Raw genomic sequence first — 1,153,433 nt, forward strand, 5'->3', positions numbered from 1 at the left:
GCTGGCAAAACTTTTTTTTTCCCTCTCTCTCTTTTTTTTTTTTTTAGTTCTTACGTAACCGCATCACCGTTATCACACCGCGCAAGGTCAACGGTGGTTCGTGTCGCCGGGGTCAGAGCCGGGGCGGCCCGGGCCGCAGCGGGAGCATCTCACGGCCGGGGTGACGTCACCCGCGGTCCCCGCCGTCGGGCCGCCGCCCGCCCGGCTCCCGAGCTCCCTGCTCCGGGGCAGGCCTGGCGCAGCTGCACCGCCCGCCGTCCCCAGGCTCCGGCGGGTCCCTGGGGGGGAAGCGATTGACACAGCTGCCTGCGCCGCGCCCCCGGGGCCTCTCCCGCAGCACCTGCGTCTGCCCGCGGGGGGCCGGGCGCTACGAGCGGGCTGCGAGCCGCCTCCCGGGCCGCCGCCGCCGCCGCCGTCGCCGCCCGCGCCTCCCGCGCCTCCCGCCGCCCGCTCCCGCGCCCAGCGCACGCGCGCGCGCGGCGGCCTCGCGAACGCGGACTACAACTCCCGTCGGGCCCCGCGATCGGACCAATGGCGGGCGCCGGCGCATGCGGGGAGCGGCGCCTGCGCGGCGGGTTGAGTAAGCGGCCGCGTGATTGGCTGCACGGCGCGCCGGCCGCGCGGGGCCTGTGGGAAGCGGAGTGACGGAGCGAGCGGCTGTTGGAGGAAGGAGGTGGGGGCCGGGAGCGCAAATGGCGTTGAGATGGTCCAGGGCCGCGTTCAAACTCCAGCGCTGACCACCCCCCGGCGGAAGCGGCGGCGCGGGAGGCGGCGGCGGCCTCGCGGGGGCCCGTAGCCGGCGCGGCGGCGGCCAGGGAGGCCTAGGCCCGGCGCGGCCGGCGGCGCTCGAGGCGGGGAGGGAAGTTGCGGGGCCGCCGCTCCCCCCCCCCCGCCGGGCTTCCTATTTACCCCGAGCCGCGGCGCGGGCTCCGACGGCGGCCGAGCGGCGCGCGGGCCGGGCTGCTCTGCCGCGCGGGGCCGCGGGGAGCGGGAGAGGCGGCGGCGGCCCGAGGCCCGAGCACCCGCCCGGCGCCGGGGTAAGTGGGGGGGCGCGGCGGGGCGGGCGGGGGCGGCCGTCGCTCGGGTGCCCGCGTTCCGAGTTGCTTCCGGGCCGGCGCTGCCCGCGGGGCCCGGCGGCGGGGGCTTCCGGGGCGCCGGGGGCCGCATCCAGGTCCCGGGGGGGCGCGGAGGGCGGGGAGGAAAGTTGCGGCCCGGGGCGCCGGCCCCTCCGCGGCAGCCCGGAGCCCGCGGGGGCCGCTGCGGACGCTGCCCTGCGCTGCGGGCGGGCCTCGGCACCCCCCCCCCCCCCCCGCCCTGCGGCCGCCGCACTTACCTGCACCTCGGACCCGGCCTGGGTCGGAAGCAAGGGCCCAGCGACCTGGGAAGACTTGGCCGCGAGTCCTGCGCCCCTCCTCGGGGCGGCGGAGCCTTGGGCGCCGTGCTCGGGTGCGGGCTCGCCCCCCCCCCCCCCGGGCTTGCACGCGCGCGGCCCGCCGGGCTCCCGCACATGCCATCAGCGCCGTCCCCGGAAAGACGGGGAGCCCTGGAGGGGGACCCGGGAGGACGGGGTGTTATGTAACGGGCGCCCGTGGCTCACGCTCAGCTCGGCGGCCGCCGGGTGCTAACCGAGCGTCGCCCCTGCACGCCCTGCCCGTGCCCCCCCCCCCCCCCCCGCCTTTCCAACCCGGAGCACCGCAGGCGCTGCTCTGTCCGCCTTCGAGCATCCAGGGCGCGCACAGGACGTGGAGTCTTAGGGGGACGGACGCGTGGCTGCTGCCACCTTCCACCGCCGCCCCGCGCAGCGACCTCCCGTATGCCCAGGGCTGGTTTGCAGGCTCTGAACTCGCAGCAGGGCCGGTCCCGTGGCTCCTGGACCTCCCCCCGCCCCCCTCCCGGGGCCCGAAGGAGCTTCAGTCTAGGTTTTTGGTCTGGCCTCTCTAGTCGACGTTTTTAGGCGATGACTGCTGTGTGAGCGTCTGCGAAAGGTTCCGGCTCCGGTGGGGTCTGCGCGCGCGGTGTGCGCGCCGGGGCCCCGAGTTCCCGCAGGACTGAGACGGCCCGACTGCGTGGCCCCCACATGACCCCGGGTCCCCGGGCGGGTGGGGGCCGCACCCCACAGGCCATGCAGGCATCCCCCAGCCTGAGTCCGCCTCTCTCAGGAAAAGGGTTTGCCACCTGCCTGAAAGGCCTGCACCGCTGTTCTCGCTCCGCGCAGGTCTGTAGGACGACTCAACCGTCACTTTGTCAAGTTAGTTGGTCTCTCACCAAAGGAGAGGGAAAATCCTCCGCTGCACGCGTAGGAAACTCAGTTCACCAGCGACGGATGTTGTAAGACTTTAAGTCAGCAAAGGAAAAATGGGTTTACAGACCGAAATGTATTCCGTGTCATTCCTAGTGCTGTGTTTTAGATTTCAGAGTATGAAGAAGGTTGGCTTTTCAAGACCTACACGATGGCTTATTTTTCTCCCTAGATGATATTTAATATATGGATATTTGAACTTCAGAAGGTTGCAGTGTAGGAGATAGACAAGAATGGAGTGTTTAAAATGTACTGCAACTTGCTTTGAAAATGTTTTGCTCTTAATTTACTGTCCTGAAGTTTGTCATAGATGGGTTACTGTTCTGTAGACGCATCAGATGAGTACAATTTATCTTTTATAAAGCCGAGAGGGAAATAAACTTCTGCATTTCTGTTGCTTCCTTTAATAGTCGGCAGGCCAGTGCAATTATGCTGCAGTTCACCAGCTTCAGTAACTCAGCAAGTGAGCACAGCACTAGAGGGACAAGGGAGACAGAACAAGTAGGGGTTCTTACGCACAGGGAGAGGACCAGCTGGGGAATATTTTTCTTTTTTCTTTTTCTTTTTTTTTTTAAATTTTTATTTACTTATGATAGGCACACAGTGAGAGAGAGAGGCAGAGACACAGGCAGAGGGAGAAGCAGGCTCCATGCACCGGGAGCCTGACGTGGGACTCGATCCCGAATCTCCAGGATCGCGCCCTGGGCCAAAGGCAGGTGCTAAACCGCTGCGCCACCCAGGGATCCCTGGGGAATATTTTTCAAGTCACAGTTCAGACCACATGAGACCAAGAATCAGAATCTTTACGATTGTGTTAAAAAACTTCAGGTTCTAATAAATGAAAAATAATACATTTTTCTGGCTTTTCCCTCTTTTTTTTCCCTTTATATGAATAAATGCTCTAAAGTTTCAAAGACCTGATTTAGTCAGTTATTTGATGTTTCTGAGATCCTGGAAAAAAATTTACATTTCGTGCTTAAGATTTTATATTAGGAGTAATAACTCTAGTCATATTATTATTTTTTTTTGTGATATTTATGAGAATTGTGCATACATTTTAAACTTAAAAAAATTGATGTTCTGTTACTAAGTTGGTATTGGGGATAAGTTGGTTAGTCATTATACTTGCTTACTTTGTCAATAGCATATGAATGTGTACGCTTTGAGATGAGATTAAGATCTGGAAATCTATAGGATAAAAAAAATGAGTCCCTTTCTTTATATGCCCTTTCCATATTTATTCAAGCATTTTTAAATGTTTGTATCTTGCATGTTGAAAAGCCCCATGGGGAGAATCCCTGGGTTCTTATTTTTACATTCAGTGTTAACATTTGTTAAGTATTTGGTGATTATATATATTCTTACTTTTTTTCCCCCCCACAGAGAATATGAAACAGGTGTCAAAATGACATCCAGATTTGGGAAAACGTACAGTAGGAAAGGAGGAAATGGCAGTTCAAAATTCGATGAAGTCTTTTCCAATAAACGGACCACCCTTAGCACAAAATGGGGAGAGACCACATTTATGGCTAAATTAGGGCAGAAGAGGCCCAATTTCAAACCAGATATCCAAGAAATTCCGAAGAAACCTAAGGTGGAAGAAGAAAATACTGGAGATCCTTTTGGATTTGATAGTGATGATGAGTCTCTACCAGTTTCTTCAAAGAATTTAGCCCAGGGTAAGGGTTCCTCTTACTCAGAATCTAGTGAAGCTGCTCAGCTGGAAGAGGTCACTTCTGTACTTGAAGCTAATAGCAAAATTAGTCATGCAGTGGGCGAAGACAGTGTTGTATCTGATAAATGCTTACTTTTGGAAGAAACTTTGGTTGGGAAAGAAAGGAGCACAAACCGAATCTTAGAAGATGATGCAAGCAGAAGTAGCTGTGCTAAATTAGCGACTTCAGGTAAGTTTTGAATTTCTTTATCCTGAGCCAGAAGAGCTTTGTGTAAGCTGTTTTGGTAAATGCTTTAAATTCTAAAATACCGTGCTTCTTGGGTTCTCTTTTTGCATTTATGATTAATGGGGACTATAGACACTCTTGTAGAAGAGACCTAAGAACTTTAAAGAAACCAATTGGGGGTTGAAATTTTACTTAAGCAACTTGGATATGAATGTTTCCAGACTGTTTACTCACGGCACATTTTGGGAACAGTTTTTCCTACGTCTCTAACTCCATTTCCATTAAGAAGCATCTCTTTTGTTGTGTTAGCGTGACACAGTATCTCGTTTCTGCTACTGTGGAGGGTTTGTATCGTTACTGATAATGGAAATAAGATGAGCATTTACAATGAGGATTAAGTTTAGGAGTGTTAGGCTTTCCTTCAAACCTAGTTTGGAAAGATTAAGGGGGTATTGTGGAAACATTGAAGAATTGAACTTCATTGCAATTTGAGATTTATTTGGAGTCTGGTGCTGGTAGCAACTTGTATTAATAGATTTTAATCCACAAGATCAGTTGTAGTTTTAAAGTGTTAATTTGTAAATCCGGCATCTAGTGTTCATTCAAAAAAAAAAAAAAAACAAACCAGTATGTTTTGTCTGTTGTACCTCTACTCCTTTTGTAAAAGATTTGAGACTTAGAGTAAATGGTAAAAGTGCAATTAATTAAAAGACCGAAGAGCTAAGATCAGAGATAGCAGCAGAGATCGCCTGCTTGGTTTATTAGCAACAGGACAAGGATGGCACTGTAGTTGCAAACAGACCTTAGTTTTTGACTTCCTGGCAAAGTTTGGTGATACAAAAAGTTATGTAGATCTCCTATTTTGAAAGGAAGGAAGAACAAAACTTTTCCTAGTACTGAATTCTCAAGAGGAGTTTGCTCCCCTGAGGCTTAATGTAAGTGCTTCAAACAGTATAATAAAAGACGTTGCCTTGCATAGTTTTACGAAAAATGCTGAACGTTTTTCACTCTTTTTCTCACCCTTGGATGAGAGGATGAGCCAGCTGTTATTGTCATTCCGTTGATCCTCCCGGTTAATTTCGATTTGGCTGTCCTTATGCTTTGTCACAGTTCTTCTGAAACATTGTTCAAAACTTAAGGTTAGAATAAACTTTATTGAAAAAACAGATTAAAAACTGTTTCCCAGATCAGCTCCTAAAAACGTATCATAATCGTAGGACTGTTGAACCTAAATAAACTAACGCAGCTCTCCTTACTTTATAGATGAGGCTCAAAGAGGTCGAGTGACTCTCCAAGGTTGGCTAGTGGCAGAATTGGAATGAGGTTCATTTATCGATTTTTAATGTGTTAAGTGCATACTGCGTACCCTCCACTGTGATAGGCCGTGGGAGTGCCGTTGCACTTCAGTTATCCAGCGTTCCTACTGCTTGCTGTACCTTGTCCTCTGATAGTTAATCCACAGTGCGGGGCACGTAACCTGGAGGAAGGAAGGTGAGGGTGAGAAAGTGGCGAAACTGGTCAAGGAAGGCAGACTCAGCTTCCTCAAGTGCTTTTTGAGAACAGGGTATCCCTGGCAGGCAGGGGGTCACAACAGCAGGATGAACATTTGGGTAGAGGGACAATACGAACTTAGAAATTAAAAATACCTAGACAGCAGTTGCTTATACAGTTTTGCCGATGTTACATCTGTACTGTGTCCCCACCACCGTTTGAAGTTGTTTGGTGGGAACTGGAAACAGTTTTCTGTAGAAATGAGATATTAGATTCCCAGTCTGATATAGCTACCTTGTAGTTTTGCTGCTGATACCAAGGACTGAAGGGGAGCCCAGACTCCCGGTTACAATAGTTTTGTGAGGAGAAAATGTGTGCCAAAGTACAGATAAATAGATATTTAAGAACATCTTGTCCCTCTTCCTCCTTCATGAGGTATACGTAGTGGAAAGGGCGTGGAGCAGCACTATGAATATTTTTTTGCCCTCTCTTTTCCCTTGACCACCTAGAGCTGCAGCAACCCACTTGTAGCATAAGAGGGAACTTTGAAGGAATGCTTTTAGTTCTCATGGTAGTCTTATTCTAAGTTCTGAAAAACCATTTATATGGGCAGCTCTGGGTGGCTCAGTGGTTTAGCGCCGCCTTCGGCCTAGGGCGTGATCTGGGGACCTGAGATTGAGTCCCACGTCGGGTTCCCTGCATGGAGCCTGCTTCTCCCTCTGCCTGCCTGTCTGTCTGTCCGTCTCTGTCTCTAAAAACAAACAAACAAAACAAAACAAAAAACACATATTTATAGATTTGTGTGTTTATAAGTTGGTTATAGTTTTGGAAATATTTCTGTATGTTAGAGCTTTCCTTTTTTTTTTTTTTTTTTTTTTTTTTTTGCCCCTACTCTCTAACATCTGGGCATTTCCCTGTATCTAGACTCTTCTTGAATACGACTGTTAGCTTGTCATTGCCTTTACTCTCATTCAGAAAGCCTTCTGGTTTTAGTTGAAGTTTAGAAATCCAAATTTAAATTTCTGATAAAGGCGGTTTTCATAAATCTAAAGTGGTTCCTAACCTTTTTTGAGTTAAAGATCCTTTGAGAGTGATAAAATTTTGGACTTAGAAAAACAAAACGCTTGTATGTGTAATGTTTCAAATCTTTGCAGGTCATTTTTGCACACTTTATTCAAGAGCCTTTGAGAAATTTTATGTTAACATTTGTTCAAAGTGCACAAGCTAAATTCCATAATATCCTTTCAGTGGAATGTTCCTGCTCACTCAGATCATTTTCACTGTAGAATTATATCACATCAGTGAGAAGGGCTTATCCAAATTCAAATTTGCTGTATTATTTCTCCTGGCATTAAGTTTAAAGTGCATCTCAAAAAAAAAAAAAAAAGTGCATCTCTTTCTCTGTAGGGGAATATGTGGTTAATTTTTAACTACTATTAAGATTTTTTCATATTTATGTATTATACCTGGTAGTACTTTTATTTTTTTTTTTTATAATGATTTTTTTTTTTATTTATTTATGATAGTCACAGAGAGAGAGAGAGAGAGAGAGAGAGAGAGAGGCAGAGACACAGGCAGAGGGAGAAGCAGGCTCCATGCACCGGGAGCCTGACGTGGGATTCGATCCCGGGTCTCCAGGATCGCGCCCCGGGCCAAAGGCAGGCGCCAAACCGCTGCGCCACCCAGGGATCCCTATTTTTTTTTTTTTAAGATCGAGCCCAATCCCGGGACTCAATTCCACGACCCCAGAATCAAGAGTCAGATGCTCAACCAACTGAGCCACCCAGGTGCCCATCAACTCACTTGATTCTTAAAACAACCTCACAAGATAGGTGCTATTATCATCTACATTTTTATTTTATTTATTTCTTAACGATTTTATTTATTTATTCATGAGAGACACAGAGAGAGGGAAAGAGGCAGAGGCACAGGCAGAGGGAGAAGCAGACTCCACGCAGGGAGCCCAACGTGGGACTCTGGGACTCCATCCCGGGTCTCCAGGATCACGCCCCGGGCTGAAGGCGGCGCTAAATCACTGAGCCACTGGGGCTGCCCTAACTCTTTGATTTTTAAAGAACAGAAAACTTAGGGGCACCTAGGTGGCTCAGTCAATTAAGCATCTGCCTTTGGCTCAGGTCATAATCTCAGAGTCCTGGATTGGAGCCCTGTGTGAGACTCCCTGCTCAGTGGGGAGTCTGCTTCTCCCTCTCCCTTGGCGCCCCCTCCCCTTGTGTGTGCACATACGCACGTTCTCTCTCTCTGATAAATAAAGTATTAAAAAAAAACCTATACCAGCTTCAACAGTTGTCAGTATATGAGAAATCTTGTTTCATTTGCTCTATACTCTTTCTACTTCCCATTCTCTACTCCCTGGATTAAAGATTTATTTATTTATTTATTTGAGAAAGAGATTTGGAAAGGGAGGGAGAGAAAATGTGTGTATAGGTAGAGGGAGAGAAGCAGGCTTCCCTCTGAGAATGGAGCCCAATACAGGGCTTGGGGCTGATCTCCTGACCTTGAGGTCAAAATTCAAGCCAAAATCAAGAGTCAGATACTCAGCCTACTAAACTACCTGGGCACTCCTCCCTGGATGATGATGATGGTGATTATTATTATTAGAGATTTTATTTCTTTATCTGAGAGAGCACAACACGCAACAGAGGGAAGGAGCAAGAGAGAGAAGGAGACTCACTGCTGAGCCTGATGTAGGGCTTGATCTCAGGACCCTGAGATCATGACCCGAGCCAAAGGTAGATGGTTAACTAACTGAACTATCCAGGCACCCCTCCCTGAATTATCTTTTTTTTTTTTTAAAGATTTTATTTATTTATTCATGAGACACAGAGAGAGGCAAGGACACAGGCAGAGGGAGAAGCTGGCTCCATGCAGGGAGCCCGATGTGGGACTTGATCCCAGGACCCCAGGAGCACGCCCTGGGCCGGAGGCATGCGCCAAGCTGCTGAGCCACCCAGGCGTCCCTGCTCCCTGAATTATCTTAATGCAGATTCAGGACTTATATTTTTATTTGCAAGTACTTTAGTTGTAATTGCTGTTGAAGTGAGTTCTCAAAACAGGTGTGCCACTTAAAACTGTTAGCAGGACCTAAAGGATTGCCTTTTTAAGAGGTCTTGGAATATTCTTTAAAGTGTGGAATCCAGGGCTGTGTGCATTAGGGGCAAAAGAAGGCTTCTCTTGCCTTTTGTATGAGGCTACTTCCATTTTCCATGTTTGTGCTTTCTGCTATACGTTTTTAATCTGGACTCTAGAATAAAGTATGCAAAGACTTATATTTCTACTTGGCACACTTTCCTTGCCAGCCAGCTGGGATTCAGTCTACACATCCTGCCAAATATTGAGATAACTACTGCATAGGCTCTTAATTTGCATGACTGGTTTTGTAGCCAATACATTTTTTCCATTTGCTTAAAGCTGTATGGAGTGTTTGTATGTTAGAGGGCTGTTATTGTCAGGAATTTAAGAACTTTGATTTGGAACTGAAGATGATTTTTAGCAAGGAATGCATTGTTCTATTCCTGAAAGCTTAAAGTAGGCCAGGAACTTGTGATGTGAGATGAGATTGTCATCTGCTTATTGGATAAAGTATAGGTGATTAATGAGGATTATTAATTCTGAAAGTATAGTATCACCAGCAATTCCTAGCCTTCATTTAGGTATTGAATGCATTTGTTTAGAATATAATCGAGTCATAACTGAAATCCTTTTAAGAGAAATAAATAAGAGACCTATTACTTATTTAGCTCCTACTTTATGTCGAACCCTGTATATATCAATTGATTCTTAATCACAACTATGTAAGTCAGGCTTTATTTCCATTTTATAGAGGTAGAGCACATTTCAGTGAATAATTTGAATTACTAATAGAAGATCTGAGAAACATCCAAAGTGTTCTTTTCTTGAATGAACATAATTTTGTCATATTAAAAGACTTCTATTTAAAATAACAATGTTACTGGGGCACCTGGGTGGCAGAGTTGCTTAAGCGACTCTTGTTTTATAGCTTAGGCTCGGGTCATGATCTCAGAGTCTCAGAGCAAGACTGAGTCAGACTCTATGCTCAGTGGGGAGTCTGCTGGAGATTCCCCGCCCCCCACACCTTGTGTGTGTGCTCTTTCAAATCCTCTTAAAGTTTTTTTGTTTCTTTTTTTTTTTTTTTTTAGATTTTATTTATTTGACAGAGTGAGTGAGCAAGAGAGCGCAAGCAGAGGCAGAGAAACAGACTCCCTTCGGAGCAGGGCCTGGTGCGGGGCTTAATCCCAGGACCTGATCATGACCTGAGCTGAAGGCAGATGCTTAAGCGACTGAGCCATCCAGGCGCCTCGATAAAGAAATCTTTTTTTTTTTTTTAATTTTTATTTATTTATGATAGTCCCACAGAGAGAGAGAGAGAGGCAGAGACACAGGCAGAGGGAGAAGCAGGCTCCATGCACCGGGAGCCCGATGTGGGATTCGATCCCGGGTCTCCAGGATCGCGCCCTGGGCCAAAGGCAGGCGCCAAACCGCTGCGCCACCCAGGGATCCGATAAAGAAATCTTTAAAAAAATATCAGTGTCACTGTATAATCAGTTTTATCTTGATGTTGGAAATGACTGATGGGAATGGATTCCCTCTTGCCGTTATTTAAATAGTTTTCTTTTTAATAGGAATTGTGTCCTAAGTAATTATAACAGTAAATAAAACTGACCTTATTTTTATAAGTAATAAGTTTTTTTTTTATTTTTTGTGCTGTGTACAAATGGAAATTCAATATGTAAATTCTGAAAGACTGTAATTTTAAGTTTTGTTTGTTTTAAAGTAGAATTTTTTTTTAAAAACTATTTATTTAGGGATGCCTGGGTGTGGTTCAGCGGCTGAGCGTCTGCCTTCTGCTTGGGGCCTGCCTTCTGCTCGGGGCGTGATCCTGGAGTCCCGGGATCGAGTCCCACATCAGGCTCCCCACAGGGAGCCTGGTTCTCCCTCTGCCTGTGTCTCTGCCTCTCTCTCTGTGTTTCTCATGACTAAATAAATAAAATATTTAAAAAAAAAAAACAGATTTATTTATTTTTTTCTAGTAATTTCTGTACCCAACATGGGGCTTGAACTCATAACCCCGAGATCAAGAGTTGCATGCTCTTCCACCTTAGCCAGTTAGGTGCCCCAGAACTTTAATTTCTTGTAAAATGTTTTTTAGTAAAAAAGAGAGTTAGTTTCAAGGTCTAAGTAATAACAAAAGTGCAGTTGGCCACTAACAAATTTCTTTTGGATCCAGGTTGAGTATCAGCCAGGAGAGGGTAGGTAGTACATAGAAACTATAAGCATAGTCTCTGCCCTTTAGGAATGAAGCTGTTGATTTCTCCTGGTAATAATAAATAACTGTTTTTAAAACAGTGACAGTACATTTGTATAATACTTGATACTTTTTAGGGATTTTCCATATACCATATTTTTAAAATTTAAAGCCAGCCGATACATCCATTGTTTTGGTCCAATATCTGACTCCAGGAAGCGGTCTACAACTTTTCCAGATCCCTGATGGAGAGGAGAATGAATTTGTTCATAAGAGGACCTAGGGGATGCCTTCTTTCCAACCATTCAGCAGTTATTTTAATGCCTCTGTATGCTGAGTGCTCATGTATGTCAGTGAAGAAGATCTTGTCTGATTCACATTTTTTTTAAAAAGATTATATTTATTTACTCATGAGAGAGACACACACACACAAAGGCAGAGACACAGGCAGAGGGAGAAGCAGGCTCCATGCAGGGAGCCTGACGTGGGACTCGATCCCGGGTCCCCAAGACCATGCCCCATACTGAAGGTGGCGCTAAACCGCTGAGCTACTCGGGCTGCCCATGATTCACATTTTAGTAGGCAAGACAGTGATTGAATAGAGAATAAGAAGTATATGGAAAATCATGGGAAAATACAGGTTCTGAGGTCCCTGGCTGGCACGGTTGGAAGAGCCATGTGACTCTTGATTTCGGGGTTGTGAGTTGAAGCCCCATGTTGGGTGTAGAAATTACTTAAGTAAATAAACTTTTTAAAAAAGAAAATAGGGTCCTATGATAGTGTATAGTGGGCTGTTTGCCTGGTCTGAGTGAGGGGTAAGGGCAAGGCTAACATTTAACTTGGGACCTTCTGCTGTACTGAGCAGGGATGAAAGTGGCAGAGCTTAGTGGCATAGGTAGTGAGGAAAAAGGATACATTAAGAATGATTCTCAGGTATTTAATGTGAGCACCTGAGCAAGTGGGTAGTATTACTCATTGAGATAAAGGGATATTTTGTGGGCAGCTTCATCAGTTCAGGTTTGGGCACATTGGATTTGAGGTGTTTGTGAGGGGTAGGATATACTAGTATGGAACTTAGATAAGAAACCTTGGTTGGAGATAATACTTTTGAGATTCAGCATGTAAGTGTTATTTGAGGGGTGCCTGCCTGGCTTAGTCAGTTGAGTGTCCAACTCTTGATCTTAGCTCAGGTCTTGATTTCAGGGTCATGAGTTCAAGCCCCGTGTTGGGTTCCGTGCTGGGTGTGGAGCCTACCTAAAATAAATGAGTGAATGAGCAAGTGAATTAATGAATGAATAGGTAAATGCTATTTGAAATTACAGGATTAGATGAAGTCATTAAGGAGAATGTTAGAGGAAAAAGCACTGAGCTATGAAGAACTTGCATTACTTAATTGACAGAAGAGGAAGAAAAACTAGATGAGGAAATTGAATAAGAGCAGCTAGAGCACTAAGTAGGAACATTGAGCCAGTGCCGTGTTATAGAAGCCAGCAGAAAGGAGCTCATGAAGGATCAACTGAACTGTAATGCTATTGCAAAGTTCATCAGAATGAGGATTGCAAAGCTGGTATTGGACTGTGCAGCTTGGGTTGGAACAGTCTAAATCGTACATAGTGAGCATGTGAGGGTGGCAAGTATACACAACTCTTTAAAGATGTTTGAAGAAGAGGAGAGGTTCTGAAAAGTTACGAGGTGATGAGGAGTTTTGGAAGGTTTAATTGCATGGGAGAGCTTTGGAGCATAGGCTTCAAATCACAGAGGGAAAGTGGTCTTGGGAGAAGGGATGCCACATTTTCTGGACAGAGGAAAGGTGGATGAGAATGTGAGCTTACTGAGAGGTGGGAGATAAGGTGGTTTATGGAGGAAAGCATTATTTCCCCCATGAAGTGATAGAAGAGGTTATCTCGGAAAGGGAGAAAGAAGGGTAAGGAAATGCAAGGGCTGTAATGAAGGAACAAGGGATTCAAACTGATGCAGAAAATGTTAGGAAGGAGCCATGTAGAGAGATTTTTTGAGCATTAATGAGACCTTAGTGAAGTTTTATCGTAAAAACTCATGGTTATTTACTTCATTGTGTGAGTGGCCTCCCCTCCCCTTGGTAGGCCCTGTTAGCCAGAACCTGCACAGAATATAGAATAATAGGACAGTAAAATTGGATTATCTTGGATTGTCATTTTTGTCTGACAAGATGTAGAGTGAACAGATAGAAAAGAAAGAATTTAGGGTATTGCCTAGAGAATGATTGAAATGATGGACTATGGAATTTAAAATGTTTAGGAACTGGACAAGGCTGGTGGATAGGAAAAAGAGAAGGGTCAGTATACTGAGTCTTATTAAATAGGTTAAGAGTGGGGGCACAGATTGGATATTTGGTAGGTTGTGATTGAGAAATGGGTTATCTCATTTTAATATTTAAGAGGTCAAGCCTTCTAGGACATGACAGGTTTCTGCATGAAACAGATTTGGTGTCTGAGCTGGAATGTAGAAGACTATGGATGAGAGAAGGTTAAAGAACTGTGAGGTCAGGGGATTGGGATTTGGTGGAATTCAGCATGATAGGAAGACTGGCATGAAGGGTAGATTGTAAGTCCTGTGTAAAAACCCTTAAATGAAGAATAAGGTTGTTAAGAGACAGGTATGGGGAAGATTAGAAGGTAACTAGCTAAGTGGCACAAACCTCAAAAGAATGGGCTTTTATAAGAGGATGGAATAATAATAGTTTTATAAACAGGCTCTGGAGAGCCAGCATACCAGTGACCCCAAAGCATCCTTCTCTCAGATACTAAAAGGGGCTGCAGGAGAATAGGCACGTGTAGTCAGGGTCCAGCTAGGGCATGGAAGTGGTAGAGGGAATGAACCCCCAGGTATATGTGAGTGTCTTGATCACTGAAGCCTGTGTACTTTGGATTTAAGGGTTTGGGTGGTGGTGGCGGCACTCAGTTGTTGGATTATGAGGTTGGAAAGAAGTACAGATACATTTTGAGTATTAGAGTTCAGGAGAAGGTAGATGGCAAGATGTGTTTACATTTTGGATCATGACCCAGAGGAACGAATGAGAAGCATGGTGGCTTTATTTATTTTTAATTTTTTTTAAAGATTTTATTTATTCATGAGAGACAGAGAGAGAGGGGCAGGAAGATACATAGGCAGAGGGAGAAGCAGGCTCTCCATGGGGAACGCAATGTGGAACTTGATCCCAGGACCCCAGGATCACAGCCCGATCCTAGGGCAGTCATCCAACTACTGAACCACCCAGGTGCCCTCCATGGTGGCTTTATTTTTATTTTTTAAAAAGATATTACTTATTCATGAGAGACAGAGAGGCTGAGACATAGGCAGAGGGAGAAGCAGGCTCTGTACAAGGAGCTGGATGCAGAACTTGATCCCAGGACCCCCAGGGTCACGACCTGAGCCAAAGACAGATGCTCAACCACTGAGCCACGCAGGTGCCCTATAGCATAATGCTTTTAAAGAGTATTCCATGTAATAGTAGTTAATTCCTTTTTGATTGCTGAGTAGTATTCTATTATACATGTACCATAATTCATTCATTAGTTGAAGGACATTTGGATTGTTTGCAGTTTGGAGCAATTATGAATGAAGCTGCTATCAACATTCACATTTAGGTTTTTGTTAGACGTATGTCCTTATTTCTTTTAAGTACTTAGGTGTGGGATTGCTGGTCATGATAACATTGATCTTAAATTTATATGCTTGCAAAGGATATAATTTCCCATAAAATAATATAATTTTAAAATAAAACTAACATTTTTAACTGTTTTATTGTAAAATAAAACACAGATATAGAAAACCACAGAATATAATGTATAAAAATATGTTTAATGAATTATTTATATAACCAACACCCACATTAAGAAATAGCATTTTGGCAACCACTCTAGAATCTTTCCATCTGTCCCTTCCTTCACCCCAAGAATAACTGGTTTCCTATCTTTTATCATAATCCCCTTCTTACGTGCAAGTGCTGTAATTATTTAGTGTTCACCTTCATATATTAAAAAAATTAATAAAAGAACAAATTGTTCTTTAATAGAAGATTTACAATACTTTTTTTTTTAAGATTTATTTATTAATGAGAGGCAGAGACATAGGCGGAGTAGGCTTCCTGTGGGGAGCCCGATGTGGGACTTGATTCCAAGATCACGACCTGAGCCAAAGGCAGATGCTCAACCACTGAGCCACCCAGTTGCCTCTCCCTTTTTCTTTTTGAGTTTGTGTTTCTTTTTTCTTTTTCTTTTTAAAGATTTTTATTTATTCATGAGAGACTCAGAGGCACAGACACAGGCAGAGGGAGAAGCAGGCTCCATTCCATGCAGGGAGCTGGACGTGGGACTGGATTCCAGGTCTCCAGGACCACACCCTGGGCTGAAGGTGGCACTAAACCACAGAGCCACCCGGGCTGTCCTGAATTTGTATTTCTATTCCACTTCCCTTTCAGAATTTTATCCTAATGAACATATTTATGCTTAGTTTTTTAATGATCATCCTTTTCATAATTCTTTGTGCAAAAATGTGTGTATATATATTTGTTTAAGCTTAAGCTTCTATGAACTTTCTGTGATTGTAATACCCTGAGTATTTAAAAATTCTTCTAGATTATTATGAACACAGTTATTGGTGTGTATTTGATCAAATATGAATGCTATACATTTTAAAGGCAAATTTATTGGAAATGTAGGTCTGAATGATGATGGGTGGGGCTTTTTCCAGTTCATGTGTATGACTGTCATTGCTAGGCTAAGAAAAAGCTTTGGCATCAGTCTGTTCTAGGGTTTTTTTTTCTCTCTTTTTAAAAATATTTTATTTATTTATTCATGAGAGACACAGAGAGGCAGAGACACAGGCAGAGGGAGAATTAGGCTCCATGCAGGGAACCTGATTTAGAAATGAATTTCCTTAAACCTCAGTTGTGCCTATGTATGTTTTGGAAGTTTTTAGTGTAACTCTAGGGGTCTGTATATTTAATTTGAAGAGTTAATTGTCATCTGGAAGGGAGGACCACGGCTTGAGGAGTGACTCGAGTATATAATACATTTCCAGTTTCCTGGTGGTCAATATGGCCAGCTCGAGCAGGAGGCATGGTAGGAAATAAGCTCCTTGACTTGCTGGTGGGTTGTCACAGTTAACACAGGCTGTTGATTTGGGGATGTGGGAGGTTGAGTTGATGTGGACTGCTCTGTGATTTAGACTGTGTAGTGGGCCCAGCAGAATAGGACTTTTTTTTTTTTTAAGATTTTTGTTTGTTTATTCATAGAGACAGAGAGGCAGAGACACAGGCAGAGGGAGAAACAGGCTCCATGCAGGGTGCCCGACGCGGGACTTGGTCCCTGGTCTCCAGGATCACACCCTGGGCTGCAGGCGGCGCTAAACCGCTGTGCCACTGGGGCTGCCCAGAATAGCACTTTTGAAGTTATTTTATGTTTACTGATTTGTTTTTTACTGTTTAAATTATATATAAATTTGGTATTTGATAGGTATGCTTTATAAAATATAAAAATGCTTTAAATTATTAAGAAAAGTTTTTTTTTTTTTTTTTAAAGTACCTTTTACCGTTCAAATCTTTGAGTAAAATTGAACCACTGAAGATGTGGCATCTTTTTCCTTTGGCTTTTTGGGTGCCTCTGATAAATAGCCACATATTCTTGTTACAGTGAAAAAAATCCACTCCCTTTCACAGAAGCAAATGCTGTTGACAGTTCATTTCTTTCTCTCTCTCTCTCTCTTTCTCTCTCTCGCTTGATTTTATTTATTTATTCATGAGAGACAGAGAGAAGCAGAGACATAGGCAGAGGGAGAAGCAGGCTCCATGCTGGGAGCCCGATGTGGGACTTGATCCCAGGAGCCTGGGATCACGACCTGAGCTGAAGGCAGATGCTCAACCACTGAGCCACCCAGGCGCCCCTGTTGACAATTTCTTATATAACTTTTCACAGTCTTCAGTATGCATAGCATATAAATCTATCTATCTATATATATTTAATTTATTCATGAGAGACACACACACAGAGGCAGAGACACAGAGGGGGAAGCAGGCTCCTTGCGGGGAGCCTGATATGGGACTCGATCCCTGGACCAGGATCATGCCCTGAGCTGAAGGCAGATGCTCAAACACTGAGCCCCCCAGGCGTCCCAAAAATCTATATATTCTTAAACACACAGGCACATACAAATGATAATGCGATATAGATATAGATATATGTATGAATGTATGTATGGCATATTGTGCCTTAAAAAACTTAAATCTTTTAAGATGCACACTTACTAGTATTTATAGATCTACTTGTTTTTTTTTTTGTAGCAGTTCATGGTTTTCCATTGTATGAACATACCATACTTTAAAACTAGTCTGTTAGGATTATTTTGACTGTTTTTAGTCCTTTGTTGTTACAAATAATGGCTATATTGAACATCTCTCCACTTGTGTTTTTGATCATGTCTCAGTATAGTGGTCAGAGATGTTTCTAGAAGTAGAATGAAAGGGCGTATACATTTAAATTTTCAGTTGATGTTGCCAAATTTCCCATTACCAGTGTGGCGGCTTTTTTTTTTTCCCTCCTCTTCCTATCAAACTTTGGACTTGGCCTAACTGAAAGAATACTGTTTATTTTGCAGGGGGGCGGGGGGTGTTAAATTTTTTTCATTTTAGAATAGAAATGGTTGAAAGCTTCCTAGCTCTTTTTCCCAGTCACCCCAGTTCTCCTTGGAGTGGCCATTTTTTGTTTGTTTCAGCCTTTCTGACATACACTGTACACATACAGTCAACACAAGTAGTGACGTGTATTTAAATCCGCAGATGTTAACATGCTGTTTTGTACCTTGCTCTTTCTCTTAATGTATCTTGGATGGTTGTGATGTGGGGATAATTCTTTTTTTTTTTTTAAATTTTTATTTATTTATGATAGTCACACAGAGAGAGAGAGAGAGAGAGGCAGAGGGAGAAGCAGGCCTCATGCACCAGGAGCCCGATGTGGGACTCGATCCCAGGACTCCAGGATCACGCCCTAGGCCAAAGGCAGGTGCCAAACCGCTGTCCCAGGGATCCCTGGGATAATTCTATTGTAATACATTAAAGGGTTCTTTCTGGCCTCTCTACCTTTTTTATTTAAAATACTGCTGCATGGAGGGGTGCCTGGTTGGCTCAGTTGTTTGAGCGTCCGGCTGTCCGGCTCTTGATCTCAGCTCAGCTCTTGATCTCAGGGTCATGAGTTTGGGCCCTGCTTTGGGCTTGGCACTGGGCATGGAGCCTACTTAAGAAAAAAAAGTACTACCGCGTGGTTATGTCAGTATCTGTGTGCTCTAAATTCCTTAAATGGTTCCTCGTTGATGTGAGACTTTGGTTTGCTTTTTGTCATCTAAGTTGCCTTATTTTTCAAATACCACTCTGTGACTGTCAACCAGTAACATATCTATTATGTTTTATCTGCAAAATGAAGTACAGTTCCATATTTCCTTTTCTGAAACCTTAGGGGCCAGATTTGTCGTGGAATTTAGGATTATTTTGGAATAGAGAAAGTATATATTTTACATTAATAACCTATCAAAGTCTGAGGTGGCACTCTACTCAAAGACCGTGTTTAGAAAAAGAAAGTACATTCCTAAGTAGGATAAATATTCTAAATAGCTTCATTTAGGTGAGGTCAGGTTTTGCTTCAGAATGTATTATGAAAAAAATTTAGTTTTCAGAGCTTTTTGGGTGTTGGAATTGTAGATAAAGGCTTATGAACTTCTAATAGTACCTAATTCACATGGTTGCTATGAGATCAAATGAATTAATATGTGGAAAGTATTTAGAAGCCATTGGGGCACATACTGAGGGCTTAGTAAGTATAAATATTGTTCAGCTTTGTTTTACTGTTTTTTTCTCAACTTTATTGAGATGTAGTAAACCATAACATTGTGTGCTTTTTTTTTTTTTAAGAGGCTGCAGGGCAGGGGTGTGGGAGGGGAGGGCAAAAGAAGAGGGAGAGAGAATTGCAAGCCAACTCCACACCCAGCATGGAGCCACACATTGGACTGGTCTGATCTCAGGACCATGAAATCATGACCTGGGCCAAAATCAGGAGCCCGGCTCTTAACTGACTGAGCTACCCAGGTGTCCCATGTACTTTATTAGTTTTTGATATTTTTTTAAAGATTTCATTTTTAAGTAATCTCTACATCCAACGTGGGAATTGAACTCACAACCCCAAGATCAAGAGTTGCATGCTCGTTGCTTGACTGACTGAGCCAGCCAGATGCCCTGTACTTGGACTTTTTTTTTTTCTTTTCTTTTTTTTTTTTTTTTTACTTTTGATATTTAATTGTGAATGAAATAAAGTTTCTTTTCATAAGTTATTTATATTTCTTTTTCTATAAATTGCCTCTTTATGTCTCTAGTTTTTTTTTTTTTTTTTTTTTTACTGAGATGATGGACTTCTGATGTGTAGGATTTTTTTTTTAATTAAAAATTTTATTTATTTTTCATGAGAAAGAGAAAATGAGAGAGAGAGAGAGGCAGAGACCCATGCAGGGAGTCTGATGCAGGACTTGATCCCGGAACTCTGGGACCATACCCTGAGCTGAAGGCAGACACTCAACCACTGAGCCACCCAGGCATCCCATAAATTAACTAATTTTAATGAAGTACCATTTTATCAAATATTTCTTTTATAACAAAGGAATACACACTCTTCCTTAGGCATTCTTTTTGTTGGACAGTTCTAATTTAACTTTAATATTCTTGCTCTTAGCCCTTATAGTTTGTATAAATTGAATGATTTCTACATATCGAGTAAGTTTGTTCCCTCTCCTCATGACAACCACTCCAATATTTAAAGGCAGCTTGCATGTAATGGAAGTTCCTCCTTACCCTATAAATTAATTTTTTTAGTTACCTCCCTGTTATTTAATGAGTAATGATCTCCAAAAGCTGCTTCTGTATCTGTACAGTCAGTCTCCTTAGTCAGAAGTTAAAGGTTTTGTTTGTTTATTCATTTATTTAAAAGATTTATTTGTTCATGAGAAACACAGAGAGAGACGGAGAGAGGCAGAGGGAGAAGCAGGCTTCATGCAGGGAGCCTGATGTGGGACTCGATCCCAGGTCTCCAGGATCAGGCCCTGGACTGAAGGCGGCGCTAAACCACTGAGCCACCTGGGCTGCGCAAAGGTTTTGTTTAAATTAAGGCCTCAGCACATCAAGTGATAAATTTGTTCAAAATATTCAATATTTAACCTCTTCATCTGGATCTTTTCTATTAATGTGGATTAAGATGATTTACCTGCTTTTAATATTTCAGTTTTTAGCAGCTATTACTATAGGTAGTATAACGTAATAGAGCTCAGTATGGGCCTTTTTATGAGGTCTTTTGGACATTGATTTAATTGGTAACTGTTGCTCTCATTGGCCTCTCTGGGCCTGTTTTTCCACATCTGTTGTAGCAATAGGCTTGGTGAAAGTAAAAATATCTTCACTTTTTTTTTCACAAGAAGGATGAAGGAAGTATATATTTTAGGAGATTTTTTTTTTAATTTTATTTATTTATGATAGTCACAGAGAGAGAGAGAGAGGCAGAGACACAGGCAGAGGGAAAAGCAGGCTCCATGCACCGGGAGCCCGATATGGGATTCGATCTCGGGTCTCCAGGATCGCGCCCCGGGCCAAAGGCAGGCGCCAAACCGCTGCACCACCCAGGGATCCCGGAAGTATATATTTTAGTATATACAGACTAGCATGCAATTGCACAGATGGGTATATCTGTATGTCTCTAGCTTGAGTAAACAATAATTCATAATAAATCTTGTTTCATGTCTATCCCTACCTTTTTTTATAATGTATTATTTTAAAGCAGATTCCACACATTGTATTTCATATGACCTAAGCAGAAATCAAGACTCTGGCACTTAACCAGTTGAGCCACCCAGGCACCCTGTACCATTGTTGTTACTCTTTAAGGTACTTAATATGTATCCTTGTCAGATTTTATAAGCTTTTGAACAGACTATTTTTTAAACAGTATATAATTCAAGAGATAGGAAAGTCTTTTTCATCAACTCCATCCCTCTGTACATAATATAGACCTGCCTCATTCTTGAATAGCTACATAGTATTTACATATGTAGCTGTATGATAATTTAAGTAGTTTTTTGTTTTTTTAAGATTTTACTTTTTATTTGACAGAGCTACAGAGCAACAAGCAGGGGGTGTCAGGGAGGGAGAGGGAGAAGTAGAAGTAGGCTCCCTGCTCAGCAGGGAGCCCAGTGCGGGGCTCAATCCCACTCTGGGATGATGACCTGAGCCAAAGGCAGATACTTAACCGACTAAGCCACCCAGGCATCGCTAAGTAGTTTTTTTTTTTTTAAGATTTTATTTATTTATGAGATAGAGAGGCAGAGACACAAGCAGAGGGAGAAGCAGGCTCCATGAAGGGACCCTGACGTGGGACTCGATCCCAGGTCTCCAGGATCAGGCCCTGGGCTGAAGGCAGCACTAAATCGCTGAGCCACCGGCCTGCCCTAAGTAGTTCTTTACTGATAGGTGTTTTATTGTTTATAAAGGCAAAACCCAGGAAATTATAGTGAGTTTTCTTGTTTCTTACGTTATTTCACATTTATTGTTTGTAGAGTAAGTACATATAAAGCTGCTTGCTTCAAAAGGGTAAGTTCATTTCTTTGACATGGACATTTTTAATTGTGGAAGATACTACCCAAATGCTCTTTGTTAGTGGAAGATACTACCCAAATGCTCTTTGTTAGTTATAAGATATGCTCCTATAGAAAGGTAGTTTTTAAAATTTATTTTATTTATTTATTTTTAAAGATTTTATTTATTAGAGAGAGAGAGAGAGAGGCAGAGACACAGGTAGAGGAAGAAGCAGGCTCCATGCAGGGAGCCTGACGTGGGACTCGATCCCAGGTCCCCAGGATCACGCCTTGGGCTGAAGGCGGCGCTAAACCGCTAATCCCTCCGGGCTCCCCTGTAGTTTTATTTTTATTGCTCTGAAGTATTTCTTTGACCAGACCACTTTATTGACTGTCCCATTAATGAATATTTAGATTTCATTGGTTTGGATTGATGTTGCTATGAGCATACTTCTCATGCTGAACCATTTGGAATTGCTAATACTCAGTTATTTTTATTTTTATTTACTTGAAATATTTACTTATTTTAGAGAGAGAGAACACACACAAGTGGGAGGGGGAGAGGGAGAGAGAATCCCAAGTAGATTCTGTGCTGAGTGTGGAGCCTGACTTAGGGCTCGAATCCATGACCATGAAATGATGACCTGAGCCGAAACCAAAAGTTGGACACTGAACTGACTGAGCCACCCAGGCACCTCTGTCTGTCTGTCTATCTATCGAATGCATGATTGAGGGTAAGGGAGAGGGAGAGAGAGAATCTTAAGCAGACCTCACACCCAGTGCAGAGCCCAGTGTGCTGTGCTTGAACTCATGACCCTGACCTCAAGATCTGAACTGATACTAAGAGCCTGACAGGTACCCTTATTGAATATCCTTTCTTATTGAGTGAATCGTCAAGTCTCTTGATCATTTTTTTATTGGGCATCTTTTTACTAGTGAGTTATATGCATTATTTATGTAGTGTCAGTACTTAGTGTTGTTTTATGGACAGACTTAATTTTTGATGAAATTTCTTTTCGTTTATGGTTAATAGTTTTTGTATCTCTTTGAAATAAACTTTCCCTCCCTGAGGTCATAAAGATATACTCAGATATTCTAAAAACGTTATATTTTTTCCATACTTAGGTTCTCTTAACTCATCTGGATGTGTAGGAGTTCTTTTAATGAAGGGAATTGACCTCTTTTTTGGTAATATTAATTGCAATTCTGTTTTTTACATTTTATTGTTCCTTTAACTTGCTGAAATTTTAGATTTTATGTAAATTACATGGATTGGGGATCCCTGGGTGGCGCAGCGGTTTGGCGCCTGCCTTTGGCCCAGGGCGCGATCCTGGAGACCCGGGATCGAATCCCACATCGGGCTCTTGGTGCATGGAGCCTACTTCTCCCTCTGCCTATGTCTCTGCCTCTCTCTCTCTCTCTCTCTCTCTCTCTCTCTCTCTCTGTGACTATCATAAAAATAAATAAATAAATAAATAAACAAACAAACTAACATGGATTATGGGGTTTGTATTAGAGAACTTCCCCATTCCAGAGTAATGTATTTTTTTTTAAAGATTTTATTTATTTATTCATGAGAGACACAGGGGAAGAGAGAGAGAGAGAGAGAGGCAGACACACAGGCAGAGGGAGAAGCAGGCTCCGTGCAGGGAACCTAATATGGGACTTGATCCTGGAACTCCAGGATCATGCCCTGGGCTGAAGGCAGGCACCAAACCACTGAGCCTCCCAGGGATCCCCCTAATGTATTTCTTAAAATTCTCTTTTATTTTATAATATGTATATAGTTTCATTTTTCATATGCAAGTCTTTGTTTAATCTAGAATATATTTTATTTTATTTTAAATTTATTTATTCATGAGAGACAGAGAGAGGCAGAGACCCAGGCAGAGGGAGAAGCAGGCTCCATGCAGGGAGCCCGATGTGGGATTTGATTCCTGGTCCTCAGGATCACTCCCTGAGCTGAAGGCAGCGCTAAACCGCTGAGCCACCCGGGCCGTCCTAGAATATATTTTAATATTCGGTTTATTTCCCCCAGATGTTTCACTACCCTTGATTGAATAATCCATTTTTCCCATAGACATTCGAAATTCTAGTCAATATACACTGATATCCTGCATATATTTTCCTCCTTCTCTTTTTCCTTTAAACCAATAAAAGTATATTTTAGTTTGAAAACTTGCTGAAACTATACATACTATCCCTGAAAAATGTGTGCACATTTTCATACAATTTCACAAAATATGAAGAACCTGTGAAACCCATTAATAAATCTCTGCTCACAAACTTACTTTCCTTTAAAATAAAAAAGATTTTATTTGTTTATTTATTCGAGAGAGAGAGAGAGAGAGAGAGGGAGAGAGAGAGGGGCAGAGACACAGGCAGAGGGAGAAACAGGCTCCATGCAGGGAGCCCGACGTGGGACTCGATCCCAGGACTCCAGGATCACGCCCTGGGCCGAAGGCAGGCGCTAAACCGCTGAGCCACTGGGGCTGTCCTCAAAACATTTTTTAAAATAAAGTTATATCTATAAGTTTCTTTAGCGGATATAATTTACTCATCTATTCAATTATATTGCAAAAACAGTCTTACAGATGAATTATTAAAGTACATTATGTATTTTTAAGTTTCTGAAATACATTACATAGATAAAAGCCAACATAACCAACAGTTCTGCCTATGATGTCCAAGTTCTTTATAACCATATTCTAAATTTTTTTTTTTTTATTTATTTACGATAGTCATACAGAGAGAGAGAGAGAGGCAGAGACACAGGCAGAGGGAGAAGCAGGCTCCATGCACCGGGAGCCTGACGTGGGATTCGATCCCGGGTCTCCAGGATCGCGCCCTGGGCCAAAGGCAGGCGCCAAACCGCTGCGCCACCCAGGGATCCCTATAACCATATTCTAATACACAAAATAAACACTTTCCATAGTCCTTCATCATTTAGCTCTGAAACAAATATTTATAACTATACCTTCAGAAGAGAAAACAATACCTTACCCTGAAATGCAGAACTACTTTCAGCTGTCCTCCTCACTCAAATACCCCAGCCTCTCTGTCACATAAATCCATTTAGCTTCTTAAAACATCAAGTAGCAAAGAACAAGGTTATTTTTTTGTAATTTTAAAAGATGTTATTTATTTATTCATGAGAGACACAGAGAGAGCCAGAGACCTAGGAGAGGGAAACAGACTCCTCGCAGGGAGCCCGATGTGGGACTCGATCCCGGGACCCCGGGATCACACCCTGAGCTGAAGACAGATACTCAGTCACTGCTGAGCCTCCCAGGTATCCCATAAACTTTTTTTTTTTTTTTCCCCATAAACTTTTTAAGTTAGAAGGAGGGACGCCGGGGGGGCTCAACAGTTAAGCACCTGCCTTCAGCTCAGGGCGTGTGATCCTGGAGTCCCGGGACCGAGTCCCACTTCGGGCTCCCTGCATGGAGCCTGCTTCTCCCTCTGCCTGTGTCTCTGTCTCTCTCTCTTTGGGTCTCTCATGAATAAATAAATAAAATCTTTTTAAAAAAAGAAGGATCTTTATTACATAAAACAATTAGAAACAGCCTAAATTAGTTTTGTAACATTAAGACAATAGAATGCTCTACAATTATAAAAGTGATGTGTAGGGGTGACAGGGTGACTCAGTCGGTGAAGCATCCACATCCCACTCTTGATTTCCACTCAGGTTGTGATCTCAGGACTGTGAGACTGAGCCAGCGCTCTGGCTGGTAATGGAGTCTGCTTAGTATTCTCTCTCTCCCTCTCCCTCTGTTCCACCTCTGTCTCTTAAAAAAAGGGAGGGGGGTAATACAATGTTTAATGACCTCCCAGAGACCTTCGTGTAGCTAAGCATACTAAGTACTCCCATAAGCTATTTATTAGGAAATAATTCCTTCAGTAATGCTGTAAAGTAGTCTAGGTCAGTGGCTTCCCTTTTGAACAGATGAGGAAGTTGAAGCCCTCAGGAAAACTCCCAAAGTTAGGGGTCTTGCCTGAGCTCTGAAGAGCTAGTTTAGCCAGGGCAACATAAGTCTCCAGACTCAGCTACCATGCTCTCTCTCCACTTGTTAGTAAAAGCAGTGGTGATATTTTTTCTGGTTTGGTTTTAGCCTTGGTTTTGTTTCTATCCCTTTTAAGATATCAGATGTCAGAGTTAGCTTTTAATTTTTAGCTTTTCAGTATTTTAGGCTTAGCAAATGGTACTTCTGAGATTATGAATACTATAGTTCTTTGCCTTCTCCTGGGGACTGTTTAAGAATAAAACAGGTCAGGTATTAGATGCCTTCTCTAAAGGTAAGTAAATATAAATCTAACAAGTTAAATTATGTTTAAACCCATTGGGTAGCATTAACAGCTGTGCATTGAATTTATGTTATCATTCCTTTGCCTATACTTGATGGCTTGTTAATTGAGATCTGTAATTGGCTTTTCTTAAATATAAGTGCACTTTTTAAGTACTTTTACTGCTTGGCATAAACGTTTTGCTAGTGTTTTTCTACCACTCAATGCTGGGAGAATTAATCATAATATCAATTCAAATTCTGTTTTCATCTCTCATTTAGAAAGGTTAACAAAAATGTTTCTGATGATAAAAATTAAAGATAGCAAAAATGAATTCCTCAAGTTAAAAATGAATAGGAAGTTTAAGGTTCACTAAATTGCTGGGGTAGCCAGTTATCCACCAGAGCCACTGTTAAAAAAAGAAAAAAAAAATCTTTGAAGTTACATGGCATATAGGATTAGGAGAAAGACTGGAAAGCGGAAATAGTGAAAGAAACCTGACCCAGAGATGGATTTCTTGACAGAGTGGCATGCCTTATGGGAGTTCTTACTCCAGAGAGATACATTGCCAGAATATTATAATTTATTGTGTTATACTGTTTATTATTATTATTATTTTTTAAATTTTATGTATTTTATTTGAGAGAGAGCACAAGCAGAGGGAAGGGCAAAGGGAGAGGGAGAAGCAGACCTCTCTGCTGAGCAGGGAGCCCAATGCAGGGCTCCTGGGATCGCGACCAGAGCTGAAGGCAGATGCTTAACTGACTGAGCTACCCAGGCACCCCTGTGTTATACTCTTTAGATTCTACTAAGTAAATTTCAATTTAAGCATTATTATTTGCAAAACCTCAGAAGATTTGGGTTAGTCGTTTAATTCTGAATTGATCTAGTTGCTTAACAATGTTGAAATCTCTTGAATTAAGGGTAACAATTTTAAGGGACTTGAATGTCTAGGGAGAGTTCACTAAAAGACATGAGAGCTCTGTGCTAAAAAAAAAAAAAAAAAAAAAAAAAGCCTGGGTGGCCCAGTCAGTTAAGCGTCCCAGCTCTTGATTTCAGCTCAGGTCTTGATCTCAAGGTCCTGGAGATGGAGCCCTGTGTAGGCCTCCCATGCTAGGCGTGGAGCCTGCTTAGGATTCTTTCCCTCTTCCTCGCCGCCCCCCCCCCCCCCTAAAAATAAAAAAGGTAGAAGGGGAAATGTCAGATATGTAAACATCCATTAATTTCTTCATAATTTAATGTAACTGCAGTTATTTCAAGATTGATTCTGTACTGTGAAGTAGCCAGATATTCCTGTTTGTTAACTTTGACATTGGTGTCATTTATGTTTTTACCCTTGACTTATTTTTAATTTTTATAGATAAAGTGGAGAATTTTAGTGAAGAATATGAAAAGAATAGTCACCATATTTACAAAAATGCTGAAGACAGTACTAAGAAACCCAGTGCAGAAACTACAGTAGCTTCTGTATGCAAAGCTGATGAAATCAAGGAAACAAATGACACTTGGAACTCTCAACTTGGAAAAAGGTCAGAATCTCCATCAGAAACATCTCCCATTAAGGGATCTGTAAGAACTGGTTTGTATGAATGGGATAATGATTTTGAAGATATCAGATCAGAAGATTGTATTTTAAGTTTGGATAGTGATCCTCTTTTGGAGATGAAGGATGAGGATTTTAAAAACCGGTTGGAAAATCTAAATGAAGCCATTGAGGAAGACATCATGCAAAGTGTTCTTAGGCCAAGCAACTGTAGGACGTACTGTAGGGCCAATAAAGCAAAATCCTCACAAGGAGCTTCAAATTTTGATAAGCTAATGGACGGAACCAGTCAGGCCTTAGCCAAAGCAAACAGTGAATCAAGTAAGGATGGCCTGAATCAGGCAAAGAAAGGCAGTGTAAGTTCTGGGACCAGTTTTAGAGGGACAGTTGGACGGACTAGAGATTACACTGTTTTACATCCATCTTGCTTGTCAGTTTGTAATGTTACCATACAGGATACTATGGAACGGAGCATGGATGAATTCACTGCATCAACCCCTGCAGATTTGGGTGAAGCTGGCCGCCTAAGAAAAAAGGCAGATATTGCGACTTCGAAGACCACTACTAGATTTCGACCTAGTAATACTAAATCTAAAAAGGATGTTAAACTTGAATTTTTTGGTTTTGAAGATCATGATGAGACAGGAGGTGATGAAGGAGGTTCTGGAAGTTCTAATTACAAAATTAAGTATTTTGGTTTTGATGATCTCAGTGAAAGTGAAGATGATGATGAAGATGACTGTCAAGTGGAAAGAAAGACAAGCAAAAAAAGAACTAAAACAGCTCCATCCCCCTCCTTGCAGCCTCCTCCTGAAAGCATTGATAATTCCCAGGACAGTCAGTCTAGTGCTAACAATGCAGGTAAGACTTTAAAAAAAAAAAAAAATTAAGTAAATGCCTTTTAGGTTTAAATCAGCAGCTACTTAGTTTCTACTTAGACACTTAATTTTAACTTATGTTCAATTTTAGTAGAAGTACTCTTTAGGACTACAGATTGCCTTATCCAGATTTACAGCATTTTAAATGTTAATTCCACATTGTAAGGATCATTTTATAGATTTATAACTGATCCTTATATAATTGTGTTTTAATTTCATATTTGTGTTTTAATTCCCATTAGAGAATTTTAAGAGTGTGTGTGTATAGGAGTATTAGAGAACTTGATGTTTCCACTTTGAAAATCCAAATGCAGTGGAGACTTAAGGGTAGATTTTGGCAGTTTAGAACTACACTGATAGTGGAATGTAATAATGGAAAAATTGGAAAATTAAAATTGATAAAAAGCTTTGTATTTGGCTCAAAACTAATGAACTAATAAATGTTTAAAACATTCTCAAGAAATCTTAAGTCTTAATCTTAAAAATCATCCTCTTGAGTTGATTTAATAAAATTGAAAAGTGCTAGTTAAGTATTTATTCACTCTTAACAGTGAAGTTTGTCTCTTAAAATAGGACGGCCAGTAATGACTAGAGGCTCTCAAAGAGTTGATAGTCTACTGTGAGAAACAAACAAAAGAAGTAGGTTAGCTTTGCTGCAATTAAGTCATTACCTGATAAGGGCTTTGTGAGGAAGAGTAAGTGAAAGCCTCTGGGATATAGGGGCTATACTTATATATATTTAACCAAGTACATAGTTTCTTTGTATTGGTTTACTTGCTACGTAAAGTTTTTGTACTGTGAAGTCATACGAGAGGTGTCATTATGGTGAATTAGAATTCTGATAGTATTCTTACGTATAGATTCTCTTGTACATCATCATACTTGAGACTACTCTACCATTTTGTTATATTTGGCCTAAAAATAGTTTTGTTAGAGTCGCTCTTCAAAACTAGAATTATATAGGAATAGTGCCTAAGGGCTCACTCCTTATTCCCAAAATAAATAAAAGTAATAAATAAAGGGTATTGTCAGAATTCATCCAGTGTTGTCTTGAATCTCTTCTGGAGCACTGAAGTTTGCAGCAGCCTTGCTAGTCACATGAGATCTGACTGGGCAGACAGTTTTACAGTTGGTTTCTTGGGAGGATGATAAAATAATGATGTATGAAACCTGAGCTCCTGTCTTCCCGCAGTTTACTTAGCTCTTATCGTTTATTAACTTGGATAGCAAGTTATCTTAATCAGCAATTGAAAATCTCTGGCTGAAATTTACACTTTGGGGTAATATAACTTTTAAGCTTTGAAATGTGAAATCATCAGGTTCAGAAACTTCATGGTGATACCAAATAAAATTTAAAAATTAGATACCATTTGATAGATATAGCCAAAGTTGGAATTTGGGTCTTCATCTGATACATAAAATAGCAAACATTTTTAGGGATTGGGCTAGCAAAAGTCTTCCTGTTTTTATTTTTTGTGTTTAGGCTAGAAAAAAAATATAGTCATTTAGGAATTAATCTAATTCTTTGCTTATTTTTTGTATGAAGACCAACAAATCATTGAGCTACATTGTACTAGGTCATTTTCTATCTTTTGCTAAGGATAGCTTTTCTTTTCTTTTCTTTTCTTTTCTTTTCTTTTCTTTTCTTTTCTTTTCTTTTCTTTTCTTTTCTTTTTTTCCTGTTTTTGTAGATGTAAGCAGACATACTTTGAAGGCCAGCATGATTCAGTTTTACTTAAGTTCTAGGAAAATGTTAAAGGTAGATACCACCTGATATAGTGTGTATGTGTTTAAATTAGACCATCCTAATGTCATTGTCCATAGATATTCAACAGTTATTTTACAGAAGAATTAATTTTTCCATTTACATAACATAAAACTGAAGCACGTACACTGTAACTAGATTTCTGATTTTCTCCTAGAGTAGGGATCTGATTTTTCTCCTAGAGTAGGGAGCAAACAGGAGGGTGAGAATGGCAAAATGGGACTTAATATTGTTAGGAATATTTTGTCAACTGAGTGGTGCTTTTATTCCTTTTATTCTTTTCCCTCCCAATAAATCACTCCCCCAAATGTTCATAGTTTGTTTGGTAGTTAATTTGAAGTATTAGAAAGCTAGCTAGTTTTGATTACCATTTCAGAAAACTTGGATTTTACAGAGGACTTGCCTGGTGTGCCTGAAAGTGTGAAGAAGCCCCCAAATAAACAAGGAGATAAATCAAAAGAAAACACCAGAAAGATTTTTAGTGGTCCCAAACGGGTAAGTAAAGCATTATCAGTGATGTGTGTTATTTATTATTACACTAGGGTGCAGTTTTTACTTTTTTCTATTTGAAAATTACTAACAAATTTCATCTTTTGAGGATGTAAGTCAATTTTTCAAACATTTTAAACCATTTTTTTAAGTGTGAAAGGTATACCTATTAAAATTTTTAGTATATATATAGTTCAGTAACATTAAATACATTCACAGTGTTTTGTAACCATCCCATTATCTATATCCAAAACATTTCATCATCACCAGCAAAAACTCTGTACCCATTAAACAATAACTCACCCTTTGTCCTTCCAGCCCAAACTCCTGGTAAACACTGTTTTACTTTTTGTCTCTATGAATTTGCCTCTTCTGGTTAACTCCTATAAGTGGAATCATACAATACTTAGCTATCTGTGTCTTTATTTCACTAAGCATAGCGTGGTCAGGGTCCATCTATATCATAGCACATATCAAAATTTCATTCCTTTTTTTATGGCTGAAAAACATTATATTGTTGGTAAATACTATATTTATGGTTGTTCAAGGGTATTCTGTTGATGAGAAGACCCTACTCTGCCATCCACTGGTACAACTCCTCTATTAGCTGATACTTCAAAAATACTGTTTGTATTAGTTTAAGCCCTAAACTGGCTGATTTAAAAACGTATTTATTCTCTTACAGTTCAACATGCCAGAGGTCCAAAATCAAGATGCTGGGAGGGCTATGCTTTTTCAAAGACTATAGGGGGAAATCCTTCCTTACCTCTTCCAGCTTCTAGTGACTCTGGGTATTTGGTTTGTGCTGCATAACTGCAGTGTATCCCTCTGTCACATGGCCTTCTCGTCCCTTTCCCTGTGTCGTCTTTTAGAAGAACATTTTGTATATACCACATTTTGTTTATTCATCATTAGAGTTGTTTTCACCTTTTGGCTATTTGAGTCCCTGCCTTCAATACTTTTGGATATATACCTAAGAGTAGAATTTCTGTTTTAAGCGTCAAACTCTTTTCCACCGTGACTGAACCATTTTACATTTCCACCAGCAGTGCTCAAGGGTTCCATTTTCTCTGTCTTCACCAACACTTATTTTCTGTTTTTGTTTTTGTTTCGTTTTTAAAGATTTATCTATTTGAGAGAACATGGGGGAAGGGGCAAAAAGAGGGGAATAAGCAGACTCCCTGCCAACATAGGGGTTGAACTCATGACCCTGAGAGCAAGACTTGAGTTGGCATCAAGTTGGAGCCTAACCAGTTGAGCCACTGAGGAGCCCCTGTGGGGTTTTTTGTTTATTTTTTTAATAATAGCTATTCTAATGGGTATGAAATGGTATTTTATTTCCCTAGCTAGAGATATTTAGCATCTTTTTTTGTACTTCTTGGTTATTCATATATCTTTTTTTGGATAAACAGCTATTCGAGTCCTTTGTGCATATTTGAATCAAGTCATTTATCTTTTTGTTGTTGAGTTATAGGGATTCTTTACATATTAATCCCGTATTAGAGAAATAATTTGCACATTGATACCTCATTCTGTGACTTGTCTCTTCATTCTCTCTTTTTTTTTTTTTTAAAAAAAAACTATTTATTTATTCATGAGAGACACAGAGAGAGGCAGAGACACAGGCAGAGGGAGAAGCAGGCTCCATGCAAGGAGCCTGATGCGGGACTTGATTCTGGAAATCCGGGATCACACCCTGAGCCAAAGGCAGATGCTCAACCGCTGAGCCACCCAGGTATCCCAGATTGAATGTTTATAAACAGCAAAAGGATAAGTAAGGCTAAGTCGTACAGCCTCATTTTATTTTTATTCTTTTATCTCTGTAAAGAGCTAATTGGGAATCATTTCAGAATAATTGTGCTATACTTTTGTACCCCCATATGCCCACCTCCTCACCAAAAAAAAAAGTGCTTAATGCTAATTTTAATAAGCTCAAGTTGTTCTGGGGCCAGGGCAGTGTGGAATATAGTGTGTATGGCCTGTATAGACTTTAGTCATTAATGCTGAGATGATGTTTTTGACTTATATGAGATTGTGTATGGCATATTATTGGTTTGCAGAGCAATAGTTACCAATTTCTTTGGTCTCGGGACCACTTTACAATCTTTAAAAATTTACTGAGAATCACAAAGAACTTATTTATTTTTAAGATTTTATTTATTTGACAGCACAAGCAGAGAGAGCAGGAGAGGGAAAAGCAGGCTCCCCACTGAACAGGGAGCCCAGTATGGGGCTCCATCCCAGGATCCTGGGATCATGACCTGGGCCAAAGGCAGATGCTTAACTAAGCCACCCAGATGCCCCCCAAATAACTTTTTTTTTTTTTTAAGATTTTATTTGTTTATTCATAAGAGACACAGAGAGAGGCAGAGACATGGGCAGAGGGAAAAGCAGGCTCGACTCAGGACTTGATCCCAGGACCCTGAGGTCTCGGCCTGAGCAGAAGGCAGAAGCTTAACCATCAAGCCACCCAGACATCTCTAAAGAACTTGTTGGGCAGCCCTGGTGGCTTAGCAGTTTAGTGCCGCCTTCAGCCCGGGGCGTAGGCCTGGCCTATTTAACTATTTTAATTTTTTTAAATTTTTATTTATTTTTATTTATTTTAAGTACAGGCTTTTTTTTTTTTTTTGAGAATTTATTTATTGATGAGACAGAGAGGCAGAGACACAGGCAGAGGGAGAAGCAGGCCCCATGCAGGGAGCCCGATGTGGGACTCGATCCTGGGACTTCAGGATCACGCCCTGGGTCCAAGGCAAGTGCTCAACCGCTGAACCACCCAGGTGTCCCCATTTAACTATTTTTAAATAAATAAAATCTTTAAAAAAAAAAAGGAATTGTCTAAAGAACTTTTGATTATATGTGCAGAGACAATATTTATCAAGTTAGAGGTAAAAACTGAGAAAAAAACTGAGAAAAAGTGAGAAAAATAGGGACTGTTGGGTGGCTCAGCGGTTGAGCATCTGCCTTCGGCTCAGGGCATGATCCGGGGTCCGGGGATCGAGTCTCGCATCGGGCTCCCTGTGAGGAGCATGCTTCTCCCTCTGTGTCTGTGTGTTTGTCTCATGAATAAATAAATAAAATCTTAAAAAAAGAAAGTAGTAAGAAAAATAACATTGTTTTACATTTTTTGCAAATATTTTTTTTTATTTTTTTTAATTTTTATTTATTTATGATAGTCACAGAGACAGAGAGAGAGAGAGAGAGAGGCAGAGACATAGGCAGAGGGAGAAGCAGGCTCCATGCACTGGGAGCCCGATGTGGGATTCGATCCCGGGTCTCCAGGATCGCGCCCTGGGCCAAAGGCAGGCGCCAAACCGCTGCGCCACCCAGGGATCCCCCGCTGCGCCACCCAGGGATCCCCATTTTTTGCAAATCTTTTAAAAGTTTGGCTTAATGAAAGACAGCTGGATTCCCAGCCTCCTGCATTCAGTATATTTCGTTATGTTTTAATTAAAATATATGAAGAAAATTCAGCTTCACACAGATATGTGGACATATTTTAAATAGCCTTTTCAGGTAATTGTGAATGTTCTTTGGTACTACACCAAAACTCAACAAATGGGCATTTTTTTAAAGATTAGTTGCAATTGGAATCTAAAACCATGCCAATGAACCTTTCATTCTGTTATATTAAAATCTGTTGGTCTTTTACTTTTATTATTATTTATTCCTGAGAGACACAGAGTGAGGCAGAGAGAGAAGCAGGCTCCCTGTGGGGAACCGGATGCGAGGTTTGATCCCAGGATCCTGGGATCATGACCTGAGCCACCCAGGCATCCCTGTTGTTGTTTTCTTCTTTTTTGGTCTTTGATGTTGAGTGGATTTTTTTACACAAACATGCTTTGTGACATCATACATTGGGTCATTTGGAAAATATTGGTTACACTGATTTATGTGCATATCTTTCAAATGGTGACACATCTCATTATATGGTATCAAAAAATCACATTATCACTGCCAAACTCCTTAGAAAAGTCTTTTATTTTTTTATTTTTAAGCAATCTCTACACCCAGTGTGGGGTTCAACTCATGACCCCAAGATCAAGAGTCTCATGCTCCACCAGCCAGGTGCCCCAAGATAGCATATGTCTTTTAAGCATACATAACCAATTGCAGTTATTTGACTACAGTACTTAAAAACACTAGCCATCCTTTTATATGGTGTGATGTCTAGTCCATATTCTGTTTCCCCCAACTATCTCTGAATTGTCTTTTAGTGTTTTTGTTTTTCTTCCAAACCATAATCATTTAGTTACATCTTTTAAGTCTTGAACAGTCCCCTTTTAAAAATTCTTGTGGCACTGATTTATTTTGAAGAACTCATGATATTTGTCTTGTAGAATATTCCACATTCAGAATATATCTGATTTTTTTTTTCCTGATGGTGTCCTTTACTATATTAAAGTAGTATAGTGGCATAAAACACTGGAAATTAAGTCTATAAGGCTGATTAGGTTCAGGTTAAACATATTTTGGCAAGAATAAGTCTAAGTGATAATTGTGTATGTTGCTTTGCATTAGAAGCTACGTAGTACCTGGTTATTCTGCTCAATATTGTTTGACTACCAAATGAAGGTTGTGATCAACTCTCCAATAAGGGCATATTTTTCCTTTTGTAATTTAGTTAGCTAAATTGTAAGTAAACTTCTAGGTACTACTATGGCACCATGTGAATATCCGGTTCCCCATTATTGTTTCACTTCATCATTTTAGCATCCATTGTTGATCTTTGCATCATTTATTACATTGACAGTTGCAGAATGGTGAGTTTTCTAATTGCTGTTGCTTCCGCATTTAATAACTGGAATTCTGTAAAAAGTTGTCTTCCTCCTTTCTCCACTCGTTGCTTTTTCTCTCTCCTACACTACAGACTCAGTAATTTTTATTTTTTAAATATATTTAGAGGGGCACCTGGTTGACTCAGTTGTTTGGGGGTCCAACTCTTAATTATGGCTCAAGTCATGATCTCAGGGTCAAGAGCTCAAACCCCATTTCAACTTCCATGCTAGGCATAGAGCCTGCTTAGGATTCTCTCTCTCCCTCTGCCACTCCCCTCAACCTAGAATGGCACGCACGCTCGCGCTCTCTCTCTCTCTCTCTCTCACACACACACACACACACACACACACACACACACACACACGTGTTCTCTCTTTCTCTCCCTGTCTCTCTCAAAAAAAAAAGTATTTACAATAGATTGGGCCATTGTGAACCATTTCAACATATCACTTGTGTCCTATTGCTGTTACTGCATCATCTTTTTTTTCCCTTAGGATTTTATCATGTTTTTGTAAGTAATTTCTGCACCTGGTATAAGGCTCAAACTCATAATCCTGAGATCAAGAGTTGCTTGCTCCACCAGCTGAGCCAGCCAGGTGCCCCAACCCCATCATCTTTGAGTGTTTCCCTTGCATTCTGCACAAAAGGTGACTGGGACTCACCTTGTATTTTACCTCTTTCAGTCATGGAACCATTCATTTATGCAAGGCTCCTTGGTTCTTTTGGTGGGGATAGTACTTAGAAACCCAGATCTGGGTGCTGGGTGTCTTTGTTGCTTCTAGGTTCTGTCATTGGACAGAGCTATGAAACATGTTGAAAAATAAACTGAGTTCATATTGTGATAGTTTCATTTCAAATTTAAGATTACAGAATTTTGTACTAGTTTACTTGCTTTATCCTACAGTACATATTACTTTTAAAATTATAATACCAATATTACTATGAACAGTAAATATACCGAGTGAAGTTTAAGATTTTTCCAGTTCTTTTTGTCTTTAGATTATTTCACTGAGGGGGTGCCTGGTAGGCTCAGTTGGTTGAGTGGGTGCCTTTGGGCTCAGGTCCTAGGATCTAGTCCCGCATTGGGCACCCTGCTCAGTGGAGAATCTGTTTCTCCCTCTGCTTGTGCTTACACATGTGTGCTCTCTCTCAAATAAATAAAATCTTAAAAAAAAATTATTTCACTGATGATGAAGTCATGAAGTAACGTGTTCATAAATTCTGAACACATTTTATCCTATGTGCTTATGTTACTTGATACTCATTTACATTCATTTATATTCCTTAGTGTTCAGTTTTTAAACTTAGTTTTAAACTTAACATTGGAGTCATTTCTTTGCTACTAATGTGGCTTAGAAGACAGCAGTGTACATGTACTTGACCCGATTATGAAGCAGTCTCTCTGGCCTAAAGTAAATAGGTCATACCAACGTAGTATGCAAAAGACCTACTTACTGTTGATGGATAGTGTCTGAGAAAAATTGAGAAAGTGATTGCTAATTTATAAAACCAAGAGAGCTATGAAATTGAACTTACTTGAAAAATGTAATATGGGTAGAGCCCTGCCTTAAAACAATAGTCCTAGATAACATTTATTCCCTGAAGAGGCTCAACTTCAGTAAGTGTTGTTTTAACTTCCTTTTTAACCTCCTACTGAAATATTTGCCAAAGCCCTTTTATAAAGTGGGATTGTGTCAGAATCTTTTTACATATATTAGTACTATTTAGTTGGATCAGTAATTTTCAAAAATGAAACTTATCCATGTGTTATTGTACTTTGGTACTTTTAAAAATAATAATAAATGCTTTAGATCCAATGGAAGATATGTATCCTTTCAAAAGTATCTAGGTAAAGAATTTAGAAGTCTACTTCAGGACGAGAGCAACAAGAAGTTAAGCAGTATAAAATAGCTCATAGGAAATAGGTCATCCATTTGCCTTCAAGACACTAAAAGACTACTTCAGAGTTGTTAAAAAGGAGAAAGCCATTGAGAAATAGAAATAAGGGATATTTTACCTGTCAAGTTTTGATGAGTGTAAAGGAAGAGAGGAAATAAATGGATCAAAATTTTAAGCATTTTAAATTATATGTGTAAAGTAATACAATGACAATGATAGATTTTTATATATAAGAAATTAGGATTCATGTTGTCTTTGCAAAAAAAAAAAAATAGAGAAACTCAAGTCTCAAAGGAATTTTTATGTAGGTTACCCCCAAATCTCCAGAGAGAAAAGAAGGCGGGGGGTAAGTAGGTAGGTGTAAGAAATGTTCTCAGCAGTTGTTCCAGTTCTCCTGGAACTGATAGGTCAAGTGGGAGTATCTGGGTCTTCTCTAATCTGATTAAAGACTCTAATGACCTCTAATGGCTTGTGGTGGCAAGAGTATCCCTCCCTACCTTTTGGGAGAGAATACTGTAGATATTTTGGACTGAATAAATCTTTATTTTGGGGTTGGCCCTAGTAAGTTGGAGGCTATTTAGCAACACATCTGGCCTCTACCCATTAGATGCTGGTAGAACCTGTCCCCCCACCCCCACCCCCAGTTATTTCAACCAAAAATGTCTGCAGATGTTGTCAAATGGCTTGTGAGGGTCAAAGTGGACGTCCCTCCCATGGGGGGGGGGTGTGTGTCTTGAGAATAAGTTGCAGACCTGATGCTCATTACTCCTAAATCCTTTAGTTTGTACTTTCTTTTTTTTTTTTTCTTTTTTTCTTTCTTTCTTTCTTTCTTTTTTTTTAAGATTTTATTTATTCATGAGAGGGGCAGAGACAGAGGCAGAGGGAGGAGCTGGCTCCTTGCTGGGAGCCTGATGTGTGAGACTCAATCCTGGGACTCCGGGATCATGCCCTACACTTAGTCTGTACTTTCTAAACCCAAGAGCACTCTATAGCTGCAGCATTCCCATCAAAACCAGGGATTTGTTTTGAAATTAATAAAGTAATAGAGATCCCATTCAGATTTTACTAATTGTCTCAGTAATAGCTTTATGGCAAAACAAATACACTCCTCCCTCCCAAAGAAAGAGCTCATGATCCAGTCCAGAATCACATGTTGTGTTTAGTTGTGACAAGTCGCTACTCCTTCAGTGTGGAACATCTGTGTCTTTCCTGGTCTTTCCATCGCTTTGACATTTTTGAAGAGTTAAGATCAGTTATTTGTTGTGTTGTGATTTAGTTATTTGTATTTGGTGGAAATACCACAGAAGAGATACTATGTTCTCATTGCTTCATATCAGGTGGCACACAGTTGTCGCTTTGTACCATTACTATTGATGTTAACTGATCCCTTGATATCTATCAGGTTCTTCAGCTTTCCTCATCAAACTTGCACCCACTAATTTTAGCATTCATTCTTACCCATGTCAGTTGTTTACTATGGTGGTTGTTGAATGTTTTTTTCTAATTTGCATCATTCCTTCTACGGTTATTAGCAGTTGGCCCTTCTATTTTAAGGGAAATTTTTCTCACCTTCCTGTAAGACTATGTGTATTTATATATTCATTTATGTCGGTATGAACATGGATTCCTGTTTTATTTAATCATTTATTGTTATTTAAATAATACTATTGATACTTCAGTGACCAGATTAGATTTGGCATGTGGATGTTCCTTCAAACTTCTTTTTAATGGGTCTAAGTCTTGTTTATTTCTTTATTTAATGACATACTGAGATGTTCAAGACTCATAGTGAGGCACCTGGGTGGCTAGGTGGTTCAGTGTCTGCCTTTGGCTCAGGTTGTGTTCCCAGGGTCCTGGGATCAAGTCCCACATCTGGCTCCTTGCATGGAGCCTGCTTCTCCCTCTGTCTGTGTCTCTGCCCCCCTCTCTGTGTCTCTCATGAATAAATAAATAAAATCTTAAAAAAAGACTCATCATATTACTTTCTCAGCCCTGGAATCAACCATTTACCCAAGGACCCCTGTTTTCTTCTTCTTTTTTAATATTTTATTTATTTATTCATGAGAGACAGAGCGAGAGAGGCAGAGACACAGGCAGAGGGAGAAGCAGGCCCCATGCAGGGAGCCCGACCACGTGGGACTCAATCCGGGGTCTCCAGGATCATGCCCTGGGCTGAAGGCGGCGCTAAACTGCTGAGCCACCCGGGCTGCCCCCTTGTTTTCTTTTAGTGGAAAATGGTATTTAGAAATAAAGACTTGGTAGGGGTGCCTGGGTGGTTTAGTTGGTTAGGTGTCTAACTCCTGTTCTCGGCTTAGGTCTTGATCGTAGGGTCCTGAATTTGAGCCCCACGTTGGGCATAGAGATGACTTGAATAAATAAAACAAAAAAAGTTAAAAACAAAGAAAGTCTGGTGATATGGTCATTTCTTTTGCATTGTCATTGCTTTGAGGAGGACTTTGAATTAAAAGGTAGGAAACATAAATATATGCATCTCCCACCCACCCCCCATCCTCCACTTACTTTGTATCTATATTTAGAACCATGAGTTCACACAGATACCTAATTCAGGTTCAGTGCCATGTTTTATTCTAGGCTTTCCACATTTTGCTTCACTTTGCTGAGAAATCTGGTTTCCATTATCTTCAACATATTTATGTATTTTTTCAGTCTCATGTATATAACCAGTTTCCTGACCACACTGGCCATCTCCTCGGCTTTAGTGCAACTAGCCAAGAGGTCCCTCTTGCCTCTCCCTGCCTCCCCATGTTAGAGAACATTACCTTTTTTAAGGATGCTACTCTGGTAATCTTCCCCAGCACTTAACCAGGGATGCCAAAAAGGGTTGTTCATAACAGGCTAGGGGAACACATGTGGCAGAAAGATGAGAAGGGTGAGGAAAACTTCTGGTAAGAATGTAGTTGAAGACACCTGGCTGGCTCAGTTGGTTAAGCATCCCAACTCTTGATTTCAGCTCAGGTCATGATCTCTCAGGGTCGTGAGTTTGAGCCCTGCATCAGGCTCTGTGCTCAGCACAGAGTCTACTCGTCCCTCTCCCTCTGCGTCTCCCCCTGCGCTCACTCTCTCTCATTCTCATGAATGAATGAATGAATGAATGAATGAATGAAAAATTTTTAAGATTTTATTTATTTATTCATGAGAGACACAGAGAGAAGGCAGAGACCTAGGCAGAGGGAGAAGCAGGCTCCATGCAGGGAGCCCAATGTGGGACTCCGCCCTGAGCCAAAGGCAGATGCTCAACTGCTTAGCCACCCAGGCATCCTTAAATTTTTTTTTTTTTAATGAATGTAAAAGATGATTTTAAAGAACGTTGAGATGATTACTCAGAAAAATTTTAACTCTCTAGGGAGAAAATTAGAATTTGAGGGATTAGGTTGGAACATATCGGTTTTTAAGTGCCTATTTCTTATGGTTTTATTGGTCATTTGATGCCTTTTTTAAAAAGTGCCATCCTATTTTTGATAGCTGGGTATAGTTTCCCTCAATTCTGTTATTTGCAGTTGTCATATATGTGCTGAAATACTTAAATCATTTCTTTTGCCTTCCCTGCTTTTTGCTTTATTTCTAGCTTCCATTCAGCTGCTGCCTTTCTCCTCTCGTTCTTAAGGGATTATCTGTGTGACTCTCAGTGCTTGGAAGGTTATATTTTACCAGAGACTTGGGTCAGCTTACTTTGCTAATTAAGACTGCTGCTGGGTCACTGATGAAACTAATAACCGTATTTGTCAATCTCTGTTTCAATTCCCAAATACTTGTATCTTCATTTTTATCATTTTCCTGTAGTTCAGTGTTGGGCCCATCTGACGTTATCTTTTGTCTGACTCACATAGGAACATTCTGGACTTTAGTTTTTTTTCTACCTATCATTAAATATGACACTGGATTGCAGGCTTCTGGATAATCGAATTAAAATTTGCTTATCATTATAAATTACTTGTTACATATTTATTATATTAAGATTACATGAAGCTGCAGTTTCACAGTTCAGTGTAATTTTATAGTTTTATAAACTCATTATTTTGTTCCATAAAATGAATTTAAATGGGTTGTCAAAAACAGAATCTTACAATTGAAGAGATTTTAAAGGACAAGTAGTCCCACCTCCTACCCAAGAGCAGATGTTCCTTAACAGTATCCATCATTAGCAGTTAACTCATGAAGCAGCTTATTTTTTTGTCAGATTATTTTACCCACGATTACCTTTGTTGTTTGGAAATTCACTGAGCATCCTGGGACCCAGTCATCAAGATGGCAGTGTGAAATTTACTGTATTCTCATGGACTAGAAACCTGAGATAACAGATGGATGTACAGCCTTAAAAAAAAAAAAAAAGAGACTGGCCATTGATTTGCAAATCGGGGATACTGGCCAAAGTATAGGAGTAAAAAGCCATAGCTGCCCATTTATAGTTCCTAAGGTGCCGATCCAAAGAGTTGTTGAAGCTGAGCATATTCTGGCTGAGCCAGGCTGTGGTAGAGGGTCAGTTGTAGCTGGCTTTCTTTTGGATTGGTTTTATTCAGTATATACTACTTGGCTTTTCCCAGGGCTAGGTGCTGAGTATTTAAGAGACTAAGCATCTTTAAGAGGCTGTCCAGTGAGGAAGAATATTTTTCTCCCTATGGAAGCTTTTTGGTAGTCTTAATATTTCCTCAGATGCGTTATTTCAAAGCAGAAGCATCTGTCATATTTTTTGTTTTGTTTTTTAAACATTATTTATTTGAGAGCGTGGGCCCGGACCAGCGAGCGGAGGGGCAGAGGGAGAGGGACAAGCAGACTCCCTGCTGAGCATGGGAGCCAGGATCACAAGATTGTGACATGAGCCGAAGTCTATCGCTCAGCTGAGCCACCCCGGTGCCCCTGTTATCTTTTTATATAGATAGAATTTAACTTAAATAGTAAATCAGGTACTTAAATTGTTGATCTGATTTACATAAAGGTTTAGGGAAGTGTGAATTCTTTTCTTGATTAATTCTTGAGAGGCTTTTTCTTGTAATATTTTTTAAAGATTTTTAAAAATGATTTTATTTATTTGAGAGGGAGAGCATGCAAGCAAGAGAGAATGAGAGAGTACAAGCCGGGGGAGTAGCAGAGGGGGAGGGAGAAGCAGACTCCCCACTGAGCAGGGAGCCCAACATGGGGCTTGATCCGAGGACTCCGAGATCTGAGATCATGACCTGAGTCGGAAGGCAAATGCTTAACCAACTGAGCTTCTCGGGTACCCTATAGGATTTTTAAAAAGATTTATTAGGGTACTTGGAGTACCTTTAAAGTTTGAAAGTTCAAAATATTTTTCCATAACTTACTTCCCAGAAAATGAAGTTTGAAATGAGGAAATGAAACCATAGGTCAGTCAAACCTGACTCTCAATCAAACCTGAGAACTTGGGCAGCCCGGGTGGTTCAGCGGTTTAGTGCCGCCTGCAGCCCAGGGTGTGATCCTGGAGATTCGGGATCAAGTCCCGTGTCGGGCTCACTGCATGGAGCCTGCTTCTCCCTCTGCCTGTGTCTCTGCCTCTCTCTCTCTCTCTTTCTCTCTCTCTCTCTCTCTCTCTCTCTCTCTCTCTCTCTCTCTGTCTCATGAATAAATAAATAAAATCTTTAAAAAAGAAAAAACTGAGAACTTTGGCATATATTTGAAACTTTGCTAAAGCATGTGTACCTGAGTATATTAGGGTGCTTAGATTTTGGATTTTGTTTTTCCATTTCATGATATATTTTAGTTAGAGTTTATTCAGAAATACAGAAAACTCACGAGGCTTTCTTTCCTTTTTCTTTCTTTCTTTTTTAAGATTTATTTATTTGTTTTGTTTTAAAGATTTATTTATTCATGAGAGACAGAGGCAGAGACACAGGCAGAGGGAGAAGCAGGCTCCATGCAGGGAGCCCGACGTGGGACTTGATCCCTGGTCTCTGGGATCAGGCCCTGGGCTGAAGGTGGCGCTAAACCACTGAGCCACCTGGGCTGCCCTTATGTATTTGCAAGAGTGAGAGCATGCACATGTTGGGTGGGGAGGAACAGAGAGAGAGAGAGAGAGAGAGAGAGAGAGAATGAATATCTCAAGCAGATTCCCTGCTGAGCCCAACACAGAGCTGTATCCCCAAACCCAAAGATCATGATATGATCATTATTAAGAGTCAGATGTGTAACTGAGCCACCCAAGTGCCCTTAGACTTTCTTTTCTTGATACTCTGATGACTTCATGCTAATGATCACCACAAATAAACATAAGATGTGTATTTTTTTGAGGATGGTGACCCTATATATATTATTTTTACCTTCATATTCTCTGAGATAAAGGAGGAGTTCATAAATGTTTATTTCTGGGATTCTTAGAAGTATCTTTCAGCAAAGAATATGTATTTAGTACTAAATATATATATATAATATTTAATGGTTGCCAACCCTATCAAATTTGGAAAAATTTCAACCAGTATTCTTCAGATACTTTGTCTCTCTGTTCATCTTTTGGTACTGCAGTGACTCTTGTCCTACCTCAGTCAGCCAAAAATCAACTGGTAAAACCTGTCGTCTGACAGAAACAGGCTTATTGACTTAACTGCAGTAAAGCATACTGCGTAACAGAGGAATGATGAGACCTCTTACCAAGTAAAAGTTTTTGTAGGACAGGGGAGCTTGAGTGAAATTTAAATGAAACACTGAGAGGCTCAGAGCAAAGCGGTGTTACCTACAGAGGGATCGGTATCAGGTCTGGCCTGCAAAATGAACCAGGGTCCGGTTTACTTGAAACTACGAAGTTGGGCAGCCCGGGTGGCTCAGCGGTTTAGTGCTGCCTTCAGTCCAGGGCCTGATCCTGGAGACCTGGGATCGAGTCCCACGTCAGGCTCCCTGCATGGGGCCTGCTTCTCCTGCTTCTCCCTCTGCCTGTGTCTCTGCCTCCCTCTCTCTCTCTCTCTCTCTCTCTCTCTCTCTCTCTCTCTCTCTCTCGAATAAATAAATAAACTATTTAAAAAAAGAAACTATGAAGTTAAAGTAATTTGGGATGTTGTGTCCAGAAACTCTGTTTGAAACTGTGTCTCTCTTCAAAGTAGCTCAATTCTCCAAGTGAAAATGGGATATTTTAAAAAAATTAAAAAAATTTTTAAATATTTATTTACTCATGAGAGAGAGAGAGAGGCAGAGGCAGAGACACAGGCAGAGGGAGAAACAGGCTCCACGCAGGAGCCCAATGTGGGACTCAATCCCAGGACTCCAGGATCACGCCCTGTGCCCAAGGGAGATGCCCAACCACTGAGCCACCCAAGCGTCCCTTTTTAAAAATTTTTTTAAAGATTTTATTTATTTGAGAAAGAGCATGAACAGGGGGAGGGGCAGAGGGAGAAGCTGACTTCCCCCTGGGCTAGGGGCCTCAAGTGGGGCTCAATTCCAGGACCCTGGGATCATGACATGAGCCTATGTCATATGCTTAACTGATTGAGCCACCCGGATGCCCCCATCTTTTTTTTTTTTCTTAGTGAATCAACAGTCTATTGCCTTTTTAGTTTTAATTTCCTTATAGCTAACATACAGTGTTGTATCAGTTTTGGGTGTATAGGATAGTGATTCAACAATCCTGTACGTTACTCAGTGCTCATCGTGAGAAGTATTGTCCTTATCCCCCTTGCCTATTTTACCCACTCCCCACCACTTCTCTTCTGGTAGCCATAATTTCTCTGTAGTCTTTTGTCCATTGTTTTTTGGTTTGTTTTGGTTTTGGGGTTTTGTTTTTTGTTTTGTTTTTTTTTTTCTGTTTTATTTTGGATGGTTTCTCTTATTACATTTTGAAGTTGTTCTGCAGTATATAGTCAGCTATTAATCTCCACCATTAAAATTTTCATCTTGGGGATCCCTGGGTGGCTCAGTGGTTTAGCACCTGCCTTCAGCCCAGGGCTTGATACTGGAGTCCTGGGATCGAGTCCCACATCAGGCTCCCTGCATGGAGCCTGCTTCTCCTTCTGCCTATGTCTCTCTTTCTCTCTCTCATAAAATTAAAATAAGATAAAATAATAAAATAAAATAATAAAATAAATAAATAAAATAAAGTAAGATTAAATAAAATAGAAAAGAAAAACAAAACAAAATAAAATAAAAATAAAATAAATACAGACCACAAAAATTTATAAAAAAGAAGTTTTCATCTCTGTAAGTTTAGGTCTGTTTTATGTCTTCATTGTTTCAGTGTTTCCTCTACCTTAAAAATGTGGAATATAGTTACAGTTATTTTTAATGTTCTTGTCTGCTCATTCTGTCATCTGTATTGTTTCTGGGTCTGTTTCTGTGGATTGGTTTTTCTTATGGGTTATATTTTCCTACTTTGCATGCCGGTTTATTTTTAATTGAATCCTAGTTATTTAGGCTTTTACTTTGTTGGGTGTTGGATGTTTCCGTATAAGATTTGACTTATTCTGAGATGCATCTAAGTTATATTTGATCCTTAAGAAGGTTTTAAATTTTAGTTGAGTGAGAGCCTTTAGGGATCACCCCTCTTCCCCCCAAAATAGATCACCGGATTCCCCTGAATTACAAGGTTTTCCACTATGGCTAGTGGGACCATGAACTTTTTCTAGCTCTGGGAAAGAACAGTCTGGGGATTATTTCCTTGCTCTTCTGGAGGAAGTTCATTCCCTGCTTCAGGTCCTTTTTTCACGCGTTCGCTCATCATTACTCAGCTACGTATTTGATGGGGACCCTCTGTATGTCCAAAGTACTTTGAGCAGCTCTCTCCTCTGGTACTGTGCTCTACAAACTAGCCACCTTCGTCTTTCTGGTTCTGTCTCAATAAGAGAGAATGCTACTGGTTGAACTGTACTCCCTTCTTGGGGCATTGCCTGGAAACTCAGGCAATTATAGGATTTAGTTCATATTTTTGCCTTCTCAGGGATCATTGTGCTGTGCTGTCTGATGTCCATTTTCCAAAAATGGTTTCATAAATTTTGCTCAGTTATTTTCAGATGAAAAAGTGAATTTGGTCCCTGTTTCAGCATCAAATCCAGAAATGGAAACCCTAGATTCATGTATGTGTTAATGATAATCATTACATTTTTGTACCCTTGTAGTCTAATCCTTTTTCTTCATGAGGACTTAAGAATATAAGGATTACCTCCAAAACTAATGGTCCATTCTTGTTTCTTTCTCTTATGTTTTTTTTCTCTTATCCTTTTAACTGGACTTGATCTGGAATTTTGTATTAAGTTGAAATACAGTTGTATCTATTTATGCTTAGCTATGATTTCTGTGTTGCCCATATAAAAAACATTTGAGAAAGTATACAGATAGAAATTTGGTAGAACCAGGTTGAAAATAAATGAGTAAACTGTTAAGAAATAGTAAGGAATAGAATGAGGTGAAGTCTGAATTCAAGCCTTTTTGTCTTGATGGATTTCGTAAGGCCTACCATGAATAGAACCTTGAGAGTCTAAGAAGCTGGGGCAGAGATGGTTGTCAGTGGCCCCTTTACTTTTTAGGAAGAACCATTAAAAATAGAAAGCCTTTACCATCCTTGGGTCAAGTATGTGGGTTATATTTTAACCATCTTTTTATTACTCTTTGGTTTTTTAGTTGTCTTATCTAAACAACTTTGTCCTTTTTAGTTGTCTTATCTTGTCTGCATTTGATACAGTTGCTTCATGGAAATTAAAATATTAACTGATAGAATGATAAAAGACTTCTATCTTTTCAATTTTTTAAGTTTTCTAAGAGAACTTAAATTTTTAAAAACTGGTTTTATCTGGAAATACTTTGAAAATTACAGGAGAATTGCAAAAATAAACATACAAAGCACAGTCCTTATCCTGATTATCTTAGTATTGGGTTTTTCATTTATTTTTTCTGTCTCGTGTGTATGTATACTCATATACGTGCATACTTGATTTTTTTCCCTGAATATTTAAAGGTAAATTACATATATCATAGTTTTTTACCCTTAAATATAGTGTGTATTTCCTAGTCAGGTATAGGTCTCCATCTGTAGTAATCAAACTGAAGTAGTAAATTTAACATCGTTCCTATATTTTTACCTAATCTGCTGTTTCATTTTGGTCATTTGACACAGTAACGTCCTTTATAACATTTTCTTCCCTCCTGGTACAGGGTCCAGTCTAGGGTGAGGTATTCTATTTAACTGCTAAATCTCTTTAGTCTCCTCTAACCTGGAATATTTCTATAATCTCTGTCTTTTATAACATTGGCATCCCCTGATCCCATTAAAAAAAGCATCTCATTTTGGTTTAGTCTCAAGTTTCTCTTGATTAGATTCAAGTTACTCATTCTAGGCCCAGTTACTGTATAAGTGATGATGTGTTCTTTTTTTTTCAGTGTATCACATCTGAAGGATATTCATTATGATCATCCAGTCAAGGGGTTGTCTCATATATATATATATATATATATATATATATATATAAACTATTTTTTTCCCTTGCAACTCAAAAGCAGTCTTTGAAGAGATACTTTAAAACTATTCAAATACCCTATTTTTCATTAGACTATACTTTTAGATTTAGTATATGTGAGGATTCTTTCATGATCCAGTGTTTACTGTGCTGGTTGCAAAATAATCATTTTTCATCTCTCATACTCCCTCCACATTCACCAGTCAGTTCTTAGTACTGCTATAAGCCTGAGCCAACCCTTCTCCCTACTTTTTTTTTATCAGTATGGACTCATGAATCTCTGTCCCTCTTTTTAAAGGTTGTATTTATTTGAGAGAGAGAAAGTGCATGCACAAGTTGGGGGAGGGTGGGCAGCCCAGGTGGCTCAGCAATTTAGTGCTGCCTTCAGCCCAGGGCCTGATCCTGGAGACCCTGGATTGAGTCCCACGTCGGGGTCCCTGCATGGAGCCTGCTTCTCCCTCTGCCTGTGTCTCTGCACCCCCCCACCCCGTGTATTCTCATGAATAAATAAATAAAATCTTTAAAAAAAAAAACAAGTTGGGGGAGGGGTAAAGGAGAGGGAGAGAATCTCAAGCTGACTGCAGTGAGTGTGGAGCCCAGTGTGGGACTTGATCTCACAACTCCCAAGATCTTGACCTAGGCCACAATCAGGAGTCAGATCCTTAACTGACTGAGCTACCCAGGTATCCCTCTCTCTCTTTTTTAATGGCTCATAATTCATTACTTATTTTGGAGCTAATTTATCTTGATTTGGCCGGTTAAAAGCTGGAACTCTTGTATCTGTGACATGCCATCTTCTGTGAGCACTTCCTTATTTTCTGGCAGAACACAATGTTCCAGGTTCATCTTGTACCTCTGCTCCATCCCTGGAATCAGGCCCATTCTCTGATGAGTCTCTCCATTCCCTCTGGGGAATAGTATTAGAGGCCAAGATCTGGGCACTAAATGTGCTCTCATTGCTTCTTGACCCTTTTAGCAGATGGCAGTAGGAAGCATGCATGTATATGCATATATGTTCACATACATGTATAGGTTTCTGCATGTGCACATACCTGTTATAGAAATCATGAGTTCACAGTATCTTGAAACTGAACTATCTCCACAGGGTTCTTTCTTGCTTTCTCTCTAACCTTGACTCCCAGCAACATCAACACATTCACTCAAACCTATAATAACCTAAAATAGTTAGAGAATTGCTTTGTCCATTCTGTTACAATAAATCTCATGTATTCAGGATTTTGTTTTACTTTTTTGTTTTTGTAATCCTGTACTTGCCCCACCCTATGTTGCTACCTACCGACTAAGGGTATGAAGTGTAATACTGTGTTCATTAGTTGCTTAGATTAGTTCTGTCTGCCTGCCTGTTTGTCTTTCTGTCTTTTCTTCAGTGTTTGCTATTCATTTGAATTATGAATAAGTTTATTTGTTCTGGCTTGCTTTCAGTTTTAGGGTTTTTCCCCCTTTCATTCTTTCTAATTTGTTTTTTGAATATTTACAGCATTAATATGCTTCTAAAAATCACAAATACACAAAAAGTTCAGTGAAGAGTCACTTCATTGAGGTATGTTCCAGCCCATCACCCACCCCTCGTAGGGAACCAATTGCATTGTTATCTCCTTTATCCTTTTTGTGTTTCCTTTCTTATTTTAGGTATATGTGTGTGTGTGTGTATGTATGTATGTATTTCTTAAAAGTAGGCTCCACACCCAGTGTGGAGCTTGAACTCACAACTCTGAGATCAAGAGTCGCATGCTTTATCAACTGAGCAAGCCAAGTGCTTGTGTTTCCTTTTTAAAAATAAACATGAATTTTCTTACTTTTGTTCCTTTTTATATAAAAAGTAGTATCTATATGTGCTCTTCTGTACTTTGCTTTTTTAAATTTAGTAATAACTCTTGGAAATCACTCTATAGGTTTATCATATATAATTTTTTTGAAAATTGTATTTGGATTATATTTTTTCCTTAGTTTCTTTCTTCCTCCATTCTCTTACATGTTGTATATGTCCTTTAAATTGTAGTTATATATGTATGGGTTATGTAACCCATATGTAAATAAACAAATACAATGTTGGGAAAATTTTGTATATTCACATTCTTAAAATTATATATATATATATATATATATATATATATTTAATGATATGGTTCTAATTTCAGTTGCAGATTTTATTTACATGTTGCTTTCTTAGCATTGGGCTTAGCTACTATAAAAGAAATCCCAAATAAGTTTTTAAACAGGTAGCTTCTTTTTCTCAGGCTTACTAATCCTTGGCTATTTATCTCCAGACTGATTTCAAGTTGCTCGGTTGTTAAGAGTCCAGCTTCCTCTGTGGTGGTGGTCTATCATCTCTACACTATTAAAGAGTATAGAAGGAGTGGGGAGATGAGGCAGCGATCCATCTCTAGGAGGCCAGGACCCATAAGGTGTACTGTACTTCTGTTCACACATCATTGACTAGGACTTAGTCATGTGCCCACATAAGTAGCAAGAGATGTTGGAAAATCGGGACAAGCTTGTGTCCAGCTTAATATTTTTAAGAAAAAGAAGAGGAGAATGAATATTCTCTAACCATGGGTATCTCAAGATATTTACAGCTTCTCTTTGCAACTGGTCCATTACATACTTAATGGCATTTTTAGTTGTAAAACCTGATACCTGTTTTAGCTGATATTTTCACTGTGGCTCATTCTAGCATTTTTAATAGTTGCTGAATTGCAGGCTAAGATATATTAGTTTTCATAAAGTGCCAAATATTGAATTTATCTTTTATCTGGATGTTTTATAGTTTATGCTTAAATTTTGATTTTGAATTCTGATGTGATAATGGCTTGCTTCTATAAAATCATTGCTACCAATCATACTTTTGAAGTTACACTCACAACAACCGATTAGTAGTATGCATTATTCTTCATGTAGATAGGAATTAACACAATTTTTTATAAAAATAGCCTATTTCTTTAAAAGGTTTATTTGTGGAGTTTAATTGAATGAGGCAGAAAAGATCTTGAGCTCTTTCTCCCTTGTATCTGTGGATTACATTCTCTGCATAGTGCTCTGTATTAACCTGTTCTAAATGTCTTGTTCTTAGCAGTTCATTCTTGATTTTAGTTTAGGGGCATGCTTGCATTTTCTCCTTTAAGTAATTTAATAATTTGAATATTTAACAAATTATGAAGATTTACTTAAGGATTTTTTTTGGTCATAGGGTGGGGCAATTTGAGATTATATAATTATGTTTAAAAGAAATTTCTTAAAGAACTAAAAGTTCTTCTAATCTTGGCAAAACTTTCTCCCTTGAACTCCTTCTCCTTCTCCCATCCGTCTTTTAAAAAATTCTTTGTAACTTTTTTTTAAGTCAATAAAGTTATTTTAAAGATTTATTTATTTATTTATTCATGAGAGACACAGAGAGGCAGAGACATAGGTAGAGGAGAAGTAGGCTCCCCATAGGGAGCCTGATACGGAATTTGATCCCAGGATCCCTGGGATCATGCCATGAGCTGAAGGATACACTCAACTACTAAGGCACTCAGGCGTCCCAAGTCAATAAATTTTTATTTAAGGAATTTTACATATGATTCCTTTCACTACTGATCACCATAGTTCCTCCAAATTAGAATCATAATCTTCAAAATAGCCCTTTTAAAAAGAACTTTAATTCAGTCCAGTTGTCACTGTCAGTCCAGAGTTCTTCTGGTTAGGCTTCTTTGATCTCCAATTGAATATGGACAGACTTGAAACATTCTCCACCTGTGATCTTCGGGATCCAATTGCTTTACTTTAGCACCCTAGAAATCAAACTGTAGAAGTACATGGATTGCTATTTTAGAAGTGATCTAAAATTATTAGTCCTTAATTGTTTCTAATATTGAAAAGTCTTGTCATTTCTGCTCTACTCCATGAGCCTAACAGTAAATGCTACAGGTCTCATTGTCATTACTATAGTAACTTGTGTCTCAGTGTGGCCACATTAACAATTTCTGGACACTGGGACGCCTGGGTGGCTCAGTGGTTGAGCATCTGCCTTGAGCTCAGGTTGTGATCCCGGGGTCCTGGGATCGAGTTCTGCATCAGGCTCCCAACAGTGAGCCTGCTTCTTCTGCCTCAGACTCTGCCTCTCTCTCTGTGTCTCTCATGAATAAATAAATAAAATATAATAAAAAACAACAAAGAGCAATTTCTGGACACTTTAATTTTTTTTAAAGCCAAATTTAAATTAATTTTCTGCCTTTTTGAATTGCCACTAAAGCCCTGCATATGCACTTTGATTTTTTGGAACTCATTTAGTTGTAGAGCATGCTGATTGAATTACTTGTGAGAGTGCAATTCTGTTATGATATCCTTGTGTGGGTAAGGCTAGATGAATTCTAATCAACTTACTATATTTGTCTTCATTTAGTACATAGTCTTCTTTAAAACTCAGAAATAGATTTGGTACTGTTAAAAAAAATTCATATGGCTTAAAAGCAGTTATTTCAATTTTTTTTTTCCTTTTAGGAGCCAGCTCAATGAAAGATAGCATAATATTATCATTTCTTCTTAGCTTTTGATGAAGGAGTTCTTTCCTCTGCTTTATAATTGTGATTCAATAAGCCAATCTGTTAAGCATGGTCTTGGCATTAAAATTGTAAAACCCAATTTTATTCATTCTCTTAGAAACTGGGTTCTCTATCATGGATAAATGCTCCATAGGTTTGTTACTGGCATGTTTTTCCTTTCACTGTAATAGAGTGTTGTACTTTGGTTTTTTTCTTTTTTGTTAGGCCCTTGGAGAATTAAATAGAAGAGAATAGTATGTTTAAGATTACTAGGACTGAAATATGCTAAAATGATTCAAAATCATTTTTTAGACTGTTATTCAGGAGCTTTCTTATTTTGTTCTAAATATTCTTCTCATTAGGTTAGATTAGAACAAACAGAATCCACAAATATTTTAACACTGAGAAAAGTTCAGGAATTTGGTTAATGTGATATGTCTGCTTTTTAAACCAGAACAGAATTAACCAGATTAAAAAGGTAAGCCTAGTGCAATCTGGATGACCTGGTTAAAACTTAGCTAGGTTGCTGAATGATAAGGATGATTTTCATCTCCCTTGAAAAGTTGATTGCTGTATGGTGTATTTACAGATACCGTACAGTGATTTTTACTAAGTGACCATAGCATGTGACATAGTATTTTTGTGGAGTCTCCATATACAAATTACTTAGGTGTATGTGGAATTTGGAGTGATGTAAAGAGCTCAAGAATTAATATCATCCTTCTTATCCACCCCCATCTCTTGTGTATGCAAGTGCATACTACATCCAAATGTTATTTTTTATTTTAATTTTTAATTAGTAGTATGTATCTTCATCTCCTCCCCCTCCTTATAATAAACCCTATATTAACCATGTAGAACTTTGAAGTAATAGTCAAGGAACAGTTCTAATTGGATCCACTTTCTTTTAGATGAGCATTAATATGATAAAACATCAAAACCTTTTAAAATAACAGTATTACTAAATTGCTTTATTCAACAGAGTAAACAAAGTTCATTGAATATGTCCTTTTAACATAAGTTATTTGGTTATTCTATGTACTGTTAGGCTAAATCCATTTTGAGTTGATTTTTGTGTATAGTGTAAGATAATGGTCCAATTTCATTCTTTTGTGTATGAGACCTAGTTTTCCCAGCATCATCTGTTGAAGAGACTATCCCCATTGTGTGTGTAGGTTTGGCACCCTTGGTGAAGATCATTAGACTATGTATATTTATTTCTGAGCTCTCTGTTTTGTTCCATTGGTCTTTATATCTGTTTATGCCAGTACCTCACTATTTTGCTGGCAGAGACACAGGCAGAGGGAGAAGCAGGCTCCATGCAGGGAACCCGACATGGGTCTTGGTCCTGGGACTCCAGGATCATGCACTGGGCCAAAGGCAGGCGCTAAACTGCTGAGCCACCAAGGGATCCCCTCCATCAATCCTTTTTAAAAAGAAGTAAAGCACTTGCATTTTGAGGCATCTGTTCTTTCCAAATGTCCTTTATCTTTCTGGGCTCATGACTGCTTTGGGTATTAAAGTTGCTTAAATGAGGGATCTAACAACTAGTAGGCATATATAGCTGATGTTTGAGAGAAAAACAGTAAGGAATAAAGAGCTGGGTTTTAAAATTTATGTTGAGTCTGTTCTATGTGGTTGTGTCTTAAGAGGCCTGATCAAGTCATTGCCTGGATATATAAATTGCGTTAGATTACTATTGTATCCTCACTTTATGTAAACGTGGTATGTAAGAAATACAGGTGAGAGACTTTATGCTCCTACTTTCATAGTAGGATTCCTTTTAGTATTAAGCATCTCCTAACATTTAATATGCAAATCAATTTAAACTTTTAGCTTTTAATAAACCAGTTCTTATGGAGCTTATGCTGTTATCTTCATGTCACAATGTGGTTAAAGATAATATTTGAAAAAAGATAACTTTGATGCTTAATTCTAGTTTGTTAACTGCAGCTGGTAAGGGAAGATGGTTACATTTTTGATGTAGACTTTTTTTAAAGATTCATTCATTCATTCATTTCATTCATTCATTTATTTATGATCGACATAGAGGGAGAGAGAGGGAGAGAGGCAGAGACACAGGAGGAGAGAGAAGCAGGCTCCATGCCGGGAGCCTGATGTGGGACTTGATCCCAGGACTCCAGGATAGCGCCCTGGGCCAAAGGCAGGCGCAAAACCGCTGAGCCACCCAGGGATCCCCTTGTCGTAGACTTTTGGCCTATCTTAAAGTATGTTTCCCCACTTGTACTCTTATATTTTGTAGTACTGAAAATGTGAAGATTATTATACTCTTATAATCAGAAAATCTCTAGGGGCACCATTTCTTTGAAGCTTAAAGGATAAAATTTTTGTTTAAAGATTTTATTTATTTGGGGGCGGGGGAGAGAGAGCACAAGCATTGTGAGAGGGAGAAGCAGGCTCCTTGGCTGAGCCTGAGAGCCTGACTTGGGGCTTGATTCCAGGACCCTGGGATCATGACCTGAGCCTAAGGCAGGTGCTTCACTGTCTGAGCCACCCAGGCGCCTCTTAAAAGACAAAATTTAACATTACTTTTGTAAAGGATAGAAAAAAAAATGTTCTCCATTGTTGTTTAATCAGTCTCCTTTGGAAAGTGAGGATTTTTTGTGGTTTTTATACAGATTTAATTCTTTGGATTTGATTATAAAGGTTCATGGTTCTTTGTTCTCAATTCTGAAATTCAGAGTGTTAAAACTGAAAATTATTTTCATTAAGTTTGCATTAAATTGATTTGCTAGTACACTGACCTGAACTGAGGTGGAGCAGTTTACATCTTTATCCCACTTCATGGGAATATACATACATTTTGCTGCAGGAATCATATATGTTATTACATAGTACTGCTTTAGATTCCCCTGTGTTATGTAATATATGCTGTATATATACCATAACTACTTTTTAAAACTTTGAAAACTTCTTAGTAATGTTATTCATCTGGCCCCAACAGTTTCACTGAAAAATGAATAATATGGATCTTTGTTACTTTTCATAAGCTGCCTTAACATTATTGGAAGAATAAACAGCATGAATCAGTAGTATGTGGAATAAAGTATATGTTGAATTAACTATCTTTTTTTTTTTTTTTTTTAAGAATTTATTCATGAGAGAGAGAGAGGCAGAGACACAGGTAGAGGGAGAAGCAGTCTCCTGTGGGGAGCCTGATATAGGACTCAATCCCAAGACCCTGGGATCACGCCCTGAGCCAAAGGCAGATGCTCAACCACTGAGCCACCCAGGGATCCCTAATTAACTATCTTGATTAGTAAGTTAGTACAGGCTGGTAATAGTTGCCCACAGCACCAATTGTTGATGTGATAGAACAGTGATTCCATAGGCGTGGGGGCACATGCGAATACAAGCCAGGTATTGTCTATCCTGCTCTGTCTAGGATACGTGTTTAAGTATTTAAGTTATTCTTTGTGATTTTATTTTGTTTAGATGAGACATTTATATATGGATGCAAAATGAGAAGGAAACAGTTAATCTTTTTCTCATTTCTCTAGTCTCCTACAAAAGCTGTATATAATGCCAGACATTGGAACCATCCAGACTCTGAAGAGCTGCCTGGGCCACCAATAGTAAAACCTCAGAGTGCCACAGTAAGTGAACTAAAATTTTTAATTTCATTTTTTTAAAGCTGTTGCTATTTCATTTACAGTTTGAAAATCTTTGACTTTAACAGTTTATTTTGGACTCCTCATTAAAATTGAGCAGCTTCAGTTTAATTCATGGGAAAAGTGAGGGTTGTGGACACGATTACTGAAGTTCTGATGCTACTAGTTTATAGATAAAAGCCTTAAAAACATTGGACCACGTTTTTCTCCTGACCCAGATCTTATGGAATTACTGTACTTAGTGTTTTAAGGGTAAATTATTCCATATTTGAAGTTTATGTTAGCTATTAAGACTATTATAAATTATATCCTATGTAGCTTTGAGTGGTTAATTTACTTTTTGGAGGAGAACTTTTTCCTGCATTCCAGTAATAGCTTTCAATTCAAAGCACATATGAAAAATTCTTATCAAGTTATTTAGAATAACTGGAAGGACCATAGATTAATACTTGTATGTCAAGGAATGAATCTTTATAACGACAAAAGAATTAGGGATAGAGCTCTTTCTAAAATACAATAATATATAGTTCCCTGTCTTCTTAAATTTGAATATATTAAACTCTGTATACTAGTATAAAATCATCCTTGTGTATATTAGTAATTATATACCAGGCTTTTATTATGATTATTTATACCCTACATTACAGATTCTTTATTTTAAAAGTTCTCTTGTCTATCTGTTGTGATTTTCTTGTCCCATTCCTAGCCTTTTATCAATGCTATTTATATGTGTAAGTGTGGTTCTTTATTCCTTCTAATGGTCTTGGAGCCAAGTAACAAATCATGTCATGAGGTTCAAAAAGACCAGAAGGAATTCCTGAGTGGTTCTTTTATGAGTCTTACCTAGCAGTGCATAGAATTTTAAAGTAGCCCTTATGACCTTTCAGAGGCCTCCTTTTTTAAAATTTTTAAGCCAAATTTGCTAGGTAGATGAGATGTTACTATTTTTATATATTTAGAACAATAATTTAATACCTTTATTAATAGGTGAGGCTGTCTTCAAAGGAACCAAATCAAAAAGATGATGGAGTTTTTAAGGCTCCTGCACCACCACCCAAAGTGATAAAAACTGTGACAATACCTACTCAGCCCTACCAAGATATAGTTACTGCACTGAAATGCAGAAAAGAAGACAAAGAAGTAAGCAGCTATATACAGTTTTACTGCACGTGGATAGATTTTTGTATGTAACATTTAGCCTTTAAAAATGTCTTGAACAGATATCCACGAACTTACCTTTCCTAGTACTACCAGTGTTTTTAAAACATTTCTTTTAGTTGCCATATAATGAACTCTTCTATACACTTCTAAATGAAATACAGCTCATAGATTTTAATGTGCTGGTTCATGGTTACCAAAGAAGTGGACTTATTTTTTCTTCGCAGTTGTATACTGTTGTTCAGCATGTGAAGCACTTCAATGATGTGGTGGAATTTGGTGAGAATCAAGAATTCACTGATGACATTGAGTACCTGTTAAGTGGCTTAAAGAGCACTCAGCCTCTAAACACACGTTGCCTTAGGTGAGGTCTTATTTTTATATTTGATAAATGTATGCATGCTCTCACTAAAATTTTCCAACCAAAGAGCCAAACATTTGTGATTTTTGTTATCATGAATATAGTTTATAGCCCATGGTAGTAAGTTAAAAGTGGCTGATTTTTTATAAGGGACTTGATTCTGCAATGACAGAGGAAAGTTGGATGATTGTACCCTATTAGCATAGTATAAACTTTAATTTAGAGATGCTTAAAAGAAGTGTTAGGCTAAAAAAATCTTTTTCAGTCCCAAATTTTAGACAAATGATAAATGTGTTTGATTTAAGCATGTTTTGATTTGGATCATCCTTCACATACTATAATGGATTGAATATCTTAATTTGATTGAATTATCCAGTCAGTTGGAATATATCCTTTCAAGTATTATCTATAGTCTTCATGTATCAGAAGCATTATGAAAGGTAGTTGAGACTTTTTGCTTTTAATGGTAGTAGTAGTGTAAGGAATACAATGATGATTATGTGTTATTTATACTAATCACTTAACTATGTATTTTTAATAATTATAATTATTTTTAATAATAATTAGGTTTGCCTGTGTGTTTTATATTGCTATCTATATGGGCAAGTGGCTTGACACCCCTTCCCTTCCCCATTTGCTTCTCTTGGTATTGTGCTAACAAAAAACTAATGACTAGCTATTTTCAATACCCCCTAACCTGGTCTGTTTTCTCCTAGTGTTATTAGCTTGGCTACTAAATGTGCCATGCCCAGTTTTCGAATGCACCTGAGAGCACATGGAATGGTAGCAATGGTCTTTAAAACCTTGGATGATTCCCAGCACCATCAGGTATTTTTAAGTTTCTGGTTTTACGAAGCATTATTTAAAAATTTTTAGTCTATTTGGCGGCACCTGGTGGCTCAGTCAGTTAAGCGCTTGACTCTTGATTTTGCTTGGGTCATGATCTCTTCTTGGTTGTGGGATTGAGCCATCCTAGCTTTATATTTTTGACACAAATTTAGCTGTGTTTATTTTATAGAAAAAATAGCTAAGTGTCTGATGCAGACTTTAAGACACCTATACATTATTGATTTAAGATTAAAATTCAACTTATTAACTATATCATAAAGTGAGGTAGAGTATAAAAAATTTTGGGTGTATATGCAAAGCTGGAACAATGGTCTATAAATTCAGCATAGAATGGCTAAAGAAAAATGTATTGCCACTCACATTCTTCTAGTTTGGGAGTTTTGATATGGGGAAGATGTCTAGAAAGGAAAATTTTAAGTAACAGCTTTATTAAATTCATATTTTCCTAGAGTATTCTAAAGGGGGGGGCATTTTCATTGAATAAAACATTTTCAAGGCTTCCAACATGTGAACAAATGTCAAAACAGTGTCATTAACTGAAATGTCACCAATTACTCACGTTAACTTTTAATTTTATCTTTTGAAGAATCTGTCCCTTTGTACAGCTGCCCTCATGTACATACTGAGTAGAGATCGTCTGAACATGGATCTTGATAGAGCTAGCCTAGATCTAATGATTCGACTTCTAGAACTGGAACAAGATGCTTCTTCAGCTAAGCTACTGAATGAAAAAGACATGAACAAAATCAAAGAAAAAATTCGAAGGCTCTGTGAAACCGTACACAACAAGCATCTTGATCTAGAAAATATAACGGTGGGTTCCTTCCTTCCTTCCACTGTAAAATCTAAAATTACTTTCAGAAATTTTATATTAGTCACAGTAGGTGTGTGACTTTGAGAAATCATTTAACCTCTCGGTCAAAATTGGGAAGCTCTTCTAAAGTTTAGCTCTGAGCATAATTCTGTTCCTAAATTCCTAAACTATCCCGTGTATATTTAGATTGGTTTGCCAGTAAATTTTCTTACATTTTGTCTATCCTTTCTCTTGTGTGTGTGTATATATTAACTATATTTAGGCTATTAGGGATTTTAATTCTCAGTCTCTGGGTTTCAGGAATAAAGATTCAGAGGATTTGCAAGGGCCATTTAAATGAGTAATCACTCCAGAGTATCTCAAGGTGTCTGGTTAACTCCTCCAGGGTCCAAGACCCAGAAGGAAGTTTTGTAGGCACCTGCCTTCCCTGGAACAGTGTTTGTCATAATACTGGGGTCTCTTAGGCTCAGCCCACCTCCTGAAATTTAATCTGGCTGTCTTGCTTCTGGTTGATTACAATTCTCCTTTCCTCTGGCTTTTTTTACTTATAGAATCAGTAATATCCCCACAGGTTACTAGCCAGTAGAAGATGATTTGCCTTGTCATTTTGAAAAGATAAGATTATTTATTTATATATAACCTGACTTTCAGATATTTCCAACATCAAAACTGTATAAACATTGTTTTTTCTACTGCCTCATAAACTGAAGATTGCAGCATTTGCTTCAAAATTTATAGAATGCTTTGTGCTAGCCAACTATGACTTAGGGATATTGGTCTGTTTAATTAAGGTAGAGTAAGATATTTGTATAAAACAGGCTTGAGGGAGAGAAGAGCAGGTTAACATTAAAAGGCAAGATACCGAATTGAATGTACTCAGTACTTATTAAAGTTGAAAAAATACCTGCTAAGCTCAGGTGGTGTATAAAGATGCCTCTATCTCACTAGACTATTTGTATACTGTGTTTAAAATATATTTCTAGAGCAGCCCAGGTGGCTCAGTGGTTTAGCGCCGCCTTCAGCCCAGGGTGTGATCCTGGAGACCTGGGATGAGTCCCACATCGGGCTCCCTGCAGGGAGCCTGCTTCTCCCTCTGCCTGTGTCTCTGCCTCTCTCTCTGTGTGCTTCTCATGAATAAATAAATAAAATCTTTAAAAATAGATATTTCTAATTTTTAACACTTTTGCTGCCTATACAGATTTTTATTTAATGATATGAAAGAATAAGTTTGAGATAATTTTTATTTGCTGCATCATTGAATAAATGTTCATTGAATAAATTCAATAAATTCAATAAATTCAATAAATAAATGTTCATTGAATAAATAAATAAACCTTTTTTTGCAGAGGTTTCCCATGTTGTTCAACATTTTAGATTCTTCCCAGGCAGTTGCTGTTAAAATAACATGATGATAAACTTGTTCACTGAATTTTCTCCATGGTTTGCTGAATTTATTAGGATGATAAATAGTGATATAATAACTTTCTTATATCATGTTAAGTAATTTACTTACTTGATTAAAATGAGAACACAGTTGCTAATTGCCTCTTTTTCCTCCCAATTTCGGTTTTCTTGAATATTGTATTTGTTTTAAATCTTACAACAGATGTTATTTTCTATAGTGATTATCCTTCTACTCATTAGGGGTTTTTTAAATTAATTTTTCCTTGATATATGCTATTTTTGATGTGCCATGGAAGATAATTTAAAATAGTTTTCTCATATAGAATTCATGTAACTGAGAGCTAACAATTGCTGATTAGTATTCTGATTAATGATTTGACTATGCTTTAACTGAGTACTAGTCCAGTTTTCATATAAATTGAATTGTAGGTTATTTTTAATTGCTACCTTACGAGTAGGCTATATCAAAATAGCCTAAAACATCAGACAATTCTTTTTATGTCTATAGGAGACAAACTGAAATCCCTTTTTAACATACAAACTTAATGATTTTTTGCTATTTTAACATCAAATTACTGTCCCCTTTCTATAACAAAGAAAGCCTCATTGGGCTTCGGCTTTATTATTACTGTGAGTTAGTATACCTGAATTGATCTCATTAAATTACTTTTTCCGACTTAGAATAAGAATTGGGCAAAATAGAATCTTTTTATAGTGACGTTTTCTAATTCTTTGTCACCTTGGACAGCATCAACTTTTTTTTTTTTTTTAAGGAATAGACTAAAATAGTCTAGATCTCTTCTAAGTCTATAATACTAAGATTTTTGCTGGTAAGCTCTGGTTTTTACATTTCTCTCTAATCTATCTTCTAAATAGGCCAGGAGGACTTAATGTAAACTTGTATCTTTGAAAGGAAAGAAGGTTTGGAAAGAAAACCAGGTCTTATCAGCTTTGCTAATTTTGTTATGCTGTTGTTCCTTTATTGCAACAGGAACCAGATTGTTCTTTGTTGGAGGGTGGCCATATACTTTTAAAAGGAAACACAGTGAGAAAGAAAAATAATAATTAAAGGCAAATCAAGAGGAAGAAAACCTCTAGTCCAGTTGTAACTTACTGTTCTGTGTTTCCTCTAGTGGTAGTTCTCAATCATTATTTACATATACTTTTGTCATGATAACTACAAGCTGCTAACCCTGCATATAAAGTTAAAGATTGGTGAATCTGAAACCCTAAAAGTAACAGGGTTTTTATTTAGAATAGATAAGAAAATGTACAGAAAAGTAAGAACAAAACAAGTTAGCTTTACAAGGAAAATAATGATTGATAGGGGACTCACTTGTAGTAGGAGAAATAGTTTATAAATATGTGAAAAAATATGCAAGTTTACTGTAGTTAGAAAAATTAAAACCGAAGCAAGAAGAGATCATTGTTTAGCCTTTGGCAAAAATGTAGTGATAATGAGTGCTTTTGAGGATTTGGAGCCACTGACATACCTACAGTTTGTGCCTGGATTTAAGTGTTACAGCTTTTGTGGTGAATTAATCCAATATAGTGATTTATAGTTAATATACATTTGCACTTTGATTCAACAGTCCTATTTTTGTGCCTCTGTACCAAAAAAATAACAGCACCAATTATTTTATTAGATTGACAAATGATAAACTACTTTAAATAAGGGGTTTTCTCTGTGAAAACAAGCCAGTGGTTAAAAATGTTTCTTCAATTTAGACTATTCTGATAAAAATTAGTTCCATTTTGCTTATAAAAGTACTTACTGTATTATAAAGAATACTATGGGCTGCTCGCGTGCAGTGAACTTGTCTAAAAACAATCTCCAGAAGTGTTGCCTCAGAATTATTGCTAAAAGTCAATATTCATTAATGGTGCCTCTCATTTTAGACTGGGCATTTAGCTATGGAGACCTTGCTGTCCCTTACTTCTAAACGAGCAGGAGACTGGTTTAAAGAAGAACTCCGGCTTTTGGGTGGTCTGGATCATATTGTAGATAAAGGTATGACATAAACACAACATTTTTATATGTTATTTAAAGCCTGAAGAAAATATTCTATGTACATACTTCAAAAAAATTACTGCATTAGTTTTAAAAGATGTTCTTTTTAGTAGCATCTTGTAAAATTTGAACTTTTAAAGGAAAAGCCATTAGATTAGCTCTGTGATATTGGGGAATTATGGAAATAATTACAATAAAAGGCTCATATTTCATCATGTCAGAGTTTTATGAAAGTTAGAATAAATAATGTTCAGAGAGGTTCTTGCATACTCACATGTATACAGATATCTTTTAATGTTAGTTAAGGGGGCAAATATTGTGATGAGACATACTAATTTTATATCCATTTCATTTCTCCTAGTGAAAGAATGTGTGGATCATTTAAGTAGAGATGAAGATGAAGAGAAACTGGTAGCCTCATTATGGGGAGCAGAGAGATGTTTACGAGTTTTAGAAAGTGTAAGTATGGACAACTGTGTTGGGAAAATTATTTAATTATAACTGTGTGTGGGACACTGTCAAATATTTTATATTAAATGTACCCAAAGTTAGTTTTACTTCTGTAATCCAAATTGAAATTATTATGCATTCTTTGAGCAGCCAATGTTAATGAACAAGTTAAACAACCAGTTTAGTTTAAGAACATGTATATTGTCAATCTTTGGGAAGCCTTGCATGTTCAGGTTTCGTTTTTTTACTTCAGAATGTTACTGTTCTTCCTTAATGTGGAATTCTGCTTACATATATTAACTTGTTTGTGGAAAATGGTAGTTAAGAGGTGTCAGGTTTTTGTTTTTTAATTAATAAGGATTTCCTTAACTTAGCTATTTGGGTCACATTGTAATCACAGCTTATATTTGGCTTTGAAGAATGATACTTTTAAACCGTGTGTGCCGTAAGTATATTTGTCCTTTGGCTTTTATGAGTGATTTAACCTAGTTCAGTGTAGGTTACAGTTTATGCTCCTAGTACATTTCAGAATGAATAGATTGGATTAGCTAGGTACTTTTTAAACCTCTGGGAAAATAACCTAGTGTACATTAAAAGTTCCTGGTGTGGGCAAACTGAAAATTGTTCTTCTCACTTTTAGAGTGCTTCAGGTGAATTAAGCCGGTAGTATTTTTTTTATTCTAAATGAATCCACTTAGGAGTTTATTAGTTATAAATTAGAGACTGCTCTTTTCTGACGTTCGGAGTGATTGGTAATTCGTTACAATGAATGTGTAGTGCAAAATTTGTTACTTAACAAGGAAGCAATTATAACAGTGTTTTAATTTTGTAATAAAGGAATAGCTCTCTACTTGAAATTTGGAACATGCTGGTTATTTCCTTAGATGACAAGGGCTGATTCTTTCCTGTCTTTGTCTTTTACAGTATAGGGGATAATATATTGTATGTGAATGAATGATAGCTATGGATTGCCACAGTTATTTCACATTTTCCCCTTTTAGGTAACAGTGCATAATCCAGAGAATCAAAGCTACTTGATAGCATATAAAGATTCACAACTCATTGTTTCTTCAGCTAAGTAAGTTTTTCTTAAATATCATGCTATTTACTCTGGTGCCTGGGTGGTGCAGCTTGTTAAGTGTCCAGTTCGGCTCAGGTCATGATCTCAGGGTCCTGGGACCAGCCCCTGTCCGGCTCTGTGTTCAGCAGGGAGTCTGCTTGAGATTATCGCTCTCTACCTCTGTCCCTTCTGTTGTGTGCTCATTCTCTCGCTCTCGAAATAAATTTTAAAAAATAATAAATCTTGCTGTTTATTTAAGGCATTTGAGTTGACCATAAAGGTTTCTACTTCGTAAAATACTTCTGTCAAGTTCTGTGAACCAGAAGTAGTATAGTGTAGTACAAAAGTTAGGAATACACATTCTGGAGCCAGAATGACTAAACGTAGTTCCCAGCTTCATGACTTCAGCCCTGTCACTTTGGGCAAGTCATTTACTGGGCTACACGTTCTCCAGAAGGGGGGGTAATAATTGCATCTACCTACCTGGTTGTTTTTTTTTTTTTTAAGATTTTATGTATTTATTGATGAAAGACACAGAGAGGCAGAGACACAGGCAGAGGGTGAAGCAGGCTCCCTCAGGGAACCTGATGTGGTACTCGATCCCAGGACCCCAGGGTCACACCCTGAGCCAAAGGCAGACACTCAACCACTAAGCCACCTACGCATCCCTCCCTACCTACCTGGTTGTAACAATAAAAGAAATTTTATATATATGCTTAATATGTGTTAAACTATATACATTTTCAAAAATACGTGTATTAAATATGTGTATATGTAAAATATTTTAAGTGATTTTTAAATGTCTCATATACTGTGTACAATATGTATTAAGGTGTTAAAGTATATGTAAAGGCCTAAACAATTCTTAGCATATGGTAAAAACTGCATATTAATCCTTATTTTTACTGTATATGGTCTTTTTCTAACCCTCTTCATCCTTCGTACCTGTTCTTGCAGATCTCTGTTGCAGCTCCCCCTCTTTCACACACTCTGTCCAGTTTATATGACATCAGGCTAATGCTATCACCTCACTTCACGTAAAATTGCCAGTTTTTCTCCAGCCTTGGTTCAGGCTTACTACAACAATCTCTTCCTAATATCTCCGTCCTAGTTCTTGGTATCTCTGCCCTAGTTCTCTGGCCTCCAGCATGTCCGACATGATGCCACAGGGGCTCCACTTTTTAAAAATAATCCCAAATTCCAAAACTCTGATTCCTTACTGTCTTTCAGTGTGTGTCCAAAGTCCTTGGAATAATATCAGAGGCCCAGTGTTGCCTGACTCAAGTTCGTCTGTTTTTTTAATCTCTTATTTTGGTGCATTTCAAACATAGACAAAAATAGACAAAATAGTATGATAAATCCTGATGCACATGCTATTCAGCTTGAATAACCATCACCCATGGGCAGTCTTGTTTCCATCTGTAAACCCTATTTCTATATTATTTTGAAGCAAATTACAGATTTCATATAATTTAATCCATTAAAAACTTGAGTATAAGTTCTTAAGAGGACTCTTTAAAAGATGTAACCACAGCACTATTTTCATACCCTATAATTGACTGATTGCTTAATATTATCATATGTCTAGTCAGTATCCAGATTTCCAATAGTCTCAAATTTCTGGTAGTCTTTAGTTTTCATTAGATCTATAGGTTTCCCCTCTCTTTTTTTGACCTTATATTTATAAATTTTGTATCACACGTAGTACCCTAACACTCCTCTCTCTGGCTTTTTAACTTTTCAGTAGGAACCTGATAAATGCAGGGATAGCATATTGAAATATTAATATACACCCCAACTGTTTTCCTCTCATTTACCAACCCAAACTGTGACAATAACAACATGGTAGTTCTGGTTAACATCTTCAAACATCTGAACAACAAATTATTTTAGATTAGATATGAGGAACACCTTCTTAACCGTATTGTCTCTTTTAAGGAGAAGCCTCTTAGAGAGGGATTAGATAACACCACAATTTTCTTTAAGGGTTTTGTATAGTATATATAGCACATGAAGAATCAACTGACAGCTTACTTCATCTCTCACAGACTTTTTAAAATTAATGGACTTGATGATTTAAAGAGAGGCTTCAGAAATACTACACTCATTTAAGGATTACATTTCCTTGTTATTTTGGATAGCATCTTGAGAATCTTTGGGATGCAGCTGATACCCTTATATGGCTGGCAGGAGACATGTCAGTTAAATGACTTCATGTTAAAAAATATGATTTGCTCTAATGTTTATGAACTATTTAATACCATCTATGCAGGATTATTTATTATGTATTATTTACCTGCTAAGAGCTTGCATCCTAAATAAAGAACATCTGAATGAAATTCAGAAATGTCCAGTGTTAGCTTTTAGAGGTTTTACCTTGTTTGGGGAGGCATTGTTTATTGTGTTGGAGAGATTGGTAAAATGGGGACTTCAGTACAAATGTAAACTTCTGCATTGACTTTATAATTTTAGCTTTACTTAGAAGAATTTAAATTGAGTTTTCTTAAAATTTAATGCTTAGTATGGTATTAATATATGACTAAATAGTTAATACATTATAACTTCTGGAGTAGAAAGAAATTAATTTGGCAGCATTTATGACATTTAAAATATTTAAGGTACAAGTAGTAGTTCTTAGCGTATAACTAAATTTGTTTTCTCTTAAGAGCATTACAGCATTGTGAAGGATTGATTCAGCAGTATAACCGTGCTGAGAACAGTATATGCTTACCTGACAGTAAGCCTCTGCCTCACCAGAATGTAACCAACCATGTGGGCAAAGCCGTAGAAGACTGCATGAGGGCCATCATTGGGGTATTGCTCAATTTAACTAATGATAATGGTAAGTAATATTTTCTACACATATTCTCACTGAAATATTGTATATTACATGTGAAAACAAGTTATTACCCTTGTTTCTTTTTTTAATGTAGTGATTTTTTTTTTTTAATCTCCATCATGTAATTCACTTATGTATATTGGTAGAGCTACTTATAGGGGTGATACTGTCAGGACTGGCCCAGTAGCTTGGTTTGGAAATAGTACAGCCAAAAATATATTTCAATAAAGAAATAGCTATACATTTCTAACTTTTAATATCGATGTTAATGAATATTGTTTAGTAGTGTCATATAGAAGAATCACATTGTATAATTTTCATGTTGTAACCATCTTTATTGCAGAGTGGGGCAGCACCAAAACGGGAGAACAGGATGGCTTGATTGGCACAGCAATGAACTGTGTGCTTCAGGTTCCAAAGTACCTACCTCAGGAGCAGAGATTTGATATTCGAGTGCTGGTGAGTTAGAGGGACTGTTCCAGAAAGGAACATTTGATCTATTAAAATGATAAAAACATCATCTTAGTTTTGGGTTTAAGAGCCAGCTGTTTGATATATTGTGGATTTCACTGGTTCCTTGTGAACATAACTCATATCGTACAAAAGGGAGCCATGAGGAGCTCTGTAAAAAGTAAAACTGTAAGAACTAAAAGTGGCAATTTTTAAAAAGCGGTAAAATAATCGGGAGCACCATTCTCTTACATACTGGTTTTTAACCTTTAGTGGATGGTAGAGTACTGATTAGTTTTTTAGCTGAACAAAAATTATGTGTGTTGTGTTGCTATGCTTTTAATTCTCACCTGTAGTAATGTGCATGTTTTGATTTTTGTAGGGCTTAGGTCTACTGATAAATCTAGTGGAGTATAGTGCTCGGAATCGGCACTGTCTTGTCAACATGGAAACATCATGTTCTTTTGATTCTTCCCTCTGTAGTGGAGAAGGAGATGATAGTTTAAGGATAGCTGGACAAATTCATGCCGTTCAGGCCTTAGTGCAGGTAAGCAGCAACTTCAAAAAAAAGCTAACATCTTCAGGTTGTTGTATTGTCCAACTTGTTCATCAGCTGCTCCCCCTTCGTCCTCTCCCCCTCCTTGTTTTGTGTGTGTGTGTGTGTGTGTCTCTCACCATTACCAGTTCACTGAGAGGTACACTGGGTTAAAGTGTATACCCTTCCTTACTTTATTCCACTGACAGTTCAACTGTAATAATCACTCCTTAGGCATTGTTAGTGAAAAGTAGAAACAAGGTGTATTTGTTGATGAATCAAAAGTTTATTTTTTTCAGATTTTATTTACTCATGAGAGACACAGAGAGGCAGAGACATACATAGGCAGAGAGAGAAGCAGGCTCCCTGTGGGAGCTCAATCCTAGGACCCTGGGATTAATGATTCACTCACTGAGCCACGCAGGTCCCCTAAAAAAAGATCATTAATGACAAATTGTGAATCAAGTCTCAGCCCTGATCCCATCCAGTTTCAAGTCCTTCAGCATTTATTTCCTGGTCTGATCTAGGTCTAGTGCTTTGTGTTCCTGAATATCGGGCCATACCTTTCTGCTTCTTTGGGCAGTGAGAGGGGAGTTACTTTTCAAAATATGTCTGTGGAGTAATATCCTGGCTTAAGAATTGTGTCAGAGGGCACCTGGGTGGCCCAGTCAGTTAAGTGTCTGCCTTTAATTCAGGTCATGATTCCAGAGTCCTGGGATCAAGCCCAGGAATGGGCTCTCTGCTCAGTGGAGAGCCTCCTTCTTCTTCTCCCTGTCCTCCTCCTGCTCACCACCCCCTTGTGCATACATGCACTCTCCCCCACCCCAAATACATAAATAAAATCTTTTTATTTATTTTTATTTTTAAAAGATTTTATTTATTTATTCATGAGAGATAGAGGCAGAGACACAAGCAGAGGGAGAAGCAGGCTCCATGCAGGGAGCCCGACGCAAGACTCGATCCCAGGTCTCCAGGATCAGGTCCTGGGCGGAAGGCAGGCGTCAAACCGCTAAGCTACCCAGGCATCCTGAATAAAATCTCTTTAAAAAAGAATTGTGTCAGAATATGTATATTTAAAAATTGATGTCTCTGTGGGGTGTCTGGATGCCTCAGTTGGAAGAGCGTGTGGCACTTGATTGCAGAGTCATGAGCTCAGGCCCCACGTTGAGTACAGAGATTAATAAATAAACGTAAAAAAAAATAAAATTAATGTCCCCAATTCACCTGATCCCAGCCACTAAACATACTCCCTCTCTTCAATTTACGTGTTAGTCTTTGTTTCTTAACAATGGTGGTCATTGCAGTTTTTACTTCTTTTCCAACCTAATAGGTTCCTAACTACCTTTGTTATTTCTTTCCTTAAATAACAATTGGCTCATGTTCAGAACTGATAATAAACTATTTCATTGTTTCTGAAACCTTTGCCATCCTGTTAATCCTTTTGGCCTTTTTTCAAACTAGTAATACTTGAAAGAAGGTAATCCACAACAGTTTGATCTTTCCCTGAGTCATAACTAGGACTCCTCATTCTCTTCTCAAATATTTTAATCTCAGGAGTTCTTTTACACTCTTGAAAATTATTGAGGACTCCAGAGAATTTTAGTTTATGTGTGTTCGATCAATTGATATTTACTGAATTTGAAATCAAAACAAAATTACAAAACAAAGGCACTTGTTCCATTAGCCATCAGAGCAATATCAATCACACAGTATGTAGATCCTGGAAAACACTGTACATTCATGAGAGAATGAAAGAGGTCAGTTGACCTCTCAGTATTATTATGAATATGATTTTGACCTCATAGTTTTTCCAGAGGGGTTTTGGGGACCACTAAATTTTTAAAGAAATTTAAAAACTACTTTCATATAAGCTCAGATTTTATTTTCTTAGGGGGTTAATAGCTTAAAATCCACTCTTCCATATACTCAGCAAATTTTTGAGATCTACTTGGCATTTGATTTTTGGTAGTTGTTTTTAGTAACTTGGAGTTTTTCTCAAATCGTAATAGTAAATGCTTTATATTCACTCAGAGCACTGTACCAGCACAAGGAAGATAAAGCACATGAAAGCAAGGAATTCAGTGTGTTACCTTTTGACTTAAAAGCTTTCACTGTGTACTTCAAATGTTAATAATATTAGTTGGGGTCCAGTTCTGAGTCTGAGTCCTTTTGCTTTTTAATTTACTGGTGCTTATTTATCTCTGTTTTTATTTAATTTTTAAGTTTTTATCTGTTTCCGTTAGAGAAAGAGCAAGCAGGCGGGGCAGGGATAGTGATGGTGGGGAGGGGTACAGCGAGAGAGAGAATCTTAAGCAGGCCCCACACCTAGTGCAGAGCCTGACACGGAGCTTGATATCATAACCCTGAGATCATGATCTGAGCCAAAATCAAGAGTCCAACACTTAACCAACTGAGCCACCCAGGCATCCCTTGTTTATCTCTTCTTTCTTTTTAAAGAAGTTGTGTTGCTTTTCCCCAATATTATGTAGTTTTATTTAGTGTCCTTTCTTAATTTATTCAGTCTGCTTAGGCTTTAAAAACATTGTTTTACATCATTCGTATTTTTTGCTTGATATATCTGGTCATTATTATCCAATTTAAAGGCAAGTGTCGAGATTTGCATTCTTTAATTTACTTGATTGACTCCCAGTAGCATTTTTTTTTTTAAAGATTTTATTTATTTATTCATGAGAGACACACAGAGAGGCAGAGACACAGGCAGAGGGAGAAGCAGGCTCCATGCAGGGAGCCTGACGTGGGACTAGATCCCGGGTCTCCAGGATCAGGCCCTGGGCGAAAGGTGGCGCTAAACTGCTGAGCCACCCGGGCTGCCCCCCAGTATCATTTATACCTTTTTGCCTTCAGTTGGATGTAGAGTAAAACTTTTTATTGTAATTTACCCCTTTTAACGAGATAGCATGCTTCTTAGGGTTAGTGATTGTAAAAGCAAACAGACTTTGTATTTGAGTACATACATGTTAGTTGGTATTGTTTTAATCTTCAAAAATAATTTTTATCAGCTATTCCTTGAGCGAGAACGAGCAGCCCAGTTGGCAGAAAGTAAAACAGATGAATTGATCAAAGATGCTCCCACCACTCAACATGATAAGAGTGGAGAGTGGCAAGAGACAAGTGGAGAAATACAGTGGGTATCAACTGAAAAGACTGATGGTACAGAAGAGAAACATAAGAAGGAAGAGGACGATGAAGAACTTGACCTCAATAAAGGTACATTTATTTTAAGTAGTGTATTCGAATTGAAAATGTTTTCTCCCTCTGCAATATATTTTTAATTCGTGTGTTGTCCTAATCTTGAAATTATTTTCTGGTCTCTCTAGCTCAGTGCACACAAGCTTTAGTATCTCAGTGCATGTAGGAATTCTTCGCCAGCTCCCTTGCAGTGAGGAAGGCACACTGTAGTGCAGGAAAGGTCTGCCTTTCCTTCCTGCTCTGGCCTTTCTTTACTCACCTGAAAAGAGAGTGGTGGAACAATAGGATTCCTAAAGGTTTTCACGGTTTTGACATTTTGAGATTCTTTTATGAGCCTCACTTTATAAATTGAGATCTATTATCATAAATTACAGTAATAGTTCTCAAATGATATGTAGAAGCTTGCAAGCACAGTAAGGAAAACACTGATGGAGACATTACATTTATTATCTGTTGTCAGCAACTGGTATTGGATTTCTGTTTATGCAAGTACTGCAGGATAGCCATTTGTAACCTTGTCACTCAAGTTATGAAATTAAATAATATGTTTAGCCTCACCAAATTAGGAAGCAAGTCCCAGCAAATGTCTTTTTCTGAGCCTAGTCTCTTTCTCTTATGCCCACTGTTCCACTAATGCCATTAGTTCTAATATTGTAAGAAATTGCCGTTCTATTTTCTTATCAAGTGTTCATGTTTTCTTTGGCATAATATTTTTGGTTGCTTAGCAGTCTTTTATACTAAGTTTTATTGGGGTGTTAGCTTGTGAGGACTGCTATAACAAAGTACTGTAGACTGAGTGGCTTAAACAGCACAAATGGGTTTCCTCACAGTGTCAGGGTTGGTCTCAGGCTTGTCTCTCCTTGGAGTGTAGATGGATATCTTTGGCCTTTTTAGATGGCCTTCCCTCTGTGTATATCTTTGTTCTAATCTCCAGTTATGAGGATAGCAGACAGATTAGGACCCACCCCAGTGACCTCATTTAAACTACCTCTTGAATTAAACACCCTAGCCAAATGTGGTCAGACCCTGAGGTACTAGGGGTTAGGAGTTCAACATATGCAGGGCGTGGGGCCATTGTTCAGCCCATAACAAGGTCAGATTCACCCTTTTAAAGTGAACAATTGAGTAGTTTTCAGTACATTCACAAGATTGTGCAACCATCACCACTGTCTAGTTTCAGAACATTTTATCCCCCCCCACCCCGCCAGAGAAAACCCCTACCTGTTCAGCGGCCATCACCCCCTGTTCTCCCCTCCCCAGCCAGTGGCAACCACTAATTCTGTCTCTGAATTTGCCTATACTGGACATTTCATGTAAGTGGAATAATCTGTAGCCCTTTGTCACTGGCTTCTTTTACTTAGCCTAATGTTTTTCAAGGTTCATTCATGTTATAACATGTTATTAGTACTTAATTCCTTTTTATAGCCAAATAATGCTCCATTGTTGGTACGTACCACACTTTGTTTAGACATCAATTGATGGATGTTTGGGTTGTGTCCACCTGTGGCACTTAGGATGCTGCTGTGACATGGCATGCATGTACAAATTTTTGTGTAAACATATTTTCACTTCTCTTGGGTATATACTTAGGAGTGGAAGTGTTGGATTATTTCTTAACTCGGGATTTAGTGTTTTAAGGAACTACCAAACACTTTTCCAAAATGACTGCTTCATTTAACATTCCTGCTGGCCACGTATAAGGGTTCTGGTTTCTCCAAATCCTTACAAATAGTTATTTGTCTTTTTTATTTTAGCCATCCTAGTGGGTGTGAAGGTATATGTCACTTGATTTGCAGTTCCCTGTTGAATAAATGGTATCAATATCAAGCATGTTTTCACGTGCTTATTGGTCATTTACATGTCTATCTACGTTGTCTCTTCATTTTCTTGATGGTGTCTTTTGAAACACAAAAATTTTAAGTTCGATGAAGTTCAGTTTATCTTATTTTGTCACTTTTGGTTTTGGTATGGTATCTAAACAGCCATTTCCTAACCCAAGGTCATAAAAAGTGAGTCCTGTATTTTTGTCTAAGAGTTTTATGGTTTTTGTGCTTATATTAAGATCTTTCTTCCCATTTCAGTAATTTTTTGTTAATTTGTTTGGAAATCCAATTTTCTTAGTACCATCTATCAGTGTTTAAGCAGTTCTGAAGAAAAGATAGCTAACAGAATTTTTGGTGTTATGGGGTGGAATTGGTTTTTTATTTGTTTAGGTGGTATACTGTTATAGTTTTTTGTTTAAATATTCTCAGCCCTTCAGCATGCTGGCAAACACATGGAGGATTGCATTGTGGCCTCATATACAGCACTACTTCTCGGGTGTCTTTGCCAGGAGAGTCCAGTAAGTAATAGTTCCATGTTGTTTTATGTGTCTTAATAAGATTCCATTGTGACTTCATACCATTACCTAATTAACTTACATTTTATGTATTTTCCACCCTCATGTTAAAACTTTCACATATTTGGTGAATTTTAAAAAATTTATTTAATTATTTGGTAAATTTTAGAAGTACATTCCAAAATAATAATTTGGCTTATTTATATATATTTTTTAAAAATTTTATTTGTTCATTCATGAGAGACACAGAGAGGCAGAGACACAGGCAGAGGGAGAAGCAGGTTCCCTGGGGGGAGCCTGATGTGGGACTCGATCCCAGGACCCTGGGATCACGACCTGAGCCAAAGATAGATGCTCAACTTCTAGGCCACCCAGGTACCCAAAAGTAATTGGGTTTAATGAGAAATTTTATTATTTATTTATTTATTTATTTATTTATTTATTTATTTATTATATTTATTATATTTATTATTTATTATATTTATTATATTTATTATATTTATGATACAGGAGAGAGAGGCAGACACACAGGCAGAGGGAGACGCAGGCTCCATGCACCGGGAGCCCGATGTGGGACTTGATCCCGGGTCTCCAGGATCGCGCCCTGGGCCAAAGGCAGGCGCCAAACCGTTGCACCACCCAGGGATCCCGGTTTAATGAGAAAATTTTTGATTGATGGATGAATCCATTTACATGGCTTCAGTTGAAGTAAAAACAATATAAAACCTGTGCTCATCTGGCTTAAGATGGAAAAGTCTAGCAGTCTCAGTGATACTGTCAAGAAGTCAGAAAATTTGTCTTTAAACCCTACTCTTGGGGCGCCTGGTGGCTTAGTTGTTAAGTGTCTGCCTTCGGCTCAGGTCATGATCTCAGGGTCCTAGGATCTAGCCCCACATCAGACTCCCTGCTCAGGGAGTCTGCTTCTCCCTTTCCCTCTGCCCCTTCCTTGTGCCCACATTCTCTGTCCTAAATAAATAAATAAACTCTGTAAAAAACAAAACAAAAACATTCTCTGATTGTTGTCTTGTGCTAGGTCTCCTTCTGGCCCCATGCTGGCTCTGGCTACTTGTCTCATCTAGTTAAATAATGTCCAACAGATGAAAGTGGCCTCCTCTTGTCTTTTTAAGAGCAGTGCTTTTTTTTCCCCCTAGAATCCCTCCACACCCACTGTGCCAAGTAGACTTTCCCCTTATCTTGGCCAGCATTGGCTCACCTGGCTTTTGTTTAAACCACTTACTGGCAAGGAAAATGGGATTACTATGTGAGATTTAGATTATGATGATTTGACTAGATGTATTAGTGTCCATATGGTGAGGCTGAGTCAGCATGGAAGTGGATAGTTCTGGCTACTGGGACAGTCATTGGGAAGACTTTTTTTTTTTTTTTTAAGATTTTATTTATTTATTCATGAGAGACAGAGAGGGGAAGAAACACAGGCAGAGAGAAAAGCAGGCTCCGTGCAGGGAGCCCGATGTGGGACTTGATCCTGGTTCTCCAGGATCACACCCTGGGCCTAAGGCAGGCGCTAAACCACTGAGCCACCCAGGGATCCCCTAGGAGGACTTTTTACGGGAAAGGTCTAATGGAAGAGCCAAAATTTAAAATATAAAGGAGGTTCTTTTCCTTAGGAGCCACTGGTATTCAGGAGGCAAGAGTGGAACTCTATTCTATAGTGAAAGGGTTAGCTTCTCTTCTGTGTTTTTCTTTTTGTCTCTTCCATATTTATATTATAGTCAAGCTCTGATCGAATGCATAGTAGCCTGCTCCATTGTGGCCCTTGCTGACACCATCTCTTTCAAGAACAAGACCAAAGTTCTCATCATGATTGTGGAGGGCCCTGCAGGATCTTTATCCCCTTTCCTGGAATCTTTTCAGTTCAGTCCTTTTCCTTAAATTCAGAGACCTTTTTTTTTTCTTTTTTTTTTTTTTTAAGGTTTTATTTATTTAGTCATGAGAGAGACAGAGGTGGAGAAGCAGGCTCCCTGTGGGGAGCCCGATGCGGGACTCATCCCAGGACCTGGAATCATGCCCTGAGCCGAAGGAAGATGCTCAACTGCTGAGCCACCCAGGTGGCCTAAATTCAGAGATTTTAAGGGCAAATGAGAAGCACACATCAAGCAAAGGGGAAAGAGGAAGAGGCAGGTGTCCAAAAAAAAAAAAAAAAAAAAACAATAGGCATACTATTTAAATTTAATGATTTTTAGATACTCTGTTTTGCACACACCCTAGTTTCAGTTCTGTTCTTTCTTAAATATTGGGTCTAGACATTAACTTGTGATTCTAGCACATGTGATTTATTTTTGGTCATTTTTCTCATGTTAATAAATTCCTATTCGTCTGTATCTCTTTAAAGAGATCATAAATTGTCTTTAAGTTCTGGGCAATGTGAATTCATACAACTCTAATGTCTTTATTGCCTTGGGGGGGGGATCATTATGATTAACCCCAGAAAAACTAGCTGATACACAAAATGGAAAGGAAATTGATTTGCCGAATGTACAAGTGGAAGAGAGATGAGACAAGAAAGCAGGTGGTTGGGGATCCCTGGGTGGCTCAGCAGTTTAGCGCCTGCCTTTGTCCCGGCGCGTGGTCCCGGAGTCCCGGGATCAAGTCCCACGTCGGGCTCCCAGAATGGAGCCTGCTTCTCCCTCTGCCTGTGTCTCTGCCTCTCTCTCTCTCTCTCTCTCTCTCTCTCTCTCTCTCTCTCTCTCTCTCTCTCTCTCTCTCTATCATAAATAAATAAATAAATCTTAAAAAAAAAAAAAAGCAGGTGGTTGTACTATAGTAAATGATGCTTTATGGTAAAGGGCTGCATGCTTACGCCCAGGATTCCCTGTGTCATCTTCCATTGCACATCATGGATCTGGTGCATTGCATTGGTCAGTCTCCTCACTGGTCTTTGTCTTTTTTGCTTTCTTGACTCTGTTCCTAAAATCTTGGACACTGCCACCATAGATAACTTCCTTAAGAGCACATCTGACCACTACTCTTCCCAGTCTTTCTTAGCTGACCATCGTTTAGGGAATCATGAACCTTGTTAAAACAAGGTACTACAAGTAAAACTTAATAAAACTGCTTCTGTGTTTTCTAAATCTGTCATACCCGTTGGGTACTTTCTAAATTTCCCAAATAGGCCATGCCATTTCTCATTTTTCTTTTTCCTAAGTTTATTTATTTAAGTAATCTCTGTAGCCAACATGGGGCTCAAACTCACAATTCTGAGATTGAGTTGCATGCTTTTCTGAAAGAGCCTCTCTCATTTTTTTTTTTAACCTGCTGCTGTTTAAAAACACGTGCTATGACTGCCTTTCCCATGCCAGCCACTGTATGCTGCATTCTGTAGAGTATTGATAGGAAAAGGGTTTGCTTATTGAGGATTTCACTCGAAACCTAGGGTCTAATTTATTCTGTATCATAGCAATATACTTTCTACTGAGCAGCCTCCATGGTCACCATAGCTACTGCTCTTCCCACCACCATGCTGTCATGCTGCCTTCCTGGAAATTGGTTAAAGACATTCTTAAGCCCAACTTTCCTTTAGCTCTGTAGTTTTCATTGGGACTGCCCTTATTACATTCACCTCTTTGGCATAATTTTTAAAGCATTTTGTAAAATCTGTGTGCTTGGGGCACCTAGGTGGCTCAGTCAGTTGAGTATATCTCCCTTTGGCTCAGGTCATGATCTCTGGGATCGAGCCCCCTATCTGGCTCCCTGCTCAGTGGGAAGCCTGGCGCTCTCCCGCTCTCTCTGCCTGCTGCTCCCTCTGCTCGTTTTCTGTCAAATAAATAAATCTTATATATATACACTCTGTTTTAGCTGCAAGATTAACTCTGTAGGAATAAATTTGTACTCCAGCTCACAGCTAGGGACTGGTAGTGGCTTTAGATGGGAAGGTGGCTCACTTAGAATATGGGTGATTCATATTGCATAATGTAGTGTATGGTTACTTTAGTAACGTTGATTAGGTCTTTTCTGAAACTGTATTCTTACTATTGTTTCTTTATAATTTCAAAAGTTACCTGACAATTTTTTTTTTAAAAAAAGGTATAGAATGGGCGCTTGGGTAGCTCAGTCGGTTAAGCATCTGCCTTCAGCTCTCAGATTATGATCCCAAGGTCCTAAAATAATATCCAAAAAAAAAAAAAAAAGTGAGGCAGGGAGAGGTGCCTGGGTGGCTTAGTCATTTGAGCATCCGACTCTTGATTTTGTCTCAAGGTCATGATCTCAGGTGCAGATCAAGCCCCCTTTTGGGGCTTGATCTGCTCTGTGTATGGAGCCTGATTAAGATTTTCTCTCTTACCCTCCTCCCACCCCACCCCCCGTCAAAAATAAAAGGGAGAGAGGGGACTGGTGGCAAATTTCTTAAACGCGTAATATGTTATCTTCTTCTGCCCCTATCAACAACAATCCAAAACTCCCACCTTGTGGCCTGAAACTCGGGATAAATTTTCTTTTGTGCTTTTTGTTGTAGGTGAACATGCTTAAAAGATCCTTTCGTTTTATTGTTTATGAACCTTTAAAACATTGAAAAAATATACGGAAATAGAAGAGGTTTTTCAAAGCAAGTTACATATTTTTCTTTAGCAGATTGGTTATAGATGTAGTTTGGCTGCTCCTCCTTAACCATGAAGGGCAACACCTAATGTCCTTTATTGGCATTGCTGACTTTCTCTCATGAAACTAGTGTTATCTTTGAAAATACCTAGTTAATTCCTAGCCTACATAGGAACATGAGAAGTCCATAAGCACCTGAGTACATCTCAGTTTCCAAAACACACTCAACAGTGCATTTTCTGATCTCAGGCATTTTTCTGTATATTTACAAAAATAAATATGGACACAAATGTACCTTTTGCCAGTTTTACCTTTCTGAGGATGGGATGGGATAGAGAATGGACACACACACTTGTAGAGTTTTGCTTGGAGGGTGGAAAGGGAAATGACATGTTAACCAAGGAGTTCAAGGACCTCATAGAAGTTTGAAATAGGGTATGTGCCCAAACCAGCCACACTGTGCAGGGTGCAAACTCCTGTTTTCTGCCTCCTGACCAATATTTCTTTCATCTATTTCCTCAGATCAATGTGACCACTGTGCGAGAATATCTGCCAGAAGGCGACTTTTCAATAATGACAGAGATGCTCAAAAAATTCCTGAGCTTCATGAATCTTACTGTAAGTAACTTCTATTGCAGTTTCTGTGGTCATAAATAGGATACATTAGTGACCGTAGAAATTAAAATACTGTGTGGCCTTTGCGACTAGAAGCAAAAACAGTATTCTCTTTTGATGTGTTTTTAATTTTTATTTATTTTAAGATTTTATTTATTCATGAGAGACACAGGCAGAGGGAGAAGTAGGCTCCATGCAGGGAGCCCGACACAGGACTCCATGCTGGGTCTCTAAGAGTATGCCCTGGGCTGAAGGCAGTGCTAAACCGCTGAGCCACCCGGGTTGCCCTCTTTTTAAGATATTTTTTAATACAATATCACTATATATGACCATAGTAATTATCATCAAAGCCACAATTTAATCTTAGTGTGTTTTGATTCATAGTGTTCAGTTTAGTGAAGCTAAAGAATTTAAGCTTTGATTTGATGCTAAAGAATTTAAGCTTTGATATTTGTTAAATATTAACTGTTACTTCCTCTCTACCCTTCCCCCCCCCTTCAGTGTGCTGTTGGAACCACAGGCCAGAAATCTATCTCTAGAGTGATTGAATACTTGGAACATTGCTAGCTGCTTGCTTTACCTTTGCTTCAGGTGCTCGGTAATGCTGGAGCTATTCTTAGACAAAGAAAAGTCATGAAAGAAGTCCTTGAAGATATACCAAGAACATTCATCAGTATCATTCATGTTTGGATTTTTAAGGCCACCTGATTTCTTCGTCATGCATTCTGCATTTGCTAAATGACAGTTACTACATCAATCTGCAACTATCAAAAATGAGGGAAAAGGTTCAGGCTGTTAACAATTCCATGCAGTATTTAAATACACTTACTTTGGCAGAGTTTATACTCTCCCCTTGTTCTCTTGCTTTATTCTGGGCAAGTTGTAAGGGGAAAATTTGTGCTGCTGTTAGTGCAACTGCTGTGTATGTTGAGCCACTGTTGTCATGCCAGCCAGGTGCAGAGGCAGCTTAGCTACTGAGGTATCGAATGTTTTGAGGACATTCTAGACAACAGCTTAGTTCCTTTTTCAGGCTCATTTGCTTTTGCTTTTTGTTGAATGATTCCAATCGTAAATAAAGCTTTTAATAATTTTGTGAATTTTTTTTCGTTGTTGTTCCCTGAACTACTGTCTATATTTAAAATTAGATGGAATCCAAAGACACAAGGGATTAATAGTATATTTTTTTTATTTTTGATTTGGTTTGGGTTGTTGAACTATTTTTCACTTTTGAGACCATGACCATATTATCATGCCATGATGAGTCATAGCTGTAGACACAAGAAAAACAACAACAGTTTGAGGGAATATTACATAAGATGATGTGCCCTGTTAAAGGATGAAGCAAAATAGACAAACCCAGGGTAGTTTCAGCTTAATGCTAGAGGAGGCTCTTGAAACATTGTGTTGAGGGAGGACCCTCTAGATATATTTTCTAATGTTCAGTACAATAAATATAAGGAAGCTAAAACACCAATGTGGAATTCATGTTTCCAGAAAATGTGTATATTCTTCTATAGAGTGACAGGATCAAATGCAAAAACGCAAAGCCTTAAATTGCTGGTTCAGAGAAAATCCTTTTTTTTTCCCCCATTCAGATTCTTAGTTCATAGAACAGTGTGTTTGGAAAACAGTCATGGAACACACAAAACACATTTTATATATTTAATTTCACAACATTGCAAATGTTTCTTGTGTTAATTATTGTTCAGACCACTGGTAAAACTTTTCTTTTTTTGTTGATTGGGCCTGAATACAGGCTTTCCAGAGATCTCTTTCATTAATACTTTTAAATACCTTTCGGGTAGTTATGTCATGTTTCTTCATTGGATTTGTAAAACTTGAAGCCATAAAAATATTAGTTTGGTGTGTATTGAGGAAAATAGCTAAAAGTCTAATTGTTACTCATTTAGACTTTGTTATTTCCTTGTATAAAGTGACAAATCGGGGCTCTTGTATCAGTGCCAGCTGTAATGTTTTTTAAATGCAGTGGCTGCCTTCTATTGTCTTCCTATTTTTGATAATGCAGATTGTTGGGAAATCTATAAGGAAGTAACTGATTCCAGGCAAATTGTTTTCTTCCTCCTACCCACCCAACCCCCACCCATCACCTTCTAACAGCATAGTTATGCCAGTGTAACTTGGGAAAGATTGAGGTCTTATTTGCCCTGAGTATAAAAGCTAGCTTAGCAAACTATTTTAAAAGTATATCAGTAAATGATATTCATAAAGTTGAATTAGTTAGATATATTTTGTTTAAAAAATTTAAAGTGCATTGATATTTATTAATCATTGGATTTAGGAAAAGGAACAGATTTCTGGTAATTGACATGCGGCAGATGGTAAAGAATATTATAAAATGTTTGGATGAGAACAATCAGGGCGAACTACATTTTTCTGTTACACTGGTAATCATTTGAGAATTGATTTACCTCAGTGTTTAACAGTTTTTTGTTTTGTTTTGTTTTTTAAATAATAACTAATTGTCAAGCACTGATAGAGATGCAGACTTTGGTGGGGGGTGGTGGGGGGAGAAATCACCTCACCAGCTGCAGTGCATTTGTGTGTTTTTAACCCTCAGAGAACTCTGCATTTTAGGGTACTTGAGGCTGACTTGCAAATTAAAGTTTTAAAGTAACCTTTTTTTCCATTGTAAATATTTCTGTAAATACTACCAATTGGAAATTAGAACAGTAGAGTACTTTTCTGAATCCAATCCTATTTTTATTTTATACAGTATTTCTCAGCTGTGATCTTTGGAGCAAAAGCCAACGGCAGGAAAAAAAAATAGTTTGTACCAGTTTCATGAAGTATGTCTTTGGGTTTTTGTAAATAATTTTAACTCAAATAAAATTGCTACTTTCAATACACATGTTGTCTTTAACATAATCTATTGAACTGTTTTTGATGAAGAAATCTCACGAACTTGATATGAGGGGAAACGTGATGTGTACGTGAATTTCCCTTCAACATATACATAAAGACCAATTTTTGTTAAATGTTATGTACTTCTCCATGTTTTTAATACTTCTCTGAATATGTTGACTCTCAAACTCAGGTTTATTAAGGATGGTGATTTTCTGCTTGTATAGTTATGCCCTTGATGTTTAAGTTAGTTGCCTTAGTCTTTTTGCCCCTCTGAATATGACCCAAGACTTCTTTGTTTTTTATTTTTTTTTTACAGCTGCTTTTTAGTTTTTCACTTTTCTTGTCAGACTCTTAAGTTTCCCACACGGAATACAAGTACATTCCTCGACCTCTCCTCACTGCTTTTAATCATAAAACTAGATGAAGGCGTCTCCTGTGAGTTCCCCTCCACTCTCCCTTCTTCCAGACGTAAACACAGTGTATCACCATGTTTAAGAGTGCAGCCTGTGGATTTACAAAGACCTAAACCACACATACATTTGGAAAGCAAGTGCTGATGTGTTAGAGCAATTTCCCAAACTAACTTTTAACCTGCCTACTCAGCTAGAAGATGGGGCTCCTGCTTGCTTCAGGGTTGTGAAGACTCAGTGAAACTATGCGTGAGAAGCAGTAGCACCCTGTTCCAAATGCAGGTCTTGGTAAATGTTGGCTTTCACCTAACAATTGTTTGGACTCTAAGTAGTTTATACTTGGTAGACTAGTAATTTAGAGATAAACATAATAATCCCTAGAGCCAGTTTAAAAAAATGCAAAGACATATAGGTAGAGCTACTTACAATAAAAATGGGACAGTGACAAATATTTCATTAACAAAAGGAAGATGGGGCAAGAGTAACAATGAGAAAAATAGAAAACAAAAGAAGCAAGAGCAAATAGATTTTAAAAGAAAAACTTTCCTGCAAGACACAATATCCACTAAATCGAACAATACCAATAATTATATTAAATGTAGGTATATCAAATACTCCAATTACAAGGCAGAGATCATCAAACTGAAAAAGAGACCTGCTGCATACAAGTAGTTTGAAAGAAAAAGGATGGGGAGAAAAAGACCATACAAACACTAATCACAAGTTGGAGTGACTATTTAAGACAAAAGATGAATATTAGGCCTAAAAAGCATTTTGTAATAATTATGTCTATGCACCTAGTGGAATTTTAAAAATACAGCAAAAACTAAAAGAACTAGACAAGGTCACAATCAGATATTTTAACTCTCCACCCCACCCCCCACAGCCCCTGGGAATTGCTAGGATATATATATTTTTTTAAGTCTGTAGGAAACAGTGATCTGAATGATCACCTACCTTGATATAACTGAAATTTATGGGACACTATTCCACAGTTCTTGGGATGTACCTGAAGCTTTCAGCAACACGAACTACATGGTGAGTCCTAAAGCAAATCTTGACGTATGTATGTATTTCAGATGACTGGAGCCTTGACCACAAGGACTTCTAGGAGACATGTCAACATGTACAATATGTAGAAAATAACATTTGAAAATCAAGTATACGTCTAAATAACCTACGACTCGATCACAAAGGAAATTAGTAGTTTGAGTCGAATGACAAAATACAAATTATGGGATGCAAGTGAAACTGCTTAGAAGAAAATTAGCTTTAATGCTTAGGAAGAAGGCGTAAAATCTAAATACCTGAGGAAACTAGGGGGAGGAATAAAGCAATTACACCCAAGTAAGCTGAAGGGAAAAAATATAAGTGGAAAGCAATAAAAAAAGTTAAAAGAAAACCCAGAAATTTTGGGCGGCTTGGGTGGCTCAGTCAAACATCTGCCTTTGGCTGAGATCATGATCCCAGGGTCCTGGGGGCCCTGTGTTGGCTCACTGCGCGACAAGGAGTCTGCTCCTCCCTCTCGCCCTCCACCCTGCTTATGCTCTATCACTGTGTCTCTCAAATAAATAAAAGTCTTAAAAAAAAAAAAAACAAATTTTACCAAAGCCAATATTCGGTTCTTTGAAAAACTAAATGGATAAACACTTAGCAGGACCAGTCAAGAAAGAGAAGTCCCAAATTGCCAGCGTCAGGAATGGAAGATGCAATATCAGTATAAACTCTATAGAGACATTTTTTAAAAAATATTTTTTAGAGCAGAGCAATGGGGGGAGGGGCAAAGGACAAGGGATGGGATCTCAAGCCAACTCCTGCTGCCGAGGGCTGAACCCATCAGGCTGCTGGGCTGGATCTCACCAGCCTGAGCCGAAATCATGAGTCCGAAGCTCCACTGAGCCTTCCAGGTGCCCTGATCTACAGACATTTAAAAGGATAATATTCTGAGTTAAGCAATCAAGTTTTACAACTTAGACAAAATGAGCAAACTCCTTGAAAAACAAAATTTACTAAGACTGACTTAAAGAACCTGGGGCGCCAGGGTATCTCAGTTGGTTGAACTGACTGGGTTTCAACTCATGGGTCCTGGGATCAAGCCCACCTGGGGCTCTGTACTCAGTGGGGTGTCTGTTTGATGTTCTCTCCCTCCACTCCACCCCCACTCGCAATGTACTCCTTGAGTGAATAAACCTTAAAAAAAAAAAAAAAGGGTGAGCAGCCCTGGGGGGCTTGGGGTTTAGTGCTGCCTTCAGCCCAGGGCATGGTCCTGGAGACCCCGGGATCAAGTCCCACATCTGGCTGCCTGGAGCCTGCTTCTCCCTCTGCCTGTGTTTCTGCCTCTCCCTCTCTCTCTCTCTCTCTCTCATAAATAAGAAAAATATTTTTTTAAAAAAAGGGAAACCTGACTTGCCCAATATCTAAAAAAAAAAGCAATTTAAATTTTAAAACAAAAAAGCAAAAACAAAAAAAATTTTAAAACATACAAATAGAAGTTGTCAGATCAGTGACACATTGTAAAACATTTAAGAAAAATTATGAAAAAAAACAAAAAAAAGAAAAATTATTATGAATCTTACATAGACTTATTGAGAAAGCGTAGAAAGGATACCAAATCATGGTATAAGGCTTACCCATAAAACCCCTAATATTAAAGGAAAAGGGGAAAAAAGAACATACAGACCAACATTCCATGACTACAGATGCAAAATCTTTTAACAAAATATTTAAAAATAAAATCCTTTAGTGTATAAACAAAACAATACATCACAACCAAGTGAGATTTATCAAAGGAGTACAAAGTTGGTTTTACAGTCGGAATCAATGTAATAAATTATATCAACAAATTACTAAAATCTACGTGATCATGTTTACATAGAGAAAAGGTATGACAATGCAGTACCCACTTATGATCCTAAAACCTCAGCAAACTAGTATATTGAAATTAAGATAAAAATCTAAAAACCATTTAAAAAAATCTAAAGACCAAACTGGGATTATATGAAAACTACTAATCAGATAAAGAACATATATAAAAAGTGCTATTATATAATGTATAACATTTTACTCCTAAGATCAAGGCAGAGATATTCAATCTCAACACTTCTATTCTTTGGTTTTCTTAGACTAGAATTGAGAAACTGACCTAAAATTCACATGGAAATGCAAAGGGCCTAAAGTAATCAAAATAATCTTTAAGAATAACAAAGCTGTGGGGCACCTGGGTGAACCCAGGATCAGATGAGTTCCCCATGAGCCCCCCCCCCCCCCCCCCCCCCCGCCACAGGGAGCCTGCTTCTCCCTCCGCCTGTGTCTCTGCCTCTCTCTCTCTCTCTCTCTCTCTCTCTCTCTCTCTCATTCATACACACATACTGATTTTTGGCAGAGGTACCAAAGCAATTTAATGTAGAAACTATTCTAATACATGGTTCTGAAGGAACTGGATGTCAATTAAAACGAAAACGAAACAAAACCCTGACCCCCTACACCTCGTGCCAAACACAAACGTTAATAGCAGATGGATCATACAGACCTAAATGTAAAAGCTAAAACCATGAAGTTTCTGGAAGAAAGGATGAAGGACATATTTATTCATGATTCGGGGATCGGCAAAGATTTTTTTTCAGATAACCAATAAAGGAAACAATGGGTTAAACTTCATCCAAATCAAAAACTTCTGCTCTTCAAAATACACCATTAAGAAATGAAAGGGCAAACCTCAGACTGGGAGAAAATACTCACAGATTGTATGTTTGACAAAGGACCTGCGCCCAGGAGAAAGAACCACAACTCAATAATAAAAACCAAACAATCCAATTTTAAAATGGGCAAAAATCCTGAGGAGGTGCCTCACCAAGGATGATGATATATGAATGACCAATAAATACGTGTAAAAGGGCAAAACATCTTTAGTCATCATTGGAATGCAAATTTAAATTAGAAGATACTACTTATAAGAACAGATTTCAAAAAATATTAATACTGAATGTTGGCACAAACCAGCAATTGAAACTTTGGTGGGAACATAAAATAACACCATTTTGGAAAAAATTTGGCAATTCCTTGTAAAATTAAAGATGCAACTGTCCCTCAATCCAGCATTTCCATTTTGTCCTGAAGAAATGAAAACATTCAGTGGAAAAACTTGTGAAAAAATATTGATATCTACCATATTAACAATACCTACCACTAGAGGGACACCTGGCTGGCCCTCAGTAGAGCGGGTGACTCTTCATCTCAGGGTCATGAGTTCGAGCACCATATCAGGTGTAGAGATCGCTTAAAAGCATATGGCTAACACTGGAAAAAAAAACAAATATCCGTCGACAGGCAATGTATAAACAAATTGTGATATATTCAAGCAATTGAATACTACTTAGCAATAAAAAGGAATAAACTCTTCTTTCAATCAGCAGCATGGATAAATATTTATAATGCTGAAGGGAAGATGAGTAAGAAAGTGAATATGCTTACAGTCTGAATCAATTGAGGCAAAGTTGTAGCGTAGCCAAAACTAGTCTAAGGGGAAAACATTCACAAGTTTATTTAGTAGATAAAAAGTTTGGTGGAAAATACTACATGTTTAGAAATTTTAAAACCCATCTTAATAATTCATAGGTTAAAATGAAATTTTTTAAAAATGTAGAACTCAATAATCACACAAATAAAAAGGATAAAAAATTACAGGATACAGCAAAACAGGACCTAACAATAGATGTTAACATCTATATTTGAAAAACAGAGGAGCTGAAAAAGTCTAAAATACAAACACTTCATTTTAAAGAGAGAATAAACCATTGATGAGTAGAAAGAAGGTAATAGAAATATTTTAAAATTTAGCCTCAAATTGATTATTTGAAAAGGATAACCTAACTTTGAGGACACTGACCAAGAAAGAAGAAATCAATTTAAAAATTAAATATAAAAATGCATAAGTGCAGGGACAAATTAAAAAGACATTAACTAAATGGTACCTGGCTGGCTCAGTTGGTGGAGTATGCGACTCTTGATCTCAGTGTCCTCATTTCAAGCTCCACATTGGGTGTGGGGCCTACTTAAAATTAAAATTAAAAAAAAAAAAAAAGAAGAGGGACATCCGGGTGGTATAGTTAAGTGACTGATTCATGGTTTCAGCTCAGGTTGTGATCTCAGGGTCATGACCCACATCAAGCTCCAGGCTCAGTGTGGCATCTGCTTCAGATTCTCTCTCCCTTCCCCTCTGCCCCTCCCACCTATTCTCTTTCTAATAAATAAATCAATTTTTATAAAAGATATTAACTGAAATAACAAAGATTAGAGGAGAAATAAATGAAACAGAGACTTTGCTTAGGGTTTTCTCTTTCATTGTAAGTAGGCTCCATGCCCAACATGGGGCTTGAACTCAGGACTCTGAGATTAAGAGTTGCATGCTCTACTAGCTGAGCCAACCAGGTGCCCCTGAAACAGAGACTTTTAATTCATTAACTAAGAAGATTTATTTATTTTAGAGAGAAAGAGAATGAGTGAAGGGAAGCGGCAGAGGGAGAGGGAGAGAATCTATGGTAGACTCCCTGCTGAGTACAGAGCCTGACACCGTGTTTGCCATGGTGCTCAATCCCACAGCCCCAAGCTCACTGCCCAAGCCAAAATCCAGAGTCAGATGCTAAACGGACTGAGCTACTCAGGCGCCCCTGAAGTAGACTCTTAAAAAAAAATAGAAAAGATCAATGAATCTAGGAGTTTGTTCTCTGAAAGGATAAACAAACAAACAAATAAAAAAAAAAGGACTTGAATAAATAAAATCAACTATGGAGGAGGAATAAGCACCAACACCACAGAAATGTAAATGATTATAAGAGAATACTCTGAAAAATTATATGCCAACAAATTGAACATAGAAGAAATGCATAAATTCCTAGAAACCTATAAACTACCAAGAGTAATCAGGAAGAAATAAAAAATTGGAACAGACTGATTATCAGCATTGAAATTGAATCAGTAATCAAGACTAGGACCAGATAGATGGCTTCACAGGTGACTCCTACCAAACATTTAAAGAAGAGTTAATACCTACTTTTTTTTTTTTAAGATTTATTTATTTGAGAGACAGCATGCATGCACACAAGGAGGGAGGGGCTGTGCAGACTCTTTGCTGAGCATGGAGCCCAATGCAGGTCTCAATCTCATGACCCATGAGATCATGACCTGAGCTGAAATCAAGAGTTGGATGCTTAACTGACTGAGCCACCCAGGTGCCCTGAGTTAATATCTATTCTTAAACTATTCCAAAAAAAATGGAAGAGGAAGGAGACCTTCCAAATTCATTCTTCAAGACTAGCATTACCCTGATACACAACCAGTCAAGGAAACTACAAAAAAAAGAAAACTATACATTAATATCTTTGAACAGAAATGCAAAAATCCTCAACAACATATTGGCAAACCGAATCCAATAATACATTAAAAAAATTGTTCACCATGATCAAGTATGATTTATTCCAGAGATGCGAGGGTACTTCAATATTTACAATCAACATGATACACTGCGTTAGCAATAGAAAGGATAAAAAACATATGATCATCCCAATAGATGCAAAGGAAGCATGTGACAAAATACAACATCCATCTGTGATTAAAAACTCTCAGCAAAATAGGCTTAGAGGGAAAGTATTTCAACATAATAAAGGCCATTTATAAAAAACCCACAGATAACATACTTCATAGTGATCAGGAACAAGACAGGGATGTACACTGTCACCACTTTTATTTAACAAAATACTGGGGATCCCTGGGTGGCGCAGCGGTTTGGCGCCTGCCTTTGGCCCAGGGCGCGATCCTGGAGACCCGGGATCGAATCCCACATCGGGCTTCCAGGGCATGGAGCCTGCTTCTCCCTCTGCCTGTGTCTCTGCCTCTCTCTCTCTCTCTGTGACTATCATAAATAAAATTAAAAAAAAAATACTGGAAGTCTAAGCTGCAGCAATAAGACAAGGAAAAGAAATAAAAGGCACTCTTTTTTTTTTTTTTTTTCAGAAATAGGTGAAACTATCACTATTTGCAGATGACATGACATTTTATATAGGAAACCCTAAGGGCAACCCCGGGTGGCTCAGCGGTTTAGCACCACCTTCGGCCCAGGGCCTAATCTTGGAGACCTGGGATCAAGTCCCACGTCAGGCTCCCTGAATGGAGCCTGCTTCTCCCTCTGCCTGTGTCTCTGCCTCTCTGCCTCTCTGTCTCTCTGTGTCTCTCATGAATAAATAAATAAAATATTAAAAAAAAGAAAACCCTAAAGACTCCACCAAAAAAAAACTATCAGAACTGATGAATGAATTCAGTAAACTTGTGGAATGCAGAATTAATACATAGAAATCTGTTGCATTTGTACACACTAATAACAAAGTAGCAGAAAGGGAAATTAAGAAAGCAATCCCATTTACAATTGTGCCAAGAATAATAAAATACCTAGGAATAAAGTTAACCAAGGTGGTGAAAGACCTGTACTCTGAAAGCTAAAAGGTCCCAATGATGGAAATTGAAGATGGCACTAACAAATCCAAATCCATGATTATGGATTGGAAGAATTAATATTGTTAAAAAGTCTGTACTACTCAAACCAATCTACAGATTCAATGTAATTGCCATCAAAATACCAATAGCATTTTCACTTAACTAGAACAAAAATACTAAAATTTGTATGGAACCACAAAAGACCCTAGATAGCCAATTTTAAAGTTATTTATTGATTTGTTTGACAGAGAGCGAGAGCAAGCGCACACAAGCAGAGGGAGTGGGAGAAGGAGAAGTAGGCTCCCCACTGAGCAGGGAGCCCGATGTGGGGCTTGATCCCAGAATCCTGGGACCATGACCTCATCCAAAGGCAGATGCTTAACTGACGGAGCCACCCAGGTGCCCCACAGCCAAAGCAATCTTGAGAAAAAAGTAACAAAGGTGGAGGTATCACAATCCCAGATTTTGATCACTGCTCGGCCTTTTGGCTATGATCGAGTGTACAAGTTTATTTGAGATCTACTGCACAGATGTAGTCATCAAAGCACACAAACAGACACATAGATCAATGGAACAGAACAGAGAGCTCAGAAATAAAGGCACGCTTATATGGTCACTTAATGTACGACAGAGAAGGCAAAAACATACAACAGGGCAAAGACGGTCTCTTCCTAAATGGTGCTGGGAAAACTACGTGTAAAAGAAGGAAACTGGAACACTTTCTTACACTATATAGAAAACGTATACACTATATCCAAAAATAATCTCAAAATGGATTATACACATAAACTTGAGACCTGAAACCATAAAATTCCTAGAAGAAAACACAGGCAGTAATTTCTCTGACGTTGGCCATAGCAACACTTTTCTAGATACGTCTCCTTGGGCAAGGGAGACAAAAGCAAAAATAAACTATTGAGACTACAGTTAAACAAAAAAAGCTTTTGCACTGCGAAGGAAACCATTGGCATAATGAAAAGGCAACCTTTTCCATCCTGAATGGTAAAGATATTTCCATGTGATATATCCAATAAGGGGTTACTATCCAAAATATTTAAAGAGCTTACACAAATCGACACCAAAGAAACAAAGAATCTGACTTAAAAATGGGCAAAAGGGGATCCCTGAGGGGCTCAGCGGTTTACGCCTGCCTTTGGCCAGGCACGTCCTGGAGTCCCAGGATCGAGTCCCGCATCAGGCTACTGGCACGGAGCCTGCTTCTCCCTCTGCCTGTGTCTCTGCCTCTCTCTCTCTATCATCAATCAATCTATCTATCTATCTTTAAAAATAAAAATAAATAAAAATGGGCAAAGGCCCAGAATAGTCGTTTTTCCAGAGAAGACATACAGATGGCCAACAGACACGTGACAATATTCTCAAAATCACTGATCGTCAGAAAAATGTAAATCAAAATTACAATGAGATAGCACCCGTCAGAATGGCCACAATCAAAAGGACAAGGAATAACAAGTGTTGGTGAAGATATGGAGGAAAAAAAAAAAGCCCACCTTTGCACTGCTGGTGGGAGTGCAAACTGGTGCAGCCCCTGCAGAAAACAGTGTGGAGGTTCCTCAGAAATATTAAAAATAGAAATACCACAGGATCCAGTAATTCTACTACTGGGTATTTACCCAAAGAGAACAAAAACACGAATTCAAAAAGATCCGTGTACCCCTATGCTGATTGCGCAGTATTTACAATAGCCAAGACGTGGAAGCCGCCGAGGTCCGCTGAGAGAGGACTGTCTAACGGGGGTAAGTCACACAGTGGGCCGTTCTGTGGCCATGAAAAAGATTGGGATCTTGCCATTTGCGGCAACACGGATGGACCCGGAGGGCATTATGCTAAATTAAAGAGACGTCAATTGCACAGGTCTCAGTGCAGATCTAAAAACACAAAACGAGGGCAATGCACGTTCACGTGCAGAATCTAAAAAACAAAACAAATAAAACCAGACCCTTAAATACAAGGAGCAAACTGATGGTTACCAGAGGGAAGGTGGGTGGGTGGGGGGGATGAATAAAATAACGGGGATTAGGAGGTGTAAACTTCAGATTACAAAATAAGCCGTGGAGATAAAAAATACAGCACAGGGAATAGAGTCGATAATTTGTAATAATGTTTCTCGGTGACACATGGAGACTGCACTTACGGTGAGTAATGAATAATATATAGAATTGTTGAATCATTATATTGCACATCTGAATATAGATGTTGTTGGTTATGGCTGAGCAGTGATCAACCTATGACATTGTAGGTTAATTATACTTCAGTAAAATATATCAATAATATAAAAGCACTGAGTTATATAAAATCACTGAGTCATATTTCCACCATAGGTGGACTCTGGAAATAAAGGGATAATAAATTATAGGGGGTCCAGCTTATACTAAGTCTTTTCCAACTTTCACTGGCAATACTGGTTTCCTGGTAAGACTGTTTAAACTGCAGTCGTTCCTTTTCTTTTTCTTTTTCTTTTTTTTTAAGATTTTATTTATTTATTCATGAGAGACACAGAGAGAGAGGGAGAGACCCAGGCAGAGGGAGAAGCAGGCTCCCTGTGGGGAACTCAATGCGGGGCTCGATCCCAGGACCCCGGGGTCACGACCTGAGCCTGAGCTGAAGACAGTCGCTCAATCCCTGAGCCACCCAGGCATCCCTGCAGTCATCTCTCTTTTTTTTTTTTATTTTTTTTATTTATGATAGTCACAGAGAGAGAGAGAGAGAGAGGGGCAGAGACACAGGCAGAGGGAGAAGCAGGCTCCATGCACCGGGAGCCCGATATGGGATTCGATCCCGGGTCTCCAGGATCGCACCCTGGGCCAAAGGCAGGCGCCAAACCGCTGCGCCACCCAGGGATCCCCATCTCTTTCAATTGTTAAAATGAAACCAATACTTACTTCGCAACAGAATTATGCAAATGTATTTGAAGTACTTTCTGGAGCTATTTATTGTTCAGATATTGCCAGAAACTGTAGTAAAGGAATTTGGTAGCTCTCCACTGAAAGCTCTTACTGGGTGGGAGGAGAAAAAAAAAAAATTAACCGATTACTCCAAGTAAATATATGCTAATGAATTCAATAACTTACATGAGGTGAATAAATTTCTAGAACAATAAAGTGAACAAAAATTGACACAAAAAGAAATAGAAGAGTTTTTTGACTTCTAAAGAAATTTAATTAGCATTAAAAAAATTCCATGATGCATATAATGGAAAGTTCATGGTTTTGAAAGTTGTTACCAATTTTCAAGATGTGGGTAATCTCAAATTTATGCAAATTATTCTGGAGCACCGAAAGAGAGAGAAATCCTCTACATACTCAATGAAGCCTACATAAGGTGGATAACAAAACAAGACAAGGACAATAGGGAAAAAAATGGTAAGGTTATCCCACTCACAACCACAGGCACTAAATTCTTTTAAAATATGCTAGCAAATTGAGTACAGCAATTTTATAAAATGTATAAAAAAATACAACATGTCCACATAGGAGTTGTCACAGGAATGCAATGATAAATGAGCATCAGAAAAACCAGTAACTCTAACTCACCACATTAACAGAGTAAAGGAAGGACACCCATGGGTTCTTCTCAGTGGATGTACAAAAGGCATTCAATTGAATTCAAGTAATAGTCAAACATCAATATTCAGAATAAACCAAAAGAGCAGCTAAAAGAAATCTTTTAAGATTTGATATCAATAAATCAAATGCAAGGATATATATATATATTTCTATTATATATAGATATATATTTAAGGTTTTATTTTAATTCCAGTTAACATACAGTGTTCTCTCAGTTGCAGGTGTACAACATAGTAACTTTTTTTTTTAAGATTTTATTTATTAATTCATGAGAGACACACAGAGAGAGGCAGAGACACAGGCCGAGGGAGAAGCAGGCTCCCTGCAGGGAGCCCTACGTGGGATCAGGATCCGGACTCCAGGATCATGCTCTGGGCCGAAGGTGGGGCTAAAACCCTTAGCCACCTAGGGATCCCATAACTTAACACTTCATATATCACCTGGTCCTCGTCACATACGCGCACTCCTTAATCTCCATCACCTATTTTATTTAACCTATCCCCTCTACCCCCCCAAAAGCAAAGATTTTTAAAGAAAAAAAAATCTTTTAACAAAACAGGAATGGGATTTCTTTGAAACAATTGAAGGTATTTAGTAAAAACCTACAGAAATTGACGTTAATAGTAAGATCTTAGAGGCATTTGCTTTAAATGTAGGGACAAAACAAGGATTTTTTAATGTTAATACTTGTTTTCAATATTACATTAGAGGTCCTAACTAGTGTGAAAGGACAAGAGAAATTGTTATAGATGCAAAAGTTTGAAAGGAATAAATAAAGCCTAAAAACTATTTGTAGATGATATGGTTGCCTACAAAGAACATCCAAATATCTATATATGATTGTTTTAGAAATAAAAAGAGTGGCGCCTGGGTGACTCAGTCAGTTGAGTGTCAGAAACTCTTCATTTTGGCTCAGGTCACGATCTCAGGGTCGTGATCTCAGGGTCTTGAGATCAAGCCCCCCATTAGTCTCCTTGCTGGCCATGAAACCTGCTTAAGACCCTCTCTGCCCCTCTCCCTCTACCCTGCCCCGCACCGGTCATGCACATGCTCTTTCTCTCTCAAAAAAATCTTATGCAAAAGCACTGAAGAGGCGACAGGATGAGAGGTCATCTGGCCTGAGAGGCGGGGAGGAGGCAGCCAACACTCAGGATCACTTTTGCCCTGAGGGATTTGCTAGTCCAGAAGGAACAACAGTGAAACGTCAAAGCAAAAAACAAAACAAAACAAAACAAACAAACAAAAAAACACCACAAATCATAAGCATTAGATTGTCACTTCTTAATGTTAAAAATGGTAAATTTACAAGATACAAAAATTTAAAAATTGGTTTTTTTACCTAATATGACCTCAAAATATGAGTACTGATTTCCATAATTCTAATGATAAATTGATAAGCTAGACTTTATCAAAATTAAGGACTTCTATTCTTAAAGCATATTTATTCTTTTTACATTATCTCTACGCCCAACGTGGGGTTCAAACTCACAACCCCGAGATTGAGAGCCTCACAGTCCTTTGACCAAGTCAGCCGGTTGCCCCAAGAACTTCCGTTCTCACAGGGACCCTGCTCGGAGAACTGGCATACAAAACCCACTGACTGAGAAAATATTAGCAAATCTCCCATCAGATAAAAGATTTGAATCCATAATATATAAAGAACTCTTAAAACTCAATAAGGAAACAAAGAACTCAATTACAAATGGACAAGGTATTTCACTGGAACTTTGAATTAAAGTTTAGTATTTAGTATTTAGAATGTCGGAAAGCATGAGGAGCAGGGATATGACCCAAAGCCACTCGCCGCGGGTGGGAGGACAGGCCCACACCTGCGGGAGGAAAGCAGGGGCAGGAGCAGGAGAGCCCAGCCCGAGGAGCCAGAGGGGCCTCACACCTTCAAAACTGCTCCTTCAGTTTCGAGCGATTCTAAGTGACATTTGGTTGAAAGTGTCTCCTTCCCAGGGCACCGGGCTGGCTTGGTCAGTAGAGCGTGCAACCCTTGACCTCAAGGTTGTGGGCTCCAGCCCCACACTGAGTGTAGAGGTGACTTAAAAATCTAAAACAAGTCTTTATTTTTAAAGATTTTATTTATTTATTTATCCATGAGAGACACACAGAGAGAGGCAGAGAGCCAGGCAGAGGGAGAAGCAGGATCCCTGCAGGGAGCCCCATGCGGGACTCGATCCCGGGACCCAGGGTCACGGCCTGAGCTGAAGGCAGATGCTCAACCATCAAGCGCCCCCCAAAAAATCTTTAAAAAGAAGTGTGTTCTTCCCTTAGAACATGAAACACCAGGATTTTTTTTTTTTTTTTTTTTTTAACTGGGGCCGGTTTCCTCAGCCACTGTGAGGAGTTCCTGACGTACAAAATTTGGGTCGAGCTCTGACATGGGCACAAACTGAAATGAAATCATCACCTTCCAGCAAAATTCAGCTCATCTCTCCCCCAGCCACAAAGCTGTAAAAGTGCGCAACAACGTCGCGGTGACCTTGGGGAGGAGGCCGGCCAATGTGGGGAAACCCTAAGCAGTAAGGGACTGAGTCCCACGGGGCAGCCTTGCGGTGCTTCAGGGGAACAGGCTCAGGGTGTATGGAGGAGGATGAAGGGAGCTGGTGTTTCTCATCGTAAGCTTTCTCACTTTAAAAAAATTTTTAAGGGGATTCCTGGGTGGCTCAGCAGTTGAACACCTGCCTTCAGCCCAGGACGTGACCCCAGGGTCCTGGGATCGAGTCCCGCATTGAGCTCCCTGAATGGAGCCTGCTTCTCCCTCTGCCTCTCTCTCTCTCTCTCTCATGAATAAATAAAATCTTAAAAAATATATAAATTTTTTTAAAGATTTTGTTTTTAAGCAACCTCTTCACCCACCGTGGGGCTTGAACTCACAACCCCGCTATGGAGAGTTGTTTGCTCCCCCAACCAAGCCCGCCGGGCACCCGTCACTGTGAAACCTTTGACTTTTTAAGGTACCTGCACATATTGCTCTGGGAGGGAGGAAATCTAAATTGTGAAAGCGAGTGGCAGCCGAGCCTGGCTTCCGCGTGGAAACCACATCCTGAGTCGACCCTTTAGACCATGGAACAGTTTCTAAAGTACTTGAGCATGAATTCTTGCATGATGGGCCACGGGGAAAAAATAAAAGGGTCAGGGTCTCTGTACTGTAGCGCCCGCACTCCAGCTGTACAGCGCATCACGGAGAATAAAGTCACGTAGAGCACACAGCCCTTAGGCATATATCACGGCTCCGACTGTTTTCTGCCGCTGCCATCCGAGGGGGAAACACAGGCGTGTCTTCGTAAAAACAGCCCACCTGCACGGAGCGCTCACTATGTACGTGCCAGACCCGCCCTGACCACATCCTGCCCGAAACCTTGGGATCCCCCAACAGTTTCTGAAGTCATGAGCGTGAGTTGCTGCGCGGTCTACCGTGGCCAGCCAGAAATAGTTTTGGTGGACTAATATCAAACACAACATTTATTTTTAGGGTTTTAGGAGTGAGTGACATAGCAAAATCACATACAAGAGAAACTAAAATAGCATAAAGTAAACCATCTATTTAAAGCACCTGTTATTTTTTTTTCAAGCACTACCTCCTCTTCCCTTCCAACCGGGGATGCTATTTTGGAGGATATTTTTTAAAGGATTTATTTATTTATTTTGGGGGAGGGGCAGAGGGAGGGAAGGTCTCAAGCAGACTCTGCATTGAGCTCACAGCCCCGTGCGGGACTCGATCTCAGGACCCTGACACCGTGACCTGAGGCGAAACTAAGAGCTGGAGGGTCTGCCAGCTGAGCGCCCCCGGGTGCCCCTGGAGGAGCATTTTTAATAGGGACTGCTAATGTCCGCCCAGCATCTAGGAGGGGTCTGGCGCGGCTTTTCAATTTTTTGAAGCTTTCAGAAGAGCTGACGAGCCAGCACTGGCGCTCTGGGTCTGTGCCTGAGGAGTTCATAAAGCGTGGACAAGCTATCTTTTAACGAATTTTCAAGGCAATGTAAAGAGAAAAAAGGAAGGAGGAGGCACCTGGCTGGCTCGGTCAGTAGAGCATGTAACTCTCCACCTTGGGGTTGTGAGGTCAAGCCACACGTTGGGCATAGAGCTTACATTAAAAAAAAAAAAAATAAGAAGAAAGAAAAATTAAAAAAAAAAAAGAAAAAAGAAAAAAAGCTCTATTTTGAGCCTGGCCTGGAAGCTGACGAGGTATTTATGATGCAGGGTGCACATCTCGTCCACACATCACATTCATGCAATAGTTTAACCAAATCTTGGAGCCGGTCAGACGGCTGGACGGAGCCGTGCACGCTGGCCAGGGTGTGGAGGGGGTGGGAGCCCCAGGTACAGGGTGGGGGCGGCGGGGCCGGGCCGCTCCACGTGGCCCCTGGAAGCCAGTGTTTTCTGGGTACCTGTGAGGTGCTCGGGAGGGTGCTCGGGGCTTGGTGGGCGCCGCGGCGTAGGGGCCCAGTCTGGCCGTGACCCGATTCCCAGGCCTGTCCTGCAACAGCGGCTGCTCCCGGGGCTGCGAGCTTCAGCTCGGCTCTGCGGGTGTTTCCTAAAATAAGCGGCTGCATCAGAAGGCCCGGGCCCCCTGCTCTGCACGGCTGCCACACGCGCCGCTGTCTTGCTCCACCCACGTTTGCACCGAAGCTTTATTTTATGAGGATCCAACGGGCAGAGCAGCCGAGGAAACGGCTGGGTCCAGGGCAAGAGCCTCGAGGGGGGCCTGACCGGGGTTTGCCCAAGACAGTCTCGACTCTTTCTTAAAAGAGAGAAAAGGAAATCTTTTTAGGCCCGTCTGAGTGTCCTCATCGTGGGACGGGCAGGGTCTCGGGCATCCCAGGTGGGTGGCTCAGCACACACATCGGCGCGGGGCCAGCCCGGGGCCCTGGGGTGCGTGTGCCGTGGGCCCCTGCAGCCGCCGGCCAGTGTACTGAAGCCGGTGCCCCCAAGCCCAGCTGCTGCCCTAGGTGCTGCCCAGGGCGGCCAGGGCCCTCCGCTCCAGCTGGGTGGTGGCTCGGGTGCCTGGCGGGGTGCGCGTGAGGCTGAAAGGGCAGGTGCAGGTGCGCGCGGCCCGGGCCCAGGTTCAGGGAGCCTGGCGCCTGGACCAGTGACTCCATGGACAACGGGCTGTCCCCACGCCTCTCCACGGGCCGCGCCGTCGGGCCTCCAACGACACCCGCTCGCGTTGCTGTGCTGGCGGTGGGCATGGGGCACGGGGCATGCGGGCCGGGGAATCCGGCTGGAAGGAGACCCCGGACGATTTTTGAAAAAAAGGTTTTACCTGGACACAGACTGAATTTAAGCGTCTGCCGATGACTATACCGGGCGACCACCACTCAGACCCAATCTGGAACATTTCCACGGCCAGCAGCGCCCCGCGTGCAGTGCCTTGCCCTGGGCACCACGTGACCCGCCCTCACCTCCATCCTCACTCCATCCTCACCTCCATCCTCACCAGCTGACCGCGGCCTTGGACTGCATATACACGGGCTCCCACAGTACGCATCTGACTTCTGCTCAAGTGAGGCCAGAGGCCCATCGCGCGGCTGCACCAGCCCTTCCCCAGGACACGCGTGCTGGGATCGAGCCTGACGGCAACACGTGGGTTGTCAGCAGAGGCGCGGCCCGGCCCTCGGCTGCACGTCCAGGGGCTGTGCTGCGGGCCTGCGAGCTCCGCCGCTGTCCTCGTCTCCGGAGGTAGCGCCCACCGGTCTTCAGAAGCGGGGGGGACCCCTCGCTGATGCCCCCCGGGGCCCCTGCCCAAGCGCCTCTGGTCCTTCGCCCATTTCCAGTGGAGTTGTCGGCCCTCCTGGAGGCCTGTAGCTGTCCTAGTCCCATAAGCGCCTCGTGAACCCCCCGGTGCGGTTGTGGGCCGGCTGGGAGGGGGTCTTTAGTTTCACGGAAGCCCTTAACTTTAACAATCCAGGACCTCAAAAAACAGACCACGTATATGTACGTTATAATGATAATAAAACAAACACCTACACACTGTCCCCAAGTAGAACATGGGCGGGCTCCCTCAGAGATCTCCTGCTCCCGCCTTCATGCTTTAAAAACCGTGTTAGGTATGAATCCGTCTCTAAACGACCTGTTGCTCAGTCTTGCTTCTTTTTGGGATTTATAAAAATAGTGCCTTAGTGGTTTTTTTTTTTTTTTTTTTTTTTTTTTGCCTTCTGAGGCCTTCTTTTTTTCCACTCACTTTTTGCTTTCTAGGATCCATCTTTATTGCTGCAGACAGGAGTAGGTCCATTCCCACAGCTGGAAAATATTCTGTTACACGGATTTTTTGCATTTGTACATTAGTGAATCCTTGGAAACAGCAGTCGTTCTCAGTATTTTTTTTTTTATTTCAAAGAATGTTGTTGTGATCCATCTTGCAAATATCTCCTCATTCACCTGTGCAAGACTTCCTCTAACGTACATCCCTGAATGGAAAATCCTGCTCATGGGATACATACATATTGGGTCTTACAAAATAGTGAATTTTCCAGAGCGGTTTTCCAAATGTCTCTGAATGTTTTCCAAAATCCTTTATACTTCCACCTGCACTTAACAGTTGCTCCCACGGCCTCATGTTTCCCCCAACACTGTGAACTATCAGATTTTAAATTATTTTTCTGATTTTGTGGGTATAGAATGCCATCTCATCATCTTTTAAAGAAATATTATCTGCTTTTATTTATTTTATTTGGGATAATTTATCTTTTTTTTTTTTAAAGATTTATTTATTCATTCAGAGAGAGAGAGAGAGGCAGAGACACAGGCAGAGGGAGAAGCAGGCTCCATGCAGGAAGCCCGATGTGGGACTCCATCCAGGGTCTCCAGGATCAGGCCCTGGGCTGCAGGTGGCGCTAAACCGCTGCGCCACCAGGGCTTCCCCGATAATTTATCTTTTATGGGGCTAAGCATGGAGCCCAATGCAGGGCACGAACCCACAACTCCGAGATCAAGGCTTGAGCTGAGATCAAGAGTCAGCTGCTTAATCAACGGAGCCACCAAGACACCCGTTTTTATTTTAAAAAAAACTGTCTTACGTAAGCTCTACACCCAACATGAGACTTGAACTCATGGCCCCGGCATCAAGAGTCCTACGCTCTACCAACTGAGCCCACCAAGTGCCCTGCTCTCTCGTCATCTGAACCTCCATTTTCCTCATGACTAACGAGGTGGAGCATGTTTATGGACCACTGGTCTCATGTCTGTATTTCTGTTGGGTTATCTTTTCCTTGCTGGCATTATAGTTATTTGTCCTCAGTACTGTTCCTTTGTTGGTTATGTATGTGGTGAATATCTCCTCCCAGTTTGGGGCTGGACCTTCCACTTTCTTTACAGTATCTTCCAACAAACAGAAGTTCTTAATTTTAATGTAGTTGCATTTGCTAATCTTTTCTTTCATGATTATGACCTTTTAATATTATTTAATGCAGGCATGCTTAGGATATATTGGGGGTTCAGTTCCAGACCACCACAATAAAGTGAGTCAAATGAATGTTTGGGGTTCCCAGGGCACATAAAAGATATGCTTATGCTAAACTGTAGTCTATTTCGTGTGTGACAGCGTTGGGTCTAAAAAATATGCCTACCTGAATTAAATACTCCACACTTGCTTTCAGCAAATCATAATCTTTTTGCTTGTAGAGGGTCCCACCCCCATGTTGATGGCTGCTGAGTCCCCAGGTGGTGGCTGCTGAGGGCGGGGGCGGCTGGGCCGTCTCTTACAATAGGACAACAGTGAAAGGTGATGCACCGGTTGGCTCTTTCACAATTTCTGTGCAGCAAGCTGTGCTGTTTGACAGCATTTTACCCACCGTAGGGCTCCTTTCAGAACTGGAGTCAGTTCCCTCAAAACTTGCCACTGCTTTGTCAAATAAGTTTCTGTAATATTCTAAGTATTTTGTCATCATTTCAACGATTTTCACAGCATCTTCCCGAGGAGTGGATTCCCCCTCAAGAGACCATGTGTTCCATGAGGCTGGAGCCGTTCAGTTGCACCTTCAGCCTCCGCTTCTCATTCTAGGTCTCGGGCCGTTTCCAGCTCATCTGCAGGTACTTCCTCCACTGAAGTCTCAGCTCCCTCAAAGTCATCCAGGAGGGTATCTACTTCTAAGTTTTGTGAATGTTGATACTTTGGCCTCTTCCCAAGGATCGTGAATATTTTTAATGGCTTCTAGAATGGCGAATCCTCTGCAGAAGATTTTCGATGTACTTCTCCCCAAGCCCTTAGAGGAATCACTACCCATGGCAGCTGCAGCCGTACGAAATGTATTTCTTAAATGATAAGACCTGAAAGTTGAAGTTGCTCCATTGTCCCCAGGGTGCAGAATGGGTGCTGTTAGCAGGCATGAAAACATTAGCCTCGCTGTACATTCGCCAGAGCTCTTGGGTGACCGGGTGCCTTGTCAGTGAGCAGTAGTATTTTGAAAGGAATCTTTTTTTTCTGAGCCCCAGGTCTCAACAGTGGGCTTAAAGCACTCAGTAAACCATGTTGCAAACAGATGTGCCATCACCAGGCTTGTGCTTCTGTTCACACGGCACAGAGTGGGTGTAACGGGATTCTTCTAGAGCCCCAGGGCCCGCAGGTGGCCAATGAGCGCTGCCTTCAGCTCAAAGGCAACAGCTGCACCAGTACCTACAGAGGGACCTGGCCTGTCCTTTGAAGCCAAGCGTGGACTCTCTCTAGCTCTGAAAGTCCTAGAAGGGATCTTCTTCCAATTTAAGGCTCTTTTCTCCATATCGAAAATCTGTTGCTGAGGGTAGCTACCTTTGTCTATTATCTTGGCTAGATCTTCCGGATTACGGGCGCTTCACCTGCACTTGCACGTTCTGTAGGGGGCCTCTTTCCTTACACCTCGGAACCAGCCTCTGCAGCTTCCTCACCTCTCCCAGCCTTCGTGCAAGGGGAGAAAGCTAGGGCCTCTCCTTGGCCTAATCCATGAAGGAATGTTGTGGCTGGTTTGATCTCTCCAGCCCAATGTTGTGGCTGGTTTGACCGCTCTAACTTTCTCCGTTTCACTCTCTTATCATGTACGTGTCGCTGGAGTGCACTTTTAATTTCCTTCACAGACTTTGCCTTTGCAGTGACAACCTGCCTGTTTGGTGCAAGAGGCCGAACCTTGGCCTGTCTTAGCTTTCGACATGCCTTCCTCACTAAGCTACGTCATTTCCAGCTTTTGATTTAAAGTAAGAGACACGCGACTCTTTCTTTCCCTTGACACTTAGAGGCCATTGTAGGGTTATTAACGGGCCTAATTTCAATATTGCTGGGTCTCTAGGAATAGGGAAGCAGAGGGAGAGGGAGACAGATCAGGGAATGGTCAGTAAGGGGAGCGGTCAGAAGACATACAACATCTGTCAATTGAGTTTACGGCCTTAGATGGACGCGGTTGTGGCATCCCAGAACAATTACAGTAACATCAAAGATCACCAATCACAGATCATCACAATAATGAAAAAATCTGAACTATTGTAAGAGTTACCAAAACGTGACACAGACACAAAAGTGAGCAAATGCTCTTGGGAAAATTGCACCAGTAGACTTGCTGGATGCAGGGTTGCCACAAAATTTCAATTTCTAAAAAACACAATTTCTGCAAAGCACAATAAAGCAAGGCACAGGGTATGATGGGATATGCCTGTATATCCTTCTTGACCTAAGTTGATAGACATTCTTCTATATTATCTTCTAAAAATATTAATCTTTCCTTTCCACATTAAAAAAAAAAGATTTTAGAGTACGCCAGCCCATGTAGGGGGAAGGACAGACTCCCTACTAAGTGCACAGCCTCATGTGGGGCTTGATCCCATGACCCATGAAATCATGACCTGAGCCAAAACTAGGAGTCCATCTCGCACGACCAACTGAGCCAGCCAGGTGCCCCCTTTTTCACATTTAAGCATGTGATCTCTTTGGGATTGATTTTGTGTCACGAAGATCAGTTTCATTTTTCCGTACGAATAACCGACGATCTCGGCTCCATTTCTGCCCTCACTCTGTCCGTCTCTGTGATCGGCTGAGTAATGGGTCCCCAGAGATGTCCGCTTCCTAATCCTTGAGACCTGCGAGCATGTTACCTGATACTGCAGAAGGGAATCGGCAGGTATGATTACGGGTAGTTGGGACCCCCGGGTGGCTCAGTGGTTGAGTGCCAGCCTTCAGCCCAGGGCGTGGTCCTGGGGTCCCAGGATCGAGTCCCACGTCAGGCTCCCTGCAGGGAGCCTGCTTCTCCCTCTGCCTGTATCTCTGCCTCTCTCTGTGTGTCTCTCATGAATAAATAAATAAAATATTTAAAAAAAGGGGTGGCGAGGATGGGAGATGATCTTGGATTATGTGGGTGAGGCCCATGCAGCCAGGAGGGCCAGCCAAGGAGGGAGGAATTAGCGCAATGCTGTGCTCTGGAGAACAAGGAAGAGGTCACGGGCCAACGGCGGGGGCAGCCTCTGGAGGCTAGAAAAGCCGTAAGACCACATTCTGCCCGAGAACCTCCAAAAGGAACACAGCCCTGTGGACACACAGAGAGCCCTGCCTTCCAGAACCATCTGACGATAACTCAGTGTTGCTTTAACCCCTCAGTGGGTGGCGATTTGTTGCAGCGGTAACGGGAACTATGCAGTGTTCAGTGTCCCCTTCTGTCCTGTGCTAAGGGTTCACACTCCTCAGAGGCCGTTGTGGGCTCTTAATCTGCCCCATTAGCCGTTAACTGTTCCTCCTGCTCACACCCCACTGTTCTAGTCAGCAGCAGCTTTATAATAGATACTGATGCCTGGTAAAGCAGATCCTTCCTTTGCCGCCTCTGTATGTCTTGGCCACTTGACTCTCTTAGGCCTCCGCATTTCCAGATAAATTTCAGAATCTGCTTGTCAAGGTCCTTCAAAAGACCCTACTGGGGTTCTGTTCAGAATAACATTAGCTCTACAGTCAATCTGGGGAAATGGATCTCTTTAAATATTGAGTTTTCCTAAGAATATGATATATTCTTTTAAAAAAATATTTATTTGACAGAGAGCGAGCGAGTGAGGACAAGCAGGGGGAGTGGCAGACAGAGGGAGAGGGACAAGTGGGCTCCCCACTGAGCAGGGGCTCGATCCCAGGACCCCAGGATCATGACCTGAGCCGAAGGCAGATGCTTAACCAACTGAGCCACCCAGGCGCCCCTGTATTTCTAGCTTTAAAAGAATTTCACCATTTTCTCATGACAATTACATCTGATGTGGATTCTTTTTAAACTACAGCCTGGTGTTGAACATCATCAAATCGTCCTCCACATGCTTTCCTTTTCAGTGAAATATAGCAACGTTTTCTAGTAAGAACGGACTGTCCCTGCTGTTGTCTTTGATGGCTCTCCCTGTCATCTCTATGAGACACACCGTTCAACTTCTGACCTCATCTGCTTTGCCAAAGCTCAGGAGGGGGCAGCCCTGGGTGACCTCAGCCAAAAGTAGACCTATGACCCTACGCACCCGTGGCTCAGTGCCGGCCAGGTATTCCGATGTCAAGCCCCCAGCCCGTGTTCAAAAGTAGGGAGCGTGGGAGCTTCCAAAGCACAGAGATGAGGAGTCAGAATTGGTCACGGCAACCCTGGATCTTTGCAGGATGAAGTCACAGGGAGCAGAAACCTGGAACCGTGGGACATGGGGTGGAGCCACAGAGAGGAGATACGTGGACCCCACACGCATGCAAGAGCTGCCTCCTCTGGGGGCGCCCGGGGGCTCAGTCTGTTAAGCATCTACCTTGGGATCAGGTCGTGATCTCGGGTCTTGGGATTGAGTGCCAGGTCCACTCCTGCTCAGCAGCAAGGCTGCTTTTCCCTTTCCCTCTGCCCCTCCTGCCCCACCCCCCCGCCCTGCCCCCGGTGATCCTGCCTGTGCTCTGATAAATAAATAAAATCTAAAAAAAAAAAGTTGCCTGCTCTGTCTGATCTTAATGATTCCCGTCCCCCCGCCTTCTTCCTCCCACCCGGTCCTCCAGCCCGGTCCCCCCGCCGTCCTCCCATCTGGTCTTCCCACCGACATCCCTCCGCCCGGTCCTCCAGCCTCCATCCCCCCACTCAATCCTCCCACCCAGTCCTCCAGCCTCCATCCCCCCACTCGGTCCTACCACTCAGTCCTACAGCCTCCATCCCCCCACTCCATCTTCCCACCCGGTCCTCCCACCGCCGTCCTCCCACCCGGGTCCTCCCACCGCCATCCTCCTGCCCGGTCCTCCCGCCCGGTCCTCTAGCCGCCATCCCCCTACCGGGTTCCCCCTCCCAGTCCCCCCACCCGGTCCTCCCATCACCATCCTCCCACCGCCATCCTCCCGCCTGGTCCTTCCGCCCATGGTGTCCGCAGCGCCCCTTGCATGAGGCAAGGCCCAACACAGTCCCAGCCGCGGGGAGGCAGCCGCAGGGCCTCCCCCTTCCTCGCCCCGCATCCCACCCGCAGCTCCCGGCTCTCACTGTGGATCCGACCTCCAACCCCCAATACACAGGGAACAACACCAAGACCAAGGTGAAGCCTAGAAGTTGTGATAAAATGAACGACCTCGCCGTCCCCATCCGGGCCAGGAGATAGGACTTCTTCAGCCTCTCCAGAGCCGCCACCCTAGGCCCCCTCCCGGCCTCAACCACCTCCCTTCCTCCGAAGGTACCCACTGGCCTGACCTATAGTAGTCACTCTCCTTAAGTTTCTTTAGAGGGTCTCCATTTATTATTATTATTCATGAGAGACACACAGAGAGAGGGAGAGACACAGGCAGAGGGAGAAGCAGGCTCCCTGCGGGGAGCCCCATGTGGGACTCGATCCCGGGACTCTGGGGTATCACGGCTTGAACTGAAGGTAGATGCTCAGAGGCTGAGCCCCCCAGGTGCCCCCCACCTTCCTAAAATTCATTCCTGTGTGCCTCTCTAGGTGCTACAGGTTAGTCTTGCTCAGATGTCTTTCAGGCCTTTGAACCTGCGGGTTCCTTATGCATCTCTCTTTTCCTTACAACATATCCCCGGGGAGACAGTGAGCCATTCCCCCTGCAGAGTTTTCCAGGCCAAATTTTGCAGACTGCATTCCCTGTGCGGTTTAGCATAGCCCTGTGTTCCCTACAGCTCCTGTCGACTGACCCCTGGAACCAGAGGCTTCATGGGACTCAGGATCAAGATTTTTTGATGATGTTCTAGGTGTTGATGTGCTTTCATCAGGGGCACAAAGTGCCTGCTTGTCTCTCTTTTTCTAAGATGCTAGCAGAGAGGATATTCAACTGTTCGATGCTTATATTCATTAACTCGTTGTGAAAAACGGTCAAATTCTAATTACATCATTTCCTTTTCATCTAGAAGCTGGATTGATTTTATAAGGACGACACCTCCTTTCATCCGCTACTTGGTTACCCAGTGAAGCAGTTCATAGAGGAGAGGCAGGACAGAGGTTTCTTTTCATTTATTTACCCATTTTCAAGATAATCAATTGCCACAGTCTCATCCTCCAAAGATGGTAAATTAGTTTTTAACAATACCATGAGGGGGTGCCTGCGTGGCTCCATCCGTTAAGCCTCCAACTCTTGGTTTGGCTCAGGTCATGACCTTGTGGGTGGGGAGATCGAGCCCCCCATGGGCGGGGAGTCCGCTTGAAGATTCTCTCCCTCAACCCTCCCCTTGCTCAGGCTCTCTCAAATATATAAACACCATGAGAACCTTAAGGATTTAAATATACTTGATGAATTTCAGTATATTCCAGTCATTATCGTTACTGATGTTCAAAATATCCCATCTCTGGCCAATTGGAGCCTCTTCAGGTTAACTTCTAAGTCCTTCTGACACGACCTTTACGGGCTGAGTATTTCCTTGCTATTTGGTTTGGCAAGATTTTTTCCCAGCTCATCTTGTGTATTTTCTGCCCAAGGCTAGGAACAGTCATTTCTCCAAGAAGCCTTGATTTCTTTTAGTGGAGAAATAATAGTGAAGACCATGACTGGGATGTTAGAAATCTTCCTCACTTCCGGGTGGATCATTTCTAGGTCTTTTCAGGGGGAAAAGCTAGAAATGACATATATGACAAAATACTCTGGGAGTTTAGGCTGCTCCATCCAATTCCAGCTGAGAACTGCAGGGTTTTTACTTAACCTCTTTTGTGAAATGTGATTTCCTCTCTTCCACAGTGGGATACCTGGTTCTCAAGGACACAGTGAATAACTGCATTAGAATATGCAATTAGTCGTTTGTTTTTAATCTCATCTTATGCACACATGGGTTTACAATAACAGTATCAATATCACAGAAGACATTGATGATGAAAGAAATTAAAGAACACACAAATAAGAGAAAAGATATTTCATGGAAGAATATTATTAAAATGTTCATTTTAGGGACGCCTGGGTCACTCAGCAGTTGAGCATCTGCCTTGGACCCAGGGCATGACCCTGGGGGTCCCTGGGATCGAGTCTCACGTCGGGCTCCCTGCATGGAACCTGCTTCTCTCTCTGCCTGTGTCTCTGCCTCTCTCTCTGGGTCTCTCATGAATAAATAAATCTTTTTAAAATGTTCATTATACCCAGAGAAATCTACGGATTCAATACAATCCTTATCAAAACTCCAATGGCATTTTTCCATAGAACAAATAATCTCAACATTTTATGGGAATACGAAACACCCTGAATAGCCAAAGCAATCTTAAGAAAGAGACACAAATTCTCTGTAATTTCAAACTGTTTCACAAAGCTGCAGTAGTCAAAACAGTATGGTATCAGCATTAAAACAGACCCTTTCATCAGTGGAACAGAATAGAAAGCCCAGAAATAAACTCCTGCATATACAGTCATTTAATTTACAACACAGGTGCCAAGAACATACAATGGGAAAGACCGTCTCTTTAATAAAATGATGCTGGGAAAACTGAAGAGCCACACATAAAAAATGAAACTGGATCACCAGCTTGCACCATTCACAAAAATTAACTCAAAATAGATGAAAAAATTGGATTTAATACCTGAAACCATAAAGCTCTGAGAGGAAAACATAGGCCATAAACTCCATGACATTGGCCTTGGTGAAGATTTTTTTGGGTCTGACTCCAAAAGCAAAGTAAATAAAAGCAAAAAAAAAAAAAATCAGGCTACATCAAACTAAAAAGCTTCTGCAATGGCAAATGAAACCATCAACAAAATGAAGAGGTAACCTGACGAATAGGAGAAAATACTTGCAAATGATTGATAAGTGGTTAATATCGGTGATACATGAAGAATTCATACGAACAACTCAATAGCAAAAAGAAAAAATTCAATTAGTGGGAAGAAGATCTGAATAGATATTTTCCCCCCAAAAAAAAGCACACAGATGGCCAGCGGACACACAAAAAGATGCTCAGCATCACTCATCATCAGGGAGATGCAAATGAGACACAATGAGATGTCACCTCGCACCTGTTTGGAAGGGCTGTTACCAAACAGACAAGAAATAACAAGCGTTGGGATGTGGAGAAAAGAGGACCCTTGTGTGCAGTCGGTGGGAATGTAAATTGGTGCAGCCACAGTGGAAAACGGTACAGAGGTTCCTCAAAAAATTAAAAATAGAGGCATCAGATGATCCAACAATTCTAATTCTGGGTATTCATTGTGAAGAAAACAAAAACGCTAAGTCAAAATGATCCCCGCACCCCCACGTCCGCTGCAGCATTATTTACAACAGCCACGATATGGAGGCCACTGAGTGTCCACAAATGGATGAAAGCTTTACAAAAATGGTGTACACACACCCACACCCACACCCACACACACACAAACATACCAACACGCAATGGCGTATTATTCAGTTGTAAAAAAAAAAGAATGAAATCTTCCCATTCGCTATAACGGAGGTGGGAGTTCAGGGCATTCTGCTGAGTGGAACAAGGGAGACGGAGAACGACAAACACCTCACCAGCTCGCTTGTGTGCGGCAAGTAAATAAAACACAACAGAACACCGAGCTCACAGATACAGGCCATAGGCTGGTGGTGCCAGAAGCGGGGAGGGTGGGGTGTCGATAAAATGAGTGAAGGTGGGCAAAGTACAAACTCCCGGGCAGCTGGGGGGCTCAGCGGTTCAGCGCCACCTTCGGCCCAGGCCGTGACCCTGGGGTCCCAGGATCGAGTCCCGCACTGGGCTCCCTGCATGGGCCTGCTTCTCCCTCTGCCTGTGGCTCTGCCTCTCTGTGTCTCTCATGAAGAAATAAATAAGATTTTTTTTTAAGATTTTTTTTTTAGAAAGTACCAACTCCCATTCATAAACCGGTAAGCCAGGGCTCATGGTACACGGCACGGTGACTACGGTTACGGATATTGTCAGGCGTTTCTGAAACATGAGGAGAGTAGATATTCAAAGTTCCCGTTTCTGAATCTAGCAGAACAGTATATGTCAATAAAAAAAGTTCCCGTCCCAGGATAACAAGAATTCTGGCAACTGTGAGGTAGCGGGTGTTCACTGGACGCACTGTCGCGATCATTTTGCATCACGCTGCACCCCGGAGACTAGCGTGGGTTAGGGACCACTTATACCTCGACTAAGAAAAGACAGACTGCAACATCTTAGAAAAAAAAAATACCAAACTACTTAGACTCCTGGAAACAGTTAAGACGTTTTTCACACACGATTTAAATTCCACCCATTTTTTGCGTGTGTCTGTGGCACGTCTCCATGCCCGGGTCGCACGGCCGTTCATCCATCACCTCCCCTCCCCTCGTTCGACCTGGACCCCACAAGTAACAGCACAGACTTTCTGCTCGCCACCAGCCCTGACCGCGGGGTCTCTTCCGTTATTTTGGTTCTCAAGCTGGCTCTTTGGTGCCTTCCTCGGGCAGGGCGGGGGGGGGGGGGCATGTTTTTCTAGAACACTACAGTAAAGGCAGTGTCAGTACTACGGACTTTCCCCTTGCTCTCAGGCTTCCACCAGGCCCAGCACACGATGTGAATGATTCTCTTCTCATGTAAAAGTTTGATATTTTGCTCACCAAGAATTTTTGGCATTAAATTTGCTTCTTAAAACATTATTGCAGGGGCACCTGGGGGGCTCCGTGATTGAGCGTCTGCCTTTGGCTCAGGCCGTGACCCCGGGGTCCCTGCAGGGAGCCTGCTTCTTCTTCTGCCTGTGTTATTAAAAATAAAATACTTTTTAAAAAACTATTGCAGTAAAATCTCACTTACCTTGATTACTGAGTTGTTTGATGCTCCGTAAATGCTGTGCCCGAGGCTTGTGCCTTCCCCCTCACTCCAGTTCCAGCCTCAGGCGGGACACTGTCCTCGTCTCCGTCGTCCCCGTCCTAGTTTACATCTCCCCCCGGCCACTTGCTGTCTCATGTAAGGCCTGCTGCCAGGGCGGCTCAGGCCGGGCAGGGCGACAATCCCCAGGCCTTCGGATCCTGCCCCTTGCCTCCCCTTGCTGGCTGGCTGGCGAGCCCCCCGGGGCGGCGGCAGGTCCCCACTCGGCTTCCATGCTGTGCCCAGGGGGCTCTGCCGCGGGGGGGGGGGCTCCATGTGCTCCCCGCAGAGCATGCACAGGGCCCTCCCAGCGACACATCCTGCTGCTTCCTGCTGCTTTCCCCAGTCCTCACAGGGAGGACAGGTGTCCTGGCTGTCGCCCACCCACCTCTATTTTGTGGTGACAGGGTCACCTTACCACCTAGTTCCATAAAGACTGTCCACGTGTTTCGGTTTTAATGTCTCACTACTCAGGTGCGTGGGTGGCTCGGTCAGTTGAGCACGTGCCATTGGCTCAGGTCGTGGTCTCAGGTGTCCCTGCTGGCGGGGGTCTGCATCTCCCTCTGCCCTTCCCCACCTGCTCATGATCTATTTTTTAAAAATTTTATTTATTCATGAGACACAGAGAGAGAGACACAGGCAGAGGGAGAAGCAGGCTCCCTGCAGGGAGCCCGATGCAGGACTCGATCCCAGGGCCCTGGGGTCACGCCCTGAGCCAAAGGCAGATGCTCAACCGGTGAGCCCCCCAGGAGTCCCTGTCTCTTTCTCTCAAATTAAAAAAAAAAAAAAATCTTACTGCTCTGTGTTTATGTGCAAATTCTGGAAGGCACAAAACTATATTTCCACTACCACCACCATCTTCCTACAATTCTTATATATTTTTAAAAAAATTTATCCATTTTTTTTATTTGGGAGAGACAGAGAGCCAGCAAGCACAGGCTGGAGGAGGAGCACAGGGAGAGGGATAAGCAGACTCTGCCCTGAGCCTGGTTCGGGGCTCCATCTCGCGACCCCCAAATCATGATTTGAACTGAAATCACAAGTTGGACGCTCAACTCACTGAGCCACCCAGGTGCCCTGAGAATGCTATTTTTAAGGGGATACTTTACAAGAGAACAATGGAGAGCCAACATTATCTTTTTATGTACAGAAAGCAAAAAAAAAAAAAAAAAAAAAAAAAAAAAAACGTAAAAAACCAGACTGCCGTCTGCTCAAGGCCTAGGTCTGGTCTCACGGCTAGGAAGGGCACAGCAGCTCCGAGGGACATCCGGGGTCCTGGGCCGGGCAGCCCAGTCCCGGCACCCTTGCGCTACAGACACGCAGACATGGAACGGCCTGGCTGAGCTCAGATGAGAGAAGAGCAAAGGCCCCTTGAGTGAAGAGCAAGGGGAAAAGCCAGGGTGCAGGTGTGCGATCCAGTATCTTGGCTGTCGGGGAGGCTCCTGCACCGGTCTACGGAGCCAGGTGACCAGTCTTCACTGCCTTGTTATGGGAGAGCGGACAGGGCCTGGGGACAGAGGGACACACACTGCCAGGTGCCTGGGTGCCCCGCGCTCCTGACATGGGGTTGGCCAGACAGCATTCTGCTCCCCGAGGAAGTGTATTGTCTGGGATCCGGGTAAGGAAAAGGCCCCCCACCCCCCCGCGGGGTAAAATTCTTGGGCCCGTGTCACAGGCTGAATATCCCCCAATTCACATGCTGGAGCCCTAACCCCTCTGGTGGTGACGGAAGAATGAGGGGCCTTTGGGGCGTGATTAGGCGGTGAGGGCGAGTCCTCACGAGTGGGGTGAGCGCCCCTGCCCCCCCACCCCGCGAGCCCAGCAGGACGATGGCTCTCAGCGCACAGAAGGCGGGCCTTCCGGACTCCGAGTCTGCAGGCTCCTTGATTTCGCATTTCTGAGCCTCCAGAACTGTGAGAAATACATTTATTTTGGTTTATATGCCACCCAGTCTGGTGGTTTGTTAGAGCAGCCCCAAGGGAGAGAGCCTGTGATTTGGACGGCTAGTGTCTGGGAAGTGTCATGGATATAAATAAAACAGAGGAAGGAGGTGGGGGACATTTTATTTCAACTAGGGTGAGAAGTGAAGCCTCTGTGTCAGGAAGAACATAAAGGAAATATTTAAGAAGAATACTACTTGTTCACCTCCCTGGGGCCTAGACACGCATTTGAGAAGGTTCAATATCCTTTTTCTGATTGAAACTCCTTTAAGGAAATGTCAAGAGGGAGGATTAGATCCGCGCCCACCCCCACCCCCAATTTTCAGAAATAGAATAATCTGATAAAACCATAAACTACATTGCTCTAAATCTGACCTCAAGGATTGCGGGAAACCACAAGTGAATAAGATAATACGAGAAGCCAACAGGAAAATGGAAAAATATAAACAATAGAAAAAGAATTTCTAAAACTCTCCTCTGCGCCCCAGAAAAGCCCGGGAAGGAGGACACCACGGCGGGATGCGGGAGAACCAGGTTGGCCACGACTGAGGAGAGAGTCAGGAAACCGGAACGCCGTGGGCTGTGGAGGGACAAAGTGGTGAAAAATAGAAAGAGATCACTCAGGAGAAGGACAGAATAAGAACATTTTTAGACAAGGAAAGACCGAGTTTGCCACGGCCAGGTTCCCACTGCGAGGCCGAAGGCACCTGCTGGGAAGGAGCCGGAGAGGCCCCAGGGGAGGAGCGGAGGCCAGGACGTGGAGGCAAGGGGTGGATGAACGAACGCCCGGCCCGTCGGCCCGTCGAGGCCAGAGTCACTGTCGAAAACACCAACCACAGTAGTAATAAATAGCGGTTCACTTAGAAGGCGTAAAAATAACTCCTTACTCACATGTTTTCTTTGTTCAGCATTTTTAGTTCTACTTCATTTCTATACCTTCTCAATTAGTCCCTGTTCTTGTATTACTCCTCCTTTTATTGTTGTTTTGCACAGTCAGAGCCGAGTGGGAAGGGGAATGCCAGCCAGACAGCACGTGGGAGGGGTGAGTGGTGCTGAGGCTGAAGCTCTCCTCAAGCCGTGGAATCGTGTGGGCAGCTAGAAATGCTGCGGACTTTCAGGCTTTGCTACCTGCACGTGTTTAAAGTTTAAGGACAATCACTACAGGATAGGAATATAATGTACAACCCTCTGAAACATAAAAACTCATCACATACAACCTGACCAGACAAATCTCAACAAATCCCAAAGGACTGAGATCATGAAGATTATGTAATGCCAATAAAAATTAAAAACACAAGGGAATCCTGGGTGGCTCAGTGGTTGGGCGTCTGCCTTCAGCCCAGGGCGTGACCCCGGGGTCCCGGGATCAAGTCCCACATCCGGCTCCCTGCGTGGAGCCAGCTTCTCCCTCTGCCTGTGTCTCTGCCTCTCTCTGTGTCTATCTCATGAATAAATACTTTTTTAAAAATTAAAAATATGAAGTTGTAGGGATCCCTGGGTGGCACAGCGGTTTGGCGCCTGCCTTTGGCCCACGGCGCGATCCTGGAGACCCCGGATCGAATCCCACGTCGGGCTCCCGGTGCATGGAGCCTGCTTCTCCCTCTGCCTGTGTCTCTGCCTCTCTCTCTCTCTGTGTGACTATCATAAATAAATAAAAATTTAAAAAAAAAATAAAAAAATATGAAGTTGTAAAAAATTCCCATACATTTGGAAATTCAAAACCTATTTCTAGAGAGGGGAAGACAGCAGAAGAGGAAGATGCTGAGCTTACCTCCTCCCATGGACACACCAAGGCTGCAACTACATACAGTGCAATTCATTCTAGAATCATCTGAAGACTAGCACAACAGTTCTTCCATGGCCAAAGGTAGAGGGGGAAAAAACCCCACATCGAGGCCAGGAGGGGCAGAGATGAGGTGAGGAACGAAATCCCTGGTGTGTTAGCCCCTAAGATTCCACGGCAGAGATCCTCTGTGAGGTGTCAGGGCTCTAAGGTCCATATTGAGCGCTCCTGCTACCGGGCATCTGCACTGGGAAGACAAGCCCCACAGTGTCTGGCATGAAAACCGGTGGGACTTGGCTCCAGGAGCGCCAGGCTGCGGAGGGACAATATGGCTCACTCCAGACTCAGCACGGAGCCACAGCTCGAAAAGCACTTGGACTCTACGTGAAGGAGATTTACCGACTGATTGTAAGGCATGTGCCGAAGGGGCAAGGACCTGTGGGTACTGTCTCTGGGAATGGAAGTGCTGGAAGGTGCCACCCCTTCAACCTAGCTGGCGTGACGCTGGTGGCTGCTGGTTCTGATGCCACCTGGCTAGGACCGCTTGCTCTGCCCTGCTGTGCTGCTTCAAATCTACGCCCCCCACCTGCCCACCCCATCAGGTGTCCATCCAAAGTGGCTCCCACATGGCCACACCTGGTAGACAGCCTAAATCAGGACTCCTGTCCCCACAAAGCAACTAGAACCTTGCCACACCTGGTTGGGAGCCCTCGCTGGGACGGGCACCCCGCCAATGTGACTTCTGCCTTAGGGACAAAGGGGCCAGCCCCACCTACTAGTGTACACATACCATGGCTACAGATAGAGAGGGCTTATCACCTGGAACTTTAAAAATCTGCAGGCTTAGGGGGCCTGGATGGCTCATTCAGTTAAATGTCCAACTCTTGGTTTCAGCTCAGGTCGTGGTCTCATGGGTCGTGGGACTGGCCCCATGTCAGGCTCCCTGCTCAGCAGAGAGTCCGCTTGAAGATTCTCTCCCTCTCTCCCCACTCATGCAGGTGTGGGCACGTGCACATGCTCGCTCGCTCTCAAATAAAATGAATCTTAAAAATCAGCAGGCTCTGCTCTGGGAGAACTGGAGGGTGATAGGAAATGGGATTCTCTGCCCTTAAAGGGACAGCATAACAAACAGCTCTGCTGAGATACAGCATCGAAGCATCGGGTTGAGAAATGCCTGGAGTGTACAGAAGGGAGATTTGTGTACTAATCTCAGAGCATGTGCTGGAAGGGCAGAGAACCTGGGAGACTTCTCCAGGCATAAAGGCTGGTGGGTGCCGTTTCCCCTCGTCTGCCCTCTAGCTTAGATTCATGGACACCTGTAAGAACCAACTCAGCTTGAACATTCTCCACCTAACTTGCTAACAGAGTGTTCCTCTCCCATGCTCTCAGATGGATTTGCCCCCTCCAACCCGGCCTCTATAGTTTTCCAAAGTGGTGCCAGTGTGCGAGCAGTCCCTACTGGGGTCAGCACCATTCCAAGTCGCTCCTAGCCCAGGAAGAGAGGAAGATAATCACACAGAGCAGTCAGACTGTGGCTTCAGCCATGGGCTAGGACCAGACATCTAGTCTGACTGCAGGCCCCATCCACCAATGAAAGCTTCTCAGGGGACAACACAGGGAGAGCATCCTGCAGCTCAGTGCTGTTGCAGCTTGGGCAAATGCCAGGTTTGACCCAACTCAAGCCCAGAGTGGCCCCTGACCAGCCCACTAACAACATAGGGACCAAATCCTGCCTATAATAGGCAAAGAGAGTCATTGCAGATGGCTGGATGAGGGCAAACACAGCTCAATCACAACAGCAGGATGCACACAACACATAGGAGAGATGCCCCTGAAGTGCCAGATTCTGGTGAACAGGCAACATTGCAGTGCGGGGCACTATAAGGCCACTACTGGGACACCTGAGTAGCTCAGTGGTTGAGTGTCTGCCTTTGGCTCAGGGCGTGATCTCGAGTCCTGGGATCGAGTCCCACATCGGGCTCCCCACAGGGAGCCCACTTCTCCCTCTGCCTATGTCTCTGCCTCTCTCTGTGTGTCTCTCATGAATAAATGAATTAAAAAAAGGCCACTACTTTAAAAAAAAAAAGGGCCACTACTTTCAAGAGCAAGACATGCAGCTGACTTTCACAACATATGGAAACAGACATGACAGGTAAACAAAATGAGGAGACAGAGGAATATGTCCCAAATGAAAGAACAGGACAAAACTACACTGAGAAAGCTAAATGAAACAGAGACAAGTAATATGCCTGATAGAGAATTTAAAGTATTGATTGTAAAGATAATCACTGAACCTGAGAAAGAATTGAGAACCCCCAGTGAGACTCTCAAAAAAGAAATTGAAAACATAAAAAAGAATCAATCAGAGGTGAAGAACTCAATAACTGAAATTAAAAATATGCTAGTGGAAGTAAATAGACTAGAGGAAGCAGAACAAATCAGTGATGTGGAGGTCAGAGTAATTGAGTTATGAGCTTTTATTTAAAGAGGGCAGAATAACTGAAAGCAATCAAGCTGAACAGGAGAAAGAAAAAAAATAATAAAAAAATGAGAATAGGGATTCCTGGGTGGTGCAGCGGTTTAGCGCCTGCCTTTGGCCCAGGGCGTGATCCTGGAGACCCAGGATCGATTCCCACGTCGGGCTCCCGGTGCATGGAGCCTGCTTCTCCCTCTGCCTGTGTCTCTGCCTCTCTCTCTCTCTGTGTGACTATCATAAATTAAAAAAAAAAAAAGAATATATTAAGGGAATTCAGTGACACCATCAAACATAGTAACATTTGCATTATAGGGATCCCAGAAAGAGAAAAACAAAAAGGGGACAGAAGTAATAGCCAAAAACTTCCTGGATCTGAGGAAGGAAACAGATATCCAGATTCAGAAGGCAGTGAGAGTCCCCACAAAGTCAACCCAAGGAAGTCCACACCAAGACACATGGTAAGTAAAATGGCAAAAAGCAGTGATAAAGAGAGAAAAATAATTTTTTGACAAGTTTTATTTATTCATGAGAGACACACAGAGAGGCAGAGACACAGGCAAAGGGAGAGGCAGGCTCCCTGCAAGTAACCTGTGATGTGGGATTTGATCCTGGGACCCCAGGATCACACCCTGAGCCAGAGGCAGATGCTCAACCACTGAGCCACCCAGGCTTCCTGATAAAGAGAAAAATTTTAAAGTAGCAAGCGAAAAGAAATCAGTTACATACAAGGGGAAATCCCATAAGGCTATCAGCTGATTTTTCAGTAGAAATTTTGTAGGCCAGAAAAAAGTAGCAGGATATATTCAAAATGCTGAAAGGAAAAAAGGTGCAACCAAGAATACTCTATCCATCAAGGCTACCATTCACAATAGAAGGAGAGATAAAGAGTTTCTCACTCAAATAAAAGAATAATTTATGATCTCTTAAACTGGCTCTATAAGAAATGTTAAAGGGGACTCTGAGTGGAAAGGAAAAAGCATAAGCAGGAGAAAGAAAAGTACTAAACAAAAAGCAGTAAAATTATGTAGATCTATAAAAATCAGCCAAAGGTTTCACAAAGTAAAAGGATGCAGAGAGTATGAAACCATATGCCTAAACTGTGGAGAGGGAGAGGAGTAAAAATCTAGTGCTTTTAGAATGGCTTCAAACTTGAGAGAATATCAACTTAATGTAGACAGCTACATGCGGAAGATGTTGTATGGAAATCTAACTGTAACCAAAACGGTACCAAAAACTGATAATAGATATGCAAAAAATAAAGAAACACAAGCCTGTCACTAAAGAAAGCCAGCTGACTGTGAGAGAAGAGAGTAAGAGAAGAAAGAACAGAGAGGAACCACAAAAACCACCATAAAACAAATAACAGAATGGCAATAAGTACATACCTATCAATAATTACTTTGAATGTAAATGGACTAAATGCTCTAAACAAAAGACACAGAGTGATGGCACAGATAAGCAGCAAAGACCCATCTACCTGTTGTTCATGAGAGTTTCACTTGAAACCTAAAGACACATACCGACTGAAAGTAAAGGAATAGAAAAAGATACCCCATGTAAATGGAAACAAAACAAGACCTGGGGTAGCAGCACTTACATGGGACAAAGCAGACTTCAAAACAAAGACTGTAACAGGAGACAAAGAGGGGATTTACATAACGATGAAAGGGGAGCCCTCCGACAAGAGGACAGAACAACTGTCATTATCTATTCACCCAACATGGGAGCACAAAAATACATAAAGCAAATGTTAACACACATAAAGGAAGACATAAAGGAAGAAATTGAGGCTAACACAGTAATACTTAACATCCCAAAATTAATACTTTAACACCCCAATCCCATCCATGGATAGAATCATCTAGACAGAAAGCAATAAGCAAATTGACTTTGAACCACACCATAGACCATATGTACTTAACTGACAAACATAGAACATTCCATCCAAAACAAGCAGACACCGTTTTTTTTTTGTTGTTGTTGTTGTTGTTCGTTTGCTTGTATTTTTTTCCCCACATGCACGTGAAATAATCTCCAGGACAGATCATATGTTGGGCCACAGAACAATTCTATAAAAATCTGAGAAGACTGAAATTGTGTCAAGCATCTTTCCCAACCACCGCGGGATGAAACTAGAAATCAATTACAAAAACAAAACAAAACATGGGGCACCTGGGTGGCTCAGTAGGTTAGCGTCTGCCTTTGGCTCAGGTCATAATCCCACGGTCCTGGGATTGAGCCCTGTTTCAGGCCCTAGGCATGGTGGGGACCTGGCTTTTCCCTCTCCCTCTGCCTGCTGCTCCCCCTGCTTGTGTGTGTGCACATGTGCTCTGTCAAATAAATAAAATCTTAAACAAGAAACCTGGAGACAAATGAAAATAGAAACCCAATGCTTCAAAATCCTTGGGATGCACCAAAAGCAGTCCTAAGAAGGAAATTAATAGCAATACAGGTTACCTCAAGAAACAAGAAAAATCTCAAATAAACAATCTGACCTTACACTTCAAAGAACTAGAAAAAAGAACAATCAGAGCCCAAAGTTAGTAGAAGAAAGAAAATAGTAAAAGGTCAGAGTGGAAATACATCAAATAGAGACCAAAAACCAAACCAACCAAAACCAAAATCATTAGGAACAATGAATGATACCAAGAGCTGATTCTTTGAAGACATAAACAAAATTGATAAACCTCTGGTCAGACTCTAAGAAAAAAAAAAAGGAGAGAAAGAAGACTTAAATAAATAGAATCAGATATAAAAAAGAAGAAGAAATGACTGACAAAGCATTAAAGAAGAGTGCTATGTAAAATTACATGCCGATGAATTAGACAACAAAGAAGCAATGGGTAAGTTCCTAGAAACACACAATATTCCAAAACAGAATCAGGAAGAAATATGAAATGAACATACCAATTTCTTTTTTTTTTTTTTAAATATTTTTTTTAATTTTTATTTATTTATGACAGTCACAGAGAGAGAGAGAGAGAGGCAGAGACACAGGCAGAGGGAGAAGCAGGCTCCATGCACCGGAAGCCCGACGTGGGATTCGATCCCGGGTCTCCAGGATCGCGCCCTGGGCCAAAGGCAGGCGCCAAACCGCTGCGCCACCCAGGGATCCCGAACATACCAATTTCTAGACATGAAATGGAACTGGTAATAAAAAAAAAATTCACAGCAAACAAAATCCAGGACCAGATGGCTTCATAGATGAAATCTACCAAACATTGAGAGGTATAGCATTACCTGTTCTTGAAAACTACTCCAAAAAATAGAAGAGGAAGGAGAATTTCTACACTCATTCTTCAAGACCAGCATTACCTTGATACCAAAAACTAGGCAAAAACCCTGCAAGAGGGACACCTGGGTGGTTCAGTGGTTGAGCATCTGCCTTTGGCTCAGGTTGTGACCCCAGGGTCCTGGGATCGAATCCCACATTGGGCTCCCCACAGGGAGCCTGCTTCTCCCTCTATGTCTCTGCCTTTGTCTCTGTGTCTCTAATGAATAAAGTCTTTAAAAAAAAAACACCCTGCAAGAAAACTACAGGCCAATATCCCTCATAAACATATATGCAAAAATTAGCAACAAAGGGGATCCCTGGGTGGCTCAGTGGTTTAGCACCTGCCTTTGGCCCAGAGCACGATCCCGGAGTCCCGTGATCGAGTCCCGCATCGGGCTTCCGGCATGGAGCCTGCTTCTCCCTCTGCCTGTGTCTCTGCCTCTCTATCATGAATGAATAAATAAAATTAATAAAAAACAAAAAACAAAAAATAAACACCAGAGCTATCTTTAAAAAAAATTAACACAATATTAGCAAACTGACTACAACATATTACAATGTGTTGTAATGAATCAACAATACAATAAGAAGGTCATTCACCAAGGTCAAGTGGGATTTATTCCAGGAATGCAAGGATGGCTCAATATTTGCAAATTTATCAACATGATACATCACATCAACAAAACAAAGAATAAAAACCATATAATCTCAATAGATGCAGAAATAGAATTCAATAAAATTCAACATTGATTTATGGAAACACTTCTCATAGCAGTGGGTTTAGGTGGGACATGCCTCAACATAAAACAGTAATATTATACTTATTGGGAAAAGATGGAGAGCTTTCCCTTAAGATCAGGGATAAGACAAAGATATCTACTCTCACTGTTTTGGTTCGACATAATACAGGAAGACCTTGCCATGGTAATCAAATAAGAAATAAAAGGCATCCAAATTGGTTAGGAAGAGGTTAAACTGTTTCTATTTGCAGATGACATAATATTACATATAGAAAGTCCCAAATACTCCACAAAACCAAATAAAATGTACTGAAAGTGATAAATGAATTCGGTAAAGTTGTAGGATACAAAATTAATATACAGAAAGATGAAGTATTTCTATAAACTTTTAACAAAGGAGCAGAAAGAGAAATTAACAGTGCCATTTACAATTGTATGAAGAATAATAAAATATGTAAGAATAAAGTTAACCAAAGAAGTCAAAGACCTGCGTTCTGAAAACTAGATGATATTGATGAAAGAAACAGAAGACTACACCAACAGAAAGGTATACCATGCTCATGGACTGGAAAAATAATGTTGAAGGGTCCGTACTATCCAAATAGATCTACAGATTCATTGCAATCCTCCAAAATATCAATTCAATGCATTTTTCACAGACTAAATAACCCTAAAATTTGCATTGAACCACCAAAGACTCCAGATAGCCAAAGCAATCTTGAGAAAGAACAAAGCTGGAGGTAACTTAATGTCAGATTTCAAGATACTTTACAAAGCTATAGTAATCCAAACATTATGGTACTGACACAAAAATAGACACCTAGATCAATGGAACAGAATAGAAAGCCCCCAAATAAACACTTGCTTATATGGTCACTTAATGTACGACAAAAGAGGTGAGAACATACAATGGAGAAAAGGCTTCTCTCCAATAAATGGTGCAGGGAAAATTGGACAGCTAAATGCAAAACAACTGGACCACTTTCATAAACCATATGAAAATAACTCAATGTGGATACAGACTTCAGTGTGAGACTTGAAACCATAAAACCCCAGAAGGACAGGAAACAATCTTTTGACATTGGTTGTAGCAACATTTTCCAGGATAGGTCTCCTTGGGCAAAGGAAGCAAAAGCAAAAATAAACTACTGGGAATACACCACAATAAAAGCTTTTGTAAAGCAATAGGAATCATTGACAAATGAAAACACTACCTACTGAATGGGATATTTGCAAATGACATAGCCAATAAGAGGTTAATATCCAAGATATATAAAGAATTTACACAACTCAACACCACCACCCCCGCACAGATAAACAATCCAATTAAAAGTGGGCAGAGGACCTAAATAGACATTTTTCCAAAGAAGACATACGATAGACAGCAGGTATGTGAAAAGTTGCTCAACATCACTCACCATTAGGAAAATGCAAATAAAAACCACGATGAGATATTACCTCACACCAGTCAGACTGGCTGGTATCAAAAAGACATCCAAAAACAAGAGCTGGCAAGGACGCAGAGAAAAATAGCCTTTGTGCACTGTTGGTGGCAATGTAAATTGGTGCAACCACTGTGGAGAATAGTATGGTGGTTCCTCAGAGTTAGAAATATCATAGAATCCAGTAATTCCACAACCGAATATCCAAAGAAAATGAAAACTTTGAGTAGATAAATGCACTCATGTTTATTGCAGCATTATTTACTATAGCCAAGATATGGACGTAACCTGATTGTCCATTGATGGATGGATGGATAAAGAAGATGCGGATGGAAGATAAAGAAGATGTGGTATGGGGGGCGCTTGGGTAACTAGCTTCATTAAGTGCCTGCCTTCAGCTCAGGTCATGATCCCAGGAGGCTGGGATCAAGCCTGGCATTGGGCTCCCTACTTGGCAGGAAGCCTGATTCTCCCTCTGCCATTCCCCTTGCTTGTGTTATCTGGCTCTATCTCTCTGCCAAATAAATAAAAATCTTAAAATCATTGACTCACTAGTTGCATATCTGAAAGTAATATGACATTGTATGTCAAATATACTCATTTTAAAAACTTAGTCCTAGGTATCCTGGGGGTCAAAAAGTAATAACTTATATTAGAAAAACATTTAAAACTAAACAATGCTGGGGTGCCGGGGTGGCTCAGTGGGTTGAGTCCTACTCTGGATCTCAACTGAGTTTTGATCTCAGAGTCCTGAGTTGAGGCCATGTTGGCCCCACGCTGTGGAGCCTACTTAAACAAAGAAACCTAAACTACATGGAAAGCACTGCATATCAAAACTTGTGGCACTGAAAGAGTATTTACAGTGACATTTCCAGGTGGATTCAAAACTTAACCATGAAAAGGAGAATTGTAAGATGTTTTATAAGAAATCTAAGAACGAAGGGCACCTGGGTGGCTCAGTCAGTTAAGTGTCTGACTCTTGATTTCAGCTCAGGGCATGATCTCAGGGCTGGGAGATGGAGCCTGCTTAAGATTCTCTCCCTGCCTCTCCCTCTGACTCTCCCCACATTCCCCTCCCTCCAAAAAATATGAATGTTTCTTATGCTATTAGGGGTAAGAAGATATAATAAACTGCATAAAATAATGATACATTCGATAGTAAATTTATAAACCAATAATAAACAAAGAGAAAAGTCAAAATACAGGCCCAGGGAAGGTATTTCCAATGCATATAATAGACCATTAGCCTGCGTGTGACAAACTTCCACAAAATAGTAAGAAAAAGATAATCCAATCAAAAATATGTGAAGGATAAGAACGGGCATTTCCCTAAGCAGAAAATATGATTGGCTATGAAGCACCACTTTACTAATAACAAGGAAATGCTAATTAAAAAAAGGGATAGATACTTTTACACACCCACACATCTTGCAAAAAAAAAAAAAAAAAATCAAGGAGCCTGATAACAGGCGGAGCTGGTAAGAAGTGATGGAGTCAGGGAGCCCGGTACTTTGGTGGCTGAATAAGTGATGGGTCACTTGGAGAGTGCCTGGCCAGGCCCTGTCTGTCTCTGCACTGCCCGGATGGAGCCGCCCCCTGGTGTTGCTCCAGAGAAGTCCTTTCCCACCCTCGCTGGGGCACTCGCACCAAGGTGTTTACTGGGTCACTGGTCAGTATGCGGATGGGAAGGACTCCACTCTTGCCCGTGGGGGAGGGGGGACGGGAAGGGAGGAAGGGGGAGAAGGATGGGGGAGGGGAAGGGAGGAGGATGGGGGAGGGGGAAGGGGAGGAGGATGGGGGAGGGGAAGGGAGGAGGATGGGGGGGGGAAGGGGAGGAGGATGGGGAGGAGGAGGGGCTGAAGTGCTGCCAGGCCCTGGGGAGCCAGGGGCAGAGCTCTGCCTGCTGCGAGCAGGAGCGGCGGCAGCACGGAGCACTTCCCACCCGCTAGTTGCCCAAGAACAACTGAAACCCGATGTGGGTGCCGCGGATGGATGCACCCACCCCCATGGGCACACGCCCTTGGCTCGCAGCGCCTGCCGGTCCGGCGCCCCTACCACCCGCCCGAGCCGCGATGCGCACCCCTTCTTTCCAGGGGCGCCCACAGGCTCGGCCCTCTGTTCCCGCAGCGACCTGCCTCCCCGCCCCCGGGGCCCGCGCTGCTGGAAAAACGCGCCCAACTTCCCGTGCGCACATCCCCCTGCAACTGCCGCGACTGCCCCCCTTCTCTGCACCTAACGCTTCCTTTTTTAAAAAATTCATTCATTCATTCATTCATTCATTCGTCACACAGAGGCAGAGACGCAGGCAGAGGGAGAAGCAGGCTCCCTGCGGGGACCCTATGCGGGACTCGATCCTGGGACCCCGGGGTCACGCCCGGCGCTGGGCCCCCCAGGCGCCCCTACACCTACAAGCTTCTAAGGGAAACCGTCTACACAGGCCCGCTCCCCGCCCCCATCTCCCTCTGCGCTTCTACTGCCGGGTTATGGCCTCTATCTGCAACCGGCGTCCCCCGTGACCTCTGGGGACCCCGTCCAAGCCCTGCCGTCCCCCCCCCCCCGCCGCTCTCCCTGCCCGACCCCCCTACACCGGAGCTCCCCAGTCCCCGCCGTACGCTCCAATCGCCCGAGAAGCTCGGTCTACGCGGCGGCCCAGGAGGATCGCGTCGGGTCGTTCCCGAAGCCCCAGGGGGCGCGCCGCCCGCCCCGCCGCCCGCCGGACCCGGGAGAGCGCCCGCGCCGGTGCGACAGCTCCACCTGGCGGCTCCCGCGGGACGAGAGCGGGGAAGCCGTTACACCTGTCACACCTGGGGGAGGGCGCTGAGCTCTGTTAAGGGCACCTGCGGGCAGTTAGGGCGGCCCCGCAGGACACGCCCCCCGCCCCCGCCCCCGCCCTGGTTCTTCCCACCCCAACAGCAAGCCCTTACGAGAGGCGGGCGCTCTCTGAAGGGTTGTGTCGACACAACCCCGTGCACAACATCGTGCCCATTTCACAGACAAGGAAACGGAGGCACAAACCCTTGGCCAGGGCTGTGCAGGCCGCCGGAGCCGGTGACCAACGCAGCGGGCACGGCGGTCCTCAGGGTGGGGGCAGCGGGCTGCGTCCTTCCCCGGCTCGGAGGGCGGGGTCACCCCTAGGGCGGGCCCGTAGTGGGGCACAGGGACAGGCAGGCTGCCGGCCTCGGCCTTTGGGGCACGCGCCCCCGGGCAGGCACCCAGGCGTGGAGTGAGCTTGCCAGGGCGCCCGGGTGGGTAAAGCGCAGTCGCACCCTGCTGCTCCGCTAGCGGACTCCTCGCGGCGCTTGGGGACACGGCCCGGGCCGCCAGCTGGAGCCTGGGCCGCTCCTCCCAGAGCCCTCGAGCCTCCCTGCCTCCCCCCTTGTCCCCCCGCCCCGGCCTCGAGCCCCCGGGCTGCAGACGGAACGCCGGCCCTCTACCTGGACGGTTCCTCATCCCGCGCATCCTCCCGGTGCCTGCTGTCGGGGTCCCCGTCGCCGCGGGTCCAGCAGCCCGGGCCCTGGCGCTCACACCCAGAAGGCGCGGCACGCTCGGTCGGGCGCCCAGGTGCGCCCCCCGGGGCTCCTCGGCGGCTGGAGCGGCCCTGCGCGGGCCCCCACCTGGATGGAGGCGCTCGCAGGTGCTCCTTGCGCCTGCCCCGCCTTCGGACGCGTCCATCAAGCCAAGGGGGCGGGGCTTCTGGGCTCGGGCCCCGCCCCCTCTGCTCCCTGGGAGGCTAAACAGGTGCTGGGGAGGCGAGCCTCACCCCTGCCTGGCGGCTCTGTGCGGTGGTGGCACCTGCCTTCCCTTGCTGCCCGAGGGCCGGCCCCTCCTGGGTGGTGCCAGGCGCCGTTCCAGGTTCCCGGAGCCCCACAGCGAGTGAAACCCGGAAGGCCTGTCTGCTCAGGGCCCACGGTCTAGTGTGGGGAGGCGATAATTAACAAATAGGTTTTAAAAAACATAGTCTGTTGGGGCACCTGGGTGGCCCGGTCAGGTGGAGGCTTGGGCTCTTGATTTCCGCTCCAGTCCTGAACTCAGGAGTATGAGGTGCCCCGTGTTGGGCTCCATCCTCTGTAGGGAGTCTGCTTGAGATTCTCTCTTCCTCGCTCTCCTTTTGCCCCTCCCCCCAGAAAGAGAGAAAGAAAAAGAAGAAAGAGAAAAAAGAGAAAGAAAATAGTACGCTAACAATAAGTCCTGGGGAGAAAATGAAGCCGTAAAGGAGAACAGGGGCTGTGGGAAAGAGGTTGTGAGTTTAGGCAGGGTGATTTGGGAGAAGCTTCCCTGACAGGGAGCAGGGATTAGAATTTGGAGAGAGGTGTGTGGGGGAAGAGCATTCTGGGTAGGGCAAACAGCAAGTGCACAGGTGTGGTCAAGGAATTCAAACAGGCTGGGGTGCCTGAGGGGAGGGGGGCATCAAGGATGAGGCTAGGCCAGGGAGGTGAGCTTGTGAGGAGGTGACCTTTTTGTCTGAAAGAAGGAGAAGTGGAAGGGTGGGGAGAGGAGGAGGGGGAAGGAGGGAGAGGGAGGAGGGATGGGGAGGGCTCCTGCCCAGGAGGAACTCGATCGACATAAAATTATTGAATCCCTGTGGCTGCTGCTGCTGGGAACAGACTGCTGGGCACAAGAGAGGAGTAGGGGTTGTGGTTAGGAAACCAGTGAGGCAGTGGGGGACGCCTGAGAAGCCGGTGGATTCCAGATCTAAGCTGAGGCTAGAGATTTGTATTGGATCGGGCATGGGTTTGAGGGAAGGTCATGAGTTTCTGAACATCAGAAAGGATGGAATTACCTGGGGTGGGGAGGGCTGTGGGAGAAGCATGTTGGGGGCAGAGAGATGAGGAGCTCATCTCTGGACATGTCCAGTTAGAGCTGAATTTTGACCTCTCAGTGGTCATGCTGGTTTGATGCTGATTCCAGAGGATGAGCCTGGAAACCAAGATTGGGAGTCATGGTGTAGAGATGGTGTTTAAAGCCTTGGAACTGGGTGAGCTCATCCAGAGGGTCAGTGAGGAAGGAGCAAAGGCATGTGTGTAGGGATGGAGGGGGAATGGAGGAGACTGAGCAGGAACAGTCGGGGTGGTAGGGGAAAACCCTGAAGGGAGGCTCCAAGGCCAAGTGAAGACAGCATTTCATAGAGAAAGGGGTGGTCAGCCGCCCCACATGCCGATGGGCAATAGAGGACTGAGAGGGGACCCTGTGCTTGGCAGCATGGAGGCCGTTGATGACCTTAACAGAGCAGTTTGGGTGAATGATGGGGGTAAAGCCTGGCTGGAGTGGGCTCTAGAGTCAGGGGAGAGCAGTTGGAGGTGAGTCTAGACAGACCTCGGACAGTGTTTGCTTTAAAGGGAAGGAGAGAGATGGGGTCGTAGCTGGAGGGAGACGAGAGGAACAACAGAGATAACATATTGATGCAAGAGAGAAAAGTTGCTGGAGAAACGTCCCCTGGTAGAGAGCTTGACCTTCCAGGGGCGAGTGCACTTTATTCACAGCAAGGAGAGAGAGCGTGCGCAGATGCAGCTGGGGGGGGGGGGGGAGCTTGTGGACGTTCCCTTCCCCACCCTATTTAACTTGTGAAACATTTTTACAGAAAACCACACAAAACACGTGTACCATTTTGTGAATAAGACAAGTACCTATATAACCATCACCTATGGCAAAAAAAAAAAAGGACATTATTAACACCCTAAAAAGTCTTTTTCCAGTATTTCTCTCCAATCGGAATCCTTTCTTAGACGTAACCACCATCCCAGCTTCACTGATAATAGTTTAAAAAATAACTTTACCACCTAATTGCCTTCCTAAGTCAGTTTTGGTGGATATTTAACGTCATTTTGTTGTTAAAGACCTAATTTAATTCCCTCTCCAGCTTCACTGAAGTGTAATTGGCAGGTAAAATTGTAGGATAGTCCTTTATTTATGTACTTGTTGACACGCAGCGTTACATTAGTTTCAGGTGTTCAACACGAGGGTTTGACCATTTTATACATTACTCAGTGCTCACCACGTGAGATATTTAAAGTGCACAACGTGATGATTTGATACATTGCGAAAGGCTTCCCTCTGAGTTAATTAACATATCCATCACCGCACATATTTATTTTTTCGTGTGAGAACCTTTAATTCCAGTCTCCCATCAAATCTTAATTAGGCAACGGAGTGTTATCAACTATAGTCACCACGTTATACGTTACGTCCTCAGATCTTAGTCGTCTTAAAACTGACAATTTGTACCCTTTTATCACCTGCCCCATTGCCCCCACGCCCAGACCCTGCCTGGCAACCACTTTTCTACTCACTATTTCTAGGATTTCGATCTCTCTCTTTTTAAAAATTTCACGTAGAAGCGATTCCATGTGGTATTTATTGGTCTTTGTCCGTCTGGCTCACTTAACTTCATTTCAGTGGAACCGTACTACATAGAGTCTTCTTTGTTTCGTTTAGTTTCTGTCTTTTCAACATTACGCGTGTGGCCATCATTCATGTTTTCTGTAGTTTTAGCTTGTCTCTGTCTGTCACTCGTGCGCCTGTGCAGGTGTCCCTAGCAGACGGTGGAATGCGGGGCACGTGTGTCTTCAGCTGGAACAGATGCTCAAACTGTTTCCAGAGTGGATATAAGAATGTACACCCCGATAGTTTGATGGGTATCTACCGGTTTCTCATTCTAGTCTGAATTTGCTTTTCTCCCATCGTTCATGGGTTTTCTCTTTTGAAAAGTGCTCGTTCAAATCTTTTGCCCATTTTTCTCTTGGGTCGCTATCCAGGTTCTTTACTGCTGCATAAAGAAACCACCCCAAAGCTTTATGGTTTAAACAGCACCAGTGATTCACTTTGCTCGTGAATTGCCAACGTGAGCAGGGCTGGGCCTCGGCTGGCACGATTCAGCGGCTGCCTTCTGAACCAGCTGGAGAAGGGCTTCCTCGGAGCACGGCCGTCTCAGGGGAGTCAGACTTCTCAGGAGGCAGCCGGTTGGTCTCTCCCCAAGCAGGCCTTGCAAGAGGCGTGATGGAAATGGCCAGGCTTCTGACCTAATCTTGCACACCCCAGCTGTGTTCTATTTGTCAAGTGCGGACTTAGTTGGCAGAGCATGCAGCTCTTGATCTTGGGTCCATGAGTTCAAGCCCCACATTGGGTGTAGAGTTTAATATTCATCAAACGGGTCATAAGGCCAGATTCAAGGGAAGAGGAATTGGATTCCATCTTTCAAGGAGAGGAATAGGAAAAATTTGTAATCATTTTTTGTCTCTTGTGGCCGAATAGCTTTTCCTTATAGATTTGTAGGATTTCTTTATATGTTCTGTACTAGTCCAATGTCAGTTACATGTTTGGGGATGACCTCTTCTATCACGGCTTTCTTTTCACTCATTTTAGGTCTTTTCCTCTGCTTGGTGGCTAATGCTTTTGAATCTTGTTTAGGAAGTTTTTCTCTCCCTCAAAGTCATTAAGATATTCTCTTAAAAACTTTCTAAGTTTCAGGGCACCTGGGTGGGTCAGGCATTTATTTAAGCGTCTGCCTTTGGCTCAGGTCACGATCTCATGGGCTGTGGGATCAAGCCCCGAATGGGGCTCCCTGCTCAGTGGGTAGTCTTCCTCTCCCTCTGCGCTCCCACCCTGTTCTCTTTCTCTCTCCTCTCTATATATCTCACTCTCTCACATGCTCTCCCCCCATCAAATAAATAAATAAGATCTTAAGAAAGACCTTTCTATCTTTCTAAACTTTTTTTTAAAAGATTTTATTTATTCATGAGAGACACACAGAGAGAGAGGCAGAGACACAGGCAGAGGGAGAAGCAGGAGCCATACAGGGAGCCAGACGTGGGACTTGATCCCAGGTCTCCAGGATCGCGCCCTGGGCCAAAGGCAGGCGCTAAACCACTGAGCCACCCAGGGATCCCCTCTTTCTAAACTTCTAAGAGCTTTTTAATTTTGTCTTTCCTATTTAAGTAATTAATTTACCTGGAATTTCCTTCAGTGCTTGTTGGTCCAGTAGTTTTCCCCATATGGATGTTTTTTTTAATTTTTTAATTTTTTATTTATTTATGATAGTCACAGAGAGAGAAAGAGAGAGAGGCAGAGACACAGGCAGAGGGAGAAGCAGGCTCCATGCACCGGGAGCCCAACGTGGGATTCGATCCCGGGTCTCCAGGATCGCGCCCTGGGCCAAAGGCAGGCGCCAAACTGCTGCGCCACCCAGGGATCCCCCCATATGGATGTTTAAGCACCATCTACTAAGAAGAGAGAAGTCTCCCCCCGTTCTGTGCTGCCACTTCTTCTGGATGTCAGCTGTTGGAGGATGTGAGCATCCTCTCGGGGCCTGCATTCTGTTCCACTCTACTTGTCTGTCCTTCAGTCAATACTACACCAGTGAATACCATTGAATTTCTGTTGCATTGTAATGGGTCTTGCCCTGTGGTAGAGTGAGTTTTCCCACCTTGTTCTTTAAGAATGACTTAGTGATCTTGGTCCTTTACACCCCCCACAAATTTTAGAACCACTTGACACATTCCACAAAAATGTCTGCTGAGGTTTTGATTAGGATTGTCATCTATCCCATACTTCGTTTTCTCATATTTAATTCATGATGTGTTTATTTCCCCAATATTTAGGTGTTTTTTTTTTTAAAGATGTTACTTGTTTATTCACGAGAGACACAGAGAGAGAGAGGCAGAGACACAGGCAGAGGGAGAAGCAGGTTCCATGCAGGGAGCCGGATGCGGGACTTGATCCCGGGACTCCAGGATCACGCCCTGGGTGGAAGACAGGCGCTAAACCACTGAGCCACCCAGGGATCCCCTGGGTGTTCTTTTATCCTTATTTATAGTTTTCTTCTTGCCCACTTTTGGTCCCATTTAATGCACAAGTTTTTCATGATTTTTGACTTGACTATAAATTTGATCTTTTTTTTTCTCTTTTAATCCAGTACAATGTGGTGAATATCATTGATTGATTTTATTCTTTTTTCTTTCTTTAAAATGACTTTGAGAGAGAGACAGCATGACTTAGGGGAGGGGCAGAGGGAGAAGCAGATGCCCCACTCAGCAGGGAGCCCTATGCAGGGCTTGATTCCAGGACCTGGAGATCATGAACTCAGCCCAAGGCAGATGCTTAACCAACTGAGCCACTCAGGGGCCACCACCTCCACCCCCACTAATATTTCTAGGATAGATCAGATTTTGTCATAATGAACTGTCCTCTTTGTATATTATTGGATTTGGTTAGTTAATGTTTTGTTTAGGATTTTCGTGTCTATTGTCATGAAAGTGATTGGCTTGTAATTTTTATTTCTGTCTTTGTGAAGTTTTAGTATTAAGGTTAGACTGTTTTCATAAACAAACTGGGCTGAGTTTTCTCTTTTGAATTCTCTGGAAGAGTTTGTGTAGTGTTGATGTTATTTCTTTCTTAAATGTTTGGTAGAATTCACCAATGAAGCCATTTGGGGCTGGAAGATTTACATTTCTTTAATAATTATAGGACTATTTAGATTTTCCATTTCTTTTGGTGTGAGTTTTGAGAATTTGTATTTTTGAATGAAATTTATCCATTTCATCTGAATTTTCAAATAAATATTCGCAACATTTTCTCATTATTTGTATTGTCTATAGGATCGTTAGTTTCTCTTTTTTCTTTTTTAATTAACACATGGTATATTAGTTTCTCTTTTTCTTAGACTTGTTATTTTTGGGGTTCTTTCTCTCTCTCCCTTTTTGATCAGTCTTGCTAGGGGCTTTCAACTTTATCAGTAATTTCAGAGAACCAACTTCTGGCATTTTGTTTTGATCTATCATATATATTCTATGCTTGCTTTATATATTTTTAATTTATACTCTATATATTCTTTTCTTTTTTGAGCTATTTTCTTTTTCTTTTTTTACTACCTGAAATGGATACTTCCTCATTAATTTTCCACTTTTCTCTCTTCAAGACCATATAAATATCTAAGTACTCTAAGGATTGTTTTTGACAAAAGCATGTATTTTGATACATAATGTCTTTGTTATTATTCTGTTCTAGGTATTTTCTAATTTCCATTTGTCATTCTCTTGTTCACTGAGTTGTTTAGGAAAATATTTCTTAACTTTCAAATAACATGGAGATTTTCTAATTACCTTTTTTCTATCAGTTAGCAAGTTAATTACATTACTGTCGGAAATAATTTTTTGTTTGTTTTTTAGAAATCATGTTTAAGGGATGATTGGGTGTCTCAGTTGGTTAAATGTCTGCCTTCGGCTCAGGTCATGATCCTAGGATTGAGCCTCATGTTGGGCTCCCTGCTCAGTGGGGAGCCTGATTCTCCCTCTCCTCCCTGCTTGTGTTTTCTCTCACCATCTCTGTCTCTCTCTCAAATAAATAAATAAATAAATAAATAAATGAATAATAAAATCTTTAAAAAAATCATGTTTAATACTTTTGTTATTTAAAAAAGATTTATTTATTTATTTATTTTAGAGAGAAAGACAGAGGGAGATGGAAAGAGACTCTCCAGCAGACTTCTGGATGAGCAGGGATCCTGATGTGGGGCCAGTTTCACAACCCTGAGATCACATCCTGAGCTGAAACTAAGATTTGGGCACTTAACAGACTGAGCCCTCACAGGCACCCACACATAGAGGTTTTAAAAAAAAATGTTGCTATTATGTTTATTAGTGGTAGGAAATAGAACTTGTCTGAGCATGATTTACTTTTGGAACTTTCACATTACTTACATATACTGGGTTGGAATACTCTAGATTATTCAGTTATGTGTTTCATATCTACATGTAGTGAACAGTGTTCTACGGGCACCTGGGGGGCTCAGCTGCTTAGGCCTCTGCCTCTTGATTCCAGCTCAGGTCATGATCTCTAGGTTGTAGGATCGAGTCCTGAGTTGGGCTCGGTGCTCAGCCAGGAGTCTGCTCCGGATCCCTCTCCCTCTGTCCTTCCCCCTGCTCACAAACTCACACATGTGCTCTCTCTCTCAAATAAATAAATCTTTAAAAAACCCAGCATGTTATATGATAAAGTATAAAAAATTTATTTTTTGACTTTTTTTTTAAAGGATTTTATTTATTTATTCATGAGAGACAGAGAGAAAGAGGCAGAGATACAGGGAGAGGGAGAAGCAGGCTCCATGCAGGGACCCCGATGTGGGACTCGATCCCGGGACCCCGGTATCACTCCCTGAACCGAAGGCAGATGCTCAACCACGGAGCCCCCCAGGTGCCCTAAATATAAAAAATTCAAACAAATATTTCAAGTCAACTTTGAGTGAGACAGCTATCACAGAACTGCAGAATTGTACATTTTTCTGGAACTTTTTGATCTTCTCAAATGGAAATTCTGTGTCCATTAGGCAGCTCCCTATCTCCCTCTCCCAAACCCTGCCAACCACCATCCTACTTTCTGTTTCTATGAATGTGACTCCCCTAAGAAGCTCATTTAAGTGGTGTCGTATGGTGTTTGCCTTTTTGTGACTGGCTTGTTCACTTAGCGTAATGTCCTTGGGGCTCACCCATGTTGTGCCACGTGTAAGAGTTCCCTTCCATTTTAAGGCCAAGTAATATCCCATTTTATGGATGTATATACCACATTTTGTTTATCCGTGTACCTACTGATGGACATTTGGGTTGCTTCCTCTGTTGGGCTATTGTGAATACCATGAACATTGATTACAAACATCTTTTTTAGATCCTGCTTTCAATTCTTTTGGGTATATACCCAGAAGTGGAATCGCTGGATTACGTGGTAATCTTTTAAAGATTTTATTTATTTATTCATTAGAGACACACAGAGAGAGACACAGGAGGGAGAAGCAGGCTCCATGCAGGGAGCCTGATGTGGGACACTATCCTGGGACTCCAGGATCACGCCCTGGGCTGAAGGTGGTGCTAAACTGCTGAGCTACCCTCTCTCTCTCTCTCTCTCTCTCTCTCTCTTTAGCTTGTATATTGCTAAGATTTTTAAAATTGAGATACAATTGACATATAACATTAGTTTTGAGTGTACAATATGATCATTCAAAATGATCACAAGTCTAGTTAATAACATCACCACGCATAATTACAAAGTTTTTCTCTTGTGTAGTAATACTATTTTTTAAAAATTTATTTAATTGAGAGAGAGGGAGAGACTATGTGAGCTTGGGGAGGCGCAGAGGAAGAGGGAGAAGCTTATGCAGCTCCCCTCACCCCACCCGGATCCCTCGGACTTAGGGCTTGATGGGCTTGATCTCACAGCCCTGAGGTCACGAGCTGAATGGAAATCAAGTCAGATGCTCAACCCAATAAGCCACCCAGGTGCCCCTGTGGTAATTCTATTTTTATTTTTTGAAGATTTGCCGTGCTATTTTCTAAAGTGCTGCACCTTTTTACATTCCCATCAACACCGCAGTTTCCAATTACTTCACATCCTTGCCAACAAGTGTTATTTTTTATTTTTTTTTTGATCCTATGGGTGTGAGGTGCTATCACATTGTGGTTTTGATTTGCATTTCCTTAATGACTAAAGATGTGGAGCATCTTTTCACATGCTTAATGGCCATTTGTGTATCTTCTTTGGAGAAATATCTGTTTAAGTCCTTTTCCTATTTTTTAAATTAGGTTTCTGTTTTTCTGTTTTTGAGTCGGAGTAAAGGTTCTTTTTTTTTTTTTTAAGATTTTATATATTTATTCATGAGAGACACAGAGAGAAGGCAGAGACACAGGCAGAAGGAGAAGCAGGCAGTACTCGATGCCAGGACACTGGGGTCATGACCTGAGACGAAGGCAGACATTCAAACGCTGAGCCACCCAGGCGCCCCGGGTGTAAAGGGTTTTAAGCAGGGTGTCATAATTCGATCTATGGTTTAGAAGCTTAAAACTTCTGCAGTGACCTGGGTGAGAGAAGAGAACCAGAGCGCCAGCTGTGGGAGGACAGAGGCTGTGCAGGGTGCTCTTCACAAAGGCCCACCTGGACCCCCTTCCTGCCCTGGATCTTGGGTGGCCCAGGACGAGGGTGACCCAGGTCATTTCCTTGATTCTGGGGCCTGCGGAGATCCTAGGTTTTGAAAGCTTCCAGGGAAGGGTGGCAGGGATCCGGGCTCTCAGCCCTCCACACGGCCAGGGAAGAGAAGGATTCATAGCTGGGGCAAGAGGACACCTATCTGCTGTTCTGCGGCAATGGCCAGGCCAGGCCAGGCCATGGGGTTTGGCCTCTAGAAGCCGCAGAACGTGACCGTCTGTTGGGTATATGAAGGCAAACTCTCCCAGTCCCCTTTCTGAGCAAATGGAGCAAAGGGCATGGAGCCAGACAGCGTGGGTTCGAGTCCTACTCTGGCACTCACTAGCTGGGCGGGTGTCCGGGCCTTGGAGCATCTCAGGGTCCTCTTCTGCAAGATGGGGATAGTTGGCACAGCGCCCTTCCTGAGGGGTGGGCCGGGTCAGGTGGATCAGAGCGGCACAGGGTCAGAACAGTGCCCGGGTCGCAGGTGTTGGCGGAGGTCGATACTCTCAGGGAGACTAGGACGCGACCGGCTTGGACCACAGCTGATGCCGCCGCTCCCCGCGCCCCGGGGTCACGGTGGAGCCCCGGGGTGGGGGTCAAGGAGGAGGCCCGGGGTCGAGGTGGAGCCCCAGGGTCACGGCGGAGCCCGGTCGAGGCGCCCGCCCCGCCGCCAGGCCCGCTCCCGGCGGCCGGCAGGGGGCAGCATCGCACCGCGGCTGCGACCGGGCGGCGCGGCGGGTCCCGGGGCGGTCCCTGGTCCGTCGGTCCCCGTGGCGGGGCGCGGACAAGTCGGCGTCCGCGGGGGCCCGGCGCCTGCCCTGCCTCCTACCCCTGCCTCCCACCCCGCGCCCCCGGCCCCGCGAGGCTCTGCCCCGGCCGCCCCCCGTCCCTCCCCCCCGGGCGGTGCAGGTGCCGGGCAGGAGCGGCTTGGGGCCTCCGCGCGGCCGGTCTCGGGGCGGGGCACCGGGCGGCTGCCCCCAGGTGGGGCGGGGCCTGACACCTGCCTCCGCTTCCTGGGCGGGGCCTCACCTGCTCGGCCGTGCCTTGTGCTCCCGGAGGGCCCGCTTGTCCTCTGCTCCTGGGACCGCCCCCCCCGCTTGTCCTCTGCTCCTTGGGACGCCCCCCACTCGTCCTCTGCTCCCTGGGACTTGTCCTCTGCTCCTGGAACCCGCCCCCCCACTTGTCCTCTGTTCCTTGGGACACCTCCCAACTTGTCCTCTGCTCCTGGGACCCCCCTCTTGTCCTCTGCTCCCTGGGACCCCCCCCACTTGTTCTCTGCTCCTGGGACTCCCCCCCAGCTTTTCCTCTGCTCCTTGGGACACCCCCCAACTTGTCCTCTGCTCCTGGGACCCCATTCTCTGCTCCCTGGGATCCCCCCCACTTGTCCTCTGCTCCCTGGGATTCCTCCACTTGTCCTCTGCTCCTGGGATGCCCCCCCGCTTGTCCCCTGCTCCCTGGGATCCCCCCCACACTTGTCCCCTGCTCCCTGGGATGCCCCCCTGTTTGTCCTTTGCTCCTTGGGGTGCCCCTGCTTGTCCTCTGCTCCCTGGGACCCCCCCCCACTTGTCCCCTGCTCCCTGGGACACCCCCCCGCTTGTCCCCTGCTCCCTGGGATGCCCCCCCCCCGCTTGTCCTCTGCTTCCTGGGATGCCCCCGCTTGTCCTCTGCCCCTGGGACACCCCCCCGTTTGTCCTTTGGTCCTTGGGGTGCCCCTGCTTGTCCTGTCTCCCTGGGATGCCCCCTATTTGTCCTTCTAACGGAGCTTCTGCCTCTCAGAACTTCTTAGCAGCCTCTTAGGTCTCTCAGGCCTGGCGTCAGCTTCCCTTGGTCCCCCCAGGCAGCCCCAGAAGCAGTCCTATCCCTGTCTGTGCTAGCTCGGGCTTCACACAGGGCTCCTGTTGGTGCCACCTTGGCCCTTCGCTGTGAAGCACGGGAGGGGCCTGGCACGAGTCAAGGACCGCCTCAGGTCAATCCTTAAGATTCTAGGAGTCTAGCCCTTGGCTACCCCCCTGCCCCCATAACTCCTGGAGGGGCTTGAACGCTGGCCAGGGGGACCCCCACCCGCCCTTCACATCTGTGCTCGCACATCTCTAGCAGATGATGGCAGATGCAGCCACCCTCTTCAGGAACCTGGGACAGGAAGACGTGTCAAAGAGCCTGAAACTGCCAGAGAACACCCAGTGGCCCCAGTGAGCAGGAAATGCACCTTAAAACAACTTTGAAATGCAACTTTTCACTTACCAAAGTGAGCAAAATGTTAGAAATTAATAATACCTAGTGTTGTGAAGGCACAGAGACACATTTTCATGAATTGTTCATGGAGATGTAAATTGGTTTTAAAAAACAGCTTTTGAGGGCAATTTTGGAAATACGTATTAAGAGATTTTAAATTATGCATAACCTTTCTAGGCATTTATCCTAAAAAAATAATTGCATAAAAGCTGAACATGTCTGTATAAGTATTTTTACAGTTGCATTGTTTATAATGGTAAAAGTGGGGAGAAGAATGTCCCACAGCAAGTGACTGGTTAAACGGCGCATGGTAGGGCCGGGAACCGGAACGGCAATCAGCCCTTAAAAATCATGTTTTCCGAAAACGGTTGCGTGGTGTGGGGAAGTGCTCACATGAGGATGTTCATTCACTCATTAATCCATCGATTTAACTCACATTTATTGAACACCCAGCCATGCCCGACGTTGTTCTAGATACAGAGAATCCAATTATAGGCGAGGTAGGAACCCTCCTGCTTCTTGTGAGGCTCGGCGTCTCTCACAGGAGACACACCACAAACAAGCAAAAATTAAACAATTTCAGGTGGTGGTGCTTTTGTCTGCTTCTATGTAAAAATTATATATATCCCGGAATAGAAAAAAGCCCGGGGCATCACACCATGGTGTCCACTACAGCTGCATGTGGTGGGGGGACTCGGCTAGGACTGTGTGATGGTGACGGGTGACGGGACAGTCCCCGCAGCCACTCAGAGTCGGGGGCCTGAGGGTCTCCCGGGCCGGAAGCTGGAAAAGCTTGCCGCTTTCATCCGGTGGCCCTGCCAGTCCCAGGCTTGGCTTCCAGGGGTCACAGGCTGGCAGCCTGGGTTCTGAGCTCCCGTGCACGTCCCAGGTTGGCGACAGGGCAGGGGACAGCAGATCCCTCCCCTCCCGAAGCGTTGCCTCTTGTTCCCGGGAGCAGAGCTTCAGCCAGGGTCTCATGGGTCAGAAGGAGTCACACGGGCACCCTTTGGGGAAGGAAGGTGCGGGAGGACATGGAGGTGGTGTTAGGGGTGATTGTCATTTCCTTCTCCACATTTTCTGGCATTTTCTAAATCACACCAGACACTAAAACGAGCTTTTGCATACAGAAAGAAAAAAAGGGGGGGCTCTTTTTTTTTTTTTTGGCTTTAAGACCTAGGGTGGGGGTGGGTTGCTGTGTGAGACGCAAGAGCAGAGCAAAGGCAGCGGCACCTGGGTCCCTGAGGCCTCTCCACCCAACCCCGCGGCTCCTGGCTTGCGGCCCAGGTGAGGCGAGGGCAGGTGCGCGGCCGCCCCCTCCGCCCCCACTGACTGGCCCTCAGGGAGCCAGGTGCAGCCGGGCTGATGCTGGGCCGGGCCCAGGGCCCTCTGGGCCAGCACGCTGGAGCCGTCCCCTGCAGCCCGGTGGCCCAGGCCGGCTGCCTCGGGCTGGCACCCTGGCTTTCCTCGCTCTGTTCCCATCCTGGGGCTGCCCACAGGGCCAGAGCCGGCTGCCCTCGAATTCTGGAGGCCAGAGTGTGAAATCTGCTGGGGCCCGTTCCCTGCGGAGGCCCTGGGCAGCACCGGTCCTGGTGGCTTCCCTCACCTGGCAGGGGCCGCCTCTCTCCGATCCCTTCCTGCATAGTTGTGTCACCTTCCGTCTGTGTGTCCACCTGTCTCTCTCTCGTAATGACACCTGTGACGGCATTTACTGTTCACCCGGGCAACCCAGGGCGGTCTCCTCACCTTGAGTCCCTAACTGACTCGTATCTGCAAAGACGCTTTTTCCCAATAAGGTCACAATTACAGGTTCTGAGGACTGGGACGTGGATCTTTCAGCCTATCACACCCATTCCCTCACTGACCAGTGGCCTGACTGCTCTGAGCCTCCATGATGGAATCTGTAGATTGGGGTGAGAAGCCCGTTCTCACGGGGTCCTGTGATGATCACCAACCACATGAATAGGAAGACGGGGCTTCTCTGTGGTTGAGGCCCCCCCCCCCCCGCCCCCGACCTCTGAGGGCTGTTCTTAGGGCCTGGGGCAGCTTCTCCCTCCCTCCCTTTTATCTTTGGCCTGTCCTGATCCTGGAGACATTTGCAGAGCACCTGGAAGGTACACACCCTGCGGGGCCTCCGGTCTGCAGATTCTTGTCTCCGTCTCCACTCCCTCCTCTTCCTTGCATTTGGGCCCCCCTCAGGGTGTGCGGGTCGTGGCGCCCAGGCCTGGAACTGTGAGACATGTGCAGGCTCCCTTCCTGCCCTGGGGCCCCCCTGTGGGGCTTCTGCACCCTCCTACCCTGTCTCCCATTTCTCCACTAAAACCCTGGTGTTCTCTATTTTTCAGATGAGTCTCTGGGAAGTTAGGGGCCTTGCCCAAGGTTGCACAGCACATGAGCGGTGGATCCAGGGCCCTGTGCCATCTCCCCACCTCATCCAGAGTCACCCTGGGCCACCCCTGTTCCCAGCCAAGTCCCCAGGAATATCCCCGGGGAGGTAGCACCTTCATCCTTTGGGTTTACAGGGTGCTAAATGCGTCATGACAACCAGACTAGGAAAAAATCAATCACAACTTCATTTCATCTCTGGATAAAAGAAGAGGTTTACAGGCCAGAAAACCTCCTCGTGGAAATAAGCGTGTCCATAAGCAGGTGCTCTGGTCTGTTGGGGGTTGTTTCTAGTGAGGATGCCTAGGTTTGGGAAAGGGGTTATCGGCCACCTGAACCAGGGCTGCAGGCAGATGCTCCCCTGGGAAAACGGAGGGGGCTCACCTCTGGCTGCAGGCCCGGGTTGGTGGGAGCGGCCAGGCTGCCCCTGGCTTAGGGTGGGATGAGGGGGGATGTGGCGGGCCTCTCACATTCATTTTACAAAGGGCCTGGGGTCTCCACGGTGTAGCTCCCTGTCGGCCACCCAGGGTGTGGGCTGACATCCCATCGCAGATCTGGAGCCGGCCAGGACTGGGGTCCAGGGAGCCTCGCCTCACCTGTGGGCACCTGCTGCCCTTTCCCTGGGGAGGGAACAGAGTGTCCTCTGTAGAGCCAGCGCTGAGAGTCTCCTATGAGCTCCCTGGCAGCCAGGGGGACAAGGGTCTCCCTCACCCCTCTGTCATGACCCTCCATTGCGGATCAGTGGCTTTCTGGCTTCCCTTGGACGCTCACCGAAGACACGATGGTTGGCACATATCTGGCCAGGGCACCACCCCAGGGTGCTGCTCTGTAGAAGCGTGTCTGGGAACTAGGGATCTGGCCTCAGCCTCTCCTACCAGGACCATTCTGGCAACCTCTGCCCTGGCCACTCCACCCATTCCTCCCTCATGTCCCTTTCCCTCTGCATTCCTTATGTGCTTCTCGCTCTTTCCCTCTTGCTGTTCTCTCTCCTTTTCCCTTCATTCAGCTCCAGTCTCGCTCAACCTGCATGGAGCTCACTGCAGCAGACGGCAGGGGCGGGAGGAGGCATGGGCTGTGGCGGGAGGGCCGAGGGGCATCTGTGGTGCTCCATGGCCTGGCTCTGGGGCCCTGGACAGTGGCTGGTGGAGGTATGGAGACTTGAGTTTGGCTCTGGGGCAGATGGACAGGCCAGGATGCAGTTCCCTGCTGCTTAGTCCTGCCTGGGGAATTGGGAGCTCCCCCAAATGTAAAGAAGCTGGGCGCAGGGGCTGGGGAAAGGGGGAAAAAAACCTTCCCAGGCCTTGTCGTCAGGGAGCAGGGATTCCAACAAGCAGCCTGGCAGGGGCTTTGTGCTCAGGGAGAGACTCCTTGGGGAGGTGGTTTTCACATCTTGGACTCTCAGCTGCAGAATGCTTTCCTTATACGCAACTGACCCAGAGCACCCATCTGCAAGACCCAGGAAGGGAGGTGGAGGCCCTGAGCTTCCCCTGAAGAACCTCTAGGTCTAGGACAGGGAGCACACACCTGGAGAATCACAGCTGTGGGGGAGGTTGGGCTACCCCAAGGCCTGGGATGATGATGACAGGTCACAGGGATCCTTCCTGGGAGCCTTCCATCCTTCCCTTTTTCTCCCTCAGCATGTGCTCATGCTTTGTGCAAACTTTGGCCTGATCTTCAGAGGGCCTGAGGAAAGGATGGACCTTGTGGGCCTCCCAGGGGGGCGGCAGCAGGGGACCCTGGATGTCAGTGTGAGAGTCCCAGATGGGCCTGAGCCGGCGTGTGGTCCTCCACCCACCTTGCCTAGACAGTGTGGGTCGTCCAGGGACCAGACCTCTGCTGTCCAGCTCATTTTTTTTTTTTTTTTGACGGAAGCAGCTTTTCACGCAGGTAACTGTTGGGACTGAGCACCCAGGCCCGGGCCCCAGTTTCCTGACAGTAAATGGGGATAAAGATGGGTCCTTACCCTGCAAAAATAAGGTGCTCTATCCATCTAGGGAGGACACACTGTGTATGATTTTCTTCCTCGTCACCAGGCAGGGCTCCAGCAAGCAGAAGCCCTCCCCTACCTGGGCTGCCAGCCACGGGCGCCTACACTGTGCCATCGGCAGTGGGGTGGCGAGGGTCCCTGGAAGAGGTGCAGCAGCCGAGTGTGGGTGGGGTGGGGGGCAGGGGCATACCAGCAGGTCCGGCCCTGGCGGCTCCACTCCCCCACCCTCAACCTCGGGGGAAAAGCAAAGACCAAATGAATAGAAGGCCCGAATAGTGGAATGAGCGATGCAAAAGATTGCCAGCTTGGGAAATTGAAAGTAAAAACCCATGAGGCTACCCAAGAGTAAAAATAAAATAAAAAAGATGGCAGTATAAAAGGAGATCAAATAAAATAAATACAAGCTGAGAAACAGTGAGAATGAGATGAGAGAGGTTGGCAAGAAGGGGCAAGGAAGACCAAGTAGAAATGGACAACGGACATACAGAGGGAGGGCCAAAGGCACGGTGGAGGGAAAGGGGGAAATAGGTAATAAATAAAGGTGTTTTTTTTTTTTAAAGATTATTTATTTATGATAGAGAGAGAGAGATTGTGGAGCGACAAAGCTTTCAGTTTTACAATGATCGGGCTTCCCGGTGAAGCACCCCAGCCTCTCCCTCCGTGCTTCTGGTTCCTCCGTAGCTTCAGCAGTAAACTCCTGGCTCCGAGGAGCACTCTGACGGAGATCCCGATGGGCCAACGGATCTTGTCGCGTCCTTCTTTATTTCCTTGCAGGCAAAATGGGAATGCCATCTCATGGGTAAGACGCAGGGTGCCAGGCACAGTGCCCACATGCGGGCCATGCTCAACAGATGTAGTTAGAATCAGTATAACGGAAGATCTTTGTAAAAGTGGGCACCTGTGCTGGCTGAACTCTGCCAGAGGATTTTTGGACTCAGTTTTAGTTTCTGTGAACTCATCGTTGTGTAGTTAGGAGCACACCAAGAAGGTCGAGTCCCGAGTCTGCCAGCAACTGACCTGGTACCTTGGGGGGCATGTCACTCACTCCTTTCACCGAGCCTCATTTTCCCTCTCTGTGAAAGGGGTATGCATTGTAGGACCCAAGTTTGCCAATCTATCTTTTTTCAGCCCAGTTATATCAATGTAAGGGTGAACTTGCTCATGAGGCAGGGTGGCTTCCCCAGCAGGCAGCCTTTGCAGTCCCAGAGGTTATCAGGGCTTACAGGGACCAGGCTGGCTGGGATCGATAAGTAATTAAGGGTTCAATGGACCTGATAAAACCCCCAGTCATAGCCCACGTCCCTGGAGCCTGGCAATCCCAACCTCAGGTGACAGGGAAAACTAAACGTCTGGCCTAGAGGTGGGTGTGCACAGGGACAAGTGTCTCGGGGCCCACCTCCCAGCTCTAGGAGAAATGTGACCTGTGCAGAGTTCCCCGTGTGGCTGGGCAAGTGCAACCCAGGCCATTCCAGTCTGGCAGGGAAGGCTGGCTTGGGAGTGTAGGCATTTGAGCACCAGGAGATGAGCATTTGGGGATGGTGAAGGACCTCCCCCCCCCCCACTGTGGGAAGTAGAGGGGGAGGGGGCACCTAGGATATTGCCCCCAGCCAACAACTTCCAGGGGATTCCAACTGGAGTCATAGCCCCCAGGTCCCAAACCAGACGGGCCTCATCATCCAAACTACAAACTGGTAGACGTCTCCTCAAAACTCTTGGGGTTGGCAGGTTGAAGGGGGTCTTGAGGGCTGTGGCGCTGCCATCACGCCGGCTCTACCTCCCGCACGACACACAAGACAACTTCCAACTGGGTCAGAAACATCACGGGCTTTACTAACACACCGCGGAGGCCCCGACAGGTGAGTCTGGGCATCCCTGACCCTATGGCTCTTGACTTCAGATTTGAGCCCCTCTTGGTGATCACACCCACTCTCTCTCCAAGGTGGAGACAGTCCCATAGGGAGGGACCAGATCGACACACAATAAGATCCATCCTTTATTTCTCTTCTTTCTACAACTTTTTGGCCAGTGAAGGGTGGACTTTTGAGAGAATGAGGATGGGGGAGTGGCGGGGAGGCCGGGTGGGGCGTATTTTAGAACTGGAGGCCCCAGGATACCTAAGCTTCCCCGAGGAAGGGCGTTTGCGCGGCGGAGCACCCAGCTCCAGGCCCAGCCTCCTCCCCACGCCCGCATTCCCCTCCTCTCGCCCGCGGGCCCTCCTGGAAGCCACCGCGTGCGCTCAGGTGGTTGGGGCCACCGGCTCTGCCCCCCGCCGCTGAGTCAGCCCCATCAGCCACTGCAAGGGCTGCCCGGCTCGGCCCTGTCTGCACCGCCGCTCCCCCACCTTCTCCAAAGTAACATTTGTCAATGACTCCTGCGTGGTTGGCAGCTTGCGAGGCACACGCGCGCGCACACACTGAATCCTTTACCTCCCTGCCTTGGCTGCCTGGCCGGCGTCAATGCCCGGAGGCCTGTCTTCCTTCTCCCTCGGTGCGCCTCCTTCCCCCTCCCCACGGCGCCGCTCCCGCTAAGCTTTTAGAGCGGTCACCTCCTCCAGGAAGCCCTCCGGGCTCCTCCTCGCCGGCCGGGCCGCGTGCGCACAGGGCGGCTCCGGGGGCCTCTGCTGCGCCGCGGACCTGTGCCCCTGCGCGGGGAGCTCCCGCCGAGGTCTGCGGCTCGGCCCCGGGCTTTCCCGGGGGGGGGGGGCCCGCGCGAGGTGCGCCCCCCGACCCCCGGAGTCTGCGGCGCGGAGCGGGGCCGGCGGGGCCGGGGGCGGCGGGGGCGCGGGCAGGCTCGGCCCCGGCAGCGGGCGCCGCGCCCGGGCTCGCGCGGGAGGCTCCGGGCGCTTGGGAGGCTCCTCACGTCCAGGCGCCGCGGCCACGGCTGCGCCGGTTTCCGGCCATGAATTAGGCTTCAGAGCCGGAGCCTCCGGCCCGACTCCGGGAGCCGCGGCCCGCGGGCGGGGGATGGGCGGCCGAGGTCCGCGCCGCGCCGCGCCGCGCGGGGGTGCGAGCCGCCCGGGGTCCCCGCGCCCGCCGCCGTGGGGGCTCCCGGCCCGCGCCCCGAGGGCAGCGCCCCCCGCGCCCCGGGGTCCCCGCCCGCCCCCGGCCCGGAGCGCCGAGCCCCGGGCGCCCCCTGCGAGCCGCCGGCCGCCGAGCGCGCGCGGCGGGGCCGAGGCTCCGCAGTCACGTGGCCGGGAGGAGGGCGGGGAGCAGCGGGCGGAGGGGAGGGGGAGCGGCGCCGAGGGGCGGGGGAGGGGAGGGGGCGTCCTCCGCAGCTCGCTCCTCGCCGGGGCTCAGACGCGCCGCGAGCCCGGAGCCGCCCGCCGCCGCCGCCGCCGCCGCCGCCGCCTCCGGAGCCTCCGGAGCCTCCGGAGCCCCGAGCCGCCCCCGCCTCCCGGCCTGGGCCCGGGCCGCCCGCCCGCCGCAGCCGCCGCGCAGGGGAGCGCAGGGGAGCGGGCGCCGAGCGCAGGGGAGCGCAGGGGAGCGCAGGGGAGCGCAGGGGAGCGGGGCCGGCGGCGGCGGGCGGGCGCGGGGCTGGGCGCGGAGGACCCCGCGGGCTCGCGCTGCACCCGGGCCGGCGCCTCCCGCCGCGCCGCCCTCGGCCTCGCCCCGGCCCGGGCGCAGGAGCCGCGCGCCCGGGGGACATGGAAGCGCTGACGCTGTGGCTTCTCCCCTGGATCTGCCAGTGCGTGTCGGTGCGGGCCGACTCCATCATCCACATCGGTGAGCGCGGGCGGGGGGCGGGGGCCGCGGCGTCCCAACTTGGCGGTCGGCGGGCCCCGCGCCCCCCGCGCCCCCCGCGCCCCCCGCGCGCCCCGCGCCCCCGGGGCTCCGGCCCCTGCGGCCTCCTCCGGCGCCGGGGGCCGCGCGTCCACACCCGCGCCCGGGCTCGGGCTGGGGCGGCGGGGGGCGGCGGCGGGCGGCGGCGGGCACGGCCCCGGGCGCGCCAAGTTGGCGGGGCGGCATCCCCGAGGCCCGGCCGGACCGGGCGCGGGCGGGTGCGCGGGCGGGCGGGTGTCGCCGCGGGTGTCCGGCCGCTGCCCTCGGAGCCGTGCCGGGCGCGCACGACCGTCAGCCTGTTAGAGTGGACACGGCGCCCGCCTGCCTCCCCGCGCGCGTGTGTGCGCGCGTGTGTGCGCGTGTGTGCGCGCACCTCGGGGGCTGTGTGGGCGTCTGTGCACCTGCCGTGGCCGCCGCAGCCCGAGCCCGGACGGTCCCGGAGTTTCCCGCGGCCCCGGCCCCGGTCCCGGTCCCGGTCCAGGTGGCGGCGGCGGTGGGGGGGGAGCGTGGGCGGCGGGGGGTGGGGAGGACTGTGCGCGCCGAGCGGGAAGGGATGGAGGGAGGGAGGGAGGGAACAGGGAGGAGGTGGGGCGAGGCGGAGGGGGCGCGGGGGAGCGCGTGGGAGTCGGTGGCAACAGGGGGGAATCCCAGGAAGTTGGGCCGGGGTGGGGGGGCCGAGGGCGGCTGCTCTGGGGGAGCCCCTCTGCAGTCGCCTTTCCGGAAGTTAGGAAAGACCAGCGAGCACAGAGGAACTGGGGGCTGGGAGGTGTGAGGAGGCAGGGATGATGGGACGGACGGGAGGGGAAGGGGGTACTTGGGGGGAGGGGTGGTGAGGCACTAGGACCGGGCTTGAGCTTCGTGAGCTGCATCGCACCGCTCCCCCCCACCCCAGGGCCCAGCACCGAACCCGCTTCCCACTCCCGGGAGGGGGGTCGGATCTGGCGGTCAGCATTGCGGCTCTGGGTGTAACGTGGAACCCGGGCCTCCCTCCTCCCAACCAGCCCCCAGCTCAGGGGGATCAGCGGGCCCACCCTGGGACCCTGGGGACCCTGGCGGCCCTGGCGAGGGTGGGGGAAGACTCCTGAGTTGCCCAGGCTGCAGGGCTGGGCTCTGGCGGATGGGACCGATCTCCCCTGGAAGCGCAGAGTCGCCACCGAGGCGGTGCTAAGCGCGTAAAGGGCCAGCGGGAGGCTGCCCTGGAGATGTTCCTGGTTCTAGAAGGCCCTTTCAAGAGCGGTACCATAGGAGCTCCTTAGCCCCACCGGGTCCAAAGGCGAGGGGTCTAGGGTACAGTCCCCTGTCCTCCCACATACACGCAGGAAGGAGAGGCCGGGAGAGATGGAGAGCAGGAGGTGGAGCCCCCGGATCCAGGCTGGGAGCGACCTGCTGGTCATCCAAGGGCCCTGCGCAAACAAGCCCCCAGGCGCAGCGAACTCACTGTGCACCTGCTTGCTCAGCTTCTCTCGAAGGGGGATTTCAGGGCAGAAGGAAGTCATTCCATCGTGGGATTGGGGCCGGGGACAGTGTCCTGCAGGGGAACTTTCTGGCTCCTGCTGTGGGATTCACGGGGCCGTATCAGGGCATTTGGGTGCTGCCCGAGGCCACTCTGGCTTGGCTCAGTCCGTCGTGTGGGTCACAGCCGGGACATGAGGTGGCTTGGTTGCAAGACACATGTGTGACCTGGTGGCAGCGTGTGCGGTGTGCATGTGTAACTCATGTCAACCGCGTGCACATGTGCGCTGTGTGGGGGCTGCACTCCCGATGTGGTCGGCCAAGGCGAGCTGCAACCCCAGTCTGAAATTCCCACCCGACAACCAGCTAACCTGCCGGCAGCGCGACCTGAGGGCCAAGGCGGGCTGGGGGGGTGGGGAGGGAGAGCTCCTCCTTGGGCCGAGTCGTGACCCCTCCTCTCCCGCAGGTGCCATCTTCGAGGAGAACGCGGCCAAGGACGACAGGGTGTTCCAGCTGGCCGTGTCCGACCTGAGCCTCAACGATGACATCCTGCAGAGCGAGAAGATCACCTACTCCATCAAGGTCATCGAGGCCAACAACCCGTTCCAGGCGGTGCAGGAAGGTGAGTGGCCGCGGCACCCCAGGCCCCAGGCGGCGGGGACACGCAGGGGGTGGCGACCCGCTCGGCCACGGGGAGCCCCCGGTGCGCCCGGGCAGGGTGTGCGTCATCCGACCCACCCCACCAAGCGGTGGTGAGCGGGGCCCCCTGCGGGGCGCGTGGTCCTGAGCGTGTGGGTGCGAGGGCGCCCCGTGCTGCCCGCGCAGGCGTGTGTGTGTGTGTGTGTGTGGCGCAGGCCCGTCTTTGTTGCCTGTTTGCTGGTGGGCGTGCCTGCGAGCCGGGTACCTGCGTCGTGCACCCTGACCTCCAGGGGCCGCGGGCTCTGTGGGTGTGTGAGTGGAGAGCGCCCGGCGCCTGAGCCCGCCGTCCCCGAGCCCGGAGCACCACCCGGGGGCGCGGCGTGTCGTGCCCCGCGGCCCCTCCGGGCTCCCGGTCCTGCTCCTCCTCCTGCTTTGGAGGAGCCGCTCTCCTCTCCATCTCGCCGTCCCCGCCGCAGGCGGAGGCGCTGTCGCCTGGGCCGGAGGTGGGCGCTGTTTGACCAGGAAAGGAGCGCAGTTGGGCCGGGCGGCTTCGGGAATCCTGGTCCTGCCGCTGCCGGGCCCGCAGCCTCTCCCTTGAGTCCAAACCCTGGCGGGGCGACAGGTGTGCGGGCCGCGGTTGCCGCAGCGGAACCCTCTGTGGCACCCTCTGTCGTCCCCTTCTCCTTCTCTCGCTGTGATCTGGCTCGAGGCCGGGCTCTGGGACCCGAGTGTTTCGAGTGTTTCCTGCCCTGCCCGGCACCAGCCACCCTCCCTGTCAGGGCCTGTGGCGCTTTCCACTCCTGGCACCTGCTGCCTTTCCCTCTTGGCCTTGCTCCCCAAATCCCTAGGTTGACTCAGGCCCTGACCTGGGAGGGTGGAGATGGGGGACGCAGCTGGTGGCACGGGTCTTGGGATTCCTCCCAGGAGGACCGGCAGGACAGTGGGTTTAGGGAGGAGGGGGGCTAGCTCAGGGTTCCAGGCCAGCTCCCCATCCCCAGCCCTATTCTCCTTGTTGCATCCTTCTGCTGCCTGGGGTCATATGCTGGCTGCTGGGCTCCTGGGCACCTGCAAGGGTAGGGCATTCCGTGTCCAGAAGGTCACAGCTGGTGCTGGGGAGAACTTTGTGCTTAGAAGGAGGTCTGCGGGAGTCTCTGTTGTTGGGTGCAGAGGAGGGGAAGGCTCACCTAGCTGTGAGCCCTGCAGGCCTAAGGAGGTCTTGAGATGGGGGTACAGACCTGTGGGTCTGAGTGTTTTTGGAGCAGCCGTGAGTGGGATGAGGCCAGCGGTGCCTATTGTGGGGTCTGCTGCTTCCAGCCTCGGGAGATCTCTATCGGCTGATGTCCAATGAGGTATGGGAGGGAGGATCTGTGTCCTTTGGTGTCTGAGTAGCCTACCAGCAGTCCCTGTCCCCCTCTCAACCCCGGGACTTCTCTTCTGTGGGCCCCCCTTGCATCTCCTTGCAAGTGTTTGCTGGGGGCTCCAGCCAGGGCGAGTGGGCCCTCCTTAGGCAGAATGACCCTAATTGGGGTGGGGATCTGGGGTGATGGACTTCTCCAGTTACATACCACACTGCCTCCTGTTCCCCTGACACTGTTTTGATATGTTTTTCTCTGTGGACAGTCAGTTTTTGTGCTTCATAGTTGAGGACACAGGTGGACATATGCATTTCTGTGCTCCCAGGGGCTCCCAGCTGGTTGGAGATCTTGCCTGTGTTTCCCACATGCTGTTTTGGCTCCTCCTCATTCCCTATTGACATTCCTTGCTTCCTTTGACTTCCCTCTGCCGTGTGGAGTACGCCAAGCTCGTTCATTTTGCTTCTGGATGATGCCCAACCCCCGCCGCCCTCCCCCCACCCCATCAGCAGGTCCCCAGGGAGTGAAGATAATGCTCTTGCCCAGGGTTACAGTCTCAGGCAGGTAACACACATAGGCGAACCGGGCAGCTGGACTCTGCAGGGCCTGGAGTGCGGGGTCTGGAGAGGTCATCACTGTTAAAAGGAGCAGCTGTTACACGGCTTTAGATGATTTTACCATTTGGGATTGAAAATCCTAGGGTTGTAGATGTGCTGTTTTTTTTTTTTCTGAGAGGAGCCCCAAATCTGAACCTTAATGTAAAATCTGATTTCTAACGGTTGTCAACTAATCAAGCAATTTAAGCAACACAGTGCAAACCAAGCAAAACACACTTACGGGCCATTCAGCCTTCAAACCCCAGTGTACCTTTGTCCTGGAGACACAGGGCTCCTCTGAGGGCCCGTTTGCGGTTGACACCTTGCTTTTCCAGATCTCTATTTTTATGATTGGAAAGATGTTTCAGGCTCCAGGGATGGCAGGTTGACAGCCTCAGGGGGGGTGAGAGGGAGGGTACGTATCTATCCAGAGGTATGGAGCTGGATTCTGATGACCGAGGGACATCTGAAGCCATCCAGGTAGAAGGATACTGGCCAGGTGTTGCTGGGCTGCCTGCTGCCCATAGAGTGTGTGCTGGTTAAGGCTGGTGTACGCTTTCCTCTGACGAGCCGTGTGGGCAGAAACCCATGACCTTGCACAGCCCTTGGGTATCTACAAGGGACGGGAGCATGCAGCCCCTCGAGGGCTCAGGGAGTGCAGAGCGGTGCTCAGAGGCTCCTTCTCCCCAGCCTGGCGCTCAGCTGGGGAGGCCCTCAGCTCTCCGCAGGTCCCTCCTTCTGTGCTCCGGGATGCTGTCCATCTTGTGGCCTGGTCCTGCTTGGTGGGCACCTTCTCTGTCTCCTGGGCCTGGACAGTCATTGCCGCAGGCTGTGGGTGGTAGACACGGTTTGGGTGGCAGAGGAAAGGACTTCTGGGTGGAGGGTGGACGCTGACGGAGGGCAAAGGCACACCGGGGCTGTGTGTCCATCATGGACTGGACAGGCTCCCAGTGGATCCCCCCAGTGGGCTTCGGATTGAGGTAATGCTGCCTCCATTTGGCCAGAGTGGCAGCACTGTGCAGGGACAAAAGCTTGGTTGCCAGAGCCGAGAAACTGGGTTAAAATTCCTCTTGCCTCATTGGTAGTATGATCCTGAGGGTGGCCCGGCCCTGCCTTGAGCTTCTCTTCACGTATCTGTTAAAAGGAACCAACCATAGTATCTGGCTCCTGGGATCATCGTGAGGATTAAATGAGATGAGACATGTATAAATCGTCTGCAGATCGCCTGTGAAAGGTGTTCAGTAAACACGAATTCCCTCTCTGTCCCTTGACCCAACTGTGAATCCATCTCGGCTTCTCTTGAGGCTGTTGATATTTCCAGCTGCACCACTTCTTAAGCTGCTGAATTCCTTGAGAGCAGACTCTCGCTGACCTTTTCATTTTCAGCATTTTGCTAAACGTCCCCCCCCCCCGATTATAAAAGAAATGCATCGCTACAGTGAGCATGAACCAATTAAAGAATGGAGAAAAGGAAAAGGCTATGCACGCTCTTTATATAAAATATGGAAAGTACAGAAGAGCATCACGAAGCAGAACAGAATGCTTCAGAATTTTACCAGTTAGTTCCTTCTAGTCTTTTTTCGCTCCCTGTATTTTGTAAGTGCTGAGAGCTCCTGTTCTGTGTCACCGGATAGCCTGTTTTTTGTTTTTTTTTTTTTTCATTTAACATCTTACTGGGTTTTTCTGAAATCGCTGTCAAGTACGTGTAAACACTACTCTTAGCGGTTGCGTATATTTTACGATATTCGAGACGATGTATTTTTTTTAAAAAAAATAGAATCATTTCCATGCTGAGATATGCTTAAGTATTACCGAAGAGAACAAGAGAATCTGCTTTGTTGGTCCTGAGATTTACACCTGCAGTTTCTTTGGTCTGATTTTTTTTTAAGGTTTTATTTATTTATTCATGAGAGACACACAGAGAGAGGCAGAGACACAGGCAGAGGGAGAAGCAGGCTCCATGCGGGGAGCCTGACGTGGGACTCGATCCCAGGACCCAGGATCACTCCCTGGGCTGAAGGCGGCGCTCAACCGCCGAGCCCCCCGGGCTGCCCATTCGGTCTGATTTCTGTACAAGCTCCCAACAAACTGCCTTTTGAGACACTTGGTCAGTTGATGTGAGAGAATGGGTCCCGTTTAATAAAAATATGAGTTTGATGAGGATTTGAAGTTAGTAAGCGGTAACACCGCCAACAATGTTTAAAACGTTGTGTCTTGGATGGAGCTGGCAAAGTCCGTCTTAACAGTCAGTGAAAATTTGCCTTCTGGGTGCGAGAAGAAACACTCGTGTGTCAAAAAAATTTCATATTGTTTTAAACTGTTTGCCAAGAACAAGATTATATGAGCGCGTAGATGCATCAAAGAAGTGGCTGAGCAGGAGCGTTCTCCATCCGCGGTGTTACCTTCTGGAAGTAAAGGGCCTGCGTTATTGGTCACATCGTAGACGTGTATCCGTCATAGGAAGGAGAACAATTTAGGGAAGAGGAAGGAAGGAGAAATGTACACGAGGCACTTTTCCTTTTTTTTTTTTTTTAAGATTTTATTTATTTATTCATGAGAGACATAGGGGGAGAGGCAGAGACACAGGCAGAGGGAGAAGCAGGCTCCCTGTGGGGAGCCCAACATGGGACTCGATCCTGGGACCCCGGGGTCACGCCCTGGCCTGCAGGCGGTGCTAAACCGCTGAGCCACCCGGGCTGCCCTGCACTCTTCCTTTTAACGACAATAAGCACAGAAGTGTTTTAGGGAGACAGGGTCAAAGATTACCCAAGTATAGCTTTGGTGTTTGTAGAATAAAACAATGACACCAAGAAATAAGATGAGCTTAAAATGGGAGTGAAGCCTGGTGAGGTTGCCGATGCCCGCCTGATGGTCTTGGCCACTTTGTGTTGGTCCCTCCTGTGGTCAGCCTGCCCCTCCCGGGCCTGCTGCTGCCTGGACACTCTGCTAGGTGTCCCTCCCTGAGCTTTGATGCCCCTGGCATCTTCCTTGGCTTCTGTTCAGGGGGGCACAGCCAGTGAGGCCAAGTCCTCGCAGACCTGCTGGTGGACCCGCTTCTCTTGGGGGGAGCCTACTCGGTCACTGCCCCGGGGACCCCGGCCTCCCTGGCGTGACGTTAATGACGTTGTAATGGTGCCCCGAGGCCCATGCCATCCTCCCGTCCACTCGGCTGTATTGCTCTTCCCCGGGTGCTGAGATAAGCTTTGCCACTCGGTTAGCTGGTTAAAAATGAGATTCCTTGTCACGGTTCTGAGGTCTGAGGCCTGATGGACGGAGGTCTTGCTGGGCTAAATCTGGGTGCCGGCCGCGTGAGTTCCTTCCGAAGGCTCTAGGAGGGTGTCCGTTTTCTTGCCTTTCCAGCTTCCAGCGGCCGCCTACCCCCTCAGCCCTGCGCCCCTTCGTCGGCTCCCACCTGCAATGGTGGGCAGGGCCCTTCTCGCAGGTGTCCCTCGGCCCCCACCCTTCTTCCTCCTCCTTGCCAGCACCCTGTGACTTCCCTGGGCCCGCCTGGACCATCCAGGATGCCCTCCCTGCCCTAAAGGTGGCCGATGAGCAGCCTTGATTCTCCGACACGAAGCCCAAAGTATCCCCGTGGCGGGGATCAGGATGTGGGTGTCTTTGCGGCCACCGTCCCGCGACCACGCTGGCACAGCCGGCGGTGACCGTCGCCGCCAGGGTGCGTCGTCCCCCTTCCCTTCCTTCTGCATGGCAGCCTACTCTCCAGCCCTGCTGGAGTCGCGTGGGCCTGTGGCCACGTTTCCACGTGGGCCACCTTGCCCTGGAGATGGCCTGCTGCGGGCCTGTGGCCTTACTCGAGCTCTCTGGTGACGTAGTGACGTCCTTCCTGGGCCTGGAAGCTGCTTGTGCCTGAGGAAGTCCCAGGGAAACCTGCTTTCCCCAGAGCCGGATGGTGAGGCCCCAGTGTGTGCCACCACGTAGGCCTGTACCCCCTTCCTGTCCGGGCACGTTCTCAGGCCCTCCCGCCTCCCTCACGTCGCTCCTGGGCCCACCTGGGGTCCAAGGCAGTGCCTGTGCAGAGGCCATGGGTTCTTCTTGGCCCCAGGCGTGTTCTTGTGCGGGACGATGGCTGTGGCTGCAGGTGGTGGCAGGTGGTCACTAGAGGGGGCTGGGGCAGGGAACCATCTAGTCCCCCCGACCACTCACCAGCCTGTGGCTTCAGCATTCTCCTTCACTCTGGGGTTCACACATGCTCACTTCAGAGCCCCTGCTCCTGCCTACCCACATCCTTGTGGTTTGGGTTCTGGGGGCTTCCCCTTAGCATCCCCGTTGCTGTGGCCTCACCCTCCCTGCCCCCAGATTGGGTGGTTGGACGTAACTGGCAGCGAATAGATGGGCACCTGATGCCAGGCGAGCGGGTCAGAGCCATGTGGGCCCGGGTGACACGTGTGTCCTCCTGCTGCCTCCAAGCCGTGGCAGTCACCTCCCCTGGAGACACGGGAGCTGTTCTGGCCTTCCCGCCTGGAGCCGCGGGCTGGGTCTCTAGGTGTCTTGCAGAGGACGGCGGGCACCCAGAGCTGTAGCCTGTAATGGCGGAGAGACTTTCCCTGCATTCTTGTAGTTGTGAGGTCCCTGGCTTTGTCCCTTCTTCCTTCTCGACTTGGCTGTGCTGCTGCCGCCTAAACACCTGGATCGCGTAGCCTGTATTGCTTCCCCCCGAAGCCCTTATGACCCAGGTGGGTCCCTGGATGTGACTCTTCTGAGGCTCGGCTGCCCAGGCCCCTGCCCGCTGGGTGTTCTGCGGTTCCCTCGTATCAGCTAGGAAGACCAAGCGACATTGTCGTGACAGACAATCCCGACGTTTCAGTGGCTTTAACGTAACAAAAACGTGTCTCCTGCTCGTGCTGTGTGTCCAGCCCTGGTCGCTGTGGAGTTGGGCTCGTTGTGGCCTCTCGGCTTGAATATTGCCAATTGCTGTGCCACATGGAAAGGGGCCCTGGGGGGGGGGTCTCAGGCTGGAGGGGACGCCGGTCACTTCTGCTTTACAGCCTGGTGGACAAAGCGAGTCATGTGGTTCCACCTGGGGGTCTAGGAAGCCCAGACCTACCGTGTGCCCGGAAGGAGGGACAACTAGAGAGGTTTGCTGAGCGACGGAAAAGTCCTCGTGTTTCCTTGGTGGCTCCATAAAACAACAACAAAGACTCAAAACACCCCAGACAGCTTTGGGTATTGGGTCCTGGTGGGGCCAAAGCCGTGGCTCCTGTGGCTTCCCCTTTGCCCACTCACTCAGCCATCACCTGCTCTGGAAAGCTTGGGCTTCGGCGTGTGGGGTGAGTGGGGGCGGCCAGGAAGCCTGGGTTCCCGTCCCCCCCCAGACTCTCAAAAGAGAGCCAGTCTCGTGTGTGCCCCCCTTGTCCTCCATGAGCCGCGGATGGGATGGGCACAGCCTCAGAGGACTCGGGTCGCTGCCTCCTGAGTGGCCGGGGCAAGATGGGTGAGCAGGCCTGCTCGCTGCCAGGCCCACCCCAGGGGCCCCGTGCAGCCGACTGCCCCTTTGCCCTCTGCCCAGGCCCCCCCGCCCGCGTCCTCCCCCGGGGGCAGCTCTGGCCGGCTCCAGCCCTGGGCTTGGGCCAAGGGCACAGCTGCCATGGGCCGGGCATCCCAACAGGCCTGGGGCCCAGGGAGGCGTCTGGGGCCATGTCCAGGGTCCCATCGGCTGGGTTCTGAGACCTTCCTTCCCACCTATGAACAACCGCATTTCTGGCTGGTGGACACGGATCGGGGGGGCAGCCACGATGCTCCATTCCGGGCCGAGGTGCGGGCTGGGTAGTGGGCGGTGGCGAGATGGCCCTCTCCGGCTTGTCTCTGGGTCCAAGCTGTGGGCGAGGCGGGCTCCTGGGGGTGGCGCCAGGACTGCCCGCCGGGCCCCAGGGTGGTCTTCAGTGCGGGCTGCAGCCCTTCCGGGCAGCCCTGGGGCACGTGGCCCTGGCCGCTGCTGTCCACGTGTCCGCATCCTCACATCAGTCCTTCCCTGGCCCCAGACAGGGGCGGCAGACCCCCAGGTGCGCTGCTGCCTGCCCGGCCTGCTCCCCGCTGCTGCCCAGCCTGGCCCTCCTGCTCCCCATGCCGGAGTGGAAGAGATGCCCTGGGGCCACGGTGGGCATGGGGGCCTCGTGCTTCCACTGCGGACCTGGGTTCTTGGCCCAGCTGTGCCGCCCGACCCTGGGCAGGTGCCTCCTCAGCGGGCGGCGGGGCTGACGGCGGGGAGGCCAGCTGGACGGTCAGGCGGGAGAGGCCCTGAACTGCCCCGCCGAGGGCCAAGCAGAGGCGCGGTCCCTGCGTGGTCCCACGGGGAACCGGCCCCCTCCTGCTTCCAGCCTGGGCGGGGCGGGCTCCCCGGGCCCCGGCAGCGCTTGGGCAGCGTGGAGCTGGGGTGGCCCACCCGGGCGGCCCCGGAGGACGCATGCAGACCCCTCGGCTCCCGTGGAGCTCGCTGGGGCCATCTCCGTGGGCCAGGGCTCAGGGCTCTGCAGACCGCGGTCCCACGCTGTCACCGTTGCACGGCAGCCCTGCTCCTTGGCCTGCAGCCTGCCTGGCCCGGCTGCCTGCTCCGTGTGGGCGGACAGGGGTCAGGCCGGTCCCGGTTCAGATCCCGGCTCTGTGACTCCCTAGCTGGGTCTTGAAAGGTCACTTGCCCCCATCGGAGGCTCAGTTGCACACCTGCGGAGTGGGGCTGCCTGGTGTTGTGCGGATGGGTGTGGAGGTCTCGCCAGCAGGGAGGGGCTATGGCAGGCCCAGCCCCACGGTGGCCCAGCAGGAGCGCTCAGCTTTGCGCGGGGTACTTAAGTGCGGACGGGCACGTAGGGTGCACGGGAGGCCTTTGCTTTTCCTGTGTCCTGGCGCCCTGCCGAGGGTACATGACACCCCCTGGTCTCTGGGCCCCCTGGGTGCTGCCCCCCGTTGGGGCAGGGACGCGGGCCCTGCAGCCGGCCCCTGCCTCTGCTCCTGGCCTGGGGCCGGGGGCTTTCTTGTGTTCTGTGGTCTGGGTGCGGGCGAGACAGGGAGGGCCGTCTCCTAGGCCCCGGCCTGGGCTCCCCGGGTCTGCCTTGACTGTGTCCTTTCGGGGGGCTGGTGCCCCAGCGGGGTGACCCGACCGAGCTTTGAGCTAGGTTTGCGGCCTTCCGACCTTGCCAGGCCTGTAGACGCCCGATGCTGCTGCCCCTCAGCCCCCGTTGGCTCCCAGGGCGCCTGCCCTCACCCGCCGCTCCCTGGAGCTCTTGGGGTCCCAATGAGCCCGTGGGCTGCCCCTGAGGCCTGCAGGCTGCCAGTCTGTGGGTACATTTGTCCCTGTCCCTGAGCCCCCAGCTGGAGCCTCGGCTCGGGTGGCTCAGGGCCTCTCCTGTGCTCCTGTGTTTGGTGACGTCCCCTGGAGGCAGTGGGCCGTGGGAAGGGACGACTTGGTCTCGTGCCTTAGTATATCCTCAGCTCCAGGGCAGGGACGTGCGTGGGAAGTGGTCAATAAGCACCATTTCTCCTCCGTCCTTGGGGGGAGCCCTGGGTGGGTACGTGGTCCTGTTCCTGGGACCCTGGACATCACCCCAGTGGGCGCTTGTTGTGGTTGGTCAGGAGGAGGCTGTGGGTGGCTGCCACGTGGCCCCTTGGTGTCATGGCAGTGGGGTGAGGGGCAGCCCCCCAGGGGTCCCAGCCACGAGGGTCGGCAGGTGTCACCGGGTTCTGGTGTCCAGAGCTGGAGGAGGGCAGGCATGGCTGAGGCCAGGGGAGGCGCAGAGGGGCAGGGCTGCGCGGGCGCCCGGAGATTTGTGCAGCGGAGACTTCACCCCAGGTGTGGCGGGTTCTGGAATAGGGTTTTGGGAGATGGTCAGGTTAAGATGAGGTCTTGAGGGTGGGGCCCTCATGGTGGCATCGGATGCAAGGCCGGAGAACTGGCTGTCTCCTGCTCCCTGCCCCACGCCCGGCCCCTGCGTGCTCCCCGCCTCCGCCCCCGCCTCAGCCTGTACCCCGCCCTCCGCGCCCGCGCGCCGCTGCCCAGGTGGCACCCGAGCCACTGGAAAACAACCAATGCTGTCATCTCCCCCTCTGGCTGGAACCCTCGGGGGCTCCAGACCCTCGCCAGAGGTGTGGCTCCCAGGACCCCGGCAAGAGCGGGCCCTGGCTGCCTCCCTCCTGCGCTCACCTCGGCCTCTCCGCTTCAGCGGTGGTGGCTTTCCTCCCGTCTCTCCAACGGGGACACCTGCCCCTGCCCCTGCCCCAGGGCCTTTGTACATGTTTGTGTCTGGCATCCAGAAGGTGTTTGAATGACGGGCTCTGTCTGCGCCTTTCGGTGGCCTCAGGTCTCAGGGTCCTGGGAGGCCCCTTGGGCACCATCATCCCTGATCCAGGCCTTCTTCGCGGGCTCCCCATCTGCACCTGGAGGTGTCTGTCTTCCCGAGCATCGTCAGCTCTGTGGGGACAGGGGAGCGTTGCCCAGGGCCAAGCCCAGTGCCTGGCCCTGCTCGTGGGTGCTCAGCAAGGCTCCCTGGGTGGCCAACGGGATGGCGGCCCAGGGGCCCTGCCCTCTGACACCCCTGCGAGCTCACAGCCCTGCCTTCAGCCTTGATGCTTGTCGCGTCTACAGCAGCCCCCAGCCCACTTGTGCCAACGCATCTTCTCTGCTCGGCTTCCTCCTGCCAGGAGAAGGGGGGGGGCCCACAGCACAGCCTCTCCGTGGCTGCGGGCGCTTCTGTGGGGTGTCCAAGGGTGCGGTGCAGGGGGCCCAGTCACCAGGAGGGGTTCTTGCACTCACTGGCCAGAGCCAGAGGCCATGTCGAGGGAAGGCCTTTCCTGACCAGAGCTGCTAGGGCAGGGGTGGGGGTGCGCACAGGGGCGAGGAGGTGGAGGGGGCTGCGCAGGGGACTGGAGGCGGGAGGTGGAGACTGGGCTGCAGGTGCCGGCCGTGGGGCCTGTGGCTGGCAGGGTGTGGGGGCTGAGCCAGAACCCGCGTGTTGTTATTATTTTTTAAAAAGATTTATTTATTCTAGAATGAGACAGCAGAGGCAGGGGGGATCTGCTGGGCCAGGCTGCGGAGCTCCTGCCCGGAACCTGAACTTCATTAGGGGCAGGACAGCAGGTGCGCGGGGTTGGTCAGGACTGGTGAGCGCCTGGGGAGCTTCTGGATGGTGACATGTGGCTGCACGGGGACCACAGGCCTGCCCTGCCCTGGAGCCTCCCCGTGTCCCCTGGTGCCTCCCTGTCCCCCTGGAGCCTCCCCACCCCTGGTACCTCCCTGTGCCCCCTGGAGCCTCCCTGTGCCCCTTGGAGCCTCCCCATGCCCTGGAGCCCCGCCGTGCCAGCAGAGAAGGCCGGCTCTCCCCGCTGCCTCGGGCCTTGGTCTCCGTGTCAGTTCGCAGTCCCAGCTGGGCAGGTTCTTCAGGAGGCCTCCCTGGCTGCTCTGCTCCCCTGGCCTGGGCCTCCTGTCCTGTGACCCCTGTCGTATCGTGCCGCCGCCTGGCAGCGCTGCCTGCGGGGTTCCCGGCACATGTGGGGCTGGAGTCCTGTCCTGCCCTGTCCGTCCCTCTGGTATCACACGTGTGGGCCGCAGACACCTGCGGGAGTGCATACACGTGCGCCCTGCTGAGCTCATGGACATGCGCCTGCAGGCTGGCTGAGACCCCAGGGGTGGGTGGGCCCAGGGGTTGCCTCCCCAGGGAGCCCCGTCCTGGGGGAGCCTGTCTGGGGGAGTGCTAGGGGTCTGCTCGGGGTCCCAGTGGGACTGTGGCAGGGTGGCTGAGCCCGGGTGCCCCCCGGAGGGCTGTGGAGAGTTCCTGCCTCTCTTGGCCTAGAAGTTGTTGCCCTTGCACATTTGTGGGAATTCTAAGCCGAGTTCCCTAACCTCCTGTCAGGAAAGCCTGCTGGGGTCTGAAGCCATGCTCCGTATTAGTCACGTTCATCGTGTGGGCGTCAGGAGCCCCGGTGCTGGCCTCAGCAAAACAGGGATATTTACCCACCCAGAGGTCGTGTAGCTTCAGGTGTGGCTGGATCCAGGAGCTCCGCGGTATCCTGGGACTCTGCTTCCATGTCTGTATCCTTGTTGCTCCCCCAGCGCTGGGTGGGCTTCCTTCCCGGGCTGCCCACCCGATGCCTCACCAGCCCAGTGCCCCCGTCCTGCCCGTGGGGAGAGGCTAACAAGAGGCTCACAAGAGTCCCTGGAAGGCTGCTCATTGGTCTGGCCTGGCGGTCGGCCCCTCCTGGGGTCCGTCCTGTGCCCATGGAGTGGGTGCCCTGCCTGACCCGGCCCGTGGCTGCCCCAGCCCCTGTGCCAGGAGTGAAAGGGGTAGAGCGGGTGTGGTGGTGCAGGCCAAGAGGACGACAGATGCCGGCCCTCAGCAGCCTGCTGCCCCGGGGGCTCCCCACACGGAGCCTCCGGGAGACCCCAGGCCATGCTGCTTGGAATCCTCTCTGCGGCAGGCAGGACTTAGAGGGGCAGGAGCCGGGGTCGGAGCCCTGGGCTGTGCCCACGGTGGGCGGGGGGGAGAGGAGGCCAGGGGTCCTGGGGGTCCTCCCGTGCTGGCCCGAGGGAGGAGGAGGGAGGCCGTGGGTCAGGTGTGTCGACACACAGGACTCAGCCATCTGAGCTGGGGGCGGGATTTGGGCCGTGGCGCGAGTGGGGGCCAGCCTGGGGGTCAGTGCGGCGGGGTGGGAGGACAGCAGGTGTGGCTGGGCCTCGAGCCCCCTCCTCCCCAGGGTCACGAGGCCCCCATGGGCCTGGTGAGACCTGGGTCCCCCGTCCTGCCGGGAGGCAGTGCCTCATTCCCAGGAGGTGGCGCTTGCTGCTCCCTGGGCTTGTGCAGCTCCTGGGGTGACCGCGGTCCTGTCCCTCCCGCTGGGTGTGATGTGAACACCCTTCCCTGCAGATGGGAGCAGGGGACCCCATCTTGGCCGGACACCCTCGACCCCCGCTGTTCATGTAGCCGCAAGCCGGGCCTTGGCCCTAGATGCAGAATAGTCTCCCTGGCTAGTCTGTTCTATCCCCAAGCCACCTGTGGCCCGGGCTCCCGCTCCCTTCTCCAGATGGCCCATTGGAGGCCACCCCTGGGAGCTGCCTCCTGGAGGGAGGGCGCCCGGGCTGGCGGCCAGGGACCCGGCCTCGCCCCATCCCCGCCCTGGCTCTGCTCGTGCTTCTGCCCAGTGGGGCTGTTGTCCCCGATGCGGGGCCACCGCCACAATACTAGGAGCTGGGGGGGTCCTCCCGGCCAGGGCTCCTGTGGCTCCTGTGGCCTCGCTCTGGATGACTGAGGGAACAAGACCCTCTGCACCGTGAGGCATGGCCCTGGCCCTGCCCGATCCCCAGGGGCCCCTGACGGTCTCGTTAGGCAGCTGGCTGTGTGGGGAGGGTGACCCCTGCCATGGTGGTCAGGGCCCTGGAGGCTGGACCCGGAAGCAGGCCTGCGCCCACTGCTCTCCAGATACAGGTGGGGGCGGAGGTGAGGCCGGGTGGTACCTAGTGGATTACGGTTTGCTGCACTCAGTGACTTTAAAGTGATTAACTTCAGCTGGAGGAAGCAGGTGCTGGGGTCGAGGAAGACCCACGAGGCCCCTTAGGAGGTGCGGGGGCCTGCCCCGCCGAGGGAGAGGCTGTGCCACCCTGCCTGCTGCAGCCGCGGACCTGGGTTTGCGACGTGATCCGGGCTGCCGGAGAGTGAAGCCAGCCCAGGAGACCGCTGTGCTGTCCAACCTGGCCTGGCCTTGGGGGCAATCACGGGAGGCTTTCTGGAAGCAGTGACTCCCGGGCCAGGTCTGAGTAGGGAGCAGGGGCCTGGTCAGGTGAAGAAGGGGAGGCCGGCATTCCGAGGGGTGGCTTGGAGGTGAGGAAGAGTGGGATCAGTGAGCTGAGCAGGGTGACGCACAGCGTAGAGGAGGAGGAGGGTCCTGATGGTGTGGCGGGGTCTGTGGGGGTCTCAGAGCTTCCTCTGTGGTCCTGGAAGTGGCCCAGGCTCGGGGACTGAGCCCGCAGGTCAGGTCGGGAGTGTAGGCTGTAGACCTTGGGGCCCAGAGCCACGCTCCTACATCCAGCTGAGCCGAGGGGAGAGATGGAGGGGGTCGGGGAGCACGAGGGGACAGTCTGCTCCCTGTGCCCCCTGCCTGTATGTGCTCTGGTCCCAGGGACTGAGGACGGGAGCCTGTCCTTGAGGATCCCGCATACGGACCTGGCCATTATTGGAGATTTCAGGGTCGCGGCACGGTGTGGCCCTGCCCCATAGCCCGGTTCCTGTTTCCATGCCCACCGCTGCCTGGACACCTGTAGGGAGGACAGGAGGGTGCTAGGCTCTTCTGGGAATACACCGCCTGGCCCCTTCTGGGCTGGGGGAGCGGGCCCAGAGCCCCAGATTCTTGCTGGTAGGTGAGGTAGCTGCAATCCAAGCTGGGCCTTGCTTGATGACACTACTGTCGGTGACGAGAGTCCCTGCATTTCACGGAGTCAGCCTGAGGCCCCCCTGCCCAGGACCCAAGCAGAGCCCGAGATGGGCAGACGCATGGCAGCGTCCTGGGCAGTGGACCTGAGGGGACGGGCGGTGTGGACCAGGGAAGGAGGGAGAGCTGATCACCGCCATGGGCAGCTGTGGTCCTCCCCATCGGGACCGTCCAGGGAGCCACGGAGACTAGCTCTTGGGTCGCCTCCCTGCCCGGGGGAAGGTGGAGGGGAGTGTTTAGCCAGTGGCCAGCCCCCCAGTGGTCAGCGTGGTCCAAGGGCGTCCGTCCCCAGGTCTGTGCAGCAGCCTGGCTGGCTGGGCTCCTGTGGGCGCCTCATGCGGTGCCGGGGGGGCGGGGCTGCAGGGGACGCGACCTGGGCCACCAGCATCGTCTGGATACTCAGATTTGGTCAGACTTTTTAGGATGACCTCGTGGTGAAATGTCAGGCGTCAGGTCAGAGACTTTCCTGCAATCATTTCCCGCCAGTGTCCCCGTTCCTCCCCCAGCCTCCGGCCTAGTGGGGGGCACACGACGGCCCTTGGCCAGTTCTGATGGACGCGGTCAGGGCGGAGGGGGAAGGATGATGGCAGGTTCCATAACGGCCTTTGACACTGGACTGTAACCCGGTTGGGCTTGAGTTCCTGCGGCGCTTCCCATCGGCCTGCGAGCCTCGGCACCTTCGCTCCGGTTTCCTGGCTTCTGTTTCCTTGCATGTGAGACGGTGACGCTCCTGTCTACCGTGAAGACTTGTCCACTGTGTCCCGCAGAGCCGCATCTGAAGAGCACAGGCACGCAGCAGGCGCCCGTCATGCCTCGCTTCCCCACCCGCTGAGCCTTGAGCCCGTGTGGGGGCCTGGAAGGCTGACGGCTGGACTCCTTCCTGGCCAGCAGGTGAGCTGACGGGTGCTTGGTGCCACTGGGGTCCTTTATCGCAGCTCTGGGCTGTGCTCCTCCGGGTCCTGCGTTTCCCTCCCCAGACGCCGGGCTCCGGTGGCAGGTGCCCTGCTCACGCTGCTGGCGAGGAGGCCTTCGCAACATCTCATCCAGAATGTGCAGCAGTGGAGCGTGGGTGCGTGCGCGTTCTAATTCGTCATTTTACGGTAATTCGAAAAAAAAAAAAAGACCTCAAGATACTGGTTTTCTTTCCATTAGTGAGCTGGTGGCAGACAGGAAAGCCCACTGTCTTTTTATAATCGGATTTAAATTGTTTTTAATTACACAGCCCATATTCTCCCAGTAACATACCATCTCTGTGAGTTAATGGCCTTTGAAATCTCTCTTTGTTCCGTACCCTGTAGATACAGATTTTTTTTTGTTGTTAAATGATTTATTCGATATATAGAAATTCAGAGGATTAGCTGTGGGGTCGATTTGGAGGAGTACTGGGCGGTTCGGTCACTGTAGAAGAAGGTCATCACGTCTGCGAAAGGCACCGTCCTGGGTGGGGTTCTGGGCACCCCCGGGGCGGGGCAGGGCTTCGAGAGCACAGGTGACCGCGGAGCTGCTGCGGGGGGACGTTCCTGTGAGTTGCTCAGTGCGCTGCAGTGGAGACGGGACAAGGACACGTCCGCCCCTTTATTCATTTCCTGGGCGCCCGCGGGGGGCTCGGCCCTGAATCTGGGGACGTACAAAAGGGGCCAAAAGGGGCTCAGGAATGGTGGGATCTCTGGGGTGGACCGTGTCGCTCCGTTTGACTTCCTTATTTTTCCCCCCTGCCAGGCTTTCTGAGCATAGGGATGTGGCTCCCCCGCCTTAGCAGAGGCGCCAGGTGGCGGACACCTGTTCCCTCCACCTGCTGGGGGGGGCGGGGCAGCTTGGAGGGCTGTGATTGGCCAGCCGGGGGTCATGTGCCCATCCACGACCCAATCAGGTCTAGCAGGGCTGGGGGCGGCTCAGCCAGAGTCACGTGCCCGCCTGTGAGCCAATCAGCGCTTTGGGAGGCGGGCATGTTTCCGAGGGGCCAGGTGCTCGCGCCTTTTCGACGCCGCCCGGAATCGGAGGGAAGCAGGTGCAAGAGGAGAGGGGAGGCTGTTAGGACGAAGGGACAGGGTCACCAAGGCTGTAAGCGGCACAGTTGCCACCAGCATGGGACTGTGTTGTCCTCACCACGCTGTCTTGAGGGCTGACCTGGGCTCCCCTTGGCTCAGGACAGCACCTGCTAACTTTACCGCTCGGGGGAGGGTCCCAGAGGTGGGTTGGTGTCCCCCTCCCACCCCACAGGGGTTCTGTGCTGGTCCAGCTGGGGCCCAGCTGTGGGGACCTGGCTGTCCCTTACAGGACAGCGGCCCTGGGGGCACGCCCTCACCACTGGCTCCTTGGCACACAGGTCAAGAACCGGGGCCCCCCCCCAGGTCCTGCCCGACTGCGGGGCCGCCTCGGTGCTGGCCAGCCCACACCCAGCTGGGAGGGGTGGGCTGGCTCCCTGGGGGCCTCTCTGGGGGGTGTGGGGACACGTTCTCGGTGGCTGGGCTTGTGGTTACCCTGTTTGCCGATTGGTCAGGCGGTGTGCACTGGAGTGGGCCAGGCCGCCAGCCGTGGTGTACGACAGGGTCTTTCTAGAATGTGTACAGATCAATGGGCCACACTCGCGTGAAATAAAACAACTGTCAGAAATAATTTGTAGACACGTTCCCATGGAGCCAGGCCTGGTTATGACTTTGCATGTTGCCTCCCGGCAAATGAGGTTTGTCATTTAATCATCACACTTTAGTACCTATTACTAAGGCCGGCCCTGAAGCCGGGCGGGGAAGGAGCACTGCTGGGCTCTAGGCACCTAGGGGATGCGGGGTGGGGGGTAGCTGGCCCGTGTCTGGGAAGGCAGGGAGCTGATGTGGGTGGCAAGTAGCCCTAGTTGTCACGGTGGGGATGTCATCGTGGGGGACCAGGCTGTGGACAGACTCGGATTTCTTCTTCAGCTGCCTGTTTGTGCTCTAGAAGAGCACCTGACCCACCGGGCTCCATGTGCTGTGACTCTGCCTAGGAACAGCGATGCTCCCGGAGGCACTCAGGCCCTGCCCTCCTGTCTCAGGCGCCACAGTTCTCTGTTCCATCACCAAACCCTTTCTGAAGCCTAAATGCATGCTTGGCCTGGAATCAGGGGCCAGGGATTACAGGGAGATGAACCTTTAGCATTTGCACCTGCTATCCTGATCACCACTACTGTTTACTAATGTGGGCACGTATACGTTTTATTGTGAGCACGGTGACACACACCTTCCGGACACGGCCTCGGACTGAGAAGTCCAGTGGCCACAGTCCTAGGAGGGCAACTTGAAGTTGTCTGTGGCCAGCATAGGCTTCAGAGAGATGGCGCAGCCCCTGCCACCTTCCCGGCTCTGTTGAGGCTGACATTTGTGATCAACAGTTGTGACAGTCACGTGACCACTAGATTCCTGTCCTTTCACTGGCTGGTGAAGACTCATGGAAACCACGCTCAGCCCAACCCGGGGCGGCCTCCCTCACAGTTTTCTCTGGACCAGGAACCGGCCAGGTGTCTGTACCTCTGTCCCATTTTATCTTCCTGGCCCCCATCCCCCTGGGGGGACAGGGAGGGGAGGGCCCTCCTGTCGTCTTTGGAGAGGCGGCTGTGGGAGGGGCAAGGAGTTGGGAATCAGAGGCTTCTAGAGAGCTGTCCCTGTTCTCTCCCCTGTGTGCCATCCACTAGGCATCTTTCCCCACCTCCCATCTTGGGTGGGGGCACGCCGTGTGGGCGGGGCCCCCGCGCTGGGTGCTGGGGATCCTGCAGTCGATGGACTGACTCATGAGCCCATGTCATTTTTCTCCGTGTAGACAGCCATAGCTGCTTTCCAGGGCTGATGAGGAATCAAATGAAGGAGCTCTGCACAGCTCGTTCCATAAACTGTCGTGGGAGAAACAGGCTCGGTGGTTGCACACACTGTGGCCCAGGTAGATGCTTCCCCTGGAGACATCACTGTATGCGCGGGTTTCGTTAAGGCTCTGAGAAGTCCTGCAGTAAAGGGGCCTGTTGGCCTGTGTGAACTCTGCGTTTGTGGGCTCGGTTGGATGGGACTTTCTTTGGCAGCGCCCTTAGTGACAGCCTGAGTATCTGCTGCTTCACGGAAACCCGTCTGGACATGCAGGGGGCGTATGCAGAATACCACCCGGAGTGCTCTGTGCCTGGAGGTGCTCGGTCACCAGTGCGCCGCCCCCGCCTCGGTGTCCCGAAGGCGGCAGAGGGACACAGCCGGCCCCGTCTGCCCCCGAGTCAGCGTGGTGGGGCCCACAGTGGCTGTCACTCCGATCTGAGTGGCTACAGCCGTGGAAGGCGAAGGCAGTTGGATGCTGGGAAGGCCGGGGGTGATTTGCCCTTGCTCTGAGCAGGACTTGGGCAGCATCGGGGCGGGTGGGCCGGGGCCGTCGGTTCCTGGCTGTGAGGTCTGCGCACTGCACCGGAGCAGGGCCCGCGGAGCTCCCAGGCCACATGCCTGTTCCGGTTGGCAGCACGTGCCACTTGGCAGTTGCCCTGTCAGTGCCACTAGCTGGGGTGGGATGGCAGAGGGGTTAAAGGCCCGTGCACTGGAGGGGACGTCCCCGCGGCCACTGAAGTGGGAAGGGACTGAGGGCCCGGGAGTTTCAGCACACGCAGCCACCTCCACATGTGCCCTCTAGCCACGGGGCACGGGCAGAGAGCCTCAGTTTACGTCTCTGGAACACGGGACCACCGTGCATAGAAACTGCATCGACCCAGGGTGTTCCCGAAATCCTGCACGGGTGAGAATCAAAATTGGGCTTTGGAGGATGAGTAGGAGTTTCTGGTGCACATACAGCAGGAGGAGGGCGTCCAGGCGGGTGGCGCTCCACGTGCAAAGGCATGAATCAGGCCCGAAGGACCCGCCCCGTGATGTGAGCCGCTCCGGATGAGGTGCAGGGGCCGCAGGAGGGCCGGGTGAGGAACCCAAAACCCTTGTCCCTCGGGTCGGTGAGGGCAGCCCGGGGGGGATGTGTTCCCGTAGGAGAAGACACACCAGGGAGGGAAGCACGGTGTGTCGGGAGGCGGCGGCGCCTCTGCCCCCATCCCGCTCTGAACAACTGGTTGACTTCATCCTGACAGGCAGTCGCGGCAATAAATGAAGGAGATGGAACGTGTTATTTTAATTATATACTCTCACCACCTAATTATAATTTTAATTGATATGTGAGCAGGTGCTGTGCTCTTCAAAGCAGTTTAAGGCGGGCACGTTCCCTGGAAAAGGAGCACAGGTTGTTCTGTTCATTAGTCAAGCAGATGGATGGGCTCTAGGGGCTGGGAGGGGGCCGTGGAGGCTGGGGGCCAGGGGGGAGCAGCTTTTGTCCTAAGGGGTGGGGGGGTGAGGGTCCTGCCCTGCACAGGCTGAGAGGAGTGAGAACAGAGGGGAGGGCAGGAGGAAGGGAGGGAGGAGCGGGAGAGGAGATGGCGGGGGAGGGGTAGGGCAGGGGGAGGGGAATGGAGGGGACCTTGGTGGTACCTGGCATGACATGAGAAAGGGGGGAAGGAGAGGGGAGAAGGGAGGGAGAGGGGAGGGGGGAGGGCAGGGGGGAGGAGAGGAGAGGTGGGGGAGGGGAAGGGAACCTGGGAGTGCCTGGCATGACATGAGAAGAGAGGGGAGGGGGAGAGGGAAGTGGGGGGGGGGAGGAGAGGGAGCAGAGGGGAGGGGTGGGGGGAAGGGAGGGGAGGAGGGAGGAGGGGGAGGGGGAGGGGACCTGGAGGTGCCTGGCAGGACATGAGAACAGAGGGGAGAGCAGCAGGAGGGGGTAGAGGGAGAGGGAAGGGTAGAGGGAGGGCAGGGGAGGGGACCCTGCGGTGCCTGGCACTGGCAGGACTTGAGAAGAGAGGGGAGGGGGGAGGGGAAGGTAGGGGGAGGAGAGGGGAGGGGACCCATTCATTCCCTCAGCCGATGTTTCTGGAGAGCTCCCTGGCGAGGCTCAGTGCTGGGCGCAGGGGATGCCAGGCCTGCGGGACTCCTCCCCTCTCCCGGCTGGTGGGGGTGTGGGACTGAGTCACTGCAATCGGGGACCACGTGCGAGGTTGCTGCCGGAGGGCACCAAGGGGGGGAGAGGCGGTGTTGTCTGGGGTGCAGGGGAGGCGTCCTGGAGGACCCTGACTTGGGTCCTGACGTGTGGTTGCAGTTGGCTGCCGCCTGGCCGTGGTGGCAGTGGTGGCCTGGCCGGGTGGGGCGCTGCGGGCTGCGCCTCGGCTGCGGGGATCGCTGGCACCACTGAAGGACTGGGACAGGGGTGGGGTGGTACAGAGTTGGGTGGTGGGGGTGCCCCGCGGGTAGGAGCGGCGCCTCCACGTGGCCATGGACACCTGCGGGGCGATGTCATGGGACTGGTGTTTCCGGGAGGTCATCCTGGTGGAAGGCAGGAGGGCAGAGAGGGACTGCTGCATCACGTGGCAGTTCTTCATCAGGTTGTTCAGGCTCAGTCCCGTGGTCGCCCCGTCTAGGCTTGCAGGGTCCGCCCCTCACCTTGTGGCCTTTGTTTTGGTAATGACCATCCCAGGGGATGTGAGGTCTCATGTGAGGTCTCATCGGTGGTTTTCGCTTGCATATTCCTGCTGATGGACGACGTCGGGCACCTTTTCATGTACTTGTCGGCCCCTTGTCTTCCTTGGAGCGATGTCTAGTCAGGTCCTGTGCCCATTTTTCTGGGTTGTCAGTATTTTGGTCATTGTCCATGTTGTTTGTTGGCTCCTGAGACACACAGACTAATGGGACAGCGCAGAGAGCCTAGGGATGAGTGTGTCCCCCTACGGTCACCTGGTTGACGAGGGTGCCAGTGATCTGCAGCGGGGAAAGGATAGCCTGCCCGGCCAGCAGCGTTGGTAAAACTGAGTGTCCACACGCAAGACAGTGACACTGGGTCCTTATCTTACCCACACACGGAAGTCACCAAATCAACTCACAATGGGCGCAAGACTTAACCGTAAGACCCGACACTGCAGAACTCATGGAAGAGAGCAGGGGGAAAGCTTCGTGACCTGCGTCTCGACAGTGATTCATACACGTGACCCCAGAAGTATGGGCAACACAACGAAAGATAGACAAACGGGACAACATCAAAACTTACAGACTTGGACGGGAAAGGAAGCCGCCACCAGGGGGGAAGAGGCGGCCCATGGATGGGGAGAAAATATGTGCGCATCACATTACCTAATACGGGGTTCGCTTCGGAAATATATGCAGGGCATGGCTTCTGGGAGGCTCAACAGCAGGCAGTCTGGGGGTCCACACCCGGTGTGGGGAGGCCCGGCCTCCATCCCCGAGTCAGAACGCCTCGTTGGGTCTGCAGGGCACCAGGGGTCTGCTGGGCCTCGCCTGGAAAGGCCTCCCTGCTGGCCCTGCCCCCGGCCCAGGCGGGCCCTGCCCCTTTCCTTCCCCTCCCCAGCCTCGTGAGGCTGGTTCACTGGGCGACTGAGCCTCTCCCTGGGTGGGGGTGGGGGGACTCAGGAAGCCACGGAGGTCGTGTCCTGAGGGGGCTCACGGGCACACCCCTGATGGAGGCTCTGATGCCCGACTGCCCCTGGGAGGGAGGGCGAGGCCTGCCCGCTAGCTTGGGGGCCGGGGGCCAGGGCATCCTACAGGGGCTGCACGGGGCCGGGGTGGAGCCAGGGGGAGCCATGGAACGGAGCCCACGGGCGGCAAGCAGTCCCCCATGGTGTGCTGGTTTGCACTGGAGGAGGTTCCCTCCCAGGGCTCTGGGCCCTTGGGGCTAGATCCTGCCGTCCCAGGACCTGGAAGGCGGGGTCCAACAGTGAGACTCAGCCTCGGGACAGGTCGGGGCACAGAAGGTGGCACGCACAGGTGGGGCGATGTGCCCTCTGACCTCTGACCCGAAGGCAGGGCCCAGAGCTCGGCCCTGGGGGGGGGCATGGCAGCCCGTGGGCCCAGGTTCTCAGGGTGCCGTGTCGGGCACTCCCTCTCTGTCTCCCCGCCGGCGCCCTGCACCGGACGTGGCCCGGGGCGGCCTCAGGGACGTGGCCCGGGGCGCGGGCAGGTGAGCTGGGCAGCCGCGTTGCTGTTTCACTTCAGAGGCGGGGGGACGTTGCCGCGTGTGTCCCCGCACAGGGAGGAGGATGGGCGGCCACAGTCGCTGAGGCCTCGGTGCTGGGGCTCGCTGCCTTGAGCCGGGGCTCTGGGACCCGCCTGGCGGTCCTGGCGGCAGGACTTCGGGCCAGGGGGGTGCTTGGTCCTCGGGGGCTTGGGGGCCTGTGTGGTTCATCCTTGATCCCAGGCCCTGCTCTGCCAGCGCTTGGCAGCAGAGGAGTTCGGGGCCCCCCGACCGGTGGCGGGCTGGGGGCTGGGGTGAGAGCAGGGCCGGGGGCCTGCAAGGGGCCACACCCACAGCTGCGGGCCTCTGTGGGGTCTCTGGGCCCCACAGAAATGGTGTGTCCTGGGCCCGAGTAGGTGCCGAGAGCCCTGGTGCCCTCGGTCCTGAGTTCATTCTTAGATTGTGAGAGAACCTGTGGGAACTCTCCCAGTGGGACGACGGGGCCCTGGCCATTTGCACACAAAATGTTTCCAGAAATTTTCTGGTTGTAAAAGCGATACATCGGCTTCAAAGAAAAATTAGGACCTAATGAAAAGCACAAGAAAGTAGAAAAATGTTGCCCGGACCCCGACCATGCAGAGAACTGCTGTTCACACCTTCTGGCCTCCAGTCTTCGCGAACTTCCCTGCTGTAGGGTCGAGCTCGTCCTCTTAGTTTTGTCTTGGACCTCAGCACCTGTTTCTCTGCTGGTCACAAATAGCACACGGATACGTTTCAGTATAAAGGAGTGAAGAATGATGAAAAGAAGTAAAAGTCCCATTTCTCTCCTCGGAGGGGAAACTGAAGTCCATTTGCTCTTTATGCTTCCAGAACTTTCTCTTGGTATTGACATGGATGCACACAACAGAATGGAATACAGGGCGGGCATTTCTAGGAAACCTTTCAAAGTCCTATAAAGCAAACAGTATCGCCCGTTTTTCGAAAGTCCGAAGGACACTGTTTTGCTGTTTATGAGAGATTGACGTTAGTATCTATTTTGCTGAGCTAAAGGAGGATTTTCCCCTTTACGAGAACAAGCCCTAACCGTACTTACGTAGGCCTTGGGTGACATCGAAGTGACATTCTGGGAACTTTTGGAAACTAGGGATAACTGCATGGAGTTTTGTGTGTTTCGAATATATGAAGAATGCTGACGGCCCATGTTCTTGCTCATTTTCATTCCCTGGTGTGTATGTCTTGGTGAGCTCACCGTGCTATTTCCTATAAATCTATCGCTTTTTTAAACAGAGGCTCATAACATGTTCCCCCGTTAATAAATATTTATTGTGGATTTTTCACAGTTACAAACCATATTGTGATTAAAATTCTTACACATGCTTCTGAGTATTAATCTAGGTAGATTCCAAGACGTGCAGTTGGTTGGCTGAATGGCACGCGCAATTAAATTTTTCAATGCTTCTGCCAAATTGCGCTCTAGAAAGCTGAATGAATCAATTTGCACTCCCACTCGGCAGTGTGAGAAGAGCACCAGCTTCCTCACATTCTTGCCAACACTTGATGTTATCAGCCTTTTGAGTCTTGCTAATCTGATGGCTAAGGGGTGGTGCTTCATTGTGATTTTAATTTGCATTTCCCTAATTACTGTGAGTCTTTTTGTAGGGCGGGTATGACGCATGACGTCCTAGTAGATCTTGTTAATAAAAATTTATCAGTTGAGTTTATATATCCAAATAGTTCATTGCAAATACAATCAACAGAGGCGCTGTCCTCTGATAGGGCGCTTGATAAGCTTGGGGGGGCACGGGGGGAGTCCTGTGCCACTCCAGGACTGGTAGTGCTGCTGACTGGGATGGGGCCCCCTGTTGTTGCTGCTCTGGACGGGCTGAGCATTTTTGCTGCTTGTGTAAGTTCTTTGAGACGTGATCGTGGAAGCCTGGGTTCTCCAGCTGCAGGCCGGCAGGCCAAGTACCCGGGACAGATAACTAACGTGCACCCAGGGTTACATGCAACCCCTGGAATCTCTAGGCCACGGGATTTTAGGCCCCCCTACCTTCAGAGCGAATTCAAAATAAAAACAGCACCAACCTGTAATATAAATATAAGGACGTGCAGCAAAGGTATTATTTTCTCAGGATGGCTTTGAAACCCCTCAAAGGGTTTCATTTCATTTCATTTTCATTTGAAAATAAATTATTTTCATTTATTTATTTTTACATTTTTTAAAAAAAGTTTAAATTCAATTTGCTGACGTATAGCATCACACCCAGTGCTCATCCCATCGTGTGCCCTCCTCAGTGCCTGTCACCCAGGCACCCCATCCCCCCACCCACCTCCCCTTCTGCAGCCCTTTGTGTTTCCCAGAGTTAGGGGTCTCTCGTAGTTTGTCTCCCTCTCTGATTTTCCCCACTCAGTCCGCCTCCTTACCCATCATTTGCTTCGACGTGTATGGAATTGGAGGGCATTATGCTAGTGAAGTAAGTCCATCGGAGAAGGACGATCATCATATGATTTCACTCGCATGTGGAATATAAGAAATAGTGAGAGGGATTATAAGGAAAAGGAGGGGAAACCAATTGTTTTTAAAACGTGTTCTTATTTTGGGGCTCCCCGCTTTGCTGGTTGCCTGCTGGGAGTCTAGCACGTACTTGACTTTTGCCTCCAGTTTTTTTTTTTTTTTACATTTTAAAAAATTTAAATTCAATTTGCCAACATATAGAATAACACCCGGTGTGCATCCCATCACGTGCCTCCAGTTTAACCCATGACGTGCCCGCAGTCCCTTGTTATGCGTGTCCCAGGGACTGTCAGCCCACTGGTAATTGGAGCCTGGCACTCCCAATGGCCCGGTCCACTGTGCTCCATGACGGCTCTTCAGGGACCAATCCTTCTCTTTCTTTTATGCCCTTTGGTGTCATTGTGGCCCTAGATTCTAATTTTCATCCTCTGGTCTATTTGAATTGCCTTTTATTATTTCATTAATGCTCTCCTGTGACTTCGCAGTGTTTGTTCATATGGTTCAGACCATTTTGCCCTTCTTAGAACTTTCAGACATTTGATTAGGTAAGTAAATGCTCGGGAAATGAATGCAGTTCTTCTAAACGATCATCTACTTGTCACCCACTGGTGTCAGCAGTTACAAATGAAACGGTGTGTCTGTCACCGAATGCTTTAAATATATAGGTTAATAAAGCAGGAGCTGTCATTTTCACATGCTGATAGTTACCATCCAGAGGCACAGTGCGTCTCTCCATTTAGTTGGAGTCTTTTAAATGCTTTTAGTAAAGTTTTGTGCTTTTCTTCCGATAGGTCTTGCACATTTCCTATTAGGTTTATCCCCAGGGGTTTTATAGATTTTTTTTTCTAATATGAATGAGCTTTCTTTTGGATTACATTTTCTAATTGGGAATGCTGGCATACACGGAAGCTATTGATTTCTGCGTATGGATTTTTTTTTATCTGGGAGTTTTGTTGAACTTTCATGGGAGTTTTAACAGTTTATTAGTTGCTTCTCTTGGAGCTTATAGTTAGATGCTCATATTTTCTATAACATGCCGATTTTGTATCCCTTTTCAACGTTTGTCCCTATTTCTTTGTCTAGGACTGATAGTGGTGGAATATTGTGAAATTTCACATTGAAGTATGATGCTTGCTGTAGGTTTCTATCTAGGAGATGGCCTTTATTTGGTTAGGGTAGTTTTTTTTTTTTAATCTCTTCTTTACTAAGAGTTATCAAGGATTTTACTAAGAGTACTATTTTGGTCAAATACCATAGGTGCCCCAATTCAAATTCATTTCTAAATACTTTGATTTTTTTTTTTTGGCTGTAATATCATAAGCCAGCAGTTATGAGAACAAAGAATGCTTTAAATTTTGTAAGTAGGTAGATTGAAGGGTAGGTTTTTTTTTTTATTCTTTTATTGCCTTGGACTCAATGTACAGTGGGCTCCTGAATAATTTCTCCTCTAGGGTTTTGCCGAGATATCCACTGTTGGAGAGTTGGGTATGCATGGGAGAGGTTGCGTGCTCCCTGTTGGGTCCCATGAAAAAGTGTGGAAGTGTGACATGAGAGCAGATTAGGGCAGGCCTGGGTCCCAGCCTTCCTTCTGCTGGTTGCGCGGTGGTGGAAGGTGGCCGGGCATCAGTTTCATCGTGTGTAAAATGGGCCTGATGTAGTGCCAACGCTGTAGCATCATGGAAGGACTAAACTTAATAAAGCAGAAGCTGGGACGCAATTCAAGTGTTTAGTAAATAAATATTAATAGGTAAACTTAGAGGTGCGACACGCACATCTTCCATATTACTGCCTTCCATATTTTTGTCTGCTGAATCAAACGAAAGTGGTGAAGTCACCTTTAGGATCATGGATTTGGCCGTACCCTCTTTAATGATTGTCAGTTTGGCCTTACTTATTTTGAAGTTGTGAGGTTGATAAAATGCCACAACTGTTCTGTTTTTTTTTTTTTTTTTTTGGTGTGGCTTTTATCTTTTATCAATATGGAGTTTCCGTGGCTCTTCCTTTGAGTGCTTTCCACCTGGAATTCCATTTTGTCCGAGAAACAGCTTTTTCTGGCTTATCTTTGGCTTGATATTGCCTTTCTCAACCCATTATTTTAAATCCTTTGGAGAGTTTATCTTCGTATCTTTTGTAAAAATAATTTAAAAAATCTGATCCGTTTATTGAGGTAGTAGGCAGAGTGACCCTATTTACATTTAATGAGATGACTGACACACTTGGACTTTTTCCTTGCCATCTTATGTTGTGTTTCTCATCTACCATGGTTTCTTAGGCAGTTTTCCCCCTTTCTTTCCTCTTCTTGGTTTGATTGGGTTTCTCTTGTCCCAGTTTTTTGTTCCTTAAAGCAATGTTCTCAATAGGAGCACTGCTATCATTTTGGGCAGGACTGTCTTTTGGGATGTGGCACTCTTCCCTTTTTGGAGGACATTTAGTGTTCTTGGCTCTGGATGCTGAATTTTAGTAGACCCCTGCCTGTCATCGTGGCAACCCAAAATGCCCCCTTCCCTCTGTTCCCAGTGGAGAGCCATCTGCTAAGCACTCAAATAATACATTATATTTTTGCTTTCTAGCGGTTACTTGTGTTTTAAAGATATATTGTGGCTTGTATTCATCCCTCACCACATAATCAGGGTTTCCATGGTTTTCCCAAACAAATCAAGAACTTTAATATGCCTTAACGCTTCCATACCTGAGTCTTATCACCCCTTAAAAATGAGGCCAACTGGGATTTTTGTTTCGAATTTTAATAACAGCCAATAAATGGTTTTAACAGTAAATTTAAAATTTTTCATGCTGCTGCTTTTGTGTTCCACATTTTGTTCTTGGATTCATTTTTTTTTTGCTGCTATTGAGGCAGAGTTCACATAACATAAGTCATGATTTTGACCATTTTAAGGTGTACAATTCAGTAATTCCCAGCGTATTTGCGATGTTGCACAGCCCATCACCACTAATTCCAGAACATTTTCATCACCACCCCCCAGAGAAACCCCTTTCCCCTTAGCAGTCACTCCCTGTTCCTTGCTTCCCCAGCCCCTGGCGACCAGTCATCTGTTCTCTATCTGGACTCATTTTTGCGGTTGCTGGAGCATACCATTTGGTAATCCTTTCCAAGAGGGTTTGTGGGGGATGAACTTCCTATGTCCTCACATGTCTGAAACGTCCTGTTTTCTTTCCAAAGGCTGTGTATTCAAGGTTTATACCATTTCTCCCCTAAGCCTTTCTCTTCTCTCCTTCTCGGGTCCCTGTTCTGAGATACTGTCTCCCTGGCTTGTGTGTGTCTCATGTCCACATACAGCAAGAGCGGAGACTTACCTAGTGGGCACTCCGTGCAAGGGCTTATGCCCAGCAACCCACGTAACTCTGGCATCAATGGTGGGAGACTGTTGTGGGCACTGTCCCCCCCACAATGGACAGGAAGAGTGAGGCAGAGTGAGGAGGAGCCCCGCAGCTGCGGAAGAGGGGTACCCTGCTGATGCCTGGCTCCCAAGAAGTCGACACCAATCACATTGACTTGTGTTCTGCTGTAGGCAGTTTGTGTTGTGTCTTCCTTGGAAGCCTTTGGCATTTTTCCTTTTTCCTTTCAGAAATTTCACCACTTTGTGCCTAAATATTGTCTTTTTTTATAGACTCTCACCTCGCGTGCGATGAATCCTTTCAAAGTGAGGATTGTGTCTTTCTGCAGTTATTTATCTTCCTGGTTTCCTGTGTTTCTCCAGGCCTCTCCCAAGAATTCCTTTTAGGAATTTTAGGGGGTGGTTGAAGCTTATACCCCTCACCCTACATTGCCTCTCCTTTCCTTTCATCCTTTCCATTGCTGAGCTTTTGTACCACCATCCAGGAGAATTCCTATCTCAGTCCTCAGGTCAGTAACTGGATCTTCTGATGCTCCAAGCTGCTGTTCAGCCTGTGTTTATACTTTAACAGTGGAATGTTTGGTTCCCACATCTAGTCCATTCTTATTTATTTATTTATTTTTTAATGGATGGTATCCCATCGGCCTCTCCTGTTATTCTTGTTCTAAAGTGTCATCCTGTCTGTCCTGATGTTTCTCTGTCCTCTGGTGTGTGTTCCGGTAGGCGCCGCGTTTGGTGTGCCTCTTTCAAATATAGGTGTCTGATTCTGGGTTGTGTTCTCCTTGGGTTTGAAATTTCTGGTTGGAGTCTCTGTGAGGCTGAACCCAGCCTCAGCAATGGGGGGCTGGGTTGGGTCCCTGGGTTACAGTGTTGGTGCTACCAGATTCCAGTGTCTGGGGTGTAGGGATTCCACTTTCCTCCTGGATGTTGGTGCCACTCTAGGGCTCCTGCCCCCAGGGAATCAAGGGCTCCTACTTCTTGCTCCTGTGGGCAGTCACTTTTATAGTTTGCTGCTTTACTCCATGGGGAGGGGCACCTGGATGCATCTTCCAAGGCCCCACCATCACCACCCTCAAATGTTTTTTTTTTTTTTCCTGCTCTCAAATTCCATCATGGATTTCTTCCATATCTTCATGTCCTCAGCCTCCTTGCCCAGAGCTACCACCTTCATGGCAGCTATTTCTTGGGTGTCTTTGGGCTTTGGTGCCATTTCCAATATAAACCCATCAGCCTTTGGCCTTTCACAGATTGCTGATGATTTTCTAGCCTTGTTACAGTTTTTTTTTAAAAATTATTTATGTTTTATGTCATTTTAAGAGTTTTGTATTGGGAAGGAGAAGAACATGTCCTTAGGCTACCATTTTGATCCAATCTGTGTTCATTTTTTTATGGATGACCTCGTATCAGAGGGCCTCATGATGTTGCATGCAGTTCCTTCCATATAATTGCTGTGAGGTGGTAACCATTCCCCAGGTCACTGAGAGCAATCACTAATTCAGTGATTGCATAACATTTCTTTTAGTAGCTATACCTTAATTGACTCAAATGTTTCCTTCTACTTCCCAACATTTTACTGTAATAAAAAATGTAGCAACCAGCATCTTGTACCCGAAACTTTGTCCACATCTGGGACTACACACAGTCCCTGACTAGCAATGGTTTGACTTAACGACTGTTTGATTTTATGTTGGTGCAAAGGCAATAAGCGTTTGGTAGAATGCGCACTTTGAATTTTGAATCGTGGTCCTTAGGCCGGTGGCATGCAGGACAATACTCTTGTGATGCTGGGTGGTGGCACTGAGCCTCAGCTCCCGTCAGCCTCACGGACCATTCTGTGTTTCACTTTCAGTCCAGTATTCGATAAATCACAGGAGATACTCAACACTTTATCATAGAATAGGCTTTGTATTAGATGATTTTGTCCAGTCGTAGGCTCATGTAGGTGTTTCGGGCATGTTTAAGGTAGGCTAGGCTAAGCTGTGATGTTCGGTAGGTGAGGAGTATTCAGTATGTTTATGACTTATAATATTCTCATCTTAAAATGGATTTATTGGGATGTGACCCCATCATATAAGTCAAGGAAGATTGGTGTTTTCCTGGGAGAGAGTCCTCAGAGGATCATCATCGTTTCACACCCGGTAAACAGCTTCTCGTCCACCCTTGCCGCAGCCTGTGACCTCGACCCGTGTACTTGCAGCGTCTGGTTTTCACTTCCCAAAGTGCCTCGTGTAGAGGAGTCGGACGCTATTTGTCCTTGGGGGACCAGCTTACTCACTCAGCGTGTTTCTAGGGTTCGTCCGCGTTGTTAGCGTGTTTCACCATGTCCCTGCGGTCTCCCCGTGCCCCCAAGCCCGTGCCCCAGCCCGTGTCCAGGAGTCCACGGTGCTCTCCCACGAGGTGGCCTGGGGGTCCATCTCCCTTCACCCATGTGCGGGGAGAAGGCTCAGCCGCCCTCCTTCGCGTGGGGCTGCATCTTAGAGCCAGAGCGGGGTCCCGGCTGGTCCCGAGTCCGTGTGGTGGGCAGGCCCTGCGCTTCCACGTCGGTGGCGCCCCGCTGGCCGCCCTGCTCCCCCTGCCCCCACGAGGGGTCGCGACCCGCACTCCGAGGCCCGGGCCCAGTGGTGGCTGCGGTGGTGACAGTGAGGGTGGTGGCGGGCGCGGACATTTCTGTGCTCACTGTGCTCCCGCATACCGTCTGCCTGGGGAGGGGACTGGACAGGCACCAGGGCGCTGGGGTGCCAGGCCCAGCAGGTGCTCCCCACCCCCTGCGCTTGCACTCAGGGAAACCGAGGCGCCTCAGCGGGAGCGGGGCTCAGGTCGCCTCTCGGCGGGGTGTGTGCCTTCTTGGCTCTGGGACTGATGGGCCAGCAGCAGCCGGGGTCCCGGGGGCCCTGGTGGGGCGTGAGCGGTAGGCAGCGGGGGTCCTGGGCTCCGGGGCCCAGCTTGCAGGCCTGGCCCCGATTCGGGCTGGGTGCCCTGACTCGGTGCCCCCCCTCCCCCTGACACTGGGCCTGGCGGCAGCTGCTGCTCTAACTGTGACATGTCCGGTCTCCGGGCTCTTCGCTGCCTCCTTGGCCGGTGGAGCCTTGGAGAGCGCGGCCCGGGTGCAAGCTCTGCGGAGGGAAGGGGAAGGGCGCCCAGAATGGACAGTGGGAGCTGGGGCACAGCCTGCAGTCGTGGGATGAACAGCGCCGGCCGGAAGCCCTGTGTGAGGGGCTAGGTGACCACACTCGGGCCGGCGTCCCTAACCTGCACGACTGTTGGGTCTCTGTTGTGCACCCGAGGACGGCGTAGCGTATGCCCGCTATGCTTCAGTAAAAGAAAACGTCCCCCTCAAAACAGACTGAGAATGAGTGACGGCAAGGTCCTGGTCAGTCATCCAGGATGCCCTTGCATCCCGGGGGAACGTTACTTTGAGCCTCAGGCCCCTTCCAGCCCTTACGTACAAGTACTCGGGTGTGTCACTTACATAGACACTTTAAGGACCAAAACACGCACACACACCAGAGGCGGCTCACACTGTCCTGCCCCCAGCCTGCCAAGGCTCCCTGGATTTCCCTTGGAGTTCAACCACGGGGGGGCCCCGTGATCTGGTCCCCTGTTACCTCTTTTCCCTGTGTTCTCTGCACTCCAGCCACACCAGCCTCCTCCCTGCGCCTCACGCACCCGGTCATGGTCCCGCCCCAGGGCCTTTGCACTCCCCGTTCCTTGTGTGCGGGGTGCCCTCTACAAGACCCTCCTATGGTTTGTCTCCCCATCTTCTCTGAGTATTTGCTTACATGCCACCTTCTCTGGGACACCTACCCTAACCCTCTGTTCTCAGTTAAAGCCCTCTCCCCAGTCCCTATTTCCTCTGCCCTAATTTTTCCATAGAACACTTACCACCACCCCATCCTGTGTGTAAGCGTTTGCTTGTTTATTTTTGACACCCTCTTTCCTGCTGGACTGCAAGCTCCGTGAAGCTAGGGTTCTAACTCTGTGTGGTTCTCGGTTAAATCCCAAGCGCTGGGTACACAGTAGAGGCTCAGCCGAATGGATGAGTGAGTGAGTGGATGAGAGCGTCCAGCAGGTGGTCCTGCCCACGATAGGGCCTCAGGGAGAGCGGGGCCTTTTCTCTCCCACACTCTCTTCTTCTGGCCTCACACCAGCCTCTTGACTCAGATGTGTCCCCAGCAGGGCGTGGGCAGGGAGGACGCGAAGCCTTGCCTGGTTGGGTCCTCAGGAGACGGACCCCAGAACATCCGTGGGATGTGGGAAGTGGGGTTTTCACAGGAAGAGCAGCGGTGAGAGCTTGACCCGCAGCTCGCCGACCTGGTGGCCCTGGCTGTGGCTGGCCCTGGCAGCCCGGGGGCGGGGGCCTTGGAGCCGCCTTGGGAGCAGAGCACAGAGCTTGACGGGGCGCAGAGGAGGCGTGTTCCAGCCCTGGCGGGGCTTCTGTGGGGCAGCTGTGGCTGTGACCATGTCCAAATTAAGTGAAATGTGTAGAATGAAAGCCAGAATGAGAGACGGTTTCTGGGGTCAGCCTTGTTCCATGTCGGAGAAGGACTTTGGTGGACGGCTTGGGGACTGGCTGCTTAGGTCCTGTGTGTCCCTCGGGCCCAAAGCCACTGCTCCCTGCCCCTCTCGCCCTCAGGGTCCTATTGATGCCCGACTGTGCTGGCTCCTGACAGGGGGCACGGCCCTATGGGGAGCCCCTGCCCCGACGTTTGCTCAGGAATAATGGGACAGCTAGAGAGAGGGGTCAGGATCCATTAGAATAGTGAAAGGCCGGGTCCTTCATGGCCTGAGAGCGGCCGCGGCTCCCTGCTGGACGATAAGCAGAAGGAGGCTCAAACCGCCAGCAGGGTTGGCGTGGAGGAGCTGTTGAAGACATCTCTGCCCTTGGGTTCCTCACCTGGCAGGTGAGCAGACCCACCTGGCACCAGCACTCAGGTACTGAGTCAGTGCTAGCACCTGCCCGCATTGAGGTGGGCTGCAGCCCTTCCATGCCTCTGAAGAGGAGGCGGGCAGTGGGTGAGGTACTCTTAGCATCAGGGGCCTTCTCTTTCCACCTTGGCAGCCCAGTTGGGCCTTTCAGCCTCCATGAGCTAAACAGACACAGCCCAGGACTGACCACCTGGCCTCATGTCCCTGAGGCACAGCCCAGGAAGGGGCCCACTTGCCTTTGCGGCCCAGCCGGGTGCACTGGCTCAGATCACCAGGTGCACGGCTCCCAGTGCATGGGGCCTCCTCACCTCTCCTCGCCGTCCCAGCAGAGGTGGGGCGCAGCAATGCCAGATGGGTGCCCCCACGGAAAATGGGAGTGTGGAGATTGCATTTTCAGGAGGTGAGATGTAATGGTGGGTAATTGAAAACACTGTCGAGCTATTTGTCATAATTTTTACAAGGGCTTTCTCACCGGGTCATCCATAACACTGGCGGAAGCTTCCAGGCCACAGAGCACACAGCTGCTGCATCCCTCTCTCCCATAGGGTCTGTCTCGTTCTGAGTGGGTGCTTGTGGGTGGGCCAGTCCCCGGGTGGGGACTCAGGTACTTCTCCTCTGGGGTGATTCAGATGTGTAGTTCTTTAGTGGGTGGCCCTGGGGCCGTCGGTATTGGACCAAAGTCCACCAGCTGGACTTTACAGGGCTGCCTGCGCCCACCCAGCCTACCGAGTCTCTTGGGGAAGGACCTGGAATTCCTGCCAAGGTGGGCCTTGTGACTGTGCACACCTCAGTGTGAGGAGCACTGGCTTGGAGTAGGGTGTTCTGAACTGTGGCCTGTCCCTGCCTCGGGGGGAGCCACACAAGACCAAGGGCCCCTTACCTGGGGGTGAACAGGTTGGTAGTAGGGGGATTATGCATTACGACGAGCAATGCCGCAAAGATGATCCTGGAGTAGCCGAAGCCTGGCGTCCAGGAGCCCTCAGGCTTCGCGTGCTCATTGCTGGGCCATTCTCTGCTGGGCTCCGCGTGCCTGTCTCTTGCCCCTGCCAAACCTGAAGGTCTTGCCTGTGCTCTTCTGACGTGGCTGGAGCAGTTTTGAAGGGGCCTCTGGGTTAAGTATTGGCGAAAGTTTCTATCATCTGGTTTCAGGAGTATGCAGAGCCTCTGGGACCAGGCTGGCCTTGCCGCATGTGGCCACCCAGCTCTGGAGACTCTGGAGGGGGCAGTGAGTGACACATGATCTGACTCACTTGCAAGTCAGGGCTCCGAAGTCCCTGACACAAAGCAGCTGGCAGTCCTGGCTTATGGGAATGTGCGGATAGGATGCAGGGTGAGCCCGGGGTGATCCTCACAGGACATGCTGGGGGCACAGAATTTGCCTGGGGGATTAGGGGAGCCCTCCAAGAGCGCAGGGCCTAGTGGTTGTGAGGAGTGTTGACTGAGTAGAGGGTCCCAGGATCCCCCAGAGCGGACCGGGTTGCCATGGGCTGGGTCTGTGGCCATTGCTAACCCCCCGTGTTGCATTCTGTGACACGTTTGCTCAGGCTTAGGGGAAGAGCAGGGGGACGGAGGTTGGTTGGATGAGTAGGTGGGTGGATGATGGCAGATGGGTGGCTGTGTGGATGGGTGGATGGGTAGATGGGGGTTAGGTTAGATGGATGAGTGGATAGAGTTGATAGATGAGAAAGATTGAGAAAGATGTGAGCTGTAGGTGTGTATGGATGGATGAATGGGTGATTGAGTTCATGGCCGGCTGGGTGGCCAGTGGGAAGATGTCTAGAGGGAAAGTTGATGGGGATTGGAGTTGGACGGGTGGATGGATGGGGATGGCAGGGTGGATGGAGAAGAGATGGGAATGACGGATGGCTGGATGATTGGAGGGACAGATGTGAGATGAGTGAAGAAGACGGGTAGGTGAGGGTGTAAGTGTGAGTGGCTGGGAAGATGGGTGGGTGAAGAGTAGGGTGAATGGATGGATGGATCTATGGGTGGCTGGTGAGTGGGCATGGAAGGATGGATTGCTGGGTAGGATAGTAGGCAGCTCGGGTGGGTGACGAGGCTAAATAATACAAGTACATAAGAAATAATATAAAATTAAGCTGCAGCCAAATATGTAAAAATCAAGGTTCAGAGAGGCTGTGGGGGTTCTGGGAGGAGTTGCCCAGCCTCAGACCCATTAGGGGAGGTAGCCCTGTACCCCTCCCTGGGCCGCCCAGGCCATGTTCCCGCCCTGAAAGTCTCTCTCTTCCCTGTGGCCTCAGCCATCCTTCCTTGGTGGGTGGAGCTCCTACCCAGGATGTGGCTGTGCCTGGCCCGGGTGACAAGGTGAGAGCTATGACACGGGGCCTGGGGGACAAAGGCTGAGGGCAAGGCATGACCTTTGCTCAATGGAATTGGAATCAGGTACGCACACTTGGCCTACATTGCACATTTCGTCCTCATGACAGCTGAGGAGGTGTTGGCCCCGTGTAGGAGTCAGAGCTCAGGAGGTTGAGTGACCAGCTCAAGGCCATGCTGACGGAGACAGAGCCTGGAGGCCTGGTGGAGGCGGGCGGCTCTGGACTGGAGACCTTGCAGTGGGATCAGGGCAGCAGGGGGTCAGTCCTGAGGGACAGGTTGGGTGGGGAGCCCTGGCTGCAGGCTGGGGCAGCAGGTGCCCAGGAGTGCTCCCTGGGGAGCGGACAGACCCAGGGGCCTGTGGGCTCAGCCACGGGGCCCTGGTCCTCCATCTGGGCTCCATGCCCACATGGCCTTTCTGGGGCGCCTGGGCAGGGCTATGGAACGGCCGTACCACGTCCCTGCAAGGACATGGAGGGCTGGCGGCTGGCGTACCTGCGAGAAGTGCTGGGGGGAGGGACTGCGGGCCCAAGGGTCCAGGTGTCTTCCTAGGAGGTGCTACGTCCTCAGGCCTCTGGTGAGCAGCAGGTGCCTCCTGAAGCCCACCCCTGGGTCAGCTCCTGCTTTCCCCTGATGTCTTCCCAGGCTGGGCCCTCTGGGCACAGCTGGTGGCATCTTGGGGTGGGGGGGCAGGGGGACAGATGGCCCTGGGCAGACACACAGGGATGGGGCGAGCCCTGCTCCCGGAGCTGCTCTGGGCCGCCCAGGTTTCAGGGCTCCTCATCACTTAGACCCGGGGCCCAGCTGAAGCAGCCAGGCCCCCTGTCTTGGTGGAAGAGGCCAGGGGCCAAGGAGCAGAGCCCCAGGAGCCAGGATCCGAGGCCCGGGTGTTAGGGAGCAAGGAGGGAGGAAGCTGGACCCAAGCTGGCTTTAGCAAAGAAAGATAAAGTAGGAAAAACAGAAGTAATTTGAGTGCATTAGGCTAGAGATGTGAGAATGTTTACGGATCATTTAGTTTACGGATGGTGATAGGTTAGTGGTTAGATTAGCAGGAAGCCAGTCAGCTTGAAAGGAGGGAATTAATTTATGAGATTGCAAAGGGGAAAATTGTTTGCAAGAAATACAGGAGTTTTGTTGTAATAGCATCAAGTTTAGCAGAAACAACAAGCGCTGGCAGGCCCGGCTGTCCGTCAGGGAGCCAGCCACCGGGAGGGCAAGTCCTGGGCTGAGGAAGGGGAAGCAGCTGGCCCAGCCCCCCCCCCCCCCCACCGCCCCTGCCCCAGGAGAAGGAGGCTCCTCTCCCGTGGATTTCCTGGGCTTTGGCATTGAGGTTGTAGGACCCGGACCGGGGTCAGGGGCGGCGGGGAGCCTGGGTAATGTGTGCAGGGCAGGGGACGGCAAGGCCCAGGATGCGACTCAGTCCTGGGCCATCGATACATCGGGGCCAGGTCAGGCTGCGCTGCACGTCCAGATGCGAGCCCTCCCTGCCTGGAGACCTGGGGGGAGGCTCCTGCACACATGGGGAGACGGCGGTGGGGGGCCGTGGGCTGCACAGGGAGCCCCAGAGACCTGGAGGGGAGGCTCCTGCACACATGGGGAGACGGGGGTGCCGAGGGCTGTACAGGAAGCCCCGGAGACCTGGGGAGGAGGCTCCTGCACACGCGGGGAGACCGGGGGGGGCTGCACAGGGAGCTCTGGAGACCTGGAGGGGAGGCTCCTGCACATGTGGGGAGACGGGGGGGCTGCACAGGGAGCTCTGGAGACGTGGAGGGGAGGCTCCTGCACACGTGGGGAGACCGGAGGGCTGCACAGGGAGCTCTGGAGACCTGGAGGGGAGGCTCCTGCACACGTGGGGAGACTGGGGGGCCGAGGACTGCACAGGGAGCCCCGGAGACCTGGGGAGGAGGCTCCTGCACATGTGGGGAGACCGGGGGGGCTGCACAGGGAGCCCCAGAGACCTGGGGGGAGGCTCCTGCACATGCGGGGAGACCGGGGAGAGACCTGGGGAGGCCTCCACTCCTTACAGAGATGCTCCTACCCTCAGCCGAGACCCAGGAGATGGGCACGGAGGGAGAGCCTGGGGCCAGGCCTGGGGCAGTGGCGGGGCCTCTCAGAACCTCTGTGTCCCCCTCTGTAGGCATCTCCTGTTGGTCTCCTGGCCTGAGACAGTGTCAGGAGCCGGGTGCAGTCGGGGCACACGGTTAGCGCAGGGTTGTGGCAGACGTCGCGGTGACACCGTGGTCTCCATGGCAGGGGTGCTAGAGGGACCTGCTGCAGCCCAGGCCCTGCCGCCCTCCCGCGCTGCAACCCCTGCCCTGCTTTCCTGCGCAGGACGTGCCTCCTGCCTGGCCCCTCGTCCCCGGGCCTGCCCAGCCTGTTGGCCCCTCCGTACACGCTGTCGCTGAGCCCGTGGCTTGTGGTGTCGCACCGCTGCTACAGCGCCCTGTGGTCCGGGGGCAGGAGCCCTTGCATTCTGCATCCTCCGTCGTGGATTCCTGTCCCGGGGCGCTGCTCTGAGGTCCCTGTCCTAGGACGGGGCCCAGCCCTGGACACTGTCACTGATGTCACCGTTCTCAGTGCCCAGGGTGGTGGCGGGCGGTGGCCCGGACAGCAGGTCACCACTTGCAAGGAGCTCCATCTCCCTAGTCCCTGTGTGGGCTGTAACCCGCAGTGACGTCGGGGCAGGAAAGGGGGGGGGGAGCTGGCGAATAACAGTGCGGGGCTCCTGTGCGGGCAGCGCAGCACCTGAACCCACTGCCTGAGGCCGCCCCGGAGCCCCAGGCTCCAGCAAAGCGGCCGCTCTCCCTTGGCCGACGGCTGGAGGGGACGTGGCGCCGCCGTCGGGGCAGGGCTGGGCCGCCCAGCGCGCCTCCTCTGCTCCCCATCAGCAGCGCGGGAAAGGGTTTCCCCAGGCTGGGCATTGCTGTGTTGAGTGTAAAAGGACTCTGATGTCACCGGGCTTGACGGAGCCACCCCAGCTGGAATATCTGGAGACAGCTTTACTTTGTTTTCGCGCCCATTTAACTTAGCGGAGGCCAAGGTCGCGTGGACCTCGCCAAAGTGCCCCCGTCAGCAGGAGGCGCCCCACAAATCACAAGGGCAGGGATGCGGAAGCCGCCTCCGGGAGGCCCTGGGGCCCCCTTCCTCCGTGTGGGGAGGGTGCCCCGCGCTGGGTCCTCCGGGGCCTCAGGACTGTATACCTGTGGGTTTTAAAACCCGCTGATTAAAATAGTGGGGCTGCTCGGGGGATCTGACTCCACTTCTGAACCACAGCTCGGCTGGAGGGCCGAGGGCCAGGGAGAGGGAGGCGGAGGCGGAGGTGGGCCAGGCGCCTTCCTTCTCCAGTGCCCGGTGTTCTTGGGGCCTGGGCAGCCCCTGACACCATGTTAGGGGCCTGCGCTGCCTTGGGAGGGGAGGTGCGTGTGGGAACCGGTAAATCTGTGAGGCTTGGATGGAGAGGCGGCCTGTGGACCCGGGGGGGCACAGCCCATGCCTGGTTCATGGAGCATTACAGGGACCGGCACGGGGCGGCCCGACTGCCGGCACCAGCCCTCCCGGCTGCCCCGGGGCTTTCTCCCCTGCCCCTTGGCCACGGCCTGGTGCAGTGGCAGGAGCACGGCCCTCACGCCGGACAGTCTGCAGCTGCACGGGACTGGCTGTATGATTTCAAGGACGTCTCTTGGCCTCCCTGAGGCTTGGCTTCCTCGCTGGTAAACAGGGAATAGTTCGTACAGGCTCTTGGGGGATTGAACGACATAGCAATGCGTGACGACTTGGCTCCCTGCTGGTGCCGAGGAGGACTCTGGGAACACTGGTGTGTCCCTCCAACCCTCCCTGCCTGCTGCTGCTCCTCTTCCCACCTCCTTCTCTTGCTCCTCCTCCTCCAACTTGACCCATGAGGCTCTTGCAGGATGGATCAGCTGGGATTGGGTCTCACTCCCCTTCCTGGGTCGATCAGCTGGGGTTGGGTCACGCTCCCTTCCTGCAGCCTCTGCTGTCTAGGCCAACAGACCTGGGCTCAGAGGGTCAGCCTATGGACTGCGTGGTGCCATGCGGTGCTAGCAAACCTGGCTGACTTGTGTCTCTGACTCTGGCCTTTTGGAAGCTCCCCGAATAAACGTAGGAACATTTCAGGCTCTGGCTAATGGGAGTGCATGTGGAGTCTGGGGGACAAGGTGGCAGAAGGGTGGCGGGTATGTCTGGCTGAGGCTGAGTGGGGTCAACGGCCTCCTCTGGAATTTCCAGCCTCTTTGCAGAAACCACGAGCTATGTGGTGGGAAACATAGATTCTGGACCCACACGTGCACAAGGGTGCACATCCTGTGGGTGCCTGGGGTCCCTGCACGTGCAGGGCCGGCTGCCGCAGCAGACTGTGGTTGAGGTCCTGGGGCCTCCCAGCTCCTTGGTGGGGTCAGGCACGGGTGGTGAGTGGATGCAGCCCTGTTTCTACCGTGGCGCCCTGCCCAGGCCTGGGACACAGCTGCTGCAGATGCTGGCCCTGGCCCTGGTGAGAGTGCTCAGCAAGAGGGGCCCAGTGCACATGTACGTGGAGCCCTGTGACTCTGTCCAAGGAGCCCCTTGGGGTTCAGTCCGTTGAGAAGGGCGTTGAAAGCTTTGGGGCATTGGGCTGTGTCTGTTCACAGTGAGAGTTCATTAGTGGCTGTGGGCGTGGTAGGAGGGGTGTTGGTTTGAGGATGGGGAGGGGGGTGCGAGGGCTGCCACTGGATTGCTTTGGATGCAGTGGAGGCCTCAGGAGAGGAGGACGATGGGGCACTGCCCTGGGCCCTGGGCTCTGGCGTGGGGAACGGTGGGAGCAACCTGCAGCGGTCCTGGCGGGAGAGCTGAGGCGGGCACCTGAGGGCTGGGGTAGGCTTGAGCCGCTCCGGCTGCCAGTCCTCAGAATTCTCTGGGGGTGGGGGTGTAGGGTGGAGTTGGCCCGGTGCTGGATTTGTGCACAGCGCAGGGGTGGGGCAGAGGGCAGGGGTTTAGAGGCTGAGCTCGTGGAGGATGGGCTTCAAGGGTGCCCGGAGAGGACGGTCTCTCCTAGCAAGGGGGCTTTGCAGGAGGGACGTCAGTGCAACCTTCACGTGCAAATGGTGCAGTGGTGTCTCAGAAGGAATGCTGTCATGGGTATTGATCCTCTCCCACTTACTGGGCTCCCCTTGGGGGAAATCTTTGATGGCGCTAACTATGGAGGCCGGAGTCTCCAATGCTGGTAATTCAAGCCCCTCCCAAGAGTTGCCGGGGGAACAAATGCTGCCCTCCCGGCCCAGGCTTCCTCCCAGTGAGGGGTGCCGCGGACAGAACAGACGGCGCAGTGTGTACGTCTCTGATTCTTCACCCTGGTTCAGACAGGGCCCACAGGGCCGTGACAGGTGTCAGGCCCAGAACTCTCCAGAACACAGGCTCAGCCCATTCCTTTATGGATCGCCACGGTCGTCTTTGTGGCTCAACGTGTCCCAGCTCCACGCTAGCAGGTCCCCCAGGGTGGTCTGCAGAGGACCGAATGCTGTTGGTTACTTCAATGCTGTGGCTTTGTGAATTGTCACTCGTTGGCATGAGTAAGGGCCCCGCTTTGGTCTCAGGGTCAGCTGCTCCTCTTTGTTCACTTTGTCAAATGCAGCTGTTCAGGGCTCACTGTCATCTCGAGAGCACCAATGCTCTGCAGCTTCCCACCCCTTCTCTCTCCTGTGACTTGATAAATCTTAAGTTCTAAGACAAGTTCTCCTAAATCCTCTAATTTTTTGTATCATCGTCCTATTAACATAAAATATGGACTATTTCCAAACGTAAGTAATGGAACGACTGTGTGTTTAGCATCCCTCTAACCGAGAAAATTTCGTACACTGCTCTCGCACCGAATACCTTTTCCTTTTCCTTTTCCGACGGGTTTCTTCTTTGGCCCACAGCAGCCCGTGGGAGGATGTGTGACGTGGGCCTGGGTGTTTTGGTTCTTAGCCCACTGATACACTTGGGCAGGCGTTCGACTCCCCCGCTTGTCGGGAGTGATAGCCCACTTAAACCCACTGTTCAGATTCTGGAAGCAGGTTCTCGGGCTGCTGCCAAGGGCCAGGGCCTTGCGGCAGAGTCTGTTGGGCCTTGGTGCAGGTCTGGGGGTGGAGGAAGCCAGGGGGCCTCGGTTCACAGGGCCGTGAAGCCAGAGATTGGCTGCCTCTGGGGCAGGGTCCCGCTGGAGAGTTAGCTGTCCAGGGAGGGGACCCCAGAAGGGCAGGGGGGTGGGAAGTGAGGGCAGACCTGGCTCCCAAATTCTGGACAGCACACTTCACCCCTCGTGGCAGCCAGGTGTAGGTCAGGGGTGTCCCTCCCCATCCTCACGCTCATCAAGGCACTTCTGAGGTGGACCTTCCGAGTCCACGTTGGGTGCACTGCCCTCTCTGTGGGACTTCCATTGTTGGAGGACCTTAGGTCCCTTTATGTCACGTGCCTTCGGGCTTGGGATCTCTGGTCGGGGGAGGTCCCGTCTCCTGGCCTGGGAAGTGGGCCTCCTTCCTCCCTGTCCCCTCTCCGTTTCTCCAGCAACACCTAGACTAGGGTTGGAGCAAACAGCCAGCTGCCACGGCCTGGCCAAAGTGACACCTAGAATCAGCCACCGCTGTTGGGGACAGGGTCACCCAGGGGCTTAAAAATGCTCCTTTAGCTCATGTTTACCTTCAAGGGGCTCAAGTGTGAGGATACCCACACCCCGACTGTGGGAACGGCCTGGCTTTTTCTTTTTCTTTTTTTTGTTCATTGCTTTGACTATTGGCTTCTGGGATCCAGACTCATGGCAAGAGCGGGAGAGGGAGCATGGGGGGAATGAGGTCCAGATCTAGGGAGTCCGACTCTCTGGGAGAGCCTTTGTCTTCTGAGCCCAGATTGCCGCAGGTTTATGTTTGGGCATTTCTGGATAGTGCCTCTGTCTTTCCCTGGGATTTGGAAGTCTCCTAGAAGGAGATAAGGCAGTGCCAGATGTGATTAGGAGTGATTTTAAATCAATCAGAGGACAGTGTCGGGGAAGGTTACCCAAACGAAGAGCCTTTTCCATTGGCCTTGGCTCAAGGGAACCCTCGACAAGCCATCAGGGCCCATTAACACTCGCAGGTCTTGCGGAACTCGGGGCCAGGGCAGGGTGTCAATGGGGATCTGAGGCTGTAGCAGGAGAGGCCCCACACTGGGCCTGGCAGGGGGAGGACTCTTCCTTTCAAGTTGTGGACTAGAGGCTGGGATCGCAGCTGGTTGAAAGGTTTGTTGAAGGGGCCTGGGGGGGGGGGTGATCCCCGAAGGCACTTCTTCTCTACAGTCCTGTGTTACTTGGAGTTGGCATTTCTCTTGACCAGGAGACACATGAGGAGGGATCGTTTTATTTATTATTTTTAAATTTTTATTTTATTTTTTTTAAAAAGATTTTATTTATTTATTCACGAGAGACACACACACACACACACACAGACAGAGACAGAGGGAGAAGCAGGCTTCATGCAGGGAGCCCGATGTGAGACTCGATCCCGGGTCTCCAGGATTATGCTCTGGACTGAAGGCAGCGCTAAACCGCTGAGCCACTGGGGCTGCCTGAGGGATCGTTTTAAAATGTGGTCTGGGTAAATGTTGGCACTGTGCACGCCCAGGTGCTGTGGGAGGACCTGGACCTGGGCTGGAACGCAGAAGCGTGCATTTTGTAAAATCCGTACCGTCTTGTTACAAGATCTTCGGAAGGAGGGCTTGTGACAGGTCTTGTTGAGGCTTGTTCCTCAAGCGTAAATGGGGACAGTGTCGCTTACCGAACCGTCATTGTGAAGGTTGGAGATGAAGCAGACAGTGGGAGTCTCAGCCCTCCCTTCTCAGAGCGTCCAAGAAATGTCGCACGATCCTGCTTTCTCAAGTCCTCGGGGCGGCCGTGGTGGTCTGGCCTTGGGGGGAGACCTCACTGGAATTTCCAATTCCCATAGTTTCTGGGAGCTGATGCCCAGACTGCTGAAGACCCCCACCGCTGTCTGTCTGCGTGGAGACGCCTCACAGAGGAGCTTCTCTGCGCAGGGGGCTCTCAGCCGGGGGCCCCCCCCTTCTGTTCTGCTCCCGCAGCCTTAGGGGCCCCTGATGTACATGCTGGATCTCCTATTGCCTCTGAGGGCAGGAGGCACTGGGCGGGGGGGGGGGGGTTGGAGGTCTGAGAGCCACATGGTCGTAAACTAACTCAACACGGTTGAATTTTACACCACCGTAAAGACAAGATCAATCCTTAGCCATTTTACTTTCCGGTCACTTTAAGGGAAATAAAGAAAGCTTTCCGGGGCGGCTTCTCTGCTGGCCCCTCCACACCCCCATACTCCCGACTGACCGGTGGCAGGATCCTGGGCGAGGGCTCTTTCCTGGGACGTGGAGTGTGAGTTAGGGGTCGCCAGAGAAACAGGACCGTTAGGCATGCACGTTTCCTTCTCTCTCTTCTCATCATTTATTGGGAGAGACCGCGAGACACGGATATAGAAACAGAGACAAACAGCAAGTGAGAGCGGGAGAAAGATTTATTTTAAGGGACTGGCTCATGTGATTCTGGGTGCCGGCTAATCCACAGCATGCAGAGCAGGCCAGCAGGCTAGAGACCCAGGGCTGAGTTGAGGTTGCAGGCCTGGATGTTACAGCCGACTCAAGGCTGAAGCTCTGGAGAGACCTCACTCGATCTTAGCTCTTTTTAAAAAATTTTATTAAATATTTTATTTTATATCAATTTTATTTTATTTTTTTTAAATAATAAATTTATTTTTATTGGAGTTCAATTTGCCAAGATCTTAGCTCTTAAGGCCTTCGACTGATTAGGTGAGGCCCACCCACACTATGGAGGATGATTTGCTTTGCTCAGAGTCCACTGCTTTAAATGTTAATCACATGTAAAAAAATACCTTTGCAGCAACACGTGGACTGGTGCATTTGACACAATCACTGGCCACCCAGGCCTAGCCGTGTTGACACACAAAAGTAGCCATCACAGAGAGGGACCATGCCATCCAGTGGCTTAAAAATGCTCCCGTGGCCGTGTTTAAATCAAGAGGTTTGGAGGGGATCCCTGGGTGGCTCAGTGGTTTAGCGCCTGCCTTTGGCTCAGGGCATGATCCTGGAGCCCCGGGATCGAGTCCCACATCGTGCTCCCTGCATGGAGCCTGCTTCTCCCTCTGCCTCTGTTTCTGTTTCTCTCTCTATCTCTCATGAATAAATAAAATCTTAAAAAAAAAATAAATCAAGAGGTTCAGGTCTTGGAAGTACCCTGCACCCACCGCAGAGAGAATGTGGATTTCCGCACATCCGTCTGGATGCTGATCTCTGCCTCCCCACTTTCTTGGCAATGACAAGATATCTCGTCCTTTTATTTTATTTTTCTTGTCGGCCCAGGCCCAGGGAAGACAACGGGCTGTGTTTTACGGGAGTGCGGAGACTGAGGTCACAGATGCGGCAGGGCCAGGCATCGCGTTGGCTTCCTCCACACTTTCCTGCCTGCCGCTCTGGCACCTGTCGTGCTGCCTGGGCTGCAGGAGGGCGACCGAGCTCTGTGGGGCTCAGCACATGCCCGCTGGGTCCGGATCAGGGGTCCAGGAGCAGGTCTGTGGGACTCCAGCAGCAGACACGAGGCGCCAAATGCGGCGGCTGAGGATGGGCCACGCGAAGCATGAGTTCAAGTGTGGGGAATGGGGAGGAGGTCCTCCTGCTGGTGTCGTCCTCACTTACTCCGGTCCCTGCTGGTGCCCCCTCTCTGTCTCGGTGCATTGTCAACACGCCGCGTCCGGACTCCCCAGCAAAGGTCACAGGTGGGCCAAGTGGCAGAGCACGTTTTGAAGCAGGTTCTCGAGGGGTCAGGATACGTGGTATGGAACAGTGCCGTGGAGTGAGCTGGGAATCGGACCCAGGGGCCCCCTCAATGCTTCCTCTGGTGGAGCTGAGAGCAGAGAGGGTCACCTCCAGGGTCAGGGACCTACCAGCTGCTGGGGAAGAGTGGCTGAGGACATTCGGCGTCGCACCTTCCCCCGGCACGGCCCGTGGCTACCCTGTGTGAGCATCCGGCCAGGGGAGAGGTTGGAGACCAAGAAGGCAGTGAGCAGTGGTGATGTGAGCCTGGAAAGAGGCGACTCGTCGGGGCTTCACAGGGTAGTGGCCATGAGCTCGATTACCCAGAGACGCAGTGCCGCGGTGGGGCTGGGAGCATCGTCCCCAGGGCACTGGTGTGGGTCAGAAGCGGCTGAGGACAAGCCTTGGCATCCCTCCTCCAGCACTGCAGCAGCCGGCAGGGAGTCCAGGGGAGGCTTCTGAAGGCCTGTGGAGCCAGGTGGGGAGGACTGGGGCTGCTGCCCAAGTCCTGACCTGTGGGATGACGTGGTGTCCAGTAGGCAGCTGTTTCCTTACCTGTAAGATGGGGCTGATAAGACCAAGGTCACGGGGGTGATGTGAAGATAAGTGAGGAGAATAGGTACCAACTACTCTCATGCCTGAGTACGTAGTCAGTGCTCAAGTCGGTGTGTTTGCCTGTTGCCTGTCCCTTCCCCACGCGCCGCCTACCCGCCAAGCCTAATCCCTGCCCAGAAGGGAAGTCACCTGAGCAGGCTCCTACCTGAGCATACCCTACTTATTGTTTAGAAAAATCCCTCTAATGAAGTAAAAGATTATTTCTAATTTTTATTTTACAAATTTTTTATACACATGGAGACGTAGTAGAATAGTATCACGGGTGCCCACATGTGCATCACCTACAATCTAATAGTTGCTGCCATTTTGCTGTGTATCTGCTTTATTTGTTTTTTTTTTCTTTCCTATCTTTTTTTAATAATAAATTTATTTTTGCTTTATCTGTTATTTTTTTGTGGAAATATCTTAGAGTAAATTACAGGCATCGTGACATTTGGCTCCTAAATACTTTCATATGTAACCCTAAAAATTTAAGGATGTTTTCCCATGTAATCATACCCCATTCTAATACCTAGTAGAATAATCATAATTTCTTGTTATTGTAATCTAATAGTCCCCAAGTTCAAGTTCCCCTAGTTGCCTCCAAAGTTTCTCTTACAGCTGATTGGTTGAAGTCAATATTCGATCAAGGACTATCCATTGCCATTGGTTGTTATTTCTTCCAAGTCTCTTCTTATTTAGACTAGTGCTTGTCAGACTTTCATGTGTACATACAGTTACCTGGAGTTCTTGCCAAAGTGCAGATTCTGGGGTTGGCGAGGAGCCCAAGCTCCTGCATTTCTAGCAAACTCTTCTCCTTTTTCCTCCTCTTCCTCTTCCTCCTCTTCTTTTTCTCTTCTCCTTCTCCCTCTCCCTCTCCTTCTCCTTTTTCTTCTGTTTGTGGATTGATTTATTTAAGCAGTCTCTATCCTTGACATGAGGCTTGAACTAGCAACCCTGAGATCAAGAGTTGCACAGCCTGCTGACCGACCCAGCCAGGCACCCCTTTAATGAACTCTTAGGTGATGCTGCGGGCAGCCCGTGGAATACAACTTGAGTAACAAAGATCTAGAACAGGCTCCTCTATTTCTTTCCTATGACATCGACTTGTCGAGGGTGGGCCAGTCATCCTGTAGAATGGTTCCTCTACTGCGTCTGGCTGGTTGCTTCCTCATGGTGTCATTTCACTTGTTCCTCTATCCGCTTTATTGCCCGGAAACTGGAAGTTCGGTCTGGAGGTGAGTGTCCTCAGTGTAAGTACATCACTGGGCACACTGCATGCTTCCTGTTTTATCACAGCAAGAGGTCCATAAAAACATCTTTCAGTGTGAGTCATGGTCGGGCATCCAGGGGCCCTTGACCACTTGGAACTGCAGGTAGGTGCTGTTGGGTGTGAGTATTACACATCTGGGGAGGAGGGGGAAGGGCTTATCAGTTGTGGAAGGTTCTCAAAGAGGTGTTAGAAGTTCTCACTGATGAAGGATGACCTGGAGTACTTCTCAAAGCCTTGAGGAATGTCACCGCTGTCCCTGGCTCCTCTTTCTGTCCCCACCTCCTCGTCCATAGAGTGCCTGTGCAGGGTGACGACACAGGGTGACACCTCTAGCAAAGGTGTGTTTGCCTCTGTGGAGTGAGTCCCAGGGAGGACCTTGGTCACAGGTGCTGCTGTTTGTGTCCACGATCTGCCTTCTGGGGCCCTGGCTGGCCGTGGTCCATCCTAGGTGCTAGGAAAGAGGCAGACGGTCCAAGAAAGATACGCAGGCAGAAGTGATGCTTTCAACAGAGAAACAGGTGTCAGGCCAGGAACCAGGGAGGGTGGGAAATGGAGTTGGCGACCAGTCCGGGTGCGTGACTCAGAGGTGGTGAACCATGCTCTGAGTCAGAAACCGGCTATTTTTTAGGCGGGTGTGAAGGCTTAAGGGGCTCCTTCAGATACTGGACAACCAGAGGCTTCAGAATGTGTTCACTCTGTTCAATCAGAACAGCTGCTCCTCAAAGTGGTACTGAGGCCTCAAGAAGGGGACCCTGGTCTCTGTTATAGGTGACACCTGTCAACCTGGGGGCCAGTGATGCCAGCAGTCCAGGCAAATGCTGCCCAGAGGCCAGGTGAGACGAGGGCTGATGTGCTGGCTTGCTCCTTCCCCAGCCCTTGGGGCCCCTCCTGCTCCTTTCCTTGGGAAGGCTGGGATACAGCGTAGGATGCTCTGTGCCTGGGGGCCCATCTGCTGGACCAGTGGCCCCTTGAGAGATGGGTCTAAATCTGGTTGAGATTTGGCGTCCACTCCCTTCTCTAAAGCGTCAGCAGAGCTGGAGCAAAAAGCACATGGGCTCGGGCTCAGGGGAAAGATAATGCTGTATAATTTTATATCTCCTTTTATGCTGTGGCTTAGCCACACACCATTAGCACAACAGGAAGGAAAATGAATGGAAATGAAGGGTGTCAGTGGCAGATACAGACAGACGGGGCTGATTGATTTTGGGTTTTTCTTCAGTGCAACCCGATGCAGAAAGTCAACGAGCTGCCCTGAGCCCAAGTCAGCTGGGGCCCCGGGCGCACAGCCGAGCTAGGGCATCACGGCCCCAGGTCGTGGGCCTGTGGGCCTCCCAGCTGGTCTGTGACCCCGTGGGGAACCCGCTCAGCTGCCTCTTTTCTGCGCCTTTCGGGGGAGCAGGGTTTGTTTTACTTTTCAAATAAGGATTTATTCCCTTCACCTGCCGTGGATGGTGGGCGGACGCTCCGGGTCCCGCTTGCGTATTTTCGCCCTACAGGATGGACCGGCCATACAGGGCAGCGGGGGCGCCGTGCTCTCATACGATCCCCCCCGTTTCAGTGACGTCTCCAGGACCACCCAGCTGGTAGATGATACAACTTGAACTCAGGTTGCCTGCTTCCCAAGCTCCTGCTGTCCTGGCGCCCCTGGAGGCCGTGGGCCTGTCTTCTCCTAGCTTTTCCTCCTGACACAGACCTCGAGGGCCCCACGCTGTGCTCTGAGCCCATTTCCCAGGTCGAGGTGGGGAGGTTAGGGGTTGGGGTCAGTGGTTGGCTCCAGTGGCGTGGGGCCCAGGCCTCAGAGGCTCTACTGCAGATTGCTACGGCTTCATGCACCTGTTTGATGGCTCTGCTGCGACCTCCGAGAGGCCGGCCCATGTGGCCTCAGGGCACAGGGCAGGGTCTGGCCAGCGGCTGGAGCCCCTAGAGGACTCCATATGAAGAAAGGCTGCTTCTTGGTGAACCAGGGCACTGTCCTGTTCCATCCTGCCAGGGCTGCCGTATCGAATTATCACAAACTGGGTGGCTTAAAATAACAGAAGTGCACTCTTCCCCCAGTGCTGGAGGCTAGAAGTCTGAAATCAGGGTGTCAGCAGGGCCATGCTCCCTCTGAGGGCTTAAGGGACGAATCCTTCCTTGCCTCTTTCCCTAGCTTCTGATGGCTTCCAGCAGTCCTTGACGTTCCGTGGCCGGTGGGTGCACCTCCCGGTCTCCACCTCCATCGTCACGAGACCGTCCCTTTCTGTGTTTCGGGGTGTGCTCTCCCCTTCTCATCTAGACCCTGGGCCACGTGAAGACCCAGGATGATCTCCTCTTAACTAATGACATCTGCAAACATCCGATTTCCAAAAATAGGTCATGTTCTGAGGTTGCAGTAAATGTGACGTTTTGGGGGGAGACTGCTGAACCCGCCACATGTCCAGTGTGGCTGGGGCAAGGCAGATGCTTGGCAGACCCAGTGACTTGGCAGTGGCCGCATGTCTTGGCAGCCGTCGGGCCGCGGGCGCATCCCTGGTCCCCACACCGCCTCGGGGGTGGGCACAGCTCTCCTAACGACACCGCCAGTGTTTCTCACCGCAGCTGCGGTTGTCCCGGTCGCCACCTGGGGCCACATGGTGGGCGGTGGCGGCTGTGGCCTGGCTGTGAGATCGGCTGCACCTGGGGTGTCGTCTATCACGCCGCGCTGAACGTGTTGAGGGCACCCATCTCTTCCACCTGTTTTCTAAGGGGACGCGAGCTTGGGCGGTGGCACGCCCGTGGGGCGGCCCGGGGGGGGGAACCCTTCCCGCCGCACCCGTTGGGGGCCCTGTTGCTGTCTTCATAGACGTGGGCCGACTCCCTGCTCGTTCCTGGGAGCTGGCGCCTTTCTGCTCGCCGGTGGCCTGGCCCTGCCCCGCGCGGGTGGCCGTCACCCGTGCACCTGCCGCCATCTCCAGGTGCTCACGCCGTGTGTGAGCCCTTCTTGCCACGGCGCGGCCAACACAGCCTGACGTGTAGCCGCTAATATTTCTCGTAGACTCTCTTAATTTTAGTCGTCTTGTTCCTTTTCTACAAGGCTTTGTACTTCTGTGATGTTGAATCTGTTACTTTTTTTTTTTTTTGGTACTTCGTTTTATTGGGCATGAAACTTGAAGTTATCACTCCCTCCAGAGAACACATAAATATTTCCCGAGAAGTTTCTATCTTTCTTTCTTTCTTTCTTTCTTTCTTTCTTTCTTTCTTTCTTTCTTTCTTTCTTCCTTCCTTCCTTCCTTCCTTCCTTCCTTCCTTCCTTCCTTCCTTCCTCCTCCTCCTCCCTCCCTCCCTCCGTCTCTTTCTTTCTTTCTTTCTTTCTTTCTTTCTTTCTTTCTTTCTTTCTTTCTTTCTTTCTTTCTTTCTTTCTTTTTCTTTTTTTGCCATTCAACTTCTCCATCTGCCTCTCTCATCCTGCCAGGGTTTATTTTTTTGGTGTGAGAGGTAAAGTGCGTTTCTGATTTAATTACTTTTCTTTAAAACGTTCCAGTTATCGCAGCACAGTTTATTAATCACGAATTTCTATCTTTGTTATTTGGTGATGCCGACTTTGTGATACATTATCACGTGCAGTTGGGTCTATTCCTGGATTTTTAAAATCAGATCTATAGTCTGTATTTGTGCTACTTACATAGGACTTTAATTATTACTGCCATGTAGTATATTTTTATATCTAGTTTCCTTTCGCCTTTTTCCTTTACAGAATTTTGTTTAATATTCTCATCTGTTTTCAAAAAAAAACGATTCTATAATGATTTTGATTCCTTTAGGAAATCCTTTCAAGATTTTGATTGGGACTGAATTAAATTTATAAATTAACTTTTGGGAAAATTGACATTTCTATAACAAAGTCTTCCAAGCTGGGAATGGTTATTTTCTGTATTCATTCAAATCTAGTTCAAATTTGTCTTTTATAAATCCCGGCAAAGTTTGCTAGTTTTCTTTAGTAGGTTGTGCACATTTCCTGCTAAGTTTATTTCTGGATAGTTAACATTTGTTCTATTTGTATTGTACTTGTTCTATTTTGTATTTGTTATGTTGCTTCTGTGAATGGGCTCTCCTTTCCCTTTATTTTATAAACACGCCTGTCTAGAATAACAGTAGTAGAAGAATTCATTTTAAAAAGTTAGGCTTCTTTTATTTATTGTATGACCAAGATGGCAATAACAATTGCAGAATTAAAAAAAAAAAGTTAGGCTTTTTTTATTTATTGTATGACCAAGATGGCAATAACAATTGCAGAATTAAAAAAAAAAACCCTAAAAAACCCCAAAGCAGCAAGTCATAACCTGCAACCTCAGCATTTTACCAGGTAAATGATTTTGATTTTTTTTTTGTGTGTGTGGCTCCTCCTGGAACTCCTGCAAACGGACGTGCACAGCTGTGACTGCAGTGGTGATCGCTCTACAGCCCGTGGCGTCTCTTATGTTGTATCAGAAGCATTTCCCCCTCTTGCTGAGGAATCTTGCTCGTGATCCCATTGAATGGCGAATGGTGGGGACGGGGTGTGGGCTCTCTGCTGTCTGGGGGCGTGCGGGGCGTGTGGGAGACCGGCTGCGTCTGCGGCTGCCGGAGTGGATGCGGGGCGGGTGGCCTGGGCCCCAGGGAGGCTTGCCAGGGCCGGCCCAGCCTCACGAGCCTCCCCGGACACCGGAGGACCCAGGAATAGGAAGCACAGTATGTGGAAGTGGGGGCGGTGACTTTGGAGTCGACCGATCAAAATTGCCCCCCACAGTCCAGATGGACAGGATATGCCCCAGATCTCCTTGGCTTTGGCGCCGGGTGGGCTCAGCGTCTGTCTCCTTGGGGCATCTGCCTCCCCAGCCTTCCTTGTCGCCAACGTCTGCCGAGTACGTGCAGTGTTGTTAGGTGCAGAGGACACAGATGAACACGACGGGTGTGACGTTGTCACTGGGAGAAACCCCAACCTTTGCTCCTGGTGGAGAAGAGTGGACGTCCGCGCGGGCGGGCCAGTCTCACCGGAGCCACCATCGGGGGACACTGGGACTGCTGGCCGCTCCCAGTGGGCTTCTCTGGCCCATTCACTCGGCCACGGCCCTTGGCTTTCCTTCTCTTCCCTTTGAGACCCTCAGGCGCCTCCCCCTGTGTGCCCCCTGCCCCCACCCCAGCAGAAGACTCGCTTCCTATGAACTTCATGGACCAAAGAGCAGCCCGAGGGATGGAGCTGTCCACGCTCTCCAGCACCATAGCAGCCCCACCCGTCCCCCAGTCCGTGCCCGGGGTCCCTCCTGATGACCGTGCCCCTGTCTGGGAGCCTGTCCCCTGGGGCAGCAGGTGGCCCTGGCTCACTCGGGTCCACTCCCACCTGCAGGGGCATGTGGCACTCCTGTTGGCTCCGCAGTGGGCCGGGCTGTCTCCTGCCCCCACCAGCGCCCTGCGTGGCCCCCTCCCTCCACTGCTGCCCCATGTCCTACCCATCTATGGCCAGTCTGTGTGCCCTCGGCTCTGCCCTGGATCCCGCGGTCAGGGCGTGGCCTTGTGACGCTGGGAGAAGGGCCCCTGTCTGCTGCACAGTCACCTCAGTCCTCACCTGACCCAGCAGCGTCTGGGGGCCTCATGACACCACCCCCCTCTCTCTGGGGCTCAGGGCAGCAGCTCCCTCCTGGTGGCTCTGGGACTACCCTCCTGGCTCTACTGCTTCCCGTCCTCCTGTCGCTGCACACGGTGCTCCCCACAGCTCAGCCCTTGAAGCCGCCCTCCCAGGGACCGATCTTCTTGTACCTTCACACACCTGTGCGCACCAGGGACCCCTCACTGTCCTGCTCCGGTGGCCTCTGTCTTCAGCTCCTGACTGTCTTGCCACTTGGGTGGCCAGGCTGTCCACCTGGGTGGCTCATGGGCTTCTCAGAGGCGCAGGTGCCCAGGCAGGAGCCCAGATCCTCTTTGTGTGCTCCTTGTTCCTGGTGCTCGTGTTCAACCCCTCGGGGTCCCCGCCACCCTCCTCTTGTCTCACCCTATCTGCCCACCCTGCCTGTGGGGGCCCTCACCTCCGCACGGCCGAGCCTGCAGCATGGCTCACCCGGGCTATCAGGACGGCCTCCAGCTTCTGTCCTCTGGCTTCTGTCCCAGTTCGGTCCGTGTCGGCCTGGTAGCCTGCTCCCACCCCTCCCTGCGCCTCTGACTGATGCCCCTTACCTCACGGGGAAAAGCTAAGGTTGGGGAGGCCAGGCCGCATCACCCTGCCCCTGCGCTCACCCCACAGGTCCCTCCCCCAGCTCCCGAGGCTCCCCCTTGGGCCCCTCCGTCTCCGACCCTTGGCCTACAGGATGCCCTTCTCGGGTTTAGCTCACCCCCCATGGGGACCACCACCAACCCCATCACCTGCGTGGTCGTTTTCTACTGTGTCAGTGGGAGCACAGGCCTGAGACCTCAGAGACGCGTGACCACTGTGACTCGATGGCCCTGGCATGGCGCTGGACGGGCTGAGTGCTGCGGTGCTCGTGGCGTGGATGAGGGACGAGTGAGTCCTCACCTACACCTGCTGCCCAGGCGGCTCCGCCTTCTGAACCCTGATGATGAAGCTCCTCCTGAGGGCTGCGGCTTTGTCCTGCGAGCATTGTACATGTGCCTTTGCCAGAGGCGAAGGGGAGACAGTACAGTGTCCGCCGAGGTGAGGAGGTGCTTTGAGACCAGGGACCAAAGCAGGCTGCTCCGTGCCATCTGCACCGAGTTTTATGCAGGGTAACTTACCGAGCAGGGAGATTGGGCGGAGGACGACGCACGGCAGCTGCGTCTGCACAAAATCCAGACCTCAGTGCACAGACTTGATAGGGTGAGGGACGTGCAGAAGGGCCTTTGGGACTCATGTGCACCTCGGAGGACTTGCTGCACCTGATGGACTGCGGACCTTTAATGAGGTCTCGGGACACCGCCTGTGTGCCAGGAAGGGGAGGACTGTGTCATCTGGAACAGGACCCTGGGAAGCTAAGGCAGGCCTCCCCCACCGGCCTGGGCTTGGCAGGCATTAGCCTTGCAGAGGCCCAGAGCATGTCGCCCCACGGGAGGGCACCGAGCACACAGGGCCAGGGTGCAGGCCCCAGGTGGAGTCCGTGTGGCCAGCCCCTCTGCAGGGTTGACCCGTGGCGCCCCCGCTCCCGCTGGTGCCACGCGATGCACCTGGGTCCTGCCGCTGCGACAGCAGCCTGCCTCGCGGCAAACGCAGAGGGGTTTTGCTCTGAGCACTGGTTTGGGGCTTTTTTGAGATGTAACATAAAGAATAATAACAATAGGAGGAGGAAAAGTCTTTAACATGTAAGTGGCTCTGTTTGGAGGAGCCAAGTCATCAAATCAAGTGGTGCTTCTGCTTCCTTTCTGCCCACTGCGGTTCCCAAGGCATTTGCTGGCTCTGGAAAGCTCCTGTGGGGGCGGCTGTGGGGGCGGGGCAGCGGGGCCTTAGGGGTGGCCGGTGCCTGTTGGGGTCGGGGCAGGACACGGGCCTGGGGGCTGCCCCTCCCCCCGCCTGCTGCTGCGCGTGTTGAGCTCCGAGGGACCATGTGGCCGCCCCGGGGGGGCTATGACTGCATGGCTGGTATCGGGGCTTCACTGGACCTTCCCAGGACGACGACGAGTACCAGGCACCGTTGTGGGCTGAGCGCCCTGCACGTCCACTCACAGAGCACCTTGTCTCCCCACCCCCCGAGGAGAGGCAGGAGGGGCTGGGCCAAGGCCTGGCACAGTTGGGCTCCCTCTCAGCCCTGAGGCCCAGGGGAGGAGCCCATGCGGACACTTGTCCTCGAGCCATCAGCACAGCTCACCGACCCATGCACTGGGCTGTGCACGCTATGGGCTCCGCCGTCCTCAGCAGGGAGCCTTTCCTCCTGTGGACCTGATGCTTCCTGGGGGCACGTGGCTGCAGGGCGACGTGGCACTCCATGATTCTTGCCGCTGTCACCCTGTGCATCTTGGCTGCCGTGGGTCCTGACAGGTCTTGCAGTGGGGCCTGCGGATGAGCAAAGAGCTCCCTGTGGCGTGGGGCCCGTCACGGCAGCGAGGCTGCTGTGCAGAGCGGGAGGCGCGGTGCCGCTGGGGGTGCTGGGGCTCAGCCTCCTTCCCTGGATGGGCCTGCAGCTCTGCTCCCCCTGTGACTGCCGGGATGGGGGCGTCTGTGCGGGGGAAGCAGAGGCCACCTCGCTGCTCTGACATCTAGGGCTGCAGCCCACACGCCGGGTGATGGAGACAGTGAAGGGAACGAGGAGGCTCTGGCCAGCTTGGAGTCCTTCCAGTGGTGGGGTCATTGTCCTGGGTTTTCTTTGTCAATCTGGCACGCTGACACCCCCCCGCCCCCGCACGCTGGGGCTGGAGGGTGTGGGGCCCTGGGATCCCCTCCGTTCTGATGTGCTTACATGGGTTGTGGCCCGGCTCCCATGCCGCACCTGCTGCCACGGCCGCACCTGCCACCCTCCCGCACCTGTGCTCGTCGCTGCTCTGGCTGCTCCTGCACGTGGCTTGGGGGGCCGCAGTCCTGGGGGGCCCTGAGCCTCTGGGCACAGGGTGTGGGGGCTCCCAGGACCTTCATGGGCTCCCCTGGTCCTGGAGACTCATAGGGACAGGCGCTTGGTTGCTCTTCGCCGTGTGTTGCTGGACTGGGCACGGGTTGGTTGGGCCCCACACCCTCCCTGGGGGCTTCTGTCCCAGAGCGGCTCTCCTGGCCGGGGCCTTGGGGATGCGGGGCGGTGGGAGGGCAGGTTTCCTGTCTGTGGTCCAGGAAGGGAGGTATCGGGGCTTCCCAACCGCCCCTCACCCCGTTGCCCTGGCACATCACGGTGGCTTTTCATGCTTTGTCTTTGCTGTTCCCTCTCCTGGAACATCTTTGGAGAGATTACTTGGAGGGGTGCCGGGGGCTCTGTTAGTCCGGCATCCAGCTCCTGGCTTCAGCTGAGGTTGTGATGCCGGGGTCCTGAGCTGTTGCCCCCACATCAGGCTTTGCACTCAGTGTGGCCTCAGCTCGTGCCTCTCCCTCTGCTCCGCCCCTGTGCGCCCTCTCTCTCTGTTTCATAAATAAATAAAATCTTAAAAAAAAAAAAAAAAGAGAGACAGCTTGGAAGTTTCGGAGCCCTCCGCAGCTCTCAGGGCATTTGCTCCGTCTTCAGTGCTCCCAAGTGCACTTTGCAGTCTCCTAGCCGTGTCAGGCGTCCAGGTCAGGATAATTACCTATTTGTCTCTCACTGAGTCCACTGCCTTTTGGAGTCGTAGGAATTGGCAGGACTGTTTGAGCTATAAGCGACAGAAATCCATGGTAAACTGGTTTAAGAAGGGAAGTCTTCGAAGCTTATAGACTGGGTGGTGTATGGGTATGTCTGGCTTCAGGCCCGGCTGGATCCAGGGGTTAAATATCATCCTGAAGACCCAGGCTTTCTCTTTCTTGCCCTTTCTGCGTGTCTTGCCTCTCCTCTCAATTGTCTTAGCTCTCAGGAATGCCCTCTGCACCTGGTGACAGACGACCACTGGGTGCCCCAGCTTATCTGGTCTTCGGTGTCCGTAACCCCCCACGGTTGAGTGTTTCCGTCCTGAAAGTTGCAGCACGGGCTCTGGGGGTGTTGTGGTGCCTCAGCTTGGTCGCTGGCCCATGTCTGAACCATTCCAGGACGACACACTCTCTGGGGGGGGTGGGTGGGGGTCACCGCTGAGTAGGGCAGTGGGAGCAGCCCACCAGAAGCCTTGGACTAGGGGTGGAGGTGTGTGGCCCTGCAGAGGATGTGGGGGAGAGGAGACTGGGCGGGGGCGGCCCCGTAAGAGCCATGGGAGCTCAGCAGGGGATCAGAGATGCGTCTAGAAGGACTGAGCTGGCAGCGACTACAAGAGCTGGCTGGTCCGGGTGGGCCTGGGTCCACAGAGGCCGGTGGAAGAGGTGGGGGTAAGAGGACTGGAGTGTGGGGTAAGAGGACTGGAGTGTGGGCTGTGCCGATTCACGAGGGCAAGGAAGGGGGGCAGGCAGACTGCGAACGACGGTGGTTCTGCTCGCCTGTGCATTTATCAGGGCTCCAGACAGAAGCGACATGATGCTCGCGGTGGCCTCGGAGGCCGTCCTGCCTCGCTCACGCAGCTGCGTGCCTCTGGGCCTGTACCTGGCCTCCATCAGGCCGTGGGGCAGCAGAGGACGCGGGGCCTCGTGGGCTGCACGTCCCTGTACGCAGGGGGCTCCGTAGGTCTCTCCGTCTGCTGACCTCGAGCGACACAGACTTAGGCGTCGGCCTCTGGAGCTTCTGGTTCTGCTGAGACCGGGCTCTGGGACCCAACGGGAGCAAGGGCGTGGGGGGCAGAGCGTGTTTCCATTCACGGGCGAGCTGGGGCAGACGGGAGGGGTGCCAGGCGTGTGTCGGGCCAGCTCCTGCGCCGGGCGACTTGGTCCACGCAGCCTGTGGTTTGCGTGTTTGTGTGCTGCGGTCTGGGGCCCCAGGTGGCGATGGTCACAGCGGGGCTGGGGGGAGCCTGGAAACCCGGCGCCACCTTGAAGAGGCTGCGTTACAGCTGGTCCCTCTGGGTTCTGTGAGGCCCTGCCTGCTTTCCAGGGTCTGCGGCAACCGGGAGCAAGGCTCCGAAGTGAACGGGGACCACGTGCTGGAATCACCCGCCCCCTGATGCTGCTCAGGGGCCTCTTCCCCCACTGAGCCGAGTGTTGCTGGAGAGCAGCTCCTGCTTCACAGGTGAGTGACGCTCGCTCTCCACGCCAGCGGCACCACTGTTGTCCTTGTACCGTCCTAGCCGGGGACACGAGCTCACGGCCTCCCGGGTGCGGTCCCGGCCGGCAGCGCCGGTTAGTGCCTCAGCAGCCATCGGGTGCACGGCACAGCTCTGGCGGCAGGAAGTGGCCTGGCGGGGCTTCTGAGCTGGGCATCCCGGGCACTGAGAGTACCGCCCTCCACCTGCAAGCGGGCATGCCGGTCTTGCTATCCTCGTGGCCTGGCGCCTGCGAGCGTCTTCAGGCTGCTGTGGGCACGGCCGGGGCCTTCCCCAGGAGGTGACGGTGGGGCTCAGCAGCCGGCACCGCCAGTGGGGGCAGGACCCGCAGGGACGGAGCGTCGTGGCAGGTGGCCCGGCTGCAGGATGTGAGCCCACGTTTGCAGCCCCGGCTCCGTGCGATGCTGAGCAGGAGCTTCCTGGGGTCTGTGCGCTTCCACTGTGGCTCAGACTGCAGCCACCCTCACCTCTGGCTTGGGGTCTCAGTGACCTCGAAGGACCCCGGGGCAACAGGATTCTCAGCCAGATGCCAGGGCTCAGAAGTGAGGCCCATCTGGTTACATGGCACCCAACAGGGTGCTTCTAGAGTAAAGGAGGTGACGTGCATAGCGACGCCCCGCGGGCGAGCACACAGTCTCGGCCCTGTGGCCTCTGCGGGCCCACCTGTCGGGCTCGGCGGCTGCCCGGTTGGCCTGAGGAGGGAGGGTCGGGTCCTCAGGACCAGCCTACGCTTGGCGACCCCCGTTGGATACGGGCGCGGCCCTACAGCCCCTCTGAACCGCCAAGCAGTCATTTGTTTGCATCTTTTTCCTCTGTTGCAAAAAGCACTCGGGGGCAACCATCGCAGCTGCTGCCCTGAGCGGGGAGATCCGTGAAGCGGGGCTCCCTGCCTGGTGTGCGGGCACTGGGTGCTGCGTTTGTGAGCACCCAGCCCGCTCTTGGGGGATAGCGGGGTGTTGGGTGACCCTTCCTCCGCCCAGCGTCCTGTGCGGCGTGCCTGCCTTCCATCCTCGCCCGCCCGCAAGCCGCCTGTGCCTGTCTGCGGGACAGGCCCCTGTGCATCCTGCTCCCCGCGCCCTCAGGGCACCAGCAGGAGCCCCGTGTCACAGGGCCGCCTCCCCCCCCCCCCCCCCCCCCCCCCCGGCCCAAGGATGTTCTGAGAGCCGAGAGCCTCCCGGAGGCCGGCTTCACTCCGCGAACACACGCGGCCAAGTGTGCGGCCCAGGGCCTGGGACCTTGTGGGTGCCTGGGCAGCGGTGGCCCCTCCCAGGGGCTTCCTGCTGGGGACGGGCCCTGGGGCCCCGATGTGTCCCCCGCTGGCTCTCTGCACGCACCCTGAGTGCCTCCCAGGGATGAGGGGAGCCAGCAGCACGACCCGGCGTTTGCTTAGCTGAGAGCCGTGTGTCCCTTTGGAGGTGTCACGGCTGTTATCCCCACTGCCCGACTGGGAGCAAGGTTAGACGTCAGGTAACTCGGTCCTGTAGCTGGTGCTGGCGGGGCTGTGACTTCACCCCGTGTCCTCAGCTGGATCCCGGGGTCCCAGCTGCCCGGGGAGCTACTGAGGTGCGTCCGCTGCCTGCCCTTCCCGGGGGCCTTCCCGCCGTGAATTCCCCGTCGTGCTGCGGCCTCCCCGCGGCTGAGCTGGTGCCTGTGGAGCCCGTGGTGTTTTCTGCAAACCTGGTTAAAAGGCGGGGATCCCAGGCTGTGTGGCCAGGGCTCTTCCCCGATGACAGCCATGGTGACTGGCCTGCCCGTCCCTGGGCCGTTCACAGATGGGGGCACACGGGTTGCCCCTTGGGGGTCTTTCCCAGGTCCTCCCTCGACGGGGGCCAGGCCCCCAGAGTCACTGCTGGTGGTGGCCCAGGCTCGCTGCCAGCCTGCTTCCTCGTCTGTGGGGTACCTGTCCTGTGCCGGGGCTGTGCTGAGGGTCAGGTGGAGCCGTGCACCTCGCCCTCGCCACGCCTGATATATGCCTGCATCCGCACGTGCACACACTCCTGACCCACCCCCGCACCTGCGCTTGCCTGTACCTGCCTGCGCCTCTGGCTGCCGGCCCCAGAGTAGGCTGGCCTCGGGCACGCTGTGCATGTGGGAGCAGACCCACGATCGTTGTTCCCCGAAGGCCAAGTGCGGGCCACAGCGCTTGGTCCCTGTGAGCGACTGGAAGCATGCTCACCCTATGCCGCCCACCCCACGCTACCCTCCGCGTCCACCCCAGCCTGTGCTGCCTCAGGCCTGACCTGCGGGTCACGTGGCACCTATGTCCCGTCTCCCTGGCTGCATCCCCTCTGGGGGCCATTAGGAATGTCACATTTGGTTTAAGCAAGCAAGTCACTGTAGGGTTTCTCTGCGAGCGTCTCAGAGCAATCCTGCGGGCACCGTCCAGGAACCGCCGCACCGCAGCCCGAGACGGTGCACAAAGCCCATGTGTCATCCTGGGGGCAGCACTGCCCTGGCTTGGGGGATGCAGGGCCTCACCGGGTGCTGGCAGCTGGTCTGCAGGACCTCCTTGGCCTCTTCCCAGGTCCTCTTGTGTCCCCTCCAGCACATGGGGCTGGGTAGGTGGTGACACCCCCTCTGTAGCTCTGATGGAATCAGAACTGAAGGACCACAGGTAGGCTTGGCTCCCCCTGAGCCACCCCGCCTCGCTGGCGGCCTCTGACCTCATCCCTGTGCTGTGATGCTGTCCTTTCCTCAGACTGACCTGAGGTGCTGGTGCCTGACAGCAGACGGTGTCATTCTGGCCTTCTCCATAGCCTCCGCTTTTTCCTGGGGGACTTGCTTGGCCTTTCTGCCTGCCCCGCTGACACACCTTGTCACCCCCTGGACCACACTGCAGCGTGGCCTGGGGGCCCGCGTCATCATCAGGCCTGCTCCGTCCTGGTGGTCCCGGTGGGCGATGGTGCCCGACGGCCTTCTGGCTCCTCTCCCCATCTCAGGGGCTTGCGGAGGGGCTGGTCCATTCCAGCAGCGGGCAGTGGGCCTCAGCTCAGCAGGGGTGGAAGTGGATGCAGTTACACCAGCTGGTTTGTTCAAAGAAGAGCATTTGGAGTTTCTTTGGCTTGGAGAGCGAGCCTCCCGATGTCTGTGCTCCTATGAAGCAGAACCAGGCTACGGGGTGGCTGAGCTGCTGGAGGGGCCTCCATCTGTAACTCCAACATAGTGGTCATTAGAGGCACAGGCCGTGTGCGTGTGTGCATGTGAGGGAGGGAGGGCAGGTGTGTGAGGGGTGTGTGCAGGTGTGTGTGTGAAGTGTGTGTGCAGGTGTGTGTGAGAGGGCAGGTGTGTATGTGCAGGTGTGTGTGAGGGCAGGTGTGTGTGTGCAGGTGTGTGTGTGTGCAGGTATGTGTGTGTGCAGGTGTGCGTGAGAGGGCAGGTGTGTATGTGCAGGTGTGTGTGAGGGCAGGTATGTGTGTGCAGGTGTGTGTGTGCAGATATATGAGAGAGCAGGTGTGTGTGTGCAGGTGTGTGTGTGTGCAGGTGCATGCGCAGGTGTGTGCAAGGGCGGGTGTGTGCGCGCATGGGTTATGGGCAGGCCGGAGAGCTGTAGCCTGTTGGGAGAACCTGGCCCGCCCAGGCCTCCATAACGAGGCAGGTTCCATGGAAACGGCTCTGGGCCCCTGAAGTCTGCCTGCCGGCCGGGCACTAGGCAATAGGCCGCTGCCGCCTGTGGTGAGTGGAGTAGAGCGCGGCCCTGGGCCGTGAGAGGCTCCGTGGCCTCCGCGGCCTCCCAGGTCCTTCCCGCCTTTGTAAACGCCCGACTGAGGGGACAGCATAGGGCCTGGGCTGGCCCAGGGGTCCCCTAATCCAGCCTGGGGAGCGGTTTGCAGACCAGGCTCCCGGGTGGAAGGGGTGGCCGAGTGGGGCCTAGGAGGAAGCCGCTAGGCACACAGGCAGGGAGGGTGTTCGGGCCCAGGGACAGTGCGGATGGGCACGGGGTGCCCAGGACGGGGGCCCCTGGGCCTCAGAGGAAGCGGAAGCAGCTTAGCATGGTGTGGGAGACGGGAAGACGTGGCGGGGGGGTAGGCAGGGCTCCAGCCGAGCACCAAGGGTCCTGCCACCGCAGCCGGCCACGTGCTCTGAGCAGTGTAGGCCGGGGAGTCACGTGTGAGGTGTGGATTCCAGGAGGACCCCCTTGTTGGCGGTGGAGCGGGGGCTGGAGGCAGGGTTGGTTTGAGCATCTGGGTGGGAGGCGATGGCTGATATGGGCCGCGGCAGTGGGGAGAAGGGGCTCAGAGGTCCTCCAGGGGATCCTCCAGGGAGGGCTTGGGCCTGGAAAGGTGAAGCAGACGAGGGAGAGGCCGAGACGCCTGCGGTGGGGTGTGTGCGGGGACAGGAAGTCGGTGCCCCCGCGGCTGTCCTGGAGGTCCCCCCATCCTAAACAGGATCGTTGCTCACGGTGACTCCTTAATTTGGCACAGACATTCTCCAAGAACCGTCTCTTTTCTGCCTCCACTGGCAGAGACTTAAGAGCTTGCTGACAGATCCTGCTCTTTGAACTCCTGCCCGATGGGCCACAGATCCCCTGCGAGGGTGGGCCCAGGCGGCACCTGGACCCACGGGAGGGCTGTGCCCAAAGGCTCCGTGTCTGATTTCCCCGATGCAGTGAAGAAGGGCTCAGATAATGATGATGATGATGATGATGATGATGATGATGATGATGATAAAAAGTCTTGGCTACTGCTTTTAGTTACCTGCATTTTACAGATGATGCAGCTGAAGCCCAGGGAGGTCTGATGACCGATACAGGAAGCGAAGGGGACGCCTGGACATCTGCCTCTGTGTTTAGAGGCTAGGCTGACAGTGTGAGCACTGCTTGAACACGTGCGTGTTCTGGGGTCTCTGTGGGGCTCCTGAAGTGTACCTTCCCATTTAATGTTCCTGGCAGCCATGCAAGTGAGGATTGTCTTCTCAATTTGCCGGTGAGCCCACCAAGACTTTACGTGGTAGAGTCGGCGTGCAAGGTCCCACCCCGTAGGATCGGGATGCAAGCCCCGATGACGGATGCTAGGGCCATCTACACCACTAGGCTACCTGGCTTTCCACGGAGGGGCCCCGGGTGGAGTGGTGTTTAAGCAGGCCTGGCAGAGAGTGGCGGGTGCCTTCCCTCGGCACCTGTGGGCTGGCTCAGCGGCTCGGCCTGCCTGCCCAGCAGAAGCACTGTGGGAGCTCGTAAGGCGTCAATACCTGGGCCCAAGTTCTGATCAGTTAAGATTCCATTGCTGGAGGTGGGACATGGGCAATTATATTTTAAAAACTGCCCCGGTGAATTCTCGTGCCCAGGTAAGGCTTCAGACCTATGTGGGCAGCAGGAGGCCCAGAGTCCATGCTGCTTCTGCCCTCTAGCTGCTGGACGTGGCTCTCTTGAATCTGGAAGATCTCCTGAAGGACAAAGTCACTTTTCATGATAGTTTTTTTGTGCTGGATTTTCAGATGAAATCTGAAAAGCCGCATGAAGCCAAACCACCTGGCTGGGGGGCAAGAGAGGAGAGTAGATGAAGAAACCCGAAAGGCCGCACTTTTCCTCAGTGTCGCGCAGCCCCGGCGAGAGACTCCCCAAGCAGCCCGCCTCCCTTGCTGCACCTTGTAACCCCGTAGCCGCTCCTGGCTGTGGTGAGGGCAGCTCCTCTGTGTCCTTCAACCTCTGCAATCCCGGCAGTGCGGGGCCAAGAATGAGACGAATGTCAGATCCCCTCTCACCACCATTTGCTGCCTCCCTTTATCCACGTGTTTCATTTTCTTCCTCCAGAAGGAGCTGCCTTCCGCCTTTCCTTCCAGCACTGACTGATGGTTTCTTCTGTCTGCGCCGGGCCCTGCTGGAGGTGCTTCGGGGTTGTAGATATGAGCCAGATACAGTGTCCGCATCTGCATTTTCAGTACAAGGATCAGAGAAGAAACATGTCCCAAAGGGAAAGTTCTCCTGGCCTCCGCTGAGGGACAGAGGGCCTTGGGAGCTCCGAGGAAGTGTGATTCCCTTGACTGGTAGTCAGGAAAGCCTTCTTAGAGGAAGAGGCATTTTCAGCTGGTCTCTGAGTGCAGGGGAGAACAGCGATGTGAGCAAAAGGAGGAGTATTTGAGGTTGGGGCGGGGACCATCCAAGGGCGGAGGGGAGAGCAAATACTTGGAAGTTTTATGCACTGCTAAGGGACACTCTAGGGAACGTATGGGGAATAGTGAAGGGTGGAAGGGTCAGTGAAGAGGGGAATAATGTTGGAAAGGTGGGTAGGGGCTGGATCACGGCCTTGAAAGCTGTGGTGGTTGGACTTGGTCACATGGTGGGGGGATATGATGAGAACGTTTGTAAAATTAATTAAGAGAGGAGAGGTGGGACATAGGGAGAGCCACTAGCTCATTACCATCCAGGTTACTAGTGACTGAGAGAGGAGGGCTTTGCTCCCTTGGCTTTCCTGAAGGTTCTTATCGTGAAGACTGATACCATGTAAACTGTAGAGTCCCGTTGCATTCAGTAACATTGATGTTCTGAGTCTGCTGACCACACTGAGGACTTGTTGGGTTTGGCCTTGACCCCGCTCCTGACATGAAGGAGCAGCAAATAGAAGAGGGAGAAGCAGGGAGGAGTGAGGGATGAGACTGTCATGGTGGAGCTTTCGTCAGATTTGTCTCTAAATCATGATGCTATGGTGAATCATATTGTATTTTTTTTTTTTAAATTTGACTTCTGATTGCTCATTGCTGGTATGTTGATAGAGTGGACTTTGTGTATTTATCTTGTATCTAGCGATGTTGCCAAACTCACTTAGTTCCTGTGTGTGTGTGTTCCATCCAGTTTTCTATATAAATTATCACATTGTGAATAAAGACCGTTTTATTTTTTCTCCAATCTGGATGTTTTTTCTTTCATTTTCTTGCCTTACTGCAATGACTAGAACTTCCAATCGAATATTAAATAAAAGTGATGAGAATGAACATCCCTTTTTCCTAATGCTAGCAGAAATCATTTAGTTTTTTAGGATTAAATATGATTATTAGTTATAGTTTTTTTCTAGATGTCCTTTATAAGTTTCTTTTTTCTGTCTAGTTTTTTGAGAGTTTTTATTATGATCACTGTTTGAATATATATAATGTATATACATTTGAATCTATGTTGAATATAATGTATATATATTAGTTTGTTAATACGGTGAATTACATCAGCTGATTTTCAAATATTAAATTACTCTTGCGTTCCTGGGATTAAATCCTCCTTAATCTTGATTTATTATCATTTTTATATGTTGTTGGACTTGATTTGCTAAATTAAAAATATCTGTATTCATGAGGGATATTGATATAGTTCATTCTTTTTTTCTTGTAATGTCTTCAGGGTTGTCAGGGTAATTTGTTATCAGGGTAATTTTGGCTTAGCAGAGTGAATTGGGGGAATATTTATTTCTTTAAAATTTTCTGGAAGAGTCTATGTAGAATTGGTATCTTTCTTAAATGTTTGATAGAATTTACCAGTGAAGCCACTGGGGTCTAGAGTTTTCTTTATTGGAAGTTTTAAGCTAAAAATTCCATTTCTTCAATGTACATTACAGCTGTCTAGGTTATCTATTTAATTTTGAGTGAGCTTTAGTAGTTTATATATTTCGAATCAGTCCATTTCATCTATGTTGCTGAATTTATTGCTGTTCATAATATGCCCTTATCCATTTATTATCTGTGGAATCTATAGTTATGTCACTTCTCTCATTCTCAATACTGGTAATTTTTATCTTCTGGCTTTATCCTGATCAGTGTGGCTAGAGGTTTGTCTGTATTATTGATTAAAAAGTTAGGTTTTGGTTTCATTGATTCCCCTTTTGTTTTTCGGTTTCATTCACTTTTGATCTGAACTTTATTATTTCCTTTTTTCTACATACTTTGGATTTAGTTTGCCCTTTTTTTTAAAGTCATTTTTTTTTTTTTTTAAACAGCAGACTTAGATTTACAACAGAATCGAGAGGGCGGTACAGAGAATTCCCATATATCTCTGCTTTCACACATGCATAGCCTCCTCCATTAGCAACATTACTCACCAGAATGTCAGCATGATAGTTGTTTTTTTTTAAACTGGGGATGAACCTACACTGACATGTTATAACTACTCGGAGTCTGTAGTTTAGCTTAGGATTCACTCTTGGTGTTGTACATTCTGTGGGTTTGGACAAATGTCTAATTAAATTACATAAACAGTCATTATGATGTTTTATCAGTCATTATAGTATACAGACTATTTTTCACTGCCCTAAAACTTCTCTGTATTCTCGTACTCATCTCTTCCTCCCTACCTCTGGCAAACACTAATCTTTTTATTGTCTCTGTCGTTTTGCCTTTTTCAACATGTCATGTACTTGGAATCGTACAGTATGCAGCCTTTCCAGATTGGCTTCTTTCACTTAGTATGGGCAGACTTTTATTGTGCTTTGCTTTATTGGGTTTCACAGATAATGCCTTTTTTTCCCCTTACATTGGAGGTTTATGGTAACCCTGTGTTGAGCAAGTCTATCGGTGTTATTTTCCCAACAGCATTCGCTCATTTTGTGTCTCTGTGTCACATTGTGGTAACTCTTGCAATAACTTTCTCATCATTATTATATCTGAATTGCTGCAGTCTCATGATAAAACTAACAGATGAGGATTTGCTTCTTACGGTTGAGCAAGGAAAGTGGCTTACAGAGATGGAATCTGCTCCTGGTGAAGATGCTGTGAAGATTGTTGAGATGACAACAAAGAATTCAGAATATTACATAAACCTAGTTGATAAAGCAGTGGCAGGGTTTGAGAAGATTGACTCCAATTTTGAAAGAAGATCTACTGTGGGCAAAATGCTAGCAAACAGCATCACGTGTACAGGAAATTTGTTTGTGAAAGGAACAGTCAGTTGATATGGCAAACTTCATCTTGATCTTATTTTAAGCACTTGCCGAAGCCCCCTCAGCCTCCAGCGACCACAACCTGATCAGTCCGCAGCCGTCTGCTTGGAGACAAGACTCTCCACCAGCAAAAAGATTATGACTTGCTGAAAGCTCAGATGATACTTAGCATTTTTTAGCAGTAAAGTATCTTTAAATTAAGGTATTTTTTTGGGTTTTTTTTTTTTTTTTCACTTAATAGACTGCAGTATCGTGGAAACCTAACTTATGTGGACTGGGAAATCAAAAAGTTTATTTGATTTGCTTTATAGTGATGCTTGCTTTTTGTGGTGGCCTGGCACCAAACCTGTAATAACCTCAGGGATGCCTGTAAAATTTATTTAAAGTTCCTTCGTATCTTTTCATGGCTTGACAGCTCATTTATTTGTAGCACTGGATACTATTTCTTTGTCTGAATGTACCACAGTGCACTTCTCCGTTCACCTACTGAAGGATGTCTTGGTTGCTTCCAAGTTTTGGAAATCATGAATTAAGCTACTATAAACATCCTTGTCCAGGTTTTTGTATGGATATAAGTTTTTAATTCCGTCAGGTAAATGCCAAGGAGTGTGATTGCTGGATTGCATGGTAAGAGTATGTTTAGTTTCGTATGATGCCTCCAAACTGCCTTCTAGCGTGGCTGTACCATTTTGCGCTCAATCCCACAGTCATTAGGTGAGAGTTCCTTTTGTTCTGCATCCTTGTCAGCATTTGATGTTGTTAGTGTTTCAGATTTTGGCCATTTTCATAGGCATGTAGTGGTATTTCATGGTTGTTTTAACTTGCTGATGTGTGACGTGGAACATCTTTTCATATGCCTATTTGCCATCTGTATCTCTTCTTAAGTGAGGTTTCTAGTAAGGTCTTTTGCCCATTTTTAAAAATTGGGTTGTTTTCTTATTACTATGTTTTAAGAGTTCTTTGTACTTAACTAAAGCGTACTTTAGATAATAGTCCTTCGTCAAATGTGTCTCTTCCAAGTATTTTCTCCTGGTCTGTAGTTTTTAAATTTTTAAGATTTAAATTCAATTTGCCAACATATAGTATCACACCCAGTGCTCATCCCGTCAAGTGCCCCCCCCACTGCCCGTCACCCAGTCACCCCCACCCCCGCCCTCCTCCCCTTCCACTACCCCTTGTTCGTTTCCCAGAGTCGGGAGTCTCTCATGGTTTGTCTCCCTCTCTCTTTTTTCCCATTCAGTTCCCCTCCTTTCCTTATAGTCCCTTTCACTATTTCTTATATTACCCGTATGAGTGAGACCCTATGATGTTTGTCCTTCTCCGATTGACTTACTTCACTCAGCATAATACCCTCTAGTTCCATCCATGTCAAAGCAAATGGTGGGTATTCATCTCTTGAACCGAAGATTTTAATTTTGGTGAAGTCCAGCTTATCAGTTATTTCTTTCATGGATCATAATTTGTATCTAAAAAGGCATCACTAAACCCTAGGTCATCTAGATTTTCTCCTATTTTACCTTCTTGGAGTTTTATAGTTTTGTGCTTTACATTTAAGTCTATGATACATTTTGAGTTAATTTTTGTGAAGTATGTAAAGTCTGTGTCTAGATTCGTTTTTCCTTTGCACGTGGACTGCCAATTATTGAAGAGACTATCTAAAGATAGTGCTTCTTTGTCAAAGATCAGTTGACTGTATTTATGTGGGACAATTTCTGAGCTCTCTGTTCTGTTGATCTATTTGTCTGTTCTCTTGCCAGTACCTCCCTGTCTTGATTACTATAGTTTTATAGTAAGTCTTGAAGTCCCGTAGTGTCAGTTCTCCAACTTTGTTCTTTTTCTTCAATATTGTGTTAGCTATTCTGCAACTTTTGCCTCTCCATGTAAACTTTAGAAACAGTTTATCAATGTCCATAAAATAGCTTGCTGGAATTTTTATTAGGATTGCATTGAATCTTATAGAGCAATATGGGAAGAACTGATATCTTGATAATATTGAGCTTCCCTATCCATGAACATGGAGAGTCCCTCCATTTAGTTCTTTGATTTTGTTCATCAGAAATTTGTAGCTTTATTCATATAGATTTTATATATATCTTGTTAGGTTCATACCTAAGCATTTCTTTGGGTGCTAATATGAATGATATTTTCAATTTCAAAGTCTAATGCTTATCATTGGTATATAGGAAAGCAGTTAACTTTTGAATATTAACCTTATATCTGGCAAACTTATTGTAATCCTTTAGTTTTGTCCATTCTTTTAGATTTTCTGCATAGATGATTATGTCATTTGTGAATAAAGATAGTTTTATATCTTCTTTCCCAATCCATATACTTTTTTTAATATCCTTTTTTTTTGTATTTTGGTATTTTTAGTAAGATGTCCCACTATGATGTTGAAAAGGAGTGATGAGAGAAGTCATCTTGCTTTGTACCTGATCTTAGTGGGAAAACTTTGAGTTTCATGTTAGCTGTAGGTTTTTTGTAAACAATATCAAGTTGAGGAAGTTCCTTTCTAAGTTTGCTGATAATTTTTAAAACTTACATATGGGTGTTGAATATCGTCAAATGCTTTTTCTGCAATTGATATGATCATGTGATTTTCTTCTTTAGTATGTAATATGGATTTTGCTAATTGAGTTTTTGAATATTAAATTAGCCTCATGTACCTTGGTTAAGTCCCAGTTCATCATGGGGTATGGTTCTTTTTATACATTGTTGGATTTGATGTGCTAATTTGTTGGGGATTTTTGCATCTCTGTTCAGGAGATGTATTGGTCTATAGTTTTCTTTTCTTATAAAGTCTTTGTCTGATTTTGATGTTAGAGTAATACTGGCCTTATAGAATCAGTAAGGAACTGTTCCCTCTGCTTCCATCTTCTGAAAGAGATTATTGAGAAATGGGGTAATATTTTCTTTATGTTTGGTAGAATTCACCAATGAACCCATCTGGGCCTTGTACTTTCTGTTTTGGAAGGTTATTAAATATTGACTCAATTTCTTTCTTTTTAAAAAGATTTTATTTATTTATTTGAGAGAGAGAGAAAGGGAGAAAGAATTAGCAGGGGGGAGGAGCAGAAGGGAGGAGAGAGAGAGAGAGATAAAGAGAGAGAGAGAGAGAGAGAGCAAGAGCAGACTCCTTGCTGTGCAGGGAGCTCAACTCAGACTCGATCCCAGGACCCAGAGATCATGACCTGAGCCAAAGGCAGAGGTTTAACCAACTGAGCCACCCAGGTACCTCTCAAATTTCTTTAATAGATATAGATGTAGTCAGATGATCTGTTTCTTCCTTTTTTTTTTTTTATGATAGTCACACACACAGAGAGAGAGAGAGAGGCAGAGACACAGGCAGAGGGAGAAGCAGGCTCCATGCACCGGGAGCCCGACGTGGGACAGGATCCCAGGTCTCCAGGATCGCACCCTGGGCCAAAGGCAGGCGCCAAACCGCTGCACCACCCAGGGATCCCTGATCTGTTTCTTCCTGTGTGCAGTTTGTCTTTCAAGGAATTGGTCCATTTCATCAGGGTTATCAAATTTGTGGGCATAGACTTATTCTTAATGTTCCTTTATTATCCTTTTAATTTCCATGGGATCTATAGTGATGTCCACTCTTTCATTTATGATATTAGTAATTTTTGTGTCTTACCCCTTTTTTTTCCCTAAATTTTCCTAGGTAGAGACTTATGGATTTTATTTTATTTCTTTTTTTCAAAGAGCCAGGTTTGGTTTTGTTGATTTTCTCTATTGATTTCCTGTTTTCAATTTCATTGATTTCTGCTCTGATTCTTATTAATTACATTCTTCTGCTTGGCTTAGATTTAATGTGCTCTTCTTTTAGTTTCTTAAAGTGAAGCTTAGATTATTGATTTTAAGTCCTTCCTCTTTTTAAATTTATGCATTGAGTGCTATAAATTTCCCTCTAAGCACTGTTTTCCCTGCATCACAGAAATTTTGATAAATTGTGCTTTCATTTTTATTTAGTTCAAAATATTGTAAATATTCTTTGACTTATGTTGTTATTTAGAAGGGTGTTGTTTAGTCTATAAGTACTTGGGATTGTCCAGTTCTCTTTTATTGGTTTCTAGTTTAATTCCATTATGACCTCAGAGCAGACATTGTGTGATTTCTATCCTTTTAAATTTGTTACAGTGTGTTCTGTGGCTGAAAATGTCTGTCTCGAATGTTCCCTGTGAGTCTGAGAAAAATGTGTATTCTGCTGTTGCTGCATGAAGTCTTCTATAGATGTCAATTAAATCCAGTTGACTGATGGTGTTGTTGAGTCCAACTATATCCTTATTGATTTTCTGCCTGCTGATTCTGTCCATTTCTGAGTGAGGGGTGTTGAAGTGTCCAACTATGATAGTGGATTCATCTATTTTTTCCATACAATTCTATCAGCTTTTATTTCATGTAATTTGATGCTCTCTCATTAGGTGCATACACATTAAAAACTGTTATGTCTTTTTGGAGAATTGACCCCTTTAGTCATTATGCAATAACTTTTTAAATCCCTGATTTTTTTTTTACCTTAGTTTCATGTCTGCTCTGTCTGAAATTAATATAGTTACTCCTGCTTTCTCTTGATTAATGTTAGCACAGTGTATTTTTCTCTACCATTTTCTTTTGATCTATGTGCATCTTTATATTTAAAGTCGATTTCTTATAGACAGCATATAGTTGGCTCATGTTTTTTGATCCACTGACAATCTCTAAACTGGTGCATTTAGACCAGACATTCAAAGTGATTATTGACATAGTTGAAATAATATATTATTATATAATATATATATATATATAATATATATTTGTTACTGTTTACTATTTGTTACCCTTGTTCTTTTTTCCTGTTTTTATCTTCCACTCTTTTTCTGCCTTTTGTGTTTTTTTTTTTTTTTGAAAGAGAGAGTCCAAGCAGGGGGTGGGGAAGGACAGATGGAGCGGGAGAGAGAATCCCAAGAAGACTCAATGCTCAGCACTGAGCCCACACAGGGCTCAATCTCGTGACCCTGAGATCATTATCTGACCCAAAATCAAGAGTTGGATGCTGGGATCCCTGGGTGGCTCAGTGGTTTGGCACCTGCCTTTGGCCCAGGGCGCGGTCCTGGAGTCCCGGGGTCGAGTCCCGCATCAGTTCCTGGCGTGGCGCCTGCTTCTCCCTCTGCCTGTGTCTCTGCCTCTCTCTCTCTCTCTCTCTCTCTCTCATAAATAAATAAATAAATAAATCTTTAAAAAAAAAAAGAGTTGGATGCTTAACCAACTGAGCCACCCAGGCATCCTTGCCTTTTGTGGTTTTAATTGAACATGTATTTACATGTTTTTCTATTATGTCAATCACATTTAAGTTTTGAGAATTCGTATTTACAAATAGAGCTCAGTACATTCCCAGGAGAATATCTATATCTATATTTATTATTTTATTTTTTCAAAAATGAAATGAAAGCAAAATACAATTATTATGATAATTAGGTAGCTTAATGAACATCTTGCTTGGTGTCTATGATTACTCAGTGTTTAAATGAAAATTTGGATCTTCCTTTTGGTTTTTAGCTAGAGCTGAGAGAGTCTTCCCTTTTCCCAAACTTTGATTTTTTTTTTTTTGCATTTTTGAAGGCTAAATAATCCATTATTTAGTGATTTTTCAAACTGCTTTTGAAAAGACTATATACTGTGTTTTATGTGGTTACTGAAGTCTTTCCTTTAGTTTTTGCTCAGGTAATGTTTTGAGAGAGATTTCCTTGAATGCCTGGAGTTCAGAACAAAACAAAACAAGATAAGTAACAACAGCAATACAACAAATACAGATACAAACAAAACAAACTTTTCCCCCAATCTTTATAGGTTGACTTTCTGTTGGAGAACTCCTTCAGCACTTAGCCAGGCTTGCACTGAATCTACAGATCAGCCTGAGCTGAAATCTTAGGGTCTTCTCAGGTCTCTTCTGGGCGTGCAGCTTTCCTTGGGTGTAGTGTGGCTTTCTAAATTGACCCCTATCAGTGGGTGCTTTTGAATGTCTTAATTTCCCAAAAAATCCCTCCCAGATTCTTCTCCTGGGTCTCAGGTAGTTTATTTTATGTCTTGAGTATATCTTTTTCCCCAGGTATCTGGGGGTTCATCTTGCAGTGTTTCAACCAACACCTATGAGTTTCAGTTTCAGTTCTGAGTTGCAGAATGCAGATGAGTGCCTTGCATATGTCCTTCAGGTAGCCTCCAGACAGCCTATGACACACATACAAAATGATTTGTGAACAAAGTTTATTCTACTTTCTCTAGAGTCAGGGATTAAGGTCTCTGTCTGGGAACATGAACTGTCACCACTTCAAGACTGCTGTCATGCTGGAGATTGAGTGGAGCAAGTTCAAGTGAAAATGTCACAGTGCTTTCCTACTGTTTTTAAGGTCCATTTTTTTTCAAAACAGATTATTTATTTATTCAACAGAGAAGGAGAGAGAACACAAGCAGGGGAGCAGCAGAGGGAGAGGGAGAAACGGGCTCCCTGCTGAGCATGGAGCCTGATGCAGGGCTCCATCCCAGGACCCCAGGATCATGACTCAAGCAGAAAGCAGATGCTTAAACGACTGAGCCACCCAGGTGTCCCTGTTTGTTTTTAATGAACTGTTCTCTTGGTTGTTGTAAACTTTTGACTCTTTCCCAGAATTCTGACAAAGTTGGTTCTGGCCACTTCTCTCTCTCTCTCTCTCTCTCTCTCTCTGTATTTTTCTTTATAGGTATAAGAGCTTAGAGCTGCTTACTCTGCTCGTATTTACTCCACCTTCAGTTTTTTGGAAGATATTTTTGTTGGGTATAAAAATCTAGGTTCAGAGTTTTTCTCTTTCAGAACTTAATGTTGTTGCTCCACTTCTCTTTTGTGTTGTGTCTGATACTAAATTTGTTGTCATCTTTATCCTTGTTCCTCTGTAATAACATGTCTTATTTCTCTGCTGCCTTTATGATTTTGTCTGTATCCCAGTTTTGAGCATTTCAATTATGATGATGTACCTTGATGTAGTTTCCTTCTTTGTGTTTCTTGTGCTTGGGGTTTCTTAAGATTCTTAGATCTGTGGGTTTACAGTTTTCATAAAACTTGGAGATTTTTCATGAGTTATTTCTATAAATATATTTTCTTTTCCCTCTCCCTTTCCTCTCCTTTGGGACTCAAATTACACATATGTTAGATTGTGTGAAGTTGTCCCACAGGTCACTAATATGCTTTTCATTTCCTTCCTTCCCTTCTTCTCTTTCTCTCATTCACTTCCTTCCTCCTTCCCTTTTTCCTCTTTTCTGCATTTCATTTTGAATGCTTTCTTTTACCATCATTTTAAGTTCTTTTTTCCTGCCATATCTCATCTGACACAAAACCAATTCAGTTTATTTTTTAATCAGTTTTAATGCAGTTTTTATTTCTAGAAGTCTCATTTGCATCTTCTTTTCAATCTTTCATGCATTTGTTTAACTTTTGAACATATGGCATATAATAGTAATGACTGTTTTAATATTGTGGTCTGTTAATTCTGACATCTTTGCCAGTTTTGGCTTAGTTTGGATTGATTGATTTTCTTTTCATAGGGGCCGTATTGTTGACCCTTAAGCAACATGAATTTGAACTGTGTAGGTCCACTTATTCATGGATTTTTCCCCCAAATAAATATAGTGCAGTACTGTCAGTATATTTTTTCTTCTTTATGATTTATTAATGATATTTTCTCTAGCTTACTTTATTGTAAGAATACAGTATATAATGCACATAACATACACAATATGGTCAATCAACTATTTAAGTTATTGGTGAGGCTTCCAGTCAACGGTAGGTTGTTACTAGTTAAGTTTTGGGGGAATAAAAAGTTGTATATGAATTTTTGACTGCACAGGAGATTGGCACCTCTATCCCTTATGTTGCTCAAAAGTCAGTGATATTTTCCTGCTGCTTTACATACCTCATGAGTTTTGATTGGGTTACAGATATTGTGATGGATATTTTTGTATTCCTAGAAAATAGTTTTGAGTTTTATTCTGGGATGAAGTTAAGTTACTTGGAAGCAGTTTGATTCTTTTTTTTTCTTTTAGGTTTTATTTATTTGTTAATGAGAGACACAGAGAGAGAAGCAGACACACAGGCAGAGGGAGAAGCAAGCTCCCTGTGGAGAGCCCAATGCAGGACTTGATCCCAGGACCTCAGGATCACGCCTGGACCAAAGGCAGACTCTCAACCACGGAGCCACCCAGGCTTCCCTGGTTTGATCCTTTGAGTCTTGCTTTTCCCACTTGTTAGGTAGGAGCACAGCTATTCCTGCTGAGGCAGTACCTTTCTATGTACTCTACCCAATGTGAATCATGAGATTCCCATCGAAAATACCACTGTTCTTGGCCCTATGAAGTACTAGTCCCTCAAATTTCTGGGGGTGTTTCTTTACCTGACCTTGGAAAAGCTCAACTCTACTAAATACTTCAGTGGAATCTTTAGAAAAATCCCTAGATTTCACCTCCTTGGTACTTTATCTCGGTTCTCTGGCTGCCTTGATCTCCCTGATGCTTAGATTCAATTCCTCGACTCAGGGCATCCCCTCCCCCAACAACCGTGTTGTTTTGGAAGCTTAAAGCAGTAAGCTGAGGCAATCGTAGGGTTCACCTTGTTTTATTTTAGTCTCCCAGGCATTGCTGTCCTTTTTTGCCTCATCTCTAGTATCTGGAAAAACATTATTTCATATACTTTACCATTTTTTTGAGTTGTTTTGGAAGGAGGGTAAATCTGTCCTGTTATTCCATCTTGGTCAGAAGCGGAAGTCTGAGGTGTTTTTTAAAATATGGATAATTAAAAAAATGAAATATGGATAATTTGAGTTTATTTAATGATTGAGGGAATGGAGAGGATGACGATGTGAAGGATGATGGAGAGGAGGCAAATGTTGGAATGAGATGAGAAGGGACAATTTAATGTTTTAATCTGCTATTGATCTTTGCCAGGCTCCTGTGGGTGTTGGGTAGGATAATTCATAGCCCCTGGCTTCAAGGAGCCCATGATCTGAAGGGGCAGGAGAAATGGTTTATAGTTGTTTTAATCAAGAGGTACAGTTGCTGAGACAAAGCAGATGTTTCATGTTTCCAAACTATGAAGAATTAGATTCATTTAAAACATTTTTCACCGAATGCAATTATAAATGCTGTTTCAGGAAAGCCTACAAATCAGGATAGATTTGTTCAGCCATTAAGGGAAGAGGGTAGTTAATTTCGTGAGGTTTCTGTAGGAAGGAGCTTGAGACCCACGTGTGAGCCTCCTTGGTCCTTCATCTGCAGGAGCCATGGTGCCCCCACACAGGCAGCTTGCAGAGTTCTTATGGGGTGTGCAGGTAAGGCACCCATTAGGGTGCTGGCACCTAGGAAGCGATCAGCAAATGTGGTTCCCATGTCTGTGCCAATGAGTCCTTGGTTTGTGCCTTTGCACAGTGTGATGTTGTGATGGGCATTTCCTCATGAGTCCCAAGTCCCTGTGCCCATCGGGTTGGAGCCTCCCCGGACAGGAGCTGTGGTGGCTTTCTGCATTCTGGAAGATGCCCTTTCTGGCTCCTATGGGACCCTTTGTTTGTTAGGAGTCACTTACCCTTATGCTCCTTAACCAGACAAGTCAGAAGGCTTAGAAGGACAACAGGAAGCAACAGAATATGCCCCTATCCCCAGAAAGCTGCTGCTAACCTGCCTCAAAATTGTCTTCTGAGTTGAACCCGAGGAAAGGGCCAGCTGTGGTCAGGGAGGAAGAGAGGAAGGGCCGAGGACCAGAACAGGCATGAGGATGAGGACAGGAGGACCCCTGATGAACAAAGGGTCCGTGCAGGCCAGAGCTGAGGTGCCCCAGAGGAGGCAGAAATGGGATCTCTCAGGATGCTGCCCTTGTGTGCCCGTGGGGTGGGGGTGGGGGTGGGGATGTAACCGGAACACTGGCTTGGCGGCCTCCCCGAGTGCAGCTCGCTGGGAGTCCGGGGCCTCTCTGTGCCCCATGTAGGTGACAGCATCTCCGATGCGGCCTGTCCTGAGGTGGCTGGCTGGTTACCCTGCTCCTCACCCCCCAGGCATCTTGGAGCTAATGTGAGGGACTGGCAGGCATGAGCGATGGAAGGCTCCCAGTGTGCCCGGCACTTTACAGGCAGTTTGTACTCCTGACATCTCAAGAACGCCCTGCGGGGGGTAGGTATTGATTTTATGAGAAGAAAGCTGAGGTTCCCAGAGGCGAAGGGACTTGTTCAAGGTCATGGGTACGTGTTAGCTCGGCTATGCACTCAGGTGTCTGCCTCCAAGGCTCAGTCTTCCTAACATGCCCCACAGGCTTTCTTCCTGTTTTAAACATTTGTTGTGGGGTCGTCATGATGTGACAAGCCTACTTAGAAAGCCAGCTGGGGGCGCATTTATGGCGTCCTGCAGGGTCCTGACCCCTGTGTTGTCCTGGGCAGGTGCACGAGGCATTTGTTGCTCATTCCTTGCGTTGCTGAAGTAGGCCAGCCTGTGTGGCAGTCGCAGCAGCCCCTGAGCCCACGCAGGCTGCATGTCCGTCCTGGGCTGGCCCGGGGCTGCTGTGAGCCTGTGGTCATCTCCCCCACTTCAGGAACCAGGCTGAGAAGCGAGTGCTCTCCAAAAATGCTTTCGGTGCTACGGGTGGAGAAGCGAGAACCGGCTCAGGCTTCTGCTTGGAATAAACATGTCTCAGCGGCTGCCGTGGCATCGGCCGGAGCAGGCCACTCACCGGGCTTGACCAAGTAACAGACTGTAACAGTCCACGGGGACGCTCTGTGCCGTCCCCCCAGTGATGACTTCCTGGGAGCTCCTGTGGGTGCTCCCCCACCCCCTGCTGGGGCTGGAACCGCTTGGTGGAGAAGGGCCCTGCTCCCTGCCTCCAGGGGCTCACCATCCAGTGGAGGGATGGCGCAGCCCCAAGAAAGGGAGGCCTCTGGGAGAGATGGTGTTGTGGGGTACACGGCAGCCGTGACACATTTTGCTTAAAGGGGGAATTACTGAGGGCGGGGCCACATCGGAGCCTCTGGTTCAAGGATGAGAGGTCTCCAGCAAGGGATGAGAAAGGAAGGGGCTTTGCGGGCTGAGGGACTGGGGTGCAGAGGTACAGAGCAGAGGGCGTGGTGTTGGGTGAGGGCCTGTGGCCGGGTGTTTGGAGCCACCGGGTCCTATGGGAGTGTGGTGGAGAGCAAGAGGCCGAGCAGTGGGAGGGCCAGCAGTGGGGCTCGTCCTGTGGATCCCTGGTGTGGGATTCTGGCCAGCGGTGTGGACAGCACTGGGAATGCTGCTTTGGAGCCCAGCTGGGGCGTGGGGGCTCCCCCGGGGCATCAGCTGGGCCTGGGCCGCTCCTGGCTGCATAGGGTCTAGACCCTGCTCTGCTGCTGCTGGCAGCCCCTGCTGTTCACCCTTTGGGGGGAATGAATCAGCTCCATTCTTCAAGAACAAAAGCTCCTGGGTTGCTAGGGAGATGCAGGGGCTGCTGCCTGCACTTCCTGGAGTTGTGGTTTGGAGTCAGGAGGAAATGGGTCCTCCTGTGCCTGGAGCCTGGAGCCTCACAGGGCAGGGCTGGGCCGAGCTGCCCTAACGCGTCGTCCCTGTTGCATGGGGCTCTCTGGGGGTCAGCGCTGAGCAGAGGCCCTGGACCAGGAGCGCCCTGTGTATGTGCCTCTGCCGGTTGAGGGCTGTGGGAATTAGGCCTCGTCTGCTCTGTTTCCTCTAATCAGTACCTAGCTTGCGGGGTGGTGGGGGGATTTCACAGGAGCACAGGTCCAAAGGCCTCTGTTCATTTATTCAATAGATGCTTCTTGCTCTCCCCGCATGCCAGGCACTGCTCTGGGGCTGGAGTCCATGCAGTGACGTGAGGCTGGCCTGGCCCCGAGATGGACAGACAGCCTGGCGGGCACCGTGCTGTGCACACGGGAGCACTCACTACATGGTAGTGTTGTTCTTGGGGTCAGGGGCTCCGGGGAGGGTGGGACTAGGAGAGAAGCATTTGGGGAGGTGGAGGGCTGGACCAGGGTGCAGCCCTGGGTGCCATAGCCCTTCAGGAAAGGGGGTGAGGGTCACTGGAAGACCCTCCCATGAACTTAAGCTTCCTTGTGGCTGTGAGTCCTAGGGTGCAGGGGAGTCCTTGGGGGGTTTCCTGAGCCAGGCTGCTGCATTTGGCTTTGGGGCCCCCAAGCGAGCCCCAGTCCAGGGCCGGGCTGGCCTTGCTGTCCTTTCTCTTAGCAGGTGCAGAGTTGGCTGTGGCAAACTGCACTTGGTGACTCTGAGCTGAGCCGACGGCCCAGTAGAGATCAGGGGTCGGGAGAGTGGGCAGAGGGCCTTCCTCTGGGGAAGGCTCCATCTCATCTGCCTCTGCCCCCCCGAGTACAGATGGGGGAAGCCTTGGGTGGGACTCGGGCTCCCCAGCTGTGTGGGAGTGCTGGGAATCTGTGAGGTGCATTTGGGGGTCGGACATGGTTGATGATGACATTGGAGGTGGTCAGGGGTGCCAGGTATGGGAGTGCTCTGCATTTGGGCCTGGGGACGGAGAAGGGGGTGCTTGGGGGACTTCCCGAGAGCGTCGTTGGTGCTGTGCCTTGAGGGTTGGTGGCAGGTGCTGGGGCCAGAGGCATGTTGGGGGGTGTGTGATGATGGAGGTGGGGGTGCGGATCAGTGAGGATGAGGGAGCCATCAGCGCCTGTGCCAGTGGCTTCATGTCTGAGCTCTGCAGTGTCCCAGGGAGGGTGGCTCGGGCTTGACGCCCTGCGACACGTTCCTGGGCAGAGGGGTGTCTCTGTGGGCTCGGCCTGGGGAGTGGGGGTCAGGGGGCTGTTGATCAGCAGGCACAGAAGGGTGGGGGGCGCTGAACCAGGGCAGCCAGGAGCCAGGGGTGTGGGCGGCTGGGCTGCTGCTCCGCGACTTTGCAGATGCCCAGGGTCGTTACCTGCCGTTGTCACCAGGGAAAGTTGCAAAATGAAAATTAACTGTCAGAGAAGATGGATTCGTTTGATGTCTAACCAGGAGCAGCCTTTTATTGCTGTAAAATGCTGATTTCCATTCGCGCTGCCAATGACAGGTGAGTCTTAGCGGCCCTGAAGGAAGCCAGACCCCCAGTCAGAACGCCCAGGACACATGGCCTGCAGGGCCCAACTCTCCTCCATCCTGCGTGGCTGTGGGAGTGAGACTCCGTGTCTGATTTCATTCATGGGAAAGAACAGCTGTGTGGGTGGGCTAGCCCCCACGGCCTGCTGGGAAGGCTTGGGGCTCTGGATTCACACACATCTGGGTTTAAATTCAGGCTGGGCCACTTAGAAGCATTATGCCTGGGGGCCGGCCTGTGTCCTCCCCTGTTAGATGGGAGACGTGTTCTCCAGCTGAGCCTGAGACTGCAGAGCACTTGGCACAGTGCCTGGCACGGGGTATCAGGGGCCGGGGCCAGCTGAAGTGGTCAGAAGCCCCTGCAACTCAGGATTCAGATCACTTTCCTGGGAGCAGCACTGATCGGGGTGCCCGTGAGCTGCAGGGTGGACAGGAGTCAAAAGAGAGGGAGCAGCCAGGGAGGTAAAGCAGGGGGCTAGTGAGGAGGGTTATTTAAGATGAGACTGCACTCAGGGCAGGGGTGTCAGGAGCTCGAGCCTGCCAGGACTGCTGAGCGGGCCCCAGTCTGCCCCAGTCTGCCCCCAGCGGGTGGCCCGGGGACTTTCTTCTTGCCTCCAGCACTTTGATGTTCTCCGAGTTGGCTAGGAAGGAAAGGGCTGGGCTGGTTCGGGTCTCGGCAGGCCTCAGGAGCAGATGGCAACGGGCAGAGGGTTTCCTGGAGGTTCGGAGGCAGCCGTTCTCCTGTGGGAGCTTCTGGTTGGCAAAGGGTACAGTTGGCGACAGGTCGGAGGGGCCTCCCCCTCTGTGGGGCCAGGAGGAGGGGCAGATAATGACACAGCAATCGAGTGGGAGGTCTCTGTGGTGGGCGTCTGTCTGCCCGCATGCCTGCCTCTTTGTTGCTCGGAAGGAGGCAGGGGCTGGGCCTGCAGCTGCCTGGGCAGAGCGGCTCCTGGCTCCTGCGTGGGACAGAGCTCCTCCCTGGTTACAGACTCACCGCTTCGCTCTCCACTCGCCTCAGCAGTCTGCATGGGGCCTTGGGCTGCCTCTCCTGGGCAAGAAGACTGTGGAAGCATCCTTCTCCAGGTGGAACTCCCGGCCCTGTGGGAGGTGTTCCGGGCTGGGCCTGGCTGGGGAGAGCCCCAGAGGGGTGCGGTGAGCTCAGGCTGGGTGTGCGCGGGCCAGTGCCACATCCAAGGCTCTGATGGACGTGGTGGCCGGGCGGGCGCAGCAGGCCTCAGGTGTCACCTAGTGCTGGGTTCCAGCCTGTAGGGCAGGGCACAGACAGCCCTGGGGATGAAGGTACAGGGTGTCAAGGGGCAGACAAGATCTAGAGAGGACACGTAGGAAATTCCAGCAATTTCTGGGCCAAGGAGATGCTGCAGAGAAGCAGAAGATGAAATGAGAAATGAAGGATACATGCGCAGGGGTGGCCAGCCCCCCAGGGTGTGGGGTATTAAAGTCTGAGGGTCTCGGGGTTTCACCTGCTGTAGGTTAGGTTCTCAGCTCCTGGGGGGGGGTGCTGCAGCTGCTGGGAGGGGAGAGAAGGATGCCCAGCTGGGCATAGTGATGGGTGGTCCTGACCTGGTGCTAGGTAGAGAGGCTGCTGAGCTCCTCACTGAAAATGGGGTGAGTGGGCAGGAGGTCTCCTGCTGCAGGGAAACAAAACCAAATCAAAAAGCCCAGAACCAAGAGCTGGACCTGGGGGATAGAAGCCCTGGATTCTCCTTCCAGTTCTGCTGTGAACTTGCTGAATGCTGGACGGGTCCCTTCCCCTCTCTGGCTTTCAGTTTGCTCCTCTGTAAAACGCAAGCTGTGGGGCGGAAAAAGGGATTTCAGACACGGTCAAGCAGTGGGACCCTTTGCTGGAATGAGCTATTCCATGACCCTCCTACCATGACCACCCTCAACTGAGTGAAGTGGGTGGAGCGGGGTGGGGGGGCAGCAGACCAGTGCCCTACGCCCCTTTGTCACATTTAGGACCCAGAGCTGTGGCTCCTCTCCAAAGCCCTGCTTACAAACACTTATTGTGGATTTTAAACATTATCTATATTTTAAACTAATTTTTATGCAACAACCATGTGCCAGGCACTGTTCTAAGCACCTTAAATACATATTAACTCTTTCATTTCTCACAATAGCCCTAAGTAGGAGGTGGTGAAACTGAGGCACAGAAGGTGGTGATATTTCAAGGTCACCCAGCTCCTGAGTGGCACAGCTGGGATTCCAGCCCAGACAGTGGGGGTCCGGGTTTGAGGTGTCCTCCCTCTTCCCTACCACCTGTAGATGGTGGTGGAAGGAGGTGGCTTGTCTCCGGGTCCGCCAGCCAGGAGACGGTCTGGTTCCGGGTGGGGCGGGGAGAGGGGTTCGGGTCTGGGTGGGGTGGAGGCGGGAGAGGGGTTCGGTCCGGGTCCGGGTCCGGGTGGGGCTAGGAGAAGGGTTCGGGTCTGGGCGAGTCGGGGAGAGGGGTCCGGGTCTGGGTCCGGGAGAGGGGTTCGGGTCCGGGTTGGGGTCCCACTGAGCGGGCCGGGCTGGGTCCGGGCGGGTCGGGGTCCGGGTCCGGGTTGGAGTCTGGGTCGGGGTCCGGGTCGGGTCCCGTCGAGCGGGACGGGCGGGGTGAGGGTCGGGGTCCGGGTCGGGGTCCTGCGGAGCGGGCCTGGCGGGGTCCGGGCGGGTCCGGGTCGGGGTCCAGGTCGGGTCCCGCCGAGCTGGCTGGGCGGGGTCCGGGTCCGGGTCGGGTCCCGCTGAGCTGGCTGGGCAGGGTCCGGGTCGGGTCCCGCGGAGCGGGCCTGGCGGGGTCCGGGCGGGTCCGGGTCGGGGTCCGGGTCGGGGTCCCGCCGAGCGGGCCGGGCGGGGTCCGGGTCGGGGTCCTGGTCGGGTGCGGCCGCGGGCCCCGCAGAGCCCCAGGAGGGTAAGGCGAGCTGGCGAGGCTCGGGCGCACGCGTTGGCGCGTCGGAAATGGGACGCGCGGGTTTCTCCGCCAGGCGCACACTCCACCCACCAAATTTATTTAAGCAGATCAGATGCAGGGGGTGTAATGTCAGATTAATGGATAAATAACCGTCCTGGCTTTTGGCAGGACGGCGGGGAGCGGCAGTGAGAAGCCTCATTATGTGCGGCTCCGCCTCGAGGACCGAGCCTCGCGCTGCCACCCCACCCCCGGGCCCGCGAACAGAGCATTAAATTGTTGCAAAGGGCTCCCCTTCACTCGCAGAACAAAGATGTTTTCTCCAGAATAAATCGACTCCCTCTCGGCGCGCGGAGCCCGGCTTCCCACAAACGCGGCCTATGCTCGGGCTCGGCTCGCCGGGGGAGGGGGCGGCGGGGCCTGGGAACGCGGGGCGCTTCCTGCCGGGCGGGGGCGGGGGCGGCGGCGGGCCCCGGGGCGCGAGGGCGCCCCAGCCGAGCACCTGGGCGGGGTCTCTAACTCCTCCCGGGGGCGCGGATTAGAGAGCGCGGACGGGAGAGCAGGGTCTCTAACCTTGGGGGCGGAGCGGTGGGCGGGGCTCCGCCTAGGGCACGCCCACCACAGACCATGCCCCGCCCAGGCCACGCCTACTCCGACCCCAGGCCCCGCCCAGGCCACGCCCACTCCAGCCCAGGCCCCGCCCATGCCCCTGGAGCCTGATGCCCAAGCAGAGGAGAGGTGTGGGGGACTCTGGAGTCCGGGTGCTGCTGAACCCTGACCCCGGACCTGGACCAGGGGCCTGGGCTGAAGGACCCAAGATCCTCAGGGCGGCTGGGCCCCCTCCCGGCTCCCCAGGGGTGGCCCAGTGCCTGGCTGGCTCCTGGTAGGGTGGGACCAGGATCTCAGGGGAGACTTGGCTCTGACCTGAGCTAAATTTTGGCAGATTTGGAGCTGCTGCCCCGGCTGCCCTGGGCTCGGTAGGCACAGGGCTCAGAGAAGCTGCTCGGGGAGAGTAAATACTCTCTCTGTTCCAAAAGAGCCCATTTCTCGTCTATCCTCGCCCTAGGAGGCACGTGTGGCAGTGGAAGGAGCATAGGCCAAGGCCAACTCGCTGCCATCACCCCCTGGAGGTGTTAACTCTAGGCAAATGGCTTCTTCCCCTCTGAGCCTCCCTTTTGCCACCTGGCAACCCTGGAATAATGCTTCCACTTTGCCCAAGGAGCCTGGTTATGTAGAGTGAAGCTCCTGGAGCAGTGCCCCGCACCCAGTAGGCTCCTTGGGCAGTGATTTCTGTAACAAATATTGATGAAATGCCTACTCTGGACTAGGTTCCTGGGCTGGTCTCTGGAGACGTGATGGTGAGTGGGGTGGCCGTGTTGTGCTTCCTGCGGGTCGGACTGGGGAGCAGGGCTGGCTGGTGTGCTGGTGCTGCCCGGACACATACGTCCTCTGGATGCTGCTTCTGTGCGCCTGCCCAGGGCCCTTGAGTTTGGGTTGCCCGTGGCGGGGTCTGGCCTTTGGGGCGGTGTGCTGTGTCTTGCTCTGCCTCCTGCCTCCTTCGTCATGCCTCTTCCCCGCTCACTCCTCACCTGCGACACCAGAATGTCCGACTGATCAAGCCAAGAGCTTGGAAAAGGAAAGTTCTGAAAATGTTCTGGGCTTGGGTCTGGAGTGTGGAGCCTGTTGCAGAACCACAGAGCATCTGTGGGGCCCAGATCCCTAGTTGCTGAGCATCTCCTGGCAGGGCCACCAGGCACCCTTGAGGCCCTGGCATCCCAGGGGGGCAGAGCAGATGAGGTCGCTGCCCTCATGGGGCCTTCAGCCTTCGGGTAGTGGCAGTTACTGAGCACTTCCCTGGTGCCAGGCTTGGTGCTAGTGTTTTCACACCTAATCCTTGCCACGGCGTGGGACCATCTGTGGCCAGTTTCGAACCCTACCCCCTTCCCATGCTGGCAGGCCCTGTCTGACCTGCCTGTTTCCTGGGCTCCTGCAGGCCCTACCACCTGGAGCTCTGGGCTCTCACAGGGTGACTTGCAACTTGACTCTGTCTGTGATGCTGCAGCGTCACACGATCCAGGTGAGCCTGTCTCCTCATCCACAAAATTGGGATAATACTCGTACCACCTCCCACGGTGTGAGGAGGAAGCCTCCACGAACAGAGCCTGGACCCTTGTGGGGCTTGCCCGAGGTGGCCGCGTGTTCCGATCCCCAGGGAGTGGGCCGGGAGGTCCCGGGATGGGCCCTTCCAAGGATGACAGTGATGTCCCCTGCAGCCCCAGCTGTTCCGCTGGTTTTGGAACCCTGTTTGGGAGGCATGGATGGGCTCCCCGGGCAGCACTCCATCTCCCACCTGCCAGGTCTTTGTTTAGCTCAGAATTAAAGCCGAAGCAGAAAACACAAAACATTTCCTGCATCGCAGGCGAGGGAACTGTCTGTCTTGTCAGCTCCAGAGCTGCCGGCGAGCGGCTGGTAATTGTGGAGTCTGGCCGCGGGGCCTCCCCTGGGAGCTCGCCTTCCATCACTGTCCGTGTCTGTTATCATGGTTATCACACTCCCGAGCGGGCTCTGGGGAAGCGGGGCTGACTGGTGATTTTCCATTTTCTGGAGGTGCCGTGCCCACCTCCCCTCACTCGCTTATTCCTCGGGCCCAGCTCCTTGAACACGGCCTCTCCGGCCTCGCCTTGGGCCCGCCGTGATGTCACCTGCTATGGCATGCTTCATTTCACTGTGTCTGTGTCCCCGCTGGGATCGTGAACTCCCGGGGACCTTGCTGGGGTCCAGGCTGAAGTGCGCTGCAGGGACCGTTTAAGCAGCGCCCACGAGGAAGGCAGCGGGGCACCTGCGGGTCACTCAGGCCCCACCTGGCTTCTAAATCTAGCCCTGTCACTTGCTCTGTGACCTTGGGAGAGTCACCTAACTTCCCTGAGCCTTGCTTCCTTCATTTCTAAGATGAGGATGATACTGGTACCCGCTGGCAGTAAGAGATGCTGGGAGGATTGTCATGAAGTTGTCTCCACAGCGTGGAGCTTCGTGCCTGGCACGTTGTCAGTGCTTTGAGGTCACACAGGCCGTGCTTGAATTTCCCTGTGGAAGGTAGAACGGAGAACGGGGCACTGGGGAGGAGGGTGGTTGTTGCCTGGGCCGCCCCACAGGCTGTGGGGTTGAGGGGTGCAGACTCATGGGTGTCTAAGGATTAGGTGGGGGTGACTCACAGAAGCTCAGGAGAGACTGATTTTGGTTGAATACATGCCAGCAGGTTAATTCACTGGGAGAAACCACTGCCTGGGTTCTCACCTGCTCCCCCAGGAAGGACTCGTACGGGGAAGTCCTGTGTTGGCCAGCTTCTCCAGGAGCCTGGCGGTCGGGGGCCTCCCACGGCCATGTCCCCTGGGAGAGCCCTACTGCTTGGCTCCAGGGAACAACTAATTCTACTACTACTACTACTACTACTACTACTACTACTATTCTTCTTTTTCTTCCTCTTCTTTCCCCTGGGAGAGCCCTACTGCTTGGCTCCAGGGAACAACAACTACCACCACTTTTTTTATTACTACTACTACTACTACTACTACTACTACTACTACTACTACTATGTCGTCGTCGTCGTCTTCTTCTTCTTCTTCTTCTTCTTCTTCTTCTTCTCCTCCTCCTCCTCCTCCTCCTCCTCCTTCTTTTTAAGATTTTATCTATTTATTGATTTATTTTTTGATTTTATCTATTTATTAATGAGAGACACAGAGAGGCAGACACAGGCAGAGGGAGAAGAGGCTCCCTGCAGGGACTTGATTACCACATCTCCAGGACCACACCCTGGGCCGAAGGCAGATGCTCACCGCTGAGCCCCCCAGGTGCTCTAGGGACCTTCTTGCTCACCATCTGCTCTGGATGGAGGTCAGGGCACGGCCTCTAACCGGCCTGCTTCGCTTGCTCCCTTTCCTTTACTGGATTCTTTCCATCCTTCTCCTTCCTCTTCCCTCTGCCTCCATCTCTGTCTCTGGTCCGCCCCCTGCTCCCGTCTGTGCCCCCACGCAGACGTGAGCTCTTAGGGATGCGATTCCCCGGGGGGCAGGGGGGGGAAGGAGGGCTCTCAGCTGGATTACATTTGAAGTAATTAACTTTTTCTCTGATTTGAAGATGATTTCACCCGCATGGTGGTGGTCCCCATGCTTCTCCTGTTTTTCTTTATAATTATATATTCATGTTTTTATTTCTATGCATTTATGTGAGTTCATCATTTTCAATATTTCAGAGACATTTTGTTTTCTGCATGCAAATAGTTTACAGATGCACCTGAGGAAGGATGGGCCCTAGAGTGTTCTCGGTGAACGTGGGCGGATCCAGATTTATGGGTGAGAGGAGAGAACAATGCTTCTGGGGTCTGAGAGCAGCCATTCTGGTCTTTATGCCTCCGGGGTGGCCTGGGCCATTGGCCCATCAGCAGGGGCTGAGCTCATTAAAGGAGGCACATCCCATGTTCTTACGGGTTCTCTCCAGGCTTTGAAGCCATGGCTGTGAAGGATGTGGGACGCACTTCCCCTGTCAGCACGCGCCTCTCTGAAGCCTACAAGTGCACCATGTCCCTCATCAGGATACCTCTTTCTCTTTTTCTTTGAGATTTAGACATTTATTCAGTCATGAAACTTAGCATTCCTTTCAGTGCATCAGCGTTTCCTTAGGCGGGTTGTGTCCTTCTGATTTCTAATATGGGTTCTTTGTTCAGCTCTGGGAACTCTTCGGGTAGACTGGGGCCTATAGCTTCAGTCTGTTTCTTGTGTGTTCTTGGGGAATCAGAGCCCCTACCTTTGGGTTCTTCCAGCATTTTCTCTTATATTTATCACCTTTCCCATGAAACAAAGCTTCTACTCTCTGATTCTGTGTCCTGGCTGGACGTGCTGGGCTGCCTTATTGTTCAAAATATTCAGTGCGGCTCTCAGGGGGAAGCTGCACGGACTGCTCTGATGGTGTCATCCCTGCCCATCTGACTTGCTCGGCCGGTGACGCGGGGGCGAGTGTGCCTTAGGCCTCTCCTGGATGGAGCCCTGAGAGCCGTTGCACGGTTCTGGCGTGTTTGGTTTCCCTTCGGCCAGGAGCGCTGGGGGCTGCTTCCTCAGACCAAGAGCCGTGGCCCACCTGCAGCTAACGTGTCGGCCCCTGAGACCTTGGGGTTGCTTATCGTCCCAGTGCATCTTAGCTTAAACTGACTAATACGCTACTAATACTAATTGTCGCAAATTTCTTTGTGTGTGTGTGTGTGTTCCTGGCACGGGTCTGGCAATGTCATTTCTGCTTTTTACTGTTTCCAACAGAAGTCTTATTCGGGGCATGGAGATTATACTGATGTAAAGGTTTATTGGGGTGCAGTTAACATGCAGTGTCCCATTAGTTTCAGGTGTACAGCATTTGAGTCATTCTGCACGTTGCTCAGTGCTCACCACCGTGAGTGAGTGTAGTCCCCATCCATCACCAGTCATTATTACGATATTATTGACTGTATTCCCTGTGCCATACTTTTCATCTCCGTGGCATTTTTATTTTATTTTATTATTTATTCATTCATTCATTCATTCATTCATTCATTTATTCATATTTATTTTACACCTGAAGGTTTGTACCCTTAATCTCCTCTATTTCTCCCACTCCCCCTCCGGACCTCCCACCTGGCACCCACCGATTTGTATAGAGATATTAATTTTGTTTTAACCCTTTAATCCTTGGGGTGGGACGCTAGCTTGAAGGCCTGGAGTAAGACCCCCCGCCCCGAACCCTGGCTGGCGGTAGGAAGCTTGTGGTTTGAGGCTGGGCCCGTGTTCTGCGTGTGACTGTTGGTGCTGCTGGTGCTCTTTTTTTTAGTGGCTGCAGACGACTTTAATTGGATCAGAGGGAGAGAGTCCTTGGCACTGCTCCCCTGTTCTTTATCTTCTTGGAGATAATCCCTTTAGGTGTCTGGAGCTGGCTCTCATGTCACCTTCTCACTTGGCTGGCCGCTTGCCAGGCTTTTCTCTGGGCTCCTCAGCCACACTCCATGATGCGTGCCTGTGTCCTGCACCCTGGCCTGGCTGTCCCCTCCAAGCCTTTCCCAGGGTACTGCTGCCTCTATTGAATTTGAGCACAGAGTGGAGCTCAGCTCTATGCTGATGTCTGGTGATCTTTCTGGATTCTAACACTGCCATTCGGGGTCAGTAGCTGTCACTATCCTCTATCAAATCCCTCTTAAAAGTTGAATGGACAGACCTGAGGACAGGGCCAGCAGGCATCCCTAGGGACACTTTGCTGGTTGTTGTGAATCATCCTGCTTTGGACCTGGTTAATCCCCGAGTCCCCCAGCCCACCTCGGAGAAGGTTCTGGAATATTTTGCTGAAACCCAGCTCTTTAGGCTTTAGCCTGAAGGTGCTGAGTCTCCACGTGAATCAGCCAGCGTTGGGCGAGAAGCAGATCACACATCCCTAAGGGCCACAACAGTTGATGAAGAGGAACCGACCTGGGATAGGGGACCAGCCTTCCCTGTGGGCCGGAGGGGCGGGGGGAAGGGCCGTGTTGCTGAGCCTCTGAGGAGGATGCAGCGGGTGGGGGGAAGCTGCGTCCTTAAGTGGACCCACAGCCGTTGCCAGTCTGGGCCCAGCTCAGCTCTCTGCCTGCTGGTGCCTCCGGGTGGCTGAAGCCAAGCAGGAGCCCAGGGGTAGGGCAGCCCGGGGTGGGGGAGTCCCCGGGGGCTCGCTTCATGAGGAACATGCCAGGGTGAACCGGGAGGTGCCGCTAGAGAAGCCGACTGCCCAGTCGGCCGTGACTGCGCCTGCTTCTACAGAACTGCGACCTAATCTCCGTGCGGTTCCCCATCGACGCCCCCCCCCCCCCCGATTCTGTGAATGAGATGCTTGTTAGGGAGCTGCGTCCCTGGAGTGGAGACAGGGCTTCTTTGTCTGTCATCACCTGTGGATTCTCTTGCCAATAGGGTGAGTTTAATTATAGTCGTGGGCATGTGATGACACATTTAACTTTTGCAGATTAAATGCCGTGGGAGTAGAGCCCCTGCCTTGGCCAGACGAGAGAGGGAAGCACAGCCGGTCGAGCCCCCAGGAGGGAGAGAGGTTTGGTGGGTGCCTGTGGAATTGCCCCTCTGCCGAGGGCTGTCCTAAGCAAGACAGCAGACACACCCAGGGGCGGTAACTTCTGAGGACTTGGGCATTTCTGTTCCAGGCTTGCTTCAAGGGGAGGCAGGGCTGCGGTCTGAATGATCCTGTGATCCTGTTTGTCCAGGAGCTCTGGTGACTGACTGTCGTGTGCATCCTGGGGCCGGCTGTGTGGTGCTCCAGGGGCGGGTGCGTGGGGTGCAGAGAGTGGAGAAGGAGTCTGTGCTGGGCTGAGGGCCCTGGAAGTCCCCTCGAGTTACCTGTGTACCTGCCGACCCCTCCCAGCACAGGTGAGTAGACGGGCCTGGTGTCCCTAGCTGCCACAGCCAGGGCCTCTGCCCGAGAGGGCCAGGTTATCTTCTTACGGAGACAGTGCTGAGGTATCCCAGGGCTCCTGGGGGCCGTGTGGGATTCCTCTGAGGCCTGAGGCTGGCCGTGGGGTAAGGGAGCTGGTGATGGCTGGAGGAGGAGGGCCCCCAAGCTGTGGGTGCTCCGAGCTCAGCCAGGTGTGCACACAGATGTTGGGAGCTCAGCCAAGGCATCCCAAGGGTGCAGAGGCCAGGGAAGGTGTGCGCCATTGACCTAGGCCCTGAGGTATAGGGAAGATTTGTTTTAATTATTAATTTTAAAGTATAAGTGTAACATAAGAATTATAGGACAGGATCTTTGAAAATGAAAGAAAAGAAGAAAAGCCCACGTCCACTTTGACCAGTTGGGGTTGCATTTCGGCTTGTTTTCTTCCGGGCCTTTCTCAATCAAGTTCGTGTTCGTGGGTGACAAGGGAAGAGGGCAAGGGTCACCGTGGGGTGACGTTCAGGTGGGGCTGGAGATACGGCGGGGAGCATCAGGGAGAGATGCTGGCTACCGAGGACGGGCCGGGTCTTGGGTTTCAGGGTTCCCAGCCTAGGCAGGACTTGTCACATGGGCTCCCTCAGGCGGCCTGCCCTGGGGGCCAGCCCTTAAGCTGGGTCCTAGATGCTTTCCCGTTACTGCAGCCGGCCGTCAGTGGGGTGATGAGCAGCACCTCTGCAGGCACAGCCGCGGGGTCCCCGGCAGCTCAAGGACACCTGTTGGGGGGGTGGCACATGTGGGTCTGGGCAGGTCTGCTGCCAGGTTCTCTGGTCCCCTGGGCATTATTGTGGCCTCGAGGCAGCTGTTGGACATCAGACAGGTGATGGCCAGTGTCAGGCATGGGGTGGGAGCTTGCTGGGCCCTAGCTGCCATGCTAGACCCGCGTCTGGGCCAGAGCTTGTGCTTCCTGGGGCCGGCTGTGTGGCTCTCCGCCCCAGCTGCACAGAGAGCCACGTAGGAACTTGCACAGTCGGGGACACCAGGGCCCCTGCAGTCTGGGGGGGTGCAACCTGAGTCTCAGGGTTTTTGAAAGCTCCCCAGGTGATTTTTTTTAAAAAAGATTTTATTTATTTATTAGAGAGAGCGCGAGAGAGCATGCAAGGGGGAGGGGCAGAGGGAGAAGCAGACGCCCCGCCGGGCAGGGAGCCTTATGCGGGGCTGGATCCCAGGACCCCAGATCATGGCCTGAGCTGAAGGGAGACGCTCACCCCATTGAGCCACCCAGGTGCCCCCTCCCCAGGTGAACTTAAAGAGCAGTCACTGGTTGCATGAGAATCACCTGGAAATCTTGCTAAAAAGCACAAATTTCAGGGCCCCACCTCCAAAGTTTCTGACTCATTAGGTTTGGGTGGGGCCTGAGAACTTGGAAGATGTTGAGTTCTGACAAGTTCCCAGGAGACGCTAATGCTGTCGGCCCGAGGACCACGTTTTGAGACCCGCTGGCCCAGAGGAAGATGACTGGGGAAAACCCTGGTCCTTTGCAGGTGATGAGGACAGGCCCGGCGTCTCCTCTCCCGGGGGTGACAGAGGGGCTTGGCTTGCTGTCACACCCCCAGGTGCCGGCTGACATGTGTGTGGAAGAGGGTGTGGGTGGTATCCGGGAATGAGGATGGCTCTGGGCTGGAGGGGTAGGAGGCCCAGGGGGCTTGTGCTGTGACAGGTGGCAGCAGAGCGTGTTTGTGTTCGTGGGTGACAGGGAAAGCTGGGCGCTTTGTGTGGGGCCGGAGAGGGACCGTACCAGGCCACCAGGTGCTGGGGAAGCCGTCGCTGGTCACGCACACGAGATGAGGGAAGGTGGTGCTTGTCATAGACGTGAGGGAAGGCGGGGGCAGTCCAGGTGACGCAGGGACATGCTGGCCCATCTTGCTGGCTAACAGGCTCCTTCCACCAGTTTCACTACCCCTGAGGCTTCCGGAAGTGCCCCCCAGTCCCCGGGCCTGCTGAGCATCCTCCCGGTTCCCAGAGCCTTCAGGTGCTGCCTGCACCTAGTGGGTGTGAGCAGCCGGGAGCTCCGAGGCTGCTCTGCGGGGAGGGGCTTGTTCCCTGGTCTTGGAGGGAGGGCTGCGAGGGAGGGCCGGGAGCCAGCTGGGAGCTGGCAGTGTGGGCCCCTGCGTGGGGAAGTGCTTCGCACCACAGAACGCTGCCCGGAAATAATGCATTTGCCTCGGCCGGGGAGGAGGGCCCACTGAGCATGACTTCCCGGCACCATTCTGGAGGCACATTCCCGTGCAGAAGCCACAGGACGATCGTCCTTCCTCGGCTCTGTCTTGGGTCGTTCGTTTCCAGTGGAGGATCGCAGCAGCCCGGTCCTGGCGCCCGTGGGGAAAACAGTTCCCCCAAGAGCAGGCTGCTGGGATGCATGACTTGGAGCCTGGTCTTTGGAGACGACAACGTGCAGATGAGCCGTTCTGGGGGGGAGGGGGGGAACGAGCTGCCAGCCGGCTCAGCCTCCCGTCCCGTGTTTCTATAGCTACAGGAGATGTAATTACCAGAGAGTAACCCTTTGCGGATTGCGTTGTAACCTCGGATCGCTAATGACATTTACTGGGTTTCTAGCAATCTGGGACAAAATGCTCATTTTTGAATTTAACATGAGTAATGCCATTTTCCATCTTAGTTAAGTACTTTGTGTCATAAAAGAGTTATCTGCACAGAGCCCCTGGTCCTGTCAGTAAACACATTACAAATATTATCACCGCTTCTTCTCTGGATGAAAGATGTGGTGAAGGCCCGGAGAAACGCGCCTCCTTTACGTTTATGACTCTGCTCGGAGACTCAGCAAATTCAGCGTGAAATCGTCGTGGAGGTAACTCAGACTGTGCGCCAGCGTCTGGCACGTGGCTGGAGGCGCCCGGAGACGCACCGTTATTTCCAGGGAGCGCTGACTGTGCAGACACCCCCTCCACCTGCGTGCACGGTGGGCGTCAGATGGTGTCCCTCGGCTGCCCCACGGCTCATACAGGCGAGCGTCTCGGGCCTGGGAAAATGGAAGCCTTTGTCTGCAGCCTGTTAGGGGAAGCCTCGTCTCGTCTCTGTTCCTGGACTCACGAAGAATGCACGCACCAGAGTGAGTTGGTGCCAAACCACATATATCCGTTCGTTCATCCCTTTTATCTCGCACCCTCCCGATCCATTCGCATGGCCCCGTTGGTGATCAAGGCACAGTGTGCTCGGTGTTGTGAGGAGGGAGGGGACCGGGAGTGCTGGGGTGGGGGGAAGCTGAGGCATGGGAGGTGCCCGGAGGAGTCCAGGGCGCCCAGGGTCTGAGTGGACGTGACAGCTGTGGGCAGCCTGGGGCTGGAGGCAGATCCTCCGGGTTGGGCATAATGGCAAACGTCTTGGTGGACCAAGTCCAGTGTCTGCCTCCCCGTAGGCCCATCATTGCTTCAGAGGTCTGTGGGACCAGGGGACAGCCCCAGCGGGCTTGGGGCTCAGTAGGGCCCGGATTCTGCACCGGGCTCTGCTGCTTAGTCACGGGGCTCCTGGCGGTCAGCACACAGCCTTTGTTTCCCCGCGTATAAAACAGGGACACTGACCCTCATCCCCCGAGTGGCGGTGGAGATGACATGAAGCAGTGCTCAACAGGCACATGCTGCCCAAGGTCTTGCTGGAGGCACCTGCTTTAGGACATGAAAGGCCCTTCAGGACGTTCCTACAGGAGGTTTGGCTCATGGGGCTTTCCCGCACAGCCTTTGGCCCAGCTGGGCCTCGAGAAACCTCCGCAGGTGCCTGGCCCTGAGCTGTCACCTGCATGCGCAGGTGGGTGGGAGGTGTCCATGCTCCCTGGTGCCTGGTGATACTGATGAGTGACCGCAGAGGCAGCTGGGTAATCGAGGGCCTGTTCCCTGTGGCCTCCACCTTCCCTGGCTCTGATCCTGATGGCAGGCAAATTCCAAAGCGTGAGGCCTCTGGAGGAGGCCCTCCTATGGCGCCCTTCCGGGTCGTGGATTGAGTAGGCTTGGGGGGCAGTGCCCGCCCCCGACTCCAGACCCGCAGGTCTCCCATCTGGGGCCTGCTGTTACAGGGCACTGCACAGAAAGTCACACATCTAGGATTTTGCAGGAAGAGCTGGGTGGTGGCCCATCAAGGGCCTTCAAGGCCTGACGGCACCAGCTCCTGGTGGAGATGAGGGGCCTTTGAACTGCTGGTGCAGGAGTTGGCGGCAGCCCCAAGACCGTGCGTGGTTGGTTGTGATTTTGTCACATTGCGTATAGACACAAAGAATTTTAAAAGGGTCCCTGGACGCGCCTGCTGAGCATCCCTTTGGGAAACTGAGGTGCAGCATACCTGTGTGAGCTGGGTCGGCACCCTGCCACTTACTGGAAGCATCTCCCTTGGCCCACGAAGACCCCCTGATGCTGTGGCCTCCACACGCCACCCTCCTAGAGGGCCTGTGTGCTGAGAAAGTAACTGGAAGTGAAGGGGCTGCTGGCAGGTCGTGGGACGGGGGAACTCACTGTTGTGCTGCCGGAGAGGTTGCCTCGTCCAGCCCTGAGCCTCTACACAGAGCTGCCTGAACACCGTGGACAGAGCAAATGTGCCGGTTCTCCCTGCGCTGGGGCCGCTCTGCATGGACGCAGTCTTGGCCCCTGGAGACAACATCTGTGTTGACTCCTGCCTTTGTGGCTTCTTCATGTGGCATCCTTAGTGGAACAGTTCGTCCATCTTGTGCGATCATTCCCTTCTGTCTGTCTGCCCATCCATCTATCCGTCCATCCATGCATCTGTCTGTCCATCCATCTGTCCATCATCCATCCATCCATCCGTCTGTTCATCTGTCCATCATCTGCCCATCCGTCTGTCCATCCGTCTACCCATCATCCATCTATCCATCCGTCTGTCCATCAGTCCATCTGTCTATCCATTATCCATCTGTCCGTCCATCCCGTCTCTCCATCCATCCGTCTGTCCATTCATCATCCATCCATTCTGTCATCCATCCGTCCATCCGTCCGTCTGTCCATCCAGTTATCCGTAGGTGCATCCACTCCTCAGACGATGATGGGCCTCTGTAACTGAGGACTGGAAGAGTCTGTTGTGCAGGGACAGACGTACAAGCAAACTTGTGTGAGGGGACCTGGAGCCCCCATGACTGGGTGGGATTGGAGGTTTCCTCAGGGAGGGGGCAGTGCCCTGCGTCTGAAATGAAAAGAGGCGTTGGCCAGATGGGGCAGCGGTCAAGGGCAAGGAGCCCCAGGCGCCCCCGCCTAGAACGCCTCTCTGCTCGTGGCAGGGGAGGGGGGGGATGGGTGGAGGTGAGTCAGGGTCAGTGGAGGACAGATGGGGGTGCAGGGTGGGAGAGGAGCCTAGGAGGGGGACACGGCCCTCAGGGAGGGGTAACTGTTGGACCTGTGGTCTGGGGTTGAGGGGGAGTGCAGTCAGGTGTGTGGGGGGGCTGCAGGGGGAGGTGGGGGCTGCAGGGGAAGGGCTGACGCAGCTCGTGGGGAGTCGTGAAGGTGGGACTGGGGGCAGCCCGCCGGCCTGTGGTGGCCAGGGTGGGTCCTGTCCTGCCTCCCAGTCGTCGCCCCAGTGCCCAGGTCCTGTGTCAGGAGGGGGTACCGCAGGAACCCTCCGTCTCTGAGGAGTAGGGACGACACGGTGTGGGGCCCTCTGCTCATCGGAAGGGGAAAGCGTTTGGGGCTGGGAGGGTTTTTGGGGGCCCGTGTGCTGCTCTGCACCAAGGTCAGTGTGGCGTCAGCCCCCTGGGGTCCTGTTTCCTTCCGCGGAGAGGGGCAGGTACGGGGGGGGGGGGGCGGCAGCGGTGTGTGTCCCGTCCTCCCCTCCTCCATGCCCTCTCCCGCTGGTGGGGGGCGCTGACCGCGGGTGAAGGTGATTGCTTGCTGGTAGAGGCCGCCCTTTCCGTGCTGCCTCTGAGCTTTGCACCTGGTTTTTTGGGGAAGGAGTTTCACAGGCCAGGATGGAAAGTCTGCATTTCCTGGACTCCAGAAAATGGGTGGAGACAGAGGCGCAAAGGCCGGGGCCTCTTGGCATGCTTGTTGGGGAGCTCCGGCTCTGCCCAGGCCGCCACCCTCACCCCAGCCCGCTGTGCTGGGCCGCCCGAGCGCTCGGAGCCGGGAGAGGGGTGCGCGTGGCACCCGTGCGTCCTAGGGCCTGGGGGCCGCCCAGCCTCTGCCCCATCCCGTCCGTCTAGCTCATGGCTTTGTGCCCTTGGTACCTCCTGGACCCGGCCGGCGGCTCTCCGCGCTGCCTGGTGCGCCTGGCTCCCATGCGCCTCTGTCCCTTCCGCTTCTCAACCCTGCACCCTAGCGCCCCCCCCCCCCACTTTGGAGAAACCCTTAGGCGGCAGACCTGCCAGTCTTGGCCCTCTACTGGAGCCCCGGGGCCGGTCTTCCGAACCTTTTGGGGAGATCACTGATTAGTTTGAGAGTTTATCTGTCCATCCGTTTCTCCGTCCGTCCCTCTGTTCTTACATCCTTCCCCCCACCCGTCAGTCCATCCGTCTGTCCATCTGTGCATTCATCCACGAATCTGTCATCCATTCATCTGTCCATCTGCCTGTCCGTGTGTCTGTGCCATCCTCCTGCTGGCGAGTGTCTAATGAAGCTGACAGACATTGTGCCAGGCACAGTGCCCTGTATGGGACTCTAAGGTAGACGGTCTTGTCTGTACGTGGGGAGGGGAGCCCTTTCCTCATCTGTGCAGAGGAGCCTTCAGTCACCCTTGGGCCCTTGTGGGGTGACCGAGGCTGCCACGGCCCGGTGAACTGCCCAAGGGCTCGGCATAGGTGGACTCATCACAGTGGTTACCAGTGAAGGCTCTGAGCTGGGCAGGCTGGAGGGGTGGGCAGGGGCCTGCACTGGGGGGTGGGGAGGCCCTGGGTGGGGTGTAGCTGTGGAGAGGGACTGTGGTGACACCCATGCTTTCAGAGGGTGTCAGAAAGACGCAGGGGTCCCTTGTGCAGGTTGCCCAGGTGGGAAGGGCTCTGGAGGACCCTGGGCAGTAGCACCCCTTGTGGGGGGGCGAGTCTGGGGGAGGCAGGGCCAGGGGGCTACAGTGGAGGTGTCAGTGAGGGGAGCCTCAGCTCCGTGGCCCTGTGTGGCCAGACCAACCCTCCGTTCCTTCTGGGTCACACTGCTCTGCTTGGGAGCTGGCCACGGGGGTGGCTGGGTTTGGGGCAGTGAGAGGCGGCCGAACCGTCTATGGGAACTCCCTTGCCTGTTTCTTCTGGTGGTTGGAGCTCAGCCCCTGCCTGGGCGTCTCTCGGCTCTCAGACACTGTCCCTGGCACCGGGGCGGCCATGGCATGAGGAGGGATGCCTACAGCAGCCCTTGGGGAGCCCAGTTGGGCCATGGGGCTGGTTCCCAGGGGCCCGTGGCTTTGCCTGAGTCGCTGTGGTCAGAGGAGGGCAGGAGGTGGCCGGGCCAGGGAAGAGGTGAGGGCAGAGCATCCTCTGCTTCCCCAGCTGGCCCTGAGCCCAAGGCAGAGAGGCCTGGGCGGGGGGTGGTTCTGGGCGGCCTGGTCCCCAGACTCTAGTGCCTTAAATGTCTGATACATGCTGGCTCTAAGTCGCGGAGTGAGGCTAATGACGATAGGAGCTCTGATAATAATGATAATGAGCCTTGGGAACAGTCAGTGTCTGGGGGAGGAGTGCGTGCTGGGATGTGCGCCTCCGGGTGGGCCGCGTCCTCGCCTCTCAGGACACTAGGCCGGTCACAGCCTCCCTGCCCTGAGGATTTCCGTGCCAGCCCACCCAGGATGGGGAGGGGGGTCGTGTCTCTGGCTCCCTCCCCCCGGGTGGAGTCAGCTGCCCAGAACCCGGGAGAGGAGCTTCTGGGGGAGGAGAGCGGACACGGGCCCCTGGGGCTGTACCAGGCCGCGTTCCTAGCGCCCGAGGGACCCGCCATTGCTTTTGGAAGAGAAAGGAAGAGATGAAAATGCTGAATCAATGAGACAGGGGTCTAATTACCCTGGGTAGCATCAAACCTCCAATTTTGGGCCCGGGTGCTCTCTTTAATTTGGGGTGTTTAAATATTTACCTGAAATGGAGGGGAAAAAATCTTTTGGGCTGCAAGGCTATTCTGGCAGCAATGCACTGAGAAATTCATTAAACCACAGTTAATTAGGGGATGAAAGATACATATATAGCTCATTAGCTCAACCCACATAATTTACATCTCTGAGGATATTCGAGTAAGAGCGCAGCTCTGGCTCTCAGAAATGGTGTCTTGAATCACAGCCGCTCACTGGGGCGGCGCCTCCGGGCCGTGGGACACAGAGGGAGCCCGGGCTGCCCTCCAGCTGTTTGTCTGTCCGGGAGAGGGCAAGGTGCTCCTCCCGCCCCCCTCCCCTGGAACGAGGTGGCCAGGCCGCTGTGCTCCTGCTGCCAGGATGATGGACGAGGCCGCGTGCAGCCCCCCTCACTGCTGAGCTGCTTAGCATAATGGTTCGGAGGCGCAGGTCTTAAGCTGCAGTGAATCCGTCTCCTGGATGGGGGACATGATCCCCGTTTAATCTGTAGCAGCCAGAGAAGTCAGGGCTCCTGCATCAAATCCCGTGTCTCTGCCAGACGCTAGTTCTTGCTCTGCAGCGTGTGCCTGGGCCTCCCCGGGGGGCTGGGGGCAGCCTGGGCCCTGCTGCTCCCCGGGCCCGCCTTGGACAGAAACCAGATGGGCCCTGGAAGAAGAGCCTGCCCCTCCCAGGGACCCCGTGCTGCAGTTGGGGGCGATGACGGGATTGCTGACATTGCTGGGCGTTCCCATGTGTCGCTGTGTCCTGGGGGCTGGGGCTGGGGAAGGGGTGCTGTGGGGAGTGGGGTTGCTTTAGAGAGAGTGTCTGCCCTGGCGTCACTGCCCAGTGCTCCCTAGTTATGCCTCCTTTTGGGAACAGAGACATGGAGAGGAACGGAGGAGCTGTGTGTGTATGCACGTGTGTGCATGTGTGCGTGCGTGTGTGTATACAAGTGCGTGCATGTGTGTGCACACCTATGCATATATGCATGTGGGTGCGTGTGCATTGTGTGCATGTGCACACGTGTGTGCATGCATGTGCACGTCTGCATAGGTGCATGTGGGTGCATGTGTGTGCACGTATGCATATGTGCATGTGGATGCATGTGTGCACGTGTGTGCATGTGAGCATGTGTGTGCATGTATGTGTATGCATATGTGCATGTGCAGACGCGTGTGCATGTGAGCATGTTTGTGCACATGTGCATGCATGTGTGTGTGTGCACGTGTGTGTGTTGTGCATGTGGGTGTGCGTGCGTGGAAGGGGCAGCAGTGCGGCCTGGAAGCCTGCATCAGACACCCCAGGGGATCAGGCCCTGCTCCGCCTGGTGCCTGGGCCCTGCTGGGACAGTGGGGACAGGCCTGGGAACCCTACACCCGCTAGTGAGTATCTCCCCACTTTGCAGGTGATTCTCGCCTCCGTGCCTTGGTTTCCCCATCTGCAAATGGGCAGCGACAGTGTAGCTCAGAGGCTGTTTCTGCGACGTGCCGGGAGGCCTTCAGCTCGCAGCGCGGCCACAGCTCCCCCAGCCTTAGTGCCTCCTGTGGCCGCCTCGTTCCCTCTGTCAGGTTCCCCGTCTGGCCGGGGGCCGGTGTGGCCAGGGGCCGGTGTGGCCGGGCTCGCAGGCTGCGGGGAGGAGCCGAGCCCCATGGCACCTGGTCACAGGGGCCGTGTGCAGAGAGCTGAGGGTGGGTTGGGGGCGGCTGAGCCTCAGGCTTCCTGTGCGGATTCCCGGCCCCTGGCCCGTCCTCCCCCAGCCGACACCTGCCCCAGCAAGCTCCGGTCCGCCGTGTTCTTCCTGTGCCGGGAGAAACACGGCATGCACCCTAGCAGCGGGGGCCCCTGGGTGTGTGTGGGCTGTGAGCGTGGGCGAGGTGCTATGGGAGGCCATGACCCCCGCTCATCCACTGTCAGGGTCTGATCCCCGCGTTGTCATGCCTGGGGGCAGGTTGCCCTTGTGTGCTCGAGCTCCCTGGGCTGTGACCAGGCTGTCATCCCTCAGAGAGATGTTTTAGGCACGGGTAGCAGCTAGCCCCATGCCAGGCACCAGGAGGCTCTGCTTGCTGGGGGGTGAGGGGCGCGGAGCGCGTGCTCCTGGTGGGCCTCTGAGACAAGGGGGCCCGGGGCTGGCACCGAGGTCCTGGGGCTGGCGCGGACTGCGTCCCCTCCTGGGGGCTCCCCGGCTCGGGCCCCCCGCCATCGGCCGTCTCACCCATGCGGACTGGCAGAAGCCGTCCAAGAGGGGCTGAGCCAGGTCCTTCAGAGGGAGGTTCCCCCGGGGTCCCTCCTCCGACAGCAGCTCTGGGGGCTTCCCCCCCCTTCCCCCCGGAAGTAGAAGTGTGTCAGGTACCCTGCCTGGCTGACCTTGGGCTGGCCCCCCAGGCTCGCAGTGGCCGGGGCTGGCCGGGGGAACATGTCTGGGCCCTCCGTAGCCCTCTTTGCTTTGTGTGGGCCCCGGATGCTTCCTCTGGGATCTGGAAACCGGCCGCTGACCCCCAGACCATAGGGGCGTCCTGTCTCCAGGCCTTGTGCACCTGTTCCTCCTGCCCGGGATGCTGGCCCTGTTCCTCACGAGGTCTTCAAAGCTGAGTGATGCTCTTAGAGTCCCCCGAGCTCTGCCAAGCGGGGTCATTGCTGCACAGACTGCACCATGTCACCAGAACCCAGCACCGGGCTTGGCACGTCCTAGATCCATGTGACTCGGCTAGCACACGTTACTTTCATCGGTCTGGGTCCTGTCTCTGTGATCGTCCCCATCAAGCCCCTGGGGCAGGACCCCCCGAGTGCGGAGCTGCTGCATCCCTGTGTCCAGGGGCCCCTTGGGCGTTGGCATGCGAGGTGCTTCCCGAAGATCTCTTCAGCCCCCAGGCTCTGGCCACATGGGGCTGGGCATCTCCTGTGTCAGGCCAGGAGGGGCCGCGTGTCCTTCAGCTCCCAGCAGGACAACTGTTTGCTGTCACGGGCTGCCTGGGGGGCAGCTGCCCGGTGTCTGTCCCAGTGGGACTTTGAGTAGGACCTTGTGCTTGCACACTCATAACTAATTAATTATATTGTGGAATTGAGACTTATTCCCATTATGCACTGATGAGAAAATTAAAGATCTATTGATATTGCAATAATTAATTGAACAAAAAAGTGGTAAAAGCTATGCAAAGTCTGGGATTAGGTCAGTGCTGTTAACTCCTTGATGTTCAGATAGCGGGGAAGGAGTCTTGCCTCAGGGGAACGTGGACCGGCCAGGACGTGGGGGCTCTGGTGGGCATCGGGGAGGGGCTGTGCCTGGGCTGTCGGGGCGGTGGGCCCCAAACCTCCCGGGACAGAGGGGTCCTGGCGACCAGGCCCAGCCAGGGGTTGGAGCCTTTCTGGGGGAGGGTTGGCGCGGGGGCTGGAGTCACCAAGCAGACTCCGCGTAACTGCGGGGAGCGCATGGCCCGGCGTGCAGGAGCTGGCGAGGGGAGCAGGGGCATCCAGCCCAGTGCAGTGGCTGGGGGCTTGGCAGCGCGACAGCGGCCAGCAGGTGGATGACCCTGACATGGGGCCATGGAGATGGCTTGAGGTTCAGGCTTGGACCCCTTCCGGGAGCCTGGTCACTCTTCCCAAAGCCGCATCGCCTGGCCTTGCACATCCGGCTGTCTCCTCGCGTGACCCTATAGAGGGAGTGTGTCCCCTCGGGCTGTAGCTCCCGGGGGCCAGGGGCCTCCTCAGAGGCTCAGACTCCACCGGGCTCTGGGGTTGGGTGCTCAGGGCACCATTCCGTGGCTGGGTGCTGCTTCACACCTGGCCCGCGGCTGTCCTGAGTGTTCGGCGCCCTGAGGTGGGTCCAGGGTCCGGGGCCCCCGTCCTGTCACCCGCGGAGAATGAAGGCCTGGAGCTGCGCAGGGGAGCCGCGGCTTGGTGTGGTCCTGGCGTGGTGGCTGGGGTGCTGGCATGTTCCGGCCGCGGCTGTGCGGGGGGCTAGGGGTTAGGCTGGTACGGGCTTGGGTGGGATGCTGTGAGAGCCCCGCGGCTCCTCCGTGTGCGTGGCCGTCCTGGCCCTCCCATCCACCAGGGAGTGTGTCCCACGGTGGGCAATTGGTCTGGAATCCCCTCTGGGGCTGGAATCCACTTTGTGTGGATCCTGGGGTGCCCCTCCGAGGAGACAGGGCCCTGGGGCACGTCTGTCTTCCCTGCAGAACTTAGTCCCTGAGGTCTTGCTTGGGGTCTGCCTCCCAGGTTCTCACTGACCAACATCCTCTCAGGCCCCCTGAGCTCCCTGTGTCCCCTGCACTGTGTCAGGCCAGGTCCCGTGTCCTAGTGGGGCATGTGCTGGGGTGGAGGGGCAGGGTGGAGACCTAGGTCCTGGAGCCAGGTGCCCTGGGCCTGCGTGTCCCCAGCTGTGGGCCTCAGGTGCCGTGCCACCCTCTGAGCCTCAGTGTCCGTGTCTGGAAATGGGCTGTTAGCGTGCTGCGGCTGCCATGGCAAGGTTACCATGCCAGGCGGCCGGGGGGCGGGAGTTAAATAGCAGACACTTATCTTCTCATGGTCCTGGGGCTGGAGATGGGTTCCAGGTGTCCACAGGGCTGGGCTCTGCTGAGCCGTTCCCCCGCCTACATAGCCGCCTTCCCCTCGTGGTGTGGTCTTCCCTTTGTGTAATTGTGTCCTAATCCCCTCTTCTGCTCTTCTGATGAGGACTGCAGTCATAGTGGATTAGGACCCACACCGATGGCCTCATTTTGCTCAGTTTTACCTCTTTAAAGGCCCTCTTTACACATTGAGGTGCTGTGGGTTAGGTCTTCAGCATCGCAGTTTGGGGACCCGGTCTGCTCCTAATATGGGGCAGTGTCACCTGGTCTCAGGACCATAGTGAGGGGATGATGTGGTGTCCAGGTGCAGCTCCCGACCCCAGGGCTCACCTCCCGGTTCTCCTGGGCTGTGGGCTCCTTCTCGGGAAGGAGCGTGGAAGCAGAAGCACAGGCTGTGCGTGGGATTGAGGATTCCCTGCAAATGTGTCTTTGGCACGTCGCCGTCTCAGCAGAGATGCTCCAGGATGGCCTGGCTCTGCAGGGCGTCCCTCGCCCCCGGGTGACCCTGGGCACTTGCCGTCCTCCCCTGCTGGCATCCTGTCACCTCCGAGGCTGTGCTCCCTTCTTGGTGTTCCCACGAGGTGCTGTCTGCTGCCCTTGCTCTGTGAGGCCCAGGGCTGGGCTGCTGAGAGTACCCGGGGGGTCCTGGACACAATATGCGGGGGGGGGCAGCACGTGGGGCGCCCTTCTCTGCACTAGGCCCCACATGAGCCGCTTCAAGTCCAAGGTAAAGACTGCACCCTGACGTCCAGGGGTGACAGTGACGGCAGCGGCTCAGGTACTGAGGGCCTGCTGCGTGGCCGGCCCCGTGCCAGGCTTGCCACATACAGGGAACCCGTGCTGTGTGGACGTGGGGCGACTGGGGCCCTCGGGCGTGGTTGTTAGAGGTACGACGCCGGTGGCTTCTTAACCGTCGCACATGCTTGGGGCGCCTGGATGGCTTGGTCACTTTGGCATCTGATTCTTGATTTCGGCTCCGGTCACGGTCTGGTGCGTCGGGCTCTGCGCTTGGCAGGGAGTCTGCTTGTCCCTGTCCCTCTTCCCCTTCCCTCTGGTCTCTCTCTCTCTCTGTAAAATAAATAAAATCTTTAAAAGAAGGTAAGCATACATTTAATCGCGTTCTTCAGCAACTCCACTGCGAGGACGTCACACGAGAGCTGTGGAGCCGCCGCTCCCACGGAGACCTGCACGAGGGCGCTCCCCCACATGGGACCGCTGATTGCTCCAGCCCGACAACCGCTCCCGTGTCTGCCAGCCGGCGAGCAGTGGGCCGGTCCGTGGGTCTCCGTCCCAGGACTCTGTCCGGCAGTAACGTGGAGTGAAACGCTGAGGCCTGCGGCCACGTGCGCAAACCCTGGAAGCGCTACTTGAGGTGGAAAAAAAAAAAAAAAGCCAGGCCCAGAGGACGGTGGCTGCCTCCTGTCCCGTTTGTGGGATCTTTCTTGCAGAGGCTGATGGTGGAGCAGAGGGCCGAGCGCTGGTTGCCTGGGGCAGGGGCTGGAAGCGAGGACTGCTGCAAACCGGGGGTGGGGGGGTGTTCTGGGGTGATGGTGGGGGGTGGCGACCCGGGTCGGCACAACTACACACACTGGCTAAGACCCAAGGAAGTGCACACTCAGTACGGGTGACTTTGGTGGCACCTTGAGAGAGACCGAAACTTGCTGACGACGAGACGGCTTGCAAAGGGCCGAGGCAGCTTGCAGCCGGGGCTCACCTGGCGCAGAGCCCTGGCCTCGGGCTGTCAGTGCCCAGTGGGGACGGAGAGACGAGCCTGTGCAGGAGCCGAGACAGATCTGGTCTCGGCGCCGGCGGTGGCAGGTGAGGCCACTGTTGCGTTAGGCAGCTGGGAAGGGCGTGGGGTCGGGACGTGCCTTCCCGGAGGTCCAGACTCTCAGGAGGCGTGTGCCTGTGTTGGGGGAACCTGCGCAGGGCCGGTCGTCTCCATGAGGGCGTCCCGTGTGTGTCACGCCCCGTCCTGTCTGTGCCGCACCTCCCTCCTCTTGAGGTATCTCTGGTTCTCTTGTGCTGCCGAGGGGGCGGGGGGTGGTGGTGGGGAGGCTCTGCGGCCCCTGCACCTGCAGGTCCATTAAGGTAGCCTGTGGCTCCTGGGGCCTCCGGGAGGGCCCAGGACCGCAGAGGCTGTTTTCCTGCCCTCCCAGTGGTTCTGGTCATTAGCATTCCAAGGTGGAAAACAAGGCTGGTGCTTGCCGCCTAAATATTTATGGACTTCGGCTGGGGTCAGAGGACAACGCAGCAAATGAAATTAAAGATTTACGCCGAAATACCAGCTAGGGGAGGGCTCAGGCCGCGGCTCACTTTCCGCGTTGCTTGGAGAAAAGGGTTTTCTTTTTCTCTTCCAAGAAACTTAGTTTTTATAGATTTTTGAAGCAAAATGCATGAAATTTTAATTCATTGCTTCACATCGCATCTTCATAAGTTGTTAGTTACCGAGGAGCGGGCAGGCTGCAGGTTCAGGCACCTCCGTGCGTCTGGATGCACTTGGGGATTTTGGAAAAATCAATTCCTCTGCTTGGCTTTGCTCCTATGGCCCTGCTGGGGAGGAGGCCCGTTCTCCAGTGCAGGGAGCTGTGCCCAGTGTCGGGTAACTTAGCTGGGAGCGCAAGCGGGGCGGGGGGAGGCGGCTCGACAGCCCGAGTGCCCCGGACTTGTCTTTCTGGGGCTGCCTGTGATGAAGGCACCGTTTACCCTGACGAGCGGGGCTGTGGGAAGGGAGACTGTGCTCAGGGGTGCTCGGAGCCGGGCTGATGAACGGAGGGCTCCCCAAGTGGAAGGCCGCCAGCAGCTCTGCAGAAGCACCTGAGCATGTGCAACCGGGGGGCGGTTCCCTTCCCTGACCCCGCGGGAGCGGAGGGAGGGGACAGTGGTTAGTGCACAGAGGCAGCCCCGCCACCCAGGGAGGGGGGAGGGCGCAGGACCCGCAGTGATTAGCCCTGCAGAGCGCCGGGGTGGCTCCCAAGGAGCAGAGCCTGGGACAGGGCTTGGGGGGTGCAGTTTACTGGATGAAGCAGGTCAGAGAAGGTCAAAGAGCTGAGCCGGGGTCTGGTGTCATGTAAACGTGACCCTGTGTGGGGGCCACAGGGTTGTCCCCGCTCGGGGGGGGGGCGGGAAGGAGGGGCCCTGTGTCTACTACCACGGCCGTCGGTCCCCGGGTGAGAGCTGCCCCGGGTGTGGAGTGGGGCGGTCAGCTGGGCAAGGTGGCTCCCACAGGGGAGGACAGGGCGCTGGAGAAGGGGTCGCTACACTTGAGGCAGGCGGGAGCGGGAGCACCGCCCGGGGAGGACCGCCGCCCCGCCCCGCACTGTGATTTTGGGGACGACAGGCACAGTCAGCAGACACCTCCAGATTGTAGGGACCCGCACCTTGCTTCCTGGCTGTTCTTTGTGGGTGTCACCGCCGCCAGGCCTGGCCAGGGTTGTGGCAGCAGAGCCAAGCCCCCTCCGAGGGGCCACGTTTCCCGTCTGAGTGCCCCCCCGGCCCCCCCGCAGGCTCCGAGGCCCTGCGAGCTGTGGCCAGAGCGCTCCCCCTGGGTGTCCCGAGAAACCGAAGGGTTCCTGCAAGTGAGGAATTTTAGATGAGGGTATTTATCAGAGCCGAGCATTAATAATAAATGCCGCATGATTTTTTTATTAGAGGAGCCACAGAAATGTGGCTGCTTCAACTTTTTAAGTCTCTGGGAAGCTTGAAGTCGGAGACCACTCTGCGGTGGGGAAAAAGTGTGGGCTAATCAGTTTCCATTCATATGCAAAGCACTCCCTTCGCGAGTTCATCAAAATTCCGTTGTTTCTTAAAAAAAAATATTTATAGACTTCCCCTCCCTGCAAAGGAGACCATGAGGAAGATGGATGGTGAGAAGATAGAAATGGTTAGCACCCTGCGAGGAAGCCTCACTCCGAGCCCCGCCGAGCACTCTTTATTCTTTGAGAAGAAGCCAAGTGGGCGCTTCTCCTTCCCTTCACCAAGGCCTCTCCGGCCTGTTGTGGCCACTGGTGGCGGTGGCCGTGGGCTGGGCGGGACGCAGAGCAAGCCCCACCTTGACCTTGCCGGGCACTGTGCGCCCTCCGGGCTCGCAAAGCGTCGCTGAGCTCTCTCCCCATCACGGGGACGCAAGACCGAGGCTCCTAGAGATGCCGGCCGCCGCCAGCTGGACGATCCTCGCTGTGCCCGTTCCTAAAGGAGCAGCTTTATGGGGTCTGCAGGACAGCTTCCGCCTTTGTGTGGCCCCAGTGGGATGGCTCCTCTGTTACCCCGTGGCCCGCCGGGGTGGGGGCAGAGGGAGCAGGAGAGACCCTCCAGCACACCCCTGCTGCGCACCATCCCCCGTCCTGAGGTCCTGACCTGAGCTGAACCCAGAGTCAGACGCTCGCTTGACCCACTGAGCCACCCCGGAGCCACTCACAGCCTGTTTATGAGAAGCGCTGAGGGTCTCCTGCAAGTGACTGAAGGGTGGCAGGAAGGGGACCCGAGTGGTCTTGGTGTGTGGGCACGGACCCTGCGAGCATGGGGCTGACCCGGAGCCCAGGCCTGCGCCGGGAGGGCTGTCCAGCCACATGCTGCTGGCCTGGTCAGAGCCCACGGTTCAGGGTAGGGTTGCTATCGAACACCTGTCCTTTCTCACCAGCGTGGAATTAGGGAAAGGTTCAGTCTGTCGTTGCAGGTCGGGGACTGTACTCAGCCCGTTCGCTGCCGGGGATGCTGGGCACAGAGGTTGCGTGTCTTGCCCAGGATCGCACGGCTCGTGAACGTGGCAGCCTGACTCCCGTCCCGACTCAGAACCCTGCACACTCCCTGGTGTTTTGGGGGCCGCCCTTCTGCCTGGGGAGGGGGGCCTGGCCTTCTGCTGCTGAGCGACGGGGTCAGCACGGGAGGCAGGGAGGGCATACGGCTGGAGAGCCCGGGTGGCCGGGGCCTGGGACAGGTGTGGATGGCCCACGGGAGATCCAGGGGCCTCCTCCGGGGTTGTATGCTCCGCCCGTGGGAGGTGCCGAGGCCCCCCCCCCCCACGGCAGCCCCTCCCCACGGTGGTGCGGGTCACATCCCCACCGCCCGCCCTCCCGCGGCACCCGTGGGCAGGCAGCCCTCTGCCTCACTCCCTTGCATCCTTACCGAGATGCCGTTGTTACTTTCTGGGTTTGAAGAGGCTCCGTATTCCAACACCTGATGCCCATGGAAGCCCTCCTGGGGGTCCCGGCTCTTTAGAGCCATGGACGGTGTCGGGGATTGAGAGGAGAGGGGCCGGGGCATGGGGCCAGGTACTTGTTTCCCAAGGTGCCCAGGCCCCTGGGGGATGGGTAGGGTCTCCTGAGGTCTCTAAGCTCTGCAGCTCCTGCTTCGGGGACCCAGGGGGGTGACTGCTCCGGCCTTGGCTGGCGCTCCAGCCCCTGCGCCCTCGATGGGGCCGACACCTGGCTGCCTCGAGGTTCCTGGTGGGGTGTCAGGCGGCATTAGCAGGCCATGGGGACAGGTGGGCGTAGATTGAGGCTGATTGCTGGGAGGCAGCATTTGCAGGCTGCGGAGCTATTTGCAACTGCTGCAATTGTATCAAGGAGGCTTAATCCTTCTAAGTGCCTTTGTGCTCTGGGGTGGGGTGGGGGCCAAGGCCGGAGCAAGGTCACACGTCCCCTGCTCCCCCTGCTCGTCTGCAGTGCCCTTCCCTATTACCCGCCCGACTACCCATCCACCTGTCCACCCTCCGGTCCAGCCACCCCCCGCCCTCCCTCTGTGTTCACTGGTTTGCCATGTGCTGGGAACCGTGCTGGGGCCCAATTCCTGGGCTGCCTGGGGGCTCACAGTCTAGTGGTGGTGGCAGTGCCCCGAGGCCCCGTGAGGGAGGAGCTGCCCTGAGCCCCGTCCTGGGACCAAGCAAGGTCTCTGTGGGCAGGATGCAGGTCAGGGCGTGGAGGAGGGAGTCCCCCATGTGATGCGGCATGGGGGGGCAGGTGTTGTGGACAGCGGCGGAGGGCTGGGTGGGAGCCCTTGAGGCCCGAAGCAGGGGTTTTAGGGAGCCCGCTCGGGGAGGAGGGAGCCAGAGGGGCAGGAAGACAACGGAAGGGCCGTGAGCCTTGCTTAGAGTCCCGCTCCCCGCCTGGTGCCAGGCCCTGTCCCTCCCCCAGTCAGGTTGCACCTGGCTGCCGTCTAGCTGCACTGTGGGTGTCAGTGCCAGGCCCGCCCTCTGCCCCCAGAAGGGCCCCAGTGTGGATGGGGCCACTGGCCTGTGACGTCCCTTCCGTGACCATGCCTCCCCCTGGGTTCAGGGTGCCTCCTGTCATTCCTGTACCCCCCCCCCCCGGGAGGAGGACCCGCTGAAGTCACACTCAGGCCCGTGGCCACCGGGGAGGCCTGTCGGGGAGGTGCCCACGTTCCCCTGGCAGTTCCGTGAGTGTTGGGGCCGTTGCCCCAGGAGAACCAGGAGAGGCCGAGCTGAGGGCCCTGCAGCCACGGGCCAGGTGGGGAGGGGGGAGTTGGGGAGGGGGAAGGGAGGGGGCGGGTCAACCAGGGAGAGGACAAGGTTCTCTGGTTCTCCGAGCTGGTCTCTCTCGGTGACATCAGGTGCTGTTTCCTAAGCAGGGCGCTGGCTGCCTGCACCAGGGTGACTGTGGGCAGGTGAGGTCGGCTCGGTCTCTGCTCACGCTGCTCCCCAGCTGCTTCTGGTGGGGGGGCCTGGATGTTGGGGCTAGAGGGGGGAGGGCGTGCTGGGGGCACTCCGGGAGCTCTGGCTCGAGTTTGGCAGGTGAGTGTGTGGGTGTATGTGGCATGAGGTGTACTGGGTGGGTGTGTGCCTTGGCCAGGAGGAGCAGAGTGACCCCTCCAGGTATCCAGCCCTGGGAGTGTCTGGGATGCCTTGGGGTGACATCTGTGATCCCCTGTCCCTGTTCCCCAGGCTTCTCCATGTGCCCCCCCCAGCCCGGCGGCCCCCCCCGTCCGTGTGCCCCCCCAGCCCGGCGGCCCCCCCTGTCCATGTGCCCCCAGCCCAGTGGCCCCCCGGTCTGCAGCAGGGCCATGACCCCACGAGCATGCCCAGCCTGACCCTGGCTCACACGTGGCCCTGAGGTTGCCATAGTCCGTGCTCGGGGCACCCCACGCAGGTTCGCTTGCTGAAGGCTTACCTGTGTGTCAGGAATGTTCGCAGTCCGTGGATACTTCATGTCTAACCACCTCGGGTCGGGGCCGGTTTTGAATTTTACAAGCGGGCCTGTTGCTCAGAGCTGTGGGACGGCCATGCCACGAAAACGGATTCCTAGCACGTTATTCTGTGTCTCCCTGACGACTGAGGGCGCCTCGACCTCGGTGTCCTTGCTTCAGGGCAGGCACGGCCTTGCGTGCCAGGACAGGGCCTCCTCGGGCCCCTGCAGGGCCTGCGGGCTCCGGGCCATCGCCCGTGCTCAGCCCTGCTCCCCTGCACATGCGTGTGCTTTGAAGGAGGGTGCAAACTGCTGAGGGGTAACGCTGTCCTCTTCTGATATGAATCTGCTCAGCCTCGCGTGGCCCCTCCTTGGGGTTACCTCCTTCTAGAACCATGCAACAGGTCCACCATTTCGGGCTAACAGGTGTTGTGCTTGCTCTGGGCGGCCTCCCTGGCTGCTGCCTCAGCCACAGAGATGCAGGCGCGAGTGGAGCTTGGAGCTTGGATGTGTGGCTTACCTGGGGCCTTGGCCAGGCCACTGGGCACGTTCGGCTCACCCGCTGGTGCTGCAGGAGGGACGGGGAAGTGGCACTGCCCGCCTCCCCACCGCCTCACACCGCTGCTCTGCAGAATTGATCGCGGGTGTGTAACTAGCCCTCAGCACCTCTGCTTGATCTGACTCAGCAGTTTCGTTCACCCCTCCCGTAATGTTCCCCGGGTGCCTGCACCCCGGGGATCCTGCAGTGGCCTGGACAGTTTGGTGGCAGAGACAGAGGGCGATCATTCAGAGTGACAGGTGCTGGGCTGAGCTGAACTATGTGTGTGTGTGGGGGAGGTGTGAGGGTCCTAGGAGACTTCACGGAGGGTGTGCTTGAGCAGAGCTTTGGGGGACGACAACGGGGAGCTGGGGTGTTGGTGTGACAATGGCTAGTGCTCTGGACGGCTGTGTCGAGTGGGTGCATAGTGGAAATCTGCTGGTTGTCTCCCCAGGTGAGGTCAGGGCCCCTGGGGCATGGTGGATATATAGGGGGGTCAGGTGCAGCGTGGAGGTGGGATCTTTGGGAGGAATGGACTGTGTCTGACCTATTTGTGTGTCACGGCCAGCCTCTGTGTGGCCGTGTCAGCAGAAGCCACCATGCTGGGAGGGCAGGGTGGCCATGGATCCAACCATGGCCTCGATAGCTGCAGTACCCAGTGCCCACACCTCCTTGGTGTCTGCGCATTTCTAGGCTCTGAGGTTTAGGGATCATCTTCCTGATAATGGTGTGAGAGTGTGGGCTGCTGGGGTGGGGAGTGGTGTTCCTCTTTGGTAAGGCTCTGCCCAGATAGGTGCTGATGCGTAGTCTCCCTCAGCTGGTTTAAATAGATGCAGGAAGTAGATTTGTTTGTCTATGTTGGGAGTGTTGGGGGTGCTTAGGAGGGTGGGAATTCTGGGATTCAGTAGGAGGTGGGAAGTGGGGAAGATGGAGCCCAGTTAGTGGAGACCTGTGCCTGGGATGAGAGCAGGAAGGTTTTTCTTCTTTCATTTTTGTAGGTGACTTTGAATATCAGTCTTGCCAGCCCTTGGTCTTCACGTGTTGGCTCTTGGTCTTCACTTGCTGGCTGTTGGTCTTCACCTGTGGCCCTTGGTCTTCACGTGTTGGCTCTTGGTCTTCACGTGTTGGCCCTTGGGCTTCACCTGCTGATCCTTGGTCTTTACCTTCTGGTCCTTGGTCTTCACGTGTTGGCCCTTGGTCTTTACCTGCTGGCCCTTGGTCTTTACCTGCTGGTCCTTGGTCTTCACCTGCTGGTCCTTGGTCCTCATCTGCTGGTCCTTTGTCTTCACGTGTTGGCTCTTGGTCTTCATCTGCTGGTCCTTGGTCTTCACGTGTTGGCCCTTGGTTTTCATGTGTTGGCCCTTGGTTTTCACGTGTTGGCCCTTGGTCTTCACGTGTTGGCCCTTGGTCTTCACGTGTTGGCCCTTGGTTTTCACGTGTTGGCCCTTGGTCTTCACGTGTTGGCCCTTGGTTTTCACGTGTTGGCCCTTGGTTTTCACGTGTTGGCCCTTGGTTTTCACGTGTTGGCCCTTGGTTTTCACGTGTTGGCCCTTGGTCTTCACCTGCTGGTCCTTGGTCTTCACCTGTTGGCTCTTGGTCTTCATCTGCTGGCCCTTGGTCTTCACATGTTGGCTCTTGGTCTTCATCTGCTGGCCCTTGGTCTTCACGTGTTGGCTCTTGGTCTTCATCTGCTGGTCCTTGGTCTTCACGTGTTGGCCCTTGGTTTTCACATGTTGGCTCTTGGTCTTCACCTGCTGGTCCTTGGTCTTCACGTGTTGGCCCTTGGTTTTCACGTGTTGGCTCTTGGTATTCACCTGCTGGTCCTTGGTCTTCATGTGTTGGCTCTTGGTCTTTATCTGCTGGCCCTTGGTCTTCACCTGCTGGTCCTTGGTCTTTACCTGCTGGTCCTTGCTCTTTAGGTGTTGGCTCTTGGTCTTCACCTGCTGGCTCTTGGTCTTCATGTGTTGGCCCTTGGTCTTTACTTGCTGGGCCTTGGTCTTTACTTGCTGATCCTTGGTCTTCACCTGCTGATCCTTCTTCTTCACATGTTGGCCCTTGGTCTTTACTTGCTGGCCCTTAGTCTTCACCTGCTGGTCCTTGCTCTTTAGGTGTTGGCTTTTGGTCTTCACCTGCTGGCTCTTGGTCTTCATGTGTTGGCTCTTGGTCTTCACCTGTACCACTTGGGAGAATGGGAATAGCAGGATCAGCTGTGTCAGACCTAACTTGAGTTTGAACTTAGGCTCCATTGTCTTTTGCGTGTGACCTTGGGCAGGCGACTTGGGTGTCTGAGCCTCAGTGTCCTCATTGAAAAAATGATGACAATCATCCTTACCTCAGAGTTATCAGGCAAAACAAATGAGATCAGTGAGGGACGCTGCCATGAGCAGAGTAGTTTGCTCAGTAAGTTAGGTCTTTCCCTTGGCCCGTTTTGCACACAGTATCACCATACCTCTGTGATGAGACACAGCATGTGGTTGTCCCTTGCTCCCATGCCACCTCACATCTTGGAGAGCAGACTCAGGCCTGGCTGGGGGTCTGCCCACTTGTGTGGGCACTTGCCCAAAGGGCCTAGCTGGACTGCCCTTCCAGGGCAGGTCATGACGTTCAGGTATCTCCACATCCACCTGGAATCATCCTTGCCAAACCCTGGGGAGGCTCAGCTGTCTGGGGTGTGGGGCTGCCTGCATCACATGGGAGCTCCTTGGCACAGAGCAGCCTCTGGTGCACGTGGGGCCATGTGGGTGCAGGTGTGTTTGCTGGGTAGGGATTTGGGGGGACCAAGCTGGACCCCGCAGAGCCCCATTCCTTTTCTGGTGTGGGAGTGTCTGCATCCTCCCACCCTCTGTGTCTCCCTGTCTCTCTCCAGCAAAGGTGTCTGGGCAGAGGACAGGGATGCTGTCTTCCCTGGCCAGGCCAGGGCTGGAGCTGGGCTTCCCATCAGCCTGTGGAGCCTTCTAGGCCTAGCCATCTGGGTGGAGTCTGGTTTGTAGCAAGAAAAGGCCCCGAGGGAGTGCATGGCACCATGAGCATCATGTTGTGTCGGGCTGCCTGGGGATGGAGGGCACTGCTCGGCTGTGTCAGAGCCTCCCGCCTGGGCCTGACGTGCCGCAGTGCCCCCCAGAAGCAGACCTGCAACGTGTGGACACGTGTCCCAGGCTCGTTTCCGGCCCACGGGAGCACACCCGGGGACCCCTGAGCTTGCCCCATACACAGCCTCACATGTGCCCCCCCCCAGCGAGGTGCTATCCTGCACGTGTGCCCCTGGCACTGCCACCTCCTGCTCCCCTCGGGCTGGGCCCCAGGGGAAGGCTTGTGGCCCGCTGCGCCCACTCTGACTTGGAGGGCCTGTGACGCAGCTCTGCCCGTGTGTCCCCATCAGATGTGGTCACTGGGAGCGATGAGCCTGCACGTGGCTCTCCCTGACCTCCTGCACACCGTGTGGCAAGGCCAGCTCTCTTGCGCTGCGGTGCTCTCCCGCTGGCTGCCAGGCCAGCTGGTGTCTGTCCCTCGGGTTTGCATGGGCCCCCATGGGTTTCCATTAGGGGCAGAGGTGGCGGACGGGCCCACCTTGCCTTTTCCAACTCCTCCTCTGTCCCTTCCCAGGGGCAGGAGCCTCAGGGGGCATTGCAGGTGCTGACTGCAGCTGAAGGGCTGGCCTCACTCCCTGCAGGGCTGGAAGGCACCAGCTCCCATCCTGCCCTGACCCTTGGGTCCTCAGCCCAGGCTTGGGGTGGGCAGCCTGTGGCTCATGGGAGGCCTGGGTTCTTGATCTCATACTAGCTGGGGGGCAGGTCATACCTGGCAAGAGACCTCACGTCGCCAAGCCCCAGCTGTCCCCTCTGTGTGCGGGGGGGGACAGTGATACCCTTCTAGGGCCGTGGGACATGCCAGGTGATGGCCTGTAAGGGGAGATGTGCCACCAGGTGACAGGTGTTTCACCGCTATCCTGCTGGCTCTGCGGTGGGGGGCTCGGGCCTCTGGGTTGCCCGCCTCCTTGCTCCCATCTGCGGTGGCCCTGACTGTCCTCACTGCCTCCTGCCCCTGCCCTCCTTGGCCCCGGTCCTGCCAGGGCATAGGCAGAGCCTCACCTGTGCTCAGGGGCCCCCCAAGGCTTCCTCATGGGATGGAAACAGAGCCCCTCAGCTGAGCGGGCAAGACTTCTGCCCTGCACTCCTCTCCCTCGTGTTTCTGCCCCAGCAGGAGCGGCCCCCTCCTGGCGGATCCACAGGTGCCATCGTGTGCACGTCTTGGCTCCCGCCATGCCGCTAGCCTCGTTCTTCTCTCTCTTGGTCCCCCTGGTATCTGCGCTCTGTCCCAGCCTCGGGTGCTCTGCGCCCTGTGAAGCCCCCTTGCCACCCGGGGCTGCGTGACGACACACCCGCGCTCCTCCTGCCTGATATCCCTCCCTGGACTCCCAGCCCGTGATCCGGTTCCCTCTCCAGGTGGTGCTCCTAGGACCTGGGGCCCGATCTGCATCCTCTCTGCGTTCCCGGCCTGGGCCCTGGCTGGGTGCAGAGTGGGTGCTTGGAGGGGTTTGTGTGGGTTCTGGGAGGCAGTTTGACTGCCTAGTAGGGAGACCTGGTTCCCAGTTGGTTTTCTCACGGCTGGAGAGGTGCCAAGGGGAAAGCAGCCCCGCTGATCAGGGTTCTCTGAAGTTTTTCTCTGATTTGTGAATTTTGTGGTATTGTTTTTCAATTTTCTCCAAGCATCTGCTACTGTGAAATTTTTCATTATCACTGGCAAGGATCCCCTCTCATCCCTGCTGGCTGCAGGAGATTTCTGATGTCTCTCCCCGTCTGCTCCGAAGCACCTGGGAACCAATGGCTAATGTCCCTGGGCCAGCTGGGCTCTGGCTCGCACATCTCCCGGCTGGGCTCAGCAGGCCCGGCCTCAGTGGCCAGGGTGGCGTGGGCCGTGGCCTGTGTCCTGAGGCTTTGCCTCTGTTCCCTTGGCATGCAGGGTGGTCCAGCTGGGAAGGCTGCCTGCGGGGGCCGAGCCAGCGCCTCCACCAGCCCTTCCTGAGGGGCCGTCAGGTGGTGGCTGCTGGGAGCAGAGGGCACTGCCTCCTCCGGACGCATCCTGTAAGAGTGGCTCCGACTCTTGAGTTTTGGAGGCTGGTATTGTGGTGGCTGCTGGGGTGGTAATGAGGAACAACGCAGAGCCGCGCAGGGCCTTGGGGGTGGTGAGAGAGGCAGCTGCAGGCCTCGGCAGGTAGATGCTCGGGGGAGCTGCCCACGCCTCCAGCCAGCAGACCTGCCCCTGGACCCCTGCAGGGGGGACACGCAGGTGGGCCCACGGTGGCCTCGGGCACTCGCCCTCAGCCCATTTTGCACCTGGCTGGGCTGCTTTCTTCTCTGGTCCTAGCTCCCTCCTGTGCAGATGCCCAGCCGGTCATGTTTACCGGTGGGGGCTGGGGTGCTTTCTGGGTTCTGACTCACCTGAGTGTGGTTCGTATCCTGTGAGTTATAGGTGCAGTGGGTTTCGTGTGCTCCTTTGCTTCTGCTGGTTGGATGCACTGATTTGATTTGAGAGGACCGTGAGGCCGTTTCTGCGGTGGGACAAGGAAAGGGGGCGACTTGCCCAGAGCTGCTCACAGCCGAAGGCAGAGAGCAGGGATTGGGTCTGGGCAGTGGAGCTCTGGAATGTGCCATCTTCCCAGGGGGCAGCAGGTGCAGCTCTCTGAGCCGGCAAGGGCGCTGCGTTTCCTTGGGTTTCGGCCCCCGGGGGGCTGGGCGGCAGCCTTCCCCTCTGTCATTGCATGTCCTCTGCACCAGCGTGTGCTGGGCGGGAGGGTGCTGAGCACCTGATAAGTGAATGGATGATGAATGAGTGAGCAGACACTTCCCAAGGGGCAGGAATTAGCATCGTAGAATTGATTCAAGATGTATTTTGTGCCAGAGGCTTTATTTTCATGTCTTGAGTGTAACGCGGGTGCTGTGACCCATTCCTCCTTTGTCCTCCTACTTTAAAAAAAATATGTGGATGTTCTGAAAGGAGACGGGCCTGGGCTCCTAGATGCCAAGGGACAGGATAGGGCTTGGGCTTTGCGATTGCCGCCTCTGGGCTGAGAAATGGGAAATGGGCTGAATGGAATGAAGTTCATCTGTAAGATGCAGGTCAGGAATTTGTGGGGCCGCTTCCCCCGCCGCTGCTCCGTTCGCAGTCAGCTGTGGGTCGGGGCCGGCACGTGTGAGACAGCAGCCTGCTTGGACTGCTCCACGCAGGGAGCGTGACAACGAGGGGAGGGACACGCGGGCCCCGGGGCCCTGGGTGGAGAAGTCCTCCCGAGAGGGAGAGGCGCATGAACTGGGCCTCAAGGCTGAGTGTCTAGCAGGAGAATGCGCGTGACGAAGACATGGGCCTGACACGGCGGAGCCTCCGGGACCCCTGCTTTGGGCCTCAGAGCCTGGAGGTGGCCTCCTGGAAGCCTGCTGGGAGGCCAGGCTGCAGGGTGAGTGTAAGGTCTCGGAGCTGGAGCTCCGCACTGGAGCTTGGCAGGATGGGGACATTTCTGTGGCTCCCCCGCAGGCGTCCTGGAAGGGGCGCTGGCTGAGAGGTGATGCTTCCTCCTGCTATGCTGATCCCGGTGGTCGGAGGGCACGGGGAGCTGAGGGCCTAGCCAGCGGGCGTCCGTGGGTCAGCTTCCAAAGCCAGGGAGGAGATTGGGAGTCAAGGCCTAGACGTGGGGCTCCGTCCCTCTGGCCAGTCAGTCCTATTGGGGGTGGAGGGCATAGGCTGGCGGGGGAGAGATGCATGCACAGGCGTGCATCCTGAGAGAGGACCAACACTCAGAAAGTGAGAAGCAACAATGGAGAGAGAGACAGAGGCAGAGAGAGCTCAAAAAGTCAGCCATAGGTGGAGATGGGAAGGGAGGTCCCGCAGCCTCAGCGAGCCTCGGTTCTCCGTCCGAGAGGCCTGAGCTGGGCCTGCCAGGAGCCCTCGGGCCAGGCAGCCCTGGCGACGGGATGGCCTCTGCTTTGGGAAGACAAATGCAGGTGTGGGGAGGGGAGAGGCACCATGGAACCGGCCTTGGCAGCCGGGGGGTGTGGGGAGGGCCGAGGTCAGGCCCTGGGGTCCGGCCTGTTGACCTATGTCCAGCCTTGGCATCTGGCTCATTCCATCCTCCTGAGGGCCCTGCAGGTGGGGACTGCGGCTCAGCCAGCTGAAGGGACTTGCTGAGGGCCCTGCCTGTCACCTGGGCCCCCGCATTTAACTTGGGGGTCAGAGGCAGCCCAGGGTGTGTGAACCCCAGCTCCTCTGTGACTTTGGGCAACACCCTAACCCTGGGTCCCTGCTCCAGTCAGGTGTGGGGAGCAGTGCTCCCTTCCCAGAGGAACCGTGGGTTCAGTCTTAGGTGGATGGGCCGGGCCCCCTAGGGCACCTGCTGAGATGCAGACGGGCTCCGTGTTCCTTTCTGTGGTCCGGAGCAGCAGAGGGGCTGTGTCCTCAGCCCCAGCCCAACCCTGCCATGGCCCTTCCCTCCTTTTCACCCTGGCTCTAGAGCTGGAAGCACCTTGGATACCTTGGGGTATTCACGCCTGGCCCAACTGTGGCCACGCAGGGACGCTCCATGTCCCCGGGACACCGAGCTCCCCAGATGGCCTCTGCTTCTGTCTTCTCTGAGCCAGGCTGCCAGCTGGGCTCGGGCCTGAGCTGTCTTGGGGAACCCGTGCTCCTCGGGGCTGGCTGTCTCCCTTGCCTCGCCGGCTGTGGGGTGGCACCGTTCCTTTCTTCACAGTTCTCACTCTCCTTTTCCCACGTCTAAGCAGTCCCTCCCTCTTGGGTGGAATTAGAGAAAATGAGTGTCCCCTGGCTCATCCACGCTGGGACTGGATTCTGAGCCAAGTCTGGAGGCCCCAGAGCCCAAAATCCTAATTCTCCCTATGCTGCTTGTAGGGCGAGGCACGCTTTGTCGTTGCCTGGTTCCTGACGTGCATCCCGCCCACGGATTCTCTGGGTGCCTCGTTCCCCTGGTAGCACGGACATTTCCAGCTGCTTCAGCCAGTCCCCATGCATCTGTGCTTTCCCTCGCTCCTTCCTGCCGTGAACGTCCTCCGGGCATCTCCGTATGGGGCCCTGAGCCCAGGCCTCCAGAGAGTCTGGAAGCTTTCCTTGGGACCTGAGGAATGAAGCAGGAAGTCAAATAATACATACTTGATAGAAAGGATAAAGTACTTCCGACCTCCGGGGAAAGGGATGATTAATCTTCCTAAGCGAGGGGAAGTCAAGGAAGGTTCCACGGGGAAAGAAGCATCTGGGATGAGTCTTGGAGGAAGGGGAGGAGTTTGAAGGGCACAGTGTGGAGGAAAGGCCTCAAGAAAGAGGAATCGACACGTGCAAAGTTAGAGATTGGGGGGGCACGGTGGCATGAGCACGCTGCACAGTACTGGGGGCCACGCTGGGGTGGAGTTGGGGATTTCTGGGGGCTCCCACAGGCTGGACCTGGACTCCCAGGCGGTGGGGAGCACGGCCTGTATTTTGTGGCCACGCTCAGCTGTGGAACTTTGGTCCGCAGTGTGGGTTGGGGAGAGAAATGCTGGAGGCCGGGAGGCCAGGAGGCTGACGGGTGTGGCAGGTGCAGGAGCCCTTCAGAGGCAGGTGGGCGAGTGGCCAAGAGCCGTCTGGGCTGGGGCCGTGGTGAGAGCGGCAGGAGGACCCTGGTTGCTCGGCTGCTTTTAAGGTTCGAGTCTCCCGGGACTTGTCACTGTCCTGGTTTAGCTTCTACAGTGTGGGCCTCGTGTGCATCGGCCGGAGCCCGGCCCCCACTGGCGGAGCCGTGAGAGCCATGAACGAGGAGCTGGAGGCCTATAAGTACGCCGGCAGGTCCCACCCAGTGTTCCCCGTGTTTCCAGTCTGTGGGAGTGGGGAGTCGGGTTTGATTCATTAACTGGCACGAGGATGAGGCCCCGGAGATCGGCCTGGCACCGCCGGCTCTCCTCCACCCTCCCGCCGCGCTCCATGCCTCCTGCTCGCACCCACTGCCCGCTTGTGTTGGGCTGAGGTCCCATGACCAGTGGGGCCCTTGTCCCTGCTCCTGGGGGGGCTCCGGGGGGCTGATGTGAGGCTGGAGGGCGTGGGAGCTCCTAGCGCGGGGGTGCTGGGGGCCTGAGGCCCTGCTGATGACCTCAGGGCCCCCCGGCGCCCTAGCCCACGCCCCCTCCCTCCCTCCCCACCCACCCTATCCCATGCCCCCCCCTTCTGGCACCCTATCCCGCAGGATCCCCCATCCCACGTATCCTCCCCCAGCCTGCATCCTCCCCTGCACCCTATCCCCTGCCCCCCCCACACACACCCTAGCCCGCACCCACCCCCGTGTCCTATCCCATGCCCCCCCCACATCCTAGCCAGCACCCTCCCCCTGTACCCTAGTCCATGCCCCCCCACCCCCCGCCCTAGAGCCTCTTGGTGCCACTGTCCTTAGCAGGGCAGGGTGGGGCGGTTCTCGGAAACTGTCTTCCGCGCTGTAGCCGAGGCTGCCCCCAGGGAGGACATGGGCCCAGGGGGGCTCCGCAAGCTCGGGAGTTCGGTCACGGAGGGGTGCGGACGGCAGGGGGCCTACGGTGCCGAGGGATCAGTGCCCCCTGGGCTGCGCTGGGTGCCAGGCAGGCCTCAATGGTGAGAGGCACCCCGCGCTGCTGCACCTGCGCTCACAGCTCGGAGACCCTCGGGGCCGTAGCAGCTGCACCCACAGGCCAGGGACGCAGACGTCGGTGGGTGATGGGTGGGCACAGTAACGGGGAGATGGAGGTCGTGCAAGGTTGTCGGTGGGAGTGACGGTGACCCACAACACCGCGGGTGAGGGGAGCCAGGCAGCGGGTGCAGGCAGGGTGGGGTGGTGGGGAGCCAGAGCAGGGGGAGCTCGGGGGAGCTGAGCTGGGGCTCCGAGGGGTGGGTGTGGGCCACCTGGGGCTTTGCAGGTGTCGCTGGGGTGATGGTGACTTTAAAGGCAGTGGGGCACAGTCCTCATGGGGAAGCATGCTGCTCGAGGCTTCAGGAAGGCCACTCGGCCGTGGCGTCTGGAATGGAAGGCGGCAGGTGGAGGAGTTGGATGTACGGGGTCCCGCGGGGACATCCTAGTGGCTGAAGCCACGGCGGGGAAGGAAAGCTGGAAAGAAAACCTCGAGGACTTGGCAGTGGCATGCATGCAGAGGGTCTGGAGGACGGGGTCGCTGGTCTGGGACCAGGGCTCCAGCACCCGCCACCCTTTCCCCCTCATTTTGTGGGTTTGTTTACTTTTTACGTGTCTTAATAAAACATGAAAAAATATTTATTCTCCGTGGATCAATAATTTACTATGAGTTATGACAACACTAAATTTGGTCAATTATTCATGGACTATAAAGTATTTATAAATGCTACCTTAATTTAAAGTATTAGCCATTAGAATTCAAATATTAATAAAGCCGGTGCCAGCTTAAAGGAGGAGAAGGAAGGGCATGGATAATGAGGGCGGCTCAGGGAGGGGGAGGGCTCCTGGCTGTTACGATGATCCCGATAATGGGTTGTCCCTGGGAGCCCCACTTCCGGGGCAGGCAGAGGTGCGGGGGCCCCTGGGGTGGCCTGGGGACCCCCTCGGAGCGGGAGCCCGTGCCCTCTGGAGGGCAGGGTGGAGCCCCCGGCAGACCAGAGCCTGGCTCCCCCTTCTGTTGCCTGCTGAGATAAGTGGAGTCTTGCCAGGCCTCGCCGGGCACCTCCTTCTACCAGGTGCAGTGCCCCCGTTAGCCTTGTCCACCCGCAATACAGGTGGTTCTCGAAGGGGCCACCTGGAGGCCACGGGGTGGAGGGATCCAGTCCTCAGAACAGCAGGATCCCCACGGGTGGACCCTGCCTGTGCCGGGAGCACCGGGTCTTCTGGGAGGAGCAGGCATGGAGGTGCCAGGGGCCCAGGTGGAGGGGCTGGGGTAGCTGTGCCAGCAGCGCTGGTGGGTGGTGGCCCCGGGAGTTGTGTGTCTCTTCCAGCTCAAGCCTTCTGGGGCGGCTGCTTCCCCCTCCCGCCCACCTTGGTCTGAGAATTTTCCAGGAACCTCCATGGGGATGGAGAAGCCTGGGCATGAAACAGGGGTGGTGCCTGGAGTGACCTCAGTGCCCGAGGCCGCATCTCTTACCAACAGTGTCATCTGCAGGCACCAGCCAGGGGTTTGCTATCGGGAGGGAGAGGCCTTGTCCCCCCAGCTCCCTCCCGGGGGCCCACCCTATGAGTTTCTCCCCAGGAACGTTCTGGGCAGCACGGGCTGCAGGATCCTGCGGGCTCTGTCTGCTGGGCCCGGCTCTAGAGGCTCCTGCTGGTCTGCCTCTGGTGGGCCCTTTGTTGTCGCTCTGTGGCTGTGTGGCCCCAGCCCGGCCAGCCCTCTCCGTGCTTCAGTTTCCTCACCAGGAGATCAGAAGGCTCAGGTGGGACGAGGCTTGCGGAGATCCCACGGTCCTACACCTGCACGTCCTGCCCTGGGAGGCTTGTGTCTGGGAAGGCCTGGGTCAGCGGGATGCTGGTGTCCCTGGGGCACAGCGGCGGGAATTTGTGGGGCTGCCCGGGGCCTCCGGCAGAGCTCATAGGCCCTCTGGTTTGGGTCCCGGCTTGAGCTCTGAGCGCCCTCTTCCTCCAAGTCCTGGGAAGCCAGTGGGCCACGCGGTGACCTTTGCAGACACCCTGCGCTCTTGAAGGCCGGGGCTCGAAGCTGATGGTTGCATCCACCTGGGCTGCTCGTTTCCCGCTGATGAGCCGCGCAGGGTCGAGCCATCAAGCCCGCGTGGTTGCAGTCAGGACCCAGATCTGCTTTATGGCCACGTGGTATTGGAGGCAAAGAATGATAGCAGAGGCCGCTCTCTTGTCATGAGCTGCAGAGCAGTCTCCACAAAGCAGGAGAGGCAGTAACCCCGGTGGCCCCTGCACCCCCCTGCGTGGGGTGGCTCCACATGCCTGACACCTTTCACGGTCCTGGGCTCTGTGGAGGAGGTGCCATCGACCTGTGCGTCGGAGGCCCAGCGAAGGCCAGCACTCGGCATGGGTGTGTGTGGCAGGGCCCCACCGAGGCTCTGGCCAGGGCACCCTGGCGCTGGGGTTCAGCATGACCGTGTGCGGCGCAGGTGTGAGTCGTAGAACGTCCTGTCCCGGGGATGAGTGCACAACCTTCATTAAGCTAATAGCTGATTGGCTTTGATCTGATGTATTTTGATCACATTATTTTTGTGTTAGGAGCCTCTAAATACCCATCATTTCAACTGTGCCCCAATTAGCAGGCCATTCACCGCAGAGTGCAAATTGACTCGCATCGGGCCTCTCCATTAGTGCCTGCCAGAAGCTTCTAGCCTCGACAGCCCGCCCCGTCCCCCAGCCCTGCAGCCGAGTGGCTCGCGTGGTGCTGCAGGTGGCTGTCCCGGGCAGGCCGTGCTGCCCACCTCCCCGGGGAGGGCTGCCATGCCAGGGGCGAGGCTGTTCTGCTGTCTTGGGCTCCTGGGCATGGCTCGTGTGGGATGGCAGGGGTGGGGGGGTGGTGCCCGAGGAGCGGGGCAGGAGACTGGCTCCTATGGAACTGCTTTTGGGCACTCAGCAGGGTTCACAGGGCCGTGTCTTAGGTCGGTGCTCCCTGAGCTCTCCCGGGGAAGGATTCAGAGCCTCACTTCGTGGGACACGGGGCTCAGGAAGGAGACAGGCCTGTGGTTGCAGACCGCTGGCCAGATGAGCCTGAACCAGAGCTGTGGTTGGTGAGGCTCTAGGGCCTGTGCTCCTGCCCCCATGGGCCTGGGCCCCGCCGACAAGGTGGTGTCCCCAGCTGCCAGCAGGACCGGGTGGGTGACTGCCGGGCAGTGCCTCCCAGAGGGTTCCTGCTGCCCGGCCCTGGGTCTTTGTCGCGCTGACCCCCTCACGCTGCTCTCCTTCGTTTGCTGGTGTGAATCCTCGTTCCTCGAGGCTCCGCTGTCCCTGCTGTCCAGGCCCAAGGAGCTTGGTCTCTCCCTCCTCATGGGCTGACACGTGGGTCTGTCTTGGTGGAGTCAAACTCCTCAGAGTTGGGGCTTGGTGTCCTCTTGGTCTTTGCTTTCCCCAACCCACAGGGCAGGGGTTTGCACATCGCGAGGGGGGTGGGTCCTGAGTCTACGTAGGAAGCTTGCAGGAGGGAAGAGGCCAGGCTGCAGTGGGCAGTGGGATGCATGCCCTGATGGGTAAACTGAGGCTCAGAGAGGTTCAGCGACTTCAGAACCTGTGTATGTGGGGCATCTGGGTGGCTCAGCGGTTGAGCGTCTGCTTTCGGTCCAGGGCGTGACCCCAGGGTCCCAGGATCGAGTCCCGCATCGGGCTCCCTGCAGGGAGCCTGCTCCTTCCTCCGCCTGTGTCTCTGCCTCTCTTTCTCTCTGTGTCTCTCATGAATAAATACATAAAATCTTTAAAAAAAGAATGCTTGTATACGGGGCGGGCAGAGGGTTTGCCGTCGGAGGTCAGGTGATGACGCAGGAGGGAGTTTGAGGGTGGGCGACGGAGAGCTGGAGGGCAGTGTGTGTGGGCAGCTTGACATCCTAGCAATGTGCAGGTTATTTTGTACAGTTACTTCTCAGAGTTAGAAATTCGGAGTATTGGCATCGAAGAAAGCATGTACCAGAGAATAAAGAGAAATCCACTCAGCATCACAGCACTTTGCGTTTTTTTTCTTGCCTTTCGGTGATTTCTCCTGCCTTTTCCATAAGCGTGCTTTTTAGTTGCAATCCTAGCGAGCATATAATTTCGTGCCCCGCTGTTGTCACTTAGCTGCCTCTCAGTGTTTTTTTAGAGTAGCTGGCATCTCCCTTCAGCCCCGTCCTTATCGGTTGTTTGGTCTCACGACTGGGTTATCTGGAAAATGGACGCAGTGACACCCGCTCCAACAGGTGTCGTGAGAGTAAGATACACGAAGTACTCAACAGGGTTTGGCACAGGGAAAATTCTCACAGGATCGTCCCTCCTCCCACGTAGCTTCACAACTTACCCATTATTGGAAGATTATTTTCCCCTTCTGAAAGAATTATCTGTTCACGACTTGAAATTTTGGCAAGATACAGAAAGGAAGGAAAATTCAGTTCAGGCCTCTTGTAAAATGCGTTTGCTTTTTAGCATTTTGCAGTATTTCCTTCCGGCTTTTCTTGCGTGTGTGTTGTATTTAATTGACATAATAAAATGCATACAGTTTTGTATTATTTTCACGTGACTTTTTTAGGATAATCACTTTCCCATGTGATCGTAGTGTCTTTGTAAGTAATTTTAAAGGCCTCACGTGCTGTCAACAAACAGCGGTTTTCGGTTCTCGCCTATTTGCATCGTTTAGACTGTGAATGCTATTTCGGGAGTCTGGATAAGTATCCTCTGAATGTTTGGGGATCTCAAGCCATTCCCATAATTGGGATAGGTGCCCGAGATGGAATTATGGAGCAGAGGCTCCATGATGAAGATGTTAAGGCTCACTGTAGCCTTGCCCCGGTCTTTGCTGAGTGCCGTGTGTCTGGGGAAGGCACAACCTGTGGCCCCCTGAGTTCGTGGCCTCTGCATTGTGCTGGGATGGGGAAGTGCGGGGTGACGGGGGCCCTTAGCCAGCCTGAGGATGTGGAGTCTGCATCTTGAGGACTGAGTGCGAAGGTTCAAGAGGCAACAGAAAACGTGGTGGGTCTGAAAGGTGGGCCGTTGGCCTGAGCACAATGGGGGGGGGCATGTGAAGAGCACGGAGCCCGCAAGACGGCCCTCGGGGGTTTGGCTGCGTCCCGAGGCCCCCGGGAGCCACAGGAGGGCTAGGCAACGCCTGTGCCTGTCCGAGGACAGCAGGAGCACGACACAGCTGCATCTCTTTAGGAGGAATGCCGCGTGAAGCTTGGATGGGAGGTCAGAGCATTTGGGTGGCTGCGTGACTCCTGGGGTGGCCCGGGGACTCTCACTGCAGCACGCCCGCCCCCGTGCATGGTGCGTGGGGGTCGAGGGCCCAGCAGGGAGAACCACGGGCACCTGGGTCATCATCCTGCCCACTCGTGAGCGTGCCCAGGGAGCAGCTGAGCGTCGGTGTCGGGAAGCCTGCTCTCCTTTCCAGGCCCCCACCGCCCTCTCCTTGGGCCGGTGTCCCCGGCTCCCGCTCTCCTTCCCTCAGCCCTGTCTGAGACGTTACATAAACCCAAAGGCTCTCAACCGAAAGAACTGCATTGTCAAAGTTGTTCAAAAGTCTGCCGTGTGTGGCAGATGGCCTGCTGACACGCGCGGGTTGTGTTTTGAAATTGCATCTGCTTTCCCACATTCCTCCATCGCATACGCATTATTAATAAATGTTTGCTTCGAAACTGGTGCAGTGGGTTGCGGCGTCGGGAGGTGCATCTTTCTATGAATTGATGTCTGATGTCCCCAGAGGACGTAAGTGGGCGGCCCAAAGGGGCGCCCCTCGCGGATCCCAGCTGACTGCTGACCACGGGCGGGGCCATGAGCCCCGCAGCCCCGGGCGGCTGTTCCCCTGAGCTCCTCCTCCAACTCCTGCATTTGCCTTTGTGATTACCAGCTGGGTTTTGAGTAATGCTGGGCTTCTGGAAGCACCTGCTTCTTCTGGGGTTTGGCCCAGTATTTTATGATATGAATCAAGTGGACTTGGCCAGAAGACCTGGGGTTTCTCTCTCTCTTTTTTTTTTTTTTTTTTTTTGCCTGCACCGAGTCCCCTGGGGTAAGTGTCGCCCTGACTCTCTGATGTCATTCGTTCCCTTCAGCCCCATCAGCTCCACAGAACACACACAGCATATTCACGGCCTAGGGGGTACAGAGATCCACAAAATGAGTTCTTGGCTCTTTTTAAAGGGCTCACATCCAGATGGAAGGCAGGGTGGCTACTGTAGCAGCTCCGACGGGTGTCTCAAGCAGATGGGGCTGGATCCTTGTCCTGCCACCCCTCCTTGAGCAGTCTGCAGCAAGTGATGCTGCCTCCCCGGCCTCGTGGACCCACATGCTGAACGGGTGCCAGCACCCCCAGCCGGCTGGAGCCCTGAAAGTGCCAGTGGGCCTCTGCATGCAAGAGCTGCTGGCCTGGCGGGATAGGTCCGCCTCTGGAGCGAGGCAGCATTCCTCGGGGCCCGGGTGCTGGCTGCCAGGTGTGGGCCATGTGGGTCGACATGAGCGCACCTGTGCCCCCATGCTGACTCCCCCTCTTCTCTCCCCTCCTTCCAGCCTGTGACCTCATGACCCAGGGGATTTTGGCCTTGGTCACATCCACCGGCTGTGCGTCAGCCAACGCCCTGCAGTCTCTCACGGATGCGATGCATATCCCACACCTGTTTGTCCAGCGCAACCCGGGAGGGTCCCCGCGCACCGCCTGCCACCTGAACCCCAGCCCTGACGGTGAGGCCTACACGCTGGCCTCCAGACCGCCCGTGCGCCTCAACGACGTCATGCTCAGGCTGGTGACGGAGCTCCGCTGGCAGAAGTTCGTCATGTTCTACGACAGCGAGTACGGTGAGTTGGGGCAGTATGTCGGGCGCCGGGGGGCCTGTGAGCCGGGCGTCACTGTGGTGGCCGAGTCCCTCTGGGTAGGCAGCGCACACACGGCAGCGGTGGTCCGCGTGGACTGCGTCCCAGGCTGGTGGGGCCTGACCTTGAGCTTCGAGGTGGGGAGGAGCTGCACGGACGCTCTGCAGACAGGCACGGGCGTTACCTAGCAACAGCACCTTATCATGACAGCTGAAGTTTGAATCATCTTCGAGTTTTCAATAAAATATTAATAAACTGCTGGCAGGGACCCGACGGGCTCACGTAGGTAGCGACAGAAGTAGGTAGCGACAGAAGCAGGTCGGCACGGTCCTCCCGGAAGATTCCTTCTTAAAGACTGGCCCTCACGCAGGGCAGTCAGCTGGCCCTCTCTCCGCCCTGGTCTCCCCTCAGTGTCAGGTTTTCAGGCTGGGGCGCAGGTCAGGGCATGGGCACCCCAAGGGTCATAGGGCCGGGCTGGGATCATCGGGGGATGGCTGGACATGGCTTCTTTGAAGACCTCCCGTATGAAAAAAAAATTAAAAATCTGTTTGTTAAAAATGCACAAAAATGGGCTTTGGAGAAATAGTTTTAGGTTTTCTTATGGCTGCTCTGGCCAGACAGGCCAGTGCTAGGCCTGAAATGAGATGGTTTCCACATTATGTGTTTTTTTAAAAAAAGACTTTAAACTTTGAGATAACTGAGATTCCTCTGCAATTATGAGAACTAATGCAGAGAGACTCCACGTGCCCTGCACCCAGGTTCCCCATGGGCAATGCATTGTGACTCCTACAATGCCACGAGCAGGATTTGGCGTTGGTGCACTCTATCGAGCTTTTTCATACTTCTCTAGTTTAAAGATCTTTGGGTGTGTGTTTTCACGTCTGCAAGTTTTATCTTGGGGAAACTCATGTGGCCACAAGAGCAGGGATCCCCGTGCCACCTTTTCGTAGCCACCACCCTTCATATCACAGGTCTTTAAAAGACGTGGGGCTGGGTAAGGGTCGGCAGCCCCGCGGCTGGGGCTGGGGTAGGGTGGGTGGACCCTCAAAAGTCCTGCCTTGTCTTTTGGCGAAATAATTCCTTTGCCAAGAATGTAACTGAGAAGAGAAACCAGCACATGTTTGCATTTGCCTAAATACTCTGCTTCTCTTAAGACTGGAATGTTGTCCTCAGCTCTTGAGCAAATAGGCTGTTTGGAGTCTTCCAGAAGGAATTGGAAGAGCAAACAGTCACTGTGCTGAAAGGAAGATGAGGTGGTGATGGGGACAAGGGTGACCCGAGGCTCTGGGTGCTGGAGCTAGACGCTGTCCAGTGCCTGGTCTCTCCCTCCTGCCCGTATTTAGTCCCTGGCCCTGGGGGCTGTTGGAGGTCATGGTACAGCCCTGACGAGCCTGCAGGCCATCTCTCAAGGGCTGGCCTTCCCCGAGAACCCCTTGTGCTGATGTCGGCATCCAGTGTGCAATGTGGCTGGCCGGTGGGGAGATGCGGACACCGCCGGGCTGGATGCTGCGGGGGCAGGGTCCAAGGCCCCCTGGCCCCCTTCTTCTGGCATCTTTGCTCCCTTTGCACTGTGGTCTATAGAAACTCTTCAGGCCTTGGTTCTCCCCAAGGCCTGGGAGGGAGGAACCTCAACCACCCTGCCTGGGGTCCTGAAGTCCTTACACCTGATGAAGGACACCCGATGGCACTTGCTCAAACTACGTGGTTTTGTATTATTGTAGCCCTTCCCCTCAGTCAGCTCAAGGATCAAGACCCCAGGCAGAGGAGCCCCGATTCCTACATGTCTGAAGGTTCCTCTCTTTCCCTGGAGCTGGCTCCTTGGCTTGTTACATGCACTCACAGACCCGTCTCCTTCTCTCGGCCTGCTCTCAGCTTGTCCTGACGCGCTCCTGAGGGCTAATCGCCGACGAACATGGACTCTCGCACCAGGCTGTCAGCTCCAGGAGAGCGAGCCAGTAGCTGTTTGTTCCTGTGTCCCTGCTGCTTAGCACCGTGTCTGGCACAGAGTAGGCCCCAAGAAATTGTCACTGTGTGAATGAGTCAACTCATTTATGAAGATAGGAGGTTTTCAGACCATTTTCACACAAGACAAAGGAAGGATGGGAAGAAAGACAAAGCGCCGGATAGTCTGGTGCCTGAGGCTGGGGAGGTGGGCTAGGATGTTCTGAAGATACAGTGCCCTGTTCCTCTCCTTGCCTCTCCTACCCAGAACCTCCAATCAAACCAAGAGGTGTGCCCTCTTTTCTATTATTTTCTTTTTTTAATATTTTATTTATTTATTCATGAGAAACACAGAAAGAGACAGAGAAAGGCAGAGACACAGGCAGAGGGAGAAGCAGGCTCCATGCAGAGCCCGTTGTGGGACTCGATCCCAGGACCCCAGGGTCACATCCTAGGCCGAAGGCAGACGCTAAACCACTGAGCCATCCAGGGATCTCCTGTGCCCTCTTTTCTGACATGGGACTGTTTGGTGCCTTTAGTGGGGTTGACGTTAGTTTTTCTTTTCTTTTTTTTTTTAAAGATTTTATTTACTTATTTGGGAGAGAGAGCACAAGAGAGTGAGCATGAGCAGGGGGGAGGGGGCAGAGGGAGAAGCAGATTCCCCGCTGAGCAGGGAGCCCTAGAAACCCCCCTGGGCTCAGTCCTAGGATCCTGGATCGTGACCTGAGCCAAAGGCAGACACTTAACCGACTGAGCCACCCAGGCGCCCCTTGAAGTTAGTTTTCAGCCAGACTGGCCTTTATCAGTGGTTCCATAAAGATACAGGGTGACCAGTAGCTTTCCTCTAGTGGACAGGCAACTGGTTGAGCCTCAAATGTGGTGTTGGGAAGGATGCTGAGGCTGTATGTGGGCTCAGCAACAGAAAATGCTGTGACTGCTCCATGGGACTTCCATGATGCAGGGGAGGGACTGGCGGCAACCAGCTGTTTGCTGATTCTGACTGGGGTGGTGGGGGTGCCTGGACACCTCAGCACTACCATACTGGCCGGGGTGCTGCCGCTGTCCTAGGTGCTGATCCACTTGGCTTTAGGCTTTCAAAGCCCTTCCACTGAATTCTGTGCAAGACCTACTACCTTTGTGGGCTCCACACGTCAGTCCCTTGATTTGACAGCCTCTGCAGCCAGGTTTCTGCCCCAGGATTTAACCACTGTGACCACTCCGGCTCTCACTGCTTGTCCTGACTGTGCCCCTCATGCACAGCCTAGTCTCTGGCCTGTTTTCCCACCTGCCTTGTGTTAGGTGAGCCAAGGTGGTAGAAGCCCATGTGCTGTTTGATGCAGCTCATCCAGTGCCAAGGGTGCGGGATGTGGGTGCTTTCTCAGCACGGCTGGCATTGGCCTGTCTGAGAGCAGTGGGTGGACCTACACTGACTGCTGAGATGCCCAAGACCAGTGGTGCCTCCAGAAGTCCTCGGAGCCCCTCCTCCACCCCACCACTGCAGCACTAGCTGCAGATGAGCCCAATTAAAAAGCAAATTGAGTGTAAAGACTGTTTTATTCTTTCCAAAGTCAAACAGAAGTGGTTTGGGGATATGGTGACTGTTTTTGGATGCTGATCTGCAAGTATCTTTACATATATTAAATGTACATTACACATATTCATGTAAGCCCTTCAATGACTCTCTGAGGTGAGATTATTGGTGCGTTTTACAGGTAAAGAGCATGAGACCCAAAGAGGTTCTTTTTGACTTTAATGCCCATGCACTTAGCCAAGGTACCGTCCTATTTCTGAAATCTGGAGCTTGCTAAGCTCCAGCTTCCTTTTCCTGTCTCCAGCCAGGCAGAGTTGAAGCCAAGAAGTGGGGAAGAGTGATTTGGAATGGACTAGACTGGTATGCTCAGGACTTCAGTGGATGTTAACGGAAAATCCCACCCCTGCTCGAGGAGCCCTGATTCTTCCTCATTTGCCCCCCAGCCTCCCTCTAAACCCAAGAATGACCTGTCCTGGGTGGAACCTGAGGCCCGGGAATTGGAGTTAGGAGTCGAGGGTCAAAGAAACCAAATCCCTGGTTCCCAAGATGGAGCTTGGCAAAGGGGTGGGAGAGGAGTTTGCATGTATATAGTTTACAAAATGAAAGATGTGCCATTTGGTAAGATTCCATCGAAAATACTTGTGTGCTTGTTGTGACAGTGAAAGGGAAAATAGAAGGGAAGCTGACATTTGGGAAAGAAAATCTGTAACATTAAAATACCAAAAGTTTGGATCGAACAGAACAGAGAACTTTCTGACGTGCCACTTCAAATTCTGGGATATTCATTTGTGTGTCGGGGGAGGTGGTGCTAGAAGCTGTAGCCACAATTTCTCCCTAGTGAATACATCGGGATGAGGGCGGTAGTTAAGAAGGAATCTTAGAAATCATTGACTCATTCATTCAACAAATATTCACTGAGTCCCTATCACGTACGACGATGTTGCTAGGAACTCAATATAGATGAAGAAATGGATGGGTAGAGGAAGTTTGCTAAGGCTGCGCAGGGCTGGGGTGTGAGGTCGGGACCCTGGGGCTCTTTCCTCCCTTGTATGTCCAGGGTGCAGAGGTTTGCTCTTGCCCCTGGGCCAGCCTGCAGGCTGGAGATGGGTTAGGATCTGCATGAGTGGCCATCGTCTATGGCTGAGTTATATGCTTCCCTCTCTCTCTCTCTCCATAGACACACACACACACCCCACATCCTCTTTATCCATTCATCAATTGATGGACACTTGGACTGCTTCCATAATTTTGCTATTGTAAATAATGCTTCTATAAACCATGTATCCCTTTGAATTAGTGTTTTTATATTTTTTGGGTAAATAGTAGTATGATTACTGGATCGAGGGCCGTTCTATATATATATTTTTAAAGCAGGCTCCATGCCCAACATGGAGCCCAATGGGGGGCTTGAACTCATGACCCTGGGGATCAAGACCTGAGCTGAGATCAAGAGTCAGATGCCGAACCAACTGAGCCCCCCAGGTGCCCCATGGGAGTTCTGTTTTTAGCTTTTTGAGGGACCTCCGTACTGCTTTCCACAGTGACTGCACCAGCTTATGTGTGCAAGAGTATTTTGAGGGTCTATCCTGAGGAGCAGAGTTGCTGGAGCATTTGTTCTAGGCATGTTTCACTTTATTAGGTTATTCCAAATTGTTTCCCAGAGCAAGTGTACTTGTTTGCACTGCCACCTGCTATGTACCAGAGTTCTCAAAGCTCCCCAGCCTCACTAACACCTGGTAGTCTTTTCACGTTTAAGATTTTTTTATGTTTAAGATTTTTATGTGAAATGGTATCTTGCCATGATTTAAATTTACATTTGCCAGATAGCAGATGAAGTTGAGCACCTCTTCAGATCTTTATGGGCTGTTTTTGTTTTCTGTGAAAGGCCTGTTTACCATTTTAAGTTTTTGTTCCTTTCAAAAAAATTGAGACTTTTCTTTTTCTAAGTGTGGCAGACAGTCTCTTTGAGTCCATCTCAGTGGACGGGAGTTCTATATTGTATCGTAGTCAGATTTACTTATCTTTTGTAGGGCTAGTTCTCTTTCATCTGAGAAGTCCTCCCCGAACCAAACCTTGTATTCTCTGGCCAAAACTTCACTCTGCATGGAGGGCAGATGTTGCCCTCCTGGCCAGGTGACCTCAGCTAGGTCTCAGCACGGGACACACATGGCTCCTGACGCTAGACCACCTGTCTCCCTGAAGCCGTGGGTTCCTCCCATGACTCCGCCATGGCCTCAGAGCCAATCTTGCTCTTGGTGGCGATTGTCTAGCCTGTGGTTAGGGAAAACTTCCTGGAGGAGGTGATAAGGACCTAAGGACTATTAGGGGTTAGGTAAAGCAAAGGGCAAGGTGGGGAAGAGGGTAGGAAGAGTGTCCCGGTCAGAGAGAAGAGCATGCTGGAAGGCCTGGGGGGCAGTGGGGAAGGGAGAGGGCATGTGCTGGATTGTGGGCAGTGGCCAGGGGTGAGGCTGGACTCTAGGTCTTGCAGGCCTGAGAGGCTCACCGAGGAGTTAGAACTGCCCCCCCCCACATCCCTGGGGGCTGTACCTTGCTACCTCAGGTGGTGCCCTCGACTCCTATTTCTCATGCCTGCCCAGAGACCCGAGGGCAGCAGAGGACATGGGGGTCTTCATCTCCAGATGGCCCCGGTCCTCCAGCTGCCCATGTGTAGACTCACTGACTGCTTACGAAAGAGAAGGAAGTAATGCATGGAGAGGAGCTGTGATGTGACTGCGTGCAAACCCCAGGCCCGGAGTCCACGCTGAGGGGGGGCCTCAAGCCCCAGGCGGCTCAGGTGCCATGAGGAACAGGTCACACCTTTCCAGCCCGCGCTTGGTGCTGAGCGCGACTGCAGCCTCAGGGCCCCAGCTCGTGTCATCTCCTGGCCATTCTTCCAGGCGGATTTGTACTGTTCCTGTTTCACAGGTGAGGATCGAGGCTCAGACGAGTAAAGAGGCTTCCTCTGGGTCGTATGACCGAGGAGTGGGGGGCCAGCCCGGTCTGAGCCCCGGAGTGGGTGTTCCAGCTGTCCCACGGCCTCTGGCTCCTCGCAGCAAACAGTAGGGAGACTCTTCTTCACACGCAAAGGTTTATCGTAGCGTTGTTGGGACCAGCAGAGGTCACCGACAACCCGCCTGTCCACCTTCAGCAATGTGGTCCATACGTCGCGATGTGTGTATGCTGGGGCCTTCACGTGCGGGGCGGCGGCAGTTCCAACACGTGGCACTGCTAGGCGACGACAGCTAAGCGAGAACAGGGCTGCGGCGTGTGGCTCTGTGTAAAAGCAAGCTCGCGTGTGTGCGGACTTGACACACATGGTCAGCGTTTGGAAATGCTGTTTTACGGACAAAAGCATGGGGACTCGGGACAGGTGTGGGACATGTAATTTTCACCGCATCACCACGAGAGACCCCTGACTCTGGGAAATAAGCAAAGGGTTGCAGAAGGGGAGGCGGGTGGGGGTGACTGGGTGACAGGCACTGAGGGGGCACTTGACGGGATGAGCACTGGGGGTCATACTTTGTGTTGGCAAATCGAACTTAAAACAAATGAAAAAAAAACACGCTTTGAGTTTTTGTTCTAAGTGCAAAAAATAAGCAAATAAACAGAAAGTGGGGGTTGTCCTCCCTCCCTCCTTCTTCCCGCCTGTGGCAGCTTCTTGGAGCTTCCGCTCGCTCACCTCTGGAAGCAGGATGGGGGTTCATAAGCTGTACGAGTGAGCGCTCAGCGGAGTTCCTGGCGCGCAGTGGGTGGTCTATACGATGGTCACAGGCCCTGTGTGGGAACCGGGAGTGGCCCTCGTTGCCCGCCCCCCCCCCCGGACTGGGTGTGGGTACAGGGCCTCAGCAGCGTCTCGGCACGAGGGGCCAGCTGTTTGCATGCTCACCATGGTCAGGGTGAGCAGGAGTGTGGTGCGTCCGTGTCGTGCAGCAGCCTCTTCTTTTGTGGGGTGGGGGTCAAGTGGTGACCCCGCCTGATGGGGTCCCTGCGTGATGACACTGGTTGATGCATGCTCAGTGCTCAGCGAGGCGGACTTCTCAGGAGCCGTGGCCAGCACTGGTCCCATTGAGCTGGCGAGTCTCTGCTGTGGTGTGTTCTGAGCCCTGGGCCACGTGTTGGTTGTGTTCTTGGTATGTGGCAGGGACAGAGTTCGGGGGTCACCTGTCTGGCCCGCGTGGGACACTCAGAGCAGGGTCGCAGGTGAAGCCATCATGCGCTCTTGGTGGCGCAGCCTCACTGGTCCTCACAGCGAACATTTGTCGCCATTGGGCCTCAGCCCCGAGTGTCCCCGCCGTGAAGCTCCCCGGGAGGGTCACGTGGCCCAGAGGCTCCCCTAGTGCTCACGCCCACAGTGTGTCTTCCGGCGACCCGGCTGCGCGCCCATGATCTCACTAACCCACGTCATATCATCACGGCATTAGCTGAAATTGAAGTAACATATGCTTTTTCCAGATGAAATGAGTAAGTACCGTCTAATGGCCAGGAAACCTACCAAGAAGTTCGACGGTCACTTTCCCAGGACAGGTGTCTGGGGTTTCGTTCTTCCGTCTAATTACAAAGTAACTGCACTTCGGGGCGTGGGAATGGTAGCGTTCCCTGGAAGGTTGAAGTTCATTAGCTCTGAAGTTGCTCAGCCCTCGGCCAGATTCCGAGTGCGGCCGGGGATGGGAGGAGGTGCCTGACGCAGGCCCGGATACGGGACGGGAAGGCTGGCTGCGCTGCCCCCACGTGTGCCCTGTGCGGCCGCAGCGAGGACTGGCCAGGCCTTCTGTGCTTTCCTCTGCGGCGTCCCCTTGGAAGATGATGTGGCCCCACGGGCCGCCCCTCTGATCCTGGGGGCCCAGCCAGGGTGACAGCTCTGACCGTCTGCTCGCTGCCCAGAGGGGGCTGCTCGTCCCTCACTCAGCAGGGACCAGCTCCTTGGCAGGAGGGATTGGGGCGGTTGTGAACAGGCCGCAGGGTCACAAGGAGCTTGATACAGGTCCCTGTGGTATGGCTTGCTGCGTCCCAGATGAACCGCCTGCCCCTGGAGGCCCGCTGTCCCTGCTCTGTGAGAGGCGCAGCTGGTACCTCCGTCCAGGCCGGTGGAGCGGGGCCCCTTCAGGAGCTCAGCACACAGTCGGGGCGTTAGGACCATAGGCCTTGGAAGGGTTTCCTTTGCCTTTTGCAAGCGGGTCCCCTGGCGGCTGATGCCCCCCAGCTCCAAAGAATCCCAAGAAACCTTTTGGAGCCCGGGAGGGGGTCCCTGCCTGGTGCTCGGCCCTGGCTTGGCCGGTGGAGCTCCGCGCTCAGTGGGGGGGGGGGGGGGCTGTGGTCCGTGCGGCTGGTGCAGGCTCTTAGAGTCAGCTTTTGGAAGGTCCTTCCCCCCTAGGAGGCAGGACAGTGCAGGGGACCCTGAGGGCCTTCCCTGGGGGAGCCTCACTGTGGCCCCCGGAGCTTTCCTTTCTTACTAGAACGACGGCCAGAGCCCTTGTGGCGGCCTTCATGCCCAGCCTGCTGTCACGGCCACCCAGTCCCCAATCCCATCCGTCTTCCTCTCCTTCCATTGCTGCTGCGGGACGATGCGGGGTGCAGTCTGGCCTCAGAACGGTGGTGCGGGCTGCTCCCTTCCTGGGAACCCCCCAGACAAGTCAGTGTCTGCCGGCGGCTCCCTCACCCTCGGGGCCTGGCTGAGCCCCAGCTGCCTTCCCTCGCACCCCCCGCCCCCCGTTTGAAGACGGCACCCTGTTTCCTCCCGGCACCCTCTCCTCCCTTCCTGCCTTATTTGTTTCCATTAAGTTCACTGCCACTTGTGTGCTTTTTGGATGTCTGTCTGCCCGCCTAGGAGTTCTGTGCAGGCGGGGACTTTGGTCGCGCGGTGCTGCGTCCCCAGCGCTTAGAAGGGCTCCTGGGACATAGTAGGTGTTCAGTAAATGTTCGGTGAGCGCATGCATGAAGGAAGCTGTGCTTTGGGGCATCTCATCGCCCATTTATTCTTCCAGGAGGCGTTTGTTTCTTTGCGGGAGGTTTTGGTTGCCGTTGCCATTGTCGACGTGCAGGTGAGTCACGTTACGTTGGTTTCAGGGACGCGATAGAGCGACCAGACGACTCTAGGCGTCGGGCTGTGGTGGCCACAGGGTAGCTCGCACCTGTCCCCGCACAGCCCTGTCACCGTATCCCGGCCTCTGTTCCCTGTGCTGGGCCTTTTGTCCCAGGACGTGTTCATTCCATAACTGGAGGCCTGCGTGGGGTCTTCAGGTAGAGCAGTGACCGTCGTCTCCGTGGATGTTCCCGTCATGTCCGACCAGTACAGTCAGGCCCATGGCTGCCTCAGCTCCCAGCGTGGAACCCCTGTATCCGCCACCTGCCTCCTCGGCAGGTGTGCAGGGGTGCCTGCGTGTCCAGGCCCGGGCCTGCGGGCGGTTCAGACGGACTCAGCTCACCGCAAAGCTCTCCGCAGGCTTCGGCAGGCGGCGTGGCTGCTCCTGCCAGGCGAGGGTGGTGGGCGAGCCTGCGGGGGGCTGGCATCCCCCCTCTGCCCCCGCCGCTCTGCCCGGGGCACGCTGACACGTCCTTCCCACCTTCAGCTTCCTGCCTTGGGCAGTGGGGGTAGTAGCGATGCCTCCCTCGGAGACTTTGGGGCTCGAAAGGAAATGCTGGGTCTGAGGGCTCGAGTCCCCCGCGGCCCCACCACCTCTCGCCTTGCCTGCGCCTCCAGGGACCAGGACCCAGGTGGGGCGTGCTGGCCTCTCCCTGACCCTCGTGGGGAATGGGGTTCCCCGGGGGAGGTGGGCAGGGGCTGGGGGTCCCCGGGAAAGGTGGGCAGGGGCCGGGGGTGTCCCGGGGGAGGTGTGTAGGGGCCCGGGGGGTGTTCCGGGGGAGGTGTCCCATGGGGCCTTCCCTGCTGTCCCCCCCCACTCCACCCCCGCCACACCAGCCTGCACACTGTTTTGATTTTTGGTATAATTGTTTCAGGCTCCCTTGTCTGCATGTCGGCCTATCTGTGCATTGCCCGTGCACATCTGCAGAGGGTTTACCGAGGCTTCTGATGGGGCTCCCGGATGCGGAGCTTAAGAAGGGGGCCGTTAGAGAGTGAGGACAAGGCCTCCGAGGCTGTGCTGCTGGGAGGGCGGCAGGGCCCAGCCTGTCACCTTGTCTTGGCAGTGGGGACGGGAGGAAGCCATAGCTTGCAGGGCCTCCTCGTCCTTGGGGAGAAAGAAGCCAGGCAGGGGCAGGTGGCTCCTCGGGGCCCGGCCTCTGCGGCTCTTCTGAGAACCCCCCAGAGGAACGCGATCGTGCCATTGAGCCTGGAACCCATGGGCGGCCACACAGAGAGAGAGGTGGGTTTGTTGGGCTGTTCCTCCGTTGAGCGCCGTTCCCCGTCTGTGCAGTAGGCCCTTCTCACGCCTGGTGGGTCCCTGCTGGGCCCAGTTTCAGAGGAGTGGGGGGGCCCAGAGGGCAGGGCCAGGCCGCCCCATGGGAGCTTCCAGCAGGCCGGCCTTGGAAAAGGCCGCGGAACCTGCAGGTGCCTGTCCCGGCATCTTGAGGCCCAGGGAGGGGTCTGGTGTCCAGCCAGTCTGGCCCACCGGGCAGGTGCCGCTGAATTCCAGGCGAAGCCCCAGGGAGCCAGAGGTGAGCGAGGCAGTTGTGGCCTTTGCCTCCTCGGCCGTGAGTGGGGATGAGGCTCGTGATGGAGCCCTGGCTATGGGGCCACCTCAGCGGCAGGCAGCGAGGTCTGGGGAGGCCTTGTGGGGTCCTGAGTCCTGGAGGAGTGAGGAGGGCAGAGCAGGGGTGGGGGTGGCTGGGGGGCTGGGGCTGATAGAGAGCAGAGATGTTCTGGGCTGGCCTAGGTTTGCCTGGCTGGGGCCTTGTCCGCGGGGTCAGCGGCTGCAACATGGAGAGCCCGGCCAGGTGGCACAGGGGCCTCCAGTCCTGAGGGCAGTGAGGACACACGGGAGCGCAGGCCACTCTGCTCTCTCTCCTTTGTGATGTTTCTCTTTGAAATTATTATTTTTTTTTTACGTAAGGAGCACAGGAGAGAAGTATGTTCTTGCTGAAGAAGCGCAAGTGATGTAGGCCCCGAGGGCGAGCCGCCCAGGGCCTGCTGCAGTGCTCCCCGCCCGTCCACCTGCCCTGCCCCGTCCTGGGTCCGGAGAGGGCTGCCCGGGCACGCTACACCTCCGTGCACACCTTCACGTTCACGTACACGGTTCTTTTCAAAAGCAGGAGCAGGGTCAGGCCTCAAGTATTGATTGGGGTTGAGCTGGGCTCTGGGGCTTCCGCTGCTCTGGGCTGCTCTGGGGCTTTGCTCGGCGCTGGCCCACGTGGCTCTCCCTGGTGTCCTCACCTGAGGGCAGCGTTCTGCGGGTGGACCGTGGGCTTGCTTTATTTCTTTATTTTTTTTTAAAGATGTTTTAGAAAATTTATTTATTCTTAAGAGACACACAGAGAGAGGGAGAGACCCAGGCAGAGGGAGACGCAGGCTCCCTGCAGGAGTGTAATCAATGCGGGACTCGATCCCGGGGCCCCGGGGGTCACGCCGGAGGCAGCGGCTCCACCGCGGAGCCCCAGGAGCCCCCTCGGGCTTCCGAGATGGCCCCCCGCTGCCGTGGCGCGCCCCCACCGAGTGCTCCCACGCGGGGCGCTGAAGACACAGCCCGGTGCACGGGCCGGGCGTTCCTGTGGGGCCGACCTGCTAGGCAGCAGCGTGGCTGGGCCCGGGGGCCTCCGTGTTCCAGGTGGGAGGCTGGAAGGATAGTGGTGGAGCACCCACAGGAGGCAGGCGGTACCAAGCATTTGGGGGAGAACAGACCTGGTTCTGGCCCCTGGGTTTTCGACGGCGGGAGGAAGGCAGGCTCTGGCTGCCACGCTGCTGGGGAGGCAGGAATTCAGGGGCGCAGCCCTGGGCGGCCCTGCAGGGTCAGCCCCTCCCCGGGACAAAGGGTTTGGGACCGGACTCGGTGTAGCCGGTGCCCGCAGGGTGTCCCGCTCTGGAGGGATCACCTGTGTCTTGAGCCGAGGCGTCCAGGCCGACGGGAGCCCGGAGAGGGGGACCCCAGGCTCTGGGCCGGAGCAGCCGAGGGGGCCTCAGGCGGGGCTGATGTGAGCTGAGGGCCCTGGGACCAGGGCCTCTGCCGGGGAGGGGCTCCGGGGTCCGGAGCAGCTGTCCGTGCTGATCTGGGCTGCACGGGGCTGCCTGACGTGGGGCTCGATCCCAGAGCCCGGGATCACGACCTGAGTCAGAGGCAGCCGGTGGTCCAGACACAGAGGACTCTTAAGGGCAAGGTTTATGCTAGGGGGGAGTAGCACGGGCTGCATCACGACACGGCTTCTGTGGGATCCTTGCTGGACCCTGACAGTCAGGGAGGCTCGGGGTGGGCGGAGACAAGGGCTCCCGGGGGCAGGGGTCTGCGCATAGACAAGCGTCTGCCATCCGAGTCTGGGAGCTGTGGGAGATAGTGTCGTACCCATTTTGTGGGTACAAATGAAGGATCTGGAAAGCTAGATGTTTGGTCTTCACCCTACAGGGCCATCAGCTTAGGCCTGGAGTTGGTTCTGGTCGTTATAGCAGGTGTGGGGAGGAGCCAAGGATGCTGCTACACCTCCAGTGCTGCTCTCCCCAGGACAACCCCCACCCCCCACAACAACGCTCATGTGGCCCCTGCTGTTGGGGGTATTGTAGGTTCACAGTCAGGGGTGTATGGAGTCGTGATTCCAGGGCAGGGTGTGTGCGACAGAGAGGGAGAAGGAAGTTTGGTTATGGCCGGGGGTGTGGGGGGCCATCATGTCCTCCTTGAGGGTCTGAGTGCCAGCCTGGAAGGTCAGTGGTTCATTAATGCCAGAGTGGGGAGGGGGAGAGGGAAGGAGAGAGGGAGGGGGAGGGGGAATGGGGAGGGGGAGGAGGGGGGACGGGGAGGGGGAGAAGGGAAGGGGAGGGGGAGGGGAGAGGGAGAGGGAGGGGAGTGGGGAGAAGCCAGGGCCCAGCCTGCTGAAGTCAAAGCAGGTGCCTGGCACAGCGGGTGCTCTCGTCCCTGTGAGTTCCCTCCTCGGGCCCTCCCTGCAGTCCACGCCCGGGCTGGGCCTGGCTCTGCTCTCCGGGGCCTGGAAGGTGACATCGGCTGCACGCTGTCCCCTCACCCAGAGCGCCAAAGGAAGAGCTCTCAGTGGCTCCTAAAAGTAAACAGCTTTTTCCGGTAACGAGATTATGTATTTTCTGATTTCTCTAACGGTGTAAACAACACTGATTTATACAAAGTAAACCCCGAATTTCCCTTTTGAAACCCCCCCCCGCCCCCCCTGCCCCGTGTTCCATCCCCTTCCTGCCCTGGGCACCCAGACGGTGTCTTCTCGAGGTGTGTCTGGGTGGGACAGCCGCAGCTGCCTCTGTCCTGTGTGCGTGTCGAGGGTGCAGGGCCACACATGTTCACTCTCACATTCATTTTGTCACATATGTCCCTTTGCGTGTCGCCCGTCGATGCTCTTTGAGGTTCTGTCCTTCTGTGGGCTGCAGAGGATGGGCAGGCCAAAGCCTGGAGCCCCTGGCTTGGTCCTGGCTGCCATTGCCAGCCGGGCAGGCCGTGGGTAGATCTCTCCTGCTGAGACTCTTCCCCTGCTACTCGTGGGGCTGGGGGGCTTCCCTTGGCTCTGACATTTCTACTTGCGTGTCTTACGTGGCAGCTGCCAAGTGGAAGCTCTTAGGAGTGGGTGGTGGGCACTTGAGTTCATTCTCCCATGAAGCTGCCCTATATGCAAGTGAGCCGGGACGGCCCGTTCCTGGTGCAAATCAGCTCCAGGCTCAGCTCAGCCTGAGCAGACACGACGCCTTCTGCAGGATAAATACCTCTTCTTGCAGGAGGGCAGCCCCGAGAGTGTCCCCAAGGCCTCTCAGCTGCGCAGCCACCAGAAACATCACCTGTTCTGCCTGGGGCTCCCCGGACCTCTGGCTCTTCCCAGGGATCTCGCATTTCCTGGCCTAGTTCAGTGCTGGGCTCCTGGGGTATATTCATTAAATCTCACAAAACCCTGGGAGGATCCTATAATTAGCAGCAATGGATGGTGGTTTCGCACTTGGGGCCCTGGGGCCGACTGTCGAGCCCACACTCTGTAGCTGATGTGAACCTGGGTAAGGTGTTCAATCTGTGTCTCAGATTTTGCCAATGATAAAACTGAGCCGCAGGAAGGTGAAGTTACTTGTCTGGGGTCATAGATCCAGACCATATTTTTCCTACTACGACCCACATGGATCCGTGTTCTCGGAGGATTTGTTGGTTGGAGGGTCAAATGCTAAGGGAAGTTGAAAGGGGCTCGGAGATGCCACCTCTTGGTTATCCTCTGGGGAGGCCCACCAAGCCCATTGGTGTCATGGGAAAGCGATCTCTGGGTTTCTGCTGGTACCTCTGAAGTTAACCTGCAGGAATAGATGGTTCTGGACGGAGAAGTCAGATTTGCTGGACTTTTGTGGCTGCACCGATTTCTGTATCTGTGGCTGTGAGCTACTTCCATGCCCTTAGGTGTCGCTCAAGGAGGTGATGGGGATGATTGCTTGTGACAGGAAGGGAAGCAGCACAGATCCAACAACTGCTGGGCTAATACTGGCTTTAAAATTTGGTGTTGGGTTTAAAATCTGACGTCGGGGCAGCCCAAGTGGCTCAGCAGTTTAGTGCTGCCTTCAGCCCAGAGCCTGATCCTGGAGCCCCGGGATCGAGTCCCACTTCGGGCTCCCTGCATGGAGCCTGCTTCTCCCTCTGCCTGTGTCTCTGCCTCTCTCTCTGTCTCTCATGAATAAATAAATAAAATCTTTAAAAAAAAATAAAATCTGACATCAATGAATTGTTATAACAGTTCTTTGCCTCCTTTTTGAGATGAGAAAACTGAGGTTCAGACAGTTATTTTATGACTTAAACTAGGGTTTGTGCAACCAGAAAGTCACAAAAACCAGCTACGGGGCTTCCAGGTCCTTTGCCTCTTAGAATAAGGCAGAAAGGTCTCGAATCAATGACCTTATTAACTTTTCCACCTAAGAAGCTGGAAATTAAAAGAGCAAATGAAATTGAAAATAAGTAGAAGAAAAGAAATAAAGATCAGAGCAGAAAGCAAAGATATAGAAAACAGAAAACCAAAAAAAAAAAAAAAAAAAAAGAAAACAGAAAACCAATAGAGGTTTAAATAAATGAAGCCAAGTGCTGGTTCTTTGTGAAGATAAAATGGATAAACCCCTACACAGGCCAAACAGGAAGGAAAAGAAAGAAAGAAAACACAAAATTGCCGACATCAGGAATGAGAAAAGTGACATTACTACAGATTCTATAGGCATTAGAAGAATAATAAGGAAATATTATGAAAAACTTTGTGCTAACAGATTTGACAAACAAGCTGAAATGAATTTCTCCAAAGACACAAACTACTAAAGCACCTGCAAGAATAGGAAATTTGAATAGCCCTATACTGACAAAGAAATCGAATATGTAGTTAAAAAAACCTCTGAGAAGGAAAACTCTAGACCAAGATGGTTTCACTGTTGAATTCTGCAGTATATTTGAGGAATAAACTATCAATTCTATATGGTCGCCCAGAAAATTGAAGAGAAGGGAATGCTTCCCCACTCATGCTGTGAGACTAGTGTTCTCCTGAGACTAAAACTGACAACCTTGCAAAAAAACTAAACCAATATCCTTCATAAACACAGAACTGTAAAAAAACTTCAACAGAATATTATCAACAGCACATAAAAGAGAGATGATACATTATGACCAAGTAGGGCTTACTTAGCCGGCGATGCAAGCTTGCTTTAGCGCTCAGAATTCGATTGATGTGATTCCTTCCCCATGACTCTAGACTTTTAAAAGAAAAACCATGTGATTATGTTTTAGGAAAAAAAAATCATTTGACAAAATCCAACATCTTATTCTATTGAGACTCTCAGCAAACTAGGGATATAAGGGAATGTCTCTACCTTACAAAGGGCATTTATGGACGACCCCCAAATAACATTATACTTAATGGCAAAAGACTGAGTATTTTCTCTTTAAGATCAGAAACAAGACAGAGATGTTCATTCTCACCACATCTATTCAACACTGTACCTGAGGTTTTAGCCAGTGCAATTAGACGGGGGAAAAAAAAGAAAAAAAAAAGAAAAGGCATCTAGATTAGGAAGGAAAAACTGAAACTTTTTATTTACTGATGACATGATCATCTCTGTGCAAAATTCAGCGTGATCTATAAAACTACTGGAATGAACAAGTGAGTTTAGCAGCAATATTGTGATGTTAAAAAATCAATAAGCAAAAATCAATTGTATCTATATCCTGGCAATGGATAGTTGCAGCCAAAATAAAAAAAATACTGTTTATTATAATAGCATAAAAAATGTGAAATCCTGAGGGATCAATCTGACAAAAATCAGCAAGACCTATACACTGAGAACCGTGTAACATTGAAAGACCTTAAAGAGGACCGAAGTAAATGGAGGGATACATTGTGCTCATGGATCGGAAGACTCATTAGTATCAAAACATCAGTTCTTCTAAAATTACTCTATGGATTCAGTGCATCCCAATAAAAATCCCAGCATGCTTTTTTTTTTTTTTTGTGGAGTAAAAATCGACAAACTGATTTTAATATTCACAGGGAGATGCAAAGCACTGAGAATAGCCAAAACCACTTTGAAAAGGATGAACTCCGTGACTTTGGAACATTAAAAAAGCTGCAGTAATGAAGACAATGTGTTTTTGCACATTTTGTTTAGGCAGGCCACTGGAACGGAGTAGAGAACCCCAAAAAATAGGCTCCCACATATCTAGATGATTGATTTTTTAACAGAGGTACAAAGGTAATTCAATGGAGAAAGTATATTTTGTTCGACAAATGGTGCTGGAACAAGCACATATCTATGTGCAAAGAAAGAAACTTCGATCCATACCTTGTACTATATATAAAAAATAAATTAAAGAAAAATGGATCACAGATGTGAGAAGCCTGAAACCATAATGTTTCTGTGAGAAAGCACAACAGAAAATCGTCACGGCCTTAGGATAGGCAAAGGTTTCTTAGATACAACACGGAAAGCACAATCTGTAAAGGGGAAAAAAATTGGCTGGATTTCACGACAAATTAGGACCTCTTTAAGAATTAAGGGCTCCTTAAGATCTCTCTTTAGGAATTAGACTCTTTGAAGGGCACTGTGAACTGAATGAAAAGACAAGCCATGGCCTTGGGAGGAAATATTTACAAATCACGTATCTGATGAAGGAATCCCACATAGAATGTAACGAACTCTTAAAACTCAGTGATAACAAACACCACAAGGAAGTTTGGGGCTGATATTTGAAGACACTTTACAAAAGAGGATCGTGTGAATGGTAGACGGGCACCGGCCAAGATGCTTCTTGGTGATTAGGGGAGCGCTAGTTAGAAGCCCCCCAAAACCTACCCCATCCCTGTTAGAGTGACTTAAATTTAAAAAAGGGAGACTAAGGGCAGCCCCAGGAGCTCAGCGGTTGAGCATCTTCCTTCAGCCCAGGGAGTGACCCCGGGGTCCTGGGATCGAGTCCCATGTCGGGCTCCCAGCATGGAGCCTGCTTCTCCCCCTGCCTGGGTCTCTGCCTCTCTCTCTGTGTCTCTCATGAATAAATAAATAAAATCTTTAAAAAGAGATAAAAAATAAAAAAAGGGAGGGTAAGAGCAAGCGTTCGGGGGTTTGGAGCAGCTGGAATTCTGGCGCTGCCAGGGGGACCTAAGACGGCACAGCCCCTCTGGAGATGGGGTTCAACAGCTTCTTGAACGCGTTGTCACACCTGCCGTCATAGCCAAGCCACTCGGGGGGTTCACCCAGGAGGAGCGTGGGGACCTGTCCACACAAACACTTCCAGGGCCGCTTAAATAAAATCTTTAAAAAACAAAACAAAAAACAAAGAAGTTCGTTACTGGGCCCTTGATGGGTTGAGCACCGGGCATTACGCTGTATGTTGGCAAATTGAATTTAAATAAAAAAAAAAGTAAAAAAAAAAAACCAACAAGAAAAAAGAGTTCCTTAGTGGAGACCAGTGGTGAGCAGTGTGCCCCTCCCCCCCATTGCAATCCCAAGGCCTGGCCACAGGCTGGCTCTGGGGCCAGGCAGGGGCAGCCACCTCAGGGCAAGGCTTCCGGGGAGCACCTGCCGACCTGCCGGCTCACTCCAGAATCCGAAGGCAGGGGCCAGCGCTCTGTGGCCCCAGGGCTCTGTGCTCCCATGGGGGATGCTGTGCAGCTGATGCCAGGGTCCGGTTCTGGTACCAGCGGGTCTGAAGTGGCCGCGTCCTTTCTGTCACTGGTCCCGTGCCATTTTGCTGATTAATGGGAACAAGGCTGCGGCTGCTTCCAAGTGCTGGAGCACAAAAGTTCTCGACGCGTTTATTCATCCAGCAAGTGTTGATGATGTGCCTTCTGGATGCCTGGCTCCGTGTGAGATGCTGGGGACCCCGAGGATGATAGAGTCAGGGTTCCTGCCGTCGTGGAGCGTACGGTCTAGCATAGGAGACAGAGAATAAATAGGGAAGGAAGGAAAAGAGGATTAGTAAGACTAGCTCTTTTTAGTGCTCAGAATGCATATGACTTCCTCTCATCCTGAGGTTCTCTTCCTGGGTTCACGGACTCCATAAGCTCCTTGGAATTGTATGGAAGAGAATGCCCGTGTGCGTGTGCATGCGTGTGTGCAGGTGTGTGCATGCACGTTCACTTTCTACTTCTTCTCGGGGAAGAGCCTGCAGTTCGTGCCAGAGGCTGAAGCGTCCAAATCCCGAGGGAGAGCAAGCAGGCTGGTGACTCTGGCTCCCCAGGCCTCACACCCGGGCACCAGTGTCCCTTCCGCAGCCTGCCCGGGGCCCACCACGGCCGCTTCCTCCTTGGCTCTCTGGGTGGGCTCACTGCCGAGAGACCCGCACTCCTTCCCCCTGGTGGGGCCTGGAGCCCTCGCCATGCTCTGTGGCTCTGCATCTGTGTGGCCTGGAGGCTGCTGCTTATCTGGTGCTCTGAGCAGCAGCGGCCAGGGCCCCACAGGCAGCTGGAGGGGGGACCAATCAGCTCCGCCATCCCCCCAAGCCCGGCCGCCCAGGCCTGTACGCTGGCAGCTGCCGTGGGGAGGCCTTGAGTGCCCATCTGCAGGTAGCAGAGCACAGGGCAGGTGCAGGTAGCTAGGTGCACCTGTGGGGGTCTGCGTGAGGGCTCCAAAGGTAAGCCCCCCTCGGACGGAGTCTTGGGGCCTCTCCGGGAATGTGTGCTGCTCCTGCCTCTGCTGGGAGATGACATGGACACTCCAGGAGTCATTCTAGGTGCCTGGTGGGTCGCTGGAGCTGCATCCTGGGTGTCGTGCGCAGCCCCGGGGCCCCCCGCGGGTGCACCGCCAATGCCAGCCTCTCTCCCGTCTCCCTGCCCACCCGGGCAGCCTGAGCATTGCGCCGTGTGCAGAGAGCCAGGTTCCCGGCGCTGAACCCTTTGCCAGTGCCTGGCGCACATTTCCCAAAGCTGTAGGGCAGGTGTCCGTGGTGTTGGGGCGGACAACCTTGATGTGCTGGGCTCTGTCTCCTCCCCTGGAAGCCTCCCCGAAGCTGCAGGCCCCCAAGTCCAAGTAACCCGTGTGGGTTACAGCCAGGATTTCTTTCGGCTTGAGGGTCCCAGGGAGCCATGGAAGGTCTCTTGCCATCTGGTGCTTAGCATCTCAGGACATTTTCTGTAGAACAAAATGCTCAGAAGACCTGAGACATGGTAACTAGCCCTTTTAATTTTTTATTTTTTTTGGTCGGTGCAGAGTGCTCTTGCTGGTTGCAGCCAGGGCATGGGGGCTTGCAGGTGCCCATGGGTACTTTCACTGCCCACTTTCAGGGACGGCCCCTGGGTGGTGGAGAAGCTCTCATAGCTGCTTTCTGAGCCAGTTTCCTCCCTAAAAAGCTGGGGATGGAAGTGATCTCCTGCTGGGGCTGTGGTGAGAGTCAGAGGAGTTAGCCTCGCTCAGGATGCCTGGCACATGGTCAGGGACGGCCTGGGTGCCCTTGATGGCTCCGTGTTCCCCTGGGTCCCAGGAGGGCTGGAAGGAGGGGGGGGGCGGTCAGAGCTGCTGGACACTGGTAGGCTCGAGCTGACGAGCCCTGTGCTTCCCGTTACTTCCTCTGCTGTGGCTGGGCTGGGACCCTGGAGGGGCCTGTGGTGGCGAGTGGGGCCGGAATAGGGCTGGAGGACGAACCCGAGCCTGCAGCCTTGGCGGTGCTTGCCTGCCCACAGCCAAGGCCCTCTGCTCAAAGCTGAAGAGAAAATCCTTCCTGTTGGACAACTTTTTGAGGCCCGCCTTCTTTGTTGTGGCGCTGGTTTTAGGGATCTCTGGATGGACGATCCCACTGAGATGAAAGCCGGGATGCTGGGGAACAGGTGTCTGCTGGCAGGCAGGTGGGCCGGGGAGGGTAGAGAAAGGAGGGCCTGGAAAGGCCTGACGGTGGCTCCCAGGCCCCAAAGGTGGACTGAGGTGTGCTTCATTCAAGAGTTCCTGGTTCACCTTGTGCAGAACGTGGTTGTTTTGAGGAGGAAGCCTCGTGTCGGTCCCCTGGAGGCAGGCACGCCGGGGCGAGGCCTCTAATGGGTCCGTCCTCCGTGGCAGGTGCTGGAAACCCTTCGTGGGCCCACCGGCTGCAGCCTCGCAGCCCGCGGACAATTCGCAGGCGTGGATGGGCACCGCCTGCACGTGCTCACCAGTGGCCCTACGCCCCTTTGCCGACGTCAGGCTGCTTTGTCCTTAGAGCGAGTCACCGAATGACCGTTTGCTGGAGGCTTGAAGAGGTCTTGGCGAGTTTTGCTTTCGCCGTAGCCCTGGTCTCCGCCTTGGGTGTCTTCCTCCTTCTGGCCATCCCCCCTCCCGTCCCTCCCGTCCAGGCTTATATGCTAGTGATGGGCGGAAGGAGGGGCCAGCTGAGGCGGCTTTCCCCCATGGGGTGGCTCAGAAAGCCACTGCGATTGGAGGGAGTGGGGAAAGGACACTAAATAACCCTCCTCACGGAGTGTTAAGTTCTCCAGGAGCAACTCAGCTTTTGCCTTGCTTGGGTTCTCTTACGCCCGCCTGGAAGCGCTTGACCTCAGGGTGTACTCAGGTGTACTCACCTCTCCCTGCAGGGTGGGTGGGGCCCAAGGAGGGTGCTGCTGAGGCTGTGCAGTGCGTGCCTGGGGCTGACCTCCCCGTGTCTCCCCCGGACCTGGTCCCCTCCCGGCCTGGCTGATGGCATCACCGTCACCTCCCTTACCTTCTCTCCTGGCGCTCTACTGATCGATCCCCAGCACTTTCCGGGCTTCCCTGACTCTCCTTTCTCTCCATCCCCATGGAGCCAGACCCTCATCATCTCTTGCCTGGTTCATGATGGCGACCTATCAATGTTTCCTCTCTGTCCGATCTGCTCCCATGGCCAAGAGAGGGGACTTGGGAGGTGGGATCTGATCGGTTAGACCCCAGCCTGAAAGTCTTGGGTGGCTGTGTCTCGGCTCAGGATCGAGTTGAGGTTTGCCGCACGATGTGTAAGACCCTTTCCAACCTGGCCTTCCTGCTCTTGCTGGCGCCGTCGGTCCACGCTCCTCGTCTTTGCTGCTATGCTCTGCGGTGTGCGGTGCTTCAGTTCTCAGAACGCCTGTGCACTGCTCCCTACTCGTGCCTCCATCTTTCCGTGCCTCAGTGCCTTTGCATATGCCCATCTCCCTGCCCAGGAGCGCCTTCCTTGCACTTTACAATCCAGTGACTTTGATAGGCTTTCACGACCCAGCTCGGGGAACATCTCTGTTCTTCCTGGTACAGTTAGATGCCCTCCACCTGTGGTTTTTCTGCTTTTCTTCTTCCAACTCCTTTGCGATGACCACGATATTGCTTCTAGCACCGCTCTCTACCTAACTGGTTTCCGTGCTCTGCCGTCTTGTCACCCCCGCCGCCCAGAGCATGACATCTCTAGACAGATGCCATGCTTTGTCTACACCTGGCCAGCGTCTGGCCCGGGACTTGGCACATGCTGGCCCTCCAGAATAGAGGCCTCTTCTCCCTGGACAGGCTCGTTTCACAAGTGTCTATCTAACACCTGCCATATGCCAGGCACAGCTCCAGGCACTGGAGGCACAGTAATGGACCTGACCCCCCGGAGCCTTCAGTCTAGTGTGGAAAGGTGGGTAGTAGACAAACAAGTAAACGTGTCAGATGAAGCCACCAAAACCCAGCCAAGGACACTGAGAAGAAGCAGCCAAGAAAATAGGCGTAGGATAACTAGAGGGGAGGCCAGGAGGGCATTGCAGGGGAGAGGGGGGGTAAGACAGCCTCTCCGTCCTGCATCCCGGGCACGCGAGTTGTGCGCAGGCCTCACCTGGCTGCCTTGCTGTCTTTGCAGCTGGGTCAGCGCTCACGGGGCATTTAGGGTCTGTGGGGGCTTGTGCTTCTGATGACCGGAGCTCCTTGCTCTCGCTGAGGCTGCCCCTGTCTGGCCTGACGCTTATCAATCATCTACTCCAAGGAAAATACTGAAACCGGGCGTTCTTTATCTGGTTCATCCTCACGGCAAGGTCATTACTTGCTTTTACAGGTGAGGAAACTGAGGCACAGGAGGGCTGAGCGTTGTCCAAGATCACACAGCTCATGACAGGCAGCGCGACTGCAGGGGCTGGTCTGCTGGACACTCCCGAATGTCCAGAACCTTCCCGGCTGGCCGTTAAGCCACGAGCTCTTCTGAGGGTGTCCTGCTTTGGTGTATGTGAAGTCACTCATGGGCGCGCTTATGGACAAAGCGAGGACCGTCCTTGACAGTTGCAGGCAGTGTCGTGGGATGACAGCTGGTTGAAGGGGGCAGGAAGGGTCCTGAAGGGCCCTGGAGTCGGAGGTGGAGAGGACAGGAGGCAGGGTGAGGGGTACTCGTGGCCGAGTGAACAGTATGAGTCCGGCCCACAGTCGTGAGGTGGCTCAGGCGTCCTCCGCCCGCTGCCTGGAGCCCGGTGTGCTCTGAGTCTGCCCCCAGTTCCCTCCAGAGCCAGCCCCTAGTTTGCACATGTGCATACGTGTACGTGTGCAAGCGCGTGTGTGGGCAGCAGCAGGGAAAGTGTGCATCCTCCCCCCCGCCGTCTGTATGTCTGGCGTTGTGATTTGTCCATCTGTAGCCATCACTGGCTTGTCTCTGTGTCTCCAGTGTTCGGCACAGAAGGTGCTTCCTCAGCGTTCCAGGGCTGATGTCTGTCTCAGTGTCCGCGTGGCTTCACGCCCGTGTGTTACACATGCCGCCCCCGCCCCTGCTAAGAGCTCCCTCTACCTTGGGCGGGTGCCCCACACCCACTCAGGGCATCCCAGGCCCTGCCCTCTGCTGGGGGTCTCTTGGGCGTGCAGGATGGTGCACAGGTGGGTGGCCTGTGGGAGGTGAGCCAGTGGCGGGTTGGGGGGCTGCCTTCGGGGGCCCCTCCCACTCTCTTCCTCTCTCCCGATCCCTCTTAACACAAGCTTTGCCTGGTCCCCTATTTCCTCTCTTTCCAGTTTGCTTTTTTAGTTTCATTTGGCCTTTGCTTTTACTCTCCTCCAAGCTGGATCCATCTAGAATCTCAGAAGTGAGAAATGGAAAAACTAGCCCTGAATCTTCTCAAATGTAGGGCGGACCTTTCTTTGAGGTATTTTATTTTATTTTAGATTTTATTTTATTTTATTTTTTATTTTATTATATTTATATATTTTTATTTATTTATTTATTTACTTACTTACTTACTTACTTACTTATTTTCTCCCTGCTTTGCAGAGGGCAGGGAAGTGGAAGAAATATGTCCTGGGAGTCGGGGTACGAGGAGGGAGAGAAACACCAGGGGATGACCAGATCGATATGCTGGGGCACCGTGTCTATCTGTATTGCCCTCTGTATGTAGATAGGTGTGCCCCACCCACATGCACACATTCACATGTACATCTTTTTTTTTTAATTTTTTTTTCACGTACATCTTTATATAACTTCTCACGATCCTTGGAGACCCTGGGCAATACTCGTGTGCTGCTTTAGAGAACGAAAGGAGACAGAGGGGGCAAAGTAGAGACCGAAGCGACCGGAGATACATACAGCACTTGGCCACAGGTCATGGACTTTATCAGGATCCTGATTTGAGAAAAAAAAAATTCAAATATCACTTACAGGAAATTAGAAAACCAACGGGATGTTGGAACATATTAAAGGGATTGTTCGCTTTTTTAGGCAGACTCATGATATTGTGTTTGTGTATTTAAAAGATGTCCCTCGTCTTTTTTTTTTTTTTTTACATCCCTCATCTTTAAGAGGTACAATTAAAATGCATGAGAAGGATACAGTATTGGGGATCTTTTTCAGAATAATTTGGAAGAGGGGGCGAAGGGGTGCCTGATGGGTACCTGGGGGTTTCGTTACATTTTCTCAGCCTGTGAAATTTTCCATAACGTGCAGTAAAGTAAAAATCACACGATGGCAATTTTTCTCCAGTTACGCAGACTATTGTTTGTTTGTCGTCTTGGTTTTCATACCTTAACTTTTCTGGAATCTTAGGTGCTGTTATCACTTGCTGGCGAGAGAGGAGCAGATGGCAGGATGAATGGATAAGCAACGAGCAAATATTAATGAGAGCAGGAAACGATCAATCGAGTTTCCTAGACAGCTTGCTTTTAGCCCTGGATACTTCTGCAAAATTACATGCATAGAATATAGCCATTATTTTTTTTTTTTGCAGGAAAATGAGTCATACCATGGGCTTAAACAGGCCAGCACTTGATGGTGGGAGGCCCAAGCGGCTTCTGCGTGGGCCCTGGAGGCAGACTGCCTGGCTCTGCACGGGGCCATCCCCTGACCTTGGGTAGGAACCCCCCGTTTGCAAAGTGAGGACTGATGGCAACCACTGTGCACCCAGACGATGGAATATCATTCAGCCCCCGAAAGGAATAAAGTGCCAAAAAACGCTGCAGTGGCGGTGAACCTCACGCACGCTGTGTGAAGTGAAAGGACAGTCGTGAAAGGCCCCTTATTGTGGGATCGCATGTGTATGAAATGCCTAAAATGGCAAAATGCGTAGAGACAAAAAGTGGTTGTCAGGGGCTAGGGTGGGGGTGCGGGGTATCCGGGGTATCCTGGTCATTTCAGGCCGCCGTAAAGAATATCCTGGACTGGGTGGCTGATGAGCAACAAGCATTTACTTCTGAAAGCTGGGGAGTCCAGGATCGTGGTCGCCAGCGGATTCAGGGTCTGGTGAAGGCCTTCCTCTGGGCTGAGGACTACCAGCGTGTGCTCACGGGGTGGAGACGGGTAGGGAGCTCTGCGGGGTCTGAGCTCACAGGGGGGCTCAAGCCTTGTGACTTAAGGACCTTGCAGTCCTGATGTCACAGGAGGGCACCGCTCTCGTGATCTACGCACGTACCAACACCGCGATGTTAGGATTTAACAAATGAATCATGGGGGTGGGGGTTGGGGGGGGTATCGACATCTAGACCTTAGCAGGGAGCAGCTGCTAATGACCACGAGGCTTCCTTTTAAATATGATGACATGTTCTAAAATTAGATTGTGGTGATGGCTGCACGACTCTGAATATAATTTAAAAAACATTGACTTGTACACGCATCATGGGTGAGTTTCGGGGCATGTAAATTATATATCAATAAAGCTGTTTGGAGTGGGGGAAAAAAGCACCCGCATTCCCAGAGTTGAGTTAAGGATAAAAAAAAATACTATGTGTAAAGTGTTTAGAAGAGGGCCTGGCGCATCATGTAGGGTTTATAATTCTAAGTGCTTTACTGAAATTATTGTGTGTGGGGGGCGCATTTTCCTCTAGCATTTGCTTTCTCAAGTGTTTAATATGTATCATGCTATGAAAACTCTGGAAGTCAGTGGTTTAGGTAGAATTACCATCTCAAGGTTTTAATGACCGTACTCTGGTCTGGAATTAAGAGCCTTCTAAACGTCCCTAAAATAGACTCTTCATCTCCCTCCATATTTTCGGTCGTTAAAAAACGTCTCTTAGAGAAACCTGAAAATCCTTCGGGCAGTATCTGGGCAGTGGAGTATTTTTGGGGGGTGCTATCCCCGTTCCTTCCTCGTCCTTGAGCTGCCCTATATCCCCCGCCGGTGTTTTTCAGGTCGTAGAACTTGGAACATCCAAATCTTGGTGCCTCTTGAGGTTCTCGCCTGCGTTAACAGATCCCACGCTAACGAGTAGTTCATCGGACTGATTCGCCGTCTCCTAATTCCTCTCTCTTCCTCCAACGGTTCCTTAATTGACTAAACCGTGGCGAGAGATGGAGAGACACCCGGCTTGACGAATTGGCCTTGAGGTTGGGGTGTCCAGGTCCCAGGCTTGCGGACGGAGCCTGGGCTCGGCGTGGAAGGTCTCCGCGCCCTCGCCGGCTCCCTTCCCAGGTGTTCCCGGGTCAGAGGCGGGGGGCAGGCAGGGGGCACCATCCCGTTGGTTTGAACTCCCGCTGCGCTGGCAGGGCCAACGCCCGCTGGCTGTAGAGTCTGCCTGTTGGAATCGCTTGGAGAGGTTAAAAAAAAAAAAACAAAAAAGACTACCGCTGCCCGAGTCCTGCCTGGGCACGGGGGGGGGGGGTGCTCTGCTGTAACAGGTGCAGAGCCCAGAGGTTTGTAGACGCTTCTGGGTGGCTCGGATTCGCTGCCAAGCTTGAGAACTGCTGCCTCTGGGGGGGATGCGCCGCGTGGGCGGTGGGAAGGCAGGGAAGGCCACGTCCTGGTCCTAGGGGCGGAGGCGGGGACAGACGTCGCCTGGCATGTGTAGGGCGACACCTGCGAGTAAATGTGCTGCTTCCAGCTGGCTTTCTGCTGGGGTTGGATGGGAGCCCGGCCCGTGATCCCCTCAGCCTTTGAACGTGGGCCACCCTAGCTTCCCTTCTGTGCGGACACATGTGCCTTTATCAACCAGACGGGTCAGTGGGGTTGTCCTGGGGGCCCGGAATGTGACAGCCGGAGGTGGCTCGTCCTGGGCCCTTTGCCGACGGCCCCTGGGGGCGCAGAGGAGGTAGCGCCCTGAGAGGAGCTGCCCCCAGGAGGGGAGAATGGCTCCAGGAGGAGGGCTGCTGCAGCTCCACTTCACAGGGGGGTAAACTGAGGCTGGGAGGGTGTGTGGGGGCTTAGAGAAGCGGGTGCAGCCTGCGGGAGGACCCCCCTGTCCCTCAGCTGGGCGGGCGCTCGCTCGGGCCACCGCGCAGCTGCCCTTGTCAGTGCAGGCCCGGCCCCGGGGTGCTGGGGTGGGTGCTGCCTTGGATTCCTGATTCCTCAGAGTCCTGGGCGTGCTGGGGGCTTCCTGGAAGAGGCCTGGGCAGTTTGCTTTCCGTCAAGGGTGGTGGGCAAGGCGCACCTTCCTGGAGGCCAGGTGCCTGTCCCCTTTCCCCCTGCCCGCTCCGCTGACCACCCCCCAAGCCACAGGGCGAGGGACGTGAGTGTACCCTGGAGAAGGTGGGAAGGTGGGTGCTCAGCCCCCAGGCTGGGCTGCGTGGTGGCCGCGGGGGGTTGAACCTTTTGGGGACACAGCATCTGCAGGCAGCTCCCCCTGCAGGACGTGGGGGGGGACTGATTGTAGGATGGGAGCCCTTGCTCCATGTGGGAGGGGCTGAGTCCCAGAAATCCCCCCTGGATCTCGGCTGGGAAACTTCTGGAGAAGTTTTGCATCTCTCTGACTTGCTCGAATCAGTAGGCCGTCACCCCTGGCTCTCTGGCATCCCCCGGGGGCTCTGTTCTGTTTCCGCCCGTTTTCTTCTTGCCGGCTTCCTCTCGCACCCCACGTAGGCCAGGCACCAGCAGGTGCCACCCCGGGGCTGGGGTGTGCAGGACGTGGCCGCAGCACCGCTTCCCGAGTCTGCGCTCTCGGACGTCACTCGGGTAGTTTGGGTGGATCGCGGCACGGGGGCTGCAGATCCGGGACTCAGCCACCAGCCACCTGTTTGTTGATCCATCAGCGATCTTCAGCTCTCCGCATCCACTCGCGCAGCGGCGTCCGGCTCAGGCCCCCTGCCCTTGCAGGCCTGGCACCTGGCTCCCCGGAGCAGCGTTCGCATGTGGCCCATGTGCCCTGCGTGGCCCGTCCGGGCATCAGCTTAGCTCTCGGCCTGGACCGCTGCCCGGAGCCACCCCGTGCCATAGCCCATGGCCTGGAGCAGCCCCAAGAGGCTGGGGCTGCAGCGGGCCGTCCCCCCCTTCCTGCTGCCGGGTGGGCATGCTGAGCTGTGCCCCTCCCTCTGCAATGCCCCCCCCCGCCCTCCCCCACCTCCCCTTCTCCTCCCCCCCATGCTAGGGTGGGTGTGCTGAGCCCGCACCCCTCCCTCTTGCAGCGGCCTCCTTCCCCTCTCCCCCCTCCATCCCTCCTCCCCCTGCTCCCCCCCAGCCTATGGGCTAGGGTGGGAGTGCTGAGCCTGCACCCCTCCCTCCTGGGTCACCCCCTGCCCCAGCGGAGAGGTGAGCTCACAAAACCTTCCTCCCCGTTCAGGCCTGGGAGCTTGGAGCTGTACTGCCCTGCCATCACCCACTGGGGTGCACGCCTCCCCTGTCCCCCTGCCCTGTCCCCCGGGGTGGGGGGAGCGGATGGGGTGGTCAAGAATTCATGTGTGTGTCTTAGCTCACCAAGTCCCCATGTGTGGGTGTCGCTGCCTCAGGGCTGCAGAGGCTGCCTGGGTCCTCCCACGTCTGTCCGGGCAGGGGGGATGTGCCCCAGCAGTTGCGAGAGCGGCAGGCAGTCACCCTGGGCCCGGAGGTCTTGGGCTGCACTCACGCCGTGAGGGATTCCAAACCACGGATGCCTGTGTCTGCCTCTTCCAGGCAGCCTGCCCTGACTGCTCCCTTCTCTTGCCCTCGCTGTACTCACGTGGCTCTCGGCCCTGAGCTGTGTGCCCAGACTGTGGGGCCCACGTGACTGCTTGTGCTCCTCGCTGTCCTGAGAAGCCTGGATGGGCCTGCGGGGGTGCGTCCCTTGGGGCCCAGTGCCTCCACCCTGGCCCCTCATCCCCTGGAAGGCGGTGCGTGTGGTGTCACACATGTCCCTTGAGATGCTCGGGCAGGATGCCTGCCCGTGTCTGGCCCAGGTCATCCCCGTTTCTTAGTCAACCCGCTTCTGCGTCCCAGAGCCATAGGCTGAGGACCAGACGGGGAGAGAGACCCTGCAAGGAGGAGGAGGTGGGGCCGCGGCGTCCTCACCTGTAAAGTGGGGACTGTGGGGCCCACAGGCCTGGGGGAGGACTGCACGTGCTGGTCCAGCCCCAGCTTGTTGGCAGAACTGGGGGGTGCTCCGGGGAGCCCTCTCCGCCGCCACCCCTGCGGCAGCCCTTGGGCCCATCTGCATGCTCCTGGCGTCCGTGGGGAGAGCCGGGGCAGGGCTGCAAGTGGCCCCTGGGAGCTCCCCTGTGCACCCGGGGGGCCCGCGTGGCTCTCTTCCGGGGCGGGGCGAGTGGTCTCTGTGGGGCCGGCTGCGTGGTTCCGGCGGTACAGACATTTAGTGACTGTGGCCTCTCCCCTGCCCACCCCCAGGGAGGAAGCAGCAGGGAGGGCCTGGCCAGGGCCCAGCTGGTGCCGTCGGCTGCTGCCCACAGCTGGAGACCTCCGGGGCCGGGCCTCCGTCCGCCCTGCCTGGAAGCCCCCGTTGGCTCTCTAACCCACCAGGCCTCGGATGGCAGAATGCTCTGGGCGCCCTGACGGGACAGCTGCGCGGCGGCTGGGGACGATGGCAGTGCTGTAGGGAGGGCAGGGCGCCACTCTTCCTGCCACACTTGCCTGGGCCTTTCCTGGGCTGCAGGGGTGACCTCCACTCAGCCTCCCTGCCAGCAGAGCCCCGGCCTCCCTCCTGCAGCAGGCAGCCCGCACACCCATCGGGTCCCAGCCACGAAGGCAGGAAGGTTCTGAGCTTGAGAACTCAGGGCTCCAGGTCTGGGGCAAGGCTCAGGCGTCACTGGTATGTGAGCAGGCACAGGTGTAGGGTACAGACGCTCTGCCCCAAACAGTGTGGAAATAGAGACTGCCCAGCATGCTTTGCCATGGCTGCGGGGACAGGTGGAAACTGTGTCCCGGTCACACTTAACCTTCGGGTGGGAAGGCAAGGGGGACATGTTTGTTCTTACCTAAACTTCTAAATATCAGCTGGGCCAACGTCTGAGGGCAGCCATTGGCCATCTAGTCGGCAGGGCCTGCTGTCACGCTACCCAGCTCTGGGACTGCGCTGGGCTGCACAAGCTCTCTGAGCCTCAGTATGCTCATCAGCAGAATGGGACAGTCCTGTAGACCCTACAGGATCCTCGTGAGAACTCAGGGAGGAACAGCAGAAGGGGACAGTCCTGTAGACCCTACAGGATCCTCGTGAGAACTCAGGGAGGAACAGCAGAAGGGGACAGTCCTGTAGACCCTACAGGGTCCTTGTGGGATCTCAGGGAGGAACAGCAGCAGCAGTTTTGTGGACCCTACAGAGTCCTTGTGAGAACTCACTGAGCAACAGCAAATGGGACAGTTGTGTTGACCCTACAGGGTCCTCGTGGGAACTCACTGAGCAATAGCAGAAGGGGACAGTCCTGTAGACCCTACAGGGTCTTTGTGAGAATCAAGGAGGAATAGCAGAAGGCGACAGTCGTGTAGACCCTACAGGGTCCTCGTGGGAACTCACTGAACAATAGCAGAAGGGGACAGTCGTGGAGACCCTACAGGGTCCTAGTGAGAACTACTGAGCAACAGCAATGGGACAGTCGTGTAGACCCTACAGGGTCTTCGTGAGAATCAGGGAGGAATAGCAGAAGTGGACAGTGTTGTGGACCCTACAGGATCCTCATGGGCACTCAGCGAGTGACCGTATGTGACGTGCTGGGAAGTGGCCCCAATCCTAGTACTGGTGCTTCCTGAGGGAGGGACAAGGAGCACAGCTGAGGTGGGCAGATCCCAGCCTGGAGGCCCGCCTGGGGCTGAGGTTGCTCTGTAGTCGGCCCAGGCGTCCTGAGCCTTAAACCTTTCCTGTGTCTTCCGCAGTCTGGCCTTTCCGTGGGCTCAGATGTCCCACCAACGTGACCCAGTCTCCTCTTGGGTGTGAGTCAGCAGCGCACTGCAGGAGTTCGGGGTGTGAGTGTCACCTCCTGAATCCCAGGGGCCCCCTGCGGATATGGTCCCGAGGCCACTCACCGCCCCACGCTTCCTCCCCGGCACCCCAGGACACGGAGGTCTAGGGGGCAGACTCTCCCCGAGCATTTGGGAATAAAGGAAGGGATTGGGCTCACCTTGCTCAGCCCCAGCTCCAAGTCTCCTCTTGCCCCCACCCCAGGCCAACCCTAGTCTTGACCCTTAGTCCTACCCTTAATCCAAACCCAGATCTCGAAATGGTGCCCGTCTGTTTGTAAAGTGCTCCGGCCCGGCGCCCCAAGCCCCAGGCTCCCGCAGGCACTGACCCACGCTGCCCTGTTGGGGTCTGTCCGATGCTCTGTGTTCCCTCCCAGCCCCCGGTCTCCAGGATGCCAGCGCCCAGGGCACAGTCCTGCCTCTCGGGGCCTGCTGACCGCCCTCCTTGGCGTCGCCTGGGCCTGGCCCTTCGTGCGGAAACAGGGCTCCCCGGGCCCTTCCTCAACAAAGCTGGGGCGCGAGTGACACGGTCATCCATCTACCCGGTCCTGGGGCTCCCTGCCCCTCAGCGCAGGATGCAAGGAAGGAGAGTAGGCCCGGTGCCCTGGGAGCAGACCCCCGGGGCCACCGCACGGGTCTCCTGTGGTGGGCGCCCCGGGGCCAGTGGGTTGCCCTGGCCTCTGCTCTGCAGCCGTCTGTCCTGCCCAGAGCTCCGTCCGCCTCTGGAGCGCCTGGGGCTAGCGGAGGGCAGCCCCACTGCCATCGTCGTCCTTGGGCTCCTGGATTTCCACTTGCGCTCACTATGTGCCTCTGAGCCCCGTTCCTCGCTCCCCCGCCCCGGCTTTGCCCCCACGCATGCCCTGGTGTGAGAGCATCCACCACGGCCCCCACTGTTGCTGGCAGAGGGAGGTCGCCCGCCCATCCTCGTCCTCTGCGACCTTGGGCCGGGCCGGGTGATTCGACGCCAGGGTTGGGGGAAGGGGCTGCTTTCGGTCCGCGAGGGAACTGAGCTCCCAGCCTTCGCCTTGCTCTTCCATCACCTGAATGCTGTTCGTCCCCGCCCCGGCCTCCCCCTCCCCGGGGCCTCAGCCTAACGTCACTGCTCTGGCCCTGAGCCTCCTGAGCGGCAGTGGCGCCTGCACCTGACCCTCCGGTTGCCGGGGATGCGCCAGCCCTTCAGGTCCTCCCCTGTGTCTGCGTCCAGGGGCTGCCTGGACAGGTGTCACGCTTGGCCCGGGGCGTGGGGTGGGGCTGGAGTGGGCGCCCGGCTCTGCCACCATGGAGCCCCCCGCCCTGACTCCGCCGCCCCTCCCGGGGCTGCTTCCTCGCGGTCCTGGGCTGCTGTTCCAGGTCACTGGGCTGGAGCCTCCCCCAGATTTTGTCCTTTAAAACTCATTGATTTTTGCACTGACTTTTACAGTACAAATGTCATCGTTAGATAAAGTAATTGAAGCGGGTAATCTATGCGCCGAGCGCCCACAGCCCCCCTCGCTGCCCAGCCCGGGACGGCCTCAGGAGCGCTGGGGCTCGTGTCCCTGGAGGCCCCCCACCCAGGGCCTCAGGCGGAGCCCTTCGCGGGTGCGCAGTGTGGTCGGAGGGCGCCGTCGCTGGCAGCTGGGCCCAGGGCCCCTCCTTGTCCTCAGCCCTGCGGCTGGGCTGGTGGGACGTCCCCAGGGAACAGACGCAGGAGGGTGTGGTGGCGGCCCCAGGGCCCCTGCCTCCCAGCTGGGATTCGGCAGGCGCCCTTGTCCCCTGGCCTGAGCAAGCCCTCGGGGGTTGCAGCCTGCATCCCATGCCCCGCACATACCATGTCCCCTGTGAATGCAGCCACTGGAGGCCCCGGGGAAGCGCATGCACCTGCCCACCTCCTTTGTTCCCGGGAGCCTACATCCTAGGTGAGGCTGTGTAGTGGTGCCCACGAGCCTCCATCCCCGAGTCTGCAGAACGGCCTGCGGAGCCGTGGGGTTTCCCGTGCATGACAAGGGTCTTGGAAGCCTTGGGGCATGAGGCACCTCTCGGCCTTGCCGAACCTCGCCTCCCTTGTCTCTGGAAGGTTGCCCACATGTGGATGGTGCAGGTGGGAAGGCCCCGGGTAAGGCAGGTGCCGGCTTGGGCCCCACCCCCCGCCCTGCTGAGTGTGCCCACTGCCTCCTTGGTGCCGGGCTTGCAGCCGAGTGGGGCCCCAGGGGAGGAGCAGATGACACGAGGCTGACCTCCAGCCCCCAAGGCAGAGCGAGCGGGTATGCGGGGAGATGCGTGCAGACCCCGGAGCCAGAGCAGGCCTGGGCCTGGGAGCACAGGAGACGGGGGCCCTGGAGGAAGCCGTCAGGCCTGGGCTGATCTACGGGAGTGCCTTAGCGGAGGAACTCTGTCCTTCTAGATGCAGACCCGCATCTGATCCCAGGCTCCGTCCCACGTTCACCCCGGGCAGCCTGGGGAAGCGGGACAGGGGGGGCCTGAGGCTCGGACCGTGGACGGTGACTCCTCTGGGCCCTTCCTGGGGCTCAGTGAGGTTCTGTGGGCCCTGGCTGGCCTGGGGCTTTCTGGCTGCCCCTGCCCCTTGCAGGCCCCAGGAGCCCCTTCTGGGGGCACGAGCTCCTGGGGGAGGGCGGGCAGGGCTGGTCAGGGAGGGCTGGGGGAGACGCTAGCTTGTCCTGGGTGCAGCGTTGCTAACTGAGCATTGATGGTGTGCCTGGGGCAGCTGTACCTGGTGACTTGTTCTCTCTTTCTTTTTTTATTTTAAAGATCTTATATTTATTTATTCACGAGAGACACAGAGAGAGGGGCAGACACATAGGCAGAGGGAGAAGCAGGCGCCATGCAGGGAGCCCGACGTGGGACTCGATCCCAGGACCCTGGGGTCACGCCCTGAGCAGAAGGCAGACGCTCCACCGTGAGCCCCCAGGTGCCCTGTTCTCGGTGTGGTGTGGGCCTCGAGCCTGGCAGGTGGCCCGGAGAAGGCATTGCTTGTCCTGGCTTTATTTTTCTGTGGGAGCAGCCCCTCCCCCGACACCCGCGCCAGCCCCCAGGGAATGCCGTGGGCCACGGCCGCACACTCCTGAGGCCGGGAAGACAAGCGGGGCTGTGGGGGTTGCGGCTTGCTCTCTCGGCTGGCAGCCTCGCAGGACTTGGGGTGCGCATGTGAGCCTTAGGGCCTTCAGGAATCCAGGCTCAGTTCGGGTTGCTGTGTTGGAGAGCCCTGTACAGAGTAGGCTGCGGGAGGGGTGGCGGGCGGCCCCGGGGTGGCAGTGGGCAGGGTCTCTGGGCCTCCACCTCTTCCGGGCCTGTACGGGGCCGCTGAGCCCCTGAGAGGTGGTGGTGGGGGACCGGGCGGGAGCTGCAGCCTGGTCAGGCCCTGACCCGTGGGCTGCCCTGGTGGGGCTGACGCGGTGGGGCGCCAGGTGGCCCGCCTTGCCCTGGAGGGGGGCAGCGGCTGCATGGCGGGCCACTGGGACCCCCGTGAGCACTGAGAGCCCAGTGTTGGCGCCAGTGGGGCCGCTGGCCAGCCGACCGCAGCTCCGAGGGTCGAGCCTGAGCGGCCGCGCAGTTGATGCCCAGGTGCCTCGCTCCGGCAGGGCCGTCCTGGGGGCTGCGCGGCCCCAGGCGTGGGTGGAGGGCAGCTGGGGGGATCCTTCCTGCCAAGCAGGGTTCGCTGGCCTGTGTCCTGGCCTTGGGGACCCTTGGGGCAGCGGAGAAGGAGCAGGGCGGGGGTTGGGGGTGCCGACGCTGCCATCCCGTCCCACCTTCCAGACGCCCCAGGCCCATGGCCTCCTGGAGGGGCCACGGCTGGAGGCGGCCGGGCTCTTGGGGCTCTTGGTCCCCGGTGTCCCCTCCTGGCCTCAGCGCAGACATGGCGAAGGTGGCCCGCGCTTTGCCCTTTGCCCGTTGCTCTGGGTGCGTCCCTCCCTGTGATGCCTGTGCCTCCTCCCCCGACCCCGTGAGCCTTCGGGCCTGGGCCGCGGGCCCCGTGGGCAGGACCGGCTCCAGCCCCACAACACACCCGTTTACCTGACATGGTTTCAGTTAGAAACGTTCCTAATGCCCCCGGGACACGTCCAGGCCCGGCCTCGCCGTCCCCAGAACACGGTGAGGCTCCCCGCGCGCCCGCCCGCATTTTCCTCCCGTGAACAGAGTGTGACAATTGGAAGTTGGTAGAAAATAAAGCAGTCTTGTTTTTCTGCCTTCTCTATTGATCCGGCTTTAGTGCGGGCTGTAATTTGTTTCATTTTCCCTTTGGTTTCCGAGGGGATGGAGATGTCATCATGAGCCCCTCTGCCCGCCCTCTCCGCGAGCCGCTGCCTTCGGGACCACTGCCACCTGCTCGCAGGCCTCGTGGGCAGGTCGACCAGCGGGTCATTCATCCCCGCCTCCTTCGCCGAGCGCCCTGCTGGGAGCGGCGGATGCACTGAGAAGCCTGGGGTGCGTTTGGGCAGGCGCCTCCCGGCCCACGCGAACACGGGCCCTGCGGGAGAGCACCCCCAGTAGCCGTGCCCTGGGACGGCCTCCGCCGGAGAGCTTCTTTCCTGGCTCAGTGCACGGTCTGAGCCTTGGTGCTTTCACGTGTGTCATGGGCTTGCGACATTTCTCCCGGGAACCGGGGATGCTCGGTGGGGGGGACATGCATCACCATTTGCCCCCACATCTGCATCCCGGGCGCAGTGAGATTTTCACAGATGCTGTCCCTTCCCATGGCTCTGCCTGTCCTGACCCAGCTTCTCAGGCTGTCCCCTCTGCTCATGTCCCTCCTCTCCTCTTAGGCCACCCACCCCATAAGGCTTCAGAAGCCCCAGCATAGGAATCCCCACACCCCCCAAGCCACCTGATGGTGCTAGGATGTCAGATGGTGGCCCAACGTTTGTTTCTCTTTTCTGACCTTCCTTGGTATATCAGCTTATTTTCTCTTGCCGTCTCTGACTGCAGAGTGTGGCTCACAGCGGGTTCTCTGGGGACTGGCCAGGGGAAGGGGGCTCTCACGTGGCTGCAGCCTTTCTCAGGTTTCACACACTCAGACTGTCGGTGCTGGTAGTGACAGCAGAGAAGTGGGAAGCCCGTGATGGATGCACAGCTTTCCTGAGAGCCAGCTGGGCAAACGCTTCTTAACAAGAACTCCCTGGTTCTCGAGCATTGGGAGGAACTTCCAAACAGATGTCGAAAGACGGATGAAGGCTTTCGGCCCCAGTGTGTGAGTGTGTACTTGACAGTAGGCTACATGATTCTAAGACGACAGCTTAGGATCTGGGCTCCCCTAAATCCCACGCTTTGCTTCCCCGCTTACGCCCCGTGTGACCCTGGGCAGGTCACCTTACCTCTGTGAGCCTCAGGTTACTGATCTAAAAAACAAGGGTGCTTATTCCCAGCTGGAAGGATCGTTTTGAGGGCTAAATGGGTAGAGAGTTCCTGGTTCCTGGCACAAGGCAGGCCCTCAATGCATGTGGATGGCTTTCTTCTCCCTGTAGTGCTGGAGGTTGCTGCTGCTGAGCCTCTCTCAGAGCTGTGGGCAGGTCCTCGGGCTGGAGAATGGTGACACCTAGCAGGTGCTTGGCTCCTGGCCACTCAGCCTTCAGACCCTTTGTGGACCATGTCTCCTTCTTCCCTTCTTCCTTCTCGGTGGCATGGTTGTGTAAACTGTTCATCTTTCCCAAAGAGTAACTTGAGAGTGGTCCTGCTGCAGTTGGCCTGCAGAAGGCATGGCAGCTGGGAGAGGAAGGGCGGGATAGGTGATCTGGGCCAAGCTGGGAATTCTGCATGGCCGAGATAGAATGTGTGCTTTGGAGAAGTTTCCTCAACAGAGATGAGGCTAGGCACACAGTGGGCGTTCACAGGGTGTCTTTGCCCTCAGCCAGGGACTTCGGCAAGAGCTAGCACAACATATACCTACCTTGGGCCCTCAGGATGGAAATCAGACCCAGCCTGTTCTAGTTTAGATGTTGAAATCAGACCCACTATCCTAGTTTAGAGATTGAAGTTCATGTAGGAGTGGACAAGTGTACCTTGGCATACATGGTGGTGGTGGTGCTGCTGGTGGTGGTGGTGGTGCTGCTGCTGGTGGTGGTGCTGTTGGTGGTGGTGGTGCTGTTGGTGCTGGTGATGATGATGATGATGGTGCTGGTGCTGGTGGTGGTGCTGGTGGTGATGGTGATGCTGGTGGTGATGGTGGTGGTGATGATGATGATGGTGCTGGTGATGGTGATGCTGGTGGTGCTGATGGTGGTGGTGGTGGTGCTGGTGATGTTGGTGGTGCTACTCGTGGTGGTGGTGCTGGTGGTGGTAGTGATGGTGCTGGTGGTGATGGTGATGGTGGTGGTGGTGGTGGTGGTGGTGATGATGGTGCTGGTGCTGGTGATGCTGGTGGTAGTGATGGTGGTGGTAGTGGTGGTGCTGGTGGTGCTGGTGATTTTGGTGGTGCTACTCGTGGTGGTGGTGCTGGTGGTGGTAGTGATGGTGCTGGTGGTGATGGTGGTGGTGGTGGTGGTGGTGGTGGTGATGGTGCTGGTGATGCTGGTGGTGCTGGTGGTAGTGATGGTGGTGGTAGTGGTGGTGCTGGTGGTGATGGTAGTAGTGGTGATGGTGGTGGTGGTGCTGGTGGTGGTGACATGGGATTCAGCACTTAGTATATGCAAGATACTTATCTTCCTGCTTTGTGTGGGTGTCAATTCCTTCAACGCTCCTAAGAATCCTACGAGCTTACCGCTGCTTGTTATCTTTACGTTACGGATGGAGAACAGGGGCAGAGAGAGATTCAGCCAAGTGTCCAGCGTCAGGGGCTGGAGCGCAGCGTTGAACCCTGGCTGACTTAATTGTGCTGCCACCCTGCCTCTCTCCCAAGCATGCCAACCCGCTACGCTGAGTAAGGCAGCGTCCTGTGGGGCAGACAAGGTTGTGGCCTAATGACGTCTAACAGAAATATAACATGAACCACGTGTATAATTTAAGATTTAGAAAGTAAGAAAGATCCAGGTGAGATTTATTTAACATATTTTACTTAGCTCACTGCATTTATTTAGTTCATTATTGTTCTAACATGTAATTAATAGGAAAAATTATTAACGAAATAGTTTATATCCCTTGTTTTGTCCTAAGCCTTTGAAATCTGGTGTCTACTTTATAACTTACAACCTTTCTCAATCGGGTCAGCCGTGTACGTGCTCAGTGGCCACCTGTGGCTCTCAGAGGATCACCCATCCCTTGTCTTCCTGTGGCTCACAGCCTGACCGGAAGACATATCCCCCTGCTGTTTGCTTCGCCTTTGCTCGGACAGTTTCCCATCTTTCTTGTATCTCTGAGTCTTCACGCAGTTGCTCCTTTCTGTGATTTCAGGAGGGCTGGCGCGGAGTCCTATCGGTCGGAGGAACTTTGGAAAGGTCAGGCCTGGGGGTGCCCGTGAAAGTCAAAGCCGGAAGGGGCAAGTCACATCTGCTGCTTTCTGGGGGGTCAGGAGGTGGGAATCTGGGCCGGGGAATTTCTGATGATGCCATTTGCTGGATACCGACACCATATGCTTGATGTTTTTTACTTTTACCCAATAGCCCCATGATGTAATCCCCTCTTTTATTTTAACCAGTGGATCAACTCTAGGGAAACTGAGGCTCAGAGAGGGTGAGGCACCTCATTCGCTGGGTGGTGGAGCCAAGGTGGAGGTCTGGAGCTGTGTGACTCCCAAGGCCAGGCCTTTCTCTGGTCAACACGCTCTAGCTCAGCTCAGGACAAGGAACGGGAATTATTCTCCATAGGAACCAGGAGGCCCTTGATGCTTGTGGACAGGGGACAAACCTGGCGGTGGGGGGACTGGTGGGGCTGTATTTTCTTTAGCTCGCTGGATACATTGGGCGTGGTATGACATGACGTAGTAGAAAGTCCCAAGGGTGCTCCCTGGTTTGGATGGGCCCCTTGGGACTCTTCTGGTCCATGCGCCAAGGCCTACAGCGCCCCTGCGGGGGAGACACTCCACCGGCTGTGGGTGCGGCTGGGAGTTGGAGACAAGGCTGCTCTGATGGTCGGGATGCAGTGCCCCCACGAGCCCATCGGTGGCAGGCGGCCCCGGATGTCCCTGCTCACCACGATGAGGATGGAGAGGACGCCGGTGGGCACCTGTAGTGACCGCCCACTGTCACTAGCATTTATAAACGGAGCAGAGTCCAGCTTATCCTGGGGTAGTCTCACTGTCCCTCTCTGGCCTTTTCGCCTGCTTTATTCCTGGGGAAACAGGTGGCCTGAGGACCTAGGTCACTGGGAAGTGTCCTCACCCGGAGGCATCTGTGCGAGGAATTTATGCAGGTGGAAGGCCACCAGTTGTGCTCTCAAGGGAAAGGAGAGCATTGAGCGTGGTAGGCCTTGGTCATCCCCCTGCGTGAGGCCTCTAAACAGGGACGCTGGGTTCCTTGAAGGACCCACCATGTGTCTGGGCTGTCCCGCAGTGGGAGCTTGCAGGACATGAAGTGCTGCTGAGATGTGTGCTGAGCGCTTCTGCTTTGGCCGAGATCTCAGAGGCTCCCTGGCCGGCCCTGGGCGTTGGGGTGGGCTTCCCTTTATTCCGGCTCAGCAGGAGAGAAGGCAGAGGGTCAGCCTTTGGCTGCAGCGTGGGGGTCTAGGCACCCGGACGAGACGTAGGAGGCAACACCTAGCACCGTCCCATCCGCTCCTCCTCGCTGTAGCAAGGTCCACAGCCCTGGCTGCTAGTGGTGGGACCTGATGGCGTTGCTCCTTCCGTGCCCTTATCCACAGTCCTGGGCTGGCTCATCTCCTTATGGGGTGCTGAGCAGATTTGGGGCCCAGCATCTGCTTCCATGCCGGGCTGCTCATGAAGGTTTCGGCTGTCACGCGTCATCTGGTGGCCCATAGAGAACCTGCTGGCTCTCGTCCCCTCGGCTCCCTCCGGGGGCCTTGCCCTCACATCGCTTTCTCTGTTTCCTGAAACGTGTGTCTTTCCTTGCCCGGGTTCCTTCCCCATCCACATGGGGCAAGGAGAAACCTCGCGCCTTCCCCACTACCCTGCCTCCCGGCTCGGCGCCCGTGTCCCCCTGGAGCCCGTGCCTGGAAAGCGTCCTCGGTCTTTGGCAGCCTCGCCGCCTCCGCGGAGACGCTCTCCTGAGCGCCTGCCACGGTTGGTTTTGCGTGTCCGGGAGCGAGGCCGCGGCACTCAGTTACTCAGACACGAGTCTAGAGGTCTCCGCGGAGGTGCTTGCAGCCAGAGCTAACGGCCATCGTAGGTTGGCCTCCAATAAAGGTGAGGAGGGTGGGCCTCGTCCAATCATCGCGAAGCCTTAAGCCCAGAATGTTCCCTGGGGAAGAGGAAATTCTGCTTCCGGGCTGCCGGGTGCTCTACACGGCTCAGACCTGCCGGCCCTGACGGCTCCCTAAGCCAGCTGTTAAATACACACCCGGCCAGGGCTCTGTCCCCTCCTTTTCCCTCCATGTCTCCTGCACGCTGGCCGGTGCCCTCAGCCTTGCTTCCTCCCTCTGGCAAGGGCCCGGCAGCCGTCCCCTCGGGCTCACTCGGGGAGCCCTGGCGCTGCAGTGCTGGCCGCTCTGCCCTTGGTTCCAGCTTGTGAACGGTTGGGACGGGCTGTTTAGGGCTGGCCTGGGTGGGGAGCAGGGGTCGGTGGCAGCTGCTGCTAGGCCTGCAGGAGAGGGGACACGTTTCTTGGACCCGGGGCAGGGAGGCGTTCCCAGAAGATAGGGGCGTGTGTGGTGCACAAGCTGTGCACCTGTGCCCTCCTGTCCCCTGCGGCCTCCATGCGCTGCTCACACGGCTTGAGCCAGGCCCTGGTGTCACTGCTGCTGGGACCGCAGGCCAGCATCCCAGTGTCGGGCTTGTCCCCCCTGCCAGCCGTGGAGGGCAGTGCTCGTGCTGCTGCCCTGGCCTCTCCTGCAGTGGTGAGCGCCGTGCCGGCCGCCTGGCTTGCTTCTCCCCCGCTCATGCATCACTTTTCCAATTCCTGCTCTCATGTGGGTGTGTTGGCATCTGCTGCTGTCGCAACAACGGGGACTGTGGCCCAGTGTGTCCCGGCACCTTCCCTTGCCTCCCCTGTTGCTCTGGGCACCCCGCCGAGGCTCCGCGAGCCTCCTTCTCTGGCCGGGGGAGCTGCGGCTTGGAGAGCTCAGCAGCCACAAGCCCAAACCCGGGCTGTCCGCCCCCCAGCCCGCCGTCCCTCACTGGCCTGCGCTCCTCCTGACCCTTCTGTCCGTGTCACCTGGTGTGCTGGCAGCCACAGCGGGACACAATGCACAAGGACTGGCCAGCGGGGGTGATGGTGTCACAAAGAGGGCACAGGGATGCCCCAGAGCCACAGCTGGGGGGCCCGGCAGCTCGAGGAAGGTCCCCTGAGGAGGCCACGCTGGGGTCCCCGCCGCCATGCTTTGCAGGCCTATCAGGCCTGCGGATCCTGGCTCTTAATGAGTGGAGATGTGGGTTTAATTTTGGGATTAGCAGGCCTGTTTGGGCAGCAGGTGGTGTGGGGCTGCAGAGACCCTAGGCCGCTTGCGTGCGTCCCCAGGGTGGTGTGGCCACACCATCCCTCCTCGCAAGGCTCCCAGCTTCCACTGACCGTCAGCCCCGTCATCCCAGCGTGTTGCTTGCTGTGACCAAAGGGCGGCACCGAGGGAGGGGCCGAGCCTCTGCCTGCGGGGCCGTGTTGAGGGGGGCACACAGTGTGGACCCCTTCTGGGCCTGGGGAGGCTGGGGGGCCATGCCCGGCAGGGCGTGCTGCTCTTCACCCTCCGTTCCCGGGGTGTGGGGGGTGGTTCCTGACCCTCTCCACGACACACTCGGAGCTGAAGTGCGGGCACGCGTGTAAGGGGGGAGTGCACCGTGCGTGTGCTTGTGTGCCCATGTGTGCTTGGTGCTCCCGTAGGAGTGGGTGTGCGTGGGCGCGGGCACGTGAGCAGCGCCGTGCTGGTAAGCGTGCGATGACCAGCCCGCTGAGAACACGGGTGCCCCGGTTTAGGCTGGGCTGCCTTCTGGGGTGGGAACACTCACAGGGTGGCCGGCGTTGGGGTGGAGCGCGGGTGCGGGTATGGGCGTCTCGGGTGGGACGGCGTGGAGCATGGGGATCCTAGTGAGATGCGGCGGAGGGCTGGGGCCGGGAGCTTTGTGTGTCCGGCAGCGGGTTTGTGACGCGATTTGTTCAATTATACGATTGCACGGTTCCCTTGGTAGCGGCTGCGTGTGACATGTGGCTCACGGAGTCGAAACTTTGACAGCAGGCTGGTCCCGGCACATGGGCCGTGAGGGCATGAGTGTGCAAGTGAGTGTGTGTGAGCAAGTGCACACGTCCCTGCAGGTACCGGGAATGCAGGTGCGCACATGTGATGTGTGTGCAGGGGCGGGGGTTGCACACCCCCGGAGGCCGGGCCCGTGTGTCCCGTGTCGCCGGGCCGGGCCTCCCGCTGTCCCCTCCCACCTCCCTCTGGTGGTTCTGTCCTTCTGTCCCGACCCCACAGGCTTGACCTGGGAGTGCCTCCTGGTGCCTTCCTGGCCTGGCGTCTCCTGGCCGCCTTCTCTGCAGCCAGGGGCCTCCTGTGTGCTCTGTGCCTCTCACCCAGACCCTGGCTGCGCTGGGTCCCGCTGGGGCCTCCGCTGGCCCTCTGCCCCCCGGCTCGTGCCCCCGCTTGTGCCCCCTCCCAGAGAACTGCCAGAGGAACGGATCAGAAGCAAAGCCTGCCTTCTGGCCCGTGGCTCCTGGGCACTGCCCTGTGTGGTCGGCCCTGCCGGGGGTCCAGTGTCATGCGCGTCACGACCAGGCCTGGTCTCTGCAGCTGGGATGGCCCCAGCGGTGCCATCGGTGCGCTCAGGGCTGCCAACTGCAGCTCAGCCCCGCGCCTGGCTCGGTGCCCTCGGCGGCCCTCCCCGTGCGAGGAGCTCCTGCCCCCCTGGACCGCCCGCGCCTCCCTCCGGGGCTGGCACGAGAGCTGTTGCCGGGCGGGACTTCCTGCGCATTCCTGTGGCTCAGGCCCCCACGCGGCGGGCAGGGTGCGGGGCGCAGAGGCGGCCCTCGGGGCTCCCGCCCACAGACGGTGGCATCCACGGCCCTGCCGCTCCCCTCGCCTGGCTCTGCTGGCACTGCGTCTTCAGAGGCAAGTTCCAAAGGAAACAAATTAAATCTGAGTAAATATCAGAGAGTAATTATGTAAATCAGACATGCAAGTAAAAGAACGTCTGTCGTGAGGTCAGCAGAGAGCCGCGAACACAGAGGCTTCCTGTCCGGGGAGCCGGGGGAGGGGCTGGTGGCGGAGACGGTGGTGATGCTGCAGATGCGGGCGCATCGTGCCCGACCCTCGCCACCTTGGGCTGTGTCCCCGGGGCCTGCTGGTAGTCGTGGCTTTGCTCCTCACGGGAGCACCATGGCCCGCGCGCCCCTGCCCGTCTCCTGGGGGTGGCACCCAAGACGCCAAGAGCCGAGGACACGTGCCTGGGTCCGACCCCAGGGCCCGCTCCTTCGGCATAGTGACCACAGCCTCGACAGGCCCCCTGGGGGCAGCAGCTGCTGGGGCCATGTGGCTTGGGCTGTGCAGGGCTCTCCTGGGACTTGGGGGACTCGGGGGCCTGGGGCAGGGTCCGGGGTGCTGCCCTCCGAGGCATGTTGTGCGCAGGCAGGAGGGGTGGCCTTGGCTCTGGGCGTGGGCCCCGGGCCCAGCTGACCGGCCGGCCAGCCTGCGCTTCCTGCTCCCACAGCTCCCTGGGCTGCCCCATGGGTGCCCCGGGGTCCCGCAGGGGGGCCGCCCCCGCAGGTGGGCTGCCGGGCTCCCAGGCCTCTGACCCTGTCGCGTCCCGGCCCCGAGCGCTCGTCCCTCCCGTCCACACAGCCGCGGAGCTCCGGCTGCAGCCCAGCCTCTGTGTTCTGCTCCCAGGGGTTTCCTGGCGGCTCTGGCCCCCCGGACACCACGTGGGAAAGAGGCCGCCCCTTCCCGGGGCCCTCCTGTGGGTCTGTGTTCATCCCATGCGCCTGTCCCGTCTCAGCCTCCACGGCGGGCTCTGGGCTCGAGGTGCAGCGGTGAGGCCGTGGGGTCAGCAGCCCCCGGGCCGGTCTGCAGATGGGGACCCCAGCCCGGGGCCGCTTCCACGTGAGGCCGGAAGAGCTGCGGCTCCCGAGAGGGTGGGCTTTTCCTCGGCGCGATAATTCACGGAATCGATGAAGACGCTGCGGCTCACTGTGCCACGCCGTTACTGGTGCTGACGGCGGCTGAACAGCAGGGCGGCGATCCCCTCTTGGCCTGGGCCTCTTGGGAGCTGGGCCCTGGCCCTTGAGCGGTGTGCGGTGCGGCCTCCCTGGGGCTCCGGGGGCCCGGGTAGCTGTCCCGAAGGCCTGGGCGGGGGTGGCATGGAGGACGCGGCCTCTCCCGGGTGACCTGGAGCGGTGTCTCGGTGCTGTTGTGAGCCTGGGACTTGCCCGGGACGTGGCATCATCTGGTGCCTCCCGGGAGCTCCAGGCACAGCTCAGGTGTGCGTCCGGCACCTGGGTCGGCCTCTGCAGCGGCTGGGGGCCCTGGCCTGCTTCCTCCTCATCCCTTTCCAGGCGTCTCTGGCTGCTTGGCCAAGGTGGGGGAAGAGGCCTGGATTGGAACCCTAGTCCCCCCCAACTGGGCTGCATGACCTTGGGCCCGACAGCAGGGTGTCATGGAGACTGGAAGAGGCAGCGTGGTGTCACGCCCGGCGTGAGGTCAGGCCCTTGTCACATGTGCCCTCATGTTCTCCTCGCGGGTGGCCCCCATCCTGCCCTGCTGTGGGGGAGGTCATTTCTCTGTGGCATTAGCGAAAAGCAAAGTCACTGGATTTGGGGTCCCTTAGAAATTCAAACGGGGGGCACCTGGGGGTCTCAGCAGTGGAGCATCTGCCTTTGGCCCAGGGCGTGACCCCGGGGTCCCGGGATCGAGTCCCGCATCGGGCTCCCTGCATGGAGCCTGCTTCTCCCTCTCCCTGGGTCTCTGGCTCTCTCTCCAGGCCTCGTGAATAAATAAACACAATCTTTAAAAAAAGAAAAAAAGGGATCCCTGGGTGGCGCAGCGGTTTGGCGCCTGCCTTTGGCCCAGGGTGTGATCCTGGAGACCCGGGATCGAATCCCACATCGGGCTTCCGGTGCATGGAGCCTGCTTCTCCCTCTGCCTGTGTCTCTGCCTCTCTCTCTCTCTGTGACTATCATAAAAAAAAAAAAAAAAATAAAAATAAAAAAAAAATAAAAAAAGAAAAAAAATTCAGATGGATCTCTTCCGGGTAGACACTTGGAAGTTGTTTCTCTAGATTTGCTTCGGGAGCTGATGCAAGTTAGAGAGAAGTCCGGGAAAACATCCAGAACTTTCTCAAAGCGTGAGCCGAGCTGTTGCTCTCGTGGGCCGTGTGGTGTTGCTGGAGGGACCCCCTCCCCCCCCCCCCCCCCCCGGCTTCAGTTTGCTCATGTGTGAAATGGGATGGTTATGCCCCCCTCACAGGCTGTGGGGGGAGAGAACACGAGGCATCTAATCGTCCAGCAGCTCCGAGGGAGCGAGTTCCCACTCCGGGCCCGTCTCCCAGGTCCTCAGCACCCGAAGATGAGGAGCGGCCGCTGGGGCTGCCGGCCAGTGTCCCGAGGGCCGTGTGCTCGGCCCCCCGTGCGTGCAGTGGGGTTTGTTCCCTTTCCGGTGCACCTGTTGGCCCAGGGAAGAAGCCATTATCCCTTATCCTGATCCCTTATCCTGAAGAACCGCAGGGCTTTGCAGACCAGCCCTACAAATCCTGGAGGAGAACTGCTAAAACCAATACCAAATATCCTGTAAGTATGAAATGGCAGGAGCATCTAACTTTATTTGTGAAACTTCTGAGAACGATTAGCTTATCACGGATGCTTTAAAAATATGGCCTCGGGGATCCCTGGGTGACTCAGCAGTTTGGCGCCTGCTTTCGGCCCAGGGCGTGACCCCGGGGTCCCGGGATCGAGTCCTGCGTCGGGCTTCCTGCATGGAGCCTGCTTCTCCCTCTGCCTGTGTCTCTGCCTCTCTCTCTCTCTGTCTCATGAATAAATAAATCTTTAAAAAAATAAAAAAAAATAATATGGCCTCACTCGGTGGAAGGTGATTGCAAATCAGAGGGACTGTTTATCACGGTAAGAGTGAGAGACCCACCAGATGAGCAAAAAAATATTGAAGGAGCCAGAGCTCTGGAACATGAAGGACAGGAGCGGATCAGCGCCACGGACTTCTACCCGAAGGCCAGAACTTAAGTTGGAGCAGAAGTTGGTGAAGAATTATTTTATAAGCCCATTTTCATCATAACATGTGTAAAATGCAAATTTTGATCATTATGTAAATTAGTTACTTGGTGTAATTTACTTAATTCAAAGCACTTAATGCAGCGTGGTATGTTTTTTTCCAAAGTGCCAGAGTAGATGTTTATTTTAAATTGTTTTTAATCTCGATCTTCCAGCCTGATTATTTAAAATGTTTTTCTCTTCTATTTGTTTTTCAAATGGAAGGGAATGGAGCTTGGCGAGAGATGGGCCTGTTCTCATCAGGGGTGCCCTGGGTCGTGAGGCCCCAGTGGGGGTGGGGTGGGGGGCAGGGGCTGGCTCGGGGACCCCTGGGTCTGAAGGGCCACTGTACATGTGTGCGTGCCTTGGGGATGTGCACCCGGGACTTCGCCAGAGCCCCCGTTGCCCTGTGTGGGGTCCACGCTCCTGGGCTTCCCAGCTGGTTCTGAACCCTGGTAGAGGCTCCTCCGCGTTGTGCGCCCAACCAAGGGGAGGATATCTGATGGTCAGAGTCCTCAGGGACAGACCGGTTCCTTCAGCCTCTTGGGTATTTTGCGATTTCCGCAGAGGGAGAGCCCAGCCTCCCCGTGTCTGAGTGGGCCTACGGGCCCTGGAGCCCCTGGAGCGGGAGCGCCTATTTCCCCACCTCCCGTGTGCTCCGGGTGCTGAGGTCTGGGCCCATGGGGACGTGGGGTCAGCTCCGAGTTGCACCCGACGGCAGGGGCTGTGAGGCGGCCCAAGCTGCCCTGCTGCTCCCTGGCTCCGGGGAGCGTCCTGGCAGCTGCCTCCCGCTCTGCCTTCTTGCCCTGGAGGCCGCCTGGGTGAGGGAGGGGTGTGGGGCTGGAGCCCTTCCCCTGACTCCAATGAAGGGAGGGAAACAGAGTGCATGGGTTCAGGAGGAGCAGGTTTGAATGCCCTGAGTGGGCTCCAGGGCCCCGCACTGTCCCGGGTCCTCCGGGCGCTGGTTCTGGGGTGATTAGAGCACCCATGGCCTGAGAGCCTGACTGGGGGGTGGCTCGGGGTGGGGGTGGAGGGGCTGGTTGGCCCTTGAAAGGAGTGGGTTCCTGCCTGTAGGGACCAGCTAACCCTGCAAGGGGGGGTGTCCCTCAGGGTCAGCAGGGCCCTGGAGGTCACAGCGTCAGACCATAGAACATGAAAGTCATGTCAGCACAGAGAGCTGTGCTTCCTGGGGGTGGCGGGGTGAGAGGTCACCCTGCAGGACTCCTTGTGCGACTCCTGTCTGGGCAGCTGAGACTGTGACCAGGATGAGGGTGGGGACGCGGGTGGGGTAGGGTCCGCCTTCCACGCCAGGCCCTCAGCAAGAGGACATGGAGTAGTGGCCGTGTGCCGCTGGGGCCCGTCCTCTTGCCCTCCTGAAGCAGGCCCCTGCCTGGATGCTGGGGGTCCGCTCCTCCTCTTGCTGAACCCTTGAGGGCCTGCTTTGTGCCCACCTGACTCCCGGGGAGAGATATACATATATATTTTTTAAATCACACCTACATTGACTGCAATGAATTAATTCATCCATGAAATGTAGTCTGCATACAGAAGGCATTGTGGCACGTCGGAGATGTGCAGCACGTGGAGGAAGGGGAGCTGCGTTCTGCTTCAGGCTCAGTCTTAGCTCAGGATTCAATGCTCCTTGCGGGTGGGGCTGTGAAGTCTTCAAATGCGGCTGCTCCAGGAGCCAGCCTCTGGCCTGGCCCAGAACGGCTCAGGAAATACTTGAGGAGGGAAGGAAGGAAGAAAGGAAGAAAGGAAGCTTGCAGGGTGGCAGGGAGGGGAGGGAGGGAAGGAGGGGAGCAAGGATGCAGGGTGAGGGGGTGGAGGGACGGAGGGGAGGAAGGATGCAGGGTGGGGGGAGGGAGGAGGGAGGGGAAGAAGGGTGCAGGGTGGGGAGAGGGGGAGGGAGGGAGGGGAGGGAGGGAGGAAGGATGCAGGGGGGGGGAGGGAGGGAGAGGAGGAAGGACGCAGGGTGGCAAAGGGGGAGAGGGGAGAAAGGATACAGGGTGGGGGGAGGGGAGCAAGGATGCAGGGTGGCAAGGGGGCAGGAGGAGGGAGGGGGGGAGGAAGGATATAGGGTGGTGAAGGGGGAGAGAGAGGGGAGCAAGGACTCAGGGTGGGGGGGAGGGGGGAGGGCGGTGAAGCAGAGAGCACATGGCCTGCAGACCCCATTGGACTGGGGGCAAAGGAGGGGGAGCTGGTTTTGATGGGAGCCTTTGGGTCTGTCCTCTGGGTCGTGTTGGCCCCTCCTCACCTGAAGACCCTTCCTGAGCCCTCCTGGCTTCCGGGTCCCTGGAGGGGGAGGGACAGGCAACAGAGAGAGGAGAGGAGCCGGGCAGGGGTCTTGGGAGTGAACGTGAATGGGGATGAACCTGAATGGAACCTTCAGAGAAACTGAGACCTGTATCTGGGCCCAGGTAAGAAAGACGTTTTCAAAGAAGTCAAGGCTGTGTCTCAGCTGGTGGATGGTGTGTTCCCGGCCCTAACACCTGAGCTGTGAGCTTCTGCGTGTGAGGTGGCGGCCCTGTGTACGCCCACGTGCACTGGGGATGGCGACATGCCCTTCGGACGTCCTCTGCGGCGCCTGCGCCTTTCTCGGAAATTGAAAATAGTTGGAGAAGCAACGTGAAATGCATCCTTTCATTTCAATTACTTTTCGGAAATACAGGATTTAAAATACCCACAGACTATCTGTTTTTTCCCAGGAGTGGTGGGTAGTCACAGCCACGAGCTCAGACTTGGAAGTGACTTTGGCCCGTTTGAGCTCCCGGGCTGGAAGGGCTGTGCTTCCGCCTACCGCACGGCTTTGCGTGGTTGCTGGACGTCTGGCTGGCTCCGGCTTCAGTTCAGTTTGACTCCTCAAACCTCTGCTGTCCTGATCGTGTGCCGGGCCCCGAGCCTGGGGTTAGAGCGAGGAGAGGCCTCGCTCCTGCTTCCCGTGTCTGTGAGTCCTGAACCTGTGACAGCTCGGGGAGGCCTGACTCCAGCTCGGTCGTGGTGCAGGCCGGCGGGCGTACGCTTCAGGTTGGGAGCATCCGGGTGGAGAAGGTGTACCCAGGGGCGTGTGCATGGGGTGTGAGTGTGTGGGACGGCGTGTGCATGTGTGTGGGGTGTGTGTGGGGGGCGAGTACGTAGGGAAGGTCAGAGAGCTTCTGCTTCTGGTATTTAGGTGTATGGTTTCTGCTACTGGTAGTGCTGGGGGTGGTGCTGTTGGTGGTGGTGCTGTTTGTGGTGGTGGTGCTGGTGCTGGTGATGCTGGTGGTGGTGCTGCTGGTGGTGGTGCTGGTGCTGCTGGTGCTGCTGCTGGTGATGCTGGTGATGCTGCTGGTGCTGGTGGTGCTGGTGCTGGTGATGCTGGTGGTGGTGCTGCTGGTGCTGGTGGTGGTGCTGGTGCTGCTGGTGATGCTGCTGGTGCTGGTGGTGCTGGTGCTGGTGATGCTGGTGGTGGTGCTGGTGCTGGTGATGCTGGTGGTGGTGCTGGTGCTGGTGATGCTGGTGCTGGTGATGCTGGTGGTGGTGCTGGTGCTGGTGATGCTGGTGGTGGTGCTGGTGCTGGTGATGCTGGTGGTGCTGGTGCTGCTGGTGGTGGTGGTGCTGCTGGTACTGGTGCTGGTGGTGCTAGTGGTGGTGCTGCTGGTGGTGATACAAAAGCAGAACAGACAAGCCCCCAGGGCCACGCGGTCCCTTATGCAACACACAGCAGACACCTCGGCCCCACGATGTGGGCATTTTGTTTGTGATCCATCGATGCTCTTGAGGATGTTAATTTCTCTGCAACTTTATTTTTTTAAAAGATTTTATTTACTTATTCATGAGACACACAAAGAGAGAGGCAGAGACCCAGGCAGAGGGAGAAGCAGGCTCCCTGCAGGGAGCCCGATGCGGGACTTGATCCCAGGACCCTGGGGTCACAACCGCTGAGCCACCCAGGTGTCTTTCTCTGCAACTTGAAAATAAATGTGTGCTTTTTATGGAAAGTCTTAGAGGAGGGCTCTGCGGTGAGCAGACAGGAGCTTGGAAGCTATCCCAGCCGGAGGCATCGGAGGGGAGGACCCCAGGGTCTGGGGACGTTGCAGGAATCTCTGACTGGAGGCCTGGGGGAGCCCGGGAAGGGGTCATGGAGATGAGAGGAGGCGCGGGAGGCGGAACAGGGGTGCCGTCCCGGGAAATGGGAGCAGAAGGAGCTTCCAGGACCTTGGGGCCGCCCAGGGTGAGGGCCCTTCAAGGACGGTGGTCCCGGCTGGAACTGGCAAACGCCCGTGAGCAGTGATGGAGAGGCCGACGCGTGCGTGGACGGCTGGTGTGAGCTCCAGTGCAGGGGTATGGGCGGCCGTGGCAGGAAGCGGAGGGCTGAGGGGTGCCGGGGGTGCAGGGGCCCGGAGTCAGGGTCCGGGCGGTGGGGGTAGGAGGCCTGGGCGCTCAGGACTGTGTCCTTCGCTCCTCTGCTGTGGCAGGTGCTCCCCGGGGACCCCTCTTCCTTCCCTTGCGGCCCCGCAGTCCAGGCTGCGTGGTCCCCATCGTGGGAGTGAGCAAGGCCTCCTTCCCTCCGTGACCCAGATGCCTCATTCTGGAACTTTCCATGTACCGTTCCTGCTGTCAGCGGTGTCCTGGTGTCCTCCCCTGAGGTTTCCAGAGCTGGCTCCTTCTCAGGGACGCCGGTTCCTGCAGCCCAACATCTCCGTTCTTCGGGCTCTTTCCGCTGTTGGAAATTATCTGTTAACGTGGTGATTGTTTGTTCTGGTCTGTTCCCTGGCCCCGAGACATGAGCCCTGTGCCCCGGCGGCCCTGGCCTGGAGGAAGCTCTCCGTGAACAGAGGAGAAAAGAGGGAGGCTGGGTCTGGGTCGGGTGCTAGCAAGGCTCCGGGCAAGCAAGTCCCTCGAGAGCCCAAGGGCGGGCGAGAGGCTGGGCACCTTGGCGTTGAGGCCTCACGGGGACCCACCCACGCTCCCCCAGCGGTCCCTCCCTCTGGGGCGAAGGACGCCTGTCCCGGGAGATGCCCTTTGCTGCCTCCCCTTGCAGCCCTGGGGAGCCTGGGCCGCTGGCTGCCCCCTGCCTGTCCTGGGTGGGCTGGCATGTGGTCCCCCTGGTGGGCGCAGGTCTGGCTGGGGGGCTGGTCAGTGTGCATGGCACGCTTGCGGGCGATGGCCTGGGGAGGCCCAGGCTCCGTGGGGGCGCCTGGCCTGCCCCCTCCACGGCCCGTGGGAGCAGCCTCAGCCGTGGCCCTAGGCCGCCTTCTTGGTGAAACCCCTTCCTAGGGACCAGCCAAGGGTGTCTCTGGGGCGAGGGGGGTGGAGGCTGCTGCACACCAGGCCTGGGAGGGGGAAAGGGACTACGTTGGAGGCGGGGGCTTCTTTGGCCCCGTGCCCGGGGGAGAGCAGGATGGCCGCAGAGGTGGCCTGCACTCCAGGTGGTTCTCTGCACCCCCCGCCCCCCAACAGCGGTAGAGCTCTGAAGACCGTAGATGTCGGGCTGAGGGGACCTGTGTCGCAGCTGGGGGACCGGCCACGCTGGCCCTGTGTGTGTGGTCCCTGGAGCCCCACCAGCCACCTGGGCCCACGGGTGTGCCCGCACGGTCACGTGGGGGTCCTCGCTGTGCACACGCTCCCCCGGGGCACAGCCAGCGTGCCCACCGACGTGGCTGGGCCCGGCCGCTGCAGAGACTCGCCGTGGCCTCACTGGAGCTGGAGAGTGGCCGCTGGCAGATGAGGTCTTGGGAGGCTGGGCCCGGTCGGCGGCCACTGGGCTGCCAGCTGTGCTCAGATCGGGTGAGCTCCAGGCTGAGGGGCAGGGAGGACCGTGGGGAAGTGGGGGGGCTGGGGAAGGAGGGGGCTGCAGGGGCCACCAGGGCCTTGGCCCGACCGGCTGACGCTCAGCCCCTTGTGGGCAGCATCACGGGACAGCTGTGTGCAGCGGTGGCTTCTCTTTCCCCCTCCTCCTCCTCCTCCACCCTCTCCTCCCCTCCCTCCCTCCCCTCCCTTCCCCTCTCCTCCCCTCCCCTCCCCTTCCCCTCTCCTTCCCCTCTCCTCCCTCCCTTCCCCTCTCCTTCCCTCCCCTCCCCTTCCCCTCTCCTTCCCTCTCCTCCCCTTCCCTCCCCTCCCCTTCCCTTCCTCCCTTCATTGGGACAGCAAGAGAGAGTGTGAGCAAGCAGGGAGAGAGGGAGAGGGAGAGAGAGAATCCCCATCGGGCTCCACTCCCAGTGCAGAGCCTCACATGGGGAAGGATCTCAGGACCCTGAGGTCACGACCGGAGCTGGAATCAAGAGTCAGATGCTCAAGTCTCTGGGCCACCCGGTGCCCCCGTGTGGGGCCACGTTGAGGGTAGCAGCCCTGTTCTTTCACTGTAGTTGTCATAGGGTAGGGGACACATAGGTAGGTGTGTGACAAGCTCAGTGCGTCAGTCTGTTATGCCGAAAAGCAACGCCCCCAAGCTTAGCGACCGAGAGCAGCGGCCACGGACTGTCGTGTGTGTGGAGACGGCCGCGGATCCGCTCTAGGCTGGCTGGTGCAGCTCGTCCCTTCAGCAGGACAGCCCGGGGCCTCTGCTTACGCCAAGTCACAGCCGTGTTGTAGGTCCAGGGAGGTTGTGTGTCCCAGGGGAGGAGCTCGAGGGCCTTCGGAGGGACAGGCCAGAGGCGGGAGAGCGGGGAGGCGGTCACCACATCCCAGAATTGGGGGCGTCCCTACAGCACTCTGGGCAGCGCTGTGCACCAGAGCCCATGGTACGTGCCGTGTATGCGCCGCCCAGGGTGGAGCCGCTCGCCAGACGCGGCGGTCGAGGACGTAAAATGTGGCCCGTGCGGCCGGGGACGGGAACGGATGTACAGTCTGATTGAATTTCCGTGAATGGAGGTTCAGACTTGAATACGCACGCGTGGCTAGCGGCTGCTGCCCTGGCATCCAGGGGAGGGCGAGCCCATCCCGGGCCCGGAGGGGAGGCTCCGCGTGCCCAGCAGAGAAGCGCTGCTGGCCCGGGTCTGCCTGGCGCTGAGATGTCCGAGGTGTGCCGTGCTCAGGACAGGGAGCGGCGGGCTCGACACCAGCTCTGAGGCCTTCGGGGTCACCCCCCCCAGGCACTTCTGTCCCCTGAGCCCCCTGTGCACACCGCAGCGCCACCCTCTCTGTTGGGCGAGGGCACTCTGAAGAACCTCCTAGCCTTTCAAGAGGCTTGGGGGCCCTGGCAGGCTGTGGGGGTCATACGGCCCCCTGGAATCCAAGGGGCATGGACAGCCCTGGTGTGTCGGGAGCCCCTGGCGCAGGGCAGGATCTACTTTGCAGCTGTTTTGGGGGCTTGGTGAAGAGAGCCCGTCCTGCCATCCCGCCGGCTGGCTCGGTTCCCCCATCCCGCCCAGTGGGCAGAGCAGTAGAGACCCCGACGTGTTGCCAGGCAAGCTGCTCTGGGGCCAGGCCACTGATGGGTGCAGCTGGCCAAGGTCAGGGCTGCACTTGAGTCCAGCTGCCCCAGGCCTGGGTGTCAGGGATGCCGTTGCTGTCCCTAGGGAGGTGCGTGAGCCCCCAGGCACTTGGCTGTGCCTCCTGCGTCCTGGCCCCAGACGCAAGCAGGTGGGCCCTTCAGGAATCCTGGTTCTCCTTAGTCTCGTGAAAGCGGGAGTCACAGAGTTCTGGCCCCGGTTTACAGGTGAGCAAACCGAGGCACGGCGGTGCTCAGGGCCTGTCCGGGTGGGAGGGAGGGAGCCCAGCACCCGGTCACGACTGCCATGTGCTCAGTTTCCTTCCCGGCGCCGTGTTGGGTGTTCCGGGCCACCCTGGTTACACCCGTGCCACCGGGACGAGGCTTACCGCTGGGGGTTTGTCCTGGCAAGACGGGCACCGAGGATGTGCTGCAGCGGTGGTGCGGGGGCCCGGAGTGAGAGTCGGGGAGCAGGCCGGGCTGGGGAAGGCAGTCGGGGTGGGCAGGCGCCGTTCCCTACCGTGCATTTGATTTTGGGCGACTGGATGGGCCCGGGTGAGCCTGGGGCGGCCCACAGGCACCGCAGGTGCTGGGAGAGAGCTGTGTGGGTGACCCGGGTGGGCCCAGGGTGTCCCTCGGGGGTGCTGCTCAGGTGTGGGCTTGCCCTCGGGGCTGCAGCACACACGGGCCACGACGGAACAGCCCAGGCTTTGGAAAAGTGGCCTCGGGGTTGGGACTCGGGGCAGCAGGGGACAGAAGCGCAGCTCACGTGGGCTGGGGCAGGAACAGGGCTCTTTGGCTCATCGGAGCCCTGGAGGCCGGATCTGCAGCCGCGCAGAGGCTCTGTGATGTCATCAGGACCAGGCGTCCTGCTGGCCCCAGAGTTGGCTCCAGTCGGGGGGTCTTTCTGTGGAGGACAGAGGTGGCCCATGCAGGGGGCAGAGGAGATTTGGGCCCTGGGCGCTCGTGTACGTGACGGGGCCAGGCCCTAGTAACTGGCTCCCTTCTGGCCCTGGCCTCCTCCCCTGCCTCTCGGCGGCCACAGAGGAGAGGGCAGCCTGGCTCCCAGGTGCCCCGTGGACCCGTCAGGATGTGAAGTTCGGGTTGGATTTGGGCAGAGCCATGCGGGGACATCAGGTCCTGGAACAGGTGGGGTCCCAAGCCTGAGGGCCGGAGGGCGAGGGTGGGATGTTCAGCCACTGGCTTGGAGCAGGGCCGAGGCTGGGGCGGCCACAGCCGGGTGGGCGGCGGGTCTTAGCTGGCGGCTGAGGGTCAAGGCGCTGGAGCCGAGCGCACAGAGCGGGTGGACACAGCTGTCGGGCCTCCACTCCCATTGGGTGGAGCCGCGGGATGGACGGGGAGGTCGTCATAAAGGGCTCTTGGGCACAGCATGTCCCTCGTGGTGGGAGCCCCTTACCCGGGGCTGGACACGGGGCCTGAGAGAGCTGCCCCTGTCGTCCAGCCTCCGCGGGGTGGCCCCCGAGGCATGCGTGCACCCTGGCCTCTGGCCATGGTCTGTATCCAGGGGGCCGGGGGGGGGGCGCATCGGGGTTAGAGCCTTCCCGCTCAAAGGTCATTCTTTCCTTCCCTTCCTGCTCAGATATCCGTGGGCTCCAAGGCTTTCTGGATCAGGCCTCGCGGCTGGGCCTGGACGTGTCCTTACAAAAGGTGGACAAGAACATTAGCCACGTGTTCACCAGCCTCTTCACCACCATGAAGACGGAGGAACTGAACCGCTATCGGGACACGCTGCGCCGCGCCATCCTGCTGCTCAGCCCGCAGGGGGCCCACTCCTTCATCAACGAGGTAGGTGGCGGGGCACGGGGCTGCAGGCACGTCTGCCGGGCACCGTGGTGGCCGGCGGCCCGTGGCCAATGCGGACGTGGGGACTCCCAGGTGCTGGGGCAGCGGTGCAGGCCGCACAGAGTTAGATCCCCAGCACAGCCTGGCCCCTGCCTGCTCCCTAGCAGGTGACCCCAGGCCGACCTGGACTCCGAGAGGCTCAGTCCCTGCCAGAGATTCTGGAGGCAAAACTCAGGCGGCTGTTTGCATCGTTGTTGTTTTAATTTCCCCTTTTCGTTAGCGGGTGTGAGCCTCTAGGGCTACAGTAAACCCCCGGCTTCCCGCAGAGGTGGGCAGCCCTGCTGGGTATTTGTCAGCCCCTGGAGGAGGTGTCAGTCGCACGTCACTGGATGATACTTGGTGCGCGGGCTTGTGTTTTTGGTACCTGAGCTGATGAGGGATTTATTTATTTATTTTTTAAATCCCTTTGTTAGAAGTCAGGGCCTTCCAAGGAAGACAGGGCCCCTCAGTGTAACGGGCGCTCCCGTAACTTGGAGAAGAGACGGCCAGCAGTGCTCTGGGAGCTGGCTCACGGGGCCAGCCCGCGGGTCTGACGGCAGGAGGGTGACAAGCTGGCGCTGGCAGGTCCCTCTCTGGCCCGGGTCACCTGTGGGGCAGATGGGCTGGGGTGCATGGCATGCCTGGGATATACTGATTCTACTTGATGTCCTTTGGTTGCTTATTCCGCTTCCCCCTCTAATTAATTGTCACTCAAAACGCTGCCTCATGCATTGGGAGCCAGCACGAGGCCCGCTGCCGGAGAGCTTGAGATTCGGACACTTAACGTGGCGCCATTGGCCGGTGGCCCTGGTCTGGCAAGTAGGGGTGGAGGAGACCACGGCCCCGGGCAAGCACTTGGGGCTTCTCAGGAAATGCGGGTCCTCTCTCATCACATCCGTTGTCCCTCCCGCACGACCCCAGCCCTTGCTCGGTCTCTAGGCCCTGCAGGGACTTGACGCGGAGGCCGGACTGGCCTGAGGATGCTATTTACAGGTGGTTCACTATGCAAACTCCTGCAGCGTTGGAAACGCCTGGCCAGGCTGTGGCCTGTTGCGGGTTTGGTCTCCCCGCCGCCCCCAATGACTGCGTTTGCAAAGAGGTGCAGGGCTCGCGGTGCCTCACGAGCAGCTCCTCTTAATGTCGGGGTGACAGGGACGCCCTGGGAGTGGGGGCCGGAGACGGTGGGCGGAGGGTGGGTGGCACGGGCTTTGTTGCCTTCAGCTGCAGCTGGTCAGGGTCCTGGGTGGTGGGGGAGGGGAGGCTCTGTTTCCTGGGTGCCCACCGAGGTTCTGGCGCCTGGTGCGCTCGCCCTGATTCTCACGCTCTGCAAATGAGGCAGCTGAGGCGGAGGAGGGGAAGTGTTGCCTCAGGTCAGGCAAGTAGCCACCAGGGGGTCGAGCGGCATCCAAACCGGATATGACCCACTGTGGGGTCCCTGCCTCCTGGGGTCCCTGCCACCCTGTCGCTGTGAGGATGGTGCCGGGAACAATGTGGCTGTGCCGCCCCATGTGGGAGCACGTGGAGCTGCCTCCATCCCAGGTCTGGCAGGGACCCTGGGTGCTTGTGCCTGAAGAGTCTCGGTCCTTCCCAGGGGCCCCGGGTGCTTGTGCCCGAAGAGTCTCGGTCCTTGGCAGGGCCCCCGGGTGCTTGTGCCTGAAAGGTCTTGGTCCTTGGCAGGGCCCTTAAGTGCTTGTGCCCGAAGAGTCTCAGTCCTTGGTAGGGGCCCCTGGGTGCTTGTGCCCGAAGAGTCTCAGTCCTTGGTAGTGGCCCCTGGTGCTTGTGCCTGAAGAGTCTCAGTCCTTCGCAGGGCCCCCGGGTGCTTGTGCCTGAAGGGTCTTGGTCCTTGGCAGGGCCCCCGGGTGCTTGTGCCTGAAGAGTCTCAGTCCTTGCCAGGGCCCCCAGGTGCTTGTGCCTGAAGAGTCTCGGTCCTTGGCAGGGCCTCCGGGTACAAGTTCCAGTGTGTATACTGAGCGCATAGGGGAAGGACACTGGACTCTGAGGGGAGTGGGGCCCGTGTGGCTGGTTGGCCCCTTAAGGTCCCTGGGAGGGACCCAGCCAGGCCGTCCCAGCACAAAGCCTTCATTCACTGCCTGGCGGCACTACTTGGGCTTTTCCAGCTGACGCACCGACCTTTCCTTGGCTGTAAGGACACGGAACTGATCTGCTGCCATGACATGTCCTCAATTTTATGAAACTCAAAACACTGTTATGGGCCAGTAAATGGCCTCAGGGCCCCACGATGTTGGGGACAGGTGGCTTTGTCCCCACTCAGGGCGGGTGTGCGTGAGCTATGGTGGGGCGGGGGGTGCGGTCCTCCTGCTGTACCTTCCCCTGGCCCCTGGCCCCCTGGCCCCCGGCCCCCTTGGCCCCCAGCCCCCTGGCCCGGCCGTGGGAGGAGGGACCAAGACAGTGCTGCTTGGATCTTCCTACATTTTGTCACGGGTGAGTCTGTTGGGAAGGCTGGTGCTTCACCGTCGTCAGTGCACCTTGCGTCTGACACGGACTTGGCTGCCCGGGAGGTGCCAGCCTGTGCTGGGAGCTGCTCCTCTGTTCAGGCTGGGGTGCAGGCCCCTGCTGCAGCCTCTCTGTGGTCCCCTTACATTGCGAGGGGCTGTCCCGGCTGGGGGCCCTGGGGAGCCTGGCCTCGGTAGTGGCTGAGGCTTGGGGTGGGTGACGCGCGGGCTCAGACAACAGCCCCACCTCAAGACCCCCTTACCTTCCACTGAGTCCACAGGCCCTGACCCGAGGGCTTTTCTTCATCGTCTAAACGAGCGCCTCGTGAGTGCATTATCTTAAAAGGCTCCCCTTGGGGAGACTGGCTCAGCATGGACAGCACCCTGTCCTGGTGCTGGACCTGGAGCCCCCCGTGCAATGCCCTTGGGTGCTGCTGAGGGTAGGTGGCACCTTTTAATCACCCCACTGGGAAGGGAGTTGGGCCCCTTCTATCCTCAGCTGGGCCTTGGTTTGCCTCTAGACCATGGACGGCTAAGTGGGGCCTCTGGGCCAAGGATGGGGCGATGCCCTCTGGCCAGGGGTCAGCGATGCTTCCTGGAGTGGGCGACACGGGGGCTGGGTCTACAGGAATGACCCTTCATCAACCCTATAGCCAAGGTGGGGGCTGAGGACAGGGGTCTGGAGAGCCCCATGTATTCAGGGACCCCTGAGTCAGGCAGTTGCAGTGCTGGGTGTACTGGGTGGGGAGTGGCTGGGGCTGAGGCTGGGGCATCAGCAGGAGGGGGTCCCTAATCCAGCGGGGAGAGCCCGAGACTCAGGACCAGTGTGTTCTTGGGGCCCCTTTGGGGTCTTGAGGCTAACAGCCTGCAGTACACTCTCCAACCGCAGCCCCAGTGCTGGGGGGTTAGGGTATCGTACTGGTCTGTCTTCTTCAGGCCAGATGTGATGGAGAGACCTCCAGTGCATGCGCAGTTTTGGCTCTGGGCTTTGTCTCTTCTTCCTGGAGGGTATTTCATCCATCTGTTCATGTGTCCATCCATGCATCCGCCCATCGATCCCTTGATCCAGCCACCCATCCACCCACCTAAATGCTCACCCGTTTAGTACAGACTGGGTGCCTACTGCAGACCAGGAAACATATCAAGTACGGGGTGGGGACACAGAGGTGGCATCTCCCCCTGGGGACCTGACTTGACGTCATATATCGTGGCGACACACCACCCCCGTCGTCCCACGGGGTATTCCTAGTGGGTGACCACGAGGGTGCGCCCCAGGTCTCTTGTCCGCTGAGTCCTCCTCTGGGCGTGGTGGGGGTGCCCCAGGACTCACTTGTCATTTCTGTGCCCCTGTCACTAGTTGGACGTAGGCCTTCCTCTTTCCTTTGTGTTTCCTCTCCTTTCCCTCCCTGTCTCTTTTGTTTTGCTGGAAAGAGTAGAAAACTTGGACTATTTGAAACATTTATGTGCTGTCTGGAGACCACTGGCCTCCCCTTGCTCCTAGTTCTTGCGGCAGACAGAGCAGCCTGCCGGGGCCTGCAGCCCAGGCACCATCCAGCCCTGGGCGGCCTGCAGATCCTGGGCAGCCTCTCCACCCTACAAGAAAGCGAGCCCCTCGTGGACAGGGACTGGGTGGGGTCCGCCTTTGTATCTTCCAAGAGCAGCATGAGGCTGCTGAGGGAATAAATGCAAGGATATTTTATGTTTCTCACCTCCCATAGGAAGGGCTCGAAGCTAGGTCTTCTGGTGTGTGTGCCTCGGTTGCCTTTTCAGCTTGTCTTCAAGTCCTTGGCCAGCCTGTCAGGGGCTTTGGTCGTAAACCTTGTGCTCTTGGGAAGGCTTACATTTGCTTAAGAACCCTGTCTGCGGCGTGGGCGGGTCAGCAAACGGGAGTGGCTGCTTCCGTGGGGGGACATTCCCAGGCCCAGCTTTGGCACAGGGTAGGGGAGAGCAGTGTGCAGAAGAGTAGGTGTCTTGGGGGACGACTGACCATCAGCAGCAGTGCAAGCCAGGATGGGAGGCTGGACACGCATGTGCACGCACACGCACACGCACATACATGCACATGGACACAGGTTGGCACAGTCATACTGCTAACTAGCCACATGGCTGGTACAAGCAGACCCCCAGATGAGCACAGCCTAACAGAGACCCACCTGGCCTGTGCAGACGTGCACACATATATGCATGCACACACACACACGTGCACACATGCACACACACACTGGATGAAGGCGTTATTGGAGGCTGCACATGGACACAGGTTGGCGCAGTCATACCGCTAACTAGCCACATGGCTGGTACAAGCAGACCCCCAGATGAGCACAGCCTAACAGAGACTCCACCCCACCCTGGCCTGTGCAGGCCTGCACACACATATGCATGCACTCACGCACCAGATGAAGGCGTTACTGGAGGCAGAGCAGTCTGGGGAAGGCCTTGCAACGTTGGAAAAGGCTCGGCAGTTGCTGAGTGATGGTGCAGCAGGTGGCTGTTACTGTGCAGCTAGACAGCGATCAGTGATCTCCTATTGTGGCAAAAGGATGGGCGAAGACACCGGGAGGGGAGCAGCCTGTCATCCAGATTGCGAGGAACGGGTGGAAAAAAGGGACAGAGGTGGAAGGCTGCTCCCCATCTCCCTCCTTGCCCCCACCCACACTGGCTTCCCGGGAAAGGAGTGTGGCCAGAGGCCACTTTAATCCTTACTAGAGGCACAACCTGGGTTAGCTCCTGGCTTCGAATCAATTGCTTCTCAGACCTCGCTGCCATGAATGACTTTGCTCCTGCAATTTGAGTCTAAAGACTGTGTTTTTTTAAATACATTTATAGCAAAGGAAAATTAAGTAATCTCCGTGTTCTGTTGTCCCACACGATATATGCAAATATTTCTTACTCCAACATGGCGCATCTTCAGCAGGCGACTTTATCACTCAGAGCTAGGATGATTCTCTGCCATTTAAGTATCATTTACCAGAATATTTTAAATTACTAATTAATTACAGAAGATTGATTTTTAAATGTGGCCCTGCATTTGCATTTAATTATGTCCTACTGTTTACAGATTTTAAAACCTTAGTACTTCAGCAAAAGGGCTATGAGTCTGAGAAATTCATTTTTTCCCCTTCGAAATTCTTAGAAGTGAGCTCACAAGGAGGAGATATTATGGTGATGAGTTCGTTCTGGTGGGTTTGGAGCTCAGGGATGCTCAAGGCAACCGCAGCTTGGGGCTTGGCTGAGATGGGGAAGGGAACGGAGACTCTCCTTGGCCACTGTCCCCTCCCTTCTCTGCCCTCCCTCCCCATAGTCCTTGCAAACCCCCCCCTTCCCTTTCATGCTGGGGAAGCCATTGTGGGCCCCTCCCTGTGGGACCTGCTGCATTCCGGGCATGCCCTCCATGTCCCCGTCATCCCAGGGCCCTCGAGGTGCCCGCTACTTGTGCTGGAACTCTTTCTACTTCCCTCCCCATGGGACCTAGGAACGTGTGAGGGCAGGAGCTGGGACATGTTCATCTTTATTATCACCTTTTTGTAGCCCATGGATGATGGACAAAGGCTGGAATCCCAGGCGCTCCGACCTCTGCTGCACGCAAACCTTCTCTAGAAGCCCGATTGCCCAGCGGGCAGACCAAACACATTCTTGATGCTCTGGCCAAGCAGGGGCACCTGAGCAAGCCAGTGTTTTGAAAGAATTTAATGCTTGGTTTTTAATATTTCAAAGGCGCTCACAAGCCCTCATCAAGGGAAAAATGCTTGACTGTGGCCGGGTCTTCTGGTGTTTGTTTTCTGGTTGAGTGCTGTTTCTGTGTTGAGCTGCACCTTGAATCATGCCACCCCATTCCTGGTGCTCAGGACGGCCTTCCTTGGCTGCCTGGGAGGACGGTCTGCTCCTTCCTGGGGTCAAAGGGTGAGATCGCGAACCTCACCCGCAGGCCTGGGGACACCCGGTGTTCTTTCCACCCTTCGTGGGCCATTAAATAGCCAGCAAAGGGTCTCTGTGGCTTGTTAGCGGGTAGCTGCTTTGGCTGGGGAGCGGGCAGGCGTGAGAAATCGGCGTTTACCAAGGGAAACAGCCTGTAGCCGTGGAATGACACCGTTACCCTTTCTGCTCCTGGATCCCTGAGGATTGTCAGCTTGGGGGACTGCCCTGAGGGGGTGAGTCAGCCCACTTGTTGACTGAAGGGCCTGGTGGGGAGCCCAGCAGGGAGCAGCAGCAGAGTCTCCCCAGCGCTGCAGGAGGCCAGAGGGAGGCTGAGCTGCTGCCTCTGAGAGGCAGAGGGGAGGCGAGGTTGTCCTGGTTGCTTGGATTCATCTCACAGACGCTCTCTGTGCCACACAGCCTGCTTCTGTTGTCGTCCTCTGCACGCTCCCGAGTGGGGCCTTGGCTCGGTGCCGCCAAGAACTCGGCCTTGGTCACCTGACACCTGTGCCCACGTGGCCAGTCAGCTTGGAGGAGCGAAGGCCTCTGCATTGGTTAGCTGGTGCGGGCTAACAAACCGCCCCGGAACTAGGGGTCGGGAAGCAATAAGCCTTTGTTGTTACTCATTAGGCTCGCCGTCTGCAGACCTGAGTCACACACAACTGATCTTGTCTGGGCTTGCTCACGCATCTGCGCTCAGCTGGCCCTTCAGCAGGAGCTGCCTGGTTAGGAGGGCAGTGGGCTGGCTGTAAGTCAGGGTGACAGGGTGACCAGGCCACGGGTCCCTCATCATCATACATGCTAGCCCACACCTACTCATGTGACAGCAGCAGAGTTCCAAGAGAGCAAATGCAAGTGCTCTCGGCCACTGGAGGCCTGGGGGCTCAGACCTGGTGCCTTGTTGCTTTTGAACATCTCTTGGCCAAAGCAAGCCAAGAGGTCAGCCCAGATTTAAGGGGTGGGGAGGGAGCCTCCTGGGAAACTTCTGGTGGGGGAAGTGCAAGGTCACATTGCAGAGGTGGTGGGTACACTGGAGGATGGTGTGTTGGGGCCATTCCGTGCCGACGGTGTCCCAGTGTGCAGGTGAGCCTCCCAGGAGCAAGCAGGTGTCCCGCGGCTCTGGGTGATGGGGGCCCTGCACCTCCTGTCTCCTGTGCTTCAGCCTGGCTCAACCTTGGGGTGAAAGGGATGAGGGGGGGCATGCAGGCCTGAGGGGGAGCTGGAACGGTCCTTTATTTGTTAAGATTGCCTGTGTGGCCTCAGCGGCTCCCCTAATCTCAACGGGGCTAGGAAGGAAGGGCTGTTACAGAGTGTTGGAACCCGGGGGTTTGGGGACCTACTCACGCCCCCAGATCTAGTGACAGAGCTGGGACGTCAGTTCAGAGCTGCTTGACTCACAGCCCAGCTCTCTTCCACCACATGCCGTGGGGAGGAGGGGAGGCTTGTTGTCCTTGGCAGATCAAGGGAAGCTCATTTTCCTCCTAGAACATGACAAAGGGTGGAGTCCGTGAACATTACCATTAAGGAGCAGGTGGGATGGGGGAAGGTGGACCGGGCACCTTTGCGGGAGCATCTCGGGAATGCGGGACATCCCCTGGACCCTCTGGTCCTGTCTGCCAACACACCTGCAGAGGGCGGGATGGGGTAGGCAGGCTGCCCGTACCTGCCCCTTGGTCACCAGAAGAGCAGCTTCCGTGAGACTCCAAGGTCACCAGGGAGTCTGAGCGCATTTACTTAACCCTTCTGCAGTGTGGTCCATGGGACAGGGTTCCAGGTAGAGTGGTTCAGGACCCGTGTCCTCCTCATGCAGCTTTCTGAGTTTGGGTTCCCCATCCGTACGGTGCACTTAAAATGGCACTTGACCCCCACAGGCTCCTCTAAGAATTAAGCACGGGGAATCTTCTGGGGCGCAGGTCTCTCCTTGTTCCTCCTCCATAGGGCCGGCAGCCGTGGAGACAGGGAGGCAGATACGTCTTAGGAAATTTAAGGATAACGGGGCGTGGAGAGCATTGAGGAAAACGGAAATCTTGACTGCAGGCAAGGCTGACGTTCTGAATTTTGAAATGCACTCATGGTTGACATTAGGGATTCTCGCGGTGACCTGCTGCTGGGTCGATTGACCGAGGGGAGAAGCGGGCGCGGTTGATGGCCTGGTAACAGGCGTGTCTGATGCTCATTTCTTGGCTGTTTGCTGTGGCGTCTCCCTCCCCAGGGTGTTACGTGTCCCCAGGGTCTGCATCCATGAGCCGTGTTACGGGGGAAGTGGGGACGGGGCTGTGGTCCGTGCCTGGGGCCGTGGAACTGGGGGGAAGACGTGGCTGTGGCAGTCCCCTGTGAAGGAATGGGGGGCGGGAACCGGGTGGGCGTGGGAGGTGGGGGAAGGTGCATGCACCCCAGGTGCAGCCACGGAGCCCGGGGGCCGAAGGGCGGAGGGCATAGCTTGGTTCCTACCGTATGGGACGCTTTGACCTCAGCCGCAGGGGATGGGCCAGATGGCCCGGCCCGAGGGGTCCCCTCTCCCTCCCTCTTCCTCCCTACGCGCTCATCCCCTTCCTTGCAGAGGAAATCAGAACATTAGCTGCTTGGCTGGGGACCCCGTGCTGCTTCCTGGGGGTGAGGGCTGCTGGCGGCAGAGCGGGGCCGCCCCCGGAGGCTGGGGCACCGTCAGGCCCTGCTCTCCGGCGGAGCCTCCATTGGAGCCTGGTTCCTGGTCCTAACTGGTCTAGAAGGGGAGGTAATCCATTCCCCGAGGCTTGCCATGGGGCGTAAATGAGCTAAAGCCTGAGGAGGCCCGCTGCAGGGCTGCACCCTGCATGGGAGAGCGTCACCCCATGGGAGGACGGCTGCTGGGACCCGCGCCCCAAGGGTGCACCTGTTACAGGCTGGGGGGCCTCACTAGGGCCAGTCTGGCACAAGGGCGCCTCGTGCGTTCTCCATGGGAAACCATAGCTTCTGGAGCCAGGTGAGGAGAACCCGGTGTGGGGCACCTGCTGGCAGGTGGGGCCAGCAAAGGTGACAGGTGCTCAGGGCCCTCAGTGCTGGTGCTGGGATCAGGCCTGGCCTCTCTGCCCAGTGCTCAGCCGGAGAGGCGCTGGAGTCACGCGGGGCGGAGCGGGGAGGGACAGGGAGGAGAGGCCCCCAGTGCCACAGGCCGGGCACGTCCTGCTCCGGGCACCTCCTGTCTGGGCTCTCGGCTGCCCGTCCAGGCGGGCACAGCGGCCAGTGGCTCCTCGGGGCTGCGGGCTGCTGGGCTCCTGGGGGGGAGCTGCTGCTGTTCTCTGGCCGCAGACTTACTTTGGGGTGAGAAGCGCTCCTCTAACAGCCTGTTGGGGGGCCAGCCCCCACCAAGACACATGGACAGGCCCCTTCCCAGGACCCCTTGCAAGGACCCAGCTTCTGCTCCCAAAGAGCTGCTACCCTTAACTGGAGGGAAACCTCGTGCTGGGGCAGAGCCATGAGCGACCACCAGATGCCCAGTGGGGAGCACCCAGCCCGGCCAGCGTGGCGGAGGGGGCAGAGAGCCAGGGCCTGCGGCTCTGCAGGAGTCACGTGGCCCATCGAGTGCAGGTAACCGCGTGGGCCTCCCATGGGTTCTCTGCAACTTGGGGCTTTTGAAGCCAATTGTGGGATGGGTAAAATTGGCTAAGAGCCTCCCTTTGGCTTGCCAGCCGGGTGCAACCGAGTCGCAGATCTGAATGCCCACGCCATCCAGGCAGGAAAATATATTTTTAAAAAGATCTTATTTATTCATGAGAGACACACAGAGAGAGGCAGAAACACAGGCAGAGAGAGAAGCGGGCTCCATGCAGGGAGCCCGACATGGGACTCGATCCCGGGACCCCAGGGTCATGCCCTAGGTCGGAGACAGGTGCTAAACTGCTGAGCCACCCAGGGATCCCCTGTTGGCAACTAATTAGAACAAATCCTACGTGCCCCGTTGGCAGCTCTGCCTGTAGCAGGGCTGAGAGGCTTGCAGTGAGCCCCGCTCTCCTTGGCCAGGCCTTAGCAGGCCCTGCAGTCATGCTCCGTGCTCCAGAGAGTTCCCGCTCCCTCCTGGATCCCCGAGCATACCCTCGATCCCTTGAACCCGCCTTGGCTTCACCCGAGTAGATGCGGGAAGGTCAGGGTCTGAGCCCGTGGAGGGCAGCTCTGTAGCCAGAGGGTCGTTGTGGGTTTTGGTTGGAGCTGCGCTCGTCCCCGACCTCCAGGGGGCCGTGGGGAGCCCCTGGGTGCGGGAAGGGCCACGGGGCAGTTCCTGGGGTCCCTGCTCCTGCCCGCGGTGTGTCGGTGAGCCCTCCCTGCGCGGCCCTACCTGAGCACCGGGAAGCATGCGGCTGGGTCCTTCCTGCGAGGAGGGAGACGTGGTTTAGAGGAGCGGGAGGTGAGCCCACCGCCCGGGCAGTGGACGCCTGCGGGCTTGCCTGCCGTGCGGCCCCTGCAGACCGGCCCCTCTGGGTCTCCATGTGCATCTTCACGTGGATCAAACACTGATCGAGGAGCTGACGCGGCTCGGGCTCTATTGTCGGCACCGGGCATAGTGGGGCTGAGCCGGGCCAGGTCCCTGATGTCCAGGAGCTGACATTCCGGCCAAGGCAGGGGCAGTCACTAAATAAAGAAATGAATAAAGTTGGAGTAACAGGTAGTGATGAGCTCCACGAAGAAAGACCAAGCAAGGTAAGAAGAGAGGATGGTGGGGATGGCGCTTGGGATGTGGGGTCAGGGATGCTGCTGCCCGTTGCTCGTGGAGGGACCGGGAGGCCTGATGGGACCCGTCAGGCTGGAGCGGCTGCAGAGCAGCAGCAGCAGGTGGAGCAGCGTGTGCAAGGGCCCTGCAGGTGGGTGAGCGTGGCAGGCTGGGGCGAGCCCGGGGACAGTGGTGGGAAAGCCCATGCAGAGGGGCCCCAGGTCAGAGCCCACAAGACCCCACGGGCCGCAGCGGGACTTGGGACTTGGTGTCTCTAACGGGCAGGCCTGTGAGTGGGCAGCGGCGAGGCCTGTGAGGGGACCGGGCCAGAGTGTCCTCTGGCCGTCCTCTGGCTCTCCAGGGAGTGACTCAGGGACGTGGGAAGCCTAAGGGGCTGACAGGTCGTAGGTGCCAGGCCCCAGGTGCCCAAGGAACGGGGCCTGGGAAGGGCTGCTCTGGGGCAGGCCCTTGCCCCTCTCCCTGTGGGCCCGGGGGGGCGGCCTCCATACGTGGGCCCTGCACCAGGCGTCCCTTGGCGTGTTCTTGGGGTGAGCCCGGCCCTGGCCGCTTCCCGCGAGGAGCTGGCGCTCAGCCTACAGAGCTCCACGCTCCACAAAGGTATGTGGCGGGGGCGCTGCCTGACTGCTGCTCGGCCCTCCCGGGAGGGCTGAGCCGCCACACGGCCCTCTTCCCTCTGCCTCCCCGGGGTTCAGGCCTCAGCCCGCAGCCTGCCGTCCTCAGTGGCTGAGCCCCTGCCGGCCTCGCCACCCATGGACCGCTGGGGGTTTACATGTGTGCCGACAGGTAGACAGGTTTGGGCTGGCGCGTGTGTTCGTGTGCGATGGGGGTGGTTGGCTCCCGTGTCCACCTTGTCTGGCTGCTTCCATGCAGACTCATGAGCCTCCCCCCGCCTCCACGGTGGGCCCTGCAACATGGTGGGACAGGTGATATGGGACTCTTCCTCCTCCTCCACCCACCCTCTACTGCCCCCAGCCCTCAGCACCACCCGTGGGCTCTAGGCTGAGGCTGGGTGGTCAGAGCTGTGACCACTGCTCTCTGGGTTGGGGTCGTGGCTCTTCCCTTAGGACAGGCCAGCGTGGGTAGTGTCCCTTCTCTGCTGTGGCCCAGTGGACTCCAATCCTGCTCCATGCCCCTCCTTCCAGACCCCAGGGGGCCCGGTGGGCAGGCCTGGGTCCCTTGGCTCTGCTGCCTCGAGGCCTCGTTCTGAAGTCTGGACTCCACCACGGCCCGGCCCCCCAGCGGGGGGATGCTGTAGAGCTGCAGTGACTGGGACCAGGCGCTCGGGGCTGCCTTGCTTCCCACCTGTGCCCCTCCACAGCCAGCTCCAGCTGTCCGGGTGCTCGGACCCTCAGGGGGAACCCGCAGGGCCAGTCCCGTGGTCCCAGCAGGGGCGGTGACCACAGCCTGGGCATAGTGGGAAGCCTCAGAGACAAGTAGAAGGTGAAAAAGAAAACCAAAACCCTCTTTCCTGCATAATGGGGAATGCCGTTTGCACACTTACCTCAGTGGCCGCGTACAAAAAAAAAATCATGACCTTTTCTTTTGCGGGAGGTGTCTTTCAAATCTGGCAAGTTTTAGCTTCCAGAAGAAGGGAAGTTGCATAAGGAGCTAGCTGGGCGCCCAGACCGGGCCCTGGAGCCAGGGAGAGGCTGATCGGGGGCGTCAGCCCGGGGGCCGTGCACATCACTGGCTCATTACCTGCTCTGAGCAAAAGCATGGAGAACAGCTCTGCTTCTCCGACGGGGTCAGGTCGGGCACTTGGCATGTGGCACGTGGGACCTGTCCTCAAGGTGGAAGGACATTTGGGGCCACAGAAGGAGCACGGGCTTGCAAGTTACACAGCTGGGTTTATACTCTGAGTCCCAGCTCGCTGACAAAAAAGGGAGGCTCATCCCTGCCTCCCCCGAGCCTTGCGGTGAAGTTAATGGGACCGTGTGTGGGGCAAGTGCTCAGTATGATCTGACCTAGAGGAGGTGCTCAGTGATGGGCTGTGCCCTGTCCCCTCCCGTGGCACAATGCTGCTCCCTCTGCTCAACGCTAGGCTGTTGTCACCACCCCTATTTTCCCGATGCAGAGACTGAGGCACTGCAGGGTCGTGCTTGGGGGCCTGGGGTCTTCAGTGAAATACTTTTTTCTTTTTTTTTCTTGAGGGGGGAGGAGGAGCAGGGGGAGAGGAAAGAGAGAGAATCCCAAGCGGACTCCACACACTGTCGAGCTTGACCTGGGGCTCGATGTCACGATCCTGGCATCAGGACCTGAGCCGCAATCAAGAGTCAGATGCCCAACCGACTGAGCCACCCTGGCGCCCCATCCAGTGGAATATTTGTAAAGACACTCAGGATGAGGAGCCATGGGGTGGGCTTGAGGCCGGAGGATCCAGGCAAGTAAGACTGTGCACAGCCTTTGGAGTTAGTGCATTTGAGGTGAGAATCCTAGCCTTGCCTTATGGCTGGTGGCTGTGGGCCAGTTATGAAACTGCTCCAGTCCTTTGTTCTCTCATCTCTAAGGGGATGAGGGGGAGAGTAGCACATGCGTAGGACCACATGGTGAGGATATGATGAACGTTTGACAAGACGGGGCACCTGACGTGCCCAGGACAGTTTCTGGTGCTCATTACACATCCCTGGTATCACCTGGTGATGGTGGTGGTGGGGAAGGTGATTATGACAGTGGTGTTGATGATGATGATGCGGGTGATTGGTTATGGTGCTCACGATGGCTGTGATGATGGTAGTTGTGATGATGATGATGATGGCGGGGATGATAATAGATATGATGATGATGGTGATCATGAGACTATGATGATCATAGTGGTTATGATGACAGTGCTGGCAGTGGTTATAGTGATGATGATGGTGGTGATGACGATGATGATGGTGATGATGATGGTGGTGATGATGATGGTGATGACGATGATGGTGATGACGATGATGGTGATGACGGTGATGGTGATGACGACGATGGTGATGATGATGGTGATGGTGATGACGATGATGGTGATGACGGTGATGGTGATGATGATGATGGTGATGATGATGATGATGATGATGGTGATGATGATGATGTAGTCTATACTTCCCAGTAGAACCACTGCCTTTGGCATTATCTTTGTCTTACTTGGAGACGCGAGTAAACCAGAGGTCTCAGCTCAATCATAGAGTGCTCAAAGGTGATTTTTGTTTTGTTTCTGGATTGATGGCTGAGAGTGACGTAGGGACAAGGAGTCCTTGCTATGTGGGGCTAAGAGGACTGGGGGAGTCCCAAGCCTTGTGGTTGTGGGGTCTGAATGACTGTTTCAGGGAGATGTTTGCACCAGGAGCATCAGTGCATCCTTCTGTGTCCCATGGCAGGACCAGGGCTCTGTGGGAGCCTGAAGTCCAGTTTGGCTCCTGGAAGAAGGATCTGAGAGCTGTTGGTTCACTACTGTGCCTCTGAGGTTGGACCTTGGTTCTGATTCTCTATTGCTCTGGGAGGAACCACCCCAAAACTTAGTGGCTTAAAACAGAAATCATTTTATTATCTCTTATGTTTTCTTTGGATCAAAATTTTGGTAAGGGCTCAGCTTGGTGGTTTTGGCTCAGAGTCTGTCATGCGGTTCCAGTCAGTCATCTAGGGGCTGGATCTGGAAGGGCGAGGGGCAGGAGAAGCTGGAGACTGGCTGGCTGGGCACCTCTCCCTCTTAGTGTGGTTTGTCTGAATAGGCTAGCTGGAGCTTCCTCACGGCGGGGTGGCCTCAGGGTGGCAGGATTCCTTACGTGGCTGCCCAGCTCTGGTGTAAGTGCTGCAGGAAGCTAGAGGAGGCTCGGGCTGATCTGTTCCAGAGTTCTGGCTGGGTCCAGAGTGAGAGACGGGCTAGGCCGGGGCATTGCGTCCTGTATTTGGGTTTTGTGGATATATTCATGGTCTTATCACTTGAGAGCGGCCTAAAGACAACTGACAGGCGGCGGTGTCTCAGTCAAGGCACAGAATGAAATCACACTCACTGTGAGGTTGGAGCCCCAGCCAGGTGTGTGAGGGCCTGGGGGAGAGAGCGTGCTGGAAGAATGAAGTCCCAAGATGCAGTCTTCCTGTTCCACAGCAAGCTTAGCACCCCCTGACGTGGGTGGTGTTGTCTCTGCCTCGTCATAGCCTCAGACAGCCCCTTGCTCCTCATGCTTGCTCTTCCTTCTTGTTTTGGAGGGAAAATGAGGTCATGAAAGGGTACATGACTCAGGGACCTCCCAATGGGTCTGGACAGATCCCTTGAGAAATTCCTCTGCCTCAGGACCTCAGCCAGAACCAGGCGAGATCCGTGGTCTGCACTGGGGTGTGTGAGTGATGGAGCCCACCTCAGGGTCACGGCTGCTGGGAGCCCAACCTCAAGCTGCCTCAAGGCCAGTGGCAGCCTGCAAACCAGGTGTTCTACTTGGCATCGCTTCCCTTATGACAAAGGCACTTCTCATCAAAAACTGGTGTTTCTAAACCCAGTAATCACACAGTTAGAGAATAGTTACACTGAAGGTAATATTTAATATTTATGTCCAAACGGGCAATACCTTGACATTAATTATCCTGTTATAATTAAATCTAGTAATCCGTTACATTGCCATATAATGGAATGTGGTTATATAGGACTCTAGTGAGCATAATAGAGTTCTGAAGAGTAGAATTTGTAATTTAATACCTAGGAACAAAAGGTCTAGATCGCTGGTTATGATTTCTCACCTCATCTTTTTTCTCTAGTGACTTACTCATCATTAAATAAGCATTCGGTGGAGATTGCACCAGAGATACACGGGGAGAGCCTGTCCTTATGGAAAGTAGGCGGCCATTGACAGTGGGCGGTAGGGGTAAGTGGAGGGATGATTGGGGTGCCCACCAAAGCCAACATACCCATCCTGGGGTGAAGGAAGGCTTTCTGTAGAAAGCTGTATCTGAGCTCTGTCTTGAAGGACAAACACAAGTCAGCCAGGGAAAACAGTGAGGAGAGGCCATCCCAGGTGAGGGACCAGCAAATTCAGGAGCATGGAAGGGGGGAAGCCCAAGAGAGCTGGAGGATTAGAGTGGTGTTTTTTTTTTTCTTCTGGAAAAGCCACTGATATTTTGATATGGCACCATTGAGAGAGGCATGTAAAAGCGAAGGAAACCATCAACAAAACAAAAAAGTCAAGCTATTGAATGAGAGAAGGTATTTGCAAATGATATCTCTCATGGCAGGTTTATGTCCAAAACAAATAAAGAACTTATCCTACTCAATACCAAAAAAAAAAATAATAATAATGCAATGGAAAAATGGGAAGAGGTCCTGAATAGACATTTTTCCAAAGAAGACATCCAAATGGCCAACAGACACATCAAAAGATGCTCAGCATCCCTCAGCATCCCTCATCATCAGGGAAACACAAATCAAAACCACAATGAGATATCACTTCACACCTGTCAGACTGGCCAGACTCAAAAAGCCCAGAAATAACAAATGTTGGTGAAGACGTGGAGAACAGAGGAGCCTTTGTGCATTGTTGGTGGGAACGTGACCTGGTGTCACCACTATGGAAAATAGTATGGAGTTTCCTCAAAGAAATTAGAGATAGAACGAATTCTTCTGCTGGGTATTTGCCCAAGGAAAACAAAAGTAATTCAAACAGATGTATACGCATGCCGTGCCTGTTGCAGCATTCTTTACAACAGCCAAGATGTGGAAACAACCAAAGTGTCCATCGGTAGAAATATTACTCAGCCATGAAAGAAAATGAAATCTTGCCATTTGCAACAACACGGATGGATCTAGAGGATATTATGCTACGTGGAGTAAGTCAGATAAAGACAAATACTGTATGGTTTCACTTATAGGTGGAACCTAAAAAAACAAAGCGCAACAACAAAAAGCAGAAAGAGACCCATAAATACAGGTGATGGTTGTCAGAGGGGAGGGGGGCCAGGGGGATGGGCAAAATGGGTGATGGGGAGTTGGAGAGACAGGCCTCCAGGTATGGAACGAACAAGTGACGGGGATAAGAGACACGCATAGGGACTGAAGTCAGCGGTTTCGTAACAGTGCTGTATGGTGACAGATGGGAGCTACACTCCCGAGCACAGCATGACCCATAGAGTTGTCAGGTCACTGGGTTGTACACCTGAAACTCATGTAACGTCATGTGTCAGCTCTACTTCAGTTAAATAAAATGCTAAAATAGAGAGAGAGAGAGAGAGAGAGAGAGAGAGAGAGAGAGAGAGAGAGAGAAGTGCGTCAAAGAAGAGTAGGGACGAGGCTGTGTGAGGACACGCGTTCCTGCTAGGGATCAGAAGCCACCCTGAAGGCGGAGGGAGCCGTTGCCACGTGGCTGTGTCTCATCACATCTGAGCTGCCAAAGCTCTGAGTGCCTCAGGGAGTGTGACGGATTGGACGGCGGGCCAGGGGCCAGGGAGGAAGGGTGGTGCCAGTACCTGGGTGAGTGTTGACATCATGCTGAGGAAGCAAGTCTGGGATAACTGGGGAGAAGGGACCACTTTTGAGGCCTGTTTTAGAAGCATATTCTACAGAATTCAGGATGGGAGTCCAATTCTTAAAAATAAACTCTTAATTTTAGAGTAGTTTCTGATTTACAGACAAACTGCCAAGATGGCACAGAGAGTTGTGATGCACGCCGCACCCAGTTTCCCCTAATATGAGCATTTACATGCTTATCTTACATCTTATGGTACAGTTGTCACCATTAATGACAATGTTGATACATTTTTGTTAGCTAAAGTTCAGGCTTTATTCAAATTTCCTTAGTTTTTACCCCACTATGCTTTTTTTCTTTTTTTCTTTTTCCTGCCCCAGGATCCCATCCAGGACACCGCAATACATTAGTCATCCTGTCACCTTAGGCCCTCTTGGCTGTGACAATTTCCCAGACTTTCCTTGCTTTTGATGACCTTAGCAGTTTTGAGAAGTCCTGGTCAGGTATTTTGTAACATGCCCCACAACTGGGATTTATCTGATATTTTCTCATGATTAGACTGGGATTATGGGTTTCGGGAAGAAAGAGCACCACCGTAAATTGCCATTCTGGTCACTCCGTATCAAGTGTGCGTGCTCTCAACATGACTGTCACCATTGATGTTGACTTTGACCACCTGGCTGAGGTCGTGTTTGTCAAGTGTGTCTGCTTTGAAGTTCTTCTTTTTTCCCCTTCTCCGTGCTATTCTCTTTGGAAAGACGTCACTATGTGCAGCCCTCGCTTAGAAGGAGTAGGGGGCTATGTTGTACCCCCTTAAAGGCGGTGTATCTATTTGGAATTCTTTGGCACAGACGATTCCGATTCCCTTTCTGAAGCGGGGGTGGTTAGCTAGTTGAGGCCTGTGGGGTTGATGGTGGACGAGGTGGTAGGAGAAGACTCAGAGTTTCCTTGGAGAATCATCCTTTGGGCCGCCTGTGCCCCTCTAGGCCTGGCTCCGAAGGATGGTCTGACTGCTGTGGATGGATGACTTGAGCCACAGCCTGGGCCTCCCAGGTGAGTGAGGCTCAGCCTCCTCTGGGTGAGCTGTCGCCCCTGGCACACGGTCTGTCTGTGCTCTTCTCCCGGAGTAGAGAAGGCCGTTCAGTCCAACTTGATTCACTGCAGGTAAAACCCACAAGCACTCTTACATACCGACCTTGGGGCTCTTCCCTAAGAAGGAAAGAAGGCAGCGCTGTTGCTTTGGGGCATTTACAGGACAGATTCTGGGGATAGAGGCATTCCGGCCATTTCTCGGCCTCAATGTGAGAGGCCCAGTCCTTTCCAAACACCTCTATTTTTCCTCTTGTTTTGTTGTGTTTCTATGAAATACAGTTTTGTGAGTACTTAGTGATGATAGCCAAGGAGGTGGCAGCTGCATTTGGTTGGGTTTTCTGTTCATCCCGAAGCTGTTAGAGCTACACACGTTTTGGCCTCCCTGGGTAACAGCCCTGGGCTCCCTCCTCCAGGAGCGGCTGGGTTGGGGCTGACCCCGTAGCTGGCACTGTAAGGCATTTTCGACCAGGAAGCCGGGTCTCCACACAGGTTGGTGGAGTAGCCAAGCAAGCAAGCCTAGAGCCGTCTTCCTGAGGCGGACTTCTGGTCTACCGCTCACTCGTGGTGGGACCTAAAGGGACTGTCTCACCTGCAATACACGGGTCATGTCATTCCCTACCTGGAGGATGGCCGTCAAGATTAAAGGAGTTAGGACACGTAAACCGGGGCCTCCCCCAGAGCAAACCTTTACCCAGGAAGTGTTAGCTGTTATCATTGCAAACATAGGCAAGAAAGACTTAAGACCCTGGGAGCTGAACGGTGGGTTTGGGGTTCTCATTCACGCATTTGCTCATTCATCTGCTTCAAGATTTTTTTTTTTTTCTTAATGTGACCCAAACGTTCTATTAAACGAATTTACATATATTTGCAGATCCTTTGGTAGGTGAGTACTAAAATAGACATTTACAGTTTCAGAATTTTCATTCAAAAGCTTCTTTTTTTTTTTTTTTTGTGCAAGGGGTGGTGTGGGGGCAATGGGCTTAACTGTGAGATGGAAAAAGAGCTAAGCTGCTTTGTATGACTAATTCTAAATACATCCAACACAGTAAGTCACAGGTGCTTATCCCAGGAGGTAGTGTTTCGTTCCTTTGTGATCCGAATGAAACCGGGGGCGTCTCACATCCCCGCCTCAGTAGAGTCACATTAGGAAGAAAACCAGGAAAAGTAATGTTGTACCCAGCAAGTCTTTGCTGGTGTCCTTTGAAGACCGTTGGAGGATCCCGTTCATAACTCCGAGCGATGCTGCTTAGACTCTGCCTTCTCTCTCTCCCCTCCCATCCCCCGTCTCTTACTGGACATGGTCTCCCTAAACCCCCAGGTATGTCACATAGTCCGCCTGTGCTCTTGCTTCTCTTCCCCTCCCCTCCTTCTTTCTGTCCTTATTTTATCTTTCCCACAAAAGCTCAGGAGCCAGCCTAGGAAGCCCAAGGAAGTAGAGAAGATAAGGGGCTTTATCCAATCCCGTCAGAGGCTTGGGGGGAGGATAGTCAGCTGTGACTTTGTCCTGCCATGGATATTCGGCCCATTGGAGCTGAGCGCCTCCGTGAGCACCTGTGCCAGGTGATGAAGGAGACTGTGGCATGCCCAGGGAACTCTGTGCCTGCACCTGGCTGGGAGGAGGGGTTGTGGGAACACGTGCTTTCTACTAGCTTCCTTCCGCATGGGCCTGGGGCTGGATGATGGAACGGGGAGCTGAATGCAGTTCAGATGGGCTCCACCTGGGGGATTCAAGGGGCCTTGGTTTCTCAGAAGACGGGGACGCCTTGAGAATGGATCCAGCTGGCAGGGAAGCAGCTGATCTGTTGGGGGTCAAGGGGCAGGAACGCAGGCTGCGGCAGCTGTTTGATCTGAGCTCAACCCTGAGCAGCCCAGATGCGCTCTAGGACGCAGACAAGCAGCTTGGCCCTTCTAGGCCTTGGTTTCATCGTCTGTGGGAGGTGCCACGTCCCCTGCGCTGCCCGGCCCATCCCATGGGCTGTGGGGAGGACCCACTGAGGCAAGCAGTCAGAGTGCAGGTTGTGGCATTCCCTGACTGCCACCTCTCCCGCCTCCTCCCCTGGGCAGTGTCCGGGCTGGTGTCCCCGGAGAGCAGTGAAGGCTCCAAGCTCCCCTCCTTCGGGGTGGGGGTGGGGCTGCCTCCACTTGGGGCCCCATGGAGTTGGCCCTGCCTCGAGCCCCCTGCTTCACTGCATGTCTGGTGGATGTGTGCGCCCCATCCCTGCCCATGGTCCTGCCTGTGCCGGGTGCTGTGGGGCCATGCCCGGGAGTATGTCCCTGCCCTTGCTCAGGGGACTGTGATCTGGGCAGCGAGAAGACCGAGACAGAAGAAACCACAGTGAATATTGATAACGGCTCGTGGACTTAGGCACTGAGGAGGATGCTCGTCTTCGCAGTACATAGGCTCCAGCAGTGGCCTCTGCTTACATACTTCCAGAGACGGGCAACTCATCATCTTATAAGAAACCTCTTCTCTTATGCTGAGTGAAGTAAGTCAATCGGAGAAGGACAAACAGTGTATGTTCTCACTCATTTGGGGAATATGAATAATAGTGAAGGGGAATATAAGGGAAGGGAGAAGAAATGTGTGGGAGATATCAGAAAGGGACACAGAACATAAAGACTTCTAACTCTGGGAAATGAACTAGGGGTGGTGGAAGGGGAGGAGGGCGGGGGGTGGGGGTGAATGGGTGACGGGCACGGAGGGGGACACCTGACGGGATGAGCACTGGGTGTTATTCTGTATGTTGGTAAATTGAACACCAATAAAAATTAATTTATAAAAAAAAATAAAGAGATTAATCTCTTACAATAAAAAAAAAAAAAAAAGAAACCTCTTCTCTTGTTGGGTAGCTCAACAGTGAGAAGACTTACATTTAATATTAGCAGAATCTGTCCTGTGGCTTCTCCCTGTTAGTCCTGGATCAGTGTTCTGGGGCTTCCCTGTGTCAGCCCCTCCGTCCCCTGAAGATAGCATGCAGGTACCTCGTGGTTCTCTTGGTAAGCAGACCCCACCAGCTCCCCCGATCTGGGCGCCCTCATTATTGAGCACCTACCATGAGTCAGGTGCATTCCAATCCTGCAAGGTGCTGGGATAGGACGAGGAATAAGACAGGTGGTGTCTCTATATCTACGGAACCTACATCGTGAGCACAAGAGGAGGAAACAAAAGCAAGGTGACATCAAAGATGAGGAGTTCCATGGGAACAGGCCCAGGTGACAGGGAGTGACTGCAGCTGCTGTCGACTGTGCGGCCACCCTCCCTGCCCCTTGAGCTGAGACCTGACTGGTGGAGTCAGGCCTGGGAAGGCCTTTGCTTTCCTAAGGGAGACCTTTGCCATTGCCAAGATCCCAAGACGGGAATATCGGCTGGCTGGTTGGAAGAGCAGAAAGAGAAAGGCTGTGCAGCTGGAGCTTAGCCTGGGGTGGGGAGAGGGGATCCACAGGTGAGAGAGGTGGGCGAGGGTATGCCACCTGTACTCTGCAGCCCGAGTGAGGAGCTGGGTTTTATTTGAAGCACACCGGAGTGTCATTGGAGGATTTTTATAAGGCAGTAACATGGCCTGTGCCCCATATTGTGATTCCTCTGGCTGTTCTGTGGGGATGGGCCTGTAAGAAGGCAGCAGTGGAGGGAGAATGTGTATCATTGCAGACATGGCAGGAACGGGATCCTTGAAGACTTACTTTGACAGGCACTGGACAAACCAGAGGCTAAAGGTCTAGTCTCTTGCAAGACTTGGTGTCAACGAGAGCTTCCGAGCCGTGGTACCTCAGATACCCAAATTCTGTGGATATATCCTACTTGTACAGAATTATGGGTATATTTTCCACCCTCCAATTCTCAGTAACCTGAGCCGATGCGAAGCCCACACCTCAGCCAAGGCCCCCTGGATCCGAGCACAGCTGGGACCGGGGAGAAGAAGTCTCACGATACCTTCACATCAACAGTCCCCAGAGGTACATCCTTCTGATGATGTGTCGTTAGAAAACGTATCTGTGGAAATTGGTCTTTCATCTCCATCAGCATCACTTTTATGTTGTGGAAAAGGCCCATCCTCATTAGGAGGCGAGGAGGAGGTGAGATTCGAAGCGGGAGCTCTGTGGCAGATCCCGCCATCACGTCCCCCACTCCCGCCCCGACTCAGCCACGGCTGTCGTCAATCTGTATTTCACTCCTGCTTTCATCCTTCACTTGCTGTTTGTCATTTTTGGAGAAGGATCCTCTCTGTTAGCACATTTGGAAACCTATTTTATTGCAGAGGAGAAGGGAACAATACAGGTTTTCATCTCAGACTAATTATGCCTCCAATACACTGATGCTAAATAAAACCAAGGGGAAGGTAATTGGAGATTCTTGACGTGACATTCACAGCTTTGAGAAAAACAGATGTTCTCTTGAGGAGCTGGGAAGAGAATGCATATTCCTACAACTGGCCAATGAGATCAGTTCCAGGAAGTTGTGAGTGGGAGCGGGGCCACCCCTCGTCCTGTGGACGTGCATGAGGATTCTCTGCAAGCCCATCTGTTCTTTGTTGGCCTCGCCTGTACTCTGTCTTCACCTGGGTCGACACGGACGACGCCTGTGTTGAGTCATCCAAGGCATTTAGTGGCAACTCAGGTCTTGCAACAGAGAGAGTTTGCCTACATCCTTACCCCTGCCATTCACCATATGAGACTTTGGGCAAGGACTCTGGTGTCTATCATTGGTCATTTCCTCACCCATCTCATGGAGCTAGCACCTCACAGCACCTCACGGGGCTCTTGGGAGAAGCTGATAAGGTCTGTAACATGCCCAGAACATGGAGGGCTCTCCAGAATTTCTATTTTCTTCCCAAAGGATGGTACCTTCCTGCAGATTAAGGCTGTGCCTCACCACGAGTGCTTCTTCCCACCAACTTGAATTTTTTGGCCTCCTTTGGGGCATGACTGATTGGACCAGTCCGGCTCTGGTTTCTGCTAGCCTGGGAAGCTACGTGCACCAGGTCCACTTCCTTTACCAAATATACATGTTCGCCAAATGCAAATAATAGCAGAGAACCGAGTGATCGAGTGAGTCTCGGGTGAGCCCCTTTATCTCTCCAAGTTGCCTGTTCTCCACCTGTCATGTGATAGGAGGACTGCCTGGTCTAATTTGTAGGATGTCTATATAGGGGGAGTGTGATATGAGATACATGTCCTTCAGGCTGGAAAGGCCGCAGGTCCTACATGAGCCCCGTGATTGAACCTACTGTGCTTTGGTTATTCTGGACACATGGCCCTCTGTGTGCAGGCCAGTGGGAACTCTTGACGGGCAGAGGCTGGGTGTGGCCTGTTGAATGGTTACCTTCAGTTCTAGATCACACCCTTGCTGTGGCCTCATGGCAGGTAAGGTATACCTTCCTGTGCCTTAGCTTTGGGTTTGGCCATGCAACGGGGTTTGTGGCAGCAGCATGTAGGCACAGGTGACAGTGCGTCTGCATGAGGGTTCTGAGCCTGAGTGCCGAGCGTGGGCCCTTAGACACATTGCATATTTCCATCTCTCCTCCTGAGTTTCTACCAGAAAGAGCAAGACTAAGCTGGGGCCACCCATTGGTCCCAGGAGGATGAGAAATGTAAGAGTCAGAGCAGAGCCACTAAACTGACTGAGCCACAGGCCCTCAGTGAGAAACATCTCCCCCCCCCCACCCCACACACCTGTGAAGGTAATTGATAGTTGTTGTAGCCACTGAGTTTCTGGGTGCTCTGTTACACAGCAGTATTATAGCAATAGCTAACTGATACACCGAGTCACGTTTGTTTCTGTGTTCCTCATTCCAGCACTATGCCTGGTACAGACGAGGCTGCTGTGACTGTGTACTGGCTGAGCAGATGAATGAATGAGGGAAGAATTTTATTTGGTTATGAAACCTGATTATTTCGTTGGTCCTCTCATTGAGTTGTCACATATAGGGACACTCTGAGCCCGAGGGCCTGCTGGCTGCTCCTGAGGAGCCCACCCCACCTGGCTACTCTTTCAGAGTTTTGTTCAGATGGAAGGTAACGAGGCCAGTTCTTTCTTTGAAGTCAGCTGGGGAGAGTGAGCAGGAGGTATGGGCCATGGGAACCCACAGGGAGCTCTGAGCCTGGTTCTGTTAGGGCCATCCCTTTGGTGCCCCGAGGAGCACAGCAGTGAACCCTGGGCTTCTGGGTGGTAGAGACTGTACGTCTGGTAGAAGTCACTGCTGGTGTTACAGCTGGTGCTCAGTCTACCGCTTATCCCCCTTTAGGCGATGGTACCCTCCTCCCCAGGACGCGGTTGCCCTGTGGCAGGTACTGGGAGCCAGGTCATCTTTCTCACTGCCTGGAGCAGTCAGCTCAACCTCAGAGATGGACTTTACACTTTGCACTTCCCTGTGAAAAGCCCTTTGCAGAGCCTGCGCCGAATGGGGAGAGAATTGGATCTGGATGAGATGACCCACGGGTGAATTAGGAATGGTTATGTTAAATATTTATTGAATGCTTACTTTTTTTTAAATTCAAATTCAATTAATATATAATGTCTTACTGGTTTCATACGTAGAGGTGGGTGATTCATCAGTCTTACATAACACCCAGTGCTCATCCCGTCACATGCCCTCCTTCATGCCCATCACCCAGTGATCCCGTCCCCCACCCACCTCCCCTCCAGCGACCCTCAGTTTGTTTCCCATGGTTAAGAATCTCTGATGGTTTGTCTCCCTCTCTAATTTTGTCTTGTTTTATTTTTTCCTCTCTTCCCCTATGATCCTCTGTTTTGTTTCTTAAATTCCACATGAGTGAGATCATATGATAATTATCTTTCTCTGATTGACTTACTTCGCTTAGCATAATATCCCCCAGTTCCATCCACGTCATTGTAAATGGCAAGATTTCATTTTATTTTTGATGGCTGAGTGGTTGAATGCTTACTTTGTGCGAAGCTCTTTACATGCATTTCCTTCTTTACCTAGTGGAAGTGCTATTTTAATTCTCATTTTGATAGCTGAGGACACCAAGGCCTAGTGAGGCCAGTAACTTGCTGGAGGCGGTTTGTGGAAGTAGGATTTGGATCCCAGTTGTGCGGATCCAGAGTTCCTGCTGCTGGAAGCCCAGTGATGTCAGCCCAGTCTGCACATCAGAGGTCCCTGGGAGCTTCCAGGCGGCACTGAGGCTCAGGCCTCAACATAGCCGAGTAAGAGGGAGCCCTAGGGCTGAGGCCGGGCATGCTCTGTGCAGGCCTTGCTGCCTCCAGCTGCGCTGTAGCAGTAGAGCCTGTCGGGCATTGGAACACAGACCCGTGGGTGTGGTTGTCCCTCTGCAGAACTGTGTGTGAGAGGGAGCTGGAGTGCACATGGGGCGGGCCTTGAGCTGTCCTGGCCACCAGTCATTGTTCCTGGGCTTGGTGATAGAAGCTTCTGGAGCAGGTTAATGAGGCCCCGTGTATTGGGAGCCCTGGCTCTTTGCTAAGAACATCCTAAGTGGTGCTCAAGCCTGGCAGGGAGGGGTGAGGGCATCATCTTCCCTCTCTTTCTGCACGCATCAGATTTGCAGCTCCCTCCGTTTGGTCAGTGGGTTTTGGTAGCTGCTGCCGCCAGGCGAGGCCCTGGCTGGAGTTGAGGGAGTGGCTGTTTGAACTTGCAGAGGAAGGAAGCCACCTTGATGCAGGATAAATTGGAAGGCAGATCCACGTTGTGAAAGATGCTCACTCTGTAACCACAGCCGGGAGGAAGTTTGCATAGAGAAGGGTCAGGAGGGAAGCAGAAGAAAAAGATGAGAGGAGAACATGCAACGCCCGCTGCTCTTGAACGTGGGAGGCCGGCAGGGCTGGACGGAGGGGGGACTGGGCGGTAGCATGGGGGGAAGGGAGGGGCTGCCCCGAAACGACTCGGGGAGACCGAGTCACAGCCCGGAACTCCAGCCAGACTTCCAGGTGCCACGGGGCCTCTGACGCATGCATCTTTTCCAAAGAGAGCTGATGGGGTTTTGAGGGTGATCAGAGGCCTTCCCTGTTAGACCCGGGATGAGGACTCAAACAGGGGAGTCGGGTGGACTGGCGGCCAGGCAGGTCAGGATGGGTAGGCAGCCCCGGGGAGCGGGGGTGACGGGAGAGGGGGCGCATGAGCCCTGCTGCTCCACCCCGGCACCTCTGCCCTTGGTGGGGGCAGAGCTAGGTCCCTGCACGTGTGCATGTGTATGTGTGCATGTGTGCATGTTACGTGTGCACGTGTGTGTGCTTGCACATGTGTGAGCGTGTCTGCAGGTTATGTATGCACACGTGTGTGCATGGAAGATTCCTGCCCCAGAGAGGACGGCAGGGCCACGTGGTGGACAAAGCCCCATTGCAAGCGGCAGGAGTGACAGCTGCGTTTTGCCGAGGCTACCGCAGGCCAGGCGCTTTCCGAACATTTATGGGGTCTTGTCTCATTGAGTCCCCTCCATTCTAGGACATAGATCTTTACATTTTCCCCATGTTATTTGGGAAACTGAGATGCAGAGAGGTTAGGTAACCTGGTCAGGGTTTGGGGTTCCATAGGCAGGTTAGACCCCAGCCCAGCAGGGGTGTCCGGGTTCTCTTGACCTGCTAGCCTTCTCACCTAACCTCACCTCCCGCCCCCCACCTTGTTGCCGCCACCAGTTCATTTTCTTCTTCGGCTCCAGGTGCCTGTACAGCTTCAGTAGCATCCGCCTTTGCCGCCAACTCCCAATGACCTCATCCTGGAGCTTACCCAGCCCCAGCTCCGCTCCACCTCTTGCTTCTGGCTTCCAGCCCTCCCATCCTGCTGCAGTGCGTCCCTAGACATGCCCTCTGGTCTCACTGAGGCACGCCCAGCCTCGTCTCCTCACTGAGCAGGAATCAGAAGTAAAGGACTTGGCTCACAGGTGCAGCCCAGGCATAGAGCTTTAATTTGAACTCATGTCTCTCTCCTCCCAACCCCACACCTGCAGGCAGGTCCCCCCTCCCATCCTCACACCTGCAGGCAGGTCCCCCCTCCCATCCTCACACCTGCAGGAAGGCCCCTCCTCCCACCCTCACACCTGCAGGAAGGTCCCTCCTCCCATCCTCATACCTGCAGGCAGGTCTCCCATCCCTATTCCTGCATGCAGGTTCCCCCTCCCATCCTCATACCTGCAGGCAGGGCCCCCATCCCTATTCCTGAAGGCAGATCTTCCCTCCCATCCTCACATCTACAGGCAGGTCTCCCCTCCCATCCTCACACCTGCAGGCAGGTCCCCCCTCCCATCCTCACACCTGCAGGCAAGTCCTCCCTCCCATCCTCACATCTATAGGCAGGTCCCCCCTCCCATCCTCACACCTGCAGGCAAGTCCCCCATCCCTGTTCCTACAGGCAGGTCCCCCCTCCCATCCTCATACCTGCAGGCAGGGCCCCCGTCCCTATTCCTGCAGGCAGACCCCTCTTCATACCCTAACGTCTATTTTGCTTATTTTAAAACCACTCTGACACCAGCAGGACGAACTTCATAACCTCACTGCCTCGCCCAGTTGCTGTTTTCATTTTCTGTGTTCTCTGACCATATGTGCACCTATTTTAGATAGAGATACTCATAATCTAGATGCAATTTTGTGTTCTGCTTTTTTGACCTAACATCCTGGCATAAACATTTCCTGTGTTGCTGCAAAGCCTTCCTAATGATCATTTTGTAATGATTGCATTGAGATGAAGAATTGATGTTCCATAACCCACCTAATGTTTCCTGTTATTGGACATTGTGTCTGTTTCCAATTCTTTAGTCATTTTTTTTCTTTTTTAGACGGTGTTTCAGTGACCATCTTTGTGTGTCGTGTTGTCTTTTTCTCCTTAGATTCTTGCTGGTGGGAAATTTCCAGGGGTGGGTCAGGAGGCTCAGAAGGTAGGGCCCTGAGCCTCTGTCTTGGCTACCACACCCGGCGGTGGGTATCATCACCCTCCTGTCACAAATGAGAAAACTGGCCTTCCCAGAATGTTCTTACTCTGGATCCCTTTCTGGAGCAGTCCTCATTGCTCTGTGGGTGCTCTGCGCACCTTGATAATCCCGGTCGTCCTTCCTCTCCCAGCCTGGGGAGGAGCAGCCTATCCCAGGCGCCCCACAGAGCCCAGGCCTCTTAGACACGCTCAAGGGTGAGAGTGCATGACTCCCTCTGTGCTCACGCATCACTCTTACAATTATTTGGTTAACGTCCATCTTGCCCCTGGATCCTAATCTGCGCCGGGGGCGGGGGTTGTGGTGGCCTTTCATCCCCCGGGGCCAGCCTGGTGCCTGGCGTGTGGAGGGGTCCAACGGGGCAATGTCGACAAGGAACGAAGGCTCCGTGCACCCGGGACACCCAGGCGAGGGGCAGGCAGCCCCTTGCGCTCTGCTGTCCTGGAAGGAGACGTCCCCCCCACATGGTCTGGATGCGAGAGCCCAGGGACGCAGGAGGCCAGAGCGGCGGCCAAACCCATAATGCCCTTGGGAAACAGCGCGGTGTGGGAGGCCCACGAAGCCTCCGTAGCGGAGAGGACCTACCTGTGACCAAGTCTGACTTAGGGACTTCGGGCGGGGCATTCAGGGCGCCCGGGCTGTGGGCATACGCCTGACGGGCTTGCCTTCCTCCACAGGCTCCTGGAGCATCTTTTTTTTTTTTTTTAAAGATTTATTTTTATTTATTTATATAGACATAGAAAGAGAGAGAGAGAGTGAGAGAGAGACACACAGGCAGAGGGAGAAGCAGACTCCATGCAGGGAGCCCGATGCGGGACTCAATCCCAGAACCCCAAGATCGCACCCCAAAGGCAGGCGCTAACCGCTGAGCCACCCAGGGATCCCTCCTTGAGCATCTTGACGCCGCCCCAGTGCCTGTACCGTTCGGCTTTCTTCCCAGGCATTTGGGGGAGTGCTTTTTGGGAGAACACAGCCCCTTGAATCAAAAGTACCCCTTCACCCCCCTGGAAGGGAAGGTGCTGTTACTCTCATCCCGAAGTTCAGAGCCGCCGTATAGCACAATTTTTTTTTTCAAAAATTCGGGTGTAATTATGTGAATAAATCATGGAGCCAGAAGTGGGCAGGGTCGGTTTGTCAGGTAAATTAATCAGAGCAGCAGGTGGAGCGCGCGGGGGCGTGGGACCTGTCACAGCCCTGTCACCCGCTGTGGGTCCTGTTCACCCCCAGCTCCCAGTCGCTGCCTTCTGTCCTCCTGTCCTCCCGCTCATGGCCCTCCAGCCTGCTGCCCCACGGTCCGCCATGTGGAAGGACCTGACGCATCATCTCAGGCCCTGGGGGTCATGACAGCAAGGTGCTGGCGCTGAGTTTTAGCTGAACTAGGGTGTAGTGTGAGCCTGGGGGCAGGCATGTGTCTGAAAGGGAAGGACGGGGCAGGGCTGGTGGCCCTGGGAGTATGGGGTGGGGGGTCCCCCCCAAGAAGCCATAGCTGGCTTCCCGCTTTCAGACTGATGAGGGCTGCCATTGAAGTGCGGTGTGAGCTGTTCTCTGGATACAGACAGGGCGGCCTCGCCATCTGCCTGCCTGCTTCCAGCTGGGGCTGGGCCTTGGGTCCTCGGGATGCACTGAGTTTGGAGGTGTGCCCCGTCGGGGCTGCCCTTGTAGCAGAGACCTGCACCCTGGGGGGGACCCCAGCCTGCCACCGGCCAAGTGGGTGTGAGCTGTGCCCCCCAGAGGTTAAAAGACAGGTGTGGGAGACTGGCTGTTCCTGGGCCTTCTCAGGAGCCTCCAGGCCGTCCTGCACTGGCTGAGGCCTGGCCTGCAGAGCGCGGGGGTCTCCAGGGGTGGGGTGGACACTGATGCGGGTGCGCCCTAGGTCCCGAGCTTTGCCAGACCAAGCCCTTCCACCTGCGGGGCACGCTTACACGTGAGCACGTTTATTTTCTACAGCCCCAGGAGAGACATCCTAACAGGTGAGGAAGCTGAGGCTTGCACAGAGTTACCTGTAACCTGCACGAATCACACAGCTGGCCAGTGGCGGGTTCGGGATTTGAATCCGGGGTCACGTGTCTCCAAGTGCGCCTTTCTCCATTCTGTGATCCCGAAGGGTCCATCGGGCAGTGGCCGGGCCGTCCCCAGGGGAGGAGGTCGGTCCCCCTCTCTACAGCTGGAGCTGCGGTGCGGCCGGGATGGACCTGCAACCACATAGCAGGTGATGCCCACGCGGGGAGTCCGGCGGATGGGCCCATCCTCCCCAGGTCCGGGGTGGACACTGTGCCACAGATGTCTGCAGGTGGAGTGGGAATGCTGAGGGATGTGACCGGCGTCCATCACTGATGGCGAAGTCATTTCCGAGTGCGCAGGGCTCAACCCGACAGTGCTCAGTAATGATTTTCTGCTTCCCGGTGACGTGGTTGCGGTGTGGGGCCCAGCCCTGCCCTCACAGGCTCATGGGCACTGCTGAGGGGTCCGGGATGCACCCCTGGGGAGCTCAGGGTGAGCCCAGGCCCTGGTCTGGAGGAGCCAGGCCGCTGTGGATGGCCTTGGGGACAGTGTGTGGCTCCTTCCCGGCTGCCCTCCCCGGGATGCACCCCTGCCCCACGGGCCGATGAGCCTGGAGTGAGGCCAGGCCCCAGCCCCTAGCCCGCCGCCCGCCTGTCCTCGCGGGACGCTTGCTCCCCTGCCCGTGGGTGGTGCCGTGCTCATTATCAGAAGGCCTCTCAGTTGGCTCCCCCACGAGCGGCCGTCGCATGCCTGGGTCCTTCCTCGAGGACCCTCTCGCCGCGTGAGTTCTCCCCAGCAGGGAAACGCTTGCTCTTGTCCTGGACACTAGGCCAGGGGTATGGTGCACGTACGGTGTCCTCTCCGCTCTAAGCCTAGGTGGCCGCCTCCATAGGAGGGACCGACCGCCCTTGTTTTCAGTTGCTCAGGTCAGAGAGCTTGGTGTCGTGTGCATGCTGCTGCTTCTCGCACGTCCTAAATGGCCCAGCAGCACGTGTGGCAGCTCTGGCCTCCGGGGGTCTGGGCTCTGCTTACTCTGAGCCACCAGCCCGGTCCGGCCCAGTCTGAGCCTCCGGTCTTCCAGCCACAGGTGTGATTGGCCTCCCTGCCTCTGCGCTGGCCGCCTGGAGCCAGAGCGATCCTGCTCACGTGTCCACCAACCACACCGCTTCTCTGCTTGTCCTCTTCCCACAGCCAGAGGCCCTCCTGTGGCCCACGTGGGGTGAGCGCCCTTCCCGGGCTGCGTAGGATGCTCCCCCTCCACATCTCTTACCCCAGAGGGATTACTCGCCCTCGGCCTTGTCCTGGTTTGCTGTAGGCAGATGCTTACGGCGGCTTAATTCACGACAATCCCAGGCTGGAAATAACCCGCGTGTCTTTTAGCTGCCGAGTGGATTCCAAACTGCAGTGCATCCGCGCAGTGGACCATCATTCGCGCCGGATGGGAGCAAACTGCGGATACCCACAGCAACGGGATGATCCTCACAAGCGTGTGACACATGGAAGGAGCCGAACTCAAAACGTCTTTGTTCTCCACGAATCCATCGAACGATGTTTGGAGGCAGACGGGGCTAGAGGCACAGGCACCTGCTCAGCGTTGGCCGGGGCCGGGGCGGCGGGGGAGGGGAGGGCCTGACTACGTACAACAGGCGGGGGGAGTTTCCACAGGGCGTGGATGTTCCGTATCTTCCTTAGGATATTGGTTCCTGCCTGTCCGAGTTCATCAAACAAAGAGAATCGTACAGAACAGGATGTATTTGACTAGATGCAGATCGTGTTTCAGTTTTCAAAGTGTGTTTTGGTTTGACTGATAAATGACCTGCTTGCCCAGCCTCTCAAGTCTCATGGGGTCCAGCCATCTCTCTTGTCTCTGACCTCTGTTCCTGCAACAGGCCTCTCTGTTATCTCTCCTGAATATGCCAGGTGGGCCCCTTACTCTCGGCTTCCTCAGTACCTGGAGCAGTCTTCCTCCGGATGGTCACGGCACTCCTTAAGCTCTTTCCTTGAATTTCCTCTCTCGGTCACCGGTGACTGCACTATGCTGCGTAACAAACAACCCCAGATCCCGCCGAGACCCAGCATCTCGTGTGTCCCTGCAGGCTGGCGGGGCTGGCTGACCCAGGCTGGCCTTGGTAGGTTCCCTTGCCGCCTGTGGGTCTGCTTGCCGGCATCCCATTGGGATCCGAGGGTAGAGGAACAGGAGCCACCCAGCGAATGCCTCGTTTGGCCTTGGCAGAGCACCAGGCAGTGAGCACCAGGCGGCGAGCGCATGCGCAAACGTGCTGGAAGCTCCTGCATGTGTCGTGTCTGTTAACATCCCGTTTGTCAAAGAAGCGGAGTTACGCCGTGTATCCCACCCGCGTGGCGGGGAAGTGAATTTATTACCAATGATCCAAACCATCACTGCCAGCTTCCCAGTGAGGCCTTCCCTGGCCAGCCGATTAAAATTTCATCCCCAACCTGACATGGGCTATTCCTCCTCTCCTCAGCACTCATGACGATAGAGCTTATTGCGCATTTTGCTTATTTATCTTATTTATTTTCCGCCTTACAGGAACGTGTGTTCCATCAGAGCGGGGACATCTGTGCCTTTTACATGCCACTGTATCTCCAGCACCTCGAAAATGCTCTGTAAATATTTGGCTAAATGATCGAATGGGGTTATGCTAAGAAATTACGAAGATGATGTACAGGATATGCTTGGGCTACCGCCTTGCGCACAGGAAGTGCTCGGCAGTTGGCGGCTGCTCCTTACTCTACAGCTCACATGCCGTTGGGACAATTGGAGCCTCCGTCACGTATGTGATTGCAGTGATCTGTGTGATAGACCCTTGAAGCTGGGTCTGTTTTTAGTCCTGGCTTCAGAGACAAGGCAGTGAGACACGGAGAGGCCATCATTCGGCCCAGGTCACCTGAGCAGCCAGGCCCGTTTTGATGGGGGGGCTCATGTGTTTCTCTAACCCTGTGCTGCCTCCCGACCTTCCTCCAGGCCGGTTACGGGGCTCCAGCCTCTCGTCCAGCATCTGAGCGCCCGTGGAAGGAGAATACGGGACCAGGTTAGAGGCGCCTGGGCCGTCGGTGGGCTTTGAGGGTCAGCCGCCAGCATCCCTCCTGGCTCCCTGGGGGCGGTCGCAGGGGCAGTCGGGCCCTGAGGATGGGGACTGGGTCTCTGGGCAGAGAGAACCATAGACGCGTCTTATTGGGCAAAGCGTAGGCTCCTCCGGCTGAGGGCAGAGGCACAGAGCGTGGGCTTGATGGATGGGACGTGTAAGAATTTATGAGAGTCGTTCCGTTTGGTCTGATGACCCCTCATCGATGGCGATGGGCGGGAGGAGCCAGGCTGCTGCGATGGGAGACTTCAGAAAGATGAACTTGACCCTGTGTGCTGGATTCTGCTCTGCTGTGGGGGACAGGGGTTTGGGTTGTGCCCACTCAGTGCCTTGTTCGTGTGTTAGTGAGGGCCCTGCCTCAGGGATTGGCATTGGCAGGGTGTCCGTCTGCTTTCCCTGCCTGCCAGCCTCCGAACTCCTGCTCATCGTGGTGCTCGCTCGGCCAAGCAGAGCGGCCCCAGTGACACCGGCAGCCGTGTGTGACGTGAATGATGTACGGGGCGGTCCCCGGGAGCCCGGAGCCGTGCTTCGCTTGGCACACCCGTGATCTCACGCCACCCTTTCCCTCGCCTTTGGAGGAAATTGCTGCTGTGGTCCCTGGGGCCCGGAGAGGACTGCACTTGTCTGCGGGGTGCAGGTGCCCAGAGCAGAGCTGCTTTGTAGACTTGGACTCTTGACCCCGTGCCACCTTTTCTCATGAAATGGGAGGATGTTTCTGGCCCCAGCCCTGCTGGTCGGGGTCCGTGTGGTCCTGGGGGAGCCAAGCCAGTCACTTGGGGCCCCTGCTTCCTGCTCGGTCAAATGGGGGTTCCAAATCCCACGAGTCCTACAAATGGGGCTGCTGTGCGAACCGGACTGGAATGCTTGTGTCGAGGGTCTCGTAGATCTGGGATTTTGTAGCTGTCACTATTTCAAGTGGGCACCAGCAGCAGGTGGTGAATGGGGCAGTCACTGCAGAAGCGGGACCCTGAGAAACTGAAATATGGCACTGATCACCCTCGGGTGAGTGTGCAGGGAACATGATCCATCAAATCCCAAGAGAAAATGCAGCTTGTTAACAAACATAGGGAAAACCACTGAAACTTCAGCTGTAATCAAAACAAAGCCACCTGAGGCGGGTGCCACCTTTCACCACTCAGTCATGGGATACCCCGTCGCGGATGCTCGCCTCCCCCGCCGTGCGCCGGTCACCCCTTGCTGGCAGATACCCAGTAATGAGTAACATAAAACATTTATATTTTTCGACCTGGAAATCCCAGTGCTAGGAGTCTCTCCTAAGGGATTATCCTAAGGACACAGAAGGCTTCCTGGATGACGTCGTTCACAACAGCAGGATAAGAAATTGGCGATAACCGAAGAAGCCAACGTTAGGAGCGTGGTTCCGGAAAGCGTGGCACAGCCGCGTGATGGAGTGTGGTGCCCGTGGCCATCCCATGGGTGCTTGCCAGGTGCGGATGAGCACCTAGACTCTGAGGGAGAAAGCAGCCGCCGGGCACCTTACTGCAAACGTACGAGGTGCCCTCGGGAGCTTTGCGTGGAACCACATCTGGACGTCAGTAAAGCAAAAACGGGCTGTGGTAGTGGTTGCATCAGAGTGGAATGAATATGGGGATTTAAAAGTATTATTATTTTTTTGAATAGTAAGCCGGCTCCCCTTTCATAGGGGAGCAGCAGCGTGGGAGCTACGTTGATCGGGCCGTGTACATGGAGGCCTGGGAAGTGCCACGGTCGGCAAAGCCGGGTCAGGAAACCACCACTTTCTTATGCAGTCGTTTCATCTAGAATTCATGTTGTTGAAAATCAAGGGATGGTTTCTGATGATGAGCCATGCCGGAGAGTCACCACTTGATTTCATCCTCTTCATGTCTGGAATTTTTTGTTTTTTTATATTATTTATATAAAGATACATATTTTATATTATTTGCTTTATTTTTATATTTTATATTATTATTTTTTTGGTATTTTATATTAAAAAAATTTTTTAAAGATTTTATTTATTTATATGAGACACAGTGAGAGGCAGAGACACAGGCAGAGGGAGAAGCAGGCTCGAGGCGGGGAGCCTGATGTGGGACTTGATCCCGGGACCCTGGGGTCACGCCCGGAGCTGAAGGTAGATGCTCAACCACTGAGCCACACAGGCGTCCCATTTTTTCTTTTTTTAAAAGAAACTGCCACACTATTTTCCAGAGTGGTTTTTACGTTTTTTAAATTCCCACCAGCAATGTATTGAATTGATCTGGTTTATCCTCATCCTCAGGAGGATGCTGTCACTATTTTTTTCATCTACTGGGTACATGATGATAGATCATTGTGGCTGTAATTTCCATCTCCCTAGTGGCTGATGATGTTGAACATCTTTTCATGTGCTTATTTGCCATCAGTAGAGCCTCTTCAGTGAAATGTCTTCATGTCTTTGGCTCATTTTCTAATTGGAATGTTTTTTTTTTTTTTTTGTAACTGTTGAGTTTTGGGATTTCTTTATACTCCTTGTCAGATACGTGATCTGCAAATATTTTCTTCCAGTTTAGTTTGTTTTTTTCATTCCTTTGTAGCTTGACAGGTCCCAGGATCTTTCACAGAAAATATGTTTTTCATTTTGATGGAGTCCGATTTATTAATTTTTAATTTTGGGATCATGTTTTTGATGTCAAGTCTAAGAATTCTCTGCTGCCTTGGTCTCCACTCTGAAGATTGTCTCCTATTTTTTTTCCCTAAAAGTTTTATAGCTTTAGGTCTTACATTTAAGTCTGTGATGTATATATAGTTAATTTTTATATATCAGATGAGACTTAGTTCGAGGTTAGATTTTTAATTCAAAAAAATTTTTTTTTTGCCCATGGATGTCCATTGACTCCAGTAGGGTTTGTTAAAAAGGCTGTTCTTCCCCCGTTGAGTTACTTTGCAGTTCTGCTAAGGATCTGTTTGGCATATTTGTGTGGGTCTATTTTTGGGTTCTGAATTCTGTTCCATTGGTCTGTGGGTTTCTTCTCCTTCTACCAATACCACACAATCTTGATCACTGTAGCTCTATAAAAAGTCTCAAAATCGAGTAGGCTCATCCTTCCCGATCTACTCTTTTAATTTTTTTCCCTCAAAATTATCTTAGCTATTCTAGTTCCTTTGCCTTTCAGATTAGTCTTGTCTATATCTGGGAAAATCTTGCTGAGATTTTGCTAGGAATTACTTAAGCCTGTATATCAATTTGGGTAGAATTGATATCTTCACTCTGTTGAGTCTTGCAATCTATAAACATGCTATGTCTCTCCATTTATTTAAATCTCTTTCCTTTTATTTCTTTCATCAGCATCTTTTAGTTCTCAGCACACAAGTCCTATACATGTGTTGTTTAGATTTACATTTAGATATTTTCTTCATTTCTTGCCATTGTAAATGGTATTGTATTTCTAATTTCAGTGTCCATATGTTCACTGCTAGTATATAAAAATATAGTTGATTTTTGTACGTGTACCTTGTATCGTGTGGCCTTGCTAAGCTCATTTATTGTTCCTAAAAGTTCTTTTCTAGGTACCTTGTGATTTTCTTTACAATCATGTCATGTGCAAAAAGGAGCAGTTTTGTTTCTTCCCTTTCCATCTGTAGGCTTTCTATTTCCATTTTTTGTTTTATTGAAGGGGCTGAAACTACCTATACTAAGTTGTGTAAGAGTAGCAAGAACATACATTCTTGCTTTGTTCCCTTTCAAATAAGGAGCAAATGAAAGAGGAGAGCATTCGGGTTTTTTTTTTTTTTCTTCTGCTCTTAAATATAATGTTAGCAGTAGGTTTTTTGGTGGATGCGCTTTGTCAAGTGGAGGAGTCCGCTCTATTCCTTTTTCCGTGTGTTTTTATCATGAATGGGTATTGAAATTCGTGAAATACCCTTTCTGCTTTGATGGATATGATCACGTGACCTTTCTTCTTCTTGCCTTTTAATATGGTGGATTATTACATTGATTGATTTTCAAATATTGAAACATCCTTGCATTCCTGGAATAAGCCCTACTTTGTCATGTTGTGTAGTCCTTTTTATATATTACTGGATTCCATTTGCTAATAGTTTGCTAAGGATTTATGCATCTGGGGACGCCTGGGTGGCTCAGCGGTTTAGCGCCTGCCTTCGGCCCAGGGCATGATCCTGGGGACCCAGGATCGAGTCCCACATCGGGCTCCCTGCAAGGAGTCTGCTTCTCCCTCTGCCTGTGTCTCTGCCTCTCTCTTTGTGTGTCTCTCATGAATAAATAAATAAAATTAAAAAAAAGGATTTATGCATCCATATGCTTTGGTGATATTGGTGTAATGTTTCCTTTTTCTATCATGTCTGGTTTGGTATTAGGGTGATACTAGCTTCATAGATAGAATTGGGAAGTATTTCCTCCTCTTTTATTTTTTGGAAGAGATTGTATAGAATTAGTATTCATTTTTGAACACGTGATAGAATTCTTTGGTGAAACTATCGGGATCTGGAGATTTCTTTTTTGGGGGTTTTAAGATTATGAATTCAATTTCTTAATGGTTATAAGATTATCTGTTCCATATTGGGTAAATCATGTGTTTTTTTGTTGTTCTTTTCTTGTCTTTTTTTTTTTTTTTTTTGAATTAGGCTATTTCACCTAAATTGTCAAATTTCGACATGTAGAGTTGTTCACAGCATTCTCTTCCTACCCTTTGGTGTCTGCAGGCCTACAACGATATTCCGTTTCCTTGCTGATATTGGTCATTTGTGTCTCTTTTTTTTCTTTGTCAGTCTTGCTAGAGGTTTGTCAATTTTATTGATCTCTTCAAAGAACTAACTTTTTAAAAATTTACCCTTTCTATTCTTTTTCTGTTTTCAGTTTCATTGATTTGGGGTTTTCTTTATTAATTACTTTCTTCTGTTTGTTTCTGGTTTATTTTGCTCTTTTTTTTGAGACTCTTGAGGTAAGAGCTTAGGTTACTGATTTGAGGCTTTTCCTTTTCCTAATGTGTGCTTTTAGCATTATACATTTTCCTTTTTTTAAAAAAAGATTCTTTTTTTTAAAAGATTTTATTTATTTATTTGAGAGAGAGAGAGAGAGAGAGCGAGAGAGAGCGCACAAGCAGGGGAAGCAGCAAAGGCAGAGGGAGAAGCTGGCTCCCTGCAGGGAACCTGATGTGAGACTCCATCCCAGGACCCGGGATCATGACCTGAGCCAAAGGCAGATGCTCAACCACTGAGCCACCCAGGCATCCCTCCATCTTCCTTTCATTGTGACTTTAACTGTGTCCCACAAATTTGGATTGGTTTTATTTTCATTTTCATGCAGTTAATTATATTTTTGGTTTTCCTTGAGACCTCCTCTTTGACCCATGGACTACTTTGTAGTGTGTTGTTTGATTTCCAAGTGTTTGGAGATTTTACTGTTATTAATTTCCAGTTTGATTCAGTGGTGGTTAGAGAATGAAATTTCAATTCTTTCAAATTTATTGACATTTGCTTTATGGCTCAAAATATTGTTTATCTTGGTAGATGTTCTCTGAGTACTTGAAAAAAATGGGTATTTTGCTATTATTGAGTGGAGTGTTTTATAAATATGTATATGGGGGCACTTGGGTGGCTCAGTGGTTGAGCGTCTGCTTTCAGCCCAGGCTGTGATCCCAGGGTCCCGGGATCGAGTCCCATGTCGGGCTCCCTGCATGGAGCCTGCTTCTCCTTCTGCCTGTGTCTCTCCCTCTTTGTGTCTCATGGATAAATAAAGTCTTTTAAAAATATATGCATATATATGTATATGGCTGATGACAGTGTTAGGTTCTTGTCTATTCTTGCTAATTTTCTGTCTAGTTCTGCCAACTGTTGAGAGAGTTGGGAGGAAGCCTCCAACTCTAGTTGTGGACACAAATTCCCTTCAGTTCTATCAATTTTTCTTTCCATAATTGTAGAGCTCTTTTGTTTGGTGCATATGCCTTAGCGATTGCTGTGTTTTCTTGGTGGATTGACCCTTTTATTATCATATAATGTCCCTTCTGTCTCTGGCAGTTTTCTTTGATCTAATGTCTACTGTATCGAGTATTATTATGATCACTTCTGCCTTCTTTTATTTATCTATTCATGTTTGAAAAAAGATTTACTTATTTATTTTAGAGAGAGAGTGAGCATGCTTGTGAGCAGGGAGAGGGGCAGAGGGAGAGAGAGAGAGAGAAGCTGACTCCCCACTGAGCGTGGAGCTTTGGCTCTAATTCGATGAGCCTGAAATCCTGACCTGAGCTCAAATGCAGAGTAAGATGCTTACCTACTTGAGCCACCCAGGTGCCCTGCTTCTGCCTTCTTTTTTTATTTTTTTTAAGATTTTATTTATTTATTCATGAGAGAGCGAGAGAGAGAGAGACACAGGCAGAGGGAGAAGCAAGCTCCATGCAGGGAGCCTGATGCAGGACTCGATCTGGCATCTCCAGGATCACTCCCTGGGCTGAAGGCGGCACTGAGCTGCTGAGCCATCCTGGGATCCCCTCCTGCTTCTTCTGATCAATGTTTGCAGATTCGTCTTTTTTCGTTCTTTTACTTTCAACCTCCATATTGTTACACTGGGATGATGTTCCTACAGCAAACCTGAATTTTCTGTGGACAGCAGAGAGGTGCTTATAATTTTCAATCCACTCTGCCAATCTCTATTTTTTAGTGGTTGTATTTAGAACATTTGCATATAATGTCATTTCTGATCTATTTGAGCATTAGGCTGCCATCTTATTTATTGTTTTGTTTGTTTTGTGTTTCCTGTGTCTGGCCTCCCTCTGGATTACTTGAACATTTTTTTTTAGAATTCCATTTTGATTTATCTATAGAGGTTTTATTGTGTATCTCTTTGCTTCATTGTGAAAGTGGTTTCTCTAAGGATGACTCTCGACAGACAGACAGACAGACACACACACACACACACACACACACACACACAGAGTCTTGTCACAATAGGATGATATCGGCATTTTGCCAGTTCAGGTGAAGTGCAGAAATCTTTATTTTTTTTACCTGTCCCATTTACTATATATGATATATGTTATCTCACATCTTTATGCTACATACATTTAGAAACACATTAGACCGTGCTGCAATTTTTATCCAACCTTCAAACATAGGTTAGAAAGCTAAAGAGAAGAAGGGAAGTATACTGTATGTACCCATACTTTGGCTTACTCTGTTCTTTTCTCCTTTGTCATGTTCCAAGGTATTGTGTTTTATCATTGTCTTTCTCTTCAGAGAACTTCCTTTGGCCATTGGGATAGGTCTGCTGGCAACACGTTCTCTTAAAATTTTTCACATGAGAATATCCTTATTTTCCCATCATTCCTGAAGACTATTTTTACTGGTTATAGGATTCTGGGTGACAGGTCTTTTCTTTCAGCACTTGAAAAATGTAGTGTCACTTTCTTATGGGCTGCATGGTTCTGATGAGGAATCTACTGTCATTTGAATTGCTTTTCCTCTGTAGATAAGGTGCTCTTTATCTCTTGCTGCTTTAAAGAATTTTTTCTTTGTCTTTAATTTTCAGAAGTTTGACACTGCTGTGTCTTGATATGGATTTCTTTGTGGTTTTCCTGTTTGGGGGTTACTCATATTTTTGAATCTGTAGATTTATGTCTTTTGCCCAGTTTGAGAAGTTTTCAGCCATAATTTCTTCAAGCAGTTTTACATCCCCACCCTCTTTCTTCTCTCCTTCTAGGACTCTGATGACTCAAACGTTAGATTTTTTTTTTTAGTAGTCCCTCAAGTCCCTGAAGCTATGTTCCCGTTTTTTTTTTTTTAAGTTCATTTTATCTGTGATGTTTAGACTGAGTGATTTCTATTGTACTTCTCTATTCCCTCCGTTTGGCTGTTGATCCCCTCCACTGAGCTTTATTTTCAGTTATTGTATGTTTTGGTTCAAAAATTTCCATTTGCTTCTTCTTAATATCTTCTGCTTCTTTGCTGAGGCTTTTTATTTTTTTTCATTTGTTTCAAGCATATTTGCAATTGCTCATTGAAGCATTTGTATGATGGCAGCTTTAAAATCTCTGCCAGACTGTTATGAACATTTTCGATCATCTTACTGTTGGAAACTGTTGCTCGTGTTTTTTTCCCATTCACTTTGAGCTCTTCCTGGTTCTTGGTATGAATAGTGATGTTCACTGGAATCCTGGACATTTTTGGGTATTATGTTACAGGGCTCTGGGTCTTCCTGAAGCCTTCTGTTTTCATTGGTTTCTTCTGACACCACTCTGGGGAGGGGGTTGTTCTCTTATTACTGCCGGGAAGGATGAAGTCCAGGATCCCCTCCTGGCCTCTGTTGACATTTGAGGTCTCTTCTGGGCAGGAAACCCGAGAATCTCAGCACCATGTTCCTGTAGTCCCAGGTGGCCTCTACAGGTGGAGAGGAATGTGGCCTTTTTTATCTCTGGCTGGTGGTAAGAGTCCTGATTCACTGCTAAGCCTCCTCTGGGATCTTCTTGGTCAGGGAAGGAAACATGTTGCATGCAGCATGCAAAGGGCGAAGTCTAGGGTGTCCTCTGTGCCTTTGCTGGTGTGAGTGAGTTTGGGGCCACACTGAGTTTTGTGGTGTTTGGTTAGAGTGGAGTGGTTATTGTCTAAGAGTTTTCTGTCTTGCTGAGCTCATCCATTTCCTGGGTCTCTGGCTGGAAAGAGTAGCTTTTTTTTTTTTTTTTTCCTGCTTGTACTTTGGTGTTTCTGGGTGGCCACCTCTTCAGCTCCAAGTCTAGAATATATGAAGTGAATAGAAAATGTGGGGATCTAGTGACTGTGTTCTTAAGGTCCTGCGGTCCTAGCTGGCCTACCCTTTCTCCAGGGCTCAGACTCATCTGAAATTGCTTCTGTTTAACATTGGGGGCTCTTACTTATACTTGGAAGAATAGGGAAGGATGCATCTACTCCATTTCCTGGAAGCAGAGGTTCATACTCTGACCTGCCCTCAACTACTAATGCATCCTTTTTTTTTGAGTCCAGGTTCCCCCTCGTCTCCCAGATTTGTCCTGGAGAAGCAGAGTCACTGCTTCAGAGCTGGAATTCTAATGCTCCTTGGGACATGCCTGCCGTTCTTTAAATGAGGAGATACAAAGTTAGTCAAAGTACAGTTGCTCATGTTTCAGACACGTTTGATTCTAGATGTCATTTGCATGCTAAACAAGTGTATCTGGACTCTAAGAAAGTATTTAAGGAATCTCAAATGGAGGATATTTATTTAGTTCTAAATTAACAGTTGTGATCTCTCTTTTTTCCTTTTTATTTGCTTTTTATCCCATTGTTGTCTTTTAATTAAACAATTCCTTCGCAGGATGTTCTTTCATTGAGAATTATTAAAGATGTCAGCCTTCCTTTATCAAACTGTGAGCTGTGTAATTGTATACACTTTACATTTGGCTCTGGGGAAATTTAAGAGTTGTGGGAGAGAAGGTGCTTCGTTAATTGGTTGAGCAAGATTGCGCCTTTAATGGAGACAAAGCCACGGAAGCGTTTGTGGGGCTGGAACAGTCCGCGGTTGTTGGTGAGGACAGAGGCAGTCAGTGTTGGGAACTCTGCAGACAGTTCCTCCTTCTGCACTGGCCACAGGACGTGCCCTGCATGAGTGGATGGAGGGTGTTGGGGGCGGGGAGGATGGGCCTCTGCATCCATCCCCTGAATGGGAGCTGGTGATGGCACCACCATCCAGAGCAGACCCTGGAGAACTTTCCAGGGGGGATTGTCAGTGGTCCGGGGGGGCTGGGCCAGAGAGTGTCAGGGGGGCTGCAGCATGGGCTGTCTCATAACTCTGGGAAGCCGTGTGGATGGGCATCCAGGGGAAAGGCGAGCCCTGCGCTCATCTGCTATTAATTAACAAATTCATCAGTTATGCTTATCGGACACCCAGGAAGTGGCCAGTGATGGAAAACGGGAAAGCCCACCTGGTCTCTCTGTTGTCAGGACTTCACAGTGTGGAGGGGGAGGCACCATGCACACACAGATGTGCATGGAGAGTCGTAGCCATGGTCTGTCCCCGCGATGTGCCACACTCAGGGCTGCATACACACTCGCATGGACACCCACAGATGGACACCCAGGCCTGCACACCCAGGGCACGTGCTCACGCAGACATGTACTGTGTCTTCCAGTACAGAGGAGACGCGGGAGGCCGGACAGAGAGGCCCAGACGGGGCGAGGGCAGAGCCATTCCAGAGACAGGATCATGCTGAGTCCATGCCTTCTGCTCTCTGTGCATTCAGAGAGCATACATTCAGCTTCAACCCCTGGACGATGCATTCAGCTTCAACCCCTGGACGATGGCTAATGTGGCCTCTAGAGACGCAGGTGCACTCATTCTCCGACGTCCACGCAGAAAAGCAAAGGAATGTCAAACACCGAGAGCTCCCGGGTACACTGCTCTTGAGTGTGTAATCGTTCGGTAAGCTTTTGCTGAAGTTCAGTTGAAGGTCCTATGGAATGTTCTGGATGCAGAAATATGAATAAGATAAGGTATCTTTCTTCCAAGAGCACCTGGGCCTGGGGGTGTGGAGCCCTGTCCCGTCCCAGGGGCACAGACGCACACGTGCACACCTATGCTTGTGTGCTTCTTGGGTCCTTCTGGGCCCTACAGGACCTTCGGACCCATGTGGCTGTGACTCCAGGCCCTGCCTCTGCCTCGGCGGGTGACTAGCACTCAGCCTCCTGGGGCTCAGTTTCCTCATTGATGATGTGGGGACGGTAATTCCCATCCCAAAGCAGTGACCTGATAGCAAATGAGATGACAGTCGCAAAAGCACTTGGTAGATAATACTCATTGGTTCATTTATTCTACAAATATTTTTGACTTCTACGTGCCCGGGACTCAAACTGCTTGTGAGGCCAGAAATGACAGGCAAGGCCCCAGCCCTCATGGAACCATATGCTCATAGGAGACAAACCGTGAACAAGTGAGTGAATAAAGGGAGACCGTGGGGGTGGGACGGATAATTAGGGAGAATGATGAGCTCAGTAGGGGAAGGAGCAGGGATGTCAGAGCTGGGCGGTCAGGGAGGGCCTCTCGGAGGTGGTGACGTATGTATAGTTGCCACACTGTTACCTTAGTCGCAGGTGTATAAGGTGATTCAGCAGCTCCTATGTTACGCCCTGCTTACGGCAGGTGCCGTCCGTCACCACACGTTCTCTTATAGCATCATGACTCTGTTCCCTCTGCTGTACCTTTCATTCCTGTGACCTACTCATTTTATAGCTGGGGGCCTCTGTCTCCCACTCCCCGTCTCTCATTTTGCATGCCCCCCACCCCCTTTCCTCTGGCAACCATCAGTTTATTTTGTATATTAACAGGTCTGATTCTCCTTTTTGTTTGTTAACTTATTCCTTTTTTAAAAATTCTACTTATGAGTGAAATCATATGGTGTTTGTCTTCCCCTGACTTATTGCACTTAGCGTAATACACCCTAGCTCCATCCATGTGGTTGCAAATAGCAAGATCTCATTCTTTTTGATGGTTGAGTCATATTCCATTATATATATCTACACACACACACACACACATACACACACACACATCGTCTTTATCCAGTCATCACTCATCGGACATTTGGATTACTTCTATACCTTGACTATCGTAAATAATGCTGCAATAAATATAAGGGTGCATGTATCTTTTTGAATTAGCATTTTTATTTTCTTTAGGCAAATACCCAGTAGTGGAATTACTGGGTCCTATGGTATTTCTATTATTAATTTTCGGGGGAAACTCCATACTATTTTCCACAGTGGCTGCACCAGTTTACCTTCTCACCAACAGTGCAACGGGGGTTCCTAAGATTCCAAATAGCCAAAGCAATCTTGACAGAGAAGAACAAAGCTGGAGGTATAATAATTCCAGTTTTCAAGCTATACTGTAAAGTTGTAGTGATCAAAACAGTATGGTACAGGCACAAAAATAGACACGTTGATCAACGGAACAGATTAGAGAATCTGAAATAATCCCACGCTTATATGGCCAATTAATCGACAACAAAGGGGGCAAAATATCCGATGGGGAAAAGACCGTCTCGTCAATAAATGATGCTGGGAAAACTGGACAGTTGCATGAAGAATGAAACTGGACCACTTACTTACACCAGATACAGAAATAAACACAAAATACGTTAAAGACCTAAATGTCAGACCTGCCGCCATAAAAATCCTAGAAGAGAGCACAAGCAGTGATTTCTCTGAGATTGGCTGTAGCAACATTTTTCTAGATCTGTCTCCTCAGGCAAAAGCAAAAATAAACTGTTGGCTCTACATCAAGAATGAAAAGTGTTTGCACGGCAAGGAAACCATCCACAAAACAAAAAGGCAGCCCACTGAACAGGAGAAGATATTTGCAAATGGCAGATCTGATGAGGGGTTGATATCCAAAATATATTAAAAACTTACACAACTCAACGCCAAAAAAAAAAAAAAACCCAAAGAATCCAATTTTTTAAAAAAATGGTCAGAGGACCCGAATAGACGTTTCTCCAGAGGAGGCGTGCAGATGGCCAACAGACACGTGGAAAGATGCTCAGTGCCCTTCATCATCTGGGAAGCGCAGATCAAAACCGCAACAAGATGCCCGCACCCCGGTCAGGATGGCTGGGGTCTGGGGTCCGACCAGAGATAGCAGGTGTGGGTGGGGCTGTGAGAACAGGGATCCCTTGGAGGGGGGACAGGGCCTGAGCACCAGTGGCCCCAGGATCCGGAAGCAGCGGTCTGGTGGGGGGGGGGGCGGGAGCAGAGCAATCCGGGAGGGCTGCAGTCAGGGCCCGAGGTGGGTTGGGCACCGGGTGGCAGTGGGCGAGGCCTGGGCCTGTCCCCGGGCACCAGGCTCGGGAGGTCAGGGTCTTCTGTTCCTCCCTATACCTTGCCGTGGAGCACTTGGTCCTCAGGGCCAGGGGCGGGTTTCCTGCCTCTGCCTGGAGCCCTGTGCAGAGCTGGTGCCCCGAGGGACGTGGGGGGCATGGGGGTGGCCCGAGCGGGTGGCCCTCCTGGGCGGGGGCCCTGTAACTCCCGAGGGTACGCGTGGGCGGGTCGTGTGTCCCCTGCCGGCCCAGCACCCACCTCTGCTGACCTTGCACCGGCCACGTGCGGTGTTTCCTCACATGGGCTGGCGCCTTCAGCCCCCCGGAACCTCCTGGGGCCCTGGGGTCGGCCTGCACCCATGGCCCAGTGGCCCGAGCTCTGTAGGCAGGAGGCGTGGGCGCCCAGACCCCGCACAGCGCCCCGCCGGTGAGCCCCAGGAGCTAGGGCACAGGCCCTTGCTCGCTCGGAGGGCCCCTGCTCCTCTTCTGCGGTTCTTAGATGCAGTGCGCGAGTCCCCTGGGGCCTCTCTCCAGAAACGCTGGCCCTGGAGCCTCCTCTTTGCACGGATTTTAGTTTTTGAGTGGTGGTGGGGGTGCATGACGTGAACTTTGCCACCTTAACCATTTTTAAGCGTACGCTGTGGCAGCACTGCACTCCCAGGGCCATGCACCCTCACGGCCGTCCATCCCCACACCTTTCCCGCCCTCCCCGCTGTAACTCCCCCCCCCACGAAACATTAGCTGCCTGTTTGCTCCCAGCTCTGCAGCCTCGGCAGCGGCCTCCTTTCTAATCCCTCTCTCTCTCTCTCTCTCTCTCTCTCTCTGTGAGTCTGACTACGCGTGGTCCCTCATCAGTGGGATCAATTTGTCTTTGGGCTGACTTGTTCTCTACGGTGCCAGTGGACCGAGCCTCACACCCTCAAGGCCCGTCCATGTAGCATGTGTCACAATGGTCCTCATGTCTCAGGTTGAAGAGTATCCCAGGGTATGGATGTAGCCCACTGTGTTTATCCGTTCATCCATGGGCGGAAGTTTGGGTTCCTCCGCCTCTGGATGTTGTGAGTGATCTGCTATAAGCACGGATGTGTGAACACCTGTTGGAAACCCGGCCGTCAGTCCCTTTAGACGCTACCCAGGTGTGGAACTGCAGGATCACGTGGTGGTTCCATTATCTAATTTTTTGAGGGACCACCATACTGTTTTCCACGCGGCAGTTCCGCTTTACCTTCCTACCAACAGTGCACGAGGGTTGCGATTTCTCTACATCCTCGCCCACACGAGTTCTTCGGTTTTGTTTTGATGGTAGCCAACCTGGTGGGCGTGAGGCCTCTTCCCTTCTCTTCTTCTTCTTCTTCCTTTTTTTTTTTTTTTTGGCCTCTTCTTAAGACACAGGTCACCATCGCCTCTTCCAGGAAGTCTTCCCTGGTGCTCCCAGCCTCGTCAGGCTCCTGTCCTCCATACTTCCGCAGGCCCTTGTGCTTCCTCTTGTTATGTTTGGTTGTGTGCATGTTTCCTCCCTTGCTGTTCCACAGCTTCTAGAAGGAACATGCGGTGGCTGTCCAGCTCTATTCTCTCTGTCATGTAAGGGCCTGCCCCGGGAGGTGCTCAGGATACTTGTGGGATGAATGCGTGGCCCCCAGGGTCTGGCAGCAGGGACTCCGGGCTCAGGGAGGAGAGCCCCCCACCCCTGGGGCTGCAGGGCCTAGGACACCAGCAGAGCTTGTTGGGGGCACTGACCCCTGTGGGGGTCAGAGCTGGACCTAGGGGCACAGCTTCGTGTGAGCTGAACCTGAGTTTGGTGTGCGCGCAGAGGAGGGAGTCCACGCAGACGGCTGCATGCAAGGTGTGTGCTGAGCACAGGTCACTGGCCAAGGTGGCCCGCTTCCCAGCACCAACGGTGCAGATTTATCATCTTCCTTCCCTGCGATGAAGACGACGCCATAACCTACGTTCCTCGTGATGTACAGCAGCCCCTTCACTTCTCAGAATGGCCAAGACACTTGGGTCTGAAGGGAGGATGGCATCACTGCATCACTGGAAAAAGCAGCGTAAGTTGGAGCAAACTGTGGCCCCCGTGCCCTCCTCAGACTGTGCAGCTCCCAGCGAACAACACTCTAGGGACGAGAATCTAATATTCAAGAGAAGAAGCAAGTACTGCTTTTTTTTTTAAGATTTAAAAAAATAATTATTTATTCATGACAGAGAGAGAGGCAGAGACACAGGCAGAGGCAGAAGTAGGCTCCATGCAGGGAACCCGACGTGGGTCTCGATCCCGGGACCCAGGATCACGCCCTGGGCCGAAGGCGGCGCTCAACTGCTCAGCCCCCCGGGCTGCCCAAGTGCTGCTTTTATTTTCGAGTTTGGGTGGGCGGTGGGCGGGGTGTCTCCGGCCCTCTCCATTCACTCGGTCATTCCAGAGTCTCCTGAGCGCCCACCGGGCGTCTGGCTTCACGCGGGGTGTGAAGATAGGATCAACAACGTGTTGTCCTCCACCTGCAGCAGCTCGCAGGCCCATGGGCAGCGGGGCACCGGCCCTTCCACGGCGGCCGGAGCGGGAGTGGGAACAGCAGGACCGGGCACACACTGCTGCTTGGGCGCCCTCCCTGTGCACCCCCGACGCCCTGCACACCCCTCGAAGCCCTGCAGGGAGGACCCCTGAAGCCCCGTGGGGAGGATGCCTGAAGCCTCATGGGGAGGATGCCTGATACCCGCCCGATGCCCTGCAAGGAGGACCCTCGAAGCCCCCTGGGGAGAACACCTGGGGAGGACGCCTGATGCCCGCCTGATGCCCTGCAAGGAGGACCCTCGAAGCCCCCTGGGGAGGACCCCTGAAGCCCCACGGGAGGATGCCCAATGCCCTGCAAGGAGGACCCTTGAAGCCCCCTGGGGAGGACCCCTGAAGCCCCGCAAGGAGGACCACTGACACCTTGCGGGGAGGATCCCTGATGCCCTGCAAGGAAGACCCTTGAAGCCCCCTGGGGAGGACCCTGAACCCTGCGGGGAGGACCACAGAAGCTGGAGCTGAGGATGAGGGCAAAGAGAGAGGGCAGGAGAGGGGCGGAGAGGTGACAGTGCGTGCGGAAGCAGAGCCATGGTCTGGGAGGCCCTGCGTGGCAGGGGCAGAGGCCGTGGGGGGCTGCGGGAGGGGGCGGGAGGGTTCCTGCTGGGTTGTGCACGAGGGAGCCGCCACTTATCGTGAGGCAGCTCGGGAAGAGGGGCGGTGACCCCTGGGATGAGCTTTCCACGGAGCCCGGGCCGCGATGTTGAGGCTGGACTGGAGCCTCGGGCGGCCGCGGGGAGAAGCACCGGTCCCAGTGCAGGGCAGGCGGGGACGGGAGCCGACGCCAGGAGGCTCAGAGCCCGGGGTCTGGGTCCCCACGCGTGCCCGCTGCGCACCTGCCAGCCCCACGGGAGATGGGCGCTGAGGCGCCGGGCCCTGTGCCCCACCAGTGCCCACAGGCCGTCGCCGCTGTCCTGGGCCCCTGTGTCACTTGCTGCCTCTCGACTCTCCCAGGCTCCTTCTGTACTGGTTTTTTCGCTGATTTTTTTTTTAGGGGGGTGGGGTGCTTTTTTTCCTTTGTAAAAAAATTAACATGCATTGCTTTTTGGAACAGTTTTAGGTCTTACAGAAAGATTCCGTAGAAAGCACAGAGGTTCCTTAGCTGCCCTCGGTCCCCTCCGTGTCCCCCGCTCATACCCGCGTCAGTGTCGTACGCTTGTCACGACTGATGAGCCGGGATTGAACCATCATCCACCCGAGCCCTCGCTGACCTCAGGGTCCGCTCTCGGGGGTGGGTGTTCCGTGGGTCCGCCGCTGGAGCGTCACACGGAGGGTGTCCCTGCCCTGGGGTCCTCTGGATGCCACCTCGCCGCCGCCGCCTCCCCAGCCCCTGGTACCACCGACCGTCTAGTCTCGGCGGCCCCGTGTTTCCTGGGGCATCCCGGGGTCGGGGCCCCAAGGGACGTGGCCTTCTCAGCTTGGCTTCTGGGCAGTAGTGGGCTTCCTAACACGCATTCCCATTTCCTGCGTGTCTTTTCACGGCCTGAGAGCTCATCTCTTTTTTAGGAGTGAATAATTTTCCCGCGTCTGGACGCGATGACCTCCCGGAGGGCAGCTGGGTTGCTTGCAGGCTGGTGCACGAAGCCGCGATAGACCACAATGGCCTTGCTTTTTGAATCATGGGAAAGAGAATGGGAAGGCAGCTGCCCCGCTCTCCGGCCGCCCTTGGCGGTGACCCCCCTCCCCCGTGGGCCCTCGTGTGGGTGCCGGGATCCATCCCTGCCGCCTGCTCGAGGGTGGACGTCCTGCCCCGCTGGCGTCTCCTTGCCAGGCGCATGGTGTCCCCCGGCACTACCCCGAGCCTTTGCATGGCCCTCCCTGGACCCCACGTGTCCTGCCCCATTTCTCGCCTCCCCTTTTGGTGACACGCGTCACAAGCAGCTGTCCACGCTTGCTGTCCGCAGCTCGCCGCCTCAGGTTGCCCCCCGGAGCCCCGTGGAGCGGGCGCGGGCGGGAACTGACCCTCCCGTTCCCTGGGGCCCCATCTGTCCGCCCCCCCCCCCCGTGCCCGGAGGGTTTTTCCTGGACTGTCCAAGCCCGCGCTCTGCTTGCCCTCACGGCCTGGAGGACGTGCTGGGGCGTGAGCATGGATGGCAGTGGGGTTCCTCCTGTGTCTCCGGGCCCCTGGGCGGCACAGTCCCAGGGCCCGCCCTGCTTCTCTGGACTTCCCTGCAGGAGGAAGCGCTGGTCTCTTTGCGCAAGTCTCCTAGTGAGGCCTGTGATTGGCACCTTCCCTTCCCTGCCCGCCCCCTGTCCAGTGAGGTTCTCTGAGCCTCCTGGGTTAACCCCTGTACTTGAACCCCTGGCTCAGAGTTCGCTTCGGGGGACCCAAGCCCAGACACCTTCTCATCAGGCGATGCCCGCCATCCCAGGCGCTGCTCTGGGGCACTCACCAGGGACCCCGCAGGCCCAGGCTCTCCCCGGGGCCTCACCTGACTCCACCTCTCTGCCCCTGGCACAGGGCACGCTTCCTCACTGGGACGTCGGGACCCCTTGCCTTGGGTTTGCTTGAATGGCTGCTTCCCTTCATCCTGCCCCCACTGCCAAAATGTACAGAAACGAGGTAATGCCCACGTCCAGCAGAGCCGGCGTTCATTTTCTCAATGACTTTTAGGTCGAAGGGAGGGGGGCAGTGAACACTTTGACCGAGGGCTGATGGGTGCCAGGCACTTGGCATCACTGACTCATTTGATCCCGACAAGCAGGCCGCAGCGGAGATGCTATTGGTTGCCACATACGGAGCAGGAGGCAGAGGGTGAGAGAGGGCGAAGGGTGTGGTCGAGGGTGTTCAGGGTGGTGCTGGGACCCCAGGCTGCCGCACCCCTTCCCCTCAGCGGAGGATGCTGCGTCCTGAGCCAGCGCCGCTGTCTGGACCCTGACTTCTTTTCCTCCTTCTTTCTTCCTCGTCTCCTGGTGTGATGGATGCCTTGTTCCCTCCGGCCCAGTGCCCCAGCCCGTGATTTGGCTGAGCTACTGAATAAGCCCCAGAGAAAAACGGATGATTAAATCATCAATAGTGCGGAGCCCCAGCCACTTGCAGGCAGCCCTCGCCCTCACCCGTCTGAAGCATTCAGCCTCCACCAGGGAGGAGGAGGCCGCCTTCTGAAACCCCTTTTCAGAACTGTGTTCACGGGGAAATCAGCCCTTACCCAGGCCGTTGCCCAAAACGGGGGCAGCTCACCCTGGACGGTCCCTGGGACTTGGCCTGAGCTGCTGAGGCTGATGATGGGGTTTCCTGGAAACGACGGGCTCACATCCACGCCCTCGCTTCTCTGAAGCACATGCGGTGGCCCCATGAGGGAGCATGGGCCCTGAGCAGGGAAGCCCCTCCATGCCAGTGACGGCAAGTGCAGCTGCTGGCCAGTCTCGGCCTCCTGGGCTGTGGCACCACGAGGCACCTCTGCTCGTGGGCTACCTCTGCTTGTGGCTCTTGAGCCCCTCTGGAGGTGGACCCCAGTCCGTGCAGGTCCCCACACAGGGTCTGGTCGGGGCAGACAGCACCAGGAAGGCCTTGCTGGCTCCCCTCCCTTCCCCTGAGGTTCCCGGGGAAGGTGAACACAGTCCCCGAGGTTTTGCTGCGATGCCCCGGGAGGGGCTGGGCTCCTGGGGAAGGCTGGGGTTGGCCACCTGCCTCCCCTCCCTAGCTCCCTGCGCGGCTCCTGCTGCCCCGCAGCCCTGGCCATGGGTCGGGCCTGCCGCCCCGTGACTAGTGCTCCCGTACGGATCCCGCGTCTGATGCCCTGATCGGGGGAGACGGGACATGAGGCAAGACTTTTGAGAGCATCAAGGCTTTGGAGAAAGAAGGTGTGAGCCCTGATTTACATGACAGGGTGGCGAGGAGGGAGTGAGAGGGAAGCAGAGCAAGCAGCCGGTGGTGTGTGGAGAAGCTGCTGCAGGTGTGGGGAACACCCGCTCCGCCTCCTGACTGTGCCCAGGGTGGCCAGCTGCTGACCATCCACAGGGGGACATGTCTGATTTGCAGGTTTTACACTGAGGGGTTTTGCAGCGAGCAAGCAGGAAGCTGAAAGGAGGCACAGAGCCCAGGCAGGAGAGGATTGACTGTGTTGCCCATTCATTTCATTCCAGGGCTTTGCTAAGCATATCCTTGGACGCGTCACCATCTCTTGGCCTTTGGGAAAGGCAAGCCGTGTGATCGCTGCCCTTTGCTACGGGGTTGAAAATCAAGCTTTCTGCATTTCTTTGGCGACGGCCAGTGGGTGCTCATGGTCAGGCTTGCCAAGGGAGAGATGAGTGCCAGCCCTGTGTTGGAGAGCCCTCGAGCATTAAAGCCGCCAGACTGGCTGCGGGTCGGGATGTTGGCTCCTGCAGGCTCCTGGGGCAGCCTCTGAGGAACCTTCTGGATGAGCTTTGGTACTGAAGCTCCCTGGGCTTGTTGTGTAGGCCAGGCCAAGTGAGCCACTGTACTTGTCACTGAATGTCCATGCTGTGTCCATGCAGAGGTGGCGGTGGGGGGGGGGGCTCCGAAGCCAAGGCTTCTTCCCATCCATCATTTGTCTGTCTTTCAGCCATGCATTCACCAGCCTCCCATCCTGACATCTGTTTCCCAATATATGTCCCCAGAAGGCCCCCAAGGAGCTCCCAATCTGCGAGGGATGGCTCAGCTAACGGTCACACGAGGGGGTGGACAGACTCCTCCCTCTTTCAACGCACACAAATCACCGACTGAAGTCACACAACGTGTGACTTGATGCAGGTCCATGCAGACGTGCAAAATAAAGGCACGATTCTGATGCTGGGGAGCAGGGAATGCTTCATGCAGCAGGAGTCCTGGATAACAAGGGTCAGATGGGACAGAGCCAGAAGAAGGAGGGGCCTTCCAGGACAGGCAAGGACACGGTAGCTGGGGACTGCGGGGGCCACTCAAGCAGAGCAGCATGTGTTGGAATTATTAGATCAAGAGGCTTCATGTGAAAAAGTTGGTGGCCACCAGGTCCGGAGGGGTTTTGGAGGCTGTGGTGAGGAGTTGGGCTTATGCTGCAGGTGATCCGGAGGCTGCGGCAAGGTGTGGAAGGAGGGGACAGTGAGTTGCAAATATTAAAGTCTGACCTGTGGGTCTGTTTTGGAGGGGGCTGGATGGGGGGAGGTGAGGAGGGCAGTGAGGGGGTTGGCACAGGGCCCAGCGGTGAAGCCGATGGGGCTCTTCTCCAGATGTGGGGGCCGCTCTTGTCATTAGACTGAAGTCCAGGGAACCATTCCGTGGTGGCCTTCAGTCCTCTCTAGCAGCGCCTCAAACGTTCCTTCTCTAGACCTGACGCTTAGTTCTATGGCGACTGGGCTGGCTCATGGTGCTCAGATATGCAAGCAAACATCATTCCGGAAGTTTCTGTGTGGGTGATTGTGGATGAGACTTGACTAGAATGAAGGACTGACCTCTCTTGAGCAGGAGGGGAATCTGCAGGAGGTCCCTGGTTTAGGACTCGAACTGCCCCCCCCACTCCCCGGGTCCTTCCCGGGTCCTCAGCCTGACGGCCTTCAGACTTGAACTGTAGTGGTACCACCTGTTGTCGGGATCTCCAGCCTCACAGCCCGCCATAACGGGTCTTGACTTGCTAGCCTCCATAGTCACGTGCGCCAATTCCTCCCAATACATCTCTTTCTCGCTCGCTCTCTCTTTCTCTCAACACACTGGTGGTCGGTTTTATTTCTCCGAGAACCCTGACAAGTATGCCAGGTTTGGCCAGGCTGTGGCCGATGGTGGCAGCAGCAGAGCCTCAGGTACTCCAGACCAGTGGGCCCGAACTCCAGTGACTCATGACTGACTTTCATAATTTGCCCTGTCTTGTTCATTATGTGCCATTTTTCTTTAAACCCACTCACTTCTTAAATGTTTCCTCATCTTCAGAGATAATTTCTGTGAAATCATGGACCCAATATCAATATACTGGCAGTGAATGGTTTCCCAATTAAAACTAACGAGATTAAATATATACCTATTAAAAATGTCTGCCTCTGTACCCCAACGTCATGTCTCACACACCCTTAGCTGAGAGCACGTTGACGAACGTAGCCGGGCCTTTTCTGGGAGCTGGGCGCCATCTTGGTTGAGTTCCCACGAGCCTTTCTTTCTTGCTTCTGTCTGTCCTTCAAAACGTTGTGGAGCATCTAGTGAGTGCCAGGCCTGGGGCAAGGGTTGGGGTACTGATGACAGTTCCGGCTTTGACTTGCTTGGCTCCATGGGGAGAGTGAAGATGTCAACAGTCACAACAGTATGGGAACGGCCCAGGGCACAGGGGGCAGCAGGCCTTCCTCTGGCAGTCTGACGATATCCCTACGTTTCAGTGCTTCTGAATGTATTCCTGGGTAATACCTGAGTGTAATACCTGGCCACTCTCACTGGGTGCAGTGCTTTCCTTCTTTGTGAATGAGCAGAGGGAGCCGCTGTGTTTTCCCTAAGGAGCTGCCATCTGCTCCACAACAAGCTGGTGTCATGGTGGCCGTTGGCGCTTCCTGGTGGCATGGTGTCACGGTGGCCGTTGGTGCTTCCCAGTGGCATGGTGTCACGGTGGCCATTTGCGCTTCCCGGTGTCATGGTGTCATGGTGGCCGGTGTCATGGTGTCACGGTGGCCATTGGCGCTTCCTAGTGTCATGGTGTCATGGTGGCCGTTGGTGTTTCCTGGTGGCATGGTGTCATGGTGGTCGTTGGCACTTCCTGGTGGCATGGTGTCATGGTGGCCATTGGTGCTTCCCAGTGTCATGGTATCACGGTGGCCGTTGGCATTTCCTGGTGTCATGGTGGCCATTGGCGTTTCCTGGTGTCATGGTTGTCACAGTGGCCATTGGTGCTTCTTGGTGTCATGGTGTCATGGTAGCTGTTGGCGCTTCCTGGTGTCATGGTGTCATGGTGGCCATTGGCACTTCCCAGTGTCATGGTGTCACGGTGGCAGTTGGTGCTTCCTGGTGTCATGGTGTCACAGTGGCCGTTGGCACTTCCTGGTGTCATGGTGTCATGGTGGCCATTGGCACTTCCTGGTGTCATTGTGTCACAGTGGCCATTGGCGCTTCTTGGTGTATGGTAGCCGTTGGTGCTTCCTGGTGTCATGGTGTCATGGTGGCCATTGGCGCTTCCCGGTCCTGAGGAGAATCTCAGCCCGGCCTGTGAGAGGCCAGGCTGGGGCTGTGAGAGGCCGGGCTGGGCCTGTGAGAGGCCTGGCTGGGGCTGCTGTAACACAGGGCCACCACGAGCATGGCTTACACAGCAGGAGTTTATCGTCTTGCTGCTCTGATGGCTGGACGTCCAGGATTGAGGTGTCGGAAGGGCTGCTTCCTTCTGAGGACGGAGAGGGAGAGCCTGCCCCTGGCCTCTCTGGCTCTTGGTGGTTTGCTGGCAGTGTCTGGCCTCCCTTGGCTCATGGAAGCGCTCTGGTCTCTGCCCTTTTCCCTGCATTCCGCCCGTGTGTGCGTCTGTCTCTAACTTTCACCTTTTTATAAGGACACTGGTCCTGTTCTCACCCTGTCTCCCTAATGACTTCATTTTAACTCAATTATCTCTGTAAAGACTATTTCCAAATAAGGTCATACTCAGAGGCTCTGGGGTTAGGACTCCAACATGTACATTTTGGGGGGGGGGTCACAATTCACCCTGTCACAGGCTACAAGTGCCATCGAAGTGGCGGGGTGGGGTGGTGGTGTGTGAGTGAGCTGAGCCAGGGCCCCTGCTTCCCGTCCTCTTGCTGTCATGTGATGCCCAAGTTGAAGCTCATTCCTTCACTGCATGTAACTCAGTCATTCATTCAACATGCACATACTGCTTAGTGATCCACCTATTCAGTTCATCAGTCCTGCCTGGCTCGCTCAGTCACACGAGTGTGGACTTCATTCATTCATCAACCACAACACTATTCAGTCGTCACTGCTTCCCTCCAGCATCCATATATCAACACTTCTTCCCTCCTTCATTCATTTGTTCAACCCCACATTAAAGGTGGTGGGGCCCTCTCTTGCCCTGTCCCTGTGCTAGGAGCTGAGGTCAGAGTGCTTTTTTTTTTAAGATTTATTTATTTATTTATTTATTTTAGAGATAGATAGATAGATAGATAGATAGATAGATAGAATGATGAGTGGGGGTGGGGCTGAGAGAGAGAGAGAGAGAGAGAGAGAGAGAATATCCACAAGCAGACTACTTGCTGAGCACAGAGCCCAACACAGGGCTCTATCCGAGGACCCTGAGATCATGATCTAAGTCAAGACCAAGAGTCTGCCGTTCAACTAGCTGGGCCACCCAGATTTTAGTAGGACCCACGCCCTTCCCTTACGGTACTCCCCGGGATTCAGAAGGGAGGGAGGGATTTTTTTTTTTCCTCTACTGTGCTTTGACAATGGGACTGTTTAGCTCTCTTCATGTCTTCAAAGTGGGATGCTTTTCTACAACGGAGGGGAAGTAATGGTTGGTGAGGATTGGATCTGCAGGCTGTGTCTACACTTGATTTCTTGGCCACCTCTGCTCAGAAGTGTGGGGATGTCCCCGAGGCGGGCGTGGCCAGCTGTGTTCTGCGTTGCCGTCACAGATCCCCGGGAGGCACTCCCCTGAAGCCTGGTCACTGTCTGCTGCCGTCCTGACCGTCCACACCTCTCTGAGCGAGAGGAGGGCCTGGGAGCTGACACGGGCCAGCTGCGCAGCCCATGTGGATTCTTTCCTCCTATCCTTGCTTTTGTCCAGGTCCTGAGTCTGGCTCTGAGGGTTTGGGCCCAGCCTCATGCAGCCATTTGAGTGGCGTCTACATTGTGACCTGGCTTTCACTGGAGGCCTGGGAGTGTCCTCGGTTGAACAGCTGGCCCCTGTCTCCCCCCAAGTCACCCCAACAGGAGGCAAGAAAACAGCCTCATTGGCAACCTCTGTTTCTAGGCTGTATAACTGCATCCCCATGAAATCCACCGGACAAAGTTCTGCGGTTGGGTGGACACTGGGAACCAACGACCCCACTTGCAGGAGGCAGGGGCTCCTATCTGAGTGACACCCACCCTCCCAGGACACAGAAAATATCTCCTCGCCCCTCCAGTATGGAAGGGCAGTAAACGCTGGTTCCCTGCTGCATGGATCTGAAGGGATGGGTCCCACCCTGCGGGTCGCTCCGGGGGAGAGCAGGACGGCATTATACGCACGTGTGTCAGTCTGTCTAGATGCTTGGGAGTCTCCATTCTGCTAATCATTTTATTCAGAATTTGTTTCTCTTGCTGAGTAATATTCGGGGTCGTTATGTATTATGTCTCCTCCTGAATCCCTTCAACAAGCAAAGAATTTTCCTTTAATAAGTTACCAATAGGAAATGTGAATGGAGCTGCCACTCTCTGTTCGTTTATTCCTTATTCTCAAGATTCACAAAGCCCACGTCTGGATATGAAGGGAAAATTCGAGGGGCGCCTGGGTGGCTCAGTTGGTTAAGCACCCGACTCTTTATTTTGGTTCAGGTCATTATCTCAGGGTCATGAGATTAGCCTCGCATTGGGCTCCACCCTCAGCACGGAGTCTGCTTGAGATGCTTTCTCCCTCTCCTTCTGTCCCTCCCCCTGCACACACGAGTGCCCTCTCTCAAATAAATTAATAAATCATAAAAAAGAAGGGAAACTTCTATCAGCTAGCTCCGTGTTTCCAAATATTGTGGCTTCGGCATAGAATAAAAAAAAATTTCATCTCATCTGCGTGCTGTGTAGACACAGCGTGTGCTCTATGGGAACCTGCACCGTTCACAAGCTGCGGTAGTGTGGGTGAGGTGGGAGCAAGTAGGGCGGTTGTTTCCCTACACTAGTGAAGTGTAGACTGAGGTCTGAGACCAGGAAAGGGTGTGGGGTGGAGACAAAGACTCTTCACTGGATGAAGAGTCTCAGTGGGATGGATTGACGAAAACACATGAACAAAAGTGCATTAAAAAGGTAAACTCATCATGCTGATCACGTCGGAGCTACTGTTTTAGGTACGGCTCCTAATGCCGGTGTGTGTTTGGATCTTAGCTCTTCTTGTTTTTAAGATTTTATTTATTTATTCCTGAGACACACAGGGAGAGAAGCAGAGACACAGGCAGGAGCAGAAGCAGGCTCCATGCAGGGAGCCCCATGCAGGACTCCATCCCGGGACCCCGGGGTCATGCCCTGGGCTGAAGGCGACGCTCAACTGCAGAGCCGCCCCCCCACCCTGGGGCGTCCCTGGATTTTACTTCTTGACTCAACTTGAGAACTTACATTTGTCATCCTAAAAGATATATTTGGTTTTATTTCTGATATTTTACTATATATATATATATATATATATATATATATATATATATATATATTTCTTTTGCTGTTTTTTTTTTCTGATATGTTATTTGAGCTTCCATAGGGGATTATTTTCCTTAGTAATTTGGGAGGATTACATCTTATTTCATCTCTGCAGTATTGTCTTTAACTTCCGATGCTATTTAAAAAACATAACCTGTGTTTCCCGAAGCGTGCCCGTGTTCCTTTACTGAATAGAGCGCACACACACACGCACACACACGCACACAGAGAAGGTATTGATTCCTCTGGCTAAGATGAAGGAATACCTGGTTCTGTCTGCGGCAAAAAACACATCTACTGGCCTGAAAAATGGCCGGGCAGTGTCCTGCCCATGAGTCTTCTTTTGGCAACTTAGAGGTTACAAATTGCAGAAGTTTCTCCTGGCATCTGGCCCTTGGTTAGTGATAAATCTTGGTTTACCGTTTTTATCTTGGTCTGAGTCGTCATAGATTTTTTTTTTTCTTTTCTTGGAGGAAGGTTGGCTGAGCTATGGATCGTTGCCAGTCTTTTTTTTTTCTTTCTTTCTTTCTTTCTTTCTTTCTTCTTTCTTTCTTTCTTTCTTTCTTTCTTAAAGATTTATTTATTTATTTATTTATTTATTTATTTATTTATTTATTTATTTATTTATTTATTTATGATAGACATAGAGAGAGAGAGAGATGTAGAGACACAGGCGGAGGGAGAAGCAGGCTCCATGCCAGGAGCCCAACGCGGGACTCGATCCCGGGACCCCAGAATCGCGCCCTAGGCCAAAGGCAGGCGCCAAACCACTGAGCCACCCAGGGATCCCCTGCCAGACAGGCTTAAACGTGAAAGTCTAAAATATAAGACTTATCTTTTCACTCCTCCGCAGGACACCTTCTGTGGTCCTCCTCTGCCCCAGAATGAGGTCTTGTTCCTTTGGCTCCCATGGGGTCCTCAAAGAGCTGCCAACTCTTCCCCTGCACCCCCACCCTGCCCGTTCTCCCATTGCTCTCCCCTTCCCCTTCTCTGCCAGCGACACCCAGTGACCCACGGTCCTGTCTTCTCCACCCTGTCCTCTCCTGGCCTCTGCTCTGAGGTCCGCCTGTCTGTCTCCACTGGGACATCACATCCTTCAACACTCTGGTGTCCTCCCCCTCGGAGGCTGTCCCGAGCACCAGGCCCCCTGACTCCTCTTACGGCCATTTGGGCTGTCCTGTCTTTCCAAGCCACTGTCTTGTATTCACATTATGGATCATTTTGGGGTATCTCTCTCTCTCCAAGCCCCGTAAGGCCCCTGCCTCACCCCCTCACGCATGGAGCACAGAACTCAGCACATAATCGTGCTCAGAAGACGTTTGTCATAACCTGCAAAGAGAAAGGTGTCAGTCTTGGTTTAGCCCGAAGGGAGTTGTGGGAGTTTAACGGAAGGAGACTAAAACTGGAATGAGGACATGGCTTGGGTTTGAAGAAAAGTGCAGCTTTCAGAGGCCGCTGTCTGACTTTCCACTTGCTGAGCATGCACAGCACAGCTTCCAGAGTCTTCTGCACCCCGATCTTCACATGAGGGCCCAAGGCTCTGGGGGACGGGCACGTGGCTGAGCTGCTGCAGCGCGGCCGGCAGAGCCAGGACCCAGTGCGTGGGCCCCCAGCTGCGCATGGGAACTCAGGGCACTTATGCGGGGTGGGCGTTGTGGGGAGCACGGGGCTCTGCTCCCTGTTTCTGGGACGGTGGGTCAGCTGCCCTCCCCTCCCAGCGAGGAGCCTGCTCGGACCAGGCCGGGTGTGGCTGGCTGTGCCTGTGGTTCCCGCCGGGCAGGTGCTCTGTTAGAATTTGTTCCTGCTCGGCGCTGCGTGTAGGAATGTGAGGGAGACGTCCATACGAGGGAGTGGAGTGCGTGCAGCGGGTTGGCTGGGCGCCACTCACCCAGAGGCCGTCCTGTGTTCTCAAATGTACCTGTAACCTGCCACCTTCGAATTGAGAGACGAGGTGCACAGATCCTGGGGCTGCAGGGACCCGGGCTGCTCCCTCTTCGGAGGCTTTAGGGGGACAGATGGGGGCAGGTGGTGGCTCTCAGCCCTGCCCTGACACTTCTCTCTCTGCTTTTTTTTTTTTTTTTTTTTAAGATTTATTTATTAGAGAGTGCAAGCCAGCAGGGCAGCATATGGAGCGGGGCAAAGGTGGAGGCAGACAGGTGAACTCCACGGAAGCCCGACGTGGGGCTCCATCTCCCCTCCCTCAGATCATGACCTGAGCCTCGGGGCCCCGACACTTCCCTCTTCATGGGGTCCCCTGCATTAGCCCAGGGCTCCTCCAGGTGGGAAGAGAAACCCAGTCAGTGCCTGGTTCAGCGCCCCGAGGAGGATGAGAGGCTCACGGTTGGCGCGAGTGGAGCGTCCGGGTGGACACGCGGGCCGTGCTTGGCGGCTGCGCTGGGAGCCTCGGGGGCGCCGACAAAACCTTGGCCGTGTCCGCTGTGGAGGAAGTGGGGCTTGGGCGACTGCGGGATTTGTCTCCCTCTGTTCTGAGCCGGTCGGGAGCCGGGGTGAGGATTCCAGGGGGCGTCTGGCAGGCGGGATGGATGCGGAAGACCAGGCCCGGCACCCGAGCCCACCCCCTCCCGGCCGGTTCGGAGGTGCAAACAAACGACCTTGACTTGGGCCCAGGACCCGAGGGCCATGTCCGGGGGAGACCGCGTCCCCGTGGGGCCCCCTTCTCTGTCGGGAGAGGTGGGCCAGGTAGCAGCGGTGGCCCGTGTGGCCCAGCCCAGCCCTCACCAGGCACCGGGGCCACACGCCACTCTCCTGCCAGCCTGCAGACCTGGTGGCCGCCTGGACCAGCCAGAGAGCAAGGGCCAAGATCCCAACAGTTTCTCTGAACCTCGAGGGCACATAATGAGGTGGCGCGGGGTGCGTGGAGCTGGCTGTCCTGGGACTGATGCTCTGCTTTCCAACACCTTCCGACGGAGACTCTGTGTGGCTGCGATGGCCCCTTGCTTTGCTTCCGCGAGCTTGGCCCCCAGGCAGGCCCCCTGTTGGGACTCATGGCAATTCAGGGGTCTCCTCCTGGGCGTCCCCGACTCTCCACGGGCGACCTCAGCCTCCTCACACGCCCCCAGCTGCTTGCGCTTTCAGGCTCTCTGCACCAGCAGAGACCTTCCCCCTCCATCAGACCCCGACTAAGGCGGAGAGGAAGGTTCAGGCCAACAAGTGAAGGCGGCGCTGGACTAGCTCCTTGTGACTTCCTGAGCGTTGTCTCCACTGGAAATGGGGCTCGGCAGGGTCTTGCTGAGGAGGCTTCTTGGCCGTTCGGGGTGTCCGTGCTCTCGGGGCCTGGCCCCGTGTCCTGGGGGCACCCCCACCCCTGAAGCCTGGGGCCTGTGGAGCATTCTGCTCACCCCTGGGGCCGGGTGCACCCCCAAGCCATCGGCGTGTCTGCAGCACCAGGCGGGGGTGCAGGCTTGGCCCGGGTGAGTGGGGCCCCTTCCTCCGGGCAGCGCCCATCAGGGAGACGGGAACACACCTGCACCCAGCCCAGGGTCCGTCCAGCCCCGGCTGTCTGCACACAGCTCCCTGCCTGCCCCCTTCCCCGAGGCATTCTCGGGGCAAATCAAGCCAGAGGCACAGGGACCGCAGACTTGACTGGAGTTTCTGGCTGTGGCCATAGGACCAGGACTTGCCTGACCCCATGTGGTCGCAGAGTGGCGTGTCGTTGAGGAAGGGGCTTCCCACCTCGCTCCTGGCTCCTGCCCCCAGGGTTGTGCCCGCCAGCCGGGCGGCCCCGGGACACACGGGGGGCACATTACCCCCCCCCCCCACGGTGTGCTTGGATCGAGGTTAGGCTGCGTCCCCCTCCCAGGCGCCGCGGCATCCCTGGGGGGCACCATCCGAGCAGCTTGGTTGCCTCTCCTGAGATGCTCACTTCGGAGCACGTTGCAATGAAGCTACAGTGTCAGGCCGTGCCCGAGGGCTCCGTTGCTGGCAGACGTCTTCTTTACGTTTACAGAGATGGTGAGGGCCTTGGGGCGGGAGCCCAGCATGGGAACGTTCGCCTCCGTGCAGGACTGTGAGCTATGCAGCCAAGTGCAAATGCAGGGTTGCCTTCCAGTCGGGAGCCGGAGATGGGCCAATGATTCGGGTCTTGGCAGGCGGGGTGTGGGGGTCCCCTGGGGGTGTCGGGGGGCATACAGCACGGGGACTCGAGGACCTGAGCGCCTCAGCTTGGGTGGGCGGGTGTCCTTCCTTCCTGCCCGTCTGCCTGCCCTCAGCCTCATGTGTCCTTGCAGATGAGTATCTTTGTCACGAGCTCTGTCCTCTCCTGTTGTTGCGCAGCTAGTCAATGTACGGAGCGGCCGGAGTCATGGAAACCGACTGGCTTTGACCTCAGCATCGATGACCTGTGCCGTTTAGGCGCCGTGTGGCCTTGGCGGAGTCGCCGTGTGGCCCAGAGTCCCCGCCGCCTTCCCTGTGAGCGGTGACACCGTGCCGGACCTCCTGAGGTGGCCGAGGAAGGCTCATGGAGCAGTGCAGGGCAGGCTCGAACACGGTGCCGGTGCGTCCTGGGGCTCACCCATGAGCAGCCCTCGCCTCTCTGCCCCCGGCTGAGTCTGGCTCCCTAGAAGCAGTGCCTGGCACTCCACATGCCCCAGGCTCCGGGGCAGCTCTCAGGGGGGACCCAGGGGTGCGAAGGAAGCGGGAGGGAGCCATGGAGGCGACTCGGCGGAACCGGGCTTCCTGGGGTAGGAATCGCACCACACAGTTATCCCGACTCGAGGCGGAAGGCCCAGCCCTGCGTGCCCGCTGCAGTCACCCCCACTGTCGGCTGCCCCTGCTGCGGGGCACAGCTGAGCCTGCAGGACAGCGGCTGGGGATGGCACGCAGCTGGCATGGTGATCTGGGCATGGCACCAGCAGCTTCTTGCCTGTTCTGAACCTTTCCATCCCGCAGGGTTCCCCTCAGCTCTAAGTGTAGGAATGTTCCGGAAAGTTTTAACCGCACCCCCGACAGCCGACCCCTGCTGGTTCATTCCCTGGGCTGTGAGGGATGCGGGTCCACCTCTCCGGGCTCTTGGGGTGACGTCCATCCCTCGGCACTAGGCTCAGACTCTGGCCCATCGGGGCAGCTCTGGGCCATGGGAGAGGCTCTGGGCCACCGGCCGGGGAGCGCTCGCACGTTGGGAGCTCCCCAGCCCCAAACGCTGCCCTCCCGTCCCTGTGCTGCTGGGCCGCCGCTGCCCAGCACTCACTAAGGTTATTAGCACCTTATTGGGCCTTGGGACGGCTCAGCGTAGCTGTGTCCTCGATGGCACCGTCTCACTCCGGGAAATATGAAAACACGAGCCGTTTGGAGCACACTGGGTGTGAGGCCCCGGGCGGGGGGGGGAGGCAGCCCGCCAGCGCCACATGATGCTAAAGGAGGGGTGACAGGTGGGGGGTCCTGTCCGGAGGCTCCGCAAGCACCGCCGGCGGCCGGGCGCTGTGACAACAGCCCATGAGAACCTCAGCGAGATGACTGTTTCCCCATTAGGGAGAAATGTGATGCCCCCGCCCGGCAGCCTGTCGGAAACTTCCGGACACGTATTAGCTGCTCAACTATTAGTCACCTTTTTATTATTGCTCTCTGGTTTTATTTATTTATTTTTTAAAGATCTTATTTATTTATTCCCGAGAGACCCGGAGAGCGAGGCAAAGACTCAGGCAGAGGGAGAAGCAGGCTCCCTGCGGGGAGCCCGACGCGGGACTTGATCCCGGGACCCTGGGGTCACACCCTGAGCCAAGGGCAGATGCTCAACCGCTGAGCCTCCCAGGGATCCTGGATTGCTCTCGGATTTTAATTCTCGGCTTGGGTTTGAGCTTGTTGGGAGCACACGGTCCCGGTGGGCACGTCTTCGGCCTTGGGAGGGAGCCGCCCGAGGACCGACATCTGGGAATCCCTCGGGCCGGGAAGGGGTGGACGGCTATGACGAATGCCTTTTTTCCCAAATCTTGCGTTCCAGTCCACGCAGCCTCCCGCGGTGGGTGGGAAATGGCACCACCTTCGCACCTCTCTCCCCCCTCCTTCAATCTGTCTTTTCAGAGTGCTCTGTCAATTAGAAAATGCTCGTCAGCTAAGAGACTATTTGGAAAACAACCTACACGGCTTCTCTAGCACTTGAAGAATTTGAAATAATGGAAGGGGATTAACTTGCCGGGGATGGCGTCGTGGGGAAGGAGGGCTGCTATTCACAGCCGCCTCCCGGGCTGCACGGTCTCATTAATAACACCTTTCAGGCTCTAGCCCCTCGAATCTGGAGGGATCTCGAGTGATTAGCAGATGCCGGGAATAGGAATTACTTCATCTGCTGCTGCAGTGTGCCTTCTCCTGGAGCTGCAGGCCCGGAGTCTTGATACCCTTGTCCTGTCAGAGGAGGGCTGAGGCTGCCTCGCGGTCACTCTTGCTTCGATGATGGAGGCGGATAGAAATATCACCAGTCGAGTCCCTTCTGTTCCGGAGAAGTCCCTTAGCTGACCTCGAAGGCCTGGTTCTGTGCTGGGTGCTGGGGCGGGGGGCCCGGAGCATGACAGCCCAGCTGAAAGGATTTCGCGGGATGGGAAGGTAGACAGGTGAATGGCCTGCAGCCACGGGGCAGGGGGCGTATGTGCCAGAGGGGCACTGCCTATGGTCTTGCACGTACACAGGGTTGAGCTTTGCGGTGACTGAGGGCAGGAGGGTAGAGGTCCGGGATGGGGAAGGCTGGCAGGAGACGCGCACCGGCTGCTTGGGTGAGATCCCGTGATAGTACAGGACAGACTCACAAATTTGAGTGCGAGCTGTGTGACTTTGGGAGGGCTCCTGGACCCCGGCCTTGCAGTTTCTGCCTCCGTGGATCCAGGGTGGGGCTGGAGATTGTGCAAGTGTCCGGGGGATGCTGATGCCCATGGACATGCCCTGAGGACCACCGGGCCGGGGTGCTACATGCAGGGATGGGGCACGGGTGGGGTCCGCGGCGGCCTGAGGGGCCGGCCCCCTGTCGAGGGAACAGCTGCTACTCAGCCACAGCCGCAGTTGCCGTGCGGAGGTGGGATGAGTGTTACTGGATCTTTCATCTGGTCTGGGAAGACTGGGAATCTCCAAGTGTTTACATGAAATGTCCTTAGTTTTTATACTTTCTCATGGGTCTGAGAAAACATATATGCAGGCTCCGTGTGTTGTTTGTCTGTGACCCGTCCTTTGGAGGGTGGAATTTGCCAGGTGGTCGGGGAGGGAAGTGCGGCTCATGTAAAGGGAACCTCGTGTGCAGATACCTTGAGTGCAGAAGGGCACGGCCTTCTGAAGGGCCTGAGCAGGCGCCCCGTGAGCAGGTGGCTAGGGATGGGTGGCGAGGAAGCTGGAGGAGGAGGGGGAGGTGGGCAGGGAGGAGCCCCTGCAGCCCTGGGGAGGCTTAGAGCTGCTCCCTGACCTCAGCACGGCGGCTCCTCCCGCTGAGCTTGGTGCTTCTGGGTCCCGGGATACGGGAGCACTTCGGTGCCCACTACGGTGGGCCTGCTGGGTGGAGGTTGGCGCCGCGGGCTCTGAGCCGCATGCAGTGCTCTGAAGCTTTGTGTCTTCCTGAGACGCTTCCTATGGAGGCCAGCTTCCAGGAGGACGGGCTGTGGGTTGACTTGGTGACGCTTCCACAGACGGCCACTTTGTTCCTTTCTTCCGGGGAAGGAGCCTGGGCCCTTTCTTCCATCGCGGTCCTGAGAAGGTCCTGGGGTCAGCCAGACCCAGGCTGAGGTGTCACGTGCCCTGCTTGCTGTGTGACTTTGGGCAGATAGCTAGAAGTTTCTCGAATCTGGCTCCTCAGCTGTAACATGGAAGAGAATCATTGTGAGCATTCGTGAAATTAGTAAACACGCCGATAGATCCAATAGATGGTTTTCCTAAGTGACGTGCTTTTTAGGAGATATTCCATGGCTGTGGTAGAAAAATATCAATCTATAACTAAACGTAAAGGAAGAAGGCCACGAAAGGTAAAATCACCCAGCTTTCCACTACGTCGAGATAAACAGCATCAACATGTTGGTATGGGTGCTCACTCTCTACCTGCTAAGCCAGGGCTAGCGGGCTCTTGCGTAGAGACCTGAGTCGCACGTATCACTGGTCAGAAGCCCCTGGGGTCCCTGTTGTATCTCCTCAGCTCTACCTTGTAGCCTGAAAATAGCCACAGGAAATTCCTAAAGGAAGGGGTGTGCGTGTGTCCTTATTGCAACCACAGGCCCATGGGTTGAAGTTGACCCGTCCCGGGCCATCCTGGTGCCTCACACCCCCTCCCCCCTCACTCCTCCATCCCCTGGAGGTGCAGCCCAAGGGCTATGTGGCCACCTGGAGGGAAGACACAGGCCGAAGCAGGAGATGTGGGGTCCTGCCCAGCAGAGGGCTGCTCTGGCCCTTTCCTTGGCGGATTCGGGAAGGGCAAGGGAAGGGTCCATTGACGACCTGGTTGGTGGCTGAGAGGCCAGAGCTCAGCTCATCCTCCGACTCCGTTGGGATGGACTCTACATAGGCCTTTGGCCTATACGAAGGAGAAGGGTGCTGGAGCGGGGAGGACACATTCAAAGGTTAGTTCAAGAGGATCCAAGACCCATGGTGCTTGCTTGGGGCCTGGAGGCTGCGAGTGTTGAGCCCGGACTGGGTTTCACGTTCTCGGGAGGGACAGAGACCACCGCTAGGGGTCTAGTTCACCCTGAGCTCCTGAGTGCTCCTCAGGTGCCCTTGTCAGGCGGGCGACAAGATTCAGAGTGGAGCAGACAGGGCTCCGGTCCTGCTTCGTCCTCTGGGCCCGTGCCCTTGAGCAGCTCAGCTCCAGGGCCTCTCGGGACCCGACCCCTTGGTAACCGAGGATGTGCTCCCTGCAAAGCTTGGGTGCACGGGTCGGGTGCTCCAGCTGGCAGGCCGCTCTGCCTGGTGGGAAGAAGTGGGTGAGCTCCCAGCCCCGTTCCCTGCACCCCTGCAGCTGGTTCCTGTAGACGCCCGAGTAGAGAACAGCTCCATTCCTACTAGAAAGTGCTTTTTTTTTCGTTTTTTTTTTTTTTTTTGAATTTTCGAAGTGGGAAGACCCTGTCCTTAGGAGAGAGGGTCCACTTGACGTTGAACATGGAGACTCAGAGAGGCAGATCAAAGAGCCAGACATCTATTTGTAGCGTGGGATTTATTAATTTAGCTGCACATACATATTTAAACTCACATGTTATGTAAAACAGCATGTTAATTTAGAAGGGCTGCTTTTTCCCTCCTCTCGCATTGCATGGGATGATTGTATTCGAAGCTTTCCTGGGCCTCTTGGGCAGTCGGGCCACTGTATGCAGTGATCAACCCGGTTTCCCGGGCCATGAAAGTCTCTGCTTCTGCTGTGGATGTTTGAGATCTGCCGCTTTGCGGATTTTGTGTGAAATGCCGTCACTGAAGATTTTATCCTAAGCCCCCCCGCGCTTATCTGCTGACCAGCACAAGCGTCTCATCCTACCTGCCCCCACCTTGTTGCATAGGACGTGCATATCCTACCTGCTCCCACCTCGTTGCATAGGACGTGCATGTCCTACCTGCCCCCACCTCGTTACATAGGACGTGCATGTCCTACCTGCCCCCTCCTTGTTGTGTAGGACGTGCACGTCCTACCTGCTCCCACCTTGTTGTGTAGGACGTGCATGACCCTGATCTCCACAATAAAACTGCTTGTGGTCTTGCTTTTGCAAGTAATTTGTAAGAGACTTGTTTACAACGATGCCCCCAGCTCACAATTCAAAGGTCATACTCAGGAACCGGTTATTAAGCAGGGTTAACTATCTTTGCCTCTTTTTTTTTTTTTTTTTTTTTTAATGATTCCATCCGGCAACCTCCTATGGCCAGCCCAAACTAGCATTGATTGAGGTCATTTCAGGCTAATGTCTTTTCCCCAAACAGTGCTTTGTTGTTGAAAAGAAAGTAAATGAGCGAACTGCCCTTTAATAGGAGAGACTTGGTCAGGAATTTGAATATAAGTTCACTCACTCTTTTTTTTTTTTGAAGGATGATTTTGGGAAAAAAAATTACCCTTGCCTTCCTCTACTTGCCAGTGGAGAAAAGCAGCGGCTTGATAGCTATTTGTTGAGTTTGAACAATTGGACGAATATAAGGGTTTTGTAGATACTTGGTGCCACACGGTGCCTGACACGGAGGAACGTTCAAGAAAGGCCGGTGCTTTTCCCACTTGCCTGGGTCCTGCTCCATCTGTTTTGCCTCACGTCTGCCTACCCACTGTGATGTTGTGGGGCTCCCTAGGAGTGGGGTCCTTTGATGTCATCCTGTGTGGTGGGACCCAGGACTTGGTCTGGCTACACCTGCTTCCCCGCCTGCCTTGTGTCACAGCACACCTGCTCTCATTGTCCGCTTTGTCGTGATCCTGCCATCAGAGGGCTTTGCACATGCTGTTCCCTCTGCTGTGCTGGCTTTTCCCCGCACCTCCTTCTTTCCGTTACCTCCAGCGTCTCTCTGGTGGTGATCCTTCCTCATGGAGGCAACCCTGGCCTCTGGATGGGGTCAGTCCCCCCTGTGACCTGCCCCACCGTATGCTCTCCTAGGGCCAAATACCTGCCTTCCCGGGTGGTAATTGAACATGCATTTTGGTGGTTGATGGATGCATGTCCCCCGCCCTGGATCAGACCCCCCTCAAGGTCAGGGACCTGCTCCACCTTCACAGCGCTGCTGCCGGCACTCTCTGCGGTGCCAGACACAGAGTAGGTGCCCAAGACATGTGCTGGACATGTGGCTGAGTGCATGGTGCTTGCAGAGGAACAGGTTTGAGGGAGGAGCAGTGCTCTTTGTAAAATCTTGCCCTACCTCCTGAACACCTCTGGCAGTTGTTGGCTTCTGTCATTTTGCCTCAATATGATAGGAAATAAGGGAAATACAGGCGCACGGAGGCCTGGAGCCACACCTGTGCGTCATGGTCTCCCTATAAGGTGCCCCTTTTTCCTCTGGAAGGAATGAGTTGGACCTTTCAGTGTAGTCAGCCAATGTCGGTATTTTGTGGAGCCAGGAAGTGAGGGCTCTCTGAAAAAGATTCTTGTACTGGCACACCTGAAATTGTGCTCATGGGAACCAGCAGGAGAAGCAGAGAGGCTGGAGCTGAGAGCTTTCATGTCAGCAAGCCTGGAACTTGGGGCTGGAATTGCTTGAAATCAAGTAGAAAACCCAGTAGACGGGGGCAGATCTCTTCCTTTCTCTGACCTGACCTGTCATGCACACAGGTGCTCCACCCGCCTCTCTCTTCCCCCCTTTCCCCCAGCCCTCTGGTCCAGGGGTCTACTGTATGCACCCTGGCTTCCTTCCCTGTTTCTTTTCCCCATTTCCTTAGCAATTCTTCCCGATTTTACTGCAAATAAATACATTGACTTCTACTCAAGTGTTTGTCCTAGCACCCACTTTTGGGGACACCCAGCCTAAGACACTGTGGATCCTCCATTCTCCAGAGCAGAATTCCCAGTTAGAATTCTTTTTTTTTTAAGATTTTATTTATTCATGAGTGACCCAGAGAGAGGCAGAGACTCAGGCAGAGGGAGAAGCAGGCTCCATGCAGGGAGCCCGATGTGGGACTCAATCCCGGGAGCCCAGGGTCATGCTCTGAGCCAAAGGCAGATGCTCAACCACTGAGCCACCCAGGCATCCCAGGAATTCTTGTGGTGCTCAGCAGGCTATCCGTCCATCCATCCATCCATCCATCCATCCATCCATCCATCCATCCATAGAGCAAGTATCTGTTAAGCGTATACCACGTGCCCGGCACTGTGTCAGCTATGGAGCATACAGATGTAAGCAAAGGCAGACATGATTCCTACTCTCATGAGGCTTACTGATTAGTGGGAAAGACAGACATTAAGGGAAAAATTCTAACAGGGATAGAACTTCAAGATGCATTACACACGGTGAAAGAAAGGGGCGTGGTTCCATGGGTGGGGGGTAGACCTGAGGAGGCTGATCCAAGGTGGAAAGTCAAGGGAGACTGCCCTGTTGAAGTGACCCTTGTGCCGAGATGACTGAAGGGCAGCGGAGACACACGTGCCTGGGTCTGAGGGTGAGGGTGCCTCGAGGAACTGAGGGAAAGCCATGCTACTGGGAAGATGACGAGGGAGGGGGAGACTGGATGCACTGGAATGGGCAGAGACACAGCTGTAGGCTCCTGTGACCATATGGAAGACTGTAATCTTCATTTAACAAAAACAAAGAAAACCATGGTGTGGTCTCAGGCAGCACAGTGACAGTAACTAGAGTGGGGACCCCACCATTTTGTTGGTCGTTGAAGGAGAAGGTGAGCCCAAATGCTGGAGAGCTCGGCGCATCTAGGGAGTCAGTGTTTGGGGAATGCAGGAGACAGAGTTCTCATCTGCATCATTCCTGACCTGAATCCTACGCAGCACCAGGGCAACTTCAGAAGTGATGGCAAGAAAGATCTTCTTGAAGGCCCAGCCCAAAGGTCCTGTCCTCCAAAAAAAGCCTCATCCTTCCTTCCTTCCTTCCTTCCTTCCTTCCTTCCTTCCTTCCTTCCTTCCTTCCTTCCTTCCTTCCTAAATTAAGTAGCTCCATACCCAATGTGGAGTGTAAACTCATGACCCTGAGATCAAGTGTCACATGCTCTACCAACTGAACTAGCCAAGAGCCTTCTTAAAGGCCCTTCCTGCCCCCTCTCCCTCCAGACCAGAATTAGGTGTTGTTTATGCGTGCCCACAACTGTATCGGCCTCTGTAGGATGATCACTACTTGACTAGGGGCCCTTGAGGGCCAGAGCCGTATCTTTGTTCGAGAGTGTCCCCAGAGACGCAGCTCTTTGCCTGTGTGCAGAGCGAACTTCGTCTTCTCTAAGAGTTCCACCATAGCCTAAAGGCTGAGGCAGTGCTCCAGCTCAGAGGGAAGCACACAGTGTCCTCTGATGCTTCGTGGCATCTGAAATGAAGCTCTATCTTTGCACAGCAGATGGGCCCCAGGCCCTTGGGGCTCCTGATTGCTGTGTGGTTTGCAAGCTCTTGGAAGTAGCTGCCAGGCCGCCATATGCATGGGAACAGCCAAACTGGCTACATAAGCTGCAGTCTCTGCTAAAAGATCTTCCATGTGGCCTTGGAGAAGCTGTGAGGGTCACCCAAGAGCCCTGTCTCTTACATGGGCACAGAGTACTGCTGCCTTTACGAGGCTGGTGGGCCAAAGCAGCTGCATTTCCTTGGATGTCCCATAGGGACCCAGGCCCTGCCATCTGCTGTGCTACATCAACTGCATGGCTCAGCGGGCTGATTTGTGGAGAAGAGTTTGGGGAAGGGGCTTGATTGCGTAGGAATTTCTCAGTAGCTCCCAGGAATCGTGGCTCCTGGACCTCAAGACTGGGTCACTTGGGGCACTGGGGTTGGGAGCAAGAGGAGCGTTCCTGAAGGACAGCCCTTCCTCATGTACATGACTCCTGGAGAGGTAGATCAGCCAGTGTGGACCAGTGAGCACTTCCCTGGGAGCTCAGAGACCTTTGCTTTAGCCTTTTCTTTGCCTTTACGTATAGCCTGAACCGTTTATTTGGATCACCTGGTCTTCAGCATCATCACCTATGCAGCCAGGCGGCTGGAGTTAATGTCCTTCAGGTCTGTTTCCAGCATTGCAGGTCCAGGTAGCTAGGACATTCAGGTTCCAGGATAGCTCGAGGCAGAGAGCAGCCCCGTGCATGTGGCAGAGAGATTCCCTGCAAGTGGGGTTGCTCTGCTCTGATTGCAGCCCCAAGGCTGGGCAGAAAGTCTTGGACTCTTTCTTGAGAGTGCAGGCTTTGGATCCTCACTCTTGTCGCCTACTGGCTGTGGGATCTGCTTGGGCTCCTGTAACAAAATCCTGCAAGCTGGGGGGCATAGACATAGAAATGTATTTTCTCCCAGTTCCGGAGGCTGAAGTCCAAGATCAGGGTGCCAGCATGGTTGGGTTCTGGCAAAGCCCCTCTCCGTGGCTTGTAGAGGCCTGACTTCTTGCTGGGTGCTCTCATAGTAGATGGGCGGAGTTGGGGGTGGGGAGAGTGTGAGGGAGACGCTGGTGCTCGCTCTGGCTGTTTGTTCTCAGACCAGGGCCCTCTGTCAATGCTAACTCCCGAAGGCCCCATCGGCAAACACCAACATCTTGGGGGGTAGGGCTTAACGTGAATTTTGAGGGGACACTGGTTTCACTCACTTCTGTGGTCAGCTGGGGGGTTGGCTGGGTTAGGGTGGCCTCCGCTGGGCCATCTCTCTTCTACATGGCCTCTCATGCTCCAGCAGGCTAGCCCAGGCTTGTCCCCATGGAGAGTCAGGATTCCAGGAGAACGAGTGCAAGCGAATGGATGTGAAGGCCTTGGCTTAGAATTGGCACTTCGTCACTTCTTTGGCCATGAAAGTCATGACATCTGCCCAGAGTCAAGGGATGAACAATAGACACGACCTCGTAACGGGAGGAGCTGCAGTGTCCCACGGCGAAGAGTGTGGGTGCCGGAAGGAGTGGGGAGCGGGGGCCGCTTTCACAGTGAGTCTGCTACGGTGCCTCTCACCCTTGCTGTTGGGCTTGAATACTGTTGTTTCCGGAGCAGAGGGCCTGACAAATAGAGGAAACCCATTAATTGCGAGCTGCTGTTGTATTAGGCAGATGACTTTGGGGGTTAGTCCAGGGTCAGCCGCTTTATACAGCCCGGGGCCCAAGTGTGAAAAGTGCATCTGACCTTGGCTCTTGCAGGGCACGTGCTTCCTACGAGTGACCCCCTTTTAGAGTGGGGCAGGTGAGCCCGAGTCTGACTGTCCAGCTCCGAGCCTCCCTCCTGGACGCGGGGTGTGGCTCAGCGTGGTGCGCCACACCTGCTGGGGCGGGGGCGGGGGCGGGGGGGACTGTGCCCTGGCCTCGGGATTCCTGTGCTCCTCAGGTGCTTGCTGTGGTGTCCCCTGCCTGTCAGGGACCCCACCCCTCTCCCGTGGAGGCCAACCGGCCCACCCACTCCTCCCAGTGAGTCCTGTCCAATCGCACCTCTGGGCCTTCACTCACGCTTTCATCTGCCCACGATAAAAGCCCTTGGGGCTCATTACCTCGGTTCCGAGAAGCCTTTTACAGGGGTAATGAGAGTTAAGTGGTTTCTTGGTGCTCAGATGAGGCCTAAGGACAGAGCTTCATGGGGGCAGCACATCTGTGGTTTTTCATCTGCAGGCTCTTTTATTAAAGTTAAATCTTAGGCAGAAAGCCTCTTTACAGAACTTGGGGTGTGTGTGTGTGTAGGGAGGGAGCAACTGGGTGCGGAGCAGAGTCTCCTGCATCCCTCCCTCTCGCCCTTTGCAGCCCCCGAGGAGAGCTTTTGGATTTCACTGTGGCACCATTTAAAAAATAGTGGAGCAGAGAATCCAGACAAGCGGTGGCCATTAGAGCAGTTCTCTTGGCTATCGATCAGCAAAGCAGGGCTTTCCTTTATTCCCCCCCTCTTTTTAAATAACTTTTATTGTTTTTTTTATTGCACAAGTAATACATATTCATTGTAGAAAAATTAGAAAATATTAATATGCAGGAAGAATAAAAGTCATCCATAATACTCCTCTCGGAGATAACCGCCACGAATGTTTTAGTGTATAGCCTTGCCAGCAGAGAGTAAACATCTTTCAGTATCACTAAATATTCTCTGGCATAAATTTGGTGCCTGCTTGGCATCCTGTTGTATAGGAGGGCGTGATTTATTTAACGAATCATCTATTGTTGAGCATTTGAGTGTGAGATGCCGCGCTGCACCTAAGTCTCTGAGCACATTCTTAATGATTTCCTTGAAGAAGGTGTCTAGATATACCGTTGCTGGGGGCAAAGGGCATTCACTGCTCACTAAAGTACTTTGAATTATGAAAAATGCAGATGCATATGTGAGTTTTGTACAAAGTACCTGAATAGTTGGGAAACACTGGGGGAGCATCCTCCTTATGTTCTGTTCCTTCCCAGGAATTTTTTTTTTTTTTGTCTTGCAGAGTTGGCTTTTCTCCCACCCCCCCACCCCCCGAACCTCCCCAACCCCCGCCCTTGCATGTTCTTTATCTCTGCGGTTCTGGGGTTTCACTTTAGTTTTGTGGACTCTCTCATTTTTCCCATTAACATTTATTTTTCTTTTGAAAAACTAACATGTCTATTTACTTTTTGAATAGATACTGCATTCCCATGGTTCAGAAATTAACAGATTTTTGTAAAAGGTGCAGAGTGAAAATTCTCCTAAGCTTCATTTTGCTCCGTCCCTTCCCAGTCCCTCCAATAAACACATCGTTAATTTGGAAAGGGGTCCTTCCAGATTTTCACTATGAATTATAAGCACATATGAACATAAATTCCCATTCCCCACCCCCACCTTCCTATGCAAATGGGGTCGTGATGTGTGCGTACACATTTTGCTTTTCCAAACTTGGGGTATCCCATCTTAGAGATATTTCCATATCAGTATATATAAAGGGCTTTCCTATTGTCTTCGCCGGCTGCACAGTATTTTATCATATGGATGTGCCCTAACCCACTTAGCCAGCTTCCTGATGGCAACACCTAGGTTTTATCCCGTCTTTTGCTGTGAAAAACAGTGCTGCAAAGACTAATCTTGTAATTAGGTCAGTTTGTATTTTTCCAAGTATCAGATAACATCCTAAAAATGGAATTGCAGAGTAAAAGGATTTTTGCATTTGTAATTTTGATAGATATTGCAAAATTCCCTTCCAGAAGGGTTAGGCCAACTTACATTCTCATGAGCAATGAATAAGTGGGCTTGTTTTCCCCTAGTTTGGTCAACAGAATGCGTTATCTAGCTTTTGGATTTTTGCCAATCTGATGGATTAAAAATAGTATGAGAGCAGAGTTTGGATTTGCATTTCTATTTTGAGTGAGATTAAGCATCTTCTCACGTGCTCAGGAGTTGTCTGTATTTCATTTTCTGTGAATCATACGCTTTGCTTATCTTTCTGTTGGTTTGGGGAAGCTCTTTATATGAGGGATTTTAACCACCCTGCCCCATGATCTTTGGTGTGAGTTGAAAGTATTCCACCCAATTGACTATTGTTTTTACTTTGCTTTTTTTTTTTTTTTTCATCTCAAAATCTTAAATTTCTACGGTCAGATTTTAAATCTTTTCTTTTATGGCCTCTGAATTTTAATTCATAGGAAAATACACCCCAGGATAAAGTGAGAAAGACTTTTCTCTACTTCTCCAATGAGTACTTCTATGCTCCCATTTTAAACACTTAAAAACCTAAGATCCATTTAGAAAATGGCTTTGTGTGTACTCTCAATACCATTTACTGAAAATTTTATCTTTTCTCATTGATTTGCAATAGCACCTTTATGATATACCAAAATCCTGTGTATAATTGTATCTGTTTCTGGAAATTCTATTCTGTTTCATTGATCTTCCCTGCAGTCTTTAGCATGTCTGTACCACACTGTTTTAGTGATGCTTTCTAAAATGTGTATTTTCATATCTGGTAGGATTAGGTCTCCCCAAGCCCCCTGATGATGATGATGATTTTAATTTTTTTAAAAGATCTTTTCTTATTCTTCTACTCTTTTGAACTTTAAAATTAGCTTGTTTAGTGTCAGAGAAACAGCCTATGGACACTGAGTTGGGATTGCTTTTAACACATAAATGAACTTAAGGAGGATCCAAATCTTTTTTTTTTTTTAAGATTTTATTTATTTATTCAGGAGAGACACACACAGAGAGAGGCAGAGACACAGGCAGAGGGAGAAGCAGGCTCCATGCAGGGAGCCCAATGTGGGACTCTATACCGGGTCTCCAGGGTCAGGCCCTGGGCCAAAGGCGGCGCTAAACTGCTGAGCCATCTGGGCTGCCCGGAGGATCCAAATCTTTGTGATGTTGAGTCCTACTCAAGAAAATGGGATGCTTTTCCAGGTTCTTCAAGCCTTCTTTTGCATACTTTGGTACCATATAACCATTTTCTTCATACAGATTTATGTGTTTCTATTTCAGGGTATTCCTGGGGATGTTATTGTCTTCCTTGGTTTATGAATCTTTTTTCCCTTCCTGAATCTTTATAATTAGTCATTTTTTTTGTATAATTGAGAATCACTGACCTTTTTCAGTTGATTGTGTTTCCTGATATATCACCAAATTTTCTCCTTTTTTTTGCTTACCAGAAGTAGATCAGCATTTTTCCACTTGTTTCCCAGAGCTCTTGTGCCGGGTCAGCCACGTTTACACATTTAAAAGATTTTCCCACCCATTATCAAATAAATAAATGTTCAGAATGTATAAAATCACTTAATTACTAAAACTTTTGAGCACTGCATGGTCCAAATCAATTTTACCAGTTGAGATATTCTGGGCTGCAGTTTTAAAAGCTTAAGGAAATCATCAGAAGCAGACATTCCTTATAAAGTGTCACCACCAACCTGTCACATGGTCACACCCCTCATACGTTTATTGACTTGAGTTTCCAGTCACCCATGGATGTGCGGGATCTGTGAAATCACACCTGGCTGAGTCTTGTGGGGATGCTTGTGTGCATAGGTCCTGTCATTTTCACACTGCCTTCCAGATTTTGACTGGTTTGGACAAGCAACCCATTTAAGGTTGAGCTCTGGCTAGTGCTGAATACACATGTATGGGCTCTGTGGCAATGGTGAGAGAACTTCTCACCTTTTAAAACCAGCCACGTCAGGCCCAACATGGACATTCTCTGTGATGCAAGGGGGCGATGTGGTCATTCTGTTAAGGAAAACCTGACAGCAGCCTGACGGGCTGGAGAAGGGGAAGGGTGGAGCTGCAGGCAGGCCCCAAATGTGTTTCCGGAAGACTTTTGTGCTTATTGAGGACTCGGACAGGTAAGACTCTTAGAGTGGAATCTGGTCCCAGTAGTAGTTGAAGCCAAGCAATGCAGCCATTCTCACCAACAGGCCTGTGTTTTGGAGGAGGCATGCCATCCGGGGTCACCCCGATGCTGGTGGGGTCCCCACTGCTACCCAATGGCTGAATTTTCTCCATGCTGGTGAGAAGCAGCCTCTCACTTACCCAGGTACTGGGTCTGTCTGTTCTTGGTTTATGATCCTAGACTTGTTTTCTGCTTTCTGGGTCAGTTCCCCAACCTCACTAGCAGGCCAGGCTTTTCTGGGCCATACAGTAGCTCCATTTCTACTACCGGGCCTCCTTCTTCAGGAATAATGTTTTTAAGAAGGAAATTCTATGGGTCAAAAAAATGTATTTTGTTGGAATGTTGGGTCAGATGTAACAGGATAAAGTTCGATAGGGATCAGCGCAACGTGTAAGAGTTAACCTCCCCACCACCATCCCGAGTATCTGATGCATCTGTTGGTGGGGGTGGGGGCAGCAACGTCGTGGGGCAGCAAGGTCATGACACTGCATAGGAACCTGCTGCAGACCTGCCATTCGCTCATTCGCTGAGCATCACGTGGTCGTGACGCATCCTGGACCTGTCATCGACACACTACATTCCCATCTCAGCCCTGCCTGTTACTAAGTGATGGCTTTTGGACGAAGCTACCTAACTTCTCTCTCTCTCTCTCTCTGCTTTGCTTCTCTAAATGTCAACTCCACGTCTGTAAAATAGGGGCAATAGTAATGTCGAGCTCACGGAACAACCCGAGTGAGGCAACATCTACGAGGGGACCGGCTCGAGGCTTGACATATATAGAAGGAATCTTTATGTCTATTTTCAGTTCTTATACTAATTCTGTGAGAGGTGAGTCACTATGTCTGTTTTATAGAGGAGACTCTGAGTCTCTGAACAGAGAAGGAATAAAGGATGTGTACCCAGGCCTGCAGGGCTCTATAGCTGGTACGCTTTCCCACACCCTGCGGCGCCCTGTGGTCATCGTAGTGGTGTCTCCTGACATTATGAACAAAGCGAGCCTCCGGTGCGATGTGTCACGAATAAACAGCTTACGTGGCTTTAGGCCGTGGATCTGCCACTCTCAGCTCTCCTTCCTCCTCTCCCGAATGGTGTCTCTACGCGCAAGATCTCACTCCGATTCCTGGCTTAGGAGGGGAGGAGTTAGCATTGGGGGGGAAGGCCTGCTGTGCCGTGGGCCCTGGGTGCGGGATCCTGAGCCCAGCCCACTGACCTAGCCCCACTTTTCCTTGAAATGGTTTCATTTCTAAGTCTTGTGGTGCCCCTGCCTCTGGGTGTGGAGGAGCCATTCTGACTGCGTGACCTGCAGTTCCTCCAAGTGGCCTTAGACTATTCTGTTGCACTGGTTGCGGTTTTGGTGCTTTTTCTCCCCGGAGGCCCCTGTAAGGCTTTGCAAAGCTCCAAGTAAAATGATGGTGTTGATAGACTCATAATCTCAGGGGTGGCTGTCTCTGTGCCCTACTTTTGCCTAAGACTGGCACTCAAGTGGTCCTTCAGAGGTCAGAGAAGTCAGGGTCTCTATTAAAAAAAATAAGGCACTTTGCTTCATATATCAGTGGACTGGAAATGAAATGAATGCCACTTAGAGCCCTTAACTGGTGACCTCTGATCCTGGAGCCTCAAAATAGTTTGTCTCCTTCACTGGGCATTCGGAGTTTGCTTCCCGAAGTGAGGAGAACCTGCACATGTGTTTATTTATCTAGGGATGATAATAGGCTTGAGGTCGGAGGGCCAGGAGAGCAAAAAGCAGGAGAGGCCAAGGGAATGCAGCCACCGCGTCGCCCCATGGGGTGTTTCCAATGAGGACAAAGCAACCACTATTTTCCTCCTGGGAAGTTCCGGTCAGCCTGGGAAGGAAAGTCCAAATGCTTTCATCAGCACAGTTGATGCCCAGGCTCTGGCTGGCCGTGGCCGACGGAAGCTCAATATTACAGCGAGCTGCCTTGCTTGTGGTTTTGTGGCTGTTTCTATCTAATTACACATGTAATTCCATTTCCCAGGCTTGATTAAAAGTCATTTTTCTCCCTGGAAACCACATCTGCGGGGCTGCTTGTGCTGGGGTGGGGGGGGTGGCGCCGCGCGGCTCGGTGGCCCCGGGGCTGGCTCGCCGGCCGTGGGCACGGGGCTCCAGTTGGCCCAGAGCCGCTTTGAGTTTTCCCGCCCTTTTAAGTTGACTTCATCCCAGTGTCAAGGCAAAGGTTGGGGTGAGGAACTCTGCTTAGGCTGCGTGATGTGGCAGGGCCCCCCAAGTCCTAATGAACCGCCAGGCGGCACGTGCGTGGGGCCGGAACGGGCCGTGCACCTGTCCATCGCCGGCGCGATCGCCCCACCCGGCCGAGGGGGCCCCAGTAGTCACCTGGTGCAGAGCGACTGGAACAGTGGGCGCCGGGCTTGGGGCCATGTCCTGGGCATGGCTCGGCCCCGCGCGGATTTTGGTTTCAGCCCATGGCCGCACTCCCACCGCTCCCCCGCCCGGGGTCCCCGGAGCCCCAGTTGCTCTGACAATTGGGTTTCCCACTGGGACTTGTCTCTGATGACAAATTCAGGTTTGGTATTTTCAGCCACTGAGGGTGAGGCTTCAGTGAGGTTAACTAAGATTAATTGGTTTTGAATATGAGCAGCTAATTAGCTGTGAGGCCATCCACTGTTCTGAGGCTTGGGTGGCGGCGACGCGGGCCACCGTGGTTCCCGTGGGGACATGGCCTTCGCTGTGGGACAGAGGCCCTGGGCGGTATCTGCACGTGACTGCTTGCTCTCCACGGGCCGCGGCAATGATTCGGCCTCGCCGGGCCTCCATGTCTTCCATGCGAGGTGGGCCTAACCCTTCGCAGCTTTGTTGCGGGGATTCTTTTTTTTTTTTTTTTGTAAGTTTTTTTTTTTTATTTTTTATTTATGATAGTCACAGAGAGAGAGAGAGGCAGAGACATAGGCAGAGGGAGAAGCAAGCTCCATGCACCAGGAGCCTGATGTGGGATTCGATCCTGGGTCTCCAGGATCGCGCCCTGGGCCAAAGGCAGGCGCCAAACCGCTGCGCCACCCAGGGATCCCCTGTTGCGGGGATTCTTGACATCTGTATACGTGCATCTAAGTGATTGGCGATGGGGAGTTTTATGGGGGTGATTGTCCAGGGATGAGCAAATGGCATTTCCTCCTTTGTCAGTGTCGCTTGTCGGGACGATGATCTCTCTTTCCTCCATCATTGGCGTGGGCAGACTAATCCAGATGGATCGAGGTGAATTTTGGGTTTAACTATTACATACAGTATTTATCAAACCAACTCCTTTGGGGGAAATAAACTCTAAGAAGACAATGAAGGGAGAAGTTCTTGACTGTCCCATCTGGTGTGGCCATGCTGGCCATAACCAAGAACACAGACAAGGGCTACTTCGTGTTTCAAGACCAAGGCGTCCAAGTCTGTGGCCAGTGGAAGCCCAAAGCTCATCGCATCACCGAGGGGTTAGAATCTGTTGACCTCTTTTGTCTCTGAGCCACAATTTCAGTACGTGTGGCCTCTCCGGTGGGAACCTTAGCCCTTCTCTGGTTCCAGCAACAAACAGAACCACCCTTACACCCGTGAACGATCATCACACTGATCAGTCATGAGATTGGTAGGTTTTCCTCAAGATTTGCAGGAGGGGCATCCTGAGGACTCAGCCCAGCCTTCCTTTTGTCATCCTGCACTCTCCTTTCTTCCTCCCTCCATGTCTGCTCCTTATCATTTGTCCCCCCCCCCAGGTCGTGTCCCAGGAGCCCCATACTTGTCTCTGTTATATGGGCTTCTCTGAAGCTTGAGGCTGGTCCACACTCAGGCTTTATTTGGCTTGTCCATTGCCCTAAACAAATGTCACCTGCTGTCTCCAGTAGACAATTCTGTCCCTGCAGAAAATCTCAGTCTAACCTGTCCGGATAACGCCCCCGCCCATGACCGTTGACCACCTGTTGATCTCCACATCATATGTTCGTGTGGCTCTGCAGTAACTGTTGGAGAACGTGTAGACGTGGTTAACCCAGTACGTCCAGACCTCTGCTCCATCAAGCTGCCATAGCGATCGCAAGCGAGGACTTCAGAAGAGGCGCAAAGTCATGAACTGTTGTGTGGCCTTGGGCAAGTGGCATAGCCTCTCTGTGCCTCAGTTTCCCCACATGAAAAACAGAGATAATGATGGAGTCTACCCACATTGGATTGCTTGTGGATTAAATGAGTTAATGCAGATAAAGTTCCAAGAACAGTACCTGGCACCTCATGAGCACTCAGTAAACGTTAGTGATGTTGAAATGATTTCCATCCGACTACGAACAACGAACAAGGATCCACGAACAACGATTTGTACGTCCTTGTGTGTCCCATTGTTGAGAGAAGGGGCTGGCACGTGACAGGTGCCCAGTAATCATCTGAGGAGGGAACGTGTGATGACTTTGCATGATTTTGCCTGGTGCTGACACAGGCCCAAGGATGTTGTGCACTGGACCAGGGCTCTTTGGTGCAGCACCCAGTTCGGCAGTGTACATGGAATGGACTTCTGACCTGCGTAGACAGCTTGTCAAAATGAACTGCCATGTTCTACCCAAGAACAAAGGGCTTTGACTCCTCCTTTTGCAGAGGAATGTGTGACTTCCAGGAGGCTCCCTGAAAGTCTGGAAATCACTCATATCCTCAGGCCCTCTCCTCCCCGCCCCATATCTCAGGCAGTTGGGACGTTCCAGGGGGACCCTGTAATAGCACCTTTGTGATGCGATTAGTAGTTTTCTTTTCCCCTTTAGCAGGGTCTTCAATGGAAGGTGGGGTGTCGGACTGTGGAAGGACTCGGTGGTCTGTAACGGCTCCCAGTGGCTATGCCATAGACAGAAGCAAGATACATGGACACCGTTGCCTTGACGAACGCCTCGTTCTTCTTTTCTAATCAAATCCTATATCCTCTGTAGATCAGCAGTGTTCCAGGCCTTCCTGGCTCTGCAGAAGGACTGGCAATTAAAATATAATCAAAGTTAAAATCACTTGCTGGTGTGTCAGAAGTGGTTAGGCCGATGCAGGTTTACAAGTTGTATGCCTGAGGATTGCTGAGTAGCGAAAGGAGGCAGGCTGTGTGGGTGTTTGCCTGGGATTTGAAAATTAAACACTCAATGCATTAGAATGCCATGAGTTTCTTTACTCCTTTTACTCCTTCCTTCAGCAAACATCGATATGGCACTTATTATGTGCCTGGCACTTATTAGGCACTGGGTAGAGAGACTGAACAAAAGCATAGTTCAATTCTTGACCTCGATCTCGTTGAGTGGTGTTTCCATGTTGGAGCCTGGCTGATGTTTCTTTTGTGGACTATTGAAAACAGATGTGAAACTGGTACAGCGTGAGACTATGTTACTTGCTTTCTTGATGTTGAATATGTATGATGGATGGTGTTCAGCAAGTCTTTAATTGTCATATTAAAGTGTTTTGTTTTCAGTTTCTGTTGTTATGCATTAATTCCCACTGAAATTGAAAATCCCCTAGGTGCACGTCACGTGGGATAATTCACCTTGCAGGTAAAGCTCCAGTTATTTCAAGTTCCAGGAAGTAAAAGAAGTTTTCGTAGATTGGTGAGTCTCAGGAGAAAGCCTGACGTTGGAGGAACAGAAATGGAAGACGTAAGAAGAAATTATTTTTGTAAGAGTGGTCAAAAATCTGGTAGTTGGGCTATTTATGATGCAGCATGCATTTCCGGAGGGTTTTTTCTTAAATTCAATTAGCTGCAAATTTGCTAGAGTTCAAACTGAAGCTCCAGCTGGATGCAGAATGGAGGTGGGTCACCTATAGCCTGCAGCCCACCCACCTGCGCCCTTCCCTGTGCCTCCAGGCTCCAGCCAGCCGGTAATGAGGGCAGGGCCAGGGGGCCGTGGGCAAGGAGCCTGCAGCCGAGCCTTCGAGTCACATTCCCAGGCACGGCCTTGGGCTCCTCGATGCCTTCAGGAAGATCATGGGGATGGAGAGGGAGTGCTTTTCTTGCTTTCAGTGCTCAGATTCTCTGTAGTCTTCTGAGGGAGCTGAAGGGGTGGCGGATTCAGGGTGTGGAGAGAAGAGGGGGTCTGGGTGAGGCCCTGCTGGGTGCCTGGGACAAAGGGCTGGAGCCAAGAGAGGGCATCTCCTGGTCGGGAGTTCCAGGTATGTCAGCGTGGATGCTGCTGTGTTGGAGGAGAACTCTGTTGCCCTCTCAGGAAGCCTTTCCTCTGTGCAGGGATCGTGAGGTCCCTGAGCTGCTCAGACATGAACAGGAAGATGTTCCAGGTGCAGCTTGCATGGTGCAGGAAAGGCGGGACCACCATTTGCTTCTCAATGGCCCCTTGGTTCCCATGGAATTCTCTGGAGGCAACCCTGTAGAGGTGGAGTTTGCTCTTAGTCTGCTGCTTTGGTGTAGGCAGTATCTCCTGCAACTTTCAAAGCCTCAGGCCTCAGACCACTGAGCAATCCTTCTAGCTCCCCAGGGCCTCTGCTTACCCTTGGTTCTGGGGCCCTGGACAGGTGGGGCTTTACTGTTCCTGGTTGAGTCCCTCCTTCTCCCCTTCCTCCAGGCATGTTGGCCCCACTTTGTACCCAGAGGTGACTGTGCCTGTCATGGAGGCTCCCACCCTTCTGCCAGAGGCTGTGTGGGCCACAAGTATGGTGTCTGGGAGCCTAGAGGCCTGACTGCTGTACCAGGCTGACCTCCTCTGGCTGAGGAAAGACTCGAAGCATAGAGACAACCATCCTGACTCATTGGGGCTGGAGACAGTCTTCTGGAAGGAAGCTTTAGGACTAGATGAACCTCTGTGCTTATAGAGAGCTTTGTGATAGATTGGCTGAGGCCCCTCCAGGCCCCCTCTGGCACCTATACAGTTCCCCCATCGCATAGATCCAGACTGTCTGAGGGGCTGGTGGACCTGTTCCTATTTCAGGGTGGAGACTGCTTGGAGGGGTCACCACCAGACAAGGTGGCTGGCTTTGCTTGGTGTCCTTGGAGTGGTCCCCAGGATGGGGCTGGAACCAGGGGGACGGGCTCACCTACTCAGGTGGGAAGGCCTGAGAGGCTGTCCCCCGTGAGAGGCTGTCCCCCAGTGACAGGCTGTGTGAGGCATTAACATCTCAGATGTCGAAACAGGTCACAGTCATCAGAGCTCCAGCAGAGTGCAGACGGCTCTGCACTCACGTTCCCTTAAGGTACCCAAGTTGGTAACTGTGGGATTTAAGGAGGGACTTTGGGGCCATGAAATGTACATTTGTGCTCCCTGTTGTGCTTCTCAAAGACCTTGACTGACAGAGCAAGGTTTCTAGATTAGGAGGGTGAAGTTTGGTGGAGTCAAGGGACCGGCCCAGGTTACCTGACGAGGATGAAGGCGAGCTGGTATTTGAACCCAGGACGTGTGAATGCAGAGCGCCTGCTCTGTGGGAAAGCCAGGCTGTCTCATGTGGATTCCCCAGCTGGCTCCACCGGGGAAAGCAAACCATCAGGCACCCCTTCCTGCTCTCTTTTGTGTTGCTACCTTGTAAACAACACTGGCCAGGGAAGTTTCTAAACAAGGTCAGCCTCCTCCCTGTGGGTCACGGGCCAGGTGGTGGCTCATAGACTTGTGCCTCAAAGACCCTTGGTTCTCTCTGAGCCCCTGGTGGTGGTGGTGGTGTAAGCAGATGGACCTTCTGCTCTGCTGCTGTGGTGTTCGCAAGACCTCAGGCCTTGCAAGAGGCCCCACAGGGGCCCAAGCCTTGCCCCGCTACTGACCCTCTGGGTTGATTTGCAGGAACAGATTTCAGCAGATCGGCCCCCAAAACTGCTGGTCTGAGGTATTGCGGGTGGTCTCTGTGTGGATGAGTGGGTGCAACATGAGCCCTCTGCCTCTGACACCCCAGCACCCGTGGGCGGCCACATCACAGACGTGCAGCGAGTGAGAGAGGGGCGGGAGGAGAAGGGACCAAGCAACAGAGCAGGACACAGAGGGGCAAACCTAGAGAGAAAGTGGGCTGGGAGCCGCGTCTAGATCCCTCCATGGTGAGCGCGTCCCTGCCTTGCACGGCGGGCGGCTTGGGCCCTGCAGCCCAGAGACCATCTCGGCTCAGCTCTTCCAAAGCATTCGGGTCCTACCTCGCTTGATGCCCTGCCTGACCTGGGATGGGCGCTTTCTGCTTTTCGAGTGCATTCTGTTCAGTGAAGAAAAGACTCAGCCCGTGCCCTCCTTCTGGGGCTCACTGTCGGTAGAAGGAGACCAACACGTTAGCAGATAATTACGACCCTGAGTACAGATCTCCTCCTGCCACACAAGTTCTGGGTTTGGAGGGCTAATTATTCATACTCGAGTCTTCTGTAGGTCCTGGATGATTGAGAAACATATAGAAGAGTCAGATAAGGATGAAAAGGAGATGTTTTATTGTTGAATAAAACAGCTGCTTTGGAGCTGAGGTCAAAACAGACTTTCTGTTATTTGGCTCCACCCCAACCTCAAATGCATTAGTTGGCCTCACACGTAGGGACAGTGGAGATCCAGCCTCCACTGAGGTAGCTGCTGGGGAACCGGGCTGAGCCTTGGTCCTCACCCTTCTACTCAGTCTTGTAGGGCACTAGAGATAAGTGAGCCAATGGGCATCGAGCTCAAACCTCCCCCTGTCTAAGGTGGGGGGACTCGGAGAGGTGAAAGGAAGAGCAGCAGCTTCTCTCTTAATACATTTATGGGTGAAATTTCTTCTTTAGATTCTTGGACAAAACACAGGAAGGGGATTGAGCTGTTTCTCATAATGATTTGTCAGCATCGGCTGGGAGGACTCAAAGGGGGTTGAAGGGTGAGGAGGAATCCAGGTGGTCCAGTGGGGGTGAGGATGGGAACTTCAAGTGAAAGGAACTGCATGGGCCAAGACGCAGAGCTGCACACCGTCCTGGGGTCCAGCCTAGGGCCTGGAAGTGCTGAAGTCGAGGATGGGATTGGGGGAGCCCAGGGGAATGACCAGGTCAGATTTCCATCTTGAGTTCTCTCTCTAGTTGAGTCGAGGCAGGAAGGACAGAAGAAGTGAGATTAGAGAAACGTGATGAGCTGGAGGACACCTGAGTAGCCTTGGTGGAGATGATGAGGCTCTGAGGGAAGGAAGTAGGGGTAGAGGCAGAACGTAGGGACAGGTTTCAGTGCTCCTTAGAAAGCAGCAGACCGGGACTTGCCGATTGCTTGGTTGGTCACCACCAAACGTTGGCTCTGAGTAGGGTTTGAAGTCACAAATCCAGCTGTCATGAGGTGGGTCCCCTACTGCAAAAACCAGGAAATAAGAGCAATAAGACCATCTTCTGAAGAGTTACCACTTTGGCCAACACAAAATAGATCTGCGTGGATGTGTGCGAGAGAAGGGAATGGCTTTGGCTGCCAGGACAAAATGGGACGTTCAGAAGGACTGGGAAACAGAGGTTGGTCCTCCCAGGGGCAAAGGCAAAGGAGAGCTGCCGGGCCCAGGGTTGGCCATGTCCATCTAAGCACAGTGCCAGTCAGGGAGGGGTACCCTGGGGCTTGCAGGGCATGGTTTTGCTGGTGGCGCCATCGCCACTGCGGGCACAGCACCTGAAGCCAGTGGACTTCCAGGCCCATCTGCAAGCCCGTCAGCTCTGCAGAGAATTGTGCCCTCAGCTACCTCCACTCATCCCGTGAGTCACCCGCTGCCTCGGAGCAGCCCAGGGATCTGCTTTCAGAAGAGGATGCGGCTTGTCTCTTGGAGGCAGGATTGCAATCCCAGGCTCAGTTTTAGCTGGTGCTGTGCTGGACCAACCTATACCGGCTTGTGGGAGTTGACTGTGTGTATCTGTTCCCAGCTTTGTTGTGCTCGGTGCCATCACCTAGATAGCTTGAGATTGGTTATGGTGGGAGGATGTATAAGGCTGGCAAATCCTACAACTCAGGGCTTCCCTCTCACCTCCACCCCCACCACCTGAGAGTTGGCTGTTCAACATCTACCAGCACATCACGGGTTGTAGCTCTCACTGCCATTTGTTTATTGGCCTTTTGGCAAGAATATCCATTTCAGTGGGCTTGGTGTTTCCTCCAAGAGGAGCAGTTTTTGAGTTTCTGAATGAATAAGGCTAAGAACAGGTGCCAGAGCATCCCAGGTGGAAAGGATGAGGCATCTAGGCCACCAGCCCACAAGGCGAAGACAACACCCTCAGAGTCTTCTAGTGGAAGTGTGTCCTCATCGTATGGACCAGGCCCTGGTCTAAGCCCTTGGCACGAAGTAGCACATCAGTCCTCACCGTAACCCTACAAGGCAGGTATTATTGTTACCGTATCAGTTTCTGGATGAGAAACCTGCCTAACACTGCACAGCCAACAGGCGGCTGAGTCAGGGTTCCAGCCCCACTGTCCGACGCCCTCCATCATCAGGCTCCTGAGGCTCAGCATTCCTCACTTTGCGTTGCCTCAAGTAACTAATTGTTATTAACGTTTTTCCAGAGGCCAGGTCTCGGTCCTTGACAGCTTTTGTTCCCTTTCCAGGGAAAAAAAGATAAATCTTTGCAAACACCGTTGTGGTTCGGAGCTTGGATGGCGGGTTTGATGATATTTCTAGCTGCCTTGAACCCCTTGTTCTGTCCCAGAAAGTGGTACCAAAAGGGCACCTTTAGAATTCACTCTGATTGCATAAGTTCTTTTAATAATACATCTGTAATTTGAGACATATATTCTCTAAGCAAAATATAGTAAGCCATGCTTCAGGGAACACACTGTGCTGCTGTACTAATTAATTTGTCAAGTTGTGGCTAATTATAAAATGCAATGTTGCTTATTTTGATTTGTAATGTATCCCACATTGTTTGAACCACTAAATGGGAAGTGGCAGGGTGTGGGAGAGTGGAACATTCCCTCCAGGCTACAGAACCCTGGGTCTGGCATCCGGGGATGCCAAGGTAACCCCCCCATCCAGCCCTGCCTTTTGAGGTCACACCCAGGGCCACTTGGGCTAGACTGCAGGTGGCTCTCCAAACTTGGGCTGAGGCTCCAAGTGTCTGATGATGCCAATTTTCTGATAGTCCCCCACATTTTGCCACCTCCAGGTTATTCTATCAAAGCACCTGCTGTTTTCATTGGGAGTGTGGAGCTCAGCTTATATTTACCTATTTATTAATATTTATGTATTTATGCCATGTATAATGTCGTATTATAAACATTTGTTTACGCTGTGCTCATTGTTTGTCCACCCCCTGGACAGTGTCTGTTTCATTCACCTGGGCATACGTGGTGCCAGCCTGAGACCTGGCATCTAGTGGGCGCTCACTAACATGAGTTTTGGATGCACAAAAAGTTCAGCACCGAGAGAAAGGACCCCAGGAACACCTCATAAACCCACTCTACAGCCAGCTCTTGACTCTGGGCACTGTTCACTGTGCTTGCCAGGCTGGTGCCTCCTCTTCTGGGACCTGCAGGCACCTGGTTGGTGCTGGATCCTGCATAACGCATTCCCATCCTTGGTGCTTTCATAGTCAAGAGGACACTTGATGAAATTAAAAGCCTGCAAATTTAAAATAGACACGCGGGAACCCCTTTTTTGGCAACATACAATTAATCAACCTTTGGAACTCAATCCTGCAGGATATCATTGAGGCAAATAATTCAGCATGACTAAGGAGGGGATTAGAAACCTCTATGAATAAGAATAGCGTCTATTAGCAGAGAGCTTTCCTGTCCAGAGAAATCCATCCACTCTGTTAGGTAAAATCTCATCATCAGCTCTGATGGAGGGATAATAGGCCTATTAGAACAGAGTAGATAAAATAAAGGGGGCTGTAAAGGTTGGCTGTGATCGCTGCCCTTTGACCAGGGAGAGAGGCCCTTGTCGCAGGTGGTGCAGCCCCCAAAGGCTCCTGAACAAATAACCATGATCCCCAAGGCTAGAACCTAGGCTCACTTAACCCTATGAATCCATGCATCTGTCTTCCCGTCCACTTCTTCAACTATCCAACCACCCATCTGCTTATCTGCCTGTCCGTCCATCCATCCATCCATCCATCCATCCATCCATCCATCCATCCTTCCATCCTTCCATCCATCCATCCATTTATGTCTCCATCCATCCATCCATCCATCCATCCATCCATCCATCCATGTCTCCATCCATCCATCCATCCATCCATCCATCCATCCATCCATCCATGTCTCCATCCATCCATCCATCCATCCATCTATCCATTTATGTCTCCATCCATCCATCCATCCATCCATCCATCCATCCATCCATCCATCCACCTATCCATCCATCGTCCCATCCTTCCACTTGCCTGTCTTCTGTCCTTCCATGCAGGCACAGTTGGGGGTGTGTGAAAAGATAGACAAGACCCTTGTTCTCAGAAACTGACAGTCCAGGAAAGGAAATCAAAAACAGACAGTTGCAGCTGTACATGGTGAGTGTGATTACAGGAGGCCTCAGAGCTGCTGTGGGAGCCCAGGTGAGCGCTCCTTAGCAGGAAGTGAACTTTGGTTCCTGGGAGGTGGTGCAGTTCTGTGGAAAGAACATTTCCTTTGGGCCTAGTTGGCAATGGATTTGAGTGACTTTGCCACTTACGATTTGAGGGACTGTGGGCAAGTTCCAGAAGCCCTCAGGACCTTCATTTTCCTCGCCTCTGAAATGGAGACAATGCTCCCCAGCAGGGCTCTGTGGGTTTTCAGTGAAGGGGTGTCTGTGAACCGGGCTCAGCGGAAGCCTACCATTAGCTTGGGAGGAAGGGAGCGTCCTTCCCTCTCTCTGTCCTGGTCTAAGCCTCTCTTTGGTTAATTTGTTAGTGAAATGTGGATCTTGTTTAAAGACATCTCTCTCCTGTTTTACACGCTCACACTCGCACGCATCCCTAGAATTTCGAACTCTCAGTTCAGCGTCAAAGCCCTCCATTTTCCTGGGCAACTTGGAAGGACATCTGCTACCTCGATGCCATTAGCTGTGTTAGCACACATATAAGTACCTCGTTAAAAAAAACAAATATTAACACACAGAGCAGGAGCCCCGGGCTTTCTGTTTGATTACTCTGAAGGGTAAGTTTGCTTAATATAAGCTAACTTATAATTCCGAAGTTGTAAATTTGAATAAGCATGTCTCCTGAAAACTTTTCCCGATGAATCCAAGTCTAGAACGGATTCTGCATTTTCTGTAGGGGAGACCCCGGGGAAAATGGGCCTGGGGCAGTGCTGGGGGACGCCTCTCTCCGAGGACACGTACTTCGCATGTCTTAATGCCAGAGGGGCGACGGTGGGGCTTTGGCCCATGCGGCCGTGCTAAGGGGTGATTGCTATTTCCACCTGGCGGGCCCCCCAGTGGGCCCTTGGTTCTCAGGGTGCAGTGGAAGGAGAGCTGGGGTGCTCACTTGCCAGGTGGCCGGTCCTGTCCAGAGCCCCAGCCCTCGCTGACAGGGGTCAGGGGATACATCAGCGTGGGGCTGTGGGGGGAGGGAAGGGTGATGCTTCTTTCAGCCCGTGTGCTCCATGGGGCCATCTTCCAGTTCACACGTGTGTAGGACAAGCCTGCTATCCTCTTTTAATGGCTTCGGGAGCTTTCCACGCAGGCTTAAATTGTATTTTTTTTTTTTTGTAAGTAGTGCAATTCCCATCTTGTCTACACCAATTCCTAGCCGCCTTTGACTCTGCTTTGTTCTCCAGCCCATGGGCAGTACAGAGGCTGAAGCATCATTCATATTAATGGGCCTCCCATTGTCTGCTGTTCTAGTTTTCTCTTATTTCTCTGAGGAGCCTGCCAAGCAGGGCACCATGTGCTCATGGGCCCTTAATAAATGTTTGATGATGATAATTAGATCATGGGCAATTTGTTACCATAACATTTATTTTTCACATTTTTCTTGGAAATGTTATCTGTCTCCAGCTCTGCTTGACTCAGGACAGTGATTTCAATTTCTACAAAGAATGTGGCCCAGAGATGCAATTCATTGTTGAAGAGCAAAGGTTACAAAGCATCACGATCCGGGCTCACAGTGCAGATTTTCTACTTTCTAGCTGGATGGATTTGGGTGAGCTTGAATTTCTGGACTTAAATTTCCGTGACTGGTTAAAGATACTAGCATCTGAAGATAATTCTCCTCATCTCCAAAGCATTCCAGGGCAGACAAGAGGTATTCATTTTGTTGGCAGGAAGATTGGGGCCCATTCAGTAGGCGGGCTCACTTGAGGTCACACAGTAGAGTCAGGGCACATGGAGGACTTGGGCTTCTTCTAGTCCTTGGCGAGGACCCCGATGCCATAACCAACCCCCTTTCTGTCTCCCTTATTCTCCCCTCTTACAAATATTTAATGAGCATCTATGATATGCCGGCCATGAGATATGGTGATGAGCCAAACTAACCTCCCCTTTATGATGGCACTTATATTCTGGTGAACTGAGACAGGGAACAGCCAGATAGGCATATAAATATATGAGAGATGTACAATGAAGGAAAATAAAGACGAGGGAGGAGAAAAGAGAGGAGGACTGGGGAGGCCCCTCTGATGTGGGGCCATTTGAGCAGAGGTCCAAAGGAAATAGCAGGTGCAGAGACTCTGAGCAGGGGTGTCTTCGGCACGTTCAAGAAACTGGAAGCAGCTGGGTGTGGAGCTGTGGTCAGAGAAGCAGGTGGGCAGCACGTCTGGTAGGGCCTCGTGGGCTTGGTAAGGAAATTGGATTTGACTCTAGGATGGAAGCTGCTAGAGGGTTTTGGGCAGGTGCACGGGGAAGAACAGACTATAATGGGAGAGAGAGGGAGACGGCCTCTTAGGACGCTCCCAAAACAATCCAGGCAGAGGTGCTGGGGGCAGGGGAGCAGAGGTGGGGAAGCCTGGAGAGTAGTCCGGCTCTGGATGTGTTTTGAAGGCAGATTGACAGGTTTGGCAGCAGCGTGGATGTGAGTCTTGAGGGAAAGAGGAGCCAAGGATGGGGCATTTGGGCTCTAGCACTGAGAACAGTGTGGCCATTCCTGGAGTGAGGAGGACGGCACAGGAGTGGGCTGTGGGGGGCACGACCGCCAGGAGACCCACCCTAGACATCCATCAGGAGGCGGTTGGATTTTCCATGTTGGGGGTGAAGGGGTGGTCGGTTTGGCAGGTATCCCGCAGATGTGAAAAGCCAGGATACTAGGTGAGGCTGACCTTGCGGGGGGAGTGAAGGTGGAGAAGAGACGAGGTCAGGGCACTGGTAGCAGAAGGGCTATTTTAAGAACTGAAGGTGGGAAGGGCGCCTGGGTGGCTCCGTCGGTTAAGCATCTGCTGTTGGCTCAGGTCATGATCCCGGGGTCCTGGGATCGAGTCCCTTGTTGGGCTCCCTGTTCACTGGGGGATCCTGATTCACCCTCTCCCCTGCTTGAACTCTCTCTCTCTCTCTAATAAATAAAAAAAAAAAAACCTTAAAAAAAAAAAAAGAACGGAAGCCTTCCTGCCTCTCAGCCCTGAGAATTCATGGGAACGTTTTGATCTTTGAACATCTCACTTTGGAAGTCTCCTACTGGAAGGCCTGGGACATTTTCTAAAAAGCATGAGTATTTCACTTGTGATGATGCGGATATCACAAGGCTGTCATTTGAGACGGACAACACTGCCTTTCCCGGGGGCCCTGACGTCCTACCCTTGGCCCCTCAGAGCCAGTGGGTGCTCCCGGGGCCCCAGGGCTGGCTGACGGGTGCCCTGGCTGTTCCCATCACCTTGTGTCTGGTAAGTGAACATCACACACTCTCCTCCTCTGGATGCAAGCCCAGGCGTCCCATGTGAGTGTGCACACAAGTAGCTGAAGATGCCAACACGTAAAGACGGTTCTCACCATTCCCAGGACGTGGCACGGCAGCAACAGACGCCCGCTCTGCTGGCAGGAAGCTGAGGACCGGTTTGGTGAACTGGCTCACCTGATGTCGGACAGAAACTCAGGAGACCTGGGCGCCTCGTGTCTTTTGGGCCAGGGTCCCAATCCCATAACTTTGCTGAGCACCTGAAATTCCGTTACTTCCCCAGAATGAAGATGGTGAGTTCGCTCTCCTTAGCTGTACCATTTGAGACACGTCACTTCGTTTCTTTGAGTTTGGATTTTCTCATTCATGGGACAGAGGGCGGTTGTGAGGATCAAGGATCAAGCACAGCAGCCGGCACAGCCCGGAGCTCGCCCAGTGTCCCTTCTCTCTCTCCGGTCTGTATGCAGCCAACAAGAAGCTCACGATGCCGAGTTACAGGGTAATGATGCGCAGTTTCTGTAATTACTGTTACAGTGATGTGAGGGTGGATTTTGTGTCAATAAATCAATTAGGAAACACAACGTGGTGGCTGCTGTGGAAGCAAAACAAAGAGTGTGTACGAACAGAAAAGCCCTCAGCTGCTGGCTTCCCCTGAACGTCCTGGCCTTCGGGGACGTTGGGAGGAGCAGCCCCAGACCCCACAAGGATGCTAAGCTGTGATGGCGAGAGGTAGTGAACACGGAACCCCGACATCAAGGCAGTGGGGATCCCGTCATGGAAACCAGATGAGGTTTCCCGGCAGCTCCAGAGTGGGAACGACCCAAAAGTACACTGGCTGTTGAATGGATGCACGGAGAGCGCCGTGTCCACACAGCACAGTATGAGCCAGCCGTGAGAGGCACGAGCGCGGATCGTGGCACAACGTGGATGAAATTTGAACACATTATGCTTCGTGGAGGAAGCCAGACATAAAGGGGCAAATATGATTTGTCATGTGATTCCACTTACGGGAAGCTCCATGGAGAGGAAGCAGGTTGGAGGCTGTCGGGGCTGGGGAGGGGGAAGTAGAGCGTGACAGCAAATGGGCCTGGGGTTTCCTTCGGGAGGATGCGAATGTTCTGGAAGTAGATACAAGGGATGGTTGACGATACCGTGAATGTACTAAATGCCATGAAATCGTGCACCTTAGAAGGGCTACGGTGGTGGATTTTTTTTATCACGTGTGTTTTCCTGCAGCTGGAAGCTCACGCTGGGTGTTCTCTGCGTGGGGCTCCGTTCACTGCCACTCCAGGGGCCGCATGCAGGGCAGCGCACGTTAGACGTGTCATTTCTTGGTCCCTGCGGCAGGTCTACAAGGGCGGAGGCGTTGGTCCTACCTTACAGGCCCGGAGGCTGAGGCTGGGGGTGGGGGGAGCACTTGGTTCCTCCGGTCACAGAGCCCGTGTGCCCGGAGCTGGCGTGCGAGCCCCGCCTGTGTCTGCCTCTGCTTCGGGGCCCGGCTCGCCGCACAGACACATCCTAGTCTTTGCATTTATGGAGCTCCTGCTGTATGCCAGGCTCTGCTCTGGGTGCGCGTGGCCGCTCCCCGGTGGCTCCCTCCTGGGCTCCCCGTGGGGGGTGCCGCACCTGACCTCTGGCGCGCGTGTGTCATCAATACACTGCAGGTGTCTCGTCATCGAGGTTATTGACTCGGCGGTCGGTCACGGATTGCATGGGGGCACGGCTTCCTCTTCGACAGCCATTAGCATGAGTGATTTTCACAGAAGGGAGCCTGACTCTGACCTTCTCCGAGGTGAAGCTTCTCGAAGCCGTCATCCTCCTTTTCCCTGATGCTTGGCAGCCACATCTCATCAAGCTCAGATCATTTATGTGCTCAGAGACGGACATTTTAGTGTTGTAGATTTTAAAATTAACGAACTGTCGAAGGATCAGTGCTGCCCCTCCAAGCGGTGGCAGAAAGGGAGCAGGTCTCAGCTCTCATGAGAGCAACGTGTGTGTGTTCCGGAGACTTCCACCTAGGGGACATATGCCCGTGCCCGTAGCCTGCCATCTGCGTGCAGATGGGGTGCAGGTATCCCCACAAACCATGTGCAATGTCTATAAATCATGCAATAATATAGACGCTGCACATATGTTATTTTGAGCTAATTGTCAGCAAAACTCTGGGCTTAGATGGGCTCGTGATAGGTGTGTTGGCACCACCGTTGCCGGCCGGGGCGAGCGGCGCTGTGGATGGTTTCGCTGTACCGGAGCGTGTAGCCCGGGGGGCAACCCGTGGCTGCTGCAGGGTGCACAGGGGCTACATGCCGAGGCCAGAGGCTCGCGGACACGTTCCCCAGGTCCGGCAGGGGCGGGGGGACGGGGCGCTTGGCTTCCAATCTTTCAGGCTTGAAATCCAGTTTTGCCGGCGCCCCAGGAAGGGGACGGGCCGGAGGTCCGGCTGCAGGTCAGCTGAAGTCCTGGGATGGTTACTCACAGCGAGGAGGCCGGAACGAGTGGGGCTCTTCTTGGCGACACAGTGTGGGGCACAGACCTCAGGATCTGCTCCGTGTTCACGGTCTGGCCCTGCCCTTGCTGGGTCCGTGTGACCCTGGATGGAAACGCTCCCCCTTTCTAAAGGTCGATTTTCTCGGTGAAATGCAGAGGGACCGGGTCCTCCCTTAGGGTCGTGGTGGGGACCAAAGGGATGCTATCTGGCAAGAACTTGGTGTGTATGGTGTATGGTGATGCTCAGCTGGTGGCCCCTGGCTGTGACCATCGGAAGGCCACCGGGGGGAGGGGGCATTCTAGTGGGAAGACTGCTGGGTCTCCTGGAGCTGGGTGACGTCAAGGGCTCCACTGCTGAGGGGTGCTGCAGGGTACAGCCGTCAGCTGGACATGGGAACGGCCTGAATCCTTGCATGCAAGGACCTACTATGTGCCAGGCCCTAAGGGCACTATATGCCTTTTATTTTCTATTTCTCCCAAATAGGAGAGGTGGCACCATTGCCATTCCAGCTCAGCGAGGGGCAGCTGTGTCCCCAGGTCCCAGGGCCGCTCGGGGCCGCCAGGATCTGCTCTGTGGCTGCCTCTCCCCGAATGACACTGGCCACTTGGGGACACATTTCTGCCTTCGGAGCCTCTCTCCTCACATGATCTGTGTTTAAGGCAATTTCAATACATCAGTGCTGTTCCAGGTTTCTGCTCATGGGTACTGACATTGCCAGCCCTCTCCTGCCCCCCCTCCCCACCGCCCCAGGCCTGGTTTCTGGATTTAGCCTGGTGGAAAGAGCCCCTGAGCCTCAGGGGGACATGTTTGACATGTTTGGGTGTTTTTCTCGTTTACAGCTTGGCCGAGGGGGCCGAGGACCTGTCCACCCCCACCCACCGTCTCCCTGGGCTGGGGAACCAGAAGCCCCCTGCACCCCTGGGCTGGCAGCAGGCGATGAGGTTGGGCTGGGTGTTCACGGAAGAGGGACGTCCGGGTCTAGACCTGGGGCCTAGCTAGGTCACTGCGAGGCCATTGGGCCAGAGAGCAGTGCAGCGGCCAGAAGGAAATGGGACCGTGGGCAGGCAGGGAAGCGAGTCTCAGGGGATGGTGGTGCCATTTGTTGAGAGGAGCTGGCTCGGAAGTGCTCACCTTGCGGACGCCCAGCTCCCACCACGTTGTGCTGGGGTTTCTCACGCCCTCTTATAGAACACTGTGTACCATTTAGAGCATCGCACGAGCAAATTTAGCCAAGCATATTTTGGGCCAATTGAAGTTGTAGGCATGCTGCCTGGGGAAAAAAATAGATCTTTTCTTACTTGATGTGTGACAGATGAGAGTGACGGAGAGGCCCGCGCACTCTGTCTTGCACACACAGGGGCGCCGCCCAGGAGCCCCGGGCTGGTCCCTCCTTATCCTGCTCCTCGCCGTCACTTTGGAGATGTTTAAATGAGTTGTTTTCTTTCCCCAGACAGCTGGGGGAGAGCGGAAGAGAGGGGGCACAGACAGCGCGGGGAAATTATTCTGCAGGGTGCCGATGAGGTAGAGCTGCTCACCTGCTGGAACGGGGTGGGGGCAGGGGATCGCCCCGCACTGACCGTTGCAGCTGTTGCCTCACCGGTCCGTGGCCCGCGGGTCGTCTGAGCATGACGCCCACCTCCTCCCCATCCTCTGGTGGAGGCTGGGGGCCCCTGACAGGGAAATGTGGCAGCTCTTTTGCAGTCTGCGACCCCTGGAGCCGTACCTGGCTGGCCTCGGCTCACAGTGGCCCTAGAGGATGGAAAGGAGAGGAGGGCATGGGGTCCTCACAATGAGGGAGCACTAGATCGCTGTGTGCTAGGCATTCAGACGTGCTTGTGAGTAGTCTGTGTGTAGCTGTTTGTTTTCCCTGCAATCCAAGTGAGAACTGGTGAGGCCCCTCCCATGTGCAGGGGTGGGTGGGGATAGGAGTCAATGTGCAGCGCGTGCAGTTGACTTTGGTAGGAGCCACATGGGGCAGAGGACAGGCTGCGACGGGGCGGGGGTGCTTGCTGCGTGGCGGTGTAGACCATACGTGATTCATGGACTGTAAGAAGGGAGGAGGGGGCCCCTGGGTGGCTCAGTGGTTCAGCATCTGCCTTTGGCTCAGGGCATGACCCCGGGGTCCTCGGATCAAGTCCCACATTGGGCTCTGCATGGAGCCTGCTTCTCCCTCTGCCTGGATCTCTGCCTCTCTCTCTCTATATATATATATAAATATGTGTCTCTCATGAATAAATAAATAAAATATTTTAAAAAAAGAAGTGAGGAGGAAGCACGTTTCCGGCTGGGGCACCTGGGGAGCCCAGCGTCTGCGTGGGAGGCCCGTGTAGGGAATTGCAGTACATGGTGTTCTAGAGAGGGTCTGGACTGCAGGCCTGGCCGGGAGCAGCAGTGGGTGAGCAATGGGGTTGCTTGGCGAGAGAGATGGTCTAGAAGGAAGGTGACCCGGGGACGGAGCAGGACCCGGGGCCCGGGCAGAGGCTGTAGAGGTCAGGGTTGCTCTGCCAAGTGGGAGCAGAACAGGCTGAGCTGTGGCTCCGTGGGCAGGCATGAGGCGGGGCCCTGGGCACGCCCATAGCAGGGCACACAGCACGGTAAGTCCGCAGGCCGCGTGGCCACTGTCGTGCATGGTGGTGGCGGCCGCTGGTCTGACTTGATCAGCTCCTGCAGCCTTTCTGGGAGCACACATTTCACCTCTGGAGTGAGTCAGACTTGAGTGGGGGGCGGGAGCTGGGAGTCTGGTCCATATTCCTCAGCGGGGCAGGGGGCAGGGGGCAGTGCAAGGTGGGGGGACCTCTGAGCGCCTGGGGGTGGGCACGAGGCCTCTGGGCGGGAGTGGGCCATCCGGGGGGCAGAGGTTAACGTCTCCTGTGGGCGTTCCCAACGTGTGGCCACGGTTTGGGCCAGGTCTCTTTGCTGGGCATTGGCAACACCACTCGTTGCCCAGGAGACCCACAGCCTTGACTAGGCCTTCAAGGAGACCGTGAGAAGGAAGGAACTTAGGTCTGCTTTCATTTTTACACCTTTAATCAGCTTTGGGGCCGTGGAACAATGACTATTGTGGGCAGAAGCCGGCACCAGCCGACACGTGGGCCGCCCCGGCCTTGCCCCCCGCTTCTGCTCTGACCCAGGACCCCCAGCCCCGTGTGGACGCTGAGTGCTTGAGGTGGGGCTAGTGCATCGGAGGACCCGCGTTTATGATAATATTTCATTCTAATCGATCTAGATGAAAAATAATCATATTCAATTTAAGCATTAGAAAATTCTGTTAAGTATGTTTGGAACAACCTGATTATGCGATTCTACTTTTCCAGGGAAAATTCGATGAAACCTAAAATTAGGTCGAGTTTTTCCTGATGAAAACGTAGCATTTAGATGGAGATGTGCTAGAAGTATAAAATACACATCACTTTGGAAGACGCAGTACAGGCACGCCTGGGCGGTGCCGTCGGTTGAGCATCTGACTTTGGGTTTTGGCTCAGGTCGTGATCTCGGGATCGAGGGACCGAGCACCGTGTGAGGCTGCACGCTCAGCAAGGAGCCTGCTGAGATTCCCTCCACCTGCCCGAGCGCGTCTGTGCTCTTGCGCTCTCTCTCTCTAAAAAAAAAAATAATAAAATAAAAAAGGATCTTTAAAAAAATATTCAGTACATTCAGTAACAATTTACTGATTTTTGTATTGATTGCATGTGGAGATGTTAATATTTTGGATACATTGGGCTAAAGAAAATGTTTTTTTTTAAAGATTTTATTTATTTATTCATGAGACACACAAAGGGAGGCAGAGACAGAGGCAGAGGGAGAAGCAGGCTCCATGCATGAAGCCTGATGCAGGATTCGATCCCAGGACCCTGGGATCACGCCCTGAGCCAAAGGCAGATGCTCAACCGCTGAGCCCCCCGAGGCGTCCCAAGAAAATGTTTTTGAAATTAATTTCACCCATTGTTTTTTATCTTCTTAAGCCCCCGGCTTCACTGAGAGCCTGTGCTGTGGGGTGAACGAGACGGACGTGCAGGCTTGGGGCGGACATCAACTGTGACGTGAATGATGGAGCTGGGTGATGGCGATGTGTCCATGTAGGCTTATCAGCCGTAACAAATGGAACACTCAGGGAGGGGACGGTGATGGTGGCAGAGGATTTGGGTGGGAGGGGCAGGGGCTGTACCGGAGATCTCTGTACCTTCCCTTCAATTGTACTGTGAACCTGAAACTTTTCTAAAAAAATAAAGTCTATTAAAAAAAAAAAAGCAACAAAACCTCAAGCAGAAGAGTAAGAAAAGCAAACAACAAACCTAGAAGCAAAAGCCTAAACCCCAGACATCTGAGTGCCATCAGTTTCTTTTGGGGGGAGAAGCAGTGTGCCCAGCGCCCTACTAATCAGGGAAGGTGCCTGCTCGTCCGGGCCCCTTGGCATCCGTGTCCCGAGTGCCCAGGACCTGGCATGGCCGAGCTGCGTCATTGGCAGGAGCATGTCCCCAGTCTCGTCGCTCACCAAGACCCCGGGAGGGCCCGGAAAGGAAGAGAACGCCTTTCCTTGGTTTGCCTGGCCTCCATTTAGGAGATCAAGGCCTTAAATCAAGCCCGCGGTTACAGGTGGGCTCGCCCCCGGCTTAGATCACGGCCACCGCCTTGGCGTCGGGGGGCGGGGATCCCCGGGGTCCCCGGCACCTGTCTTGCTGCCACGCAGCAGCTGCTGGCAGCCAGTGTCCTCGCCACTGTGTCTTCTCCTCCGAACACTCCTTGGGCTTCGGACTCCGCGCTCTTGAGCGGGCGTGATCCGCGGACACGGTCTTCGACAGAAGGCTCCGGGGTCGCTGACACTGCCACTGCCACTGCAGCTGGAGGGGCCGGGCCAGCGCTGCTCCCGGGGTGGGGGGTCCCTTGCTGCCGTTGCACGAGGTCGGGGACAGTGGGGCTTTAGGGTTTCACAGGTGGCAGGGCTGGAGGTGACGCCGGGGGTTACAAAGCCGTCCTGTCTCCCCTTTCCTGTCGCGCCCCCTGACGCACAGTCACGTTGGCGTGCCCGACTCCGTGTCACTAGGCTGGGGAGGGGGGCCCGAGGGGAGCCCAGAGATGGCAGCAGGGTCGCCGGGCAGAGCTCTGAGCTCTGGAGTCCCCAGAGTCCCCTGGGCCCTGCGGGCTGTGCCTGGGGCCATGGGCACAGAGGGGCCCGCGGGCTGGAGCTGGGGGGTGCTCGTCCTGCTGGGCCCAGTGCACCCGTCCGGCCGTGGCCTGGAGCCATCCTGCCAGTCGCTGGAGGGGGGGTAGCCAGCTCCACCCAGGGCCCTGTCCTGTGCCAGGCTACATCCTGGCGCCTGCCGGGCACTCGCCCCGCGTGAGGCGGTCACCGGATTTTCTCTCCCCTGTCCGTGGTCTGCTCCGTCTTGCCCCGGCCCGGTGTCGCCCGCCCTCTGAGGGCAGCGAGCCGAATGCCCCTGGAGCCCCCCGGGTGTGGCACCGGGGACATGTTTGTGTCATGCACAGGGACGAATGGAGTCTGGCTTCAGGTGTGTATGGGGTCCATCCTGCCTGGCCCCGCGGTAGGACAGCTGGAGGAAAGCTGGTTTGTCCTGGGTCACGTCGCGCACGTCTAAGCCTTCGGCTGGTCTGCGGCTGCCGGTTCCCCTGTAAGCAGTGGGGAGGGGCCCGCAGCAGCCGGGCCTACCAGGCTCGACGCCCTGACCCGAGGCATGCCCACCTGGGGTGCCCACCCGGGGACCCACCGACCCTGAGCAGATGTGCCTCTGCCTCCTGTGGCCCCTGAAGACCCGGCTGGGGGCCAGACAGGCCTCTGTTTGGATCCTGTGCTCCTCATCAGCTGCCACCTGGGGCATGGCTCACAGTAGGTCACGACCTGTTCTGGGGCTGGATGCTAACTTCCACTGAGAAGTTTCTGGGAGGATCAGGTGGGCAGTCTGACAGGAGCCTGGAACTGCTTTCTCTCACTGAAAATTCAGAGCATGGAGGCCACCTGCTTGCCCGGCCGAGCTGGAGTGGGGTTGGGGTCACGGGCAGGAAAAGGAGAAGCATTCTGGATCCTGAAGCCTCCCCGCTGTGCTCCGCTGGCCCCCACGTCCCACAGAAGCCCAAGCTGGCTGCCTCCTTCCTGACAGGGATGCCGTGACCACCCGTGAGGGCCCCGTGCTGAGGCCTCGGGGGGCTTGCTTTGTGGGGCCCAGGGGAGCGCCGTCACAGCAAGGGGGGTCTGTGCCGAGGGCAGCTGGGGAGGCGCGCAGCTGGGAGGCAGGCTTTGGGGTCGTCAGAACCCAGGGCAGGGGCAGGCTGAGGTTCCAGGTATGTCTGCAATGCAGAAGCCAAGCCTGGTGCAGAGGTGTCCCTACCTGGGCTTCCAGGCGGCTGCCAGGCTCTGGCTCAAGCCGCTCATGTCCATCCCCTGCCTGCACTCTCCGTGCAGAGAGGGAGCTCCACCTTCCTGAGGCACTTTTGTGTCGGGTCAGGGCCTCCGTGTTCTGGAACGCCCTTGCAGCCTGGCGCCCAGGGTTAGGTCCTGACCGTGCATCCTAATCGGGGTTTGCAAACTCTGCATTCCACGTCCGAGGGTCTTTCGGAGGACTCCATGTGTGTGCCTCCCTGAGTCTCCCACATGCAGAGAAATACCTGGTTGCATCATGAGGAGGGAGGGGGTGTGTTTTGTGGATGGCATCAGAGCCCTCCGTCGGCGGCCGGTGGAAGCCACTGAGCACACCCGTGCAGCAAGTCTGGGGGCGTCTGTAACCCCAACTTTCCAGGGCGGGTGGGCCCATGGATGCTCCCGGAGGTTGGAGGCTGCAGCTGGAAGGCCGAGGCTGGGCCCCGCGGGAGACCCGGGGCCCAGGGGACCCGTAGTTACGCGGCCCACAGCGAAGCCAGCTCTTGGCCCTTGGCCTTGGGGCCGGAACGAGGAACCCGGGCCTGGCGGTCACGCGGGGCTGAGAGGGATGTGGCGCCGGCAGGTAGGCCCTCTGGGCTGTGGCAGGGTTGCCATCGTCCGCAGCCTCTCCTGACTGCTTCACATGCGCCTGCCTGTCCCTCCCCGCAGAGTTGGGGGCGGCAGAGAGCAGGCCACCATTTCACGGGGGTCCCCGACAGGTGGTTGGGTACCGTGACCAGACTAGGGCATTTATGCTGTGTTTCCAGGAGGGTTTCTGGTGGGTTTGGCTGTGGCTCGTGGTGGAGGGGAGCTCCTGAGAAGTCTGTGTTCCCGGGGCCCAGGGGGACAGCCCAGCTCCAGGGCACCCCTGCACTTCACCTGCCTGCAGGTCATCCTGCCTGGTGTGACATTGCCGCAGACGGCTCCCCGTTTGGCAGAGACTGGAGGCCAGCGTCTGGCAGCGTCTGAGGAGCACGGTGCAGAGGTCTATGGTGCGGTGGCGTGGGTCAGAGCTGAGCGCTGGGGGTGCGCCAATGTCCTCCCTGTCCTTCTCCCTCCTCCTCTCTTGGTAGCTCTCCAAAGTCCACAGAGGACTGGCATCCTCCCACCTCTCATCATCTTCCCTGCTTGGACTCGCCGCGGCGGCCTCTCTTGCCACACCGTGCGTAGCTCCCAAATCGTCCTCGGTTGTCAAGACTGGCTACGTTGACTCAGATGACTCAAGCTTGGAAGGATGTCTGAGCTGTCAGCTGGATCGTGTGGTTCTCCGTGCTGGATGTTGGCCATCCATGCCCGACCCTTGTGCCGGGGACGCCAGGACCAACGCGGCCAAACGGGCTGTGACATTGGGCAGTGACTCTGGGTGCCTGCTCAAGGGCCCCAGAGAAAGTGGCTGGTGAACCTCGACTAGTGCAAACACAGCTGGGGCAGGGTGCGGCTGGGTGCCCAGTCCTGTCTCTGAGGACTGATGACTGCGAGCGTTGTAGGAGAAGGTGAGGCAGCAGTGGGGGCTGGGTTGGCTCAGCCTTCCCCAACGATTCATATTTTGAGCGCTTGCTGTATGCCTAGCCATGGATTAGTCTTAAGGAGAGATGCAGGGGAAGGAGCAGGAGAGCAAAGGAAGGTGATAGATGTCTCTCGATATTTATCCATATGCCAAGACTTTTAGGTTTAGGTATCCTCCTAGATAAACGGGGGAACCGGGCCTCAAAGAGCTCTGTACATTTGCTTAATGTCTCACTCTGGTACATGCAGGGGGAGAATGTGTGTACCCAGAAATACTTGCCAGCAAGTCCAGTTTTTTCCTCTACCCTTTGATCTCCACAGTTGTGTGTGCCTGACCTCTTCTTAGGGTTTCAGACTCTTTCTAGCTCAAGGCCCAGCCAGGTGTTCGCACTCAGTAAAGTGAAAGTTTATTGAGTGAATGAATGAGCCAGCGCCGGACTCAAGGCCTGTTTTGTCCGTCATCAGAGCACCCTTGTCCTGTGGATGCTGAGAGTGAGAAATGGTGTCTCAGCTCTCAAGTCTGCGGTCTCTCTGCCACGTGTTTCCGGCCATCAAGGTGCTCACTGTTTTGTGGGGAGACAGGATGGTATACACAGAAGAGGGAGATGAGTTTAGAGATCGTAGCCAAGGCTCTGAGAGAGACAGAGAAATGGACCGAAGTATATGGCCAGCTAGTCTTCAGAGCGTCAAAAATAAAGTATTACAGCAGCAGGAAATCATGAAATGAAGGAAAGCGAAATTTCAGTTCATTCATTTATTTTATATTCCGTAAGTATTTACTTCGGACCTGTTCTGTGTCAGGCACTGTTCTAGGCCCCTAGGTGATAAGACTGAATGAGCCAGTCCTAGAAGTGAGCTCGGGCAGTAATGTCTCCAACATCGGCTGTAACAACATTTTTCTAGATATGTCTCCTGAGGCCAGGGAAGTAAAAGCAAACATAATTATTGAGACTACATCAAAATAAAAAGCTTCTGCACGGTGAAGGGCATGATCAACAGAACTCAAAGGTGACCTACGAAATAGGAGAAAATATTTGCAAATGACATATTCGATAAAGAGTTAGTATCCAGAATATATAAAGAACCCATACAGCTCAACACCCCAAAATTGAATAATCCATTAAAAAATGAGGACACCAACAGACATTTCTCCAAAGAAAACATCCAGATGGCCAACAGACACATGAAGAGAGCTCAACATCACTCGTCGTCAGGGAAATGCAAATCAAAAGGACAATGAGCTATCACCTCACACCTGCCGGACTGGCTATAGAACCAACAATATAAGAAACAGGAGGTGTTGGGGAGGATGTGGAGAAAGGGGGGCCCTCCTGCACCGCTGGTGGGAATGCAAGCTGGTGCAACCCCTCTGGGAAACAGTATGGGGGTTTCTCAAGAAGGTAAAAATAGAGCTACCCCATGATCCAGCAATTGCACTGCTGGGTATTTACCCAAAAATGCAAAAACATTAATTTGAAGGGATGTGTGCATGCCTATGTTTATTCCTATTATTTACAATAGCCAATCTAGGGAAGCAGCTAAAGTGTCCATCCATAGATGAATGGATAAAGGAGAGGTGATCGGTCTATCTATCTATCTATCTATCTATCTATCTATCATCTATCTATCTATCTAGAGCTACCCTATGATCCAGCAATTGCACTGCTGGGTATTTACCCAAAGAATCAATCTATCTATCTATCTATCTATCTATCTATCTATCTATCTATCTATATATCATCTATCTATCTATCTATCTATCTATCTATCATCTATCTATTATTTCTCTATCTATAATGGGATATTATTCAGCCATAAAAAAAAGATTAAAATTTTTCTATTTGCAGCAACATGGATGGAGGTAGAGCATATTATTCTAAGTGAGATAAGTCAGTCAGAGAGGAGTCAGAAGGCGAAGTCTTATTAGAACTCTTACTTATGTGGTGAAACATGAAGAAGGCTGGCTTCATGTGACTCCCCAGCACGTGTGTGCTATTCTAGGCCCCAGGAATTCGGGAATGGAGCACTTCAGTGCTCTTGCACGATATCCTGCCTTTGGGGCTCATCGACAACTTAGCCCACTCACTGTTTATTCCCGCTCATTCATGTAGGATGTTAGCCCTGGGTAGCCATCTTCCTCGGCCAGTCCCAGTGCAGGCGTAATGCTGGCTGACTTCACCTCCATAATCTCCTGTTGCTTTGACCTTGTTTCCAGGGACCCTCTCCTCCACTGCCCATGGGCTTCCTCCCTCCACGGCCACCTGATCCTTAGCATCCTCTGAAACAGTTCCATTCCAGCTCCTGTGTTCTGGCCACAACCTTGACGCATGCCTCTCCCCCACTTCCAGTACCTTTGGAGTTATGATCACAAATGATGTAAGTCAGCTCCCACTAGCCTAAAGAGTGAAAATGAATTGTTAGGATGTTGGGCAGCTCCTAGAATTGATGCGAAGTCTGGGAAATCTGATTAAGGAAATGGGCACCAACCAAGGGAATGTGAACCACGAAGAAGAGTGAGGTCGCACATTCAGTGACACCTTGGTGAGGTGATAGGGTTATCGCTGAGCTCTAGATGCCACTTCCACTCCTCACCACTGCCATCATGGTGGCCTTCTTGACTGCACTGTCATGGTGCCCAAACTCTCTTAGACCTCTTGGTGCACTTTGCTCAGAGTTGAAGAATTGGGCAAGATTATCCAGTTTCCCCTTTTTACTATAGCTGCCAGGGTGTTGGGAAAGAAAATATCTAGCGCCGTTCAATGTTCTTAGTAAGAGGAATAACCTTTTCCTTTAGAAAGACTAACCCTTTGGTTGAATTTCCCCGAAAGGATGCTGGGCAGCCAAAAATAAAGCCAAGTGGTCACCCCATTATATCCGTTTGGCCACCTGATACCCACAAACATTTATTATGCAACTGTTTTTGAACCCCTGCTATACATAGACTGGCTCAGTTTTAGAGGCTTGGGACAGTGAACAAAATATAAGAATTCCTTCTGGGGAGATGGGCAATGAATGGAATAAATAAGGATACAATATCTTATGTGATGATAAGTTCTATGGGGAAAATACAAGAAAAGGTATAAACCATTAAGAGAGATTCAGTTTTAAATATGGTGGGAAGGGAAGGGCTTCCTAGGAAGTTGAAATTTGAGCAAAGATGTAAAGGATGAAGGCGTGAGCTCTCGGAATGACTGGGAAAGGGCCTTTTGAACCGAGAGGACAAGAGATGAGAAGACTTTAATGTGGGGACGAGGTTGGATGTGGAGCATGCTTTACTTGTGTGGGCTCCACGCAGCATCCTGAGTTACCGGAACCACTTTGAATCCTGAGCTAGGAGAGCTGAGTGTCAGCGCTATTAGTGCTGCAGCGGGGACAAGGAGGAGAGCCTGCTGTCTTTGGGGGGCCCTACTCAAAGTTGTCAGAGTTTCAGCTCCCCTGGTGAGTAGATGAGAGCGGCACACCTAAATCTGGTGTCTATTACCTCCCAAATCCGAGGGGCCCAGCTACTGTCGTGCCTCTTTATCAATAACATGGGATATGGGGAGCGACATTTATCCTGTATGTCACAGAGCATATTCTGGAAGACTCCAGAGCACTGGAACTCCAAAAACCTTGACCAAGTTTTTGAGTTCCTCTATTTTTTTAGAAATTATTTCCTCCCAGATTTAACTATACATGCATTTGTGTGTATACTTATTTATGCACATGTTTGGTACCTGCTAACATATGCTGTCTGCATCTTATCAGCATGATGTCACCTGTGTCCTGCACTAGCATGATGGTGTGGTAGATGATCGGAGTCAAAGTCATGTGGACTGTGTGGTTTGGAGCCAGAAAGGTGACTTGGCCCTCAGGTAGGATAGTGCAGTTTCATCGTTATGTCCGTCCAGAGAAATCTAACTGCTCCTAGCAGTTTTTGTTTCGTAGGAGAAAGGAAAAATATGCTGACAGATCAATAACTGTGTGCCAGTTGCTAGGGTCTGTATTGATTTGATCCAATGAGGAGGCCGCATCAGGAACAGCAGATACAAATAGAAGTAACCACTTGATTGAGTTCATGATAATCCACTGTTACTCCATTGGACTCATTATCTTTTGAATCTGCCAACCTAGAAAATTATGTAGGGGTGTGATTGGGATCTTCTGCTTTGCACCTTTCAAATATTTAATAATGATGCTGAGGTCTCTGATTTCCCCAGGGATGTGGCCGTGCTTTTGTTTTCTAATTTTGGCAGGGAGAGGGAAACGGCTTCCACGTTGCCCTTTCTACCTTATTAGCCCTTGGTCAATTTCTAGGGAGTCAATTAGGAAGTTCATCAGATTGCTGAAGATCTTTTTCAAGTGTTCACTCTGGAAATGGGAAAACAACCATTGAGGGGGTCTGGGGTCCCTTGGATGTTCTCTGAGGCTGACTTGGGTCAAAACTCGATTTCTCATTTGACCTCCATTAGCCCCTACTCTGACGGATGCCCCAGTGCTGTGCCAGGTTTCTAGGAATTAGAATGAGCCAAGATTCAGCATTCAGCAATAATACCCAGGGGGTCACGGTACCTCCTGGCCGCCAGTGCAAAGTGATCTTGATAAGTAGTTTCACATCCCTTTGAGAAAGGCTAAGAGGCGTAGTCACAGTATTTAACTGTGATGTTTGAGGGAGAGTTCAGGGCTTCTTTCATTTAAAGGGTTCAGGGTTGTTCAAGGGGCTCAGGGTTTGGAGATTGGATGAAAACAGTCTGTGCTTTCATTTTTATGGCTTAAACAGGACCTCTCCCCCCCCCCCCCCGTCAGTTTTACACATTAAGTAAGATCTTAGTGAGTCGCCCGTTGACTTTTGTTTTGGGGACCTCAGGGTCAGCTAATCACTGTCAGCCATTCTAGTGGGTGAGAATATTGTGAGGACCCCTCTGGCCCTGCTGCTTCTCCCAGTCCCCCGGCTCACATTACTCTACGTGGCCTCTGCCCTTCTGTTTGAATCACAACTTCCACTGTGGTTGAACCCGTACCTTATAGCCTACAGAGTCCCGGCCCTGAAACATTTTCCCACAATGCCGGTGCTGCCCCCACCTTAGTACATATCAGCACTCAGGGGAGGGAGTGGCTTTCGGGGAGTGTGGTTAAGGGAAAGTAGAGGGGATGGCTCCTGTTCAGTGGATTTCAGTATTCTGTGGTCTTTGGACTACTTCGTCTACATTATGTCAAAGTTCTGGCATCTCAAGTTCATTTAGAGTAGCTCACTGCTGAGTTTAGATTTCCATTAGAGGGCTGAGCAAACGACGAGAGAGAGCCGCTCCCAGCTGCTTGAGCTAGGGACACCAGATTTAGGAGTCTTGCAAGCCACCGTAGCAGTGATTTCAGTCTGGTCTGAGACTATATTCACCTCTTTGCAGTCTAGTCCTCTCAGGGCCCATTCTTATACATTTATTCCTGGTGTAAATTAGCCAAGTCCTGCTATATTTTTTTGTATGAGTAAGCCTTCTGCTCCCAGGCTTAACTTTGTAATTGGCCCTCCAGGAGATGCCGAGATGATACTCTCATTACAGATATAGAAACAATGAAGTGTGTGTGTGTGTGTGTGTGTGCATGTGATAGTTTGGAGTGGTGTGAGGGCATGTGGAAAATGAGTTTCTTGTTTCAAAATAGAAGCCACAATCAAGGGAGTTTTGAGTCTTCAAACAAAGAAGGATTGTGCCAACAGGGAAGGGAGGAGAGGTGGCTTCAGCCCGTCGTGGGGACTGGCAGGGTTGGGGGTAGAGAGGCCACTCTGAGTTGTCTTACATTCTCCCGTTGATAACCATTTCAACTCTCAGCTCCTGCCGGGTTCCCAGTCAATGCCGCATCTTCACCGTAAGACACTTGGTGAGGTTGTGAATGCAGCTATATTATAATTCAGCACCTACGGGGCCTAAATTCAGAGATCTGAGTTTTTCTTTCTCATTCTTCCATTTATACGGTACAGTTAGGACCACCACTGTGACTCACTCCATTGGCATTATTGCTTTTGGGGAGTAGAGCTTTAGTTCCCCAAAACCCTATTACCTTCAGTCCATCCGTCCATCTATCCATCCATCCAACCATCCAACCATCCATCCATCCATCCATCCATCCGACAAATATTTAATGAGTATCTATTGTTTATTAGATATTATTCTCGGTGTTAGAATGCTGCAAAGGATACAAAGTAACTGTGAAAAATCCCTGACCTCATGGAGTTTCCCAGTCTGTAGACATTTTATTTCAAATGATCACAGGCAATAATTAATGAGTTATTTCATGACTGCAAAGTATCTGTTTTCTGCCTCTCATTCCTGAATCCTAGTAAGATTTTCATTACTGTAGCTCCCAATGGGGCCAGGATATCAGTCCCGGATACCATCCATTATTTCTTATTGCAGTAGACTATTAACTTATTCTCAGATATTCACTGTGACCACCTTTAATTTTTATTCAGAGTGATTTTTATTTTTCAAAAGGCAAAATGAAGAAGTCATTTCCTGCACCTACGGTCTCCTACCTCAGGTTCCTTTTAATATTTCCATTGGATTTTGGTAAAGACCAGTCTTCTTTTTTTTTTATTCAAGTATAGATAATATACACAATTATATTAGTTTCAGGTGTACAGTACAGTGATTCAGTGAGTCCTATACATTTCCCCGTGCTCATCACAATAAATGTGCTCTCAATCTCCTTCATTCCCCCCACCATGCCCCTCCCCACCAGAAAACATCAGTTTGTTTTCTGTATTTGAGAATTTGGGTCGGTTTTTGTTGTTGTTGTTTGTCTCTTTTTTTGTTCATTTGTTTGTGTTTTCTTTCTTAAATTCCACATATGGGTGAAATATATGGTATTTGTGTTTGACTGACTTGTTTCACTTAGCATTATACCCTCTAGATCCATCCACGTTGTTGCAAATGGCAAGATTTCATTCTTTGTTATGGCTGAGTAATATCCCATTGTGTGTGTACGTGTGTGTGTACACAGCGCACTTTCTCTATGCATTCCTCTCTCGACAGACACTTGGGAATCTTGAATGTGGCCTTTTTGGTCCATCTAGCAACCCAAGTGTGCACTTACTTCTTCTGCTTTATTTGCCCTTCTACTCAAATACACACACACACACATGCATGTGCACACACACTCCTTCAACAGATTACTTCTTTTTTATCTTTCAAAAAACAATTTAGACATCACTTCCTGACCTCACTCCCACAGCTGCCAACACAATCTGGTCCCTCAGTGCCCTGCCTGCCCTTCATTGCTCTTAGTTTCATTTGTAATCATGACACTATTAGGACTATCTGATGAAGGGCTTTTCCCTTGCCACCAAGTGGCCCCCCGACAGCAGGTGTCCTCTTTGTGTTCATTTTCTGCTATAGTCCCAGTTCTCAGCACACTGTCTGGCACATGGCGATATTTAATGGTATTTGTCTAATGAATTAATAACACCATGATACCCATTCTAATGATTGCTCATTGTTTGAGTCCAGGATAGGCACAGTACTGACACCACTGTCAGTTGGGTAAGAGACCATTCAAAGGTTTTAGGGGCAATCGGGGTTGGCTTCCTGGAGGATAAAGACTTTGAGCCAAGAAGTGAGCTGCATCTGTCTCTAAATGGATGCTTGACAGTAGTGAGGATCTTTTTGTTCTGGACCCAATTCTGTGTCTGGTCACAACTGGATGAGGTAATTGTTGGTTGAAAATAACCGTCTGGAGAGAAGGAAGTGAAAAGAGGTAGCATTTTTGTGACAGCCACTGGGGACCCTTGAGACGCCTTGGGTTTTCAGCCTAGGGCTTTCAGCCTTATAATCTCCCTGTTCATTTATCTGCTGATTGTGACCCAGCCTTTTGGGTTTATCCCCTTTTTTGTCCTTTGTGGTGCCTGATGACAGATAATTTAGGCAGCTTACAGACCTAGGCTTAGGTCGGATTAGGTAATGTGTTCATGTCCCTGGTTCTCAGAAGTCTTTTAGGAAACTGAGAAAGGCTTTGCAGAGGAGGAGCACAAACAGTGCTTGTAAGGCTGGAGCCTAACAACAGCTCTTCCCCATTCTTCTAGTTCTATTTACCTTCCCTCTTCGCAACAAGGTTACCTCTTTTATCACTGCTGTTTCATTTGTCCAATAAAGTCCCGGTTATCCATCTTCAAGAGCGTGGCCTGGCTTTATCTCAGGCAATCGGTTCCATCAGACAGACTGATTAGAAGCCATTTCCTTCCCAAATTCTGTAGCTTCATGTTCCTGCTCACTTCTACCCTCGTGTTGAAGCATCCTCTCTTCACTCTGCCTGAATGCATGCATAGGTAAAGATGGCTGCAGTAAGCCCCCGTCCTCTGCCATTTAAATCCCAATTTATCTCACTCTGGGATGCTGGCATAGAATTTTCACTTACAGTTTAGGTTTGAGGAGTGTCAGAAGGGACTCGCTATTAGAAAATTCTCCCGGAATAAACATTTGTGTCTCTTGCAAGGATGAGGTCACTGTATTTGTCTGACCAGGCAAAGATAAGTGTCCTTTCAAAGATTTTTTTTTCTGCTGCTTTTCATTTATGTTTTGGACCTTAGATTGTATTAATCATAATCTCTGGTCTATGACACGCTTTCATTATTACCGTGTGTAGCCAGAGTTTGTCACATAACCCTCGAGTACTGTACGTTACAATGGGATGCTGTTGTGAATGGTGTTGCCTTCCTAATCCATTCTCCTGTTGATGGGCATTAGGCACGATGCCAGGATTTTGCTATTATGAACTGTGCTGCTATGAACATTCTTGTGCATGTTTCCTGCTATACATGTCCAAGTTTCTCTTGGAGTGGCATTATTGGATTGTCAGGGACTGAATGTTTAATTTTACAAGAAAATCACAAATTATTTTCTGAACTCACTGTATCAATCTGTCCTCCTGCCAACGACATCTAGGAGATACCCTTGCCCCACGCACTCTGCAACACATGGGGGCTTCTTAATCTGTGTGGACAGAATGTATGTAAAGTGGTATTTTATTAGGGTCTTTATTATCATTTCTCTGACCACCAAGGAGAGTCAAGATCTTACAGCTTTATTTTTCACAGGTGTTTACTTTTCTGTGAACCACCTATTTATGTCTTTTGATCTTTTGATCCTTTTTCTATTGGTTTAAAGATCCTTACTGATTTGTAGTTCTTTATATTTCATGGATATCAATCCATTGTCAGTGATCGTGTTAGAAATATTATTTTCCTATTTGCCCTTTTACCATCTTGATTTTTATTGATAAATAGGAGCTCTTAATTGGATATAGTCAAGATTTATCAACCATTTATTTCATGTGCTTTTTTTCTTTTGTTTTAAGAAGTCTTTTTTTTTCCATCCCCAGACCAGAATATTTAGCTATATGAAAGGGTTAAAGTTGAATTTTATCATTTAAGTTATTAATCTAACTACAGCTAATTTTTATGTTTGTCTCACCACTGCTATTCAACACAGTACTAGAAGTCCTAGCCTCAGCAATCAGATGACAAAAAGAAATAAAAGGCATTCAAATTGGCAAAGAAGTCAAACTCTCCCTCTTCACAGATGACATGACACTGTACATAGAAAACCCAAAGACTCCACCCCAAGATTGCTAGAACTCACACAGCAATTCGGCAGTGTGGCAGGATACAAAATCAATGCCCAGAAATCAGTGGCATTTCTATACACTAACAATGAAACAGAAGAAAGAGAAATTAAGGCATCAACCCCATTTACAATTGCACCCAAAAGCATAAGATACTTAGGAGTAAGAGTAAACCTAACCAAAGAGGTAAAGGATCTATACCTTATAAACTACAGAACATTTCTGAAAGAAACTGAGGAAGACACAAAGAGATGGAAAAATATTCCATGCTCATGGATTGGAAGAATTAATATTGTGAAAATGTCTCTGTCACCCAGAGCAATTTACACATTTAATGCAATCCCTATCAAAACACCGTGGACTTTCTTCAGAGAGTTGGAACAAATCATCTTAAGATTTGTATGGAATCAGAAAAAGACACCGAATAGCCAGGGGAATATTGAAAAAGAAAACCAGAGCCAGGGGCATCACAATGCCAGATTTCAGGTTGTACTACAAAGTTGTGGTCATCAAGACAGTGTGATACTGGTACAAAAACAGACACATAGATCAATGGAACAGAATAGAGAACCCAGAAATGGGCCCTCAACTCTATGGTCAACTACTATTTGATGAAGCAGGAAAGACTATCCACTGGAAAAGGACAGTGTCTTCAATAAATGGTGCTGGGAAAATTGGACAGCCATGTGCAGACGAATGAAACTAATGCATTATCTTACACCAGACACAAAGATAAACTCAAAATGGATTAATGATCTACATGTGAGACAAGAATCCATCAAAATCCTAGGGGAGAACACAGGCAACACCCTTTTTGAACTTGGCCACAGCAACTTCTTGCAAGTTACATCCATGAAGGCAAGAGAAACAAAAGCAAAAGTGAATTATTGGGACTTAATCAAGATAAAAAGCTTCTGCACAGCAAAAGAAACAGTCACCAAAACTAAAAGACAACCTACAGAATGGGAGAAGATATTTGCAAATGACCTGTCAGATAAAGGGCTAGTATCCAAGATCTATAAAGAACTTATTAAACTCAACAGCAAAGAAACAAACAATCCAATCATGAAATGGGCAAAAGACATGAACAGAAATCTCACCGAGGAAGACATAGACGTGGCCAACATGCACATGAGAACATGCTCCGCATCACTTGCCATCAGGGAAATACAAATCAAAACCACAATGAGATCCCACCTCACACCAGTGAGAATGGGGAAAATTAACAAGACAGGAAACCGCAAATATTGGAGAGGATGTGGAGAAAGGGGAACCCTCTACACTGTCGGTGGGAATGTGAACTGGTGCAGCCCACTCTTGAAAACTGTGTGGAGGTTCCTCAAAGAGTTAAAAATAGATCTGCCCTATGACCCAGCAATTGCACTGCTGGGGATTTACCCCAAAGATACAGATGCAGTGAAACGTCGGGACATCTGCACCCCAATGTTCACAGCAGCAATGTCCACAATAGCCAAACTGTGGAAGGAGCCTTGGTGTCCATCGAAAGATGAATGGATAGAGAAGCTGTGGTTTATGTATACAGTGAAATGTTACTCAGCCATTAGAAATGACAAATACCCACCATTTGCTTCAACGTGGAGGGAACTGGAGGGTATTGTGCTGAGTGAAGTAAGTCGGAGAAGGACAATCATTATATGGTTTCACTCATATGGGGAATGTAAGAAATAATGAAAGGGATCATAGGGGAAAGGAGAGAAAATGAGTGGGAAAAATCAGAGAGGGTGATGGAAGATGAGAGACTCCTAACTCAGGGAAACGAACAAGGGGTAGTGGAAGGGGATGTGGGCAGGGGGTGGGGGTGACTGGGTGATGGGCACTGAGGCGGGCACTTGATGGGATGAGAACGGGGGTGTTATACTTTATGTTGGCAAATTGAACTCCAATAAAAAAATACAAAAAATTTGTTATGTTTGGATGAGTTAGGAATTGATGTTCACTATTTTCCCTAAGTGGACAACCATATTTTTTGGCTCCATTCATTGACTGGTTCTTCATGTTTTACATGACCTGACCTGCCACTCCTGTCATCTAGACAATTTTCATATAATTTTAGCATCTGTTTCAGGGCTTGGTATTCTATTCTGTTGGCTAATTTATCTATTACTACATTAGTGTCACAACATCTTAATCCTTATGACTTCATAATAATTCTTGAGATCTAGTAAAACAAGCCTCTCTTCATCAGTCTTCTTTCTCAGAGGTGTATTGGCTCTTCATTGTTATTTATTCTTCTGTGTAAATTTTAGAATCAGGTTGGTGGGGTCCCTGAAAATATTGTTGGAATCATGAATAGAATTGGTTTAAATATACAGATAAATTTGGGAAGAATTTACATCTACATAACAGTATATATTTCTGTCCATGAGTATGGTATGTATTTTCATTCGTTTAAGGTTTTCAGAGCTCAGCCAGGACTTGTACTGCAATATTTCTGTTGCCTGCTGCTGTGAGAAGTCCCCATCTGTTCCTCCATAGTCCTCATAGGAGTTGGGCCCTGTAGTTACACATTCCTATATATTTTCTTAATTCAGTGTCTGCTCAATTACTCAAGATTACTAGGTGGTAGTGGTGACCTGACACTGAGGATTCTGGGCGTGTGTATTGGAGCCATTATGGTGTCCCTCATCAGGATTTTGACCACACTGGTGGGATCCCTTATCTGAACTTGGCAGTTAATGTAATAGTGATTTCTATAGATATTTTCTTTCATTGCTCTTTGTGCTATTTTCTTACAGTCTGGGTACCTTGTGCTTTGTCATTAGGTATTTCAATCAAATCACACTCTCTTCCACCTACTACCTAATCTACATGATTAACCAGTACACTCCCCAGTAACATTTACCCTTGTCCTTGGTTTCTGTCCTTACAAGGAAAGCCCCATCTGGAGGAGGAGGGTATCTGTAAGTTTTGACTTATTTAACATGTACTTATCCATTTAGCAGGTACTCACTGAGTGGAGCTGACCACTGGAAGACTAAGAAAACTCTATGATCTGGTTGAGGAAGGTGTGCAGGGAACACAGGGCAGAGCCATTGTGGTTGGTTGGCTAGAGCTGTGGGCCAAGCATAAGGTCTTCTGCAGTGAGAAGCATATTCCGTCAGTGACCTTAGTACCCACATTGGTCAACTCTTAGGATTCCTGGCATTTTCCTTATTTGGGTTTGATTATTGGCAGAATCAAGGTGTACCCACAGATGGTGCTTCCTGTATGCTTTCGGGGAATGTGCTTTGTCTTTACCCGATGAGAGAATTGGCAAGCTATTTAGCTCCTCTGAGCCTCAGTTTTTCTCCTTATAAGATGGAATTAGCAATAACTACCTTGGAGTGTGATGTTCTGATAATTAATGGCTCCTTTAGGGTTATTTCTCTTAAGACTCCAGACAGGAAGGAGTAGGAGCAACCCAACCAGGCCTCTTTCCATCTGTCCTTTGACAACTGTACTACATTCTGCTATGCAAGGGCTGGAAGGAGGGTGTATTAGTTAGGGTTCACCACAGAAACAGCACCAATAGGATATGAACAACACATGTGTGTGTGCATTGCAATATTTTTTTAAATTTTTTTTATTTATTTATGATAGTCACAGAGAGAGAAAGAGAGAGGCAGAGACACAGGCAGAGGGAGAATCAGGCTCCATGCACCGGGAGCCTGACATGGGATTCGATCCCGGGTCTCCAGGATCGCGCCCTGGGCCAAAGGCAGGCGCCAAACCGCTGCGCCACCCAGGGATCCCGACATTGCAATATTTATATATGCAGTGCGTATCTATCTGTCAATCTGGAGAAAGTGAAAGAGATGTAAAGAATCTTGTACTGCAAGTTCTCACGCAGTTCTGAAGGGTGGCAAGCCCCAAATCTGCAGGGTGGACCTGGATGCTGGAGCCCCAGGTAGGGCTGATGTAGATCACACCTGAAGGCTGTCTGCTGGGAATTCCCTCTTTTTTGGGGGAAGTCAGCCTTTTGTTCTGTTTGGGCCTTTAACTGATGAGGCCCATTCAAATTATGGAAGGCAATCTACTTTACCCAAAGTCCACTGATTTAAATGTAAATATCATCTGAAAACATCCTCACAGAAATATCTAGAATCACATTTGATTAAATATCTGATCACTCTGGAGCAGCCAAATTGACACAAAATTAACCATCACAGAGGGGTTTTGGGAGGTTCTTTCTTGTAGCACTTCTAGCTCTTCTTTGATAATTAGGAAAATTTTCAAACACGTAAGCCTCAGGGAGAATTGCAATATACCTCTGTGTCCATTCTGCAGAATCAGGATTCCAGAGTGGTTAAGAGCACAGATTTTGGGCCCGCTGGCCTGAATTTAAACCCCAGATGTATGAGTTTGGGCAAATTTTTTGGCATTTCAGTGCCTCAGTTGTCCTATTATGAAATGGGAGTAAATAATATACTTCCCTTACAGAGGTGTAGTCAGGGTCACATGATGAAACATATGTAGAGCATAGACCAGTGCCCGACACACGGCTACTTCCATCATTCACCTCCGAGGGTTGATAAATCTCAACCATTTTGATGTGATGTGTTTGCTTCCAGTTTTTTAAATAAAAAGGAACCTCTAGTTGAAGCCTCCTTTGTTTCCCTCCTTGCTCAAATGCAGCATTGTCTTAAACTTGGCATCTAATTTGGCACTGATTTTTTCTATGTTTTAACTACATATTCATTAACAAGATATAGCAGCGTTTTCTCTTTCCGGTGATAGAATGTGGTATCATTTTGTACATAATATTCTCTAACTTGCTTTGTTTTGTCACTCAGCAATATGTTTTGGGGATCTTACAAACCTGAATATACAGAGATTTGCTTTGTTTTACCCGCTGATGGGATTCCCTTGGATGGCTGGTTTACCTTCCCGATCCTCCGCTGCCAGACGCTGGGGAGTTTCTGATGTTGTGTGGTAACAAGCAGTGCTATGACAAACGCACCCTGTGGCTTCCTCGTGGCCTGTGTGATGGGCTGCCCTGTGGGCACTCATGCTGGAAGGTTCCCTGGGTACTGCCCAGGAGCTCTCCAACTTAGTTGTATTTTGTTTTCCACATCCGGGCAAATACTTGGTTGATGTTGTTAGACTTTAAAGTCCTTGCCCACTGGGTGGGCATAAGCAGTGCCTTGTTATAACATACATCCCCCTGTTTGCAGATGTTTGAGCATCTTTTCAGATACTCATTGGCCCCTGGGTTCCAAAGTCTTAGAGGAAGAGAGCCACTCTCATGTTTGGGGTCTGCTACAGCAGCCTCTTCCACGCTCTTGGGCCTGGTGGGGTTGGGACGCGATCGGGCCCACCTAGGGCTGCGTGAGGACACCCTGTGTCCGGCCGGCTGCTCGTAGCCTTTGTACCTTTGGCACGCTGCCTGAGCTCTTGGGAGTCTGGAGCAGTTGGGCTCCCCTGATTAGTGACTGAAGCAATAATTCTAAGTGGGGCACAAGTGCCAGGAATTAAAAATAATTCTTGTTTTTGAATAAGAAGCTGACACGTTCTCAGGACAGCAGAGCTATATCTGGATGAGCAGCTGTCGGCTGCCTCGCGGGCTCTCCCAGCCAGCTCATGTGCCACGGGCTCCCCATTTTCCCAGCTCCCTGGTGTCCTAGGAGCCAGTCTTCTGTAGTCAGGGGCTCAGGGAGGGCCGTGCCCTGTGGTCTTCCTCCTCTAGCTCCACGACCTGACACCAGGCTTGGCATCTGACAGTTATACACTTCAGTTTTTTTTTTTTTTAAGTAATACCTGCACACAACGTGAGGCTCAAACCATGACCCTGAGGTCGAGTCACATGCTCTACTTACTGAGCTGGCCAGGTGCACCTGTACCCTGCCGTTTGTTAAATGAATGCGTTGGGCACCTCTGGTTGCTCTAGAGGTTCTGAGCTAGTCCGATTCTGGGCTGCTTCAGGTGGGGGAGTTTTTTGTCCTTGGGGGTTTGCCATTGACTTGGTGAAATGAGTCAAACTGGTTGAATGATAGTCACCCTTCACCCTTGGGAGGAGTTAAGAACCCCAAGATCCCGAGGTACCTTTTCGTAACCCCATGAAAATGCTTAAAACCCTGCATTTTCATCAGTGTTATGGCTTGTCCTATTTGTCTTTGTACTTCTAGTATGACACAGGGTGCAGAGCTAGTGTGTGCTCAGTGACTATTTATGAGGTGAATGTATGAACCAGTGGAGGAAGCTCCAAGCATCCTCACCAGCCGTCGTTTTGACATGTTGCTTTTGTTTCTAAATTTTAAATTCCGCGTTTTCATGTATGTGTAGTTGGACATAGTACCTTTAAACAAAGGAACGCAGTGATAAATATGGCTCCTTCTGCCTAGAACACGTGGCTGAGTCTGGGGGGCAGTAAGGGGAGAGAGATTGGTTTATATCCCTCCCAGGCCCTCTAAGTACCATGATAATTTTGTGAAAAGGCCAACCGGTTAAATAAGGATTTTGCTGAGACTTGGGAAATCGAAACACAGCAGAAACAAGTGCAAAAAAAAAATCATTAAATTTTACATCAGTGAGGGCTGGTTTGAAAAGTTTAAAAAGAGGTGCAGGCTGCATTATATATATATTAAAAAATACAACTCAGGGGAGTCTTTGTTTTTCTGAGCAATTCGGAAATGTGATTCAGGGTAAAGAGAGCGGAGACTTCATGCCAATCAACCTCTTTAGAATCCATTGCTATGAGTACTTTAAGCAAATGAATGCCGGTGTTATTGTTTTATCTTTCATTTCTGATTTTCTGTGAAATTTTGATGGTATGGGTTGAATTGTATTCTCCCAAAGGTATGTGGAAATTCTAATTCCTCGTACCGGCGAGTATGACCTCATGTGGAAGTAGAGCCCTTGATGTGATCACGTTGAAATGAGGTCTAATTAGGGTGGGCCTTAATCCAGTATGACTGGTGTCCTTATAAGAGGAGGGACCTTCAGACACACAGGGAGGAGAGCGCCACTTGATGACACAGGCACAGAGGGAAGACAGCCGTGTAAAGGGATTGGGAGTCATGTGGCCACAAGCCACGGTATGCTCGAGGAAGAGGCAGGTTCCTCCTGTAGGAGCTTTGGAGAAAGCATGGCCCTGCCAACTCCTTGATTTGGGACTTCTGGTTTCCAGGACCTTGAGAGGATAGAGTTCTTGGTTTGAAACCACCCAATTTGTGGTACCTGGTAACAGGAGCCCTAGAAAACTAACATAGTTGCTACACCTGTCGGTTCAACAGTCCTGCTGATTGTCAGACATATATCCCACAGATGATAAGGGAACTTTCCAGATCATTGGATGCTGAAATCACATGGCCATATCACAGGCACCACTGAAGCTGCACCTCTGCGTTTGTACGGATGCCCTTCTGCTGCAAGGCCAGGTTCCTCTAGGAAGCCTTTGCAGACGCTATATACAAGCAGATTCGAGGGCCGATGCTCTCGGGACTCACGGCGTCCAGGAAAGGGGGCTGAATGGTGCTCCAGGCTGGGGAGGAGGGAGCTTGGACGTGAAGTCGGGAGGTCCTCAAGAGTCTGCGTCTGGCTCCTCTATGCTTTGTCGATCTTTTTCTGGGCCTTCTGGTTTCCAGTGCATTTCTTGTCTTACTTGTAGGTTTTTAGGCTGAGAAGCTCAGGCATGGAGCCTTGGGGACCCACTGAGGGCTGCTGTGGTGCCCCATCCCACTTGGGTCATGTTTCTTGTCGTGATTTCATTTTATTTTGTTTTTTAATTTTTTAATTTTTACATGTAAAAATGTTCTCTGAATCTCAACACACGTGGAGATTCATGGAGTCGCCACCCCAATCAGGAATACATAACAGTTCCATCAGAAAGCTCCTTCATGCTGTTCCTTTATGATCCCAGCATTTCTGAACCCCCGATCTGTTCCGTGTCACAATAGTTTCATAATTTCATGACTGTCATATGAGTGGAATCAGCCTGTAGACTTTTGAAACTGGCCTCTTTTACTGAGTATAATGCCTTTGAGGTTCCTCTATGTGTGTGTCAATAGTTCGCTCATCTTGTTGCAGAAGAGCATTTTATTGGCTCAACCTTAGTGTGTTTATCCATTCTCCTGCAGAAGGATGTTTGGGTTTGTTTCCAATTTTTGGCGACTATGAATAGTGATTCTAAAAACTCTCATGTTTACATTTTTGTCTGAAGATTTCATTCCTCTTGGATAAACACCCAGGAGCAGGTTTGCTGGATCATGTGGTTAAGCGTATATTTGACTTCATTAAAATAGCCAAACTTTTCCAGAATGGCTGATCCATTTTGAGTTAACTTTTGTATAAGTTGTGAGGCTTAATTAGTTCAAGTCTTTTTGTTTGTTTTTGGATGTGTAGTTGTTCTTACACCATTTGTTGAAAAGACTGTCTTTTCTGCATAGAATTTTCTTTTGCAATTTTAAAATCAATTGGCCATTTTTATGTGGTTCTGTTTCTAGACTCTACCCCGTTCCACTGATCTAACTGTCTACCCTGTCACTAACATGATATCTTAATTTCTGTAGCTCTATTGCTCTATTTCTATTGTAGCTCTTAAAACTGGGTAAAGTGATTCTTTCAACTTATTTTTCAAAATTGTTTTAGCTACTCTAATTCTTTTCGTTTCCACATACATTTTAGAAACAACTTGTCTATATTTAAAAAATCCTTCTGGGACTTTGATCAGAATTAGCTTAATGCCATAGACCAATTTGGGGAGAATTAGCCTCACTGTGATGTTGAGTCTTCCCATCTGTGAACATAGTTTATCCTTCCATTTATTTAGTTCTTTGATTTCCTGTGGCAGTGTTCTGTACAGATCCTTCATAAGTGATATTAGCTTTATAGTTTATTTCTTTTGGGGGAACTATTGTAAATAGCATTCTTTTTAAATTTGGTTTTTCAATTCTACATTGCCGGTGTATAGAGAAATACTATTTTTTTTTTTTTGAGTGTGTTGACCTTGTATTCTCCAACTTTGATACACTTAATTTTCGATTCTAGGAATTGTTTTGTAGATTAATTGGGTTTTTCTATGTTGAAAATCTTGTTGGTTGTGAATAGGTCAGTTTTATTTCTTCCTTTCAAATCCATGTGTTTTAGATTTTTTATTTTGTTAATGAGGTAAAATTGGTACATGGAATTATATTAGTTTTAGGCCTACAATATAGTAATTTGTTATTTGTATACAGTACAAAGTAATGATCACAATAAATCTAGTTGCCATCCATCACCATACAGCTGACCCCCTTTAACCTTATTGCCCACCCCTCAATCACCAATCTGTTCCTTGTATCTATGAGGTTTGTTTTGTTCTTTAGATTCCACATGTACCCGGAATCATACTGTATTTACATTTCTCTGTCTGACTTAACTTCGCTTAGTGTAATAACTTCAAAGTCAATCCATATTGTAGCAAATAGTAATGGTTCCTTTTTACGGCTGAGTAGTATTCCGTTGTACATACGTACCGCATCTTCTTTATCTATTCATCCATCAATGGACACTTAGGTTGTTTCCATATATTGGCTATTGTAAATAATGCTGCAATGAACAGAAGGATGCAGATTTTTTTTTTGTGAATTAGTATATTTTTTTCAGATAAATACCTGGAAGGGGACTAGCTGGATCATATAGTAAATCTATTTTTAATTTTTTCAGGACCCTGCATTCTGTTTTCCATAGTAGATATATTAATTAGCATTCCTACCAACAGTGTAAGAAGGTTCCCTCTCTCCATATCCTCTTCAATGTTTGTTATCTTTTATCTTTTTGATAATAGCTATTCTAACAAGTATGGGGTAATGTCTCGGTGTGGTTTTAATTTGTATTTCCCTGATAGTGATGTTGAACACCTTTTCATGTCTGCTGGCCATCTGGATGTCTTCTTTGGAAAAGTGTTTTTTTAGATCTTTTGCTCATTTTAAAATCAGATTGTTTTGTTTTGTTTTGTTTTTGCTATTGAGTTCTTTGAGTCTGTCCTTCCTTCCTTTTTCCTCCTTCCTACCTTCTTTCCTTTTTTCACAATTTTATTTTCAGTACAGTTAACATACAGTGTTATAGTAGTTTCAGGTGTTTGAATTCTTTATATATTTTGGGTATTGACATTTACAAATATATTCTCCCATTTAGTAGGTTGACTTTTCAATTTGTTGATGATTTACTTTGCTGTGAAAAAGCTCTTTAGTTTGATGTAGTTCCACTTGTTTATTTTTGCTTTTGGAGTCCGATCCAAAAAAAAAAAAAAACCAACAACACAAAAACCAGTGTCAAGGTTACTGCCTGTGTTTTCTTTTAGGAGTTTTATGGTTTCAAGGCTTACATTCAAGTCCTTAATCCATGTGAGTTTATTTTTGTGTATGATTTAAGACAGTGATCTCTTTCCATTCTTTTGCATGTGGTTGCCCAGTTTTTCCAACATTTATTGAAAAGATTGTCCTTTCTTCATTGTCTATTCTTGACTGCTTTGTCATAAATCAATTGACCATATAAGCATGGATTTATTTCCAGGCTTTCTATTCTGTTCCATTTATTTGTGTGTCTGTTGTTATGACAATATCATACTGTTTTGATTACTGAAGTATTGTAGTGTAGTGTGAAATCAGGAAGTGTGGCTTCACCAGCTCTTTCCTTTCCTTTTTTTTTTTTTTCCAGGATTGCTTTGGCTATTCTGGGTCTTTTGTGATTCCATACAAATTTTAGAATTATTTGTTCTAATTCTGTGAAAAATGTCATTGGAATTTTGACAGGGATTTTACTGAGTTTGTAGGTTGCTTTGGGTACTATGGACATTTTGGAAATAGTAATTCCTCCCATCCATGTACACAGAATATATTTCCATTTATTTGTGCTGCTTCTATGTCTTACAGTTTTCAGTGTATAAGTCTTTTCACCTCCTTGATTAAATTTATTCCTAGGTATTTATTTCCCTTTGATGCAATTGTAAATGGCATTAGTTTTGTAATTTCTCCCTCTGATTGTTATTAGTGTATAGGAACAAAATAAATTTCTGTGTATTGATTTTGTATCCTGCAACTTTACTGCATTCATCTAGTCTAAATTTTTTTTTTAGGGTCTTTAGGATTTTCTATATATAGTATTGTATCATCTGCAAATAGTGGTGTCTTACTTTTTCCTTTCCAATTTGGATACCTTTTGTTCTTTTTTTTTTTTGCCATGACAAATGATCTCTAATATTATGTTGAATAAAAGTGGTAAGAATGGGCATCCTTTCTTGTTCCTGATCTTTGAGGAAAAACTTTTATCTTTTGACCATTAGGTTTGATGTTAGTTGTGGGTTTGTCATATATGGTTTCTATTAGTTGAGGTATATTCCCTCTATACTCACTTCATTAAGTATTTTTATCCTAAATGGGTGTTGAATTTTATCAAATACGTTTTCTACACCTATTGAAATCATCATATGATTGGATCTTCATTTTGTTAATGTGGATGATGTTGAACCATCCTTGCATTCTGGAATAAAACCCACTTGATCATGAATATTATCCTTGTAATTTGTTGTTGAATTTGGTCTGCTAATATTTTGTTGAGGATTTTTGTATTTATGAGTATTAGGTATATTGGCTTATAACAGTTTTTTTTTGGTGTGTTTTTATCTGGTTTTGGTATCAGGGTAATGTTGGCCTTGTAAAGTGAATTTGGTTGCATTCCCTTCTATCCATTGTTTTGGAAAGAGTTTGAGAAGGATCTTGAATGTTTGGAAGAATTCACCGGGGAATCTGTCTGGTCCTGGACTTCTGTTTTTTGGGAGGTTGTTTGATTTTTTTTTTCAATCTCTTTTTTGGTAGTCTATTTGGTTTTTCTATTTCTTCATGATTTGGTGTTAGAAGATTGTATGTTTCTAGGAATTTATTTCTCCTATATTGTCTATTTTGTTGGCAGATAATTGTTCATAGTAGTCATGATATTTCATATTTCTGTGGTATCAGTTATAATTTCTCTTTCATTCTGATTTTGTTTGAATCCTTTTTTTTTCTTGGTGAGTCTGATTAATGGTATGTCAATTTTATTTATCCTTTCAAAGAACCAGCTTTTAATTTCATTGATCTTTTCTACTTGTTTTAGTCTCTATTTCATTTATTTCCTCTTTAATATTTATTATATCCTTTCTTTTACCAACTTTTGGCTTCATTTGTTCTTTTTTAGTTTCTTTAGGTGTAAAGTAAGACTATTTGAGATTTTTCTTGTTTCTTCAGGTAGGCTCTGTTGCTATGAATTTACTTTTTAGACTCACTTTTTCTACATCCTGTAGATTTTGGATTGTTGTATTTCCATTTTCTTGTATCAAGGTATTTTCCTATTTCCCTTTTAATTTTTTCATTTCTTCATTGAGTCATTGATTGTTCAGTAGTTCTATTTTATCTCACATATTTGTGATTTTTCCACTATTTTTCTTGTAATTGGTTTCTTGTTTCATACTATCATGGTTGTAAAAGATGCTTGATATAACTTCAGTTTTCTTAAATTTATTGAAACCTGTTTCGTGGCCTGACATGTGGTCTACTATGGACAATGTTCCATGTACACTTGAGAAGACTGTATATTCTACTTCTATTGGATGGCATATTCTGTATATATCTTTTTAATTCATCTGGTCTAATGTGTTATTTAAGGTTGCTGTTTGCTTATTGATTTTCCTTCTGGATGACCTATCCATTGATGTAAGTGGAGTACTAGAGTCCCCTAGTATTGCATTGCTGTTAATTTCTCCCTTTATGTCTGTTAATATTTGCTTTAAATATTTAGGTACTCTTATGTTGTATATGTAAATACTTGCAGGTGTTATTAGCCTCTTGTTAAATTGACACCTTTATCATTATGTAATGCCATTCTTTGTTTCTTTGTCTTTTAATACAATTTTTGTTTTGAAGTCTATTTTGTCTGATATAAGTATAGCTGTACCAACTTTCTTTTTGTTTCCATTTATATAGAATATTTTTTCTATTACTTCACTTTTAGTTTCTGTGTCTCCTTAGACCTGAAGTGAGTCTCTTATAGGTGACATATATATATGAGTTTTCTTATCCATTTAGCAACTCATATCTTTCAATTTCAAAATTTAATCCATTTATATTTAATGTAATTATTGATAGAGATGTACTCACTGCCATTTTGTTAATTTTTTCCTGGCTGTTTCTGTAGTTCTTTTTCGTTCCTTTCTTTTCTTGTTCTCTTCCCTCGTTGTCTGATGACTGTTTTTAGTATTATGTTTAGATTTATTTCTCATGATCTTTTTGCATTTACCATATAGGTTTTTGTTTTGTGGTTACCATAGGGATTACATATGACAGCTCATATATATAATAGTTGATAATACCTTAAGTTGAAAGAAACTTAAAAAAAAACTCTTCATTTTTTTTATTGGAGTTCAATTTGCCAACATATAGCATATCACCCAGTGCTCATCCTGTCAAGTGCCCCCCTCAGTGAAACCTCTTCATTTTCATTCCCCATCACAGTTTATATTTTTGATGTCATATTTTACATTTTTTGTGTGTGTATCCTTTAATTGTAGTTATAATTTCATTGCTTTTGTTTGCTAACCTTTATACTAGCTTTACAAGTGATTAATCTACAACATTTACTATGTTTTTGAATTTAGCAATGAGATTTTTATTTTCAAATGTTTTCTTGTTATGAGTTAGTGCTTTTTCTGCTTAAAGAAGTCTTTTTTTTAACATTTATTGTAAGGCTGGTTTAGTGGTTAACTCTTCTAGCTTTTGCTTGTCTGGAAAACCTCTTATGTCTTCTTCAATTATGAACAATAGCCTTGTGGGATAGAGTATTCTTGGTTGAAAGTCTTTTCCTTTTTAGGACTTTGAATATGCCATGCAAAGTTTCTTTGTTAAAATCAGCTAGTAAAAAAAATAAAATAAGATCAGTTAGTGGTTGCACAGGTGTTCCCTTGTATGTAATAAGTTGTTTTTCTCTTGCTCCTTTTATCCCTATCTTTATCTTGGTATGGATCTTTTTGGATTCATCTTGTTTGGAACTCTCTGTGCATCCTGGATTTAGATGTCTCTTTCCTTTCCCAGGTTAGGAAAGGTTTCAGTCATTATTTCTTCAAATACATTTTTTCTCCTTTCTCTCTCTTTTCTCCTTTTGGGACACCTACAATTCAAATATCATTCCATAGGTCTTTTAAACTATCTTCACTTTTTAAAAAGGTTTTATTTATTTATTCATGAGAGACACACAGAGAGAGGCAGAGACATAGGCAGAGGGAGAAGCAGACTCCCTGCAGGGAGCTCGATGTGGGACTTGATCCCAGGACCCTGGGATCACGACCTGAGCCAAAGGCAGATGCTCAACCACTGAGCCACTCAGGAATCCCAAACTATCTTCACTATTTAAAATTCTTTTTTTTCTCATTGCTACTTTATTTGTGTGAGTTCCACTGATCTGTCTTCTGGGTGATTGATCCATTCTCCTTCATTTAGTTTGCTGTTGAACCCCTCTAGTGTATTTTTCAGTTCAATGATTATACTCTTCAGCTCTGTATCTTCTGTTTCATACTTTCTTATATTTTATATTTCTTTGTTGAAGTTTTCACATGTTCATTCATTCTTCTCCCAGACTTGGTGAGCATCTTTAGGACTATTACTTTGAACTCTTTTTCAGATAGATTACTTATCTATGTTTCATTAAGGTGTTTTTCTGAGGTTTTGTCTTTTTCTTTTGCTTGTTACATATCCCTCTGTTTTCTCATTTTTCTAACTTTCTGTGTTTATTTCTATGTATTATGCAAGACAGCTACCTCTCTCAGTCTTGAAGAAATGGCTTTGTGTAGGAGATGAAACTTATTGTTCAAATCTGCCGTTTTTTTTTTTTGTCTCTCAAACGTTTATGATTGTCTAAGTAACCTGACTTTATTCTTGATATGTCCCAGTTGTTGAGGGTGTTCCAAGACCTGTCAGTGTTCTAGAGGGAGGGATTTCCATCAGCACCTAATTTCAGGCTGATGGGAAGCCAGATCCTCAGGCAGCAGCTTTTAATGTAAGCAAACATATATAATTCCTTGGGGCTACAATTATAAACCTTTCTTATCTCCAGAGCAGGATATCTGGAGATGTCCCCTTGCCAGAATTAAAGCTTCAGACAAGTGTATAATATCCTTTCTGGGAGGTCCCAGTGAGCTGTGGCAAGGTCAACAGAAGGTGCAAAGAGAGTGCTTCCCTATCTACATTACCTGAGAGCATCTGTAGTCTCTAGATATGTGGCAAACTTAAAGCCTATCCCTCAGGTTGAAGCTCCAGGAAAAGTAAATGGCCCTTTTTCACAAGCAGACTGGGGGGTGTATTTCAGTCTGTTGTCTGTGCAATGGTCTGGTGTGATAGTCTGCCTTGAATTGTCTTTCCAGTGGTTACAGTCCTGAAGGGCCCAGGAACACAAGCCATCTGGCCACCAAAGCCAGTCAATCTAGAGTCATCTCCCGTTTGGACCACATTCATGACCAACTTTAGTGAGGTTGCAGGAGAATGTTAAGCTTATGACCTGTCCACAGTGTTAACAATGCTGGAGGAGAGTGCTGTTGGCAGGACACATCTGTAGGTTTAGTGAAATTGGGGAAGAACACTGGCGACAAGCATGCCTGTCCTGTGGTTTTAGTGTGGCCAGGAGAAAGCACTAGGGGCAAAGTACACTGGTATCTTTAGTGTCCTAGAAGAGTATCAGAGGCAAAGCACCCTGCAGTGTTAGCAAGGCTGTATGTGAGCATGCCTGTGTGTGCTAGCAAGGTAGAAGGAGCGTGCAAAAATGGGTGCTAGCCACCAACTCAGTCCCCGAAGAATGTTCCAATTGATTCCTGCCCCTGTGGCAGATGCCTTAAAATTTGCAAAGGAAACTCCTTCGCATATAATTCAGTCATTTCTCAGACTACTGTCTTTGTACTGGGTCTTGGGATGAGTGAATCTGCATATGAGTCCCTCAAAAGCAATATTTCAGATCCCCACAGCCTCCCAGGTCTCCTTGATGTAAACTCCAGTGATTCCCAGAGCTCAACATTTTTTGGGTCTTTTCTCTCTGGTGCAAGTCCCTACGATTGGGGTGCCTGATATGGGGCAGAAAGTCCTTGCTTCTTAGGGAGAAGCCTAGGACCCATGAGATCCCTCCCTATTGTATCCTTGCACTGAGAAAGACTGCATCTCTGCCTTTCCTGTTTCAATATTGTGCTTTTATTTTTTATTTTTAAGAGAGCTATTCAGCTAGTTTTCAGTGGTGTTTTTTTTTTCCATATGTAGCTGTAGATTGTGTGTGTCTGTAGGATGAGGTGAGTTTAGACTATTTCTATGTTGTTATTTTGGACTACCCTATTTTTCTTGCCTTATTGCTCTGACTATAACTTCTAATAAGATATGAAATAGTAATGATGAGAGTAGAAATCTGCCTTTTTCTTATTTTAGAAGAAAAGCTTTTTCAATGGTAAGTACAATGCTAGCCATAGTTTTGTGTGTGTGTGTGTGTGTGTGTGTGTGTGTGTATCTAATTGAGGAAGTTCTCTTTTATTATTAGTTTGCTGAGAGTTTTTTTTTTTTCACAAATCATGCCAAAATTTATGAAATTATTTTTCTGCATCTTTTGTGTAGGTTTTTTTCTTTGGACTTAAAATGGTGTAGTACATTGCTTTATTTTTAAGTATTGAAATTAGTCTTGTATTTCTAAGTTAGATCTTATGTGGTTTTAGTTTTTTCTTTTATATGTTGCTAGAGTCAGTTTGCCAATATTTAACATTTTCTTGAAGATCTTTTTGTCTGTGTTCTTTTAAAAAATATATTTAAATTTTAATTCCAGTTAACATACAGTGTTATATCAATTTCAGGTGTACAAGATAGTGATTCAACAGCTCCATACATCACTCAGTGCTCATCACAACAAATACACTCCTTAATTCCCATTCCCTATTTAACTCATCCTTCCACCCCCTTCCCCTCTGATAACCATCAGTTTGTTTTCTATAATTAAGAGTCTGGGATCCCTGGGTGGCGCAGCGGTTTGGCGCCTGCCTTTGACCCAGGGCGCGATCCTGGAGACCCGGGATCGAATCCCATGTCGGGCTTCCGGTGCATGGAGCCTGCTTCTCCCTCTGCCTGTGTCTCTGCCTCTCTCTCTCTCTGTGACTATCATAAAAAATAAAAATTAAAAAAAATCTATAATTAAGAGTCTGTTTCTTATTTCTCTTTTTTTGTTATTCCTTTGCGTATTTGTTTTGTTTTTTTAAATTCCACACATGAGTGTACAGTTGTTCATTTTATTCCTTTCTTTTCCTTTTAGTATCTGTGGGGAGTCTGTAGTAATGTCTCTTTTTACATGTCTGACATTGATAGTTTGTGTCCTTGCTGTCTTTTTTCTTTGTTAGTTTTTCCAGAGTTTTATCAATTTTGTAGCTCTTCTGAAAGAACCTGTTTTGGTTCTGTTTATCTGTTGTTTCCATGTTTTCAATTTCTTTGATTTCTGATGTTATCTTTTTATTTCCTGCCTTGTGCTTGCTTTGGGTTTAATATGTTCTTCCTTTTCTAGTCTCTTAAGATGGAAGCTTAGATTATTGTTTTGAGTTCTTTTTTCATTTTAAGATAAGTATTTCAATGCTACAGTTTTTCTCTAAGCACTGCTTTTTTACTTACATTTCACAAATTGAAAATTTTGAAGTTTTCATTTTACAATGCAAATTGTGAAATGTTGAAGTTTTATTTTTGTTTAGTTCAAAATATTTTTGACTTTTATTTAGACTTTAGCTTTGATCTATAGATTATTTATAAGTGTATCCAAGTGTTTGGAGATTTTCTTTCTTATTTTTCTATTGCTCAATTCTAGTTTAATTCCATTATGGTCAGAAAGCCTTTTTATGATTCAATTATTTTAAATTTTTAAAGATTTCTTTATGATATGAGATATAGTCTTGGGGACCATATCTTGGGGAATGTTCCATGTGCAGTTGATAATAAAGTGTATTCTGTTGTTGTGTGAAGTGTTCTATAAATGTGAATACACATTTAAGATAGTAGGGGGGATTGAACCTTTTATTAGTAAGTAGGGTTTCTCTTTATGGTAATTTTCTTTGCTCTGACGTCTTCTTTGATATTAATATAGAAACTCCAGCTTTTTAAAAAATATATTTTTTTTATTTATTCATAAGAGACACAGAGAAAGGCAGAAACATAGGCAGGGGGAGAGGCAGCTCCCTGCAGGGAACCTGATATGGGACTCCATCCCAGGACCCCAGGATCATGACCTGAGATGAAGGCAAATGCTCAACCACTGAGCCATCCCATGCCCCTCCAGCTTTCATTTGCTGATGTGGTTACAGGAAGTATCTTCCCACCCTTTTATCTTTAATCTTGCATTATTATATATGAAGTGAGTTTTTTTTGTAGGAAGTTTGTGTCTGTGTTTGAAACTAATCATTCAAACCATCTGTCTTTTAATTTATATGTTTAGGGCATTTACATTTAATGCATTTGTTGGCATGTTTCCAGTTAGATCTTCCATTTTTGTGTGTTTGTTTTCTGATTCTTCTGTTTTCTCTTTCCTGCCTTTTTTGGGTTATATGAACTTTCTTTAGTATTTCTTTTGGATATATATGTTGTGATTTGACTCTATTTCTTTGATTGTTTTATATAATGGTTGTCTTAGAGGTAAAAATATACATACTTATATTTTCTTTTTTTTAATTTTTTTTAAAATTTATTTATGATAGTCACAGAGAGAGAGAGAGAGAGAGAGAGAGAGAGAGAGAGAGATTGAGAGAGAGAGAGAGGCAGAGACATAGGCAGAGGGAGAAGCATGCTCCATGCACCAGGAGCCCGATGTGGGATTTGATCCCGGGTCTCCAGGATCGCACCCTGGGCCAAAGGCAGGCGCCAAACCGCTGTGCCACCCAGGGATCCCACATACTTATATTTTCATAGTGTGTTGAGAATCAATACTTTACACTTTAAATGAATGTATGAATCTTATCAGCATTTTGTTCTTTTTACCCTACCCCAATTTATAATTGTTTTATATGTTATATATATACACATCAAAACCCCTACCAGACTTTATTATAGCTTTTTCTTTTAGCCTTCAAACATGAGTTAAAGAACTCAAGAGGAGAACAGTCTATTTATAAACTTGTTTTTTATTTTCTCTTTGTGCCTAGTTTTTTTTTTTTTATTTTATTTATTTATGATAGGCACACAGTGAGAGAGAGAGAGAGAGGCAGAGACATAGGCAGAGGGAGAAGCAGGCTCCATGCACCGGGAGCCTGACGTGGGATTCGATCCCGGGTCTCCAGGATCGCGCCCTGGGCCAAAGGCAGGCGCTAAACCGCTGCGCCACCCAGGGATCCCTCTTTGTGCCTAGTTTTAAACAATTTGACTATGCTATGTTTGAACATGAGTTTCTTTAGGTTTATCCTATTTGATGTATACTGAACTTGGTTTTCATCTTCCACTGAATTTGAGAAGTTTTCAGTCACTGTTCTTCAAGTAGTTTTTCATTTTCATTTTTCAGAGTCCCAGGATGACCTTTTGTTTTTGTGGTACAGATGTTTGAGGCTCTGTTATTTTTTTTTTTAAACCTTGTTTCTTTCTCTTGTTCTGTTTGGATAATATCTATTAATGTATCTTCAACTATGTTGACTCCTCTTTCTTCTTCATTTCTGCTCTTGAGCTAATCCAGTGAGGGGTTTCGTTTGTTTTTTTTTTTTTTTAAGTTTCTGTATATTTCAGCTTAACTTTTCGATTTGGTTTTTCTTTATCACGTTGATTTCTTTGCTGAGACTTTTTATTTTCTCATTTGTTTTTAGAATATTCATGATTTCTTGTTGGAACTTATTTTAAATAGTCACCTTAAAGCCTTTGCTAGAACATTTCAACATCTCATCTTGGAGTTGATGCGTATTTTGTGTTTGTTTTTGATACGAGTTGAGATTTTTCTGGTTCTTCTTACTCTGAGAATTTTTGGATTTTATCTTAGATATTTTGAATATTATGTGACTCTTGGTCTCATAGGATATTGATATTTTTGTTTTAGCAGGTTAGGTTAAGGCTACAAATTCTAGTGTGTTGCTTGTGGACAGTTTCTAACATCACTTCAGTTTTCAAAGCATTTGCAGTGCTCTTTTGACCAATGACTGGTCTGAAACCCGGGTGCTAATTTGTCTTTAAATTTAGTTCTCATAGTTTTTTTTTTTTTTTTTTAATATCCTGATTAGGACCTTATCCATGTCTGAGCAGTGCAGGGGTATGCTTGAACTGATGGAGCTGCTTTCCTGAGCTCCTCCCTCTGATATCCCCAGTACTCTCCTGTTCCAGGGATCTCCTTTGATGGTCCTTCAGCCAGAGAGCTGTGTTTTTTGTGATCTTGCCCTGCGGTACACTTTTGCAGCCGCACCTGTCTCCAAGGCTAAGTGGCAAGAGGAACAGAAGATAAAAACTTGGTAAACTTCAGGCTGATTTACTGGAACTTCAAATGCATGTCGTCTTCCCTTCCCTGCCTGCCACTGCTTATTTTTCAGATTCCTCTAATAGCTTCCTCTTGCATTCTGTCCAGGTTTCATGGCTACATTCTGGGGGAGAATCACGGTGGAACCTGTCATGTCCTATCAGTGCTTCTTAACCAGATGTGTACTTCGCAATTAGCTGTGGAATGGGTTTTCCCTTGCGTAGTTTTAATGGAGCCCTCTAAGGCAGAGACCCTTGAACAGCATAGCCATGGTGGGGAAGTCCCTGGAAACTAAGCCAGAGCCAACAGATGAAGAGCAGAGAATCCAACTGCTCACTAGTTGGGCACTGCTTCCCTAGCCAGATGCTCTTCGAACACTTGGTCTACCCAGAACCAAAATACAAGATAGCTGATAGAGGGCAAATCAAAGAATTGGCTCATCATACCAGAGAACGACTTTGTTTCTAGATGACTCCTGCATTAGGTTGGTATAGCGGAAGCCTCAATTTCCAGTGGGTGCAACATTATTTCCTATGGGTACAGGATTGTACTTTTGGAAAACCACTTTATAAGATAAAACCCCAAGTCTAACATGACCATAAAAATATAAAACACAAATACACGCTTTTCAAACATTTATAGTAAGTTTTTGAAACTGAGCAGGAACTATAAAGGTTACTTTTATATTTGCATCTGTTTCAGCCAGGTCGTGGCCAGCAGAAATGATAAAAAAAAATATATAAACCCAATGGCATTGGGACCAAAAATACTGTCTTCTTAATAACAGTCCAAGATTAGGCACTTCTTTTTTACTGCTCCAGGACCCTTTAAACTGCATTTAGAAGTTGGGGATTCTTGTCTAGGAGGTTCTCTCGTTAAAATCAGATGCCACCACTGCTAATCCTGCGTAGGCACCTGGAGATAAGGTTCCAGCGTTGTTCCCAGACCATTGTGATGACCCCAGCATTCCGTCCACTTGCGACACATACTCATGTGCTGAGCACCAATAGCTCGCCAGTAGGTGAAGTGCACGAATGATGCTCTGGCCAAGAAGGGCCTCTATTTCCCCATCCCAAGTCCTCTCAGTATCTCGGGTTCGGTCAGTTTTATAGCTACACGGAAGTGGACAGCTGGGGCTCTTGTGGTCCTCAACCTCTCATTCCAGGTATGTGACTTCAGGGCAGGAATGCTGGATGTAGACATCACTGTTGTGGGCAGTTTTTGGCTGGATTTCAGGCAACTTCAGTCCTGCAACTTTCTTCCCAGGAAACCACCCTGCCTCACCACTACCCGCTCACAGGCACGGTCACCGTGCGATGCTTGGGGCTTCCCCGTGGGGCCAGGCTGCCTGATGGTGGGTCACTGAACAACATCTGTCAGCCCAGATGGAAGGTCTGTTTCTTGGCTGGAAGAGCTATTTGGGGGCATTGGGTCGAGCCTCTTTCTGGGTCTGGTTGATCATTTTTCTTTCCCATTGTTTACTGTGTTTGAAAAATCAAGCACCTTGCAGCCCCTGGTCCAGGACATGTCTGGTCAGCTGACTCACCATGGAGGATGGCTCGGCGGGGCCAGGGTCCAATGAGGTTAAAAGATACGGCCTTCAGGTCCATGGCAAGGGGGAGCTGCTCTGTATTTAAACTGGTTTCTTGATGGGGCAACTACCTGACGAGACTTAGAGCAGTCTCTATGGGTAGGAGACATCATGTCCAACAACAGGCGGGGGTGTCTGCCTTTGACTTTGGACACGTCTCATTGCTAAGTCACCAGGACATCATCTATAAAATGGGTAGATCATGCAATTTACTTTATTAGTTTTTTCATGAGAATTAAAGACAATACGCGTAAAAGCAATTAGCCATAGGTCGGCCATAAATAAGTTCTAAATAAATCTAAATAATGCTACATCTCATCATTTCCTTCTCCTTCCTCCTCGACTATTACTTGCTAGCTGGGGGCCCCCTGGGGTGGGGTACCTAATTTCTCTGAACCTTGTTCTCACCTATAAAGTGGAACAATCATGCTTTCTCCATGGACTTGCCAGAGGATTCAGGGGGCATAAGTATCCATGTCCTGGGACCAGTAGGTTTCCAATATTCCCTCTGTAATCTTCCTTGATGAACCCACGTGTTTGTCCTTTGAAAATGTGGGCGAAAATAAAAAGAAACGCGGAGGATGGGCTGAGTGAGGGGGTGTCCTGGGATTAGCCCCCCGTCAGCCAGTGCCCTCGAGATGTCAGCTGCAGAACTGTCCCATGCCCCCTGGGCTCCTTGTACTTCCCATCCTGCAGTTCCTGGGTCACAGCTGTCCCCGAGCCTGCACAAGCTCCACCTGCTGTCCCCTTTCCCACCCTTCGTCTCGCCCTGGGGCTTTGCCTTGTCTTCCCTACTTACCTTCCCTGACAGCTGCTTGTCCTCTGGGGGTTTGCCTGTCAGGTTGAAGGTCTTCCTCCCCTCGGGCTTACCCTGCCCGTCCCAGACCTGCCTCATTCCTGAGGATGGCTGCATCTTGGCCACTCGTTTCCGTTACCTTCTTGGCCTCTAGTTAGATCCCCCCGGCCTGAGCCTTCCAGCCTCGTGGACCTCATACTCCGGCGACAGCCACCCCGAACCCCACGTCGCAGGCACGGTTGACCCTTCTCGCTGGAAGAGAGACACCTCTGACCCCCTCTTCTTCCACAAAGCCCTCGTCCCCGTGTCTTCTGCGCTAGCTTCACCAGGCCATGCGTGATGATCAGCCTTGCCTGCCTGGGCCCGAGCCTGTCCCCCTGTGGCATTCAGCGGGACCGCACCTGCGGGCGCCATGCTGGGCCGGGGACAGTGGGTGGGGCTGTCGCGTTCCTTGCCACCCTTGCCCTGCCCCAGCCTCTCTTGCAGCCCTCGGGGCTCCGGCCTGCTACCCGCCTGCCACCACCCCCCTGCACCCCCGCTCATGGCCGCGGCCTGCTGCTCCCGGGGAGGCAGGTTCACGGATCCCGCCCTGGGCTCTGAGGCCGAGCCTTGCCTGTCGTCCCCAGGAGCTGGCTTGGCCCGTGTCCCGCCTGCGTCCCGCCTTATCCCCCCTTCACTGCTGCTCTGCCTCAAAACCTGTTGCAGAGGTTTGTTTTTCTATCAAAAAAAACCAAACCGTGGGGCTCCCGGTGGTTGAGCATCTGCCTTCGGTTCAGGGCATGACCCCCGGGTCCTGGGATCGAGTCCGGCATCCAGCTCCCTGCATGGAGCCTGCTTCTCCCTCGGCCTGTGTCTCTGCCTCTGCCTCTCTCTGTGTATCTCTCATGAATAAATAAGTAAAATTAAAAAAAAATAGAAAAAAGGAAAAGCCAACCCCCAGAACCGCTCCCTGGCCTCCCCCCTCAGCTTCTCGTCGCCAGGCCCTCTCCTCCCATCCATGCACCTCCCCGTGGCCTGGCCACCTGCCCCTTGTGGAGCCCCCTTTGTGCAGGCCAGCCGTCTTTGTCCCCCGCCTGGAGCCCGTTGCCCTGGTTGACAAGGGTGAGCACCACCTCCGGGATGCAGCCTCCTCCCGGGTCTTCGCTGGCTCTAGCTGCCATCCCCCTGCTGCGTGGCTCCCCGGGGGCCGCCAGTCTCCTGCCTGGACCCCAACTCTCAGCAGTCCCGGGGCAGGGCAGTGCCACCGTCCTTCTCCCTGCACCTCTCTGGGTGACCTCATCTATCTGGGGGGCTTTGCATGTTGCCACAGCAAAGCACTCCACATGCTGGGCTCCAGCCCAGACCTTGTCTCTGGGCCTTGACACCCTCCAGCTTGGCTCCTACGCATCATGGCCTTTGCAAACCCCAGGGGGCCTCTGTGGCCTCCTCCTCCCCACGGACCTCACCTCACACAACCTAATCTCCACAACCATCCAGATGCTCGAGCCCCAAACAGACATCACCCCTGGTCATCCTGTTTGTCACTGTCCACACCCCATGCAGTGGGGACCCCCTGCATGATGAGGAACCAGGTCCAGCCAGAGGGCAACCGGGGCGCCTCGGCTCATCCTACCCATCAGACACTTGGGACAACGCTGGGCACTCTCTACACTTGCCCCTGCCCCCGCGGGCCAAGGAGGGGGCCTGAGGAAAAGGCGGGGGTACGAAAAGCATCTCCTGGAAATCCTGCTTCCTCCCCCAGGACAAAGGTTAGCCGTGGCTCGCGGGGCAGTGAATGGAAGCCCTGAAGGGGCTGAGTGCAGCCTGGACCTCTTGATAATCAACAGCAATGGGAGTTTGGGGTGTCATTTGGAACTAAGGACGAGGACTAAAGGAAAAGAAACTTAATATTTTTGTTCTCCTGGGTTCAGGCTGTTCAATAAGTCAACGACTATACAAGTGACCTCGTCACCTCCTGTGTTAAGACTTTTCAATGGTTTTCTATTAAAATAAAACTCAAACTCCTCGCAGGGGCCTCTCTGCCCAGCCTGTGTTAGGAGCAGGGATTCCGCGGTGAGCAAACCCAGCTCTTTACCTGCCTCCGTGTAGTTTTGGGGGGGGGGGGGGATAGACATCAGGTAAAAAATCGCTCAGTTTCATCAAATAGAGGAAATTCTGATGCCTGTGAAGGAAAAGTCAAGTGTGTTAAGATGGGGCAGTGGTGTTAGGGGTCTGGTCCAGATGCAAGGGCTGCAGAGACCCCTGAGGAAGTGTCACCCACAGCTGGACCTGAAGGGTGAGAGTGCTCCACCCTGGCAGTGATGGCAGGAGCATCCTAGACCCAGGTGGAAGAAATGGAGGCCTAGAGGGAGAGGGAGCTGAGTGAGGTGAGGTTGGGAGCGGGGAAGTGAGGATGAGAGGAGGCAGGGAGATGAGGAACAGAGAGGTGAGGATTGGGGCTAAGTAGGTGAAGCTGGGAGGAAGCAGGGAGGTTAGGAGGGTGCAGGTGAGGGTGGGAGGAGGGGGCTGAAGCTGGCAGGAAGCAGGGAGGTTAGGCAGGGAGTTTAGGAGGGTGCAGGTGAGGCTGAGAGGAGGCTGGGCGGAGGGGGTGAAGCTGGGAGGAGGCAGGGAGGTTAGGAGGATGCAGGGAGGTTGGGAGGATGGTGGGAGATTGGGAGGAGGCTGGGAGGAAGGAGGTGAAGCTGGGAGGAGGCAGGGAGTTTAGGAGGGTGCAGGTGAGGCTGAGAGGAGGCTGGGAGGAGGGGGTGAAGCTGGGAGGAGGCAGGTGAGGCTGGGAAGAGGCAGGCCCTCTCCGGGTGGGGGGTGCTGCTCTGGCTCAGGGGCGACCCTCCGGGTCAGGGGTCCATCCCGGGTCAGGTGCTGCAGGGGCGCGGGAGGGATTCGGGTCCCGCGGTGAAGCCAGCGCGAGGCGTCCTCCTCCTTCGGGCTCACGTGGGGCTGGGGGGGACCCCGAGTGCCGGGCTGCCCTGGGCCGGGTCCTTGGGGGGTCGGCTCCGTGCTCCGCAGACGCGCGTGGCCTGAAGGGCGGTGGCGCCCGCGTGAGGCTCAGGTGCAAGTGCGGGCCGCGCGGCTGTGGAGCCGGGGCGCTTTCGGGAGGCGCGGGGTCCCTGCCCACGTCCCCCTGCGGGGGGTCCCCTCGCGCTCGGGCCGAGCCCAGAGCCCTCCTTCCCGAAGGCGTCTGGGATGCTGAGCCCCAGCTGCTGTGCCCTCGCCCAGCCCTGTGTCCCCGAAGAGCAGTTATCCGCAGGCCACCTCCCGTCCTAGGGGTGTCTTCCTCGGTCTTGGGGCCCCCCCAGCTCCGAGGGCTGTGCCGCCCCCGCTCCCAGCTCCCTGCGCGCGCCCCCGCCCCAGCCACGTGCGTGCCCCCGCCCCAGTTCCCTGCGCGCACCCGCGCCTCCCAGCCCCGTGTGCGCTCCCTCCCCAGCTCCCTGCGCTCGTCCCCTGCCCCAGCTCCCTGTGCGCGCCCAGGCCCCAGCCCCGTGCGCGCCCCCGCCCCAGGTCCCTGCGCGAGTCCCCGCCCCCAGCCCCGTGCGCGCCCCTCCCCAGCGCCCTGCACGCGCCCCCGCCCCCCAGCTCCCTGCGCGCGCCCCGCCCCCCAGCTCCCAGGGCTGGGCACCCGCAGCACCTGGGCTTGGTTGGCGGCCCGGGGCCTGGGTGCCGCGGGGTGTCCAGGCGGTGGGTGGGCGGGTGGGCAGGGGCCGAGGCTCCTGCGTTCTTTCCTGCGGCGCAGTGACGCCCGCCCGGGCTGCCTGAGGCCCCGGGGGTGGAAGCTGGGGCGCTGGGTCGGTGAGGCCCCTGGGAGGGCGCCGCCTGCAACAGGCTCAAGGAAGCTTCGGGGCGCAGGGAGGCGGCGGGGGTGGCGCGGGGCCTCCCTGTGGGTCAGGAGCGTGGTGAGGCGAGGACGGGGTGCAGGGCTGGACCCGGCTCCTTCGAGGCCGCGGCCACTGTGGACCGGGGGTCCCAGGCCTGGGCCCTGCCCGGTCACACGGCTCTGTCTCTGGCTGAACACAGCCACCCGTGAACACCCCCAGACCCCCCTGATCTCACCTCTTAAATACAAACAACCCAGACCAGTCTTGCTTCAAACGCTCCCAGGGATGCCCGTGCCCACTCTATGCCATTCTGAGCCCGTCATCGCCCCCAGGCCCCTGGCCTCTGGGCTTGCTTCCCTGTGACTTCCATCTCTCAGGCCTGCCTGCTGCGCCTCTGTGGCCCACGACTGTGCCCAGCAAACTGCCACCTCGGGACCTTGGCACGGGCTCCCCGAGCTGCACGGCGCTGGCCCAGATGGCCGCAGGCTCGCTCTGTTTTCTGGCCGGCCCTACCATCACCAGCTCCCGGTTGTCCGGCCGGCACCTGCTGTGTGCTGTGGCGTTTGTCACGACCCCATGGCATGGCCCGTGTTAGCTTGAGGGTCACTTGACAGCCTCTGCCCTCCCAGGCGGCGGTGAGAGGCTGTGCCTTTGCTGCCCCTCCTTCCTCCGTGCTGGCAATCGTGCATGGTCACCGCTGGTGGACGGAGGCCTTGCTGTGCCATCACCAGGGTCTGGAGTGACGGGGGTGACGGGGCTGGGACACAGCACTGGTCAAGGAAAGGGGAGGCCAGGTCTTCTGGCGGGAACGTCCCAGTGTGGGCGTCCATGTGGGGGCCCGGGCTGCCAGGGCCGGGTGGGAGGCCTGCCTGAGGGGGACCCGCCAGAGCCTTCGACAAGCTTCCAGTGGCTGCTGGGCCCGTCTGAAGCCTGCCAGGCCGTGAGGCCCCCGTGAAGTTGGTGCCCCGGTGGCCGGATGCCTCCAGGTTCCCTCCACGACGGCTGATGACCGTGAGGCCCTTGCCCCGGGGCCACCGTGGCTCGTGTCCCCGCCTGCACATCTCAAGGCCCAGAACAGAGCAAAACCCGACGGAAAATAGAGCTGCTCGTGGGACCAAAGGTGCTGCTCGCAGAGGCGCGTCTCCCCTCCGGGTAGACAGGCCTGGTCCCTGATGGGCTGCGGGAGCCCTTCCTTCCAGGCATCGATCTGGGATGTGCGGCCCGTTGGGCAGTTCTCGATCCTCTGCTCACAGGCTGCTGCTGCGTGTGGTGGTTGTCGGAGCTGCACCCCACGCAGCGCCTCGTGAGGATCCGCACGGGATGCCCGAGCTGGGCTTACCCAGGACGAAGGGAGAGACTGCGTCAGTCACCGCCTGCGTGTCCGCGGGGCCCGGCATCAGGTATCTATGGTGTCCTGAGTTCTCGCAGAAACTCTCTCTCCCGTATTAGAGGAGCGCAGTGGGATCGAGGGAGCCGTGCCACTTCCCCACGTTCCTGCCCTGTAAGTGGCGGAAGTGACAGCTGAGGCCTCACCCGGGACGCTGGCTCCAGGGCTGCACTCGTGGTGATGCCTTTAAGGAGGCAGGCCCCCCCACCAGCCCGTGTGGGCACAGACAGCATGCTTGGCCATTGGCTTCATTACCCTCTTATCTGCTTTCTGCCTCGTGCCCTCTGGATGGCACCCAAGGGGGTTTCTCCAGGGAGAAGGCGGCGCAGAAGTTTGCTGGCCAAGGAATGGCAGAGATGAGCCGCGGGCCGGGGCATCCGAGCCGACCTGAGAAGCCCAGCTTGCAGCGCCAGGAGAGCGCGGGGTCGAGAAGTGGGGCTCGGGTCACTCCGCATGACCTCGGACCCTCGCCTGGTCTCGGCAATTCCGGATCCTCATCTGTTATACGGAGATGAAGGTGGCGTCTGTGTCCTGGCCTCCTTGTGGGCTGCCTCGTGCCCAGTAAGGACTCAGGAAACATTCCCAGGCAGAGGGAAAGCACCCCAGGGGGGTAGACGCAGCTGTGTCGCCGGCGCACTTCGTGTTCCCGTGACAGATCCCGAGCACTGGCATCCTGGGCGCTGCTGTAGGTGCTGGGCATCCAGTGGTGAGCAAGGCCGCCTGGAGCCGTCGGGCTGGGGGCTGGCGAGTGCCATCACACCCTTGGGGAGAAGACCCTGAGCTGGCATCCGGCAGGCGAGGCACTTCACTGGGACCCAGGTGAGTGCCAGGTGGGGGGAGGAGAAAAGGGAGAGCATTCCAGGACCCCGCACCACATTTGGAGTGTCATGAGGATGGAGCGGCTTTTTTCTGTCCCCCGAGCCTGAAGGGCAGCCACTGAAGCCTTCTGAGCAGCAACGGCTGTTATGAGGTTTATGTTCGATCGAAAAGCTCCTTCTGGTTCTTGGGTGGGCCCTGGATGCGGGTGACAGCTGTGGACTATGGGAGACCGGGTAGGAGGCCATTGAGGCTGTTTTGGCAACAAAGGAGACTTGGCATAGGCCGGTGGGTGGACCTGGACCCGGGCAGAGGCCTGGCCCCCTGGCCCCTTCCTGATGGCCGTGGACCGGGGTCTGTCACCGAGGACGTCCACGCGGTAGCCCTTGGTTATGAGTTGAGTTGTGTACCCTCAGAAAAGATGTTGGAGTCCTAACCCTGCTACCTGAGCATGTGACCTTATTTGGACCTATGGTCTTTGTAGATACTCGAAATGGGGCCATTAGGGTGGCCATATATGGGATAATTATAAGGTGCCCAGTGTCTTTATCAGAAGGAGAACTTTAGACACAGACAGACATGCCCAGAAGGAAGACGGGGTGAAGCCGTCTGGAGGCCGAGGAGAGAGGCCTGGAATAGAGGACCGGCACTGCCGACACCTTGATCTCGGGCTCTGGCCTCTAGAATTGGGAGACAGTACGTTTCTGTTGTTTAAGCCACTCAGTCTGTGGTCACTTTTGTCACAGTGACCCCAGCAGAGGAATACCTTGCATGTCTTTTTACAGAGAACCTTGGGGACCTACAGACCATCGCACCTGGTTGCCACACTCGGAGATGCAGCTGTGGTGGTGGGTGGGCCTCTCTGGGGGGTGCTGATGAGTATCCAGGGCGTGGGGAGGGTGGGCTGCAGGGCACGGGTCTCACACCAGCCTCCTTCTGTGCCTTCGCACCCGAAGTGCTCGGATCTGTCCGTGGAGGAGCCCATCTACCAGAAAGTTGTGCATGTGGCTTTCAGCGTGTCCCTGGGCCCCTCCAGAGTCCCCTACGGTGCCCCTTCTGAGCGGTCACGTGCTCACGGGCTCCTGCAGGCTGGGGCGGCCCTCTGTGCCCAGGTCTCCTAGCTTCCCATCATGCAGCTGGCAGTTTGCTTTTCCCCTTGGAGAAATTTGTCCATCACACAACCTGGAGGGGCATCTTGCAGAAGTTAGCAAACATTGGGGCGCACGTAACCAGGTGTATCTCTCTTTCTCGTTCTCACCGTCATCATTCCTTCTCAGGTCTGTTCAGTTGTCGTTCCCTTTCCTCCCGTTCCAACTTCTTACGTGTTATTTATGTTGTATCGGGGGATCAAATAAGTTCTTTGTGGTAAGCGACCCCATTTCCCTTGAGGAGATGTTTCGAAGTACATGTGGTGTGTTTTCCGACTTTGGCCAGCACATCGTGGGGCCATCCTGGTCCTTCAGCGTGATGGCCGGTCTGACATGGGTGGAGCAGCCTGGCAGCTGCGTGGCCTTGAGCCTGAACCCCAAGGATGAGGCCTCAGGGATCGCAGGGTGAGTGGGGAGGCTGCTGTGTGGCCTGGAAACCACCAATATGCCCATCTCTGCAGCACCTGTTGATGGCTTTCTTTTCTCTCATGAGCAAGAATTAAAAGGAGGATAACCCCAGGTAATTGGGGGAGCTCCAGGAGGGTAGCAAAGTGCTTTCAGAGAGCTGGATGAGCTCTGGGCCCTTTTGGCCCTCTGGTCCAACTTGACCTGGGTACCTCCCGAGGGCTGTGCAGCGGCCAGCGGTCACCGTCGCTACCATCAGGCTCATCCTCCAGGGCACTGGCCGGCCAGCGTCTGCGAGGCTCCTGGGCTGGTCCACAAGGCAGCCTGATGGTCAGCCTTGCCCGTTTGCTTAAACAGCACCAAGGATTTCGCTTTCGGTGGAGGGTCTTTGGCCTCCACCAGATAGTGGGTTTTGGGCCATGTGTAGACTGGCCCGGGGTTTCTACGTGCCGTTTGAGGGTTTGTGATCTGATCCAGGGGAGCAAGGAGGGCACCTCCCAGTGTTGCATCTTGAGGGGGAGCCTTGCGTGCCCATGTGCACGAGTGAGAGCTCCGGGCTTAGCAAGTTGGTGTGGCGGTCTTACTCCGACCCACTCACTTTGCATTGCTAAAAATGCCCCACAGCTATATTATTCTCCGGCTTTCCAGGTTTTCCTCTTGGGCAGAACTGAAACCTCACCGCCCCTGTGCTGGGCTCAGCTTGGGACGCATGCGAGTGGCCAGCATGGTCTCCTATGGCGCACGGTGGAGTAGGTGGCTTTAGGCGGGTTGGATGCCCCCGGGTCAGGCCCCGGCTGGCCCCTCCCCGTGGGCTCTCCGCCACCCGGTCCCCCTCTCCTTGCCCCGGCGATTTGCCTGGGGCATGTGTGTGTTGCACGGTCACCACAACAGGCTGTGGCGCGGAAGCCAGACCTTTCCTGATCATCCACTGCGTGTCCCTCGCTGTTCCAAGCACGTTTACAGCTCTACCCATCGATGTTAACTCTACAGTGTAGACACAAGCTACATACACAGCGGAGGGCTGAACCCCAGCCAACTGTGTGGGCAGAGTGTGCTCCGGGATTTGAGCATCCTTGGCATCTACACAGGTTTTCTGGGCTTCAACTCTCCCCCCGGGGAGCTGGGCTTTGTCAGGAAAGAGACTGCACTGGAATTCATGGGCCAGTGGCTGCTGCTTAGAAGTAAGTCCCCCCAAGGGCCGTCCTGGTTTGGGGGGCAGAAGGAGAATGGCTTCTGGGCTCCTGGGCTGATTTCAGGTCCCTTAGGGCTGCGGCTCGCTCATCCCTCCCATCCTGGGCGGAGCAAACTACACCGAGTGGCATATTTTCCGGGGGCCTGGGCAACTCTGGATTTTTGTTTTTGCGTGTCATCTGGGGCCTTTGAGGACGGTCGGGACTGAAGGCGGAGGGTTGCAGAGCACACGTGGAGAGGAGATGGGTGGTGGCTGAAGGGCAGCGGGAGACGGGAGGACTGTCTCCCGGGAATCAGCCCGGAGGCCCGGCGCCCTTCTGCCGGTGCACACGCAGGGCAGGCCGAGGGGCGCCAAGGGGCCGGGGCGAGGACTGGGGAGGGTTCCTAAGATGAGGAGGCAGGGGCCCACCCTGCGGTGTCCGAAGAGCGCCAGGCATGGGTGTGATGAGCAGTGTCTCCCTGCATTCCCTCGGTCTGGAGGCATCCCCGCTCCTCCGGGCAGCGATTCCAAATCATGTCACTGCTGGCCACTCTAGTAATTGCGCTGTATTGATGGATAGCGGTCCCCAGTCATGATTAACGGGGATCAAAGTGCTCAGCAGAACACGGCCTTACAGACAGATTAATTGCTGCAGGAAATGATCACAGTTTGATCGCTGGCCATTTTGTTTTTACTTGAAAACAGAACAAAAACCCGATAATCAAATTAGACAAATAAATGCTTTTATATTAATGAGGAAAAAGGGAGTGAATAGCACAATCACATTCAGATTCGAAGAGGGACGGGACACACCACGCAGAGGCATTAGTGTCTATGAGACAGCACTCACCAACCCAGCGGTCAGCTGGCAAAGTGGACAGGGCTCCCCACACGCTCATGTATGACGCACCACTCAAGTGATAGGTTTTGGAACAGTGATAAAGAAAAGGCATATAAATATGTTGATATTTTTCTTAGAGGTAAAATATATGTTACATGAAAAAAATCACTATCATCTTTTTCGGGGAGCGTAAATCAACCTGGTTTTTGGGCAAACGGCCTACGTGAGAGCTTGGCCTCAAGCACTGACTTTCTTGATCACCTTTTGGGTGGTCTCCTGCCTTTTGGGAGCTTGGTTGAAGCCAGGCTGCTTGGAGACCCACATAGCACAAGTCTGGACCAGGGAAAGTCAGTCCTTGGAGTTTCTGGCTCAGCCAGACTGGCCCCAGCTCATTATCTACACGGAGGCCAGTTGGCTTCCTCCCTTTGAAAATTCCAGGCTGACCCCCTAAGCTGATCCCAATCACAGACAAGCCATCTGCTAGATCTCATGGAGCATCTTACAGCTTCTTGATGCTTTTATTTCCCATATGACAGAAGGTTTTGATGAGGACAGTTTTTACCTTGGCCCTCAATGTGGCCAATGTGGAGGAACCATTTGGTAAAGTGGAAGTGAGGGGAGCCTTGTGGAAGACTTCCCAGATGACCTTTCAGTTTCCAAAGCCAGGAAAGGTTTACTTTATACCTTAATACAAGGGATTTCAAGAGTCCCAAAGAAATCCCAGTATTTTTTGTCAAAATAAGGAAAGATGGCTCTTTGGGCTGTGGAAACTGAGCTGAACATGGGCACATAATCGTGGATGCCTCTAGCGGAGACAGGGAAGGTCAGAATGAAACAACAGAGCCCTATGCAGAGACTTCGGAGAAATTCATACTCAGGACGTGGATACATGATAGGAGTGGGGGTGCCTATTCACATACGTATGAGGCCCTGGGTAGAGCCCTTCTAGAGAAAACAGGGAAACACAGAATTTTAAGCAGGACAGTTAGGTCGATGTGTAACTTTAGACATGTATCCAGAGGCTATTGATCCACTGATCGATGTCAATCAGGAGAAGACATTCAGCATTGGCCCTGTCTCCTTCAACACGTCCACCATCTGTGAAGCTTGAACACACAAATGACATGAAGATTGAACACACAAATGACAGCAAGTCAAGAAGGATGGCTGTTGCATCAGTCCCGTACAAGCCTGCCAAATAATAATGTATGGGAACCTATGTAGTGTGGTGCTCTCAGAATTTGTTTATATGCTTGATAGATGGTGATTCCAAATATCTTCAATGACTGGAACAATGTGTCAGAGATAACAAGATAAAACCCTGAAACATGGGGGAAAAAAAAAGAAAGTCTTCCACCTGGGTTTGAAAGGTTAATTGTAGTGTTTGGTCTAGAATTAAGAACAATAACACTTGACATTTATTGAGCTCTGTTCCTCATCATTCATGATGCTGATTAGGTTTTTAGACATTATCCCATTTAGTCCTCATGGAAGCCCCACGAGTTGGTCGGGTGATAATTTCTGTTTCACAAAAAAATGGAAACTGAGCCTTGGGTTTTAAGTAAACTTCCCTATGTCATATGGTACTGTAGGTGAAATTCTTGTACAGTAGATATTCATTCCCACCCCTAAATAGCCATCAAGGAGTTTACTTCCAGGTACCATTGGCCCATGTCACATGAGCAGAAGTAAATGTGTAAGCTCAGAACCTTTTCAGGGGCAAGGCATGTTTCCACCTGTGCCTCCACTTCTGCCCACAGCAAGAACATGCCCCAGGTGCTCACTCACTGTCCTCACACCTAAGCACAGAATGAGGCATGTAGAACAGCTGACCCAGAGACCTGCCAGTGGGAGAAATATGTCCGCAGTCTTGTATGCCACAGAGATTTTTCTGGTTGTCACTTAGTAATGCTGACGGATATATACCTCCAGTTGGTAGATGACCTGGCATTCAAACCCAGATAATCTACTCCAGAGCCCCTGTTCTTTGGCATTTCCCCATATTTCATTGAAAGTAATAGGGAAGAATAATGGGGGATATGATATTCCCAGATACTGTGTTTTGGCTAAATATGAAAAAAATCTACCCTCAATTTATAATTTAGTTCAACCTCTATCAAAATCCCAATCAGTTCTTTATTGGACTTTTACAAGATAATTAGAAAATAGCACTGGAAAGGGAAAACTAGTTAATATAAAAATACCCAGAAAACAGGAAATAATGAAGGGGAATAGTATTAACAGATTTTAGAACATACACACTAATAATTAAATCAAGAGATACATCGATGCTGTGCAAAACAGACATTCAGAGCAACAGCAAAGACTAAAGGAGATCCTACACAAAATAATTTAATAGACGATAAAGGAGGAATCACACACTATGGAGTAAGGAAGCATTATTGAATAAATGATTTTAGCAGAATTTGTTAGTTATTGGAGGCAGGGAAGCTATATACCTCATCATGATCCAAAACTTAAAAACAGTTCTGTTAAGGAATTAAGTAGGAAAAATAATCATGGAAAATGAGCACATGAGCATAAGATCTTTCAAATAATTTCCTAAAATTTAAAGTGATAAAAAATATTATAGAGGTAAACAGTTGACTCTTGAACAGTGTGAGGGTTAGGGCACCAATCCCACCCCCCCCACCACCACCATGTGCTGTCAAAAATCTGCATTTAACTTTTTGACTCACCCCAACCTTGTCTACCAATAGCCTACTGTCGACTGGAAGCCTTACCCGTAACCTAAACACTTAATTAACACATAGCTTGTATATTACAGGTATTACATATTGTATTCTTAGCATAAAGTAAGCTAGAGAAAAGAAAATGCTAAGAAAACCATAAGAAGAGAAAGTACATTTACAGTATGAGACTGTATTTGTTGAAAAAAAATCCACATATAAAATATGAGTGGGCTTACGCACTTCAAACCTGTGTTGTTCTAGGGTCTAGTAGAGACACAACTTTATGAAAATTTAAAACCTCTTTTTATTTCTGTTTATCAATCATCTATTTATCTATATTTTTAGAGAGAGAAAGAGTGAGCAGGGGGAGAGGGGCAGAGGAAGAGAGAAAGAGGGAATCCTAAGCAGACTCTGTGCTCGGTGTAGAGCCTGACGTGGGCTCGATCTCACAACCCTAAGATCATGGCCTGAGCCAAAATCAAGAGTTGTGTGTTTAACCCATGGCCACCCAGGTGCCCCAAAATTTAAAGCTTCTCTTAAGGAAAACAAAAATGATAACGGAGGGTAGAGTAGCAGATGTTATGGATACGACACAATGGAGATGCTTACGTTGCCTCTTTCAGATCCGTGAAGCATACGTTAGAACTTAGATTTAAAAATGGGCAAAGGTTTACCCCAAAGATACAGATGCAATGAAACGCCGGGACACCTGCACCCCGATGTTTTTAGTAGCAATGTCCACAATAGCCAAACTGTGGAAGGAGCCTCGGTGTCCATCGACAGATGATGGATAAAGAAGCTGTGGTCTCTGTATACAGTGGGATATTGCTCAGCCATTAGAAACGACAAATACCCACCATTTGCTTCGACGTGGATAGAACTGGAGGGTATTATGCTTAGTGAAATAAGTCAATCGGAGAAGGACAAACATTATATGGTCTCATTCATTTGGGGAATATAAGTAATAGTGAAAGGGAATAAAGGGGAAAGAAGAAAAAATAAATGAGAAATATCAGAAAGGGAGACAGAACATGGAAGACTCCTAACTCTGGGAAATGAACTAGGGGTGGTGGAAGGGGAGGTGGGTGGAGGTGGGGGTGGCTGGGTGGCAGGCACTGAGGTGGGCACTTGACAGGATGAGCACATATTCTGTATGTTGGCAAGTTGAACACCAATAAGAAATAAATTTATTAAAAATAATAAAAATGGGCAAAGGCATGAATATAACTGACAACATAAGAAATAAAGCTGAGTTCACTACAAAAGATGTTTATCACACTCTTCCTCCATACCTGGCCCTGTAGCAGATACCAGCATTTCAAACATACATGACAGGAAGGACAACAGAATTATAAAATGAAATTTATGAAATAATCTTATGTCTATTGCTTGTGATTAAAAGTCATAATACTATCATATTATACATATACTGATACTAATACATATACTAATACTGTCACTAAAAGTGATAATACTGTCAAGGTCATGATAAAGCTATATTTCTACATTGTTGGTGGTCATGTTAATTAGGATATCATTTTGCAAAACATACCTAGAATCATACCTTTGACCCAATAATCTTGCTTCTAGGAAGTGGGCCTAATGGTATAATTTAAATGAGAAATACATGAATATATAAGCATTTCATTGCAGTGCTATCTATCATACTGAGAAATTGGAAATAACCTCAACGTTCAATACAGGGAGTAGCTAAGAAAATTATGGGTATAGCTGCACCACAGACTATTCTGCAACCAATAAAAATGATAATTGTAAAGACTATGGGAATTATTTATGATGTAACAGTATGTATATTTAAAACAGAATAGCAGACTTGTATCTATGAGGTGATTATAAGTACATAAAAATTAAATATGTAAGTGGACAGGGAATGGAGGGCCCTGGAACTTGACAATTTGTGGGATGGCTGGCCTGTGGGAAATTTTCCTTTTCCCAATTGCATTTGATTTCCATTAGGATTGTTACCTCTTGCAGTAAGAAGTAATAATAATAACATTAAAAATGTTTTAAAGATGCAAAAGGACAGAATGAGGACAATGGGCCCTAGTTGTGCATGGGGAAAAAGAGACTTGGAAATTTTAGTGGAAGAGAGTTCACTATGAGCCGTCAACATTTTGAGTCAGTAAAAAATGCTTAGGAGATCCTTGACTGCCTTTACGGAGGCACAGCTGGAGGCCCATGGGACGTGGGGAGTAGATATGATGTGTGTCGGGTGCAGGGGCAGACTCAGGCCAGAGTCCTAGATACAGTCTTTTAAATAATGTATGCTGTTTGGTATTACTTAATATATTTTAATTTTATCTTTGATGATGTCATCAAAAACATTTTTTTTTAAGATTTTATTTATTTAGTCGAGAGAAGTAGAGACACAGGCAGAGGGAGAAGCAGGCTCCATGCAGGGAGCCCGATGCGGGACACGATCCTGGGACTCCGGGGTCACACCCTGAGCTGAAGGCAGACGCTCAACCGCGGAGTCCCCCAAGCATCCTCAAAAAATCTTTTTAATCACAGTTGGGTAAAATACATAAAAACATTGATTTTAAGTGCACAGCTTGATTTATTTTTACCTATGAAACTAGCACCTGGATCAGGGTAATATTGATATTCCGGAAGTTTCCATCATGTTCTAGTCCAGTTCTCATCTATTTCTCACCTCATGGTAACCACTGACTCTCTTCATCATCAATGCAGTTTTGCGCAAACTTCATATAAATGGAATCATAAGGGCCATGCTTTTTAATGTCTGACTTTTGTCACGCAACATGACCTCTTGAGACTATTCTGTGTTGTCACGTCTGTCTGGTGTTCATTGCTGTGCAGAATTCCACTGAATGAACACACTGCAATTTACCCATTTCCTAGTTGATGGACATTTGAGTTCATTCTGATTTTGTGATATAATGAATAGGTCTTCCCTGAATGTTCTTGTCTGTGTCTTTGGTGGAGTCTCTTTCCGTCCAATGCGCGGATAGGAATGGGACCATAGTGTCACAAAATAAGCAGATGTCTAGCTGTAGAGGATACAGCCCCTCTTTGGACCAAAGTGGTTGCAAGAGTTCTTACTCCCGGAAGCAATGTAGGCAAGCGTCAGCTACTCTACATTCTCTCCAGCACTTCGTGTTGTTGCTCTTTTTAATTTTAGGCCTTTGGAAAGCTGTAGAGTCGTGTCTCACTATGGCTTTAATTCCTATTTCAAAAAAAAATCATTATTAGATATATATTTTATAAATATATATTTTATAGTTTTTAGCTCTCTTAGTTTGTGTGTACCTTAGACTTGTCCGCTTACAAGTTCCTATCATCTACCAATAGAGATAGTCTTGCTTTTTCCTTCTTACTTGTAGATGCCATTTAATTTCTTCACTTGCCTAATTGGCATGACCAGAGCCTCCAGTACAGCGTTGAGTAGAAGTGCGATTCCTCGGTGCATCTCCGTCCTTGCCACATTCGTAGTCTTAGAGGGAAAGCATCCAATCTTTCATCGTTAAGTATGTTAGCTGTGGGTTTTCTCACTGATGCCCTTATTCAAGTGGAGAAAGTTTGCTTTTATTCCTAATTTGTTGAGTGTTTTACATGAAAGGGTTGTTGGAGTTTTTCAAGAGCTTTTTCTGTGTCAATGAGGTAAATCATGTGGTTTTTGTTCTTTATCTGTTAATACAGCGTATTACATTGACTGATTTTCAGATGTTAAACAAATCTTGCATTCCTGGAATAAATGTCCTTGATCATCGTGCATAATCCTTTTTATATGCTGCTAGATTTAGTTTGCTATTTTTTGTGTCTATAGTCATAAAGTCATAAGGGATGTTGATTTGTGGTTTTCTTTTCTTGTGATTTTTTTTTTTCGCCTGATTTTAGAATCAGGGTAAGAATACTAGCCTCATAGGATGAGTTGGAAAATATTCCTTCTTTTCGGGGGAGTGAGTGGGTAGAGGAGAGTTTGTGAAAGGCTGGTATTAATTCTTCTTTAAATGAAAATTTGCCAGTGAAGACATCTGGGCCTTGGCTTTTCTTTGTGGGAAGTTTTCAAATTACTAATTCAATTTCCTTACTGGTTAAAAGTCTATTCTGACATTCCATTTCTTCTTGAGACAGTTTCAGTAGTTTGTGTCTTTCCAGGAATTTGTCCATTCACCAAAATTCTGTAATTTGTTGCCTGTACAGTGATTCATAGTATTCTCTTGTAATTCTTTTTATTTTGTAAGGTTAGTAATGATATCTTCTCATTCCTGATCTTACTGATTTGAATCCTCTGTCCTTTTTCCCTGGTAAGTCTAGGTAAAGGTTTATTAATTTTGTGGAACTTGTCAAATAACTAATGTTTTGTGTACTGGTTTTCTCTATTGTTTTTCTATTGTCTATTTCGTATATTTTCACTCTAAGCTTTATTATTTCCGTCTTTTTTGCTTGCTTTGGGTTTTGTTTAGTCTTCATTTTTTTACAGTTACTTAAGGGGGAAGGTTAGATTGCTGACTTGAGATCTTTCTTTTAAAAAAAAAAGAGGTGTTTACCACTGCAAATCTCCCTCTAAGCACTGTTTTTCACTGCATGGCACATTTTGGTATGTTGTGGGTTTTTCCCCATTTATCTCAAAGCATTTTAAAATTTCCTTTGTGAATTCATATTTGAAACATTGGTTTTTGAGGAGCGTGTTGTCTTATTTTCACACACTCATGGATTTCCAACATTTCCTTCTGTTCTGGATTTCTTTTCTTTAAAGATTTTATTTTTAAGTAATCCCCATACCCAACCTGGGGTTTGAACTCACAACCCTGAGATCAAGAGTTGCATGCTTTCCTGCCTGAGCCTGCCAGGCACCCGCTGTTCTAGATTTTTAATTTAATTTCACTGAAGCCAGATAACACACTTTATGTGATTTTTAACCCTTTTCATTTGTTGAGGCTTGTTTAATGGCAGAGCATATGATCTATCGGGGAGGAATGTTCCATGTGTGCATGAGAAGAATGTATATTTTTCTCTTTTCAGAGTGTTCTATAGACATGTTAGGTCTACTTAATTCTTCATGTTACTCAGGTCTGTTTCATTGTTGACCTTCCGCTTTATTCTTCCATCAATTATTGAAAGTGAGGTGTTACAGTTTCCAATTATTATCGTTCAATGATCTATTTCTGCTTTCAGTTCTGCCAATTTTTGTTTCATGTGTTTTGGGGCTCTGCTGTTACATATATATATATATATATATATATATATATATATATATATCTTATATAACATATATCTAGTTATATAATATATATGTAATACAATTAGAATTGGATAGCATTATTTATTTAATGCAATTAGATATTGTATCTTCTTTTTTTTTAGATATTATATCTTCTTGATGGATTGACAGTTTTATCATTATGAAGTATCTCTCTATCTATACGAACCCTCTTAAAGTCTATTTTGTCTAATATTGGTCTATTTTGGTTAATGTTCCTATGGTACTTCATTTCCCATCTTTCACTTTTTACCTATTGTATCTTTGAATCCAGTGTGTTTCTTGTAGACTGCATCTTTAGATTTTTTTAAAAAGTTGATAAATCTCAATCTTTGCCTTTTGATTGGAATATTTGAATCACTTACACTTAATGGAATTAAGTGTAATTTGCATCTTACATTTGGATGAAGTATAATTTGCCCCTTCCATTTTGCCATTTGTTCTCTGTATGCCTTATATCTCTGTTCCTCTATTCCTCCATTACTGCCTAATTTTGCATTAAATAGATGTTTTTTAGTGTAGCCTTTTAATTCTGTTGTTTCTTTTATTACATACTTTTTGAGTTATTTTCTTAGTAATTATCCTGTGGATTAAATTAACATTTAACTTAAAACAATGTAATTCAGATTAATAGTAGTTTAATTTTAATATCATACAAAAACTTTACTCCAGCATAGCTCTTTGTAGCATGATTGCCATACAAATTAAGCAGAGAGTTGATGACCAGCACCTGGGACTAAAACCGTGGCAGTGGACTAGGGCAGGAGAGGTCAAAGTGGAGAGAGATCATCAGTAGTGGAATCCATAGGGCCTGGGACCTGGTTGCATATGGAGGAAAAGGTCAGAAGAATCATTTTGTGTCTGAAAGATGTAGTTTGTTCCATATGAAGAATATCATGGGCTCTGTGCTTGAAGTACCTTTAGAAACATGTCTCAGAATCCACAATATGTTTGCAGAGAAGTGAATAGAGGAGAAACACCTTCATCTTAGACATCGGCAACACAGATCAGATTCCCCTGGCTGGGTTGGGCATCTCTTTGTAGGCTCACACAATCTGTATTTTATCTCCTGTGGAGTACTTAGTATAATATTTTAAACTATCTACTTATGTGCCTATCTTTCCTTGTATATTGTGACTGCCTTAAATATAGGAACCATCACTGTGTTGCTAGCTTGTTCCAGAGCAGGGGCTTCACAGTCGTGGGTTGAGCTGAGGGTGGGTATAGTAGGTTGGGAGGAAAAGAGAATCTGGCAGACTGGTACTGAGTGAGTCCATCAGTTCCTAAATCCTTTCCCAGTTCAGGACTCCCAAACCTGAGCATTTTGCTTAGTGTCTTCACCCCAAAGAGCTGACAGTCCACAGATTGTGTCCCTGGTATCCTATCCAGTGATCAACGTGCCAAGGCTAGGCAGCGTTATGATTATACATTGAGCAAGAAACTTCAGCCTTTTGACTCAGGATGGCTGGTTCCAACTTGTCCACTCCCTGCTTGCATCTGCCATCCTTGTTCTGTTCATCAGCTGAAGTCATGTGAAACGTTGGTCCCTCTCCCAGCCCTGTTGACTCTTTCCCTCTAGGAACTTAGGAGATCTGCACAGACTTAGGGGAAGGGCTTACTGAACTAGGGCTCCCGTATTTGTTTCCACATGCTTAGCAGGACTGTGGCCACCTTCCAGTACTGGGCCCTTGCATACTAGTTAGGCGTGAAGTTGTCAAGGTTCTCTTCAGTGCTTGATACCCCTACTCTCCCTGGAACAAGGGTGACCTCTGATGCACAGTGGTTTCTCCAGAGCCCTCATCTTGCTCTTCAGAATCCCTGCTGAGAGCTCCCAGTAGGCCTGGAGGCCCAACCAATAACATGGTGATGGTGTACTCTTCCCTCCCTCCCGATTCGGGGGGCTAATATGGCTCTAAGCAGTTTAACTTAGCTGGACATCAGTAGGGAGTGTGGCTTTTGAACAGTCATGGAGTTTGCTGAATGGAGACTGTGCAGGAGCTTTTTCTGATTTGAGAGACAGGCAGCTTCAGGTTGACTCCTTACTTAAGTGAAACAAAGTGGAAACTAGGAGAGAAGGCTGTAGGGAGGACCACCCAGGTCCAGCCCACGGATACAAGGTGTCTTCATAGCCAAAAATGTTAATCTGTGGATGTTGGGGAAGGAAGGAAGATTGGTGTTAACCATGAATCCTGGGGTCTGAGGCCTTGGAGTACATGCTTCCTTTGGTCTCAGAGCCCCAGTGATGGGAAACCAACTCTATTGGTCTGGGTCTGACAACATTCCTCGTACAGGGTCACTGGTGGATGCTGACAGTGGGTCTGTCTATAGCTTTTTAGGCCAACAGAACATGAGGATTTGTTCACAGCTAATGAGCCTGGTGGCGCTGGTGGGCAGCATGAGGAGAACCAAGTGCTGCATGATAATAGGGCCTAACATTTGGGGAGCAATTTAGTGTTTTCAGAGCACTATCATGTACACGATCTCATTCCAGCCTCAGAGCGATGCTGTGAATGTGTTATCACCACGCTGTTCTTTCCAGAGGAGAAAACCTGGGTGTAGAATGGTATTGCCACTTAGCCAAGGTGGCGACCTCTCCTGAGATTCATGAGACCCAGCTCTGGAGCCCTGCACCTCCAGGCCCGGGACAGCCACACAGGAGAGCTGTTTTCTAGTGTGGAAGCAAAGACTGTGTGTGTGGAAAGCAAAGCTCCACCCGGGGAGCCTCCCTGTGTCGGTCCTCAGAGGGACGGCAAGAGTTAGCAGGGAATGCCCCAGAGGCCCCTGCTCTCTCCCCGAGTGGTCAACAACAGGCTTAGCTTTCTTCTCGGAAGACTGAGAGAAGTGTTTTCTCCAAGAGAGGCCAGTGCTCAAATCATGAGCCCAAGAGGAGAAAGCAGTGGTCCAAGTGAGTGAGATAGGCATAGAGACAGACGTTATTAAGCCAGACTCCATTTATTCATTCGGTTATTCATCACACATGTACCAGCAAGTGGTAATGCCAGGCACGGTGCAAGATTCCCGGGGGCTGGGGGTCAGAGGGAGAGACCCCAGGTCAGTAAACTGCAGGCCTATCCTTGAGCCCTTGGCGGCTAGACACATGCAGTGCTCTCCCTCCCTCGCATGGGCAGTGCCGTGTGGGTGCACGTGGGTCACTGTGCACACCGAGCTACCGAGGAGCGTGCAAAAGTGAAGGCCTGCCATGCTGTGATACCGACACAACGTCTTCCGGCCCCCATACCCTGTAGGCCCTGAATGAGCACCTGTCCACCTGTCTGTGGGGGCAGAGTGATGTGAAAATTTTGCTCCTGGTAGTGGAAGATGGTGCAGTCACTTTGGGAAACAATCTGTCCATTGCTTATCAAGTGAAGCATGAACTTATCTTACGAGCTACTCTTCTGCACCTAAATATTTGCTCAGAAGAAATGAAAACACAGGCTCACATGATGACTTGGAGGTGAATGTTTTGAACAGCTTTAATCATAATAGGAAAAAAATGGAAATAATCCAAATGGCCATCAGCCGGTGACTAGACGAAGAAATGGTGACGTATTCGGGTAACAGAAAACTAAATGGTAATAAAACAGCCCATTGACACACACAATAAGGATGAACCTCGAGAACATTATGATGCAGGAAAGATGTTACGGTTTGAAGCCAACAGCCACATGAAATGTCCTTGGTGCCAAAAGGTGGTTTTATTAGTTTTATTAAAGCACGGGGACAGGACCCGTGGGCAGAAAGAGCTGTACTGGGGTCCTGAGGAGTGGCCCTTTATATACACTCAAGCTGGAGGGGGTGGTTAGGGAGAGCATGAGTCTCTAAGGAACTTTGGAAGCAAGGTTTCCAGGACCTCGAGGGGGGCCACCTATTGTTCGGACAAGGTCATTTATTACTGTGTAATAAAACCTGGGTCATGAGGCCCTTCAGATGTGTCAGTGTATCATATGTTGGGGGATGATTGCCAACATAGATCTTAGGGGAGCAGGAAGTAGAGATAAAGGAAGTTTTCAATTTTATATGTTAAAGTAGACTTACAGGAGGCCGTGGGCCGGGCTAAGACTGCCTTTTCCCTCAACAAAGTATTAACAGCAATGCAGCTGAGTTTCTGGAGGAAGGTCACTCTGCCTATTTCAAGGGCTTATCAGTGGGCTACGGGTAGTGAGGAAATTTAATTTTTCTTCTGCTTTTGTTTCCCACATCATATTATGTTGAGCCAAGGAAGCCAGAGGTGTGTATAATTCCACATGTGTGAAACCCTAGAAAAGACGGGTCTGATGGATGGTGATGTGTCCGGGTTTTGTGGGCTGAGGTGGGGTGGGAGCTTGGTGGGCTGGGCTCAGGAGCTCTCCAGGGTGATGCTTCTAGTGATGTGTGCACAGGTGTATACCCTTGTCACTCTGTGACCTCTGCACCTCCAGGCGGGTGTCGGCAGATTGGCCTGTGTCCCTGAGACCCCTGCTGCCCCCAGCTCCACCTTGACCTGCTAGATTAGGGCGAGGCTTCCCAGGGAGGATCCAGTGTCACCAAGGGGGTTAGTGAGGGGTGCTGTATTCAGGTTCTCCTGAAACACAGAGTTAATAGGATGTATGTGCATAAAGAGATTTATTATGAGGAGTTGACTCACATGATTAGGGCAACTGAGATGTCCCAGGCTCTGCAGTCAGCAAGCTGGAGACCCAGGAGAGCCAGTAATGTAATTCCAGCCTGCGGCCAAAGGCCTGGGATTCAAGGAGAGCCAGGGTGCAAATGCCAGCGTGAAACCCAACGGGCTGGAGACCCACGAAGAGCTGATGTGTCGGGCCGAAGGCTGGAGAAGGCGGGTGCCCCAGCTCCAACATCCAGGCAGGAGGAGTTCCCTCTCACCTTCTAGTTCCATTCAGTCTTCAACTGATTGGGTCAGGCCCGCCCACATTAGGGAGGTCAATTGACTTTCCTCAGTCTATTTATTCAAATGCTAATCTCCTCCAGAACCGCCCTCAAGGACAGCCCCAGAATGATGTCTGACCAAATGTCTGGTACCCCATGGCCGGGTCAAGCTGACACATAAAATTACCTGACACGGGTCACCGGGGGTCCGGAGCGGCGGGCGGCTGCCGTGCTGCGTGTCGTAGGCGCTCAGGTTCGGGCCCCAGGCTGCTGGCGGGGGAGGGAAGGTAGCTGTGAGAACCCCTCGCCCTAAGGCATCTGATCCGCCCGCACAAGGGCCCCTTCCACCCCACCCCTTCAGTTCAGGTTTAGATTGCCGCGGTACTACTACCGAGGAAAACTGGCATTTTCTGTGGAGCGTTGGCCACGTGGAGGTAAGAGTGGTGGATGGGGACTGGGCCGTGGAAAACAAGCGAGTCAGGCTCAGTTTGTTCATTTATTCACTCATTGCCTAATTCTGTTTCTGGAGTTCCTGCTTCTGTGGATCAGATGCTGAACACCGGGGACATTGGTGGGAACAAAGACCAGACGAGGTCCCTGCTTTTGAGGTTACTCTGCCCCAGGGAGACGCTATCACCGAAACGTCGCCCCCGAGGAAGCATTCAGACCGCAGGCCTGGCCCCGAGGACGCCGCGCAGGCTCGAGAGGTGGATGGGGCTCGCCCGACCGCAGGCCGTGCGTGCTGGCACCGGGGCCGCAGCCTTGCTGCCCTGTCCGCCTGCCGGGTCCTGCCGTCATGCACCGAACGAGCTGGCGCCTTGCTGACCCCTCAGGTTCCATTTTCATTTTAAGCCAAGGTTGTGATCCTCCATTTGGGGGGAAGGTCCCTGTTTCCAGCCCGTCTCAGCCTTGGCCCATGACTGCTGAGCTTGCAGAGCTGCCTCGGTGGCAGCTCCACCTGGTGGGACGCGCAGGACGTCCCCAGCCTCGCTGCCTTCCCAGGAACCCCTCGTGCGTCTCTCCAGCTCTGGGGAAGCATGTCCTGACCTTCAGGGTGGGTGCAGGGAGAGGGCGGTCTGCACGGCAGGCTGGGGGGCTTTCCAGGCCAACCCTGGCTGGAGGTGGGGTGCCGGTGACCCCGCCAGGTGAGCCCAGGGGGCCAGGACCGCACTCTTGGCTTCATTTTCACCTGGGGGGGGGTGGGTATTTATCCTTTCTTCTTTCCTGCAGCTCTCTGATTTCCTTTTGGAGAGCTGCCACAGGCCCCTGCGGAGAGGCTGAGGGAATGTTCCCGTTGACAGGTGCTGGAGGGCCGGATGTTTCTTGTCACCGCCTGGGACAACCGGGGGAGCACCCGGACGTGGCCTTGCTGACCACATGCTTCTTGTGGGGCTTGGGAGATGGGGGACCAAAGACTGGGGGCGGTGTGAGGCTGGGGACGGACTGGCCACTCTCTCCCCGCTCCAAGAGCCCTTGCTCTCGTTTGCTCTTCAGTCCCCTGGCGCTGCCCTCTGCCCCAGCTCCATCCGCCAGCCTTGGCAGCAACTCCATGAGCTCCCAGAGTCCTTCCGGTAACTCCCCGACTTTAATTAGGATTAATTTTTGTTGCTCGCACTAAAACACCCAGGGGTGGTGGTAGCAGCTTCCTGGAGCCTTTGCAAAAGGACGCGGCCCGTTCCCACCCTGCTCTGCACTGACCTCCCCACTGCGAGAAGCCCAGGATTTGCCCGGCAGGCACTGGCCATTTGAGGCCGCAGCGTATGGTCGGATTCAGGCAGTGATCATGATTAAAATTCAAACAAGAAGAAAAATATGTGTATGATGGGACATGTGACCAATGGGTGTGCCCAGGAGAGAGCCTGAGCCTTGCAGCAGGTAGCCAGACTGCCCGTGTGCCAGGGGCCGCGCGTCCCCAGTGACCGCGTCTGGACCAGGCCCCGATGAGGAGGATCCGAGGGCAGACTGTCCCCGGCACGGGGGTCTGGAGGCGACTCCGCTCGTCAGCCCAGTTTCCTTGCACGCTGAGGATTAGGAAGGGGCCGGGGTTCCCGGGGTGGAGGCTGACCGGCAGGCCACCTGGTGAAGCTGAGCGGGAGGAGCTCCGGGGGGCCCGGCAGCACACGGGTGCTGGGGGGTGCGGAGGGCCCACAGGGGAGGCAGGAAGCCCAATCACGGGGCGCCCACGGCCGGGGCTGAGCGGGGGAGGCGGGGAGGCCCAGAGCCTCCGCCTGCCGGCCTGTAGACACCTTGCTGCCCCGCTGGACCCCTGCCTGAGAGCCTAGAGCTCTTCTTTCTCATCCCAGGCGAACCTGGAGACCTGGCAACACTTTTCTCTCCTTTGCTCTGCCCATGTACCCCGCAGAGGAGTTCCTGTGGCTGGGCCCTGCTGTTCCTGCGTGGACGGCCGAGACCCCCGTGGACGGCGGGTGGGGGCCCGCCAGGCCTCCTCCACCGGCTTCATCCCTCCACGGCCCTTGTGTGCAGCCCTCGAGCCCGCGTGGCCGGGCCTGGCTGCCTGGATGCGGGCTGCAAGCATCTTCCCGCTTTCTCCAGGTGTTGCTTGCTCGGGGCTCGAGGTGGCCTCACCGCAGTCCTTCGCCCCTCTGTCGGAGGACGCGCTTGGGAGGGAGGGAGACCTAACGTCCCACGAGCATCTGCAACGGGTTTGATACTTTGTACCTGGGGCCTCATTTAAGTTTTGCAGGGACACCTTGAGGACCTGTGGCTCCGAGGGACTAAGCGGCCTCTCGTGGGTCACACGATTAGTGGGTGTCGAGTTCACGTGGCGTCCACACTCAGTCGCGCAATCTCCTCCCTTGTTCTGCAGTTTTGGGGTCTCACACAGTTCAGCAAGCCCGTGAGGACCCGGGAGACTGGTGGCGGGATGAATGTCGCCAGATTTCGTTATTTTTGCTGACGTTAGAGCACAGAGTCTATCAGAAGGGCCACATGGCATAGTGATGCTGTCGGTCTGGGGATGGCTTTCTCTAATGTAACCAGGGCCAACTCTTTGTCCTTGGTGAGCTGTTTTGTTTTATAATAAAAAGGTATAAAGTCGTCTTTTTTTTTTTTTTTTTTTTGCTTGCCAGGAGTGTTGATTAAAAGGGTCATTTGTTTCTCCTGTGTTTATGACTCACACGTTCGTGTAAACTTCATTTCTGAAGATTTCCCTTTACAATTGGTTACTCTCGGTCTGTTAAATGGGGTGCGGGGCAAGGAGCGGGGACGTTCCTAATCACCCGGCAGGCTTGCTTGGTGCGATGACTGGCATCCCCTGGTTTGCAGTGCAAGTGGAGTCCCTTCTGGTACGGTGTGTATTTAATTGAACATCCTGAGAGTACCGCTCTGTCATTATCTTCATTAGTGGCATTTCGTGGCCTGGTTTTCCGGGGCCGGGGCTTCCCGCTGGCTCCCCTTCTTGCCCCCATTTTGTGCACTTGTTAATTCTGGGGCAGTTGTAGCCGCTTTCTGTAATTTGCGGAGCAGCCTTAGGCCCCCCTCCCCCCCCACCCCTCTTTTCTATCTGACTTGGGCGTGAAGTGCCAAAATCCCAAGTTCGGGAGAATTTGTTACTTGGAAATTATTTTTCCCCCCTCTTTTGTAAATTAATTTCCTTTCCCGCAAAGACAGCCAAAACACCACAATGATTTTCTACCACCGAGAGGTAATGAGGCTTAGGGGAGAATGTTTAATAGGAAAACATTGTCCCACACTGAGAATTAGGAATTCTGGGTGGAGGAGGAGCTGATGAATATTAAAACCAGAGAGTGTGAGGAGCGTCCCTGGGAGAGTGTGCTTGCACATATTGTCTGGAAGGAGTTGGCTGTGCCTTCCTGCCTGGCATCGATGGACCTAACTAGGGACACTGTGACACGGCTAAAGACTTTATTTTTATTAATTTATTTTTAAAGATATTTCTTCATGGGAGAGAGAGAGAGCGAGCACAGGGAGGGCAGAGGGAGAGGGAGAAGCAGGCTGCCCGCTGAGCAGGGAGCTGATGGATGCAGGGCTGGACCCCAGGGCCCCGGGATCACGACCTGAGCCAGAGGCAGGTGCTTAACCAGCTGAGCCACCCAGATGCCCCTGGTTAAAGACGTTAAAGTGCACAGGGGCTGAACACTAGAGAAGGTACATGCTGAAAGTTGTTTGTTTATTTAAAATATTTTATTTATTTATTCATGAGACACACAGAGAGAGAGGCAGAGACACAGGCAGAGGGAGAAGCAGGCTCCATGCAGGGAGCCCAATGCAGGACTCAATCCCAGGACCCCGGGGGTCACAGCCTGGGCCCAAGGCAGGTGCTCCGCCGCGGAGCCCCTCAGGCATCCCCGTGTTGAAAGTTTAATGTCGGGAAGCCAGCTGTGCTCCGGAGCCCAGGGATTCTGCTCTGAGGGAAGCCTTTTCCAATTTTATGAGGCCTGCAAGTCTCTTCTTACAAAATATCCCATGAACCGTACAGTCCTCTCAAGATGATCGCTTCCGTCGGTTGTGTTGGGGAAATGCAGACCCGTGAGCCCACAGCACCAGATGGGGTTCACTGTGTCGGACCTCGTGTCTGTTATGTATTCACTTATTTAGGGGGCAGAGGCTTTATTTGGGAGAGGGAGGAACGTTTTGGAGGAAATCAAAACTCCTCCCAAACCAGATTTGGCGCGGATGATGTTGCACTTGAGGCCCACGCGGCCGTGTCATCACAGGTTAGTTGGACACTTTGGGTGCACTGGGAGTTCACTTGAATCCAGGGATTTAGGAGACCCTGGAGAGGATCAGTGCAAGAAAAGAGGAATTCTGAAAACAGTACTTTTGTGTAGCTTTCCCTGTGGACAGACCTTTGAAAAGGGCCGTTTTTGTTGTTTCTCTGACCTGACTTGAAACGTGCACCTACCCAGGTGACTCTTCCTCATGTGCTCCAGGTCTTGAAGTCCACGTGGGGTCCCCCGCCCCTTGTTCACACAGCCCCGGGTTTGCACCTCGCAGCTCCAGGGAAGCCTGCCCTACGAGGGATGGAAGGGGCTCCAGGTGCAGCTGGTTTACAAGGCGCAGAGGGTACCTGGCCTGGGAGCCTCTGGGAAGGTTGCAGGAGAGAACTGGCATATGAAAAAGCCCGGGGAGGTTTGAGTTTTTGAACATGTGTTGGGGAGGCTCTTTGGGGTTATTTGAGATGGAGCCAGGGTACAAAGAAATGCAGAAATGGAATGTATGAGTGGACTTAGTTGGGAGGCCTAGAGGGCACAACAGGAATCTGTTGGTCCCATTATATGCCCGCTGGCCTAATTTGATCCGGTTTCATTAATTCATTCAACAAATAAGCATGTGCTCTGTGCCCACCAGAACCCCCTGCCCTTGTGGAGCTCGGGGATCAGTTTCCCCGAGGTGGGTAGGATGGTGGCTGGGCGCCCCAGCCCACATTTTAATAGCTTCTTCCCCCCAAGGGCCATAGAGGCTGAGTCTGCCCCTGCACTCATCGGCCGCTCTGAGAAAGGCTGGACTTGCTCTGGCTTCAATTATGTGCCTATCCTATGAGCTGGTCGCTGAGAGCAGGAGGTGCGGATCCCCCAGTGGCCAACGGTAGGGTGGTATCTTGAGGGTGCTGTTTGCTCAGAACCAGCTGAGCTCATACAGGGACCATTTCCAGATGGAATGGGGGTGCTAACAGGCCCCAAACTCGAGGTGTCCCCCCGTATACTCCAGGCCCAGCGTGCAGGTCAGGCTGTCCTCCCCGCAGAAGGGGGCTGTGCCACCAGAGTAATCAGAGTGGAGGTAGACGGAGGAGAGCAGTGCAAGTCAGGCTGGGACCACACTTAGGAGGCTTCCGTGTGCCAGGCCAGGGCTTCAGACTTTATTCTGTAAATCACAGAGGAATAGAGGCCCTGGGCATGATCAACAGTGGGTTTAGGAAGATCACTTTGGCGGGAGGTTTGTACCAGGCATAAGGTTTATGGGATTTGAGAACTGATTAAATTAGAGGATGAATCAAAGGTGGTTGCAAGGCTGTGCTCCTGCTTTTAAATATTTTGTTATCTCATAGGTCTTTTGAGATAGTCCCCTCTTCTGCTCCTTCCCAGGACTATTTATTATAGTCTGGTCAGGTTTGGATTCCGGGAGCCTCCCACATCTGAAGCTTTCTCATTTTTAATAGTCTTAGTCTTGCTTTTCTCTAGGTATTTTACAATCTCTCTGGCCAAAGTCTGGGATGCATTTGTGGTTATATAGAGCTTTACCCTCCCTGGCTAACACACGCTATTAAAATGACAGGGCCACTTTTTCTCAATGTTCTTGCTGTCCCTATTTCTGGAACTACTTCTTCTTAGACCCAGAAGAGTGCCATCTCCTCCGTCCCTTCCTCCACCTTCTGAGGTGGGTGACTGTCACTTCCAGGTGTCTTATCACTGTCCTTGGTTTAATGAATCTTCAAGCAGATACCTTAGAGGATTTAATCCCCTCTTGCTTCAGTGCTTTGTCTGCTCCCTATTTCTGTGAATGGAAAAGGAAGGAGCTTAAGTTTGTTGATCATTGAGATTCCCCACGCCATGTTCTGTGAGTGAAGAATAACTCTTGGGAGTCTTCCTCACATAACAGGTATCTATCCATCTATCTGTTTATTCATCTCTCCATCCATCCATCTCTCCATCCACCCATCCATCCATCCATCCATCCATCCATCCATCCATTCATCCATCCATGTATCCATCCATGTACCCCTGCATCCATCCATCTGTTTGTCCATTGGTTCATCCATTTTTATCTCTATATTCCTCTGTCTGTCTCTCCCCCTCTCTCCATCTATAGACACACACACACACACACACACACACACATACACACACACACAATCAGGGAAACTACCTGACATTTTCTTTCATTCGGTTTCGCTTGTTAACACAAACTCATTTAATCCACACAACCTCCCCATAAGGTAGATATTATCTCCAATTAAAATGAGGGCACTGAGTTTCAGGGAGGTTAAATAATCCGTCTAAAACTGCAGAGTTAGTCTTTGGAAGTACGTGGAAGCTCAGAGGGCTTGATGTAAAGATTGTGCTCATTAGAGCACAAACAATGTGGCAGCATCATCTATAATAGCAAGAAACTGGAAGCACTGTAAATGAAAATCAATAGGAGACTGGATAAATAATTTAAGGTTTATCCATAAAATGGAATACAATGCAGCTTCTCAAAAGAATGACTTAGACCTACAAACACAAAGGGTAGGAAAATGACCACGATCTGTTGTTTCATGAAAAAAGCAAATTATATAGTAGTGTATGTATATGACTCCATATCTGTAAAGATTATCTTTATATCTTTATAGACGCATAGAGAGAGTCTGGAAGGATGCCCGAAAGTGTGCAGTTGCCAGCAGTTACTTTGGGGAAATGAGGTTAGGGGATAGAAAGGAGTCTTTAATTAAAACTTGTTTGGAATTTTTATGAATATTATTATTTTAATAATAATAATAGTTATTATCATTTTTTTAGAGAGAGAGAGAGAGAGAATGAGTGCGCACAACCAGGGGGCTAGAGGGGCAGAGGGTGAGGGGGAGAGAGACCCTAAGCAGGCTCTACACCCAGCATGGCTCAGGCATGGGACTAGATCTCATAACCCCGAGACCATGACCCGAGCTGAAATCACGAGGCGGATGCTGGACTGACTGGGCCACCCGGGTGCCCCGATGATAGTTATTTTTGTCATAGAAGTATCAGTGCCTTTCTGGCTTTCACACTCTGATCCCGGGGAACGGCTGACATCTCCCCCTCCTTCCCAGGCATCTTTTCCATCCCTGCAGGGAGAGCCCTTCCTTTGCCCTCTGCTGGAGTTAGCCATTGGGTACACGTGGCTCCACCTGTCTCCGGTTCTCCTGGCCTGGAAGCCTCTTGCTCTGTATACTGTTTCCCCATCACAAAAGTCATACTTAATAATGACGAAATGCAAACTAAGACAACAGGCGCCATCATCTACCTCCCAGAATGGCTGAGGGATCTGGGCAGGGGTTTGTTACATATAAACATTCTTCCATAAAGCACGTGTTTTTATTTAAAGTGCTTAGAATGTCAACAAGATAGTTGCGACTTTCTTTTATTAATAAGCTGGTGTTCCGTTCACAGAGCAATGATTTAACAGAAGTTGCATCAAAAGCAAAACTACCCTCCCTGTGAGTAATTTGTGTTCTACACGACCCGCTTTAAATTTCCAGGCCAGCTGACGGCCTTCATACTGCACTCTACGAGGTTAATGGCGATTGCAAATCTCCCTGAAAGACAGGGTTATCTCAATGCTAGATTTAGTACTGGACAAACACATGAGCTTTCATACCCGTGTGATTTCAGTTGTATTTTGTGAAAAACACGTGAGATGTGTCCATGAGTGAATTCCTTGGGACAGAAGGAAACCCTGCAGTAGGGCCAACTAGTTTTGACCACTTCATTGTCTTCTTCTTCTTCTTCTTTTTTAAGTTTTTATTTAAATTCCACTTAGCGTATCGCCTAATGTTGGTTTCAATAGTAGAATCTAGTGATTCATCACTTCCGTGCAATACCCCGAGCTCCTCACAAGCGCCCTCCTTCATCCCCATTGCCCATCTGGCCCATCGGCCTGTCTCTTATCTTTGACAACGTCTCGTCTCAAAAATAAACTCTCTTTGGAATAAGCTTTGATTGTTGAGCACAGTACAGAGAGCTGCCCCACCTCCCTTTACCCTGTCCCCGCCACCCCCGCCCCAATGTTAATGATCTAATCTCATCAGTCTTACGTTACCACAGTGCATTTGCCAAAACTAAGAAACCAACCTGGCATGTTACCATTAGTTAAACCCCAGGCTTTATTTGGATTTCACTAGTTTTTCCACTGTTGTCCTTTTTCTGACCCAGCGTCCCAGCAGGGATACCAGCCTGCATTTAGGTCAGTGTCCTCTCTTCCTAGGTCAGAGTCTCTTTCAATCCAGCAAAGCAATACCATTTTCAAAATTTTCCTTGGGATCGCGGACTTGCCATAGGGTTGCTTGTCGTCCGCAGAGTTGTTCCACATTCCCCCAGTTATTCTGCAACCTCCCTGAGGCGCTCTCCCGTGATGTCTGGATGACATGCGGAGCGAACCAAGAACAAGATCGCGGGAGGCTGTTCTTGTATATACTTTGTCACGTGCCCAAGTTTTCCTTTTAGCCGACATGGTGGTTTTCTCCTTATAAAGCATTCCGGGGAAAATTCTGTGAGGTTGACTGAAGCATCTGCGTGCTGCCTCCTGCGCGTCTTCCTGTAGAACAACATCTTGTAAGAACATCACCCGGCTTCCCGCTGCAGCGCTGCTCAGTCCAGGCCTGGCGGCAAAGCACAGCTCCCTCAGGACACCTGCTGGGTCTTCTCGGGGAGAAACCTGTGAACACAGCTTCACGGGCAAAACCAGCCGGCCTTTGGGGACACGCCCTACATATATATTTTTTAAATTCTATTTTATCTGAATCATGAAGCTATCAATGGGCATCAGGAACAATGTAGGGACACCTGGGTGGCTCAGTGGTTAGGTGTCTGCCTTCGGCTCAGGGCATGACCCCGAAGTCCCAGGATCGAGTCCCACGTCGGGCTCCCTGCATGGAGCCTGCTTCTCCCTCTGCCTGGGTCTCTGCCTCTCTCTCTGTGCCTCTCATGAATAAATAAAATCTTAAAAAGAAAAAAGAACTGTGTAAAATAGCATAAATCAGTGCTTACACCCCCACCGCATGCCACCCTCCAACCCCAGCCTGCTGGACTAGCCCGTTCATAGCCTGGAGTGAGTCCTTGCACATCTCTGTGTGTGGGCACAGATGTAGGATGTGCATCGTGCAGATTAATCTCAAACCACAAATTCAGACGTGAACGCAATGTCACTTCCTGCGTCTGTAGATGAACTTAATATTTACCTTGAGCTCCTCAGGGCAGAGGCAGGGTCACAGGCATGTTGAGCTTCCCGTGTCTCTGACTGGGGTGGAAGTGCTGGTGGAGGAGGGACACTGATGGCGCGGACCCCTCTGCTCTGGGCTCAGCATCTCCCCCTTCCTCTGAGCCGCACACTGGTCTTTCCAGAACGTCCTGGCTCTTGTCCTGCTGTGGTCCCACCTCCGCGTCTCTAGTTGTTGACGCTTCTCCTGTGCCCTTCTCATCTGCATCTGTGCTTATTTCTGTCTACAACTCTCGGATCACCAGGCAGTGGTTCTGTCTCACGTCTGCCGTCCCAGATGCCAGGGAACACTTGGCTCCTGATTTCGGAGGCCAGCTCAGCTCCCGTGTATCCAGAGCCACTCAACACGGAGCAGCTCTCTCAACACCCCTCTCAGGGATGGCTTGGGGTTGGGTGCCGGGCCCGGGGAGCCAACACAGCACAGCCTTCAGACACCTCCTTGGGCTCATTTCTCAGGGGCCTCATGCTCCCTTGCCTTGGCAAGGTGTTTTTATCTCCTTGTGGCATAGGAAGTCTTTTTCCAAGTGGGTTACTTAAAGCAGTGCTCTCCAAAGCAGGTTGTACGGAGGCCCCTGGGGGGCATGGTTGGTTGGGTGTCTGACTCTTCGTAGGGTAGTGGGATCTAGCCCTGCATCTGGCTCAGCACTCAGTGCAGGGTCTGCCTAAAGATTCTCTCCCTTCCTCTCCCTCAGTACCTCCACTCCCCTGAAATAAATAAATAAATAAATAAATAAATAAATAAATAAATAAATAAATCTTTAAAAAAAGTGGGTTGTCACAGTTGATTTTCTGTGGCATGAGAGGAAAATATTAAAATTTCTATTTTTAAAAAAAATTTATTTCTTTGGGAGAGGGCATGAGTAGGGGAGGGAAAGATGGAGAGAGAGAGAAGTAGGCTTCCTGCTGAGTGAGGAGCCCGACATGGGGCTTAATCCCAGGACCCTGAGATCAATCCCAGGACCTCAACTCATGACCTTCATGAATTGAAGTTCGTTGCCTAACCGACTGAGCCTCCCAGGTGCCCCAAAACTTCTGTTTATTTTATTCAAGAAAGGAAGGAAGTAACCTTTGCAAATATTTGCTGTGAGTTGGCACCTGGGCCAATGGAGTGGACAGGGTGGGCCGTGAAGAGTTTGGAGTGACAACCACACCCGTCTGTATCCTCAGGGGCTCACGTTGTGTATCTGTACATCTGTATCAACATCTGTATCACGCTATGGCTACACCTTCATTGATTGTTTTGCTAAAAACAAGACCTATAAAAGATAGAATTCTTCATAGTCCTTTGGTAATGAAATGGAGAGAAATTTTGAAATCTTTTGTAGTACCCAAGGCTTCGGGGATGATCTTGTGGCAAAGTGTTGAAAAGACTCATTGAAGTTGATATTAAGATATTTTTGTTCCACAAAATGACAGACGTTCAAGTTTACTGACCTCTGTTGGTGATGACAGTATTAGTTCAATGCTACCTGGCAGCTATTCTTGAAAAATTAAACATATTTAATCTGTTCCTTCAATGGGAGATCCTGTGTTTTAACAATGCATGAGAAAGTAATTGCTTTTTGAAAGAAATTCTTGCTCTTGAGCATTTTGAAAATGAATGTTTGGAAATATTTCTATTATTTTGTTGCTGAAAGCAACATATGTCATTCACAAAGAATAATTTAAAAAAAAAAAAAACCTTCTCAGATCTGCCAATTGAAACAAACAAACAAAAAATCCTGGCAAACAGTATTTTCTAACCTGTATGTAACAATCTTTTGGAGTAAAAACCTTCAATGTGTTTTGAAATGATTTCCTAAGAATTTCGGTGTGTTCCGAAGCCTTTGCAAGAAGAAATGATTAACACCTGGGAAGGTGAAAATGTTTTAGCTGACTTTGGAAGTATTTTTTTTTTGGTGGCTGAGACTGAGCAAGCAGTACCACCAACGATGAACTTCCTCCGTTTGGACAAAGGAAACTCTGAAAGTTATAGTAACCATTAAAATCAAGTACGAAATTACATTGAAGGTGGAATTAGGACTTTGAATTGCTGTATCACAAAGGGTTAAACCAATATATTTTTAAAAAGTATTTTGGGGGCGCCCGGGTGGCTCAGTCAGTGAAGTGTCTGACACCTGGTTTCAGCTCAGGTCATGGTCTGATGGGTCACGAGGGGTCGTGATATCAAGCTCTGCGTTGGGCTCTGCACCCAGTGGGGAGTCCGCGTGAAGATTCTCACCCTCTGGCCTCCCTCCCGCTTGTGTGCACAAGCACTCCCTCTCTTTCAAATAATAAATCTTAAAAAAAAAAAGTAAAGCCTTTTCAATTCCATTGATATAACTAAATTGTTTATGACGTTTTAATTATAGCAAAACAGTTTTGTACTATTAACAAAAAAATATATATAAAATATATATTTAATATATAATACTGTGATGTATTTAAGATAGTCTATTTCCCTTTTTGTCTTTTTTTGAATATTTATATTTTGCCTATGGTTTTACTCTATAGTACGTCATGTACCTAACTTTTAAGTACCTGATACACATCTAAGGGGCACCTGCTTCAAAGGTTTTCCTGACCGGTGTGTACAGTTAGGATGTTTGGTGGTCATAGTTTAGGTGAGGACCTCAGAATTTGAAACTCGCAAGCCATGAACTGACCTCTGCTGTGGCATACATGATTTCCGGGTACTTAGGGAGCCACTGTCGAACAGGAATTGGCAAAATGAAAGAGTGTCAATACTATTCTGCTAAAACTTGTACACATGTATCATCCTTTTTATTTTAGAAAAAAGGAATTATATCCACTACATTGTAAGCTGCTTTAAAAAAATTTAACAGTAAATCAAATTCATGCCTTCAAATTAGGAGATATACCTTGAATTCATTTCTTTAATATTTATATGCTAATCCATAATATGCATGCACTGCATTTTATTATAGTTTCCTTTTGAGAGATAAACATGTTTTCCCTGTGTTTCTTTCCTTGTTCCTATCCTTTGCTGTCTTCTTTCCTTCTCCCTCCCCTCCTTTCTTCTTTCTTTCTTTCTGTGATGGTCCCCCCCCCAAAAATGCAAACAATGCTCCAATAAATATTCTTAAACATTTTTTTCCTTGTAAGATAAATCCCCCAAAGTGGCTAAAGGGTACATGTATTTTCAGTTTTAATCTGTATTGTCACATTGCTTCTCAAATAAGTTTGCAGCAATTTACACTCTTGTCAGCAATGAATAAAAATATTTATTTCTTCACATCCTTGCCTGAACTGAAGTTTCCATTCTTCTTCATTTTTGTCAATTTGATGGCTAAAAAAAAAAAAAAAAAAAAAAAAAAAAATGATGTTCTGTTTTAAATTTGCTGCTTGTGAATTTGAACATTTTATTTATTAGCTTTTTTTTTGTTAGCTTTTGCTGCCTCATAAACCACCCCCAAAACTTGGTGGCCCGAAGCAGCAGCTATCCATTCAGCTTATGGGACCGTGGGTCCGCAGTCTGGGTTGGGTTGGGCCTCGACTCCTGGGCCCGGCACAGGCCACTTGGGGGTGGTTAGTGGCTGGCAGCTAAGCAGCTGTGGCTCCGGCAGCTGCTAGCTGTTGACTGGGGTCGGGGACGGCCGCGGCCGTCCTCATGCACCAGGGTGGCCGGGCCGCGGGGGGGCGAGGCGGGTCTGCAGAGCAGCTCCGCCAGGCGAGCCCACCACCAACTACTTGTCTCTGCTCCTGTTAGCACTGTCGCTTTCCCTGGGCCAAAGCAGGTGGAATGGCCAGTGGGCTGGAGGTGGGGCCAGAGGCACAGAAATAGACCCCATCTCCTGATGGGGGAGTCGTGTGGGTGTTGTTGGCAATCGCCCCCAGGAGCCTTTTCTTTTTCTTTAAGATTTTATTTATTTATTTGAGAGACAGAGACAGAGAGAGAGAGACACAGAGAGAGCGCACATGGGCAGGGGGAGGGACAAGCAGACTCCCTGTTGAGCAGAAGCCTGAAAGGGGGGCTGGATCCCAAGACCCTGACCTGAGCCGCAGGCAGTCGCTTCACTGACTCAGCCACCCCGGTGGCCCCCACATTAGCCTTTTCTAATTTCTTCTTCTCTGCATTGCATTTTGCAATCTTTGTTCTTCTGTTTTCTTATGAATTCTAAGGGAGCTCTGTATTTAGTGGTGTTAGCCGGGTGCCTGTCATATCCACTAGAAATAGATTCCCTCATCCTTCATGTATCTCTAGGCTTTGTTTATGATATCTTTTACTGTATTAAAATAATCTGGTTTAAGAAATTCTTCCTCATTTCAAGGTGAGATAATACTCGTGTTCCTAGTATTTTTCTCTCCTTAGGGTTTAGTCATTTTATTTTTTCCATTGCATATGATTTTTTAATATACTATATACCTTAGGTAGCTTTGATTTATTCTGATTTATTCAAGCATTCTTTATTACATTTATTTATTATCATTTTTTACACAGAATTCGATTTCTTAGACTTACAATATTCCCATATATATTTTGTTGACGGGGACTGCGGAACAATATCCTTTGACATAACAACCCCACCTCTAGGAGTTTATCCTGCAGAAATAATTGATCAAGTGGACAAGAGATAACAAACAAGACTGTTCACTGCAGCATTATAATAGTGAAGAATTGGGGACTATTCTATTTTTGGGAGAGGATTAGATAACCAACCAGGACAATAAAATATTACTCAGCTGAATGTATGTATGGTATGATTCCACTGTGATATTACTCTTCAACTGTCTATATATTCGTATTTCCCATACCCAAAGGTACAAATACAGCAAGCGAATATTCTAAAATATTCACAGATGTGTTTTTCTGCTCTTTCTGTGCCAGGCCCCCAAACCCCTCAAACAAGGTCATTTCTGGGTCCTGCTGTAAGGAAGAGATGATAATGCTACTGAAGAACATGAAACCACTAGAAGCAAAGGCTTATTATGGGGTCTCCAGGCTGAGTCAAAGGGCTCTTGACCTCAGGCTTATGTCATACACCTCGGGTATCCCAGTTGGCCATCTGACCCACAGAGAGGAAGTGAAGATCACAGATCATACCCACCTTAGGAACAGAGGATCTGAGTCAAAAGAGTGCTCTTGGAGTGTAGTGGGCGTCAGGGAGGACTCGGTGTCTGTGAGGCTCTCCCAGAGTGAAGAATGGAAGCTGGGTCACAGGTCTCAGATCACTGGTCATGGGTGTCAGAGACCCCACCAGAACTCCGTGGGCTTGTAACCCTTGAAAACGTCCCCTGAGCAGAGCCAGCTGACTGCAGCATCAGAAGAATAGAAATTTCTCTTAGAGCCCTGAGAGAGCCCAAGAAGGTACCCTTGAGGGATGAGTGGGAGAGCATGCAAAAGTTTTCCATGTGAAATAGAGATCCAAAGCTGCTGGACCAGAAGGGAGCTCCCAGTCGAGAAAGGTGTTCCAGAATGTTTGACATGATCGATAAGTAGATTTGGGAAACTTGATGTTTCCCAGAGCCTGTCAGTTGGGTTAGATCCTGCAGACCAAAGCCAGCCAAAAGGTATCTCTCTGCTTAAGCAAAGTCAGATGGTAAGTGTGGGCCAGACACCCCACAGACCTGGCTACCATGTCAGCCCTCTAAGTTGAAGATGCAAATCCAAGTAAAAGAAGTGGGGAGGGCACCTGGGAGGCTCAGGGATTGAACATCTGCCTTTGGCTTAGGTCGTGACCCCAGGGTCCCGGGATCGAGTTCTGCATCGGGCTCCTTGCATGGAGCCTGCATCTCCCTCTGCCTTTGTTTCTGCTTCTCTCTCTGTGTCTCATGAATAAATACATAAAATCTTAAAGAAAAAAAGAAGTAGGGGGGTGGGTTAGTTAAAAAACATTTATTTGCCTGAGTGTAATCTACTGCTTGAAAAGAGTCTGCCAAGGTGGAATGGGGGGCTCGAGATTGAAAGAAAATTCAGGTACAGAAAACTAAAGCTGCCCTCTTTTGCACACCTGAATTTTTGGCCTGTGAAACTCATGCCCTCTACATATATATTTAGACATGCACAGAAAAACATCTGCAAGAATTCATAACAAGCTTTTCCCAGTGGTAACAAAGTTTAATTTCCTACACTGAACATGGATCACTTTTGCAATAAAAATGCAAATCTAGAAAAATATTTCAAAGTATGTCATGTTCATTGTAGGCAATTTGGAAAATATGAAAAGTACATTTAAAAATTAAATCATCTGAATTCCCACCATGAAAATAACTATCGTTAATATTTTTATTTTCTTTCATATGTATATGTGCATACATAGATGGGCGCATATTCAAAGTGTATATATTCTTTTTACAAAATCAGAATTATATTAGTATTTGCCATCTACTTTTTATTCTTTTTAATGTTGTTAAAGAGGATTTTCCCATGCTATTAAATGTTTTTTGAAAACACCCCTTGAAAGGTACATGCTCGGGATGCCTGGGTGGCTCAGTGGTTTAGCGCCTGCCTTCGGCCCAGGGTGTGACCCTGGGGTCCTGGGATCGAGTCCCATGTCGGGCTCCCTGCATGGGGCCTGCTTCTCCCTCTGCCTGTGTCTCTGCTTCTCTCTCTGTGTCTCTCATGAATAAATGAATAAAATCTTAAAAAAAAGGTACATGCTCTGTGAGGTATATACTGTATTACATATAATATATAACTAATTTTATATGTATGTATAAACTTATATATAAAATCTGTGTTTAGAAATTATTATACTATTTATACTATAGAAATTGTTATGCTACTATTTATACTATAATACATTTAAAATAGAGCAATATACTATATACTAATAATATAGTAATAATAATATAGTAATAGACTATATATAGTAATTTTAAAATACATTATTATGTTAAAATAATTTTTACTTTATTTTTTATTTTTTTAAAGCTTTTATTTATTTATTCATGAGAGACCCAGAGAGAGAGAGAGAGGCAGAGACACAGGCAGAGGGAGAAGCAGGCTCCATGCAGGGAGCCCGATGCAGTACTCAATCCCAGGACCCCGGGGTCACCACCTGAGCCAAAGGCAGGCACTTAACCGCTGAACTACCCAGGCATCCCTTGAAATAATTTTTAAATAAATAGCTACATATTATACACAAAATTTACTATGTATTATATATATATATATATATATATATATATATATATATACATACACACACACACACACACAGATGAGAAGATGACGGTTATAAAGGGTAATTAACTTACCCAAGGACACCGAGCTAGCATAAGGTACAGCTGGGATTTTAACCTCTACCTTCCTGACTATTAAGACCAATCCTCCCAAGGCTGGAAGAATAAATGAGTAAATGTCACAGGTTGGTGGGAAGTACCTAGCATGTGTCGGTGCTTAATAAATAAAATTCTTCTCCCTCATCCTGCCTTGCAGTCCCCAGGCAGGCAGCTCGTAGGCCCCACCTGGTTCCTGCTTCTGTGTCCTGGTTTGTATCCACCCTCTCACAGGAGTCCTCGTTGCTTAAGCTGCTACTTCAGGAGCTCTTCCCTCTGGACCAGAGCCTTCGCTGTGGTCTGCTCTCTGAGGTTCTGGCCGGCGCCCTTCTCCAGCCCAGCTCTGGCTCTGTCGCCTTTGCATTTCCCACACCCGCTGGCGCCATGTTGTTACCATGGACCTACAGTGCTTTGTGTTCAGGTCATCCACAAGTATAACAGAACCTTCCACAAAGCACAAGATTTAAACAGTTCGGGCAGCCAAAGTTCTCCCAGTGCCCCTTTAAATTTAAAGCGATCAATCCAATGAGTTATTGTGGAAGCAGTAACTGGGTTTCAGCTGGGAAAAGTCTAGGGTCTATAAAATTCAGATAAATCATTCTGGAGATATATATCTAGAGCTGTAAGTCACCCAGACATCAATAGAAACAAATGCTTCTTGGATTTCTTTTTTGGAAGTCACATCATTGCCTGTGTATCCCAGAATCTGCATTCATTATTCACTCTAGTAGTTTTTGGAGAGGCCTGGGGATGGCATGGTGCCAGGAACTCTTGGGGTCCATTCACAAGATCACTCCTCTGAGCTCAGCTTCCTGAGAAAAGAGCTACACCCGGGTTGGAAAACCCAAATGCCTCCTTGGTCTAGGCAGATAAGGTAAATGAGGGCAGAGGGCTGGGAAAGACAGTAAAGAGTGACAGGAACTGGGCAAACTGGACAGGGCATGCCCCATAGCAAGGCCTTCAAATTCTTGTGGGGGCCAACATTCTCTACCACTTTGCTACCCCATCTAACAGGTGTGTGGTAGCAGAATAACGCCTCCCTGTCCTCCTTTCCCCAAAGTCATGTCTTAACCCCTGGAAACTGTGAATATGGTAGGTTGTATGGCAAAGGAGAGGTTGCAGATGGAATTAAGATTGCTAATCTGCTGACCTTAAAATAAAGAGAGTAGCCTGGATTATTCACGTGGGCCTGGTGTAATCTTGAGGGTCCTGAAAAGTGGAAGAGGGAGCCAGAAGAGTCAGAGGACTGTGTGACTATTGAAGATAGGTCCAGGGAGATGCACTGCTGCTGAATTTGAAGAAAAAGCAGCACCATGTGCCATGGAACAAGAATAGCTTCTGAAAGTTGGAAAGAACAAGGAAATAGGTTCTATCCTCCAGAAGAGCCTCCGGAAAAGAGTAAGCTCTGCTGACATGATTTTTAGCCCAGGGAGACCCATATTGGATCCATATTGGAATTCCAACTTGCAGGACTCCAAAGTAATAAATCTGTGTTGTTTGAGCTTCTAAATTTGGGGTAATTTTTTGCAACATTAAGAGAGAACTAACCAAAAAGACAACCTACAGGATGGGAGAAGATATTTGCAAATGTCTTATTGATAAAGGGCTAGTATTCAAAATCTATAAAGAACTTACCAAATTCAACACCCAAATAAACAACCCTGTCAAGAAATGGGCAGAAGACATGAACAGACATTTCTCCAAAGAAGACATACACATGGCTAAGAGACATGAAAAAATGTTCAACATCACCCGGCATCTGGGAAATACAGATCAAAACCACCTCACACTGGTCAGAATGGCTATAATTAACAAGTCAGGAAATAAACAAATGTTGATGAGGATGTGGAGAAAGGGAAACCCTCTACCCTGCTGGTGGGAATGCAAGCTGGTGCAGCCACTCTGGGAAATAGTATGGAGGTTCCTAAAAACCTCCAATTGCGCTACTGGGTTTTTACCTTAAAGATACAAAGGCCTTCTTGGATAGAGTGAGGTGGGAAGGAATTGACTTGACTTGGTTGTTGACTCAGGTGAGAGGGGTTAACCCCTCCTCCCCTCCCCCTGCCCAGCTGCACTCATCCCCACCCCCACGCCCCACCCCAGGCAGTTTGGGCCAGCAGGCAGAGAGGCCAACCTACTAACAAGGCACCAGGTGGAACAGGACCTGAGCAATGACCCATCTGTAGAATTCTGGCCTCAGGGCACAGCCGTTTGGCAAGGCCCAGTTTTCTAGGAGGCTGCAACTGTCACTGTCCGTTCTTAAACTAACCAGCCTTTGGCAGGTCTGAACAGCTATGCTCAAGTTTATTTGAGCAATTTTTGTTACTTTTAAGTTTTTTTTTTTTAATTCTTATTTATTTATGATAGTCACACAGAGAGAGAGAGAGAGAGAGAGAGGCAGAGACATAGGCAGAAGGAGAAGCAGGCTCCATGCACCGGGAGCCTGACATGGGATTCGATTCCGGGTCTCCAGGATCGCGTCCTGGGCCAAAGGCAGGTGCTAAACCGCTGCACCACCCAGGGATCCCATTAGGGAAATAATTTTAAAAAGGAATTTTATGTAATGCATTTCTGTGTGACTACTTTGGGTTCAATATGAGAGGGTTTTTTTTTTTTTGGTGTTAGCAGATTTTAATTTTTTAAAGCTTTTTGAGTCAAAGATTAAGTGACTATATCTCTGATGCCCATTAGGGGCCAACAAAATTGGTTTCTGGCCTATTTTCCCACAGTTGCTGTGTTGTTACAAGTGATGTCCCGTGGGCAACTGGGTTGTTGACAACCATGTGGACCTTCCTATGGGTCATAATTGGAGAGGCTTTTGTACATTTTCGGTGTTTATTCACTCTCCCTGCAGTGAAATCCTGGCTGTGTTGTGTCATGGTGTGTCATCATGTGTCTGAGCCTCATATTTCTCATTTGTGTAATGGGCATAATAACAGAAACTACCCCATAGGGTTGCTCTTTGCCTTCAAGGAGCTAAACCACATAAAGCATCGCCTAGCACAGAGTAAGTACTCAGATAAAAATAACAATTTCTCTTCCTTGATCTTCTAAATTTAGAATCTATAATATGAAAAATTGGAGAATACTTGCTGTATTGAGGTTCAGGGGAGGAGAAGAGGGTAGAGTTTCATCCCAGCTGAGCCTTTAGATGTTGGCGATCCAGGAAGGGGTCTTGAGTGTGACAAAAATCACTCTCTCAGCACTGGGCCCTACATATAGATAAGTTCAGGTGGTTTTTCCTGGAGAATTAGCCCTAGGGAGACAGTCTTTCCCATTCGCATTCCCCTGGCAAGAGCTTTGGGTAGCATCCCTGGAATGGAGGCGTTCAGACTTCCTGAAGGAACTCCATTGGTTAATATACTAAGTTCAAAATCTTGTCTTGAATTGAGACCAGGTAGCTAACAAATCTGGTATGAGGAGTCTCGATGTTGATAGATCACATTGGTCTTATCTGGGTGATGAATACCTGTGGGAAGAAGAAAGTTCTTGATGAGAATAGTTTTCTGATATTTAGTGTCAATTCTGTCAACTGTTAGACTAAACTAGGGTTTCTCAACCTAGGTACTATTGACATTTTGGGCCAGATCGTTCTTTGTGGTGGGGGACTCCGCTGTGCATTGTAGGATGTGTAGCCTCATGCCCACCCTCTACCCACTAGAGGCCAGTTAGTTAGCATCCCCCTCCCCAAGTCTGACAACCCAAAAAATCTCCTGATACTCCCAAATGTTCTCTGGGGGTGGGGGATCATAATTGCTCCTGGTGGAGGCCCATGGGACTCGGTGATGGGGTCATAGAAATTTATCAGACTCAGCCTTTGCCATAAAAAACCTCACAGTTTCTAGGGGAGACCCTCCTCCCCCACCGTGAGCAGTGGGCCATGATGGCAGAGTCAGACTCACCACTGGGTTGATGGCATACCGAGGAAAGACTGAGATGGGCCAGGGAGTGGCCGTACCTCCACCAAGGCTGCTTTGCTGGACACAAAGGCCAAAGACCCATTTATTGTAGTTACAGGTCAGTGTTTTGAATATCAGTTTTGGTTTCCTGATACCTACAGGGGCCAATCAGGGGGCACTCCTTTTTGTACCTATTAGCAAATGACCCCAGGCAGTTCTATATTTTGACTTCCTGAATCTGGTTTTTATGTGTGAGAGCAGACACTTTTCACTTCCTATTCCTCAATAGTCTCTGTCTCTAGCGTTTTTGCTCTTCTCTCAAAATGCTTGTCCTTGCTCAGACCCGCTTGGGTTAATTAAATCAGAAGAAGTGGAGCCTGAACACAGGTATTTTTCTAAAGCTTGCTAGGTGAACCCAGTGTACTTAAGACTGCCAGTATGAGACTGAGGAACCGTTTGGGTGAAGCAGATGGGGATGTGGGCTTGCTGAATCTCTCAAAATCTGCTCTTGGGCCTGGGCCAGCTCACGTCTGTAAAGTGGGGGAATGGCCACTTCGAGGCAACCAACACATTGTTTTAATTTATGAAATTAAATTCTGGTGACGGGCACTGAGGGGGGCACTTGATGGGATGAGCACTGGGTGTTATGCTATGTGTTGGCAAATTGAACTCCAATAAAAAAATAAATTCTGTTGATCCAAAAAACAAATATGAATTAAAATTATTAAACTACTGTTAAAGCTTAGTATCAGAAGATATTTTATTAATGTCATTTTAAAGCACACTATCTTTTAACTAGATATTTTTTAATTGAATCTCAAAATAGCTCACCAGAGATATTGAATGTCAGCTTTTTCTCTCAAACCAGAGTCAGGCTCTTCTCTTGAATAGAGTCTATGAGCTAGTTTTCAAAAGGTCCAGTTCTCATGAACATGGACTCAGAAATGAAGAGTGAATCATACCCACTTCAAATCAGTTCAGTTGCATTTAGTTCCAGACAGCTCACTTCAGTTTAATAGAACTCTGTGGTGCCCACTGTGGGCCCAGCACAGTCCCAGAAGTTGGGAGGCAGATGGGTAAAGAATCATCTCGTGAGGAATGCATGCATATGGTGCACAGAACATACACTGTGCCCTACGCCTCTTCATCTTCACGTTCCCTGTGCCAGCCAGGAGGTATGTTGAATCGACAAGGGATCTGAACATTTCCATGTGTCTTCTGGGGAGGGCAGAAGACAGCTGCATTCAGAATTGCCATGGAGAGGGAGAAAATGTCCTTTGGACGGGTAATCTGTGGTCAAAGGCAGGACATGGCTGAAATTTGAGAGACGTCTCAATGTCAGGGGAGCCAAGTCAGCCAGGTAAGACCACCAGGCCTTCACCTAGCCAGGAAACGGACCACCAACCTCGCCAACAAGACCAGCACATGGGGTGAAGGGACAGACAGACTAGCCTACATGAGCTGGGTCAGAGGAGCATGCTCCATTCCAAGACCCTCCATACCATTAGGTCATGAAAACCTGTCATGGGAAGAAGGAGCAGGGTCAAGGGGAGGATATCTAGAAGACATCCTAGAGCCAACAAAACCTGGAGTCCTGGAGAGACACACCTATGGATATGTCTGTTTCCCTGGTCCTCAAGGGTGGGGATGGAGAATTGTGAAGAACATTCTGGAAGATAAGAGGCTAGGTTATCTTTGCACATTGAGTAAAAGGAGTAAATTTGCAACTCAGCTATAGATCATGTCATCTGTTCAGATCTGTTGTTTGTTGTCATTGATTTATTCCAACAGTATTTATCAAGTGAGTACTGTGTTCTCAGCATGGAGTGTCTGGCTGCTTTTAAGGGCCAGGATTTGCATTAGGCACTGAAGGCTCAAGCAGTGACAGCCCTCATCCTTCTGGAGACTGCAGTCAGCATGGAGAGAGCAAATAAAGAGATCATCTTTATGCCAGCCGATGCCAGGTGCTTCATATGTATCATCTTTGTAATGCTTCGTAGCAACCTCATTTTGTAAATGGGGATAAAAGGAGCATTGGTCATGCTGAGATGGAGCAGAAAGGTTAGGGTGGATTTGGGTAGACACAGACACAGACGCACGTGCCCACACACGCACTTTGTGAAAGACGGCCACACACTCCTTTACACCGTAGTTATCTCAAGTGCCTCTCAGCAGCTGGCCCTGATGCTTGGAGTTCTGGAAAGACATGTCTTCGGGGTTTTCTTGAAGTCCTGGAGAGGGTCACAGCTGCAGAAGTGTGACGTACAACTCTTCTGTTCTGAGAGGAGATGCCGCATCGCAGATCCCACAGGCGGCAGACAGGGGCCGTTTTGGCTCACAGACCTTTCCTATTTGACTGTAGACCTAGACTCATTCCTTCTGGGGTATGGAGGGACACTCACAATTTGAAGAAAATAACTAATGGGGAATTGTAGGTATCCGTGCGTAGGGGAGCAGGGTGGCCTTGAGTGTGAAGCAAGCCTGCTAAACCTGTTTTCCATATGCTGAACTGTTTAACACTAGTATTGACAACTAGAGGTCTAGTTACAAAATGATATAAAACCTTGGGGATCCCTGGGTGGTTCAGCGGTTTAGCACCTCCCTTCAGCTCAGGGCGTGATCCTGGAGACCCAGGATTGAGTCCCACATCGGGCTCCCTGCATGGAGCCTGCTTCTCCCTCTGCCTGTGTCTCTGCCTCTCTCTCTCTGTCTCTCATGAATAAATAAATAAAATCTTTTTTTAACAAAATGACATAAAACCTCAAATCCATTAAAACAAAGGCATGGTGTTGAGCACCAAATAATCAAGGACCAGAAAACATAGGCTACAAGGAGACTCGGAATATGGTTCTGAGCTTCCTGGTAGGCAAGACAATGACGGACGCGGATAGGCTGTGTAGCCCACACTGCCTACCATAAAGAATACCAGTCCACTGGGAGAGAGGTTTCTATTCTGTATTTTATTTTTTAGTTTAGTGCTCTGGGAGACATTTATCACATCAGTCTGTAGATAAGGGACGGAGAACAACATAATGGATAGTGTCTTTGCTAGCAGTTTTACAAACAATGCAAATGTGATTCATATGACTGCTTCTTATATCAGCCCTGGCTGAAAGCCAAAGGCATAAACAATGTGATATTCTAGTTCAGTGCAAATTCTTCTGTGGAAAGCTGAAATGATATCATTCAGACTTGGAGCTTCCTAGGGATTTGATTTGGCACAAGGTAGAGCTTAAAAGCTTTAGAAGAATTAAAGTGTGTTTCATAGGTTGTCTTGCTGGCCAGCTTCTACTTCATTTTTAAGATGTAGCTCCAGCGTCGTCTACTCCAAGAAACCTTCTCTGACCCCTCCAGGTCGAGTCAGGTGCCCTGCTGTGTGCTCCCCGATGCCCTGTGTGCTCCTCCCCTCCAGAGCGCTCTTACCTCCTCATACCTGATTTTGTGTCTGTGCTAAAGGCAGTGAGGTCCTGAAAGGCATGCCCGCACTTACGTTTGTATTCCCAGCTCGTACGGTGGTTTTGGATATTGTAAGCCTTTGTGATGTCGACTAGCTATGCCCAAACTCAGAGCGGTTCTTGGTATAGGGACACGTGGTACAGAGAGTGGTTCGAATCTGGGCTTTGGTACCAAAGTGCTGGGTTCCAATTAGGACCTCTGCCACTATCTAGCTTTGGGGCCTTGAATGAGTTAATGAATTACTTTGTGCCTCAGTGTGTTCACCTGAAATACGGGGCTAATAATAGTACCTACCTCATAGGATCGCTGGCGGAGTTAAGGGAATGGATGCATGGAATGCACCCAGTGCAGTGCCTGATGCACAGACGCTGCCAAGTGTGTAATTGGATGCAATGACTGGTGTCTCTGACATCCCAGCAGCTCTTCCGCTAGGGTTAGAGGACAGACGGGCTGAGCTGTGGTCCACGCTGGGCCTGGCACATGGGATACCCATTGGTCACTCCAGAGCAGCTCCTGTGCCGGGGGAACCAGGCTGACAGTCTGTGCTCATCGGCTTTCCAGGCTGCCTGTGTTTAGCAGTTGGACATCCCCATGTGTCCTTCTCAGAGCTCCCTGTCCAGCTACACGGGGGCAGGGTTTTGTGATTCCCAGTTTGGAACTCCGTCTCTGAAGCTTTCCAGCCTCCTCCAGATGGTGTCTTGCCCTGCCTCGGTTTCCCTCAGGAGGCAGTTCAGAAATCTTTGGCTCCCAGCACGCTTGGGATCTTCTCTTGCTCAGTCTCTTATTCCCTGTGTGAACTAGGGTGAATAACATACATCTGCAATCTCTACTGTCTCATCTTTAATGGTAGGGTTGATGGTACCGCCTGACGGGGTGGCTATTGCAAGGATTCAGTGAGGTCATCCACGTAGAGCACTTGGCTGGGACCTGGTGTGTGGTTAGTCCATATTCAGTGTAAGAACCTGCTGTTTTATGAAACTTTTCTGAGGTCTACACCCAGCATTTCTCTTCATGACATTAACTCACTTTGGAGTTCATCTTTGTCAAAATAGACAGGAAAACTGGCAGAGCCGAGAATGGGAGCAGAGGGGAGCTTCTGAGCAGTGCCCTGGCCTCCTCTCCTCGCCGCACCTTGCTCTTGTGGCCTGCCCGCCCTGCTGCCTGTGACCCACCCAGAACAACTTCCAACCATGGCCACCTCTGCGAGTTCCCACTTGAACAAAGGCATCAAGCAGGTGTACATGTCCCTGCCTCAGGGTGAGAAAGTGCAAGCTATGTATATTTGGATTGATGGGACTGGAGAAGGATTACATTGCAAGACCCGGACCTTGGACAGTGAGCCCAAGGGTGTTGAAGAGTTGCCTGAATGGAATTTTGATGACTCTAGCACCTTTCAATCTGAAGGCTCCAACAGTGACATGTATCTTGTCCCTGCTGCCCTGTTTCACGACCCTTTCCGCAAGGACCCCAACAAGCTGGTATTCTGTGAAGTCTTCAAATACAACAGAAAGCCTGCAGAAACCAATTTAAGGCATACCTGTAAACGGATAATGGACATGGTGAGCAACCAGCACCCCTGGTTTGGAATGGAGCAGGAATATACTCTCATGGGCACAGATGGGCACCCTTTTGGTTGGCCTTCCAATGGCTTCCCTGGGCCCCAAGGTCCGTACTACTGTGGTGTAGGAGCAGACAAAGCCTATGGCAGGGATATCGTGGAGGCTCACTACCGGGCCTGCTTGTATGCTGGCATCAAGATTGCTGGGACAAACGCTGAGGTCATGCCTGCCCAGTGGGAATTCCAGATAGGACCCTGTGAAGGAATCGACATGGGAGATCATCTCTGGGTGGCCCGTTTCATCTTGCATTGTGTATGTGAAGACTTCGGAGTGATAGCAACCTTTGATCCTAAGCCCATTCCCGGAAACTGGAATGGTGCAAGCTGCCACACCAACTTCAGCACCAAGGCCATGCGAGAGGAGAATGGTCTAAAGTACATTGAGGAGTCCATTGAGAAACTGAGCAAGTGGAACCAGTACCACATCCGAGCCTATGATCCCAAGGGAGGCCTGGATAATGCCCTGCGCCTAACTGGATTCCATGAGACATCCAACATCAACGACTTTTCCACCGGCGTGGCCAACTGTGGTGCTAGCATCCGCATTCCCCGGACTGTCGGCCAGGAGAAGAAGGGATACTTTGAAGACCGTCGCCCCTCTGCCAACTGCGACCCCTTTTCGGTGACAGAAGCCCTCATCTGCACATGTCTTCTCAACGAAACTGGCGATGAACCCTTCCAGTACAAAAACTAAGCGGACTAGATTTGCAGCCATTGAACCCCTCCTAATTAATTCTCCATCCTGCCTCCGTGTTTGCCCCTCTCTTGACTGTCCTAATAGCTGTAACTCAAAGGGCAGAATATCAAGGTCTTTTTTTATTCCTCATGCCCAGTTAATATCTCTTGCTTTCTTTTGCCAGGATAGAGGGGTCAAGTTCTTAATCTTTTTACACCCCCCCTTTTTTTTCCCTGTCACTGAAAGCTGTCTAGTATGTTAGTAGGGAGGGGGGTTAGGGAGACATAACCACTGTTCCCATTTAATCAGGTGTGTTTTTCCAATAGGCGTAGCTATCCGGACAGAGAATAGTGTTTGTGAAAGGAGGGGGTGGGCTCTTTCTTCCGAGGTAGCTGAGTGTTGGGGGGGGGGGGAGGGTTACGTACTCTGGGGTTAGGTTAGGATTTCCCCTCCTGGTGGGAAGTTCCACTTCGAATAAGGTTATAACCAACTTTCTATTAAAAGTGAGACTTAAGAGAGAATCAGGCGGGAATGTGCCTCCCGTCGTCCTGGTGCAGGGCTTCCCCTACCTGGGGTGAGATAGCCCTCACCTGAAGACAAGCTCAGCGTAAGGATGGATTGACCTACCTTAGCAGAAAAAGTTCTTATTGCTTGGTCCTCCATTTATAACACAAAGCAGAGTAGTATTTTTATATTTAAATGTAAAAACAAAAAAATATATATATATGGGTGTGCAGATATGTGTGGTTTTTTTCCTAAAGGAGGAAAAACATTCTGGTCACGGAAAGCCAGACTTGAGGTGAATAGTCTGGAAATAAGGATCTCCTACTGAGTGAATACTTGGTATTCCCTCACTGCCACTATAGGACTCCCATGTGCCCTGCCCACCCTTCTGCAATTGGGGGTAGACACTGGTCGGTTGACAGGTGGAAAGCACAGTGTAGAAGGAGGAGTCACCTGAGCCCCGTGGCTTTGGTTTAAAAGACACACATGTACACACAGAGGTTTAGAAATAAAGAGTTGGCTGGTCAACTTGCATGTTACTGATAAGGGGTTATTGGGATTATTTTCTGATGGGACTAGCATGTCACTAAAGCAGGCCTTTTGATATATTAAAATTTTTTAAAAAGCAAAAAAAAAAAAAAAAAAAAAAAAAGGAAAACTCGGGAGGACTTAAAGTTCCCAAGTGGATTTATCCCAACGAAAGTCCTTAGGGCTCAGTTGTGCCTGCCAACCTGAGCCTGGAGGTATAGGACTCCCTGCAAGCCCCCTCCCACAAGGCCTTCCTGCAGTAGGTAGACTGCCTGGCACTTGGGCCCCAGCCTGGCCAGCGACTCCAGCTGATCCTCCTGGCTTCCCATCTGCCAATGTGCATCCAGGCCAGGAGAAGCTTTTCACTGCCCTGTTCATACTAACTGCATTTTCTGTTCTAAAAGGCACAAGGTATTTTATTTGCTAAGAAGGATTAGGAAAAAATCTAAATACTTTTTATCATAGTTGTACAGAAAGGGATATGTGAAGTGGTTTTGTTGAGAAAAAACATGATGTTAATGTAAATATGGTAGTTGTGCACTAGAGTCAAAGAAGAAGCCATGAGTTTTGGGTTTGCAGAGAAAACTGAGCCCTGCAGGGACACACACACGCTCCCGAATACGCACGGTGCTGGGGGCCACACATGAGCATCTAGACTCGCGGAGGAATGGCCCAGACGCTGGCTCTGAGCCGCCATTTTGGTTGAGCGTGCTCTAGGTGAGCAGCTATCCCTACTGTGGGTTTTTTGGTGTTTTCCATCCCTGCCACTAGGGGCATTTCCAGCTACTATTTTGGGGCATACTGTAGGCACTTAGGATTCGGAGCAATTTGTCTCTATACTTGTTATATTTGAGAGCAGGGGGATGTTTTACTTTCCTGCCTTCATGGTTTTGCTCATCCTTGTTCTTCCTACGCAGGATTTTAATGACGTCGTTTTCCCTTCAGTTCTCTCTAAACGTCCTCACCCTCCCAGCCCAGCCCATCCATGAAGCCTTTCCTACTCCTCTAGCCTGCTCTCCCTTCTCTGTCGGAGGCTATCCGGACAGCTCGCCTGTCCACAAACAGCTCGCCTCATCTGTCCCTCATCTCCCTCTCCTGATAGAACCTGGACTGACTGGGGAATGAGACATCGTGTTTGGCTTCCCTTGTTGCCCGCAGGCTCACCCTCACCAAGGACAGGATGCCTAGGAAACCCTCACCCTAGATTTATGTTAAAGGAGCCCAGATCCCTGTATTCTGTAGATTTTTAAATCATTCATCCTTCTAGAGGGATGTGTTGATCAAAGTGAGCCAGTGTGTTTGAACTATTTCTTTGAACAGGCTATTATAAATCCCCAGACCTCATGCACATCCATTGATATAATGTCAGTCCTGAGGTTACTGACAGATCTTTCCCTCACCTTACTTTGGGTTGGCTGTTTATTTAAATGGGCGGTGGAATGAAGTTGTCAGATAAGAATCTGACATCCTTCCCCTCGAGCAGTGATAAACAGAACCTAAGCCTAAAATGGACTGTGGGCTTGATCAAGAATTCTCTGTGAAATCGTACCTGTTTGGTTGCATGTTCTCCCAAAGAACACACCATCCCAAACAGCCTCCAGGGGCTGTAGATTAGAGTAGAGAAGGCAGCTGTCCCTCTCTCACCCCAAAGTCTGGGCAGGCAGCCTCAGCGTCCCAAAGCTTATGAAAATGCATTCTTATGAGAAGTTTTAGATTTTGGGTTCTCTGCTAGCTTTTCAGGGTTGGTGCAGGAAAACAATGTTCTCTTTGTTTCTAGTTTTGCTGGGAGTTGCCCTTCATCCTCAGCCCTGGCAATGGACATACTCATCCCTACTGGGTCCTCCTGCAGCCTTCTGTACCAGTCAGTGTTCTCAGTTGCCTACAAGGACTTACTCTAGCTAGCTTGAGCAAAAAGGGAATTTACTGACCTCTGATCAACTTCTGACTTATGGGTTTCTGATTGATGAGCCAATTCTGATTGGTTGCCCATACTATTGCCTACTTTCCTCTACATGATTCTAAAATGACAGTAAAGTTAAATGTTAGAAACCAGCAAGATCAAAGAGCACACAAGAAGAGACAGCAGTGGGGGAGAGCTTGGAGCTAGTTTTTTCTAGCTTGGAGCTAGAAAAGTAGAAAGTACGTGGAAGAAGGGGACCTGGTTCAACAGATTAAGGACATAATACCTTCAGTGCCTGATGATAGAGATGCAGGGAAATGAGCTGGTTCTCTCTGCTCTGAGAGCCTCGCACCCGGAGACCCCAGAAAGTGGGGATGGGGTGGGTAGCAGAAACGGGGAAATTTGACAGAGATTTGCATTTACATGGTGGGTAGTGGGACTTGTACTTCTTTCGCCTGCCGTGCTCCCAGAATGCCAGCAGCGGGAGCATACCATTCACAGAATAGTAAAAGAATCTTTTCTGGAGAATCTGAACAACTCTGGAGAAAAGACCTCCAAGAGCTGAGATTGTAGAGGAGAGGGGTGGGCCTTCCGATGCAAAGGCAAGGAAGCCCACCAATCCTGCCATGCACCCACAGGCCACACCCATGCCTGTCAGGGACATTTTGAATGCCTGGGTGGCTCAGTTGGTTGAGCTTCTGACTCTTAATTTTAGCTCAGGTCATGATCTCAGGGTTGTGAGATCACAATGGGCATGGAGCCTGCTTGGATTCAATCTATCTCCCTCTGCCCCGCCCCCTTCTCTCACTTAACAACAGCAGAAAAAAAAAAAAAACAGAAAAATATAAAAGGACAACTCAAGATCATTATGCATTTGAGGAACTGATAGGAACAAAAAAATACAAAACAAACATAAAAAAGGAATCCAGGGCAAACTTAGTTTAGGGAACAGCACATCAAAATCCTGTCACTGATTATCTTAAAAAGATTTTTAAAAAGTTACATCCTTAAGACATGAACAGGATGCTATAAAAAAGAACAGAGAACACAAAATAGCAGCTGAAGATTAAAAAAAAAAATGTGACAACTACAATTGTAAAAATCCAGCGGAAGTTTTAGACAAAATTGAGGAAAGTAAAACCCAGAGTAACGTAGTATAAAATGAGAGAGAAGAATTGACAGGAGTGAGTGGCTTCATCCAGGAAGTTCAATATTCTTCTGAGAGAAATTCTGGAGAGAGAACTGAAAACAATGGAGAAAGCAAATATAAAACAAACAAAGAAACAAGAATAAGTCTTAGAGCTAAAGGACCTGTGTCTCCAGGCTACACAGCCCTACCAACCGTTTAGCTCTTCACCAAAATAAATGAAAGGAACACCCATATCAAAGCACTGCAATGGTAAGACTCAGAGCATCAGGGAGAGACGGGAAGACAGAGAGAAGAGCAGGAGAAGGACGAAGGGCGGTGACATTCAAGGAACAGGAGCAAGAGGAATCGGAATGGCATTAGGATGCTGCAGAGGGACACTGGATGCTAGGAGATACTGGAGAGACACTTTCTGTGGAAGAACTCAGATTACCATAGCCTAAGGTACTAAGTGAAACAATCCATATGGCAGCAAAATTTTTTTTAAAAAGATTTTATTTATTTATTTGAGGGAGAAAGAGCACAAAGCAGAGAGAGGGAGAAGCAGACTGCCTGCTCCGTGGACTCGATCCCAGGACCCCGAGGTCATGACCTGAGCTGCAGGCAGGCACTTAACTCACGGGCCACCCAGGTGCCCCTATGGTAGCAAAGTTTATTTTATTTTATTTTTTTAAATTTATTTATTTATGATAGTCACAGAGAGAGAGAGAGAGAGAGAGGCAGAGACACAGGCAGAGGGAGAAATAGGCTCCATGCACCGGGAGCCCGACGTGGGATTCGATCCCGGGTCTCCAGGATCGCGCCCTGGGCCAAAGGCAGGCGCCAAACCGCTGCGCCACCCAAGGATCCCGGTAGCAAAGTTTAAAAAAAAAAATCCATATAGGCAAAGACTAACAAATTTACACCTCATGGACCTTTTCTTAGGAAAATACTCTAAGATGGGCTTCAGAAAAATAAAATAAAAGCCAAAAAAAATAGTAAGCAATAAGAGGTACAAAGATTGCAAGCAGTAGAGCAGAAAGGGAGGTGTCAGGATGGTTGCTGGTCATCCAACCCGAGACCAAGGGTCCGCGTGGGAGCAGGGGAGACAGGGCTCCAACAGGCCATCACTGAGGTGTCAGGGGATGAAAGATTATTTTACACGGTTGAGCATTTAGACACGTATACTATAGCACTTGTGTAAATAACTACAAATTGAGGCAATTGGCCCCAAAGAAGCAGAAGTTGTGTGAGCAAGGAAGTAACCACCATAGTCCACTACTTGGCTCAGTAGGGAATGGTATCTCATGGTCCAAATGGAGTCAACGCTTTTGATTTTATTTAAAAACAGTGATAAAAGTCGATGGGGAATATTGGGACAGGAAATGAAAGACTGAAGGGTTGTGTAAGAAGCTAAGTCCTCATTCCCGTAGCCGGAGGATAATGGACGATGCTAACGTCCAAAACTGAGCGACCAAGTGCAGCAGTGTGAACGTAAGATTGAGAAACACCGGACTGAATCCCAAAGAAATAGCTAAAGCGGTTAGGAGGGTTTGCCTCTGGAGGGCGGGACTAGAGCAGGAGTAGGGCCAGGGACTGCCACCTGTCAACAGGGGGGCTTTTAGTACCACTTGGTTTTAAGATATAATTTTGTATATAGAATAACAGGTTTATGAACTCTGGTTCGTTGTTGTCAAAGTGTGCTTTGAAATTGCTCCATTTATGCTCCCTTAAAAAACTATGTTCTTGTTTAGCACATTGGTCTTACTAGTGTTTTATATTCAGATTTTAAAAATAAATATTATTTTTCCTTATTGCTTGTAAAAAGTTTTAAAACAGAGTTAATAGGGCATGGAAGGAACGTATTCGAATGATTTTGGGCAGCTCGCAAAGATGGGCAGAAGGACGGGGAGTCAGGGCTGAAAACCTCTGGGAAGCCAGATGGTGGGGACGTGATCAAGGTCACTTCTAAGCACAGTCTGGACAGGCCACCGTCATTGGACTCACAACGCTACCCTCATTGCTGGGATTAACTTTTCAATTAGATCTTTGGGTCACTTTCTCATGGTTTGAGGGAGTCCATGGCGCTAAGCTTAGGTCTGTGGTGACCTGTGTCACCTGGGGAGAGGGACCTTCTCCCTCTGCAGCCCCTCACCTCTGGCCGAGACACGTACAATGGGCGTCTCCACAAATCAAGGGTGTTCTGATATTGGATGGCGAAGGCCCCACATGTGGCCAAGACCCCCATTCCTTGCATATGGGATGGCCCGAACCACTGGGGACCTGCCCATGGAACCGTAGCGTATGCTGAGAACCACACATCGCTCTTGCCTTTCTCTCAGACCTTTCAGATGAAGAAGATGAGGCCCAGAGGAGTTACGTGAGGTAGAGGAGAAGCACGGACTAGCACCCAGGTCTCCTCCACATACAGGTCTCCCTTGCCTGATCACCGGGAGGCCGGCCTGATAAACGCCCCCCTTAATAAATCCAAGAGGAAGAGCATGACGTCACAAGGCAGGAAGAAACCCCAGGTTGGTGCGAACCGTTGGGATAGAGAAGCAGACAGATTCCAGCAGCACGGAATTCTCAAGGATGCTGTGGAGCCTTCCTCGAGGTTTAGAGCCCTGTGGGTCAGTCCCGGGTACGGCGGAAGGCAGGGGAGTGTGTGAGTGTGAGTGTGAGTGTGTAACTCCTAATTTACCAACCACGTTCCGGGCAGCGGGGCAGCCGACGTGCACTGCGGCCCCGGGAGGTGGCGGGTTGGCTGCAGCGCCCAAGCGGCCGCCATCAGAAGGGCCACGTCTCATGGTGGCGGGAGGCTGGGGGGGCCTCTAGGCCAAGCTGGCGCCGCTGCTGCGCTGCTGCCCGGGAGAGGCTCTTGCCCGCCCGGGGCTCATGGCCGTGGCTCGTCTCCCACGCCCTCGGGGCCGCCGCCCTGGCTCCCGCTGTCCCCAGGCTGGGCCCGTCCACTTCTGCTCTGCTGTGGCTATACCCCACGTCACGTCGGATCTCCTCCTGTCCTTCCCTCTTCGCCCAGTGCCCAGGGACGGCCACATCCCGCCCGCGCTGCCTTCGCAACACTTGCATCCCCTCCTCTCCATCCCGGGGCCCCACTCCGGGCCCGCTGCCAGCTGGCCCCCGCGCTCCTCGTGCTGGGGCACTTCTCCTCCAGCGGCGCCCCCCCCTGCAATCCATCCTCTCCCGAGGACACCTGGACCACCATGTACCCCCCCCCCCCCGCCGTTCTGTTGCAATCTTGAGGTCTTGTGACATGTCTGCATGTCCCTTGAACAAAGAAACTTCACACTCTGGGCGAGGTGGTCTTGATAAACACGGGGTTCAGCCAAGGTCGATGCTTTTCTGTGAGATGAGGACTTGTCTGATAGCGTGCCCCGCGGTTCCCCGAGGTGGGGATATCAGTGTGTTGTATCTCAAACCTCCTGACCACAGTTAGGAGCTTGTGTTTTGCAGGACTTTTAGCATCTCCTGCATTAGGTTGCTGGGACTGCCGGAACAAAGCAGCACGGCCTGGGCGGCCTAGACCACAGAAATGAATCGTCTCGTGGTTCTGGGGGCCCGAGGTCCAAGATCAAGGTGTCAGCAGGGGTGGTTTCTTTTGAGGCCTCTCTTCCTGCTTTGTAGATGGCTGTCATCTCATTGTGACCTCATGTGGCCTCTTCTCTATGAGCACGTATCCCTGGTGTCTTATACTCTTCTTCTTTTTTTTTTTTTTTAACATTTTATTTATTTAATCATGAGAGAGAGAGAGAGAGAGGCAGAGGCACAGGCAGAGGGAGAAGCAGGCTCCCTGCAGGGACCCCAATGTGGGACTCTATCCCAGGACCCAGGATCACGCCCCAAGCCGAAGGCAGACGCTCAACCACTGAGCCCCCCAGGAGTCCCTCGTACTCTTCTTATAAGGACACCAGTCATACTGGATTAGGCCCATCCTGATGGCCTCATTTCAACTCAATCATCACTTTAAATACCTTATCAGCAAATACAGTTACATTCGGAGGTACTGGGGATTAGGACTTCAACATAGGAATCTGGAGGGGCTGCAGTGTAGCCCGTCACGTTCCAGCGACATTTCTGTTAGTGTCCTTTATGGTTCTGCAGGGTGCAGTTCATCTCAAAGTTTCTGAGCATAGATTTTTGTTTTTTCTTAAATAGGAGAACTCTTAGCAACCCCTCAGCCTCTTCTATTCCCTTGTACTCAACCTGGGGGCTCCGGATTTACAAGATAAAAGCCTGGCTTGGCTGCATAAGTCCTGCCTATTTGGGACCTAGCAATATTTCGGGTCACAGCTCATTCCTCATGCTACTGATCCTCCTGCCTTTGATTTTGAGCCACAGAATGACCAATAGTAGGGATGCTTCCTGTGCAGATTTAACTCCAGTCAATAGGCACGTAGGCAGACAATGCCACAGTGGCCTCCTCAATAGGCAATGGGCACTGTAAAGCTTGACACCGTAGAGAACCTGCTAGAAGGAATGTGTGCATGGTCTCAAGAGCTTCTCCGCACGGCCAGCCTGACCTCCCTAGAATGCGGGGCTGACCATACACCTCCCATCGTTACTTGCAAGGCAGGAAGAGATTCCAAAACGGTGTGGTCTGACTAACTGGATGGAGCAGCCATCTGGCAGGACAGGATAGGGATTGTGGGTCTCTGGGGCCAGGCAAGTGGGTGATGGTTTAGTCAATACATGCGGGGATGAAAATGAAGCTCTAATTGAGGGCCATAGAGACACATTGATTAATGAAGGTCAGAGGAGTGGATCCAGGATTCTCTACACAAATTATATTTTCTGCACTACACTTTATCCATGAGCTAAGGAGTCTTCATGGCTAATTTTGATTATAATTGATTTTCGCCTCATCTAATGACTTTAGGATCAAATCTTTCTTCACAAGGTGTGAAGATGTGACTCGACCATCACGCCCTAACCTAATGCCCTTTCTCACCTCCAGGCTTCCACATGCCATCCCCTTGGCCTGGAATTCCCGACCACCCCCACTACTGCCCACTCCCAACATGGGGACGTCCCCTCTGCAGGACAGACTTGGTACCTGGCTCCTCGTTCACTGAACATTCTCCTATCACTGCACCTTCTCCTTTTATCCAGGAGCATTTTCTCTCTGTATTGAACTGTCTCTCTAAGTACGCTGGATTCACTCAAGGACAGGGCCCAAGACTTCCTTACGTCCTTGTCCAGATTGCTCATAGCACCCGGCACCTAGGAGGAACCCACGTACATGGTTGTTTAGTGGGTGGGTGAATCCTGCTGTTGTCTCTCTCACACTTGCTCATGGATTTTCTCGAGGTTGATACCTGCTTCTTTGACTTTTTAATTCCATGATTCCCCAAAGTGGATGAATCCAAGAAGTCTTTTTTTTTTTTTTTTTCCTCCTTTGGTCCTCCCGCATGCCTTGCTGTTTCTCTAGGTCAGGCAAGTTCCTCAGGAAGCCTATGTGGCTAGTCCCTTTCTAGCCTGAGGCCTCTTGCCTTGTGCCAGTAGTCCTTCCCCTGAGCCCAGACCAGCATCAGTTGGCACTTGGCCTTCCCCCTGGGCTATACCCAACCTGGTCTTAGGGAGCACAGAGTCGAGAAGCATCAAGTCTATAGCGAATGACCACAAAGAAGGGGCCCGAAACCATCACGAGTCTCCCCATTCTTGGGGTTTGGTGGGCCCGATAGCTACTTCAGGTAGGCTGACAGGTTGTCTCCTGCTCTCGTTATGGGGCTGTACTTCTGGGTCCTCCAGTCTAGGCAGAGACGATGCTATTCCTGTCTGTGAACCCAAAGAGCTGGCTGTTTCATCATTTCCTAGTTTGCTTTCCTCTTCTTTTAAAAGGGATCAGAGATGGTTGCCTTTCAGGATTTGTTGCAAGAAATAATGCCAATATAGATAGAGAATCGACATTTTGGAATAAGCACCTCGGAGGCCATGTGGAAAGTCTGGTCATGAAAGCAAGAAAGACCAGTGTGAATCTGAGGTGGGACTTGAGAGAAATGCGACGTTGCCCATCCTGGGCATTTTGTGTTTGTTGATTCATTGCTATTTCTTTTTATCTGTGCCCCACTTTGCCTACAAAGGTGTATGAAGTGGACTTTGTGTGTGTGTTTATGTGTCTATACATGTGCACGTGCACGTGGATGGGAGGATTTGGGGAGTTTAAGGTTTAACATTGCCCTGGGGTTCAGGTAGGGTTGCCTCCTATCTTCATGTGGGTCACCAAGATCATCCAATTAGAGGAAACCAGTGTGATGCTTCAGACCTACAGCTCGAAGGCAAGTAAGCGTAGGGCACAGCTATGGTGGGTTTTCCCCTGCTCTTTCTACTCCAGATACTCAGCCGAGGAGCCCTGCGCTCAGAGCGCCCTCCTCAAGCAGGGTTGTTGCATGGGTAGGGCCTTTCTGAGCACCACGTGCTGGTCACCAGAGGGGAGGATGCGGCGGGATGGCCACAGCCCACAGACGGAGCGTATGTGTATTTGGCTTCGGTGTCTACCCCCTGTAGCAGCTGAATGTAGAGTTACACGGCTTGATTATTAGGCCTAGAGGACTTTGGGCAAAAACCAAGGTCTTGGCCATGCCCGGGCCTGGGATCCAATTGCACAGAAGTTTTGTACTTGGAGAGAAGCTGTTTGAAAGGTTGTAGGGCAGCTTATATTGTGGATTCTAAAGAACATAGTTCCCCCCTCTCTCTTTTTCACTGAATCTGCAATATCCTCCCCTCCTTACTCCCCAGGACCTCCTGGTCCCACCCCCGGCCTCTCTGAATCACTGTCAGTGGGGCGAGAGAGTGTCGAGGGGAGCTTGAGGCCCCTCTGCTGGTGCAGGGCACTTCCCTGGCTTTCCCACGTCACAAATCAGGGACTTGTTTCCTGACAATTCCAGAGCCAGAGAACCCCTCCCCAGCACCCTGAGGAAGAAGCAGTTCTTGTCTCCAGAACTGAAAAGGAGATATTTTTCTTTCTATTCCATTCTCCGAAAAGTCAGGCTCATAAAAAAGAATACAAATTACACCCAGCAGCTCTTATCAGCTTGGTAAAGAATTGCTACTTTCAACTTTATTGCCTTAAAAAGAATTCAAACGCTTCCATCTTTTAAAAACAATTTAGGTTGAGCAAAGGAATTAGATCCGTGTGCAGAAGCGGCTCGCCTGGCAGGATTGGAAGGGGTCACGGTATTAACCTTGAACGCTGATGCTTTAATTGAGCCGCCCGGGCAGTGTAGATGCTCTCCCAGTGGGTATGTGCGGGGGTCCAGTCTCCGGGGCTGATGGCCACGCAGGGGGGCAGGCCTGGGGACTGGATGTGACCCAGCGGCCCCGGGAGGGGATTTTCTGCCCCAGATGGTCCCCAGCCCCTCCTTTCCCTCCATAGCTCTGATGCTCCGGGTCCCCGGGGCCAGTCCTGCGGATGCAGGCAGCGCCTTCTCAGGCTCCGGCACGAATGTGTAATACTCGTGGGAGGGAGGAGAAAACCTTTTTAATCAGTTTTGGACTTTGCTTTGCTTATATCTGAAAACGGCTGGAAGCCGGAGCTGAGGAGCAGGCTGTGGAGAAGCGGTTCAGCCGCCACCTGCTGCCGAGAGCCGCGTCCCTGGGCCCGTGGGGCCGCGTCCAGGACCGTCCTGGGCCCGCTGCACAGGCCGCCGGCTGTTCTCGCCGACCAGAAGTGCCTGGTTCTGCTGAATGTCGGGGTCCTCGGGATTACCATGCAGGAGCGCCCCCGACTCCCGGGGAGGCCCCCTGGCATCCGGGGCTCCAGGTGGCAGGGCAGTTGAGGGCATCAGGGCCCTCTGATGGAACCCAAGCGTCCACCAGCTGCTACTGGCCGCCAGCGCCCGGCTGCGCTTCCCCGGGGCTCCTGTCCTGCGGCGCTTGGGGAGCGGACCCCATTTCATTTTTCTGCTGATATTAACGCCTCCTCATAAATCGTCTGCATGTAGCGTGTTCTCACTTTTTATTACACGAAGTTGCACTTGCAGCACAGCCCCCCAGGGGCTGCCTCTCGTTCTTCTGAAGGACCCACAGCTGGTCTGTGATGAGTCTCCGTCCCTGGAGGCCGTGAGCTGGGGTGCCCGCCCTGTGCGTGGACCGCGAGGCCAGGGAGCCGTCTGTCTCCTGCTTGGTAAACAGTGGGGACCAGGGCCGGGGGGTCTGCTGATTGACTAGGACCACTCAGCCCTATCAAGCTTTTACATGTGTTTAGCCAACGATGCTTTCTTTATTTCTTTTTTTTTTTCAATAGCAACGTAATAGGTTTTCTGAGATCAAAGCTGGTGCTAAAAAAACAAAAACAAAAACAAAAACAAAAACAAAAAAAACAAAAAACAAACCACCCGAGGATGAATACCCTCTCTCCAATGTTACAGTAATATCTTTTAACATGCCACTGATTGACCAGACTTGTCCAGAACTCACTGTGTTGCTAAGCAGGTTATATATGGAGCTCCAGCACTCAGCACAAATGAAGATGCAATTATATCCCCACAGCAAAGCTCTAAAACTTGATCATGTTTCCATCAGCTCCCAAAGGTCATGATGTCTTGCATTTATCCACCTTTCAAGTTCACTTTGTTTCATTTCACCTTCTCTCAGATGTGTAGGAAAACGGTGCTATTTTCAATCACAGGCAGCACTTTGCACGGAACAGTGTTAACCAGAAATCAAGTGCACATCCAAACCGCGCAGAACAAGGACACGGGGCCCAGATGCGCGGGTTTCCATTAAGGCAGGACCACGCAAAGGGAAGAGTACCCGTATGTCAGGACCCCTTTTGACTCTTTGGGGGCTTCCGGCCTGTGTCCTTGACTGTCGTCATTCTCGGCATCAGGGAAGTGGGCAGTAGTGTGAGTCTGTCGTTCGTTGATTCCAGATGCGTCTTTCAAAGTTCATCGTCTGCCGGGGGCTATGTTGGGAAGGAGCTGCCTGGTATCGACACAAGGCCGTAGCCCTTAAGGACCCCCGATCCGAGAGTTTGGAGTGTTGGTGGTGGGGGGTTGGCGCTGGCAGGAAACTGCAGAATCCAGGACCCCAACCCGAAGTCCCCGGGGCTTCCCAGGCAGGCTGGCCAGGCCTCATCACCATCTGCATTGCCTTCCAGCCTGACTCTTGCTTTCCTATGAAACATCCCCACGAAGTGACCAGATTGAGTTTGTCTTCAGGTTGGCGCGACGCCCTGGAAGGGGCCTCAGTGACACTTTGGGCAAGCTTCCCCATCCGCCCGCTCAGCTCGGAAGCTGCTTTCAGTGGCGTGGCGTGGCATGAGGACTCGCTGGGGCCTCCTGTGTAGATGCTTTGCTCAGGGCCTGGGTAAGGGAGCTATTCAGAAGGGGCGAGCGGCTGCACCCAGTCTGCAAGCAGCCCTTACCTGCAGCCTTTCCATCCAGCGTCTTCCCTGAATCCCCAACAGCAGGCTCCCATTTCCCTCAGCAGCGGCCCTCTGAGCATCCCCCAGAGGAGTGTTTGGACGCCACATGGGCCTAGTTCTCCCACACTTTCCCCCACGGCCCTGTGTGGCTGGACATGACTGCCTTGTCTCCAGTGTCCGCCAGCAACCAAGCCTCCCGCCATCACTTGCATGCCAAGCTGCCCCTGCCTGTGCCCAGGTCACTGAGGCTCCTGCTCCCGCCAAGGGCCCTTGGCTTCAAGGATGCTCTAGCACAATGGCAGGTGAGGTGGGAACACGTGACTCATGCTTGGTCAAGAGGGGCTGTTTCCTAGGAGAAGAAACTGGAAAGGGAACCCACATCTGGTTCAGGATTTCCCGGTGGGACCTAGGACCTAGGGCAGGGCTGGCAGGAGGAGCCGTGGACTTGGGGAGAGCACGGAGGCAGTTTGCCGTCGAGAGCAAGGCTCCAGGAAGTTCTAGAGACGAGGCTGAGGTGAACAGGAGACATATCTGGGCCGGAATCTCAGGCCCCTTGCTCGAGGAGCTGGGCCTCTGGGAAGCCCAGCGTGGCCAGGAAGGGTTCCGTGGAGGCTCGTGGTTCTGGACTGTAGCTTGTGAACTTGGGCCTCGCGGTGGTTGCTTTGCCGATTTCCTTGTAAACGGGCTGCTGGGTCGTCCGTAGTCTTGTAGCCAGCTGCTCCCCTTCTTTGCAGATGGGGGAGCTCCAGGGGGTGACGTCACACAGAGAGCATGGCTCCTAAGCAGCACGCTGTTGCAAAAGGCAGCAGCGGGTCTTTGAAGTTAGCGCGCTCTCCATCCTTGGGAAAATGCCAGGGTCTGCGCTCCATGGAAGGAATGTTCTGAAATGTTACGAGTTAGGGTTTTAAAAAGATGCTAATTGTCGACAAGTGTTCATTATCTCGGGCTCCCAGTGTTGGGGGGGGTGCTAGAGAAGTGGCCAACAATTAACACATACATAAATAATCGGTGGCGCTTGCACTTTGTGAAATAAATCCTCAGCGATGCTGCTGGAAGGCTTCCATGTGGAGGTTTTTTTTTTCTTTTTTTTTTTCTTCTTCTTTTTTTTTCCCCCCACTCCATTTATTATTCCTTTAGGCCCAGATAGAGTAAAACAGGCTCATACTTAAGCAACGCCAGTGGAATAATGGTCTCGGGCTGGTGAGAACAAGTTAACCTGGAGACAGAAGGCGCTGCTGCTCGTAACATTTTTCTCAGTTGTGAGAAAAAAAGAGATCATTGTGTCCCCATTGTCCAGGGCCGGGGCTGGGTGCAGGCCCGAAGGCTCGCACGCTTGCTCTGACAGCTGTGTAGGCCTTTTGAGCAGCAGCGTGACCGAGGGAAGGAACTCAGGCTTTGGAGACAGACAGACCTGAGTTCAAATCCAGCCCCTGCCAAGTCCTGGCTGAGGGACCTGTGTGAGCTACAGGGTCGGATCTAGGACTTGGCTCCCCATCCGTGTGATGGGGATGAGAACACTGCCTGGCTCGGTGGGCTGTGTGAACCAAGGGAGGGTGTGTGGTGAAGTGGGGGAGGTTCAAGTATGCAGTGGGGTGCTCGATCCAAGGGGATGGCTCAGCGTTGGTGCTGTGTGAGTGATGGGGAACACAGAGGCAGGGGACCTGGCGGGAGGCACGTCCTGGAGCCCCGTGGAGCCACTGTCTTCCCAGCCTCCTTTTAGGTGTTTGGGTATCAGAGCCGATCTCTGCCTGCATGCGGCCGGGGCCTCTCCAGCCCTGCCCGGCCGGCCACCCTGCATATACTCCCTGTCAGCAGTAGGCGCTGCTTTCTGTCTAGCGCTGTGGGAGCCAGGAGCTGGGCTCGGGGCTGCACCCACTTCTCTAGGGGAGCTGTGGACTCAGGGTGGCTGAGTAGCCAGGACAGGAGTCCAATGCGCCCTCCCCGGGGAGGGCCTGCAGGATGGCATGTTAGTGTCCTGGGTCACTCCTGTTCCAGCTCTGTTGGTGCAGCTGGCCGTGGGAAAACTGTTACGGGCCTGACGTTCAGACAGGGGCTGCTCCTCATGGACAAGGGGGCATATTCCCTTCCTCAGATGGCGGAAGACACGCACCTCCCACCTCCTTAGCAGGTGTCTAGCTCTGACACCGTATTTGCCTTCTCGAGGAGGTGGTGTGCGGGCATCGGGTCAAGTGTAGACACCTAGCTCTGCCTCACAAGCGATGCCCTCACCGCTGGCCAGCTGTGTCCACCGTCCCAGCCTCTCCACGGGCTGCGTGCCACGGTCAGCTCTTTGGGTCCCCTATAGAAAAAGGGGCTCAAGCAGGAGTCAACAAGAGCCGTTGGCAGTTTCCACCTTCTCAGATCTCCTTCTCACGTTCTACGTCGGACAACCTACTGACAGACCACGAGAGCTGGGAAGTCGGTCACTGATGGCCTGGCAAGGCCTCGCGGGCTTGCGGCAGCGGCTCAACCTGGTGCAGCGTGGAGGCACTGGGCCACTGCAGGGGCCTCTGGGGTTCACCGGGATGTGGTCCCCGCCTCCCATGGGGTCTAGGCGGGGTCCTACAGTTGTCAGGACGCTCCCACCTGCCACTGCATTGCTTTGACGGCTGTCCCGCTGCACGGCCCGCGACCCCAGCAGAGAAGCCCGACTGCAGGTTCCGGGCCCCCCACTTGTCGAAGGCCGGACTGGAGCTGAAGGCCGGCTCCACTCCCTTCCCTGCCCGCGGAAGGAAGGGCTGCCCTTTATTTACCTGGTTAGCTTGACGCTGCTCTGCCTCCTCCTCAGTGGCTCCTCGGCTCCTGGAATCCGCGAGGAGGGCTTCGTGCGCAGCCCTGTTAACCTGCTTGTGTTAGTGTCCATACGGTTCAGGCTTCGGGTTTTCCAGCCCTGAGCACGCGTCCCGGCGCCGCATCCTGTGCGCATCTCTCGGGGTTGTCGGCAGGCTTCCCGGAGACCCTGTGGCCGCGCCGGCCTCCCGCGCCCCCGCCCAGGCCTGCGGGCTTCTGGGGACCTGTGTGGACAGGAGGGAGGCCCTGGGCCGGGCGGTCGGGGCAAGGGCTGCAGGACAGAGCACAGTGTAGACGGGGGGGGGGGGGGAGCGTGTCTGGGCCAGGGGCCCCCAGGGGCACCCTTGTCTTGGGTGCAGCTTGGGGCACAGCTGGGACCTCCTCCCGGGCCTCGCAGACGTACTTGCCCCAGGAGCCAAGAGTTCGGGGGGCTCCCGAGGAGGAGGCCAGGCGGAGAGGAGCCCCGGAATCCGAGGCTGGGTGAGGCAAGGCCCGTGGGTGGAGCCTGCAGACTGAGGGGTGCGCAAGGCGGGCCAAGCTTGGGATCGAGCCGCCCGGGGCAGAGGAGAGGCTGCGCTGTCTGCATCTCCACAGCCCGAGAGCAGGTGCCCGACTGACTGTCCCGCTGTCGTCACGGCCTCCCCGCTCACTCCCAGGTGGGTGCGTGGAGCTCAGAGGACAGGGCGGGCAGGGCCCGTGTGGCTCTGAAGGCCGCCTCCGAGAGCCACGTCGGTGGGGCCTTACCTCGGCGGCTCCTGCGTCTGCTGGCTGCTGCTGCTTCTGTTCACGTTTGTTTTCCTTTCCTCTCTGCAGGCTGTGGAGACCAACCTGGCTTCCAAGGACAGCCACTGGGTCTTTGTGAATGAGGTAAGAGCCCGGGACGCGGAGGGGTGCAGCCTGCCCCGAGCCCCCTGCCCTGGGGAGTGCCCAGAGGGACGCCCTAACGCTCCACCGTGCGACACAGGGGTCCAGGGGCTTGGACCTGACCTGCCAGCATGCTCATCTGCAGCAGATGGGAACCAGTGGAAGGGCTGAGACTGGAGCGCAGGAAGGAGTCAGGAGTGAGAGGTGGTGTCAGGTGTGGATGTGCGGAGTGAGGGGAGGCCACCAGTCAGGGGCCAGGGGCTGCAGAGGTTAGGGCAGGTTAGAGAAGGGTGCAGAGGGGGTGGGGTGGAGTAATGAGAGGTGCAGGGGGTGGGGCGGAGGAATGAGGGGTGCAGAGGGATGGGGTGGAGGAATGAGGGGTGCAGAGGGGGTGGGGCACAGGGTGAGGTGGTGGAGAAGGCTGATTTCCGGGAGAAGGTGGTGGTGACTGTGTGTATATGTACGTATGAGAGTGCGCACCCACATGTAGGTGTGTGTGAGTGTGCTCACCCCTGTGCAGCGGGTGCAGCAGCGATCAGTGTAGCCACTCAAGGGGTGGATCCAAAGTGTCTCCCGAGACGGCCCGTCTGCTGCTTTGGCCCTGGGAGGAGGGGGCACCCAGGTCTTCCCTGTGCCTGATGGCTCTAGGCCCTCCCACTGCGAATGGCCTGCAACCCCGCGCCCTGGCCTTCCCGAGGGAGCCCCTCTGCCCACACACCCCTTGAGGAACCGCCACGGAGGAGGCTGCATGACCCCAGCGCGCCATTGGCAGAGCTGATTCTAGAAGGTGCTTCTTGGGACGCCTTCCATCAGGGCTTCAGCCTTCAGTTGCTCCCAGAGTAATGGATCAGTTGCTTATGGCCTCTTTCTAGAAGATGCAAGGCCTGTTGCGTGGGCCCTTTACTCTTTGACGGTGTGTGTTTCCTCATTAGCCCGTGTTCTGTGGCTGAGAGGTCTGGGCTGCTTATTTTCATGATTTTGCAGGGAGCGTCAGAGAGTAGCTCCTGCAGGCACTTCTCATGGCTTTCCTCCGTAAATTCACACCTTCAGAGCTCTTCTGGGCCCGCTGGAGACGCGTGGTAACTGCCCATTTCCCTCGGTTGCGGGTGGTTGTGCTAATCAGGGGAGACGCGACGGCCACCACCCCACTCTCTGGGGCCTGTCAGAGTGCTCCTTGGTCCGGGGAAGTTCTGATCCTCTGGGCTTCCTCAGCTTCTCCACAAGCTTTAAAGTCGGGTTTCCTTGGTTCCGGAGAGGGGGTGCATTCCCCATGCCCCATGAGGCCAATGCCTGGTGCTGGCTTTCATTTAGTGGGGACCCTTCTGAACTGGATCGCCGGTGTTTCTCTGTGGCCAGCCTTCAAAAAGTGTTCTGTCTTTATGTTTCTAACCTATATCTTTTTTTCCTCCCCTGCATCTGACCCACCTCCAGAGCCCTCTGTCCCTCCTGCCCCGTCTTCAGGGCTGGGGGTAATTTCAGCATGGCTAGTGGCGAAGCACCCCCGAGGGCATCGCTGGGGCAGCTGGAACAGCCTCCCTCGGGGGGATGGCTGTGGGACTGCCCTGGTCAGCAGTCCACTGGGGGCCACACACACATCATGTGAGTGTCCCGGGCTGTGTGTGTTCTTCTCCAGAAGTGACCTCCCCACCTCTTGGCTTCCTCTTCTACAGGGAAGCTCTTCCTCTCGAGAGTGAAGTACAACATCTGCTGTATCTCGATCGCCCATTATATGGCAGGCACTTGCCAGGGCATTTGATATTTGGCACCACCCTTTGTCCTCATCGACAACCCTCTGTGACTGTTATTATCATCCCCATTTTACAGATGGGAAAAGGCAGGCTCTAGAGGTTAAATCATCGGCCCAAGGTCATATAATTATGAAATGGTGCGTTTAGGATTCTGTATGAAGACTCTCTGACTCCAAAGTCCTTCCTAGCAAAGGACATCATCATGCATGTGGCCCTGACAAAGATCCTTGACCTATGGTTGGGGTCTGATTCAGTAAAGCCAGTGGTAGGGCTCAGATATGCACACTGGTGGAGACACCCTTGGCTTTGGTGTCAGCTCATGGACATTCTTGAATTCTACGATGTGAAGGTAGGTCCTCCTATAAAGCTTTGGTTCTTAGACCCCAGGGTGGCCTCTGGTTAGTGACCAAGATGTTTTCAAAGTTGCATGTAGACTTGCCTGTCAGATCCAGCCGTGTTCAGAACTGCTGTCTCCTGTTGGCCCCACTGGAGACAAAAGTCAGGTTATTCTTCCAATAGTTCTATCGTCTAGACCCTTTCTAAATACAGAGCCACAGGCGGAGCTTCCTAGTTGCTTCTCTGTCGTACGTGATAGATCAACTAAGGTGGGAAGAAGGGAAGCAGGGGAAGGGACTTGGTGGTTCCAACATGGTCTCTCAAATTCAGCAACTGTACTGGGGCCCCATCTTCCCATTTTCTGAGCTGCTCCCCGCGTCTCTGGGGGAAGTTCAGTTTGTCTGCCAGGCTCAGGTTTGTGTGTCTGCGTCCCACATCCTTCCCCAGGGGGCCTGCACTGTGCTCCCCAGCTCTGCCCCTGCTTCTCTCATTCCTCACTGGCTCTGTCCTCCAGCTTCTCCCTCTGTATCTGACTTTGCTTAGTGTATTTTCCTGGATTCAAGGTAAACACTCAAAGGCACATGTTTTTGTTATTTTCTTTTTTTAAAATAAATTTATTTTTTTATTGGTGTTCAATTTGTCAACATATAGAATAACACCCAGTGTTCATCCCATCAAGTGCCCTTTCAGTGCCCGTCACCCAGTCACCCCCACCCCCCGCCCTCCTCCCCTTCCACCACCCTAGTTCGTTTCCCAGAGTTAGGAGTTGTTATTTTCTTAATGGGTAATTTTCTTAATCTGTCTACCCTTTCACTGGTGTATGTTTGAGGTCTGTCTCATTTGGAGAAGGGGTGATTGGATGCAGAGAAAGGTTTGTGAGTGTATGAGCCTCATCAATAGTTTCTAGTCTCTGCAGGTCTCCAGGTTTGACTGTGGGGACACGGGCAAGCAGATGCGCTCTTGGGTATAAACTGTATTTTCACTGATTGATTAAATCACATGTTAGCTTGAAGGAGGGTGGGGGATTTGAAATAACTCATGGAACACAGAGTGAGCCACTAATCAAGGTGGCTACTAGGTCATGAGTCCCTTGAAGCCACGGCCAGAATCCAGCTCATCGTTGAATCGCATGCCCCATGCAAAGAGTAGGTCCTTAGAAAGGTTTGGTGGAAGGCAGGTCAACACACTTAGGGTAGAGCAAGTTCCTTTGAAAAGCATTTCCCAGGAGGCCTTCAAGGAAAAACAAAGGCAATGATTCAACTCGAGACTCCAGGATGGAGGGGACCACTCTGGGTCATTCATCAGAAGCTGCTAGTTGAGGACCAGTCAAGACTTGACTCTGGATGAGCTAGCTGGCTTCTGGAAACTCTTCTCCAGTGGCTCTGGAGTGTTTCCTCTCCATGTGGCTTTCAGCAGATCCCAGGCCTGAGCCAGGGCCAAGGACACATGTCCTTAGTGCCAGGTGGAGTTTGGGTGCAGAAGAGAATGCCCTGTCCATGAAGATCTGTGTCTTGGGAACCTTGTGGAGGAAATTCTTTTATGGAATTTATATGCAGGTCTCCAGCCTCTTCCAGAACTGAGCTTGATTGGACTTGAAGGGCTGTTTGTTGCTGATCAGCTCAGATGGTTAGACTGGTTCTTGCAGACGTGGGACCAAAGCATGTTTTGATGGAAATGGTTTAAAGTGTTTAGAAAGCAGCGCAGAAGCTCATACGTGACCTTTGTGCTTCTGTTTCTTGGTGGGCGAGGCTCTGAGCTGTGGTCTGTGGAAGAGACAGAGTCAGGGGTCCTTGGCACCCCTGCCCATTTCCAGCAGATGTCAATGACCCCCACATCCCATGTTCGTTCCAGACCTTGCCTCTGGGCTCCAGACCTGGAGATCCAGTTGCTTTCTGGACTCAACTGCTTGGAAGCCTCTTGACCACCTCCAGCTCAGTGTGTCTCTCTCTGCACTCATCATCCCCCCACCCCCACCGCCAAGATCTGATTCTCACTCGGTGTTCCAGTCCTGAGGGCCAGTGCCCCCACCCTTCTGGGTGGCTCCCTCCTCAGTGGAGAAAAAGCCAGCATCATGGGCCCTGCCTCAGAGCCTGTCCAGGATGACCCTGACCACACCTGTGCCCCCTCATTTGCTTCTTACCTGTCTGCCCATTCTTCCGTGGCTCATCCCGGCAAGCAGATGAGAGACTTAGTTCCTATATTTATCTTCCACTCCTGGCCCTGGCCTTTGCCAGGATTTCCCTTTATACCTGGCATGCTCTTCCTGAATCTCTGACTGCCAAGGACTTCCCTTTCCTGCAGGGATCTGCTAAACCTCTCCTTTGCCAGAAGGTCTTTCTGGATTTGCCCATTATTCTTTCTACCATTGTGCTCTCCTTGCCGCAGCAATGTGCATTGGGGGCGTGGTGCACATGACGGACTCCTTGAATAGCCTCTAAGTGGGACCTCCTTTCTGTCAGGCTTCCTGGAGTTCCTAGCACGAGGGTCTCACACACAGGCTGTGCTGTGATAAGGCTCCTGCTTCCTCACCTTGAGTGTGCTTTATCTACTTGCCTACATGTGGAAGAAGAGCATTTGTAACCAATCCCAGCCCTTCACAGACTCAGAAAGCCTTCATCCTGCTCTGTGAGCTCCAGCTGTCTGCACCCCCTATTCCCTGCACCCCCTTGCCCTGGGCTTACGAGTCCCCTGGGGCACAAGCTGTTCCTCTGGGATGAATGCATGTCCCCCTGAGCCCTGGGCCAGGCCATTAGCCAATGGCAGAGTAGCCAGGGAAGAAGGACAGGGGAAGTGCTGGCTGGGCTTCCTACAGCAGGCTCCAAATTGCATTTGGGAACATATGTTCTGCTAATTTGTAGGTGCTTTGTGGAAAAAGGATTCTGTGCTCAAAGAGGGTGGCTAAGTTAGAGTTAAAGAGTGAGAAACAGGTGTCTCCTGTAGGCATCTTCCGTCTCTGATGCTGGCCACGCTTTCCAAGGATGAGGCTGTGCATGCTGGCGGCCGCGTGCATTTGTCCCAAACGCACTGGTGGTTTTCTTTTGATGGGCTCTCCTCTGCTCTTGAATAGGTTGCTGGAAGGTGATGGAGTGTCAAGGCCCATGGGATCGAGTTCACATTCCTCCACATGACTCATGAGGTTGTTCATGAGCCGACCTCTGAGCCCTCTCTGGTCTTAACTCCTGCTGCCTCTGGTCAAGAGAGCTGCTCTGGCTGCATCCTAAGAGACAGCCACCGCCCCAAGCTCAGGGTCGTCCCAGTGTCTGGGCCCTTCAGCCAGCCTTTGCCCAGAATTCTCTTGTATTGTTGGCCCCCAGGCCTCAGCCCCCACCTTATCACTTTCCCTGGTTTGCCACCAACACCTACTCCATGAGGTCCTCCGGGTGCAGACCTCGGCCTGTCCCAGAGAGGACTTCTGTCAACATCCCAGAGAATGGCAGTCCAGACTTCCAGATCTTCCCTACCCCCAAACACACAGTGAGGCAAAGCACATGAAAATGAGATTAGGCTACACATGAATCATGTGGGGGAAAGAAATACTAATGCACTAATTGGCGAACACAAGGAAAAAAGAGGCCATGATACAAATGGTGAATCAAATCGCTTTAAGAAATCTCTATTTGGGACACAGAGAGAGAGAGACTGGGAAAAGATTTAATTCTTCTTTCTTCCTTTCATTTTGAAAACTCGAATTCTGTTTGGATATTAAGTCCCTGTACCATTTCCTGTCTACAAATGTAATTTAGTAACACTCAAAACCAATTATGTGTGTTGTAATTGAGCTGCTTGTGTGTCTCCTCCATCCCACCGACGAGCCCTTGAGGACCAGGGACCACATCCTACCCCCTCTGTAGCCTCAGCTGGAAACCTGGAGCAAGAGTAGGAGTCGTTGTTTATCAGACATTGCAGATCCAGGCACTGTTTTTTTGAGCATTACGCTTTTCATCTTTTTTTTTTTTTTTTTTTTTGCTTAAAAGTTCACAGCTTTATTGAGGTCTAATTCACGTACAATACATGCACATATTTAATGTACAGCTGAGATTTGACACTTGAGTGCACCCATGAACAATGAGGATAGTGAACATGGTCATCCTTGACCCAAAAAGTATCCTTGTGCCCCTTGGCAATCCCACCACCAGCCCCATCTTCTCCTGCTTTCCAGTCCATCACTGATCCGTTCCTGGAGCTATAGATTATTTGTAATTTCTAGAGTCTTACATAAATGGAATCATATAGTATGTACTCTTTTTTTTTTCTATTTTGCTTTGGCTTTTTCTATCTAGATAATTGTTTTGAGATTCACCCATATTGCAATGTATACTGTATTGATGACTATATATGGCTACATCATAATTTGAATATCTCTTTACTCATCGATGGACATTTGGGTTGTTCTAGATTTTTAGTGATTACAAATAAGGCTATTATGAACGTTCATCCTTTGTATGGACATATGCTTTCATTTTTCTTGGATTTGCAAGTGGGATTGCTGGGCCATATGGTTAGATGTATGTTTAACTTTTTAAGAAACTTTCAGGTTGTATGAGAGTTCCAATTACCCCACATTGTGTTAACGAGTTGGTTTGATCAGGTTTTTGAGATCAGCTATTGGGCTGATGTGTGTAATGGCAGCTCGTTATGATTGTAATTTTAATTTCCCTCAGGACTAATGATACTGAGCATCTTTTCATGCATCTATTTGGCATCTGCACCTATATCTTTCTTAGAGAGAGAAGCTGAGAGCATGGACTTGAGAACTTTAGCTTTAGTGCTGTTGACTTCCCCTCAAGTGATTTAATGGCATCCACAAATTTTGCAATCTTGTGTTTTCATTGTTATACAGTTTAAAATACTTTCTGTATTACCTTTTGATTTCTTCTTTGACCCATGGGCTGTTTTAGAAACATGTTATTTAGTTTCCAAATATTTGGGGATTTTTAAAGGATCTCTCTCTTATTGATTTTTAATTTAGTTCCACTGTGGTCAAAGAACATTGTTTCTATTACTTGCATCTTTTAAAATTTATTGAGACTTATTTGATAGCCTAGTATATTGTCTTTCTTGATAAATGTTTTATGTGCACTTGAAAAATATGTGTTATCTCTTGTTGCTGTGTGGAATGTTCTATAAATGTCAATTAGGTCAATTTAGTTGGTAGGGTTGTTTATGTCTTCTGTATCCCAGATGATTTTTTTTGTCTATTTGTTCTATCAATTATTGAGAGAGGAGTATCAAAATATTCAACTTAATTGTGAGTTTGCCTGTTTCTTCTTGCGGTTTTATCTGTTGTTCTTTAATGTATTTTGAAGCTTTGTTACAAGAGGCATAAGTGTTTAGGATTTTATGTCCTGGTGATTAATCGATCTGTTATTATTACAAAATGACCTTCTTTATCCTTCTGCTCTGAAATTTTCTCTACTCTGAAGTATAATTTGATATTACTGCAGCTATTACAGATTTATTTTGACTAGTGTTAGCCTAATATATCTTTTTTCCATTCTTTTACTTTTAACCTACATGTTTATTTGTGTTTAAAATACAGCATGTTTCTTGAAGGCCATTCATACTTGGATCTTGCTTTTTTATCTATTATAACACCTGGCCTTTTAATTGCAGTTCTTACATAATTTATACTTAATGTGAGTATTGATATGATTAGTAGATGTGATTTCTTCACCTGGAAGCCAAATGAGGAATTCATTCTTTCTTTCTTTCTTTCTTTCTTTCTTTCTTTCTTTCTTTCTTTCTTTTCTTTCTTTCTTTCTTTCTTTCTTTCTTTCTTCTTTCTCTCTCTCTCTCTCTCTCTCTCTCTTTCTTTCTTTCCTCAAAAGGTTTTACTTATTAATTTGAGAGAGAGAGAGAGCACAAGTAGGAGGGGCAGAGGGAGAGAGAATCTCAGGCAGATCCTGTGTTGAGGGGGGAGCCCAGCGTGGGGCTTGATCTCAAGACCCTGGGATCATGACCTGAGCTGAAGCCAAGAGTCAGATGCTTGACTGACTGTGCCACACAGGCGCCCTTGAAGAAACCATTTGTACGGGGAGGGAGAGACCACTGACGCCAAGTGCTACTGTCAAGAGGATGTGAGTCATCACATAGGGGGTCAAAAGTGGAACGGAGTTGAGGGGCCAATTCCCCAGGTACTTCAACTTCTATCATTCCATTTCACAGATAAGGAAACAGGCTTAGAGAGATGGGTTGACTTTTCAACATTGCTTGGAAGTGGCAGAGTCAGGACCTGAACTTAGGTGTGGGTGACTCCAAATTTAAGAAAAATATATGCCCTTTGCCATGCTGCTCACTCATACCTTTCCCCCTCATACTCAGCACTAACTAAAAACTGAACACGTGACTGGAATCCCAGTAAAACTTACATGTTTTTGTCATTTGGAAGTGGCAATACAGGTGTTATGGAAAGTATTATTATAAAACTTCTGTTATTTATTATTAGAGTTCTTCCCTTTATGTGGTTTTCCATGTTACCACCTTGTTTTTTTAGATCTTCTGTGGAAATGATGAAAGACCCCCATGAAAATGCACACAATTAAGCTAATGTGTGTCATATGAGTAGCATTGCAAGGGAACAGACCATATTTACTAGAAATGTACTTCCACTCTTCACTTAGAATGTGTCTATGTTGCTTTCTCAGTGCAAAAGGAATCTGTGAACTTTAATCCTTAAGGTGACTGATCCAAGAGGAAATTTTATTGTCTGGTACCGTTCTTTCACCCTTTTCAAAGCTCCATGGGGAGGGTACTTGGAGCTGCACAGATGGGTTTGGGATAGAACTAAGAGAGCAGTGATGGACAACTGTGTTTTAGTCTTTGGGAATGCACCACGGATACTTCTTTGACTCTTGGTAAACTGTTTTATTTCCTTCCTTGAATCTTATTTTCTTCATCTGCTCAATAGGGCTCGTCAAAGCTCCTAGGACCTCTTAGGACAGGTGTGAAGGTTAAGGACGGTAACTCACCTGAAGTGACCCATCACAGGGTCTGGCATATAGCAAGCACTACTGGAGGATAGTTCCTCTTATTAACAAATCACTAATGTCCTGCAAGAAAGTTCATCTTTGGAATTTAATCAAGGAACTAGGTAACAGGTCAGTGCATGTCTTTATGAGGACTGCCAGGGGATGGAGGCATGGCTTGACCCTTCACTGGGGTGACCCTGAGTTGTAATATTTCTGTGTGTTGGGCTTGCTGGGACCCTAGTTCTTCCTTTCAAACCCTTACACCTCCTTTGAGACTCAGCCCAAATTACCCTCCCCTCACTTTGCAACACCTATGATTTTTTTCCATAACCTTTCTTTTTTCCAACACCCCAGAGAACTCAGGCTGCGATTCTTCCCTTGTCCTTAGCTTCTTCTCCCATGTCCTGTCTCCCTCCCGCAATTTGCAGCTCTTAACAACCTATAATTCGCTTATCATACTCTTCTGAACACCTGGGAGGCACTGGGCTGAAGCATGTGCTCATGGATCACTAGCCTACAGTGAGGCGGTGCTTACAGGGGCCACTCCAGATCCCCTGCCACTTGCAACCAACTTCAAGCTCCCTGAAGACAGAACAGCTCAGCCAAATCCCTGCCACTGACGTGGAATCAGACTCCATGCTTTAGATGTGAATCAACTGGCCCCAATAAGCACATGGTTGTTTGCAGCATTTTGACAGAAGGATGCTTGGGAAAGAGAGTGTTGACACTTAGGAGTCTTACAAATGGCTTTAATTACTACATGCAGCAAACGTACCTGAAAACTGATGGATAGTGTTTACCTTGTGGATTCCTATCCATCGCTCTTCCCACAAATGGGTTCTAATGGATTCCGATGAGCTCACTGCTTGTGCCAGGAAGACCCTTTTATCTGTGCCTTCCACTCCGTTATCACACCTCCTCTGCCGTGCTGGCTGGTCACCATGTGCCACACGGAGAGGTGAGAGTGAGCACGCGCGCGTGCCGGGCCACTGCTGGGACTCCGGGCCCTGGGGGGGCTCCCAGGCCATGCGCTTTCAGCCCCGGTAGGGAAGCGAGGTGGGCCTGGCGGCGCTCGGCACCGAAACTTCGCGTGCAGGGTCTGTACGCACGTTTTGGGGCTTTGGCTCTTTGTCCCACTGCCTAAGCCAGGGATGTCCGGGCACCAGGCCCACTGTCTCTGAGCTAGGAACCCCCAGTGAGGGCTGTCTGAGCCAGGTGAAGAACCCCAGGTGAGGGCTGTCCGAGCCAGGTGAAGAACCCCAGATGAGGGCTGTCCGAGCCAGGTGAAGAACCCCAAGTGAGGGCTGTCCGAGCCAGGTAAAGAACCCCTGGTGAGGGCTGCCCTGTTTTGGAAAGGGGAGCGGAGAGGGCCTTTGCCTGGCAGTGGCACCCGAGGATGGGGTTCTGCACCTTGCAGGCCGATGCGGGTTCTGCACCTTGCAGGCCAATGCGGTTCTGCACCTTGCAGGCTGGCTCGTTGGCTGTGGAGCGATGAGGGCTGAGGAGCTGGGGCCGCCTCGAGGGTGCCTGGCCCTCGGTCCCGCTCGGGTGCGGATGGGGCTCCTGGGCCAGCACCACTGAGGAGCCCCCCCTTGGGAGGCCAGTGGTGTCCTCATGGCCTCTGTTGCTCTGTGGCAGCGCAGAGTGGGGGGCTCAGGGGTCCTTCAGAGGTGGGGAGGCTTGCACCCGAGTACCTGCTGCAGGCCAGGCCCCACCTGGGATGCTTTGTGGACATTATTTCCAAACAATTGAATTTATCCATGAAATCCCGCTTACAGGGATGGCGGGAGATTTGAGCCCATCGTAGCGGGATACCTTCCTCCTCGCCTTCACCAAGGTTTTGCAAAGGCCCCTGGATTTTGCAGTGTTAGAATCGATCATAGAACATCTCTGTAGACAGATGCTCCAGCGGTTCTAATGTACTTTGGGCCTCAAGCCTGGGCATGGGCATGGGATTGTGTTCTTTCCTGAGCCTGCAGGACCCCATGTGCTGGGCTCAGCCTTCCTGAGTGAGTACCAGTTGCTCCTCTCTGACACCCTACCTCGGATTAGCGTGTGTCAGGGGATGGTTAGACCCACAAACCCCTCTTCCGTCTCCTTTCCATCTCAACTGGAAGCTTCCCAGCTCAAGCCTCTGACCACTCCCATCCTCTGAGCCAGAAGCTTTGTATCCGACATGATTGCAAGTCCACGTACCTGTAGAAAGAAAATATCTTGGGAGAAAGAAGAGCATAAAGTGTTGCTTATTTTTGTAGGTGTACATGGACACAGGCATGGTAGGAAGAGAGGGTCAGGGATAGAAGGAAAGCAGTGGAAAATTCCTCTGGTTTTCTTTTTTTCCCTGATTCTTCTACAATAGTAAAGCAAAATACAAACTAATATACTAATGAATTATCCTTTCCAAAGCCTTATATATGTAGTTTGTTTTGCCACATTGAGGGTTCTCTGTTACGTTCAGCTCTGTAGCCTACTGTTTTCAATGAATAATGTACAATTCACATTTTATCATGTCAGTAACTGGCACTTGGGATAATATTTGATGGTCTTGTAGTAGTCTGTCATTTGGAGGACTCATAGCTTATGCAAATCTTCATCTTTGGAAACTTAGGTTAGTTAGTGCTGCTTGTAAATGATGCTGCAACCAGCATATTTCCACCTAGATCTGATGTGTCTCTGGTTCCTAGTGATGGTAAAAAATATTGTTTCAAGGTACGGGAACTCTCAAAGAGCCTGAGCCCCTTTTATCAGAGTGCCTGTCTCCTCCCACTCTTGCGTCTTGTGAATATGAATGTAATTGTTTTTCATCTTTGCCAATATTATAGATAAAAAGGCTCACCGCATTGTGTTAATTTGTATCTCTTTGCTTATTAGCTAAGTCCAACACTTTGAACATTTATTTTTTTGATCATACCTGTTTCTAATTTTGTGACTTGTGCTTTGTGCAGATGTATTAGTCTTTTGTTATAGGACTGGATCCGTACAACAACCTTCTGAGAGGGATGGTTCACTAACGCCGGAGTAGAGATTACAAACCTGATGGTCAGGAAGGGTCTAAGGTATCACGACCATATTAAGACAGGCCGGAATTTTGAGCTCAAGCTGATTTCGCTCAATGAGGTGCTTCCTCTGTGCCATCCCAGTTCTACCTTAAAGGGAGATACGTGTTCATTTATGCCTTCTAAAGGTCAAAATTTCTGCACCAAAGAAATCTTCCAATTCTTATATTGGATTAGATCATTTTAATTCCTGAATCAAAACTTAGTTTTACGACTTAAAGTGACAGAATTTTCTATTAACCTTGGTTAAGACCCAGAAAAGTCATGAAACTTTTTCTAACTTGTGTTCAATCGAAGGGAGTGAGCGGTGTCAATGGGCCCATGGAAGACACATAAAGGAGCTTTTATGACTCAATCCAAAGAGTCCTGTGTATGGCCCTGGCTCTGTGTTGTGGGATTCATCAATGGCCCCAGTGAAGCCCCTCCAGGAAGACTTGCAGTGAGGGAGCAAGCACGCTGCGTTCTCTTAGGGGAAGTGGAATCACATCCATGTAGATTGCCCCTCAAAGAAATGTTCCCCGCTAAATCCCCTTTCCTTCAGTTTTGACTCTTCTGGTTGTTTTGTTTTGATTTTTCTGTTTTTGGTTTTTTTTGGTAGACTCCTTGTGGGTGAGACTTTTTCTCAAGAAACTTATTCTCAGCCATCCTCCTTGGCCAATCTCCATGTGTACCAACTGCTTGACTATGGAATTTCATATCATTGAAGCTTGGTGCCCCCAAGGGAAATTCCAATTTAGCATGGTGGCTTAGTTTAATATAAAATGCTATTTCCTCTTCCAAATATTGGCTTCAGGAAGAGGGGTTTTATGATCCATTAGGTTTCTGTACCTCTGTTCCCATGCCACAGCCCAGGGATGCAAGTGCACCCAAGTGAAAAGTAGTCACAGCGATGAGCTGCTAAGCCTGGGAAGTGTGGTGACAATTAGGGGATGGTGTGGGCAGGCATCTAATTGGGCAATATGTTGGAGTGTAAGGTGCTAATATGTGAGGAAGGGCACAAAGAGCTTCTGCTACATCTGCTCCTACAAGGATTTTGACTTTTATTCTGAGCGAGCTGAGACACCACTGGAGCATTTTGAGCTGAGAACTGATGTAATCTCAGTTATGTTTTGGAAGAACCCTTAACTTCTGTGTTGAAAATACACTGTGGGCATTGGGGTGGGAAAAGACTGGAAAAAAAGGGAAAAAATTAAAAATTAGGGTCTTTAATTAGAGATGATGGTAACTTGGACCAGGGTGGTATGAGCAGAGGCAGTGAAATATGGTCAGATTCTGGAATTTTAATGCAAGGCTGACAGGCATTACTGGACAAACTGATGTATACAGAGGGCAAATGACTAACCCAAGGGCAATCACCTAGCAAGTGTTTAAAGTAGAGGAAGGGAAAAGGAGGTTTTAGGATGTGTGTGTGTGTGGGGGGGTGAGCAGTATTTTTATGGAGGGTGTGCTGGATTTGAACCAGGCAGTCTGGCTCTCGTGCATGCACTAATTATTTTACAAACTGAAATATCATTGACATTAAAAATGCTGCACAATTTGATGGGCTATGGTTTGGAATTTTGACACATACACTTTGAGATTATTGCCACAGCCAGGATAATGCACCTTTCTATTATCCACAAAAGATTTTTTTATGCCCTTAAATAACCAGTTTCTCTCTCTCTGGCCAATCCCAAGTAAGCTCTGATCTGTTTTCTGTCACTGTAAATTACTTTGCATTTTCTAGGACTTTATATTAGCAGAATCAAACAAGACATACTCTTTTTTGTCTAGCTTTTTTCACTCCACATGATTCTGAGATGCATTCATGTTGTTACGTGTACTGATGGTTAATTTTTCTATATTGTGTGAGGTAAAAGTTGAGATTGATTTTTATTTTATTTTGATTTATTTTTGTGCATGAATATTTAATTGTTCCAGCACCATTTGTTGAAAATAAATCTTCTTTCCCCTTTGGATCATTTGTCAAATATCAACTGGCCTTCAATGTTTGGATCTGTTCCTAGATTCTCCCTTCTGTTTCATTGACCTATGTGTCTATTTTCACACCAGTGCCACACTGTCTTTATAACTGTAGCTTAGTCTTGAAATCAAGTGGAGTAAATTTTCCACCTTTGTCTTCTTTAAAAATTTGCTTTTCCCCTCTACATCCTTCACATTTTCACAGGGCTGGGACTAGGATGAGGCAAGGAAGGCACCTAAGGCACAAAATTTAAGGGGGAATTCGCCCTCCAGTGCTTCACCTTAGTTCAGCCCTACATTTCCATACAAACTTTAGAAAAAGACCTGCTAGGATTTTAGTCCATTTGTATTGAATCTGGAGATAATTTGAGGGGGGATTGAGAGCTTCAGTGCTTTGAGTCTTCTGATCCACGAACAAGGCGTATCTTTTCACTTATGTATATCTTCCTTAATTATTTTTAGCAGTGTTCTGCAGTGTTAAATATACAGGTCTTGTTAAATTCATCCCTACGTTTCTGATATTTTTGATCAATTGGGAATGGTGCTGCTTTTTCAATTTAAGTTTATAATTGTTAGTTACTAGTGTGTAGAAAATACAAATGATTTTTGAACATTGACCTTGTATCTCACAACCTTGCTCACCTTACATATTAGTTCCAGTGGCTTTATTTTGTAGATTTACTGAGATTTGCTCTATAGGCAATCATGTCATCTGTGAATAAAGATGATTCTGCTTCTCCCTTTCTAATCCAGATCTCTCTGATGTCTTTTTCTTGCCCTGTTGCACTGGCTAGAACCTCCAGCATAATGTGGAATAGAGGTAATAAGAGTGTACATCTCTTGCTTTTCCCCTGATTTTAGGGGGATACATTCAACTTTCCACCTTCAATTAAGATTTTACATATAGGTTGATCATAGACACTCTTAATCAGGTTGAAGAAGTTTTCCTTTATTCTTGGTTTACTGAGCCTTCTTGACTCGCTTTAACTTCTTTAGCTTCACTGCTATGTTTGTTGCCTTCTCACATCTGAGAGAAAATGCCAGCAAGGTGTGTACCTTTTTCTGTAATACGTCAGAAAATACCAGCTGTAGGTGGTTTTGGCAGACAATGGTCTCACCCAAGGAAGTCCCTGTTGTACAAAGTCTACCAGCATTTACCACTTTCTGTCAGAATCTTAAGAATTAGACCATCAAATCATTACATCATACATCTGAAACTTATATAATATGTTAATTATATCTCAGTAATAAAAAAAAAAGAAAAAAAGATTTTTCTTTTTCTGATTGTGTGGTTGGGTGTGGTTGTCATCAAATTTAGAAATTGTTTGACTATTATTTCTTCCAATATTTTTTCTGTCCTTCCCTTTCTCTCTTCTCTTTCATGGACTTAAACGACATGTCTATTAGGTTGCTTGAAATTGTTCTCCTGTGCACTAATGACTAATGCTCTGTTGATTTTTTCCCAGTCTTTTATTTTTTTCCCCCTCTGTGATTCATTTTGGGACTTTTTGTTTTGATACTTTCAGGTTCATTTATTTTTCCTCAAATCTGCTGTTGATTTTATCTAGAGTAATTTTCATCACAGACATTGCATATTTTATTTGTAGAAATTCAATTTGCGTCTTTTCTTTTTCTCCCTATCATGTACATACTTTGCTCTACATTCTTGAACATATGGTGTGTGTTTATACTATTTATAATATCTGTTTTAATGTCCTGTTCTACTAGTTCTGCCGGCTGTATTATTTCTGGGCCTGTTTCAATTGATTGATTCTTCTTCTCATAATAGAAGAGCATTTTCCTGTGTCTTTGCATGCCTGGTAATTTTAGATTAGATGCCAGACACTGAATTTTACATGGCCGAGTGCTTGATGCTTTCCTTCCTTTAATACTTATCCTCCTACCTTTCTCCCCTTGAACAGAGTTCTGTTACTTCGGAACATTTTGATTTTTTGAGCTTGCTCAGAAGCTTTGTTAGGTCAAAAACAGTTTTAGTCTGTTGCTAACCTGACCCATTATTGAGGATGATTAAGCCTTGATCCTTCTAGGTGGTCCTTTCCTTAGACTCTGGTAGTTATCTCACTCACTTGCACTAATCAATATGCAGCTAAAGACTCAAAGGGAACTTTCAATAGATTTCTGGAGGGCATTTTTTTGTGTGTGTGTAGCTCTTTTTTCTCCATCATTCTGCCTTATGAATTGCAACTGTTGGCCTCCTCAAAACCCAAACTCTCTCTTCAACTCTTGGAGGCCATTAGGCCTAGGTTTCCCCTTCCTCTGCTGCAACCTGGAAAGTCTGTGAGCATTAAGTTCACGCTCACTTCATTTGTTTTTTGGGGTGGTGCCACTTTCAGCTATGCCTGTTGTATGATACCTGAAAACTGCCCTTTCATATGTTTTATTTTTTTATTTAAGGTAAATGGTTAGTTCAGTCCATCATGGTCAGATTTATACATTGACTAACATGCTCTCTATCTTCTGTTCTTCTGAATTTCTATTCTCAGATCTTTATACTTGGTTCTACACAACTGGATCCAGTTCAGATGCAAGGGCTTGATGTGGTAAACATGGGGCTATAAACTTCAGAGCCATCCACTTCAGGGTCCTGGGTCACACAATTTTATTTTAATATCCTATTTGAAAAAAATTTTAAGTAATATTTCAGGATTTTAAATTATAATGCAATTAAAAATTATAATTTTCTGCCAGTTCCTTGGGGATTAAAAAACCATGAAGTATTAATGTGAAACATAAGGTCTCATTTTCCTAGTGGTAGGGATAGTTGTGCACAAATAAAAGCAGATTTAAATATTCTCCTGAGACAAACAAATGGGTATTGCAAACAAAATAATTAAAGTGGTTTGTAGCAAGCAAGCAAATGAGTGCCAGGAAGGATCAGTGCTATTATATTTATTTTTCTGTTTGAATATCTGCCTGGGAGTGAGCTGAAAATTGAAGCCCTGATCAGCTTTTGAAAATTTAACAGCAGAATGAAGAGCATTGGCTTTATGTTGTAGAATTACTTTAGGTCAGAGTCTCAGATACTAAAATTTTTGAGGTTTACCTTTTTAGTGTGTGAAATTCCAAAGAACTCCTTCTCCCCTTTGCTCCATTTCTCTCTCCGTCCCTCTTTTCTTGTCTCTTTTCCTCCTTCACTCTTTTCTCCTCCCTTTCTTTCTTCATAAGTATTTCCTAGGCCTGGTGCTCAATACTAGAGACCAGAGAATATGAGAGACACACCCCTCACCCTCAGGGAGCTGTGCTTGGTTCCAAGTCCAGCATATTTGGAGCAATGATCAGCCCCTTCAGTTCCCTTCTGGTTCTGCAGGGAACACAGAATTTGCAGTGCCCCCAGGTCTGAATCAGGGTTGTGGGTATACAAGAAAGGGCCAGAGGATCCTTACAGATATTGGGTCTGAGTAAATCAAGTTACCTTACTCAGTTCTTAAGACCCCCTTTCCAGGTGAATTCTGTAGTGTTCTACTGGGACCATGAGGTTGCATGAAGGGCCACTTTTTTTACTATGACCGTAGAGCCTTATTACCTGGACAAGTCTTACTCAGACTCTGCCCTGAGCTGTTAAACTGTGTAGACACTACACTATGGCCCTTCCCTCTGAATGGCAGACAAAGCTGTGTTTGTTTGTTTATTTATTTATTTATTTTAAAATTATTTTTATTTATGTTAGTCACACACACAGAGAGAGAGAGAGAGAGGCAGAGACATAGGCAGAGGGAGAAGCAGGCTCCATGCACCGGGAGCCTGACGTGGGATTCGATCCCGGGTCTCCAGGATCACACCCTGGGCCAAAGGCAGGCGCTAAACCGCTGTGCCACCGAGGGATCCCCAAAGCTGTGTTTAACTTGTGCTTACAGTTATTAGTGCTTTTAATACTCAGTCCCACACCTGCAGAAGAATACATTTCAGGTCCAACTTAGAGCATATTTCAGTATCAGCATATTTCAATATCACATCTGAAGAAGGGAGGGTCAGGTTAGCAATCACTGAACAACTTCTGGGAATTGCTGTTCCCTGCCTTAGAGGTTCTGAGTGCCTTGGAATTAAGGGAAACTACCTGAGCAGAGGGGAGTGACATGAGGTTGTGGGAATGCAGAACTTACCAGGCCACAGGGAACAGGAAGGCCTAAAAAGATGGGGGCAGGGAAAAGAGGGAGAAAGGAAGAGTGAGATCCACGGGGGCGGGGAGAGGGGTGAAAATGGGAAAGGAGAAAGTGAAAGGAAGAGACATGAAAGAGAGGAGCGGAGAGAACGGGGTGTAAATCTCACAGACAGCCCACTCCAGCTCAGCCGTCATCCATAAATAACTCACAGCCAGAGGAGCTTTACCGACTGTCTCTCGTAAATGCTGGGGACATGTGTGGGTCCCCTGGCTCGTTGGAGGGCAGATGTCCACCTTGTGCTCATGGTCAAATATAATAGAACACAATGTGGTGAAATAAAAACTCAATTAAATAAAATGGAATAAACAGGACACTAAACATGCAAAACCCAGAGGACATTTTTGGGCATCTCTGGACAAGATAGCAGATTCTCCTATGAGGCGTTTCCCAGGATTGCACAGGAAGCCTGAGGGGACATGTGTTTCACCCTATGGCCCTGGCCAGGTGTAGGTCTTTAGGAGACACTGCTAGCTGGTCTGATGGGGCCACTCAGGGGAATGGGCTGTGAGGGAGGGGGAAGAATTGGGGACAGCTCTGCCTCCTGTCCCCTGGGCAGCCCTGGGTAAAAAGGGCAGGCGACACATGCTGGCTTTACTGTGAGTAGAACCCATTTGTGTCACTTACACAAATAAAAGAAGCCATACAAATCTCGATTAATGGGCCATTTGATTTAATGACAGGATGGTGGAGGCCTGATTTGATGTCTTGGCGGGGAGTCAAGTGAAAGCAGGGCCTCTTGGAGATGAGGAATGGGGAACAGCCAAGTGCAGACTGAGATGCTCGGGAGCCCCCTTAGGGGTTTGCATGGGGCTGCAGGGGCCTTGGGGTGGCAAAGGGCAGGAGGAGGGCTGCTCTGGCTTCCCCGGGGCTGTGCTGTGGCAGCTGTTTTGCTGGACTTCAAAGGTTGTACAGAGAGCTTCAGCTTCTGAGTTAGAAGGATCAAGCTTGCTCACTGCGAGGCTCTCCACTAGACATGCTGAATCCCGTTGTATTAGAGTCACCTAATTAAGTCAAAGCCCCGGGGAGCGCTGTTACCCTTCCACAGCTGACACTCAAAGGAATCAAGTGCCTTGTCCAAGCCATACAGCCAGGAAGAGGAGAAGCCAGGACTGGAACGCAAACCCGTTGGACTCCAGATCCTCTCCTCCCTTCACCTCACTGCCTAGTATCTCAGACCAGCACTTCCTAAAGTTGAGCCTGCCTAGGAGTCGAAATGCAGACTTCGGTTAGCTAGGTCCAGGAGAAAGCCTGAGTTCTGCATTTTTTAAGAAACTCAGAGATGATGCTGATTCTCTTGGTGCATGAACCACATGCTGGGGAGCAAGGGCTTCTTCTATGGCAATTTTCTACATCTTGTGTAAAATAGGGAAGCTCATGCAGGCTCCATGAGTTTTCAGGGGATGATGAATGAGAATGGGCATCTCTGTCCGTCTGAACCACCACTCAGAAAGTGCCCTCCTGCCACCTTCTGTGTCCTGGAGCTGTGACCAGCACCAAGCTTTGGCAGCTTCCTCCCACCCTCTCTTCCTCACCAGGATGTCCTGGTCTCCGCAGAGCCCTAGCTCACCTTGCGGTAAGCACTCCGTAGGGATCTGAGTGCAGCAGATATTCTAAAAAGCCTGTTGGCTTCAATGGGAGGAAATCTTCCATCACGACTTTATTGAATCTTCCTTATTTTTTCTCAGCTTCTCTCAAGCCAGCTTTGTCTGTGGAGTTTCCTTACTATCATCAACTTTAGATTACTGGCACCATGGTTGTTAGGAGGCAAATGAACTTTATTATTCCTCCAGAGATGGAATAATGCTGGTATCACACAGATGTTTGATAGATCTAGGTCTTTCTAAAGAATAAAAGGAAATGACTAATACTGTGATTACACAGCCCTATGTAAGTTTAGAGCTCTATATAAATGTTTAATAATATTTCCCCCTGATATCAGAAGGTTCAGACATTTTACTGAAGTGTTAAAGATCAGACAGGAACTTATTTGTGCATGCGTTTTGCATCAGATTTGCCCAAGTATATATTTAGAAAAAGGAGATCCTTTCCATTTTAATTGCTGTTTTGAAGATTTCTCCTCATTATGAAAATTTATCCTCTATGCTGCTCAAACAGACATGGAGTAAGACTTCTGCAGTGAGTGTCTCTGTTTTAAACAAAACTTTCCAAGAGATGTAAAAGATACAGGGAATGGTATTACGAACACTCACGTGTCCACTGTTCAAATTTTGCCGTAATTGAGATCTCAATTTTTAAGGAGCTGACCATTTCAGATATAATTGAAGTCTGCTCTGTACCCACTTACATTAAGTCCCATTAAATTCTGTGTCAGTCAGGTTGTTTTTTACTACAAGTAACAGTAAAATATGAATCCGATTTCCGTCAGTGATCTGAGGGCGTATCATCTCACCTTAGCGAAGGCCCGCAGGTAGGTCGGGAGATCACAGGGCAGGGTGATTCAGTGGCTAACTAGTCTCCCTGGGGATCCCTGGGCTGTCTGCTGTGTTCAGTATGCTCAGCCTGCCATCAAGGGGAATTTCCCATGACTCAAGCCTCCAGAGGCATGAAAGATGCTATGTTTTCGTGGTGGTCATCTTAGGATTGAGCAGACCTTCTCAGAATCCCTCAAGGAGAACCCCTTCATACCTCAACAAACAGAGATGGAGTCATGAACCTTCTCCTAGAAGTCCCTAGAGTGGTCGGACCACTTGGCTCAGACCAAGCAAGATGCTCCGGGGTTCTGAGTCCAGGGGTCTTTTCCTGCCACTTCAAATCCCAACGTGGAGGGAAGGGCATCTGTTCACACTGGGTTATGCCAGCATAGAAGAGGAGGGATAAGGCTGGCAGGTAGGCAGCAAATCTATTTTCTGGCCCCCTCTGTTTCCACAGAAGCCACCATTCTCCTGAAGCTGGCATATGTCCTTCACATCTGTTTTTACTGTTGTGCGTATCTCTACTATAAAAGTCCTGCATTTGAGGTGTCATTCTGCAACTTGCTCTGCCTTTCCTTCCTTTCTTGTCTGTTTTCCTTGCCTGCAGCTTACCCACACGCTGCAGGTGGTGATGTCGTAGTACTGTAGGTGTATTCAATGATTTTTGTAGCTGCACAGTAGTTCCTCGCATAAATCTCATTGTCACCTAGGAGGCCCAAGTGGAAGTGAGGAAGAAGCAGCTGAGTCGGATAGACATGAAGACTCTTGTGTCTCTCAATTATCCTGTTGTTGTCCTCGTTGTTTTCATTCTTCTTGTAGTTAGCAATAAGGAGAACTTTCAAAATCGTTACTAGCTTCAATATCAGTTGTTTGCTAGCTTTTTGGGGTCAAAGGCTTCTTTGAAAATCAAATAGAGCTCATAGGCTTTCTCCACAGGAAAAGGCACACATACTTGTATACTTAACATTTTTCTTTTTTTAATGGTGAGCCCCCCTGAAGCCAGCCAGAGACCCTGGCTGAAGACACACATTGCCTCTGAATGGAGGTAATCAGGTCTTATTCTGTTCCATGTTGTGCTCTTTAAGAAGGACAGTTTTGCTTTCAACCAGTGGATTAAATAACACCTGAAAGGATGTGAGGATTCGCTTTTCTTTAGAATTTTTCTGATTTTTCTTTAGTCTTAGTTGTGTGTACAGGGAGATTTGTAGAGGTTTCCTGATAATTTATTTGACTCAAAATGAAGATGGTCTAAGTTTCAGTGTGCATGTGTTCAGTACAAAATTAGAGGGAGTGGGTATTTTTATTATTCCATCTCATGTTTGGTTCTTTTCATAGAAATCTTCCTTTTAGTATGCTGCAAGGCATAAGAGTCTCCCCCCACCCTCGCCCCATCCCGATGTCTAGAAGAATGGATACTTCCTGGGAATTCTATCCCTGTTTTCTTCTCTACTTGTTTTAGTTGTTACAATATTTTTGTTATCAGACTACAAGCATTTCTTACATCGAAAAAGGATTCAGTGGTACTTTGCCATCACTCTGTTCCAATCTCATCAGTCAACCTGTGCTGTAGGTTCTGCATTTCAGCTATCTAAAGATGATCCATTTGCAACAACCCTAGTCCAAGACACCATCATCTTTCACAGAGATGGTCTTTTGAGTGAGCAGTATTGATGAGAAAGGATTTATGGGGGGTGGGTAGCTATTAGATTGTAGGATTGCAAGGTAACAGAATATTTTAGGGGAAATAGTCCTGGAGCAACAGACAAAATAATTTGGAACCTGTAGAATATTTACCTTTTTGGAAACACAGCTGGGAGATAATTAATTGAAGACTACAATTGGGATTTGACCAAATGGAGAAGATTGTCTTCTCTTGGGCCCCTCAGAGATAGCTCTCCTTCTAACATTAATGACACTGAACTTAGGGAAAGGCAGTAAAATAAAGCAAATAGAAATTGTAGCACAATCACTAAAGTTTAGTCAAACAGCCAACACATAAGAGGAGTTTGGGAGGTGGGTGTGTGTCCCAGGAAAAGAGTGGGGCATATGCTAAAGAAAGAAAATTCCATATAAAAGGATTAGTAGTATGTCTTTATGGAAGAATAATTAGCCTGAATGACACTCCCAGATGGAGAACTAGAAAATCTGGGTAGAATATTCTTTAAAAATATTTTAAAATGGATCACTTAGCTGTCAAAAGTAATGTCCACAGAGGCCAAATATAAAGTGAATACTGAAACTTTGGGAAATATAGGAGCTTCAGATTTAGTTTTTGCCTTGAATCTATTGCCCAAACTGTGGGAACTTTGAACTTTTGTTCTTCTGTCTGTGTGGGCATGGAACACATGAAATCAATGTAAGAACCAATCAGATGTGGGGCTTAGTGAGAGATTTTATTATAAAGCTAGAAACCCAGATCCTCGATATAAAGGTTAACTAGAAATGAACTCACTGTGCAGAAGAGAATAGCATGGAAAATGTTCTATCTTAGTCTTGGAGTTGCATGGAAGGGGTAAATTTTCTCGAGAATTGATGAGCCCAATGCAGGTTTGTGACCCAAGTCATACCAACTGTGGTGCCTAATGAAGCTCAGAGGAAAGTTTAATATTAATGTCTGGGGTTATAGATTGGTAGTGCTCCTAGGTAGGCTGTAGGAGCGAGCATAAATATTTCCTGAAGTAATGCAAATTTGAGTCAGACTTCAAGGAATTCATAAGGAAGTTCTGAGGGAAATAAGATTATACACACAAGAAAGGGAAGGAAGGAAAGAAAAAGAAAGAAAGAAAGAATAGAGGGAGGGAGGGAGGGAGGAAGGAAGGAAGGAAGGAAGGAAGGAAGGAAGGAAGGAAGAAAACCAACCACCATGAGTGAGAACCAGGGGCCGGTGGGGACCGTTTAATCAGATCTGAAATGAACTGTAGATATTAAAGTGATCTGACATAGACTATTAAATAAATATGCTTATATATGTTAAAAGAATAAAGAGATGCTGGAAAATATAAGCAAGAAATAAAAGCCATTTAAAATTGAAGTGGAATTGAGAAATAAATGCCTTCAGGCAATTAAAAACCTAATCACTGAAGTTAAAAAATTTAAAGGATTAATTAACTATCAAAGTGGATACATATATAAAGAATTGGTGAATAGGAAAATGTGGAGAGGTTATATAGAAGGCAGCCCAGAGATACAAAGAGATGGAGACTATGAAAGGGAGATGAAAGCACATGGAAGAGAGATGATAATATTGGATTTCTAGGAGGAAATAGGAGATGATGGGGAAGAAATAATATGAAAGGATATTATGGTCTAGAATTCTCTGAAATTACTGAAGGAAACCAAACCCCAGATCTAGGAGGCCACAGGATAAAAATAAAAGCTGCATACCTAGAGACCTCATTGGCCTGATACCACAGAATACCAAAGACAAAGAAAAATCTAGAGAGCATCCAGGGAGAAAACACAGGTCTCCTTCAAAGAAATGGCAGTTAAACGGATTCCTAATATCTGGAGTTAGTAGGCTGGATAATGGTGCACAAAGATATCTAGGGCCTAAACCCTGGAAACTGTGTTACCTTATATAGCAGAAGAGATTTTGCAGAAGTGATTAAGTTAATGAGATGGAGAGATTATCTTGGGTTATCTGGGTGGGCGCTTGAAATGCAATTTCAAGTGTCCTTGTGAAAGGAAGCAAAGGGAGATTTAAGAGAAGAGGAGGAAGAGATTAGAGTGATGTGATGATAAGCCAAGATGTGCTGGCATTCACCAGAAGCTGTGAGATGCAGGAGCGTCTCCCCTAGAGCCTCTGGAAGCCACGCATCCCTGCCAACGTCGGGTTCCAGCCTAGTGAGGGACATCGGGCTTCCGGCCTTCAGAACTGTGGCGGAGTGCAGTTCTGTCCTAAGCCGCCCAGCCTGTGATGATTTGTTATTGCCGCCAGAGGAAGTTGACGTAGTGAACAGAAATGGAAGCCGGGAGCCAATGTCATAGTAAATTCAGTGTGCTAAGAGCAAGTAGGAGTCAATTTAGACTTTTATCTTTCAAGAGTAAGACTTAAAAAAAAGACACTTTCCAGCATAGAAAACTGAGTGTATGACTCACAAAATGACATTAAAGGAAATGCTAAATGATGTACGTCAGGAGTACTTCTGTCAGATTTGAGTTTAGAAAAGAATGCCTAACAAATGCATTGATAAATATCGGTTAAATGGAAAGATACTGACTGTATAAAGAAATGGGAGTTATATGTAATAGGAAGGCCCACAGAAAGATAGAATTAAAATACTGGATATTACCATCACATTAGTTGGGATGATGGTGATTAGAAATAAATGTTGGAGGAGAGAGTAAGAATACTGATTGACTTCATGCCTTATTTAGTATGCATTTTAAAATATCTAAGATAGCCAAGAAAAGAATAATGTGGAGAGCCTAACTTCTGAAAGAGGGTAAAATAATGAAAATAAGAAGAATAGTCATTCCATGGGGGAGTGAAGAAGGAGAAAAAAGAAATAGGAAGATGTGTAATATGAATAATAGGATAGAAGTCAAAGTAAATGTAAGTAATCATAGTCCAATATAAATAGATTAAGATTTCTACTAAAAAGTCAAAGATGAATGTAAAAACACGTAGTATATTTTGCTTCTAATAGACTCCAACTAAAGTGTGAGACAGAGAAAGATGGAATCGCAAAGAGGCAGAAGAAGTTAGAGCAAGCAGCTAGTAACCAAAATAAAACTGGTGTCGCTGTGTTAATATTGGATACAATACACCAGGAGGAGTTACTAGAAGTAAGGAGGTTATCTAAATAATGGTAAAAGACTCAATCCAGGAAGGCGTTATAGTTTTCCATGTATATGTACCTAATAAAACACTGAAAATATGCTTTTTTAATTTTTGAAAATATAGGCTGAATTCAGACAGAAATAGACTAATTCCTAAGCTAACGGACCTAAAAGTAGGTCACTGAAACCTACAGCAATGGGACAGTTAACACACATGAAACATTCAGGCACACTGACCACATGATAAGCCACAAAGCAAAGCTCAACACATTTTAAAGGATTAGCTTTATACAATCCATATTCTCAGGTCACAGTGCATTCAAGTTAGAAATCAATAGGAAGATACTAAGAAGAATATGCTCGTGTTAGGAAATTTTTGAAAAATCCCTAGTAAAGTACTTATGGGTCAAAAATAAATCAAAATAGGATTTTAAAAAGAGTGATACAATTTATATGTATAACCTGTGGGACACCGCTAAAGCAAGGTTTGGGTATAGATTGATTGTCTTCATTATTTTTCTTGAAAAGACAAAGGGTGTAAGATTCCACAGCTGAGCTTCATACCTAAAAACTTGGAAAAATAGCTACTTAATAAAGCCAAAGACAATAGAAAAACAATGAAGAGTAGAAATTAATGAAATAGAAAACCATGGAAACTCATAAAACAGTACCAGTTAAGCCAAAACTTACTTATTAAAAAGAATTTAGGGGTGCTTGGGTGGCTCGGTTGGGTGTCTGACTCTTGATGTTGGCTTGGGTAGTGGTCCTGGGGTCATGGGATCAAGCCCTGTGTTGGGCTCTGCAATCTGGGCAAAGTCTGCTTGGGATTCTCTCTCTCGCTCTCCCACTGCCCCCCACTTCTGCTTTCCTCTCTCTCAAGTGAATCTTAAAAAAAAATTATTATATAAACTTTTAGCATCAAAGTAAGAGAGAGGGCACAAATAATGTTGCTCTCAGTGGATGAGCTCACACAGCTTTAGATGCATCAGAGAGAGAGAGAAGTAGAGAGACATACATTGTGAAAAACATATTCCAATCAACTAGAAAGTTTGGACAACATGGCTGAATTTTTAGAAGAAAAAAGTGACTTAGGGCAAAGAAGGAGAAACAAGCAAAATCCCTATATTAAAAAAAAGGAAATTTAATCAGTAATAAGAGAGAACACCAGGTTAGATGAGTTTATAGGCCAATTCTACCAAACATTCTAGAAAGTGGAGAAGATATTTATGACATGTGACAAAGAATCACCCAGAATTTTTTTTTTTAAATGTTCCCACAAAATCTACATGCAAGACACCCAGCCCAATGGAAACTGGACAAAAAGACAAATACAAGAGAGGAAACACAAATGATTCAGTTATATGAAAGCTATTTAACCATATTAAGAATTAGAGAAGTGGAATTAAAATCCAGTAATGAGGGGATCCCTGGATGGCTCAGCGGTTTAGTGCCTGCCTTCGGCCCAGGGCGTGGTCCCGGAGTCCCAGAATCGAGTCCCCCATCAGGCTCCCTGCATGGAGCCTGCTTCTCCCTCTGCCTGTGTCTCTGCCTCTCTCTTTGTGTGTCTCCCATGAATAAATAAATAAATTTAAAAAAAAATCCAGTGATGCACCAATTCCTACTCAACAGGTTGACAGACAAAATGTTAGGTACCGGCAAGGCTGCAGGGGCTCTCTTTACAACACAAGATCATAAACTGGTGCAATTACTTTGGAAATTTGGACATGTCCACATTCTACTATTGAGGAATTCTAATTCTAGGTGTATACCCTAGAGAAATTCTTACACAGTGCACCAACACATGTGCCCAAGAAGAATGTGTGCAGAAGCTTCATAATAGCAAATACGTTCCGATGGTAAGGAGCGCTAGGGTAAATAAATAGCAGCCTGGTCATACAGGGTGCAGTTGTGAAAACAAGTAAACTAAGCTGCACCCATCACCGTGAACAGATTACAAAAAATGGTAAACCAGTGGGTTTTAGATGTTCACGAGCATTGGGATTATCTAGGGGGCTGACGGAGAACACAGCAGCTTCACTTGTCGAAGTGGGACAGGGCTGACCTCTGTACGGTATCGAGTTCCCAAAGAGATGCAGATACACAATAAAGTTTGTGAACTACTGTGTTAACACACAATTGTGGGGGCGGGGGGCATGCAGAGAGTTCAGCTTGCACAAAGCTGAACAATATATGTAAGACAAAATTATACATTATTGGGGCTACACATGTAAGCCGGAGCATGATATTTAGCCGCTGGCAAGGAGGAAGGGGCGAGCATCTGGGGAGGAGGCCTCCAACCAAGAGGCAGGATACACTTTATTTCTTAGCTGGGCAGAAGGCACACTGATCATTTTATGATTCATACTTCATATAATGTTTGTGCCTAAGACCTACTCCACAGTAGAAGCTTACAAAGTCATAAAAGCAAGATTTATTTCCAGCCCGTGCATCCCAGTGGGCATCTGGGTGGGACACGTAATTGCTGCCATGGCCGACTTGCAGACTTGAGTGAGGGGAGTGCAGGTCACGCGGTGTACGCACATTGTCTTTCCTCTGCTGCTCATCAGCAGCACTATCTGGAAGGCGTGTTCTACTGGGGCAAAGGGCGAGCTGGTTTCCCAGGTGGGTTGTAGACATTGGCTGCTCCATGGGGAGGCCCATAGGTTGGATGTCTTCACATCAGTCTGGGGCTGACTCGGGGTGAAGCCCGGAGGCAGTGCCTGACAGCAGCAAGTAGGGAGTGGGTGGATCCCTGGGGGTCGCCCTGTGCCACTGAAGGGACCCCGGGGGGACCAACGGCATAGGAGAGGGCCCGGCACAGAGGTACTGGAATTGACTGATGATGCTGGGTGGCAATTTTCGGAGGGGAAGGACACATCCCTCGGAGGAGAGGTGACCCTTTTCGTTGCCCCCCTCCCCCCAAGGGATCTAGGGAATTGTTTCCATGGATTCTTAGATTCTGGGCAACTGTCTCTGTAACGGACATTAAGGATGGACCCAGAAGTGCAGGGAGGCCGGGAGGAGTGTGCTGGGAGGCGGCGTGTGTGCTGTGACCCCGAGTGATGGAGGAGAACCGGGCCAGTGGGGACAGGATCTGCAGACGCCATCACTAATGTAGCTCATGGGTTGGGTTGAGCTGTGCCAGGTTTGCAAGGGGTTCTGGGCAGGCAGGATGAAGGGTAGTATAAGGCCCACAGCAGCTGGGGGCAGCCCCTCACCCCCTTGTGTGGTGGCTGCCTTTGGCTCCCTTAGCCTCTCCCCCCAGGTTCTGCTGCAGCTTGCTGGGGAAGGTGATGGGCGTGCTTTCCAGAGAGGTACCGTGCGCCCATAAGTCAGGCTCTCGGCAAGCCCGGGGGTCCTGTGCAGGGTGCAGTGGGCAGTGCGCAGTCCGCTGACCAACCGGGACGTTGAGAATGTGGGAGGGGTTTAACAAGAGAGCTTCTCTAGTGGTCCTGCCGTTAAGGAGTCAGGGAGGAAAACCAAAGGTAGGTGACCCCCCCCCACTTCCTCTCCACAGTGCGTGGGCTCTGATTAACCCTCTTGCGTGGAATTCAACTGACCTCATGGTTTTTCGAGAAAAAATCCGCTACATTCCTTGTCCAAGGAGGGCCACCACCTCCGTCATCGCTGTTCCCTACCACCCTACCGACCGTCAGGTCACAGGTGATTTCGCTCAACCCGCTGTCGTGTGCTCAGGGCCGCTGAGAGCAGAGCCCAAGCATCCTGCTCACCGGGGAGCCCCGAGGTGGGAACACTTCGCGGTTGTCCCACCTCTGGCCTGTTGATCCCCATCCAACAAACTATCTTCCTTGAAACAGTCTTTTGTTTGAAATACAAAGTTTAGTGGTTCAAACCCAGATTCATGTTAATTCTTTTGAGATCACTGTGAGTCCGCCCCCTTGGGGACTAGCCGTCATCCCAAAGGGCTGCAAGGCTCCGAGTCCTACTCCCCTGGGCTGGCCCGGGGCATCAGGCTCCTGGGACAGTCCCGGCCTTGGTCGCGGCCACAGCGCACTCTGCTGTGGCCTCCACGGCTTGAACCGCGGCTGTGGTCGCCGTCCCAGCTCCCTTCAGGACCACTCCACTGCCCCTAAGCTGGGACGTGTGGTCTGCAAGCAGGAGGATTTACGACCTATTCTAAGGCCTAGTTGACCCTGACTTGCCGCCAACCACCGGTGTAGATGCGCTCGGCAAACGAGAGCCTCTTCTGGCCAGCCCGGGCCTGGCTCCGCCTCTAAAGCCCTTGATTTCTGTTAGTCCGGATTTTCTGTCACTCCTGTATCACCCCTGGCCTGGAAGCCGTTTTGTTACTTCCCTGTCGCCTGGCATCTCCCCACGGCAAGCTTGCAGCCCCAGGTTGGGGAGGCCCGGCGGTGGCTGCCCTGCCTCCCAGCCGGCAGGTGTAGGAGCCCGGCCCGCGCTCCGGGCGGCTCCCCCTCTCTGCTGGGGCCTCAGGTCAGAGGGGCCCGACTTCCTGGGCCTGCCCCCCCTCGAAAGCGGGTGCCCCAGGCTGGGCCCGTCCCCAGGCTCAGCTTCAGGGCTGCTCCTCGTGGAAGCCGCCTCGGCCTGCAGGGAGCTCACGGTGGCCTGCCGCCTCCTCCGTTTCCAAGCCTTCAAGTGCTCAGGGAAAATGGGGCAATGATAGGATTTGCCTCATGGAATTCCTGGAGCATGGGAACCAAAGGAGGTAACTTGTGCAGAGAGCTTAACGCACGTCCACGCGGAAGCACAATGGGTCGGTTTCCTTGGCTCCTAGATCTCCCATGGCAGCGCTCAGCACCTTTCATCTAGGAAGGCCTCGAACTTTCCTGGGTGGGATTAGGCCTGACTCCTTCAAGGCCACGTCCCCAGAGCTTGAGACAAAACAAACCACACAGAGGCAGCCCGGGTGGCTCAGCAGTTTAGCGCCGCCTTCGGCCCAAGGCGTGGTCCTGGAGACTCGGGATCAAGTCCTGCGTTGGGCTCCCTCCCTCTGCCCCTGTCTCTCTCTCTGTTTCTCATTAATAAATAAATAAAATCTTTTTTAAAAAAACAAAACAAACCACACAGGAGATGTTGGGTATGTTTCTGTGCAATGAATGAATGAGTGGATTTAGTTTCAGAATTTGTATGTAGATCTGAAAAAAAAAAGCAGCAAATCTAGTTATTAAAGGCTTAAGGGAAACACTGCATTTTGGTCAACATCAGAGAAAACCAGCGTTGTTGCTCTCAGCTAGAGAGAAAATTGGGAAAATTTCCTTTTCCCAATAGGAAACTTAGCTTTTACTCCCCACCCCAATGTCTACCCTGACATTCGATGGCATGGGTTCTTCAGAGCTTGACCCCGTGGAAGCCAATACATCAATGGTTTGGCTGCAGACATTTTTTTTTTCTGGATTTCAGGAAAGCTGCTGAATAGTCCTGTTTGGATTTTAGGGTTAGCAAGTGTCATTTATGACCAACTGACGCACCGTGTGACCTGGGCCCCATCCCTTGACCCCTTTGGCACCAGCTCTTCGGGCCGGTGGCCCTCGGTAGCTCCCGGGGGGGCCTTCTGCAGACGTAGTTTATGAGCCAATGGTAAGCATGGGTGTGGTTTGTCTTCCCAGGAAATCAGCGACCCAGAGATCCTGGATCTGGTGCACAGCGCCCTGGGCAGGATGACCGTGGTCCGGCAGATTTTCCCGTCTGCAAAGGACAACCAGAAATGCATGAGGAACAACCACCGCATCTCCTCCCTGCTCTGTGACCCCCAGGAAGGCTACCTCCAGATGCTGCAGGTCAGTGTTCCCCTCCTGAGCTCCCTCCAGAAGGAGGTCTCGCCGGTGCCCTTGGCCCGCTGCGGGCGACGGGCAAAGCGTCGGCCGAGTGCTGTTGCCACTGACTTTAATTACTGGAACCCTGTCATTTGCTGAAATTGAAACCGGTCGGCTGGGCAGTGCCTCCGAGCAGCATTAGCAGGCAGTTATGCCTGTTGCCAGCAGACAGGGCATATTAGCTCACTGGGCGCCTCTTGTATTTAAAAGTTACGTGTTCAGGGGGAAGGAGATGAGATCACGGTCTCTGCGGGTCTGTGCTGGCTGCTCTGTGGGTGGCGGGTTCCCCGGCAGGATGGAGAATGGAGCTTTCCTATGGGGACTCATCACTTTGAACCTGTGTCAGGGTCATCCCCGTAGGAAGGCGGTCATGTGGACGTAGCTCTCGTGCAACAACTAGGGCCGGTCCTGGCTCATCTCTGAGCGCTGCGGCTTCGCTCGACCCCGCGCTGCTGGAGTCCCGGCTGGGCAGGGAGAGGCCAGCAGGTGGAGAGGACATGGCCCGCTGTTGCACTCTTTGCAAGGCAACAGGTAGTGAGTGTTCCCAGACAATGCTTCTCCCGCATCTTGCGCCGCCCTGTGTGCGACCCGTGTCACCTTCTCTTGGGGCCGGGACTAAGAGGTGCAGTCGTGAGCCCATTGAGAGAGGTGGTTTTCTCTCTGGATGAAGCACACTGGAGATTGGCCATTGGCAGATCGGAACCCACTTCTCCGTTAAAAATATTGTGCATAAGAAAACCATCATTGGGAGGCCCCCGGGGGGCTCAGTTGGTTACGCGTCTGACTCTTGGCTTTGGCTCAGGTCACGACCTCACGGCTGTGGGGTGGAGCCCCAGTGGGGCTCTGTGCTCAGTGCAAAGTCCGCCTCAGATTCTCTCTGCCTCCCTCTCCCTCGCACAAGCTCTCAGTCTCTCTCTTTCTCAAATAAATAAAATCCTTAAGGGAAACCCAAAAAATGTTCTTTGATGCTTGGTGGGTGACACACAGCAGAAGGAAGTTTCTCCCAATGGAGTTTGCAAAAATTGCCCAGAAGTTTGTGCATGTGGTAAGCCTGCCACCCGGCACTTGAAAATCACCAGCCCTTCTTTAGCGAGCCGGACATGAGGCTGGAAACCAGGGTTTGGGACAGAGATGGGCTGTATCTGCCTCCTGAGTGTCCGTTCCATCCCAGGACACTTTGTTATTACCTCCTCGGGGCCACACATCCTGGGGAGGGGACTGTTGGAGTCTCCGGAGTGGCCTGGGTACCTGTGTAACTCCCCACAGCATCACATCCGGTCTAGGATCTTATGTCTAGGGAAGGAGGAAGGAAACATCCTGGGACGGGAGGGGGACCCTGTCACTCCCGGTGTGGCCAGACCCCGAGAGGATCGCACTCCCAGGCAGGTCTCCCCAGGCCGTCTCCCCTTGAGGGCTCATCCCTCTCCCGCCCCACCCCCACCCCACCCCACCGTCCCATCAGCTTCTCCAGTCCTTGCTGGCTTGTCTGTACTTTCTCCCCGAGGAGCGCTGGGCCCTTCCACGGCACACTAGTTAGGGTAGCCGCAGCAGGGCAGGGCCAGGACTAGTTAGGGTAGCCATAGTAGGGCAGGGTCAGTACTAGTTAGAGTAGCTGCAGCAGGGCAGGGTTAGTACTAGTTAGAGTAGCTGCAGCAGGGCAGGGTTAGTACTAGTTAGAGTAGCCGCAGGGTCAGGACTAGTTAGGGTAGCTGCAGGGTCAGGACTAGTTAGGGCAGCCATCGCAGGGCAGGGTTAGTACTAGTTAGAGTAGCCGCAGAGTCAGGACTAGTTAGGGTAGCTGTCGCAGGGCAGTAACAAGCAATAGAAGCCGCAGCAGAAGAGCCACATCGCCGGGTTCAAGTCCCTGGAACTGCAGCTACTAATGAAGCATATAATCACGATTATTTATTTGTCACCTAGTTCCCAGCTTCCTGTCCTGTAACCTGGCAGGGTCGTGCCCGCCCCTTAGAGACGTGCGACCTTTGCACGCAGGGGCACACGGAAGGCGTCTAGAGAGGACGGAACTATTCACCGTGTCACTACGGGAGGCGTTGCGGTTCAGCTTCTGCGGAGAGGCTGCCGCGGTCACCTGGTCTTGCTGAGCACGCTGTCTGGGGACGTCCCAGCCCCTCTCAGGGCTTCGCACCACTTACTGTCCCCGGCCCCCTGTGGGCTGATCTGTCCGGGGAGGCTATGTCCCGAGACCGCTTAACCCCCATTGCAGACCCCGCTCCTGGCACACCCTCCCTGAGGACTGTGGGGGAGGATCTGTTAATAGTGCGGGTCTTCACACCACTTTAAGTGTTTCTAGAAGTCTCTTTATGTATCGATACATAAAGCACTTTATTAAAGGAATCTCTGTCTGCATTTGCTGCCTCTGCCTGGAGCGGGTGTGGCGAGAGGGGACTGGGGATCACTTCCTCATCCCGCCCCTCCACCCCCTCCACGCTGGGGCAGCTCCTCATTCATCTCATTTACAAGCCATTCTCTTCCAGCTTCCTCAGTAGCTATCACCGCTTCTTTATTTCTTAATGACACTAGAGAAGACAAACTAATTTCTACTAGCCTCTAGCTGTGAGATTTATCGAGAAGGCGCTAACATGTTTAGAACAACTAACTCAAGAAAAAATAAAACATTTGTGTCATGGATTATTAACTTCGTCTTGATGGAATTAATGAAAATCCTTTTGGAAATGGAGCTCTCAAGTCCATCTTTCAGTTCTTCCCGCAGACGGCTGCTCTTGGGACAATAACTCTGGGTTAGAAGCCTTCATGAGGGTCATCATGAATCGTCTCTCCCTTGGCTTCTCCACTGAGCTGGTCTCAGAAACTCCATCATCTTCTATTAGGCCTGTGGTCAGGGCTTTCTGTGCCCCAAAGCCAAGCCAGCAGTCTCACAGCAAATCAGTCTGGTTCCCACTTAGTACAAAGAAAGCCCCTTGGAGGAGAAAATACCTCGGTCAGTGAGTTCTCGTGGCTCCGAGCGCCGTGCTTGCCAGTGTGCTGTTGTTTATTTTCCCCTACAAAGCGCCGTCTCATTTGGGTGTTTGTCATTCTTGTTTTCCTGACAAGTGGGCCCAGGGCTTGTCTGACTCAGCCAGTAATGGAAGTGATACCCAGTGTCTGAGAACCTCGAGACTTGGCTGCAATTGTGCGGGCGGCCTTGCTCGGAGGAGTATCTGTAAGGCCCTTGGTCTTCAGAACTGCACAGTCCAGTGACTCCGGGGCTGCCGGCCAAGTAACAGACACGTGGTCACGCTGCCACCCCAGTTAGTCACACGGGCTCCCTAAGGGGGGCAGGCACATGATGTAAGTGGTGTCTTCTGGTCCCCACGGAGCCTGGTCCTTGAATTAAGCTGTGGGGCCCAAGGCCACATACTAGTATGAAATGCTCTCTCAGGTTGGGATTTCTCCTCTGTGCATTTAAAAGTGGTTGCATGGCTTGATAGATGTGACCCCTCTTCCCTTGCTCCATCTATTAAAACATTTCAAACCTCCCCCTTCCCAGCTGTCCCTATTTCTTCAAGGCTTTCTGTATTATTCTCTGGCTACAAGTTGTTTGTCACCCTGCCAGGACAGTCCTTTTCTCTGGGCGACAGCCACCCCACGCCACAGTTACCTTGGGCTTCATGTCACTTGCCCTGGTTTCCTTCTTTTTTAAAAAATTTTACCCTAAATGTTCCAATGGAATGTGCAGCCACTGTCAGTCCTGAGGCGTGATGGGAGTGGGGTCGTCGCTGCCTTCGTCGGAGCTGGTTGTGCCCCGGTCTCTGGCCGAGCCTGGCTGCCATGGTGGCCGCACACAGTTGGCGGCCGGGGAGCCCCAGGCATGCAGCGTGCACCTGTGCCCTGCCCACCGTGCACACCGGGCCCTCGGACTCTGTGGGAGCGGGGCCCCTCACGGGACAGGCATGCAGGCAGCAGTCTGCCCAAAAGGCCTTGCCAGAGTGACCTCTCTGGCTGCGACAGCCGGGCGTCAGCGTGTCCTCCCAGGCGGACCCTCCACCGGCTGCTTGTCTGACATTGCTGGATGACCAGAGCTATTGAGGACATGGTCGGAGGTCAGTCCCTTGGCTTGATGAGCGACGGAGGGAGGAGAAAGTGGGGCCCAAGACTTGCTGGGTGAAGACATTTCTCGGGTTTCTGCCTTTGGCGCGGGGCAGGTGGCAGCTGGGGGCCGAGGTGCAGTGGCCCATGCGGCGGGACCGGCCTGCTCTGCGTAGCTGCCCCGAGGAGCCCCGAAGAGCCTGGCATGGCTCAGGGGCCGGGGGGCTTCTAGTCTGCGTGGCTGGGCGCTGACCCTGCTTCCAGGGCCTCGCGTAAGTATACGGCCCTGCGGCTGCCGGGCCTGTGCCTCCCTCAGTGCTGACCCAGGGGGAAAGCAGCACCTTCCTGGCTTCACTGGCAAATCCAAGGCTCGACGGTTCTCTTACATGGGGTCGGGGTCCTGGGGGTGGGGGTGGGGGGGTCCCGGCCTGTGGTGGCACAAGCAGCCTGTGAGGTCCTCAGTCCCTTCTTGCTGCGGAATGTTCCCTGCCTGTCCCTCCCCTTGGGGCTCCAACCTTTCTTCCCTGGTGGCCTCCTTATCCAGCCTCGATTTTCTCTCTCTGGGCCTTGACTCCAATGTAGATTCTCCTTATTTTTTTCATGAACATCAACCTAACAGTTTTCCCGGTCGTCTTTGCTCCTGCTGACACAAGGTCTTTTCCTAAACAAAATATAGTTACTGATGTTGCAGAGATTCTGGTGCTAACTCTGAAAAAAAAAATCTGTTTTTGTTTTTGTTTTTTTTTTCATCCTGGGTCCTCAGTTGGCTTTGTGCAACTGGTCTTTGGTGATCCAGCAGCCAGGAGGGCCTACCCGGGTTTCTCAAGAGCTTGTGAGCCCCAGTCAGGAGCTCCTGGCCAAGTTCTGTCCTCTACCTCCCAGAAATGTGTCCTCACCTTTCCCATTTCCCTTCTCGGGACCCACTTCCTGCATAGATTTTTGGCTTTGGAAAGGCAAGCCTTGCCAGGACCCCCGCCCACCATCTCCCAGATACACATACCCCAGGTTCTGATTGGAGATGGACACTTCCCCATGGGACATGTCGGGCCAGAGCTCCTGCACCCTTTACCAGGGTGGCTTCTACCTACTGACAACCATATTCTAAGAAGAATCCTTTGTACAAATACCTTGCTGTATCTTTACCTTGCTGTTCTTCTTCTAAGAATGTATTTAAATCTATTCATCTGGCATTCATTAATTCCACAAATACTCATCATGCACTTATTATGTGCCAGTTCCTATGTTAGACATTTCACAGATGCTCTGTCTCTTAATTCTCACCAACTCTAAATAAATGGGGCAAGTTTCATCTCTATTCTGTGGCATGGGCTCCGTAGGAAAACTGGCCTGTGCCCCAAACCCGGAGGCCCAGGAGAGCAGGGGCAGAGAGTTCAGTGCGTCTGAGGCTCGGGGTATGAGGCAAGAAGTGTTGGAGCTCAGTCAGAGAAGAGGGCAGCCGCCAGGGTTCTAAGGATGGGGTGTAGGTAGCCCCTGGAGATGTGACGGGGAGGGATGTGCCTCCAAGGAGACAACTGTGTGCAGGGGGCAGGCAGGGGGAGGGCCTGAGGCTGGGAGACAAGGCAACCAGGGGTCACTGTCTCCCTAGGGAGAAATGAGGGCACCTGGACCCTGCTGTGGCCATGGGAGGTGACCACAGAGAGAGGATAAAGGAAGCTTCCTTGCGAGGGAAACCCCTCAGTTGGGATGGGGGACAGGTGGCAGGTGGTGCAGTAGAGAACACGGTGCTCCCGCGGGGCTGGCCTGCAGCTGCCCCTGCCTGCCTCCCCTTGTCTCCTGCACTCCCGGGTGGTCTCACTGTCGCGTGGGCCATGCGGAAGGCTCCTGTGGGCGAGCCAGCCCCGCGGTACAAACGTCAGACCTTTGACTGCAGTGGGCCAAGCCACCTCCCTTGCGGGAACCTGCGTCAGGGCATGGCGAGGCCCCCACTCTGGGCCCTCCTGTATTGGGACCTTTTATGGAACATCCTGGGGGTGGAGAAGTAGAAGTGGCCTTTCCCATAATGGGGAGCTCTGTAGCCTCTCAGCCCACGCAGCCCCGAAAGGCCTGGCTCAGGCTCTGGGGGCCGTGGAAGCTGTAACTTTGCTGTGGGGCCAGGGGGAAACCAGTGACATGTGTCCAGGCGAGCAGTTTTCAGGCCGAGCGGACATGCAAGGCTCAGGAGGATCCTTGCTCAGACTTCCTAGACACAAGCTGCAAAATCCTGATAGGACTCATGCTCAGACCCAGGGGCACCGGGGGGAGGGTGCACGGTGTTGGCAGGTATGAGTTCATTTCCCAGGGGGCCGAAGGCTTCTGTGTACCAGCCCCATCCCGGGCTCAGAGAGAGGACACCCTGGAGGAGCTCCCAGACCATCCACATTGGAGTCTGGAGCCGGTGTAGATCCTTTATCCCCACTTCCCATTTCTTCCTGTCTCTGCTCCCTCCAAAAATAAAGCAGCACACAGAGGGCTTAGGACAGCACTTGGCCACAGGACTACTGTCATTGCATTTCTTGGGGGGCTAGGTCAGGGCCATCCCTACTGCACTTCTCTGGGGGCATTGGTCATATTGGGTTTGATTGTCGCCAAGATGAATCCAGAGCACTAAATGGCTTGTTCAGTATGACTCTGCAAGCGGGTGTAAGTGGAGATTCGGGTCACCGTTCAGGCAGCATTGACCAAGCACTCGCTAGGGGCATGCGCTGGGGGAAAGGGGGGCAGTGACAGGGCCGGCCCGGGTTGGGCTGAAGTCCAAGCTCTTGCCCATCCTACCAGGCCACCCGGCTAAGCTGCACACATGGTAGAGCAAGCATCGCTGTGTATGGCAGTGAGAGAGCCATCAGGTGCTCGTCTCCAGGGTGGCGAACCTAGCTGGCTGGGCCCCGTTCCAGCTCTGACCCCACCGAGGACGGAGGCCCCGGACTCCAGCCTCGGGCCCCTGCCTGGCTCTGGCTCTTGTCTGCCTCTGGCATCCCTGACCTGGCTCCAGGTCTTATGTGCCATACTCTTGGCCTCAAACTTCAGTCTGTCTTCAGCTTCTTAGGTCTACTTTCACCTGAAATGCCTGTCCTCCCTCCCTCCCTCCCTCCCTCCCTCCCTCCCTCCCTCCCTCCTTCCCTCCCTCCCTCCCTTCCTTCCTTCCCCTTTCTTCTTTTATTCTTTTGGCTTCTGTGTGCAATGTCCCCAGGCCAGCCAGAGGGGATGAGGGTTTAAACAGTGACAGCACCTGCTCTGCTTGTCGTCTTCTGTGAATGAGCTCTGTGCTGCACCTTCCCTGAGAAGCGAGGGAAAGAGGCAAGTGTTCCTTCAAACCAGGCCCCTTCTCCCTGCCCCTGTGGCCTGGAGCTCCACCTTGGGGCATGAGCCCTGAGAGCCTGGCAGCGAGTGGGTGTTCATGCAGGTAGGAGTCTTTCTCCTTCTAGATTGCAGCTCTTGGCTCAGCGGCTCATCATGACCCTGCCCTCAGGCTGGGTCTCCACCCACCTCCCCTGAGAAGAGGCCTGCCTTCCACTTGTCAGGACTCAGATGGACCCCAAGCAGAGGCTGCCTTTCTACTATTTGCTCATGATCCTTCCCCACAAGGTCCTGTTTCTAATCTCCAGACAATCAGACTGACATGGCCTCGTACTGGGAGAAGGGACAGGAATGGGAGAAGGTGGAGCTCCAAGTGGGCATCAAGAGGACATTTTGAGTGGGCTATAAATGAGCAGCAAGTTGTTATTTGAACAAAGGGTGTTCCTTCCTGAGTCAAAGTGGAGATGGCCAACCCCTTTTTCCTACTACTTTCTCTTTTTGGGGAACCAAGATCAGTGTGTACCCTTCTAGCAGAAGATGCATCCATCATCCATCATCCATCCATCCATCCATCCATCCATCCATCCATCTCCCCATCCATCCATCCATCCCCTCATCCATCCATCCATCCATCCATCCATCCATCTCCCCATCTCCCCTCCATCCATCCATCCATCTCCCCATCTCCCCCTCCATCCATCCATCCATCCCTCCCATCCATCCATCCATCCATCCATCCATCCATCCATCCATCTCCCCCTCCATCCTTCTATCCATCTGCCCCTCGCCTCTCCCATCTACGTATCCCTTCATCCAACTATCCATTTGTCCTTCCATCCATCCACCATGCATCCATCCATCAAACATACGTTAAGCACCACTGTCTGCCTTGGTTGGTGCTGGATGCTGTGTTTAGAGATAGTAAGAAAAAAGTCATATACATACATACGTATACATACCCACTTATATGTAAAAGTCATTTACAAGTTGTAGAGGAGTATGCATACAGTCACACATATAAGATGCATATGTCTAAGTTCTATCTCTAACATACATACATATTTCTAGATATATCTATCTGAAAAAGAGCATTTCTAAAGCCTTTGAACTGAAAGCTTATTTCTTTGACCTGAAATGTTTTCACCTTTCCCAGCAGACATACTTGTGGGAGGGCTGAGGGCTTCCTTTAGTCTTTCTGAGTCACATCCTGTTTTTGCCTCTTCATTGCCAGCCTCTCTGCATTCACACACTCGTTAAGTACCTTAATTCACTATGAACACAAGCGCTGGAGGCAAACAGGGATATTCTGTTGGGTGTTGGTCGGGGCCTCAGCTGGGGTGGTGCCGTCCCAAGGGGTGTGCTTGTGTGCGCGTGGGAGGTAATGTGGGTCAGAGGGTCCCGGCTGGTTGAATAGCATCGGCTATGAGTGGGTGGCTGGGAGCCCGATGAATATCTCAAGAAGAGAAGTCTTCACATCATCAAGGACTCTCAGCTTTGAGTTATTCTTTTGGAAAAAATAAAATAGACCAAGCCAACTCTAAGTGGCCGACACTGTCCTGTAACAACATCTCCATTATGAGTTGGCATTCCAGAGGGGCGCTGGACGTGTCAGAAATAATTTCACGAGTGGTAGGAGAGCTCCTGGGCCGGCGGAAAGGGGGGCGACCCGCAGAGGGAGTGGGTTCATCCTTCTCAGCGAGGGAATGTGCCCTCAGGGCTCGAGGGGCAAGAGGCCCAGTTCTATCAGGGTATTCCTGCAGGAGGGAGCCGGCTTCTCTCCACTGTCAGGTAAGCCTCTGTGTACCGCAGGCCCTGGAACGTGTCCCCAGGCACTGAAATGCCTGCCTCTTCTTGGCCCGAGGCCATGGTTGAGTCAGCGGTACTGAGGAGTCCCGGGCACACTCCTGCCACATCTGAAACGTTGCCTGTCCATCCTGTACCCACTGCTTACACAGGCCGTAGTGGCACATATCCCTGTGCCCGCTGTAAGGATGCGGGTTGAAGGTGGAGAAGACAGGGAATCTGCAGGTATTGCCAGGGCACAGGGACACCCACAGAACAAGTGGCCAGCTCTGCCCAATCTGCCGTGGCACACGAGGGTCTGTGTGAGCTGGGGGACAGTCATGATGTAGCAGGTGCTCTTGATGTCACACCCTGGCTCCCTCAGCGCACCGCTGAGGCCACTTGCAGAGGGCGGTCCGTGCTGCCCAAGCTCTTGTCTGGGGCTCTGCTTTGGGGGCACCCAGTCCAAGACACATGAGGAGAGAAATTACAGGTGCAGCACAGGGCACGCAGGTCCCGGGGGTGTGAGGGCCATACCGGAGACTGGTGAGACGTGAGGCTGGGAGGCAGTAGGGGTTCTTCCTGCAGACCAAGGATCTTACTTGATTCTCCCGGGAGTCCTGTGAGGTTGACACATTCTCCTATTTATATCCAGTGATTTTGTTTTTCTGAAATATTTTTAGCAGACCCCTTGCTGCTTAGGTGTGCGGAGACTATCCCCTTGACCCACTTTGGCTGATGGTTGTTTGTGCAACAGTTACCCAGGACAGACCACACACCTGAACAGGGGTGGACGTTACCTCTTCTCCACCCGCTCCCCTCACTCCCCCCACCCCGTGTGCTCTGTGACATCTCCTTGGGTGAGAGGGGTAATGGGAAGGTAACACCCGAGAACAGGGCTGCCTTCCTTCCTACAGAGGGCTCTGGGTGGGCCCTGAGAGGATGGGTGCTGGTGTTCAGGCTCATACGGATCAGGGTTTTTTTTTTTTTAAATTGTTTATTTATTCATGAGAGACAGGCACAGAGAGAGAGGCAGAGACATAGGCAGAGGGAGAAGCAGGCTCCTCGCAGGGAGCCCGATGTGGGACTTGATCCCAGATCCTAGGATCACGCCCTGAGTTGAAAGCAGATGCTCAACCGCTGAGCCACCCAGGTGTCCCCGGATCAGGGTCTTGAATCCCCATAACGAGGGAGAGCCAGACCTGTCCCATCCCTGGATACCAGCGCTAGGGCGGTATCCTCTCCTCACTGTTGTTCCAGTCTCTTCCTCACACTCGTGCTCTCAGGGGCTCTGTGAGCCATCTCTACTCACCCAGCAGCTAAGCAGGGGGGTAGTTCTCATATGTGCACAGTTGCAATTCCCAAATGTATCCCCTGGCTGGCAGCGATGCCACTGCAGAGCAGGCTCTGTGGGCTCAGGATCTCCATCAGCACAAGTGACCAGCATCACTCAGGCCACCGAGGCCCATCTGGGGACCAGAGCAATCTTTCCAAGACACAGATCTGACTCCCGGGCACAGATACATCCGTGGCGTCCTCCTCCCTAAAGTCACCTATGTGGTTACTCCTTAGTGTGGCCCATGAGGCTCCCCTTGGCTGGATCCCTGATGCCTGGCTCCCCTCGATCCCACTCTCCTGTACCCATAAATGCAGACATTTGGCACTGTTTTCAGTCCCTCTCACCCAGGGCTTGGCCACTTTTGGTCCTCGGGCTGAATCCAGATCATTGCCCATTTTTTTTTTTTAAATCTAATTCTAACTAAATATTTTTTTCATAAAGATGTATTGGCACATCCTTTGTTTATGTATTGTCCATGGCTGTTTTCCTGCCCTAACAGCAGAGTTGAGCATTGAGAAAGAGACTTTAGGGTCCATAGAGCCTAAGGTCTTTCATATCTGGTCCTTTATAGGCAGTGCTGCTGGACCCTGCCCTACCTGACTCTGCTCCTTTGTACCTTCATGTCTTTGCATAATGTGACCTCCCCGTAATGCTCCCCATCCTTTATCCTACTAATCCTTCCAGACCAAGCTTTCTGTCCTTCCATCCTCCCCAACCACCCCCGTCCTGTGTCCCCTGAACAGGATTTCACCTTCTAACCTTGCACCTATCTCAACCATGATGCTGACCATGCTGGTTCTCCTACCGAGGTACAGACCTGCCTCTCACTCTAGTTCCTGAAGCAGGCCTAGTTCTTCCTACTTAGGACTCTATCACCTGGTCAGGTTTTTAAGCAAAGTTGGAGGATTGTGGTGTAGGTACTGGACACCACTTGTTGGTGCTGGCACCCTGGATCACCGAAGCCCTCTGCTAGTTTCTCCTCATATCTGAAAATATATCAATGGAAAGGGTTTCACTGCCTTTGTGTTTGCAGATCTCCAACCTCTACCTGTATGACAGTGTCCTGATGTTGGCCAACGCCTTCCACCGGAAGCTGGAGGACCGCAAGTGGCACAGCATGGCCAGCCTGAATTGTATACGCAAGTCCACCAAGCCATGGAATGGAGGACGGTCCATGCTTGACACAATCAAAAAGGTGTGTGCGAGGGAACACCTGCTGGGCTAAGGCTGAAGACAGGCCTTCCGTTGCATATGCACACACACGTTGAGCAGGTGGTCTGAAGCTGAGTTCTCTGTGTGATTATCCCGCAGGCCTGTCCTAGGCCTCTCTCCATGCCACTCTTCCTATTCCAGCATTGAGGGCTGGTGGGCTGGGCTTCATGGATATGCTGCATCATCATCATCATCATCATCATCATCATTATTATTATTATCATCTCTGTTTTTCTACAAGGAGATTGGACTTTAGAGAGGCTAAGTAACCCACCCAAGGTCACAAGTAAGCAAACAATGGAGACAGCTGCCCAGCTCACAGGTGCCACTGTTCCTAAGAGAGGCTGTCTCAGTCAGCAGTGCATGTGCTCATCGCCCAGACCTTAGCTTGTGTGAGCATTTGTGTGTGTGTGAGCATTTGTGTGTGTGCACATGCATTCATTTATGGCGTGTGGCCCACACTGAGGCGTGACACCAAGTTGGAAGGCTGGGTTTGGAGAGCATTGGGCAATCCATAGAAGACTTGTTAGAGTGGATTGGCTTTCAGAGGCTTCAGAAGAGCATTTAGGGGAGTCTATGGTGCTGAGGGCTGTGGTCACGGTCACGATAAATGGTGCGTGGTGTCGTTAGCAGCGAACATATTCTGGTGTTGGTTGAATCTACTGCAGCTGAGGCCGGAGCTGGGCCCCTCCTTGGCCAGTTCGGGCTCCGGGACTCTCCCAGCTTGCAGTCTGTGGGAGACCGAGGCTGGATGACACCCCCACCCTAGGCCTGAGGAGAGAAGGGGCTCCCCACAGGCTCCCTCTGCCACCTGCTCGCAGGGGGCCCACTGAGTGGCCAGAGAGGAGCAGGACTTCCACACCTACCACATCCCATCTGGGCCAGACACCGTGCTTTGTACACATTTCACCCCTTAACCCTTGCAGGCTCTGTGGCGTGGACCTGCTCTAATTAACCCCAGGCTGGAGGTGACAGGCGACGTCTTGCCCCAAGTGGCGCAGCTGGCGGGGCCAGGACTGGAGCTGGTGTGGGCCTCCAGTGCGCACGTTTGCTGCCCTGTAGCTTAGCACCCTGTGACCTCCCTCTTGGCTCTGGCCAAGGGCGCCCCTGGAGCAGATTGCAAGGGAAGACCGTACGCTCCGGGGAGGTGGACACGAAGCCATCATTCTTTGATCTCGTGGCTAGCGTGGTATGTGGCACAGCACAGACGCACTAATCATACTGCCCACGGGAGTGCCAAGGGCAAGCCTTAGGAATCTCCCCTGTGAGCAGAGGTCTGGGCGGCGGGGAGCCTACCCGGGGCTTCAGGACTGCGAGGAGCCCCGGCCTCATCACAGCCTGTCCACTGCTTCCTCAGGACCTCGGCTGTCCTCTTCTTGGCCATCCCTCCTTCCTCTTCTTTGTCGACGGGATTCCATCCCTCACCTCATCCATATTTTCCTAAATGGGTTTTTCTTCTCTCCTGCAGGGCCACATCACTGGTCTCACGGGCGTGATGGAGTTTCGGGAGGATAGCTCAAATCCCTACGTCCAGTTTGAAATCCTGGGCACAACCTACAGTGAGACCTTTGGCAAAGACATGCGGAAGGTGAGCCTCCGCGCACCCACCTGCCTCTCCCCTGGCGGCGGTGACCCCGAGTGGGCTCCGAGCGGGCACTAACCAGCACACGGCGTCCCCTCCCCGTGATGCTGCCGTGCACACTGGTGTTACGGGGCATGGTGTGGAGAGGGCACAGGCGGTTCTGCTAACGCTGTCTCAGTACAGTGGGGCCCTGGCACCACCTGGTCCTGCTGCTAGGCTCTGGGCAGCCAGCCAGTGGCCGAGGCCGAGGCCGGAAGGTGCAACACGTTTTCCCAGAGCGGCTGAAATGCACCCTACCATAGGGCCAGGTGTCACGGTGGCTGAGGCAGGAGTCCGGGCTTGCAGCCAGCGTCCCCCAGATCTAAGACTGAGACAAAGCCACCAGTGAGACAATGGCCATGAGGAGAATGAGAAGCAGGGGGCAGTGGAGCCCAGTGGAGGGAGAAGGGAGAGGCAGACATGCTGCTGCGTAGCTTAGGGTGGGATCGGGCTGTCTTATTTGGTGCTAATGCAAGTGGCAGGCCTGGGATCTCGTTGCCTCTTCCCCTCTCTCCCTGCTGAAGGAGCAAAGACGAGGGTGTGGGGGGAGGCAGCCCTTGCCTGGAGGTGGAACCCCCAAGGTTAAGGGGAGGCTTGTGAAGTCAGGGATCTAATGGGTACAGGGACAGAGAGGTCGCTGCAGCAAGCAGGGGTTGGAACAGCTGTCCTAGAACCCCAGATGTGGCTCCTGTGAGCCAGCATGGAGCCCATGTGGGCTGGCAGGCCTGGCTGCCCGCTGGCTCATGCACACTCCTAGAGTGGACCACATGGAAGGCCCGCGTGTTTGTCGGGGCCTTACCTGCTGGCATACGCTCAGGCGCGGGCTCATGCCACCACACGCACGGAGAGCCTGGCTGGCTGGGGTCCACGTGCAAGGTGGGAACTGGGGAGCTCCGGCCCATCTTCAAACGGAAGGTGAGGTCACAGGATGGTTGTGTAAATCATGGCAGTTCGAATAATTGGTTGTGATGCAGCAGTGACGCTTTGGCACTCGGAGGTTTATTTGTGGCATCGTAAAGCGTGTTGGCCACGACGGTGTGATACCCCGGGGGTGCCAAGGTGAGATGTGTGATGTCGGGGGCATCAGGGATGACGCGTGATATCCGTCAGGGACACCCGGGGGTGTGGGGCTTGGTGCGGGTCATTTGGAACGGCAACAGAAATGGGCTTGTGTTGGGACTCCCAGCCTGGTAGTCAGGGGGCCTCTGAGTCCCCCCATACAAGGGGCTTGCAGAGCATAGCTACCTGCTGAGGTGGCTGTTGCCTCTGCACTTGCGTCCATCCCGCAGGGGTCCCCCCAACCCCAGGCCCTGCCAGCCGGCTCCCTTGCCACCTCCACAGCAGCGTCCCACCGTCATGGGGGGGTTGGCCTTGGGGGTGCCTGCCTGCCAGGGCCTGGGAGCCCGAGAGGCTCTGCACTCCCTGTTCCAGGTGTCCGGGCCTTCCTTCCCCGTTGCCGTGGCAACGCTCCTCCAGGACCCTAAGCCACTGGGAGCTGGAGTCGCTTCATGGGAGGAGCTCCAGAGAGCAATAGGCCCGCCTGTAATTGAGTTGCAAGGGAAGCTGATTTTCAAGTGGGCTTTATTTTAAAACGTATCCTTTTGTCATTTTAAAATCTGACCTTAATAACTGCATATCCCAGTTGTTATCTGTCTGCCTGGCGGCTTATCTTGGTTAAGGGGAAGTTATCTGGAAAGCAGGGAATGGGATTTGCCACAGCAAATGTTGGTTATTCAGGCCCATGGTGCATCCAAGCGAAGTCTGGGAGGTTTCAGGGTGAAGCCAGGCAAGGGGATTGGGACAGAGGATGTCGCCGGTCCAGAGCAGCATTTGAATGCAGGGCTGAGCTCCAGTTGCCGGTAGAAGACGGGGCCGTGCAGGCGAGGGCTGGGAATTGGGGGTGACCTAAATGCGATGTTTAGGGCAGGCCGCAGGATGGAGGGCAGGACTAGGGTCCCGAAGCACCCAAAGGCGATGCAAGGGTCATTCGTCCTAAGGAGGCAGGGGCAACCCCGAGGAAGGCCCTCAGGGGCACGTCCCTGGCTGCGCCCCGTTCCAGATGGCTGGAGGAGCCAATGGGGCTGATGCGTCGATGCTGTCGCGTTGGAGCGGAGTCGGGCTCTCTGTGAAGACGACTTACGTCCCAATATGTGTCTATACCCTGATCGCTTCCTTTCCGTCGACATGTATCTAATTTCTCCGTGTTACGTATCACGGGGTCTATTGTGAGCTATGTAACTTGTCGGTATTGGGTGCGTGCACGTGTGTGTATGCGTGTGCGTGCGTGTCGATGTGGCTGTAAGCATACGTGGGTGCGGAGAAGTCTGCAAACAGCTACAGGGAGACGAGCAAACGGGCCCAACAACAAAAACCAAGTAGCTTCCTTAAGATTAAAACCAAGAGGAACTGTTTAAATTAGGGAGCAAATGGATGTTTTCTTGAAGCAAATGCTCTGGAGGGAAACCTTGGAGGGTGAGTCACCCAGACGTTTTAGATTAAGTGGCACCGAGAGGCTGCGGATTACTCAGCCCCTCCAGAGCGGGGAGGGGTCAGCGATGGCCCTTCGCTGCAGGGTGCTGGACAAACACTAATTAAATTATCTCATCCAGGAAGTGCGTTCTGGTTGAGGGACGCTGGGTGGCAAAATCAAAGGTCTGTATCACCAGCCTGCTGTGCAACTCCAGGCAAAACATCCATCGTCCCCGGGTTCTGCGTGGAGCCGTCTGGCCCCCGTGATCGCCACGCAACCCCGCGGGGGGCAGGCTTTGCTGGCAAGTCGCGTCGGGCTCCCACGGGACTCGGCCCGGCATTTGTCCTGGGGGGACATGCTTGCTGCTGTCACAGCTCCACAGGCCTCTCCTTGGTTTTCTCTGTGTCCAGACAGAGGTCGGCAGTGGGGAGCCCCCGGGCCTACCCAGGCAAACGTCCTTGGCTGATAATGTGAGCTGGGGCAGGGTGCTTGGAAGCCTCCCCAACCCCTGCCCTCGCCCCTGTAGGGAGGTTTCCAAGGGTGGGGGGCGGGCATGGACAGCTGGGCAGCAAGGAAGGGAGCAGGGCACGAACTCAGGAGCATCTGTGAACAAAGGGGCTTTGCAAGCCCGGTGTGTCACTGACCCGGGGCCCTTGTGTCCCTCCTGCCCCCGCCTCTCCTGAGCTCCCGCAGCCGCTTCCCTCCTCCGCTCCTCCGTGTTCTCAGATGGGGCCTGCAGATGCCCGAGCCTCCTGATTGAACCGAGGGGCCATCAGTCGTCATGATGACCCTGATGTGGCCCTTGGCCCTGAGCCCCGTCCTGTGTGCCGCGGGCCCTCGCTTCTGGCAGCGGGGCCCTACCCCTTCCCTGTGTAGCCTACTCCCGACCTCATGAAAGCAGAGGCTTGCAGGCAGGCTTCGAGGATGGCCCTCCACCTTGACGCGCCCCGGACCCCCGCGCCTCACCATCACAAGTGCCCAAGCCTGGGGCCCGAGGCAGGAGGAGGCCTCTGTGTGCCCGGCATATCCACTCTCTATAAAGACCAAGGAGGAGAGTGTGCCGGGCACTTGGGCTCTGGTAGAAAGTTATTCATAATATTTCCTTATTGTAATTTTCATGTCTATAGAATTTGTTGTAATGTTCCCTCTTTCATTGAAATTGTGTTTTTAGGACATTTTTGGTGTGATTAAAGGAGGAAGGAAAACAAGGTTGCCCCCCCTCCCGCCCCCTGCTCTGTAAGCATGACTTGCCTGCAGTATAGCACCAGCCGCGGCCTTGCAGGAACATTGTTCCACGACCTGGTTGCTGAGGATGTCCACCCTGTTCCGTCCTGATGATACTCATGCGGGAGACTCGTTCCCTTGTACTTACGCGGAGTCCCTGCTGTACTGATGTCCCAGAGAAACGGCCAGCCGCCTGGATGAAGGCCCTTTGAACCTCATTTCCCACGGGCGCCTCCACCTGATTCACGGGCTTAGTGGAGGGCAGCCTGTCTCTTTGGCCAGGAGGTGGGGAAGTGGGCGAGAGGCATCAGGGGAGCCTGTGAGTTTGCTCTGGGTGTTGGCATTCCAGGGCGAAGAGCGCTATGCCGAGAGGACAGGCCCGCCTCTGCTCCCTGAGAGAGTGGGATCCAGTTAGAACCAAGAGGCTGAGAAGGAATTTAGTCCAGCGTCTCCAAGCTTTTCTTTACTCCTAGAAAGTCTGTTCCAGCAGAATCGAACTGGAACCCGACACGTCCAACAGCTGTAGAAGCAGACACGTGCTGGTTGCAGTGGGGCGGGGGGCGGACCTGGGATCCAGGGCCCTGGGATCCCGTACCCTCGCCCCCGTCCCGAGTATCTCTGCGGTTTTCTGGGCAGCTCCACGTGGGAGACTGAGGCCCAGAGACTGGGAAGACTCAGTCACACAGCACCAACAAGCACGTGGCTGTGCGGGGGCTGGAAGGCGGGTTTCCCGAGGGCCTCAGAGCCCAGGACCCCCTTGCTCCGCTCAGCCCGCCTCCCACCCCATCCTCCTATCGCCCTACCCTACCTGCCCCCACAAAGCCAGCAGTCAGGCCTCAGAGCCCACCTTCCCGTCGGTGTGGAGCCCGCGGATGTCCCACCAATGCCCTCGGCTCAGCCTCCCAGCAGTGACCCAGAGGGGAGGGCGGCCTTCGTTCTCCTCTGACAGCTCAGGACACTTCTTCTGTCTTCTCTGTCAATGTCCATCTTCATGAAAGCTGTCTTTGGACAGGAATCAAATGCCCTCCTCGACGTCCTATCCCTGGGCAGGCCTTGCGGCTGCTAATTCACAAAGTGCTAATTGCTCATCATGTAGTGCTCATCGCCGTAGGACCCACAGGATGCACAGGTGCGTGGTTAGCATCCTCACCCAGGTCTCCTGCGCCGCCTTACAAACCTTCCCACCTTCTCAGACTCCGGAGCCTGTGGGCGGCGAGGCCAGGGGGGAAGAGGCAGCAGCCAGGAGACGGGATAGCTCTGGTGGTGATGTGGGGGCTGCACTTGGAGCGCAGGTGGGATCCTGTACCCGGTGGCCCCGCAGCCGCTACCAGGAGCCACACGGTGCCCTTGGCGATGAAGAAGGGGAGGTGGGCTGTGGCGGGACTGGGAGTCTCCGGCCTGAGGGGATTGTGCAGTGTCTCTATTAAGCTGCTCTGAGAGAGGCTCCCAGCTGTGCGCAGTGAGTCACAGAAGAGACATAAACTTCAGTCTCTTCGTGGATTAGCATTCTTGCAGCGTATTTCCCGAGTAAAATGTCAACCGTTCCGAACCCTTGTGCAGAACCACTTTCCACGGAGCTGAGAACCAAAACAAACCCTGCTGCTGCATCTGAGCAGAGGGATAAGGAGGAGATACGATTAAGTAGTTCATTTTAAGTGCGTTTATCACTTCATTTTGAAGAGAGCATCAATACATGCTCATTTAGGGCAGAATGATCAGAAAACACAGATAAATGAAAAGAAGAATGTAAAAGTCAGCTGTCATCTCTGAACCAACAAATAAATACCGTTAGCATTTCTGGTGCATTTACCTTCTTTATTATTTTCTTTCTTTTTTTCCCTTGCTCTGTACAGAGAGATACAGAGAGTGATTTGTATATTTATCAAATTGCTATTTATTGTGCGTCCATTTTATATCCTGACTTTCTACTTAAGGCTGTATTGGGAGCATTTTTTTTTTTCATTCTCTCATTCTTTACTGGGATTTTTAATGGAAATACATTCCTCAGCTTACAGGGAGCCGTCACTTATTTTATCTTCCTATATGATGACTGTTTAAGGCATTTATGCCATATTATCATGGAATAAGGTAGTAATGAATATCCAAAATATAGGCAGCTTCCTTGCACTTATATCTCTTTCCTTCTACTTTTTAAGAAGTGGAATTACCAAACCAAGAATAATAATTTTTTTAAAGTTCTTTATATTGTTGACACCTATTTTCAAATTGATTACAGAAAAGTATAATCATTTGCACATAGTCTCTGTTGCATTCTGTGCTCAAAACATTGAGTGACATAGTAAACGTTTTTACTCATTTGGTAGCAGTGTGGAAACATAATATTGATAAATTTGCATCTCTGTGGAATTTCGCATTTAAAAATGTAATCATTGGTCAGTTGCATTTCACATCTTTGTAAACTGCATCTCAGGTCCTTTGCTCTTTTATATCAGGGATGAAGTTTTTTCTTGTCCATTCCTATAACCTGTCTTTCAGAAGGGGGTTGATAGTTATTTGTGTAGAATATTTTGTTCCCATGAATTGTTTGCCTTTGAAGAAAATAATGTCACACAGGGACATTTAACAATTTATGTATTTGCATTTTTTAGAAAGTCATTTCTAATTCTCAAAGTAGATGCTCTTCATCCATACTTTCTTCTAGTATATTTACGGTTTGGTTTTACTTCCGTGTAATCTACCATCTACTTGGGACTGATCTGGGGTAAACTGTGATGTGGTGACCTAGCTTTTACATTTTTCGGTACTGATTTCCTTCCCTTTCTGTCCAGGAACCCTCCCTTTCCCTGTTGACTTGAACGTTGCATCTATCCCGTGCGCTGCCGTATTTCCCAGATCTTGCCATTGATTTTTAAAACATTCTTAGGCCTGTTTCTTTCCTTCTTTGCTCTCCGCTTAAATTTAATCAGTCTATGCACACTTTTAGAACGTACTTGTCTGCAAGGAACAGAATGCTCATCTCGAGTGGATTCAACAAGAAGGAGGACTTATTACCTCACATAAAAAGAGGCCTGGAGCTAGGGTAGCTCCAGAGTTGGCCAAGGCAGACGTTCTGTGCCCAGATCAAAGGCCCAGGTCTTTTTCATCTCCCTACTTGGCAATCCTCAGGGCGTAGTCTGAGCTGTCTTCATGATTTCAGGATGGCTGTGGTAGTTACAGCTGTCCTACCGGAAAGACAGTAGCAAGTAGAAGGAGAGGACTGTTTTCTTTCTGTGTCATTTCCTTTTTTTTTTTTTAAGATTTTATGTATTTATTCATGAGAGACACATAGAGAGAGAGAGGCAGAGACATAGGCAGAGGGAGAAGCAGGCCCCTCACCGGGAGCCCGACGTGGGACTCATCCCAGGTCTCCAGGATCATGCCCTGAGCCGAAGGCTGCACTAAACTGTTGAGCCACCCGGGCTGCCCGTTGTTTCCTTTTATAAATGAGGAGACCTCTCCCAGGAGTTGAGCCTGGCCACCTGTTTTTATAGAATGATGGTCTTACTTTTTTTGTTATTACAGGTGAGGTTTTCCAGCTACATGTGTATGTGACACTGACCTATGGTTTCCCTCTCGGATGCTTTTGTTCAACCCGCGTTAGGCTTGTACGCCCTGCTTAATGTGGGTAGAGAATCGCTTGTAGGGACACAGCTCTTGAGAGCTGGAAATGATTTAACTTGCAAAATTACTTGGGCCAGTTGTTGGGTCTTGGAGCTATTACTTTGCTATCTTGGAAATTCTTTCCTAGTTTCTACATTTCTTTGAGTAATTTTTAGTAATCTGCTTTACAGAAAATCTTGTATAACCCTGGCATTTTCCAATTCATGACTGAAACTCTGTACAGTATTGGCAAATAATTTTAAAAGGATCTATCAGTTGAAATAGGCCTCTTTCCGTTGCTCCTGTTCTGTATTTGTGTTGTCTCTCTTTGTGGCTTGATTAGCTAGACACAAGGTTTTTTATTGATCTTTTTCAAAGAACTAGGTCTGATTTGTTTAATCAATTCTGTTGTATCTTATGTTTCTCTAATTAATTGATTTGTTTTTCTTCCTGTCTCCCTGCTGCCTTGTGTTTGCTTTATTGTTAATTTTTAGACTTATTATAGGAGGTATCTGATGATTTATTCTTTCCAGTTTTGGAATGCTCCCTATTTTATTCTGAATATCGCTGTAGCTGAATCTTAGTGGTTTTTCTAATGTGAACTGACATATAACACTCATACAGAAAAGGGCCTAAAACCTTGAGTAAATCACAGTGTATGTTCCAAAAGTGGATGTACCCACGCAGTCTGCACCCACATCAAGAAACAGGACGTTCTCAGTGACTACAGGGGTCGCCCTTGTGCCCCCTTCCCATCACTACACCCACAGGCAGAAACACTATTGAAGTCCAAAGCACACGCTCCTCACACTTTTGCCTTCTTTTGACCAACATCATGTTTGTGAGATTCACTATTACTGTTGTATATACTTTAGTTCATTCATTCTTACTGTGTTTAAAAATGTAGGTTTTATTATTATTCCGGTATGGTGAGGACAACAGATCCAGAGATGCCTACCGTTGAAAGACAGTTTGTTACAGTTCCTGAGAGGTGGGCACATGCCCCAGCACCACACGGGGCTGCAAGGGGAAGCACCAGGGTCGGTCAGGCCACAGAGGGAGCCGGAGAAAGAGCTTTTATCGTGGTTTTTGTGGGAATGAATAGGTGAGGCCGTGCAAACAGGCTCAGGTCCAGGTAGTTTGAATTGATGTAATGTCAGCGGGCTCTGGAGTTTAGGGGTTGCCCCTAGCTGCCTGCTGGCTCACCCTACGGTGAGGGTGGAGGAGTAGTGGCTCAGAGTGGAGGAGCTCCATGAAGCAGGTATTGGGGTGGGGGTCGGGGGGGGGCAGCAGGCTCTGGATTGGTTAGTCTGCACTAGGAAGGCACACCTGCCAGAGAGTCATTTACTGAATTGGCTAGCCCTGGGAGGAGCAGCCTCTCCTAGGATTAGTGAGACCCTAGGTAGCAAAGCTTCAGAAATACAGTAATGAAGAAGATGTGATTAATATACTCTGCCTTTTATGACTATTTCCCACTCGGTTTATGTGTTACGTTGTTGAAGACACTTGAGTTGTTTGCAGATTTTATCTATTACCAATAGTACTGCTATAAATATTCTTAGATACATCTTTTTGGAGACATATATATGTCTTTCTGTTGGGTATATACCTGAGAGCGGAATTGCTAAGTCAAAAGATAATGTGTATGATTAACAGATACTGCCAAACACTGATCTAAAATACTTGTTATCGGGAGCCAGGGTTGCTCAGTGGTTGGGCATCTGCCTTTAGCTCAGGGCATGACCCTGGGGTCCTGGGATCGAGTCCTGCATTGGGCTCCCTGCAGGGAGCCTGGTTCTCCCTCTGCCTGTGTCTCTGCCTCTCTCTCTCTCTGTGTCTCTTCATGAATGAATGAATGAATAAATAAATACATAAATAAAATCTTTTAAAAATATATAAAATAAAATATATATACTTGTTAACAGTTTACATTCCTAGGTTGGTTCCTAAGAGTTTCCCTGATGCTTCACTGACCCTCAGGGAACTAACATGGGTTGTTAGTCTTTACACATTAGCCATTCTGGTGGGTGGGCAATGGTTTCTCACTGTGGTGATTTCATTTCCATGATGATTGATGATGTTGAGCTCCTTTCCATGTGTTTTTTAGTCATTTGGAGATCTCCTTTGTGAGGTGCCTGTTCAAACAGTCTTCATGCCCTTTTCTTTTTTCAATTTGGCTTTTGGCCTTTTCCTTAGTGATTTGTAGGTGAACTAGATATATGTCCTTTACAAATATGTATTGGAATTGTTTTCACATGCTGTTCCTTGCCTCTCTAATGCTCTTCAATGCCATCTTTTAATGCATAGAAATTCTTAATTTTAATGCAGTTCAATTTATCCAATATACTATTTTTTTTTCCTATTTGTGTACTGCATTTGGTGGGCTGTTTAAAAAATGCGAACCTATTTAAGAACATAGAGCTGTCATCCTATATTTTCTTTTAAATATGTTCTTGTCTTAAACTGCTCATTTTTATCTGCATTACATCTGGAATTGATCTCTGTGCAATGTGTGTTTCAAAGCTAGATGCATTAAAAAAAATACAGATACTTGATTGGCCCAGTACCATTTATTGAAAGAATAAACTCTTTCCTACTGCTTTGCCATATTACTTTTCTCAGAGGTCAGGTAACTGTATATTGTGAGTCTGGTTATGGACATTCTCTTCCATTTCATTTGGTCATTTGCATGTGTATCAGTATCATACTGTTCTAATAATTAAAGTTTTTTTTTTTTTAAAGAGCATGTAAGCTGGGGGCGGGGGGCAGAGGCAGAAAGAGAGAGAATTTTAAGCAGGATCCATACCGAGCAGTGAGCCCAATGCAGGGCTCAATTCCATAACCCTGAGATCATGACCTGAGATGAAATCAAGAGTTGGACACATAACTGACTGAACCACCCAGGCGCCCCAATAATCATAGTTTTATAATAGCTCTTGAGGGGTGATAGTGTAAGTCCTCTAGCTTTCTTCTTTTTTTCAAGATAGACTTGATTATATGTGGCCCTTTGCATTTCCTCAGACATTTTAAAATTAGATTTTTATTTTCTGAGAAAAATTTAGGATATTGATTGAGATTGCCTGGACTCTAGATCAACTTAGGGAGAATTGACACCTGACCAACATTGAGTAACATACTCTGCCCCTCGATTCATTTAGCTCTTCTTGAATTTCTCTCAGGAAAGCTTTGTAGTTTTAACTGCAGAGATCTTCAATAAATTTTGCTTGATTTTTCCCCATATATTAATATTTGTGGTTATCTTATAGATAGTATACATTCAAATTTGTTTTCCTGCTGGTTTGTTGCGTGTATGTAGAAATGTTATGGGTTTTGTGTATTAAACTTACTTTTGGTAAACCAGTCACTGATTTATTCTAATAGTTTGCCTGTAGATTCTTAAGAATTTCTATTTATATAGTCACATCATGTATTCAAAATGCGAGTGATTTTTTCTTTACCATTTTTATGACTTTTATTCCTTTCTCTTTCCTTATTGCATTACTTAGGGTATTTAGTTCAAGTTGAATTAATGGAGTGATAGTGGGCATTCTTATTCTGTTCTTCATCTCAGAGGACAGCTTTTTATAATCCACAATTTTACATTATGTTTGCTACATATTTTTAGTAGCTGCCTATTTTAAGATTGAGAAAATTCAGGACACCTGGGTGGTTCAGCGGTTGAGCGTCTGCCTTTGGTTCAGGTTGTGATCCTGGGTCCAGGGATTGAGTCCCGCATTGGGCTCCCCACAGGGAGCCTGCTTCTCCCTCTGTTTGTGTCTCTGCTTCTCTCTCTGTGTCTCTCATGATGAATAAATGGAATCTTAAAAATATTGTGAACATTCCCCTGAGTTCTTGGCTTGCTAACAGTTTTGTCAAGAAGGCATATTAATCCCGTCAAAGTCTCTTTTACATCTATCAAGATAATTATATAATTTATATTTTCACTTTTTCCTGTAAATATGGTTAAGTTACATTGACTGATTTTTTTTTTACCTTTTTCATGCTGCTTATTATTTCTCTTTTCTATACCAGTTCTATACCTTGCTGTTTTGATGCTTATTATTTTATAATATGTTCCATTATTTGGAAAGGTTGGTACCATCTGATTTCTCTTTCTTTTCAGAATATTCTCCTTTACATTAAGCTTTTATGTTGAGATTAACATAATTCCCATTCAGTTATAAGAAATAATAGAGATCCAGCGATCTAGTATGCCCTTATTGAGTTTCCCCCAGTGGTGATGCCCTGTAATACTTATGTACAATAACATAAACAGGATATTGATATTGATACAGGTTATGAATCTGATTCAGTTTTAGATTTCCTCAGTTCCATTTGTACTTGTGCACGTGTGTGTGTGTGTGTGTGTGTGTGTGTTTGCTCTGGGCATTACTATATACATGTGTGACTTATGATATGTCTACTCATATCACCATTTTGTCATATCAAGTGATGTCTGGGAATCTTACTTTCATTTAGGTCCTTTTTCCTTCTTCACTTTTAACTATTATTGTCTTGCATATCAGATGGTATTATAATTTATCTTTTAATCATCAAATATGATTTATAAAACTCACGAGGAGGACAGCCTATTGCATATACTCATATCTATGCTCTTTTTGCTCTTCTTACATATTTCTGATGCTCCAAAAACTAATTTATCCTTTCCTTTCTGTTTAATAAACTTCCTTTGGCAATCTTTAAGGATCTGCTAGCCACACGTTCTTTTAGTTTTCCTTCATCTGATCATGTCTTTATTTCCTTTTCATCCCTGAAAGATAGTTTTGCCAGATATAGAATTTGTGGAGGAGAGTCCTCTTTTCCCTCTGGAGAAGTGAGAAGTGGAGAAATGTTGTGCCATTTCCTACTGGCCTCCATGGTTTCAGATGAGGAATTCACATGTCATGTCACTTGACTTTCTTCTGCATAGCTTCTCTCTGGATGCTTTAAAGATTTTATTTTTCATCTTTAGTTTTCAGAAGTTTTATCATGATGCCTCTTGATATGGATTTCTTTGAATTTATCCTGTTTGCAGTTCCTATGTTTTTGACTCAGGTTTATATGTCTTTTGTGAAATTCAGGAAATTGCTAACAATACTCTCTCAGCCCCCACTCTTTCTTTTCTCCTTCCAGGATTCCACTGGAATGAAATTTAGGTTTTTTTTGTCCTCCAAGTCCCTAGCTGAGGTCCTATTCATCCCTTTTTCAGTCTATTTTCTCTCTGCTGCTCATGTTGGGTTCATTTCATTGCTCTGTTCTCCAGTTGCGGATTGTATTTCCTGTCATTTAAATTCTATGATTGATTCCATCCAGTGGCTTTTAAATTTTTGTTATCATATTTTTTCCAGTGGCATGGCTTCCTTTTCATTCTATTTTATACTCTTTTTGCTGAGATTTTCTACCTTTTTTTTTTGCATTTGTTTCAAGAGAATTTGTAATTGCTTGTTGCAGCATTTTTTATGATGACATTTAAAATCCTTATCAGATAATTCTAACATCTGATCATCTTAGTCTTAGCACTAGTTGCTTTTTCTCAACCAAATTGTGATTTTTGCTGGTCCTTGGCATGATGGGTGATTTATTTATTATATTCTGAACATTGTGGTAATTATCTTAGGAGGCTATGTTCTATTTAAATCTTTTTTATTTTATTAGGGAGTTACCCTCTTTAGTTTTGGCACACAAGTCTGTCCTACTTTTCTCTGCTGGGCTTCCAATGATTACTTAATTTTAAGGGCTGATATTGTTTTGTTCTGCTTTTGGTGTTTATCTGGTGCTTTGGGGGCTTCTTTTGTTTCCTCTTCATGCTGCCTGGGGAGAGCGAATGAGTTTCTCTAGGATGGGTCACCTGGTACCTCTTGTCCAAGGAAGGGAGTCTCTGGCCTATGAAGGTGAGGACCACTTCCCAGGCTAGACATTTGTGGTGGGATCATCCTGTCTTTGAGGAATGGAAGACACTTCTCTGGCTGAGCCTTGATTATTGTGGCAGGATTCACCCTGTTAATGCTGTCAGGGGAGGTGGGGATTCTCAGGCCAATGGGGACAAAGAGGCCTCATGGATTGGGCACTGGTGGAATCACCCCTGTTGGTTTTGCCCAACTGCCCAAGTAGTTCGTGGTGGGTTAGGGGAGGTGCAGGCTGACACGGAAGGGAAGGATTTCCTAGGCTGTGCCATTTGTTGCCGGAAGAACTTCTAAAGGATTTCCCTGTCAGGTGCTTCTGGGCTGGGCTGGCTGGGGAAGAATGAACCTCCTCAGGCTACCTCTTGTGGCTATGTTGGGAGTTCCCAATTCTAGGCCTGAGAGGCTTTCTTCTGGTGTTTGGGGACCAAAAGGCACTCTGCCACTGTGTGCTTCCAGTCCTGAGTTCCCTAGCCCATTTTTGTCCTCCTCTCCCTATCTTAACAAGGTCTCCTTTGGTTGCCTCTTGCATCATGTCCAGGGATTCCAATTGTACTTATTTTACTATGATTTGTTATTCTTTTCAATGGCTTCTTGATATGTTTGGTTATGTAATTTATTTTTGTTTTTCTTCTTTTCATTTATAGCTACTGATATCCTTTTCAATATAGTATAATTCTAGACTTTTGATTGGTGCCGTTTTGTCTATTTACATTCTAAGAAATGGCTAATCTATTTGGGCTTATGGCCATCATTTCCAATTTATTTTCTATTTGATCTACATGCTTCATATTCTTTTTTCTTTTTTTGCCTTGACATTGTTTATTTTTATTTTTTTAATGTGGTTTATTTTTTAAAAATTACTTTATTTTCTCTCTCATAACTGTTGAATCTACATGTATTTTAAAACCCTACAGGTTATTACTATTCAGTTTGAACAATCAATATTTTTATATTAGACACAGATAAGTGCTTCCTTCTATTTTCTGGAAGAGATTGTATAAAGTAGTGATTATTTCTTCCTGAAGTCTTTGGTGGATTTCATCTAGGAAATCATCTATGCCTGAAATTTTCTTTTTTGAAAGTTTTTTTTTTTTTAAGATTTTATTTATTATTCATGAGCGACACACACACACACAGAGGAAGAGACACAGGCAGAGGGAGAAGCAGGCTCCATGCAGGAGCCCGAAGTGGGACTCAATCCTGGGACTCCGGGGTCACACCCTGAGCTAAAGGCAGATGCTCAACCACTGAGACACCCAGGCGTCTCTTGAAAGGCTTTTAATGACAATTTTTATGCATTGAATATATATTAGGGATATTCTGGTTATCTATCTCTTTATGAGTAAATTATGATACTTTATGTCTTTCAAGAAACTGGTGCTTATCATTTAAGTTGTTTAATTTATGAGCATATAATTATTTATAATATTTACTTATTGTTTTAGAATCTGTAGTGATGTCTCATTTTCATGGAGGATATTGGTCATTTGTGTCATTATTTCTTGATCAGTCTGACTAGTTTTATCAATTTTTTTAAAAGATTCTATTTATTTATTCATGAGAGACACAGAGAGAAAGAGAGGCAGAGATATAGGCAGAGGGAGAAGCAGGCACCATGCAGGGAGCCTGAGGGGGGACTCGATCCCAGGTCTCCAGGATCACACCCTGGGCCGACAGCAGTGCTAAACTGCTAAGCCACTGGAGCTGCCCTAGTTTTAGCAATCTTATTGATATTTTTCGAAAGCTAGGTTTTAGTTTCATTTATTTCTCTCTATTGTTTTTCCTGTTTCTAAATTTAATGACTTTCTCTTATCTATATTATTTCCCTTCTTTTGTTTGTTTTGGGTTTAATTTCCTTTTTTTCTCTAAGGTGGAAACTTAGGTTACTTATTTTATCTCTTAAGTCTTTCTCTATATAAACTTTTAATGCTATACATTTCTCTGTAAGCACTGCTTTGGCTACATTCCATAAAATTTGAGAGGTTTTACCATTATCCACCTATTTATTTTCAGTCTGTTTAGTATTTATGTTTAAATTCTGAGTTCTATAGGGAGTTCATACTCCCTACTTTTTGTCTAACCTGTTGATATCTGCTATTAAATCGAAGTTTCAGACCACTACCATTTTAGGTAATTATTGACAGAGTTAGATTTATGTCTACAAGTTTGTTAATTGTTTTATTCTCTTTTTATCTTGGTATTTTGTGCTCCCTTTCTTGCCTTCCTTTAGATTACACATTTGAATACTTGTAATGTTCCATTTTAGTTTATTTATTTGATTTTAGGGGTTATCTCTTTATATCAATATTTTAGGACCTTATTTAGGGCTATATTTATCTATATGTCTGTCTCTATATCTGTCCGCATTTCGTAGTATACCTTGAGCTAATATTGTATTATGCTACATAAAAGGTAACATGGAGGTTCTTATAACTCTCTCAGCTTATCTTTACTTTGTGTTATAGGTGTCATATATATCTACATACATCTCTCATATAATAAAATGGTTTTTAAAATTTCAGCAGTCATACATATTTGAAAGTACTTCCGGTGGGGAAAAAAGTCTTTAGATATTTACCATTTATCCTAGTCTCCTTCCCCCCAAAGATCCATGTTGCCCTTTGAAACCGTCTTCCTTTTAGCCTGAAACAATTCCTTTAGCATTATTTGTAGTGCAGGTCTGCTGGCAAAAAATTCTCCTGGTTTCCCTTGTTCTGAGAAGATCTTAATTCTTCTATATTCCTGAAGGATATTTTAACTTTGTATAGAATTCTAAGTTGATGGTTTTTTATCCTGGCCTCTCTATTCTCTGAGAGCAATCTATGGTCATCCCAATCCTAGTTCCCCTGTGTGTAATGTGCTATTTTCTTCTGGCTGCTTTCAAATTTTTTTCTTTGGTTTTCAGCAACTTAGTTAAGATGCATCGAAGCATAGTTTTCTTTGTGTACATGCCTTTTTAAAAAGACTTTATTTATTCATGAAAGACACGGAGAGAAGGCAGAGGCAGAGACACAGGCAGAGGGAAAAGCAGGCTCCCCACAGGGAGCCCAATGTGGGACTGGATCCCAGGACTCTGGGATCAAGCCCTGAGCCAAAGGCAGACACTCAACCACTGAGCCACCCAGGCATTCCTATGTAAATGCTTTTAAGAGTTCATGGAGTGTCTTGCATTTGTAAATGTATATCTTTTAACAATACTGAGAAATTGTCTGTATTTATTACTTTAAATAGTTTGTGTGTGTTGTGAGAAAACCTTTTTCTTTTCTTCTGGTGTTCCAATGGCACATATATCCATAATAGTATTTATATTGTCTAGTAGGTTCCTGGCCTCTTTCATTTTCAAAATTTACTGTACCTATTTGTTTTTCAGACTGCATAATTTTTGTTTGTTCAGGTTCACTGAATCTAGAGCAGTGATGGATTTCCATGCTGCCCTTAGATACCACTGCTATCACCCAAACACTGATGATAACAAGGCCCCCCTTAGGGGTAGAATGGAGGGAGAACAGTGGGGAGAGAAATATAAATAAAAATAAATAAATAAATAAATAAATAAATAAATAAATAAATAAATAAATTTATCCACATGCATATATATGCGATTAATACAACATACACCTCTATCTGTGTCTAGTCCACATCTTTGTCTATGTCTGTACAGAGAGAGAGAGAGAGGGAGAGAGGAAACTCATCTGTGTACAGTTTGCTTTTCTACATTTTGACATTTTGCCTACACTTTTTTGTCACCCATTAGAATCCTCAGGTGATTGTTTTCTGCATTTTACCCAGAAATTAGAGTTCCATCAAGCAGGAGCTATGAGGTATAGCCACCATTACAGAACTGGAACTCCAGTTATAGGTCTTTTAATAAATTAAGAGAAGAAAGTAAAAAAAATAAAAGTGCTTCTAACTACTTCAACTGTACAAGAGGGCTTCTACAACTACTTTATTTCATGACCATTATCACAGGGTATCTCACCATCATTTTTTGAAATATTTTCACTGGGTATCAAATTCAGGTTTTCAGTTATTTTAAAAAATACTTTATAAATGTAATTTCATTATCTCCTGTCTACCTTGATTTTATTTTGATAAGACAGTCATCAATCTTATTGTTGTACCTTTCCAGGGAGTGTATATGTATATATATATATGTATATACATATACACTCCCTGTGTATATATATATATATTTTTTTCAAGGTGCCTTTAAGATTTTCTCTGTCTTTGATTTTCAGAAGTTTGAGTATAATATGTCTAGATAGGTATACACTACCTAGGGTAGGTATACCCCCTTTATCCTTTTTCCCCCCTCCTTTCCCCTCCCTCCTTTATCCTGCTGTATTTGTTGAGTCAATGGTTTAATGTATTTCATTAGATTTGGTAAATTCTCAGCCATTATTTCTTTTAATATTGCTTGTGACACTTTCTCTCCCTTTTTCAGACAATTAAACATTTATGAGGCATGTTTAACAAGAACCCATGTCTTTTGTACTATATTTTCCCCATTTTTCCACTCTCTGAGCTTCATTTGAATATTGGGTATAAACATATCTTTGAGTTAACTAGTCCCATCTTCTCTTGGGCCCTGTTTTTACACTGATTCAGTGAATATCTAATTTTACATTTTTATTTTACAGTTCATGACTGTCTTTATAATTCTTTTTTATGGGTTTAAATTATGCGTGTAAAAATTTCAACTTTATATCCAGATTTTTCTCATTTCTTTTGTTTTTCTTAACATACAGATGTGACCTAGATGTATTATTCATTTTCAAATCTTGGTCTGTTTTCTGCAACATTCATGTACTAAAGATTTAATTTTATTGGCTGTTTTATCTCTTGATTATCATTATTTTTAAAAAAATTAAACAAGTATAACAGTAACATGTTTGATCCTCAACTGTGGGAGGAGATAGGCTGTAGGATCTGGCTTATATTATGTTTTTCTGATGACTGTGAAATGCTGTGCTCAAACACATCTGAGTTATTAACAAACCATCTTGATACTCTTGAGGATTGGTTTTAGAACTGGTTACAGTAATTCTATTGTAGGTCTTTCCCTCACTCTTAGGACTGGATTCTTACACTTAGGACCTTGCCTCCTGGGGTCTCAATTGAAAGTGAATGGTATTCATCAAGCTATTGAAACTCAAGCTTTTAGTCTACAGTTTGACATGTCTCTAGCATTCTCCATCCTCCAAAATATCTACTCATTTCTCCATTCTCCTAGTGGGTCAGTCACATCCTCTTAGATTCTTTGCAAGCTAGACACACATCTGAGGAGTCATCTAAAAACTTCTGTATAATTTTTACAGAGATTTTTTTTTACCTTTCCTCTTCATCTCCTTTCCCTCTTGTAACACACTTCAGAGTTTTGTTTCACCTCGATACCACACACTGTCCCCTCCACCTAGTGGGACTGCCCTTCCTTGCTCTTGTTTGATTTCCATCCAAAATGAACCAAAACTGTCTTCAGGTGAGAAGATCTGGCGTGACTATCAGGCTTTTTCTTCTCAGGGTTTTTTCATGATCTCAAATGCAGTCTTGTATTGGTTGATATATAAAGGCCTCAAAACAGTTATTTTATACATTTGAATAAGTTTTATAATTGCTTACTGTGGTCAGTTCTGTCATTTTTAAAAATATTTGATTTATTTATTCATGAGAGACTGAGAGAGAGGCAGAGACACACAGAGGGAGGAGCAGGCTCCCTGTGGGGACCCGATGTGGGACTCGATCCCAGGATCGAGTGGGACTGTGATCCCAGGGGTCACAACCTGAGCCTAAGGCAGACACTCAACAGCTGAGTCACCTGGGTGCTCCAAGTTCCATTATTTTTATGATCCTTTCACATATGATTCTGCCCCCTATCACATCTTGGCACATTATTCAATTTAAATAGTTTTGAGATTTCAAACGAGGGTATTATGTTGTAAATATTCTCCTAGAACTTAACTTTTAAGTTCAACATAATGTTAATAATCTTTGTTAATTGTAGCCAAGTTGTTTACTTTTTAGGGATATATAATATTTTATTTTCTGAGGACATGATTTATTTATTTTCCTGAACATGGACACTTGATTTATTTCTGGTTGTTTTTTTCCATTTTATAAATGTTACTGTTATGAACATTATTTGGCATATGTGTGCTTATGTACAAGAGTTTTCCTTGACCGTGTACAGCCATGGAATTGCTGGGTTGTGAACAATCAACCTAAAAATCAATTTATAATAATGGTTTGTTTTCCAAAGTGGTTGTATTAGTTTATACTGCCAGCAATGTATATGATATTCCATTGATCCACATCTTTTTCACCCTTTACTATTTTTTTTATTTATTTTTGCCAGTCAAGACAGTATAAAATGGGGCCATATTTTGATCTCGGTTTGTATATTCCTGATCACTGTGAAGATTGATCGTCTCATCCCATGTTTATTGAGCATATGTTTTTCCTGTTAATGTTTACTCCTCATTTTTTCTGTTTATTATTGATTATTGGATTATTTCTGATTGTCTCATGATTAAGTATCTCATTCTTCAGAGTTCTTCAGTTGTTCCTGGAGCTTATACTTTTTGGCTTTAAGTCATGCAGTTACCATCTATGATTTATATCAGGGTTTTTTCCCCTCCATCTCTTCCTCTGTTTTAAAAGAATTATATATTTATTTTAGAGAGAGTGAGCATGACTAGAAGGTCAGAGGAAGAGGAAGAGAGAATCTCATACAGACTCCATGCTGAGCATGGATCCCAATGTGGAGCTGATTCCCCAACTATGAAATCATGACCTGAGCTGAAGCCAAGAGTCAGGCATGCTTAACTGATTGAGCCGCCCAGTTGCCCCATTTTTCCTCTATCTCTTCAAGATATCTTTAAAATAATAAATTCTTTTTTTAAAGATTTTATTTATTTATTCATGAGAGACACACACATACACACACACAGAGAGAGAGAGAGGCAGAGACACAGGCAGAGGGAGAAGCAGGCTCCACGCAGGAAGCCCGATATGGGACTTGATCCCAGGTCTCCAGGATCATGCCCTGGGCCAAAGGCGGTGCTAAACTGCTGAGCCACCCGGGCTGCCCCCTAAAATAATAAATTCTTAAGAAGATTGATTTCACTTTGCTATCAAAATTAACATCTTTTTAGATTTATTTGTTTATTTTAGAGAGAAAGAAAGAGTATGCAAGTGTAAGAGAGGGGAGGGGCAGAGGGAGAAGGAAAGTGAGTCTCAAGCAGACTCCGTGCTGAGTGTGGGGCAGACATAGGGCTTGATCTCACAACCCTGAGATTATTACCTGAGTTGAAACCAAGAGGCTGATGCTTAACCAGCTGTGTCACCCAAGTGCCCCTAAAATTAGTACTTTTTGTCTAAATCTAAGGTAAGATATTTTCTTATATTTTCTAGCAAAAGCTTTTAAAATAAATTTTGTTGAGATATAATCTGCAAACAATAATGTGCACCCATTTTAACTGCACAATTAGATGAATGATGATAAATGTGTTCACTACTCTGTTTAAAGGGTAGGACAGTTCCATGGCCCTTTGACTTCAGTGCCCCCTCTGTTGTATGCAAATGATGATCTCATATCTGTCACTATAGATTTGTTATATCTCTTCTGGAACATGTAAGTAAAGTGCATAGTCATCTTTTTTTTTTTTTAGAGGTTAATGATTTAATAGTCATCTTTTGTATCAACTTTCTTTACTTGGCTTAATGTTTTTAAGTTTCTCTATGTTTTTTTTTTTTAACATTTTATTTATTTATCTGAGAGAGAGGTGGGGGAGAGAGCGCATGAGAGGGGGAGGGGAAGAGGGAGAAGCAGACTCTCTGCTAAGTAGGGAGCTGGGTACCGGACTTGATCCCAGGACCCTGAGATCATGACCCAAGCCAAGGGCAGATGCTTAACTGACCCAGCCTCCCAGGGACCCCTCCTATGTTGTTCTGTTCATGAGTAGTTTGTTCCTTGTTATTGATGAATTGCATTCTATCATATGAATATTAGCACAATTTAATGGACAGTTGGAGTCTTTCCAACTCTGGATCATGAATACAGGTACTGAGAACATTCACATACAATTCGTTATGTGGATGTGAACTTACGCTTTTATTTCTCTTGGGTAAATAACTAGGGTTATGACAATTGTGTGTCTAGCTTTATAAGAAATTTCCAGAGTATTTTCCAAATTGACTATACCAGCAATACCACCAGCAATGTGTGAAAGTTCTCGTTGCTCCACTTTTGCCAAAACTTGGTATAGCTATTAAATTTTTATCATTCTAGAGGCTGTGCAGTGGTATCTCTGTGTTTTCAAATTCCTCTTCTGTATTGGCTAATGATTTTGAGCACCATTTTATTTACTTTCCTAAAGTGTCCTTTTCTGAAGTGCGTATTCAATCTTTTGCCCATTTAGAACATTGGATTGCTTATCTTCTTTTGTTGGGTTGTATGATTTCTTTAATATTCTGGATACCAGTCATTTATTGAAGATATATATTAATAGTTTTTCCAGTCCATAGTTTGCTTTTTTATTTCCTTAATGGTGTTCTTTAAAAGGCTGTTTTTAATAGTTATGCAATCCAGTTTATCTTTTTTTAAAATGGCCATCGCCTTTTGTTTCCTTTATATATAAAAATTCTTTACCTACACAAAGCTACAAATACTGCCCCCTACATTTCCTTCTAGAAGATTTGTAGTTTTAGATTTTGCTTTTTTGTCTGTGATCCTTTTGTGAATTATTGTTTTGCATATGATGTGAGCTACGCATCAAAGTTTTTATTTACAAATGGTACCTAACAGTTGAAAAACTACCTTAATGAGTTACTTTGGCATCTCTGTTGGAAATCAATTGAGCACGTATATGGGACATTTTTTCTGGACTCTCTTCTGTTTCATTTTTTCTATGCATCTGTCCTTATGCTAATAACCACATTTTATTACTGAAACTTTATGGTAAATCTTGAAATTAGGTAATAAAAATTCTCTACTTTTGTTCTCCTCAGTAAAAATTATTTTTTCTGTTTTACGTCCTTTAAATTTTTAGAATCACAGGGGAGTCTGGATGGCTCAGTTGGTTGAGCATCTGACTCTTGCTTTTGGCTTAGGTTGTGATCTCAGGGTTATGGGTTAGAGCTCAGTGTGGGATCCTCTCTCTCCCTCTCCCGTTGCCCCTCCCCCCTGCTCATGCATTCTTTCTCTCTCTCTTAAAAAAATAAAAATAAAAAATAAAATAAAAAAGTTTTTAGAATCACATAATTTCTTCAGAATTATATCGTTAATTTCTCAAAATACCTACTGGGATATTTTGGAAGATTGTCAAATCTTTTGACCCCTATGGGGTTTATTAAACATCTTAACAATATTGAGTATATTTCCTCTATGAACATAGCAGATCTTTCCATTAATTTAGGTTTTATTTCATTTCTTTCAGCAATATTGTGTAGTTTTTAATGTATAGGTCTTACACATATTTTATTTAACTTGTCATTATGTATTCTATGTGTTGTACAGTTTCAAATGTTATGTTTAAATTTCACTTTTTTAGTTGATAATTGCCGGTATGTAGAAATACACTAGATGTTTACATATTGACATTGTACCCAATGATCTTAGTAAAACTACATCTTAGATCTAGTAGTTTTTTCCTAGATTTCTATATACATGACCAAAAAAGACAATCAACTTCTTTCTACCTCCCTTCTTCCTCCCACTTCTCTTTTTCCTCTCTTTTTTTCTTTGTTTCTTTCCTTTTACACCTCTAATAAGATGTTGAAAAGACATGGCGAGAGTAGATATCCTTTCTTTGTCTTGGTCTCAGTGGGGAAATGTTCAGACTCTTCTCAGTAAGTATGATGTGAAATGAAAGGTTTTTTTGAGCATAAGCTCTTATCCAGTTCCTACTTTTTAAAATTTCTTTAGTAATTATTGGTGTATTCAGAATTCTTATTTCTTCTAGTGTCACTTTTGGTTGTTTCAATCTCAAAATTGTTTGTTTTGGTTTTACATTTCATTTAGGCTTTCAAACTTATTGGTGTATTTTATTTTTAACATTTCTTCACTATTTTTATCTCTGTAGAATCTGTACTGGTGTTCCCTCCTTTACTCCTTATATCAGTAATTTATTGTTTATTTCATTTTCTTTCTCCCTTTGATCAGTCCAAAAGGGTTTTATCAATTTTCATTGACATTTTCAAGAACTAATTTATGACCTCGCTATTTTTTCCCATTTTTTCTATTTCCTTTATTTCCCTTTTTAATGTTTTCTTATTTCTACCTACTTTGTTTCAATTTGTTCTTCTTTTTATCTCCTACTAAACATAAGCTTGGGCTAGTGATCTTAAGTCTTTTTATTTTTAGAAATGTTTAAGTATTTAGGACTTAATTATTTGTTAAGTATGGATTTAAATGTTTCCCACAAACTTTGATATATTGGATGTGTATTTTGTTTTAGTTCAAAATATTTTCTAATTTTCACTGTGATTTTTTTGACCCAGTGTTTATTTACATGCATATTTGAACACTTTCATTATTTAGAAAATATTTAGAATATTTTGTTACTAATTTTTAAACTGATTTTGCTCTGGTTACAGAATATTATCTGTATGATTTTAGTTCTTTGAAATTTATTGAAACCTGTTTGATGAAAGAACAGTAGTTTATTGGGGTGAGTAGTAGTTCATTTGCACTGTGGTTATTAGATGTAGTGTGCCATAAATGCCAGCTAGGGTGAAGTTTGTACATAGTGATGTTTCAGTCTTCTGTATACTTACTGATATTGTTTAAATACCAATTGCTGAGAAAAGAATATTGGAATTTTCGGTCATCTTTGGGTCATATATTTCAGTATTCTTTTATCAGATACATACATAGATGAATTATTACTTCTAATTTTGAAGGGGGGACAGAGAGAGAGAGAAAGAGAATCTTAAGCAGGATCCACACCCAGTGTCCCATGTGGGGCTTGATCCCATGATCCTGAGATCATGACCTGAGCTGAAATCAAGAGTTGGATCCTTAACCAACTGAGCCACCCAGGTGCCCTTCTTTTATTATCATAAAAAGCCCTTCTACTCAGAGCCACAAATGGTGCTCATTCCCTCATTTCTTGATCCACTTTAATTCTTTTTACCCTTAAATGTCACCTCTGCTGGGCTTCATGCTTTATCCAGTGCTATGACCCAAACCCTGACCCTGACAAGTCTGGGCTTCTAGGAATAATACTTCTCAGGCTGGTTGTAATTCACAGCCACAATCGGCCAAGGCAGCACCTAGAGGCACCCAAAGGATCACAGGATTTCCTTCCTGCCCCCATCATGGTAACAGGGTTATAACACCTCCCAGTAAGCTTGCTGTCTTCTTTTTTCACTTGCCGGTCCTTGGACACCAAGAGTTAAAGAGAAAGAAGGAAAGTAAGTAAGCAAGGGAGAAAGGAAGGAAAGGAAAGGGAAAGATTTTGCATGCATGTCATATGTCATTTTTCATCCTTTTATTTTTAACCTGTTTCTTTACATGTGAACACATCTTATAGACAACATATTTGCTTTAAAAAAAATCTATTCCAACAATCTTTACCTTTATGTGTGTGTTTATTTTGTTTGCATTTGCTATCAGTATTTATATGGTTAGAGCTAGGTCTATAAGTTTGTTATTTGTCTATTTGTATCATCTGGGTTTTCGTTGTTTCTCTTTTACTTTCTACTTTGATTTTCTCTTTTATCTCCTGTATTGGCTTGTTAGATATATGTCTTTAATTTTTAAATGTATTTTTAGCGCTTGTTATAGGGTTTATCATAATCATTTTTATTTTATTACCTTCTACCTTCAAATAATATTATACCAATTCATGTATAATGTAAGAATCTTGTTAACGGTATACTTTCAGTTTCCAATATCCTATACATTATTGTCATTAATTTTGTTTTTACTTATGTTTTAAAGCCACAGTTTAATCTTATTAAATTTGTTTTACACACTCAAATGTCTTTAGAAATGAAAAAAAAGAAATCAATTATATATATAATTAATATAATTATATATAATTAATTTATATATATCATTTCCTTCACTTTTTATTGTTTGAATATAGATTCACATTTCCGTGTGATATTACTTCAGCAGTCTGACAAAACTTCCTTTAAAAGTTTTTGTTGGGAATTTCACTGTCTGTAAATATGTTTTCTTTTCTCTAAAGGGATTTTATGTTTGCTGCATATAGATTTCTACTTTGATCATTAATTTTTTTTTTCACTAACAATTTTGTTTCATTATCCTGTGCTTTGTATTGTAATTGCTAAAAAGTCTGCAGTACCGTTTGCATCTTATTTTCTACTCTAAAAAGTATTTCTTTCTTCTCTGCCTGATTTTTAAGACTTTCTCTTTATTTTAGCAGTTGGATTATAATGTGCCTTGGTGGGATGTGTGTGTGTGCGTGTGTGTGTTTACTCTGCTTGGGGTTCTAGTGAGGCTGTAAGGCTCTCCTCATTTCTTTTCTCTCAAGGACCACGCCTTGCACTGCTGCCTCTTCTCTAATACCTGACATAGTTGTTTCCAATTATAGAGTGCAACTTTTTAGTGATTTTTGTTGGAAGGGCTACTGTGATAGTGATTACTCTATTATGACTGGGATTAAGAGTACTCCTTATTAAAGTTTAAATGTTTTTCTTTTATTTTTTTAATAAATTTATTTTTTATTGGTGTTCAATTTGCCAACATACAGAATAACACCCAGTGCTCATCCCGTCAAGTGCCCCCCTCAGTGCCTGTCACCCATTCACCCCCACCCTCCTCCTCTTCCACCACCCCTAGTTCGTTTCCCAGAGTTAGGAGTCTCTCATGTTCTGTCTTCCTTTCTGATATTTCCCACTCATTTTTTCTCTTTTCCCCTTATTCCCTTTCACTCTTTTTTATATTCCCTCATTGATTTGGGGAATGTTTTCTTTTAAACTTCAGGTATAAATGTATCAAGAAGTGATTTTTATGCATTATGTAAGTTAGATATAATTTTGTTGTTTTTTTTAAAGTTATGGACTACCATTTAGTCCAGGTCCATTTATGGAATAGTTCTTTCCCTATTGAGTTATTGTGCCTCCTCCTCCCCCATGAAAAATTTCCATATACGTGCGGGTCTGTTTCTGGCTTTCTATGCTATTATGTTGACCAATTGATCTAACCTTGTACTAATACTGAGGTATCATAATTTCTATGGCCTAATTATACATTATATGGATTTTACTATCTTTTAAGTTGGGTCCTCTGTCCCAGTTCTTTGGAAATTTCTTAGGTATTCTTAGCTCTTTATTGTTCCAAGTTCATTGGAAAATACTGCTTTTTTGTTTGGAATTTCTTTGCCTGTATAGATCAACATGAGAAGAATTGATATCTTCAGCATATTATGTCTGTCTTCCTTCAGCGTGGGTTAACTGTTCTTCTTTTTTTAGTTCTCTAATGATCTTCAGTAATTTTTAATGATTTTCCCCATATGGATCATGTAAACATTTTCTTAGAATTATCTGCTATTATAAATGCTGTCCTTTAAAGACTTTTTTTCTAATTGTTTGGTGCATAGACAAGCAATTGACTTTAGATGGAACAGATTTTATAATCATTCTTCTTGCTAAATTCATCTGTTATAGCTAGTAATTTTTCTTGAGATTATTTTGTTTCATATATACATGAACATGTAGTCTAAAAATAATAACTTTGATTTCCCTCTCTATAATCCTTAAGTCTTTTTTTAATTTCTCTTATTATATATATATTCTGTAACCTCTAGTATAATATTGAATAGATTTGATAATAGTGAGCATCCTCTTGTCTTTCTGATTTTAAAGTAATAGCTTTACTATTTCCCCATTTAGGATTGTGTTTATTAAGTGTACTTTGCAGATACCTTTTATCAGGTTAAAGAACTTTTCTTAATGTATCATGATTTTCATCATGAATAGATATTGAGTATTATGGAGAGCTTTTTCTGACTCTGTGAGGTAAGGACATGGGTTTTTTTCCATTAATTGTTTAGAATTCTATTTCAGATATTTTTGTTTAGATATTTTGCATCTATGTTTATGAATGAAATGTCTTGGTGATATTTTCTTGTACTACTTTTGTGTCTTTGGGGATCAAATATATAGTGGATCTGGAGATGGTTTAGGTCTGATCCTTATTATTATTTTTTTTAAAAAAATACTCTATAAATTTACTCTAAGTTGCTTATAAAACTGCCAAGAAATTATTTGTGGGTAAAATATAAACTACGGCTTTAAAATTTCTTGAGAAGCTGTAGAAATTGTCATGTATTATTTCTTCTTGGCTCATTTACGTATTAGCTTAACAAATATATTTAAAATTTTTTCACAAGCTATTAGTATAAAAGCATTAATATTGTCATACTTTTTATTCTCTGCTATATTGGTAATTAGGTACTTTTCCATTCACTTTTTTGTTTGTTTGTTTTTTAGAGTGAGAGAGTGTAGGCAGAGAGAGAATCTTAGCAGGCTCCACGCCCAGAGTGGTGCCCAACCTGGGGCTTGATCTTACAACCCTTACTTAGATCATGACCTGAGAGGAAACCAAAAGTGCATCATGTAACTAACTGAGCCACCCAGGCTCCCCTCATTCACAGTATTTTTTATTTGTACCTTTTCTCCCTCTCTTTAAAAATCATTAATCCAAGAAGCCTATGTCATTATTCTTTTTTTTTTAATTAACTTTCATCCTTGATTCAATACTTTCTACTTTAACAGAGGAAATAGCCTCAACTTTGTAGTAAGATTCTGGCAGTGGCGATTATTAGTTGTGTGGTCTTGTGTAAATTACTTAAGCTCTCTGTGCTTCAATTTCCATCTTTTCCTAAATAATATGGTTGTTATGAAGATTAGATGAGTTACTAAAATATAAGGCACTTAAAACAGCATGTGGCAAATAGTTCTATAAAAATAATTTTTAATAAACAGATTTTTTGGTCTTTTCTGTTCTTATCTTTATCTCCTTTTTAATGTATCTTTGTAATTGTTGTTATCTTCTTTGTAAATATTTAGGTCTTACTTCTCTTTTAAGAATTGGAAGCTATACATTTTCCTCAAGTTACCATTTTTGCTACATTCTATAAATTTTGTTATGTGTGTGGCAGTGCTGATTGTTATTTTATTATTATTTAGTGCTATGTGATTTTGAACTTTGAACTATGCACTATGAATTTCTTATGATTTCTGAGTTACTTAGAAGTATTTAAAAATTTTTTATATAATACAGGAATATCTTATTTTTGTTTTTATTATTAACTTGTAACTTTTGGTCAAAAACATAAGTTGTTCATGTTTAGTATATAATTGGTTTTAAGAAATGTACCATAATGTATCTGAGAAGAATGTGTATTTTTAAATTATCCAGTACATAATTATATGTTTATTATTTTGTGCTATTCACATTTTCTATATCTTTGGTAATTATTTGGTCTGCTTGACCAGTGATTGAAGTAGCTTCTTAGAAATTAATCACTATGTTGCTAGATTTTCACATTTCTCTTTGCAGTTCTGTCTATGTTTGCTTTATACATTTTGAGGCTAATTATTAGGTACATATTTGTTTAGACATATCTTTTTGATTAAAGTCTTCAACATTTTGTAGTGACTCTGTATTCTTTATACTTTCTGCCTTAATGTTTATCATGGCTGATATTGTTTTCATTTTTTTTTCTTAATTAGTATTCCATGATATTTTTTTCTCATCCTTTTTCTTTTAACCTCTCTGTGTTCTTAAACATAATTTGTAAACAAGTCACAGCAGATTCCCTCCCCACCATTTATAGTCTTTAAACTGGAAATAATATTTATTGTGATTACCAAGAACTTTGAATTTTTCTATCATTTGAGGACTTGATATAAAATTTCCAAATTTTTCTGTCTTTTAAAATATCTTTTGCCTTTTCCCAAGTAATTAAAATGTAACTGCTTTGTACCATTAGTTTCTCCCATTGCCCTCATCATCTTGCTGTTTTCTAGAATTTTCATCTTGGTTTCTTATAGATTTACTTTGTCTTTTTCTTTTGGGGGTGCTTTAGACTTTTGAAATACAAAAGGCAACTTTACAAGTATTATTCTCTCCAACTTTATGAATCTCTTACAACATGCTAGATTTGTTCCTTTTCTTATTTGAGTACTTTCTCACAGAGTCTTTTTAAAATGTGCCTTTGTGTGACAAACCTAATGAACCCTTGTATGTCTGACAGTTATTTTATGACATTTGAAAGGCAATTTGGCTGGTTATAAAATTCAAGATTTAATGTTCCTTTGCTTCAAAGCCTGAAGAAATACGACTCCATTGTCTTGTGAACCCAGTGTTGCTGCTTGAGAAGTCTGATGTCGAATGGTTCCGATAGGTTATTTGCCCTACCTTTCAGGAAACAGTGAATATTTTCCTTCATTTAGAGTATTCTTAAATTTCATTATAATATTGATTCTTACATTTTCTTGTTTCCCTATATGCCGTCCTGTGGTGCTTTCAATACCCGGTCATTCAGGGTCTTTAAGTCTTAGAAAATGTATCTCCAGAGTTTCCTCATTATTTTCTCCTCCACATGCTTCACCACATGCTCTCACCTATAGACTGCTTTTCAGTTCCTTTCTTTGCTCTTCCTCTTTCCTTTTCTGTGGTGCCCAGCATGGCTCAGGGATACTTTTACTACCATCCTACACCTTGCATTCCTATGTTCCAAATGAGGGCTCTTAATATTGTGTTGTGATTTTGTTTTGTTTTGTTTTTTGCCTTTTGTTGTTGTTTGTTTTTTGATATTCTGTCTACTGTGGAGAGGAAAGAGGAGGACTGGCATATAATTATCAGAAATGCAAAGATTCAAGTTAAAACATATTAAGTAAGCGCTTAAGTTATTTCAGCGTTCAGTGTCATCGTTTTTCTACTGTGATTTGCCAATCTTGCTTTCTGGGCTCTGTTATCTCTTTCAGGTGGCTGGATTATATATTCATGCAATTTTTCCAACTATGTCCCTTTTTATTAATTTCTGAGCCTTTTATATCTGGCAGTGCCCTTCTTAACCTACAATGCATATCTTGTGTTATTACACAAGCTGGAGACATTTACTTTTTTTTTTTCTGTTTGTAATGTAAGAAAGGGAAAATCTGAATCTCACTGATTTTAGTAAACAGGATTTTTTTCCTCTAAAATGTTGTTGTAGCATATATCCTTTCTCTAATTAAAGTACTTTTTACTAGAATAGGTATAGATTTATTTGAAATGATTTTGTTTTGAGCATCATAAGTCCCTTTGATTTCCTGTTGATTCATTTAAAACCCAAAAAACATTTCTTTGTTTGTGTTCTCTTTGGTTTGGTGAAAGTGTGTATGTTTGCCGGTTTGTACATCTATTTCTCAAGAGTCTTCTGTATTTCTGGTGTTGCTCCCCATTCTTTGTCCTCCCCACACTTTTCACTTTAGCCCTTGTCACTACTGTCTCTCACATTGCCAGAGAGAGAAGGTGTCACCTCACCAATTCTGTCTTCGCTTCGTCGATTCTGATGTACACTTGAACTTGGGGATTAGAGGTTTGGTATAATTTACAACCCTTCCTTCTTTAACTCACCAACTTCCCTCAAGCTCATTTAGACATATTTGTGTCCCCTTCTGTGATTTTTTTTTTGTCTTAGCTCGTATTCTTCTTTTAGTTCTTTGTAACAGTTTCATAAAAAAAGAAATGTCCTCTGAATTATTTTGCAAATGTTGTTTGCTACATTGTACATTGTTCTATCTATGGTCATTCTCTGGCCCTCAAAATAGATTATCAATAAGCTACTACAATGCCTGCTGTAAGAAGTTAATGATTCTTTCTAAAGTGTCTTGGCCAAATGAGCCTTGCTGGCGGGGACTACATTTCCTGGGACTCAGTATATCCTCACCTGCTCCCTTTCCTCTCCACTTCTAGCCCAGGAATTCTCAAAAAATTATTTTCCCTGAATGAATAGAGCATTTTCTGAAAATACGTTTGAGGGAACAGTAGTTCTTCTCAATGTGCATAGATGTTAAGTGAAAAGTAAAAATACTATGTATTCAAATGCATTTTAAAAATACTGAATGATGGGAACCCTGGGTGGCGCAGTGGTTTAGCGCCTGCCTTTGGCACAGGGCGCGATCCTGGAGACCTGGGATCGAATCCCACGTCAGGCTCCCGGTGCATGGAGCCTGCTTCTCCCTCTCCCTCTGCCTATGTCTCTGCCTCTCTCTCTCTCTCTCTCTCTCTCTTTCTCTGTGACTATCATAAATAAATAAAAATTTAAAAAAATTTTTAAAAATAAAAATAAAAATACTGAATGAAACAAAACTCTAAAAGATGTTTAAATTGGATGGCTTCTGAGAGTCTTTAGTGGCTCTGTAGGTCTTTGAGATGGGGGCTAGCTGAAGGTCTTTGAGAGATACCTTGTAAGACTGATGTTCTGCAGGATACCTCTTAGGAACGTTTGCTATCAAAAATTTGGGAAGATTCAGAAAATCATCTGGATGCCCAGAAGCAGGAAGCACACACTAAGGGAATTGATGTACACTATAGGAGTTAGTGTAGACCCCAGGCTCCAGTCTTAAGAGCAAGCAAAGAAGGGGAGGGTGATGTTAGAATATCCACTGATAATGTTTCAGAAACGTGGGGCTGCCCTGTCTTTTGCAGAAGAGTATAGGCGGTGCACTGATTATATTTCTCAATCCATATCCATCAACCGTATATTCAATGGAAATTTCCCCAATATTTACAAGATGATTGCCAGTATTGTCTTCATCTTTTTTCTTGATTTTTTTTTTAAATCGTTTCTGTATCTTTGTAAATATTTTAGTTAGAAGTTGGGGGAGAATGTGCCATCTGCCATTTTAAATGAGAGACCTATCTAAATAGTGCAAGGGGTTGGTAAATAATCCACATTGAATTTGCTGTCTCTTTGGGGGCAGGGAAAGCCATCACTTGGAAGTATGCCAGCTTTATGCTTCTCCATGAGTGTTTGACCTCAAGGGCACGGCTGTGTTGCCTCATGATTACAGCAGGCAAATGCACCGTCTTATCTCTGGCTCAGCTGCTTCCACAGCATGGGGCTCTATTGGCACCCAGTGGTAAGTACTGGCTGCACCCCAGCACTTGTTTAGAAGTAAAACGTTGACCTTGCCCCTACTGGCACCCCATCAGAGGTAGGTGGGGAGAACCAATGCGTTTAGTAGATTACCTGAAAGGTCTTCAAGGTATCCACCCTTTAGGCACTCTAAGGTTTATAATCTGGGAAGGGCTGGGCGGGGAGCATGCCTCCTCTGTTGAGACTCCCTCTCCTTCATGGGCGCCCTGAAATATTTTTGGTCTGATGTTATTGGCTGTCGTTGAGGGGCAGGGTTAGAAACATGCTCAAGAATTAAGAAACTGGGGCAGCTCGGTGGCTCAGCGGTTTAGTGATGCCTTCAGCCCGGGGTGTGGTCCTGGGGACCCGGGATTGAGTCCCACGTCAGGCTCCCTGCATGGAGCCTGCTTCTCCCTCTGCCTGTGTCTCTGCCTCTCTGAGTCTCTCATGAATAAATAAATAAAATCTTTAAAAAAAAAGAATTAAGAAACTCATGATCAGCTTTATTGTGGGCATGAGCTTGAAAACACTCTCTGCCTGACATGTTTTCTCCATAAGCCCTGGCACACTGAGATCTGGTCTCTTAGAAATAGCTCTGCTTTTCCTTGTCCTGTGATATTATAAATCATGTAAATGATTAAGTTACTGATCATGTTAAGTAGCTAAAATGATGGGTGATAGAGTTGATATTGAAATCATTATCTCAGACTCGGGGAGGCTAACGAAATAACCTCAGCAGGGGAGACTCTGCAGCCTTCATTTGGGTGAAAAACAATCCATTGAAACACCTGTCCTGACAGAGAGATTAATATGGCATTTCCAAGAGTGTGTTCTGAGCAACAGTGCTTCAAGGAGATGCTTCCAGAAGGAGGGGGGCTCGGGGAAAACGCAGTATGGGGAACTCTACATGTTAAATCTATCTTGTGATGATTCACAGTACACGTTAGCGTATTAAAAGTTTGTAGTAAAGAAATCTGTTTAATTTTTGTCAGAGCCATTTTTTTTTTTCTTCCAAAGTTCATTTACCATGGACTTTCCTGGTTGCTGTTCCTGCTCTTCCCCACAGGGATCTGGTGCTGTTCGAGCACCGCTCCATAGGGCTCACTTAGAAAATGTGGGGTTAGATCAGGCCACCTAAGAGCCGTGGATTTTTCCTTATGCCATGGGCTGTCTCCCAGTATAATCGTGCTCGTGTTTTCCATCTGCTCATCCTAATCTTCCTGGAACTTTGTTTTCTTGGCAATAGTCGCGGTAGTTGCCGTCTGTGGGGTGTCTAGGACCCGTTCCCCCTTGGGGCAGAGTTATTATCGATACGCAAAACAGGAACACTGGAAGATGGGGCCCTGCAGAGACCACCGGGCGCCTGGGTGGGACAACACATGACTGCTAGCGGCCTAGAAGCAGGACTGGACTTCTTCGTTCCCATCCTCGCTGGCCTTCCGGGCCTGTGCCAGGTTCTGGGAGTGGTTACACATGCACGAAGATGTAGACGTTGACTCCCACGGCTGGGCACCTGGAGCGGGGGCAGGTAAGTGAAGGTATGGGGCCCGGCGTGCGACAAGGCCCGGGGAGGAGGCTGCTCCGGAAGACGAAGTGAGGAGTCCGGGGTCCGGGGACACTTGGTGAGGAGAGCACAGCTGGGCTGCTGCGGGAGTCCCGGGCAGAGGACGTGGCAGCCCGGGCTGCAGGGTCAGCAGGTGCCAGTGGCTGCCTCCACTGGGGACAGCGGGCAGAGGGTGGCCACGCGCAGGACCCCAGAGGAAGGGAAGGTCGAAGGAATGAGTTGGGCCTAGAGGGGCTGCCAAGGCCCATCTCTGGGGGCTGACCTGCAGCAGGCGGGGGTACACCCACCGTGTGCCAGAAACACGTGAGCTGGGATCTGACCTCTGGCCCTTGACAGCTGCTTAGTCTCAAGAAAGCTACTTAGAGATTTGCTAAAGGTCCTGCTCTTGTGAAGTGCAGACTTTGTACGGGGCTTATTACCTAGGGTGGTGCGGGCGTAGCCCAGGGCCTGGCGTGTCCGCCGAGCTCCAGGCAGGTTGCCTGCTCCCCGATGCCTGGGTTTCATTTTAGAAGATCAGTCCGTGTGGTGAGGGCTTGGGGGGAAGAGGGCCTGGAGGTGTGCAGCCAGGTGACGAACGTCTGAGAGAGGAACGTGCCAAGTGTCCAGCGAGGCTCTGGCAGGGGGGCTGGAAAGCATGGAAAGGTTTGAAGGAATCCAAGAAGGGCAATGGGGCTTGAGGGCTGCTTGGGACGACGAGTGACCTTAGATTCTTGAGACCCTGTCTCCTGAAAGCACGCATGTCCCTAGGAGTAGAATGGCCGCGTGTCTTATAGAGGAGTGGGGCTGTGTTCTGTGTTGTTCCAGAAGGAAGAGATTATAGGAAGACAGCTTTCGACGAAAGGAAGTTTCCAACAGAGCTGTCAGGAGAGAGTAGGGAGCGCCCCATCACTGGGGGTATTCTCGTAGCATCCATACGCCATGGAGGGGCTTTCTGTTGCCTCTGGGGTTTTTGACTATCTCTCCTCCAAAAGGAGAAGTGTCTGTAATTCGGAGCCTCGTGCAGATTCTGAGGTAGTCGCTGGTTCCTACAACCAGTCGTAAGGATGGGGGCAGATTGCAGGCTACACCGTACAGGTAACTGCACAGCAGCTTCTCTTCTGTCGTGATGGAGGGACCTGCACACCTGGGTTCGGGCTGGGCAAGCTCCTCTCCTCCATCCTGGAGGCCTCTGGAAGCCTAGCAGCTCCCGTACGGGGCCATGTGGGTCCTGGTGGCCGCTCTCCGGCTGAGGTGCTCAGCGTCGGGCACCGTAAGGGCCAGGGCTACGTAGGCACCCCGGGCTTTCTGTCTGCGTCTCCCTGAGGAGGCCTACGTGGATTTCCTCCTTGGGGGCTTCTGAGTGTCAGGCGCACGACCCACCAGCAAGTACGTGGTTTGAAGGTGGTAGGAAGAAAAGGGTTCCGGCGACAGTCCTGGGGGTGCAGGACCTGGCCTGCCAGGGCTCCCAGAGACCGAACACCTCGGCTAAGGGCCACACCAAGTGCTCCTTCCTGCAGGGCGCCTACCTTGAGTGGGAAGGGGGTGGCTGGGACGCATGTGGGCCAGGGCCGGATAGTCTGAGCAGAGTTGCATTGCTGGGACTGTGGTCGTTTTGTTGGGCGAGGAAGGGCCTGAACTGCCCTCCGCTTTGCTGGCTGCCTTCTCCTGAGCGCAGCACTCTGGACTGGTTTTGTGGAAGGGCCATGGCTGTGGGTCCCCCCCGGGGGTGGCATTCTCCGGCTGTGGGGACGGGCTCCCACTGCAGGTGGAAGAGGATGGCCTGCACAGAGGAGGCCCTGGGGGGCCCTGCCCGGGAAGCTGCCCGGGGGACCTGGGGGTGCCCGACAGGCAGCCGCTGCACTAGCCTGCACCGGGGGGGGGGTGCCGAGGCCTCAGGGAGCCCTCAGCGTGGACCCTGAGCTCTGTTCCAGGGTAGTCGGCCCCGAAAACAATCACTGCGGCAAGAAAGGGCTCTGGCTCTCACGTCTGATGACTTACTATGAGGAAGAGCCAAGAGGGAAAATCATCTGAAAAATATTGAAGGGCACCTGGCCGGGGCTCCACCGGCGATGAAAACATAGGAAACCCCGGTACAGGATTATTCAGGGCCACGAGCCCCGCGGCATCATCCGGAGCCCCGACAACACTGTCCGCGTTTCGGGGGTGACGGCGGCCTGTGGGTCCCGCTGTCCCTTTCAGAGCCTTGCAGGCACCAGCGGCACTCAGGTGGCCTGGCAGTGGGGTCACGACCCCAAATGGTCCACCCCTGCCCCCAGGTGGTGCTTCCAGGGAGGCGGGGACCCCAGGCCTGGGAAGGAGGGTTCGGGGATGTGTGGCCGGGAGGATGCCAAGAACTTGAGCGACACCCTCGCCCCAAAGGCGCTCCTCCCCTCTGCTGGCCCCCTGGCTTAGGGGGTGCCTCAGCACCCCTGCACCTCCCCTCGCGCCTCCCCTCCAGCCCCCATGTAGCCCCTGCACTGGGCCCGGGGTCCCCCACTTCTCCTTCCCGAGCCCCACTATTTTTCTTTGTCCCTGTTGTTTTACAATCTCTCTTCTTTGAAATGGGGTTTCTGCTGTCACTTCTCTGAGCCCGGAGGGAGCAGCTGTCTGGGCTCTCAGTCCTTTGTTTCCCTCAGAGGTCCTGCCTTGCGGGTTGGACCCTGTTAGCCTCTGCCCTTTAGACGCCCCTTTCTTCCCCGCCTGCCCGGGTGCCCCCCACCCACTGGGGGGGCAGTTCTCTTGGTCATTGCTCCTTTTTGGTGGTTGCCCATGTTTGGGGGGCACCCGCCCCCTGCCCCAGGAGGCTGGGGGGAGGCTGGGAGCCAGGGTGGGGTGGGGGGAGGCCATGGGGAGGTAGAGGGCCCGGCCTGGGGTGGGGTGGGATGGGGGGAGGCTGGGTTAGGGTGCTTCCTCCACATGGTGCCTCCTCCACATGGTGTCAGGTGCCGCAGCAGGGCCGTGAACCCGTCTCACCCCCAGAGGCGGTGTCCATCCCCCAGCCCCGCTTTCCGGGCCAGCGAGCGACTCCTGGTGACTCCCCAGCCTCTGCTGTGCGGCCCCCCCCCCCACGTGCATTCTGAGCCTCCAGGCAACCCGGGCCCCTCCCAGGCCCTTGGGCCGGGCCACCGGGCGCCCACCTTGGCAGGTGGCTCCGTCCCACGGCAGCTCCAGGGCTCCTGCTCACGCAGCCTGAATCCTGGAATTCGAAAATAGATCAGAGACACGTGGATGACCTAAATCCAAGTGGAGTGGGGCACCCTGGGGGAAGACGGAGCTTATTTATTTATTTATGTTTATTTATTTATATCCTGCCTCGTGCCAAGAAAGGATTAGCGGCAGCTTACAGAAATATTAATGTCCGCGTGGAGGTTGGCTTCCCCCCCCTCCAATCAAAAAAATGGGGGAAATCAGGGCAAAGGGAAATGAGGGCAGGGATGCAAGATGAAGCCAGTGGGAAGAGGAGACCAGAAACCGCGTGCGCCCGCGCTGCCCGCCCCCTCCCGCCCGGCTCTCCCTCTGGTCATGTCCCGGCCTGGGCCGAAGCTGTCATGGGCGCCTGCCCGCCCGCCCGCCCCGCTGGTGCGGTTCTGCTCCCTTGGACCTGGAGCCGGCTACCAGCCACACTGAAGAAGGAAACAAGTCCCGGTCAGAGGGCCAGGCTGGTCTATGGAGAAAAGAAATCGGGCACCGCGGGAGGAGATGAGCCTTCCTGGATACTCAGGACTTAAGAAATCTTCAGTTGATGGCTTATATTTATTTATTTTTTAAAGATTTATTTACTTATTAGAGAGAAAGAGCATGAGCAGGAGGGGGGCCGAGGAGGGGAGAGACTCTCAAGCAGGCTCCTCGCCGAGTGTGGAGCCCGACGCAGGGCTCAATCCCAGGACCCCGGGATCAGGGCCTGAGCGGAAACCAAGAGCTGATCGCCTAACCCGCTGTACCCCCTGGGTGCCCCGGAGGTTTCTATTCAGAAACATCTAGGGCTTGTGTTCCGCCGGAGAGTAAAGTCATGTGCCCAGGCCACAAACCCGCCCTGACCCTCCGCGGGGCTGGCCACTGCGCCCGATGTTGCAGGGAGGACAGCGGGGAGACAGACCATCGCAAGAACACCCCTAAGCATAAGCATTAAAGATTGAGGTAAGCATTAAGGAGGAGAAGGGAGGGCTTCTGATGGAGCCAGGGTGGTGCTGGGGGCAGGCTCCTCCAAGCCCGATACAAACAGAAGCCCAAACCCTGAGCCGGTGAAAGCTGTGTGAAGAGCCGGCGGAAGTGTGCTGCCAGCCGAGGAAGGGATGAGGCAAAGGCACCGGGGCGACAAATGTTGGAGAGTCCTAGGGATTGATGGAGGTTGTATGGCTTCGACGACGTCTTTGGTTCCACAACTGTTTCTACGCTAGGGCTCCTAGGGCTTCTTCCTGAGAGCCTGCCTCTGAGACTAGCCCAGGTGATGGTCCGGGTCCTCTGACTGTAGCCCAGGTGACGGTCCGGGTCCTCTGACTCTAGCCCAGGTGACAGTCCGGGTCCTCTGACTGTAGCCCAGGTGACAGTCTGAGTCCTCTGACTGTAGCCCAGGTGACGGCCCGGGTCCTCGGACTGTAGCCCAGGTGACGGCCCGGGTCCTCTGACTCTAGCCCAGGTGACAGTCCAGGTCCTCTTGCAGGCACAAGAGGCTCAGGAGGATTCAATGGTTGTGCCCCGTCAAGGAGAGGGAGCCCATTGGGCTGGCTGGATGCCGGCTTAGGATGCTGTGCTCCAGCAGGGGGACTTCATGTTCTCTGCTCCGGATTGGCCCCACCTGATGAGAAGGGGAGGTGTTGGAAGAGGAGGCTGTGTACCTGAGGCAGCTCTTGATTTGTGGCAAAGGACTGGAGCACAGAACCAAGGCCAGGAAATCAGGCATCCTCCAAACGGTGCCCTTATACCAAGTCATCAGGTGATTCCTCCTAGAAGGACCCACGGTGAGCATGGTCTCCCTGAGGACTGCATGATACGGAGCCGCGTGCAGAACCCTCTGGTCATTGCATCAGTTTACCCATTACTGGTCAACACGTCGTCCCCAAGATGGAGAAGAGGGGGTCAAACTCAGCGGTCTATTTGGGGCACGAAAGAAAGTGGCCTTGCCTGGTTCCCCAACCAGTGAGATCTGATCGCAGGCATTACGTGGTGCAGAAGGGCCCATATTGGACCTGCCTTATCAGCTACTGCCTTTGGGAGAGGCCATCAGGGGCATCGGGAGAACGTGAAGGGCAGACAGAGAGGCCCCCCCGGGGGGATCTGTTTCCTGGGAGGCTGGGTCCCAAAAGCCCTTCTGAGGCTCCGTATCGCTGCAGATGCTCCCAGGGCGAGGCTGCTGAGTGTGTGGGAAGCGAGCCTTCAGGTGTGTGGCGGTGGGACATACAGGTGGGGGCGGGTTGTCCAGGTGATGGAGCAGCGCTGCCTGTGCTCTCAGTTCACCGATACATCTGCACTTTGCTTTTGTATCTGGAGGGCAGGGGCCAACGGACAAACCATTGAGCCCGAATGTAAAAAACTGGCCCGGTAGCAACTCGCAGATCTTCAGAAAAGCATTTAAGCTGAATTCAGTTGTTCTTGGCGAACGTAAGGAGCGAAGACGGTCCTGGAGTAGCGTGAGCCAAGCGTGTGCAAGCTGCATGTTGAGCCTGGGGTTCCCACCCTACCAGGTAGGAGGAGGCCACAGGGAGGCCCCATCTGCTGGGCTGCTTACCTTCACTAAGGCTTTATCTCCAGGGCTTAGGATTAGCCTGTCAGAGCCAAGGTCTCCCAGGGCTTTCCAGCTCCGTTCACATGCGTTATTTCCCCAGAGAGAATGGAGGCCCTCTTTGTCATTTGCTGTACCTTCCTCCCTCCCGGACTCATGGGTCCAGGGCCCTGCGTGGCATCGCCCCAAGCCCTCCTGACTACGTTCCCTAAGGAAAGTCCCCCCCACCCCCACTCCACGGAGGAGGAAATGAAGAAAGTTAGAGGCTGGCAAGCTCTAGGCATTAATACTTTCTTTTTTTTTTTTCATTCATTCATCAACTCTTAATTGGAGTCTTCGTGTGTCAGACACTCTGCTGAGGGGTAATTAAAGGCAAAATAACTTTTTTTTTAAATGAAGTTTATAGCCTCCAGAGGGTGACCGATGAGTAAGCAGATACTTGTGATAAGTATTTTGCAGGGGTAGGAGATGAGAGCAGAGAGCACAGCCGGGAGCAAACCCTGGGGGAGGAATTTTGGAATGAATTCCATGAGCCATGGGATCCCTCCTTGGGGACGGGGCAGGATCCTCATGCATGGGAAGAAATGCTGGCAGGGCGTGCTGGCGGCATTGGCCCTCAGCTGATGGGCGTAAGCAGGACAGAGCGTCAGAGGGGGTTGGGCTTTGGCAGTAGATGCATCTCCTTCTAGCCTGGCCAAGAGGCGGTCTGGCCGGGGGATGGCGGAGGCCCAGCTGGTAGGGCAGGGCTCTTGGCTGGATGGACACCTGTTTCAGACAGATAAGTGGCCCTGAGTGTCCCAGTAGCGGTAGGTGTCACTGAAGCTAAGCAGACTCTGGGAAGGGAGATAGGGCTGGGTGGGCAGGAGAGCGCCATGACGTCAGCTCCCAGTTACCCCACGCCAGGACTCAAAATAGGGCTGTAATGCCTGTAGGAGAGACGAGTGAAGGGAGGCTCGGGAGGCTGGCACCAAGGTGGGTCCCCAACCCACGAACAAGCCAGGAGCTGCTCAGGTGGCCCTTCTGTGAATGGGGTCCAGGTAGACAGCAGGGCAGATTGGCCTCTGCATGGCCGAGGCAGCTCAGGCTCTGCTCCTTCTAGGGCATTGTTCAGATCAGGGGGCTGAGCTGACCCTGAGGAATCCAGTGGGATGGGAGTGGCCAGGACAATGGAAGGAGTAGTCACACTTGCCAGACCCTTCTCCCTGCCGGGCCCAGGCTGTCCTGGACGCTCCAGGTCTGTGGTCTCACTACCATGTAATGGGTACGGGAACAGGAGCAAGGCTCAGAGGGTGTCCGTGTCGCTTGGTGGGTCTTGTGCTCCCGGCAGACACCGTGGCCCCGTTGCAGGTAGCAGAGCTGGGAGGCCGAAGGGAAAGTCCGTCCAGAGCAGAAGGACTCCGTCCCTGGTTACACTGGATCATCGTGGGAAGCCCGGCCACGACCGTGCCCCTCACCCGGGCTGCGGGGTCAGCTGGCTGTGACCCCGGGGCAGGCTGGCAAGAGACCTCATTCTCTAATGGCTCATTTATTTGCAGGTTGAAAACTCCTGCCTCCCACTGCCCCTCCTCAGCCTCCCTGCCCTTTGCAGCCTGGGCCCGGGGAGGCTGGAGTGACATCCAACGCTCACAGCAGGTTCATCGCCCTCTGCACAAATCTGCTTCATATCAGCCGGGTCCTGGTGGGGGGGGTGGGCGTGCTAATCTAATCGGCCCTTTCCCCTCTGTAATTACTGTAATCTATAACAATAATTACAGTCCATTTTATTTTAGTGCCACTTATCTAAATGTGGATGTGCACCACTGAGATTGCCAATAGCAGTAAGCCCCTGGGGGAGGGAGGGAGGGAGGGGGAAGAGGCTGCCTCACAGCTCTTGGCGACCACTTTTGCCTTCCCGAGCTCCTTGCTACCCTCCCGGGATGCCCCCCACCCCACTTTCTGCTGGAGTTCAGCTACCTGCAGACAGGTGAGCCATCGAGCCGTTGGGAAGGAGGCAGCACTGTCCCATCAACCCAAAGGCTGACTCCCCAGGGACGGGGTCCTCTTGGGTCTGAGAGCCAGAGTGACTACCAGCTCCAGCAGCTGGGGGGTGGCCACTGCCGTCTGGGGGTAAAGTCCCCTGAGGACGGGGAGGCCTTCCTCTACGCCCGGTTTCTCAGACGCTGTCTGGCACGTGATAGGTGCCTTGCAAGGGTTTGGCTTCTGATTGTCTCTCTGCAAGTCTGTGCTTTACCCATCAGCCTCCACGGCCACATCCGAGGTGGGCGCTGGGGTCTACACGTGTATGACTGTGGGCTTGAAAAGTGGTTTATGCAAACCAGCAGTCCGAGTTTGTGTTTGGCGTTCATGTGTGTACTGGTGGAGAAGACACCAGAACCTGCTACTGAGAGGAGTCAAACGTGCTCTGACTTGGAGCTGGCGTGATTTTATCTTTTTTAATTTTAAAAACGTATTTATTTACTTTAGAGTGAGAGTGAGCAGGGGCAGAGGCAGAGGGAGAGGGAGAGAGAATCTCAAGCAGACATGCGGAGCCCAACACGGGGCTTGATCCCGGGACCCTGAGATCAGGACCTGAGCCAAAATCAGGGGTCGGGTGCATGAGTGACTGAGCCGCCCAGGCGCCCCTGGAGCCCACATGCTTTTCACACCTTGAACGGGGAGAGTCCTGATCAGACAATAAACCCTCTGGGAGAGTTATTCCAGAACAAGACCCATGTTTCTTCTACTTTCCTAAAATTCATGCTATTTTCCAGCTCTCCTTCATCAGTAGCAGATTTTGGTGAAGGTCTGACACGGTGGAGACATCACGGCCTCGTGCGGGAAGCCGCCCAGAGATTCAACGAGACGCGCTCTCGCCCTTACGGGGCTCCCCCCGCCACTCCCCGCCCTGTCACATCCGCGGCACCCCCGACCTGAACTACCCAACACCTTGCACACACCTGGCCTCCTGCACTGTCCTGGTCCGACCGTTCTCAGAGGCTGTACTTTTGTGATGCTCTGGAGACCGGGCTGAGGAGGGGGCGGTTCTTTTGGCTCAAGCAAGTGTCCTCTGGCACTGACTTTACATTTTTTTCAGAGTAAAATGATTGACTGTGGCCATGCTAGATGAAAGGGAGGGTTGGTCGGCTCCCGATCGCCCATTTGTCCGGCGCTGAAGCACTTTCCTGCCGTGATTCCTGGTCCCACCCACGCTAATCCTTGGCACAAGTGAGACAGGGTCCCATTAGCATCCGTGGTTTCTACAAAAGGACGTCGTCTCTGCCTGGCTCCACCTCCTGCTAAGGCTTCGAGGTCCCTACTTGACTGGCAAGCAGAGAGCCGAGCTCCTGGAGCTCGCTGGGCAGCTCCAGGACCGTCCTGAGGTCCCCATCGCTCTTTCTGTCCAGCAATCAGCTGCAGGAGGGCCCACTCAGGATCGTAGGAAGGCAAGAGGTCTCTCACCTCTTCTCGGTGTCACAAAGTGCATGCTGAAGTCTGCGTGTGCATCTCAGGGCGGCATCCTAGAAGGCCTGGCCCTCCCCACCCTGGTGGGGGCAGGACTAGTGTGGGTCCTCGTAAGCTGCCACCCAAGAAATGGGATCTGGAAAGCTTTTCCCTGCATTCCTTGCAAGCAGGCTGCTGCTGCTGTTGGCCACTTTTTCCCACGGAGTCTGGGCATTGTCATGCCAAAAATAGTCATGATCCCTAGGGTGATTTGTCTGCACGCCTCTTCTGGAAATGAGGCATCGGGGGCCAACAGCGCTTCCCCGTTGGTGCTGCTTCCGGGGAGCCTGGGAACAGAAGTGGGCTCACCCGTTGGAGATGCGGAGACCGTCTTTGATTTCTAGTCAGGTGCTGGCTCTGGTTCATTTCCACCCATGCTTATTTCTTTCTTCTCTTGAGCCCAGGTCAGTGTAAGCTGTTGCAGTCAGCTTCGTGTGCTGCCCTAAATCCCTCCTGGAGACAGGTGTATCCATACAGACACACACAGGCTGGTTCATGATTCTTGTCTAGCGGAGCCCCCGAGGCCAATGTGACTTGCCACCCCTGACCTCCCTGACTCCACTAGAGCTGCCCTGGCCTCCTCCTCCCAGGCACACACTTCCTCAGGGTTTTTGCACCTGCTGTTCCTTTAGCCTGGAATGCTTTCCTTCCATACTTGCTCAAATCCTTCAGGGTTTTACTGAAATATCTCCTCTTCCCCTCCCCTCCCCTCCCCTCTCCTCTTCCTAAAAAAAATTTTTTTTTTTAATTTATTTGAGAGAGACACAGTGCTCATGAGTAGGGGGGATGCAGCGTGGGGGAATGAGCAGGGAGAAGCAGACGTCCCTCTGAACAGGAAGCCTGATGAGGGCTCCATCCCAGGACCTGGAGATGATGACCTGAGCTGAAGGCAGGCGCTTAACCAACGAAGCCACCCAGGTGCCCCAAATACCTCCTCTTCAATGAATCCTTTTTTTTTCTTTTGTCCACTTAAAATTCAACACCTGAACATTCTCCATCCCTCCTCTCCTATAACCATTCACATTAGTAGGCTAGGGCTCTCCAGAGAAACAGAACCAATGGGAGAAATATATATATGTATAATTAAATATACCGAATATGAATATGTTATTAAATATGCATATGTATGAACTGGCTCACGTGGTTATGGAGGCTGACAAGTCCCCAGATCTGCCGGTGAGTTGGCAAGTGGGAGACTCAGGAGGCCTGAGGGTGTAATTGCAGTCTGAGGCCATAGGCTCAGGACCTAAGGGAAGCCCGTGTTGTAGTTTGAGCTCGAAGGCAAGCAGGAGAAAGCCGATGACCCAGTGTGAAGGCAGTCAGGCTTCGGGGGGACTTGTCTCTCCCTTGCAGAGGGTCTGCCCTTTTGTTGGATCCAGGCCTTCCACGGATTGGATGAGGCCCACCCTCACAGGGGGGGAACCATGTACTTCAGTCTACAGATTCCAGTGTGACCCTCATCCAAAAATAGCCCCACAGAAACACCCAGAATAATGTTTGACCAAATATTTGGCCACCCTGTGGCCTGGTCACCTTGCCAGGTGACCATCATGAGCTTAACCATCATGCTCTCTTACCATACTCTCTGTTTTTACTTTCTTTGCTTTGTTTTCGGTCTTACTCCCTCTACTAGATCATAGCGTACAGGAGAGCTGTGAGTTTTTTGCTTGTTTAGGTTTAGAATGAGGCCTGGTAGTCTCAACCAACATTTTCAAATGAAGAGATTCTGTTTTCAAGCTGACAGCAAACGATGATACCGTCCATCCCACAGAGATCTCGGGAAAGGCATCGGTTGCCAGCAATTGAAGCATTTTCCTGGCGTGATGTTACGATACACAGACTACTGTGTGCACACACCTTTCTGATCCGAAGGTTAATTGTTAAGCGTTATAATTAGTATCGTTGCCATCATTATCATCTTGTGTTCACTCGAATGACTCCCAGACCTGGCTGGCTTCTGAACGTAGGGGTGTCATGACATTCTTAAAAGAATATTAATTTGGATTTATTATAATTAAACTTCTCATTCACGCCCCAAGGAAGATTAATCTTGAGACAAAAGACTCACAAAAATAGGTCAAATCCAGTGCTAACCTAGTGAGAATTCCTGGCCTCCTGAATGACTCGCAAGGTGTGTAAGACCTTGTCGGGGCTTCCGAGACCAGACGTGTCAGGGTTCAAATCTAAGTCCGACCCATCACTGACTGTGAAAACTAATCTGCACTATATCATCTATCTATCTATCTATCTATCTATCTATCTATCTATCTATATTTATTTATTTATATTTATTTTTTATTTTTTATTTTATATATATATATTTTTAATGCACAATAAATCTCCATTTCTTCGCTGGAAATTGGAGAAAGGGATATTTACTTCACAAGCTCACGGAATATGATTCTTGGTGTAACGTGGCTGCTGCTCTGTCGTGTAGTAGGTGTTCATTAAGTACCGGTTCTACTCAGGAGGCTGAAAGGAATGAGTCAGCACTTAGTGAGCCAAGGCCTCGGCTTGGAAGGTGTTGACTAGCCGAGAGGCATTTTCTCAGCTCAGCTACGTGCTCATGCTGGTCAAGCCCCTGTAGGAATGCTTCTGTCATCAATGATGCCACGTTTTTATTTTATTTTTTTAAAGATTTATTTATTTTAGAGAGAGAGAAAGAGAGCATGTGAGTGGTGAGAGGGGCAGAGAGCGAGAGGGAGACAGAGAGAGGAAAAGCAGATGCCCCACTGAATGGGGATAACCATATTGGTTATTCCAATTATGATTACTCTCTTTACTCAAATGTATGGTGATTTTTTTTTAAAGATTTTATTTACTTATTCATGAGAGACACACAGAGAGAGAGAGACCCAGGCAGAGGGAGAAGCAGACTCCCCGTGGGGAGCCCAATGCAGGACTCGATCCCCGGACCCTGGGGTCGCACCCTGGGCCCAAGGCAGACGCTCCACGGCTGAGCCCCTCAGGTGCCCCTCGTCATGTTTTAATTAAAACAGAAAAGCTGGGGCTGGGCAGGGAGAGGAGTGGCTGAGCCCATCCTTTTGCATTTGCCCAGCAGCTCAGCGTCCTACTGGTCTCTGTCCTTCTGGGACACCCGGGGCGGTGCGTGCTGGGCGCTCTCCCGAGGCAAGCTTTGCACTTTCCTGAGCCGGGCAAGCTAGAGCAGGAGCAGGAGCGGGAGCAGGAACCGAGCCTCGTGGGTTGGCAGGGCGACTGGAGGCAGGGTGCTCTGCAAGCTACTCACCTCCTCCCCGACGGTCAGGCTCCCTGGCACCCAGTGGCATCTCCAGCAGGAAGTGGGGTGCGGGGACAGCAGGACGGAGCAAGGTAGCCTCCTTGGCCTAAGACACGTGGAGGAGTGACAGGAGGAAAGGGTCCTGGTCCCAAGTCGGCTCCCTGTGGGCCCTGCACGCTCTCCTCTGCTCCCATCCGTCCACGCGTCGCGCCACCCCAGCTACCTGGCTCGTCTCGCCCTGGCGAGGGGCCTCCCGCACGCCCCGCTCAGGGGGCCTTGCCTCTGCTTGGGGCTCTCGGTTTCCTGTGTGCCCTAAGTTGAGATGCAAACCGTGGGCGCAGCCCGCATGGCCTGTGTGCCCCCATGCTCCGCGGGCGTTTCTTCTGGGTGAGCTCCCTGAGGCCGGGAACCGCAGCTTTTGCCTGTCCCGGGGCCTCAAGGGCCTCCAGCCACTGGCCGTGAGCAGCACCCATGTGCACGTGTGTGGACGTGTACGTATGTAGAGGAACAACTACATGATTCTGGACAACCGGGCAGGTGTCCCCTGCCGCCATCCCACCTCGGCTTCCCCATGTCTCCCTGAGACTCGCTGGCTGGAACCGGGCATCGGATGTGCTTATCCCACGTCTGTTCTCGTGCCTCCGGGACCCCTTGTGCTGGAGCTGGGGCTCTGTGCTACCCGGGACCCCCCTGTCCTCTGTGGTCACCCTTGTCCCATTGCCTCCTGCTTCCATCCCGTCTACCCATCGCTGACATCCCCCAGGGCGCACAGCCTCTTGCTAGAGATTCTGGGGACAGCACGATCCCGCACTTAGATGTCTGCCCAGGAATTGGTGAGATGAGTGAGCCCCCTGTGTCCGTGACCATGGACAGAAGTGCATCTGGGGTGTGGATTCGTTCTCTCCTCAGTACGTTCCCTAGGATTTTGGTAGAAACTTCTGCATGTACGAGTATCTGATGACGTTCAACGTCTGTCCAGGACTGTGACCGACGTGGCACCCTGAGCTATGGTGACCAACCCCCCAGGTTCGCCTGCGAGATAGGGTTTGAAAGGTGCTCACCCTGCCAGAGTCCTGGGCCAGCCTGGTCTGTCTCCTGAGCCTTGGCCAATGAAGACGTCTCCTTAGTAGGTGAAAGGCTGCGTATTTGCTGCTGTAACGATCTTTGGCGCCTCCGTCAGTTTATAATATCCATGAAGACAGGTAATGACACCTTCAAAGAAATAAGACAGCGATAGCATACAGGCTTCTGGAAGCTCTAAAAAATTCCAGTGCCCACGTCCCACCCCATACCAGTTAAATCATATGTCTTGGGGGTGGGAGTGGCCTTCCATCTATTTTAAAGACCTCCAGGGGGGGATCTGGGTGGCTCAGGTGGTTGAGCCTTCAGCTCAGGTCATGATCCCAGGGTCCTGGGATGGAGCCCCACGGTGGGCTTGCTTCTTCCTCTGCCCTGCTCATGCTATCTATCTCCCTCTCTCAAATAAATAAATCTTTTTTTTAAAAAAAAATAAAGATTCCCGGGAGATTCTCACGTTGAGCAGGGTTGGGACCCCGATCATGTGGAGCTGTGAGGACCCAACTCTGAATGGGTTTGATGATGAGTGGACTGGAGGTGGAAGGTAGGCAGAGCACTGGTAGCAAGATTGTTGGCTGACTGGGAGGAAGGGGGGCGCTGGACATGGTGGACCCCTGGTATCGGGCACTCCCATCACTCAGTGATGGGAGTGCTTGCTTCTTTGCAGAGGAGGATCCAAGTGAGACATCCTGAGTTGGGGCTTTGGCCATCGTGCTTGGTGGAAGCCACCCATCTGGGGGTCTGCAACTTCCCTTTGGCCCCTGGGCACTGTAAGTCTTGGCACAGGCCACACCAGCTCATGCCCATGCTTTGCTTAGGCGACCTTCAGCTCTGCCCCAGCCAGGATCCTCACCCTGCCTTGTAAAAGTGTGTTTCTGTATTCCTTACGAGAGGGGTGAGTGAGGAATCATTTCTTATATTTAATCTTTGGTATTTTGTCTTCTGTCCATTGTCTCCCATGTCCTTTATTGAGGAAACCATGCTATTGAACTAAGCTTCAGATTTCTTATTTATAAAACAAGATTGCTTTGAATATAAATTTTTACTACACACGTACATGCTAAGCGCTCATTCTTGGGCCCGTCCCGCCAAGAACTCCTTGCTGGATCTTCATAGCCTTCTGTTGTGAGAGCAGCAAGGACTGTGGCCACTATCTCCTCCAACAGGTGAGGCCCAGGAGTGTTGGGCGAGTTGGGGTTAAGGAACGAGGAGGGGTTAAGGTCAGGAGGTACGCCTCTGTGCCTCGGTCCACAGCTTCTAGCTAGCCACCGTGCCGACACCACCATCAACAGAAAGTATTTGACTGTTTTCCTGATGGTATAGAACTCAGGCAAATATTATTTTAAAAGTTCATCAAGTTCGATTTTTTTTTTAAGATTTTATTTATTTCCTTGACAGAGAGAGAGGAGAGCCAGAGAGCACAAGGCAAGGGGAATGGAAGAGGGAGAAGGAGAAGCAGGCTCCCCACTGAGCAGGGAGGGAGTCCGATGCGGGGCTTCTTCCCAGGACCCTGGGGTCATGACCTGACCCAAAGGCAGACCCCTAACTGACTGAGCCGCCCAGGACCCCAGAATTTTTTTGATTTTTGAATTGTTTGATCATGTAATATATTTACATGGTTCGAATTTTTTTTTTAAGGATTAGAAAGATATGCAGTGAAATTTTCCTCATATTAGTTCAGAAAGAACTGCTCGATTCTGTTTTTACAGGTGCATTACTACAGGTTTTTGTTCATTTGCCACTGCAGTAGTTTCTTGTGCGTGACTGGAGCAGGATTTATTTTAGCAGTAGTCAATAGAGGGATGTGGAGGCTGTTTCCAGTCTTTGGTACTGGAAACATCGTAGAATGAGCAACACGGAACATATATTCATTCACAAGTACGTGAGAACAATTTTAACAGAAATACCTAGGAAGAGAATTTCTGGTTAAAGGATTTTTGTGCGTGTAATTTTGCCGAATATGGCCAACTTGCCTTCCCTAGGGTCAAGGCTATGAGGCTATGTCTCGGGCCATTGACAATATTCGGAGGCAGCGAGTTCCCTCCAGCCTTGTTCGCACAGTGCCTTACGTGAGATCTGTGCCAACGTGGTAGGCGGAACACTGTAACCTAGAATAATTGGAATTTATGTTTTTCATTGTCCTCCACAAGGCTGTGTACCTTTCCAAATACGTTAAAACCATTTTCTGTTAACTGCTATTCGTATACTTGCCCATGTTAAAAATTGGGTTTTTGGTGTGTCTCATTCTTGCTCTTTTGTAGGTGTTTTGATACATCAGGGAGATTCCCCTTTAACAATATTGCGGAGAAAATACTGGCAATATTTTTCTCCGCAATATTGTTAATTTATTGTCATTATTATTGTTGTATTGTTACTTTCGTACCACATGGAGGGGTTCTGTGTAGTCCAGTTACCATTCCTTTCCCTTTATGGACCCTAGATCTAAATCGTTTTCTGTGTTTTCTTCTAGTATTTTTAGTTTTAATTTGCTACGTTGAAAGCTTTGATCCTCTTGGAATTCATCCTGGTGTGTCGTGTGCCCCGTATGAAGAATGGATCCCACTTAATATTTTTCCAGATGGTCACCCAGTTGTCCCAGTACCATTTATTGATTTATTGAATAATTCATACTGTCTTTACTTTCTTAGGGTTTGGTTAAGGGCAACACATTCTCAACTTGCATTCTGCCTTAATGGATTTTTAGCCTGGGATTTCCTGGGAAGGTGATAAATCTCTTTGTTCGGGTCTCTGGTGTTTGCCTTTCCCGTTCTGTCTGGGATTATTGTGCGCTTCGTAACTCTGGCACCTGACGGATTTCCAAGGCTCTGTGGCCGCCTCCCTCCGCAACAAGATTCGTTTCCTACAAAAAAAGCAACTTGAAGGCTTTCTGTGTCTGATGTGCCTTTGTGGTGGCCTTAGCACCAGTACCGGCCAGAGCCAATGACCAGCAGAGAGCTTTCTCTCAATACCCCCGGATCGCAAGGCTTGCAAATTCTACCAAATGATTCTGCCTCAGGACAGAAAGGGTGCTTCTAGCCAAGAGAGATACCCGCAGGTGGCATAGGGGCTACATTTGGGAAACGAGAGCGTAAAGGTGGAGGAAGGTGTCAGCCGTCAAGCACATGGAATGCGCAGCCCCTTCCCTGAATTCCACCTCCCTGATTTTCCGATTTTCCGTCTCCCACCCCAAACTCTTGCAGATGGAATGACTAACAAAGAGCTGAAAACTCCAGCAAAATGCCAATGACTCAGGACTTCTGGGCCCTGTTCCTCTACTGAGGCGGTCCCCTATAACGTTTATTTCCCCTTAGAAAAATAAGCATGCTTATCATGTATGAATACACTTTTTAACTTTTTTGCACTGTTAAATGAATCTCATGCAATAAAGAATAGGACGCAGCTAAAGAAATGTTTAAAAAGGTAAGAAAGAGTAGCTGGTGGATTTAGTGCCTCCATAGTGAAGGAGAAGAGATTAATAAAGCCCGGGGCTGGGGGATGGTGGTCTGGGAAGAGGGTGGAGTCACAGAAATATGAATTATAGGGCAACCTCACACACAAATTTGACGAGTCACAACCTTTACTGTAAGATAAAGAGCCGGCAGGTGAGAAGCCCAGCTTGGCTTGACGCCACCTCCCAGGGCCTAGCTCTCCCTCAGGTCCAGATGCTCATGGGACTGACGGTCACGTGTGTGGATGTGCTTACAGGGGACGGGAGGAGCGAAAATGTACCCTGACCCCGTGCAGCAAAGATCCTTTACTTCTAGTTGGCTTTGCAAGCTGGGTGGATCCCTGTTTTGTGAGACGTGAAGGGTATGCAGTTCCAAAGGACTTTTTTTTTTTTAAGGAAAATAACATGAAATTGTGAATATAAAATCAGGTGTGACATTGAATATTTATACACCAAGAATATAAATCATAACACAAATCATACGCATGAAAAAGTTGACAAATGCAACAGAATCACACACACACAGACATAACACGCTGCCTTGTGCACTGTTCTATGATACTTTTCTCCCCTTTCCTTTTTTATTTTTTATTTTTTTAAAGAATTTTTATTTATTTATTCATGAGAGACACAGAGAGAGAGTCAGAGACACAGGCAGAGGGAGAAGCAGGCTCCCTGGATGGAGCCTGATGCAGGACTCGATCCCAGAACCCCAGGATCACGACCTGAGCGGAAGGCAGAGTCTCAACCCAGGTGCCCCTCCCCTTTCCTTTTTTTAAAGAAAGTTTTAGTTAGTGCGTCATCATTGCTGTGGTTCTGTAAATTCAAGATTCTTGTCGAATGTGGGATTTTTGTGTGTGACCTGTGAGATCTGGGACATTTCCCCATGGCTGGCTTCTGACCTGGTTTCTTTCAAACCCGGTCTCTCCAGCCCTGCCGCCTGCGTCTGGTGGCAGGGGCTGCAGGATGTCCACAGCACCTTGGTGGTTCGAGGCCAGGTGAGCCGGCGTGCAGGGTGGTTAAGGGGAATCCTAGGCTGCAGCCCTGAGACAGGTGACAGCCCGCTCACTGCACAGAAGTGAGACCACGGAAACGCGTCCTGCCCAACTCACACCAGAGGTACCCCTTGGCTCCCTCAAGTTTCTACCAGCTGCCCCATGTGCAGTAGGTAGAAGAGCAAGTGGTTGGAGACAGTTGGAGTGGGACAATGGCCCTACTGGTTTTGGTTAACGATCTCACTTTTGCGCATTTTATAAAACCAGAGAGCGTGGGGAGCACCCAGCCAGGCCCTTCCCTCGTGGTTGGCCAAGGCCAGAGCAACAGGAGGGCTGCGGGCCCAAGGAATTCCCTGGGGCTCGGGGGCCTGCAGCTCGTGGACTTCACAGGGTGGCCGTGGTCACCGCCAGGCCTCTGTGGGCTTTAACATAGGGGGTTTGGGGGCGGGCCCCAGATCCCAATGGATCGCGCGTGACCCGGCTGAGTCTTGGGTCTCAGATCCCCTGATCCTCCTCGGTTCATTGGCTTGGGCATGGAGATCACTGTCCTACCAGGAACGAGTGGGGTCTAGATTACATGAGATACATGTTGGCGGTGGTCTTGTGTAGCACCCGGCACTTCATTCGCTTTAAATAAATACCACGTAGGAAGCCAAACCGGGCACTTGGAGAGAGACCATTGAACCATGACCTGTCCTCTGGGGGGCCAAGAAAAGTCCCTGCTGCTTCTGTGCTGTATTGTCGAACTACCCTTGATATTTGAGAACCATAAAGGTCTGGCCTTTCGACAGGTAGAGCCTGATTTCAACTTTCCCCTTCCCTTTTCCTCGAGTTGTGCTTATGTCCGTGACTCTGGCCAACCCTGGACATTAGCCAGAAGCGTGTAAGTGGAAACCGGAGCAAAGTCTAGCTGCTGTGAAGGGGCTTGCCTAGTGCAGGTGGCAGGGGACCGACTTGCAGACACAGGTTCACTGACTTAGAGTGATGTGGGAGTAAGATCCTGGGAGAGTTTTCAAGGGTTTGGGGCGAGGCCTCAGCGCAGGCATCTCTCCCCACCATAGAGCGGGCCCTGGTTGGCCCTGGGCCCCGTGTACCTGGGGACCTGCAGCGCCCGGGCAGGGGCTGAATTTCTCCCTGAAGCTGGTCCTTTGGGGGACCACGGAAGCCCACCTGGGTTCGCTCCATCTGTCCCTATAGGGTCTCACCGAGGGCTCGTGAATGCTGCTGAGAGGCACTGCATGGGGCCAGGCAAAGTCCCTGCAACTATGTGCAGCCCTGCGATGGGGCAATGTGCCCCATGTGCCCCCTACTAAAAATGGTGCTTCTCAAGGGGACTCTGTGCTGCCCTGTGGGACAACCCCTTTGCCCCGGCCATGTAGAGAGACGTGATCGCTCTGGTTATTAGGCGCGGGCTGCCCCTTGGCCCGGGAAGAAGGATTTATTGAGCATTTCGGATCACCTCGTGTCACCCTTCATGGAAAGGGTCCCCATTTGAGAGGCCCATCCTCCCTTTCCGGAACACACTGGATTTCTGCAGGCGGAAAACATATTTATTTAACTTTTACTAAGAGCTAATGCGAGAGCATCCAGCAGTCTCCAGAGGTCTTCTCTGTGGCCTCCTCTATAATTTATGTATGATTTAATCTTCAGATGCAGCCTCCCAGAGACTGCTGGATTTTCCTCATCTACCTTCTCACACAGAGAAGCAATTATTCCCCAAGCGTCTTAGATCATGAAATGGTACCTTTTGGAAATGAAAAGATAATACTGTTTATGTACGAGTACGAGAGAATTACTTTACTTGTCTGTAGTAACACTGATTAAATTGAAATGTCAGAGCTAATGTTACAGCTAATAAATGTTATACATATTCAAATCTGTCTAAATACTGAAGATTGTGACTAATGCAAGAGGATGCTATTTAAAATTGCGGGAATACCCGAATCTCCTTGTGAATGCCACTTGTGCTATCCGTTTTCGGTGACTAAGGTACGAACGTGTATTATAATATGAGGCCCGTGTTGGTGATACCTGCCAGCGATGTTTTGTCACTTGGAGTTCCCTTAACCGGATAAATTGGTGCCATCACGAAAAATCTACCTCGCGTTTGGGGAATGTTTTGTGAGATAAGCTGCATTATGGAAATCAGAAGGGAAAGGGCGAGTGGCGTGATGTCCGTCCTGCACGATGGGAACGTGGAGAGGCAGGCATCGCGGTGCCGAGGTCCACCAGTGGGCCTCCCCTCGTGCTCCCCTCTCGGAGTCTCGTGAAGAAGATCTATGGTGCCTTCTCTGCACAGCCAACCGCTGCCTCGGTGGGTGTCCTTGGGAAGACGGCCACAGCGTCCTTTCTTTCAAGGAGCAGAACGCAGCAGAAGATGTGAGAGGGAGGAACCCAGAGGGGTGGGGATTAGGGCAGCTGGCTCAGGGTCACTGGCCAACAGGGGCCAAGAACCCATTGCGCTTGGCCTGTCCTCTGATGGCCAAGTCCCAAGTTTTGAAGAAGGGTTGGCCGCCTCTTGCTCTGGCCGCGGGACGGCTTTGTCCGCTTGCTGCCCACCCGCCGCCTCTCCCCAGGTGCTCTGCATTCTGCTGCAGTTTCCCAGCTTCCAGAACGAGCACGAGATTGCCCAGCCCCGTAGATGTAGTTGCACGGTCCAGCCTGTCCCATGCTACGTGTGTGACTTCAGGCTTCAACAGTGAGGCCGCTCAGGAGCCCCGTGGGGTGACTGGGGTACACCTGAGCCAATGCTGTGATCCTGCTCCTTGCCGTGTGCCACTGCGTGTCAGGCACCTGCTAGATCACCCGCTCGAGCTATGCTCGCTCCCACGCGCTCCCACACCGCTGTTTTACACATTTTTACACACTGAGGGTTCTCCTCTTCTCCCCTCTGCACCCCTCTGTCCTGGCAAAGCCCACTCAACTTTTCTGATGAGCAAGAAGGGAGCAAGCAGTCCGTCTTCCTTCTTGCTGGCATGAGGACCGGCCTGGGGCTGAGCTAGAAGGGACGAGGCCAGAGGCGGCACAGTCCTTCCGTCAGGGCAGATCCGGGCGTGGTGGAATGTCCGGGACAGAGGAGCTCATCACCCTCGGAGGATTCTAATTCAGCAGGATTTGGCCAGCAAGTGACTGTAACAAAGAGAGGATATATTAAAGTGTGCATTAGGGATTGTGGTTATTATAAATTCTTTGAAATCTCATTTAGATCCAGGAAACAGACTGCGTCTGGAAGGCTCTGAGGATTAATCCTTTTGGAACAATGGAGTGTCAGTGATCATTTGGAAAAGTGATTATGCCAAATTTAATTATCATGCACGTGCGTTTCATCGGCATCATGGTGCACGCCCAGAGGGCGGTGGGGGGAGCCTGCCCCAGCGCCTGCCCAGACCCAGGAATGCGGTGGAAAACGGTAACGGTAACGCGTCGTAAGTGAGCGCCACGTAATGTGAGGCTTGATGGGTAGGAGGGAGATGTGGGTGGAGCAAATGGGAGGGGGCCTTTGGCGCGCTCAGCAGATGTTCCAGATATCTGTAAGGCTTTTCAGTGTTTTCAACACGCTGGAGAGAGGAGCAACCCACATTTCAAGCAGGCTGATAAAAACGTTTCCCTGTCCTAAGCATTTCTTTTGTGCTGTGTTCTTGCGGTAGCCTCACCTCTTCTGAATCGCAAAATTTGGTTGGGGACAGTCAAGGGCGCTGCTCAACGGAAGGACCGATGGACCATGGCAGTGCAAATCCCAAGATTTTCAGAGCTTGTGATTTCGGAGGGTGACCAGTTGGGGACTCCCGTCAGGTTTATCCATCTCTGGGACCCCATCGCGCTCTCCTCCCTTTGGCTGGCTAGCAGTTATGCTTTAAAACCTACTCTCACGGTCTCTTCTTTAGAGGGCCTCCCCTGATGGCCTTGGGTTGTGTTGGGTGCCAGGCACTGACTTGCACAGCACAGCAATACCATTGCTGGTTGATATGCCTATTACTTCTGTTCACCGTGGGCGCCTGCCCTGAGGGAAGTGGCCACATCCCACGCTCAGCACTGGCACCCCAGCATCACCAGCATCACCACACCGTCTAGAGAGGGCTCAGCAAGTATTTGTTGGAACGGATGATTCCCAAACTGGAAAGAACAGGCATCAGTTCTTCCTCTGTACACATCCCTATCCGTGCTAAGCCGAAACAAGCTGCTGGAGGGTGTGATCTATAGCACTCGAGGCAAAACCACTGGTGTTTGGAACATGGCTCTTCCATTTGATGTGTGACAGGAGCTCCTGGGTGAGCGTCTCTGGGGCTCAGTGAGCATCGTAAAGTCTACAGCATTGGCTGTAGACTTCCTGAAGAGGACAAACCAAATAGTGTATAGCAGGTGCTAGGGCCTTCTGGGATGCTCATGAAGTGTTGCTTTTTATTTGCTCAGCTGAGCTCAGAATCTCTTTATCTTTTGAAGAGCTGGCCACAAACTTATTAGGGATCTAAAAGTGAGAACCTTTAAGTTCGGGTTAGAAGTGTTGCTGTATTACCAATGCCACGGGGCTGAGGTCAGAGCTCAGGGATGGGAGTGGTCAGTGGGAAAACGTGTCCACATTGGAGAAAGACCTCCTGCCTCTGCTCTCGGCAAGAACCTCACTGCCGCAAGTGGGTTCGGTGGCCCTGCTGGGGTTTGGTATCCATGAGATCCAGCCTTCCCTGGCAGGGGTGTTTGACCCAGGCCCATAACTCTCAAATCACTCCAGCCAAGCTGACTGGCTACCACGCTGGAAATCCAGGCGTAACCACTCCCTTGCAGAGCTCTTTGGAGAGATAAAGTGGGAAAATTATGGAGGAGGTGCTTGAGAAATCACACAGAGCATCGCAAGTGTACACGACTGTCAACCTCCATCTCACTAGCTAACACAATGAATGTGACCAACTGCGATTGCTCTTTCAAGATATGGGCGGGCTTAACGACAGAGGGGCGCAAGACCCCTATGACCTCTGTGGAGTTCATCCAGTCTTCCTGACGGCAAGTGAATGAAGCCAACCCCAAAATAGGCAAAGCGGGGGAACTCAATTACTCAGAATTTGGCTGGCATGTCAAGGCAGAGCACTAAGTACAGTATCTCGTGTATTTTCATCCGATTCTCCCGACAACCTGAGAAGTAGGTGCTACTGACTCAATTTATAGGTGAGTAGCCCAGATCATGCTGTTCATAAAAAGAATAATGGGGAAAAAGAACATCTGAAATATGCTGGGTGCTTGCCTTATGTAGGCATTGAGTAAAACCGGACCCTACGAAATGGCCCTACGTGTAGGTCAAAAACGGTTGATGGTCAACCTTGTGTGTTTCTCATCTGTGGCTGGATTAGCATGGCAGAGAGGGCTGGCGGTCTCCAGATTTTCTTCTATGACACCACCAGAATCGGATGTCAGCATGCTATTTTATAGATTCATAATAACCACCATTGTTATTATTTTATTTTATTTTATTTTATTTTATTTTATTTATTTTATTTATTTATTTATTTATTTATTTATTTATTTATTTATTTATTTATTTAACCACTGTTATTTTTTAACAGTCCTGCCAGCCGCCATGGAGAAGGCAGGGGCCTGGCGGTGGAAGGAGATGGTGAGGATATGGGAGGGGGTGAGAGCACGTCCCCAGGCACCGTGCTTTAGGGATCATTTCTTAAGCTAATTCTTCACCTGGCATGGCAGGGTGCCCTCAGAGGTGGAAGATGGTTTTGCTGTATTAAGTTTAAAATGTCATCACTAATTAGCTAGGATTGCAGGCTGGAGCGTTATAACGCCAGGCCTGGGGACTTAACTTTATAGACACAGAATCGAAGAGGGGGGGAAAATACATTTTACAAACTCATTTTAAAAATAGTTTCCCTTGGAAATTAAAACCATTAAATGTACATCATTATGCAGATCAGTATTCATGCTTTAAAGAAACATAATTTTGCCTTCATTTAATTTGTTTCTCCTAGACCTAATTATGGATTGGATAAAAAGTTATTTTTCTATCTCCGAGCAAATCGCCTTTTACCCCCCAGGAGGACAGTTCTCTCTGGTTTTCCAGAGTTGTTTCCACGCTGTGACTAGCGAAGGAAGAGTCCGGGCGATGTATTCCAGGAGGGAGCTGCTTGTTGGGGGAGAAGAGGAAGCAGGGCAAGTACACTAAGAAGACAGAGTGGTGGGGACTGGCTGGGCTGGGTCTCCAGGTCTGTCCCCCAAGAACAGGTGCAGTCGGTCACCTGGGCAGGCCCTGCAGGTGTGAGGATGCTGTAGGCCACGGGGTGATCCAGGGGCCCGGGGCGGGTCCCCTCAAACTGGGCTGCCTGCAGGGGGCCCCAGGAGGCCAGACAGGAGGGTGGGGCGGGGATAGTACTCAGCAACCCCTCCCGACCTTTAGGCAGAAGCCTGGAGGGAGGTGGATCCTGAGATTCGAGTGGGCTCTGATCAGGGTTAGAATAACAGCAGGTGCGTCTAGCGTGTGCCCTGCGTGCAGGCCCTTGCGTGTTGTCAGACACCAGTGCTCGTGCATTTTACTGTTGATGTGCATTTGAAACACTTTGCAAACACCCACTAGTCCTCACAGCGACTCTAGAGGCAGGTGCTGTTACGGTCTGCGAGCTGCAGGTAAGGACTTCGGGGTGCCCGGGGATAAGGAGATGTCTTGGGTCACGTCGCTGGTGGGCGGTGGGAGTCCAGCGCTGCGCTGGGTTCTTTAGCTTTGCCCCCTCCGCCGTCCCACCTCTCGCTACGGCAGCTCACCCATGGCCTGCCGAGGCCTGTACCTTCAGGCGTGCGCTAAGGCTTTCACTGAGGCAGACGGGAGGCCGGTGGGCTGTTACCCTGCGGCCTCGGCGAATCACACCTCCTGGTGCTCGCGCCCTTTTCTTGTGCCTCCCCTTGCATTTGGACCGACCTCTGCCATGCCTTAATCCATGGAAGCTGGCGGAACTGGCCCTGTGACAGTTCTGGGCCTCGACCTCGTGATGCTCGTCAGCCTCTCTTGTGTTTTCTGGCAGAAGCCAGTCGCCTCGTCAGAAGGCTGACGCTCCCTGCAACCACCACGCTCGGCAACGCGGAGAAGCAACCTGGAGGTAAACGGAGGCCCCAGCCAGCAGCTTCTGCCGAGCTCCCATCGCCTTGCAGCCGGTGAGCGAGGCCACCCCCGTGATCTTTCCCGGCTGATGCCACGCGAGGCAGCGATGAGCTCTTGCCAGACTCTGTCCAAATCACAATAGCATGAGCAAATAAATGAGCCAACACGAGCTTAGTCTTAAGCCGCCAAGGTTTGCGACTGTTAGACAATGCAGCAGCAGATCACTGAAACGCCTGTGAACCTCATGTTACAGGTGAGGACTCGGAGGCACAGAGAGGCTGTGGCACTTGCCCCAAGTGATGTCGCTGGGAAGTGGCAGGTGCAGAAATTGAATCAGGGAGTGTGAGTGCAGAGACCCCTCCGAGCACTTCCCGGCTTCCTCTGTTGGTGCCTCCGCCAGGGTTTCCTCAGTGCCGAGGACCGAGGACCCTCTGGTGCCCTCCGGCCCACGGGGCGGGGAGCCTGTGATTCGTGGCCCCCTCCCCTTGCCTGCTGGGCCCTCTTGGTCTGGCTGGAGCCTACGTTGCCCCCTGGAATTCTTCCCAGCATTGGGGGGCGCTGCGGGCTTTACTGGACTCCGGGATGCGCTCGATGCCTTTAGGCGTCCTGATCACAGGATCTGAGAGCAGGTGAGATGAGCGCTCCCACCTGGCGGCAAGAAAGCTGCGCCTGCCTCGGAGGGCTGGTTGGCGCTGGCGCAGGGCGCGGAGAGTGCAGCCGGCGATGGAACCTGCTTCGCCGACCTCACTCAGGGCCCGGGGCCCAGCCTGGCCTCCCGCATCTGCTCTTGGGCTCCCCAGACACGCTGTCCCACCATCTCCCCTGTTCCTGGGTCCAAATTCAGCTTCTTCCCCATGTCACCCAACGCCGGGGGCGGCCGCGGCCCGGAGAGGCTTTGCGGGCTGGTAAGACGGCGCACCTGCCAGCCTCTCCTCCAGCCTCGTCGGGGACTGCTGTGTCCATCTGTCCGTCTGTCCGTGAATGGCAGCTCCCGCGGAGGACAGCTGGAGGATTCCCTGCCCTCACCCTCCCCGCGCCGCTCAGCTCTGCTGTGCATCAACAGAGCTTGGCAGGGCGGTCAGGATGGGCTCTGGCAGGGCCGTGGAGTCCTCCTCCCGTGGGTGATGAGCGGGGAGGTGCTCCTGGTGAAGGGCTGTTCCTCCTGGGAGGCGGCGCTGGGGCCTCAAGGGGAATGAGAGGCCTCAGGCTGTGTGGAGGCCCCTGAAGGGGCGGCTGCCAAGAGCCTGAGTCCCCCCGGCCTCTCCTCTGGTGGCTTCATGTATCTATCGAAACTTAATCCTGCTCCCAGCTCAGGGCGTGACCCAACAGCCCAACCCCTGCAGGTCTGTGTGCAAGAAGCTGGCAGACCAGGAGCACATTGGGATGAAACAGGTGCAGTCACCTCCCCTCAAGCGAAAATGACTTCCTGCCGCCACCTCCCCACTGTACCTGGAGTTGGTGATGGTGTGGTGAGGGGGGGCGGGCTTCATGTTTGTGCAGAGCTCAGCAGCGCCTGGCATAACCTGTGTATTTGTTGGTTAAATCCATAAAGAAGGGATGAGTAGCCCCGTGTACGGGACAAGGGGACAAGTGGCTGGATGCCTATGCCTACGTGTCGCTGGGGGATGAGAGACAGGGATGGAGTGGGTGGGAGGGAGAGCAACACAGTGAGGGAACTTCTTTCTTTCTTCCTTTCCTTCTTTTTAAAGATTTTATGTATTTATTCATGAGACACCCAGAGAGAGGCAGAGACACAGGCAGAGAGAGAAGCAGGCTCCATGCACGGAGCCCGACGCGGGACTCGATCCCCTTATTTTAGGATGGGGGGGCTGGCTCCGTCGCGCAATGGATAGCGCATTGGACTTCTAGGATGGGGGGGGCTGAGGCCCTGGGCCCTGGGAGAGGCCTATGTCATTTGGAGGTCATGTCAGACCTTTCCCATCAGGTCACGAAGATAAGGGTCCTTGGAGGGATGTGGGGGTCAGACCTGGGGATCCTTGGGGGGGGGTCTGATGTGGGGTTTGCTGTGCCTTGGGCTTCCTGCACAGGTGCCCAGGTGTCCCTGAGCAGAAGTGCCATGTCAGAGCTCGAGGGTGACAATGTCACCGTCCTGGCTGGGTCAGGCTCTCTCAGGGTGACAGCTTCCTCAGCTCTGTATGCACCCTTGGCATTTGCCCTTTGCTGCCCCTTCCTTCCAGATAGGGAGTCTCTTGCTTTGCCCTAGGAGACTAGGCTGGCCAGTGCCACGCTTTGACCCATAGAAAGTGGCACAGGTGACATTGCGGAAGTTTCAGAGCCTCAGGAGGCCACTCAGCTCCTGCTTGGTGCACGTGGATGCTGCCCTGAGCCGGGCACACGCAGAGGAGCCCAGGTTAGAACCACAGGAGAGCAGGGCCCGGTGCCCCCCATGCCCTGCTGGCCCACCCGCTGCATGCAGGTGCCCCAGTGGGCCCTGTTAGCCCCCTGACTTGTTAAAAATAATAGATTGTGGGTGCTTTCGGCCACCAGGCTTTGGGTGGTTGGTTTTGCTGCAGTAGGTAACTCAAACGCCTGCCCAGGTCGTACCAGGCTTGGAGTCTGGCTCCTTTTCTAGGTGCTCCTCTACCAACTGATGAAGTAAAATTGATTAACGTGAAGTAAAAGTAAAAATGGATTGAATTTGGGCAAGGGCCCCTGGGACACTAGCCTCAGGAGGAAGGGTGGGAGGAGCTGGTGAGAAAGCCTGAAGCCTCGAGGCCACAGGGTCAGGCGCTTTGTTTCCTGCCCGGCTGACCCTGACCCTGCAAACAACTCGTTGAGTTGAAGAAGCAGGGAGGCTAAGTGACTGAGCCAGGATCTCCCAGTGTGTTGGGGTGGCGGGGGAGGGTCGCGAGGCTCTGAACCTGGCTTTGACTCCCCAGGACACCCTCCGTCCCTGAAGGCTCCATCTCCGTCCACAGGATGGGTGGAGCTCAAGGAAAGTTCTGGAAGGAAGGAGGTGCTCTCTCTACCCCCATGATGTTGTGCGTGCCCTTCTTAAACAGCAGGGACTTTCTCCTGTTCTCTGCTTGGGGAAGTCCCACTCAGCCTTTGGTACCACACGGCGCTCTTTGTCCTGCCTCTCCCCAGGGTTCGGGGTGCAGAGGGTCCTCCTCCCCGCAGACTTCCCGCGGTGCCACCTACAAACCCTCCTCTCCGGGGTCCCCATGATTTTCGATAAGTATTTATTTATTTATTATTTATTATTTATTAATTTATTAATTTATTTATGTGTTTGTCCGTTTAATAAACATCTTGACAATTCAATAGAAGACAGAAGCCTGTGGGCCCTTTTGCCCAGATTTGGGAAACGACCCTTCGTGTTGGGGGTGAGCTCCCTTCAGCTCCACCTCCACCTGCTGGGGGTCTAAGTAGTCACGGAGGCTCCTGTGGGGTGGCTTCTGAGGCCACGGGAGGATCTCACCAGATCAGGATCTCATGAGCGAAATGGGCCGTGGGAGGTAGAGGATAAAATTAGAACATTTCTTCAGAGTTTTTATTATTATTATTATTATTATTATTAATTTCCTGGAACTTGAGAAGGAAATGACGCTTTACGGTATTTACCGTGCAGAGTGACATGGGGCAGCTGGAGACTGGCTATCGCTGCGGCTAACGCGGGTCCTCCTGGAAGGAGACAAAGGGAGGCCTGGGAGCAGGTGCTGCGATCGTCTCCCACCCCGTCCCTCTTTCTCTGGGGTGCTGTCCTGGGACGGTTGCTCATCGCCTTTCAGTCTGTGATGTGTACGGGCGTAGCCCAGGCCTGTGAAACTGCCACATTGAGGTCGGAACGGCCGTCCGGCAGCAGGGCACCTGGCACCCCGCAGTTCCCAGGACAGTCCTGCGGGCCCTTTTGCTTCAGGCCTGCATCATTTTCGACGTATGGCAGCAAGACCCAGGAGCTGGTGCATCCTTTCTCTGTCTATATAAGTAACGGACTGTCTGAATTTTTTTAAAGATCATTTACTTATTAATTCATGAGAGACACAGAGAGAGAGGCAGAGACACACGGGCAGAGGGAGAAGCAGGCTCCATGCAGGGAGCCTGATGCAGGACTTGATCCCAGGACCCCGGGGTCCCGCCCTGGGCCACAGGCAGACGCTCCACCGCCGAGCCACCAGGTGCCCCACGGGGGGTCTGGACCTAGAGGTGGCTGGTTGTATCTTTAGCAGGCCACCCGGTCTAGGCCTTGGCTGCGGCCTCCCTCTGTCCACACGGCTGTCCACCCGCGTGTCTGCACGGCGACACTGCTCAGCTGTCTGTAATAAAGGACGCCTCCTTTTTATATTTGCTCTGCCCCCGACCAGCATTTTCATGAAGTGTAGTAAAATCAACTTCCGAAAAGATAAAATGGAAAACAAGGCCTGCAAAATGCAAGCCCGTCCCTCTCAGTTAAATCAGATTCCACAGTGGAATCCGTCAAACTGCTAGATGTCTACGCACACTTTCTTTTGATTTCTCTGCTTATTTCATCGAGGACTAGAAAAACTAGAGTTTGAGGGCTGGCACGGCTCCATGGATGACCCTCCGGGCAGCACCGCTGTGGGGAACGTGGGGTACCCCCGGGGGAGGTGGTGATTTCAGAATGCAGATGGTTTGCCCCCGAGCCCAAGTTTTTATTTGATTTCAGTAAATTATAATATATTCTAATTCATATCTGCCCGTTAAAGGATTTATGGATAACACTGAATTTATAACTGAAATAGTCCTTAGAGAATGAGAAAAAAAAATGGTTTAAAAGCTATCTGTTAATAATTTACAGGTTAAAGATAATACTAACCAGGCAAATACAGCTAACTGTGTGAAAATGGTTGGAGGGGACATTTCTCCAGATCTAAGACAGAGCTCGCTGTCAACCATATTAGGAGGTAAAAGCAGGGACATTATATTCTGATGTTACAGGAAGTGCTTTAAAAAATTCCAAGTTATCAGTAGAAGTATTTATGAAGACAAATTAATTTATAGTGGTTGATGATGGACCTTGCCTTAAGTGTATATTGGCTCTTGAAATATTCCCTAATGGTGATACGATCTATCAAGTCCAGTGGGACACTTAACCCGTAGGTTTTTGCATCTGTAGCTCCAGTTGTGAAATTCTACTTTATATACATTTTATAATACATACAATATAATTCCACTTTACACAGTATGTTTGTATACATGTATGTTATATATGGTATATTTATGCGTCATAAGCGAGCATCCGCCTATTGTTTCGAGATTAACCTTCTTCCACTGAAGGAGTGGTGTCCTCCTCAGGAAGTAGGGAGCCAAGGTGGCAGGAGGTTACTTACCTTCTCGGCCCTCCCAACCTCGGAGAAGGTGACCGCCCACATCTCCACCTTTAACCCTACAAGTGCAGGTGGAAATTTCTGGACTTTCTTTAGCTAGAGTGCCTCTCCAAGAGCAGGGCCTCAGTGCTGGGTTGTGTTTCCCAACGATCCTAGCTCATAAAGGGCCTGAGTGCTGGGACTGTGTGTGCTTTGGTCTTGTACCAATTACGAGGATCATAAAGATACACTCGAGGGGCACATCGACTCTTTCCACAGTTTGTCTATTCCAAGCTTCATTAAAGAATGTGGATTAAAGAAAGGCCGTTTGGGGAAGGCTGATGTGGCTTGGTCGTGGCCAGAGTGGGCTGGCCAGCATCAATGCAGGGATGATGGCTTTCAGCTGCTCACTGGCACTGCGCGTCCGTGGCCTTCTCTGCCAGTGAACGCTGGAGCTTTCTTGCATAATAGCATGGCCCAATTTAAAGTTACAGTTATTTTTCTTATTAGAAAAGCAAGTCAGGCTCGTTATATAGGATGCTTTAAAACTGCATTGAATTCTAAAGAAAAACATTCAGCAATAATTTCGTTATTTAAAGGAATCATTAAAAAAAAGGAATCATTAACTTTTGTATCTGCATCTGCCTATCAATCTATGTAAGATATATCCCCCCGTACTATGTACCATCTATATGTGTATATATATATATATATATATATATATATATATATATATTACTAAATATATATGGTGGCAATAAGAATATATACTTATTTACTTTTTCTGTTTCTTTTGAAATCATGTAATTTTGATTCCCCACCTGTACCCGCAGTGACCCCCAAAACCACTGAGGACAGTGAGCTGTCCCGGTCTTAGCAGGTGAGGTTTCTTCTCCATGTGACCAAAGGCGCCAGACTGAACAGGTGTGTGTGGACTCAGGCTGCGATGGGACCGTCTCGGTGCAGTGACAGCAGATCTGGTGTTCTCCAGCTTTGGACTAGCTGCTCATTCACATGTGGAGCGTGCCAGGGTCTCTCCCCAGTCACCCTTTGCGTCCTGCACAAGCCCTTCCCAAACTTCCCCAGACCTGCCCTGAGGCACAGCTTCCTGGAGCCAACCTCTCCCTCCCCCAGTAGCTGCCTCCTGCATTTGCATGTGATTTGGCCCACTTATAATGTCATTATCCAGGAGAGGGAGGACCGTAACCCGGGCAACCAGAAGAGGTAGTTTTGCAATTCAGACTTTCTGCTCCATTTAGTTGGATTCTGATCCCCTCTTGGCTCCCTCCTCTCTTGAGATTGTAAGAATGTAAACACCCAGAATCTTCCTTCATCTCCTGTCCTTTGCTCCCAGGGCCTCCCCTCAGCCCACTGACACAGCACATTCTAGGTCTACTGACTAAACGTTTCTTCAACAGTGACGAGGTTTCCTTTCTCATTACTATTACCCAACATTTAGGATCATATTTTCTAGTGTTATTACGATCTCTAATAATCATTTTTAATGCTGCATAATATTATACCTGGGGGCGGACCGTAACTACTTCACAATTCTCACATAATGGGCTTTTAAAGTTTCTGTTGTTATTTATTTTAACCATTATATTTATTTCTCTGAGGACCATTTCTGCGGATTTTTTTTTTTTTTTTTTTTTGGTGACTTGTATATAGAATTCCTTCCCTATGAAAGTCCCCTAGAATTGAAATGACTGGTCAAGAGCTATGTTTGTTGGGCTCTTGATGGATACTGCTAAGTACTCTCCACAGAGTGTCAATTTAGCCTCTATTATGATCGTGTTCATTTTACTCTATCGGCACCAGGTGGTTTACTATTTAAAAATATTTTTATAAGCAAGAAAGAGCATATCACTACAACTTGTTTTTTATTATATTAAATTGAATATATTCCCATGCTTGGTAAGTAATTGCATATTCTCTTTTGTGGAAATTATTTGTATATTGTTTTTTTTTTTTTTCCTACATTAAATTACCGGCTTCCTTTCTTTTTGGTTTTTAAAAGTGTTTTATGTTGCAAGGTATTCCTTCTGTGAGGCCAGGGCATAAGCCCTGTTTTGGACATAAGAGTATGACACCTTCCAAACAATCATGGTGGATGATCAGATGCCCAAACTTGAGATCGGGTCAGAAGAGTCATGTGTTTCTGAGCAGAGCTGAAGCTTCTCTGAACTTTATTTTTTTTTTAAAGATTTTATTTATTTATTCATGAGAGAGACAGAGAGAAAGGCAGAGACACAGGCTGAGGGAAAAGCAGGCTCATGCATGGAGCCCGACATGGGACTAGATCCCGGGTCTCTAGGATCAGACCCTGGGCTGAAGCTGGCGCTAAACCACTGAGCCACCTGGGCTGCCTGTCTCTGAACTTTAGGTGAGGGAAGGCTGCCTGTGATCTCACAGTAGGATTCCTCTACATCTGCACTCCAGCCACCCATCTGTACCCGGATTGATGTTCTGTTGGAACTCAGCTAACTATAGGCAGAGGTTTCTGCATTGTTTGTTATTTTTTTTGCATTGTTTGTTATAATAATAGTAATAATCGTTAGCTTTTACTGAATGTCTGATCCGTGTCCAGCATTTAACAAGTGCTGAGCAGACTGCTGAACATGGGTCAAAAGTATTCTATTCTCACGTAGCTTATATTCCAGCTTGGGGAGATACACTCTACATGTATATAAATTTTATCAATTAAATAATAAGATAAGTTGGATAATTTCACGTAGCCACCCTTACTCTTTGGAAATGAATGAGGAAAATAGGATAGAGAGGGACTCAGTAGGAGAGTCTGTTTGGATAGAATTGGCAAGGATTCCCTTCCAAGAAAATGAGGACTAAATAATGCATAAAAGCCAACTCAGGATAGTTTAAGGTACAAATGCTTCTAGACGAAGAACATGTACAAAAGCTCTAAACCAGAAAGAGTCTTAGAATGGTTGACAAACAGAAAGAAGGCCAACGTGGCAGTTTTAGATAACTAGGAGGAAGTGATAGGATGCTATGGGATAACTAAGCCAGGACAAGAGCTCGGAGAGTAGGTCATGCTTAGGCACTTGGCTCTTATTTTAATTGGGAGCTCAGGGAGCCTTTAACATGAAGGAGTGATATGAAACCATTTATGTTTCTGAAATGTCACTCTGCCTGCTGTGCGAAGGATGGGCTTTGCTCGGAGTAAGCCGGAGTGTGTTATTGTCAGAGGCTTGATAGCGTATGTTTATTTCCTGGTCACACAAAGTTGGTTGCTTAAGCAGGCTTCACTCATCCTTGATTTCACCTCTTGCAGAAAGCCAGACACGAGTCGTGAGGCCCCCCCTGTCCCTGAGTCCTAACAAATGAGAATGTTTGCAAAAAGGATTCTTACTTTTGGTCCAGTATGTGTAAGTGCTTGTGTGTTTATCATTCTATCTCCTCGTTGGTGCCACGGAGGTCACATGCCGAGAGTGTATAATCGTGGGATAGATGTAGTGTGGGTCCCTGAGTCACTGCGTGGAGGAGATATTCCCTAGAGGTGGCCCTGACCTCACTGAAATGAGGCTGAGAAATTTAGGGGAACATACTGATATTCGATAAATAATACCTACATGTGACCACATGAGCCTGGTCATGAACCTAAGTAACGTCAGTTATGTCACAAAACGGTTTTAGTGATGTAAATGATAACCGTGGTTGAGATTTGCAAGGTAAAAATAGAGATGGTTCAGTTTCAGGATGTATTTTAGAAGCAGAGTCAAGGGACACCTGGGGGGGGCTCAGCAGTTGAGCTTCTGCCTTTAGCTCAGGGTGTGATCCTGGGGTCCCGGGATCGAGTCCCACATTGGGCTCCCTGCAGGGAGCCTGCTTCTCCCCCTGCCTGGGTCTCTGCCTCTCTCTCTCTGTCTCATGAATAAATACATAATATCTTAAAAAAAAAAAAAGCAGAGTCAAAAGCAGATGGTTTTTATATGGGAAGTAGAATCAAGGATGACGCTGCCACGTTTGGCTTATGCAACTGGGTGGATGATGGTGTTTGTCACTGGCACAGGGAAGAAAGCAAAAGACGAGCACATGATGTGTATTTGGGGAGTTTGAGGATCAAAAGTTATGTTTTAGAGGTTTTCAATTCTGAGTTGTCTCTTACGTACTCAAATGGAGTTGTCAAGTTGGAATCTGAATATTGGAGTCGAGAGTCCAGGAAAGAAAGTTGATCCAGGAATAGAAATTTGGAAGTGATCAGAACATTGGTGGATTTTAAAACTCCTAAAAACTTGCCATCAGCACTATTATATCCTCTGCTTTAAAGAAGCAAAACTTGAGACTAAAAAGTGTTCAGTAACTTGCTGAGTATCTTAATTAGCATATGATTGAGGTAGGATTCAAATTCAAGTCTGTCCAAACTCATTCTGCCAAAGATAATGATTACATTAGTATCATTAATACAACATCCACTTTTTGTTCCATTTTATAGCTCTCACCCTCTTTTTCATACATGGTTTCACTAGTGGAAGGGGTAGATATAAAAAAATTCCAACCCCCGCCCCGCAATTTTCAAGTGATGACAATGAGACATAGAATATTCAAGTTTATTGACTAAGGTCATATAATAAATATTTCCTGGGCAATCATACGCTTGATTTGCAAGTTTTTCAACCATACCACATTATAATCTATTATACTGCCTTTCAACCAATAGTCACGTGAACATTCTACGCCATTCTATTCATTTCAGTTCAGTTATAAATGTCCTTTTATGAAATGGCCTTACTGAGTTATTTGCTGTGAGTCCAGAGTCTCTGGAGGCTGCAAAGAGGCACCCTTAGTTGCCAGCCTTCAGCTGCACACAGCCAAGATGACCAGATGTCTTTCACTCTAATGACTCATTTCCCTGCACATAGCCTTGAAGCTCATCAAATGCAGAGCCCCCTCCAAATTTTACAAAATCAAGTACTGATCATTCTGTTTTTTACTATTGTAGAAGTAAAGGTGCTTTATTTGGCTACCATCAGATCTGAGTTAAATATAAAATTAAGAATCACTGGTATAGAAGCAAATACCATTTTACCTTCTTATTATGAACTATGAAAGGGAAAATTAGAAACGAAAAAAGCTGTCTTTCTCCTCCTGCTCTGTCTCTGTAGCAGCTCCAGGCTTCCACTATCCCACATAACATGAAATCTCCATCCCTTGGTACCTATTTCCTAATATCACTCCCCAGATTATAATTACAGTCACTTTTAAGTTTTAGCTCTCTCCTTGCCACCCTTATATACATTTTCTGGGTGAGAATGATTGACTCTGGTGCTAAGGGAATGAGAGTCCATTTGCCTTCTGTGCAGCTGGAGAGATTTCTAAAGTATAGGACTTAGAGCCAGGGGCAGGAAGAAGGAGGTCTGAGCCCCGTGAGGTTTCCACATTACACCAGTGTAATGATCTGGCTCCCAGAACATCAAATAAAATTTTGGAAGAATGGGAGCTCACAAATGCTGACCTCAAGGGTGTCAACCTTTGTAAATCTGGGCTCGATGCCTCATCAGTAACCCCAGAGTCCAGATGAGATTCCATTACTATCAAAATTAACAGCCTTGGGCACATTCGTTCTTTCTTTCTGTCTTTATGAAATGAGTAAATGCTCTTATAGACCCCGCTGTGTGCAGAAAAAGCGTTTCACAAGAGAAGTCCAGTGGACTTATATTCAGAAGTCTAGAGTTCACAGCCTCCCCAAACTATTTAATAGACACACAGCAGGTCATGTAACTTCCCTGAGCCTCAATTTCTCCATTGGCAGGACTTCTCTCACAAAGCATTGGTGGCACTCCAATGAGATGTTGGGTATTGGGATCCCTGGGTGGCTCAGTGGTTTAGCACCTACCTTCAGCCCAGGGCATGGTCCTGGGGTCCCTGGCTCGAGTCCCACGTCGGGCTCCCTCCATGGAGCCTGCTTCTCCCTCTGCCTATGTCTCTCTCTCTCTCTCTCTGTCTCTCATGAATAAATAAATAAAATCTAAAAAATAAAAGATGTTAGGTACAACAATGCTTTGTGGAGTATAAAAAAATAGGTCCACCCATTGTGTGCTGTCAGCCCACCTGTTGGATGCTGTGAGAATGCAGAGATCCAGACATTCTTAGAAGATGAGCATGAGGACAAATGCTTGGGAAAGTTTTAGTATTGATGCAAAACAAACTGCCCCAAACTTTAGTGGCTTCAAACAACAATCATTTTATTGTATCTTGCAGATTCTATAGGTCAAGACTTTGAGTAGAGTTCGGCCGGGTGATTTTTTTGCTCCATGTGGCATCAATGAGATCATTTAGTTGTACACAGTCTGTTGATAGACCAGTTTGGAAAGTTTAAGAGGGCTTCACTCACATGTCTGGCACCATGGCAGGGGTGATGGAAGGCTGAGCTCATCTAGATATGCCAGGGCACCTACGTATGGCCTCTTCAGCATATGGTCTCAGGGCTGTTAGGTTTCTTATGTAGTAACTGGCTTCCCCCAGAGCAAATGTCACAACAGAACCAAGTAGATATTGCATGATCATTTAAAATGTAGCCTTAGAAATCACAGTGTTACTTCCACCTCAATTTATAAATCACACATGAAACCAGTCAAGATCCAAGGGAGAGGAAAGGGGTTGGGCTCCACGTGTTGATGAGGAAATGGTGAAGTCATGTTCTAGAAAAGCATATGGTATAGATGATTTTGTTGTTCCCCCTCGAACACACCATCTGCAAGTTTCACTCTTTCCTCTGGCCACAACGATCCACACCCCTTAGCATGAAAAATATTCCTCATTCCTTCCCCTAAGAACTCCGGAGCCTTGCTCCATTGTGTCATTGGCTCATATCTCATCATCTAGATCAGGTCAAAATAAGGATGAAGTTCTTCAGTACGGATTCTTGGATGTAGCTCTCTGAGTGCCGTTCGTCTCAATCTGAAGACCTCAGTCTAAGGAGACAGATTGTCTGACCTCCCCACAGTCAATATATGTAAAGGTAAGACGGTGATAGTATAACTGCAATAAACACTCCCCTTCAGAAGAGAGGGAGGAGATAAGAGGCACACGGTGATCACCGGTCCGTAGCGGTTCCCATAGCCAGCCACCTGGGCTCATGTCATTAGCTCCTTAATTAGGGCCTGTTACTGTTTCCCAGGAGTGATTTTCTATCTGATCTTCTTTGAGCTCTTGATTCTCCCTCCGAAGTCATCTTTACTTTCCATAAAATTTATACTGTGTTGGCAGCTGTACAGTTTTCACAACTGCTTCCTACCCAGAGGAATCTCTGGTCTCTCTTCCTTTTACATCCTCTCTGTACTATTTAGTTTGAGCTGGCTGTGCTTCTGTCATTACAATTCCGTTAAAAATCATGTGGATTTTTATTAAGTTTATTGTTTGTTCACCACACCAGATGACAGCCATGCCCACAACTTTGAGTCAGGCCCGTCTCTATCTGGAGCTCCCTGGCAGGCTGCTATGGAACTCTAGAAGCTCTGTTGTCTAATAGAGAAGGTCTGAGACACACACCTTCAGATTATAGAGGTTGATCTCTCTGAAGGTATACAGGACGCTTTCCTGAGTGTTTCTAAGACCTTAAGGAAGGGTATTATCATCATACCTTTGATTTCATGGTGCCACATTTTCTGGGACTTGTTCCTTGCATCAAGAACCTCTATTATTTTAGAATTCTCTGCTAGAAGAGGCTGGGCCTGAGAAGGTTTCATTTTTGAATCCAACATATCATGGCTTCTGTGTATTTTCTCTAAATTTTGCTTGAAAACAAAATTCCTTCTGTAGTTTATTCAGGAATCATCTATGCATATATGCCTACAGTATGACACACAGTTAAGAGAAAATAGAATACAATTCTGCGTGATACCGTCTTAGCCAGGTCTATCAGCTTATTAAGGAGATATGGTTTTCCTTATTATTGCAGATAATGGTTTTGCTAAATTTTCTGCCGCTATATCACAACAGTATTCTTTCCTGCAGCTTTCAATAAAACTTTCCTCATTTTCCTTTAAACTTTCATCATCTGTCCCCTCAGAGCTTATTTTACTTCCACCAAAGTCTCCTCTAGGTCCTTCTAGGCTTCTCCTGCCACACAATCCCAAAGCCGATTCTACATACTTTATATGTTTGTCATAGTGACATCACATTTCCAGGTACCAAATTCTGTTCAAGTTATTATTGCTGCATAACAAATGTCCCCAAGTTTACAATTATAAGTAAAAATTTTATTATATCGTATATATTCTTCATGTCAGACATTTGGTCAGGGCTTGGCTTGGCAACTTTTTTGACATTAACTGAGACCACCTGATGCTACTTATCTGGCTGATGGTCTGATCTTAAGGATTCAAAATGGCTTTGCCCACATTTCTAGCACTTTGGCAGAGGTAGCTGGAAGGCTGAATTAATCTGGAACTGTTGCCCAGAATACCTACATGTGATTCTTCAAGTGATTTTTCTGTGTGGTTTCGGGGTGTTGAAATGTTTTCCACGGCAGCTGGCTTCTCCTAGATAAGTGGTCCTAAACGGGAGGCAGTTATGTCCCCCAGAGGATATTTGGCAATGTCTGAAGATATTTCTGGTTATTATTCTGTGGGAAGGGGACACTACTGGCATCTGGTTAGTAGAGGTCAAAGATGTTGCTAAATAACCTAAAATGCACAGGCCACCCTCTTCCTCCCAACAAAGAACCTTCTGGCCCAAAATGTCAGTGATGTCAAGGTGGAGAAGCCTTGTCTTAGAGCAAGTATCTCAAGAATTAGGCAGAAGTTTCGTGGCCTTTTTGTAACCTCGCCTCAAAGACATGTAGCATCAGATGCAGACCAGATTTTAAGAGAGAGGAATTAAACCTCACTTCTTGATAGAGGGTGGTGAAGTCACACTGTAGAGGAGTGGGTGGGATGGGAAATATTGTCACAACCATCTTTAGAAAATACAGTGCGCTACAGGAACTGTCAAAGAAACCCGAATGTAATTAGTGCTATGGAAAAGGGACAAGTATAAGGCTTTAAAGGTGCAGGCGGATCTGTCACCTTTGATTGGAGGGATAAAATGAGGTTTCCTAAAAACATGACAATTAAATATTTTTTAAATGATAAATTAAGTCTTGAATGAAGGGTAGTGTTTTAAAAAGTTCAACTGGAGGGGAGAACATTCTAGGCAGAGGGAACAAGAGAAATGAAGTATCAATTATTAGGGATTAGTAAACTATATATAGGCTTTGGGCCAAATCCAGCCTGCCACTTATGTTGTTTATTGGAACCCAACCACACTCATTGGGTGGTTGACCACAGAGACCATATCGCCCAAGAAGACTAAAATATTTCCTGTCTAGCACTTTCTGGAAAAGTGCTGCCCCTAGACTAAGTTATTAATTGGTTTGCTTATTCAACAAAAACTCGTTAAGAGCTCGGCTCACTAAATGCCAGAAATTGTATCAGATGTTTACTATACGACGCTGGGCAAAAACAAGTAGGACAAACATCATTTCTATTGTGGAGGGTGATTTTTAGAAATTACAACATCTGAGAACTATAAAGAAAATAACAAAGTCTTGCACTTGAGAATTTAGGAAGAGTGACCTGGGAGGCTTTATCAAGAGGATAACTCAGCGGGTAAGACCTGCCAGGTGGGAAAGAGCCAACCATAGGATGTGAAGGATGGAGATAAGGGTTATCAGGGAAGAGAAGGGTGTACACAGAGTTCCTAAGGCAGGAAAGATGTTGGCTTGAGAGAGCAATTCAAAGGTGGTCAGCATCCGCGGGGCGCAGTGAGCAAGGTGGGACTCGTGGCCCGAGATGAGGTTGACGGGCAGGTATGGACTAGGTCTCGGAGACTCTCCAGGCCATGAAAAGGAGATATGCTTATTTTTGTTTTTGTTTTTCTAAAACACACTTCATATTTCCTCTTTTATTATGTGAATATCAGTTTAACCTTTTACTCTGAGAATATAAGTGTTTTAGGAGGATCTCTGTTATTATTTGTACCAGTTCACAAACAGTACAATGAATTGATAAAGGTCTCTGAGTTTCTTTAACTCCATTGGTCTTGCATGTTGCTGTGGAGGATTCTAAAAAAATAAACAAAAACTCCAAAAAAATATACATTCTACTCAAAAGTGTTTTTTTTAAAAGCCACAAGTCCCAACCCCCACCAAAATAAAGAAAGCCATATATATATATATATATATATATATATATATATATATATATTATTTTTTATTTATTCATGAGAGACACACAGGGAGAGAGGCAGAGACAGAGGCAGAGGGAGACGCAGGGTCCATGCAGGGAACCTGATGCGGGACTCAATCCTGGAATCCCGGGATCACGCCCTGAGCTGGAGGCAGATACTCAACCACTGAGTCACCCAGCTGACCCTAAAGAAAGCCATCTAGTCCTCCATTTAGAAACAGATTTTTGTAAAACCCACAAACTCCCATTTTATTAACAGAACAGAGATAAAACAAGAATTTCAGTCTCCTCCCCTTCACGTTGCAGCCCCAGGGGCTCCATAGGCCAACTGTGCTTCTGCTTCCAATAGGAACCCTCCCCACGTGAGCTTTTTGTGGGGAATCTTGGAAGAGGATGAGGCTGGGGCATAATTTGCATATGTAATAATCATTTTCAAGACACAATCTGCATCCAAATAAACAAAGTTCAACTCTCATTTCTTCCACACATTTGTGCTATAAATTAAGTCAAGATTTATGAACATTCTGGCTGTAAGTTTCTTCTCCTTGCCCATTGGGATTTGAGGATATATGCTTTTAATCTGGATTTAACTGGGAACCACATGAGAATTTTAAGAAAGAGAATGAAATAAAACAATTTTCATGAAAAGAAGAAAAGGAAACTCTAGCTGCTGTGTAGGGTTTCAATAGGAAGCAGATCAGAGAGGAATTGTGAGATGGGTAAAGCAGCTTATGAAGATTCCAGGTAAGGGATAATGATGGCATGATCTAGAAACTGCTCTCAAACTCCACTGTGCCTATGTGTGACCTGAGATTCTTATCAGAATGCAGACCCCTACTCAGTAGTCATGGGGGTAGGGCCAAGATTCTTGGATTTAAACAAATTCCCCAGTGACTGGGCACAGACCTCATGTTGTGTAACAAAAGTCTAGGGGTAAAGACGTAAAATGTGAGTTTTAAAAAAGGTCTTCTGAATCATTCACTTTACTAACGCTTTTTCAATGACTCAAAGTCTTAAAGTAAGTTTGCAAAACAAAACCACGCAAAGGAGAAAATCCAGTGCAGGCACTTCCAACCATCATAAATAAATCAGTGCTGACTAAGAAAGCCTCTTGCAGAGCTTCAGATGTGAGACCTACCTGAAACTTGAGTTTGCGAAGAGCATGAAATTCCGACCAGTTAATGGGGAAGTGCCCAGGACGTGGTCAATTTTATTAATTTTTCTAATAAATTTTTATCGAGCGAGTTGCAGTGAAGAACAGATCGTCTCTGCCACACAAGAGATAACAGTCTATTTGTGAATAGGTAGATGTGGAATTTAATGTATCATGAAAAGCATTTCCACCAGCAAGTGGTGTAAGGTGGAAGGAGTAGGGTGTAGGGTGCAAGGAGTGATCTTTACTCTTGGTGTAGGGTGCAAGGAGTGATCTTTAAGGGGTGACTAGGCGTCAGAGAACAAAGGAAGGGAAGAGCGGTCTAGGGAGAGGAAAGAACCAAAAGCTTATATGGAGTATTTGGTCAGAGACACCTACTTTTATGATGCAGGGACTCCTAGTGCCTGGGATCCACGGGCTGAGGAAGGTATCTTGTCAGACTTCTGGCTGATGTATAGTGCGTAAAGTGCATTAATTCTAGTCAATGCAAGCTGGCAAGAATTTCTTGAGCTGCTAGTATGGGCCCGTGCAGAATAGAGACCTGAAAGCAAAGAATGCATTGTCGATGACAAAAGCTCGCGTCTATTAATAACTAATAACAGATTAGGACACTTGAGGACAGAGATAGAATATGACCAAGTCAAGTAACTCTCCAGAGGCGTTCGGCCTGCTAGTGGAAGAAACAGAATTCCAGCCTGGCTCGTCTCACTGTAGACGCTGCCCGTGCTGAATGTTCCGTTTATCTAGAGAGACAAAACCAATACACCTAAGCAATTAGAGATACAAAATCAACATTACAGTTACAAGCTAGATTGCAGCACGTTTTCAAAGTGAAAGCAGCTTTATTGTATTTCCTCTGATTATAAAAGCGATGCTTTCTCTCTGTAAAACATTTCAAACAGTACAGGGTAGCGTGGTGCAGGAGACAAACATCCCTACAGTCCCACTACTCTGCCTACGGCCGGAAATAGCCATTCAACCTACCGATTCGTCTTAGGTGTGCTTATGTAGCATCTCACAAAAAGAAATGAGCATTAAAGAGGTGGATCATACTACATACAACGTTAGGAGGTCAGTCCCTGCCCCCCCCCCCACAGACACACTAAGAAACTATTTGAAGGTAAAACTGCACTTCTGTTCTTCCTAAACGTTTATGCAGACACACTCAGTTCTTCTGGATTAATAGGTAATTTCTTGGCCACTTGATGCCTGCTTAGCTTCAGCTAGTTCAAGAATGACGGTACCAGTGCGCTAACGTCAGTCATCATTAGTATCATGTCTCCATCCTTGCTTTAGAAGTCGTCATTCTTGCCAAAGGGTCGTAGGTGGTCCACCTATGAGAGGTTAGTGCTCTACTCCACTTCTCCAGCACACGGCTTCACTGCTTTCCAAATCACTAGCGTGTGTGTGTGTGTGTGTGTGTGTGTGTGTGTGTTTGTATAAAACAAGTTAGGCCTATTTGGAGGCAATTTTGTGCAATTAACTCAGCCACTGCAGGTGCACGCTGTCCGGTCCAATGCACCCAGTGGTATGCGTACACTTCAGCCCTCAAAACAAGGACTACATCCACTACCCTATTGTAGCCCTTCTTCCTCTCTGCATCCGACACCTTCCTCCCATTCCTGGCTCCAGGCAACCACTGATCTATTTTCAGGACCAATAATATTGCCTTTTCAAGCAAGTCATAGAAATGGGGTCGTAAAGTCTCTGGTGGCTGGCTTCATTCCCTGGGTGTGATGCATGTGACCTTCATCTGTGCGGTTACACAGGTCAGTAGCTTGTTGCTTTTTATTGTTGAGTAGTGTTCCATTGTGTAAGTGCCACATTTTGTCTATCCATTCATGGATCGCCGTGTCCAACATTTGGAGCGTTTCCATTTTGGGGGTAATTGTGAATAAAGCTTCTGGGAACAGCCACACACTGACCTTTGTATGGACGTACTTTAGATCTCCCTTAGGTAAGTGACTAGGAGTGGAATTGCTGGGTGGGAGAGTCAGTGAGTATTTGACTTTATAGGAAATTGCCAAATTGTTGTCGACTGTGGCTGCACTTTTTGCCTTTCAGATCCTCACCAACACGTGGTAATGTCAGTCTTTGATTTTAGCCTCTCTCATGAGGCTTAGTGGTGTGTCCTTGTGGTCTTATTTTGCATTTCTCCGATGACGTATGATGTTGAGCATACATAGTTTTGTGTTCACATTATCCTTTCACGTATTCCTGGAAAAATAAGTCCTTTTTCAATTTTTAGAAATTACAATTTCTTCTTATAATTGAGTTATAAGACTTACTCAGGTATAGCAGACACAAGCCCAATAATAGATAAACTCATATCAGATATTGTCCTATAACTTTTGGATGCTCTGTTCCTCTGTCCTGTTTTTGTTTCTCTCACTCCACCCCCCACCCCTCCCAGGCTTGGAGGAAAGAGCTGATGAGTGGGTGTGGCCTCCCTTGTGTCTGGGCTCCCAGGGAACCTCACCACAACTGGATCTTTAAAAATCTGGTGAAATTTCAGTCTTTTATTTTTCTTTTATCCGCTGTTATTAACTACAACTTCTTTTCTTCCATCATCTATCAGAGATGAAACATTCCTTGTGTCCTGTCTGTCCTTAGAGGGGCTTCTCATCTTTTGCAGTTTGTAAATTTACCAGATGGTTGTGTGACCACAGCTCTCTTGGAGGCTAAATTTTTAAAAATATAGTTTTATTGATTATCTGGTTCTTTGTTACAATGAAAGAAACTTTGTCTTGCTGTTTTCCACGTCTTAGGCCGAGTGGAACTGCCTCCATCCTTGCTGTTAACGTGACAGAGAGACTCCATCACTGGCACCATTGGAGTTGGTCAGTCCTTCTATCCCTTTGTTGGCCCAGTGGGTCCTGCATGCCTGTACTTTTAGATAGTGGAGGCTAGCACTGGGGCATGTCCATGGTCTCCATCATGAATGACCTGGTTGCCAATGTTGATGGCACTTCTGCTTGTTTTTCTGGTCCCCTTCTCCAGCACCATTGGGGAGTATCCTTCTCCCGTCCTTGCTAAAGGTTTTTCATGAAGCCCCCATTTGTGACAGCTCTCTGGCCTATTTTACTCTTCTTTTAGTTTCTCGTGGCTCTGCTCTCTGGACGTGTAACACAAGTTCTGTTGAGGCGTGTTTTTAGGAAGTACAAGCTTTTGCCAAATGCATGATTCCTTGCACACATATGTCCTGGGCTGAGACTTTCAGTTCTCCCCTAAATTCTTCGCTCCCACATGAGTCTCCTCTTGTTATAGCCTGTCCAGGGCTTCAGGAATGGCCCTGATGATCATCTTCTGTGGTTCATACTCTACGAGGCCCATATCTTAGTGGCTCTGATAGCCTGGAATTCCCAAAATGAAATTTAACTTTTTTAAACAAAGATTTTATGGGGGATCCCTGGGTGGCTCAGCGGTTTAGCGCCTGCCTTCAGCCCAGGGTGTGATCCTGGAGTCCTGGGATTGAGTCCCACGTCGGGCTCCCTGCATGGAGCCTGCTTCTCCCTCTGCCTGTGTCTCTGCCTCTGTCTTTGTCTCTCTCTCTCTCATGAATAAATAAATAAATAAAATCCTTAAATAAAAAGATTTTATTCATTTATTCATGTAGGCAGAGGGAGAAGCAGGGTCCCTGCAGGGAGCCTGTTGTGGGACTCCATCCCCGGACACCAGGATCACTCCCTGAGCCGAAGGCAGATGCTTAACCACTGAGCCACCCAAGCATCCCTACCAAAATGAACTTTAAAATTAGACCTTACTTTAGACACCCTGGCCACAAATGATATTCTATGCTCTGATTCTTACATTCAGTTTCCAAGATGCATTTTTGTGTCTAAACATGTTGTGCATGCATTTAGCTAAAGCTTAAAATGTGCAATGGACTCTCTGAAGCCAGGGCTGGCTGGATGCCCCAATTCAAGCTGAGTCAAGATGTGGGTGCCCCCTCTACTCCAGACCTCCCCAGGACTGCGATCCTTTGAAATATACATTGAACCCATCTATTTACCCATAAAAATGGACAATAGAACAATAGCTAATAGAGGGATTGTTGCTTTAGAAAAGTCCATGCACTGCCATGAGGATAAACCCACTGTGGCTGTCACTACGGCAGCCCATATCTCAGCCGAGGCCGCGCGCAGCTGAATGCAGTCACCGGTCAATGAGGGTACGGCTCAAACTGGACTCCGGCAATGGCTGTGAGGTCTGAGAGACGTGGTCATAAAAACTTCACTTCCTGCCTTCAGTGCTCTCTTGAGATAAGCTTATCACTGAAGTAGTTGGTCACTTAGTTGTAAAATGCGGCTGTAGGTCATTGATCTATTGTCTCGCTGGATATAGTTAAATATGGGATTTGGAGTTAAGCAAACCTACTTTCTTTCCTTCCCTCACCTCCCCCCCAGGAATTGCTCAGGCTCTCTATATGAAACTGGTCACACTCCGTCGCTGGGCTGTAAAGCAGTTGGATGGCCTCTCCTCTCCCCGCCACCTCCCCATGGAAAGGGATGACACTTTAAGAAACCTCTGTAACTAGATTATAGACCAGAAAGACCATTCTCCCAAGGAAGGCCTGTACCATTTATGGTTAATAGCCCTGCATTTATTAAAGACAAGGCCGCAAAGTCCCAAATCCCCACGTCTCACAACTCAAACGCTAACATGAAGAACACCCCAACTGACTCACGAAATATATTTTCCCGAGACCACTGGTTTATGAAATTTATTCTCCAATTGGCTGGTCTCTGGAACAGTTGTTTGTCATAATCAGATTTTGAAACCATATATCTCCTTCCAGGGGATGGTTGTGCTGTAACCTCTGGCTCTATCCACACTTCTGGTCTGGGCGCAGTAGACCTCCCGCATGAATGAGAACCACGGCTGTCTTATCAAATCGTGGCAGTTCTCGTTTTGTTTAACAGTGCTGGAAATTAGTTTTTCAGGCACTGATCTTGACAGGTCAGCTGTCAAAAGTGGGTGTCTGTGGCCATAAAATTCATCGATCCCATAAACAAAATCCTGTCTGCAAAATACAAGGGAAAGTCAGAACAGACGCCCTTATGTACAAATGAAATGGTCTGCAGCTGTGTGACTAAGTGTCAGGACTTCTCCAAGGGAAAGGTTTTTCTGGCTTCCCATTTATCAAGTCTATCAAGCTTCATTTGGCTCTCGTTGACTGCACCTTTTTCCTCGGCATCCTGAACCAGGAGAACCAGGCGCCCCCGGGAGGGAAGCCGGATACCGTCTCTCTTAATCTGGGTCGGCAGCAAGTTTGGGAATCCACTTAAAGGCTTTGTTTTATTTCTTTTAAAAAGAAAAGTCCACTGGAGTCTTCTGTTTGGGCTGTGCTTTTTTTCCGTGTTCTGGTCTGAGCATATCAGGTGTTCAGAGGGATGGCCTCACTCAGAAATGAAGGTTTTCTGCTCTGGTCTTAAGATTTGGGCAAGAACACAAGGCTTTGTGAAAATGTGGGGGATTCACTCAGCCTGGGGCGCTTGGCTTGAGGCTGATGTGAGGGAATAAACTTCCCTGCCCAACTCAAGGATCCTGGTTCCTAGAACATGGTTGCACTTTGATGTGTTTGAAGGTGGAATTTTGGTTTCACTTTGAAGTATTTTTTCTTTCTCTCTCAGAGTACAGGATGCCCTGAAGGCCAGGGAGGCAGAGGTCTGTATTAAAAAACAAAAACACACAAAAATAAAAGCCTTTAAGTCCTGAATACTTGCAGGAAAAAAAATAGGGGTAATTATAGGCTTGGAGGAATTTTTTTTTCCCCCTCTCAGGTACTTGCATTTTGATTTAAAGGCTTTGCCTTAGGATTGCTGTCCTTCTTTCTAGTGGAGAAAGCTTGTCTGTCTTCATGGAGCTGGGCCTCAGCAGTGGCTACTTCCCTGTCTCCAAACCCAGCAGGCTCACCGGGCCCCGTGCCATGTTGGGGAGGTCACAGAATGGGAGACGCCGTGCTGGATGACCCACAATTGCCTCTTCTAGGAGATGGGCATGCCTTGGCCACAGCTCTTTGCAGCCCGAATCAGCCCGAGGACTGATTCATTGGGTTCTGATGCTCAGGCTGTTCTTGACACACCAACTCTGATAATTTAACCCTCCATTCAGTCCTTAGTCATACAAATGTGTGTGACAGGACCTTGTCACCTATGCTAGTTATTTTGATCAAAAGCATATTTTCCCTCCTGTGAAAGTAGTGAAAAACCTGTTGGAAACACAGAACAATGTCAAGAAGTTGCAATGATTACTCATAATTCCACCACCTGGATGTATCCATATATTACATTTCAACAAAGCTCCTCCCATTTTTACCACCACCCTTTTAAAAAACCTTAATTGAGGTTTTATTGCACACAGAGGTTTATATCCTGATTTTTTTGTGATTATTATTTTATAGCAGATTATTTCAAAGTGATTTTTTTTTTTCCCTTTTGAATAGCCCCTAAGTGTTTGGTAGGCAGGGAAAGTATTCTTATTTCACTTTTTAGATAAGAAAATGGAATCTTAATGGAGTCAAATTTATGCAAAATTCTAAGCATCATGGTAAAATGTGCTCTCTGAGGTCACCCAGGTAAGTGGTGGAAACAGCTAGATATAGGTCAGTCGACTACCAAACTTACGCTGCTTTCATACCTCTGAGTTCCTCTCTTCTTCCCTAGATCTTTACCGAGTGTAGTAAGTTGATCTTTGAGAGGAGAACATGGCGTTCAAATCAAGGTTGGAAACCCTGAGATGGGAATAAGCAAGGCAAGGTCTAGTCCAAGAGCCTGAAATTCTAGACAGTTTCTGAAGACAGGGTTTTGATCGAAAGGGACAGGGTAACCAACCCAAATTGCACAGCAGGGTCACAACCTTAGGTCCAGCATGGAAGACAATGGGGGTCATCTCTACCCAGCTCTGTGCAAATGGTGGAGATTGGGCTCATCAGCATTGCATTCGCTGCGAGCAGTGTGTTACACTAATGTAACATCTTGGATACGGAAAACTGGATGTGGGGTATATGGACAGCCTCTGCACAACCTCTACAACTTTTCTGTAAAACTAAAACTATTCTAAGTGAAATCTTATTAAAAAAATATGAGTTAAGAATGTACCAGACCCAACCAAAGAGGAATGGTATTACAGGCAGAAGGAACTGGAGGAAGCATGCCATGTGAGGTGCATGAGGAGGGTGAGGCACTTGCTGGGGTGGGAGTGGACTGGGCCTACACAAACCTCAGTGAAGCTGATTGTCAGGCTTGATCTCCATAAGGAAGGCCTTTTTCTTTAAGGCCAGGCTTCAGAGTGTTAACGATTTATTCTGCAGGAAATGGGAAGTCATTCGAAACTTTTTGTTAACACAGTTCATGTTTGGGTTTATTTATTATAAAGGTACAAATCAGCACAATGGGAGAGGCTGTCAGAGAGAGGTTGGGGTTCATGAGATCAATGGAGAGGCTGCTGCCTTGAGCCAGGCAATGAGCTAGAAGAGGGTTGTACCGTTAGGGACTGAGAGGCAGAGCCCTTCTCACAGCTGAGCTAAAACTCTAGGACAGAGCTTCATCCCAACTGCTTTTTCTGCCTCTCTTCCCCATCCTCAAGACTGATTACAACCCCAGGAGACAGACAGGTAGAGTTTGTTTGCTCAAGGCCAAGCAGAGCCCCATTCCAGGTGCTTACTCATGCAGGTGCTAGCAGGGAGTTGAGGTGCCCCTTCGGCTGTGTCACGGAGGTTTGGCAGCACATGATAGGACGTCAAGTCCTGCTGCAAGGCGAAATATCTGGTATGTGGCACTAACATGTCATTGTTAGGACGAGCTTGCCTTCATTAGGACTTTATCAGTCACTGAGGTGGCCCAGGGGCCTTCTTACCACCGCCCAACCCAGGAGGGGCAGCAGATTACCCATCAGGGCTAAGCAGCTCCAAGGCTGTGCCAGCGGGCAGCCCAGATACACATCATGAGTACCCTGGTCCATATCGGAGGGTCCACAGGATGTAGGGAATCAACACCTCAACTCTTTTCATCTGGGTTGGTCTCTTCCCTTTGACCAGCATTTTAATCCAGATGCAAGAATTGATTCTGGATCCCAGGGCTGTTTCCTGAGACCCAAGGGGGAAACAGCCTTGAGTTTTCCTTCTCATGATGCCAGTTCCCAGAGTGTGAATTCTTTGATGTCCTTGAACAGGAGTTTGGGTAGCTTTTAACTTTGCCCTTAACTGCAGTGCCCCTCAAATTAATTGGTGGCGGCCGTGAGGAGCTCCTGAGAGCACATGGCCATGCTCTTAACTAAATGATTCATTCATCACTGCCAGGCATCCTATAGCTTAGGATGGAGTGGGTCTTAGTTGGTATTGTGTACAAAGTGACAGCCAGAGTTTCCAGGTTCCTTTTAAAGTGCTTCGACAACCATGTGTCTCATTCCTGTGTTCCTGCCTCAGGGTTCTAGTATGTTCCAGGTGGAATGGTCCCACAGATTCTGCAACTGTGGCCTCGTAGTCAACGCTTGGAGTGCAGACCCTGCTGCAGATGTCAAGGCTAAGGGACATGCTGGGAGAGTAGAAGTGTCCTGAAGTAGTGCTATTGGTGGCTCCTTTAGGGCACCTGGTGACATTTCTCCACAGAGGGATGGCTCTGCCCAGCCTAACTAGGGGACTTGTCGGTTTTCTCTGATGAAGCAGATGCTGCCCACAGTGGTCTGATCTTTTAACTCCTTGCTGCTTAAATGGTGGTCATGGAGCAGCAGCAGCAGCAGCAGCATCACCTGGGAGCTTGTTAGACAGGAATAACCACAGGCCCCAGAATCAGAAAGTGCATATAAAATCCCTGGATAATTTGTGTGCATATTACAGTTTGAGAATCACCTGCTTTAATCTAGAGCAGAGGTTTACAATCCTGGCTGTGCATTAGAATCACCTGGGGAGCTGAAATATTCATTTCTAGCCCACCACAGACCAATTAAATTCAAATCTCTGGGGATGAGGCCCAGCCTTCAGTATGTTTTAAAAGCCTTCTTAAGAGAATCTAATCTGCAGTGACCTAAAAGGACAGGGTTTCTCAATGAGGGTGGCTGGGGTTGCATTACAATCCCTGGCGCCCAAGTGCTGAGATCCTGCTTAAGGTGCCTTGTACCTTTTTACCAATTAATGATGGAGAATCATTGATGAGACCAAGATTTCACCGTGGTTTCCCGGGCCTGCAGGGATGCAGAGAGGGGACGCCGTGCGAAGGACATTGCGTCGCCTGTTGTTTCTGAGCCATAGAGGGGCTCCCCAATCGCCCCGGGGGGCCTGTCAGAGCTGCCTCCGGCCGTGGGAGGGACTCCGCAGCCCTGGGGGGCTGTGGCAGATCCAGAGCCTGGGTGTTCCAGGCCTGTACCTGCATATCAAAGAGAATCATGACATCTGCCCCCCCAGCGAAGACAGACCGCGAGCTCTCCACCCTGCCCGCAGTGGGCATCGGGGCTCAAGGTGAGCCAGACGTGCTGCTCAGCCTCATCTTGCCCTGGTGGCAGCGTTGGCTGAACTCAGGGGCCCTCCGGCCTGGGCAAGTCATGGGGTAATTAAAGAAAGAAGACACTTTGTGGGAGACGTGGTGATCTGACCCCCATGGGCGGACAGGATAACCTTAGACAGAAATGTTCATTCTGGAAACAATTTCCTACCAACTGGCTTTACTTGAAGGATGTGACAAGTCTTCCAAGTTATAGATGAGTTGCTGGAGGAAGGGGGACCTTCTGTCACTCACTTATTCTTTCTAAGGTTTTAAGGTGGCCTTGAGTCTCCGGGACATGGGGGGGGGACTGCTATCCTCCCAGTGGCGGAACCCAGGATCCCGGTTTGAGGGCCGCGGTCCTGGGCTGCACGCAGGTGCCCATTCTGCCCCTCACACTCCCTTTTTCCTTCACAGCTGGCGACGTGGGACTCAGAGAAAGGCCTGAATGGCAGCCTGCAAGAGAGGCCCATGGGCAGCCGCCTCCAAGGACTGACTCTCAAAGTGGTGACTGTCTTGGTAGGATCACGGGCATTTTGGGGTGGTTCACCATTTGGGCTTTGGAGTTAGGGGCTTCTCTCTGTTTGGCTTCATGCTGGGCTTGGGGGAAGGGGATCTCGGGTAGTGGCTTGGGGGCTCATAAGGCCTTTCTGGCAAATAATTTTGCAAGTAATGAAGGAAGAGGAGGGTTGGAGATTCTGTCCCAGGGCCTTCCACGGAGGTCACTGAGCTGCTCGGGAGAAGAACCACTAATCTCCACGGCCAAACTTCCAAGCAGATGCAGCCCTACCTGTTCCTGGACGTAAACAGTATCTTGACCTCCTGGTAGTCCTCTGGAGAGCTTTGCTGGCAGCCAGAGTCCTCAAAGGTGCTTGGAGGAGGCCACTCTTCTGGCACCCAAACTCGCCAATGGCCCTGTGGGACACAAACTTCACAACAAAGACCGTCTGTTGCAGTTTTCCTGCACGGTAGTCTTGGAATCGTAGACTTTAATATCTTTAAGAGACTAGAGGCATCTTCCGACCAAGTTCTTCCTTCAGCTTTTCAGTGCTGTAGGAGACATTTTATATTCACACGGTTCAAATATTCCCTGTGTCCTGTCAGGTGCTGACGTCTCTTCAGCCCTAGAAGCCTTTGGCAGCAGCGTTCTTCTCCATCCCATGTGCACATCACAGAATAAGCATTATGTCATAACCCCCCACGGCCCCAGGGACACTAATGAGATATATTCTCTGGGGCTGTTTGCCCAAAGTCTTGTTCGGTTTCATATGAGTGTGATGGGGGAGGCTAAGGCTTTCTCCAGAGGACCACGTGCCCTGCAGGAGCACACATGTCACAGGACAAAATGTGTGAATGTGGCTTTGGGCTCGGGAACGGCGGGCTTTAATTCTGTCCCAGCCTTTGACTTATGGCGTGACCTTCTCCCATGAATCAGAATCCATTTTCTAGTACAATCTGATGGATGTAATATTGTCTTCTCTCAATCTAATATCATAGAGCTTTTATTGTCGCTCTTTATCCTGGATGAGAAGTAACCACATTTCTCATGTGGGTCCTAAAGAATTATGGCATTTCCTAAGGACAGAGTCCTGAATGTCACAAATAAAGGAATGAAAACAAATCATGTCATTCTGGCAATGGGGTTCCGAGCAGAGGCTGGGAAAGTGTCACACAGTACAAGTAAATCTCCCTCCCTCCGTCAATGTGCTGGTGGCAGGGATCTTCCTATCCACCGCGCGCCAAGTGTCCATAAACTGCTTTAAACCAGGGCCGAGATCTTCAGACCTCAGGCCTAAGTTGGGTGAACACATGCCCATGTCCGCAAACATTCCAAAGCGGATTCATCAGGTTGGTCTCTCCAGCAGTACCCTGGAAAGGTGTGTATCCCGGGACCCGTGATTTAATTGAAGAGCATTCGTTCTGTTGTCCTCAGGAAGAGCCTTTTGTGATGGTGGCTGAGAACATCCTTGGACAGCCCAAGCGCTATAAAGGGTTCTCCATAGATGTCCTGGATGCGCTGGCCAAGGCTCTGGGCTTCAAATATGAGATTTACCAGGCCCCCGATGGCAGGTACGGCCACCAGCTCCATAACACCTCCTGGAACGGGATGATCGGGGAACTCATCAGCAAGGTAGGTCCCAGGGCCGGCCCACTGGGTTGTGGGGGGCACCTTGCCTGCCTCTGCGGTGATCCCTAAATTTGGCCCATTAGGCATTTAGAACTCTGGAACTAGCTAAGCAGATCACAGGTCACCACTCTTCACCCACTAGAGCCCTCTCTTCTTGAGCCCACCCCGCCCCGCCACACCCCTCCTCTGGGTTCTGTCTCTCACTCGCTCACACTTTGTCTTCCTTCCGTACCCACTGCTGCCATTTCTCCAGAGCCTGCCCTGTAGCACACCCTTCCTGCAACCCTCCCCATGTTTGGGCTGAAATAGGAACTTGGTTCTCGCGGGCAGTGCTAGTGAGTGCTGATTCTTTTCCCCCTCGTGGCTCACAGTGGGGTGTGTCTATACAGATGCACGCATGTGAGTGTGTGCGTGCGTCTACACTGTCCTGTGTAAGTGATACTACATTCCTCAGATTAATTTCACATAATTACTCTTCCTCTCTCCTATAGAGCCTGGGTCCTCATTGAGACTCATGGTATGAGGCCAATTCACCGTGTCCCCCTCCTCACCCCTGTCACCCCAGACCCGTGGGTCATCTCCTGACGGTTATTTATGGTGGTAGCATCTGCTCTAGGCCTCGCTCCCTAGTACTGCTGTTGCCACCATCTCTGATGTTACAGACATCCCCAGGGGACCCCAGTGTTCTGACTGCCCTGCCTCCCTCCGGTGACCTCTGTTTGTGCTCCATGGCAGTGTCTGCACCCATGCGTTCTGTTAACATCTTGAATGTTGCTGTCACTGTTCCACTCTGACACTACCACCTGCTGTTCTGAATCTTTTGAACTTTTGCTCCTAAAACACAGGTCCTTTGCTTTATAGACCCACAAAGGCACACACAATCTCTCCAATTTTAAAAAACCATTTTATTGCAGTACTATTTTATTTATTTTTTATAATAAATTTATTTTTTATTGGTGTCCAATTTGCCAACATAGAGAATAACACCCAGTGCTCATCCCGTCAAGTGCCCCCCTCAGTGCCCGTCACCCATTCACCCCCACCCCCGCCCTCCTCCCCTTCCACCACCCCTAGTTCATTTCCCAGAGTTAGGAGTCTTCATGTTCTGTCTCCCTTTCTGATATTTCCTACCCATTTCTTCTCCCTTCCCTCTTATTCCCTTTCACTATTATTTATATTCCCCAAATGAATGAGACCATATAATGTTTTATATATAAAATACACCCATTTCAGATAATTCAGTGACTTTTAGGAAATCTACTGAGTTGTGCCAACCATCTTCATAATCTAGTTTTGGGGAGCACCTGGTGGCTCAGTCGGTTAAATGTCTGCCTTTGGCTCAAATCATGATCTCAGCCCCTTGTTGGGCTTCCTGCCTCAGTGGGGAGTCTGCTTCTCCCTCTCCCTCTGCTCCCCCCCCCCCCCCCGGCTCGTGTGCTCACACACTCTCTCTCTGTCTCAAACAAAATCTTTTAAAAAACAATCTAGTTTTAGGATAATTCCATCAATTCAGTGAGATCCCTCATACTTATTTATAGTTAATTCCATTCCTGACCCCAGCCCTAGGCAGCCATCAATCTATTTTCTATTTCCATAGATTTGCTTTGGTGAACATTTAATTTAAATGGAGTCATACATGGTTTTTTGTGTCTGGCCCTTTCCACTTAGCACATGTATTTGAGGTTCATCTTTCTTTAAGATTTTTGTGTCCTTGTGATACCGCATCCTTCCCTGGCTGGCATACCCTCAATATTTGACCAGATAATCCTGTGTCCTTCATCTTTTGTGATTCTCTTTGTTCTTGGTTTCTTACTGTACTGAAACCCTGACTTGATTATATTATCTACCCTCTGAATCTGACATCCAAGTTGCTGCATTCAATTAGAGAAGAAAATCACAAATCTGCCCAAATGGATGTATGAACATTGTGTGGCCTCCAACCTGAGCTAGGCCTTCAGGACAGACTGAGTTCCTTAACTTGTCCTTTGTTGGACCCCTTGACTATATCCTTTAGAGACTGTTTCAAAAGTTTGTCTTTCTCTTTAAGCAACCTAAAAGTCTTCTCTCCTAAGTAAAAAAAAAAAAAAAAAAAAATTGTGCTCCTATATTAGGAAAAGAAATGGAGATTTGTGGGCTTAAATACTATTTCAACTACCTATGAAATTCACATCTGCAGACACCTGCTCTAACCTCCAGTTTCAGAGGTGGGAGTGTTATGACCCCTCTACTGGGGTCATAACTCAATCTCCCTGTGCTTCTTCTAGTCCTGGCTTCATAAATTACTTTCCCTTCTTCCCTGTCCTGCTCCACAAGATCTCTTCTTAGTCCTTACATATGCTTTGAATGCTCCAAATTCTTAAAAGGAAATCTCTGGATCTTGAGTTTTTAAAAAGAGAGGCAAGAACCAGAGATACAAATGTGATAAGTCTAAGAGGAGAGCTTCACCCTCATTACCTCCAATATTTTTTCTTTTTACTCTAGATATGTTGTTGGATTTCACAGTTTATTTATTTAATTTTTTTGGATTTTATAGTTAATTTTTTAAATATTTTATTTATTCATAAGAGACACACAGAGAGACAGCGACACAGGCAGAAGGAGAAGCAGGGTCCCTGCAGGGAGCCCCATGTGGGACTTGATCCCAGGACCCCTGGATCCCACCCTGAGCCAAAGGCAGAGGCTCAACCACTGAGCCACCCGGGCATCCCTGGATTTCATAGATTAGAATATCAGTGTATTTGTCAGTCTAGCCCACATATTAAACCTGATAAAAATCTTTTCCTGATAAAGTCTTTTTATGTATGTTTTCCCAATGTAATTTATTTTTTTAAAGATTTTATTTATTAGAGAGAGAGAAGAGAAAGAGGAGGAGAGAGAGAGAAAGAGAAAACCTGAAACAGACTCCATACTGAACACAGAGCCTGACACGGGGCTTGATCCCACAATGGCGAGATCATGACCTGAGCTGAAACCAAGAGTTGGCTGCTTGATCGACTGAGCCACCCAGGCACCCCTCTTTTCCCAATTTAAATATGCACATTGGATCAGTTGTCAGAGCTGATTATTCTAAACTAAGCAGTTCTGATGATGCCTCCTACTTAAAGGTCCAAGAGCCAAGATTAGGATGATCAGTGTATATTTTGATGCTCTTGTGGTTGGAGTGGGGACTGCAGGCCCTTTATTACCCACCATCATCCCCTGGGGCCTACTTATCCTAACCTCCACCAGTCTTGGCACTTTCATCTTGCAGTCTAGTTCCATCTTATTGGAGTCTTTGTCTATTTTTAAAATTAAGCCCATCTTAGAAAGCAAAAATATTGCAAGGTGCTTTTTAAAGTCCAGCGTGCCCAGAAAGTCCCCTCCCAACATGGCTTTAGTATATGAAGAATCAACCCATATGTCTGCGAGGCCATGAATTAAGGGCTGATCAATAACAGTACATAACCCCTTTCGTCTTGGAGGATATTACTCTCTGGCATAAAGTCTGCATATAAAACAACCAGGGACTGGGACATTAATGAAATTTCTAGTAGTTGTACAACTTACCGCGTAATTCTGAAGCATCTGAAGAGAGGGAGACATCCATGTGGGCTAATGGAAGCTTGGAGAGGCTTGATGAAAGTATAGCAAGAATGCAGATAAGTCTAGAAGAAGATAGAAGGAAGGGCCTTCTTGGTGGGAAGCAGGGCGGGGGTAGAAGGAAGAACTGGCAAAAGAAAGAAGATAGTGGAAGTTTCCGAGAACAACAAGAAAGTGAAGAAAAACTATAATTCAAACAGACAACTTAGTGTTTTGTTTTGTTTTTTTTTTTTTTTTTACAATATTCGAGGTCACAGGTTGTCACCTCTTGAATCTGTTTCCTCTTGACAAAACAGCCCAAAGGGTAGAAGGCAGGCCTTGCCCCGGGGTGGGACCCCGCAGGAAGTGGGAACCGATGCCTGATGAGTTGGTTTTGCCTTTCAGAGAGCAGACCTGGCCATCTCAGCCATCACAATCACCCCGGAGAGGGAGAGCGTTGTGGACTTCAGCAAGCGCTACATGGACTATTCAGTGGGCATCCTGATCAAGAAGCCTGAGGAGAAAATCAGCATCTTCTCTCTTTTTGCTCCATTTGATTTTGCTGTGTGGGCCTGCATTGCAGCAGCCATCCCTGTGGTGGGCGTGCTGATATTTGTGTTGAACCGGATCCAGGCCGTGAGGGCTCAGAGTGCTGCCCAGCCCCGACCCTCTGCCTCGGCCACCTTGCACAGTGCCATCTGGATAGTCTACGGGGCCTTCGTACAGCAAGGTACGTGTCCTGGTTTCCCAATGTCGCCGGAGCCCCAGGGGCCTGAGAGAACTTGCCCACTGGCCGAGTTCTTAGATAGGTTTTGGCAAAGTCATTTTAAACGCAGTTTTATTTCATCTCTAGGACAGGACCAATATCAGGCTGCCCCCAATTTCTCTGAGTAATACAGATAGAAATTAAATGAAGTGACAAGGAACTCAACTTCAAAGCCCGGTTCTCCGCTTTAGATAAAATTAACTTTGGAGTTCTGCTTTGCACTCTTCTCCCCTCCCACATTAGGTTGATTGTTATGCATCCGGGGTTGTCAGATGAAACTGAATCTTGCTTAAATTTGCAGTCTTAATAGGCAAAAAAAAAAAAAAAATCACAATTGCTTTTCAATCATCTAACAGTACTCCATCCATTCTTGAGATACAAAGTCTCCTTCCTCTGTGAAGTCTGGAGAGCACTTGGTAAGTTCCTGGTTCGTGCAGTTTTGACCTAAACTATGAATTGCAAAGTTCCTAATGTGAGTGTTGGCTTTGTTTGCACCATGGCAAAACATGTATCGCCTGTTCGCCAGGTTATATAAGATTAGTCTGTGAAACGCTTTCTTCTGCTACCACCGAAGGGACCGAGGAGAAATAATTGGCCTCAACGGGGCAGCTTCAGACTACAAGTCACAGGCAATGACTTCTGAAAATCCTAGGAAAAAAGTCATCTAGTGAGGGCTGAATATTAATAAAAGTGAGATCTCATTTCTGAGGTTTATAAGAAAGCCAGGGAACCCTCCAGGTAGGAGGTAATTCTATATTTACAGAACTCCGGAGACTACTCTCTATGAATTCGAAATGGGGAAAGGCTCTTACATCAGGTTGCAGCCCTGGAAGTAGGCAACCCAGTGAAGTCCTGGATCTTTGTATTTGGTGGTTCTCCATCCCTTTCCAAGATGAATAATCTTTGGATTCCTTCCCAGAATTGTCACAGTCCCCCATAACCAGCCAGCAACTCAGTTCCCTGCTCCCTAGCCCAACATCTTGGTGGTTCCTTGAGCCCGGCTGCAGGGTGGAGCTGGAGGATTTCTGTGGGGATGGGAGTGAGCACGAAGTCCAGGGCCAACCACTTTGCTGGCCTCCTGCAGGTGGCGAATCCTCCGTGAACTCCATGGCCATGCGCATCGTGATGGGTAGCTGGTGGCTCTTCACCCTCATTGTGTGCTCCTCCTACACAGCGAATCTTGCTGCATTCCTTACAGTGTCCAGGATGGACAACCCCATAAGGTAAGATCCATTCCTCCCTGCAGATCTGGGATCATGCAGCTCCAAAAAGCTGTAAAGACAATGTAACCTCGTGTTATAGAGGTAAACAGACTCAGATCCCAGATCTGCAGTTTGATCATCGTACTCCTCAATGCATGGAGAGCTTCACTCCTCTTGTATTTTACTTCATACACAATTATATAAATGCTTAAATGAATTAAATAATACTTCTCTGAACATTTAAATGCTGCTTATAAGACTAAGAAATCAAAACATTAAAAATTAACAAATTAAATTTCCTCAGGCATTTAAACGTTGATTACAAACTTATTTAATCAAAATTTTCTAAACATTAAATTAAAATTAATTAATACCACAAGTCTAAGATATTTTCCCAAAACTTCAAACACCTTAAACTTTTTTAAAGACATGCCACTATCACAGTGATTAGAAAACTTATTTCACTTATACTTGTGAAATTATTGAAATCAGGGAATAAAAACATTTCTTTGTTTTACCAAAGTTTTAAAAATATGGTATAAAAGAATTAGTTCAACATAGTGGAATAACATGGGAGCACCTTTGTTTTAGGATCAGAATTCCACATACTGTGTAAATTGCAGATGAACTTGGGCCAAGTGAAGGGGTGTTTGCAATGTGGTTGCTGAAGTGACCGTGGGCACTAGTCTAGTCTGCGTTTCCTCTGGTACCATATTGGCCGCAATATCCCCTCTCACTGGATTCCTGATTATTGTGTTGTGTAATTTCTCCCTTAATTCATCATACTATCATTATATGGATTCTTTTGATCCACAGCCCTACCTGGTCATCCGTACTTAACTAGCTTCTATGGCTCCCAGCAGCCTATTTAAAAGAGTTCAGACTCTGGCCAGGATTCAAAATTTAGTATGATAGCATCCAGTCTTATTTTTCAGTTGGCATTTTTATTGAGATAATTATAGATTCACATGCAGTTGTAAGAAATAATGCAGATAGATCTCATAATACCCTTTAACTGGTTTCCCCCCATAGTCACATTTTGCAAAACTATAGTCATCTTATCACAGCCAGAGTATTGACATTAAGAGAACTGGCTGATTCTATTCATATTTCCCCTCTTGTACTCATTTCCCTGCGCACGTGCGTGTGCGTGCATCTGGTGCTACACAGTCTCATCACGTGTGTAGATGTGTGTATTCATCACCACAGAAAAGATGATAAAGAATTGTATTCCTACGAGGATTCCTTGTATTTTCCTCTTATGGCCACACCCATCTCACACACACTTCTTCCCCTCTAGTCCTGCTCTCAACCCCTGGTGACCACTCATGTGTTCTCCATTTCTAAGATGTTATCATTTCAGGGCACCTGGGCGGCTCAGTCAGTGAAGCGTCCAACTCTTGATTTCAGCTCAGGTCACAATGTCAGGGTCCTGGAGTTGGGCCCCACCTCGGGCTCATGCTCAGTACCAAGTCTGCTTGTCTCTCTTCCTCTGCTCCTCCCCCCTGCTCACTCATGTTCTCTCTCTCAAATAAATAAGTAAATAAAAATCTTTAAAATGTTGTCATTTTATATATGTTATATGAATGGAATCATAGCTTTTGGATTGCCTTTTTCATTTAGTGCCATTCTCTGGAGGTTCATCCAGGTTGGTGTGTGTATTAATAATTCATTGCCTTTTTGCTGCTTAGTAGTATTACATGCACCACAGCTTGTTCGTGAGTTCACACACTGGAGGACGTCAGCTTGTTTTCGCCCTTATGCAATTATGAAGAAAGCCACTATACGTATTTGTGCGTAGGTTTCGGTGTGAACACAAGTTTTCATTTGTTTGTGATACATAGCCAAGAGTGCAATTGCTGGGTCATGTGGTAATAGCAGGTTTTATATGAAATTATGTTTTATAAGAAACTATCAACCTGTATTCCAGAGTGACTGGAACTTTATATTACTACTAGTGGTATGGTAATGATCCGGTTTCTTCGCATCTTTGCCAGCATTTAGGATTTTCACTATTTTTTTATTTTACCATTCTGATAGGCATGGACTGATATCTCATTCTGTTTTTTTTTTAAATTTATGATAGTCATACAGAGAGAGAGAGAGAGAGAGAGAGAGAGAGAGGCAGAGACATAGGCAGAGGAAGAAGCAGGCTCCATGCACCGGGAGCCTGACGTGAGATTCGATCCCGGGTCTCCAGGATCGCGCTCTGGGCCAAAGGCAGGCTCCAAACCGCTGCACCACCCAGAGATCCCTCATTCTGGTTTTAATTTGCATTTCCCTAATGAGCAATTGTGTTGAACACCTTTTTTTTTTTTTTTAATGATAGTCACAGAGAGAGAGAGAGGCAGAGACACAGGCAGAGGGAGAAGCAGGCTCCATGCACCGGGAGCCTGATGTGGGATTCGATCCCAGGTCTCCAGGATCATGCCCTGGGCCAAAGGCAGGTGCCAAACCGCTGCACCACCCAGGGATCCCTGTTGAACACCTTTTAACGTGCTTATTGCTAACTATATAGTAACCTCTTTGGTGAAATATCCATTTGAGTATTTTGCCCATTTTCTTTTTCTTCCTTTCTCTCTCTCTCTTTCTCTCTCTCTCTCTTTTAGAGAGAGAGAAAGAGAGCACACATGCATGAGCAGGGGGAAGAGCAGAGGGAGAGAGAATCCCAAGCAGGCTCCATCGCAGCACAGAGCCGGACTTGGAACTCGAATCTCATGACCCTGAGATCATGACCTAACCCAAAATCCAGAGTGGGGTGCTTACCCGACTGAGCCACCCAGGAGCCCCTTGCCCATTTTCCAAATCAGTTGTTTGACTATTACTCTTGTGTTTTGAAAGTTCTTTATATATTTTAGATACTAGTTCTTTGTCAGACATCTTATTTGTAAATATTTTCCCCACTCTGTACTTTCTCTTTTCAACATCTTAACAAGTTCTTTCACAGAGAAAAAAATGTTAATTCCTGTGAAGTCCAATTTATAAATTTATTCTTTTGTGGATCATACCTTTGGTGTCAAGTCTAACTCTTGCCTAACCTAGACCATGAAGATAATCCCGTTTTTTCTGTTTTTCCTCAAAGTGTTGTAATTTCACATTTTACGTTTCAGTCTACAGTCAATTTTGAGTTAATTTTTGTATAAGGCATGAGGTTAAGTGAGTTTTAGATATATAATTCTGTTACACACACACACACACATGGTTTTGTATATGAACGTCCAGTTACTTTAGCACCATTTATTAAAAAGGCTGTTCTTCCTTCATTGAATTGCTTTTGTAATTTGTCAGAAATCAGTTGGGTGCATGTGGGTCTATTTCTGAGTTTTCCATTCAGTTCCATTGATCTATGTGCCTGTGCCTTTGCCGATACCACACTGTCTTGGTTACTATAGCTACAGAGTAAACCTTAATATTGGGCAGAGTGACCCCTCTCATTTTATTTTTCTTTGTTCAGCTTGTTTTAACTATTCTGGGGCCTGCATCTTTCTACTCAAGTTTTATAAACTTATGTTTATAAAAAATTTTCCATGATTTTGATAGGAATTGCATTAATTATAGTTAAAATTGCATTAAACCAATAGATCATAACTTGCTGAGACTATCATGAATGAGTATTAGATTTCTCAAATGCTTTTTTTTTTCCTTGCTTGACAGTACCATATGATTTTTCTTCTTTAGCTTACTAGTATGATAGATTACAGTGATTGTTTTTCAAATGTTGTGTACCTTGAACAAATCTCCCCTGGTCATGATCTATGATTCTTTGCATATATTTCTGATTCTTTCTGCTGATATTCTGGTTGAGGATTTTTTCATCTAAATTTATGAGAATTGGGCAACCCAGGTGACTCAGCAGTTTAGCGCTGCCTTCAGCCCGGGGTGTGATCCTGGAGACCTGGGATCAAGTCCCATGTCAGGTTCCCTGCATGGAGCCTGCTTCTTCTGACTGTGTCTGTTCCTCTCTCTCTCTCTCTCTCTCTCTCTCTCTCTGTGTGTGTGTGTGTGTGTCTCATGAATAAATAAAATCTTAAATAAATAAAAAAATTTATGAGAATTATCAGTTTTCACTTTTATTTATTGTGCTATTTTTGTCTAGTTTTGGTTTCAGGGTAGCACTGGCTTCATAAAATGATTTAGGAAGCCTTCTTATCTTCTGTTTCCTGTGAGAGATTATATAAAGTTGGTGTTAATTCATCTTTAAATGTATAATTCTCCAGGGAAACCTTCTAGAAGATTCATGTTCTTGGAGCTTTTAAGTTAATAATTAAAATTTTCAAAGTATAGGGCAATTCATATTGTCTATTTCATCTTCAGGTTTAGTTGGTTTATAGTCTTGTTCATGTTTTCCATTTAGTTGCTGATCTTCTATTGCTGTTGTTGATCAATTATTGAATGTGGGATATTAAAGTCTCTAGCCATTTTTTTCAGAACTGCTTATTTTTCCCTTCAGTTTTATCAATTTTGATCCATATGTTTTGGGACTATTGTTAGGTGTACATATGTTTCTAATTGTAATTTTTTATATTCTTATCAAATGACCCTTTTATATACTGTTCTTCTTTGTCTCTTACAAAAACTTTTCCCTTAATGTTTACTTTGTCTGGTATTAGTATCCCACTCCAGTTCTCTTTTGGTTATTGTTTGAACAAAATTTTTTTATTCTTTTATTTTCGATCTATTTGTCTTGGAATCTAAAGTGAGTCACGTCCATATAACATACAGTTAATCATGTTTTTTCATCTTTTCTACCAATCTCTGCTTTAATTGGATAGTTTAATCCATTTATATCTAATGTAATTAGTGATAAGGAAGAAATTACTTCTGCCATGTTATTATTAGTTCTTTTTCTGTCTTACACCTCTGTTGTTCCTCATTTCCTCCATTACTTCTTTCTTTTGTGTTAAATAGATATATTCCGTATACCATTTTGATTCCGTTTTTCTTTTACTATATAGAGTTTTGAGTTATATTTTTAAGTGGTTGCCCAAGGCATGTCAATTCCCATCTTAATTTACAACAATGTAATTTGGATCAAAGCCAACTTTATTTTAATAGTATGAAAAAATGTTTCTCTCTGTTCTACTCCACCTCTGCCCCAGGAACTCCTTTATGAAGCTGTCGAATCCCTTACTTTTTTGGGAAGTAACAAAATTTTTCCCAATTTATTCAATGGATGCTCTTCTATATTTAATTTTTAAATTCTTTTTTTTTTACTTATTGAATAAATTTCATAATTTGTTTCAAAACAACTTTAATTTTAATTTTTAAATTGTGATGAAATATACATAACATAAATTTTATCATTTTAATTATTTTTAAGTGTACAGTTTATTTATTTTTATTTTTTTAAGATTTTATTTATTTATTCATGAGTGACACAGAGAGAGAGGCAGAGACACAGGCAGAGGGAAAAGCAGGCTCCATGCAGGGAGCCCGATGCGGAACTGGATCCCGGGACTTCAGTATCACGCCCTTGGCAGAAGGTAGATGCTCAACCTCTGAGCCACCCAGGCGTCCCTTAAGTGTACAGTTTAAAGTCATCGAGTATATTCACATTGTTCTATAAACATCATCACCATCCATCTCTAGAATGCTTCATATTGTAAAACTGAAAGTCTATACAGTACTCCCCATTCCCTACTTTCCCAGACTCTGGAAACCATAGTCCTGTTATCTCTCTATAAATTTGACTACTCTAGGTACCTTGGATAAGTGAAATAATACAGTTTTTGTCCTTTCGTGACTAACTTATTTCATTTAGCATGTCTTAAAGCTTCATTGATGTTGTAGCGTGTGTATAAATGTGCAGCATATATATCACATTTTGTTTATACATTCATCTGTTGAGAGATGTATCTGTTGCTTCCATCCTTTGGCTATTTAATAATGCTGTTTTAAACACAGGTGTATAGGTATATGTTCAAGTCCTGGCTTTAAGTACTCTTGGGTATATACTCAGAAGTGGAATTGTTGGATCATATGGTAATTCTATGTTTAACTTTTTTTTATTAGGAACTACTTTATCATATTCTACAGCAATTCCACCATTTCACAGTCCCACCAGCAACTAACAAGAATTCCAGTTTCTTTACAACCTTACCCATACTTATTTTTTGTTTTGTTTTTGTTTTGTTTTGTTTTCATAATAGCTATCCTAATGGGTGTGAAGTGGTATCTCATTTTGGTTTTGATTGGCATTTCCCTAATAATTAGTGATATTGAGCATCTTTTCTTTTTCTTTTTTTTTTTTTACATTTTTATTTATTTATGATAGGCACACAGTGAGAGAGAGAGAGAGGCAGAGACATAGGCAGAGGGAGAAGCAGGCTCCATGCACCGGGAGCCCGACGTGGGATTCGATCCCGGGTCTCCAGGATTGCGCCCTGGGCCAAAGGCAGGCGCCAAACCACTGAGCCACCCAGGGATCCCTATTGAGCATCTTTTCATGTGTTAATGGCCATTTGCACATCTTCTTTGGAGAAATGTCTGTTTAAGTTTATTGCCCATTTTTAATTAGGTTGTTTTTATTACTGGGCTGTAGTTTTTTATGTATATCCCAGGTATTAATCTCTCATCAGATATTGTAAATATCTTCTCCCATTTTATGGATAGCCTTTTAATTCTGTTGGTAGTGTCTTTGGATGCGGAGAAGTTTTTAATTTTGATGAAGTCCATATTATCTATTTTTTGTTATTGTCAGCTTTCCTTTTGTTGTCATATCTAAGAAATTATTGCCAGATCCAATGTCATGAAATCCTTCCTGAATGTTTTATTCTAGGAGTTTTATAGTCTTAGGTCTTATATTTAAGACTTTGATCCATTTTGTTAATTTTTATACATGGTGTAAGGTTAGGGTCCTATTTCATTCTTTTGCATGAGGATACCGGGTTTTCCCAGCACCATTTATTAAAAAAAGACTGTCCTTTCCTCATTGAGTGGATTTGTTTCAAACCTTTGTTTGAAATGATTTGAATATAAATGAGATCTGGGCTTTTTATTCTATTCCATTGGCCTGTGCATCTCTCTTCATGTCAGTGCACACTATTTTGATTACTATAGCTTTGTAGTACATTTTGAATTCAGGAAATTGGAGATCATCAACTTTATTCTTTATCAAAATTGTCTTGGCTAATTGGGGATCCTTGAGGGGAAAATTTTACAATGGATTTTTCTATTTCTGCCTAAACCATCATTGGAATTTTGACAGAGATCACACTGAATTTGTAAATTGCTTTAAGTAGTATTGACATTTTAACAATATGAAGTATTTCAATCCATGAGCATAGATAGGTGTCTTTCCATTTATTTGTATCTTTAACTTATTTCAGAAACATTATTTAGTTTTCAGTATATATGTCTTTTGCCTTTTTGATTAAGTTTATTCTTAGGTATTTTATTCTTTTTGACATTATTATAACTGGAGTTGTTTTTGTATTTCCCTTTCAGAGTATTCACTATTAATGTACAGAAATGCAACTGATCTTCGTTTATTATTTTTTTAGCATACCACTTTGCTGATTTATTTATTAGTTCTAGTATTTACGGTTTTTGTGTGTGTCCAATTTTAAGGTTTTCTACATAATCAGGTCATGTTGTCTGACAGCAGAGATACTTCCACTTCTTTCCTTCCAACTTGAAAATCTTTTATTTCTTTTTCTTGCCTAATTGTCTGACTATGACTCCAGTACTATGTTGAATGGAAGTGGTGAAAATAGGCATTCTTGTCTTGTTCCTGACCTTAGAGGAAAAGCCTTGAGTATAATGTTAGCTTTGAGTTTCTTTTATATGGCCTTTATTACATCAAGGTAGCTTCCTTTTCTTCCTAGCCTGTTAAGTTTTTATCATGAAAGGGTATTTCATTTTGTCAAATGCTTTTCCTGCCTTGAGATGATAATGTGGTTTTTTCCCCCTTCATTTTGGTAACATAGAATTTTATACTGACGGATCTTGGTATGTTGACTCATCCTTACATTTCAGAATAAATATTGGTTGGTCCATATTTAAAAACATATGCTGTTGAATTCAGTTTCCTAGTATTTTTTTAAAAGATTTTATTTATTTATTCATGACAGACAGAGAGAGAGAGAGAGTGAGAGGCAGAGACACAGGCAGAGGGAGAAGCAGGCTCCATGCAGGGATCCAGACGTGGGACTCAATCCCAGGACTCCAGGGTCAGGCCTTGGGCTGAAGGCGGCGCTAAACCGCTAGGCCACCAGGGCTGCCCAGTTTCCTAGTGTTTTGTTGAAGATTGTTGAATCCACATTACTCAGGAATATTGGTCTATAGTTTTCTTTTCTTCTTCTTTTTTTAATTGGAGTTCAATTTGCCAACATATAGCATAACACCCAGTGCTCATCCCATCAGGTTTGTAGTTTTCTTTTCCTGTAATGTGTTTTTAAGGTTTTGATATCAGGATAATGCTGGCCTCTTAGAATGAGTTAGGAAGCATTCCCTTCTCTTGCATTTTTGGAATAAGAATTTGAGGAGGAATGAGTTAGGAAGCATTCCCTTCTCTTGCATTTTTGGAATAAGAATTTGAGGAGGAATGAGTTAGGAAGCATTCCCTTCTCTTGCATTTTTGGAATAAGAATTTGAGGAGGATTGGTGTCCATTCTTTACATGTATATTGTATGTTTCTAGGAATTTGTTTATTTCAACTTATTGGTGGACCACCGACAGGTTGTATAATATAAATATATTTAATTTTCTCTCATGTCTACTTATGCATTCTAAATTATTTTCATGATGTTTAGTATTCTATTACCATTATTATTAATATGGTTCCCTAGGACCACCACCACCACCACAACTGGAAGTTAAGGATCCTCTCTTAACCACCAGTGGTTTCCTTTAGGCTTCAATATACATGCACTGTTGTTTCTCTTTAAGAATCAAGCTTGAAACCATATATTTATATCTTTCCCTCAGATGGTCCTGGAATATCTTTTTGTCCTTCCCTCCTACTCAATCATGTTTTGGTAATATAATCTGAGATTTGGGGCCCAGTTTACTATTGTTATTTCTTTCCTTCTCCTTCTCCTCCTCCTAATATTTGATGGTTTCTCTAATATATATGTTTAGCATTTCATTCTTTTGTTTTATCACATCTACATTTATAGTCATTATTTGGACTGAAATCTATGTTCCAGGAGTTTCAGTGATTGTTGAATGTTTCTCTACTCTGTGATTTGCCATAGTTCATTTCTTTATTTTGATAAAATTTTGTTCAGCTAGAGTAGTTATTTGAGCAATAGGTCTAGCAAGAATGGTATATGTTGTGAGATAATATATCTGAGAATCTTTTTCTGTTGCATTTATGCATGAATTAAAAAAACTAATCTGGTATAATATTCTTGTTACAGCTTTTCCCCTTCATATTGTATAGAATTTCCTCTATTGTCTGAATTCTATAGGATTTGCTCCGTTGTTCTTCCTGTATGTAATGCCTCAGAGAAGCATGAGAATACCCCATTCACCTCCTTTTCCTCTGCTCCTCTTTCCTTTCCTATCTTTTCTTCTCACTCTTTCCCCTACTCTCTTTTTTCTGTCTCCTTTTTCTCCGTTGTCTTCTCCTTCCTCCTTCCCTTTCACTTAACTTCCATCCTCCTCTCTCCTTCCTACCCTTCTTGTTGCTTTTCCTCTTTCTCCCTCTACTTTAATCCCTCCTTCTCCTTCTTCTCTTCCCTCTTCTTCCTTCTTCTCTACCTCTTCCTTCTCTGTGTCACTTTCCTTTTCACTTCCTCCTCCTCCCCCTCCTTCCTTCTCCCTCTATTCTTCCCCACTGTTCCCCCTTCTTACTTCCTCTCCATGTCTTCTTCCCATTATTTCCCACTTTTTTCCTTATATCCCTGCTCATCATCATCTTCCTTCTCCCCTTCTCTCCTTATGATCCCTTTTCTTTCTTCTCCCCTCCTTTTTATTTTCTTCCTCATTTACTTCTCCTTTCTTATGCTTTCTTCTTTGCAATTAACCTTAATATCCTTGAATATAAAAACTTCTATCAATATTTAATGAGTTGGCCTACATGTCATTAATTATGATTTGAATTCTGAATTCTTTATTACATGCAAAAAACAACCTGATAGCTTTAGCTCATTAATTTTGTCATTTATTAAATCTTCCCTTATCTATTACATCTTTTGCATTTGTCTTTGTCTTGTTTCCAGGAACATTGAATTTTTGTATGTTGATGCTATGAGTCCTTTATGTCTGTTGTACTCCCTGATAATTCCATTCATTTTTCTTTTTCTTTTTATTCAGAGAGTTCTTTACCTTGTCTTTCAAATTTCTGATTAGATTTTTTCCAGTGTTCATATGTTTTTCAACATTAATGAGTATATAAATTCTCCTTGTATATTTGTATTTCTCCTTCATTTTTCCTCTCTACCACTGTTAATACCTCTTTTATGTCTCAGCCACTCTTTATGAAATTAATATTTATTTTTTGTTTTAAAGAGTCTTTAATTATAGTGTATTATACCTATAGAAAAACAAATATTTTTAAAACTTAATTTTCCTTAGTATATACTTTTCAAACAGTATGTTTTAGGGTCTTTGATGCAATATAATATATTTACACATCATTTCTTTCATGCTAAATCCTTTCCTTATACCTACATGTTGTTGTTTTTTTTTTTAATAATTTTTTATTTAGGGATCCCTGGGTGGCGCAGCGGTTTGGCGCCTGCCTTTGGCCCAGGGCGCGATCCTGGAGACCCAGGATCGAGTCCCACATCGTGTTCCCGGTGCATGGAGCCTGCTTCTCCCTCTGCCTGTGTCTCTGCCTCTCTCTCTCTCTCTGTGACTACCATAAATAAATAAAAATTTAAAAAAAGATCCTAATAAATTTTTATTTATTATTTATGATATCAGAGAGAGAGAGAGAGAGAGAGAGAAAGAGAGAGAGATAGCCAGAGGGAGGATCCCCATGTTGTTGTTTTTATGTTTAGTATGCTCTTTCGTGATTCTAGAGAACTCTTTCCATAAACAGGGAGTCCAAAGACTCCCTGAATCTTCTAATATTTCACCTGGCTACTGGTAGAATCATCTTCTCAGATCTTAACCTGATCTTGTGAATTTAGCTGGAGACTGTGATGTAAATCCCCATTACAAGCCCTGTGCATTAGTGGAAAGCTTCCTTTTTAGAGTTTTTGCCTTGATAAAGTTTCTGTTTCTAGAATCCTGATTGATGCAGCCCCTGCAACAGTATAAAAAGTCACTGTATTTCTTAACCTTCTTTCTGGCAATGCTCTTCTCTGTCAGAGACAAATGCCAGTGAATTGGGATTTCTGAATATTGTATCTGCAGAGGCCAGAGGAATTCAAGGGCCTTCCATTATTGCTACTTTGAATTGCTTTGTCTATGTAGCTATAAAAGGAAATCCACTGAGATGATGACTTTCAATGCAAGATGAATTTGAGTCTTGCATTGCTGTGTCCCACTAATTTGCTTCTTCCAAATATCTGATAAGTGGGTGGCATCCTTCCCTAGGTTCATGATACATGATCGCCTGTAGTTTACAAAATTACATGGTCATTTCAGGAGTTATCTGGAAGGCTTAATGATGGATATCTGTCCTATTTTTACTGATGAGTCTTTCTTATTAATCAAAATGGTCTCTGGCCTATGCATTTTCAAACTAATATAAAACCATTCAGTAATGATTGTTAAACTCCTTATAAATGTTCATATTCACTGTCCATGTAAATATCCTAGTCTTTAAAACCTATAAATTCCTTTACAAGCTTAGGGAAAGCTGGTATCCAAGAGAGGCTGATTATATATATATATATATATATATATATATATATATATATATATTTATATTTTTTTTAGAACAGAACTATACTTAACAATTACCTTAAGCAATTTTTATCTTTCTTGTTTGGAATGGGTATAAAGTCCATTCAAGGAAGAGGACCTATCTTCATTTTAGTTCACTAAACTTATCTCAAAATATAATTACTTTTATCTCCATTACAATTACAAGTAGATCTTTACCTATTATCATGAAGAAAGCAGAGTCATTTGGAAAAGGTAGCACTGACAGGTAGTTTGGCACTACAAGCATCAATGCCCTATATTTAGGAAATGCTTTGGTTAAAAGTTGATTAGTAGAATTCAGAGGGATCACATTCAGAGGGATCCCAATTATCCTACAGGCTTGTGTTGGCAGGCAGAAGCACAGTGGTATGACTAGGAGATATAACAAAGTGCAGTTGTAATGAGCATAGCCAGTTAAGCTTAATTGCCAGGTTCACATCTTCTCTCCCACTTACTAACTATGTGATCTTGGGTGATTTACCTAATCTCTATACACCTTTCTTTTCTCATCTATGTATAAGAGTAAGAGTAGCATCTATATCATAGGACTTTTGAGGGAGATTAACAAACATATGTTAGAGTTTAGAACATTACCTGGCACATAGAAAGGACCATATATAAGTCTAGAAACAATTGTTGTTGACAAGGACCTTGGCAGTCAAAGTAATAGCTCTGGGATTTGGAATCCTGGATTGAGGAAAAGCACCATGACTGGAAGATGTGGGTAAGAAGATGACAGTCTAGGAAGTAGAAAAGTGTTTTGGTAAAGTCACCAGCTGGCTGGCTGACATTAATCATTCCTCCTTTCTCGTTCTTAGTTTCTCTATCTGTAAAATGGGGAGGTTGCTATAAATGGCCTTATTATGATATTTTACATGTCTGTTCATCTTTCCATTGAATTTGGAAACCTCACATTTGTAAACTAAAATGACCAAAAACTTCCTACAGATAAATTCTTGGCTAAGCTGGGGAAAGATACACCATCCATAATAAGAGCTTTTTCTTGTGTCCACACATTCATATAGTTTCCGAAGGAAAAATAAAATGATTGAACATAACAGCAATCTAATTTATCCCAAGATAATTTTACCTCTAGTCTTCTTGGTTTAAAAATTGATCTTTATTCACATAAACTTGCTGTAACTTTTTATTATAAATTTTTTATGATTATTTGCAGTCTTATGATAAACTGGAAATCTAGTTCACCTTGGATGTGGTGATGGCTTCTTAGCTACAACACCAAAAGTACAATCAATAAAAGAAAAATTGATAGGTTGGGCTTGATTAAAATTTAAAACTTCTGTGACAAAGATACTGGTAAGATAATGAGAAGACAAGTCAGAGATTGGGAGAGAATCTTGGCAAAATATATATCAAATACAGCATTAGTATCTAAAATAGATAACTCTTAAAATTGAACAATAAGAGAACAAATAACTCATTTAAAAAACAGGCAAAAGAGCAGAACAGGCATCTCACCCAGAAGATTTGCATATGGCAAACAGCCCTGTGGACAGATGCCTAATATCATATATCATTAGGGAACCGAAAAATAAGATAACAATGAGGTACCACTACATTAGAATGGCCATAGCGCAAAACCACTGACAGCACCAAATACTAGTGAGGATGTGGAGCAACAACTACTCTCTTTCATTTCATTTCCATTCATTGGGAAATGGCCACTTCAGAAGAAATTTTGACAGTTTCTTACAAAACTAAACCTATCCTTATCATATGATCCAGCAGTCACACTCCATGGTATTTACCCAAATGAATTGAAATCACATATCTACACTAAAACTTGCACATGAATTTTTATGACAGCTTTACTTGTGATTACCAAAATATGGAAGCAAGAGATGAATGGATAATCTCAGGTACATCCACTCAATGGAATATTATTCAGTACTAAAAATAAATGAGCTATCAAGATGTAAAAAGACATAGAGGAACTTTAAATATATATTAATAAGTGAAAGTGTTATGCAAGATAAATAAATATATATTTAAAATTATACTTTATTTGTAATATTACTTATATGTAATTATAAATATTTATGTTTATTTGTATACTAGTAAATTATTATTTATATTTGAAAAATATATATGGATTTTACTAAGACCTATATCAGTTTTAAGATAACTTGTGGATAAAATGAGGAAAAATATGAAGGGCAGGGCTAGTTATCAATTAGGCCAAATGAAGCCAACTTACCAATTTTTCTTTTTTTGATCATGTTTTTGGTATTATATCTAAGAAATCAAACCCAAGGTCAGACCCAAGGTGGATCAGTTGCTGTTTAGAGTTATTTAAAGGCTGTTTACATTTAGATTATTGTTAATTTATATGTGAAGTTTCCATTTTTATAATTACTATATGCTTAAAGACATTGAACCAGAATCATAAACAGTTGGATATGATGTGAATTTACCTTAAAAGCTGTTTGTTTGTTTTTAATCTGGACAGATAATGTTTTAAATATTTAAATTTGAATGACCTTGATGGTGCTAGTACTCTTCTGATTTCCTCTGGTCCCACCATCCTGTTTTGTTTTTGTTTTTACACCTGCTGGTTTCACACTTTCATATACCCACCTTCCACCATCAAATTATTCAAGTCGGTAACCTGTGACAGAGAAGACCTGCATGACTCTTGGCGAGTTAGCAAGTCCTATACATTCTTGCTATTCAAACCATGTCCCACAGACCAGCTCTCATCTCAGATCTCCTGATTCAAAATTTTTATCTAAGTCTCTAAGTGATTTCTATTTATGTTAAAGGTTAGAAAGAATTGCCTCTGATTAGAAAAAAATGATCTATAAAATTCTAATAGACTGAAGTGACTGGCTGCATGTAGCAAATGCATTTTAGCACAACTACACATCAGTTCCTACCTTTGGGGGACCACAACCTGGAAAAGGATGGTGGTGCATATTAATGGTGTTCATAAAAAAAGAATGTGGGACTTCTACCTGCCTTAATGGAGTACCAAGTATCTGACTAAACTTTCCATCATCAACAACAATAAAACATGGGGGAAAAATTGCTGTCTACAAGCATTTTGAACTTAGGGGCACAGGTTGAAAGGGAAGAGAAAAGATATACCATGCAAATAGTAAGCAGAAGAAAATTGGTGAGGCTGTCTTGATATTAAAGTAGACTTCATAGTTGACCCTTGACCAACATGGGGATTGGGGATGTTGACCTTTGCACAGCCAAAAATTTGCATATCACATTTGACTTCCCAGAAACTTAGCTACTAATAGCCTACTATTGACAGAAGCCTTACTGATAACATAGTCAACACATATTTTGTATGTTATATGTATTATATATCATATTACTACAATAAAGTAAGCTAGAGAAAAGAAGATGCTATTGAGAATATCATAAGGAACCCTATTTAAAGTACTATACTTTATCAAAAAAATAATCCACAGATAAGTGGACCCACACAGTTCAAACCTATGTTGTTCAATGGTCAACTGTATACCATACAGTATTACAAGGGAAAAAGAGATATTATCTGATGGTTAAAGGAGCAATTTTACCAAAAAAGCAATTCTAAATATGTATCCATCTAATAAGGAAGCATCAAAATGTATGAGGTAAAATTTGACAAATCTAATGGGAGAAACAGAAAGATCTAAAACAGTTCACATCCATTTTGAGTTTATCTTTGTGTATGGTGTAAGAGAGTGGTCTAGTTTCATTCTTCTGCATGTGGATGACCAATTTTCCCAGCACCATTTATTGAAGAGACTGTCTTTCTTCCAGTGGATCGTCTTTCCTCCTTTGTCGAATATTAGTTGACCATAAAGTTCAGGGTCCATTTCTGGATTCTCTATTCTGTTCCATTGGTCTATGTGTCGGTATTATGCTGAGTGAAGTAAGTCAATCGGAGAAGGACAAACAGTGTATGTTCTCACTCATTTGGGGAATATGAATAATAGTGAAGGGGAATATAAGGGAAGGGAGAAGAAATGTGTGGGAGATATCAGAAAGGGACACAGAACATAAAGACTTCTAACTCTGGGAAATGAACTAGGGGTGGTGGAAGGGGAGGAGGGCGGGGGGTGGGGGTGAATGGGTGACGGGCACGGAGGGGGACACTTGACGGGATGAGCACTGGGTGTTATTCTGTATGTTGGTAAATTGAACACCAATAAAAATTAATTTATAATAAAAAAAAAAGAACAGACACTGAATCCACTGAGCCCCCAGGTACCCCATGAATGTCTTGACAGCCTCTTTCCAGATTATCTCTTCTTTCCAAAGTGATCCTTCTATTTTCCCCAACAGATTTTTCAAACGAGTGCCTTTTATGTATATATCTTTTGTATCTTGTAGCGATTATTTGTATTTTATAATAATTTCTCATGAAATACTCAATTTTTATGTCACTAAAAAAAATAAAACGGTTCACATTTTTTAAAAAAGATTTTATTTATTTATTCATGAGAAACACAGAGAGAGGTAGAGACACAGGCAGAGGGAGAAGCAGGCTCCCTGCAGGGAGCCTGATGGGGGACTCGATCCCGGGACTGGGACATATTCTGAGCTGAAGGCAGACACTCAACCGCTGAGCCACCCAGGTGTCCCAAAAACAGTTCACACTTTAACTTCATTCTATTAGAAATTGACCTCTCAAGTAAACAAAAGACCAGTAAGGCTGTAGAAGACCTGAACAACACTATCAACCAACTTGTCAACCAATGTGGTGGACATTTATAGAATACTTCACCCAACAATTGTAGAATACACATTTCTTTTGAGTATACAGGGAACACTCACCAAGACAGATCATTTCTTGGGTCATAAAATTAAATCTCAATCCATTTCAAAAAAGTAAAATCTTACAGAGTATATTCTGTCAATATAATTAACTTAGAATTTTTTATTTTTTAAAAGATTTATTTATTTATTTATTTATTTATTTATTTATTTATTTCTGAGAGAGAGAGAGAGAGAGAGAGAGGCAGAGACACAGGCAGAGGGAGAACCAGGCTCCCATGCAGGGAGCCACATGTGGGACTTGATCCCAGGACTCCAGGATCACGCCCTGGGCTGAAGGCGGCACTAAACCATTGAGCCACTCAGGCTGCTCAAGTTAACTTTGAATGCAATGAAAATAAACTATCTAAAAAACCTTCAGTGGCATTTAAATAACATAATTCTAAACCTCTGGGTCAAAGGAAAAACATCAGAAATAAATCACAAAAGATATATAAAAAATATTTCTAACTAAGTAATAATGAAAAAAATGTATCAAAATTTGTGCAATGTTGTTAAAATAGTGCTTACAGGAAAGTTTATAGTTTTAAATGCCTATTAAAAAGCACAGCAATGCTTTTTAAAGCATTCATGATTAATGCTTAAATTCAGGATTCTTAGTTTCCCCTTTAAAAGGAAAGAAAAGTAAGAATAAGCTATACTCAAAGTAATTTTAAAGAAAGAAATGGAATAGGTATGCTAGTACAGAAAACTAGCAAAAGTGAAAGTTAGTTTTTTGATAAATTTAATATGTTGATAAACCCCAAGCAAGACTAATACAGAACAGTAAATGAAAAAAAAAAAAAAAACAGAAAAAAAAATAAATGAAAGAAAAGTGAAATTATCAATATCAGGAATGAAAGTGAGGATTTCACCTTAGAAATTTCAGATATTAAAAGGATAATAAGATAATATTTTGAAAGTTGACAACTTTATGCTGAAAAATTAAACAACTTAGATGAATATGGATTTTTTTAAGCCACAATTTATAAAAACTGATTTGGAAAGAGACAGAAATCTGAATATCTTTGTAATAAAGATAATGGATTTGTGAACCTCACAACAAATGAAATTCCAGGCCCAGATGGCTTCACTGGTGAGATCTATCCAACATTCAAAGAACTAAGACTAATCATAAGCTCTTTCAGAAAATAAAAGTGGAGAAAATGTTTTTAGATTCATTTAATTAAACTGCCATAACGCTGATACCAAAAGCTAGAAAAGGTAGTAAAAGGAAAGAAAACTGATGGCTGGTATCCTCCATGAACTTAGATGCAAAAATCCTTCACAAAATAGGAACAGACTGAATTCAGCAATGTGTAAACAGAACACATCATATTCAAGTGAAGTTTTTTTTTCCCCTGGGATACAGTTTTGTTTCAGTATCTGAGAACCAGTGTGATTCAGCACATTAACAAAGTAAAGGACAAAAATCCCATCATCATTTCAAATGATACAGAAGAGCATCGGACAAAATTCAACACCCATTTATTATTCAAAAATAAGTAAATAAAAGGAAACTTCCCCACCCTGATTAACAGCCCTAGGGAACCGACTGCTAACAAGGTACTTAATGGTGACATTTTTACTGTGCTTCTCAGCATTGTCTTATGTGTCCCTGCCTCACCAAGAAGCAGTAAAAGAAAAAGAAAGTATACAGTCGGGGCATCTGGGGGGCTCAGTCGGTTAAGCATCTGCCTTTAGCTCAGGTCATGATCCCAGGACTCTGGGATGGAGCCCTGGTTGGGCTCCCTGCTCAGTGGGGTGTCAGTTTCTCCCTCTCCCTTTGAACTCCCCCACTCGTGATCTCACCCTCTCTCTCTCTCAAATAAATAAATAAAATATATTTTTAAAAAAGTGTACGGACTTGAAAGGGAGAATTAACCCTGTCTTTATTTTCTGATGGCATGGAAGTCTTTGTAGAAAATCCTAACAATCTTCTGATAAAAAATAAATAAATTTAATAAATAGATTTAATAAAATTAAACCTAATAAATCTTCATAGTTTGCAAGAAATAAAGTCACCATATAAAAATCAATTGTATTTTTATATACTAGCAACTAACAACTGGCAAACTAAACTTTTAAAAAATTACAATATAATCAAAAATATAAAATTCTTAGGAACATATGTTTTAAAAGACGTGAAAGAATTATATCCTTAGTGGAAAAATTAGTGGAAGATATTGCTGAGAGAAATTAACCATCTAAAAATTAAATGGACAGATATCCAATATTCATGGATGGAATTGGAATGCTCAATACTGTGGAGTTGGAAGGCCTTCCTAATTGAGCTATAGATTCAATGAGGTCGCCATCAAAATTTCAGCAGACTTCATACACACACATAAAGGATGTAGAATGGGGAAAGAGTTTTGATGAAGAGCAAAGTTGGGAGACCAACACCACTTTATTTCAGGACTTTGTACAAGGCTGAGGGGCATTGTACAGCCCTCTCTAGCTTTATCTGCTATAATTTCTTAATGCTCTTACTTTCCTGACTTTGGTATGTTCATCAAAGATCATGGGTAGTTTCCTGCTTTGGCCTTCACTTAAACTAATTCATATTTTTAGAACATTCTTCTCTCTCTCTCTCTCTCTCTCTCTCTCTCTCTTTTTTTTACCTAGTCAACTCTGACTCATCCTTCAAGCCTCTGCTCAAATGTCATTTCCTCTGAATGGCCTATCTGGATACACTGCAACTTGAATCACCCTTTTCTGTGTTTCTTTCATAGACTCCAGTCCTTTTCTTTCTTAGCAGTTATCACATTTTGTAGCTATGTGTTTATGTGCATGTGATACCCGTGCAATGAAGGAATTGGCTTTGGAGTTTTTGTTTTTCTCTATTTATTTTTATCTTGAGGGCAAATGCTTATGTTGGGTATACATATTGGTCTCCTGCTGGGCAAAATGTTGACATAACACTTTTTTCTAAAGGTCAAATTGGAGATTTTCCACATCTTTTGATTTTTTTCATCTTTCTTATTCCTCTTTGCTCCTGTATTCATGGATCCATTAGAATTGTGTGAAATGCAGCTTTGCAGTCTGCTTACTGTTTCACATTTGAACCATGAGATTCATGAATTGAAAAGCTCCAGACTTTATAGCTGTGCTAAGTCATCCATATACACAAACTGGCTTTTGAATCTGTATTCACGCTCAGGCTTATGAATGCAAAAATAATACGATTCGAGGGAGCTGGGTTCATCAGGGGCAAATGTATTGTGCAACTCCCGTGATGGGGTATACACCCAGTTCTCTCCTGTCACATCTACAGCTGCAGTGTCATGTTGTTAAAGAACTTCACAGGCACAGAGTCCAGTCCTCTGAGGCAGACACTGGCTTCCTAAGGAACTTAGGAAGAAAACTTCCCCAGCCTTACTCTGTCGACTGTGTTCAAGAGATGGCCCTCCTCAATGCTAACCTAAAGTGCCACTCCCGTGGTGCTGGGAGTTCCCACGCTGGTACTTCTTGCACCTTCATTTTGTCTTTTAACAGTAGATTATTTCCTTGAACAGTTTCACGTTTATAGGAAAATTGAATGGGAAGTATGGAGAGTTCCTTTATATTCTCTCTCACTAATTTCCCCCAACCAATAATGTTTTACATTAGTGTGGTCCATTTGATGAGCCAGCATGCATGCATTAGTATAAAATAAATGTCATGGTTTACTTAAGGCTCACTCGTTTTGTTGCATGTTGCGTAGATTTTGACAAATGTATAGAGATATGTTCCCACCATTATAGCAGCATACACGATAACTTTCACTGCACTAAAACTTTCCCTTGCTCCACCAATTGATCCTACCTTCTTTATCCTCAAATATTATTTTTAACTAAGCAGAAGTTGGGATCACTCTAAACACCTACCACGCCATATTCTGTGAGACTGCTCTGTCAATAAATAATATCCATTCTGCCTCATAAATCTCTTGAATAGTTGTCCTTTTTTTTTTCTTTTTTAAAGAGTTTATTTATTTGAGAGACAGAAGAAGCGAGAGAGAAAGAGCACAGGAGCAGGGTTGGGGAGGCAGAAGGACAAGCAGGCTCTCTGGCTGAGGAGGGAGCCCAACATGGGGCTCTATCTCAGGACCCTGGTATCATGACTGGAGCCCAAGGCAGATGATTAATGGACTGAGCCACCCAGGGGCCCCATCAAATAGTTGTCATTTCTCTCTCTGTCTCTCTCTACCATATCCAGGTCCTGATGACTACTTAGATTACAGCAGCCTTTTGACTTTCCTTTTTCTCCTCTTTTCACTTCTTCAACCCTTTCTCCATCAAGCCAGCAGAAACACCTTTGTAAAATAAGCTCTGATCAAACCTGGTGTTTAAATCTCCAGTGGCTTCGAATATATTTCTGGTTAAGATTCACATTCCTTAGTACAGCATTTTCACTTGGCCTCGGCCACCTTTCCAGCTTTCCCTTTATTTATCTCCTGCATGTACTGTCCTGCCTCACATGGCTAAGCCCTGGTGGGTATCTTAAGATATGTCCTGTGCTAGCTAGTTTAAGAGTTGAATTCTTCGAGATGCCATTTTGTTTTCTTTTGTTTTTTATCTTGTATGTTTTTTTTTAAGATTTTATTTATTTATCCATGAGAGACACAGAGGGAGAGAGGCAGAGACACAACACAGGCAGAGGGAGAAGCAGGCTCCAGGCAGGGAGCCCAACGTGGGACTCGATCCCAGGTCTCCAGGATCACACCCTGGGCTGAAGGCGGCACTAAACCGCTGAGCCACCTGGGCTGCCCTCTTGTATGGTTTTTAAAATTCTTTTCTATGGCAGCTTCTATGTCGAGCTTCTTAAATTCAATTTTAACCCTTATTCATTTCTTTTCTTTGTGTTTCTGTCATTGGACTTATTAATGGAATTATTACCATTTGTCTATAGGTTATTTCCTGCACTAAACCACAAGCTCGCTGAGGGTGGAAACTGTGTCACATTCATATTAGAATTCTCCATGCTAAGCAAAGGACTTGGCACTAAGCTAGAATTTAATAGGGCTGCGGTAAATGCATGAATGAATAAACAGGGAACTTGACAGACTCTGGCAACCTAGAGTCAGGAAGAAAACAAATAATAATAAAAATGAGCATTGAAAGTTGGAAGAAAAGGATGATGGGTGTAGAGAGAAAGTCGCGTACACAGGGCTGCCAGTGAAACCAGGGACAATATTTGCTGCTGAGAACAAGCTCCTCCATGGGCTCGTGCTGTGTGATGGAGGATAGTTGGGTGTCAGAGAGGCTGGCTCAGGAACTACTGAGAGGGACACAGTGACAACTTGAAGTGAGACATGCAGTGTCCAATGGGACTCGGACTCCAGTATCCCCTGGAGTGGAAGCAAGTAGTTCCAAAGGCCACTGTTGTTGATGTTCAGTGACTGGGGACATTTATCTTCCAGCCAGCCCAGGTGTTTTGGGTGTTCAGTGACTGCCTTCTAACAAGACGAGGTCAAAGTATCTTGGAAAACAACCAAGATTTTTATGGCAAATGTGAAACCATGCGAAGCTGTTCTCATTTTAATTATTATGAAAAGAAAATGATTTTTTGATAATGCAAAGTGATGGGAAGTTTGGAAGGAAGAGAAACTACCTTAATGAAATTTATTGTAACCAACATGAAAAAGAAGGAAGGGCCAGGCATAATTTAGCTGTTATCTCAGGCTCTAGGAGGTTTCAGAGGGAAAGGTCTTTAAACCATGAAATGGTAGTAGTCTAATCACACATTACTCCAGCGTGGAAGGGACAGGCAGATGCCCAGGGGCCCTCCCGGGGAGTCAGATGGTGAGAGACAAGTGCTGACGTTGAAAGGCAGTGCCCGGGGTAAGAAAGCAGGGACATCCTGTGATGTAGGTAGGGTCGAGTTAGAGAACTAGCTTCGACTGGGGAAGACCGCCAAAGAAAACAAGTGTAAAGTTTGGGCACAGTTAGTTTCTAAGCCCTAATTTTGCTTAAAAAAATGTTTCTCAAGGAAAGAGAAGCTAGTGCTTAAGGCCTGCTGGCCCCGTGTGTTAACGGAATGCAAAGGAGAATCGTGCTGCGATATAAAAATCATTGGATTTGAATGCTGTGCTAAGCGGGTGGTGTGCTCTCTATGGCTTTAGGTGGTCGCTCTACGGGTCAGAGCCTTTGCTTTCTCACCCCCACAACATACACAATTCAGCCAATTCAGTGGTGTGCCCTGTCGGTTAAAGTAAACTCTGTGTGGTCCACCATGACATTGGCATGCCACTGGGCCTCAGTAAATAAACCCATTCGTCTTTCCCTTGATGCCTTTTGAGATCTTGCTTCCAGATGCCGTCAGATAGTTTATTCCAAGACATTGGAAACTTAGAGAAATACATGCAAGTACACTGTTCATAATATTTGAAAATGGGAATGGTGTCAGATTATTGTTGATGGTTAAGTATTTGAAAAACAGGTGTATTTCTGGATTTTTTTATTTGCTATGCCAGTGAATTTGATGTGCAACCATGGAAAAATTTATAAATGATCCACTTGGAAGGAGATTTGTGAATATTTAGGAAAGATCCGTAGGAGGTAGTACCAATTTCCCAGGAAAAAGATCATGTTGGGTTAGACTAACCTCTTTCAATTTGTTTTTGTTTGTTTTTGAGAGGCTTATTAGATGGGCAAATTAGAATAAATCTACGGATATAGTGAATCTTGATTTCAACAGTACAGTTGATGGGTTTCCATAGTCATCTTGTGAATAAGATGGAAAATGTTGTTTATAGTTAAATAGATTTGCAATCGGTTAAAAGTGGTCCCAGAGCATTAATAATACTTGGCTCAACTTGGCAGATGATTGCCTAGTTGAGTAGCATAAAGTTCTGACCTTGGAACCATAGCGTTAAGCAATCATCAAAGACTTATTAGATTAAGATAGCAGAGACATACTAACCAATTTCACAGATGATATAAAATTTAAAGGACTTATAAATGCATTTTATACAAAGTCTAGTATTTAAAAAATAAATACACAACTTAAAGCCCCCCAAATAAAAGACTGTGTATTTCAATGCATAATTATGTTATCGCAGATTCAATTCATGGCCAGTTCTAATAGGTATGGATTATCAAAATCTTTCTGCTTAAGAAATTTTAATAAGCTGGATGTGGCTCCTGCTGATAGGTTTTTAAAAATTTAAATATCATTCTATATACAGTTTTTCTATATTTAGGTTTTTTACTGTCAATTTAACTCTTGATTGGCTAAAATATGTCTTCAGTAGGTGTTCCAACAACAGAATATAGGCATTTTCTCTCCTAATCTCCTTTCTTTACTGCAGATGTGTTTCATTTCTGGTTCTTTATATATGAAGGATAACCTGCTGGACCTAAGTTTATATTCTCTACCTTGTAGGGCTCCACTGGGTGTGAATGACCAGCTTTATTTTTCTTCCTTTGGCTCTGTACCCTCCTCCGATTTTTAAGCTTGAATTCCTGTAGTTCATTTCCGACAAATTTTTGTTAGTATGTGTACACGTGGTGTATGTTTCTTTTCATTGGATTTCCTTCGAATGTAGTGGACCCTCACAATTTTCATGCTTCTTATTTTGTTCATTGTATTTGAGGATGTTTTCTTCAATTATAACTATGATTATTGTACATGTATACTTACCACTGGTATCTTCTGAGGGTGATGCTCTGGTCTCCAGGCTCGGTAACTATCACCACTGTTTTCTCATTTGCCTTCCATTGCTTTGTTCTTTTATTCTGAATTCAGAGGCAACTTTTGACATGTGTTCTTCACCCTCATGCCACCCATCCTGTTTTCTCTACTGTCAGTGTGGATTTCACTTGAGTAACTACAGTTTTTCTCCCTGCAATTCATTTTATTGACCATTTTCCTTTACACTTCATCCTGTTGACTCTTTACTTCTGGCACTTATCTTCTTAGGCTCTAGGTACCAGTTCCAAAAATATTTGTAAAAAGCGGCACATTTGCTATTTTACTAACTTGTAATTATTGAGTGATTGTGTGACATTTTCCCCCCATTATGGTTATTTCATTAGGACGTTGAGAGAGTAGTATGTGCTGTGAGAAACCATTTTAAACTGGAAGTTCTGGGATGGCTAATCTGTCGATGGATAGGATCAAGACTCTAAATGATATCAACAAGATGGAAGAAAGTGCTGAAACCAACAAGATGGATAATGTAATCTGACAAGCTGCCTAAAAATAATCAACCACTTAAATACAGCAGAGGCTAGAGGATGCCTGACATAGTATATTTCTAAGCTTACACATTCAGCTCACTGCTTAGCTCACTCTCCTGCCCTTCCTGGGCAATCTAATCTACTCCGAAGGCTTCAATTACCAGCAAATACTGAAGATGTGACATCTGTGGCCCTGGTCCAGGCCAGGCACCTAAACTCAACATGTTCAGCACCGAGCTCATTAGCTTGACCCCTGAACCATTCCACCAACATTATTCATTAGTTGAAAAGCATCGCCATCCACCTGGTCACGGAATCGTCCCTAACCTAGTCTGTCCGCATTTCCCATGGGCAATCATTTGTTACCTTTAGATGTTTTGTAAATATTTCTCAAAATCTTCCCTTCTTCACTATACTTTGGGAGCAGGTGCTCAGACACCTGGATGATTTCCCCTTTGCCTTTAGATGTATTGAAACCCATCTTTTCTGCTCTTCTTTTACCAGTACTTTCTGAATATCTTTTTGTCATTTTACTTGTTTATTTTTTAAAAGATGTATTTATTTGAGAGAGGGAGAGAGAGATAGAGAGAGAGCAAGAGAGCGAGAGAGCATGAGTAGGGGGAGGGCAGGGGGAGAGAGAGAGAAAGAGAGAATCTCAAGCAGACTCCCCACCGAGCATGGAGCCTTATGCGGGGCTCAGTCTCAGGACATTGAGATCATGATCTAAGCCACGATCAAGAGTCAGACACTCAACCAACTGAGCCACCCACCTACCCACTGAGTATCTTTACAAAAGGCAAATTGATCATGTCATTTCCCAGCGCCCAAGGAAAAGTCTGTTAGTGTTGCGCCACTCGCAGTCAAAACTCTCTCAGAAAGCCCCAGAAGCAGTAATCTTTCAACCCCTGCTGCCTTTGAAACCCCACCCTTCTCCATTCGTCCTCATACATATTATAATTCCAACAAGTTGTCTCCTTCCTGTGTATTTTATTTTGTTTTAGTTTTTACATCTCGGAATACTTTATTCCTCTCACCTTCCTGGAAAACTCATCACTTTCTGTTCAAGAATCTAGTCAAGAGTTCTGTCCTCTGTGCATCTTTCTGGGATCTACCAGACTTGGTGAACAGCCCCCTGTTCCTGTGCTTTCCCAGCACTTTTCACATACAATTTTATTAGCCAGTTTCCTCTACTGAAACTGTGTCATTAACAAACTATCAATCTCCACACCTTTTCTGGGTTTTTAAAATTCATTTCAGAAGTAGAGTTTAATGATTCATCAGTTGCATATAACACCAGTGCTCATGCCCTCCTTAATGCCCATCATCCAGTCACCCCACCCCTCACCCACCTCCCCTCTAGCAACCCTCAATGTATTTCCTAGAGTTAAGAGTCTTTTATGGTTTGTCTGTTTTTATCTTATTTTTTTCCTTCCTTTCCCCTGTATTCATTGGTTTTGTTTCTTAAATTCCACATATGAGTGAAATCATAGGATTTTCGTCTTTCTCTGACTTAATTCACATAATACCTTCTAGTTCCATCCACATTGTGGCAAATGGCAAGATTTCATTCTTTCTGGAGGCTGAGTAATATTCCATATTCTCTCTCTCTTTCTCTCATATCTTCTTTATCCATTCATCAGTCAATGGACATCTGGGCTCTTTATTTACATAGTTTGGCTATTGCAGACATTGCTGCTATGACCATTTAATCTTTACACTTTTAAATGTAGGTGTTTCACTGTTCTTTGAACCAGTTATTTTCAGATTTGCTTTCCTCTACTTCCCACCACAAATCCAGTCCTTCAGTTCTTTGTGATACTTGACCATTCCTCCCAGTCTATATACAGCCTGCTCTTCCTTAGATTGTTCTTGAACTTTTCCAATTGAGTTAGTATTTCCTACCTTAAAATTCCTTGTCATGTACTATCTGGTTCTTACAGGTTGTACCTAATTCTCATTGCCTTATTAGTCTTAAAATAATGGTGTATTTTTAATAAATATATTTTATTCATATCATAAAAATTCAAATGCAAAAAATAATCATCAAAAAAATTTCCCTCTGCCTCAAATACTCAGTATCTTTATTTGGAGAAAATAATTTTGGGTATCTGGCTGCGCATGTTTATAGATGGATATAGGGACGTAATGTAGAAAAAAAAGAGATCATACGATCAAATCTATTTTTAGTAAAATGATTATGTTTATTTTTACTTTGAGGAAAAATGAACGTAAGTAAAATTAAACATACTACTGAAATTTGATAGCTTTTTTTATCACAGGAAACATTAGTTTCTAAATTATTCTTCTGTGGTTATATAATTAAATCTGAAAACTGAAAATTCATGTACATTTTAACTACCTGCTTCCATTATTTGTATCTCTACTAAGAAATTCTCACACACAGTTTGCCTCCCATTTCCCTAAGCATTACTTTACATTTTTGCAAGTTATCATATTTGTGTTGTAAAAAATTATGACATTTGCATTCCTTTTCTGTAACCACAATAACCCAGAATTGCCAAATGTTGGTTCTGCAGGTAAATGAATCCAGGACTTGCTCAATATTTGTATTTTCACCACAGTTCACATCTCTTCAGTTATCTAGGATTTGTACAAAACATTTAAATTGTGAGAAATATTTTAAAATAACACAAGAAACACTTATGTCCCACCACGTACATGTAACCAATGTTAATCAATTTCCCTCAAAATATGCTTTTGAAAAAAAATCTTATGCAGTTGAACACACATTCAAACTTATCCTGTTTTATTTTTTTCCTATTCTATCCAGAGCCATTTACTAACATGAATTCAGAGTCTATTAAGTTCACATATATACTGTGTATATAAAATTGTGCTGTATATAATATGCATCTATAAAAAATAGGATTATTTTTAATATATCTAATATATTTTTATATATTAATATATTCATATCTATTCAGATCTTTCATATATTTAATATGTTAGTGTGTTTTTAACATATAAATATATAACATGTAATTTTAATATGTAAATATATGATATATTTATATTTATGTTACCTGTCTCCCTACTGACATTTGGGTTTTTTCCAATATTTTGCCAGAATTAATAGCCCTGCACTATGTATTTTGGTATCTGTCTAATGAACACATGGATGTATTTCTTGGGATCCAAACCTTGAAATAGAATTGCTGGCTCATTGATGTAGGCCTGTTTAATTTTGTTAGATATTGCCAAATTGCTCTCGAATGTGGTTTTACAAATTTATATTCTTAATAGCTATGTAACAGTACCCATTGTTTATCAACCTTGTGAATATTTGATAATTTCATACTTTTCACTTTTGAAAATCTGATGGGTATGACATGATATTTTATATCTATATTAATTTGCAGTTGCCTGGTTACAAGTAGGCTAAGCATTCTTTCATAAATTTATTTTCACTTAGGCTTATCCTTCTGCACATCTCTTATTCATATTCTTTGCTTTTGTTTATTAGATTATTTGTTTTAATCTTATCAATCATACATTTATCTGTCACATTTGTACAAATATTTTCCTCCTGTCTGTGGCTTAAATTTCATTTTGCTTACAGTGTCTTTTACTGTCAAGATTTAATATTAATATGGTCAACTTTATCAGTTACTCCTATTAGGATTTGTTCTACTTGTGTGTTATTTAACAAATATCACTGCTAACTCCAGAGCATATAATTTGCTTTAAAAATTGTACACTATTGAGTTTTCACATATATGTTTTTTTATCCATCTTGAATTTATTTTGGAGACTATCATTTAACCCATATGAATAAACAATTTTTATGCACCACTTATTGAAGAGATCAAGCTTTCCCCTCTGCTTTTAAATAAATATTTTATTTTAGAATAATTTACATTTATGTAAAAATTATATAACTAGTACAGAGAATTTTTGTGTACTCTTTACCCAGTATCCCCTATTGGTAACATCTTACATTATGATGGTATTTTGTTACCACTGAAATTTGACATTAATCTATTACTGTTAACTAAACACCACAGTTTTCCCCAGTGTCCTCCTTCTGTTCTGGGATTCCATGCAGGACACCACATTACATTTAGTTTTCATGTCTTCTTTGTATTTACTACGGTTTCTCATGACCTTGGCAGTTCTGAGGAGCATTGGTCTGATATTTTGTAGAATGTTCCTCAGTTCGAGTTTGCCTGATTTCTTTTTTTCATGGGTTTTTGGAAGAATGCCCTTCTTATCACATCATGTCAGATTTACATTCTGTGGACATTACTTATCACTGATGCTATTAGTTTTGTTCTCTGGCCAAAGTAGGGGTCACCAGGTTTCTCCAACGTGAAGTTATTTTCCTTCTTTTCCCTATTCTATGCTTTAGAAACAAGTCATTAAGCACAAAGACTTAATTTCTACTTCCTGGAGGAGGGAGTATCTATGTAAGTTAGTTGGAATTCTTTGAGGGAGGTTTATTCCTTCTCTCTCCATGTATTTATTTATTCAACCATTAATTTGTGTTACTATGAACTCATGAATCTTTTATCCTTCGAATTATAATCCAATATTACTGGGATGCCTGGTGGGTTTAGTGGTTGAGCATCTGTCTTTGACTCAAGTCGTGATCCTGTCAGGGTCCTGGGATCGAGTCCCACGTCGGGCCCCCTGCATGGAGCCTGCTTCTCCCTCTGCCTGTGTCTCTGCCTCTCTCTCTCTGTATTTCTCATGAATAAATAAATAAAATATTAAAAAAAATAATCCAATTCTACTATATTTATTTTGTTGCTAAAATGATTTCAGTTTTGGCAGTTGGGAGCTCTTTTGGGTTGGCTCTTGTGTCCCTTTGGTACACCCCCATTCTTTTTCTGCCTTCTGACATTGTAGAGGTGTTCCACGATCACCTCATGTGTTCCCTGCCCCAGTCCCAGAATCAGTCATTTCTCCAAAGACCTTTATTTATGAATGGTACTAGAAACCTAAGTTATGGGCTCTAGGTGTGCTCCTTGCTACTAGATACCACTCCTGCTGGCCTGTCTCAGAGGTTAGAGCTAGGAAGTATCTGTATGTGCACTAATGCACGTACATCAATGCAGTTGTTTCATCTGTACCTTCACTGAGCTACACTCGAGTTCATTCTGTTGTCTCTGATTCTCATCTGGTACCACATGGGTCATTCTAGTTTTCTCCCTTTGCTTCTTTGTAATTTCTCTCCCCAACAGTCAGAATCACATAGCCACCATTCATTTATTTGTTGAACTCCAGCATATGTGCACACCAGTTTCAGAATCATTAACTCATACTCCCATGAGAGACAAATATACCAACTAGAACACAGTGTTTATGGACACTTCCTTTTGCCTTGAGCCTTACACTTTATAGGAAAACACTGTTTATCAAAGTTACTTACATTAGCTTGTTCTTCCCCCAGCCTTTCAGAGGTTCAACCAGACATTTAATTATAGTTAGATTTCTGTCTTGCAACTTACATTCCATTCTGGATTCCCTCCAAATCCTGGTCCATCTGTAAAAACTTGTATGCATTAAAGTTCACTATTTGTGCTGTATACTTATTTAGGGGTTCTGACAAGCCCCACCAGTTTCCAGGGCCTGTTCTATCACGCAAGAAGTCTTTGTATCACACAACAGTCCTAGAGACTGTTGCTGGGCTTTCTTTTCTCTTCCAGTGATCTATTTGTCTATCCCTAGACAACGTAGTAACTTTTTGTAATTGCCAAACTCATTTTGGCATTTCTTTCCCAGAACTCCCTTGGACAGTATTCTTTGTTACATTTTGAAATCCGCTTCTTAGATTTCACAAAAATAGTACATATATTTACAGATAAATTTTGAGATAATTGGCCTCACTAATGAGCCTTTCTACTCATGAACATTGTGTATCTGTCTTTCCATTTTTTATTTATTGTAATTTTCTTCAATATTGAATATTCTAACCTATGTAATGGTACTCTCTCCATTTATATAAGGATTTTTCCCCCTCTGTTTAATTTCTCTAATAATGATTTTGCCACAAAGAAAGACAACTTTTGTTAGAATTATTACTTGGTACTGGAAATTTTCATGTCTTTTTAAATGATATCAGTTACCACTTTATTTTGAATGTTTATGTTGCTGGTATGTAGAAAAACTATTTGCATAGTGATTTAATTTAATTTAATTTTTATTTTTGTTAAAAGATTTTATTTATTCATGAGAGAGAGAGAGAGAGAGAGAGACAGAGACAAAGGCAGAGGGAGAAGCAGTTTCCATGCAGGGAGCCTGCCCAGGACCTCGAGATCTTGACCTGAGCTGAAGGCAGGTGCTCGCTCAACTGCTGAGCCCCCCAAGCACCCCTGTACAGTGATTTTAAATCTAGTTATTGTTCAGGACCATCTTAGTAATGATAATAATTTAACTATAGGTTTTCTTGGAATTCCTATGTACATAATCATATCACTCATGAAAAATCAGAATTTCGTTTATTTTTTCCATTCCTTAGAGTTTTATTCCCTCTTCCCTTTAATGCATCAAATAGGACCTCCAGCATAATGTCAAATAAAAGCAATGTTGGTGGGTACTGTAGAGTGAATTGTATCTCCCAAAATTGAAGCCCTAAACTCCAATGTGACTCTATCTGGAGTTGGAGTCTCTAGGAATTAAGGTTCAGTGAGGTCATAAAGATGGAGCTCTAATCTGATAATATTGTGGCCTTATGAAAAGAGCAAGAGAGATCCCTGTCTCTCTCTATCTCTGTGACATGTGAGGACACAGTGAGAAGGTGGCCATCTGCAAGCCAGAAGAGAGCCCTCAGCAGAACATGACCCTGCTGGCACTCTGATATTGGACTTCCAGCCTCCAGAACTGGGAGAAAATAAATTTCTGTTTTTTAAGCCATTCCATCTGGTACTTTGTTGAGGAAATCTGGACCAGCACAGATGTTGGTGTGTGAAGTGGGGTGCAACCGTAACAACAAACACCTAAACATCTGGAAGCAGCTTTGGAACTGGGTAATAGTTACAGGCTGGAAGAATTTCAAGGTGCACACTGGAAATACGGATGTTAAGGACAATTCTGGGGAGTTGTCAGATGAAAATACGGAACAGGTTATTGGGAGCTGGAGGAAAGGCAGCTATCAGTTGGCAAAGAACTTGGCTGAACTGTGTTCTGGTGTTTTGTGGAACTAAAACTCGTGAGCAATGCAAGAGATAGTTCACTGAGGAGGTTTCAAAGCAAAGTGTCGAAGGAGCCCCTTGGTTCTTCCTGACTCTGGTTAAGACACGGAAGAAGAGATGGCTTGAAGGAGGTGTAACACAGGATGGAATCAGAACTCAAAGATTTGGAAAATCATCAGCCTACCCATATTGCCAAAAAAAAAAAAAAAGAGAGAGAGAGAGAGAAAGCTTATTCTAAGTAGAATGCTAAGGATGTGCCTGAACAACCATTTAATAAAGAGATCAGGAGTGTGACTCATGGACCTAATCAGCTGTCTCAGCAGAAGCCAGGAATAGATTGGAATATACCGGCAAAGACTCTTCCAGTTTGAGCTAAAGGGTACAGAGAAAGTGGGTGGGATGAAGGAAGTCATTTTGTACTTCTTGGGTTCTGCAGGACCGAGCCATAGAACTGTCTGGCTGAGTGTGTATGGTTCTTCAAGGAGAGAGAAGAATGAATCTTAAGGTGATTCAGAGATCCTTAGGGCTGCCAGTCCCACCCCAGGCCCAGGTGGAAAAGATGTTTCCTACCTGGTTTCAAGGAGTGGAGCCCACCTCTCTGGCTTCAGAGGGCTAAGATGACCCTGCCCAGTGCTTTGAGGTGGGAGCACTGCACTCAGAGCCTCTTGGGCAGGGCACTCACCGAGATCCAATGGGGAGGGGTGGCCTGCAGAGCTCCTGATGGGCAAGTAAGCAAAGAGGATGGTTCTCCAGCCTTAAGATCTAATGGGATTTACCTCACTAGGTATTGGACTTGCTTGGGGCCCATCATCCATCCAGCTCATCCTTCCTTCCTTCCTTCCTTCCTTCCTTCCTTCCTTCCTTCCTCCTCCCCCCCCTTCCTCCCTCCTCCCTTCCTCCTTCCTTCCTTCCTTCTTCCTTCTCCTTCCTTCCTTCCCTTTCCAGGTTTTCCCTTTAAGGTGGGTATGCTGATTCAGTACCAGATCATTGTATTTTGGAAGCACATAACTTGTCTGGTTTCCTGAGTTCAGAGTAGGAGAGGAATTTTGCCTCAGGATGAATCATATGCGACTTCAAGTCACACCCATATCTGATTTAGACAATATTTAGATGAGACCTTAGGCTTTAGAATTGATCCTGAAATTAGTTAAGACTTTTAGGGCTATAAGGATGCAATACATGAATTTGGAATATGGTAAGGATATTAATTTTGGCAGGCCAGGGATGGAATATGTCCTTCAGAACCCAGCCGTGATCTCAGACTTCCAGCCTCCAGGACTGTGAGATAATACATCTTTGATATTTAAACCAGGTAGCCTATGGTATTTTGTTACGGCAGCCCAAGCTGACTAATACAGTGGGCCTGTTCATCTTGTTTTGTGTCTCAGAGGGAAAACTTTCAGTATTTTGCCATTTAGGGTGATGTGTGTTATGTTTTACAAATAAAGATTCTTAAGAATCTCCTTTATTCCTATGAAGAAAGTTTTGTTTTGTTTTGTTTTTTTAAAGATGAATAGATATTTTTATTAAATCCTAGAGGATTTAGCCATAGAGGTAGAAACCTCTATGAAGATAATCATAGGGTTTTCTTTTTTTCTGTTTTAATGTGTTCACTGGTAAATTATATTGATATTTCTAAAGCTATACCAACTTTATTTCTGAAAGAAACACAATTAGGTTACAAAGTTTATCTTTAAAAATATAGATTACTGTGTTCATTTTTATGATATTTTCTTTAGGATGTTTACATCTATATTTATGATTTTGACCTCTAATTTTTCATTCTCTTACTCTCCCTGTCAGATTTTATTATCAAAGTTCTGCTGGTTTCATAAATTGTGTTGGGGGGAGGCTACCTGGGTGGCTCAGTGGTCAAGTGTCTGCCTTTGGCTCAGGTTGTGATCCCAGGGCCCTGGGATCGAGTGTTGCATCGGGCTCCCTGCAGGGAGCCTGCTTCTCCCTCTGCCCATGTCTCTGCCTGTCTCTCTGTGTTTCTCATGAATAAATAGATAAAAATATTTTAAAAAATAGATAAATAAATTGTGTTGGGTTATGTATATCTATCAGGTTAGTCTGGGCTATACTGAGTTGATAATCAAATGCCAAAATGTCTTAATACAATCATTCTGGCTTTTATTAGTATCCAGTACACTTCAGGGGACTCCCCATAGGGATGACTAAGAGATCCGTAATATGTGTATATTGTGAGACTTTCACTTCCTATGTATGGTTTTTCAGGATTATACAACATTCTGCCCATATGCCATTCATTTGAGTCTAATCAGATGACCCCAACCCAACTGCAGGATGTAGTGTTGTGTCCAATAAGAAGAAATAGGTTTAATTAATAAGCATTCAGCCACTGCTGATCACAGGAGGAAGCCTCCACTGGCTATTATGTATACTGGAATTTATTGAAGACTGGTACTATTTAGTTCTTAAATATTTGGTAGAATGCTAGAGTGAAGTTGTCTGGGCCAAGAGTTTTCAATGTAGGAAGGTTTCAAAATATAGATTTGGTTTCTTTAGTACTTACTTGTAGGACTATTCAAGTTTTCTATTTTTTCTCACATCAGATTTTACCAGAGGCAGTTTCTAGATTTTGCTTGACACAGTTTCAAGCATTTTTTCATGGACAGTGGCCATGAAAAGCTGTAGCCTTGAGGATTGCATGACAAGTTTCTGCTGCTTTTGATGAAGAAAGGAGGAAATGTGAATGCCTTTGAGTTGACTTCATGACCTTTGCATGGTCCATAGCACCATGTCTCAGCTCTCCAATCCTCAGGACACTTCAAATGCCCCATGTCAAGTCTTTACTAAAGGCCTTAAAACAATATTGTGAAGAACCATTCATGTTATTTATCAGATCATAACTTTAAAAAATTCCTCTTTTAAGGTTTAGAGATTATGTCTCTAATGGGATTTGTATATTGCTGCTGACACTCATGCATCCCTTAAAACATATGGCAAGAGACCACTTCCACTTTTGTCCAGTGAAATTTTGTTTTTCTATTTTTTCCTGTATGTCTACAACAACCTCTAGAACTTTCTATCTAGTGAGGTCTCTCTTATTGAGTAGGTTCCAGTTAGAGACAGGAGGATCATCTGTCAGAATTGTTGTTGATGTGGGGTGGTGGTGAGCCGGGTGTGTGAGGGCTACTAGCCCAACATGTTGCCATGGGAACTGAGTGCCACTTAAGTACTGATTGTAGAAAGAAGTTGCTTTACCAGACCAGCTGAGGCAAACTGAGAAAAAAGTAGAAATGAATCCTGAGGGAAAATGCAGGCTGTTTTTCATATCCTTGGAAACTGGGAAATTTCTGAAGAGCTGTCTAGCCATGAGCCATCTTCCTCGGAGGATGCCAGGGGGAGGCTTTTCTTTGAGGAGAATTCTCAGAATAGGCAGGCTTGTGGTTCTTTCCAAGCACCTACATTCCATGAGCTTGGCTGTGCCCCAGATGCAGGGACTAATCCAGTCTGGTTTCTGGACTGCTGAGACCACGCAGGCTGTGGGGAGGAGGCCTCAGTCCCTGCTGGCAAGGGTGTCTGAGGTCTCAGTCTCCTATTCACACCCCATTGGATGTCACAGGTACTGTTTCTCTTCCACCTAGTGAAGAAATCTGTCTGTGTTTACAGGGAGGTGGAGGGAGTGGCAAATGTAATTTATTTATTTTCTTTCTTTCTTTCTTTCTTTCTTTCTTTCTTTCTTTCTTTCTTTCTTTCTTTCTTTCTTTCTTCTTTCTTTCTTCCCACAAACAATGATGTCCTGGAGCTAACTAGCCATAGTTCTGTGACATCATGTTGCTAGCTTGAAATTGGTTATGGTAGGAGCATCTATACCATAGAAATTGGTGAACTCTACAATTCAGAGCTTTTTATTTATTAACTAATTAACTTTTATTTTTTTCTAATTTTACTTTTGCTGATGTAGCTTTAAGAATCTGTTTTTGAATATTTACCTTATCAACCATAGCACAGAATTGCTGCATACCCACTATGTGCTAGACTCTCTAGTAAATATCGTATTTTTTATGTCTTATAAATATAATCTCATATTATCATCCCAACTCTCTGAGAGGAGTATACTATGTTTTCCCTCATGTCACTGAAGAGGAAACAGAGGATGTAGGAAGTTGGGAGACTTGCTCACTATTACATGACAGCTCATGGACGTGCTGGTCCTGGGCTTCATCCTTTACTGTTGGCTAGGATCCTTGCCTCTTGCTGCTGACAAGGCCGCTGATTCTGAGAGGGCAAGTATGTCTTCCTGGTCCTCATCACCCAGCACCTATTGTTCTCTGCTGCTTCCCTACCTAAAGAAAACTGCAGACCATGATGAGAAAGGGAATGGGATGCTCTCGCCATGCCTGCTAATACATGAGCTCATCCAGGGATGTCACTGAACACACTTTTGAATGAATTGCCTGAGCTACCCCAGTGTTCATTCAACTCTGGTTGAGAATCAGCTCTGTGAAAAACATTGTGCTGCGCATGTATGGGGAGAATGGAGCATCTACTGTCATCCTTGGAAAGGACCCTCCATCAGAAAGATTATTGTGTGACATGGGAAGTAGGAAAGAAACAGAAATGCCAGCAGAACAACCTAGAATGATGTGTCAGATGCGTGGGCCAAAGGCAGCGTGGAGGAAATAATTATTCTCAGCTGAGGTAGCAGGAAGGGAGCTGGGCTGTGAGGGAGGTGTAAGATCTAGAAAGTGATGGCAAATGGCAGGGCATTCTAGGTAGAGACAGTGCATATTGGGTAAAAGCAGAGGTGAGAATTCACAGCGTGTTCTGGAGATGCGTCAGGTTGGACCAAAAGGAGCAAAGATATGGAAATTGTCAGACCAAGATCTGAGTTCCTGCCCTAAGAAGGAACAAACCCCATGAAAGTAAACTTTTCTTCCCTTGTTTTTTTCTTCTTTTCCCTTTTTCCCGAAATACATGAAAATGCTGATATCTGCTTTATGAGGGTTGTTTGGATTGGGGGAAAAAAAGCTAATGCGTTTAAAAGTGCTGGATGTAGTGCTGGACCCCAAGGAGGTGCCCGGAGAATCCATTCAGGGCTCCTTTTCTCTCTTCCTGGGTTCAGAGTAGGTGGAGAACAGGGCTCATAAGGGAGCTAGGGGATTAAACTTGAACATGAGGTTGGACTGGGTCCCTGGACAAGGAGCCTTGCATTCGAGATCAAATCTTTCTACATTTAATGATTAAGCTAATGAAGGTTTCAATCGGGATTTGGTGATGATCACATGTGGCACATCCGGGAGATGAGTTTGTGTGAACAGGCTGGAGCGAGAAGCAGTGAGCTGGATAGGGAATGGTGGGAGGTATGGTCTCCAGGTGCAGCCCCAATGGAAAAGCACCTGCAGAAGATGCAGCAGAGGATAACTGGTGGGATTTGGGTGCTGAGTGGGACATGGCCTGGAAGGAAGAGGAGGGTGAAGGGTATTAAGCTTGGCTTTCCCAGGTCTCCCTGCTTCCTAGTTCTCTCGCCACGTTCTATAGGCTCACTTGTCCTCACGTTGACCCGTCAGTATTATTGGGAGATCCGAGACCTCCCTGGAACGGCTGCAGAACAGGCTTAGACACAGAGAAGAAGAACAGGTCGGTGGTGTAGACACCATGTAGCCTGATGTGGTCAAGGTTATGGACGCAGTGGAGCCCAAGCTGCCCTTGTGGTGCCACATGCCACCCTGTAGCCACCCACACTGACCCATTCCACTTCTCCTGGCCTTTGCAGTCATTACCTGCTCAACACTCTCAGGCTATTCCTTACAGGGGGTTGGGGCTGCCTCAGTGGCAGGGATTGGAGTGAATTAATGTCACTGCAGTGACTCTCGCAGGTCGTTTGCCATTGTGTTCTGAAATTAGTTCTGAGATACTTTCTGCCTTTGTTATATCACTAGATCCTCTTTTCGTCACTTTGCAGGTAGTTGGGTAGCAGCTTGTCTAGAACATTTCGGCCTCGTGTACTTCCCTGCCCCTATCAGTAATGCATTTTGCCTAGCAGACCAGGGGGGTCCCTTGTTCTATATTCCATGCTCTTCACCATTCTCCCTCTGCCTGGAAGGCCTTGCTCTCCTGCTTCTCCAGGCACTGACATCTCTATTTTTACCTTGAGACTCAATTCAGTTGTTCCTTGCTCTGAGAAGCCTTCCCAGATCCCTCTTGGATGGATTGACAAATAGCTGTGGATCTGGGGGAAGTAAGGGCTATTGAACCCAGAGCGCTCAGAGTCTTCTGCTAAGACCTATACTCATCATTATGGAAGTTGATGAATTTCCAATGGAGATACTGTAGACTCAGGATACGCAGTAGGACGGAACCTTGGACAGCAGTAACATATAAGATATGGCTGAGGAAGAGGGTGGCAGTCTGTGGTTAGAGAGGTGGGAGGGAGGCCCAGGGCCCTGGATTGCCATGGTGTTCTAGGGGGCAGCAGGGATACAGCAGGGGTAGTGGAGGCGGTTGGCCTGGGGTTGATATCTGTTTCCCTTGGGGTTCTGTAGACTACGCTCCCTAACACCACAAGAACCGTCTCCAGGAGAGTTAAGCCTTGCTGCCAACAGGCGGATGTTCTCTCCCTGGATGTGATAGGGCCTGCGAAACTAGAACGAACACTGGCTTAAATGACAAATGAAGTCATCAGCATTCTTTGAGAGCCTGTTTTCTCTATGGCAGGTGTAGATTACCTATAATGAGGCATGTTAAGCAGCAGCGTGGGACTTGGCTGAGTGTAGCTCGCTCTCCTTTATCCACTGAGAGAGAAATTTAGTTGCATGCTAAGGGTGTAATTTAAATTTCAAGGAGTATAAACCAAAGTTGAAGAAGTGAGGATATATCATTATTGAGACCTTAAATGGTGAGAGTCAGAGGAAGGGCGGCCGTGGCTTGCAGAGGGGGTGGCAGCAGGGTGGGAGGTGGGGAGGAGCTGTCCAGAGCAATGTGAATGTTGTAGGCATGGGTTTTGGATGAAGAGGACCTGATCATGCTTTTAGATTGAGAGGAACCAGAGGGAAGAGAAAGAGGGCCTGGCTGATCAAGGGGCAAAGTCTCTAAGACTAGATAAAATGAGATTAGCAGCGACATTTGAGTAGAGAAGGGAACCTGAGAATAGACGTACAGAGACCACCCGAGGAGATGAGTCCTCTCCACCGGCCACCAGCTGCTGAAGAAGCCAAGCTTCCAGCCTGCCTTTGGGTATTTGTCCTTCTAGAAGTCCATATTTACTATTTTTGCTCCTAGGGCTGAGAAAGGGCAGAAGGGGAGCCTGAATTCATAACTGTCTTTGAACACGTTTGAAGAATGCTGGAGGAGAAGTCAAATGAGTGCGTAATGTCCAGCCTCTGTTTGATCTTCTCCTTTAGGGCACTGATAAGAAAAGCCCCTTCCTTCTCTGTGAATCATTCCAGTTGAGGTTTCCTCTCGGGGCACACCAGCCAGCAGGAGGGTGGTCATTCCTCTTGGCACTCAGCAGGGCCCTGAGCCTCCTGCCCCACAGAAGCCTCAGTTGATAAGCTCATTAGAAATGACTCCATTTGTGCCAGGAAACCTGCTCCAGGCCTTGCCTCCACTCTGGCCAACTTCAAGTCTGGGTGTAGGAGTCGGGGGGGGGAGGGCAGGAGAAATGGGATTCTTGGCCTTTGAGCACCATGTCACTGAAGAATGAGAAACAGCATCCTGCCTGCACATGTCCTAGCTAAAACCCTTCAGCAGATTCCAGATTGTTTGGTGTCTGAGAGGGCCCTGGAAACCATCATGCTCTGAAGTATCTTGATTTTGTTTCTCAAGATGCAGCTCTATCAACTCACTTCTCTAAATCTCCCTAGTCTTCAAAGTGCATCATGTCCTTTACCCCCTCGTTCACGTTGTTCCTATTTCCTGGTTTGTTCTTTGTAGCTAATGTACCTCTAATATTCTACTTTTCATTCTCAGCTCAGCTCATAAGCACTACTTCATAAGGGAGATTCAGAGTCAGACCCAAGATTCCATTCTCACCAGAGAAGTTCCCATCTGACTGGGATTCCAGAAAAGTATTGAGTGTAGAACTATGATGGATGAAAATCACCCTGACTGATGCAGGCATATGTCTTCTCAGCTCTGTTTCCTTGGGGCTCTTAGATAGAAATATGAATCCCTTCTTTATAAGGCTGAAAAGGCTAATAAGAGATGACTATGGGAACGCATCTAGCACATGCTTGTTTCTCCATTAGGATTACTGCCTCTCTGTTCTTTCCCTCTCCTTAAGTTTCTGATTCTTGACACATCCAGGAACTCATTGACTTCTGACCTCACTCTTCTATCACCTCCCAAGTCACAAGGGTGACTCAGGCTACAACTTCCTCCTCCTGCTTACTGGCTAGTTGGTAGTGAGTATACTGCCCAATGGAGGACTCGATCTACAGCCACCACCCCTGACTGAGTCCCATTTTCTCTCTTTTCCTATTGGATACTTTGGCTCCTGAGATTTTGCTTCAGAAATAGATTCCAGGCTTAATACTGAAATGATCCTGGCTATTTTGGGGGTCAGGAAGCTCTGCTCTGAGATTACCAGAGGAGACCTTGTCCAGAAGCATCAGGACAGCTTAGCATGTACAGTGCAACGTAGGGGCTAAAGAATTGGTTTCCCAAAACAAAACAGGATTATAGGGGAAAGGAGGAAAAAATAAAATAAGACCAAACCAGAGAGGGAGACAAACTATAAGAGACTCTTAATTCTAGGAAACAAAAAGGGAAGCTGGAGGGGTCATGGGTGGGGGGATGGGGTAACTGGGTGATGGGCATTAAAGAGGGGACTTAATGTAATGAGCATTGGGTTATATGCAACTGGTGAATCCCTAAACTCTACCTCTGAACCTAAAAATAATTAATTAGTTAATTAATCAATTTCTCACCTTGTCTAAAAACAGCATCCACTGTGGAGCCAGGTTTCCTCCTAGACCTTAATTATTTAATTTTTCCCCAAATAGAAAAATGATGGTTCCTTTAACTCTGCCTGCCATTAAATAATGGCAAACTCAGTGACTAATTGTGCTTGAATCTGGTGAGCAAGTGAAGTTAATTGTCCTTATAGATCCTGGTTCCTGCAGACTCGGGGGAGAACAGAGAATCGGGTGTGCAGAGAGCAAACCATATGAAAATAGGGAGTTTTGTCAATCAGGTCAGACCTCTGGGATTTAATGGGTGCCCATGACGTGCTCAATTCTGTGCCTCCTAACTTGGAAGTATATGCCTTTCTAGCTTCTACCTGCCTTCCCCGGGCTAGGAGAAGCTCATTGGAGTCTGCATCTTCATTATGGTATGTTCGGCCCCATTGCTCCAGGCCTCTTGCCTCTCACTGGGACCCCTGCAAGCAGAGCCTGAGCCAAGGAATCTTGCACAAATGATTTGGGGGGGGGGTGAGCTGAGGGGATGGGAGCAAGAGGGTAGAGTCTCAGGAGAAGCACAATTAGGGAAATTGGGTGAGACAGGAAAACCTTGTTAAGCCAAAGATGTTCTATCAGTCAGAAACTAGCTCCAGACTGATCCCACAAGAGCTCTGGTGTGAGGGTTGCCCCACAGAGCACGGAGTTGGTCCAACCATCAGGCAAAGGGGCTGGCCTTTTACAAGTCATTCAGTTGTTGGGTGTGGGCTGCCCCCTGCAGAGGAGATGGGGAAGAGATCATTTCTAGGAGAAGCAGCAACCTCCAAGGAGGGTAGTGCTCCTGGCCACTAGCAGCCAGCACTCACAGGAGGATGGTACATTCTTGCAGGGTGGGAGCCCAGGCAGGGCCCAGACAGCGGTCTGGCTGCAGGTCTGACTTCCCTTGCTTCCATGAGCAGGGGCTCAGAATATACCCACGTTCTTTGCTGCCACGAAACCCCTCCTGTTAACAGCTGTCCCTCGTGCACTGCATAACCTTTTTAGTAAAAACCACCTGGCCACAGGCAGGGCAGGAGACAGAGTTGGACAGCCGCCCTTTGACAAAGCTCAGGATTCTGAACCCATGGCCTGACCCTGGAACTTCAGTTCCCTATCACGGCCTCCCTCACAGGTCCCAGCCCTCACAGGGTGCCTGGAATGCTCACGGTGCCTCCCCATGGCCACCTGACATGGACTCCACCCCGGCCTCGGACTTGGCCTCAGAGGTCCATCACCAGGCCTGCCCTGCTCCTGCACACACACCTCGGGTGGACACCTCCAGTTTTGTCTGTACCGGTTATTGTCACACGTGGCTCTGCAGCATTCTTATGCAGGGGCCCTGCCGTGCAGGGAGAGGGCATGATTCCTCTAATCCCTGAAGTTTGAATGCCGACTTCATTGTGTTTATGATCGTCCTCTGTCTGGGAGAGATAACGATGGAGAGAGCAGTAGGGGTTCATTCTCCACCACGTAAACACATTTTATTTATTTATTTACTTACTTATTTACTTATTTATTTACTTATTTATTATGCATTTTAATTAACTTACTCTGTCCTGCCCTCAGACATCTCCCTTAAGGATCTTGAGCCATAGTCCACAAGACCCAATAGACAACCCCTCAAGTGACATGCAGACAATGTCCTTCTTCAAAGCAGCTTTCCTTCCAGCAGTCATGTCAAGCTCCCCCTGCAGTGACCTGCCCCAGGTCAAGTTCTTTATTGTCTCCTGACATGGGAGAAACTGGGGGAAGGGGAGGGGGCGCTCGCGCCCCAGTCCATCCATGCAGGGCCAGCCGCCAGCCCTGCACGATCCCATCCCTTCCTCCCAGCCACATCTCTCCTGTGTGCGCCGCCCCAGGGTAGACGCTAACAGTAGGCTCCTTCTGGACGCTCTAACAGTGTGAATAATTTCTGGAAACTTTCCCTGAGATAGGTTTCTCCTTTCTTCTGGGCAATTTTCCTAAGAGGAAATGACACAAACCAGCAGCATTGAGCCTGATGGACGGTCTCTTATCTCCTCCGAAACAGCTGTAAAGCCATTGATAGAATATTGAACATGAACCCAGAAATGAGCTCTAAAAAATAATTTTCAATAAACTCCAATGGAATATATCAGCAGTTAAGGCAGAATGATTCTCTGCATCTCCTCAGTTCCACACCCGGGGTTTGTCCTATATATTTATCTCCTCCTGGGGTGAAGGACCTGGTGTGCATTTGGTTATGATTTGCATTAATAATGAATGAGCATCCTATTAACATACACTGGGTGTGTCAGTGGCAGGTAATCCACTTGTCTCTGCCATGGATGGACTTAGGTAGCACCTGTAAAGTCTACAATGTCAACTCTGAACTTCTTTTGTGTTAGCTGACATGGCAGAGAGGACAGGTGATGGCGTCCCACAAAGTACTAGCTCCGTGATCCAGAATAACCCTTAACCTCTTAGAACTTTCATTTCCTGATCTTTCAAATGAGGATAATTAATCGTAGTTGATCTCAGGGAATAGTCATCTTGCTCAATCAATGTCACCCATGTGCTGATTCCCGAAATACTGTAAAATGTCACAAGAGATATAACTTACAAGCTTTTATGATTTATCAATCTTTGATATAGGACTTTTATCGTTTTATAATTTGTCTTTCCTGAGCTTTGAGTTGTGCAGCAGGATATGTGGGAGGTGTTCTCCAAGTGGAGAAAGATGCAGACTTCCTCCTCTGGGTAGTACAAGGGGAGAACACACCAGCCTGCAGCTTGTAGCTAATGAGCAAGTCACGGCACGTGAGCCAGAGAAGAGAGAAGGGCAAGCTCACACACTCAGTCTGGAAAGGCGGATGGAAAGGAGCAGCGAGGAAGTCACCTCTGAACTGGAACAGGTGTGGCAAGTAGAACACGCAGAGACACAGGAAACAGGAATCAACAATTTTTAATGTGAACCAAGTTAAAAATCTGGATCTTCCCAGTGGTGCCACGATTGTGAAAAGAGATGCTGTCTGTAGAGTGCTCTTCACAGCACCTGGCATGTGGGGAGATCGCAATAAATAGGAAACTCCCCACCTGCCCCCCCCCCGCCATCCTCCCCCTCTACTCACGCCCTGCCCCACCTGCCGTGGACTTGGTGGAGCCAGAAGGGAAGACAGTGTCCTAGATTTGGATTATGACCTGAAATAGCCACTGGCAGAGGGAGTCAAGTCAAGCTTGCTTGGTACCGCATGCTTGTTCAGGCCTGGCCCTGGGGATCCTGTGATTAGCACTGTCTTATCCTATGGGAATCAAAAGAGGATTCCTGACTTGGATAATTCTTCCCAAACACCTGACTTTGCAGGCAGTTTGGGTCACTTATTTTGCCAGTTTGGGTCACTTCTTTTCCCTCTGGCCTCCTGAGCTCTGGACCCCCTTAGACCACAGTCCACTGTCATGAAGAGTTGTGAGCTGTTGAGAACACCATAACCAACGTGACTCTGAGGTGCCACACTGAGTGTGAATACTGGTGGCCTTCCTCTGCAGCCTTCTCTCACAGCATAGCTGAAGTGTGGGATGAAGTCTGCCTTTGAGCTGCGGCAGGCTCTGTAGCAGCCCCTCAGACATTGCTCAGAGTCCCCTGGATCGGAACTGAGAGTGCTGGCACCCTCACCAGCCACGTGTCCTTGGAAAAGTGACGTCCTTTCTGGGTCTCATTTTCTTGGTGTGTACAATGAGGGGATTTCATAAGACCCCTGAAGAGTCCTCCCACTCCAGTAGTTTGTGAGCTTATCAGCCGCATGGCTGTGACTCTGGTCTTACAAACTAGTTTCTGTAGAACTTCTCGGAATTGGCTTCTCCTGGCTCAGCACATTAGGAAAATCAGGCCTCAGACTATGGGCAGGAATAGACACATTTTCTTCCCTCTGCTGCAGAGCTCCACATGAAGAGGACACACATCAGCCCACGCACACCCACTCAGAGGGCCCCCCCCACCCACACACACACAATGTCATAACCATACACTCTGTTGCTCATATGCAGAAGCATATTTAATCTTTGCTTTGCCTTCTTTTATGTCCCTCTCTGCTTTTGGCTGCTAAGGGCAGGGCTGGAACTGAATTTCTCTGTCTAGGATTTCTCTCGAGCCTCTGCATCAGAGCATTTCCTGTGTCTGATGGGCTGCGAGATGCACGTGCATGCCTGATACCTCCACGTGGCTAATGCACCTTATATTGTAACAACAACAATCAAAATACCCAGCAGGTTAGCATAGGCTTTTCCTCCAGGCATGGGGAGAACTCAGCTGGCAAGATATACGTGATCTCTGCAGGGCTGGGCTTTGCCCGGGCATAGCGGGTACTCTCCCATGGAGGACACTGGCCCAGCCCAAGGGTATGGTGAGGTGAGGAGGGGATAGGTTTCATGTCTTGCAGGGGAGGGAAGCTGAGTCACGCCGCAGGGCCAGGAGCAGAGAGTCGCTGAACCATTGCAGGGTTTACATAATGCGGTGCACTGCAGTGGGGCAGGCTGGCCTCAGCTAATCACCCACTACCACCCTCTTGATTACCTACTATGTGCCAGGCACTCCGCTCAGTTTGGGGATGCAACGGGGAAGAAGCCAGACAGGTCAAACGTTTTCATGGAGCTCAAAACACAGAAGCATGGCTAGGAATGCAGGCTGGGGAGCCAGGTGCCCTGATCTTACATCCTGGACCCAGTGTTTAATGGACGCATCCCTTTGGGCAACTCAAACTTCCGGGCTCCAGATTTGTCTTTTGTAAATTGGGAAGAATAATAGATCCTACCTAAAAAGCTGCTCTGCAAATACTCAGAACAGTGCTCTGTAATCTGTGCAGTAATAACCTTCTTCCATTTGTCTTTCTTCCTGTTTTTTTTTTTAAATAACTTATTAGGAGAGCAATCAAGCAAATATGGGACGTATACTATATATAAGACTTTGGTTAAAGAAGACTGTGCTACATAGCAGATTGTCGGCCCCAACCTGGGGTCCTCGAATGACACCAGAGGGGTGAGGTCTGTAGTAACGAGACTTCTCTCTCCTCAGTCCGTTCCTCTCTGCCTCTGCTTGGATCTCCTGTCTTCACAGCCTAGTGAACGTTCTCTGGATTTTCCTGACCTAGGGCAGTGACATTATTTGAGGAGGACAGATCTGAGAAAGATGGAGGAAGCTGGGTTGGTCAAGGGTTTCTGGATGTGACAGGTGGGAGGGGGCAGGCAGCCCAGGCTGGAGGGCTGGGGGGGCCGGTGGTGCCTGAACCTGACATGAGGGTACAAGGGAAGAGCAGATGGGCCCCGCGAGGTCCAGTTGGGACCAGATGTTTTAGATGCGTATGGATGCCCAACAAGTGATGCTGGTGAGGGGGCTCAGGATAAGCTGCAGTTATATCCCTTACGGTTCTGGAACTCAGGGCACACGGCACAGGGGCTGAGAAAACTGATGCACTGACCACAACGGAATTGACCTAAATAAAACCATGAGAGCACGAGAGTCCCTAAAATCATGCATCGTCTCCTGAGGTCTTCCGGGTTAACCCCAGCTGAATCTTGGACTTCTCCACCCAGGTGGTGGGAGGGGCGACAGCAGGTGATGGTCCTCTGGAGGGAAGCTCTGACCCCGTTCGTTCCACCTGGCCTGCCATTCCTCCCGGTTTGCCGCAGAAGTGGCAGGGAGTGGTCTTCCTCAAACCTGGTTTTGAATGCTGGCCAAGACATTGAGTAACCACGGTGGGCCTCAGTGTCTTCATCTATAAAATGGCACCACTCCATCTTTGTCAATATTGTGAGAATTAATGGAGTATATCATAACTACCCATCGCGTGTTAGCTACTCCCCAGGCCGTATCAGGGGGCATTTACAGAGATAATGGTCTAGTTCTTATGAAAAAGGGGGCTTAATCGGATAGTTGCTCTTGGCCGAGGTTCTTTGTCCGGTCTGGGGGAGCCTTCACCAGCACCAGAGCTGTGACCTCCAGGGGTGAGCTGCGCACACTCCTCTCCACCTTCCCCATGGTAAAATTATGCTGATCTTGCCTGGCCACGTGCCTCCCTTCCTAAGACAGCCTGGAGATGCATATTTATGTATTTTCAGTCATCACCCCAAGAGCTCAGATTTTCCTGTCCTTGGTGTCACTTTAATTAATACACTCCCGTGTGCTGGGTGACAAAATTAGGTTGCAGGGGTGGCAGGCGTTTATATCACGAAAGGAGAGAAAAAGGTGTTTTGTACCATTTTCCTTCTTAAGCTCCATTATTAATCTTTGCAATCAATACTCCTTTATTTTTGGCTCCAGGAGGTGGTGGGGTGGAATCAGACTGTCAAGCAATTTAAGGCCACATCTGCATAAGTAATAGAGATGGTTTGTTACTTTCATTCTAGGTGAGAACATGTGTCCCCGGCCAGATGTGGCAGGGCTTGGCTCTGTGATTCTCATGCCAACTTTATGATATGTTTGATTTAGGTAAAGTGCCTGGAACCTGCTGGGACTAAGTTGTTATTAAACACCATCTGCGGTTTTCACTTTAATTAATATCATAAGAATTAGGATCTCATACTTTAATTACCATGGTAACCCTTTACAGTCACGGGAAGAGGGAGAGAAATGTGGCAGTGGGGACCAGAGTGACTCTTGAGAGGCCTTTGGATCTATGTGTTGATGCCCTTTACCCTGAGCCCCAGAGCTTTGAGCATGTGCTGTGGGCTGGCCGTGCCCCAGTGTGGCCCCGGGCTGCCGGGGTTTGCTCATGTGGAAAGCGAACTGGACTATATGGCCCCAGTGGAGAAGGAGTCTGCTGAAATATCAGCCACACCCATTCCCATCAGGGGGTATTATTTGTCAATGAATTGCTGTTATTTTACTATATTATCTGATATGCACTCTCTCCATCTGCATGTATGTCATATATATACATTGCGTCATACGATACAGTTATGTGCCTTGAGCTAAGTGCTCTACCTGCATTTTTATCATTTTTTAATAAGATTTTACTATTTATTTGAGAGAGAGTGCGAGCAAGAGAGAGAGAGAGCATGAGCAAGGTGGGAGGAGGGGCAGAGACAGAGGGAGAAGCAGACTCCTTGTTGAGCAGGGAGCCGGATGTGGGGCCCCGAGATCATGACCTGAGTCAAATGCAGATGCTTAACTGACTGAGCCCACCAGATGCCCTTACATTTTTATCATTTAATTTTTACCACATTGAGCTATTATTGCTGAAAAGGAAACCAAGGCGGAGAACCAGTCCACACACCAGGTATGTAGCAGAGCCTGGATTCAAATGTCTGCTTGTTTGCACCAAAGCCAATGCTCTTCCTGACATACACCACTTAATAAAATATTCATGGTGAAAGTTGAGAGGGAATTCTCCAAGTTGAGAGGCGATCTGTTGGGCCCTCCTGAGTTTCATTTTCTTTGATTCTAGTATCGCTGCCGCCGCCACCTCTGAGGTACCCATAGCCATGGCTGCGTACTCTACTCTCAGCAGAGACTGAGCTCATCGCTCGGGTTCCCCAAGCACAGCTAAGGTTGGCTGGGACTTTGGAAATGCTTTTTCAGCCCATGTGGAATGATAAAACATGAATACATTAAGACATGACAAGAGATGAAAAACTGAAAACACACAGTGAAATCTGAGGCGGAAGTCTGGCCTCAAAGTAACCCTCCAGGTCCAAGGGAAGAGCATTTTGGAGTCAGACGCCACTGTGAAATCTTTGCCTACACCCTTGCCAGCTGCAAGGCCATAGACAAGTCACCTCTCCCATAATGCCTTGGCTTCCTCATAGGAAAATGGAGACGTGCATGCTTAGGTCTCTTGGGGTTCGTGAAGATTTGGCATGGTGCCCGACACATAGTAGGTGTTCTTTAAGCAGCGTAATTCCACTTGCTGAAGGCTTGTCAAAGTGGACTGTCACACTAAACGTGCAAGGGGGCTATGATCTTTGCCTCCTGGGTGGGAGCTCTCCACTGGGCATCTCCATCTCACTGTGTTCCTGCTCTTCTACAGGTCAAGGACTGTTCATCCCTAAGAGTCTGACGCCAGAAATAAACTCCTCCTAGAGGGGAAACTGAGCTTTCTCCGTTCCAGGAAAATCCCAGTCCTCTTCACACATTAGTTGATACGGTTGTTCATTTACTCATTCATCACACAGTTACTAAGCATCGCAGTTATTGGGCTGGGCATTAGTGGGGTGACAGTGCTGTGATGCTACCGCCATGTGATTGACACAATGACCATGATTATAAGAGTTCCCCATAACCGGGGGTTGTTCTATCCACTTGTTAATTCACTCACTCATTCCTACAACAAAGAGATCGTGTGTTATTGTGTGTCTGGTGTTGTGTTAAGCTCTAGAGAAAAAAATGTCAATGAGAAAAACATACGGTCCATCTTCATAGAGTGGCACTTGCCAATTCAGAGGAATAAGCAGACCAGTGACTCAGTGCAGCACAGTGAGGAAAGGGCTGTGAGAGAGGAAGTGTTGCTGATTATCAGAGCACACGGGAGGTGTATGTACGTATTTCCTGGGGCTGCCGTTACAGAGTACAGGCACTCCTCAGAGATACTAGGGGTTCAGCTCCAGACTGTCACAATCAGGTGAATATAACAATAAAGTGGATCAAATGAATTTTAGGGGTTCCCAGGGCATATAAAGCTATGTTTATACTATAGTGTAGTCTATTTAAGTGTGTAATAACATTAGGCCTAAAAAAACAATGCATGTATATTAATTTAAAAATACTTTATTGTTAAAAAATCCTAACCATCATCTGAGTTTTCAGTGAATCATAAACTTTTTGCTGGTGGAAGGTCTTACTCCCATGCCGATGGCTGCTGACTGATCAAGATGGTGATTACTGAAGGCTGGGGTGGCTGGGGCAATTTCTTAAAACAAGAAAAAAGTGACGTTTGCTGCATCAACTGACTCGCTTATGAACAATAGCTCTGTTGTGCGCTGTGCGTATTTGATAGCATTTTTCTCACGGTAGAACTTATTTCGGAATTGGGGTCAATCCTCTCAAACCCCGCTGCTGCTTTATCAACTAAGTTTGTGGAGTCCTCTGAATCTTCTGTTGTCATTTCAACAGTCTTCACCAAGAGTGGTTTCCATCTTGAGAAATCCCTTGATTTTGCTTATCCGGAAGAGGCACCTACTCATCCATTCAAGTTTGATCGTGGGATTTCCGCAATTCGGTCACGTCTTCAGGCTTCAGGTCTACTTCTCGTTTTCTTCCTGTTGCCACCACATCTCCACTTGCTTCCTCCATGAAGCCTTGAATCCCTCAAAGTCATCCCTGAGGGATGGAATCAACTTCTTCTTTCAAACTTTGGTTAATGGTGACATTTTGACCTCTGCCCATGAATCCTGAGTGTTCTTCATGGTGTCTAGAATGGTGAATGCTTTCCAGAAGGTTTTCCATTTACTTTGCCCAGATCTGTCAGAGGAATGCCTGTCAATGGCAGCAATGTATTACAGAATATATTTCTTAAATAATAAGACTTGAAAGTTGAAATTATTCTTGATCCATGGGCTGCAGGAGGGATGCTGTGTTAGCAGGTGTGAAAACAACATTAATCTCATTGTACGTCTCCATTAGTGCTCTTGAGTGACCAGCTGCATTGTCAGGGAGAGTAATATTTTGAAAGGAATCTTTTCTTCAGAGCCATAGGTCTCAACAGTTGCCTTAAAATATTCAGTAAACTGAGTTGTAAACAGATGCACAGTCATTCAAGCTTTGTTGTTTCATTTATTGAGTGCAGGCAGAGTAGATTTAGCATAATTCTTAAGGGCCCCAGGACTTTTGGAATGCTAAATGAGCAGTGCCTTCATCTTAGTCACCAGCTGCATTGGCCCCTAACAGGAGAGTCGGCTTGTCCTTTGAGGCTTTGAAGTCCGGCATTGACTTCCCCGTAGCTATGAGAGTCCTAGAAAGCATCTTCACTGGTAGAAGGTGTTTTGTCTTCATTGAAAATCCGTTGTGGTGTGTAGCTGCCTTCCTGAATTGCCTTAGCTAGGTCCTCTGGATAACTCGCTGCATCTTCTACATCAGCACCGGCCGCTTCAGCTTGCACTTGCACGTTACGCCGATGGCCTCTTTCCTTAAACCTCGGGAACCTTAAATCTCTGCAGCTTCCAGCTTCCCTCCTGCAGCCTCCTTGCCTCTCCCAGCCTTCACGGCATTGAGGAGAGTTAGCACCTTGCTCTGGATGAGGCTTTGGCTTGAGGGAATGTTGTGGCTGGCTTGATCTTCTCTCCAGACCACGGAAACTTTCTCTCTATCAGCAATAAGGCTGTTTCACTCTCTTATCATTTGTGTGTTCACTGGAGTAGTGCTTTTAATTTCCTTCAAGAACTTTCCCTCTACATTCACAGCTTGGATAACTATTTGGTACAAAAAGCCTAGCTTTTGGCTTATCTCAGCTTCTGACAGGTTCTCCTCACTAAGCTGAATCATTTCTAGCTTTTGATTTAAGGTGAGAGACCTGCAACTCTTCCTTTCACTTGGACACATAGAGGCCATTGTAGGGTTATTAAATGGCCTAATTTCAATATTGTTGTGTCTCAGGAAATAGGGAAGCCCGGGGAGAGGGAGAGAGATGAGGGGAATGGCTGGTCAGTGGGCAGTCAGAACACATACATTTATTAAGTCTGCTGCCTTCTCTGGGTGCAGTTGTGGTACAATTATAATAGTAGCATCAAAGATCACCAGTCATAGATCACCACAACAGATATCAGATATAATAATAATGAAAAAGTTTGAAATATTGTAAGAATTATTGAAATATGACAGGAACATGAAGTGAGCAAATGCTGCTGGGCCAACAGTGCTAGTAGATTTGCTGACACAGGGTTGCCACGATCCTTCAGTCTGTAAAACACGCAATGTCTGCAAAGCCCTGTAGAGTGAAGCACAGTAAAGCGAGGTATGTCTGCATTGCAACCGGGTGACTGAACAGAGATCCGTTGCCTCCCATTCTGGAGGCTGGCAGTTGGAGAACAAGGTGTCGGTGGGGTTGGTTCCTTCCCCGGGCTACAGCGGAGACTCTGTTCCGTGTGTCTTTCCTGACTTCTGGGGGTTTGCTGGAAATCTTTGGAATTTCTCGGCCTGTGGATGCATTCATTACCCTGATCTCAGCTTCATTTTCATGTGGCATTCTCCCAGCGTGCATGACATGTCCAAGTTTCTCTTCTATAAGGACACCAATCATTGGATTACGGCCCATTCTAATGACCTCATTGAGATTGACTGCCTCTGTAAAGATGTAAAGATGCTGTCTCCAAACAGGGTCATGCTCTGAGGTCCTGGGGGTTAGGACACTGACATATCTATTTTGGGGACATAGTTCAAGCCATAACAGAGAGAGTCTTAAGCTGAGTCCTGGAGGTAGTCATATGTAACCCAAGACCTAGAAGATGAGGGGTAGCTGTGTGTTTAGGAAGGAGAAGTGGCCACATGGCAGATAGGAAGGACCAGAGGTGAGAGGAAGCCCAGTGGGCTTGAGGAGCAGTGTGGCCAGGACAGGAAATATAGACGTGCTGGCTGGAGGACCAGGTAGGCATGAGTTCTAGAGGGCTTAGAAGGCCCTCATGTTTAGGAGGGGCCACCCTGTTCTGAAAGAAATGGGGATCCGTGGAGGATTGGGCAGACAAGCATCATGGTCAGAACTCACCATAGCTTCCCACTCAGAACACGGTCATGCCAGCGGCAGGGAGCCACGCCTCCTGAAACTCAGAGTGCAACTCTGGTCACCCGAGTTCCCCTGGTAGGCCTAACACACTGTACGTGGCTCCTTCAGGCATGGGGACAATGTGGCCTCCTCCCTAGAGATAAGTGCTGGCGTGTGCAAGACAGGGGGCTGCCTCTGGTTGGCATTGGCCAACGTCAGCAGGGAGGAGCATGGGAAGAGGGATGAGGGAACCGTGTGCGGGGCTGGAGAGGTGGGCTCCATTGGATGGCCCTGCCCTTCCCACGGTGCCATGCTGAGTCCCACGGTGCGTGAAACCTCTCCTCCTTGCATCTGAGCCCCCTCCCAGCTGGTGGTCTCCTCATGCCAACCTCCCTCAGATCCCTTTACCCTTGTTTTCTCCAGACTGGCTGGTCACACCCATAAGGGGTATTTTTCAAAAAGGCCTTTCTAGGGGATGCCTGGGTGGCTCAGCAGTTTAGCACCTGCCTTTGGCCCAGGGCGCAATCCTGGAGTCCCGGGATCAAGTTCCGCATCGGGCTCCCGGCATGGAGCCTGCTTCTCCCTCCTCCTGTGTCTCTGCCTCTCTCTCTCTCTGTGTCTATCATAAATCAATCAATCAATCAATCAATCTTAAAAAAAAAAAAAGCCTTTCTAGAGAGCTTTCAGCAACCCGTTTGTCTGACTGGAACATCCAGAATAGAAAAGAAGGTGAGGAAATGCATGAGGCAGCAGAGGTATGTGGCTTACATGTCATTCGTCCACTCAAACACAGCGAGACGTACTGTGTACTGAGTGACTCTTGTGATCTGGGCATCAACATGCAGATACAGTTGGGTCTCGGTCTCTGGAACGGGAGGCAGCCTCTGCCCTGGCTGGCCCGCTGCCCTGTGACCGTGGCAGGAGGGGGACACTTCAGGGGGACACAGCTATCTGAAGGGACAAAGAAAGCGCACTGACTTTGAATAGCACAGGCCTCTGAGGGATCCCATGGCAGGCTCTTTTCTCTTGAAGACGGCAGGCAGCTTCTTCCTAATATTCACTGTCAACTCTTCCTGCCAAGAACTTCTCTTGCCCTACCGAGGAAGGGAATGGCTCTGCCTGGAGTCTATGGCTGCGTTTGGTGCGTTGTCTTTCATCCCGAGGCCCTGTGGGGACAGTCTTGTGTTGCTGAGAGTCAGGGAGGCCCACAGAGACCTTTGCCCTGTCGAGTGTGGTATGGCCATGGCCTTGGCAGGACTTGACGACAAGCCCCGGCAGCCCCTGATGCCGGGGAGGTGACTGCAGACCCTCCATAGAGGCAAAGCTCCTGGTGTCCAGGCATGCTGAGTTTTAATTGGCAGAGGCCTGTTCTTTGTGAGATCCTCCCCACGGTAGCTCTGAGTCCCGACAGGCTTCAAAATGAGATTCCAGTTTTCAGAGAAAAACAGCCACGTTTCAGGGAAAACAGTCCATGGTGCTGCTTTGTTGGAGAGAGAATCCTAAATGAGATAAGGATTTAGTGCCAACCCAGGCAATAGAGTCGTGAAATACCACCATGGGGAGCTCGGAGGGCTCGTCGTGGACGGGGGTTTCAATCACAGAGGTTTACAGGGCAAGATGGGGTCAGTGTGGGTTTAAGACCCAGGAGAGTGCGAGGGTTCGGGGTGACCCGGAGATGGCATGCCCACGTTAAAAGCATTCAAATTCGAAACAGACAAACCCTGTGCTAGCCAAGTCAGCCCCTTCCGGACCCGTCACAGAGACGGGCATCCTGTCACCATAATACAGCACAAATCTCCCGTTGAATTGCTGGGCTCGTGGATGCGACCACATACCAGGTGTCCCCCACGGGCCTGCACTTCTCTCACTGCGTTGCGCTCAACCCGTGGACATCCCCGTTGTACAGAGAGGGAAACTGATGCACTGGGAGGGGGGCTTACCCTGGGCCCAGGGCTGGCAAGTGTCAGGGGGAAATTCTCCACTGTAACCTGACCCCAGTGTCAAAGTTGGGAACCCAGCCCTGCGTGGCCGTGTGTGCCCCTCAGAGCTGGAACCCAGGCCCCAGACCTCCGGTCTGAGAGCTCCCACGCAGACCACGTTGCTCCCGCTTCTCAAGAGCATAGCAGGTCACGGCAGGGCCAGCCTTCGGAGCCCCATCAGACTGGTTTGTGAGCCCAGCTCTAGTTCTGGCTGGCGGTAGGTCCCAGGTAAGCTGGTGTGCGTCTCTAACTCTTGGGCAACTTAGTTCAGCTCTCAGGGTTCTGAGAATAAGGAGTGTGATAGCTTCTGCCAGGGCCGTCGGGAGGATCCAATAAGGAGGGAATAGCATAGGCCTGCATGTGTTTGGAGCCGTACATGCCAGTGCCTTCTTCCTCCCTGTCCTCTGGGCCGTGGAAGCTATGGCGTACTTCCCCAACAGCCACCCTTTGGTGATTCATCTCGTGCTCTGCAGCTGGGGGTGTTGCTCCCATCGGACAGCTTGCTGGTGGGCGTTGGCAGAGTGGTCCCAAATGTCCTGCCCAAACCCTAAGAAGTTAATGGGATGGATGATTATCTTAAGCAAAAAGCAGGATGATGGGCAGTCCTGCCAGCATCAGATGCTGCAGTGTAGGCCATGTGTCTCTGATGAAGGCACCCACGGCGACCAGCAGGCCCCACCAGAGAGAGTGCCCAGCGCAGGCCCCGACGGCTCCCGGGGTGTGTGGCTGGCACCCGACATTGCTAATGGCACTTGAAGAGCCTTTTGTCCAAGTCAAAACCAGCTATCACCGGATGGTCCGTGGCACAGACACCATCCTTGGTCGGAGCTGATATAGGATCTCGAGTGTCTTAGAAACACAGGCCCGAGAAGCTCGGCATCAGGCCGGCCAGCGAGCTCCACCTGGTTCTCGCGCCCAGAAAACCTCATCACTTCCTCACGGATCAGGCGAGATGAATCATTTATCACAAAGGCTGATTCTAGGGATGAAACAAGCCGAGCCTCATGCGGCACTTGACACCGAGTAGGGCCTCTCGCCATCCCTGCGCCCAAACAAGACCGCCAACAATACAGCGTGCCGTTCTCCTCCCGCCGCCCTCCCTTCTCCTCCCCATCAGTCTTGTCTCCTCCTTGAAGTGATTTTTCTGCCCACGGATTCAGAACAGCCAGCGTCTTGTAGCTTCGCGTTTAATTGCAGTCGGTTCTGTGTTGTTCAGTAACAGGCTCGCGCGTGCTCCAGGTTTCTTCCCCGCTTCCCCGCATGGGGAGGGCCCGGGTCTCTGCTTTCCAGGCCCAGAAACAAGCTCAGGTGGGCAGACGTGGCATGAGACATGATCCCCGCGCTGGCTGCTTTGTTTGGCTCCTTGTCACACAAATCTGCCTCCCGCGCGGTCGCCGTTCCACCCCTGAGGAGCCCCTCGTTGCTCCTTTCTTTTCAAGCCTGTCACAGTGCATGACATCTCTCCGTCTGAGCGTCCCAGCACCCAGCAGCGCCCCCTCCACCCGGCCCCCTTCCTCACACCCTGGGGTCCCGCCAGGCACACTCCTACGTGTACATGCCCAGGCCCTAAACACACGGACACCTGCACGCATGCACACACGTGTACAAGTGCACGGGTTCACCGTGGCTCCTCAGCCCTGCTTCCCGCAGTTTCCCCACCGCCTGGTGTACACAGGTGCGCACCTGTTCTCCGGGGCTGGAATCATCGGGGGGACGTCAGCCCTTCCTCCTCCATCAGGTCTGAGCTTCCATCTCATTCCAGTGTCCTCAGTAGTTTCTAAGTAATTAGCCCTTGGTCCTCTCCATAGTAGCTTCCTAGTTATTGACCCTTCCCGCTCCCTTACCTGGTAGTAGTTCCCAGAGGGTTCACCCTCCAAACCCCCGTGGTTTGAGTGTACGGTCACCCTCGCTCAGAACATCTCTTGTCCGTCTCCTCCATGCATCTGCTTCTGGTTGCTCCTTAAGGCGGAACTTAAGCCTCACTTTTCTGCTGACCTTCCCTGCAGGCCCCCACCCCAGTCTCTCTTCCGTGGAGCTGCGGTTGGCTCACCAGCGTGTCCCAACTACCCTGAGCTTCCTGCCAACAGTGTGTTTCGCCTGGTATTTTTGACTGTCTGCTCGTTCATCCTGCCCGTGTGGCAGGCTGCTTGACATCACTGCAGGATGACAGTCAGGTGGGTGGAAAGGTGCTGAGTGGAAAGACAGCTCTCCTACTTTCTGCCTCTGCAGCCTTCCATGGGCTGCTTAATCTCCTTGAGCCTTGATTTCTTCATCTCTAAAATGGGGGGTTAATAATGACTTTATGTAAGAGTTCAGCCAAGGTTAATGAAGCAACACAAATGAAGTGTTAGCACAGTGACTGGAAGTTAGCATTATTCCAGCTTTCTTGCAGCCTATCGAGTGACTGCCTGGGAAGCTGACATAATTGAGGGGCTCAGTCAGACATCGAGAAAGGAGAAGAGGGAGGGAAGGACAGTGAAAACAAAAGCCGGCAGTGAGAGGGGAGACTCAGGCTGTTTCTCTGGAGCAGAGGGGGACGCAGGTTGTGCCAGGAGGCAATGAAGGCACCTTCACATCCTCCCGAAGGGCTGCTGCTCCCATTTGCATTTTGGTCACATTTATGACAGCTTCATAATGGATTAAGAGTCCCAGCACTGATATATTAAAGGTTAATGGTGCATCCTGCTTTTGTATTGATTTGTGGCAGCAAATATTTGCGGGTGTCGAGAGCTGGGAGTCGGCCGTGTTCCTGGCGTGGAGGTACTGCTGGCTGGCGGGGCTGTTTTGCACAGGACTCTCACGGAGGGCGAGGGGCACGGGAGCCGGGGAAGCAGACTGCATGGAGGGTTCAGGACCAGAGGATGCTCTCCGCCAATGCTGCTTCCCTTAGATCCAAAGAGAAGCTGGGTCTTGAAGCTTCAGTATCCTGAGGAGGAAGCCTGGGGATGACCCGGTCCCATCCCCGAGTTCCTCGGTGGCTGGTTCCTGGGCCGGCTTTGACCACATAGCTGTGTGCTGTGTGTCCTGGCTCAAAGCTGCATACAGTTCCTCTATTCAAGTCTCAAGCCGTCATTATGCCTGCCTCTCTGCAGATGACTGACCCGCTTTTGTCCTGAAAGGAGAATGGTCAACTCAAGACAAAGACCTTTCCAACGCAATATCCAACCTACCCATTTGGAAAGTGAGAAAAAAAGCGAATTCATTAATATATTATTCATGCACATAATAATAACCCATATTTATTCGAGTGTCTGCTCTGTGCCGGGCACTGTTGTAAGTAGGGATGCAAATTATCCCAGTTTGGCTGCAACTATCCTGGTTTTAGCACTGGAAGTCCTGTGTCCCAGGAAATCTCTCTGCCCTGTGCAAACCAGGATGATTGGTCATGCAGTTGTTGGCACTGGTGGTGTAGCAGTAAACCCAACAACCAAGTCCCATTCTAGGGAGAGAACTGACATTAAAAACCTGTGATATCTTTCTTTGCTTTTATCCTATAATTTAAGAAGTGTGGTATTTTATATAGGGCTGTCAGCAGAGGCCTCACGGAGAAGGTGACATTTGATCAGAGACCCAAGACAGCTGAGGAAGTGAGCCAATTAAAGATGTGAGCGAAGAGTATTTGGGCAGAGGGAAAACAGCTACAGAAACCCTGGGGTGGGAAGGGAGGATAAGCCAGTGTGGTGAGAGCAGAGGTGTTGGGTTCTGGTCGTGTGGGACTCTTCAAGCCGTGTGAGGATTTGGGGTGTTTCTTCGAGAGAGAGGAAGCAACTGAGGATTTTGGACAAAGAGGTGACATGATGTGACATAGACTTTAAAAGGATCATTCTGCCCATCGCCCTGAGGCATAGATTGTTGAGTGAAAGGTGGAGGCAGGGAGACCATGGGGAGACGGCCCCAGTTTCCACCTAAGACACAGAGTGGTACACAGTGAAGGTGATGAGACGTAGTCTGCTTCTGGAGCTCTCTCAATGATAGAAGAGAGAAAATATGCTGAGATAGTGTGTGAGACACACAAGGAAGAGAGGAATTGGCAGGAATTCCAAGGCTTTGTCCACAGCAGCTCAAAAAATAGAGGCATGTTCTTTGGACATGAACAAAGGAAAGGAGGAATAGGTTTGGTGCTGGGTTCTTGGGCTCCCAATTCAAGAGCTTGGGTTTGAACGTGTTCTGTCTCGGGCCCTATTAACCATCCAAATGGAGATGTCGGGTGTGGGCAATTTGCTAGAATTCAACGGGATGGGTCAGGACTGGGGTGGCCCCTTGGAGGCATCAGGGTGTAGATGTATTTGCAGCCAGTTGACTTGACCAGATCATGTTGAAAGGGATGTCACTAGAGAAGAGAGGGAATCTGTGGGCTGAACCTGCGACACCCCAAGATTCAGAGTCTGGGAAGAGAAGGAGTGGAAAGGAGAGGGATAGGGAGGCACCTGCGAGGTGAGAGAACTAAGAATGAGTCATGTCCCAGAAGCCAAGTGAGGGAAAGCCTTCAAGAAGGACAGAGTGGTCAAGTTTGTCAAATTCCACTGGAGTGGGGATTTGCTGCCATCTTTGGGAGATCATTAATGACCTTGACAAAGACAGCTTCAGTTCAGTGTTAGGATGAAAACTTAATCAAGGTAGGTTGATAAGAAATGGGAACAGTGACTATGGATACCTTCCCAGAACTGGAGAGTGGTTGCAGGAGGGCATGATCTCAAAGAATGAGTTGGTTGGTCTTTCTTTTTTAAAGACAGAAGATGTTTGTGTTCCATGCCGATGGAAATGATCCATAGAGAGAAGCAATTTGATGATGTAGGAGGTAGAGGTGGCAACTGGAAGAGCAACGTATTTGAGAAGGCAAGGATGTCTGGGCTCCAGGAGACAGAGTAAGACGTCATTTGGAGCAAGGACAGACCGCCATTTAAAAGTAGGGCCAGCAGGTATTCAGTGGTTTTAGGAAAGGAAGTTCTTTTTCTTTTTTAATTTTTAAAATAAATTTATTTTTTATTGGTGTTCAATTTGCCAACATATAGAATAACACCCAGTGCTCATCCATTCAAGTGCCCCCCTCAGTGCCCGTCACCCAGTCACCCCGACCCCCACTCACCTCCCCTTCCACCACCCCTAGTTCATCTCCCAGAGTCAGGAGTCTTTCATGTTCTGCCTCCAGGAAAGGAAGTTCTTGATAGAGAAGCAAAGTTCTCTACTATTGCTTCTACTGTCTTAAGAGACGGGAAGCAGGGTCATCATCTGAGAGTCATCCATGGGACAGGGAGGATGAATCGAGGAGGGGAGTCTGGAAGCCCGACAGGCAGCACGAGATCCACCTGAGGTTAGTGGTCGTGATTCTACAGTGAGACCTATCACCACGCTGGTCTCCAGCCTAGATTTTGTTCCCCCCATGATATTCAGCTATAAACACAGAGTTGTTGTAAACCAGAGTTGATTCTTCCAGAAAACACGATGTCAGCACCTCTTGTCTTCAGTCTCAGTGTGGGGTCATAGGGAGCCAGACATGGGCAGAGCTCAGCCCCGGTGGGGCTCACCGTTGAGGTGAGGAGACAGATGTGTCGATGGACACATGAAGTCTAAGGGGGTCGATGTGACAGGGCCTGGATCCTGGGGGTGGGGCATCCGTTGTGCCCACTGGAGATGTCAGCGGAGATGATCCCTAGGATGGGAGGGAGGATGGGAGGGGTTTAGTCCTGTGCAGAAGGCAGGGCACGGAGGATGGACAGATAGCGAGCCTGAGTGGAGGCGTGGAGGCTCGGAGAGCTGAGGAACCTGAGGCTGGACGAGACAGATCTGGAATGCAAGAGGCTTCCAGACTGAGCACCCATTAGCGATGCTTTTAGGGGTCCCCGGTTTTGACTTAGTGGAGGATGTGGACGCTCAGCCTCCGACATACGCCAGGGCCTCCACTCAGTCCCTGGCCCAGTGCTCAGTCCCTCCCTCGGGGCCCGTTACTGAGTCCTGCTCACTTCCAGGGTCTAGGCCGAGTTGGCAGACCAGAAGCACCTGAGCGCATGGGCCCACCTTTCAGAAACGTTGCCCCCCCCCAGGGCAGCAGGCAGGGCATGTGCCAGAGAGGGAGGTTGCAGCCTTCGTTGGGGAGGGCCCTCCGTCCCATAGGCCCTGGCTGCCCCCAACGGCCCAGCCCTCCGGGTCAGCCTGCAGGCCAGGAGCTCGTGGGGCAGCAGAGGGGCCGCTCTCACCCCCGCGGGTCCCCGCGGCCCTGCGCAGCTCGCCGGGGTGCACACAGGGTGCACGAAGAGCGCGGACAGCCCACAGCGTCCCTTGGGCAGCAGCAGGGTTTTAAATGTTTAAGGATTTGTGTTGTGTTTACAGTGTAATTAAAAAAATGCAAAATTTACAGAAACACGTTTGTAAAAACTGGAAGTCTCGCCACCACTCAGTACTTATCCCCCCCCTTTTTGTTCCTCTATTTATTTACCTTTAGTAATGGTTACTTTTTACCCCAATGCAAATATACTGTCTACAAATACCAGTCCTTTCATAAGAGTTTATTTGGGGCATCTTTTTATGTCAACAGCATTCCGAAAAATGGAAAGGGAATTGTAGAGAGAAAACAATGCGGAGGGTGGGGTGGGGAGGGGGGTGGATGCGACCGGGTGCTGGGTGCTGAGCGCGTGCCCCCCTCTGTGGCCGCCGCAGGGCTTGCCTTTCAAGGTGAGGACTTGGTCAAGGACGTGGCTCCCTGTCGTGGGCCCCGCCGCCCTCCTTCCGGTGGGTCACCAAGCAACCCCAGGAGGTTGTAGCCTGGCAGTTTTCCCTGCTGGGATTCACACCTGTGGTCACTGCCATGGCCGGCGGCCTCCAGAGGAGTGCGTGCACCACCCCAGGGACCCTTGGGCTTCCATGACGACGCGGGCCCTGCCAAGCTGTGCTAGGGAAGGACAGGCTGACGGACTTGGAGCCTGCCCGTCTCTGCTCCCCGGGAGGCAAGGCTTCTCCAGATGTCAGCCCACCCCCCAGGGTGCCCTCAAGGGGCCCCGAAGCACCTGCCCCCCACCGTGTCAGTTTCAGTGTCCATCCCCCCCCCCCCCGCCCTGTGCACTTGATCTAATCACTTCCTCCCTTATTCTCTAGCATCCTTACTCTGCTTTCTTAATCTTCTAGCACCTTTGGTCACCGGGTACATGCCATTAGGGGTCTGCCGACCACAGCCCCGCAGGCCACAGGAGCAGCCAGCAAGCTAAGACAGTTTTTGTTTTTGGAAACATTTTCAAAGCATTCTAGAAAAACAAAAGCACAAAGGGCCAGAGCGTGCGAGGCCCTTGTCTCCCGCACCTGTGTGCTTCCCCCCCTTTCCAGAAAGCTTGCTGACCCTGGCATGCCTTAATTATTTGTGTTTGTGGCTGTGTCCATGTGTGTCTCTGCCTCCCTACTGCCGCCACGCAGAAGCCAGGAGGGCGGGAACTCTGTGCTCCCCACGCTGGCCCCCGAGGGCCATGCTTGTTGCAAGCAGATGCCGAGGAAATGGGCTTGTGGATGAATGAATGAATGAATGAATGAATGAATGAATGAACGAAGGCACTTGTGAAGCCTTTTGGAGCCCAAGTTTGAGAGGCATCTTGGGGTGTCTCAGCCTTCGCTTGAGGCCCAATCCACCTTGGGGGACCCCGGGGTGGGGGAGGCGAGAACAGGGATTGGCAAAGCCCCGGATGGGAGAGTGCTGCGTGGGGGGAGAGCCAGAGGGGCCCCGTGGGAGGTGGGAGCTGGGGGCACCGATGCCCGATGTCCCCATCAGCGGCCTGGTGAACCCAGCCAGGCAATCCCAAGTAACTCGCACAGCGTCCTTCCTGGAGGGTCAGACGGGAGCGATGGGTCCAGGCTGCTGGGTCCACATCAAGGCATCTGTGGGCCGTAGCTGAAACAACTTCAGATTACGAGGAGGAGCACCCCCACCCTGCCATGCCTTTGGGGTCCTTCTACTACATTCTTTTCCTTTTAAGGAACAATAACGGGGCTTTGGATTTGGATTTGTCGGGCTGTGATTACGGCAGCCCCGCAGTTTTTAAAATCTGCTTTACCTGTACTGTACATTGATTCCGCTCCTGCTACGAGGGCATTTATCTCTATTGCCAACGTAAATCTCTCTGTAACATGCAAAGATGTATTTATAAATTCTGTATCATTGATTTTCCTCATGCTGCAAACGCATTTATCTCTTTGTTAATGAAAACGTATCTAGGAAATAGTAAGACGGATTCACGGAGAAAGGTACAGGGAGGGAGGGGGGTGGCACCGAGCCGGCAGGGCGCCCCTGGCCACAGCTGGAGGAGACCGCGTGGGACTGCCCGAGTGCCTGTTCCACGCGAGGGCGTGGCTCGCAGAGGCGGAGGCTGCTTGCAAGGCCCTTTGCCAGGCGGTGGGGTGCGTTCGTGGGAGCCAGCCATGCCTCCTCTAGGGGAGAACCCCCGGATAGGCCCCCCCGGGCAAGAGGTGCAGAGGAGCCCCTCCCTGGGTCTCAAACCCGGTTTCCATAGAGCACAACTGAGTGAAAGACACTGGCTCAGAAGTGAGCTCGGGGGAAAGGCCGGGCTTTGCCACGGGAGGATTCAACACTGCGCGTTGTCAGAGGACTGACGGCGAGGGACGGGTGCAAACCACAGGGCCACGTTCCTGCGGTGTCACCCTGCGCAGTGACCGCAGGCCTCCACAGGCCAGCCCAGGGAGGACGCTCTTCAGGACTTCTCTCCCTAACACAGACGGCGCTGTCCCCAGAGCATCGCATGGTGACAGGTGGCCACGGCACTCAGGCCAAGCGTCGCCTAAGGTACAGACTTGCTCAGTCACCATGTTGTACACCTGAAACCAATGGGACATTGCGTGTCAACTGCACTTCAGTAGAAATAAACGAATAAAGACGCCCTTCCTGGGAGCACCCCCCCCCCGCCCGGTGCTCACTGCATTCCCGGGGAGCCACTGCAAGCCCTTACCGTCATGCCCTTCACAAGAAACCAAGCTCCATGTGGCCTGCCCGTCGACTTGGGTATCTTCATGCTCCTTCTGGGTTCAGGCTCTTTCCGGTTGTCACTTAGGGCATCCCGGGACCTAAAATGTGTCCTGTTTACAAGGCGGCCCATTGCATGCTGCTCAGGAGCCATTTGCATGTCCCTTGGCGACAGTCTGGGCAGCAGAAGCTCGAGCGCGGGCTCCTTAGTGGGGAGGCACGTGGGCAGATGCCAAGGCAGCCTTCAGTCTTGTGAGCCCAGAAAAGTGTAGGGGAGCTGCCTGTCCCGGGTTGCTTCCATCCGAGTGTGGCCGTGTCGGCCCCGTCACTGAGGACTCCTGTGTACCGTTCTCTGCTTCCACCACTTGAGCTACCTCCTGACAGCTGCACAGAAGGGCTGCCGTTTCTACACAGCGACTCCGTGTGGGACATATGTCTGTGACCCTTGATTTTCACCACAGATGTGAGAAAGGTGAGAGCTGGGGAGACCAAGGTCTGCTCCGGTGATGCTGAGGCCTGTGTGCACACACCCTGGGGGGCCGTGAAGGCCATGCGAGCACAGATTGCTGAGGGCCTCCCCCCAAGTGTCAGACTCAGCAGTTCTGAGAGTGGACCCCAGAATCTGCACGTGTTCAAGGCTCCTGGGTGATGCTGATGCCATGACTCTGAGGAGCATACTTTGAGAACTACTGGTCTACCTCCCACAGGCAGGGTTCACACCCACACCTGCAGGATTCCAAAACCTACGTCATCTTAGCCCATAGGAATTGCCCTGGGGCGTGTGTCCCATCTGGACCCTTAGCACCTGCTCAGGTGATAGCTTGTCTTGCTGGAGTACCTTACCCTCGACTCTCCGTCCAGCTACCCCCACCCATCCTTCATGGCTCTGCTTCACGTTTCCTCTTCCACGAAGCCTTCCCTTAGCTCTGACCATAGCCAGCTGCTCCACCCCTGGGCTTGCCAGGGTCCCCCAGGCAGGACCCTGTTTCACATTGCTCACGTTGTTTAGTTCGCGATCACTGTCCCACCCCTCCCCGTGAAGCCCGTGAGGATGCCCAGCATTCATTCCTTGCTCTCTGAACCTCTGTGCTGTAGCTCATGTCTGTTCCATAGCTGTAGGATGAGTTGTTGAACGACTGTAGCCAGTGGCGGCATGCATATGGAGGTCACACCGGCTGTGACAGACAGATCTTCATCTCTCTGTGGTGGGGGTGCATCAACACTCTGCAGCAGTTGTTGCTAAAGGGACTAATTTGAGGAATATGTTAAATTAAGTGTGCTGGTGCTGCCTTCTCCAAGCTCGGCATCTCCCGCTTGTTCGGATGGGTTGTCCTATCTGATGTGCACCTCTGTTTTCTCTGACTGCCAGTGTTGGCTCGGAGCCTGACGGGCTAGCTGCTCCCGTCCTCCTTTACTCCTCCCTCTGTGTCCCTTCCAAAGCTGCACACTCTGACGAGAGGGTGAGAGTGCCCCAAGGAGATGATGGCTCTGGTGTATGTGTAGTTGGGTCCTCCCGTCTAAACCTTTGATGGTGTTAATTGACTCTGAAAGATGGTGGAAATCCCTACTGTGTGCTGGGCATGTTAGTGAGCTTGGGAAGTTCCCTTGAAAGAGGAGGTGCGTATCTGAGATGAGAGAGGTCCCTCTGCAGTGACTCATGGCTTCAGGAGATGATCTATGGAGGCCGTGGGGGCAGAGCCATGAGGCTGGCACAGCAAATGGAGGTGGTGTTTGGGGGTGGGAACAATGAGGTCTCCTGGGACAGAAGTGGACATGAAGCCATAAACATTCGGGCTGCCTACTTGTCATCCAGAGATGATCCCTGAGCCTCTGGCCAGGGGCACAGTTATGAATAAATACTGAGAAGAGAGAAGAAATCTCCATTTCAAATGTGGGGATGGAACAGTAGTGCTGAGCTCCTTGGCAGTTACGCATTCATTCCATACTCATGGAAACTGCAGTAATTTAGAGCAGTTCAGTATTTAGACTCAACTGTGTAATTCATCCTGATGTTTCCCATTCATCAAAGCCTTGCGTTTGTTTGTATTACCATGAGAAAAATAAAAAAAAAAATGTGGGAAAAAAGATTCCTCCTCCTTTCATTACAGGCAGATTACGACAGAGTTACAACCCTTGGGGCCCTTCAAGCAAAGGAACATCTTGCTTCAATTAGATATAAATAATGAACAATAATTAGAAAGATTTCTTCATCGAATTTGTTATTTTATGTTTCCTTTCATCTGTAATGTATGGAAACAAATACCGAGCTCTGTTTCTGGGCCATGTAGCAGGGCCTGAAGGAACTCTGTGGAGTGTGTCCCCAGAGCAGAAGGAAGCATCCATGGCTGGCTCCTCTCTGTGCATGCTGTGGAGGCTGGTGTCAGCCCTGGATCCAGGGCCACGGGTGCAGAGAGGAGGCTGCCTCGGCCCCAGCCCTCCAAATTCTTACAGCCTGCTGTGCAGAATAATTGTTACTAGCTACTGGCCACCGAGTTTGTGTCAGGCCCTGCTTTATGAGCTGAGCACACAGCTCCTCAGTTAGGCTTAATGGCGGCCCCATGCCATGGGCTCTGCTTCTTGCCCTGTTTTAAGAGATTTGAAGACTGAGGCACAGAGAGTTTAGAGCTAACCTGCCAGTCCTGCAGTGTCAGTGATGGTGGAGCTTTGAGGTAAGGCAGGTGGTTAGACTCCCGAGATCTGCTTCCTCTCGCTCTAGGATGCTGTCCTCTGAAATCACAGTGATATTATGCTGCCATAGAAACCATGCAAGGTGTAGAGATGGCACGGGAAGGAAAGGGATGGTGATGGCTTTGCACGGGGAAGGGAGGCATCTGGATCTTCAGGGTGTGTGCAGGAAAATATCAGGTGGATAAGTGAGATAAAGGGGCTCCAGGCAGAGGAAGCACCATGGCCTGGTGCAGTAGAGGAGGACTGTGTAGAATTTCTCCTATCAGCATTGGCTCTGGGGCTGCGAGGAGACAGGTGCAGCAGCTGGAGATGAGACCAGAAGATGGAAGGGTGTGCAGGTCAGGTTGAGAAGATGGGATCCCCTCATGGAAAGGGCGACTCAGGGAGAGGAGGCGATGATGATCCTGGTTGGCACAAAGGAGAAACAGGTTTCTGGAAGAGAAAATGAAGAGTGATCAAGGTGGAGCCTGGAGAGAGAGCATTTAGAGGATTGTTGTTCTTTTTGCCGTTTTATTCTACATGTGACGATCTCTCAACACTCTGAACCAGGTGGTGCTCATTTAAGGCGAGGGAGAGCTTTGTGCCAAGTGGTCCTTCCCGGTCTGACTATTGCCCCTACCCCAGGGAAGCCTCTCCTTATCCACCCCCTCGTGCTCTCCCTCCCCCCAACATGCACATGGCCTGAGCTGCCTGCTTCTCCTTCGTGTACAACAAGCCCCAGGCTCTCAGAAGTGCTTTGTTTTTATCTTTGCCATCTTTTAATAATTGTCAACACCTAAAAATCAGGACACTTCATATAAAATCACAGATTTCTTTGTTTACTGAAGACAAATTGAGGGGTGGTGCTCAAAATGCAACAACTGGGTGGGACTCTAGAAGAGCTGCAAGCTTTGGCGGGGACATGGCTCTTCACTGCACATCCTGAGTGCATGTCCCTGCCCACACCAGTTCTAAACGGCAGGGACTTGTCATCATCATCATCATCATCATCATCATCATCAATCTTGCCAACAATGTATTTCCTCCCGGTTCTGTAGGCGCTGGAGTTAGAGACCTTTGGGGTCCAGCCACCCACGTTGCCCTGACTCTTATGCTGTGGTTGTCTGTATGCTTCTATGGCTGAGGGCAGGAATGATGGCTTATTCACCCTTTTGTCCCTTGAACTCAGCACAGGACCTGGTTTTGGGTGTTCAGTAACCCTATTGAATTAATCTACACTGAGGAAACATCATTGTGATAGGATTAGGCCCTGGCCAGTCATGCTCTGGGCTGAGGAACTGCAGCTACTTGGGGTTTGGAGTGAAGAATGTGGATAATGGGCCACACTGGGGTCCTCAGGAGAACCTTGCGGCCCATTCATATCCCCGCGGTGTGTGACATACACCTACCCTTCACTCCTTTTTGCCCTTTCAGGACGTTCCAAGACCTCTCCAAACAAGTCGACATATCTTACGGCACCGTCCGGGATTCTGCCGTGTATGAGTACTTCCGAGCCAAGGGCACCAACCCCCTGGAACAAGACAGCACGTTTGCTGAACTCTGGCGGACCATCAGCAAGAATGGAGGGGCTGACAACTGTGTGTCCAGTCCTTCGGAAGGCATCAGGAAGGTAGGCGGGAGCTGGCCTTGGCTTCGTGTGTGCTGTGACGGGCTGTGGGCACCGTCATCTCCAAGGTAGGAGACACCTTTCCAGAGCATCTCCTTTGAGTAGCCCTGTCACCTGCAGGGCGATCCGTCTTCAGCCAGTTGGATAGAAATTTGTCACAGGCACTTGAGTGTGGTGCACACATTCTTTAGGTAAGATGCCCGTTCTTGGCAACAGAAGCAGAGGGGCTGCTCATTAGGTATCTTCTAAGTTTCCAAAGTTTCAGTCAAGAGCAGACAAGTTAAGCCTGAGACATGGACCCCCTGCCTCCTGGGTTTATAGGATGGGGGCCCACAGGGGCCTGCCCAGCCCAAGGGAGAACACTCAGCAAAAGCAGAAGTAGAGGACCAGGTAAGAGGTGGAGGGACTGAGGGGACAAGGTTGAGGAGAGGGTGGGCACACCCCGGGCAGGGTTAGAGTGGAGAAGAGCACACGTGAGGGGCAGAAGGCCCAGAGCAAGAGCTGGACAGTTGGCCTGGCGTGTCTGGGGGCCTGTGCTTTGGAAAAGAGGTGTGTTTGGGGGGGGTGATGAGGATAGCAAACCCAGGATGGAGTCTATGGTGGGGGAAGCTGAAGGAGAGCAGGTGAGAGGGAGCCAGGGCCAGAGAGAGGGAGGACGCAGAAAAGCCATCACCTTCTTCAGCAGCGGGTTAGACTCCACTCATTTATATCATCTAATTGCCCACAATGACCTGAAGTAATCATCGTCCTCCCGTTATACAGATGAGGGGGTCAAAGACAGGGGGTCACACTCCGAGGTAGGTTCTGATGCCTGGGTCCGGGCTGTGTTTGGCATTTATCCACCACGTGCTTGCGGAGCCCTCGAAGGTCAATGCGGAAGAAGATGGCGGAACGAAGGCAGGTGTCTCATCAGGGAGCTGCTGGTGGTGGTGTCCTGTCCGGGGACCCTCCCGTGCAGTAGCTGCTGTCCCTGAGGTTGCTAGTGAATGGTGTGAGAAAGCTGTGCACCTGTGCAAGGCTGCTGTCTCCGCGCAGACGAGCAGTCCAGCCTGCCTCTGCGCCTCCTCCCTTGCCTTCTGTTCTCACGCAGCAGCTCGCCTGGGATGGCTTCTTGCTGTTGAGCCACACTGAGCAGCGGAACGCGTCTGGGCTCTAAAGCCTGACGCGCTTGGGTGTGAATCCCAGCTCCGTGCTCACCAACTATGTAAAACCGGGGACAGCGCTCTTCCTGTCTGGAACCTTCTCAGAGTGGAGAGAGGCCCTGTGGGGCCTCCTCAGAAACTTAAAATATTCAGAAGAACGTGTTATGGTGGATACCGCGCCCAAGTGATAACCTGACAAAAATAGTAGAATGCAATATAAAAAATGTGCTATTCCCTTGCTTACAGCATTTATTAAAATCTCTTTGTTTTTAGTGAATTACAAAGGATGGCGCTCTAACCCCAACTCCTAGGTCTTTTTTCATCCCTGACAATGAATCTTTGCAGCTGTAGGCGACCTCATTTGGAGAGAATGAATACAAAGTTGACTTAAGGCTTCTTATGAATGTAAGGCCTAGGCCAAATGGCCTTTGAGTTTCTGCTCCCTGCTTGCTTTGTCTCTCAGAGAGAGCCGATAGTCCCATTCACATAGGATTCTTTTTTTTTTTTTTGAGAATTTTTTTATAAATCTATTTTTTATTGGTGTTCAACTTGCCAACATACAGAATAACACCCAGTGCTCAACCCGTCAAGTGCCCCCCTCAGTGCCTGTCACCCAGTCACCCCCACCCCCTTCCCCTTCCACCACCCCTTTCTGATATTTCCCATTCATTTTTCACCTTTCCCCTTTATTCCCTTTCACTATTTTTTATATTCCCCAAATGAATGAGACCATATAATGTTTGTCCTTCTCCGATTGACTTATTTCACTCAGCATAATACCCTCTAGTTCCATCCACGTCGAAGCAAATGGTGGGTATCTGTCATTTCTAATGGCTGAGGAATATTCCATCGGATACATAAACCACATCTTCTTTATCCATTCATCTTGGATGTGAGGGTGATCTGGCTGTAACATCTGTCACCCCATTGATCACCAGGGTTGATTCACATAGGATTCTTATGAGGATTCATTGCAACGGTGCTACAAAAAGTACTCCTTATAAAGGAAAAGATGGCTACTTTTGACTTTATTAAACTTCCATTCATCGTAAGACACTCTAAAGGAAAAAAAAAGACAAGTCACACACTGGGAGGGGATATTTACAATGCATTATAACCAAGATAGGATTGAATATCAAGGTTATAGGAAGAGCTTTTCCAAATCAATAGGAAAAATTCAAACAATTTAACAGGAAAATGGACAAAAGACTTGCACAGGCCTTTCACAGAAGAGGCAATGCGTATGGCCAGGAGGCCTAGGAAGAGATGCTCCAAATCATTAGTGATTGAGGATATGCAAATCAAGACCATAAAGGTATATCATTTTACACCAATTAGACTGGCATAAAACGAGAGGTGGTGGAGAGGACGGGAGTAACAGGTGGTTAATTGCTGGTGGGAGTATACCCAGTACAACCACTTTGGAAATGAGCGTGCTATTCTCTTATAAAACGGAACATTCATATACCCTGTGACCCAGCGAGGCCACTCCTATGTATCCGCCGAAGAAAGGACACTCCTGAACGCACTTCAGAAGTGAGAAAGGTCAGGGTAGTATTGCTTATAGAGTCAGAACCCTGGAAATGATCCAAATGAGCTTTAACAAGGTGAAAAAATATGACCTGCAATGAAATGAATGGCCTACAGCTTCATGGAATAGCACAGTTGAATCTTCGCAGAATAACACATCGAATCAGAAAAAGCATTAACGGCAATTTCATGTGGGCCCACTAATAGGAAACAACGTACTCCTTAATACCCCATTTAAGGAGTACGTTCATGGTGTGTTCCTGTTGTCCTGGACCTAGGGTTGTGATTAATCCCGGATTGTGTACCTACCTACCCTTCCAGATGCGTAAGTCCCGACCAAGCCAGGCAGAGGTTGGCTCCTAGAGACGCCAGGCCCTTTTGTCCTTGCCTGCTGGCCTCGCTCCTGGTGCACCTTAAGAGAACAAACAGCACCGCAGGGCCCTCACCACAGGGAGATGAATCTGGAGATGGGTCGTCAGGGAAGTGTCCCCATCATCCTACTCACCCCTAGCCCATTGCTGGCACATTAAAAATCATCCCCCCGTGGTGATGTGTAGGGTCTGAACTCACAATTAAAGCAACGTAGAGAAGGTAAGTAGGGGAAGATGCAAAGAAAGGATTCCTTCCAAGTGCCTGTAGCTTCGTGGTACAGAGCCTAATCTTTCTCCAGTACATAGGATGTGTTACTTTTATGACACCTTCATTTTATAAACCCCAAACCAGCTTTGGGATCACAAATCTCCCTCGTATATTCGGATCTTTAAGAAAAAAAAAAAAAAAAGACCGACTGCCAGCACTAGACAAATGTTAAGGGTTTTATAACTAGTGTCATAAAAGTGAGTTTATGGTATTGTCAGAAAATGGAGTGGACTGCATTTTTTACTGGAAGGAGAGCTCAGCTTTGCTCTCAGATCCTCTTCGTGGGCCTGGGAGGCAGCGGTGAGGAGGGGGGGCTCCTATATCTGAAACTCTCCCTGTCTCCTGCCCCCATGGGGCGGCCCCTCACCTGTCCCCCCACCCCCACCCCCTTGCCAAGCTACAGCTTCAGAAACCTGGAGAATGCCACCCACCAGTTGCAGACCAGGCTGAGGGGGGGCGCCGCCCCAAGTGAGGGTCGTGTCCTGAATTCAGGAACTATTAAGGAAAAATCCAGCCAAAGACACCTTGCTTCTGTGCAGCGTAGGGAGCCTGGCAAAGGTGAGGAGGGGGTGCCCTCCCCCCAGAGACGTCACCAAAAGCTCTTTTAGCAAGGGGAGGGTGACCTCGCTTCTAATTTCCAGTTACTCTTTGGCGACTCTGGCTCCATTTCTGGAGGGCGCTCGGGAGTGGAGCGATGTCTAATTGCTACTAAAGTCAAGGAGCTTGGAGTAGAGGGTAACCTCAGAGCGCTGCTATTATTTTTTCTTTGGGAGTGCTACAGCTTTTAATGACTTGAAACCAATTTAGGTGGGAAATTGCTTAGCAAGAGGTGATTACTTCTCCGCAACATCAGAACCAGGGGAAGGGATCGTGTCACGGTGGCCCCACCTCTGCGACCCACTCCTTCCTGCTGGTGGCCGCTCAGACGTGGAGGAGAGAACAGGAAGGAGTGTATGAGGGAAAGGCAGTTTTGTTTATTTATTTTATTATTATTATTTTTTTAATAATAAATTTATTTTTTATTGGTGTTCAATTTACCAACATACAGAATAACACCCAGTGCTCATCCCGTCAAGTGCCCCCCTCAGTGCCTGCCACCCAGTCACGCCCACCCCCTGCCCTCCTCCCCTTCCACCACCCCTAGTTGGTTGCTCAGATTTAGGAGTCTCTCATGTTCTGTCTCCCTTTCTGATATTTCCCACATATTTCTTCTCCCTTCCCCTCTATTCCCTTTCACTATTTTTTATATTCCCCAAATGAATGAGACCATATAATGTTTGTCCTTCTCTGATTGACTTATTTCACTCAGCATAATACCCTCCAGTTCCATCCATGTTGAAGCAAATGGTGGGTATTTGTCGTTTCTAATGGCTGAGGAATATTCCATTGTATACATAGACCACATCTTCTTTATCCATTCATCTTTCGATGGGCACTGAGGCTCCTTCCACAGTTTGGCTATTGTGGCCATTGCTGCTATAAACATCGGGGCGCAGGTGTCCCGGCATTTCACTGCATCTGTATCTTCAGGGTAAATCCCCAACAGTGCAATTGCTGGGTTGTAGGGCAGGTCTATTTTTAACTCTTTGGGGAACTTCCACACAGTTTTCCAGAGTGGCTGCACCAGTTCACATTCCCACCAACAGTGTAAGAGGGTTCACTTTCTCCGCATCCTCTCCAACATTTGTGGTTTCCTATTAAGTGCCCACAGCATGCAGTTCTACCAACAGGCCTGCCCGCGCTCCGTAAGTCTCCTAAACACGGGGTTGTCCCGGGATGAGTCACGTGCTGGCTGGCTGAGCAGAAATGCATAAATCTGAGATGTAGTTGGTGCCATCGGTTAGCAGGTCACCCCCGTGGATTCCCTGATGGGACTGGGAAGGGAGGTCACTCCAGGCTCCAGCTCAGGCTTGCTGCTTAATGGCCCTGTCTTAGGAAGGAAACCCGGCCAGTCCGCACAGAGGAGAGGGGCTGCCTTCCTCTCCCTCCGTCACCCGCTCCTGTCAGCCCAGGAAGGCGTAGACCCGTACGGGCAAACCCCGGTCCATGGGCGAAATCTGGCCTCCCGCCTGCTGTTGTAAATGAAGCTTCACTGGGGCACGGCCACACTCCTTCACTTACGTGCGGTCTACGATGTCTCCCCAACTGCCTCAGCAGAATTGGGTAGTTGTGACAGAGACCATAAGGCCTTCAAAGCCTAGAAGGTATATGACGTGGCCCTTTGCAGGACATGTTTGCGGATCCCTGGTGTGGGCCAGCAGCGGGGCCGGGGACGCTGCCCTAGTGTGTATCTAAGAGCTCATATGCATGTCCAGTCCCTTGTCATCTGGCTCTGCATGGTCTCAGGGTGTGCAAGGATACCAAGGCAGGAGCCCGTTCTCTAGTTCTGTGCCATCTAACAGCCCCTAGGCGTCTGCGGCAGCACAGCACCCAGCTCTGGGCCACCCAGTGGTACGCTGGCGTATCTAGCCGTGCGTCATCTTAGCTCTGTGCCGTCTAGTGGCTCACGGGCTCTGCCCACACGCTGTCCTCTCTTGTCCTTCTCAGGTCTAACCCTGGTGGCCCAGGGGCTTCTCCTTCACGATCCTGGGTCCCAGCTCTGCTCCTGGCCCAGCCTTCGTCTCCCCCTGAAATCTGTTGAGCCGTCTCTGTGGTCCAGGCCCTGTGCCAGACTATCTACGTGTATTATTCTTTTCATCCTAAACAGAACTACTTGATTATCATTATCTATGTCGTATAGAACTGGGACCTGAGCCCCAGAGAGATGAAGTGGCTTTTGCCCAAGGTCACAGGGACCTGAGTAAGTCATGGCACAGTCCAAGCCAAGGCTCATTCCAAACTTCCTCTTCCCAGGGGGTAGCATTCCCATCTCTATGCCTCACTGTGCCTCTCTCCCTCGCGTCCTCTTTACCTGTGCTTTTATTTCCCTTCCTCTTTTACGCCAAAGTAAGGAGACACTGGCTTTTAAAAGCCTTACCTGTCCTTCTGTACCTTAGCAAAGGTTTCTTCAGTCTCCGATTTTGATCTTTTGATTTCCAAACTACTAAAATATCAATTAAAGACATTTTGAGATGCAGAATTGGGCTGGCAGGTGGCTCAGATTTATACAAGAATAACTTCATCACATGAAATCAAACTTCCATGTTGTTGGAATTTTTTTCTTCAGCTTTTGATCAACACAAGCAGGTAATATCCAGTGTAACCCAATTTCGGTGCAGTGCCAGGGCTGACCTGGACTGCCAATTTATTAAGGCTTTCCATAAATCAGACCTCATATTTAATAACATTGTCAAATAGAATACGGTGTTAATAGTTCAAATGTCAATCTTCGCAGCTCATTGAGCTCTTCGGATACATACACAAGTCGCTTGTTTCAGACCCTGTGGCTAGAGATAGTATTTTTCCGAGGGAGGTAGCTTTTGAGTCCAGCAGTCGTAACAGAAGGTGGTTTTTTCCACTCGGTAAATACCGCTGAGGTCATAAAGTGTGAATGCAAATTCAGGAAGAAAACAGGCCCACAAATCTTATTTATTTCCACACTGATCTAATGCTCGCCCTGGACCAGATTGGGTATCAACCATCAGCCACTGTGCTTTGTCCCTTCCTCTTGCTCTCTGCTCTGTGACAAGGGCTGCCTCCTTTGCATACGCTGTCTGCTGAATGTCAGCAACTGTACCCTGTGGCAGAAAAGGATAGGGTTAGGGGCCGTACTCTGAGGCGGGAAGGTCCTTCTCGGGGTCCCCAGAAAGACTGCAGCTTTCCATGGGAGGACAGGGAACGTGGGTGCCCCACGGGTCTTCATCTGGAAGGAGCACGTTGAGGAAGCATCCTGGTTTCCCAGCCTCTGGAAGTTCTCACTGAGGAGTGAGTGGGAAGAGGCTTTGATGGAATATGTTCCTTTGTATTTGGGGGATGCTAGGTGCAATGACCAGGGAGATTTGGCCAGCTTGATCAAAGGGACTCTTAATGTGGCTCTGGCCTCCTGGAAAGGGGACCGGTACAGACAGGCAGCCCCTGCAGAAGAAAGGAACAACACAGGCTTGGCAGCAGCCAGGCCTTCCAGGCTTGTCCAGGACACCTGTTCAGCTCTTTCTCTGCTTCTGAGTCCATGCATACCAGGGATTTGACGTGCCTCCTTCCTTCTGAGATGCTCACACGGGATAACTGTTCATCTCTATATCTTTTATACTTGCTCGAAAGCACCATATCCATTTTTCGAGTTGGATAGTCTCTTCTCTTTATTTGTCCATTTATTCACTTACTCATCCATTCAAGACACGTAGCTTGGATAGCTTCTCCTAGGAGTTTGGAGATGGGAGTTTAAGTCCCACTTTTGACTTAATATAATCTGTGGCTTGTCTCTGGTCAAGTGAATTCACCTCTCTGAGCCATCTGTGAGACTGAGAAGAGCCTGCCCAGGTTAGCGGTGAGCCTACCAATGCATTCAGCAGGAAGTGTCCAATATGGTAACGAAAGATGAGCATTCAATTGGAGAAGGACCATCATTATATGGTCTCATTCATTTGGGGAATATAAAAAATAGTGAAAGGGAATAAAGGGGAAAGGAGAAAAAAATGAGTGGGAAATATCAGAAAGGGAGACAGAACATGAGAGACTCCTAACTCTGGGAAACGAACTAGGGGTGGTGGAAGGGGAGGTGGGCGGGGGTGGGGGTGACTGGGTGACGGGCACTGAGGGGGGCACTTGACGGGATGAGCACTGGGTGTTATTCTGTATGTTGGCAAATTGAACACCAATAAAAAATAAATTTATAAAAAAAAAAGAAAGATTGACATTCGGTAGCCATCAGCAAACTGCCTCAGCGTCTACTCTTTGTGAGGAAAACAAGATAGCTAACATATAAAGACAAGTATCACCTAGTCCTTTTATGAGGTATAACTGACAGACAATGAAATGCACATGTATTAAGTGTTTGTTGCATGGGCTTAGACAACTGTATACAGTTGTGTAATCAACACCGAAAACAAGCTATAGAAGCTCTCCATCATTTGGGGAAATTTCCTCTTGTCACTTTCTGGATACTTCTCCCTATGCCCAGAAGCAACCACTTACAACTTTCTAGAAACACAGATTAGATTTACCTGTTCTTGGAGCCCCTCGGTGGCTCAGCGGTTGAGCATTTGCCTTTGGCTCAAGGTGTGTTCCCAGGGTCCTGGGATCGAGTCCCACCTCGGGCTCCCTGCATGGAGCCTGCTTCTCCCTCTGCCTGTGTCTCTGCCTCTCTCTCTGTGTCTCTCAGGAATAAATAAAATTAAAAAAATATTTACCTGTTCTTGTAATTCATATAAACAGAATAATATAAAATATATGTATTGTGCTCAGTTTCTTTCACCCAGTGAAACACCAATGAGATTTAAGTTGTGGATATCAGTACTTCTTTTTCTTTCTTCTTTTTGAGTAGTATTCCATTATATGAAAAACCCTCAATGTGTTCATCCAGTTGACATGCATTCAGTTGTTGCCAATTTGGGACTGATACGACTAAGACTGTATGATCATTTTTATACAGATCTTTTGTGGAGATATGTTTCCATTTTTCTTTACTAAATACAAAAGTGGAATTCTTGGGTCATGGGGTAGATGTGTATTTGCCTCTATAAGGAATTGCCCAAGCAACTCTGCCTCTATTTTATGCTCCCACTAGTCGTACCTGAGCCATATACTTGTAAGCTCCAGTTACTGGACATCCTAACCAACATTTAGTGTTGTAGTCTTTTTGACTGCAGACAATTTAGTGGATGTGAAGGATGGTTCTAGATAATTTTGCCGCAGACATCCTGCTGCAAGCATTTTCACTGCAAACATTTTTGCCACATAACTAATTAGCCACCAGGCGATTTGCCATAAAGATAGAATAACTGGTTGACAATCTGGTTTCATTTCTCCATTGAAAAATTCTTCTTTTTTTATATTATATAAATCTTAGCTAGCCCTCATAATTTCTACACAGTAACATGTAGAGATGATGGTCTTAAAATAGTGGATGATGACAAATCCATATGTTGACTTGATAGAAAATACAGTGATAAAACTTACTGGAAGTGTGAAATAAGGGAGTGTAAAGCCAGATTGCACTCTAGACAACACTAGAAAATGACGACAGATCAGTTACAATGATCACAAAGCTCAGTTACAAATGTATTACAGCGTTAGCATTTCTTCCACATTTTCCATAGAACATCTGTCAGTGGACGTGTGACCCTGTGCCAGGAATGAACAGTGTAGGAGGCTCCCATAATGCAATACAAAGCTCAGTTACAAATATGCATCCTAGTATTTGGAAAACCGATATCTATCTTAATAATTAATTTTATTTTTTTCATGTTTCATTATGTCCTTTGTAATGTCCTTCTTCTCTTTTTCATTATTTTATCTTTTATAGCAAAATTGCCTTATGGCCAGTTAGTTATGCGGTAGAAATGCTTTCAGCAAAGATGACTGGCAAAGATGCTTATGACAAAAACGTGGACATGGTGAAGGATATCCCATTTTTTAATTGGCATTATTTTGGCGGCTAATGATGGCTAGCATCTTTCATGTGCTTATTGGTCATCCACATAGCCTCTTTTGAGAAGTGTGCGCACAATATTTTGTTAATTTTTACAGGCCACTGCAGCTTTTCATTATAGATTTAGGTGAGTTTTCAATATCTTCTAGATGTAAGTCCTTGATCAAATGCAAGTCCTGCAGCTATAATTTCCAGTCTGTAACTTGCCCGTTCATTTTCTTAATGGTGTTTTTTAAAGAGTAGAATTTTTAAATGTTGATAAAACCCCACATATAAGGGTTTTTTTTCTTTTATGGTTTTAATGCCTTTTTATCCTAAGAAAATTTCCTACCTTAAAGTTGCACATTTTATCCTATAAGATTTTCACATTTTTTCATCTATTTATGTTTCACATCTATGTTGCATATCATATTAATTTTTGTATATGGAGTAAAGAAGTGGTTCAGGTTCACTCCCCCCCATATATATATCCAATTGATTTAGCACAATTTATTAAAATAAAAAATAAAAACATGTTTGCCTAACAAGGAGAATAGATGTGTTGATTGAAAATTAACTGGCCATATATTTGTTGGTCTCTTTCTGGATTCCATATTCTGTTCCACCGATCTATATACTTATACTTTTTTTAAAAGATTTTATTTATTTACCCATGAGAAACACAGAGAGAGAGAGGCAGAGACAAAGGCAGAGGGAGAAGCAGGCTCCATGCGGGAAACCTTGATGTGGGACTCAATCCCAGGACCCCAGGGTCATGACCTGAGCCAAAGGCAGACGTTCAGCTGCTGAGCCACCCACATGCCCTGATCTATATATTTATTCTATGCCAATACAATAGTGTCTTGATCACTGTAGCTTTGTAATAATTCTAATACCTCCTTAAATCAGGTAGTGTAAGTCCTTCGACTTTGTTTCTCTCTTATAAGAGTATTTGGGCAATTCTAGATCATTTCCATTTCCATTTAAATTTTAGAATCATCTCGTCAAACTTCTTCAAAAATGCTTGAAATTCTGATAGCTCTTATACTGAATCTATAGATCATTTGAAGTAAAATTGATATCTTCACAATTTTGAGTCTTCTAATCCACAACAGTAGTTTTTCCTTTCAAAACACCCAACTTTTGACTTTATTGATTTTTCTCTGTTGTTATAGTTTGTTGATTTCAGATTTTTTGTTAAAATCTTTTTCTCCTATTCACTGTGGTTTTAATTTGATCTTACTTCTTCTTGCTTCTTAATGTTGAAACTTATACCATTGCATTTTACTCTTGTTCTCTCTCTTGATACAAGCATTTAAGGCTATAAATTTGCTTCTATGCCCTGTTTTAGCTGAATCCCTTGGATTATTATGTTGTATTTTCATTATCATTAAGCTCAAAATATGAAGTGTCAGACTTAGTCTTTTTCTTTACAATGTCCCTATTGAGTTCTGGAGGACAGCAAATGGCTGTAATTTAATGTGGGAAGAGGCTATAGGTATAGAGAGCAGAGATTTATTCTGTTTAGTGAGACTGAGGAAAGCTTCCTAAGGTTCTTCTGTCATGAACTCACATTTACAATCCAAACACCTCAATTCCTTTTCAGTTTTGAGGATGCGAGGGTGAGAATGTGAGAGAAAACTGGCAAGCAGAAAATCAAACACACAGAAATATAAAGGAAACCAGAGCGGCAAAAAAGAGAGTTGACTGCCGCGCAAACAAAATCCATTTTTATTTCTATGGAACGTATAGGTTCCTTGTAGGAGGATGAAGGCAGTGGTGTTTTCCGTGCTGAGCAGTTGCTGTCTACACAACCCCTTCCTGGGACCTTGGGCTGAATTCTAAGTGTCTTAGCCATGTAATATACCTCGGCCTTTAACTCTGGCCCAACCCAACTCCAAGCACACTAAGGTTAAATATCCCCCAATCCATGCCAGGGTTTAAAGTAATAAGGGCTTTTAAGAGGAAATCATATAGATTTATAATTTAAATGTAATATATCACCATTAAGAAAAGCTTGAAGTACTCCTAAAAGTAAGCAGAGAAAACCAGCCAGACTTTTTTTTTTCATCACCTAAATAAGCCTCCAGGGATTTCTTGTATATATTCCTGTCTAGTCTTTTTTGAATCTCTACAAATACCTTTTATTCTACAAAGATTTTATATAATTATAATGTTACCGAAAATATATTTTATCCTGTTTTTCTAATACTATTACAGAACTTCATAAAAATTATTTTTGTGGCTAATTAATATTGCATCAAATAGATGTAAAACAATTTATTTAAATATTTTCTTCTTGATTATCATTTGGATTATTCCTTAGTTTTCACAAATATAAATAACATTATTATGAACATCTTCAGGTGTAATGGTTTTTTAGGTACTATATTTATTCCTTTTAAGATCAAATTCTCAAAAGTAGAATTATACTATCAGAAAAGAATATATACATTGAAAGCTCTTGACACATATTGCTGAGTATCACCAAAAGTAGAACTTTAAGTAAATTACCTTCTTATCTTTGAGATCAGAAGAATACTCAGGTTTCAAAAATTTTTTTCTCATCAAAACCTTGTGGATTTAATTTTAGTATAAAAGATCTTTTTTATAAAATGGTACTTTTTCTACTTTTCTCATGTCCTCTGTTGTGATTTTCTTCCTTCCTTTCTTTTTCTTTTTATATAGGTACATATATATTTTTGCTTTATTTTGCTTTATTATTCTGGGAATGGAAGTAAAGAAGAAATCATCCTTTCAACTCATTTTCCCCTTGGCCCACATTAGGTGTCACAATCCATGATCCATGAATTTTTGTGGGTTTGAGAAAGTTAAGATCATGGTTAGATGTCTATCTTTATTTAATAATCAGAATTGATGCAAATACAAACACCTTCCTCAAATATGTATTTTTTCAGCAATTTACTTTGGTCTCTTATCATTCATTCATTAACTCATTTATGAATGCTGAGCTCAGTTAATATGTAAAAGTGGGCTTGATACTTTCCTTCTAAAATTGAGTTAGAATTGATGTAAGGCCAAATAAAGACTGAGGCTGATTTTGGACAGTATGTTCTTTCAAACATTAAAAAAAATAATTTATTTCTTTTCTTACTTTATCCACGCCTTTCCTTCCTTCTGTTGGAGCCTGGGGTCAATGTTTAGATAATCAGGAGATTCATATAACTTGTTGGCTGCCATTAAAGAGACATGGGATGGCTCAGGTGTGGTGTGAAGCTTCTGCCATGTTGTAGCTGAGTTATGCTTTAGCACAACCTGTTTATTAAAGAGAAAAACTGAAATTCGTGGAGGATGAGGGACTTCCTGAAAGTCAATCTTGAAGTCAGTTTGGGACCTGGGGCTTGAGCTCAGTATTTCCCTCACTCCAGCACCTCCAGGCACATTGCAGAAGTGGAGGGAGAGACATGATCAGAGTAAAACTTCACCTCTTGCCTTCCACTCATCTGGTAGCCCGACTGCTTCCCTTCCCTGTCCCCTCATTTATACATCACCTGACGATTGGAACATCCTTCCCTTTCTTGGTTGGCCAGACTGCTTCCTAGTTATTCCTCCACTCTTAGCAGAGGCATTCACTCTTCCTGAAGCTCCTACCCTCCACCCCATCCCTAGCTCCCCCTTCCCCTGGGGCAGGGCCAGAGGCTCCCTTATCACACTGTGTATCCTCGAGCAAGGCTTCATCAGATGCCATCCGTTCCTTAGTGCCCTACTTTGCCACAACCCCCAATACACTCAGAGGCTCCTTAGGTCTGTGTCTTAATCATTCATCTGTCCTCAGGTCCTGGAGCAGAGGTAGGCATAGCAGCAAAGCACTTGGATGTCCATCCATCCCTTCTAAAAATCAAACAAAATAAATGCTCAATGAGTAACAAATGAGAGTGTGCAGAAATGTAGGCATGTGCATCTTTCTTCAACACAAATGTGTGGGATTGCTGGTACCCAGTTGCCAAGAGAGCAAGAAGGGGTGAGGAGGGACAGGGAAGGCGGGGGGGTGGGGGACTTAGTATCCTGGAGCAGGTTCCCATACAATGGACTAAGTTGGCCCCTTCGTAACACCCTGCTGCTTAACTCTGTTTGGTGATGATTGGTTTGGGATAATATAGTCCAAAGATCAAGGAAAGCCCCCACTGTGCTTCTCTTATTAAATTACTTTGCTTTGGGTTTTGAGCATTGCCAAGCAAATCTCGTTATGAATTCTTCAATTACTTTCTTTTGCGATTTTAATAATTTGGTAGGGTAAGCTCTGGAATCAAACCAATATCCGTGCCATCATGCTAACTTTGATTATTTTCAAATTCTTCATTAGAGGGGTGGGAGGATATTCACTCCCCTTAAATCTGATTTTATTTTTCAGATTTGCTCTGCCCCATAATTTGCTTTGTACCCAGGTCTGATATGCTTCACCTTAGTGCTGGCTGTAAATGTGGGCTGATTCCATTCTGTTTGTTCCACTGAGTATTATTGCTTTGGGTTTTATGATTTAAGTTTTTACATGTTGAATTGAATTGTTTTGTTATTTGATTACATTAAAATCAAAAAGCGATTGCTGATGAAAACAATTTTGATTTATTGCGTCAGCCAGATTGTTTGTTGGCAATTTCTGTTTAGCTTAGTTTTATTTCCATTTTGTTGGTATAATGTTGTTTCTGCAGAAACAGGGAGAAAGGGAGGAAGGGAAATAACATTTATAAAGAATGATTCCATGGGACATTGTGCTTCTGTACTTTATCTTCACCATTGATGGCATTTTGTGATATTTCCATTTTGCAAATGAGGAACACAAAACACAAGAAGGTTGAACAGTTTGTCCAAAGATTATCGGACTCTTTCTGCCATCCATGTGTTCATTATTATTACTATTATTATTACCATCACCATCACCATCATCATCAATAATATAAAACCTATTTGAGTAGAAGTAGTGGTTTCCAGTGGGATGCATAGCTCTAATGAAGAGTCTCTTTATCTTCCGAGATAGAGGCGAGATAGAGATATTAAGGATTTAGGTGGCTTCGAACCTGACATTTGAAAATTTTAGTATGTGTTGGCATGTGTGTGAAAGGCGCACATACACATGCACACACACACACAAAAACACAGAGAAGGGCAGAGACAGAAGGAATGAGGGGTGGATGAACTTAAATCAGGAACATCCTTAAGAACAGTAAAAGCTCTGAAGGTCGTGCCCCCCAAGAATCAGATCAAGAAAGCAACCAGGGATGGCGCGGAGCTGGCGAAGAGCACGCTGAGCAGGGAGACCCGGTGTCCCTGGGATCTGCAGAACCCCCACCTGCAAGAGGCCTCGGACCCCGTGTGCAGCCGAGATCTCAGACCCAGCTTCCTACGTGAGAAGCGGTCTCCGCGCTTTCTCAAGGCCTCGGCACCCCTGGGCCATGTGCCCGCCACGTGCTGCCAGGTGGAGCTCAGAGTTTGTTCACGAGAGACGGGGGTCCACTTCAAGCTCTCTGGTCCGGGTGTGGCCTCCCTTGTAGCTCCTCAAAGCGCTTTCAGGCTATTGCGGGAGCTTTTTGTCTCAAGGCCGACATTTCAGCAAAGGCCATAAAGATGGGCTTGGAGAAGGAGACTCCTCACCAGGAACCCCCGGAGATGGCCTCCAACACCTGAGGCGGTCGTCTTTAATATGAATCGTGACCACACACGATTTTACTGCCTCCCTGTCCTTCGGGCACGAGATGCCAATTCCCAACACCTTTTATGGCTAAACTAACAGTGGGAGGAAGTGACTACAGATGGCAAAGCCACCCTGGCCTGGGGCAGCATTGCGGTGGGGTGGGTGGGGAGGGAGGAGATTCATGCATCTCCTTTGAACTTTGTCTCAATGAAGTCAAGTGCTTGGTTAAAGCACCATAGGTGGGGGGAGTGCAGCAAGGGATTGGGACTAACAAGAACTGGGTTTGGTTCTGGCCTCCCCTCTTGTGCCAGAGGCGAGACTTTGGCGAGTTAACTCACTCCCAAAGTTATGGCCTCTGAAAAATAGGAATGATCATCCTGTGTCTTTCCAGGTTTACCTTCCAGTTTAGAGGTGATGTGAGGTGATGGGTGCAGTGCCTGAGAGAGCACGTCGTTCTCAGAGTGTGGCCCTTGGACCAGCAATACCAGCATCATCCAGAACATGTTAGAAGTGAAATTCTTGAGCTCTGCTTTCAACCCTAGTAAATCAGAAGCTGAGGGAAGGGCACAAGGCAGAGATTAATAATCTGTATTTGAAGATACCCTCCTGGTGATTCTTATTCCTTCTTCAGTTTGAGAACATGCATTTGAATGAGTGGTGTTTATGGTTATTGTTATGATCGGTGTTTTGTTAGTATGAATATTTGATTTATTCCTGGATCTTAGAAAGTGACTCTTGGCCAGAGACCCGAGGGTGTCCTCTGATGCTGCCCATGAAGGTCAGCCTCTGGAGGAGAGAACAGGACTGAGAGGAGCAAACATGATGGGGTGCACAGGACATATCCAGTCCAGCTCCAGTGATGCTGATGCTGCAGGTCCAGGGAACACACTTTGAGAACTACTGGTCCATATCATAGATTTTTGAGGCTGTTAAAGCCAGAGAAGACCTTAAGGATGATGTCCACTCGCCTTCCATATTTACAAGTCAGTAGTGAGTTGGTAACCGGGCCAAGACTGTGACCCAGGCTAGCAGTCTTCCTAATTTACCAGGCTGATGACTGAGGAAGATCCCAAGTGTTGTTTTCCCCAAGACATTTGCATTTTAATGCAAAAAAATCAGGCTTCCCAGATTCTAGCATTTGTGCCTTCAGTTCTTCACTTTATACACATTTATTCAGCACCAACTGTATGCCAGATATCATTCTGGGCAGTGACTAGGACATGCATGGCCATGGGGCTGACATTCCTTCCTGTGTGTGTGTTTGTGTGTGTGTGTGTGTGTGTGTGTGTGTGCACGTGCGCACACAGGGAGTATCTGCACGGCCCCAGCCCCAGGCTTCTTCGTAGGATGTTTGACCACATGCCTGTCCTCTGTCTGCCAGATTCATGTATTCTTGAGTTGGTTCCCTTCCCTAAGACGACATTTTTCATTCTGTATTCTTTTCTCTTTATAACCTATTTTGTATCTAAGCAAGTCAGTTTGCTCTTTCTTTTAGATCATTCTTAATCTTTCCCATGGAAAAACTCAGATTAGATTGCTGTTTATCATGGTCTTTGGACAATTTAAAGTTTTGACAAATCATCTAAAATCAATGTGTCCCTCTGCCCTGCTGGGAAAGCTGTTTATAAAGCCCTTGGTTTTGCTGACGGTGAGCAGTTTTAGACTTTGAGGGGGGAGCCATTGATTATTCTAAGTTAGGACTTTTCTTTTTCCTTTGTACCGAACCAGCTCCTTCTCCCTTTGAGATGTGAGAAACCTTCTCCCACTAGGACAGTCCTTAATTCACTAAATAAGACTTTCTCCGAGCGTTAGAGGCCCAGAAAAGGAATGCAGCCATAAAGCTTCCATAGGGTCAGATGCTGGAGGCAGACATCATTAACAAAAGCTTGGCCAGAATCTGGTAGCAAAAGAGGAAAGAAAAAATCAGTATGATGACAGAGACAGCTGCTCAGGAAGCTCTGTGTGGCTCTTTGGGGCTACTAGGTCGAACTTTTGATTTGGGAGAGTGGAAGGCCATCTGCAGTCAAGGAGACCTGGGGAGATGTTCAATCTCTGTCAATAGCTGATCCTGTGGTTTTGGGCACAGGCCTTTTTGAGCCTCGGTCCTTTTGGTAAGTGGACAGTTTGTGCTGTGGAAATTTATCCTGAGCTTTCTAGGAAGAGAACGGATGGGAAAGCACCAAGGAGCACACTTGGCAGGAAGAAGATGCAAAGTGTAACTTTCCTTTAGTGTTAGCTTTCAGTAGTCTTGTTGTCTCAGCTCAGTGCCTTTGCTCCTCCATTTAGTGCCCTAACTCTTGACCCTAGAGCCGTAATGCTCTCCCCTTTCTCAACCTCCTCTCAAGAAAAGATCAGAAATTAACTGACACAGAGGCCGAAATCACTGGATCTCTCAGCTTTAGCAGCACACATCAGCACCACCCAGAGAGATTAGTAGATCTTTGGGCTCCACTCCCAGAGTCTCTTATTCAGTGGCTCTGGTATAGAGTCTGATCATTTATATTTCTTATTAAGTTCTCCAGTGATGCTGATGCTGCAGGTCCAGGGAACACACTTTGAGAACCACTGGTCCATATCATAGATTTTTGAGGCTGTTAAAGCCGGAGAAGACCTTAAGGACGATGTCCACTCGCCTTCCATATTTACAAGTCAGTAGTGAGTTGGTAACCGGGCCAAGACTGTGACCCAGGCTAGCAGTCTTTCTAATTTACCAGGCTGATGACTGAGGAAGATCTCAAGTGTTGTTGTCCCCAAGACATTTGCATTTTAATGTGGGCCCAAACTCTAAGCTATAAGGATGATGCTGGTGGTTATCATGATCATGAGGACCGTGTCTTATTGTTTGAGTTCTTCCATGCATCAGACACCTGCCATGCTATCTGTTCCTGTGATGGGCCTGTGAGGTGGGCTCATGATTCCTGCCTTCTAGATGAGGTCTTGCGGGCTTAGAGGCTTCAGGTGGCTGGCCAAGGACTCCAGGGGAAGGCCTGGTCTGCGCATACCCAGACCCTTATTCTCACAGATACACCACCCCTTGCTCTGTATGAATGGAGCTAAAGATTCTATAAAGTTAAGGTATCAAAGAGAAAATAATAAAGAGTAAGGACATCAGTGGCCTGAGGACTTATGTGCCATTCATTCTCTCTACCCCTTGCTGTGGTCCTCACTATTGACTATGTTCCTCTAGGACATAGGAATACTAGGATGGGGCAGGCAATCATTGCAGACATCTTGCAGGCCTAACGCCTGGCCATCAGGAGCCATTTGATGCTGCTGTGGCCTTAGGACATTTCCCTTATCCCTCTCTTCTCATTCAGGTAGTGGGCAGCCTCCCTGGGAACCCCATGACAAACCTGCAGCATTGCCCTCAGACCTGCTCTCAGGTCCACACGCAGACACACCACACACAGACACGCAGACACACACGCAGGACATCCCAGTACCAGAAGGCCTCGTCATCTCCTCCGTTGTGTTATCTCATTATCCAGCTCTATCCCATTCATGCTGGTCTGCAGCCAGGAGCCAGATTGACTGTGCACCCCATGGACACTTTGGAAGAGCAGCCATAAGACTAACTGTTCAGTTGCTATCTCTCCTGCCATGGAACCTCTCTGGTTTGCCTATGTTTTCTGGTCCAGGAGCTGATCCAGGCAAGTGGTCAAGACATCTCATTCCTCAGGTGGCAAGTTTCCTTACAGCCTCCTGAGATTGGCTTGTGAACCCTTTGGAGATTCCTACTGATTGTCTGCCCCACATTTGCACATCATTTTGGACAACCTATCCATTGTTGTGACCAGGACAGGCAGGCTCCTTACTGGCTGGTGGTCTACTATCCTCAACCCTTTGTGTTTCTTCAGGCACTTGGTACCTGAGTTCACTTCTCTGCTGCTTCCCTGGGGGCTGTGGTACTCACACACACACATACACATGCACAGTGGCATGCACTCACATGCACACATTCTCAGTACACACTCACATACCACACACTCCCACAGAGTACATGGATGACTTCATCAAGGTGGAAGAATGACTGGCACAGGGGAGTGGGTGGGAAGAAAGACGTTCTCTTAAATGCTGACAGACTGGTCTCCTGAATCAAGCTGAGGACTGCAGAAAGGAGGAGAGGAGCATTACCATGCCCTATAATGTCACACTCAGAATAGCCTTCTAGGAAATATTAGTCCCCAAGATTGTAGGTTCACTGAAGGGCTGCGATGTGGCCCTGGGTTTGCCTTTGTCTAGAACTCTACTCTTTTCACTACACTGTGCTCAAGGAAGGAGGCCAAATCCCTAAAAATCTCCCCTTGGACAGCTGTAGTCACAGAAGAAAAGCTTGCCAAGCTGCCAAAACCATGGACAACATGACAAATTGAAAGAAACCACCAGACGTCACCTGTGGTGGCATCATTCCAAGATGACCATTGTTGGTATTTGGTGCGTGGTTTTGATTCTCCATACACCTAAAAACATTATTTTTACACAATGATTTAAAAAGGATATCACAAATCCTCATGCAACAACAGATTCTCATCCACTAAACAGCATAGTACTGGTTGTCATTTATTTAGCATCCACCATATGCGAGGCAAGGCCCAAACCATGTCACACTTACTGAAGGGTTTACTCCTCGTCGGAACTCTGTGAGGTATGGACCGTGTCGCATCCAGGAGAACAGAGGCCCCGAGATGTTAAGCGACTTGCCTGCAATCACACAGCCAGCAGGCAGTGGAGCTGGGATGCAGATCAATATAGTCGGAGTCCAGAACCCAGTCTGGTCCTTGTGTACCACAATTTTCCTTAGTTTCTTAAAACTCCATAGTAACAGTAATGTAATATTCCATCATTTGATACTATCCTTTACCCCATTGATTCTCAAGTGTTGAACATTTAGTTTATTTCCGACGCTTGCTAGTTTAAACAGTGTTACTCTGAAAATCTTTGCGCAAACATCTTTTCAGAAACTGAATAATTCCTTAGGATAAATCCTTAGGGGTACAATTGCTGCATCCGCACATTTTAAAAGCGTTTGAGTCTCCCCACCAAATTGCCATTCCAGAAATATCACGCCAGCCCGCATTCCTACCAGCAGACTGTAAAATTGTCCTTTCCTCTACAGATGGTCTGGGTTTTCACTGCGCATCTTGTGATTTGGTACCGTGCAAAATACAGGTGTCACTGTAGCTGGGGTTCAGGCTGTGCGTGGCAATGCGTTGCCAGTTTGCAAACATGACCACAGGAGCTAAGACTTTGGATGCTTGAGAGGGCTAAGCTCTACTTTGCTGGAGTGAGAGGTAGATGCCAGGAGAGGCACCGGGGATGCCCCCGGATGGTGGATGCACATGAAGAGGCAACAAGAGTCCACAGAGTCCCTTGTATCCGACGACTCCATCCAGAGACATGGTATGGGTCCCCGTGACCTCCAGCTCACTGAATTTCAGCAGCTCCACAAGCCGCCTCTGTTTGCAGAGCTGGAGTGGGAGAGCTCTGAGTGCTCTGCCCTGGGAAGTCCCCAGCAGGCGAGAACACTAGGAGCGGCTTCCTTCCCCAGCCCAAGCAGGCAGAGGGGAGAGCCAGAGCAACTGGGCCCTCCCCTTGACCTGGCTCTGCCATTCACGATCTGGGTTTGTTTGGGGCAAGTCACTTTCTTTCTCTGAATCTCAGTTGCTTTGTCTGCAGAAGGGGATTCGTGTTCTGCTCCTCACAGTGATCCCAGGGATGGAGAAGGAATCAGGTTCCCGAAGGTCCAGGTAGCCAGCAGGGACTCTACACCTGCTCTGTCCCTGGCTCTGCAGACACCTGACGTCCTTCAGCACTTCCCTTCCAGTAACATTCATGTTTGACGTTTCAGTACCAGCATTCTTGTTTTGGGGAGCGACGCGGCTGTTTGCCCATTTCCAAGAGCACTTAGAACGGAGTAGAAGAGCATAATGAAGTTCTTGCTTCCGAGGCTGTTGTCTCTGAAAGCTGGTGCTCCGTGTGAGTTCTGGGAAGGGTGGAATCAGCGGTGCCGAGAAAGGCAGTGCCGTCTCGTTTTAGGATCAGTGTGGAGCAATGGAGTGAGTCTTCCAATATCCCAGCACACCCTCGGCTTTGTGTATTGCGCCCCAACGTTCCTCCAGACATAGAGGCGGATCGCTTTCCCCCAGATTTTGGGAAAGGTGCTGCAAGCGCTGAGGCCAGGCACCTCATGTCTCCATCCCTTCCCGTTCATAGTGTTCCAGCATGGGCGCAGCGCAGCAGAGCGGACTTCAGGGAAGGCCGTGGGTCCTGTTCACTAAGATGCTTGCAGGGACATAGGTCGGGGTGGCCTGTCTACCTGCTGCTCTCCTGACTTCCTGGGGTTGGATGTCCAGACCCCTTTGACTTTCCCTCTTATGGAAGCTGTTCTTGGCCTCCTGCCCCCGAGTCTCCGCATCTTTTCATTTTTATGTCTGAACCTCGTGTTTTTCCTTTTCCTTCCAGGGAAAAGGGGAAAATGAAACAAAGCAGAACGTTTAGAGGCATCCCAGGGAAATACGGGTTGGGTTGTATTTGGGTAACGTCTGGGAGATTGGAGAGCTCTGTAGGAGCCCGTGTTCTATTGACAGGCAGCGGCACATGGGGGAGCCGAGATAGTGTGGGATAGCACGGACCGGGCAACAAGATTAAAGAACAGCCTTTAAGCACCTTGTCCCACGAATCACCAATACCCCTCCGTTAGGTTTTGGCAGATGACATGTGTACAGAACAGTAATAATACTTCATCCATCCTATTGTTTTCTGCTACTTTCACTTTGTATTATGTGCTTCTGCACATGGACATATCCATGTGCACACACGCCAGGCGTGGTGGATAGGCGGCGCAGGACGAGGAGGTGGATAGGGCCCAGGGACAACTGGTTCTGGTCCTATGAAGGAGAAGCATGTGTTAGAATTTGGGTGTGTGTTGGCGGGGGCTGTGCGGACCTCATTCCACGCGGGGACAAGAGGGTCTATAGCAAGGGGACATGACCATGACGGATGGGGTGTTCGGGCTTCTTATAACGAGTGTCTGAAATGTTCCTGAGGGCAGACCCAGAGCTAAGAAGGCTTCTGTGCTGCACAGGAAGATAGGGAGACATCTGCGAGGCCCAGAAAGTTTCCCTGGAAACTACGGGACTGGGAAGCCCAGGGAAGGGTCTGGGGCTGCATTTACTCCATGCTGAGAGGAGGATGAAGGAAGCTCTGAGAGGCTGGGGTGTGGGGAATGGAGAGTATGTCATAAAGATTGAAGGGCCTCTGGCGTGGCTCTCCTACAAGATCCCCTCCGGATCCCCCTGTTGGCCGTCGTCAGGTCAATTTGGGATCGTGCTTCTTGAAGCAAATGTAGGAAACAGAAGAGTTAATTTAGTCCCCACTTACAAATGGGGAGACCGCCTGTGTGGGGTGCCAGGCATCCCAAGAAAGAGAACCACCTTCCCCTCTTCCCTCCGCTGCCTGGTCGCCGGGGCTCGCCGCTGGGCCATCGTAGCATCTTAGCATCGCTTCTGCGGGCTTCCTGCCGTCTCACGCAGGCCTGACACCAAAGATGTTTCCTTCACGCACCTGTGCTCACCTGTCCCTGAGCCCGCAGTGCAGCCACCAGGGCCGGGGCCGGACGGAAGGAAGGTGGCCCATGGCCATGCGGCCTTCGTCAGCATCGGTTTCCGCTCGATCGGGCCAGCTTCTTTCCTCTTCCTCCTTGGAGCCCCACGTGAAAGGTGGCAGCGAACCCCGTCTTCCTTCTTCCTCCACCATGACCTGCCCTTTTGAAATCCTACAAATAACAACGTCTGATTGTCCCGTTGAATTGCGAGCGTGAATGTGAATGGCTCCAAAGGCAGGACGAAGCCAAATATTAGGTCCTAAGTCAACGTTTTGCTGAGAAACTCGGATACTAAGAGGTTGAAAATGTCTGTCTTTTCCTGAGAAAACTTGTTTGCCGGCAGGAAAAAAATTTCAAAGACTGTTGTCTTCCCATGTGGGGGGCGGGAGAGGAGGGTGATTTCGCAAGCAGGGCCAGAGTCCTTTAGGGCTTGGATTGGCTTGGCCCAGGAGCAAGGCTTTGCAGTGATATTTGGATGGCTCCCTGGGGCCGGGCCCACGGCGGGCGGGCACCTGTGTCATCTCTTACAAGGTCCTTGGGCACAATTGTATGAGTGGCCGGGAGTAGCGGCTTCCTGCCGGGGGCGGGGGGCACCACACTCTACCCACAAACCCTTTGGATGGAAAACTTCTGAAGAGAAAATGAGCTATTCTGGCCCGTTCTAGTAGGCGTGGCCCTGGGTGGGATGGCTCGGGGCCCTGAGCCCCCAGCTCATGGGCGCCCCCACCTCAAGGGAGCCCCCAGCTCATGGGCACCCCCAGCTCAAGGGCACCCCCAGCTCAAGGGAGCCCCCAGCTCACAGGCGCCCCCAGCTCGCGGGTGTCCCCAGCTCACGGGAGCCCCAGCTCAAGGGAGCCCCCAGCTCAAGGGCATCCCCAGCTCAAGGAGCCCCCAGCTCGTGGGTGCCCCCAGCTCACGGGCATCCCCAGCTCAAGGGAGCCCCCAGCTCAAGGGGACCATGCAGCAGGCCCGCGAGGGACCAGCAAGCCCACCGCCCAGGGTCGCAGTGGCCCAGCCTGCCCCCAGCCCTCGGGGGAGGGAGGAAGTGACAAAGGGGCATCTGTGCGCTCTCTGCGGAGTCAGAACCCCGCGCTTGGCCGCATCGGGAACAGTAGGCTCTGTTTTCAGGGGGTCCAGTGACGGCGTCTCGGGTGCTTCTCCTTCCATGAAGCAGAGCCGTTGCCTCCCCTCTGAGTCCGCAGGCGGCGGGCAGAGTCTTGGTTAAGGCCCAGAGACCAGACGAGTGCTGCGGCTGTGCGTGAGCGCGTGGGCCTCCATGTGGCCGCGGGCAGGTGCCTCATGGAAAGGTGTGCAGCCGTCGGGCGACGGGGAAGCCTGCTGCGTGCGCTCCTGCACACGTGGGTGCGCGTGCCCCGGCATCTGCACTTGCACACACATGCCAATGTGTGTATGTGTATGTGTTGGTGCAGCTCCGTGTACACGGGGACACTGTGGGGACCCTGAAAGGTGGCACCATAGTCACCGGGACCCTGAGCTCAAAGAGTCCTCACCTTGCAGGGCGGGACGGGACTTGGCGGTGAAGTCATGGCCACTGGGGCGCTGCAACCAGGGCTGCTTCCACGCTCACCCTGAGCAGGGGCCAGGTTGAGTCCTAAGCAGGAATACCAGGTGGGGACCAATAGGTGCCCCTGTGTGTCCGAGGTCCCTGGCTCACCCTTGTGCACTCCCCAAGGACAGGGCCCACCTGAGGGCGAGCCCCCAAGGGGAGCTCGTGGCCAGGCTGGTGGGCAGGGGCCGCGCGAGGGTCCCGCAGATCCCACGGGGGCTGCCCGCGCCTCAGACTGACTCGAGCCTGCCTGACTTGCTGTGATTTTGGTCTTTCAGGCGAAGAAGGGGAGCTACGCCTTTCTGTGGGACGTGGCGGTGGTGGAGTACGCGGCCCTTACAGACGACGACTGCTCCGTGACCGTCACCGGCAACAGCGTCAGCAGCAAGGGCTACGGGATCGCCCTGCAGCACGGCAGCCCCTACAGGGACCTCTTCTCCCAGAGGTGGGCGCCGTCCGCCCGGGCCCGGGGGGTGGCCTTCCCCTGGGATGAGGGCCGTGCGCACCGACTCCCCGGCTTCCCCAGCACCCGCCCCTGCCCTCTACCTGCTAGGCCCGGGCGGCCCGAGCCAAAGAGGCCAAGTACCTGGTCCCTCCTGCGGGGGCACAGGCCGTGCTGTGGCCATGGGCGCCCACGCGGGGCACTCAGGGCGGCAGGGAGGCTTCCTTGGGCAGCAAGAGGGCAGAGGAGAGCAGACTAGACCCGCTGGGGGCCCAGGGAGGACTTCCTGGAGGAAGTGACACCTGAGGCCCCAAGGGCGAACAGGACTTAGCGGGTAGGCCCAGCCATAGTTAATTGGATCTCACAAGGACCCAGCAATTATGTACCCCAATAAGTAACAGGAACTCCTCAAGTTGGCTTTCCGTGAGAAAAGTCAATGTGGGAAGTGTCGATGTGGAATCTCAAAAAGTGTGGTCAGAGAAGCACGTTGACGCTGTCGTCATGTGCACACAGGCCGGGGGGCAGATGCTGGGGCCTCCAGGGACCTGTGTTCCACGGCACAGTGGACGGCGGCCCACCCCTGCCCCTCCCCCTCCCCCCAGATCTGCCTCCTGGTAACCCACAAGCGCGTGGGGGTAGGGTGGGGTGGGGTGGGGGTGACAGTGGTGGGGAGGGCTGCGTGGGGCGGGCGATGGCCCAAGCAGAGGCACCTGGTACCCTGCACCAGAGACAAACCGGCGTCCAGCGTGGATCGGCCTGGTTAGCTGCCCGCGTGATCTGCTGGGAGGTGTCCATCTCTTGTTGAGCCTCATCGTGTCTGAGCCCTGAGGCGTAACTCATGCAGAGGGGCAAGAGTGGCTGGAGGTCTTGTTACACCCGAAAGCTTGGAGAGGGTCACTCAGCCAGCTCCTGGCAGAGTCAGGGTGAGAACACATGTCCCTGAGCCCCAATCCTGCACCCATGTTGCCGTCCGGCCCCCAATCCCCACAGCCTCCTTTCCCTGCTTGTAGAGGTGGGTTGGGGTTCTGTGATCATGAGCAGCAGAACCTAAACCCCATCAGGGACAGGCTGAGGAGGACACCCTGTGACCCATCCGTTCAGTGGTTTGTCTGCAAACCTGGGAAAAGGGGTAGAACTAATTACGTTAAATGAAGCTTTGGGTTTTTTTCTGGAATTCAGTCAAGTATTCATTCTGTGCCTCCCTCTGCTCCCTGGAGAGACAAGGGGGAAGGAGGAGCAGAGTCCGAGCAAATGCTCAGATGGAAGGTGTAAGGAAGGAAGGGCTTCTCTCCAGGATGGGTGTTACCTTGGTGTTCGGAGGTTTACCCCACTAGGTTTTCTGAGACAGGAGGCTCAGGGCATTGCACACGCCAGCAGCCTGTGAGCAGTTTTCTGGGGCACATGGTAAGGGAGCTGGTGGGGCCAATGTGGCAGCAGCATCAAGACAGCTGATGGGCCCAAAATAGCACCCACAGGAGCCCAGGGTCCCCACGTACTTGAACTGTCGAGAGAGCTCCCACGGTCTGCAGAAGCAATCATTGGCGCCCTGGAGAGAAGAGAGAGCTTGCTTCCCAGCTAGATTGTTCAGTGAGTCAGGGCAAGAGAAGGGCCGAAACCGGCTCCGAGGGGAAGCCAAGGATGTTCAACCCAGAGCAGGAAACGGGCGAGGAAAGGGTGGTTTTGCTCACTTCCAATACTGTGAGGCCTGCTAGGTGCAGAAGGAATTCCGCATCCTTTGTGTGGCCCTAGAGGGCAATGGACCAGGACCAGCATCGGCGTGTGGGGTCCCAGAATCCAGGCTTGCCCTCATTATCCATGCACTTGCTGACCATGAGGTGCTATTGTAAATGTCGCACCATGGAGACTCTGTTGGCTGCTCCCCCAACCCCAAGAGTGACCATAAACAAAGTGCCTGGCCCAGTTTCCTGGTTATTCTGGTCATTACCCTCTGCTTTCACGAGGAAGCCAGGTACTCTGTGACTGTAAGTAACTGTCCCTAGTGGGCTGCACCAGCCTCCCGATTATCACCGCCTGTCTCTGTGTTGCAGCCCCTCTTGAGCCCCTTTAAGGGGCTCTGTTGTAAGGTGCATACACAACGGTGAGCTGCCCCTACATGGGGCGTGCCTCAGAGCAGCAAGGGGCAGACCCAGGAAGCAACGCTCCATCCCATTGGTAGGAAAAAATGTCTTATGTAAGTAGCAGAGCCTGGTCTTCCCTGGAGTTTCTGGAACTTCCTTTCCCTTAGTTCTGAGAATTAAGCCATGCAGATATGCTCCCTTGCTTTGGCCAAGGGCGCGGGCCGCGGCCTATACCTTAGGAGTGTGCACAGTGGTGGCTGCGTGCTGCGGCCTGTTCGTGGACCGGGGCATGCCGAGCAGGCATTCGATAAATGTTTAACAACTTAATAGCCATTTATGGGGCACCTACTGTGTAGCCAGCTCCATGACTATTGACCAAAAGAAAGCACCTGCAATTATATCTGTCTGGAAAAATAGAACAACTGGCTCCAGGAAGTGGCTATTATCACTCCGGCTTATTCCTAAACAGGAGTACGGATTATCACGGCGCGCGTTATGTTTAGCCTCGTTCTAGGCCTCGTTTTGTGCCCGTGACTTGTTTTATCTTTCCTCTGCTGCTTACATATTTAAATTTTCCTTTTGATTTGTTTTTATTTTATTATATGTTTTCCTAATAAATTGCCTTCCATTCTTCCCGGAATAAATATCAGGCATAAAAATGCATACAATTAAAAGGAAGAGAAGCATCAGCAGAACTAAGCAGCCTGCCCGATGTTGCGGTCGATGAGCGGAGGAACAGGAGTCAGACCCCACAGCCGTGCTCTGGCCAGAGTCCCGTGGTCTCCTAGACCAGAACCGAACTCTCCGAGAGCAGGCTGCCTGCACTTACCAGCCTGATGTTCTGGGAAGAGCGTGGCTTCCCGGGGCAGCGTGACCCAGCTCTGAAGAGCAGCCTTGCCACCTTCTAATTGCTACCGGGGGCAAGTCATCTAAGATGTTCAGCCTCAGGTCTTCAAGATGTAAAAACCGACATAATAAGACCTACTTTACAGGCTGTTAGGGGGATCAGAACAATGGAAAATGATCAGTCGGCCCATGTCTATACTGGACTGGATAGGGCCGCTGGTCAGCGTGGCCATCGGACCATGCAACGGGAACCAGCCTTTATGGAACCCTTACTACTTGCCAGATCTTGAGCTGAGTGGGGCCCACGTGTCCTTTCTTTCTTTCTTTCTTTCTTTCTTTCTTTCTTTCTTTCTTTCTTTCTTTCTTCTTTCTTTCTTTCTTTCTTTCTTTCTTTCTTTCTTTCTTTCTTTCTTTCTTTTTCTTCCTTTCTTTCTTCCTTTCTTTTTCTTTCTTTCTTCTTTCTTTCTTTCTATTTATTTATTTTTATTTTTTATTTTTTACTTATTTTTTGTGTCCCCTCTTTCCACTTTGTCACAAGAATTCTGTGGTAGGAGTTATTTTGATCTCCATTGTTTTTTTTTTTTTTTAAGATTTTATTTATTTATTCATGAGAGACAGAGAGAGAAAGAGGCAGAGACACAGGCAGAGGGAGAAGCAGGCTCCCTGTTGGGAGCCCGATGTGGGACTTGATCCCAGGGCTCCAGGATCACGCCTTGGGCTGAAGGTGGCACTAAACCGCTGAGCCACTAGGGCTTCCCCTGATCTCCAGTTTTTGTAATAAGGGCTGCAAAGGGCAGAGGTGTCCTGCCACTGCTCGCGTGTCTGCAGGTCTAGGTTTGGACTGGTGTCCGTCAGAGCAGGATCCGCATAATAAATACAAAGCTGTGCTGTCTCTCCTCGGCGAGCCAGCCGTCTGCCCGTGAGGCTTCTCACAGCTCTGAGATCTTGCGTGCCCAGCCCTGGGGTTCCTATAACTGCCAGGAGGCCCAGCTTCCTGGGACCTGCCAATGGAGACTTAGGTGATGGCCTTTCAGCTTGAGCTAACTGGTGGACCGCTTCTCTAACGTGTCCAGAGCCACACGGAGGTAGTGGGACACAGCAGCTGCCCAGTTAATCATGGCTGTGCCACGGGAGAGGTCTGAGGCACCCAGCAGCCTACCGAGCACGAGCCCGAGCACGCACCTGCACATGCTGATCATGGATTTATCTCAATGACCAAACACCTACGTGCACAGCAGCATTTTAGGTCTTTTGTGCCGACTTGTGTCCTTGGCACTTGACAGACATTATCTCATTATCTCACCACGACCATTTCAGTTTAGATTAGTGTTCACTATTCAATTAATGCCTTCATAATATATGGATGCAACAAACATCCGCCGATGGCCCGAGTTGGGCCCCACTGCGCTTGCTCAGGAAAAACCATGGAGAGTAACACACAGCCCCGGACCTGAAGGATTTGCTCACCTGGCAGGGTTGTGGGTCTGTCTTGTAAAGATGGGACACCTAGTCACTTGTCCCGTGACACTCGGCTAAGATCTGGTGCCTCCGTAGCCTGCTCTTTGCACCAAGCCAGGCTGTTCACAGCCCGTGAGAGCCATGCTGTGCTGCACCCACAGTGCTGGCAGGTCAGAGGACTCCCTCTGGGCTGTCACCTTCCCTCTCCACCAGTCACAGCCCACGCGGAGTCACAGAGCCCAGCCTCAGCCTGTAGTCGGAGCTGGCCTGCAATGCAGGTGCAGACAGAGACCAGCTCCTCAAGTGGCCACTTGCAAGTGAGCTTCTCCTGACTGCACACCCAGAGGGCTCAGAGCTGCCACCACAGGTGTTATCCCCCGACTGTGGGGGGGATGAACTAGGCGGGAAGAGGGAAGAGCTCCGGTTGGAGGGGCCTGGGGACGATCAGTTACTACTAGCTCAGTGTTCAGACCCCTGCACTACGGGGGAATCCATCAGATACCACAACAAAGGACAACCACCAACCAGACACCTACATGGGAAATAGGAGAGCAGCACGGGCCACCCCACCTTGGCCAGCGGGTTGGAATCCAGACTCCCTCTCAGACCTTCTCTGAGCCTGCGTTCTTGGCTTTTCCTGCTTTACCGACTTCATCTCCCACCGTCCTCCTCAGCCACCATCCTCCAGCCTCAGTGGCCACGTTGTCGCATCTCAGACATACTGGGGACATAGCCGAGAGCAGACTCTCAAGCATGGTGGTAGTCTCTCCTCGTTGAACGCCATCCCTGCCAACCACCAAGTGACTTAGTCAAGATGCTCTCTATCTCCCTGTGCCTCCATTTCCTTCTCTGGAAAGATGGGAAAATGGAAGGAACCATCCTGAAGGGTTGACATGAGAACAAAATACTATTTGTCCAGTGCTTAGGATGTGTCCTGGCACGTAGAATGTGCTGGACAAGTACGTGCTATTTGATGACCAACCTTCCTTGAGGCGTGTGCTCCCCCTGTCACCTCCTGCAACACCCCAGCCTGGACTACCCTCCCCGTGCACCATGTCTTAGCTCTTCTCTTTCCATATCCTAGTATTGATCACAGCTTCTGTCTCTACACCAATTGCTGTGATTGTTTCGAGGTCCATGTTGGTGTCTCTCATCTCCCCCGCAGCCGTGTGGGACATCCTACACACGCGAGGCAGACACTCCTCAGACCAAATGAACAAATGAGTGAATAATTTGGTGAATCCTAGCAGGAGAGACTCCCGATGCTGTTCCTGAATTTGAAAGAAAGCGTCTTTGTAAATCTGTGGTCTCAGGGTTGCCTCATCCAGTTCTGTATTTTCCGATTTTATCCCCAGAGCCTTGGCCCTGATCCCACGTGAAGGGTCCTTGTGTCCTTTGCTATGGAACTTTATCCCTGGGCAGCGAGACGGGGTGGGAGGGAGCATCGAGGCTTTTGAGGAGGAGAGAGACAAAGGCTGATGTGTTTCGGTCCAGAGCCCTCTGCCTGCAGAGTGGAGAACGGGGTGGGGAAGGGAAAGGCTGGAGCAGCAGAAGCGCTACCACGGCGGTTCAGCAGCGTCTCTGGAAGGGCCAGCCTGCTGGGGGAGGGCCCGGGGTCCCCAGGACCACATCCGGGGGGCCAGTGGTGTGGCTCATGTGGATCGTGTCTTGCAGGATCCTGGAGTTGCAGGACACCGGGGACCTCGACGTGCTCAAGCAGAAGTGGTGGCCGCACATGGGCCGCTGCGACCTCACCAGCCCTGCCAGTGCCCAGGCCGATGGCAAGTCCCTCAAGCTGCACAGCTTCGCTGGGGTCTTCTGCATCCTGGCCATCGGCCTCCTCCTCGCCTGCCTGGTGGCCGCCCTGGAGTTGTGGTGGAACAGCAACCGGTGCCACCAGGAGACCCCCAAAGAGGTCCGTGCCCTGAGTGCAGCTTCTCCCTTCTGCAGCCTAGAGGCAGGAGAGCCACACTGGGCAGTTTTCTTCCAGTTAGTATTTACCGGAGTCGCTCGTGTGGAGACAGCAGTGTTTTATTTGGGGTGGGGGGCTGGTGTCGTTTTATGTGGATTTTTAAAGCAAGAGAGCAAATGGAGGGGATGTTTTTGTGTTTGAACAAAGGGCCAAGGCACCAGCCGTGGCCACTAAAGTCCTGTATTTATCTGTAGAGCGGGTACAGCATGAGCAGCGCCAGAGAGCCCTTCCCTACCCTGCCCCGCCCATGTGCCTCCACCCTGACCTGGAGAGAACAACTGTAGGGTAAGAGAGGAAACGGAATTCCTTCTTGGTTCTCTTTGCTTTCACATCAAGGGCCACAGGGCTCTGCTCTTCCAGCATGCAGGTAGGGACTGGCCCCTGCCCTCATCCCTGCCTCCCCTCCCTGCCTCATCTTCACAGGGTGCAGCTGGGCCCACATCCGTCCAGGCCCTCCCGGCACAGGGTTCGCCATGGCTCTGTCCACACTCCAGGTTCTGGCACACGTCCCTCGTCGCGTGTGCCAACTGCAAGCTGATTCTGCCCACGACACTTCCTTCTATTGGGGTTTTACTCTTCAAGCTCTTTGAGGTTGTTTTGTTTTGTTTTGTTTTTTTGTTTTTTTATGAAGCCTTCACCAAGGCAGCCTGGAGTCCGCTCCCCAAAGGGAGGGTGGCAAGAGTGCCATCTGGGGAATCGGGGGGTGATATCCTGCCAGCAGAATCCTACACCCAGGCAGCAGGGCGTGAGCCCAGCCACTCCCTGGCAGGGCTGCCACGGTGTGCTGCATACACCTCAGCCTCCTCGGAATCATAATCAGCAGATTATGTGGCGACAGGCAGGTGTAAGTTCCAAACAAGATGCAACAGCCCAGAATTGGGCCACGTGATGGGCCACAGCGCCTAAGTGGGTCTGTTACGGGGACCCCACGGGTGGAGGTGGTAACACACTCTCCATTCCTCTCAGGCAGCAGCAACTCTCCGTCATCACACTTAGTTTTTGCCAGAAGAACCTTGCCGTTGGACTCAGTGTGTTGGAAGTGTTTGGGGACATCCATCTTCTGCCTTCCGTGTGCCTCCTTGCAAGGAAGCGCAGGGCTTGGCTCTCCCATGGCCTCCTGCTTCCGCTCCCGCTCCTGGGCTGCAGCAGAGGCGGGCTGAGGCGTAAGGGGAGGCCGCTCAGCAGGATGGGTAATGATCTGCCTGTGTGTCTATGGCTCCTGAAGATTTTTTTTGTGAAAAAAGTCACGGGGAGGACCTGCGAATTATTTGAGGAGTCGTTTCAAGGAAAGGCCGCAGATACGTCCCATTACCGAATTGCATCTCACCACCCAAGCCTATATGCACAGAAGCATCAGCGTACACCGAGGGTGGTAGGCTGGGCCTGGAGCTTCGCCCCCATGGGACTAGAGAGGACCAGATCCCATTGCGCCCACTCTGTGTTGTTTGCTTTGCAGAAAGGGCTCCCTGCAAACCTCACTGTCATGGGAGCACTGACGGGGATGGCATGGGCAGAGTGGGTGCCCAGGCTCAGCCCTCCAGGACACCACTCGTGAGCCAGGTGCAGAGAGGCCATTCTTCCCCTGGATCGGGTGTCCTCATCTGCATCCAGTCATCATGTCCCTTCACATCCCCTGTTTAGTGTTTAGGGACAAGCCTGGCCTGAGTGGCCCAGAACGAATGATCACTGTGTGTGTGTGTGTGTGTGTGTGTGTGTGTGTGTGAGAGAGAGAGAGAGAGAGAGAGAGAGAGAAGGGGAGGAGGAGAAGGACCAGCATCGGGATCAATTATTGGAGAGACATGGAAGGCAGGGGTAAAAGAAGCGCAGAGAGATGACCAGGAGACTAGGGAGGAACAGCTCCCTGTGGGGAACAGCTCTCTCCTTGCCAGTAAAGCACCCTGCCTTCTCTCCTGGCTTTTGCATAAGCTCAGGATATCAGGCATGAGAGGTGGGGATGAAATACATTGGTCCTGCCTAGAAAGTGCAGGAATTTCTGCCTCTGCCACTCACCTGCTTCCAGGTAGGAATGGGGACCAATAAAGAGGTGGGTTGGAAAAGCATAGTCGCTGCCTTTCCTCCAGCCCCTCCTGGTGTTGCTAAGAAGGGGTGCACGGTGGGAGAGGGAAGTAGCCCGTCTTCTTCCTGGTTTTTGTAGGTTCCCGACTTCCCAGTGAAATTTCTCCCTCCCTCTTCTTCCTTTCATAAATACGCCGATAGGGGCACAGCCTGTGTCCTTGGGGAATGTGCCCCCGCAGGGGCGGACGGGGCGGAGAGTTTGACCTCTTCGTTGAGCACGAGCATTCTCAAGTGATCAGAGGCTACCTCGGATGTACCAAGGGGACACCCAGCCCCACTTGGGAGTGGTGGGGACACGGGGGCAGAGGTCCTGGCTAGTGAAGAGCTCGTGGGACTTGGAGTTGCTAGAAGCCGATGCTGAGGGGCTGGTACAGATCCTAGAGCTGGAGGGGAGATTGCGAGTGGCCTTCGGGGCAGGGTGAGCCCAGGGAGGGCAGTAGTCGTCATGCCTCCAGGAGCTCCGCAGTGTCAGCATCGGCAGCGGGAAGGAGCGGAGCAAGGGGCAGGGGCTTGCTCTGATGGACTCGGGTGCCAGGCCAAGTGGTCGGAACCTCCTCCCGAAGGGAAGAGCCGCCAGGAGGGGGCTGGCACACCAGGATAGTCGGGGCACGTCTTTCAAACCTTTGACAAATAATAACGGTATTTAATCCAGAACCACTTTGTGTTACCGGTTGCCCGTGTTTTATGGAGCAGCATTTGCAATTAGGTGAGAGTGTCCGGTTAATCTTAGAGCGCTTCATTTCAGGGCATTGGCCATATTTCTTAGGAGCCCGGAAGCTGTCTTTGGGTTTAGTCCTAGCTGTGTTTAACAGCTTGTGCTGAGATGTCTTCAGACTTTAGACACCTACTTGAGGAAGAGTAGTAATGTGCGTTCAACCCCTTAATATTCATGTGGGTTTGGGCTCATATTTTTTCTAAGGAATCAGACTATTATGTAGTTACCCGGTGCAGGTGAGTGCAGCAGGCACCGCGGCTGCAGGGAAGAGCCACTCTCTAGATTTATGGGGGCGATGGAGCCATTGCTCTGAGAATAAAATATTCATGAAATAAAGATGAGAAGCGCACAAATGGGAGATGACATGAAGAGGGAGGGATGAATCATCTGTCGCTGGGCTGGGAGCCTGGAATGGTTGTGCTTCCTGCCTTGCCTGCCCGACCCGGGCCCTGCTGCCACCGCAGACGGGAGCTGACAGGGGCCAGGGCGCAGGGGGCAGCAGCAGAGTCGCCGCCCCTACAGCACCTCCCTCCCCCTGGGGAAGATTTGTCTCCGGGGACACTCCCTTTGGCTCTGTGCCCTTCTCTGCCTCCACTCCTCTGGCGCTTCTTCCCCCCCACCCCCGGTCCTTTAAGCAGCCGCCCAGTATTGCCCTGAGGTCCCAGGAAGGAAGGTGTGGAAAGGGCCATAAAGAGCACCTGCCCCCGGGACGTGCTTGGAGAGCGGGAGCCCACGCGCTGCTGCCTCCCAAGGACCTAGAGGTGGGCAGTCAGGGGGTGGGGAAGGCACGTCACATCCCAGGGCACCTTCTCTGTGCCACATGTTCTCTTCTTAACTGTCCTGATTCTCTTCGAGGACATTGGAGGGAGGCATCCTTAGCTCCAGAGGAACAGGACGCAGAAGTGGCAGGGACAGAAGTGGGATGTGAAGGATGTGTGTGCCGCTGGGCCTCCCCTGGGTTGTGTGCAGGAGCAGGGCATCCTACCTAACGTTCTCCGGGAAATTTGGGGGAACGACAGGTGTTGGGATTTTTCTTGAGCCAGAATGCTGGCTCCCAGCTATGCTCTGACGTCCTATGACTCCCAGTTTCTCTCTTCTGCTGAGAACTGAGTCTGGCCCAACGGCTACGCTGCTGATACCAGACCTCTCAGCCGGGAGGGCGAGGGGAGCGAGTGCATGTTCCGCGCCGGTGATAAGTGTATGCTGACCACACGCCGGCGCGTAGCTCAAGACCAGTTCAGACGTCGACCGCCCCCGAGCACGTCCCGCGCTCCCCCGTGGGCTGCCTCCCTACACACACACACTGGCACTGGCGGCCAACGGTCTGCCGCCTGCCCCCGCTCGCAGCCCGCTGGCACTTCTCCACCTCTGCATCCCCATCGCTTAGCCCCATCTCTGATAGCAGAGCCTCTGGTTATGCGGTGATGGATGTAACTGGAGTATTGAGCACCTTCTGTATGCCAGGGACCAAGACGGATGCTTTACCCAGAACATTAGCTCATCTGGTACTCGGAGCTCAAAAGTGTTTATCGAATGAATGAACCAGCCTGGGCTCCTATAAGGAAAACGTTATTAATGTTAAATTGTGGTGTAATCATTGCAGCTGGATCAATGGCTTTCAATTCTGGCTACACCTCAGAGGTGATTAATCCTGGAGCTTTTTAGAAATACAGATGCTTGGGCTCCATCCCCCAAGGGGTGGTTTCAGGTAGATCTGCGCAACTGTCATTTCGAAAGGCTCCACACATGCTTCTGAGATCCTGCCAAGGACGAAAACCAGGGTCTAGACCATCCTTCCGAGGGGGAATTGGGAACACACAGCCTGGCATGGTGGAAAAGAGCCCAGTGTTTGGAGCCAGGTAGATGTGAGTTCAGATCCTGATGTTCCACTTACCGTGCAGTTGCATGACCTTGAGCAACTCTCTTCACCCTGAGCCTCGGTTCACCCCTTGTGTGCCCGCTGCCACCATCTATGATGGGGGGGTGTTCATTAGCTCTCTCCTCTTGTTGCCTTCTCCTGTGAAATCTGTGATGGAGCATCAGAACTCTTTCTCATGATGCTCAGGAAACTGCCCATCATCTCCCAAGACCACTTCATCAACTGTTGAACTGCTTCGCTCTCACCCCACGGCCATCCTCAGCTCTCCAGCCCAGCCCATTGGAGTTGGGCAAGTCTTTGGAGCAATACTTAAGGAGACCATCTGGATGGTGCTTGTCCCCACCGTTGGGTCTCATTTGCAACCCAGCCAGTCTCAGAGCTGAGCGGGGAACCACACCTCTACAACCACCGCAGTCCGGGGGGAAGCCCCTCGTCCCATTTTGTTCCATCCCAGCTTAAAGTAAAAGCCATTGGACACCACACAAAGCTGGTTCTAACGAGTCCCACGTGTAACCGGCTGCTACATAGAGGATAGTTGAGTTAATTACCGTTTTCCAGCACACTGAATTATTTCCACGTTGGCGAACAGCGGCTTAATTACAGAACTTCATCTCCCTGCAAGACAATGCCTGGGAGAGGGTCGCCGGTAACCTCAGTTGGTGCATCTGTCATCATGTTTAATGCGAGGTGAGAAGCGCAGAGCTGGAATTCAGCCGGACTCGTGGAAAAATGCGGTCTGTGAATTTTCTGTCATATTCAGGGATGTTTGACTAGGTCAGTTACCTGCAGTAAATTAATGAAGACAGCAGCAAGTTTCCATGCGGTTGAACACCGAAAACTTGAGATAATGAGGATGTAAACTGATGTAGTTCACATAAAAAAGTCCATTATTTGAATTTGCATAACATAACAGAATGTCCCGTTTTGTCTAAAATATAGATAATTATTCAAATCACTCCTGCATCTTTCCTCGAGCAGGCGGGTTATTTCCGCCTCCTCCATTCCTTGGCCGGGGGCCCCTGGAGATGACTTCGTGGGGGCGAAGCCTGCGGCCCCAGGTGACCCAGGATCGACCCCATGGGGGTTTCTCCAGTTCTCTGCGTGTCGGCTCCGAGCCCCGGCAGGCCGCTGAGGACGTCGCTGCGCACGTGGCCCGACTGCAGGTGCTCGCAAGGCGCTAGGCATTTCCCTTCTCGTTTTGCCGTCCAGTTGAACAGTCAAGTATGGGCAGCTCCCGGCGGCGCCTTGCCCTCCTGGATTCGTCTCACGTCCGAGCTACCAGCTCTATAGAAGCTGAGTACAATGAGGTCCCGCTGGTGCACAGAGTATTAATGACTTGACTGCCATTTGGGGTGGGAAGGTCTCCCCGGGGAGTCTGTTTGGCTGGTGTGGACCTTCTCTCTGCATCCTGACACGGGGAGGTCACGGGCTAATGATGAGCCTCCCTGGAAGCCGACACCAGCCGCTTCATAGGACGGCTTCATTTGTCCTGAACTTGAGGCAAGAGAAAAACTCTTTGGATTCAGGAAACGATTCAAGCTCTTTCCTCTCAAAAATACTGATTCTAGGGTAATTGGGCTGTCTCCACACCTCCACTCTGGGCTGGTTTTTATTCTAGATGCTTTGGTATTACCAGGTCAAGTCCTCACAGCCGTGATCAGTATGCTAGGCCGGGGCCCACAGCCGACCCCTTTTAGAATCCTACTCTCGGAGCCTCTTCTCCCTTGTACCTCCCCTGGTGAGGGATTCCATCTCGGAGACCTCTTTTGCTCACGTTCTTCTTCAAGGATTCTGGGTGGTTGGTCTTTCCCCAGGGCTCTCCTTCTGTTTTGTGTCTATGGCATTAGGGAGAGAGGGGGCTCCCTTCACTGGGCCCCGGCTCTCGGCTCTCTGCCTCCTGGTGGCCTCCTTGGACAGGACGTTCCCCTTCCCCTTTCTCAAGACCCCGGCAAAAGGGGGAGCATCTCCTGACACTTTCCTTCTGACTTCCAGAGTGAACAGGGCTGGGACCAAGACACTTGCCTCCCACTGCAGACTAGTCCACTTCTAAACTTGACTACTTTCCATTCCCCCAAAAGATCCTGAAAGCCCTGGAAAGAAAATCTAAAGGAGGAAAAGGTGAGATTCCGTAACTAACCACTGCTTCTCATGATCCCAAATCCCGTGTCCATCGGTTTTCCTTTGATGGAAACTGAAGACTCTGCCAACGGAGACATCGGCTCAACCAGCCTTCTACGAGCTTCGGTGTCTGCAAAGAGAAGGGAGGGTTATATTATTAAACCCCAAAATTGTCTGAACTTCTCTTTTAATGTGTCCAGCTTCCAAGACCTCTGATACTTGTGGCCTGTCCCATATTTTGAAATGAAAATAACCAAGAGATAGAGGTATTTACCCACATAGCTGTGGCACTGACTTTGGGCCAACGCCAATGAAAGAATTGTATCTGTGTTCTATCGGGGGCACACGAGACGGCTGGAGAAGCAGAATGGGTTGGGGGGGCAGGAGTCAGGCTTGTCCGCAGACTTGGGGGACAAGATCCAGGAGGACGGTCGTGGCGCAGAAAGTTTGTTGAAGTACTACTGCTGTATTGGAAGGACAATCACCTTTTTCTGTCTTTCTCTCTTAGTTCAGGATTCAGATTCAGTCCTGTTGCTCTTGCCTGCATCGTGGGCCTGCATCTTAGCTACAGGTGGGCAGGACACCTGCCAAACCATTGTCCAGTGAGGTAGAAGTAGTTCCCCAAAGCACACAAACCATGGTGTCCTTAGGAAGGGCTAATTGATGCACAGTGGCCTTAAAACAGCCAGGGGTTAATACAGCAGGTTAAAAAACTATTAAAAAGAGTTTCATAGGCAAGAATAAAAACAAAGCAGATAAAACACAGAGAAGGGAAGCAAGGTTGCACAGAGCTGGATCAATATGCTGTAAAGTAATTAAGAGAACTGAATTTGGCGTCTTGTATTTTTTCACAAACTTGAAAGAGTCCATGAAAGACCAACACATGCATCACAGTCAGTCCGGCTGAGTAAAGGCCTGGTACTCTCCAGCCACTCCATGCAGTTTCACCGGCGACATTCGCCACCCAGAGGTGTCCTCAGCTTGGAGCTGGTTTCCTTGCATCGGGAGCTGAGCTCTGCTGTGTGGGGCTCAGGTCCCTGGAGTGTTGGCTCCGCCCGTGGGGCTCTGCGAGCCATCTGTTTCCATCCAGGACACAGATGTCGTGTCTTCCATCCTCAAGCCAGTTGGCTTTCTGATTCTCAACAAGCAACAAGATGCTTGTTTCTTTGCTCTTGACCCGGAATGAGTTCTTGACTGTCTTGTGGGTGGTGTTAGTTTTCTTTTTCTGGGAAGACGGCAGCTGCCCCACAGAAGCCAACCTCTGTCTACCAGTCATGAACTCAGCAAAGGTGCGGAGAGGGCCGTGGGCCTGCCTTCGCGCCAGGGGGCACTGGGAACAAAGAGTAGACTGCAGAGGCAACGTCCTTGCTGGAGGAAGGCTAGTTTGAGACTTCCCGGGTGTCAGCCCACCCATGGAAGGGAGACTTTCACCACCTACTTGGTGGCCTCTTTCTGGGGAAAACCCTCTCCCACCAGCCTCCTAGGAGCTCAGAGCAGCCACAGGGATGGCCCTTGGATTTGTACAGTTCCTTTTCTCCTTTGAAAGCACATCCAGGCCTTTTCCATTCTGTGGGATTTCTAACCACCCTACAAGTTGGGCAGGGGACAGGTTCCTCTCTCAACCTTATGGGTGTCTCCATTAGACGGCCTGTGATGTTCGGTCTTGGAGCGGAGCTTTGACATGGTATTTCTCTAGGAGCTTGGCATCAGAAGCTTGAGCAGTAGGCATGACCTTGCCTGGCACATTGGCACACTCATGCTGCCTGCAAATTGGAGTGAAACTTTGAACCCCTCATCGGGGAGCTGGGATGGCTATGGACACCTGGTCGTCTGCCCCACCTCCTTGGGGGCCCCAAGCAAACCAAGTGCATCATCTTTGTCCTTTAGGAGCTTCTAAGCAGCTCGGCCTCCTTCATTTATTTTGATGTTGTAGACGAAACATCAAGTTATTTGAAAGGAGTGATAGTTCCGTTTTATTCTTTTTCTTAAGCACACAACCAAACCCATTTCCTTGCCGCCATTTGCCATACGGAGAAAGAGTCAAGGGTGAGGGTCACCCATCTTGGCGGTCTCAATGCTTTGGATACCAGCAATGTCATCTGAGAAGTCCCTTTCCTCACCATCCCCACCCTCTTCCTCATCTAGGAATTGGCCCTGTGAGCCTTGGAGCCAGGGAAATGCCTGTTGGCTGGCGTCTCTGGAGATCCTGCCCTGGGGGGTGGGGGACGGGGGTTTCGGGGTGAGCCAGGACTTCACTTCCTCCTGCAGGCTTCCCAGGCCACCCCTGCCGATCACAAGGGAGGCCACTGACCTTCCTGAGGTGTTGAGGTCCTCCTTTTGTTGGATGATGGGGATGATCACACAAGGCTTCCTGAACATTGTAAACTCTGACAAATACATGGGGGACCCCAGGGGCTCAAGGACCAGTTGTGTTTATTCCCACGGGGACTCCCTCATTCTCCTTTTGTCTCTGCTAGTTCTTCAAAGCATCTCCTCGCAAGGGCTGCATCCGGGTGTGACCTGCTTGCTGGGTCTTCGCGACCTAGGGGCAGTGTGAGGGGGCGCGGGGGGATCAGGGGAATGCTCACCCCCTGCCCGCCCTCCCCTCCCCACAGTGTCCAGCAGGCTGAGCAGGCCTGAGGTGGTCTCCAGGCCTCCCAGAGTTTGTAGAAAGCCAGCCGTGGCTCATGTTAGGGCTCGGCCTGACCTTCCTGTGCTTTCCCTCCAGGATAAAGAAGTGAATCTGGAACAGGTTCACCGGCGCATGAACAGCCTGATGGATGAAGACATTGCCCACAAGCAGATTTCCCCAGCGTCCATTGAGCTTTCGGCCCTGGAGATGGGGGGCCTGGCTCCCAGCCAGGCCTTGGAGCCGACACGCGAGTACCAGAACACACAGCTCTCGGTCAGCACTTTCCTGCCTGAGCAGAGCAGCCACGGCACCAGCCGGACACTGTCGTCAGGGCCGGGCAGCAACCTGCCGCTGCCGCTGAGCAGCTCCGCCACCATTCCCTCCATGCAGTGCAAACACAGGTCGCCCAATGGGGGCCTGTTCCGCCAGAGCCCGGTCAAGACCCCCATCCCCATGTCCTTCCAGCCTGTGCCGGGGGGCGTCCTTCCAGAGGCCTTGGACACCTCCCACGGCACCTCCATCTGACCGCGCCGCCTGCCCTCCCGCCCGCCCATCCACCCACCCGACCAGCAGAGCTTTTTAATACGAGACAACGACAACACACACCACACACACCTGCACACACACACAGAGAGACTCTTTCATTTCTCTTGTACATATGTGTAAATAATGACAGAATGGAGTGGGGTAAAAGTGTATTTTGAATATTCCCAATTTTCGAAGTCAGTAAAAAAAAAAAACACAAAAACTGTATGAATGACTTTGTAAATTTTGTTCTATATGAATAAAAAGGCAAATTACTTGTGATCATTCTGAAGTGCCAAAGAAACCCCGTGTTCCTGGCCTTTCTGAAGGCAGGAGGTGTGATCAGACCAGGAGCCCCTTCCTGCCGGGGAAGAGGGGAAGACAAGCAGCCACCCCTTTAGAGGAACCCCAGATGCTGCTTGTTGCCATTCCCCGTGGTTTACGGCCACGTCCCCCCACGCCTGGCCCTCTGTTCCTCTTCAGTCCTCTGGGCTGGATAACGGGGAGCCAGCCTTGGCGCGACCCTGGGCCACTGTGCTGGGGGGTGACCAGCTGTTCCCGTCCAACCAGCTGGGACCTGGGAGACTCCTGGGACATGGGGCAGTCCTCTTGGTCACTCCCTGCATGACTTGGGGGCTGTGGACCCTAGAGAGGCACCCCAGTGAGCTGACCACCCGAGACTATTGAGGCTGACGCGCTCGAGGTTCATACAGTTGGCTTTCTTGTTTGACTCTCTTCCCCTGATGAGAGGAACCGACAAGGATAGACTGTGGGAGAAGGCAGAGAGGCCCCGCCATGGGCCAGCTGGGCCTGCCCTTGCATGCTGGGTGTTGAGGCGTGAGGCCAGGTAGGCAGGGAATAGCCCCTGGGGGTTGGGGCCTGTGGTTTCAGGTGGAAGGACTCCGTTGCAAGAGGAGGGACGTACCCCGGTGAGCAGGCCAGGCTCTGGGTGGTGGTGAGCACTGGGACGAGGTCACAGGGGCCGCGGTCCTTCACAAAGGCAGGAGCCTGGGCCCCTGGAGGAGCAACTCCTCCGCAGGGAAGAGCCCCCGATGTGAGTGGATGTCTCCAGGTGCAAAACCCGGTGGGCAGACGCCAGCACCCAGTGCCCGTCAGCTTTGCCCACCTTCTCCGGAGCAGCCCCCAGTGGGGACCCCCTGGCCGGGAGCACCCTGTAGTCTCTGCGGCTTCCAGAACAATCCCCGCCCTGGTGAACCGCTGGGCGGCTCTGTCCCCAAAGGCCAGGACAGCAGCCATCTGCCCCCCACCCCAATGTCCTGGCGCTGTCAGGAGCAGAGCCATTGGGTGTCCGCGCTGTGTCACTCCAGCCCTTCTCCTGAGGGCAAAGGTGACTGTGCCCTCCTGACCTGCCAGGGTGGTGCACGCAGACGACCGGGGTACCCCAAGGCCCGGCCCCCCAACCCCACCTCCGCGGGCGCTGGGAGCCCTGCTGGCCCGCTAGCCACCTGTCCCCGGCCTCGTAGGTGGCCCCAGGGCTGCGGCCAGGCCGGGGTCACCTGCCCAGGGGATTCCTTCCCCGACACCCCGACGGCTGAGCAGAGAGGACCGGCCACCCCACGGTCGCTGCAAGCCCCGGGGACAAGTGTTCGTAGTTCTTTATCTGCGGAGGCTGAGTGTGGCCCGACCATTCCCGCCACCAAGGCCGCCCACGGACACGTCTTGGGTGGGAGCGCGGGCTCACTGTCCCCCAGCAGCACCCAGGGGACTGGCCCTGCATGGTCAAGGGTTTCATATATATCTATTTTTTTAATCAGATTCTGGTCTCACTGCCTTATCTCACTCCCAAGTCTAGTGTTTCTTTTGTCTTTTGTTTTTTTCCCGAGATGATCAGTCTTCCGGGGCACACCATGGATGTGTTCTTGGGCTGCCTTGCTGAGAATGGGTGTCAGGGAGAGGAGAGACGGCCCGTGTGCACGTGCATGCGTGTGTGTGTGCCTGCGAGAGACACAGAGAGTGCACATCTTTGGGGAAAAGGCATTTCTGCATATATATATATATGTATATATATATATATATACATATATATATATATATATATATATAAATCCCTTAACACCTCATGGTGTTATTCTTCACCATGTTTATGTTATTTTTAAAATTCCCTACCCTTGGCATGAGGGGAAATGATCGATATTCAAGGAAGTCCTCCAGAAAACAACGACGACAAAACTTCCCACCTCAGATTTCTGTGTCAGCTCAGAATGTATCTTTTTTTTTTTCATGCTTTGCTCTTTGGATTTATAACTCTGTTTAGACGATTCCATACATTTTAGGTATATTTTGTGCCTTCTGACACTGCAAATAATAATCAGCATTTGGATTAAAGTTGTTTCATAATAAAACTTGCCTCTGCTCCCTACCCTCTTCTTCTCTGGGGTGAGCAAATGCTACCTGCGTGTTCCCGGGGAGGCTGTGGCCGTGAGCTGAGCTCCGCCCGGTGGGGACGGGTGGGCATAAAGGAAGCCTCTCGACCGAGTGGGTATCAGACATGCCTGGGGGGGGGCGCCTTCCCTGCTGGGTGTAGGCCCTCAGCCCCCCACGCCACCCAGGGAGCGAAGCAATTCTAATTTTCGGTTAACCTAATAATTTCCTGCAAAATGTGAGTCACTAGCAAACTCCTAGGAGACAGTTTGGCCATACTGCATGGAGAAGGGTTCCCGTGGCTTCGGGGAGTGACACTTGTCAGTGGACTTTGTTTCTTGTCTCATCCTTACACCTACACTCACTCTTACCTCAGAGGAGTTTTTTTCTCGGTGCTTCAGCCTCAGGGCTAAGGGGTTGCCATTCTCTGGGGACCCCCAGCTTGGCTCTCCTGTCTCAGACCCCCAGAAGCTCTGTGGGTACCGTTCTCCAGTGAAGATCCATCAGTCTGGAATCACCAGCCTGGGGCCCGGGACCCCGCAGACTCATACGCTCCCCATCCCCACCTTCTGCGTCGTAAGGCTCCCCCTCTGACTTCTGGGCCCTCCACGGCTCTACCGTCAGCCTTGGGCCAAATGGGGCCCACCCGAGGGGCTTGGTTTTCATGATCAGGACCTCAGCTTCCAGGAGCTGAGAAGAGAGCGTCGGGCCCTTAGGCTGTGCTCTGCGCCGGTGAGTGGCTTCTCCAGTGATGGGTACAAACTCGGAAGGCTGGGGGGCTGCAGGCAGAGACCCAGCAGACGCTCCCCGATTATCTGGCAGCACTGGCCCGAGTGCCCAAAAGCTACGTTTTCTTAAGAAACCACCCAGTTCCTAAATCCTAAGTCCCCCAAATCATGCCAAGGTCGAGCCAATTCCACGGAAAGAAGAACAAAGACACACAAAGGAAGACAAGATCACCACCGGGCCTGAAGGCCCTGATGGATGGCGGGGAAGGGATAGCTGCTTCCCCATAACCATCACAGGGCCGGGCAAGGCCTGGGGAGAAATGTGTGACCTCGTGCTTGTGCACGACAAAGGGCTGTTTACTCCCAGGACCCCGCTGGCCTGCGAGCTCAGGCGCTCAGGTCCCTCCCTCCAGGAGCTCACCTTTCACTCTCATAGGTATGTGCTCACGAATTAGCATCTTCGTATCCGCCAAGGCCCTGCTTTGTGCTCCTGGCTTCGGCCATGGCCACGAGAGCTGTAGGTAAAAGCTCCGAGAATTCTTCTTATTGCTACAGACACAATGAAAGACACCGCATTTCCGTTCCTAATGTGACATTCCTTACATCGAAATTACTATTTTATTTCACCCCCATTAGTTGCTTTTAATAAATGAAATCATGTTTGATTCTTATTACGCTCACCTTTCACACCAGGAAACTCCAGATAGGTAACAATTTTCTATGCTAATAACTTTAATCATTGTCTCCCCCCCCCCCCCCCGCCCATGGCAGGTAGCCGGAGAGATTAATTATGAGAAAAGCGCACAAATTGCGAGCAAATCAGGTGAGCTAACCGTCACATCCTACGAAGGAGGGAGGGACAGTTGTCGGGGATGTGAGTCAGACCCTCCCTCCAGCTTTCACTCTTGCACCTCCAAACTTGACCTTGGGTGCTGAACCCCCGGAGAGAGCGTTCTCAGATTCCTACTAGGGAATTTTGCAGTGACCAGCAGCCAGGATCTTGAAGAGGAGGCACCAGGGGAAGCGACCACGTGTCTCCGGGAGGGTTCAGCTGCTGGCAGACGCATGCGTACAGTTGCCAGGACAACCAGGTGTCCAGGCTCAGAGGAAAACACAATAGTCCCCAACACTGAGACTTGTCAACACACAAAATAAGTGTACAGAGGCACAGGAACACCTGTGCACACGCTCATGCACGCACGCTGAGGTCCATGCACGCATACTCGTTAGTTCAGGCTCGCGCACACGGAGTTCTGAGCAGCGTTCCGCCGTGGACCTGGGCCACGCAAGCAGAGGAAGTCCTGCTTGTCAGATGTGGGAAGAAGAATCTACGGGAGGAGGGAGCTGCTTCAGGCCTGCCCTGCCCGGCGCATAACCTCAGTGCAAGTTCAGCCAGGGGTGCCGTGGAGGGAGACACGTCTCCTGCCCAGTGCCTCCCCTCTGGCCAGGCCTGTGCGTACCAACCATCTTCTGCCGCCAAACACCGGCTCTGAAATCCTCCTGACTTGCAACCCAGGTCCCCAAAATATGCAGAGAAGTGTCGAGTGCTCCCCAAGCAGCGTAAGGCTCTCTAAACAAGAGCACCCTTTATGGTATTCGGCTCAGCGGCTGTGTCCGGCTCGGGTGGCGTCGCAGGGACTGGCTCACCCTCACAGCAGCCCCGCAAGGCAGAAAGCACTGTCCAACTCTTAGAAAGGGAAAAGGAGCCCCGCACAGGCGCCAGGCCAGCGTTGGAGTCCCACGTCCTCACCCGCCTCACCCTGCTCCCGTCGCAGCCGCAAGTCCTTGCTGCCCTGTCCCGCGGTGCAGGGCCACCAGCACGGCCACGGCCCGGGCCCACGTCCGCGGCCTCCTCCCCGCAGCCTCTGAGCACACCGGGGCCTGCTGGGACAGCTCTGTGGTGGCTGCGGCCCTCCCGGCCTAACAGGGTCGCTCTTGGCCGAGCCACCTGCCTCCCAACTCTGCTGCCAGCCATGCAGCGCACCAAGGTCTGCAAGGCTCACCACGAAGGTGAGATGGGCCGCTCCTCCCAGGCCTCTCCTCCCCTTGCCTCCCTCCTAGCCACTCTGCCTGCGGATGGTCAACCGTGCACCAGGCCAAGGGACGCTCTGGGGCCGATGAGCGCTCTAAAGTGCTCTGGGATTCTCTCTCAGGGCGGGAATGCCTCTCCTGGAGTCGCTGAGTAGGTCTCAGGGTGCTTGAGAACCTTCTGAAATCACTTGCCAAGGGGTGCCTGGGTGGCTCAGCCGGTTAAGCGCTCACTGGCCTCTTGGTTCCCACACAGGTCATGCTCTCTGGGTCATGGATGGAGCCCTGGGCTTGGCGGCCAGTCTGCTTGAGAGTCTTTGCCTCCCTTTCTCTGTCCCTTCCCTTGCTCGTGGGCACCCTCCCTGACTCTCTCTCCTTCTCTCTCAAATAAATAGGATCTTGGAAGTTGCTTGCCATATTGCTGAGGGTGTGTCTGCATTTATTCCAGAAACAGGGCCCACATCTACCAATAAATTCTTAGAGTTCCCCTGTAAGGGCTCGAAGCCACTGCCCTGTGGAGCCGGGAGTCAGGCAAGGCCCTGCGCTGCAAGCTGTCAGCGCGTGTTTAGGGGCAACCCTGTGTCAGCGCCTTGAGAGGAGGGAGTGTGGGAGATGCACTGCAAGTAAGGCCTGGGTTTGTTTTTTGTTTGTTTGGTTTTTTTTAGGCCTGTTTTTTTTTTTGTTTGTTTGTTTTTTTCTTTTTTTCTTTTTTAGCTCTAACCTGGAGGCAGGGAAGCCCCACTGGCAGGACACAGGGGAGCTGCGAGGTGCAGGGACACTGGGCCATTGCCGATGCCCTATTGCACAGGAAGGTGGCTCCGACAAGGCAAAGAAGATTGAAACTGGCCGAGCCTGGGCTGTCCTGGCCACACTATCCTCAGCACATAGTTTTGTGGTTTTTTTTTTTTTTTTTTTTTTTTTTTTTTTACTCTTTTTGGACTTCACTGCTTCCATCATATATTGACGACAGTCATATCCAACACGGGCTTTTGTGAGGACCTCTTAACTGGTAATCCTAATGAAAACTGGAAGTCATGGAGAGCTCACCGTGTGTCAGAGGCTTTTCTGTACCATTTCATTTGCTGACGAAGACGTGCTCACCTGGTGGAGAAGGGATGTGACGCCGCCCAAGAGCTCTGTGCCCAGAGCCTGGACCTCCCCGGGACCCAGTCTGAGTACTTTATTTTGCAAGCACCCCCGCGGCGCCTACGGTGCACCTGCACTTGCCTCGTTCTGCTGGGTCTGGCTCCGCGGGCGGCAGGCTCGAGAGGAAGGGGTCAGCGCCTCCCAGACTCCGAGCTCGGCCAACGGCGAGCGTCATTGAAGTCGGTGAAACTCGGTTTACATTTTGGTTCTGGATATTCTAGCTGTGTGATCTCAGATTTGAAACGACGAGGTGGTGCTGTCCGTGTCCCCGTCTCCCAGTTTACAAGCTCCCCTCTTCTGACACCTGAGCCTCTTATGCCACCTATGCGGGTCCCAAAGGCCAGCGCTGGCTCCGACAAGCAAGGCCCTTGCTTCGTGGAGGTCAGACTACTGTCCTCTGCATTAAGGTGGAGCCAGGTGTGTGGTCTAGTGCTCAGACCAGGGGTGCAAGCCGGGCATCAGGCATACCCGGCTTAAAAAGCTTAAAATCTGTTTCTTAGCACTCACAAGTGGGTATCTGCAGCCCCGTTGCCGTCACCTCCCAGCCTGCATGGTGTCCCCTCCCCATAGTGAGTCCCGAGTCCCGAGCTGCGCTGAGGATCAGTGATGTAGGAGAGGCGGCACCACGGCTCAGCGGAACTGCAAGGCTCTGGGGGCCACCGAGTGTTCACGGCCCTCCAGCCTGGGCAGGGCGTGGAATTGCCCCCCAGCTCAGGGAGCAGCAGCCCTGGGGTGCTCGCTTGATGCCCCTGTTCTGTCCCGTGGGGCACGGGCAGGCCTCACTGTTCCCGGGACCCGCTCGGGTAGTGGTTCTGGGTGTTCCCAGGAAACGAAAGAAGAGCAGCCCGGCGTCCTGTGGGCTGTGGGCCCCGTGCCTCCCGGGCACCTGGCTGCCGCTGCGCTGGGGATGGGCTGCAAGGAGCACCCGCCTCGGGCCGGAGGACTCCCTCCACTCTCCTCAGGTGGAGGCGCCTGGCAGGCCAGGTCTCGGTCCGTAGGACCTCGGGCCTGGGGCCCTTCCTGGCGTGACAGCCTTTGCTTCCGAGGTAAGACCCAACCAACTTCCTCACATTTCGTGGGAAAAATAAAATGCATAAATTTGGAGCGACAAAAAGCACACGGGCTGAGATACCTTTATATTTACTCTGTGCCTATTTTTTTTTTTTTTTAACCTTCTGCCTCTTTCTTCCATCTGCAGCTCACAATAGCCAGGTCGCCCTCAGTCGGCAACCTGTGGCCTGGACAAGCCAAGTTATCTCACAGGGAAGGTGCTCCTCACACGTGGGAGGATGCGACCGCGTGGGATCAGCGTGGATCCCGCCTTCCCCGGGGAGACAGTGCACGCTGAACCGCAGGGACTGGGGGCAGGCTACTCAGAACGATGAACCCCAGGGGGTCGTGGAAAGCCATGGGAGAGTGGAGACAGCTGCGGACAAAAAGAGCAGCATCCCTTTACGCCCTCACACCAGGCAGGACATTAGGACGTGGGGTGTCTTCTCATTGAGACAGGAAGGGCCGGAGCGGCCCGCTGGCCTGCTTCCAGAGAATGGGCCATGGATGGTGATCCCACCAGGAGCGTGGGGAGCCCCTCCTCCGAACCCACTGCCCCCTGCCTCCCGTGTCCTGACAAGCACAAGAGCCGAGGACAGGGTGCCACGCTGACCAGCCGGGGCAGAGGAGGGTAGAGAGGGGTGGCAAATGGGTATGGAGCTGTGGAGGTGTGCAAGGCACAGAGGTAAAAGACATTTATGTAATACATTGGGGGCCGGGGAAGAAAGCAAAGGGATTCACAGGGATTCTATGCCTCTCCTGTCCTAGGACAACTAATTCATTTCTTAACATTGGAAAATCAAGAAATCTCTTTCTGACAAATGAGGAAATTGAGACTCAGAATAATTAAGTGGTTTGCTCCAGGTGATCCAACTCACTGGTCAGCCTAAATAAAACCTGTGCTCCTTCTACCCCGCACGGCCCCACGTGTGCAGGAGATGGAGATGTGAGACACCATCAGGCAGAGGGTCACTCCCAAGATGGCGGGCTCAGCCACCAAGGGTTGTAGGCTCGTGCAGAAGGGTGGGTGGCATGGAGGAGGTGGCACCTAGAGGAGACACTCACCGGCCTTCTGGCAGCGGAGGCAGGGTGACTCAGTTCTACACAACTGACTTGGTTGTTGGAGGCCAGGCCGCTGAACGGATCCCCAGAGACTACTGAGGCCGAGCTGGGATCAGAAAGCTGTGCTTTCAAAGTCAGGTCCTACTGCTTTCTAGCGATGTGATGACGAGTAAGTCATGAGCCCCTCTGAACGTCGGCTTCCACACCCCTGAGGTCGACACGATGAGGGCAGCTGTCCCATCTCAAAGGACGAAGTAAAAAACTCGGGATAAAGCCTCTCGTTCTGGCATCAGTGGGCGGCTCAGCATAAGCGTTCAATCGATGTCGACTCCGATGAGTGTAGGAAATCGGGTTGCAAAGGGCCTGATGATGAGCCACAATTTTTAAATAGGCTTTTCAAAAATATATATCATAAAATATGTGCAGAAAAGTGCACAAACCATAACCATAGAGCTTGATTCATTTTAACAAGCTGAGTCCTCCTGCGTAACCACCAACCAAAATAAAACTAGAAGGTTACCGCTCTCCTGACTGAAACCTCCAGAACCCCAAAGGTAACCATGACTCTCGGTTCCATAACCACTGATTAATTCCGTGTATATTTGAAATCTGTATACTTAGAATTAATTACCTCTTTCTGTCTGGCTTTTCTTCGCTTGACGCTGGCTTTAGAGACTTACCTATGTCTCCACGTGAGGCTCATCTTCGTTGCTATCGAGGATTTCACTGTGTGAACATCACAATGTATATGTTCTACTGGCGATGGACTTTTGGTTGGTTTTCATTGTGAATTATTACAGGTCGTGTTCCTATGAACGTTTTTTGTATGTGGTTTTGGGTGAATCGATGTATGCCTTTCGGTTGCCGTGCCGGGCCGTCCGTGTGCATCCGCGTGCCCTTAAGAACATACCGCTCAAAAGTTTTCGGAAATAGCTGTTAGTGACTGATGTGCTTTATGTGAGATGTTTGCGATTTGTGATTATTCCACATCCTCACTGTCACTAGTGCTGTCCGGTCTTTTAATTTCAGCTACTGTTGCGGGAATGCAGTATACCTACTTGTGGCTTTCGCGTGCATTTTCTGGAGGGGTAATGAGATTGAGCCCTGAGGTAGTCCTTTGTGAAATCTGTCTTTCATGCTGTGGCTTGCCTTCTCACTCCCTTCCTGGGGTGTTTTGATGAACACAAGTTCTTCATTTTAATGTAGGTTCACGTATCAACTTTTCCCTTATCCTCAGTGCTGGGTGTGTCCTGTTCTGAAAGCTTTACCTTAACGCAGGCCGGGGAGGCATTCTCTGTTTCCATTGTTGCCTTTTGTTTTGCCTTTCACATTTACATCTATAACCCGCCTGGAGTTGGTCTTTGACCATGATGTGAGATAGAGGTTGAAGACATTTTCAAAAATACAGATCTTTGCTTATTCTAGCACCCTCCATAGGAGCAAAAAAAAGTCCCTTTGCCATCAATGTCATAGGGTCACATTATCTTAAATATCTTGTATGTGTTAGCCCATTTTCCTATCCATCCCAGTGGCCTATATGTCCATTTGGCACTAACACCGCTCTGTCGTAGTTACTGTGGCTGTGTGGACGGTCTTGATACCTGGCAGTGTAGGCACATCCTTTGCATTCACACAAAAGTTGTATTTATTGTATTTAATGGATTATTTTATTTGAATTCAATTTGCCAACATACAGTATAACACCCAGTGCTCATCTCATCAAGCCACACACAAAGTTTAGAATCAACATCCTATTTGCACAGGAATCGCCTTGAGATTTTAATTGACACTGCACTGAATCCAAAATCAAATGAAGAAAATTGACACTTTTTCATTCCTTACTTTCCACTTTTCTGTGCTCTTGTACCTAAGTTCTGGCATTTGTAAGCAGATTAAATTTCATTGTAAGTGTGTACAAGGTGAGTGTGTTTATTATAGTTCCTTAAATCTGTAGTTGAAGTGATTAGTCCATTCACATTCAATGTAACTGATGACATATTTGGGTTAGATCTATAATCTTACTACTTTTTTCTATTTGCTCCTCTCATTTTAGGTTAATTATAACCCTTTTTGCCTTCTTTTGTACTTAAAATAATGCTTTGTTATTCAATATCTCAACTCGGTTAACTTGTTGGTTATGCATTCTTATATTCTCCAAATTCGTAAAGGAAATGCCCTAAAAATAGAAACCTGTATTTTTACTATGCCCAAGGCAAGACCAGGACCTTACAACACTTTAAATTCATTTATCACTTTATTTCCTACCTTTTATTATTTAATTTCTAGATATATTTTCAGCAAGATGAGATGTAATCGTTGCTGTAGGCAGTCAGGAATAATTTGAGTTTATCAGTGTGTTTATCTTTTCTACATCTCTTCTTTCTGAAAAAAAATTTTTCTGCCTCAAAAATTCTCTTAAGAATTTCTTTAGCTGTTGGTCTGTTGATGGCAAAAATCAACCCCCTTTTTTGGGAGAAGTCTGGAAATCCATCCTTATTTTTTACTTTCAGGGAATGTTTTCACTGGGTACAGAATTATAGGTTGATTCTTATTTTCTCTCAATATCTTAAAAATATCACTCCTTTGTTGATCTCAGGCTTCCAGGGTTTCTGCTGAGGTCACTTCTCATTACCTTTGTTTTTCTTTGAACATAATGTCTTCTTTTCTGGCTGCTTTAAGAATTTCAATTTTATTTGGCTTTTTAGCAATGTTACTATGATGTACTTAGGTGTGTTTTTTTATAAATGTCTTCTGCTTAGTGTTTTTGAGTATGAACTATTGTCATTCATCAGTATTAGTAAAATATCAACCACTCTTTCTGTGGCTCTACCTGTATTCAAACTTGTGATTTTTAAAAAAACATGCCATATAGGTCTCTTAGGCTTTTTTTTTTTTTTTTGCTACATTTTCTTTTCTTTACTTTTTTTTTTTAAACTACCTTCTTCAGTCTAGCTATTCTTAAGACTGAGCACAATTTTTTTCTTTGTCCAAATCCTAGGTCACCTATCAGTCTGATTTTATTATTTATATTTTTCTTTTTTTATGTTTTTAATGTGCTTTTTTGTTCTATATTTTAAAAAACTTTTTTCACCTTTCACATATTACATATACATCCTTATTAGAGTAAGTATTACTATTTTAATAGGCTCTCTTTTTAGAGTACTTTTAGGTTCACAGCAGAATTGAGTGGAAATTAAAGTTCCCACATATTCACCGTTCCCACACGTGCACTGTCTTCTCCACTATCAGCACTCCACACTAGAGTGGTCCATTTGTTATAATCGATGAATATACACCAAGACATCCTATCACCCAAGGTCCATTGTTTACAACGGTGCTGATCACATCCTATGGTTTAACAAATATATAGTAACCTGTATCTACCTGACGTATCACACAGGATAGCTGCACTGCCCTCAAATCCTCTGCACTCTTTATTCCTCCTTCCCTATCTCCTGACAACCACTGACATTCTTACTGTCTCCATAGTTTTGCCTTTTCCAGACTCTCATGTAGTTGGAATCATACAGTATGCACCTTCTCAGGTTGGCTTCTTTCACTTAGCAATAGGCATTTAAGGTTTCTCAGTGTCCTTTTATGATTTGATAGCTCATTTCTCTCTAGCATTAAATAATATTCCATTGACTGGATATACCACAGTTTATTTATCTGGTCACCTATTGAAGGACATCTTGTTTGTTTTGGTAATTGTGAATAGGATTGCTATGAACATCTATGTGCAGGTTTTTGTGTGAACATGAATTTTCAATTCTTTGAAGTTGAAATACCAGTGATTATTAGTTCCTTATACCAAGATATACTAAGCATTTTGTATCTGGGCCATTCTGAAAGGTGTGGGGTAGGACCTTGTTTTAATTTGCAATTTCTTGAAGACAGTGATGTGGAGCATCTTTTCACATGCTTGTTTGCCATCTTTCTCCTTTGATGAGATGTCCAAGTTTTTTCCCTATTTCTAACTTGGAATCTTCAGATAGTCTTAGTTGTGGGGAGTCCTCTTGCAAAACACTGAAAGCTGGGGGAAGAGGACCTGGAAATTCTAAGGACTGAGCAAGCCTAGCAGTAACACCAGAACATGACACAGGGACCTGGATTTAAGGTCTGAGAGACTCAATACAATACTCAGACCAGCAGCCAGCAGCCCAATGGCAACTATTCTCAAACCTAAGCGCATGACTGGAGATACTTACAATATCCTATAAGTTTGGGATAATTAGGTCTTCTCTCCCTGTTTGTAAGTAATATTCCTTTGGAGGCATTTCACATGTGTCTTAGCAGAGCTTAGCAGAATCCTTTCTTTGTTATATGAGTCTGGGAGATCTCAGAAGGATGGGGAGAGTGTACCTAAATGGACTGCATGGTGAGGACCACAGAGATGAATGAAAACCAGGATGGGCCAAGAGAGGTGGTCAACATTTATCAAACACAACAGCATGCAGGGTAACAACTTCTTCTGGGGATGCAGTGATGCATAGAGACTTCTATGGGAATATCAAAGCATACTGTTGTGAGACTACACTGTGAATGACCTTGCATCCTCGCCTGCCAGAGACAGTCCCAGATTGTGCCTATTGTCCCAGAAGTTATTAATAGTTTTTAGTTAGAAGGAAAAATTACCTGGTGACTCTAGCTACCATGGATTTTTGGTTAGTTTCATGCATCCACTTGGCCGGGCCACAGCTCCCGGACGTTTAGTCAAATACAGTCTAGATGTCATTGTGACATTATGTGGTAGAACAGCTCAACATTTAGATGAATAAACTTTGAACAAGGCTGTAAACCTCTACAATGAGAATAGGCCTTGTCCAGTCTGCGGAGGTCCCCAGGGGGTGGGGATCTGCCTCTCTTCTGCCTTCATACTTGAGTTGCCACATCAACTCCTCCTGGCTCTTCAGCCCGCTAGTTTGTCCTGCAGATTTCATACTCGCCAGCCTCCTCCATGAATGCTTGAGCCAATTCTTTAAAATAAATCTCTCTTTTCTTTCTGTGTACACACACCCACACCCACCTCAGATACACCCTATTTCTGTTTCTCTGGAGAATTCTGACTAATACAATGGACTCACACATACGGGGCTATGGGGACATAGTTGCAGGAGGCTTTGTTTCTTCAACACCCAGGCATTTGAAGGGGATGCTGTCTGAATAACAAGGCTGGGGAGGGAAGAGTTTGAGGATGCTGAGGAGTCCTGTGTGTCTGGTAACTTCGTGGGTGGGGCCTGGTAGAGGGACGGGGGGTATAAACTCTGAAGGGCCAAAGCCTGTTTGTGCTTCTGATAAGGTGCTCCCCAGGTAATGGCCAACTACTGGGGGCTTTTAAGATGGGGGAAACCTGGGTGGGTTTACTTTTTCCTAAGCCTCTCCCTTGCAGTGGATCAAGTGGTGGGATGGGGAAAGGGTGACAGTAGGGATGGTGAGGAGGTGCTGGCCAGAGCTCAGAGAGCAAGACCATGATTTCGAGCAGAGGCAGCTGCAGTGAGCATGGAATGGACAGAGATAGATTTCAGAGAAGTTCTCCCTCCTTTCTTGTTGTTGGGGTGCCTGTTGGGTGACACCTGTATCCTGAATAAATCCAACCACCTGCTTTCTCTATTCCTCCACCCAGATGGTGGAGCTCGAGGGATGTAAGCCACTCAACTGAGCAGATTGCTGGTGTTAGAAATGCATGATCCCCCATCTCCGAGAGCCCGGCAAATGCCACCATGACTTTTGGGCCAATTCAAGCCTCACATTTATCCGGAAACTGTTCATATTTTTAAAATTCATGAACATGGCTTTTCTCCCCCACTCAACATTTTTAATTTAATTGTATTTTATTTTATTGCATTACGATTTTATTTATTCAAGAGAGACACAGACAGAGGCAGAGACACAGGCAGAGAGAGAAGCAGGCTCCCTGAGGGGACCCGATGTGGGACTCAATCCTGGGACCCCGGGATCATGCCCTGGGCCAAAGGCAGACGCTCAACTGCTGAGCCACCCAGATGTCCCTCAACATTTTTTAAACTGAAATTAAAAAATGTTTAAAGATAGAGGCACCTGGGTGGTCAGTTCGTTAAGCATCAGACTCTTGGATTTGGCTCACGTTCTGATCTCATGGCTCGTGAGATTGAGCCCCACGTCAGGTTCCCTGCTCAGCAGGAGTCTGGACATTCTCTTCCTCTGCCTCTCCCCTCTCAAATAAATATGTCTTTTAAAGATATTTGAAAGATAATTATAGATTCACACGTAGTTGTAAAGAACAATCCAGAAAGATCCACAGTACCCTTTGGTCAGGTTCTCTAATGGTAATGTTCTGCAAAACTGCAGCACAGTATCCCCACAGGAGATTGTTAGCTAGCTAGCCAGGATGGAGAATGTCTTTGCCATCATTGGACTCTTCATTGTATCTTTTACAGCCACATCCATTTCCTTGTGCAACTCCCTAACTCAGGGCAACAGCGAATCCATTCTTCATTTCCATAATTTTGTCATTTCAAGAATGTTACATGTAGAATCATGCAATATATAAATTTTGGGAATTGGCTTTTATCACTAAGGATAATTCTCTGAAGATTCTTCCAAGTTGTTATGTGTATAAGTAGTTTGATCGTTTTTATTGCTGAGTAATATTTCAGGATGTGGATATACCACTATCATTTTAACCATTCACTCATTGAAGGACATTTTGGGTGTTTGCAGTTTTTGCCTATTACAAATAAACCTGCTACAGACATACACACACAGGTTTTAATGTGACCATAAGCATTTGTTTTTATGGAATAAAAATGCAGGAGTGCGATTGCCGGATTACAATTGCTATGATGGTTACACACTGGTTTTCCAAGAAATGCCACATTGCTTTCCAGAGTGGCTGCACCATTTTACATTCCCACCATCAATTTGGTGGTGATCCAGTTTCTCTATAACCTCTCTAGCATTTGATATTGTCATTATTGTTTATTTTAGTCATTGTGATAGGTTTGTAGTAATAGCTCATTGTGACTTTCATTTTTATTTCCCTAATGGCCAGTTATATTGGACATCTTTCCTTGCCATCTGAACATCCTCTTTGGTGAAATGTCTCTGTGGTTTTTTTGTCTGTTTTCTGAGTAGATTATTTTGCTGTTCAGTTTTGAGAGTTTTTTTTAATATATTCTAGATATCAGTCATTCGTCAGGTATGAGGTTTTATTGGGAGAGGTCATTGAAAAGACGTGACTGCCAAGTGACCTATGAGCTAGACCTGGGTGCTGGGAGGTCCCCCTATGCCTCCCCGTCCTTGGGCTGTGGGCTCTGCTTATCTTTCCTACTGCCAGAGGCTGCTCCAAGAACATAGCCTTGAGATAGGGATGTAGTATTGGGAACAGCTGTAAGGTATACACAGCTGAAGCCAACTAAGTCCTCTCTATAAACTCTGTGATTCGGGTGAGCAGTGAGGGTCTTGCTATCCATTGATCTTGCTGCAGCCACAAGACAAGCATCATATGTAAGTTCCCTTTACTTAACAAAACTGCCACTTGCCAACCTGGAGTTTCCTTGCTTCTTCCTTTGGTCTCTCCCTGCCCTTCCTGTTAGGGGACCAGTGACAGATTTCACCTGGAAAACTCCCAAGAAGGTTTTGAACCAACAGGTTTGCAAATGTTTTCTCCCAGTTGTCACTTGTCTTTTCATTCTCTTCGTGGGGTCTCTCAGATGGCAAACATTTTAAATTTTGTTGGAGTCTTATTTATCAGTTTTTTTCTTTTATGAATAATGCTTTGATGTCAAGTTTAAAAGCTCTTTGCCTGGCCTTAGGTCTCAAAGATTTTTTTCTTTTAATAAGTTGTTTTATGGTTTTATATTTTACATTTAAGTTTGTGATCCATTTTTACTGACTTTTAAAATAAGGTATAATAAGACTTTGGTTGAGTTCCAATTTTTTGCCCGAGGATGTCCACTTGTTCCATCGCCGTCTTTTAAAAAGGCTACCTATCTTTCCTCTGTTGACTTACTTTTATTCTTTTGTCAAAATCTAGTTGGGGGATCCCTGGGTGGCTCAGCAGTTTAGAGCCTGCCTTTGACCCAGGGCGTGATTCTGGAGTCCCAGGATTGAGTCCCACGTCGGGCTCCCTGCATGGAGCCTGCTGCTCCCTCTGCCTGTGTCTCCGCCTCTCTCTCTCTCTCTCTCTCTGTGTGTGTGTCCCTTGTGAATAAATAAATAAAATATTTAAAAAAAATCTAGTTGGGCATATTTATGTAAGTGTTTTCTGGGTTCTCTGTTCGATTCCACTGATCTAAATGTGCATCCCTCCATCAATACCACACAGTCTGGATTACTGTAGCTACAAGTCTTGAAACCAGACAGATGAACTTATTACCCTTTATTCTTCTTCAAAATTATTTTGGTATTCTAGTCCTTTGCCTTTTCATTGCATTTAGAACAATCTTTTCCATATTTACAAAATCCTTGCTGTGAATGTTACAGTAATTGCATTAAACTTGTATATTAATTTGGGGAGAATTGACATCTTTACTATATGTTTTCCAACTTATGAACATAGTATGTATCTTCCTTTATCTAGATCTTATATAATTTTATCAACAGTTTGTAGGTTTTTAGCATAAAGTTGTAGACATATTTTATTATATTTACGCCAAAGTGTCTTATGTCTAAAGTAAATGATTTGTATTATATTTTCAAAATGTGGTATCCATGTGTTCATTTCTATTATACACAAAATTGGTTTTTTTGTATGTTTATTTTGCATCCTGCAACCTTACTAAACTCATGTATTAATTCTAACAAGTTTTTTGTAGATTTCTTGAAATTGTGTAGGCAATCATGTCATTTTCAAATAAAGATAGTTTTATTTCTTCCTTCCCAATCTGTATGTCCTTTGTTTCCTTTTCTTCTCATGGCTAAAACATCCAGGGCTATGTTAAATAAGATGCTTTGTTCCTGATTCATTCTTTCATGAATAAGTATAATGTTAGATGTAGATATTTTTGTAGATGTTCTTTATCAAGTTGTAGATTCCCATATGCTCCTCTCAACAATCAAAGACAACCTGACAAGTAGTCTAGAATCCTTATTTGACTTTTGTTGGCAGGAGTTGAGGTGAAGCCATGGTTTTGAGGTTGTTCCTTTCTTCTTTTTCCTGCTGTTTTGCTATAGTAGAGTTGTTCTGTCTATAGTTTTCTGCCTTCCTAGGCTATCTCCTGGCCCTTTGGCTAGAAAGACCAGGCTTTTGTTGAATCTCTCTCCTCTCTCTCCCTCTGGTCTGTTTCTATTTGTATTCCTAGGTTGCAGGTTTCTTGCAATAAGTCTGGACTGTATAAGACAAAAAGAAAACCCAGGAAACTCACTACTGTGTTGTTCCTTCTGATCCCAAAGCCCAGACTGCCACCTTCTCATACTTCAGAGTCTTCTGCTATTTGCTCTAAGTCTGATGTTAGGATGTATTTTATATACAATGTAGTCGGAGGGAGAAGTAGGGAAAAATATGTCTACCCCATCTTTCTCGAAGTAGAAGTTCTTGCTCAATTTTATTCCATGTCCACTTTACAGAAAAAAAAAATGAAACAAAATAGAAGCTACCAAACAAGAATTCCCTTGTCTTCCCAATTACAAACCTATAAAATGATCTACATACTTCCAAAACTAATCTCCCTTTTGTTTTTTCTTGTTATAACAGAGGAGACTTCCCACTTGGGAGCCAAGACCAAACCTACTGAACACTAAATCCCATCCACTCCTATTTCCCCAGGAACATTAATAATAGATTATTTTTCCTTTCCCTTGTACATAGGTTCCTCTTGTTAACTAGATTTTTCTATTAGATTTAAATTGTGCTTGTGCCCTTTCCATTAAATACAAGCCAAATCTTGGTTGCACATTTCTTCCAGCTCTGGCTCCCTTCTTCCTTTATTGAATTTCTCAAAAGAAAATAACTTTATTTCCTTATGTCATATCTACTCCCCAACAACTCCTATGTGGCTTTGGTTCACATAATTTCACCTCTGAGTAGCCTATTGAATAGAAGTATTTCTATATGCCGTCTTTCTTGATCACTCCACATCTTTTAGCTCTGATGATTACTGCCTACTTCTTGAAACACTCTCTGCCCTCAGCTTCTGTAAGACAGCACTCTCCTGGTTTTTCTCTTACATCTCATGCTACTTCTCTATTTTCTGAGCTCATTCTCTTTTACCCTACCAGTAAATGTTGTTCTCAGAGCTTGGTCACGTGCTTTTTTTCTCAGATCACTCAAGTTTTTCTCCCTGAACATTTTCACCTACTCCATAACCTCAGTTATCAACTACATGCAGATAGTTCACACATGTATATCAAGCCTCATTTCTCCTCTGAGTTTCACACTTGTAATGTCTAATCTCTTTTTGAAGGTTGAGAATCCCTACAAACCAATATGCTCTAAATTGAAATTGAGATCTCCTTAACAGTTCCCTAGTACTCTCTGACATCACATAATCCTCTCCCCTTGTTCTTTGAGCTAGTGAATGGCACCAGCTTTCATTCAATTATAAAAGCCAGGAATCTATGTAGGAATCAGATATGATATTTTCTTTTTTATCTCTCATATTCAACACACTACTGTGTCCTTTTGATTTTACCTCCCAAATAACTCAATAACCTACTCACTCATCTCCAATCCCACTGCCCTCACCCTGATCCCAAAGGCCATCACCTCTCTTCTGCTCTAGCTGCCTAAACATTCCTAGCATCTAACCCTGCTCCTCACCAAGCTGGTCACCACATTGAAGAAGAGAAATTTTTTTCAAGCTTCAAGTTTGATCCCCTGCTTCTGTTTATTTATTTATTTATTTATTTATTTATTTATTTATTTATGACACGGGGGCGAGGGGGAGAGGGAAAGAATCTTCAAGCAGATTCCCTGCTGAATGCAGAGTTCAATGTGGGGCTTGATCTTAAGAGCCAGGAAATCATAACCTGAGCCAAAATCAAGAGTCAGATGCTTAGCCAACTAGCTACCAGGCACCCAGCATCTCTCTGTCTTGTTCCCTCCTTCTCTTTCTTTCTCTCACACATACATACTCTAATGCTTAAAATCTGTAGATATCTGCAGTTGTCTTGCCAATACTCTTAGGGCAGAGACCTAACTTGTTTATGTGGTCTAAAGTTCTGTGCGGTCAGATTCTCCCCTAATATTCAATCCTATTTTGCCCAACTTCCCCCATTTACCCCCCAATTTCTGCTTTAGCTACCTGGCCTTTCAGTGACAAGTATGCTTCACATTGACTCTGCCCTAAGACATTTGCCTGCATGACTTTTTGTCCTCCTTTATTCAACTCTTTATCTTTCCCTCATCTTTCAATTTCTGGCTCGGTCATCATTTCCTACTATATCTTTGCAGTGTTTCATTTATTTGATAGCCACTTTATTTATGTCTGTGCTCTTCCGTTAGATTTTAAGAGCCATGCAGGCAGAGAATAACCTTTATTGCATGTTCTTATATCCCCCATGTGTAGCATAATCCCTCACAGAATCATTGTGTTGCACAAAATGCATGATGCCCCTAAAGTTGTGCATTGTTGCAGGTAGAATTTTTTACTTCATATGCAGGGGATTTCAAATAAATACTTTGAAATGAATGAATGAGAGTAAATCAATGGTACTTAATATTGATTAGGCATATGTATGGGAGCACCTAATAAGAAAAAGTAAAACATCACTCTTAAGTTTTGACCTTGAGGAATTGTATCCATTTTAATGCCATTAACTAAAACCAAGATTTCAGAAAATTATTTGAGGACAAGGAGGTTGGACTTAGTTTTTGTCATACAATTTTTTGCTATGTAAGTGCAGATCTCTGTCTTAAGTTGAGATCTGGGCTTGGGAAACTGATTTGAAATCATTAGCTAATAATATTCAGTGGAGGAGTGGGAGCAGGTAAAGTAAGAAGAAAGGAGGGTCAAAGATAAGACCCCGAACAGCCTGCCCTAAGACTTAAAAAAAAAATGCATAGAAGTCACAGAAGGAGGAAGTGTCAAAAGGAGGGCATGATAAGCACTATTAAAAGTTATAAATTTCCATTAAGATGAGGAATGGAGTGGGGACTATGGACTTAGTCCATATCTTTCCAGAGGGACCATGGGGAGATGGCAGGGGACTCAGGAGTGAATGGAATATTTGATGGTCAACCTAAGTACACAGTGGACATTTAATGGCACGGCAGGGTCCAGGGAGCTCTTTGACAAAGTGAGATCCTACTGAAGACTGTTGGGATATTTGAAATCTGGGGCATAGGTTGGTACACAAATAGAGAAGGTAAAGGGATTTTAGAGAAAAATTGAAGTAGTTCATGCTTAGTGATCTCAATTGTCTCAGTTACATAGACTACTTCTTCATCAGCTGAGAGAATGAGGGCAGGAACCTGGTAGGGTGCCTGAAGACAAAGACAAGACTGAGAGTCACCACCATGGTGAATAGGAAAGGGACCCATCAAGAGCAGGATAAAGCATTTTTGAGTGAGATTGGTACCTTAACAGCAGCTAAATTCACATGTGTGTCATGGATTTTATCCAGCAGCACTGTATCCCCAGGGCGACAAAGGGAAAAGCAGGTGGTTGTATTAATCCAGGGCTAGACATCATCAGAATCTGTGCTGAGAAAGATTAAGGGATCAGAGTAGTGGAGGGAGTTGGTAAACACGAAATGACTGACCTAATAACCAGGTTGACAGGGAAGGAAGTGAGGCTGAGCTGAAGTTCGTAGATGGGGATGATGAAGCAGGACATGGGCCTGGGGTTCTCCGTGAGGCTTAGAGTAGTTTTATTGGGACAGGTGAAGAGAGAGGCTTTAGGCAGGTGCTGCAATGTCAAATCAGAGATCGTAGAAAAGAAGCAATGAGGGCAGCCCCAGTGGCTCAGCGGTTTGGCTCTGCCTTCCGCCCAGGGTGTGATCCTGGGGTCCCAGGATCGAGGCCCGCGTTGGGCTCCCTGCATGGAGCCTGCTTCTCTCTGCCTGTGTCTCTGCCTGTGTCTGCCTGCCTCTCTCTCTCTCTCTCTGTGTGTGTGTGTGTGTCTCATGAATAAAATAAATAAAATCTTAAAAAAAAAAACAGAAAAGAAGCAATGAGAAACTGATAAAAATATATATATCCTGTGATATTAGACACACCTGTGTATAAGTTCTGTCTCTTAGTTATTAGCTGTATGAGCTTGGAACTCAGTTGCTTTATCTGTAGAAGATGATATTAGTTCCTATGTCCAAAGCTTGTGGTGAGAATTTAATGTGATAATACACATGAAGCGTAGACCATGGTAAGCTTTGTAGGTATAGGTAGATATTTCTGCTCTTACTATTATGATGGTCATGATGTGATCTTGGAGTGTGACTATGATGGGGAGTAACTGAAGATGTGCAGTGGTGCAGGATTTAGGAGGGGAGAAAGCTTGAGACCAGCACTACAGGAAGGGTGATTCACATGGATCGGTGAATATCCTTGCTTTGTCTCCATGACTGGCATGCCTGCCACAGCTGTAGACTAGAGACACTTCTTATGCTTCCCCTGCACCACTAAAGGAACTTAGCAGAGGCAGCCCGAGGCTCAACCCATTTGGGATCTCCTTGCAACTGGAGGTACATGTGCAGCTTTGTTTGCTCATCACCATTCCATGTGGATCACGGTGCTTCACTTGCATAAAAAGGATGCCCAGGTTTTAGTAATGAGACCTTTTTAATTGTTTGGTTTCTGCACATAAATTGGTTCTGAGTCAGCCAAATATGCTCATAATTAGGAGACAAACAGCAGAGACCAGTGAGTAGCATTTCCTTTTGCTTAAATAGTCGGCTTACTTGGAGTCAAGCCATATTGATTCTGAGAAAGCTTTATTCAATTAGTGCCCACATGTATTTTCAGCACTGTGTAGTCACTAAGGACTCAGGTGGGCTTGGGAGTGGACTCCAGGTACTTCCCAGGAGTGTTTGGTCACCACTGGTCCTGCATAGAAGATGAAAAGAGTCTGGTCCCTGCAAGATGTCACTTGTGTTACCTCTTTAGAAACCGACCAAATCAGCACCTGCAAGGCCCCTATAGTCCAGCTGGCAACCCATTAAAGCCCATGGATTTCAGTGCCCAGAGTAGTCTGAAAGACCTGGGGAAGAGAAGTTCTAGTCCCTGCTTAAGGGAAGAAAGAAATCTAGCAGTTAGTAACTGCCTACTGCTTACCAGGTACTATTCTAAGTACATTACCAATCATTTAATCATTGTCCTGTCCTCCAGCAAGGAGACCTAGACTCAAAGAATTGCCTTTCCTAAGATCACACGAAGTGGTGAAACTGGAATATGGCATCTAAGGCGCACATGCTTAATGGACTGCTAGTGTGTTTTTTCCTTTGTGTGTATATGTGTGTTTTTGTTTTGTTTTTCAGGGCTTACTTGGAAATTTGAATAAATTACATAAAGGGTTTTGTGCTCATAGGTAGAGAGACAGCCTATGTGGGGCATGTCCAGGCCCAAGGTGAGACTCTGGCATTTAAGAGCAGGGTCCTTGTCATCCAGGACCTATTGGAAAAGTGATGGTGAGACTCACTGGAGCTGATAGTTACCTACAAAGTCCATAAGAAATCTCCTGGCACAGGGGATCCCTGGGTGGCTCAGCGGTTGAGCATCTCCCTTCAGCCAAGGGTGTGATCCCGGGGTTCCAGGATCGAGTCCCACATCGGGCTCCCTGCATGGACCCTGCTTCTCCCTCTGCCTGTGTCTCTGCCTCTCTTTCTCTCTCTCTTCCTCTCTCTCTCTCTCTTTGTATGTGTCTCTCATGAATAAATAAATAAAATCTTAAAAAAAAAGAAATCTGGTACATTTCAAGATCAGAGATCAAGGTCTGTCAGTCTTGGATCTAATAGGAGAATTTCTAATAGGAGATTGCCACACTGGAGGGAAGACAGCCATCTTTCTCTTTGGCTTAAGCAACATAAAAAGAATCGAGAAAGACCCAGGGGTGGTATCAAGATGTAGTATATGAAGGCTCTAGCGATGTTGGCAGAAGTATTTCATGGAGTTCACTGGTAGGATCAATGAGATCTCCCCTTAGCAGGGAAAAGAACAAAACAGTTAAGTGCAAGAGTAAGGCTTGAGGGTGTTCAGTCGTCTAGTTTGCTTAGATCTGTCATGGTTTTGCACTGAAAACCCTACTTCTGGGAAATCCTTCATTCTGGGTTGAGTCAGGAATGAGTCATCAATGCAGATTTCATGAGAGGCTCAGGAAAAAGGTAGGGAGATATGATGGGGCAGCTAAGTGCTTCGTCACTATAATGGATTCTCTCTCTCAGCTTCAGTATCCTTAAATATGCAGTAGAGAATGGGATTCCTCTCTTGCGTGGTTACTGTGAGGCCAAGGGCATAATGGGGATTGGAATGAAAGGAACAAGGGACTAAAATCATGCAGCATTCTCTTTGAACCCATGCTGGCACTACACTGTCTCCTTCAATATGCACTTGTAATATTAATTACAATTTTCCTTATTTTATAGAAAAAAAATAAGTTAAATGAATTAACACACTAAGCAACTTGTCCCCATGACTAGGAAGTAGTAGAGTTACATTTGAGAGCCAGATGGGAGGGATAGGGAATTACACAGAGCTGAAATAATTCACTTGCCCGTAGGACTTGTGAAAAATCCAGAGTTGGTTATCCCACTATTCTAGTGAGGTCTTGCTATTAGGAAGAATGGCTGGGGTTGATGTCATTCTGGTTTGAAGTGTCTAAGCTATAGGATGATGGATGGATCTCAAAGGAGCTGACCTTTTTGACCTGAAACTTTGTATTTATTTAAAAAGAAAAATCATCATATTTTTGAATTTCCGTTAAGGAGAGGGTTGGCTATTCCAAGCAAATAAGGCAGAGATAAAATGGAATAAGATCTGCTGCAGTAATGCAAAAGAGTGTTTGTCAGGGATTATTTCTTCTTAACTTGAAAGAGGCTAATCAGCTCAGAGAAGAGAAGATGACTTTGGGTTTGAAATCCGTTTTTACAGTAGCTGGTTGGCAAGCATTCAATCAGGTGGATATACATACACCTTGATCCACTGCAATCCAGAAGTCCACTCCATTGGGAGTGTTTCCATTGGGAAATTAATCATTTTTAACTGAATTAACAAGGAAGGGACCTTTCCAAAACCAGCTCATGGGAACTTTAGAGATCCATTGGATATTTCTAGGTCCTGGCTCTTGGAACTTCATGGAGGCCTGGAGATGCCATCCTGCTTTGAGGAAGAAAACTTTAGTCGGACTGGCCTTCACACCTAGCATACAGGACATCTCAAAAAGAACACCTGGCCTGCAAATGTTGACCTTTGAAATGATAATTTTCTAAGTTTTATTCATTACCTTTTAATTTCTGTAGAGATATTTCTAAAGGAGAAAAAGTGACAGCTAATCAATATAGAATTTGAAAATTACCAGTTTGCAACCCCTATATAAAAACTTATTGAAGCAAATATTAGCAAATGGATGCAAACTCCTTTGGGTAAAATATTCTTGAGGAAAGAAGATATTCACGTAGTGACAAATATCACTACCCATTTATTTGCCACTTATATAGATGTAGGTGTATAATACAGTATTATGTTACATATATATGATAATAAAAGTGCAAAGGACAATTAAAAAATAAAACTTATGCTATGGCAAGTTTCTTATATTCATGGCAAAGTTAAGTAATATTAACCTTTAAATTAAGATTCTTTTTTTTTAAAGATTTTATTTATTTATTTATGGGAGACACACACACACAGAGGCAGAGACACAGAGAAAGGGAGAAGCAGGCTCCATGCAGAGAGCCCAATGCGGGACTCGATCCTGGGACTCTAGGATCACACCCTGGGCTGAAGGCAGATGCTCAACCACTTGAGCCACCCAGGTGTCCCAAATTAAGATTCTTACTATAATTTCTAGAATTAATACTAAACATATACAAAGATGTATAGCTGAAATCCTAACAGAGAAATTAAAATCAATTACTAAAAAATGTAAACAAAAATGATAGGAAAGGAATAACAGAAAAATTAAAAATATATAGGATTAATTGAAAACAAATAAAATAATACACCTAGATCCAGCATGTCAATAACTACATTAAGTGAAAAGGATAAAACGCTTTAACTAATTAACACAGCCTATCAGGTTAGATTATTTAAAAATGACAACAGGGTTTAGCTATCTATTGTCTATGAAAGATAAAATTGAAATATACTTAGATGGTTGAGTAAAAATTTGAAAAAATAAACCATGAACCCATGTAGCTAAAGGAAAATTTCAGTGGCAATAGTCATTGTAGACCAAATAGACTTCAAGTCATGGAGATTTGTTTAGAGAAAAAGAGGAATATTTCATAATAACAAAAGTATCAACTCATTAGAAATATTCAGCAATCATAAATTATTAGTAATAAGTAACCAAATAATTAACAATAGTAAGAGCAGAAAGCAATGAGAGTAAACAGAACAACAAAACAGAAAATCAACAAATGTGAAAATTGTCTTTAAAAAATTTTAATGAAGGGACACCTCAGTGGCTTAGTTGGTTGAGTGTTGAACTCTTGATTTAAAATGGGGTCATGATCTCAGGATTGTGGGATCAGCCCCAAGTCTGGCTTGGGCCTCAGTGGGAGTCTGCTTCTCTCTCCCTTTTCCTCTGCCACTCCCCTACCTCACACATACTTTCTCTAAATAAATAAATAAAATAATCAAAAAAATTAATGAAATGAAATATATAATCCTTGAGCAAGGCTAATCAAGAAGAGAGGAAAAACAAATATCCACATCAAGTCTGTAAAAGAGAAGATAGCTACAGATTCTACAATTATTAAAGAAAATAAGAAACTATTATTAACAGTTTTATACCAATAAATTTTACCATCTAAATGGACTAATTCCTTGAATGCATGTCTTAAAACTGACACAAAAGGAGTTAGAAATTCTGAATGGTTGTCTATTTAGTAAAAGAATTTAAGCAAAAAAAAAAAAAAGGAATTTAGGTATTATTCAAATATGATTTACATTTGCTTGTGAATTCTACCAAACACTGGATGAGGAAGCAGTACCAATCTTACACAAAATTCTTTTAGGAAACAGAGAGGAGGGAAAATTTGTCAACTTATTTTACAAAGAAAACATGACACAGATACCAAAATCTTACAAAGGTATTACCAAAACCAAAGAATAACAAGTCAATACCATCATGGATATAGAAACACATCCTTAACATGATACATGCAAATTGAATCTAGAGTATATGAAAAATTATAATAGATTATAATGAAATAGGGTTTATTCCAGGAATGTAAGTTTTTCTATATTTGAAAATCAATGCAATAACCAGATTTTCAGAACAAAGGTAAAGAATCATGATTGTCATTATTGGTGCCTACAAATAATTTGATAAAATTTAAAACCTATTCATGTTGAGAACATACTGAAAGCTATACATAAAAAGAAAATTCCTCAATCTGAAAAAGGTCATAGGAAAAACACCTAACAATAGACTCAATGACAAACTATTAAACATTGTCAGCTAGTATTCAGATCAAGGCAGAGATGTCTGATATTACCACTCCTATTTAGCATTATGTGGGATTATTATTTATATACATTATTAATAATTATTTGTAAAAATTATATTTATTAATTTTATAAATATATTTTATTTATTATTATTTGTATAAATAATCCCAAGAAACCTATGAAAAACCCAACTTGGATGAGTAAATTTAGTAAGATTGCAGGATACCTGAGCAATATACAGAAAAAAAATTTATAGAATAGTAAAAGCAACACAAAATAAGAATAGGTATAATGAAAGACATGCAATAAAAAATTTAATATGTAGCTGAAAAAAATTGAGACCTAAATAAATGGCAAGATATACCATGTTTATGATTAGAAGTTTCCATATTTTATCATGTCAGTTTCCCCAAATTGATCTGTAAATTTAAGGTAATTCTAGTCATAATCTCAATTAGTGTCTAGTAGAAATTTATAAGCTAACTCTACAGTCATGACAGTCTTGAAAAATAAAAACAAATATAAAGGAATTAAACTTTATGACTTCAAGATTTAATATAAAGCTACATTAATAAGACAGCGTAGTTTTTGGCACTGATTATGGAAACAGTAAACAGATTATTGGAAGAGAAAAGGAGAGTCTAGAAAGAGACCCCCACTATTAATTTGTTTAGAGGTGATATTATTATTTTTAAAATTACTTTTTAATGTATGATTGACAAAATTATAAGATATTTAAAGTGTACAAAGTGATGATTTGATGTATATTGTGAAAGCTTTTCCCTCATCAAGTTAACACACCCATCACCTCACATATTTATCATTGTTTTAGAAGACTTAAGTTCTATTCTCTTAGGAAATTTCAATTATATGATGCAGTATTACCAATATAGTTAGCATGTTTTACTTTAGATCCTCAGGCCTCATTCATCTCATAAGTGAAAGTTTGTACCCTTTTATTAACTATTCTTACTTTCTCCACTTCCAACCCCTTTTGGGCAATCACATTTCTACTCACTGTTTCTATGAGTTCAGGGTTTTTTCTTTTTTTCTTTCTTTTTTTTTTTTTTTTTTAAGATCCTACAGTTAAGTGATAACACACGGTATTGGCATGGAATCAATAGAAGGCAGAAAGAAAAGTTAAAAAAAATTGCGTGAGGACACAATTGACAGAATATTCATAAAGGAAAAGCAAATTAACATCAACTCTTACCTCACAAAACTTAATTCAAAAAAGGATGTAAAGGTTAGATATAAAAAGCATGTCATAGAAAACAGAAGAGAATATCTTTGTGATGTGGACATAGACAAAAATTTCTTAGAAAGGGCAGAGGCTGTGAAATCCATAAATCATACTTCGAAATTCTGCTGATTGGAAGATATTCTTAATACAATATCTAGGCAAGCCAAAGGTAGAAAATATTTGTACTTACAGCACAGAGCTGATGAAAGACTTGCATCCACTATACCTAAAGGGTAGTAACAACTTAGTGAGAAAAAGTCAAATAATTGAACAGAAATATCACCTAAGTGATGGTGGAATGATCAGTAAGCCCGTGTAAGGGTGTTGCACATCATCATCCCTCCTCCCCTCTCGGACCCTTGCTTTGATGAAGCTGCAGTGTTGTGAACCCCCGTCTGGAGAGGCCCACGAGGGAAGGAACGGAGGCCTTGTGTCCAACCACCTGCCAAGAACTGAATTTTGCTCACAACCACGTGAGTGAGCTTGAGTCCTCTCCTTTCCCAGCAGCATTTTGAGCCAACTAAGCTTCCAACTACACCCTGATGGCCCTGCAGAGAGACCCGGAGCCAGCAGACCCAGCTCGGCAGTGCCAAGATTCTCTTTTTCTTTTTTAAGATTTTATTTATTTATTCATGAGAGACACACACAGAGAGAGGCAGAGACCCAGACAGAGGGAGAAGCAGGCTCTATGCAGGGAGCCTGATGTGGGGCTTGATCCCAGGACCCCAGGGTCACGCCTTGAGCTGAAGGCAGACTCTCAACCACTGAGCCCCCCAGGTGCCCCCGGGGCCAAGATTCTTAACCCACAAAAATTCTGAGATAATAAATGTCTGTTGCTTTGAGCTACTAAGTTTTGTGGTAATTTACAATGAAACAATAGATACCTGATATAGTGACGTTGTAAAAAAAAAAATCAGTTGATTTATTGGCTCCATTTCCAGTCTCTTTATTGACCTATTTGTCTATCTTTACCCCAAGAACATACTCCCATGATTTTTGTAGTTTTCAAATTAGCTATCACAAGTCCTCCAATTTTGTTATTCTTCCTCAAAATTGTTTTATTCTAGGCTCTTTGTTTCTCATGTTGATTTTAGAATTATAGTACCAACTTCTTTTTTTCCCCCACTTTTTTCAGCTTTATTGAGGTATAATTGAAAAATAAAAATTGTCAATATCATAGGTCATAATAATACAAATACATTAAAAAGTTGGACTAGTTTATACTCCAGTTAATAGTAGCTGAGAGTACCTCTTTTTCTGTATCTTGTCAACAGCAAGTATTAACAAACTTTTAAATCTTTATCAATTTGGCAGGTGAAAAATGGTATCATTTTAATTTGTTGCTTGTTTACTCATTAGGTAACATTTTCTTTCTTTTTTTTTTGTATTTTTTTTATTGGAGTTCTATTTGTCAACATATAGTATAACACCCAGTGCTCATCCCGTCAAGTGCCCTTTCTAAAGCATGTAAGTAAATAAATAATAAAAGCCTGGTGTGATTTTGACCGAGACGGCATTGGATTTAGATCATTTGAAAAGAGTTGACATCTCAACCACATTGAGTTTTCTAAAATAGGAACATAAGAGATAACCTCTCTCTCTCACTCACTCTCCTTTAACTTTTTGCCTTTAATTTTTTTTAAAAAAGATATTAAGAATTTCTTTATTTGAAAGAGAGAGAGGGAACAAGCAGAGGCAGAGGGAGAGGGAGCAGCAGACGCCCCGCTGAGCAGGGAGACCAACACGGAGCTCAAGCCCAGGAACCCGGGATCAGGACTTGACCCAAAGGCAGATGCTTAACCGACTGAGCCACCCAGGTACCCCTTTTCTTTAATTTCGTTCTGCAATATTTTGTAGTCTTTAGTATAGGAAACTTGCATATTTTAGTTTTTTTCCTAAATATGTTTATGATACTGTTGGTGGCATTATTGTTTTGTTTGTCCATTGTTATTTGCTAGAATTAGAATTATATTCGGTTTCTGTATATTGACACTACCTTCTGTGACCATGCTACATTTAGTTTTTACTTCTGGTACATTTTTCAGTAGATTCCACAGGGAATCACGTAAATCATTTTTCTGCAAATAAGCCAATATTTTTTTTTACAAAAATTTATTTATTTATTCATGCAGGACAGAGAGAGAGAGAGCGAGAGGCAGAGACCTAGGCAGAGGGAGAAGCAGGCTCCATGCAGGGAGCCCGACGTGGGACTCAATCCCGGGTCTCCAGGATCAGGCCCTGGGCTGAAGGCAGTGCTAAACCGCTGAGCCACCTGGGCTGCCCTAAGCCAATAATTTTTTGTTTTCTTTTCCATTTTTTTTTCCATTCCCCTTTCTCCCAGCTCCTTCCCTGCCCCACCCCCCTTTATTTTCACTGGTTCAGACTTTCAGTACAACGTTAAACACAAATTAGGACAGCAGATATTTTTGCTTTCTTCTCGATCTTTGTGGAAAATCATTCAACATTTCACAATTAAGCATGATGTTAGCTACAGTGGGGTTTGTTTTTGTTTTTGTTGCATAAATGTGCTTTATCAGAATGAGGAATTTCTCTTCTGTTCTTGGTTTCCTGAGAGTTATTATCATGAAGAGGTGGTAAATTCAATCAAATGCTTTTCTGCATTTACTGAAATGATCATTTTTTCCCCCTCTTCATTCTGTTAATGTGCTGAATTGCATTGCTTGATTTTCAAATGTTAAAACAACCTTGCACTCCTGAGATAATTTGCACTTGATGATTTATTATCCTTTCTAAAGACTACTGGGAAAGATTTACTAATATTTTATAAAGTATCTTGTGTTCATGTTCATGAAGGATATTGATCTGCAATTGTTTTCCTTTTAATGTCTTTGATAGGTATTGGTATCAAGATTATGTCAGTTTTATAAAATGTGTAAGGAATTGCCTTTTGTATTTTGAAAAAGTTTGTGTTTAATTTGCATCTTCTCTCTTAATGTATTAATGAGTTGTGATGAGGTCATCTGAGAGTGGATTGTTCTTTGTGGAAAGATTTTTTATTATTAAAAAGTTATAAATTATTTTAAAAATTAATTTTGTGATAGATATTGAGACTTTTAGACATCTAGATTTTTAGATTTTCTATTTCTACTTGTTTTAACCTTGGTCGGTTTTACTTTTCAAAAGTTTGTTCATTTAAGCTATGGTAAGGAATTTATTGTCATAATGTTTCTTACACTATTCCCTTATTTGCTTTTAATGTTTATAGACCTATAATGACATCCTTTCTATAATCCCTGACATTGGCAATTTAGGTTTGCTCTCTTTACCTTAACTATTCTTCCTAAGTTTTTGGCTAATTTTATTACTATTTTCAAAGCACTGAGTTATTGATTTTTGTATTTATCATTTTTCTATTTTATTGACTTTCAGTATGTTTTCCCCTTCTACTTCCTTTTGCTATAATTTCCTTTTTTTCTAGCTTCTTAAGGTGAAGCTATTGTAATTGGTTTCAACCCTTTTTTCTTGTCTACTATCGTCATTTAAAGTGATTTCATTTTCTCTAAGCACTTCTTTAGCTATAACCTACACATTTAGGAATGTCATGTTTTCATTATCACTCAGTTTGAAATACGTTTCAATTTTCTTTTGATAACTTGTTTGACTCATGAGTTATTTAAAGTGATATTACTAAATTGCCACATATTTGGGGGTTTTCTGGATCTCTTGATGCTGTTTATTTCTAATTTAAAATCCTTTTGGCCAGATGATACATTCTGCGTGATTCCATCCTTTTATATTGATTGAAACTTGTTTTACGACCTAGAATATTGGTCTACCTTGATGACTGTCCCATATGCAACTGAAAACAATGCATCTCTGCCATTTTGAGGTGAGATGTTCTATAAATGCCACTTAGGTCAAATATCATGATAGCATTTTTCACATCTTGTCTTTTACTGATTTTTGTATACTTACTCTATTACTCAGAAAAGAGTGTAAAAATACCCAACTATAGTTTCTCTTAGCTCTCTGCTCTACCCTTAGCCTTTCCTTTGAAAGCCTGGCTGGTCTTGATAATTTAATTTCTCTCAGTTCCCTTCCTGCCTCTGCTCTTGGAGGATATTTGTTTTGCAGTTGAGGAAAGGCCCATGCACCTCGCTGCAATCTCTCCCAGCTCTTATCCTGCTTTCAACCTTTCACATGTTACCCTTGAGCCTTCAGTGAAGATCCATGCCAGAGAGTTGGTGGGTAGAGCGGTGGCTAAGGTGGCTCAAAATTTCAAACTACCATGAAAGCCCACTCACGGCTGTGTCAAGAATGTTAAAAGTTTTTGTATATTCTGGAGTGCCTGGGTGGCTTGATTGGTTAAGTATTGGATTCTTGGTTTCAGCTCAAGTCATGATCTCTGGGGCTTGAGATCAAGCCCCATGTGGGCTCAGTGGGGAGTCTGCTTGGGATTCTCTCCCTCTCCCTCTGTCCCTTCCCCTGCTCATGCTCTCTCTCTCTTTCAAATAAATAAATCTTTAAAAGTTTTTGTATATTCTCCTAAACCTCATCCATGATAGAATATTTTCCCCTTTACAACTCCATGAGCCATCAGTTTCATTTATCCTATAATGTGTTTATCCTTTTCTGGAATATAGTACATTTGCATTCTCAAGTTTCTGATTTTTTTTAAATATAATTTTGTTTCTTAACCAGCTTGTTTTGGTTAATAATGTAAAAACAATGGATTCATGCAACTTTCTAAACACTAACAGGAGGAGAAAGTCTGTTTCAGTTGATTTTTCATTGTAGGTATTACTTTTTAAAGTTGTTTTTGAATATGTAAAACATTTACTTGGTTCAAAACCAAAAGTGCATAAAAAGTGTACTGTGAGAATTTTTATTTTAATTCTTCTTTTCTCTTTTTAAAAATAATGGCTGTGCTTTGCTTCTTGTCTGTTTTTTTTTTAGTATTTCTATTTTCCAATATAAATGTATGAGTCTATGTGTGTGGTGTGTAGACCAACAGATAGGTAGTTTAATTTTAATTTTAATTTCCCTTTGTTTCTTTTTTTTAAGACTTTATTTATCCATGAGAGACACAGAGAGAGAGAGAAGCAGAGACATAGGCAGAGGGAGAAGCAGTCTCCATGTAGGGAACCCGATGTGGGACTCGATCCCGGGACCCTGGGGTCACGCCCTGGGCCAAAGGCGGCGCTAAACCACTGAGCCACCCAGGGACCCCTCCTGTCCTTTCTTGTAAGAAAAAATTACCGTTCTAAAATTGTTTTTTACGTTGTTGGATTGCAAACAACAATAACAAAAGTAAAGTTGAGTATAATAGAGAAAAGTCAAAATAAGTAGCAAGAATATAGAGTAGTAAATAATTATAAATGAATACGTTTGTGTGATCACTATGTTTTCTGAGAAATATTAATTGAAACGCATAACTCTCCCTCATGTCCCCTCTTAATTACTACACTTCTTTGCCTCAAATACAGCAAATATCTAGACTTTTACCATCACTAATTAGTCCTGACGGCTTTGAAATTTTATAGGTGAAAGTACACAGACATTCTTTTGTGTCTGACTTATGTATTCAACAATATTTTTGTAAGAGACAACAGTGACTTGATGAAAAACACTTAGTTCATTCATTTTTTTATAGCTGCACACTATTCCATTGTAGGAATACCATGAAATTTATTTTGCTCTTCTATTCCTCATTGATATTTGCTATTGGAAACTGCATTTGTAAATTATACATCATCTAAAAATAATTGTAGCTTTAATTCTTACTTTCTGATCCTTATATACTTGCTTTCTTTCCTTGCCTTACAATGTCAAATAGAAGGAATAAGAGTTGCTAAATGTCATAAGTATTTTTTTTTTTGAGGACTGAGGTGAATGTTTATATTTTGGATTTACTAGTTTTTTTTTTTATTTGTGTCATCAATAGAGGTTGAATATTATCAAACAATACCTGAGCATCTTATGAGATAATATTTTTCTCCCTTGTCCTGTTAATGAGTCACATTACATTGATTTTTGGATGTTAAACCAACCTTGCAGTCCTGTGATAAACTTAAATTGGACATAAAATGTCATTTTTACATACTACTGCATTTTTGCAAATAATAACTTTTAAAATTATAATTTACATTTATAAGTAGGATGGGCCAATACTTTTACTTTCATATAGTGCCTTCATTGTGTTTTAAAACCAAGTGAATTCTATTTTCTTAAAATCAGAGGGTGAGTTCTCCCTCTTGTCCCATCCTCTGGAATGATTTTAAAAGCTTAGGTTATTCCATCATTACAAGTTTAGCAGGTTTGTCCTGTGAAGTCCTATGGGACTGCCCTTTCATTTTTGGGGAGTTCTTTTTCTTTAAGGTTACAATATCCTTTGATATCCTAAGGATATTAAAGAAAAAGAACTATTTATATCTTCTCTTTGTTCCTTCATCAATGTTTTAAAATTATGATTTTTCTAAGAATATATTGACTTCATCTAAATTATGAACTTTATTGTCAAAAAGATTATCATAATACCTTCTATTTTTAATTGTGACTTCCTCCTCTTTCTAATTTAGGGAATTTTTCTTTTCTTTTTTCTCTGTATTAGTATTAAAATTTTTTAAATCAATTTTTTACTCTTTCTAAAGAACCAGTTTTTGTTTTTTGTCAATCCTATCTCATATTTTTATTCTCTATTTCATTTATTTCTTTTGTAATGATATTGATATTTCTTCATGGATTCCTTTTGTGCTTTCTTTTTGGATCTCTGATTCACCCTCATGGTGGATCATTTTCCTATTTTATGTAAGCATATCTTCAACAGAGACTATTTTTGTCTATAGATATCTTATACCCTTTAATTTATATAGCACTTAATACGAATTGCTTTGCATTTGATTTTGCCAAAGAGTTTCAATAGTTTGAAGCTAGACTTTACTTTTGTTTTTCTCATTTGTTAATCATCATGAGTTTGGTTTTCATAGGAGGCAGAGGGCATTTTTACCCACCCAAAGCCCTAGGCAGGAGTATGCTCACTCCTCATTTCCAAGTGTCATAGGGAAGAGGGCAGGTATTCTCTTTCTCTTCTTTCTCTTGTCATTCAGATACAACCCTTCTATGATTCTGGTTCTGAAATAGGCCTCATTTGCCCTCCTTGACTCATTTGAGCCCAAAGCCAAGTATTCTGTTTCTAAGACAGTGCTGAAATGCCAAATCTTTCCTCTGAGGCCTCAATCTGTCATGCTGTTCTTCTACAGTGACATCTAAAGGGCTTATTATTAATTCTACCTAATTTTGCTCCTGTTTTCTGGGTTTTCTTTAGGCTTTGGAATAAGTATTTCATTGGGATAGAGGTTTATGCTAACTCTATGACATTACTGGGCTTCTGATTCTAGGCTACCTTTATAAAAATTAGACTGGAGTCTGATTACTTTGTTTCAAATGAAGGGAGTGGCAATATTGATGGGGATCTGATAGAAATGAAAGAATGAATTTGGATGATTAGAAAACAAAACAAAACAAAATGGATGAATTGTGTAACATGCATTGTATTCTGTTGGCAAGATAGCCAACATAGAAATATACCACTTCCAAGATATCTGAAATATCAAAAAAGTCTCAGCAGAGAATGTGTCTGTGGAAGTAAAGATAAATTAATCATAACATAAGAGTTACACCTCTCTATAATGCAAATTTATGTGGGATTTGAGGTTTAATATACATCTACACCGGGGAAAAATTTAAGCTCATCAACATGTATTGGGTTTTAGTGAACTTGACTTTACTCACCCCTAATTCTAGTGTTCTAAAGTTTGCAATTAAAAACTACAACTGAACAGTGGCTAAACATAGATTCATTAGTACAGAGTTACAAAAGCTTAAGAAAAATCACCTAAATTGTAGACCTTGGCTGTTCACAAGGCTTCCTCGGTTTGGGCAAATCAGTGTTTTAAAGGTATAAGTGTCTGGCTGGGGAAGGGATTGTATTTATTGCTTACTGTGTATTTATTTATATCAATCTTCTATTGTATCTCAGACTCAGAGAGATGTGCTTCACTAGAACGCCACCATTCAATCACCCAGTATAAAACCTCCTTCCTTTTTTTTCTTAAAAATTTTAGAGCAGCAATGCCTGGATGACTCAGCAGTTGAACATCTGTCTCCGGCTCAGCGCGTGATCCCGGGGTCTGGGGATCGAGTCCCGCATGGGTCCCCGCAGCGAGCCTGCTTCTCCCTCTATCTATGTCTTTGCCTCTTTCTCTGTCACTCATGAACAAAGAAATAAGATCTTTAAAAATGAGAGCAGTTTTAAGTTCACAGCAAGATTGAGAGGAAGGTACAGAGATATCTCCTATTGCTTCTACCTCCATACATGTATACCTTCCCTTGTTATCAACATCCCCCACCAGAGTGGTTCATTTGTTATAATTGATAAACCTACAGTGACATATCGAAATCACCCAAAGTCCATAGTTGACAATAGAGTTCACTCCTGATATTATGTATTCTATGGATTTAGACAAATGTATAATGACATGGATCCACCATTACAGTATCACAGAAAGTATTTTCACATCCTTAAAAATCTTCTCTTCTCTGCCTCTGCACTTTTGCCTTTTCCAGAGAGTCATATAGTTGGGATGTAATTTAGTCTTTTAGATTGGCTTAATTCACTTAGCAATATGCCCTTTGAGTTTTTATTTCACCCATCCCTAACTCCATTTCTTTTTCCCAGAACAGGTACCATAATGCATAAAATTCACATGGTTGGAAGCATATATTCATGCTTAAAAATGAATAGATTATAGTAGATAATGTTGATAGCCTGCAGCATCCCCTAACTGCCACAAATGTTGACTGATAACACCCCTAGTTGCCCCTTGTCTGGAGAACTGCCCTTAGTAACATGGGAGACCTATCTCCCGCCCTATTTGCTTCCATCATTCTCTTCTCAAGAGAAGCATTTCCACAAGAACTCCTCTCTCAGGCTCTGTTTTTGTAAAATCTAAACTAAGACACAGGTTTGTCACAGAAATTAACAATGTGATTCATATATATATAATATGCAAATATCATAGATTTATATGCTGTATAAGTTTTAAATTTATATGTAATTTGAATATATTATAAATAATATAAATAAAATAACCACATAAGTTATAAATATATGAATATATTATATATTATATCAAATATTGTATTTATATAAATGTGTAAATTATAAACATTATCTATGCATATGTCAAAAGGGTCAAGAGTAATCAGAATAATTTGAAAAAGAGTAACAAGAGGAGGAATTTTCTCTGATAGATGTTATGATTAAGTGAATATTATATTATTTAAAGAGAGCTTCAAAGCTTTGAGGTTTTTAGGAACAGGGATATCAATTTAAATAAGAGAATAGAACAGGAACCCAGAATGAGACTCAGCATTAATTATTTAATCATATATATGTGTGTATATATACACATACACACACATATATATATACATATGTATGTAATACATTTATAAAAACATATCCAAATATATGGTAGATAACAAAAACATGCTGAATGAATGGAAAATTGATATATGATAGAAATGATGTAACAAGCCAGTTGGGAAAGAAGGGGTAATTCAGTAAATGTTTCTGGAACAATAGTAGGTGAAAAAAATACTGTATTCCATTTCACACTATAAAAACAAATCAGTTCCAGTCAGTTAAAGATCTAAATGTGAAAAGTAAAACTCAAAAATGTTTAGCAGAAAATATAGAAAAATATCTTTATGATCTGGGTATAGGAGAATGTAGTTGGTTTTTTTATCCATTAAAAAAAATGAACAATAGAGGAAAACGTGGATTAGTTTTACTATTAAACAAGTTTTTGTATCAAAAACATAAACCCACTGAAAAGATAAGCCACAGATGAAGAAAGCTATTTGCAATATATAAAACTGACAAAGGATTAGTATTTGCTGTATACAAAAGTTACTATAAATCAGCAAGAAAACAGATGAAAATGGAAAAATAGACAAAAGATATGAAAAGGCAAATCCAAAAGAGTAAATGAAAACAAGATTTTCAACCTCAGATGACTTTTTATATTCATCAGATAAATAAAATTCTAAAACAACATCTACCAATCCCTGAATGTGCCACATGTCACAAGGACGTGCAAAAGCAGGTGCATTTGTGCAGTGCTGATGAGAACGTAAATCCGTATCATCTCTTTGGATAACCATTAGCAATACATCCAGGGAAATGTGAACACCAATGCCACAGGAATTCCAGTTGTAGTTTTATGCCATAGGTCAGCCCATATGTACAAAAATGCTCATTTCAACATTATTGGTAATGTCAAAAATATTGAAACAATCTGCCCATCAACAAGACAAGGAAAAATAATATATGTGCATTCATACAATGAAATACTCTACAGTCAAAATGAATATACTTGATGTTCAGGAACAACAGAAAAACATTTAAAGATAATGTTGAATAGATCGAGGTAGTTTCAAAAGGATATGTACAGTATGATGTCTTTTTTATAAAGCTTTAAACAGGGAAGTCATACTGTATGTTGCTTCTGTACAAATACGCATTTGGTAAAAGTATGAAAGCATGAATGGAAATGATCGGAAAGTCAGGCTAGCTTTAAACTCTTGTGATGGGGGAGGGGAGTATGTTCTTAGAGATTTAATTTTCAACGATAAGTGGGTTGAATTTTACCAGTAATGTTTATTCCTTAAGCTGAGTGGCAGGTATATTTTAGTTCTATTATGTAAACATTTGTATGCCCAAAATTTTCTTGATAAGAAAAATATATTTTATACTGTTTCCTATGCACTTAAATTTACCTACATATACACACGCTGCTTTGTTTTATACTTTATTCCCTCAGGATTTGTTTTGTTACATTTTTTTGTATTACTTGTGTAGCTCCATGCAGATCTCAATGTTTCTGAGCGCTACCCAGCATTCCTGTGTTCATCCCTCACATTTTTACCTTTATTCTTCCAGTGAGGGACAGATAATTCCCCGCCACCTTTTCACCTGTCCTCTTGCCCCTGCACAGGAGTTTGCTTTGTGTATTGCTGGATCGTAGGAGGCACACATATGTAATTTCATGAGATATCCCCAGATAGCTGTATATCAGATAGTTCAAAATGACATCTCATTTCCTACTTCTACCAGAAGGGACTCTATTTTCCCACCATCTTTTAGTCCATCATTGGTTAACAAAACCTACAGCATCCTTTGTCAAAAGGGAGTTCCTAATGTGAGGTAGAAAAATAAATTCATCTTTACTTCATATTATGTACTTTTTTTTTGCATCTGATTTAGAAAATTCATTGCCACCCATGGTTACAAAGATATTTGGACCTGAGGATTGTTTGTTCTAAAAGGTCTATCATTCTACCGGAGAAGCACAGCTCTTTGAATGTTCTTGGTCCCAGAACTGTTCTCCTCTATCTGGGGACATGATCCTTCTCTACCATAGGGGCAGTTTCAGGAGGAATGTCCCTGGAGTTTGAGGGCGAGGACTGTATTTAGAACACCAGAGTACATGTGCTGTCCAGGACCCCTGGTGGGGCATGAGTTGTCCCACATAGGGCATTCTCACCTGGGAGAGTGAGACACTTCAAGGCAAGACTTAACAAAGCCACACCGGACCCAGCCTTCCCGTTTCTGCACCTCAGGGTTCCCATACGTAGTATGAAGAGGCTGGGCAGTAAGATCTCTATTGTCTCCTTTACCTCAAACAGTCCATGATAGAATATTTTTTTAAACCAATTTATAAATTTCATCTCTAGAGCTGTAGAAATCAAATTTGGTGATAATTTCTCATGTGTCCTAGACCAAGGCATTCGGGAACCAAAGTGATCTGCTATTCTAGGTGAGACCATATTACACTGCTCAAAAAGTGCATTACTCTAGCTTCACTGTCTTACGTATAAATTCTTAAGCCTCAATAACTTACTGCAATGGAAACCAGTGTCTCATTTCTCATTTCCCATTTCTTTTTAACAAGATTTATTTATCTATTTGAGAGAGAGAGAGAGAGAGAGAGAGAGAAAGAGTGAGAATGTGAGCAGGGGCAAGGGGCAGAGGGAGAGGGAGAGAGAATCCTGGAGCGGACTCCATGTTGAGTGCAGAGCCCAGAGCAGGGCTCGATCTCACGACCCTGAGATCATGGCCTGAGCTGAAATCAAGTGTGGCAGCTTGACTGAGTGGCCCAGGCGCTCCAGTCTCATCCATTTAACAATCAAGAACAATCAAGCATTTCTAGTTGGGTAGCTTTCTAAGCCATCATTCAAGGACCTGAGAGTTCTCCATCTGTGGTTCTTCTCTTTTTAAGAATCTTGAAATTCTTGCTAGTCACCTTCTAGATGAAAAGAGAAGAGAGTTCACCGTGGGAGGCTATCTGTTAAACTTTGAAGTGGGACACATCACTGCTGTTCACATTGGCTTTGCCAGAACTTAACCCCCTGGCCACATTAACAGAGACGGAGGCGAGTGTGTGCCATGAAGAGAAGGTAACACCTTTTGAAGAACACAGAGTAGTCTCTGCTGTGCCAAGAGTACCTGGCAGGCAGCCGCAGAACACAATTAGTTTTGTTTTCATTTTAATATTATTTTTAATTTTTTTAAAGATTTATTTGAGACAGAGGAAGAGAAAGAGCAAGTGAGTAGAGGGAGAGAGAGAATCCTGAAGCTGACTCCCCACTGAGTACAGAGCCCAATGTGGGGCTCTGTCCTAGGACCGAGAGAGAGATCATGACCTGAGCTGAAACCAAGAGTTGGCTGTTTAATGGCCTGAGCCACCCAGGCACCCAAATTTTATTTTAATTTTTGAAGTAATGTAACAACATTAAAAAAATGGTGCTTCAAATCACCCATAATCCCATGCCAGGAATAAAATATCTGTTAGTATTTATGCAATTTTACATAGCTGTAATTTTGGAAGAATTATTCCCTCTCCCTTTCTTCTTCCCTTCCCTTCCCTTCCCTTCCCTTCCCTTCCCTTCCCTTCCCTTCCCATCCCTTCTCTTCCCCTTCATTCCCTTCTCTCCCCTCCCTTTTTCCTTCCCTCTATTTCTCCCTCCCTCCTGATTTTCTAACTTTTTAAAACATTTTTTATTGTCTCCTGGGTGGACTAGATGCCAAGAACACAGAGATCAATAAGACATAGCATTTTGAATTTGCCTTCAAGAAGTTCCACTAGTGTGAGAGCAGGCAAGTAACCCCCCATTACACCGTAGTGTGACAAAGGCTTATAGAAATAAATACAGAGTATTGTGGAAGCCCTTATCCCCACCAGAAAGATGTTTAGAGAAGGTGGTATGTGGGCTGAGCAATAAGGATACATAGACACTTGTGTGTGGTTAAAAACAAAAACAAAAAATTTGAAGAGCCTTCTGGAATGGCATCATTCTCAAAGGCTGGGAGGCATGAGATAGAACCATGAGCTCTGGGAACTACATAAGGGTGTGATCAGAAAATGGAGTGTGTATGGGCAGTGGTAAACGCTGAGTCACAAGAGTTCTGGTGGATCAGATTGTGAAAGATTGTTAACTCAGGTAAGGAGATAAAATTTTAAACACAAGAGGGGGTGTGGAAGTATTTTAATCAGAGAAGTGATATGATCAGAACCTTGCTTGAGAACGATAACCCTGGTTGCTGTGTGAAAAGAACTACAGAGGGAAAACAAGGCATGAGGCCAGTTAAGGGACTAGTTTCACAATTCATAGGAGGTATGATGGCGGGGGGCAGGGGGCTGATTGACTTTGGAGGCAAACATGTGGTATCCAGGAGATATTCAGTGGGACTTCAGAACTGGGTATGAAGGGTCAAAGAGAGAAATATGTTCAGATTGCCCCTCAGGATTCCAGTTTGGGTCATCGGATTGACAATTAATCCAGGAATGATTGGGGAAGAAGAGTGAGTAATGAATTCAGATTTATATTTTAATTTTGAGGTACTTTTGGAAATATAAGCAGAGAAGGCTGGTAGCAGGTAGATTGAAAAACTGAAATTCAGGAGAGAGACCTACAGGGAAATTAATATTCTTAATTGAACGTATACGAGTGAAAGAGGTTGTCTAGAGACCATGTGTAGAGCATGAGGTCTACTTCAATGTTCTCCAGTGTTCAAGTGAAGAATAAAGGAATAAAAGCAGACAGTGGAGGGAGGTTCTGAGGAGGCAAGCAAACAAATAAAAATGAGCCACGGAATAAGAGTGTCATTAAGTCACAGAAACCAAGGGGAAAAAAATCTTAAGGGCTAAGAAGGGATCAAGGCAAATAAAGATGAAAAAGTGCCCATTAGATCTGGCATCAGGCTGCTCATTGGCGCCTTTGCGACTACAATTTTTATGGAAAAGAATCAGATGGTTTGGATTGAGCTGTCAATGGAAAGTGAGGAATCAGAGATAATGACAGTAGATAGCTAATAATAAGGAGGAGAGAGAATAGGATAAAAGCTCTAATGTTTATTTGAAGAGGGATTTTTTCCCCAAGTGGAAAAAATTTGATAAAGTATAATGCTTTATGGAAAAATCTCGCAGAGAGGGGTACTTTGAAAATAATAGAATGATAAGAGAGGATAAGAGAGGAAGAGTAATTAGTAGGGTGAGCTTTTGAGGAGACCAGACAGGAGGAATAAACCTTTCATTTTAATAGGCAGAAACAAGGATTCTGGATGGGGCCACTTTAGTGAGCTCAGTAGGGGGAATTGAGGGTGGGTCTCCTGTGGCAGCTCCTATTTCATTTGTGATGAAACCCCAACTGCTGAGAGAAGGCAGGATGATAGGGTCAGATATTTGAGAAAAATGGAGTTGAAAGCCACCATTGAGGATGAAGATCTCATGAGAAATATATAACAGGATCACTTAATAGTGCCAGGCGCTGGGCACCTCCGGGAAGTCCAAGGTGCTGCCATGACCACGTCCCAGGATCTGCTTCAGGGACTTTCTCCAGCAGTGCTCAGGGTCCTCTGTGTGAAAGAGGAAAAGGAAGACAAGTGAATGGCTGCATGCTTGTCAGGTGCATTTGGCAAAGGGAAGTAAAGAAATATCAGAAAATCTACACTGACCATGGAAGAAGGAAAAAAATCTCCATGGGACTGGTGAGTCTTATAAAATGGAGATTAGCCTACACTAATGGGGTAAAAGAAGAAGAGTACCTGACTTCTATTTTCAACTTGCTTTTTATTTATTTGTTTTTTATTTTTTCAACCTTCTTTTTATTTTTATTTTTTAATAATAAATTTATTTTTTATTGCTGTTCAATTTGCCAACATACAGAATAACACACAGTGCTCATCCTGTCAAGTGCCCCCCTCAGTGCCCATCACCTCAACTTGCTTTTTAAATGATCAACACAGTAAAATGGATTTTTATTTTAATGTGTCGCTCTATGACTTTTTAAATAATAGAATGATTTTGTAAAAAAGATTTTATTTATTTATTCACGAGAAACACACAGAGAGAGGCAGAGACACAGGCAGAGGGAGAAGCAGGCTCCCTGTGGGGAACCCAATATGGGACTTGATCTCGGGACCCCAGGGTCACAGCCTGAGCTGAAGGTGGATACTGCACCACTGAGCCCCCACATGCCCCTTAATAGATTATTCTTAGAGCACTTTTAACTTTGCAGAAAAATCAACACATGGTACAGAGTTCCCATACACCACCGCTTCTTCCCCCTACCCCCCCATACACAGTGATCAGCATCTTGTATGACTTGTGTTATGATCAACAGAGCGGTATTGATACATTATTATTGATGAAATCCCATAGTTTACATTAGGATTCACCTTTTTGGGTCGTTCGGGTCTATGGGCTTTGAGAAGTGCACATGTGATGCACCCCCCCCATACAATCCAGTTTTACCATCCTAAAAATCTCCTGCGCTCCACCCCTTCACCCCTCCATCCCTGGCAATCATTGATCTTTTTTCTCTACGGTGTTGCCTAAATAGAGAAGGTCATGGGGCAGGAATCATACGGGATGTGGCTCTTTCAGACTGATTTCTTTCACTTAAAACAGGCCTTGAAGTTTCCTCCATGCCTTTTTGTGGCTCGATAGCTCATTCACGTTCAGTGCGAACTACATTCCATCACCTGGATGCACCACGATTTATTTACCCATTTGCCTCCTGAAAGACATCCTGGCTGCTTCTAAGGTTTAGCAAATTCATGTGTTGGTATTTGTGTGGACCAGCAAGGAGAGTTCTCGCTGGATCGTACGGTTTTGCATTTCCTCAAGCAATGGTGGAGGGTCCCGTTGTTCCAAACCCTCAGTGGCACCCGAGGTTGTAAATGTGCTGGATGGAAACTGGGCTGAAGGGTGGCAGTGGTGTATCGTTGTTACTTCTATTTGCCACACTTGATGATATGCGGTGCTTAACATTTTTTTTCTTATCTTTATTTACCATCTGTTTATCTTCTTGGGTGAATTGTCTGTTTGAATCTTTTGCCCATTTTAATTGAGTTGTTTGCGTTCTTGCTTTAAAGTTTGAAGAATTCTTCATGTATTTTGAGAGTTCTTCATTGGCCTTTATTGTGTGTTTGGAAACTATTTTGTCCCAGTCTGTGGCTTGTTTTTACATTCCCTTAACAGCGCCTTTTTAGAGTAGAAGTTTTATACTTCAATGAGGTCCAGTTTATCCAGTTCCCTTCTCTTTCTACATTTTTTTAAGTTCCTGATTTATTTATTTTATTTTATTTTTACATTTTTCGTAAAATTTTTTTGTATAATTTTTTATTGAAGTTTGATTTGCCAACATATAGCATAACACCCAGTGCTCATCCCAAGTGCCTCCCTCACTGCCCGTCACTCACCCCATCCCCCCGCCCACCTCTCTCTTCCTACATTTTTATCATGAATTAATACTGAATTTTTTAAACTAGTTTCCTCCATCACTTGATCCGGTAACGTATCTTTTCTTCTTTGGACTTTGAATATTGTGGATCACACTGTTTGCTTTTAAAACACCAGCCTTAGTCTCTTAGGATAAATTCGACTTGGTTGTGGTGCATTATGATTACGATTACATCACTTCATCTAATTTGGTAATATGGTGTTGATGGTTTTTGCATCTCTTTTGGTAAAGATTTTATTTATTTATAAGAGAGAGAGAGAGAGCAGGAGAATGAGGAGCAGAGAGAGAGAGGGACAGCAGACTCCACGCTGAGCACCGAGCCTGACTCGAAGCTTGATTACAGGACCCTGAAATCATGATTCGAGCTGTTAGGAAGAGTCAGATGCTTCGCTGACTGAGCCACCCAGGTGTCCCAGTTTTTGCACCTTTTGATAAAAGATATTGATCTGTAGTTGTCTTTTTTCCTGTGGTCTTTGTCTAGTTTCGGCACAGTGTGATGTGTGCTTCACAATACGATTTATGAAATGTTTCCCTTTGTTCTATTATCTAAGAGACACTGTGTACAATTGGTGTTAATTCTTTGAATCTTTCATGTAATTTACCTGTAAAACCATCTGGGCCTGATAATTTCTTTTTCAGGAGATTTTTAAACTACAAATTCTAATTCTCCAATATTTATTCCATTTCTCTAATATTTATAAGACTATTATTGCCTTCTGTGAGTTGGGTAGTTTATAGTTTTCAAGGAATTGCACCATTTTTTTTTTAATTTTTATTTACTTATGATAGTCACAGAGAGAGAGAGAGAGAGAGAGAGACAGGGACAGAGACACAGGCAGAGGGAGAAGCAGGCTCCATGCACCGGGAGTCTGATGTGGGATTTGATCCCGGGTCTCCAGGATCGCGCCCTGGGCCAAAGGCAGGCGCCAAACCGCTGCGCCACCCAGGGATCCCAAGAATTGCACCATTTTAAGTAAATTCTTGACCAGAGTGCAAAGAGTTGGGCAGAGTATTCACTCATTATCCTTTTAAATGTCTATGGCATCTTTAGGGAAATGTCTTTTTTCATTTCTACAATTAGTAATTTGTGTGTTCTTCCTTTTTTATCATTTTTTAAAAAGATTTTATTTATTTATTCATGAGAGAGAGAGAGAGGCAGAGACACAGGCAGAGGGAGAAACAGGCTCCATGCGGGAGCCTGACATGGGACTCGATCCCGGGTCTCCAGGATCACACCCTGGGCTGAAGGCGGCGCTAAACCTCTGAGCCACCTAGGCTGCCCCTTTTTCTTATCAGTTTTGATAGAGTTTTGTCAATGTTATTAATAATTCAAAGAACCAACTTTTGCTTTAATTTTTATTTTTTGTTTTCAATTTTATTGCATTTTATTCTTATCTTTATTATTTCTTTATTTAGGCTTGTTTGAGTTTATTTTACTCTTCCTTTCCGCAGTTATTAAGTTAGAAGCACAGATTACTGATTTGACACATTTTTCTTCTTTAATAAAAGCATTTCTTGCTATGAATTTCACCCCAAGCATTATTTAAATACACTTCAAACTCCTGATATTGTTGTATTTTGATTTTTATTTAAATTCACATTTTTTTTTTCTAATTTACCCTGGGACTTCCTCTTTGACCTATGAATTATTTAGAAGTGTTTTGTTTGATGGTGTTTGGAGATTTTCCAGTTATCTGTTATTGATTTCCAGTTTAATTTCACTAATATCTGAAAACATACTTAAGATCTAATTATTTTAAATGTATATTGAAGTTTGTTTTATGACCCAAACTACGGAATATCTTGGCGAGTGTTCCATGTGGACTTAAGAAGAGTGTATATTCTGTTATTGTTGGGTGTAGCGTTCTATAGATGTCATTTTGATCCAGTTGGTCGGTGGTTTTGTTTAATTCTTCAAGATCCTTGCTAGTAGCCTGACTTCTAGTTCTATTACTCAGTAATGTGTTTTGAATTCTCCAAATTTAACTGTGAATGTTCCCATTTCTCTTTTAATATCTGTTAGGTTTTGGGGATCCATCCCTGGGTGGAGCAGCGGTTTGGCACCTGCCTTTGGCCCAGGGCGCGATCCTGGAGACCCGGGATCGAATCCCACGTCGGGCTCCCGGTGCATGGAGCCTGCTTGTGTTCTCTGCCTCTCTCTCTCTCTCTCTCTCTCTCTCTCTCTCTCTCTCTCTGACTATCATAAATAAATTTAAAAAAATATCTGTTAGGTTTTGCATATTGGATCTGTTCTCGGGTACATATGCACGTAGGATTGTATTTCTTTTCCATGAATTGAATCTCTGATCAACATGCAATGACCCTCATAACCCCTGGTAACTTTCTCTATCCTGAAGTCTTCTTTGTCTGATTTTTAAAAAGATTTTATTTGAGAGACAGAGAGAAAGAGAGAAAAAGAGAGAGCACGCATGAACAAGTGGTGGAGGATGGGGCGCAAAGGGAGAGGAAGAAGCAGGCTGCGCACTGAGCAGGGAGCCTGGCATGGCCTTGACCCCAGGACCCTGAGCTGAAGGCATATCCTTACCCAATGGAGCCACCCAGGTGCCTTATCTGATATTAATACAGCTACTCCAGCTATCTCTGGACCAATGTTTTCATGAGACATAATTAACTGTATTTTTTTCGCTTCTTTCATTGTATTTGAAGTGAGTTTGTTGTAGACAGCATGTAGTTGGGTCATTTTAGAAAACCCACTCTGGAAACTTCTCTCATTTAATTGCTGTGCTTGGACTGTTTGCATTTAATATAATTATTGATAAGTTTAGGTTTAGGTCTGCTACTTGATTGTCTGTTTTCTGATTGTTTCCTCTATTTTCATTCCTTTGTCATTGGGTGAATTTTATGTTTTTTAATTACATTTTAATTTATATATTGTGATTTTGACTTTATATAGATTTTTTAGTGGCAATTCTTATGGTTAAAATATGCCTATTTAGTTTTTACTGAATCCAAAGTATTTTACCATATCAAGTGGAATATATAACATTTACCATCATCTAGAATTTTTACTCTCCCTCATTTATAGCAAGTGGTCTTACATTCTTCAATTTACATTAAAAACCTAATTAGATAATTTTAAAAAATTTAATTTTCAGTCATTGAATATATTTTTAGAACCCAAGAAGAGGCTACCACATTGACCAAGATATTTAGTATTTTTGTTACTCTTCGTTCACTCCTGATATTCCAAGTTTCCTTCTGATAGCAATTCTCTTCTGTTTGAAGAATCAGCAATTCTTTTTAAGCAAATCTGCTAACAAAAATTGTCTTAATTTTCTTTTATGTGGGAGTGTCTTTATTTTATCATAACTCCAGAGAATAATTTTACTGTAGGTAGAATTCTTGGTCAATAGGACTTTTCTTTCATCATTTAAAAAATATGATACTTCTGGCAGGTCTGAAAGTGGTTATCTCAACTGATTATTCATAGTCAGTTATGGATCAAACTCTTTGTTCTAATCTTACCCCCTTCTTACCACTGCATTCAGTCCCCCCTCCTCCAGGAAAAAAAAAAGTGCTACTTCTTTCTGGCCTTCATGATTTCTGATGAGGAATATGCAGTCATTTGAAATCACTGCTTCTTTAAAGATAATGTGTTGTTTTCTCCTAAATACTTTCATAATTTCTTTTACTTTAATTTTCAGCAGTTTGGCTATGGATTTCCTTGGGTTTATCCTGGTTAGGGGTTATTGACTTTGGATCTGTAGAGTTCTATCTTTTGCCAAAATTGGGACATTTTAAGCCATTTCTTCTCTAAATAGTTTTCTAACACTGTAGTTCTTCACTTTTAGAACTCCAGTGAAATGACTGTTAACTCTCCTGTTATTGTCACACAGTCTCTGGAGCTCTGTTCATTTTTTCCCCAGTCTGTTTTCTCTCTGTTTTTGCTCTTAAGCCCATCCAATGGGTTTTCAATTTTGGTTCTTATACATTTCAGTTCCAAGATTTCTGTTTGGCTATTCTTTATATATTCTATTTCATTACTGACTTTCTGTTTTGCCCCCCCCTTTTTTTGAGTGTTTACTATTGCTTATTGGATTATTCGTGTAATAGCTGCTTTTGTACTCTTTATCAGGTAATTCCAACATCACTGTCATATTGATATTTTTTAATTGTCTTTTCCCATGCAAGTTGAAATATTTCCTGTTTTTCTTCTCTTCGTAAGGCAAGTAATTTTGGATTGTTTCCTGGTATTTTGAATATTGAATATGTATTTTTGGATCTTATTTAAATTCTATGGAATACTTGGTATTGTTCTTTGAGCAGTCAATTGCCTTGGCTTGATATAGACTATAAGTGCATCCAGTCTCAGTTTAGTGTTCAATGTCTTGCGGTATTATTCGGAATTGTCCCAGGTATGTGCCGCCCTGTACTCAGTATGGGCTCTGGACATAACCTATTTGTTAGTTCAGTTCTCTAAATCTTATACTCAGTTGAATCAGATCCACGTGTGTATAGTGTGAAGTGAGCCCAGGAGTTCCGATACCACTTTGTGGGGTGGTTTTCTTGATATCCTCCTTCTTCATAGTCTCCTGGGTCCAATATACCCATCAATTTTTAACAGATTGCAAAGGGTCCCTGGAGCTACTCCTCTTTACCTGCCAGACAAAGTGCTGTGGCATTATTTTCCTTCCTCTGCCCTGCACTTCTGAGACTGCACCTATATCCGGGGTCAAGTGGAAGGAGGATATGGGGGGTAAAAAACAATGGTGGTTCACTCTACACTCCTGAGATCCCAACCTCGATGACTAAAGAGGCCTCTGCCACATATTATTGCTTGGGGTCTGGGTATGAGACATCAGAGAAAAGAAAACAAACAAAAACAACAGCAAAACTTCAGGGGACTTTCACATTCTCTTTGCAATTTCAGACTTCCTTTCCAGCTTCAGGAGTGAGGACCAGAGGCCCCTTCCTGGAGGTCTCTCTGTGCTGACAGCCACTTCTAGGTTTCATTTTGATTTACATGCAGGCCAAAGGATCTTGGAGGAAAAAAAACATGCAAACCCACCACTATTTTGATGGTATTTTGAATTTTGGTCCTCTTTCCCAATCCACCTGCTACTATTTACTTTTCAGAGTCCTAAAATAGCTCCTCCAGGTATTGAAGTCACAGCAGTGGGGGAGACATGGGAGCATACTTACTCCACTTAACAGAACTGAAAACTTGCCATCAGGTTCTGTAAATTTTTTTGGCAGTTTTTTTAACTTTTTAAATTTTAAACTAACTTTAAACTCACAGAAGTTGCAAAAAGAATAGTTTCTGTGGATTCACCCCACTTTCCCCAGTGATAGTATTTTATATACCATAGTGCATTTTCAAAACCAGGAAGCTGGCAGTGGCACAGTACTATTGATTAAACTATAAACCTTATTTGCTTTTCATCAGGTTTGGATGATGCTGGTGTGTATAGCACTATGAGACTGTAGCACATCACAGTCAAAACAGAGAACTCTTTATCACTACAAAGAAACTCCTTCATGCTACCTCTGAATGGTCATACCGTCCCCCAAACCTATCCCCGGGCAACCACTGATCTGTTTTCCATCACTATAATTTTGTCATTTCAAGGTTATTCTGTAAATGGAATCTTACAGTATATCCATCAGTTTTTTAATAGAATCCAATCTTTGGTACCATGTGTTTTGCTGCTATTAGGCATTCAGACATTCAGCAAGACACCCTTTCTGGGACAAAAGCTGCAAAATACCACCCTCTCTCCTCGAATCCCTCTAACCAGTATAAGAGTTTAAAAAGAAGGAATTGGGGACACCTGGGTGGCTTGGTGGTTGAGCAGCTGGCTTTGGCTCCGGTCGTGATCCCAGGGTCCCGGGATCGAATCCCACATCGGGCTCCCTGCATGGAGCCTGCTTCTCCCTCTGCCTGTGTCTCTGCCTCTCTCTTTGTGTGTGTCTCTCGTGAATAAATAAATAAAATCTTTTTTAAAAAAGAAGGAATTACAGCCTATGATATATAAAGCGACTAGGGTCTGTTAAAGGACCAAATACTCATAACTGCCCATTTCTAAACACACAACCACTGGCCTTTGGAAGTCGGAATGAAACCAGCTTCCCGGACATAACACATCTCAGTCATTGCCTCAGTTCCCAGGCTATGTCCAGGGATCCATGCGCGTGCTCTCCCCCTAGCGCCAGTGGCTCCTCTGCCTTCCTGTGGCTTTGAGGGCTGGAGAAAGGTATGTTAGCACACCACAATGAAGCTGTACAAAAAAAAAAAAAAAAAAAAAAAAAAGGCTGGCACATTTAAACACACCTATTATCCCTGTGGCTTTGTCTACAAAATATTTCAACTCCTGATGAATCTCTGTGTTCCTAGATTTATTTTTAGGGGCAGTGCAACAGATTGTTTCTTTGTTTGCTCTTCTATTTGCTCATGGTTATGACTTCCTCCTGAATGGTTCATCATAGCAGCAGTCATGCAGGAACCATCTGACAGTATATTATTATTTATTATGTATCAAGCGCCATAAAGCTTCATAAAGCTTACCAGGTGCCTATTATGATAGAGCAGTAGCCTGCAGAGCTTACTGATGCACGTGGGCACTTACTGGGGAGCAGGAACTGGAGGTCCAGATGGGGCAGGCAGTCCTGGGAGTGATCTATCATGTCTTGCTTCCTCTTGGCAGGGAAATGGACACAGAGCACAGGAAGCTCCGTGGGGCCGGGGCACGGCGGAGGAAGTAGATGGCACGAGATCTTGATGTGGATCTCACAGGTGAAGGTGGTGGTACCTGTCCTAGCTTGGGTGGCTTGACTCCTTCAGTTATGAAACCACAACTCTGATTGTCCTATCTTCTGAAGTGAGAGTCTATATTTAGGAAAGAGGGTGGGGAAGGAGAAAAGGGAGCCAAGTTAACTCATGTTTATGCATCATCTCTGTCTGCCAGCACTGATGTAGGTGTTGGGATATGGAGGACAGAACTCATGGTTAGACAGACAGACAATGGATGAATAAATAAATGTACATTATAATGTTTAAGAAAGTGATGCAAGATGGGCAAGGAGATAAAGCATAGGGAGATGGTTATTTTTGATAGATTGGTCAGCAAAGAGTGCTCTGAAGATTGGCCTTGGAGCAGAGACCCTGGTGAACTGAGGGAGTGAGCCAACATCTGAGGAGGAGTAGTGCGTAAAGGGGAACAGCACGTGCAAAGGCCCCGAGTTGGGGCACCGTCGGCCGGTGGAGGAGCACGGATTCTATCCGTGGAGCCAGAACCCAGCAGGCAAAGGGGAGGGAGACGGAGATGGGGTTGGAACAGCAGCCGTGGACAGGTTGTGCAGACCACGGGGAGACCTGTGGATTTGCCCGCAGAGTGATGAGGAGCCATGGAAAGCTGAAGTGGGGGAGCTGCATGGTCCTGGCCATGAATTTAAAGGTTCACTTTGAGTGTCGTGTTGACGTGTAGAAAATAGAGTAGGGTGCACAAGGGTAAGGATGTGTCTGCGTGTGGGCAGCAATCGCCTGCTGGACCACTGTGCCTGTCACGTTGGATTCCAACACCAACGCGGGAGCTGGGTGATAGTCTCCCCACGCACAAGAGTCTGCCACACGAATAAGTTGGGCAACCTGGTCCCCATCACTCACATAACTGAAGAGTCAATCTGGCATTTGAACCCAGGCCTCCTCTACTTCAAAGCCTCCTTTGCACAGTAATAGCCTGAGTGTGGGTGCCTTCACCCTCGAGAGCCCAGGAAGCCTGCACCCCTGCATCCCCTCTCTGCCCACGGCATTCTCGGCTTAGAGCTCCCAGCCGCTTTTTGCCTGTGCACGACACTCCCCAGCTGCCCCCCCCAGCGCCCAGGTCACCAGAGGTCATGTGCCCTGGCCAGCTGAGGCTGGGCCTCTGGGGACACCCTTCTCCTCCGGAGTTGCTACCTCCCCGTTGAAGACACTAGGGCTTTTCTCTCATCCCCATTCACCAGTGCAGTCGTCTCAAGAAGTGTGGTTTCCTTGGGATCCCTGGGTGGCGTGGCGGTTTGGCGCCTGTGTTTGGCCCAGGGCGCGATCCTAGAGACCCAGGATCGAATCCCACATCGGGCTCCCGGTGCATGGAGCCTGCTTCTCCCTCTGCCTATGTCTCTGCCTCCCTCTCTCTCTCTGTGTGTGTGTAACTATCATAAATAAATAAAAAATTAAAAAAAAAAGAAGTGTGGTTTCCCTAAATGTGCTCACCCTTGGAGCCCCAATCCTGTGTCAGCCAGTATGGTCCTTTAGCAGAACAGTAACCGGGGTGGGTTGTCAGAGAGTCGTCATGATCTCTAGCCAAGTGCTCCCAGGACACACCAAGGGGGAGAGAAAGGTTCTTTCTAATAATTGATGAAAAAGTCCAGCAATTTTGCAGCATTGAGCAGAGGGAGGAGGGAGCTTGCATAGTCCCACTGGAGCCCTAAGATGCCTGAGATCCTTCTTCTGGGGGGAGGTGACACCAGGGCCAACTTCCTGCGGTGGCTTCCACGTGTGAACATGTGAACGTGTGAACGTGGCTCCCCTTTGTAGCAGCGCTCTGTGTCCTTCCTGAAGGAGGGTTTCCTCCCTCCCTCCTGGGAACATTCCAGTCACAGGAGGGCAGCCCTGTGCTCCGTGGGGGTGTGACGGGTGTTTTTCCTCTTTTCCCTCCTGTGCAGGGTAATATTTCACACTTGTTCCCCCATCTCTTACTCGGCGTTTACAAGCCCCAATCAGCTAAGATTTTGTCAAATTTAATTTTTGAGGTTTGTTTATAAGCCAGTGCTCCCACGGACTCTGTTTTATCAGCCAACTCCATGACCCTCTGGAGATTTAGGCTCGCCTGTTTATTTCCTCCTGGATGAAAATAAGGTATAATTCAGAGATCCCTGAAGGTCATTCTTTACTTTTGATTGCAACTCAAGCCTGATGAAAAATTTTCCCCATTTTTATTACTTAACAATCCTTCTAATGAAATTAATGGGAATAGACGCAGTTAGACCCCTGTGCTCAAATCACTATCTCACCTGAAGTCCTAGGTGAGACCAGTACTTTGAAGGACACAATGGTCACACATTCCTAGATAAATCTGCCCAATGCCTCTAGGTTCATGCTTCCTGTCGGGCTCCTCCGCCTTCCCAGGCAGGCTCAGGTGAGGTCTGGAGCTTCTGGGAAGCAATGGAGCTGTCCCCATGCATAACAGGGATATGGCCTTGGTTTTGAACACCCCTCCAGCCAATCTCTAGGCCCGTCACAGGATCTCCAGCCCGTGACGCATGTCTGCCTCGGGCCCGGTGCTCACAGCCACCACTGTCCTCTAGGCCCTAACTGTGGATCTGTGTGGCCGCTCACCTCACAAAGACCTGGAATAGAAGTTCCATGAGGACAGGGTCTGGGCTGCCCTTGCTCTTCCAGACCCACGTCAGGGACATTCCCAAACCCACACTGATGTCTGGCACAGTGTAAACTCTGGACATTTACTGAAAAATGAATGAATGTGATCTGAATTATGAGCTAGATACGTTTCATACTGTATTTTGCCTGGATGGGGGAGGCTTTGCCCACCCAGAGCACACGGAAGATTTTAACAAACTCTTTTAGCTTTGGTGATGGCGCACTGTAGCATATATTTAAACATAAATAAAGTAGAAAATTACAAAAAATTTTGTAAATCAATTCATAAAGAAATAAACATCTAGTTTTAATGAAGAACTTTCTTACCTTACGGTGGTCCTGTTTTTAATCTGATAGTTGATAGACAAATGTTGATTATCTACTCCTATCGCAGGGCATGGGATTATATACATAATCTGTATGAATGTATATAATCAGGGATTATATACATAATCTAGCATCTGAGACAACCCAATTAAACCACCGGTCTCCATGGGATTGTTCTTCCCAACCTCAGGAAACGTTGACTTTGTATATATTCCTCCTGAGTCTTAACCAGGTGCTTCAGAAATTGAGTTTGACTCACTCTCACATGTTCTGATTTTTCAGTGATACTAACTCAAGAAAATTGTTGAACAACCTCTGTTTCTATTTGATTTCTCCCTCTGCCACTGGCGCCCCGCTCACTTTTATTCAATCTCCTGGTCTTTCTTATTTTGCAATGTGAGGCATCCTCTTCGAGAACATTCAAGAGAGCATGGAAGAGGAAACAGGGAGGGAAACATTCTTCTCTAGAAACATAGCAGTGGTAGGCAAAAGTTCTAGGAACGGCACTCAAGATTCTACACCGTAATCCTTGGAGCCTATGGATTTGCAGAGGTATCATTCCCACGGTTGTGTTGTGTTTTATACGGCACACTTGACCCATCTAGAGAAGGAAAAATTCTCCCTCTACCCTTCAAGATCTTCTTAGCAAAGAATTACATTGATGTAAGATTAACAGGAGGAAAAAAACAAAGTCTCATTACTTGCACATGGAGGCTCAATGATGAAACAGACTTAAAGAAAGGACCAAGGCAGCCAGTTTTTTTTTTTTAAGATTTTATTTATTTATTCATGAGAGACAGAGAGGCAGAGACACAGGCAGAGGGAGAAGCAGGCCCCATGCAGGGAGCCCGACGTGGGCTTGATCCCGGGACTCCAGGTTCACACCCTGGGCTGAAGGGGGCGCTAAACCACTGAGCCACCTGGGTTGCCCCAAGGCAGCCAGTTTTTATACTTTTTAGGCAAAGAGACAACAAACCCATGAGGAATTGACAAGACAAAGCAAACTTGGGCATTTCACTTAGTAAGGAATTCTAAACAGAACTTGGGCTGGGGTAGTAAATTAGTTAAGAAGAACTAAGGTTGTTGATGCAGCCTCCTTGGCTTTAAATTTTCTCTCTCTGGTCGTAAGGATGTGTCTTATGTCCTTGTATGGGTATCTTTCCCATGGGAGATTTCTTTCCTGCTTTCAGAAGGGAGGCAGAGGAGGCTCTCAGTGTCCTGCTTGTCCAGGCTCTTAAGTAACTTTTCTTGAAAATAATCAATACGTCCAAGCAGCACACTTTGAGGTGGCCTGCCCTTGGCCCCTACACATAACAAAAGGGAAATTATCCAGGGGGACCAGATCTGATCATATGAACCTTGAAGCACAGAACTTTCTCTGGTAGCAGAGAGAAGACTCGAGAGCTGTAAAGACAGAGAGGTAGGAGAGCCTGTGAGAAGGGATGTAGGTGCTTCCAGCAGCAGAGAGCATCCCCTGCTACAGCCAGGATGGAATTTTGCCAACAAACTCTGCGACCTTGGGAGTGGGTCCTTTCCCAGAGCCTCCAGGAAAGGCCGCAGCCAGGCCGCATGCATCTTGCTTTCCCCAGAGACCAGCACCCAGAGGAACCCTCTCAGATGTCTGACTTACAGAGTAGGAGCTAACAAACAAAATTTTGTTTCATGATGCTGACTCCATAGCACTTTATTACAGTGTCGAGGGAAAGCTAACACATCCCTTTCGTGTGTAATTAAACTCTCTACACAGAAGAGGTAAATAGGGATCCCTGGGTGGCGCAGCGGTTTGGCGCCTGCCTTTGGCCCAGGGCGCGATCCTGGAGACCCGGGATCGAGTCCCACGTCGGGCTCCCGGTGCATGGAGCCTGCTTCTCCCTCTGCCTGTGTCTCTGCCTCTCTCTCTCTGTGTGACTATCATAAATGAATAAAAATTAAAAAAAAAAAGAAGAAGAGGTAAATGGAGCCCCTGAATATACTACCTGTGGACGCTAAATTAGTGGGTGTGGATTCATTTGCTGGAGGAAAACATTCTTTACATTACAAAAGGATGAAGAAGTCCCTCTAAGTGGCCCTTCTTCAAGTGTTTACAGATTATTACTTGCTTAACGGGGGAAGAGATGGAAGGCTGACGTGTTCCAAGCTATTGCTGGTTAAATAGCAATCAGAGATGAAGATAAAGTATGAGATTATCATAACAAATGGACATTTACACACGCACCTCAAGTATTTTCACTCTGCACAACTCAAAGCAAAAATACCCGCATCTCCTGTTCTTTCCAGGACATGGGCCCTTCTCATCGAAGTCACACCTAGTGCCATCAAGAAATGTGACTGCTCTGGACGCCCTAAGAGTACAAACAGGAGACAAGGGATTCTTGCCCTTGGGTCCTTTGCTCCAAACTAGTGCGCCTCTTAATTCTTTCTAACGCTGAACTTCTGACTAGAGGAGCAGGTAGGGAGCGAAAACCTCAAGAATCTCAAAGGGGGAAGGAATGAATCCCAATAGCAGGGATCTTGATTCTGGGGAAGGAAATGGGAAAACTTTTATTGGTCCCCCATCCCAGTGTCTCGTGGGAAGGGAAAATAAGTCCAATGACATTTGTCAAAGATGACAAGGCCGACTATATTTAGGACCATTGCCACGGGCCCACGGTAATGGGGTTTTACAGCAGGAGAAGGGGGAGAGAGGTTGGACACAACTCTGACTACAGGTGTGCAAGTGGGAATTTATAGCCTGGGTGCAAGCTGAGGTCAATGCGTGGGAAACTAAAGAAAACCGCAAGAGTAAGGGCCTTCTGGTTGGATGGATCTAACGGGAGTCTTGCTGAAGGCAGGCCAGGTGGCTCAGACATCTCCTGGGGCCCAGCCAGTGGAGGATGGGATATGGAGGATGAGGCTGAGGAGTTACAGAGGGTAAAGGATTCTTGCTAAACCCATGTATCAGGATTCTGGCTAAAACTGGAGTTTACAAGCAAGGGCATATACGTGAGCCCAGGGCAGGTGCAGGACCCTGGCTGGGGTTTGGCCAACCAAAGAATCTTTGTCACCAGGCCGGGCCCACTGGATTCATCTCATTCTATTCTGCAAGACGGCCGGTTTTGCCCCCATGTTTCAGGTAAATTAACCAAGGTTCCAAGAGGAAAGCCAATTTGTTCAGGTTTACAAACACCAGAACAAAAGGCAGACTCCGTTTGCGTCGCAAGCCCCTGCCGCTTCTGTTTGCTGCTCCAGACGCTTGTGGACGATGACGGGAAGTTACAGAATGAACACTAGGGCAACGTGCCTCGAGTCTACCTTTGTGACAGTGATCTTGGGACTCTGGCCAGGTAGCAACCAATCAAAAATTTTGACTGGAAGATTCCTAAGTGCTTTGGCACTTCCTCTTTCTATCTACATTTTTTAAACACAATTATAGTTAGTCCTGAATATTTTCACAATTACCTTTGATGGTTAGATTCAGGATTAAGTTGAAGCAGAGACGCATCAGGCACAAGGGACCCGTTGTCAATCAAAACCTACAGTGGAACTAGGCCCCCTCATTGCCAGCATCTCCTACTGCCTTGAACTCAAATTTTACCTTCAGGATATAATAACTTCTAAAATTTATTCAAACCAAGTACATACATCCATTCTTTTACTCTCAGCTTGGTGAATACTGAGGTAGTTTCTCATAGAAGTTCAGGGTGACTGGGTGATGGGCACTGAGGGGGGCACTTGATGGGATGAGCACTGGGTGTTATACTATATGTTGGCAAATTGAACTCCAATAAAAAAAATTAAATAAAATAAATTAAAAAAAGATAAAATAGTGCAAAGTACAGAGCATGGAGCCTGGTACTCTGGAGGTGCTTAATAAGTGCTGAGTGATTGAACTGAAGGAACATTCCCATCTTCTAAGGACAAGCCATATACTCACAAATGACCATGCAGGGGGCCTACCGTGCTCCAGGGCTTTGATTTGGTGTCATGGACCCTGCCTTTCCCTCCCACCCAGACAGCGGATGCCGTTGCCAGCTGTCAGATATGGAATCAAAGAGTAAATGTTGAGGCTGCTGTAAAAACAAAAACAAAAACAAAAACAAAAACAAAAAACAGCTCAGGCTTATTAAACATTTCACCGGGCATAAACCAGGTATCCCATAAGTATTAAATTAATAATAGTGGTCTCTAGCTAATTCTGGCCCTTTCTTGTAATCCCATGGGTTCTACGATGCCGTCGCTCATACCCTCACTCACACTCTGACTCATGAAATAATTAAAACTCTTATGATCAGTTCTGTTTCATTTTTATTCACTTACCTCACTCTCTTGAGTGTTTTGTGTCCAGTTTTGTTTTTCTAGCTCAAGTAAGAGTCCAGCATTTATTGAATGATTTCTATGTGGCAAAGACGTTCTCATGTCTAATTTTGATACTGGTCTGATGCAAGATGGTATGCTTGGTAGCAGTGGGATTCTGAACATAACTACAAAGCACTCATTCATTCAACAAATATTTACCAAGTGCCAGCTATTTGCCACACACCAGGAATGCGAATACAGAGGTGGCTGACATGTCTTCTGTCCCTTGCAGTGCTTCTAATACGCATGGGAGAGAAAGAAGATCTTACCGATGGCAAGAAACACTGGTAAGTACTTCGATGCTGGCAGGATTCAAAGAAGAATGCAAACACAGGAAGGAGGCCTAACAGAGGTGGGGAAGGAGGTGATAAAAGGGCTTTCTAGAAAAGTTACAAAATGAGTGCAATTGTAAAAAATAAGCGGCAACCAACCAGGTGAATAAGGGAAGAAACGAAGGATGAAGCGTAGGCTTTGGAGAGCATGGTATTCTGAGGGCCGTATTGAGAAGCTCAGACGTGGCTGAGTGATGTGTAGGAACAGAGAAGGTGCGAGGAGGAGCTGGGAAGGTCGGCCTAATTCCCTTGAACTTGTGGCTGCGCTTGCACACAGGCTGAGCTGATGAGCACCGTGTCCGACAAGGTCCTGGCCGAGAAGCAAAGCCGACGGCTGCCGGATCCTGCTTGAAGTAGAGGCTGTCCCCCAAGGTGAGCCTGGGCTTGCCTGCCACCATCCACCCCAGCTGGGGATGGAGTGAGGGACAGGTCGGGAGCTCGCCATGGGACCACCGCGGGCATCCGTGCGCGTATCTGCATATGTGAACTGGGGACTGGGTCCTCCTGGGTCATTAGCCACTGCCCGGAGGCACCAGAGCCCCGCTCATATCAAGACAAAAGCAGGCAATCTTCAGGCCTGCACGTTGTTTTCAGGCCCGAAATAGTCCTGCCAAATGTCCCAAGATAGCACGAGATGAACTGCTGCAGCCCAGCTCCCGCTGTACCTGCTGGCCGTCCTGCCCTCACTGGGTCACTAACACCTTGGGTCTCCTTCCCTGCCCTCAGGGCACGTGGGGTTCCGACCTGGACTCCGCTGGAAAACACATAACAGAACTCTGGGAGCCACCCGGTCTCCTTGGGGGGACCACCAAACAAAAAGGGGCGGAGTGAGACGGCCGGACCCTTAGCACAGAAGCCGAGGTGAGACCCACGAATGCAGTCGGTGTCAGAGGAAGGTCAGGTAAGCCCATCTGCAGCCTCCCCGGGTGGGCGCACACTGAGCAAAACCAAACCCATCCTGTCGGGCCCGGGGCATTGTCAGGAATTTTGCATTTTAAGAACCAAGTGTGTTATTGACTTTTCCGCCAGGAATCTGATTAGTAAAGTTGAGATTTTGTTTCCAATGTCAAGAGCCAAGTCTAGAGGGAGAGCCCTAGTCACTGTCTCCCCGCGGGCTTCCTGTCCCTGCTCTCCCCACATCTGTCTGTCTTCCCATCCACTCTGGCATCTGTCTGTCTTCCCACCCCCCCACCCCCCGCCCCAGGTGAGCTGCATTATCTTTGTCCTTGATTCCCACCTTGGCCGGTGCTACTTCACATTCCAGCTCGGCTGCCCTTCCTGGGACACCCTCCTGCTGCTTTCCCGCGAGGCTGAGTTGATCCAAACCATTTCTGAGAGGTTTTCCCTTCTCCCTGGTCCGTCCACGGCAGCTGGCCTCTTGGCTGGACAGCTCACAAGACCTGTGCGTCGCCTAGACCTTTCCTTCCTCCTTGCTCAGGGGCATCAAAGGCTGAGCCTCCTCACATGGGAAAATGGGAAACATTTGCAAAGATCACTCCTCTGTAGCCTCGTTGGGGGGGGGGTGCATCGTCTGGCGATGGTTCCCAGAGACGTGAGGGCGAGGATCCCCCGCCACTTGCCCTAACCAGCCTCATAAGGAAATCCCAAAAGAAACATCGTCCTCCAGGGAGAAGGAGGAGGGAAGCCCTGCAACCGGGCAGCCGTCACTTCCCTGGGGCACAGCACCCGGAAAGCAAACCCTCCAAGGAGCCCGTATTTTCCATCGTTTTCCTTGCTAGCATTTCACAGCTGGCTTTCTGGATAAGAACGATTCCTAACATCTGTAACATAACTTCACATCTGCAGACAAATCTCTTACATCTGCAGCAGCCTTGGCTATTCATTGTCTTATTCGATCCCGATAACTGTCATGGATAATCATAATGATGATGATAAAAATTATTTAATACTGAATCTATTCCAAGCAGTGACCTAGAGGTTTTATGCGAACCCCAAAAGGGAGAGATTTTATTATCCCCACTTTTCAGATGTGGAAACAGAACTCTACGTCTGTTATATCCCCCGGGGCAAAGCATCCAGGTTTTCAAGGTCATGCTGTTTCTTGGTCACAGGGCCATGAAGGGTGATGGAATATGCCAGCCCCAAATTTGGCACTTTGGCATTTTGAACTTGAAGGTGCTTGAGAACAAACCGATACAGGGAAAGCTCTCTGTCTTCCCCCGGGGCCTAGGAGTAGGATGGACCTGGTGAAGGTGTCCTAACCCGACCAGGAAGGACAGGAGTCAGTCACCAGAGGTAAGTCTAGACCCTTATCAGCCCAGGGGCAGTGCAGAGCAGTGTAGATAGCAGACTTAGCAAAACCAGCCCCTCTGTACCATTCGTTTCCCTGTGTATTTACTTTTCCATGGTTTGCCAACCCTAGAAACTCAAAAGCCCTTTTCTCTGGTCATGCTACTTCTCTAAAAATGTACTGTTCTTTAGTGAAGATGCCAAACAAGCCCACGCTTTAGGCACCCCTTTGAGTTACTCAACGCAGGCGCTCCCATGTGTATGGCAGCTGCACGTGCTGATCAACGTCTGTTTGTTTTTCTTGTTAATCTGTCTTTTTCGGTCTAATGTATAGGGCCCCAGCCAATGAACCTAAGGTGGGCAGAGGGAAAATTTGTTTCTCATCCATATAGTTGGTACCAAAGATCAGATACCCCATTGCATCAGTTTTTGCTTCTTATGTTATACCAGGTTCCTGCAAACGTATCCTATAGAATAACACTTATCAAACCTTAATGTGCACGGGAGCCCCTGAGGATCTTAAAATGCAGATTCCAATCTAGTAGGTCTGGGGTGAAGCCCATGAACATGCACTTCTAACAGGCTCCTGGGTGCTGCTGCTGTTGCTGGTCCAGGGACCACACTTTGAGTAGCAAGGCTTTAGGAAACTGGAAATGTGCTCCCAGTCTTCGGTTCCCTTTTGAGATAAAAACAACGTCCAGAGGAAGTGCCACCTGGCCCTCATCTTGTTGCTCTGACTCCCCTGCCTTGAGAGGGCAGCTGAGCTGACCATTTGAAAGGCAAAGAGCAATTCCTAAAGAACCTCTGAGAATCTACATTGTGTGGGCATCAGAGCCTCTTTCTGGGAGCTGGGGAAGGTGTTGGTTAGAGAAGCAGCCCAGGGCCCTTTATCTCTAAGGCAGCCAGACCTGGTATAGCAGAAGGAGGAGGCAAGGCAGTAGGTACATCTTTTATCCCAAATGATGCACTTCCCCCTCAGTTTATCGAAGCCGAAGCCTCGTGTATCTTTCACAAATCATTTGCAAGATACTTGGAATAACAAAAGAACTATTTAGCTCACTCAGAGCTTAAAATCTAGCAAAAACCACTATTTACAGTTTTTACGTACTCACAATGAGTTTTTAAGCTGGATGTTGCCATCAACTGGTAAAGAAAACAGTTGAGATCACACAGCATTTTTAGATTTATGTGCAGCAACGGGCTTAAAATTCTGCTAGAAGTACCTCCTTACGTTATTAAGGATCCTTTGTAAACATCATTTTTGATGGTTGCATAATTTTCCACCATGATTTCCTAAACTATTCCAATATTTCTATTCTTTCAAGTTACTTTCAAGTTTTCACTGTCATGATCGATATTGAAATAAATCTCAGTTTACATTTCTTTGTGGTTTTCTTACAATAAACTCCTACGAGAGAAGCTAGTGAGGTTTTAGACAGTTTGAAGACTTTGGTTGCATATTGCCAAGTGGCTTTCTAGAAACGCTGTTTTCCGGAGAAGACATTTTTCAGATGTCTTCTTCAAGATGTGATCCTGTGTCATGAGACTGAGCTCACCCACAGAGGCTTCCTCCTGGGGGAAGTTCACATTGGACTCCAGCTATTTGCTTTGTGACTGTGTTCCCAATCTTTGCTCCCTCTCATTTTCGGAAAAGTGGTGGTAGAGGACCAATTTGATTCTTAATGCACTTTTACTAATTGCACCGTATGTTACACATTCAGGTCAAAGTAGTTTTGGATTCTGTGTGCGAGTCTTCAGGGAAGGAGATGAAAATGAGCCAACAGAGGAAGGAACCAGTGATGTGGGGAGCTTGGCTCTGCTCTCCATCTTGAAGGCTGCAAGCCATGCTGAAGGGGACTGGGCACAAAGACCACCACAAGATTGTCTTTTTGGTCCATATTCATCATCTGGCAATTTAGCTGTAGTTAAGTTTAACTGTAGCTAAATTGCCTACAATTTAATTGTGGGTTCTTCTCCACCCTTGATGCTGTGTTTTGTCGTTCAGTCACATGTCTTCTGACATATTTCCCCGTGGAAGACGTGAGCTGTACGTGGGCTGTATGGGAGATGCTGTCCCCTGGCAGTGTCCTGCATCCCCTGGTATTGCCACTGTGGAGCAGAGCCTGGCCTGTATTGGGCGTGAGGTGGGCCAGGGTGCTGGGAACCTCGGGCAGCCTATGTGTGCAGTGGAGCACGGCCACGTGCAGGAGAGGCAGCGGCCACATGCTAATGACTGCCAACTCCGGTGAGGGTTTGAGGCACAGGGACAGAAATGAACTCTAAGCCTGCAGGACTTCAACATAGGAATTGGGGGGACACACACATTCATGCGTAACCTTCTCCGTTGACATGGGACAAAGGCTCTGTATCGCCAACCTGGCGAATGTAGGTAGGGGTCACCTGTTAGTGACACCAAATGATCATTCCCGACCCATTAATAATTCAGCTAGTGATGCTAGGCCTTTAGTGGCACATGGGAGCCTGTGACCTCATCAGGTGGACTTCCTCCTTTAAAGGTAAATACCTGGGCATCCTGAATACCCTTGCTCTGCGTGATACCTGCTATTATGGCGAATTTCCACCCGGCATCAACCCCCCAAGTTCATGGCCACTGTCCAGTAACTCAGAAATTATTCTATTCTGGATACACCCTCAATCACCAGATCTCACTGGCGTTGCACCTGCAAGAACTGTTCGTCTCTCTCAGAGATGCGAGGGAAGGCCGGCATAGGTGAATCCCCTTCCACTCTTCTACGGAGAACTGGGCCGCAGAAACCACGAGAGTGGGGCTCCTTTTTTGTTAGCAACAGACTGGCCCAGATTCATGAAGATGTGGGAGGGAGGAGTTGCAGCCTTCTTATACAAAGCAATGAAAAGATCATATTGCTCCATCCTTAATACAGCATTTTAAGTCAGTATAATTATCCTCATTTGCTTAAAAAACTGAAGCTCTGAGATGTTCAAGAAATTGCAAGCCCGCACTGTTACCAATCTAAGTGAGGGTTGAAGAGCTAATTTCTACATTGAGGTGGCCGTGCTCTTACATAGAGAAAAACCACAAATCAGTTTGTGGGACACAAGAATGAACCTCAAGTTTTATACATTTTTGTGATGCGTTTTCACTAGGCCCACTCCTCTTGTCCCTGCCTGAGATGTCTGGAACTTTGGAGTATGACAAGGTCTCCCAGACCCCCTAGGTCGATATCCAAGCTCCACAGAATGGGAAACCAAGGTCAGGTTGCTTATGTGACAAGCTGATTACCAGCGAGAGGGATTTTCCAGATCACGGGGAAAAACCCACAAGTTTTGTAGTAGACCAGAGACAAATTTCTTGGCATCTTTCAAACGTCTCTGCTTCCTTATTTGTAAAATGGGAATAATAATAATACCTGCCATCCAGGCCCATGGAAAGAATTAAATGAAAGTACATTTCTGAACCATCTGTCACTATGCCATAAAGGTTTAAAGAAAAAAAAAAAAGTTCCAACTTGCAGAGTGCTTCTAAAGTCTAAGAAGTTGGGAATCCAGTTCCAGTCCCCCGTGGACGTGTCTCCCCTCCTCTCCTGACCTTTGCCTGCTCCTTCCTGCCGCCGCCCTCTGCAGGGCTCAGTGCTGCCCACCTGCTCTCCCTCCCCTCCTGGAAGTGCACTTTATGTGTGCTCGGTCCCCAGGTAGCCTCTCTCCACTACTGCCTGCTTGAGTAAACTATTTTGGGTGTCAGAGGACACCTGTTTGGTCAACTCGAAGCCTGTGACCTCTACCTTCCTTATTGTTTGTTGTATAGTCAAAGACAAGTAATGGCACCAAACAATGCTTGGTGTGCTCCGCGCCCGGAGTCTTAGAGCTGTTTTATCTGGGGGATTATAAAGCCCCAACAGGAGGAGCCTTCATTCTCAGCTCAGCAGAGTGCATGCTTCGGCTCAGGAGAGCAGCGCTAGGCCTGCCCTGGCCCCTCAGCCCATCCCAGACCTGAACAGCTTAGAACAGGGCATGGACTACGGGGGACAGGGGCCTGGGGTGGGAGGTGTCGGACTCTTGGTGTCAGCTCGGGCCATGACCTCAGGGTCATGGGATGGAGCCCCACGTTGGCCTTGTGCTCAGTGTGGAGTCCACTTGAGGTTCCCTCTCCCTCTCCCTCTCCCTCGGCCCTGGCTGCTCACGTTCTCTCTCTCTCAAATAAATAAATAAAACTTCACAAAAAATAAAAGAATATGGAAGAGAAAGGAGGGAGAGAGGTTAGCACCTTCTGCTGTGCTGTTCCTCCTTCCACGGCTCTCCACCCCTGCCTCGCATGCACACTCACACTCACACACACCCTCTCATACTTAGCAAAACAAAGCACAGGACTGGACACGTTGCACAGCAACATCTTGTGACTGGTTTCTTTGAAGTGTCCTCTTGGGAATCGCCACCATTATGAACTCAGGTTTCGCCCATGACCGAATTTATCTAAACAAGTCGGGCTAATTTTGTCACTAAAGACTCAAAGGCTTTGGCTAATTGGTTAGTGCTCCGACTGATGGAGGAGTCTTGCCTCAGCCGCATGAGGTACATACGATGAAGAGCGCGAATAAAGAAGCTAACCCACTGGGTTCATTCCCCTGATGTTGAAGGATTGAGAGAAAATCTGATCCTAAACACTTTCCAGAAAATTCCATAAGGCTTGCTTTAAACACAGGCCTATCCTGAAGCTACACGCGTATAATCTGACAGGGCACACTTAATTTTCCCCACTCGGAACAGTCTCTCAGTTGTTCCCAAGTGCCTCAGAGACATAGAAAAAGGGAGTCAGAGCAAAATCAGATTACTTCTGATTTGATTTCTTTCTCAGTTTCATGGATCATAGGTTTAGGTTATTTTAAGAACCGCTGCCAAAGAAAAAAAGGCAAGGAATCCAATATATAACACTAGTGACATGACGGAATGGGTCTGTGAAAATTTCTGCTTGCCCTTCTTCCTTCCCTTCTTCCCATGTATCCTCTTTTCCTTTCTCGAATACAAGTTATGGAGCGCGAGGCCACAAACTAGGTCCTGAAGACAAGGAGATGAGCAGGAACAACACCTTCTCCTAGTCCACAGGCTAGTGGGCCGGGGGAACAGCCTAGAGGGACCCACTTTCAGATCAAAGCTCTGGCAATAGCTGCAGAGTTATGCTAAGCATGTCCTTCCCTTGCTCCACCCCAGTGTCCCCACTGGGATCACTGGGATTACTGTTATCTTTCAGATTCTGTGGTATCAAAAGGGAGAGACCTTCATGAAGAGGGGGGTTCCAGTGAGAAAGAAGAGATTGCAGCAGCAATATTATAGCCAATTCTGAATTTCAGGATTCTTCCGTATTTATTCCTTTTTTGCACTATTTGTTTTTAATAGACTTTCTTCTTACACACAAAAGCTCATGTTAGAACTATTATTTAGAAAATAATAGCTCACGTCCACTAAGTTCCTACTTGGTTGCTGGGCCTTGCACACAGTGCTGTCTGTGAATTACGCACCTCGTTGCTACTGAGACCAACGGGTTGCGTTACTTAGGTGCTAGAGCAAATAAATAGCAAACTGGGACTTTAATCAGAGTGTGTTAATGTTAGAATACAGCATTTAACTATGAACGTATTCTGTCAAGAAAAACAGGGTCGCTAAACCCCATTGTGACGTTATCTTGGTTAGTATGTTCTCTACTTTCTAAATTTTACAACTCTTATTTTGACACCAATTATATTGGGTTCCACTTCCATATTGACATTCAGTAATATTGGCAATAGCACATCACCTTACCTTGTCTCAGGTTTCAAAGTTTTACCAAGCATAGATGCTTAATTTTATCAAAATCTTTCTTAGGAACCATTAGGATTCTTTTGCCCTGTAAATGTGGTTAATAATATCAATAAGTGTGTGGATATGGAAGCTTCTGTTCATTTCTAGTCAAGGTTGACGTGAAAGTGAATGGCTGATATAGCGTCCTCCCTTCATGGATCATACGTTACTGAGGGAGGTACATATCTCCCCTGGTAGCAGGAGTAATAGATAATGCATAAGAAAAGAAATACAGCATTTAGCACAGTGATTAGTACCACCAAGAGAATAAACAATATCTGTGATAGAGAATAATGGTGAGGAGTTGTTGCTACATTTATAATGTAACCAATGGAGGACTCCTAAGAAGGTGAGATTTAAGCTGACTTCTAGAAACCAAGAAAGAGTGTGTCATGTAAAAAGCGAAGACAGTTGAAATCCAGGAATATGGCAGGTACAAATAGGCTGAATCCAAATTTTAAAAATCATTGTCAGGTCCCTTTTAGCTAGAAAGGCAGACACAGGTCTGACCATAATCTGGTAGGTCATGGCAAGTTTTTCATGCTAAATACAATGGGTAACCTCTGAAGAGTTTTAAGCAATGAAAGGGTAGTATAAAATTAATGTCTTTAAAGACTTTATTTGGTTACTGTGTAAAATCAGGACTTCTTCTGATAAGGGATTGATATCCAGAATATATAAAGAACTCCCACAATTCAACCACTAAAAACAACCTAAGTCAAAAATGGGCAAAGGACTTGAACAGACATTTCTCCAAAAAAGATATACAAATGAACAATAAACACATAAAAGATGCTTTGAACATCACTAAGGATTAAGGAAATGCAAATCAAAACCACAATGAGATACCACTTCCAACTAATAATGGTATCTAATGTTGGTGAGAATGTGGAGAAATCAAACCCTTTTCACTGCTAGTGGGGATATAAAATGGCATAACTGCTCTGAAACAACAGTATGGTAGTTACTCAAAAATTAAAAATAGAATTAATATATGATCCAGCAATTCCATTTCTGAGAATAAATTCAAAGGAACTGCAAAGAGGGACACTTGGGATATTTGGGCACCCATGGCCATAACAGCATTATTCAGAATAGCCAAAATGAGGAGGCAACACGAGTCTCTGGCCATAGATATACAGATAAGCAAAATATTGTATAAACATACAATAGAATATTATTTAGCCTTAAAAAGGAAGGAAATTCTGACATAGGCTATGACATGAATGAACCTTGAAAGCATTAGGGCTTATGCTAAGTGTAATAAATCAATCACAAAAGGAAAAATACTATATGATTCCATTTATATGAGGTGCCTAGAATAGTGAAATTCATAGAAACATAAAGTAGAATAATGGCTGCCAGGGGCTAGGGAGAGAAGGGAATGGGAAGCTAGTGTTTAATGGGCCTACAGTTTCAGGTGGGGAAAATGAAAATGCTCTGAAGATGGATGATGGTGATGGTTGCACAAAAATGTGAATATATTCAATGCTACTAAACTTTACACTTAAAAAAGGTTAAAATGGTAAGTTTTATGTTATATATATTTTACCACAATAAAAATGATGGTACTTCTGCTTCTGACTATGACAGAGGAACTGGCATTAGATGATCTGACCTCTCTTGCTGCAAACATAAAACTGGACAAAATGTATGAAGTAATCTTTCAGCCAGGGTACCACCACACCTGGAAAAGAAGGAATATTCATTAGGCAAACCTCATCATGGCTTCAGGTTTCTTCTGGGAGGTGATTTCCTAATGGCAGTGCCATGAGCTAGAGTCCAAACAGGGAGCAGCACCACCACTGATCAGAGAAGGCAGACATTAGGGTTTGAGGAAGTGTTGGAGTTTGAGAGGCTGGCAACTTGGAGATGCAGCTGCCACAGAGTACAGGGAGAATGAAACAGGCACTAGAGCTCAAGCACTGCTCAGGGATGCTGGAGGCATTCAGTTGAGACATCAGGAAGGCCTGGCCTCCCGAGGAAGGATTGCACTCTAAAACAAGACCTGCTTTAGTCCACTCTGACAAAGTCTGAAAGCAAACTCAAACAAGATTCTGAGAAGAGACAGAGTTTGGAGGTTGAGTCTTGCCTGTTGGAGAGGCTAGGGAAACCGATTTGGCTTTCCACAGGTCTTCTGTAATAAAATGTAAAACAAACCTAGTCAGTCCCAAGGTGGGCAGCCAATAGTCAGACTACCTATTAGGACATTCTTCACAGGAAGATAACAAAATCTAACATACAACTTTAAGTCCATACAACTTAAAACAGCCATGCCCAGTTTACAATAACAAAAATGCTGAATGCAGAAATGAACCAAGACAATGTGACACATAGTTGGGGCAAAAAGTCAACAGAGACTGACCAAACGGTGACCATTAATACACAGTCAGCAGCAAACAACCAAAGCTTTAAAGCAGCTACCATGAAAGTGTTCAAGAAACTAATGAAAATATTTTCAAAGAATTTAAAGAAATTACTTATGTGAAGGGATCAGGGATCTCCACAGGAAAATGGAAACCATAAAAAGTAATCAAATACAAATTTGGAAATTGACTAAGATGAAAAAATCATTGGATGGCTCTATTGGCAGGCTGGAGATAAAGCAAGGGAGAAAGAGACGGTGTGAACTGGAGTTAGATCCAAAGAAATAATCTAATCAGAAGAAGAGATAAAATATAGGAAAAACTCAACAGAGCCTTAAGGATATGTGGGTCAGTGTCCTATCATCTAGCACATACATAAGTAGGATTTCCAGAAGGAGAAGAGATTTATATAATATAGAAAAAAAAAACCAGTTGAAATACAATAACTGAAAAGTTACAAAATGTGATGAGAAACATCGACTTATAAGAAGCTCAGTGATCTAGAAACAGGATAAATACAAGGAAAGTCACCTGTGTGCATATCATTGTCACATTACAGAAAACCAAAGAGAAAGAGAAAGTCTTGAAAGCACCCAGTGCTAAAAAGTCTTACTCTGCACATGAGAAACAGATGAGACTGTCTACTACCTTCTCCTGAGAATACGATGGAAGGCCAACCTTAAAGCATGGGGGGGTGGGGAGTAGAGCCAGTCTGCCAGCATTCTTTCTAAACTAGAACATCTTTCAAAAATGAGAGTCGAGGGACACCTGGGTAGCTCAGCGGTTGGGCGTATGCCTTCAGCCCAGGGCGCGATCCTGGAGACCCAAGATCGTGTCCCGCGTCGGGCTTCCTGCGTGGAGCCTGCTTCTCCCTCTGCCTCTGCCTATGTCTCTGCCTCTCCTCCTGTGTGTCTCTCATGAATAAATAAATAAATAAAATCTTTAAAAACAAAACAAAAACCCAAAATGAGTGTCGAATAAAGAAATCTTCAGAGAAACAAAAGGTTAGAGGATTTGTGACCAGCAGGCCTGCAATAGAAGAAATTTGAAATCATATCCCAAGAGCCGAAGGAAATGATATCAGGGAAAAAAAAACTCCAGACAACTAAGAAGGTAATAAGGCAAGAGAAATTGAAATTAAGCAGTTAAACACAAAAGAATGTGCATTTTTTTAAATTTAGAATACCTATAAATATGAACCGACTGTTTCAAATGAAAATAATGACATCATAAGAACTCACAGTGTAGGTAGAAATAAACAAGCCCCAGGGCACAAATGAAAGGTTTGTGTACGTAAAATTATACTTTTCATTGGTTATTTCATTTGAAAGGTGGTAAGTAGGAGGTGTGAAGAGTAAAGTGGAAAGTTGTACCATCAGAAATGGAAAGCCTCAGGTGTGAAGTGGCACAGTCTTCATCTAGCTGGATATGGAAAGTGAACAATACATCCTGTTAGCCCTACAGCGACTGTTAAAAGACAACCAAAGAGGTATTGCTAAGGAGCGTAGAGAGAAAGCGAAACCGAGTGTTATGCTCGACTCCCCCCACTACTCCCCCCAAGGAAGAAAGAGAGAAGACAAGAGCAGAACAAAAATAGTAGATCCAAATGGCAACCCAAGGGCAAGACGGTGGCCTTCAACCAGCCACAGGAACAGTCACACAGAATGTGACCCGACTACACGCTCCCAAGTCAGGGCTTCTCAGCCTGGGGAGAGACCCCGGAGCCCACCCCATGCACACCGAGCCCGGGTGCCCCCACCTGTCACTTCTATCGTTCAAGGAGGAGAGGATCCCACTGGTGTGCAACTCTTGCAGAGGCTGCCTCATGTTGTGAATTCCGTATTAATCACCCGGATTCCCAAACGAGACGCATATATCACGAAACTACACATAGAACAAAAACTACAGAGGAATGTCCCTCATGAACTTGTCTATGAAATCCTTAAAATATCAGCCAGTTGTTATCTGTCGTTGGGCCCGCCTCCCCACGCCCAACGTTTTCTCCTTAGCCCCTTAGCGAAATGTGTCAGGACGCTGTTTGCTTCCTTGATATTTACGGAGACACGTAAAGGTGTTCATTCTAGTTTGGATTTTGTTTTAATAGCATTTCAGCTTTTAGACTGTATTTAGGGTCTGTGTATGTCTAGAGGGTAATATTATGTTTTATTTAGTTTCCAATACCCTACTGTCATTTAAAAAAGATGGCTGAGTACAAAACATATACATCTAGCAAATTAGTTTTATTTACTGTATTATCCAGTTCCCTTAAAACCCATTGTTCTTGTCTACATGATGGATTAAAGATTTAGAGAATTGGCTTGCTTTCCTAACTTGATTATGATTCCACTAATTTCCCCTCATATTTCAGCACTTTTATATTTATGCTAATGCACTGTTATTCCACATACACACTTTGTGATATGTCTATGGAGAGCAATTATCATTATCAATAATGCTATTAATACTAAATATAGTTCCCACTTATCTTTAAATATCCAGTTCAGGAAGCACCTCCTCCAAGAAGCCTTGCTCTGGTCCCCCAGGCTCCCTTTTTTCTACATCCCTCAGCCCCCATGCTTAATTCTTTTAATTTTTAATTTTTATTTATTTTTTTATTGAAATATAGTGACACACACTGTGACATTACTTTCAGGTGTACAACATAATGACTTGGTTAAGCCCAACTGCACTTAATTTTTCTGCTGTACTTAGAGTTCTTTGTTAATATGCTGCATTGTGTGACATTCTTCATCATTAGATTGTGAGAATAGAGTTCATTTTCTTTTAAATTCCAATTCTTTTTTTTTTTTAAGATTTATTTATTTATTCATGAGAGACACAGAGAGAGAGGCAGAGACACAGGCAGAGGGAAACGTAGGTTCCTGCCTCTGAGCCCCCAGGCATCCCTTAAATTCCAATTCTTAGCCTAGTTCCTGAATTGGGGGTGGAGCTGGGTAAAATTTGTTGAATTAGACTGGAAAAAAAAAGTGACAAAAAACAATAGCATTTGGAAATAGTCATCACAGGCCTTAGAGGATGAGCTGGGTATGTCAGACAACGAGAAGAATCTGAAAACAAAGAGAAAAACAAAAGGAAAACTGCAGTCAGCTGAGCACCTGCCCTCGCCACCCAGCCCCACCTCACCCCCAGCAGCTTCCCGAATCCCTCTGTTTGCCGGGCCCTTCTGGCCCAGCGTCAACCTGCGCCCTGCATGCTCTTCCCTCCCGTGGGCCCGGGAGTGCAGCAGGTCAGACGGCGGCGTGCAGTTTGTGTGGCGCGTCTTCAGGCTAAAACAGAACAAAACCAAAACCAAACCAACCCTCAAGAGCAGTGTTTTCCCAGCTCCGTGGGGTGAAGTCCTTCCTTACGGGCCACCTCTTTGTGCTTCTGCCTTACATGGGGCTGGACAACAAGGCAGCAGCCGGGGCGCTGTGTGGAGACACGGAGGGGCAGGGGAGAAGCCCGTGTTCTCGCTCCAGTGTCAGACCCCACGGACACCCGGCCCGGAGCACTCTGGAGGGAGGCCGTCGACAAGCCTGGGCCTGGGGAGCAGCAACACTGCGCCTTCAGCCCCAGGGGCCACCTGCTCCCCACCTGTGCATTCCTAAGGCCTCCTGTGCTATAGCTTCAGCCAAAGTCACCCTAGGGAGACACGAGTCCCAGGCCTAACCAATTCCTTCTCCAGCCCATCCCCCCCCCCCCCCCCAGGAGGGGAAGGGATCTGACCAAGAAAACTGCATCTAATTCGCGAAAATAGGATTGTGTGCTTTCCACTTCAGCCTCTGCACCTGCTCTTCCCTGATCCCGGAATGCTCACTGCCCTCCCCCAATGGACCTCCTGTGATTCCATAGGTCTTCCAGGAACCAGCTCCTCCGTGAAGACTTCCTTTTCTCCTAAGCAGTGTTGATAATGTCCTTCCGTGTGCTTCTAATGCAGCCTGGTTATTTAGCTGTCATAATAAAATTTTAAGATACGCAGTAATGTTCACGGCAGTGAATATTTTTGTTAAGATATCTTTTTCTTAGCCTGTGGGATTCTCACAGACAATGAGATCTTAGTCACCTTTTGCATTCTCTGTACCTGATGGTTGGGACACGTTAGCACACAATGAAAGCTGCGAAGGCACTGGAATCGAGGGTGTAGATGTACTAACCCACTGATAACCCTAGAGAAGCATGCTTTGTATGGAGGACCGGCCTTTCTGGAAATGTATGGGGTATTTCTGATTCCCAGAACCTTGCCCATGTAAGTTCCCTCTGTCTAAAAAGCCCCCTCTCCTTACTCACGCTTCAAGGACTAATAAGGACCACGTGTACCTGCTGGAAGGAACTCCGGCTCCCCTTAAGCACTAAAGCAACATCGTCTGCAGGCTCTGGATCCCACCCACACTGAGTCGTGTTTCTGCTCTAGTATCAGTAGAGCCTTGGTCTTGGTCAGGTTATCTCTCTCTCTTTTTTTTGAGTCAATTTATTCATGTGATAGAATGCAGATATTAACCCCTACTTCTTTTGGTAGAACCACGGCTTGTGACTTCTTTTATTCTAATAATTTTTGTATGAAATCTAGCCTATGACTTAAGGCATCCCTGACCTCCCCGGAGTATCATAGAGATTAAATGAGATGACGGAGAACCCCGATCAGGACAGCACTGGGAGCCCATGCTGCGAATCTCCCTTTGCTTTAAGCACATCAGTGATGGATGAGCTGTGCTCACAAGCAAGAGGAAACGCTTGGGAGCCCAGAGCATAACTGAAGCCCTCTGTGGTGAGCAGGAGAGGTCACAGGCCTGCTGGGCCTAAGTCTGGAAGCAGGCAGAAGCAGCTTGGAGTAGGGTGTGACATCTGTGGGGTAATGGGAACTAAATGCACCCTGTGTGGGGTGGGGGTCCCACGCCAGCACATTGCATGAAACAATGGTAATGTCAGGGTTCTTGCACCTGGGGAAAAAGGCTGACGAGATGCCGTTGACCCTGTCCTGTGGTCAGCGTGCACAATGTGTCCTTTGGCTCCTCGCGCATGCCTCAGCTGAGAAAGGATTTTACAGTTCACTTAGGACTGGGCCCAATCCCCTGCTAATATGGTTGCTGGATCTGCTAGGTGACATTTGCAATATGCGTCCAGGATGGCGCCCCAGGCCACCAATGGAACACCTGCTTGTGGACTGGATGACACAGGGACATGCAGATACAGCCGCGAAGACAAATAAATTGCCAAACAACAAAAAGAGTCTCTCCAGATGAGTCTGCAGAAGAGCAGTACCAGACAGCCTGGCATGTCCTAGGAGCTCGCCAAATATTAGTACCATCTCTCCCCTCCTGCAGCGACCCTATCACTTTCTCCTTTTCCTTATGTACCTTTAAGTGCTCGTGTTTTCCTTCTAGACCGTGCGCTTTTTGAGGACAGTGACTTCTTCTAAGCCCCTCTCCCCCACTCCTCCCTGCAGGGTACAGGACAAACGGTAGGAGCTCAAGAACTGTTTGCTTTTGGCAGAACTCTGTGTACACCAAACACTGTGACTCTGTCGCGGAATCACAGGGGGTGTGATCAATGTCTTTGTGAAAGGGAGCTTCAGATACTGTCTTTTCCTTGGACCATTTCTGAAGATTGGGTAGTCACTCCGGGGAGCTTTGCCTATTTCTTAGCACTAATGACATCTCCACAACACAGCCTTGGTGCCCAGACATCCTTCTGGCCATGGATGTGGCCTCCATCACAGAGCAGAAAAGTCCCAGACCAACCACCTCCCATGTTCAAGGCTCATCAAGTGTGTTTCATCTCTCTGGCCGGCCAGTGTTCAGTGTTATTCTCTCCGCTGCCTCTTCAGATCTTTCTTTTCCCCTCCCCTCTATTTTGCTTGCCTGGCTGGCAGCTGCATGCTCCAAAGTTGAGGAAGCCAGTTTGCCTTCAAAACAGTAGGATGGTTTCTTTTGTTTCTTCCTCTTTTCCCCCCTTCCAAGTGTTTGATATTTTCTGAGAATCTGACATCCTTGGGTAGCATCTGTCACTGCCTACCCTGGGGCTGCAGTTTAGGAGTGAAATTAATTTTTTGCCTCTGAAATTCTCTCCATTAATTATTGCTGTTTTGCTCCTGGTCCGTTAGTTCCTCTCTGCTCATCAGCTCCGGTCCTGTTCACGTCTGGTCTAGCTCCCTGTCACTTCTCTTTGCTCTGAAGGGCCTGGTTTCCAGAGGCAGAGCCTGCGCCTTGCTAAGGTAGTCCTCTTCTATTAAGTCGTCTCTTCGCTGTATCGAAATCTTGGCCAGGGGTCACACACTATTCATGTCCTGCTTTGAACTCACAACAGTCTCAACTGAGTCCGAGTAAGACAAAATCCAGGCAAGGAAGGCAAACGACAAGGTGATGGCTTTTAGACTCCAGGCCAGACCTCCCTGACTCCAGAGTTTGTGTTTCCTCCATCCCCGCGGGATGACCCCTCTCCCTGACCACCAGGCACGGTGGCCAGCCTTCTCTCGGCCTGACCATGTCGTGTGCCATGCTTCTTTCTGGTGTTGCCAGTCTGTCTGCTTAGAATGCATCAGCATGTTTGAAAGAAGGATCTAAATCTTCTGCTTGGGGGATGCCTGGGTGGCTCATTGGACGTCTGGGTGGCTCAGCGGTTGAGTGTCTTCCTTCCTCCCTGGAGTCCCAGGATCAAGTCCCACATCGGGCTCCCTGCATGGAGCCTGCTTCTCCCTCTGCCTGTGTCTCTGCCTCCCTCTCTGTGTCTCTCCTGAATAAATAAATAAAATCTTAAAAAAAAAATAAATCTTCTGCTTGGGTGGACATATTCACACAGGCTGCCAGTGTTGGCAATCTGCCACGGCCCTGACCAATTTATCGGAATTAGAATCCTGGATTTTTCTCCTCAGTCCTCACCCTATTGTTGAAAACTTTACTCTTCTCTAGTCCATAACTTTGCCTCTTCCTAATACTGTGTCTGCGCCCTCCCATGGCTTCCTTTCTGGACTCTGGTGTGAAAGCAAGCAGATGTTAGACTAACGCAGTCTGCTTTTCTGCTTCTCAGCATTCGTCCTTAACTTCTGCCTTCATTTAACCTGCATACAGCAGCGACTTCATGAGGCAGAGGGGAAGCAACATGTCCTGCTATCGGCTGTGCCCAGAGCAGAGTCTAGCATCTCCAGGTATCCACTGCCTTCCCTACTACGTCTGGATGCAGTTTTTATATGGTCTATTGATCCACGAAGTGAAATGTAAATATAAGCACCACTTCACATACCTCAAAATAATAGGGGGAGGGAAAAAAAGAAAAGAATTGATTGATGTATACTTTTACACTTAAAAACAGCATAGCCGCTACAGTCTTGTTTCTGTACCTGGTCATGGGCTATAATGTCTTCCCTACAACACTTTCCATATTGTTAATTTTCGCCATATTGATAAGGTATAGATATATTCCATTTTGGTTTTAATTTTTATTTCTCTGATGACTGAAGATGATGAACACATTCTCATATAGTCTTTGGACATTTAGATAGCCTCCTCTGTAAAATACCTGTTGAAGTATTTTTCCCACTTTTAGTTCTATACATTAAGCTGAATTGTTTGTTTTATTCTTATTGATTCATACATATTCTTATGTAAAATCTCTAGACAAGAGGTGATGATAGATCAATAGGTGATAGATAGATCGATAGAATATCCTTCCTCAGGCATGCATATTCATTTTCTCATTGCTGTTTTGGACTAAAAGAAACTCATTCTATTAAAGTCCAGTTTATAGATTTTTTTCTTTAATTATTTGTTTTGCTTATGAAATTTTTGATTTCAATGTTGATGAGAATTTCGAACAGTCAAAACCATCTATATGTTGGATAACTGGCAGTTATCTGTTAAAGCTAGGAATCATCTATTTTTATTTTTTTTAATGATTTTATTTATTTATTCATGAGAGACACACAGAGAGACAGGCAGAGACAGAGCCAGAGGGAGAAGCAGGCTCAATGCAGGAGCCTGATGTGGAACTCGATCCCGAGTCTCCAGGATCACGCCCTGAGCTGAAAACAGATGCTCAACTGCTGAGCCACCCAGGTGCCCATAAAGCTAGGCGTCATCTAACCACAATTCCACTTGTAAGTATACAATCAAAAGAAGTGTATTTATATGCTTATTAAAACACACATGAACACACATACTTGTACGCTAATAAAGATTTATATAATAGTCCAAAACTGAAAAAAAATTCTATGGTGGATTATTTCCAAAGATAACCAAATCAATATCCCCCCCTTTTTTTTTACATTTTTAAAATTTAAATTCAATTTGTCAACATATAGTATATAACACCCAGTGCTCATCCCATCAAGTGCCCTCCTTAGTGCCCATCACCCAGTTACCACATCTCTCCACCCACCTCCCCTTCTGGAACTCTTTGTTTCCCAGAGTTAGGAGTCTCTCATATTTCCCCTTCTTTAAGAATTTTAATTCCAGGGGTGCCTGATTGGCTGAGTTGAGGTCAGCCCTGGACTCATGTCATGATCCTGGGGTCCTGGGATAGAGCCCCTTGTCAGGCTCCTTGCTCAGCAGGGAACCTGCTTCATTAGTTTCAGGCGTACAATATAATGATTTAACGCTTCCTTCCATACAACACCTGGTGCTCACTACAGGTGCGCTCCTTAATCCCCATAACCCGTCTCCCCCATGTCCCCACCCACCTCCCCTCTGGTAACAGTTCATTCTCCATAGTTAAGAGTCTGCTTCTTGGTTTGTCTCATTCTCTCTCTCTCTTCTTTTTTTCTTTTGCCCATTTGTTTTGTTTCCTATTCTTTATACTTTCTGAAATGAGATTGTGCCACTGCTATCAAGTGGTAGGGCCTATTTATTTTTTCTCTCCTGAATCTGCACTGGCCTTCTGATTTGCTCAAACCAGTATCTTCTATTTTTCTTCTTCTTGGAGCCTAAACAAAATCATGTGAAGAAATCCAGGCTAGTCTTGGTACAAGAGTACCAAAATGCGAGTAAAGCCTTCTTAGATCTTCAAGTTCAACCCAGCTACAGCTGATTCAACCGAAGAATGACCCCAGCCAAAGCTATTTGGATCAAGCAGAGGTGTACAGTTCTACCCTCCTTGAATTTCTGAACTAGAGAACCAAAAGAAAGATTATAAGTCATTATTCAAAGAGCAAAAAAAGCTGATTAGAGGACAATGAGGTGACCTAGAATTGACCACTGCACTCCAAGAGATAGATGGAAACAGGTGGTATTATTATAGGGCAGGGGCCAGTCTGTGGAAGTTGGTGCAGTGGCAGTGCTGTTTTGTGGTCCCAGGACCACAATGGGAGGCTTGTGGAAATGGAAATCGTGGAGAAGATGCAGCCACAGACAGTTTCTGCTTCTGATTGACTTAATTTAAAACAAAGAAGGGGGGAAATACCCTGGCTTCTCCCTCCCTCCCTCCTTCCTACCTTTCAGTAACCCTCTAGTGTTTCCATTTGCCTGAATTTATCTGGAAACCAGTTAGGGAGTTTTGGAAAGGTAGTTTGAAGGGTTCAATTGTTCAGTCCCTTGTGATGTTGAAGAGCCAGTGAAGGTCATGAAAAGTATGAGAGCTAACAAGAAAAACCATAAAAGCATAGACTCTTTTGACCTTCAGAAGAGAGAATATATGGAGCATCTTTGCAAAAGTTTGCGTAAGAATATTTTATTTAGGGAAGGAGAGCAAATTCTATTTGAAACACAATTTCCTACTAAAAATGGTGAAATGACTTCTTATTTTGCTGAATACTTTGAAGGTTGTTTTGAAGGTTGGTTTAGAGATAAGGGTGGGGAGAATTGAATGAGTTTGCCTAACATAGGGAGTAAAATATGGAGCTTCAGAAATAACTAGAAAGAGGGGAAGAAACCTGAAAAAATAGTGTGAGACCAAGAGCTCTGTGAAGAAAAGTGCCAGTGCCAGCTCTGTGGTGGTAAGTCAAGTCAAGTGAGGAAATTTTACCACTTCATGCTAAGTGTGGAATTTTTGTTTCAATCATCAAATGTGATTTTAAAAACTCATAAAAAGAAAGATTGCCTATTGTATGTATCCATATTTATGTTCATTCCATATTTTTTTTCTTCCTTCAGAATGCCCCAGGTCTCTTTCTTTTGTCATTTCCTTCTTATTTGGAGAAGTTCCTTTAGTTACTTTTTAAAGACAGGACTGTTGGTGAGAAATTACTTTTAGTTTTCTTTCATCTAAGAATGTCTTTTGTTTCCTCTTTATTTCTGAAGGAAAGTTCCACTGAATATAGAAATCCCAGTTAATAATTCTTTTCTTCAAGCACTTAAAAAAAATATTATGCCACTTCCTTCTGGCCTCAGTGATATCAGAAAAGAAAGAAGTTTGGTTCAGACTGAGCCAATTCCTGTCTTTAGGAAATATGTTGTTTCTCTTTGAATGGTTTCAATATTTTGTCTTTAATTTTCAGAAATGTAATTGTTAGGTGCATTAGTGAGGATTTCTTTAGGTTTATCTTGTTTAGCCTTGGATTAACTTCATGAATCCAAAGTTTTATGTCTCTCACTAAATTTGGGATATATTCAGCCATTATTTCTTTGAATACCCTTGTAGACACTCTTTTTCCTTGTTTTCTGGGACTCTGATCATATAAATGTTGGATATTTTGTTATTGTTTCACAAGTAGCAGAGACTTTATTTTTTTAATCTGTTTTTTTCTATGTCTTTCAAATTGGAATGATCATAGTGATGTCTTCTCAAATTTACTGATTCTATTGTCATATCCTCCCTAGTATTGAGTCTATCCCATGAATTTTTAAAATTTCTGTTACTGCATTATTCAGGTTTATCATTCTCTTTTGTTTCTTTTTTATAATTTCTTTTTTTTTTTTTTTGGTTGATCTTTTCTATCACTTGTTTCAAATGAATTGTTACTTACTTGTTGAAGTGGTTTTATGATGGCTCATTTAAAGTCCTTGTCAGATAATTCCAATATCTGATTCATCTCAATGTTGTTATGAGTTGGCTGTCTTTCCCTTTCAAATTGTAATCTTGGTATGAATGAGTGATTTTTAAATTTTGTCCTGACGTTTTTATTATTATGTTACGATATTCAGGATCCTATGGAAATCTGTTATTTTAGCAGGCAGTCCCCTGTTTAGGTTTCACATGCGGGTTTTGGACTACTTTGGTGACTTTGGTTTCAAAGATCATTTAATTTGAAGAGCCATTTTGGTGTACTCAGTTTATCATGTTTGGTAGGACTCTCACTGCTCTCTGCTGATAATTCTTGAGGAACTGGAAGGTTTTCACCAGGCAGGAATGTCTGGTGACTCTAGGTGGGCAAATGATTATAAGCCATGGGAATGAAGAGTGCTTCCCAGACTGGGCTTCTTGTTATGGGAAGATATCCTTTAGCAGTGCTTTCAAACTTACCCAGTGTTGTGAGAGGGACTTTCACTCAGTCTGGTGGAGGAACGACCCTACCTGCATGGCTTTCTGTTGCTAAGTTGGGGATTGGAAAGGGCTGAGCCTGAACTGCTTTCCTTTGTTGGATGGGATAAGGGGATCTAAGACTACTTACCTCTACCTTCTTCTCTGGTTCCTGTTTCTCTAACCAGTTTGCCTTTCTCTTTCCACCTTTCAGAGTTCCTGATTGGCTCTTGCATTATTTCCATGGGTTATAGTTGTTCTGAGAAGATTCAGAGAGAAACTAGTTTACGACATCTTCTCTGAATAGGAATTTCTCAAGAGAAGAAATTTTAAGCACTAAGGTGTCTATAGTTTCACATTGTTGCTGAATCAAAACCTTTCTTAATCTCTCCATTCCCATCGACAATCAGTTTTCATAAAGTCTATCATACACTCAAAGAAACACAGTTGTCAGTAAAATCCATGCCTAAAAATACAGGGGTATGTATGTATATGAGAGAGTGAGAGCAAGAGAGTGAGTGTGCAAGAGAGAGAATAATCTAAGAGATTTTTTTTTAAATTAGAGAGAGGGAGAGCAGAGTGAGAGAGCAGGAGCCGGAGGGGGGCGGTAAAAGGAGAGAGTGGAACAGGCTCCCCCCTGAGCAGGGAGCCCAATGCTGGGCTCAATCCCAGGACCCTTGGTCCTGGTTAGGAACTAAGCCACCCAGACACCCCTAAGAGAATGTTTCTCAGAGCAGTATGCTATAGAGCCAGCAATAATATTTATAGAAGGAATCATTAACCCAGAAACTATTGAACTCCAGTGCTAGCTGAAATCAGAGGAAAGGCTACCATAAGAACCTCAGCCTATTGTGTATTTAAAAACAATCTCTGAGAAAACAAACATTTGACCAAATATAGAATAGGGATTCTCGGTTATCTTAATAAGGTATCAAAGGCCAGAAGATGCCAGCTGATGTGTGAATTAATGTGTTTTTCCTTATCACAGAGTCAGGACTTGTGCTGTTACTAATTGTAAAATTGCTAACATGTTTGGAAATAAGTTGGACATGTAAGTAAAGTCACTCTGGATTCATTATAATCACCTGTTTGTGATGTCTGTGTTTGAGCTGAAAGGTAGCCAGCTAAAGTAAATTGTCCCTTTGATGCCATGAGCTGTCAAGAGAATCAAAGCTATGCTCACTTGTCTATTCATAACCCGTGTACATGACTGTGAATTTTGAGTAGGAACAAGCATTTCTACCCAAGTGCTCAACATCTGGTTGGTGGCTGGTTCTGTGGGCATGGTTGGAATTACTAGCAGGAATATACAGAGAGAGGGGACACTGAAGTAGTCTCAGGAGACCAACATATCTAAGAGGCAAGGTAAGGGCAAAGATCTAAGGATGGCGACTAATTACAGAACAGAAAAATAGTGACAAGGAAATGGTACTTTGTTTATCATATTACTCCAGGGAGAGAGAAATGGTAAGAAGGTCAAGGAGTTGCTCTTGTAGCCGTCTGAGATGGCCTAGGGGAGGCCAGTCCCAGTGAGCGGTGGGAAAGGAAAACAGATTGTAGCGGTTGCACAGGGTTCATGACACAAAGAAGACTGATCTTTAAGGACAGATAATAATCTTGGTGAATTTTGCATTCTCAATAATTCCCTGTGGAGAATTGGCATATGGCAGCTGTTTAATAATATTCTCATTGCCCCTCAGAGTCTGGGTTTCTTTGCCTCCTCTAGGCAGCGGGTCTGAGCCTCCTTCTAGGGACTGGCTAGGTTTCCTGCAGCGGGGCTGGTGATGGCGCCTCCTAATGGAGCTTGACATGCACCTGGGTATTGGGCCCTGAGCCCGAGCTCTGCAGTGCCCGACCCGCAGCCTGCTCACTAGTCAGGGCTTGATGCTTATTATCCCACAGAGGATAGAGAGGGCATTGCAACGTGCACAAGCTTTTGCTTAGATAATTTCACACAGTAATGACAAGTCATCCATTATATGTACAAATGTTAGACTAAGGGAAACACACTGTTTAACAGCTGTAGGGTTAAGAGATGGTGTTGTCAATCATGGCTCCTCACTGGGCAAAGACATTTTTAATTAGCTGGTTTGGGGAAATAATCAAATATAGGACATTGTTCTAGAATTGATGAGTTAGAATCGGATGCTGTGCAAATTTTACGTTTTCCCTCTGTGATGCTGACCACATGATCAGCAGTTCTTTGCCACCATTTTTCATCTCCGTGGTCTGTCTCTTCTGGAGTGGAGCTTCTTCCTCAGCCATGACCTCAGTGCCACTTAGCCTCACCATTCAGTCTCTCTCGTCAACAGCAAATGGGTTGTGGTTTCTCTGGATTTTCTCCCCTGGATCCTCCTTCATGTGTCCCTTTGAGTCTTAGAAGTATGCTTTTGAAATAAAGGAGTGCACAGAAGAAGCGTTATGTTCCTTGCCTTTCCAAGAAAAAGAGTCTAAAATGCATTGCTTCTCTACTATATGCTAAGCACTTCCGCATATTTTATCTAATTTAATCTTCATTACACTATAATGAAGTGTATTTTATCCCACTTCAGAGATAAATAAATTGAGTCTCAGGTAAGTGACTTGCTTATGCTGATATATCCATTTTATAATAAAACCATAATTTATAGCCAAGTCTGTCTTATCCAGTGCATTCCATACAGCATATTAAATCCACATGATAATAAGTGATATCCTGTACCACTTGCTATTTGCTTTACCTGGAATGGTCTTCTCCTGTGGCCAGATTCTTCTTTTCATTTGGACATACACTTAAAAATCATCTCTTTATAGAGCCTCTTATGACCACTCTAGGCCTCCAGTACTTTCAATTATCAATACTTGACAGTTTGCTTTTTATTTTGTGTCCTCATCATTTGTCTTCTCTTTTTAGGATGAAAATCAACTAGTCACCAGCATATCTAGTCTCTATAATAGTGTCTGGCATGTCCTAGCCATCCAATAATTTCTTGGTGAATGAGTCAATAAGTAAATGGATTATGGATGAAACAAATGATGGAATAAATGAATCAGTAGAAATTTTCTTTTCCACAAACTATATTTTAACTATTAAGTTTTACCCAATAATATAAATTATAAATTGATATTTCTAGGAAGGAATGAAGCATTCTTTTCAAACTGAATGAAGTTTAGTTGACTTAAAAAATATACACAGCTTTGGTAAATAATGGCCAGTAGGAAAAAAATGAACACTGATGAGGACATAAGGGGCCTGGGTACTATCACTTAGTTAGCAATGTCTGGCTGATTCAAATAAGTAACTTTTGCGGAATCAAATTTTCCATTCTTTCTTGGTTTTAAAATATAAAAGTGTGTGCAAATATTTGCCTAGTTTTTTTAGGGGAAAGCCCCAGTTGGCATTCAGGGACTTGGCACTTAGAATATGTTTCTTGAAAAGAATCCTTGATATGAATGCAGAACATGAAAAGGTGCATATCAATTTACATTCCTGGGTGTGTGGGCATATTAGTTTCCTATTGTTATTGTAATAAATTACCATAAACCTAGTGACTTAAAACAGCACATATTTTTTCTCTTAAATTTCTGGAGGTTAGAATTCCCAAATGGGTCATTTTCTTTGTAAGGTAACATACTCATAGGCTTGGCAAGTAGTATGAGGGCATGTTCGAGAGTCCATTATTCTGTGTACCCCAAACTTTTGGGTATTCCTAGCATGGCCTGCAAAGCTGTACACTATCTGGCCTACATGTTTCCTGTATTGTTTTGTATTGTTTTCCCCTTTATGAACTATATTTGCTATGTTACAATTTTCAGCTCTCCATGGTCTTTTCCATTCTTACCTTTCTTTCCCCTCATTCTTACCTGTTTGCTTATTCCATCAAGTATCTCATTGTCTTGTTTATTCCCATTATTTTTATCATATCTTAGAATTATTTTATGTCTTTTGCTTTGTTGTTTTTTTCATTTTTTGATCCTCCAGTAGAAAACATTCCCTTAAAAAAGAACTGTGTTTGCTTTTCTCTTTTGCTCAAGGCACCTCCAGTGCTTGTACAGAGCAACCATTCAACAGGAGTCTGTTAAATAAATAAACCAACAAATGGCTTGAAGTTCTTTTAAAGACATTCCTCTTTATTTTAATAGTGAGGAAGACTTTAAAGGGAATAGGACTGAGATGGATTTGACATGATCTTTTTAGAATTTGGAAATATTATTTTGACTGATGTGTAGAGAAGGGTTCCAAGAAAAGCAAGAATGGGTGCATAAAGGCCAGTCCACAAAAGAAATGATGTTCACTTGACATAGGTATATGAAATTGAAGAGGGAGGGAAATCTTGATGTCATGGAGAAACAGGTGTAAAGAATGACAATTAGGCTTCTTCTTTACTCAACTGAATGTTGATGCCATTCCCTGAGGTTGGTAAGAAGAGATTGCTTTTTGGTAGAGAAAAGTGAATTTAATCTTAAAAATATTGAGTCTGAGAGATCTCAGGGACATCCAAGTGGAAAAGTCAAAGAGGAAATTGTTATACCTTGGGTGGCCATGTGTTCAGGTTTGCAAGACAGATCATAAAATGAGCATAAGGTGAGAAAAGAAAAAGATCAAGTACCAAGGCTTTGAAAATTCCAGTGATGGCATTGAAAATATTGATCTTACACAGGAGACAGAGAAGATAGGACTAGTCCTAGAGAAGATAAGGAAAGAGAAAATAAATCTTACATTTCTTTTTTTTTCCTTTTTTTAAATAAATTTTTTAGTTAAGTGCTCTCTATGCCTAATGTGGGGCTTGAACTCACAACCCTGAGATCAAGAGTCACATGCTCTACCAACTGAACCAGGCAGCTGCCCCTCTTACATTTCTATGTAAAAAATATCAAATGCCTCCAAGTTTACAGTCTTGATAGATTTAAGGTCAATATGCAATATTAATACATTTGATCCAAGACCCCTATCATCTTTTCCAAAGTAGTGCTCTTGAGACAGTGCTACTATATGATGAAAAGGAGGAAATCAGAGCATAGAAAGAAGCATACAGAAGAGAGGGAGGGAAAAATGTTGATCCAGGCCTGAGCCAGGAAGGATATCTGGTCATTCTGTTTGGTGAAACAAATAGTGAAGAAGTTTGAATTTTAGGCTATAAAGACTTCAAACCATCTTCCAGAGTTGCTGGATATCCACAGCACACATAACAGTGATATGAACACATCAGAAGCTCTATAAATATTGGGTTGCAGAGGAAGTAATTTGCTTGCTTGGCTTTTATTATAAAGTCTTAGTCTTCACACCAACTGTGGTAGGTGGAATAATGGACTCTTGAAGATGCCCAGGTACTAATTCCCAAGCCTGTGAATATGTTGCTTTACACAGAAAATGGAATTTTGTGTATGTGATTAAGTTAAGGCTGTTGAGGTGGGAAGATTACCCTGCACCATATGAATAGGTTCTTTGTATCAGAGTAGGAATATCAGAGTAGGGGAGATATTTAGAGATAGTAACCTGCTGGCTTTGAACATGGAAGGAAGGGCCACAAGCCAGAGAAAGTAAGCAGCACATAGAAACTGGAAAGGACAAAGAAATCCATTCTCTCCTACAGCCTCCAGAGGAGTGTATCTTGGTCAACACTTTGGTAGCAAATTGGGGGGAAAGGGAGAAATCATGAAGTATTTCTAAGATTATGGTTTGAGTACCTGGAGGAATGGCAGTTCTATGAGAGAAATCTAGAGGAAGAGTGAGTTTTTCAGGTATGTAGTGCCCATTACACCATCAGGAAGAAGCGTTGAGTGGCCAGTTGGATATAGAAGTCTGGAGTTCAAGAAAGTGATTAGGTGTGGAAATATTCAGTGAGGGAAAGACATTTCCTCATGCTAACAGCTTAATTACCAATTCTAATATGCATGCTCCTACTAAGGGCATGTTCGAGAGTCCATTACTTTGAATGCAAAGCCCGACAAGTACAAAGGGAAAGAGACTAATCTAAATTAGATCTGGAAATTTTAACATTCCTCTCTCAGTAACTGGTCAAAGAAGTAGGCAAAATAATCAATAAGGATATGAAAGATTTGAACAGAATGATTAGCAAATTTAACAAAATAGGCTACATATAGAACATTGCAAACAGCAAACACAGAATGAACCTCATTTTCAAGAATACATGCAACTTTTACCCAATATAGACACGTGCTGAGTGGTAAAGGGAATCTGAACAAATTTTGAAGGGAAATTCTACAGAGTGGCTCATTGACCAGAGTGACATTGAGCCAGAACTCAATAATGAGTTAGGAAAATAATGATTAGGAAATTCCCAGATGTCTTCCAATTAAGGAGCACAGTTCCAAATACCCATGTGTCAACATAAATATCAAATAATGTTTGAACTGAATGATAATGAAAGTTCATATCAAAATTTGTAGAATGTAAGTAAACACAATCAATCTTAGAGTAAAATTTATGACTTTAAATATGGATATCATGTCTATGTCTTCCTCTGTGAGATTTCTCTTCATGTCTTTTGCCCATTTCATGATTGGATTGTTTGTTTCTTTGGTGTTGAGTTTAATAAGTTCTTTATAGATTTTGGAAACTAGCCCTTTATCTGATATGTTATTTGCAAATATCTTCTCCCATTCTGTAGGTTGTCTTTGAGTTTTGTTGACTGTATCCTTTGCTGTGCAAAAGCTTCTTATCTTGATGAAGTCCCAATAGTTCATTTTTGCTTTTGTTTCGTTTGTTTTCGTGGATGTATCTTGCAAGAAGTTACTGTGGCCAAGTTCAAAAAGGGTGTTGCCTGTGTTCTCCTCTAGGATTTTGATGGAGTCTTGTCTCACATTTAAATCTTTCATCCATTTTGAGTTTATCTTTGTGTATGGTGCAAGAGAGTGGTCTAGTTTCATTCTTCTGCATGTGGATGACCAATTTTCCCAGCACCATTTATTGAAGAGACTGTCTTTCTATCGAAAGATGAATGGATAAAGAAGATGTGGTTTATGTATACAATGGAATATTACTCAGCCATTAGAAACAACAAATACCCACCATTTGCTTCAACGTGGATGGAACTGGAGGGTATTATGCTGAGTGAAGTAAGTCAATCGGAGAAGGACAAACAGTGTATGTTCTCACTCATTTGGGGAATATGAATAATAGTGAAGGGGAATATAAGGGAAGGGAGAAGAAATGTGTGGGAGATATCAGAAAGGGACACAGAACATAAAGACTTCTAACTCTGGGAAATGAACTAGGGGTGGTGGAAGGGGAGGAGGGCGGGGGGTGGGGGTGAATGGGTGACGGGCACGGAGGGGGACACTTGACGGGATGAGCACTGGGTGTTATTCTGTATGTTGGTAAATTGAACACCAATAAAAATTAATTTATAAAAAAAAAATATTAAAAAAAAAAAACCCACTGTAAAATCATTCCCAGAGGGTTGTGATTACAATTAAAAAATAACTCACAAATTAAAAAAAAAATAAATATGGATATCATAAAAAAAATAAAAATTGAAAAGTTAGTATCCTAAGTATCTTTCTCAGGAAGTTAGGAAAGTAAAACAAGTTAAACTCACATAAGGCAAACTTCAATAAAAAAATATGCAAAAAAAAAAAAAAAAAGAAAGAAAACAACCCACAGGACTATGAATCAGGACTGAGTTTTACTGTATGTAAATTACAAATAAAAATCTCTAATAGAATAGATATATTTTTACCTATTCAATGAGCAGAGATTTATAAAAAGAGAGAAAGGTCATATTTTGATGAATGTTTGGAGAAATACACACATTTATACACCACTGATGGGAATGTAATTTGTACAACTATACTGAGGACAATTCAACAACATCTTTCAGATGCCCGAATAATGGTCTCATCACTTAAACTCAGTAATTCCAGTTCTAGAAATTTGACTGCAAAGAAATAATTAGGAATGTACATAATGATTAATGTACAATGTCTATTACATTTTATAGGCAAAATTGGTGATATGCAAAATGTCCAAGAGCATGCAATCATTTACCTAAATTTTGTGAGATCCATATGAAACATTATGTAACACTTAATACTGTGTTTTCAAAGGATGCTAATGACATGGAAATACATTGTTTATTTTCAAATGAAAAAAATGGAGAACAACATATACAGTATGATGTCAATATTTGTTTTTAAATTATACACCTAAAACTAATATAACACTGTATACGAACTGAAATTAAAATAACTTAAAAGGAAACACACACACACAAAAACCTCACATAAAGCTTAGAGAAGGAAACTATAGAGGTACGAAAAGAAAGCACATGAGATTGAAAACATGCAAGGAGGGGATTAAAAGTAAAAGTTTTTCCTTGAAAAATTAATAAAATTTTTAGGGGTCTGACATAAACACACGTGCACGTGTGCACACACAAACATGCTTGTGTGCACACAAAAGAAGACTCAATTATTCATTTTGAGGAATGAAAAGGAAATGTCAGTATAGGTGCTAAAGACTCAGGGTAGATAATGCGAGTGTATGATGAATGGCATTACAACAATACATTTGAAAATAAATACCCACAAAATTAAATGCTATAATAAATACCTAAAAAATAGAAATGTTTTAATTGATCAAAGGAAAAAAATAGTAGAGTATCCTAAATGCTAAAGAGGTGAATCTGGAATTTAAAACCATCTAGCCAAGAAAACTTCACACCCAAGTGGAATGTCCTTGGAAAATTCTATCAATATTTAGGGAAAAATAATGGTGAAAGTTGAAAACTTTCTTTCTTTATTCCCCCCATTAATGTTGTATTATTTTTATCTTTAGAAAATGTCAAACCCAAAAAAAAGTTAAAAGCTGTACAGTGAAAACTTAAATAAGTTTACCCCTTACCCACATAGTCCTTAATGTCTTGCCATGACCATTCCATCCCATTCCATCTCTCTTTATATATACAGGCACTCTTTTGCCAACTACAGGCATCATGACACATCACTCCTAAATATCTTGGCATGTTTTTTCCTTGAGAAAGGATATTTTACTGCACAACCACACCACTTTTACCATACCTTAAAAAAATAATATACACTTTATTGATTGATTGATTTGATTTATTTTAGAGAGAGAGTGTGTGGGGGAGGTGGGAGTAGAGGGAGAGCAAAAGATTCTTAAGCAGGCTCCACCCTGAGTGCAGAGCCTTTTGTGGGGATTGATCTCAGGATCCTGAGGTCATGAACTGAGCTGAAATCAACAGCTGGTTGCTCAACTGACCTAGTCACCCAGCCACATCAAAAATCAATATTATTTTAACTTATACTCACTTGTAAAGGTAGATCCAGAGAACTTACCACATTTTTGCAAACAGAGCATGTTTTATTTCTATATATATATATACATATATATACATTTGCATGCATTGAATATTAAAAAGTGTATATAAATGCATATATACAAATGTATTTATTGAATGTTAAAAAATTAAGTAATGTGATTTATTACATTAACAGAATAAAGAAGAATAAATATGTGATCACTGCAAAAGAGGCAAAGATGCTGATAAAATATAACATCCATCCATCTTTGATGTCTTAGTGCCTATGAATAGAAGGGATTTGCCTTGATCTGATAAAGAATTTCTTTAAAGAATGTTATTCCAAATATCATGCATAATGCAGTATGATGTTTTATAAATTATACAAGTAGACCAAAGGAATAACAGACAGCCCAGATTCATACCTACTCATAAAGAGTCTTTTGATTTAAACAAAGGAGGAATTATAGAGCAATAGGAAAACAAACCTAATATAAATATAATACATAATAAATGGCAGTGGGTCAATTGTCCAATTGGAGAAAAATGAGACTTGAGCCCTATCTTGTACCTAACACAAAAATAAATTTCAAGGAGGCTGTAAATCTCTATATGAATTATAAAACAATAAACATTTTCTAAGAGATAATGAAAGTATGTGCATGATCTTAGTGTAGGAAAAGCCTTTTATTTATGTAAATATCTGTAAGTCTAGAGGAAAATATTGAAAATAGAGCTATATTAAAGTGAAGCACTTTGGTTTAACAAAAGGCCAGTATTGAGAAAGGAAAAAAACAAACAAAAAAACAAGCTACAAAGTAGAAGAAGATATCTGTAGCCTGTATAACCAATAAAGCACTTATATAGAGAATCTATAACTACTTCATTGAGAAAACATAATAAACTAGAAAAATGGGCAAGAGACCTGAACAAACACTTTACCCAAAGTTGTTTGTCCAATTGGCCATTAATATATTTCAAAAAGTGCTCTACTTTATGACAATAATCAGAGAACTGCAAATTAAATCACAGTGTAATACAAGATTCCATACACCGGAATGGCTAAGAGAGAAAGTAAAAATGACTCCTGTTACTAAGTGCCGACAAATTTGATGTGCTGTGAAGAAACTCTCATACACGGATGCTGGGAGTGTAAGGTGGTCTAAGTATTTTGGAAAACATTTGGCATTATCTATTAAAGTTGAAGATATATAAAGCCTGCAATCCCTCATTTTAATGTCTGTACATGCAAAACGGGTCTCTATAGGTACATACCACAGGCATGTGCAAGGATGTTCATAAGCATTATTCCTAAGAGCCCCAAACCGTGAACAATCCAGTGTTCTATCAAAAATAAAGAGGTACATTCATATAACCGAAGATTTCTTTAGTAATGCAAATGTATAAGTTACAGCTTTGTGCAACAACATGATGAATCTCAGAAACATGGTCTTGATCGGAAGGAAGCGGATCCAAATAATGTCCTACCATATGGCTACGTTTATATCAATATGCAACTTCAGGCAAGCTAAACTGTAGCGTTTAGGGATGCAAGCATAGGTGGTAAAACTACAAAAGCAAAGTAAAAAAAAAAAAAAAAAAAGCGAATAAAATAAGAATAGTTAAATTGGGAGTGCAGAGAGAGACCCGCAGGGAAGGGTGGTTCTTCTAAGGCGGTGACAGGGTTCTGTTACTCTGTTTTTGACCTGGGTGGTGATTAATTGGCTGTTGGATTTATATGAAAGGGTGCTATATTTTACAATTTAAAAAAAATTGTGCTCCTGTGTGTGTGTGTGTGTGTGTGTTTGTGTATGGGAGAGAGAGAGAGAGAGACAGAGAGAGAGAGAAGAAAGGTGGAAAATTGCTCATGAAGACAATTTTATCTTTTATTTTATTTTTTAAAAGATTTTATTGATTTGAAATGGAGGGAGTGAGGGGGAGCGAGGGCCCCTGGGCGGGTGGGGCCCAGGGAGGCGGAGGGAGAAGAGGCTCTGCCCTGAACAGGGTCCCAGGCCCCGAGGTCGCGGCAGGTGCTTCCCCCACCGAGCGGCTGGCGCCCTAAAGAATCGTATTTAGAAAAGGGCAAAGGAGGGATCCCTGGGTGGCGCAGCGGTTGAGCGCCTGCCTTTGGTCCAGGGCGTGATCCTGGAGACCTGGGATCGAATCCCACATCGGGCTCCCGGTGCATGGAGCCTGCTTCTCCCTCTGCCTGTGTCTCTGCCTCTCTCTCTCTCTCTCTCTCTCTCTCTCTCTCTCTCTCTCTATCATAAATAAATAACAATTAAAGAAAGAAAGAAAAGGGCAAAGGAGAGCACGGGGGAGAGGTCAGAGGCCTGTGGCCTCCAGGCAGGGAGTGTGGAGGCCAGGAGGCGGCCGCAGTGCTTCCTTCTCACAAAGATTCTGCGGCAGAGAAACGAGGGAAAGGGTCCTTGGTGGGTGATGCGGGACCCAGGGGAGCCCTGGGAGGGAGGCGTGGGCAGGAGTGGAGGGTGGGCCCTGGAGGGAGGAGCGCCCGCGGGAGTGCGGAGGGGCGGGGCTGGGTGCAGGGGGGGTGCGGGAAGGGCCGTGCTGGGTGCAGGGGGGTGTGCGGGAGGGGATGGGCTGGGTGCACGGGGGGCGGGGGTGCGGAAGGGGCCGGGCTGGGTGCCCTTGAGGGCTGCGGGAGGGGCCGGGCTGGGTGCCGGGGGGAGGTGCGCGGGAGGGGATAGGCTGGGTGCGGGGGGGGGGGGGTTGCGGGAGGAGCCAGGCGGGGGGGGGGGGTTGCGGGAGGAGATGGGCTGGGTGCAGCGGAGAGGCGGCCCGGAGGGGCTGGGCGTGGGGCGGGGTGGGAATGGGAGGTGGGGGCACGGCCTAGGAACCTCAGCAGGCCGCGCTGTGCTCCCCTGGGAGGACGTGCACCTGCCTCCCTTGCTCAGCGCGCCCTGGGCCGTCGGGGTCCTGGAGCACGGAGCTCCTGCCCCTGAAGCTCCTGCCCTAAAGCCCGGGGCCCAGACCTGGTGGCACAGGGCTGCGGGGCCTGTAGGTGGGCTCAGGCCGCAGAGCCAGGCTCCCGGGGCGAGGCCACAGCACTTCCCGGGTCTGTCGGGCTCGAGGCAGCAGGAGCCCCATTCGGGGAGCCTGCTCTCGGGGCGCACCCCTGCACAGCGCCCACGTCGTGGAGGTGCCGTGTTTTAAACGCATGAACGCCTGAAGAAATGAAGGTCGCACCGAGTATTTTTAGAAATACTGTTTGAAGGAGTCAGAACGTGTTGGCAAAAAAATGTTATTAGCGATGATGTTTCTGCTCACTGATCAAATGCTCTAATATATCTAACCTAATAAATCATACATTCATTGAGACAGCCACTCATTAATAAACATGTATTTAGTAATGACATTATGGGAATGGTCACAAAGGCAATTCCGTCTGCAGGGAGGTAGGAGAGCTCTGGAAACAGCCCCCGGCTTTGGGGCTGGGGGTGTAAATTTTAATTCCAGCTCTTCTTACAAATTCATAGGCATTGGGTTAAGTCCCCTAAATTCTTGGAGTCTGTGTCTCCTTATTGGGAAAATGGGACTCCTCGTTCATCCCTTGCATTATTTTTTTTATCTTCCAATATTTTAAAGCCTCGTGAGGCGCCTGATCCGAAGCTGTGTCTTGCCCTTGGTCAACATCTAAGTGGAGAAATGAGGCAAGAAGCGTGGGCCCTAAGCATGTCCAGCCTCTGCACATTCATGGGGAAGGGGGACCAGGGCTAAAGGAGGGCTTGGGTTGATCCTCAGGTAAACACAGTGCCTGGGCCACAAGGAACTTAGGATTCACGTAGTCAGAAGACCTTCTTCACAGGTGAGGCCTCGGTGGCTCCGAGCCGGAAGGGCTGATGCAGGCCTGCGGCTCCGTCTTGGAGCAGAGGGCAGCCTGTATCTTAGAGACGGCACACTTCTTCCCGCTTTGCCTGTGGGGGCTCTCAGCTGGGGCGCTAACAGGCAAGCTATTTTGAGCCAGGAGTCATAGAAAGAAAGGCTCCCAGCAGTGCCCGGCCTTGGTCTTGCCATTCTGTTGGCCTCCTGTGATGCTTCCCTCCTTGCGAGGCACTTTGTGTCAGCAGGAACGGGAGGCAAGTTGCGAAATTCAATTAATTCTACAGCCAGCCCACACCCCTCCTTCCGGGGCTGGCCAGGGACTGGGAGGCACGACCTACTCTGAAGCACCAGGTTTTCAGACCACCACCCCCCTTCCCCTCCCTTCCATCAGCTCTCTGTTAGGTCTTCCCTCATCCTCTCTCTCCGTCCTGTTCTTGCTGGAAGATGAAGCTGATCTGCGGGGATATGTTGCAATATTAAAAAAAAAAATGTTGCATACTTAATTTTGATTTGCAATCTCTGAAAGCCTGAATTATAGATTTGCTTTTGTTGACTTTGGGAGAGAGGGACTAAGATATCCTCTCCTTCTCTCTAGAGTTCTAACAGAGTGAAGGCAAAAACATGACTATCTATATGACTGCTATGATTCTGGGATGCACCTGTAATCCTTAAGTCTAAGGCTTCCAGTTAAGCAGAGGCAAAATAGGACCACCGGTTCTCTCTCCTATGAAGGAGAGGGCAAGGAGCAAAGACTTGCCTGAGTTTTAGTGCATGAGGCGAGGAAACAGAGTCCAATGCTCTTGTAATAGATCTATATGTCAGGAGGTAGGGGTGTGGGGTGTGGGGAGGAGGTGAGGAAGTAGGGGGGCATCTTATTACAGCCTGGAGCAAATTAAGTGCTCTGTCCCTCAAAGCTAGGGAGTGTTCTAGACTCTAATTAAGTACAGTAAGAGAAAATACAAGAGTTCAGAGAAGAGCTCAAGTATTCAGACCACTATTTTCATCTTCTGGGAAGTTAAATAAAAGTCCCCCTTTTTGTGGATAAAGTGAACACAGGGAAACACTGGATATCTGCTGACATTCTCCAAAACATTTCACATTCATATATTGAATTTGGGAGTATGCAGTGAACCAAAACTGTAGCTATCATTTTTGAGGCTAAAGCTCTATGACTTTTCAGAACAGGCCCGTCTTTCCTTTCATGAGGTCACTCTTGATTAGAGGTGGAAGCTCAGATATGCTCTCCCACCCAGAAGATTGAAATGGATTAGAGTGAGTCATTAATTAAATCAGATTTTAAGGTCAGTTTTTGCCCTTGGGAAGTGGTTTACCCATGCTTCTGTCTCCATCCCACATGAAGCCCAACAGAGAAGACCACGGAAGGCGGTATAACAAACAGTGCATATGGTGCATATTACCGGCACCTTCAGAGCTGAGTGCCCATCTTCAAACCGCTTATGCTTCCACATTTGTGAAAAGTCCACAGCAATGTTCCTAGCAGCATTATTCCAATGCCATAAAGTAGAAACAATTGAACTAATGAATAGGTAACACATGCCTGGGGCCGGGGTGGGGGGGGATAGTTACACCAATGGAATATTGTTCAGCAATAAAGTTGTGTAAAGTACTGATACATACTATTACATGGATAAACCTTGAACATATTAAGCTAAGTGAAACAAGCCAGACACAAAAAGGACATATATGGCTCCTTTTATGTGGCCTGTCCAGAAAAGGCAAATCCATGCACACAGAAGTTTGGTTCATTGTTTCCAGGGGCTGTAAGGCAGGCAGGTGGAAATGAGGAGTGACTGCTATAGGGCTTGGGGCTTCTTTTTTGAGGTGTAAAAATGTTATGGAGTTATATAGTGATGATGGTTTCACAAATTTGTGAATATACAGGGGATTCCCGGGTGGTTCAGTGGTTTACTGCCTGCCTTCAGCCCGGGGCCTGATCCTGGGGTCCCGGGATTGAGTCCTACTTCGGGCTCCCTACATGGAGCCTGCTTCTCCCTCTGCCTGTGTCTCTGCCTCTGGGTGTGTCTCTCATGAATAAAAAAATAAAATCTTAAAAAAAATTGTGAATATACCAAAACCCACTCATTATTCACTTTAAAACTTTTATTGGTGAATTTTATGTTATGTGAATGATATCTCAGTAAAACATATGTCTCTATTGGCATTTCCTCACTTAATAGCACAGAATGATGATCCAGATTGATTCTGTATTTTTCCTTCTTCCACCCTGGAACCAGACTGTTCTTCAAAGAGCTCTGATTTCTTTTGGTTGAAAACACATTTAGAAACTAAGATGTGGGGGATCCCTGGGTGGCGCAGTGGTTTGGCGCCTGCCTTTGGCTCAGGGCGCGATCCTGGAGACCTGGGATCGAATCCCATATCGGGTTCCCGGTGCATGGAGCCTGCTTCTCCCTCTGCCTATGTCTCTGCCTCTCTCTCTCTCTCTCTCTGTGACTATCATGAATAAATAAAAAAAAATTTATAAAAAAAAAAAAAAGAAACTAAGATGTGGGTTTAAGTATGTTTATTACTATAATGGTGTTATTGCTTTGTCTTCCTTCCTTCCTTTTCCCCTCCTTCCTTCCATTCATCCATCCATCCATCCATCCATCCATATCTATCATCTATCTATGTAATCTATTTATCTCTTTTTATGTTAAAAAAAGCATGAGTTTGTACTCATCCTTCCCAAGGAAAACCAAACCAAACATGAGTCCCATTATCTGCAATAAGCTTACTTACTTGATTAAACTAGAATACATAATTCTATCAGTGTTTGCTACTTAATTTTTTATTTTGAGAGTGTATTACTGGGCTCATAAATTGAATTTTTATATATTCCTAGACATGTAGAATTGTTATATGACATTTTTATCATAATGATTATCATTTTTTTTTCTTTAGTAAATCTGTCTTTGGGTTTTTGTCAGGCTACATAAGAGTTTTGGTTAATTTATATGATACATACATTTATTTTTACTTGTAAACTCTCTATGTCTTTATATTTAACCTGTGAAATCTTCAAACTAGTTAATCCATCCTGCTTCATGTCCACACAATTCTTTATGCTATCACATGGCACAAGCCTTTTCTTAACCTCAGGTTGTTTTAGAGTTCTTCTGATTCCAATAATCTACCTGTGCTCTGTTGACCTTCCCTCAGGCACTGGTGTCTTTAAGGTCTTGTTATATGTGAAATAGGTACATACCCATCATCAAAATCCTCACTGGATCTTCCTTCTACTTGATAAACTAAGATTCCACATCTCTTCTTTCTCTTTTTTTTTGGGGGGGGGGAGGGAGAGAGAGAGAGTGCATGAGCTGCAGAGAGGGGCAGAGGGAAAGGGAGAAGCAGACTCCCTGCTGAACAGGGAGCCCCATGTGGGGCTGGATCCCAGGACCCAAGACTGAGCCACCCAGGTGCCCCCCACAGCCTCTATTTCTTGCCACTCTCATCAGCAGGTGTTCATCATCCCCTTACTCCTCAGCACCCCTTTCAATGTGTCACCCTATATTCACATTCACCACACCTCCCATTTGCAGCAGTGGCTAAATGTGCCCAACTGGGAGTCAGATAGCCTGGAAGAAAATCCTGCTGTACTGCTTACTGAAAGGTTATATGACCAGTGCTCATTTGTAAATTGGGGAGAATAACAGTAGATCCCCCATAGGGACATTTTGAGGATTAAGTTAATAGAGGTATTACTGCCTGGCTCACAGAAAGTACTTCATAAATGTTAGCAATTACGGTGGTATTGTTTGAGGCTCATGATGTCCAAATATAACATTTTCTGCTGCTTTCTTTTTACTATCAGGTTAGTCATTCATCACAGTTTGGGTGATTTGGCCACCTGGTCTACAGTGTTCTATACCTTCAAGACCTGCTTTCACTCCAGGTCACATGCAAAAATATCCACTTGACTTCCTTGCATCTGGGATCCTCCCATTTCTGGATCCTACTACCTTCTGAATTCTTTCTTCTATGCCTTCAGCCATTTAGGCCCTGCATCAAATCCTTCAGTTTATTGAGATGACAGACCTTTGCTTTTCTATGCTCTCCCATCTATCAATGTCCTTTCAAATTCATCCTTTTTCTATAGAGCATTCTGGCCAATACCTTCATCCCATTTCCCCCCCGCCTGTAAATAATTCCATGAGCCTAGATAAATAAAAACATCTGCCATAATTTTTCTTGCATTGGAACTGCTGGGTATACCTACAGAACATTAGACAAACCTGAACATTGGTGCTACTTTGGATTCATGGTCACCAGTAGCTATTGGGACATTAGTATTTTCTGATAATCTTTCCAGATAGCCCTGTCTTAACTGTTTTTTAATTTATCTTTCCACTCTCATTTAAGAGTATAACTATTTAGAAAAAAATTTTCTCTGATACCAAGCTAGGTGGGTGTTCCTCCTTCATGCTTATATACCATCCTGGCTTGTCTCTTCCACAGCTCATATTAAATGGGGTGGTAATTTATTCCTTAATTATCTCAATCTACTACTAGACTGTAAGCTCCTTACCAGCAGTGTACTCATTTGAATAATGTTACCCCAAAATTAATGTCCACTTGGAACCCCTGAATGTATTTGGAAATAGGGTTTTGCAGATATAATTACTTGATTTAGGATGAGGTCATATTGAACTAGGGTGGACTCCAAATCCATGAAAGAAGACCATGTGAAGACAGGTAGAGATTGGAGTGATGCATTTGCAAATCAAGAAATGCCAAGAATTAGCAGCAACAACTGGAAACTGGGACAAAGCAATGGAACAGATTTTCCTTCAGAGACTCCTGAAGAAACCAACCCTGCTTACACACTGATTTTGGATTTCTGGACTTCAGGAGAGTGAGACAGTAAGTTTCTGTAATTTAAGCCTCCCAGTTCCTGGTACTTTGCTAAAGCAGTCTAGGAAACTAATGCAAATGGAAACCCTATCTTTCACATCCATACATTTAGCTTCTAACTTGGAGCATGGCACAGGGTGAATTCTCAGTAAACGACTGTTGAGTGAATGATCAAAGCAAAAAAGGAAATCTAGCTTGTAAGCTTGGTACTAGTATTCGGGTTGATTTAGTCTAGTTTGCTGAGTGTAGGAAAGGCTGAGCCACAAAGATTAGATCAGAAAGATCATATGGCAGTTCTGCTTCTGGCCCTCTGCTCAAGGGGATTCTGGGAAATAGGAAAGATTTTCCCTACTTTGTCGTTGTCATGGGAAAAGTTGGGTGGATGCATGAACGTGGGAGCCAAAAGAGCTGACACATCACAACAGGAAACTCGGAAGTAATGTGGCCAATGCCTGCGGTTGAGAGAAGACCAGATTCTGTGCAACAAACCAAGTTATCAGGAGCGGAGAGTAGAAGGATCATCATCAATAGGGGAAACGGAACGAGCATAAAGAGGAACAGAGAGGGATGGCGGTTCTTAGCCATAAGGTGAATTTATTTGAACACAGATAAAACAATCATATCACAAACATGTCACAAGCATGCTTCAGGAAGAGAAATTATTCCTGGAGTTCTCAGGATTCTGAAACTGGAGGAAATATTCTGTTTCTATTACTAGGGTGTTAGCTTTCATAAAACTAGGTGCCACTTGTGATTCAATTATCTCCACCCAGAGGCCCATACAACTTGCAGATAGAATGAGAATTCACTTCCTCACACCCAGGAAGGCTTAACCTCTCTAATGCAGATGAGAATTTGACTAAAAACACTTGGCTTATAGCACCTGGAGAGGCAAGCACAGTCATCTCATTTAGTGGTTGTTTCACTGCTAAGTGTTATTAAAGGAAATCATTTGCTTAGAACTTCAGGCCGGTTATTCAGTCATTCTTCTGCTCCTTTTGTTTGCTTTGTCTTTTTGCAAATGCACCCCTGGGCTAGAAGCCATTCTTGTTTCCATTTTGCTAGAATCCTAAATCCAGACAAATAAAGGTGGCGTTTGGCATAAGCACACACGAACCATCTCAGTAATTAGAATAGCCCATAGATTCCAGCAAAACAAGAGGACTACTGGACTGGAGCCTGGGACTTGTTAACGACAACCCCATCCACGAATCTGTTGTTTTCTTGCTTGGAGATCAGCGGCAGGTGAAATCCATTGTAGTTCCCTTTTGAGCCTGTGCAAGTCCCATCAGAGAATTTTGGTTCATATGTACAATTTCCTTACCTGTTTGCTTTTTGGGTCCAGAAGTGTGCGTGCTGCAGGTGGGCTACTGTTGAGGCACAGATTTGGCAAATCAAGCAAAGATGTTGCCTCCCCACAGGTCAGGCTAAACTATGGAAGGAGTCAGTAGAGTAACTGAAAAGAAAAAAATGGCTAAGGATACAAGGAAGAGAAGGAAGTCTGTGGAACTCAAGCTGCTAGCCAGTGGCGGTTCCTGTTTACGGAAACAGGGGCTAAGGGATATCAGTATGAATGGAAGGGAAATGGTGGGTAGCAGAGAATTCTAATGAATCTGTAATAATGTAGTTATTTGGATTCTAAAACTGAGGTCGGCCCCACTTACTGTGTTCTCACTATGTGCTATACACTGTGTAAGTGCTTTAGATATATTGACAGGTTTGATGTCACAAGGTAAAGACTATTCTTTTACAGATGAGGGTATTGAAGCAAAGTCGCACAGACCCCAATGGCATGACACCAGGATCCAGTCTCTTAAACCCCCAAGCTATATTCTCTCTCATGCCTCCTGTTTATGTGTATGTGTTTAGCTGGTCATGGAGATAACATGATGATCCATCCTTGGCACTGGATGATTACCAGTTCAAGGTCAGGCATTGAGGAAGTTGTCGGCGAGGCTGACCATATAATTTACTGAATAAAATTGGATCATTTTTGACCAGCAACTTGGATTTATTATATTTGTAACATAGAAAATGGTTCTTTTCAAAAATATTTTTTATGATTACTTCTAAAGCAAATATAATGCTGTCTTTCTGTGTCCATTAAAACAAGACAAACTTTATATTGATTATCTGAAATGAAAAAAGTAACATTAAACAAAATAATGTATTCTTGGTGTACTCTCACCCATCTTAAGCGATTTTGTTGCTTTATGTATCTCCCTTGGATTTTTAAATACCGCATTTTTCATATGATCTTAATTATATTATTACATAAAATTATCTTAAAATTCTTCAAGGTTACATTTCATGGTTACTAAATTCCAAATTGTGATATTTTGAATCAATCTTCTTCTGTTAACCATAATATATATTTTTTTTGACCATAATATTTTTAAATGAAAAAGTACTGTCTTTACAAGCTTTGAGATACTTGGCAATTTCAAAGATAATGTTTACATTTAGCAGTCTAAATGGAAGTTATTCATAATTCTAATTTTTGCAGTAAAATTGGTGTCTATTTTAGACTACATAATTTCACAGGACTGTTACTTTGCCTTAATCAAGTGTACCTTTCTTTGAAAAATATTTTTACCAGTAAAATCATGTCAAATTATGTTGAATGTTTCACCAAATGTGGATGCTCCAAAAACAGAGGACATCTCAATTTTATTCTGCTCTGGTGTTAAATATCAATTTATTGAAACAAATATAGAAACTCTATCAAAAGATCCTTCCCACAGTTGAGATATTTGAAAGAGTAATTACAGAATTTGAAACTTAAATCTTGAACACCATTTGAATTCTCTTTGTTTAATTTGTTCAATTTTACTTTTGCTTTTGCAAGATTAAATTTAAATGTCTACCTGTTTGCAAGCGTGGCTTTCAAAAGTCTCAATTTACTGAAAATTGAAAGGCTGAATTGTTTTGTACTCTTCTTGTTGAATATGCTGATTAAAGATTTACAGCTCATTTTTAATAAAATGCATCCCGTATATAGAAGGTTGATTTAAAACAATGTTTAATACCATTGTAGGACATTTAAATTGACTTACAAAGTATGTTCAAAAGTCCAAACATTACTAAAAACTGGCTGATGTTAAGAAACAAAGAGGGAAAATACGTGCTGTCAAAGCTGAATTTTTAAAGTCAACATTCTTGTCACACTAATTCTGTAATTAGTTTACTCTATGTATATGTAAATATTTATTTTTTTCTATAGTTTTTACCTCAACCTTTGAAATATTGGTGCTTCTTTGAAAGCAGCTGGGAATACACAAGTGTACTGCAAACAATTCTGAGTGCATTTTTGTTCCATCAGTACATTAACTTAGTGAAAATAATCTACTTGTCATGACGCTATGCTTCACAGAGTATTCGGTATTTTTACTGAAAACAAATTATTTCTTAAAGTTGAATTTTTAGCTGAATTTAAATTGCACTAGTGGGATACCTGGGTGGCTCAGTGGTTGAGCATCTGCCTTCAGCTCAGGTTGTGACTCCGGGGTCCTGGGATCGAGTCCCACATCGGCCTCCCCACAGGGATCCTGCTTCCCTCTCTGCCTGTGTCTCTGCCTCTCTCTCTGTGTCTCTCATGAATAAATAGATAAAATCTTTAAAAAATAAATAAATGAAATTGCATTCATAGTAACATCAGATGCTTTACCTTCCACAAAATGAACTTCAAACCAGCTTTTGTTTAGCTTCTCTGAAAGGACTTAAATCCAGCCCATTATTGGAATCAACTTCACTGGTTTCCTTTTTGAAGCATCTAATAATACGTAAGTCTTACTTCATTTAGCTATTTGCAAAATCTACCTTCTGCTATTGAAGGTAACTTAATAGCAACTGTTCTTCACCCCTTTTTATGTTCCTAAGAAGATTTGAAACCAAATACAAATGAAATCAACTTAGAAAATCAGTCATTTGAAAAGTTATGAAAAGTCATGGTCATTATATAAATATAACTTTTGCATGAATGAATTAAATTAGGCATCATTTATTTTTTTTAAATTTATTTTTAAAAATGTTTTATTTGTTTATTCATGAGAGACTCAGAGAAAGAGGCAGAGACACAAGTGGAGGGAGAAGCAGGCTCCCTGGAGGGAACCTGATATGGGACTCAATCCCAGGATCACAACCTGAGCCAAAGGCCCAACCACTAAGCCACCTAAAAAAATGCCCCCATAGGCATCACTTAAAAAAAAATGCTAGCTTTTGAAGTTGTTACTAAAGCTTTATCATATTTTTGTCTTTTTATTTTAGTGTGATCATTGATATCACTACCATCCCCCCTGTGAAATAGAAATAAAGGGCAAGAAGTGGGAGGTAAATACAATGAAATGACAAAGGACAAACACATTGATGAAGTTTTCAGAGATCCTGGGGTCTATGGCATGTTGAGCTATTTTTTCCAAAATAAGGTACATGTTGTCCTTGTCCACAGAAAGAGACAAGACCCATTTTTTTGTGGGGGCAGTTTTGGACCATGGAGGCTAGATTATACTCATTTGCGTGTCTGCTATGAACCATTTACTAAGTAATTCAAGAATCTGCTGGTTTTGAGAGGGACCAGGTAAAAGAGATTCTGTACAAGGGCTGGACTCCTGTTTTGTCACTTGTGACTTATAATGCAGCAGACCCTGTGGGATTGAAGCATCTGTGGTCCTTAGGGTGCTGTATGAAGCCTTTGGCAAACTGCCATAGGAGGGTAACAGCACAAAATCACCAGGGTTTTGGGGCAAAGACATGCATTATCTGGAGATAACTATCCTACCTTCCTTTTATACTTTTTTTCAGGTGAAATTTATAATTATAAAATTCACCATGTTAAAGCGAGCAATTCCCTGGCATTTAGCAAATTCACAATGTTGTGCAATGACTACCTCTAGTTCTAAAACATTTCCATCATTCTACCATAAGATCCCTTACCCATTATGCAGAATCTTTCCATTCTCTTTCCTATGATTTTTTGAAACGACCTACCTGTGTTCTGTCTCTATGGATTTATCTACTAAGGAAATTTCATATAGATAGAATTATATACTATTCCAGATTTTTATGTGTTTGGTTTTTTCACTTAGCATATTTTCAAAGTTCATCTATATTGTAGCTTGTATCAGTACTCTACTCCTTTTTATTGGTTGAATAATATTCCACCACATGCCTATACAACAATTTGTTTATCCATTTTCACCAGTTAAGAGACACTTGAGTTGTTCCCATCTTTGAGTGCTACTATACACACGCACATACATATACTTGTTTGAGTCCCTTTTTTTACCTTTTGGGGGGTATGTATCCAGGAGGAAAGTTGCAAGGTCATGTGATCACTCTTTACTGAATTTTTTGACAAATTGCCAAACGTTCAGTGCTTTGTGGGCGATGGCTAATGGTGATGCCTAATGGTCAGGGACTTGGAATGATAAGATTTGAAGATTAGTGACAGAGAATCTGAAAAAAAAAAGGAGATATAGGGAAAGATCTCTCAACATGAGCACTGGAGAGGATATTTATTTTCTTTGTGTGGATGCACACCAAAGGGAATCCACTGTAGTCTTTCAATAATCAGGATGAAAAAAATGACAAAATGACAAAATTGTGGCTGTCGTTGATCTCTTTTCTTGGCCACTGAAGTGCTCGTTCATAGAATTCAAGGATGAAGAGACCAAGATAGCTGGGATGGAGGATTATACGTGGGCTTGACAACACAGTTTTCCCCTGACTGAAACTGACCTGGCCGTCTTTTCTTTAATGTGTTTACCTGCCAATGACAGAGACCAATGGTAAGCCCCCAGTACAATCACATCTTACAGGGGTATCAGTCATCTACCTAGTGGCAGATGAATTACAATGACCTCTTCCATCATGAGTGGGCTTTCCATCATGGATATATTTGTATTCAGTAGAGAACCTTTTTGCTTTAGGTATGGACTTGCTTTAATATCCCAATATTTTTGCCAGCATCACCACCAAGAGATTTATGGAATGCCTTATTCATTCACTATCCTTTTATCCCAAACAATTTTGCTTCTGAGCATGGGAATCATTTCTATACTGTTTTTTTAAAGTGGTTTTTATCATTACATGTTTCTGTTCAAGTAGATGATAGTCTTCATTGCCACACATCCCCAACAGCACTGACTATCATCCTATTCAATTTAGGGGAAAACAATTTGTCATTTTCTGGTGAAACTGAAATGAGAATACCTTATAGCTTAGCAAATAATTTCATTGGTACATACTCTAAAATACTCTTGAGAAAGTTCATGAGAACATACATATACAAATGTTCATATCACCATCATTCATAATACCAAACAAATGGGAAAAATCTGTATTTACTTCAACAGTAGAACAGACAAATAAATGTTGGTATATTTATACAATACAACACTTGCAAGCAATGAAAATAAATAAATTAGAGCTGTATGTTTCAGTGTGAATAAATTTCAGCAGCATAATATTGAGCCAAAACAGCAGCCATGAAAGAATATATGCATTTTGACTTATTTATATAAGGTTCAAGAACAGAAAATCTTGCCCTCTCTCTCTATTTTTTTAGGAAGTACAGATAAATGTTGGCATCTATATAGGTGAGTAAGGGATTGATTGGTCAACACAAAATCTAAGATTGCACTTTCCAATTTTAGTATATGTGCTGCTGAAGCAAGCACCAGATTGCACTTTCCAATGGGAGGGTGATGAAATGGAGAATGTTTGCGCTTCTACAATACTGTAGAAGTCCTTGTTGAGCTGAGTGATAGGTGCCTGCATATTCACTTTATTATTTTCTTTAAGCTGTGTTTTCCAAAGAATATACTCTGTGCTCACTAGACCTTTTCCTCTTCCTGGTTACATAAGGGCACAATGTCTCCTAGCTTCCTTCTCAGTAGGGGAAACCATGACATCAGTTCTAGCCAAGGAATTGTGAGGGCTGTCCATCACTTCCAGGCTGAGAGAGTAAAAGCAGCTACATGACTCTCTTCTCCTGTCCCCTTGGTTCATGTCACGATGAGGACAGCTTGGACCTCTGAGTTACTCGGAAGGGGTATCCTGTGGAACCTCTGGGTCTGCACTGGACTGTGTGGGTAAGAGCTATAGTGTATGTGCCAAGCTACTGAGATATGATTGTTATTGCAGTATAAACTAGTTATTCCTGTCTAATGCAATGCACTTAGATGATTTATGTATTTACTCTCATATGTAGTACATTTCTCAATATAAAAAGAAAGCTTCTGCTTTGGAGCCAAACGTGGAGAGAGAAGTTGTGAGGAGCAGAATCACTCACAACTCCATTCCATAGCAGGCGGGCTCTTTATTCAAGTAAGGAATTCCCTGGAGCATCAGTTGCTTCATTAAAAAGGAAGAAGAAGAAGAAGAAGAAGAAGAAGAAGAAGAAGAAGAAGAAGAAGAAGAAGAGGAGGAGGAGGAGGAGGAGGAGGAGGAGGAGGAGGAGGAGGAGGAGGTCTACCTTGTAGGATTGTCTAGGTATGGCATGGGATAATGTATATCATTGGCTTGGTGAAGTGGCAGTATGTAGTGAATGTCGAATCAGTACATTTTAATTTGTCCCTTTCTTCTCAGAAAGGAAGTGAGAGATGGTACAGAAAAGGTAAAAGGCCCATGGTTTATTAGATGAAGATATTCTGGTGGTATGACTGAATTAAGACCAAACAACAAGGAAGCCGATAGAACTAAAATCTCTCTCTCTCTCTCTCTCTCTCTCTCTCTCTATATATATATATATATATATATATATATGTATTTATATATATATAAATGTATATGTGTATACATATATATATGTATATAGAGAGATACATAATATATATCAGTCAAAGGAAAGCCCAAGTAAACCTCAGGGGTGGATGGTTAGGATTTTCCTCCTCCCCGTGCTAGAATCTGATACTGGGAAAACATGAGGGTCGTCACAAAGGTGATATTGGGTCACGATTCACGGTCCCCACAACTAGAACTAACTTGAATGCTAAGAAATCCATTGTGACTTTGAACCAGCCTCCGCAGAGTTATGTCTTTTCTGGGGCCTTTCTGGTTAGAGCTGTGACTAGTGGGCTTCAGGGTAGGGTCAGCCAGTGGTCTGTCCCTGGCCAGTCAGTTCCTAATGACCAGAAGGTCTCATGCTTCTCTATGTATATACTTCTTGCCACAGCTTTCCTTTCCTCCCAGAGTCCTAGCAACTTTAAAAAGAGCTAAGATTTCTGGACCAGTGGATTCCAAACTTGTGTGTACATAAGAATCACCTGGAAATTCTTGTTAAAACACAGATGGTTCGGCTTCTCCCTCAGAACTTTGGATTCAGTAGGTGACACTGAGGCCCCAGAATTTGCATTTTGAATAAGTTCTCCTGTGATTCAGATGCTGCTAGTCTGGGAACCCCACTGTGAGAACCATTGCTCAAGAGCCTCTCATCTTTTGATTTTCTCCAGTGCTCAGAAAGGTTGGGGAAGGCAGGAGCCCCAACTTTACTAGAGGGTCCGATTCGCAGGGCTCTGCATTTCAACCTGGATATGCATTTGCTGGGTCCCGTGGTCTAGGGCTGGATGTCTGCCCTCCTGATTCGGGAGTAATCCCAGCAATTACTTTGGCTTCTTTCGTGTGATTAGATTAAACCGCAGGAAGTGATGGAAGAAACCAGGGAAGAGGCAGGAGCTGGACTCCTTGAAATGGACTTTTTCGTGAGAATATCTGTTAGCCTTTGTGTTTCTCAGAAACCGTTGCTGTAGGCTGATTGTGGGAACAACCCTTTTTAGGAAAGGGGAGAAGGCAGCTTTGGGTACCCAGTGGGACCCTCCCGGCTCTAATTTCTCTCATTGTAATGAAGACTGATGGGTAACGGTATCAGCTTTTTGCCCAAAGGCCTGTATGGTTCTACAGGAACCGCCTCCCACTGTGGCACATTTAGTCCATGGGGAGAGGATGGATGCTGGAGGCAGGCCTACTGACAGGAAGCCAAATTCAGGCTGGCCTCCTATCATCTGATTCCCTGTGTATTTGGCTGGCCCAAGGGAACCACATGCCCTCCTTCTTACTCAAGGTCGAACAAGGAACAGCAAGAGCTGATGGCTGCCCCTAGTTACAGCCCTTCAGGGCAGGCGCTGTGGAGGATTGTGATTCCATTAAAACATAGCCATCCCCTTGGGGCAGCTGAAGGAGACAGTAATAATCTTTAAATCCAACCCTGAAGTTTAAAGAAATTACTAAGAATAAAAACATGTCAGCACACTTTGCCAAAAAAAAAAAAAAAAAAAAAAACTAGACCAAGTCTAAGCCAGTTAGGAAAGTTGGGATGAAGGAGAAGAACTAAGATTTCTTGAGCATTTTCTAAGTACCTGGTGATTTAAATACCTTCTCTAAATGCACATTTAGGGAAACCCTGGAAACTAGAATTTATCATCTTAATTATAAGGACGTAAACTCGAGTCAGAGTGAGTAATTGATTTGCTGAAGTGTGATAAGCGGCAGAGCCACATCCATGGCCCTACAGCCCTGCTTTCCAAAATGTTAGGTGGCATTTGGATCAGAATTAAGCCGGCCACCAGGGAACAAAATACCTATACACATTGAGTATATGTCTTTAATGCTTTCTGGAAGGTTCACATGTTTGACAAACTCCATGCTTTGTTCCTGGTACAAATGGAATATTCCATTTCTATTATCCTTAATCTTACCTTAAGAATCAGCACAAATGCCAAATGCCTAATGCCTAGCAATTTCTTCCTTAGCTTTGTGCTACCAGGAATCTTTCCCTCTCAACTTTTGTGTTTCACAATGGTATTTTTCACCTCATTCATTCATAGATATTTATTGAGAGTCACCTACTGTATTCCAGACACTTGTTCCAGGTTTTAGGGATGCAGAGATGTACAAAATAGGCCAAGGCCTTGCTTCCCTGGACCTCTATCATCATAATAAAATATATATTATTTGATTTCAGCTGGTAAAGCTTGTTATGATGAAAAATACACTAGAATAAGGAGTTTGAGAGTATTTGGGGGAAGGACCCATTAGAGAAAAAAAGGTCATTAAAGGCCTTGATGAAGAGAGGACATCTGAGAGGACAACTTAAAGCTATGGAGTGAGGGATGTGAATGCATGGAGGGAAGAAGAATATTCTGGGCGGATAGGGCAACTCATTCAAAAGGGCTGTGTTGGAAATGAGTTAGTGTGTTTCATGGAACAGCATGAATTCATGTGTGGCTGGGGTGGGGACCTCTAAGGGGATAGTTGACAGTACTATGGTCACAGTGGTAGAGCAGGCAGGGTGTGGACAGCTCAGAGCTTCCTAGCTCAACCTTGGACAAGGCAATTCTCTTTTTTGAGGCCGTCTGCTCACGTGTAAAATAAGGGCTACAAATGCCTATTGTGCTGGATTGTTTGGAAGATGAACCTAGAAAATATGTTAAAGGCCCTGGCTCAGATAGGACTCAACCGTATTTACTTTTCTTCCAATTTTTCTCTTCTTTTCCATTTTTTCCTCTTCTTCTCTCCCTTTTTATCTTCTAGAAAACAATCTGTCCATCCTGGAAACCAGAACCTGTGCTGGTCCTTGGGCTTATAGAAAGGATTGAATTTCTTGCTCTTTCAGAGGGAGAGGTCACAGGGACAGGATAACTTGCCTGATGGTCTGAGAACAGGATCTGATCCTGCCATACCAGGGAGAAGAAAGGGAGTATCTCTGCCGGGTGGGGGGGGGGGGTGTCACTGAATGAATGCTAGAGGATATGTTATTTGAGCTATATATTGAAGAAGGTGTGAAATATTCCAGGACACTCCAAGTAGGGAAAAGTGTATTTCTCATGACAATAAGAACAATGGACTCCCAAAATGTCTGCATATTAATTCTCAGAGCCTGTGAATAGATTCCCTTCTGTGGCAAATTGGATATGATTAGGGTTAGGATCTTAAGATGGGAAGAGTATCCTGGATCATCCAGGTAGGCCTAATGTGATCATAAGCATCCTTATAAGTGAGGGTAGCAGGAGAGTCGTAACCAGAGAGGGAACCGCAGATGCTAGTTGGTTGGCTTTGCAGATGAGGGAAAGGGATAATGAGCCCAAGAATGCTGGCAGCACCTACAAGCTGGAAAAGCTTCTCGTCTAGAGTCTCCAGAAAGAACCTAACACTACCCAAACCTTGGTAGTGGCCCTAGAAGACCCATTTCAGACTTCTGACCTCCAGAAGCATAAGATGATAACTTTGGATTGTTTGAAGCCACTACCTTTGTGGGAATTTGTTACAGCGGCAACAGGAAACTAATACATTCTCATTCTAAAAGCAAGGAAAAGGTGAGTCAGACCCAGAGAGAGGAGTGGGCTTCAAACTGGGAAGGGTCTGGTCCTCCATGCAATTGTATCCTGTCATCCGGGGACATTTACCCTTTTCCTCTGCTTTATCTTAGAGCATTTTAGCATCTAGCAAACGGCACTTCTAAAATCCTGGGTACCTAGTTCAAAATCCTCTTCACGACTCGAGCCCTCCTTCCTCACTTCCCCTTCAACATTCATCATCGTATCTGTCAGGCAATCTGTAGAACCATTCCCAGGCCAGAGCTGCTTTATATCAGACATCTCGAGCCCGTAACTGGTCCCAGACTACAGCTTCCTTATCTTGCTTTTCACTCCTTTGAAACACCCATCACCACGTTGTAGTTCTCATATCAGACCATACTTCCAGCTACCAAATTTAGCATCTCAATTTGGATGTCTTGAGGCAAATTAATTTTGTAACTGAATTATACTCCCCTCTCAAATAACCCTGCTATGTTATAATGAAGGACATAAACATCTTCATGGAAAGATGCTCAAATGTCAGAGGCATACTTGGTTTCTCCCTTCCCACCCTACCCTGATGTCTAGGTGCCAATGTGCTTTGATGCCAACCTTTTTGTTTGTTTGTTTGTTTGTTTTTGCAGCTGTCCCTCCTTCCACTGTCCACAGTCATTTTCCCTCTTTACTGTTTGCCTCTTGCCTGACCTTCTGCAGCCAGCCTCAGTGTCCTCCAGCCTACACCGGAGGTATCCAGTGAGGTTGGTGCCACAGCACATCTCAGACGGAGCAAGTCACTCCCCATCAAGCGTATCCTGTCGCATACATAATAAAGTCTCTTATTCTTTGTCTGGCATTTCAAAACCTCCCCAATTTGGCACCAGCCTACTTTGTCATACGAAGCTCACCACATTTCCTTCCCAGCCTACTATGCATTGCACCATTCCTGGCAATTCTCCAATCCTTGAATATACGTTTATTCTTCTGATTCCATGCCTTTGTTCAAACTACATCCTCCATGCTATGACCTTCTCCCTATTGAAGTGCTTCCTCTTACAGATCTACAGGAAATATTAACATATTTTTCCAAACCCTTATGCGATTTTCTTATTGATCTTCTTAATTAACATCCCTCTCTCTTATTTCCCAGTACTGAATATGAAAGTGGAGCTCTCGTTGTAATGAGAAATGAGTCATCTGGTATAATTTTATGTCTCATAACCCTTAAAGTTCATAGCAACATTTTATTTCATTTGAAAGACCACTAGGTGGGACGCCTGGGTGGCTCAGCGGTTGAGCATCTGCCTTCAGCTCAGGCCATGACCCCGGGGTCCTGGGATCGAGTCCCACATCGGGCTCCCTGCGGGGAGCCTGCTTCTCCCTCTGCCTGTGTCTCTGCATCTCTCTCTGGTTCTCTCATGAATAAATAAATACAATCTTAAAAAAAGAAAGAGAAAGACTATTGAGGTTCCTAGGTCGGGTAGTTATGAATTGGGGTAGACTCCCTCTTCTCCCCACCTTCCTATGTGGAACTGAATGCCTATCCTCAAGGTTCCCTTTCTCTCAAATATAGCTCTAGTCTTGGGAAATGTGCTAGACCCCTTCCATTCACCCCTCTAATTCTGCTCCCCAACCTTCTCTACCCTGCTCTGTGTCCCTGGAGGCAGAGCTGTATGGATTCCATTGATCATTTCCGTTGCCCACTGGCTTTGGGTTGAATTTGTCCAGTGAAGAGCCTCAGTAGGAGATTAGAGCGAAGAAGATTAGAGAAGAGGAGAGACTTTTTTTTTTTTTTTTCTGGCTGTTACTTCTGGTGGCATCATTGTAGGCTGGCTACATCCTTGCTTAAAGGCCATGACTCCTTTCAGGCCTCCCCACCTTCATACCTCAGTGTTTTATGGGAGGTAAAGGCCCATTCTGCTCTTCCAAATAGGACACTGCACCATTATTTGTTTCACTTTTCCTAAACCCTGCCTATATCTTTTCAAATATTCCTGTTGCTAAGCTCTCCTAAAACTATCAAATGTGAGTATGCAATGCCTTTTCTAGCAGGACTCTTAACAGGCAGCCTAATTGTGTGCTATCCTTTGAGCCCCTGCTCTGCCTTCTCCCGATCCATGGTGCACAGAGCACGGCCCAGCATGTAGGCTCCAGCAAATCTTTGTAATGGGAAGGCCGTGTGGATGCTGCCCAAGCTCTTTCTGCTGCCACAGATCCTACAATGATGGTAGTGCAGATGTCACTGTGGTCATTCTTATGAACTTCTGGAGCAATAGTCACCGAGCATCTCTGGGTCTCCACAGTGCACAGTACGTGATGATCGTTTGGGAAAGCAGGGTGGAAAGGACCTACGGCTGACTTCTCTTTTCCCTGCAGTTGTTGGAACTCAGAAATGCCTACTGCTGGCGGCAGAATGATATACCTGGGTCACATAATCTCATTCTCACCCAAACCTCACTGCTTTCATATATGTGATAAAATTGCCCCAAAGGCCATTCTGATTTTTTCTTGGATCAAAAGAGCATGGAGATATTTGCTTGGTAGTCTAGAAAAGGCAGCTTCTCTGCGAAACAAGGCTAGATGCCTCTGAGGGAGTGAAACAGGGACATCTCTGGGGACATGGAACCCCAGCCCTTGGCTGACACACAATTGTGGAGAACAGCTCCCCAGAAAGAAACCCCACTCAACCTGCCAAATAAAGATGCTCACTCCACTCCAGTCCTTGCGCTAATCACAGGGAGAGAAGAGTAGTTCAGAGAAACCCCTGTATATGGTGTTGGGACAAGGAAGAAGCATTTCTGGAGGAGTTGGGGCAACAGAAGGCCAAAGTGTTGGAAAGGAGCCTCACAGAACAAGTCTAAAGTGGAGATACTTGGGTCCGCCCGGGCATGTCCTCCGGGGTGCACTGACATTTGAGCCTGGAGTGGGTTCCAGCAGCCAAGTTCTGGCGCTTTGAGGAAGACGGCGAGGTCCTCAAAGTGTGGGCCTGGAACAGAAGCCTGGGCATCGCCTGGGAACCTGTGAGGGATTCAAATCCTCAGGCTCCGTCAGCTGTTCGGAATCGGAAGCTCTGACGGAGAGGGCCAGGGAGGGGTTCTCTGAGCCGTCCAGTGATTCTGAGGCTTGCTACAGTATGACAGCTGAGTCAGACCAACGTATTGGGACAGTGGCTCCTGGGACCCCGGGTCTATTAGGCGCCCTCCTCCTGCCTCTTGGAGCCTTGGTGTGGGAAGATAGATGGCACTTATTAAAAAAAAAAAAAGTCAGCCTTTTTGCCCCAAATGCCACCCACAATTCTTTCTTTGTGCAGCCTGGGATGGCTGGAGGCCGGGGATTCCTCCGCAAAGACGGAGGAGTAGGTTGGAGCCAAGCCCCACGTAGTAGGCGTGGTCCCCTTGCTTGGGATCAAGCAGCCTCTTGCTTGGGATCACACAAAGGGTCTAGGTCACACCACATTTTTTTTATTGTAAATTTATTTTTTATTGGTGTTCAATTTGCCAACATATAGAATAACACACAGTGCTCATCCCGTCAAGTGCCCCCCTCAGTACCTGTCACCCAGTCACCCCCACCCCCACCCTCCTCCCCTTCCACCACCCCTAGTTCGTGTCCCAGAGTTAGGAGTCTTCCATGTTCTGTCTCCCTTTCTGATATTTCCCACTCATTTTTATTCCTTTCCCCTTTATTCCCTTTCACTATTATTTATATTCCCCAAATGAATGAGACCATATAATGCTTGTCCTTCTCCAATTGACTTATTTCACTCAGCATAATACCCTCCAGGTCCATCCATGTCGAAGCAAATGGTGGGTATTTGTTGTTTGTAATGGGTCACGCCACATTTCTGTGAATGAGAAGCTAGGTGGAGCTGGGACAGCCTTAGTGTCCAGCGATTGCTAAATAAGAGCAACGTGAGGGAGATGCTCAGGTGTAGACATCTCAGGGAAGGAGTCAAGACCCTGGCATCAGGGCGGGAGCCTCACATTCCAGAGGCTGCAAGCAAGGGAAGGGAGGCTGAAGGCCGGAGGCCCGAGGACACACCATCAGCTGAATGCTTAGGCCCGTGGGTCTCATCAGGCGGACGCAGCTCTGTTTCTTTGGCTGATGTATGACACGGGATAGACAAGATCGATGCTCAGGTCAGTAAGAGCTCAGCTCTGCATTCTTGGAACCCCTCAGCTCGGTCGGAGGTCCTTTTATTGGGGCTTTTGAATAGACGCAAAATGTTAATCCTGTTATAGCTGTAACTATGCTGGATGTCAGGGCTGTTTGAAGATATTCAGCTGATATTTTTGTGATATTTGGGAAGAGGATCCAGGAACAGTCAAATCAGCTGTAGATGCCTACGAGGCTCTCGTGGGACATATGTGTGCAGAGAATAAAGCCAGGCAAAGCAGCACTTTTTTTTTTCCTGACACAGTTTGGTTCCAATCACTGGGAATAAGTGCAGAGTGTCGCCTGCCCATTGGAGAACCTTTGACCTCGGCCGGGTCATCTGCTCTGACCTCCTCCTCCTGGAAACCTGTGTCGCAGAGGTTCATTCCACAGCCCTGGAAAGGTCACACAGGCAGGAAGGGAGAGAGAGGGATGCCAGAGATGGGAGACAGATGCCAGGGAAAGCAGTTGGGAAAAAGGGGGAGGTCAACCCCCACAGGGCCACTGAGAAGTTAATCGAGGTCCGAGATACTCTTTAGGCTTCTTATTATTAGAAACATGAAGAAATTGAAAAGAGGGTTATAAAGATGATAGAGATTACATGTTTCCTTTGAGCAAAGTGATGCTTTAGCACAAATGAAGCAGAGATTAGCCTGTGCAGCCTCCGGAGTTTAAGGAGATCCCACGCGTGGAGCAGATGCCCTAGGAGGGTGGTGCAGGAAAGCAGGGCCCGGGAGGGCTTGGTTGGGGTCTCCTGCCTCCGGTCGGCCCGGTTAGTTCTCTGACTGCCCGTGCATGGTACCTGATGAACCATCCGAGGTGTGGCGCCTTCCCGCGTGATCCGCTTCCTGACCGGCCCAGAGGCGGCCCGAGCACGACTGTCGTTGCAGGTGGCGGCCTTCGTGCTGAATTGCCCTCCCGGAGCGCCACAGGCTGGCCGTGTAGACGACAGGAGTGTCTCCCGCCCGGCCTGGAGGCAGGAGGTCCACCGTCAGGGCATTGGCAGCGGGTGGCGGCTCCTGGCGTTCGTGCCCTCGGCTCGGGGAAGGGGGTCCCTTCTCGTGCCACCCTGAGGCTTCCTGCCGGGCAAGCTTGTCCGAATCTCCTCTGTGGACGAGGACCCCAGTTACGGTGGATCAGGGCCCGCCCGGAGGACATCAATGCCACTGAGTTACCTCTGGAGGGACCGGATCTCCCAATAGGTCCTGGGATGCGGGGGGCGGGACGGGCAGGGACACCACCTGGCCGATCCGGCAAATGAAACAGGGCGCCCCAGTTTGGCCAGGCCCGTCAGTGACAGCTGGCCCACAGGAGGGACGCCTCAGGCTGAGGCCAGGGATGAATAGGAGCAGAGGCCTCCACTCCCCTTCTAGAAGCAGCCGGAGCCTTGGGACACAGCGAGGCCCCGGGAAGCCAGGAGATGAGGCCTGGGTGGAGGTGACAAAGGGAGAAGCACTGCTGCTGAACCCGGGCTCCCCTGGCCCATGGTTTCTCCAAGCAGGAGGGCATCGGGGGCATCCCTGGGACTGGCCATGTCTGTCACCGTTGCGCCCTTGAGCAAACCCAAGTTTGCCTGGTGTTCAATGCACACACAGTGCTTTTGTCCTGCTGTCAGGTCCCTCACGGCTTCCTCGAGGCTTCCAGGGCTGTCGCCTGCCAGTCGGGGAGTGGCAGGGGTGACGGGGCCCCGCTGTCCCCTCCCCTGCTGCCACCCTGGCCCTGGGAGCCTGCGGAGACATTAAGCTGCTCCCTGGGCAGCAGCGGGGAGCGGGGAGCGGAGAGCTGGGGCGGGGGGAGACACCCTGTCCCCGGGCCGTCACCTTGAGTGCCCACCAAGCTCCGTTGGTCTAAAACACGATCTGGAGACTGGATCTCTCTGGAAGTGTGGAACTGGTTCCTCTGGCAAGGGAGGAGCACATGACGGGGCCCAAGGGCAAGGACGCCCCGGGCCAGGCCTGCAGCGTCTGGGTCCCCTGCCAGAAGCGCAGGAAGGTACGGGCGGGTTATCTGTCATGTATTGAGCACCTGCCAGGCGCTCATGGAACCTTCCAGCTGCCTTGTAGGAGGAGTATCCTCCCTGCCCCCAGAGTTCTATACGAAGAGACTGGGGGGAAAAAGGAAAGAAAGAGATTGAGGGTCGAGAGGGAGGCCTGGGTGGCTCAGTGGTTGAACGTCTGCTTTTGGCTCAGGGCGTGACCCCGGGGTCCTGGGATCGAGTCTTGCGTCGGGCCCCCTGCAGGGAGCCTGCTTCTCCCTCCGCCTGGGTCTCTGCCTCTCTCTCTGTGTCTCTCATGAATTAACAAATGTAATCTTAAAAAAGAAATAAAAGAAAGGGATTGAGGGTGTCAGAGAAGCTAAAACATTTGCCTGAAGTGACCTGGCTCGGCCTTGGTGGAGAGGGACGGAACCCAGGGTGATTGGACTTCTGAGCCATGCTCCCTCCAGAGCGCCCTGTTTTGGGGCCACATGACACCTGAACCGCGTGTGAAATGAGGTTCCCCGGCTGGACCGGAGCCAAGAAGTGGTGGCGGAGGGAAGACAGACCCAGAGAAGGGACGAGTCCCCAGCGCAGGGCAGGCCAGCCGGGCCGCAGGAAACACGGAAGCCGAGGCAGCTGTGCCAAAGCTCCTTCAGCTCCCAGGCCCCTTGGGGACAACGTGAGATTTGTGAGGCTTTTCCCAGGAAAAGAATCACACTGCGCTCCGCGAGTCAGCTCCCACTGTGCAGCATGCCCGCCCTGGGGCCTCAGCCTTGCCTTACGGAGGGGCCTGAGGGGACAGAGAGGATGGAGGGCACAGAGGGGACAGAGGGGCTGGAGGGGCTGGAGGGGATGGAGAGGCCTGAGGGGATGCAGGGGATGGAGGGGACGAGGGGGACAGAGGGGTTGGAGGGGATGGAAGGGCCGGAGGGGATGCAGGGGCCAGAGGGGCCAGGCTTAGAAGGCTCTGGGCGCCCCCATAGCTTTCAAGAATTCATTCCATCGCCTGTGGCCCGGCTCAGGGGAAGCCAGAGACGCGCCCAGCTCCTGGGTGGGCACCGCGCCCGCAGCCCCGAGGCCAGGCTCTTCCTCGTCGGTGTTGGGGAGCATGAGGATGTGCACTCGGTGCCCTGTGCCTCCTCGGCCCGTCACCTGCACCCCATGCACCCGCGATACCAGCGGGCATGACCAGTGAGCAGAGTGGAGGCCCGAGTGTTTGTGGGCCTCAGGGCACAGGGTGGCCACCTGGTCCGGGTGTCCTGCGGGCGCCGTCCAGCTGCCCCAGCACCCCCGAAGCCGGGATGCCCGCACGCTGACCCAGGCCCGGCTCCCGGCGCCGGAGAGCAGGACAGAGCGCTGGCTGGCAGCGGGCAGGCCCTAGCTCCCGCGGAGGCCCGGCGGCCCAGGCGTGGGATGTGGCAGCCGCTGCAGATCTCCAGGTGCAGGGGACACAGCACCTCGAGCTCACCCACGGTGCACCCCGGCCTCCCAAAGGGCTGCCTGCCATCCAGCCTTGTCCCCCACGCCTTCCTCACCCGGCCAGGCCACCTGTCCCCTGCAGCCTTGATGACCTCACTGGGCACTGGCCTTGCAGCACCTGCTGGGGGCCCTGCTGTGGAGGCCCTGCTGGAGGCCCTGCCCCGCACACAGGCTGCATCCTCCACCCTCCCCCACTAACCGGCCCCCTCTCCCTCTGCTTCTTCCTCTCTTTACCCCGTTACGTGTCAGCCGTGGATCTGGCCATCCTCTGGTCTGACCTGTCACTTGCATCTCACCTGTTGGAGATCCCCATCTCTTGCTAAAGGGAAAGTCCGCAGAGCAGGGTGCTCGGGTCCCCTGTTAACATTCTATCACCAGCGCGGGGAGGAAGCACACGGAGCCAGTTTTGTTGAACCAAGCGCTCGTGACCATGCAGGGCCATCTATGGGTTCAAGACTTTGCCCCAAGTCTTGTCTTACCAGGGCTTTTATCTGGCCGGGAGGGAAGGATTCAGGAAGCTTTGTAGACGAGGTGCTGGGTTGTAGCTCTCAGATGACATGAGCTCCCAGATCCTATGTCTGATTTCTGCCTGTTCTCTTGCTTCTCAAACTCAGCCTCACCGTTGTGCATGTGATTTCTGGCTCCCGGGAATGGCCTGCCGGCCCGGCCATGGCATCTCACCCCAGTCTTTGCTGTGCCCCTACCATGGGGCTCCGCCTGACGGGCTGGCATGCTGGCTCAGAGCTCGTGGACCGGAAGGAGCTCGGAGCAAGGTCAGCTCCTCCCTTAACTGTGGCGCATGGAGCCACGGAGGGTCACGATGCTCTGTGGCCCGTCACCAGGAGAAGCTGGGCTGACTGGTATCCGAGCATAGCGTGGTGATGGTGGTTGATGATCACGGTGGTGATGATGGTTAGATTATGTCAAACGCTTACACTCTGATGAGAGCTCTGCTAATTATTCTATATGTTATTGCATCCAGTACCCACAGCAACCTGACAACATAGGTCTTATTCATAGTTTTTCAGATGAGGAAACTGAGGTCCAAAGACATTAAGTAACTAGGACTCGAGTGTGACTCTGAAGCTTGCCCTTTTAACCACTGTGTTCTGTGGCTTTGGGTCCCGCGGATGGGGGAGCCTGGATGGGCAGGAGCGTGCTTGAGTGTGGAGAGGCTGTCTGGGAGGCTCCTGCAGCCTCTCAGGTGGGGTCGTGGGTGGCTGAAGCTGGGCAGGAGCATGACGTGGTTTTCCTGAAGTGCCCCTCTTGATCAGGGGGGCAGAAACAGGGAAGAAGAGGTTTAATGAGAGGAGGATTTTGGGAAAATGTCCTAAGATGTGAAGCAGAGAACATGAAGGTGGCCAAGGCCAGGGGAGAGGACATGTGTGCCCCTGAGTAATGGTGCGGGGGGAGACAAGAAAGCCTTGGGTCCACAGGGAGCTAGGGAGTTCCAAAGAAACTGGGACACAGTATGTTGGGGGGTGTGCGGAGTGGGAGATAGGCAGGGTTATGGGGCCTTGGAGACCTAGTGGCAGCTGGGAAGTGACAGGAGTGACTGTCCACCTGGTGCCATGAACGATGCTGGGTTGAGGTGCCAGTTGCAGATTTCATAGAAGGTAAGATGTTTTCCAGATAGTTGGTCAGAGCTGCCAAGTTGGGAAACCAGGCTTCCAAGCTCTCACCTTAAAGACTTTTTCAGAACTGCATTATTCTCTTCATTTGTCCCATACACTCTTCCTCACATGTGGTATTTTCTTAGATTAGACTCTGCAGTATCATGATCTTCTGAAGGTCTGTGAGCACCAAAACAAAACACCCCAAAAAACCTTTTTGTTTTGTTTCTTATATAAACACATATGATTCTTCCCTGTTCAATTTTGAGGGCAAAATGATTTACCGACACTACTGACAAAATGATCACAAAGCATTTGTTCAGTGCACATTGTCCTGGTGTCTTCCCAACACGGGGCTGAGTCGAGGGAATCCAGCTCTTTGCGTTTTCCTAAACGACTGGAAGAGATAGCCAGCGTGCACCCAGATGTGGGTCCTCTCTCTCCTCCGTACTGTGAGAAAAGCACTTCCCATTTCCCTGGCAGTTAGGTGAGGTCCAGTGACTAGCTCCAGTCAATTAAATAGGGATGGGGAAAATGCATCACTTCTGGGCTGCATTACTGCACAGCCAGGGTTTCTCCCGTGTGACCCTGGGGGTCATCACCTATCCCGACTTGGTTCTTTTAGTGACCAAGTGGAGCAGCATCCAGATCCTCCCAACTTCATCCCAGACCCTCACTGGATATGCAAAGTAAACTACTGTGATTTTTTTTTAAGGTTTTATTTATTTATTTATGAGAGAGAGAGAGAGAGAGAGAGAGAGAGAGAGAGAGAGGAAGAAGCAGGCTCCACGCAGGGAGCCCAATGTGGAACCCGATCCCTGGACTCCAGGATCATGTCCTGAGCCGAAGGCAGACGCCCAACCACTGATCCACCCAGGCGTCCCTACTGTGAATCTTTGTTATCTTAAGCCCTGATATTTTAGGGATTGTTACTAATACACTCTCCACTTACATGCTCTTTCCTTTGTCTGGAATGTTTCCCTTTTCCTTTTCTGCATGACAAATAGCTACATTTTTTTATATACCCAGCTGTCATAGCACCATCTTGTAGGGGATTTTCACCACTTTTAGGCACAATTACTTGCTCCCTTTGTCCCCTATACACTTTGCGTGTACCTTATTATTACTTTGCCTTGTGCCTATCTGCCCTTTATGAGGCTGTGAGCTCTTTGGAGACCAGGACCATGCACTGTTCATCTCCCCATCCTTAGCGCCAGCACAGGCAGGGCTCTCCGAAGGAAGTCACACAATTTGGGTGATTGAGCTTCAGCAGGACACTGTTATATCTCTGATAGATTAACTGAGACTTTTCCCCAGAATTTCTTTCAGTTTTGTTCATTCAGATTTTTATTCCTGGCGTCTTCATGGCCAATGAGGCCCCACACATTTTGCCTTAATACCAGGTCCTCTGGATATATAGGAAACCACTCCTGAGAATGGATTCCTTCTTTCTTCTTCTCGGTTAGCATCCTACTATTATTACTTGGCTATTAAGTCTTAGAACCTGCATCACAGCTTGATGTGGCTACACCACACTGGAATATTAAATTAAAGCATAAGATTTGGGTGTGGATTTGGTTCCTGATTGCTTCACCTATTGATGTTACCTTGACCAAGTCACATTCTGTCTTAGGCTCCCACATCATAATCTGGAATCAAGAACAACATCCTCCCTCTCAGATTTGTTATGGGGTTTAAATAGATAGAACCAATTTGTATTTTTCTCTAATTGAAATGCCTCCAAGTAAGCAAACAAGAAAGCATGGGAAAAAATCCCTGGACGCTCCTATCTCCACCTATCCCAGGTATGATCTTCCATCCAGGCCTTGTTGGGTGAGAATGGGTGAGAACTCTGCACATCCCAACATAGGCATTTACCACCCACGTTGCAGGGGAGGCCCTACAATTCAAATGTGGGGTGCCAATGGGGCAGATGCTGGCATTTTCATATAGAATATCTACCACGGAGGATGAGGGGATGGACTTGCCTGTTGCCCACCATCCTCCAGATCTGGGTTTTCACATGTGGTCTGAGGATAGGCTTCACTTGGAGTGTCTGTGGCATCCGAGTTGTGTACACATAGTTACGAAAAGCTTTGTGTTCATCTTTCTGAGGTACAGATCCAGTGCATTCACCAGTTTCTCAAGGAGCTCTGTTATCCAGAAGAATTGAAAGAAAGCCAAGTCCTAGATGACAATCCACAACAGAGAGAGCAGCCTGGTACCCAGCCACACTGCGGGCTCCAATAAACATGGAAACAGAGGCGAGGGGACAGGGATGTGAGATGTGTGACAGCCTCCTCACACTCTAATGTCTTCTCTTTTTGAAGATGTCCATGCTAGATGAGGCCAGTCGAAACAAATCTGGCGGCGGGGAGTGGGGTGGGGCAGCTTCCTGCATCCTCTGGGTCAGCCTTTGCCTCTGTAATCCCTGGAGCCTCGTGGATAACCTCGAAGGGTGGTGCTGTACAGTGGGGAGAAGTAGCTCAGCAAACAAGGCGATTTTTTTTAAGGTAACCAGCTAATAAGTATAAGATCAAGGATCTTAAACTCAAATGTGCCTGACTCCCTTGTCAGAATTTTTTGAAAAGAGAAGTGAGAATAGAGAAGAACAGTTATCATCATTAGAAGCAACCCCTCAAATCTTAGCAAATATGAGAGCTGTGATAGACTCAGGGACTAACATCACCATGGGTGACATGGAAAAAAAAATCAATATTTGAATAAATGATTAAAAACACATTTTTAGTTTTTCTTCCTTCTTTCCACCCATTCTTTTTCCCTTTTTCCTCCTTCCTCTCTCTCTTTTTCTCTCTTCTTCCTTTCTCTCTTCCATCTCTTTTCCTTTCCCCTTCCTCCCACAAATGTCTCCTGCACCACTTTTAGGTGAAATATAGAGTATAGGGCATCGAGGGTCAGACAAGGACCAGAAAACCTGCTCAATGTCTCCCACTCTCAAGAAAATCTTAAAGTACTGGGACACTTATATCTAATCCAATATCCCAGGAGAGAAACTACTTAACTACCTTACTAAAAAAAAAAAAATCTAGGTGAAAATTTAGAATACTTGTTGAATGGTTGGGTGGAGACATATTTTAGGGAAGAAACTCAGTGTGTATGGCTGGAGAAATACCGTTATAGCAAAATAGATAGGGTATTAGTCAGGTCTCTTTCTTTTGCAAGTGAAAAAATACAAGTAAAGCTAATTTAAGTTAAAAGAAAATTTAGAGGCATTCATAGCTGGAAATCCAAACTGAACATGGTACCAAAGGTTAATTCCCTAAATATATCAGAAGTTCCCACATCTTGATATGGTGCCTCCATGGAAACACATGCATGAGTTTAGGTATGGGGAAATGTACACATTGCTGAAGGATCTGTAAATCCATGTAACTTGTTAGAAGTTGGAGTTTTAAGGGCAATTGAAAATATCCATATATTTTGACCTTCTGGAAGTTGATAGTAGGAGCATACGTGGACCAGGACGTTTAACGCAACATTTGCAGTATCCTAAGGAAATGGAAAAATAAAAAACCATAAAGATAATACAATGACATATCCACTGGAAGGGGATAGTTGAATAAGCCATGGAACATTCTTACTATGAGATTTTATGCTGTTGTTTAAAAGGCAGAATGAGGTCCATGTGCGGGTCAGAGGGCTGTCTATGAGGGGTTAGTATGTGAATGCAAATCAAGGTATGGAGCTGTGTGTACAACATCTTCACACTTCTGTAAAATAATGCAAATGGAAAACAGCATTTGTGCATCATATATATGGTGTGTCTTCATCCAATCAGAGAGAAGGCGAGGGACGATGCACGTAGATTCCACTGCTGATGCTCAATTCAGTGGAATTGGAGGTGGAGAGAAATTGCAATCCTAGTATTTCTATTTTTCCAACTGCATTTTTAAATGTCTTAGAACTACCACGCCTTATTTTTTTTTCCATTTCTACAAGAAACCGAAAAAGGGAAAAATAGAAAATCAAACAGGGAGGTGAAATTCAACATAGTTTTCTGCATTAAGAGGGAATGTGTGTGTGGGGGGGAGGCGGGGGTCGCTAAGGCTGAGGCTGAGGCATAGGAAGACTGGGCCTTTTGTGGAAGTCAGTGTGGTGCCGTTGTGTCAGTGTCGGGGTGGCTGCACTGACTTGGGACCCACCCTGCAGACAGGAAGACGGCCTGACTCTCCAGAGGCATCAGGGGTGGGGGGAGATGCACAAGACCCCCCACATTTCTCGGCCCCTTGACGTTAAGAAATGAGACAATGGTGATACTCTGTTTGTCATGTGATTGAAAAGCTCCCAATTTTTATTGTAATCGTTAAAAAAAAAGAAAGTATTTTTTTAAGAGTATGGTTTTTTTAACCTTTGTTATAACTCAGCATAATTTCTCTGTTGTCTGTTGCAGACCATTCCTTGTAAAGCAATTCGTGTTCCTCAGTCCCAGCAAGTGTCTATCTTACCTTCAGCAGTTGCAGCAAGTTGGATCATGATAGACATCAATTTAAAAACCATGAGACACTTGCTGAAGTGAGAAGACTTGGGGACAATTTTTTCAAAGTGCAAATTAGATGGAAGACACAGATCCTAGCTGGTTGTATTGGTGCCAAAGGACAAGTTCGTCTTCTCAGATGCTACCGAGCGGCATAATAAAGGCTGTGTCACGGGCCTCCAAGTCATGTAAGCTGTTTGATTTCAAACCCCACCTGTCTTATAAGCAACTGGATCATTAACCTTAAAAATGTCAACTTGTTCATGTTAATGGGAAGTGCGTTCCAAGCCAAGGGAGCCTGCAGGACCGGCAGGTGTTAGGGACGTGTACCAACATTCTGCCTCACGTCCTCAGGCCGGAGGTCAAGAGATGGGCAGAGAGCGGGGTCACCCGCGGGAGCCTGTGTCTGTCAGCGCTGTGTCCAGGGGGAGGAGGAGCGGCAGGATGGGAGGAGCTGGGATGGAGCCATCGTGGAAGGTCCAGGGCATGGGCTGAAGCTGAACTGAAGGCTGACCATGAGCATGGACTAGGGGAGGAGCCCAGAAATAGGGGTTCAACAGGCAGGAAAAGGGGGTGTTGTACCAGAAGGACCTTGTGGGGTGAAGAGCATGGAAATGTGCCCCCAGCTCAGCCTTTCCCCCATAGTTCTGTGGCCCCGACCCTCCACCCTCTACTTCAAGGATCCTGACCTGGGAAAAGCAGGAAATTCTTTACAGGAATTCATTTAGAGTTAATGGCCAATATGGACTGTGTTAATTTGCTCAGGCTGCCTTAACATGGTACCACGGGCTGAGTGGCTTAAACAACAGAAATTGATTTTCTTATAGTTCTGGAGGTGAGAAGGCTAAGATCAAGATGTCAACAGGGTTGGTTTCTTCCGAGGCTTCCACCCTTGGTTTTTCGATGGTCGTCATCCCTTTCTGTCCTCATAGGCTCTTCTCTCTGTGGGCATTTGTGTCTTAATATTTTCTTCTTGTAAGGATACTGGCAGTGTTGGGGTAGGGCCCACCCACAGGACCTCAGTTTAACTTAATCACATCTTTAAAGGCCCTATCGTAAGGGATCCCTGGGTGGCTCAGCAGTTTGGTGCCTGTCTTTGGCCCAGGGCGTGATCCTGGAGTCCTGGGATCGAGTCCCACGTTGGGCTCCCGGCATGGAGCCTGCTTCTCCCTCTGCCTGTGTCTCTGCCTCTCTCTCTCTCTATGTCTATCATGAATAAATAAATAAAATCTTAAAAAAAAGGCCCTATCGCTAAGTACAGTCACATTCTGAGGTGTTAGGGCTTAGGACTTCAACATCTGAACTTAGGGAGACACCATTCGACCCATAACATCAGCTTTTCCCATCTTCCCCTCAGATAACACCAAATGCCCAGTAAAAAGTGCGTGCATTTGTGTAGATGTGTGTGTATTTATGTGTGAATATGAAATAGTTATTTTCTTCCTCATAGTCTATTTCCCCTAGGTTTCAACAACTACACATAAGCAACCCCCGAGCTACATACCTCCAAAGAGCATGACAGCAAGATCCCTCAGAGGGACAACAGACCTCCAGGCATATTCACATAAACGAGCTTTGAAACCCATTTCCATCACTGGCCCGGAGCTGGGCAGAAGCACTAACTCCTTACAGAGGGCCTGAGGTCAGGATCTGATTTGATGACAGCCCCCTCAGTCTGCCTAGACCCTAAAGGTGCAGCCATCATTTACCAAGTGCTCGCTCTGTGCTCAGCCCTTCGCCAGGTTCTTTATGGGGTTTGGTGCACTGACATAGAGATGTTAGGATCCTCTCTATCTCTGTGTCACCATAGGTATGTATACATATTTGCATGTTGACTGTCCTATGCTTCTTTTTGGATTTCTGGACCCAATTCCAGCATGAAGGGTCCCTCCTTCTGTAACACCAAGCAGGTTGTCCTCAAATTCAACTCAATTCTGACACTATCTACTTGGAAATAGCATCAGAGTCTACAGGTGAAGGGTTTAATCCTACAAGATTGCCCCCCATCCATCACTTTCAACACCAGTCAGAAGCCCCAGCCTGTTAACCTGTGCTTCTGATTGATTGGCTACAGATTGGAGGTTCCAATGACCTCTTCCTTAGGTTCAACTAATTTGCTGGAGCAGCTCACAGAATTCAGGGACACACTTATTCTCATTTATCAGCTTATTAAAGGATATAATAAAGGACACGAGTCACCAGCTAGATGAAGAGATACAAAGGGTGAGACCCTGAACAAATGAGCTTCCGTCTTCTTGCTGCTTGGGGTCCAGCTCAGTGGCACAGAGAAGCATTCTGGTTCCCCAAGTATGGAAGCTCTCCAAGAAGGGCTGTTGTCTAGTGTTTGCTGGAGGCCTTGTTACGTAGTCCTGATTGATTAAGTTATTGGCTAGTGGCTGATTCACCGTCCAGCCCCCTCTCCCATCCCAGGAGGTCAGGAAAACTGAAAGTTTCAACCCTCGGATCATACCCATCCTTGGGTGGGGTCCAAAGGTCATCCGTATTACTAACAACACACCCACTTCACCTTTACGGCTCTGAAGCGTGTTCAGGAACTGTGGGTGAAGACCAAATATATCTGAGAAATATATATTTGGCCATTTCTTATAAGTCATTTTGTTCCAATACCACTTACTTGGAGCCAGATATTCTGGGTGTGATGTACGTGTTAATTCATCTAATCTTCACAACAACCCCGGAACACATTATGCCCATTCTTCGGTTGAAGACGGAAGCACGGGGAAGCAAAGCCCCTTCTCTGAGGTTAAACACCCGCCAGCCAGTGCTGGAGCCTGCACCCAAAACCAGGTGGTCCAGAGCATATTTATTCTTCATACAGTCTTGTGAGGGAGTATCTGCCATCACTGTCTCGCAGATGAAGAAAGAGATTTATCGCTGGTTAGGCCTAGGGGTGTCGAATTCTAAAACCATTTTTCTTTCCATTGTGCCAGCCTGTTTGCTTGGACACTGCCTATTCCCCAAAGCCTAGGCTAATCCTCCCCCTTGTCACACATCCCTCGTGAACACCCAGAGACAAGCACAGTTGCTTCTTCACATCAATATTTCAGAGCGTCAAGTGCTGTCAGGTCCATTTGGTGAGATGGAAAAAGCGCAGGCTTTAGAGTCAAGTAAATCTTGCTTCAAATCTCAGGTCTCTGGATCTCCAGCAGTGTGGTCTTTGCCAAGTTATTTAGCTCCTCTGAGTCTCTGTTTTCTCATCATCAAAATAAAGCTACTAATAACTAGGTAATAGTGGGTCTTAAGTGTTTCCCAGGTGGTGGTTAACCCACTCACCGTGTCACCACTGACCACTGTGGTAGATTGATGGCAACGTGACTCTGCAGTTCTCCCCAGCAAGAAATGACACTCGCTTCTCTACCCTGAAATCTGGGTCGGCCTTGGGGTTCGTTTTAGCCAAACGCTGATGACGGAAGTGATGGCGTGTCAATTCCGAGTATTAGGAGACCTCGTATACTTCCACTTTTCTCTTAGACTCGTACGGCCATCGTGAGAACAAGCCGGGACTAACATGCTGGAAAATTAAAAAACAAGCAAACCAACAATAAAAACCACATGGAACAGAACAGAGTCATTTCAGCTGAGGCCATCCGAGACCAGCAAGTCCCACCTGACTGGCCAGCTGGCCACAGATGTAGGAACAAACCCAGCTGAGATCAACCGACCACCCGGCCATCCTGTCTGACTCCTGAGAAATAAGACACTTGTTATTTCAATTGTTAATTCTGGTGTGGTTTGTTATGCAGCAAGAGCTAACTGATAACCATTAGAAATAATACTATCAGGAGCTCAGAAACATGCTCAGCCATACCCGGGACAGTGCTCCCCATCTTGTGCACAGTATCGTGAGCAGACTCCTATTCTCCCCATGTGTTCACAAGAGAAGATCCGCACAGGCTAATGGATGATGATTCTAACAACAAATGAGAGCAGTGGATTTTTGTTTCCATAGAAATAGTTTCAAATAAACGTTCTTTACACATGCTTCTCATTGTCCTTATGTCAATATTGGCTTATGGAACTGGAATGTTTTTATGAGGTCTTTAGAGTTTGATTTTAGCAAAGAGGCTAACATTTCTTTTTGGCATAGAAGACACAATTCAAATGGCATTAGAGCGTTAGAACGTGTCAGCTTCCTTCCAACCTAGTCAGTCCAATGGGGCCGGAGGCCCACAGTCATGGTTCTGGGTCCTTGATGGTCCTTCTGGTCCTTGCTACAGTCAGTCCTAGGGTTACTCATTTGGATGGCCGAGGTACACCCCAAGTCCTTGCAACAACCGCTGGCCTCACATGAGCCTGCAGGGCCGATAGCGTTCAGCAGCCCGATGGCTATTGCTCATGTATGTGCATGTGCATTGTGTCTTCCTCCCACATTACACTACGTGGCAGTGAGTTTGAAGACGGCTGTCCTTTATGGGGGCCTGTGTATTTACAACAGATGCTTCCTACTGCAGTTGGAAGCTGGATCAGGAGTTCCCACCAAAGCTGCCTGACTTTGGGGAACCTGGCAGCCCCAGCTCTAGAAGAACAAACACAGGGGCCCTTGTGAGGATTCTCACGCCGCATCCACGCAGCCCCCTGGTCAACGTCTGCTGCACAACTGAGTGAACCTGCAACCACGGTCCATGCAGAACCCCTCCAGTGCTCCCCACCCTCAGACAAAATGTTCATTTCTTGGACACCAGCATGATCGTTAGGAGCCTAGTTGCATTCAGATCTCCACTCCAGCACTTTCTACCGGACACAGCTTTTACGAGCCCATTAACACTGATGAGCCTCAGGTGCTCACATGTAAAATACCCAATATTTACCGTGTGGTGGTGAGGAAGTGCACGCAGGGTAGGTGTGAGTCCATGCAGGATGCTTAGACCCCTGCCTGGTGCACGGTAGGCACTGGATGCCCATCACCTCATCTCCATTCATACATTTGTTTAAATCCCATTTTCAGAGCAGCAATTATTTGCCAGCTGTGAAGTAGGCAGAGATACAGGGGTTAGAGACCTGGCCCCCCTGTGAGCAGCTCTCCTGCTAAGGGGGAAAGTGACAGTAAATAAGCACATCGGGATTGATGGGGGGGGGTGTTTCAGAGATGACATTGCGGGGGGGGGCACTCGGGCGGGAGCATCCAAGTCCTTCTTTGTTCCCAGTCCTGGGGAGAAGCTGCCCACAAGGTGGTATGCAAGCCCAGTTGAGGAGGAGGAGGGGGATTTGACCTTTGAAAAGGCAGAGGGAAGGGCCCGTGGGAAGGGGCAGGGCCCGCAGGGCCCGGGGTGCTTTGTGGGGGGATCTGGGCAGCTCGATGGTCAGAGGGCTGCTGGGAAGAGGGTGCACGGGCCACCGTGGGCTGTGGGGTGTGTGGCCTCCAAGGAGAGCAGGTGGGGAGCACCGAGGGTGCTGGTGGGGAGTCCGGGAGCGGGACGGCTGAGCTCCGGACAGAGGTGAGCTAGCAAGGGGGCACAGGCCAGGGTGCCCGCTGGCCCCGGGGGTGCACACCTGCCTTCGGGCCAGGGCCCCACGGGCGTCCCTGCTTAGCGGAGGCGCTGCCCTGCTGCCCCAACTCATGCTCTCTCTCTCTCTCTCTAATAAATAAAACCTTGAACAGAGAGGCACGCCTCGCAGGCAGGCGACAAGCACAGGGCCCCGGGAAGTCACCGAGGCGTCGGGCTCGTGTCACCCCCTGAAAGGACTTAGCGGAAAGCCCTGACTCGGTTTCGCCTCCGGCCTGAAGAGCCGAGACACCGAAGTGGGCGCTGCCGCCTCCCACATATGTCGCATGTCCCCTGCGGTATTGGCTGGCATGATGTCGTCTCTAGGACACGAGTGTGGCTGTCACCTCTTCAGGTAGGGGTGGGGGGGACGGCAGATTGTGAGGCGACTTAAGCTCAGGGCCTGCCCTCTCGCGGTGTCAGGGCGCCTTTCCTGCGCAGAGAGGCTGGGACGCCCTGGGCTTTCACCGTCCTCCAGAACACACGGCCAAGAACATGGGCCGCGGGTGGCCCAAGGTCTGCGGCCACATCCAGGAGCAAACAAACAGAACTGGAAAGTCAGGGTAAGGTCGCAGCCCGCTGTCGAGGGGCCACACGGTGTCCCGGTTCTCCAGCTGCACTCCTGTGGGCTGGGCCTTCGGGGGCTCCCCAGGCTAGTGCCTCTCCACCTCCCTCCGGGTTCCTGGGTTGTCACTTTGCATGGGCTGCTGGGTTGGAGTTCCCGTCCCTCCCTGGGCCTGGACAGGGCGGCAGGTCACAGGGAAGGGGAACCTCACACACCAAAGGAGCTGGTTGCAAAGAAATAAGATAAATAAAAATGCCCTCCTGGCTGTAGGGCGGAATTGCTGCAGGTGACGAGGTGTCCCCCGCAAGAAGGGGACACTGGTTTGTAGAGCACTGTGTCGCAGGGCCCCACGCCCCACACTTCCCTCTTACCTCGCTTCCTCCTGCCAGTGCCTCAGGGCGGGGACGTGGCAGCCCTCCTTTCCCAACAAGCGACTTGCTCACACCTTAGGGCCTTATTAGGGGGCTCACAGGTCATCCTGTAGGTGCCCCCATTCTTCCCGAATGGGAGCAAGCTGACAGCACCGCTCTGTCGCCCGAGATCGGCTCTTGGCACCCCGGGCCCTCATAGCCCCTGGCTCCACCGGCCTCTGGACGGTGCTAGAAGCGTAGTGGGGGCCTTGCCACCACCCCGGTCTGGTGGTCTCTTATGTGTGTGCAGCAGCAGCTCTTCAGGGGCCACAGACGCACAGTTGTCCTGTAAACAGTCAGCTGAGGGAAGGAAGGGCTTTTAGATCAACGAGTGAGCGCAGGCGGCCAGTCCACACGGCCACGCAGGGCGATCCCGCTTGTGCGCAACGGTCAAGGCCTGTGTGTGCACCCTGACCCGGTCTTTCACAGACCCATGCACGCGCGCACACACACGTCCCTACACAACGTGCACGGAGATACACACATTTGCCTCCTACACCTTGCGCGCGCGCACACACACACGATACACTGGGTCTACAGGGCATGAGGCCGGGGGTTTCATCTCAGCTTTGCCTCTGCCGCCCGCCCAAGTGATCCTGGACCAATCTTCCCATCGCTCTGATGCGCACTTTCAGCATCAACAAAATGAAAGTAATTGTAGATCCTCAAAGGTGGTATGAGGATCAACTGAGATGGAACCTGTAGAAAACCCAAAGCCTCCCATGCATTTAGCTACGTATACATTTACATTAAATAAAAAGTCTTATTAAGCTACATGTATATAGACCCACATGGGTACACATTTGTTCAGGGGACGCACACACACACTCTGTACACAGTTGTCTCTGCATACGTACAAGCACGTGTACAACCATAAATACTATGATGATTTTATGCACATGCGTGTATGAATATTTATAACCATTCATATCCCTGTGTTTGCATATATACACCTGAGCATAGACTTATCGGGCACCCAGGAGGCTCAGTGGTGGAGCGTCTGCCTTCAGCTCAGGGCGTGGCCTCGGGGTCCTGGGATCAAGTCCGGCATCGGGCTCCTTGGATGGAGCCTGCTTCTCCCTCTGCCTGTGTCTCTGCCTTTCTCCCTGTGTCTCTCATGAGCAAATAAATAAAAAAATCATAATAAAGCACATAGACTCCGTTCGCATACATCAACTTGCTCTCGGATGCACCGCAGTGCTAGCCTTATACACACGCACACATACACATGATGCGTACCATGCACATGTATGCGTATCGGGCACACATCTGTGAATATACATGTACATATATGCCCTATAAAAACATTTTACAGAGTAAGGATTTATCTCCAATATGAAGACAAGTGGAGACAATTCACAGCTCTGAAAATAACCCTCCGAAGTGCTGATCTTATTACCATCTGTATGGAAAGCCATTCCTGTTGCTTCTTTTGGGGAAAAACACCATGGCTTGGGACATGGATCCCCTGATCTTCATCGGCCTGTTGGTGGTGGCGAAGGCCATCACTTCCTGCCAGGCGTGGGGGAGACGCACCTGCTCCCCAGGCTCGGGAGGGGACCTGGGTGCTGCTCCGCCGGCCTGAGGAGCCAGGGTACATTTGGGGCAGCCCCGGCCGTTGGTGAGTGGGGCTGGGCGTGCTGGATGCACGGAGGGCTTGCACACTCCGCAACAGGCCGCAGGGAGAGGCCTGCCCTCGGTGCGTCTGCAGTGGGGGTGCACGGGCAAGGCGCTGGCATCCCGCTAGCTGAGCATCCCAGCATGTCCGGGGGCTCAGGGGCTTGGGCTGGAGGTGGCCGGCCTGTCCCCTGGCCTTGGGGGAGCCCCCAGCCGTCGGGCCTGCCTCATCGGTAGGACGGCGCGTCCAATTGTGAGTTTTGGGAGGGATGGGGAAGAAGACTTTGGTCCATCAGATTCAGGGATTCAACAACTGCTGCCATTTCAGACAGCCGGATCCCTGAGAATTCTTTTTGCAAGTATGCGTGGGGAGCAGAGAGGAGAGGCAGGTGCTAAGTGTGCCGTCTGTTTATGAAATGTCACACGTGCTTGCCGGGGTCATTACGTGGGGACAGCATAGCCCCGCTGGAGTTTACAGCCCCCTGCGGCCGCCACACCCCCCGGCCCAGAGCCCCCCGGGAGCAGGATCCCCCCAGGAGCAGCAGCCAGGGCCTGCCCGCCCTGCCCAGTGGCCCAGATACGGCCTGGCCGTGGTCCTGTCAGGCCCGGGGCATCCGCAGCATAAGGAAGACACGGAGTTGACCTTAAGCAGCCCAGGGCACTTCTCAAGGAGGGGTTTTATGGTGACTTTCCCAGAGCTGGTGGGACAGCACACAGCATAGGAGAACCTAGGGCTGTTCTCTAGGGGGGGTGGGGTGGGGGGTGTTCCTTTCCTGGTTTTTCCAAAATCTTGGCATCTTCTTTGATGAAGAAAGACACCCTAGATTTTGGCAGGCATGATAGCTCCGTATTATCTGAGGCCAAGTCACTCGGACTTGCCCAGCTGCAAGCCTAGGGAGGTACTAAGACACGGGGGTGTGTGCTAGTCCCGGTTTTTGTTAAGTCAAGTCAGTTGACTAGTCCGGGGGGTGCTCTCAAGTCCTCTTTCACTTTGACCACTGATAACTTTTGTCACAGACGTGACTGCTCGAACCTCAGGAGGGTCTCTCAGAGGCCTGGTTTGCTTTGCCACCGTCTTTCCTCAGGCCTCCCAGGATGACCTGAATGACATCCTATTTGTCCCTCTGCCTCTAGTTCATCCTCCACTTTTCTCCCAGGGTGGCTTTGTCTTTAGGATGTCGTGGTTATACTTACATGCACACCACCCCCTGCCTCCCGTAAACCCTGTGCCATGGCTCCTCTTTGCCTCTCACTTTGCTTCCTCAGCCCCCATGGGCTCCCCAAACCTCAGCACCTTTTTCCATGTGGCCTCCACTGTGCAGAGGGCCCCTTCCTTTTCTTTTCTTTTTTTTTTTTTTAAAGATTTATTTATTTATTTATGATAGACATAGAGAAAGAGAGAGAGGCGCAGAGACACAGGAGGAGGGAGAAGCAGGCTCCATGCCGGGAGCCCAATGCGGGACTCGATCCCGGGACTCCAGGATCGCGCCCTGGGCCAAAGGCAGGTGCCAAACTGCTGAGCCACCCAGGAATCCCTACCCCTTCCTTTTCTACACCCAACTCAGTCCTACTGACCCACTGACGTATCTCGTCCAGACGCTAAAAATGACTGCTCTGCTGAGAGCACTTGGCCACCGAATATAAAATCTCCTTTTTCCAGGGCCCACCCAGATATGGGCCAGTCCAAGATAGAGTCCTGTGAGAATTTCAGTTATTATGCTGACGTGCCAGGAGTTTGGGGGCAAAGGGAAGAGAAGAGGGAGACAGTCCTAAGGGAGATGATTGAATGATGTGTGGGATCAGAACTGATTGGCCCCAGAGTGAAGGATAAGGATGAGTCCAGGACTGTTCCTACTGTCCCAGGCAAGGCAGGGACCTGGGGGGGAAGGATGGATGGTGTGGTGACAAGAGTAGGTGAAGCTAGGGAGTGTTGGAGAAAGGATGGCACCGTTGTCCCAACCGGGCCATCCGACTGGACCCGAAGGAAGAGGGTTAGTAATATAGGGAACACTGTCCACTGTTATAATTTATAGGCCTAGGCAACTCGCCTTTGCTTGCATTTGGGTAACATGTTCTAGCAGTCAGTTCCAGGGATCATAGCCCCTAGCTGTAATCATCCCCTCTTTTAGGATAATTATAGGATTCCTCAGTGGTTACATTCTTCCCTCTGATCCCATTGTGCTTCATCCACGCTGAGAGGGCTCCAGAGAGATGTAGGGAAGCTCTACTCATCTCTGTGCTAAAGCTCTGAGCACCTGGCATATATCTGCCTTTGATAAGACCGTGTCACGGCGCTGTCCCGGCCTTCCCTCACCACCCGCTAAAGAATGCCACCCTGTGGTCATTGAAGCTTCTCATCTCAAGAGGCTTTGCCTACACCTCTGCTTGAGGTCTCAGGCCGTGTTAAGCACTTTCCTTCTGTCATCTACTCTTGTTCATTTGGGAAGCATTTCTCTTCTCAGTGCCAAGGAAGTAGAGAGCCCTTATTTAACTGAAAAACACAGAACAAATACACGCTTAATTCTTCTAGCCATATGCTACATTTCAAGAATGCCTAAGGCCTCAAGTTGGCAAATTAGATCCAAGATAAGGCTCTTGAGTATAAACATCTCGTCCAGGGGCAGACTGAAGTCTACACTTCAGACCCACGTCTCTCTCTCTCTCTCCTCTGGATAATGCCCTAGACATCCATAATGGATGTTGGTATTAGAATAATGAAAGAAACCTGAACCAAGAGGGAATTAAACCTGAACTGGGAGGGGATTATGCAATCCTGAAGGGGATAGGTCAGATTTCTTCCATTATTTTAGTATCTGCATTCTATGATGGCGATCTACATACATACATACATAGATGTGTGTGCATATATAAACTATACGTGTGTGCACATGCACATGTCAATATATACACACACACGTTACTAGAAGCGAGTACTTTGAGCCGTGATCCAGTCTGTTCCTACGATGGCAAAGAGCATGATGAGACGAAAACAAGAAACAAAGCAAATAAAATTTCCAAATGACTGCAAGACAGATTGACCTTTCTGTTCTCTGCATGACCAAAGACTCTCCACAACATGGACCACCAAAGGACTGGAGATGAGGAAGGCGGGCTTCTTGTGCTGGGGACCTCTCCAGCACCACAATTCCAACACATTCAATACATCGGAATGGAGATGCCGATTCCCACTTGTTTTCCTCAAGATACCACATCCCCTCAGGATTGGAGTGCGGTGTTCTCACCTCTGCATTCCTCATGCTAACTATAGAACCTGGTACATAGTCATACTATATATATATATATATATATATATATATATATATATTTATATTTATTTTATTTATTTATATATATATTCATATTTGGACTGAAAAAATGTCCTTGGCTAATTGTCATGTATTTTCATGAAATTCGATCTTGCTAAATTGTATATGCACAGATGGAATAGGGTCTTACTAATAAAATTTTGAGACAATTTCTTCTTCCATGAATTTTGAGGAAAGGCAGGGAAGGGCCAGCTTAAATAAGCTATGGAAAATGGAGACATTATGGATTCTCTTAAAGGCCTTTCAACTTGAAGGCCCAGCAATTAAGTTTAAAAGCCTTCTGTGTTTCTGAGATTCTGTTATATAATATAGGCATACAATTAATATCTTCGCATTTACTTATTATATTTTTGTCTATCTACCCGTCTCTCTGTCATCTATCATCACGGCTCGCTGTGTATATTGGCACTTGTGTATAGGCACAGTAACTACAGAGGAGAGGCTTTTTACTATTTCCCCAACTGGTAGACCTCTGTGGGTAGAGACTTCCCCTTCTACATTGTACAGAAAGACTGCACGAGCTAACACCATTGGATCATGATTGGGGAGGGGGGTGTTTTCTCATTCTCGAAAACACCTGTTCCATCTTTCCCAAAGTGCCATCTGGAAGCCCTGCCACTCTCCATGATGCCGAACATGAATCTCAGCTGCTGGATGCAGTTACTTCTCCGCTTGTCTTTGGTTTCAGCCCATTGTTCACGGTCTGTACATTTCTAAGACCGCAATCTGGACTCATTGTATCAGCCCCGAACCAGCAATGCAAGACTCCATGGGAAGGGAGTGTAAACCAATCTTGTCTGACAGGTTCACCTAATGAAATGTTTTCAAGGCCATGCAAGGTGAATGTAACCATGTTCTGCTCCGAAGGGGCATAAAGCTTCACGGGCCTGAACTGCCTCCCCTCCTTCCTTGGGTGTCCCCATTTCCCCTTGTCTTCCTGTATTCCTCTTGCTTGCAGCCCTCTCCCGGTGTCCTGAAACTCTTTCTCCCCCTGCTCTGTGACAGTGACCTTAGTCTTTCCAGTCTTTAGGTCCTCTTATAAGTCCCAGAGCCTCACGGTTTATTCTGTTGATTCCAAATGAGCTCTGGACAAGAAAATTGGTGGTGATCAGGGAACTTCCGACCGTGGCTGTGCAAAGAAATATTAATTTTATGAGAATGAATTGCATTCGGAAGACCATCTAGCCTGACCTTTGTCCTTAGGGTTCTGGTAATGCTAACAATGGCCTTAAGGTGCCAAGGGCAGAGGCCCCTCTCCTTACCTTAGAGTTTAGTCTAGAACCATCTTGTGTTAATAGACAGAGTGTACCACGCTCAAACTGTTTCTGCCAAATCACTTGTAAGAAAGAGGGAACAACTCTGATTTCCAAACCCAAACCCTCCCAGTTCTTTGTTTTGTTTTGTTTTGTTTTGTTTTTTTTCCAGAGCAGTACGTGGTGGACTAAGCCTTTCTCTTTGTGACTCAGCCAGCCATTAACCATAAGGTTATTGGCTGGCCCTTATTGTGCATTTCAAGCAGATTAATAGATTGAAAGTCAAGATCCCCTTCCCATAGATTCTTGCATTGCTGGTTCTGTGCTGATACAATGAGTCCAGAAATGTATGGACCGTGAACAATGGGCTGAGACCAAAGAGAAGCAGAGAAATAACTGCATCCAGCAGCTGAGATTCGTGCTGGGCATCATGGAGTGTGGCAGGGCTTCCAGATGGCAGCCCAGACTGCTGCACACCCTGTATCTCTAGTGCCCTGGACAATAAGCCTCCTTGAAAAATATTAATAAATGAAAAAAATGGATAAACTGATTAAAGTTTAGTGCCCTACTTACCCTATCCCAAAGTGATTGCTTCTGGGAAAATATTATGATAACAAAGGATAGTTAAAACATCTTTTATTATCTTTTGACAGAAATCTTCTAGTCTTTGAAACAGTATGTTTCAATCTATGAGCAATCTGCTAAGGAATCTTACTTTCAGAAACTGAATTTGTTCTGGAAAATCTATTGGGAATAAATGACAAGGTAGCTCAAAACAGCACTTTTCAGGCTGTAATGTACACTTGGATCATCTTGGGGATCTTGTTAAAATGCACATTCTGGTTCTGTAGGACCAAGAAGAGGCATGAAATTCTTTATTCTTAATAAGCTCTTAGATGATGTGGATGCTGAAGCTGTTGGTCCCTGGACCACACTTTGAGTGGCCAGGCTTTAGACGCAGCCGCTACAGGGTCTTAATATGCGGTAGGGGTGGGGAAAAAGGGTTTGCCTCTCCTTCAGTCAGATATTTGGTCATGTCTGGGGATTTTTTCGATTGCCACAATTAGAAGGATGCCACCATCCTTCTAATTGCCACCAAATTAGAAGTAATTTGGTAGTAGAAGTGAGGAAAGCTGCTAAACATCCTACAAAGCACAGGATGGGACCCACACGAAGGCATTCTCTGGCCCAACATGTCGATAGTGCTGAGGTTGAGAAATTCTGCTGTAGAGGAAGAAACATAGATATACAGTCTGCTTGACCTGGGCTCAATCCATGAACATTCCACTTCACTGCCATAACCCTTAACAATACTCTCCAGAAGCTCAGTTCTTTGGAGAACTACCTAACTAGGATCAGTAGAGTGCCTGGATATGCAGTAAGCGCTCAATAACACTTGATATCAATTAAAAGGTCAAAGAATTGTCTTCCTTAGAGACCTAAAGAAAAGCAATTACGGTTATTGAGTACCTATTATTGTATATCTAGATAAATATTTTGGGTATTTCAGAGATACTTCAGATTACACGGGCTGAGCCAGGGGCATACACTGCCTCTTGACAGTCTCTTGAGTCTGTAATTTTAGACTTAAAAAAAATAGTGCTCCATTCCCCATTGTTAGACACATATTGACAGCAGCTGTTTTCACAAAGTAACCAATTGTAATGGCCAGTTGATGGAGAGAGCTGAGCACTGGTCTTTGACCATCCCAACGGCAATGGTGTTTTCTCATCTCAGGGACACCCGGCTTTGACCTGGCAAAGGCCTGGGTACCACAGAGCCCCACTGCTGGTGATTTCATAGGCTGGCTTGGCTTGGTGTCAGAACAAGAACAAAGCTCTAGCCCAAAAGAGAGGTCCCAGCAAGGGTGGTGGGGTGGTGTCTGAGAGTATTTTCTACATGTTTTTCCCATGCCAGACCCACCCTGCCGCTCCTCTGCCCACTGCATAAACAGATGAGCACAAACGTACATAGACCCCCTCTACCTTCCTCCCCATATTCCCCCGTCTACATCTCAACAGATGAGTCTTTCTGCTGACTGCCTGTAAAAAAGAAAAAAACAACCAGATGGCACAGCTGGAAAAAAATGTCTGTGTTTTAGAGGGTATACAGAGCTCTTTATCATCCCAGCAGGAATGGGTAAGAACCTGGCAGGACACGGGGGTGCTCAAGAAGACTGTGAGCATCTGCTTGACATGTTGGTGGAGCTTTCAAGAATCATCTCCAGGCTGCTCTCTTGCTAAAGATACCTGCATGATAATCCTGGGACCCGGGGACTGCCCTTTCCTTCTTCCTCCATCGTTTACCATGTTGCTCTCCAGCTTGTCTGCCCATGGAATCTCATGGAGACGGTTCCTGAGTCAGACCAGTTCGTGCGGTAAGGTGGTAGGGTGGACGGTCTGGGATGTGGAACTGGCTTTGCCAGGGGTACTGGCAGGACTGGCACACGGTCATCCTTGTGCCTGTGACGTTCTACAAGCAAAAGGCTACTAAGTACCATCAGCCAAGGGAAGAGGCACAGGAGGCAAGGTCTGGAGGAGGCCAGCTGCAGCATTCAGGGTCCTCTCCCGCTAGAATCACACAGGATACTTACCCCCCCCCCCACAGCAACATGGGTGAAGGGTTGCCAACCAAGAAAGCTCATTAGAGACTCAGAGCAGAGGTTTTCTGTTGGGGGCTGGTCCCATTGGCAGCCTCTAGGTGGATGTGCCCAAATTCCAGACTCCCAGAAAGAAAGCAGGTGTTCAGCATAAACCTCGTTGTTCACACAAACAGCACGGTGAGCCACTCTCATCACGTTATGGTGGGAACTTCTTGAAATATGGGTTTCCAGACACCAGCAAGGAGCCCACACTGCAAGCCAGCCTTTCCTGGGGTCACAGTTGAGACCTGACATGTTTTCTGCACAATCATGGATCCTATGCTGGTTCCTCTCGCTTCTTCCCCGGGACAGGTGGCAGCTCAGTGGGACCCCAGAGCTCCAGAGCCGTGACAAGGTGCCTTAGGACCCACATTCCTCCCACCAAGGCAGAGGCAGCTGGTTCTCCGCCATGCTGCCTGGAGTCTTTGAAGATGGAGGTTCCGCGGGAGAGCACCACAATTCCTAGGGACAACAGGTTATGCCAAAAAAAAAAAAAAAAAAAGGCAATCTCTTCTTCTCAAAACCTCTGTCTGTAAGATGAGCTGCTCCATTTTCTTCTTTGTTGAATTAGGAACACTCAGGGTTTTATTCTTGTAAGTCAAAGAATCTTTTTGAAGGATGGCTTGTAAGTTTTTTTCCCTCCTATTTGGCCTAAAAGCTTCCAGGAGTCTTTCTTTATCTTTGAAATTGAAAGCTTTTCCCTCCTTCCCGTAGCATATGGTTGGGCATATTTCCTTACTATTAACTCTGTCCAGCATGTGATGATCCCTCTAAATTTCTTATCTCACATCTTTTAAAATATTTTCTTTTCAGTTCTGCACCGTTTCCTTTTATTAGGCCTGTGATTATTGATGCCCATCCTTGAGATACTGACCATTCGGGAACTGAATGTTCCTGTTCTGCTTTGTCATTCATTCTCTAACTCATTCATGTATTTAAGTCAGAGATGTGTTCATTGATTCAATCAACAGTTCCCAAACATTCATATCCGTTAGAGGTGCTACCAGACGCTGGAAAGTCAGAGACAAAGGTCTTAGTTCAGGTTGCTGTAACAAACTGGGTGGCTTATATGGCAAACCTTATTTCTCATAGTTCTGGAGGTTGGGACATCCAAGATAAAGGTAGCAGCAGATCCAGGGGCTGGTGAGGGCACAGATGGCTGTCTTCTGGTAGCCTCGTAGGGTGGAGGGCAGAGCTAGCTAGCTCTCTGCTCTCTTCTTATAAGGGCATTAATCCTATTCATGACAACTCCATCCTCAAGACCTTGTTATTTTTCAAAGGCTCCACTTCCAAATACCATCGCATTTGGATTTGAGTTTCAACATACAAACTTTGCAGGAGGTGGGGGTGGGGGGCACCCAAACATTCAGTGCATTATAATAACTAAGGTGTATTGTTGGCCACTTAAGATCTCAGTAGTGAAAACACATGCACACAAATCCCTGGAACAATGAGGGCTTTAGTGGAGGCTTACCCAGCATTCTGGGAGCACAAAGAATGGGGGGCTTTTGAGTGGTGGGGTCCTGTTTGTGGACTGTTTTTTTTTTTTTAATTTTAATTTTTTAAAATTTTTTATTGGAGTTTAATTTGCCAACATATAGCATCCCTCTAAGTGCCCCCCTCAGTGCTCATCCCTCCAAGTGCCCCCCTCAGTGCCCATCACCCAGTCACCCCAACCCCCCACCCACCTCCCCTTCCACTACCCCTTGCTCATTTCCCAGAGTTAGGTGTCTCTCATGTTTTGTCACCCTCACTGATATTTTCAATCATTTTCTCTCCTTTCCCTTTATTCCTTTTCACTAATTTTTATATTCTCCAAATGAACGAGACCATATAATGTTTGTCCTTTTCCGGTGGACTCTATTTCTTAAGTTTATCCTCTATGTTAACATTTGGTTCTCTGGGGAGCCACACTTTGCTTAGTCCAAGATCACCTGCCTTTGGTTGGCTATGGTCTATTCTTTCACATTTCATTCATAAAAGCCAGGATTTTGTATTTAATGTGAGGTGTGGGTGCCCATTCTTCCCTAACTGTCTTAAGGAGATGCTTTAAGGCTAGTTCCCACCCTGTCCTGCATGGATCTAGTCCTAAAGAAGAAGGCAACGAGAGAGGCCACTTTTTGCTCTTTCTTCTACACCTTGGGGCTGACAATGCCCTCACCTCAACCCAGATTCAGAAAGTAGAACAGGTAGAGGTTTGAGTGCTTTTACTCATCTGCCTAGAGCGACCAGATGTGGAGGGTGTCACCTGGGACTGAGCCTGGGGAGATGGTCTGAGAGTCTTGGGGAGAAAGCCACAGAGACATCATCAGTCTGGCTGCATTGGGGAGCCTCCCACTGGATCACAGGTGGGATGAGAGGTGGGAGCTGCTCCTGAACCAGCCCCAGGGGCCAGGCACTTTCAGATGGTCTCCTAGACCCTCAAGGGTACCACTGCTGGGGAAGGGGAGCAGGTTCCTACCACCACCAAGGAGGCAGGGCTGCACAGAGAGTCCTCCCTTCAGTGCTGCGGGAGTGGCGTGGCTGAAAGGAAAAATGGGATGTGTCTTCCATCTCCTAGAGTCCCCATGAGTCCCTGTAATTGCTGTTGCTGCAAACTCCTTGGATTGGATGATTTAATAGTAATAACAATGAGCATTAGGGGAAACGGATTCCTTGTTATTCATCTTACTCTACCTCTCTTCGGGATTCTTTTTACCAGTTTATCTTCAAATAAAGGTAATTGAAAATTAATTTTTTGTCATAAAAAATAAAAGCTCTCTTGATATAATTGGAGCCACCGGAGAGGGTCTGTTTAATCAAAAAAGCAATCCCTCCCAGTTACCGCTTTCCGGGGGGTGCTGGGAGGGATTATTTCAGGTTATCTCGCTAGAGAAAAGGGTCGGCGGTCCTCTATTGAGTACTTACCACCCGTTGGGTGCCGGGAGCAAATCTCTACCTGTGTTACTTCATGGAGGCCACAAAACAAACCAACAAATGAAATCATAGTATCCCTACCCGGCTGATGATGAAACAGGTTTGTATAGTTGAGGCTGGGAGAGCTATACTTGAAGAAGGTTGAGGAGTTTCAGTGGTTTCTGGCCCATGGTATCTAGAAGCACACTTATCTCAAAAGGTTAACTCACCTCTCACCTGCACAGGTTATGGAGGTCCTTCCCAAGAGCCTCTCTCCATTTGCTTTGCCTGGTTCCGGGTCAACATCCTTCCTTATTAAAGCTTGCTGAGTCTTTTAGGGACCAGGAAGAACCTTCACACGACCCCCACCCCCCAAGCCGAAGCTCATGGTTGGCTCTCCAACCTAACCCTGGTACTGGTTTGTCGGCAGGCTGAGTTTATGATGTGCCTCTTGGTCATTTGGCTGCTCAACGTTCACCATGAGTGGCCATTTTTCATTAGTTTCCATTCTAATTACTTATCCTGAACTGTTTTTTTTTTTTATCACTAGATCAGATGCATTACCACGACATTTCTTTTTCTAAAAAGACCTTTAATCTAGGCATCTCACTGCTTGCATAGGTCCTGAAGGCTGGACAGTGTACCTGTGCCCTAGGTGGGGCTAGCCCCAGGAAGCAGAAGACTCAGTATGTGCTCATGCCTCTTGGATTACACAGATGTCATATAAATGGAGGAGCTAGTTATTTGTTTCAAGGGCTAAAACTGTTTTTGGTCCTGTCAGGAAAAAAGTAAAAAAAAAAAAAAAAAAAAAAAAAAAAAGTGTTTGGAAAAAGAAATCCAAAGCAAGGCTCTGGGGTACCTGGGGATGGTGAGCGTGCTCTCCTGTTGTTGACGGGTGGGCTTGAGGCTCCATCAAGGGGGTGCTCTGATGGCCCTAGAGTAGAACACATTTGCAGCTCCTTCCAAGCTGCTGCTTTTGCCACTAACAGTACTGCCCCTGGCCTCACATGGGAAACCTTCCCATATATGTGGTTGTGAGACTGTCAATTCAAGACATTGTTTGGTACCTTTGGGGGGAGAAAACATCTTTGCTGAGGTCAGCTCTGAAGGTTGCACTGTCCTTTTTTTAAATTAAGATTTTATTTATGTATGAGAGAGAGTGAATGAGTGAGAGCATGAGCAGTGGGGAGGGGAGAGGCAAAGGGAGAGGGCCAAGCAGACTCCCCATGGAGCAGGGAGATGAACAGGGCCTGATCCCAGAACCCTGAGATCCTGACCTGAGCCCAAGGCAGACACGACCTACTGAACCACCCAGCCTCCCAGAGCACCAACAGTCTTTCATCTACATGTTTGTTGTGTGGATTTTCCCAGCCACCATGTTACCTTGTGGACGAGAATATTTTTGCCCTAGGTTGTCATGATCAAAGAAGGGCATCAATGATACACCCAAAACAAATCCATGTCTCCAGTTTTCTTGTTTGTCATTTGTTTTCCCTTTCTCTTTTCATTTGATGATGTATTTGTCTGCCTGGTAGGGGTGAGAAGAGGGTCATCTAGCACTAGACGGAGGGTCTTTGCAAGACTAGTCAAACCTTAATCACAGTTTTAGTCATTTGTTCCTCCCAGGGTTCATAAACAGGAACCACCTGTTAGCACTGCATGTCATAATATAGCATTGCTTCTTCACTTTTTTAGTTTTTTTAGTGTGATGGATCCATTCCAGAGCCTGACGTCAGCAGTAGGCAGCATCCTACTTTTCAAGGTGTGATTACCTTGACACTAATATATGGGCCCAAATCAAGAAACCACAAGCTAGATCAACTCCAATGTCTCTTCTGATTTTTAGTACCTATGATTCATTTTTAATTATGCAGATATAAATAATGAGATTTCTAGGTAGGGAATTAAAAAATAAACAACCCTCCTCTCCATCCCTTCCATCACTACTCAACTTTAAAAAAAACAGCCTCATGGTGCCTGGGTAGCACAGTAGGTTAAGCTTCTGACTCTTGGTTTTGCCTTAGGTCATGATCTCAGGGTCTTTTCCCTCAATGTGGAGTCTGCTTAAGACTCTCTCTCTTTCTGTCTCTCTCTGCCCATCCCTCCCTCTCTCAAATAAATAAATAACTTAAAACAAACAAACAAACAAACAACGTCTTTGATTTGACCCTAAAAGTGGCCAGCTTCAACGTGTGAAATCTAAAATGTGGATTTGATAGCGTAAGGCAGAAACTGGCCAACGTCTCTCTTGGGAAGGGCTAAGGGAAGCAAGTGTCACACCTGTGCAAAGCCGTGTGGGGATGGGAGCCACTCTACTGAAAGCCTCTCAGCAATCACAGCCCCTTCCACTCCGAGCCAAGTGCCCCTCATTATGTGTGTAGGCGTCAAAAAGCGATGAAACCCTAATTAAGGAGCTGCTACCGTTTTTAAGTACGGGCACACAGGCCTAGCCTGCTGCCATTTCAGAACTAATTCAGACCATTCATCTGGAGGGGAGTAAGTCCTGGAAATTTTAATTCCCAGCCAAAATATGCCCTGATTGGATCCTCTCCTTTTCTCTCTCTCGAGCTTATTGAGATGAACCTTCCAATTACTTGGGAAAGTAAAGGAGGCTTGTGGAGGGTAATTGAGGCAGGTGGGGGCCCTTAATTGAGGAGCCCACATGCATGTTAACTCCAAGGGACAGCTAAAGGAAAATGAACAGGAGGGAAAATTTCCCCTTCAAACCAGTTGATTCTTCAACAACAACAGGAAAATTGAAGCTGAAAAATCAATGGAGCTCCAGCTCATGAAAAGCTACAGTGAGGGCTCTGGGGAAGACAGGAGACACCTGCTAATGAGAAGAGTTTAAAAACAATTGCAAGTCTGAGTTTTTATTATTTAAAAAAAAAAGCACCCCTAGAATGACAATTTCTAAAACTGGAGGAGAAGATAGAAAGGGTTGAGATTTTTTAAAGATGGAATCTCTTGCTGAGACAAACTGTCAAATTTTTCATTATATCCGTTTCAAGGCAGGCATTTATTACCTTTCCAGTGACTATATATCTCCTGTAATGTTCTTACTGGGGTTCGCCTCTTAATTACCTGCAAAATTTGCATTTAAACGGAGTTAAAGTGTGCTCTCCACTCTTCCTCTTCCCACAGTTGTTTCCATGGTAACCAAAGGGGTCTCCCAGAGCCCGGCTGGGCTGGAATGTCTGCTTCAGCAGGCCTGGAAACATCTTGCCTTCACCATCTCCTGCACTTCACAGAGGAAGGGAATGGAAAGCACCAAAGGATCCACTGACCCCTGTCGGATTCTTCTGGAAACTACTTTCAGTAGCAAAATTTTCCCTTTTTGGAGGAATCTTTCAGGACTGGGATCTGGGCGGATTTCTCCCTGTGTGGTCTGCCCGGATTTCTCCCCGTAGCTCCAGATACATGAACTGATCAGACCCAATATCCAGTCTTCTCCGTTGACCCAGAGACCTTAGCACAGGTCCCAAGCCAGGGCCCCTCCTTGCCTGGAGTTGTAAGTGGACCCTCTTCTGATGGGGAAGCAGCATGACCCTACATCAGCAACATTAATTAAGATAGTTATTGCCCAACTTGCACAAAATTGGTTCAGTGCACCAAAGCTAAGCAAAAGTGAAAGGAAGGTAGATTTGTAGTGGGTGATTTTCCTTGATCCCTTTGGCACTGAAAACACATATTTCTAAGGCTACTTTTTTTCTCAAAGAGAAATGGATTAAAAGCAAACAGGCAAAGGTACAACATAATCATTTTGGAAAAAAATCTGTGGTACGGCCCTCCGCCTACCACCAGGGAAGAAACACAAATTCCTGACCCAACCCGTGGAATGGCCTAGGACTTTGAGGCAAGGAAGCAAGAAGGGAACCATGCAGCTCTCTGTGTAATTCTTGGCCTCAGCTCTCTGAAAAGGCTAACACTATGCTCACACTTCTAATAGCCCAGCCCCTCAATATTTGCCCGTAATGCTCTCTACTAACCCGTTGCTGGGGTTGGGCTGAGAAAAGGCACACATCTAAGTCTGCCATGTGCTTTTTTTATATACCATCTCATAATGGAAGAAGGAACCCACGTGGGTGGGGGGCACGGTAAAAAGACTCCCAAACCACATGGATGGGAAGTCTGTGAGAATAAGCCGCCAGTCTGGGATTCTAACTAATTCTACTTGATTATCCTGACAACCAACTTTCTAACACAACCAGATTTCAGAAGGTAAGAGTATGGGTCTCGTCAGTTATTATATCTCCATATTTATTAACATCCTTCAGAAAAGCTGCTTTTTTGGGGGGTGACTGGGTGGCCCAGTTGGTTAAGTGTCTGATTCTTGGTTTCAGCTCAGATTGTGGCCTCAGGGTCATGAGATCTGTCTCTCTCTCCCTTTGCCCCTGCTCTTGTATCACCTCACATATGCCCTCTCTCTCTCAAACAAACAAACAAAAAGAAAAAAAAAGGGAAAAAAGAAACATCGGTTTGTTGGATCAAAACACTTAATCTGGTTTGTCCTCATAATTAACCGTATGTGGACCTGTAATAATGTTTTTTACTGTACGGCTTTCTTTTCTCATTTGATGCTGCATTAAACTTATTTCAAGTACCTCTTGAAATACTTTTTTTCTTGAAATGCCTTTTTTAAAAAATAATAATTTCAAGTACCTCAATTTCAAATTCATCCGTGATTTAGACTGAATGTCTGTAGCATGTGGGGGTTGTTACACGTCTTCTTAGCATAATTCCCTAGTGATCTCCGGGCTGACTTCCTGAGAGAGAATGTGCTCCCTGTACTCATCTTGGCCTGTTTCCATTGGGTCCCAGAGTGGACCACAAGTGGTATGTATCTGTCTGATATGTGCTCATCAGGGTGGTAATTATGAATATAAAACTTTCAGCAACTTGGTTTTAGAAAAAAGCCTGCCTGGCAAGCACTTCAGCTGTTGGCTGGTTGGGGTAAAATTTGGGAACCTCCAGGGCCTGTAGGCATGGAGGCTGAGTCATTTTATGAACTGAGTAATCACAGACCTGTATCCACCACTCTTAGTTCCTCTCTCTTCTTACAACTACTGGAAAATGAAACTTTCTCTAGGTTTTCTGTCCCCTGAGCTTTAGGTGTCATTGTTCTGAGGCCTGACTTCAATGGCTTCCATTTTGGTTCCTGCTCCAAAGAGATTCAAAACAAATTTAACCTTACTGAAGACTAGGAGACACAGAGGCTAATGACTTGTCTTTTTTTTTTTATTTCTTTCTCTTAAGTCTTTTAAAATCTAACCTTTGAAGGTACATAATTTGAGTCCCAGGATATAAGTTTCATGGATATATTGAGTCATATATATATATATATATATATATATATATATATATATATACATATTTGCATGGCTCATGTCTACATGATATGAGTGAACAACTTCCCATCCAGTGATGGAGGGGTTCCCGTGATCTTCCAGTGAAACAGTCAGTGCTATCTTAAAGGTAATCACTTTTAATAGCCCACTCCTGATTTTAATTACCTCATTAATTATTTCTCTTTCTGATGCAATTAAGAGAGACTCAACCTAAAATATCCTAAAAAAAAAAAAAAAAAAAAGATGGGAAGCAATATATTGGTTCATGGAGTTGAAACTACCATGGAAGAGCTGACTTAGAATGGATGGATCCATGGACTCACATGAGGCCATTTGGAGCATGTGTCTCATCTCCTGGCTCTGTTTCTCTTTGTATTGCTTTCACAGTCAGGTAGGTTTTTCATTTGAGGTGGCAAGATGGTAGTCACAGTTCCAAGCTTATAGGGTATCTTCCTTCCACTAACAACAGACAGAAGAAAGGGAAGTTCTCTTTCTCACTAAAAATTTAAGAGGTGCTAATCATTGGATCAAGTTAGGTCACATTATACATATTTGATCCAACAACCACTGTGGCCACAGAGATGAAGAACAATGATTGGTTTAGGTTTGGTTCCTCAGATGGGTAGGCTGGGACCAATCCCACATAAACAATATGGAGCAGAAAAATCAGAATACTACAATAAGAAGTATAACTAATCCATTTTTTTCTTTATTTCACCAGTATGAAAAAAAAAGAGTTATTTTCCTTATGCAAATAAAGCAAGTGATGCCATGGGTAGTAACATTACAATACTGCGGAGCTAATAGATTGTGATCGGGACACCTGTCTTTCTGGCACCACAGTCTGTTTCCTGATACTCGGTTCTCATGCTCGGTTTTCTCATGGTCACATTGTGGACATTAGGCTCAGATAACTTTCAGGTTTGGCTCCTCAAAGTATGCTAACTTCAGTACTCTGAATCTTACACAATGATGATAATGATTTCTTTAGTTGGTATTACAGTATGCATTTCTAAATATGTTCCCATCCATTATTTTCCTACTCGCTGGTGATTTAAGCAAGTGTTTTTGCCCCCATTTGTGTTTTGAAGCTGAACAAGATGTAGGCAATTTGCCTGGTCACCCAGTTAGTGAGGGGGTGAGCCAGGATTACAAACTGGGTCTCTGGTTTTTTATTTCAGAAATTCTTCCAATCCTTTGTTTTCATTTCCTTTCCTTTGCCCAGCACAGATACCCTGAGGAGTTGAGTGAAACCCTAAGCATCCATATAGAAGAGGTCTTAACTAGTCCTGTTGGAAAAGCCAGGTGAAATGGTCTGCAGATAAGTGGATGAACACGTATGAGGGTTTATAAATGGCTGTATGACCCGAGAAGCCACCTTTGCTGTGAGACTAAGAATTGCAGGCCCCACCAGACATCTCTGTTGGCCCTAGTTTGTTTTCGTTTCTCTGAAGGATTTCTAGAATACTGTGAGGACGAGGAGCTCTTGGCACCCCCCCTTCCCTTGTTCCCAAGATCCCTCTATTTCTGCAGCAACCCCAGTGGTCCACACCTTAGGCGGAGGACGTGCCAATCTGAGAGGTCTGATCCTATGACAGGGACTGGCCATGTGAACTCATGAGCAAGATCACTGATGTCCGGGTGGGTAGCGGTGTCTCACAGGTAAGGCGGTGGGGATGTCGGCCTTGGCTGGACACCATAAGGGGATACACGGTCTGCCCGGGGTTGAAAAACAATGCTAACATTGACAGCTAGAAGGTGGTTTACTTTTCATTACCACTATGTTCCTGCAATTGTAAACTCAAAGTCAGTGATAAAACCCTTCTCCTCATGGAGGCATCTGCCCCCACTGCCCCCTCATCCTTTATATACCACTGCAGGTGGGTCAAACAGGTGTAGAGGTCAGTGGGAGTCGGATAGAAACCTGCAACTCTTAGCATTTACTGAAGCTGAACCCGCCTCCTCCCCCTGCCAGCCCCTCCCCCAGCCTGCCCACAGATGTTCTGGAGGAGCACACTCCACGGGAGATTTCTACTGATCTATAATTGAAAACCGTCTGAGCTCCCTTTGGGGTGTTTGCCTCTCTCAAGCAACTCCCGGCCAGAAAGTGTTCAGCAGCGGGATTCCCAGGGGCAGCATAATGGCCCAGACTGTACATGCAGTTATTGGCACCGCAGCCCTGGAGAGAGAGGAGGAGGGGGACGGGGAGAGCGAGGGGGGCCTTTGGGGTGAGTACAGGAGCAGGGGGCACAAGGGCATTGAGTCAGCGGGAGACAGCGAGTGGGTGAGTGTGGATGCGGGTGGCTACACCTGAGGGGTGGGGAAGGAGGGGGGGAGCATGCAAGAGAGGGTCATTGCGGCATGAGCCCACCCTGCCTTCTGACCCTCAGCTCCTGTATAAGTGGCGCCTTCACTTTCTATTCTTTGCCTTTCTCAGCAACCTGTCCTCACCAGAGTCACCACCTACACCTCCTAACCCCACTGTTCTAGGGAAGAGCTGGCTGCCTTAGGAAAGGAAGCAGGGTGTGGGGGGAGCCTTCCCGGCCTCCCTGGGTCCGCGGCACATGCTCACGCTCCATGCGATGGCCTCGCGCCGTGTCCCGGGATGGTGGCTTTCCTGCTTCCCGAGTCCCAGAGGCCGCAGGCCCAAGGTCGAGGCATCGGTGGGGTCGGTGGGGTCGCGCCCCCCTCCTCGGCTGTAGATGGTGTGGTCTCTCCGTGTCCTCACACAGCCTCTCCTCTGCTGTGCATGCTTCCCTGCTGTCCGCTTGGTGTCTTCGAATCTCCTCTTCTCATAAGGACACCGGTCACATTGACTTAAGGTCCCACTCTAAAGGCTTCATTTTAACTTAATTACCTCTTTAGAGGCCCTATCTCCAAGAAACACTCACATTCGAGGTGCTGGGGGTTAGGGCTTCCACATAGGAATTTTGAAGGCTCACAATGCAGCCCATAACAACATCCGTCTCATGCTCCAGTAATCCTAAACAATTTCAGTAATAACATTTTCTTTGCCCCCAAATTCTCTTTGTGATCTAAGTTCTAAGCAATTGCTCTCATTATTATTGATTTTTTATTACCTAAGCTTTAATAAAAAGATATGTAATGTTGAAATTAATGTAAAGAAACACCAGTTACATGTTTGGCCCCTGGAACACACGGACTGAAGCTATATGTCGTCAATTTTAAGAGTTTGTTCTTAGAAATTTGAATCCTTTAAACTCCCATCTGGTACAATTTATGTCCCCAACCCTTCTAGTTCCTCCATACACCTGTGTTTAAACGATCAATTAGAAATTAAGGGTAATTTTAAAGATGAACAAGTACAACTCACGTTACTTCAGTTGAAATTAATGTTTAAATTTTAAAACAGTGAAACAAATGGTTATTTTAGTCTTACCTCCAGAAATTCATAGTTGAAATTCCATACGAGATTTGCATTGTCTGTAGGTAGTCTATAGACACAGTCTATAATTTCTGGCCGTCGCCATCACATGACTGACACTGGACATAACTTGACATAAGACTGGGAACGTTAAGACAAAAATGTCAACGTGTGAAGATCTTTAGTGCAAGGAAAGCAGTTGGCATTGAGATTTAGAGGAAAAGGAGAGAGGGAGCCCGCAGGTGGGCACAGGTTCAAATGAAGATAGCCAGTGACTAGGGTGAAGGCAGGAAACTCCGGATTCAGTGCACACACACCCACGCCCATGCTCACACCCATGCCCACACACCCACACCCACACCCACACGCACACACCCAGGCACAAGCCCAGGCACACACACGCACACACCCAGGCACACACCTATGCACATGCACACGTGCACACCCAGGCACACACCCATGCACACACCTATGCACATGCTCAGGCACACCCACGCACACACCCGGGCACACGCCCACGCACACACCCATGCATACGCCCAGGCACACCCCCCCACACACCCATGCACACACCCGCAGAGATGAGTGAGATCTTATCAGTGACACCAGACAGATGTCCACTTCCCTGGGGCCAGGTGTAGGTGCCCTAACGGGGCTGCATGTCCTGCAGGTCACAGCCACGTCAGACCCTCTGTCACTGCAGGGAAGGTGGCGGCCAGGACCCCAAGGGAGGCTCAGGGCCTGCCTCTGGGTTTCAGGCAGGACCTACAGGGACTGTCAACTCCCACTTGGCCCTTCACTGAGCCGAACCCCCCCACCCTTGTGCTGCCTGCTGCAGAGCGCCAGGCAGGGCCACAGCGACGACCAGTGGGTGGGACGGGAGGTTGCCCTCAGGGAACCAGTGCCCGGGGTGCCAGAGATGTAAAGAAACACCCTCCCTGGGGCCGGATCTCCCCCTCTGCCCGAGAGCAAAGTGGGGAATGCATGTGGGGTCAGCGGAGACCTTCTGGCACCCAGGGCTCGTTCCAGCCTCGTGTCCCTCGAGCCCACAGCCGTGCCCCGACCGGCTGGGCCAGGCTGGCACAGTGCCCGGCCTGCTCTCCCGCACCACCCTGGGGTGCTGGGCCCGGGGCTTGGGGCTGCCTGCGAAGCCAGTTGTCAGGACAAAATCACTTACCTCGGTCGAGTGAATGAGAAGGACAAGGGGGGCGCAGCAGTGGGTGCCGGGGAGTTCCCGTGGGGCTGCTCCCTGGGGTGGAAAGGATTCAGTTTGGGCAAGAGCAGGAGAAGACAGGTAGGTCCCAGGAAGAGGCGTTCAGGGAGCCGACCTGGTCCCAGGGGTCCCCCCGGGGGAGGTACTGTGCGGCCAAGCACCTGTGGACACTGGAAACACAAAGCCCACGCTGGCTCCGGGCTCCAGAACGTTCCGTGCCTCCTGCGGAAAGACAAGGAGTCAGGCCAGCAGCGCCAGAGCTCCGTGTTCTAGGTCAGTCCTCAGGGAGGGTGACTCTGGCCCCGCCACCTGGCTGCCCCAGGAATTGGGGCAGGACGGCCCCTGCAGGTGGAGAGATGAGAGGCTCAGCAGGGGAGGCAAGGCAGGACTGGCTGGCTTCTGTAATGGCCTCAGTGGGGTGTATCCAGCTTGTTAAAATGCAGGTTGAATTAAGCTTCAGGCATTATCTCCTCTCTGTCCTCTGATCCTGGGTTAACTTTCTTCAATTACTGCAAGAGATAAGAAAAAGCTCAAATGAGAGAGAGGCAGGTGGAGGCCGGTGCCTCTTCACCCCACTAAGAAGGAAATGTAGGGGAAAGAAGTCAGGTTGGGGAAGTGGATTCACTCCTGAGCAAATTAAAATCAACAAATTGGCCAAACTCTAGGATGTGCTCATTATGGCTACTTGAGACAGGAATTCCCAGGAACCTGAGCATTCACTGTTGACCTCCAGAGATCAGCTAGGTTGCTCCTCCCTACTGAAAACTTTTACTTAAAATTTATGTCTTTTTAAAAAATAACTTTTTTTCTTATTATTCAAGAAATATATGCATTGTAGAGTCTTTGGGAAATAGAAAAAACTTGAGACCTTCCACAAAACCTAATACTTGGCCACTGCCAATGTTAAGATCTTGTTTTAATCTTTCCAATCTTTTTACATACACACACCCACCCTCCACACACACACACACACACACACACACACACACACGTGCATGCTCATTTAATACATCTTGTTTTACCAGTAGAATGGATGGTACTGTTTAAAAACCTGATTTTTAACATTAATTAATCCATTCATAAAGCACGTACTAAAGCCTCTTGTAAAAAAAAAAAAACCTCTTGTGAAGGCCCCCTCTAGGCTTGAGGATGCAGGGGCATCAACAGCCCTCCCGGAACTGAATGGGTGTAGAAGGATATAACATCCTATAAACCCAAAACCAGAGCTTACGATCAAGTATTCTGATGGTCTGAGGTGTTGAAGCAGAGCTTAGCAGGGCTGGAGCAGGGCTTCTGGAGCCAGGTGATGTGACACCTGAGATCTGTTTGAGATGGGACAGTCAGAAGAGTGTCCCAGGTAGAGGAACAGCAACCTGAACTCCACAGGTCTTGGTGTGGGGAGAGAACTTGGTAAGTGTGACACACTGGAGGGAGGGCAGTGTGGACAAAGCAGAGGGAACTATGAAGCTGGAGACACAAGGTCAAGCTGGAGGGGGCGGCTAGGGCCTCTTGAGCCACTGAAGGATTTAATTTAAATAAAGTAGGAAGACAGGAATGGGTTTTAAGCAATAGAGTTTGTTAAATAATCATTTAAATTATCTTAAAACGTCACTTTGGCTAGCTGTGTGAAGAACATAGTGAAGGGAGCTCATCAAGAGTAGAGAGAGGCTGTCCCAGGAGTGCAGGCAACATGCTGCTCCACAATCAGTGAAGACCTTGGAAGGAAGTTCTGCAGTTGTCAAGGGAGGGAAAAGTCAATGAAGAAGACAGAAAAAAGAAAGGCCAGTGGGGCTGGGATGGGGACAGTATGAGAACACGGTTTCATAGAGGCAGAGAGAGGAGCGTGTCTTACCTTTCACGTGACTAAATACATCAACCTTAGGTTTTAAGACCTGTACGATAGTTTATTGAGTGGCTGTACCAAAGATTATTGAAGCCCCCTCACTCCCCGCACCTGCATGCACACACCTGGATTAGAGGATATTTTGACTGTTTACAACTTTTTTGCCCCGGTAAGTAAGGATGCGATGAACATTATGGCAGTAAACCTTTGGGCACATACACGATTCATTCTGAAGGTAGATATTTAGAAACAGTCCTGTAGACTAAATGGTAATGTATGACGTCTTGCCAATATGTTTATGAAAGCACTGAGGAGATTAAATGGCATAATTTCCATTGGAAAAAAGCTCATAGTCTAGCAAAGCCAATCCAGAAAGAACACACACAAAAAAAGCATGAACTAAATACTATGGAGTCCTACATATCGTGAGATATATTAGAACTCCTACTTCCTAGGTGTAGCACTGAGATTCAGGCATCTCCCTGAGCCCTCAAATGACCTGTTTTGTTATAAAGTTGTAAAGACTGGAGCTGATGTGTGTCCGTCTCTGTATTATTTATTTAGCTAACCTAAATCTCTCTAATCATTTCTTTCAACTGTTCCTCTTTTATCTATTTCAAAGTCTGCATTGTCCCTTCCCATAGTGGGCACTCTCACACTCCAGCACCTTCTTTCCAATGTTGGACAGCTTCTTCTGGTTTTGTCCTAGTCAGTCTCCTGTCCTCACCCACTTTCATGAGTGACTGATCCTCACCAATTCCTCCTTACGGCCTCTTCTCCATCATGAGGTCGTTTTCTGCAGGCTGTAGTGTTGCGTGCTTCTTACCCCAACATCACTAGACAGAGCCCCCAAACCACATCTAATTCATCTCTGTAAGGCTTCAGTAATTCTAGAATGCATACATGTTCGTTAAAACTAATCAATACTCATCTTATGGATTAACAAATATAATAACCATCACATCATGACAATCATTTCTCCAACGTACCATGCTTTGTGCTCATCAGTTTACATATAAAAATACTAATCCTAGAATCAACACTGTAACACAAATGAGATCTCCATTTAAAAAAATAAGGGAAGCCAACCCTGCAATAAAAAAAAAATCTTCATTTTAGATGAGAAACGTTAAGAGAGATAAAATATATTATCTGAAGTATCACTGGTTCTCTAGGGACAGAATTTAATTCAAATCTGCCTGACTCTGAAGTCCATGCATTTGATCATCGCACAATCTTGCTTGCATGCATACAGAAAGTACCATTTACAGGTTTACCATAAAATTGTTCTGAGAAAAATCTTGGAATCTTCAATTAATACAACCTTATTTCACATTTTCCAAAGACTGGAATATTTTTCCATGAATAAGTGTAGCAAAATGCCTTATTACCTACCGTGAAACATGAGCGATAGGAGCCACTCTGAATGAATGTTTTGTAAATGAACGAGTACAACCACAGCAATGGAGTTTTCACCTCAGGGGAGACCTGTCCATTCTTCCCGAAAATCACCTTTCCTTCTCTCACTCCTGCCACCATGCCTTGGTCCTACTCTCGCTTCTAGGGTCTTAGAATTCTGGGGCACATTTGAAGAGAATGGAGCAGAATCTTGTAGGACTGATCAACTTAACGCCTGTGTGATAGTCAACAGGGCATGTGCTAGCTGCTGTCCACAGAAGCACAGAGACTGCAGCGGGCCAGGAATTAAGACAGCACCTCCACAAAGGTGATGCGCAGCCCTTCTCCAAAAAGGAACTGTGTTAATAAGGGTTCTCTAGAGAAACAGAATCAATGGGAGATTTTTAAAAATAAAATCCTTCTTTTTAAAAAGATTTTATTTATGTATTTGACAGAGGGAACCACAGAGAGAGAGCACAAGCAGGGGGAGGGACAGATGCAGGCTTCCCTCTGAGCGGGGAGCTGGCTCCGGGCTTGATCCCAGGATCATAACCTGAGCCAAAGGCAGACGCTTAACTGACTGAGTCCCCCAGGTGCCCCTCAATTGGAGATTTTATATATATATATAATATATATATATATATATATATATATATATATATCTGTATCAGAAAGAGAAAAAGGATGTATTATAATAATTGGCTCATGTAGTTTTAGAGGCTGAGAAGTTTCATAATTTTCCATCTGCAAATCGGAGAACCAGGAAAACCTTCAATGTAATTCAGTCCAAATCCAAGGCCTGAGAACTAGAGGAAGCAAGAGTGTAAACACAATCTAAGGCTGAAGGCCAGGGAAGCAGGGTGCCACTGATATCAATCTCACGGTCCAAAGGCTGGAGAACTAGGAGCTCAGATGACTGAGGGCAGAAGACAGATATCCCAACTTAAGAAGAGAAAGAAATAATTCGTTCTTCGGTCCCTTTGTTCTACTCAGGCATTTAGTGGATTGGATGATGCCCGTCCACATGGTGCCAGTGGATCTTCTATACTCAGTCTACAGATTCAAACAGTAATCTCTTCCAGAAGCACCCTCACAGACACACCAAAAATAATGTTTTACCAGTAACCTGGGCAATCTTCAGTGCAGTCTGGTTGACACATAGAATTATTACAATAACTCCTGGCAGGTGGGCTCAGGACGTGCTTCCATGATTCTCGATCAGATGGAGGCTGGACTTCCCTTGATGCTAACTGGGCTTAACATCAATGTTTCTCACAGATTGTCACTTCCCTCCTCTTTCCAGGCATGTGGAGAATGGCTCCTCTGGATCCTTGAGTTTGGGCAGAACTATGTGACCACATCTGGCCAGTGAGTTTTAAGTATATACATAGGGGATATATATCATCTTGGCTGGAGCATTTAATTCTCAGTTTGACATGGCAACTGGCCACATTCAAGATGGTAACTGCTTGGTCAGCCAAGGTCTGATTAATTGGAATGGATAGATTTCTCCAAATGACCCTTAATAGACATATTTAAATATATATATAAATATATTTATAAATTTATTTATATAAATATTATATATATATATATATATATATATATATTATATATATATATATATATATATATTTAAGCCTCTGAGATCTAGGAGTTGTTACTGCAGTAACAACCCTGCAGCATGTCCTAACCTAATTCACTATTTCCTTTTCTGCCTCTTTGTTCCCTTGAGATCTAGTCACCTCAAGTCCAGCTTCATTAACCTCTACTCCAGGCCCTGTGCTTCGTAGCCTTTTTCCTCTCCATGACTTGAGGGACCTTATCTAGCATGTGGCTGCAGGTGGAAGCCATATTCAGACCATATGCTTTTCTTTTTCTTTTTTCTCTTTTGATGCCTTGTATCCTCTCAGGATTAAGGTTTTGAAGCTTTAGAAGGCTCTAATAACCCTTCTCTGAGGCTTCACTGGGGAAGGCCAGGGAATAAAAAATATCATCTGGGAAAAAAAAAAGAAACACACCATTTAATATATTAAAATGTTGTTCCAACTCAGGTATATCACACTGAATCCCTATAAACCACTTTATTAAACTGTGCTTTTGTGTGGCACTATTTGATTAAATTTAAGGACACTATAAGGAATAATTCATTCTTGTGAGTGCTGTCAAAATGTTACTGAGGACCCTATTTATTTTATCATATATGGTTCTCTGTGTGAAGATACTCAGGAAAAATTCTGAACTAAGAATGGTCATAACTTTTGGCAATTTTTAGAATATTATTGATACCGTGAGCCATGCAAATAATTAGATGCAGATCCATTTATCTAACTACCTGTGATTATTGAATAAGATAATCCTCATTGTACATATAGTCAAGCAAACCCAGTAGTAGGATTGAACTTGGCTATTCCTGCTCCATGGCGCACTATAACCCTGGGTTGTCCCCTGAACCAGGGCCAGCTGGCCTTCAGCTTTTGCATTTTGGGAGGAAGGGCTCTGTCAAACTTGAATTTGGGTCACTTCTCAGTAGCTTCAAAGGATTAATAGAGGCTATAACAGCTTAAGCCCAAGATTTAAGTGTTCCTTGTTAAGAGTAACAGATTGACCATGGAATTATCCCAGATATCCAATATTGTTTTGATGCATCAGGTATCCAGCTGCAGTAAGAAGTAATAACACCTCAGAGCTTCCAAGATCCTCTTCTTTAACTCCAACATCAATATTTCTGGGTGTTGCATCTTTGCAAGATGACGTTAGTGTGGGTAGGCTGAGCTATCCTTCCCCAAATTCCCTTCATCTACGTTCTCAGTTAGGGCGGGCCACAGGAAGCTTCCAGAAATATTTGGAGGCAGAAAGGAAGCATCAGCCAAGTGGCAGCTCACACACATTGTTGCCGATCAAACCACTCACCTCGACATGAGGCTTCAACTGGGTCCGCCATTGCTCTACCTGGCCCTGGAGACTCCTTTGCTTCTCTTGATTTTTGGCCCACGTGTGTGTTTAGTTACAAACAAAGGGCCCTGGCTTCTGCAGGACATCCATACCTCCACGATTCTGCTTCTCTGGCTGAGCCCTGACTGGTACCCTGGGATCTGCATAACGCAGGGTAAGGAATCCGCATGGCCAGATGGCAATAAGAGGCTCTTCTAAGTCCTTCCTGGGCAGCTCCATTCCCCAGGATATTCTATTTCTGCCAAATGTGTTGTTTCATTTCTGACTCACAGCTTTGCCTGTTGGTGCGTAGATTTGTACGTATCCCTTAATTCAGGACATAGAGATTCAGCCTCTAATATCTAACGTACCTCAGTCGCTTAGATTCTGGGAGTACAAAGATAGATGATGTGGGTAGAGATAGTGTGCAAATCACGGATAAAACATGGTAGGAGGCAACAAACAGATGCATGTTTTCATAATAGGAAATGGGAGAGAACGACTGCTGTTTCCTAGGAAAGACCTGAGATCAGAGAGGACCTCACAGGGAGATAAGCAATGCCAGGCCTTACGTGACCCATTCATCTGGCATTGGTATTCTTTGAAATCACAGAAAAATCCCTTGCAAGGTGACCCTTGCACTTGGCTGTTAAGTGAAGAAGGGTACATAGGAGCAGCAGTGAGGTGTAGACGGATAGAAGCTGCTAATTCTCTTTTGTCGATGCCAGGGCAGCAGCCAAATAAAGCTGTCCCAGAGAATGTTGTCTGTCTTAGCCCAGGCCTTCGAGAGAGGGTTCTGGGCTGGAGGTACAGATTTGAAGGCTTTCAGCGCAGAGCTGGGACGTGGAGTCATGGACTCAATCCCAAGCCAGGCAGCTTGCCTCAGCCCGTGTCTCTGCTCACTGCGGCGGGAACTACAGACTCCAGCTCCTTGCTCGTTTTCCCAAGATCCATGTCTCCCGTCCGCCCCGGGCTTTGACTCCCCAGTTCCGACTCTCCCGGCTTCATGTCTTGGTTCATGCTTCTTATCACCCAGTGTGGTGCCCTAGCCATAGCGTCTGCTTACATATTCCATTTGGAGATCACATGGGTCCACCTTCCGAATGTCCCCTAGCGTTCCTGGGATCTGGCATCGGGGACTCCAGTGTTCTCTGCTGCCATCTTGAATCCTGTCCTAGTGATGCTACTTCCAAAACATGCTCCGCTGCTGTAAGTGCCATTGCTGCTGCGGCCCCGGTCTAAGCTACCCATCGTATTTCATCCGGACGGGACTGTGGCCTCGTCACCACCTCCCTGCTGCCAAACGTAGGCCCCTATAATTCACTCCCTACACAGCTGCCGGGGTGATCCCTTCAAAATAAATCGGATCCTTTTCCTCCCCCACTTTAGCAGCAGTTAGTGGCCTCCCATTACACTTCATATAACTCCAATTCCTCACCATGGCAGAGATGGCCTTGCATCATCTGTCTCCTGGCCTCTTTTCAAGGGTTGTCATGTGTCCCATTCCATCCGAAGCACCTGCTTTGGCCACACTGGCCCCTCTCCTGCTCCTGGAATGCGCCAAGACCTTCCTCCTTCCTCCCTCCTCCCTTCCTCCCTCCTCCTTCACGTTGGCTGCTTGCCCCACTATGTACTATTCCTTCTCCCGGCTCTCCAAAGGCCCTGTTCACCCTTCAGCCACCGGCTTCAATGTCTGTCCCTCAGCACGCAGTCCAGAAGAGTGCCACCGCCTGCCCGCACCCTCGCCATTGCCATGCTCCTCTCTAACTTCCCACAACCAGTGAGCGCCTTGTTCTCTCGCGTGCTTTCTTGGTCTGCGGCGCTCCACACTTCGCTGAGCTTGTGAAGACACACGTTTACCCCTTCTCTTCCCATCTCCACTGCCCAGGTCAGTGTTTCGCACGGAGGGTGCTCGGATTTGTGCTGTGATGTTTGTGAGTCATCTGGAGGTAGTAAGGGGTGTTTGTGTGTGTGTGTGTGTTGTGTGTGTGCACGCGCGTGTGTAGGGGGGTAACCTTCTCCGTATCTGAGGAAGATGACTTGATTTGATTGTTTATGAGCCAAGGAAGAAAGGCTGAGTCCTAGAATATGTTCTTACCATTCCGCGGTTTCTACTATTTGCATTTTGCTTTACTTCACACTTATTCCAAGCTGGACATTGTCCGAATAAATATTTTTATTTGGAAAGTAAATCATGTCTCTTTGTGTTGATTTATCATCCTCTGCATTTGCTTGGTAATTGGATTATTTACCAGAGTTGTGGTTTTTTTTTTTTTTTTTCTTTTCTTCTATTTTCAATTGTATTTCTAGGAAAACCTAAATTTTCGTTTACTTTATCCAGGAGAATTTCTTGGGGGATATAATCACAGAATTAGAGTTTCTGGATCAAAACTGTGAACAATCTTAAAGGTCTTATTTCACAGCCACACATTTCTCCTTAGAAAGATGGGCCCAATTTGCTAAGCCAAAAGCAACGCACAGCTGTGCCTGTTTCCCCATGGCCTTTTCAACATGGACTTTAAACATTTATTTATTTATTTAATTTATTTATTTTATCACTCGTACCTTGTTTTGCTAATTTAGGTACCTTGGGAGGCACCAAGGACCATTTCACAGATGAGAAGTCGCACAGCAGTCACTTGCTCTGGAGTGAGGCAGTCATTTCCGCAATCCTAGAGACTTGACCTTGTCAGAGGCCATGTCTGTTAGAACGTTCTAGGCCACAGGGAACAGAAACACCAATTCAGACGCGCTGGCTTCAGGAAGCAGATGTCCTGAGGCAGGCGGGGGCTCTGGGCAGGGGGCTGGGCTGCATGTCGCTGTCATTCATGCTCTGGGCTTTGGCTTCCCGTCAGGGTCCCCTTGACGGGCGAGGGAAGCCTGCTGAAGCCACGCTAAGCCTCACATTGGCGTGTGACAATCCCCAGCTGATGAAGGAATCCTGATTTCCGGCGACTCTCTTGTAAGATTGAGGAGACTTTCCAAAAATCGCTCCTCTCCTCTCTCCGGTAGATCCCTTGGGTCTCATTGAACTCAACTGGGTCCCCTGCTTATTTCTGAACTAATTGCTGCATGTCAGCAGTAAGTGCGGGGATTATCTTAAGCCTCCTTTTATAGTCCTTTCTCTTGTAAACGGCTCAAGAATCTGATTTTCTCTTTTTAAAAATTAATTAGTTAATTTATTTTACATTTCTTTTTTCTTTTTTTTTTTAAACAAATGGTTTAAATTTTTATTTATTTATTTATGATAGTCACAGAGAGAGAGAGAGAGAGAGAGAGAGAGAGAGAGAGGCAGAGACACAGGCAAAGGGAGAAGCAGGCTCCATGCACCGGGAGCCCGATGTGGGATTCGATCCCGGGTCTCCAGGATCGCGCCCTGGGACAAAGGCAGGCGCCAAACCGCTGCGCCACTCAGGGATCCCCACATTTCTTAATTTAAATTCTATTTGCCAACATATAGTATTGCTGCCATGCTCATCCCGTCAAGTGTCCTCCTCAGTGCCCGTCACTCGATCACCCCATCCCTCCACCCACCTCCCCTTCCGCAACCTTTTGTGTGTTTCCCAGAGTTAGGGGTCTCCGACTTGCATTCGTAGGTTTCCCCACTTTGGTTTTAGTACCTGTGGGTGATTCAGACTGTTCCCAGGTTTTGCAGCCAGATAAGCAAATTTTATTTTTATATTTTTCCCATTATTTATTATCTCCAAGATGTTTGGCTTATGCGGGGAATTTATAGCAGTATCAGTGAAATTACTTTTACCAGTGGTTTTTTTTTTTTTTAATAGAATTGTCAAAATTATAATGATTTGTAGGAATTCTTTGTTTTGGATACAAGTCTTTTTGTTGGATATATGTATTGCAAAAAGGCTTATCTTTTCACTTTTAAAAGTCTATCTTTCAGGTTAATCTCCAGAAAACATCTTTATTTACTCCAAGTCATGACAATATTTTTTCCTATTTGATCCAGTTTTGTAATATACATGTAAGTTTTTTGGAGTTCAGTGATATATGCTAAACTCCAAAACTTGGGAAGTTTTGATGTATGTTTATACTTGTGAAGGCACTTCCACAATTTAAAAAAATGAACATATTGTGATGCCGGGGTGGCTCAGTGGTCAGGCGTCTGCCTTCAGCTCAGGGCGTTGCCCGGAGGTCCTGGGATCGAGTCCCACATCGAGCTCCCTGCGAGGAGACTGCTTCTCCCTCTGCCTGTGTCTCTGCCTCTCTCTGTGTGTCTCTCATGAATAAATAAATAAAATCTTTAAAGAAAAAAAGTGAACATATTCATGCCCCCTAAGTTTCCTCCTACTCCTTGGTAGTTCCTCCCTCTGGCCCTGCTGGATCCACTGTCCTCCTGAAGCTTTTTGGTCACTATTCATTTCTATTACTGATCTGTTTTCCATCATTGGTTGTTAGCTTATTTTTTGAAATATTTATTATACATATTATAAGTGGAATAATATAGTATGCAAGGATTATTTTGACCTTTTTGTTTATTTTGGTTTTGCTCCTTTCCTTTGGCATAGTAGTTCTAAAATTTAGCCATGTTGTTGCTCTTTATTGCTGAGAACTCACTCTTGCATGGACATACAGCAATTTGCTTATTTATTAATCTGTTTACGGACATTTAGGTTGTTTCCATTCTGGGACTATTACAAATGAACTTACTATGAACATTCGTGCAAAAAAAAAAAAAGCAACATGCTTTCATTTCTCTTGAGTAAATACTTAGGATGTTTATTACCAGATCATGTGTTAGGTATATAATTAAATATTTTTAAAACTGCCAAAATTTGGGGTTCCTGGGTGGATCAGTCGGTTAAATGTTGAATTCTTGATTTTAGCTTGGGCCATGCTCCGGGTCATGAGACTGAGGCTCAAATTAGGCTCTGGGCTGGGCATGCAGCCTACTTAAGACTCTCTCTCTCCTTCTCCCTTCGCTCCCCACCTCTGCTTGAGTGCATGCACTCTTTTACCTTCTTTCTCCAAAAAACAAACAAACATAAAAATCTGCCAAGCTTTAATCTGTTAATCTTCGACTTTATTTCTTCTTTATTTTCATTTTTATTTTAGTTTCCTAAAATGACAGTTTAAGTCATCAATTTGAGCTCTTTGTCCTTCTGTAATATAAATGTTTAGTGCTATAAATTTCCCTCTACGCACTGCATTGGCAGCATCCCACAAACTCTATATTGTATTTTCATTTTCATTAAATTCTGAGTGGGTCTTAACTCCCCTGTTGATTACCACATTTACTAAATAGGAGTGCATTAGTTAATTTCCAAGCATTTGGGGATTTTCCAGATAATTTTTTGTTCTTGATTCAAATTTAATTCCACCGTGGCTAGAGAAAATACTTTGCATGATTTAAATCATGTTAAATTTATTAAGTTACTTTATGACCCAGACGATGGACTATCTTGGTAAATGCTTCAGGTGTCCTGGAAGATGTGTGGACTCTACTGCTGTGAGGTAGAGTGTTACAGAAATGTCAGTCAGGTCAAATTGTCACTGGGGTCACTCAAGTCTTCTATATCCTTCATGGAATTTCTGTCTAGTTGTCCTATCAATTATTAAAAGAAGGGCATTGCAGTGTTTGTTTATTCCTTCTTTACAGTTTTGTCAGCTTTTGCTTCATGTATGTCAGAACTCCTTAATTAAGTGCATAAACATTTAGAGTTGTATTTTTTCTTGATGAATTGACTGCTCTATCATGATGAAATGCATTTATTACTGGTAATACTCTTTTCTCTGATATCTGCTTTGTCTACTGTTATTAGCTATTCCAGCTTTCTTTCATTTAGCTTGACCATGGTATGTATGTTTCTTGATCTCTTTACACTTAATCTGTTTGCTTAATTATTTTTAAATTGAGTTTTTTTTAAAAAAAATCTTATTTATTTATTTATTTATTTATTTATTTATTTATTTATTTATTCATGAGAGACACAGATTGAGAGAGGCAGAGACACAGGCAGAGGGAGAAGCAGACTCCTTGCAGGGAGCCTGATGTGGGACTAGATCCTGGGACTCCAAGATCACGACCTGAACCAAAGGCAGGCACTCAATCACTGATCCATCCAGGGGCCCCCTTTAAAGTGAGATTTTGGGATGTCTGGGTGGTGCAGTGGTTGAGCACCTGCCTTTGGCCCAGGGCATGATCCTGGAGTCCCCGGATTGAGTCCCACGTCGGGCTCCCTGCGAGGAACCTGCTTCTCCCTCTGCCTGTGTCTCTGCCTCTCTCTCCGTGTCTCTGCCTCTCTTTCTCTGTGTCTCTCATGAATAAATAAATAAACTCTTTAAAAAAAATAAAGTGAGTTTTTGTGTCCAGTATTTCTATGTTGCTTTTTCATTCAGTCTGACAATTGCTTCTTTGTATTTGGGAGAGATGGTGATTTAGACCATTTAAAATGAATGTATTTATTGATATGCTTAGCTTTAAATTTACCATCTTGTTTTTGTTTTTTATTTTTTCTATTTCTTTTCTTCTTTTTGTTCTCTTCTTTTGAATAAACTGAACACTATTTGTGATTCTATTTATCTCCTTGTTGGCTTACTAGCTATGATTCTTTGATTTGCTATTTTACATTTGCTCTAGATTTTGAAGAATACATTTTTCCTTTAACATTGTCTACCTTCAAGTGACATATCATTTCCTCTGTGTTATGAAAATCTAATAAAAATAGACTTCCATCCTCCAGTCTCTGGTTTTCTTATTTTTGTCATTCACTTTACTTCTACATAAATTATAAGCTCACACTACCATGTTATTGTATTTTAGTTAATTATCCTTTAAAATATTTACATAATAAACATTTCTCCTATATCTGCCCCCAGAATAACCATTTTTAAAATTTTCTTCAGTCTTTCATATAAATTATTATTTTCATCTAGTATCATCTTTCTTTTGTCCCAAGGACTTCCTTAACATTTTTTGTAGTGTAGGTCTGCTGGTGATGAATTCTTTCAGCTTTTGTATGATTGCAGAGAGACCATTTTTCCTGTGATTTTGAACAGTATTTTCAAAATGTATAGACTTCTTGTTTAGCTGAATTTTTTCTTTTAATGTTTAAAACATTTAACTCAATGAGTAGTCTGCTGTTATTTTCATCTTTCTCCTCTAGTACTTAGATTGTCCTTTTTTTCTAGCTACTTTGATGATTTTCTTTCTATCGCTGGCTTTGAGCAGTGATATCTATCTATCTATCCACCTATCTATCATCTATCAATTCTATAATCCATCTATCTACCCACCTACTTACCTACCTATCTATCTACCTATGTTCTGACATCTTTGCCTAGCTCCTATATCTATTGCTTTTTTTCTAATAATTTTTACTTTTTTATTTCACTTTCCTATCCTTGGAAATTTTCATTTATTTCTTCTATCTCATCTATTGTATATATTCACTCTCCTCTGGGGATCATGCAATGTGTTCTTTATTATTGAGATGATAGCTCTTATTTAATTTTATTTCCTGACGTCAATCAGCTCTTTACATCTTTTCTTTGAAAATTTCTTTTTTGTTTTAAAGATTTTATTTATTTATTCATGAGAGACAGAGAGACAGAGAGAGAGAGAGAGAGAGAGGCAGAGATACAGGGAGAGGGAGAAGCAGGCTCCATGCAGGAAGACTGATGTGGGACTCAATCCTGGGTCTCCAGGATCATGCCCTGGGCTGAAGGCAGTGCTGCCCTCCCTGAACATTTCTAATTCAAGTTTGATATCACAAGTTAATATATATAATTTTATTTATAATTTTCAATTATTTATATTAACTTCTTTCATTAAAAATAATGTTTTTGAGAGTTAGCTGCATGTATCATTAGCCCATTATTTTTTATTGTATGGATATACTGCAATTTGTTCTCATCTACTGGTGGGATAGAAATTTGGGTTATTTCCAATTTGGGGTTATTTTTGATTAAGTGCCTAAACTTTTGCATGCAAGCTTTCATGTGGACAGAAGTTTCATTTCTTCTGGAGTGGGATTCCTGGGTCTACTGTTGCAAGTACATGTTTAACTTTAAAAGAAATCATCAAATTGCATTCTCAGTAATGACATATGAGTGTGTCAGTTACTCTAGATCATCAGTATGAGTTGGTAGTGTGAGTCTGACATTTCTAGTGACTGTGTAGTAGCAGTGACTCATTGTGGTCACAATTTGAATTTCCCTAATGTTGAATTTTATTTTTATTCTTTTCACTTGCTTATTTGCTCTTCATCTACCTTTGTTGGTAAATTTCTATTCTAATCCTTTGCCTAATTTTTTTAAATTTATTTTTTATTTTTGCTTGTTTTATACTGAAAAGTCCTTTACATATTCTGGATAAAGGCATTTATGTTATAAATATTTCCCCCTACTTTGTGACTTGTCTTTTCTTTTTATTACTTGACTAGTAGTGACTTGAAAAACAAGGGAAAACTGGGTCACAAGATTTTCTCCTCTATTTTCTTCCAGAAGGTTTATAGGTTTAAGTTTTACATTTAGATCTTAGCGACTTGGATTAGGCAGAGATTTCTTAGATAAGACACAAATACATGAACCTTAAAAGAGAGAAAAAATACATTAGACTTCTCCTTGGAAATAATATATGGCAGAAGACACTGGAGAAATATCTTTACAGTACTGAAAGAAACAAAGCAAAACAAAACTGTCAACCTAGAATTCAATGCCTAATAAGATTTCCTGGAATGTTGAAGATGAAGATTTTTTTTTCTGAACGCACAGAAGGTGAAGGAATTTATAAGCAGCAGACTTACACTATAAAAAAATATTAAAGGAAGTCCTTCTAACAGAAGGAAAAATGATGTGAGATGGAAGTTAGATCTCCATGAAATAATGAATACCACTGAAATTGTCAAATATGTGGGGAAATACAAAAGGATTTTTTCTAGCTTTGTAAAAATCTCTTTATAAGATAATTGAGTATTTAAAGTAGAAACAGGGCAGCCCGGGTGGCTCAGCAGTTTAGCGCCGCCCAGGGCGCGATCCTGGAGACCTGGGATCGAGTCCCACGTCGGGCTCCATGCATGGAGCCTGCTTCTCCCTCTGCCTGTGTCTCTGCCTCTCTCTCTGTGTGTCTCTCATGAATAAATAAATAAAATATTTACAAAAATAAAAAAGAAAGTAAAAACAATGTATGATGGTTTATAACACGTGTAGAAGCGAAAGTATGTTAATAATAGCACAAAGTCCAATAAAGGGAAAATGGAAGTGTGCTGTTGTAAGGTTTCTATACAATATGTCGAATGTTATGATGTTACTTGAAGGGTGTGCTAAGTTAAAGATGCATACTGTAAACCCAAAAGAAACCATTAAAAACAAAATAAACCAGCATAGCTAATAAACCAATTAGAGAAATAAAGTAAAATTATAAAATATTTTATGTCTGAACACAGGCACACACGCATAAAACTTGGAACTTGAATTCTTACATGTGTAGGAATTTTCCAAATATAGAAGTTCAATGAATGTTGAGCAAATTTATTAAAATAGCAAAATGAAATATCTTCTCATTAGTGTGTAGGAACTGCTGATTGACTTCAGGAAACATGGAAATATACAAGTCCAATTTCTGCAAATACCACTGCATAATTGGAATGGAAAATGATGCTATGATTAATTACATACAGCCAATGATGACCTTCTTCATTTAGATTCATGAATGTTTGTGGGGCATCTTTTTCAGATACTATAAGCCATTTTTTCAGATACTATAAACCAAGGATCAAAATAAACTGAACTTAGAACCAGACTTTTGAATTTCTACATCACCAGTAGTGAAACAAATATTATTTTAAAATGGCACATATTCAAACACATTGTTCCTATTACAATTTTATTATTTATGAGAATATTTACTGTAAGAAGGTTTTATGTATATTTAATATGCAAAATAAATTTTAAAATAGAAACATGGGTTATTTCATCTTTATCTCATTGTTTTACTTTTATGTCATCTATAATTTACACAATGTAGTATCTACTTCTGTATTTTACAACTGCAATTTATTCTATTATATATTATTTATCATAAGAATTGTCTTACATGTAACATATACATATATAGTATAAAATACATGTAAAATATGTAACATAAGTCTACTTTACAATATCACATAACCATAAGAATGAGCATTATATAATATTAATAATTTGGACAGTAAAACAAATAAGCATAATAATGTTTTCGGTTCCAAAAGCTTGGCGCCTTTGCCTGTGAGAGACAATGTAACTGGATGGTCAAGCATGAACTTCCAGAGAGAGACTTGCATGGATTCAGGTCCAGTTTTAGCACTTTCCAGTACAAGAAAATTCCTTGTCAAGTCTTTAATTCAGTGCCTTTAATTCATGCATTGTAGCCTTTTTCCCCCTTTTCATAAAAAGGAGCATGTGTTAATACCTATCTCAGTGAATTACTGAAGGGCTTAAACAACATATGCAAAATAATTAGGATTTGTAATTAAACCATGTAAATTAATTAGAATAGTGCACGATACACAGAGCTTACAGCTATGACTATTGTTACTACCAATAATGATTGCTAATATTTTATAGCATTTAATAATTGCTAGGCACTATTTTGAAAGGAATTTACGTACATCAACTCACTGAATTCTCATTTTAAAAAACCCAAAATGTATGCAGAGCCACTGCATGAGACAGTATTCCCACTTTAGAGATGAGAAAATTGGCATACAGGACTTAAATTTCATTATTATAGTGTGGTGTGTTAAAGCAACCTTCTATTTGGAGAATAAGTGATTTTGGTCATAGCAGATAAATAAGATTTTATGTTGGTTAAGGTAAGCTTGAAAAATAATTTTGCGTTGATTGCCACAAGTTAGGTGAGTATATAATGCTATTTTTTTGTTCTCAACATCATATTTGACAGTCAAAGTCAGATTTGCTTCATAATAAGAGAGCATATTTGCCTTAATCTTTTAAATCTACTTTGAAATAGTTTGTGTAATATAGGAGTTATTTCATCTTTGATATAAAAAAATCTGGAAAAAATTAAATTAAGGCCAGCTGTGTGTGTGTGTATTAACACACAACTAATTATAGCATGCTGTGAGGCACATTTCTTTGAACTCAAATGATGATGGAAAAATATAACCACTCCATACATATAAGCATCCAACAACCGAAGATTTTCAAGGCACCTTTGGGTATACTGTGTGAATGATCATTATGATTTCTATTAGCTCTTAATAATTAATCCTTCTCTAGTCAACGACTTATTGAAGGCATAGATCCATCGGATCAATGACTGCAACCTTTATTTTTAGAAATAAAGCAGTAGATACCTCATGATGTCTTTTCAATTAGCATTTATTGTGTACCTACTTTTATGCCTAGTGCTGTGATAAGTTATGGGCAGCTACCAATGGGAGAAATCAGAATTCTTGTCCAGAGCAACTCACACTAAGTGAGACAGTCGTGTAGGAAAATAATGACGATACATAGTCATAGGTGCTGTAATAGGTGAATACAGTTATGGATTCAAGAAGGTCTCCATAAAGGAACTGACATTTCAGTTTCATCCTCAAGACAAAAGTTCCCCCTCCCTCTTGCATGAACTAGACATTCAACACAGTAGATGTGAAAAGGTATCAGGTATATTTTTTTAATGATTTTATTTTATTATTCATGAGACACACAGAGAGGGAGGCAGAGACATAGGCAGAGGGGGAAGCAGGCTCCCTGCAGGGAGCCTGTTGTGGGACTTGATCCCAGGACCCTGGGATCATGCTCTGGGCCAAGGGCAGAAGCTCAACCACTGAGTCACCTGGGCGTCCTGAAAGTGATCATTTTGAAAGAACGGGGCAGGTATAGAAGTAGTTCAGTGTCTGGGGCTAGTTGCTGGAGGTAAAGATGGACAGGCAAGCTGGGGTTCATTCATGAACGAACGGTTTAGCTTTGTTCTTTATAGAGAATAGGAAACCAATTAAGGTAATTTCCACATCAGATGTGTTCTTTTGATCAACAAAAAGTCAGTTCAAATGTCACCTCCTCAAAGAGGGCTTCTATGGCCACCTTAGACAAAGAAAATGCTTTCCCTAGTCACTTTCTACCCCGCAACCCTAATTTATTTTCTGAAGACATTTTCCTACCTGGAATCATCTTTTTTATCTATTTGTTCATCTCCTGTTTTCCTCGGCTGGAATGGGAACTGTATGAGGGCAGAGAGGTGGTCTGTTTTGCTCACCACTTGATTCCAGGGATGGGAGCATAACAGGCTCTCAGGACACCTTTGTTCTGTGTTGAGTTGATGGACATAAGAGAGAGGGCTCTGGTTAAATTGGAAGTCATTGGTGTTAAGCTCCCTGTGGGTAAAGGTGTTGAGGAGGATAAAGTCAGTCTTTTGAGACACATTTCTGGCAATTTTTTTTTTTTTTTTTTTTTTTTTTTTTTACTTCTTCCTCTTCTCTAAAGGGCAAGATGACTTACAGAGGACATTTTATTCATCATGACAGGAGGAACCACATTGTTCATTCTCCAAACTAGAGGATTTTTGAAAGTGAAAAAGTGTTGTGTCAATAACTAAATCAGGATAACAAGTATAAACAGAACCATTCCAGGCAAACCAGAATACACAGCAGCCACATAATTCTTTATGCTTCTTTGTATTGGATTAAAATTTGGTGCCAGATGCCAGCTAGGCCATTTGAAGTCTTTTTTTCTAGGGATTTTAGGACTGGTGGTACATATGGCTGATGGCTGTCCTTCTCTTTCTGGCTAATAAAGCTAATCATGCCAATCTACCAGTGGCCATGTTTTCCACAGAGTCACCTGAAGGACTATGGGTGTAGGTATGGGGACTGAGTGAAAGACCCTAGAACAACACATGATCTGCACATGTGGTCACCACGTGGTTGGCACTCAACCCCTAGGAACATGACTGGGTTGGGCTGATTGGAGAAGGTAGCTGAAAACACTAGATGACCAAGAGGTGGGTGAACCCTTCAGAAAGGCCAAGTGCGGCCTCTATCCCTTTGACCATCAATGCCAGCCCTAGTGGGCCTCTTCCAGACACAGTGTCTGGAGCTATCAGAGCCCCAGTCCACTTCATGACGTGCCCATAGATGTGGTGATCACTTAAAAGCCTCACTCTTCTCATGATACCACAAGGCGGGGTTGGATGATCATATGATAGCATCCACTTGAAGTCTGCTGCTAAATGTTTTCTCCACTTTAGGACTTTCCTCTCCTGGAGGAGTCTGTAGTTTTCCCTCAGGAGTGACATGTTTGATCAGGATTTCCCCCCAAAGTCTCCTCCTCTCAGGCCTGAGGAGGGTCTTGAGTTTCCTGGAAAACAACGTGGATGTAGTTTTAGGGCAATACCTGGGATATCACACATGTACTTCATCTCTTATCCCAAATGAGTGGGCTTGAAGGCAACTGAGAGTTCTGGGTGAGTTCCTGTGCTCTCCTTGGAAATCACAAAAAAGAACCATCAAGATAAGAAGCAGCCATGGGCACCACCCAGCCGGAGAGAAGGAACCAGGAATCCTGGGACATTTGCAACTTTACCTAGTTGTTTCCATTTTTTTTTCTTAAATACTCTTCAATCTTCATCTTTTACTTTATGCTCTCTTTTTATAGTTTTTCCCTCTCTCATTTCATTCTCCTTGTCCTTTTTATCTATCTGCCTCTCAGCCATCACACCTTCTTTCCTATTCCCCTATTCTTTTGCTTCTTCTCTTCCTTCCTCCTCATTGTCTCTCTACACCTCTTTCCTCCATGAATAGACACTGTCCACCTACCAAATACATTTGCCCCTGGCCCTACCTGCTGCTTGAAATGAGACACACTCCTGGCTCTGAGGACATTGTTCTGCTTCACCACTTAGGGGCTGTGGTGTCAGCATTGGTGTGAGTTAAATGACAGCTGGTTTTGGAGGAGCACCATCCCCTGAGGGTCCTTTAGAAGGAACTCGGTGAATCATGCAATCCTAGGTCCTCTCTCTACAGCTGGGCTTGGAGGTTCAGAACTGATCGGCCTGAGCTCCTTTGGGGGCAGGCATTTCCTGCGGCCTGACCCTTTCCACAGAGCCTGCTTCCTGGGCTGAACTCCAGCTTTGACCGTGGTCTCTTTGGTGTACGATTTGCCCGTGGTCAGCAGCAGATCTTCAGTCGCCACTCCACAGTTTCAGCACAGCACCAGGAAGTGAGCAGAGAAGGAAACACAGAAACTCAATGACAGCTATGAGGATCAGGAAAAGCTAATTCGGAAAATGAAAAAGAAACTGTAAAGAGACATCTTCCTTCTCCTGAGAAGAAAAAAACAATATTCACAGCCTTTCCTGTTGAACTTGAAAAATACTTCATAATATACTTTTCTCTCATGTTACAGTAAAATTCTGTATTCAAGACTTTGGAGGGAGCATGTGCTTTACTACTCGACCATGGTGAATACCCCCTATTCATTCGTTGGACAAATAGGCCTTGAGCTCCCATAATGTGTTGGCTACTATAGCACACGCCGGGTTAGAGAGGAAACTGGGACAGGTCAGTTTTCTGCTATTCAAAGTGCTTTTGTTCTCTTGACTGAAGATACAAACAAATGAATCAATGTGTGATTTCAGATTACTGCATTTATGAAATAGAAAGAAGGCCAATATGGCCGAAGTGTTGTGACTAGGGTCTTGATTGTGTAGGATGAAGCTGGAACGGGCAGCGACGGGTCATGACATGTCATTATAAGGAGCATAGACTATTCTCGGTGGAAGTGATGCTTCAGAATCATGACTTCATCTTCAAGGCCAAAGCCAGAGACCTGGTCCTAAACGCCTCTCCCTCTCCTCACTACCTCCTTTAACTGAATGTGGCAAAAATCACCCACTTGAGATCCCCTTTCAGCAGAATTAATTCCAATTGCCCCTTGATCTCCCACAACTTATTTCACAAAACTCAGCTCTCTACTTGCATGTCTGCTTTCACCGCGAGTTTCCGGGGGCTGCTTATCTCCTCCTGATCTCCTGTTCACTCTCTGTCTCTGTGATTATGGGTAAAATCTGTCATGTGCATTTTTCTGGCTCTTCCTCCACCCAGTGCTTGAGGTATAAAATATGAATTAAAGAATAAGCCATTTCAGTTACTTTCCCTTTAATCTTTACAGACAGCTGGGGAATGTGCCATATCAAGCATCTTGTTTGGTATCCTCTCAGAGGCATGAAATATCTGCAGTTTGTCAAACATCGCCAAGTATGACAAAGTGGATTGAGCACTTTTAATGTCTCTTTTACCCAAATTGACCTCTCAACCCCCCCAAAATGTGTGTAATATTTCACAATAAAAGTAAAACTTGGTTGCAATTTTCTAAGAGTCAGAATCCAGTTTAGTGGATCTTGGCTTTATGTTTTCCCTGTTTAGCTCTTATAGAATTTTCATATTTACTACATTTTTTAATTAAAGGAAAGTTGCAGAAGTTTGATCCTGTGTATTCAGCTAGTCTTCATGGAATTGTGCGTTTTAATAGAAACTTCTCGTTTTAAGAGCTCTACTTGGAGAAACTCCTTAATGGAGGAGCACTTTCCAGTAAGATCAAGAGTCAGTAGATGCAAGCAAACTGCAGCTGAATTCAGGCTTTCATGTGGCTGGGTTACTATGAGCCATGCATTGTTCCTATTGTTCTGTAGATCTTTGCTGGAATGTTGTTGATGCTTATTGATTTCTCAAGGCAAGTACTGGAGCTCAGTGAAATTTCTTTCTAAAAAGAAAAGTGTACAACTTTTGTTGTTCAGATGTCCTTACACTACCTTCTTTGCACCTCTGACTTCCACCTCCCTCCAAGGAAGGAGAATTACGTGGGCAACAGAAAGTATGGAATGGTGGATAAAAAATAGGATAAGGGAAATGACAGAAAGGGGAAGAGTCTAATGGACAGGTAGAGAGTGCGAGAAGAGATGTGAGGAGTTGAAGTTGGAAGAAGGTAAGTATGGGACCACCTCCAAAGTAGGAGGTGGAAGTGAGAGGAAAAAGCTGAAGGAGGTAAGAGGTGAGCAAAAAGAGATTGGGGTTTTAAAAATTAATGGGGATGGGGTGCCTGGGTAGCTCAGTCTGTTAAGTGCCTGTCTTTGATCTGAGTCCTGGGATTGAGCCCTGTGTTAGGTTCCCTGCCCCACGGGGATCCTGCTTCTCACTCTCCCTCTGATCCCCCACCCCCTGCTCCTGCTCTCTCAGTTTCTCTCTTTCTCAAATAAATAAATTGAATCTTAAAAAAAAGAATTAATGAGGAGAAAGGATGCAATTTTTTGGCCTGAAATTGACCCACCCTTGTATTAGTATCTTGTGGCTGCTTAACAAATTATCATAAATGCAGTGGCTTACACATCACAAATACATTGTCTTATATCTTTTGAGTTCAGATGTCTGAAATCGGTCTCAGTGGTCTAAAAGTAAGGTGTTGGCTGAGCCATGTTTCTTTTTTTGAGGTGCTAAGGGAGAATCTGACTCCTAATCTTCCAGCCTTCTAGGGGATGCCCACACTACTAAATCATCAAAAGCCAGTAATGCCGATGTTGTCTTTCTCAAACCAAATTTCTCTGACCTCTGCTCCACATCTCTGTCTCTGACTCTCTCTTTTGTCTCCCTCTCCTACTTATAAGACATTTGTGATTACATCCAGGTAATTCAGGATCATCTCTTTATCTCAAGATCAGATGATTAACAATCTTAATTCTATCTTCCACCTTAATTCTTCTTTGCCTTGTAACCTAACGTAGGCACAGATTCTGAGGATTAGTATGTAGACATCTTCTGGTGGGGCAATGTTATTCTATCCATAGTAATCCTTGTATTATGATAGGGATCTGCATGACTCTTGGACTTCTGTGGCCAACAACTCCACAATTGATCTATTTTTGTCACATTTTCATCTAGAAAATGAAGGTTGGTACAAGGTTGATCTTCATTGGCTTCCTTACAGAGGCCACAGGGAATCACTCTTCCCATACCTCTAGTATCTGGAATCTATTTTCCAAGTTCTGCTTCTGTTCACAAACTCCACCAAACGTGATACAGTTTTTAAGCAAGATGAGTCCTCGTTTGGCAGGACCAAACTCCTGGGAAGGCAAAGATAAGGTGAAGGGTATGAAAATGCATAGGGATGTTTTGATCTCTCTAACTGGTTACCACATTCTGTAAAGAGAAAGTCCTTGCATTCTATGTGAGCAACACCAACTAAAGGAAGAACTGGCTCATAAGGCCGAGGGACCTAGGCTGGGGTTAGAGGAGGTGCTCTAATAAAAACTTCAGGAAAATATCAGAGAAAGTGTTATACAACTTCTTTGCAGTTTTTGCATTTCCTGCCTGGCTCGGAGGATATAATTATTATTTAATAATTGATATATTAACTGACAAAATAAGACAAGCTAATATTGTAATGGTTGAGAGCCTAATATTTTAGATAATAGAAAAACAAAGTAGAATTTAAAAATTAATGGGGATATTGAAGAGAAAATGGTCTAAGCCAACAAAAATAAGGGTGAGAAAGGAGCAAACAACAACATCAATAAATAATAGAGAGTTTAATAAATAGAAAATACAAATTAGGATGAAAGGAACAAAACCAAATAATTTAGCCAGCACGATAAATACTAATGGATGAAATATTCTATTATGATGTTGGTTTTTAGAATATTATACACAAATATATACATATGCATACATGATTTGCTAGATATTTTCAAGTAGTATGCTCAATGAAACTATCCAAGAAAAATTTCAAAGAAATAATCTAGCAAGGATAAGTCAAACAAGCTTAATATAATGAAAGTAGGATGAATGGCCAAGGCCAAAGCTAAACACAAAGCCAAACGCATCAGCCAGGAAGAAGAAAGATATGATGTGTAAAGAATTATGAATACATCTTTTTTATGGAAAAACAAAATGGCAGCCAAATACATAAAGCAAAACTACAGGAAATAAAACTCACTAACATTATTATATACGATATCAATAAAACTTTCAGAATGGAAAAATTAAGTGGCCAATAAATGAACACAGATAAAGAGAATGTAGATGATCAAATAAAATAATTTCATAGGCTTAGAGATAATTTTATTTCTCTATTGATTATGTGTTGTTTTGCATGTACAGAATTAAATAACATTTAAAATTCCAAGTTGAGATCTTATTAGCCTCCTTAATTGCTCATACATTTGTAAAAAATGCCAACCTTAAAATTAAATGAAAAATTAATACGGCAATGAAGACACTCCTTAAATAATCTCTGAGGCAAAAAGGATATCATTTATGGAACTGAAGCTATTTGAAGAAAAGCTTAACTCCTGGGGTATGTATGTGCTAAAATACATATGGCACAGTGAAATATATACCTATAGGAAATTTAGGATGGCATATTTATCATTATTTTTAAAGATTTTTTATTTATTTGAAAGAGAACATATGCAGTGGTGAGAGGCAGAAGGAGAGAGAGAGAGAATCTCAAGCAGACTCTCGGCTGAGCACAGAGTCCGATACGGGGCTAGATCTCACAACCCTGAGATCATGACCTCAGCTGAAATCAAGAGTCCCACACTCACCCAACTGAGCCATCCAGGCTCCCCTGGCATTTTTATTATTATTATTTTTTATATTTTTTTCTTTATTTATGATAGTCACAGAGAGAGAGAGAGAGAGAGAGAGAGAGAGGCAGAGACACAGGCAGAGGGAGAAACAGGCTCCATGCACCGGGAGCCCGACATGGGACTCGATCCGGGGTCTCCAGGATCGCGCCCTGGGCCAAAGGCAGGCGCCAAACCACTGCGCCACCCAGGGATCCCTGGCATTTTTATTATTAAAAAATAATTAAGAATACATTGAGTATTTGCCTACAAAATTAACAATATAAGAATAAGAGAGGGAGATTATTCAAGATTAAGAGCTAAAATTGAAGGAATAGAAAACAATTACGGTGGTGATACAGGACAATTAATAAAATGCTTTCTCTTCCAGCAATAGTAAAATAAATAAAATCCTAACAGGCTACATTTGCAAGAGGAGACTACAAACATTAGGAATGATAAGGGAGGTGTAAGCTCAAATACAAATAAATTAAAATATTGATTTAAAAAATTATTAAGCTTAGCACTTTGACTGTGACAATCACGTAGAAATAGATAACTGCCTAGCCAAAGAAGAAATTTTCCTGTTTTATGATGGAAAGGTGAGCTTTATGACTTACCCCACACTTAGCCCCACCACTGCCATGAATGGCTTCACAGAGTAGAGGATATTAAAAGAAAAACTGACCAAACTAAACCAAACAACAGCAACACATGAACAGCAATGAGTGGTAAAGAAATAGAGTTACTCCAAAAAGTCACTGAAATCATAAAAGGTTATTTTTGGGAGAAAGTAGACAAATACCTGAAACTCATAAACAGATACTTTTAGTTGAAAAAATAAATAAAACCACTGGCAAACATGAAAAATGGGCACAGAAGAAGATTGCTAATATGGTTGAAGTGTTTTCAGAATCTCTCTTAGCCTGCAGATGGAAGATTCTGGGAATAGATGGGGGCCTACTGTTCACAAGCAGGATGATCGGTTGTGACACCCAACTAGGCCAGGTTTTTGACACCTGTTTCATCTGTCCCATGCAGCATTTGCGATACCACAAAGCTGCCTGGAGGGCTCAGGGCAGGAGCAGTGAATTGGGTGCTGGGGTCAACATTTCGGGCCTATCCCAGAAATCCATGGGCGGAGGTGGCACACGGCTGCCTCCAAGCACCCTGCATGGATCACAGAGTGCTCCCAATCACACCAAGTAACTCTCACTAAAAAATATGCTCAGCATAACTACTTAAGAAAAATTTGTAGCATGATAGAGATCACATTCAACCAATGAAAATCCTTATATTGAGTTGAAAATAAAAGGGATTTTTCTTTGTTGTCCTAGAAAGGATTTGAAAGGGTTGGTGGGAGGAGGGCAATACAGGTATAGATTAATGTTAGCCAGATTTTGTTTGACAAATATAACTTCAAGTACAAGTGTTAGCACCTTAGGGTAAACACTTGAAAAATGGAAATAGAATTCATAACTTGCAGATCATTAGAGGAACAAAAACAACAAAAAAATCCTTGAAGGAAGTGTGATAAGTAAAGACATACGTAAAAATCCAAAAAGTGAGGGGGAAAGGGGGTTAGATATCAGGATAAGTATAAATCACTAAATAGGGCAGAGGATGTGTCCAGATTATTTGTAATAATGTATCACATTATTTTTGAGTGGATAAAATTTATGTATTAAAAACAGATTTTTAAATTGCAAGAAAAAATAAATAAAGCAAGCAGTATTAAGTAAAATTCAGGATGAAAATCCTTAAAAGCAAAAACAAAATTTTTCATTTTGATGAAAGGAACAATCCAGTGTGAAAATATTACAGTCAATAATATTTATGTACCCAACAACATAGCTTGAAATATATAAAGGAGAAATGATTAGCCATGGAGAACAAATTGACTAAGCTACAAACCTAGTGAGAGAGTTTATTACACCTCTCAGAAATGACAGAACAGATAAGTAGACCAAAATAAGTCTAGGTGTATTGAATAATAAAATGTTTGAACAAAGAATTTGAATTCAGTAGAAATTGCACATTGTTTTGTGAATTTGAATAATGAAAAAATTAAGCAAATACATATTACTTCAAATTTCACAAAACTGTACTTCTAAAAAATATATAAAAAACATCCACACATATTAATTATGGATCAGAACCCAAAGGAATCTCAATAAATTACAAAAATCTGATTTCATGTAATCTATAGCCATTAAACAAAGCATGATACAATTAAGAATTAACAACAAAATAGAAGCCAAAAATTGCATTCGCTGAAAAATAAAGCACATAAAACACACAGTTTTACCAAACTTCTATACTGAGTCAGAGAAAATATAAAAATGGCAATTATTACTTAGAAGACTTTTGTCAAAGGTAATGCCTAGATATAAAAAACAAACACTGAATAATTTATGGCCTCAAAATAATACGTTAGAAAAATAAGAAATTTTGTAAATAAATGAACTGAAATTTCAATTTATTTATTTATTTATTTATTTATTTATTTATTTATTTATTTATTTTTAGAATTATAAATTTATTTTTTTTATTGGTGTTCAATTTGCCAACATATAGAATAACACCCAGCGCTCATCCCATCAAGCGCCCCCCTCAGTGCCCGTCACCCAGTCACCCCCACCCCCCACCCTCCTCCCCTTCCACCATCCCTAGTTCGTGTCCTAGAGTTAGGAGTCTCTCATGTTCTGTCTCCCTTTCTGATATTTCCCACTCATTTTTTCTCCTTTCCCCTTTATTCCCTTTCACTATTTTTTATATTCTCCAAATGAATGAGACCATATAATGTTTGTCCTTCTCCGATTGACTTATTTCACTCAACATCATACCCTCCAGGTCTATCCACATCGAAGTAAATGGTGGGTGTCCATCGAAAGATGAATGGATAAAGAAGATGTGGTCTATGTATACAACGGAATATTACTCAGCCATTAGAAACGACAAATACCCACCATTTGCTTCGACGTGGATGACCTATCAATTTAAAAGGCTAGAATAGGACAATTTTAAAAAGCAGAAATAATAAGGTAATAGCTAAAAATAATAACATAAAAAAGTAAAACATAAAGTTAAACAAAAAAGACAGAGAAGTCTTTATATTAATACTTATAACATTAATATATAATAATATTTATACAACTTCAGTGTATTTGAGGTTACTTCTCAGCGTCCTGACATTCAGGGAAGTGCCTGGCTTATATAATCCTCGGCAGAAATCGCGTGCTTTATAGCCAATAACTGACTAATCGTCTGATTGATCCATCTTACTGTCCAGAGGCCCAACACACTGAACTACCCTTGTCCTTACAGAGAAATGCAGAGAAGGTGAGGAGCTCCATTCACCTGCTGAAAATGCTGATGATCGGACCCAAAACAAGACAAGTTGGGGAGCCCTGAGCAGGGCGATGGATTGCATTTCATACAACCCCAAATCGTGGGTGCCCAGGTACCAACCTGGAGGTCCCTCGTCAGGCCGAGGGAGCTCTTCCAGGAAGTAGACACTAAAGCAGTGACCTTGAATCTTGGCTGGCTGATGATGGACCACAAAGAATTGACAAAATCCAGCAGCTCGCCGGAAGATACCTGGCTTCCTTCAGCAGGCAGTGAAAGATGAACTAGATTGGCTTAAAAAAAAAAAAAAAACACCAAAGAGCTTTGGGCTTATTGATTTTTTATAAACAAAACCCTTTGGGTGCCCTATGAGTAGAAAGACACTATGACTATTTGTCTTCCTGGAATAAAAATAGAAACATGTATAAATTAAATATACTTTACCTCTGAAATATATGCTAAGGTAGAAGTAGCCTTAATGACTGCTGGACCTTTTCCTTTTGTTGTTTGTTAAATGAAAAAGAAGCTTATTTAGCTCTTTCTTTCTAATGAAGTGGAGACAAAGGAGGCGAGGTCTCTCCAGATCCTTGATTTTCACAGAGATCAAGAGTTGGATTGAAGCTGGATCTTTCCCATCTTCATCCACCCTCAATCTTCACTAGACAAACTCATACACATTTCATACGTTTTCATGTAAATGGACATTTTTGTAGTATCCTGGGTAGTTAAAATATTCTCCATTTCTGGGTTTATAAAATTTTTGTTCATTTTTCCATTATGAAATTTGTTAGATGATATTGTCTGTTTGTCAACCCTTCCTCCCCACACCTCCCAGCCCCCTTCTCAAGGAAGCAAACTAAAAGTTCACTGTGTATACAAGAGGTGAAAAACCAAATCTTTTTTTTTTTTTTTTTAAGATCCTATTTATGTGAGAGAGGGCTCCTCAGAGCACAAGTTGGGTTGGGGGAGCAGAGGGAGAGAGAGAAGCAGACTCCTCGCTGAGCAGGGAGCCCACGGGGGACCCCAGGCTCATGACCTGAGCGGAAACAGATGCTTAACCAACTGAGCCACCCAGGAGCCCAAAACCAAATCTCATTTTTGTTTCTAAGACCAGAGAGAAAGAGCAAAGAAAGGAGGGAGTAGGATCATGAAGTTAAATTTTAGTGAACGATTACTCTGTATAAGACATTATCCAGGTCATTTCACATTATATTACATTTAATCTGTACACCAACCTAGCTATATTGACGCTGATCTCTTCAGATCATATATAAAGCTCACAAAATTTAAGGGCGTTAGCCCAGGTCACGGAGTTGGTTAACATTATACCTTTCATCTCATTCCAAAGAGTGTGCTCTCTTTGCTGCTACATAATCATGCCAAATTTGAAAGCAAAAAAGTTCCCTTCAATATTGTCATTCCCCGCAGGAGACGAGCCTCTAAGATGTACAGCGGGCCTTTCAATTGCCAATGATCATGAGAAAAATCAGAGCAGGTGATATGACACCTTTTGATGATGGTGTTTATTTAAGTGGAACAAGCCTGAATTTAAAACATAGCCCAGATAAGATAGAGAAGACCTTGCTAGCATTGAATGGAGTTGTCAAAGAAAATGCACAATTTAACTGTTTGTCACTCAGTAGGAATCGGAACACAAATCCATTGAAGGTATTTCTAGATCTGATTTGATATTCAAAGTTAGGGCAGCCCGGATGGCTCAGCAGTTTAGCGCCGCCTTGGGCCCAGGGCGTGATCCTGGAGACCCAGGATCGAGTCCCACATCGGGCTCCCTGCATGGAGCCTGCTTCTCCCTCTGCCTGTGTCTCTGCCTCTCTCTGTCTCTCATGAATAAATAAATAAAATCTTTAAAAAAAAGTTACAGCAAGATCATTCTCTTTGGTATGACATTAACAAAATAAATATAAAAATGAATCTATAAAGTTAATTTGCCAGCTTCATAGCCTTCAGTTATGATGAAGCTGAATGCCCGAGTAATTTCTTTCTGGCCACAAAAAGATTTTGACCACTCGATTTTAATTATACGCTTTTTATATATTATTAAATATATATCCATACTACACATACAGATATTTATATACATAAATAGTATATACATACCTATGTACATATAGCATATACCACATGTGTGTATATATATGGTGTATATATATGGTGTATATGTGAGTATGCATCATAGGTATACATATTCGTACATGGGTATATAGAGAGATTATTTTGTTTCAAATGACATGAAGCAATTTTAAGTAGTTTAAGTTAAACATAAATGGGAACTTTTGGAATGATGCTCTGCCCTCTTATGAAATCAAAGAAAATAGTGAATCAAACATTATTAGGGAGGCAACAAGAACGTATCTAACCCAAGGTATTTGGTATCAGAAATACATCAACGGGGGTACCCGGGGGGCTCAGAGGTTGAGCATCTGCCTTTGGCCCAGGATGTGACCCCGGAGTCCCGGGATCGAGTCCCACCTGGGACCCCTGCAGGGAGCCTGCTTCTCCCTCTGTGTCTCTGCCTCTCTCTCTCTGTCTCTCATGAATAAATAAATAAAATATTAGAAGAAATACATCAAACTTCTGCCCAACTGTTAATACAAATAGATTCAGCTCACAATATGATTGACCCACCTCGGACTAATCGGAGCTGCCTGCTGGTACAAAGTCATTTCACATGGATGCGGCTGATGGGGGTGGGAGAGAGTCCCCATTGTTCCCGGGGAGGGAATCATGAATCTGAGTGATATATCCTGTTATGAGTATCTTGATGAAAGTTTTCTCCAAACTTTATTTTTATGTTTCCAATATGTTCCACATTCCACGTTAAGCACGGAACAAGCATTTTCACCAGACTGGAAACTCTGATTCTACTTAGCTGGGCCCACCTGCTGTAGCGATCGTCCTAACGGTGACATGGTATATGAAGAAACCAGAATGATGTATTCAGGATGACTAAGCCCCTACTCTGTGAGAACTGTCTAGACTGCAGTTCTTAATCTGTTCAATTCTCAGTCTTTTTTTTTTTTTTTTTCCCAAGCCAGGCCCACCATGCTTGGCTTCTCTAGCATTGTAACCTGCTGACTTCCCACGTCTCCGGTGACTGTTCGGGTGAAGCTGTGGCTCTCCATCTCCTTAGCGGGAGAGCGCTGTCTCCATGTGGTCTGTGCATCAGCAGCGTCCTGCTGCAGCTTTGGAATACAAGCCGGGCCTCCAGGAACGTCCACGGGAGAAACTGATGAGAGCAGATGCCCAGTGTGCGGAAGGCTGGAGCCTCCTGCATCCTACCTTTGCACAACCCTCCAGCAGCCACAGTTCAAGGGCGTCCTTGCTGGTTTACACCCAGTGTCACGGTCTGTTTCATGTGCAAATACCTTTGCTTTAATCAAAGTGTTCATTCCATATTCCACTTCTTTCTTCCCCAGCTGAAACTAATGTATGTCAATTTCCTACACGATTTTTGAAAACATAATTTTAACATTTGCATGTAACATTCGATTCCGTGGATCAACTGTAATTTACTCAACCACTCCACTATCATCGAAACAGCGGATTGTGTCCTTTCACTACTGTGAATCCTACATACATGCAGACCTGGATAATGGTTCTTCCCAAATAGTGGACCATTCATTTAATCCTGTCAAAAAGTAAAAATCTTATGTTTTCTACTGATTGTCATTTCTTATTCCTCGACATTTTCAGTTCTCATTTTCATTGTCACTTTCATTATACAAGACAAAATTTTTCTTTTTCTTCCTAGGATCAGATATTTATTTACATCCTGCTGGTTTCATAAATGTAAAAAGTGCTGGTTGCCCTTTTTTCCCCCCTTAATTATCAGCAAAGGTGAACCATTTTTTTTATGTCCTTGCTTAAAATATTTACTAGTTCTTATTTCTCCAGCAAAATGTCTACTTTTTTTTTTGTTGTTGTTCATTTACCTTTGCCAAGAGTCATTAGCATGACTTCCCTGCACGGTCTAGGTTTGAAGCCAGAATTGTCAGACCTTGGGCAAGTCATGTCATGTCTTTTCTCATCTATATACTTCAGGGACGTATGGCATTTCAATGACATAATAGATGTAAGACTAAAATTTGAAAATATTGGATATTCAAGAAATGGTTCTTGATAATTATATCGTTATTTTTGTTGTTCTTATTACATAAGTGACCTGATGATCCAGAAAGTACTAAAGACCAGTGATGGCACAGTTATCCTTATTTGATTCTTCATGTTTATTGCTTTATTGCTTCACATTGGTAATTTTCATCTTGAATATTGGCCTTTGGTATATACCGCTTATTAGAAGGAATTTAATAATTTAAAAAGGCTTTTCGGTTTCTATTGTGATAAATTTTGTTTTGCTTTGTTTTTGATTTGACCAATTGATTTCGTGTTTCATTATGATAAAGTTATTGAGACTTAACCATTTTTGTGTTTGAAAGATTATTAAACCTTATTTGGGCATGGTGGAACTGTTTTAGTGAGACACTAGCTGCTATTAAGAAAGACTTGAGGGTTTTCAAATCTATATTTATTGATCTGTTTTTGGCTTATATTAACCTGGTAGTTTTTGATATCAGGACCATATTTCCTTTATAAGTCAAATTGGTCTGCTTTATTTCTTCTGGGTGTTAGATCATTTTCTGTTCTGTGAAAAATGTTCTGCTGCTGAATATTTAGAAGAACTAGCTTTTATAACCAACAAGACCTGAGGCTTCAAGTGGATCACTCTTTAACACATTTCTGAACCACGTTTCATGTTATATATGTATTCTGTGTTTCTACTTGATTTGGTAGTAACTTACGTATTTTGAATTTTTAACATTCTGTGAAAATTACCTGTGCATAAGATTTCAGATTAATCAATATATGCTGTTTTATTTTATTATCAATTAGACATCTCTTCTGAAATCACCATCCCATCTCCTTTCTTCTCACTTTATTTGCATATTTTTCCATTTTCAAAATTTGTTTTGCTGGACATTTATTTTTCAAAACACAGAATATTATTGATTTCCTATTCACTTTAACATTTCTAATATTCATTTTTATAAGCTCAAGTCTTTTGTAAATTTCCAGTGCTGACATTATTATTTTATCATTATCATTATTGTTAAAAATGTTAATCTGCAAATTCAGCTTTTCTTGCACCTTTGCAATAAGATATAACTCTAGATAAGGTGCTTTTATAAATTGCATTCATTGAAGTAGTATTTATTTATTACCGACTCTGTACTAGGCCATTACTAGGAATTTACAATATAATTATGACTATGATGTTTATTTTACCACTTGGAGCTTACACAGGAAAAAAGGAGATTACTAAGTAGGGATGCTTTAAACACCATGGTAAGTATTAAAATAATAACCACATGGAAACACAGAAAAAGAAGCACATATTAGCAGTACCATAAAATGCTGTATAAATATTAAATATTGCTTTTGCTTTGCTTTATTTTTTGACCGTGTCATCCTTAAGGCATTACACAAAATACTTGAGGGTGTCTGTCCTCCACCACCCCTCTCTCACTCCTCATTTGATAGGATACTAATGAAATATGTCCAAACGGTGGCTCCTATCTATCTATTCTCCTTCTCTCCCTCTCTGTCTACCTCTGTCCCTATCATTTATCTGTATATTGAATCTGTCTATCCATGCAGCCGCAGCGTATTCTGTTTCTTACAACACAATGTTTACCAAACTGGCTTCCACAATTGATAGGTATTATATGAAAAAGATGAAAAAGAAATAACCTGGGAATCTCTAAGTCACATAATTATATTTCCTATTAGATTGTTAAGGACTTTAATGTGCTTTGAAGCCCCTGCAAAGGGATATAATATATAGAATTTTTGTATTAATTTCATCATGGGTTTCTTTGATTTGGGGCCTTCTTGAGAGAACAATGTTCCTTGCCCTTCTTGTGAAGAGCTCTTTTATATTCCCATGGATATATTTGGGTTGGAATCCTGCCAGCCTCAGAGAAGAGACGTAGAAAGGCTACTGAATGTATCTACATGTATTGGGAAATGTTAATTGCACAATAAATCACAAGTAAAAAGGAAAGCATACACAAAATAAAATGTACAATATCATATGTAAATATGTATACCATTTAGAATACAAATCCTATAGTGCTTTGCAGTGTCATACAACACAATTTTTTTTAAATGAGACATAGCATGTGTGTGATGCATTGCCTAAGAATGCCTATTAGACAATTTAGGAGAAAAAAAAAAGTGGATCTTTCGTGAGACAGTCAGCAAAATGGCCCAGACGATGTAAAAAAATGATCGGAAGACTGACTTTTTATTTTTAAATTGGTGAAACTTATGATTCACATTTACAGGAACCAAACCATATCCAGCTGGGTAAATGGTATAACAAATTGAATCCACCCCTACTTGGATGACACCAAAGAGAAATTCATAGTGAGAAGAGAACTTCTATACTCTTAGAGCATGGAGACCAGGAGGATTGACTGAAGTTTGGTGATAAGCAAAGCAGGACAACGACACGGCACATCAACCCAGGGGATCTTTATTTCCAAAGCAGAATATTATCAGACTGTGTATCACTCTTTTCTTTAATTTTTTTGAGATGATTTCAGACATAGAGAAGAGTTGCAAAGATGGTTTCTGTAGACTATGCGCACAGCTTCTCCTAATGTTAACATCTTACATAACCGTGGCTCAATGATTAAAACTAAGAAATTAACATATGAATGATACTATGAATCATGAAAATTACAGACTTTATCTAGATTTCCTCAGTTTTCCCAGTAGTGCCCTTTTCTTTTTAAATTCTTAGGATCCAATCCTGCATTGTACATTGCATTTAGTCGCTAGATATCCTTAATCTAATCTATAATAATTCTTCAATTGTTCCTTGTCTAGTGACCTTGACACTTCTGAAATGTATTAGTCAGCTATTTTATAAAATGCTCCCTGATTTATGTTTGTGTGTTTCTCATTATTAGAATGAGGTTGTACATTTTGAGGAAGAACATCCGAGAGCTGATGGTCCCTTGCTATGGCATCATTATCAGACCCATGTCATCCTAATACGACAGGTGCTTTTCACCTTGATCACTTGGTCACAGAGTCTGCCAGATTTATCTATTGTAAAGTCATTATTTTTTCCTGTCCTTATTCTACTTATTAGCTGTGACTGCCTAAATCTAACCCATGCCTCGTGGTGAGGAGTTAACTGCCACTACCTGGAAGGAGTATCAATGAGTTGGTACCCATATGTTAAAATCACCATACCAGTTAATAAATATTTCAGGAGAGATACTTTGAAGATATTCAAATATCCTAATTCTCTTTAATATTGCCTCCGGTAAATTTGGCATTTATCAGTGGGTTTTGTTTGCAGTGATTATTACAGTGGCATTTCAATGGCGATTTTTTCATTTTTCTCATTCTTCTATGTTTATCGATTGGGATTCTTCTCTAAGGACACATGACACTTTATACCTCATTTATTTATTCAGTCATGTATTCTTTGGGTTGTAACCCAAAACTACCATTTTTCATTTTCTTGCTCAAATAATTCCAACTTTGGTCACTGGGAGCTCTTTAAGATTAGTTCCTGTGAACCTTGGACAGGCCCCATACTTTGTGTTTCTTCTTTTTAAATCATTTCCTTATTTCTGGCACCGAAAGATGCTCCATGTTTATCTTGTTTTCATCCTTTTTTCCAGCCCTGGAATCATCTATTTCCCCAAGGAACCCAGTTTGGTTGTTAGAAACCAAGGTGTCTGCCTGTGGATCTGTCTGCCTCTCTCTAATTTTCATTCTGGTTCCAGAAATATATAGACTCTTACTTACATATCTCTGTATCTGTGCACATATCAAGAGTCTTGTGTTCTATCAATTGAGCTAGGCAGGCGGCCCAAGTACATTTATTAAAAAATATAAATTCATACTGATTTATTCAATCCCAATCCAGCTTCATGGGTTTATTCTAACATTACCTCATTATTTATTTGTTTCACTCTGACAATGATAAACCTGGCTTTCTGCTGTCTACATAGATATTGTTTTGTCCAAACTTAGTGTGCGTGTAACCTAGTTTCAGCATAACTAACTTGTACTCCTGTGAGGAACAAATTTACCAATTAGAATACAACATTTACATATAGTCCTTTATTTTAAAGATTTTATTTATTTATTTGAGAGAGAGAGAGAGGGCTTGCATGCACGTTGAGGGGTGAAAGGGGCAGAGGGAGAGAAAGAGGGAAAGACTCTGCTCTGAGACCATAGCCTGACGTTGGGCTCAGTCCCAGGACCCTGAGGTTGTGACCTGAGCTGAAATCAGGAGTCAGGCGCTCACTGAGCTGTGCAGGGGCCCCATACGTATGGTTCTTTTTGTTTTCAGCCTCATGATATACTGGGTTGACCTCACTGTTTCTCAGAGACAATGAGGTCCGATCCTTTCTCGCTTACATCCTTCGGCCTGGTTATGTTATACATTTGTAATACAGTTAGAGTCGTTTGTCAAAGCCTAGATTGCATTTTGGAGTGCGAGGATCTACTGATTTTCTGCCTACTTATACTATCAAGGGAGAAGTGTAGGAGCCTCTGCTCTGATCCTAGGCATGGATTTGTTGATCTCTCAATTCAGTTCTGCCAATTTCTCCTTATGTGTTTTGAGGCTTTGTTGTTAGATGCACATACTTTTATAATTAATATGTCTTCTTGAGGGTCCTGGGACTGAACCCTGAGTCAAGTTCCCTGTGCAGTGGGGAGTCTGCTTTTCCTTCTCCCTCTGCCCTCCCCTCCCACCTGTGCTCTCTCTCACTCTCTCTCAAACAAATACATAAAATATCTTTAAAAACCATATGTCTTCTTGGACAACTGAGCTCTTTCATCTTTAATTAATGTCCATTTTGTTCCTGAAAATGATCTTTGTTTTGAAGTCCACTTTGTGTGAAATTAATATGGCTACTACAGCTTTCTTTGGTCTGTCTTTGGATGGTATATTCTTTGGTCCTTTACTTTTAACTCACCTCTTTTTTAATTTAATATGATTTCTTGCAGATAGCATTTTTAAGGTCTTGCTTTGTGTCCAATTTGACCATTTCCATCTTTTAAATAATTTATTTATTCCATTCACCTTCAATGTGTGATTTTATTTTATTTTTTTATTTTTCAGTGTGTGATTTTAAATAGAATTAGATAGATATCTGCCACCTTGTTGGCTATTCCATCTTTCTGTCCGTTTTGTCCTCTTCTTCTGACTTCTGTAGGGTTATATGAGTTTTATTTCATTTATTTATTTATTATTTATGGCATTTAGAATATTTTAGGGGTAGCCCAAGGGTTTACAATATATAGTTTTAATTAATCTGAGTCTACCTTGAAATAGCAATACACTGCTTCACATAATGTCAGGACTTTACAGGAGTATATTCTCAACCCACATCTTTTGTGATATTGTTGGCATATATTTTACTTTTACACTTGTTATGAACACACACTATGTTCATATTAAAATTACCTCAGGATGTCAATTATCCTCTATAGCAATTAGAAATAAATTAAAAATATGAATTTCATTATACCACTATATATTTTCTTTCCCTTGAGCTCTCCATTTCTTTTTCTAGATCCAGATTTCCAAACAATATTTCCTTCCTTTTGCCTCAAGATCTTCTATTAATATTTCCTGTTGGATAGGTCTGTTAGCAACGTGTGATCTAAGGTTTTGTTTGTGAGAGAATGTTTTATTTCTTTTTCCTTTAAAAAAAATGGTTACCATACAGAAAAACTGACCCATTTTTGGTGTATATTTCTATGTATAGATTTATGTAACCACCTACACAATAAGGAAACAGGATAATTTTGTTCCCCAATGGTTCTCCATCCCTTTGCGGTGATTCTTTGGGTTTAGATTGTGGTCTGGTCTTCCAGAGGTGATTTCTCAATGTCTGCTTCCTTCTTGGCTTTGAATCTTTCCTTTTGCTCTGTGCTTCAGGAGGAATTTGTCTCCTACAGTTCTACAGCTAGCTAGCATTATACTGTTATTTATTACTCTATATGTATTAGCCTGTTGGAGGGTAGCAGGTGAGGGGTGTTCTCGGATGTTCTGATTAAGTATCAATCTTGGGTAAGTATCATATCCCTACCTTCCTAGCATGTAGCCTTCCTTATGATCTTGTACCTCTCTAGTTTTTGTGCTATGCCTAACACATATTTCTGCCCTTCACATAGAGTTAGTTTCTTTTTTTGTTTTTCTTTTTTTTTTTTTTCTGTCTGCTTTACCCAGCTGTCATGGATGCCTATGAGGACCTCTGGGCACACTGTTTGATCATCTCTCACTGCAGACAAGGGTTTTAATCTGCATAGGCAGTAGGGGAGATGCAAAACCTAGAACTTAAATAGGCCATTGAATTTAAAAACTTTTATTTGGGTTGGTCAGCAAGTTGGCCACAAGTGAAGAAAGAATTAGTCAATGAAACATCAGAAGAAAATATTCATACCGAAAAATGGGAAGGTAAAAGCAAAAAAAAACACAAAAAATAGAATAAAAGGCATATGGAGTATGGTGAAAAGCTGTAACATATGTATAATTCAACTCCCAGGAACAGAGAAGAAAGAGAAAATGTGGGAGATCCGTATTTCAGTACATAATGGCCTAAAATTTTCCATAAACTGGCAAGTAATATAAAGCCACATATTCAGAAGCTGAATCTCAAAAGGAGTTCTTTGGAAACCATACACAGGCACATAATAGTTAAACCATGATCCAAAGACAAGGAAAAATATCAAAATCAGCCTGGACTTGGGGGGTGGTATATACATTTAAAGCATCAATAAGGCCAGCAGATGATTTCTTAACATAGTTAATGGAAAGGGAAGACAATTAAATTATATATTCAAAGTGCTGAAAGAAAGCAAAAATCCATCAATTTAGAATTCTAGACTCAATACAAATAGCCTTCAGATATAAAGCAAAAACAAAGATATCTTCAAATACAAATAAACATACAATACCAAAACCTTTATCACTAGTAAGCATAGCCTAAGTCAAATGCTAAAGCCAGTTTTTGAGGAAGAAGGGAAAAGTCATCCCAGATAGAAGCTCAAGAAATATATGGGAATAAAAAGCAATGCAAAGAGGGCGCAGGTAGATAGATTTAAATGAATGTTACATGTATTAAAATAGTAACAATGTATTACAGGAATTAAACACATATTGAGTTCAAATAATTTTTAAAAACAGCATGTAAGGTAGAAGAAGATCAAATATAGATAGAAAAGAAGAATGAAAAGGTGCAGAGATATATGATGGAAAGATGGAAATGTTAAAAAGAAAGAAGGAGTAATAATAATATCCAAGTCGACTTTAAGGTAAAAAGCACGGACCCTCAAGAATATGCAATCATGACAGGAGTTTCATTTCACCAGGGAATGCTACAGACCTTCAGTTTCTATGAATCTGGTAACATACCCTGTCTGCTGGTCTCTCTGCCCGGCATCTCTGCTTCCTCTTCTTAGAAGGACAATCACTTTGGGGTAGGGCCTGCCCTAATCCAGCATGACTTCATCTTAACTTATATCTGCAAAGACCCTATTTCCAAATAAGTTTATATTAACAGATTCCAGGAGTTAGGGCTTCAACATATCTTTCAGAGACTCGGTTTAACCCATGACAGCCTCAAAATATGTAAAGCAAATATTGATGGAACTAAAACAAATGCATAAAAACCCAAAACAATGAAACCAAGATTAGTGTGGGTGATAGTAACTTACTCTTCTATTGTTGACACGAATAAGAATCCAACAAACCAGCAAGAATCTTGATTAAAATAATGATTAAAGGCATGCATATCACAGCAATAAAGTATATATTCATTTTTAAGAGCACATGGGCTATTCACCAAAATTGACCAATTGCTGGAATAAATTAAAATTCCAAATAATTGAGCTTTTCAATTGGAGAGATTCAGTAGAAAAAAAAATACAAACAGAATTACAAAAAAAAAAAAAGAGAGAGAGAGAGAGAGAGAGCGAGAGAGAGAGAGAGAAAGAGAATATGTTCTCTGACCCGACAGGAGCTATGGTGGAAGTCAGTAGCAAAACGACAATTGAAATTTCCTACGTGTTTGGAAATCAAGCAGTACACTTCTACATCATCACTAGATGAGAGAAGACATGAAAATGGAAATTGGAACAAAAACAAATGGGAGGCGCCAGGGTGGCTGAGTCAGTTAAGCATCAGACTCTTGATTTCGGCCTAGGTCATGATCTCAGGGCTGTGAGATGGAGCTCTGTGTCCGGAGTGTGCTTGGGATTCTCTCCTTCCCCCTCTGCCCCTTGCCCACCCTAAAAAATAAAGAAAAAGAAATCATGAACTGAATGACAATACAAATATTATGTATTCAAATTTGTGATACATGATGAGAGCTGTGATTATAAGTACGTTTATAACCTTAGAATGTAGAATATAGGATAAGGCCTTTATTTCAAGAAGTTCAAAAGGAATTATCAGGGACACCTGGGTGGCTCAGTTGGTTAAGCATGTGCCTTCGGCTCAGGTTATGATCCCGGGGTCCTGGGATCAAGTCCTGCATCTGGCTCCTTGCTCTGCAGGGAGCCTGCCGCTCCCCCGGCTGGTGCTCTTTCTTTCTCTCTGACAAATAAATAAATAAAATCTTTTCTAAAAAAAGAGATTACCAAATTAAACACCCCGTAAGAATAGAAGGTGGTTACAGTGAAGACTAGAACAAACTTAGTAGAGTCAAAAATAAATCCATCACCCAGAGAAGAAGCACAGGCAAAGCTTTTTGAAAAGACATAATCGATAGCCTTCTAGAAGCAATGAGCACGACGGAAAAGTGTGGAAGGCTGGAACGACTCCACTGTTAGAGATGAAAACCGTCCCAACAGCATCCGTACTCACTTTTAAAGGGTAATAAGGGGGCACTCTGAACCACCATCTGCCAATAATTTTGAAGATTTTGGTGAGATGAGTTCCTAGAGACTATAGTTGAACCAAACGTGACATGAAGAGTATAAATGATCTTCGGCCTAAAAGAAATGTAATTAAATTAAATCTCTGGGAGATACACTTCCCGCCAAACAACAACACAACCACCCCCCGCGGGCTGACAAGCTTTGACCAGTGAAATCCAGCAGGCACCCAGGAAAGCAATGGCCCAGATGTTGAACAACAAACTTGTCTGCGTAGGAGAAGAAGAGGGATTCCTTCCCGACCCATATTTTATGAGATCCGTATAACTTGATACCAAAAGCTGAGAAGGAGTTTGCAGGGAAGGGCAAACCTCTTGAGGGACAGAGGTGCAATATTCTTTTTTTTTTTATAAATTTATTTTTTATTGGTGTTCAATTTGCCAACATACAGAATAACACCCAGTGCTCATCCCATCAAGTGCCCTTACACACTCATTCTTGAGCCAGATCCAGAGTTACAGGAAAGCAAAAGTACTCTTTTAACTAAGCTGGGAATTTTTAATTCTAGGAATTAAAGTTTGCTTTAACACTTGAAAATCAAGCGCTGTGATCTACCACGATGATAAAGGACAGAAATCACGGGATCCCATGGAAAATAGCAGGTATGGCAGGAAAAAGATGTCATTAGTAAAATCTCAGACACGCATGCTCCTGAGCTTGGGTGCACACGGTCCCCCCCACCCCCGCCCCACACACATTCTGCTCATCAATTCTTTATTTCCTGTGTGAATCTTCAAAGTCTTAGCAGGAAGGAAATTTGGCCCTCAGGACGTGCTGGCGTGCCTTTAGTAGCAGCGACTTCGAAGATGCAGTCAACGCGGAGAATCCACTTGCCAGAGCGGAGTAGCTGACGGTGGCGGCAGGATCTTCAGGAAAGCTTTTGGGTAAAGCTGCTACTTTGGATAGGATGCAACAGAGGATTCCAAGTGACACAGATGCCCGCTCCCTCGGATGGGGCCCAGGGAAGTGATCAAACCCAGAACAGAAACGGCTGCAGGCATGTCTGTGCCTGAAAGCATCTCGGATCTTTCCTAGTGTAGGAAGCTTCCAGCAAAGGGGAACCTCTCTCTGCACCGGGAGTATCCTGACCCTGGTAAGAGGCCAGGTTTTCTTTTGCTATTTGTTTTTTTAAAGATTGTATTCATTTATTCATGAGAGACACAGAGAGAGGCAGAGACCCAGGCAGAGAGAGAAGCAGGCTCCATGCAGGGAGCCTGATGCAGGACTCGATCCCAGGACCTCAGGGTCATGCCCTGAGCCGAAGGCAGATGCTCCACCGCGGACCCCCCTTGGCATCCCAAAGGCCAGATTTTCAGGCCACTGTGCTGTGGTTACAGGCAACCTGTCTCCTGTGCCATAAAAAGGCTCCGCAGTCCGCGGAGGGCCAGCTGCCCAGCGGGGAGCCTGAGGACAGGAGCCCAGAGACCCCAAGACTGTAGCGGCCCGTGTGGACCAAGGAGCGAACCCTGAATGTGGTCAGTCAATGTGAGCACACCCAGCACGGTGCACAAGCACCCGGACGGGCCACCTGCCGTCCCATCCCACCCTAAAATTTTGACGCAGGCAAAACTTTGGAATCCTGGACAAAACTTTGATCAAGGGTGGCGGGTATCCCTGAATTGGCTCCTAGGTTCTCAACTATAAGCTACCGGCAAATCATGTCTCACAAGACAGAAAAAGAAAGAAAGAAAGAAAGAAAGAAAGAAAGTTAGTTATAAGGAACTCTGTCTGCTTCGTGCACCTGCCCATTGAGTGCAAAGTGAGCCTTCTGGGCAGAGACTCTGGGGTGGCCAGGCCCAGAGTGGGAGGCCAGGGCATCCCTGCAGGACGGGGAGGCCAGGGCACCCCTACAGGACCGGCAGGCCAAGGCATCCCTGTAGGACCGGGGAGTCAGGGCATCCCTGCAGGACCAGGAGGCCAGGGCACCCCTGCAGGACTGCAGTCCAGGTGGAAATTCCCTTCCCAGATGCAAGGTCCGGCAGCGGGGGGGACGCGCAGGCAGCTCAGGCTCAGACAGGGCAACAGTCTGGGGCCCGGCCGGAGACACGCCGGCAGCTCCCCGTCCCGTGTGTGGCTCGACGTTTCAGGCGTGTCTGCAGCTGGCCTCCAGGAGGAAGGGCCCAAAGCCCGTGGAGCGCTGAGATCGGCTCACCCAGAGGAGCCGCGTCCCTGTCCCGGCCTCCAGCGGCGTCCATCCTTCAGGCTGCCACCTGCCAGGGGTCTCCCGTGAGCCCGGGGACTTGGCGGGTCTCATCTCAGGGCCACACCAACTTGTTCGACGTTGCCCCCAGCCCGTGAGATTCAGCAGGAGCAGTAAGCGCTCTGGCCCGGACTCTCGTCCGTGCTCTGCTGTCCCACAGCTGGGCGACCCTGAGCGACGCCGCTGGATTCCTTCAAATTCTAATCTGTGAAATGGGCACACGGTGGCCGCGCTCCTGAAAGCAGGGGAGCCCGCTGAGACCTCCCGGTGTCGCTTGGCTCCTCTTTTTATATCATTAATTATCATAATATGGAAGTTAGTATTTGTCATCCTAAAATAGGAAGGGCCCATATGTCGGGATTTAAACATAGAATAAAGTTTGCATGTCTCGCTCCCCCTTCCCTCCAAATCCATCCCCTCCGGGCTGACATATTTCTTGTTTGCTCTGAACTTGGAAATAGAATGTTTGTGGCTCTGTGACTCCTCTTGTTTCCTTCTTTTACAGGAACAGGGTAACACACGCTTCTATTTTGGATGGAGGCCTTCTGTCTGGAAAGTTTTGGGGAGAGAAAGGCCTGCGGCCCTTTGTCAGCGCAGCATATGTCCGCGTGGCACAGAATTCACTTTCTGAGACGGAGAACGCGTGTGTCTCCCACCTTTGAAGGAGCTCTCGCCCAGGCCCCACCGTGGCTTCGGGGACCTCAGTGAGGCCGGTTCTCGGCAGGGGGAGTAGAGAGGTGTAGGGAGAACCCAGGCCGAGGCTTCTCTGAGGGCCCTGGGTGTGAAGTGGGAATTGGCGCGACTCCTAGAGGGTGCTCCGCACGTGCTGATGGGCTTCCGAGTCCAGGGTGCTGGGTGCTCGAAGATGGGCAGACGGTTCCCACTGCTGAAAACCTGCCACCGTCCTGATGGGTCCACGTCCCTGGCAAAGCACTTCTCTGAAAGGCGTGACAGTGAATCCTGCCTTCACGGTCCTGACTCTGTGACTGTCGTGGGGCCGACGGCGCAGGGGCAGGTGCCCAGAATCAGCTCCCGAGGCAGCGGGGGGCTTGGGGACGCGGCCTGCCCTCACTGGGCTTCCCTTCTGGTTCTGCGCCCTGGGAGTGGCCCCAGGAGGCAAGGCCTCGCCACGCAGATTCAGTTCGGGAAGCCGACAGCGTCCCGTTCAGGCGCGCGGGGCCCAGGACACGCCAAGGCGCCTGGGCTCCTTGTATCAGGAGACGGGACAGGGGCCCTCTGCAAAGACTGATTGTCACTGCTGATCCACCCAAGTAGGGTGACCAGTCTCCTCTCCCCCCACTGCTGTCATTAGCCTGCCGGGAAGTGCAATCTATCCCTTCTCCGATGAGTGCGGTCAGCTGGCCGAGGGTGGCTGTGCAACGTGTGCACAGGGTGGGCTTCGGTGTACAGTTCATTTACCGTCTCTCTCTTTTTTTTAAAGATTTGTTTATTTATTTATTATTTATTTATTTATTTATTTATTTATTTATTTATGATAGACATAGAGAGAGAGAGAGGCAGAGACACAGGAGGAGGGAGAAGCAGGCTCCACGCTGGGAGCCTGATGCAGGATTCGATCCTGGGACCCCAGGACTGTGCCCTGGGCCAGAGGCAGGCACTAAACCACCGAGCCACCCAGGTATCCCCTCCCTCTCTCTCTCTCTCTCTCTCTTACACACGCACAGAAATCTATGAAATTGGAAGCATTTGTATAGGCCTGGGATAAAGCAACACTGAAAGTTATTTTTTAAAAAAAGATTTTATGTAATTATTCATGAGAGCCACAGAGAGAGAGGCAGAGACAGGGGCAGAGGGAGAAGCAGGCTCCCTGTGGGGACCCAACGTGGGACTAGATACCAGGACCCGAGGGTCACGCCCTGGGCTGAAGGCAGATGCTCCACCGCTGAGCCCCCCAGGCGCCCCAACACTGAGAGTTTATCGGAGGCTTTTTTTTTTCTTTTTTTCTTTTCTAGCAGACATGCACTCATTTTTTAAAAAGAAAGTTTCTTTCTTTTTTTTTCTTTTTAAGATTTTATTTATTTATTTCTGAGAGACCCAGAGAGAGAGAGAGAGGCAGAGACACAGGCAGAGGGAGAAGCAGGCTCCATTCAGGGAGCACGACGTGGGACTCGATCCCAGGACCCCAGGATCACACCCTGGGCGGAAGGCAGGCACTTAAACCGCTGAGCCCCCGGGCGCCCCAACACTGAGAGTTTAAATACACAGTTGGACTGGACTTGGCTGGAAATGTCCCCAAGAGAAGCCGGAACCCACCGCAGGAGGCTGTCCCTCTACAGGCCCCATGACAAGTCCCCTGCCCTGCTGCTGACCCCTCTGTGGAAGCGGCCTCTCCAGGGGCTCCAGGGGCCGGCCACCAGCTGCAAGCGTAGGGACCCTGGTTTCCTGTTCATGTCAACTGAGAGCTGCCCCCTGAAGCGCTCAGTCTCGGGCCAGCCCCGGGCCCCCCGCTGGACGAGCGTCACTCCTGTCTGTCATCCTGGGGGCACCACAGCCCCGGTCCCCAGGTGGTCACTTGCCCTGTCCTGGCTGGTCCCCTGAATGGCCTAGTCCGTGATCCGCAGGGACAAGCGAGTGGTGCAGCCTGGACAGCAGATGCAACCCGGGAGCTCACGCTGCCGCTTTGTGATGTGGGGTCAGAGTCACCACCTTGCTGGCACTTCTTATGGGAAACGCAGCAAACCCAAGACTTCCTTCACCTCCTCCCTCTTCTGAACCCGCGTGATTTAACCAGAGATGTATTATTAACTGAACCAGGGGGAGTGACTGCTGGAAACCCAGGAGTTAGCTATTGGTCCACGGCTAAGGGTAAACCCCAAAATTAAGAAAATGAGCAAGAAAGAGAGAGCCATTGTGTCGCATTCATTTTTTTTCTTTCAAAAACTGTGGCATAATTACGTTGCCTCAAAGCTATATAATTAGAGCTTATAATTCTTATCCTATTATAGTAGCTTGGAGCTTTAGTGGATTTTAAATTTAAGCAATATTTATAAGACCTATTATGTTTATAAAAATAAGGAAAAAATAAAAATACAATCAACCTGCAATTTAAGTAATGATTGTTTTTATGGATCTTCCCTTCCCCCCCTCCGCGGGCTGCAAGATAAAGGCAGGAGCTTATGGTTGCAGATGATCTCCATCCAGCTTGACTATGCGGTGCCTTGTTTTTTTGTTTATTTGCCTGTTTGTTTTTTTCTGAAAGTCACAAAAAATAAATCCTTAGCACCTTAGCAAATGATTTGAAATTTTATTTATTTATTTATTTATTTATTTATTTGTTTGTTTGTTTGTTTATTTTTTTATTTATTTAGAGAGCAGTGGGGAGGGACAGAAGGGGACTGAAAGAGGATTTTAACCAGGCTCCAAGCTGATGTAGGCGGGGTTCGATCTCCTGATCCAGGATCATGACCTGAGCTGCAATCAAGCATTCAGGTGCTCCTGAATTTCAATTTTTTTACACAAACTTTACTGAGGGTCTGTCAAGCTCCAAACACAATGATGACTATGTTGGATTTTCTTTTCTTTCTTCTTTCTTTCTTTCTTTCTTTCTTTCTTTCTTTCTTTCTTTCTTTCGATTTTATTTATTTATTCATGAGAGACACAGGGAGAGAGGAAGAGACACAGGCAGAGGGAGAAGCAGGCTCCCTGCAAGGGTCTCGATGTGGAACTTGATCCCAGGACCCCGGGGTCAGGACCTGGGCTGAAGGCAGACATTAAACTGCTGAGGCACCCAGGGATCCCTCCTTTCCTTTCCTTTCCTTTCCTTTCCTTTCCTTTCCTTTCCTTTCCTTTCCTTTCCTTTCCTTTCCTTTCCTTTCCTTTCCTTTCCTTTCCTTTCCTTCTTCCTTTCCTTTCCTTTCCTTTCCTTTCCTTCCTTCCTTCCTTCCTTCCTTCCTTCCTTCCTTCCTTCCTTTCTCTTTCTTTCTCTTCTCTTTCTCTTCTCTTTCTCTTTCTCTTTCTCTTTCTCTTTCTCTTTCTCTTCTCTTTCTTTCTCTTTCGCTTTCTCTTTCTCGCTTTCTCTTTCTCACTTTCTCTTTCTCCTCTTTTTTCTCTTTCTCCTTCTCTTTCTCTTTTTTCTCTTTCTCTTTCTCTTTCTGTCTCTTTCTCTCCTTCCTTCCATTTCATGATGTGTTGTGATGTCTGGGGCTAACAGGGGCCTGCGCAGACGCTAGGAAGCATCTAGTATCAAGAGCAGAGGAGCAAGGTGCCCTTCCCCTTGGCTTGTGGCCAGCGTCCTGGTCTGGGCCACGGGCTCCTGCCCTGGCTGGCGTGGCCCCAGATGCCACCCCTGGAGCTCCAGCCAGCAGCGGAGCAGGCTGAGGAAAGAATGGGGAGTGGGCAGAGGTATGTGTCCCCCCAAGAGGGCAAGGCAACACTCCCATTGCTCAGGGGGATGGAGCAAAAAACCCGACCCCACTGGAGGCTAAAATGATGTCTGCTTACTGTGTCTGACGTCAGGCCCAGGCAGAGGCCGCAAGGGAGCCCAGGGTTTCCGGTACCTGGTAAAGGGGGAGACAGAGGCCTTACAAGGTTGAGTCGCTATGAGCGAAGCCAGGAATTGGAACCAACCCCAGGAAAAAGGAGAAAGTAGAGACGAGCAAATGCCCAAGAAGTGAGGAGATAGCGTGGCGGCAGATGGAGGGCCCCGGGCGGCTCAGCAGTGGCTGCTCCCGGTTCCAGGGTGGCACCGGGAGGTCCTCCTCCCTCCGGGCCTTCATGGGCCTCACGCTGTGGAGGCACGACTGCCAGCCCCATAGCCCAACAGGTGCGGCTCACAGGCCCCGCCCGGGACACATGATCCCTGGCTCCCGGGTCCTGAGGAAGCAGCTTCTGCTTTAATGCCAAGGAGTGGCTCGGGCACCTGCCACGGGCCACTCCCTGCCCCCTGGGACCTCCCGGTACTTCACCTGCTGAGATGCTCGCAGCTGGCGCAGGCGGGCCGACCACTGGCCACCCAGTGCCAGGAGGGGCCGGTATTTCTGATGATGAAGAGTTTCATGTACTGCTAAGTATTATTATAATTAGGGAGCTGAGCAGATACATTTATCCTGCATCTACTAATTAGGCAGGGGAGTAAATTAATTTCTCCCTATCCATGCTCATTTTGCTTGTTGGTTATTTTTATATCTAGTACAAGGAGAAAGCCTTATCTCTTTCGGGATGGATCATACACGCGGAGCTCCTCTGTCCAACCACTGAGATAAGGCCGGATCCGCCCCGAGAAACTTGGGGGGGGTGTGGGGGGCGGGGGAGGGGAGGAGATAAGACCTCCTCGTCTGAGTGGGTTATAAATAGCAGACAAATAAATAGAAAGTCCCAGCTGCTGCTGGGAGGGAAAAAAAGTGTATTTTTCTATTTCTCCCGCTACTGTATAATTAGCCTGAGTCACTGTCCTCTCCCTGGGAGCGGGGGGAGTGGACAGGGAGGCCGCTGAGCGGCCCGGCACAGAGGGGCACGGTCCCCAGTCTCCTCCCCGAGGGCCGGGCCGGGTCGGGGTCGCAGCCCAGTCGGGTGGCCTAGGTCTCTGTCCCCGCGCACCCCAGACGGCACCTCGGCCCCCTGCCTGCCCGGGGTCTGGGGTGCGAACGGGGTGCCCCAGGGCGGCTGCTGGGTGGGGAACCTTAGGACGGCCGTCTCTGTGCTTGCCGCGAACATCCTGCTGCTCCGTCCTCTTCCATGTCCCTTACTCTGTCCTGCTGCACATGCACACGCACACGGGAACGCACACACACTCGCACACACATGCACATGCACGCATGCATACACGCACAGACATGAACACATGTGCAAACACGCAGACATGAATACATGCGCACACACGCACACACGTACATGCACGCACACATGCACAGACATGAACACGCGTGCACACATGCATGCACACACGAACTCAGACGCACATACACTTGCACATGCACGCACACAACACATGCACACACATGCACACAGATGCACATACGTACATGCAAGCACGCACATCATGAACACATGTGCAAACACATAGACATGAACATATACCCGCTCACATGCATGCATATACACGCACACAGACACATATACACTCACATGCATGTGCACACATGCATGCACACATGCAGAGACATGAACACACATGCACATAGACATGCGCTCACACATGCACGCACGCACATACATGCATGCACGCACAAGCGCGGATGTGAACACATGAGCACACATGTGCACGCACACACTCACAGACGTGCTCACACATGCATGTGCACACATGCAGATATGAACATATGTGCACACACGTACATGTACACAGAGACATGAACACATACATGTGCATACACAGAGACAGATGCACAAACGCTCGCACATGCATGCACGCACACACATGGGCGCAGACATGAACACGTGCACACATGTACACATGTGCACACATGACACATGAACACATGCATGCACACACATGCCCAGCTCCCGTGCCAGTAGGAAGGTTCCTGGACCCGCCTAGCCTCAAACCCGCCCACCTCTGTCCTGGCTCTGCTCTGTGGTGTCTGAGCACGAAGCACCCCAGGCCGCCTGCACCACGGGGAGGTGAGTAAGGCCCTTTGTGCGTGGAAGTTAAGGACCTGCCCATCCTCTGGAGCTGGGGGCTCCCTCGGGAGGACCTGGGAGTGTCAGGCTCCTGAAGCGGTGTGCCTAAGCACCTTCCTGCCTCACCCTCCTCTGGGCAGCTCCAGGGCCTTTCCTCTCTGAAGGAGCCCTGTGGGATGATTCATTTCCACGTTCACAACTTGTCAATATGTTACCTTAAATGGAAGCAAGCTCAGGGCCTGTTGACATGAATAAATAAAGACGAGGTGCATAGAAGATCTATGTACACACACATAAAAGGGACTGTTACGCAGCCATGGAAAGGAATAGTCTTGCCATTTGTGCCAACGTGGATGGACCTAGAGGGTCTTAGGCTCCTTGAAATAAGCTAGACAGAAAAAAATAGATGCCGCATGATTGTACTTATATGTAGCATCTAAAAAACAAAAAGAACAAACAGAAAACCAGAGATGAACCCATAGCTGGAGAGAACAAACTGGCTGTTGCCAGAAGGGAGAGGGGTGGGAGGTGGGGTGAAATGGGGGATTAAGAGGCACAAAATCCTAGTTATTAAAAAAAAATAAGTCACGGGGACGACGAAAGGTACAGTATAGGGAAAGTAGTTGATAGTGCAGCAACGGCTTCGTGCGGCGACAGCGTCGAGTCCAGCAGCGCGGACCATGACTGTCAAACCGCCTGCTGTACACGTGAAATGAATATGACGTTGCATGTCATCTATACTCCAATTAAAAATTGAGAACAAGCAAGAAAATAAACAATAAGCAAAGAAGTTCTTTGCAGGTGTTGGCTGACGTGCAGATCTTGAGTTGGGGAAGGTTATCTGGACCCCGCTGGGCCCACACGGTGATTGTGGTGTCGTCAGAAGAGGGGTGCTCTGCAGAGGGACATCTAGGGACCCCGCAGAAGTGGGGAGGGGCGACCACACCGCCGTCCTGGCCGAGAGAATGAGATTTGAAGATGCTCTTCAGTGGGATTCAAAGGTGGAGGGCGACACTGGCCAAAGAATGGGGTCAGCCTCCAGCACGTGACAAGCGACATTGTCCCCTCGAGCCCTCGGGGGAGCACGGCCCCTTTGATTCTGACCCACAGAGATTATAAGGGAATAAAGGGGTGCCCTTCGAAGCACTGGCTGTGGCAGCCGGAGAGGGTGAGGCAGGAGCAAGCTCCCGCTAGCCTGGGCTCTCCCCGGACTCTGGGAGGCGCGCCGTCCGGCCCAGAGCAGGGAGCCGGACAGAAGGACGCAGACATCTCTACGGCCTGCCGGCCCTCGGCCTCAGCTCTTGAGGTTACTGCTAGAGATGTGCCCTTGGCACGTGCAAGCTCAGCACGGGGCCCGGGGCGAAGGGGGCGTCTGGGCAAATGTCACGGCGCTGCCTCTCCACGAAGGCCTTGGGCGAGGCTCTGATGCCCCGAGATATTTACTGAGCGGGGCCCCTCAGCTCGCCCTCAATACACAAATGAGTAAACAGAGGGGACTTAATGTACTTGTTCTGGCCTCTCGGTTAATAAATAGCAGGACAGGGATTCCCTCCTAAGGCCGAGGATGGAGAGCCCCTCCGGAGCCTGTGGGATCTGGAGCTGGACAGGGCACAGGCCCTGACCGCCTGGGCAAGGCAGGGGTGCAGGCACCGGCCCGGGGTGGGGGTGGGGCACCTGCAGGACAGGCCCTGACCGCTGCACGTCTCCTCTGTGGCCTTTCCCCGCCTTGGCCGGGCTGCTCCCGCGGCCTCCCGTGGCTTCCGACACCAGGCTGTCAGCACAACATCCTGCCCTGGTCGCCCCCGTCGCCCCCGGGTTCCCGCAGACATACCGGCTTGCGTGCCTGCCCTCTCTGATGTACTCTGCAAGCACGAAGTCCAGAGCGCCTTCCTCGGCTCAGCCTCAGGGCCCACGAGGCGCCCCGGAGTTCCCCCTGCAGCCCTATCTCTCCACTCGCTGGCTGTCTACTTGCCTCCTTCCCAGACAGGCAGGATCTCTATCTTACAGGCTTGATTTCTGCTCCCTCCGGGGACCGGCTTGATGCCCGGAACACCAAGGTCACTCCACGGTCGTGTGCTCCGCAAGGGACCGAGTTAAGACACAGAGAGAACAAGGCGTGCTGTTCTTTGGATAGGAAATTAATCCTGGGATCTCCAAGTAGCACCTTGGAAGGCGCGCCCCGGGGGAGCCGAAGCCCGAGAGCATCCTTGCAGGACAACTTCCAGCCTGACCCTTCGGAAATGGGGCGAGGGACCGCCGCAGCGGTTCTGTCTTCTTGGGTTTTATATTTCATTTTGGTGACCACATCCCGTGTCAGCCCCGGTGGAGCCGTGTGCCCCGTAGAGCACATTGACGCAGAGTGAGTGTGCCTGCGAGACTATGCGGGCAGTTGGAGATGAGCATCAATTTACCTGGGCTTGAAAATAAAAGTTTCATGCTAAGAAAAATCCACAACGTGCATCTTTCCTTGAACCCGGAGGTAAATGAGTGGGTGCGTGGAAGCAGTGATACTTTAAAACCACGCAGCTGACTCCAGGCGAGTAGAAGACTCGGCGACAGGCCCAGGGCAGGTGGGGGGGGGTGGTGCAGCCTCTGGGCAAACCCAGAGGGCTCTTTCTTCTTTCCCCATCTATGCAACTTCTCCCGCCTTCGCCGTGCGGCTGCCTTAGCGGTGGACCCGGCTCAGAAAACCCCTGTGTCCAGAGTCTGGTCCCTTCAGCCTCTTAGCTTAGTGATTATATATCTGAGTCTCAAAATTCTGCAATTTCAAAAGCTGCAGAGTCTGGCGGACCGTGAGTCCGGGGAATCGCGACAAGCAGAGCGAGGAATAGGCTTCAATCTTTGATCACAGCAAAACGAGCCCTTCCAAACGGATTTGGCTTAAGAGTAAGTGCAGAAAGGCCCTGCGCATTGAAGCATTTTCTGCTTCCAGACCCAGTGGCAATAGGACAGGTGTAAGTCAGAGGGAAGAGGGGAGCGGGGGTGCCCCCGGGGCCTCCAGGCACATACTCCAGCCCTACCCCTTGCTCACAGAGGGATGTGCCACGGCCTCAGCTTCCCTCACCAGGGGAAGGACACGTGTCCCCACCACAAAGAACCGCTGTGGCTATAATCCACGGAGGACACACGCACCAACCCTGACGCGTGCAAAGCCCGCCGGGGAGTCAAACCAGCAACGTTCCCACTTCCCGGTGATCACCTGTCTGCTAAATCAGAGGCAGAGACACAGTCGCATGGCGTACGAGTGTTCTATGACGGGCTTTATTGTTTCCGTGCCGTGACTTCACCCTCCCTGACCTTTCCCCACGAAGCTAATTTTTTTACATTTCTCTGGGTGAAGTTTTACGTTTGCTACAAATATCATCTACGCTCTTTTCTTTCTTTCTTTCTTTCTTTCTTTCTCTTTCTTTCTTTCTTTCTTTCTTTCTTTCTTTCTTTCTTTCTTTCTTTCTTTCTTTTCTTTTCTTCGATATTATATTTCCAGAGGTGAAGTGATCGATTTGCTTCTCTTTGGGCTTCAGGACATGGAAGGGTAGCATCAAGTCCTACCTGCGGCAGCCAACGCTGGCCTTCAAATCCTTGATGGGTCTATCAGAAGACTAGTCCTGAGTGGTATGTGTATGTAAATTCACACCCCTGCAGGTGCACAGACGTGTACATATATATATATGTCCGTGATAACAAAATGTATGCAACAAATGTGCATGCATACCTGTTACGTGTATCCAGAAATGCACACACAGATGCAAGTGTGTATATGTTTACACATGGAGCCTGGGTGAGTGGCTCTCAAGTCGCTGTCAGCCCCGAAGCCGTAATCCTATATCCATTACATTTGGCTTCTCCAGAAGCTCTTGAGAAATTGGAAACGGTTCTACGCTAAACGCTGTCCCTTTTGGCACCGACTTGTGCTGCGTCAGGGATTTTCGGATGCGAGGAGCGGAAACCCACTCAGAGAAGCTTAAGGAAACAGGAGCTTGATTATAAGAAGATGGGAAAGTGCAGCCAGGCCTCGTGGGGAGTGCAAACCCTCTAGGCTGACATGATTTCCTATCTCAGACTCTCCCGGCCTCCGGGGCTACGTGACTTCTTGTCTCGGTGAAAACTGGCTTTGAGAAGTCTCCTGCTTTTCTCTTGTGGTTTCTGTGTCCTCGTCCCCCATTTCTTTGGTTTGCCTGTGATGGGATTCCAGCCAGTCCCGGCGCCACCGTGCACATCGCCGCAGAGCACAAGTCTGCTGTGTTTTAGGTTCCTCGGAGCAAAATGTGATGCAAAAAAGAGAGGGAGATTTCTTCTGGGTTGGCTCAGGTGCCATCTGTTGTGGGCAGGGGTAGGTTTAAAGTCAGGGTGGTGGCATATGTTCCATGAGAGACTCAGGCTGGAGGAATGTGTTTGCATTTCTATTACAGGAGGTAAAAGCACATGGTCCAACCTTTTTGAAAAAAAAAAAAAAAAAAGAAAGAAAGTTGGAAAAAGGAGTTTTAAATTTGCTCCAAATCTTTGATCCGTACGTTCTACTGGTGGGACTGGAGAGTCAGAACATTATCCTCAATTCAAAACCAGTCACGACAAAAAAAAAAACAAAAAAAAAAAAAAACAAAAAACAGTTACAACAATGTTCAATGGAATATTCACAAAAGTGCAAAAGGAAGCGGGTTCTAAATTCACAGTGATAAGGAAATGATCCCTTACGTTGTCAGCTGCTCCTGATGCATTACTTAACCGTTAAATGTTTAAGGATGAGGACTACCCCTTGAGTTCGTTTTTTAAAATTGCAAAATTGTACCTACAGTAACATCTAAAATATGCTAAGAATATGCACAAATCAAACACAGAGCATAATACATCAAGATATTTGCATATGGTGGCTTTGGTATACAGACTTCTGTTTCCCCCCCCTTTTTCCCTCTGCATTGTCATGTTTCACAAATTCTGTGTTATGAGTATGTACATTTTATATGTACAAATTTACCCTAGGTTCTGTGACTGTTTAAGAGAGAAAAAGAGAGAGAGAGAGAGAGAGAGAGAGAGAGAGAGAGCTCTTCTGGCTTCTTCTTCCATTTTAGCTTCTGTACTGAGATTGGAAACAAACCGAGACACGGGACCAGAAAAGGTGATGAGCAGAGTCATGCTGATGAGATGTTCAAGGAGTACATCTCCGATTTGTGGCAGGAAAAGTATACTAAACACGGCTTTCATTTTGCCAAATATCAATTAACCTTAGGCCCTTTTTAGATACATTGACACTTTTTTTTTTTTTGCCAGCTAAATGATGATTACTCAGTCTGCATGTCTCCAAACCCTCATTAAGTCTTCTACTGAAGGCCTCACAAATTACAGCGTTTTGGAGACACATTCCACTACGCAATCGCGAGAAACCTTAGAAAATGTCATTGATCACTTCTTCCTTCTTGGGGAGGAGAAAAACCTCGATAGAGTTATCAGAGATGTATCAATATAGCCTAAAACAGCATCCGAGCTGGCACAGAAGGTGGTCTCTGACAAAGGGCCGGTGATTCGTTTGCGTTCTAAGAAGGCCTTCCCTCCGCTTGGGCCCTCACATGCATTCCCCTGCCCTGGACAGTCGGGCTCCTTCATGAATGAAGGCGTCTTACTTGCGTACTCCCTCTGGAAACTGATGGTCAATAAGATCAATTTTAATACCACTGGGAAGAAAGAAATGTCAACACAGCTCTGTTACGGCCAAACTGTACTTCTGTCTCTCCCTGAAGCTTACATCGTGCCCACGCCACCGTGATTTGCAAAGTTTCACTATAACGTATGCATCCATGTATCCACTCATTTACTCAACAAACATTGGAAGAAATGCTTCGGAAAGCTACACAAACACTAGAAAACTATCAGAAGGAACTATTTGATGAAGTATAAAGAATATCTTGGTGCATTTGGGCTAAGCAGGCCCCAGGTGCTGGGGGTATGGTAGTTAACAAGGCACGATCCCTGCCTTCAAGGGACTTACAGTCCATGGAGGAGACACAGAAAGAAGCGGACACATGTCATACATTCAAGGCATAGTAGATACGCATAAATCTAATAATCACTATATTATGTATGGAGTAACACGTGCATCTGTAGTTGACATGATGCCTGTAAGCATGAATGTACTTATGTGGAGCCTCACCCCACAGAGACTAGGAGACTACGTGCTGCTAGAATGAATGGGTTTGAGAGTCCCAGAGGCTTGTTTAAACCCTGGCTCAGTTAAGTCCTGACCTCATGGACTTCAGCGTGAGTAATAACGAAGCAGGAAAAGAACAGATGACACCCAGAGCAGTGTTCTCAGTGTCTGAGACTGACCAAGATCCACAGTGGTGGCCAGAGTTCTCACAAGGCAGAGAGATCCAGTCTTCACCTGAGCCCTTAGGCTATACCCAGACTGTGCCAGGTACTCCTTTAACACTTCATTTAATAATACTAGCAATACAGGATCCTGGGGGGCTCAGCAGTTTAGCGCTGCCTTCGGCCCAGGGCGTGATCCTGGAGTCCCAGGATGGAGTCCCGGGATCAAGTCCCACATCAGGCTCTCTGCATGGAGCCTGCTTCTCCCTCTGCCTATGTCTCTGCCTCTCTCTCTCTCTTTTATGAATAAATAAATAAAATCTTTAAAAAATAGCAATAACCAATTAGGAAGGTGTGTGTATTCACTTAAGCTTCGTCTGAGGCTCAGAATGTTGAATTTGCCCAAGGCCAAGGAGTCGGTCGTAGTAACACATAACTCTGCCCACGTCAGATTCTGTGCTTTATTTGCCCATACTGAACTATGATTTGCACTCCATTGATTCAAATATCACCCCATTGATTCCGGGACACTTGTGCAAGGTACAAAAGAACTAGAGATATTGTTTAAGGATGTTGGGATTAAGCTACAAAAAGGAATAAACGAGCCAAATGAGCAGAATTCTCAAGTAGTACGAATTTCTGATGCCTGAAGAAGTGTGTAGGCTGTGTTTGCTTTTCTGATCTCCCATCTGTTGGCTTGGCTACCTTTGGGCACCTGGTGGGATCGAGGACCCCCGGGTTTTCAACGAGCTCCCCGACACTCCCTCTCTCTATAGCCTGTGTTTTGCAGTATTTACTAGTTTTCCAGAATGTACATCTTGGTAACTCTTTTTATTTATCATGGAAGCCAGAAAACCTCTCTGAAAGATTGACGTGTCGATGAATGGGGGGATGGAAGCGTTTCAACTTTTAAGCTGTTCTTGAGAAACACTGCAAGCCGTCTGCCGAAAGAGGCTTTAGTTTGGGAAACCAGGTGGTCAATATCACCATAATAGACGTGATAAAGAAGAGGATTTAGAGAAAGGTTAAGGAGAAGAAAGCCTCTTTGGTTTCCATGATAATAACTTCCAGGATATTTCACATCATTGAGGAGGACTTGCAAGTGCTTTGTAGATTTTAACCTGTGTACAAGTCCTTGTAGGTGGGAAGGGCTTTTCAAGAATGCTCCCAACACTGATACTCTGTGTTTCCACCTCTCAGTATTTATAGTGCCGAGATTTCTGATATTCACTCTTTTTATGATCAGTATTTCTGGTATTACATATTTCCATTTGGGGAGATTATTGTACTCAGCATATTAATAGTAAATGTTTCTCTTATTTGGGATTTATAGTTCTGAGACTAGGAGTTTTTTTTAAGGTCTCTCCAACTTCATGTAACACTGAGGTCAAATGTACTTTAATTTGGGGGTTCTCTAGGTCATTGTCTTAGATACGTCACTTTTGTGGGAGTATTTCTTTCTCAGAATTCCTGGAAACAGCTACAAACTGGAACTAATGTAAATTTCACTAACATTCTTGGTATAGGGTATTGAAAAAACAGCAACAGGCAAAATATAAACTCATTGCTAAATCTCTATTCTCCTTGTCTGACCACGGTTACAGAAGAACTGGTCAATGTCATGGGTACCAGCACCTCTCACCTTCCCCAGGACAACATACACCCCTAAGGAGCCTCTTTATGAATATGGATCACCAAAGACTAAGGGTCTTCCAATAAGGTTGCCCTGTTGAACTGTACAGTGTAGTATTTTGAATTTATTATTTTTTCATCTTTATTTTAATGTTGGTGTGGTCTGTGACATAGCACAGATCTGGATAGTCCTGCTTGCTCTCCGACCTTGCTTCTAGATTCATAGACTGACTTGTGAGTTGTGACTTGTGCTTGGTTTGTGGTTCCCTTAGGAGAGCCTGAGCCCTTCTTAAGCATCAGAGTAGGCAGTTTTATATGCAACAGACCACCGGCATGGAGCCGAATCCAATTGCATCCCCGTTTTCTACTGTCTGGTAACTGTGCAAGTATGCAGGAGTGTGCCCTATTTTCATTTTTTTAAATGGAAGTTCAGGACAAGATTGTCCTCTGCATGGCCTCTGTATTTATTTTGCATTACTTTTTAAAGATAATATATTTAGCATGTCACTTAGTAATTCTGTTTAGGGGAGACCCCAGAGTTGTCTTTATTCAAAATTATTGATCTTGGACTTCTCAGCCTCCAGAACCATGAAAGATAAATGTTTGTTCTTTAAGTTTTTAAAATGGACTAAGACACTAAGTATTCTAATTTCCTTGATACACATTTATTAGGTACTTTAGATATTTTTATTGAAGCTTTTTGGAACAAGGCCAATCAGAACTTTTCCTTTATGCATATCAGCTTTCATATTCTTTGGCATGTTGACTTTTTTTGTGGTATTCTGCTGGAAATAAACTTACCTTTTAAATTTGTGCTCTTGGGAAAGTTATTTCTTCTCTCATTAGACAACGTGGTTGCCAAGGGTGCCTGGATGGCTCAGTTGGTTAAGGGCCCAGTTCTTGCTTTCAGCTCAGGTTATGATCTCAGGGTGGTGAGATCAAGCACCATGCCCAGCCTGCTTAAGATTCTCTCTTTCCTTCTCCCTCTGTCCCTACCCCTCTCCTTTCTCTCTTTCTCAAAAGTAAGTAAGTAATAAATAAATAAATAAATAAATAAATAAATAAATAAATAACAGAAAACTATGGTTGCCAGAAATCTTCCCTTGCTGCTCCATTGTTCCCATAATGGAAAGGTCAGTGGTCAAACTTGTCAGCTAATGTTTAGTATCCACTTCCCTATGCATTATTAGTGCATAAATAAACTTATCCTAGCACTTGATATTTCAAGTTTATGCTATATTCTTTTCTCTATAATTCGAAGTCTGGATTTAGGATCTTCATGATTTGTGATGTGTGAAGGTATATCTGATCCTTATTTCATAAGTTGGCTCCATAGAACTTGTCTCATTATTATTGGTAATTATATTTCTAGTAATTAGAGTTTTCATTAACCCTGCTTTAAAAACTCTGTATGATCATCCTAATTAATAGAGAAACTTAAAGCTTTCCTACCAAAATTAGGTATAAGAGAAGGTTGGCGTTTCTCACCACTCCTTTTTAACATTATACTGCAAGTTCTGGCCAATGCAATAAGTCCAGAAAAGAAAAGAAAATGTATAAAGATTTAAAAAAAAGAGAGAGAGAAACTGATTTTGTTCACCGACAGCATGATCATCTCTAAATTCCAAAAAAATTGGCAAAAACCCCTCTTGAAACTAATAAATGATTATGGCATGGTTGTAGGATACAAGGTTAATATACAAAAGTGGGTCACCTTTCTATATACCAGCAATGAACACATAGAATTTGGAATTAAAAATACAATAATATTTACATTAACACTCCGCAAAATGAAAACTTAGGTATAAACCTAACAAAGTGTATACAAGATCTATATGAGGGAAACCACAAAACTCTGATGAATATGATAAAAGAACTAAATAAGTGGAGAGATAGTTCATGTTCATGATAAGAAGACTCAATATTGTCAAGATGCCAGGTCTTTCCAACTGATCCATAGATTGAGAGCAATCCCAATCATAACCCTAGCAAATTATTTTGTGGATATTGACAAAATATGTCTACAATTTACATGGAGGAACAAATACCCCAGAATGGTCAAGACGATACTGAAAGAGAAGAACAAAGTTGGAGGACTGACACTATCCAACTTGAGACTTACTATATAGCTATAATAATCTGGACAGTTTGGGATTGACAAAAGCATAGACAAATATATCAATAGAGTAAAATGTAGAGCCCAGAAATAGTCTCATGTAAATATGATCAACTGATCTTCAACACTGGAGCAAAGATAGTCTTTTCAATAAGCAGTGCCGGAACAACTGGATATCCAAGTACAAAAGATGAATCTAGACTCAGACTTTACACCCTTCATACACACACACACACACACACACACACACACACAGAAACAATTAAAATTGGGTCACAGATCTAAATGTAAAACACAAAACTGTAAAACTTCCAGAAGATAACATAAGAGAAAACCTAGATAATCTTGGGTATGTGACAAATTTTTAGATAGAACACCAAAGATATGATCTAGGAAATAAATAATTGATAAGCTGGACTTCTTTAAAATCAAAAACTCTGTCCTGTGAAAGACAATGTCAAGAGAATGAAAAGACAAGCCAAGATTGGTAAAAAAAAAATTATATATATATATATATATATATATATATATATATATATATATTCAAAAGACACATCTGTTAAAGAACTGCTATCCAAAATAAACTACAAACTTTTAAAACTTCAGAATAAGGTAACAAACATCATAATTTTTAAAAAATGGATCAAAGACCTCAATAGAGATGATATACAGACAGCAAATATGCATATTAAAAGATGCTCCATATCACCTGTCATCAGGAAAATGCAAATTTGAATAACAAGATGCCACTACACACCTGTTAGAACAGGCAAGATCCAAACCACTGACATGGAACGCTGGTGAGGACGTAGAGCAAACAGCGGTGAGGAACTCGCATTCGCCGCTGAAGGGAATGCAAGATGGTACAGCCACTTTGGAGGACAGTTTGGTAGTTTCTTACAAAACTAATCACACTCTTACCATACAATCCAGCAATTGTGCTCTTCGGTATTTACCCTCAAGAGATAAAAATTTATGTCCACATGAAAACTTGCACAAGGTTATTTATCACAGTTTTATTCATAATCGCCTTAACCTAGAAGCAACCAAGATGTCCTTTGGTACCTAAATGGATAAATAAACTGTGGTACATCGAGACAATGGAATAGTATTCAGTGCTTAAGGGAACTGAACTATTAGAATAGCCAGGAAAAGTATGTAGGAACCTTAAATTCATATTGCCAAGCCAAGGAAGCCAATCTGAAAAGTCCACACACTTTATGATTCTACCTATATGACATCCTGGAAATGCACACTTTGGAGATGGTGAAAAGATTGGGGGTGACCAGAGGCTGTGGGGAGGGAGGGATGAATATACAGAGCATAGAGGAGTTTTAGGGTGGCGAAACTCTTCTGTGTGATTCCACAGTGATAGATACTTATCATCGTAGTTTTGTCCAAACCAGTAAAATGTACACCAAGGAGAATTGTAAACTGTGGACTTTTGGGTGATGCTAATGTCAATGGATGTTTAACAATAATAACAAATATGTCACTGTGGTTGGGGATTTTGAAGGTAATAGGTATTACCATTGAAGGTAATAGGGGAGGCGGTGCATATGTGCACCCTCAATTTTGCTGCGAAACTTAAACTTCTCTACAAAATAGTCTTAAAGAGAAGTATGGTGGAGACTGGTCCTTTGGCATTATTTTTGGAAGAGAACTGCCATCCTCACTCCCACATTTCTAAGCACGTTTGCACTCAGTGGATGTCATCAACCCTTAGAGAGGCACAGTTAAATACAAGCTGTTTGTCTTATTCCTCCCCTTTGACCCTACCTACGTCATCATACCCCTGTTTCTTGGCAGAAAACTCTCAATTTAGAAAACAGATGAATCGCTATACCTTGAAGATGATAAATTTTGTCATTAAATCAGGCATCTGACCATCTTATACTGTATATACACTAGGTGCCAGGCCCCTCAGTGTGTTTTGCAGGACAGAGGTGTGGGTTCCTACGTAGAATACACCATCATCACTTCTCTCAAAGAGGGTAAAAAAAAAAAAGGAAATATTAGAAGGGGGAATTTGGAAATAAAACACAAAAACAATAGAGAAAATTAAAAAAAAAAAGACCAACATTTGTGTGTTTGTTTTTTCTTTTTAAAGATTAACAAAATAGACCTCAGGCAAGACTGAACAAGAAAAATTAGAAAATACAAATAAATAACAAATGAAATGGGGCAATAATTTAGAGACATTAGGGATTTAAATACATTAACACCACAATTAGGGAGAGGAAACCAGATAGCATGTGCATGACAAGCTGCTCCAACTCATTAGTAACATGAAAAATGCAAATGAAAACAGCAGAGATCTCTCTCTCTCAACCTTGCGGACTGGCAAAATTAGAAGGCTGGGTGACGTCAAGTGTCAGCAGGGACTAAGAGCCCTGGGGGAAGAGCCCTGATCGTGAATGGGAAAAGATGAGGCCCACCAATCGGGGGAGTATGGGGACAGTACCTGATCCAAATAAGGGTACACGTGCACTTCTGGTTTCACCCGCTGCGATAATCCAGTCTATGTTTCCACTTGGCCAGGTTGTGGGATGCCCAGATATTCGGCCCAGTGTTACTCTGGGTGTATTTATGAAGGCGTTTCTGGATGAGATGAACATTTGAATTGATAGACTGAGTAAAGCAGATTCCCCTCCATAATGTGGGCGGGCCTAGTCCAATCCGTTGAAGGCCTGGACAGAACAAAAAGACTCCTCTTTCCCTGAGTAAGGGAGCCTCTTTCCTGACAACTTTCAAACTGGGGGGACACCAGCTTTTCCTTGCCTTTGGACCAGAACTGAGACACATCAGTTCTCCCTGGATCTTGAGCCTGAAGCCTACACCATCATGTCTCCTGAGTCTCCAGTTGGTGACTCACCCTGCAGACCTGGCTGGCGACTTACCAGCCTCCATAATCACGTGAGCCAATTCCTGATAATAGATTTCTACACACACACAGGCACAGACACACACACACACACACACACACACACACACACACACACACACTCCTTGGTTCTATTTTTCAGGAGAACCCTAACACACATACCACAGTCTTCATTCCCCAGTCCATAAGAGGACATAGGTGAGGCTGTGTTCATTTTATTTGTTCAGGTAGTGAGTGGGTTGGTCACATATGGGACAGTCCACACCAGGGAAGGCTATACCATAGTTGGAAGCAACGGATGAAAAAGAGCAAAATGGATGGATAGTGGAGACTGAGTGCCTAATGCAAAAAGTTAGAAACAGAACGAGCTTATATTACACAATATCATTAGCGTAAATTGAAAATGCATGCATATAAAACAACAGTATACATTTTGCCAAATGAATGCCTTTTTTGCAAGGGTATGGTTTTTTCATATAAACAGGAAGATATATACCAACTACATTAGAATTTTCCCTAATGTGGGAGAAGGAAATGGGAACACGTCATGTAGAAATAGGAGGGAATAACTAAATGATTGAATTAATAAACAAGAGGAGAGCTCTGCATAGGCCGGAGGAAACACTGTACTGAGAACTAAGTAGTGTGATTTACTCAACTCTCTGCACTTTAAAGGGGATTTTAAAAAATCTGGTATCAGCTAGTATCTAATTAGATTGCTTAGACAAGGCAACTAAAAAGAAGTCAAGCACCCTAGGATGGGAGACCTGCTGATTCTCAGAGTTGGAGAAGTCCCCTAAGGCCACGGGCTGCTGTGCCATGATCCTGACCTGCCTCCCTAACCTCTCCGGAAGCAGCTGTGCAGCCTGAGCCCGCGATCAGAGCCACCTGCAGCAGAGAGTGTTCTGTCTTCAGATGGCCGTAGCTTCTAGAATGATCTCCTTCAAAATGTGATTGAAAATCTGCCTCCTCAAGTTTCCTGGCGGGCTCTGGGCTTTGGCTCATAATTTCTTGGTTTCCTTTTTCCTGGTTCCATTACCTCATTACAGTCTCAGCATAATACAATAGATGTGAAAAATTGTCTTTCTGTTCTTCAATCTTCACTGTCAGGATGCTGTCTTGGGAACTCTTGGATAAAGGATGTTCCCCAAATACCCAACCTCAATGTACAACATGAAAACATGAAAACACACTTTTCTAGCTCACAAAAGCCCTGGGAGGCATAAAATTATGTTTAATTCTTTCCTAATTGGATTGGAAGTGTAATGAAAACCACATCAATGATGGAACTGGAGATCTGTATGGAAATAATACTTAAAGGGGCACCTGGGGGACTCAGTCAATTAAGAGCCTGACTCTTGATTTTGGCTCAGATGATGATCTTGGGGTCCTGAGATCAAGCCCCACGTAGGGTTCTGCACTCAGCAGGAAGTGTGCTTCAGGATTCTCTCTCCCTCTTCCCCTCCACTCGCTGTCTCTCTCTCTCAAATCAATAAATACGTATATATTTTAAAGATTTTATTTATTTATTCATGAGAGAGGCAGAGACACAGGCAGAGGGAAAAGCAGGCTCCTCATGGGGACTCGATCCAGGACCCGGGATCACGCCCAGAGCCAAAGGCAGACGCTCAACCACTGAGTCACCCAGGTGCCACAAACAAATCTTTAAACAAAAGAAATAATACCTAAAGATAAAAGTTTAATCTTACATTCATATCTATGATTTATTAGGTATTTTTTTTATTCAGATGGGTCACCTAGTCCAGAACTGAAACATCGGCTAGAAATGAAGTTCGATAACTATTTGGGATTGGATCAGCAAATACGATATTTAATCCTTCCTGGAGGGAGTCAGTCATTCCCTATCATTGGCGCTCATTGGCCTAACAGTAAGAATGACACAGTTTTGGTCTTAGAAAGAGTCGATGTAGATAAAATAGCAGCAGTAGCTACAGCAAAATACCAGGTAACTGAACATCACCAAAGCATGGCCATGCGATGCCAGCCTGGAGGTTCCGAACCAAACAGTTTGATTAACAGCAAATAGACAGGTGGAAAAATGCAGAAAGTTTTCCCTTCCTGGCAGCCAAGAGCAAACAAGGTCCTGAAGATTACTGGAGACTGGGTCATGGGCTGATAATAAGCACAAGATGTCCAGCAGAATGCTCTGTCCACGCTTGTCGCCCCAGGGTCAGGAGGGAGACGACCGGCCCAGAGCTACTGAGCACACAGGAGGCGGGTAGTGTTGAGCCAGGCACACAGTGTGACAAGGATGAGAGGGCCCTCTGTGCCTCACACACGCACACGCACACTCTCTGTGATCCTGTCCCCCATCTGTGCCCTGACAAACAGCGGAGAGGGGAGAGTAAGCGCTTGGTTGACACTTGGGGTTGACAGGCTGGAAGCTCACATCCACCGGAGGCAGAAGCCAAGGGTAAAGCACTTCGTGCAACAAAGATTCCTCTCCTTTTTTATTTTTATTTTTTTTTATTTTTAAAGATTCCTCTCCTTGTTCTGTTTTTCTAACAGTCTGATCAAGCTTATGGTTACCTACTCAGAGTAATTTTTTTTAGTTGCATGTAATGAAATAGTTACAAATACCAAGAAACCAATTATACTGAAAACGTTAACTAAAGTGTGTTCTACAGTAAAATGTACTCTCGCTAGTGTATGATTCTATGATTTTTGACAAATACATATAGCTCAGGAACCACCAGGACAAATAAGATACAAAACAGTCCTGTCACTTCAAAAAAAACTCCCATATCTCTAGTTCCATAACCTCTTCTCCAAGCCCCAATCCCGGCCATCACTTTTCTCTTTCTCCTCCTATAATTTTGTCTTTTCCACAATGTCGGGTAAATGTCAATGGAGTCATAATGAGTCAGTCTTCTGAGTCAGTCTTGCTTCATTCAGGATAACGCACCTGAGAACCACCTAAGTTTATTTCTCTGTAGTACTCCGTTGTACCGATGTACCATTATTTACTTACCCATCCACCCCTTGAAGGGCATTTTGGCTTTTTTCCCCAGATGTTTGTGATCGGGAAAAGAAGATGCTATAAATATTTGAGAACATAAAATTTCAGTTCTCTTCAGTAATAAGGGTGACTAGGTCTATTCATTTATTTCATTGAAAACCCTAAGTTTTAGAGTATTCTTCAAAAAATGCAGAACGATTTCTCCCAAATCTATAACCAGTCTTCAAAGATGAGACTACTTTCCTTGGATTTTCTATGTTTCAATCATTAGACAAGGGTAATGGCCTAGAAATTAGCCAAGTCACTGTTTGCTTATAATTGCTCTATTCATAATAATTTCATTAACACTTAAAGAAAGTTCCTTGGTATTCCTTATGAAGGATAAAGGATTTTTATAGGTAAAAAGTTTTTCATTTGAGCAGTGTGATTATCTTGTTGTGGATGAGGTCTTAACTGGTTATCATGCTATGACCAAATTGGAGTTTACGGTCTTATCCAGGCTAAGGGGCTGACCACACTGTCTTGAGAGAATTTCCTTAGGGCAGTGCCAAGGGTGAAGGCAGCCTAGTACAGGAGGCAAGATTCCATATCTGCATTGGAGGACCCGTATTAGTTCCAGCTGTGTCATCAACTAGCCACGTGAGCTAACCAGAAGCTTTGTAAGCGTGGACATCAGTTTCAAAGCTCGAATTAAGGGGAGGTGAGTAAGGTGCTTTAGGGCACAAAAACTCAGACGGAAGTCATGGTCAGGACAGACCCTGTACCTGCACAGTCCTGTAGCAAGTGCCTCTCAAGCTTTGCACCCAATGTGCCTTACTTACTCAACCCCAGTCCAGGCCGTGACCATTTCACCCGTCAGTACAAGAAGAAGCGCTAAATTTCATGTCCCAACCTAAACCTTATGCCAACATAGAACTAGTCAGGGTAAGACATATGGAATTATTCAGCTGGGTTTGGTCAATAGCCAGCCTCAATAATTCAGACCAAAATACTGTCTTTTCCTGTAACAGGAGGGTGGATTTTCTTTGCTCTCCACCTTAGAACGGTTGTATATATGAAGGTTGCTCCAACACCGTATGACTTAATTACACCCACAGTCATCAGCTGACTGGCTCCAGTACTTTCCTTTGACATTTGGCCCAAGGAGGCCTTCTCTCACCCCATGATGGTATATATTTACCTGTGCAGTTTAGAAAATTCTCAAAATGTGTCTGTGTAATACATGTGTATGTTGGTGGGGGAAAGAGGTCTTAAGAGGTTATGATAGCTGCACCCCTCAGAGTGATTCTTGTTTTATTTTGAATTTCAAATAACTGGAAAGAAGGGTATCAGAATATTTTTAAAGTGCTAATTTGTGATATGATAGTATATTTGCTTTTTAATTTAGAGATTCAATAACAAGATAAAATGGTGAGTCTTAAAACTATAAAGTTTTGAAAGCAGTGATAAGATAAATGATGTTTTGAGAAATTTGTGATCACCGTAATGTGCATTTTCAGGAGAGATTCTAGAGGATGAATTGCTGAATCCCAGGATAAATGTGCTCATCTAATTTTCCTAGATATTGCCAAATTCCTCTATAAAGAGATTACACCCTTTTGCATTCCCATCAGTAATGTTCGAGAGTGCACAGCTTCATCATGCAGTATATTGGCAAACTTTGAGGTTTTTGTCATTCTGATAGATGAAGAAAAATTTATCATTATAATTTTAATTTACATTTATCATATTGTATAAACAAGTTTGAACATCTTTTTATTGGTTTTCAAGTCCTTTTCGTTTCTTTTCCTATAAATTTTCCATTTATTTCCTTAGTCTCCTTTTCTGTGAATTTGCTGGCTTTCCTCTTCCCTATGTTTGAGAGCTCTATGGTAAGAAGATCCAGAATTTGTTTATCTCATTAGTACTAGTCTTTTTTCCCCTCAGTACATAATTTTCCCTTCTATTTTGAATACAGTATTTTTCTCACAAAAAGTCTTAATATAATCAAAATTGTCTATCTTATTTCTATTTGTTGCTTCTGGAATTTGAATGATAGATTTAAAAGATTTCCTGGGGTACCTAAGGTGGCTCAGTCTGTTGAACATCCAGCTCTTGGTTTTGGCTCAGGTCTGATCACAGAGTCATGACATCAAGTCCAGTGACTGGCTCCACACTCGTAGGGCATCTGCTTGGGTTTCTCTCTCCCCCTTCCTCTTCCTGCCCTGTCCCCATGTGCTCTCTCCCTCCTGGAAATAAATGTTTTTTAAAAATGAAAAAATAAAACATTTCACAACTCACAAATTATAGAAAGATTTACTCATACTTTCTTCTGATATTTTCATCATTTCATTAAAATTTTGTAATCCATTTGAAAACTTGGTGCACATACAGGGGATCACCATATTTTTTTCCAGCTACACCAAAACCAATAATTTAAATGTCTATCGTCTTTATTGGTCTGAGATTTTTTTTCAGTATCATGTACTAATTTTAATATATAATAAGGTCTACTTACAGATTTTCTATTAAGTTCTAATGGTACATCTGCCAATACATCACTATTCAATTATAGAAAGTTTAGAGGGTTTTTTTTTTAGAGTTTTTTCTTAAGAGAAGGATGGAGAGAGAAAAAAGGAGAGGAAAGGGCAGACGGAGAGAGAGAATCTCAAGCAGACTCCCTCTGAGTGAGGAGCCCTATGTGGGGCTCGATCTCACAACCCTGAGATCATGACCTGAGCTGAAATCAAGAGTCAGGTGCTTAATTGACTGAGCCCCCCAGGTTCCCTTCACTGCTCTTTTTGAAAAAGAATAAATTGGGAGCAATCAGTCCACCTGATTATAATAATTACTATGCATCTATAATAACCAAAGGCAAAGGCAGTGTGGTATTGGCAGAAGGATAGATACAGAGATGCATGAAACAGAATAGAGATCCAAGACATAGTCCCATGCAGGTATGTGTAACTGATTTTTGATGAAGTAGCAACACTTCAACTGAAGAATTATATCCTTTCAACAAATGGTATTAGAACAATTGAACATCCATGGACAAAGAAAAGGAACCTCAACCTAAGTTCATACTTGATACACAGATTAACTCAAAATGGATCACATCATTAAATATAAAATGCGGGATCCCTGGGTGGCCCAGCGGTTTAGCGCCTGCCTTTGGCCCAGGGCGCGATCCTGGAGGCCCGGGATTGAATCCCACATCGGGCTCCCGGTGCATGGAGCCTGCTTCTCCCTTTGCCTATGTCTCTGCCTCTCTCTCTCTCTCTCTCTCTGACTATCATAAATAAATAAAAATTTAAAAAAATATATAAAATGCACACACAATATCCTTTAGAAGAAAACATAGGAGGAAATCTTCAGGACACATGGCCACATGAAGATGTCTTAGATGTGAAGCCCAAAGCATGATCCTAAGGGAAAATATTGAAAAAGCAGTCCTCATCAAAATTAAAGCTTTTGCTCTGAAAAAAAAAAAAGATAGGTAAAGGACTGAAAAGACAAGCTATGGACTAGAAGGAAATGTTTGCACATTATATACATCACCAAGAACTCATATTTAGAATATATAAAGGATTCACAAAGGAACAGAGAAATTAAATAATCAGAGAATAGTAAAATATTCTGTATGTTGGCAAATTGAACACCGATAAAAATAAATTTATTATTAAAAAAATAATAGTAAAATACATGGAGAGATATTTCACTCAAGAGGATATGTGGATAGCAAGCAAGCCCAGGATAAGAGGCACAGCTTCATTAGCCATTAAGGAAACGCAAATTAAAATCATGATGAGATATTACTACACATCTATCACAACAGGGGGAAAATAGCGACAATATCACACACTGATGAGGATGTATAGAAACTAGATCTATCATTTGCCACCATTGAGGCTATAAAATGGCATATCATAGTCACACTGGAAAATACTTAACATTTTCAAGGTAGTCAGAGTAATGGTCCCCAAAGATGACCCCCTGCCTGCCATCCCTAAACCTGTGAATATGTCCCATTACTTAGCAAAAGGTACTTTGCAGATGAGATTAAGGTTAAGGACTTTGAGAAGAGATTATTGTCCTGGATAATCTGGATGGGCCCAAGCTAATCACTGGAGCTCTTAAAAGCAGAGAACTCTTCCCAGCTTTATTCAGAGATAAAGATGGAGGGCAGGGTAAGAGCTGGAAGGATGTGACATTTTTGTCTTTAAAGCTTGAGGAATAGAGCCATGAGCCAAGAAACACAGACAGCCTCTAGAAGCTGGTGAAGGCAAGGAAATGAATTCCTTCTCAGGGCCTTCAGAAAGGCGCTGCCACCTGCTTGATGTGAGTCCAGTGAGACCTATTTTGGACCTCTGGCTTCCAGAACTATAAAATGAGAAATTTGTGGTACTTAAGCCACTAAATTTGGGTTAAGTTGTTAAAGCAGCAACAGAAAACTAACAAAGTTTCTTTTCTAAAGAACACGAAATATGGTGTCAAGTATAAATATAAATCTCTATAAATAAAATATATATTTATATTTACATAAATAAATATATATTTACTGTACAACTCAGCAATCACACTCCTGTGCATTTATATCTTGGAGAAAAGAAAATTTGTGTCCACACAACAAACTTTACATGAAAGGTCATAGCAGCTTTATTTGTATTAGCCAAATATTGACAACAGCTCAAATGGGAATACTACTCAGCAGTAAAGCAGGGACAAACTATTTGTTTTAAGATTTTATTTATTTATTCATGAGAGACACAGAGAGAGAGGCAGAGACACAGGCAGATGGAGAAGCAGGCTCCCAGGACCTTGGGGTCATGCCCTGAGCCAAAGGCAGATGCTCAACCACTGAGCCCCCTAGTTGTCCCAGGGACAAACTACTGATACAAGGAACAACTTGGAGGGATCTTGATGGCAATATGTTGAATGAAAATGCCAATCTCAAAGCATTACATATGGTAGGATTCAGTTTATATAGCATTCCTGAAATGACAATATTGTAGAGATAAAAAAAAATGGATCTGTGGTTATCAGCAGTTAGGGACAAGGTGTTGGGGGAAGGGATGAGTGTATCTATAAAGAGGAAGTTTGCATAGGATATTTGAGGCAATGAAACAATTCTGTGCCCTGAATGTGTTGGTAAATCTATACATGTGATAAAATCGCATATGATTACACACGCACACAAATGAATGCATATAAAATTGATGAAATTGAATATGATGTGGATTATACTAATGTTAATTTGATTATTTGGAGATTGTACTATAATTATGTAAGATGCTGCCATTAGGGAAATCTGGGTGAAGTGCATATGGGACCTTTTTGATTAATTACGCAATCTTTTTGTGATCGATCATAATTTCAAAGTAAAAATTGAAAATATAATAGAAGAATATTTGAGGGAATTTCCTTCGTCATCTGGAACTGTGAATGACTTTTCTAACTATTACTCAAATTCTAGAGGTCATAAGTGAAGTGATAGATGAACGTAGTACCACGAAAATAAAAACCTCCGCATGGTTACAAAAAAAGAAAGCCAAATAAAGTACATCGAAATTTGACAAATTGGAAAAGTATCCGCAACTTATATCACAAAAGCTCGATATTTCTAATTGAGAAAGTGCTTATAAAAATAGAGGAAAAAATGAGAACATCTATAAGGATAATGAATTAACAAATGAACATTAAGTTTATAGAAAAGGAAATTTAGGGATCCCTGGGCGGCGCAGCGGTTTGGCGCCTGCCTTTGGCCCAGGGCGCAATCCTGGAGACCCGGGATCGAATCCCACGTCAGGCTCCCGGTGCATGGAGCCTGCTTCTCCCTCTGCCTGTGTCTCTGCCTCTCTCTCTTTCTCTCTCTGTGACTATCATAAATAAATTAAAAAAAATAAAAAGAAAAGAAAATTTATTTAATGAACCGTTTGAAAATATGCTTATATCCACTCACAATAAGAGAGATGAAAGTTAAAATTTAATAATAAGATACCATTTCTCAACTAGTAGGTGGGCAGCATGAGATATGTTTGGTAACATTCTCCACTGTCAGAGCTGTGGGGGAAACCAGTCATTCTCCATGTGTCCCTGGTGGAAATGCAGATTACTAAACACCATAGGCCTAGGTGATAATTTTTAGGAAAATTACATATTCATTTATCCTTTGGCCGAGCAATCAGAATTTTTAGGAGTTGATGCCAAAGAACGCACAGGCAAAAATATGAAAAGTCATATGCCCAGGCATTCTTTGCAGGAAAATTTTAAATATCAGTAGAATTGAAACAACTCAGTGGCCAACAGTCTCCACATAGGAGATAGAATGAAGAAACAGTGATATTCCATAGTAGAGTGCTACATGAGTCATGAAAAGTAGCAAGGGATATAACTATGTCTTAATGTGGAAGTTCTTAAGAGTATCTTTTAAAATAATGGGTAGAAAGGGGTATAGCTTGTTACAACTTATCTAAAGAAAAGTGAGGGGTGTGTGTGTGTGTGTGTGTGTGTGTATGTGTGCGTGCGTGTGGTTGGGGGATGAAATAGGAATGTGAGAGGAGGGGCTTGGTTAGAAAGTCATAAAATTGTGATGGATTTTGGAATCCATCCTTGAAAACTTGAAAGGAGAGGTTGAACAAATGATTCTAAACGTTTGTCTATTTGGTGACTAATCAGTTTCTCAAACCTTCATCATTAGACTGTACATGTCCTAGAGGCATATTATTGGCAATACTGCTGTTATTTATTTGTTGTTTGTTTGTTTGTTTGTTTGTTTGGGGGACTGTTGGGTATGTGTATTTGGGGATTCATCAAATGAGTGAGCACATGACATTCTACCGTTCCTGTGTCCTGGAGTCCTGAGATTCAGACTAAAATGTCCAAGCAAATGATAGATCGATCAGTAGCTGGCTATACATAGGGGTGGATACAAACTCATACGCACATGTGTATACATACATACCTATATAAATATATACATATGTATGTGTCTGCATATTTTCTAGCACGTTTCCCTGAAAACGTCTTGAAGACATCATCATATGCCAGTAGCAAGGAACACCCATCGTTCGCAGGCTGCAGTCTTGAAACGCCATTTCTCATCCAAGGAAGCAGAACTCCTTTCAGAGGACTGATTCCAAGCAAGGGGCAAGGAACGTACAAGGTGATCTTGGAATATATTTATTGCTTTACTGGATAATAAGAACCCTACTAAGACGAGGAAAGTTCTAGCTAAACAAGTTTGAAGTCATCTCAAGGAAGTCTCTATTGGCCAAAAATGTTACAATTTCAGAATCACTAAAGTTAATTTCTGCTATGAATTTAAGCACATGAAATATGTATAAAACTATAGGGTGCAATGTGATACTGAAAGAAAAAATAACCTTGGTTACCATTGGAAACTTGAAAATAAAAGGAAAGAATTCAGCATCTTATCATGTCTTCCCACACTACTAGGTCACCAAAAAGTAGACGAAGCAAAGTTTCTCTTTATAGAAGTATTCTAGCAAATGAATAAGGAAGAAATGAAAGAATTGGAGCATCGTCGCTGTGTAACACATAATGAATTCTTAGACGCAGAAGCTCTGGTCATTAACTACCGCGAACATTACAAGAAGTGGAAGTAAACATTTCATATATCCTGATGGAAAAAAAATCCCACAAGCCTATGTGTACACTAGTCATCCAAATCAATCCTGAATCTGATCAAGCCTCCAGATTCAATCTAGGAAAAAGTACAGAAGAGAGAACAATATGTTGGACAACGTGTTATATATTAAACAACAGATGCGAAAAAAAAATCATAGGGCTGTCATCAGCAGAATGCAGCTTATGGGGAGCTCTACAGGACAAAAAGATCCAGTTTCTTCGACAAATATATTGCGAGGTGGATGGGGAAAGATGGAAAGGAACTCAAGGTCTAACAAGAATCTTAAGAGTCACAATAGCAAACTGTAACATATGGAATTTATCTGAATGCTGATTTGAAGAAACTTTTAAAAATGACATTTATAAGACAGTTGGAAATTCAAACACTGCCTATTATTTTTGGTCTGTGATGGCAGTTACTCGACTCTCTATATTTGTCAATATTCACAGAACTGTACATCAAGTAGAGTGAATTTTCCTATTTATTAATTTTTTTAAAGCTCTAAATTAATGAGAGCAAAGCAGATCTAGGAATATGCAAGGCAGGGCACCTGGGGGGCTTAGAGGGTGAGCATCCGCCTCTGGCTCAGGGCGTGATCCCAGGGTCCCAGGATCGAGTCCCGTGTCGGGCTCCCTGCATGGAGCCTGCTTCTCCCTCTGTCCGTGTCTCTGCCTCTCTCTGTGTCTCTCATGAATAAATAAATAAAATCTTTTAAAAAAATATGCAAGCCAGATTATACTGTGAACACAAGGGCTTTTCTTTTTGACATTAGAAAAGTCAAACAATTTAATATAGACATTAATAAATTAATAGAAGTACATAAACACGTCAATAATATTTTGTGGAACCTAACATTTGTGTTAAGACTCTTACTAGGGATCCCTGGGTGGCGCAGCGGTTTGGCGCCTGCCTTTGGCCCAGGGCGCGATCCTGGAGACCCGGGATCGAATCCCACATCAGGCTCCCAGTGCATGGAGCCTGCTTCTCCCTCTGCCTATGTCTCTGCCTCTCTCTCTCTCTCTCTCTCTCTCTCTCTGTGTGACTATCATAAATAAATAAAAATTTAAAAAAAGACTCTTACTAAAAGATGAATAGGATTCCCTTCACCTGACAAGTAAATCTACAAAAGTCATATAACAAATATCACATTTAGTGCTGAAATGTTGAAAGCTCTTTGAGATCTAGAGCGAGATAAGAATACCCACTGTCACAGACTGAGTCTTCTTGAAAGCAGGCACTGAGATAGAATCATAACCAGTATCTAAAACACGAAATAGAGTAAAATGGAAATAATAGGAACTTGGGTGCTTAATGAGGTCAGAAAGTATTTCATGAAAATTTTGTTTGAGTTCTATGTATATCTAGCAGATCCTGATCTACAATCTATTTCTTGCTGTGGTTCCCATCTCAGAAGTATGAGGAAAACCACAGAGAATGGGGTCCAACAATTGTGTAAGTCAGAGAAGGCTCCCCATAACCCTCACTCAGCCTACCCCCACCCCACCCTCATCCCACTCCCCATTTCCTTTCTTTTTAAAAGACTTTATTTATTTATTCCTGAGAGACACAGAGAGGGAGGCAGAGACACAGGCAGAGGGAGAAGCAGGCTCCACGCAGGGAGCCCGATGTGGGACTCCATCCCAGGACCCTGGGGTCACTCCCTGGGCCAAAGGAAGACGCTCAACCACTGAGCCCCCCAGGCACCCCATTCCCCATTTCCATACCTCCCTTAGCTTTCTTTCCAGCATTATTTAACTATTTGTGGTTTCTTTTGCTATTTAAAGTCCGGCTAGCTAAGCGCAGTGTGACACTAGTTTCAGGCTCACACTGTAAGGCTCTGCACTCCTCCGCAGCCCTGGGTGCTCATCACACGGGCCTCCTTTTTTTTTTTTTTTAAGATTTTATTTATTTATTCCTGAGAGACCCAAAGAGAAGCAGAGATATAGACAGAGGGAGAAGCAGGCTCCATGCAGGGAGCCCCATGTGGCACTCGATCCCAGGACCCCAGGATCAGGTGCTGGGCCAAAGGCAGATGCTCAACCGCTGAGCCACCCAGGCAACCCACACGTGCCCTCCTTAATCACCATCACCTGCTTCACCTCCTGCCCCCGCTGGAAACCATCAATTGCTTCTCTCTGGTTGGGAGACTGTCCCCCAGCTTGCCTCTCTTTCTCTTCTTTGCCCCATGGTTGTTTGTTTTGTGTCTTAAATTCCACATATAAATGAGATCACATGGTGTTTGTCTTTCTCTCACTGACTTATTTCACTTAGCGTAATACACTCTAGCTCCATGGCAAGATTCCATTCATCAGTCATTGGCCATTTGGGCTCTATCCAAACTCAGCTACTGTTGATAATCCTGCTGTAAACATTGGGGTGCATATATCCCTTCAAATGACTAGTTTTGTATGCTTAGGGCAAATACCCAGGAGTGTGATTGTGGGATCATAGGATAAGTTCTATTTTTAACTCCAGAGTTTGCATTCCCACCAACAGGCCAGGAGGGCTCCCCTTTCTCCGTATCCTCGCCAACACCTGGTGGTTCTTGTGCTGTTAAATTTTAGCCTGTCTGGTGTGAGGGTTTATCTCATTGGGGTTTTGCAGTTTCTGGAGTGCACAGTACAGCTCCAGGTGCTGCATGTTTGCAAATGAGCATCATCCCCGAGTCACCCACCGAGTGTGTGGTTTCCACAGGCAGGCTAATGCCCAGCCCTAGGGCCCTGCCTGCCAAGCGGGCACTCTCCACTTCTCTGAGTCCTCGAGGACACCTTCCCTCTACCTGGCTCAGGCCGTTTCCATAATTGCCACAGGCTTCTTTATGTCTGCGCAGGGTGCTCTTTGAAGCATTTTGAAGGGTTGTGCCTCAACTATATTCTTAATTGGGATAATCGATACTTGATGAAAGTAGCAAATTTCTTTTGGGAGAAAGAAGGGAGAAAAGGAGGGAAGAAAGAACTGAGCCCGGAGTAACAGAAGAGCATTTCCAGCAATGTCTTTATTTAGGCTCGAGCAGAGGGTCTGGGGTTGAAGACAACAGAGAATCTTCCCAACACCCCCAGTCACTCACTGCCTGCCAAGCCCAGCAGCCAACATGCTGAGCTGCACTTTCCCACATGGACCCCTGTCACCCAGACACAGTGACATGCCCCCACAGGGCTACTTTCCTTAATGAGACGCGAGCCACAGAAATACTTTGGCAAACATGCAGTGTTGAGCTGTCAAATTATCCTCTGCTCTGGGGGAGCGGGGGAAGCTCAGCTTCTGCAGTCATCTGCGTCTCATTACTTTGTTAGCTTTATTAGTTTCCTGATGCTGTGTAGACCCTGATGGTGGCACTCAGGGAGTTACCTGAGCATGGACTCTAGCATTTTCTCCACCAAAGCTCCAAAAGTATTCCACTGGCGAACTGGAAAAAGAGCTCTTCTTGGGGGATTGTAGAAACCACTCTAATAATTCTGAAAGTACTTTCTAAGAAGATGGGAGCTCAGAACTTCTCCTTTTTTTGTGTTTTCTTTTAAAGATTTTTTTTTATTTATTCATGAGGCACACATAGAGAGAGGCAGAGGGATGTGGGACTCGATCCCAGGACCCCAGGGTCACGCCCTGAGCCACAGACAGATGCTCAACCACTGAGCCACCCAGGCATCCCAGAGCTTCCCCTTTGGAAAGGAGCCACGAGCCATAATGATCCAAGTTCTAGTGACTTTATGAACTCTTATTTGTAAATAGGCAGCGGAGGAAAAGGAATCGGCAATTAGTTCTTTTAGTAAAGCTGTTCATGAAACCCATTTAGGGAGGTAGGGCTACAGGGCAAAAGGGTGCATTTAACCAAGATTGAGTAACCAAGATTGACTCTCTTTGCATAAACAAATAGAAAAGTGGACAAAATACGTGAGGGAATTTTTTCATATGAGCAGAGGAAGACTATGAGCTTTGAGTGAAGAGAAACAAACCTACAATCACACGAGACTTCTGAGCTGCTTTCCAGAGAAAGGCTTTCTTGTGGAAGGAAAGGGGAGTCCTACTTAAATTTTAAAAAAAGAGAATAAATAAATAAATAAATTAATTAATTAATTAAAAAAAAAGAAAAAAAGAAAGGAGAGTCCAAACACAGAACCGTGGTCTTACTTAGTTGAGGGTAGGTACCAGACTTCGTGGAGGCTGAGACAGCTAGAAGTTCCAGGGCAGATGCCAGAGAAGGAGAAGCCACAGAGAGAAAAAGCAACAGACATTTTTAGAAGCTTCCCTTTGAATCTTTGCATGTGCACACAGAGGGTGATTCCCCACAAGGCCAGGTGAAGACTGACTAAGGACTTGTAAACTGAGCCATTGTCAGAACTCATGCAGGGATAAGAAACTTCTTAGCTCCCACCAGCCAGAATAGAAGGACCTCGCTGAACGTCCAAGGCATCCAGAAAGCAGCCCCATAGGGAATCTCACTGGTAGAGCTAAACACTTCAAAAACAAACCTGGAAGGGAAAACATGCAGCGTTTTGAAAGCTTTGCTGAGATATAATTCCCCCCATTTAGATCCTGCAACTTGGCAGTTCCTTGAAATGCTAAACGTGGGGCTGCCATAGTACCGACTAGTCCAGTATCTATCCCAAAGAAAAGCACAAGTCCACACACAAACTCGAGCACAAATGTTCATAACAGCATTAGTCACACATACTTACAAAGTAGAAACCATCCAATGAACATCAGCTGATGAGTGAATAAATAAGAGGTGTTATATCCATATGGGGAGATTTCATTTGACTGTAGAAAGGAACGAAGTGCTGACACATCCTCAAATGTGAGCAACCCTTGAAAACATGATCCTTAGTGACGGAAGTCAAACACAAAAGGCTACGTATTGAATGGTTTCATTTATGTGAAATGTCAGAACAGGCAAATATATACAGACAGAGGCTGGGGAGGGGCAGGTGGGGGAGTGGAAGTGATTGGTAATTTAGGGAGTGATGAAACACTCTAAAATTAGATTATAATGGCTGTACAATTCTATGAATATACAAAAAATTCTGAACTGTACGCTCCAAAGAGGCGGTTATATACTATGGAAATTACGTCTCAGTTAAAACTGCCCCCCCCCTATGAGTTTTAAAGGGTATAAAAACTAGATACACTACCTGGTCCTATATTGGATGCTCACAGACAAATGATTAATTTTTAAAAATGGTTACCGAAATTTGAATATAGAATGGGCATTATTGAAACAATAAATACTAAATATTGGCACAGCACCATGGAGAGGTAAGTGTTGCTCCTACCAAATGATAAAATAAATGCAGTAGGAATAACAGAAAAATCCCATATAATTTTTTTATTTTTTTTAAAGATTTTATTTATTTATTCATGAGAGACACAGAGAGAGAGGCAGAGACACAGGCAGAGGGAGAAGCAGGCACCATGCAGGGAGCCTGACATGGGACTCGATCCCGGGTCTCCAGGATCACACCCTGGGCTGAAGGCGGCGCTAAACTGCTGAGCCACCCGGGCTGCCCACATATAATTTTTTTAAATGGGTACTTAAAAAACTGGTTAAACAAAAGACAAAAAAATAACAATTGTGTGTGTGTGTGTGTGTGTGTGTGTGTTATATAAAGGTTTGGAAGGACATACAAGAATATACATTAAACTGCTGTAAACTGTGTAGCAGAAATACGATGTTTTAATTTTCTCATTATTTCTTCTTCAATTCTTTATACTCTACACATTACTAATGTCATAATAATATTGTATTTTATTTTTATATGTTTTATATATTTCAAACACGTGCATCGTAGAGAACAGAGAGACGAACCTCCGTCTTCCCACCATGCTGCTTTGACGATTATCAACAAAGCCCGTTCTGTTTTATCTGAACCCCACCAACAGTCTTTTCTCATGACTCCTTGTGCTGTTTGGAAGCAAATTAAAATGTTATTTTTAATTCAAAGATTATTATCGACTTGATACTTAATTAACTTTACATAAATTCTTGGAGGAAGGTCTATTAGGGTACATATCAAACTGTGATTGAGAATGGAATAGGAGTACAGTGGAAGACGTGGACCTTTTATGATGAAAAAGCATTCATGTAGAATTTTTTAAATCATGAAGCATAGAAAAATAACTTAAAAAAAAAAAGAATCAGCCCTCCATATGTACAAGAGGCATAAGATTTTCCTCACATTAGTAAAGGTCTATGGAAAATAATGGAAGGTGCCCTGAACTAGAGCTCAAGAGATGAGAATTTTACTTCTTTTTCAGTCACTGTGACCATCGTGTCTCTGAGTCACTGCTTGTAATTGCTCAAGAGGATCAAGTATATTATTCACTCATCCAATAATATCCTTGAGCATCTACTGTATGCCCTGCATTGTCCTCATTGCCGGAGATCCAGCATGACTTCATTTCCATATTAGGCAGGACTCTTTTGGTTATAAGTAAAAATAATTCAAACCCAAACTAAGCTAAAGCCAAAGAGGAAATGCAACGGCTTGCACAAACACAGAATCCAGGGCTGACCTGACTTTACACGCACCTGGACTGAGGCTAACAGAACGTCATAGGGACCTAGCCTCCTATCCCTCCATATATTACAGCCCTCCACCCGTTCTCCTCAGCTCTGCTTTTCTGTGTGACCTTGCAAGTCATGCAGGTTCTCTAAGTATAAGGACCCGTGGTGGCTCCAGGATTATATCCCCATTGCATCAAGACCAAGAGCTCTGGGCAGTGCCCTTCCTCCTCTGCGTCTATCGTGATCCTGTCTCAATATCCTCTTGTATAAAGTCCAATCAGTGGGCATCAAGCACATCAAGCATAACCTTAACTACTATGTAAATATTACCTCCTTCCACCTTCTATCTACCAGGCTGCATTCCTCAGGTTTGCCAACTACATTCTTTGCATTTTTTAAAAATTTTAAAAAATACTTTTTTTTTTTGGTATTTTTATCTATGATCTGTTTTCTGAGGCCACTATTTGGGAAAGAATGGCCCATTTACTCATGAAGATATTGCGGGCTAATTTCCAATTAAGTAATCATCATTGGATGCTTCCACGTGGAACCATCAGAGATCCTACATGAAGCTACTTTGCAGAACGTCCGTGTTATGCACGCTCAGCACTGAGGAGTGAAGCTGGGCTGTGTTCTCACAACTGTCATTTCAGGGCATACGTGCCCGCGATTCCCACCCCTCTTTTGCAGAAGTGCTTATAGTTTCCCTATCACCCTAGGGCCAGTGAGAACGTCTTTCCTCCTTATTTCCTCTCTCCTCAGTGTCAATGAGGTTTTCCAGAAAGGATAGAACTGAAGAGGCAGACAGTATAAAATCCCATTCATCCCCTACTCGTTGGGGCTTCTTAGAGAGCCATTTGGTTCTTCTAGTCTTGAGTTCTGGCAACTGTTGATGGACCTACCCCCAGAGCGTAGTTGGCAGGGTTGCATGAAAAATAAGGCTTACAAGCTTCTAGCATAGTGCCCAGGGCAGGGTGGCCACGGGCACACAGAAACCCCCGTCCTCCTCCAACGGCACAGTGTTTTCAGATTTCTTTCTCTAGATCTCCCTTTACTTCTTGTCTGACCATATTTTTTTCTGATCTCGGCTGCTCATTCACAAATCCTCAGAGTTTATGAATCATGCTTTGTTTCTTTTTATTGCCCGTTCTGAGCACCATGTCTTTTCATAAGAGGGGCCCTAACAAATGATTCACAGGTATATAAAATATGATGACGGTGATACTCCTGTTCCTCAACTATATGTGTGAGGATACAGCCATCTAACAACCCTACTGTTTGTGAGACTGTGTTCTTACGTGATTTCTGTTTATTTTCTCATCTAATCTAATGTTGTGGACCCAGGTATGGTTCCTTTCTCATTTTACCAACGAGGAAACGGAGGTTTGCACATGCTAAGGACTTGCTGCAAAGACATACAGCAGGTGTGGGGTGGGCCTTGTCCTTAAGCTCAGTTCTGGTCAGTCCGGACACTCAGCCCCAATTGGGCTGCGACACATCGCCCCCATCTCCCAGGTGGGCCCCTGCCCAGGACGTCAACATCTCAGCCTGGTGCACTCCTAGCAGGGTAAAAAGATTGGGCTGAGCCATGAAGGGACTTCAAGACTCGTACCTCGTGGTACAGGTGTACAGCACGTGGGAACAGAGACGTGAGTCTGGGAGGAACCTAGGCTGCAAGAATTCTTCTCCAGCCCTCCAGCCAGTCAGTTATGTACACGGACCCTCTTGTTGCGAGACTCAGGCCCAGTGCCCGTTCCCTGCTCCGCTCCCTCCTCCGAGGACCTTCCATGTTAGGGGCCCATGCCTAGCCTGGGGTCTCCGTGGATATTTTGTTTTGAGTCTCAGGTTTGTGGCCACAACCACAGCCCTCCTTGCCCTCCTGCCTCACCCTGATGTCTCAGCTCCTTTCCAGCTTTTAGATCTACGTCCAGGTGGTCTAGTTACGCTCTAAATTGTTGTGGGAACCTGTTTCCCCAAACTCTCTCCTGGAAAGTAGCATCATGCCTCATTCCCGAGACCTAAAACTTACCAGCAGGCATATATTCCTAACAGCAGGAAAACATTTTAGCTCCCTTTCCACTGGCTCTTTGCCACTTCATACCTTCAAGCTTTCTCTTCTCGATGTCAAATTGGGTCGTTGCAAGCCCAGCCCGGTCGCGGTTGGGTAGAGTGCGATCTGGGTTTGCCATCACCTTCCATATATCACTACTTTTCATCTTCCAAACAGGTCTTTGATATACGTTCTGATGAAAAAAAAAAATTGGGATTCGAGGAGGTGAGGTAATTTGTGCAAAACTTTGGTGTAGACGTGTCTGCTTCCCGAGCCCATGGTGACCTTCTGGAGATAGTAGGGGGCTGTACGTCAACCCCCTGGAGGCCAAGATGGGTTCCCAGCCTGATGAACTGATGGGGCAGGAGCTTCCTGATGTGTTGCCCAGTCAGATCCCTGCCAGGGTGCGACTCAGGTGACCGAGGTGGCGTCTGGCTGCACCTGCAGGAGCTCACACACATGGATAAAGGGGGCCCTGGAGGTCTTGACCCAGGTGGCATCTGGCTACACCCGCAGGAGCTCACACACATGGATAAAGGGGGCCCTGGATGTCTTGACCCGGGCAGAGACATTCTCCTCGGGGCCCCTGGTGGCTGGCCAATCGCGTCGCCATCCGTATCGCCCACTCTTCAACAGTTCACTCCCCTTGCAGGCCTTCCCTCTCGTGCCCCCATAACATGTCTACGGTGATTTAAGAAGGTTCATGTGCTTCCCTGCGTCCCTCCAAGCTTGTAATTCCACAGGGCATGTTCTAAAAATAAAATGAATCTATTCTGAAGTAGGAACATTCGTTTGCTGAGAGCTGAGCTTCTGGGCAGCTCCAGGCAGTCAGCGACATATTTGCAGAAACTGCCCTGTCTCTTGTCAGCCCTGTATCTACTCTAACCTAGAAACATTGCAGCTGCGCTTCGTAGCACTGTGCGGCCGGTGCGGGTTCTCTGCGTGTTATGAGAGAGAAAACGCAGATTTAGTGAGGATCAAAGCAGATGACACTCTGAGCATCTCTAGAGCAACGTAGTAACTTGGAAGCCGCTAGAGAGTAATTGGGGGAGGGGGACAGTGTAGGGAAGGGAAGCCAAACGGACCTGCAGAACCAGGAGCTGTGGCAGATGTGATAGAGACATGGCTGTGGTCACACGAGGACATTCCAACAGCCAGGGCTGTTCCAACGAGAAATGGATTCCTCTGGAAGGTGGTGAGTGGGGCTGGGAGTGGGGCTGGGCAACTGGAGCATAACTGTGGTTGGGGAAGGGTTCACTCGGTGAAACCCTGGTGCACAGGCAGGCTGAGCTTTCCATGCTGGCTGGGGCCAGGGCTCGAGTCGCCAGGCACAACGTGGACAGGGCTAGCTCTTAGCCCAAACTTGCCATCTCGAGGGGCCCCTGCAGTCCATACTGGGGTGGGAAAGGCAGCAGGTCCCGGCATCAGGGATCTGGTGGGCGATGCTAACCCACCTTCGCAGGGAGCAGAAGAAGCAACGAAGCAGGATGTTTGCCGGCATCTGAACGGGGGGCCGGCTCCTCCTTGTGAGCAGAGCACTGGGCCAAGCCCTAGGTGCAGACAAGGCTGACACGCATGCTGTGCCCTAGACGTAAGTGGTGTTGGACGAAGGTGGAGGAGACTGAGAGGGAGTGTCGGGGGCCCATGGGCATGAGGTTCTGGCAAAGGAATAAAGGGACCCTGCCCAGGGCAGAGCCTTTGTGTCTGTGCCAAGCGAGGCCGGAGCGTGGGAGCCAACTGCCAGCAGCTGGGTGACTGCACCTTACCTTGCCTTCAGCTCGGAGACCACAGCACCCCGTGGCCTGAGGGATTTGGGATTTAGCCTAAGCTGTGTTCGATTTGCTCAGTGGTGTCTGTCATAGGTCTAAAACAGTGATTCTCAAAGCTTAGCTTGTGTCAGGATCACCTGAAAGCTTTCTAACCCCAGATGGCTGGCCTCACCCCTGCATTTCCAATTCAGCGAGTCTGGAAGGGGCCTGAGAATCTGCATTCTTAACCGGCTCCAGGGGTGCTCCTGCTGCTGGTCCAGAGAGCACTCTTTGAGTAGCTCTGGTCTAAAGTGATGTTAAGCCCAGGAGCACCCAAGAAAATGGTGCTTGCTTTCCTCCAAACCTTATTCAACAAAGGCAGCAACTTATTTTTTTTTTAAGATTTTATATATTTATTCATGAGAGGCGCAGAGAGAGACAGAGAGACACAGGCAAAGGGAGAAGCAGGCTCCATGCAGGGAGCTCGATGCAGAACTCGATCCCGGGACTCCAGGATCACGCCCTGGGCCAAAGGCAGGTGCTAAACCGCTGAGCCCCCCAGGGATCCCAAGGCAGAAACTTCTTGATTGCAGTCCCCATGCCAAGAACTAGAGATATTCCAGGGAGTGATACGGAGTCCCTGAGGTCAAGTGGCTTCAAGTCTATCAGCATATGAGCAGGCAGTGACAAAGCAGGGTAAGTGCCGGGAAGGGGTGATGACTGGGGGCAGTAAACCTGTGAGCATTTGTACACATGAGTACTGAGACATGCAGTCTTGGGGATGCTAGAAAAAATGTCTAGAACATGTGACCCTGGACCCGGAAGCTGTTTTCAGGGCCGGGAAACCCTGCATCAGCTCCTGGCTCTGCTCCTTGGTACCTGGCTGACCTTAGACCAGTCAATTTTCTTTGAGTCTCAGGTTCCTCATCAACTGCATGGTCCTGAGTCATTCACCACCATGACCGTGGGCACGCTCGAAGCACAGGGCCGCAGAATGAACAAGCCTGACAACCTGACCCCTGCTCCAGAGGAGCTCACGCTCTGCTAACAGCAGCAAGATTGGAGATGGGGCATTGTCTGCAGATGCATAAATGAGCTGTGACAGATGAAAAGAGGATTGTAAAAACAGGGAAGGAGAAGGAAGGCAGATGATTTTAGAGGGGATCGTCAAGGAAGGCCTTCTGGGGGAGGGGTGTTTGGGCTGAGACCTGGATGCTAGATGACAAAGAGGTTGTATTTGCCCCATCAGCTGTGTGCTGTGGGGTGGACATGTGACTAGAGGGGACCTTGAGAACTCTGATGGTTGGGGCATCTAGTAGCACAGCTGGTTGGGCAACTGACTCTTGGTTTAGGCTCGGGGGGTGATCTCAGGGTCATGAGATTAAGCCTCGCATTGGGCTCCCTGTTTGGCCTGGACTCTGCTTGAGGTTCTCTCCCTCTCCCTCTGCCCCTCCCACTTATGTGCACTCTCAAATAAATAAATAACTTAAAAAAAAAAAAAGAACTTGTGGACACCAGGGTGGCTCAGCCCATTAAGCATCTCCCTTTGGCTCAGGCCACGGTCCCATGGAGTTCCCCAGTGGCTCCTGGCTCAGCGGGGAGCCGGCTTCTCCCTCTCCCCTGCTCACGCTCTCTCTTGCTCCCTCTCATTCTCTCTCTGTCTCTGTCTCAAATAAATAAATTAAATCTTAAAATTAAAAGAACTCTGATGGTCAGCCGTCAATAAAATATGTTTCTCTTCCTCACCAGCGTGCTCTTCATCATCATGACTGCTGCTATTGTATCACAACTGTTACAGGTGCTGCAAGGCCACGGAGGCGGGCACGGGGGCAAGGCCCAGAGGAGCGAGGTCTCCCAGGCACATTTGGAGAGGTCAGAGCTCAGCAGCACCAAGGCCTGTGCCCTCCTGGGTAAACAGCAGACTGGGGAGCCCAGTAGGGGGTCAGTGGCCTAGACCCAGCCCTGGACATGGTCTTCAGGAGCCACGGGAGAAATCCGGGTGGCAGGTGATAGGTTTGTATTTATTTGTGTCTTAGGAGAAGCCCCTGTGGGCTTGTCTGCAGCGTGGGCAGTAGGGAGACCTCGGGGACAAGACCTGGGGGCGCCAGGCTGCAGCAGTGGGGGAGCCACAGGTGTTATGGGGAGCGGCCGCGGGGTGCATAGGTGGGGGGTGACGGGTGGCCCGCAGCTCAGGCCCCCAACCTGGGGTCCCAGGCCCTCGACCCGGGGGGGTCACGCAGGTGACCTCGCCGCGCAGGGCTTCTTTCTGCCAAATAGGATTTTCTGCTGCTTCACGGGAAAGGGGATTGTGAGGACCGAGTCCGAGGACAGGTATGAAAGGCACCTTGGCGACTGTGGACCGCTTTTCAAATGCAAGGTGCTATTTTTATTGTCCTGGGCTTCCCTGGATAGAAGGTGACCCAGTAATTGGAGGGCAGCGTCGGGCACTGGGGAGGGAGCCCCGAGGGGACAGCGGGCCCACAGCTGCACGTGCCGGCGCCCGGGACCCGCCCCACACTGCCCTGCAGGGCCTCTCATTGCCCCCGGGGCCATGCTGTGTAGATGGGCGCCCCCAGAGTAGACGGACCCCCCAGCGGGCCGTGCCCCCCCCGAGCCTGGGCCAGCCTCGCAGGGGAATTCCTGTCCTTGGGAGTGGAAAGGGACACCTGCCGAGGTCGATCTCCAGCCCAGCTCAGCGGCCCTGCCTCTCGCCAGGGAATGTGCCAGGTGTCCCACAGCCCGGCCTCCCATCCCCGCCCCGCCTTGGCCTGAGCACCTGCTGGGGTCGGCCACCTTGTTGGCTGCCAAGGATTTTCTATCATGACTCCCCCAAGGGCCGCAGCACAACGGCTCAACCCCAAGCTGCAGCCGCAGCCACGGGCCCCCCTGGGGGTCGTCACCTGCTGCCCCAAGGGCTGAGCCGACCTGCCCGCACCTGCCCGCACCTGCACACCAGACCCCGCAGGCAGGGCGGGCTCCGAGCAACGGTCCCTGCGCTGCACCCCCTTCTCAGGCCTCTTGGCCTGGTCCCGGGGCCTCAGCCCTGCTGGCTCCCCCTGCACAGCTCCCCCCTTCCCCAGGCTAAGCCATTGTGCGGCCAGGCTGCCCCGTTCCCTGCAGTGGGGACCCCTGTTCTGGTCCGAGGCTCCCCGAGCCCGGCTGACATTTGCACTAGTCCAACAAATATTTATTTCCTGGCAATTACGGGGGATACAAGGGGAAATAAGACACAGCTCCTGCCTGCAAGAAATCCAGTCTAGAGGAGCGAGAGACGTGTAGACAAACAAGGACAGTAGATTATCCTAAGATTCCTTTATGAGTTGAAGGTGTTTGCGTTTACCAGGACTGGCTCGTGTCTGAAGAAGACGAAGCACAAAAGGGCCCCTGATTCCGAATTCCTGGGGATCTCCTGTTACTGCCAAGAGTGGCAGTAATATCAGACGCCTTCCCGCCACCGCACCCTGTCTGGAGCACTAGCTCCTGTATACAGTGGGGAAACTGAGGCACGGGGCAGTTAAATGACTTGCCTAAGGCCAGACACGGACTAAATGGCCGAGCGGTACGTGAGAGGCTTGCAGCTTTGGGGCTGCTAGCCTCTTCCTTGACCCTGCCATACCCCGCCCCGGTGTGGCCTTCCTCCTTTCCTGTTGCTACTTGCCCCCAGCCCGCCAATTGGTGGGGGGCGGCCCTTTTCAGGTCATCAACATGCAAGACTGTCAGCTTCTGAAATCAGGCCAGCAGCAGACATGGGACATGACAAGGGGAACGTTTCTCCATTCCCAGGATCATTAAAGGAAATGAAAGCCCTCAGATCATTGTTATGCACCAGGAGACAACATAAATGGAAAACTCTAGGAACATCATATCCACACGTCTCTGGGAAATTTGCAGGGGAAACGAAGGGGCCAGAGTCTGGATGAGTAATGCTTCAGCAGTGGGAACCCGGGAGCTATGGGGCCGAGCTTAGAGCAGCCTGAGCCCTTCTGTTCAGCATGTTGTGAATTCTCGGGTGAAACAGAGGAGAGGCTGTTTAGCCATAAGCACTAGCTCCTTGGCCATAAGATCTGTGCATGTGGGTTTTGACTTCTGGAAGATGAAGGGATGCTTTAGCATATTCCTCTGAGCATGTGGGAGGATGCACAGTGGCTTTTTCTGCAGGTGGGTGGGAGCCCTTTGGCCGCGTCCCCACAAACCGGGCAGGGTTTGGACATCAGGGTTTTGTTCCATGCTCCTCAATTTCTTCCTAAAGATGGGAATTAGGAGATAAGGCCACTTCAGGACGTTGGAGGTGGCATCTGACTCAGTGCCTCGAAGAGTATTATCCTTTCAGATAAAAGGACAGTTCTGGGTTGATTAGGGGAATATTTGTGTTTTTTTTTATTATTTTTTATTTAATTTTTTAATTTTTTTTCTCTTTCTTTCTTTCTTTCTTTCTTTCTTTCTTTCTTTCTTTCTTTCTTGTTTTTTTTGATTAGGGGAATATTTAACTGTCAGGCCAATGTTTCCATTCTGTCCCTACTTAAGCACACTCTGAATTTTCTCCAAGTCCCTGTCTACTTGGGAATCTAGTTCCACTTCTCCAAAACGTATCTTCCTTGTGTAGATATGATTGATGCCCTGGTGGCAAGCCATCAGCCCCTCCCGCAGGGTCTTACACATCCACTAGGAAGCGTGGGTCTCGAGCAAAGCACACTGGACTCTGTCCCTGCCCAGAACCCACCCTCACTTTGTGGAATAGCTCCAGGATTTTTGAACAAGCATCTTCCAGACAGTTATTTGGTCTCTTCGTAGGATATTCTGTAATTTTGCAGAAGAGAGGCTCGGGGCCACTTCCATAATATAGTATCATCTCATCTCCTTTTTAAAAAGGAGAAAAAAATTAAAAAAAATAAAAAGAAGGAGAATAATCACGAGTTAACCTTTAAGAATCAAACTACACGCAGATACGGTAGGAAGTACTTCTCATATATGACCTCGTGTAATCCTCACACATGCATTTATCACAGAAATACTATGGTTTCCATTTTATAGATGCACAGACTAAAAGTCAAGAGGCCAGTAGTGCGGAACCAGGTATTTGCACCCAAGTGCCTCTGACTTCAAAAGTCTGCACCCATGACCACTATGCTGTGGGCTGACTCATGACTCCCCCCTTTTTTTTTCCAGGTTCAAAATACAAACCAGAGGATTAAATGCTCTGAGATGCTCTCAGTAAAGAAGCCCAGTTACCATTGCTTAACATGAAACAACATTAGCAGCTTTGCCAAGCTCTGCCAGGGACCTCGGTCAGCAGGTACCTCCCTTCCTGACCTATGCGCTCAGAATGGGACAACTGTGTAGAAACTGGAATAGTGGCCTTGGTGCTGGCAGCGGTGGTGATAGTGATGCTAGAACTTACTGAGAGGCCGGTGTGTGCTAGGTGCTTTCCAGGCTTTATCTCATCTAATGCTCACAACTATGATAGAGTGAGTAGTATTATAATCCTACTCAGTAGAGGGGGACCCTGGAACGTCGAGAGTCGTCTCGCCCAAAGCCATACCAACAGCAAACGGTAGAACAGGGATTTGGCCTGAGACCTGCCTGAATGCTCAGCCCCCTGGACAGTCTCTGCTTTTGTCTTTCCCTCGGAGGGTGGGCGGCTTCCAGCCTAGCGGACCTCCACCCACCCCGGTAGCTCAAACTCAAAGGACCTGTTGATCTTCTTTCAAGGTCCTCAGCATGCCAGAACAGGCAGGCCCCCCTGTCCCTGTGTCCCTCTGCCTTCTAGAATGCAAAATATCAAAGCCCGTGGAGGCTCTGCTGTCAGCCGAGAGCTCTTCTGCAGGAGCCGGTGAAGGAAAGGCAGTCCCATGAGCCCCATTGCGGTAGCGTGGGCATGGCTCGATGTGGAGCCCTACGGACCAGGAGTAGATTAAAGTTCCAAGATACACGAATTTCAAAATTGAAGCAATAAAGCACATTTTTTTTTCTCAGCTTGCAATTGCCCCTTAATTGGACCATGAATAGCAATTACACCATAAAGCCTAACAGGAATGTGAGGGTAATTAGAGAATGTCTTGGGCGGTGGGTTTTAATGGAGGAACCCGGGTAATCATTGAGTGACTTTCACCTTCTACCAAGTGATAAAATCATCATGAAACGCCTATCAATCACTCAGAAAAATTGCAAGTGTGAATTTAATTCCTGCTAGAACAGGACTAAGAAGGCTGGAAAGCCACTCTGCCCAGAAGGCTCTGCCTTGAAGGCTCTGTGTCCTTGAAGAAGCAGGAGAAGCAGCAGCAGAGGTACGGCCACGTTCTGGGAGCTTACGGTGTCCTGTCTGCAGCTGCGTGTATGCACGGCTTTCTTTAGTCCTCAGCACGGCCTTATGGGCCTTAGCTTTATGCCCATTGCCCAGACGGACACAGTGAGGCTCAGAGTAATTTGGACTCAAACAGCTAGTAAATGACTAATCCAGAATTTAAATCCAGGTGTTTGACTTGGGTCAAGCTTGACGTTCATGACCTTTCAGCTCTACAGCAGCTCAACACTTAGCACTTAACGATGGGCAATGCCTTCTATAAATCATGTGACTTAGGACTTTCAAGCTATGTGAGGTAGTTTTTTTTTTTTAATCACATTTACAAGATATGTGATAGGAGTGGTAATTCTCATCTTTTCTATCACCCTCCTCTACCCTTTTCATCACACCCACCCACCCACACCCCCACATACACACACCACATTTTTCCTGTCCCTCTGTCTCTATTTTCCAGTAACTGAAGCCCCATTTGGGGAGTTCTCTCAAAAGCAGTCTGTGAGATAATACAAGAGACAACTTAAGAAGCACCACCGGGGGGGATGGACAAATGGTACATGAAAGGGAAAGTCCTCCAGAAAGGAGAAGTTAGCAGAACAGCTACCAGTATCAGAACCTGAGGCTTCACCTCACAGGAGCCAGAGAACGAGGTAGACCGCTCAACGAGGAAGCAACGGAACGGGGTGTTCATCTACCGACTTCACTTCATTCTCCAACGCTTCCAGCTCATAATGAATACAGCGAAATGGGTTCCAAAGAAGGAGAAGACCCTCAGCAAAACAATTTAGGGACTCAGAGGCGGTACGGCAGGGGCAGGACACCGACGACAAAGGAACAGACTGGTCTTCAATGAACTAAGAAGCATGGAGAGGCAACAGAAAGCACAGCTCTGGAACTGGGTAGATCTGGCTAGGTGGGCTGAGTATGTCACCTCCTGGCAGTGGGGGCCCTAAGCTAATGCACTCATTGTTTTTTTCTTTTTTTTCTTTTTTTCTTTTTTTTCAGTTCAGTTCACTCACATGTGAGCCAGGGGACTGAGGCCCCCATCACAGAGTAGAAGAATCCAAAGGATAAAACTCGCCAGATCTTGACTTGACACTTGCCTGGCCTAGGGCTCAAGATATTCATTCATCTGTGCCTGGAAAACTGCCTTAAAACCAAACGATCAGAGGCCGTTTCTGGCCTAGCCAAAATATCAAATCGCTTTTCATATAGGTCCTCCGAAGTAGGAAAGTGTGATTGGTAACTTCTCTGTCCACGGGCTCAGAGATTCCTTTGGCAATCTGTTGAAATCTCCCAGCTCCCATCCCAGAAACACACAGGGAAGATACAGAAAGACGCCTTACAGAAAGCAGGAGAGACGCTATCGCCATCATCTGGGGGAACCAATGTGCGAGCTCAGGTACATTTAGTGAATTTGCTGGGTCCTTGCCTGCCGTGTACATTCCCAAGTGGTGATCCCGGTCTTGATGTGAGCCCACCACGTATGAATGCCTGGAAGAAAAGCCTCCCAAAGGGGGTCTACGAGTGGCCGAGGGCCAGAGAGAAGAACCCTTATTATTTATCCCAGTTCCCAGCAGCATCATGACCACATGCTTCAGCAGGGACCAAAGCATTTTGTGAATCATTTGCTCAGTTCGGCTCTGGGCCATTGGTTTCTCTTCATGTCAGCGTCCTCCCAGAAAATGATTTAGGTCAAACTCAAGGATAAATGCTGACTGGTTTATTCCAAGCTCTCAAGTATAAGAAAAGCCGTGATGGAAAATAGAAACCAAGATTGGAGTTATTTAACCTGGCTAAGAGATATCGGTCTTTCCTTGGGGGGATAAAACACACCAATCTGCTGACATCTTGGACCTAAGTCTTAGCTTGTTCCTTTTGGGAAAGAAAATCTCCAGATGGGGGTGATACGGTATTTCACTACCTTTTTATAATCAAATTCCTAAATTTTGCCCGCTGAGGTCCCTCTTCCTTATGAAGCAGAATAGATGAAAACTACACAGCGTGGGACCCATAACTTGACATTGCCCTGTGTCCTCATTTTCTTCTCCCTTTATTCCCTCTTAAAACATTCCAGGACGGAGAGACCCATTCGAAGCATCGGAGGAGGAGTCCTACTATTTCTACTCTGTGCCAAGGGGCTCTTCAGTGTAAGAATAGACTCTGTCCCACTGGGACTTGGGGGGACTGATGAGGGATCACTTCACCACAAGCTTAATGCGGAGCAGTCCCTCGCCTCCCCCGACTAAGCTCTCCTTCTGTGGAAGAGGAATCTGCGACCATCTGTATGTGACAAGAGCAAGTGGCTAGGGGACTGTTTGAGTCACTGGTAAGGATTTATTCCTCCTTTCGAGATTAAAATAGAGGCATATTTTATGTCTTTTCCCCCATCTTCCCTGTTTCTCTCTTACCTTCATTTGTCCTCCATAAAGTATATAGTTATCAGCAGGCCTCTCAAATGTCATGCAACGAGGGAACACGCTGGGGACACAAGAGTGATGGAAAAATAACAAGAACTTTACCTGTCCTCATACCCCCAATCTCCTGGTGCACATCCCTACAGGTCAGCACGTGATGGGGCTGTGGACACACGGGTTTGGGAACCAGGTGGTCCTGGTCAGAGAGCTGCGTGACACTGGGCAAATTTTTCTCTGAGTATCTGTTTCCTCAGAGCAAAGTGGTGACACTCGCATCTGTTGGGGTTGTTGAGAGGAACATGTGAAATTACATACGTGAAATATTGGGTGTATTTGAAGTGCCTGATAGATGTGAGGGCCCTTCCCCACTGCTCTGGGTTCCTGGAAGTCTCTACCACATTTCCCATGCCACATGTTAAAGTATACCCACGTTACAGTGGATCCCGCAAAAGTAGATAAAGGGACACATTTCTTTTCTTTTTGTGTGTGTGTGTGTATTTTTTAACACGTAGCATAACACCCAGTGCTCATCCTGTCAAGAAGGGACACGTTTCTAAAAAGGATGCATAACCGAAGGGAAAACACCTGGCTTCCGAGACCTTCCTGAGCCGTGGGATAGGGGTGCCAGGGAAACATCCTGTTAATTATGTTTTTAGTTTAAGTGTGTCCAAACAGTGCAGAGGGTATATTTGCACTAAAAATAAAAAGATGTATTGTTGATTCAAACTTCAAATTTAACTGGATGTCCTGTATTTTTTCCTAATTCTAGCAAACCTCTGTGTGCCTGCTGTTCACAGCTCTGAGCTGCCCTCCCTGGCTGCCGGGTGCAAGAGCTCAAGAGCAACAGTCAAATTAGGTTGCCTTAATTGGGATCCTGAGCCATGATGACTGTCCTGCATAACCTTACTCGTGTTTTAGGCAACTCTGGAAAGGTATTAACAAGCTTCAGGCAAGGAGAAACAAATATCTTCTTATGATATGCAGATTTGCCAAAAGCAATACAATAGCAAAATGAAACCAGGGCAGCTAGAACCAGATAAACCACGTTACCTCTTCATTCAGTCGCATCGATCTATAAAGGAAATTTAAAATTTTTGTCCTCGGAGTGTGGAGATATACTCTTAGAATATGTAGATTTGCCAGTAGCGATATAAAAGCAAAATAAAAACAGAGTGGCTAGAACTCGTAGGATGTTTGTTACTTCTCTATCCGGGAGCATCAATCTCCAAGGGAAATTTCAATATTTTAAGAGTGTTTCTTTGTCTGTGCTAACATCAGAAATTGGAGAGGAAGGACAGAGAAAATTCATCCAGAGAGAAGATGCAACGTGTCCATCCAGATGCCAGATTTGTGGCTGCCCTTCTCTAGAGGAAGGTGGTTCTTTGCAGACGGGTAGAGACAAGTAGAGTCTTTGAAGGATGTGCAGTGGGAAAATATGAGCTCACAGGGTAGATTCTATAATCTTACTTCTAGATTAATATTTTTGAGGCATTTCCATGGTTGCTGTCTTCTTGCTGTTTCATCTAGCACCCCAGCGAGGCCCGGGTGAGCTCTAGAATTTTGAGATGATAAATGGTGGTTCTTGTTCTTAAGCCATGAGAGTGAGGGTTGCTACATAGCAAGGGATAGATGAAGCACTTTTGTGTGGCTGCTGCCTTTGAGGGACTGTAGACAAGTGTCCCATGGGACCACTGGGTCACTACTGGCTGGGACCCTATTGGAGGACAGAGCCAGTATTGGGAAGATCTGTACACAGAGCAGATGAGCACAAGGATCGGTTGGAAGCCATCTGTGTTGGACCTCCATCAAATCTTTGGCATGTCTGCCTTTACTCCATTCAGTTTTTCTCTCCTTTGCAGAGGACGGGGCTTCCCACGTCTGTGACAGGAGACGGTTTCTGCTTCTCTGACTCTTTGTGGGCAGAGTCACCCTCACTGAGCATTGTCTACCTTGCCTTATCCTGTGGTCCAAGACAGAGCATGTGCTCAGCAGACTGTAATGTAATTTAAATCTTGACCCCCTGGAGCTCATTCCTTCTTTTTCCTCCCTCCCTTTCTTCTTGCTCTCTATCTGTTCTTTATGCCTGTGCACTAAGTAGCTGTGATACACCCAACGCTGGGCTGGGTGTTGGGGCAGATCACAACATGAGTAAATCTGTTCTTGCCTGCCTTACACATTCACCTAACAGTTGTCATTTGAGATAGTGTTTTTTTTTTCTTTATTGTTTTAATTGTTTCAATTACAGTTGTGTGGTTTATTTCTTTTCTTTTTTTTATAAATTTATTTTTTTATTGGTGTTCAATTTGCCAACACATAGAGTAACACCCAGTGCTCATCCCATCAAGCGCCCCCCTCAGTGCTCATCACCCAGTCACCCCCACCCCCCGCCCACCTCCCTTTCCACCACCCCTAGTTCATTTCCCAGAGTTAGGAGCCTCTCATGTTCCGTCTCCCTTTCTGATATTTCCCACTCATTTTTTCTCCTTTCCCCTTTATTCCCTTTCACTATTTTTTATGTTCCCCAAATGAATGAGACCATATAATGTTTGTCCTTCTCCGATTGACTTATTTCACTCAGCATCATACCCTCCAGTTCCATACACGTCGAAGCAAATGGTGGGTATTTGTCGTTTCTAATGGCTGAGGAATATTCCATTGTATACATACAACACAGATTCTCTATCCATCATCTTTTGATGGACACTGAGGCTCCTTCCACAGTTTGGCTATTGTGGACATGGCTGCTAGAAACGTCGGGGTGCAGGTGTCCCGGCGTTTCATTGCATCTGTATCTTTGGGGTAAATCCCCAGCAGTGCAATTGCTGGGTCGTAGGGCAGGTCTATTTTTAACTCTTTGAGGAACCTCCACACAGTTTTCCAGAGTGACTGCACCAGGTCACATTCCCATCAACAGTAAGATAGTGTTTGCAGGACTTAGTGTTGGGGTGAGGGAGGCACCCAGCCCCTTCTCTAGCAGAGAACTAAAGACTCAGACACTTGCTAAGAGGCAAAGCTGATACTGAGAAAAGGCCGCAGGAGAGTTGAAGACAAACTGCTGGAAGGCATTGAGGTTGAAAAGATACATTAAAGTCAGATTATGGGAGTCCTTTAATGCTTGTCTAAGGATTTGGGCCTTTTTCTGTGCCTAATGGGAAGTCATTAAAGATTTTTGAGATGCAGAAGCCTATGGTAAGAGCTGAACGAGAGAGAAGTGCAGGGCCACGGGAGGATTCTGAGATGGGGGTGGTGAGTTAGGCTTATCAGCTGGGGGGTGAGGAAGCAGAGCTGTCTTTGAGTTATTTGTCGCGGGAGTCTTGGAGCTGGAGTCCCGGTGGTGTGCGTCGCCTAGGGCTGACTGCCAGTAGCTCCAAGCATTCAGGTCCTGAGGTCCTGAGGAGGTCCTGAGGAGGTCCTGAGGAGGTCCTGAGGAGGTCCTGAGGAGCAGTTGTGCCATCCTGTTGATGGCAGTGGGGCATCAAGATTCCAGGATACTGGGATTTAAGGCCTGCTGGAGGTCAGGGTTTACGTAGGACTTGGGAGACCGTGTCACACAAGACAAATTCACTTGGTCACACAAGGCCAGCAAACTGTTCTTTTGGCCATGTCCACTCTGACAAATGAATCTTTTCTTGCTTCCAGATCAATAGTCACTGAGCTAAAGAATTGTTGGAGATAATTTTTGACTCAGTGGAGTCATATTTATTTATACATCCTATAAATCATATTTATAAATCATATTTATATAAATCATATTTATTTATACATCCATTCATTCACAAATATTGGTTAAGCAGGTGCCGTGGCATCATGATAGGTAGCACATTGGTGGTGGGGGTGGGAGTGTCTGTCCTCTGTCCCATGGTAGATGGAAGGATTGTATTTCCTTTTTTTTCTCTTTTTTTAAAAATAAATATGCCTTTGTTTGGCAAAATAAAATATTGACAAGCTTATGTTAATATCCCACCTCCCTCCCTGGTCCGCGAGTCTCAGGATAGAAATCATTGCTTCATGACACAGACTGCACATAGTTTTTAGCCTGTCCAAATGTTTATTACGGACTTAGAAAGGCAATGATGATACTCCCGTCAAGTTGCTGCATGACAGGAATAGGAAAGGGTCCTAATATGCAGGTATCCGATATGCTGGCTCACGGTCCAAAGCTTTCTGAACAAACTGCCGGCGCCATCGGGAGCCGGACTGTGGAAGCGGCTGACAACACAGAGGCAGGTGGTGGTTACAGCAGAGGCACCGTGGCTCGGACCAGAGCTGGCCCCGGGGTCTGGACCGGCCAGCCTCCTCCTCAAGAGCAACGCTGACAGACAAGGGGCGTCTAGGAAAGAACGGCCAGCATGGGCAAGGCATTATTTTGGAACAGAAACAGGTGTCCTTCACTGTCCTTCAAACAGGATGCCACCGGCCTCTGAGTCTGGGGGAGCTTGAGGCAAAATAAAAGGGGGAGGATAGCTTGAGGCAAAAGGTAGCAAAGCCTAAGAGTGCTTATAAGAAGAACAACCAAAACCCAAAGTTGTACTGTTGTAGTATAGAGGCTTCTGAATGTTTTATGGATCCCACCAGGAGGCAGAACTAGGACAGAGGATGGAGGCTCCAGGAGACCCAGCTCGTCTCATGCTCAGAAAGCAAAACTGAACACCCAAGCCCAACGATTAGCACTTACCCCACGTGGGACCTATTGCTGTTTTGCCTACTTCCTCATTCCGTATCTAGCTCCTCAATGAACAGACCTCATATTTGACCATTTGGTGCCTCTCCAGACCAGCAGCCATGAAAGTGCCTGGCTCCTAGTGGGGGACAGGCAAGCATCTTGAATTTAATTCAATGCTTCACTGCCCAAGTGTTGATTGGCGTCCAGAATGGCAAGTTTTCATAAAATTCTTTTGAGGCTCCCTCTGTATCGTTGATCCGTAAGTAGAGATTGCTCAGTACACTAAAATCTTAACTTGTAATCCCCGTGGTACATGACTTCTGGAGGCTAAAACAGCACTCTGCCTCAGTTTCTCCATATATACAAAAGAAACTCCCAGGAGACCATAGCCTACATGGAGAATAATTGGAGGAATGTAAAGATACGTCACTCATGGACATTGATTGACAATGATGGAGACTCAGCAGGGTAAGGCTGAAAGAGCAGGGGGGAAGGTCACACAGCCGCTGTGGGGTCACATAAGGTTCATGGAGGAGGTGGTATTTGTGCTGAATTTCCTAGCGGGGAGAGGGGTGGAGGGTTGAGGCATGAGATGAGAGGGGAGAGCATGGGTAGACCCAACCTGGAAGTATTAGGAACAAGATGGTTTGGGGAAGCTGAAAACATGATCTGAAGGGAGGTGAGCACAGATTTTGAGAGTGAAGGGATTGAAATGACAAAAGGCGGGTATTTGTCATTTCTAATGGCTGAGTAATATCCCATTGTATACATAAACCACATTTTTATCCATTCATCTTTCGATGGACACCCACGATTTGCTTCGACGTGTATGGAACTGGAGGGTATGATGCTGAGTGAAATAAGTCAATCGGAGAAGGACAAACATTATATGGTCTCATTCATTTGGGGAATATAAAAAATAGTGAAAGGGAATAAAGGGGAAAGGAGAAAAAATGAGTGGGAAATATCAGAAAGGGAGACGGAACATGAGAGGCTCCTAACTCTGGGAAATGAACTAGGGGTGGTGGAAGGGGAGATGGGCGGGGGGTGGGGGTGACTGGGTGACGGGCACTGAGGGGGGCACTTGATGGGATGAGCACGGGGTGTTATTCTATATGTTGGCAAATTGAACACCAGTAAAAAATAAATTTATAAAAAAATAAACAAATGACAAAAGGCAAAGCTGGGTGGCTCGGCGGTTGGGCGAACGTCCGCCTTAGGCTCGGGTATGATCCTGGGGTCCCAGGATTGAGTCCCCCACTGGGTTCCCTGCAGGGAGCCTGCTTCTCCCTCTGCCTGTGTCTCTGTCTCACTCTGTGTCTCTCATGAATAAATAAATAAAATCTTAAAAAAAATTACAAAAAGCTGTACAGATAGATAAGGGTCAGGATGGTCTTCTAAGGGCAGACCAGGGACTAGGGACATCCTGTGGGCAACGGGGCTTCTTCTCAGGGCAGACCGCTCTGTGGGCCCTGGAGGCTTCTCCCGACCTGTGTTTCCGTCTTTAACCCCCATCTACCTGGACTATCTACAGGTGGAAAGGAGCCGCCCGCCAAGGATTCAGATTTCTGGGGTGCAGGCTGCCGTCAGAGACAGAACCTCGGCAAAACGTGTTAGAAAAAGATGTTTATTTTCCCCTTCAAAATAAATGCTTTCTCTCTTCTCTTTTCAGCCTGTTTCTCCCATTTTGGTGGCAGTAGGAATCCGAGCTTTGACAAATGATCGGGTGAGCTGCCTTCAGACGAACAACAAAAGCAGTTTTTAAAAATTATTATTTTATATTTAAAAATAAGCCTGGCTTCTGCAAGTGTTCGTGTTCTCTATACGGATGACATTTCAGGTGGGCCTCTTGCGAAGAGTAAACACTCCAAATTTCTCCTCCTCCTTGTCGGCTCCTTACAGCTGAGACCCTTTGCTTGCAGAATCACATTTTGATAATTTATTTATTTTTTGTTGTTGTTAAATATTTAAATATTTATTTATTTATTTATTTATTTATTTATTTATTTATTTGAGACACAGAGAGAGAGAGAGGCAGAGACACAGGCAGAGGGAGAAGCAGCCTCCATGCCGGAGCCCGATGTGGTACTAGATCCCGGGACTCCAGGATCGCGCCCTGGGCCAAAGACAGGCGCCAAACCGCTGAGCCACCCAGGGATCCCGATAAATATATTTCTTAGAGCAAAGTTCCCTTCACCTCATACCCAACAGCAGGTATTAAAACTTCACTGAAAACAGAATTCAGAAAGTAGGAATATTGTCCTAGGGCCATGGGCATAAAAGGCTTAAGGACTCCTGATAGTTTTAATAAGATAATTAAAAGCCGCAGCCAAAGTTGAGGATTAGTCCTCTTCTCTCTTTTGCTTTTTTCAGTAGAAAGCACAATAGAAATAATGATTCTTAAAACCATCAGAACAAAAAAAAAAAAAAAAAAAAGGAAAAAAAAAAAAGACAGGCAGGGGGCAGATGGAGGAGGAGGAGGAGGAGGAGGAGGAGTAATGCCAAGCAGAAAATTTGCAACCGTTTGCATGATAAGCAAACGCGTCCAGACAGCTCATCCGGACCTGGATCCCTGGAGGGAGGCTCCTGGTCCAAAAAGAGGTGGTTTGGAATCCTGATAAAGCAGCAGGAGAGACTGCCCTGGGCCAGGTCACCTCCGTGAGGCCGGCCCTGCCCAGCAGGGCCTGTGACATGTGTCCTAAGAACGGGACCTTGTACATAAGGTTCCTCACCCAGTGCTGCTGTCCCCCGGTCTGGATGCTCACCCCCTGACCACCAGACCCTGCTGCCTCCTGCGAAGGTCTCTGGGACTGAACGTGGTCCCGCCCGCCTGCTTGAGCATCACCCACCGGCTCGCCTGTCCTTAGTGTCTTGTCCCCCTTCTTCCCTCTCACCTCTTCCTTCCAGGGGTGACGCCAAATATCCCTGCATCAATATGACGACCCTCTGCAGCAACCCGCCATCCAGGGAAACACTGTGGTAAAGAACTAGTTAGTGCACAACCAGGACTAGTGCTGAGACCTCCCGGCAGACAGTCCACGTGGAGCTCCAGGCCACGGGGCAGTGTCTCCTGCCACCCTCGCACCAAACCTGCGAGGAGCTGGGCCCTGTACCCGGGGGGTGCATGGCTGCCACCAGACTGGCTGAGGTGAGCGAGGCCACACAGCCCATGGGTGGCAGAGCCAGGCCCGGGCCCTGCACATGGTAAGTCCCGCAGCCTGTGGGCAGCAGAGCCAGGCCTGGGCTATGCACACAGTAGGTCCTGCAGCCTGTGGGCAGCAGAGTCAGGCCGGGGCCATGCACACAGTAGGTCCCGCAGCCCATGGGCGGCAGAGCCAGGCCGGACCGTGCACACAGTAGGTCCTCTTGGAATGGCGGGAATCGGCCTACCAGCACCTTCGCCATCGCTCGCCTCTATGCCTGCTGGGAGCCCAGGAAGCCTCTCCTGCACTTTCCGACCTCAGCAGTTCTGACAAGTGTGATTTCCTGATTTAACATCTGTGCCTGTTGATGGATAGGATGGGAGAGGCCTTTCTGACCTGGCTCAGGCGATGGGAGTGGGGCTCCGGGTGAAGAAGCTGCGGGCCGGGCCTCCTCCTCCTCCCCGAGGCTGCCCATGGGCTCGCATAGACGCTGGGGCTGCCGCTTCTTCCTGGAACAACGCCGTCCTCACGGGGCTCTGACCGCTGGGGCATGGGGGGTGTGATCTCATGTCTCAAAGATCAAATCTTTGTGATGTGCCAGAAAATGCAAGTCCCTGGCCTCCCGCCCCTGCTCCCTGGCCATCCCAGCATGCTCTGGGGTGGTGGCGGGGCAGCCTGTGGCAGTGCCATGTGTGGAAGGCTCCCGGGGCCCGGGCTGAACGGCCCCTCCCTGGGGCCTGGGCCGCAGCAGCAAGGGGAGGGGATGGGCCTCGGGACACCTAGCTGGGGCTGGGGCCAGGGCCTGGGCAGGACCTGTTTTCCAGTCCTGCGGGCTGGCCTGTCCATCCACGACGGGGACAGGGGTTGTGTGGTGGCACCCGGGGTCATCCTTTCTGCCTTCGAGCTGCTCTCCCACCAGAATCGAGGCCTATGCCAGGGCCGGGAGCGCGCAGCGGGCGTCCTGGGGCCGGGGGAGCGTCCCCGTCCTCGGCCGGGCTGTGAGGCAGCAAGTCACTGTCACCAGTGCGTCACCATCTCCGTTTTCTGCCGTAGAATTTGGGAGGATCATCTTCACCCAGCGTCATCGCCGGGGAGAGAAGGAGTCACTTTGTGTGCTGACCCTGATGGGCCACCCCTTGGCCCCTGCCATTGGCCCTTCCCATGTGGCCCAGCCGAGCCACCCATCACCTTCTCCCTGTCGCGCTCACGGCACAGCCCACTGCGGGGTGCGTCTGTCATTCCCAGTCGTACCTGCAGCTGGATTCCTGGTGGTGCTCCTTTTCTGACGCCCTCTGTCACTGGGGCGGGGGGGGGGGGGGCTCCCTGGGGTTTCTTGTTTCCACTTCCTGCCCCACGAATGCCATCTAAGGGGCTCTCGAACACCCCCGCCGGGGTCCCTGCTGTCAGCCTTGCTCCTGAGCCACGGGGTCCCCTACATCCCTCATTTCCCTTTTGCTAGGGCTTGAGAAATTATAACTCTGTGCCCTAGGCTACGACCCCAATGGGGCATCTTGCTAAACTGCCTTGAGGACCTTGACCTGAGACCATGTCGGCTTCGCTCAAGCCTTTAGAACTTCTCCGTCAGGGTTCTTCTAGCGGGATGACCACTTGCTTCACCCCAGCCCACAGGCAAAGCCTGAGTAGAGCGCGAACACTGTAAGGATGAGCCGTCCCTCGTCCCCTCCACCGCTGCCCCCCTCATATAAGCCCATTTCGTGGGTCACCTGCACCATTGTGACGACCACCTGCCTTGTGCGTCGGCCTCTATCTCGCTTGCCCTCCGCACGCTCTTCCAGTCTGTTCTCAGAGCACGGCCACATGGGACCCGTTAAACTTGAGAGAGAGCAGCTCAAAGCCCATGGGTGGCTCATTCCCCTTGGGAGGAGAAAGCCTTTGCCTTTTGAGCCCCCACCCCCACCCCCGCCTTGCGCCAGGCCACCTATGCTCTGACCTCCCTCCATCCCTCCTCCCCTGCCCCTGGCTGTTTCCAGCATCTGGGGCTGAACTCTACTTCAGAGGAATGCTCTTCTCCCAGAAATCCATGCAGGGTTGATTTTTCTTCCTTTTCTTTACCTCCTTCATTGGTTTCCCCTCAAAAAAACCCATCTTTTCACCGAGGTCTTCACCAAACACTCTTTTAAATTGCAACCTTTACTTCCTGCATGCTGGTATCTATCATTCTTATTCCCCTTCCTGGCTTTATTGTTTTCTTCACAAGGCTTATCATTTCCTGACATACAATATATTTTACTTAATGTTTTTCTGTCTCTTCCCAAACAATTTTAGGCTCCGTGAGGATGCAAGCGTTTCCATTACCCCAGCACCTAGAGCACTTTCTGGTGCAGAGTGGGTCCTCAGGAAATGCATGTGGAATCAATGTGGTCTGGTAACGGCAGCCACGACCAGGACCTGGGCATGTGTCCATCCATCCCCTTGCAGTGTGATTCCTCGTGAAAGTGCACGTGACTCTTGACTCACTGGCCCCCTAGGTTGCCCACAGCAGGACAATGAGAAAGGCATAGACTCTTCCTTCGGAAAATAAATCTATTCCAACTTTTTTCCAGTCGTTGTTTATACCCTAACTCCAACTAGATTTTTCATTACCATGTGTCACTGACTTTAAGCAACTCTTACGAGTGCTGATGACCTTGTACACACCTGTTTCCCCTTCAAGGGCCAGGATGGAGATGAAGGATGGCCCTGCTATTATTACAACTTGTCAAGAAACCTCATTGGTTTGATCAATCCAGACAACCTTCATTCGGAGGGAAGAGACAAATCAGTTATTTGAAAAGGTGTCAAAGACACAATTGGTTATTTGGCTGAAATGAAACACCCTATCAGGTGGGTTGGTTTTGTTTAGAAATATGACTTCCCTCTAAGACCCTGGAAAGTCTACACATACACCCAGTTATTCAAATCCTCAGACAATAAGTCAAAACTTGCCTTGTTTACTTGTCCTAACATCAGGAGCTTCTATTTCTGGGTGGAGATGGGGGGTGGGGGGTTGATTCCTAGGCACTTCTGTGTAATAGTATTTGTGAGTTTCAATAGCCAGAGTCAGATAGGCTGCACCTGAGACGGGCTGGGGAACTAATAGTCTGCATGGAGTGGTAATACTGGCTGAGCACTTCCCATGCATGCCGTTACTTATTTCTCAGAATAGCCCTAGGAGGTAGGTTTTATCGTCACATTTTACTCATGAGAAAACTGATGTGTAGTGAGATCCAGGAATACTCCAGAGTTATCTGATCTGTAGCATCAGAGCTGAGATTCGAACTCAGGATGATCTGATTCCAAGCCCAGTTCCTTCAGTGTTTCAATCCCTATTCTCATTCTTTCTCTTCTAGGCTAGTTCTGTGGCCAGCTGGGTAAGGGTTTTTCCCTGAATATGCTCCTGTTCTGACACCCTGTGTCACCTATTGGGGCTCCCTGAAGTAGCCAAAAGTTCAAAAGGAAAAGTAGATTGACTATCCAATCCCTTCCCTTTGCATGATCCTTGGAATGTATATGTTTTCCAGCTACGTACATGAGCATTGAGGGATCAGCCCTTCTTCAGCTAATACCCAAGGTCAACCATCACTTACTTCATCCTCTATTAAGATTTATTCAGTTGCTAGAAAGAGAAATACACCTTAAATGTCTTAAAGAATAAAGCAAATGTATTGGCCTCCTAAAAAGTCCCACACGGGTAGTGCCAACTTCAGCAACGGTGGAATTCGGGTGCTAACGTGATGGCACCCGAAATACACGTCTCTATATCGTGTTTCTATTTTCTTCCATGTTGGTATTTTGTCACAAAACTCTCCCCATCAGGTAGCAGCTTGGTTACAATTAGATACACTTATCTCACCCAAGCAATCCCAGAAGAAAGAGGTATTTTTCTTTCCTCACATTTCCAGGAAAACTCAGGAACTGAGTCTCACTGGTCTGGCTAGGGCTATAAGCCCATCCTGAACTCGAACGGCCAGCACGATGGAATGGTTTGATTAGCTAGACGTAGAATTGGAATGGAGTCAGCCCCGCTTGAACAACATGGATGAAAAGTTGAGGAAAGGCATTTGCAAAAGCAAATCAGAGTATTATGTCTTCAGTAATGGTGAGTGGACACCGGACATCCAACAAAAATAATGCAGAACAAGACAAAACATCCAGCCAAAATGACAGCCATCACGCCAACTGTGTGATATAGGGCAGCTTGCATATGCTCGATGGCCATCGGTTTGCTCAGCCATAAAATAAGCGTACTGTGTGTCTCGCAGCACTAATTAAGGATCCAACGATACCATGTTTGAAATTGCTTAGCATGATTATCAATGCTTTGTAAGTCTTCCAAATAGCATTTTATTATTTTGTATTATAATGCCCCAGGCGTCCCGACTCTCCTTACACCTTCCTATATGCAACTTGATTGCTTTATTTTCTCATGCCTCTGGCTCCTTATTTAAAATGACCCAGAGTTTCTCAGACAATTTTGATGATTTTTTTTTGATGGCCACAGGGGCCATGGGAAGCTGGAACTCTCAGAAAGGCTGCTACAAAAGCGGTTGGCAGCCATCATTTTTCAACGAGGGCTGTGTGTGTATGATTTGCGTGGGCACAGTATGAGGCAGAGGTACACATCTCATTATCCTGTTAATCCTCTCACATGTTGCTGTTTCTCCATAATCTCCTTTCCCCAAAGACAAGGAGGAAGAGAGAGAGAGAGACAACAACAGTAACACACGTAACAGATTGTGCTTTGATATACATGAAAGATCTGGGGTGGGGAATAGCATCTTCTGTAGAAAATACTCCATAAAATTTGGCCCCAGTAGCAATTAACTGGTTGGGGACTATCTTTTGGGGAAAGTCATATTAAATAAGCTGTGGAGATAAGCTTCTGGGGACAGCCTCTTCTTTCTCTTTCTTCAAATCCGTTCTGAAAATATTTCAGGATAAGTGCTGAAAGCTGCCTCCCTGGTGGTGGATAGCATTGCTTTTTAGAAAACACAGTTTATAAGCAATGTTCTTCAGAATGCTTAATAACAAAAAGAAAAAAAAAATCAGCCACCTTTCCACTGATGGAACATGAAAATGGGACAGAAAACAAAGGAACTCCAGGGAGTAGATGACCATGACACAGAGGATTCAGTCTTCTCACTTTGTTTTTGACACGTTCTTCGTCTGAAGGTAAATTTTTTTTTTCCCATTTTAGAAGAAGGGAAGTGCGTGCTAATTAACATTCACTCATTAAACCAGGGTTTGTTCTAGAGTCAGGAGATACAGCCATGAACAAAACAGACAAGGTTGTTGCTCTCAAAATCTTATACTCTAGTCAGGAAGACAGAAAGATCAACAGATAATTAAGCAAGAAAACTATTGGAGAATATATGTAAGCCGAAGCGTTGGATCAGATTTATGTGACAGAGTGTGCGCATGGCAAAGCTGGACCAGGTGTTTGCAGCAGGTGAGTTGATGCTCTGTTAGATCCTATTTACAAGCCAGTACACACATCTTCCAGCTGCAAGGGGTGGGGGGGAGGTAATTCTGTGGCCAGAGGCTTAAACCTGCAAACTTTTCTTGAGAATTGTCCTTGGCTGGTAGGAGATGCCTGTGAGGCAGCCAGTGACTGATTGATTCCATGGTACAAAAGCCTGGCTCCTTACTTCAAGGCAGGCCACCTATGAGCAATGATTTATGCGCCAGATGTTTCCCCCACTACAACCCATAGATCAGTCCAAGGCTAGACTTTACCGAAGACCACACTGAAGACAATGTCCTTGTTCTGTTTTTCTCTTCCTCTCTCTGTCCCCTCACTCCGTAGTAGGTTTCCCCTGAGCACACCTTCAAATAAACCATGTGCTCCCAAACCCCTCCCTTAGGCTCTATTTCTAGGAAACTCAACCAAGAAAGTGGGCAACGAAGGCTTCTTTTGAGTTGTTACATTTAAACTGGGAAGTGAGTGGCGGGAAGGATCCAGGAATGCAAACACTTAGGGGAAAGAACTTGGCATGCTTAAGGAAACAAGAGAAAATCTTGGGTGGAGGGCACTGGAAAGGGGAATGTGGGAGAAGAGGGAGTTGGACGAAAAGTCCTAAGAGCTGAGCCTAGATCTTGTAGGATTAAGAATCTTGGATTTTAATCCAAGAGTAATGTGAAGCTACTTGAAAGTTTTGAGCAGTTGTGTGTTCTGACTTATGTTTATAAAAAAATTCCTCCAGGGAACAGATAATCCTGGGGTCAGAACGGAAGCAGGGAGGCCAGGTGGGAGATTGCCATTACCTTGGTTTGGACTAGAAACTAAGTGTGCACCTGTTATATGCTAGACGATTGACCTACACTTTCCCAGTTTTACTAACAACTCCACGAGGTGGTATTGTAGCCATTTTAGATATAAGGACACTGAGACACAGATTTCTTAAAGAACTAATCTGAAATCACCCAGCTATTAAGTGGTATGTCTGCGATTTAAACCAGTCTCTCTGGTTCCAAAACCAATGCTTTTTCTTACTATACTGTCCTCCTCATCTGGTTTCCATGTGTATCGTTTTGTCTGAAAATAGCACAATCTCTTTGGCTTGCCATGTTTGAGTTATCAGAGGTGTTGAAGCATCTCCGTAGCACCGGGGATAGGAGTCCCTGCTGAAGCTTCAGTGTGTTGGGCCCCCTGAAAGGCCAGTCGCCATTATTCAAACACATCTGTTTATAATTATGAGGTGCCCTTACACTTCCCCTCTTTGTCAACATAATTACTCTCAATTATATGAACACTCTGCCCTGACCAGCCCAGGGATCCACTCCCCTGCCAACTACAATGGTTGATTTCCAAAGCCCCTGCCATCCAGTCCAAACATATGGATCCTCTACTCAGATCCAAGCACAAGAGCGTTCAGGTCCAAAAAACAGTGTGAATAGAAGCTCCTTGCTTTGCCTGGATCACTGCGGTGATGCAAGAGATGGTTAACTTACCTGGGGCCAGGTTTGCAATTTGTCATGACATGGTCAACTAGTGGGGAATTTTTAATGGGCACTTAATTTGAAAGTGGCCTCATGCCATGAAAAGCCACGATAATCCCAAAACTCGTCCTCCCATCATGATGCATATAGAAAAAGAGAAGCCAAATCTGTTTCCAGTGATCATTTTAGAATTAGGTCAGAGGAGATCTCCCAGGATCCAAGGAGGGCACAGGTCTGAATAGCAAAATAGGAAAAGCAGTAGCTAGAGCTTTTTACACGGTCAATGAAGATTCCAGATCGAAACCCAAACTTTGCAAAAGGGCAGGTTGGAAAGTTCTCTGTAGTTAGTGTGAAAATTTGAAGTAGAAGGTAAGTCCAATGTGCACTACAATATGGAAGGGAGGAAAAAAGAGGGGGATTATCATTTACTTAGCCTTCCTCTTGCCAGGCATATTTTAAGGTATTTACCTCTATGAGGACATATAATCCTTACACCAGTCCTATGGGGAGGGGGGCAGGGTTATCATTCTGGTTTTCTGAAGGAAATGGACACAGAGTTTAACAATTTGCCAGAAGCTATACACTTAGTGACTTCTGTCATTTCAAAGGCTACCATAACTCCCCCACTCGCAATAGTCAAGATGGAAACGGATTCCAGCAAGGGAGAAGTCCAGAAGGGGAAGAAAACACGACCAGAAAAGATTGTCCTTGGAGATTCCTGACCAACAGGATAGAGCAGCTCTTTAATTTCTTGCACAGGGAACGGGTAGGGAAAATACACAATCCCAATAAAATAGCTTGGTATGAGAGAGACAGAGACAGAGACAGAGACAGAGAGATAGAGATAGAGAGAGCGCACGCCAAGTGCTTGCATGCAGACCCACCAAAAACAAGTGCCTATAATTGCCTCTCATTCCTTGTATCATGTATGGCCTGGTTGTGCTCAAATATTCAACTTTGACTCTATTAATACAGAAATCTCTGTAATCCATGTACCACGCAGCTTGCAGAGTAGGCCCCCACTTCCCCACGCCGGACAGTCCCTAAACACCTCCGTCTCCACTGGAGTAGGGCAGAGCTGAGTCTGGTACTACTCAAAGGAAGTCCTTCACTATCCCAGGTCAGATTCCAGATCGGCAGCAATCACCTGAAGTTAAATCCACAAGCAGGGCCGAGCTGTTGATGAGTAGGAGTCTTTCCAAAGAACTTCCAGTGCTCTACTTGGCTTCTCTCTGCTCTACCCTATATTTTTGTCAGAGTTTCTTTAAGCAATTCCTCTTGTTCCAGCAGAAGCAGAGGCATGAATTCTGCTTGCAGGCTGATGATGCAGATCCTCCGTCTGAGAATAAGGGGACGCTGTTGGGCTCCTTCAAAGGAGTCTCAGCCTTCTCTTTGTAATGTCCTATTCCAAGAAATATGGTGGGAGAACCTTGACTTCAGCAGGGACTCCTCCCTCGTTCTTCCCATTACGGTGGTCGTGCCTATATTCAGGAACTCGGTTACAGTCTGTCCCTGATGGCAAAAATTATATGTTTCTTTTTAAATTTTTTTTTCTTTTCATTTCTTTTTTTGCCCACTGTCTTTGTTCATCTATTTGGCTCATCCTTCGTAATTTTTTTCCTTGTCCACCTAGAACTCAAGCTGGTCTCCTATGAACTCTTTTCTGAGTAATACACAGCCAACTACAGTGGATAGAATTTTCCTTTATCCTCTGGTGTGTCCTTTGAGAATTGAGAAATGCAATTGCCAATCTTAGCAGGGTTCAAAGAGAGCTGTATTCAGAAAGAATAAGTGGGAATATGATCAAGCAAGCATTTTCAAGTCAAGGTAAAATGCATTTTGCTGAATTGACAAGGCTGAGAAACCGACTTACAAAAGGCAATCCTCTCACCAAAACAGCATGGGGATGCTCCCCTGGCTTTGAGAAATGGTCCTCGCCTGGCCAGAGAGACAGCCACCTAGCTGATTCAACTATATGGGATCCACAATATTTGGCTCATGGTAAACTCTGCACCAGTTTTCATAATTCCTCTCTCATGAGTCCCAGTGGTATAGATAAATCTAATAACAGCAAACACCAAATCCTGACCAGCTCATGTCAGAGACCGTTGCAAGCACTGTTGCATGTGTCATCAATGACAACTCCGTGAGACAAGTATTATGAAAATCCCCACTTTACAGGTGAGAAAGTGAGGCTTGAGTGAGACCAAGTATTAACATGGCCACACCACAGGTCAATTTGACATCAAGGTCAATGCTCCCGGCACTCTGTGTTTCTGTTAAGGTAACTATAGATTAGAGCCCCGTGCAGGGGGAAGAAGGTCTCAGAAGGTATGGGGGCCACCATGTGCCAGGTACCATGTGGGGAAATTTATAAGTGATTTATGATTTAATCCTTAAGACAGGGGCACCTGGGTAGCTCAGTCGGTGAAGTGTCTGCCTTCGGCTAAGGTCATGATCACAGGGTCCTGAGATTGAGCCCCCATCGGGCTCCCTGCTCAGCAGGGAGCTTGCTTCTCCCTCTTCCTCCTCCTGCTCATTCTCTCTCTCTCTCTCTCTCTCTCTCTCTCTATATATATATATATATATATATATATATATATATATCCCTCCCACTCAAATAAATAAAATCCCTAAAAATAATTTAATCCTTACCACAATCCCTCTGGCAGTTTACTTTCATTATCCTCCTTCTGTTCCGCATGTATGGAAACGTGGGCTCTGGGCCTGTGTTCCCCAAGGACGCTGATTCAACAGCTCTTCACTGGACATCTGTGAGGTATCCTATCCTATGCTAGACACGAGAGTGGATGGAGTGAGTGACGTTATAGCTCAGAGAAGGAGTTGGACACTAACCAAGGAGCCACACGAACGGGCCGATCACAGCCATCACGCAGGCAGGCCCAGGTGCTGCTCTCAGGGGGAGCACCTGCCTCATGAGCCCATCAGAGGAGACATCCCCCAGGAAGGGACGGACGAGCTGTAATCTAAAGGATGCCCGGCAGGTGCTGAGCAGGAGAGGGAGGGTCATTGCAGGCAGACAGGAGAGCAAGTACCAGGACGTGGTGGGAGTAGGGGAGTGTGACCCGCGTGCAGGGTGGGGGGGAGCTTGAGAGTGACGGCTGCCAGGGCCACGCAACCAGAGAGGTCAGAGCAGCGAGGTGTGGCTGAGCCACTAAAAGCCCACCTGCAGCTGGCCTGTTGCGTGCCACCTCCCGTGGGGCCTCAGGGTCCCCCCCCCCCGCAGGACTGCTTGTGGTCTGCTCGGGTCCGCTCTGCAGGGGGTTAGGGAGCAAGTGCAGGGCAGTCAGAGGCGGGCTTAGAGGGGGCGGCAATGGGGTGACGGAGACACCCCTGGCAGGAAACATTGGCTGCGGCGAAGCAGGACAAAAGAAGCAGTGTTCCTGCAAGGGAGAAAAATGTCAGTTGTGGGACAAATTGCGCAGAAAGGGGGTGTGTGTATAGAATGGAGTGGTGGTGGGGGGATTTCTGGTTTGATTTTTCTCATTATCAAGTATGGCAACATTGGAAAAATTAAAAAAATAATAATAATAAACATCAGAAAATCCCTTGAGGGCCTAGGCTCAGCTTGACTCTCCTCAGATCAGCATGTCTCGGAGCTCTGTGCTGGGTGCAGCAGTGCCACACGACGGGGCAGGGTCTCTACGGAAGCCTCCGGGTCTGGTGTGCCATCACTTTCCACTGGTGGGTCCACTCCTCTCCGCACCGGGAGGGCCTTGGGCCGTGTGGGGAATGGGGGCAAGAGAATTAGAACTTTAAACAGTCATGCTGTCCAGTGGATTCAGACATGGTAGCCTGTCCGACGGGCCAATAGGGTGGTGGAGACTTCACAGGCAAGTCCGCGTGACACATATTTGGGAATCCTATGGTCACTAACCTCGCATCTGGTCCTTCTTAGTCCTTCCAGTTTCAGGATAATCTCCACAAAACCCAGTCTCCCTAACACTGGGCCCCCAGTACCAGAATTCTTACCCATCCCACCCTATTCAAGACTAGGGATTGGATAACAGAGAGTTTGGAGAGTGAGGCATACATGTGCCACCTGATGAGATCCTACTATGCTATTTGAATGCTTGGTCGTCTTGCAGGGCCATTACTCCACTCACCTGTGCCTCTGCTGACCTCTGGCCTCATCAGCGAGTTTCCTGGACCTCTTGTGGACCATAGGCACTTGTTGCCAATTGTCTTTTTACCTGCACCTCTGGTAATCAACAGGTACCATCTGGCTGCCCACCTGTAGGTACTCTGAATACCTGATGCCACCCATCTGCCAATTATCTGTTCCTCCTCTGCCTGAATGGCCACTCTGGGTACCGGATTCCATCTTAGCCTTTTGCCAGGACCATTGCCTGACACCTGTTTTCTCTTCCCTATGACAGAGAGCTTGCTCTCTGGCTCTCCTTTGCATACCTGTGTTGAGTTCAGCCATCAGCCTTCATGCTCTTTCTGAGTCCTTGAGACCTGGAGCCTTCACATCCAGGCCATCCAGACCCCGAGCAAAGCCAGCTGAATTTCAGCAAGCCAGGCCATTTGCAGACAGGGACTGAATTTGTCTTGCTGCCCTAACCTTGGATCATAGCTTATCCATGGTAGATTGTTCACTAAGCCCTGCCACATGTTCCCAGAGCAATCTGTCTTTCATCTCTTGCTTTGCTTTCTGGCTCTCCACACTCCTCTGGCATCTTGACTTTTTGCTCAGTCACTGCCACATCCCTCTTACTGGGGGAAGTCTTTGCTCCTTAAATCCAGGGGTTTTCTACCAAACTGAATGGACTGCCTTGAGCCACAAACCACATCCCACCTGACTGTACGTCATCCCCATCATTCCTTTCCTGGGGATTCTCACGTCCATGTTCTTCCTCAAGGACAGCCTCCATCTGGTTATGGTATTCAGACTATGGTTATTGCTAGTGGCATCAGTCCTAGCAGGGTATCTTTGAGCAACTTACTTCCTTTTTCTGGGTTTCAGTCTTCTCATCTGTTAAGGGGTTAATAACTGTGTCTATAACACAGAGGTGCTGTGAAGATTAAAAGGTTAAGACATGAGGTACACCTGAAAGAGAGCCCGAGAGACAGTGTGCTCTGAACCCAGCTTACTCATTGTCCCCGCTTCCTGTCTTTCCACACGAGCTGTGCACAGGGACCCGGCTAGGTGAGGTTGCTATTGTCGACCTACAGTCAGCTCTGCAGTGATTGGTCACCTCAGCAGGATCACCTAGGATCCTTGCGTCGTCTCAAAACATAGACCCTACAGGAATCAGAATGTGTAAAGGGAATAAACTTGCATCCATCCATTCATTCTTTTAATCATTCATGAAATATTTATTGGGGCACCTGGGGGGCTCAGTGGTTGAGCATCTGCCTTTGGCTCAGGTCGTGATCCCGGGGTCCTGGGATCGAGTCTCACATCGGGCTCTCTGCATGGAGCCTGCTTCTCCCTCTGCCTGGGTCTCTGCTTCTCTCTGTGTCTCTCATGACTAAATAAATAAAATCTTAAAAAAAATATTTATCAAGCCTCTGCTCCATGGAGGGTGTTGGGCTCTCTGTGTTGCATGCCTTGTTTCCTCCTGTATACAACTCTCTGGGTTGGGCATTTCCCAGGAGCTGGAATCCCCCATGTGGAAAACCAACCCCAAAGGGGTTCTGCTTTGTGAGCCAATGAATCCCCTGTGAGATAGGGGGTCTGTCTAGAGTGAGGGAGCTGAAATGCTCCACACATGCCGCATGCTCTCCATCCTTGCTAGTGTCTCCACATCCAGAGTTGGAGTGGGAGGGGCATTTAAACCAAATCCTTGACAGAGTTCCCCCCAGGCTTATTTTCTAACATCCATGAGGCTCTGACTCATTTCCATTCTTTCTTCCTGAAAGAGTGCTCCCTAAACCCCACCTTGCTGTCTTCTGGCATGTCTGCAGCCACGCCTGTGTCTCTCTGCACCCCTAAAGCCCTTCAAGGCAAGGTCCCCATCTGTCTGAATTACCCATGTCCTTCACCAATTCAATGCTCTTAATTGTCACTATGCTAAGCAAGCACTCTGAGCAAACTGAAAGGAGACATTTTTCCCCCTGGAGTAAAACTTAAAGCCACAATCCAATATATGTTGAATACTCTGATCAGATTCAGAAATATGTCCATAATTAAAACTGCCAAATTGAACACTAGTTCTAAAAGTTGGTTTCATTAGTAATGGGGGAAACTATTTTAATTCACCAGATTACAGATAGTGTTGCTGCTTTTTAAGAAGAAATTAATTTTTGAAAGAAAGAACAGAATAAGAAGCTACAAAATAACACATCCCAGGCAACGAGTAAGAAAGTTCCTCTGAAGTTTTGTATGCTTGCCCCTTCATGCTTATTTAAAAACAAAACAAAACAAAACAAAACAAACAGGTGCAAATGTTCTGCAGTGATAGAGATGCTAAAAGGAATGATTGAAAGACATGGGTGTCCTTTGGAAAATTTTGTCTTACTAATTTACAAAGTTGCTTGATCGATTGACCGAAGGATGGATAGTACTGGGGAAGAGTGAAGAAGTTTTCCGAGTGGCCTGCCAACTCATCTGGGTTGGCCAACATCCATCTGGTGCTTACCTGGGTATTAATCTAGACCACATCTAAGTGCAGCTGAAAGGCTCAGGAATACAGTGGCTGCTGTGAGCAGCTCCGGGAGGAGAGAGGTGAGTTCTCTTCTAAAAGTAGACTCCGTCGCAGGCTCACTGGGGACCAAGGTCAAATTGCTTCACCTCACTTGGTCTTGTTAACTGAGATGGAAAATTGGGTTAGAAGCAGATCACATACGTGGATGATAAAGGCAGCTACCCAGGGCAGCTTTTAGAGGGTAGCAGGGTCTCTGAGGAAGGAAGGGTAGTTTAGCTGGATGGATAGACAGGAATGAGAAAGTGGTACAGGCTCTCGGGGGAGCGGGAATCCCCATTACCACGCGGAGCGTCATGCTGGAAAATCTTTTCTGTTTCCTACTATGAATTGTTGCCCCAGCTCTCTGCGTCCTCTCAGACCCATGGGAGGATTACTGCCCAAACTGGTGTTGGGCTTCCGTGGGCTGCAGGAAATGAAGGGCACTTGGGGAATGAGCAGTGCTCTTGGGATGAAAGGCACTCGATGTAGACCTGGCCAATGAAAGAAAAAGAACAGGCTCACTTCTCCCTCCCACTGTCTTGCAAATTAGCTCCAACCTGAAGTTCTGGTTCCCTGGCTCTGGCTGGAGTGGCTCTGAACTTCTCAGATTAAATTTTGCTCAATGCTGATTTGGTGCCACTAATCCCAGAGCATAACAGGCAACTGTGTGCTCTGGCTGTACTTCAGCATCCTCTCCCATTTCTGCCACACTCATTTCTGTCCAAGGGATCTGGGGCCCAAGTCTGAGAGGAATGACCACCAAAACTTCCCGTATGAAGCAAATGCACGGCTGGATATTTTCCTAAAGTGGATTTATCGAATCCCTTTCTATGAAGATAGTGATGGAAGAGCCTAAGTTAGGTGTGCTCACTCTCTGCACCTCCAGTCAAGCATAACCTCTGAAAGAGAGATAAATTGGTGTCCTCCACTCACCATAGAAAATGAAAATTTTCTGCTGGGCACCTAAAGCCAGACAGGAAACCATTGATCATCCTCAACAAACATCCTTCAATAAATCTTTATCTCTTCTGAAGATAATTGGGAGGACAGTGGCTTTTGAGTTTACTCTCAGCAATCGCCTCCCTTTCACTCTTCCGGGTCTATTTGTTTTCAAAGCCAAAATGTACTACATGGCCCCATCAATCAAGGCGAAGGAACCCCAAATGATTTCCTGTTTCAGCTCCAATGTGTCAAGCTTGAAAATTCTCTTAATCCACTGGCTTTGTGAGGTGCTTGGCATTTTCCATTACAGGTAAGCATGTCATGTTGCCTCGTCCCTCACGAAGGATATATCCACACTACTAACCCCATTTCTCTGTTTGGACTGAAGACTTCCACTCCTTCTCTTCTTTTAATTCACTTATTCAGGTTTTCATTTCACATGTAACTCATCACACGCCCATCACTATGCCAGGATGCCCAGTTGCTAAAGTGGACCTGGTAACAGATGTGAATGTGCCTAACGCCTACCCAAATAAATGTCCCTGGTGTCCTGGCTTCTTTGTCAGTAGCCCCTCAGGTGTGCAACTAAAGCAAAGAAAATCATTTTGGTTGTCCACATTCATAATCAACCCCATACCTTTCCAGTTTTAAAAACCACTGGAGTCTTAATCTTGGTATATTTTTATTCTCTGAACTCTTAATTAGCTATATAGCTGGTACATCAATATCCTAATATCCATATTCATGTTTTTAAAAATCTAGGTTATTATAATGTATAACTTTTAATAAAACCATCCCACTATAGTAATGCAAATCATAGCCCCCTTGAAAGGCCTATGAATCAAAGCCATCACCTCACACCCAGCAGTGGTAGTTATTTGGTATTTGCACAATAACCTTTAAATAGAAGAGTGTGTTCTTAAACATCTTAGGCCTCTGCAAGAGCCGCCCCCCACATGATTAAGAGGCCCAGCCTTTGTGTCACACTGTTATGTGCAAATGTAAGGGAAAGAATTTTTCATGCGGCAGAAACAAATGTTGACTCTTAAAAGATGATTTCATAAGTATCTATTGAGTTCGAAGGTCACCAATACAATTGCAGCTGGTCCTTTTTTGTAAGTGTATAAAATGCAGAAAATAATGGTTTCTATGCACAAAGGAAGATGTCAGATTGCACTGTGAAGGCTGTTTCAATAGGTTAGAAAATAAATGAAAAGTGATGAACCAAGTTACTTTTAGAGTGGAAAAATCTGGAAAATCTCATGTTTACCAAGTGGTCAATGCTCACGTCACCAATCACGGAATAAATTGATATCATGTGTCTCCTGACGGGATGTGCTCAATGAGACAGAATCATTGGTAGACAGTCGTTCTATCAAAAGTCATAGTGTGAGTTTAATTCCGAGACGAATACAAATTGAGGGCTATGTTACTAAAAAAAAAACTTAGCTTGACTCTTTGAAAATATCAAAGTCATGAAAGAGAGAGAAATGAAGAGAAACCATTCTCCATTAAGGAGGATGGAATGAAATGCATGACCCTGCATTAGAGTCGGGATCAGAAAAAGAAAGTGATATAGATCAGCTAAAGATCTATCACCTACCTACCTATCCACCCATAATATCCATTTGTGTGTATTGTGTGTGTATTTGAGTGTATCTCCTAAGAAGAAGGATGCCCTCTTAGATAACCATCGCATAGTTATCAATTTTAGGAAGTTTGGCACTGACAAAACAAAATAAAAATATTATCTGATACTCCCTCCATATTTAAATTTTGCTAATTATCCCAATGCCCTTTAGAGGTGGGATCTGTAAACTACAGCCCACCTGCCATCTGTTTCCATAAGTAAAGTTTTATTATAATAAAATCAAGCCCATTTGTTTACATGTTGTCTATGGCAGCTTTTGCATTACAACCACAGAGTTAAGTAGTTGCAACAGAGACCATATGGTCCATAAAGCTTAAAATATTTATTATCGGGCTCTTTACAGAAATAGTTTGCCAACCCCTGCTTTCAAGCTAGTTTACTCCAGCTCTATCTAGGCTTTGTACTACACTCAGTTGTCAGGTTCTTAAGAAGTCCTTTAACTTATGTTGGTTCCTTACCCTTTGTTTCCCAACCTTGACATTTTTAAAGGAGCCAGTTATAGCATAGGATTTCATTCAGCTTGGGTCCGTCCGATGTTTCCGCACCATCAGATTCGGGTTATGCATTTTTGGCAGGACGACTACTGAAATGACATTGGATCCTTTTCAGTGCATCATATCAAGAATATGCAACCATATCTGTGATGTGGTTTTGTCGCAATATGGATGATGTTACCTTTGGCCAGTTGGCTAAGGTGGTGCCTGCCAGAAGAAAAAAAATATTTTGCTGTAAAGCACAGTATTAAGATTAGTAACGTGCACACATGGGCTATATATTAGGTGATCTCAATCCACTAATATTAAATTTTCATTGTTTGGCAATTGTGCTGTGGTTATACAAAGGAATGCCCTCGTTCTTAGGAAGTCTTTACTAAGGTATTTAGGGATGTAGGGTCATTATAACTACCACGTATCAAATAATTCAGTATATATACACTCACATTGTAAATGTGGAAAATGCTACCATTTGGCCAATCTAGGTAAAGAGTATGTAGATTTCCATGGCACCAATCTTATAACTTTTGTGTAATTTTTTTAAATTTAAATTTTAATTAATTAATTAATTTAGGGAAGAAAGATGCAAGCCGGGGGAGGCAGGAACAGAGAGAGAGAGAATCTTAGGCAGACTCCATGCTGAGCAGGGAGCCAGACACAGGGCTTGATCTCAGGACCCTGAGATCATGATCTGAGCTGAAATCAAGAATCTGAGGCTTAACCAACTGAGCCACCCAGACAGTTTGGTTTAATTTTAAAAATAATACATTACAATAATAACGAACTTCTATTACCTGGCACCCAAGACAGAAACGAGTGGTAGAGGAGAGTTAAGAATCAAGGTTGAGCATGAAGATCATCCCTTAGCCCTGTGAGGAGCATTTGAGGGCATTTGTGTCACCACAAATGGCAACAGTGGATGATAAGGGAAAGCCCAGGCCATTGTCACCTTCCCAGCCATGGGCATTCACTCGTGGCTCAGATAAAGTAGGTTTTTACTTAATTAAATAGAATGCTCAGTGTGGTTTTGATTTACCCAGAAAGTCTACAATTTTGAAAAGAAATTAAGAAAGAAAAGAAAAAGGAAAAATAAAAGTGACAGTAAGGAATTAGAGTTTAAGCCAAAACACATCAGTTATAAAAATAATGCAAAAGTAGTCAAGGGTAATGTCTCAGATATGGTCCAACACAAACAAGCTAGAATATAAGATATCTGCAAACAGATAAGCCTGAAACATAAACTGCAGAAGGGACAGATTGTGGAAAAGTGGTTGCCAGGGGTCATTTGGGGGGAGGGGGCAGAATGAGGAAGTGGGGAAAGGTACGTGGGGGACACAAACTTCCAGCTATAGGATGAATAAGGTCTGAGAACCTAAGGTATAACATGGTGACGAGGCATGATTACACCGTATTGTATAATTACACTTGCTAAGAGAGTAAAGCTTAAACATTCTCACCAGAAGAAAAAGTAATATGTCTGGCAAGAGATGTGTTTATTACCTTGACTCACACACGTGTGCATCCCTGCACAAGGCACATGTATATCAAATCATCATGTTGCACATGTCAAATATCTTACAACTTTATTTGCCAGTTATACCTCAGTAAAGCTGGAGGGCGGGGCGGGAATTACAAAAGGAAAGAGTAGCAATAGGTCAGGCAAATGAAAATGCAGAAAACAGATGTAACAAAATTAATAACAGCAAAAGAGAATGGAAGGGCAAAAGCATGAAAAGATACCAAGAATGCTATTTTATATCTTAAAATAAATAATCCACAACAAAGGCATAATATTCACAAAATGAATAGTAAAACATCCAAAAATGTAAAGAAAAAACTGTTAGAAATCTAAGGAGAAATTGACAACACTATAATTATAGTAAAAGCCAAAAATGCAAATTTTAGTGTTTGACACACTCAGCTGACAAAACTGTTTTTTTTTTTTTTAATTTATTTAATAGAGAGAGCATGTGAGAGCATGGGAGGAGGGAAAGAAGGAGAGAATCTTCAAGCAGACTTACCCCTGAGTGCGGAGCCTGAGGTGGGCTCCATCCCACCACCTGAGACCACGACCTGAGCAGACACCGAGAGTCACCCCTAACTGACTGAGCCATCGAGGCACCCTGACGACATTTTAAAATATGAGATAGAAAAAATAAAAAATCTTTAAAAAAAATAAAATAAAATACGAGATAGAGCTTCATTAATTAGTCTCAGTACTAGGTATATATCAAATATGTAACTACAGGAAATAGCTACAGAAAATACACTTTTTTTGACACCACTATATACAAAGGAAGATCAGATCCAATACTAAAAAGGAAAGAGAACCTCCTTGACTCCAAAAGTAAAAATTCTACAAGCCGTAATTGACTAATTATAGTACAAACAAAACAAATACTTAATATTAAATAACAACCTTTAACAAAATACCCACTTAATAATTATAATTAAAAAAATCATCAATAGATTTAAAATTAAATAAGAGGATTAAACAAATACCTCCACTTATTTTTTTATTTTTAATTTTGATTGAAGAATGAAATTAAAAATTTTGTCAAAATTAGTGTCAAGCTATCGTTACAGTTCAGATTATCCCACACAAAGCTAGTCTCAAGAAAATTCATATGCTTATACAGTATACTATTACATATGAAAATACTTGTAAAATAAACTTTCATTTAATTCTAGAAGCAAAGAAAAATGAAAACTTTCTACAAAAGTCATAGAAAACATTTAATAAAACCAAACATAAATAAATTAGAATTGCATATGATGCAATAAAATTGCAAAATCAAAGACCCAGTTCTTTTTTTTAAATTTTTTTTTAAATTTATGACAGTCACAGAGAGAGAGAGAGAGAGAGAGAGAGAGGCAGAGACACAGGCAGAGGGAGAAGCAGGCTCCATGCACCGGGAGCCTGACGTGGGATTCGATCCCGGGTCTCCAGGATCGCGCCCCGGGCCAAAGACAGGCGCCAAACCACTGCGCCACCCAGGGATCCCAAAGACCCAGTTCTTATAAAAGAACAATAATACAGATGCATCTCTGGCAATATGAAAAATGGCAAAAATAAAGCACAAAAATGTATGACATTATGCATTCAAAGAAGGATACACACACAGACATGAGAATGAATGAAATAATTACGATGGAATACAATGTCATTACAAGTTTAATAATATGCAGCTCATTGACAAATGCATGACTTTCTTGAAATATGTAAATTCCCCAAATTTATTGAAGAAAAGTTAGAAGAGGAAAATAGGCCATTAACTATGGTAGAAAATGAAAGTTGCCAATGAACTTCTTCCAAAACAAGTGTTCAAGCCAAATCATTCTTTGAAATAATTTTATTCAATGTTACTTAAACTGTCAAAGTGTAAGGAACTAACAAACTGCTCAATTACCTGTATAAAACTCTCAGGAAACTGATGTAAAACTCTAAAAGAAGATAGCACCGAAAGAAAGGGTGTAACTCAATCTTACTATGAATACATCTATTTGTGTGTGTGTTCATAAATAAAATACTCAAAACTGTAAAAATGATATACTATAGACTGGCAAGTGTAAATCCCAGTAAAAGAGCAAGGCAAAGGAATTCGAAATTTCGTAGATCCTTTAATAGGAAAAAGAGTCCAATAGGATTATCGGAAAGATAAACAGAAAAGGTATTTGATAAAATCTTGCATCCACTATATTATTTTAATATAGACCACCAGGAAGATAAGAAAAAGTCTTCAGTTTGAGATCAGTAGCCATCATTATGCTTAAGTGATGTGCTCGTGCCACTACCACTAGAGCCCCACGGGCTCTCAGGTGCACGGCTGCCACTTAACATGGCTAAAACCAGTGCAAGCCGCCAGGAAAAATAAATATGACATATGTACAGGAAAATGGAAAAGGGACAGGCAATTGACTGCATGGCAATTCAAAGCAATTTAACCAACAAATTTAGACATGGTGAAATTATCTAAAAAAGCTACTCTACATATAATTACGTTTAGAAATTCATCCTCCAATTCAGAATTGACCATTTGGAAAAAGATGAAAGAAATTCCTTTTCTGTATCTAGTATATATGATACCCAGTATGCAGTATACATAGAAGATATATCGATATTATACAAACTTAGTAAGTGATCTTCAGAATAGTTTTCAGCAAAACCGCCAATTTTACTGAAGAAAATAAACACTTTATATGCATCATATAATGTAATCCTTGTAAGTAGCCTGTGAAATAGATATGATTATCTTCATTTCACAAAAAATACTGAGATTCAGAGTGATTCAGTAACCGGATCAAAGTCTTAGGATTGATCCATCGTATTATAGGTTTTATTTGAGTTTAGTAAATAATAAAAATATGTAGTAACCAATATAGGAAAAGACAATAATGAGCAATAAAAGGAAATCCAAAGACATTCAACACAGTATTTAGATAATATAATTGTGATAAATAGGTTTTTTTTAAGATTTATTTATTTACTTATTCGTGATAGATATATATAGAGAGAGAGGCAGAGACACAGGAGGAGGGAGAAGCAGGCTCCATGCCGGGAGCCTGACGTGGGACTCGATCCCGGGACCCCAGGATTGCGCCCTGGGTCAAAGGCAGGAGCCTAACCTCTGAGCCACCCAGGGATCCCCATGAGCCACCCAGGGATCCCCAATAAAGAGGGTTTTTGAATTAGACTTTGTCACAGGGGAGTAGATTGCTTACTGCTAAAACCAAGCAATCCGTATGCCCCTAGAGCAAAGTGTCCTTTAGATGCTCACTCCCCAGTATACACCAAAAATTTTCCGCTAGGTCATGAGTTAGGTGATAAATTAAGGCGTGAATACAGTTAAATAATGGCAAATATACGTTAACGTCAGGCTGAGAAAACTGTCTAAAAATAACATCGAAAGCAGAATCCATGAAGAAAAACATGAATAGATTTTACTAAATAAAAATGGGAAAGTTGCAGAGGAAGAAAGTCACTATAAGTCAATTCAAGAAGTAAGCAGAGAACCGCAGCCGCATGGTAAGACAGAGTCCATGTCTTTAATCTTGAAATCTAAGAATTGCAAATTTATTAGCAAAAGACCAATACGGAATAATGCAGCTGAGCTATGGTTTTTGGTAACTAGGCCAGGTAATGTCTTAGGCATTGGTAATCGCACTATAACGTGCCCCTCGGCCTTCTACTCCCCGTCCAGACACGACCTCGGGGAAGCTAGAGATACAGCTCTCATGCAGACAGACCCTGTCCTTGTCCTTGTCCTTCCCTTCTGGGGCGGGGGGGTGGCCAGCAAACAAGCAAGCTCAGAAGTCAGTAAGGCCGTTAGGTACAGAGTCGGGCAAGAGCTCTGAAGGAAGGGGCAGCGGTCACCGGCCGTTCCCACGGGGGACGCAGTCAGGGTGGGCCTGCTGCTCCGAGGAGGCAATTGCTGAGATGAGGACGAGCTTGAATCTGCCTGGAAGATGCTGGAAGATGAGACGACATAACCTCTGGGAGGTGCTGAGGAAGAAGTGTGGGCGCTGAGGGAACACTGGGCATCAGGCCTCGGGGGGGGGGGGCGCCGTCAGAGGGGACGCGAGACGGCAACGGAGACCACAGTAAGCCGGCTGGCAGGAGGCCATGGCTGGGACAGGCTTGTGTTCTTTCGTTCTTATTCCAACTTGAAGGGAAGTCTGGGAGTAGCGCGGACTCAGGCCCACCCCAAGATGCGGAGGGAGCTGGGCGGTGGGACCGAGAGAGGCCACGCTGGCCCGGAGGCTGTGGCTCTGTCCAGGGCGAGGCCTGGTCCCCATCACGCCAAATGTCAGACAAAAAGTGGAAACGAATTGTGACGGTAGGTACAACGGGATTCTGGGGTGCAGGGAAAACAGAGTAAAGGCTACGGCGTGAGAGGGGAGTCCTTCTAGAATTCCCCTTCCGAGGCCACCTGGTGGCTTTGTTCCCCACGAATGCCAGTTTTAAAGGGAATATAGACAGATGCGAAGTATCCCGATGGAAAAGCTAGGTGAGCAAAGGAGTGAGGGTGCAGGCCCGGGCTGCTGGGAAGTGTCAGGAGAGACATGGTCATAGGCGCCCGACGGGGACTCAGGGGAGGACGCCCACGGCTACACCCGAGAATGTGCTGGGCTGCAGCTAATGCAGAAGGAGGGGAGCTCAAAGAGGGGTGGTGGGACGGCAGGCCTGGCCATTGGGTAGCTCGGTGAGCGGACGTCTGGGGCCCTGCTGGTCCCTGAGCGGTGGCCCTTCCACCACTGCCGCTCTCCCGGCGACATCAGCGCTCCGGCTTCCTGGGGCGCCAACCCAGGGAGCTTACTTGCAGGCGGTGCCCAGAGCCAGGGCCACCCTCTGTCTCCAGGTCTCCCACCGCCCTCCCGCCCCCTTCCTCGGCCCTCACAGCCTTTGGGAAACCTAAGCCAGGGCCTGCTACTCCTCTGTGCAAACGCTGCAGTGGCAGTTCATCCAGCACGTGCCCCCTGCATGGCCCCTCGCCCTGTGCCCCCCTGCCCTGTGCTTCAGTGTCCCCGAGGCCTCATGCATGGCTTCACCTTGGGGATGGTGTGAGGCCTCGGCTGGCGGCTCCTCAACCAGCATCTCCTTGACGGAAGGATGGGGAGGCCTCACCCCCACCTCGGGCCACGCCGGCCTCCCGCACTAGGCCGGCGCGGGAGGCCCAGGGGCGCCCCTGGGTTCCAGGCTGTGCTTTCGTCGTGCCCCAAGCAGTGCTCCTCGATGGACGGCAGGACAGGTGAACCCTCCCACACCTTCCCGAAGGGCCTGCGAGGAGCCAGACGCCACACACCTGTTGGAGGAGGCAGGCCCGCATAAGGAAAGGCAGCAGCAGGGGGGTGGGGGGGGACAGGTGAGGGGCCGCAGGGAGCCAGGACAGCCCTGCCCTGGCCGCCGGCTCGGGATGCTCACCCCATTGGGGCATCGTGTCCACTTGGGCACATGCTTTTTGTCCTCGAGAGAAAGCTTGGGGCCACTGCAGGAGGTCCTTCAGGGCAAGCTTTGTATTTTTTTTAAGGTTTTTTAAGGATTTACTTACTTGAGAGAGAGGAGAGCGCAGGGGGAGGCCCAGAGGGCAGACTCCATGCCGTGCCTGCAGCCCAACGCGGGCTCGATCCCAGGGCCCGTGACATCTTGACCTGAGCCCATATCCAGACCTGGCCCATTGGCCAACTGAGCCCCTGGGGGCTCTGGAGGTTCTGTATTCCGGGAAGACTGTTCTAGAGGCACCGGAGAGCCGGGAGGCAGGGGTACGCACAGGCCGCGGTGACCGGCTGGGGAGGACAGGTCCCTCTGGGAACGAAGAGGCTCCATGGAGAGGAAATGGTTCCTAGAGACCGGGGAGGTGGGGCCCAGGCATCCCGTCCCCCCCGGGGCCTGGGGGCAGCGATGGTTCCGGAGCGGGGGCACTTCACCTGCCAGACCTGGTTGTTTCATCCCTTCCAGTAAAGGCCACTAGAGAGACCTTCCGAAGGTGTTCAGCGTCAGGAAGAGGCTGTGGCTGGGGACACTCTGGGACGACGGTCGTGGCTGGAACCCCCCAGCCCTGTGACCGGGTGGCCCAGCGGGTGGGCAGGCCCTCCGGGAAGGGGTGCGCTTGCCACTGCGGGCATCACAGCTGAAGTCTCTGTCCCTTGTCACTCGGAGCCCAGGGGCCTCTGTCCCCGCTCAGTGTGACAACGGCAGCCAGGCCCTGCCTCCCCCATGCTCACCGTCTCCGGCCATGCACGGCCTTGGCTGCCCCCAGAGTGTTGGGGGTGGGGGGAGCTCGGCTGTCCCACGGGGCGCAGCCCCCGGGCACAGGTGGCGCCCAAGCAACCCGGAGCCAGGGAAGCATCACGGGGCCTGCCAGCCGTTTTCTTCTAACCCCGGGGCACAGGAAACCCTGGGGACTTTGGAGCCACATAGAGGGTTGCAGGGTTGGGGCGACTGGATGAGGGGCGCCGAGGAGGGCACGTGATGGGGTGAGCGCTGGGCGTCACACTCTACGTTGCCAAATGGACTTTAAATTAAAAATTTTTTTAAAAAAATTAAATTTTAAAAAAGGAGAGGAAAATAAAACAACAACAAAAAATAAAGCGGCAAAACCAAGGCTGCGGCAGGTGAAGCCAGCGGGGGAGAGAGAACCGGACAAACAGGCGGACGTCGGGGCAGAGGCACCAAGTCCCAGGAGGGCCAGGGCGGGCGCCCTGTGAGCTCTGCCCCGGGGGTCGCTGCCGCCCGGCCAGGTCCCCGCGCTGGGCCCCAGGACAGAGCACAGCCCTATGACCGCAGCCCTGGGCCCCCGACACGGCCGCCCTCGCCACCTGGCACTGTCCAGCCGGCCCCTCAGGTGTGCTCGATTCTGCCAATCCAGGTGCCCGAGACCCCGCCGCCGGCCTCCGCTTGCCTCCCAGAAGCAGGCGTGACCCGTCCCTGCGCGCAGCCCGCAGGCCACGGCATCGTTTGTACCAAGGCCGCGGCCAGCTCACTCCCTAGTGTCCCCTGGCCAGCTCCCTCCTGAATGTACCCCGGCCACCTCCCCCACCCAGTGACCCCTGGCCAGCTCCTTCCCCAGTGACGTCTGGCCAGCTCCCCCCCAGTGACCCCCGGCCTCCTCCTTCCCCAGTGACCCCCAGTCAGCTCCCCCTCACCCCCCAGTCACCCCCGGCCAGCTCCTTCCTGAGTGTCCTGTGGCCAGCTCCCTCCCCAGTGACCCCCAGCCACCTCCTTCCTGAGGGTCCCCGGCCCTCTCTGCAGAGGTGCTGTCTTTTCTGAGATGAGGGAAACCACACAGCCCGTGGCAGGGCAGCGTGACAATGACACTGCTCCAATGTGGTGGGGGAAGCTCAGCGCACCGCTTATCTACACTTTATTTTCTTGCTTTTGAATTCGCAGGTCATAATAAAGCATCGCATGTCCACAGTCCGGCAAGAAGAATTAATTAAGGGGAGACTTTTAATGTCGAAAGCAGCTTTACTGAGATAATGGAATAGGCTTTGGTAAGACTTGGCTTAATTGGAATTTCCAGCAATTCCTCGCGTGTTGTACCAGGGATTTTTACTGTTAGAGACAGGATGAGCAAGCTACTTAAAGAGCTTATGAGCAGAACCAGACTCCGAGGTTTGGGGAGCGATGGATTTGGCTCAAGCGATCAGGGCAGCCTCCGAAAACAGCAAGCAGGGAGCCCGGACTGGCCCCAGGTCCCTGAATGGCTGGGATTGCGGGAGGCCTCTACTGTCCAGATCACCCAGAAGCCAGGAGAGCACCCGGGGGCTCAGGCTCCCCTGCGTCAAACCTGCTGCCCGTTTGCAGGTAGAGCCACGGGATGAGCAAAGAGGGCCCAGGGCCAGAACACGGGCTCTGGAGTTTGAAATGCACGGGTTTGTGCCCTGATCCCGCCTTGCGCATCCTGATGAATCCCTGGGGCTAACTGTCACCTTAAGGAGCCATGTGCACGCTGTCCTGTCACAGGATACGGTAAACGCAGGGCTCTGCTGCCGTTCGCGGCCTTATCTGGGTCGGACACCTTAGTGGACACGACACGGACACGTCCTTGGAGAAGTTGAGAGTGGGATGCAGATGGCAGACAAATTATATGGGCCGAGATGAGACCTTTTCCGTCTGACTCACTAACTGCTCATTACCTTAACTGAACGAGTGGAAGCCAAGGCCAACTGAAATTATGCCTTTCAAGGACACAACAGGGCTTCCAGGAAGAAGTGACTCTGTCTCCCTGTGGCCTCGCTAAGGCAGGTGGGGGCACCGGAAGGTGACGAGGGTTTGGTATCGCTTCCCCGTCCACTGCCCCACAGTAAGGCCTTTGCCTTTAGCCTGGGTCTACAGGCCGCTCGTCCTGAATACCGAGGCCTGTATCAATGGGACCCTCAGAAGAGCTGTTTGCCTGGCAATTAGCTTGATTCACATCTGAATCCCCAATGATTACCAATGATCCGCTGATTATGTCTTGACTTGAGCTCCTGATTGCCATAAAGTGCTACACATCACCCTAAAGTACATTCCACTGGAGACCGGTTCTCTTCGCTTCTTGTCGTCTCACCGGGGCTAAACTTTTCAAAATTCTGTTAGCACACTTCATGGGCAGCTCCGGGGAACAAGTGTGTATTCGTCTCTTGTGACGTTCAGTCCCTTTACTAGGTCAGGGAGTGCAAAGAGCAATCAATCCCTTAGTTCCAAGATGGGGGTGAGAACTCTTGCCAGGGTGGCAAGTTCCCCAGTAAAAATACTATTTCTGTTCTTGTGATAACAAAAGAGGATGAAACTGAATCCAGGGCATTGTCCTGAAGCTTTTTCCAAGTAGCAGATACTTATGACTTTGAAAATAAGCAGCCTTAAATAAGTGAGACCCTGAGGCAAGAAAGAATCCAGAAGAATATGTATGTGATTGGAATAATGGCCTTCTAAATATAGCAGCACAAAGCTTCCCCAGTGCAGCAGAAAATTCCAGAATGTGCCATTTAGAAGAGGACAGATTGTAGCAGTTTATGTGAAGGAGGAGTGGACCCATATCTCTTATTGCCCTCCGTCTACGTGTACCAGTGCCTAACATGACTCCATTGCTGTAGCAGCTTTCATGTTTGTCCTCTGGCTTTCCGTGCACGGCAACGTTGAGAAGTACGTATTTTTATTCCCACTTACTAGCAAGGCTGAGGGAGGCAGATCATTTTTTCCAGGTTCACACAGCTCTCAAGACCCTCCCAGCCTGGACCAGGTCATTTTCAAATGTGAGTGCACCTCAGAGTTGCCTGGAGGGCTTATTAAACCCCGTCCTTGGATCCTACTCCAGTCTTTGACTGTGTAGGTTGAGGATGCAGGTGGCACTCAGAGAACTTGCTTTTTTTTTTTTTTTCCTTTTTAACAGCTTCATTGCGATATACTTTACATACCATAAAATTCAACCATTTTAAGTCTACATTTCAATGAGTTTTAATAACATGACCTACTTGCACAACCATCCCTACAGTCCTGCTGTAGAACATCTCCATCACCCTAGGAAGATCCTTTATGCCAGTTTGCTGTCACTGCCAGTTCCCACTCTCTTGCCCCCAGCAACTACTAATCTACTTTCTATCCCTATAGATTTGCTTATTCTGGAACCACCCAATGCGTGGTCTTTTGCATCTACTTTCTTTCATTTAGTGTAATACTTTCCAGATCCATCCATGTTGCAGCATACATCAGTACTTAGTTCCTTTTGCGATTGCTGAATAATATTCCATTCATTGGATATACTGCATTTATTTATCTAGTCATTGAAATGTTGCATTTCTAACAAGTTCCACGGTGATGCTGATGCTACTGTTCTGGTGATATTTGGAGAATCACTGATTTAGGCCAACATTCTCAACCTTGGCTGCCCACTGAAATCTTTGGGACACATCTCACAAAATACCACTCCCAGGCATCATCCATAATCTGATCTAAATGGTCTGAGGTGGGATTCAGGGACTGGAACTTTAAGAAAAATTGTTTATTTATTCATGAGAGACACAGAGAGAGAAGCAGAGACACAGGCAGAGGGAGAAGCAGGCTCCCTGCGGGGAGCCAGATGTGGAATTGGAACTTTTATCAAACTTCCCAGGTGATTCGACCGCATAGCTGAAGCTAAAAATTACATTAAACCCTTGCTACTCAAAGTGTTGACCAGTAACAGCAGTGCTTAACCTAGAAGCCCACTGTAATTTCCAAATCTCAGAAGCTATTCTTACACTCCTGAATGAGAAGCAGCATTTAGCAATATGTTAAGTAGGTAATTCTTTTATATATATATATATATATATATATATATATATATATATATGATGTTCATTTATTTATTGAATGTTCTTTTAAAGTTTTTATGCAAATTCCAGTTAGTTAACATACAGTGTAATATTAGTTTCAGATCTATAATATAGTGATTCAACACTTCCCCACAACAGCCAGTGCTCATCACAAGTGTCTCCTTAATCTCACCACCTATTTAATCCATCCCCGTACCCCTCTCCTTTCTGGTAACCATCAGTTTATTCATTTAAGAGTCTGCTTCTTGGTTTGCCTCTCTCTTTTTCTTCCCCCTTTGCTTGTTTTTTTTTTTTTAAGATTTTATTTATTTACTCATGAGAAACAGAGATACAGAGAGGCAGAGACACAGGTGGAGGGAGGAGCAGGCTCCATGCAGGGAGCCTGACATGGGACTCGATCCCGGGTCTCCCGGATCAGGCCCTGGGCTGAAGGCAGCGCTAAACCACTGAGCCACCCGGGCTGCCCGCTTGTTTGTTTTGTTTTCTAATTTCACATATGAGTAAAATCATACGGTATTTGTCTTTCTCTGACTGACTTATTTAACTTAGCATTATATTCAAGCTCCAATCATGTTATTGCAAATGACAAGATTTCATTCTTTTTATGGCTGAGTGATACTCCATTGCATATATACTACATTTTAAAATTATTATATCTATTCATTTATTTGAGAAAGAGAGAGCACTAGGGAGGAGGAGGTAGGGGCAAAGGGAGAAAGAGAAGCAAGTTCCCCGCTGAGCAGGGAGCCCAATGTGGGATTCAACCCCAGGATCATGACCTGAACCATTAACCGAGTGAGCCACCCAGTCGGCCCTATAACACATCTTCTCTATCCACTCATCAGCCAATGAACACGTAGGCTGTTTTCATATTTTGGCCATTGTAAGCAATGCTGCTATAAACATTGGGGTGCACGTATCCCTTTGAACTAGTGTTTTGTATTCTTCAGGTAAATACTCATTACTGCAATTGCTGGATCATAGTGGAGATTTATTTTTTAACTTTTTGAGGAGCCTCCATACTGTTTTCCAGAATGTCTGCACCAGTTTCCATTCCCACCAACAGTGTAAGAGGGTTCCTCATTCTCTGCATCCTCACCAACACCCATTGTTTCTTGTGTTATTGATTTTCTCCATTCTGATAGTTATGAGGTTATGTCTTATTATACTTTTGATTTGCATTTAGTTGATAATCAATGATACTGAGCATCTTTTCATGTGTCTGTATGTCTTTGTGGAAAAATGTCTATTCAAGTCTATTACCTATTTTGGTTGGATAAAATAGGTGATTCGATTCTTAGACATTTGGGATTTTGAGAGGCTCTACTCCATAGCACAACAAAATGCCAAGGGGCAGAAACCAGGAACAAGAGGAAAATACCACTTTCAGACTGAACTGTAACAAGATCTAAACAAAAGGCCACTAATGAACAGGTGGTTTCTTTAGTAAGAATTGTCAAGATTACTTCTTACATTGATTAAACTATGGGACAGTTGATGGCCTTACTCTTTGATTCCTATGGCTATAGATGAACTTAGTGAAACAAGCTGGGTTGAACTGCTTGCCTTAAATAGATCTCATTCTTTTTCAAGAGACCACAGTTTAAAAAAAATTATTTATTTATTTTAGATGAGAATGGGGCAGAGGGAGAGGAAGAGAGAATCCTTCAGCAGACTTCTCACTGAGGGTGGAGCACAATGTGGGGGAGCCCAATCTCACAACCCTGAGATCATGACCTGGGCTGAAATCAAGAGTCGGCTGCTTAACCAACTGAGCCACCCAAGCACCCTTCAAGAGACCACATGGTTATGGTCTCTGGCCATGGTAGATAGGTATTAGGACACAGAGACCAAGACATGGTGCCTAAATGGAGGTGTTTGGTATACCGAGGGGTTCAGAGGCTCCAAAAGACAGGTAATCCTCGGCCCCAGAAGGAGAGATGACTCCCTCATGGAACCACATACTGAGGGGGAAAGCATAGTAGCCAAGAAAGGCACTCGAGGGCAGTAATTGCTGGCATAATTACTGAATAATTTATAATAATTAACCAGGTTAGGAGGATGAGAAGGTGCAAGGGGCACTAATGAAGCACAGAGAAGTAGGGCAAAGGCCTAGAAACATGAGCACTTTGAAATCCTGCTTCATTTTTTGGACACAGATCTGTTACAAAAAAAAATTTAGATACAGAATCTTGAATTAATATTGTTTGTGGAGCATCACGAGAGGGATTTATGCTAAGTTTTGAGCTTGAAGCCAAAAGTGTTTCAATGCAAATATAGAGACCTAACTACATTTCTAATAAGGCAGCATGCTGTAAAGAGGGTAGGATTGAACTAGAGAGATGCAGGGGATCTGGCAAATAAAGATCTATGCAGAGTCACCTCCCATCTCCTCACCCAGGGTGACAACCTGACAGTTTCTTTCTGGAGCTTCCTTGACTTGGGGACATCCAAGATCATGTTGGCTGGTGGAGCTGAGAACCAGCCAAATGGAGGTTCTCTTCCTCAGGAAATGAGCAGTCCCAACAGGCAAAAGGAGGCTAGGCTGGAAGCTGAAGGTCCTGACCACCAGGATTCTAAAATCAGAGACTGAGACATGGGTTCAAATTAGCGCCTTGTACTCACTAACTGTGTGCAAGGGTGTGAGTTAAACATCAGATGTAGGGTCAAATTTGATATAGATAATCAGCCAATGATAATTTCCTCCTCTGCATGGTTCCTTGCATGATGATATTCTGGAACTCATGCTCAGATTCCAAATATCCCTGCACTATTCACTTTCCTTATATTGTCTAGTACATTTACAGCCTGACATTTATCCATACAACCAGAGCCTCTCAACACTGGAGACTACAAATCCCTGCAGCACTCAGGAACTTAAAGTTTGTTTTCCTTCCTTCCCCCCATCCCTTCCTCTCAAGTTAAATTTTTTTCTGCTGCAGCTGTCTGAATACTGAGGGCTTAAAAAACATTCAAAATGAGCAGAAGGGAATTAATGGTCAAAGGATTATTTCATTTCAGTCCTCAAAATCACTCCACGAAGAATATAATAACACAGGACTCCGTTTTATAAGTCTAGAAACATTGAGGCATATTACTTTGCCCAAGACCACCCAGATACTAACCTGCTCAGTTGCAGGTTTTCCAGATCCAGCCTCCCCTCAAAGGGGCTATTTTATGTGGTGGTGGCTCAACAGACACTACAGGGATGTGGGTTCTCAAAGGCCCTACTTGCAGTAGTGGTTGGGTCACTATCTTCGGAGATAGACTGTGATAGTCTTGGGAACGGTCCTGGACGTGTGAGATGTCACCCTGACTTTGAGCAAATGGGAGAGTCTCCTCAATTTGCTAGGACTGTGGCCCTGGGCCAGGCAACTGAGGTGCTGGCTGGTGAGCGTGCTCACTCTCCTTCATGTTTTCATGTGTTCTACTTAGAATCTGTATCGTGGGGTCAATGCAGGACTCGGATCCAAGGAAGAGTACATGAATCACAGCTGCAAAACAATTCCATTTTGTTGGATACCAGCAGGCGAGTTAGCTTGAAAACAAATTATGTGTGCGAAAGGGTTGGATGAGTCCATTGTGGACAGGCCTGTAGTATAGCAGGTTATTTCTTGTCCTTAATTACACTGTCCTCTGGTGGGGACAAGAAATAAGGTAAATCTATCACATTCTGTCCTGAGTGCTGAGACCTCCTTTGATTATTTCAACTTTTAAAATACTTATTTTGTTCTAATGAATGTGATTGTTGTTTTAAATTTGTAAATTAATATAATTAACAAATAAATCCTAACTGAAGTGTGGGATTACATTTATTTGGCATCTACTCCATTAATGTCTAGCATCTAAAAAGCATTGTTAATCGTGTGCACACTGTTAATTATCTCAACATGTTTAATTGCTGTTTTCTTAAATAACTAGTAGGCCATATGTAAATGATCTTTCAAGCATTAACATTTCATTTTGTGAAAAACTAAAACATTGATTGCGTGATACATTACACTGAACATGATCTTTGGGCCATTCATGCTGTATTATGAAAATGGGAAACCAAGTAAATGATTCCTTCTTACCACCCCAACTCCCAGTCATCAGGCAAACATAACAACACTTGGAAATACTGCAGAATTGTCAAAAGAACAGTTAGTCTGCAGCATAAATTGGGAAACATATGTTAAAATTCTATTTTTCCTGTTAATGTAAACTTTGCAACTTTTTGTCACGCTAGGAAACAAAAATAATGATCCCTAATATTCAGGGAGCACTTGCTATATTCCAAGCACTGCACATAAGCTTAGTGCATTTTCTTTCCTTCTTTTTTAAAATTTATTTATTTATTTATTTATTTATTTATTTATTTATTTATTTATGCTAGAAAGAGAGAAAGCATGAGGACGGAGGGGGCAAAGGGAGAGAATCTCAAGCAGACTCCCTGCTGAGTGCAGAGCCCAACTCGGGGTTCAGTCTCACAACCCTGAGATCATGACCTGAGTTCAAAACGAGAGTCAGACACTTAAGCAACTGTGCCACCCAGTCGCTGCAAACTTAGTGCATTTTCACTTCTCACTTCATTTTCCCAAAAGGACCTATGATGGAGATAATGTGATTACCCCCCACCTCCCATTTTATAAACCCAGGCAGGGATAAGTAGAGTCATTGTCACTTACTGGTGTGGTGGCCATTTGGGATGCTTGTCTAATATTTCCTAGTTTCCTCCTTTCCTGTGGGATTGCCCAGCAGCCTCATGGGTCCAGCGTAAAGCAAGACTCAGAAACACAGGCTTTAGGAGGCCATGAAAGACCCTACCAGGATCTAGGCTCTAATCCTGCCCTGTTAAAAATAGCTCAGTGTTCTCCACCAACTTCCAGACATAATATGGATCGTGCCGCTGGGATGATGGCTTCTTAGAGCTACGCTCCTGGGGTGCAGCCCTGCCTCGGGTGAGACTGCTGGAAACCGTAATGTTTCACAGCCCTCTGATTCTCTGTGTGCTCTCCACTCTGCTTTGGAGAGTCTATCTGCACACCCCTACCTTCACCATCAGCCCATCCCACCCTACTTGAGAAGGGTGAGAAGGCTCCCAATCATTCTTCAGGACTCAGCCTACAAGTTCCATGTCCTGTGAAGCCTTTCCTAATTGCCCCAAGTCATGTTACCTGATTCCTGTGTCAATTCTTTCTCAGACAATAAATTTGCTGGCCATACCTACCATAGCACATTTCTCCCCGTAACCCTAGGACCCAGCAAATGATCCATGAAGCATATCGAATGCATGAGGTAAGGCAGTTAGGAAAGGAAAAGGAGAGGAAAGGGCAGGAAGGGGCAATGGGAAAGGATAGAGAGAGGAAAGAAGGAAAGGAAAGAAAGCTTAGGCTCCAGCCTTACCCCCTTTGTAGTATCAACTGGAGCCCAGAGCTGTAGCCCAGGTGGCCCCGAGAGGCTGTCCCCAGCATCCAGGGCTGCTTTCTCTGTGGCCATCCGACGACCACTGCCTGAGGCTGGCTGTACTTGGGGAAAGAGGCATCTCCCGGGGTCTCTGGAAGATTGTTGACGTCTCTGGGGTTCTGGTTGACAACACAAATGGCCTATGGATTTATTTCTTTCTACATCAACAACTTAGAGCAGTCATGAACCTGCAGCCCTCTCTAATCAGAGCACCCCGTGGTCTCTGAGCTGTGCCCGCCATGAGACCTGAAAGCAGCCCTCCATCGCCTATCAGAATGAGGACAATTGCATGAGCTCCTCAGACAGCTCTGGAACTCCCAGCTTGTGCTCCAGGAGCCACGGCCATAAACCCTCCAGAGCATGGAAATCTTTAATCCAGAATCTGGGGTCACCTGTCAAGGCAAGTGGGGCCTCTTCTAACGGTTAATATGGTAAAATTATAAATAACAGATGGCCTGACTTATATCTCTGTGTCAGAGGAACTTGAAGGAGAAGTCTTTCAAACCAGAGACCAGACTCACTTCCTGAGGCCCAAACGCTTGGAAACTAGGGCTTGCCCAAGATGGAAAATGCTGGCAGAAATTGGAGTGAGGCTAAATGGAGCCCTTTACTTAGAGAAATAACATAATCTGGGCCTTTCCAGTTTTCACTCCACTGATGACATGGCAGGAGGTGTTGCTGAGCTAGATGTTTGTTTGTTTTAAGATTTATTTATTTATTTGTATATCTGAGAGAGAGCGAGCAAGCATGAGGGTGGAGGAGGGGCAGAGGGAGAGGGAGGGAATCTCAAGCACACTCCAGGCTGAGCATGGAGCCAGATGTGGTGCTGGATCCCATGACCCCAGGATCACAACCTGAGCCAAAGGCAATAGTCGGATACTTAACCGACTGCACCACCCAGGCACCCCATCCCCTGCTAAGTGTTTTACACAACTGTCTTGTTCATCCTCACCACAGCAACAGATTGTTGTTTGAATTTATTATGCCCAATTTACAGATGAGGAAACTGAAACGTAGGGCCATGGCACTGGTGAGGCTCTTGGGAGCAGATGCTGAGATGGAGTTAGGAGTAGATGTTAATTATGAAGTAACATAGGAGCGACAATGGGGAAGGCAGCAGGATTGGTCAAGGGGAGTCATCAGGCAACTGTGTGGATTAAACAGACACCATTGCTAGTCCAGGGGAGGAGAACAAAGACTGGCCAGCAGAGGAGATCCGCTGTTGGAGGAAAGCCTGCACACCACTGTGCCTGGTCACTGGGCCTGGTCACAGGCCTCTGCGGTGGCCTGATCTTGGCCTGGAAGCTGAGGTGGACCTGGCAATAGCCACTGTCCACTCTTCACAGGCCTCCCACCTGAGTGGGAGCCCATAGTTGAAGGGGAAGCTGGGAGGCACATCTCCGTGTCTGCCACAGGCAGTGGACCTTTCCAATCTAATAACTGGTAGTAAGTGGCGGGGCCAGCACTTGACCCCGAGTGGTAGGACTCCAGCCCTAGTGCTCGTAGCCGCGGCTTTGCTACAGTCGTGTCGAGTCGCCGGTACAGGGAGGTGCTCCCACCTCGCCTCTCCACCAAGCTCCCCTGGTGGAGCCCATGGAAAGCACCGCTGAGTCTCTCCAGTAGCCAGGACAGCTCTGCTGGTGGCCACCACGGTGAAGTCCTTATGTGGCCTCTTTGCCACGTAACCGTTGGCTGCAAAAGATGGGCCCTGAGCTCTTTCCAAAAGATTGCCTGCTCTGTTGGCAGCTCTCTCTCCTTCCTTCCCTTGTAGGTCTAGATCATCCCACTTTCCAGCCTAAACTCTTCCAGGCAAGAGAAAAAATAAAATAAAAAGCTTTATTTTAGTCTTTGTCAGTATCTTGACACATGGAACTCTCTCTTCATTTTTTGCAACAATTCTATCGGAGTTGTGAGCCTGCTTTTTCACACCACCCCCTCTCTCAAAAATCTCAAGAACTGGCCTGAAGAAAACACTTAGGCCTACCCCCATCACATCCAAAGTCAACCCTTCTGGCTGCCCTGAGTCCCAGCATCATCCTTCTCCTGCTAAGGGGCGACGTTTCTGTCGGAATCTTACTGACCACGAATTAAACTTCAAAGTGTCCAGTGGCTGCCCTCTCTCTCCCAAAATGCCTATAGAGCCCTTCTACAAAGAAAACCCCTGGTGACCAGCCCTGTTCCCGTGCACCGTTTGGGGTCCCTGCTCGGATGGAAGCACAGGAGAGACCTAGCCCTGCCATCCTTACTACGTGATCAAGGAGCCGACCAAAGGGCCATCAGAGAAGGAGCTGGGGAGGCACTTGGGGGAGACTGTCCCCCACCCCGATTGGGTATGGAATAGCTTCCAGGATGGCTTTCTACCCGGTGGTTCTCCTACAGAGTCAGCTGCTGGTGTATTAACGCAATTCTCTGCAGGCCCAGGTGGCTAATGACAAAGTGGCATGGACACAACTACGCGTTGACAATTTCAGGACTGCTTCTGTCCCGCCAACAGCCCCAGTGGCTCGCAGCTCTCCAGGCCCCATTCTCTGTGGTTCCTAAACCATTCATGACCCGGAAGAGGACAGCCAGCCAATAGGGGTGTGGCTCCTGTCTCAGTAAGGTCATTGCGAGCATGATGGGGCTGGGCCTTGAGCATCCCGTCTCCGTCCCCACGGGGCAGCGAGGCCTCACTGAGGCTGTCCACAGCATGATACTGCTTCTCCCAATTGTTTTGACATTGAGGTGAGGGCTGTGGCAATAACCCAATGGAAAATGGAAAATAGAGCAAAAGAGATGGTAACATGCCACCCAGGAAATGAAGCAGCATAAAAAAAATCTAATTTCCATGAACAAATTTTCAGAGCAGTCACTGATGGGACAATCATATTCACCTAAATCTTTAACTGAACATTTACAAACTATAATTCCATTAGATTTTGAACCAGACTATACTTGCAAATGTGTTTTCATAGAAATCTAATTAAAAGAACCTGATACCATATCATGTGAGAATTAAAAAGAAAAGACTATAAGCTACAGAACAAGAATAAGCTGCAGCTCTCTTTCTCCTGGTGAATATTATGAACCAATGAGATCTTAAAGCCCTCCTGGAAATTAGGATAAAACCTGAAAAAAGGTGTGTGTGCCCATTTTAATATTCTGGTTATATTTCATTATAGCGCTCCTCTTGGGCATGTCTTCATGTTTTTTGTGAAGGGCACACTCAGGGCCCGGTATCTCCTCAGGGACCTCTTGCTTCAATCTCTGAACTGGGCCTCAGGGCCCAGCAGAGAGATCAATCACTCAGGCATCTCCCGGGACACCAGGTCAGGTGGCAAAATTCACCCTCCAGGATTCCTGGTCCTCGAGACCTCTGTGGCATCGATTGTCAGCTTGACAAAGCAGCTGACTTTTTGTGTGCAATCCAAAGACAGCATAAGGCAGAGCAAATCATGAGCAGCCAACACTAGACTTCAGGCTTTCTCAAGAGGAAGAGTGATGGGGCATCACTGAAGGTAGGAAAAACCACATATATCCAGCACCATTTAATAACTGTGCAAACATGGATAAGTTGGGTAGCCCCCTAAGGCCTGTTTGCTCATCTGTGGGTGGGCTGCAGGGGGTGAGCTGTCTCTGTAGAGCTCTAGCCTCATGTCTTGTGGCCCTGGGGCATCCACCCCCCGGGAGCACTCAGAGGGGCTGTCATTGGCAGCCCCCCTCACCTCACCTTCCCAGTCATTCAGTAACATAGACAAAGGTCACATCAAATCTTTATGTGACCATAATGGAAGATGGTGGAAGACCAATTAGACATAGGAGGAAGGTCTTTGAATAACATCCTCACCCTTTCATTGCTCTAGGAAGAAAAGAATCCATTGCCAAAAACCAAACATGTCCTATTAAATGATAAATGCAGGAAGGTCACAGTGGAGCCAGTCACTTGGGCAGTTTCTCAGATTATCATAGGCTCCTGTGGCCACCCAGGAAAAGAGCCCCCAGGAGGCCCCCAAAGAGAGTTCACAATATTTTGACATCCAATCCTAGCCCAAGGCAAAGGATTTGTAATGATGCAGCTTAAGGTTCTGTATCACATTCATAGAGGAAAGGGGAGATGAGAAATGGGGATCAGTAGGTGGGGACAGCTGGGGTTTTCCCAAGTATTGCATGTCATATTAATGGGCAGTTAGATGAGAGAGAGAAAGACAAAGGAGTTGTGTAGTCAGAATTCTTTAATTCCACACACAGTCAATTCCTTAGTGCTGGATGAAGGAAAATGCTAGACTTTTGATATATATCATTAACTCCTCATCCCAACATTTCAAAGTCCAGGTTGATATCATCTCTCTCTACACTGGGAGATGCATGACTTATCCAAGGTCATAGTTACTTGGATTTTATCTCAAGTCTGCTTCACTCTCATACTGATAGTTTTCTATAAGATTATGTTCCCTAAAGAAAAAAAGGAGCAGGGAGTTTCTTGAGGGGTGCTTTAAGAATTGAACAGAAAACTTGTCAGAAAAACCACAGAAATCACAAGACCTGCATGTGTATGGGCAGTATGTATTTTGATGGTCTCCTATACCTTCAAGCTTGGGCCATATTAACAACTCAAGGACTGGTATAGGTCACATTCTCTGTTCCTGCCCAGGACAGAGCCAGGGCAAGTGATATAATCACTGTGTTGAGTACAGAGGCCGCATCTAACTATAAAGTGTCAGTAGAGAATTTTTGCCCTGCCTTGTGGTCGATTTCACGGTAAGCTGCTGCCTAGCTGGGCACCATAATTAGCCAGGTGGCCACAGAAAGGACCACCCTTTTCCAAACCCAGAGCCAACAGGCCCATCAGGCCTCAGAGATTCCATCTAAAGGATGCAGAGCCTCCCCCTGCCACTCACACCCCCCCACACACACATTCAGAGGGGCAGCCTAGGCTTCTCTGTCCCTCTGGTTCTTCCAAATCTGGGAAAACACACGCCATGCCTTTCTCCTTTCCTGGAAAACCTGCCCTGACCTTTCCAGCCCAGATCCTGTTTTTCATCATTAATGCTGAATCTCCAATGGCCATCCCTGGACACAACTTCACTCTGCATGTCTGGACTTTGAAAGTGAGGCTCACACTGCCCTCCCTTAGAACTACACCCCTCACCCTACCTCCACAGAAAATGGGTTTGCCAATAAATGGACTCAAGCTTTTTTGCAACCATTGGTCTTCCTCTACTGTGATTGGGGTCTCCCTGGACTTGAAGGGGCTGCAAGTCCTCATCTTTCCTTCTTAGTCTGTGCCCTTCTTACTGATGATGCACACAGGTGGTGAGACCACCAATGGTCAGTACCTTTCCCCCCTGGACATGGAATCTCATAACTGGTTGAAGTGTCTTAAAATAAATTTTAATATCTAGACAGAACTTTTCTTAAAAGAGTTTGTTTGAGCCATGACACTGTAAATGTATTTCTATGAGAAGCCTACTGTGTCAGAGGACAGTGTCCCTGTCACTCAGGTAAGGAAGGCATCAGTCATGTGGAGGATCCTTGGAAATTCTCCTCATCCGAGCGGGGGCAAAGAATCCCCGAGTCTGGAGCTCTCAGAGGTGGGAGCAGGAGGGAAGCAGTGCACCTGGCCAGTATTGTTCCTGAGGGATGGCGTGGCTCGGGAGACCCCACAGTCCTGTCTGTAAGTTACTAGAGGAAACGTCCACGTGGAGCAGGGGTGGGGGGGCATATAAATGGTACCAACGTTAGGTGGCGGGGTGTAAAGCCATTGTCCAACTGCTCATTATTTGGAAATCAAGTGCTATTTTCTAATATGGAGAAATTGCAGGTTGATGATGTGATCCCAATGGAAACAAAATATAGTGGCTGATCCCTTCCGTCATTCAAAGCCTGGTGTCAGCAGGGAATCCCTTTGCTGAGGGTTAAAATATGATGCCTTGAAAGGGCAGACTTTAAAATACAAATAGCAGGTATTTGTGTTTTACTTTATGGAAATTCTTGACCATTTAGCTGTTTGGTAATTGCTATGCACAGCTGAGTAAATACATAGTGAGTTCCAAATCATTCAATACTGAGAAAATGGATCTCTCTCTCTCTCTCTCTCTCTCTCTCTCTCTCCCCCCCGTTCTGTGTATATATATATATATATATATATATATATATATATATATATATATAACTTTTCCTTAGAACAACTTCTTTTGACACTGTGGTTTTCCGTTCTCTCCAGCTATGACTGGAAGTCAGCTAGGATATTGTGAAATGTTCTAACTGCCAAATATTCTCCTTGATTTCCAATTCAGAAACATTGACCAAAGTGAGGAGAAATAGGAAGGAAAGCCGATTTCTCTGAGTTTGTTTATCTCTCTCTAGTTTATTTTCCCCCATTACTCCAGCCCCACTCATCTGAGCACATCGGACATTTCTACAAATAAATACCTTCATTCCCTTCCTTTGTCCCCTTCGGCCACTGTCGGCAGGGCAGGGACTAGGCAGGGCCTATTCGGGAGACGTTGACCCAGGACACAGAACCAGCTGTCTGCTAGTTTTGTGATTCAGGATCTTTGCACAGGCCATGACTTCTGGCCGGGAAACTGCCCCCACCTGCCACCCTTCTGGCCAAATTCTTTCTCATCCTTCAGATCTCATGCTACGTGCCCCGCAGGCTTTATCTGACCGCGATAGACCAGGCCATATCCCTTGTGATTGGTTCTCTCTGTACTCTAGACTTCTCTTTATAACCTACCATGAGGAGTAACAAAGGGATTCTGAGTGGCTGGCAGGAACCAAGAGGAAGAACATGGGGATCTTAGAAGGCCAAGGGAACCAACCAGCATCTCAACAACACTCATGCAATGGATTAGTCCCCTCTACAACCTCCTCATCAAAGCAAACCATATGGGGTGGGGGGTAACATTCAATTAAAGATAGCTGGGATAGGCCTTTGGGCAAACTTATTTCTGTCTTGGCACTCTGTGGAAATTTTTATTCTGCAAGCAGACCCATTTTTATACTTATGTAGTATTTCAACTGATTTCTGCTGGATCAAAGTGTATATATATATATATATATTCTGCTGGCTTTAAGCTAATTTTCTGGCATGGATCTATTTCACATTCTGACTCATCTTCTTTACCTTTGTTCTCAGAACCTATATCCTCTTACAAGTGAACTCAGCTCCTTGATGTTACGGTGGGCTCCTTGATGGCCCTGAGCACACCTGTCATATCCATAGCTGGGGTCTGGCCCAGGGCCAGCCATTCTCAGCTAGACCTTAGAAAAAGGGCCAGGACTTGGTTTGTGCTCGGGGCTTTAGGGAGGAATTAAAATCCAAGAGAATTAAAAGCAAGACAAGGCCTCGATCTTTGAGAGGACTGAACTTTAGAATAAGTAGTTTTATTTCTCTACTATGAGGTAGACACTCACCTCTTGAATTCAATAACCAGAGCTCCAAGCTTACTGACAGGGCAAGAGTCTTAATGACAGGTTCTGAGGGTGGGAGAGGAGCTCCTGAGTTTAGAATTATTTCTGAGTCTGGCATCCAGAGTCAGACGTCTTCATCTGTGGGCAGGTGCGGGTGCTATGTTCTCACGATGCCACCATCTTTGCATCTTGCCAAGGCTGCTCTCCGTCTGATGTCCAGGTCACCCCTGGGGAATACTGACAAACTTCAAAAGATCAGAAGCCTCAGCCAGTGTCATTTCTTTCTAAGGGACATTGTGGCAGCTGACAAGAGTGGCTTTATTGCTACCTACCAGGAATGACTGTGCATGTGGAAATGTGCCTACCTCACCTTAGAAGGAGTGTTACCCAACAGTTCCTTTGGGCTTTCACAGCTCATTATCACCTCGTTAGAGAGGATTGCAGGTTAAACTCTGGCACCAAAAATCCACTGTAGATAGGTCCTTAGTGACATGATTATTTGTGTTCTCCATTTCAGAATTCAATTTACATGCTAATTACCTTTTGTGCATCTAAGCACATTTAACACATTTACCTGTATATAGTAGTGCTTCTCTTCTTCCTCCTTGAACTTCAGTTTTGTTACGTTACCATCTCACCAAGAAGTAATCATACTCATTGGGTGTTTTTTAGCTCAGAATTGGAGGCATTCCTATTTCAAAACTCAGGAAGCCACGTTCATTAATTTAACTTCCAGAAATGAGGAGCAAGGACAGAACTGTCTGCATTCCTCAATAAGAGAGGGCTTTTTTTCTGCCTGAGTCATTGTGCAAGGCAATATGGAAATTGGTTGTCTAACATTCAATACTGGAGATCAAGTGACTTCTCTCTATCCAAATGTGGCTCCAAAGTCTTCAAATTGTTACTAAGGGAACCATTTTGGCCTCTTTAGTGTGTTTGTGTGCAAGCGTTCTCAAGCACGAAATGCCAAACTGTGTGCATTAACCGTGGTCTGCTCCTTTGCAGATTTTACTCTACAGTTTTAATTCAAACGTAATTGACCATGACAATGCTGAAGGCGCTAAAACTCGTCCTTTATTGGACCTAACTACAAAACATTTCACCCATTGGTGAGATATGTTACATAGGAGAGGCTTATGCAAACATCCTGTTGAAAATTCATAGATAGGAAAATTTCCTGGAAAAGCATAGAAATGAAACTCAGAGGACAGTGGCACAAAAGCGAGGCCCGAAGACCACATGGGTAGGCTCTTACTCCTCTTTGATTTCCATCCTATATTTTTATGGACATTTAATAAGACAGACTTGCTGTGACAAGACAAGCTGCTCTTGTGATGCTGATGCCTCCCAATTGCCTTGATGCTGCTTTTCCCTGAATGATTTATAGATTCCGCCCACACCGGGCACTCTACTAGGGACCTCAGCGTGGGAGTGAGAAGAAGGATGACATATTTGGGATTCTATGAAACCACTTTCAGCATTTCTCCTAAATTGGATCCTACGAGTCTTTCTCAGAAAATGTAATTGAAATTGGAATCTGTATCTCTGGCTGAATAAGACATTATATGAGAAACTTAGCAAGACCCCAAAAGGCCAAATGGTGTTTGAATGGGTGTTTCAGCAGGGTGAGAAAGCCCTGATGTTGAACATGGGGTCTTGGAGACACCTTTAAAAGCATGCAAGTAAGTGCAGCGAACACATTTGGGATGACCTTAGAGGATGCCCTTATCAGAAAATATTTCTTGATCACCACCATCCCTACCACCACCCTCTGCCCCAAATGACCTCTCTGAATATGCCACAAGGGAGTCCTCAGATTTCTGTCACAACAGCTATGAACTAACCCACACTTAGCTTTTTACATAAGTGTCTCTCCCACTAGAAAGAGAGCTCTTTGACACCATAACTGTTTCCTTTCTTTATCTTTCCATATCTTACCACTTAGTAGGTGTTCAGTCAATGCTTGAGCTGAATAATAAAAGACCATCTATATTTCCTATGATTTATGGAAATATGCTCTTGTTATATTACCTGCTTAGCTTTATTTTCCCATGCCCCCATTTCCCAGACAGGTTAGTACTGAGGGAGAATTTCCTACAACCTTTATGTGACACTAGGCCCTCTGGCCCTTTCACCAGTGAGTACCACCACAGACTCATGCGTCCAACTGATGATAATGATATGGTGTCTGTTATCATGAAAGGAAGCTGGGGCATTGCACTTAGAAACCCGCCCAGTTTCTGAGTTCCAGAATTCTCTGGAAGAGGGTTAGATAATCTAAGGCAGGTGTCTGTCTGCCATAGAAGGAATGGACAAACCTCAAGTCTGGACATTTAAGGAAGGAGAAATGATTGTCATTGCTAGTTGACCCCCAGGCACCATCCATGTACAAGATTCCTTGAGTTTTTGTAAATGGCATTGAGCCACCCCCTCATCAGACAGTTTATGCCCTGGAAGCCACTTGAATCTGGAGAACCTCACATTTTAATCATCTCTGGTGTAAAGGAATGAAGCTGGTAAAATCCGAGTAAATGAAGTAGAGGCACGTGGGCGGTTGAGAGTTGGATGAGGTAACAGGAGAGGTGGTGATGTTTTGAGGGTAGGAGACCAATATAGAATATCTCTCAACTTATCCTCCATTCTCTGCTGCTGAAAAGTTACTGGACATTTCACAGATTGGCTTCAGGCAAGTAGAGCTTTATGCCTTGTCTGGTCTGGGACTCCCAGAAAAACTCTCCCTAGTAGTGAACCTGGGAGGGAGGTGAGCTCTGAGGGAGAAGGGACCTATGATTTCCTGAGCTCCTACTATCACCAAGCATTTTACATTCATTATTTCATTTAATACACACAAAATCTTAGCAGCTAAGTATTCTCGTCTCCATTTTACAGAAGTGAAAACTGTGGCTCTTAAACAATTTATGTAAGATGTAAGAGTCATTGAGTAGCTGACCTGACTGCACTGTCCCATTCCAAAACCTATGGTCCATTCATTTTACCTGGAGAGGAAAGGCAAAAATGAAGAAAAGGCAAGGGATGAATAGGAAGGAAAGAGAAGAGAAAATACAGAAAAGAATAAAAGAAGAGGCATTGGGACTAATGAGCCCTTCCCCTTGTCTATATGGGTAAGAGGTCCCAGATCTGACAATGAGCAGATCCACTGGCCTTCTGATTCTTCCTGCCTTACCTCAAGCTAGTTCTCTTAATGTGGTTCTCCATTTCTTTCAGAAAATAATCCAAACTTTGGTGAGCCTCTGTACCAATATGAGTGATAAATTAGGCATAATGACTACAAAAATTGCATGGATTTTTAGGTCATTATAGTAAATCCACTTATAGCTTCATGAGTTGCAATTCCTTATGGGAGAAAGATTGTTTCGGAGCAACCATACACTTTTTTCTTGAATCAAGGGGCATGCCATAGGGTGGCCCTCCGCAGTGTGGACTTGTTCATGGTCAATGCACACAGTGCAATCTATCCCCGAACTTAGGAACTGGGGGAGTTTGGGTCCTAGTTCTCATACCCATCACTAGTTGAATAAATTCACTTGGGAAGGAACATTGAGATCCCATTGTTAGTCATATTTACTGAAACATCATTCCCAGATTGACTTTGCCTTTTTAAACTTGAACATATTCTGATTGTATTATTTTTAAATTTTAATTTAGCCATATCTGTCCATTCTTTTTATTGAGAATTCTTTTACTGAATCTAAGATTAGAAAATTCTTCATGCCTAAACTTTATAAATATTGATTTCTATTTTAATCAATTTTTGTGTGATTTTTAAAATATTTAAGTCCATTAAATTCATTTTGCAGTTTTGTATGAAATAGGGATCTCATTTATTCCAGCAATAGTTATCAAATAATTAACCTTATCCCCACTGACTTACAACGCTTCTCTTAGGTACTCTTTATCAGCTCAGATTTCTTGTATATTGTAACCCTATTCTCTAGACATTATGGCTCATTTTATAGAGGAAGATCCTCTATAGGAATGCCTTTAATTTATAAATGGTTTCTTATTTTTTGCCTTTTCCATCTATCTGTCTGTCTCTCTCTCAATATTTTTTTCTTTTGTCTGTTCCTCCTACTTCCCAACCCTTCCAGGCAGCACTATAAATCTTTGTCTTCCTGCTATCATCTTTGGCTCTTCCTTCAACATTAATTCTATTTTCTATACCATCAATTGTATCCCCTTTTGATCCCAATACCAATTTTAAACCTGATGTATAAAACAAGCAAACAAATAAACAAATAAACCTGACATATAGCTTTTTTTGTGTGTGGGGGGAGTAAGGTTGTGGCAAACTTTAAAATTTTAGCTTATGCTATTTTATCTCAAAATTTTCCCTTTTTATTTCACTTGCTCTTTCTTTAATGTCATTTTATTGTTTCATTGTTCCTCTTTAACTTACTGAGACTTCAAACCAGGTATTTTTTAAAACCTGAGCTATTTTCACAGCAACTGTCCAAGATACACTTTTCCTCTGAGTCTGTCGTATCTGTTATGCTGCAGAATTTTCTCATAAGCCACAATATTACACACAACAAGACAGCCAAATATTTGGCAGAGATCCAAATTCCCTCAGCTCTTTCTTCATAGCTTGTTGCCTCTGAAAGTTCTCAGAGAAAGACTGTAGAGAACACACTAGTTAGTATCTAATTTGTCACCAGCCTCTACTTGGCCCATCCGGGTCTGGAGGCCCTCTCAAGTAGAGGTCAGCCCAGGTCTCCAGCCCCAAGGATGCATAAGAGTCAAAGTTTTGTACATGACCTCTCTGTCCTCCTCCCCCACAAAAAACAGAAGACATAATTTTAACCTTTTTTTTTTCCCCCACAGTCAAAGCCTCATCCTCAAATCTCTATGTGAGGACTTTATCAGCCTGTGAATAGGGAGCCACCTTCAGGGACTATTCCTCACCAATGGATTGGGTATGTGGACAGCTCTACATGGCTGTAAAGAAGATAAAGCTAGAGAGAGGGTACCCACCCCTTGGCCCACATTCTGTTGCAGGCAACTCCACTAGCCTGAAATATAACTGTATCATGCTGTCAACACCTAATTCTCCCCATAGAGGATGAAGATTACACAATGAAGAATATGTGGTGATCTGGAATCATTTTTCTGTTTCCCTTTTTAAAATAAGTGTGCACCCAAAACACTACTTCTATGCTCTTCCTATAGTTCTCACCATCCCCAGTCTAATATACTGACCACAGGAGGACTCTAACTCCCATAATGTCTCATCCCACCTTCTATCATGGATAGAGATGCTGAGTATAGATCACTACTTCTGAGGGGATTTAGAAAGCCAGAAACAGGTGAGCAGCAAGGGTTGGGAATGGAGGGTAGATCTTGAATCCTGGCTCAGTGTGTCACTTGCTTCATGCCTGCACTACCTCATACTCCAGTACAATGTTGGTCAAACTTCAATGCACATAAGCATCACTGGGGATTTAGTTAAAATGAAGATTCAAATTCAGTAGACCTGGATAGAACATGAGAGTCTGTGTTTCTTAGAAATCTCCAGAGGACACTGGTACTGTTGGTCCATGAAGCATACTTTGAGTTGTAAGACTGTGAGCTCCTTGAGGGCAGGGACCGTATGATATGAATTTATTAGCTCGGGTCAGGATTATGGGTCAGGATTATGATAGACAGCTTTTAAGATGTTCATCTGCTGAACTGAAACAGTGTTCTGAAAGAGCACACAGAAAATATAACGTTTTTTTTTTTTTATTATTCTGGCCATGTTGGTGTCACAGTTAACATATCTTTGTCTTAAAAGATGACTTTCAGGCACTTTCAAATCCTAATGGCTGTGAGTAATGGGTTTAGGGGAGAATTGATGAGGAAATGCTAAATTGATTTGGTCTCAAAACCGATTTTTCTTTCCTGTGTATTTGAGTCCTTTCTGGCCCTTGTGCTCCTCGGCTGGCGAGCACCCTGCTGAGCACAAGTATGTTCACAAACACAGGTGACCAACGGGTGTGTTCACACAGACACACGCTGACCCGTCACATCCCATCACCAACCTCACAGTCCCACCAACAAATGGTGCTGTCCATCATGGCTGTCACACAACGCTAGTTCTGGGGGAACTTGAATCAGTTTGGATCTAGTCAGGAGATTGAAATCATACTAGTAATTTTAACAGAGGATATTTAATATATAGAATCACACACAAGGTATCAAGAAATTAACTAGATATCACAGAGGTGGCAAATGCAAGAAGCAGCTCCTGCTCTAGAGCTGGGCATCAGAGGGAAGAGCTTGAACCTGTAAGTTTAGAAGCTTAGAGAAGGGGCCCTGGAAACTGAAACCCAGACCACCAGCGCTGGTGTCTGAGCAGCAACAAGAGGATCTAAGGAGATGGTGTCTGGTCAGTGCTGGGCTCTCTGAGAGGGATGTAACATAGTTGGTTCTGCAAGTGTTGGGAAAACTGCAAACTGGCAAGAGCTGCTGCTATAGGAAGGGCATGCCTATGCTCAAGTAGGAAGTGTGGCTGGGATGACACAGGAAAAGGAAACAAACAGGAAGGAGCACACCTACCTTTCCCTCCTCCTCCAGCCCTATGTCTTCTTCTATTTGAAGATCCTAACAAGGAGCATTTAGTGAAACAGAAACAGCGTTTGCAGAGACCCTGCCTCAACAACACAAAATATGGAAAGTACAGAAAGGGTTTGGAGACACATGTTAGCTAGTATCTCAGTAACTGACACATACATGGGAGGGTGTATAAATACACAGATTTGGGGAAATTTGGGTTAAGTAAATGTGAAAAATCAAATTAAAATTGTCAAGTATCCTGTTTATTAAATCATGACACGCTGTGGCTTTTCACCAGCTGAACAAAGCTTTTCATTGCTGTAGGGAAAAAGTGGTTGCCATCCAAGAACACAGAAGCCCTCTGGAGGGAAGAAGGGGCATATACCTTAGAGACATTCTCATTTTCCAACAAAAGAGGAGAGGAGATAAAAATTCTTCAGGTTCTGGGAGGTGAAAATGAGAAGAGGATAAATGAAAGAAGTCAAAAGATTAGGTACAAGAATCTTGGTTGCTGAAGCTCCAGGAGAAGAAGATGTAAGAGTGACAGAAACCTCAAGGAGGCTCAAGGGAAGCTGTGTTTGGAGCTCCTGGGGGGACCACCCCACCTCAGGCCTGGGAAATGCCCTAGAAATAATCATAGTTTGTGTTTAGGAAGAGGGCCATCCAGAGACAGCATCCTGCTCTCTGGCTGCTCTCACGTGCCATGGAAGACACCCAAGATTCCCTGTGCTTCCAGGATGCAGGGGGAAGCTGGTCTAGAATTAAGATCCATGTGCTTTCTCTGGGTCTATGTGTGTAGGAAAAGGAGTTTCTGTGGCTGGAAAGGAGCTTTGTCTTTTGGCCAACATACGGGGATTTTGAAGGGCAGTAGGAGCCATAGTGAGGCTAGGTTATCAATGGAACCTCCAGGGAGCTATGATATAAAAAGAGGTCATGAATTTCAACAGCCATGACCTTGAGCAGCTGATGCTAGCTGGATGCCAAGTGTCCAGACAAAGTAACGGACATCGCCAGAGAGGCGTCATGATTCCAGAGGGTGGGTCAAGAACCCTCTTGTGAAGCAGTAGGTTCAGCCTCCCTGATGACCTTGGGAAACCTTCAGCAAAAGAAGAATCAACTCTGGTAAGGACTTTGAACTTTGAATTTGACTAAATATTTATTAGCTTATCAAACAGCATCCAACTGAAAGTGATTTTTTTAATGGGAAAACAATGAGATGGCTTGGATGACAAGGTTTTCACCATCCCCTACACACGTGCACGCACACATGCACAATCTAGGAGTTCACAGAATTGAGAATAAGAGGTAAAAAAGAAAGCCAATCATTCAGAAACCTTCCTCCTTTTTTCTACCCCTGAGCATAGCATGCAAATTGCGAAAGCTTCGCCACACAATCAGATGCCTCCATCTCTCAACTTCTCCAAACCTCTAATATAATAGTGAGCACGTGACTTTCCTAGAGAGGGAAGGACGCTATTCCCCCAGGAAACATCCTCAGACAAGTGCATCGTTGACCACCGTTTGGGAAATCTGGATCATAATGAATGATAACACCCCCCAATGGCCAAACACCTACCATATGCAAATCACTGTGGAGTTTGAGAACATGAATCATCACCAGTCTTCAGAAAGGGGAGGTCGTGTTACACCCATGCTACTGCTGAGGAAACTGAGTCTCAGAGAGTTTAATTCTTAGTCAAGATCACACACTTCAGAGCAATTCTAGTAAAACTAAAATTCAAGTTCAGATCTATTCTGTCTCAAACCTACTATATTGGCCTCCAGATGCTACTAAAATAGCCACAAATGACCAAAACAAAACAAAACCCCTCAGACTACATTCTCTGTGATTGGTCGGCCAATATCATCTCCGTCCTTAAGACAAATACCAGAAAATACTGTTAGAGATATAATGGTACAGAGGTCTAGGAGAAAGCATTTGCCACTTCATCCCAGATCATCTGCGGAAAGATTGTTTGCATTTTGCTGTATCTGCCCAATTTTTCTTACACAATTGTCAAGCGTTATCTCTAGATCTAAATTAATTAGAGTCGGCCAGAGGGGACAGACAAGGAAACATTTCGTAAGAGCATATTGGATGCTGCTACCCACAGCACGGCTCTCAATCGCTGTGGGAGACTCGGAGGGGAGCGTCAAGCTGACTTCTCTTCTGCTTCCCCAGTAGCTCCTATTCCTATTATCCCTGGCACCTCACATTCCTTCAGTTCCTCCATTCCACACTGGCACCTCTATTCCCATCCAGCTCTCCGCCTCCCTCCGTCCCTTCTGCAATATTTTAGGAGCCAAGACAGGATTCCCTGCTTTTAATTTGTTGCTTTTCATTCACTCCCTGTGGCATCCTGACTCCTGAGCCCCTCTCTCCACTAAACAGTTCGGGCAAAATGCCATTTATGATTGACTAATGATCAAATGCAGTGGACTCTTCAGTTCCCATCTTATTTGGTTTCTCTGCAGAAGTTGACCCTGGTATCGACCCCATCATTTCAGAAAACTTCTCCTTCCTTTCTCGATTCCTTTGATGTCATTCTCTCCTGCTTCTGATACCTCTGACAGCTCTTTTTTTTTTCCTGTTTATCAAGCTCTCTTCCTTTTACTTCTCTAAAATGATTTTCAGTATCTGTCTCTACCTCCTTAAAACTAACCTTAATAATACAAATCTTTCCCCAACTCTTACCTCCCAAACAGCTGCACTAGCGACTTTAAAGCCAGCTTCATGTTCTTCCCCTCAGCCCTGGAGTTCATCCTTGGCCTGGCTTTGTGAAAGCGGTCTCGTGAGCCACATGAGGTCCTCAAGCCAGGCAGTCTGAGTGCTGCTCTGAGCTACTCCTTTTTGGTTATCCTCACCTTCTGCTCAGTCCCAAGGCAGCAAACCCATCTCAGTGGCCTCTGTCCTGCTCCAGATGAGAATCGCCTCTCAACAGCGCCGCCCCAGCTGCTCCCCAAATATGCCTCTGCCTCTTCTCTTTGTCCCTCCCACATCTCCTCCAATGTACTGAGAAGATGATCCTTCTAAAACACAAATACTTTCATAAAACTCCTTGATAACTAGGAATTTGATAGCTTCCCGCTACCTCATTATCATGTTTTAAATTTACATGGCACAAGGGATTTTTAATACACTGGTCTGCAGTTGCTTTTGCAAACTCACCTTTCTCCTCCTGCAAACCCTACTGTCTATATGCATCATAATTCTCCCCATTGCCTGTAACAAGCTGTGAAACATCAAAACTCTGTGTCTTTGCTCATATTGCTTTCTTTCTTTACTATCCCACGCTGTTAAGACCCATTTCAAATGTCACATCCTTTCCGCTGTGCTCCAAGATCCTCAAACAAAATCAATTGCTCACCTCTTCTCCATGTACAGTTGCCCAAACACAAACCGTAGTGTATAATTAGAAAAAGGACTGTTTTTCACTCCCGTGTCTCAATATTGGTTAGATTCCATGACTGACTGCTTTAATCTTAGGTAATAATAATTTCTCGCATTTCTTTAGTTTGCAAACATAGCTTCAATTCAGCAATTAGAAATGTCAAGTTCCAAAAATGTAATGATCTTCAAAGATAATATCGGCTCCTTGCAATGGAAGAAATCACCATGGTTCTTCCCTTTTTACTGATCTTTTGAGGGAACTCGAAGAAGAAAACATGACAAGGAAGTTCTTACTAGGACAGGAAGTTCCTGTCCGAGTAAGAACTTCCACCAAATGTCTTTGCCATCTCAGGCCCCAGCAGATGTCGACAGTGACACCCCTGGGTATTTGTGCACAGTTTGAGGCCCCCCTTCTGAGGCATACCACGTTCAGTTTCCCGCACTTTTCCCCAGTCCACTGTCTTTAGAGATCCACGTTCACTCTTGCTATTGGAGCTCCACTGCCTTTTTACAGTGTTCTGAAAGGGCCATCAAATAGCTCTGGGAGGGTCCCCTCTTCTGTGAAGTATGCATCTAGTTCCCAGAACATGCTCCTTCCTCTTTGACTCGCCAGCAGAGGTGAATTCCGTTGCTTCCCAGAAGCGACAGCAACTTACCTCCTTTGCTACTAGTGGAGCAGTTTGCTTTTCCTGCCCTTAACATACCTTGACAGGATTCAATCTCCTCTCTGCCCTGTGTGAGGTTCCTGTGGAAGTCCCATCTCCAACCTTGAAGTGAAAAGACGCAGTGTCCTCACGCACCTAACACCCCCACGCCCACTCCGTGGGTACCAGGTAAATCAGGTACCACGTCAGTTCTTGCCAAAAATAGTTCATCATGAAATCTTACTTTTTCTCCACTTTCTCAGTCTTTTATAGTCTAGATCTTTGTCAGGATTTGCTGTTTAAGATGACCATGAGTCATGAAATCAGTTACCAGCTGTTTATTGCGAAATCCTGTCTTTAAGCATGACATGATTCACTTGATAAGCAGCAGCCTTAGTACTTTGGTTTTTTGGTTAAAATTTTTATTTTAAGGGATCCCTGGGTGGCGCAGCGGTTTGGCGCCTGCCTTGGCCCAGGGCGCGATCTTGGAGACCCGGGATCGAATCCCACTTCAGGCTCCCGGTGCATGGGACCTGCTTCTCCCTCTGCCTGTGTCTCTGCCCCCCCCTCTGTGACTATCATAAATAAATAAAAATTAAAAAATTTTTTATTTTAATATCCCGTTACACAGAAATTCATCCAAATGCTTATAGCATAGTTGAGAGTGCACAAATGTTTCTTCTAAATCATCTCAAATCTGGATTAGTCCCACTTCCTGAGAGTAACAAGAAATCTAGTACCGAGCAATCATTTATGCCAGGAAGATTGCATAGATTTTTGCTCCTGGGCTGCGACAGTTGAAAAAGTCTGGGGTTGGCCTCCAGTAATGAGGAGTGTGCTCCTAACAAACTGATGTACCCCAAATTAATAACTATGAACTGATTTAGCTTCAAAACAAAACAAAATGAGAGAAAACCCCAAATACTCTTTTTAAACATTCCACTGAATTTGATTCGCTGTCATATGTTTAAGGTTTTTATATTAGAACTATTTTATAAACAGAGAGAGGGAGGGGCAAGATGGCGGAAGAGCAGGGTCCCCAAATCACCTGTCCCCACCAAGTTACCTAGATAACCTTCAAACCATCCTGAAAATCTACGAATTCGGCCTGAGATGTAAAGAGAGACCAGCTGGAAGGCTACAGTGAGAAGAGTCCGCGCTTCTATCAAGGTAGGAAGACGGGGAAAAAGAAATAAAGGAACAAAAGGCCTCCGAGGGGGAGGGGCCCCGCGAGGAGCCGGGCTGAGGCCGGGGCGAGTGTCCCCAGGACAGGAGAGCCCCGTCCCGGAGGAGCAGGAGCTGCACCAACCTTCCCGGGCGGGCGGAAAGGGGCTCGCAGGGAGTTGGAGCAGGACCCAGGAGGGCGGGGATGCCCTCGGGCTCCCGGGGACACTAACAGACACCTGCGCCCCGGGAGAGTGCTCCGAGCTCCCTAAGGGCTGCAGCGCGCACGGCGGGACCCGGAGCAGCTCGGAGGGGCTCGGGCGGCGGCTCCGCGGAGGGGGCTGCGGGGCGGGAGCGCGAATCCACCAGCGCAGGCCCCGGAGCACAGGGCGCCGGGACACAGCCCAGGATCCGGCCTCCCCCGGGACAGGCAGAGGCCGGGAGGGCCCAGGACAGCGAGGACGCTCCTGCCCCGAGCTGAGCAGATCAGCGGCCCCGCCCCGGAGCCTCCAGGCCCTGCAGACGGAGAACCGAGAGCCCCGAGCCCGTAGTTCCTGCGGAGGCTGAATCCAGGCTTCCAGAGTTGCCATAGCAACTGCTGCTGTTCCTCCTGGGGCCCCACGGGGTAAACAACCCCCGCTGAGCCCTGCAGCAGGCAGGGGCAGAGCAGCTCCCCCAAGTGCTAACACCTGAGAATCAGCACAGCAGGCCCCTCCCCCAGAAGACCAGCTGGACGGACCAGTGATACTCCCCCGTGTTCCAATACAACTTGTTTTTGGCCACTCTGCACTGAGCAAAATGACTAGAAGGAAAACCTCACCTCAAAAGAAAGAATCAGAAACAGCCCTCGCTCCCACAGAGTTACAAAATCTGGATTACACTTCAATGTCAGAAAGCCAATTCAGAAGCACTATTCTACAGCTACTGGTGGCTCTAGAAAAAAGCATTAAGGCCTCACGAGACTTCATGACTGCAGAATTTAGATCCAATCAGGCAGAAATTAAAAATCAATTGAATGAGATGCAATCCAAACTAGAAGTCCTAACGACGAGGGTTAACGAGGTGGAAGAACGAGTGAGTGACATAGAAGACAAGTTAATGGCAAAGAGGGAAACTGAGGAAAAAAGAGACAAACAATTAAGGGACCATGAAGACAGATTAAGGCAAATAAATGACAGTCTAAGGAAGAAAAACCTACGTTTAATTGGGGTTCCCGAGGGCGCCGAAAGGGACAGAGGGCCAGAATATGTATTTGAACAAATCCTAGCTGAAAACTTTCCCAATCTGGGAAGGAAACAGGCATTCAGATCCAGGAAATAGAGAGATCCCCCCCTAAAATCAATAAAAACCGTTCAACACCTCGACATTTAATAGTGAAGCTTGCAAATTCCAAAGATAAAGAGAAGATCCTTAAAGCAGCAAGAGACAAGAAGTCCCTGACTTTCATGGGGAGGAATATTAGGGTAACAGCAGACCTCTCCACAGAGACCTGGCAGGCCAGAAAGGGCTGGCAGGATATATTCAGGGTCCTAAATGAGAAGAACATGCAACCAAGAATACTTTATCCAGCAAGGCTCTCATTCAAAATGGAAGGAGAGATAAAGAGCTTCCAAGACAGGCAGGAACTGAAAGAATATGTGACCTCCAAACCAGCTCTGCAAGAAATTTTAAGGGGGACTCTTAAAACTCCCCTTTAAGAAGAAGTTCAGTGGAACAACCCACAAAAACAAGGACTAAATAGATATCATGATGACACTAAACTCATATCTGTCAATAGTAACTCTGAACGTGAATGGGCTTAATGACCCCATCAAAAGGCGCAGGGTTTCAGACTGGATAAAAAAGCAGGACCCATCTATTTGCTGTCTACAAGAGACTCATTTTAGACAGAAGGACACCTACAACCTGAAAATAAAAGGTTGGAGAACCATTTACCATTCAAATGGTTCTCAAAATATACCCTAAAAACTACAGAACACTTCTGAAAGAAATTGAGGAAGACACAAAGAGATGGAAAAATATTCCATGCTCATGGATTGGCAGAATTAATATTGTGAAAATGTCAATGTTACCCAGGGCAATTTACACGTATAATGCAATCCCTATCAAAATACCATGGACTTTCTTCAGAGACTTAGAACAAATTATTTTAAGATTTGTGTGGAATCAGAAAAGACCCCAAACAGCCAGGGGAATTTTAAAAAAAGAAAACCATATCTGGGGGCATCACAATGCCAGATTTCAGGTTGTACTACAAAGCTGTGTTCATCAAGACAGTGTGGTACTGGCACAAAAACAGACATATAGATCAATGGAACAGAACAGAGAACCCAGAAGTGGACCCTGAACTTTATGCTCAACTAATATACGATAAAGGAGGAAAGACGATCCACTGGAAGAAAGACAGTCTCTTCAATAAATGGTGCTGGGAAAATTGGACATCCACATGCAGAAGAATGAAACTGGACCACTCTCATGCACCATACACAAAGATAAACTCAAAATGGATGAAAGATCTAAATGTGAGACAAGATTCCATCAAAATCCCAGAGAAGAACTCAGGCAACACCCTTTTTGAACTTGGCCACAGTAACCGGAGAAGGACAAACAGTGTATGTTCTCATTCATTTGGGGAATATGAATAATAGCGAAAGGGAATATAAGGGAAGGGAGAAGAAATGTGTGAGAAATATCAGAAAGGGAGACAGAACATAAAGACTTCTAACTCTGGGAAATGAACTAGGGGTGGTGGAGGGGGAGGAGGGTGGGGGGTGGGGGTGAATGGGTGACGGGCACTGAGGGGTACACTTGACGGGATGAGCACTGGGTGTTATTCTGTATGTTGGTAAATTGAACACCAATAAAAATTAATTCATAAAAAAATAAAAATAAAAATAAAAATAAAAAAAGAACTATTTTATAAACATCCAATATGATAAAACCAACTTGTCCATTAATAAAAAGATTTTAATTGATGTAAATTAATTATTTTAAATGATGTAATTTTATCATGTAGGTACCCTCTTTCTCTTTAAAAATTTTCTTATTGTGGATGATAACCTATAAAGTGACTCTAACAATAAATAAAAGAGAAAAAGAAAACACAATAAGGGCACCTAACAAAACACCACAGTGAAACAGGAAGAGACAGTCCAAGGATCCAGAAAAGGAGCAATGCTCTGGGGATGATAAGGAAATTATCAACAATGAGTTGAGAATAAAATATCAAGAACATTTTGGCATCTTCAATAAAATAGAAGGAGACGTATCTTCAGTGAAGCAAGTGTAGAAAACGTGAAGCCAATGAGAAATAGAGACAGAAATTCAATAGAATGAGATAGGGAATGAAGACGGTGAGGTTTACAGGGAAGTGGATGATCAGAGAAGGATTTTCAGGGCATCTAAACAACCAAACAACAAAATTAAAATCCATGGTAGAGAATAAAAAAGAGCCGAACTGAAATACTTGAACATAACATCAGTAGGGCTTGCAGATCCAAGGGCAATTTAAAAACCACACATTTAACTTGCCTCCCTAACAACCTTACTAGAATGCATAATGAAATATAAAATTGGGAGAAACCTGTATCGCCACTTAGAACTAAGGAAACATGGCACTCAAAGGCAAAACAAAAATTCAAAGACTCTGTGAACTAGCGTGCAAAAGCTCTGGCTAAAATAAAGGGCCAACTGGCTCTTGCAGAGCTCCCTGTGCTTGGGAGTGGGTGGAAGCCTCCAGCAAACTCCCATCATCAATTCCAAGTTTCAAGAAGCAGAGCCTGAAGGCAAGTTTTGGCCATTACGTACCTGGCACAGTTCAAATGCAGCCCTGCAAGAGCCAGTGGTAAGCAGCACTCCAGAATTATTCTTGTCGATGCTGCACCAAAGAAAGGAGAATTTGCTCCAACTGGCTCCTACTGGAGGAAGATCTATTTCCTCCCAAAGCATGAATGCTAACCCAGGAATCTCTGAGCTCTCAGCACCACCAGCAACAATAACAGGAATGACAAGGAAAGGGGCAGGGGTGAGACAGAGAAGTCCTTCACCAGAGTGTGCAGATACACTTTTCTCTCTGTCACTCTCTCATGTGCTCAGACCACTATCCATCCATGCACAAAAGAAAGAGTCAGCAAATCTAAATATGTTCCCCTCACTCGTCCAGCCCTAGAAACCTGAAGGATGCTCTGCATCACCTCTAACCATGTCCATCTTGAATTCCAATGTCAGACACCGAGATCCCTCTTGAATGAGAATGAACAGAAAACAAAATAACACATGATTTCTCAAGAAACTGAGAGATGACGTAAAAAGTTCTTTTCCAAAACAAAGTATTCTAAGGGGAAAAAAACCCGAGGAAGTATTTTGCTTCCTGTATTTATCAAGATCCGAGTTCAAAATAAATGTGTGAAAGAAAAAATGAACAATCAGTAAGTACTATGTTCAGGTGAAAAAATGAGATTATCTGAAAAGTATAAAGTCAACGAAGGTCAGAAACACCAGGTTAGAAACTGTGGAAAACAAATAGTGGATTAAAAATCTAGTTTGTAGGCAGCCCGGGTGGCTCAATGGTTTATCGCCGCCTTCAGCCCAGGGCCTGATCCTGGAGACCCAGGATTGAGTCCCGCGTCAGGCTCCCTGCATGGAGCCTGCTTCTCCCTCTGCCTGTGTCTCTGCCTCTCTCTTTCATGAATAAATAAATAAAATATTTTTTAAAAAATCTAGTTTGTAAGATGTCAGAAAGAGCTCAGCCAGAAATGGTAAGAAGAAAAATATTAAGTTCAAGAAGAGAATCTACAAAGACAGAGTATTTCTGTGGAAAGACACACACATACAAGACTACTGCAGAACACATGAATAAGCAATAGATAAAACAAATTCTATTGAGTCGAGGATTGAGACTTAACATTGAAAATTTTATTAAAGAGGTCTATCCAAAATGGATGATAGTGAACTTTCTGAACCTAAAAATATTAAAGGACAAAAATGAACCTGAGTTCTCAGGTAAATGACTCACTATGCATACATATTTTCTCTTTCTTTCTCTCAGAATCTTCTGAGAATAACAACATTACTCCGAGATGGGGAAAAATGGTGATGAAACAAATATTAAGAAGGATGCCTTCAAAAATCAAAGAAATAGAGAGGATTATTAGAAGATATTATGCTAATGGATAATATTGAAACTTAAAATTCATACAGCCGAGGAACCTTGAAATCTATAAAATAGAAGAAGGAATCTTCTGAAATTGAGTTTTCAAAAAAAAAAAAAAGGTCTCTCAAAGATAAGCTGATAGCGATCAAGAGCAAGGAGCTGGGAGAGTGTGAGCATCCTTACTGTGTAATTACAGGATTACAAAGTAGTTGCTGCAACCCCTGCTCTCGGTCTTGCTGTCTGCTAAATTTTCCAAGTGGATAAAGCCTGCAGGACCACTCTTTGTAGACTGTGGGAAGTCTGCAAAGGGGTCTATACGGGCATGACTTGCAGGTCCTGGTGTGGGAGACAGGGTCACTTACATTTTCCAAATAGCCTTCCTCTGCACCTCTAAGTAAAGCGAGTCTGCTTTTACCCTCCTGTCCACTGGGCACAGTTGGCTTCAGCACTTGTTGCTGCGGCAGTATTAAGTGTCACATGTACCTAGGCAACTCCCATGAGCAATCATCACAGCTGAAGCTATAAAGCTCAGTAATACATGGAAATGAGGAAACAAATATATATATATATATATATATATATATATATATATATATATATCAGACATTGGAGGAAAAAGTAATTTAAAAAACTTAATACCATGAAAGGGGAGAAATCAAAATAAACAAACAGAATAACTAATACCAAGAGGATCAGAGTCAGCACTGAACACAGAAAGATTTTGACTATTTTATATTCATATTTTCATAGAGATGAAAGGATTGCTCAGAAAAATAGAAAGTAATTATTTGTTTCTTTAAAAACATGATTACTAAGATTAAAAATTACGACAACAATACAAAGATTGGATAGCAGAATTGTCACCGATGAAGATTATTTTGGTGATTGGGAAGATAAAACTGAAAAATGATTCCAAGGTACAGTGTAAATGTCAAACCAATAAGAATTAAAAGACACAAAGCAGAAGACATGGTTGTTAGATCTACAATAGCCAATGGCCTCTTAAGATTCCTACTGACATCCAACATTTTATCTAAAACCCTGGAGTCTAGAAAATAGCAAACAAGAATAAAGGAGTTTGAATGCGATAATCCTACCCCTATCAAAACTTTGATTCTGACTATGAGGGGGGAAATGGACATTTTAGACATCAATGGAAGGAAATTACGTATTGTTTATGCTGACTTTTTCAAAAATGTATTCATTAATATATGAACTGAGAAATGAATCTTTGTATGTGGAGGATATATAAAGACAAAAGTCATTAACTTTAAATAGTTATAGATAATGAAGCAATGGACCTTAAGTAAATGGTCTCTTTCCAAAAAATAAGGGTCCAGGAGGAAGAGAAAAATTCAAAACATACTAGGATTCCAGCTTTTTTACAGGAGCCTACGGGGCGGCTACAGTTAACCACCCACTTTTCACATCAACAGGAAATTCTAAGTTTAAATGCATTTGCTTAAAAGTTAACGTAACAACTAGCAGGACAGATATGTGGAGCCCAGTCCGTGAAAACAATAGCAAAAGGATCAACCTAATAAAACTCAGGTGAAGGAACAAGAATCCATTGTAACTTAATGAAACAAAACCTGATAAAGAAGGAACATATCTCCTGCATCCAGAAATGTTGATTATATTTGATGAAAGGACTCTCATTTAAAACCACCTGGAAATATCGGATAAAATGCAATCAAGTTTCTTTATTTGCTTAGCTGAATTCTCAAGAACATTAGAGAAATCTTCATGCTCTAACATCTAAGTGGAAAACTATAGAGATCATAAGCTATAATCGAAGACCTGGCTTTTCTAAGAACATATCTCAGTAATAATAAGCCCAGGTTTGACCCTTAACCTCAGGAGAAAATGCCTTCGGTGCATATAGATGAGAGTTCGACTGAATCCAGTGTATGAATCTCTCAGAGGGTTTACACCTTCAGAGACAGTTACCTGTTTTGAAAGATAAATAACAAGAAATTTTGATTGCCTTGATCATGGTGCTGGGTAAATAAAACAGTCCCTTCCAAAAAGTCATAATTGCTATGCTTGCCCATTTGCAGGTAAGAGGGGTTTAAATTTATTTTAATGTTTCAGAAAGTACAAATTCTGGATATTAACTTAAAGTGATTCTAGGTCCTTGATATCATTTTCAGGAGGGAAAAGAAGGTAGCCTTCTCAACTTTGTCAGAAATAAATACCTGGTAAAAATGAGCTCCCACATAGAAAGTCACTCTGAGCTAAAGTGAGCCGAAACAATCATCAAGAGAATTAAATCTCCAAGGAGTTCAGACAGAGAAATTATTAGATACAGAACATAAAACCTTTACTTAAATGGCTTAGAGAAATAAAATAGAATCTAAAATATGCAAGAGAAGATGCTATTTATGAAGAACATGAGTATGTGAAAAGTAAGCCAAATCAAATTCCTGGAAATTAAAACTTATATTCACTTAAATAAAAATTCAGTGAAGAGGTTGAAAAGCAGAATAGATAACTGGATAGAGAAATAGTCAAATAAGAGAGTGATCTCAAGAAATTACCCAGGAGGCAGCATAGAAATTAAATGTATGAAAGATAGGTTGAGAGACAAACGGTGGCTAGACTGATAAGGATCAACTACGTGCAACTAGTGTCTAGAAAAAGAGATTAGAGAGAGTGAAGAAAAAATAATATATTAGGAGTTCATTCTAGGATCAATCAAATACCTTGCTCTTCAAATCTTAGCAGTAAAACAAAGCCTAATCAGGAAAAATAAAAATGATTATCTGAGTGTAGTTACTGTAAGAAACCCTAAAATTTTTGATGACTCAAACTTGATAAAAGTTTATTTCTTGCTCATATAAAATTCAAAATGAGCACCGTGATTATTGAGTGTCATCTATCATTTCTGCTCACGTTCTTTTAGGTAGAAAACACACAACAAATTCCAAAAAGGATGGGAAATGCAGTGTAGCTTTGAAGCCAGGAAAAGTAAGAAAGGGACATTGATGAATGCATAGCATTTTATCTGGTACATCTTACCTTTCTCATCATGAAATATTCATTTTATCTTTCCCCTGTGCAAGGAGATAACCCAAATGCCCATCCTGTCCTTGAATCTGGTTCAAAGTTGAGTATTTCCAGATGATTCTCGTTCCTCCCATCAGGTTTGTTTGGAGCTCCCCATGGGCCAGTGATCTATGAATAAAAATAATATGTTATCTGCTCTTTCTAATACACAAAGGTGGAGAAGGCACACTGTATCCATAATAAACACTTCCACTGTGAAAAGATAAGTCACTCGTTCATAGGACTAACAAAATCTGGTTGCGCAGACTTTGTGAAAACTACCTCCTTGTCGGTGGGGCAAGTTCCTCAGAGTGATTTTCATTCTTCTCTCTGGCCACGTGTGAAATGCATGAAGGCACACAGGTCCTCGCAGATATTAGGAGTTATTACGAACTTATGCAGTAACCAAACTGTAGCACTAATACGGCACTAGCCAAAGTGCCAAGGTTTTGATGGTGGCATTTGAATGATAGAACAAGTCTTTTTGTATTGTTTAAGGTATTTCAGAGCATCAAAAAGAATTCTAAACTTGTAACATAAAAGGTACAGAAATGTATAGACATAGACGAGTAGGTCATTGAAATGGAACAAGACAGCCTAGGTATATACACCAATTAAATACATGCACCAGCTGCTTTTTCAAATCAGTGAGAAAGGGGTAGATTATTCAATTATTCAATAAATGGCATTGGGACAATTCACTATTCATGTAGGAACAAGATATAAATACCTCATACCACACAGAGAAACAGATTCTAGATAGACAGAATAACTTTCCTTCTTTAATACTATAAAATACACTATAAGATGCATCAGAGAATATTCTCAGATTCTCATAGAGGGTACGATCTTTCCTAATCAATATAAAAAAATTTCAGCAGCTGCAAAGTGAATGATTGACAAATCTGATTACATACATTTTTAATATTTTTTTCTTTTCTTCTTCTTCTTCTTTTTTTTTTTTTTTACAGAGGATTTAATAAACAAAACCAGCAGGCAAAGAAGCCTAGAAAATATAGTCCTCTGAAATACAAGGCAGGAGGAATAAGAGGAAAGGATCTGATAACAGATCCAAATAGACTGAGGCAGAGCTCATTTTAGACTGAAGAATGGAGTTCATTAAATGAGCGGGTCAATTCACACAAAAGGCAACTCTTATTGACATTCCGCACAAGGGAAAAGCTAACCGGGCCACGCAATCCGTATCATATCAGTTATGGAAAAAGACAAGATTGAAAACAACGACCTAAGGTTTAGAGCTTGAGATTGTCCATGTTTCAGATGTAGAACGTTTTGCTTACATGAAAGATAGATGGTTGTGTCTATTTCCGGCTGAGAAACACACCAGGCCCTCTTGGAAACCCTGTGATCACAAAGGGCCACTTAAATTTGAATGGTGCTTTGGTCCCTGCCCAGAGCCTTCAGTTGTGTTATCTCATTTAATCCTCTCAAAACTATTAGTCAGATAATATCGACCTTTTTTTTTTTTTTTATCTACGAGACATAAAAGCTCAGAGAGATTTAGACAACCTCCAGAACGTCAGTGAGCAGAGGAGTTGGGATTCAAATCCAGACCTTCCTCCAACATTGAGACAGTGACATTCCTACCCTGTCACAGTGACCTCTCCTTGTTTATTCCAGGGAGTTTAAAAGACTCTGTAAACAAGTCTAAAAGGCATCACAGTTTGAAGTAAATGATTTGCAACACATGCAACCCACAAAGCACTCCTGAGCTTGCACTCTATAACGTGCTCCTTTGTACCAAGAGAAAAGGCAAACAGACAGAAAAATGGGTAAATGACAGAAACGGACAACTTAAAGATAAAAAATATAAAGGCCCAGAAATACATGAAATTCTGTTCTCCAGTACTGATAATCTAAAAATGCAAATCAAAAATGTAAAGCTCCATCACTTCTTGCCCACCGACTTGGTAAAGACCTGGAGGTTCGGTTATACTCAGTGTTGCGTATTTTATTTATTTGAATTTTATATGATGTCTCACCTTGGTAATCAAAATTCAAGAGAAGCAGTACTGATTGATTAGCAATTGATTAGAAAGCAGCTTACGCGGTATTTTCTGCTAACCAAGACCGAGAACTTGCCAGAGAAGAGAGTAAGGCTTTGGCTTCCCTTCCCGTCTCTTCCAGGAAAGGCCTGAGTATATGTTAAATCTCTGGGTAAGAGTCCGTTGAAAGACAAAAACAAAGATTGTTCTGTCAAGGAGGAAGAGAAGGTGAGAGAGGAGGGAGATGAAGACAGAATAGGGGAGGAGGAGGAGGAGTAGGAGGAGGAGGAGGAGGGAGCGAAAAGCAAGCAGTGATCAAGGCAGAGTCGGTGTTGGCCAACCTGCAGGCACAGGCAGTGTGGGAGGCAGGTTCAGTCCCAGACCTCTTCCAGCTCTGGTTGTCTGCGTGGACACACATACTTGACGTCGCGTGTACAAATCCCACCCAGTCTAGTCATCTATACCGGTATTACGGGATTTCCATGAAAGCTAAAAGGAGAGAGGAGGAGGAGGAGGAGGAGGAGGAGGAGAAGTCTGAGTGAGGCCTGGGGTGGGCAACACCTATTCTTCCCATCATGCACCTGCCTTTGTGCAGAGTATCTGAACTTGGCCACCAGGTGTCCTCCCCCGTCCTCAGGTGATCTGGCCACAGGGCCCTGGCTGGCCAGCGTGGCCTGCGCAGTCGTTCTCTGTCTTGGTCTCTGCTGTCTCTGGGCCACTGGGCCCTGCACTCTTCCCTGGACATCGTCCTGCCACCGGACAAGGCGGCTGCGGTCCTGCAGCTCTACCTGTCGGGCAGAGGGCGGGCGACAGGCGTCTCAAAGCCACCTCCAGACCTGCCTCCCCGGCCCGTGCTTGTCCCCGCACAAAAGGCAATGGTAGTGGGGCCAGGCCTGCCCGTGGGGCTGCAGCCACTCTCCCATCGGAGAAGAGGGTGGCGGGAGGACGTGTGTGGCAGGTGCCCCCCATGGGGACAGGCCACGAGGGGCAGGAGACGGGGGACACCAGGATCCTTCCCCAGAGGATGGAGAGTGTCGAGAGGGACGAAGGTCGCGGGGCCTGCGGGGTTGACCAGCGTCGCTGGACCTAGCGACGGGGCATCACAGGTGAGGGCTCAGGCGAGCCGCCGAAGAGGCAGTGGGCGCGCCAGCAGGATGGCCCAAGGCAGCCACACCTGAAAGCAGGATGCTGTTGGCAACAGGTGAGGGCTCAGGTGAGCTGCCGAGGAGGCCGTGGGCATGCCTGTGGGAGGGCCCGAGGCAGCCACACCTGAGGGCTGGATGCCCCGCCTGACCGACCCCCGCTGTACACTGACCAGCTCAGGGAGCCGGGCGATGACAGGGCTGGGATGTAGGGCGGGGTGCAAGGCAGCAGGCAGTGCTCGGGGACAGCACCGCACCTCTTCTTCCGACTGCTGTTTGGACACCCACAGGAAACACCCATGGCGTGGATACACCTAAATAAGATGCCTTGGCTCCAAGCACCTGCCAGAAACCATCCCATATTCCTCCTGCCATGCTGAGCTGCCCCTCTGCACCTGTAACACCCCCGGGGCCTCCAGCTTGCTTCGCTTACAAGGTGAGCAAGGAGTGTGGGTAAAGGCATAGGCTGCAGAGGTTAGTTCCACCCCTTAGGACCTCGTGATCTTGAACAAGCTTTTTAAATGATTAACATTTAGTTTTATCATGTAAAATTTAAAAATGAAAAGTCCTCGCTGTTAGGGTTATTGGCATTAGAAAGCGTATGTAGCACATAACGTATGAGGTGCTTAACCAGCACCTAGTGGGTGTTCAATGCACAGTTATTATGTGGAGGGTTTGCAGATTGCAGATTTCCAGAAATGTGTGTTTTTAATTTTAGGTCACTTTTGTGTTTGTTTGGCATGTTTCGTTTTCTTATGTCATCAGTTGTGGTTTTGGCGGGAAGTTAGGAGAAGTTGACCCACAGAAAGTTATATACTATCTAGTAAGATGCTGTGTTTAACGGGAGCCTCAGAGAAGCTATGTTACTGTAGTTTTGATTTTTAAAGTATTTAATTATATTTTAATTATTTGCAATTTGATCATCCAAAATGCCATAGCTCGTATATTCCATATATTTAATAATCTACAAATTGCATTTTCTGTCTGGTGTTCTGAGCACACAATTTCCAAAAAGCAGCTCTCAGGATACCAGTCTGAAAATTCAGCTCAATTCTGACACTGTCTACCTGAGGATGGCCTTAGATCTCACAGGTCAAGGGCTCAGTCCTACAAGATGGGATGTGTGTACATGGTCACAAGCACACACACACACACGCACACACACACACACACACCTACACACTTCAGATGGCAGTGGGTTCCTCACGTTCAATCAATTTGCTACAGCAGCAACTCACAGAACTCAGAGAACATGTTACAGACTAGATTATTGTAAAAGGGTATAACTCAGGAGAGACAAGATGCATAGGGCAAGATGGGTGGAGAAGGGGTGTGGATCTTCCAAGCCCTCTCCACGGCCACCACTCTCCCCACATCTCCAGGTGTTCACCAACCTAGAAGTTCTCCAAACCAGTCCTTTTGGGTTTTCATGGAAGCTTCGTTACAGAGGCACTCTTAGTTAAATCATTGGCCATTGGTAATTGATTCAACCTCTAGGCCTTCTCCTGTCCGTGGAGGTCTGGAGTGAGCCTGAGAGTTCCAACCCTCCAATCACTTGGTTGGGTCTCCAGGTAATTTCCAAAAATCACCTCATCATGCATTACAGCTCTACAACTCTCAACACTTGAGAGTTGGAAACCCAACTTGGAAGTTCCAAGAACTGTAGTCAAAGACCAAATAAATTTGAGAAGTACATTTATTTTAGTCATCTGAATGACCAATTTTATATTTCTTATAAATCACAATATCACACATTTCTTTACTCAGTATTCTGGTAAATGTCTTAATTGATTTTCTGACTATTGATGACATTTTGAGCACTTTATTATCACTAAACATTTAAATGAAAGAACAAAATGGACTACTCCTATGTTAAATGCCTTGTCACAAAGAGTTAAGGCACTGTCAACACCTATGTTTATAAAATTGTTTTAAAAAACAAACCAGGGGCATCTGGGAGGGGGCACAGTTGGTTAATCATCTGACTCTTGGTTTTGGTTCAGGTCATGACCTCAGGGTCATGAGATTGAGCCCCTCATCAGGCTCCATGTTCATAGTGGAGTCTGCTTGAGTCTCTCTCTCTCTCTCTCTCTCTCTCTCTCTCAAATAAATAAATAAATCTTCAAAAAACAAACAGACAAAACCAAACTAGAGCCCTTGGCAGCTTTCCACCTTCCAGAATCTCGGACAGTGCACATGGTCTGGAACCTGTCTGAGTTCTTCTCCATCTATGTGGATTTTGGGCTCTTCAGGAGTGCAGACTCCCTGCCTCATCCTCCTCTCTTCCCTCTCTGTCTGTCTCCATGGTCCAGCGACATTGGCCTTCCTTACTCCTGGTTTCTGGATCTCTGTCTGGCACTCTTTCCCCTTCTTTTGAAGCTAATGTCTACCTAGGTTTAGGTCCCAACTTACATGCCTCCTTCTCAGGGACACCTCTGGTACCAATATTACCCTCCTCAATCTTTTTATAGCACCCTGTGATTTTCATCATAGTCCTTATCACAAATGCACTCAGACCTGGCCCTTGAACAGCCCGAGGAGTGAGGAGCACCAATCCTCTGCACAGTTGAAAACCCATGTATCACTTTTGACTCCTCAGAACCTTAATTACTAATAGCCTACTGTTGATGGGAAGCCTTACCAATAATATAAAGTCAATGAATCCCTATTTTGTATGTTTTATGTATTATATACTGTATTCTTACAATAAGTAAGCTACATAAAAGAAAATGTTAACAAAAGCATAAGGAAGGGAAAATCCATTTACAGTACCACACCGTGAAAGAGCCACATGCAAGTAAACATGCACAGTGCAAACCCATGTTGTTCAAGGGTCAACAGTAAGTGGTTATTTATAGTTTTAACTTAATTTCAGCCATCCCTATTAACATGTATTTTTCATACTGAGAGACACTGTATCTTTTAGTTTATTGCTCTATTATTCTCAGCATCTAACTCAGTACCTCTTCAATATATATTTATGGATTGGGTAAATAAGTGAGGAAGCTTGTAGAAGAAGCCAAAGCTGACTCACCTTAAGGCTGAGGCCCAGGCTTGGGTACAAAAATATATTTGCTATTTAGTTGTCCTGCGGATTTGAGCAAGAAACTGAACATCCCTAAGCCTTGGTGTCTTCTCTTCTGTAATATAGAGATGCTATATTATCCTTTCCCAAGTTTATTGTAAGATATAAATTTGGGTGTGTCATGTTCACAAAAACTTATTATAGTGCCTGGCACATAGTAAGCACTCGACAAGTCGTCAGTGCTAAAGGACTACTACTATTCCTTGTAGGGATCTAAAATAGGGATCTAAATATGTCAGTGATCTGGGCCTTGCACATGTGCCACTAAAACCCAAACAGCTGATGTCACTGGAGTGAACAGCAAATCTTCCTCAAAGCTGATCAAGAGTATGAGGATCCTGATATGGCACAAGAAGACCTTCGTCTGCCTCTTCACACGTAGTCTGAGAGACAAGTCATCATTCGGGGTGTGGCATCACACAGCTTCTCCCATGAGAGCTGCTGGCTTTCCAGACGGAGCCAAAATCTGATCCTCAATTACATTGTTTAACATGATGGGTGGTGTCTCTCCTTCTGGGAGGGCTCGGCAGGATCTTATACTCATCACCTTAGCAACTTCTATAGAGTTACTAGCCAGCATCACGAGAGGAAGAGAATATTCCAGTAACACACAGTCTGGGCAGACACTTAGACTTCACATCTAAATTCACAACACATAACACTCTCCCACCCCCAAGGAGTCCACACCGTCTAGTAGAACACAGGAATATCCAGTTCCTTGGAACCCAGCCTCTCCAACATTTCCGTTTCAGATGCAGTTTGTCCTCTACATTAGCACAACAAAACCTTTTCTAAACGTCTATTTAATAATCTTTCATCTCTGATTAAACCTTGTCGAAGATTATGTTGTACCAGGAAGAGAACACTGTTCCCTGTAGAATACAACCTCTGAGAAACTTTGGAGGGGGAGAAAGCAAGTTAAAAATGAAATGTTCGTGGGGTCAACTATTATTAAGTGAATTCACTTAATAATAAAATATCAAATAGTGCGGTGGAGAGAAAACCATGGCTAAATAGCTGTGAAGACAAAGGCAGGATTCGTTCAGACAGAGATGGTTTAGGAGAAAGAACTTCTTGGCCAATTTCCATCATTATGGAGAACAAATACATTATATGCATATAAAAGAGAATTTCACGTTGAAGCTAGTCTCAGGATTTGGAACTACCTAACAATGAGAAAAAAAAAAACAAGACAAAACAAACAACCCAGCTTTGCCATCGAGTTGATGCTAGAAAGCTGATCCTCAAGCAGGGATTACAGTTGCCAACTCTCTGACCTCTTGAATCTAGATGAGGTCATGCAGTGACGGAGCCTCACCAAGGACAAATGAGCAGAAGAACTCCTTATTCCTTTGGGGCAGGAACATTGACGAAGTGGGGATGCTGTCTCTGTCCTCTATTTCCCCATCTGTTGGCTATTTCGTGAAGTATCTGAGGGGATGGGGAAACCACAAATTGGAAGGAGTCTGGATTTTATAATAAGTGTCTGGAGAAAAATCACTTACGGACCAGGAACATCCACACTGTACTGTCGCATTGTAAAAAATACATTTCTCTTGTCTAAAGGCATTGAAATTTTATGAGCAATTATTACAGCAGGTAACATTGTCCCAATTAATATATGCTTTTAAAAGGAAAGAAAGTCATATATTTTTTAAAAGGTTCTTGAGAACTTGAAGTCATCCAAGACGTGGAAACATCTGACAGGGTGAGTGGGATCCAAATTCTATAAAGCGGCAGCTCTGTGTTTAATATGTGACAAGATTTATCCCTGGCACATGTTTGTTCTACTCACATAATTTCTCTGGTCTTTTTGACTTTGTCACACTTTGGGATTCTGATAACCATTTCTGTAATATTACCAGTTACCAATTTACAACACTTTTTAATTTTTGACATTTGGCTCCTTGACTTCATGCCCTGTAATGGACATTGGGGACCAGAGAGTCACCATATATGAGCTCATTATTTCTTCCCCAGTGTATAGAAGGCATGATACGTGCAACAGTCAGCACTTTTGCTGAGACACAGGCCAGAAAGCCATCCCTCTAATCATCCAAAATATATGAAGCAAATAAACTGCAGGCAGGCAGACAAAGCCCTTACCAACTCTCAGAAGCAGCAAGAACTTGGAGAACCAGGGGCACCTGGGTGGCTCAGTGGCTGAGCATCTGCCTTCGGCTCATGTCGTGATCCTGGGGTCCTAGGATCGTGTCTTGCATTGGGCTCTCCACAGGGAGCCTTCTTCTCCCTCTGCCTGTGTCTTTGCCTCCTTCTCTGTGTCTCTCATGAATAAATAAATAAAATCTTTTAAAAAAATTAAGAACTTGGAGAACCAGATCCTAGCCCACTCATAGGATATGCTTGGTCCCAGGACTGAATGAAGTCAGGGTAATTTTTAAAGAAGAGTTCAAGTTGATAAAGACAATGGTGATCATCAAAATCAGAATTATTGTGATTATTTTGTTTTGTTTGTTTTGTCTTTTTCATCATCTAGAGACTCTGAGTAAGTTTGGAGCTGGACTTGGGTAATTGCAGTTTAGACCAATTTCCCGTGTGCTTATAATATACATTAGCACTTGAGAACTACTATGTATTTTGCTGTAAGTTGTGATACATAAGCAGCCAGGAAAATTTAGTATAATGGCTGATACAAAAACGTAAACAAAATTATTTTGTTCTAACATCAAATAGGAAATAGAAAGATACAGCTTCTTCTTTTTTTTTAAGATACAGCTTCTTAAAGAAGAAAAACACATCACGTATAACCTACTAGAAGATACATGAATTATAGGTCCTGTCTTGTACCACAGAGTCTTGCCCAGGTACCTCAGCCCCATGGAGATAACACACTCCACTGTAGGCTCTTAAACAGGTGAATAAGCATCTATAAGGGAGAGGCTAAATCCTGAAGCAGTATCACAATCCATGATGGCACTGGCATAAGGAAAGAGCATATCCAGAAAAGGATGAGTGCCATTGGGTTGTCCATCCTTTGTGGACACATTTCAACCCGATGCTAAGTTGGTTTTATAAGCTCTCTACTGGAAAAATCTAGTGTGATGGAGCAGTGGCGTCATTAAAATGAGCACAGATATGGAACTTCAGGTCTAAACTATAAGCATCCATACTACCACCCAGAGTTGGTCTGAAGGAAAAGATAGGATAATAATTACCTTGTTCTCCGCATTATGCTGAATACTTCATCCACAATGTAAGACTTCATCTTCCAAAGGTAAGTGCTCTACTATATGTAATTCAACGTATATACTTATACTATATATTTATATATATTTTTGAATATCTGGGCTCTTAGCCCTATCCTTCCCTAGATGAATTAAATCAATATTTGATAAAAGTTCTTTTCTAGTCCCAGAAATTCATTGATATGCAGCTTCCTGTCCATTCTCCTTGCCAATACCCTAAAAGCAACATAATATCAAGGGGCATAGGTAATAGAGAATAAACAAGTTTCAAATACGCAGAGTAGGCATCCAGACTCAAAGCCTCATTCTTCCTTTTTACTGCTCCTGTTAGGCTCACAAAACCACTGTTCTTGAGTGTGAGGTTTCACTTCTCACACTCATAGGCGATGTCAAGACTACATGGATCAGTGGCTTTCTGATTCCAAAATGCAAAAATCAAGGCCTTCTTCTGTCACAGGACATCCACTGGTAAGTATTTATTCCTTGGGGTCAATATTTTGTGTGCAATTTTGGTGGCTTATTTATCATCTTCTCCTGGCCTACCTTTTGTTATCCTCTCTTTCCAGTTCAACTTCTCTCTGGAAATTGTAGCCCTGCAGCAATGTAGTCCCAAAGTTGCCATCATTCATTCCGCTGAAGGCCCTGCTCCCTCTGACTCCTCCCTGCACACATCCCATCATTACCTGTGCTTATTTATAAGCAGCTCTATGTATTTTCAACAACCTTGCCGAGGCTTGGAAAAGCTCTTCTATGTGATTAAATATTCAGAGAAACAGTGACTTTTCCGGTGGTCAGGCTCAGGGTGAGTGCCACTTGGAAGAACACTGCGTTCTTTCCAGGTGAACTGCTGTGTCAAAGAGCCATGAACGCAGCTGAGGGTTGCTCACCAGGGCCAGTGAAAGGCAGCATCAAAGGAATGATCTGAAATGTGAAAAAGAATCAATAATCATTCTTCAAAATAAGGCCTTTTCAAACATGGCAAATGTCACTGGCTCTTGGCAACACTACTTGGGATTTATTCTCTCAAAAAGGGCACCACCACAGGGCTAGAATAAAAAGCCCTGGTATGTTATTCTTTGAAATGGCAAAATGACAGAAAAGCAGGCACAGGAATTCAGACTCAGATGCAAATTAAATGTGCATAATTCCTTGGGGGGGTTTGATCCATCTTCACTTAAAGGCTGTGCTGCTAAGGTAAGAGTGGGGCGGGCAGGGGTCACTTGGGTGCAGATCGAGTAAGGACAGAAGGTGTCACAGCACAGCCTGGATGCCTTCACTCACACCCCAGTTTCTTTTTTTTTTTTATAAATTAATTTTTATTGGTGTTCAATTTACCAACATACAGAATAACACCCAGTGCTCATCCCGTCAAGTGTCCCCCTCCGTGCCCGTCACCCATTCACCCCCACCCCCCGCCCTCCTCCCCTTCCACCACCCCTAGTTCATTTCCCAGAGTTAGAAGTCTTTATGTTCTGTGTCCCTTTCTGATATCTCCCACACATTTCTTCTCCCTTCCCTTATATTCCCCTTCACTATTATTCATATTCCCCAAATGAATGAGAACATACACTGTTTGTCCTTCTCCGATTGACTTACTTCACTCAGCATAATACCCTCCAGTTCCATCCACGTTGAAGCAAATGAACACCCCAGTTTCAAATAAACACCCAAAGTGGGAGCTAATTTCTTGCTTCCTCAGCTGCTTCTGTCTCACATGCCGCAGCTCAGCATCGGAACCCTTCCCTGTGCCCACCTCTGAACATCTCGAGCTCCCTCTGATTAGTCCTCTTTTCTCCTTCCCTTGACCCCAAATCAAGCCCCCCGGGTCGCCCTGATGGCCTATCCTCTGGTTCCCTAATGCTGGTTTCTCATTGCTTCCATGCACTCCTCATGTTTACATCAGAAGAACGGGCCTGACACGAGTCTGATCATACCACACCTCCCGCTTACCTCTGAATCTGTTGGGGGTGATCTACAAAAACAGACATTCTGCATCCTTTCCAGTGTAGCTTTGGTCTTTTTTTTTTAGCACAGTCTCCTCTATGAACCCCCCAATCCCTGTAATGTCACTAGAGCTACCTTCCAAACACACCATGCTCAAATGTATGCCATGCCTCCTCCCAGCCATCCACCAGGGAGCAACTTGTATCTGCCCTTCAAATATCAATGTTTATAACAGAAGACTTCATAGTGATAAAAAGAGCTACAGGTACACACTGTACCTGGAGGGATCTCACAGATGAATGCTGAGCTAAAGAAAAATGTCACAAAAGAGAACATACCCTACAAAACCCACTTATATGAAACTCAAAACCAGGCAAAATAAACCCATAGTGATAAAATGGAAGTGCAGAGAGCTGACTTAGGGGGCTCCAAAGAAGCCCACTTAGGAGAGAGAAATGCCCCGTCCAAGACTTTGGTCAGGGCGGTAATTACGTGGGCACATGCGTACAGGAATGGGGGGCGATTACATGGGCGTGTACATACATGGAAATGCCCGCTGGCCAGTGAGGGTCTGTGTGCCACACCTCACTCCGGAAGGAGGCAAACGCCAGCAGGGGAGTGACGCTTGTGGGAAGCATATCTTATGTTCAGCTGGTCACCACATCCCAACCTCTGCTCATAAAATCAGTGACCCTCTTCTTCACGCTCCCACGGCCTGTTATAGCTACAGTTCCAACAGATGTTCCTTATCTGTGTCTCTTTTGCTTTTAGCCTGTGAAAAAAGGATCGAGAAGCATTTTCTTTTCATCCCCAGCACTTAACACAGAGTCTGGTCCAATGTTGCCAGACGAATGCAATAAAAATCACAAATAGAAATGAGTGGGCTCCTGTGTATGTGGGGCCCTCTGGCTGCAAATGTCCACAAGCGCGGCTGCGGACTTCTCAACGGGGAGAACTCGGACCCTCCATCCTCTATGGATAAATGGCACTGTCTTCCCCACCAAGAAGCTGAGGGAAGGCCCCATGACTTACCCCCTCTGGAGACGTCCAGGCCACGCGGTGCTGGGCCAAGAGAGTGCACAGGCCGGGGTCATGCACAGTCAGCTGCACAAGCATCAGGCCGGTTCGTTGTTTAAAGCAAGCAGGACTAATTTGCAGCTGTCAGTCAGTTCAGCGAGATCTGCCTCACTCCTGAAATTTATTGACAGGCTCTAATAACTGGCACCTAAATTGTCTTTTCTGGAAGCAAAGCGACGAAAGGCAAGATCCGGAAATGGGATGCGCACCTCTGGTTCCCAAGCGAAACAGAAAGAGGCCGTTGTGGTCATATAGTTTTTATACCATTTTCAAATCTTAACAGACATTTCTACTATTGGAAGTTGCCCAGATTAGCTTGCTGTTTTTCTTTATTACTGCAGGGCTAATACAGTCTGAGTGTTTTGGCAAGGTTTACCACTCAGAGAGTGAGGGGGAAAGGAGTCGTGATTGCCTGCAATAAAGAGGGTGGCGAAGACTCAGGCTCAACAGCCATTTTATTGAGGGACTTCTGGTGATGGGCACTTTGACATATTTTAATTCAGATACTCTCCACAATAATGCTGTGCAGAGGGATTTGTGAGACCAAATTTACAGATGAGGAAATTGAGAGTAGGGAGGTAAAATAATTGCTCGGTACCACATAGTGATGCTAAAGTCAAAATGTAAATTCATATATCTCATGCTAACTCCTATGAAGTCTGATGAGGTAATAACTTGCGATTTTATAGATGCAGCCTTTAGGACGGGAAAGGTCCTTCCTAGCTTCCCTCAAAACTCATCATCTATGTTTACTTCAATAAACCAGCCTCCTAAACCAAGAGGCCTATCATATCAATCAACCCGAGGCAGTATTTGCAGACAACTACTAAAAAAACAAGCAATTACACATCCATTTATTTTTGTATATGGTAGGGAGCCATAAGAGGAAGAGAAACCAACCCTTGTCTAAAATTAAGAGAACTGGCCACTTCTCCAACATGCACAGGAAGTCAGGGAATGGTGTCCGCCTGATGATCTCTGCACTTGTTTCTCAAGACAGCAAAAAGCAGCCCCCTCCTCTGCCATCGCTCCCGCCTGTGCTCACACTGGCTGTTGCTATTGTGAGATCTTGAGGGATGGCAATGGGCTGCATGACTCTGGGTGTCCAAGGGAGCCATCTCTGTCTCCTGGACTTCATGCTGGAGGTTAGGACAACACTCTAAATGCAGAAGGAATTGATGGGATAATAATGCTTGGATGTTGGGGCCTCAGTGGGGAGCATGCAGGACTTGAGTTCTTTTTTTTTAATAATAAATTTATTTTTTATTGGTGTTCAATTTACCAACATACAGAATAACACCCAGTGCTCATCCCATCAAGTGCCCCCCTCAGTGCCCGTCACCCATTTACCCCTACCCCCCGCCCTCCTCCCCTTCCATTACCCCTAGTTCATTTCCCAGAGTTAGGAGTCTCTCATGTTCTGTCTCCCTTTCTGATATTTCCCACTCATTTCTTCTCCCTTCCCCTCTATTCCCTTTCACTATTATTTATATTCCCCAAATGAATGAGAACATACAATGTTTGTCCTTCCCTGATTGACTTACTTCACTCAGCACAATACCTTCCAGTTCCATCCATGGTTTTTTTTTTTTTTTTTTTTTTTTTTTTTTTTTTATAAATTAATTTTTATTGGTGTTCAATTTACCAACATACAGAATAACACCCAGTGCTCATCCCGTCAAGTGTCCCCCTCAGTGCCCGTCACCCATTCACCCCCACCCCCCGCCCTCCTCCCCCTCCACCACCCCTAGTTCATTTCCCAGAGTTAGAAGTCTTTATGTTCTGTCTCCCTTTCTGATATTTCTCACACATTTCTTCTCCCTTCCCTTATATTCCCTTTCACTATTATTCATATTCCCCAAATGAATGAGAACATACACTGTTTGTCCTTCTCCGGTTACTGTGGCCAAGTTCAAAAAGGGTGTTGCCTGAGTTCTCCTCTGGGATTTTGATGGAATCTTGTCTCACATTTAGATCTTTCATCTATTTTGAGTTTATCTTTGTGTATGGTGCAAGAGAGTGGTCCAGTTTCATTCTTCTGCATGTGGATGTCCAATTTTCCCAGCACCATTTATTGAAGAGACTGTCTTTCTTCCAGTGGATCGTCTTTCCTCCTTTATCGTATATTAGTTGACCATAAAGTTCAGGGTCCACTTCTGGGTTCTCTATTCTGTTCCATTGATCTATGTGTCTGTTTTTGTGCCAGTACCACACTGTCTTGATGAACACAGCTTTGTAGTACAACCTGAAATCTGGCATTGTGATGCCCCCAGATACGGTTTTCTTTTTTAAAATTCCCCTGGCTGTTTGGGGTTTTTTCTGATTCCACACAAATCTTAAAATAATTTGTTCTAAGTCTCTGAAGAAAGTCCATGGTATTTTGATAGGGATTGCATTATACGTGTAAATTGCCCTGGGTAACATTGACATTTTCACAATATTAATTCTGCCAATCCATGAGCATGGAATATTTTTCCATCTCTTTGTGTCTTCCTCAATTTCTTTCAGAAGTGTTCTATAGTTTTTAGGGTATTTTTTGAGAACCATTTGAATGGTAAATGGTTCTCTAACCTTTTATTTTCAGGTTGTAGGTGTCCTTCTGTCTAAAATGAGTCTCTTGTAGACAGCAAATAGATGGGTCCTGCTTTTTTATCCAGTCTGAAACCCTGCGCCTTTTGATGGGGTCATTAAGCCCATTCACGTTCAGAGTTACTATTGACAGATATGAGTTTAGTGTCATCATGATATCTATTTAGTCCTTGTTTTTGTGGATTGTTCCACTGAACTTCTTCTTAAAGGGGAGTTTTAAGAGTCCCCCTTAAAATTTCTTGCAGAGCTGGTTTGGAGGTCACATATTCTTTCAGTTCCTGCCTGTCTTGGAAGCTCTTTATCTCTCCTTCCATTTTGAATGAGAGCCTTGCTGGATAAAGTATTCTTGGTTGCATGTTCTTCTCATTTAGGACCCTGAATATATCCTGCCAGCCCTTTCTGGCCTGCCAGGTCTCTGTGGAGAGGTCTGCTGTTACCCTAATATTCCTCCCCATGAAAGTCAGGGACTTCTTGTCTCTTGCTGCTTTAAGGATCTTCTCTTTATCTTTGGAATTTGCAAGCTTCACTATTAGATGTCGAGGTGTTGAACGGTTTTTATTGATTTTAGGGGGGGATCTCTCTATTTCCTGGATCTGAATGCCTGTTTCCCTTCCCAGATTGGGAAAGTTTTCAGCTAGGATTTGTTCAAATACATATTCTGGCCCTCTGTCCCTTTCGGCGCCCTCGGGAACCCCAATTAAACGTAGGTTTTTCCTCCTTAGAGTGTCATTTATTTGCCTTAATCTGTCTTCATGGTTCTTTAATTGTTTATCTCTTTTTTCCTCAGTTTCCCTCCTTGCCATCAACTTGTCTTCTATGTCACTCACTCGTTCTTCCACCTCGTTAACCCTCGTCGTTAGGACTTCTAGTTTGGATTGCATCTCATTCAATTGATTTTTAATTTCTGCCTGATTGGATCTAAATTCTGCAGTCATGAAGTCTCGTGAGTCCTTAATGCTTTTTTCTAGAGCCACCAGTAGCTGTAGAATAGTGCTTCTGAATTGGCTTTCTGACATTGAAGTGTAATCCAGATTCTGTAACTCTGTGGGAGAGAGGGCTGTTTCTGATTCTTTCTTTTGAGGTGAGGTTTTCCTTCTAGTCATTTTGCTCAGTGCAGAGTGGCCAAAAACAAGTTGTATTGGAACACGGGGGAGTATCACTGGTCCGTCCAGCTGGTCTTCTGGGGGAGGGGCCTGCTGTGCTGATTTTCAGGTGTTAGCACTTGGGGGAGCTGCTCTGCCCCTGCCTGCTGCAGGGCTCAGCGGGGGTTGTTCACCCCGTGGGGCCCCGGGAGGATCAGCCGCAGTTGCTATGGCAACTCTGGAAGCCTGGATTCAGCCTCCGCAGGAACTACGGGGCTCGGGGCTCTCGGTTCTCCGTCCGCAGGGCCTGGAGGCTCCGGGGCGGGGCCGCTGATCTGCTCAGCTCGGGGCAGGAGCGTCCTCGCTGTCCTGGGCCCTCCCGGCCTCTGCCTGTCCCAGGGGGAGGCGGGATCCTGGGCTGTGTCCCGGCGCCCTGTGCTCCGGGGCCTGCGCTGTGGGATTCGCGCTCCCGCCCCGCAGCCCCCTCCGCGGAGCCGCCGCCCGAGCCCCTCCGAGCTGCTCCGGTCGTCCCGCCGTGCGCGCTGCAGCCCTTAGGGAGCTCGGAGCACTCTCCTGCGCGCGCAGGTGTCTGTTAGTGTCCCCGGGAGCCCGAGGGCATCCCCGCCCTCCTGGGTCCTGCTCCAACTCCCTGCGAGCCCCTTTCCGCCCGCCCGGGAAGGTTGGTGCAGCTCCTGCTCCTCCGGGACGGGGCTCTCCTGTCCTGGGGACACTCGCCCCGGCCTCAGCCCGGCTCCTCGCGGGGCCCCTCCCCCTCGGAGGCCTTTTGTTTCTTTATTTCTTTTTCCCCGTCTTCCTACCTTGATAGAAGCGCGAACTCTTCTCACTGTAGCGTTCCAGCTGGTCTCTCTTTACATCTCAGGCCGAATTCGTAGATTTTCAGGATGGTTTGAAGGTTATCTAGGTAATTTGGTGGGGACAGGTGATTTGGGGACCCTGCTCTTCCGCCATCTTGCCCCTCCCTCCCAGTTCCATCCATGTTGAAGCAAATGGTGGGTATTTGTCATTTCTAATGGCTGAGTAATATTCCATTGTATACATAAACCACATCTTCTTTATCCATTCATCTTTCTATGGACACCGAGACTCCTTCCACAGTTTGGCTACTGTGGACATTGCTGCTATAAACATCGGGGTGCAAGTGTCCCGGCATTTCATTGCATCTGTATCTTTGGGGTAAATCCCCAGCAGTGCAATTGCTGGGTCGTAGGGCAGGTCTATTTTTAACTCTTTGAGGAAACTCCACACAGTTTTCCAGAGTGGCTGCACAAGTTCACATTCATAGCTGAAAACTTTCCTAATCTGGGAAGGGAAACAGGCATTCAGATCCAGGAAATAGAGAGATCCCCCCCTAAAATCAATAAAAAACGTTCAACACCTCGACATTTAATAGTGAAGCTTGCAAATTCCAAAGATAAAGAGAAGAACCTTAAAGCAGCAAGAGACAAGAAATCCCTGACTTTTATGGGGAGGAGTATTAGGGTAACAGCAGACCTCTCCACAGAGACCTGGCAGGATATATTCAGGGTCCTAAATGAGAAGAACATGCAACCAAGAATACTTTATCCAGCAAGGCTCTCATTCAAAATGGAAGGAGAGATAAAGAGCTTCCAAGACAGGCAGGAACTGAAAGAATATGTGACCTCCAAACCAGCTCTGCAAGAAATTTTAAGGGGGACTCTTAAAATTCCCCTTTAAGAAGAAGTTCAGTGGAACAATCCACAGAAACAAGGACTGAATAGATAACATGATGACACTAAACTCATATCTTTCAATAGTAACTCTGAACGTGAACGGGCTTAATGACCCCATCAAAAGGCGCAGGGTTTCAGACTGGATAAAAAAGCAGGACCCATCTATTTGCTGTCTACAAGAGACTCGTTTTAGACAGAAGGACACCTACAGCCTGAAAATAAAAGGTTGGAGAACCATTTACCATTCAAATGGACCTCAAAAGAAAGCAGGGGTAGCCATCCTCATATCAGATAAACTAAAATTTACCCCGAAGACTGTAGTGAGAGATGAAGAGGGACACTATATCATACTTAAAGGATCTGTCCAACAAGAGGACTTAACAATCCTCAAAATATATGCCCCGAATGTGGGAACTCCCAAATATTTAAATCAATTAATAACCAAAGTGAAGAAATACTTAGAAAATAATACACTTATACTTGGTGACTTCAATCTAGCTCTTTCTATACTCGATAGGTCTTCTAAGCACAACATCTCCAAAGAAACGAGAGCTTTAAATGATACACTGGACCAGATGGATTTCACAGATATCTACAGAACCTTACATCCAAACTCAACTGAATACACTTTCTTCTCAAGTGCACATGGAACTTTCTCCAGAATAGACCACATACTGGGTCACAAATCGGGTCTGAACTAATACCAAAAGATTGGTATCGTCCCCTGCATATTCTCAGACCATAATGCCTTGAAATTAGAACTAAATCACAAGAAGAAGTTTGGAAGGACCTCAAACACGTGGAGGTTAAGGACCATCCTGCTAAAAGATGAAAGGGTCAACCAGGAAATTAAGGAAGAATTAAAAAGATTCATGGAAACTAATGAGAATGAAGATACAGCCGTTCAAAATCTTTGGGATGCAGCAAAAGCAGTTCTAAGGGGGAAATACATTGCAATACAAACATCCATTCAAAAACTGGAAAGAACTCAAATACAAAAGCTATCCTTACACATAAAGGAGCTAGAGAAAAAACAGCAAGTAGATCCTACACCCAGCAGAAGAAGAGAGTTAATTAAGATTCGAGCAGAACTCAACGAAATCAAGACCAGAAGAACTGTGGAACAGATCGACAAAACCAGGAGTTGGTTCTTTGAAAGAATTAATAAGATAGATAAACCATTAGCCAGCCTTATTAGAAAGAAGAGAGAGAAGACTCAAATTAATAAAATCATGAATGAGAAAGGAGAGATCACTACCAACACCAAGGAAATACAAATGATTTTAAAAACATATTATGAACAGCTATACGCCAATAAATTAGGCAATCTAGAAGAAATGGACGCATTCCTGGAAAGCCACAAACTACCAAAACAGGACTTGAGTTCTTTTTGAGGAATTGATTATATCTACTGTATACAGGAAGGATTTAATGGGGAGGAGTTAGTTGTAGATTAAGGATATTCCATTCCACAAAGATTGGTTGAGGATCTACTAGGCGCTAGGGTTGCGAGCTCCAGTGAGGAAGGCAGAGGTAAATAATGATGTCAGTGTGGGAGCTGCCCAAATAAAATAGGGAAAAAATGTTATACCACAAGTTTGAGTTGGTGGCTCTTTTGAATTGTTTTTCTATTTGTTGGTTTTGGGATTGGCTATTTCTATTCGATTGTTTATCTTACTGTCTTTTCCTTTCTTAAATAAATATTCAGAATGCACTCCTTTTAAGGTAGTGGATCAGATACTACATTAGGGTTCTCCAGAGAAACAGAACCACTGGAGAGAGAGATAGAGACAATAAAGGAGGGAGGGAGATCTATTTTAAAGGATTGGCTAATGCAGTTGTGAAGGTTTAGTAAATCCAAAATCTGCAGGGTAGGTTGGCAGTCTGGAGACCCAGACAAAAACCCGTGCCCAAGGCTGTCTACTGGCAGCATTCCTTCTTGCTCGGGGGAGGTCAGTTTTTGTTCTAATCAGGCCTTCAATTTATTAGACAATGCCCACCCAGACTATATAGGATAATCTACTTTACTCCAATTCTACCCATTTCAATGTTAATATCTTTCAAAAAAAAAAACCACCCTCAACAGAAATATTCCGAATAGTGTTTCACCAAATGTCTCAGCACTGCGGCCAGCCAAGTTGATATCTACAATTAACTCTTACAGGACCATAAAAAGATGTGTTTAGAATTTGGAGGATTTTGTTTTTATCTTTTGGGTAATACAGAGCCCTTGAAAAGTTTTATAATAAAACCTCTGATACATAAGATACATAAAATTGTACTGCAATTGATGCTGAAAATTTTAATTGAACAGATGCTAATGATATTAATGGAGACAAATATAGAAAGAAAAATGGGATTGGGTCATGTCGAGTCTGAAATAGCAGCATGACAGCCAGGTATAAATATGCAAAAGGCTTTGGAAACGCAGGTGTGTGTGTGTGTGTGTGTGTGTGTGTGTGTGCAGCTTAAGGTAGGGGATATAAATTTTGAAATCGTTATTATATACGGGCTGCTAAAATCATGCATTTACAGAGGATAGAGGATGAAAAAGAGCTGAGGATTGTGCTCCAGAGACTACCAACACTTTGTATAGTGAGAGGGAGCAGGGAGAGGGTCAAGGAAGAAGAATTATGACAAAACACCTACAATAAATGGTGAATAGACAATAAGGAAAAGGTCCCTTAGAACATGGAGGAAGGAATGGTCATGGACTCCAACAAAGTATAATAAATTACAAGCCAAACAAAGTCACAAGAGTCTTCGTAAGCTCTCCTAAATACCCGTGGGTGCAGAAATATCTCAGCCAGAAGGCTGAAGGCAGAAGATGGGGGGGGGGGGGACAGGGGAAGCCCTATATGGAAACCTGAGAACTTGGAACTCTGCTACTGCATCCACGTCAATGATCAGTGCAAAGGGGACGAAGGAAGAGTACGTGATATGCTGAACAATGGAGGTGATATGGAAAAGTTGACATGCTCTCAGAGGGACTGTTTGAAAACTAAACGGTGGGGCCAGTAAAGGGGACACATTTTAAGTGTCTCAAGGGGATGTTCTCTGACAGAGACGTAGCCAGCATTTACTGCCCATCCCTTCTCTTCCCTCCAAGTGGAAGATCATTGTTGGCAGAACACTGCTGGCCTCTCCCTGCCCCTTCATTTACTCCCCCGTGGTGTATGGAGCAACTTCTCTTATTGGTAAAGATGAAAAGAATAAAGTCCGTGTTTATAAGTCAGGGCCTCCCTCTTCCTCTGCAAGCACAGGGTACCGGCTCTCCTGGGTGCCCTGTCACGTGGCCAGCCTCCCAAGGAATGGGAAGACCTATCTTATCAAATCCTGGGGGGGGGGTCAGGACTAGGGCCCTGATCCGCAAATATCTGCTTCCCTCTCCAGGGCCACTAGTAGAGGCAAAAGAAGAGCAGTTTTGACCTCCTTCTGCTAATTGTTTGTCTTCATGTTCAATAGATTCAGTTAATTGTGCATGAAGGTGAGATGCTATTATTAGGCACTTAATTCCTAATCAGGATTAAAGTAAAGGCGACACGGGCATGTTTTGTCAACCACATCTAGACTGAGCCACCTGAGGACAGGGACGAGCTCTCCTCTTACTTCATTTCCCACAGTACCTCCACCACCCTTAGGAGGCCCCCCAGATAAATCGGGTTTAATTAATGATGAATGAAACGTTTCCTAACTTCTACAGTCTTCTTTTTTTCCCCTGTCTTCCTTAAATGATTATGTAGCAGGAAAAGCAGGCAAAACAGAACTCTGGCATATTCAATACAAAAAAAAAAAAAAAACAGAGATAAGAGGAGTTCCTACATCAATAAGGAAAAAAAAACCTCAAGAACCAGAAAGAAAATAGAGTACAGATAAAGTATTTCACATAAAAGGAAATAAAGTGGTGAATTCACAGCCAAAATAATGCTCAACCTTCTTCACATCAGAGAATGTAAATTAAACAACAATAATTTCATTGGTTCACGAAGATGAAAAACATTAGTGATATCTAATGTTGGTGAAGGTTCAGGGAAAACAGTCACTGTCTGTTGCACTTTCAATGGGTGTGTAAATGAGGGAAGTCTTCCTTGGTACGTGATTCGGCAGTGGCATCTAAACACTAATTATGCAAGTTCCTTGCCTAAGCAATTCCATGCATAAACATTTATTTTAAGACATATTAATACATAATTTCAAAAACACATAGGCAATGGTGGTCTTTTCAGCATTTTAGGAACAATCTTAGTTTTAATTAGTGGGGGTTGTTTAAACAAATTTTGGTACAACTGTATTATGGAATACTCCTTAGCAAGGGCTCTCAATCACAGCATTGACATTTCAGTCTGAACCTGGATATTCTGGACTGCATAATTCTTTGTTGTAGGAGGCTGTGCATTGTAAGATGTTTAGCAGCATCCCTGGCTTCTATCCTTCCTGGCTCCCCCTTCCCCACAGTTGTGACAATCAAACATGCTTCCTGACACTGCCAGATTACAGCATGCTTCCTGGCATTGCCAAATCACAACGTGTCTCCAGACATTGCCAAATCACAACATGCTTCTAGACGTGGGAGCCAAAAGAGCCTGTGGAGCTGGGGCAAAATTATCCCCATTTAAAAAAAAAATCACAGTTCCACAATAGACAAAGGAGAGGCCCTAGTAAATCCCAAAATGTTTTAAACACTAGGGTTCCAAATAATAGTTTCACACAAGTGAAAATAGCATGTTACAGAAAGAGAGAGCACATGATTCATACACTAAAAAGACGGAGATGAACATAAAAATGTTTGCAAATGAAGCAAGTGTAAAGTGAGTATAGGAAGAGGTATTCGAATCTCCAATTGGCAGTGGTTTGCTCTGAGTGGAAAATAGGTGTTTGGGAGTTTTTTCTTTTTTTTCCTTTTTTCTTTTCTTTCCTTTTTTCTTTTTTTATACATTAGTGCTTCTAACTAAAAGAAGTTAGAAATTGCATTCTACTGCAAGTAACAAAGCCTTGAACCTGGTGATATGAGCACGTCCAAAGACAGGCAATCCAGGGCTAGGATGGCAGGTCCACTATGTCTTCCAAGACCAAGGTGGCGTATTTGATCTCAGGTAGTCTCCTGTGCCCACCACCTAGTGCTCATGGGATGGCTGCTCTATTCGGAGCATCAAGTCTTCCTTCCAAGAAGGGGAAGGACAGTCAGGTACCAGGTAAACCAAGCTCATCCTCTCTAGTTATATCTCATTGGCCAGAGCTATGTCACATAGTCACATCCCACTACAAGGAATCTTTAAAAAAGTTTTTTTTAATGTAAATTCAACTTAATTAACATATGCTATATTACTAGTGTCAGAGGCAGAATTTAGTGACTCATCAGTTGCATATAATACCCAGTGTTCATCCCATCATGTGCCCTCCTTAATGTCCATCATCTAGTGACCGCATCCCCCAACTTGAATACAAACTATGGTGGGCGGCTAACAATTATGCCATATATGAAATGCTTTCAAAATAAAGAAAAGGAAAGGTAAGAAAGGTAGGTACTCTAGGGGAGTAGAAAAGAGGGAGAGAGAAATGGATGAGTATAGAAAAAAAGATGGAGTGGAGACAGAACTTGAAGACAAGATTGAGTTTGAATCCTGCTGTCCTCACTCCCGTGCTTTTTGATGGAAAGCAAATTAGTTTCTTTGAGGCTGTTCTCCCAAATATAGCATGCTGATCTTACAAAATAGCTGTGGGATTAAATGAGATCGTTTAGGTCATATTCTTAGGTGATTTCATACAATAGGTGCTAAATAAAGTGGATTTTATTCTTCCTAGAATGCCCACAGCCTATTGAACATGAAAACATTCAAGTGCACATATATAGTTCTTTACTTGTTCCATGGATGCCATGTTGTACCCTAAGGAGAGCTGCTGCTGTTCAAGGGCAGGGAATTTACGATCCTGTGGGATTTCATAAAAAAGTATGAGTATCTTTTATAGCACATTCACACTCATTGGACATCACGTACCTTCTGTCCTGGACACTGGGCAAGGCTGACAGCACAGTGATCCTACACAGAGGTGAGGATGGACCTTTGAAGTGAGGCCCAAGAATTACTATGGTGGGAGTGAGTCCCCAAAACATAAACAGACCTAATCAGAAGTAGCTGGACTGGTTATGAGACACTCAACATGGGAAATGAAGGACAAACTGGAGCTGAGAAAGGAACTTAGAGAACCCTATAGTCTTTGCATGGTGGAAATTCTGTTGAGTGGAGGTGGTGCTTATATGTCACGGTGAATTATGGAGGAGACTCAAAACCCTGGCACATGTATGCACACACACACACACACTCACACACACACACACACACACACACACACACCACTGAGCAAATACCAAGGCTGGAGGAATCCTACTGATAACTTTGTCCTTTTAGACTGTCCACTTTAATCCCATCCCAAGTACAGCCCACATCTCCACAACCTCCCCTCACAGTCTCTTTCTGGGCTTCCCAGTCTCTGTGAAGACCATCTCCATCTTCATAAGCTCTTTTTAAAATATTAATTAATTAATTAATTAATTAATTAATTAATTAATTAAGAGAGAGAGAGAGCAGGGGTAGGGGCAGAGGGAAAGATGGGATCTCAGGCAGACTCCACACTGAACATGGAGCCCAACACGGGGCTTGATCCCATAACCCTGAGATCATGACCTGAGCCAAAACCAGGAGTCAGACTCTTAACCTACTGTGCCACCCAGGTGTCCCATAAGTTCACAAACTCTTGAGTATCCTTCAACCCTCCAGTCATAAAATCACCTGCCAATCTTGCCTTTCCCAGATGTTCCTCTCTTTGCATTTCTGCCACCATCACCTTGAGGTCTGTGGGTTACTTACTCAATCTCCTTAAGGCCCCACCTCCCATCTGCACCTCCATGTGGCTATGCAAAAACTTTGTCCATCAACTGTTGAAGCACAGTTCTCTTATCACAGAGTGAAGTATTGCCCTTGTTTTCTAGGTAAGTAAACTGAAGTATAGAGAAGTGAAAGACCTTGAACTAGATCACGTGGCTTGTAAACTTCAGACACAGAACTTGGTCTCTCCAGCTCCAAAGCCATATTTTTCTCACAATATCACACTGCCTTTCAGGCCTCAGGGAATTCTCTCCATGTTCTTGGAAGGTGGTCGACTTCCTGCCTTCCTCAACAGCCTGTGTCCCAGCTGCTTCCACATTGCTGACAACCAACGCCAGTATTGAGATCCCTGCTGGAAGCCGTAGTGAAGCCAACATCGGGTCAGGATGCTACTTGCTGGGCAGTGAAGTTGAGGAGGAATGAGTGCCAGTGCCTGTGACTTCTGTGTTTTAATATTCACTTAACTTTGTGGAGAGTAATTATATTCCACTCATTCTACACCAGCTGGTATTTACTTCATCCTCCATCAGGCATCAACAGAGCATGGGGCTGCAAGACAGAAATATTACTCTGGCGAGCATAAATATTTCATTTTTCACACCACAAATGCATTGATGATTTATTAATTAGCCTAAAGGCTGCTGCCTCTGTAGAGCTGAAAACGAAGCCTTTCTGCTGTGAGCCTGTCTGGGGCACAGTGCCCATGGGTGATGCTCAGCTGGGAACATGGCCCAAGTTTGGCAAACAGCCTCTGGAATGTCCAATCCAAACTTCACAGGCCTGGTCTTGGCTTTTGACTGCTCACGGAAGCCTCATGGAGAACTTCTTCAGACTCAAAAAATACTTTATCTCTGCTTTTCCAGAATATGTAGCTGGGACCAGAGCCAACTAGTCTACCTACTGAGATGAGGCTGCTAACCTGTGAAGGGGTCAGTACCTGCCTTTGACCTAGCTTTTGAAGCTACATGCCTCATGGGAATTGGATAGTTAGACAAACCAACGAGCCTCCCCTTGAGCTTTAGCCACAGATGTTGGGTCACTGGGAGGGCTCAGGGCCCTTTCTACTTGTAACTGACCAAACACTGTCTGTGAGAAGAATAATTATCCTAGGAATGAAGCACTCATGGGACAGAGGCCCACTTCGACTGGGACGTGTGCACCCACACTAAGCAACTAGCGGAGCTGTCTGAAGAGACCCTCACCTTGGTGCTGAATAAATTGTAAAGTGCTTAAAGGAAGAGTAAAAATAGAGCCCCAAACATCAGCTTTGTTGTTGATGAAGCTAAGTTAGAGGGCATGATTTGGTGTCGGGTCAACCAGTCTGCCAAGTCCCCACATTTTTCTAGAGGGGAGGTTCTTAAGGAGGGAGGAATGCAAGTCTCCAATGTCTGGAGACACTATAGGTTAGTACAACTGTGGGGATGCTCTAGGCACCAAGTGGTGGCAGGGCGGGGATGCTGTTAAACATCCTACCATGTGCAGGAGAGCTCTCAAACTATACTCTGCCCCCAACCAAGAATCATCTGGCCCGGAACGTCAATAGTGCCAAAGGTGAGAAGCTTTGTTCTCCACTTGCAAGCAGCATATGTGAGGTAAACATGAGTCTGTAAAGTAGACTCACTGAGGCAGGTCACTGTCTCCCATTGCTCCTGGAGAAGGAAGAATAAAATCTCACACCTCATGCTTAGAATGTTTTGCTTGGGGAAAAGTTTTTTCCCAAGCAAAATTTGAGGAGAACCTCAAAGATACCATGAACGGAGGACAGATTCTTTCTTCAACAGGATACATTCTCAGACTCCAGCCAGACACACCTATGAACCTCAAACACCAGCAAGTGATCAAGGTAACAATTAGGAAGACATCCTGGCCCATCCCTTAACTTCACCACAACATGCTTTCCTTTGGTACCAGGCCTCAAATCCCTGGCTTCCCGACCTGACTTAGATATTTGTCTTTGGTCCTACTGACTTGCCCCAAACTTTACCCTGGACCTCCACTGGATGCTTCACTCCTTTCTCCTTCTGGGGTTTATCATCACTTTTCTGACTCCTCTTGTTTTACTGAGCCCATACTCTGGCCCCTGGTAAAGGTTAAAAAGTCACACAGAGAAGTTCCCTGGGTCACACCTTTCCATATTTCTTACTGATTTTTCTCAAACATCTTCAGAGTAGGAACTACCATGATAATTTTATTTAAGAGCAAGTTGAGAATGCCTAGGTGGCTCAGTGGGGTGCCTGTGTGACTCAGTGGTTGAGCATCTGCCTTTGGTTCAGGTCGTGATCCTGGGGTCCAGGGATCAAGTTCCACATTTGGCTCCCTGCAGGGAGCCTGCTTCTCCCTCTGCCTGTGTCTTTGCCTCTCTCCCTGTCTCTCATGAATTAAAAAGAGAGACAGGAAGTTGAAGTTCAGAAGGTTGGGGCACCTGGGTGGCTCAGTCAGTTAGCATGCAACTCTTGGTTTCAGCTCAGGTCAAGGCTTCATGGCTCATAGACTCAAGCCCGAGTGGAGCCCTGCATTGTGACCCATGTCAGGCCTGCATCTTGCTCCCTTATTAGCAGGGAGTCTGCTTGAGATTCCTTTCCTCCTTTCCCCCCAATAGCACTCTCTCTCTCTTCTTCTTCTCTCTCTCTCTCTCAAATAAATAATTTATTTTTTTAAAAAAGAAGGAAATAGCAGTTCCTGCAACATACCAGGAGTGTAACAAACATTGAATAGATGTAGATAAACTTGACTGAATGAGCCAGCTAATAGTTGGCAAAAGCAGAATGAGAACGGCGATCTGCCTCAGCCCTAGGTCTGGCTTCCCTACACATTGCAGCCTCCTGTCAGCACTTCTCTGTCTCCTGTTCCAGGGCATATGACCCTTCTCCAGGAACTTTACTTTATAATGCACATCTTTCTACCTATGGTATCCCCAAGCCATCACTCCAGGTCCATGACTATGTTTTCCTAACCCAACATGATGAATTTCAGAAATTGCAAAATTCTCATGATCTTTTGGGTCAAGACATTCCTGTAAGCTCTCACACTGTATATATCTAGATCTAGATCATCTGGAGAGAGGCAATCTACATGCCATTTTTAAAATTTATCAATTTAAGAAATATACATTGGGGAAACAACATAGTGCTTTGGGGGAGGGTTTGGGATGGTGATTAAGAGTGAAAGCTCCGGAGTCAAACTGCTTGGAATCAAATCCCACTTCACCATATATCTGTTTTATGACTTGGAACATTTTTATTAGCCTCTCTCTAGGCCTTATCTCTTAGTATGTAAATGGGAATAATAATAATAATGGCACTTCTCTCACAATTCTTCTGCAAAAATTAACTGGATAAACTGTTTTATTCTCTGCCACAGTGGCATTGCTCAGTCACAGGATAGTCGTTTATATCATCTTATGCAGAATGTGTATCTAATTCATTCAATGACATTCTTGACATTCACAAAAGATAGCAACTTTTGGGTATTTACTCTGTTTCAAGACTCTCCAGGACTTTATCTGCTTTCTAATGAACAAGCAGGTGATGTCCATGAGATACATGCATCAGTAACCCTGTCATACAGATGAGGAAGGTGAGAGAGGCTGAGAGTTCACAATCTGCTCAAGGTGGCATGGCTGGTACACAGCACAGTGAGGATGAGCCTTTAGATTGGCTCTAAATCTCCCTTCGCTAGCTGCTACCCTACACCATGCAAGGGGGTGGGCACAAGACAAGGAAAGACAACGCTGGGGAATGCATGACTAAGGCACACACACAGGTCACCAGAGTCAAAGGCCACGCTGGGGAAAAGAAGCTTCCCAAAAGATGCAGTGTTTGGTTGAGGTTTGATAAATAATAGTCACTGGAGAGAGGATCTGGTGGGGCTCCTTTCACAAAAGGATGAGAACATCAGAAAATAGAGACAGTTTGGTCTTGCTTGCTAGAGCATGGATTGTGAAAACCAGCAGGAAAGAGGAGGGGCTGGTGATGTAGGCACAGTCTAGGCTATAGAGATACCAAGACTGTACTGTACCTAGTACTGTGGAAATAAGTACCTAACTTTTTCTAGAAGGCAGTTGCAGAAGGTCACAGGCACATTTTTGACTTAGAGAAACTCATTCAAGGTAGAGTGGGATAAACAGGTCATGGGTGAGACCAGTAAACCAGAGCTGAAAGAAAGAGGTTCCTGTGATAAGGCCTGAACCAAGAGAGAAGTGATGGGCATGGATGACAGTAGACAGACAAAAGAGATATTTAGGGGGTGAAAATCCCTTGTGTTGAGTAAAGAAAGTTAAAAAGTAATCTCTATGTAGGTAAAGGAGGAGTTTCCTAATGAACCTGGAGCCACATAATAGCAAAGCCCCAACACAAGGCTCCAGCGACCAATGGGCCAGGCCACATGTGGCAGGAAGAAAAGATATCCTTCCTGGTGTCGGCAGAAGCCATTCCCCAGGCATCAGAAAGTCTTTCCTGCAACCAGTGGCCCTGTCCACAGGATTGTTAGGCTACAGCCACAGGCTTCAAGGCTAATACCCAGAGCCCTATGCAGCTGGAAAGGTATGGATTGAAATGAACTAACTGAACAATTCCTAATTTTCATTTTAGTAAATAAAGAAAATCATATAATAAAATTAGGCATTATTCAAAGTGATTAACACTAACAACTTCCCATGAAATAATTTAACCCACTTTGATTTAGGGATCTGGAAACTTTCCATAGAACTATTATCAACATATGGATAGTTTTCATTATTATTAATAAGAATCTGTTAGGCAATGTGTATTAAAAAATGGTCTATGCATCAAATATTGAAATAGTGGTCTCAGAGGTGGCTCCCAGAGCCTGTACACACAGGTGCAGCATCAATGCAGATGTGGTATGACCAGCTTCCTACTAAAGAGGACGAAGACTTTACAGGCCACAGGGATTTTTTTTTAAAGAATTATTTATTTATGATAGACACAGAGAGAGAAAGAGAGAGAGAGAGAGAGGCAGAGACACAGGCAGAGGGAGAAGCAGGCTCCATGCCGGGAGCCTGATGCAGGACTTGATCCCGGGACTCCAGGATCGCGCCCTGGGCCAAAGGCAGGCGCCAAACCGCTGAGCCACCCAGGGATCCCCGGCCACAGGGATTTTAAAGGGAAACTCATGGAGATCAGACTTAGCAAAACCATTTCCTAAGGGAAAAGTCAAAGAGTATTTGTGAACCTTGGGAGTTGCTGATAATTCAGGCTCCATGCCAATTTACCTCTACTAGTTTTATTAAATTCTGGTAATAGTTTGTTAAATGAGACTTTCATATGAAATGCCTGTGCATCAAATTTATTTCTTATGTGATAGTCTGATTTTAAAACAGCTAATGAGAATCTTCTTTTTTATAGTCTTTTAGGTGAATTTTTTCCCATCTAGCCTATTTTTTAAACATTTCAAATGAAAAGCAAATGTCAGTGTAATAATCAAAAGTGGAGATATCTAGAGGAAGTAAAGTAAATGTACAAGAAGTGGCATTATCTTTCAATAATGAGCAAAACAACAATTATCTCAGAGAACACATTTGTCTTAACTTTCTGTTGAACTTTGAGGAGAATGAATAATCGGGACGTGAAGAGTAAAGGAATGGGCTGCATCACTATGGGTCCTTCCTCAGGAGGCTGTAAACAGGGATTTGCTCAGAGACTCACATAACACAAAAAGATGAATTCCTGATAGCTGAGTAGTTAAATGTTTAATAAACAAAACAATAGATCTCTAAAAATTAAAACTGTATACTTCTTCAACTTCTGCAGAGAGGATCTTTGAAGCCACAACTCAATAGAAGAGATGACGAAGAGAGGGAATAAAAGACAATTTTGACCACCCCAAAATAAATATCACATGTATAATAAAAACTTAAAAGGCCAATAATGATTTGGAAAATATTAATATTAAATCATTACTATTTTTATCATGAAAAAAATCTCAGAGTTGATATTTACAGGGTATCTAGCAACATCAGTGATAAGCACAAGAGCATTTAGTGAAGAAAGAGGCTTAAATATGCATATTTTCAGTGAGGTCTTAACTATATCATTGCATTCTTGGCACATGAATCATCAGGCTTATTGCTATATAAAAGACAAAAACCTAGATGTTTCTATTTTGGATGGTCAAAGAAGTAGATGGCCTAACAAACTAATTGCTGAATACTAGTAAAAGTTCTTGCTGAATATAGCAAAAGTTCTTTTTATAATTATCAATGATAGTGGTTTACAAAATGAAAAAAAAAAAAAAGCAGAAAACCTCAAGTTTGATTGAAAAAAATGACCAATCTGCTCCAAAACAAAGAAAATTCAAAATAAGCATAAAAGAATTTCATTATATAAAGAATGAGATTTCTTGGTTAAAGACGATGAAAACAAAAGACATCTTGTCATTCATGAGGACATGGAAGGACCCAGAGGGTGTTATGCTAATTGAAATAAGTCACACTGAGAAAGGCAAATACCATATGATTTCATTCATATGTTGAATCGAAAAAACAAAACAAATGAAAAAACAAACAAACACAAAGCAAAATCAGACCCACAAATACAGAGAACCAACTGATGGTTGCCAGAGGGAAAGGGATGGGGTGATGGGCAAAATGGAGGTAAAGGGGAGTGGGAGATACAGACTTGCAGTTATGGAAGGAATAATTCATGGGAATAAAAGGCACAGCATAGGGAATATAATCAGTGATATTGTAATAGCATTGTGTGGTGACAGATGGTAGCTATACTCGTGATGAATGTAGCATAACATATAGAGATGTTAAATCACTATGTTGCACACCTGAAACTAATGTAACATTATGTCAACTGCACTCAAATTTTAAAAAAATGAATGAATAATGATAGCAAATCTTTAAAAAATGGTAAAGAAAAAAAAAACGACACTGATTGAAGAATAGATGAAATAAGATAGCCAAATCAGATCTGCAAAATGTCCAATATTGGAATTATCAATTAAAAATATAAGCTTGAAAAAGAAAAAAAGTGAAACTAAAGAACAAGAAAATATAACTAAAATAGATTTTTCAAATTATCAAAGTGAAATTCAAGAAGTGGAACAGAATTAGTAATTAAAGTTAAAAATGCAATATCTCGGTTCAACAGCTAATTCAACAAAGCTGAAGAGTCAAATAATTAAAAGGGTGGAATCAAACAAAATGAGAAGGGATGTAGAACAGTAACAAAGACACAGACATTTGGGGAGAAATTTGGTAACCATTCAAAATTAAAAGGTCTAACATAAGATCTGTTGACATTCCAGAGAAAATGAGAGATACTGAGAGAATCTATTCAAAAAGAAAGCGATAGCAGTCAAGACAGTGTGAGACTGGTGTAAAGACAGACAAAAATCAAGAATCAAGGAACAGACCCACACAAATATGGATAACCAATTTTTGACAACAGTGCAAGGGCAGTTTAATGGAGAAAGGACAGTCTTTTCAAAAAGTGGTGGTGGAACAGTTTGATAATCACATGCAAAATGTAAGAATGAGAACTTTAGTGCATACCTCCCAGCACACCCAAAGATCAAATGGATTGTCGGTGTATAATTTAAAATATAAAGCTATAAAACCTCTAGAAAAAAAAAACTACTGGAACAAATCTTTGTGACTTAGGTGAGGTGAAAGTACCCTTTATTTATATATGTATTTATTTTTTAAGCAGGCTCCGTGCTGGGCAGACTCAAGCTCACCCCCGTGAGATCAAGACCTGAGCCAAGATCAAGAGTTGGACCCTCAACTGACTGAGACTCAGTGAAAATGTCTTACATACAGTACTGTTACAGATTTAATTGTATCCTCCTCCTGCAAAATAAAAGTTATATTGAGATCCCAGTCCCCAGCATGTGGCCTTATTTAGACATGGGGCCTTCGCAGTGTTAGTTGAGCTAAAATGAGATAATGAACATGACTGGTGTTTTCATAAAAAGGAGAAATGTGGACACACAGGCAGATATGCAAAGAGGGAGGCTTTGAAGAAGAGACCCAGGGAGAATGCCAGGTGAAAGCAGAGGATTGGAGTGATAGAGCGACAAGCTAAGGATGGCCAGAGACTGTCAGAACACCACCAGAAGCTAGGAGAGAAGCATACACGTGATCCGCCCTAACAGCTGTCCAAAGGAAGCCACCCCACTGACTCTGATTGTGGTCTTCAAGGCTCCAGAATGGTGAGACGACAAACATCTATTATTTGAAGACACCCAGTTTGTGGTACTTCATTATAGAAGCCTTAGGAAACTAATACAAACGCCATAAATATAGTCCATAAAATGTTTAAAAATCATAAGTTAGATGTCACCAAAATTAAGAACTTCTGCTCTTCAATAGTATTTGTTACCAGAATGAGGTAACAGTCACAGACTGGAGAAAATATTTGCAAACCATATAAATGATAAGTGAATCATACCCAGAATATATAAAGAAATCTCAAAATTAAATGAGAAGAAAACAAACAGCCCCAGAAGAAAATGGGCAAAATGTTTCAGGAAAAAAAGAAAATGTACGCTAGCAAGAACATTGATAGCAGGATGCTCAACCTCATTAGCCTCTAGGAATTAAAAATTAAAACTACAATAATAAAAAATAAAAATAAATAAAACTACAATAAGATACCACTTCACATCTATTAGGATAGGCAACATTTGAAAGTCTGGTCATACCACATGTTGGCAAGGATGTGGAGCAACGGGACTCGTACACAGCAGCGGGCATGTAGAAAGGGCGCATTTTGGGAAGCATTTTTACACTTTCCTAAGAGGTTAACATACACCACTTTATAATTCAGTCATCCCATCTCTAGGTGTTTACCTAACACCTAGAGAAAGCATATAAACACACAAGGAATTTGTATCTGAATGTTCATGCACTCACTAGAAATAGCCAAATCTGGAAAGAATCTAAATGTACATCACCAGACCAATGGATTCTATGTGTATATTTTTATATATATCTCCATACAATGGTATACTATTCAACTGGAAAAAGGAATCCACAATTCTTTATAAACAACAACAGTTTTTATTTTTTTTTTTTTTTTTTTTTTTATAAATTAATTTTTATTGGTGTTCAATTTACCAACATACAGAATAACACCCAGTGCTCATCCCGTCAAGTGTACCCCTCAGTGCCCATCAACAACAACAGTTTTTAAATAATTGTGCTGAAGGAAGCTTGATGCAAAAGTCACATACTGTATGATTCCATTTGCATGTAACTCTAGAAAAGCCAAGCTAATCTATAATGACAGTGGTTGACTGGGGATGGGGAGGAAAGGCTGGGATGCACATCAGGGAGGGATTAGGGCCATGAGAAAGTGCTTTTTTAGAGAGCAATGATGGATGCTTATTCTGTGGCTAGTTTTGAAAATTTTATGGGTGTATATACATCTCTGAAACTTATCGAATTATATGCTTATGTGCAATTTATTATGTCAATTATATAGAAATATAATACACAGAGTGTTCAATAAAATTATTACTTGATGTGCAGTTTTGTACAATTGTATAAACCATAATGTCAATTATACAAAATCATAATTAAATTGGACTTAACTGAAAAAGTATAAATATTGAAAAAGTTGTAGAATAACCAGTATATTTATATAATTGTGGCATGTTATGTTGTTATTTAGAAAAAGTTGTACATCGACTGCCAAAGTTAAAAAAAGGCATACCCTCTGACCCATGCATCTGGAAAAAAGTCTACCTTCTGATCCTTCTCATTACATGTGTATATTTATTGATAATATATATCAACATATCATATAGATAATATATTATATATTTATATATAAGATAGTATTTATTAGAGGTATATATATAAAATATGTAACTGAGTAATACCACACATTAAATAAACATTAATATTCCTAGAACAAATCTTTCTCTTAGCAAAAATAATATTAATCAATAGTAGAACACATAACCAGATCCTTTAGTTACGACATGGAATATTATTTGGCAGGGAATGTGAATGAACTAAAACTACATGAGGAACCTCAGGGGGAAATATACAAATCACACATTTTATAAATGCTTTTATTTATATAATGTTAAATAAATATAATTTCCATGTAAATTCTAATACATGGAAACAAAAATGTCACATAATGTTTAATAATATGACACACAGTAAATGATAAAATATTAAATAAAACTCGCAACAATGGTCATAGAAAGAATCTTACTATTACCGATTTTTTCAAATGATAACCAAGAAAATTTTCTTTTTCTTACGTCTGTCATGTTTTCCATCTTTTATTTACTGAGTATATACTATGTTGATAGTGAAAGCAGTAGCCTACAAATTTCTAAGTGTTAGTTTAAATTCTTCTAGGGTGTTACTGTTTGTTGACCAAGTAAGTGTTAGTTTGTGATGTAGATTGTTGAATAAAATAGAGAAACGGAGCTCCGTGATCTTCTTCAGTCTTAGTGATAAAGTATGATGCCCCACTAAAATGGCCAGTGGGTTTCAGCTGATTTATTTCACAGGTCCACAAGGTCACAAACTCTCCTAGAATAGTCCCTAAGGAGCCAAATGTAGGCTAGGACACCAAAAGGGATGCATTTGACAAATTGCCTATGACATCACATAAAATCACAAGTGGAAGATTTTGAATCTGAAAATACTTGACCAAATGGATCACAAGATTCCCAAAAGGCTGCAAGCACTCATTCTAATAGTGGTAAATGTACGCTCCCTAAAACGCTTTGTGTAAATATGGATTTAAGGTGAATGTTATTAGGAAAGTTTCCATTAACCGAATTAATTTTACTCAGATGACCTGTAGGCAAATTTGCCTGCCCAGACAAGTGCCCGTCGTGGTGCCACCAGCCAGCTGACAGGACCCATTGCCAGTGCACAGATCCTCCTAAGAAAACCAGAAAATGCCCGAGTGGAAAAGGAGGGGTCACCACACCTGGCCGCCCTGGTAGGGAAGCCGACGAGAGGAAACACTGTCGGAAGAACGCGGTCAGCAGACATTCAGTTAGTGCTAGTAGGTGCCAGAGGCCGTGTCGCATGTGGGGGATGAGAGATCACCGAGCAGTCGCCACACCGAGACCCGCAGAGATGCATGAAACTGCACCATGACAAGGTCACTGTCCAGGTCCACGTAAGAGGCAGACGGAGCCCAGAGGAGTGAGCGGAGTATCTCCCTTGGGCACCGCGGATGGAGTTAGCCAGGGAGATGCCCTGAAGAGGCATCTTAATTCTGGGCCTTAAATCCAAGTAAGCTTTTTGTCAGGGAAAAGGGAAAAAAACAGAATAAAGAGAGGTCAAAGGCCATGACTTGTCTGTAAATCATAAATCTTCTTTTCATCAGTACCAGATATTTCAATACTTTGGGTGTAAAGTGGTACTTGAAAGTTCAGAGGCGTCAGGGGCAGTTTTGGGGCTACGATGACAATGGGGCATAGCTGTGCCTGCCTCCTTTAGGTACTAGAGACTCCAGGAAGGTGCTCCCATTGTAGCTGCCTCTTCTTTATTTATTTTCTTTTTTAAGAACAGGGATGACACATGATCGTTGTTTTTTTAAAAAGAAAAAGAAAAAGAAAAGAAAGAAAGAAAGAGAGAAAGAAAGAAAGAAAGAAAGAAAGAAAGAAAGAAAGAAAGAAGGAAGGAAAAAGAAAGATGAATGGATGTGAAGAAAAGGAGTAAGAATAGAGAAAGGGAATTACTGTAATAGTCCAAGTGAGAGATGATAAGGGACCAAACTGGCGCTTTAATGCTTAAGGAAGGATTATGAAAAGATTTAAGAAATATTTTGAGAGATGAATAATCAGGGCTTGATTCAAAATTGACTGTGGATGGTGAGAGAGAAGGAGGGATAGATAAGGACTCCGACAACTCTAATTATGACAAGCAGCAGACGCAGCATCATTAACCCAGATAGGGAATGCAGGCCAAGAGCTGGTTTTGGGACGGAGATAACGAGTTCGCTTTGGACACGCTGATTTGTATGTTTGTCTGGTGTATCCGGGAACGCAGAAAATGGAAATAGGGGCCTAGGGCTTAGAGGTGAGTTTTAAGTTACTGAAATAGATTTGAGATTCAAGAGTATAGAGCTGGAAGTTGGAGCTTGCGGAGAGGGGGAGGGAGGGCCTAATAACCAACACAGGGTACGTGACCACCTTGCATACAGCCATTCGTTTAATTCCTCCAACCGTCCTCCAAGTTAGGTGCTGCGATCATTTTTCCTCTGCACAGGAATCTGACCCACAAAGAGTCTAAAATCTCTCCCAGGCCTGGAAGTTGTTGAGCTGGGAGTCACGCCCAAGCAGTTTGGAATCAGAATACAGATGTTACCCTCAGCCAGAGATGGGCAAGAAAGAAACCTGGGGACAGCAGATGTTTGTGGGGCAGGTGGAGGAGGAGAAACCAATGGGGGCCACAGAGGAAAACCCCAAAGAGTGTAATGTGAAGAAAAGCGAATGATAAGAGGGTTTCGTCTGGGGCCATACCTCTGTGTCAAAGGTGGTAGAGGAGTCTTGGATACCTGTGCTGGGGGTCAGGGGCCAGAGAGCAATTTTCTGTGAGGTGTTGGGAAGGGCAGCTGGAGCGCAGTGGGCTATGGGGGGAAGGGGAGGGGAGGGCAGGAGTGGTCAGAGTAGATAGCTCTTCTAGAAAGGAGCAACAAGGGGCGCCCGGGGGGCTCAGATGGTTAAGCATTTGCTTTTGGCTCAGGTCATGATCCTGGGGTCCTGGGATCAAGCCCTACATTGGGCTCCCCGGTCAACAGGGAGTCTGCTTCTCCCTCTCCCTCTGCACCTCTTTCTGCTCTCTCATGTGCTCCCTCTCAAAAAAAGAAATAAAATCTTTAAAAAGAAAGGAAGGAAGAGGGCAGCCCTGGTGGCACAGCGGTTTAGCGCCGCCTGCAGCCCAGGGCGTGATCCTGGAGACCCTGGATCGAGTCCCACGTCAGGCTCTCCGCGTGGAGCCTGCTTCTCCCTCTGCCTGTATCTCTGCCTCTCTCTGTGTGTGTCTCTATGAATAAAAAAATAAAATCTTAAAAAAAAAAGAAGGAAGGAAGGAAGGAAGGAAGGAAGGAAGGAAGGAAGGAAGGAAAGAAGGGTCAACGAATCCTTTCCAAACACAAGAGAGATTTATGGTATTTTCTTTTTTTTAAAGAAATTCAGTTTAGCCAACATCATTAATTTCAAATATAATGTTCAATGATTCATTAGTTGCGTATAACCCCCCAGTGCTCATCCCATCAGGTGCCCTCCTTCGTGCCCCTCACTTGGTTACCCCATCCCCCACCATCTCTCCTCCAGAGACCCTCAGTTTATATCCAAGAGTTAAAAGTCATGTTTGTCTCCCTCTCCGACTTTTTCTCATTAGGTTTTCCCTCCCTTCCCTTATGACCCCTCTGCACTATTTTTTTATATTCCCTATATGAGTGAAACCATATGACAATTGTCCTTCTCCTACTGACTTACGTCACTCAGCATAATGCCCTCCAGTTCCATCCACGGCGAAGCACATGGTAGGTATCCGTCCTTTCTGATGGCTGAGGGATATGCCATGGTATATACAGACCACGTCTTCTTTGTCCATTCACCTGTCAAAGGACACCATGGCTCCTCTCACGTTTAGCTACTGTGGGCAATGCCACTGTGAACATTGGGGTGCAGGTGCCCCTCATTTCACAACATCTGTCTCTTTGGGGTAAATACCCAGTAGTGCAATTGCTGAGTCATAGGGTGGCTCTATTTTTATCTTCTTGACGAACCTCCACACTGTTCATCCCTGCGTATTATCAGGCCATGAGGCTTTGAAACTTGAACTCAATCGCAAGAGGAAATTAGGAAACAATTCACATACGTGGAGGCTAAAGAAGATCCTAATAAAGAATGAATGGATCAACCAGGAAATTAAAGAAGCACTAAAGAGATTCATGCAGGGCAGCCCGGGTGGCTCAGCGATTTAGTGCCACCCTCAGCCCAGGGCATGATCCTGGAGACCCGGGATCAAGTCCCACGTCGGGCTCCCTGCATGGAGCCTGCTTCTCCCTCTGCCTGTGTCTCTGCCTCTTTCTCTCCCTCTCTCTGTGTCTCTCATGAATAAATAAAAATAAAATCTTAAAAAAAAGATTCATGCAAATGAATGAGAATGAAAGCACAACTGTTCAAAACCTTAGAGAAACAGCAAAGTTGGTCCTAAGAGGGAAGTACATTTCAATACAAGCCTCTCCCAAAAAATTATGGTATTTTCAAAAGCCTGGGTTGCTCCGTCCCAGATGTCTGTCTAGGCTCAAATGAAAAAAGCCAGAAATCTATGAAGAGGGTCACTGCCTTACCACCAAGCTTGGCTGGAGATGCTTCAGATGGGCACAGTAGGGCATAGGGAAAGGGTTGGTGCTTAGGGTCACAGGCAGACACAGCAGCTCCAAAAGGTTGATGGAAGCCTAAGTCTCCATCAGAGACAGCGCCTGCCAGAATGAGGATCTCGAGGGGCACGGCCAGAAGGAAGCACGGACGACACAGGACCCCAGAGACTTCGAAGCAGTGCTCACCTCAAGCTGCCCGAATAGCGGGGTCTGAGAATCCGGGTTGAGGAAGCGGTCCGAGCCCCACGTGGTTTGCGGGTATACTAGCAGTGTCCAGGATAGAACACTTTTCTTACCACGAATAACATATTATTTGAAGCCTCCTGTCATTCCAGTCTTTGGTGTTTTCATGCCTGTTTCCTCTTCACTGAGCTAATATCCAGAGGAATCTGTGCTCAGCCACAGGAACCTGAAGATTGCAGGGGCTCGGGATCCAGAGTAGCAGTGGCAGCAGCCAAGCCAGATGGACAAGTAGACAGACACACACACAACTCATATCTCTGAATAGAAATTATTGAGAGGTCAGAGGTTGCCAAACTGGTAGAGCCTTTACTCTCTTTTTCGGTGAACTTGGGTTTTACTTTGCATGTAATTATTGGGTTTCCTCCCACCAGCCTTGGCTTCCTCCTAGCGAATGACAGCTAAAGTCTCCGCTTGACACCACAGAGCAAGGAAGACGTGAGCTGTCAGTGGTGGGACGCAGGGAGCTCTCTGGCCTAGGCCTTTGCATCAACCTACTAAACTCTAACAAACCAGCCAGGTACGTGGGACCCCAGGCGACGCAGTTCCGTGACCACCTTTTGTTTACCTGCCTTAAATCCACTTCCCTTCATATTAACATTCTTGGTTCTCTAAGATCCCCTTTCCCCCTGCTAGGTTTCCAGTATTTCTCCAAAAATACCACTTCCCTGCTCTCCCCGCCCCGTTGCCTGACAGCGTGTTTAGGATGGCCTAGCTGGATTAAACCTCACAACCTTCAAATAACATAAATTTGGTGTTTGCTCTCTGGTCTCTGAAAGATATGCCATTTTCTCTAGGACTCCAGGGTCCCCCTGGCCATGCCCACCTCTTGTCTGGCTTTCCACCGAGGAGACGGTGGACAGATCAAGAAAATGAGTGGCAGCAGCTTGGGGATGCGGCTTACATCCCTCCCTGTCAGCTGTCCTAAATGATTCTCTTTTCTCTTCCCCAGCAGAACCACAGGGAAGCCTTCTGTTGTCCCTCATCATCTTTGGCTTGGAAAAAAAAAAAAAACAGAACCATTTTTGCATAATACATGGATGTCCCTGAATTATAAATATGCTGCGGCTGCGGATTTTCCCATTGCCTTTGTCTATACCTTAATATCAGCTTAAAAAATCGTCTTTCCAGAATCAGGAAGATGAAAGGCAAATTAGGTGTGGCAAGATCAGAAGTCGGAGCAAGGAAACCATGTGTCCTGGGCAGCTTCCAAGACAGAGGGCAGTACCCTAGGCAGCTAGGTTGTCCTACAGCTCACAGGGGCCTATGTCTCCCCGTGCACCTCCTGGCTCCTGCCCAGCCTGAATCCTGAGCCATGAACTTACCTGGTGAGATGTTTATTTTTTTATTCTTAAAGATTTTATTTGTTTATTCATGAGAGACACAGAGAGAGGGGCAGAGACACAGACAGAGGGAGAAGCAGGCTCCATGCACCGGGAGCCCGACGTGGGACTCGATCCTGGGTCTCCAGGATCACGTCCTGGGCCAAAGGCAGGCGCTAAACTGCTGAGCCACCCAGGTGTCCCTGGTGAGATGTTTTTAAAAAAGGATTCTTATTTGACTTTAATGGCTTGCTTTCCTGGAAGCCAACTTTTTATATGGCTCCTTAATGAGCATGGTTGTTTGTTTGAAGTAAAAAATTTCACAGTATCAGATGGTATCTGATCAAATAGAAAACAGAGATTTTTCTTAATAACTCTTTGCCTTTAGTTGTTCGGTCAAAATAAACCAAAGCAAGGATAGATTTAGGAAAAAAAAATAGAAATCTCATGGTAATAGCCGGAAAATATAACTGTAGTTCTGATCTCCTTCCATCTGGCAGTTTCCCCGAAGGTCCTGATGTCCACTTGTGTTCAATGCACGGGTGCCGGCCCAGCCTCTGGCTCACGGCTCTCCTCACCTTACATGTTGCACGTCTACTACCCACGTTGATAAGTCAGGCTGTACGTCGTCTGCTGTCCCTGGTTCTCCAGATTGTCTTGGTGCAGGTCACAAAGAGAGCTGGTCCCCAAAATAAGACCAAATAGTAGGCAAAGAGGTAGGAAAGTCCCTGAGAGATTAGGTGGTTGAGCCAGGTAGGAGCTATCGTCCTTGATGTAAGAGTAGTAAAGCCAGGACCCAGGCATCCTGTCCCCTCCCACCCATCCCCAATGTTACCACTAAGAGAACAATGTCACAAGGACTCCTGCAGTGTCCCAGCCGCTCACTCTTGGCAGTGACGTTTTCATGCCCACTGGTCAACGGGAGAGACCATTCCTGCCAAGGAAACTGAGGCATACGGAGATGTTTTTTTAAAATGTGCTTTGAAAAAAAAATAATAAAAAATAAAAATAGGGCAGCCCCAGTGGTGAAGCGGTTTGGCACCGCCTGAAAGCCCGGAGTCTGATCCTGGAGTCCCAGGATCAAGTCCCACGTCGGGCTTCCTGCATGGAGCCTGCTTCTCCCTCTGCCTGTGTCTCTGCCTCTCTCTCGCTCTCTCTGAATAAATAAATAAATCTTTAAAAAAATTTTAAAAAAATAAAATAAAAATAAAAATAAAAATAAAAATAAAATAAAATGTGCTTTGGAACACTTATGCTCGCTAACTCCCCTGGAGAGAGTCCCATTCTGTTATAAGATCTTGTTCCCCCCTTGCTGATGGATCCTGTTATGTTCGTGAACTTCCTAGGCATTTACTGTGTGCATACACACCATGCAATTTAATGGTGAACCTCTAGGACACGGGCACTCGCTTTCTGTGTGTTCTAGTCCACAGTACTTTGCAGGCACTGCGTGTGAGAACTTGGTTCTCGAGTTCAAATGGAATTGAAACTAGCACCGTGCTTTACATGCTTTCAGATCCCTGCTTTCCCAAGGCAGAAAAATCTATCTTTTCCTCTATCCTGTGCAGTTCTAGGCACATACTGGCTGTGTAAGAATTTCTGGGTGAATCAAAATAAACAGAATCTTTATGAATATATTTGACCTCTTCTACAGGAGTTTGGTGGTGAATGTGTGTGTGTGTGTGTGTGTGTGTGCGCGCGATGTTTTTCTCTTTCTTTCTTTCTTCTTTCTTTCTTTCTTTCTTTCTTTCTTTCTTCTTCCTTCCTTCCTTCCTTCCTTCCTTTCTTTCTTTCTTTCTTTCTTTCCCTCTCCCTTTCTTTTCTTTCTTTCCTTTCTTCTTTCTTTTTTTGCTTTAATAAGAAGAAAATGTGTACTGGTGGGGCATTGATCATCTGCCTATGGCTCAGGTCATGATCTCAGTGTCCTGGGATCAAATCCCACATCGGGCTCCCCACAAGGAGCCTGCTTCTCTCTCTGCCTATGTCTCTGCCTCTCTCTCTCTCTGTCTCATGAATAAATAACATCATTAAAAAAAATAAAAGAAAATGTGTGCTGGTATTCCAACGATTTTCACTTTCCTAACCCACTGAGGGTTTCCCACCCTCAATCCTTGGAGATTGAGTGTAGTATATGTGATATGAAGAAATCAATCTGAATCTTTTCCTCTTTCACAAGCCTCCTGCTCTAGAGGTACACATCTCTAGAAATTGATTTGTGTTTATCTTCCTATCTCACGGGGCCCATATAGGTTGGGGGTTCTGCAAATTATGTGGGAAGGGGAAGAAAAAGGCTGGGCTCATCTGCCATGAGGCCTCCAGAATGGGAAGTAACCCTAGGGAGATTCAGTGTTTAGCTCAGTGCTTTAAAAATGATAGCATAGCTGTGCCATCAAATTCCGAGTATCCAGCCGTAGTCATAGCTCTTTTTTCTATCAGTGCCAAGACATCTCACGTCTTTGGACAGAAGATGATAACTCTGGCTTTCCCTAGGAATGTTAGAACAAGGCTAAGATTGGGGCACCTGGGTGGCTCAGTGGTTGAGCGTGTCTTCGGCCCAGGGCGTGACCCCGGGGTCTTGGGATCGAGTCCCCACGTCGGGGTCCCTGCATGGAGCCTGCTTCTCCCTCCGCCTGTGTCCCTGCCTCTCCGTCTGTCTCTCATGAATAAATAAATAAAATCTTTAAAAAAAAGAAAAAAAAAGAATAAGGCTGAGATTGTCTTTCAAGATTGAGTTCTTCTACTGAAGAAGATGTAGTTTGACATTTGTTTCTATTATGGTCTTTCTCAGTGGTTTGGGTGGTTAACATACGAGAATCATCATACATATGTTGTGATTACTGTATTATACTGAAGTTAAACCAACCTTAAAAAACCGTCCCGCTGTATGAAGGGGATATCTCACTCGAAGAAGCCAACTTACAAATAATTGCCAGAGGCCACAGATGATAAGTTAGGCCCCAGAGAAATAAGACTGAATATCTTATTTAATCATCAAATCACTGCTAACCGAACAAAGCTGACACATGCAAGTAACCCTGCATTTCATCACTGGAGATCATTCCTTGGGCAATCATCATTTTCTATCAATAAGCTGCAGGGGAGAAGTTGTGCTCACATCAGTAAGAAGTCCATAAATGAGCTAAGAGGCTCACACTCAGGAGAGACTGGGGTTTTGCCAATGAGGAAATGTCTTGGTCTAAAATGTGGAAAAAGACATTCTCAGGCTCAGGTGGACAAGGAGGTTGAAAACAGTCAATAAGTCAGTGCCAAAAGGCTGCAAGGTGAGCAGGATCTTTGCATTCATAACCTCCATGGTGTGGTGCATCTATTCATCCCTTTAACACGTATGTTTGTGAGTGCCCACTCCGGCCCAAGCACCTGTGTGAATTGATAGAACAACTACCATGTGAAAAAGAATTACGATTTCTGTCTTAGAAAAAGTTTTGAATACATATAACAGACCCATACTCCTTATCCGTTATATGCAAAGCATTCTTACAAAATAAAAAAAAGCACCAATACCAATTCAATAAGTAAAAAGGGTAAGCGATTTTACTAAAAGTACCCTAAAATACATATTAAGAATTAATCAGTGATGAAAAGATAGAGTACTTGTTAAAAAATAAACGCAAAATATTTACATATTGATTGTCACCTATCAGAGAAGCAGAACTATGAAAGAATTTTATTTTTTAATAATAAATTTATTTTTTATTGGTGTTCAATTTGCCAACATACAGAATAACACCCAGTGCTCATCCCGTCAAGTGCCCCCATCAGTGCCCGTCACCCATTGACCCCCACCCCCGCCCTCCTCCCCTTCCACCACCCCTAGTTCATTTCCCAGAGTTAGGAGTCTTCATGTTCTGTCTCCCTTTCTGATATTTCCTACCCATTTCTTCTCCCTTCCCCTCTATTCCCTTTCACTATTATTTATATTCTCTAAATGAATGAGATGATATAATGTTTATCCTTCTCTGATTGACTTATTTAACTCAGCATAATACCCTCCAGTTCCATCCATGTCGAAGCAAATGGTGGGTATTTGTCATTTCTAATGGCTGAGGAATATTCCATTGTATACATAAACCACATCTTCTTTATCCATTCATCTTTCGATGGACACCGAGGCTCCTTCCACGGTTTGGCTATTGTGGACAAGGCTGCTAGAAACATCGGGGTGCAGGTGTCCCAGTGTTTCATTGCATCTGTATCTTTGGGGTAAATCCCCAGCAGTGCAATTGCTGGGTCATAGGGCAGGTCTATTTTTAACTCTTTGGGGAACCTCCACACAGTTTTCCAGAGTGGCTGCACCAGTTCACATTCCCACCAACAGTGTAAGAGGGTTCCCTTTTCTCCGCATCCTCTCCAACATCTGTGGTTTCCTGCCTTGTTAATTTTCCCCATTCTCACTGGTGTGAGGTGGGATCTCATTGTGGTTTTGGTTTGTATTTCCCTGATGGCAAGTGATGCAGAACATTTTCTCATGTCATGTTGGCCATGTCTATGTCTTCCTCTGTGAGATTTCTCTTCATGTCTTTTGCCCATTTCATGATTGGATTGTTTGTTTCTTTGGTGTTGAGTTTAAGAAGTTCTTTATAGATCTTGGAAACTAGCCCTTTATCTGATACGTCATTTGCAAATATCTTCTCCCATTCTGTAGGTTGTCTTTGGTTTTGTTGACTGTATCCTTTGCTGTGCAAAAGCTTCTTATCTTGATGAAGTCCCAATAGTTCATTTTTGATTTTGTTTCTTTTGCCTTCGTGGATGTATCTTGCAAGAAGTTACTGTGGCTGAGTTCAAAAAGGGTGTTGTCTGTGTTGTCCTCTGGGATTTTGATGGAATCTTGTCTCACATTTAGATCTTTCATCTATTTTGAGTTTATCTTTGTGTATGGTGCAAGAGAGTGGTCCAGTTTCATTCTTCTGCATGTGGATGTCCAATTTCCCCAGCACCATTTATTGAAGAGACTGTCTTTCTTCCAGTGGATAGTCTTTCCTCTTTTATCGAATTTTAATGCCTACTGTTGGTAAGCGCCACGAAGGGCCTTCATTTACTGGCTGATGAGAGTTTAAATTGCTGTAAAGTTCCCAGGTTGTAACTTTGCGATGTCTGCCTTAGTTAAAAATGCCTTCACTGATGACCTTATGATTCAAATTATAGGGAAGAGTTTTATTTATTCGTGAGAGACACAGAGAGAGGCAGAGACAGAGGCAGAGGGAGAAGCAGGCTCCCTGCTGGGACTCGATCCCAGGACCGCGGGGTCATGCCCTGAGCCAAAGGCAGACACTCAACCACGGAGCCCCCCAGGCACCCTTCAAATTTTAGAAATCTATCCTAAGAGATCATAGTACATGTTGCAATGCTTCATGCAGGTGAGAGTGCTGCTCGTGAGAACAACCGTAAACGGCTCCGTATCATGGCTGAGACCTTCAGGAGGCTCTTCTGTTTCATGGGCCATTTTCCGCTGTTACCATTGTCGGTACCTCTGGCTTCACCTGGTGCTGAATGGGCACAGGGAGGAAGGTGGAAGCGGGGCTGGAGCTGCGGCTGGGTCAGGGCTGTGGTCCAAACCCAGGCGACTCAGGAAGCGCAGTGAGCTCAAACCCAGTCTTGACATTAGATCACCCAATATCCTGGGGGAAGCACGGCCAGGGAGTGTGTGAGTGTTTCTTCCCACAGATGGAGCCACAGTGACCCTGATGATCCCCTCTGCTTTCATCAGTTCAACACACCTGAGCCCGGCAGGAGCCCTTGGCGGGGTACAGAAGGGGGCGTCAGACCATGACGCCCCACATCCCGGCACTTGCTGTCACAGGGCAGTGTATCACCCTGCTCTGGGATAGGACACTGGAAAGGGTCAGGCACATAGGAGAATAAACACATGGGCACACGGGCACGTCGTCTACACTGGCACAAACATCCTTCCCTCTTCTGACCACTCGTTTTGAAACATTTTTCTTTTTTTCCTAGAAAATGGGTCTCCGTAACCATGGAAATGCTGTTGTTTCCAGCCCAAGGGGATAGAGGATTGTGTGTTTAAGGAGATACTAAGTAAGCCTTGATTGCTGCTCTTCCAGAGCGTGCAGCTTCATCTGGGCACTGCTCTCGCGCTCCCAAAGGGGGCCCAAGCGGCAGCGGTTCTGAGCCTGCCCTCCGAGCGCCCACGTCCAGTTGAGAGCTGACTTCGGCTGCGTGCCCTTGCAGCTGATGGCAGGTGTGCACGGACCAGCCCCCATGCCCCTCAGCAACGCGTGCAGCACAGGTGGGAGACGGCTGCAACCACTTACAGGCCCTCAGGCCGCCAAAGCTCCGACGTCAACTTTGGCCTGCGGGTCTCGGGGAGCCCCCCAGGTTGTGCCCTGGCTCCTCGGGAGCCTCCGATTCCTCCCCCTGGATGGTCTCTGGGGATCGAGGCCAGGCCCGTCAAGGCCGCCTCCGTGCCCAAGAAATGATGGCCTGCGGAGGCCTGACCGGACAGGAGCTGAGCCCACTTGGCCTGAGGTTAGCCTTGGGTTTTCATCTTTGTCATACTCAGTGCTTTCTGATAAATCTAATAAATCTCCTCTTGTTTAAGTGACAGGCAGTTGAGAGTGAGTGTTCTTTTCTTTTGTTCCTTTTGGCAAATCCTCAAAAGGGAAAATCAACCCACTTATCCCAAAAGGGAGGAGAAATAAGTTGAAACAGAAGCAACGTCTAATTGCTTAGCAGTGGACAGACCTTCGAGGGGGGGCAGGCTTTAGACTAGAGACCCCTGTGCAGACCCAGAGAAGGGTGTGCAGCTCCTGGGGGGCCCAGGGGGCTCCCGGCGCGGGATAGAATGGAGGACACACACAGGCGTGAGCAGGGTAGGCAGGAAAGGTGATGAGTACCTGCACCCCCTCTTCCTGGAAATTTCACACCTTGAGGAGATTCCCGCCTTTGCCTGGCCCACTCTCTGGCCTTTGCTTCACTGATCTGGGCAACAGTGGAGGAGAAAAGGGAAAGACGGCGAGAAAGGCTGCATTCATCTACGGTACACAGCGCAGGAGGCCATGCGGGACAGCAGAGTGGGTGCCCCGCGGCCCGTGGGCCCAAAGGGGCTGGGGCAGTGGGGAGGGACCAGGCTTGGCCCTGCCAACCGGGCCCCCTGGCCTTTGCAGATGTGGGAGGGTCCGAGAAGCGCGACCGCCCCTCAACAGAAAGGCTTAGAGACGGGAAGGCTTAGAGGGGGGAAGGCTTAGAGGGGGGCAGGCTTAGAGGGGGGAAGGCTTAGAGGGGGCAGGCTTAGAGGGGGGAAGGCTTAGAGACGGGAAGGCTTAGAGACAGGAAGGCTTGGAGACAGGAAGGCTTAGGGAGGGGAAGGCTTAGAGACGGGAAGGCTTGGAGACAGGAAGGCTTAGGGAGGGGAAGGCTTAGAGACGGGAAGGCTTAGAGGCAGGAAGGCTTATAGGGGGGAAGGCTTAGAGATGGGAAGGGTTAGAGATGGGAAAGCTTAGGGAGGGGAAGGCTTAGAGGCAGGAAGGCTTAGAGGGGGGAAGGATTAGAGAGGGGAAGGGTTAGAGAGGGGAAAGCTTAGGGAGGGGAAGGCTTAGAGGGGGGAAGGCTTAGAGAAGGGAAGTCTTAGAGGCGGGAAAGCTTAGAGTTGGGAAGGCTTAGGGAGGGGAAGGCTTAGAGGCAGGAAGGCTTAGAGAGGGGAAGGCTTAGAGACGGGAAGGCTTAAGGAGGGGAAGACTTAAGGAGGGGAAGACTTAAGGAGGGGAAGGCTTAGAGGCGGGAAGGTTTAGGAAGGGGAAGGCATAGAGGCGGGAAGGCTTCAGGAGGGGAAGGCTTACAGACGGGAAGGCTTACAGGCAGGAGGCTTAGAGACGGGAAGGTTTAGAGGTGGGAAGGCTTAGAGGCGGGAAGGGATAGAGACGGGAAGGCTTGGAGGTGGGAAAGCTTAGAGGCAGGAAGGCTTAGAGGGGGGAAGGCTTAGAGGGAGGAAGGATTAGAGACCAGAAGGCTTAGAGGTGGGAAGGCTTAGAGGCGGGAAGGCTTAGAGGGGGGAAGGCTTAGAGGCAGGAAGGCTTAGAGTCAGGAAGGCTTAGAGGCCAGAAGGCTTACAGGTGGGAAGGCTTAGAGAGGGGAAGACACCACGAAGCCCCCCAGGGTGCCCTCAGGAGCTGCCAGGGCAGAATGGAGTTGCTCCCGTGGCTCTCTGGATGTCCTGCTGAGTTTCCCTGGGATGCAGCTCGCTGGGTTTGTGGGATCCTGCAGGATCCAGCCACAGCGTGGAGGGTGCCGAGCTCTGGGTTCGGGGGGCAGGTGTCCAGGTCGGACAGTCGGTGCCGGGCCTGGGCCTGGGGCGTCCTCGCCACTGAAGGGACACAGGCCATGGCTGCTGTCCCTTCCCGCCCAGGCCTGCTGGCCTCACATGCATCCACCTGCAAACCCACCATGTTTCCTAAAGGCGCTCTGGAGCCACCACTGCCTTGGCCCAGCCCGAACCCCCGCCATGGCCCCACCTGGCCCCGGCCCTGCCTCTGCCACCAGTCTCCCACCTGCCTCCACCGCCTGCCTCCACCGCCTGCCTCCACTACCTGCCTCCGCTACCTGCTGCGCACTCGCTTTCCACCGTCAGTAGGATCCCGCCTGCCCAGCAGCCCGCAGCTCCCGCCAGAATGAGGCATCACAGTTGTGCGTACACCTGCACAAACTGGCCTTCGCCTCCTACTTGTCTCGTATTAGTTTCCACTGCACCAATAAAAAAATATGCTATAGATTCATGTTTCTTTATTTTCTTATATTTCTTAGAATGTAAGAGTAGGAAGGACGCCCGGGTAGGGGGGTGGCACCCGGGTGGCTGAGCACCTGCCTCTGGCTCGGGCAGTGACCCCAGGTCCTGGGATCGAGTCCCACATCTGGCTACCTGCAGGGAGCCTGCTTCCTCCTCTGCCTGTGTCTCTGCCTCTCTCTCTCTGGGTCTCTCAGGAATAAATATAGTTCTAAAAAAAAGATTTAAAAAGAAGAATATAAGAGTAGGAATTTGTCCTGTTTTGTTTCACCCCTTATGCCCAGGCTGATATATAGCACCTATTCAATTAATATTAGTTAAATTAATAAATAGGTTACTTCCCTGAGGTTTATGCTTCCGTCTCCCAAGGCAGGGGGTGAAATAGCGCTGTCCTTCCCAAGTACTCACTATTTCTGTTTGCAAGAGCATTGTGTTTCCCCTCCCCAGCGTGCCCACAGTGGCCTGGCGACTTGCCCGGCCAACAAGATGCCCGGATGAGCAAGTCAGTGGTACCCCCGGTAAGCTGAGGCACCAGGAGCTGCGCTGGGGTTCCCCATTACTCTCCTCGCAGGTGATGAACCCTCGATAGCTCATTTCAGTAAAACAACAAGGAGCTTCTTCATTTTGGGCCCTATAATAAAGAAAATGTGGGACACAGCCACACCATCCATGGAAGACACCGGGGTATGAGCGAGAAATAAAGGTTTGGTGCTGTAAGCCGAGACGAGGAGCCTGTTATGCAGCAGCATCTGGTGCCTGCACCTGCTGACTGAGGGGCACTGAGGGACGCTCGCTGGCCCATGGATGTGCCCATGATGCCTTCTCACCTCAGGGAGCGTGTGCTCTCTTGAATGAGTGTGCTTGTCCTGGTTAGGAATTCTTTTTTTTTTTTCTTTTTTTAAGATTTTACTTATTTATTCATGAGAGACAGAGAGAGAGAGAGGCAGAGACACAGGCAGAGGGGGAAGCAGGCTCCCTGCAGGGAGCCCGATGCGGGACTCAATCCCGGACCCAGGACCCCGGGGTCACATCTTGAGCTGAAGGCAGATGCTCAACCGCTGAGCCACCCAGGCATCCCCTGGTTAGGAATTCTGTAGGGGACACTCTCTCCAACCTGAAGGGGACAGGAAGAGGGGCCACTCTGGGGCCTTAGCCATTCTCCACAGGCAGAGTGTGACTCCTGGACTTGGACTTTTGCACAGTGTGAATCCGGGTCAATGATGCAGACACCCATTCAAAATGCATTGCCTTGAATTTCCAAACCTGCCACTAGCCCTTCCTTGTTCTTTTTTTTTTTTTTTGAAGATTTTATTTATTTATTCATGAGAGACATAGAGAGAGAGGCAGAGACACAGGCAGAGGGAGAAGCAGGCTTCATGCAGGGAGCCAGACGTGGGACTCGATCCCAGGTCTCCAGGATCACACCCTGGGCTAAAGGCAGGCGCTAAACCGCTGAGCCACCCGGGGACCCCTACACTTTCCTTGTTCTGAGAAAAAACCCCAGAGAAGGGAAGAGCCGGCAGACGAGCTCCACGGCCCCTGCCCAGGCCCAGGTGCTCTGTCGGGATGCAGAGCAGAATGAGGGGGCTTCCATCAACCTCCGGGCTGCACAAGAAAGGAGCGGGGACTAGAGCCGATGCCAGGGGCATGGCAGGCGTGCACCCCACCCGGCTGCGGTTTCATCCCTGAAGGCTACATCCAGCCACACTGAGCCCAGCTTGGCCTCCACAGCCAGGACTCCAGATCCCGGCCTCCGTGGGGGTGGGCATGCGTGCCCCTCTTGCCTGGGCTTCCTCAAAATGCAGACTTCCAGGATTTAGGCTTGAGATTCCCACGACTCCAATCAAGCCCCACGGGATGTGAGGGACCTCGGCCCTCGAGGCTGTCCCCCCGCCCCCCCAACTCCTCTCAGACTACCGAAGCAAGCCTCAAGTCCGCGGGCTGGACCAGTGTGGCCTCCGCTGCCTCCTGCCATTCCCCGAGGTCTGGCCTCAGACAGATGCTGCGGTGATGCTTTGCATTCCAGCCTCAACACAACAATACCTCTTCTTCTTTTCCAACAAACGAATTTTCCAGCGAGTGAAACCAAGTACATTTTGTGAATTAATGAGACAAGGAAAAGGACTTAAGCTTCCTGTGGAGGCTCTGAGAAGGGCCAGGCTGCCCATGAAATATTTAGAGACATTTTCCCAAGGTAGTGGGCTGTAATGAATGGGTAAAATCGAGAGCTGTTTTCCAGAGCCCACAGCAACTGAAGCCCAGAGCTGGGGCCTCGGTGTGATGTTTAACCCTCGCCCCTGTCCTGCCATCCCTGCATGGAGCATCAGCTCTGTCCTCCCCAGCCTGTGAAATCCGTCCTTACTGTTGGATCATCTGTCTGCCTGTTACAATTGCAGCCCTGGCCTGCAGACGTGAGGGGTTGGATCAGATGACACTGAGATTACAGAGAACACACTCGATTGTGCTCATCATACATGGATGGCTGTTTTGTAAATTCTGAAGCAAAGATCCCATGCACGCTCCAGATCTTGCAAGATGGGTTGGTCCCTGAAGCCCCAGGGATGACACACCTTGGTCACATAGAAGTAGCTCCAGGGATGAGCATCTGTCACATTATTCTAATATCTAAGGAGCTTGCAGCCAGGTCATCTATTCACAATCTCATTTGCTGTGCATAAAACTCACTTTGTTGCCATTCATACCAGCCGATCTAGAGTCCCACAGAGGATTGGATTGGATTAGGGTGAACAGGAAAAACACGACACATTACCATTATCTTCGCAAAGCTCCAAGTTACAAACCATAGCCCCCAGGACAGGTGTAGCACTGCAGATGCATTAGGTTCTGGCCCCCTGATGTTTTCAACAAAATTACACAATAATCTTTAAAAACAGGATATGCAGTTTAAATTCTGGATGGTTCTTTCTTTCTTTCTTTCTTTCTTTCTTTCTTTCTTTCTTTCTTTTTTTAAGAGAGGGAAAAAGAACATACAAGCGAGGTCAGGGTTGAATAGGGAGAAAGAGAATCGAGAGACAATCTTAAGCAAGCTCCATGCTGGGCATGGGGCTCAATCTCATGACCCTGAGATCGTGACCTCAGCCCAACTCGAGTCAGATGATTAACCGACTGAGCCACCCGGGCACCCCTAAATGGCTATTCTTAAGCCTTGAAAGATACGGTATTACTGGCCCTGCGTTTTAAATATGGCAAGTTTGCCGGAAATGCTAATTGTTGGGCTTTAAACCGTCATGTGTTCTTCAGTTGCCACCACTTCCTAGGATATCATTTTCATCTCATCCCTCATGGTCATTTGAGTCTGTGATATTGAAAACCTGTTTTGTGATACAATGGGTAGCTGAAGATGCTCGGGAATAAGCTCTATTTAATACCTAAGCTTTCTCCCATTCAGGTGGGATGCAAGGCATGTTGAGCCCTGGCCAGCATGGAGTCAGCATCTTCCCTCTCTGTGCTGTGCCATCGTTGCCCCAGAAATCAGCGCTGCAGATAAAATCACCTTTTTGTTACCCCAGGGAAGACTTTGATTGTCGGGGAGCTCTCTCCTGTGGTGCTTATAATTACAGAGGGTTTCTCTGGAGTCCAGTCTCACCCTATTTCTTTGAGTAATGGTCAGTCCCAGTGCAACAGTCCGGTTGATTATTTCAGCAGTTGTGTCATGTAACATCATATCCCACCTGTGAATGACTTGCTCTCTTCTCTTGAGCAGGAAGGTCCTTGTTGGGGGATTGGGGTGTCCCAGTGACACCTCAGCACCATGCTGTTTTCTGTTGTAGGTTTTACCCCAGACACAGAGATCAGTGGCATCTATATGCACCTTATGACAAAAAGCACCAGCTGGAAAGAGCCTACCAGATATCCACATTTTGATGAACACACACAGGATTGTTATTCATCCCCCTGCCCTGACCCTTGCACCATTATAGGAAAAAGAAAAAAAAACTGTCATCACCCTCTTGTCCTCTGAGACATTTTGACCTGACACTTTGAAATGTACTAGGCAAGCAAAGGCAAGCACTGGATCTCCTCCCACGGTCAGAGGGGAAAACATCAGTGCTATCCTATCATCAGAACACTGGCTCCACAACTTGAAGATTCTAGCCCAGACTTAACTCTCACATTTACAACACACTGAGGACATGTCCAAAGGGAATGGATCCTCAGCAAATCACAGGATAGCTAACCCTCGATCTGAAGTATATCCTAATCCTGTCCACAACTTGATCATCCCAGTTGGTCTCTAACCCAAAACATGGCTGAATTTTAAGAAGAAACCCTAATTCTGACTTCGCATGCAGTCCCATAGACTTCCTGAAGATTCGGGGACTTTATCTAGCTGACAAGAGCAAGATGGCTCTTTGAGCCAATGGTAAACTCTGCTCCTAGGAGCCATTTTTAGCTTACTTTCTTCTCTTAAAACATCCATTTTTGAAATTGATAAAAAAAATTTAACAGAATAAATTCTCCGAATAAAGAGCATGTATATCTATATATGAATCATCCTTTGTTACCCTCATTTACTTGGGACAAGGAGTATATTACTGAGGAAGGAGAAACAGGAAGGAGAGGAAGGGTGGAGGAGTAAAATTAGAATGGAAGAAAAGAAGACAAAGAAGCGGGAAGGAGAGGGAGGGAGAAGAGAGGAGGAGAAGGAAAAGGAGAACAACAGAAAGAATTAGTATTATTCTCTCCTAAGGAGGATCATTTCAGAAAGATAAAAGTTGAGGACCACACTCAATTCATGCCCCACTCAGCTGCCAGCAAGGCAGCCCTCACTATATGCAGGCTCATTCTGGACCCAATATTGAGCCAAGCAGACCTTGGCTTAGAAGTAAATGGAGAACTCTCTTCCCACCAATCATTGGGGCAGGAAGTGGTCTTTAACCTCTGCATCTGTGACTGTTTGGCCCAAGGAGTCAAATGTCCACTTGGACTTGATGTTGCTGCTGCCTCTAAACCAAAACCATGACAGAAGAAATTTGCCCACCAGAATGGCCCCTTGCCTTGCTCCTCTGCTCACAGCAGCACTCACTGAGTTAGAAGTCTTGACCTCGCACTTATCTAGCCAGTGGCAGCCTCAGCTTTGCCAGTTACTGCCATTGAGGGGTGGGTTTCACATCTGACACCAATGCATCAATGTAGACAATGCTCTATGGTCTTGGGATTCCACCCAACACTGAGAAGTGACTGCTTCTATAGATTATAACTTCTGGTATATGAATTTCAATTTCACTGAACTTGAGTTAGGATTTGGATGTTTCCTTCTCCCCAACTCCTGTTTCTTTCTTTCAGGCTCTACCTCTCTGAGCCCAGCTCACTGTCTTCTGTCTTGAGGAGGCTCCATCATACCACTGGTTGGGCTAGCCCACTTACAGCAGGACTGTGTTTCAGAATTTGAGTGCAATGGTTCCCAAGAATTCCTTTTCCTGTCACCTAGCTCATCAGATATTCTGATAAATGTAGAAAAAAATGTAGAAGAAGGAAATAGGTGATATTCCATTATTGGCTCTCTGGGAAAGAGTCCCCTGTACATTTCATTATTATTTAAGCCTTCAGAAAGTGCTGAGGATCAAACACCCATCTTATCCACAAATGACTATTTAAATGTAAATCAGATCTTATCACTTTTTTCTAGGAGCCTGTATCAGCTACCTGCTGCACTGAGAATATAATCAAAACTTTGCACATGGCTCACAGGCACTGCATGCTCCGGACCGGATTTATCTCCTCCAGCCCATCCTTGCCACATTCCTTCTTATGCTCCATGATCCAATACAATCACTTTCTTCTAGCTCTTAAAAGGCAACACACATTTTCCCACTTCTGGACTTTCCATTGTCACAGACCTTGTATCTCTGCTTAGATCACTATTCTCATGACTCCTCTTATCACTCAGTTGTCAGCCTCATAGCAAGACACTTCCTGCTGATCCTCTTGGAATAGGTCATATTAATCCCCATCATGGCACTCTATGAGTTTTACTCATTACTGGAATTGGTAACTTCACAGTAATTTTTTTTCAATTGTGGATAATATGTTTTCCCAATTAGACTATCCATGAAGATGGAGATCACATCTTCTTTGGGTACCAATATATCTTCATTGCTTGGTACATAGTAAAACCTCAATACACATTTTTGTATATATGAATTGATCAGTGATGGAATACAATGATGGGTAGAGCTAAATCAAATTTCATTTTCTGATATTTAATTTTATAGATACCGTAAATTGATATGAGTACAGATGTAGAGAATCCTAGAATGTTTTCTTTCCATTCTCTGCCATTTTCAGCCTAAAATTATTCTGTTCACTGAGCTTTGTGTTAGTTCCATTTGTCATGTGCTGTCACTTGTTTTCATCTACACAGAAGTAATGTCTGTAAAAGATCCTGAATCCCTTCTCTTTTGTCTCTCCACTGGAGTGTTGGAAGTACAACCATAGCACTATCTCATTCAAATTGTTTTAAGACACCTTTGACTACAGGGATTGGCTACCCAGTTTTGGATCTCAGAATGATTACAAGGAGAAATGTCTATAGCTTCCCTAATGCCACAGGCTTGGTTTTTCTTCACATTGAAGTTTCTTCTGTGGGTTGGAGAAAGTAAAAATAGCACTTTAGAGAAGACCAAGAATAACAAAAATATTAATAGCGAATAATTTCCTCTGAATTTCACTGAGATCCTAAAAAGCACAGAAGAGCAGATGGAGACTAGACCTTTGGCATTTGACACACCTTTTTAAAATTAGGACTCAGTGCGTGGTGAGAAGCTTACTCAAAATTAATCCTTTAGAGATGAGTATATACTCATCTGTCAAGGGAGAATAATACTATTAACATTTAGAATGGTTTTGAAGATTAAAAGAGATAATAGGACATCCAAAACAGTGTCTCAATCAAAAAGACATTAATTTCACTCCTTCTGTGGTCTTTAAAGCTCATTCTTTATCTCCAGTTGTAGAAGGAGTAGAAGTCTTCAGGAAATTTCTATTCTTGCCTGTGCAGTGACCCAGTTGAGGAGGGTCTCAAGCAGTACAGAAAACATTTTTTTCCTACTGTAGATGGATTGAGAGTCTGTAAATACTACTGAGAGAATGTCTAAATACTACTTAGTAAGATAACGTCTGAAAATAAAACACAATGAAACTGTATCACCCCATGACTGGACACCTTTGTTACAAGTCTTATCTTCCTTCTCTACTCACAGTGATATGTTCCTGGTCACTTGATGAAGGATCTACCCAGTTCTCTCCATTAATTTCCAGAATATTCAGGGAAGCACAACCTTTGCTCTAGTCTATAGGTACCAATCTCAGTTAATATTTTCTAATAAGCTACTGGTGATAAAATGAGTGCTTTTTCCCTTTGTTTTGATATTTAATATAAATCCCTCTTGGTTAGATCCTCAAGGGTGACTGGAAGGTGGAGATAAAGAGAACTTCTTGACCTGCTGGTGCTTAAGTACTTTCTGAAAGAGAAATCACACCTGGAAGCCTCAGCTATCCTTCTGGATCCATGTTCAGCTTCCATTTCACCTCTGTGTATGTTTTTTGGAGTCCAGCTGCCTTCTTCAGTTATACTTTCAGAAGTGGCTTTGCTGGCACATCCTGGCTTGCCTGGAGATTCCAATCTTGTGTTATCCTTCAGGTAGATTGTATTTTCCAAAATTGATTGCAACACTCTCATCCCACATCCCTCTCTCTGACCTTGCCTTTCACCATCAAGAGGTATATTCTAATTTCCCTTGCCTTACATCTGGGTGAGAATATGGCTCAATGGTCTCCCAGCAGAAAACCAACAATAACTTACCAGTCCTGTGAGTGAGCTATTTTGCAGGTCTAGCAAATTCCACAGTGCCAGCCAACATTTGACAAACAAGAAAGAACCTCATATGAGCCCCTTCCAAATAGCTGACACAAAATATTGTGAGAAAAATTAAAAGGTAGTCTTAAGTTACTAAGTTTTATGGTAATTTGTGGTAACTAGAATAGTTTTAGATGGGCCATAGTAAGCAGATTTTCCTGGCACATCTGTTTACCTAGATTAAATATATTTCTTTTGTCCTATGCTCCAGGGAAAACTACACTCCAATAGAATTCTCATTTGAAGCTTTCATCTTGTGTGCCTGGAATTAAACTTTTATATCTGAGTTGCCATTGGAGATATGAAGCATACATAGCCATGGTGAAACTACACTGGAATGAAGATTAGACAAGCTAGTCAGGAACATTACCATCCATTTTTTTAAAGTATTTTATTTATTTATTCACAAGACACACACACACACACAGAGGCAGAGACACAGGCAGAGGGAGAAGCAGGCTCCATGCAGGGAGCCCGATGTGGGACTCAATCCCGGTCTCCAGGATCAGGCTCTGGGTTGAAGGCAGACGCTCAACTGCTGAGCCACCCAGGGGTCCCACCATCCATTTTTGATAGCAGATCCTTTTTCCTTTATTGGGAAGACTATCTGGCTTTCTCACTTCAGAAGGCTCTGTGCCATAATCCTTGGAGGTTGAGAAAGGTGATTTGAAGACTCAAACATCTCTATGCTTTGTAGAGTCTTAGCAAGAAGGAGATTCGCAGAAGCTATTTAGCTATGTAGAATGTCACCAAAAAGGCTTCTGGCTGAAAAAGGAGGAAGCCTAGCTTTTTGATTCATTATATCTGCAGGCTAGGACAGAAAGATACCAGGAGCCTTTCTCATATCTAAGTGCAGACTATTATCTGGTATCTAGGAAAGATGAAAAAAAATAAGAGATGGGGATAAAAGTTTCTGCATTTTTAATGTCCATCCGCGTACTGTAATCACCACTGTAATCACCTTACCATCTTAACTCTAAAGACCAAAATAAACAGACTAGGACTCTGAGATAGAAAATAGGAATTGTGTCCTACTGATCCAATAAAATTAAGTACTCAATGCAATCAATGAGAATATGGCCTAGGGCATACATGGATGGCAATAACAAACTCAAATTACATTTCTAATTAGCTCTGGATAAAAGAATAATTCTATAAAAATAAACAGAGGTAGACCAGAGTAAGGATTTGTTTTAAAGTTGGGGCTTTTGAAAAATGTTTCTTGGTAGGAAAATTTAGCACTACTGAGGCTTCTTAATTATGGAGAAGTGAGAAAATACCATTTAGGAAAGCAACCAGAAATCATGGATTTAATACATGTCCTGAATGTCTTCTCCTTAAATCCAATTGAAACATATATAAAATCTTCTGAAGCAAAGTAACAAGCAAAATCTTCTTGAAATTCAAGGATGATTAACAAAATATCTGGCTTGACTCATATTAAATATGAGTCTCCAAATACTATTATCTTGCTGGCAAATGTTTTCACGTAGTGTCTTCATTGAAGAAGTTCTTGAATCACAATCATATTAAGGACACTCTATCAACTAAACAGCAGGAGCTCTATTTAAATGTATAAAATCAATTAACTCTCTATATTAACTGTATATAAAGATATAAAACAAGATTTGAAAATAGGTAGTGTCAAGCCAAGTTTGATTAATAAAGAGATGTTAATCATTTTTCTTTCCTCCAGGTAAATCACTTTTTCCTCCCCTCTTCTTTCAAGCAGGAAGATGTGTTCATGGTATAGGGAAAACAATGTGATAAGATGACAAAGTGGGAAGGAGTCAGGGCCAAATTCTTGGCTTTTGGTTTTCTTAGCATTTGTCTTCGGTGGTGTAATAGTGTCTGTGCATAAGCATCATATATGGAGGACACATGATGGGAGATAATAGTCTCCTACCAGAAGCCTCATAGGCCAAACGGTAGTTAGGAATTAGAGAGGGATGGAAGGTGTATTATGAAAGCAAAAAGGTTAATGGGTCTGTGAAAGAGAAGTATTAGCTGAAAGGGCCCAGTAGTTCGCTATTCCATTACACTATTTCACCCTAGAAGTATATTGCTCTTGTCAGCTCTTGGCCCGGATATGAAAAATCTTCCTTTTCTAAATATAATAGCCTCTCTGTGCAGATGCATAGGTTTTGGGCTTTCTTATTAACCCGTAGAAAGTTGAAGGCCCAAAATCTTTTTTTGCAATATGAACAATCACAACCCCTTTTAATTCAAACTGTCACTGCTTGAGGCATCATAACTATTTTGACAACTTCGTGGGTTTCCTATGTATCTGACCACATCCAGTGAAACCACACTTACAATCCTGTTTGGGATAGGCTTCTCTCTTCTCTGGCATGTCAGAGCACTGTATGAGAACACTGTAACAAATCTTGGAGAGGATAACTAGGCACTACCTTATCTACTTACGATCTTCACACGGGGTCTTAACATCATTTATTTGATTTTACATTGAGGTCTTTCCTCACCTTATTTTGCTGCCTGAATAAACTAGAAACCAGAAGAAAGTTTTATTCTAAAACTCAACAAGAGCTCTCCATTTCTTCTAAATTCTTACAGACTACTTTGCTTCTTAGCTCATCTCTCTTCCTGTAACTTACCTTATATAGCTAAAATAAGCTAATTGACACTTTTTACATTTTGTCTTACAAGTGCATATACCTAGATTTCATTAAGTGTATTTTCTATCTTTTTATTACCAAAACAATAGTGTTTGCCTTTTTTCATGCTGCTACATGACGTGTATTACCTTACTCCATCTTGTTATAGTCTCCTGTCATTAAATTTCCTATTCTCCACTAATGATTTGTTAATAACTCCTCCAGCCTTCTCTCCCACCCTGGTCTCATGTCACTTTACTTAGCTTCCACCTAACACCCAGCCCCAAAAGCAATGCTAAATATTCTGTTTGTATCATGGTAGCCACCTATTTCTAGGAACTAATTCTTATAAAAATTAGCTTCTGTTACATGATTAAATCCTATGAAATTCAAAGGTCTAAAGCAAAAAATAAGCATTTTTTAATATTCTCTTCTTAGGTAGTTGAGACTGCTTGGATAAATACCGGATGGCTGGCTCAACGTCACCTAGGGTGATAATTGCCATGTCTCACATCATTGAGCAAAATATCCCAGGTTCAATCTTATGATGAATGGTGGTGATTACAAAAGACAGGACATTACAGTGCACAAGAACTTTTCAAATCTCTGTTTGCATTATGTTTTTTTAAATGTCCCATGAGCCAAATAAGCTCATATGGCCAACCCTGAGTTCAAGGATGCAGACATAGGTTTCATTTCTGAGTGGAAAGAGTTTGAAAGTCACACTAAAAAAAATCATGACAACATAGATAAGAAAATTTGTGGCCAATTCCTATACATAGTGTATTATAAACCA

General features: G+C 47.6%; 3 protein-coding genes and 1 long non-coding RNA gene across 11 annotated transcripts; 3 read left to right on the forward strand and 1 right to left on the reverse strand.

Moving 5' to 3' along the window:
• The first annotated feature begins 625 nt into the window (after positions 1-625).
• Positions 626-81,344, forward strand: WAPL (WAPL cohesin release factor). 5 transcript variants are annotated; one of them, XM_055325191.1, is made up of 19 exons: positions 626-673; positions 3,683-4,203; positions 27,258-28,301; positions 30,460-30,578; positions 55,719-55,814; positions 56,817-56,969; positions 57,215-57,351; positions 58,065-58,176; positions 58,784-59,011; positions 62,315-62,426; positions 62,788-62,885; positions 63,878-63,954; positions 66,603-66,778; positions 67,119-67,234; positions 67,608-67,772; positions 70,781-70,988; positions 73,223-73,311; positions 78,385-78,480; positions 78,979-81,344. In XM_055325191.1, exons 2-19 carry the CDS (start codon positions 3,705-3,707, stop codon positions 79,042-79,044), a joined length of 3,591 nt encoding a protein of 1,196 aa, XP_055181166.1. In that variant the 5' UTR covers positions 626-673; positions 3,683-3,704; the 3' UTR covers positions 79,045-81,344. The 5 variants fall into 5 exon arrangements, with proteins under 5 accessions (XP_055181166.1, XP_055181165.1, XP_055181163.1 ...); XM_055325190.1 differs by having other exon boundaries at positions 643-1,037; XM_055325188.1 differs by lacking the exon at positions 626-673 and having other exon boundaries at positions 3,091-4,203.
• A 63,455-nt stretch (positions 81,345-144,799) lies between these two features.
• GRID1 (glutamate ionotropic receptor delta type subunit 1) lies at positions 144,800-779,157 on the forward strand. Of its 2 annotated transcripts, XM_055325892.1 has the most exons (17): positions 144,800-144,929; positions 146,905-147,060; positions 273,650-273,934; positions 329,692-329,897; positions 532,611-532,664; positions 563,715-563,885; positions 575,417-575,578; positions 577,064-577,183; positions 662,625-662,726; positions 664,141-664,338; positions 668,299-668,623; positions 669,744-669,882; positions 737,364-737,559; positions 762,474-762,640; positions 768,694-768,934; positions 769,186-769,276; positions 778,508-778,622. In XM_055325892.1, exons 1-16 carry the CDS (start codon positions 144,851-144,853, stop codon positions 769,273-769,275), a joined length of 2,691 nt encoding a protein of 896 aa, XP_055181867.1. In that variant the 5' UTR covers positions 144,800-144,850; the 3' UTR covers position 769,276; positions 778,508-778,622. The 2 variants fall into 2 exon arrangements, with proteins under 2 accessions (XP_055181867.1, XP_055181866.1); XM_055325891.1 differs by lacking the exon at positions 769,186-769,276 and having other exon boundaries at positions 778,508-779,157.
• LOC129509970 (uncharacterized) lies at positions 226,834-229,295 on the reverse strand. Of its 3 annotated transcripts, none has more exons than XR_008664451.1 (3): positions 228,390-229,295; positions 227,903-228,284; positions 226,834-227,649 (listed from the first exon to the last, which is right to left on the reverse strand). It is a non-coding gene; the product is annotated as an uncharacterized LOC129509970 (long non-coding RNA). The 3 variants fall into 3 exon arrangements; XR_008664452.1 differs by having other exon boundaries at positions 226,834-227,658; XR_008664450.1 differs by having other exon boundaries at positions 226,834-227,661.
• On the forward strand, positions 514,464-515,600 carry LOC129509969 (glutamine synthetase-like). The gene has a single exon (XM_055325893.1). It carries the CDS (start codon positions 514,464-514,466, stop codon positions 515,583-515,585), a length of 1,122 nt encoding a protein of 373 aa, XP_055181868.1. The 3' UTR covers positions 515,586-515,600.
• Positions 779,158-1,153,433: the final 374,276 nt, after the last annotated feature.

Source organism: Nyctereutes procyonoides, unplaced genomic scaffold (assembly GCF_905146905.1).
Source record: "Nyctereutes procyonoides isolate TBG_1078 unplaced genomic scaffold, NYPRO_anot_genome, whole genome shotgun sequence".
Lineage (NCBI taxonomy): Eukaryota > Metazoa > Chordata > Mammalia > Carnivora > Canidae > Nyctereutes > Nyctereutes procyonoides.

Bases quoted from the DNA above. Each gene is read 5' to 3' on its own strand.
- LOC129509969 (XM_055325893.1), top strand. From the start codon at position 514,464: ATGGCCACCTCTGCGAGTTCCCACTTGAACAAAGGCATCAAGCAGGTG.
- GRID1 (XM_055325891.1), top strand. From the start codon at position 144,851: ATGGAAGCGCTGACGCTGTGGCTTCTCCCCTGGATCTGCCAGTGCGTG. The intron at 737,560-762,473 runs GTAGGCGGGAGC...TTGGTCTTTCAG, and splicing joins CTTCGGAAGGCATCAGGAAG to GCGAAGAAGGGGAGCTACGC. The intron at 768,935-778,507 runs GTCCGTGCCCTG...CTTTCCCTCCAG, and splicing joins ACCAGGAGACCCCCAAAGAG to GATAAAGAAGTGAATCTGGA.
- WAPL (XM_055325188.1), top strand. From the start codon at position 3,555: ATGTTTGTATCTTGCATGTTGAAAAGCCCCATGGGGAGAATCCCTGGG. The intron at 62,427-62,787 runs GTATGACATAAA...CATTTCTCCTAG, and splicing joins GGATCATATTGTAGATAAAG to TGAAAGAATGTGTGGATCAT. The intron at 62,886-63,877 runs GTAAGTATGGAC...TTCCCCTTTTAG, and splicing joins GTTTACGAGTTTTAGAAAGT to GTAACAGTGCATAATCCAGA.